This window comes from Phalacrocorax aristotelis, chromosome 1 (genome assembly GCF_949628215.1).
Source record: "Phalacrocorax aristotelis chromosome 1, bGulAri2.1, whole genome shotgun sequence".
Lineage (NCBI taxonomy): Eukaryota > Metazoa > Chordata > Aves > Suliformes > Phalacrocoracidae > Phalacrocorax > Phalacrocorax aristotelis.
The window spans coordinates 25,957,352-26,999,372 of NC_134276.1; the positions used below are offsets into that span (position 1 = coordinate 25,957,352).

Here is a 1,042,021-nt window from a genome sequence, read left to right on the forward strand (position 1 = left end):
TCCATATTGTAACTTTAGATATGGGAAATTCCTGCATAGACAACGAAGAATCAGAGGACCATTCGGGGCTGCCCTCTGTCTGGTGCATTTTGGGTACTTGGTGTGATTTGGCTTCTTCCAGATCCTGGGAAGAAGGTTAAACTCTGCACCTTCTGTCCATCAGGGGCTATTCCCTTTGGGCCCCAGGCTGTCTGTGCAACGCAGGGGCCAAAGAGAACAAGGCCTGTAAATTTATTCCAGTTATATTAGGGCTTATTTTTGTTCACATGAACCACAGTAAGCCGTAGCAGTGCCGAGGATGTCACTTCAGCTGCAGTGTTTCCATTAAGGCTGTTTTGCCATTTAAAGGCAAACAAAAGCAACCTAAACAAATGCAAGATAAAGGCTACAAAATACGTGCTTTAACAATAATTTGCATGGTCTTGTGGTTTAGGCCTGTTTTATGGTCCTTTTAATTTCGTGAAATGTGTGGCATGCTTTCAGCAGTTTTTCCAGCTCTTGAAATAACTGACAGTGTTTCATTGAAAAAACTCATAGCAAGGATTTTTAAATAGTACCTGAATTGATTTCAATCTAATCACATTGCTCCAAAATGGTTTCTTTAAGACTGTGAAAATGGGAAAAACAAATTTCTATCTAAAATCCATCATAACTCATACCAAGAAAAGGCATGAATGCCTCCTGGCTGGTCTGATTAACAGCTAATATGTCATATACTGATACCAGCATCACAAACACATTTTAATTTTCCCTAGATAATTTCAGTTAGGAACTAGAAGTATCACTCAGCTCAGAAGTTAATTCTAAAAAATAAACTTAATTAACTGCTGAACTCCATTTTTTTCCCCAGAAACTATGGTCTAATTTCTGGTTTAAAACATTTTCATTTTTTTCAGTAACTTCAGCAGGTTTCAGCCCCATAAAAACAGTACTTTGAGAAAGAATCAAAATATTCTGAACTTCTGAGGGCAACTCTTTATATAAATCAGCTCAACCAGCTTTCCTCAACAATACAGCACTTGTAAATTGATAGCACTGTCCACTTTCCATTAATATGCAGCTATCAGCTGGTGAGTCACACTTTAAAGCATTTAACAACTGTTCTCATAAATACCATACACCATCTGTTAACTGAATCAAAAGGCTACGTGCCAATTTTACTTTTGGATAGAAAGGCCTGTTTTAGAATTATTTCAGCAGTCTCAGGGTGTACAGATATTGTAAAAAATGAGTATAGAGACACGTCATTCCCCCCAGTTCCCAAAGTGAACAGCTGAGAAAGAAAATATTTTTATCTGGTGGGATACTTTGACATTTCACCATTTGTTCTCATTGCAAGTCACAACTACAGAACTTGAAATTTTCATTATTCATGGCAGGAAATACCAACCTGATTTTTTTTGTATTCTTAGGAAAGAAGTCTACATTAGGTTTCTTACTAATTTATATTGTAACGAGTGTTCTGACATGCCCAAAATAAAAAAAAAAAAAAAAGTTTTTATCTGAGTTTGCTGGAGTGACCTGAGATACTTCGTTTCACAGCAATTCAGTTCAAGATTCCATGTGGTGACAACAGCACGTCACCTTACAGGAATGCTAGCTCATGCCATCATCTCATCCCTCAGGCTGGGCACTGATTAGGTCACATCTTGTCTAACACAAGGAGGCACAGAAGTCCCCTGATGCAGCTCACTCAAGGTTAAATTATGGGAGAGTTAACGAGAGGAAGCTTCGGGCATTGTCACTGCATTGGCAACCGTTGCACAGCTGGAATTCAATTTCTATAAAACTCAGATAACTCAAACTACTATGAGGTTTATTGTCCTGATACAGAAGGTAAGGGCATTTTAGTGAAAAAAGGGTTTAAAAGCCTAAAAGTTGTACTGATTAGTCTAATGAAATGTACTTGTCATAACACACTTTTTTTCTGCTACCCATACATTTTTCAGTTTTCAGTTTTTCAGCTATAAACAAGTTATTTACCCCCTTTCACTGAAGTTATACTTCCAGTCAGTTATAAAGTCTGAACTTAAACTGGCTACACTCCAGAGGTCATAGTGGGAGGGAAGGAACAGTGGAGGTGATGGAGGGACTGGAAGTGACTGAAATATCACATGGGGAGCTAGAGGTGAAAACGCATTATAGTGTGTGGGCCCAAGAGAGTAGATCTGCAAGAGGTAAGCAGGAATAAATCGATATTCAGAGTGTAAAAATAAAATCCTACCAAATGATGTGTATCTCCCTTTCTCAGGTGAATGATAGAAAAACCATTCAGAGAGGTTTCCCTGGGCACAGTTTTAGAACAAGGGCTACAAACTCCAGAGAGTGGAGAACGTTAGCCTGTCCTGTTCAGAGGTAACTGACCTTCGAAGAGCAAATGCTCCTTTCTAAGAGCAACCAGAAAAGTTTATTTCCTAAATGTCCCTGTTTCTCCATCCTCACCCTGTCAGCTGGCTATAGCACTATCCCATTTCTGAAGATCAGATTGACATAGAACAAGGTATTCCACAAACTTACATTGAAAAGCTTTCTACATCCCCCAAACACAATTGTTGGCCTTGAGAAGTTGACTCCATCAGGTCTGAACAATTTCGCAAGGCAGTGGCACTGTTTTCCAAAACCAGATGTTTTAAAAAGAAATGCTGAAGTATTGAAAACTCACAATAAACTCTGCAAAGAAATAAAAAATTGAAGCAATTTCCCTCTATAGTGACAGATGCTCTGTTGCTGGTGATAAGATCTTTCTTTAATTATAAAACTCCAGGCAGCAACACTCTTGGATGTTTTTTTCTGCACTGGCCTTGATGGTTGTGTTTTTCTGATCCACAAAAGCAGCAATATACGTTCTGGCTTATTTGAGATTCGTGGCTATAGCAGTAAGAATGAATATAAGGTCTAACAGATCGTACTGTGCATCTATGAACAGGATAGACAGCCCTTTCGTTCTCAGACAATTTTTGCACGGGGTAAAGCTCTTAGAAATGAAAGTGGGGGAGGATACAGAAAAGAAAGATACCCTGTTTCTTCCCCATCTAATTACAATAGTTATACTTGAAAGCAGAGGTGAGATAAAGTGACTGCATGGGGTCTACCAAAACAGGGCCCCAACATCTGTAAGGTCCATACTGCGGCAGTTCTCCACCACATCTGGAGGGCTCTTATTATTATTCTTTATATTCTATCATCTACTACTATTCATTATCCCATGTGTTCCTGCTTCTTACAGCACCAGCTTCTGTATCTAGCAGAAACAATCTGGAAAGTAACTGTATTTAAAAAAATCACTTGAATCAATTGGATTTATGAAGTTCTGTTTCTATTAATCTCCTCCTTGATATCTGTCCCAGAGCAAATGAGCCATTGTTCCCTGTCATGCCTCCACATACCAGTTTCCACACAACAGAACAGCTCTGGCTCTTCAAACTCCCTGCCGGTCTAGAATTTGCTCTGGACAGACTTTTAGCTTGGTGCTCATCTTCCTTCAAGACCCACTCACAGAGCAAGAGTTGAGCTGGAGTCTGGAGTTTAATCTCTGAGCTCCAGGTTGCTGCTCGTGTGCTCCCCAAAGAGCAAGAGCCCCAGCCACAGACCTTCATTCTTAGAGCTGGATTTCTAATCCTATCACAGAACCAAATAAAATTTGAAATTCTCAAATCTGGCTGTAAAAGTAAAATCTCCTTGTTCTATGTGTATTTTAAAAACACTGAATGTGCCAGATCAGTCTCAGTCTCATCACCAGTGTGCATATTGTGAGCAACACGTGTCCTCCCCATGCTCTGGGCAGAGCTGAACTACCTTTGCCTTTGATCCAATCAAAAGAAGGAAAAGTGGATGCCTTAGGAGTGTGCCAGCCCTAGATTCACATACTACGCTTGCCAAGATCATATGGCTTTCTGGTTTTGGCACAAGTGTGTAGCATGCTCTTCTCTTTTTGGCAAGTGGACACATCTTGGCAATGCACATTTCAGGCTTGTGTGTGCTTGTGATATACAGGAAAAATATACTGCCCCAACACTCTCCATGACTACTGGAGGAATAATAATCTTCATTTTCTTGCCAGAGGAGCATTCTTAGGGAGAGATCGTAGGCTCACAGAAATGCTGGTTGGAAGGGACCTCTGGAGGTTCAACCTGCAGCTCAAAGCAGAACTACTGGCAGCACTTGATCAGGTCAGTCATGCTTTTTCTAGTTGAGCTTTCAAGACTCATTCCAACAATGGAGGTTCCACCACTGCTCTCAAATTGTTTCCCAAACTCTAGCCTGAATCTCTCAAGAGACAATCTGTGGCCATTACCTCTTCTGCAGTTGGGCATCTCCCACTTCCAAGAAATATTTGATTCTGTAGTCTTTGTAATACCCCTTTGTATAGTTGTAGGCTGCTATTTGATCACCTCCTGGCCTCCTCTTCATCCCAGATACCTCAGCATCTCCTTCAAGTAATGTGCTTTAGGGCCAAAAGTGGACACTATTCCAGATGGGCCAGTGTCGTCAAGCAGAGGGGATGGTAACACCCAATATGCTGGCCACGGTCCTTGCAAGGCAGCTGAGGAAGCAGTCTGCCACACTGGTTACGAAAGCACCCTCTTGGCTCTTATACAACCTGGCATCTGGATCCTTAGGTTCTTTTCACCAGGGACAGCCTGCTACTTGGCCAGTTGTTCCCAGCCTTTACTGGTGCAGGGGTTATTCTGCCACACATGTGGGGCTTTGCCCTTCTCCTTGCTGAAGAAGAAGTGGAGAGTTCATAGCATTTTTGTTGGCCCCATCCTCAAGTTTCTCAAGATCACGCTGAACTGAAGTATGCCAGTCAACATCAGCCATTACCCCTGCTTTGCACGTTTGCTGAGGGTGCACTTGGGTGTCATCATTGAGGTAGTTATGAACATGTTGAACAAAATGGGTCCCATGCCAATGCCTAAGGTACTCTGTGTGTTACCAGGCTGCAGCTGAGCATCAAGCCATCACTAATTACTCCTAATGAGCCCAGTGGTGCAGCCCAGCTTGCTCTTCCAGCCTATACATATGTCCTCAGCTTCTGAGTGAAAATGTGATGGGTGTCAAAAGCCTCACTAACGTCAAGCTATAGCAAATCCACCTCATTCCCCTTGTCCAAAAAGAGAGATGATAACCAAACACAGCAATAGGGGCTTAAGACTAGTGAGTTGGTACTACAGTGCCATGCACAGTTTTTCTAAAGAAGGCAGTTCAGGCACTAGAGGCAATATAACAGTTAACACAGCGTTCCCCAAAAGCTAAATGGCTCTGCTTAGAAGACGACTATGTGAGTCCTGGAGACTCACTCCCTGGAGGGAAGGGCACTAATATAACTATTGTGCTGCTAATGCCTTTGTTGGCCTAACTCTCCTCTAGCTCCAGCACTGTGCTGCATAAACATATGGAAAGAGTTGAGTATTAGCTTTTTACTTCACCTCCAATTTGCATATTGTGAAGTTTTGTATTAGTCATTTCAGAGTCAATTTTCAGTATTGATTCTGTAGTGCAAACCACAGACCTCAACTAGAATTATAGAGGCTTAGTATCTTTGTAAAAGCTGCAAAACAGAGCCATTTTATCATAGAATTATGGGGATTCCAGGGATGAGGCATCTATAACCTCTCTGTTCCAGTGTTTCACCACCCTCATTGCAAAAAATGCCTTCCTTATACCTAGTCTAAATTTACCCTCCTTTAGTTTAAAACCATTACCCCTTGTCCTACAACAACAGGCCCTATTAAAAAGCCTGTTGCCATCTTTTTTATAAGCCCCTATTAAGTACTGACTGAAAGGCTGTGAAAAGGCCTCACTGAGAGCCTTCTCTTCTCCAGGCTGAACAACCCCAACTCTTTCAGCTTTTCCTCATAGGAGAGGTGTTCCACCCCTCAGATCATCTTTGTGGCCCTCCTCTGGACCCGCTCCAACAGGTCCATGTCCTTCTTGTGCTGAGGACTCCAGAGCTGGATGCAGTACTCCAGGTGGGGTATCACAAGAGCAGACTAAGGGGACAGAATCACCTCCCTCAGTTTGCTGGCCATGCCGCTTTTGATGCAGCCCAGGCTGGCTTTACGGGCTGCGAACGCATATTGCTGGTTCATGTCTAGCTTTTCATCCACCATCTAGCTTTTCATTATCTTACAAATGAGCAGAAAACAAAAGTTAAAAAAGATATGTAAGCTGGTTGATAATTTGAACAGTTTAAAATCCTCAATTCCATGACATAATTAAATACTTACGTCAAACTGCCAATAAAACCAAAACTGAGAAGAAAAATAAAAACCCCAAAATCTAACCAGAAGGTACCTATTCCCCAGAAGAACGAACACAGTGCTTTAGCTTTCAGTCCATACAGTATTGTAGAAGAGGGACTCTAAAAACATCTACAGAGACTTCTATACCTTTATAACTGTGCAATGTCATTATCTTCAGATCACATTTTCAGTAACACCCATGCAGGAATCTGAACATTAATGATGAGAACGTATTACAAAGATCCAGGAGTTTTGTGAGAGTGACTAAAAGTCTGATCTGTGATGTGGAAAGGGAGAGAAGGGCTTGATTGTAGGGGTCCTTAGTGAATTTGAAGGACTGGCATTCAAGAAGAGGAATAGAAGAAATTGCATAGAGAAGCTAATGATGGTCCCTGAGGTGAATCTCCTTGACACTACACATTCAGGGACAGTCAAAGTCATTTAAGCATACTACTTGTACATGTGTACATGCTTGAATTCTGTAGTCTTTTTTTTTTTACCAATTATAACCTTAACATGGAATGCAAAAGTGTATGGCAGGATGCATTAAAATTCATGATACATTATTTGACCTTTACAATCATACTGAAGAACTTCGTTACCAATACACACTCAAATTTTGTTTCAACTGTATTTTCAGCATTATTACTGCAGGCTGCTTTTGTCAATATAATGGCATTTATGGAATCCAAAAGATGGTAAAACATAAATGGCATCATCATCATCATTGTCTTTCCTAGCAAGTAGGGAACATATTGTGCACAGTTCTTTCCAGTGTCCTCACAGGATAAGATCACAGAAAATACAAGCAATTTTTTCCTTCAGCTAGAGAAAGCATTTCAAGAAAAGACAGCAAACGCTGTCACACTAGTGTTAAAACCAGACTGGTGCAGTCATAAGAATAAGCACTGCTATTGACTGAGAGAGAATAGCTGCTTTGTTCTTTAACGTATTTCCTTTTATTTGCCAGAATGCCACAGCAAGCTCAAAATTTCTCTGTATTTCTTTGAAGCAATATTGTCAGCAATGGCTTCTGCAGCATTTTTTTACCATACAAGACCTTGTACCAAACTAGTACAAGTTATCACCATTTTTATTTGCATGCATATGAATTACCGGTGTGTCCAGTGGTGGCAATAGCATAATTCCAACATGTGCTTCACTTCACTGAAGGGATACCGAAATATGCAAGAAATAGCTAAAGGTTGGGCATGCAGACTTTGTTAGAAAGTGCAGAGCAGTAAGATGATCACTAAACACAGAGGAGAGAAAATTTTCAAAGAGAACCCAAAGCAACAAGCAACGGGTTTCTGTTTTCCAGTATGTAGCTTAAAACTGTAGACCACTGACCTTATTACAGTACAATTCAGAGCTCTTAGTAACGTGTTATCTCATGTACCAAGTAACATCTATTGGACACATCCTGTTACGTGTAGTAAAATGGATGTGCAAAGAGGAGATGCTCAGAGAAATGTGGAGCAAGAGATGTTCAGTTCTCATTAGAGTACACAATGAGCAGCAACCACAGTATCCTACTTGGTAATCCAAGGGCCCTTATTAACTACAAGACTGCTGTGCCCTCCAGTCTCCTGAAATAGCCTCCTGCAGCCTCATTATAAGAGCCACCTGCTAGATTTGTAGAAAAAGCAGATGTTTTCTCATCTTCAAACATAGTCCCAGAGATGCTGTTCATGCACAATCCCTCTCTTGCTCTTTGCGATATCATTTCTATATGATTTCTGGAGGCCTGGTATTAGATCTGTATGTACAATAACAAAGGACCTTTGAGATGCCACGAATTCTTTAACGTGTCCTCCTTAGAGCCAAGACGCTTTGCAGAAAAGACAATGGATAAATAAGAATGCAGAAAGTAAAATACAGAGTCCAGCTTGGGTAAAAAAGATGAATACACTGTTTTAAATGGGATGAATCATACCAGTATGAGACAATGCCAAAATATTTCATTTTGGAAAGGAGTGGTGAGCTCAGCTTTAAAAGAGGATGGAAAGAGATAGCTAGAACCTCAGTCTACAGAACAGGTCATCTGGGTCTACTTCTCTTCCCACTGAGAACTACACACGTGAAGGAAGCATTCATCCCAGATTTTACACACCTGGTGGTGCAGCCCAGTCTGTTCATGAGAACGTCTTTTGATGAGGCACCAAGAAGACATTGCACAGTATCACAACACATACCGATCCTGTGAGCGTGCAGCATTTAATCTTTTCTTACGTAGTGAGGCACAAGATAGCTGTCTCTGGAGATGCTCTCCTCACCAGGCATCTCTCCTGGTATAGCAGGTGTGCAACCACCAACAATGCTGTTCAGTTCAACTTGTCATATGTAGCACAAGGTTCAGGGAGATCCTCAGGTACCTCAAGCATTGGCTACTGAATAATTTGCCATAAGTACCAGAGCACCACCTTGTGACACCTGAAGCGCAGTGTGAGTGGGCTCCTGCCCATCCCTGAGTGTCCTCTGTCCCTGGGACTTCAGTGTCATGCAAACCTGAGGTGCTCCCCCGTCATTGCTTACTGCCTTAGCAATACAAAAGACCATGGAGACAAATGTGGAGCAACGTATCACTGATATTTGAGTTGGGGGAAGATGTGGTACAGCTAATATTTTCTGGTGTGCATGTCTGGAAGCAGAACAACTTCCAGTGCAAGTAATGTTATACATTCATCCAAAAATATGTGCCATTAGCAGTAATAAATCACCTGGCTATAGCTGCAGCCACCAACCAAATGCCCATACAGCACAAGAGCATACAGGATTTATGAAATTGGACTGCTGTAAACCAAGTACAATCTTAGGCTAGGCCAACAGATCTATTTTTCTGGGTTTTCTTGTATAAGACTGGTTAGACAGTACAGTCTTGTTCTGCATAGCTGATCAGCATTTGTCTTTTGCTCTGTCTTCAGTAGGACCATTAAAACTGCCAGCCCCAAGTTACAGCTCCAGGTCCTAGTGAAAAGACTTTTTTTCTCATATGAGAGAAAAAAGAAAGCTACTTTCCAATTTTTATAAACCAGCACGTTCACTCAGAGCTGCCTTTCATGTTATAGCTAAGTTCCCATTGCTGGGGGGAATTTAAAAAAAATCTGTAGAAGCTGAGAGTGCTTGTCTGGCAAATAAGGTATAAAGTTCGTATATAAAATGCAAAACAGTGCCTAGATGCTATCTGATAAAATACTCTGGGATAACAAAAATCTGGTCTCAGAATCATGTTTGCAAAAGGAGGAGGTTGGCAAAGAAACTTGAGAAGTCCTGACATACTGGCTTAAAATTTTAATGTTGTTCGACATATAGCTGTGGTCAAATCAATGCAAGCTTTGGAAGTGCTGGATGAATTTAAATCCTATTCTGGTAATTATGTTAGGAATATGAAGCAACGTAGAAAATTTTAAAACATCACCTCCTACTCATTTACATAGCAAAATAAAAAACCGTTTGAATCCTTGCCACATTTTTGAAGCAAGACTTTTCTTAAAATTGAAATAATTTAGAAAGAGATTCCAAAAGCCTTTAGATGCCTATGGCATAGCTCAAGCAGAATTTAGATGCCTGAATTCAAGTGAGTGAGTCACAAAAATTCTGCCTGTGGCATGCATACCTGAAAGGCACCTAAGCTGTCATCAGTAAAGTTATTTAGGCACCTAAAGTACTTCTAATGCATATTCCCAGAGGCTTTCTTATGTTGGATGAGATGAGTGTCTCAGCAGATATTTTGTTTCACGGTGTGTTTAGGCATTCTTAAACTAGTCGTTGGGAGGCCAAAAATCCTTTGTAGATCAGGGATGGTTACACAATGCCTAGCCTGTACCAACACCACTGAGCTCAGCACAAAGCAGAGAGTTCATACACCTTCTGTTATTCCAAAAACATTAGAATGAACACCCCTGTGGGGTGACGCCCATCACTTGCACTACAGAAAAGGTGAGGAACAGTGTTGCTACTTCTAGGCATCTTCTTTTTAAAAAGTAAAGGAGTCATTCATACCCAAGCAGCAACTGAAGTGGTTAAGAAGGACTGCAGAGCTCTAAATCCCTCTCTCTCCTGAATCCCAGGCACCTGAATCCAGGGGGTGTGTGTGTGTGTGATTTCAGACACATCCCTTGTTTCAGAATTTTCTCTGCATCCCTCAGCCTGGCACCCTGGCTGTTGTAAACCCCCCACAGCTCGGTGCCTGACTCTTTCCCTCAGCTGTATAGGGTAGTTAGATGAGTTACTCAGGACTGCAAACTTCTGCCTCTTCTGAGCTGGCCACTGGAAGGTCAGGTTGCATGTTGTCAGACCTGGGTCCATCTGCATCTGGGCTTTTATGGCTTTTCTTTTTCAACTTAACACGTATAACTGTAAACCCTGATTCTGGCAGCCACTTGTCTAGAAATGCTAAATAAAGAAAAGACTTCTTGTATTGCCATCCGTTCTTTGAACGAGTTTTGGAGGCCTTATAGAGCATCAATATGCATGAAATTTTGTGATCAAAGGAATAATCTGAAACTTTGAGTTCTTATTTTTTTTTTAAAAAAGAACAACTTTTGAAGCATACCCCTTTTAAGAATAAAAATAAAGCACCCTAGATCATAGCAATCTTCCTGAGTATTCCTGCTGTTATACTGAAAATGCCCTTATGAGTATGAAATCATTGCTAGGATGTTTTTAGTAAAGAACAGTATTCTAGTTAGCATGGCAATATGCTCTGTAAATATAAAATACTCTAAACACAGATTAACACTGCAACCAGCAATACAGGAACTGGGGCTACACTGAGAGCCAAACCTTGTGGAGCAACTCTATGTCAGTATCGTGGCACTACGGCTGGGAAGGAACAAGTGGACTTGCCACTCTGCAGACCCACAGTGTGTGTTATAAGGAGCTAAAGGATGAAAAAAAAGGGCAGTTTGCATCTGTCATCTCACCATCTTAGAGCTGAAGGTTTTTTCCCTTTCAGAGTTAAGATAACAGCTGCTAGAAGAATATATACAGAAATGTGATTAAAAATAGCATATCCATAGCAGAACATATCCAGAAATGTGATTAAAAATAGCAGATCCATAGCAGAAAATTTAAACAAGTTTTTAATGCTGTAAATAAATACGTTCATGTCAATTGGCCAAATGTTTTCATTACACGAAAACACATGAAAAGGATTGTGCCCCAAAACATAACCTATGGAAAATGTTCATCTGTTAAGGGCAAGACAAAAGACACAGTAAAATGAAGGTCACTAATTCTTTAAGTATCTGCTGTAGCGGTGCTGTTCCCTCTTCTAATTTTTTTCCACTGTTTGTTTTGGCTATTTCTCTGCTATGGACCCGCACATGGATTCAAAACCACCCCAGTGGCAGACATACAGCAGGACCTTCCTCCACACCCTCTCAAAGCCCACAGTCCCAACTGATCCCCTCAGTGGTACTAGTGCTGCCCGGGCAACCAGGCACCACCCCATCCTCCCAAGAAGTGACTTTAACAAGCCTGTGGACAGCGGACGAAATTAAAGCTGCAGCTAAAATAACTTCCATTGGTACTTTAAATACTACGCTAACTGTAACTCTGTGTATATCTACCTCCTGGTGGCAGTTTCTAGAGCTCTTAAGGCCACTTACGCTCTCAAATATTTAGCAGTAATAACCCGCCAGAAATGTCAAAGCCAGGAAGTAAAATGCTACACCCACAATTCTTTGTGCATTATACTTCACTTTCATTAAAGCATAACAAAACAGAGAAAATAGCCTCAGAAAAGTTCATTGAGCCTGTTAGAGAAAGATGTGATTCTTTAGTATGATACTGGCTTATGTATGTATCCATTTTCTCTGCCTGACCTTTTCCAGTTCAGCCTCTGTTGTTTAGAAAATAGGCTGTCTTTGATTCATGCTGGATTTCCACCCAACATCAAAGGGGTTTGCATACATGGATCAAGAGATCAAAAGTGCTGATAATCTCCTGAAATCTGCTTGGTTGTGCCATTCAAACTCATACACTGGTAAGAGTTAGATTTGATAGTTATTACAGTGGAGAAAACACAGTGAGTTTGGGAAGTTTTGCTTGCAGTGTTTGTTGCCACTCACAGTTTTGAGACAAACTAGACTGCCAAATATCCGTAATTATCCTAACTCTCACGTTGATCTCTCTCCTTTAGCAACCGATGTTATATTTAATTTATTTTTCAAAAAGTGAAATTGCGAGCTAAGAAATGTTTGCAGTATCTAAACAGGCACTCTCAGTCTGTCAAGGCTTGAACAGATGCACAATTCATGAACTGAAACTACATGATATAACAACTCAACTATTTCTTGACTTGATGAAGCAAAGCTTGTTACTAACAATAGCCTATTCAGACCAACCTTTCTTTTCTGATAAACACAGTAAAACAAGAAACTTTGGAATTCTGGTTTTTGAAATACAGATGAACCAGTTTTAGTTCTAATCATAGATGGGAAACATTTATCTGGTTTATTCTTCAGATAATTTTGAGCTTAAAGTTTTGCTTCTAAAATACTTCTGCAGCTTTTCTTAGAGAAGAATATTTCAGAGCTACAGAAAAAATGTTGCATCCATTCATATTCTCCATCAGCTTGCTCAACTCAAGGTTATAACAAAGTTCATCCCAAAATGATGTCAATAATTTATGGCAGTAAACATCTGTGTTCCTAATACACTGAATAGTTCATAATGCACATGACTCATATTTAAATCATTCATGGCAAGTCTTTGAATTATCAAGTGGAAAACAAGAAAAATGGAACCAAACTACTGCAGTGTTTTAAGAGAAAATCAAACTTGAAAAGCTGCGATATTCTGAATAATCTCATAATCATTTAAATTGGTATGCAGCAACAGCAAAAAAGCAGTAAATGGGCATCATGTTGTAAATCGTGCTGTAATCCATGTTAGATTCTCAGTCATGCTGGAAAAACATGTCTCTCTAAATGTGAGCAACATGTATATTGAAAACATATAGTTGGATGGAAACAAGTATCAGTTAATACTGATACAAATTTTGACCTGATTTCACTAGCAAAACTGGAAAAATTGTTGTAATCACTGCATTAGAGAAGAACAATGCACTGAATTTACAGTAGTTTAATATCCACCTCGGACCTAGTTTTTTAATGCAAAGCAGACACTGAACTTCTTTGCACGATTAAAAGGCATTTTGTGATGGATGCAGCTGCATAAAGTAAGAGCATTCAGCCAAATGACTGAGGAGGTCACTGCCACAGAAACATGTTTTTATTTGGGTAGGAGGCCATTATACGTTTGGTAAAAAAGCACTGGGGCTTTCCGTTTGATTTGACTACTTAGGCATTTAATGCAAAAGTGGAGCACCTCCAACAGGAAAGATTGGTGCATATCTATAGGAAACCACGATGTACTCCAGAAGAGAGAAAATTCTGTTGGAAATTCCAGTACAAACTTACTTGAATAAATAAGTTGTCCAAGAGAATTATATCTAAGTTTTTAATTTGTCAGCAGTCTAATTTAATTACAAGCCTCTAGAATATCCTTAGGTGGGAACTGCTTTAGTCTTTCTTGTGGGACTTGGTTGGTTTTGTAAACGGACATGGAAACAGGAGGGCAAGTGTCAGGATATATCTCTAGCCCAGTGGATAGGATGTCCTCCTGGAAATCTGCTGCCCTGCATTCTCAGTGATGTTTCTGTGTGAAATCATGTCATCAGGAGAGGGAGACTGCTTTCTTCTTCCCTCTTGCCACATTCAGCTGGCTGGGGTACTAGTCCAGAGTATAGGAAGCTTTAACTTGGCCCCTACACCCAATGTGAGCTACATATCAAGCTCCTGGAAAACAAGCCCTGAAATCTTTGAGTAAATTCAGCCCAACTGAGGTGATATGAGCAGTTCCTATCCTGTAAGGCTGGTTTCTTGGATGGCTTTGTGAAGGTTGGGTGGGGGGTCCCAAAGGCCAGCCAACACACTAGCTGACTTAGCCACAGAGGAGAGCAGTGGTGGCTTGCGGGTGGCCTGTGGGCTACACTGCCCCTTTCGCTGCTGTGCCAGGCACTGAGGGTGCTTTGGGATCTCTGCTGTGGACAAAGCCTTGGCACTGAGTTCCTAGGCAGGTACAGCTGCAGGGACACAGGATATGGTGACTGGCTTTTTGTGGACTCCCAATGGTATGGGCTTGCTAGAAAAATTGCCCTGCCTGCCTGGAGATTGTGCTTGCATAAGGGGCATCTGCTGGGAAGCAAAAAGCCATGTGCAGCTCAAGGCTTCTGTAAGTAGTTGCCAAGAACAGACAAGCCGTAGGGTGCCTTGCTCTACCTGCTGCTCTGACATTCAAGGTCAGCCAGAAAACTTCCACTAACGGTCCCTAAATAAGGACATTAAGAGGCTAGAAACATAATTTCCCAGCAGATTTCTGGGATTAGTTCTCTTACCCAAGTTATCAGTTCTGGTGATCTTCTCTACTGCTCTGGTTTTTTGATTGCATATATTTTGTGAGGAAGATCTTTATACTTCACCTTAGCCTTGGTGATACACACATTCCTTTAAACATAGCATATAGTTTTTGAGGTCTTGTAATCAGACACATTTTATAAGAAGTTAAAGAACATAGGAATGCTGTTGTTTGCAAATGGGTATTGCAAAGACTACACAGGTACCAAGGAGAACATATTTCTACTGCAGATCCTATACCATACCTTATACAGACATAAAATTCCCTAGAAGTATCTTCTCAAATTATTATTGTTTTCTGCCTTCATCAGTTCATGAAAGCTCAAAAGAGCTAACTAAATTTCTTTTGAAAGGAATTAGAAATTCTGAAGAATCAATAAATACAACTGTATTCCCAGCAGAACAGTTTTATATTGTGCTAGACAAGGATGAAGATGCATTTCCTGTAAACTTAGTTATGAAAAAGACAGCTCAGAGACTACAATTTAATTACTAAGATATAATAAGACATCTGGGGAAATTGCTAGATTGGCAGCTTTTGAAGAGTTCACAAAGTGATTTTACAGGAAAAAAGGAAAGGCTTATTTTTTGTCTAGGGTATTTTTGCTATGGAAGTTTAGATTTATGTGGAAAGGAAAGTTTGTCCATATTCTAAAACAGGAAACAAAAAAGATTAAAAAAGAAAAGCCAGATATGAGGCAGTAGAAGTATGCCACTTCACAAAATCAGGAGTCCTTTCACAAGCAACTATGTGTTCTTCCCTTATCATAGGGATAACATAACACATTCTATATCACAGTGTGTGTTAAATGAAAAGTAGAAATTATCACTCTCTTAGTCTTTGAAAAATTTACTGAGTGAGTTTATCATCAGTGACATTTCTGTATAAATAGCCTTGCTGATTTTTCTAACCTAATCATTTAACAGTGTTCCATGTTCCTATGGTATTTACTTTATTATAAAAATAAGCAAACTAACACTTGATCTTATTTTCTCTTTAAATTCAGAATAGCATTTTTTCCATTGTGTTTTTCTAGTTTAATGCTGGTGAAATTCCATTGAATTTATTGGCAGCACTCTGCTATAAAACTGATATAGTAGAGTATTAAGCTTTCCTACTCAGCTTTTCTTTTATCACCTTAGATAAATAAGACCTTTTATAGAAATACAGTTTATTTTTTATAAAAGCTCCCAGTTGTCTAGCTTGTTGTTCAGAAGCTTTTGTAGATGTTTATCCAAAGTTGGATGTAACAGTTGTTCACTCCACAAGGACAGATAAATAAAATGCCACCAATTTCCTTTATCCCCCAAATACATTTCATCCCTCAAAACCTGCAGCTACTTCTCAGCTTTATATCACACCCTAAAGATAACCTTGGAAGATGCATGTCACTGGCCAGAGTTACCAACTCACCTCGCAAGAGCTGTCCAGGTCTTTGTAACACCAAAATCATATGCTTTAGTTGTAATAGGCCTTGTAGGAAGCACCAGTACAAAACCAACAGATTTTCTTCACTGTATCCCTCCAGATACCAACAGCACTTCAGCACTCAACTGCATAAAGTGGCAGTCAGCTGGCGTTCAGAGAAACTCCAGGTTTGCTGATTTTTTCATAATGGTGCCATGAGCAGACACGAGGAAGGCACAGACCCGAGGCCCATCACCCTACTAGACACTGAACTCCTCCATCTTTTGCACTGTGGCTTCAGATGTCTGATGAGCCAGCCATGTCAGAGAGAACAACAGCCACCACCTGGGCCACATCAACAAGGGAAGCATGGTATACCACTTAGGAATAATTTTGGACCTTTATTATAACGAGAGAACTATTATGTAATCTGGCCAAATCCCTTTATTGGTGTCATCAACAGCTGTGGAGAAATCAGATATTATGGCCTTTTGATCACAGTTGCAACCAACCAACCTCAAGAAAAAATGTGATGTACAAGGGTCAACAGTAGCTTTTCAAAACCCCTTCAGATTGTTGACTTGCAGACAATCAAGATCATTCTGGGACCTCTGTGGCACCTCAGAGCAGCTCCAGGCCATGCTGGTCTTTTGTCCATCAGTGGCTTTGTCCTTACACAAGCACCATCCCTATGCAGCCAGCCAAGAAAACCTCCTAGCAGCTCTGTGCCAACAAAGTAGCACCAAGTAGAGTGTCCTGCTGAGAGGCAGCCGACCCCCTTGCTTGCCCAGATACAGTTTTGGAAAGGTCTGAGACATTCATTACTCACATGACATGCATTACTCATTCTGAATATAATATAGCAGTGTTACTCCCTACTAGGATGACTACATGTCCTGTACTGACACCGTAATAAACAGAGTATTATAATAACTCTTCCTTGGCAACAGCTTGTGTCTTCTTAGTGACAGTATCACCATTAAAGCTATGTCTGCAGGTTTAATCTCTTTGGCTGCTCTTTTTAGGCTGGCGGTCTTTTCTGAAGCCCATTTCCTTCCTTGCTATGTTATCAGTTATTACTGACAAAGGGCAAATGGCTCAAACATTTGCAAACAAATATCATAAGGCAGTCCCTGCCCTGAAAAGAATGTAATCTACCTTGGATACAGACAAATTAATAATTTATTCTGAACTTCTGGTTTCTTTACCAAAACTTTACCCACACTGGTGCACAGCCAGCAGTGCCAGACCTGTGCTGTGGGAAGAGATCAAACCTCAGCCCGACCTGTGAGGGAGGAGGGGAGATTGATGCAGTCCCAGCCCCATGAATTGATTTTCTCATCTGAGGGTGGTCAACAGGAAATGCATGAGCAGGGAAGGAAGCATGATCCCAAGGTTTTCCCCTACCACCCGCACTCTGTGTTATGTTAGGCCTATGAGTCTTACATTTCAGATGTGCAGTATCGGGGCTGTAATGGCAAGGGTGGAAGTGTCTTTTCCCCTGCCCCCCTTAACTTACCCGCTAAGGCGATCACATCCATGAGAGGAGCTGCAGAGCCAAACCTTTTCAGGCACAGTAAGCCCAGAACTGGAGATTCTGTCTCCTGATCTTGTGCTCAGGTGCACCCTGTCAAAGAAAAGGGGGTGGCATCAACTCTGGTAGGGCTTTGAATATATCCACATAGTTCTTAGGTCAGCTATAAGCTAATCATAAGGCAGAAATGGCTGTTGCAGTACCCTAAGGGCTAGAGGCTAGAGGACAGCCATAACTGATTCTTGGGACTTACCAATGACACCCTGGCCTCTTCCAAATTCAAGAGGTCAGGATCTGACCCTGATTGCCTGTCAGACTGAAATGGCTTCTGTTTTAATATTCCCACCATAAGCCAGAATGAACTGCTCTATTTACAAAATACTTGTTTTCTGAAAATCTGGCCATGCTATGCTGTTGATATGACCATCCTCCCCCGAAAAGGCATCTTTAAATAACTCAGACTTTGTAAGGAGCTAAGTGAACCACAGGTGAAATGTGTTATTTTAAACTTCCATATTAGCAGAGATAGACATTGGCAGAGAAAAATAAAATAAACCTCCTTATAACCTTGTAGTTCAAACCCTTTTCTAGATAGCTGGCTTCACTTTCAAACAAGTTTCATAACAAGAGCAAATAAACTCAAAATATTTGATGGTAACCATCCAAAATGCTTGGAGTTTTTGACATGCTTTCACATGTACTTCTTGGCTGCTATAAACAGCAGGTTAGTGTCAACGTGAGTTTCTCCTGTCTGTTGCCCTTCTGAGTCCCCAGGAGGCAAAGGCACTTCATATAGGCCTTCCTGAAGGTCACATTTGCTCCTGCTCACATGTTATGCAAATACAGAGCTCAGTTTCATATGAGTCAAGACAGGGACTTTGGTAAATGTACATGTTCTGCAACACCAGATGAGCTGTTATTATCCTGTTACTATATTGAGATTTACTCTCTTTGCGTCCTGACTAATCAATCCACTTACAAATTCTTTTCTGCCTTCAGCTACTGTGATTTTAAAACTCTGTAGCCCATTTGGATTTCCCGTATACTTGCAAGAGAATAAAATCAAATTTTATTTACAGGAAGGTTTGAACCCTTATCCTGGACTCTGTGTGTTCATCTAAAGGTTTCTTCATGCTTTTTTCCTTCATACCTTTGCCCTTTAATAACTTTCTACTTATGACTGCACAAATATTACGCTTTCACTGTGGCCACGCTGTTTGTCCAGAATCACAAGTTCAACCATTCAAATGGTACATACAAAAGCAAGAACTGGTGCAAATGCTTACACCTGCAACCCGCAGGTGCAGGTAGGAGCAACTGAAACTGTAGGCATGCATAAGTTGAGGCCAGTGGTTGAGAGAACAGGTCCCACTCCTCACAGTAGCTGTTACATTTACATATACTGACAGGCTTCTGGCAGTAAGCAGCTGAAAGTGATGAGCTGTCTCAACAGATTAAAATTAAATTCTATTGAAGAAAACAACATACAAAAATTATGTTTCTGTATAATCTGTGTGATTAAATGTTACTTTGTTTCAAAGCTAATGTTTCTGTCACTTTCAATTACAGCTTTTGGAAGCTTTATTCTGCATCATTTAATCTCTTTAAATAACTTTCCTGTTCAGCTTTCTTACAGGGATTGGCACATTTAGTATGAATACTGCACTTGTTCTAACTCCTAAACAACATTGCTGACTCTAATTTAGAATAATGTTAATTATATCTCCTCTCCCTTAATGTCTGGAAGTTGAAAAAAGAAAAGGTGCAAAATCAAATGGAGACACACTCAGGAACTTTTTTATTGGTCAAGTTATACTGAGCAGGCTCGGGTGACTCTTGTGATGAGCAGATGAAAATTTAATAATTTCTAAACAGTGACAGACATTTCTTGTTGGAGAATGGTTTTCGAAGCATCTTCAGTTTTTTGGATTTACTATTCTAAAAGCTGAAGGGTTTAACAAATTTTTCAGTTGGTTTTGCTGTTTTCAAGTTTTCAGACAAGCACTGAAATTGAGCTAAATTATAATGGGGTTAAACAAATTACAACTCGTTCAGCTAGTTTGAAACTGTTGAGGTAAATGAAGTTTGATGAAAATTCCTATTTTGTTGAAAGAAGAGCCTTTGAATCGAGAGCAATATAAAAGCTCATCTCTGTGTCTACATTGGGCTGAATATTTTCCCTTTATTAGTCTAAGGAAATTATGATTTACGTGCAAAAAGGAAGCTACACTTGCAATTAATGAGTAAGCGGAAGAAAGGGGGGGAGGGAGCTTTGCTAGCAGAAAAAGGGTTTTGTCACCGAACGCTGCTCTCCAAGGCGAGCTCTGCCACCTCGTGGGCTGCTGCCCTCTCACAGGGCAGAGCCCACCAGAGCCGGTGGCGGGGGGCAGCGCAAAACCGCCCGGAGGAGAGTACACAGCAGCACAGGGAGAAAGAGGTCTAAGAAAAGAACATTCAAAATAAACTGCTGAAAGAATTTCGTTAACGTGACGGGTTTCAAGCATAATTCAAATTCGGCTCCCGTTATAAAGGAATCGATGTCATCAGGGCAGCAAGGCACATTTTTCTAGCTGATCTTTCCATCTAGCATTGCCGGACTGTAGCTTTTTAACCATCATTAGATATGGTGCAGCTATTCAGTGTTTATATTACCGGCTCTGGGAGTGTTTTTCAGCTCCCAGGTCCAGGTACAAGGTCTGTGCATGCCCCACATCCCTGCAAGAAGGCCAGCTGTGTTCCAGCCATAGGCCCGGCACCCTGGCTCGCAGGGCCCAAAGCATCACAAGTTGCACCCTGGCAGGCAACACTAGATGCAGCCATAGTCCAGCTTCGTGACACAGATATACTCCTTTTGTAGCTGTTAGTAATTTTTTTTTTTAACAGAAGTTCACAGGACTATGCAAATCACTGGTTTTTCAGTTTGCTGACCTAAACGGAAACCTGAATTGAGTTACAAAACAAACGACCAAACTGGATGTTTTCTTGTCAAATGAAAAGCTGGAAAAATACTTCGGATCAACCTACAGAATTTCTTTGACTGAAAAGAATAATCGTTAAGCAGTTGAAAATACAACCTTGCTGATTTCAAGCTGAGAAGGTTATTTAGTGAATTTTTAGAAACATTGTGTTGCTTTGGCTTTTCTTGCCTTTTCAGGAAGGAATAAAACTAGTAACGAACCAAAGCAAAATCAGCAAATATTTTCAGTTGCCCCCAACTAAAGTTGCTCCTTACTCATCAGTTCTACTCAAGGTGCATAGACAGCTTTTTGCTTTTGACTTGTGATCCTAATTGTGAACTAGCAGCACCAAATGGGGCAGGACCGCTTGAGAAGTGTGGGGCGACCCCTTGTTACACGACGGTTCCAGTGTTTTCTCATGTCTCTGATTTCCTGACCTTGATCAGGTATAAATATGTGATCCATCACTGAAACAAATTACTAAGCCTTGCAGTGGAGAAAGTCTGTGTTGTAGAATGCAGCAGACACCCAAACAATGATGTCATCTTGTGACATAAATACAGCTGTCCTCCTCACATATAGGCTATTTTAGCCATGTCATCTAACCAACAGTTTGCATGTAATCTATCAGAGGAGGAACAAAAAGATTGTTAACATTTGATTTAATCATTTGAACTGAAAAGCCACAAGAAATAAGAAAGACAAGGACGTCTCTGAAAATGCCATATTTGCAGGGATGGATTTTTGTATTAAAGAGTTTCACTGTTCTTGGCTAAACAAACATGCTCAGATCTTAAAGGAAGTGGTTCCTTTGTTATTTCTCTGTGACAAAACTTAAAAAAAAAAAAGAGTGAGCTGGAAGAAAATTCTCAGACATATCCATACGGCTTTGATCCCTTAGGTCTCATCTCCAAAGTAAGCTGAGAACTTAAAACACCAGGTGCTTTCAGGAATTGTAACTACTTGTTATAAGGTAAATCTTTGATTTTCTAGCACTTGAAAAAGTGTTAATGAAAACAAGGACCTAAATGAGTTGTGCACAAAAGATACGGTTCAATTTTGTTTCTCATGTGACCAAGCACACAGAAAAAACTACCTGAATTGCCGGAAGTCACTGTGATAGAGTTAAAAAAACAACAACAACAAAAATATATGTACATTTCAATAGATTTTAAGTAATATACTAGGAACCATGTTTATATATTATATATTTTAAAAATGATAAATGAATCAAATATACTGCAGCATCAGAGATTCCAGGGGACTGCGGTTGTAGCTGCTTTTGTATTGAAGGCATAAACAATAATTAGATTAAAAATAGTTAAAGAGTAGCAGTAATAGGTTGATAAGAAAGATGTGATTCTGCTTCATTTATTAATGAATCATATGCTACAATGTATCTCCTTGACAGGGGCTAGAAACTAGCCATGCTTCTATGATGATACAAAAAAGGAAACTATTATTCTACTAAATGTTTTTCAATGAGCAGTGGTTTTTTTTAAATAAAATAGTAATACAAATTCCTGAGGTAATCCAGATTTTACTGTAAACTGTGGGAAGTTCACATGACAGTTCCTTACCTTTGTTTTTATTTTCATAATGTTCATTTAATAGTATCAGATTGATGAGATGATTCTGAGGGAAAAAAAATCAAGTAAGTAGCCTGGATGAGGGATGCCGATATCTTGTTTACCATTAACCAATGGCAGCAAGAACAGAAGTCTAAAGTGATGAAGCAGGAAGTTAAATATCTTCTGATGACAATGGTGTGTTCTTCAATGACTACAACATGCTAGGGAGGGATGGAATCCACCTGTCCAAAAGGGGTAAGGGAATCTTCAGCAGTAGGCTGGCTAACTTGGTGAGGCGGGCTTTAAACTGAAGGACTTGGCGGGTGGGATCCAGGTTGCTCTTGGGGAGATTCTGACTGGACATGAGAGGAAAGTTTTTCACAGTGAGGACAGTCAACCATTGGAATAATCTCCCCAGGGAAGTGGTTGACTCAGCCACATTGGACACTTTGAAGATTTAGACGGACAGGGTGCTGGGCCATCTTGTCTAGACTGTGCTCTTCCTAGAAAGGTTGGACTAGATGATCCCTGAGGTCCCTTCCAACCTGGGATTCTGTGATTCTGCAGGAGCTGACAAAAACTTATAATTTGATGCCAGGTGATGAAGAAAAAAAACATTCCCAAAGAAAGCTGAGCTCTTTTCTTTTCAGGGACCGCTAGCAGAGCATTTATTAGACATAGGATGACCAATTATATTTTTAATAAGCACTACACATTGTATTTGTAGTCACTGAGGTTTAGACCAGGGAAATAATCTGACCCTGCTAGCTCACCAGACACATGGTAACAGCAGGCGGTATAGTTTAGTTCTCCCTCTGCATTCTGTCAGCTGTTGTGTGACTCCTACCTTTCTTACTTAGGAAGGACTGGCTGCTCTAGAAAATATGATGTGTCACTGGAGCCTTTAAAATGTGGTCAGTATTCACCAGGATTATCATAACAGTCATATCATAATGAGATTATTTTGATCTTGGAAGCAGAAGTGCAGCAAGGAAGATTATTTACCTCTTTTCAGGGTGGTTAGGACCAGGAGCAATCTAGCTCAAAATTACTGAAATTCAATGTTTCTATGGTGGTTTTAAAATTAATTTGATGGACTTCTTCCCTTGGTTGTTACAAGAATCCACATCATAAAACTCTCCCTGAATCATATGAGTCTGATACATTAGTCCAGAGAGAGGACAGTGGAGCAATATTGAAAACAAACTCAAAGAGCCCACAACACACAATTTCTCCAATTATTAAGAGGGTCTACCCAGCTTGGCTTGGCAAGGCTTGCAAGAGGTAAGGCAGAGACTAGAGGAACACACACAGTTGCGGCTAGATTTGCAACACTTTACCTATGAGGAAATGATCAGATGATTCAGGCCAGTGCAATAAAATCTCCTGCTGTTTTGTCCTATATACTCGTACTTAAGTTTTTGTTACCATTCGAATTCTGCCACAGTAGGAAGTTGCTCATGTTGCATAATATTCTTCTGCCAGCCATGGTATAAAACATCCACCTCCTGAGTTTTTTTACAAGTAATAATTTATTTTTAAAAATAAAAAAAGCATTTGAGATTATTTCTAAACAAAAACAAACCTGTATGTGAGAAGCAGCAAGTATAGCAGAAGGAGCTAATTTGTTTTTCTCATCCAGAGCCTCGTGCAGTGTCATTTTTCTTTTTTACATTGCTGTGCTGTTCAAAAGACCAGTTTATGGCACAGCTCATAGGGCTTACAAATGCACTTTCCTTCAGAGTCTGGAGTGTATACTCCTGAGGCTCTCAGACAATTACAGTAAAAAATAGAAGCATCAATTGCAATCTTTTCACACAGCATGGTATCACTCCTGCTGAGGTTTTAATTTGTCCTGAGACAGTACATATCAGCAGTTTTTCAAAATTGCATTATAAACTGATATTTCATTTGGCCAAAAATTCAGCTTATTTTCATGTTGTACATTTTCATGTTTCCCAGGCACTGAAATCAGTGTGGTTCCCAAGCTAGTGGGCAAAGGGACTTGGGATTTAAGGGTTCAAGATTTGCCCAGACCGGTAATTATGGAACCTTGCCAGGCCAGGGAAGCAGCAAGGGGCTAAGGACCTTCCTCTGCACGTAACACTACCATCTCACAGAGGAAGCAGCAGAAAGAGTTAGCGTTAGCCTACAAGAATTTATATCCTGGAAACTGGTGGAAGAAAGGGTGGAAGAAATCTCTCACCTGTATCTCTGTACTTTGCCTTTGCTACCTTGTCCAAGTCCAATTTTTCAACACCATCTCCTGTTGCCTGCCAAATCAGCGGGACTTTTACTCTCCTTACAATGACACACAGACTGCTTGAAACAGCATCCACTCAAAGCAGTGGGAAAATTTGAATTTACATAGATTTGCATTAGATTGCACCTTCACTTTTGCTTTTAATAAAACAAAGAATCCCTCTTCTACTGAAGATGGACATAGTTTATCAAATACATCTAAAAATCATAGTCCAAATGAACCACCATATAATACAAGTTAATGACAGAGATTCTAGGCAGGATCTGAAGAAAGCCACATAATTGCAATCTAATCATAAAAGCTGAAAAAAAGCTACAGTGTTGATTTTCTTAATTGTTGATTTTTCTGAGGAACTCTGTCTTTTATGTGATTTTCAAAAAGTTTTACAGAGCAATATTGAAAGGTTCCACAGGTTAATATTTCACTGAGAAGTGATATGACAAACTTCACAGAATCACAGAATCACAGGTTGGAAGGGACCTCAGGGATCATCTAGTCCAACCTTTCTAGGAAGAGCAGAGTCTAAACAAGGTGGCCCAGCACCCTGTCCAGCCAAATCTTCGAAGTGTCCAACGTGGCTGAGTCAACCACTTCCCTGGGGAGATTATTCCAATGGTTGACTGTCCTCACTGTGAAAAACTTTCCTCTCATGTCCAATCAGAATCTGCCCGAATGCAACTTGTGTCCATTCCCCCTTGTCCTCTCCATGTGGCTCTGTGTAAAAAGGGAGTCTCCATCTTCTTTGTAACTACCCGTTAAGTACTGGTACATGGTGATGAGATCCCCTCTGAGCCTCCTTTTTCAAGGCTGAACAAACCCAGTTCTCCCAGCCTATCCTGGTATGGCAGGCTTCCCATGATCATCTTCCATGATCAGGCTTCCTTTGATCATCTTGGTGGCCCTTCTCTGGACCCCTTCCAGCCTGTCCACATCCTTTTTGTAGAGCGGGGACCAGAACTGTACACGGTACTCCAGATGTGGCCTGACAAGCGCTGAGTAGAGCTGGATAATGACTTCTTTCTCTCTGCTGGTGATGCCCTTTTTGATGCAACCCAGCATGCTATTGGCCTTTTTGAACTTTTCCAATACTGGGTATTTGACAACAGCCACAAGGTTTCTAGGGGTATACATTGTTAATGGAGAGACTTTAAAATTCAGGATTTCCTTATTTGACATACAAAAATCAAAGATGACATTTAGCTAGATCAAGAATAAAGCATAATTTAAATGGAACACACTTTGAAACAGAACAAAAAAGCTCAAGAGCTGCTCTATATTACTTTTAAATAGGAAAAATAACCTTCTTTACTTCCTAGCTCTTATCTACTGCTAAATACCTTAAAAATATTTCTATGTAACCTTTTAATTTTTACAGTACTGACAAAGTGCACATTTTGCTAATTGCATCTGGCCTTCTCTTGGCAATCCTAATACAGAGATGACTGAATTGCAGAATAACTTAATCTGTCACGCCTGTGTATTTCTTAGTTACCTACAAAGTAGTTCCAAGGTTAAGAAAGATAGGATTCTAAACTAGAAAGACAATAGATCAAGAGATCAAATCCTGTTTCAAACTCTGATTAGTATTGGATATTTCACGATGAAGAAAAAGCCCTGTTCTTAATGATCCACCTGTTTATCAGTCACTGCATGTGAAGAAAGACATTCTTTCTGATCTTTACAGGCAATCTGCTTACTCTTTGATGCATAAGCTTTAAATAACCCTATTATTACCTTATTTTATATATTTATTAGGAAATAATTAGATTTACATAAATAATTAATCCAGAGTATTTGATTGTTGGAAATAAAACTTTGGATAGTCTATTTATTTTGAAACCACAGGATGACTGACACCAGCATGTACAATTGGGGAACAGAAAGCATTATCTTGTATTGATGAATGATGTCAAGGACATGCACCATATGGTGTTCAATGATAAACTAAAGTTGGAAAAAGAAAGGGAGAGGAAAGCAATGACTCTTTACCTGAGGGTGCTTCAGTAACATTTAACAGAATTGCTGAAAGGCCAAGAATGAGTATTCCACCATATTACTATATATATTGTAAAGTTAGTAAGATTTTAAATCTAGCAAATCAAAGTTTGTACAGTGTACCTCCTAGAACAAAATTAAGACTTTAGATGTCTACTGGAAATAGATGAAAATTTCTGTTAGAAATAGAAGCAAATTTTTGGTGTGTATCTTTAATATTAACAAGTTTACACAAGGTACAATATGCAAGCTAGGCCCAGTGACACGGTCCTGAATGTACACAGAATCACAGAATCACAGAATGGAAGGGACCTCTGGAGATCATCTTGAACAGGCACACCTAGAGCAGGAGGTACAGGAGCGCATCCAGGTGGGGTTTTGAATGTCTCCAGGGAAGGAGACTCCACAACCTCCCAGGGCAACCTGTTCCACTGCTCTGTCACCCTCACAGGAAAAGTTTTTCCTCATGTTTAGCTGGAACTTCCTGTGTTCCAACTTGTGCCCATTGTCCCTTGTCCTGTTGTGGGCAGTATTAAAAAGAGCCTAGTCCCATCATCCTGACACCCACCCTTTAGATATTTATAGGTATTTATGAAATCCCCCATCAGTCTTCTCTTCTCCAGGCTGAACAAACCCAAGTCTCTCAGCCTTTGCTCATAAGGGAGTCCCCTGATCATCTTTGTAGCTCTCCGCTGGACTTGCTCAAGCAGTTCCACATCCTTCTTAAACTGGGGGGCCCTACACTGGCCACAGTACTCCAAATGTGGTCTCACTAGGGCAAAGTAGAGGGGAAGGATAACCTCTCTCGATCTGCTGGCCACACTCCTTTGAATGCAGCCCAGGATACCGTTGGCCTTCTTGGCCACAAGGGCACAGTGCTGGCTCATGGTCAGCTTGTTGCCCACCAGCACTCCCAGGGCCTTCTCAACAGAGCTGCTTTCCAGTAGTTCAGCCCCCAGACTGTACTGGTACATGGGGTTGTTTCTCCCCAGGTGCAGGACCTTGCACTTGCTCTTGTTGAATTTCATGAGGTTCCCCTTGGCCCAGCTCTCCAGCCTGTGTCCAGGTCTTGTTGGATGGCAGCACAGCCTTCTGGTGTATCAGGCACTCCTCCCAGCTTGGTATCATCAGCAAACTTGCTGAGGTTACACTCTATCCCATCATCCAGGTCACTGATGAATAGATTAAACAGGGCTGGACCCAGCACAGACACCTGGGGAACACCACAAGTGACAGGCCTCCAACCAGACTCCGCTCCGTTTATCATGACCCTCTGAGTTCTGTTGTTGAGCCAGTTCTCTGTCCACCTCACTGTCCATTCATCTAACCCACGCTTCCTTAGCTTGTCTATGACGATGTTATGGGACACAGTGTCAGATGCCTTAGTGAAGTCAAGATAGACAACATCCACTGCTGTCCCTTCGTCAACCCAGCCAGTCACACCATCATAGGAGGCTATCAGGTTGGTCAAGCATGATCTTCCCTTGGTGAATCCATGTTGACTATTTCTGATGACCTTCTTGTCCTCAAATGCCTGGAGGTGACCTCCAGGATGAACTGCTCCACCACCTTTCCACGGATGGAGGTGAGACTGACTGGCCTACAGTTTTCCAGGTCCTCCTTCTTGCTCTTTTTGAAGATTGGAGTGACATTCACTTTCCTCCAGTCCTCAGGCACCTCTCCTGTCCTCCACGACCTTTCAAAGATGATGGAGAGTGGCTCAGCAAGAACATCCGCCAGCTCCCTCAGCACTCGTGGGTGCATCCCCTCAGGGCCCATGGATTTGAGAGGATCCAGTTTGCCTAGGTGATCTCTGACCCAATCTTTCTCAACCAATGGTAAGTCTTCCTTTCTCCAGATTTTTCCTCTCTCTTCTGATGGCTGAGATGCCTGAGGGCCAGCCTTAGCATTAAAGACTGAGGCAAAGAAGGCATTCAGTAACTCCGCCTTCTCTACATCCTGCGTGGCCAGGGCCCCTTCCTTGTTCAGCAGTGGGCCCACTGTGTCCCCAGTCTTCCTTGTACTGCTGATGTATTTAAAGAAGCTCTTCTTGTTGTCTTTGACATGCCTTGTCAGATTTAGTTCCAAGTGGGTATTGGCCTTCCTTATCACGTCTCTGCATACCCTGTGTACCTCCATATCTATGTCTTTGTCTTCTTACACAGTCTTAAACATCTAAGAAAACCTTTCCTTGATCTTTTGTATATCTTGTTTTAAGGCACTTCTGCAATACCTAGAGAAGCTTGTGAGTTTACACTTGTATCAATGATTAAATAAATTTTCATATGTGATATTGCTGTAACTCATCTACCCTTATAATGTTCTCTCCTTGCTGTTTATTAGTTCCATTTGTTATGTCGCATTTAAAATTAGGTTGGGAGATATTTGGGGAAGGAATCATTAGCAGGTTGCAATCAGAACTCTAATTATGTTGCTACTGGAGGGTGTTGAGGAAGCCATAGCTGACTGAACAGATGTACTCATTTTTAATCGGGGAAGCCATGTCATAGTAAATTATCGCCCTATTTTCTAGAATATGGGCCAATTGAAGGACTTGCAGGTAAAACGTGGTAACAGAACTGAAATTGAAAAGGCATGACATATCTGACATACTAAATGCAGACACTTTATGCTGCTGCTCAGACACTGCACACTGCTGCAGAATGCAAATAGACCCAAGACTTCTTCTACCGGTTACCAATAAAACAGCAGAAAGGGCAGAGTTTCTGGAAAAGATAAACAACGTGCTGACAGGAAAAGGTGCAAGAGAAAGGAAGGGTTTATTGCCTGGCAATGTTAAAGAATCACAGTAGCTTTTTCTGGGGGCAAGATAATTTACCTACGGAGGCACTAATGGCCTAAAAAGCCAAATTTCTGCTTCCTAGAAGAAACAGTCTGCTCTGGATGAGTGGAAGAATGACAGAAAAGATATAGAAGCCAATTAAGTGCTTACTAAGCTAAGCAGAAAGCTTACAATAACAAAAGGGCCTAGGTCTGTAGGCCCTCAATAAATACATACGACTTGATCCTGTCTGGACTAAATCCCCACATAAAGCAATTGAAAAAAATGAACAGTCCAAGGTGCAGACAGACACCATATATCTTGAGTTCACTAGACACATGCACAGTGATGGAGATGAGACTGAAGATAAATGTGGGAGAACACAGCAGCTGGACCAGACAACTCTAGTTCAGTACCCTGTCTCTTGCAGCAGCCAGATGCACAGGACAGAGTAGAAAAGCAGGGCAAATGTAGAGTATTTCCCTGGACATTCTGCCATCCCTGAACAATTGTGTTCCAGAGGATCTCTGAGCCAGATGTAGCTTCCACAAATTTAGTAAACATTACAGATTTTTCTTCTGTGAGTTTATGCAGCCTCTTCCCTGAACTGATGTAAACTTCTACCCTCCACAGTATCCTGTGGCAAGGACTTGTACAGCGTAACTGTGCCCTGAGTGAAAAACTATGTTCTTCTCCTTGTTTTGAACCTGTCAAGTGCTACTTTGGGTTCATGCCCCTTAGTTCCCACAAGCAGCATGTTCCTTGGCACAATTTTGGCCCATTCTCACTAATGCTTTCTAAGCCAATGCCAAGGTGTTCTCTGGAGAACAGGACATCTAGGGATTGTTCCTAACAGGCAGCATGGTGATGACTGCACCACATGTGGCTTCCTCCACCTGACCCAGTCCTCCAGCACCACCCTAGCAGGCCCTTCATCCTCCAATACGTGCCATATGCACTCACGTCACACCCCAGGATATGTCATACATATGTTCAGTTTTGTGCTATGAAAACTTCGCTCTGTTGGGAAGCAACTCAGCCCTCACATTATATGAGGCACTCAAGATGGAAAAAAACCCATAAAAAATAGTCATTACGCCTTAGACACTCCCCATGAGAACCAGAGGAGATTGAGGGCCAAGCGTTACGTAGTCTGTAGACTAGGCACACCGAAGTCTGTATCACTCAGCTTCAGGCCCAGAGAATGGTCCCTAAGTCTAGTTTGATTTAGTAGCATATATACAGCCTTAGTTTACATCTATACTGATGTACCATACAGGGCCAGGGCCCATATCATTAAACTGTTTACATGTTCCTTGTCATGATTTTGGCTTGGGCCAATGAATACTCAGTCAAAGGGAAGCCTGGGTATTGCCTGGCGAATAGCAAAGGTCAGGAGCTATTCTCAGTAGGCCCCATGAATGGGAACAAACATTTTGGTGTCCTCCTCCATAACATTTAGTGACAGCTGGTCTCATGAACAGCATAGCAAGCATTCTGTTCCTCAAGGTGTGTTTAACATTTAATGCTGGGTTCTGCATTGCCTACTTTAACAAAAGCCACTAATTTTAAAGTGACCTTGCCTAAGAAAGATCAGAACCAGAGGAATGATCAGAAGACCTTATGAGACATTTTTCTTTTTTTTGTCTGACAATAAGAAAAGCAGCAGTTCTGTCACTATAGAGTTGTAATATTGGAGAACAGGAGGTCAATCATCTGATCTCAGCTAGTAAAGCTTTTCAGCACAAGGAGCTCTGGGACTGTGGTTCATTCCAATCCACATCAATAGCAATACAGCTATATGAAGACATATTAATACTAACAGCTTTTCATAGCAGGCATGGCTCTGTTGTAAGTTTCGAAGACCACAGTTATATAGCAGTGTTATGTGGACAAGTGTACTGTTACTAAAGGCAGATAAGCCTGTGGTAAACATTTTCCAAACTAAATTTCAATTCCAGATTTCTTTTGTAATAGTGTATTGGAGGTTTTCTTGTATATAATAGGAAGTGTAGTATGACATAGCATGTTTTGTTGTTATATATATGTTTATAACAGAAACACATTGTCATTGAGAGTATGAGAATACACTGCTTTTAACTGAAAGGGCAAATGTGAGTATAAATTGTTGTTGGTCATACACCCTGCATTACTATTCATCCAGATTACAGAAAACTGTTCCCATCTCAGTACACGGATTCCGCCTACTTAGATATGAACAGGGCTGGCCTCAGATTAGCTGGTAAATCTAAATAAACCTCTGATGAGTTTCCTGACTGAATAAAACATAAAAACTTGAAAGATCAGCAAACTTTACTGAAACTGACATTGAACTTAAGATGAAAGCTCTTCCAAAAATGAAGAGTCTCAGGAAATTCAAAAGCTTCAGTATGTCCATTGATTCAACAAAAATGTAATTACTCTACACGGGAAAAGACAAATTAAAAGCCATGAGCAAGACTGCTGTGGTCTGAATAAAAGAGATCCTACAAACATAATTTGATGATTTACAGGAGATGAGATTATGGTAGTCAAGTTCTGAAATATTAGTGAGTTCATAAAACACAGTATGTGCTACATTACCTTTGAGTTTCAATAAATGTATGAAAACCACAGTTAAGGACAACCAATGTGTTCTGCCAATGGCACAGCATAGATACAGGTTTGGGTAGTATCAGATTCTAGCAACTTTATTCATAGGAATGCAATGAAAATCTGATTTTTATGTCCCACATTTATTGCCACCTTTGGAAATACACCAAGATGTGTTCAGTGGTGTCTGAATTTAATTTATTAACCTTCTATAAATTTAAAGGAGCTGGGCTATTTATCGCCTGCAGGAAAAGTTAAAAAAAAGAAAGAAGAATTATCAAATGTTAGAAATCTAGAGAACTCCTGTTATCTTAGTTACATCAGTTAGAATGTTACAGGCAGAACTAGCTCAGAATTTTTTGATCTAACTTCTTTCCTGTATATTCATCTGACTTTTTTCAAAAATGCATTATTTTTCATGAATTTTTCATTGTAAAAGTAGCTCAAGTCAATAAACACATTTCTAGTTCAAGTACTGGTGAGAATGGAAGCAAAGACCCCCACATTTCAAAATAATCCAGTCCTTTCTCAGCAATATCTATCCTTGTCCAGTAAGAGACAAAAAGTGTCTTACGTCAATATCTTCACAAAATTAATTCCTAATTACAGGTCAAGCATCAATATTTGTTCATATATTTAAATATCTGACAGCATGTCATTCTTTAAAGGGATTCATGATTAGTTTTCATAAGGATCTTGCATGTCTAATTTAGAATATGTTTAGAAAAGAATGCTGAATATTTCTTAACTTACTGAGCCAGTTTCAGAATACCTTTAAATCCAGTTCTGCAATCCTAAGTGGACAAGAGCTTCTTTTGTTTCAGTTCTTCTGTCATAGCAAAATGCAGGCTGATGGAAACTGAAGAACATGCCTATATCTTTTACTCAGTGACCTTGTAAATCTCAAGGGGAAAGATGTATAAAAATAGCCTATGGTTTTTATCAAAAACTTTAGTAGAAAATGGGCACGTATTCATCATAGCTATAGTTCATCTGAAGAATGGATCTGTAACTCTACATGTCCCCATATGGATGTTTGAAATTATATCCAGAATATTTTAAAAATTTCAGCTGTCTCCTTATGTTTTTCTATCATGATTAACTGTGCTGCTGTAAATCTTGCTTGAATGTGTAGTTGGACAATTCCTAATGGTAGAGAACGAAGGTCTTAGGTTTGCACAGCTACGCACTGTTAAGCCACAGAGGCTTAGGAACAACAGAACATATCTCACTTCCTTTTCTTCTAATTCTCCAGGCACACTAGAGACTAGGGAAGCTGAGCAGGGTGAGGCCCTTAGCAGCAGGGGTTAGAACATGAAGAAGCACCAATAAAACCAGAACATTTTATAATACCGCCATGTGTTCTGTACTTTTGCCTTTTTTTTTTTTTTAGATACCTATTTCTTTTCATCTTCCCCTTTGCATAATATTTCCCAGGTGCACTGAGGTATAAAAGCTTTTGCAGTACTGATGGACAGGATGTATCCTCCAACTAAATGTTATCTCTGTAGCTTTTTCCGGAATACACCTTCAGTAGTTGTGAAAATGTATCTTCTCACACCTTTTCAGTTTGCCTCATCCTTGCATGGAAAATTTCCATGATTTTTTTTATTACTTTAATTTTCCAGACTAAATAAGGATTGAAAGATAAACCATTACACTCTTGATCTTGAAGAACTAGGATTTCTTGGTTTCACATCTCTTATAAAGAAGCAGCTTCCTCTATGTTGCCAATCTATATGGGACATATTTATTTTAGATTTTTATTTGGCTATCAGCATTAATGTTGTTCTTTCCACTGTCACATTCAATCCGCATGACATCAGCATGTCACCAATAGAACAGATGTCACTTTATTAGAGTCTTTTTTTTGTGTGTGTTGTAATTAGTGATCTGGTCTTTCTTGATGTGCTACAATTTACTTGCAGCAATACAGGCGCTCTGGTGGGGCAGGGTGAAATAACCTAGAGTGACAGCCAACAGAGTGGCAATAATCTACTAAAATATTTGAAACTGAAAAGAAAAATCCACCTCATTCATCTAAGCAGCCTGAAGGATCAAAGGACACCAAACAACCATCCATCTGAAAAACACAAGTTGTTGTACATCAAAATGGTACTTGGACTTGTTAATGGATCGCTAGCAGCAATCATGCTGTGAAGATATTTAGGAGGTCAGGATAATAACACTCTAATTTGTTCTAACACTGCTTCAATAATCAGTTTAAAACTGGTTAAAAACTTTATATATATATTTAAACACTGGACCTAGGTCTTATAATTTTACTTCAATTGGGGTATTAGATTGAGCTTCTTTTACAGTGCCTGACATTGTGTCACTTTCTAATACCATGGCTGCTGGTAGTAGGAGGCTCAAAATGCCATTTGTAGTTAAAATCTATTTTCAGATACATTGTCTAGTTTATTCATGCAGAGAAGTCATTTTACCTTTTGACCTTTCTGCTGGACTGAACAAGATGAGTGAAGACGTATTTTAACAGTCCTTACATTTGAGTGAATTGTGACTGCAGCTGAAATTGCCAGTCTTCTATACTATTTAATTTATTTGTAATACACTTGGCCAAACCATTCTGTTTTAGATATTTACTTATTTTTGTTTAGATTTATAGTGAAATTAATCAATGAAGTAGGAAATCAAAGCATTCTAGAGCATTTTAATCAGCTATAAAGTACCACAACTGCAATGCTTCATGCAGGCCTGGGTTTTAAAATTATAAGATTTTTACTCAACAAACTAGTTTTGTTCATCTGCTTAATTATTTTTTATGGCAAGGAATAACTTAACTGAAAGCTTAAGTGTAAGCCCATGCTTAAACGCATTGCTGAGGTAGGGCACAAATCCCAACATTTTCTCCTTGGGATAATAAGAAGTCCTATGGAAGTTTAATGACCCAACAATAGAAAAAGCTTAGAGCCCTTTCAGAGATGCTACGTGTCTTCACTCCTCTTTATCTCTTTGGGAGCTGAAAGTATCAGCCTACTGGACTGACTCCTACCTGCTTAAGTCTGACCTCATCCGAAAAGGATTTGTTTTCACTGGTACTTTTGAAAGCCTGAAGTATCTGTCAGAGCACTTGCTGGAAGGTGGCATGCATTAGCAGAACCAGTATCTCTGGGGGCTGGAAAAACTGAGTAGGTTAGAAGAAGTTATCACAGAAGTTGCAATTAAATTAAGCATAACATTGATAGACACAAGAAGGGTAGCACATCACTCAGAAATTATTAAAAAGTCAGGCAAATGAGCAAAGGATCTGAAAAAGCTTAAAAAGGCTGTTCATAAATATAGTTAACCAAAGAGAATACCAAAGGAATTAATGGTCAAATTCAAAGATTACTCAGAAAAACAGCAGGTGCTGAGTGGAAAGAACAGCCACAAATGAGCAACTGTAGACCCACAAAATGTATATTTAGAAAACGGCAGAGGAACAGGTCATTCTGTGGTGCTGAGTAGAACAAAGGGACTCAAAGGGTAAGCACTGGGCAGGGGGTTGCTGCTGCAGCTTTCACAGACTCAAGCACATACAAGGACAGTGCTAACAAAGCAGTACAAGGTGAATTTGCTAATTCATGGCAATCTGTAAATAAAACTGATTCACGAGTGTCTATGAGAGTAACACAACTTCTGGATAACAGATAACATTGTACTAACTGATGTGCTCTCTCTTTGCCCCCACTAGGTTTATGTGCTCTTTATGAGTAAGTGGAATGTCTAGGTTAATGAAGCTATTACATGCATTATGGCTTTCTAACTATGTGAAAAAATGAGAACACAGAGCTGAAAAAAATATCAAGTCACCTGAACTTTTCATATAACTGTAGTTTTTTTCACAGAAATCATGGAAGTAAAAATATTAGGCTGACACATTTTAGCCTATTCATGTTTTATTACTTTAAGAAATTCTTCTTTCAAATAATATAATTTGTGCATGATGCTTCATTTATTAGGGCTACTACACAAAGAACCAAAATAAGAATTTCTCTATTATATACATATTCGGTGTACACATACAGCTACACTCATAGATGGAGCCTGCAAATTCCCAGTGTGACACATAGATTATGGGCAACCAATTGGTTCGTAACAAGGCTGCGAGTCCAGGATGACTCCAAAACAAAGAACCTAAGGACCATATGTTATCCTGACACAGAAAACTGACCTCTTTTCGGTAGCCACCTGCAAAGGCTGAGAGGCTGAATTGCCACAGATTAACCCAGTCCCAGGAGGGGCAGGCAGGCCATGTGTGCCCCAAGGGCTCTTTTCTGTCAGGTCAGCCCCTTGCCGCTTCCTTCTCTGCCAGCTCACCCTCCAGGGGATGGCTGCCGGGGCCTTGTGCCATGCCTACAGGAGCTTGCCTCAGCTCCCACCTCCCTCGCCTCACAGGCCTTCCGCTGGCTCGTGCCCTGTTGCCAGCATGGCACCACCACTCGCGTGAAGTATCTGCGTATGATTCGTAAAAAAAAAAAAAAGTTAAGATTAGCAAAAATAATGAGTTTACCACAAGTTATGGCCTCAAGCTGCATCAGGGGAGGTTTAGATTGGATATTAGGAAAATTTTCTTCACTGGAAGAGTGGTCAGGCATTGGAAGAGGCTGCCCAGAGAGGTGGTGGAGTCACCATCCCTGGAGGTGTTCAAAACATGCGTAGCCGTGGCACTTCAGGGCATGGTTTAGGAGACACAGTACTGTTGGGTTGACGGTTGGACCTGATGATCCCGGAGGTCTTTTCCAACCTCAATGATTCTATGAAATAGCAAGAGATCAGCTGCCGTAAGCAGGCAGCAGCGGTCCGCGGCGCTGGGGCGAGCAGCGCCAGGCCGGGTGCTGCCTGGCCCTGCTGGGTGCATCCCCAGCGCCGTGGCCGGGTCCCACCAGTGTCGCACAGCCGCCCCGCACAGACGCAGGACCTCACGGCCCGGCGCTGCACGCCCTCAACACGCGCGGCGGCCGTTGCTACCCTCGCGACCACGAGCTCTGCAGCTTCACGCGCAAAACCCGCCAGGACACGGAGGGAAAAACTGTCATCTGGGAGGGAGTAAAAAAACCCGCGCCGAGGCGCAGCCGCCGGGCTCCACTCGCGGGGCCGGAGAGGGGCGGAGCAGCAGCGCGCTTCCGCTCCCTCGGCGGCCGCCACGGTGTCTCGTCCCTCGGCGGCCGCCGTATCGGGCACTCCTGCTGTCGCCGTGGGCTCGGTGCTGTGGCGGGCGGCGCGCGCTTTTCAACCGCCATGAGCCTGTGGGTGGACAAGTACCGTCCCGGGTCCCTGGGCAGGCTGGACTACCACCGCGAGCAGGCGGCGCAGCTCCGCAACCTGGTGAGGGGCCGCCCGGGCCGCCGCACGGCGCGTGGCGGCCTCCCTGGCGGGCGCGGCTCTGCGCCGCTGCGGCCTCCCCGCCGTGGCTGGGGGCGGCCGCCTGAGGCGAGCCCGCCGCCGAGCCCCTCTCCTCTCCCCGGCGGGGATCCGCGGTCCGTGAGCTGGGTCTGCAGGGTGGGGGTTGCGAGCTTTCCCTCGGTGTAGGCCCCAGCCTTCGGAGTAGCTTCTCTGCCCGGCCGATGGGAAGGTGGTCCGCTGGCGTCGTGCCCTCCTCGGGAGCATGGCCTTTAACGCTGAGGAGAAGGCTGCGAGGGAATAGGTGGCTTGACTTTTTCAGGAGTGGTGTGCATCTGTGCTTCATGCTGGCTTTGGCTGAGGCTGATGAGTGTCTCTGAGAATAGGGCTTACTTGGTTTACTTAAAGTTAGCTGAAGTTTCTGAGGTGAGCAGCTGGGAGTGACGGTCAGGGCTATGTAATTGCTTGGATGTTAGAGGACTGCTTCCCCTGTCAGATGTGCTGTCTTCTCTTCACTAGACTGCTGGATTGATTCACTCAGTGTTTCCCTATGACTGTTATATCTAACTGATGTAAATTTGTCATGCTTCTTAGCTCTTCAAGAAACAGACTACTAAAATAATTTAAACACAGGGTATTACTCGTTTGCCCAGATTCAAGGCTTGCAAATGAAACAATGAAGTAATTATATATATGTGTATATATATACATAATTCTGTGTGCATATGTCTGCTTTAAACTTCGTTCTAATCCTTTTTACTGTGTGTGTGTTGCAGCTGTTGCTCTAGAAACCCTGGAAAGCATGTAAATGGCAGGGTGGTTTTTTATTGGGTTTTGGGTTTGTTTTGGTTTGGGATTTTTTAAGGGGTGAGGTGTTTGTGGTTAAATGAGTTACATATGGTCTTCAGAATAATATGATGTTCTATAGGAAATATTGCTGCAGGAAAGGAATTCAGTTTTAGATTTAGATATTATGTTGTGACTGAGCTGGAAAAGTAAACTTGGGTTGAGAATGGAAGGATGGATACTTTCTTACAAAGAAAATATTGTTGTATCTAGCTAATCCTGTTGCTTTGTGTTTAGGTTCAGTGTGGTGACTTCCCTCATCTGTTGGTGTATGGACCATCAGGAGCTGGAAAAAAGACAAGAATAATGTGTTTGTTAAGGGAATTGTACGGTGCAGGTGTAGAAAAACTGAGGATTGAGCATCAGAGTATAACGGTAAAATTAAATATCATATCTGCTGTGAAGTAACGTGGATATTCATTATCTGACGTATTTCTGTTGTGAGGTCTTTATATTTATTTGAGTTTTAAAAATATTTTTTTTTCACTCAGTATCTTTAAGCTCTTTTACGCAATTAATCAGACTACTTTGGTTACATGAACAAATATTTTTGCCAGATGTCCTTGTTCCTTAGGTCTTCATGGGTGGGAGGAAGTGGGGATTTTGTTGTTTTCTGTGGCTGTTTTTTGTGGTTGGGGTGGTTTTTGGTTTTTTTAAAATTTTTTTTAACAGGTTAGTTTGGGCAATACTATGTGTTGCAATAGACCAGGTCTCAATTAGATGTCTAGAATTTAATTTGTCTGTAAACTAACCCTTATTTTTAACATTACTAGCACTCCTTTTTGCATATATGCAAGTTTTAACTTATTTTCTCATTCCCATTGTGCCAGTTTTAGCATTAGCAAAAAAATATAAATTAAAATTCTTTTTTTGCTAATCTGCCTTGGTCTTGGGTATTTAATTATTAAATACCTTATTATTAAAAGGTTATATTATCCATTCAAAATTCTTGTTATGGATGGCTTAACTAGCAAGGGGTTATCGAGCTTTGTTGATAAGTAGGTTATTCAGTGCTTGCTTTTTAATTCTCAGTAGTGGAACAAATATAATACTTAGACTTGATGATAGAAGTGTAGGCTATATTTAACTGTCAGGCCCAAATTGAGTGGTGATATAAATACTAGTGCTTTTTTTAAACAGTGTAGACTTGAAATCCTTTGGCAAAAGAAGTAAACAGGCTATTCAGGCTTGTCCAGAGGTTTTGCTTCCAAAACTTTTATTTGGAGGGGCAAAGTATAAATTATTTTGAATGGCTGATTCTAATAATAAGACTTCTTGTTACTGCATACTCCAGTTACTCAGTTTTGTAATATGCATTATGTGTTGATATAAGAATCATTACTGTTATTGTTTTACAGGCTGGATGATGTGTCACTACTCCTCCTTTGGAGGTGGGGTTGGGGGGTAGGAGATGTGCAAGTCTAATGTCTCAGCAGTTCTTTGATCTCTGAGACTTCTGATTTGCCTGTGACCTAGCCAGTTGTAATCTGTAAGATAAATTTTTGCATCAGTTTTTTAGCACACTTTGAAATCTAATATGCTTTCTTTCTACACAGGCACCTTCTAAAAAGAAAATTGAAATTAGCACCATTGCAAGTAATTACCACCTTGAAGTTAACCCAAGGTAAGTGTACAGTAAAATGCCTCACTTCATATATAAGCTGCTGGTCATATTGCAAGTGGTTTCAACCTGGGTATATAAGGGTCTGACTGCCCAATTTATTGCCTGAGCAGATTAGATAATGGTTTATGGGTTTGGACTGCAAATGGGAGCAGGGAGAGGGTTTTTAATTGAGCAGCTCTAAATGAACAAAAATTTGGATGGCTGTATACTAAAGACAGTAATGTTCTGCTTAACTAGCCACATAAGTATGCTGATGTTGAGGACTAGGTAACAGAAACAATTCTGCATTCGTAGATTTAACCATTTAAGTTGAAACTGAGAACTTCTATTGGAACCAACACCCTCATATTGTTAGTTCTCTCAAAAATAAAAAAAATAAAGTGATTTGAAGGTAAGTGAGGTTTACCCAGTAAGTCTTAAAATAAGGAGTTTAGAGCACAGGAAAGAATACCACCAAAAATACTGGGATTCCTGTCATGAGTGAGGTCAGATGTTGACTTAAACGACAGAGGCTATAATGGTGTACTGTATGTTGTCTTTGACAGTTGTGAAATTGCTGGTGATAGTTCACTGACCCAAAGTAAATACTTGTATTTACCTGAAACCCTTTAATGTTCCTTTAAATCACATGAGAGTAAATGTCATTGTGTGCTGGGAGGCCTTAGTTGTGTTGGCTTTGTTGTCTGGGTTGCAATTATAAGATGATGTGTATCCTGACGTAGCTGTTAGCTTTGTGCTTATTGCTAAACCTTTTCTCATGTTGCCCTGCATTTTAGAAGCTATTCTCATGTACCATGTCTCCTCTAACACCTTGCTCTGCAGCTAAGCTAATCCCTGTGTATTGATTAGTGAATATCTGCTGGTATTCTAATACAGACCCAAATAACTAAAGCTGAGACTTCTATTGGTAATTAACTGTTTGAATATGTCATTTCGGTGATACAAAAGTGTCTGACCATTTAATCTTCTGCTCTAATAACCTAATACTAATACTTCTGTTACTCTCCATAGAGTACTTTTAGCTTGAAACATATAAAATAATTGTATTTCACTTTAAATATAAAAGTCCTGAAAGTGTAGAACTGCTCTGTTCCTTACTGTATATAATAGTAACGCTGAGTTTTGATTAAGAATTAATATATTGATTCATAGGCTTTAAGTGATCAAGCAATTGTCATGTTTGTGTCTGACCAGACAGTGAACCTGTGTGTGCTGTGCTGTAGTCTGTGAAGTTTGATTGAATTATAATACTGTGAAATCATGTTGTGTATCTTGAGTAACATAGAACATGATAAATGGCTAACAGGGGAAGGAAATTAACTTCTGGGAAGGACTCTGCAGACACAATTTATTTTGGAACTTTATTAGATAGAGCTCTTTTTTTTTCTTCCTTTTGGAGGATATTGTCTGAATTCCAAAGCGTTTTCTGCTGGCCACTTGGCTAGCTTGGGTAGATGCTTTAAAACGTGTTCTGCTGAGTAAGTGGGTAATGAAAGAATAAGGAATAACAAAAACTACATGTTTGTGTGGTAACTGCCTTTGTTCATTGTTTTCTTGGAATGCTTGGTGTAGTCACATAATATCAAGGTTAATCTTTCACCATGAAATTATACTCTGGGTGCTCTGTTACTGTGGAGAATAATTTATCTTTAAATGTTAGGAAACTTTTTCATCACTTTCCATTTCCAAAATCTGGCCTAGCTCATAAGTAGAACTGGCTTGTTTCGTTTTGCTTTTTGTATTTTTGTGCTGTAATCACAGGCCTGCTCCCTTGCTGAAGGACAGATCTCTGCAGTCAATGTCAGCATAGCCCACTCAGCAGACTGTGAACTGTTCAGCTAATATCCTTCTGTACCTTCTGCTACCTTCTCCTTGGCAAGAATGGGGAAGGTCTGGTTAAGTGGTGACTAGAAGAGGACAGACAAATGCCTTTTTCATATGCTTGCCAGTGAAATATTGCAGAGCTACTGCTGCCTCTGTGAAGACAGTAGTCTGGGGATGCTAAAGAGTCAGGTGGTTTTCCCTTCTTTTCCTTTGCATTTCCAGTAATCTAGCTTGCAAGTCAGTCCCCAGTGGTTGTCAAATCTGAGCCAACTCGCTGAGCTGCTGACCAAGGGACTGAGGAAGCTGTGCAGTGCTACTCTAGGGGGTAGTAAGGAAAAGAGGCAGGAAGGAAATCTAGTATTTCCCCAGGTTTTCCTGCCTTCAAAGAGGAAAAAAAAGGTAATAATCTGTGCTATAATAGTATCTGAGTATCAATCTTTTACTAGTAACTCTTTTAATTTCACTATGTCTGCCATTCAAGTTCACAGTAAGCGTATAGGATTCTCGTAGCATGACATCTAATTTTCAGGGGAAAAAACCCTATGCATTTACATCAGTCCTTTCAGTCAGGCATCCTATTATCTGGTTAGACTTAATTTTCCTTCCCATAATGGGTAAAAGCGTTCACATTACGTGTCTTTGCCCAAATCACAAGTAACAAAAGTTCAGATTTCTCATACCAGAACAATCTTAAAGAGTTAGTAAAATATTTGACAACAGTTTCACTACTTCCCAAGACAGTACTATTAAGTCAGCTGTGCCTGTGTAAGCTTTGGGTTGTTTTTATTATTGAGAAGGTAACTCTCAACAAAATATGTGTGTTGAGCTTAATTCTAACCTCAACAGCTTCTGAATTCTTTGCCATTCTTACTTAGTCAGTTGACCAAGGAGCTGCTTAGGAGGATGTATGTTATATGCAGTATAAAGTTGTTTTAAAACAAGTTTTATTCAAACTCCTGGAACAGTGATGCAGGAAACAATGACCGTGTAGTAATTCAGGAACTCTTGAAGACAGTAGCACAATCCCAACAGCTTGAGACAAGTACTCAGCGAGATTTTAAAGGTGAGTAAAAACAGTTAAAACCAGTCAAAGTACTTTTTAAACTTGTTTTTCAGAGATTTCAGCTGACTGTTTTGTTTGTACCTGTATACTGCATGAACCGTTCCCAAATTAAACAACTTCCCGTTTTCCTTCCACTGTGGAGTATCTTGAGTGGTTAAATGCTCAGTATGAGGTTTTCTTGTGTTGATTTCTTAGGAGGACAGGGTGTAGCTGAAGGACTGTGGCTGGGCAGACAGAAGTGGGATTCCTGCTGTCTTTTTTCTAAGTCTACCATTGGAATGCACTGTAACTTAGTCTAGTGATCTACAGTAGTAGTTGAGATATAAGCTACTGAGGCTTAATATTGAGTTGAGGAGCCGGATAATGTTATGGCAAACAGTGCTGTCTAAGTTAGGTGTTAGCCAACTCGTTGTAACGTTTTGGGGGATGAGCATCTTAGGCACAAAGTTTAGAAGTGTTTTATCCATAGTGTACAGAAGGACATTGGGTAAGAAAATGGAGGAGGCTTTCATTGAGTTTTCCAAGATACATGTTGCTGCAACTGGCTTATTTTTCCTCCTCATTACTAAATGAATGCAAAATCAGAACTATGTAAGAAGAGATTGAAGGAGAGATGAAATCTTGACAGAGCAGAGCAGAAGTTAGCCGAAAATGGTCATGGATTGAGTACTTTGTCTTGTTTTCCTCACTGTTCTCAGGAAATACTATATTTTACGTAAGCTGCTAGACACTGATTGGCTGTACCAGTTACTGGTGTATATATCCTTACAGCTGCAATCATACCATGCACCTCAAAGTATCTGGTAAGCTCACTGGTCTCCTTCAGCTGTGTATACAACCAGAAAAGAAATGGCAAAAGAGTAATGGGCTGACTTGTTGCTCCAGGCTGTTCTTACTGGACCATTCAAAGTACTGAAATCAGCCATCTATGAGTTGCCTATGGAGGAACCTGCAGAAGGTAGCCGGTCAGGTTAGCTGCTTCATGTTAGGTGTCTCCTGGTTGTTCTGAAGCATTTTTGCAATGTTTTTCTTTTTTTTTTTCTTTGTTTTCTTTAAAAGACCATGGAAAGGTGCTGCAGCTACCATAACAAGGCAGCTTTCTACTACTTCTTAGTTAAGCTAGAGACATTGGCTTTTAAATAGGAAATGTATTGAGGGGAGTCTTCAAGAAATTTTTGCTTTTTGCTGTGTCCTTGTGCCATAAATTCTTTTGCATTTCTTACTTCAAAATCCCTTTAAAAAGTTACTGTACTAATTATCAAAGTGAAAGCTTCTACCCCTGTGTGGATTATTTCTTGGCACTGAAGTGTTGCAGGCCCTGCTCTGAAGAAATTGACATTTCAGGACATGAATATAGGGTGTGAAGGAGCAGAAGATTATTCAGTCAAAAAGGCACACAGGTTGTCTTAACCTTTGTTTTCCTGCCTGTGGGCCTATGCTGCCTTTTTCTGCTTGTATCATTTATTTTGGTATTATCGCTTGTATGCCAAAGTGCTAATTTTCTTAGAAAGATTTGATACTAATAAAACCCACTATTTTTAATCTTTTTTCAGTGGTGCTGCTAACAGAAGTTGACAAACTCACTAAAGATGCTCAGCATGCTTTGCGAAGAACAATGGAGAAGTATATGGCGACCTGCAGGTTGATCCTGTGCTGTAACTCCATGTCAAAAATCATAGGACCTATTCAAAGCAGATGCCTGGCTGTGCGAGTGCCTGCTCCCAGCATTGAAGATGTATGTTGAAACAGAAGCAAAAATAAGTTGTTTAAAACCTCTTACTAGATAAATTCTTGCTGTGGGCTTATGAAATATTTTACTGCCACAAAATGACCTAGTTTTTCTTGTGGTGGGTGACTTGTCAAGCATGTCTTATGAAAGACTGGTCCATCCCTGTTTCAGAAATGTTTCAAACAGGAGAATCTCTCGGTGCTAAACTGTTTGCTAAGTGTTGTACTCCCTGCTATCTGCTTCCCATCTAGATCTGCCAGGTCTTGTCCAGTGTGTGTAAGAAAGAAGGCCTGATTCTTCCTCAGGAGCTGGCTCAAAGGCTTGCAGAGAAATCTGGCAGGAATCTTCGGAAAGCACTCCTGATGTGTGAGTCCTGCAGGGTACAACAGTAAGTCACCGCTAAAAATTAATGCAAATTATACTCTCAGACACATAAATGAACTTTGTTAGATAGGTGACAGTTTGCTTTGATTTAATTTTTTAAAAAATATTGCTATTATATAGGTATCCTTTTACCGCTGATCAAGACATTCCTGAGATGGACTGGGAAGTTTATTTGAAAGAAACTGCAAATGCTATTGTCAGTCAACAGACACCACAAAGGTAGGTGAATACACTTGCTTGCAGCTATAAATTATGTTTTTGGTGTACTCCTGAACTGAAAAAAAAAAAAAAAGTTTTATTTAAAAATGTGGCATCTTTACTTTAGTTATATGTAATTTTATGGCATTTCTACTGGAGCTGGTACTTTGCAGCCAGAGGAAGTGAGCTTTAAAATTACTAGAGGAGGCTGAATGAGCTTCAGGAACTGAAACAATTGTTGGTTTTCTCTGTTGAAGCTTTGTAATCAAAAGTGAGCATAAGTTTAGTTGCATGTTGTGCTGTCTGGGTTGTGGTTTTTTTTTTTGGGGGGGGGGGGGAGGGTGGGGAAGGGGTGGTGGTGTGTTGGGGTTTGTTTTATTTAAGGCTTCTCTTTCACTGTCTTTAGCATAATGCATCTTTGTAAAAGAACTGGAAATGAGATATCACTTTTTTTAAGCACATTAGGAGATGCCCCCTTTATCCATCTTTGTGTCATATACACAGCCTGATCCTCTTAGTCTGTTCCATATATTACATGAGATGTCACTTATATTCTTGTATTTAATTTAAATACTTGTAGCCTCTGACCCTCTGATAGTTGAGAATGGATAACTCTGTCACTTTCTGCCACCTAATCATCTTATCCGCATCTTACAATGTGGATGGAAAAACAATGTAAACGAATCTTGTGGCTCTAATGAATTTTGTGGTGTCTTCTCAGTAATCTTAAGTATGAATAATAATTTAGAAATGAAGAGGAATTAAAGGGAGACAAGCCTGAGAAATTCTAATAGCCTCGTAGTTTCTAGATTAACTGAGACAATTGTAACTAGAGTATATATAACTTATCTTACTGTTTTGAATAAAAGGTGATATGTAGCATTTGAATTGAAGCTGTCTGACTTGTGCAGTGCTTTTGGGTTTAAAATAACACATAAAACCAAAAACAGAAAAAAAAAAAGGCTTTGCTTAGGTTGATTTCTTCCTGCAGCATGTTTCGCAAAAAGTGAAAACACATTAGTATGCTTTGGGGACATACTTCTGATATTTTGTAGTGTCTTTCTAACAGACTTTTAGAGGTCCGTGGACGGCTTTATGAACTCCTGACACACTGCATTCCTCCTGAGGTTATAATGAAGGTAATTCAGCTATCTAGCTCTTAATGTGTTATGAATATTAGTGCTATGACAGTCTCAATTTGAAGTTAAAAAAAACCCCACACACCAAAACATCACAAATTATCCAGATATTGATGAAAAGTCGTATCCTTTCCAAATAGACATGAGTGACCAAAAGATGCTTTACTGTTGTGTTTTTTTTCCACTGGAGTAGCCAAAATAATCCAGGTTATTGCTCTGAAGCAGTAGTTAAAGACCTTGCTCCTACAAACACTGATACATAGTACTCACTTCTCAAGATCCTCAGATAATTAACACTAGACTAATTAGGCTTTGAGTTGTGTAGACTTGGGGGCAGGAAGATTCTGTTCCCTAATTTGGAAAATATAAATGTCTAGTTTATTTTTGTTGCCAGCTTCCTTCACACCTCTGTCGAATGGTTTACTAAAACTTGTTCTGTGAACACAGAACAGCAGCATCATAGCTGAGTTAAAACAGAGGAGGACATGTTTTGTCCCCCTGAAAGGTTTCTCAGGCCAGTTTCCATACTGAAGCATAGACGTACTTTATGGGCTCATTTTGATGTAGTTTGTTTTCTTTTGTAAAAGTGGTGATGTTGTAAGTTCAATATCTGCAGTGTCCTAGTAGAGAGTTTTTCTGAAGGATGCTAGAGCAGCAGGTCTCTTCAAAGACAGGAGTATTGGGAGAAAAAAGCAAATGGGACATGTATGTTTTTATTTTAGGCAGGATGAAAGGATGCTGAAGACAACTTGAGCAGAACAAAGATTACAGCTAATGTTTCCAACTTGCCCTAGGTGGACTTTGCCATCAGACATAATTACAAGATACTAAATTTCCTTTCACATGAACTGCTTTGTGTTTTCTGACAGTTTTGGTAGTTAGGCATTTCTTTAACCTTCCTTTCTTATGGTAAGTTAGTGGGTCCTACATTGCCCTGTTTGAGGATGTTGTTGTCAGGCCAAAGGTGGATGTTCTCTACCCACTCCCTCTTCATAAACTTGTAATGGTCTACAGATGCTTCTCACTTAATCCTGATTATTTTAAGAGTTGAATTTGCAATGATTTTATTGCTGTCTTGGATCTGAAATAATGTATTTTTGGTTTTTGTAATGACTGAATTATTGTATCTTCTGTGTGTCTACGCATACATATGTACATAAATACGAACAGATATACTTAAAATTTAAATAAGCCTTTTTCTTGTTATTTATTAATGCTGTTTCTCTTCATGCTCAATGCTGTTGAGATAGGAAGTTAGTTGTTTTAATACACTTGCTATCTTGGTAAAAGTCCTCCTCAGGGCCATGTGCCTGTGTGCAATAGACGTTATATTATTTGGAGATGAGGTTAATTTATCTTCTTTATTAAGGTATAAGTAGTTCCTATACATTATTTTTTCCATCTAAGAACACAAAAGGTAACACCTATTTTGACATGAGGAATTTATCTTGAAAGAAGGTTCTGAAAAGACATGGTTCCATGAATCTAGTTCTGTCAAATAGGTGGTGTAATGATTCTTGAATGTCTCTTCTGTTGGGTGCATGAGTGAACTGCTGGTCATAGCTGGGCTATTTTCAGAGAAATTAGGTTATCCTCTTAACAAAAAAATATATAATTTTTCAAATACTGTCCTGGTTTTTTTTCCCCTTTTAGGGCCTCCTGACAGAACTTCTGAATAACTGTGATGGACAACTGAAAGGAGAAGTTGCACAGATGGCGGCCTTCTATGAACACCGCCTACAACTGGGCAGCAAAGCCATTTATCATCTGGAAGCATTTGTAGCAAAGTTTATGGCAATTTACAAGAAGTTTATGGAGGATGGACTAGATGACATGATGTTCTAACTCTGATGCTTGAAGTTGTACAGCAGATGTTGTGTCATGATGCCAGTAATGTTGCAAATGTCTACTTGTCCATGCCTCATTGCATGTGGGTTTAGTTCAGAATCAAATATTCTATTTTGCTATTAATAAAAAACACAGTGAACTAATGTTTAGTTCCATATAAAATACATCAGCCTTTCAGAAAGACAAGTTGCCTTGGAAAATATATAAGATCGTAGTTGCTTTGCAGTATTTGTAAGCTGACGTTAAGAAGGGAGAACATGGATGCCGCATGCTTGCTTTTTGATTGTTCATGGGCAAGGCTCTAAGCAAAAGACGTTCTTTCCATGTTGTGGTAAGTTCCAGTTTGAGCATGTATGTTCTGCCTACTGATTTATATACCTCGCTGTTTGTCTGGCTTCTTCTAGCCACACTGTTTTCTGTGGTGTGCTGACACAGGATGTTTTCTGACTCTTGTTTGTAAGCAGTTGCATTGAAATTGTGGATGAGCAATACTTCTGTGGTGCTTGTACATCAGTTTGACAACATGGAACGCTTTGTTTAGAAGGAATATACCTATAAAAAGCAAGGTCACTTGCTGGCTCTCACTTCCAACATACATAATGCTGTTCAGGTAAAGATCATTCCTTTGGCTGTGGTTTAATCAAGGGTAGGGTTTCAACTTTTAACAAATATTCTTCCACCTATTAAAACAGTATGTGACATCTTTAAAATAGCAAAATAAATTGTAAAAATATGAACAACAAATGCTGAGTGTTTTACGCTGTCTGTCTGTGACTACCCAGGGGTGTGCGTTCATCTGCTTTGATATAGACTGTCCAGAAAGGTGGGATATACACCGGCCCCCACTCCGCATTGTAAGACCAAAGGCAGCCACTGAAGCTTAGAAAAACAAATGCACACAAACAACAGAAAAAAGAAAAAACAACCCCACAAGATAATTAAAAACTCAACCACCACCACTGATGCCAGTTTATACTGCTAATTTAGGCTATTCCTAGATAGTATTTAAAGATACAGTGACTTAAATACCGCTTCCCATCTGCTGCTGCTCCCCCCCCCCCCTTTTTTTTTTTAGCAGGAAGGATTTTAGTATTTGGGGATTTTTGTGTTAGTTATATATAATGGCAGTTCTTGGGAAGCTAGGGCCTTCCCTCTAGTAATTGATAAATAGTGAACCTTGCTAGTTATTACCGACTCTGTCACCCCTTTAAAAGGTACAAAAGGCAGCATTACTCCATAAAGAGGTTGGGCTACTGCTGTTGTCAGGAACTTGACCATCCCGTGTGTGGTGTTAATTCACAGCTTGCCTTCAGATTCGTTCTCAGTAAGATGGTGCTGGCCTGCGTCATGCTCAACTGGTCTTAAAACTCAAGAAGTCTAGAAGATGGATTTTGGTTTTTCTTCCATCTGCTCTTGTCACCCAAATCCCCAGCACTGGTAGCTCGTCAGAGTGTAAGTGTCTGGACTGTCAGAGATCCTAGAAAACCATTACATTAGTTGGTGATAGTTGAAATGAGTACTTAAATCCATTATAAAGAAAGAAGAGCATGAGAATGGTAGAGGGGACATAATTACTGCATGTACAAATTGCCTGCCCTTTCAAGGAGCCTAGTCTTATCTACTCGTTTTAAAAGCTGAACAAGCTTTACCATTTGTCTGCTGCAAGTGTAGCGTGTGAAGAAACAAAAGTGAGTTCAAAAGATGATGAAACACTTTGCCTGCGCCCCCCAAAAAAGCCCCAACTCCAAAAACTAAGATGGGAGAAGAGGAATTTATGTAGGGGTTTGTGAAATACAGTTGAAAGGCGCAGGGGCAGTATCAATGCAGAGCGGGGCGAGGCAGGAGCTGGATCGCAGTTTTGTCATTTGGAGGAGGCAGAGGAGCAGCTTGCTGGTTGTTCCAAAAGATCTCAGCACCTTTGTCTAGGAGACTGAAACCCCAACAGAAATAGCTCTCTAGATACTCTTGCTGCTGCTTCTTGAAGTTTCATTTTTATCATTTTCTACTTGGGATCAATCAAAAGTAGTCAAGGACGGAAAAATGGGATAATGATCAGGGTTTGCTGATAGAGGAAATGGCTATCTCTGTTCCCGAAAGCCAGCATTTCCCCCGCTGATCCTGCTCCTGCCTCTTTGTCTTTCACAGTCTAGAACACATAAATTTAAACACATGGGTGCAGTATCTCTTAAGTCTCCGCACACATTTTTTCTTCCTACGGTAATTTTAAAGGCAATTTTACCTTACCTTACCTTACCTTAATCCATAACAGATTCCCCAGAGAAGTGGTCATGGCACCAAGCCTGTTGGAGTTCAAGGAGCATCTGGATGATGCTCTTAGTCATATGGTTTAGTTTTAGGTAGTCCTGTGAGGAGCCAGGAGTTGGACTCGGATGACCCGTATGGGTCCCTTCCAACTAGACAGAATCTATGGTAATTATCAGTAAGTTTGGTGCTTTCTCTGGGAACATCTTAAGAGGCTGCTTGCCACCGTGGCTGCTGCTTTCCCTCTCTTTTGGGCAGCTGTAGCACTTGGTTAGAGACAATGTGCTCCTGGCCTGCGCTGAAGGAGGCAGGGACCAGTAGCCCTGTTCTTTTGTGCTGTGCACTGACAAATGGCGCTGATGGAAATGTATGAGCAGGTGGCTGGTAGAAACAAAAAGGAGTTTTCTGCCTTTTTTTTTTTCCCTCCTGAAGCTACCATGTAATCCTTTTACCAGAAAAGCAGAACCTTAGCCTGGTAAGCAATGGTCTCCTGGGGTGGGCACGGCTGCCCTCGCAGCCTGTGTGCACACAGCCTAGCGACAGTGCTGTGACAGGCCTGCTCTGAGCACTGCACACCTGCGTCACAGATCAAGCGGGAGAGGCAGCGCAGAGAGACTTTTAAACACTGAATAGCACAGGACCGACCTCTAGATGATCCATTTCTTCAGGTGATTTCATCTTTTGAGACCTGCTTAGAATTGCTTCTGAATTGCCCGCTGAGAGGATTACCCTTGCTTTCATCCAGCATCACCTCCTGCTAGGTCCAAATGAAAAATCCAAGCTGCCCCCACCCTGGTGGGACTTAAGCACTGAACAAGTCTAAGAGGTTGCAGAGGAGTCAGCTTCATGCTAGCACAGAAAGTCAGAGGTGAAACCGGTCTAAAAAAAAATGATCAAGAAACTAACAGCAGCAACTACTTTAGTTAAAATGTTCTCTGCCCTGCGAAGATCAGCTGTGCAAAGGATGAGGGGTGCATTCAGACTTTATTCCTCGTTTCTGGAGTCCAAGTGTTAACTCCTGTGGGAGACTTTTTAAAAATCACATTATTTTTAGACATCCATGGTAAACAACTCTACTTGGGTATTAATCATAATAAACATATTGTCTGATTGGAAGACTCATTTTTAAAATGTATTTCGTTAGATAAATTCATATAAGCAAAGATGACATGAGGAATGTCCCCTTTTCTACCAAAGTACATCGATTATTGCAGGCTAGAAGGTAAGGTAGATAAGAGAAGAGTTCATTATCACAAATTTTCCTTCCAGTGCAGGGAATTCAAGATTATTACAGTTCATTGATATAAAATAATAGCTGTAATTTGTCTTGTTGGAAAGAGCTCTGGTATGCCTGAGCAGCCTTTAATCCTTCTTACTTAACATTTTATGCTCGTACTAATAATTAGTGCTTTAAGAATTTGTTGCACTGGATTTCAATCAATGACCCAAACCAAACCCCAGAGTTGTAGCCTGCTGAACAAAAGTTGTCTTAATGTGACACTGAAATGCGCTTCTTGTTCTGAAAGGCTGACATACTTCTCTTGATCTTTATTTTTCATAGGGAGGGAAGGAATGTAAATATGTAAGCAAGCAAAAGAAATTAACCTCTATTGTCAAATGTGCCCTGCAGGCTAACTAACAGTAGGCCGTGCAAGTTGCGTGTCAGGAATTAGGTGCACATCGCAAGATGACCAAGATGAAAAGAGTTTGCCATTAACTTCAATATGTTGCGGAATTGGCTCAGAATTTTCTCTGTCATCAAAATTTAAATTATTTTCTGTCCAAATTAACTAGGACAACTGGGGCCTAACCCAGTATTTTTGTTTTAAAGCAGTGGATGCTTTGCTTGTCTGAAAAAATGAACCTATTAGCAGTCAAACATTTCCATAACAGATTTTCTTCTGTGGTTGTGTACAGTGTGTGTGCTGAACTCCTGGAAGAAATCATGCACTCTGTTTCAGCAATCCCTGAGCTACTCAATACTGTCCCAATCATTTGACTGTTTGGTGGTATTTTGGTGAGGATGGATTTGGCGTCTCTTAAATAAGAGTGAGATGTAAGATAACACAAAACAGAAGGAGCCTGAAGCATGTAACTTCACCACTGACACTACTGGCCCATGCGCATTTCTCCTAGCAGAGGTGCTGGAGCACCCATCACCATCTCTGTCCTGACACCTTCTTGGAGCTGATCTTCAGCCCTGTCCTAAGACATGGAGTAGGTGTTGGTCTTTCACCACGGAGCCTGTCTTAGGAACAAGATGCTGTGAGATGTCATCTAAAATGCTGGGCAACAGCTAAGGTTGCTGCCCTCTGTTTCCCTGTGGTAACACAGTGGTGGGGATGTCCTTGCTGCCACACCACAGTCGTCTATCAAAATCAGTCCTGGTCCAGTAGCAATGTGTGTGGGTGGCTCAGCAAAACACGAGTACTAACACCTTGGAGGAATGTCTGTTTTGCTGTGTCAAGGGAAACCTCTGCCATTCATACAATGAGGTACTTTATCAGAAACATGTCCCTGACAGTCCATTAAATGACATTCAGATCTTAATCAAAATTACAACTTCTTAGTCCCATAGAAGTCCTGCAGTTACTTTTAACTCTTTCTCATGGTTTTCACAGAAGTTAGTCAATCACTGTTATAAACCTCTCAGTGTTATTCCCGAAGTAGTTTCATACCATGCTAACTGCTGGAGTGCAGGTTTCTAGCTCCACCTTGTGCATGCTGTCCTCTGCCCAGGATCCCTTCAAATCACATCTGAGCTGCCCTTGAGATTCCTCCTCCTCTTCAGGTCCCCTTCTCACCTGGTTTGCAAAGAAGGCTGGAATATCTGCAATTAATTTTCAAGAGAAAGTGGGTGGAAACAGTGAGTCAGTTTGAGAGTGGCTGGAGACAGGCAGAGGAGGTCAGCTACGAAAAACATGAAGACAAGGCGGTAGGTGGCTTTAGCCACTTGAAAGACAGCTGCAAGGGAGATGCCTCTCTGCTTGGGACCCATCTACCTAGTCAGGGATCTACAGATAGTCCTTGTAGGAAGAGAGCAAGGCTCATCCTTTTCCAAAGGGTGGAGTAGAGCTCTGTAGTGCAAAGCTGGAGCACTCAGCCAGAGCTGGGAGACCTGGATTCTGCACTTGCTCCATCTAAAGAGATTTAAACTAGGTTGATTCATTTTGTTTCTAATGAATAGGTTTATTTTAATATTAGTTATTAATGCATTTTACTGTTACCTAGCAGTGCATTTAGGAGGGTAGTTAGAGGTTAAAAATAGCAGTTAAAATTCTGCCTCAGCCATGGTGGAAATAATTTCTACTGTGTATCAGTGGCTGATCTGTTTGATCGTGTCCCTGCCTGCCCCACCCAACCGTTCATTTGAAACCCCTGTGAGATTTGCTGAATCAGTGGTCTGCACAGCTGCATTTGAGGGAAATGGGAACAAATCTCTTAAAACAGCAGTAAAAGGGCAAACTGTAATTTCTGAAAATCATGGTCAGCGAACTAGTTACTGCCTAATATTTGTAATTCAAATCCAGCTCACTCCCCTGCCTTCCCCATCAGCCCATGGGGTTGGCAGGGCTCCACAGAGGGCAACTCCACCTCTTTCATTGTTGTGGTCCACTGCACACAAGGTTCATGGGCTAAAGGTACAGCAAGCAAAAGACCCTGGTTTGGTTTGGTGCATGAGAAGGCACTGAGAGGAGGAGTCCTAGGATAAGTCTATGGCTACTGTAAGCCCAAGAACAGAAAAAGAAAAGGTAGTTTCTACATATTTCTTTGCCCTAAAACATGGGATCTTCATGTAGCCCCAGTACTACTTCTCCCCAAAGCTCCAGGCTGCTGTTTTTGTCAAACTGCTTTACAGCCACAAATGCTCAGCTCCTCCTGCCCGGCACAGTCAATTCTTCCCAACCCAGAGCTGCTATCTTCTGGTCCCTAGTGTCCCAGAGCTCCTTTTTCCATGAGGACACCCCAAATATAGTAGCTGCAATGCCCCAACCAGTCTGAAATCTTCCCACTCTCAAACTTCCTTATACCCCCTTTTCTGCCAGTCTGGCACCACAGTTGCCCCTTTTTGCCCCCAGGCCCCAGCATGTACCTCTTCTCCAGTCTTTTTGGCTGTGGCCAGCAAGCTGTGCCCAGGGTAACAGTTCTTTAGTAACCTTTCCTGTGAAAGACAAGGTCTGCCTCCTGCCTCTGGTGCTTTAGGTTGGAAGGGGCCTCTGGAGGTTGTCTTGTCCAACCTTCTGCTCCCGGCAGGTCCAGCCACATTAGGTTGCTCAGTCCTCAGTGGCTGAGGTTTCAGTGTCTCCAAGGGTGATAGCCCTAAGAAAATGGAATTTTTGGAACTGTCTGCTAAAGATATGGCAATGAACTATGCGAGCCTGGCAAAACAGAAGTTGAGGGCCAGAGACAGAAACTGAGAGACAGGGAAGCACCTGTTTCATGACTATATCCTTGAGGAGAGCTGAGAGGTGGATTAAAGCAAATATCCTACCTCAGAAGCTGCTAAGAACGGGGTGATACAGTGTGTAGTCAAGGAGAACAACTAATTGGAATGTAGATAAGAACTAAAACAATGTGCCCAGTAGGGGAACTATCCTTGTGGTAATACTGAAAATCAGGCCCATAGGCCAGGAACCACCCCCCCTGCTAGTAAATCCCTTAATCTATGAGCATCACAGTAAATTAAAGTGAGCTGTATGGTTACATCGAAGTGAGAAAGAAATTAACTAATTTTTAGCTGAGGCTTGCGAATATTAGCTGTGATTGACATATTTAACTGTATAAATGCCTTGTAGTTTCTTGGTGCGGGGTGCTAGCTTTGTGGGTTACCACCCAGCACCAATCTTTGCACAAAAATGACTTGAATAAAATACCTCCGCTCTGTGTGTAGTTTGGTGTTTTGCACACTGGGCGAATGAACCCGCTTTTTGGGTTAACGAGGGCAGAGAATCCACCACCCCTATGGGCAGCCCATTTCACTGTGCTCACAGGAAGAATCTTTTCCTAATTTTCTAATTTCTAAAATTTATAATTGGGACCTTCTTTTACACATTGAGCTCAGTCAGGAGATTCCCACTTAGCTGTGCTGGCCTTCTGCCACATCTGCTCAGCTTTCTGCACATGAAATGAGTGTTCCTGTGCTTGGAAGAGGTTGCGCACCAACATTAGTTGATCAGAAGGGTGCAGTAGAAGACATTTTCGATTTTAATTTACAAAGCTGTGTAGAGATATCTGAATATGGGGGTGAAGGGAAAGTGTTGGGGGAAAAAAGAAAGCTTCTGGGCTTTATCAGTAAGAAGCTTACATTTTACTAGCCAGACAGGTTTTGTGGAAGGTGCCTTTTCTGTTCACATTCCTGTAAAGACTCTATAGCAGCTCTGGCCTGGCTTACTGTTAAAATACCTTTCTGGGTTCGTTTTTTTTTTAACCTCTTTTCAAGCTTCTGTATACAGTTATAAAGAGCAGAGTTTTGGTGTGGGGCAAATGAAGACCGAGAGATGGAAACCTACTGTCCTGCTCCCTCTCTTGGCTGACCCAGTGTTTCCAGAAAATTTTTTTCTTGCTTTTGCCTAGAACAATTTACTTTGCTGTACTAAATGTGATGCTTTTAGTTGGAATTCTGTGACAGCCAGTGAATGGCACAGTTTCACTATAGCTAAATGTTGCCAATGTGGGCTTTCGCTGCAAGCAAGCTGGTGTTCTTTTTTAAACTTGCAATAGTATGTTCATGTGAAATGATTTATTGTGCCAAATTGTGAAGGTGACACTTAGCACAGTCCTGGTCACAATGAGATCTGAAAGGCAAGCTTGTAAAGCACACATATTGAAGAATCCATGGAATATTTTCTGTGCTTTTTACCACTTGGAATCCTTCTGCAAAATGCTGTTTTTAGTCTTGAGTGAGAAGGAAGGAAAGGAAATTAGGACCCCCATCAAAGAGAAGAAAGAAAGAAGTCAGAATGACAAAGCAAGCAAGGACAGATCCTGGGGGAAGACAGGTATACTCATTAATTGTATTTACATTTCAAAGACAAGTTAACTGCAGCGTTCTCAATCATACCCTACACTTGGGTTCCCTGCCACATACCATGAATAATAAATGTGCTTTGGAGCATAGAATAAGTGACCCAATAGGCTTCTTCCACTTTTAATTTCATGGGTGATCTTAATTTGATAGGTCAGTACAAATGCCTATAGTAAGTGACAATTTTAGGCCAGTAATTACTAATTAAGGCAGAAGGCAAGATGCTGGCTAAGGCACTTTCAAATAGATCAGAGATAACCTTGCAGGAGCTGATTAACTCAAACAGAACACCTCCTTAGGTGATAGCTACCAAATGATACTTGGAACAAGTTTTAAAATTAAAAGGGATGAGGGAAAAGGATTTATGAAGCTCTTGGCTGAGTTTTCTCTGGAGAAAGAATTTTGATAATAAGTGGGATTAGCTGTTTGCCAATTAGCAGACAATTAGAAGAAAGACATTTACCCAGTGGGTAAAAATCTTTTATGATAGATTCACACTCATCAAACCTGTTTACGCCAAAGGAGGGTAAACACTGACATGCTCAGTGTCTCAACTTTAGTGAGGTGAGCAGCTACTGCGCCAACTTCATATGGGCTGCGTGGGACTCGGTGTGACAGCGCTTAGCGTGGCAAGCACTGAACAGAGGGCCCCGGGCTGTGTGCGTGGATCCCAGGATGGCTGTGGCTGACTTCCAAGGGGTCCGTGAAGGAAATCGGGAACAGCAAACTAACCATCTGTGAAGGAAATTGGGAAGTGTCTGACATGGGGAATTTTTAGGGACCTGCAAATCAGAGAAAGTGAGAAGAGTTCGGCTTTATTGATATTAGTATCTGTAAAGATGATCGTGATTGGTAGATCAGAGAGAGTGTCAGACATTGGAAGTTTTTCTGAAAGTGTCCTTTGGATAGACGAGGCCTCAGATAACCACAAATTCAAAGTGGTAGATGCTGTAAAGAGCTGAGCTGGGCTGCTGTTTTGTTGTGGTGGGGTTTTTTTTGTTCTTTTTTTTTTTTACTTTTCCACATGGTTCCTACAAAATAGGGACATGTAGGCAGCACTGCTTGGCCAAAAGGCAGGGTAGGGGAAGAATCTGTCTGATTTTGCTTTTGTTCATGGTCCTTTTTTCCATCTCAGAACTTAAATGATTCCTGTGTACTTCCACACGCCACAGAAAGAGACGAGAAGGTGCAAGAACATGAGCACTCTAATCCAAACAGTTTCTCAAGGTGTATTTCATTGTTTGTCCTCTAAAGGGGCTAATTCTTGCCATTGACTCCACAGGCAATATGGAGCACAAAGCTAAACTTGCAGACCTAGATGCCTAAAGGAGGCCAGAAAAATGATATCTTTTTATCTGAAAATTCAGCTCAGAAAAGCAAAGAGCACAAGAGGAAAACAAATTAGGACCAAGCACGGCTCAGGATTACAGAGCATTTCCCTGCTTTGTCCCTTGGCACAAGGTAGCGCCTACCCTGATGACTACAGATGCAGATTGTGATGTAGAAAAGAAAGAATGAACTCAGTCCTGGTTTTGCTACTGGCATCCACATCGCAATGGGAATTTCCAATAGATCTTATGGCTTTATAACATTTCTGACATGCATAAATGTAAGGAACTATTAATACATGATTCCAAGCGAGTCCATGTTTTTACTTTCTTTCCTTGCATAGTCAGGGTCTCATTCTGTGGCAGCTTCATTTGCAAGAGGCTGAATTTGCTCTGATCTCAGGAAGCACTCAGCACCTGCCAGGGGCAACCATCCTGAGTGGAAGCCATCATGCGTGGAACCAGGTCTAATCCATGCCTTAGGCAGTGCTTGGCTACACAAGAAGTGGGCCTTTGCAGTTTATTTCATTCTGAACAAGGACATTTAACTCCTTGTTGAAGAGGAGGGTTGCTTTTAGGGCTGCTGACAGTTGTCCAGAGATTAAAATTCCTTCCAGTTAGGCTAGTACTGTCCCTGTGACATGGATCTTGTTTGGGAACACTTGACCTGCAGCAGGCAGACCAGGGCTGTCAGCATTAGGAGAAATCTATGGTGACTCATTGCACCCTAGGGAAGAACTGCAGATGATGAGCACCTTTCATTCAGGGAATGCTGGAGCTGGCTAAACCCTTCCAAGAGGATCAATCAGTTTCAGTTAAAATACCTGTGTTCATTTCCAGGAAAACTAAACATCAGGTGTGCTTGAGGGCGAGGACTGGCAGCTACGATCAAAGGCATTCCTCTGGTGCGTTGTGTGGGTTAACAGCCTGTTGAACCGTAGGAGCAGACACGATGGAGAGGCTTAGAGCTGCAACATGCTACTGCTGCTTAGTGCAACCTGAAGCTGCACTGAAAAATAGGGAGATGTTGTCAAGTCCTTCTGGCATGGAAAAAAGTGTACAAAATGAAGGGAATGGTGTCGCCGGAGCTGAACGGCAGCAATGTTTTCTGACTGAAAATTATTTTCTTCACTTGCACAAACATAACATCTGGGTGGAAGAAGGCAGCACTGCAGAGGCAGGCATTACAGATGGAGGAGATTGATTAGCCCCTCTAGCTTTTCCACCTGAAAATACAAGATGTACTATGACACCACTGATTTGAATTCCATGGGAGGAAGTAAAGGAAATGTGATTACAGCTATTATATCCAAACTGAATTGAAGCTGTATTTAAAAAACTCAGATTACTGCATAGTTCCACGCTACATTTGAAAACATGATATGTATCTGCTACTAACAGACATATAAAGAACATGCAGGGGCTTATTTCTCAGAAAACTAGTTTGATCTCTGACTTGCTGATTCACAAATCCACAGAAACAAGGCAGGAAGTAAAATTACAGATAGTCCCAAGCACATTAATTGTCAGCAAAACAGCCATATTGCTTGGGATTTTTGTTTTGTTTACTTCCAAATATTTACCCTACATTGCAACCTTAAGCAAAATTAATTACCTCAGTTTCTTTATCTATAAATGTTGGATAATGAATCTTATCTTCTTCGCAAAGGTGAATCTGTAGATAAAAATAAGAGTTTGCTTTCTTGGCTGTGACTGCTACAAGGCAATGAAAAAGATCTCTAGACTATGACAACATCGTGAGTTGCTGCCTCTGCCATGAGGGCTCTGTACACATAGTAATTCTCATAAAAGACTGTCTGTCTCATATGACTAGAAGTACCATACAGGCTGACAAAGTGAACTGTAGTAAAATAGTACATCTTTCAGTTACTTCCCTTGTTACACCAAGTGGCAGAGTACAATAAATTTTAGCATAAAAAGTTGGCATGAACGATTACATAGTAATAAATGAATAACAAAGGCTTTTAATGCACATGTAAAAAATAATCCAGCAATCTCCTTCCAACTGTATTTTACCTCTTTTCAAGCAACAAAACACAGCTGGCAGCTGTTTATTAAAAGAGATCAGAGTGCTAAAATGTGCTTGGTCTGAAATAATAACTCTAGAAAAAAAATTTCAATAGACATATATTTTAAGAACAAAATCAAAGAAAACAAAGTCACAGAACCTGAGAGTTTCAAAGCACTCTCCTCCTCATACGTCCCCCTCTCCCCCAAAACAAATCCAAGGCTAGGAAAAGCTTCAGGAAAGATTTTCAAAGGCAGTGAGCTTTCAAAAGGAAGAAAGCCCTGAAGTATTCTCTGTGCATTTCAATAAGGAAATTTCCCCTGTATCTTCCACACTTCAATCTTCTCTGCGATCATGGACCAATTGTCATGGTCAAAGTATGAGTGAATAATAATATGTAGCTCAGGAGTGTGACCCTCTATCAGCTCAGCCAACTCCCCTTCTGTAAAAAACATGGTAGTATCTCAACCATGCACTACTTGGACCCATCCGATGTCTTCTCTGGGTGGTCAGGGTGCACTCATTGACTGCTTTCTGCAGGGGAAGAGCTTGTTCTCCTTTTGTTCTACGGTTGGCAGAAAGCTCCTTGTTTTGGGTGATGGTCTGTTTTACGTTGTTTGACAGCTAATTCTTTCTGATGTGAAATTAGGTCAGATAAACAGACTCCACTGCAACCATGAATAGTATCTGCAGGCATAGGGAGCTGTATAGTTGCTTGCCCTAATTCTGAACAGCAACTTCTGAAAGCCTTCGAGCAGCATGACATGGGCAGCACAGGTTTAACAGCCACTTCAAAAGCCGTTGTATTTTCTAAACTCTGTTTGCAATGTAGAAAAAAGTTGGAAGCATGTTTCAGAAAGCCTCACTCTCTTTTCTTTTAAACTTTTTTTTTCTCTGTTTAATTCATTCAGCTGAACACTATAATTGCAGTATCTAATGAGCTCTTCTTGGTGCCACCTATCACCCACATCTAATACTGAGTCAAGTGATCCTGAGAACAAGAGACCATCTCAGAGATTTCTCTAACACCGTGAAGGGTGCTTTGTTCTCCCCTCCACAGGATGAGCTCCTTGCTGTCCTGTGTACCTCTGAATTCCCATCCAACTTGACATGACTGGTTCAAAGCCAGCTTTTTGTCCTTGTGAAGAATTGTTTTTTGTACTCCACGTGAGCAAAGCTCACCCGAGGATCAGGAAGGGGGTGAAGGATTTAATGGAACAAAGGCATCTTGGTTTTCAAATCTTCTCCATTTTTGCTCCATTGCCCACACATATATCATTATCTGGCCTCCTACTCTCAAGATGCGAGCCATCTCTTTTATTGCTCGCATGTGCCTCTCTTCCGTTGAAAAATGGTGAATCACTAGAACAGAACAGATAAGGTGAATAAGTACCCCTCGAGGCACCAACGAATACAGAGTATAAGGACAAGGACTGGCTCTCACACACTGGCAGCTGGTGTTTTGCACCACAAGAATGTATTATTTATCTTCCATTGTGCTATGCATTATTGTACTATCTCTAACATGTGGAAAGGGTTCATAACACACTGACTTATTTTAAAAACACAGCAGAATTTAGAAACATCGAAACAAGTGACATTTTTCAGATCGGCAATAAACAACACAACAGTCTTATTTTCTCAATGGAAGGCTACCACTTGGTCAGTGGCAAAGCAACCTGGCCCTTTTTCACCCTCACCTAATGCTCATCTGCAGCCTGAAAGAAGCACTTCTGAAGGACTGAGGCCATACATGGTCCTTGCAACAGCTGTGCTAGTGATCCTGCTGAAAATACCCATTAAAAGTGGACTAGGTTAAAACTGCCTGCCCATTTCTCCTCTTTTAGTGACAGACATAAGTAACAGAGCACAAAAAATGAACAGCCGCTATCAGCCTGGGATGTATTTAAATCATCGACATATGGATGAAAGACAATTAGTCAATTAGTATTTGTCTACTTCTGCCATTAACAAGCATATGTCACAAAAACAACGAATTAGATAATCCCACTCTTGCTTGATAACACCCCCCACACCACACAAACACATGCGACATGGAGAACGACTCATTGTTATGACGGCAAAACTCAAGCAGCAGAGCTTTGCTTGAGTCAGAACTGAGTTTACATCTGACTCTCATTTCAATAAAAACTTTTGCCCCAAAAGGGCAATTGGTCTCTGGATTTGGCAGGAATTTGCCAAATGGCAGCTCTGCAGGTTGGCTCCTGCTTTTAGGCTGTGCAGCTCTAGAGCAATTTACAACAGACGTTGAGGTTGACCAGGCCTTGGTGCACAGCAGGGACTTCAGCAAAGTTTCAGCTACATCAGATGAACTTTACATGAGAAATAAGAATAGGAAACAACCCTGGAATAGTGCTGGAAATGAAAGGGCACATATTAAAGGTGTTGAAAATGAAAAGCAATAGAATTAGTGATATTTATTCAGCCTTATATTTTCCTCAGTGAAAATGCCTGTGCCATTTTGGGCAGATATTTCTACACGTACCACTTCAGGTTACAATAATAAACCAGTTTTTGGTTAAGCTGTTAGAGTGCTGGTTTCCACAGAAAAATAACAGATCTTTCAAGGGAAAAAAAAAAGGAAAATGCTAGCAGAAGCTCTGTATCTGCAGCCTCTCTGTGTCGTCAGGGAGGACATTCACTATCACATTCATTTTGCCTCAGAAGAAGAGACACTTGAAAATTAAGAGAACAACAGCATGCAATCCAGCTGAGAGGGGAAAACACTCTCCCTGCAATGAATGATGCATTCAGAGCCTCAGTGGCAATGTGAGGATCAAAAGGAAACCTTTGAAGAAAAAGGGTATTTTAACATTTAGTTATTCAGCTGCTCTGCCTGTAGGTTTCACTTGTTTAAGATGAACAGAAGTCAATTCCAAAATCTCAGGTCTTCTAGCTGTAGTCAAGATGTTGACACTGAAATATTATTGCCTTTTTAATTAAAAAGGTATCAGTATCTTTTCAGAAATTACAGTGCATTAATAAAAATCTCACATGGAGCAAAACTTCAGTGTTGTCAAGAAAAATTTGTCAGATAATTTTAAAAGGTATGGATGATGTATTCGATTTAAAAATGCAAAACTCAAGGAAACAGTACGTCTGCATGGGGCAACATCACACTATCCTGAAATCACAGATTATCAGGTGATTTATTGCACATGACAGTTTTTAATCAAAGTCAAACCTGCCAGGCTCCAAGATCACCATGCTGCCACACTCACCTAAAGCAGGCAGCTTATATAAAATAAATTATTTATTTTCCTTGACATTACATTCCTTGTACATTGAAACAGTGTTTAGTCTGAACTATCTGCACTGTGCAGTAAAGGAGCCGTTTCATGGATGGAGCGGCTCACGTTAGCTGGCAGTGAGGCACAAACACTCAGCAAGGGCTGATTGCAGCCCAGCATTGACATGAGCCTGCTTCCCTCCCCCTGATGGAAATGGTTCAGATCTGCTTCTCCTGCAGCTTGTCTCATACTGATGAGTAGATGGTACTAGGGGTGATATTTCATAGAATGATAGGATGGGTTGGGTTGGAAGAGGCCTTCAAAGATCATCTAGTCCAACCTCCTTGACATGGGCAGGGACATCTTCCACTAGACTGGGTTGTCAAAGCCCCATCCAACCTGGCCTTGAACACTTCCAGTGATGGGGCATCTGCCACTTCTCTGGGCAACCTGTTCCAGTGTCTCATCACCCTCATAAAAAAATACTTCCCAATATCTAATCTAAATCTACCTTCTTTCAGTTTAAAAGCTTTGTCCCTGTCCTGTCACTACAGGCCCTGGTAAAAAGTCTCTCTCCATCTTTCTTACAAGTCCCCTGTAAGCACTTAAAGACTGCAATAAGGTGTCCCTGGAGTCTTTCAGAACTACACCCCTAGAACAATCTTTCACCAGCTGTTCAATATATTTTAAGGTGATTTCCCACCATTCAAACACTATAAGACAAGGGTCCAGATGCTTGAAAGTGCATTTGTCATGATGACTGGTACTTTAAATGAAAATTAGTTTTGTCCTAAATTACAATAAAAACAGAAGCTTGCAGGTGGTGAAAACAATATCAGGGCAGAAGAAACTCATCCTGGATTGGAGCAAACATCCCTCCAGTGTGGGTCTGTGGCAGCAGTCACTACCAGATGTTTGGGAAGGAAAGAAGGGAAGAAGAGTTATGCTCTCTCCCCTCACCTCCTATGGTCATCAGCCTAAGATCTTCCTCAGCCACAGGCTGGAGCTCGCATCTAATAGCCAGTGATGGATCTGTCCTCCGTGGATACTTTCTTGGACTCGTACTTCTGATTACAGAAATTCACGTCAAAGGAATCTGCAATTTAAATATATGTTTTTTAGAGAAATGGTCTGTTTTAAATCTTTCCCTATAGTTATCCTGTTGTAAGGAACCACAGAAATTTACTCCCTTTTCACTAATTTAATCATTTGTGGGTTCCAGGATGTTATGTGAAGTATACACTTCTTCTATGATACTTTTATGATGATACCTTTTTCTTAGGTGAATAGACCTAGCCCATTAAACTATTCTCATTCATGAACAGTTTGTACATTTGATCGTTTTAAAGACCTTTATTAGTTCATCTATATCCTTCCAGAAATGGAGAAAACCTGAATTTAATGCAGTATTCAAGATATAGATACACCAGGTATTTGTCTTCTACCATTCTTCTAGATTTTCATGTTTGTTTTTAACATTTGAATACTTTTTTTGACCAGGTTTGAACACTGAGTTAATATTTTTCAGGGCAATGAAAATCAGTGTGACAATGACTTCAGTATCTCCTTTCTGAATAAGAATAGAGGGTACCGCTGTGCCTGTATGCTTAGTTTTTTTTTTTCTTTGCGCCTTACCTAGCATTTATCCATGAGTACTTTTCTGCAATTTTGCACCCAGTCATTAGTATCACGGGAGACTTTTTTTGCAAATCTTTGCAGTCAGTAATCCTGAATAACTCACCAGCGAACTTTATCACTAGCCTATTCATTCCACTTGTAATTATAAATTACATAGGAATCTGTTGAACAGAGGCCTTTTTATAGGTGCCATACACCTACACTAAGTATTCAACATTGAGTCTTTCAGCACTTCAGCACTTTCCACACTTGTCTGCTAGCATTTTATCCTTCTGGCTTTCTCTTTCAATTTTCCTTAGGAGTTTCTTCCTTTTTGGTAGTAAACTTTTATGCAGTGGATTTTTTAAAGCATTTTTGTTCCTAGCAGGAGGTTTGATTGCGGTCACGTTAAGTTCAGTGAGAGAATGTAGTTCTTGCACAATTACTTACTGATGTGGGCCTGATGCACCATTTCAGACTAATCAGAATTTTTTCCCTTTTTTGGGTTCTCAGATTAATTTTTCCAAGAGGCTTTGTGCCCCTGTGTATCATTTACACAATCTACATATGGATAATTGCAGTTCTCAGTATTTTGTTTTATGCCCTCACAGCCCTCACAATCTCTCTTAATAATCTGTGGTCGTTTTCTCCAAGTTTATCAGAAAGTTAGTGATACGTCCTTATTATTACACTGCTGTCCTCTGAAGCTGTCTAGCTACTATAATTTCTTCCAGAAGTTTATCCTCATGCTTTTTCCACAGAAGAATATTCAGAGCTTTTTAGCTGTTATGCACCCCTTGTAACAAAAGCTAGAAAAACCCCTTAAGTTCACTGCTAAAAGGGCTTTAATGAACACTCTATCATTATCATACTAACCAACATCATGCCATAGTGATGGGGGCAAGTAGGACCACATTCGATTTTGTAAACATCCAAACAAACCATTGCAAAAAAGAAATCTAAGCACAAGAATACTTGTTTGGGGTGAGCACAGGTGCTTGTTCAAAACCCCTGACAGCTCTTTGCAGCAGCAAGGCCTTGCTTCATGTATTAGCAGCTGTTAGAAATCAAGCATTCCTTTTCATTTTGGCCATACATTCCCCTAGTGTACCTAGAAGTAATTCCAAATTAATTATGTGCCATGTACTGCTCATTCCCACCACTTTTGTTTAAATTGAAGACTTAAAGGTTTTCCATAAGTGAAAAAGACATAATGCAATTTTAGATTTCATACAGAGGGGGCGAGGAGGAAAGGAGGACATTTCAAAGATTCTTCTCTTCTTCATTTCATAAGAATATAATTAATTGCTCCTTCTCTTAATTTAATACTGTGACTAATCCTACTAAAAGGGATTATTTAGAACAAGCAGACAATGCAAGATACACTTCTATGTCATTCAGCTGTCTTCAGAGAACAAAACTGAAAGCATCAACAATTTTGGCTGAATATTTTTTTAGAAGTAATTTTCAAAATTAATATTTTAGGTCAGTGATTCAATTTAAACCCTGTTAAATGGCAAAAAGAAATCTGTGTAATCAGAAATTGCTTTCCTCTGTCAAATTCCTTTACTGAAGTTAAATCCCTTCAGAGACATTTGGAAGGTATTTAAGGATCACAGAATCTTTATCTCGGAGACTCTTTTGTATGTACTGTATATACACTTTAGATGTCACTTTATCTCTGGCAGTTGTAATAAAAGGAACAATTGGAATGTATATAGAAGGCATGATTCTAAGTTAAATATGATTTTATTCTCTTCATTATGGTGTTATCAGAAATAAAAAGGGGAGGAAAAATACTAATATACCAAAGAATTACTTAAAAGAATTACTGAGTAAACTTCAAACAGTTTTTCCATTAATAACTTTTCCTATTAAAAACATAACTCATTAATTACTCTAGGTTGGAAAATTTGTTCCTTCTTTAATTTTCCCACATTGATGGTTAGCATTAGCAAATGAGGATGCTGCCTTTATAAAATCACTATAATTATTAAATTTAATTAACTTATTAAAGGCTTGATTCAGGAATATAATTATGTGCTTAATTTTAAGCATCTGACTAGCTACACTGGTTTCAGCAGAATTACTTCTGCTTTTATATTAAGGATAATTCTGGAATGCTTCTCACAGTGACATAGGGTGGGGACACCTATAGCTAACACCAGCAAAAGAAGGTAGTAATACAAGATCAGGTGGAGCAAGGTCACTTCAAACTGTCCCCCTCCTTTGCTTCCTTCCTTGAGTCACCTGCTCAGAGCCTGAATAACTCCTCACCTCTTCCCACCCAGAGCAGCAGGGCTTTGCCTGGAGCTGCTGCTCCACCTCCCCCCACCGCAGTACCTCTGGAGTTCACCTGGTGGGCTCTCAGAACCACCTCAGTCTGCTCTCAAGCACCATTTGATCTTGCTTGTACACTTTGTATTAGTCAGTCACTGCATATAGAGGAAACAATGCAGGTAGCTGCATTCTTTCCTTCCCTCCTGCGCACGCTCCTATGTGCTGGGCTACAGGCTTAGGCTCCTCTTCCACCTCCTTTTGACTTTTTGGCTGCAGGTTCCAAGGGATGGTGGTAGTTTTCTCCACCCAGTGCAGCCAGGTGTTTGAGGACAGGGGCATGTCCCGGAGTATTGGAAATGTGGGTTTTGAAACCCCTCCAGCTGAGGAAGGAGGTGAATTGTGTTCTCCCACTTTCTGGTGAAAGCCCTGAGGACTTGGCTGGACTGGAAAGAGGGGGGGAAAAAAAAATCTCTGCAATGCTCTGTCAATTGCCAGCCCCAAAAGAAGCCTTGGCACCACAGATCTTCAGTGAAGAAGGTTTAAATGTGCACCCAGCTTGGGTGCCTGAAAGCTATTCTGGATTTCAGTGTCTTACCCAGCAGGAGAATAAGCTTTTGGTATTGTACAGTGAAATCCCACACTCGGGATCCTGCTGTTGAGTGACAGCACAAACCTGCCAAAACCATCAGGTGGAAGCTGCTCAGCCAATCCCTCCTTCCAAAACCACATCCACATTGCTCTGCACCCTGAGAGAGCGGAGGTCAGCAGCCGTACACGAGCAAGTTGTGCAGCTGGTGACAAGCTGTCACCTCTTTTAATGACACCCAACGGCTGGTCAAGACCTTGCAACCAGGTAACACATTGTTAAGAACATGTAGGTAAGATTTAAAACAGATATACTGTCAACACGAGGACAGTAATAAAACCAAGGGTAGCTAATTGTGGTCTAGAATAAATGATTACGTTTAAAAGTGCTGAGCAGGCTGTTGGCTACTACTGTGAAAATTAAGCTAAATATAAGGCATCAGTTCTGCATCCCATAACTTGGAGCAATAGAGGGGACTGTAAGGGCTAGAGCTTGTTCTGTTTTGATGCACATTTTTCTAAGGAAAAAGAAAGACAGAGTCAAGTTCTCTGACCTGACTGCATCCTGAGATAACTATATATCATCCACTGGAAATAAACTTAGGATATTTTTGATAAATCAGTTATAACTTCCATGAAAATATCAATGCAAGGAACAGAAAGCTCCTGATTTAACTGAGATAGAAATCAGGCTCCTTGCTGTTGGTGAGAATTGCACTGATAGACAATGCTGTCAGCTCATGAACCCAGCGAGAGCAACTGCGTGAATGACAGATAAAGCCTGCAGGTGTCAACCACAGGCTCTGACTGTCCTATGGAGCTTCTCCACATCTCTAAGAATTTGTGATTACTAGCTTAGAAATAACTGTATTATTCATTTTAAATAGAACACTAGCAGTGGTGAGACCAAAGCTGAAATCAGGACTTGCAGATGTCTCAGAGGAAGCAACAATACCCTGCGGGTGGCCTCATCAAATCTAGAAAATCCCACTATAGGTGGCATTTCTCCTCTGTCTCTTGTGAGGCCTCTTGTGATATTCAGACTTCATTAGTATTTTGCACCTCTGGCTTCCATCAGGGAGGAGACTGATCTGCTGTGAGAAGAGCTGTATTAACATTAGGCAGCAACTGGTTACAAGAGAGTCAATGGATTTTTCTCAAAAAAGATGGGTGGCCTTTACATTCAAATAGATGTAGAAAAATAGAGGCAGTTCCTTTTCCAGCTCCAAGGCAGAATTAAACACTTGGCTCAAATGTGACCCAAATTGGTCTAACCTGGTCTTAAAAGCCTTTTAAGATGTGAGGAAAATAACCTTTGCTGGAGGTTAAGATGATTATATTTTTATTTCTATGTAAAAGTAATACCAGCTTTCTGTAAAAATCATTTATCTATTTGAAGACTATTAGGTTTCCTTCAGTCTTTTCTTTTTTTTTTTGCTTGACTAACCAAACCCAATTCCTTCATTTTCCTCTAGTAATTCAGATTTTCTGAATTTAAAATGTCTCCACATTGATTGCAAACATTTTAAGACATGGTCCCCAAAAGCGTATATGATATTCCACCTAGGATCTCAAAACTACCAAGCCCAGGAGGATGATTAATTCTTCTGCCTTCCGTGAAACTGCTTTGTTTTCATACCCCAGACAGGTGTCTGCCTGGTTTTGTAACTTCACGACACTACTCACACATATATGGCCTGTGGTCCATCTTGCCTGGCCATATTTCTCACTTTGTTCATTGAACAGTTCCTTCCCAAGAATGGTATGTCCCTCCCAATGGTTTCTGTATCTCTTCTTGTTGTTTTCAGACAACTCTACATCATTTGGATCTGAAATCCCACTTCCAAAATAATTCCAACTCTTCCTGTACAGGAGCTGTTCACAAATTGTTCAATATGCTCTCTATTCTGTCATCAAAGCTATTAATTAACATTTTGCATAGAAGCAGATGTAGGGTGGGTCCCAAGAGCATCCTATTTGAAATGTGTCCTGATTGGACAGTGAACTACTGATCCATTTTGATAATGATTTTTTTTTCCATATTCTTAGCTCTATTTACTTATTTCACTTGCAAAAATGACACGGGAGTTGAGATATATCACGTCTTCTCCCGCTACCCTGTCTATTGGGGTGATTACCTTGTCAAAGACAGAAAGCAGATTGGCTTGCCTCTGACAAATACCTTTTGGCTGTTTTCCATTACATTAGTATTCTGTAGGTTTAAATAATTTATTCAATTTAAATTAGATTATTGAAATTATTTATTCTAGTATTCTTGCATTAAGTTAGGCTGGCTTCCTTTTGATGTCCTTTCTTTTATAGAAACTAGTATTAAGTTTTCTTTTTTTGACTTGGTGGAGATCTTAAAGATAATCTGCTAGTTGTCAGTAGTTTAAAATTAATTTCATTATTTCCTAACAACCTGTGTATCCTAATTTATCTAAATATTAAGATGTTATTTCCTTTTTATAGTCTAAAATTTTGTCCTCTGGTTAAAACTCTACTCACATACTGATGACTACTATTAATTTTCTGTAAAGACCAAAGGAAAATGCAACTTCCCCTGCCACCTGTTACTTGCTGTTCTTTCCTTTTTGTTTTCCTCTTGCTTTGTATGCATTTATAAATGCTTATTCTAGTTCTAATTCATGTTATGCTGTAGCCATCCTGTCTTTGGTTCTTCACACCATCCCTTAGAATTATTGATAGTCATGTTTTTTGATTATTTCTATGGCATTACGGAGTTCCTGATGCTGTCATACCAGACCTCATTATATTCTGCTTTCCACTGGGACAGGTTGCTTGTTGTGCCTTTAAAATTGCTTATTTTAGGGAAAGTAATTTTCTCACCACAGTGCCTTTTTGCTGAAAAAAAGTTAAAAAACTCTTAGAATGTAATCCCTATCGATCCTTAGGAAAAACAGAATTTGGGAGTACTGGCAGGTAGTGTTGATACACCTACCCGACAAAACTCAGTGTTATGCAGAAATAACCAAGGTTGCACAGAAATATGAGGTTTCTTTATGGAGTAAAGAAACTATCTCATGATGACTTTACAATGTTGTGCCTATATTAATTAGCACAACAGTGCAATATAACTACACTTATATGATCTGATACTAATACTTGGTTTCTTCTTGCTCAGCATCTCATTGATCTTTAGCATAAAGTCAGAACCTTATATAGTAAGGACCTTTTATTTGGACTTCTTTTTTCCCCAGGAGACCCTTGTAAACTTTAAGAATTATACTATTTGCAGTGATGCAGACGATTTTCTCAGACAGTGTAAATTAGAGGACTAGACAGGTTTACATCCTTTAGATTCCCCTCACATTCTCTGTTAAATTACCACAAGACTAAAAGATCACAGATTAAAGAAAAGTTAATTTTCACATATTGGTATTAACACCAAGGAAAGACATTTGATGCTCTTCACTCCAGGAACCCTTTTTGCCACTGGGATGAAGAGTCTGATCAGATATTTCAGTAATATAAAATAACTTTACTGACTTGAGTATGTGACCCATAATAGGAGAGGAAAATGTGATGTCTTTGCCTTTGCATTTGAAGGAAAGAAATTACTTATCTAAATTAATAGAAAAAAAAAGCTGCTTCTTATCCATTGCCCATCTCAGTCCAAGAGCTCAGCATATACAAGATTTTATTAACAGAGAATATGACCTCTCCATATAAAGGAGAAAGCCACCTGGACAGAGGTAAAGCCATGCTAAAAAAGTCAGTCTTGCATTACGATTTGGAACAATTCCTTAGCCAAAGTGGAAACACGAGTGCCAGTTCTCTTGCCATTACTGCAAGTGGCAGAAATCCTACTTATTTCAATAATACAGGAATGGCTTCATCATTGTAACAATAACAAAGCCATCAGTATATTGCAAAGGGGATGACTTCTGTTGTTCGGGGATATTAAACCTCAAATAAAATTATGCTATGAAATCACTGGGAAAGTGAGTATTTTTCTTTCTTATGGCAGTGAAAACGTTGTGGAATGAATTGCGTGCTCACAGGGAAAATTTGTCTCCCTGAACAGAAAGTTAAGCATTTGAAAGCAGCACATTCTAAACTTTTGCTGATATATCATGTCTAGAGTTGTTTCTTGTCAGTATAGGATACTCCATTCATGGAAGTGGCAAAAATTCTTCATTATATATTCATAAGGAATAGGTGTTGAGTACAAGGAAAAAATCATCAAGTTAGGCTTGACACTCCTCCTCTGCCAATATTTCCTACTACAGACCTGACCTGGCTTTAGAACACCTACAGAAATGTCTTGCCTCCCTTGACAATCTCCTGAAGATAAAGAGAACACATGCTTGCCCAAACAGTAGTATATATGTACTATATGAGTATTATACTATATACTAATATATATAATAACTCAGCATATTATTTGAAGCTTTATAATACATCTGAACCATATCTTTCAGCAATAATAAGAAAATACAATCATTACTATGGTTCATGCATGATCTGTGATGGTAAAGGCTGTAACAGAAATAACTTTGTAATTTGCAGCCATATTATAGTGCTGAAACGTCCCCAGTCCATAACCACACAGTTCTACTTGTCGCTCTAGTGTCGTTCTGGATTCCTCACCGATTCTAGCTTCTCACCCAGCAGCCATGCGAAGAAGGACTTTCAGCTTGTTGTGGATGGGAAGGTCTGTAAACCTGCATCTCCAGCAATAACCTCAGCCCAGCCACTCTGCTTTTCTGTAGAGCGTTCACAAGTACTCCTGGGGCACAGACTCTTATAAGTCAAACAACTTCTGAACATTGCTACATACCCTTTTCAACAAATCTGGCTGTCCTTCACTTCCTTGCCCTGGATTTCCAGAGAATGCCGAATCACCTTTGGGCACAGGATGATTGTTCCTCCATTTGGACAAAAGATGTGAAAACCAAATAATAATGACTTTGCTGTTGGTCATGTTTCTTAAATCATGACTGAAAGATTTACAGATGGTGTAGCTGAGCATGGTTCACAGCCCCATACAATGATGTACCAGTGAGAATAATGCCATATCAAATTTCTATCAGAAGTCAAATTATATGACATGGACCTGGACTTGAAAGGTAAAGTTCTTCAGGGCTTAAAGAAAGGTCACCCAAGACATGGAGAAGAGGTTGTGTAAGGCTACTCACTAACTTCAAGAGATGTGAGGTATTAACATTTCACTTTGATTTAACAAGGCTTAAAGACCTTCACACTCCTTTGGTTGAGAAAAGGAAAATCAAGTTTGCTGGGCACTGTAATTTGTTTTATTTAGAGTATTGTCCAACTTTTAATCTGTATAAGCTTCATACCTAACTTCTAAAAGGTCATTGAGTAATTTTAATACTCCCAAAACAAAGAGCCCTCAAAATTTAAAAGAGAAAAAAATAAAGGCTAAAGCTACGATTCAACCTTTGCTTTAAAAGTGGCAAAGACAGGTAGTTCCTCCATCATTAAGTTACATTGAATAGGGCAACTAAACAAAAAGGAAAAGTTTTACAAGAAATGAAATCTGAGGCTATTTGATGAACATTTTAAGGCAGCAGTGCCACTGGAACAGGCACTTCTGCTTGCTTTGTCATTGGCTCCTTGTTCTTTCTCTGCATTATCCCCTGCTTTTGCTGAAGCAGGTCTCTCTGCAGTGAAGCAATGGGTAACTGATTCGGCTAAAAGCAACCTTTCTTTTTGCTGGTTACTTTCCAGCCAGATCAGTGACAGGGTCATCCTCATCAGCACAAACTGATTGTGTTGGCTGACAAACCATGGATCATGGTTTGTTCCAAAATCAGCGTTTGGAAAGGTGCAAAAGGATTTAATACTGAGCTTCGAATATGTTCAGTGTTCCTAAGAGAGTTTTGTTATATTTTCCTCCTGACAGAGCCAACATTTCAAATTTCTGCATGTAATAAGGCAAAAATAAGGCTTTCCTTTCCTGTTTTACACATTGTACTTCACTTGTGCTTGGGCTAGAATAAAACAGCTCTCATCTGTGTGAATTACCCATTTTGTAGTTCTTCACTGAGTTTGCAATAATATACATTTCTTGTGTTAATATAGATTTACCTGGTCTACAAAACCCAAAATATTCTGTTGGTCACTGAAAAAAGAACAAACTTAGAAGAGACTGAGTGCTTTAGACCCTTTAAAGGTCTGACCTATATACACTGGCAGTGTGCAGAACTTACCAGCAAAGGACGGGACAGCATCAAAGCACTCACTTCAATAAGGCAGATACAAGCTATGCCATAACATTACATCATGGCCTTCATTTCATGTTAATTCCAGCAATGGGAAACAGTAGTCGCAACTCAGTTTATAGACTTGAGAATTGATGTGAAGGTATTTGCCATTTCCTCAGCCTGAAGAAATAGTGAGGAGGAGAAAGAAAGGCAATTATTCGGTGTCTGTACAAAAGAAAATGTATTCCTGACATAAGCCATGATGTACGCCCTTGACTGGCCTAATAGCTTGAAATTCTCCACCCATTTTAAAGGAGATGATACAATTGCAGTGGAATTCAGGTTATTTTTTACCATCACAGCACAATGAGCACAGACTGCTCTTTTCTGTCTAGCAGGCTCTCTGCTGCGTGACAAGAGGTGTTCAAGTGGGACTGCTAGAGAGCATTTACCTTGCCCTTCCCACCACATATGGAATCAAAAATATTTATGGTAATGGTGCTACTGCAGTTCTGCTTGTAATACTCAAAATGCTAAGTGAAAGCATTATGTAGTGGGAGCACAGCACTGAATTATTCCTGTGTATTGAAATGCTGATAGACAAACTAGACTGCTAAGTAATTAAGTCACTGTTAGACCAAACCATTAAATCCATTGTTTGCTGTTTTAACTGCTGCTAATTGCTGTCACCATGACAACAGTAGAGTTTCTTTTTCTGGTATCTCCACGCAGTTTCCTTTTCATAATGGAGCCTGCGACATGGAAATTTACATCTTCCTAAATTGAAATACTTCTTGAGTTGAAATAAAGGCAGACATCTTTAGGAAAGAACAGTTTTAATGTCATCAGTTAAATGGATCTTACCTAAATTTTTGATAATCTATTTGCAGAATTATCTGGATCTTAACACAAAGTGTATTTTAACATAGATTATTAATTTTAAAAACTTGCCTTCTCACTTGCATCATAAAAATCATAGTTCACATTAAGATCAGGGAGGTAAGTGCATCAGGCTAGCATAATACCCTGTACCTTGCACAGACCTTAGTTCACATGCTGTTTAAGGCTATGCTTGCATCAGTCATTAAGCTTGGGTCAGAGCCCAGATTTTCTCTCTAATTCGTTCTAAAAATTATAGTTATTTTGGAGCCTTCCGAATATTTAAGTCCCTATATTTAGGTTACAGCCATCCCATGGCACCTATTCTGTGTACCCCACCGTGTGGGTCCCTATGTTCGGTAAGGAGCCTCCTAGTCCAATCAATCTGTTATGACATTTGAATAGGAGATAAATCATTGCTGAGCTGCAGATAGAATTCTGCTCCTAACTGCTTGTCTAATATTAACTGCTGATCCCATCTCCCAGGAATGAAGGAAAGATATCCAGAGAAAAGCTGGAATCAGTCCTTCCCATGCCTGACTTCAGCACCAGGTGAGAAAAGGTGCTGTGAAATGGTGCCAGCACTTGGCTAATATTAGGCTTTATTTTTCAAAGCGAAAGAGCAGAAAGAGGACTACCCTGAAGCTCTGACTGGAAGACAACTCCAGGACTTTTTCTGATTTTCACTTTTGGAGAGAAAGGCTCCAGTATAAGCCAAATGACAGCTACTAAATACATTTCCTCTAATCTGACACCAGAGGCTGCTTTGCAGGGGTGGAGGTGCAGAGGATAGCCCTGCAGATAGACTCCTTTCCAGTGCTGTGGCTCCACTCTTGGCAACTGTATCTTGCATGAAATGTGTCTCTGACCACAGACACCACAAGACCATGCCAGCAGCCTCTGCAGGCCAAAGCCCAGGAGCCAAGCCTGAGCTTAAATTGCAGCATTAACAAAGTCCAAAGTCTGTCACATTGGTAAAAAATCAGTGTGCTCGTTCTTTTTATGTGTTTTATTTGTTCACATTGAAAACACTACAAAATCTGCCAAGGTCTAGGAATATACTCCTGAGCATTTTGACTGTGATAAACTGGGAAAAGTATATGGTAAAGTTTGAATGGCACCCAAAAAGTTAGCGTGATTAACCCAACCCTCAGTAATTTTTGTCTTTCACAAGCATTCCCATGCTAGAGTGGGAAGACTACACATATGTGTTGCTGTAAAGGCTTACAGGTCCAAAAAACTATTTAGAAGTCTAGCCTAAACATGTAGAAATGATGAGTTAATGCCCAGATCTCATTTGGGCAACCAGCATGTATCCACTTCTGGTGCAGGTGCTGAAAGCTGGTACAGAGGCTTCCCTTCTACCATTTAGACATTCTCAAACTTTTGGGGAATTAAAAACTCTCACACATTGTTCACCAAAGCACCAGGACAGTGTCATTATACTTGCTTCAAACTGGCCACACACAATACATGTTGTAAGAACTAAAGATTTCAAATTCCAGAATTATCATATCAATATGCAACATTAACATCCACTACTGACATCTTAATAAATTTAGCTTCAGTTTAGTGCCTCAGTTTAGTTGACCTACTGGATACTGGGAAAAGTCAGGTCGTCTTCGTATACCTATGAATGGTGGGGCAAAGTAGGAGGCAAATTTGGTAGTCAGTCTAGCCATTTTGACTCCCCAGTTTGATTCACAAGCTCCAAACCCTTCTGCCACAAATATTGCTTGATAGAGAGAACATACTTAGTCTGTCATTAGCAATGTGATAAACAACCCCACTCACCAATATCAGCAATCAGGCTGCCTGGTTCCTGCTCTGAAATGAACTGCTGCACCTTTGGCCATGCCCTGTAGCATGCGTCTTTGAAGTAAGGAGTAATTTTCTCATATACAACACAAATGTGGTCCCTCTCGAGTTGGTTTGCCTCCTTCTCCATCACAGCCAAGGCTAAGCTAACACACTGAAGGCAGTGCAATTGTCCTAGAGAAAGGGAAGGGAGAAAAACCGGTGCTGAAACTCTTGTTACCAAAGTACATTTCCTTAAGTTAATCAGTATGACATTGTTTATTTAGGAAATAGTATTTCCAAATACTGTGTTGCCATTAAAGAAAAATTGCTGAGGCTTTTAAAGGAAGAAAGGTCATCCATTCTATGTTTTATACAATGTGTTGCTTTCTTATATAAATTTGAAAGGAATTTTATGACCTTCCACTCAGTGCTTGTTGACTTGCTTATATCATTATATTTTGGAAGCTGTTAACTTTTGCTTCATAAAGTCTTTACCCTTTTTCAGTCTGCCCTTGAAAAGGATATTTTCTAAGAAGTCCTTTGTTTACAGACACATCTTAAAAGCCAGGGACTGAAAATGCTGATGAATACCAAAATCTGCTCAGAGTCTGAAACAAAAGCTCTGAGAGGCATCATTTCTCCGCTGCCTCACTCAGCACCCAGAAAGATCCATGTTTACAGACTTCCCATTGCAAAATTCATTGACACAGTGTGTTACTGTGAACAAAAATCTTTCCAGCGTTCCAAGCATCCTTTTTTCCAGCTGTTCTGGATTGGCATGGTGCACTGGTATTAGCAATGCCCCTAGGAAAACGCTGTGATATTGTAAATAGCCTATTGCATCCTAAGTCATTGTTCAGTTCACCATGAAGCTTTGTACAGAAAGGCTGTAAAAATTGTGAACTTCATCGAACAAATGCAGTCCATGTCAGGATTTCCATGGATTTATATGAAGATTTGGGCTACCAAGACAGGCTGCTCCTTCTCCACTTGCATGTTGCAAACAACTCCATGCAGAATAACTTCTCCTCTGAGCCAAAGGTATCGATGACAGCACCTCACCCAAGATCTCTGCACTGCAGGGTGGCCCTTAATCTGTCTCCTGATACAGGTCCTTATCTGGCCTTTATTTTCAAACTCATAAGCATTAAAAATCCTGTCAAATGAAAAGACTACTGTTCTTTGATTTCCTAGGCAATTACATCAGAGAAACATTGAAGCAGACTAAGCCCAAATTCAATCCTGCAGTAACAGCAAGAAACTAACTCTGGAGGGGTTTTGCTTATGTCATTTATTAATCTGAAAAACTGTGCTAGGATTAAATCCTGTAGCCCTTGGTGTCTTCTGTCATATCAGATATTCACTCAGCATCACTGTGAAATTGCCCAGACTTGCAAGTTTCCTGAATATCCTGCCTAGATCGAGGTGATGACAAGTATTGGAGCGGGGTAAAGAAATCCATTGGAAGACCATTGCTGTTCTCTTCATTATATGTGTTGCTAAATGACAGCCACTTTAGAAAAAAAAATTACTGTGAGTCGTCTTTAGTCTCTCTGGCACAGCAATGTATATCTTTTTAGCTTCTAGTGAGATTTAAAGCCATCACCTTGCAAGCACTTACACAGGTGCTTAACTCTGTGTGTGCAGACAATACCACTGACTGAATCCAGTGGGGATATTCTACGTACAGAGTTCACCACACGCATTAGTGAGTACAAGACTACGTCTCCAAGGCAGAAGGATTTCTTTATTGTTCTTCATTATAACCAAACTCTGCTGTAGAAGATAGTTTTTAAAAAATACCTTCAGAAAAACCCTGGTTGAAATAGCTGAAGTGCTCTACTGGGGATCATTTCAAGAGGAAGCTGATGTGCTATCAAATATACAGGGAAAGACAGAAGGAGGCAAGAGAAGGAGAGGGAAAATGTTCTTTGGAAAAGCCACAACATCATTTCAAATCTTTGCTATTGCTTCATTTGACAAGAGGAAATAATAACTGGTGAATTGATGTAAGATCGCAGGAGTGAAGAAAACAGAGTTGTTTCTGTTTAACTCCAGGCTTACTGTCAGGATAGCTCACTTAGGCAGAGGGACAGTCTCGTAGCTGGTACCAGCTTGAGACACTTAATTATCATAGAATCATAAAATGGTTTGGGTTGGAAGGGACCACTAGAGGCCATCTAGTCCAACCTCTCTGCAGTGAGCAGGGACATCTTCAACTAGATCAGGTTGCTCAGAGGCCCGTCCAACCTGACCGTGAATGTTTCTAGGGATGGGCCCTCCACAGCCTCTCTGGGCAACCTGTTCCAGTGTTTCACCACCCTCAGCGTAAAATTTTTTTTCCTTATATCCAGTCTAAATCTACCCTCCTTTAGTTTGAAACCATTACCCCTTTTCCTGTCACAATAGGCCTTGTTAAAGAGATTGCGCCTATCCTTCCTATAGTCCCCCTTTATGTACTGAAAGGCTGCAATAAGGTCTCCTCGCAGCCTTCTCTTCTCCAGGCTGAACAACCCCAATTCTGTCAGCCTGCCTTTGTAGGAAAAGTGCTCCACCTCTCACATAATTTTTGTGGCCCTCCTCTGGACCTCCTCCAACAGGTCCATATCCTTCTTGTGTTGAGGGCTCCAGAGCTGGACACAGCACTCCAGGTGGGTTCTCACCACTGCAGAGTAGAGGGACACTACTCTACTTGACCTGCTGGCTGTACTTCTTTTGATGCAGCCCAGGATACAGCTGCCTTGCTGGGCTACAAGTGCCCATTGTTGCTCATGTTCAGCTTTTTGTCCACCAGTACCCACAAGTCCTCTGCAGGGCTGCTCTCAATCTCTTCATCCCCCAGCCTGTATTGATATCGGGGGTTGCCCCAACCCAGATGCAGAACCTTATACTTGGCCTGGTTGAGCTTCATGAGGTTCTCACAGGCCCACCTCTCCAGCTTGTCCAGGTCTCTTTGGATGATGTCCCATCCTTCTGGAGTGTCAACTGCACTGCTCAGCTTGGTGTCATCTGTAGACTTGCTGAGGGTGCAGCTGATCGCAATATGTCATGTTATATGTTACTGATGAAGATATTAAACAGTACTGGTCCCAGTACGGACCCTTGAGGGACACCATTCGTCACTGGTCTCCATCCGGACATCAAGCCGTTGACCACTACCCTCTGGATACGACCATCCAACCAATTCCTTATACACCAAACAGTCCACTCATCAAATCCATATCTCCCCAGGTTGGAGAGAAGGATGCTGTGGGTGACCATGTCAAAGGCCTTACAGAAGTCCAGATAGATGACATCCATAGCTCTTCCCTTGTCCACTGATGTAGTCACTCCATCATAGAAGGTCACCAGGTTGGTCAGGCAGGACTTGCCCTTGGTGAAGCCATGCTGGCTGTCTTGAATTACCTCCCTATCCTCCATGTTCCTTAGCATAGCTTCTAGGAGGACCTGTTCTGTGATCTTCCCAGGCACAGAGGCTTGGCTGACAGAATGGTAGTTCCCAGGGTCCTCCTTTCTACCCTTTTTAAAGATGGGCACAATGTTTCCCTACTTCTAGTCCACTGGGACTTCACCTGACTGCCATGGCTTTCCAAATATCATGGAGAGTGGCTTGGCAACTACACCAGCCATTTCCCTCAGGGCTCTGGGATGCATCTCATCAGGTCCCATAGACTTGTATATATTCAGGTTCCTCAGGTGGTCATGAACCTGATCTTCCCTTACAGTGGGAGGGACTTTATCCGCCTGGTGTCCATCCTGCAGTCCATCAGCTTGGGAGGGGTGAGAAGAGAGGTTACTAGTGAAGACTGAGGCAAAAAGAGTTGTTGAGTAGCTCAGCCTTCTCCTCATCTGTTGATAAAGAACAGTTGTTCATCAGGGCAGATACGCTTTCTTTGACCTTCCTTTTCTGGTTTACATACCTGTGGAAGCCCTTGTTATTCTTTGCATCCTTTGCCAAATTCAGCTCCAGCTGTACCTTGGCCCTCCTGACCCCATCCCTACACAACCGGGCAGCATCCCTATACTCTTCCCAGGTTACCTGTCCCTGCTTCCACTGCCTGTGCACTTCACTCTTGTTCTTTAGTTTGACCAGCATGTCTCGACTCAGCCATGCTGGTCGCTTCCCTTGATTGTCTGATTTCTTACACCTGGGAACTGAGAGCTCTTACACTGTATGGAACACAGCCTTAAGGATCTGCCAGCTCTCTCCTGTTCCCTTGTCCCTGAGGACTGTTTCCCAGGAGGTCCTGCTGACTAACTCCTTGAAAAGCTGGAAGTCCTCTTTCCTAAAATTTAGGGCCCTGACTATACTCCTTGCTTTTCCTGTATCCCTCAGGAGTGTGAACTCCACCAAGGAGTGATCACTGCAGCCCAGGCTGCCTCCAATCTTGACGTCACTGATGAGCTCACTTGCATTGGTGACTATTGCATCCTCTCAGGTAGGGGTGTCTACTACCTGGCTTAAGGAGTTATCCTCAGCATATTCTAGGAATTTCCTGGATTGCCTACAGCTCACCATGCTACTTTTCCATCAGATGTTGGGGTCGTTGAAGTCCCCCAGCAAGACGAGAGCCTGCAAGTGCAAAACCTCCTGGAGCTGGAGGAAGACGACTCCATCAGTATGGTCCTCTTGATCAGGCGGCCTGTAGTAGACACCAACCACAAGGTTCTCTGTTGCTTCTGTCTCTGATTCTTACCCATAAGCTTTCGACCTGCTTGTGGTTATTCTTCAGGGACAGCTCTTCACACTGTATCAATTTCTTGATGTAGAGAGTAATGCCTCCATCCCTCCTTTCTTGCCTGTTCCTTCTGAACAGCCTGTAGCCATCAATAGCCACATTCCAGTCATGGGATTTGTCCCACCAAGGTTCAGTAATGGCAGTCAGGTTGTAGCTTTCTAGCAGCACAGTAGTTTCTAACTCCTCCTGTTGTTTTCCATGCTGTGTGTGTTAGTGTAGAGGCGTTTCATCCGGGCTGTGGTCCATGTCGCCTTCTCAGCAGAACACCCCTTGATTCCCTTAAGGTGTTTCATGGGAGTTTCCTTGTTGGCTCCTACTACCAGGAGCTCCCAGCTCATCTCTGAAAGACTTCAACTGAGCTGCAGTGCAGCCAGCACACCTCTGGGCAACAGTCTGGGGGCTGATACTAGCAGGCCGTCCCCCTAACCGTGTGTATTGTCCTACAGCTTGCCACAGACAAGCCTGATATGTTCTGCCTCCCCCCTCACCTCCAGTTTAAAGCCCTGCCAATGAGCCCCACAAGCTCCTGAGCAGAGACCCTCTTTCCCCTTTGAGAAAGGTGGCTCCCATTAGATGCCAGCAATCCTGGTGCCATGTAGGCCATCCCATTGTCAAAAAACCCAAAGTTGTGGTGGTGACACCAGTCACAGAGCCATGTGTTGATAGATTGGGTCTACCTGTTCCTTTCAGCATCACTGCCCACAACCAGAAGGAGGGAGGAAAAAATAACCTGTGCCCCAGATTACCAGGAAAAGAAAGAAGGTGCATATGAAAGAATCTAGCAAGAGAAAGCATATAGTAAGACATCCTTTCAAACTAAGGCAAAAAATGTTTAAATGCAAAAAACCCATCACAAGTTGTGTGTAAAACAATGTCTTCTCTGGAACAGGAACAAAGGCTATGATTAAATCACTCCTATTAAGAAAGACATAGCATCTTTTATTTTAAAACGGTAGCTCTAAGAGTGGGGGCAACGCTCTGGACTCTATTAAAATACATTTTTTATAAGGTTCTTAGGAGAAAGTACCCCTTGGTGGGGGAGGCTGGAGGAAGAGACCAGTCACGTCAGTCCCCAGCAACTACCAGCAGTCATGCTAGGGACATTTCTGCCTAGAGGAGTCTGATGAATGCCCATCTCCTACACTTACCAAGCTATAAACCACAAAATGCTTGTCAAAACTCCATTTACTGCTTTTAGTACAACAGACTGTATAAAATACAGCACACCAGAGGAAGAGAGCAGAGAGACGTTTGAGGGCACAGCTACTAAGTTTATTAAGCAAAAATGTTCAGACAGTCCTAGGAAGCTGGTTACGACCCACATTCCAGAAGCAAGTAAAAAAAAACCCAAAATCAAAAAGCAAACAGGGACGGCCACCAATCTAGCCTGGGGGAAAAGTATTTCTGGGGCTTGACTCAGGTTCAAACATATGATTTATACATGCCAATTGAACCTCAAAGGCTTTACAGTTTCTCTGTCATCCCCAACATCCTTTCTCTGGTCACAGGGAAAGATAGAAAATAAATTATAAATCAAACTATGCACCAGGAAAAGCATTTTCTGCCCAACACAAAATTGGATGTTTGGTGCTGCAAATGTCACACAATGGCATTTTACATTGGTGGTGTTTGCTTACTTGCATAATAAAAGCTTTGGGGAATGCAGATATTTTCGTTTGAGCACACTCACCCCTACCTTTATGCAAATTAAAAAAAAAAGAGTAAATCTATTCATCTGGGGCTGGCAGGAAAGCAAAACGAAGAGGTACAGAGCAGCAGTTCAGCCTGACTGCCTGTCACCTAATCTTAAGCTAAATTTGACACAACTTGACTAAAAGTGAAATTAAATTTGAGTTTAAAAGCCATTAAAAAATTCTGAGTTCATAAGTGATTATTAACTTCCTGAACACTGTGAAGCCTCTGACTGTTCATGCAGGATGCAAGCCTTGCGCAGGCCGTGCCCCATGCTTCAGGGAGCCCTGATACCCCACAGCATCTGTCCCCAGGGGGTACCACAGGCAGCTGGTGGAGGGGGCCTGGGTCCTCCATCCACAGCAGAAGCTCATCCTCTGGCTGCAGCATGACGGCTTCTGCTGTGTTAAGAGGGCCTTAAATTTATCCTTGAATTTAAAAAAAAAATGTTTGGGAGGAGAATAGACTTTCTAATTCTAAATAATTTCATTCTTTGGGTAATACCCAATGATGTCAACTTAACTCAGCTGCTCTGTGGTTCAACCTAATAGGAGAGAATAAACTGAATTGGTAATAAGCTTGCTTCTGACAGGGAGAATCTTCCAGAAGGATGTGTCATCAGACAGCTCCCAGATGTAATGAGTAAAGCCTGATTTAAAAAAATGCCTATTCTTTCCCTCTGCCTCTGAGCGCTTGCAGCTGTACAGGCAGCCACAGGACCGGGCTGCCCCTGGGCTGCGCAGTGGCTCTTGCCAAGCTCGGCCTGGTGAGCTGAAAGCAGCTCTACCAAGGCCACCCTGGCCCCTCTGAAGTTCTGTGCATGTGGGCCACCCCATGGAAGAGCTTGCAGAAGCACAGGAGAAATGAGGCTGGCTCAGAGATATGTTTGGGCGCCACTGAGCCCTCCCTGTTGCTGGCCAGAGAGACAAAACTGGAACTGCCCAGCTGAGCTGGGCTTCTTCAGAAACAAGATTAGCTTAAGCCCTGCAGTAATTAGTGCCAGCAAATGACATAACAGCTGGCCTATTATAGCTGAAAATGAAAACCAACAGCTCCAGGAGCATGCCATTTCTAATACCTATGAAAGAGACAGCGGTCCTTTCCTCCCCTCGATTAAATGAGTATTTTTGTGCTGATACATTTGGAAAGCCTGCTTAATTCTTCTCCCTCTCTGTGCCACCTGCACCATTATCAATCCCACCTTACATACAAACATTATACTGTGACTGCATTGAAACGGCTCTTCTGTGAAGTGCCTAATCTGTGTGTGAAACACTGCAAGTACTCAGCTGGACCTTGGTAGAGTCCCTTCAGGGACCTTCAGCAAGTTTTTCTCTTCCAGCAGCAGCAACAGCCACAACAGCAGCGCGCTGCCAGTCAGACAAACAGTCCCTACCCCTGCGAAGCAGATAAGAGAAGAACAAGAGAGGAAAAAATGTAAAATTGGCCTTAAAGCCCTAGAATGACAGTTCCTGTGAGATATCAGGATCTGGGGAAGGACTGATTAATGGAAGGGGAAATGCAATATGGGGCACAGAGGAGCTAGGAGAAAAGGAGAAATGAAAGGAGCTAGATGGGAAGAAAATGATAAAAGGGAATTTTATAAATAATAAAGAAGGAAAATGAAGGGCCAGGAAAAGAAGGAGAAAAAACCTGAGAAAAAGAAGAGGGGATAAAAAAGCAAAAGAAACACCAGGTTGGTATTTTAATTAGTTTGCCTTGCTGCATTTTCCCAGATACCATCATGCACGGGCACAGCATCACAATTTGATGATTAATCAGCCATTTGGGTATTCCTTATAATGCTGCATTGATATTACCATAGTACAGCGAAACCTTCCCACAACCTCCCAGTTCCCGTAGCACATCCTACTGTCCTATCCTTGCCTTTTACAGGGCCGAGGAGCAGCAGAGCTGCATCTCTTCCACCTTCCTAAAGCCACCAGCAGCTGCAGTGTAAGGTCAGTACATGCCTTTCTGAAGTCCTTCTGTGTTGCAGGTGCTGCTGGGGAGGTGGTTACATGCAGAAGAGAAGCAGGAAGGAAAAACTGGAAGGGAAGGGTGGGATTTGTGAGACTGAGCCAAAAAAAGCCACAACTTTTGGAAAACCTGACATGGGGACAGGCTCACCTAATCCAGGAAATAAAAGGCAGCCTTAACTGCCAATAATAATAATCGCAGGTATAGGCAGGGGGAGAAGCCTGCCTGAAAAATCCCAGCATATTTTAAAGGGAAAATAAGGCTAAGGCTAACCGCGGAGAGGAGAAAGTGATGCTTTCTGAGTGTCCTCATAGAAAGCTGGAGTGTGGAGCCCGATCCACATTCCTGGAGTCTGGAGAGCAACCCAGCAGCAGGGCTGGATGCAACTGGAGGTCTTTGTAGCCCTTCAGACTAGAGAAGGTGCTGAATCACGCAGGCCTGAGCTACATGCTGAGGCCATCTGTGGCTTTCAAGTTTGAACTTTGGTCCTGATATAAAAAATAATTTTACCAGTACTTCTGTAATGGAGGCAAAACCTGTTTAAGGAATTTGGGGCACTGGATACCCGAGTGTTAAAATAAATATTAACCCACTTTGCCTTGATTATCAATGCTGTGTTTTTGGACTTCTGTTTTGTTTCCACAGCAGCTGCAACACCCTGACCTACTCAGCCGTAACCAGTCATAAGTTTCCCCTCTACCTGTTCTTGGTGCCTTCACAGATGGACAGAAGACCTCTTCCTGATCACTAGTTCACTTCACAACAGTACAGTCTGCTGATCCCAGTCCTTTGGAGGTGTAGCATTACAACACATCTTTTCCTAAGAACACCTCGCAAGTCTCTAAGTAAATGCAATATATGGGAAGAACAACATCCATCTCACAGCAAAGGACGAAAGAGACAAATTTAGAGCCTGAAAAATAACAAAAGCAGCCTTCTTCTCCTAGTCCTAACGTGGAAAGAAAATTAACTTCACAGCATTTGGAAAACTGCTGGTGGAGTAGAGATGTCACCTCTAGGAGCTGTGCTACTGTGCCGGTTGCAGCTTATTCTCCTCAGCTGCAGCTGTGACACAAAATTCATGTTTTGCCCAATTCATCTGATGTCTGAGGAGAATTTTTACCAACACATGTTGGCAACAGCTATGAGTAATAAACCAAGCTTACATGACCATCACAGCTCACTCTTCCTGACGTGGAGCTGTCACTGGAAGGGAGGCTTAAGTAATAAAACTTCCCTTGGAGACACATCTGTGCATCCCTGAGAATGCTGATGCTGCTTAGGGGGTATCATCCTAAGTGGGGGAGAAGAAAATTCCCCCAAAGAAGACTGACCCTGCAAACTCTGTTTTCAGACACTGGCAAACTTGCTTGTAACAAGTGCACCCCTATCATAGCTTACAGAATCACCTTTTAAAAACTATTATCTCCTTCCATGTCACAGCACTGAAACAGCCTCTCAGTAACAGTTACATGAGATGAAAAAGGCAAATGTCATGACATAGCCTATGTAGGGTATCAAGTGTACATGTGAATCCATAAAATAATCACACTTGGTGGTTGTCTCCTATTTAAGAGTAAGACATGCCTGAGAGAGTGAAATAGTAATTGGATTATACTGGATTGAATGTTTCAGTCCTACTTTATGCCATTATAAAATTGACATGATTATATAAATGGAAAGCATAAAATTGAAAGTATTAAACTGAAGTTCTTGTAAATTTAGTATTTCCTTCTACCTGCTCCAGAGTCCTTGAAAAAAAAAATTATTTCTTTAAGTTACATTATGGCCAAATCCACTCCTCCAAGCCTGAGGTACTAAGAAGGGACTGTACCTGGGAACAAAGAGGAGGAAAGATTTCCAGCACTGTGCTTAAGGTTTTATGCATGCAATTTTCGTTAATGTAGCTAATATTTACAATCAGAATTTTAACCTTGAAGAAGTGAATTATATTCAGAAAGATTACAGTTTGCAAAAAAAAAGTCAATAACTAATGAACCACAATTTCATTTTCAGTGTTTTATTTAAAGAGTTATTTAAGGGGAAGAAAATAATAAGATGAACCTCTGGCCACTGAGGACTGAATCATTTTATAGATGTAGATGCAGTTAGTCAGCTGAACAAAACAGTACATGACACCATTTTACAGTTCAGGGACTGATGGGAACAGAGACATCATGTGAAATAATTTTTAGTATATAACTTTAATAACAAAGAAACAAACAAAAAAAGCAAACTATGAACAAAGGCAAATAACCAGATAGTCAAGAAGATACACATTTTGAGCACAGCTCAGTGAGCTGACTGTTGTAATGAGAATTTCTAAAAAAAAAGATTCAATTATCTATGTCATTTTCAGAGAAAAATGTGGTTTTAACACTTCTTTTTGCAAAAACTCCGATAATTTCCTTAGTGCAAACCAGTACCAGGCTTTATGATTCATAGCATGCAAACAGAAGAGACCAAATGACCAGCACATGCAGCTGTAACATTCGCACTGGAATTAACCAGTCACCAGGTATTTTTCTGTAGCAGAGCATCAGGCATACCATCTTGATATAAGCAAGTCAGAATAAATTGCTTACACATTATAAGTCTGAAAAGTTTGATGGTCTGTTCAAAGTGGCCAATTATATGCTTGGAAATACATGCATTTGTACTAACTTAATCTCCATATTTTCCAGTTTGGGTGGATAGACATGGAAAGTTCTTATTCTGTTCTTTTCCATCCTCATGGACCCTAAAGTTACAGTAAGGATCCTGAGTAAAGATTTTATAAAAGGGTCTGAAAAGGTTATGACTAGGTTTGCTTAGGTTTTATTTAATAGGGAATCCAACATGGGTACATCTCCCACGGAGAATTTTTTTCCAAGGCATCACTGAAGAATCACATCTCAATACTCTTGCCTGTTGCTTTGGAGTAAAGGAGATGGTGCTGTGGAAGAGTGGGCCTGGCAGCCTGTCTAGCTCTTAGAATCTCTGTGAAACACATTGGCCTTCATGTAGACCTTGGCACACCAGATGATGGTAGAGTGTGGGCAATGCAGATGGACTTGTGAGATTCCCTATCAACATGTTATACTTTTATTCCTTCTCCTTGGAACGGAGAAGGAATTCTCCAGCTTGGGCTCAAGGCAGTGACAAAACATGGGTTAAAACGCTGGTTCGCATGGGCATAGCTCAAGCATCTTCACTAATGTAGCTGACAGTGAACCAGGCAGGAAAATATTGCCAGTAGCTTGTATTAGTGACTTTCTCTCCTGCATTTCCATGTGATGGGTTTCACTTTCCTCATGTACAAAATCAGACCCTTCACTTGTTAATACTATTACATTCTTGCTCTACTGCTATAAATAAGCACTGCCATCTGTGCCTGGTAATCCTTTCTTGCATGCATCCAGCATCCCCTTACAAATCTGTGTTTTTCAGATAGAAGCAATCTGTAGTAGCATTGGTCATCTGCACTCTAAAGCATGTCATCTCATCCCTGTTTATTTATTAAAGAGTTTGTATTTGGAAACCGCTGGCGGTAATTCAACAGCAAAGGACTATGGATTTAAGTATTATGGATTTAAGTAAGTGGAGAGAAAAACAGTCTGGTTCATGCTTAAATGATTATGTTGGGTTCTGCCAATTCAGCTGCGGGGCTTGTAACTCCCCTGCTTGGCCCATCGGACATTTGCCATAGAGGGAAAGTGGGAGCTCCTTGCCTCATGCTTCCTCCTAAGGACAAAGGAGCAGAAGAGATGGAACTAAAATAAATCTGTTTTTATTAAAACTTCAGCATTGTAAACAAGGCATCTGAATAATAAAATGGATTAAGTTGCACAATTTTAACCCAACAGAATGGCCTACCTAATTTTGTTAGTGACAGCTGCAGTTTTGGCATTGTAATAGTTAACTTCTTAGCTTTTGATGTAAGATCATTGTAACAATCTCCCCCTCTCCCCACCTCTATTACTACATTTTTTTAACTGCAGAGCCTGAAGAAAAAACCACAGGGAAAATGAGACATCAAAGCAGGTATGGAAGTTTCATCAGGTCCCAAAACAGAAGTCGATAACCTGATTTCACATTAGTTTAGCCCATCATTAAAACATCACATCTGTTTAGAAAAGACACAGCTGCCCAGCTTAGAAGAGCCATTCTAAATTTCCAGAAGCATCTTTCCCTACCCCTGCTGCTTCTGTGCTACTGCACATGCTTACACGATGCATGCTGAGAATCCAGTTCAGAAAAGGCAGCCAAAACCACAAAATGGCAGAAAGGCTACTTGGCAGCAGGTGAGAGTGAGAGAAAGGAAAACTACGTGAATAAATACAAAAACAGTATTCACAAAGTTTGGGGGCAGGTGGGTAATCTAATCTTTGTAAGGGCAGGTAACAGAAAGTTGTTCAGCAGATTAGGGCTGCCCCAAATTGTTGCTAAAACTCTGATGCTATAGAAATCCTGAAGAAGATATGGGTGTGGGGATAGCTGTGCAGCGGCACAGCCATGGCATATACAGGTACCTGTCACAGCAGGCAGGGCTAGTGGGCAGGCCACAGCCCCACTGGCTATAGCTCTGCCATGTTTGCTCAAATTTGTTAGTACTCTGATCTAAAAATAGCCCAAAAACAACTAAGCAGAAAGTGTAACGGTATCATCTGGCCTAACTTAAGGAGAAGATCCATCTGATCTGAGGTATAGGCAGATAAACCCCATGTAAGTCCCAGTAAACAAACCCCTGCTTCCTTTCCTGCCCTGCTTAATACTTTGAACATAAACATTAAGTGTGTCACTGTTCAGTTGGAAAAATACCCTGAATTCTGAACCTCTGTCACCCATGGATGCCCAGAAAACTCTCTCCTGAGGTGATGATGGATGCTACCTCTTACAGCCGCAAAATCACAGCACCATTGAGCTTGGGAGGCACCTCTGGAGACTGTATAGTCCAAACCCCTGCTCAGAGCAGTGTCAGCTAGGGCTGGTTGCCCAGGACGATGGCCAGTCAGGTTTTGAACATCTCCAAAGATGGAGACTCCACAACCTCTCTGGACAATCTCTTCCAGTCCTCAATTACCCTTATAGTAAAAAGATGTTTCTTATGCTCAAGCAGATTTTTTGAGAAGGGTTTGGTTATGTCTTCTTTACATCCTCCCGTCTTGTATTTATAAATATTATACATTGACAAGATCCTCCTCTGAACTGAAAAAAACACACAAGAGATATCATCACAGTGTTTGGTCATAGAAACAACACCCAGGAGTCAGAAAACAGCTAAAGCCACATGCTGTGTAGTGTGGATGTGGCCAAGCTGCTCCAAAAGATGCTAGCTCTAAGCAGCATGGACACAAGCCAGACTGTGCCACTTGGCCTATCGGTCAGGGACTAACTCCCTTGATCACTTCTCTTTAGCAGTAGGGTCGTAACCCTCAGGTACACTGATGCCGTGTAGCCGTTGGCTCACTCCCTGTCTCTGGGTTTCAGTGCTCTGACTATTTTCTCTAAGTCATACCTGCTATAAAGAAGTGGCCCAAAACAGCGGGGGTAAAAAACAGTCAAGTGTTGGTCCCAGGGCCAGGCATCAGTCACTCACCTTTTATTTAGCAGTATAGACACAGCCAAAACTCCAAAAGGCACAGTGTTTTCACCCAGGATACCCTATTACCTTGACATTAGGAGACACTCCAGGGCAGAGGGGCTGAACAGAGCCTTCAACTCTCCGATAAAGTGCTCTGAGAAGTGCTGTAATTGCTCTGCTGAAGCTGGGAACTGACTTTTTATGTTGCCCTGAAGTCTCCTCAGAAGGAAATTCTGCAGTATAGATCCCAGGGAGATGGAGACGTCTCACATTTCCTTCTGGCTCCTCATCCTTTCCATGCAGACAGCCAAATACCAGATTTAAGCAGACTGGAGGTGGCCATTGGAGAAGCATATCAAGCAATGCTATATTAACATGGCAGAAGTCCACAGACTCTGCACCGTCAGTGGAAAGACAAAGGCGCTGAAGTTAAATGGCATGTATAGAGACATGAAGGTCTCTAGGGGAATCCACTTTTCCCCATTGACACTCTAAATCTGCATTTCTGTTGAGTCGCCTGACCCACTCCCCCTTTCTCTTTTCTCTCCCCACCTTGGAGCAAGCAACATGAAAATGTGGTTGGTGTAGCAGTGCCCCAGCTAAGCAGGAAGGATTTAATCAGAAGCAACTGCAGCCCACTGAAATATGTACATCCCACCTCACAGAAGTTAGCAAAAGTCTCCACAATTAATTCCAGCTACAGCCTCCCCTATCTGGTTTTACAATGCTCAGCTCATCAAAGTTACAGGGTGGTATATACAACCTGTTGCATTCTCACACATAGCTGTGGGATCACAGAGGGTCCTCCAATATTTCTAAATTTGGTTTCACAGATTTAATATTTGAGGGAAGAACGGGACAGAAAAGGTAGAAGACAGTCCAGAATAGCTTCCAGCCTCACAGATCATGAGAATTTGAATTGCAGTACTAAAATATCCCGAGCAGGATTTACGAACTAACCCCTGGCTGCAGGACTTCCTCTCCTGCAGCTGCTTTCAATAATAAAGTCTCAATGCCTATTGTTTTGTTCCTCACGTACGAACAATTCCAAGTGGTTGCTTTAATTATGCTGAATACAAAGCTGCAATGTCTCTGTCCAGAATTACTTCTGACAGCTACAGGAGTTGCAAGGCCCCAGTCTTGCAGGTCTCCGGAATTTAACCTGTCTGCAAATAGTACCTTGCACAGCCCCAAGGTTCTTCTTGCTGGGATTAAAACAGACAAAATGATGTTCGCTTTGCAACACCTTTCAGCTTAAAAAGGATAACATTTTAGAAAACCTTCAGAAATCCAAAAAATGGGAGCTCTTGGCTGCTAGCTCATAAAACACAGAGAAAAGAATGGCAGCTTGTTTGCTAGTTCTTTTTGTCTGCAGAACAAAACCAAACCCTCTACAACTGACTTCAGACCAAAAAAAATAAGGAAGGACTGTGAGTAAATCCTGAATTATTTTCTTAAGTCAAACCAAACAAACATGATGTAAAGAAAACAAATGAGGCAAAAGGGAATCCATAAAAAATTCAAAGCAATATGGAGCCACTTGTGAGCTAAGGCCTGATCTGTGTCATGATAATGTAATGCCAAAGTAACTCCAGTGACATCAACAGAATTACTCTGGCTTTATACCAGCACGACTGGATTCATATTCTGGCACTGAACATATATTTATTGAAGCCATCACTGCAGTTGCTACACTCCTCAGGTTTATAGGTGTTTTAAAACTGTTCAGTGAGCTGTAGCTATTTCCGGGATATGGATAAAGTAAAAGATATCAGCCAAAATACTACGGGCCAAAGCTTAAACTGATACCAGTAACTGTACCAGTTACTGACTGACATGAGCTGTACATCTGACCTTCTGTGTGTTGTGTATATGACTTAGGACAAGACAGATCTGTAGAGTGTTCTCATCTCCTTGCCAAAGTGCTAAACAACATAATGAGACTGGTCAAAATTAAATGCAAGTTCAGAAAGACTCAGACTTGGGACTGCAAATATCCCATCAGAATCCTGTTTTCCAGCATGTGACTGCAGCTAGCCTGAGGTAAAGACCATGTTTTTCTCAGTGAGCTTATGGGATTTTTCTGCACTTCATGCAGCAGAAGTCTGGGATTGACTCAAGGGGTCCCTTTCCTTCTGATGAGGGTGAGGGTCCTGTGTCCCTCATCCAAGAAGCTGATTGAATTCCAGTCTATGAAAGCCTTGATGTGTGAGAGATTTGGAAAACATGCAAAACTTATAAATTTACTCTCTGTGGTAAAGGACCCCCAGCCTTGGCCACTGCTGTGGAGAAGAGAGGTGGGTGGTGGAAGTGAAATGAGATATCAAGGAGGATGAAATGCAGGATAAAATGGAGGGGAAGGAACAGTTGGAAGTCATAGCTCTGTTTTCTGCATCACAGTTGGAAGAAATAAATCCACTGTTTGCATATTTTAAAGCTGCATAAAGGACCTGGCCTCCCAGCAGTAAGTCAGCTTTCAAAATCTCTAGGCAGGCCAGAAAGAGTCAGTTTCTCCAGCTATTGCCTGAAAAATGCTCAATGTCTTAATCTCATTTCATCTCATCTCATTTTATTCTGCCAAAAAACATTCCAACAGATAAATTCCATGTCATCGTCTGTTAACTCTTCACTCTCTTGTATCTAGTCCAGTTTGGTCACATTCAGCCAGCCGTGGTCATTTATTCTATAAGGTGGGCTCACTTTGGTGGTAGCTGCACCATTCTCATGGTCCCTAAGTCACCTCTTTGCCTCTGCACTTGCTACTGTAGTTAATCCCATAATCTGATTTCACATTCTGCTTTCTAAGATCTTAATTTTGTTCTAACACTGTTTCACCTGACACCTGCTGACTCTGGAAAACATTTTACCTCTGCTGTCCCAAGCAACTTCAGCTGAAAGCGAGATGGAACAGGGTTGGATGGCCGATACCCACGGCCAGTAGTGGGTATGGCACAACACTGCTCTGCCAGAAGACACTGTCTTGGCATGTGTTTTTTTGTAGTATCCACTAATGCACAAAGACACCTTCATACATACATTCTGAGTCTTCTTGTTAGGACAGGATAATATGTTTCTGCCATGGAGAAGGGCCAAAATCTCTTAGTCACATTAGCAGTGATATGAAGCAATTTTACATTGGCATAAAACCTAGAAAGTGGTCTTTCTTCCTTTCTACCCAATTCAGTGATGTTGGCAAAAATTAGTCTAAAAGGCAAACAAAGAAGGTCTCTTATTTAGTAGGAAATCCACAAAGTAGTCCTAATAAATAGGCAAATGTGATGTGATCTGTAAAAAATGTATTTGTTGATGTATGAAAATAAAAAGTTACAAGTCATATTGCATTACAGCATCCTGAGCATAAAGTTTTAAAGTCAAATGAATGTTCCAAAAGAGTTTTGATATACAAATCACTAAACAAAACAAACTTCATAACAAGAAAGAGAAAAAAATTAATAAGAGTTATTAGTAATTTACTTCTCACGTGTGAACTTGCTACCAATTGCCCAGTCACTTTAAATAAAACAGTATATAGATATAAAAAACTTATTACAGTCTGCTGTAGGAAATGCTTTCTGGAATAAATATGGTTTTAGAAGTAAAAATAAAGAAGGTTCTTCTGAAGCCAGGGGAAAATTTCAATGTCCCCAGCACAGCTACAGCTGATGACAAGGAATAGCAATTCTCCTGCCTGTGCAATCTCTCCTACCCAGTGTCCTTGGCCTAAGGAATGAGATAGGATGTAGGGTGCCAAAATTCAGTAACATTATAGTCTGAAATTAAAGGAAAAATTGGCAAAAGAATTCCTGTCATCATTTTTCTCCACATTTTCCTCTTCATTTGAATAAGAAAATCAATAGAATAATGACCAGCTGGTGAATAAGGTGGCTTATAGCTTCTCATATAGCAAAATAATCAGAGAAGTTCAATGTCAAAGCATCTGTTCCATGCAGGATGACATCAGTCCAAGCTTCTAAGGGAAGGGAAGCCTTTGCTGCTTAGACAGATATTAAACCTTCCTGGAATCTGAAATATATGTCCCCTCTTAGAACAATCATTCATGCTCTTCAGAAGAACTGTCTCCTACAGTAGCTCTTAGATGAAACCAAGACAACTGAGAATGTTTATAGAAGATGGATACGTTTGATATCATGACCTCTAAGAGCTTGACAAGTCTGTAAAACTTTCAGAGTCCACTCAGGAGATGAAAATCCTGGTGAACTACAGCAAGACACACAAAAATTATTTTTGTAATAATAGAATATAGAGGTTTCAGATCTGTAAGTCCTCCAAAGGGTTCTCGTTTCTGTTGAAAGGACTCTGGAGAGAACATAGCTTGGCCTTTCTGCATAAGGGGCACCTGTAAGCAGTTTGGTCCCAGCCTCGTGGCTTGAGCAAATGCAACATACCTATGTCTTGATGTCTCTCACTGCACAAGTGATCTTCCATGGCAAGAATGACCTTGGGGGGTCAAGGTTGTATATGGGGCCACAGACAACACCAAATGAAGCAGCTGCGGAAACAAATCATGAGAGAGTCTGACTGATTTGCAGGACCGTAAGTCAAAAAGATAGAACAAAAATGCCTTTTTCACCCCTCCCTTCTACCTATATTCTAGAAAAACCTCATTTATTTCTTAGCAGTAAAGAATCTGAGACACATGGATGAATGGATCTGATTCCACTAGCACAGAGCACTAGCATGCATGTAAATTAGTGTTAATTATAAGATGTTCAGTCTTTCAGTATAATTCATACCTTGGAGGCCCACAAAATTATTTCATAGAAAGTAAAGGTGCCTTTCTTTTAATTACAAACTCCAAGTTATGCATTTGGAAAATTGAAAATTCTTAAAAGCGTGGTTATTCTCTACTGACTAACAACTTTTAAAGTATCGTTAACTGGAACAGATAAAACAAGATTAATTTAGATCACATTATGTCAGTAACGGCTCATAAACATTTCTGCAGGCCCAAGTTTTATCCCAGAAACGAAGCAAATGCTGCACTGGCAGAGGCCAAAGGTGCCTCCTGTCTGGAAGTCTGGCTCTGGCTGCAGCACGTGCCACAAATCTTGGGGGAAACCTGTATGTGACACCAGGACAGGCCCACAGCAGGGAGAGGAAGAACATCTGTGGTCTCCTGAATTCCTGGAGTGATAATCTCTATGATCATTCTACTTAAAGAAAATTTGGGATTGCTCCCTCTTCTTCCCCCAGTTTGAATGAAACTGCAAACGACTACAAAAGGCAGCCCTATGCTAAATATAGAATATTATTACTGACATATATATTACTATATATGTACTATATATGCTTTTAAATCTGAAAAAAATATTTTACTTGTTCAAAAATAATGTTACTAATTTTAAATTAGCCTTTTACTTTTTTTCACACTACATGGTTGTTCCTCTGTTTCAAAAATATTTGCCACCTTTCCACAAAAATGGGCTACTTCTGTCCTATTTTATGAAATACTTTCTGTTCTTATCTTGCTTCTAGCTGTTCTATATTACTTTTGACACTCTTGCATCTTCTGTATCTTGCTGTTCTATTCTTCCCTGGAATATAAATGCCAGCTTTATTAAATCTGCTGTGACACCAATCCTACAGAGAAGTATTTGGGGCCCTACTCTCATCTCATTGATGCCAGTGGGAAAATGATTGTCCTCTAAATTAATCAATGTTGGTCAGGCAATAGGCTTGTGATGTCAATAAGGAAAAAGCTATTGTCCAGTTGTTAAATTTAGAATATTAATACAGAAAGAATTCTAACCATTTGCCAGATAATTTTTTTCCCCCAACACCCATCTCCTGGCCCTGTGCTCCTGCAGTTTGCTGCTTCCCATCACAAGCGCTTGTGTGATTCTGAAGAGGGCTAAAACAGGTTGCCTATGTGTGGTCAGATGCAAAATCCTGGCAAAACATAAAAAATAGAGAAATCCTGCTGTTTTGACAGAATATAGGAAGAATGGGCACATGCTGACTCAGTCTCAGCGGCCAAAAAACCCACTGGCCCCTTTACCCATAAGTGTCCTGCTTTCTGGGGATTTGGCTTATGTACAAATATAAACCATAGAAGATACGATTCTCCAAATTGCTCAACTATTTAAAAAATGAGTTAAAATTAATGGAATTTCTTAGTCTGCCTTGTTACCCAATCAGTTATCTGACGGGTTTTACTTATATATTTACTTCTATATTTACTTCTATAGATGCTATTAGCATATTTGCCTAATGGCTATTTAACCTATGAATACATTTACCATTGTTTCAGCTTGCAGGACAATGCACCATGAGCTCATCTGCCTGCCTAGAATAGACAGCTTATTACTGCACCCATTATTTTCTACATATTAGTCTGTTTTTAATCCACAACAAGACCTCATCTCTCTCTCTGTGGTTTCTAAGTTTACTTACAAACTCCTGTAAAAAACTTCTATCAAACCTTTTCAAGAGGACAGACTACGTCAATTTGTTCTCCTTTCCACACTAGCTGGAATGTACTTTCAAATAACACTAATATGTTAGAGAAACACGATTTTTAGCAGCTGGCTGTATTCTAGTTTTCATTTCACCACCCTCCACTACTCAGCAAAGTTTTTGTGAGCTGTGCTTTCCCCAGACTGAAAGTATATGCTGTGGATTCCAGGTGGGTGATGGTGCAGGAGGGCTTGAGAGCATATGTCAAGACAAGCTTACCTGTTGATCAGAGATCGCTATTTTTCACCGCCTCCCTACATTTAGTAGAATACCTCCGTACAGTGGAGGCCAAATGAGACCTTCCTGGGCTCCAGCTGAGAAACTTGGTTAAAATCATTGGAACCCTGCATCTTTTCTGTTTGGGGAAAATGTCCTATTTTCTTACTGTGGAACAATTCTTAAGAAGCCATGTGGCCATTGCTGTGAAGGAATTCTTGCCGAGCAGACATAAGCCCATCTTTTTCGACCTCCTGCTCCCTTTGAAGCTTGCCTTGAGCCTGTCTGCATGAGCAGGCTGATACACAGAGACACTGAATCAAAATGAGGCAGCAGGGGATTGCAGAGAGTATCAAGTTAGTTCCCAGCCTTATTCCTGTCTCCCTGACACTCAGTATGCCAAGTGAAGGCTGGGAAATGAGTACAGAATCCACCTTGACACCACAAAATACTAGGCATAGTTTAGGCCACTGTCTGAGGCTGCTGCTGACCCAGAATTGTCTCCCCATTTCCTTTACTCCCCTGCCTGCCGGCAGCCCTGTGTTGTTTCTTGAATGACATCCCAGGCCACCTTTGTGGCAGACATGAGCACACTGCTCTCTGCTCATGTTCGTTATAAAATGTTTGCTCTGATGCAGTTATACAATGGTAATACAATTGTACTGGAAATTGAATAACTGCATTAGCTGAGTTAGTACCATTTTCCTTCTTTGGGCACTGCCCCATGTCAAGGAAAAACCCAGTCCCTGGAGCATGGTCATTCATGCCTGCATGCAAAAGACTGCAGAGGTGAATTGTAAACTCTTTTGTTCATGGCTACCACTGCCTTGCACAACAGGGACCCAGTCCATCACCCAGCACCCTAAGCACCCAAAAAGTGCTGCTGTAACTATGCAATAACAACTGCTAATGCTAGCAGGAAAAGTATAATCCATTTTAAGCTCTGATTTTAGACAATGGTCTGCTTTGTCCTTCTTTAACAGGACTTAAAAAACCTAAAATCATACCAGTCAAACAAAATCAGTTAAAACGGTGCTCAGTTATCTTTGGAGTACACAGGCAGGAGCCTGCGTAGACAGCGACCCACAGCCAAAATCTCTTCTGTTAGAGGGCACCCCATGCCAAGGATGAACAGCACTGATGCTACGAAAAGTGCTTGTACTTCACCTCTGAAATACCACAGAGCCGCTCACAGGGTGCATGAACACAGTGAGGTTTTATCTCGACAAACTGACTGCATGACAGCCTCTTCACGGAAGCCTAAATTTCATCTGAATACTAATGCTGGCATTGTGTTGACTTTACAATGCAGATTTCTCACACTCCCACTATCAGTTCAACCACTGTACAAATTTCCTTCATTACTGCTGCAGCCTCACATTCCAAAACCCTCCCTTGCAGGAATTTACATGCATTTCAACACTGACAACAAGCAAGATCTGACAAGTAAATATTCTGCTGCAATGGGATTTGAAATCTGGACTTTGAATGCTTTCATCTCCAGATAATATCGCATCATAGGCTTTTTCACACGAAGCTTTAAAATGGTGTGTCCTCTTTGCAAAGTCACAAAAAGAATCACTGAAGAGTGTGAAATTTCAATTAATATTGGCTCTCAAAAGTTAAGCCAATTAGAGAAAAATATTCAGTATATATACCTTTTCAAAAGGCTGCAGATCGGAAAAATATTTAAAAAAATTACTTTAAAAGAGAAAGAAAAGGTTCCTGTCTTTTCAATTACACAAATGAAAATCCAAGAGTGTTAGAGTTGCAATTTCAAGTTGTACAGGTAATATGAAAAGAAAATTATACAGAATCAATACCAGCCCTGTCCTCATTATGCAATGATGAGAATTTATCCCATGCAACCAAATCCAAATTCTAATTTGACAAACAATCCAGCTTGTTGCAAATTGTATGTGTTGGTGCTTTATGAATACCAAAAGCCCTTACAGTGGGGAACTGGCATCTTCCAAAGTGGGGAACAAATGCAGCTGGAATGTGCTGTGTTTTGCCAATCCCAAGCTGAGAAAAATTCCCTTTAGGGTCACAGAACAGCTTTCAGCAGTTTTCAGGCTGTAATATACTGCAAAACTAGTAGAGCCCAGCAGGAAAGAGATGCAGTTCATTCCATCACAGTCCTCTCCTCTGCTGTTTCTGCAATTCAGCACCAATTCTAGGCAACAGAGTAAAATTCAGCTCTATGATACAAGTAGGTGTTATTTCCATCCTTCAGACCCTTTCTGCCATTACTTTGTGCCCTAAGATCAGTTCAATGGGCAGTAAGCTGTGCCTGAACTGTACCACAAGCACCAGTACAGCACCATGCTTACCTTATGCCCCACTTTTGTTCTTCAGCTGTTATGTGTGTGCAACAATCAGCTTTCAGTTTCTCTTTCATACGAACCTCGTCATTTCAGTGCTCTACATGTCCCACTGTATCACACATACCTACACCCATGCCTTGGTGGGCAGCAAACACACAGGAAAGAACCAATTTTCAGTGCCTGTCAAAACGGTAAAAGGCTCATCTATATGTGTCCCTTGGTGGGTCTGGATTTTCCTCTACCCATACACTGAGTTTCATATGCATGTTGGAACATGGTACCTATGAGCCTGGTACCTGTCTGCCCTTTTGGTTAAAATCAGCCAGCATTTTAAGAAATTACTGGGAGTGACCAGCCTACAAGGCAACATGTTTGTATGAGTTGTGTAGCCTTTGGAAACCAAGAAATGAAATAAGTAATTAGATTCTGTAATAATCGACTTTGTCATAGTGAGTCTGAATTAATCCAAAGGATTAATATTTGTGAAAAGAAAGAAGGAAAAGCTCACAATCTAATTTGTTTTTCCTCCCTAACTATCTGCTGCCAGCACAGGTTAGTGTTTCTCCTCTCTTTGTTTACTGCGGTTCAATTTATCTTCAGGCAGGCATACATTTTAATCTGAGTTATTCCAGGAAATTCTGTAGATGTTGTGATGTTGCTGCAGATTTTCACCAATGTAACTAAACTCAGAAGGTACGTAAATATATATTTTGGTTTTTTAGTTTGCTTGGTTTTCAGTTTTGTGCCCATCCTTTCAGTTCTTTACATCTGCATTGCTGCATCAAGTCTCTGCTTTAGAGGAATATTCCCCAATGTCCCTGTTCCTTGAAACATAGTATTTTCTTTAAAAGGCTGAAATGACTTTGTGGTCTGACACTGGAATACCTGAGGGATTTCTACTGAACTTACCGTGTGAACGTTGACAGAATCAGCAGGAGACAAATAGAAGCTTTACTCTTCTAAACAGGGTCGTGGAAATGCCACTGTATTTATAATGGAATGTATAAATCCCCCAAACCCTTTGTTCATTGTTCTGCAAGAACTTGCTTAATCTAAACTAAACTAAACAAAAAACACTTGTGCAGCAATTCTGTTAGAGTACACCAACAACAGAGGAACAAATGAGTATGCTAGTCATAGTCTATAGCAGTTTCTCCCCAAAATTCCTTGTTTTCCACCATTCTATGCCAATGCAGAAGAAAACTTATAATGCACAGGTGTATGATTGAAGTTATGTTAGAGGTACTGCACAGCAAGGTCTGCAACAGTAAAACGGTCACTGGACTTCGGTTGCCAAAACAGGCAAAATCACTACCTGTGAATACCTCCTGTGTGTGACTTCTCATTGGCAGCAAACCCACCGGTGGGAATATCACTGGGAGACAATGCTCCACTTGCTACTAAAATACTATTGCTTATCTTCATTTGGAGTGCACATGGAGAGAAGAGGTAAAACAGTGACATCCAGCTCTATTCACTCATAAGTAAGTAATTAAAAAAACCAGTGCCAGGCAGGACCTGAAGAGGCCCAGAAAACTACAGAGTAAGGGTGGAGAGAGAGTGAGAGGACAGGACCAAGTGAGTAAACAACTAAGATTAGATTAGGACAGATTTATACCTCATTCAGACCTACTTCTCTTTACAAAATGGGGTGAATTACTTCAAGCATGTTTTAAGTTATATGTGTGCACTCTTTGTCACGCTGCTATCTTTCCTGAATCTTCACTCTTCTTAGAGAGAAAAAGGACACAAAAATTGAAATGAAATATATGCAACTCCCCTCTTTCTCAGAAAAAGGCCACAGGACACAGCAAGGTATGCAAGACCTTTACCATTTATTCTAAACTGGTAACATGACTAAATTTGCATTTAACGTCTATAAGCACAACAAAACCCAGGCATGGAGGGCAAAAACGCAGCTGCACACACACAAGAGAAATAGGAAGAATGTGTGGAAGCCAAGAGTTCTACAGTTCTGAGGACCGCATTAAGGAAGGGTAACATGACATGCCTCTCCCATCCCTTTCTGGGTTGCATGTATAAAAATATCTCTAGCCCACTTTGGTTCCTTTGATGCAAACAAATTTGCATCAGTGTAACTAAGGGTATGTCAACTTGGCATTCAAAGGCATAATTTTGGATTATGTGGATATACTCAACTTTTAAAATATCTAGTACATGTACTCAAAGCACTGTAGCTGTGGATGGAGTCCAACACATGCCTTCTGACAATGTTGCCAGAAAAGATAGACCACAGAAATTTTGTCCAGATTGGGTCCCATTACAGAACCCGTTCAACTCCAGTTTCTTTCCAAACCCAGGATAAACTAGCCACAAACATCCAAAAAAAAAAAAAAAAAAAAAAAGCAAGCAACTCTTTATTTGGGTTATTCTGACCATAGTACTACGACACCTTGTCTAGTGGCATTAGTATTGCAGCCAACAGCAGTAAATTAAACATTCTTGGGACTGAGCTGGCACTGAGGTAACTGGTACGCAAAAGCTAGCTGAGACAGAGCAGTCACACAAAAACCTCTTATCCCTCCATCCTGGGTGGCTGCACCCTTAGTGCCCACTGAGAGAGTCCTTGGCCCATGCCTATTCCTGATCCATGGCCAGGATCTGTGTATGAGTACAAGCATGATCAAAATTGTGCCAGCACAGCGTTGATGTGAGCCAGAGACCATGCTAAAGGATTGGATCTCTGCTCACCCGCATTGCTTAACTCTTAGAGCATGTTTTGTGCTGCTCTAGGTCTCCCCAAGACACCCAAGGACAGCCTGGGGGAGAGCTCACTCCAGGGACTACCTGCAACCGGCAGTAGAAGTGTAACTGCACCAGGGGTGGCTTACAACAATCCAGCCTCAGACCCTCAAACTCTTCCATATATCCTCCTGCCGCATCTCAGGGCATGCCATGCACCTTGTTGCGCACTGCACAAACAAGACTGCAGAGAGCTGCAACGCAGGTGTCTGTATTTCGGGCAATTCAAGCTGAAAAGGAATAAAAAAGCACAAACCAATATGTCTTTGGGCCTCAAAAGCACCACTTGAGGCACAGGGAGAGCTACAGCCAAGCACCACATAGCTTGGAAGAAACCAGTGTGCTAGATAAAGAGCTCACCCTGAGTAATCGGGATGTAAGCCAGCTTGCCCCAAATTGTTCTGTAGCACCCTCCTATTAATCAATACAGAAACAGCTTATGAAGTGTTGATGCAGAATAACCCACTAATTCTTTCATCCCCCTTTCTACATCCATTAAATCTAGAGAATTCCCTTCGTCACCCTAAAATGTCCTCTCTACAACTTTCATAGCAGGGACAATATGAACTTCAGTTTAGTAGTCCCTTTGAATCCTTTAAAGACCCTCTTGTGCTCTGGGTATTTACAGAAGAGATGTGATACCCCTTCAACTGTCTGGTACTTTGGGTCAATTTGAAAATGGCCCTCAAATCCGGGTCAGCAGGTCTATCTATACTATAAACCTTTAAATTTGCCCTAAAGCAGTCAAGTCTGAAACTACCAAGCTTCTAACTCACCCAGTTCACCCCTTGACTGCCTCTTCCTTCAGTTTGTTCAGCTTAGGCTGAAGGTTTGAGAATGGGAGGTCGGTAAATGACTGTCCCACAAACTGCCTCATATTCCTCCGTTCTGAAACCCGGTTCTCCAGCATCTCTCTGCTGTCCATATGAACAGACCAGCTGGAAAAAAACCCAATAAGTTTACACACCACTTCTGAGGAGGCTTCTATTTTGCAGTTAAGAAGCATAAAATGTGGGCTGCTCTGCTGCATGTTATGAAGAGAAATACAGATGGTGTAAGACAGATCACGTGGTTCAGAACAATTGAGAGGGAACCTCAGGATAGACCTTACATATCAATGTAGACATATTATACTTCCTTTGCAGATGGCGCACACCACGGCATATAGATGTACCAGAAGATCTTCACCCCACAAAAGTAAAAGCTGCATGCCTTCTAAATAAAAGAAAAACAAAGACCAGAACAAAAAACCCCAAACCAGCACCACCCAGCTAAAATGAAGCGATCAGTAATCTTGCCAGCAGGTTTATTTCTTGAGTTTGACAAGTTGCCTGACAGATAAAAAATAAAAAAATATTGTCTCTTTCTTAAATTATGGACACAAAGAGATTTCAGTTTTGCTGGGTACACACAGAAGAGAAGGGATTCTCTCCCTCCTTTTTGAATGACACTGTGAATATTTTGTTTTAATCAATTAAAGTCTGATGCCACTACAATGCAATCAGAATAAGAAGTTCTGACTATATTATATTTTTTCCCCTTTCCTAAGCTGTTTCTACTTTCTTGCTGCAAAATGCTTCTAGCTGTAAATTATTTCTGCATTTCAGATTTATACAGAAATATGTATAAACCAAATGAAGAAAAATGAAAATATATTCATGCAGCTGTTTCTGCCTATCACCTTTAATCTTTCATGCACTTTAAAATATGTGCTTCCCACAAAGGGAGAGAGAGATCTATTTTTGCTTTATGTGAATATAAAAGTAATTTGTTGCCATAGCAATATTTTTCCATCCAAATGCTCTGAACACCACAGTTGCTTCAGGTTTTGGGCAAACTGTAACTATCCCAAAAAACCATGTAAAGCGCTATGCTTCAATAACCTCTTCAGTTCCATTATAATCACATCTTTCTGCTAGACATTATTAACAAAAGATAATTCAGTACAGATGTTTATGTCTGTACAAGCTTACTCCTAGAGACCACTTTCAAAATCATTTGCTTGCATCTTGTTTAATTAAATTTGCATCAAATTTCTGTAGAATGGACTGAAAAAAAAACCACGCCGATCTCTATCCTGTGGGCCAAATTCTGAAGCCCACAGGAACCATACATGAATCTGAAGAAAGATGTTAATCCCCTGCATGCTGTACTTTCTTAAATTCCCCTCCACCCCCTTGCATAGTGTTCTTTAGTAGGGTTCTCAGAGAAGTTAGCCCTGCTCATTTCCATAGCAACCCTATCCACAGAGTGGAGCAATTTGTTAAAATTGTTGGGGTTCAGCCTTTGAAAACAGCCATACCACAAAGACTGGTACAAGAAGCCTCCCAGAGCTTGGGCTAGGGATCACTGGAGCACCATTTTCTTTTTCACTTTAATTTTGACCCTGTCCTGGAACAGCTACTTCCATGGCTCTGGGAGGACATTTCATGCAAGTTGGAACTACGGATAATGGTAAGCAAAACACAGCGCCAGGTTGAAGCTTACTACATATTCTTATTGCAGTATTACATAATGTTTAAATACAAATAGAACAGAAACCAAATGAAACATAAAATCCTCAAGATCTTAATAAAAAAAACCAAAACCAGAACACACAGATGTTGGCAGCTTTCCACTCTCTGCCACCTACTCCTTAAGAGTGATTTCACAACACAAGAGATTTGTGTAAATCAAGGCCAACTGCACCAGCCCACTGACAGTGCTTCCAGGCATGATGCCACACTAAACTTCATCAAAACCTCCACCTGGTGCTCATATGTCCGGTGAAGTTCTCCAGATGTGACCAAAGTTGAATCACTCTGCAGTTCATTTGGAAAGAAGGCACTGTATGTGTGCACGTTGTTTTTTTACTGTTTCTGACTGGATAGGAGTTGTGCACGTGTAACTGTCTTTGTTACCTTGCACACATTTTCACCAGCCCTTGGCTGCTTGATTGTCTGTTTTGCTGCACGCTTTTGAGCCTGTGTAGCCTTGCTACAGACTCAAGAGCTTGTAAACCCTTTGGGGATATTTATTATATATCCCACAGGGCCCCAGCCTAGTAATTTTTTCTGTAAAACTACAATAAAACACTAAATAAACAGGGTTGCTATATGCCAGACATGCTATCACAGTATCTTATTTCTTAAAAATCTGTCATATAATTTCTTAATCCAGATGTAAATCATGATTTTATGTTGTATTTAAATTGTCACCATCTGTTTAAAGTGAACATGAAATGCAAAATGATCTTTTTTTCCACCTTCTCACAGCTGACCTCAAACGCAACATTCATTTTATACTTCTGAATGCAACTGACTCTGCTGCAGACAGCCCTTCTTTCATGCAATCATTTGCACTGGTAGGGCCTGCACGTGTCTTTTATATAGCGACACAGAGAGGGAAAGGAGACAGCACAAAACAGCAATGTAATTCCAAGCCCATGAAAAGTGATCAGGGAATCTTCAATAGGTAGATATCTGCAGTATATAAACCTCCATAACATACTTGGGTTAAGGTGAAGTTTCATGGTCAGCTTAAGAGAAACTAAAACCACATACTATTGCAAAACCTCGAGCATTCCTGCCTTCCCTTTTGCTCCAGTCTGCTAGTTTCTGTCCACTCCCTTCTGCTAGCATTAGAGCAAGACTGGGATGTAGCCAAAAAGCATTTTTCTGGTTTTGAGTTTTGCAGGGTTAGTTTTCGGTCAGATTAGTTTCCAGACCTGGCTGATCATGCAACCAGCCACATAAACCCCAGCGCAGGATTGAAAATACCGCTTTCAAGGGCATCTCACACAGTGCAAACGGAGGTTAGTTAGTCCCTGTTGTGGAGGACCACTCTTAAGTGACTAGATTTCATATTGATAGTGTTCTCTAAAGGGTAATACACAAAATAACTATCAATCAGTAAGTGTCAGGCAGTTTATTGCCAGAGGAAACAACCTACCATAAACAATGTTTCTGCAAGACAGGCATATATTTAGATGACTATTTTACAGATAAAGAAAGAAACTGAACCACATTAACTTTTATACCTAAGGTCAAAGAGAAAATACATAAAGAAGGAAAGAAGGAGAGATCTACCTCTGATGTCCTGTACCTTAACTACACGGCTACCTTTCTTTGCATATGCACCTCTCCTTCATGTGTGAGTGCATACATATACACATACAGATTTATGTTTCATAAAGAAATGTGTTATACACTGTGAAAAAATTGGGTTTTGTGGTAAAAATCAAAATAACTCATTTTATAAGCTGTACTAAATTATAGGAGCAATAGAGAAAATTAATAAGCAGAATGTGCACAAAAGAATGATATATAGCATCACACATAGTTAGACTTCATTCTCAGCAGCAAAATTTTTAACTGGTTTTTACACCTTGGAATAACTAATAAAGAACCATTCCATATTTTACACCGCTGACTTCCAAATGTGTTTTGAGTTGCTTTTTTTTAGTGTGAAATTAAAATAATTTTGGTTTACCAAGAATCAATAGGTGTTAACAATATCATTGCATCAAGGCATAGCGCTTATTACTATTGTTTTATTGTTAAGTTAAACTAAATATCACTTGGTAGGTATGGAACATAATGTACTTTAAACACAATGGCAGATTAACTCTGGTTTTGCTTGCACCAACATCATAGTTTTAGAAATGCCAGCTAACAGTTAGCTTTATTGTACCAAATGGGATAGGTGATCAGGCACTGAACCATTTTCCTTCTGACTGCCTACTTTCTCTCCTCACTCAAGCAGTTCTATGACTGGCAATGCTTCAAAAGTCATGGAGATTCATAAATGCAAATATGTATTAAATATGCAAACATTATGGATCAGTGTGCCCTGAAATATGCATGTCCTTAAAACATAGAAACATAGTTTCCTGATAATACGTAATGACATCTGACAGCTCAGATTCTAAAGAGATTTCCTTCTGGAAGAAGAATTAGTGGGGAATACAAATAAAGGGATACAAGAAAGTAAAATAAGCATGTTTACAGGAAGAAAGAAAATGCAAGGGCAAATATAAAGCTCCCCAGTGTTGATCATGCTACAGAAACTCCTGACCATATTGCAGTACGCAGTGCAGAAGGTCTGTTCCCTCAAATCACAAGGCAGAGGGCTTGGGAGAGTCTGGGAAAGGAGGGACGTGGCCTTGGGAGCAGAGGTATGCTGATGAATCTGCAAGCATGCAGTCTTCCCAACCAAACTCCTCTGGAAAGAAGGATGAAGCAACTGTAAAGGTACTCAAGGGGGCAGATACACAACCCTCACACACCTCTCCAATCCATGGCTTTATGGCAGGGCTTTACCTTTTGTGAAGCCAGGGATTTGTTCTTCCTTTCACACAGTGAAACATCCACTGAAGTTGTGCAGTAAGCAGCTTCACCAACTGGACATAATGTACCAGAGAAAGATTTTATTTAAATAGGCAAAATACTGGGAGGGCTGATTCTCACAGTTGCCTAAACACCCTTTATGCCACCCTGACAGCTAGAGGCAGACATGTGGTATTAAGAACCCATGCAGAGACAGCAGCTCAGGTTTGGACTAGCATACAAAACCACAACTGCAGCCTGTTTCCTTTAGAATCCTGAGGAAATGGAGCTATAGGCAGGGCAGTGCTGGGCCACCCAACTGCCAGCCTCAGACACTTGCACCAGAGGCACCCCAAGGGGCCTTGACCCGAGGGGCTGGTAAGAGAATAAGCCCCTGCTCCATCTTGAGTGCGCTCACCAGGCAAGCACAGCACAACCAGGGGATCAGTCCCACCCAGCATGGGTTCATGAAAGGTAGCTCCTGCCGGACCAACTTGATCTCCTTCCACAACCAGGTGACCCACCTAGTAGATGAGGGAAAGGCTGTAGGCATTGTCTACTTGGACTTTAGTAAAGCTTTTGACACTGTCTCCCACAGCATGCTCCTAGAGAAGCTGGTGGCTCATGGCTTAGACAGGTGTATTCCTTGCTGGGTAAAAATCTGGCTGGATGAAGGTAAATCCAGTTGGTGACCAGTCACAAGTAGTGTTCCCCAGGGCTCAGTTTTGGGGCCAGTCTTGTTTAATGTCTGTATCAATGATCTGGATGAAGGGATTGAGTGCACCCTCAGTAAATTTGCATATGACACCAAGTTGGGTGGAAGTGTCGATCTGCTCGAGCGTAGGAAGGGTCTGCAGAGGGATCTGGACAGGCTGGATTGTTGGGCCGGAGCCAACTATATCAGGTTTAACAAACCCAAGTTCTGGGTCCTGCACTTGGGTCACAACAACCCCATGCAACACTACAGGCTTGGGGAAGAGTTGCTGGAAAGCTACCTAGCAGCAAAGGACCTGGGGGCATTGGTTGACAGCCGCCTGAACATGAGCCAGCAGTGTGCCCAGGTGGCCAAGAAGGCCAACAGCATCCTGGCTTATATCAGGAATAGTGTGGCCAGCAGGAGCAGGGAAGTGATCATGCCCCTGTACTTGTTGCTGGTGAGGCCTCACCTTGAATATTGTGTTCAGTTTTGGGCACCTCAGTACAAGAAGGACATTGAGGTGCTGGAGCTTGTCCAGAGAAGGGCAACAAATCATAAAATCAGAGAATGGTTTAGGTTGGAAGGGACCTCTAGAGGTCCCCTAGTCCAACCTCCCTGCAGTGAGCAGGGACATCTTCAACCAGATCAGGTTGCTCAGATCCCAGTCCAACCTGACTGTGAATGTTTCTAGGGATGGGCCCTCCACAGCCTCTCTGGGCAACCTGTTCCAGTGTTTCACCACCCTCATTGTAAAAATTTTTTTCCTTATATCCAGTCTAAATCTACCCTCCTTTAGTTTGAAACCATTACCCCTTTTCCTGTCACAATAGGCCTTGTTAAAGAGATTGCGCCTATCCTTCCTATAGTCCCCCTTTATGTACTGAAAGGCTGCAGTAAGGTCTCCTCGCAGCCCTCTCTGCAGGCTGAACAACCCCAACTCTCTCAGCCTGTCTTCATAGGAGAGGTGCTCCAGCCCTCAGATCAACAAAGTTGGTGAAGGGTCTGGAGAACAAGTCTTATGAGGAATAGCTGAGGGAGCTGCGGTTGTTTAGTTTGGAGAAGAGGAGGCTGAAGGGAGACCTTATCACTCTCTAAAACTACCTGAAAGGAGTCTGTAGTGAGTGGGTGTTGGTTTCTTCTCCCAAGTTATTAGTGATAGGATGAGAGAAAATGGCATTAAGCTGCATCAGGGGAGGTTTAGATTGGATATTAGGAAAAATTGGTTTACTGAAAGAGTGGTCAGGCATTGGAAGAGGCTGCCCAGAGAGGTGGTAGAGTCACCATCACTGGAGGTGTTCAAAAAACATATAGACATGGCACTTCAGGATATGGTTTAGGATGCATGGTGGTGTTGGGTTGACAGTTGGGCTAGATGATCCTAGAGGTCTCTTCCAACCTTAATGATTCTATGATTCTATGATGGACTCCACTGCTCTGCGCCTGCTGGACCCTTGGCATGTGCCCTTGCCCCCTGCAGCTGGTTCAAGGAAAGAAACTTTGAGTTCCTGTTTATACACCAGGTTTACGCTGGGATCCAGAAGATGGGCTGTAGGCCCTGGGGCGGCTCAGACAGTCATGGCACTGCTGGCGGATGCAGGACCCAGCCTGGGGACACCCCAATGGCTGCCTGTCCCTCCATCATCCATATTCCTCCATAAGTGAATGGAAAGGAAAAAAAACCACCACAGCATATCACAGCATCCCCTGTCTCAGCCCTTGGGCTGGCCAAACAGGGGCATGAGCCCCTGAGGTAAGCAACCCACCTGCGCCCATACCTGGGGGTGCCAGATCCCTCCAGCCCCTTCCAGCGCTCCACCACCTAAGGCAATGCTTATAAATGGAAATGTGGACATTTACTCAGGTTCAATATGCAATTTTAAAAAGTTCCCAGAACTCTGATTGTGTTTTTCAAAAGAGGGATTAAAATCAGTACAGTTCTCCAATGTTTTCTCAACAATATAAAGAAGGATGCAGGTCACCGAGGTGGGTATAAAAGAAAAGGATGTGGGAGCATGGGGAATACTGCCATAAGACAATAAGCTTAGCCTTCAGGCCTGATAGAGTTCATGAGCTAAAATGAAGGGGAACTGCATAGAGCTCTGGCCAGCTCTGGCCTCTAGTTGCCATTTCACCACTGACTTACTGCACAAAATTGCTCTGAATCATTGCTTTTCTACTTAGCTTTTGATCCTTTCCAAACAGAGATAACTCGTTTTGCCTTCCTGCGAGGTCCTTCAATGTCTATGGAAGAAAAGTGTTTTCTGTGAGTCTTCTTGCTACTTAATGCATAAAATCTTCCAGACAAAGTACATCTTTTTGATTTGTATTTGTACAGCACCTGGTGCACTGTGCGTCCTTTTTTACTAGGGCTTGCAGGCATTTGCAGACCAGCAGAAGTACAAAGAGTTAATTATACCCATGCATGAATGCATGAGGAAAAATATTTTCTAGAAATAAAAGTAAAGAAGATATTTTGGAAGAATGTCTTCTGAGACCACCTATCAAAAACCTTGGGGTCAGGTGATCCATCTGTATTTGAAGAAGGTAGGGATAACCCTAAGCTCCTGATCATGCTGATTCTGCAAAGCCTTGCTTAGATGAGTAGTTCTCACTTATCTGAAATTGGGTCTCTGTTAATGTCCTTCCTTCCTTCCTTCCTTCCTTCCTTCCTTCCTTCCTTCCTTCCTTCCTTCCTTCCTTCCTTCCTTCCTTCCTTCCTTCCTTCCTTCCTTCCTTCCTTCCTTCCTTCCTTCCTTCCTTCCTTCCTTCCTTCCTTCCTTCCTTCCTTCCTTCCTTCCTTCCTTCCTTCCTTCCTTCCTTCCTTCCTCCCTTCCTCGCTCCCTCCCTCCCTTCCTTCCTCCCTCCCTTCCCTCCCTCCCTCCTTCCTTCCTTCCTCCCTCCCTTCCTCCCTTCCTCCCTCTCATACTGTTTATTGGTTTTGCCAGACTGCTCTTTGAGGAGTCATCAGCATTCACCCTTGGCAGTGGTTTTGTTTACACAGACAGAGAAGGCTTACCCACATAAAATGAGCAGACTTACATGCCAGATTTCAGTGGAACTGGACTATTGTTCCTGATCTGCTGTGTGTGTAAGCAATTAAAAAAATTATACTGATCTTGCTCTCAGGAGGAGTCAGTGAGAACCAGTGTTTGTCATCACCACTCCACTCTGACTAACTTAAGTGTTGCAGTCTAGTCCTTCTAAGCGTCCCAGTTCTTCTTGTCAACTGCACCTTAGAGAGCGTCCAAAGGTGTCCAGTCCAACTACATTAGCTAAGAGCATGAGTTATCTCCTTATGGATATAGCCTGGTCCTTTTAAAGTTTTAAAACTTTGTGTTAAAGGCTGACAATTTTCTACTCTTACACTGCTGCCCTCCACTGTGCTCTTTTTAGATCTCCCTGCCAGTAAATAAACTTCTCTGTCAGTACCAGACCTTGCTTACAGACTTTCAAAAGCAGAACTTTATTTTGCTGAGCCTCCCAAGGTCTTTAAGAAGTGGCTGCTCATTTATACGCCAACCCCACTTAAAACATGAAGGTAAGTCCTCTGGGTACATGAGCAGAGCTCATTAAATTCAGTGGAAACATAGCTCCAAGTCACCCAGAAGTCTGCTGTACAGAGCTGTCCAGCCCAGGGATTCACAAATAAAACAATCCGGGAAAAAGTTATTTGAAAAAAATAAAAATCTTTAAGGTTGTGTGATCACATACCTTGCAAATAGTTTAGACTTCTTTATATACTTTATTTGACTTCTAAGGTTTTGGGGAGGGGAAAGTCCTACAGCATTAGAATATAAAATTAAGCAAAGGATCCTGACATTTCTCTACTGACATGCAGTCTTTCATCTTTCATTATGAACATTGTCTAGCCAGTGATTATGCTGACCCTTTACCTCCTCTGGCTGTGCACTTCTGCCCTTATTCTACGAGGGACCCAATTTGCCATAAATTGGATTTTAAGAGAATAAATTATTAATATATTTGCAACCTGTAACACAATTAACAAGCAGTTCAAGTATGCAACTTGGATGTCTGGAAAAACTGTTTTCAGTGGTGTATTTGCATCTTACAGCAGTGACTGAAAAAATTGTAAAGGAGTAGAATATATCTTCCTGACATTTTTTACTAATCTGGGACTTGTTTTTACTGGAGAAGGAGAAAGAAAACATTAGGAATTTGGGAAATATGGCTGCAAGAATTACTTTATTGGTTAAGAACTGAACTCAAGCCCATTTCAGTCAGTCAGGGAACACCCATTGATTTCTGAATTTTTGCACAGAAGGTCATGTAAAACATTACTATGAATGTGTAGTACACTTGTAAAGTGTAAGCAGTAGTACAACAGAGCCTATTTCTTACCACTGGGGATGCTAGAAGCTAAAGGAATTGAATAAAGTAACTGGAGATCAGAGAATCACAGAATCACAGAATGGTAGGGGTTGGAAGGGACCTCTGGAGATCATCTTGTCCAACACCCCTGCTTGAGCAGGCACACCTAGAGCAGGGGGCATAGGAATACATCCAGGTGGGGTTTTGAATGTCTCCAGGGAAGGAGACTCCACAACCTCCCAGGGCAGCCTGTTCCACTGCTCTGTCACCCTCACAGGAAAGAAGCTGCTTTCTCATGTTTAGCTGGAACTTCCTGCGTTCCAGCTTGTGCCCATTGCCCCTTGTCCTGTCATTGGGCATTACTGAAAAGAGCCCAGTCCCACCATCCTGACACCCTCCCTTTAGACATTTATTGGTATTTATGAAATCCCCCCATAGTCTTCTTTTCTCCAGGCTGAACAAACCCAAGTCTCTCAGCCTTTCCTCATAAGGGAGATGCTCCAGCCCCCTGATCATCTTTGTAGCTCTCCGCTGGACTTGCTCAAGCAGTTCCACATCCTTCTTAAACTGGGGGGCCCTACACTGGCCACAGTACTCCAAATGTGGTCTCACTAGGGCAGAGTAGAGGGGGAGGATAACCTCTCTCAATCTGCTGGCCACACTCCTTTGAATGCAGCCCAGGATACCGTTGGCCTTCTTGGCCACAAGGGCACAGTGCTGGCTCAGGGTCAGCTTGTTGCCCACCAGCACTCCCAGGGCCTTCTCAACAGAGCTGCTTTCCAGTAGTTCAGCCCCCAGCCTGTACTGGTGCCTGGGGTTGTTCCTCCCCAGGTGCAGGACCTTGCACTTGCTCTTGTTGAATTTCATGAGGTTCCCCTGGGCCCAGCTCTCCAGCCTGTGTCCAGGTCTTGTTGGATGGCAGCACAGCCTTCTGGTGTATCAGGCACTCCTCCCAGCTTGGTATCATCAGCGAACTTGCTGAGGTTACACTCTATCCCTTCATCCAGGTCATTGATGAATATGTTGAACAGGACTGGACCCAGCACAGACCCCTGGGGAACACCACTAGTGACAGGCCTCCAACCAGACTCTGCTCCATTGATCACGACCCTCTGATTCTTTTGTTGAGCCAATTCTCTGTCCACCTCACTGTCCACTCATCCAACCCACGCTTCCTTAGCTTGTCTATGAGGATGTTATGGGACACAGTGTCAGATGCCTTAGTGAAGTCAAGATAACATCCACTGCTCTTCCTTCATCAACCCAGCTGGTCACGCCATCATAGAAGGCTATCAGGTTGGCCAAGCATGATCTTCCCTTGATGAATCCATGTTGACACGCTGAGTTTGGGAATGAAATGGCTTACACTAAGTGTTAACATATATTACAAACTGGGGTTTTGCACAGGTATCATGCTACTTTGGCATGTTACCATTTATGTCATTTAAGGCATTATTTCACAAATAAAAATGGATGTGCCTTTGTATTCCTGTTAGTGTGTGTGTGCTTTTTTACCCAATAGCCTCTGTAATGAGCAAAGAAACTAAAGTTACTAATGAATTTTTGCAATCTCTGCTACTTCAAGAGCTGAACGAAACGGCTAGCAGACAACTATGAAACCTTGTGTAACAAGTAAATAAGATAGTAAGGGTTTCTTATTTCATATTTTCAATAACAAGAGGAAATCTGATGTTTGTTATATAACAACATTTTGTTTTCAATAAACCCCATTCATCTAAAATATCTTAGTGATTTAGTATTCTAGTGATTTTAGTGATTGTCAATGTTTTAGAAAGTCACAATGATAGTAGCATGCATGATAAACAGAATAATAGCAAATTTTGGGTCCTAAAATGACATAAAGGATTTTGTCTCTTTGATTTCAAAGAAGTTGTGGTGCATCAGAGGCAGAAAATTTTACACATTACTATAAATTCTAACAGATATTTGGCCAGTTATTCCCATAAATCCATTCATAATATCAGTTGCCTAATAACTGATACCTTCATTACATTATATGCTAAAAGATTTGAGGGCCACAAAATTAGCTGATACTGTGACTGGTGATATGTTAATAGGATAGATTAAAGTTGACACATATGCTAACGTTTGCTAAAATGCTGTGCTAAAATAATTTATTTAGCCATGTAAAACATGACGTTCTGTTGTTTATGAACATATTTTTCAAAGCTTTACTTTTTCAAATGAAGTCTGATATACTTATTCTCAAATATGAGATAGTATTCTTAAGTAGAAACTTGTTAAATTATTTTCTAGAGGGAAGCAAGTGTATGAAAATGTGAGAAAGCCCCTTTATTCAATCTTCATCTGAACAGTGCTCACTTTGCAATGAAAACTGCTGAAAAATTGAAATTTGTCAGAGACTTAGTTCTGGAATGTAGATATGCCTTTCATTGGTCTGCTGAAAAATCAGATTTAAGATTATAGTGCTTTAATAACATACTTTATACACAGATAGTAAATGATATTAAATGGATAAAAGCAAAAATCTTCCATTTTTTATGGCACTTTACTTCTGTGAATATATTAAATAAGTGAATATTGATTAGATGATGTCTCAGGATTCCATTAGCTATGAAGATGCAAGCACAAAAAGGTGGATGAAATTTAATGCTTATTTGAGGATTGCAAATAAGACCTGTGAAAGGGCATATGAAAGAAGTCTGTGCCCCAGAAAATACTTCTTGAATGATACAGAAATATCCAGGGGTTTCTGCCATGGTGATGAATATGTAGCATGTAGTGTATTAATTCTATGACTATGTATGAAATGAAAACATGTGACATTTTTTTTTCTTTTTTCTTAGACTTAGTAGATAGCAAAAATGGCAAAACCCCCACATTTTAGAAAAAACACTCAGAAATTAAGGTGCTTTGAGGTAAACATTGTCTCTCTGGGCTAAACCTTCTACCTCTTGTGTCCTACAAGGTCTTGGGATGAAGAGGCTTACCCCACTCTGGCTTTCACTGTAGAAAGCCACCAGCATGGGCATGGAGAAAGATGGGAGTGGCAGGGATGGTGCAGGTGTTTCAGTGATTGACTTGATACAGTCAGCCTGGGAGCCAGGGACTACAGGTCACACCAGAAGAAGCATCGTCAAAGGGTTAGGTATGTGGGACAATCCTACTTTATGGTGGCTGGGTTGAGTTTTCAAGGAAAAAAACTGTGACATCTCTTTGCAGTGTGGGTACAGCATTTCCTGAAGGGTAGATTACTGCACAGAGCTCTCTGTACTACACCATGATGACTTCTGAGTTGACATCTGCAAAAACCACTATCCCAAGACATGGCCTCAAATGCCAGTGGTTAAACTGTTGGAGCAATTCCTGGTGCTGTTTTGGCATTCAGGATTTAGCTAAGTCCTGGGTCAGAGACCTTGCCCAAGAGGCAGGCTGGATGTGTCCATCCTGCCTTGTTAAAGAAAGCCAAATAGCATGGCCATGGCTAAACCCTGCCAGTTTGTCTCCAAGTCAAAGAACAGACCCTGGTATCTTGTAGCTAGCAGAAAGTTCAAAAACTTGGGTTTCAGGGGCCTTCGCTGACTTCTGAAGTATCCTCCTTCCTAAGGAAAGCCCAGTATAAACATACCTACTCACAGCCGTGTGTTGTAGCCTGTAAGCTCTGTCTGGCTTAGAGACCTGTTGGTTCTCCCTTCCTTGTGTAGATGTAAAATACTTTTCTTCCAGTGTTACACCCCAGATAGGATAAGGTCCCTTCCCCACACCATCACACAATTACCTTGTACTGAGCCAGTTCTTCACTGTGATCTCTAAACCCTTCTTGAAGGTAATGCTTTCCAGGGTACAACCCTCAGTTCTGTACTACTGCTTGCTTCCTCATTCCTAGCTGTTGGAGCTTGAACTTGGCTTTCTTAAAATGTATTTTTAACGGTCCGCCTTATAGGTGTCTTCCATGGCTTCCGTATGCTTGTTGTTGTTTTTTCATCATGTGGAATAATCTGCTATTTTCTAATACTAACATCTGAGAAGTTTATTTAGAAATGCTGTTATTTGTTTATGATTTCTTACTGATCTCTTCTTTCTGAGATCTGTCAGAGATTTTCCAACCCACAAAAGAACTGTTGTTTCTTAGGATTTTACAGTGATCATGGTACTCTTATTCCCATGGAAGCAAGGTGCCTCTTTTTTCCCTTACCCTCCCAATATTTTTGAGGCTGTCTGTCATTTTCAAGCGTATTTGCAGAGAGATAAATATCCTAAAGATAAATATGTTTTATAAAAGTAGATAGTGGTAGGAAAATAATACTAGAGTTCAAATATCACTCTCAGTAATTTCTGAATGCAGTGGATAGTTTCTATAGCTAAAGATGACAGCCTGTTTGTAATTTGAAATACCCTGCAGCAAGAAATAATAGCTCTGTGTTGATATATGCAGGGTAAACAGCAAAATCTAAGTGTAATAGTGTTGAACAGTCAATTAACCGAGACACACACAATTCCCTAGAAAGCCGGGTTTTGTTAGCTCTCAGAACTATTTGTTTAATCAGATTGTCATATGATACTAAGGCAAATACCTTACAAACCTCTGCCACACATCCTTCATCAAATAAATTTGTAGTACAAAAAATGAGATTGGTTTGAGCAGACTGATTTCACATCTTGAATTTCCATTCCTATCTCTTGCTATAGATTCAACCTTTTACCAGTTTTTCTGTTACTGGGCCTAGGCTGACTCCATGCTAAAAGACCTGTCAGCTAATGCACTAACCATTTTTGAACATTGACATAACATTAGCACTGTTTTTGTCTTCTTGAATTTCCTTAGTAATCTGAGATTTATTAAAAATTAACCTAGCCCATTTGTTCTCTAATGTCCACACCTCAGAGGCATTCAGTTTAACATCCTTCTTCTTTACTAGGGATGGGCTGGGAAGTACTTCTTCGCCTTCTTATGAAATTAGATATTTATTGAGTTCTTCTGCCTTTTCTACATCATTATTTAAACATCTCCTTGATTATACGTCTTATTAATGAGACCGATGTCAATGTGCTTCCTGAATTATTCATGGTAGTTTGTGGTGATGAAACCGTGGAACATAGCAGAAGATGAATGATTTTGTGGTAATATATTCTCTTAGCATTAAGAAATCTAGGTTTTAGTCCTATGGACTACCAATGTGACATTACCAAATTAAAACACTTTTTTTTTGTCATATGACTACCTCCTTCAGGAGCTGCTAGTGAAGAAGTTAAAATCTGGCCTGTTTTCTTAAATCTATGCTCTTTGCTTGCTAGTTCTCAATCTCCCTCCTACCCACTGTCCTGTCATATCAAAAGACAATGAAATATAGTATCAGACACGCTCCAAGGTCTCATGCATCTTTGACCTTACTGCTTCTCTTTGGTTTTCTTCAAGTCTAGGTTTATCAAACATGTGGCATAGGACCATTATACTGAACTAGCACCTACAAGTTCGTATGTATGCAGCCCTGACCTCCCTCCACTGTGGCCTCTCTACTCTTCCCTCCACTGAAACAGTCTCCTGTGATCTTTACTTGTGCTGTGGACATTCTCTACATCACAACATCATATTTTCCTTGGCTACCATGACTATATACATTTGAAATAATAATTTCTTCATTTTTCAGCTTCTTCGGTTTCAGCTTTTACCTGTAGCTTCTCTTGTTGACCTTTTTTTTGCAAATAATTTGTTAGCTAAAGAAAATGGGAACTTTGAAGAACTTAACCACGTCAATTGCTGTTTTATTCTGTTTCCCTGATAATCTCAGTTGTGCTCCTTTTACCTGATAATATTTGTATGTTTGTTGCATTGCAAATAATCTTGATAGTCATTAAACTTTCTATTACCAGCTTAATGTAAGAAATAAAAAGGCTTACCAGCTCAGACCCAGTAGGTCAGATTTAATGATAATTGGAGCTAGTGAGGATATCTCTGCAAGCAAGATCAGGCCCATCAGTAACAGTTCTATATAATCATTGAGCATTGTTTCTGGATGAGTGTTTTTGGATGACAGCAAAATGGGCTATCTCTATGTTCAGGTTCATAAAGATGCCCTTCCCCTCATCCTATTTCTGGACATAATTGCAACTAGGTGCATCCACAATCAGCTGTCTTAGCCAGGTGTTATTAATAAAGATCATCAGCAAGTTGTTATTCTTCATGGTTTTAGTGTATAACCGGACTTGAGTGCAAAGAGGTCCAGATCTGGGAATGACAGTAGGACCCAGGCAGGGGAATGCATGGACTTGAAACACATCCACAATCCTTTAAGGCCATCTATCCTATTTATTATTACCTTTAAGTACATATAGTATAAATATAACTATATTTGGGAGGAATTTCCTGGGTTTCGGCCAATATGTTTACTGCCACAGGAAACAGTTTACTTCTGGAGTGTGCTCAGTTTCAGTTAAGAGCAGAGAATATAAAGTGACTTTTTGTAATTAATTTTCTGTCTCCTACTTCCAGCTACATCCCTTCTGATCTCATATATTCAAAATGGTAGCGGAAGGAGGGGAACCCAATCTACAAACCTGACTGTTTCATAAACAGGCTTTTGCATTTTTTACCATGATTATAGATTATTTTCATAGCTTGAGTAGGGTTTTTATATAATTGATTTCAGTGAGTGGTTACATCAGTCATTGCTGGGTTTTACACCTTTACTATAAAAGCATTGACCAGGTTTTAAGAACATATTGCCCAGTATAATATGCAATGGTGATAAGTGCCAGATTTTTCAGGCAGTAGCTCTAGCCTGTTCTCATTTTGGCTGCTCTCTGGGAGGGGTTCCAGAGGCCTGGTATTTCTTGCTCAGCTAATACTAGGCTTAAAATGCTCTGATTTAAATAATCTGGGAACAGTGAAGAACTGAAAGAGAAAATGAGGCATCAGTCATCGTTCATACTCTAAGGGAAACTCTTGCTAGCAGAAAATCAGGGGAGACAGGAGAAGGGTGGAGTGTGGAAGGGACATTCTGCCACTATCAATCACCCTGTTATTGGTTTAGGATTAGTCTCTTTTTCCTAACCACAGAAGGTAATTCTTGAAATATTGCCTTTATCAACAACTCTAGTCACTCGGTCGTGCTCAGCGCAAATTGATGCATCTGAATATCTTAAAACTAGAAGTCCTTTCCTTTCTTCACTGTATTTTTTCACAAGCAGTAATAAATAGGATAGAGAGTATAATGGCCATTACTGGCATATGGATGTATTTCAGGTCCCCGTATTTTCTCACTTACAGGGCTTCTCCACTCTCTATTGTGTGTGTTTCTCTACATAATAATAGTTTTGAAGCTACCATCAAATAAATAAATATGATAAAAAGTACAAGAATGTTTTTTACTAAGTTGCAAAACATACAAATCATCTAGACTGCACATGGGATGCCTCATAAACTCTCAGACACAGATGTTAAATGAAATTGATTATGACAGTCCCCTCTACATCTAAAAAATCTAGATAAAAAGCAATAGACTTGAAATTGAGAAACCATACTTTAATCCTCAAATACAAACAGCAGCCCTCCCTACCCATCCTGAGACAATAGCTCTTTCCTTGTGGATTCTTATAATTCATGCAACACAGATATCTTTATAAAGTGTTTACAAATTAACCCACCAATACAATGTTATATAACAGAGCATATAGATAACTTTATTGGACTCCCATTCCATTTAATCAATAAAGTATCACATGCTTTTCTGAGCAGTTCTCCCCATTATCATACTGTCAGGATACTGATGGAAGATGTGATCTCCCCTGTGCTAGCTCTGAACCTGGCTCAGTATTGAGGGTTATAGTTTTCTGGGTGTGTGGACCAGTCCAAAAACTGTGAGTCCACCCTAGATTCTTTCTGTATAAAAGCACTCAAATTCACCCCTGCAGTTGTAGTGTAGAGTGCTACAGTCTGGATGATATTTGTCACAGTGATAACCAAATGCTCTTTTAGTTAATGTCTGCTATATAAATGCATACTCCATTTAACCCACTAAATGTGCTCTCCACTGTATTACTGAAACTGCTTTGTATTTAACCTAAACTTCTTTTTCCAAGGCATACAAAGCCAAAGTCAGTCCTCCAGAATAATTGCTGGCACTAACACCTCATTGATAACAACAATGTTAAGATGAAAATGAGTTCCTATTTGTGCCAGCCCTCCCCTTTTAACAAGGGGAGGTGCCCCACTGGACCTGCTGTTTATGAACAGAGAAGGTCTGGTGGGTGATGTGGTGGTCGGACGCTGTCTTGAGCTCAGCGACTGTGACATGATAGAGTTCTGGATTCTTGGGGAAGTAAGGAAGGGGGTCAGCAAAACTGCTACCCTGAACTTTAGAAGGACAGACTTTGGATTGTTAAGGAGTCTGGTTACCAGAGTCCCTTGGGAGGCAGTCCTGAAGGGCAAAGGAGTCCAGGAGGCTGGATGTTATTAAAGAAGGAAGTCTCAAAGGCGCAGAAGCAGGCCTTCCCCATGTGCCATAAGTCGAGCAGGTGGGGGAGAAGACCGGCTTGGCTGAATAGTGAGCTTTGGCTGGAACTCAAGAAAAAAAGGAGAGCTTACTGCCTTTGGAAGAAGGGCAGGTGACTCAGGAGGACTACAAGGACGTTGTGAGGTTATGCAGGGAAAAGATTAGAAAGGCAAAGGCCCAGCTGGAACTTTAACTGGCTGCTGACATTAAAGATAACAACAAATGTTTTTATAAATATATCAGTGACAAAAGGAGGGCCAGGGAGAGTGTCCCTCCTTTGTTGGATGCAGAAGGTAACATTGCCACAAAAGATGAAGAGAAGGCCGAGGCACTTAATGCTTTCTTTGCCTCAGTCTTTAATAGTCAGACTGGTCATCCTTGGGGTTGTCAGGCCCCTGTGCTGGCAGATGGAGATAGTATGCAGAATGAAGTCCCAGTTGTTGAAGAGGTGGCAGTCGCTGACCTGCTTCTTCACCTGGATGTTCAGAAGTCCATGGGGCCAGATGGGATCCACCTGAGGATACTGAGGGAGCTGGCAGAGGAGCTCGCCAAGCCCCTACCCATCATTTATCAGCAGTCCTGGTCAACTGGGGAGGTCCCAGATGACTGGAAACCAGCGAATGTGACACCCCTCTAACAAGAAGGGTTGGAAGGAGGATCTGGGGGAATACAGGCCTGTCAGCCTGACCTCGGTGCCAGGAAAGGTCATGGAGCAGATCACCTTGAATGCCATTACGCAGCACATGCGGGACACCCAGGGGATCAGGCTCACCCAGCATGGGTTCGTGAAAGGGAGGTTCTGCTTCACTAACCTGGTCTCCTTCTATGATAAGGAAACGCGCTAAGTGGATGAGGGGAAGGCTGTGGTCGTTGTCTACTTGGACTTTAGTAAGGCCTTTGACACTGTCTCCCACAGCATCCTCCTAGAGAAGCTGGCTGCTCACGGCTTGGACAAGCGCACTCTGCACTGGGTTAAAAACTGGCTGGACGGCCAAGCCCAGAGAGTCTTGCTGAACGGAGCCAAATCCAGTTGGCGGCCAGTCATGAGTGGTGTTCCCCAGGGCTCAGTGTTGGGGCCGGTCCTGTTCAATATCTTCATTGATGATCTGGATGAGGGGATCAAGTACACCCTCAGTAAGTTTACAGATGACACCAAGCTGGGTGGAAGTGTCGATCTGCTGGAGGGCAGGAAGGCCCTACAGAGGGATCTGGACAGGCTGGATTGTTGGGCCGGAGCCAACTATATCAGGTTTAACAAACCCAAGTTCTGGGTCCTGCACTTGGGTCACAACAACCACATGCAACACTACAGGCTTGGGGAGGATTGGCTGGAGAGCTGCCTGGAGGAAAAGGACCTGGGGGTGTTTGTTGACAGCTGCCTGAATATGAGCCAGCAGCGTGCTCAGGTGGCCAAGAAGGCCAATGGCATCCTGGCTTGTATCAGGAATAGTGTGGCCAGCAGGAGTAAGGAGGTGATCGTGCCCCTGTACTTGGCACTGGTGAGGCCTCACCTTGAGTACTGTGTTCACTACAAGAAGGACATTGAGGTGCTGGAGCATGTCCAAAGAAGGGCAATGAAGTTGGTGAAGGGTCTAGAGAACAAGTCTTATGAGGAGCGGCTGAGGGAACTGGGGTTGTTTAGCCTGGAGAAGAGGAGGCTGAGGGGAGACCTTACTACTCTCTACAACTACCTGAAAGGAGGTTGTAGTGAGGTGGGGGTCGGACTCTTCTCCCTAGTAACAAGCTATAGGATGAGATGAAAAGGCCTCAAGCTGACCCAGGGGAGGTTTAGATTGGATACCAGGAAAAATTTCTTCACTGAAAGGGTTGTCAAACATTGGAACAGGCTGCACAGGGAGGTGGTTGAGTCTTCATCCCTGGAGGTATTTAAAAGAAGGGTAGACGTGGTGTTTGAGGATATAGTTTAGTGGTGGACTTGGCAGTGATAGGTTAGCAGTTAGACTCAATGATCTTAAGGGTCTTTTCCAACCACAATGATTCTGTGATTCTGTGATTCTGTGAAATGCCAGGCTTCCTTAATACGCTGGCATTACAAATCTTGACTCTGTTTCCCACACGGGTGTTAATGAACCTGCAATTAAGACTACATGCCTTGCAGACCAAAGGCGAAGCATCTTTTGCCTCTGAGACTTTTGGTTCCTTCTTCCTCAGGGCAAATCCTGGCCATACTCAAGAGGTACTTCAGTGCTATCTTACAATTTCTCCTGCTCTTTAATAAGTTACTGACTTTCAAACAGCCACCCTGCATGCCTCAGAGGATGAGATCCTTAAAATCCTAGGCATTAAAAGAATGGTGTTTCTGAAAAATGGTGATTTTAGGCATCATAGTCTAGTATGACAATATTCTAACCAACTCATATGTCAACAACAGCACTGAAAAATCAAAGCTGCATTTTAAAAAATATCTCATTGTGATACCATGCAGCATATAGGCAGATGTTTATATCTGGAACAATTCTGTGAATTACAAAAACATACCCAACGTAGCCTCTTAGGAAGTACACCTTCTCATACGCCATGTGAAAGAAACAGTTTTGCTCTTAAGAACACATTCATTCATTGTCTTCATTATCCTTTAGGCAGTGCTTTCTGCATTGCAAAATCATCACCCCTTTGTAAACAAGCAGCATAGCAATCTGATCCCAAAACATAACCTAGCTGCCAATTTTAAAGCACTCCCAGCAACAACAAAATATGGCATAATAACCTTTCCTGGAATTTATTTTTAAAAATCATCTTTGCTTTCCATAGTTTTGTGTCTGTCAATAAAAGAAAACAAACAAACAAACAAACAAACAACCCAAAATGAAACAACCCCCAAAAAAACGACTCAGAAACAACCACAATGTCAGTGAGAGTGAAAAGCCCTGATTAATTATAACTATTGTCAGGAGCAAACTACTTTGAACAACAACCACAACTGCACTTTTTAGGCATCTTGACTCATTCTTGAAATTATGTCCCAAAGGAGCGCAACAGAGAGCAAGTCTGACTGCAGAGTGTGCAAACATGAAGTTGTGGGAACAGAATTCAAAGCTCAGCAGAGCCCCTGAAATCAATGTGGTTGCACCAGAGTAACTGAGAGCAGAATGTACTATATGTTTCACGTTGGAAGTCCTGTCATGAATCAGGCAAAGGAGAAATATATAGCACACACAAAATGTAACACAACTAATAGGAACTATCCATTTCAGTGATGAAGATCTTGAAATCTTTTGTGTTCTGTAAAGAATAAAGCTTAATTTTCAAATATTGCAACTGTTGTACAAGGCATCATTGAAACTGTGTAACTGTTAAAAGCTATTTTTCTTTTATTGTAATTGGTTTGGTTTTATTATAGCAGGAGCTAGAGGCTGCAGCAAGGGTTGAACAAGGGTTGGAATTTCCATCCACTTTGGGACAAGAAGTCAAAATATCAACACGCACCGTGGAACAGAATGTTCTGAAAAACATGGATTCAAAAACAATTGAACATTTCATCTTTTCCCAGCTGAGCACAAAAGCTGCATATTTCTGCAGTGTTAGGCTGCCTGATGGGGTTTGGAGTTTGAATTGCCTATTGTGTCGTTCTGTCCTTGGTGGGTAAGACCGCGGGCTCAGGCCATGTCTCCAGCACTACACCGCAGCCGTAGGGATGGCAGTGAGAGGAGTGTATTGTATCCATGTAGATAGTCTAATCCAGGAGTGAATCTCAGGAGAGAGAGGAGGCTAAAACTACAAACCCACTTACACAATGCAGTGCTGTTACAGAAACCAGTTTCCTACTGAACCAAGTTAAAACAAAATATCTTGGCTCAAAGAAAACAAACAGAGCCAGCTTTTCCCATAGAAAATTTGGGGATTTTTTTTTCCCATGGGAAAGTAATTCTGACCCAAAGCAGCCAGGTGGCTATTTTACTTTTTGTCCAACAGTGCCCTGATGGTGTTGAACTCTGAACAAACCTATCTAGACAAGACAGTGTATTTTCAGACAAGTCAGGTATTCCTGTCTTCATATCATGGACCCAGCAGTGATGCACCATTAGCAGATGTTTTCCTCCCTCTTACAGTGCTCTATCTACACCAATAAACTGAACAGGCTCAGGCTAGGCTCCCCCAGCTTAGTTTTGGCCTGCACCATCTAGCATTGTGTCTGAGCATGGTTTGGGAGGTTAGTCCCAGTAAGCAGTATAGATGAGATCACCTTGTTTTGGGGGAGAAATATATCTGTGGGTTCAGGCACCAAAACTGTTGCTGCTGGCGCCAGAATCTGCCTTCCACAAGGAGAAGCAGACCTCTCACGTGGGCACAGACCACAGTGGAGGGCGTGGCTATGAAGTTCTTGATTTGGGGCTTTCACTAAATGCCCATGGTCAGTCTGGAGAAGCTGTTTTGTAGGTGGCTTGTTCAAAAGCACACAGAAAGCCTGCAGGAGAGCACCAAGGTGGTCCAAAATGCTTGATGCCAGGAGAAATGATTTAACTGTAAGAATATATTTCTCTTCTGATAGAGGTTTGCCTTATTAATGAGGTAATTTCTCTGAACATTTTATAATTGAACCACATACCTGGAAATGAAGTATAGAAGTTACTGAACACAGTGTGTATGTACTTATGAGTTGAAAGCAGAAATTCTAGCTGAAAAATGTTTCATTAAACTTTAAACCTTCTTCCTTTAGTGAAAATTAAAAGGTTGTTTAGAACTGCCTGCCTTCTGCTTTTGTTATCAAAATCTACATCAAACGTTGAAGTGCAATTAAAATCCAGTGGGCCCCATTTTGCAACTAATAAAAATATGCATAAATTGAGCTCATTGGAGCAATATTGATTTTCAACACCTGAGGATCTGCCACTCAGTTTTAACTTCATTTTTTAAGTGTTTCTCTCCTGTGGCAGAAAAGGAGAAGAGGCAGAAAGAAGTAAGTATGAAAGAGGAAATATATATGTCTTCAATACCATATAAAATCAAAGGTGGCCATAGGGAAAATGGAAGCTTTAATCCACACTAACTCAAATAGAGGTAGGAATACATGTTTTTGTTTTGCTTGGGTGTTATTTTGGTTTGTGTCTGTAGTTATGTAAGAAGGATGAAAATACTCATCAGAATTTAGTCTTGAACAGCCTGTTAAACAGGCATTTTTATCTGTGTAGGAATACACAATTGTGAGAGAGGCCTATGGAGAAATTACAAAAAGCTTATTTATCAATAAATAAAAGGGCGGCTTTTCCTTCAGTTATCACTACTGTATGTTGGTACCATCCATTTAAAAGGTTAAAAATACAGCTCTAAGTAAATTGACCTGCACTTTAATGTACGGACCCTCCTTGGGGTCACATAAATGAAGTAAACTGAAAATGAGCATCTACCCGAGGGACTGGGAGAGTGTATATAGTACTTATTACATGTAGTACTTAATTTGTTCTGGACCATTTATAATAAATATCTATAGAGAAAATGCAGTCTTCATATTCATATTTTGGTCATCAAGCACTTGCTAAATGATGCTTTTGTGATACTTTATCAGTAGCAAAGGATAATATTTGATATTATCAAAAGACAGCTGCACTTGACTATTTCCCTCCTTTATAAAGGATAATCATTGTGCAAAACAGCTTTGATACAGAGCACATTGACGAAATGTCAGCATGGGTTCCAAGCAGCTTTCACTAATTTAAAACATTGTTTCCTTGATTGTTGGCTGCATCTACAGAGCAAAAATGTGTCCCATGTAAAAATCAAAACAGATGAACCTACCTTTGGAGTCATGGGGAAGTTACAATACCACTCACCCTATTCCTCCTCCCCCAGCAATTTTCTGAGGTCGACAATGTCAGGAGACACAGCTACCCCCTTGCCAGGCTGTGCCCTCACCCCTGCTGGGTGGCAGGCATCCCTCTGCAGAGCTGCAAGGGCTGGGGATGTTTCTTCCCACCCAAGCCCAGCACCTGGGGAAGGAAAGGTATGGCAGACCGAAAGAGAGCACAGGGTTGCTTCAGAGGCCACAGAACAACCACCTGAGCCCCTGACACCCATAAAGAAGCAATTGCTGAAAACGCCGAGTGTAATTTGTAGTATGTAAGAAAATCTTCGGTGGGATTTCATGGGCAAGTGAGGCTTGTTTCTTCCCGTAATGGTTGCTGCCTGTGATCTGCCCCCACGCTGGATTCAGCAAGGATGTGTAGACAGGGGCATGTGAGGATTAGAAAAGGAAAGGAACGGTTATTTTGCAAGAAGTGAATTTTACATCTAAAATATATGTATAATCATTTGATCATTCAGAGAAAACAATAAATCTTTTACTGAAACCAGTGTCCTAAAACTATTCGTAGGCAGTAAACAAAGAAAGGGGAATGAGAGGGGAAAAAAAAGCAAGCCTTTACCTGCTACTACCATCTAGTGGTAAAAAAGAAATAAAGGATGTGTTTGCAGAAATAGTCTGTGGGAGGAATGAGGCTGGTGAATAGAATTAAGAAATCAGACAGCCGTTATCTGGCAGCCACTTGCTCCCCGCAACTGCAAACACACACATTATCCATCACTGCTACACCCACATCCTGCTCCTGGTGCGGAAAGTAAGCACAAACCCAGAGCCACAAATAGAAATGATCAGTCAGGGAAACATATTCCTCTTGACCTCAGAACACACATCTTTGCTGACATAACTATATGATTTAAGATCTTCCTGCCATGGCCGTCCTTGCATCCATAAATATATGACAGCTAACAAAAATAGGACGTGGATCTTCTCTATTAACCACAAAACACTAGGCTGTGTACATAAGTGAGTGCTGCTCCTCTCCTGAGGGTTGTGCTTGGTAGAGGTAGGGAGTTAAGTGTGACGGCCTCAGCCCTTGGCTGTCTCCACACTCCCTGCTGTCTGCCAAGGGAAGCCCTGCCACCCTGGTCATGGGACACTTTCCCTTCATTGCCAAATTGCCATCTGGTCTTGCTGCACAGGAAAGCAGAGTCTAGATGCCTTGCCGGGACTCCTGCATGGAGGCTGGATGCTTCCTCAGGAGAGAGAACTGGGACTCCACCTGCACCTTACCAGGTCCTTTGAAATTGCTAGTCTACTAGGCAAACTTCCACCTCCCACGAAAACAAGTTTATCTGTCTAAATGCAAAGCTAAGAAAACATTTACTATATTTAGGACAAGTACAGGGAGAGGAAATAATAGCTGACTTTTACAGCTGCCTTGCACACTGTTTTGGCTTCGAGCTGTGTTCCCTTCAGCTCACAGATGAGCTGCTTCTCAAGGTGATTCACATCTCTTCCCATGCTGGTTCCAGTTCTTCCAAACTGCCTCTGTCCCCATTGCAGCCTGCTTTCCCTTGAGCAGTGATAACCCTAATGCTTTTTAGCTGGTGGAAATCTCCACAGAAAATTCAGTAGTAGACTTATGGGTCTACACATGATAATGCAAATGAGTTTTAGGAGGATAGTATACAAAGCAAGAACAGTATAGATTATTCATTTTTAAGGTAATAATTAGTGGACAAGAATAATTAGTTGTTATACACTGGAAGACAGAAAAATATTGTCATTGTCCCCCAGTGACTTGGACTGAAGTCAGCTGCTGCTTCCCCATATTTCAGTAGGGTTCCTGATGCATATGTATGAATCTTTGCAGCTTCCTGCAAGCTTCAGTAATTATTTCATCAAGGCATCAACTTCAGTGTCAGGTGTAATTGGAATCATGCATACCACACCTCCAGCTGCCAGTGTGCTGGGTGTCCTTGGGTCGCCTCTTCCTCCTGCCTGAACTGGGACAGCTTTCACATGTAGGTGACTGCAATAAATACATCTATAAAATGTGCCTTTTCCTTCCAGACGTCTCTGAGCATAATGAAAAGTTTGTGTACCTAAGTTCAGAGCATATCGGTACTGTTCAGGCAAGACTGATTTCAACCTTAAAGTCAATGCCTAAAACAAATTAAAGGAATCAAATGCCAAAAGTACAACCCCTAGCCCTCCAAGGGAAACCAAACCAAACCAAACCAAAAATCAATGCTGAGAGGCACAGTTTATTTTAAACTTAATTTTTCAGACTTAAAGTTGATGCCTAAAATTGGTCAACCAATCACTAAAAGTACTTCTCTCCATTGACTGTAGCAGAAGCTGAGAGTGACCAACTCCAGTGCAAGATAAGAAAGCTAAAGCAGCTGAAGTTCAGCCATGGCATTAGGTGGGCAGAAGTTTTCATTTCTGATGGGATGCCGAAAAATAGGGAGAATAGAACAAGGGGGAAGTTTCCCATTGACCATTCGCTTGGTAAGAAAGCAGCAGGTAGCCAACAACTGGTTCTAGAAGAAAAGCTTAAGGTATAAAATCCTGCCCTGAAAACAGCACCATAGGCAGGTTGGATCTCCTTTTACACCCAGATATGAGATCACTGGAAGGCTCATCAGTGTTTTATCACCATCACTGAAATAGGTTCCTGCCCTTCTATCAGTAGCATCAAACTCCGTCAAGTTAGGGGGACAGCTCTGTCCCATGTCTCAGGTGGCACTCAAACATTTTTTTTTTTAATTCTGTAGCAGTGACAATGATAAATAATTCATGATCTGCCTCCTTTCCATCTCCCTGGTTGCATTTCCTACAGTCATTTATTAGAATGATACTGTCTCGCATTTATTCAAGTATCTATTGCTGAGAGACTTGAGAAAATAGGAAAATAATTATTCTTCATCAGGATGCAGTTGCATTTATGGAAACATTGGTTATATTTATAGAAGTGTTATCTACTTAAACACTTATTCATGTAACTTTATATGCTAAGAGATTCTGTAGCATTTATAGTTAAAGGAAATAAGGAACTTTAAATAAAAATTACATGCATATTTGTCTCATAATCATTTAGTTTTGATAAAAGTTGCTTTTGCCATTGTATTTATTTAATTAATCTATTTATATGATTATTCATTTCAAGCCTTACTTTAGACATTCTTTCACTGGCTAGATGGGTACATTTTGTATCATCCTTTATACTGGTAATTGTACATCGCTCTTCTCATGAAACACCTAGAAATGTGCTCCTCCTTCATGAGAGAGCCACAAAGGCCTTATTTCTGACCAAAATGTTTAGATTCAATTTTCCACTTCCCACATATGATTGAAACAACAAGTAATGAATAATATTGAGATCCCCTAATTATTCTGATTAGGCAGTTGGCATCCTGATGACTCAGTTAAAAGGGGCTTTTACATTTTGTTTGCAAAAATATTAAGTCTGCACATCAGGATGTAGTCCTGTGGAGATAGCATATTTTTTTTCTTTGTTTTCCCCTACTGAATAAATTATATTTTATATTTTTAGCCTGGTTTCATGAAAAATAAGGCTAATAACATTTTTTATCTCACTGTCCTTTACTTCCTCTTCTCCCCCTTTTTCTGTTTATAACCAATATAGGCAGAGACCTCAAAGATTACAAAGCCTTACAAATTTTGTAATAATTGGGACTGAGCAGGGAAGACTGACTTTATTAATGCTCCTTCTGAGTGAAAAGAACAGGACATTTGATCATAACTTAGTTCTGGTTACCAGCAGCCACCTGGACAGCCAGCACGGGCAGTGAGTGTGTCTGTAGCCCTCTCTCGTTTGTGTTGTCTCTTGCCCAGACAGTAGGCCCTGAGAGGTAGACGGGGAAGAGATATATGGGCAGGTGGGAGTGCTGTGGTGAGGGTGCATGGGGGACAAAGCCATACCGGGAGAAGTATGGGACAACTATGAGACACTGGAGAGAGCTATGTGTGATATGGTGGGAGTGATTGTAGGTATATGGAGAAGCTCTTGTTCTTGAGGTGAGTAGGTGTGATGTGGGACACGCAAGACAAACCCATGTGAAACAAGATTTCCTTAGCTCCGTTGTTCATTTACTAATTTGTTTTCTTATATCCTCAACTTCTGCTGTTATTTTGTCTACTTTTCCTGCTCTGGCATAGGTCACAGAGACCTAACTGCCTACCCAGCCAGTAATCTTCTCTGCAAAGGACATGCTTTTGTTGTTTTCCAGAACTGCATTCATCCTTTCAGATGTTCTCCATCTATCCTAGATTCTTTTAATAATTCCTTTCTCATGATCATCATTTTCTAAAGTGAAAAGCCATTGAAGGTAAATGTATGCTGCAGCTTTTTTATTACTTTCCATTTACCAAGAGTATTTTTTCTTGGGTGTAAATGCTTTATGTCACCTTTAGTTTTCTTCATGTTTATTTTAACTCCCTGTTTCTTGCTTGCTGCATAAAGATAATTTATTATCCTCTTCCCTGTAGCTGCTAGATACTCAAGAAGTGCAATGTCATTTGCAAGCTGCATAGGTACCTCTCATTTATTCCCTGTAATCTTACTGCAGTAAAGCTTTCTGAAAACTTTCAGCAAGCATGTACAGAAAAAGGGAGTGCATAGAGTTGCACTAGCAAATCTCTTTTTTTTTTTTTTCTCTTGCTCTTACAAAATAGTTTCCTGATGCTATCTGGTAATTGTTACAATGGGGAGATAAATGCTACTTAAGCCCCAAATTAATGAGCTTCATGTGGCAATTACTTGGTGGAATTTCATGGCCTATGGTATGCAGGTCAGATTAGATGATTCTTCTAACATTAAAATTTATGAATCTATAAATTTCTGTTTCTCACTTTTCTTTTAATGCTTCCTAACATTTCCAGTGAGTAAGAGCCTTCTCATCTATCAAATACCCAAAGCTGAGGTAAATTATTCTGCATGACCTTCAATACTTTTCTGTCATTTTTGGTCTGGTCTTACAGATGTTGTGTCTCTAAAGCTCTCAGTAGGTCAGGAATTATGGGTGCCCAGGGATGCCAGGCCGAGCGTTTGATATACTGCATTAGCGTGAAAAATCGGGTGGCTTGTCCTAGGCATAGGTTGCTTGCCATGTAAAATCTTTTGTAACTAGCTAGCTCACAGGAGTAAACTATTTATAACACAGGGAACTTCTATTTATTTTAATGGCTACATTATGCTTATAGAAACAGTAGATTGATATTGATGCATTTAGGAATGTATTACATTTGTTTGTAACCCCCACTCTCCATAACCCCTGCTGTAAGCTTTCCCCTGCCACCCAGGGTTTCCCTGACTGTGTACCTGCACCCACAACTCAACTCTGGTGTGGCACAGCTGTATAACCTGCACACAGGCTGCTCAGAAAAAGCTGTGAGAAAGGCTGTGCGGAGATAAGGAAGGTAAAGTTACAGGCAGAAGTAGGATTGCTGAGATAGAATCAGAAGTAGCTGGAGCATTCAAAAGGAAAAACATCAGTGTGGAAACATGTGAAAAAGTAAAGGAAAAACATTAAGGAAACTGTTCAGGCTAGTCGGGGGCTCGTTATGAAGCATCAACTCATCAGGTCAAATCATCAGTACCATCAGGAGCAGGTGGACAAAGATAACCCCATGACACTGAGGACCTGTTCCAAGGAGCTGCAGAAGCCAGCCCTGCCCCCCCGCTCATGCCTGCCTGGCCAGCAAAAGCTCTCAGGGTACCTCATTAGCGGGGAGGGGGGAGGCACACCTATGCTTAGCTTGACCGCTGGTTAAATACTACCTACTCTGTTTGCCATTAAATAACTGCTTTATGCTTTGATGTGGTTTTTTTTTTTTATTTATTTTTTATTTTTTTTGGTCTTGCTTGCAGAATCCCTTGAACCAGGATAAGGATGCTGGAATAAATGGACTCAGGAGGGGATCAGTAATACTTGCCTTAAATACCAAATTTACAAACACTAAGTATTTTGCAAATTTTACAGTTTGTTTCATGTTGGTTAGCATTTTCTAAGTTTTCATTCTGATTTTGCCTATTGTTGTGTTCTTATTGAATGCTCCTGTCCCTGCTTTCTTCTGCTTCCATTGCGTGTGTTGTATCACTCACTATTTTGGGACTGGTTTTAGTTATTTGCCTTTTTTCTTTAGGAATTCCTGCAACATCCTGTAGTGAAAGTTTAAGTTAAGAAGCAGGTTTCTCATCTAGATTTGCAACATACTTAGCAGCATAAGCTGAATTCTTCACAAAAATCTAGGTGTTATCACTGGAAAAGGCATTTGAGGCTACAGGACTAGATCCTGGCAGATGGCAGACGTGTTTCTCGTTGCTTGGCAAGTACAAGTCTGGCTTAAAGTTGCCCTAATCAATCAGCTGAATATTCCCCAGAAGGGAGGAAGGAGAGGATCTACCAGTGAAAGGAAACTATCAGAAATCAGACATGTACTCATTCCAGCCTGACAATTGTAGGTGCTTCCTTCAAAGACCCCTTTAGAGCCATTATAGGCTAGCAGAAATTAAAGCTTCAAAATCACTAAGAAAGCCTCCATAATAGGGCTGAAGAAAGGACTTTTGGATTCATCCAGATGTGGCATTCAGGCACACAACACTTACAGAGGCCAAACAACAGCTACAATTGGGTGTAACAATCACTGATCACCTGGCAGGAAAGCAACCTCTTCTCTTCAGAACTGGCTCACTAATGAGTGATCTATACAGAAATTTTGAAGGGGTAGAAATACTGAGTGAAACAAAGAAACATAAGGGGCAGATCATGAAATACACCTGTAAGTCAAAAAACACTTAAAATATTTTCTTCTGAATTTGGGGGGGAGGAGGTGGAAAAACACCTTCAGGGCATATTTAATACATATTAGGATAAATCAGCATTCTTAAAGGAAAACAATATGGTGACTGGTGGAAAAGGATGTTGTAATAATTTGTAAAGACAGACCTTCACAACTGTCAGCATAAAGACAGGGAAGGCAAAGAGACCCAAGAGTTTATCACATAATACTGGGAGGGAAATTGCAGCCACACAAAAAAGATATACCTACATGGGCACATGGGTTGTTAGTTTTTGATTACATTTCATTCTTGAATCAGAAGCTCAATTGCTTGCTAATGAAAGATCATTTTCAGCAAACGTTTTTATTATTATATATAATGTGTCTTATTGCAGAATTTTTGTTAATGCTGAGTACTAAGAAGTCATGAAAGGATTAAAAAACTTACTATTTCAGAAGAATTGGGTTCTCTGTGTTTGCTTTAATGTCCAAGTTTTAAAAACTTTCTTCCTCTAACCCCAAGTGCTAAGGACTAGCCTCCCTCAAACTCTTATTTAATTGCTTCAGCCAAGGAGCTTAGGAACTTTAGGAAAAACACCAAATATCAATGAGTCAAATAAAAATGGCAGAGCTGACAACAGTGATATCTCCTTAAACCATGTACAATGAAAGATTTCATTGTACCTTTGAAAAGCAAGATACCCCAAAGGAGTTAGAGTTTAAATAAGTGAAACAACCAAATGGTTGAAGAAAGGAAAATATTCTCACAGTGTCTCAGCTGTACATTCCTGACAGACTCACCTGCAGAGGCTTTATAAAATAAAACACAGGAATCAGTTGTATTGCAGTTTGGAGGAAAATAGTTTGCAGCAGATTTCATTTGATATCTAAACCAAGTATCTCCCACTTTGATAAACTTTGCTCTCTAGGCAAAAGTAAATCACTTTCTGAATGTTTTAAGTAGGAATACACTGGCCATCAACTCCAGAGTAAGAATGAGATTCTTAGGTTATTGAAGTTAACGGGAAGATGGTTGTAAGATTTTTTTAAAAAAATCAACTAATGTCTGTGGGTGCTCTAAATAAGGTTGCATCTTATATTAACCATGTCTTTTATCAGTGTAGTCACTTACTCTTCTGATGTTTGAGACAAGGCAATAAATCCTGTGTATATAGAAGTCCAGTTCATAACCCAAAGACAGAGAGAGATGAAAAACATTAGTTGCTGGTGTTTTTTAAGCAGACAAAATGAATAGAAGTTTTCCCACCTCAACAGTGAAATCTATATCCTAACTACAGCCTTCCTTCACTTTGGAAGCAAAAGGAACATGAGCAGGTTCGGAGGATGTCTTTCTTTGAACCAGTCAAATGAAAATGCTACCCTTTCTTGGAAGCTGACATGGTATTTGCCTGGTGTTTCATTTCATTTTGTCCCTTAGGGAACTTCCATCCCAAGAGCATCCTTTTTATTTATTTTACTTTTTTTGACTTGGTATTCTAGCCTTTTACAACTGGGTCAAGATAAATCACGGTTGCTGGAAAATAAAAAGAAAAGGAAAGGTATAGGTAGACAATTAGAGATGCATATGTATATATATAGGAATTAATTTGCAGAAGAAATGAAGCTGTTACTTTAGAAACTGATCATTTTAATACAAAATTTCATACATATCATTTACTTTCTACAGAATTACAGTGTGTTTTGACAGGTACAAAAAAGCCTTTAGGAAAAGCTTCTAAATGTTTTCTCAGATTTTTTTTATTTTTTTCACATACGAATTAGTTGCTTAGTGTTATAAATTAGGATTCACCACCATCACTCTAACACATGATAATGAATCCCCACCCTCTTCCCATGCCTAGGAAAGTGAGACCTTTTCCTGCTCTGTACTAAGCCAATAAGTGACACTGAATGACATTCCTTTTCATTGCCTTTTCTATCTGTGCTTTTAAATCAGGATTTTAATAAAAACAATAATAATGACAACAATGACAACAACAACAACAATAATAAAATAAAAATAAAGTGAACTGCTATCTGCCCCAAAGGTGTTCTGTGGAAGACACAACTATCTCCCAAAGGATCTTTCCAATACAGATTAATTCTCATTGACATCTGGAGTCTGTGCTCTGCACTGCTTCAGCAGTGCTCCAACAGGGCACCTGCACGGGTAGCACAAGCCAAAATAAATCTGTGTAGCTTTTGGGGGATCCCTGAGCTAGAGAAATATGAGGGTAATTTGTAGGTGCCTCTGCTGCCTGGTCAGAGTGTGTGTGTGTGTTTATACATGTTTCAGCATTTTGCAGAATGTGTGCTGGCCCTGATGCTGTCTCAGAGAAGCATCAAAAAAGGACCTAAAGGCAGTTGAAGGTAGAAGGACATAAACACCCTAACCCCACCCAAGGTCCAGCCTACAGAAATGAGTGTCTGGTTTCAGCCCAAATTTTGCTTTCAGTCCCCTAATTACATCCTGAAAAGTTTAAGTCCTTTCAGTTTAAGTTTCTTTCAGTCCAGAACGGTTTTAGGTGGTGTCCTTCCAGAAAGGAAGTCTCTGTGCAGATGTTTTGGATTCCACCTCTCCTTCAAAAATATCATGTGTGTGACAGGATTCCCATGGGTCAAATCCCATTGTCAGAGGCAAATGGTGGGATACTCAACTGACTAAACTAAGTGCAGTATGAAAGCATTGTTCACTGGACTTTATCAGAGCTTGTTTTGACATTTCACTTGTTGACCATGTTGTTGCTTTGGGGCCCCATAACAATCTGTGCCAATAGTTACAATTATATTTTTCCATCCATTCTTCATTCTGCTCAAAATTTCTGGTCTTTCAGTTGTACATAAAGGGTGATTTCTCATTGTGGCTAAAAGGAGTGGAATTAGCCCATCACAAATTCAAGGTAATCTGTTTTTCCTTTACTAGCTTTGGTTCAACAGCTAATGAAGGCAGAAGCCAGTACATTAGGGAATTATTGTAAGGTGACATTTTAAGGAGAACAGAACTTTTAGGGAACTAAAAAAGGATATTCAGCCACAAAACCCACTAGGATGTTGAAGGTTGGCCTTACTTTCTTTCATCTGAGGCAAATAACTGCCAGAATGGTTTTGTTTAAATGTGTCTCAAAGTGACTGTACTTCCCATGCATAAAAAGCAGGGAAGCCCAAATCATGAAACAGAAAGAAACTGTTGCCCTGTTCAGGCCAGGTGTGGCTGCTCACTAGTATTTCAAGTCTTGAGAAAAACACTCTTTACTTGAGGGTGGACCCCCAGTATGATGTTTCTTACAACCATTTTACTATAAATGATTTATTAAGAACATTTCTGAGCCACATCCTTGAGTGAAAAAATAAATCTGTGTATTCATACTTCCAGATTCAAATGTACATAGATACATGTTATTCCTACTTATAATTGTATGCTATGTGCATAAACTTATGTTCTTAGCCACTTGCTACATCTTATTTATACTGCAGTTGGATTTCCCTTCAGTTTGTGATGTTAAATACCGCACTGTTTAAATAAAATGTCTGTATTTCTTTATATCTAGCCATTAATTTGGCAGTGTCCTTCTTCATATTGTGTGCTCGTGAAAGTATTCTACAATTCATGCTATTTCCAGACAGCAGTTACCTTCTGCTGTCAAAACCCACCCCATTTTTGTAATTAATCTCTATTATAAAAGCACATGCACAGTTCTGGGGGAATAGTAAAAAAGAAGAGAGGAGTCAAAGAGAGGAGCTTTGGTTCCTCCAGAGCAGTGTAAAACAGATTGTGGGGCTGTGCCTCTGGAGGAGGTGTGCCTCTGTCCCTTGCATGCCTTCAGGGGATGGCACTGTGTGCCTTGGGGGACATCGCTGTGAGCCTGGGGGGAAGGTGCTGTGTGCTGTCTAATGTCTCCAGCCAGTTGTGCACTTGGTCAGCAGTGTCCTGCTGGAGCTGGGAAGCATCACCATTTCCATTTCATACCAAGGGTTTCCATTTTCCAAATTCAAGAGCTAAAAGATAAGTTTAAAATATTGGTAAAATATTAACTGTCCTGTATTTTTACTTGTGAAGGTTACTGTCTGGTGAAAGTGGTAGTATCTGGAAACCCACCCAGGCTGGCACTGGAGCACCATTGTGCCATCCTCAGTCCAGCAAGACCTCCTGTGCTGACACACGGTAAACCTGATTAATCCAGGGTGCTGGCTTCTTTCCACCAAGAGATGAGCAGAAAGCAGATGGCGTGGGACCAAGGGCCTTGTGTAGAAAGTATAGGCTGGGATAATTGCACGACAGTGCAAGACAGTGAGCAATCCAGCTCTGCACGTTACTTGGACTGCTAATACAACATGATTGCTTGTAATACCAGCTGACCAGACTCCACGACCCAGGAGGTCCCATTCAGCTCTATGCAAACATGCTTATTATGGTTGTCCTTTTGTACAATGAGATACTCTTCTTTTGTTTCAAGGAAAAAAATGCCCATATATATTTCAAGAGCTCTGTACTTTGTTGACACACAGTATTGATCCATGAAAAGATGCGTCCTTCCTCATGCCTAGCTCTGGCACAGCCAGTCACGGTGCAGACACGAGGTCAAAGCTGCAAATATAAGCCTCAGAAGCTGGATGGTTATGCTTAAGTGGTGGTACGCTTGAGACCCAGCCCAGTGACTCTGCATGAAATGGGGGGATTTCTACTGAATTTAGTAAAAGACACATCCCTTTGAAGGATGTTTTTGATAGTTGCAGAGTTTGAGCAGGTGTAATTAGGCCAGGATCTCTGTGAAAAAAACAGGCCTAAATCAGAAGAACATTTAAAAATGTACATTTGTGTGATAAATATGTTTGCTTCTGAATGAAAGCTAGAACAGAAAACATGAGTAACCTGCAGTGCTGAAAATTAAGTTTAGGAAGGCTTGTTGACTCAAAAGTATCTTATTTTAAACAACACTGTTAATCTTAAGGTTTCCAATTATAAGAAAGGAGGAAAAGTGTGAATGTCTTTGTGAACATTATATTCAAATGTGAGTAATTGAAGAAATGAGAACATTCCGTCCCTTGGTGGAACTGCACAAGCTATAGAATATTTGCTCAAATTTAGATAACATAAGAAACTAATGCAGCTCACATTGCAGTTAGTGAGAAGCTTTATTTTCAAAATCAAAAGGGCAATTATGAATGAAGAAAAGAATAAAATTACACAGTGCCATTTTATTATAGTATCAAAATAGAATTGATGAAGCAAAGTCAGAATTTAAAAGAAATCTGGATAGCTGTTATTTAGGTTGGCTGCATATTTGTAAGGGTGCCTGGCAGAAATGGAATTCCAGAAATGCTCTTGAAAATGTTATTTGCAAAGTGCAGTTCCCTGTACTGAGATCTTTACTATGAGTTTTGCATATAAAAAGATACTTTCTAAATTGTTATGAACTTTTATGCCTTTCCAAATAAGCACACAGCAAGGAATAAGTAAAAGCTGGAAAAGTCCTGCTCAGCCTTCTAGTCTAGGTCACTTGTCTGAGGAAGATTATTTCTTACCACATATTCTCTGGTGAATTGTTCAGCCTAGTTTTGAATTCTCAAGTGATGATACTCACACGGTTTTCCTTGTATGATAGCCTCAGAGTTCAGGTCTGCTACAGAGCAAGGAAATGTCAGCAGTGCCCTGATTTGTCATGTAATGACGAGGTATCACATTTTGGGACACAAGTGCTCCATCATTGTAACTTCAAAAAGTCAAGAGGTTTTAAAAATAATCTTTAAAGGGCCCATTATTTTCTCAGCACACTTTAGTTCAGTGACTATGCCATCCATATACCCTCCTTGATTTACCTCCAGAGCTGTCAGTGGGAAGAAATGACTGTATCCTTTCTGTGGGGCTCAGGGGTAAATGTGGACTGCTGATCCTTCAGTGCCCAGCAAGGCTCAGTGCCTTTCTAATACAGCCAAATTCTGCTAGCAGGGTCTCTGACAGTTTGTTAGATCTTCCTTGCAGCCGCTTTGGTTTCTGACAGTCTCTGTGCTTTGAAGTTACAGGACGAAACTGAACCCTACTTTGGACAGAGGACCAGTGACTGTGCTGCTGTGGCTGGGGAAAGTGAGGATGATGAAGGTTATGCTGCTCTACAGCTCTTGGGGCAAAAGAAACATTTTCAGTTTTAATTTTAATTAATAGCATGTCAGTATGATAACTGGGAGAATCCATGTGTAGTCTTGGAATTCCTGTTATTTTTTGGAGAATGCTTCAAGTGCAGGGACTCAGCCATGAGATCGTTTAGGTGAAACTTCACACTCTGTAAGACACTACAGAAGAAAATAAGCTGTGACTGTGAAAAGCACCCTCTGACCATAGATAAACTATTGTTTACCTATGTTTAGTTGATGTCTACCATAATGAAAGGGTTTAAAAATCCAGCTAATGCTTGGAATAAAAGAGAAGAATGAGAGCGTAGTTTTTTTGAGGTACTGGAGGTTTCTCTTGGCCATAGGACCAGCTAACTTAAAGAAAGCTGTCGTGAGCACAAAGCAAAACCTGCAACAGCCTAAGTGATTGCAGTATCTGAGTGAAATACAAACTAAGCTCCAACGGGACATTGTAGTTGCACTCTGAAGTGTTTAACAACCCATTTTCTCCAAGATGCGAGAGGTCCATGAGACAGCAGAACACAGTCCACAGAAAAACTCCATTAAAAATATAATTCCAAAATAAAAAAATTCCTAAACATGCAAATAAGAAACACAATGTGGAAAAGTAAAATTAATAAATGACTACTCAAAGCTTAGGTTAATTTTTATTTGGCTGTTACTGAAAAGGAGTCAAGTGATGTTTCACAAAGACGCAGTGACTCTTCACTTAAAAAAGTTGAGGAATAGTATCTAAAGCAACACTTTTCCTTGGTGTGTCTCATTGTTCAGTTTTAAGAAAAATTTATGAAGCTTGAAATGTCTTTTGCCTCTCTCTTTCCTGACCAATATAATTCAGCAGCTACATACTATAAGGAATCATGAAAACAGTTCTTTATGGATTGCAGTGAAGCACTGGCTAAAATAAAACTGAGGAGCTGCCCTGCACAGCAGTGACCAAGAAGCATTCAAGAATTATCAGAAAACTGAGGCAAGGGACAGCAACCAGCTCTGCTACTGTTTTCACTTAGATCTGCATATGTCTTGCAGTGATTAACATGGCTAGTGATACTGCTGAAAACTTCATGTAACAGCTGTGTTGGGGTACCCTTGCTGACTAGATGTTCCCCTGAGGCCAAGGAAGGAGGTAGTCCTGCATTGCTACTGCTCAGACCATGGGAGATGCAGGAAGTTGGGGCCCAAGGGATGACCCTCCTGGACAGAGGGGATGCTCTATGCTCTGTGACAGTCATTGCAACAAGGGCCAAGAATTTCAAAGTTGAAAATTCAAAAATATAAAAAGATGCTGCAAGAATGGATTCTTTGCCTTCAGCTTTGTCCCACCTCCAGCTGCTAGTACTGTCTTTTTACTCTACCTCTGCATGCTTCAGGTGTCTGTATAATGTTGGGAGGGGCTGTTTTAATTCAAGCCCCTCTGTCTCTTACTCAGAAAGTTTAATGTGCTGATTTAAGCACTCTGCTCTGTTCTCATTATCTAAAGAGAAAGCTAACTGAGCTCAAAGTACATTTGGTCTGCATGAAAAAAGAGAAAATGAAGAATTTGAAAGAATAGATGTGTTGCTACTTACATAATAGCTGCCATATTGGGCTAAAGTAACTCTGCAAAATTTTCCCAAACAAAATGTAGTGTCATTTCGTATCAGTACTTACATCTCCTTGTGGCTTGAGGGGAGATATAAAAAAACCTTTGAATATTTACTTCATTCTCAGCCTTTCAGCTGATGCACAGCACTGTGAAACTATCTGACAAGACAAGTTATCTTGTCACTCAGTTTATGGCAAGGATATACCTGTGTAAAATTGCATTTCTTATGTGAATATAAAGATGAAAAGGTGGCAGGAGGTAATGCAACCAAAGATATCAATAAAATCCCACTGACATAATCACTGCATGCAAGAAGGTCTTCCGAAGCAAAGCTTTGTGGCAGAACCTATATCTGTATTAATAAGCAGTGCAACCTGAGGAATGGATCTGCAAAAAAAAGCAGTTGAGGGTGTGGACCTCGTATCTATCCGCATTTCAGGAAGTCTTATTCTGTCCTAGCTCTAACCTTCCTGTCTGGACTGAACACCCATGAGTGGCTGGAGTGCCTTGGGTGCTCCCTTGAAATGCATCTGCCAGTTTAACTCCATTGGGAGGAACCCAGTTTGTTCATACTGACTCCTCTTCATGATGTCAGCTGAGGCACTGCAAGTGGGGACAACTGGGAGACTTCTTTCAAAACTGCACTCCTGCCGCATACTAAAATGCTACTATAGATTCAGCCCATGTAGCATGACCTGAAAAAAGATTTGCAATTCGATTGATTTCAGTCAGTGGTTGCAGGTGAACTTGATCAACTAATTGTTTTTGCTCTGTTGATGAGTGTTTTATGGTTTTTGTTTTGATTTTTCCCCCTTTAAAAGCTTCTAGAATGAATAACTAAAGCAAGATAATTCTTTGAGATAAATTACTATGGTATGAACAGGGAATTCTTCTTCAGGCAAGAGACATATTACTGTTTGCATATTTCCAATGGAATGAGAACAGATTTGTTTCACTGCATCTGAGTGGTTTGGTTCAGAGAATCTCTTCGAGCAAAAATGATGCCCAATGAACTATGAGATGAGACTGGCTAAGGAATAAGAGCCTATATTTTCTACTTCACCTTCTTCCCTTATTGTTTAGAAAAATGGAGATGAGGTACTGGAGCTTACAATAGCGTATTGGGCCAACCTTCTGGCATAGTTTTATAAAACCAGAAATAGTTCTGAGATACTTTTCAAATTGAAGAAGTCAGTGTTCATTATGCCTGCTGCCCTTTTTGATATTTTTGGCCATCTGAATCATGTAAACATAGATAGGATAGAAGGATCCAGACTGAAATTACCATTGTGGAGGCAACAGATGGTTATGGGAACATTGAGTAAACGCCCATTTGTTGCTGACTGCAAAATGGAAACCTGACAACGACAGCAGATTCTGATCACCTCCTCAAGTCTGAAGACCACTTGGAGATTATTTTAAACCTGGACAGGTTAATGTGAACGAGTGAGACAGCCCTCAGTACATGAATCTGCACAAAAATAGTCAGTTTTCAAGGTGCAAGACCATAATATATACATTTTAAAGATTTGGGGTATTAAAATGATGTTACCTAGCTAACCAAGCCCCTATAATCCTTACATACTTGAGCACAGATCCAGATCTGGAGGCGCTGACACTGTCTGCCTTTAAGTTGCTTCTACAGAAAGTTTAATCAAAAATCATGCCGGTGTTGCATGCTGAAAATGGATTGTAGCTGATGGCTATTTCTTCTATAAAGTCTGGGCCAGGATTTGAATGTGAGTGTGTGTGCATGTTACTGTACAACAAATCCTGGGGAGCAGTGGGGTTTGGAACCCCTGCTCCATGTGGGCTGTGTAGCTCTACACAAGGTTTTGCATTTTGTATGGTCACGCAATTAAATTTAACAGCCTTCCCATATGTGTTTATATCCAAACTTTGATCAGATCCCCTTTGAATGATTCCCTACTTCTTGAAAATTAAAATGCTTACAAATTCCTAACCATCACCACAAACTTATATAATTATAAATTTAAATACACACTTGCACACACTCTTACGCCTCAGGCTTTTGGTTGCTAATTGATAATTGCTGATAAAACTATTTGATTTTAACAAAGCACTTGGAATCCATCCCCAAAAGGACAGCTATTTACTCTCCCTATCACAAAAGCTATTGGCTGGATTGACTCAATGTAGCAAATTGGCAGAACTTTTTTTAAGCATGGATTGAGCAATACAATCAGCCTTAAGGTGGGGGTTTCAGGTCATGACCAAGGCAGCAAGTGTAAAGAAGGAGCTGGAAGTTCATAGAATTTGGATCTTGAAGTTAGGAAAGAAGGCATGATGCAGTAGTAAAATGCAGTTTTTGATGCAAGCTCTTCTGAAACAAAATATATGCATATGTTGTTTGAAAATGGAGTTGCTATGGTAATTTGTTATTTACCAGAGAGGAGTAATTGAACAAATTTTTTTTGTAACTGGTTTATGAACAAGTCACACCTGTTCCTGAGTGGGTTTAAATTACTCACCCTTCTTTTCTATGCCAAACATTTCATGTTCAATTGCTTTGCTATTTCAGATTCCACGCACTCCTTTCACTGATGACTGGTGCCACTTCTCATTTGCAAAAGTAATTTTTTCTGGCTGAGATCTTAAAGGATAAAAAAAATCATTACTTTTTATTTATAACCTTTACTTATAAATTGATAAAACCTATGCATCGATCAAGACTTCATATCTATATAAAAACATATATCTACGTATATGTATATACACATTTGTATTTCACTAAAACTCAGGTAGGCACTACTCCTTATTAGACTGAGGAGATTTACTATTCATCAGTTTTAGCTCTGCTCATGCCAAAAGAATTCTCTGAACAGATGAGAAATTGGATCCACAGAAGAGAGTGTATAAAAGAAATTGTTTCCAAAATTAATTGATTTTCAAGTTTGCACAGCGTGGTGTGCACTAAGCCATCTGAAGAAAAACACGTAGAGGTAAATGTCATACCTACTGAATTATAGCAGCTTGGCAGCTTCCTCTGCCATTGAGTGCATATGCAAGTTTCAGGTTTTTTTGTTTGGTTTCTTTTTTTGTGTTAATCCCTCACACAATAAGTTGCACACTTTGCTTACTTTGTAGCAAATCTTGTAGTAGGTTATGAGTGTCCATTAGTATCCCTTGACAAACCCTTGCCAGAAGGGAAGAATGAGATCAGCAAATCATGGGTGTATTATGATTTGATTCTACCACAAATTCAATTAGATGAAAGCCTACCAACGCCAAATGCCCATTTTCAATTTTATATTAATGCCTAGGGCAAAGAAATGGGTGCCATGGCAGACATGTTCTGTGATAACTGAGACATTTAAGACTCAAAATATTCCTGATTTTTAAGGCTATAATTTCAGCTTTAAGGATTTTTAATTAACACCTCTGCATGCATTAAATATGCTCCTTTCAGCCAACAAAGATTTTTTTTTCCTCTTGAATTCTATGAAAAGAGTTTTGCTTCAGGTCTTTTATCACTATCAAGAAATAATAGCAACCACCACATTAAAAAGAAATTACCCGACAAAATGAAAGATTTGCTTGGCCGAGAACATGAGAGAATGCGTACAGTTGTGGGTTAGTTCTTACTTACTATTAATTATATTGCTTTTATTCTTTGGAGGAGGAAACAAGATATTTTATTTGAGATGGTGGGAATTGTAGGGGCCTGAATGTTATGGTGAGGGGATGGGCAAACGCAGAACTCTCTCCAGAGGGACTATGAGCGACCTCAGTCCTATGCATGTAAAGGTCAGATGCATCCAAGCAAACTTTTTATCTGCATGCACTGAAATTGGTATTCCTGAATAGCATGTTCCCAGGTCTTCCACAAATTTATCGGTAGCTGAAGTGTGGTTCCCCTCCCAACCTGCTGGCCTGCACCACGGAGCTGACCACTACATAGACCATTGACAGGTTACCAGGAAGCTCTTCTTTCAGGTAAGGGTGTGCCGGGGAGCAGTTCTGCTGAAGCCCTGTCCTGGTTTTTTGTTAGTGGGTTAGAGAATCATGTAAACAAAATCATGGCTTGTTTGCATACAAAACTACTTTCGTACACAGGGCATCTCACTGCCAAAAGCCTATCATCCTCTGGAGAATGTGCCAGGTTCTTTCTCCACGGAAAGGCAATTTCCTCTGTAGGCACCTAAGGATTCACTGATTGCCAAGAAAAAATACCTTTTCCTTCTTATTTGTCCCCACATCCTCTTCCCCAACTACCCCTACTCTTTCTTTCACAGATGATACTTTCTTCTTGGGTTCATGTCCTCTTACTTTTACCTGCTTCTATGCTCCTCAGCCGCAAAACATGGGATGCCCCATAGCATCTCCTCATTCATGGTGTTTGAACTTCTTTTCCTCTAAGTCCTTTGGCGCACTGCAGCCCTTCTCTTCCTGCTCTTCCTGACCACTCCATATTACTATGGAAAATGGCTTTCTCAGCCATTCTTCTCTCCTCACTCCTGCTCTTCTTTCTTTCTGTCATCCCAGAAACTTCAGCCTTTAAGTACCCTTTGTGGGACTCCAAAGGTGTCTGAAATGAGTAAACGTCTGAACTGTGAGGATGCTCTTTGTACCTGTCACACGTTTCTCTAATGATCTTCTTGAAATCCTCTTCCCTGCCCCCAGCCAGTGAAGGTCCAGTATCTTGCCAGAATGGCTTGGGGATAACTGAGAAACCACCTGTTAATTAACATGTTGGTAGAACCAAAAAGATGACAAAAAGCTTAACAATTCAGGACAAAATGTTATTGATTAATCATGCAAATTACCTCATATTACTTACTGTGCTCTACTGAATTCTGCTGTGGCAATGCATCTGTGTCTCGGGGGCAATACTGTGCTAGGTATTAAAGGGGAAAAAGGTCCCTGATTGGGAGTGGTGTTACAATTTGCAGGATATGTATGGCTTCAGTTTGAATCCCTTGCACGCTTCATTGTAAGATTAAGATCCCACAGTCTTACAGCCCTATTCCTGCAAGATGTGTGCTAGCAGAGAGACCTGTCATGTCTACCTCTGTGCAGGATCAGGAGGTGTTACGGCAGACAGTTTATTTGTAGCTCTGGAGAATCTCTTACTGTTTATAACAATATGATCTCAGTGACTAGATAGAAGGAAAAAAGCTTTGCTTCCGGCCAGTGACTGGAATTTACAACTGAGGTGGATAAGTTGGCACGGCTCCTCCTTGGCACAGGTTGCGCCCAGTGGGAGAACACTAGAGCAATGGTGAAGGTTTGTTGTTTTATGCAATGCTGGGTCCTCCAGCTTAGCCAAACACTCTTGATCGGTATCAGCACTCTCCAAACTTAAAAAGAAACAGCCTCCTCAGTTCTCCTGCCTTTATACTGTATTTTAAAACATCTCTTCTCCTTAGATGCTTTTAGCTCTTTATAAAACACTTCTGAACTTTTTACCCACCAAGGAAGTGTGCTGTGAGTGCCTGTCTTGCAGCCAATGTCTCCTTTCACCTCAGATGACCTTAACAGTGGGTTTTGGGGAAGGCTTTGTCTAATGACAGTCTTCTGGAAGGGCCCAGAATCAGCCAGGGTATTTCAGGAGCCGTTTCCTCTGGAACTGTTTATTTATATCCTGAAAGGTTGGGCTTTGTACCTTTGTTTTTGATGTTCGTCTTCAAACTGACAAATAAGGATGCTGAAATAACCCAAAATCTTGGTATTAAAAGAAATCCAAACCAGTCTTGCAAATCAGAGATTCATAACTTTTAATACCTGCAATAGCTATTGTCCTCATATCCTCCATCCGTACAATGCAGGCCCATGACATAGACTCGTCTTGTGATTGAGTAGAATATGTTTTTCAAGGATGCCCACATTTTATTTAATGACTTCAAGTGATGGAAAATCTAACACATTGCTTGATAGATTATTCCATAGTTCTGAAGTTACAATTCTGATCATCCATAGCTGCAAACAGTGACAATGTAAGAGATGTACTACCAGAAATATTCTTCCCCTGCTACTATTTATGAACTGATGAAATCATTACAATGAGGACTATATTTCTAGATTCAAGCCCTTGCTTAGTTACTGATTTACCTAAAATGTGTAGGGCTGGTTTGGAAAAGCTTTATTATCTTTGTTCCTTTTCCATCCTGCTCCAAAACCAAGGGAGCACTGACAGCTACATCTTCAATGCAGAGGCCCACTTCTGTCCTCTCTGTGCTGGACAAATGGTGCAGACGGACCTGAGTGCATCCACAGCTGCCCACGAGGGGAGCAGGGGTTGCAGCCACCTCCTGGACGAGCTGATGGTGGGGTGCAGAGAGGGCGGCAGTGAGCATAGTGCTCCAGCCCAGGCTCCCCATCATGGTGCTGGAGGCTGGCAAAGAAAGCTGGTGGCTTGTACAGATGATGACCTCTCTGGTCTCTGCCATCGGTTCCCCCACCTGCACTGCAGTGCCTTTGTTAGCCAGCATGACTAATGCTACAATTACACACTGGGATTTATCCGCACTGTGATCAGACAGCTAACAATGTGAATTTCTCTCCTCAAAGTCCATTTTTGTTGGCGTTTTACAGGCGATAAACTGGAATTTGTTTTTGTGTCTGGGTGCTTACTGTGTCAGTCTAAAACAAAATATTAGGCACAGGCAAAGGCTACAAAATCCTTCTAGTTTTGTATAAATTTGCCAGATGTCAATGTGAGTCCATCTTGACCAATAATGCTTTTAACATTTACTGTGGTCCTAGAGATACCAGCTTCCAGCAGAGACATAAAACAGCCTTGGCCATTTCATTTGGCCTATATAACATTCTCCCTGCAGCTTCATTTCCATGCTGTCTTCAGGACTGCTTTTTTAAATTGCTGCTTAGTATTAATGGGCATTGGTATATTGACTGTCTTTTATTGATGGAAGAAATCAGTATTTTAAAAAATGTAATATTAGTAAAAAATTCTGAAATCCTATCTGGAGAAAAGTATGTAGTTTATAACAAGTTATTATATTGAGTCATTATGTATCATACCTGGTGTAGTTAAAGGGCTTTCATTAGCACAGAAGTCAGTCGCTTCTGATGTGAATGGGAGTTTTACTATTGACTCCAGTGGAGCCAGGATTTCAACCATCATTTTAAGGCTTTTATTATAGAAGGAGGTTTATTGAGCAATTTTACAGTCTTGAGGGAAGAAAATCTGTCCAGCTTCCTGTATTATTTTGACACCTATAGCTCAGAAGCAATACCCAGACAAAATCTATAAAAAACAAATTTCTTTTATAGGCATCGGAAAATGTACTGAGATGAATTTAGCTCGGTTCTGTTTGATCAGCTGTTCCTGTGACTCTGCACGCACTGTCTGTGCACAGTGAGTGCACGGTCAGCCTGCCATACATGAACTGTACCAGCAGAAAATGTAGAGGAGACTCCTTTTCTTGAAATATCAATAACACTATGCAACGTTATATTTAAAAAAACACATGGTACTTTACAGGCAACACACACCCACAGCAAAGTGGTTGAGTTTTTTGGCTAAATTTTGACTAACCTGAAGACAGAGGACCAAACTTCAAGTCGTTGGGTTGATGTGTTCCTTGGATAAAAGAGAGCATGAAAGGAATGGGGAGTAAAATATTCAACTAATGGTGTGCAAAAGGAAGAAAGAGGGCAGATGGAGAAACAAGTACAGAATGAGCACAGCAGAAGAAAGGCATTCAGAAAGGGAAATAATGAAATATTAAATGCCCGTAAATAGTCCATGAAACCTGTGTTGTGTAAGGCAGCGTTACTGTTAGGCTAACTCTTGAATTCAGACACATCTGCAAAAAATTCACCAAAATCCTGAGTATAATTCTTCTCTGTCATTAGATGACTTTTGAAATGACTGGTTTATGTCAGTCTTTGATGCAGCTGCACGAAACATAAAACATGCCTTACACGTGATAATACTTCATGCCAACTCTCCTGTTGTTTTTTCCCCTGGATATCAGGTTATGAGGTGTTCCATGATGACTGAAATACAACACAGGCTAAATAAATATCTAAGATCATGTTTTTTTCCCCTGGATATGGATGTAAATGATGCAGAATAACTTCTTGGATCCTGCAAATCCTTCCTAGTACTTTTTGCTGCGGGTGCTGACACAACGCAGTTTTTGTTGAACCACTGTATTCAATATGCCTCCTTGGATGAAAAATAATTTTCTACCCATATATTTTTGACAGATCTCTGATGGCTGTTCACATGAATTTCCTTATTTTCCTGCAGTCAATTAAAGACAGAGTTTTTTGGGCATACTCTGTATTTACTTATTATATAACCTGTGGTACAGACCCTGCTGGAATGGGGTACTACCTCTAAGTCTGAAAAATGAAGGGAAAATAAGCCTCTAAGCAGAGAAGAATTGGTTTTTTTTGACCTTGCAGGATCTCTGTAAATATGAGGAATGATACTAGGTTTTTATAATGGTTTCTATATTTTCACTTGTGGGGACAAATTTCAAAAGTCACAGACCAACGCATCCAGGACAACTGGTCTCAGCAGGAAAGGGCTGAAGACTCCCATAGTGGTGCCAGGGCACTCACTACTTGTGCAGGTTAGCAGCAGGTGCCAGTCCCCAGGATGTGCTGGGAGGTGTGTGCTTATGAGAGGCTACAGAAACTCTGCCAGAGAAGCACAGCCAGGCAGGGGACAGAAGGGGTAGGTGGACGTTGCTTCCCACCATTCCCCAGGAGAACAGTGAGCTTCAGTGTTTTCTTTTGCCACTTGATCTGCAGCAGTGGAGGTGCTAAGGTAACCCCTACATGCTGTGCAGGCACATCTCATGGACTGCAGCCCAGATATCATGGCCAAAGAAACAAATGTTTTGGAAGACACATGACTCTATAAGCATAGTATTCTGACATTTACCTTGCCAGATGATCCCACTGAATGCCAGCTGGAATAAGAATAAGTCCTCTTGAACCTGAGACATGAAAAAATGACTGGCAGAGCCTCGTAGTAGGCATTTAGTTTTTCTTGGCTTCCTTCAGGATGGGAGAAGCCTTCTCCTTTATAAACTACATAGTAGGCCCATCTGAAATGACTTTCCTCTTGAGAAATTGCTCTGAGGATATTGTTTATAAGCTGCTGACCTTTAAATGGCCTTCTTGTTCCATTAACGGGGTTCTTGGGTATTTAAAGCCCCAGGTCACTTTCACTTTTAATTGTGCTTTATTATTCTCCATTGTTGCAGAATGTTGCAGTCAATTTAACTAAAAGGGAGTCTTATACTCTTCCCTTAATGGATTTAATTTGGGTCATGACAAAATGAACAATTATCCTTGCCTATTTTATTAATCTTAGTCGTGTCTCATTTATTTTTAAGTTTCGGCAGATGTCCTTCGAAGGCAGCTGTAAGCAGAGTTTATTGCAGGTTAGCAGGAGAAAGTGCTCTCTGCTGCTGGGTGAAAGTGATATGAGGGAGCAGTATGAGATGAGAGTTTAATGCTGTTAGGATATTGAAATAATTGCATATTTGTATCAGAGTCAAGTGAAAATTAATAAAACCATGGTTTTATCTGGCATTTAATCCTGATGATATTCTTCCACTGTACATACAAGTTTATTGAGCAGAGCATCAGCTTGCATTCCTTTCCTTCCAAGAGTTACTAATTAGACTCTAGTGGTAAAGTACTAGACCTTAGTACATATGAAATCACGCATCTTCCAATTAACAAATGTGATTATGAAACACATAAAACACATGATGGTAACTTTAAATGCTCTTTCTGTAATACTCTGGCAGAGCTGTAGGATGCCAATCAGCTTACTAGTAGTGAGCTTTCATTATGAAAAGTGGATGGGGTTTATTTTTAATTCCGATTGTTCCCGTATTCTCCCACTCCATCCTAATTCTTCCTTTCTCTTCTTACACCCTTTTTGCTCACTTTCTTCTCCCACTATATCCTTATTCAGCTTCTATGTCCTTCCAACACCAAGTTGAGTGGGGAAATAGAAACTCCAGAAGGGAGAGCTGCTCTGCAGGAAGGTCTGGATAGGCTGGAAGAGTAGGCCAGCAAGAACCTTATGAAGTTCAACATGGAGAGGTGTAAGAACATGCACCTAGGAAAACAATCCAGGAGCGCAGTACAGACTGGGATCCACCTGGCTGGAGAGCAGCTCTGTGGAAAGGGAGCTGGGGGTCCTGGTGGACAGAAAGCTCAACACGAGCAAACAGTGCGCTGCTGCGGACAAGAAGGGCAACAGGATGCTGGGTTGCATCAAAAAGGGCATCGCCAGCAGAGAGCAAGAAGTCATTATCCTACTCTACTCAGTGCTTGTCAGGCCACGTCTGGAGTACCGTGTACAGTTCTGGTCCCCGCTCTACAAAAAGGATGTGGACAGGCTGGAAGGGGTCCAGAGAAGGGCCACCAAGATGATCAAAGGACTGGGAAGCCTGCCATATGAGGATAGGCTGGGAGAACTAGGTTTGTTCAGCCTTGAGAAGAGGAGGCTTAGAGCGGATCTCATCACCACGTACCAGTACCTTAAAGTGTAGCTACAAAGAAGACAGAGACTCCCTTTTTACACAGAGTCACTTCGAGAGGACAAGGGGAAATGGACACAAGTTGCTCTTGGGAAGATTCCGATTGGACATGAGAGGGAAATTTTTCAAAGTGAGGACAGTCACCCATTGGAATAATCTCCCCAGGGAAGTGGTTGACTCAGCCACGTTGGACACTTTGAAGATTCGGCTGGACAGGGTGCTGGGCCACCTTGTTTAGACTGTGCTCTTCCTAGAAAGGTTGGACTAGATGATCGCTGAGGTCCCTTCCAACCTATGATTCTGTGATGCTGTGATTGTTCCCTATTTTAATTTTAAATGTTATCTTGTTTCAATTGCAGGATGGTTCCCATTTCAAACCATATGAAAACTGAACAAAGGGGTTTGGCACTAGAGGAAAAGTTAGGTGCCTGAAATTCCCGAAAGTCTAATGTTTCAATCTAAAAACACCTACCTAGATGCCACTAAACTCTGGGGGTACCTGAGCTGTCCTTTGAAAGTTCTCCTTTATGCCAAAATTTTCTCCAGTCTGAGCAGTTTATATGCAGTCTACGCCTTAACCCAATGATAGCCTGGAAAATAAAAATTCTTTTGCCGGCAAGGCCTTAGGTCCTGAACGCAGTCAGCATTCTCCAACAACATACAGCGCATGCTGCAAGGTTTTGATTCCTCACCAGCTGTAGTTGTGGTTATTTTCCTTTAATACACAGCAAAAGGCTTAAACCTACTGAGTTAAATACCAGGAGGTGCCTATGAAGTAGGAGATCTGATTCCTTCTGTAGCATCAGTAGTTTAACACCTTTATCTCCTGTGTCCTAGAAGAGTACCCAAGCAAACAGAGGCAAAGCATGAGGAGAAAAATTGTGTTCCCAAATCACTTTGTGAATTATGTATGAGGACTGGGGAATAGGAACGGAGTCCCGTCTTTTCTCCTTCCTATTCCCTTCCTTTTCCCTTCTTGAAGGGAAACTTCACCAATGTCCTTCTCATGTTCCCCTTCTGGCTTCGTTCCTGCCTGCAACAATGAGGAGCTCCTGCAGGATGTGGTCCCTCATCCTCCTCCATCTCTTTCATCAGCAGGTGTAGTTTAGGAAATTATCTAGGGAGAAGGAGACAGAAGCAAAGGAAAAAGTGACTCTGAGTCTCCCATTTCATAGCTGATGTGTGTATGAGTGAGGGTATATGCATGCACCTGGAACTTACTCTAATGTACTGTCAGGTCAAGGCTGTAACAGGTACAGAGCCCCGGGCACTGGGTCCCACAGTAATGTCACAGTCTGAGACAATCATCCAGATCTGGGGTGTAGGCAGAGGAAGGCCCATGTTCTTGGTTATGTATCTCAGTGGTAGTCCAATACTCTCAACTTCCTTATGCCATTGCTTGGCCTTTGTACTGATGACCAATGCCCACATAAAGAAATACTGAAGACTGACAGAATGGGGGATTAATGGTAGTTTTGATGTTTGGTGGTGGTCTAAGAAAAATGGCAAAGAGAGTTTTGTTTGCAGAACTAATATTTTTTACAAAATCAACTAGCAAGCTTGGGAAAATGTGGCATGATTGTGTGTGCACAAGTATCCCTGGAACAGAAGCAGCAAATTGCAAAGCTCTGTGCATGGTGAGGACCATAGAGCACCTACTTGCACTCCAGTCTAGTCCAATTGATGAAGCTATTGAAATGTGTAAATGGTGGTGGGATTCACCACAGTTTATGGTAGACATCTAGTGTGATTTTTTATGTCTGAGGTAAATGGCTGTAGGTGTCTTTTAGAATTGATAGAAAATCAGTTCTAGCTATTAGACTTGAAGTAATTGGTCTGTAGAGCTTCCTATTCCTTTCATGGCCTACAAAGGGAACATAGACAACTAGGTCACATTAGATCATATTCTTAGATGTATACCTTTGATCCAACAAATCTCTACCAATGCGTTTTACTTGCAGGAGGATCATGTGGTGGTTGGCAAGTTGAACTTGTGGTATGTAGGCCAGACGACAGATTTTGCCAGGAATCAGGCAAGGATTGAGGGGCTCAAGCTTAATCCCGAAATGCTGAGCATCCCTTACTCTCACTAAGGGTAGTTAAGAACTCTCGTTCCATTCAGGAAGTGCTTGTTATCAGCAAATGCACGCTCTGTAGGAAGCTTCTATAAACAATTTACATAGTTTAGTGTACCTCGTGCTGGAAACAGGTTAATGCTTTAAATTCATAAACTTCAGAAAGACCAGTAGTGGCAAAGGAATTGTTTGACCACTGTGTGTTGAGGGATGTATTAGCTGAGCAGTGACATGACTGGATGCCAATATTAGGATCACAGAAGTTGCCAGACTGCATCAAACCAGTGGTGTGTGAAGATTTGTACTATGGAACAAGGGAAACCATTGCAGGCAATTATGTACTGTATTAACTTGCCTAAGGTGGTAGTTGCTGTCTAAACTCAGAATTTTACTAACCGGTGTCCTGAAACATGAGGATTCACAGCTAAGGCAATGTTTATTTTTTGTAGGTTCTTATCTCTCTCGGCAACCAGTGGATACTTTTTTGGTCCTCCTAAGTTATTGGTCTCACTGATTAAATCTATGCTAGTAAATAAAACACATTCGGACCCATCGTCTGCCTGAGGGTAAGTGATGTGGCACATCTCACATTGTAGGAAGGCCAGGAAATTATTTCCATCGCCAGCACTGATGACACCAATGGCTTGCATTCACACTGCCACTCTGAAGTGGAGTGTGTCTACAATAAGATGGCTTGGCCCAGTATTCTCTTAGGACCCAAATGGTCATCCTAGGACATAGGAATAATTTTTTTCTGTGGTTTTTTGTTTTTTTTTCAGCTCAAAGTTTCTGAAATAATGTCAGCAATATTTCAAGGGTCTGTGAGAGTGGCATTTTAACAATATGAAACTGAGGACATATATTTCATGGCCTGGAGTGCATCTGAGAATATCTGGTCCTTTGAGGATATAATTGGAGGCCAGAAACAGACAAACTGGTGCACTGATGTCCATACAAGAATAGCTGTATGGCCCAAAGGGAACCACTCTCAAATATTGCTTTGCAAGAAAGCAAGTTGGAGCTGCTGAGAAGAGAGCAAAGAAATAAGATAATATTTAAGCAATGGGAATGCCTGGAGGTCTAGCGTATGAGCAAACTCCCTGGTCCTCTTTTTCGCTTACAGTGTAGAGATTCTCAGTGACACCTTGCAGCAGTGAATTCCAAAGTCAATTATGTTTCACCACAAATGTGTATCCTTGTAGCAGCTGGATACTTGTTGATTGCATTGAAAGTTCTTTGCCTTTTGTGTAATGAGAGAAGCTAAGGCAGTGCACATAGTCTATACTCCTTCCCGTTTGTTGGTTTGTAGACCTCTGCCATTTCCCCTCTTAATCAAAAAACAGCTATTTGGGTTTTAGACTGCAAAACAATTTGTGCAGAAAATATCTATCTGTTCCGTGCACACAGATGTCTAGCAAAGAGAAGTATCTGACCTCTAGGCATTACTGTATTAGAAATCATGAATAGTGAATTTTTTTTTGTGACTTCCCACATAAAAGTCCTTCCATTATCTGCAATATTTTTAGGAAATCAAATAACCAGATGTAAGCCTAGAAAACCTATTTAGTCATTTGATGTCTTGTATTAATTTTGTGAACTACCTTGAACAAAGCAAAATCTCCGAAAGTAGATCCCTAGCCTCAGGGCAAAGCATGAAGTCCAGTTTTCATAGATATGGACGCATGCCACTCCTGTGTTATTTGGGATGTTTGGTGCTACTGGCAACCAGGCCGCTCTGGGCTGTATGCTCCCACATGACGCTGTAAGCCTAGCTTTGAAACTACAGATTGGAAAAAATAGACCAACCGAAAGTGGTTTGGCTTTTGAAGCATCTCAGACTGTATTTTTTTCACTGAAATAATAAACCCCACTATCATTGCTATGTGCATGCTCCCCAAAGCCTTTATAGCAATTCTTCTGAAAAATCCATAGAAAATGAGACAGCTGTTAAATGTAATTCAGTGTTGGACTAAGGGCTACCTGTGATTGACCTGACAAAAACCTTAACCTACTTTCAAGGGCATTCTTTCCTTAGATCTTAATGACTGAAATGAGTTTATATTTTTAAAAATCTGTTTTCATTTTATTTTAGAAATCCCTTACATTTGTCCCCTGTCATTCAGTGTGGTTGCGTTCACAGCTTAGATTAAAAAAATATACTGTGCTTTGGGAAACTGGGAAGGAAAGTTACTTCATCTGTTAAGGTGCTATGAGTGATAAGATACCACAACGCAAAATGCCAGATACTGTGTGCTCCAGAAAATATAGTTAATTTTCAGTTTTCAACTGTGTTTTTTCATAAAGGTGATTTGTTTATATATTTAGCATAATCAATGCCATCACTGGTGCTACACAGTTGAGTTGCTGTTGCTTGTGGGAATAGTAATGTTCTCCCCCCACCCCCACCTCCTTAACTGGTTTATAGTTCTTGTAAGTCAAGACTGAACTGCAAGTGCCTCAGCACAGGGTCCGAGATCCAAGAGCTGTTTTTGTGAAGTAGATAGACCACTTGTTTGTTAAAAATTAATAAACTCCTAATCTATTTTTGAATATTTGTTCTTCATTTGCATTAATTTTTTTAAAATTTGCATTTGCATACTTGTTTTGCATTGAAAATCTTTTCTAAAAATACTTAAAAGGGGAAAGGGAAATCACAAGAATTGCAAGAATAATGAGAATAATCAAATTAAGGATATTTTATAATAAGACTAAATTAATAATAACTTTAGGAATCCTGAGATGTTTAGGAAGGGAAAGGAGGGGAAAGTGTGAAAGCAGAAAAGCCCCAAATATTCTGTGATCTGGGACTTCATACTGTACATTGCAGTCCATCTCATGGGGATAACAAAAAGCATTCAAAAGATAAAATGTGGTGACCAGAAGAATAGCAGAAAAATGCAGTGTAAGTGCTGGCCCCCACTGTGCCTTCTTACAAACAGCGCGGTGAGATTTTGTAAAGACCTGAGTAAGTCGGTCTAGTTTAAGACAAGATTGCAATAACACAAAGAAAAACATCTCCTTTGCCCTACATAAATTCTGTCGCTTCAGTGATTTTGAATAGAGTGGGAACAGTTAACATGAGCTGGTCAGGAGTTCTTGGGGAAAACCTTCTCCAGTGAAAAATGCAGTCTAACAACACAGAGCTGTTCTACATTTTCATGTCTAGAAAATCTACTGGTTTTATCTTTGTTTCCTTCTTACTTCATTACCTGTGTAGCTTTTACAAAGGTAACCCTATATAATGTCTTCCATGTGTAAAAAAAGTACAGAATCAATGCTGGGGTTTTACAGTGTCTCCTGGAATTACCTGTTTACATTATTTTTCTTTTAGTTTTATCTGTGATATGAGATGATATTCATTGCATAATTCGTAACAGTGCACCAGTGCAGCGTTTATAATCTGTGAAGATCCGTATTTGTCTAATCTCAGCTAAAGACTTTCAGCTCCCAGATAATAAAATGTCCGCAGAATTTAATTGACCCGTGTCTGACCTCTTATTGAACTGGTGGTGGCCTAGGGCTTGTAGCTGAGCTTAAGATACAATTATGTGTATTCAAACTATGTCACTTTGCAACCCACCTAAGCATCTTATTTCGGATGCAGCCATATGGAATGATGATGCCAAGGCTGTATAACCTACTTACTGCAATTCTGAGAACTCAGATGGCATAGTAATTGTCCCAAAGCCCTCAAGAACGATGAATTATTTGCATTTCTTCACAGAGTTGTTTTCCTGCAGGACAAATAGCAGTTGGCAGAGGAATAAGCCTCAAAGACTAATTTAATTTGAAAGCATACATTCTGATACAAATAAACAGACTTCAACATAAACTGTAGCTGTGGATGTTAAGGTGCAAAGGTACTAGGAAAATCTGCATTTTTTAAAATTCTTTTGAAGTACATGATTAAATACTAATGAGGGAAGTAAAAGAGGATCGCTCCATATTTATTGTCTGAATGATGTGCCTCAATTTTTGTCAATCCTGTTTACTGGAGAGTTAATAGTAGAAAATTCGTATTCCCTACCTTCATGTGAATCAGAACTAAAAGATACAGAAGGCTGCTTTTCAATGAGATGCTGATTTCTTTGCCCTTTGATGAACTAAATGATTTTGAAGACGTGCAATGTGTCTTTGCTTATTTCCCAAGCACTTTTGACAGCTAGTAGACTCTCAAAGGTATGATTGCTTTTTCTTAAAAAATGTGATATATTTTGCATTGAAAATCCAATTTATTGCTAAGAAACCCTCACAAGAACAGACATTGTTCACCTCTAGTTGTATTTGTTGGCTCTTTTGAGGTTATCTCAGGCACATAATAAGCATTATCAGCCCATCCATTAATAAATGTCTCCGAGACCAAGACAGCAGAAATGCTTTGCCCATCAGAGCATATTACAGACTTGACACTGCACTCTAACTACAATGCCTTGTCTTTCTTGGAAGCCACAACAAAATAAAAGAAGACAAATTAGTGCTTGAAGCCTAGAAAGGAAAGTATTTTGATATGTAAAATAATACAGAAAATAGATAAGTATCTTGACCAAATTATCTGTCACTAGAAATTTCTGTATAATTTTGAGAGTCTTATGTTTATGTTTGTTTGTTGTTTTGTTTTTTTTTTTTGGGGGGGGTGGGGTCGATATTTATTTATTGCTTGTAAGTTTAATTTCAATGACATCATGCTGCTTCCTCGGTGACTTTCTGCCTTGTGCACTGATCATTGTTGCTATAAGGAGGCAATGCTGGCTTTGTTGTTTCAGTTTTGATTATAAGAGGCTTTGTTAAACACATGCTGTAGCACAAGATAAGTTCCAGGTTCTGATATAATCTTCCTTTTTTTTTTTGCCACTCCAGCCTTTTTCAAATATGTTGTCTTAAAATTAAGTAGTGTTTGTCCTTAGCATTGATGTGTCTGAAAATCCTGAATGAATTGTTCTTCACTTATCTCTGTACAAATTCATTAAAGTGTGATGCCGCTATATGGACATTTTCAAAACTTTGCGTCAGATTATCTTACAGAATGAAGTTCAGAACTGCATCCTTATTCAACAAGGCATATAAGCCTGGCTTAAGTACTTTGCTGAGATATGTCTATTTTTGTGGTTAGAATCATGTGTTGACTTATGTTTGTGTTTAGCGATCCCGGAATACTTGGGCCTGTAATTATGAAATGAAGAGTGCATTTTCAGGCACCATATTTTGCTGTTTTTCAGGTGGGAAAAAGCCAAATTATTTTGTCCAGCTGTCTTGTCCCTCAAGCCAGCAGTGAGAGAAACCCCTGTGCACTGCTCCTTCAGTTTAGGTTGTTTCCTGTTCTGAAAGCTCATGACTGCTTCTGCACAAAGGAAATTCCTGAAGCTGTTTCTTCAAAACCTCTAACTGACTCAGATCCACTTTTTTTTAATACCTGCTTTCTTTTACTATTGATTAACTAAATAAATCATTGGATAAGCAAAGGGAGTAAATTTATGTCTATTTTACAAAACTTATCCTCATCCTCAGAAAAATAAATATTTAAAGACCTGCTGGAGATGCTGTTTCAGAGTATAATTAACTAAATTATAGGGAAAGAAGTTTGGCGTTGATCTTTAATATGCCACCTTGCATGGTGTTTCCTTTATTGAAGAAGGCATTTATATGAAGCAGCTAGCCTGGAGATAGCTGTGCGTGGATGTTGGTACATCCTCTTATTAGAGATCATTAGGAATGAGAATGGAGGACTCTGAGAACAGGAAGTGTCATAAAGCATTTTATTGCTTCTGGACTATGTCTTGGGTAATGTTTATGTCCTGGCTGCAATGCTGACATTTTGTGAATGCTGTCTCATTTAATAAATATAAACGTGATTACCTTGAATAGGCTGTTTGGAGTGCAGTGTAACAAGATTTTTCCCTTTTGCATTATGAGGTACTTCTGAAACGTATATAATGTTTTCTTCCCCTGGTTCATTAGGACCAAATCCAAGACTCACTTCTCAGGTTGAGTAAATGGAGAACCTGGCGGAAGAGCCATCAGAGTGGGGAAGGGTGGAACCCAGCTTATCAGGACAGTCTGCTCTGCATGGGAGAGAGCCTTCAATGGCTGCTGTCTCCTAAAACTGTCTAAAACTTCTGACATCTTCATCACACTCATTTATTTTTTTAGTGGGAAACCAAGGCAGAGGGAGACAGGGAGACTTAGCCATTTTCATGTGGTCATGGAGGAAATCTGAAGCACTGCAATCAATAATTGAACTGATTCCCCTAAATGCAAGGCTAATTCTTTATCAGCAGCTTTGCTGATTAAAAAAATAATTCTCCACTTCAGTTGGTTATTAATGGTCATGAGACATTGAGAGCCTGATGCATTCTGTGCATATACAGAGAAGGCACAGGGCAATAAACTTATAAGTGAGATACTAACCCTGTGGGACATTAGAGGGCCTTGCACAACAGAGGAATAAACATATGGAGGGTAAATACCAGGCACTAATTTGATTATAAAATCAATACTTAGAACAGTATCCTTGCACTTTAGTCAATTAAGACAATGATCAGCAGAAGTCCCTGGGCTGCTTACGCATGTTACATTAGATCTTTATTGGATAAAAGCCACAGCCAGGAACCAGAACTCTGTTCTCCCACCTGAGTGCCCTAACTTTGATGCTGGGGCCACAGTCCTTTACTCCAGGCCTTTCTGGCTCATCATGAGTTGTTTTTGGCTGCCCAGAAGAGCAGCTGCTGCAGCAAGAATCTCTCCCCTCTTCCTCCCATCCAAACACCCCAAATGTCTTGTGCTTTCGTGCACTCCTTTATACACAGCCCATCAAACTGACCAGGCAGGAGAGTGCAGGGTCAAGACGTCAGCCGCTGTGGTGGGTCCATGCTCTGCTTGCAGAGTCACCATGTGAAGTCCTGCTGCCCCACTCTGCTCTTTTGGTGGCTGTCTTTTAAAATAACTGAGCCCTGTGCATATGAATATCTCTCTCTAGCCAGGACATCTGCACTCTGAGCAGAGGTATTTGGTGGTGGTCTGACTGGCCCCAAGCTCCCCAAAAGGGTGGGAGGTTTTTGATGGCTATTTCCTATTGACTGCCTCTAGGACAGGGCTCATGCAGAGGGATGCTCTCCTGTTCAATTTTACCCCCTCCACTGCCTGCAAAGGGAGTTGTAATCTGAATGCCCCTGCTGAGGGTCAGATTTCCAATTTTAGTATTGCAGTCCACAGTCTGGGTACCAGAAGAGGATGGGCTGGATTTTTGCCATTGTTTCATCTTTATTTTTTTTTTTTAACTCCATCTATTTTTCCCTATCTGGACCATTGGAGGACCTAGTGCCCATCCTGATTTTTTTTGCAGAACCCAGGGCATTGTTTGAGTACAAATACTGTAAGCCACCTTTTTTTTCTGCATGAAGACCCTCATTCCCTGGCCTACGAGTAAGCAGAAACCAAGATTCTTTTCTTGCAAAATTCTTATAGTCGTTTAAGATTTTTATAATCTGAATGTATACTGGGTATATTAATAATGTAATTAGGTGTTAAATTTCAGTTCATGTTCTCCATTTCCTTAATGTGATTGGATGGCATTTTATTTTCTGATTTAAAATATTGGTTCTGGATGTCAGGCTCCTAAAAAATGTTTGATTGGTAATTGCAGAATGGTGGATCAAATCCATGGTATGAAACCAAGTGTGCATTTTGTACATTATCTGAGAGCTGTACCAGTCTGACCTCATTCACGCTCAGTTTTATGCTGCTGCTCTTTTGCTGAGGTAATGGAGTTAATCCAGGTTTACATGACTGTGCAGGGCAGAGCACAAGGAGAAGGAACGCATGCCTCTGTGCAGCTCTGGCTGTGGATTGGTGAATGGGGAGAGGACGGGTGTTGCTGCACCCCTGTGGTTCTACACCCTGAGAGATGCCTGTGCCCTGGTACCCCAGTGGGATCCCTAAGCACAAGCTCCCAGTGTGCTCCTGAGCTGCGTCCTGTCCCAGGAGCCAGGGACCCCTGGGCTGGAGGCAGTGGGAGGAGGAAGAAGGGGACCCTCACCTCTCCTTGCCTGGTGTTTGCCTAATTAAGAGAGCGCCTTGCTGATTTTCCTTCACCTATTTTATACCTTGAAGGCACCATAAAATGGTCTTAAAATGGGAGTAAAAGACAAGCTCTTGGGTCTTTTGGAAGAGACATTTTTTTTGAGGAAAGATATTTTCCTTCCATTTTGTGCTGCACTAAACCTTTGGATTAATAGTGTTCATTACAGTGATAATAACTGTACATCCAGAACACAAAATATGCACCAGGTGTCTCTCAAAATTTAGACCTCACTGAAAATTGATTTGATCTCAGTCTGAGTTTCTCCTACCTGGCCCCAGGCAGGGACAAAACTAGATGAGCTCTTTGTTTTTTGTAGTTCAATAGGATTAATTTAATTCAACAAATTCCATAAAGAACCTTGATATTTCTTGACTGTGAGCTTTATTTTACTCCATACATCTCTTCCACTACTTAGATTTTTATCACCTTGGAAGCAGTGCCAGAATTAGGCGCTCCATTACCCTGGCCGATGTTGCAAAGCACATTTATGTATTGATGACTAGCAGGTCCTTTTCAGCTATTTGATATGTGCACTGAGGGTGATGATAACTGTTGAACTGAAAGTGCATGCTGGAGATGTTGTTAGTGTTTGGTGTCAGTGAAAAATATGATCCTTTAAGGTTGGTCCTGTGCGGAGTGAGAACTGGCTGCTTAATGTGTTACTTGTTTGTCCATCCACTGTAATGGAAGACATTGGGAGAACCTTAAATCCACCCTAATGTACCTTTTGTGGAGGAGTTGTTATTATGTTATCTCAGTTAATATTTGTGTAGTGCTGATAGTGTCCCCTGTGCCTCACAGAAATAAAGACAAAGTCTGTGCCTTGAAGAGCTTGCAAATTAACATCTCCGCAGAGCTCAGCAGTCTTGTGGATTGCAAATTGCAAGGACAGGCCTTAAAAAAAAACTAAGGTGATGCAGGGCATGTTGTACCAAATGCTATACAGTGAAAATGCAGGTAGTAGCCATTAAGCTTGTTATTTGTCGGTTCTGCTGTTTCTGTATTGATTTTTAAAATTATTTTCTACTGTTTTGATTTTAGATGTTTTGCATCCCTCTCATCCCAGAATGAAACAGTAGCAGTGGACTGTGGAAGGCAGTGCCAGGTAAAAGTTTCTTGCAGGCAAATTAGCATAAAGAAAACCAAAATGTTAACATTCCTACCTCACTCCTAGGGTATAGGATCTAAGTTTATTACCAGAAATTTCTCAAGAATTTGCTGCTATTTAAAAAAATTTAGGCTAATGCTAAAGGGGGTTCAGAAAAGACATCTCTGCTTTTCAGAACCTCCTGATTTGGATTTGCCTGTGAAACTCTTGTAAAATATTCAGTATTATTTTCTGCCTCTTGCACTAACAGCATGTACTCTTGCACTAACAGCTTGTAATCCCTTTCTACTTGGCACTGGTGAGGCTGCACCTCAAATACTGCGTTCCGTTTTGGGTCCCTCACTACAAGAAAGATATTGAGGTGCTGGAGCATGTCCAGAGAAGGGCAACAAAGCTGGTGGAAGGTCTAGAGCACAAGTCTTATGAGGAGCAGCTGAGGGAACTGGGTGGTTTAGTCTGGAGAAAAGGAGGCACAGGGGAGACCTTTTTGCTCTCTCCAACTACCCAAAAGGAGGTTGTAGCGAGGTGGGGGTTGGTTTCTTCTCCCAAGTAATTAGCAATAGAATAAGAGGAAATGGCCTCAAGTTGCACAGGGGAGGTTTAGATTGGATACCAGGAAAAATTTCTTCACTGAAAGGGTTGTCAAGCATTGGACCAGGCTGCCCAGGGAAGTGGTTGAGTCACCATCCCTGGAGATATTTAAAAGAAATGTAGGCATGGTGCTTAGGGACATGGTTTATTGGTGGACTTGGGAGTGTCATGTTAATGGTTGGACTTCATGATCTTAAATGTCTTTCCCAACCTAAATGATTCTATGATTCTATGTAAGAAAATGGAAGACATATATATATGTTATAATGGAAAAATAAAAATTCCTCAGTTATAGTCGTACAGAATTTTTTTCTTCTTCTACTCCTTATTCCCTGTTGCCGTACGCTTCTGTGGGAGAACTTATCTTGGGCCGCACATCTCCGGGACACAGGGCTCCACCCACCCTAGGGACAGTGATGCACAGACATCAATATGATGGATGCAAAATGTCCGTTTATTTGGCTGCATCACACGCTTATATAGCTCTTGCGCTTCCTGTCCCTGCCACTCCTATGGGGAGGAGTCTATCTTTCCATCACAGCCCGTGATCTTCTGGTTGCCAATCCCTGTCTATTTCCCTACATCTCCCCCTCCCCATGCCGTTAAAAGTTCTACAAAGCTACTCGCATAAGCTCATACATATTGTGGTCAGGCTTATGTTCATGTAACTCTTGCAGGCGCTCTCTGATTTGTCTTATAACACAGCATAACAATGGCAGCCCACAAGTAACCATGATTACTACACACAACAAAATCCCCCCAATTACTACTATCCAATCCCAGTTCATATCTCTCTTTTGCTGCCCCTTTACATTCCGCCACATTAACAGCTCAAGAACTCCTAATAGGCAGAGCCCATACATGGTGTCTTCCTTGATGCAAAAATGCACTGTTGCATTGCACATTAGCACAAAAGGAGAACATAGACAGGTACTTTGCCCAGTTCCACCAGTATCCTCCTTTTACTGCGGGTGTGACAGCTAGCATGAGGATCCATGTCAGCAGACCCTGCAAAGAGACAACTCAGAGAGGGATTATTCATTATACATCCTTGCACAGTTCTGCTTTCACACACTTTGCAGGCACCCATTCTATGCGCCCTTCATTCTCAACTGTGGCGTAGTCCCTTCCCAGGCATCTCAGTTTCCATCCTCTCTCCCATTGCTCACTGCCTGGGAACCTTACTCGTACCTGCGGATAGCGCTCGCCTGCTTGAGCTTTGCCAAAGTGCTTCTCCACTGCCGTAACTTGCTCCTGCTCGCGTATAAAATGATTAAGCGAATATAGCACACACATTAAAATAGTTTGCTGAGCTGCTACGGGTATAGCTCCCTTATACCCTTCCCCCTCCCCAGGCTGCATTATCTTTGCTTTCAAGGTGCGATGACTGCGTTCAACAATTGCCTGCCCCGTGCTATTGTAAGCAATGCCATGTTTTAACACAATATTCCAAGCTTTACACCATTCCTCAGTACTTCGAGCTCAAAAACATGGTCCATTGTCTGTTTTTATTTTGGTGGGCTTTCCAAGCCACGCCATCACCGTGGTCCAGTGCGCAGCCAGCTGCATTGCGGTCTGCTTCCGATGTTGAGTAGCCATGATGACTCCACTATATGTATCAATTGTAATTGCCAGGTGCCTTCCGGGGGCCAACTGTGGACATTCAGTAAAGTCAGTCTGCCAGATAGCATTTGCTTCCAATCCTCGAGGGCTGATTCCTGCCTCCCACAATGGCGAATGCTGACAGTAAGGACAGGTGGCTATTACTTCTCTTGCTGCTCTTATTGAGATGCCACACGCCTTTGCCAAGGCTTTAGCACCTAGGTGCAGTTGTTCATGCAGTTTCTTTGCCTCCGTCAATGTCCAGACCCCTGCAGCTGCCTCATCAGCCATGTGATTCCCCTCAATCAGTGGTCCAGGCCCCGTGTGATGACTGTGAATGTGAATTACTGTCACAGTTGCTCCTCGCTGCAATAAAGCAACCTCTAACATCAAGGCAATTTCCGTGTGTGGTACACCCTCCCGTTTCATGGACGTGACTAATTTATACACGTATAAAGAGTCCGTGTGCACATTTATATGCCGATCTCTATCCTTTCGCAGGGCCATCTCTAGCGCTTTCGCTTCTAGCCACTGCACACTTTTACCCTGCTCCTCATACGTCTGGCACATCCAACCATTCTCTTCTTTCCACACTACCACGGCTCTGTTCGTCTTCGAGGAAGCGTCTGTGAAATATGTTGGTCCTGGGTGAGGGGTATCCAAAACTCTACTATCCACACTTAAATCCACCACTTTGGCTGTCTTGGCCCACCTCTGTATCGTGCCCATGACGACTTTTCCCGGGTACGAGTATACCGCCAATTGTATATCCTCTTCACTCTCGACCACCTTCTGCCATTTCTCCCCATTCCACGGCACTGTTAGCTTATCTGGCTCCTTCCCAAAGATTCCCTTGCTTTCCCTTTGCAGATGCCAAATCATTCCCCCGGCTACCTTGACTTTTGTGGAGAAGGCATCCTTGGGAACCTTCTGATATACTCATTGCAGTGGCTTTTCTTCCCCAGCCTGTATTTGATACAGTAGTCCTAGTCCTCCACCGGCAGTTAGAATCCAACCTGCTATTAATTCCTCTTGAGGGTCCCACCGCCATACCCCTTCCTTCTGCATTCAACGTTCTATCATCTGCAACTGCTGGGCTGCCTCGGTGTCTAAACTCCTGGCCTCCCATGGGTCTGTCCCTTTCAACAACGCATAGAAAGGTTGCATCTCCTCACCGGTGACGTGCACGAATGTCCGCAACCACTGCAGTGCTCCTACCAGCTTCTGTACATTGTGTAAATTTTTAACCTTAGGTGTAAGTTTAATAGGCTGAGCTTGTATGCAATCCCCTTGTATTCTAGCACCCAGAAATCCACACACTGGTCCTCGTTGTACCTTTGCCTCAGCTATCTTGAGGCTTTGTCCCTCAAGGCCCCTTTGGGTGTCTGAAAAGACTTGTTCACATAATCCCTTGGTGGGTGCAGCTATGAGGATGTCATCCATGTAGTGGATCATGTAGATTCTCTCCTGATACTGTCGCCTTACTTGCTGCAATGCGGAAGCCACATACCTCTGGCAGATCACTGGAGAGTTTTTCATCCCCTGTGGAAGCACTGTCCACTGCCATCTACTATCTGGTTCTGCGCGATTCACCGCGGGCAGAGTGAAGGCAAATCTCTTTCTATCATCTGGATGTAGCGGAATGCTGAAGAAGCAGTCTTTGATATCTAAAACAATGACTCACCATCCTTTCGGGACAGCACTCAGATCTGGTAGGCCGGGTTGGAGAGGCCCCATGTCCTCCATTTGCTGATTTACTGCTCTAAGGTCATGCAGCATCCTCCGTTGGTTTTTTTCTTTCTTTTTTATAGGGAATATAGGGGTGTTCCAGGGGCTCATCGAGGGCTCTAGGTGTCCCGCCTCGTGCTCTCATTTTACTATAGCTCTTACAGCCTCTATTTTCTCTGTTGTCAGGGGTCACTGCTCCACCCAGACGGGATTTTCAGTTTTCCACACCATCTTGTGCTGACGAAGCCCCTCTGAGGCAGTGGGCCCTATGCTAAATTTTTCAACCCGATCCCCATCTGGGCAAGGGCGTCCTGCCCCAACAAGGGGCTTGCTACCCCATCTGCTACTAGTATTGTCCCTATGGCCGTGAGCAGCTTCCCTGCCTCCTCATCCATGACTGCGAGTTTTACAGGGCAAGTGCTAGTCGTTGTCTGTTGTTCTCCTCCCACTCCTATTATACGTTTTCCCATGGCGAGGGGCCAAGTTGGTGGCCACCGTTCGAGTGGCATCACTGTGACATCCGCCCTGGTATCCACTAACATTCCCAAGTATATCCGTGCCGGACAAGTTGGCTCTTGTGGGGTAATCATCGCCGCCGCCATGGGTCTCTTGTCACAGTGTAAGACCAAGGCCACGCGGGGGCCGGTAACCTGCAAGTCTTGCTGGTCCTGCTCCCCTGCCTGAAGGTTTACTCCCCCTTGGCCCGCTACAGTGGGCCAAGCTCCTGGCACTGGCACCATGATGGGGGCCATTTGACTCACAGGAGGCACGAATCCCCCTCACTTTGCCCTCCTTTGGCCATTTCCCGGCTTTGTGGCTCGACAATCTCTTGCCAGGTGTCCTGGCTTCCCACACGCCCAGCATCTCCCTATGGGGCACGCTCCTCCTCCATTATGTCCTCCCCTTTCCCCTAGCAGGCACCCAGTTTAAAGTGCCCTAGCTGTCCACACAAATGACATCTCGGCCCCGCACCCGCCGCTTGCGTCAGCATCCTTTCTTCGCTTCCGCAGTCAGGGTTCTGGCAGATGTCCGCTCCCACACCGCCATGCTGATTCAACGCCTCCTGGCGCAAGACATGCCTGATGGTTTGACCCAATGAAGCCCCTACCGCCAGGGTGCGGAGGATATCTTGTGTCTGCGAATTTGCTTGAGTTCGGAGGCAATCCATAAGGACTGCATCCTTGGCCACTGGCGGCAATTCTGATTCTATAATAGCCTTCTGCAACCTGTCACAAAACGTTGTAAACGGCTCTCCTAGTCCTTGCTGTATCTTTTGCCGAGGTTCTGCTTTTGTTTTTCATACCTGCCCACTTCGCTATACGCTCTATGGGAACTCTCTGTTACCGCTTGCAGCTCCCTGCCCCTCAATGCCACTGCTTGTAACTGCGGGGTTTCCAGCCCTTGACCCTTTCCAGTAAGCCGGTCAAGAGTGGTCCCTCTCAGCGGGTGGCCAGGAGCCGCCGCCGCTTGCTGTACGAGGGCATGGCAGGCACTATTCATCGCTTCCTTCCAAAGTATGTACATTGTGGGAGTCAATATCGCTTTTGCCAACTGCCTAGCACCAGAGGGGGTCAACGGCGCTGCGTGCGCAGCGTCTAGCAACAATCCTACCCCTTCATCCTTTAGCCCCTTTTCCCTAATTTCTCGCCATAAACTTCGCATTAGCTTGGCATCTATCAGTGTCCACTCCACCCCTCCTCCAGGAGCTATTTGGACAGGGAATATCCCGGGCATCTCTATCCTTACTCCATCTAGGCTACAATCTCTGGCTATCAGACACCAGTTAGGTAACTCGACTGAATGTCACTGGGGCGCAGCCTTCATTAAGGGTCCTGTCTGCCTCCGAGTTACTTCCCCTAGTCTGCGCATAGCCTGCTGCAGCTGCCGCAGCACTTCCTCCGCGGACCCCTCTGGAACTGCAGCAGCGCTCTGGACCTCCCCTTTGGCAATCTCTCTCTTTCCTCATTCTGATTGGTCCTCCGAGTCCCTGCTGCCTTATGCCTCTTTTTTGCACGCTGCAGGCAATCTGCCCCATCTTCCCATATGTGGACATTGTTTTTTCCCCCAACTTCTGATTCGCTGCTACTCGAGCTTGATCTATACCCATCCTGTCCTCCCCTCCAGGCACCCCAATCCTCCTCTCTGACTCCCATCTCAAGGGTTGCCCCGGGAGCCAGTCTCGAGGATCGGGCAGAGGGCGGCGCCATTGCTGGCGCTGATCATCCTCCTCCTTCCGCTCCGTCACTCCCGCTCCCTCTCGCCCTTTCCATCCTTCCACTCCCATGCCCCCGGCGCCCGCTGCATCTGCCACTATGTCCCCCTCCCCGCGCACAAGTACCCGCGCCTGTGCCAAATCATCCCAGGGGTATGCAGGGGGGCGTTCCAAAGGTCCTGTTGGCTCAACAGGGAACACAGCCGCTTCCCAATCCACCTCTTTGGGAGCCTCAGACTGAGTCGCTGGTCAGGCTACTCTGTCTGAACTCCCTGCTTCTTCCCCATCCCCTGCGATGCTTGCCCCTGTCTGTGTCCCCACTGCCCATCCTGGGTCTATTTCTGGGCTATTGTTGACTGTGGCACCGTGCAGGCACAGCTGCGCCTGCCGCCACGTCTCCCGATCCTCCCGAGCTTTCAACAGCAATCAGTGTATCTTTCCCCAGAGCTGTATGTACTGGGGTTTTCCCACCATAGCCCTTTCGGCTAACTCCTCTTTAATTCTCGCCCAATTATCTTTATCAAATATGTCTGCAGGACTCCATATGAGCCCCTGCGTGATCATTCATTCGATACACTTTGAGGTAGGCGCCTTCAAAATCGAAGTTCCAAATTCCTTCCCCAATCCCTTCGGTACCTTTACGACTGTCGCCATTGCCCACCTGCCATCCTGTGGCTCACTGTCCCACCCTTGCGTGCCTCAAGCTATCATTTCTCCCCAGCGAACTTGCCATGTCACCCCGCCGATCACATTGGGGTCACCACTTGTTGCCATACGCTTCTGTGGGAGAACTTATCTTGGGCCGCATATCTCCGGGACACAGGGCTCCACCCACCCTGGGGACAGTGATGCACAGACATCAATATGATGGATGCAAAATGTCCGTTTATTTGGCTGCGTCACACGCTTATATAGCTCTTGCGCTTCCTGTTCCTGCCACTCCTATGGGGAGGAGTCTATCTTTCCATCACAGCCCGTGATCTTCCGGTCGCTGATCCCTGTCTATTTCCCTACAATTCCCAAGACTGTAAGATCTGGAAAAGTACATGGAAAATACCTCTTACTCAGTATCAGTTTGGTCTTGGATGTGATGATCCACAAATCTCAAATGATGCTTACACTGAGGTAGTAGAGAACCTAACTCATACTTTCAGCTTGTTGGATGTCCTTATTTGATTTCCAATAATTTTAAAGAGTTTTTTTTGGGGGGAGATTTTCTGGATTTACACATACTTCAAAAAGGTACAATTTTTTTACATATTTACCTTCTGATTTTTCAGCTGCTGGTTGGAGATGTTAAATCTTAGCATTATCATTGTATATTGGACTATTTATTCTATGAGCACTGAAGGGTCCAAGCCAAAATGTAACAGCTCAAATGTTTCAGAAACATATATGAACAAATATCAGGATATCTTCAGCCCAAGAGCACAGTAGCTTTAGGAAGTCAGATGAAGGTGCTGCCTTCTTTGACACCAATGTTGCCAACCGATAACACGTTGGGTAACTTCAGCCATCTGGTCCTTCACAGACACCCAAATCTGCTCTCAGTTTCACCTTGTCCTCTATCCAGCATGAGCTTCACCTGTTCACCGACCATGTGTTGTATGCTCAGGCTTCCCTACCTGCATGCAGGGGACGTGGGCATTCACATCACCCTGCTGCTGCTAGCCCACCTCATAAACATGGGGCAAGTCATCCTGGGTGTCACTTAACGTGGCCATCCATGAGTTGGGTATCTAATTTGAGATAGGGATCTCTCTGTAGTCAATGGAGACAGAGGGGAAGAGAAGGAAGGGATGGAAAGCTACACAGAATAGTACACTTAATCTGAAGAGAGATGTCTGAGGTAAGTAAAATAAATTATTTGCCTCTGGAAGAGTTTCTCTCTTTACACTGTGCATTGGAAGAGCCTGGACAACTATTGTAGATCTCAATCCTCATTTTCACATGGCTAAAGTTACATTAGATCAATCCCATCTTTTGTTTATTTTATTATCTCAGATGGTAAATTCTTCATGAGGGAAGTAGTGCTTCCTACCCACTGGGGTAGTAACTACTATAATGGCATCTGATTTCAGCTGAGGCCTATAAATGACTGCAGTAAAATAAAATTACTTTGCTGCTTTCCGTTCTTTCATTACTGATTCTTCAAGGTTTTCATTAACTTTATGATGTGGATTTTAAAATATCATGTTTCTGTGGGGTACCAAACATAAACATTTACACAGTGAACAGCCATAGTTTTTGAGAAGACTTCTAGTATTTTAAATAACTTACAGGTCCAGTTAGCTGTTCACATAAGTGAATTCAAAATACTTGATTGATCCCTCAGGCCAATTGGCTTTCATAATTTATTCCAGGTGTTTTATGTACAGCAATGCCGGTTGCAGAATATTCATTACTGCATACCTTTTATTGGTAGAAATGTTCTATCACATTTACAAATATGGGCAGCCCCCAGAACAGTAAATTTACATGGCGGGGTGTCTCTAGATATTGTTGGAGAAAAAATCTCACGGTCCCTCCAACTTCCGCTGCTTTTCTTCTTTTCCATTTCCCTGCTGGAGGATTCTGCTGTGAAGCATTTACTCACTTTTGCTGGTTTATTTTTGTTTATTGAAGTTGAAAAAGACTGGAAACTCTTCTTCCTCCATTGCCCTTATCCTGCTCCTGGTACTGCAGGACTGTTTGGGCCTGGGATTGTTGTTTTGCTGTTTCCAGCATTACAGAATACAACAGAGTCGTAGAACGGCCCAGGTTGGAAGGGAACCCTAAAGATCATGTAGTTCAAATTTTCACAAGAAAGGGAGCCTAGATGAGATTACCTAGCAACCTGCCCAACTGCATCTTGAAAACTTCCAGTGATGGGGACTCTACCACATCCCTGGGGAGGTTGTTCCAGTGATTGATTGTTCTCACTGTAAAAAATGTCCTTCTTGTGTTGAGATGAAATGTCTTGTGGTGCAATCTCTACAAATTGCCCCTTGTCTTCTCCGTGACTCCGTGTAAAGAGAGAGCCTCTGTCCACTTTGTAGCCATCCTTTAAGTACTGGAATACTGCAGTGAGGTCCCCCCAAGCCTTCTCTTCTCCATGGAGAAAAGACCTAACTCTCAGTCTTTCCTCTGCAAGGCAGGTTCACCAGCTGTTTGATCACCTTTGTGGCCTCCCTTTGACCTTCAATCTGTCCTAATTTTTCTTGAATTGTGGTGACCAGAAGTGGACACAGTACTCCAGGTACAGCCTAGCAAGCGCTGAGTAAAGTGGGATGATCACATCTCTATCTCTGCTAGTAATGCCCCTGCAGATGCAGCCTGGCATCTGATTTGCCTTCATTGCTTCAGGGGTGCACTGCTGACTCATGTTCAGCTTGTTATCCACCAGGACCCCCAGGTCCCTTTCAGCAAGGTACACCCTAGGCACACAGATCCTAGCCTCTACTGCACTCTTTGGTTATTTTGTCCCTGGTGCAGGACTTTGCACTTGTCTTTGTTAAACTTCATACAGTTCTTGCTAGCCCACTCTTCCAGACTGTCCAGGTCTCTGTAAGATGTCTTTCACTTCTGATGTGTTCACCTCACCACTCAGTCTGGTGTCATCAGCAAAGTTTGTGAAAGATCACTAGGAACTCATGCCAGAAGGCAGCTTTCCATACTGCCTGAATTTTCAGCTTCTTATTTCTAGTTGATCTTACTTATTTTCTAGCATGTCTCTACAGTGTCTTTTGCCTCTGTTTACCAGTGCAATCAGTAGAATCTAAACTGCTTCCATGGGCCAACAGATCAGACAAAACAGAGCATCCTGGGTGCCCTGGGAGCCTCCTGGAGCTACATGCTGTGCTGAAGGATGACAGCTGTACCACCCACGCTTTGTGTGCAACAAGGATGGCTAAACGCAGATGCAGATCATTATTGTCACTTTTATAACATATTCTTACATTTTCTTCTTTTCAGGTAGAAGAGGGTTCTTGCTCTTTAAGACGCTCTTCAGCCATTCCAAATCTTCTCCTCTTTACATGGCTGTGATCCTTCCATCTTACCTTCCTGGTTTTCAAGAGCATGTGACATGTAGTCACAGGAGCAGACACCCTCCTTAACAATTTTTCTCCTTCTTTATCCTCTGTTTTCTTTCCTTTTCAGTGGAGCCCAATATGATGTTTAATCTTCTCTTTATTCTTCCTGAATCTTCAAACATTGCTTTACACATTCCTGTCAGTCATCTGTGTATCAGCATTATATAGCTAATAAAAGTATTCTCTGCCAATACAAATAAACCCAACTATTTAGTTTCAGATGCTGTGGTGCAGGCTGTGTACAGTTACTCAATGATGTGGTATTCTGCAAATCAGCAGAATGTTCTTATTGTTTTCTGTTCAATATGGTTTAAGATTTCCTTCAATCAAGAGGGAACAATAAAAAAAAAGAGATTTTGAACATACAAAGTGAAGTATGCATCATATAGTGTAATCAGAAAACTCTTAAATATAAACATAATGTACAAATCATCAGACTTCATAAATAAGGTAGATATGCATTCTTTTTCCATACATAAACTTTATTGGCATTCAGCCATAGGCAATTTCATTCTCCCACATTATTATCACTGTATTTATTTTAAAGTGTTGTTGGTGCTGGTATGTGGTTACAGCAGGCAAAGGGCAGAATAACTCCAGCAAACAGGCTGCTAGGGAAACAGCTGCAGACGCTTTTCATCAGTGCATGTTCAGGAAGCAGGACTCCTAGGTGGCCCATGGGACATGTGTGATATAGGGTACCTGGGCACATTGCAAAGGAGAAATCAGAAACTGAATACAGTGTCTTAATATATTGATCCATTATAATACTTATATACACAAAGGCAATGTGTTGTTCATGTGAAAGGTGACAGTACTCAGGACTAGGGAAGGGAAGGGAAGGGAAGGATCTTCTGACCCAAGAAACTGAAAACAATGGGAAATTTGTTTTCAGTTTTAAGGGAGCCAGAATGTCTCCCTTAACTGCCTAAATTAACTGAGTTTGAGGTCACAGAATGGCTGTAAAGTGCATGTATAATGCTTTTGTAATGGTATTTATATGCCTCTCCACACAAGACTTAACAACATGCTCCTCTCAGCTTTGTATGTTTCCATTATAGCAACATTTATGGTACCAGTTTCTGCATTTGCTGGGTGTGCAGGCATTTCTGTACATGGGGACATGGAACTGGCAACATAAGACCAAAAGCTCTGTCCTCATTACTAGGGGTTAAGAGTGTTTGCCAAGGGCTGTGAAAGCTGCCAGCCTGCCCCTTCCCCTGATGTTCATCTCTACATTGCTCTTGATGCCTGTGCAGTGGCTGGAGCCTGTGAAGGAAGCTCAACACTTCTGCCATCACCACCTTTCTCAAGAGTGACCTTCTGCAGGGTACATAGTCATCTGGAAATCCATCCTTCTGCCAGACTCAAAGCCACAGGCAAGGGAGGATTTGGAGTGAGGCTTGACGCCCAGCTGATGCACTAAGTCCCAGATATATTTTTGCTGGGAAAAATCTCACTCTCAATACTTATTAAATTAATCTGTTGATCAATTGGTGTTTCTATTTCCACCACTCCTTGGCAGCTCAGATACATTGTGACTGACTGGTTCAGACAGCTAGGTCAGAACAAATTGTACTGATTGCATGAAACCATTTTGCTTCTAAATTTCCGCCTGTGCAAGAATAACCTACAGCTAATCTTAGGTATAGTACTTATTTGATTATTTCCCTAATTAAACACAGGTGGCAGCATGTTAGAACATTGGCTCCAAACAATATTTTATTTGGGGGAGTAATGATTTGGCCCCACCATTCTCCTGCTCACAAGGTGCTCTGGAGGCTGCTTTATTGCACGTGCTTCAGGCTGTCTTCCCCAGCAGCATCAGTGGAGTCAGCATCATTTAGCATCTTTGCCAGGTGCTCTCAGGCCTGCCCCAGGACAGGGAAAGAGATAGCAGTGAGCTGAACAAGAATCCACACTTTCCCAGTTACATACTTCTCCCTGGGGAGAGCAGGGGAATAGAGAGAGGACAAGCAGCAAGCAGACCAAGGCATCTGCTCCTGTTTTTCTCAGTCAACTTGCTGTGGAGCACAGCAGGCCCAGTGCCTCACCACTCCCAGGAGGGCAGTCATTAGCGGATTACTAAACCACACACTGTGTCTGTCTTAGGGCTGGATTTATTAACAATGTCATTTTGAGTCTCCTGAAGATCAGTCCTGTGCTCTCTCAGGAATACCTTGCATGGCTGTACAGGGAAAAAGATACCTTTCCATTAAGAAAGCTATTAAGTGGCAGCTGTAAGAAAATGTATTAAGCTACATAATTTGGAAACCTTTCCAGGAACAGTCCCACCCCCCTGGTTTCCCGTGAATACATTATTGGCAGGGAGGTAGAAACTCTTCCAGTTGTGGTGCTGAAAAAATTAATAGCTTCCTTAAGGAGCTGTGACATTTTGAAAAGCCAGGGCTCTGACATCCTGCATAACAGCATGTTCTGGAGAGCTTGAAGCTGTCCCCAGCTCAAGACTTTCATGGCTGCAGAACACACTGATGGGAGAGTCGCTTCTCCTGATTTGGGTATAAAAATTGTTCCCTTAATCACAAAGAATTAGAGATCACTCAATGACATTAAGAGAACTGGCTCATGAAAGCCATGTTTGGGGCCAGCTTTGGTGGTCAGCATGAACAGTCACCTCCTGGGATGCTCCTGTGACTTACTAGTCATGGAGGGAAGCCCAGAGGGATTTCTTGTCTCCTTTTTTGAAGTTTACATGCATGCCTCAGAGTCTTGAGTCACTGAGCTTCCTGGTTGCATGTTGACATGTAGAAGCACCAGCAAATATAATAATATAGCCTTAAAGAATGCAATTTAAAGTAAAACCACAAATAGAGCTCTGACCATAAAGGTGTGAAGAATGGTATGGTAACCATAAACTCCAGCCTTAAAAACAAATCTCATAAACCAGACGTAGCAATTTATGTGGTTGAACCATTATAAAGTAATGCTGTATTCTGTACTGTGGTGCTCAAAGAACACTAAATCTGGAATATGTGTTTTTCTAGCAAAGTCAGTTAACCTGTAAAATCCTGCACCTTTAACATACCGCAAGAATTTGATTAGTATAAAACCTCAAAGGTTAAAAAATGCCACATGCCATCTTAAAATCTCAAATTATTAGAACCCAAAGGTCACCATGTTAGTTGGAGATTTAGAGGTTCACAATTCAGTTTCCTCCCCCTTTTGCAGAGGGCTTCTCTTCTGTCCAACAGAAGTCATTCCTTCCCTAAAGGTTAATCTGTGGGTCTAGGTTTGATTCAGTGCTTCCCATGGATTAGCTGCCTTCTAATTCAAGAAGCGACATCAATCCTGGGCACTTCTTTACCAGTGATACACAGACACTTGATTGGAGTGGAGGGACAGCACTGGGGTCTATATTCAGTTGTGTGATAAGTTGCAGCTCTTCTGTAAATTAATGGGGTTATTGATACTTGCCAGTACACCTGGAATTCATCCTCTCTCTGTAGGTATTTAACATCACAGCACACCACCTGGGATAATTGTGTAGGCTTCTCTACTCAGGGGAGATGGGTAGGCTCCAATGTGCATTGTTATATGGGATATAAACAGGCTCCTAAATAACTGTCTTTCTCTATTCCCCAAAGAATGACTGCAGATGACTAAGTTGGATTGTATTAATCCTGCCTCTTTGTTTTTTCTAGCCAAATTTTTCTGCAGCTAGATTCCTGCAGTATGTTTATGGTCTGCCTTTTTGGGAGATCAAGTATTCCCCATACAGATATCTTTCCCCATGGAAAATGACAGTAATTGAAGTCCAGGAAGGAAAGTGCTTGTCATGGCTAGGAAAAAAGAACAGAGACAAGAAATGTTTGTGAGGTGCTCAGATGCTGAGGTGAGTATAGTCAAGTTAAGTGACCGGATAATAAATCCAGTGATCAGATAATAAATCTGGGTTTGTTTGGGTTTTTTTTTAAATAGAATGGTCTTCCTAGGAAAAAAAAATCCATTCTGTTAGTATAGGAATGTTTTATAGGAATGTGCTGATTTTTGAAAATGCTTTACTGGGAAGAAGTTGAACATTTTACTTCCAAGATTTTTTTGTTGTTTCTTTTTGTGGCAATAATATGCTTATGTTGTGTATATCTAGATATAATTTAATATCTGCTTATTTTGCTATTATTCAAATATTGAGGTTAAAAAAAAATCTTAGGACTACAACTGAAGTACAGAATTTTGAGAGTCTCTGAGATTTTTGGAGGTTCCAAACTGATTTCTTCTTTTTTTTTTTTTTTTTTTCAGAAGTCTTAGTTTTGTCTGAGATTCGATGATCCTTTAGTTTTAAGGAAGAATTTTTAAAAAGTCTAGTAGACTAGAATTGTGTGGGAATAATATGTTTGTTATCAATCATCCCTAACTTTCCCCTTCTCAGGTGGTGCTCCTAGCTGGTGCTCCTAGCTAGCTGTAGTCCATGCATCTGCATGCCTGTTTCCTACTAACAAACAGTTTGTCTTTAAGGATGAAGTATGCATAGGTAACAGAACTATACAAACACAGGTGCACGCTATAACAATAAATGCCTTGTTGATTATTTAAATTAAGACCAATTTCAGTACAAAGCTGCTTGGTACGCTAACACTTTTCCCTTAGCTATTGTTTTTAACAAGTTGTGGAACCTGCTCAAGGATTTTTTTTTGCCATATCTGCTAGTAAATATTTAACATGTGGTAGAGCAGTTATATGCAGAATAATGAGAATTTTTGTTAAAAATATCAAAATTTCACAATGAAATTATTTTTTTTAACAGATGAGGGCTTTGAGCTTGCCTTAAAGTGATGTATCAATGTTTAGCTTTTTACAAGACAAAAAAGCCCCAACCTGTTCTTGGATTTAGCAGTAGGGAGATTTAAAATATATGTGTTCTTCCAAATCATAGTCCAAAAGCAATGATCTAAGGATTAGTAATTTCCAATATACAAATAGTCTTTATATAGTAGAACAGAGCAGGTGGTTTGGGGGCTTTTCTTTTGTCAAAATTTGGCATTTGATGTGCAGATTCATTAAACATTAAGGTGGAAGAATGGTGGATCACTAAGTTATACCTAACTTAGCCACAGAGATCTCACAGACCTCCAGGTTTTAAAAAGAGTGCCAGGGATCAATGGGGCTGATGGCCAACCTCCACACAGGAGGAATTAACGCAAAATACATACGGATGAGAATTAGTGGACACTTTGGATAAGTCCCATCTACTTCAGAACATTGATGTGGCCTCAGTAAGGAGAGGTTTTGCCTTATTGATTTTTGCTGAAGTTCCTTAGGAGAGACAACGGGAATGTGGATGCAATAGTCTGCCTGACAGACCGTGTTTAGAGTCTTGAAAGGTTTTCAACAGATTCTCTCACAAAAAATGTTTAAGGAAATGAAGTCATAGAATAAAAAAAGATAGTCCTTGTATTGTTGATTAATTGTTTGAAACCAAAAGTTTGAGTAAATTGTTGGAGGGAATGAAGGCAGTGGAGGGAGGTCACTGGTGGATTTCTGTCGAGGTCTGAGTGGGCCCTTGGACTGTTCAACATATTCATAAACCATCTGGAGGAAGGGATGAACAATGACATGACGAAGGTTGCTGATGTTGCAAAATTATTCATAGCAGGACTAAGAACGAGGGCAAAGGCTGAACATGAAGACTGTCAGAAAGATATTATGAGACTGGAGAATAAAATGGCAGGTGAAATTTAGTGAGATAAATGCAATCGATGCACAGAGGAAAAACCCCTAACTTTGCATAGAAAATGACGGCCTTTTAGCTGACCATTACCTACCAAGAGTAAGATCTTGAGGTTATAATAAATATTTCCATGAAAATGTCAGTCTTGGTGCTAGGTAGTGGCCAAAGAAGCAAATGCAAATGTTAAGGATCATTAGAAGAAAATAGAGGATAAACCAGAAAATGTCATAATGCTATTGTATGAACTCATGGTTTGCCCACATTTTAAGTACTGCATAAAGTATTTGGAAAAACTAAACTCTTCTCTTCCACAATAACAAATTGAAGTGAAACCTGGAGATCTAAGGACTTCAGTACATCTACTTATGTTGAGGAAGTAAGTAAAATTTGGTCCACAATGTGGTAGAGAATTGCTAGGCCACCTTAATACACTCAACCTACTTTAAAAGTACTAATTTTCCCAAACAAGCAAAATCTTTTTTTCTCATCATTCATGTTTAGTTAAGAGGTATACCTTTCACCTTTGCGAATTTTGTGTTATTACGGTTTTCCCTAAAGACAGTGCTAGAATTTTTTGTGGTGGGTAAGAAATATTTCCACTGGTTCAGGCTGTCAAAACTACTAGTATGTGAAAAAAGAATCTGTGATTAAATGATCAGAGAGGTTACAGTATATATTTGGAATACAATAGGCAGGAGGCTTCCCTAGTATTTGACATGCAATTAAATGGGCTTATGTGCTGAAAAGCGGAAAGGTGACAGTGCTGGGGAATATTGCAAGTCATATTTTTATCCTTAATTAGTTCAAACCTAATACCTGTTTCTGTGGATTCCACCCCTCACCCCCCTCCACCCCCCTCACTCCCAATAATTACAGTGGCTAAAATCTCTGCCATATCTAGAAGGCAGCATAAAGATAGGTGGCAGCAAGGATCCCAAACCTAGGAATACTGGTACTGGAAACTAGAAAAACTGGTAAAATGTCTCAGCAAGTATTTATTTTTTCTTCTTGCCAGAGAAGGGATCTACAAATCCACAAAAAATATCTCCTGTTGTTTCTTTGTTTACATCATCAAGTGTTTGCTCTGCATACTACGGAATAAATAAAAAGACCCAGACTTATTCAGGACAGCTTAAAGGCTAATAATAAAGGGGGAAGTTGAGATGGTAACAAAAGAGAGTGTGAGTTCAGAGTTTATGATCATATGAAAGCACTGTGTGATCACAGTGAGGTGCTACCTTAGCCAGAAAGGGCTAGAGTCTTCTCCTGATGTTTGATTTGTAACTGCAGGAGGAGAAAAATAGATATTTTTTTTTTTCCCTCCATGTTAGATCAGTAATTTGCAGCTCTACCGTTGTTGATGGAGGCTGATGTAATCTTTCACCTTTGGTCTTTAAGGACACTTAGGTATATCAAGGGCCTGAAGGACAATGCTGTTTCTCTGACGGCTGCCTTCATCCTTAGTCAATATAGAGCATTTTTGGTCATGAATTATTATTGAACTGACTAGTAGGTTCATATATGTTTCATATATGGTTCGTATATGTTTCTGATAAGCCAGTTTGGAGACCTGCAAAGACCTGGAGCAAGAAGGGAACCAATCTGCATGCTTCTGTTTCTACAAATCTGACCATTAGCACTTCAAAGTACAGAAGGTGCAGCAACAAAGTGCTTTTGAGGGGGAAGTCTTACAGACCTGTGGGAAGACTGAAGTGGGGTGCAAAAAAGAAACAGCAAACCTAAAATAAAAAAATCTTGAAAAGCTCTGGGATTGTGATATCACGTAAAATTTGTAAAAATCCAGCAGAAAACTTTTTCCCCTCTACCAAACAAGATGAGACATTGTCTGGGCAAAACATTAATGTCTGCAGATCTCAAGAAGGGAAATGAAGAGACAAAAGTGTAGGATGAGAAAGATGCAAGAGGAACAAGAGAAGCATCAGACTTGTATTCTTCCAGAAGAGACCACCAACCTTCAGTAATTTGCTGGCTTCTTGTGAGGTTTCTTCTTTTTAGATTTTAAACATATATCACAGAATCCCAGGCTGGAAGGGACCTCAGGGATCATCTAGCCCAACCTTTCTAGGAAGAGCACAGTCTAGACAAGATGGCCCAGCACCCTGTCCGTCTAAATCTTCAAAGTGTCCAATGTGGCCGAGTCAACCACTTCCCTGGGGAGATTATTCCAATGGGTGACTGTCCTCACTGTGAAAAACTTTCCTCTCATGTCCAATCGGAATCTCCCCAAGAGCAACTTGTGTCCATTCCCCCTTGTCCTCTTGAAATGACTCCGTGTAAAAAGGGAGTCTCCATCTTCTTTGTAGCTACCCCTTAAGTGCTGGTACATGGTGATGAGATCCCCTCTACGCCTCCTTTTATATACGTAATTAAAGGTTTTGGTACATTTATAATAGATTCGTAACACTTCCTGTTTATTGCTAATAATTGAATCTTCGGTTAATAGTATTTTCTGTGCTTGCTTACGAGCCTCATTCATTCCGGAAAGCGAAAACGTCCACAGCTTAGTTTCGTTGTCCCTTTTCATCTCTCTGAGTCTCTGAGGATCTCTCTGAAGAAAAATAGCTTCAAGAACTGTCTCCATGTAGTACAGTCAGCAGTGATATAGGGAAGCACTGTTTTAGCTAAGGTACTTGGAAGTATTGCAGTCTAGTAAGATTAATGAGAGCTTGAATGGCCATATATTCACTGTTCTAAATAACTGTGCTGATTTCCCTTGCTGGTGTGCCTACCTGCCAGTGGTGCTTGGTGGCTTGGCAAGCCAAGAAACCCTGCAATGGTGTCCTTGGTGGCAGCCCCAGTGCTTGTTATGCAGCCTCAGAGGTGCAGCCCTAGGGATGCAGAGAAGCCACTCTGTGAAGTCTGTGTGAGGTCTGGAGCAGGCCAGAGCACAAAGATGGAGAGGAAACCTGGGTTTGAGTCACTCAGTGATGGTGCTGCTTGAGTTTCATGCATGCTAGTCTTGCAAAGTTAAATTTAAACCCAGAAATGTTGTTGCTGAAACTCCTCTACAGCACGGGAAAGTCCAAGGGACCAAAACAGAGAATAAGCTGTACTCCCATGGCATAAGTTTGATGAAGCTGAGAATAAAACCAGACACAACTGCTGAGAGATCTGAGTTCTGATTTACTCTAACAAACTTTGACTTTCCTCTCACTGTTTCACAGTGAGCCCCATCATCATATTTTTTCTTTCCCTTAAAGTTTCAAATTACATGATATCAGAAAGATGTTCAAGTTTCCTTGGAGTTTTTAACTCTTAACAGTTTGGAGAAAACCCTGCTGTTAAGGCTTCTGAGCCCACTAGAAGCTGAAACCACAAAAAACTTACGAAAAGAAAAAAATCAAGATTTTAAAAATTAGTGTTTTAGCATTTCTAAGACAATTGCCTGATTTTTTTAATCCTGACTCAATGCTTTTGAACACATGACATTGGCTGTAATGATTTCCTCATCTGTAAAATTGGGATAAATATAATTAACTGCCTCAAAGCAATGCTGGCAAGTTAATCACTTGGAAGAACATATGAGATGGAAGTTACTACTTGCCTGTAAAGTATTAGTGTTATTAGTTACAATATCTTGGGCAATTAAAATATAAATTTGCTATACTCAGGCTTTTAACTAACAACAGAGCATAAAGTATGTTTTCCCTTTATGTGAAATACCCTGGAGGAAAGCTTAAATCTATATTTACTGTCCAACAGAAGGGATGAGTTGGCTTGTTCAAGGCAAATTGCATTAAGTGTAGAAACCCAACAAAAACATCAATTACTGTGTTAGCCCTTATGCACTTAGCTTGAGGTTGTTCACCAATCATGTGGGAACAATTATCTTTATGGATTATTGATTATATTCAACCCTCAGGCAGCTGTGGGCCTCGTAAGGCACTTTGTGGTTGCAAAATGGGGAAATTTTTTAGGCTCTTTCAAGAGCCTTCCTGAATAATTTGAGAATATATTAATCAACCTCTAAGGTCAGTTACCACTAGTAATCAGACTAGATGGATAATTAGATTAATTAGGGATTTTTTAGGATATAAATAGGTACAGTAATAACATTAGATAAACTGAAAATATGAGGTATTGACACAAAGGTCTAATTCATGTACATATAAGGAAAGTAAGTTGTAAATATTTTGGGTCTGATGGCTGGAAACATCCATTGTTTTCTCCAGGGGTTGCCAGAGGGAAGGAAAAGACAGTACATTTTCCTGCTGCTGACTGCCTCAGTGGAGCACACGAACAGCAGAGTTTCTTCAATTGTTTCTGAACAACAGAGGTCTTTTTATTTCCAATGATGAACTGACTCAAAATAACAAAAGTTGAGGCAAAACCCACCAAAGTCAATGGAAACCTGTCTGGTTTGAATGCTACTGTACTGATATAGGACTCTCTTTAATTGTGAGATGTTTGGCTCCTGTTTACAGGCAAGGCTTTTGTTTCCAGTTTGCTGCTATTTGGTCTTTAAGGGTTTTCTCACACTCTTTTAGGGAGATACTATCCTCTGCACACTGATAATACAGCTGTGCTTTGTGTAGCATGTCCATTGTAAATAAATTATCAATGTTTTTTTCTGCCTACTGTATACACTTTTTTTGTTTAATCTTGTCTTTTTTAATTTTTATTTTTGGTTTGGTCTCAGGGCATTTTATGCTACTCCGGTCTAGTCCAGAGGAGAGAGAGAACTGTAAATCCTTAATTCCAGCAAGCCCTTCCAGGAGAGCTCTGTGGACAAGACTGCCCAGTAATCCAAGGAAAAATATGTCTTTTCAAAGCCTTGGCAGCTTAATGTCAATGGAAACATCCTCCAGTTTTTCAAATTTGCATTTTCCCACATGCTCCTCAAAGGAGTGTCAAGATGTGCTCGGTACATGTACCACTGTTCAGAAATGGTCCTGGCTGGATTTCACGGGTGATACAGATCACAATGCCAGCTGCAGGTCACCAAATGAATTGGAAATAACGAGGATTGAACTGTGACTTAAGCTGTACACTTCAAAAAAATCTGCCTAGCTGCCGGTTGGACATGTGTATCTGTTTCTGCTGTTTACAAAAAAAATCTCTTTATCTGACCCTGGAAGCATAAAGAGTATCATTCATATTTTAGGTAACCTGTAGCCCAGTGGCTTGTACACCTCTGCAGACAAGAAAAGTTTCAAAAGTTTGTGGTGTGGGCTATGGAGCCAATGAGCACTTGTAGCCTGTAGGAATGTAGGTCCTTTTTCTTTTTAGGTGATAACTCCTACAAATGATATATTTACAGAATAAAAAGGCAAAAGTGCATGGACAAAATTTGCATGCCATGGCACACTAGTGTTACTAAATACAGGCCTAACAATTAGCAAAATGAAACTGCAGAATAACGAGTAACAATAAAGCTAGATTTAAATCTAAAGTCCTAGGTTTTTTAACAATACTAATTTTGTCCGAGCATGTTTTGGTTATACAGAAGACCATACGTTACATATTAGATTACAGAATTCCTATCTCAGAGAAATTCATATCTAAAAGCACATCTGGGGCTCATTATTAATTAACAGTTATAGAAAAATGTAAGCTGAATCCCTAATGTTGTATAAACTGTATGATCAAAAAAATGTGTTTATGTGCAGCCAGTTTAATACTCCTGATATGTTGTGCCTTGAACCACAACCTCACCCAGTACGTACGAGACCTTATCCATGAGACAAACATGTCCAGCATATTTATGTTCCTGTAGTTTCTAAACAACATTTGAAATAGGATTTGTTTTGTATTTTTAAGAAAGAAACAAGAAGAATTAAAAGTTCTTATATGGTGTAGCTATATACATTTTCTCGACATTTATTGCTAATAGAAACATAGAAAACAATATTTTACAAACAACTATCAACAGAAGGAGGAAAATGTTTATGAAGATGGAGAACTAGAGGAAAATGTTCTCCCATACACTGGGAAACTCTTTCCTAAACATGTGTGAGAGAGGGACACTTGGGTTTTTCTCTTGACTGTCGACTGTACATCATAACAGTGAAATTCCTGGAAGGTACTAAATTCTCCTTCTTTGCTATGGATTAGTGCCTTGAGGTATACAAAAGTGATGCGAGACAGTAGCTTATAGTTATATTGCTATTGTTTTTATCTTAATATGGAAGGAGAAGAAAAGGTAGTAAATAATAATGAATGTAGCTATTTTGATCATGCTTCAGCAAAAGTCTCAACAGGATTAATGAAAGGCTAGCACAGGCAGGGCTGTGAGGTGGCAGGGGTTGCAGCTCTGGCTGGGTCCCATGGCTGGGTCCCATGGCTGGGCCTGACCTGAAAGCAGCTCCCAGGGGCATGGGCTGACCCTGGCATCAGTGTCAGTCATGTGTCAGTGGATGTCGCTTGAGTAGCTGATGCTGTACATCTGCAAAGAGAGGTTTAGAGAAGGACTACTAATATGAAGACCGAGTGGCGTCGTGGAAATTTTACAGCTACCCTGCATTGCAATCAGGTGAAATTCATCCTGGGGTCAGGATAGCTCATGAAAGGTTTGTGTAGCCCAGCATCTTGTGTCCAGAAGTAGTTAATGGCATCTGTCCAGATGAGAGTGTAAAAGCAGGACAAGCATGCAGGATACTTCTTCAGAGATGTGTGACATAGGGGCTTGCTTAAACCAGGAGATTATATTACTCCACACAACAGCTATAGAGGAAAGAAGAAAAATATTATAGTGTGGGGTGAGGGAAAGAAAGAAAACTGTGCCTATGCTGAGCAAACCACGACTCTGCGGGCAGCCTGAGGTGTTCTTTGGCTGGGGGAAATTTTTAAATCATGTTTTCCATGTACCTTTCATGTGAGCTGGTGCAATTTCCTAAATTAATAGGTATTTTCCTCTTTAAGGTTTGTACTGCCTATGCGTGCCATCTCAGAAGCTGTGCACCTGTCAGACCTTCTGCTTGTTATCTAGCATGTGTTCCCAGATTTCTTTCTTTTGCAGATCTGAATTTGAATTCTCAAGAAGATCAAGTGTTCTCCCTTATCTATTTCTTCTTCTTCCCTGTGAAAGTCAGGCTGTTAGCCTGTGCATCTCAATTGCATCCTGCCATGGCCCTGATAAATCCAGCAGCATGTGGCAGTGAAGTGGTTGGCAGACCTCAAAGATAAGTAAGATAAATGCTGTGCACTTTTCCAATGAAGATCTTCATAAAAATATGAAGTCACTCAGGCTGTGATCTAGGCCTCTTCTTTCAGAGAGCTGCTGTATTTTCCCATCTGCTGAGTAAGGGCAAGGCCTATTTGTAAAACTTGAGAGTCTGGGGAAGGGAAAGAGTAGATCATGTAGTATCTATTGTAAAAGTGGTAAAAGTACTGCTAATAGACATTATTATTACAAGTGGTGGTGAACCTGGCTTGATCTATCTCTTGTAAGAATGCCAGCTGTCCAGAGAAGGCTTAAGGAAGCTCTGAGTAGCATAGGTCTCATTTTGTCCCAAGCCCTCCACAGAAAGACTTATGCAGTGTTGGACCAAAGGAAATAAAAGGGAAATCAGCAATCGGCACACAGCTCCTGCTTCAGTAGGCATTGCTGCTTGTGCCTGTCAAGCGCCAGGTTATTCTAATTGTTCAAGTGGGGGAACAAAGAGCAGAAAGATCCTTTTTTTTGTTAAGTCATCTGTGGGCGTGGACCTGCTCTGGTTATGAGGTGTCCACCTAGATGTCAGCCCAGGGAAATATACTGGTACCAGTTCTGAGGCTGCTAGGGAACTTAACCCAAGACTTAGTGTCTGAAGACAGTATAACTCAGTGTTGAGTGTTGATGCCCACAAGCCTGTACACTATGTATCTATGCTACACTACGCTATCTATGCTGTGCTATGCTATGCTCTCTATCCTATGCTTTTTACTCTTGGGACCCCACCCAACCAAGCTACTGTGAATGAGAATCTGCTGTTTTCTGAATCACAGTGGTAGGGCAACATAGAGAAGACAAAGACCTGATCTCTTCAATCCACTCTACCACAGCAGCTAGATAATTTCATTCGCTAAGGCTGCCAGTATTTTCATGGACACTAAGTTTTACATAAGGAGGTGAAGAAAAGTAATTAAACTGAAGTAGAGCATTGAAGGTGGGCTCAAGATACATTATTTTGTGTTTGTTACATCTGTTCAGGCACTGTTTTAAACAAATCACGCCCTGTTTGCCAGATAGATTTTCAGTAAATGGTTTATCTACTGGTCTGTGTAATTTTAACATTTCATTTTGTAACTCACATTGCTATATAACAAAATTATAACAGTGCCTCAGTGAAAAGAAGCCAACTTCTTATTGCAGTGGTTTAAGCTCCAATTCATTTGAAAAAAAAAGAACATTTCAAAATTATATATGATTGATGCTCTTCAGCTACAAAATAGGTAGAGACTCATGATTTTCCTCTTTTACTCTTAAACTTATTTGAAATACCAGGTAAAGTACATTAGTTAACCTATTACTTAAAGACCATAAAACTGTCATCTTTTGGCACTTTAGAAAGTGCCTCCAGAATGTGAACAAACACATGCTTTTTCCAGCTGTGATCTGTACTTTAATTTTACTGGCATGTTATTATGCTATCCTGTGTGCTAGCTCTTTACACATTCCAGGGACCATGAAATAATATAACAGGGTTTGCTTTTCTTCCACTTACTAAGAGAAATACAACCTCCCAGTCACTCTCTGAGTTGCATAGGCATTTCCCAAGCTTGTTTTCCAAAGAAGAAGCTGTCAGAAGCCCGCAAAACCTGTTGTTCAGTCATTTACTATACTTGAACTGTGGCTGAGTTTGGAGCCCTTAGCTGAGATCAAGACTCCATAAATTTAGGCAATGTATAGCCATGCTGTAAAAGACAGTCTTTACCTAGTGATTGGGCAGAGTGGGCAGAAAATAAAGCATTTCAGTGATGGCTATAGCTCGACTATCAGCTAGCCCTGGGAGGAGGCACTGGTGGCTCATAGCAGGCATTTCCAGGCTGAAGGTGAGCTGCACCCTCACCCAGGTCCCAGCATCCCGTCAGTGTGAGAGCACAGGGAGATTGTATCCCCCTTCCCTGTGCTGAGCCCACTGAGTTGTCAGAAGGAAGAAGACATGGGGTAGAGGGTAAGGGATGCAACCCGACCTGCGCTGCTGCACCTGCTGTATTTCAGGCAGTTGAGATTTACAGATGACTTGTTGTTTGGCTGTGGTTCTAAAAGCAAATTCCCCCAAATGAGACTGGGTCTCTTTTAGCACAGTCTCGTGCACCATGGGATGTCATAGTGTGCCCAGAGCCACCAGGAGAGACCTCTGCTGCTGTCAGCGTGGGATAAGGCTTCCTCTGTTAGGCAGTAAGGAGAGTTTCACACCCCATGGTGTAACAGCTCTTCTAAGAGGCTTTGCCTGGCACACCAGAGTGAAGACAAAAGGAACCATCAAATGGTACTATTTGGCCTGTGTAGTGAGTAATGGCAAAGGCCAGGAACTTGTGGGGAGCAAGTGGGTTATGTTCCTGGACATGGGAACTGAGCTCAAAGAGCAGAGAAGAAATCGTCCCAGGTGCCTCCTTTATACCTGTCCTTTGAGTGGCAGAAGAAATTAGGCTTTCTGAACCTCCAAAAGCAAGTCACCGTGCCTTTCAGTACAAACCAATTGGTCATGTACCTAGCAGGGCTGTCTGGGTGGATCAGTAATGGTTTGTGGCACCTATAATGAGGACAAATAGGAAAAGTACTGTCTTTCATTATATGCAGAGGTTGTGCCCGAGTAACAATGTATTATAATGGAACTATCTCATAAGGGCTTCTTCGCTGTGCCAGATCACTTTAGTTTTTCCCCACCATGTTTGCCATTTGAAGTTGTATTTCTGTGATTGTAATCCAGTTTGCCTTATGAGGGATGTGAAATATGAAGCCTTGATACCTTCAGTTCAGTCTTTCATAGATCTAAATTTTTTCTTGGAAATGAAGTTGCTAACTTTCATATTTTTTTCTAAAAAATATTTATTCTAAATCTATGAAGGTCAGAGATAGTCCTTTAGAGTTTCCATTTTAATCCATATATTTCACCAGATGTGGTATAACATGCTTTATTTTATAAAAAAAAAGACGATGACTGAAATATTTTTGCTAGTTAAGAGTGACCTTGGAAGTAATTCACAAGTGTTGAGCATAGTTACACACCTGCATCGGCAGATTGTGTAAAACTATAGCCATTAAGCAAAAAATATCTCAGAAAGAAACCATGCACTGAAACACTGTGGTCAGACATATGCAAAGTAATAAATCTTTAAAATATTCCCACCAGTAACAGGGAAATTCTTCATGATTGGTGGGCTTTGCCTGTGTCCCAGCTGATTAAAAGTCAATGGTCATGCAGTTGTGCTGTACTGTATATCATCTAAAAGGCAATTTTCCCTCCATTTGCAGGAAAGCTTCAGATTTGATTGATTACATTGCTTTTTGCTTGCATTTTACCTGTACAGATTGATGACTGCCATACTATACATGTAGTACCTGAAGAAATAAACTAATTTTGCTATAATTTTATTTATGGGGCACCTTCAAAGGATATTTACATTCTTCATACAATATTTACATTGTGATACATTTGGTTATGACAAATGGTTTTCCTTCAGGATGTTTACTCAGTTGTGTGGCTTGGCAAATATGATTTCACTAAGCAAGGAGTAATTTTGTTTGTTTGCCCCAGGCTGGTTCATTTGCCAATTGAAAGAATGCCTCACATGAAGGGACGGGTGCTGTCTGACAGAGCATGGCCAATAATTGACGAGTCAGAAGTGGAAAATTGCGCCAGACATAATGGCTTCTTTTTACTCTCTTACATCCAGTTTGAGTTAATTGCCTTGGAGTAAGTTGTACTATGTCTGCACGGCTGCAAGAAAACACCCTGACCTCTTTTCCTGACTTGCTGTGTGATCTTGTTTGTTGTGACAGAGCATCAGTGAAGGATACAGATGCCTCTATAGGTAGGAGGTAAGTCAGGAAAGAAAGTATTTCTAAACCCCCCACTAGAAATCATCTGTTCCATCAACCACCTAAGTATGTCTAGGAATCTAAAGCTTCATGCTTTAATTTCCCAAAGGTGAATGAAAGGCTTAGTTAATCACCTAGGGTTGAAAGCTAGAATCAAGCAAATAAATAAGATGGGGGCAGGTTAGGTAATGTAATAGTTTCAAGCTACGAGGTGGCATTTTGGGATGACCCAGGTTTGTCTGTTGGGCATGCTCTGAGGATGAGAATGAGACCAAAGCAAGTAGCTGGAGTTAGGCAGTGAGTACCAAACCAATCTGTGCACTCTGTTTGCTGATAGGATGCTAGGGAATCCCATTGCCTTGCAGTAGCAGCTGACTCAAATCCAAATGGTCTGGGTGGAGGAGCTTTTTGGGTATGAAAAGAAGCTGTGCTACATACGTAGTTAGAGAGCAGTGGTAACTTAATAAATAAGACTAAGTGTATAACCTGGGACTAGGGATTTTGTGTGTCTGTAGTTCACTTGTTTTTCTGTTTTGCTTTTGAATTGCTCTTGCTTTTGTTTGTGGGTTTTTTTTTTTGTTTTGTTTTGTTTTTTTTTAGGTGAGAAGCTCACTCAGGGAATATAAGAAGCAGCTACTGATAGAGGATTTTACCCTGTGGGAAAGCATTCAGCATAAATACTTTTCCTGTTTGTAGCTGGTGCACCATCAAGGTGGGAGGAAGGAGGCACAGGTGCTTAGCAAGCCCTAATTCTTCCCTGCAAGCAGCCTAGCTCCACACCTATGGCAGGATCAGATCCCTGAGCACCACTTACTCTTCCTTGCTCTGAGCAATGCTTTTATTTTCTTGCCACATTTGTCTGGAGAGCAAGGATGGAGGAGCAGGAATTACAGTCCCCTTCCACTGCTGGTATGCGCTTTTTGTGACAGCTCCACCAGCAGCATGAGGCTGCTCTGTTCATTGGCAAATTGACCCTAGAAACATTCATACCACAAGGGTTTGACTGGCTGATGCTTCAGAATAAATCAAGCTTTTATTTTATTAAGTAAAAATTTGAAATAAGTCTTCTTGTGAACGGTGATTAGTATAAATAAGAACCAAAAGCTGAATGTTCTGCCTAGTATATCCCAATTAGCACTGGATTATTAATCTGCCAGGGTGCCAGCCTAGAAGTAGCAGCTGCTTTGTAACACAGCTGGGCACTTCTTAATTGTTTTTATTAATGAAGAAATCTTCCCTTCCTCAGCTATTTCTTAATGAAATTGCGGGTTCTCCCTTAGTTAGTAAATCAAATCAAACCACATTTGCACACATTTTTGTGACCAGCAGATTTCAGTTTGGATAAGAACAACATCTGAGTTTCAAATACAGCTCACAGACAATTAATGCACGTTCAATGGTAATAATTCAAATTATTAGCACATGAAATACTATATCTGACCAAGAGATTTGTAATGATAAGAATACTGGATCCAATACAGAAAGACAAATATTAGGAAATAACCTTCGACATCCACTTAGATTGTATTTATCTTGGGGAAAAAAAAAAAAACTTTATAGTTTGAATAAATATTTCAGCAGCTTTTTATGGAATGATGTGATGTAATTTGTAATAAGTGTGTGACACACCAAAGTGCTACTAAGAGACTGCTGTTTCTTGCCCCAGTCAATTGATGCAGGTGATTGTTTTGTGAGATTAATAATCCTGCCACATAACAGTTGCCGCTGTCTGGTGTTATATCTTCCCCTTTATTGTGTCTGTGAATCAAATGCAAATAAAATTATGGTGCCAGCTAAATTTGACAAGAATAAAATAGCATCCTTAGTCAATTTTTTGATGCCTCTGAAAGGCCAACAGGGATCTCTTTTTCCATTTTACTCGTCCTATTTAGTGGTGGAATAAAAAGCCATTCCTTCACTAGGTCCTGGGCTGGATAGGGCTGGTGCAGGCAGCAGCCTCCCCTGCTCTGCTCTTCTGGCTGCTACTTCTGTACTGTGGTGATGCAAGTGTACTGCAGCAAACTTGCAGTAGCTGAACAAAGAGTATGTATCCGTTTGTGGTTTTCAACATTTTCTTGTGGTAACAGGGAAGGCTGTGAACCATGCACTAAAATAAGACTGTCGGTCCCTGAAGTGTACACACTTTGAAAGCCACAGTAATTGAGACTCTGGGTCACAAGCATGCTGGCAATTGGAATGACCTTGCCAAATGCAAGTAAGGATATGAAACGCAGTATGTAGGATCCCATCCTGTGTGACTGTAGTGCTAGCACTGGAGTAGGAGGGCTTGTGGATAGCTGTATCCATCACCAGTCCCATGACCTACTGACCCACTTACATGCACCCAAAGGATGCAATCCACAAGCTGATGCATTGTTCAGATTACAGCATGGACTACCTTGCTACAGCAGTCTGTCACCCCTGACTCTCCGCTAAGCCCTGTTACTGATCCCCTTTCTCTTTCACCTTTTCTGTCAAAATTGCTGGTATACTGGCTTCCCTGGGGTGCTGGAGAAGCAGCTCTCTAGAAGGAGAAATTCATGAAGGAGAAATTCATAAAGGAGAACAAATAATGAAAAGGCATTGAGAAGACAGGGAGAAGAGGGAATTCCTGAAGGTCGTTCTAGGGTCAGAGTGTGAGGATCTTCATTTTCTGACAAGAAGGTGGCTTGTTGTTCCAGTCCAGGATGAATCTAACAAGAGGAGCTGATTTTTTTCAAGGAATATGTTCCTTGAGAAATGCAGTTATCTTGGGACAATTCATGTGAGATTTTAAGCAGGAACAGAGGTGATGGGGAGGGAAAACTCCCAGGAGGAATTATTGCTACCTTCCCTCTCACCTATTCCTTATCGACAAGGATAGGAACTCTGTGAGACAAAAGGAGAACCAGGTTCAATGCAACATTGCATCCTTTTTGGTGACATAATGCTTGACTTCAATCCAAATGCCTGGGTGGCTCACATGGCCAGAGGAGCTTTAGCAACCAGAAGTGAGAGGCTAGGAGTATTGTGCAGGATGAGGACCTAAGGAAGGTAAGATGCTGATAGAGCTATTTACTTTCTGCTGAGAGGGTAACCTAGTTATGACTATTCAGTGCATGTCTGCCCACATCCACGTCAAACAACTTGCTGCTTGCCTGACTGTTCCCATGAGTAAAAGACCATTTAGTTGTTTGTAACTCTGTCCTCTGACTTCTCAGCTTTTTTTTTTTTTTTTACCTCCACCCTGGGCCAAAATTTCAAAGGAGAAACATATGGCTTAGCAAAGAAGAGCTGTTAGCAACCAGTGAATTATTCTTGGTGATAACCTGGGAAATGGCGTCCCCAAATCAGCCAAGAAACTGCTTTTCTATAAGTTGAACTCCAATTAAACTGGTAAGGGAGAAATAACAAAGCTACTCATCTTCAGATGGAGACCTTGAGAACCACTACATCCTGGGCCCTCATGAGGACGTCCTGGAAGCTGCTAAAGGGCAAGATCCCTTTTTGACAGGGATCATAGGTAGGACTTCTTTGTGCCCATTTCAGTCCATTTAGCCACAGGTTTACCTGCCTCTTGTGGTCTAGCTATGTGCTACATGGGTTTGGATGTTCCAGACACATCAGTGGATAATTTGCAGCTGCCCTCATGTGTTTCTGCAGGTGTCAGCTCCAACAGAGTGGGGTGTTTTGGAAAAAGATTATCTTGGTTACTGGAAGAGAGAGAGGGGAGAGAGAAAGGTGTTAAGCACCGATTCCAGGACAGCAGGGCATGGGGTTGCCCTCTTCTAGGAGAGGCTCAGTTATCATCCAAGGCCAGGGCGGGCAATCACTCTGACCTGAGCCGTGTGTGGCCAGGGCATATAAGGGTAGGTGGAATTTCTAAAGAAAAGTTCAGCCTGGATGGTAGCTATCGTACTGAGGAAGGATATGCAAAAATCTTACACAAGTTTTTAACATTTACAAACCAGAGCATGTTTCTCAAAATCTCTCTCTTCCTTCAACTGATGCATGAAGTGAGGAAGATTCAACGTACCATGTTTTCCAAATGTACAATAAATAAAATGCTGGCGACTGCTAGAAAAGGCTGGAAAAAGTACTCTTAAAATAGTTATCATCTAACCTGTGCCTTTTCCTTTCAGCTGCTATAATTTCTCTGCCACTCAGCAGCCCAGAGAGCGCTGCTCAGCATGTTGTACAAGCGCTTTATGTAACTTGTGGAGAAGAATAAAAAGGTCATCTTTCTAATGCTGTGTAATCCTGCACACTATTAAGTACCAAAGGTACTTCTCTTTTGTACCAATTGTACTGAAAAAAACAAGAGTGGAAGTCATGAACATTTAGAAAGTGTTCTATTGGTCATATACGTGATCAAAGCCAGGAACAGTCCTTTGCTGAGAGAGACATACTATACATTTTCAAGTTGCAGCACTTCTGTAATCTTACCCAAGTGTTATAGCATATATCCTCAGCTGTGTCCAGTGGAGCTATGCAATGGATTTGCCTTCTTTTCTGTATGTCTGCTGTGTGTATTGATTATCTGAGCAAATGATGCTAAAGCAGCTAAGTGATGTTTACCTGAATTGAAAAGATAATTGGCCAGATTCATCCCTGAGGTAACTGTTCCAATCAGTGAAGTTCTGTCAAGGACAAATTTGTCTCAAGAGAAGGAGAATTCCCCACAACGTGCCTGTTAAACCAAAGAAGTTGCCAAAAATAAATTAGAAGAAACATAACAGCTCTCGCAGAAAAAGCACATCTTATCCAAATCCATGCTTCCCTGCTGAGATCCAGAAAGATGTTGGAGGATGAGTTCCTACATCATGATGTTGCTGCAGGGCTCTTGTGCCCAGTCTTTGCCCAAGCGGTTGGGCTGCAGAGGCTGCTCTGGTCAGGTTGGCCTGGGTCTCCTCCCCAGCAGGTCTCCATCATGGGGTGGGGACAGGCAAGTGCAGGGGGGAGCCAGTGGAAGCCTTTTCCACAGCTATACCTCTAAATAAAGCAGAAGCACACATCTGGACCTGATAGCCCCAGCAGGCTTGTGCCCACCGTGCCTATGGCTAGTACCGGTTAGAGTGGGTGTGAATGGGAGACAGCTAGTTAGCAAGGTCGAAACAGACCCCGTTTTATTTATCAGGATAAACATCCCTGGAGGGAGCTGGATTAAATGTTCACATGCTGGGGAAAACACACTGTGCCAGCAGAAAGGATGAGTCAGTTGTAAAGACAGATGCATCTTGCATTCAGCTTCTGTGCCTGCCAAACTGTCCTGCACCCTATTAGCAGGGAGGCTTAAGCCTGTAGTGTGATTTTCTAGTACTAGTGGATATTTTTAGTCAAGTTTTCTCTCATGTTCACCCTCCTTAAATGCTAGCCATTAATGCAATGCACATTTTCTTCGTGGCATTTTATGCTTTGAGTTTTCTCAATGGATGGATTGTTCTGTAATGCAGGTAACCCTAATGAATAAATAAATACCAACTCGATATTTCATAAAGTAAAACACTATAGCTGTTCTTGGTAATCACTAAAGTAATTTTACCTTTGCAGCAATTCTGATCTCAATTTCAGTGTGTTTTCAAATCTATCCAATATAAATCTGAACAAACAATTCATTATGAATAATTTATGTGGCAGATTTGACCCACTTTTCTGTTTGAAAATGACTATAATTCCTCTGTAATGGTTGTGTTTTCCCCTCCAGTTTTTGCCCTCCAAACCTAGATTGAGGCCATGTAAGGCTATTCTAAATAAATGGTAATTTAACTCTACATACTGCTTTCTTCCAGGCTGTGGATTCAACTCCTCTATGAGCAAATATGATATCGAAAACACACTGTGATTATTTAAATTTTGTATTATTCCTCTTTGAGGAGAAAGGATAGAGGTAATTGGTTGTTTGCTGAGAGTTTTCTGTGGTTGTCACTGGCACATTTATGGAATTTTCATCTTGTAATTGGTCATCTCTGTATTAGTATTGTTGCTAATTAGTTAATAAAGTTAATTTTGCAAAGAATCTCTGAAAAAAATTAGTAATGGCCATAGAAAGATCAGTGGAAACTGCAAAATACTGTATTTTCTTCCTCTTCCCAGAGCTTTGTCTTTAAGCCTCAGTTCTAAAAAAAATATCTGGCTTCATTCCCGATTGATGAAATACAAAGACACGGCAAGCACATTTATCTGTGGCTGTCAAGAAGGCTTTATATCCTTCCTTTTCCTGACATACTTTAAACAATGAAATTGTATTTGCACAGTGTTTCTCATGAGCTATGTAGTGATAATTTTTCCTCTTTTTTTTTTGATGAATTGTTATAGCACCTAAGTACTGTCCTGAGATGTTGTGGAGCTCATGCAAGTTGTACTCTGTATACAGTTCAGGAAAGGAGTTTCTAATTGGAATGAAGCCATATGCATTCACATTTAGTAATCCCAGTGGTTCTGATACAGAGAGACAGTTTACCTGCCAAACAGCTCTTTTGAAATCTTACGTCTCTTCAATTTATTCTTTTGTTTGCTTTTCAAAATACAGTGTGGCAGCAGGTATTTCAACCTCAATAAAGCACAGCATTTGGCACTCATCCTCTTTAAAAAAATTCTTATCCCTTTATAAAGATGGATACCCTGGTCATGGAAACCAGAATATAGGCTCTGCAAGAAATGGGAACAAGATACAAATGAGGCAGTAAAAATAAATGACACATTAGATTCACTAGCCAAGCAAGATGCTACAGTCTACAGAAAGGCAAAGATGCTGACTTCACAGGACCCTATGAGCAGAGCTTCTGCAGGCAGCAGCAATTTACAATTACTGGTACATTAATGATAGTATGTGATAAGTGAATTACTGGGACGTTGTTAAATTCTATCCTCATTAAAAGTCAATCTATTGTTGGCACTAAACCCATAGTTTTCAGAGATGCCTACATATTGAACCATAAAAAGAAAGTAATTCTGAGCTATCATCTGGCAAGGAGTGAAACCTTGTTTTAGTAGGTACTGTAGAGGAAATCCTTTTAAGCCATTGAAAAGCCATACATGTGTAAGAAAGTAGGTTAAAAATCTTTGAGTTACAGGTTCATCAAAGCTGTCAAAGTGCAGCTAATTTTTAAAAATGAAGAAGTGCCCTGGCAAGAGGTTTTGGGTTATTTTGTTTTTCAGTTGTAGGAAAGAGATTCCTAGAATCACATCAAGATCTGACTTGCTTTGTCATGGAGTGGGTGGCCTTTTACCTATTATCCCCATGGTGTTCTTGGTTACTTATATCGAAGTTGGTAAATGGGTTTAAGCTTCCATTTGGTTTAGGTGATGTGGTGATGGTTGCTGGGAGGAGTATCTTTCTAAAAGAGATCCTAGGGAAGGGGACTGATGAGGATGCCTCCTCTAGAAGATATTAAGCTAGCAAAAATATGGGGAAAATGGGGAAATACCTGTGTGTGGGAATTGCTGAACTTCCCTCCTCACATTCAGCTGAAGAGGTAGGCATGTGCTCCTAGATTTTTTGTGGTTTTAAACAATTGTGTGGAAGGTTACTGTAGTTCTTATCAAGGGGTCCAGTCTAGAAAGTCCGATTAGGCAAGTAGACCGCTTAGTTTTCTCAGGTTGGAGCTGAACAAGGATTCTAATTTGGGGTGACCCTTGGAAAGCATTATTTGATCAAATGCTGGATCAAAATGCATTCTATTTGACTTCTTGCTTATGCATGCACCTGTCAGCAAAGGTTTGTCTCAGCAGTTTGACTGAAGTGCTAAGTCTCTGTAAAATGTGAAGGGTTCCCAGAAGATGTGAATAGCGACACTAAGATGCGTACACCCCAGAAAAGGGATTTGTGGCTGGGGAACAGACCAGTGGGACATGCAGAACAACAGGAAAGAAGAATTGCAGAGTCAGCCAAGAGGTTCCATTCACATTATTCTGGCTATGTAACATGGGACACATGACATTTTTGGGTAAACATCCTTTCTGATTCCCAAACTGATCTGAACTAAGATCAGACCTGACTGAAGGGAAGTTGTTGAAGTGGTAGTGTAGCACTGTTGCCTCAGAAGCCTACTAGCTGCACAACCATTTCCAAGAACTCATAGGCCCAAGTGAAAGAAGGACAATAGTATTTGTATGACTGTAATCTTGAGGTGATGCATTACGTTCCTTAGGGCATTACACTAAAGAAATGGGTGCTGTGCCCCTGCTGACAGGCTGTAAAAAGAGGGTCTGGTACTGCTCAAGTCTCAGTGTCTTATGATGAAGCTTATTAGACCTAAAGGCTTCTTCCTGTACTGCCATTTGGAAAACATAATTTCAGTGAAAAGCATGCTCATTCAGGGTTTTAGCAAACTCCTCAGGGCGACTTTTTTCCTGGAATAATTTCCATCTTCTTGGGTTATTCTTCAATCACGCTTTCTGCAATAGCCTCATGCTTCTCATTGACATGTTGACATAATTGTAGTAAGCTATCATGTAAAGAGGTACTGCACGCAGATTGGAAGCATTGGATGTCTTATGATTCATCAAGAATCTCTTAGGAATGTTAATGAATCCCATTGTTACTCATTCCTTCAACCAGCATAAGAAAAAGATGAAGTGCAAAATATTTTAAAATGCTTGTTGTAAAGTGCTGAAAGTAGAGCCTTAAAATGAGAACAATACTCCTCACAGTGCAAGTTTAAAAGAGAAAAGATAGTTTGAAATGCAACTTCAGTTTTCTTAACCAGTGATCCTTATTCTGAACTCATGTTAGAATCAACTGAATTTTTCTCCATTATGTGCAACAGTATTGCTGTAAAAAGACTTATTTTTACTGATATCCCCATTCACATTTTTTGTGGTCATATTGCAGACAAACAAGATTGCCACAAACCTGTAATACAAAAATGTTGGAAGCTGGAAGATGTGTTTCATCCCTAAGGATGTATGTTTTACCCCATGTAATAAGATAGATTAAAATTCGGTTTAGGGTTTTTGAATGGCACATCATTCAAATCAAGAAATATTGTGTTGTTCTGTACTTGAAAGGTGGCCTTACATGTTTATAACCAATAATATGATAACCTGAAACTTAAAGTAATGGTAAATGGAATAGGAAAATAAATTATCCCCAATTCACATATTATACATGTACATACATAAAATTTCTAAGTATTTTATTTATACATATATATATAAATGCACACACACAAATGCAGAATATGCTTTATGATTAGACTTCAAAGACATATTTCAGGAATCTGTCTGACAACTGGTTAAATAATAGTTTGTATATTGATAAGTATTCATTCATATTTAACCTCCTTTGATAAGTTTTTAAGTACATATGGCCCAAGAAGACTTTTGTCACTCCCATTCCTTTGGCAGGAGCTTTAATTCTGCCCCTCTGGCTTTTAAATAGAAAACTACTTAAAATGATTTCATTTTTTAAAACTTAAAATTTAAAGCACAAGTCTCTGAATGTACATATATATTGTCCCATTGGGGCACAACTGGATTTCATTCCCAATTGTCATCTGCTTGCAAGCTGTTGCATGTTTGGAAGTCGTCATCTGGAGCACACTTACTGCTCACTAGTATGAGCTGATCTGAAGTGTGTGTGTGTTTTCAACCGAGTACTGCCTGCTCACACAGAGATCTCCAAAGGTACCCTTGCGATTCCTCCAGCCCTTACACTGCTCATCCTCTTCCCTCTTCACATATACATTGTACCTTTAACTGTACACTCTTAAAAGCTGTTTCTGATGGAGAGCCATCAATGGCTTCTGCTTTCAGACTTCCCTCAGTCCTGGACCTAAACCCAGTAAGCATCCAGGCTAAAGTCCAGAAAGCCCTAGAGAACGTGTAGTCTATACAGAGTGGCTTTAGCAGCAATAACCGGAACTTCTGGCCCAGGTGCAGGAGGACACCATTAGCTATTAGTTCACATGTAGCATAAAAACCATGGTACAAGTTGTGTGAGGAGAGGACTCATTAGGTGCTCTGTGTGTCTGTTTTCAAGTGGACTGGATTGAAACCTCAAGCATTATATTTTGCTGTTTATTGCTTTCTTTTTTAAAAGCCTTTTTAATTACAAATAAAAGGCTTCACAGAAATAAAACGCATTCTAGTAAACTGTGAAAGCTGTCCAAATTCTGTAAATACTGTCCCTCCTTTCCCTTTTTTCATAGGGGTGGAACAGGGCAACTGTACTCATGGCCCACAGGAGCAGCCTGGCATGGTCACCCTGCTGGGCCAGGGTGGTAGAGGTCACTAGTCCACCCAAGAGCTGTGTGGGCTAAGCCAGAGCCAATACAATAGGGAAGGATTCAAGGACTGGTCACTTGTCTTTCAGAGCTATTGCAGCTTGCCTTTATGTGGTAAACCACACGATGCATTGAAAACATTCCCTCAACTCTGTCAGTGTGCCTACTGCCCACAGTGGTGTCAGGCTGGAGAACAATCCAGAGGCTCCTCTCTTTCTGTGCCAAAAAAAAATGTTTCCAGAAGCTGTGATTCAAAGCGCAGCTATTCTAACAGGACTTGGGATGCTCTCAGTGTCAACACCAATGGTACCTGTCTTGGTGACAGCCACTCAAAAGTACATATGTCCCTTCATTAAATAGTTGGTGCTGAAGCCATTATTCAACTTGTTATGGTAAATACTGTGTGATCTCAGCCAGCAGGAGGTAGGTATGATCACCTACAGTGCAGATGGAAAAAGATGTTTGGTGTTTCATTCCAGTGATGAGGACAGGGTGCCAACCTACACACTACCAGGTGGCGTGAGCACGTTCTCTAGGTCTGGTCACAGTGCCAGTGAAGTGGTTTCTGGATAGCAATAATCTGCCTAATGACGAGGAGATAAGTTGTTCCTTATGGTTCCTGCCCTCAGTAAGTGTTGTACATGGAGGAGGATGGTAACTCAAGGCTCTGTCAAGGAAACTGTATCATAAAAAACTCTGTAATGATGATCAAGCAGAGAAGCAGAATGTTTTAGATGACTTCACATACTTGTTTGAATGGAGCACAGCAAGCACATATCCAGGTCCTTTCAAAGACAGCTAACACTTCTCTTCAGTAGGCATCAGCAGAAATGTTCCTGAGTTTACACAGTGGTGTACCCATGTGTGGGGGTTTTCATGAAAGACTCTGCAATTTTAACTCCAGATAATTGTGATGACTTCTTCAGTGTTTCACCAACACCATACTGAGTAATGATAATAATGTTTATACTAGTAGCTTTCAGTGTTCTCTACATATTTTCCACATGTGCTATCTTTTTTGTACTGTGTCTTCAGATAATAGTTTTTTCTATGTTACCTCATCAAATTTCCCTGTCAGTACAGGAAACGAGGAAGTATTTTTGTAAACCATGTGCAATATAAGAAAGCATTTGACTTTTTCTCTAGTGAAAAAAGAAGGTGTAGGAGAGAAGAGGCATGGAGTGGATGTTTTGGTCCCAGAGTGGAAGCTGAAAACCATATGTAGCACATCATATGCATACACCCAGTGGAGTCTGGGAACTCAAAACCCCACACTGAGTAGGACGCTGTCTAGAGCTAGCTCACAGGAAACACTAAGAAAGGCTGAGCTGAAACTCTTGTCCATCTCCAGATGCCAGAAACTGAAGTGAGGGTTGCAGGGAAGTGCCTTTATTCACTCTGGCTGCAAAACATATTCCTGAACATACTCTTCTGAAGAACCAAAACATTCAAGTGGATAACAGATGTGCAACCCTATGCCTTTTATACAGCAATTTAGATGCTAGTACCCACCCATGGAGCAGGAGACCTGGGCCCAAGTTGTTCTTTGCCTTGAGGGAACTCTGTTACATCCCATCTTACAACAGAGGGTCTTCACCCTGCCCAAGACTGCAGAGGGCAGGATGAACGAATCTTGTATTCCTCCTTGTTATTTCCCTTGTTTCAGAAGGCAGTGCAGAAAGGGATGCTATCCCAGGGTTTGGATTATTTCCTGGGATGGTGAGTTTGAACATTCCCAGGCTGCAGGGGACCTGGGCCATTCCCTTGCTGAACAGAGTCTCTATTTAATTCATTTTCTGTACAAGAAATGAACAACACTGCCTTGTCTTGTATGACAAAGCAGTCATACGGGTTATATGACTCAGCAGTCATGTTTTAAGACAAAGCACAGTTTTCACAATTATTTTAGACTGTAGAACCAATTCTCAACCAAGTGACTAAGTTAAAAATTGAAATATGTTCTTTAAAGACAAGAGATTTCAGGCACTCTTTCTGCATTTCCTTCTGGTTGGACTAGATGTCCTAGATGTCACACAGCATGCTGACTTCTGTGACTCCTTTTTAAAGCTGATTAGCTATCCTAGACATCATACAGGAACCTGGATTTTTAACTCACATTTGTGATCGACATTTTCACCCCTGGATGCCTCTGTAGTTATAGTGAGGAGTGAAAACAGGATTGAGAAGGTGGCACATCTTCCGGTGCGTGGGTCATCACTGATGACAAATGTGACCTCATATTATCCTTTTCTTACCATATTTCCTGTGAAGGAAACCTAAAGTGAGATTTGCTGAGAGATATTTCAGTATCTCTTGTATTTATTTACACTGGAACAGTAAGAAAAAACAATAAAATAAACTTTCTCACTTTGTCCCTCGGCATCACTGCTCTGATGTTGTCTTTATACAACAGCTTTCATGTGGCTTCCAGTGAGACTGACCATAGTCAGGAGAACAAAGAAATGTTCTTTTTACAAATGATAAACATCTGCTTAATGCTGTCAACAGGTCCACCATGTGAAAGCTTCACTTTTTACCAGCTGATGCCTCCACAGCCTGTGCCTCTTTTCCAGAAATGTTACAGTTCTGGGGATCAAACGGCAAATATTTTGTGGTAGCCGTAGGCTCCCTGACAAGTTAGTTAGATCAGAGCAAAGATTCAGTGGTCCTAGTTTAAGACAGTGAAGTAGCTGGTATTTTGGATAGACTAAAGCAAAGCTGCCAGTAAGATCAGGCATCACAGCCTGGCTCCTCATTGTCCAGGAAAGCAGAATGCTCCCTTGTTGACCAGGAAAGCAAGCTTTGACAGGCTCTGGAATAGGTTTAGGAAAGAGCTGCCAACTCTAGAGGAGATTTAAAATGACCATAGCCAAATTAGTAATTAGAGAAACAAGGTCCTTGGGATTCACGGTGACACCCTCTGACCTCCACATATCTTAAGTCACTGAGATAAATGAGCCTATTGAGCATCTGCAGTAACTCCGTTTCAGTGGGTATAAACACTTTATGATTAAATCCAGCAGCACAGAGTGCCAGGAGATGGCTCGTATGGAGCTTAACACAATCAGAAAATTGTATCTATTAAACACACTCTCTGGCCAGCTCAGCCATTTACAGTTAAACTATAAAAGCATTGGCCTGAAATGCTGAATCTAAACAAAATGCAGAAGATGAAACACATTACTTTATGTGATTATTATAGTCCTAAATATAAGACCTTGCAGCCAAACCTCAAAGTTTTTTCTCCCTTAGTGATTTGCTGCTAAAGGAAAGGAATCGTTCCAGAACACTGACTGAAGGTAATGCTTTAAGTACACTGACCACACCAGCTACTGAAAATAATGATGATCTACAGCTTACACGATAGCAACATACTTCCTCCATTTCTTGTTTTAATTCAAACTGATAGAGGCATAGAACTGGCTAAGTTTTGCATAAATCACCAATGGAAATACTCTTTCAAGGGTAATCACAACATTAATATCCTGGGCAGGGCAAGAAATAATTAAAATGTAGTAGAATCCATATAGAGGTTTCCAATATTAATGCGAAGCACCTTTAGTCAATAAAAATGAACAGTGGCTTTAGTTCATAGAAATGAATATTTAAAAACAATATTGTAATGCATTTTCTTTCAACTACTTTTTTTTTTCCCTTGCAATCTTTATTCTTCTTGGTAATAATGGCATTTTTTTTTCTCCAACTGATACCTTTCATTTTTCTTTTGTAAGAGCTGAAATAATGATACATCTCCCACATCTTTCTCCCATCACTGGACAGCAACATATAGCTCCATCTCAAAAGTACTGGGTGGCAGATTGTTCTTTCCACAAAAAGAATCTGCCTTCAAACCCTTTTATTATGGGCCTAGGTCAGTTGTCCCTGGTCATGCTGAAGAGTTTATATAAGAAAACTGAGGCTTCCGGCAGGAGGTGGCAATCTTTGGTACATATCTGCAGCTGTCGAACAGAGAAGCACTTCAGAGAACTGCTTTCACATCCTCCAATATTTTTTTTCTAATTAGCTTTGATATATAGCCACCTCTGAGCCTGACCCTATTAATGCACAAGTCACTGTGACATTTCTTTGCTGTTTACAGACATCCAAAATAAATTCGCAAACACAAAAGCAGACTAGGGAGAGCTTGCCAAATTCCTTATGGATCGAGGTATTTGTATTCAATAACAGGATTAGTGATTTTAGGTTACTAAGGAAGAGTAGTTAACTAACCATATATTTGATCTGTCATAGTTTAAAAAAAAAAAAGATGAAGTTACAGATTCTTGGCCACTTGAAATTTGCTGAGGCTACAAAATGGCTATTTTGCAAATAATTGAATTGAATGAAGAGAGACAATGAAGCTAACTCAACAGCTTTACTATTTTAAAATAAGTAATAGGCTGCTCATGAATAAGCCAATGGCACAGCCAAATGCCGGTGTTGGAGAGTTACAGTCAAAGCCAGGCTTTGACATCTGGCCCCTGTGATTGCCAAGTTTATTCAGTGAGGGATTGCGTCAAAAAAGAGAGAAAGCGAGCTGAGTAGGGATGCAAAACGACCACCTTTCCCTCCCATCTCTCCTCCTCCACCCCCATATGTCACACTGCTAGTGAAAAGAATGATATCCTGCCAAATTAACAGTTCAATCCCATGCCTACGACATTATTTTTGGAAAGCGAAAGCTGTTCTGAAACCTAAGCTTGTGTCAAAGTCTAATCTGTGACCTATGAGACTGGACGTGTTTGGAGTGGAGCTTGGCAAACTGGCCTTTTCAAGCCCTACAGAATCAGGTCATGCAAATGCAGTGTGATCATGATACTTTAAAAATGACGTTTTCCACCACTTTGTTATCACACGACAATGCATTGTGTCAGCCAACTGCTAGTAAAGCACAGTATGCCTAATGATGCTGGCCATCATTAATGGCTTATTGAGAACTGCTACATTTCATCTTGTGGTTCTCTGGCAACTGAAGTTGACTATTTTTTACTTTTTAAAGAGTATTCTTAATCCATTCTTAAGGGCTTATGCGCTATAGCAAATAACTACCATTTAGAGCCTGTCTGCATTTTGATGCTGAGAGAAAACGATCTGAATTAAACATAGTGATTTTGAAATTGATTATTGAAGTTGTATTAATCTCCCATGCCAGTGAAAACTATTATGCAAAATGAAACTTACTTTCAGTCACTGTAATTTACTTCCCTTTGGACTTTAGAAGTGATGTAAATGAAATTGAATTTAGCCCTGTTTCTTTCCAAGTAACAGTGTCCATATAAGAGGTTTAGTCTGGTTTTACAGATATTTAGATTAACTTTACTGAGAAAGATGATAGAAGTTATAAAGAAGACAGTAAATAGAGACTAGAGAAAAGCCCTTTAGAGTATGTAAATCCTTTCTTGTTTCCCAACCCTTATTTTAGCCTTTCAACAGAAACTGCAGATTCAGTGGCCATTTTCTGTAATTAAACTGTCATGGGAATATTGAAATAACTTGAGTGTAGGCCTTAATCATGTTAAAATGTGCACATATGCGTTTCTACCTTTAAAATCAGTGGCTTACTTAAACTGTGACAGCCAGCCACCTGTGCTAATGTTCATAAGATATGGGCCTTGAAGTACAAAGCAGGAAATGGCAGAAGGAGAGGCCTAATAACTCTGTTGTTTATCCATTTTTGGGCTCATAAGAGTGTAAAGAGTAACTTTTTCTTTTTTCCCTTCACCCAGGGTTGTATGCCACAATTCCCCTACTGCAGACTTCGGTAGACTAGCTGTGGGCATCTACAGGGTGGACATCTATATCTGAGTTTACCATCTAGAGCTTCTTTATGGTCAATGGAAAGAAACAAGAGCTTCTAATATGCTCTTCATCTCATCCTCAAGTAGCTACAAGTCATGCTCTAAAAGTATCTGTTTCCCTCCTTACCAAAGGAGCTCTCAGCTAGGTCAGATGCTTAGATACCTACAGTTAGGAGAGATCAGTTTGTCTTCCCAGATACTCAGAAGGATATTATAGTGCAGTTCCTGTTCTCTGGTAACGAAAATGCTTTCTCAGTCCAAGATGGACGTGTGTGTTTCTGAGAAAAGTAATACAAAAAAGGTGCTGTTGTTTTCAGTTAAAAATTTATAGGTATGTAAATGGGCAATGTAATATTTAACGAAATCTGGGTAATTTTAAGATGTGGAGAGAGAAAGCAGGCTTTATTTGTGCCTCTTCTGTCTGTTTGCTCTCTCAGTACAAAATACCTCAGGAATTTTAATATTCTGGTGAAGACCACTTTACTTTCACAGACCCAAGGTAAATGGCTTTTCTCCAACTGCTTGATTAATAAACTGTACTGAGCAGATTTCTTCATTCAGTAGATCATTATAATTCACCACTTGGTTCTAAGCTTTATTTTTAACTTCATTCTTTCATCAAAAACTAATTTAAAATAATTTTACTTTGCATATAAAGTTAATAGAAAGAACAATATCAGGTATTTTAAAACTGGTTTATTCCAGCTACCTGCTTAAATGCATTTCACTCACCTTTTTTAACAGTGTGTCTATGTGAGGTATACAGACTAGGCTGTCTCCCACTGGCCATATCAGAGGGTTGTTTAAGGATATCTTCATATTAATATCTCTCTCACAATTTTTGCAAAGGGCTTTGCAGAAGACAGCTGTAATGGTCTTGTTCCTTGTTTGTGGAGGACTATGCAAACTGCCATATATAAGTAGCCTCTGCTGCCTGATTATCATGGATGCTCCAGAAATTATGCATGTGCTCCTGTAGAATGAGCGGTGATTCCACCATGCTTCAAAAAGCCCTTGGTTTTGAGGGAAGAAAAAGGACAGTGCCATGGTCTGAATCATCTCCCTTTTTTTCTCCCTTTTGAAAGGACTGGAACAAAATGCAAAGTGCACTTTTTCCCTCATAAAACAGGTAGGAATTTGATTAACTCCAAGCAGTGCCTGGAGCTGAAGTCAAGTGTGTGCTGCCAGTTCAGGCCTTGAACCTTCCAAATATGAAACCCAGTTCTCCAAGCTGGTCAATCAGTAACACACTACTGCAGAAACCCTGAGTTAAGCCATTCCAGGTGATATCTCTGCCACACTTGAGTATAGCTCTGACATCAATGGGGTGACAAATTTGTGTAACTGCCTACATGTTCGCCATCTACATTGTACAAAGATGCAAGATTTCAAATAAACTACTGTATGTGTTCAGTGCCACTGGGATTTCAGACCTGGAGCAATTTATTAACCTTGTCATCAAGTTGCCCTGTGGTGCATCATTAAGTGGAACTGTTCAGAAGCCATGCGGGGATTCCCTCTCTGAAAATATAGTACTACAGCATTTTGAAAAGCATCCTAGTCTCTCTAATAGAGAAAGGGCCAGATACAGTTCTCCAAGGAGCGTCACTGCCAGGCAGTCTGGCAGTCTAGCCTGACCTCCTGAGTGTAGTTCAACTGTTGCAGTGAGAGCCCGAAGAGTAACTGGACTCATGACCAAAATTAGAGCCATCTGGAGAAAATAAAAGTGTGGTGAAGGTAGGGCAGCAAGCAAAGGATCACCTCTATAGCTCTACACACAGCTCCAGATATAAAGAATTTTATTGCATTACCAATGACACACTTTTATTCTGTCCAAGTAATCAGCCAGCCAGATTTCATGCAGTAACTAGAGAGTTGTCCCCACATCCAGATGTGCTTATATGTCACTAGATTGGAAACACCTGGAAGCTGTGTGAGCTGCATCCATATATTCCAGAAGCTGATGGCTGATGATCACAGCCTAGGATCAATTTTTTCTGGCCTTCCTGCTGGGGATTTGACTCATCAGTATTTAGCCTGGGTCTGGAACAGCACATCATCATGTAAAACAAGATCAAGGCACAGTTAAGAAGTTCCTTAATGCTGATTGCAAAAGCCTCATGCTGCTGCTCTTTGCCCAGTTTCACTTTCAAGGATACTGGGAACAAACGGTATTTAAGAACTTTAGATGCAGGCTACATGTAATTTGGTACAAGAGAACACTTCTGCTTTTCCTCCCCATGGTGCCTATCTTGCTGAAGCAGCTTAAAGACTTGAGTTTTAGTGACAAAATGTTCCCAAGTGCCCAAAGTCATGTTTGAGTGCAAGGCTGGAAATGTTACCCCTTAGTCTGAACTGAGCATCCAGCTGTTTATTTCTCCCAGAAAACTTGACAATTCACTTTCAAACATACAGCTGAAGAAGGAGGTCCTCCTCTGTACAGTGACGGCTGGCACAGTCTCTCGGGACCAGGGCCACCAGCACTCCCATTCAGCAAGTTTGGCTATACTTTAACTCCAGCAGATCACTGTGTGGCTCTGCAGTATGTCGTGCTGGGACTTGTAGGGACAAAAATGCAAGCTTCATGAGCCAGAAGGGCAGGAACAGGGATCAGTCTTCCTCTGTAATGATGGTGCCTTCTGGAGGGCAGGACAGATATGGTACCAGTTATCTGGCTGTTTATTCATTTGGGTAAAACCCCGGAAAGGATCCTGGATATTAAGATCAGAGCCTGAGACTTCTGTTTTGCATGTAAGTGCCCTGACTACCACACTTTCTGAAATGCGTGTGCTCTCTGATTTTGCCCAGAGTCTGAAGAGCTTTGCTATGTAGTGTGATCAAATCAAGAAGCAGCATGGACACTGTCCACATCCAGATTATGTTTCTTGCTTGTAGACTTAGAAGAAGCTACTAGAAGGTGTTGTTTGCAACCACAGAAGCTGAAGAAGGAAGTGGCCTTTGTTTCCTACCTTCTACATCACCACCTTGGCACCTTCAACTCTGCTTACTGCAAAGAAGGGACTGTCTCCATCCTTGCAAAGACTGATGTAGCTTTCTGTCCAGTGAGCAGGACACTATGCTGTGGATCCAGACTGTATGCATGCAAATATATACATGTATGTGTATGCATGTATGTACATGAAAAGATATGTGAAGGTATATTCCTTTGGTCTTGCCTTGGTTAAACTTTGTTGAGGGACAGGCTTTAAGACCTTCCATTGTGCTTAGGGTTTCCTAATGACAAGACTTAGATGACTACTACTGAAGGTATCATGCCTCTTTTATAACTACCCTTCTGAAGCCAAATGTCAGCTCTGGGTTTCACCCCAAGAGTCAGGACCCCTGGCAGAGGCCTTGCAGAGCTTTATTTTCAAGTACCCACACCTTTTATTGGATCCAGACCTCAGATATCAAAACAGACTTATTATCTGCTTCTCTGGTAACCTAATGCTACAAAGAACGTGGAGTTAATTCATGTGTACTGTGACAGAGGGAATTGGTTATGTACCAAAAGGAGCTGAAGAGCTCAAAAGGTTAAAGGAAAGATGTGTTTAAAGTTTTGCGCAGTGTTATTGTGTGCACCTGCATTTGAGAGGGGAAAGGGGATTAAAGGTTTCTCACAGTTGGGCCACATTCTTTCCATGATTATTTAAGCATTACTCGAAGCAGATTCTAGCTCACACATATATCCGATTAGTGCAGTTAAGACTGGCATGGAGCAGGCGTTCAGTGTGTGAGGTCAAATTTGTTTTGCAGGAATCAAATGTGCTTATGAAAAGAGTTCTGGTCCACCAGGGGAAGGTTTAGGTACTTCGATTCCTTCCTGGATTTTTTTTCTTGGTTCAGAATGGTGTAGACTTTGCAGAGTTTATGAAATGTCTAAATGAAAAATTCTTGCTAAAGTAGCTATATTAGTGCAGAGTTTATTCTGGTAAAGGATGCCAATAAAAAGGCTGGTGTTTGGAGTAATGCTGCCTATAAAATAGTTCCTTTTTTGGGGTATGAGCTGCATGTTTGTTAGGTAGCTTTGACAATCTAATTTCAGTAGTACAGACTAAGCCACAGAAAGTCAACTGCCCAGCCATTCAGTTTTTGGTTGCCAGCAAGTCCTTGAAAACAATGCCTACTAGTGAATCTAGATCAGTTCTTTAGTGCAGACTGAGGACATGTTTTGAAAAAAATCTCCTATTTGTCCCTGTGTACCTTGCTCTGGGCCATGGAGCAGTCTCTGAGCATGCCAGCTGGACTGTTCTTGGTTGAACTAAACAAAATGATGGCTTCAGGAGAGCCTTTAGTATGTTCCAGCCAGTTGTGGGCATTCAGTCCATGGGCTGAGACTAGAGCTACCTGAAGTACTCCTCCCTGAAATAGGGATAGTGTGACCTGCAGATCCTTAGCACCAGCTGTTCCACTCTACCGTTTCACTCTTATTGCATGTCACTTCTTACTAATGCAGATGTGAACCAGTTTCTCGAACCAAGACTTTGGAACTGAAGGGAAAAACAAGGCATATTAAAGCATTTCTATTTCTCATCCCCACTTGGCTTCAGCATTGGCTTTTGTCACTGAGCAGCACATGCATTTTTGGCACTTAAGATCAAGGTTTGCAGACTGATTAGACTGGCATTAGGTTTTTCATACTGCATTTATTATTTCATAACAGATTTTAATTTCCTTTGCAGTTTCCTTTGCATGAGTAAGCAGAACAGCATGACTCCTTGTCTCCCTTCAGGACTCACAGCATGAGCTAGAGAAAGGTTGATGCAACTGAAACAACAATATTTTGACTTTACTGAAGAGTCCTCTCTGTGTGGGAACAGAGATCTATGATGTATGTGGTTTGCAATTTCTGTGCTGGTCTTCTCTTGTGGGTAGCACATCCTGTCCCCTAAAAATAAATGCAGAGTAAATGCTGTAGAAGTCCCCAGAGGAGACTACAGAGCAGAATGCTCTAACCTGCTAGCTTTTCTGCCATGGCAAGACATTTTATTTTGGTTGTGTTCAAGAATATTTGCCTATTCTCTGAAATATTGTATTGTATCCTGATTAGCAAAATAGTTTTGGTTTAAAATAGAACACAATGGCTGGTCGTGTCATGGTTGCTGCTTCTCTCTTTTTTTTTTTTTCTTTTTAAATAAACTGCCTGGAGAAATTACTTAGGCTACACAAGCAAGGCACCTTAATGGGTAGGTACTCCCATGGTCATCTTGGAAGCAGCAGTACTAAAGGTAAGACTTCACGCTTCAGCTGTCAGAGGCTGACCGATCGGGCTGGCTGAGCTCCTGTCAGGACCAGTGGGGAGAGACATCTTCAGAGGGCTGTATGCTCCAGCCATCCATCTTAGCATGTGATGTACTATGCTCAGGAGATGTCTTTCTTGCTCTCTCAGAGATGATTTTAGACTGGACATTTAACGTTTGAAGTGCTGAGATCAATTCCACCCTAAATTTCCATTCCCTGTTCTGCCTTCTCCTCCCCAGTGTGCCAAAGCAAGATTTATATCCGTTTGTCTGCAAGACAGACTCCCATTTATAAAACTGAGATAAAATACCTTCTCTACCTCACAGAAACTTTTTTGCAGTTAACTTCAATAAATATTGTTGGTGATCAGGTTCCTTGGTATTGGAGACAGAAGACCTTAAAAGATCCTAAAAACTGTCATTATGAGTTACATAATTGGAAGTATTTTCATATCTCGTATGACACTACACTGAAAACATGATTTTGATAATTCAATGAGAATAATATCTCAAGTATGTTCTTGTAAATGTCTTAAAAAATCTGTCAAATATAAATTACACCTAACAGCTTTCCTGCGAGGTACTGAAAAATCTATATCTTTGGGCTGATTTTACACAAGGGTTAACTAACTCACAGGGCACTAAATGACTTTGTTAGAGAGAGACCAGACTACAATGTAACATAGTGCATCCTGATACAAAAGCCATTACTGGCTAGATTGCTTGTTCAGACCACCAAGGTGAAAGAATGTCCTAGTGCAAAGAGCAGTGTGGCACCCTCAGCCTGTCCTTTTCACTCCATCTTCTCTTTTTCTCTTGAAACAGAAAGAGAGTTTGCAGTGAATTGCTTTTGAAAAATCAAAGATCTACAGAAGACTATAAGCTGAGGGGAGCAATTCATGCTGCAAATGGAAAAGGATCTGATAAGTGTAGTGTATTTTCTATTTGAAAAACCCAGGGAGCTGAAAAAAAGTGTTCTTGGGTGCATTGTATCTGTACTTGATGGGACTGTCTCAGATCTCACAGGTAGTTCCTATGCCATCCAAAGTAAGTTTTCTTATGCTAATCACACTGTTCTTCTCTATAGTGAACTACTCACAGCAAAAGCAAATCCAGTCAGCATATGAAATAATTCTGCTCTGAGCTACTAGGAGCTTGAGATCTCTCCTTTCTTTCTGTAGGGTTGTTTCTGTACAAAACCTAGTTTAAATATTTACATCTATTCATTTGTACATGTACTGCTATAATATCAGTCAGGATAGCATCTGAGGACCTTCACCTTAATGTAGGTGTGTTCGCTTTCAGTGCAAACTGTTTTTACCACTCTAGATATGTGCTTTAGCAATGCACAAATGAGACAGACCCTCACACATTGAAATAAAGCTGTTTGATCATTTTCAACATTTGTTCTGAAAAAAAGTAAAGCACAGAGGATTATTATCATGAAAGACATCTGCTAGGTAAGTGGCACAGCCAACATGCAGCACTGCATAACTATGGCAAAGGCAAAGTTCAAACAGAAAGATGATGGCTGCTGCCATCCCATTTCCCAAGCTGTCTCTAGCTGGTGGAACTGCCTGGGAGTCCTATAGACACCTAGGGCAAATAATTATAATTTATTCCAATCTGAGGTAGTGAATGAAGGCTTGAGAAGCTAAATATACTCAAATAAGATGTACTCAGCTAAAAAAATTGTCAGCCTGCAATTCCTTATTCCCTGGAGAACACAGGGAGAGAGCATCTAATAATTTGATTGCTCCAGGGATCTCCAAACATGTATGATGTTGAATGATGCTTGGAAAATGGAGGCAGTAGACCTGGTTATGGATGGGGCTCACAAATAAAGAGGAATTATATTTCTATATAATGCTTTCTACTGCTGTCCTTAGTTTCCTCTGGTTGGTAATATTGTTTTGGACATTGCCAGTACGACTAATAAGTTGTTTCTGGAGAAAGGACACAGACAAATCCTGAGCCTGACACTAGTCTCCCTTGTGGCCTTCTGGAAGGGAATAGCCTTGTCATCAAGAGGCCACTGTCAGAGGTACAATTCCTGGATGCTTTTCCAGGACTGTTTCTTATAAATAAGACTGTTTCTTATTTCAAGAGCCTTGGCTTCTCCTGGCTCTGGAGCTGGCATTCAGACATGAGTAATGACAGTCAGGCATTTGCTTTTCAGGTGATCATCCATATATCTCAGGCAAGGGACAAAAGAGCAGCTGAGGGAAATGGGATATGTGAATATTTACAGGCACATAGAACACATGATTTCCTCTTTAATGCTAATCACAAGCTTGAAAAAACTGACAGGGTTGGCAAAGGAGAAGCATTAGTCCAGGTTTAGTATTTGGCTGACAAACAAATAGGAGGTGTATTTCCATTCTAATGCTTTCACTGACATTTTTAGTATCATCTATTTAGTGTTATCCTTTCTTGATTCATAAATATTTGCTGACATATATTTGAGCTGCAAAATATATTCTCTGTGTATTTTTAGAACAAAGTGACCCCTACCCTATTTCTTCCACAGGGGAACAGCAAAACATGGAACAGTAATTGAGCTTTGAGTTTTGTATTTACAGGGAGCTTTGAATATATTAATGAGTTTACAACTAACTACAATAAACCAGAATCACAGAACCACAGAATCACAGAATCACAGAATCACAGAATCACAGAATCACAGAATCCCAGGCTGGAAGGGACCTCAGGGATAATCTAGTCCAACCTTTCTAGGAAGAGCACAGTCTAGACAAGATGGCCCAGCACCCTGGCCAGCCGAATCTTGAAGGTGTCCAACGTGGCCGAGTCAACCATTACCCTGGGGAGATTATTCCAACGGTTGACTGTTTTCAGTGTGAAAAACTTTCCTCTTATGTTCAGTCAGAATCTTCCCAAGAGCAACTTGTGTCCATTCCCCCTTGTCCTCTCGAAGTGACTCCATGTAAAAAGGGAGTCTCCATCTTCTTTGTAGCTACCCCTTAAGTACTGGTACTCTAAAAAACTAAAGCAAATACAGGATGACCAACTCTTCTTTTAAAATTGTCAGAACCTGTGAAACACGATGATCTGAGAATCATCAATGTTTAAAATACATGTTAATGAGGATTACAAAAGCATGCCTATGATTAAAAAAAATCTAATCATTAAAATAAAAATAGCATTTTTCTTATGTATTTCCAGTTTGGAAATGCTCTCATAGAACAGTTTACTAACTGGCTTGCTTGAGATTAGACTAGTCAGCTGGCACTGAAAGAGGTGGCATTTGGTCTTACTGATGCATTACAAAAGTACACTGTTGCATTCCCTGCTCCTGTAAGCTTCGATTAAGGTCTTACATTGCTGTTAGAAAAACCCTTGTTGCAGCAGTGAGGAAATTTACCTTCTCCAGGTCCTTATGTTTGGATGGTACAAATGGAAAGGATTGTGTAAGAAGGTTTGTGATCTGGATTAAAACAGGGAGTCTTCTGCTTGCCAGCTTTAACAGCAGAGCAGAGTGCTATTTACCTTGTGCTTAGTAAGTCGTTAACATAAAAACAAATGGGATCTAGGAAAAAGGAGGTGATGAAAAGAGAGAAGAGACTGCCTAGAGAAATCGGTGAAGTTTTGCAGCTGACACCCAAGTGTGGGTACAGTCAGCATGCTCAAGGGCAGGGCTACTTTCAGAGGGACCTGGGAAGCTCTGCTGTAGGTGTTCTTTGAGTTTGGTAGGTGGTGAGCTGGGTGTAAGCCAGCAGTGGGCCTGGCAGCAATAAGGGGCAACAGTATCCCAGCCAGAGCCAGCAGAGCAAGAGAAGTGATTACACTCTCTGCTCACCACTTGTTAGACTACAACTAGGCTACTAGATCCAGTTTTGGGCTCCCCAGTTCAATAAAGGCATAGATGAACTGGAGGGAGTTCAGTAGTGGCCACTACGATGGGAGGGGGAAGAGCACCTGTCCTGTGAGGAGAAGCTGAGGGACCTGAACTTGTTCAGCCTGGAGAAAACAGAGCCTTGGGGACACCCAACAGCAGCCCCCCAGCACCTACAGTGAGGATGGAGCCAGCCTTTTCAACGTGGTGTGTGGTGGGAGGACACTAAGCTTGAAGCTGACCCTGATAGGGGCAGGAGGTTGCCCTAGAAATATGAAGTCCCTTGCAAACTGAGCTATCCTGTGGTCCTATAAATAGCAAGAAAGTCGAATAGGTCAGGTAACTAAAATATTGGAGCAATTTGTCTGCCAGAGATTCCCATGTAGAAAAGTCTTTCTTGATCTGGGTCACAATTGGTTTTTATGCACCAGTGTGGTAGCACAAAAAGGCAGCATAGTAGATCAGCAGATAGATTTCCTGGTGGATAAGCATTCAAAAAATACTGCTGTTCCACTCCATGAGGAAAGCAAGGCTTCTGAAGTCTTAAAAGTGAAGCAAAAACTGCAGAGAGAAAGTGAGAGACTCTGAAACTGGTTGACTTGGTAGGGCAGTTGGCAAAGCTATGAGAGGTGCTCAGGGAGGCACAAGTACTCAGTCTGGGGCTGGATGTTGGATCTCTTGAGTCCTGATGAAGAATAAGAAATGAAACCAACCAAAACAGCCTTAGAAACATGCCAGCTCATTTTTTGTTGGGAGTGAGTGAGCTCTTTGAGGGTAAAAACTATAATCAGAAGAAATTATAAAATGCATAATTCAAAGTTATAAGAGAACATGAGTCATATGTTGATCGCCACAAAATCAAGTCTCAGGCTCAGAGATACCATTAAAATACAGTAGTTAAAAATCAGCATTCTGTTTCTGAAGGAAGTTGCAGCCAATTTGCTGATTAATCCTCCTTCAATCCTGTAGAACAAGTACTCTTTGGCCTACATAAAAAGCATCAGAGGCTAAAACTCCAGGGCCCTTGAATACACTTTTTAATGAAGCTATTTTAATCAGTGTTGAAGAATTAAACATAGTCAGGGAGACTGTACGTTTTGGGTGATTGGTAATGGGTGACTGAGCTTTCGTTTTGTGTCACTGACTTGAATACTGCCCAGCACTGAAGTGGTTGGGAACTGTGATTACTATCTGCTGGTTTCAGTCCAGTTTCTAGTGGACAGGTGTCTATACTATAAAAAAACATCATCACCATTGACACTAATTTGTGTCTTTATTGAGAATCACAGTAGAGAGGCAAATATTCAAATATGCATGACTCCTGAAGAGCTTTCTCAGAGACAGGAAGGGAGTACGAGAATAAGATGGAGGCATCACTGCAAAACACTCATGGCCTGTATTTGTATGTATATATACTGTACTTATAATCCACTAAGAGAAACATGGTTTCCAATCCTTTAACTTTTACTGTTCTCCAGAAATTCACATTGAAAAAAAGGCCACATAAAGTTTACCTTCCAATCAAACTGCCTTTCTGAAGTTCACTTCATTATGTTTGCTTTATCCAGTGTTATTCTCAAACTATTTTCTTGCACAAGAACTTTTCCAAAGCAAAATCAGATCGGAGAGGTGCATCCCCACCCCTTAATTCATCTCCGTGCAGTCACAAAAGGTGGCATCTCCAGAGTCCCACTAATGCTCACAGCTTCCCCCATCATCTGGCTGCTGCTTTGCATAGGAAAGGTGTTTCAGAAGAAGGTCGTTGAGTAGGGGCCTGGTTATTGGATTGATTTCAGGCTTTGTCAGTCTTTCTGTATCTGAAACTGCAGGGATATACCTGCCTCCTGGACTAGCAATAGAAAGGGAAGCCAGATGAAATCCTAACTGGCCTCCCAGCCTCAGGTAGAGCAACTGGCAGAGGGGTTTATGAGAAGGACAATAAAGCCTTATGGCAAAGAGAGTTATAAGGATAGATTTCTTCCTCTTCTTCAAATGAAGTAGAGTAGTTGTTGGGGCATTAGAATGAATGATGCAGCCTAACATTTCATGATGTGGTCCATGCCAGAAATAGAAATGTTTCTTTTGTTCTTCTCATCTCCATGAAAGTGATACACTCACCTACTCAACCCACTTGTCACCCTTTTGGTTGTGATGATAAAAATTTTTTATATGGTCTGATGTTAATATAGAAATAGTTGGCAGAGAAGGTGGTAGAAAAAATGTGGGTACATGTAGCCAAAGGGGGACATGTAGCATTATGTATGTTAAAATGGGTTTGGGCTTTTTTCTGAAGGTGCAAAGATTCCATTAGAATTGATAGAACTTCTTAATGATTTTCCATTAATTAACGTAATAAAGGTGTATCCAATTAAGCCAATAAATATAAATATCTCCAGCCTAAAGAGATGACTTGCCTTATCCATCTCTTTTTTGGCAGACTTTCTTCCTGTGGTTACCTCCTAAATGTGGCACTTGAGGGTGCCTACAGCTTATGGACCCCGAAGAGGTCTTTTGTAGAATTCAATTTCTGTCTGCTGCTGGATGTTGATTGAATAAAAACAATTTGGTATTTAGCCTTGCAGGCCCAGCCAAGTCTGTGGAAAATGAAGCTTGTACTCTTTCTGCTTTGTCACCTGCCATAAACACCTAACTCTCATCAATTCATGCAACAGCAACACTGTTGTCTGGCTTTGTCACTTGCTGTTAAAAACATGGCTTGGAAAATAAATGCATTGTTACATTTTTTTCATCATTATATCAGTTGATTCCCAAATGAATGAGAAGTGTATTCAGAATTGTTCTGAGCTGGTTTAACAGCTGTCAAGAAATTTAATTGGACTTCTGTTGAGTAGTTTTGAAGACTAGCTCCCTTGTGCCTCTATAAACACTCTCACAGTCCTTACACCAGTGTCAAAAAGTACGCATGAAGTGACTGTGCTGCCAAGGGGACAGGGAGTAGAAATAGTATAAGAGTTTGAACACTTCTTTTTTGCTATTGTTTCTCAATGTCTCTTTTGGCTGTTCTGAATGTCCGTGTTGCAATGTCATGGATTTGGGAGAGTTCTATAAAAGTAACAAAGACAGCTCATACACAGCCCTCACAACTTGTGAAAGTTAGGCACCTCAAAGAGATCAACAGTTTCCAACACAGCATGGACAGAGGCACCAACCATCTTCACTGGTAAAGCTGGGCTGTTTTCAGTCAGAAGCGCAAGAGCTCTAGGCCAGAAGAAAAAGGAAGTGAAAATTAATTTTATAGCCTGGTCATGAGTGTGCCCAGAGAACAAAAGGGAAGACCCTGACTTCCATGGTTACTGACATTCTCAATGTTTGTGAACAATTACATGACATTTGTCTTTTTCTTGTTTTTTTTTTTTTTTATAAAAATGTTCTCAGATTGGTTTAAAATTAGTGCTACATTTTAGCTGAGAGAAACCATTAGCACCAAATCACATAATTAGCAAAAAACATTTTAGGAATGAAGGGTTTCATTTGTATGCCCTGAGAAGTCTTCCGAGTCAGCTATGATACATCAAAAGGAGAATTCTGTTTAGGAACCTAGAAGAAACTTGCTTTATGTGGACAACGAAGGAGATATGAGACAGTTATTCAAGACTGGCCCATTTCTACTTTGTAATAGCTGTAAGCAGAACAGCATTATTTTCCTTGCTCATGTAGTTCAAGTCATGAATGTACAAACCTGGGGTTGTAAAAATTCTGTAGCCCCTAATAAATCATACCCTGGGCTCAATAAGAATGTAATCCATCACCCACAGAATTAAATGGACAGATAGCCGTGGTCTACTGGGTTTTGTTTCAAGCCACCCCACTACAAGACTAAGCAGATGTTTAACCCCAAGTCATGGCAAGAATCAAATTTAGCAAAGGGCCCTTTCTCATTCAGTATGAGACTTTTATGCCTTCTCTTCTTACCTTTGAGTTAGTCCAGTCTCCCACATTCTCTACCTTTTTCTTTAACTACCTGAATTATGGTTCAAACTGAACAGCACTTCTCAGTGATTTCATTAAAGTGAAAGGGATTATGAATCAAATAACTTTTATATTCTACAAGTACGGAAGATCGTTGTAATTGTGACATCTTTGGGGTTGCTTAGAGCTCCAAAACCTCAGAAGAGAGTCCCTTTTCTAAGCTGGTGAAAAGAACTCCCTCTACAAAATGAAGGCCTTCCCATATGCTGACTTTTTGTAGAGAATATCTTTCTTACTGTTAAAATGACAAACAGAAAGCATAATAAAAAAAGACCTGACAATAACTTGATTACAGCATCTCTTGGTTGACACTTTAATGAAAGTGGCATTAAAGTAGTATTGGATATAAAATTGTAAGACGAAAATAAATGGGATTTTTGGACTCTAGGATTTTTTTAATAACATTGAGTTACTTTGCAATGTTCATATCTTTACCTGCTGATATGATTCAAGGAGTGATCACAGCTCAGTGCCAGGAAAAATGTTGAACGGAGAAAGGAAAGACATAATGCATGTAAGAAGAAAGATTTCTCCTCACTGTAAATACAGTTTTCCTAGCCTTTTGTTTTACAACAAAATACAACCATGCCAGCATTATGAGAGTATTAGTGGGCCCAAAGTTGTCAGTTAAATCACTTGTTTACTATTCAAAATTCTGATCTTCCCAAAGGAGGGTTTTTTAAATATATATCTTTTTTCTTTGTGGAAAGGACAGAAATATCTCAACACTGTGAAATGTTTATAGTAGCTTTTATTATTAATGTCTACAGACATTAAAAGAAAATCCTACAAACATGGTATTTTGGGGGCTTTGTTTCAGAATCCAAAGGCCTCTAAAATCCCAAAGCTGGCCAGTGGGTAGTGGGCAAAAAGCACAGAGATTTAAGGGAGATTAGACTGCCCTCTTACTTAAAATCTCCTGTTAGTTTTCAGTCTTCCTGGCCCATTAAAGAATTTTTCCCTGTATTTATGTCTTGCACATTTTCTTCAGCATTCACCTACCTGAGCCCCTCAGATTTTTCTAATGCATTAATTGAAGGGAAGTTGCTAGGGAAATGGGCAGAGCAGCAAAAATAGTGCCAGAGATGTCACTGATTTCCAGCTGCTCCATGACTGTGTGTATATCTTTGTGAGCTCACCAAAAGGAGCAGGGACAAAAAATGAGGTTTGGAAAGACCTTCGGAAAAAAGATATCATGTTGCACAGAGAAGGGAAGACTCAACCTGATTTTGATATCTGAAACTTCGTCCCAACTCCAGTCACCAGAAAAAAGCACCAGTTCACGTTCCCTGTTCACATTGACTTTTCAGTGTGTTTCTTAAAATACAAGGCTGTTTCAATTCTTCTGAAAAGAAAATAACTGAAAGTGTGAAGTACTATCGTGGTGCTCTGTCCTATATCTTAAGGTCTTCCCAATGTTCTACTGACAAAAATTTATTATAATTACCAGCCTTGTAAGTCCAACCTAATTCTGAAAAATGAGATTTCTTTTTACCTCTTCCTCAATAAGTTACACTGTTCAAATCATGACTTCACTGAGAACATCACTGTCTGTAAATAAAACCTGCCCTGAAATTTGTTCATCTACTGCCTTCGGTGGCTTTGTGGATCTCAGATTGTAATTAGAATTTTCAAATTAGAATTTACAACTGGATTCATGACTGATTGTTAATAAATTGTTCTCACACAGCTGAGAAGAAATAAAATCTAGTGCAATGTTTTAGCTGTATTGGCTCCACAGAGTTAACAGAGGCAAAAAGTAGTGAAAACTTACTTTTGCCATTAAAGTTAACAGATCTGCTTCTGAACACATTAAAGTGACAAATCTGATGAGTAAGGTGACATTTTTACAGTTACCTTTCAGAATAGAGCTGCACTTTAAATCATGATGTTAAAAGTGAAGGTTTCTTGTCCTGGTTGAGAACATATTCCACCCAAGGAGAAGAAGGGGTTGCAGTCACAGTTCAAAGGGGTTGAAGGGAGCCAACCAGCATCACTAAGCTGACAGCCTTTAGGAGTTGTTCCCTGTTTTGGTGTGAGATCACCAGCAGCTCACGCTAAAAACATCCCTGACAGTGACATTTTCCCCTCCATTTATCAGGGCAGGACTCTCTTTTTTCCAGAGAAACCGTAATACCCAGAAGTATTAAGGAATAATGGTTTGCATGTGATTAATAAATGGCATTTTTTCTTGAGGCAGAAGGGAGCAAGCTTAGTGCCGTGGATTTCCAGTGATCGTGCTGTAAATACATGTCCATGTGTGGATGTCTGGGGTTGTACTGTACCCCTCTCCCTTCCCAGTTAGCACCCATTGCCTTGCTTCATCCTGAGTCTAAGGTGCATTCAAGGAAATGTTGAAAAGAAATTTCCACCCCCCCTTCCTATGTCACATATTGCGGCTGCATCCAGCCCTCCGGCCTCCTAATTTTCAAACAGACTTCCCATCTGTTAAAATTGTTTTCCCACAGGAGAATTTGCATATGTCCCCACTTAGCACACAAACAGAGTAAAGAATTGAAAGTCACACTAAAAGTCATTGAAATAATGCTTTGAAATCACATGAATACTTTAAATTGCATTTTGGAGAAGAAGAAGGGAAAAGTTGAATGTTTTCAGCAGCTAAAATGTCTCTCCCCTTGAAGGAACTGATTACATCTCCTGTCCCACCTCAAAAATATCCAGACAAGTTGAATAGAACTAAGAATAAGATTGATTTTAGCATCTCACATGCAATATTTGCAGGAAATCAGGAGCAGAAAAGCTGAGTACGGTTTATGTGTGGCAGTCATAAAGGTAGCTAAGGATGTTCAAGGCAGAATTACCAGTAGATACCCGTAGGGATAAATCCAGTTTGCCATCTTCATGACAATAATCCTGTTGATAGGGCCTGTAAATCAACATACGGCAAGCAATGTGTTTTTCTTAGAAACTGCTTACTGCATACCTGATATATCTGCAGGAGAAAGGCGCCTAATGTCATGTGCTCTTGGGTACAGTGACTGTTCATTATCAGATCAGAAATATATTTCATAGGCCAAACTTCATCTGAAACAAATCACTTTAGCTTCATAGGTTCTCCTGGGGCAAGACCAGCCAAGGATATTGCAGGATATCTGCAATCTGCAGAACTATTGCCTGACGCTTGAGTGCTGGATTCTCATTCTCCCAAATGCCAAATTGGTATTTTGAAATAGAAGCAATACAAAACAAATTACTGAAACTACATGAGGACCAGCAAGCCTAGTTTCTCATTATGTTTCTTCAGTCGTCTGATGTGCACTAACATGGAGGTGAATGAGGCTCTCAAAGCATGTGTTGTGGTTTAACCCCAGCTGGCAATTAAGAACCACACAGCCATTCACTCACTCTCCCCTGCTGGGATGGGAGACAGAATCGGAAGAGTAAAAGTGAGGGAACTCATGGGTTGAGATAAAGGCAGTTTAACAGGTAAAGCAAAAGCCACGCACACAAGCAAAGCAAAACAAGGAATTCGTTCACTGCTTCCCATGGGCAGGCAGGTGTTCAGCCATCTCCAGGAAAGCAGGGGTCCATCATGTATAAAGGTTACTTGGAAAGACAAATGCCGTAACTCTGAATGTCTCCCCCTTCATCCTTCCGCCCCCAGCTTTATGTACCGAGCATGACGCCATATGGTATGGAATATCCCTTTGGTCAGTTTGGGTCAGCTGTCCCAGCTGTGTCCCCTCCCAGCTTCTTGTGCACCCCCAGCCCACTTGCTGGTAGGGTGGGGAGAGGAGCAAAAAGACCTTGGCTCTGTGTAAGCACTGCTCAGCAATAACTAAAAGATCCCTGTCTTACCAACACTGCTTCCAACACAAATCCAAAACACAGCCTCATACTAGGTACTATGAAGAAAATTAACTCTATCCCAGCCAAAACCAGCACAGCATGCTACAGTGCAGAGCATGAGTTTGTAAGCACATTTACCAGGCAGACTTGTTTTCTTGGACAAACTGGAAAATCTAAGTAGGGAAAAGCAGTAGATGTGTAGAACTGAGTCATGCATGCTTCCTACTGCATTTCATTAAACTTATTCTTTATAATGTATTCACACTCTCAGGACTCACAATCCATGTGATTTTGCTATCATGTAGAAATAAAGCTAACTAAACAGTATTTGAAAAAGGTACATTAAGTAGCACAGTGTCTTGAGGGCTAATTATTTGGTGAGTTAAGAGCTGGAAAAGAAAACAAACAGCACAAACAAAACTAACAGATGATATTTTATAAGAACTTCACCACACTTGAGTGAATGGAAAAATAATTTCTTGAAGAGTTCAGAACAAAAGTAAGATATAGTAACATAGGATCCACTTCAGAAAATGGGAAAAATGCCTAAGACAGATTTTAAAATCTGAGAGAAAACTGGAAAATAATAGTGGTAAAATAAGTTTAAGAATGACTTATCTTTATCTGCTTATTAGCTGGCCTCCAACAATGTGTTCTTCATTGTGCTAAACCAGTGTATTTAGTTAGTCACTGATGGCCGTGAAGACATGTACACTCACATGGGAACATACTTGTGGACACACAGACATGGGAGTTGCTCATCTGTCCTGAACCAAGTTCTAGCTAATTACCCTAAGGGTTTTTTTCTGTCACTCTACGCTCTTTCCATGGTCTGTGGATAGACTGGCCACTTCAGGGGACAATTAATCTCATCCTAAATTGTTTATCTAAGTGGGATGATCCATAGCAGAAAGTCTAGTTGGATACCAGCAACCAGTAGTGTACCCAATGGGTTAATACTGGGTGCAGTCCTGTTTAACATCTTAATTAATGACCGGGATGATGATGATGGGGCAGAGTGTAACCTCAGAAAGTATGCTGATAACACAAAACCACAAGGACTGGCTGATATACCAGGGGGATCATGCTGCCACCCAGAGGGACCCTGACAGGCTGGAGAAATGTGTTGACAGGAACATCATGAACAACAAGGAGAAGCACAAAGTCTTGCACCTGAGGAGGAACAAGCCGAGGCACCAGTATACACTGGGGGCCACCTGTCTGGAAAGCAGCTTTTCAGAAAAGGGCCTGTGGGTTCTGGTAGACACCAAATTGAACACAAGCCAGAAATGTGCTCTTGCAGTAAAGAAGGTGAATGTTATCCCGGGCTGCATTGGGCAAAGTAATGCCAGCAGGTCAAGGGAGTTGATCCTTCTCTTCTACTCAGCACTGGTAAGGCCACACCTGGAGTGCTGTGTCCAGTGCTAAGCTCCCCAGTACAAGAAGGGTATGGACATACTTGAAAGGCCACGAAGATTATTAAGGGATTGGAGCATGTCACATTGTCCAGAAGAGGGCAACAAAGCCAGTGAAAGGGCTGAAAGGCATGTCCTATAAGGAGTGGCTATGGACACTGGGTTTGTCTAGTTTGGCGAAAAGAAGGCTGAGGAGTGACCTCATTGCTCTCTACAGCTTCCTGAGGAGGGGAATTGGAGAGGGGGGTGCTGATCTCTTCTCCTTGGTATCCAGTGACAGGATGTGTGGGAATGGTTCAAAGCTGCGTCAGGGGAGGTTCAGACTTGACGTTAAGAAACACTTCTTTACTGAGAGGGTGGTCAAATGCTGGAACAGGCTTTTTACAGAGGTGGTTGATGCCCTGAGCCTGTCAGTGTTTAAGAGACATTTGGACAATGCCCTCATTAACATGCTTTAACTTTTGGTCAGTCCAGAAGTGGTCAGACAATTAGACTAGATGATCGTTCAGGTCCCTTCCAGCTGAACTATTCTATTCTATTCTATTCTATTCTATTCTAGTCTAGTCTAGTCTAGTCTAGTCTAGTCTAGTCTACATCAGAAAAGTCTGAGATAGCTAGGACTGTTCAGCCTGGAGAAGAGAAGGCTCAGGGAGGATTTTATTAATGTATATATATAGCTGAAGGGAGTGTGCAAAGAGGGCAGAGCCAGGCTTTGTTCAGTGATGCCCAGGGACAGAACCAGAGGCAATGGACACAAAGTGAAACACAGGAGATTCCCTCTGAATGTTGGGAAACTCTTTTTTACTGTGAGGGTGACTGAGCACAGGTCACCCAGGGAGCTTGTGCGTCCTTGGGGGATGCACACGGTCCTGGGCAACCAGCTCTAGGTGGTCCTGCTTGAGCAGAGGTGTTGGACAAGGTGACCTCCAGAGGTGTCTTTCAATCTCAACCATTCTGTGATTCTGAGATTCTGTGATTGTGAATCTCCCCGTGGTTTCTGTGTTACTCCATGGAAACAGTGGTAGCCAGCTGAGGTGAAGGATGCGTATAGTTGTTTAGGGCTATTTGAGATGCTTCAGAGAATCCCTCCTTGTTCCTAAATGTTGTAGAGAAGGACACATGTAGGTGCTAGATTGTATCTTCAAGTGTTATAGTGATAACTCAGGTTTACCTTACAACATCTCAAAAGGCACTGGTCACCTCTAATTTTTCTGTTAGAGCTGAATCAAGCCCTGAATGCTAATTACATCACTGAAGCAAGGTAAGGTGAATGTTACTCTTCCTTAGGAACTTTGGAAAGGTAGGAACAGTAGAGTGTTCAGAAGGGTAGTTGCCATGAATAGATACCTACTGCCATGAAACATGCCCTAGCATATCCAAGATATCCACTTGACAGTGGTCTTACAGGAAAGACACACCACGATGGCCTGGCAGCCAGAGGACAGGCAAGATACACTGCAGTACTGAAAGACGTACTTAATGCCTGTGTTTATGCAACTGAATCCCATCCAGCTGAGATCTTTGCCATCCTTTGTTTACATAGCAAATGAGATATTGACTCGCTGTGCAATATGGCAGCAATTGGCCTATGTGATTTTGGCTTATGCGTTCAGAGGCATTATACAATGAATGGTGTTTAGCTCCAGATTGAGTAAAATGTAGGTGTCTACATGTAAGCCATCTGAGCTCCATTATAGTGAATGAAGATCTAGCTGCTACATTCAAAAGAGTCTTGACGCCATCAACTAGAAACCTGCATTTGGGCAGCTAAATAACCCTTGAGGCTTCACTGACTCATGAAGGTAGGAAATGATTGGTATGAGCATTGCTCTGAGCTTTGGGAACCACATGAATGTTCAAAGCAGTGCAGTGAGGGCTGCAAAAACTGTCAAGGAAGTATTGGGGGGTAATGAAACTCAGAGACAGGGGAAAGATCCTGACTACTCGGTGTCTGAGATGAAGCATTTGTTTCAAAAAGCTACTTGAGTGGGACATGATATGGTCAGGACTCAAAAGATCTTTATCCTGAGGGATTCACAGCAACAACCAAGTCAAAAGTCACTCCAGAAGAAGCTGTTTGTCAACAACAGAGGTAACGGCTGAAAGAGAAAGCAGAGAACAGTAATTAGCTCTGCCTATCCACTCTGGGAAAGGCACAATATATTGTATATCTTCAAGCAGGAATGAGAAACTATTAAACTGTCATGAATATTTATGCTAATCTTTAATTCTTGACAAGCATTTTGTGGGGGCGAAGGACAGTGTGATTTGAGCCTTCAGGCTTATTGGCTTGAAAATGAATGGAAAAATAAAATTCAAGTAATGAATTATAGCCACAGGTCTATTTTAAAAAATGCCAAGTCAGAAGAATGCCCCCTCTGATACATGGAGGAAGCCGAGTGGACAAAAGAAAGAGAAGACCTTCCAAAGCTTGCACTGTACTCCTGGAGACAACTTTCACTTTTGTCTCATGAGCATTCTGAGAACAAAGCAGCACTTTATTGAAAAAGTGACAAGGTCACTACCTACATTATAATCATGAAATGCAGTAATATCCCCCCAAAGCCTTCACCTTAATGTTAAAATGAGTATATGTTAGGTAACAGGAAAATGTTCAGCAGCATTTTGCCTTAGTGTCTGATCCTTGTAATACATTGATTTGATGGTGGGGGGAGATAATTTCTAACATGGAAATTATTTCAATGCAATCTACTTTAGGCTGAGGGTTGCACTATTTGAACCTGTTGTTTTCTTTTTTGTACTTATTTAGCTGATTCATGATCATTTTCACATACTCCACTTTTGAAAAACTTATGGAAGTGTTTCCTACCACATGCATCTTCCTACTTCAGGGTGGTTTCTTATAAAAAACAAGATGTTTTTAGAATTTGGGACATCCTTAGCAACCTTTCTAAAACCTCCCTTGACTATGCTCTTAGGTAGTCTCCAAATGCTTTTTGCCTAAATACTCATTTGCTACCTAAAGATATTCTTCAAAGACTTTTTGCATATGATGTTCTTGTATTGTCTGTTGTACTTTACATGATTATCATGCTCCATATATTGCAGTCTGTTTATTTTCAAGGCAAGACAGAGTGTTAGAAATTTAACATCATGATCCTTTGTGTGCTGATATGTCAATAACAGGAAGGATTTCCTGGGTCAGATCTGTCTCTCCACCCATCTTTTTATTTTTTTTTTCCTTCTGGAGCCCCATGCTGCAATGCAAAAGGGCATTTTACCACTAGGGATTAAAAAAAAAAGGTTTTCTAGCTTCTTTTTTCTTATCCATTTAATTACCCATTTTCTTATTTTGTATGGGATCCTAATGACAAAATTATAAGTTTTGAAATATGGGTAGATAGATTTCTATCACCCCAAGGAGTGATAGGGGTGTCAATGACCTAATTAGAGTGTATTGATGCATTTCCTTCTATTCAGAATCATCCCATATAAACTTTCTGAATGTTTTTCTTTGCAAAACCACATAAATAAATATATTTCCTGAGGGCATTTATTAGTCAGGAAATAGAATGTTTCAGGGCACACTCCTGGCAGTTAGGATAATGAAATATGAGATTCTATGCAGTTTGTAATTTTTCTGCAATGTCTCTAGGTTAATTTGAATGTGCCAGGGCTATAGATATGGAATGCTTGATCTTACACTCTTTCATGCCTTGTACAATATTAAGCTGTGTTCAAAATGGGTTGATATGTCATACGGACTCTATATCATAACAACACTTCTCCAAACATCAAAGGTACATGTTGAAGTTTTCTGGGCATGGGTTGCAAGATGAATAGGCTTCAGGACTTTCAGACATCCAGTTTGGCAGTCATATTTGAATCTGTACAAACTGAGTGTCATGCATGTCACCAAGGTTAAATACATTATGAATTCTCACTTGGAGACATTTTGTGTCCAATTTAAACAGCTTTAATTTTTCAGTGACCATCAGTAACATCCAGTTAAGGAAGAAATAGATCAACAAAACATAAAAGACTTAAGTTTTATTATGTGATTTGTTCCATAAACTCTGGAGTTTAAGCCTTAATTATGCCCCACCTCCTTGCTCCTTTTTTTTTTTATTCATTACTTCTTATGATTGTTTTTGCCTTCATTTTATTTGTCTGATCCATAACCTACCATCATCAGAGAAAGTCCTGAATACAAACTGAAGGACAAGCCAGACATTTTTCCTCTCTGTCACCTATCAAAAGAGGAAAGAAGTTAAAAGAAACAGGGAAAATCATAAGAGGACCCAATTAATATACCTGTCCCCCCAGTTTACACTCCTTATTGCTTTCATATAACTTGTAAGAAAACTTGTTGGGCTGCACTTGAGAATTATTCAGAGTGCGATGTAGTTGACCTAATGTGATGCAAATTACCTATATTAAGGCAACTGAATACCATCCTCAGAGCCTGGGGGCTTGGCTTGGTTGCCCTTACATAGATGTGGAGTTTCAGTTGCCATAGTACGGCCAGGATAGCTAAAGAGTACAAGCAGTTCTGACACTAGACTTATAGGTAAAATATACCTTCAAGATCAGCAGCTGGAGACCAACTGAGTTCCCTGAAGACATCTCGAATGGTTTCTCAACTTCCATGTCTAAATTCAAGCCATATTTTCTTTCATCTACTGCACAAGAGGTGGGATTCATCTGCCTAATGTAGCTGCTTTTACCATTTTATCTGCCCCAAAGCAACCTGCCAGCTTCTAGTTCCCGTAGAGGAACATGGGTATCCCATAGAGCCTTTGTCAAGTCTGCAAGTCCTTGTAAGATGTCTTGGTTTCCACAAGATATCAAAGAAGTCATTAGAAACTTATGTGTAGGCAATCTAATGCTGCCCTAGGGAGTCTAATGAGACTGGTTTCTTACCATAGGGACCTCTGATGGGTGTCTAAAACTAGGTGGTACAAATCCCATTAACTCAGTTCTGTTGCCCATTGACTTTATGTCAATGTCATACATCTGGTTCTTTTGAGATACCTCCAGGTATCCCCACTTGCCTCTAGCAACTCTTCCAGATGATCATCAGTCTCTCATGGATCCTGTGTTTTGGTGGTTTTCTTCCAGGCATCCTAGGGTATCTCAAATGGCAGTGGATGGTTCAGCTTAAGCAACCTAATCAAAGTCTCTTATCCAGTAGGTATGGGAGAAGCCACAATGTTCCCAGCATCTCAAATGGTGTCTTATGTATGTCAAGCTAGTGCCATAAACCATGCTTAAAATGGCAGTATGGTCTTACACCCACAAGGACCAGAATCATGGAGGGCAAAGCTGAGTCATGTCTGGGAAATACTGATGTTTTAACACCTTTTCTTGTTCTGAATTTGAGTATAAACATCTTTATGAAAAAGACCATATAGAATACATAAGATATAAAAATACATTAATAAAAAAATAATCACAACATTTACTGTCACTGTTCCTCCTGGGACATGTAGCTGTGATGTCTTTCATTCCCATCATGCTAAGTGCTTTAGACCCCCTGACAGGTATTGTGGTCTCTTTTCATAACATACGCTGAACCTAGTGTGCAAAGTTCTGCTTGCAAATGGTAACTTGGCCATGCATATTTTGCCTTCATTAAATCTTTAAGTTTCTTGTAGAGTGACACCTAGGAAAAATTAGGAAGTTTATCTTGGCAGGCATGAAATAATAGAGTGAATGGAGGAGGAAAAGAACCTGGTTACATTGTGAAGTGACCTTCAGCAGTACACAATTAAAAGTACATTAAAATAAAAAGAAAAGAAAAATTACTAGTTCAATACTCTTTAGAGTGTTTTAATAATTCAATCATGGATAATAGTATTCATTCATACATTGTCTTCTGAGAAAGAAGAGCACCTTTTGACTACATCCTCATTTTCCTTAGATTCATGCAATGAATCACATTTGCCTTTCACACCCACATAATCATTTGGTAATCACTGGATTTCATAATCTTCTGGACCACTAGTTAGCTGCCATGCCATGTGCAATGTTTGAACTTAGAAGAAATTTTGCTAGTTTCAAAAGCACACTGCCAGTCATGTAAGCCTGGTAGCAGTGGCTGAGTAACAAGGAAAAAGAGGAATGTGTGCTTAAAGCCCTGCTTCTCAACACTGCTCATATCAACCCTCTGTTTCCTTTCCCAAAGTAGATACAGATCCCTATTCCATTTTCCCATTTGTCGGAAGACGTCTCCTTGAGTTAGAGCAAGGAAGCCCTTCTTCTCGTCCAGTGGTGAACAGCTGTTTTAGGATTCTTCTCAGGCTAGTGTGCTACTTTGCCATCCTAAACAAGAATAGAGATCATATGTTCCAAAAACATGGAAAAAATTCTGGCAAACATAGTTCCATAGAAATCAGACAACAGTGGCTGGCATGTCGTCTCAATGACCTGAGAAGCTAAATCCCCACTGTAACCCACCCGTTGACTTTGGTGTGACTAAGTAGGTAAAATCCCACTGCACGATACGTATGTTGCTTCCAAATCCAGGCAAAGATTTCTGCCTGTTTGAACTTCAAGTCATGCTCTTTCACTAGTGAAAATAGTAATAGAACAGAGGTCTGCATTCCTATGACAAGTGAAAAGAAATTGATGAAGATTTGTAATAACCTAAAAGAAATTTCATACATCACTGAAGACAAAGAAAACTGAAAATAAAAGAGATTGGGGTTATATTTCTTTTTAATAATGTCAGTCAAAAATGTTCCAGTCAGTAGTCTGAACACCATGGATGAGGACAGATTTACCACTTCACTTCACTGAATAACAATTTTAAAGCTTAGCAAAATCTTCGTAAGAGGAGACGGTGAAGCTTAAACTTCCTGTCAACAAAACACCCCAGACAAATAATGCATTTTGATAAAATAGCTGCATGATCCTTGAACTGGAATATCTAAATGAGACAAAAGGCTTTAGAGGAAGGATGAAAGGAATTTGTAAAGAATCAGTGATACTAAATGGACTCATATCCAGTTTTGCTGTCACGCAAAAGAGCAGGGGCAAAGCTGGGTGACATAGACAGCCTTTTAAACTCTATGTAATAGGCATAGTGGTAAACTGTATGAGAGATGTGGGTAGATTTCCGACTTGGGGAAAAAGTCAAGAGAATGCAATCTACACTGTAACATAACGTGATGCCCAAATGATTGCTTAGAAATGAATTAGAGTAATGCTTAGATTGTAATAGAGGCCTGATTTCTTTTAATTCAGAGTGAGCTTTTACTGTTAGCTTATGCAAAACTACTGAAGCTTATGTTGCTACTGAAAGGGGGATCCCACTTTCCTCCAGCACCATATTTGATCATACCTGCACCACATTGTGCTGTCAGGTGTCAATCAGTTCTGCTCAGTTCCTTGAACCTGCTCACAACCAGTCCTAAAAAAACCAAAGACCCATTGTCTCATGGGTCTACTGTTGGATCTGATACACTGAGCAGCTTTGTGATTGCTGGTGGATAAAAGGGAGGACAACCTCCTGAGTGGGAATATGGTCTCAAACTGTGAAACCACATTTTATTTCAGAACTAATTTATCATCAACTGTTATATGCTGCAGCAACAGAGAGACATTTCCATATTTGGGTTCTTAACATTATGCTCGATTTGATTGCTTTTCTTTCACCCCAATTGATAACTTATTGGCTAGGTGAGTTACTGAATCCTGTTCCTGTTTCCAGATTGAACAAAAAAACTTACAAAGGTGGAGGTAACAGATGTACAACATTGAAAAAGCATTTTATATTAGATTTCATATTGTTTTAGGTTTTACAAACTTTTTCATAAAAATGGTGAATGCCTAAATATTTGTGAATTACAGTATTAAGACAGAGCAGAATGAATGCAATTTTATTTATTTGTGTTCATTTATTTCTCCAGTCCTCTTATTTTTTCACATTGTCCTTACAGTTTATGTTACACAAACATGCTTTGCAGAAATGTGAAATGACTAATGTAAGTAGTTAGTGACAATACCAGGGATGAAGTTTTACATCACCTGCAGGCTACAAGAACAAATAAAAATAAGCATGAGTACACAATTCTAAAACAATTTTAAATTTAATGAAGAATACACTATGGACATTCTTGTCATTTTTAAGTATACCTTAACTAACATATTGCACAAATCTGCTAAGATAGAAGGTCAAAAGTGTGCTTAATGCTGGGTATTACAGGGATTTACATGGAAATACTACAAGAAATGGGTACCTAAGACAATAAAAATACAGTAAATAATAGTAGATTATTATTGGCATTTGGAGTTGTTCTTGCAAAACTGGATGCGCAAAGTCACCTTGCAGAACTTGCACAACATTTGTTGAGTGCTTCAAACTTTCAATGCATTCCAGAGATCCATTTGTGCTGCAGAAGTGTATTGTGAGGTACCTGGTTTGGAATGCTATGCCCTTTTGAAATGTAAATATAGTGTCAGTGCAATAAAGTCTTCTGCTGTACCAATGAGAACCAGAGCTTTCCTTTTTTTGAACAACAAAGAAAGTTTTAAAATATCTCCCAATGGCACAAGATGGAATAAATTTTGATTAATATTTTAATTCCATTTTTCATCTGTTTTGAATTCCTAGTAATATGAAGTTGAGAGTGTCTGAAGTGAGCAGAGCTATCCCAGTGTAAGACCAGCTTGAGTTGTGTTGTTAACCCATTTTAACCCTGATTTCCTCATTTCATTTATTTGCTTAAAGCAATTTTCCTTGGCTTGACAGACTTAAGTATGCCTGTATGTATAGCATATACATATACATACACATGTATATACATAGTGTATATATATACAGAATATATGTATATACTATATATAGTAGCATACATAGTATGTCCATAACTTGTATGTGGTTACTTTAATACAATAAAGTAATAGAATTTCAGATGTTCAAGGACTATTTCTTGCCCTATCAACACCTTCCCATCTATGGACGTATATGCATAGACATGCATTCATGTGTATATGCATATATGCAAGAGAGATGAAGATGAGAGATTAAGATGGTTCACTTTAAACTTTCATAGACCTAATTATTCCCAACAGTCATTTATGTACCTGGCAGACCTAATGAGGTTAAGTGGGAAGGTTCATCTCAAAAGTTGTCTTCCTAAAAATAAACTTTGAAAGGCTGAACAGTTGTAAGAACAGAGGAAATCGTCCCTGCCATTGCCACAGAGCAGCAACAGTAGTCTTAGAAAGCTAAAGATAGGGGCACTGACCATGGCAGCAAGCTGCCTCAGGTCCCAAGCAAAGAAAGAGGGCAGCCCCAGAGGTGGCCACAGGCAGCAGTAGTACCACTGGTGCTAAAAAAAATATTAAAACATTCTTTATTAAAGTTCTTACTTAAAAGCCAGACTCTTTAAAGGGTCTGTTTAACAGGAAAATAGCAGAAAGAGGTCATGGTACACCTGGAAAAATGAAGTAGATGGCAGGGTTTCTTTTTTTAAATGAGAACAGAATTCATAGAATTGCATCAGACACTCTGTCAGAGAAATAGTCCTCAGGATAGCCTCGGGCAGTGGCAGTACAGACAAATAGCAATGGGTGAGGTGTGTGGGTGTTTGTGCTTTAAAGGAGTCATACCTAGTAATGGTGACCCCCAGAGCGGCTAATTAGACCAGGTGAAGAGAGGGGAAAGGGGGGGGCGGGGGAAATTAAGCCCAGACATCCTTTCTATTGCTGTGAGAGAGCAAAGGAGGAAGGTTTTGCTAGAGGCATGTAAAGCATTATGCAAGCACTTACAGCTGTCCAGCTCCTACAGCTCCCCGGTATGGTTAGCACCAGTGTAGCTAATGATGCCAAATGTATAATGAGTGGGTGAGGGACGAGGAGCAGGCTTAACCACTGAAAGATCGAGAGTATTAAAGAGCTTTTCTACAGAGTCAGAATGGGTAACCAGGAAGCACCTATACGCACACTGAAAGGTGCAAATCTGCTTGCTGAGACTTTCAGCCAGCAACTCCAGGGAGCTGTTCCCTGCTGGACCACAGCACTGATGTGAGCCAAGCTCCCCATCTTTGGGGAGCCACGGAGGCCCAGAGGTGGGAGGGATGGCAAAGCAGCAAGAGAGTGGTACCTGATGCATAGCTGCATGATGACATGGGGGTGTGACGTTTCTGAAGGGCAGTCATGGAGTGCTGAGGAGGGCTCAGACTCATGCAGTAAAGCCTAATGCTGAAACCGTGTGCATTTCCCAAAAAGCCTCTAAGGCAGTCCCCAGCCGCTTCTTCTCCCTGGGCATGTTTGAAGAACTGCCTTGCGCTACATGGCCCAGTGGACATCTCCTTCACCTCTTCTCCATTCCTCCTCCAGCCAGGCTAATAAATCCTCACCCATGGAGGTGAGGCCTTGACAGTGCCATGGAGCAGCCTCCACGCTCTCTGCCCCTCCTTATCCTACCTCCCAAACCACGATTTATTCTCCCATGTCCCTATGGCCCCATGCCCCCCAGATCATTCTGACAGGATGACAAGGCATCAGTGTTAAATTCCACAAGGGCTTGAAAGGTCTACCTGGTACTACAGAGAGTGATGTTTTTGACAGACAGAAGTCTGCTTTGGTATCAGTAAAAACAATCTAACCAAGGTAAACAGGAATCTGCTAGCAGGCATTCACCTTATCTGCAACTGGTGATATAGCTCAAGAACGATACCTTCTATGTGATCTATTTTCCATATAAATGCTGAAAATGCATTATGACAAACACATTCTGTTTGCAGAAAACTGCTTTAGGTTAAGAACTTGCTTTTCCACAACTCTAATTGCATGAAACATCACCAACTAATATATGTAAGTGGGATAATTTGGGAAGAATTGGCCACAGCAGGATCTTTGCTGTTGTCCAATTTCTCCACTACTAACAGCTTCCTGCTCTAAAGTACTTCTGCTCCACTGTCTTTCTCAGCAGCTTCCCAAGTTTCCATGATGCCAAAATAATCTGCCAGATGACAACTAACCATTTCAAAGACGTATGAAAAAAAAAGAAAATTATTTCCATCCCCCAGAACCAATTGCCTTTGTAGCTCTGATTTCTGTGGTGATCGAAGTGGACTTGGTGCCTCAGAGGAAAGTAAACACATATGTTTGGGAAGGCTTTTAAACTACTTGGCACCAAATCACCTCGTGCCACCCAGAGAATATTTTTTCAGCCTTACAGGCTTCTGATGTGTATGAAGCACTGGCTTTTAGATTCCATGTGTCTTTTTGAGATACAGTTGGTGGTGTGGTGGTACGTGTGACCTCAGACATCTGGACTAGCTGTCAGCCAGAACCTTAGTGTTTGCAGCACCATACTGAAGCTCTTTCACATCAGATGGAGAGCAAAATATTCCCAGATATTAACTTTCTCCCAGAAACAGTGCTTACCTTGGATCACACCTCATGCGAAGCTCTCTATGAACTGAAGAGAGAGAGGGGTTATTGGCATATTTTGCACAGGCTGTCTGTTGGCTTTATTGTAACTGGTGACAGCTCCAGCCTGGAGGATGTATGACTGCATGTTGCTTTGTGCATATATATAATATTTTGCCTGCTGTTTGAATCTGATTTTGTGTTTTCTCATTGAATAAGATAAGACAAATAAAAAATACCTCACTTCTATAGCAAAAAGTGTATGTCAGTTGCAGGCACTCCTGCAAAAAAGATAAAAGTGTGCACATAAAGCAAAAAAGAAATATGTTTTTTGTATATATACTAGCAAACCAGAATGCTATTTGAAGGCAAAAATCTATTTAATCCCTCTTCCATCCACAGCTGCTGGAAAAAGAAGCTGCAAATTGGTGCTAACATTGAACGATATCACTGAGATTACTCTACAAAATGTCCTCATTAGAAACTAGCATCTAGATCCTGTGGGCTTTTGAAGGCATTGCTGCAGAAGTGAGACAGGGATGTCATTTGTCAAGTAATTCTCTGGGATAAAATTCTCAGATGCCAGATGACTTTAAGCAAGCAGAGAGCAACATCCCGTTAGGCAGCTTGCTAGTAAGCCCTCTAATGGTGCTGCTGAGCAGCCACAAAAGATCCCAATGAGAGGACTGCAAAAGTTAAGTAGGGGTCAAGCAGAAGCTGAGTACTTGGATGGAAGTTAAACATGAAACTTGCAGTGTCTGGTTCATCACAGTGCTGTAGCAGGGAGAGAGTGGTATTTTCCTGCATTGGAGCTCAGCCATGGCAGACCAAGTATGGTACCCACCTCTCTCAGTTGAAGGACTGATGGGAACCTGGGGCAGTGGGATTGATGAGTCACTAATCACAAGTCACTCCTGATCTTAAACACCACTGGAAGTTTCAAATCTGTCTTATGCACCCTGGTGAAGTTGGTAAGAATTTCCAGACAGATGACCAAAAGTCAGTGTCCTGAGCAGCTAAGAGTAGCCCCATAACCCAATAGATATAAATTGTAATTGCTAATAACATACCAGAAGCTTCACACTAACTCCATTAGGCCTCTGGAATTGTCAGTCTTTGACTGGGTTTGTCCTGTGCTGCCCACAACTTAGCTTTATCTTGTTTTAGCTGTTAACAGCAGTTTCCTAACCACCAGGTGGTTATTGGCTAATTTGATTTATTTTTGCTAAGCTTTGTAAAATCATCTGGTGTATCCATGATTTTCATACGGATAGCATTTAACAAGCTGTTATTTTGTGTAGAACTAAATATTTTTGACCCTAGCAAAAAGATGCGGTGTAAAGGAATGGTATCATAGCAGAAAGCCTTTGCCAAGCGTGATGGAGAGTGCTGTGTGGAAAAGTACAGACATGGAGTGATAACAGAAGTAGACTGCTATAAAGAGATCATCAGTGGTCAACCACTGGTAGTTAAAGAAATGCAGTCCTGAGAACTGGGTAAACTGGTTTTAGGGTTAACAAAGAGAATAAAGAAGTATCCTGCATATATAAAGTCTCATGTATCTGAAACCTCACATTTCCAATGAAAAAAAGAGAAAGTAGTACAGTGGGATAGAAGATATATAACAATAGCCCCATGTGGTGACCAAGGAGAAAGAAGCTCCCATCATCAGCATCATACTCCTCTCGGCAAAGGACCTGGGATGCCGATGACCTTTGACACTGAAGCACAGAATATTTGCATGCAAGGGAGGAGTGGAAGGGAGAGCATAGCAGTGGAAAAGGGTGAAGTCGTTAGGAAGGGGGTGTGAAACATGTAAAACCGCGTTATAGTAGAAATCCATTTTATATTAGTATACCATTTTCTATGTTTTTATGTAATAATTACATTGATATTAATAATTACTCTCTGATTAATAGTTAAGATTTCAATTACACTAGCAATAAATCCTTGGCTTTGTTTAAAAGTAATGTATCTTTCTGCCCATAGCAAGATTTTGAGTGCAGCAGTGACTACAGTGCAGGAATGGAGTTGGTATGTAGTAGCTGATAAGTGAAGAACTAGATCACAAGCCAAAGAAGGACTGTGGGTAGGATTTGCACCCACAAAGGTGCAAATCTAGGTGGGCTTGGTACAACGGCTTGGTGCAGCTTAACAGTGGAAAAAGAACCTTTGCTCTACAACAAGACTTTCTGGAGATAGCTCTGAAAAACTACTCTCTTGTGTCCCTGAGAGCAGCATTGCTTAGTGCAGAATGCTCCGGTAATGGAGAGCAATGAAAATTAAGAAAAAGAGGAACAATAAAATAACCTTGATCATGCTGTTCATTTCCTGCTTAGGGACTAGACTGTGATTTGTGCAGACAACTGCATTGGGGTCCACAGAACCCTCTACTCCCAGCACAGCCAATTGCCCCTAATCAACAGCATCATTAGCTCTAGGACTGCTCTAAGAGGTGAGATTGGAAAGGGAACTTTCCCATCTCAGGTGAGTGCTGTGATCCCAGACTATTGGCTATTCTTGAATATTTCTGTTTTACTTTTCCATATTTTTTTTTTCCAGGTTTTTTTTTTTTCATTTTTCCATCCTTACTGAAATCCAGTGCCAACTTCAATTTTCTGCCACAGGTTGACTAACTCACAATGAGGAACAAAATTGTAGAAATGCGACATTATTATGGGAGGGGTAGGGTACGACGAAAGAGTTAATTTCTTAGTCCAGGGACTCCACGTCAGAGGTATGTTGGCTATGAGGCCATTATTAGCAGCTCTTCTTCCGAACACAGTTTCCCCTTGGGTAGGAAACCTTTCCTCCAGAACTGGAAGCATAGGTTGCTGCCATTTGGGCTGATGGGGTGGAATCATTAGTTGGCAAATATCAAAAACATTCAGGTGGAAAGCTGCTCTAGCAGCCAAGAGTCTTTTTCTGGGCCTACAACCTTTTTCTTCATTTGTTCTCATGTTTTACTGATCATATTGAAGACTCTATGCTATTGATACATATACACACTAGCATAATTTCATAGAATCATAGAATCATAGAATGGTTTGGGCTGGAAGGGACCTTTAAAGGTCATCTAGAGCAACCCCTCTGCAATAAACAGGGACATCTTCAACTAGATCAGGTTGCTCTGAGTCCTGTCCAACCTGACCTTGAATGTTTCTAGGGATGGGGCATCTATCACATCTCTGGGCGACCCGTTCCAGTGTTTCACCAACCTCACTGTAAAAATTTCCTCCTTATATTAAATCTGAATCTACCCTCTTTTAGATTAAAACTGTTAATCCTTGTCCTATTGCAACAGGCACTGCTAAAAGGTCTGTCCCCATCTTTCTTATAAGCCCCCCTTTAAGTACTGAAAGGCTGCAATAAGATCTCCCTGAAGCCTTCTCTTCTCCAGCCTAAATAACCCCAAGTGTCTCAGCCTTTCTTCATAGGAGAGATGTTCCATCCCTTGGATCATTTTTGTGGCCCTCCTCTTGACCTGCTCCAACACATCCATGTCTTTCCTGTGCTGAGGGCTCCAGAGCTGGCCGTAGTACTCCAGGTGGGGTCTCACCAGAGCAGAGTAGAGGGGCAGAATCACCTCTCTCAACCTGCTGGCCGTGCTGCTTTTGATGCAGAACTAGGATATGGTTGTCTTTCTGGGCTGTGAGTGCACATCATTGGCTCATGTCCAGCTTTTCATCCACCAGTACCCCCAAGTCCTTCTCCGCAGGGCTGCTCTCAATCCCTTCATCCCCCAGCCTGTATTGATACTGGGTGTTGACCCAACCCAGATGCAGGACCCTGCACTTGACCTGGTTGAACCTCATGAGATTCACATGAGCCCACTTCTTGGGCTTCTCTGGGTGGCATCCCATCCCTCAGGCATGTCAACTGCACCACTCAGCTTGGTGTTGTCTGGAAACTTGCTGAGGGTGCACTCAATCCCACTGTCTGTGTCACTGATGAAGATACTAATCAGTACTAGTCCCAGTACAGATCCGTGAGGGACACCGCTCGTCACCGATCTCCATCTGGACATTGAGCCATTGACCACTACCCTCTGGATATGACCATCCAACCAACCCATAAAATCCATATCTCTCCAAATTAGAGAGAAGGATGCTGTGGGGTACCATGCCAAAGGCCTTACAGAAGTCCAGGCAGATGGCACCCATAACTCTTTGCTTGTCCACTGATGTAGTCACTCCATCACAGAAGGCCACTAGGTTGGTCAGGCAGGACTTGCCCTTGGTGAAGCCATGCTGGCTGTCTTGAATCACCTCCCTGTCCTCCACATATCTTAGCATAGCTTCTAGGAGGATCTGTTCTGTGATCTTCCCAGGCACAGAGGCTGACAGGTTGGTGGTTCTCAGGGTCCTCCTTTCTACTGTTTTTAAAAATGGGTTCAATGTTTCCCTTTTCCCAGTCACCAGGGACTTCACCTGACTGCCATGGCTATTCAGATATCATGGAGCATGGCTTGGTAACTACATCAGCCAGTTCCCTCAGGACTCTGGGCTGCATCTCATCAGGTTCCATAGACTTGTATATATCTGGGTTCCTCAGGTGGTAACGAACCTGATCACCTCTTACAGTGGCAGGGATTTCGCTCCTCCAGTCCCTGTCTTGTGGTCCATCCACTCAAGAGGTGTGGGAAGAGAGGTTGCCAGTGAGGACTGAGGCAAAGCCTTCTCATCCGTCATTACCAGTTTGCCAGTCTTGCTTATTGGGGAGGTATACTATCTTTGACCTTCTCGGGAAGGGCCAGCTTTCTTTGACCAATTTGGCTGTTGTCAGAAGAGATAATGTCGATGACAATGTGAAATCTTTTTTGTTACGTACTTTAGCATAGGCTTAATGAATGTTTCTTTCCTGGCAGTACCACTTAGCAGGAAGAAGAATACACGTGAGAATGACAACAGTCATCTCTGGCAAAGATAAGTGGCTTTCAAAATGTCCTTCAGGTAATGCACATTCAGAGGGATTATTCTGTACTACAAACAATGTGCTTGCAAGCACACTTTTGCTATGAACAATAGCTTTGCTGAGTGCCCTTCTTCTGCAGTGGCAGAAGATTGTATGAGGTCATGGATAATTACCTGTCATCCCACTAGCTGCCCACTACCAGAAATTCTAGTTGCACCCATGTGCACTATGGCCAGTCTGTAACATAACACATAGTAGAAAAAAAAATCTTATTGCCTTTTTATAAGTCTTTTACTTTGTGTGGCAGCAGATGTCCAAGTTTTTAAATAAGTGCACTGTGAAAACAGAAAATGAATACAGCTTGGATGACTTCATAAGAGGTTATGGGATGAAGTGTCTTTATTTCCTTTCATGACAATGTATATATAGTAAGTATATTAAGTATATTTCCTAAAGGGCTAATTTTTAACATATTGCTGTCTAGTAGGGACATTAAATTTCTAGTAACAAATCCTTGCATGCCTAGGACCAAAGCATATAGAAATAATTATGATTGACTGGACATTTACTGCAGTAGTGAACCTAAAAAAAGGTACAAGTTGTCTTGGAGACAAACACCTGAAATATACTAAAAAAGGGGGAGAAGTAAGGGGAAGGTTTTGAAATTCTGAAAATCCCTAGGGTGATATTAAAACCCATCTAAGAACTAAAGTGCAGAAGCCATCACCTCAGATCAGCAGAGTGGTGGAATTCCAGGTTCAGCACCCATGGGCACATCTGCATGGGCGAGCATACAGCCCTAGTACAGTTTGTACAGGGATGGATCAGCCTGAATACTCAGAAGACCAGCCTGGACACTCAGAAAGCATGTTTGCATGGTCCTAGGTCCAGCTTACAAAACCATAACTTGCCTTTTCAGCAGGGTGTATTAGCACAGTGTTTCAGGACCAGCTCTGAGCATGGGAAAAGTGAACTCAAATCTCTGTGCATGTACGCATTTAGACATATCCTCATAGTTCTCAAACATATTTTTGCTGTGCTTGCCAAATTCCCAGTGGCAACAGTTTTGACAGTCACAGTCAAAATATAACTGGGTAATAATAAGAATAAGTTTTCATGTGGCATCTGCTCATAAGGTCCTTGGTGACTACATGTAGATTTCAAGAGACATTGAGAACTGCTGCTTTAAGGATGGCATGACTTTGGTAAAAGCTTTCTGGACTAACAAATAATATCATGTTATACAGTTCTGGAAGTTTGCTACAAAGACAAGAATTACCTTTTCTGTGTTTTGTTTCTTTCCTGTGAAATATTAGGAATCTGATTGCCATGAACTTCCGAGCAGAGACCATGTAATCAAATTTAATGATGTTTGTCTTAGAATAGTTAAGAGGACTGCTCAAGACAGGCTGGTACATCCCCACCATGAAACTCCCATGCTAAAGAGAAAGTTAAAATCAATGGAATTTAAGATAAGCTTTAAGTATGATTCTCATAATTCTTCTTTCCTTTCCTTTAATTAAGTGGTTAAAAACAATGGTTGCTACAGTAGAAATAAGGTGTTGCTACACATGCATAGCTGTGCACCACAGTGAATACTTTACATGTCATAATTCTCATCCTCACTTGGACTTGAGAATCTCCCCTTCTCAACACAGCAAGCCATGATCTATGCAGTTAGCTGAAAACATTTTCTTAGCCTGATCTTCCCTTTCCTTCTGCTTCCTCAGTGGCTGCATATTCCTTCTTCTTCATTAGCTGTATCTATAGGTACTTGTTTGTCTCATCTACCTTTTGAAGAATAAGATGTCTTAGACCTGTATCATCACTGACTATTTTAGTGTCATCAGTTAGATGGCATTTAAGAGCCTTTTGGATGAAGAAACATAAATATGAGTCACTGTGCTCTTTTTTATTCATGGTAAGTCTGGTTCTACAGAAAATTTCCTGATAAACTTACCAAACTATTGATGCCTTCCCCTCTGTTTGTGTCAGCCTGAGATGGTACAGATCTGCATTGCCTCTGGAGGGGCAACCATTTTGTACAAGGGTGCCATCCATCCCAGTGTTGGACCGCTCCAACAAGCTCTCTCAAAACCAGTGCTCAGATACAAGTAGACAAGTACTTCAGTTCAGGGACCAATTCCAAAAGTCAGTATTGATGACCCTGTATAAGATCTGGCTCCCTCCATCCTGCACAGTCCTAGGGATCCCAGAAGGCTCTTCATTCTCACAAACACCCACATGTTTTCATCTCAGTACAGGCAACAAAAGCCTCAGTTTCTTATTGATGGACTGCAACATGGCACTTATGTATTTCTGTACTTAGAGATGAGAAAAAAACACTTGCAGTAATAATTATACCCTAGATCCCAGAGGAGTTGCTATGACATTCATGACAGCATTATATTCCGATGTACTATGATATAACTCTTATCTGAAAATCTACTGCTATGCAACATCAACGTGGCCAGTCTGCTCTAGATCAGGCTAGCCCTGAAGGGTGTAAAGGCCCTCTCTACTCTCTCCACCACTTGACCATAGAGTGACAAAAAATTTGCTGGAGTGGATGCGTTTAAGAGAACAGATGTGACCCTTGTGAAGGTTCTAAGCAGGAACTCAGGACCATCTTTTGATGTCCTCCTCTATTGCTATTGATTTAATAAAGGAGGTTAAAAGTACCCTTTACCTAAAGCAAGCATCTCATACTCCTGTTTGGAGCTCTAAATCTGCCTTACTGATGACACTAATTATATGCCCACATCACCTCTAAACCCAGCACTCATGCAATTAATATTTCCTATATTACAAGTAGATCCTTCAGTGAAACTCTATTTTGTTTTTGGGATGGTAAGACTGTAATTTTGAACATAATTTACTGATGTGGAAGGAAGAAAATATGCTACAAAAACCTGTAGAAAGTCAGGTAGAGAAAAACATGTGTCAAACACTCAAGAATTTAGGGCAGTAGGTAGCAGCATTCTTGGATAGGCTGAGGTTGTCTTTCATAAAACATTCTAAGCTCATTCAGTGGTATTTTTTGGCATTTTCTCATCTAGACTGTGCCACATTATTTTTAATTGTGCAATTCTCCGGAAGCTTGCAAACATAAAACTTTCATTTTTTATTAAGAAGTTCTCTTCAGTTGCTCTGCTATGATAGAAAACGAAATTTCTATGTGAGCCAGCCACTACAGAGTCTGAGGGAAGCAATATCTGGGTTAACAGACTGTTTTAAAAACATTCTCTCAGGACCTTTCTCTTCCCCTTCAACATTTTCAGCCTGTCTGCCTCTTCTTCCCTGCTTGTTTCTTCAGTGTTCCAGCCAATTGTGATCTACTTGAAAAGGTAGACTGCATGTATTAAAGAATGTCTTTTCATAACAACTGAGGAATCAAAATAATCCGACAGTAACAGAAACGTGTTGGAGAACAGTACCAAGGGCAGACTGAAGGGATGGATCAAGGCACACTGCACAGGACAAATAAGCAGCACGCTAGCTAACAACTAACTTTTATCTCATTAGTTGCCCTTGAGGTAGCTGTATTGCTTTGATCTTAATTTGCAACAGCAACAGCAAAAATAAAGAGACATCTTTAATCTTCTAAGTGCAGTAACCCCATATTTACTCACATTTATCAGCCTCAGAGATATACTACTAGTGCATTCTTGAGTTGGACTGCTTCTGTGCAGTCTATCTGTGACATAAAGGTATGGGGACAGTTTGCACAGTTGAAAAAAAAAGGTTTCTTAGAACCAAAGCTATATGAACATGCACATGTATTTGATTTTGCACATTACAAAATAAAGTTTCCATAGACTGTTCTCCATTCTGAAACCTCCAGACTTCCATTTGCAAACTTACAAATCTACGTTATAAAATACTCAGGGCCTGAGCCAATGCTGTGCACTGCTTTTGATATCAGTAGCCTCTATTTTTCCTCCCAGCTGGAATGCTAGAGTTCACTGCCAATAGCTTGGAGGTAGGCTGATGGTATCCAAAGTAAAGGAGTGCAGAAAGAATAGTTATTTTGTGCCTGAAAAGCATTAGCAGGTCCAGTGAAAAAGAAATCTGAGTCAAAATACCCTCAGGACTTTGAAATAACAATTGTGACAACATTACATTGTATTCTGATGCACTATGATTTAACTCTTATCTGAAGAACAGGCATTTTGGACTCCACAGAGACAGAATGTGGTACTTTGTAATGACATGACAGACTGAAGTCGTACAGGACTGTGTAAAGATCATCAGTTTCACTCAGAACTTTAGGCTAAATTATCAACCGCAGCACAAATAACATAAAATTCCTTCAGCTCAATTATTTGACTTAGTCTGGGAGATCAATGCCTCCAGTTCTTACTCCACATTTAACTGCCTTGTGATGGCTGTAAGAATAGAGACTTTCCATCAAGATAATTTTGGAAAGCATGTGAGAAGCCATGTGTTGGGGTTTTCATATTAAATCCATTTAATCCATAAACATTAGACATTAGATTGCCTAAAAAAATATTTACTCTTAATTCACTGAAACAGTGATAAGGAAAAAACATATCTACATTTTGTTTCAGGAGCTGAAAAAAGTAGTTATTGTTTTAAGATATAAAATTACCAAATGTGGTTATTTAGTAAAAACTAATTTTTGAAGTTATCCTTTCTCTTCCAAAATAATAGGCTGATCACATTAATCTAGTCTTCAACCCCATATCAGACTGATTTTTATCATCTCAGTATTACTTTGGCATTTCAAGTGTAACTGAGATGCCAAGACAGCTTTGTTGATAACTATTAACAAAAGAACAGCAGCCATAATCTCTTATTAATCTAGTGGATGTATCACATGATAAAAATACCATACTGAGATTCTGGAAACTGGGGATTCTCTTTCACAGGTTACATGTGACTTTGAGTAAATTACTTAGTGGATTGCTCAACCCTGAATAATGATACCAGCCCAGTCCTACTTAACATATCAGTTTCTTATAGTGTTCATAATTACCTCTGCTTATGTTAGAGGGAAAAACATGTTTCTGCTGTTAACTCCTCTGAAGTGACACAGATAAATGAAGGTAAGCTGGAGTCCACTCTTGCTTATGTAGTGCCAGGACAGGTCCCTGCATTTCTAGGGACCCATCAGCGCTGCAAAAACAAGAGTCCCTGACACACTAGGTGAAGCCACTAAGTGAGGTAGGATAACCCAGGTCCTAGTACTGTCCTAAAGAATTTGTGCTACTCTTTCTTCTGCACAAAATGGAAAAAGTCAAATTCACTGCGGGACCCCAGATGGAATTTGCAAGGGTAACATTGGTGGAAAACAAAGCTGATACTCTCATCTCTCACATTCGTGCTGGGAATCATTGAGAAAATATGGAACTATTGTTACAGGCTTAGAGTTCAGAGTAAGCATGCATTGCAATTGTGGGTGAGCTGAGCTCTGTAGTGACTACTAAATGATGTCCAAAGAAGAAAAGTGCAATGGACATTCAAAGTTACCTCTAATTGAGTGATACTGTTGCTGAGCTCTGGCTCCTGTTGGAAAGATGTACAGAGCATTGCACAAAAGCCATGATGTAGGAACAGGACTGTGTTTTAGAGGAGAGTGGGCATATTTGGCAGTGAAAGCATCTTGTCTGGAAGATTGCCACACTGCACAATTCCCGCACATGAGTCAAGGTAGGGAGCTTTTGCTGGGGTATAGGTGTTGGAGACCTTGAAAGCAGAGTAGACCCCATTCACCATTACAAATTTGGACATTTTTTGCCTTGAAAAATGAGTCACAGAAAAACTGACAAAATAACCATGACAAATTTTATTGTGAAAAAGCATAACTTGGCCAATCTTATGTCATGCTGCTTTCATGCAGAAAGACAGTTCTTGCATTAATTCTTGGGAGTCATCAGGTAATGCAAGGAGATTAGGTTCCCCAGGTAAAGGCAAAGACATGGCTGAGGTTGTGGACTCCAGAGCTATATCCACAGAAACAGCCTTCCACAACCTGGTGTCCTATTATCTGAAAGCCATTGGCTATGGGCCAAAACAGGCATAAGTAAATTAAGGCTCATACATTAAACCATTCAAATGTAGATAATGGCATTACACCATGACAAAACCAGTTTCAGAGATCAGTCCCAAGCCCTTTGGGTAAAGACACAAGAAGACCCAAATATATTCACTCACTTCACACATATTCATGCTGAATGTGTCAGCAACATGCAGTTTATCTCAACCCACAGAAATCTATCCATAAGGCATGTACAGAAACACATCCCAACATAGTGACTAATCCTGCACCAGCAGCACTGTTTTCTTAGTCACTTGGTGGCTTGGAAGATACCCACATTTAGAACTGAGCTGGCAATTGGAAGTGAATAGTTTAATGGCTGAAATCAACGTTTTCCTAATTATTTGTCTGCAAGCTCATGAAAATTTCCTTCCATACTGTAATTATCCAAAACTAATCCCATTTTATCAGTGTACACATTTGCAGGATTATGGGTTTATTGAGAGGTGTATAACACAGTATTCGATGTCTTTGAGTGACAACTGATTATACAAGTAACATGGTTCTGTCTCTTTTCCTTCACTGGCTGAGTGTAACTGTTGACTTTTGGACTTGAAGAAGCCAGTGCAGGGCTGAACACCCCAGAGGAGAGTGGTGTTTTAGGGATAGGTTATAGCTAGGAGATATAAGATCTACTTGAAACATTTATAAATCATCCTTTTCAAACTACATAAGACATCACTTGGGCAGGATCCTAAAAAATCCACAACCTCCTACACTCTCTATTGGTATAAGTGCAGAATTTGAACTTAATTTTGGCTCATACTACTCATACAAATGAATCATCTGTGGAAATGCTCAGTGTGCTAGCAAAAATTATCCAAACTTGATACTTCTTCTTTGGGTCTGGAAGGTTCGACAGATCTAATATTGGTCCCAGAAATGGTGTTTCTAAACTTCCCACTGCCACACTTGAGACATCAGTATGTCCTAGGCAACAGCAGGGTAGCACTTGATCTAGGGTATGACACAGAATAAGTGTCTGCTGTGCTTTTTTTAGTGTTGTCATTTATGTGGTTGATTAACATCAGCCTGATGTAGGGACATAACTGGAACCCGAAGGATGGGGTTATGAAGCAACGGCACAAAGCTGGACAAAAGCAAGGAACTGCCCAAGTTGGCCTCGTTACCTCCCACAGGGGGTGCCTGCCTCTTGCACTGTGCTGCCAAGGGTTAAATAAAGTTCATATAATTTGGCAGTACTTACCTAGTGTCCTTTCTGCCTCCATTCTCTTTTACAGATATATTGTTCAAATAGACTCCACACGTAATGTAAGTTTATCGCTCATTTTTGGCAGGATATTTTGACCTTTGAACTGAAATATCCACAGCCTGCTATTGTAACAGAGCTGCTGACATATCAGTATAAACTGGTTTGGCAGGCATCCCTGCAAACACTATAAAAAGTTTTATTACTTAAAAAGTGCAGCTATTCCCTACGTTGCACTCTTTTAAAGGAGCAGGGCTCATGTATACCATGAGGAACGGAACTGCTGTGAGCATGTGGAGGCTGCTGAGGCTGTACTTTTGAGGCTATATCTCATTGTTCTCTCCTAAGGAACAAGAGAAAGGGGGAGGGGATGGGGAATGGCTCCAGGTAAAATAATGGATAGAGAAATGGTGAGACACTTAGCCAAACAAAGAGCAGGATTGGTCACTGATGGTGTTAAAAAGATAGCACAGGACCTGTGTAGTTCTTCCTTGGGTAGAGGGACAAACGCATAAGAAGCAAAGCAAAGAGAAATCAGGAAGAGAGGATATTGCCCGGAAAGATCACCCAGGTGGCTATTGAGGTCCACATGTGAAATCAAAGGAGGAGTAAGGGATGGTTTCTGTTAAGAGTACTTCAGTGCTATAATGAAAAGCTGATGGTAGCTAATCTAGGAATACATGAGTTAGCTCCAGATTAACTAACCCATGTCCTGAGAACAGTGGACTTGATCAGCAATTACAACAATGCATAGTCCAGGGCAAGATTTATAATCTGTGCTGACTGCTGTGTTACTGCAGTTAAGAACTGTCAATATGTATACTTGCAAGGTACATAGCCTTCATATCTTGGATAACCTATATGTCTTGAATATTTCACTTGAGTATTACAAATATTTTTCTATTTATGAGGAGTCAGGGTATGGTAGGTAACATCATACCATGCCATGGACCCTCTTCCAGCAAAGATGCAAACTGAGCCTTACCTCCTGATTTCCCAGTTTATGTCTTAGCTGTGGTAGCAAATATCTTATTAATTTCAAATTAATGCAAATATTACAACAAGAAAAAGATATGTTGCTAAGCAGTATTACCAAGTGGGCTGCAAAGTACTGGAAGTTATGATGACAAGGAACAGGTTAGGAAGGCTCTGAATACATTGGTCAGCCTTTCGCTGTGACTGGGAAGGCGCTGCTAAAACATGTGTCTGTTTTTTTGAAGCCTTGGGTCACACTGGCTCTATAGGTCCTCAATGAAACCTTGCAGTTCAACCACTCTTGTACTGACTGTGTTTCAAACTCTCTTTTCGCTAGTGCCGGCTTCTGGTTTCTGACTGATCCAAGTGGGCTTGGTCTCTGGAGGCGATTATCCTTTCAAAGCTGCCAGCAGCAGCTGCTAACGGTGATCCAAAACAACTTTCTAAAGCACAGTTTAGTACTTTTTTCTGCAAGTTTAACTAAGTGGGAAACACAGTTAAACTAACACTCAGGTTTACCCACACCTCAGCTTATTTTCTAGGCTTTATTACATTTTGTTTAGTTTATGCACCTATCACATTTTGACTGAGGTGGACAGGATCACCTACAGTTACTGCCTTACTATCTCCCCACATTGCCTTCCCTCAGGTTTCTTTTCTTTCTGCTTTTCCTCTCTAGGAAGATTTTAAAATAGATAGATGTTCTTTGATCTCAAGCCATAGAAGTGGGACAATAAGCTTGTTAACCTTAGCCTGAACCAGGCAGGTAGGCACTTTCAGATTAATAGCCTACCCATTGTTCTCTGAAGGACTCTTGGTATCTTCCCTGGAGATATCTTATCTCAATCACTGAGCAAGCAGGAAATGAAACATAGATTCATAAAGTGTAAACCCAGAAGGGGCCATTAGAAGAGCTATTTTGATCTTATATATATCAGAGGCCCTTTAATTTCACCCATTTATCCTTGTAGTGAGTTCAATAACTTCTATTTGACTAAAGCGAATGCTTCTCTTAGCAGATGCTCCAAATTTAAATTCATGCACTCAAACAAGAAAGTATCAAGCACATAAGCTGAGACAGGTAAAACAGCCATTGAAAAATAATACAGATGTCTCCCTTATTCCCTGTAACACTGCCTGGCTGTGTTTTGATACAGACCTGACATGTTTTAGTATGTCTGCACAAGTCACTCTAAAATTCACCCATACCCAGCATAAGAGATCCTGAAAATTAAGACATACATAGCACACAGATTAGGCACCATTACAACCTTGTTATATAGACCGCACGCTATAGTATATTGAGATCAATAACAAAGTAACATAATACCCTATGCAGGACTATGAATGTCATCAGTTTTTAAGTCTAGACTGACAAATGAAAGAGGGCTACCCTGACAACTCTCTGTTTGTTAGCTCATTCCCTAGCTCAGTTTTTGCTCATACCATCTTTCTCTGTCCAAGACATATTTACTGTAGTCTTATACTAAGCATCATCAATGCAAGACAGTTAGTCCCACATGCTCACAGGGTGAGAGGTCAATCAGCTCCCAGCCCTCTTTTATTTAGCTGTGTACACATTGTCAGTGAGTCTAGGTAACATAAAAAGAACTAAGTCCAGCAAAGAAGTCATTACAGTAAGTACAAAAGAGTGATGTACTTTATGACACTTTGCAGCAGAGCAAGGAACTCTCCAAATCATCATTAACCAAATTAACCAAACCATCTAGCAAAACTGATCTTATTGTCAAATCTAAAACAATTCAATACGGTAGCATCTTTGGACTTCTGTAAAATCTGCTGAGATGAGGAAGAGTTTTTTATTTTTATGTATTACAGTCATGCACCTTCCTGAACGCATGATCATACCAGCACTCCTTTGTAGTGTTTATGAGCAGACATTGAAAATGGGGAGGTTTTGAATGATAACACACTCCCTGGTGGGGTATCATCTCAAGGAAGTTAATAAGGAATGTAAATGTGGTTATAACATTCCTTTTTCTAAAGACATTGCAACATTTGAAGTTGACTTTAGTCCAAGAGGTTGAGAAAGATCTTATTTACATACCACTATTCTCTTGATAGATTTTATACAAATATTGGCCTCCAAAAGTTATGAACATGGTTCTATCCAGGTCAGAAAATTTCAGGACTGTGATACATAGATTTATTTTCTGAGGGATGTAATCTGCACTATGCTCAATCATACAACATTTCAGTCTGGGGCATACTTAACCATGTAAGTCCAAAAGGCCAAATATGAGGAGAGTTTGAGCAGTCAGTTTCCATCAGCTTCTGAATTTGAAAATATGCTCATATGTAATTCAGTGAAGTCTGGTTTCTCGCTTTCGGTGTATTCTATATCTCTGGCTCTAGGAGCCAAGACAGAATATGCTATTACTCCTGTGAAATCTCTGCACTTCTTATTACTACCTAAATGAAATTATAAAGCCCACAATGCCATGAAGGTATGCAGTTAAGACAATGTGTCCATCCAAGGAGAACATTTTGCTGACACAGATCGTAATTTCATGACAAGCCTGGTCTAACAAGAATTTTACTTCATCTGTACCAATGCAACTGTTGGAAGAGGATTCTGCAAAGTCCATGAACTAATTTATGGGACAAAACTAGGGGAGAATATGTTTAAAAAAAAGGAAGGTAAATGAGGAGACTATAAAATTCAATCAATTTTCTATGGTATTTCTTGAATTTTAAAAAGGGGAAGTCCATTAAGGTCTCATTTAAAAATTGCCCAATCAATTAATTAATACAACAACATTTTACTAGAATGCATATGGTTTGATTCCAGCACTATAGATCACCACAAGGAAAGAATTTGAAGGACACTGCACAATGTTCATCCTGATAAACAGAGATTTCAGTGATGTCTCTAATTTCCAGCATCTCGTCCAGGAATAAATCAGATGCTAGTGTACATTTTATATTTTATACTTATGTTTTTTTGGAGTAATTCCTGCTGATAAGAATGTGTCTTAATCTAGCTCAGCAACCAGCCTATCAGTATTAATAACTATCAACAGACTAATTAATATGTGCCCGCTGTGTGTGTTTCAACAATATAAATGTCTTGCTACGCAAAAGGTGTCAGATAGTAATGTAATTTTTTTATAAGTGGGCTCTGTGTCCTGATTATCATAGAAAGCTGAAACATTTTTTTGTCTTAGTGTAAGTCAGGAAACAGAACAATACTTTCAACATCTTGTTCTGAATGTAGCCTACAATTTTCAAAAAGGTAACTGACACTCAAATTTATATTTTTCTATCTTTTGTTCTCCGTAACTTCAGTACATATTGAGAATATCTACTTTTTACAAGCAAGAGGCCTCATTCCTTTAATTTATGCTAGTTTTATGCTGAAATATCTTCAATAATGCTGGTTTTTACCAGTGTGGCTGAGAACAGAATGAGGTCCAGTGACAAAAGAAAAAACCATATAGAACTAAATTTCAGTCTGCAGCCATAATAATAGACAGTCCAGCCATTTAGAGAATCTCATCTTGTCCATGATAGCCTCTTTACAACAGTGAACCACTGAAGCTTTCACCTCACTACCAGTGTTTGCATACAAGTGCAAATTCATGTTTTACTATGAATATGAAGGAATCAATGGGGTAATGGCAGGCCTCCATTTGCTTTACTACATGCATTTTTTGTCCTTATTGCTTATTTAATTTCATCATATCCAACAATAAAGGTCATACAATCTTCAACAGCCCTGCTGCTACTGGTCATGTGTGAGGAGTTAGAATAGGTTTTGAGAGAATGTTATTATGCATATATACAAAACTCAATCAAGTCATTAAAGTTGTAGCTTACTTTCCTGTAATGTTCTTGCTGTAGTATCCAATAAGCATTATGGAGTCAGTTTTGACTGACAAGAAGACAAAGATTTTCTTATTAAATGTATGGGCACTTGGAGCCTCTTCCAGATTTGGGAAACACTGCACACTCTTTTCCTTCACCGAGTGTGTGATAGATATTTACAGAAATTATTTAGGTTTCCAGTACTTCTTTGAAAATATGAAATTTTAAATTGATGTCATTTGCTGGGCTTATTAAAAGTGGTAAGTGCTGTAGTGGTCTTCACTGATAAGCAAACCAGTCATCACCATGAGTGCAAGTCAGCTCACAGACAGCTCCCAGATCCTCTGTCCCTGATGCCCAGGAGGCTGAATGTTGCCTTACCCAGGAGCTGGGGCCTGGGTATGGATCTGGCAGGCTGCAAAGCTGAAGGGAGCTGTGGGAAGCCCACAGCAGCCACAGCAGAGAGACAGAGGAGGTTGAGCAGGACCCTTGCTGCATGTAGAGCACTGCCCTGAGCAGGCTCCCTGGCACAGGCTGCAGACTACCCCATTAGTTTCTTTTGGTGCTGAAGGCACTATGGTAAATGTCCTTAGGCATTTACAATGTCTGAGGTATGGAGCTGTTCTTGTGAGGCTGCTGCTTGTGAGTGAGTGGAAGGCAGCTTGGCACTGAGGGTACCTATCCCCACGCTCAGCAGCTTCTGAGACATGGTGGGCTGCAGTCCTGCCCACAGTCCTGCCTGCACCTGCATGGCGATAGATGCTCCATTATATTTTTCCCTTCGGAGCAAATATGAGACCATGGGCAACATCTCCCTCTTACTGCAGTTACAGGGGAGCCGGAGCTAGGGAAAGCCCTTGCAGGAGCAGCGCCGGTGGCTGGGATAGGTGGGTGAGTTGCCCTGCCATGCTGGAAAGGTGACCTGGGGAAACTTGTGCAGTGGGGACTGTGTTGCAAGCACTGAGCAGCTGCTGTCAAGGTCCCTGCTGTGATGCTGAGAAGAGTCAGTTCTGTACCTGGAACTGATGATTTTGAAATGTGACAGATATATTGATGCCCTGAGAGCCTACAGCCTCTGAGGGTGTTCATAGTTTACCTAATAATATCCTGAGTTGCTAAGACAGATGTAGTTGCTGCCAACAACAGGGAAGAAAATGGAGCCAATGATGAACGCAATAATGCTTCCCCACATTTGGAGCAAGGCAGCTGCTATGGACTGCATAACAGCATTATTTTTTTCCTTAAAGGGTCTAATACATGCTTTCTGTACATTGCAGGGTTTGCTGATGCTTTGTTAAAAATCTGAAGTCTCCTGTTACCATGTTTCTAACAGACTGGTAGCATCCTTACCATGTATATTAAACAGGTTTTGTGGCAGATTTGCATTATGATAACTGGCTTGAATGAAAGATACTGTCTGAACCTGGACCCCACTTAGTCAGCTTTTCCTCATACTGTACTCAACAGTAGATCAGTGTGACTGTGGCACCTGTGTGAGACTTATAATATCTACATCGCCATATACAATGTATATAATGCCTCTGTGGCCATATCGCATTTGCCATGACGGTTGTTTCTTTAAAAAGCTCTTTACAAGTTTGATCTTTTTTTCAGTAAGAGTAATTAATACTGGGAGTGGTTAATTAATACAGAGTTCAGTGATCTTGCTTTGACTTCATTAATATGCTCCTTTGTACTCCATTCAATTTTTGCAAGCATTGTTTGCAACGTGCTGTCTTCCTGCCAGGCAATGAGCTGTACTGCCTTTCATTGTTTCTGTTGGTTTACCTGCACTGTACGTGCTATCAAGGACTGCTTTGCATTGGCTTTTTTTTTTTCCTTTAAGTAAACACTGGTGTTAAAAAAATTCTGTGGCACAAAGTTTTGATTACAAAGAATTAGATCCACATCTTTAAAATCCTGGCTATACTTGCATTGAAGTAAAATTTAAGCATCTCTGCCTTGACAGCAGTGCAGCATTGTATAATGCTTGCCTCCTCAAAATCAACAGGCACCTTGTGGCTAACCTAAAAGCTTCCTAGGCACTGAAGTTAGGCACTCTACATGCTAACTTGAAATTTTCAGAGAAGCTGGTATCAGTGCACAACTTACGCACAAGTTTTGTATTTGGGGCATTCATCCAGAGGCAAGGAACCAGAAATGCAGAGTGTGCTATTTGAACAGAAATCTTGCAGTTATACTCTTTTCCACCTGTTTTTCTTTTAACTATGTGGAACTTGCATGCCAGGCTGAGGTATGGCCAGACAAATAGTCTCTGTTTTCCTTCCCTCCCTCACCCTACAGGAAAGGTCTGTAATGTTTTCTACAGGACAACCTCCAGGAACGTGGATCCGAGCCGTCTCCATCTAAAGGAGGTTTCAAACCCAGACCACTCCTTTTTGCACCAGTGTCCTAATATCATTAGTCTATCATAAAAAATGGCATAAGAGCATAGGCAGCTGGCAGCCTTCAAAAAGCAGGAGTTCAGCCCACCTAGGCAGCTGTGCAGAAAGGCAAAATATTTTCAGCCTGGATCAGAAATTGAAGTTCCATGGAGAGTGGGAAGGTCTTTGATCTCTGAAGATTTTCTGGCTATCCCTACCTGGTATCCTATTTAGCGTCTGTTTGCAGGGGCAGTAGCTCTCTCTACAAACCTCTAGATGACCTAGACATCTAAAGTGGGTTGTGTGGGCCACCCCTTGGAAAGCAGGGGGAAGCGGCTAAAACCTCAAGTTTTGGATACCTCTGCTAAAAACTCAAACACTCAAAGTAAACCATCTTGCACATTTTTTTCCTTACATTCATTTGCCCACCATCTCCAGAGGACTGTCTGCCAGGTGCAGAGGGATTGAGGGAGGTGACTGCTGAAGTGGATCCCACTTTGTTTTCCTGGGACTTCTGCATAGAAGTCAACGGATATTAATTGTCCTAACGGCAACTCTGACCAAACGGATTCTATTTTAGACCAAGTTTTAGTTTCAATTTAATATTAAATATCTTAGAGAATACTAAATTCCTCACCACATCCAAGCTTTCAACCTCTGAATGCCATGACTTCAAAGGCAATTTCACCATGTTTTTTGAAGATTCCAAGTACATTAGCAGTAACTGAAACTTAATCTCATATTCTGTATTGATGCTCTCATTTGCCTAAAGTTAAAAAACTGCAGAGTCCTTACTAAACAAAGTTAGATACTACTTAGTACCAATAATGCCAGCCTTTTGCTTCACTCAGGCAAACAAGATGACTACCCACCCCATCACAATGATGGATACACAGAGTATATACTGACATAAAAAATTTTGCTTAAACAGTTTTTGAAGCGTGAGGGCAATTTCACCATTTTAGATAACCTTAGAAACAAATATGCTTCTACCAGAAATTTGATCCAACTTTCTCCATCTCCTGGTGGGTTCTTGGAAGATTTTCAGAAATCTTAAAAACTCCAGTGACTGTCTGCGCAATTTTTACTTTTGTTTTCATTTATAAGGGAAGTATTGGCACTCTTCCTGACACTCCAAGGAGAAGTCTTGGCTCTGATAATTTTATAGTGGTCAGGCTGTGATTCTGTGATATTGTTCCATAAAAATGCCACCCACTAAGAATAAGATTCAGCTCCAGAATCTTAACCTTAGGGTCTGGTTCAATGATCATTCAAAGGCTTCTGTAGCCATTTGGGATGCTCTGAGATGTAGCAGCTGGCCCCCATTTGCAGTTCTAGAGGGCACGTCTTCTTCAAGTTCTCTGCCATATCCTCCAGCCCTGTGTGAATCTTGGATGCGCTAGGCTGTTTCATATCACAAAAGATACTATGAGCTATACGTATAAGCTCCTGTCATAGTCTAGAGAACTATTGATCTCACCATAAGGTAGACACATTCATTTGGTCAGCTGAATAACTTCTCAGATTCCACTGACTCTTAACCCAAATAATTTCTTTCAAATGTTACCGTAGTTTTGCAGATTATCCTCACCAAAATGCTTAGTATCGACAGAGATGAAATGAAGAAAATTGCCATGCATGCCTAAAAAAATGAGTTCTGTGTGCCTTAAGCCTGTAACTCTTGTGCATATGAATGGCTACATATCCCACAGCTTTGGAGCATTCACAGGGAGAAAACACAAGGATGTGGGCGCACATTTGGGAGCTGAGAAAAGGTACTTCCAAGAATGTCTTTTGATTCAGTATGTGACAAGCTGTAAGTTTCTACTGTTTATTCTCAATTAACATATGTTGATAACTATTTTTCAGTCTCATATATGCCTTACCTACTGACAGTGTAATGGGTTATAGCAAAAATAGTGGTACCCCTCATTTAGGATGGTCTGATCGTTTGTAACCAGACTCTTGATAGAACATGTGTCTTCCCATTCTTTGCTGCCATTACTATGTGAAAATACACTTTTAACTTTCTGATGCTTTGTATAATGTTTATAACTTTGTATCTAACTGACCATATAGACCTTCTATTTATTTTCTTGTTAACCCAGGGCATGATGGACAGGAAAACGCAAAAGCAGCAATACAGTAATCTGGAAAATAACCTGAAAATTGGGAGGTGCAGATCAGTCACTCATATGTATCTTGCTCTGCCTTATGGCATATCATAATACAATTTCAAGACTTGTCACAAGACTCTGCAAAATAAGTGTTTACCTTGTCCACAAGTTTGCAAAGGGGTCTGAAAATACTGTGGGCAGATACACAACTTGATGAAATCAGGGTCAAAGACAAAGGGTAAAGACTTTTCCTTTGACAGCAAATGTCCCACTGATCTCAGTGGGGAAAGGTTTTTGTTCCAAGGAGTTGCATGTTCTTAGGCAGACACTATAATGCCTAAGTGAAGGTGCTGCTATTAAGTCCCTATTGAAACAGACTCCTTGGAACGATGAGAAATATGTACTTGGTAAACAAATTGAGAGCTGTAGCAACTGCCTAAACACACCCACTACATGAATGAAACCGCCTCAGTGGTGTGCTCTCATCATTCAATCTCTGCTTGATAAATCTATGCACAGAATAGCCAAGAGGAGTTTGCACACTGTTAGAAGGATAGAGTGGGAGAAGTCAGGGCCAAAGGCAGTATATTTTCTTGCTACCTAGCCATCGAATTCCTCTAATTCCTCTGAAAATTACAATGCAAAACATTGCTATTCTTGGCAGCGGTCACCCCTGAAAGCGAACCTCACCCCTCACAATTGGCTCAGTTTGACACTAGATAGACCAGTGGGAATTTGTTGATCGATTCACCTGGACAGTGCCTGAACTCTGCTTTAGCATGTAACGATGTTTCCCTGTGGTGTAAGTTCTACCTGTACATATGTATTTACATAGATGTATGTATTTAGTCATTCACCTTCTCTGAATTTAACATTTCTAAGTATATAAAACGTAAAATAAAAAAAAAAAGTTGTGGGTTTTTTTCTTAATGGAGTACATCAGACAGTATTAGAGCTGTAATTAATAACCTTTAGCTCAGGAGATGAAATTTTCCTTTTAGTTAGTTGGAAATTTTTATAAAGGAATCTTACAGAATAACCACTCTCACTTGATCAATCAGGAAAGTGAAGCACAAGAAAGGGGATGGATCTGGCTGTGGCACTGGTGTTTCAGGTCACTGACAGAGCTGGAAATCAAAACTTCTGAGTTTTAACCTGGCGCCAGCTCAGCTGGATCGTGGCTCTCTCCAAGTAGGCAGGTGTAACGACTGAGCTGAATAGCTCTACTGGCCACCTGTCCTTTCTACAAAACCAATCTGATATGGAGATAGGAAAGCTTTCAGTTACTTTCAATGATTCTCCATTTAATGCTCTCAGAAACCTTTGCTGTGCTTCTATTAGTCCTCTCTGCTTCCTTTTAACTCCCTTTATTTAATTTGTTCCCTTCAGTTTTATTCCCACCCCCTGCCAAGAAGATACCAGTTTCCAAAGGCTGTATTTCATGATCACCTGTCAGCAGCTATACTAAAAGTGGAGACTCCTCACAATACACATTGCTTCATCCCTGTGCTTTGCTCAGGGTGTCGGTGGCTGGCACCTGCCCCATTCCCATGTGCTTGCCAGCTGAGGTGCTGTGGCCATCCCACTTGCCCTTTGAGCCCAGAGTTGTGGAGTGGGGTCCCCTGTTCAGCTCAATAATTGACTCCCCAGTGGTAACTCATGTATGAAATCATCTCACCTAATTTTAGACATCTAAAAGGGAGCTGTTTGGTTAAAGGTTTGGTGTCAAGTGTCCTTGTGCAGTCAATGAATACAGACAGCAAGTTCCAGAGGACATTTCATCCCAAAGGTTGGAGTCCAGAAAATGTGTGACAAGTAGTCCTCTGGAGGTGCCTATGTCTCTTTCTATAAGCTAAAGACAGAACTTATCTAAGTAAAGTAGACAGGTGTCTTATATTTAGATAGCTGCCATTAGGTGAGGTAAAATCTACCTTTAATATCTTCACACCCTGATTTCCCCATCTGTTAACTGGGACCAATACAGCCATCAGTGGAATGCCAGGTGTCCACATTTATTATTGTCTGCAATTATGGGGAGTTCTTTGAATGCATAACTCTGTGGAAGCACAAAGAACTCATTATTCACAACTGTGACAGATGGCAGAACTGGTTTTGGGCACAGGTTACTGTAAATATTCTGTATATTATGTTTTGCTAGGAGGTGTAACTAGGCAGCAGGGAGGTGAGATGACTGCTTACACTGTCCTGACTACAGCAAAGACGGTCCAGCAACTGGTCCAACAAGGAGGAGGAGACTGGTCTAGACTTTCCCATGAGCAGCTGAGTAGGCTTGGCTAGGAGCATCTCCCACAGGGCTCTGTGAGGCAATAGAGTAGCTAGAGATGCTGTCAGCAAGGGATGGCTGCATCCCTTGGGACAACCCGGGAGATCCCAAGAGGAGCAGAGGACTGGTTTGTAGAGCAGGATACAGACCAAAAGCAATGCCTCTGGCTTTCCTGGGGAGGCAGAGGAAACTATGTGACAGAGTAGCCCAGAAAGATGCTGAAAATTAGTGGACTAGGAAGCAAAATTGGAAGATGCTTCTTGGAAGGGCATGGTGGTGAGAGGCATTTATCTTCGAAACTTTGAATTTAGTCTGTCTCACGCAGCAATACTGAGTGCATGCCATTAAAGAAGATATTTTGCTCTTATTTATCAGTTTTGCACTCTGAAAAATCTTGCTTTTGAACCATTGGACTCTAAAGATGTCTTTCTGTGTGCCTCCTCTAAAGAAAAAGCAAGGTAATTTCACCTCTGGCTCACACAGAGTTATGTCACAACCATCTACTTTCCTGTCACACTATTCACACTGGCACGTGTGGATCCCTACTACAAGTGGGTACAGTATCTGATTCAATTTTAGTGAAGTCCCACATAAAACAAGTATTTAGTCCTTTGCAGGGGTTACTGGGCCTGGAAACCTTACATGAATTTACAATTATTTTGAAAAATTTGTTTACAATTTGATTTTACAAATGTAGTTACATTTCAAAGTAAGCAAAATACTATTGAAATAAGGCAGCTACAGAGCTGAATAAGCTACAGAGGCAGCTACCGCAGAGTAAAGCATTTGCTGTAAATCAATACTCTCACTTAACTCATGATAACTTCTTCAGAAATGTATGACTGATAGATGTGCACACAAGTGCCTTGAAGCTGATGGAACTGGAATGCCTTGGGCCAGTAGGGAATTTGGCCCATCACCTGCAATTGATATGAATTACGTTGAAATAAGAGACTATTTTACTAATCAAAAAGGTTCTTTGCTTGATGTCAAATTACAGTCAGAAGGCCAGTTTTCCTGCTCTGTCATACCTAGCTCAAGCCATTTTGACCTTGGCAAAAACAATAGAAAACTGAGTATTTGGGATGTAAGAGTGGCAGAAATAGACATCAGAGCAGCTGAAAACATTCATGAAAACATTCACAGATATGCAGAGGGCCAGACCAGGGAGCAAACTTAATAAAGACGTATTTTTTAGATTTACTTGGTCTGAAATGAGATACTGATGTGCTGAAATAAGACTACTCTTTGAAGTTCGGGGTTTTTGACAGATATTTTGGCTCTGCTTTTCCATTATATACTCATTTCAGTGGAATTTTTCAGTCTGAGGATTGTTTGTGCACAGTGTAAAGCAGTGGAGAATAGGACTCATCATTGTGCCACCCTACGCTCTTGAGTTCTTATAAACTTGATGAATTAAGTAGACTTACACCATTCTTTACTTTAGATTTTCTAAGTAATAAATCCCATTCATGCTCTTCTACTTGTATTGGATTCCCTTCACTTTATCTTGCAGGCACAGCACACCATTTGCACCATAATATATGGAAACTCACTGCTCACACTTCTGTTGCAAATGTCAGTGTAATGTGCAGCATCTGTTTACAGCTCTCATGAACAATTATGCTGAGGCACAGCCTCAGTCTGGTGTGAAGAATTATTCGGGTGTTCATAACAGTTTCTTTGACTGAACTGATGTCCTGCCACATACACACAGCAAACTATGACAGACTGAAATTTTCAAGAAAAGGGTTTGTGTAGAGCAACTTCATTGCTTATATTTTTTTAATTTCCTTTTTTTTTTTTTACAGCAATATCTTCAAGCAGAGCAAATACTGAATATTCAAATTATTTACCTAATAAGATTTCATATAGGCAGATGTTTGCCCCTAGGAACTACTCAAACAAGAGAATTTCTGTAAGAAGCGCACTTAAGATCATGAGCACCAGAAGCAGAGTACAGCTTGCGTTCGCAAGCATTTGCTTTCTGAAGACATATTAGTTTTTCTTACATATAACCATCTGAAAAGTGGGAATTGACTTCTGACAAGTATTTCACTGAAAGGACCTGAAACCCCCTAAAATATTACTCTGAAAATCCACCTGAGAATATGAACAGTTTTAAAACATGTTAATTTATACAGATCTGAACTGTTCAGTTAAGCTCATGCTCAAAATGGTTTCCTCTGACAGGAGCTGCCTGCCATCTGTTAAGTCAACTATTTCTATTGCCAATGATCTTAAGTTCATCATCTATGCTAGATAGGGATTGAAATTCTTAATCATAAATATAATCTGTTCTTTTCCCTCTCTTTTCTCCCCTTCTTCATTTGGGTCATGATTTTTTGGGGGCTCTCTTAATCAGCAGTTTCTGAAAGTGAAACTGCAGGAAGAGAGAAAACACAGCCTGGGAGGGGGAATGGGAGTGGTTGTTATTGTTGCCTACTGGTTTACAGTGATTTTTTATTGACCACGGCACTATCAGTTTGTGTGCATTTTCCTTGCATTTGATACACTGCCACAATTAGAAGAGATGGCGACTACAGCTTCAGGTCATCTATTCACTCCCTTTCTGCATGTCAGTATTTTCCACACAGATGAGAACCTTTTAATTTTATTAAAAGGGCCAGGTCCCTGAGGAAGTGTGAAAGACATCTGAATTAGCAATATTTGCTTCAATAGCCCCAAGAAGCTTCCTTATACAGTTCCTGCTGGCCAATCTTTGTATCTGGAGCTCTCATATTCTGAGAGTAGCATATTTTTCCAGACAAACATTTATGTTTAAATGAAATTAAGGACAATGCCAAATAAATGAAGAGGAAAGGATTATCATGGTGTCTTGATAGTGGTTTTTGGAGATGTGCAATAAAGTAGAAGACAAAAGATTTGCTGCTATCTTGTTCCATTTAACAAATAATTTGCTGTTTCCACATTTCTGGAACTCATATGCACTTATCTATTGCTTTTTCTGGCTGTGTATCCCTAGCTCGTTCCCTCTCCCCTGTCTTTGCAAATATACAGCTTTGCCAAGGCTCTGCCATCAGGAAGAAAGCAAGGAAAGGAGAGGTGAGGATCACACCCTCCTAACCCCACCTTACTGCACAGATGCTGAATGTATCCTTCATGCTACATAGCAGCATGGGGCACAGAAATGTATGCTTAAATTCTTGCTGCTGGATCTAGAGTCCACTGGGTTGTACGTTCATACTGAAATGGTATATGCATTGGCTGCATGATGCTCACAAAGGCATGCTGGTGCAGATTCTCCAGGGCTGCAGAGGAGTCAATGAGCACCTGCCACCTGAGAGACGTCATGCTTGCATGAACAGCATGGTTTGTAAGAACTTCTCATGGCTCCTTCCACCCCCACCCTTTCTCCTACTGTGTATTTTGACCTAATGCAGCAACTCAGGCTTTGTACTGCAATAAAAGATAGCAGGGAATAAGAATAAATTAATTATTGACTTTTTAACCATCTATTTCAGGGTCGCTCTATTTCTTTTTGCCTTTCGCTGTGGGTAGTAGGCACCTTATCTGACTGTATGAAGAGCTGAGTGAAATTCAGCATTGAAGACAAAAGGGTTTTATCAGCTGGGGAGCAGTGAGGGTGCTATTACTTTTGCACTACCAGCTGCTTACTACATGAATGATTTATGAAAGTGTGACTGACTTCACATTAGCTTCTGCTGTTTCAACACCCCTATTAGCAAGGATATTAGCAAAAATTATCATTCTCTTGTGTTTGAACAAGAATTTATAACTTTATCTTATTCTTGTAAAGCAAACAACAACAACAAAAACTTAAATAGGTTGCATTAAGAACAAGATACAACGATGTACTGAACTTCCACAACTCCCGCTGAGACAATGGAGTGAAGGCACTAGGCATTTCCTGGGATGGGGAAATCTAGTTCACTCTGTACTCTGATAAATTATAAATACACAGTTGATTTTACAACTAGGTCTTGATGAAAAGCATATAGTGCTGGAACAATCAAAGAGGAATCAGAGTGGACATTTAAATTCTGCAATATTCAGTTGATATGCAAAAATGAACCCACATGGTATGATTTTTCTAAGCTACTTGGAATCTGTTTTGAAGTGTGTTACCATGTTACATTTCCAGGAAGAAATACACCCTTTTGATTGTAATGCACAATATACCACAGTAATTTCTTCACTGACACATAGCTTATTTACTTAAAATATGTGTTGAAGCTCCAAAGCTAGATTCAAGCTCCCTAGCAATGTGATTTGAACTCTGAAGAACTAAGACATAACAAAGGAGAAAAGCTGCTATTTTAACATGAAATGTGAATTCCCTTGGCTAAAATGTAAAGGCAATATTACTTTGCTGTTCTGACACCAAGGAATTGCAAGGTAATTAAGCCTGATTTGTTTTCTATTGCAAGCCCTGCTATTTAATTTTGTATCTACTTTGTTTCCAGATTTAACATCATCATAATAATATAACTTAAATCCCACAGATAGTAGGTCTTTAACCTGATCCTCCACAAGAAACTAGTCTGAATTTCATAGTATGCCATTACTGCAAGAAAAGTGCATGCTTATGACTTCCATGACAAAGATCTCAAAGCAAACAGAAACGCTGTGTTTTAATGAACAACCATATGATACCGTGAAATGGATGTTTTCTTCCCTCTAACTTTGGATCTTGAAAACTAGTGTGTGGTTATTAGAAATGCCTTTTTAAAGTCACTGGTAATCCACAACTCCCTTGGAACTTGTGAGTGTGTTCATTGCAGTGACAGCCATTCTATGTGACTGCAGGGTGAAGCTACAGTGGTATGTATTATTATGAGGAAAGAACTGCAATTGAGGATCAGATCCCCATAGCTATTTAGGTGCCTAGGGCTAATGCTGCCATTTCCAAATCTGCAGCTGAATTTCTGCTCTTCCCGAAGGTGACTAAGTTTCCCCCCTTCAGTATCTGTAAAGCTGACTAAAGCAGCAAAGCTGTTTCACTGCTGACTAATTGCTCAGAGACCAAGGTCAAGCTGAGGCCCAGAAGATTCCCAGCAGTGAAGTTATCAAGAAAATGTAAATTTGCTACAAAGAGGAAAATATCTAGGGTTTTGTAACCTTCCTCTCTTGCCCCTTTTTAGTCCTATTTCCCATGACATGTGCTAGGAATATGGATGGTGCCTGTCTAGGGGCAGGGGAGGGTGGCAAAGCCCTCCCTGTGGCTATGGCTGACAGGGAAGGTGATGCCTTCCATGGGGGATGTGGCAGGAGGACAGAGCTGTGTATGTCACAGGGCATATCACGGAGGCCAAGTCTGTGCTAATAGCAGCCCCACAGCTGGGGCCAACCAGCTGCCACTGGGCTGGTCATGTCCTACTCCTCTCTGATGACATCTCTGGGGTTTGAGGAAGAGGGGTAGGATGTCATCCCACAACTTATGCTCTGGCTATGTCCACTTGTTCTGGTTTGTTTTGCCTGCCTGACGAGACCTGTTGGTACCCTCCAAGCTTAGCTGATCTTTTGTATGGGATGTAGTTGACAGTCCTAATTGGCAGAGGAGGAACAGAGCAATATCATCACAATGACTATCGGAGAAATGACACATGTGATTTGGCTGCCAGGGCTTGAGCTACCTAAGCAGAAGATTTTATATGTGACTGAAGTTAAGGGGTTTTGGTTGAGGACTGTAAGCAGAAGACCCCTATCAATCCACTGGCTCCACCACTTTCCTCACCGAGGCTGCCCCTTTCTCTTCCCCTCTTCTTGGGATTTTGCTCCTGGCCATGTGGCTCCATGCAGCACTTAAAAGTGGATGGGGAACCTGACAGCTCAGCTCATGGCTTTGAGCACTGAGAGCTTGGGAAGTGCAAGCCATAGCAAAGCAGGCGTTGGGCAGGAGGTAGAAATAAAGCAGTATCCCCATGTCAAAATAAGAATGCTCTTGTTAAGTGAAGTAAGCAAAGCAGTATCCCCATATAGAAACAATGCAGTTTCCCCATGTCAAAATAAGAACTATCTTACTTATTAAGCCTGGTAGTCCTATGAAATACTGAGTATCCTCAAGTCCCAGAGAAGTCTCTCCACACAGCTTTCACCCTGTAAAGTTACTAAAATATGACCTTATCTTTTTTCCCCCATTATTATTACTTACTGAGAGAATGAAAGCACCCGTACAAGTAAATAAGGATTGTCTTCACTTGCCACTTGACATGCTGGAACCCCCTTAAAACTGTTCTTATTTATTGTTAGGAAAAAAAGATTTTTTCTTGTGCGGAATTCAGATGATGAAATTGGTCAGCAGAGGTTTATTTGTGGCTGGATTAAGGAAACAGTTTTATAATAGAAATACAAATTGGACTGTAATCACATTGATTTTGGTAAACATTGCCATCCTCTTCTCTGTATGCATGTATGTGCAGGTTAATAGGAAAGTTCATAGCCTTGCCTGTGAAAATCCACCTTTTAAAAAATGTAGATTTGAATCTGGAAGCTTGATGAGATCTACAGAAATCTTCAGTGTTTTCTGTTCAAAGTCAGAAGGCAGAAGAAGTAACACAACAGCCTGTTTCCTGACCTTTTCTTGAGCAAATTGGCTCGCTTGGATATGCAAGGCAATTATTAACTCCATAGACAGTAATTACATCCATATAATATTTATTGCACACCAAAAGAAAAAAAGGAAATTAAAATTCCCTGGTTGAGTATTCAACTCACAAACACCACCAACATAAGCGTTGCTTGTGCTTTACTTCCAAAGCCCAGGATCGTGCTTTTCAGAGAACAAGCATCCTGCAGGATAAAGCTTTAGGAACCATTGCAGAGAGCTCCACCACTCAAGGACAGGGAGCAGCCGATAGCAGTAGCAGGGGATCATTTTTATGGGGATAAGTGGAATATAGGGTGGCATAGTTTCCCACTGAGTGTACCGCCAGTACTGGAGGAGAGGCCAACACCAGGAGCCTTGGGCTCCACTCCCAGGCCTGGAGAGGAGTCTGAGTAACCGTATCTGCCTTTCTCACACCTATGTGATCTTTTCTGTTCAGATACGTCTCAGTCCTGTCTTCTGCATCCCTCGCCTGAGTCTCAGTCTCTGTGTTCATCTAATCTAAGTCTATATGCCTGGGCTTCACTCCCTAAAAGTAGCTTTCCTACATGGCTATTTTCAGTCCTTTAGTTTCTTTCCTTCAGTCTACTTATCCATAATTCCATGATCCTTCCCTCTCTTTACTTTTGTCAGCCTTTTTTCCCTGCTTTGCCTCTAGTCATCCGTTCCCCACAGATTCCTTGACCTCATCTCTCTAGTGTGACTACTGCAGCAATTTCTGACATCACCAGTTCTCCTACAGCTTGTGACATGTTTTCAAAGGTTGCCTGCTACTCTGTGAAGATCGAAGTCCCTTACCAAATTCCATACCATTTTCTTTTAAAAGCTGGCATGAGAAAGAGACATTGTCTTTCCTCCTTCCCCAAATTTTATACAATAGCCTGGTTTGTAGACCTCTCAAACAGGAAGTAAACTCAACTTCATTTTCAGACTGAAGCACCCAGATACGCATGTTTATCACTTCAGCAACATGATTCAAAATACAATTTCACTGGGTAGAAATGTGATACAAAACCTGGGCTGTCTAATCTGCTGGTTGGACCACTGGGCTGAGGCTTAATTCTTGTCTTTGCTACCAAGAATGTATCTGCATTTGACATTAAAAGTCATGAAAATAAAATACAGAAAGACTTCTTGAGGCTCAGGGATCCTTTCTTTCCATCTAGTAGAAATGCTTCAGCTATCATGCTAATAAATAAGACTGTTTTCTCTATATACCCTGTCCAATGTACCTGGTCAGTACTTCAGTATGGTCACAGAGCTCATACCGGACTTTCACATGAGATGGTAAGCCTTCTATTTTGCAGCAAACACGTGGGCTAAACTGTCTGAGTGGCAATAATAGTCCTGTCCCATACCTCAGGCTTTCCTGTGACCCTAAGACAGTGTCGCAAATCTCTGAATAGCTCAGTTTGGTGGTGCATCTCCAACATTTCCAGCAATTTTTGTAAGTGAATACAACAATGAGCAGGACAAAGTTGCAATCACACTGTAAAGTGTCTGGTGCAACACTCAGAAGACCTAATTTGCTTAGAATTGTCTTGTGACTCCCCTCAAGAGTATTCCTGAGGGATCTGGGAGCCAGGAGAGTGCAGAAGGTGATACAACAGGAAAACTCGGGTAACACCCAGCCCTGGGAACACCTTCTAAGAAACCTTTCCATCTTGGACTGTTTTCACTGAGATGGTCCTCAGAAAGCACTAGAAGAGTTTTTGCAATGTGCGTGTTCCCCACCAAAATTTACCAATCTTTCCAACAATGTCCATCAGAGCTATCACAGCTGTGTTCTTTTTATTAGCCAGATTAAGTCATTATTATATTTGTGGGTGGGTTTTTTTTTTTTTTAGTTTAAGAAAGATAAACTATCATTTGCACATCAAACTGTGAAGAAGTGAGTGTGATTGGTCAGAAAATTTCCCCAGCTCGATAAATTTGGCATAATATTACAATAACTATAACTACTACACAATCAAGGACATAAAGCAAATCATGGCCAAAATGCAATGAGGAGATAACTCATATTTTGCGGAAATTAATATTAGAGAGTTGTTCTAAAACGTTATCACAATGTTTAAGTGTGGATGATAAGCATCTAAATATTATATTAATATTAAAGTCTGCCACTTTGTAACCTATTCCAATGATTAATTATTAGGAAAAGGTAATAAAGAGGTGATATTTCATTAGTGAATTATACTGTCCATATGACATGGCTTATCATCATGATATTAACAAATCCTTGCCAGTAATTATGAATTCACTAGAGCAAGTCCTTAATGAGAATTTTTAGTGGTTTCAAAGCAGAAGTCTTCTTATGGAGAAACTCTGGCCTCTCTGCTGCTCTTATGAAGGTGAAGACAGAAGTCCTTTGCCTTTAGCAGATGTTAATCCACCTCTTCTTGCTTTTCCTACAAGACAGACACAGGTTTCTAACAGGCAACCTTCTACATTTTTCTGCCCTAGGAACAGTTACAGTCACTCTGATTGAAACTGCCTGCTCTGCATAGCTGCTAGATCTTGGATTCCTATGAAAATAGGTAAATATTACACCTGAAGTATGTACTGGTGATCTGAATACCCTGTTGAGATGCTTCCGTAAAAGAGTGAAGAATGTTTTACTTTTCCAAATAAAACTTTTGAAAAGGATGCATCCGTTCCACAACAGTAACAAGAAAGTAAATTTATCTGAAAAAAATATAATAAAGGAAGTAAAGACATGTCATGTATTCCTTCCGTCTAACATTAAAAACAGATTTTGAGTTAGAATTTTGTTAGAAGACACCAGTCTTTCTATACACATACTGGTCAAACAGCCAGCTTGCTTTCTTAATGCAATTTATATCAAAGGTTATATATCTTCATAATTATTTTCTTTGCAAAACAAGATTGCTAATAGTAACTGATTACTTAAGCAATGGCGCTGGTTTCTCACTGGTTAACAAGAGCCTTTGTATACACAAGGTCTCATGCATTTTTCAATGGCAGGAATAACAATTTTCTTGTTTGGCAGCTCCCAAATGTCATTTTGCCATAGCACCTATGTTAGGAACGGATACAATTTCTGTTAGTGTCTTGGAGGTTTTCCAATTAAATGAGTTGGAGCTGACAGGACTTGAATGAGTTATTGTGTGTTTTTATGTCTTTTTAGAATTTGACTGCTTGAGTGTTTTAGCACTTCAGCTGGGTTGTTAGCATAACTTAGACTTTTGTTAACTTCCCCAAAGTGACCTATATGGTTCCAATTTTATATGCAGCCTTCAGTTAATGTGATTTCAATAGCAGCTTGATTCCTCAACAGGAATACTTGTATAACTGGGCCTCTGCTCCTATATATCTGCTATAATTCCCATTTAGTGAGTCAGATTCTTTTATTTTAATGAGATAATATTTTAACTTAGATAAAATCCTAAAAGAGTGGCTTGGTCTTTCCACTTCAGCAAGAAAAAAATACATTATATTTGGCTAGAAATAAATATAATAACGAATTATCATTAATAAATTATTAAATACATCTTAATTAATTATTTAAAGTTACAAAGGAACAAGTACTTAGTGCCAGCTATTAATCACATTTTAAAATAATCTCTGATTTTCTTAAAACAGCATCTGCTTTAGTTACAGATGTCACAATTTCTTATACCAGTTTGCAACGTGTCCATTGTATCATATGCTCTTCAGAAAATAAAAATTTTGTTTGTAAAGATAATTCCTTTTACAAAATGACACCAAATATTTCTCATTTTTCTACCCAACAGCAAAAGTTTCTTTTACCTTTCTTATGCACTTTATTTCTGTCAATTATTTATTTCATGCAAGTTTTCATAACCTAATCAATTTTCACACATTTTTTTTCCACAGTCAGGCTTGGAAAGTATAGAAAATCCAGTTAGCTGAGGTGATGATGTTAGTTAAACAGAATAAGGAAATTTGATATGCTTTGATTTGTTTTATCAAATGCCTACTGAATACTGAGGAAAGTTCTCTGTGCCTGATCTCTGTGCAATCTACATGTCCATCACATTGGGCATTTGGTATTATTAATGCTTTTTGAAGTCAGGCCTTTGTTCTTTATCTGTTGTATATGAATGACGTTTTTTCTTTTCAGTTGCCAAATCAAGAATCCCAGTTTTATATACTGTTGTTTAACACTATGAACAAAGGCCAACTAACCTGGATAGGAATATTTAAGGATACCAGTTGAAGGCAGAAGCTCAGCAGCCAGGTGCCAGACAGGATATTCCCCTAGATGCCAAAATGCTATAGCTTTCCATTTGATGCATTGAAATCCATGATGAAGACCCAGGACCCCCTGCCTGCACAGTGCAGTGGTTTTGCAGCTTGCTTGCTGGATACCAGGTACATATGACCACACCTCACAGCAGAGATGATGGCTCCCAACTAGGATCCAGAAACCAGGTGGGCTTGTCTCATCCCACATCCTGTGGGGCCAGAGTGACTGGGGCTCTTGGATGACAGCAGGTATGCCTGGACATGATCATGTCCCCTGAAAAACACTCCTGGAGTCCATTTCTTTGGGAAAAGGTGAAGAAGGACATGATGGCTGGGTCTCTTTCATGCAATGCTGCAGTCACAAGGGTATTCTTGGGAGCTGTGTCAGGGACAAGGATGCCCACTCTTACCAGTGCCACTGTCACCACAGCTTTTCCTAGAGCAGTAGCTGAGGCTTTTGTTTTTAGCCTGCATGTAGCTACTCTCACCTTCAGAGCAGCCTGTAGTTTCATGTCTTCTCTCCACACGAAAGAATGTCAGGAAAGTTAGGAGATAATTTAACAGCTCTTAAGGTCTCAGAAAACCAAGCTCCTTTATCTATTTCCCTTTCAGGGTGTTTGCCCTGAAAGCAGCCTGGTTATACCAAGACAACTGGTAATATTGTCTATATATTGTGCTGGTTTTGGCTGGGATAGAGTTAATTTTCTTCACTGTAGCTGGTAAAGTGACAATGGCACATTGATGCTTTAGTTGCCGTTAAGTAGCAGCTCAGCATCGCTAAGCAGCGCCTGTAGTAGTCAGGGACCTTTCCAGCTTCCCGCGCTCTGCCACGTGGGCGAGAGGCCGGCAGGGGCAGGGCCACAGCCCAGACAGCTGACCCCGACTGGCCGGTGGGGTGCTCATTCCATACAACGTGACACCATGACCAGTACATTAACTGGGGCAGTTGGTGCATGGGGGGGTGGTGGTGGCTCTGGGACTGGTGGTGTTGGGTCAGTGGGTGGTGAGTAGCTGCGTCATGTGCTGTTTGCTTTGGCTGTTTGTTCCGCCTCTCTGCCCCAGCTTTTGCCTCTCTTGTTATTTTCCTTTTCATTGCATTACTGCTGTTGTTATTGTTTTATTTGAATTATTAAACTGTTCTTATCTCAACCCACAAGTTTTCTCACTTTTATCCTTCTGATTCTCTCTGCCATTCTGCCAGTGGGGAAGTGAGCGAGCAGCTGTGTGGGGCTGAGCTGCCGGCTAAACCACAACAGTCTCTTTTGGTGCCCAATGTGAGGGCTCAGAGGGTTTGAGATAACAGCTTCTGGTCACAGCACAATGTTCTGATTTTTGCAGTACGCGCTAAGGATTGGTGTTGGTTTGTTTAGTCTGCTGTGTTCTGCCATGATCAACGATGTGTTGCTTAAGAGATTTATTATGCAAACCCTGGTTTTCAGCTTCATCTGGTATTTGGGTTTTGTGTTGGAACTGTTACTGTACTTTGGATGCCCCCTCACTGAGGCAATTAGCAATTATACCTCCTTCTTTGAGAGGTTTTATATGGAGGAAATACAGAATGGTATCTTTGCTGTTTTCTTCTATGACGTCTCCACCTTTATTGCAACAACGTTTTTGGATGTTGAGCATCCTTGGGTAGTTAAGATATACTCATTGTTAGTTTTTGGGCATGTTGTTTTGGTTTTGGCTAAGGTTAGAGAGCAATTTAAGAATATTATCCAGAGATCTGCCCCAAGGTTTGACAGTGGCAGGGTATGAGGGATAGCATGGGCAAATGCCTAGGGCAGTGGGCACCCCCAGTGTTTTGGAGATTTACCTCTGACAAATGCAGAATGCGGAAAAACTAGTAGAATATTTGGAGAAAGTGTGTTGTTACCCTGGGAACTCCAGAGAGACACAGATAACTGCGACGTGCTGGGGCCTGGCCCATGTGTACTGAGCCCTGTTCAACAGTATTCAGTGCTCCCAAGGGGAAGAGAAGGTCTCTGGATTGAAAGACAAAGTGACAGGCACTGTGGTCACTCCAACCCTGATGACAGGCACTGTGGCTACTCAAACCCCTCGGTAGGCACTGCAGCTGAACCAGAGAATCCACCTGTGCCAGTATCAGTCGCCCCCATACACAAGACGAAATATTGGAAGCGGAAGTCAACTTTTTTAGAACGGGATGATAAAAAAGCAGGGCCATCATGAGGAGAAGAGGAGGAAGAAGTTATAAATGAAACGTAGACCACCCAATCGGTGTCCTTGAGTGAATTGCAAGATACATGAAAACATTTTGGCTGCTGTCTAGGTGAGCAAATTGCCACCTGGCTGCTCTGATGCTGGAATAATGAGGCTAGTAGCCTGGAATTAGAAGGGAAGGAAGCCAAAACACTGGGTTCCCTTTCTGGGGAAGGGAGCATTGACAAAACAATTGGAAAAGGGACACAAACCTTCAGCCTCTGGGGGCGACTCCTGGCCGGAGTGAAGGAAAGATATCCCTTCAAAGATGATGTTACATATTGCCTAGGAGAATGGAAAACCATGGAGAAAGGTATCCAGTATCCAAGGGAATTAGCTGTGCTTGAGGTGATTTATGGTGACCTGGACGATCAAGAGTCATTCAAAGATCCAGATTAAGCCCAGTTGAACATGACCCATGCGGCAAAAGTTTGTATGGAGTGCACCATCCTCATATGCAGACTCATTGGCAGTAATGTCCTGGAAAGATAACAGGGCACCAACAGTGGCAGATGTGGTTAATCAGCTCTGGGATTATGAAGCAAATCTCTCTTCTTCCCTTGTCTCTGCTGTGGAGAATCTATCCCGAGGGGTCCAGCAACTCAAAGAAGATCTGTCCTACTCCCCACCTCAACAGAGCAGTGTCTCAGCTGTTAGGAATAAGCGTCCTTTGGCTCAAAGAAGGGGATACACACCACGGGCCACCCTATGGTTCTACCTGCATGACCACGGAGAGGACATGATGAGGTGGGATGGCAAGCCTACTTCGACCCTACAGGCTCGAGTACATGAACTGCAAGGAAGAACAGTCACTCAGGGAGGCTCTTCTAGGAAAGCTGCTGCTCCAGTTTCCAGCGAGCAAGTCCCCAGACAGAGGAGTAGAAGCGCAGATTTTATTTCTAAGTGTAATAGAGGGACTCCTGATTCACATTTACAGGAAGTGAGTTGTGACTGCCATGATCAGGACTAGAGGGGCCCTGCCTCCAGCCGGGTGGAGGAAAGGGATAACCGGGCTTACTGGACTGTGTGGATCCGATGGCCTGGCACGTCCGACCCACAGGAGTATAAAGCTTTAGTGGACACCGGCGCACAGTGCACCTTAATGCCATCAAACTATATAGGGGCAGAACCCATCAGCATTGCTGGAGTGACAGGGGGATCCCAAGAGCTAACTGTATTGGAGGCCAAAGTGAGCCTAACTGGGAATGAGTGGCAGAAGCACCCCATTGTGACTGGCCCAGAGGCTCTGTGCATCCTTGGCATAGACTACCTCAGGAGAGGGTATTTCAAGAACCCAAAAGGTTACAAGTGGGCTTTTGGCGTAGCTGCCTTGGAGACGGAGGAAATTAAACAGCTGTCTACCTTGCCTGGCCTCTCGAAGGACCCTTTTGTTGTGGGATTGCTGAGGGTCAAAGAACAACAGGTGCTGATTGCCACCACAACAGTGCACCGGCGGCAATATCGCGCCAACGGAGAATCCCTGATTCTCCTCTGTGATTAGCATGGCCCCTGCACAAGAATGACATGCAAATTCGTGAAGTGTTCCATATAAATTTAAAAGAGACTGTTGTGGTTTAGCTGGTAGCTCAGCCCCACACAGCCGCTCGCTCACTTCCCCACTGGCAGAATGCGGAGAGAATCAGAAGGATAAAAGTGAGAAAACTTGTGGGTTGAGATAAGAACAGTTTAATAATTCAAATAAAACAATAACAACAGCAGTAATGCAATGAAAAGGAAAATAACAAGAGAGGTAAAAGCTGGGGCGGAGAGGGGGAACAAACAACCAAAGCAAACAGCACAAGACGCAGCTACTCACCACCCACTGACCCAACACCACCAGTCCCAGAGCCACCACCACCCCCCCATGCACCAACTGCCCCAGTTAATGTACTGGTCATGGTGTCACGTTGTATGGAATGAGCACCCCACCGGCCAGTCGGGGTCAGCTGTCTGGGCTGTGGCCCTGCCCCTGCCGGCCTCTCGCCCACGTGGCAGAGCGCGGGAAGCTGGAAAGGTCCCTGACTACTACAGGCGCTGCTTAGCGATGCTGAGCTGCTACTTAACGGCAACTAAAGCATCAATGTGCCATTGTCACTTTACCAGCTACAGTGAAGAAAATTAACTCTATCCCAGCCAAAACCAGCACAATATCTATGCAAGGGCAACCTCAAATCTCAAGCTAAATTCCTCCAAATCTTGACTAAAATGGTTATTTTAGCTGCAGTGGGTATCCTTTCTACACTTGGTACCGCCAGATGATATCAGATGATATCTTGTTGTCAAGACACTGCACTAACAGCAGTAAGCATGCAAGGAGATGGGCAGCCTTTGCTAGGGAGAGCATGTATTTGAGTAGATATCACAGACAGATATGGGTAGATGGGAAAACATGTAATGTATAAACAGAGTGACAGTTTGCAGCTCTCAGAATTACCTCCACAATACCTTTTTTTTCTAGAGTTGTAAAGGGTTCTTGCATTATTTTTGTTGCATTTTTTTAAAGCCTGCTGTTGTGAAACTCCAAAAGAAGAGGGTCCAGCAAGGAGGCAATAGATAGGCAATAAGCAACAGCAAAGGACTTGGTTTTCTCTTCAGATATACAAGACTTTAAAGCATTTTTGTTAAACTGCAGTCACAGTTGGAATCTGGAGGTTATAAATTACTATTATCCCTGATGTAATTTCTTTCCTATAATTATCCAGCAAACATGACTAGAATAATGAGTATCTTATTGTCAGTGAAATTGAGCAGATGCTGATATTTAAGCAGAACAAAACTTCTAGTTCACTCACAACGTATCTTGCTGTCTTCAGTGTTGCTTACCTCAGTTTGTTTCCCCACCTTAAATAACCAGTCTTACTATTCATCCAGATAAGTCTGAAGTACCTGACTATTTGCTATTTTCTTCAGTGTTGTTTTAAATATTTTTTTCTCTTGGTGACATTGGGGAAGAGATTTGGAAGGGTTGTCTACTTTTCCAGTATTTGTAAAGCAGCCAAATGTTGAATTATAGCCATCTCACTGGGAATTTTAGAAAAAATTTCAAAGGATCTTAGCCCTCAGTTACTGATAAAACTTAATAGACATTGATTTACATTTTTATTGCAGTGATTATGGTCTTTTTATAATGTTAAATTTTCACATTCACACTCACATTTCACAATCAGTTTCACATTCAATCACAACAAATTTTGAAACTTGGTTGGCTAAAATGAAAGACATTTATCTATACATAAACACCTGTGATGTGAAACAGTCTTCTGTTGGATATTTATGGACTTCCTATATTAGGTCTGTAGGTAGTGGATTTGTCTCCCCTTTTCCAAATGAAAATAATCTGATTTTCAATGGAAGTTAAGGCTGTGCTTAAATATTTTGTTGAACTAGGCAATGATTACTTGCTTGTTAAAAATAAATTATTGCTTTCTGTTTTGATTTGGTTCCTTAAGATACAAAGGAGATGTCTAGATCTGCTAACACGTACTTGCACAACAGCAAAATCACCTGGTCAACTTTCTTACTCAATGATTCCTTTATACTTTTCATATTTTGTATAAACTAGGATTTAAGCAACTGTGAATATATGTGGGAAAATATAAATCACACGCTATACTGCACATCATTATAAATTCGTGCCCCCATCTGATACCCATGCCTAGCAGCCCTGAGCTGGCCCGGCTTCTGCTAGCCAAGACAGATGAAGATAAACCCTCTTTAAAGCAGGTTTTCTCAAATGTCTAACATACAAGTCATTAACTGCAGGATGTAAGACAATAGAAATGACGCCTTGCAGAGAAGATACAAGAAGGTATAGCAGAAAGATACCTCTGCAATATGCAGGTATGCAATAACAGCCCTGTTTTGCATGAGGCTGCATACCTCATCCCTGTAGTTCTAAAGCAAATGAAAGGAGCAGAACTAACTTTTGTGGGAGCTTCATTCTGGGATGAAGCTTCATGCCCTGTAGTGCATTGGGAATGTTACTTATTGACGGAAGTGAAGCATGGGATAAAAATGTTGAGTAACACTGGTTAGGGGATAACCCTCCTAGTATATCAGTAAAATTTCATACATTCATTGATCTCAGTGATCGTCTAAGGGGTTCTGAGATAATAATTTAAGGGCACGAAACATTTCTCCAAAATAAGGTATTTTTGAGGAAATGTGAAGGAAGATTTCAATAGCCTATGAATCCTAACCCCTTGGAATGATCTGTCAAACATAAATTACTATTAACTTTTATCTATTACACAGTATATTTGTTAACATTTCCATAATTAGCAAGGTGTTTATTTACACCAACAGACTGTAGCCTGGTTTTTCTAGTTATTCAAAGCTGAGCTCTAATGCTCCGTTCCCAAAGGACATATCTTCAGTGCTCACTCTGCATCAGCTTAAGAAGTGCTTCTTCTACAAATGAGAGCAGCGTTCTCCTACCACTGATCCTCTGTCACTGTTTCCTCTTCAAGATTTTTCTTTTATTTTTTCCAAATGAGAGACTTTGAATAGCCCTTTCCATTTCTGGCATAGCTGGGTATGCTGGCTTTGGCTGGGATAGAGTTAATTTTCTTCATTGTAGCTGGTGTAGTGCTGTGTTTTGGATTAGTATGAGAGTAGTGTTGATGGTACATTGATGTTTTAGTTGTTGTTAAGTAGCGGTTCAGTGTTGCTAAGCAGTGCCTATACTAGTTAAGAACTTTTCCAGCTTCCCATGCTCTGCCACGTGCACAAGAAGCCGGGAGGGGAGGGGCCACAGCCAAGACAGCTGATCCAAGCTGGCCAAAAGGATATTCCATATCATATGATGTCATGCCCAGTATATTAACTGGGGGAGTTGGCCAGGAGAAGGAGCGAGCGTGGCTTGTGGACTGGTGGCATTGGTCAGTGGGTGGTAAGTGGTTGCAACCCTTGTGTTGGTTTTCATTGTTTTTTCCCTTCCACACTGCCCATCTTCAAATGGCTTTCACCTCTCTCTCTTTTTTCCTTTCATTACATTATTATTATTGTTGTTATTATTATTATTGTTTTATTTTAATTATTAAACTGTTCTTATCTCAACCTATGAGTTTTCTCACTTACATTTCCGATTCTCTCCCCCATCCCACCAGTAGGGGAGTGAGCGAGTGGCTGACTGGGGCTGAGCTGCTGACTGGGGCTAAACCACAACACTGGGCCACTACGTAAGTGAGTAGCTTCAAGAAACAGTCTCATCGACATTATTATTCAAAATATCCAGGAAACATGGTCCTGACCTACACAAAAAATGTCAGGGGTGAACAACAAAGTATTGTTCAGTCCTCAGTAGTCAGCTAAGTACAACCTCACCTGAAAATTGAGAGTTCAGAAGTTCAACATGAGTTCAAATGTTATTAAGTTCACATTTCACTAGAGAGAGAGAATGAGTGATATATGTTTATGCTAGAGTATTGGATTTAAAAATACATGTTATGACTCCTATATCAATTTTAAATTATATCTGAATAAATTGTACTATTGTGACTGGCCAAACAATTCAAGGCCATGACCAGTTAAACATGAACAGACAGGAGTAGGCTTATATCAATGAACCAGTTGTACTTAAAAGATGCAGGTGACTATGCACCAAGGACTTGGAATCAGGATTTGCAGTTGGAAAACGCTGCAAACTAATCCAAAATAAAAACCAGTCACATTAGTGACACAGATCATAGATATTGACAAATGGGCACTGCACATTTGTTCTAGCTGTATCTGATCTTTCTTAAATTTTTGGTTGACTGTTGAAATGACCAATGAAATGACTGAGGTATCCGGTAGTACTTGTAGGTTTCATTAAGCCTTGAAAGAAGTAATGGACTCCATTGAAACAAAGAGTTAGAAGGAGACCTCAGAAGGTCATTGACTTCATTCCTTACCTCCAAAACAAGGTCAAACACAGTTTCTGGGCTACTTCTAACAGATACTTCTCTAACTGGATTTGTTCAAAATCTCCAGTGCTAGGAATTCCATAACCTTCAGAGATAACTATATCCAGTATTCAAATATCTTGACAGCTAAGAAGTTTCTGTAATACCTAATTTAAACATCTCTTGTTATAAATTAGGCTAATTTCCTATTGTCTTGTTGATCACTGCCATTGAGAACAGTTGATTACTGTTCTAACAGACTCAAATCTCTCAACATGGTTATAGTGTCCTGTCTTCATCTTCTCTTTTCTGGACTGAACATTTCCTTCGGCTTTTTCTATAAATTTTTTAGATTACTTATTACTTTTGTTCATCACTTGGGGTTTCCCTCCAGTTTAACCATAACCTTTTTTAACGATGGTTTTCAAAATGGGACAGAATGTTGTCATTGAGTCTCTACCATTTGTTCCAAGGAGTATAATAGCTATGTAGCACATTAATAATTACTTGCATGTTAATATTTAACTAGCAATAAGTCTTGTATGTAATGAGATTTCAGAATGAGACTTGTCTCTTTTGTGACAGCAACTCAAACACTGACTCATTTCATGTGAACCCCCTTGAGCCTTGCTTGCGGTGTTGCCAACTAACCAGTTACTCTGGTTTTTTCTCATTTTACATTTATGAATTGAATTTTTGCTTTCTTCCTGGAGAATTTTTCACTTGGCCTTATTAAATTTCATTATATTGATTTCAGACCAGTCCTCTAATTTATCGAGTTCATTCTTAATTCTTCTTCTAACCATCAAAACACCTGTTGTACTTCTCAAATTTCTGTCACCTGCAAATTTTATGGGATTACACCCTATTTCATCTTCACAATATTCAAAGTTTATATTGAATATTAATGGAGAGGCACCTTTTGCAGGACCTCCCGATTTGTCAGGGCCTTCCATTTTGAAAGCATATTCTTCATAAAACCACTTAATTAATATTTCCCAAATTTGCATATGAAAATGTTTCAGGAACTGTGCCACAAACTTTACTAAAGTCAAGATGTACCATATCTACTATTTCTATCCTATCCACTGGGCCTTGTTACCCCACTGAAAAAGGGAACTAGGGTGACTCTGTGACTAGTGTGTCACACTGTCACTAGTGTGACTGGCCTCGACAGTTTTATTACTGCATTATCCTTCAAGTGCTTACAATCTGAGAGGTTTAGGAATTTGTTCCAGTAGCTTTCCAGGTAACAAGTTTAGGCTAGCTGGCTCATAGCTACCCTTTGCAAAGGTTGAGGCCATATTTAGGGTTGGTATTCTGCGAAGCAAGTTAAGGAAAATTATGTCATAACTCTGAGCTTAGCTCCAAAAAGAATGACAACTCTGTCACTTGGATTTCTGTCAAAATTTAGATTTTGGGATGGAGGAGCTGTAATACTATTACAGTCATGCTATTATTTTCCTGTGCTGATAGTCTATGCAAATGGTATCTACTTGTTCCATATTGACACAGCAAAATAGAAAATATATGAGTTAGAGTACTGTTAGCATTCCAGAGGATGTATTTATATATCCACTAACATTTACAGCTGGTTGTGCTAGCAGTATAGACAGTTTCTGCAGGCAGAGGCTAGAGGGAAAGCAAATAACTTCTTGACCTCAAAGGAAGTGGAGCAAGAGATATACAAGAGGTATGATGAAATCACTCTTTCAGCAGAGAAGTAGGTCATATTCAGAAAACAGATATTCCCATATTTCTTCTGAGTCACTTTTGATAGTCCCACAAGCTGATTATCTGTAGGTGTCTGAATATTTCCATTCTTTTTTTCACTCTCCATATGTAAAATGAAAACATTAGAACTCCCTTTCTTATACAGTTTATCTATGTACTAAATAGCTTAGTATAGAGGTCTATATGCTTTCTGACGATAAGGACACTATGCACTGATAAAACAGAAAAATAGTAATGTGAATGTCAATACTGAGCCAAAGGGGAGGAAATTGTTTCTGCCCTCCTCAGATGACTGTACATGAAATCCAGACTAAGCTAGTTGGAGCATGTAGAGAACTAAATTATCTGAGGGGTGCCAAGTATGATTATACTGTCAAAAAAAGTATATAGAGGGAGTATGCATGTGAAAAACAAATACAAAGAGACGTGGGAGCAGTGTGAGAAAAGGACACAACATGACATATAGAGGACAATGAACAAGCTAATAAGAGACAGAGAACACTGAACCTAAGCAGGTAAACCATCCCTTTAAGATGGGATATACTGTGTTCCAGTCTCTGTTCAGCGATTCTGTTGCTTGTCTCTTAGTAAAATGTTATTTACTACTGGATCCTTTCTTGCAAGTGGAAGAGCTGGCAGGTCTGCGATAAAAATGTGGACACCTTGTCTTGACTGCTTCACTGCCAGAGGCTCAGACACAACCTGGGTGGGATCAGGATATGCTCTCAGCACATGCAGCAGCCAGTGGGCTGGGGCAGGCTGCTGCCAGGGAGCTAGGAAAGGGGAGGCTGAAGCCCATAGGGTGGAAAAAAGGGCCAAATCTCATTTCTTATTATTTTGTTGTTAGTTCTCAAAAAATTAAATGTGAACTTACAGAGGACATCCCCACACTTGCAGAGTAGCACCTAGCGACATCTCAAATGACGTTAGACGTCCGTGTTTAGGCAACTGAATAAAGCCCTAAATTCCTCTTGGTATAATAAGAGTAAAGCAACATGTTTTAAGCATCTGAATGGGTGTGTCAACAATCTGAATAGAAAGTGAAGTGCTGTATAAGAGGTGCTGAGCAGCACAGGTCTGGTCTGCAGGGACGGCTTCCAAAGGCACTCAGTCTTGTCAGTGCAGGCAGGGGAGATTTGGACCCTCTTCACCTGATTCACCCGTCAGGCAATACGGGTTGACAACAGCACTGCTGTTGGTGGAGCTACAACCTGAAAATAAATGCACTGGAGGAATTATGGTACTTCCTGAATTAGGAGAGATTTAAAGGTGTCTGACAGCAGTGCCATGCTTTGGTGTGCACATCTGTGTGCAGGCGAAGCACCCTTGCTCCTGCACAGCCTGAGCTGCCCTTCTAGGGAACACACCAAGATGTCCATCCTCCCAGGCTACATGGTAGCCGGAAGCAAAACAGTTAATGCTCTCTGAACAAAATACCCAACACAGGTGCTCACATGCTGGGATTGCAAAAGAAGCTGGACAGGAGGGAGTGTGACTGAATTCAGATGCTGTAAATTACTGTAAGAAAAAAAGCAAAGAAAGAAAAACCCACAACTATATGCATTCAGCCAAGCTTTCCTCCCTAGGTTTTGGGCTGAGTGAAATTTAGGAGCTATCAGGAGAGAGTTAGGTAGTAAGAAGCTTCTTTGGACTTAAATTTTTAGTCCTGGATATAGAAAGAATGTTTGCTCTCATTTATCTCAGCCCGGGGCCCCAGGTAATTCTAAATTTAGCCAACCTATTGCTAATCTGCAGAGCAAATACTACACATTTTATCTGAATATTTGTCTGAATGTCCGGTAAATTCTGTGATCTGATAGTATAATTTACTTTTTAAATTGCAAATGAAGTATTAATATATACTAAAATCTGTAGAAGACTAAGACAACAGTACCTGTTATGACACAATCGTGTCTAAAGAAGTATATAACAAATAACCTTGATAAACAGAACCAGATTATGAGGTGTTAGCTGGAATCTGGATGTTGAAGCGCTATCAAGAACCACACAGTAAATAGGCTGTCTAGCCTGGAAACATGATGAGACAGAACTTGATAGGAATTAAGCCTGATAAGCCCGAATTTAATGCAAAAAGAAATTGTGTTTCCATAAGATAAAAATAAATAAATAAATAATATATTGTACAGTTAACATCTTTCCGTAAGAAACTTATTTCTATAATAACACCATGTTTGATATTTAGTCAGACTGAAAACAAAAATAAGTGAATATAAACTAGTAGAGTAATGATAGTTGAAACAAAGCACTCTTGCTACATATATATATATATATAAATGCATACTATATATTTGAGAGAGAACAAGAGATCCAGCTAATGTCAACCTGTGAAGATTTTACAAACTTTTGGGGAGGAGACTATTGTATTGTTTGCTACATTTTAATATAAAATCTCTGATCGCTGTGAGAGACAAAATATGAGAAGAAAAGCTGATATGATCTGGTTTTCCATTTCTGTGTGCCTGTTAGTGCACTAACCTGACCATTCTGGACAATCTGTCTCTTGAGGTTACCTAATTCATAGACGGTGATTGGCTAATAGTCATTTGAGTAAATTTTTAGAATGACCTAACAACAAAAAAAAAGGCAACCACTACATCTCTGGGCTAAATGTACATTTAGGTATTCATTATATATGCTTGTATAATGTGTATGCATTATAAACCCTGCCAAATGTAAACAGGAGATTCAAAACTGGCAGACTGGTTAGAACTGAGATGTACTGCAGGCTTTCTTTGTCACAAAGCACTTCACACACCAGCATTACTGCTCTTCTAATATGCTAAGTATGCAGTTCACTCAAACTGAGACTTTAGTAATGTATTTTTCTGCTAGAAACAAAACACAGTTTTGAGGTGTTTACCACAAAATAATGGTGTTTGAGAGAAATGGATTTTATACAACTAAGTTTTTACAGTGCTTGCCTAGATTCAGTAGTGAAGATTTAATTGGGATTAGTGATGTTTTACCTCGCAGAAATACATTAAGTCTTGTTTAAAGCAAGAAATTTATAAATTCGCAAAGGTAAAATTGCATTATGTATTTTTGCGGTAAGTTCTCCCTTAATCAAAACATGATATTAGTCCCAGTATCCTTAAATTAAGCAATTTCCTTCATATTTTATTACTGTATGTGCTACCATTCTTTCATTTAGCCTCAACATGGCTTGCAAATAATGGAAACAATATTAACTTCATTTTTCATAAGGGGAATTTTTCATAAAGAGGATTGAATTACAGAGAAAATAAGTATTTTGTCCAACCTGGCACTGGAAGGCCACGGCAGGGTCAAGGATCAATCCTGAACTTTCTGCTGTGTAAGATCAGAGCATGCAGCAAGTCAAGGAAAATGTGAACATTTGCAGTGGAATGAGTGATGTGAAATTACTAAGGCAATGATGTTGCAGACCAGCATACTTCTTCAGATTTTGAACTTAATTCTGTCTTTTTGCAAGTGGGTATTTCAACTTAGAAACATGGAAATCAAATTCATCTGGGAGGAGAAGGGAAATCAGGTTGGGTATAGCTCATGGTATATGTTGGGTAGCTGTTTTAAGTTACAGCAGTTTATACTCTTTGGACCTCCTGTGCTTAAATCTGACTTCTTTCATGTATGGCAAGCATTGTTCCCGTGATCTTGGCTGTAAGGCACAGCATCTTCCCCCTCAGTATCCACTGCCCTCTGCTTTTTATTGTTTGTTTATAAGCCTGAGGAACAGAATAGTTGTCCACACCAAAATTTAAATGATCAAAAGGCAGCTGACTAAAGACGTGCTGAGATGAATGGAGAAATTAAAATCTCAGAGTTATTCATCTTGCTTTCAACCAGCTCGTGTAGTCATGTCTGGTTTGAATGAGTCATGGGTGAGTTTTTTCAGAACTGTGACAACTGGAGACCTATTTTCATAACTTTTTTTTGGTTAAAAAAAAAAATTAGATCATTTAGTCTGACTGACCTGCCTCTTACTGTGCATCAGCTATAAAACTCCCCTGCCCCATTAGGTGGCTGTACCAGTCCTTGTAGATAATTAAATTTGAAAGTCTAAGGTTGGGAGTGAAACCTTGACCTCCAAAGTGGATACTGTAGGTAAAAGATATGGACATTCTGACTTAGGTGATACAGAAACAAATTACATTGTTTCTTGTCTTGTCACAATCATAGGCCTTCACATGAATCATAAAAACTACTTAAACCTCCTCCCCTAATAAAAATAATTAACAAAACTGTCAAATCTATAGCAGTCCCATTTCCACTGTACATATTCTGTCATTCATTTTATAAAGTGGTTGTGGAAGTTTATGTAGCTTTAACATGCAATGACAGTTCTTTAATGTCTCACTTGTTTGTTTTCAAAATGCAACCAGAGAAGACAATGTGCCTGGGTTGATGGCTTTTACCCTTCGCATCACACCCTTTTGGTTAGTACCCTTTCCTAAGAAGTGCAAGATCTAGATGCAAGTTTACAATCTGACCCTACTTCTCTTCTTAGATTACTGTCATCTCCAGCTGAAGGCAAACTCTGTAGAGATACCCTTGGTGGTTCTGTTATAGCCAATTATACAGCCAAAACCACGGTGTTTGTGAACCAGAAAGGGACAGAAGAGACCATCTGTGACTTTGTAACTGGCTTGTTATGGCGCTCACTCAGGACATGTAAATGCCAGTTTAGTTTCTTTGCTCACAAGGCTGTTTTTGTATTTTGTATCTGATAAAAGCCAGCAATGATCCTAGAAGTAGAGGTTGCAATTTCTCCTGTGTGCTTGGCCTGCCCAGAACACCCACAGCACTGGTTTCTCATGGAGCATGGCAGAACGCATTTGTGTTTCTGGACACTGCTGGGGCTTTGGTCAATGTTACATGCCTGCCCACTCGTGCCCACATGCAAATGCTCATAGCCAGAAGCAGTGCCAGTGTCCAGGCACCCTGGACACTGCAGGTCCAGCAGGGACCAATCAATAACTTCAACTGTCTGCAGAGGTGAGGTAAAGGCTGAGAAGTAGTTCAAACATATCTATCCAAAGTCTTGCCTCAGGTATATGCAGTATCCACAAGGGTCCCTGGCGTTGTAATGCTTATCACCACAACACCTAGGAGCTCCTGAGAGAATATTTACACAAAAAAGCCCTTTAAATAGAAGAATAAAGCCTTCAGAATTAGGCACTTTCTCTGTGGATTGCCCAGCAGCCTTTCAGCATCCCACAAGTGCTAAATCTCTATGTAGAGACTAGCAGAAGGTTTGACCTTTAGGCCGTTGCCTCATTGTACTACCTAGAACACTTGCTATGGATAGAATGAAAAGAAGCTGATTCTTCACATTTTTTTTCACAATATCATGCTACTAATAAATGTATCTGTCACTGCTATGAATTCATTTTTCAGTTTGATTACCAGTACTGCAATAATTTTTATGAACATGGTGATTTAAAATGTGAAACTTTCACTAACTGATTCAATGTCAGTTGTTCTTAACTTGGTCTCTCTTTTAATTTGCTTGGCAAAATTGTACTAGAAGATAAGCTAGGCATGAAGCCTAATTTAACACTAAATTTTAGCTTAGAAATGTCCTTCTTTTGATGTACATTTGCTTGCTTATCCTTTGTAGTAATAACCATGAAAACACACGGCAGTTTTATTCCATCAGATTGAAACGGTGAAAGTAATTCAGTATATTATAATTCCAGACTATTACTCAAACAGGGTTTTGCGGAGGGGGGGGGAGGTAGATGGTTTGGATTTTCTTTAGTCAGGGAGCATGGCTAATCAGAAAATTAAGCCTCTTTAATAGCATTTTCTACATGTTCTTCCATGTCTGAGATGAGTTGACCCACAAGCCTAAATATGCTCCAAGTCACACCCTATAAATTAAGGAAACTCCAGTAATGAGAAGAGGATATGTGAGCCCAGCTTGCTTGAAGCTTGGAAATTACGGTTCTATTTCTACAGGGCAAGTCAAATATTTGGATTGTCCCTGTATAGGAAAACTTAAAAAACTAAAAACAATTTAATCCATATAATAACAGTATTAGATGTTCTAGATGTTCTAACCTTATGCACCTTATGCCTTCCTACTGCCCAGGCTGCCACAAGGGAACACAGCTGATGGATCCTATCTTTTCAAGCCTTTTGGGTCTCAATACCTTTTTTAGATCTTGACCTGAGGGCACCCTGTGAAGCTCCAACCCTGGCATCCTCTGTTGACGGCAGAACACAGTCAACATAGAAACTGAAACATCATTTCTTTCTTAGTGCGATCGTCTCCTAAGGCTCTTGAAGGTACCTACATGGGCTTGCTTGTACACGGCTGTAGAATTAGACAAGAATCACGTTTCCAAGTCTTTGCTGGCTGAAGAAATTGCCAGCAGCCCTTACTGCCACCTTTCCCCTGGAGATTCTGCTCACTCAGATCTGGTGGTACATTGCACACATTAGGTCTCTGTGATTCATTTCCATCTGAATGAGGTGGGCAGTTCAAATAGTTCATCTTTGCTAAGTGTCCTCATTTTGATGGGAATGATTTCATGAATGGCTCTGAGGAAACAGTAGTTGACAGCAGGGGCCACCAACAAACAGCTGAGAGTGCAGGCGAAGGGAATGGTGATTTCTTTAGCTCAGCCAGCCAGAAATGGGCATAATCAAGAACTAACACTGCAGAACTAATTGAATCTGAAGTGCCTTGTCACCAGGTTGGTGGTTTCTCACCTCTCCAGGCCAAGGCAGCTGTCAGGAGCATAGTTCAACAGGCGTACCTTTGGCAAGTTAAGACATGCAACCAAAATGCAACTCATAATTTGTCACTGTCTGTGTTGCCATTGCAGCAGTCTGTATTCTGGTTGAATGCTGCCTTCTTTTTGATTGATTATAATACAGGAGAAAAAAACCTGAACAGTTTGAAAATGAGTAAGGGAAATTTGAGAATTTCATGTTTCAGATGGAAAAAGAAAGAGAACTGTATTAATTTGAACTTAGTCTTCATGCAAGTAGAAACAAGGTTTGTGGGTACTGATAATTCAAAACATGAGGGGATTAGTCCTAGAAAAGGAATTAGAATTAAATCATATTCATCATTCAAAACAGGGCATAGAAGAAGTTTAAAAGTACATTTAATTATCCAGACTTCATGGATTATATAGTAAAATTAACATGTAATCATGTTCAGAGGTTGTGTTTCAAATTAACAAATTAAGTTATATTTGAAAAAGTGATAAATAGATTACAGTTCTACTGACAGAAAATTATAACATGCAGCACTTTTGCTCTTTGATAGTCCCTTTTAATGCAGCAGAGGGATGGGAATCTGCCCACACATGAATGAGCTGAGTCCCACAAGGAAAATCAACTACAGGAGGCAGCTCTTCTCTGACTCGCCCCTTAGGGACTGGCTGGGGCTGATCCAGGAGGTTGCTCAGAGCATCTTGAGCCGGGCTCCCACACTGAATCATCCATGGGGAAAACCTCTCCCTTGGTTACAGAAGGAGCTTTAAGAGATTAGACCCTCACAGCTAAATATAGACTTCATCAACAACTTTCTTAATTTCCTTTTGTTTTTCCTGACTACTGATCGTTTCTTACCCTCCACTGTTCAAGCACATTCATATGTCTCCCTACACATCCAGAGATGCAAATATCTCACATAAGTTGTGATGTACTGTGCATTTAGAAAATGAAACACTCATATCTTGGGATATCTGTTGTAGATAGACATTTAATTCAGTGTATTAAATAAGGAGATATCACAACAGGCTATCCTGTTGCTATCCATCTGAACTATTTCTGGCATGACACTTGTCTCCCTTCTAGTTCTTCTTGGATGAGACTCCAATTGCAGAGCAGATGGGAACAGACAGCTCTGTTATTTAACTCCAATCCCACCTTGCTCAAGAAAGAAAATAAGTGAACCACAATTACTGACCAACTCTTTTTTTCTGTAGTCCTTGAACTTTAATGAACTAGAAGGAAGAGTAGGAAAAGAAAGGAGTAAGGAAAATAAGGTCATCTACCCAACTGATCATATATACTCTTTTTCTTTCTTCTGCTTTTAATTTTGTTGCTAAAAGAAAAATGTTTCCATCAGTACAAAGGGCAATAAGCTATCTGAACAGTGACAAATCAGAAATATGGAGTGTGATACATCCTAAACTCAAATAAAGAAATTTGATTCTTCTTTTTCTTTGTATGACATCTTCCTTCACTTCCCATTTATCTCTCTTCCCGTACTCTGCTCCACCTTCAGGAGTTTCCTTTTAATAAAGGGGCAGAATATTTCAGAAGCAGAGGTTATGTTCTGTCATGTCATTTATCTGTGAGTCCAAAAGCTTGATGTTCTCTCTTGAGAATGAGTTATAAAACACTTGCAGAGCTGGACATGCATCTGAAACCAATTTGAAGGTTCCAGAATGTTTTTCTTTGATGCCACCAATTACTCCTGCATTTCATTATGTCTTTGTTGCCCTTCACTTTCTTAATTCCCATAGGCATTAGGAAATAAGGTTTAAATTGAAATGTATTTGCCTAAACAGATATTTTCTATCTCAATTTACTTGTGACAAGCTTAATGAAACCATATTGACAACATGTATTTGTATACCAATTAGCTTTCAGGAAATGCCTGCTTATGTCCAAAAGAAGTTAGGTAGTAGGCTCCTGAGGTGTCAAAATATCTGGACAATATATGATTTGCAGCATCATTAGCTATCTGCATATTCACATTATAGGACTTCTTTCTGTTTCTTTGCTTCCCTGCATTAGCAGTCCCACAGTATCACTCAGAGAACAAAAGAAAAGCAAGAAAGTGGGCTTCATTGCCCACTGCCTTGAAGAAACTGTAGAAGGAACAGAGCACCACATGTAGTATTTATACCACGTGTCGATGTATGCAAAAAAATGGCCATGTCCTCTACCAGCAACAAAAAACAGTTGACAATGTAAGAAAAAATTAAGAATATACTTTTGGCATGACCTTTGTGTTTGAAAGTAAAACAAAGCACAGGGTGGAGGGAAGGAATTAAGCTTGAGGGAAGGGTACAGTTTCTACAAAAGCAAATATGGTATGCTAGCTAATAAATCCCAGAAACATATAAAGCATTTGAGCATAGGCTGTTCTTCCTGCATGTAACATTTCCTGATGCCTTGAAGAATATCTCATGCCCAATACAGAGGAGGTATTTTTCTAAGTAAGACAAAGAGATGGCTGTACAGAAGATGGCCAGACAGAATAATACAAGGATCCAAGGCAGATCCAGTTTTTAAATATGCATACTTGCTGCATACCCACTGTTTCAAATTCATACAATAGAGTGATCTAATAATACACCCTTTCTAGTCATCTGCCTTTTTCTGCTCAGTGTTGCCAAAATTCTCATCAGCCAAATGTTATTTCTTTTCCCTTAACTATTTTGTAACTAGATAACATTTTAAATGCCACAGACATTTTTTTTACAGTGTATGTTTGTAATTGATTTTTTTGTTCGCAAGGCAAAGGTCTAGACAGGTCTATATATCCATGAGTTATTCATGCAAAAAATACTATTTAGAGAGCAAGCCTGTAACGTCAAGGGATTTTAAAAATTGTATACATTCATACAGTGATCCTGGGGCTGTGAGTAGGTCAAGCTGAAGAGAAAGAAGTAAAAGTGAAAGGTCAGGATTCAGGTTAATTTTGCCACAAGGTTTTCTATTATATGACACAGTGTTCAAGATGGAAAATGTGTGTTATAAATTGTTTACTTGCAAAAGAGAGCTTTTGTCCAAGAACTCCCAAAGAATTTCCATTTCAGAATACTTTCACTTCCGCTGCAAGCAAGGCCATTGTTTATGAGTTACATAGTAAAATATTTTTTCTTGCTGACTGTAAGAAGAATGTTTCTGCATGATCAGCTGGCAATCAGTAACCTTTACGTGATCATTCTACAATCTAATTATTGCTTCATCATATGCCTGAAAAAAAGGGATGAATAGAGCACTGATGTGAAGATAACACATTCTCTAAACAGGAACCTATGTGTTAGTTTCTAATTCCATTTACATCCATTTAAACCAGACTCAGTCCTGTAACTTCAGAGGAGTATTACAAATCCACAGTGGTGTAGCTTAGCATCTGGCACTGAGCTTTTAGAAATAAATGGACTCCATTTGTGTGATATAATGACCAGAATTTTCTGATATTGAGGGGACTTGAGAGTTAACAGCCTAAAGCAAAATCCGAAAGGTAATGTGTTTTGGCTTATGGCAATAATAGAGCACACATGCTGGAAGGAATCCTAGGGACCGCACATACTCTGCCCTTCTTAATTTTTCCACGGCATTTTGCATACAAAAGTACACATACATCTCACTGGGTGAGAATTGTTTGTGTGCGTAGAAATGGCATTTCAGCCTGGAAGCCTTTGTAAGCCTTCACTTTTCTTTAAATCCAAAACTACTATTCATTGGAGTTGAGAAGAGCACATTACACAACATCTGTGGCCAGCCTGCGGGTTACTAGTGCAGCAATCTCTCCTCAGATGCTCTCAGCCGATGCAGGTGGGCTGCTTATTTCAGAAGAGGTGTGCTTGCACACTGGGGGATGCTTTTAGACTGTTCAGGCGGTTGCTTCTTTAGGCTATGTTAGAGGTAGCAAAGGGTACTGTCTTGGCTACATAGGCAGCACTGTGTACTTACTGTTCACTCATCCAGGTTCCAAGAAGGGGACTTCTCTGACCACATGTAGACATTTCTTACATGTATGGCCTAATGGGAACTAGTTAGATTCATTCTGGTGAGTGGACAGAACAAGCACTTCCAGTGTGTTAGGAGCTGCTGAACCCAGCAGCGTGACAGAGGTGAGGCTGCTGCAGCTCCCTGTCCCCAAGTCCAGCCAGTAGTGAGAATGAGCGTGTGTTCCCAATAGGCATGTGTGCACACATACACAAAATATGTGTCCTTACATTCATTGGAAGCCACATAAATCAGTAGAGACATAAACTACAGAACCCACACAACACAAACAGCACTAAAGGCCTGATCTTGTTTCCCTCAGCCAATGCCCAGACCCTAGTGTCTCCAGAAGCCAGGACCTTCTCTGGTTTCTCCAGTCCCCTTTCACTCTCCCATATACTTATGATTGCCACAGCCTTTTCTACTCTGAAGCAAGTCTACCTTGATGTTCACAAGTGCCTACACACACTGACACACCCACAAAACACACATGCACCCCATTCTCCCCCATTGCTGACACCTGAGGCATGTGGAACACCACATGTGACTTGTTGTCCCCCCTCCAGTTGCTGGCACTCAGACCTCCATACACAAACATGCACACAGAGCCCCCTTGCCCAGAAAAGTAGTTAGAAACAGAGATAAAGGAGAAAACAGGACACACAGTGGCTATCAGACAAGATTGATAGATGTGGCTGGGCAAGTGTACTAGTCAGCAACCTGTTTACACATGACCTACACCTTTTATTCCCTTATTCCTTCTATTTTCACACTCTGGTGGCTCCCCAAATCACTTTGACCCCCCCCATTTCCCCACCTTTTGTCCTTCCCCTAAACAGCTCATACCAAGTCTTGTACAATTCCAAGATGTTTTTCCCTTACACCCCTTAATGCACCCCAGGCTCCCTTAGGCAGTAACCCCCCTCAGTCTGTAAGGTGATCGAGAGAGCATCTCCTGTTCACTCACTGATTGGTATCATCTCAGGACCATCAGGCTGATGGCTCCTCTGTGACAGCCCTGGCATGAGCCATTTTCACTAACTGGGTTATTGGGGCTCCTCTGCCTGACACTGTTCAGGTATATACTTTTTTGCTCAGGGAGATAAGCTTTTTGACAGAAAGGGCAAAAGCCATTTCAGATTCAATGTGAATATCTGAAAAAGTTCCCATTCTCCCTGTTGGCTGCTTATGTAGCTTAGGCAGTCATGAATGTCAGGCCTGGTGGTTATATTAAATATGAGGAACCATATTTAGTAGGGAAGAACATGAACATTTTCCTCTTGACATTAATATAGTTCGTCCTCTAAGACTTCAATTCACTTTTATTACCTTAAGCCACCCCATGCTTGCTCAAAGGCAGTCTACCTTCACGTGTCTATCCCGTGTGTTTTTACAGATTCCGTACAATAAGTAAGCTGCACCAGCTTAGGTTTCCTTACATATCAGAAAAGGTTCCAGCACTTAAACGAACATGAAGAACTGCACATGACTATAGGCAATTCTAATAAATTGTCTAAAAGACAATAAAAATACTTCTATAAATACATTAGCAGCAAAAGGAGGGCTAAGGGGAATCTCCAGCCTTTATTAGATGTGGGAGGAAACGTAGTGACAAAGGATGAGGAAAAGGCTGAGGTACTTAATGACTTCTTTGCCTCAGTCTTTAATAGTAAGACCAGTTGTTCTCCAGGTACCCAGCACCCTGAGCTGGAAGACAGGGATGGGGAGCAGAATGGAGCCCACATAATCCAAGGGGAAATTAGTAGCAACCTGGTACACCACTTAGACACATACAAGTCTGTTGCGCTAGATGAGATCCACCCAAGAGTACTAAGGGAACTGGTAGAAGTGCTCACCAAGCCACTTTCCATCAGTTATCAGCAGTCCTGGCTAACTGTGGAGGTCCCAGTTGACTGGAGATTAGTAAATGTGATGTCCATCTACAAGAAGGGCTGGAAGGAGGATCTGGGGATCTATAGGCCTGTCACCCTGGTCTGGGTGCTTGAGAAGGTTATAGAGCAGATCATCTTGAGTGCCATCACACGGCATGTACAAGACAACCAGGGGATCAGGCATAGCCAGCATGGGTTTATGAAAGACAGGTTCTGCTTAACTAACCTGATCTTCTTCTATGACAAGGTGAGCCACTTAGTAGGTGAGGGAAAGGCTGTGGATGCTGTCTGCGTAGACTTTAGTCAAGGCTTTGACACCATTTCCCACAGTGTTCTCCTGGAAAAAAACCAGCTGCTCCTGGCTTGGTCAGCTGTACTCTTCACTGCATAAAAAACTGGCTGCATGGCTGGGCTCAAAGGGTAGTGGTGAATGGAGTTAAATCTAGTTGGTGGCCAGTCACAAGTGGTGTTCCCCACAGCTCAGTGTTGGGGACAGTTTTGTTTAATATCTTTGTCAATGATCTGGACTAGGGGATTGAGTGCACCTCAGTAAGTTTGTAGATGACACCATATTGGGCAGGAGCGTTGGTCTGCTTCAGGGAAGGAAGGCTCTGCAGAGGAATGTGGACAGGCTGGATCTATGGGCCAAGGCCAGCTGCTGGGTTCTGCACTTGGGTCATAACCTCATAAAATGCTCCAGGCTTGGGGAAGAGTGTCTGGAAAGCTGCCTGACAGAAAGGGACCTGGAGGTGTTAGCCGACAACTGTCTGAATAACAGCTAGCAGTGTGCCCAGGTGGCCAAGAAGGCCAACAGCATCCTGGCTTGTGTCAGAAATAGTGTGGCCAGCAGGAGTAGGGAAGTGATCATTCCCCTGTACTTGTTGCTGGTGAGGCCACATCTTGAATGCTGTGTTCAGTTTTGGGCCCCTCAGTACAAGAAACACACTGAGTTGCTGGAGCATGTGCAAAGAAGAGCAACAAAGCTGGTGGAAAGGTAGAGAACAAGTCTTATGAGGAGCGACTGAGGGAACTGAGGTTGTTTAGTCTGGAGAAGAGGAGGCTGAGGGGAGACCTTATCGCTCTCTACAACTACCTGAAAGGAGGTTGTAGTGAGGTGGGTGTTGGTCTCTTCTTCCAAGTTACTAGTGATAGAACGAGAGGAAAGGGCCTCAAGCTGCGCCAGGGGAGGTTTAGATTGGATATTAGGAAATAGTACTTTACTGAAAGGGTTGTCAGTGTTTGGAACAGGCTGCCGAGGGAAGTGGTTGAGTCACCATCCCTGAAGGTATTTAAAAGATGTGAAGAGGTGGCACTTAGGAACATGATTTAGTGGCAAACTGGCAGCATTAGGTTTACGGTTGGACTCAATGATCCTCAAAGTCTTTTCCAACATATACAATTCTGTGTATCCTGTGTAATCCATACAAACTAGCTGAATAAAGATAACAGGAAAGAAGTATTATTAATGCTGCTATATCTGTAGAGGCAAGGCTTTATTATTCTGAACTGCTGATTTATATTAACTAACCTAAATGCAATCTGAAAACTTGTAGTAAATACATAATTAGGACATTTCAGATGTACAAATCCATCAAAATACCACAGAATGTACAAGAAATATTTCAAAGCCATGTCTTTGTTACAGACAATGGTGTTTTTTCATCAGAATTGTAGAAATCATTCCTGATGGACATTTGGGCAAATAAAATTCCCACCACAATTTTAAAAGAACATACTGTGTTTAATCTTTCCACATGTAGATGAATATAGATGATTACAGAATACAATTTATAAACATCAGAGAATCTTTTAAGTACAACAATGTGTTCTTCTAAGGACTAATTGTCATAAAATTGTGACCAGAAAGCAGGAGAGCCTCCTACTACACAACAATCTATACTGCACAGAATGTGAAGCAAGTCAATGCATGCATATATCTGCCTCATGATATGCCAAACAAAAAAAAAAAAAAAAAAAAAAATTGAAGGCAGAACTTAAAGATGAGTTCAAGAGAAATCAAGACCTTGTTACCAAATCTCAAGAATTCTCTGTTAGTTGTCTCATTGCAGCTAACCCTGATCCAGGAGAACCAACACCTTCTGAATCTGTATAGCTGAAGAAGGAAAAAATATGTACTTGGATTTGCTGTACTTTTACAACGATGGAATGAGTTTTCATTTATATCAGTACTGGTGATAAGAAAATAAGCCTCATTGTTCTGGTGGCATTGGAATTGGTGAGAGCTCATCTGAATAGTCCAAAAGAGAGCAAGGGCCATGGTAATAATTAAGCAACGTAGATGTTGATGGGTTCCAGCACTCAAGCTAATTTTCTGACCCTCTTTCACTTCCCAGTACAGAGAAAGTTTTCTCTCCTTGCTTCTGAATTGCATAAGACAAAACTCCAGCCACTACCTACCTTACACTTATCTTTCCTTTCTGAACAAACCATTGGCGTGTCTGTGGTTTGTAAGTTACAGGGTCACCTCCTACACACTAATTACATTGGATCCCAACATACAACTAAGTGAGCACTTCTACTTGTGGTAATCTTGAGGACAGACCCATTGGCAGGAGGTGAGAAAGCGGGGATTGTACTGAATAAACTGAGAGAACTGAAGATTAAGAAGACAGGAAATAGCTTTTCAACTGTTATTTGTAGGATGACACTGAAACAGTTTGGATTAGATGTGATCCTCCTCCTGCTAGAGATAGAACACTGCTTAGAAGGAGCTATTCAAAAAAAGGCATAATTTCCTCCCTCACAAATCCTGAAACCCTGTCCCATCCATTCTGAGAAGAGGGCAACAGAAACAGTTCTCCGGCAAGGAATAAAGAACAGATGATGCTTTCCTAGTAAGAAAAATGTTTCTAGGCAGTTCATTGTTGAACAGTTTCCAAATGTTGCAGATGAATTAAGTGGCAAAACTTCCCTTGACTTCCATGGCAACAGGAGCATTGAATGACAAATGGAAGGGCAGGTAAATCCAGAAAGGATATTATATCATGTCTTGCTGTGATGGAAAGAACATTGGCATCTGCCACCCTGCCTGGTTCTGAGTCTTAACAGCGTGTTTTAAAATATGGATTTAACTGAAAATGCTTCTATGGTGCTGTATAAATAATTAAACAAACTTTGTTCCTCTCTAAATCCAAAGGCTATTTACAGAGGTGTTTGTGTTGGTACTGAACAGCGTTCTGCAGGAGGACAACCACACCCACATCAGTACCTGGATAATTATACTTTAGAAGCCCAGAGATCTGTCTGGTTTTAATGTGGTCAAAGTCTATGGTTTTAGTAAGTCTGCAGGAATGGAAACAACACAGTGGAGCTGCCAGGATCTGGTTCATATGGAAAGTTTGATTACTGTGTTAGTGGGGAAGGTCACGGTAACATTCATCTGAAGAGAGTGCCAGCATTTTGTTAGGAACTGCCAAATCCATTACACCCATAGTTGTGGGTGACTCATGTCCTCAGTCCAACCAGTAGTGAAACTGGACATGTATACCATTAGGCACACGGGTACACATACACAGATAGATTTATGCATGGCTGGCCACACAGATCAACACAGGCAGGAAACACACAGCATCACCATAGACAGCCTCATCCCGTTCCTCCTCTTCTGCTGATCAGGAGGGAAGTCTGCTAGTGGACCCCAGATCCCTGGGTTCTCCCCCAGGTGCTGGCCTCTGCCCATGCCAAACACCAAGGCTCGCTGCCTCAATCCCTTTGCTGGTACTCAGACCTCCTCTTACTACCACACACAGGCTGGTCCATACCAAATGTCTCCCCAGTGGTTGGCCTTTAGGCCCCTGGGTTCTCCAGTAACCAAGCCCCAGGCCTGGGTCTGTCTGGTAGCTGGTCCCCCAGACCTCTTATCCTTCTTGCTGTCGGTCTGGCTTGAAGTTCACATATGAGTTATCTGTATTTATACTCACACACACACACAGAGAAGACTGAAGTTCCCCAGGGAAATGCCCTTCTCTACTTGCTGGTGCTTAAATTTCCCATGCACAAACACACACTGAGTTGAGATCCCACCTCAGTCAGTCAGTCCTTAATCACAGCACCTAACAGATTCCTATTTGGGGATGCTATTTCTGGTTCCTCATCTGAAAGCTTCAGTAAGACAGTAGAATAAAGCACTTTTTGTGTCAGGAAGCTACCTTAAAATTTATTCCTGAATCACAATCTCCACAGGTTAGAAAAGAAGCACATTATGTAGGAGAGGAGGAAATATTATCTTCTGAAGATCTTCCTTGAGTTTTTCCCTTTTTCTTGTATATTATATGATTCATGTACATCACAGGAGACTGTAAAGAAAGATTTCCAGCATTTCTTTTTACTGTCAATCTCATGTTCAAAGGAGTTATTTCAGTTATATCTTAATACGGGTAAGGAGAGTGATGTAAGACACAGAGACTTAAGATTCGAAAATGAGGCCGAAAATAACAAAATAGCATCCATCTTAGAAGTAATATACATTAAATTAGCTAGGGAAAAATGGCACCAGACACAGCTTCTTTGGGAGTGCAGCCTCAGGAAAAGAGGTGTAAAGGATCTGAGCTTTACTACCAACCTGTCAACCTCACCTCTAGGCCTGGCACAAATCCTCAGAGAAGCCATGCTAAGGTACATGGAGGACAGGGAGGTCATTCAAGGCAGCCAGGTTCACTTCTGTAAGGCTGTGTCATGGTCCCCCACAACATCCTTCTCTCTAACCTGGGGAGATATGGATTTGATGGGTGGACTGTTTGGTGGTTGAGGAATGGGTTGGATGGTCACATCCAGAGGGTAGTGGTCAATGGCTCAATGTCTAGATGGAGACTGATGACAAGTGGTATACCTCAGGGGTCCGTACTGGGACCAGTACCGTTTAATATCTTCATCAGTGACATAGACAGTGGGATCAAGTGCACCCTCAGCAAGTTTGCATATGACACCAAGCTGAGCAGTGCAGCTGACACTCCAGAAGATTGGGATGTCATCCATCCAGAGAGACCTAGATAAGCTGGAGAAGTGGGCCCATGTGAACCTCATGAGGTTCCACCAGGTCAAGTGCAGGGTCCTACACATGGGCTGGGGCAATCCCCAATATCAGTACAGGTTGGGGGATGGAGGGATTGAGAGCAGCCCTGCAGAGAAGGACTTGGGGGTACTGGTGGATGAAAAGCTGAACATGAGTCAACAATGTACGCTTGTAGCCCAGAATGCCAACTGTATCCAGGTTCTTCATCAAAAGAAATGTGGCCAGCACCTCGAGGGAGGTGACTGCACTGATGAGATCTCACCTGGAGTACTGCATCCAGCTCTGGAACCCTCAACACAAGAAGGACATGGACCTGTTGGAGCAGGTCCAGAGGAGGGCCACAAAAATGATCCGAGGGCTGGAGCACCTCTCCTACAAGGACAGGCTGTGAGAGTTGGGGTAGTTCAGCCTGGAGAAGAGAAGGCTGCGAGGAGACCTTATTGAGGCCTTTCAGTACTTAAAGCGGGACTATAGGAAGGACGGAGGCAATCTCTTTGGCAAGGCCTGCTGTGACAGGACAAGAGGTGATGGTTTTAAACTGAAGGAGGGTAGATTTAGACTGGATATGAGGAAAAAATTTTTTAAAATGAGGGTGGTGAAACACTGGCACAGGTTGCTCAGAGAGGTTGAGGAGGCCCCATCCCTAGAAATATTCAAGGCCAGGTTGGATGGGGCTCTGAGCAACCTGATCTAGTTGAAGATGTCCCTGCTCACTGCAGGGTGGTTGGACTAGATAACCTCTAAAGGTCCCTTCCAACCCAAACTATTCTATGATTCTATGTGTCTTAGAGCAGAGCTTGGCTCTGACCAGCACAGGAGACAATTGGGATTGTTCTGTGTCTTTATGCAGCATAGTGCTGGCAGAGTCTTAAAAGATCCCATTGTCCCAGCAAAATAGAGATAAACTTAAAAGCTGTTTTAATTTATGATAACTTAGAGATGGTCCTACAGGATTCTTTTCGTCCAGGATGCACAAAACTATGAAGATTTTTTTGTCCTTCCTTTTACTCTTTTTCTGAGTTTTGTTTGTTTGTTTGTTTGTTTACTTGTTTTTCTTCTTCTACAGATGCAACCTGTTCCCCAGAGTTACAGGAGCTGGTCTATCCAGCCTAGAGCAAATAAACCTTTTCATTCCCTTCCCTTCCTTAAGTATAGAGTCCCTTTTGAAGTAAAGAGAGGGGAAATGCTGAGATTTGTATATCATTAATGTCTGCAATAAATATTCACAGATTTGTTAAGCTATTTAGAAACCCCAGAGATACTGAACATTCATTTTCTGTGAAGGGAAAAGTGACCAGTCAATTTTGTCGGGACCTTCTGTGCAGAAAATATTCCAGTCTTTCACATAAGAAGTTTTGTGACAGACCAGTGAGTTTCACTTTAAAAAGTCAGCCATCTAGAGGTTACTAGGTTAACTCTCTTCACCTGAGAGACAATAAAGCTATCCTAGTATGTATTATATCTGGAAACATGTAGAGGCCAATAATTGACCTTTGGAATCTATACTTACCTCTGTCTTGGACTGTAATATAGTGTATCCTTGATTACAAATATAAAGTCTTCAGGTAATTAATTACATGGTTAAGCAGATGAGCTATTACTTTTTAAAAAAAATCTGTGAGAGACCAGATTCAGCCCTTACAGAATCATTGCTGTTCACCTGGAGGACAATGCTGTCAATGGAGAAATTCCAAAGGTACGTGAGTGTAATTGAGATTAGGATCTCGTTTAACTCATATAGCTGAGGGCAGAATGCATTGACACTGTATTTAAAGACAGGCCAGGTCCTGTGCTGTCACTTGACTCATGTAACCTGGTAGAGGGAAGTGCTAAATGGTGGACTTAATACCACTCTCACTATTCACTGATAATAATTTGTATGTGAAGAAAAGGATAGCTTTCATCATTTGTGCTAAACTGTCTTTATTTAAATCATTAGCATTCTTGAAGTTAAAAAAAGGGATGAGTGAAGTAGTCCAGGGTAACCATATATTCATTGTTGCCTTCAGGTGAATTGTCTTTGTGTGGCTCCATAAAATTCCCTTGTCTCAGCAAGAGAAAGTAACACTGAGATAATTCTGAATCTTGCTTGTAGAATCCAAATCTATACAAAGAGTATAACACGACATTTTAAAAAGGTATTTGATACATTTAGATATATGTAAGAAGAATTTGATGTATGTTGTTTGAACATATTCATCACTACAGACAGGTTCTGGTCCTTAATTAGTTGTCTGTTTTATTGTTTGAAAGTTGTGCTTAAAAAGGAGTAGGTACTGTGGACTGGGTTTACTACTTCCCAAATTATTCTTTGGTGGCATTTCTATTTTCATCTAACTTGCTTTTAAAGTTTCTTAAGCTAGAATATACTATAGTTCTAAACTTGAAAATCACTAAATGCTCAGGAAAGCTCTTGTTCCAATTAAATTTAAGAACAATTCTCCACTCCTCAAGACATAGCATGGACTAATATGTTCAAAATCATGAAACATTCAGATGCTGTATTTACAGTGTTTGTATGTTCACTTAAAGCATTTGAGGGAAACATTGGATGCCAATTCAGCCACACTACTACCATCAAAGGTAATTCCCTTTGTGCCCTACCATTAAGGGTAATTCCCTGCATGTGCATCCCAGCTCCCTTCCATCCCCATAGCAAGATGAGACTGGTGCACATTAGTGTACTCAATTTTCCAGGTATCAGGTGAGCTGAAGCAAACTAAGCAAATTATTTGGGTGCCAGAGAGCCAGGACCCCAAGGTATCCTATGTAAGAAGGTGAAAGCCAGCAATGGTGTTTCATAACTGGTATATCACACATGGTTTATACAGAAAGTTTTCATTGTTTGACACCGGTGGATGCAAAATTGGTCACAATATGAATGAAATCACCAGGAAAAAATATGACTAATGGATTTTAGTGTTGCAGTATGGGGACTTTAAGACCTAACTTTTAAGCACCTGATTTTCACTGCAAAGTCTAAAACCCTGCTTTAGGTAAATGGGTTCCTCTTATAACAACAGAAAGGAATTAGTGACTCAGACCGGGACTCCCAAAATCATTCGCACTGAATTGCTTAAGATTATGTGGATGGAGGCAGTGAGAAAAGAGTGGATCTCAGCACCCTAAAAATGTGGTTTATTCCATCAGTGTTTAACAACCCAGGAGTCTCTCTTACAAAAACACATATCCATGCTTTTTCTTTCTTCTAAAATGAAATATAGATCACTGCTCAGGCAGAGGAGATAATGGGCAGGCCTTGCTGGAGGACTGATCAGTATGCATACTCATCTAACAGCTTCACTGAAACACCACTCAAAGCAGTCCTCAGAGACAGCTGTGATTGATAGACAAGTTGCCTAGTCAGGATTGTGCTAACTGAGTTGGAAGGGTGCAACAATATGCATGGTCCTGCAAAAAAAATGTATTCACTGAACAGAGGGTGAAACGTAAACATCCAGACGGGAGGTAGTAGCAGTCTGAAATCAAGGGGAGTCAGAAATAATGCAACTTAGGTTTTGGACATGGAGACATGGTAAAGCTTTATCATGGGCATAGGTGTGTTAACACCTTGCTGAACAAAGTATTTTTGTTTTGGCTATGCCTTGATGACAGAATATCAGGTTATGACCTTGCTGAACCTACAGCTATGTTTTATGAGACAAGATTAGCACTGGAGGAGCTTCCAGACAGTTAGTAAGCTGCCACTAAGATTACAATGCCAACACTGCACATCTACTAACAACAGACAACAACAGCTGGAGAGAACATTTTTATAAAATAGCTTGACCAAGTTAATTTGCCTATTTTGCCTCAAGAAAGATCTAGCCTGCAAGAGTACATTGAAAAGTGCTCCACACCAGTTTCCCCTGTGGCTAGGCTACAGACTGCTGGTTAGGGTACACTCCCAGCAGACACGAATTTGGATCCCTTTTACCTGTAGAAGTATCCTCCACTCTATGTGAGAGTGCTCAAACCAGCTGGGTCTTCTGTGAGGAAATCACTACCTCCTGTTCCCAAAGGATTTCCAGAGAAAGCAATTTCCACCACTGTGTCTTGTAAGGATCAAAATATTGCATGCTCCAACAGGCTGCCTGCCTCAAGCTGTTATAGGAAGGCCTAGGCTGATGCATAAAACAGGGTTATGTGAAAGAGTGAGCTCAAACAATGACCATCCACCCTGCCTAATTCCTGTCTTTGATTTAAACTGCTTCAGCTAGCTCTCTCCATGAGAGATCTGCTGTAAAATGGCTTGTTCTCAGCAACAGCGACATGAGCCAGAGGTGGCATGACTTCGTTCAGGCCACAATAGTCTACTGTTAACCTCACTCTCTGTGAGACTTTTGCACTGGCTATATGGGACTATGAAAAGGTAAGTGAGTCTTGCTGATGACTCCTTGGCCTTCCAGTTGATGAATCACTCATGGATGGGAGCCAGGGAGTCCAGTTTGTGCGATATTGCGGCACATGCACCATCCTGATAACAATTGATGCCTGCTCTTCTTCAACTTGCAGCAATCCCACAATGGAGGGATCTTCTGAGAGGCTAGGCAGGGTAGATAACTGTTTGATCTTCTCTGTGTTCACAGTGGCTACACCAAAAGCCTATCAATACCCTTTTGTGTCCTTGAAGTATCGTCTCCTGAGGCAGTTTATACCAAGGATACAAGGGGCCTCTGGGCTGGTCACAATGGTGTGCTTTTCCCAGTTGTCCCCTGTTAAGCTCATCTTAGCCTCCAATACAGACAATTCTTGGCATTCACCTGGACACTTCAGAGATCCAGATGTGGTTCTGTGGTACCTAATGGCACCAGTGTACACTGTACACCAGTGTCTACCAAAGCCTTCTACTTCTGCAGGTCTGATGTGCCAGGCCATTGAATCCACACAGTCCAGTGTACCTGGTCATACCTTTCCTGGTCCCTCCTGGCTGAAGGATCCTCTATTCCTGTTCCTCATCAGAGTATTCACTGTCTGACCCTTGCAGTGCCAGACCAGAAGTCCTATCACCAGAATCAGTTCTATGTCTGGGAGATCACTGATTGCCTTCTTATGTCACTACATGCACTAAGCTGACAGCCTTCTTGGGTGACCCCTTCTTAACAGCTGTCTTCCCTCTCAGTTTGCATACGCAGGCTTCCAGCTTAAAGATGGGTTCACCATTCCACTTCCTCACGTCCACCCCCTGGTCATGCAGGAAGAACCAGAGTGCACCATGCGACATGCACCGGGGGCTCCCTTTCCCTCTGACTGGGGCAGGAGAGGACTGATTTCTTGGGGGGTCCCTGACAGCCAAGGCGCTGGCCCATAGGGATGAGGAGGTACAGAGATTTTCCTCAAAGTTTTGGAGCCAAGAAGACACTCTCTCCACAGCTATCATATCCATATCCAACAATATATCACTGCCAAGCTGTTAGAATATGATGCTGGGGTACTTTGAATCACCTTCCTCCTCATGGCCTATGTGCACAGGACATCATCTAGACCTTTGGAGACCTCAACATTGTCTAGAACACTGTAGATGACTTCCAGCACCGCTAATTCTCTCAGGTACTGGATGCATTCATCTGCAGTAGTCCACTTTCCTGGGGAGTTCACAAGATCTTCCCTGAATGAATATCTTGCCCTCACACTTGAGAGGACCCATATCTAGAGACTGACAATGGTTGCCTTTTTTCCGATTTCTCTCTCAATTCCCCAGTTTCTAGCAAGGGATGCCACCTATTGGGCTTCCTTACCTTCCTATTACTGACTGTTGGCCCCATCATACTAGCATTTGAGCAGCCAGGCAGTAAACCACTTGCCTGGCTGGTGGCTGTAATACTTCCAAGTCTCGAAGTTCTGATGAGGTCAAGGACTGGGTAGTTTCCCCTTCCTGTTTGAATTCTCTCACTCCTTCCTCCAATTTCTGTGTTGAAGGACCAGCTTCTAGATCAAACCTTTCCTCTTCTTCCTCTGTTACTAATCAATGATACAGACGCATTGTTCTTTTTGTCCACTGTTTCTTTTTCACTGGTGGGGCAATTTCTGTAGTTGTTGTTTGGGTCCCTATCTCAACCATGGTGTCCTCAGATGCAGTTTGTGTCCCTGCTTCAACCAGTCCTCTGAGAGTACTGAACTGTGGCTTCTTAGGCACAGGCCAAGCCCCAGTACAGTGCTAGCAGCTCCTAGTTTTCTTTGGGGTAGGAAAGGCACCCTTCTATCAGGTAGCGCGTTAGTTTGCCGGGGTGCTTGCCTGTTCAGGTGTAAAATCTCAGGTTATGGGAGGTGATAGGAATCTGCCAAAATTGCCTGGTTGACATGGGGTGGGCAGTGGACATTGTCTACCTGGACTTCTCCAAGGCCTTTGATACGGTCCCCCACAGTCTCCTCCTGGAGAAATTAATGCGTTATGGCCTAGACAAGTGGTGAGTGCAGTGGGTGGGGAACCGGCTGACAGGCCACACCCAAAGGGTGGTGGTAAATAGCTCCTTTTCCAAGTGGCAACCTGTCAACAAGTGGAGTCCCCCAGGGATCGATATTGGGCCCAATGTTATTCAATATCTTTATAAGTGATCTGGATAATGGCATCAAGTGTAGCCTGATGAATTTTGCGGATGACACCAAAATGAGTGGGGAAGTAGACACTCCAGAAGGGAGAGCTGCTCTGCGGGAAGGTCTGGATAGGCTGGAAGAGTGGGCCAGCAAGAACCTTATGAAGTTCAACACGGAGAAGTGTAAGGACATGCACCTGGGAAAATATAATCCAGGAGCGCAGCACAGACTGGGATCCACCTGACTGGAGAGCAGCTCTGTGGAAAGGGAGCTGGGGGTCCTGGTGGACAGAAAGCTAAAGACGAGTGAACAGTGTGCTGCTGCGGACAAGAAGGCCAACAGGATGCTGGGTTGCATCAAAAAGGGCATTGCCAGCAGAGAGAAAGAAGTCATTATGCCGCTCTACTCAGCGCTTGTCAGGCCACACCTGGAGTACTGTGTACAGTTCTGGTCCCCTCTATACAAAAAGGATGTGGACAGGCTGGAAGGGGTCCAGAGAAGGGCCACCAAGATGATCAAAGGACTGGGAAGCCTGCCGTATGAGGATAGGCTGGGAGAACGAGGTTTGTTCAGCCTTGAGAAAAGGAGGCTCAGAGGGGATCTCATCACCATGTACCAGTACTTAACGGGTAGCTACAAAGAAGATGGAGACTCCCTTTTTACACGGAGTCACATGGAGAGGACAAAGGGGAATGGGCACAGGTTGCTCTTGGGAAGATTCTGACTGAACATAAGAGGAAAGTTTTTCACACTGAAAACAGTCAACCGTTGGAATAATCTCCCCAGGGAAGTGGTTGACTCGGCCACGTTGGACACCTTCAAGATTCGGCCGGACAGGGTGCTGGGCCATCTTGTCTAGACTGTGCTCTTCCTAGAAAGGTTGGACTAGATGATCCCTGAGGTCCCTTCCAACCTGTGATTCTGTGATTCTGTGAAAATCATTCCACACACCCTGCCACCCAGGTTCAGGCTGCCTCAGGGCATATTTCAGTACCACCTCACCCAAAAGTTTTCTTGTCTTACACCAGGACAAGACCAGATTCCACAAACCCCATAATATGCCAATAGTATTAATTAGTGGTATTAAACATCTCACATAAGGGTGAACAAAGACCTTGGGACCCTGCATAATAAAACCATGCACATCAATCCCGGGTAGGGAGTGGGAGGTGTATTCCCTCATCTTCTCCACAAGATAGTTCCCCCAGCACAGCAAGGCCATTAATGGCAGGGCAAAGCACATAGCTGTTGTTTGTACTAGCATGTTCCCAAGTTCCTTCATCCTTACCACAGAATAGCTCCCCCAGCACAGTAAGGCCATCGGTGTCAAGGCAAAGAACATAGCCATTATTTGTATTAACATTTTCCCAAGCTCAGCAGAATAAAGGGATAAGCAGTACAGTCAGTAAACTCTTTGACCCGCACAGGACCTTGCCACTAAATAAGTACTATAGCTACAGCACACTTAATACAAAACTGCTGTTGTCTCATGGCCCATGTTGGGTGCCAAAAAAGTCTGTAGTGGGTTGACCTTGGCTGGATGCCAGGTGCCACCAAGCCGCTCTATCACTCACCTCCTCAGCAGGATGCGGGGGGAGAGAAAAAAAAGACAGAAAAAAACTCTCATGGGTCAAGATAAAGACAGTTTAATAAAAACAAAAGCAAAGACCATGCACGGAAGCAAAATGAAAACAAAAATTTTATTCTCTACTTCCCATCAGCAGACAATGCCTGGCCACCTTGCAGGAAGCAGGGCTTCAGTACACGTAGCAGTTACTCCAAAAAACAATACCATAAATAATGAATGACCTCCCTTCGTCCTCTGAGCCTAGTGGTGTGTGTGGGAGAAATGTTGGAGACACAGCCTTGATGCTGTTCAAGCACTGCTCAGCAATAGCCAAAACACTGGTGTGTTATCAACACCTTTCTAGCCACAAATACAAAGCACAGCACTATAAGGGTTGTGATGGGGAGAATTAACTCCATCTCAGCCAGACCCAATACAGTGGCCCAGCCATCCTATGTCATACTGCTTTGCACACAGCACATTCAGCAAGTTTTACATAATGAAACAAGCCCCCTAATTATTTTGACCACTTGGAACTGAATCCCACCCCTCAGAACATTATTTTATGGGGCACCACAAAAGACCTAGAGAAAATCTGGCCCAACTAGGATGTGGGCAGCTTTCATGGAAGGGTGGCAGTGATGTGGACATCAGATAGTCAGCAACATCTGGTTCAGGGTTCTCTCCCTAGTGTGATGGCAGGGGCAGTGCAAAGCTATCCTAAAAGGTATGTCCTAAGGCTTGCCCTCTTGAGTGCCTGTTTCTTTGTACAAGGGGAATCTAGGGTGACATGCTCAGATTCAGAGATCTAACTTTTACGTTATTACAGTTAAGCCTTGAAAGGGATTTTTCAGGACAAGAGTGTTAAAGGGGCTCGGGAGGAGATAATTTCCAATATAATAAACAAACACATTAATCCTTATCAAGCACGACAACATTTCTACCCATAATGCCCATGCATTACTGACTATTTGAAGAAAGGTTCTTTTGCTGAAGAGCTCAACATATTAAAATTACTCTGAAAAACTGGTTAATATTTATTATGCTAGTGACACCTTGAGAGTTTGAACGACTGATTTGACAGCTACAGTTGATGGTAATAGACTTAGAAGCCATTAAAGATTTGATAGCACAAAATAAGTCCTTCCATTCATCACCTAGTACTGATACTTGATGCATCTATACTCTATGAAAAGCCCAGGCTCCAAGCATACTCTTGATCCCTAAATCATGTTACATTTACAGAATATGGAGGAAATCTGTATTACCATGTGATGACCATCAGTTCATGTGTTCCTTTCAATGGCTGGACACACCAGGTCTGTTCCGGTCAACTATAAACAAACACCTGCCCTTGTGGCCCCATCACACAGCTGCTCTCTGGTGGACTAATTACATCTGGGGTCTATTTTAAAAGGGCCTGATATCATAGGATGCAAGAATAAATATGACTTTAAGAGAGTGGGATTTGTTAGTACTGGGAACACACCTAGTCTAACTACCATTGCCCTGAACCCTGGTTATGTGGAACTGCAGAACTGTCTTAGGGGTATATGGAAGTGTTGCACATCTCAGCATAGAGATTACAGATTGCATAGATAACTGTATTCCCATGGACTTTATTCAGTCTGTACACTCTGGTTTTGTCTCACTTCCTCAAAAGAATGGCTTTAGAAATCATATAAATTCCAGGGGGCTTTGTATGCAGACTGAATGCTACAGTTCAGCTCGCAGTGTCTGCAAATGAAACAGTCCCTTCAAGCTCATGATTAGGTTTGTGTTGCAAGAACTCACTGCACCATCACCTGAACATTACTGTCATCTCTGGATGACAAAACAAACATTTCCTGCACCTTCAGAATTCAGACTGAATTAGACAATCTCAAGCTTTTTTACAATTCCTTGTGAAAAAAACCCTAATAACAATTTCTTCTTCCAGAGAAAGAGCAGATCCCCTTCATACGCTTAGATGTTGTTTGAATCTTTAAGCTTTTGGGAGGCAAAAGCTAGGTTCTGTTGGAAAACTGAGAGCATTTGATCTGAGGCAGTAAGCCTTTACAGAAATGCAGTTTGGTTGTGTTCTCTAAACATTCAGGTGAAAGAGTTTGGCTTGCAAATCATAGAAAATAAGATAGGAAATGATCTCAGAAAATCATTGGGTCCCTCACCCTGCCTACGCTGGATATGCAATACTGAGCTAACAGCCACCTGTACAATTATTTTTATTTTTTTAAATGTGAAGGGATTCTCTTAGTAAAAGTTCCTGGCTAACATATATTTAGCTTGTTTTTCTTTCTCTTTTACTATAAAAATGGCCACTTTTTACATCTGTCACTTAGATCTGCTCTTCACTTTCTAATTGATTCAGGGTCACAATGGATACCTTATCTGTAAATGTCTGTTAAATCTAAGGGGCAAATCTTCAATATTTTTAATGACATTCCTCCCTCTACTTAGTTCTTGGCATTAATTATAATCAAAAGGTTTCTACCAGACAAGAAGGACAGAATTTTCTAACCCATATATAAACAGTGTTGCTGAGGCCAAGACTTTTCTCATTAGTCCTCAGTTTACTGTGCTTTAGCAGGGTTCACTCCAGTAGTAACTGGAAGGCAACAGCAACCCAGATTATAAAACTAATGTGAAGTATAAACCAGATAATTCTGGTAGCATTCAGCATGTCATGACCTCTTCAGCAATCTCATCACACCAATTCCAGAGGACCGAGATGTAAAAATATCTATATGTACCCATTTTCAACAATGCATATCAGGAAACATATACCAGTAACATGTTCAAAGAACAGCTTGTATTATCCTATTTACAGATCAGGCAGATCATAAAGAACATTGTAAAAAAATCTCTGATAACTAATTAATTAATAAAGAGTGAAAAATTACAAAGAACTATGTTGCTGTTATCCTTGGAAGTTGACAGAGCTTTACAAATAAAATATAAAGAGGCAGAACAAACATCAGCAGCTGGAATTACAAGTAGACTAAAGGAAACTGTAGCAGCCATAAAACGCAGAAATAATAATATGCTTGAGGTCTGTTAAAATTACCTCCATTTCTCCCTCAAGACATCATTTATTTTTTTCTTAGTGGGAATAGTACAAGGTTGGCAGGTCTGCATCCAACCCACAATACCACAGCCAGGGAGGAAAGCATCCCTAAAAAACCCAACACAAAAGAAACATCTGCCTGAAAAGATAAATCACTGCCAAAATACTCAGACAGCCTATTCAAACACAAGCAAAGAAGGTAAATACTAGCAGTTGATAAACACACAAAATGAAGCAATTGATGCTCAGCTCTTGTGGTACAAGGTAATAACAGCCCGTGCACATATTCACACAAATGTTCTCCTTTCTGAAAGGCAGAGATTGGCAAGGGATTGCTTTGGTTTCAAAAGTTCTTGCAGTGACACTTGAGCAAAATAAAAGATAGTCAACACATTTTTAATTTCAGGAATTCAAGATTTATAATCAATACCTTATTTGTGCTACATCCTTGACGTCAGTTGACCTGTTCCACTGGGCTGTCTAAGAGGGGAGTGTAACACATACACTGCTTTCAAAGGAACAGCGCTCAGTCATTTTTTTCTTCTTAATAGCTCTGTACTATACCTGCACTCAAGTTGACAGCACCCTGCACTGCAAGAAGGGCTACATCTTGTCTGTAACTTAGGAAGGGAGTGACGTTTGAGCTAAGCCTCAGTGCACTCCCTGAGCTGTCTCCATGCCCTGGGTGGCACACATAGCTTTTCATTCACATGTCCATCACATGCAAGGCCAGCTTGGGCACAAAAAATTTACAAATCTGGGTTGCCTTTGCTGCAGTCTGTGGTGGACCCCATCTAAGAAAGCTCCTATGAATGACATATATCCAATATCAGCTATGCGAAGGCACTACAAGTGCCGATGGGTCCATGTGGTACATATGCAAGACATTGTTTGACTGGTTCGTCTGCACTGGAGGTAGGTGGTATGACACTGAAGGGTAATAGAGGACTGAGTCTTTCTCCTGGGAATGGGTCTCTGTTGAAATGTCTAAAGCATGGTCTGAGCACAGGCTTGAACCCAAACAGTAGCTTGGTATGCAGCAGCAGTGAGGTCAACAAGATATTAGGCTTCTTTAAGAAGAGTATTGAGAACAAATTAGAAGACAACATCTCACTGTTATGAAAAAAACTGGTGCAGCCATATCCTGAGAAGTATGTGGAAGTATGTATATTTCTAGTGTTCAACTCAAGAAAAAATAAAGTAGAAGCAACTAACAGATCAAGAGGACAGAGCAGCTGCCTTATGAGAAGAGACCAAGAAGGCCAGGACTTACAAGAGGAGACTAAAAAGGCCATGAAGACATCCTTGGTCTCTTAGTCTCTGGAGAGGAGAAAGCTGGATGGGATATGACTAACGTCTGTAAAGCAATAAAAACAGTGGATACAATAATGTAGAACTGTTATTCACCAAACTCTGCAATCTTTGAATAACAGACAGGTTTTTAAACCAGTAGGAGTTTGATTTAAAAAATATAAAAGAAAGTACCTCTCTTCAGTGGGTAGCGAACTCCTGCAATTTACAGTCATAAGAGTTTGTGGACACAGATCATACCAGCAGGTTCAAAAAGTATTAGACAACTCATGCACAATAGGTCCATCAACAGATACTAAAGGGAGAAGAAAGACATGTACTTTCTAACATCCCTGACACACCAGCTGGGGTTTTGGGGAGTACAAGGAGAAGGGACAGCAGAAAAAGGTGGGGCTTGTGTGCCCTGCTGAAACAGCAACTCCTGTTCTCAATGGAGAGACAGAACACTGAGCTGGATGGACCCCTCCCTGGTCTGACAGACAGACATTTTTTCTGTTCTTATCTACACTCCGACATGAATACAGCTATGTGCTGGGCAATTCATATTCTGTTGACTTCAACTAGTTCATTACAAATGATCAAAAAAAGAAAAAAAGAGTCTTGTCTAACAGTGATCACACTGAGTGGGAATCTGAATTCTCTTCCAATTCATGAAGTAGAGCTTGAATAAAAATGTAGTTCATCAAAAGGTGAAGAAAAAAAGAAAACTGGAAAAGTATTCTGCTATATTAACATGTTTAGTTCTTTATGCAAGCTTTTGTTAGTCAAGCCCACACAACTGCTGCAGTAAAATGATACAGTTGTTTCTGACATGATATAGAGACTAAAGGTGGAAAATGACCAGGTAGGAATATGATTATCTAGTATTCAATTTGTGTGTGACATTCAGAAAGCAGCAGGAAGTGAATAAGGATAATTCCATCATTATCGCATAGTGCTCACACTTTAATGCTTTTATAATGTACAGTAGCCTTTCTGGGCCTTTCCGCAGTAATTGCTGGGTAGACTCAGAGTACCATCAATATTCTGCAACTGCATTATATTGCATAATGCTAATGGTATTAAAGAATGATAGCAGGCAAATAATTACACATGAAGCAGAGGAAGATCAGGGAAGGGACAGAAGCATTGGGTAGACTGTATGGTGTGGCTCCAGACGAGGTGGGAAGGGAGGTGGAGACATTTTGCATAGCTGATATTCCCACCTGTAGGGTTGTAGCTGATGGGTTCAAAAAACTATTCTATCCAGTCCACCAAGAAGTCTTGATTCAGTGTGTATGTAAACATATGCTTCTCCTGAGCACATGAACAAGCCCACTGAAGTGCAGGTTACTATTAATTTCTTCAACAAGAAGACAGATGGTTTTATGGATTTCTAGATCATGGCCTTTGACAGTCGTATTTCCAGAAGCTGAAAAAGAATATCTGTCCTCAGGTTTCAGATACAATGCCTAAACTGTCTTAACTCAACAAGGACTACATAGCATTTCACAATATGAACAACTAGTGTTACATACTTAATGTGGATGCTTCTTTTCTGTAGGATATCAACTGCATCCTGGACACAAGGTGACATATGCAGTGAAAAATAAAATCCTGAGTCATAACTGGGCATATTAACTGCAAAGTGGAAAAGATATCATACCTAAAATGAAATGTTCCCTTCACCCATCAGTGGGGAAAAAGCAGCAGGGAATTTCTATACTCTTTTCTAATCTTTTTTCCTTACAGTTAATAAAAATTATTGAAGCTAAAACATATCTTAGTCTCTCTGCAAACAAAGCATGAACTATAAATGTAAAATACTTAAACCTTTTTTGTGAAAAGTTGATTTTGTGCGATTATTATTTTGCTCTCTACTAAGAGTAGAATAAATTGAAAGATTATTATCATGAAAGGGGTGTCAAAGTCCCCTGAAGATTTTTTATCTTTAAAAAGGTTTATTTTAAGCTACCAAAGGTATAAATGTTTAACTATTGACCACAGCTATATATTCTTGTATTTCACAGAATCACAGTGGTTGGTGGACACCTCTGGAGACCATCTAGTCCAATCTTGCTGCTTAGAGCAGGGCCAGATACAGCATGTTGATCAGGACCGTGGCCAGTCAGCATCTGAATATCTCCATGGATGGAGACTCCACAGCCTGCTGGGCAACTTCTTCCAGCATTCAATCACTCCCACAGTGACTTGCTTTTCCTTCTGTTTAAACTGAATTTCCTATATTTCAATTTGTGCCCATTACCTCTCGTCCCTTTACTGGCACCACTGGGTAGTGTCTGGCTGCACCTTCTTAATTCCCTCCCTTCAGGCATTCATACATAGTGATGAAATCCCCTTTTACCTTTTTCTCCAGGCTGAACTGTGCCAACACTCTCAGCCTCTCCTTGTATGTCAGATGCTCAGTTCCTTAATCATCTTAGTGGCCCTTCACTGGACTCCCTCCAGTAACTCCATCTCTCTCTTGTTCTGTGGATCCCAGAACTGGACAGAGCACTGCAGAGGCAGCTTCACCAGTGCTGGGTAGAGGGGAGGGATCACCTCCCTTGACCTGCTGGCAATGATCTTCCTAATACAGCCTGGGAGGCTGTTGGCCTTTGCTGCAATGGAGCATTGCATTTTTGTCCAGCAGGGTCCCCAAATCCTTTTCTGCAAAGGTGCTCTCCAGCTGCTCAGTAGCCAGCGTGCACTGGTGCACAGGGTTATTCCTCCCCATGCACAGGCAGTATTTGACATTTCTCTTTGATGAACTTGATGAGATTCTTGTTAGCCCATTTCTCCAGATTATCGAGGTCCCTCTGAAGGGCAACACACCCTTCTGGTATATTAGCCACTACTTTCAGTTTTGCATCTTCAGCAAACTTGCTGAGGGTGCCCCTTGTCCCCTCATTCCAGGTCATTAACAGAGTTGTTAAACTGTACTGGACCTAGTGTCAACCCTTAGGATCCTCCACTTGCGACTGATCTCCAGCTAGACTTTGTGCAACTGATTGCAATCCTCTGAGCCCAGCGGTTCAGCCAGATTTCAGCCCACCTCACTCAACTTCCACTTCATTAGCTTTTCTATTAAGATGTTATGAGAAACAGCATGAAAAGCCTTACTAAAGTAAAGGTAAACAACATCCACTGCTTTCCTCATGTCCACCAAGACAGTTTTTTCATCCTATAAGCTATCAAATTGGTCAACCATTATTCTCCCTTTGTATATCCATGCTGACTTCTCCCAGTCACCTTGACCTTGACATATTTGGAAATGGCTTTCAGAATTATTTACTCCATTACCTTTCAGGGATTGAGGTGAGGCTGGCCAGGCTGAAGTTCCCCAAATTGTCATTCTTGCCTTTCAAAGGGCTTTTCAAAGATGATCAGTGACCTTTCAGTGATGTCTGCCACCTCCCTCAGAACTTGTGGGTACCTCCCATAGGGTCCCAAAGACCATGTGCATATCCAGTATGTTCAGATATTCCCTAACCTCAGCCTCCTCCACCAAGGTTAAGTCTTTCTTGCTTCAGACTTTCCTCCTACTCTCAGATGCCTGGGATTTCTGAAGTAAAGACTGAGATGGAGAACACACTGAGTGTCTCAGCCTTTTCCAAGTCCTTTGTCACCATCTCCTCCCATTCTTCAACAGACCCACATTTTCGCCAGCCTTCCTCTTGCTGCTGAGAAAACCTGAAGAAGCCCTTCTTGGTACTTTGCACATCTCTTTCCAGATTCTACTCCAGGTGAACTTTGGCTTCCCTGACCCCATTACTGCACTCTTGGACAGTTTCTCTATATTCCGAGTGCCCACCTGTTGTGTGTTTCCTTGTTAAGTCTGAGTATTGTCAGGAGCTCCTTGCTCATCCATGCAGACCTGCCACAACTGTTTGATTTCCTGTATGTGGGAACAACCACTTTGGAGCTTGGAGGAGGTGATCCTTGAAAGTCAACCAGCATGATCCCTGAAAATTAACCATAATAACAGGATTGGTTACTTTTCTTTGTTTTGGCAGTTTTCCTATCTTTTCTCATTTGTGTCTATTTAGTGCTTTAATTTGCCTTGGATGTTTTCTACAAAAATAACATTTCCAAATGAAACCTCTAGTACTGAGTTTATTAACATTCTGAAATCCTTTCTGGTCTTTGTTGAATCAAGAGTTTTGGGTTGTCTGTATGAATCTGAGCATAATATTTGTTTCCAGTTTACTTCTGGACAAATAAAGCTTCAGCAGAGTAACTTATGCCACAGACTTCTTGCCATACTGTATTGGAGAAGGAAAAATAAATCAAGAATGATTACTTAGTAAGCTAAAATGAATTATTAATTAGTAAGTTAAATAATTAGTAAGCTAATAACTAATTTTAATATACAGATGCTCATATACGTGTCTAAGTAGTACACTTAGATGCTCATAAGTATACTACTTATACTACAGTAATATACTACTTACACTACAGTAAGTAGTATGTCAAACTTTATACTTACAATCAACAGAATTTTGTACATAGTGTTTTTCTCTGAATCTCAAGGTGATGTGGTAGGGCCTGTGTTTTCTCTTTTCCCACCTGTTTTAATCTGCTTTATTTTTACAATACACTAGGAAATAAAAGTTTGAAGAGATGAAATTCTTTCAGATTTCAGACTTGAAGAAAGGTTGTGTGGCCAAAAACCTGTGAGTAGTTTTTTCTCCAGTGATGTATATTGGTCTTCTACCAGCTGTTTCTTTTCACTAGAAACTTTCTTGCTTGAGTTCCATTCTGTCATTGCAGAACACCATCACTGCAAAAAGAGTTAAGCAATTTGCTCTGCATCAGTTAGTTGGAGGAAATATTAAATAATTGTTCTGAACATATGGAAAGTAATTTATGACTCTGTCAGAAATATTGTTCTGAGGCTGCTTTACTTTCCTGAAATGATGCTAAACCTCAGAATTCCTGAAACCATTATGTACAGCACCATACATGGCTGGAACTTTATATAGCTATACCACTAACAGAAGTGATACTTTGCAGCAGAAAAGACAGAGGTGTACTTGTTAAGAACAAAGATTCTGCTTATGCACTGAATATTCTTGCTTCATGTGTTCTGTGAATATACTTTAAAACATTATGTTTTTAGGCAATTTTTAACACCCCTTTTTACCACTTCATAGTGATGGTACTGCAGTTTTTTATTAACTTTTTTCCTTCCTCCAGGATTTTTGTGAACTATAGGCTCCTAAAGTTATTCCTAAAAGGACTAACTTGATGTAAGAGAGAGAACTTGCCACTTTTGTATAATAATAGGCCTTTCTGTTCCCTAAACACACACTGAGTCTGCATTTCTGCTAACAGTGGTCACCAGTGGCAGTATTCTTGCTGACTGTATTCTGCTTGCAAAAGTTATGGTTAAATGCAGCCACTTTCACTCTGACACAGAAACAGAACATCTAAGTCATGCTGCTGTTAGCAATTAAAAACAAACAGACAAAGAAAAATCTCACCTGATTTTATGGCAGTAAAATTACTTACATATGAACTAAGAGTTTGGTTCTTAATAGAAAATACTAGTCCCCAGACACACTCCTTGAAAAATAACTGAGAACAGTAGTTATAATAGTGGTGTTAGTTAAACTATGCTTCTTACATTGCTACAGGAGGATTAGCAAGAAACCCCATGATCTTGTAGCACAACAATTCCTCCCTTGCCCTGCGTGTGTGAGAAAGCCTTGAAAGGGTTAGTCCACATACATCCCACATATGCATTTGTTCCTGGGGAGGAGCAATAATCTTTGAGTTTTGATCTGTGTTGCACATGGAACTCTAAACTGAGCAGCCTGTGCTGGAGGGGAAAGGTGGGAGATTTTGTTTTTTCTTCCCTGCAGCAGATCTGTGCTCTTGTTGCTCAAAGATGAGTAAAATGAAATGTCGGTAACAACATGACAGTCCTGGCTGATAGTGGCACCTGTAGCAGCGCTCCAGATAATGACTTGGCTTGCTATCTCAGAAAAAGGAGAGAGAAAACATTTATCAGTTTCTTTTACTCTCTGTATTTGGAACATTGAACATATTGTGCATTTTGGAGAGGCAGCTGAACTCTGACAGGTTCTCTAAGATGCTTTTTGTGGGTAACCTTTTATACTTAAATGAAACCTGTAAATTCATTTGAATTTCCAACAGGGCTACAAACTGATCCACAGGGATGCACTGACATAATTGAAAAAGCTCTGGTGATGTCTCATCTGGTATAGACTGTACAGAAATATTTGTCCACAAGAAGAACATGGAGCCTCATTTGTGTTGAGTCTGGAAAAATTAAATTATAAGTGGAAATATAAAATAGCAATCATTTGGGGAGAAGAATTTATTAAAGTTAATTATGAGTTCCTACTGCTTTCCTAAGTCTTTTTTAGTAAAAAGTTCAAGTGTTTCATGAAAGGGTGGCGCCATCATTGTGAAAGGAGTGTATGCAAGCAATGACTCCATTTGACTGGTGGATGGGAATTTTAAAATGAAATAGAATCATAAAATATTGGAATGAACATTTAAATATCTTCTAGTCCAATCCCTGCTGCAGGTAGGGACATCTTTAACTAGATCATGTTGCTCAAAACCCTGTCCAACATGACCTTGAACACTTCCAATTATGGGGCATTCACAGCTCTGGGCAACCCGTTCCAGTGTCTCACCACCCTTATCATAAAGCTTTTATTTCATAAGTCCAACATAAATCTACCCTTTTTCTACTTAAAACGATTATCCCTTGTCCTAACAAGGTGATGTCTGTACTCTTCCCCATTGCCTCAGCTGGAGAACTGGCACTGGAGCTTAGGCTGAGCCAAGCTAGTTTTGCAGGATCACAATGGAGCACACTAGAAATCTTTCCACCTCAGCCCACGCTCATCAATGTCCTTGAGAGAGATAGCAGGGCAAAGGTGCCAAGTGATAGTAAGGACGATACAGAAGAAAAGCCATTTTGGAGCTTTCTTTTCTCCATCCCTCAGCAACATCTGAAGTTAAATGTTTTTTGTTGCTAGGACATCTGGAGAAAGAAGGGGGGAAGGCACTGACTCCTCTGCAGTCTGGCAAAAATCCCAAAGACCTTATGAGTTCCTGGGGACACCCACCAACCATTTGGGTCAAAATTTCTAAGAAAGAGATCTGGAGAAGATCAAGAATCTAGTTTAGTCTCACAGTCATCCTACATGTGGGTTTTTTGTTTGTTTGTTTGGTTGGTTGGTTGTTGTTGTTGATAATGCACGTATGGGAAAAGTGCCTTTAAAAACTTCCTGGAAGTAAACAGTAATCCATCATTAAATCAATCAGTAGTCTATTCTGATTTTTTTTAATGACTATTTTTTTTATATATATTTTATATATATATTTATATATATTTTTTTATATAATTTATCATTTTGTCTGTCTTCAATTTGCGATAAAGGAGGGTAGAATTAAACACAGTTGTTGCTAGCATGCAACAGCAGCATGATATATAGCAGGACTATTAAAACAACACTTCCACAAGTGTCAAATAGCAAAGGTCCTTCTGATAAACCAGGAGACTTCCCCACCAGTGATGGGTGTCTTCCTTGGTAAGGGCCTTATAGCCAAAGACTTATGCTGGGTGGATTTCAGCTCATGCAGCTTCTGACTGCTGAAATGAAGATGTTTTTGTTAGTCTTCTGAAGTTAGCAAAGATAAATAGACACCTTTGTCATCTACTGAAGGTGAATTGTGTCACAAAAGTGTCCTTTTTTTCATTGCTGCCAATTAAACTATCCAGATGACTGGCAAAGGTGTAAAGTTATATGACACCTACAGTCAGCAATGTTCTTCACCAACTGGCTATTGCTTCAAAGACTTCAATCAGTGGTCTGGGATGTTAAAATGAAAACAACCTTGTTCCTCAAATTTTTTGGAGAAAGAATAACACAAATTCTTATTAAACCATGAAGGAGGCAGCAAAGAATGTGCTTATTCATAGTACAACCAGGCACCTAAATCACAGAATCACAGAATCACAGAATCACAGAATCACAGAATCTCAGAATGGTAGGGGTTAGAAGGGACCTCTGGAGACCATCTTGTCCAACACCCCTGCTTGGGCAGGTACACCTAGAGCAGGAGGCACAGGAATACATCCAGGTGGGTTTTGAATGTCTCCAGGGAAGGAGACTCCACAACCTCCCTGGGCAGCCGGTTCCACTGCTCTGTCACCCTCACAGGAAAGAAGTTTTTTCTCATGTTTAGCTGGAACTTCCTGTGTTCCAACTTGTGCCCATTGCCCCTTGTCCTGTCATTGGGCACTATTGAAAAGAGCCCAGTCCCACCATCCTGACACCCTCCCTTTAGATATTTATAGGCATTGATGAAATCCCCCCTCAGTCTTCTTTTCTCCATGCTGAACAAACCCAAGTGTCTCAGCCTTTCCTCATAAGGGAGATGCTCCAGTCCCCGATCATCTTCGTAACTCTCTGCTGGACTTGCTCAAGCAGTTCCCTGTCCTTCTTAAACCGGGGGACCCAAAAACTGGCCACAGTACTCCAAATGTGGTCTCACTAGGGCAGAGTAGAGGGGGGAGGATAACCTCTCTTGATCTGCTGGCCACACTCCTTTTAATGCATCCCAGGATACTGTTGGCCTTCTTGGCCACAAGGGCACAATGCTGGCTCAGGGTCAGCTTGTTGCCCACCAGCACTCCCAGGTCCTTCTCAACAGAGCTGCTTTCTAGTAGTTCAGTCCCAAACTTTTACTGGTGCATAGGGTTGTAAACCTTACACTACAGATAAAATATCATATTTTTTCCCTTTTTGACAGTTCCTCTTGGTACGCTTACATATCCCACTACTCCTTGTGCTCATCATTAAGCATTCAACCTTTCCCACCCAACATAAAAAGAGTTTTGATGTCAAATTCAGCACTGTGAATTCCATTCCTGGAATAAAGTACCTGACAGTCCCCAAGTTCCTTTGTAGATCTAACCCTTGAAATCCTCGCAGACAGGTTTAAGAAAGATGAATTCAGCCTGAAGCAGGTGCAGAGAAGAGCTATTATGGTGATCAGAGTAGAGAGCATATTTTGTGTGAAAATTTAATGCTCACATAGTCTAACAAAGCAAAGGTGACAGAAAGGCGACACAACTGATTTTTATAAATACACCAGAGAGAAAGTAGAGTTATTTAATCTGAAGAAAATGTTCTTACAAGCACAAAAAGACATAGACTGCCCAATGAATAAATTAAAATTGGATATAGAAAAAAAAATTCTATTTGCTGTCCCCATGAAGCCCTGGAATAGGCTTCCAGCAGGGCTAATGAGGAAGAACAGGAAGCATATAACTTCAGAAGGCTCCTAACTATCCAAATGATGGAGTCATCTGGTGCACCTGAACTACTTGTGACAACAGAGGGTTGGAATCAGTGGCCCAGCAATATGCTCTCAATCTCATTTTCCTCATGTTCCCAGCTTCAGGCATGAAGTTTCCACTCATCTCTTTCTGGAGTCAACTTATGGGTTGCTTTAGCAACCTATTTCAGGTAGGGGAGGAGGCTAGTGGTGCCATTATATTGGCACCAATTATATCAGATGTTGATGGCACCCTTCTGCTATTCTCCCTTAAGGCATACCTTACCAAACATGTACGTCTGATACAGCAGATGTACAGGTTCTGATACAGGTACTCTCTGAGCACGGAGCAACTGTGACCCAGGAGCCAGTTTTACAAAGTGGAGCTGCTTAAGAGCAAATTAGGTGCTATAAAATACCCTCTTTGGTTCTGGTTCAGGCAGGCTGGGATGTGTCATCTGATCCAAGTCTGTCCTGAAGGAGTAAGAGCAGAGCATCCCAGCTCCCCAGAATGAGGAAGAAAGGAGATGCCCCTATTATAGCCCCAGGACTTTTGAGCTACTCTGATAATGAAAAATATAAACAAGTGTTCCCTGCTTCTCCTTACTTTCTGTGTGGTCCAAATATGTTTTCTACCTATTCTCCTGTGAATTGTTAGTACCTAATTGTAGCTAATATGTCCTTAATTTTTTCTGTGTCAGATATACTCTACTGTAACCCAATGAATATGAAATGCAATATTGGCAATACTGTTTCCTGACTGCTGGGGAAATGAGATTGGCATGGTTAGAACAGTCTTCAAATTTCCTCCATTTGAAGGCAGGACTCCTAGAGGAAGTCCCCTTCCAATCCTTATGCTTGAACAAGCCCAGGAGCCCAGAGCAGTGCTTTATAATCCTGCTTCTGCTCACAGTTGTGTTATCTCAATAAAGGACCAAGCACAAATCCCTGCCTACAGTTCTGGCCCTACAGATGTCAGCCAGTTTCACCAGTGACCTCAAGAGAGTCAAGTCCACTAGATCTGAATTCTACTCCTGCACCCTGGACTCATTTCTAATACATAAACCACAGTAGTTCTCATAATTATCATCCCGCAGCACTTAAACCCGCCACTTTTCATGTGGTGATAGACATGCTCAATATGACACTGCAAATATACTAAGCAAACCAGGGCAAACTAGTTAAGCTAAATGCAGAAGTCTTTCTCCCAAAAGAACACAGATCGATTTCAGTAGAACAAAAGCTTTTGGTTAGATTGCTCTCACACAAAGGATTGCTAGTACATTGTTCGTTTTACTGAGGTTAAATGTGCCTTTTATGTTCAAGATCATAAGCAACATACATTTAACAGCCTGACATATTTAGAGGAAAATAAATTTCCTTTCTGCACACCAGATGGAAAGTATAGATGTGAGGGCTGGGCACAAAGCAACAATATCTATAAATCTAGTATTTTATCAATCTATTTCAGGCTGTACAATTAGAAAAGTTAACAGTTGCATCACAACTCATGATACATACATGTTCAAGGGTCCCCTTTGGGAAGATCAATATGGCTAACTCATCGTGACAGTAAAAGATGTACATCATTTAAATTACACTACACTCCCAGGTGATGAGTTAGGTTATCTGGAAACAATTGCACTGTACATAGAACTGATGTCAGACCCCAGGGAATGCTATGATTTACACTGTACGTTCTCTGAATGCACTAAAAAGGAGATCACTGACATCATTTTCATGAGGTTGCTTGTTCTTATGATCCATACCCAATAGACGAGATTTTATTTAAAAGTGGGGAAAATGGACTATAGATACATAAGAATTAGGATACCTCAAGCAGTCAGTAGAAAATGCCAGGGAAATGTGTAGCAGTAGTTCTTTCTCCTCCATTGCCTGTGACATCTATCTCAGGGAAGCAGAGCCAACGCCTTTGACATCAGGTTGGATTCATCCCATCTTAGTCTACACCTGAGTTTATCATCCTCATGCTTTTTACAACAAGCAGAGAAAACCTGGGAAGTTCAGGCACAATTCACTTGATTTTCTGTAGCCATCTACCTTTAAGAAAAGTCATGCTTTAGTGCCTGTTTCCCTCATCACTTTACAAAACCATCTAGAGAAACTCAGGTGGAGGCATCTGTGTTTCACCAGAAGAATTCCACCCTGGGATTTACAATTTTGAACTCCCTCCTGACCTCAAGTTTTCTTTTTTGTGAGTCAGAGTGGGAATACATTGTGGTCATTTCATGCACAAACAGGAACACATTTGGCAGAAGGATCCCTGCCTTTCGCCTTCTCACTGTCTTTCAACACTGTGAGCATGATCCCATGATGCAGTGTGGGCTACGTAAGCCCTGTCTCATTCCTACCTTATTCAGACTTCCCTTACATTAGAGCTTAGTGAGTAATAAACTTGCTCAAGAAATGAGAAATATGACTTCTAGACCTGTTTCCTTTGGAGGAAGAAACACTAAATCCAGAGTTGTTTTCTCCTGGGAGAAAAATGTGATTAATACTTTGGGAGCTCTCCTCCTTCCTGTTTAAGTAGGCATACAGCCAGGAATATAAGAACATGTTAGTCCGTAAGGAGAAAAAATAAAGTGGAGAGCTTGAGTCCAGTCTTAGTCTTCAAGTACTCAGCTGGGTAAAACTGCTGATTAGAAAACAGCTGATTATGTCAATGCAATGATTTGCATCAGGTTTATGACTATCTCCAAAATGAGGTGAGGTTTTGTTTTTCTAATTCATTACCTTGGTCTGCTGTTTTCAAAATTAATCCATATCTATTAACATGGGTAAAATTAAGCAAGAAACTCTATTTCCTAAAAGATAATACTGCAAATAAAGTACTGTTGCAGGGAACGATGCTGCTAGCATTCCAGCTAACCAAGGGCTTGGCACTATAGAAACACAACATAATGCTTTCAAGTGTTATAGTTCCAATTATAATGCAAAACATATGATAGTTCCCTTTCCTTTTAACTAGTGCTGCAGGTAGAAATATAAAACTCCTGTACTGCCTTGGCCAATATGTTTTTCCTCTGTCCCTGTGTAGTTAGCACAGTCTAAATGTGCTTCAATCATTCATTTTAATTATCTTTAATAACTAAAAGTGAATGAATTACAGATTTCAATATAAAAATCATTAAAGTTTAATGGTGCTAGGAGGGCTAAACAAGTTCAGCCTAGGATCTAGCCTAGTATCCAGTCTCCAACAGCGAGCAATAGAAGATGCTGATACACTTGAACAAGGCAAGCATGTTGTGATACTGCTCAAATACCCTGAAGCCTGTAGCTGACAGGTTTCTTGAGCCAAAGATGTTATGTTTGCTTATGACAGAGAAGGCAATGGAAGAGTTAAGAAGAACCAGACCTTTACTCATCTGCAATGGTGAGTTTGTTTCTGAAACTCTGTGTTCTAAAGAAAAAGGGAAGGGAAAATTCCAACTTGTTATGGTCTTACATTTCTTAAGGACTTTGTGAAAATGTGTTGCTTCTCTTCCTCCTCCCACCCCCTGGTCCTGGTCTTGCTCTAGGATCTGGGTTCATAAACATAAGAATTCCCAAATTTATGACTCCAGCAGCCTGCACAACACACCTTTCACTCACAAGTGAGCAAATACAACTCTTCACAGGGGGCAGTGCCCCCTTGTATTCATAGAGTGACAGCTAGCAGTAGTAAGTTGATGTCTTCTACGTCAACCTGAAGTATGGCCATTCTAGGCAACTACTGAAGAAAGGTATGGTGTCCCTCTGGTACCTGAGGTTACCCGTTGGAGCTTAGAGCCACTGGTCTGCTTGTGGGGACACGCTTTATGCCCCACTTTTTCTCAATTCTGTCCACTTTTAACCTCTGGATTTTCAGGATTTTTCTTCACCTCCAAATAGTCACCTCACCTTCTGGTGAGTTCTGTTCTCAATTACTCAAGATTTTTTTTTTAATCTCTGTTAACTTGACCAATCAGCCTGAGTTTTCTCCTGCAAATACCAAACCCAGTCTCCATACTAGCCAGGTAGTCTCACTCACGGACCAATGGTCTCCTCCTAGGGTTGGCAAGTCTCTCAGTGTCTCCCCAGGTGCCTCCTCCCCAGCTATGCATCCCTTCCATCTACAAACCTGATGCTTGGCTCCTCTGCATGTGAAACAGGCATTTTCCTTCCCCACAATTCCCTGATGAGCACAACAAACTGGGACCAGAAGAGAGAATATGCTGCTTTCTTCCAGTACAGGCAAGACAAAGATTATAAACTGGATGCAGATTTTCTTCAAGGTGGCAAGGACATTGCTCCTTCTGAGGGCACATTTCAGGTTGTGGCTCCAAAGTATGGGGTTGCCAAAACAGCTGCCAGAATTTTTAGACCTTTAACTGAAGTTGTCTGCAAAACTTAGGCTGATGTGGGCAGCCACCTTCAAGAGCTTTGGGCTGGTGGTTAACAAAATTCCAGTCAATTTGAAAACACAGAAAAATAATGTGAAGTGTTGAAATGCATTGACAATTTGAGCCCCTCAGATCCACTCATTGCTACCTGCGCACAGCACCTTTTACATTTCTCTCTCTTCTATAGCCAGGTGCTACATTGCCAGGTCTGAGTTTACATTCTTTGTGCACTATGTTGCCAGAGGTCCTCCCTGCTGAGACAGCGATGTGCTTGTATTGTCATGACTGTTATTGACAGGTCCTGTTAAAACTGTGTATATCTCATACATGTGAAAGCATCAATCAAAATAGATGTTCCCATATGGGAAGGTTCAATGGGTTTATAATATTTGTAATGTCACTGGGATTGTCTTTAACCTAATTTGCAAATTTTCTGCTTATCATGTTTTATTTGTTGTAGAGACAAACACAGAAACAACATAAACCTTTTGGAAGCAAAAAAGAGGGACTTGAAATAATTTCCAGAAAAGCCTGGTTATTGGACTCCACCCAGGTAGTCTAGTTATGATTTGTTTTGATTTACAAATTTTTACAGGAAAGAAAAGGATCTTTCCTCTCTTGGCAGTAGTTTTGAAATTACTTTTCTAAAAATTCAGGTTTAAGCGCAAACTTTTCCAGAAGATTTCTGAAGCTCCGCTGTTGTCTCCTCTGCTGGGAGGCAGCCTATTTCAAAACTGAACAAACAGACAAACACAAAATTCTTTGAAAGCGAAGGCTGCGGAGCCCAGTTCAGTTCCACTGATAAAGCAAAGATACCAACATTTCAGTTGCTGATTCTCTTACTGACCCTATAATTAAATCCTCCTGGTTACTACACAGATAATACTACAGCAAAAGATGTCAGCAGGAACCTGTCTGAAGAAATAGGTACAGAACTAGGAGAAAATATGAACGCAAATATTGATATAAGAAAAATATTGTGATTACTGGTAGAGTATAAGGATTTCAGAAGTGATGGAAATACTAGTTACATGCAAGAGATATTGGTTACATACAGGTGGGGAGAACAGCCAAGGCCAGAGCTGTAATGCATGTACATGGCAACCTCCATCCCTGACACCCACTGTCATCACTCTCTAGCATCCATCCATCCATATATATCAGTTCTTTCCCTCATGAACTCCACTGCTTGCTCCATGGGAGGGTGGGGTGATGAAGGGAAAAGCACAATCGGTCTTTGCAGCTTCTCCCTGGGGCAGCAGCAGGACTGTGTGCTTATTTGTTCCCAGCCGATGCCCCTGCACAGAGCTCTTCTCTCCTCCCATTGCTGCTTGCTGAGGCCTTGGTTACATCTATGTTATAATTTATCAGCTAGTGCTAGTTAGACTGATCTGCTAGGAGTGGCCTGAATCCCTCCACGTTCTCCCAAGATCTGGCTCTCTGAAGCCATGTTACCCTTGTAAGTAACATGAACTATATATGTGTGATGCCTGCTAGTCTCATCTCCCGTTGCAACAGAAGTTTTAGCGCCTTACTATGAAATAACTCACTGTCCACTGCCAGCCAGACTGCCTCAGTGCAAAGGCAGCCAGAAGGCACAGAGACCAATGGGTCAGATCTGTTCACAGTCCAGGTAAGGGCACTCCTGAGTGTGTGTGTGTACACGCGTGTTGCTGTGTCTAGTGTGCAAGATATACTGACAGGTTTTTTCCCCTGGCAGACCCTATGTTTCATTATAAACCTATTACAAGTGCTTTTATTGGTGTAAACTTTATGTGAATTTGACACAAAGCATGCTCTAAAAAAAGAAGTTCAGAGCCTATGAATTGGTTTTGATGCACAGAGAGAATAAGAACTTGAGGCACGTAAATGCAGGGACATGAGCTGCCTGTCCCAGGAGCTGGAGGTGGTTAGAGGTGGAAAGGTGTAACAGCCCTTTACAAACAATGTAGGAATCCCCCACAGCAGCTGTGACCAGTTTTCAGGCTTTAAAAAAAGATCCTACGATTGCTGAAAGAGAGGAGTGGCAGTAATTTGCAGTTCAGCAGGGAACTCTTAGGTGCTGTGGTGATTTGTGGGCATGGTTAATGAGATGATGGAGTAGGAAGTTACCACTGTGATGAATCTCTGTTATTAGGACAAGTGAACGAGCAAACAGAAAAGATGGTTATAAGAGAAACAGGGAGGCACAGAGATTTGTTCAGCTACTTATAGGGTGGTATGACAGATTTAACTAAACAGCTAAAGCTCGTTAAATCAGTGTTAAATTTCAGCACAGATTTTAAAGGGGGAAACATTCCCCTAGCTGCTGGGCGCTGCAGCCAGTGGCACATTGCATCCTTGGCCAGGAGCTCCTCGCTGTCCCAGGTGATTACTTTAGTGTCATGAGCTGCAGCAGCTCAACCAGGAAGGAAGCTGTGGGTGACCACCTACACTTTGTGAATGATGTTTGAAACCAGGGACACTCACAACCTGTCTACCTCCAGCTGAAAACTACATTTTGCTTGCAGGGCTGGTTTTTGCTCCCCTGCTGTCTTCTGACCTCCATCTTTATTAAAATTCTGCACTGAAGGTGGGCAGTAGCACAGGGATAACAACAGAGGACCCTTAAGTATTGAGAAACAAGCTGAACAAAAAGATTGCAACCATGCACTGCAGGACAGGTTTTCAGTCCTGAGCTCTAAAGAAGATGTAACTAGATCTCAGAACAGTGGACTGGAGACTGATCATGTAACCGAAGGCAGTTTTTTTATTATGAATTGCCATTGCATTGAAGCGTGCGTCTGCTACCTAATGAAGGACAGCGCAGAGCTCCCTGAGCTACTGGAGATGTTTGCAATATGTCCACACAGTGCCAGCTGTACCCCACTCACCAATACTTCTGATTCTAGGACTATCCCAGGCAAAGGGAGTTCTGGTCTCCCTGGATATGACAGAGCAGTCACAACTTGGGACAATTTGGAAAAGAAGGACCCAGCCCTCCTGCAAAGCCTGATCTTACAGAAGTAACTGCTAAGCGCTAACCACTGCAGCAGCAGAGCAGATCGCGGTTCATTGAAATACTCCAGAAGTTCAGGCACTATAGCATTCAGAAGTCATTCTGAACACCACATTAGTCTTGCAGCCAGCAAAGGGTTAACTTCAGCTTTGTTGAAACCAGGAAGGTTTTAGTGAACTTCAGTGAAGTCAGGATTCACCTTGTGATATATAAAGGCTCTCAAATTAGAAACAGTTTTCAGGTCCTCACAAATGTCAGTGTGCTTGTTTTTAAGTGACCCTAAAGCAGACTACCCTGCTCTTGCAATATAAAAAAACCTGGTTTGAAGTAGGTTTAAGCACCCCCTGCCCCGTGTTTTTCAACTTCATAGCCCATTGAGTGTGGGCTCAAAGCCGTATTAGACATGTACTGACACTGCGCACCTCTCAATGGGTTCTTAGCTCGGGTTGTGGCATTGTCCTACTGGCATTTCTGGAGACAGTTTCATGTGAGCTCTGTGGTTAAAGTTTAATCCTGAGACAATTTTCTACATCCAACTCCCTGTAATCTCCATCAGCCTTTGTGTTCATCTGCAATGACAATGTCAGGCAGACCAGAAAGACTCATGTTGTCTCCTTGAAGGGCCCTGGCACAACTATCTGCAGAGCGGTAGGGAGTTGTAGGCAGAATTCAAAGTGGGCTGAATTCATGCTACTGGAAGAGACACTATGGATACACAGTGCTGGGCTTCTGACAGCTTCTGCTTCAAACTTCTCTAAGGAAGCATCTGGTATAGGATGAAAAAATGCAGTCCAAAAAGCGGAGCTGTGGATATCTTACAGACTACCGGACCAGTCTGTGACTGCATACAGCCCCCCTATATAAATGAGACCTTGGCCCGTGAAAAGATGCTGGCTGTATTTAGCAGCTATTGACATGTCCTCGGTACCACATCACCACAGTAGGTGAGTCTGAAGTTGCTGTTGGGGTTGAACCTGCAGGTAACTGAGCATGCAGCCTTACTGACTATGGAGCAAAAGCTAGACCAGATGTTAAGAGGCTGATGTCTACTTTCATAAATTTCTGGGTCATCAGCCTTTTCTGTTTTTTTTGATCTGCTTTGATACATGAGACAGTTTAATCTTCTGCTGGGGAAGCAATTGGACTTTTATGAAATTTGTAGGTGTAAGCGAAATCTAGATGATACGTATGCCCTTTCAGAAGGATTTCAGAAATAGATGCTTCTCAGCAATTGTCATTTCAGATCACCTTGAGCTTCTGGGACCCTAAAAAATGTACAGCACTCTTTAAAAAACAGATGCAGAAGCCATTACAGCAATGCTCTCCAAGGGAAATTTGAAAAGTGTTGTTGGTTTTCTGTTTGAAACACTTTCTTTACCCAGGATTTAATTTTATTAATTAGTATCCAGCTTTAAAAATCTGAAGCAGAGGCAGAGGGATTCAGGCGCTTTCAGATTGTCATCAGTAAAGTACTTTCATTCTGAGTTTCCAGATAGGGAGGAATACTTATATATAATTATTGTGATTTTCTGATGATACTTCACTTTAGAAACTCAGGGGTATTTCAGACCTCATCTGTTCATCGAAAACTCTGGTAGGCCAGTTTTAATTAGCTCAGATCCTTGAATGGTGTAAATCAGAAAAACAGCTGTCATTCCTGGTTTTCACTTTGGTCTTATTTTGTTTTGAGGATTTGAATACATTGAAATTAAGCTCCCTGCTATAGTGCTTCAGTTACATGTTAAATATCTTTTGAACAGTTCTTCATCCAATTATACGCAGCCCCTTATTTAACTAAGCAACAGTAACATTTTTCATTGCATGTCCTATACCTATATGAAGTGCTTGGCACCTTTAACAGGTTTGAAGCTGCTGGGTACTAAATGTAGTACCCAGCAAAGAAGTGGCCAAATGGCAGCACTGTTAATGGGGCTGGCTGGCTGGAAAGTCTGGGCTCACAGCAAACCTATGAAACTGTCAGCTTTGGAAGACTTTCGTACAAGGTTGCCCAATTTGTGGATCCTACATAGAATAGAATAGAATAGAATAGAATAGAATAGAATAGAATAGAATAGAATAGAATAGAATAGAATAGAATAGAAATTTTCAGTTGTGGAGTCCCTTCAGTTCAGGAAGGGACCTACAACAATCATCTAGACCAACTGCCTGACCAATTCAGGGCTGACCAAAAGTTAAATTATTAAGGGAATTTTCCAAATGCCTCTTAAACACTGACCAAATTGGGGCATTGACCACCTCTCTAGGAAGCTTGCTCCAGTGTTTGACCACCATCTTGGTAAAGAAATGCTTCCTAATGTCCAGTCTGAACCCCCCTGGCACAGATTTGAACCATTCCCACATGACCTATCGCTGGATACCAGGGAGAAGAGACCAGCATCTCCCTCTCCACTTTCCCTCCTCAGGAAGCCGTAGAGAACAGATTGCTGCTCAACCTCTTTTTTTTCAAACTAGACAAACCCAGAGTCCTTAGCTGCTCCTCACAGGACGTGCATTCCAGCCCTTTCACCAGCTTTGTTGCCCTCCTTTGGAGGTTTTCAAGGACCTTCACACCCTTCTTAAATTGTGGTGCCCAGAACTGCACACAGTACTCAAGGTGAGGTCACACTAATGCTGAATACAGTGGAATAATCACCTGTTTTGACCATCAGGTTATGCTGTGCTTAGAATCATAGAAAAATTTATGTTGGAAAAGACCTTTAAGATCCTCAAGTCCAACTGCAAACCTAATACTGTCAAGTCCACCACTAAACCATGCTGTACCACGTCTACATGTTTGATGCATCCCAGGATGCAGTTTGCCCTGTTGGGTGCCAGGGCACACTGCTGACTCATATTGAGCCTGCTGCCCCAGATCCCTTTCTGTAGGGCTCCTCTCCAGCCCCTCCTCTCCCATTTTATACTTGTGCCTGGTGTTACTCCTTCCCAGGTGCAGAATTTTACATGTAGTTGGTGTCAATGGGAAATGGATACTTGGCTCAGTCACTCTAGAAAGATAGTGACTGTGTCAGGCATATACTAGACTGGTTTCTAGACACCTTAGGCAGGGTTTATCTCACTTACATTTTGGATGTCTCCAATGTAAATCAATTTATCTGGGCTGGTCACCCTACACTGTATTTTTAATCAATGAAATAATCCTTTCTATGATAGGTGATTCATCTCACCTGTCTTAGAAATGTAGATAAGAATGAAAATAAACATTTTCCAAAAGTGCTCATTCATCCCATTAATGACAAAGGCATAAATCAACATTTGGTCTTACAAATACCACCTTTTGTTTAGATGGAAAGCTTCAGTACTAATGGCACATTGGGTGCCTAATGGGGCTAGGCAGGTATTTTTGGATTGCTCTCCAGAATTTAAGCACCTCATGTTCATATACTTTTCATTACAGGTGCCTAAGGATTACCTGGATCTTGTCCTTCTACTTTATTTGGTTGTTCAGCCATAGGAGAGGGATATAATAACCAAAACCTTTGGAGATGGACTGGTTTCTAGTCTGTTCCACAGCAGTACATCTATGTGTTTAGGACAATGGCCAAGTCACAGCTGATCCCACACACAGAAATATATCTTAAGCCTCTTAAAAATGTTAGCCTAACTAATCAGTTCAATTCCATTCCCAAATCTGAGATGTTTCCTCTGGAGAACTTAATTGCATATGTCTTTCACAGTCTTTTAGGGGTCTGAGATGTTAAGCATTTGTTGGCACTGCCATACATTCCTGGCGTACCTTCTATGAGCGATCATCCAGGCTTAGTCATATTCTTTGCCTTCTGCAGCTACTACTGAATGTGCAACATCTCTCTTTGTAGTAACATCTATGACTTGTTTGGTCTTCTGAGTAAATATAAAAGACCCATTATGTGAAACAGTTCAGTGCACCTATTTGTTGGACTTGGACTGGTACTGTAGTTCTCCTGAACATATAACTATGCAGAAAAAAATGTCTGGGGCTCAGGACTTAACTGAGATGCATAAAATAGGGGGTAGATACCCCCAGCACTCTCAGTAGCCTGTGGTGATAATAACTTCAAAAGAGCAATTCAGATCTAACATACGTACAACCACTCTTTGTAGGTACTTCTCTCCCTCTGTCTGCATTTTACAGAGCTGACAAAAAAAAAAAAAAAAGGTGTCCCATTTAAGCTAAGAAAGAATCTAGGACTTATCCAATATTAATGGAAAGACAGTGATCAGTCTGAAGGCTCTGTGTGTCCTGGGATAAATAAATTCCTATCTCTGGAAGTTGACAGCATCGTACTATAAAAAGTACACAGAACAAATTCAGAGGTGTCCCAATCTCACAGATAAATAATTGAACATTGGAATATTTTTGCTCTATGTATATTTAAACACTTAAATCTAGGTTTAGACACAAACATTCAAATCAATGTTAACCCTACTTCCTTCCTTGCATTCCCTGCCTTGCCCAAACTCTACCAGCAATTTGAAGCCTCTGGTTTGAAGGGAGAGAGAGACAAAGAACGAAACCTGTGAAATGTATTCTGTAGGAAAAAATATCAGATGCAAAGAGAAATGAGTTTCAGTGTGTATATACCAGAGCACTAACATTCAGCTGGCTGAGAAATCTGTCAGTGAAATATCAACCTTTTGATAGGATTTAATTTTTTCTTTGGTTCAGCAAATTCCTTTTTCATTACTATAAGAAATATTGTAGAGCATGCAAAGCTCTGGATAAAGTACACTAACAGCTTCAGCTGAAAAAAACCATTCATGAGTATGATACACAGGATGAAGAGAAAGGTCTTTTGCTACAATAATTATTACTCTTGGCCCTCAATTGCTTGTATTCTAGGAGATGAACCTGATACATGGTAAGGTTTAGAGCAAGAAATCTATTGACTCCGAAGTGCTGGAATGTTGCTATCGAAGAACAGAAGAAAACAAAGTAAAGAAAGCTTACTCTATTGACACAAAACTCCAGCAGCTCTCTGTTGTTTCAGGATCTGTTTCTTGCAATATGCCTATAATGTTTTGCAGGAAATACATTTCAGCATCCTCAAAGATTAAACTTTAATATCACACCCAAGAATGAAATTATAAAGGCTTTGAGCTAAAGTGGGAGAATTGAATCTTAAAAGGAAAAATTTTGTCTGTGATTACAAGCAAGTGAGCAAGTGCTAAAAGGCAGAAACTGAATTCATTTTCTCCTTGCAATTTCTATACTGGCTGTGCAATGCTCAAGATTTTACCTTAGCCAGTATATATAGTAAGATTAAAGGGAAGATGCATGTTAATGAAGAGGTTTTACCATAATATCCATTTCCAAGCGCAGCTCAGTAGAGCAGTACAAATAGTTGTAAGCTACTGTGTAATTAGGGACATAATCATCAGAGTGGCAGCTGCTAAGATGTGAGGTACTGAGATCTCAGATGCACCTTTCCGTGAGGTCTGGAGGAGTGATCTGGGCTCTGAGAGAAGGTGGTGCACATGCACCTAAACACAAGAATAAGCTCTTTAGTTTGGTAAAAAACAAAGAGCGTCAATCACAGATGTTTTTGCGGATGTCTCCAATAATGTCAGCTTTGCAATTTTATCACATATGAGCAGAAAATTAGCTATGGCATTGATGCAAAAATTAGGTATTTGTGCTCTAGTGGGATACAATAAATACAAATCTCTCTCTTCCTATCTTTCATGATGTTCATAAACTGGTGATTTAGAGCTTCTATTTAAAGACACGTAGCAGATCCAGTAAAGGCATGAGCATAACCTGAGGGACTTTGTCTTCCCTTCCTCCCTAATTGGGTTTTGTTTTGGTTTTTTCCCCCGGTCCAAAATTAGATTGTTAAGTCTTCAAAGCAGGGACCCTGAACTCAATTATCCTCTCATTTTCTTCAGTCAAAGTCACTGGAGTTTCACTAACAGTAAACTTGCAAAAGTGGGTGAAGAATCAGACTTGCCTTACTATATGGCCCCAAAGAAATCCAAATTGTGCAGGTGTGTGATGCAATTTCACTGCATACTACATGGATTGCTCCCCACTGTCATCTCTTTCATTATCACATGACTACAAACATCCTGCCCATTGCTATTCCTGCACCAGAGGAGAGAAGTGCTTCCTTAGCTGTGCTAAGGTTGCTTCCACTTCCTAAGCTGCAATTACAGTATGACATATTGTTTTACTATGGTCAGTTATAATTTTGGCAAAGGTATTTTTCCAAACATGTTGGCCACCTCCCTATCCTACAACTACAAAAGGACTCAGGTCCTCAAGTTCAAATTCAGATTTTTTTAAAAACACATTTTTTAAAACCCTCCTCCCAGGAGGATCAGACTGACCCCGTGTCGAACAAGGCAGAGACTATGTGGCTGTAAATACTAAGCAGAGAGAAGACCTTACCAGAGGTGCATCATAAGGCACCTGACCAACAGTGCCAAGAAGGGCTTAGCCTGCAGCCCTCTTTTCTGCATTTCTTTCTCGTTAGTTTACAGTTCCTTCTATGTCTAAGTCCTTGTGCTAATGTTTATGGCTTTTCTTCTTTAACATATACTCTTTCCCATGCACTATGCAGAGGACTTGCTGCCTTGCTTCCATTTCTGGATGCAGCCACAGTGGTTACTGGGATCTGGAAAGTCTTCTTAATCCCCAAGGATGGTGCTAGGAATTAGGAAGAGTATTCTGCTTTGATGAGGACAAAAATCATGGGATAAAAAGGGCAGCAGAAACCTCTGTCCAAGCCATTTTCAGGTCAGCGTGACAATGCACATATCAGACACAATGGAATGGCAAGAGAAGTGAGTATCAAAGGTGCTTCTGAAAATCTGAGGAAAACCCAACTGCTTCACTAAGCTAAAGGCCATATAGAGGAAGTGAATGCTTATTTAGCTTGCTTTACCTTTTCTTCTTGTAAAATTTCCTCTAATTATGTGTACACATATAGAGATATGCAGTTATAGATACAGAAACACACTCCTAACTGAGACCCAAATATCACTTGATCATTCTGATATTCTGTTCATAAATGGCATAGGTTACCTTTATAATTACCTTATAGTTACCTTTTACTACCTTTATAATTAACTAGCCATTTTATACATTGAACCTTTATGTAATATGTGACATAATGCTTTATAATGGGTTCATTTGTTTAAAAGGTGCTGCAGTATTTTAAATAGAAATTGTTTTCACATAGTTGTTTTAAAATGAGATCTATTTTCGTCTAACAATAATAACCAGGTACAAACACTGTCAGCCTGAAACATAGTGACTCCAAAATAGTTAAAATGAAATTTTACCTCCCCCTGACAGTCCTCCTTCCATATTTATGGATTTTATTGTTACAATAAAATTTGAGGGGGATAGGGGAATTGATTGATTTTCTTTGTCCCACCTTTTAACCCTACATTAGGTTTTGAAAGATATATTCAGTCAAGGGAAACAACTAAACCAAAAATGCTCAGTAACATGACGTAAATAAGCTAAATAGAATATTTTGAGTCTCCTTCAGTTATATCAAATCATAATGGTAAAGTTGGAACCCTTTCAAAGAGGACTGTTTTGGCTTGTTTGCTTTTATTAGGCTGGAAACGTCCCTTTAACATTCCAATCTAAAACTGAATTATGCACATTCTCTCATGTTTTGGAAGAATGAGATGAATTTTAAGGAAGCAGCTAATGTCAAACACATTTATTCTGTCTTTCTTCTGAAAAAGTAGTAGGTCTGACAGGTTGCTTTGTTTTTTACTTCAATGTTATTGTGAGTTTATGGGTAAAAACTAGATCTGTAACACTCTTTCATTATAGATTTTTTTTTCTTGTTATTTGTCTGTACTTTGAAAGAACAAAGAAAATACCACTTTATTCCAAGTGCATGAATCATATCTGTGTGATACTGTCTGATTGGTGGCTCAGGAAACACTTTGCAGGGCTTCATCATGTGTGATGGTTCCTTGGGAAGAGAAACACCGTAACTATGAACATCCTGCTTCCTTCTCCTTTCCCTGGACTTTTATTGCTGAGCAGAATATCTTATGGTATGGAATATCCCTTTGGTCAGTTCAGGTCAGCTGTCCTGGCTGTGCCTCCTCCCAGTTTCTAGCCCACCTGCCACCTACTCACAGGGACAGAGAGAAAAAAAGAGAAGGCCTTTATGCTATGCAGGCACTGCTCAGCAATAGCCAAAACACTGGTGTGTTAACACTTTTAATCAAAATCCAGACCAAAGCATCATATGGGCTCCTGTGAAGCAAATTAACTCCATCCCAGCCAGACTCAGTAGAGGGTTTCAGCTTGTAGAGTTGCTTCTCTTCCTGTCACTCAGTGTTTGAACTTAGGCAAGTCACTTCTCAGCGCCTCAGTTTACTTGGGCTTAAGACAGGAGGAAAAATTCCCCTTCAAGACATCAAGAATCACTATTCAGAAAGTGCTTTCGGAGCCACGGATAAAAAGAGCAATGCAAGTGTCAAATACCATAGTATTATTTTTCAGTTTTGAATTTCGGTTCCGTCTTCTCTAGATGTGTTTGGGATTTTGGCTTAGATTTATGTACATTGAATTTTACCTTTTCCTCGAATTTAGCCCTCCTTCACTAGCCCTTTCATTTTACATTTTCTGTGTACCTCAGGTTTGGTGAAACCACGCACCCAGCAGACTTTGGCGATATTTTAAAAGCAATTAAACATTTTATTCCCATTAATGTTTAGGACTGATGTTGTTTGATTTGTTCATGTTAACAGGTTAAATTACAACCCTGACTGCACTTTTTTAGGTATGAGTTTGTATGAAAAATAACAGCTACAAAATTAAGCTTTGGAGTAACAGTGACCTACAAAAAAAAACCCAAACCAACAGAAAGAGATCAGACCTGCTCTAGGGATGAACAGTGCTTGTTTAAAGTTAATAACAGAGGTTCCAGAGATAAAACGAGGAAGGGATTTCATAGAAACTCATTAGATACTGCCTACCGTGTGTACAGTAAGGATGACAATGGCCTCAGGTACTGTAAATTAGGCCAATGCAAAATTAAGAAAATGAACCAAGTTCAAAAGGATGAGGGAGGCTAATAAAAACCATGATGGATTCTAGTGGGATGTGCTAATCAAAGACAAGTAAGCTGCATATAGATCCCAGTTGGTTTCTTCTTATTCATATGGCTAATAGGGCATTACTGGGGAATAGTTCTAGGAGTAAAGCAAGGCTGGAGCTGAACTTAGAGAGGCCTCAGCTTGGACACTCAACCTGATATCTAACAGGCAGGTGCCTAGCCCCAGCAAGGAGCCACTTGGACTCTTCATCACCATCAATGAAGCATTCCCTCCATTAATTAGGTGCTGCACAGTTGAAATCAAAGTGGAGGAGAGCAACCAAAGTCTGCCTCCTCTCAGACCAGGATCTCATAATTTTCTGCTTTAATACATGGGAGTGAAATACAAAATGCACACAGTGTTTCATGAGCAAGCGTTGGCCCATAGGTTGTGTATGCCTCACACCAGACTGCTGGCCAGCCTTGCTCAGCAGAGGGTTTAGCGCTGGCTTCTCACCCCTCTGGATTTATGGCTTTTGCACTGGTGGGCACCTCACGGCTCTGTCCCTGCTGTCAGGCTGCTGTGCAGTGAAGTAGTGCTGTGGCTGACCCTGCAAGGGCTCGGGACAGTGCAAGACAAAACAAGGAGGACGTTCTTGCCCAGGGTTGTCCTTATGTAAGTCTGGAGCACTGCCCTGGAGGTCACTCGTTATCTGAGATTTACGCTCTCTGAACTAATCTGATTTAGTCCTCACCCCTCTCCGCAGGTACTTTCTATCAAAATGACATAGCAGTAACAGTTAATAACATACTCATAAAAGTCACCATAAAACATGAAAAAATTTAATACAAGATTACCCAGTAGGTTTTTTGTGTTGTTGTTTACTGTTTAAAGACCAAATGTAAAGTCTTTGCACTAATAACCGGTCAACATCAAATGTAGATTCAACTTTTCACGTTTTTCTCTTCTCTGTGATGCAGCAATGACTCACGCTGTATGTGAAAGGCAGTTTTATGAAAACACAGTTTTTTATCATTTCTAGTCCTGATCCTTTTTAAAGGGTATGAGTTTCAGTACACTGCTATTACCCACTAATTTCATGGTCCATGGCTGAACATAGGGCTGTAATTCAATTGTGGTTTTTTCCTGATATTATAAACAGCAAGACCAATGCTGATTTACATTCTCAGTGTTCACTGAGGACTACATATTGTTATTTATAATATAGGCAAGGGATTTTGCAGACACCTAGTCATTAAGTTATTTAAAGTCTGTCATGCTGGAAAAGAAGACTTAATCCATAGAATGTAGAAAGGAAGGGATTACAGTCCTGGAGATCTCAAAAGGAAGAGATTACTGAGGAAAAAAAATGAGCACAGTGCGTTCACTTCCTTAGGAACAATTACTTGTAGGCAAATAACAAACAGTGTGCAGTGTGCCCGCATGTATAATCAATTTTTTAACCAAAAAAATATTATTTGGCTAATCAAACACTAGCAAGTCATTGCATTATAAGATATTTATAACAGAATACAGTTTCCACATAATAATACATGGGAGTTAATTGACAAAGTAATGAGGATCTCTTATATCTGCTTATGCTTGTTCTGGCAGATATCTATTTCATGTTATGTTCAGATGAACAAGAAAGTACAGTTGCAATTGCAGTAGGAAAAGCTTTTGCAAGATGTGAAATCAATAGCTGTCCTGAAATTGGTACCAGAAGAGAAATATTTTGCAGAGCGATTAAACTTACAATTCACTGGGAGCCATGCACTGTCATAGCACTTGATCTTACAAGAAGTTGAACATTTTCCCTCTGCTGCAGCAGACCACTCGTGCATGGATGACAGATAAAGTCCCGTAGACAGCACTGGCACTACTCAATGTGCTTACATTTAAACTTGTCCTTAAACACTTCAGGTTTTGAACCAGGATACACAGCACAATACAAGAACGAGCCTTTAAAAAAGGTTGATTAGCAGTCCAAAACCGAATTCTGCAGTCCTCAAGGTCGAAAAAAGTTCTGTTCATTCACAGTCTGTGGTTCATGCTATTTAAGGCACCGGGGCTACATATTTAAATTAGGAATATCTCACACCCTCTACACAGGCAAAATGTCCTTTGGTCTATCTATTGAAGCAGATATATTAATTCTACAGATCAGACTCTGGGCTCTTGATAATAACTTAATCCTCTTCCTTAACTTGTTAGCCATCCTATCTACCTCAAGCCTTTAGGTTGAGGATGTGTATCGCTGACAAAGGAGCCGTTTTGCTGCCATCATCAGATGTAGCAGCATCCATGTGCTTTGGCTGAGTAAGGGAGGACAGGAGGAACCTGAGGTGCTCAGGCATGCGGCTTATCTCTATCTTATCACTAGCTTATATCTCAGAGGCTCCCACTGTGTTGGCTGCTTTAAAGGCAGTGAAGGTAGGAATAAGTCAGAAAAGTTGTGACAGGGCTGGTAGATTTACTATCTGTGTATTATGGGGTCTGTTGCCCATTGGAAAGCAGTGATTCAGGGATGTGGGAGTCTGCTCCCAGTGACATGGGGCAGCCCCTCTTCCCCCTTCCTTTTGGAAGGGTAAGGCTTTTTCATACCCTGCCTCCCTCCCTCCCTCCCTCGCCCTCTCCCTCCCTCCCTCATAAGGGAAGTTCAGGTGCACCAGCTTCTGAAGGTGGCTGAAAATGGATGGAGAGGTTAAGATGTTCTCTCTGCTATGGAGTGTCCTCACTGCACCACTAAGGGAAGTCAGTTCTATTAATGCCTGCCCACTGACTTAATGAAAACTAGAGCTTGTTCAGCTAAATTAGTATCTCTTTTTATCAGGGAATGTTGGTCAATAAAGATAACAACATTGATCTAGCATGAGCAAAGAAAAAAATATTTGACTTGATGTTATACATTTTGATTCAGAAACTAGAAAACCAGAAGAATTTCACATAGTAAATGGATTAAAACCTAGTGAGTTGATAGATCTCAAAAGATAACTGTAAATGAATAATCTTCAGGAGTGTGTGCTTCTAGGGAGCAGGGTTTCATTCTGAGGTGTGTAATGATATTCTCAGTGACCTGGAAGGAAACATACTATCATTGCAGATAAGATTTGCAGATCACAGTGTTATGGTCGGGAAAGAGTGAACAGGTTTGTCGATATGTGCTGGTTTTGGCTGGGATAGAGTTAATTTTCTTCATCATAGCTAGTATGGGGCTATGTTTTGGATTTGTGCTAAAAACAGTGTTGATAATACTTTTTTTAGTTGTTTAGTTGTTACTAAGTAGTTATTACACTGGTCAAGGACTTTTTCAGCTCCCTGTGCTCTGCTGGGTGCACAAGAAGCTGGGAGGTGACGCAGCTGGGACAGCTGACCCCAGCTGACCAAAGGGATATTCCATACCATATGATGCCATGCTCAGTATATAAAGCTGGGGGAAGAAGGAGGAAGGGGGGTGGAGGGATGTTCGGAGTTATGGCATTTGTCTTCCCAAGTAACCATTATGTGTGGTGGAGCCCTGCTTTCCTGGAGACGGCTGAACACCTGCCTGCCCATGGGAAGTAGTGAATGAATTCCTTGTTTTGCTTTGCTTCTGTGCACAGCTTTTGCTTTCCCTATTAAGCTGTATTTATCTCAATTCTCGAGTTTTCTCATTTACCCTTCTGATTCTCTCCCCCATCCCACCGAGGGGAGTGAGTGAGCAGCTGCGTGGTGGTTGGTTGCCAGCTGGGGTTAAACCACGGCACACTCATAAAAAGAATGGTATTAAGCAGTGCTCAGACATGAAAAACACAAAAACAAGAGGGATAAATATAAAATCATATCCAAGAATACAAAATGCAGATTATACATACAGGTGGGAGGAGTGTAACTTAGATAGCAGTCTGAAAAGAGTTTGAGAATCACACTGGACAATCTGAATATAAAAACCTAGGCTGACACTGTCCAAAGGGCTAAACCAATCCCAGGATATATAAACAAAGGAAATTTCCAATATAAAGGTAGAAAATTATGCTTTCATATGTGGTAGGAATATGCTTCCTCATCTAGGTGTCCAGAAGATTGCTGAAAAACTAGAGTTCAGGGAGGAGCCATGGCAAAGATTGAAGGATTGGAAGCTCTGCTTTATAACTCACAGTATTTTGCTTATTAAAGAGGAGGTTCAAGAATGGATAAGTCGGTTTATAAAAATCTGTTTGGGAAGAAAACAAGAATGAAAGACTCTGACTCACAGACAACCTACAAATTTTTATCTGTTAAAGCCTGCACTGAATTCCAAATATCTGGAAGTATTTAAACTTAAACTGTGGGTTTTTGCTAAAAGAGACATTTTTGTGTTTTTCACTCAAATACACAATAATACTGTAAGGGACAATTTTGCTCAAGCTACATGAAAGGCCAGAATGTGAGATCTTAATGGCTCCTTCTGGCCTTAGAGTCAAAAATGTTTTACCTCTACAATCTCCTATTTCAGATCCAGTGTTCTGAGATTTTAGCTTCTTCCCTCTGACCTGGGAATTTCATTATCCAAGGAAAACCAAGTTTAATAAATTGAATGAAATTTCCTCTACTGGCTTGGCAAACTTCACTTCCAAAAGAACAGTACATGTAAAATGTACTGGGAACTTTACACTATTCATTTTTTTGTCTCCTGACTATCATGCTCTTTCACAATCCTGTATGTGTAACAAAGCCATAAGGATTAAGGGTGTAAGAATATACCTCTGCATTGACTTTCTCACTTCACCTTGTACTTGCCTCTTCATTGTGCGTTTTCTGGATGAACACTGGTCTGTGTCTGATGCTGGTTGCTGTCACAGGCCTGCTCTGCACTTCTGGCTTGGGTGCAGTGGGACAGCCCTGGATGGTGACAGTATTGCTTCTGCCTGCCTTGCGGTGAACCTCAGCTCCCAGCACCCCTTCTCGTGCAGAGCGGTTGGCCCTTGCCTTTCCCTGGCAGGCAGTATCCTTGGCAGAGATTTTGAGCCTGTCTTTGATTTCCTACTCACTACTTCAAATACAGCTTATTTCAAAATGTCTGGAAGTACCTATATGAGTTCAATTGCCTTCACAAAATGAATAATATCGAGTTGTCTTCTTGAAGATGGCTGTCCACATTTCAGCTGACATTTCATCTAATCAGAGTTAGTGTGGTGTTCTCAGAAACAAATTAGAAGCATGGCTGATGATATGCAAACAATGGAATTACATCTGCCTACATGGAAACAGACCCTCTGACCTCGGGTACTTAACTTCATAGATCTGACGTGAGGCACAAAGGCTCAACAGTGGAAACTCATCTACTCATTACATCATGCCTCTTACAGGGGCAAAGGGAAGACTCCAGTCTTTCTGCCTCTCAGTCTGTTACTACTTGTCACACAGGGAATAATCTCTTAAAAGAAAACAAAGGAAATAATTAATTCATGAATGAATAAATCAGTGGAAGTATTTGACAAAGTTAACACAGAGATACAGTCATGTAACACCTAGCAGACCACCTAAGGGATTCTCAGGAATGTAGGTGCTGTTATACAGATACTTTGTTTGTGTCAAGTTCCATTATATTCTGTAAATACAAATTTAAGAGAAACCTTAGGTAGGAAAATTTAAAGGTACGGGGGGTTAAATTTACTGTCCAATGTCCTTACCTCATTTTTAATCCTTGGCAAATTTAAAACTGTTTACTGCTGATACTCTTCTCCCAGGACAGGAAACTAAAGAACTGCCCCAGTCTCTAGTCATCTGTTGAGCAGGACAGGAAATGACTGCTGACACTCTTAACTTAAACTATGAGGTCTTTCAAGCAGAAGATACTCTTTCTGCTCTGTCACTGTCAAGCACCTGGTAATCTGAGGTTCTACAGCATTGTCATGTAAATTAACGTAATATTAAACTAACACAACTCCCTCTTCTCTATCCACCTCCACAACAGGTACAGAATGCAAAATTTTGCTTAAAAATTCCCCTTTTGATAACGGGAATCTTTTTCAGCAAAGCTGAAGTTAGTCATAAGAAAGAACTAAATGTAAATTGAAATCTTTATGGCAAAATAAGATGAAGATAAGCATGTTTATGAATTAATCCAGTTCTTACTGTGCAAGTAAAGAAAAAGTGAACCTAATTTTTTTTTTTTCATTTTAAAGGTGAGACCTTCCACACAGAAATAATAAATCTGCCCCTTACAATAACTTTTCTGAAGCAGTGAAATGTAAGTACAAGACCATTAGGTTAGCAAATCATACCAATATACCAGGATCACAACTGTGATTTTCCTCAGAAAACCATCAAGATAGTTATGAATTTTAGAAGCTGTGTAGATTTCCAGCTTAGCTGTAGAGGTCCAGTACAGCCATATATATGAACCAAAACCTCCCATACATAGCAAGGAGGAAGACAGAAAAGTTAAACTCAGAGGAACTTTGGACTTTACAAATTTGCCCAAGCTACTTTTGCCACTGTTGAGCTAAATGTGAGACACCAGGGATGACGGATTTCTTTAGCTACAGGAGGCTCTGAGAAGCCCCTTGTGGTCCTCAGCAGGGCATCTCCCAGGGGGGCTGGTGCAGCCGCTGCACACTGTTAGGCAGATGGAGAGGACACAACATACATGAGGCACTGACCTCTTTCTGGAGGCATGGTGAGCATCGCCCTGAAACAGTCTTCAAGAAAAATGGACCTGCAGAACTGTGTTAGACAGAGTTGAGTGTGATAAAAGCCCTACAGAGTCCTACACCTGGCTAGGAAGGACTTAACGCAGGAATAAAGAAACTGCCTACAGGCCAGGTGATTTAAAGTGGTATAAACCGGGAACCCATGTTGGGGTCATGGGAATTTGAGAGCTATATCCTCATTCTCCATATTGGATGTACTCTAATATTTTATTATCAACATAAATGTATGTGCACTTGAAGTGAGATAAAATAACTGAAATCTGATGAAGCTGCTGAGAACAGCATAAGCAAAATTTATGCCAGTTACTGTGATTTGAGTCTTTGTTCTGCAAAGCTTCAAAACAAGTTATTAGGTACAACCCTATCCAGGAAAGTATATATATGTATATTTACATTCCATTGGTGTTAGCAGCTGTTAAGCAAGCGTTTAAAACCTAACACATGGTCGAAAGTTTTACTGAATATGAACTGCAAAATTGAGGCATTATTTACACTAAAAACCTTGGAAAGCCCAACAGTGAATTGGGATATATATGGACAATTCTCCAGTGGGGGATAAATTCTTACCCTCTTTCTCATGTTAAATAGCAATTTATTCTACCCAATGACTGATTCAAGTGGGTATCAAAAATAGGTCCAAATGGTCTAACATACCTGTACTCCAAACCAGGATTTTCCACAAAATATTTTGTAAGACCCAAAATCTCTAAGGTTTAAAGCAAATTTTGAATATAAGAACATAACAAATACATGTTAGAAGGAATCTTAGATCTACAGTTGTCATTCCTTAGTTACATGAAAAATTCAGAAAGCTTTTCAATTTTTAACAAAACTTTATTGTTGCAAAATTTCTTCCAAGCAAAAAAACCCTCGCTTTTTTTCTAATAAAACAAGGCAGCTTCCATTGCCTGAATTCAAACTAAAATTAAACACATTTTTTTTTAAATAAAGCCTGCCATAAAATAAAGGGTATATTTATTAAATGTGGGTGTTAGATAATCAGAATTGTAGAATGGGTACAAGCTGTGCTTCTTCATCCTAGACATTTACACCAATTGATTTCAATTTTCCAGCAAGTGGGGAAAGAGTTCAGTCAAAAAAATATTGTTTAGTGTGAAACTTCATCTTTAAAGCATTTTAATTTAAGAATTTTTGCATTTGCCACAGAGGAGGCAACCCTTAAATGAAAACAGCAGAAATATAAATTTGAATAAGTTGTTAATGGCTGCTTTCCTTTTTTTTTTTTTTGTTTTTAGAAAAACCCTTTATTATGTCATAATAATGATTGCTTTCAAGGGCTGCTGTTTGACAGTCCCACACAGTGTAGGAGGGGTGAATGAAAGCTGCTTCTTCTGCCTTCAGGCTGAAGAACACAGCAGACTTGCATGAAAAGCAAGAGCTGAGAGGACACTATAGAGCAGTATCTCAGTCATTGCCTAATGATGCTCTGAGTTGTGCTTAGATTTGCTTTTATTTTTCAGAGGTTTTTAATAAAAGTAAGCGTCTATTGCCTTCTAACCCCAATGAGTCATATTTTGTGCTTTTAACTATTTGCTTCATTTTGACCTGCATTTCAATAAACATGAGGCTTGAAGAATCATTATGTTGTTCAGGCAAAGAGTAAAAAAATCTACTACTAGCCCGGACTTCTCCTCCCCTGCAGACAGCCTACACAAACTCATGGACACTATTATCACATATATTATTTAAACCTCAGTTACATTTTTGAGGCCTGACCACCACTGCCACTGACTTATGGCAGTTTACATAGACGACACTCTGGTCCCTTGCTGACAGGCTAGCAGAGTCCATGAAATCCTGTGCAGTGGTTCAGCTGTACTGAATTACACCTGAAAATACAGTATGTGGATAGATTTAAGTGTCAGTGTCCAGTCTTTCAACAACAGCTTGTGCACACATTTAATTTTATGCACGTAAGCAAAGCCATGGTTTAATCTGGAGCAAACTAAGTGCCTTAGTTTGTTCTCCTGCCATTTATACTGATAGTATTTCTGTTAAATGATCCACTCTATTACTTATTTATGCTCTGAAAACATTATCTGTTACTATTTTTAAAAGCTGCGGCTTACACTTACACAAAGCAGGAGTCTGATCCAGCTCCCACGAAGGTCGCTGTATCTGTGTTACTATTGCTATTGCAGGCAAGTACTGAGATTTTTACCAGCCGAATTCACACAGGTTGAGTGTTAGCACGCCCGCTGTGTTCAGACTGCAGCCCTAAAGCACCTCTGTACCAGCCCTGTCACATCCACCCTCCAGCTTAATTATTGTCTTCCCCACTGCCCGTGGAAGTACGTTGCCCTGTATCAGCAGTGCAGGACTTTGGTATTCCTATGCCTCTTTTCTTCTAACCATGAAATGCAGTGGAAGCAAAGAGTGGAAAGTTGGGGGGGTAAAGCAGAAGGGTAAGTAGGGCACTTGAGTGAGAACTTTAGCCGCTCTTTCTTGCAGCTCAGCATTTTACAGGTTGCAACAGTTCTCCTCCTTCTACCTGGCCAGCAGCCCAGAGTACCCTTATCTTGGAGCTTTTCAATACTCTGAAGCATGGAAGACAATCCTGCTGGAACACCACTGCCTGGCAGGGATTCTGGCAGGATTCATCCACCCTGCAACACCTCTAGGTTAGAAGCACACTGTGATGGGACTGTATCAGGCTGGAAGCATGACATTAACTACAATGGACTGAAAAGCCTTTGTATGAGCTGTGAAGATCTGATTTTGTTTCTACTTCAACAACGTGGTTCCTCCCAGCAAAGGAGGTTGCTATCAGAGGAGCATGCAGGGTGGAAGGAGGCCATTAGCTTGCCTGGTCAAGAAACGCGTGGTGAGAGAGACACTGTGGAAACAGACAAAAGGAGAATCTTGGATAACAACTTCAGAAAAACAAGGCTATCCATTACCAGCACTGTCATGAAGATAATCCTAGCCAGCATCATCTATACTCAGCACAGGATGCAGTATGACAGACGTCATTGCTGGCTGTAGACATAATGCCTTCCCAAATGAGAGGGGAGTTCACAGGCAAGACGTGTGGCTTGTTGTGCCTACTGGCTCACACGACTATTCAAATCAGAAAGAGTATTACCCATCTTTCCAGTGAATCACGGTGTTCCCACAGAAACATTAGACTTAGAGCCAAGTCTATCATAGCCACATAGTCTAAAGTTTTATATACAGCCTACATGAAAAAGGAAGCAGATACACTTTTACCTGTGAGGTGGTGCTCAAGGGACATAAAATCATTTCAGCTATTCATTCCTGCTGTGTTTTCCATGTCCGTGTTTTTCAGATGGCTGAATGGGTGCTGTTTGTGGTCCCACAACAAAATCAGCAGCACCAGTCTCAATATAACCTATGTAAGTGAGACCCACTGGGGAACTTAAACGCTTTCTACAGACCTACCAGCAAGTTAACCTGCATGCACATGACACTGGAGGGTGGAGGACTAGTTCATGCTCCAAAACCCCTGTGACTTGTGGTCTACAGATATATTGCCAGAAGTCCCTAGGGGCTAATGTAACAAGTGGAGCTTATTGTGCCTAACCTGTTTGGATTTCTCTCTGTGCAGATAACAGGTATGGCCTTCTTGTGTCCACTCTGTAGGACCTCCAAACACACTCACCCCTCTGCCTAGTACCTGCCTTACCTTGTTTGGTTGTGGGTTTGTTTTTTTTGGTTTGATTTGGTTTTATTCTCCTTACCTTATTCTTAATTAGGATGTCCTCCATGCAGAGTGCAGCTCACCTTATATTTCTATTCTGAGAGCAACCCCAATACAGAGCCATACAGTGGATATCAGCCACTTGAACATGTAGGTTAGCTGAACATTTTCAGGCCTTTTCGCAGGGTGGTATTCCTACGATCCTGCTCCATCCATGCTGGGATCTCTGTAGAATACAGATGGTGGAGTCTGCTGGGAGAGACAGTATGCTTAAAGAGATGTGGTCTTCTGTGTCACTGATTTTCCAGTCCCTGAACCTTTACCTCTGCTTTGGACAGCCAGACTTGTTAAAGTCTGGAGCTGCTACCCAGACTCACAGCTGCTATCCTGCCACACTGGTGTCCTGACTTTGATGGCATTAGTGCAAAGTAACAAACACAGGGAAAAAGTATTCAAACATTTTTAGGCTGACAGATGCTAGTTATCATCAATGACTCTAATGACTTGGAGTCATTGAGAATTGCTGTTTGAAACAGATATGTATAAATCTACAGGTGATAATCCCTTTTGTAATTTGTGACAACTAGAAAAATTTTAAATAAAGGAAACTTGGATGACCACATGACTGAAATGGATGTCAAACAAAGCAGACTAGGACCGTCCAAAGTGGAAAAGGGAAGGCTGAGGCAGAACATATTAAAAATGTTAAAGGAACATAATACGAAACTATCAATATAAAATAATAGTCTTAAATATATAATTTTTAAATTATGCAGAAATAGAGAATAAGGAATGATTATTCACTATTTCTCACAATAACAGAACAACTCAACACCAAATGAAACTGTCAGGTAACAGGTTGAAAACAAGACAAAGAAATTAAGCTCTTCAGTTTTACTACAATGTCTAATCTGCCTTTGTTGACACTTCAAAATTGAGTGAGAGATGATGCATAAGAAAATCAGCCTTAACAGCTATGTATTGTCACAGGAAAGAGCAACTGAAAATGTCATTAAGAAGGAATGTGTGAGAAATCTTTACTGTCCTTTGTAAGACATGGCATGAAAACCAGGGGAGGTATTTTTCACCATTATTTAATAGACGGTATCTTCATCTTCAGAGAATCAGTATTTTCTCTTCTGCATGTGCTGCTAGTCATATCAGCAAAGTAATTATTTTCCAAACAACTATTTCATTAAGTAATATTGATAATACCTACAAAAGGAGCTGAAAAATCCACCCTCTGGCTTAGAAACAAGCTGTGCCCTGGCCGCTGTAAAGGCACATGCATTAGAGAAGGAAGCCTTTCATCCTGCTCCCAGCACTCCCAGCAAAGGGTAGACACCTCATCCAGCTTGGTGAATGCCCAGCTGACACAGGAGGGATGGAGCTCTGTCACAGAGGGTGCAAGCTTCACCAACTGGCAAAAGTTACTGAAAGTGGAGAGTGGGAGAGATTTAAGGCAAAAAAAGTGACGTTATCTAATAAAGTTCTGGAGAACCATTTGACAATAAAGGCCAGAGGACCAAAATTATTTTGAATTGGACAGCATAGGGTCTTTTTATACACAGAGCAATATAACACTGTGAAACATCATGCCCTTATTATTATTAAACCAGTATTTATGTCAGCACAAATTGGTTCTACCAAAATCATTAGAAAAATGCAATATAAAAATGATACTTACGTTCTTATTACTCTTCAGTATGTCATAACAGAAAAGTAATTTCTGGGAATAAATAATAAGAAAATTATATCAAAGTATACAATAAAATAATCTCTTTTACACTTTGGGGACTGTAAATAGCTCTCAGAATAAAATTGCAAAGCTTCTGGATGTCAGTGAAAAATCTATACTAGCTCAAGCTAAGTGAAATATTCCAATCGCATTGCACTGGTAGAACTTTGTATCTTGCTGTCGGAAGTCCTTAATAGAGTAACAGCCTCGTCAGCTGCCTATCAGACACATACACCTTGTTAGTGGCATATATATTACCATGGTTAGAGCAGAACAACGTAAAGCACAGTCCCTATGGGAAATTATCCCCGTCCCTTCCACTAGCTACAGAAACGGTTTTGTGAGGAAGTGATGGGTAGCAAGTGATAAAGACAACAGAGATTGTTCTAGGTATCCTAAAGGTGAAAGGAAAAGGTGTAGACTACACTCAGAAATGAGGAATAGGATATCAGTTTCAGTATCCGGAATGAAGGCAGCTACAGCATGAAAACAGCAGAGTTTGTTGAGTTAAAACAAGTGGAGAGTGAAGTGGTAAATGCTAAAAATGGTCATATGTATGCCAAAAAATGTAAAGAAATTGCCATGGAGTTAAAGCCCACATTCAGTTAAAAGAGGAGATAGCAGTAAGGCATTGTCAGCAGGAGATAGAAGACCAAGCTTCTTCTCTTTGTTTGGTTTTATACATTTTTCCTCCTTCACTGGCAGGTAAGATGAGTCTTGTTATTACAGAGATGAAGACACTGAAGGTAAAAGTGTGCCCTGTTTCACAATCAATAAAGTTACCAACTTCAGTAGAATCAAATTTTACTCAAGGTCCTCAAAATGCATGAAAAGATTTCAAACCAGGGGCTGTTTCTTGCTTTTGTTTTAAAACCCAAGACGTTGCAGCTAAATTAATTTTAAGCTTAGTAGACAAAACACAGGGCAATTTCACTTAAATTGGATTATAATATAATGTATGGAAGCTCTGTCAGCATCATAACCATAGCATGTTTTGCCGCTGCCCTAGGTAAAAACACAGAGTAGACTTTTTTCCTCTTAGATTACAGAGAATAAAACTAGCTGAATACCACATCTTGCATCTGCTATCATGAAATATTTAATATGTTGCTTGCAGACTTTTATTTATGGGAAACAAAATTGTCCTGGTTTCAGCTGGGATAGAGTTAAATTTCTTTGTAGTAGCTAGTATGGGGCTGTGTTTTGGACTTGTGCTGGAAACAGTGTTGATAATGTGGAGATGTTTTAGTTGTTGCTAAGTAGCAGTTACACTGGTCAAGGACTTTTTCAGCTCCCCATGCTCTGCCGGGTGCACAAGAAGCTGGGAGGGGACACAGCTGGGACAGCTGACCCCAACTGACCAAAGGGATATTCCATACCATATGGCGTCATGCTCAGTATATAAAGCTGGGGGAAGAAGAATGAAGGGGGAGACATTCAGAGTTATGGTGTTTGTCTATTCAAGTAACCATTATGTGTGGTGGAGCCCTGCTTTCCTGGAGATGGCTGAACACCTGCCTGCCCATGGGAAGTAGTGAATGAATTCCTTGTTTTGCTTTGCTTCTGCATGCAGCTTTTGCTTTCCCTATTAAACTGTCTTTATCTCAACTCTCGAGTTCCTTCACTTTTACTCTTCTGATTCTCTCCCCCATCCCACCGGGGGGAGTAAGTGAGAGGCTGCGTGGTGCTTGGTTGCTGGCTGGGGCTAAACCACGACAGTCCTTTTTGGCACCCAACATGGGGCACGATGGGTTTGAGATAAGGACAGATTTGATTGGAATGTGCTAGATGGAATTTATAGTGGTTATTGCTGTTTAGCTATTAATTGGCAGGCTTCTGTGCTTGCTATGTCTGCCTTACTGTATATACAAACACTGTATGCCTTAAAGTCTAGTGCTTGTTAGTGGCTGCTTTTTACTTTCTTCTTTTCTTTCCCATTTATATATACATATTTACTAATTTCTATATAAAGAATCCTATGTAAAAAGTAAGTGAAGAAAATTTGGGACAGGAAGAGGGGAAGGTTTCTGCAGGGACTTTTTTTTTTTCCCTCAAATAAAAAGAAAAAGACTTTAAATGTGTAATCAAAACAAGTCTGGGGCAGGCAGAAAGAAGCAAAAGACTGAGAAGGGAATGCTGTTTTGCTTCTGAAAGGACAGTCAGACAATAGTGAGGAAACAAGAAATGGCAACGCATCACTATCATTGTCATGCCTCCCACCATTTTTAAGATTTACAGATTTTTTTTTAGTGCAAAAAAGAGGGGATAATCCAAGGCATTCTTGGACTTTACTCAAAAAGTCAGTATAGTGCAAGTCCATTAAAACTACAGTACCTGAAACATTATGAATGTAACTCAGACTGTTCCAAGCCTGCTGCAAAACCATTTAAACACACTTAAGCAAATTATACTTCAAAAATGTTATTGGTGCTCCCTAGCAACAGTATTAATTGCCTAACATAAACTAAACTCACTGCAAAATCCTAACAAACCAGGTTGTTATTTAAGTACAAAAGAAATTTCAGCTAAAACTCTAGAAGAACATGCCAGTCAATAATACAATAGAACATCTGTGTCACGGAAGTCACTAATACTGGGCAGCATACAAAGAATAATATATATATATAAACTTTCCATACATTGAGTAAATTAAAATGTGTGTTAATGCTGCAATGAATCAATTCACTTCCATTTCAAATGTACCTCAGATGTCAGATTTCAGTGATTTATTCTGGTACATTTGATTCCTTTTGAGACTGCTTGGATTCAGCCTTTAGCTAGCAACAAAACTGCTCAAATTTGGGTAAATATCAACATCCTCCCCCACTGGCATCTTTCCTCCACTGTCTCCACAGCAGGGACAAACAACATATCTCTTTGCAAGCTGATGAAAAAGCCATCAAAGATGTTACTTCAGGATTCAGTCAGGTGTCCATTTTATTTAGATAATGGAGAAGATCACAGTCAGTTTGATGTAGAAAGAATTTGCTGGAAAAGTGCTTAGGAGTACAACAAAGAAATTAATGTCAAGATGTCTACTGACATGGTAAAAGTATTCACTGTGAAAAGTTTTGTTTATTATTATATTTGTGTCCAGACTAAAATATTTAACACTCTAAAGCTCAATAATACAACTGAATTTTAACACTCTCCTTGTAATCCTTGTTTTTACCGTAGTTTTAATTGTGAAAGTATCTTCTTAGTTTTACCCTTTTGCCCATTTATTCACCAAAAAGCTTCTTTGTAGTCCACTTTTCTAAGCTCCCAATCCTATTGTAGCACTCCCAGAGCTCTGGCCAGAGCTGGCTTCACTGGCAGCCTGGGGGAACAGCCAGGAACTCTACCAGGAGTGCTTGAATAACAGATAAGGCACCCAGTCAGTGTGAGAAAAGAAGCTTCTTCCTCAGGTTCTAAACCAGACCCAACTTTTGGTCCCAACTCCAGGCTTCTGAGAAGACCCCCCATTTTTTAAAGTCACTTCTAACTACATCCTTGGTTTCTTTTCTATTAATACCAGATCAGCTTACTATTAAATCAAATCACAGTACAAATATGATAGCTAGGTACGAGGACACACTACATTTCCTTTGGATTAGCCAGAACACACTGTACAGTGTTTAGCTGGCTCTGTGTCAGCTGCATGAAGACAGTTACATGATTCAGCAGAAGGTGTGATGGGATGAAGTTACCCCTTCAAAACTTTTATATGAGTTTGAACTGACAGAGTAAGCTTGTACTAATTCAGTGCTGTACATCATGTGAAGACAGCATCTCAGATCTGGTATTTGAAACCCTAAACTGAACTTACACACTTCCACGAAAACATTCAGCCACCTAGGTCTCAGTCTGCAGGGCATGCCAGAGCCTTTCACTGGTGACAAATGGCAGTAGTGAGAACAGCTGTGTGAGGTGTGACCAGGTGGATGATCTGCTCAGCATAGTGGCTGATCTACAAGAGGCAGTAGAAAGGTTAAGGAACATCAGAGAGTCTGCTTTGCCCTCACTGAGAGAGAAACAGGAACAGCCACCAGAAAAAAAAAACAAGATCAAGGGGGTCCTGTATCCTTCCCCACCAGGCTGAAGGCAGTAGCTTAAAGGAAAGGAGTGAATGGAGGCAAGTCCATGCTTTGGGTGGCACATGAACCCCCTCCTTGCCCACCTTGCCTTCCCGGGTGCGTCTGTAAAACAGGTATGAGGCTCTGGACGTGGAAAGCCAGTCAATGGATTATGTGGATGATGATCCATCTGCACCAAAGGTGTCACCAAGGTCGGAAAGGCCTACCCCCGTATCATGACAACCCCCATGAGGAAGAAAAGATGGATTATAGTTGTAGGTGACCCCCTTCTGAGAGGAACAGAGGGTCCAATATGCTGGACAGACCCTCCTCTTAGGGAAGTCTGCTGCTTCCCTGGGGCCTGGGTTAAGGACATCGCTAGGAAACTTCCTAGCCAGGTACAGCCCTCACACTATTACCCATTACTGCTCTTCCACGTGGATGAAAATGAAGCTTCAATGTGTAGTCCATGGGTGACCAAAAGAGACTTCCGGGCCCAGGGGCCATTGGTAAGGGAATCTGGAGCACAGGTTATTTTTATCTCTCCCGTTCCAGCCTATTAATGCATGGCTCCGTGGCTGGTGTCATCTCCACAATTTTGGGGTTGTTCTGAAGGGGATGGTCTACACAGCACCAGGCTTGCTGCCATCATATGGGATTCACATTTCTCAAAGGGGAAGAGGGTCTTTACTCACAAGCTAGTGGAGCTCATTGACAGAGCTTGAAACTAGACTTGAAGGAGGAGGGGAATAATACCAGGCTTGGTCATGACAAGCTGTGGGATGACACAGCAAGGTTAGAGGGACATGATATTAGTGAAAGCCCTCAGCCTGTTACTCTGAGATGTGCTGGGTACACTGGAGCACACCTGAAGTGTAACAGAGGTAAGCCAGGGGCTTCTGAAGTATTAGGAGCCAAGAGGGAAACACCAGTGAAACACCTCAGACAAATTAAGGAGTGTTCCTCTAAGAACATCTCTAAGAAGGTGAATGAATCAACACCTGCTGGTCAACCTGAAGGGCAAGAAGGAAATGCACAGGCAGTGGAAGCAGGGACAGGGATTCTGGGAAGAGTATAGGGACACAGACCAGTCATGTAAGGACAGGGTCAGGACGGCCAAGGTGCAGCTGGAGCTGAATTTGGCAATGGGTACAAATTAATAATAAGGGATTCTACAATCCAGAAAAGGAAGGTCAGAGAAAGTGCACCCCTCTAATGCACATGACTGACAAAATGGTAACTACAGACAAGGAGAAAGCTGAGGTACTCAACAACTTCTTTCCCTCAGTCTTCACCTCTCTTCCCAAACTTCTCAAGTGAATGAACCACAAGACAGGGACTGGGGGAGGAAAGTCCCTCCCACTGTAAGAGGAACCTGAATGTAAATAAGTCTATGGGACCTGATGAGATGCATCCCAGGGTCCTATGGAATTGGCTGATGTAGCTGACAAGCCATGCTCAAAGGCTCCAGGTGAAGTCTCTGATGACTGGAAAAAGGGAAACATTTTTAAAAAGGGTAGAAAGGGGAACCCTGAGAACCACCAACCTGTCAGCATCACCTCTGTGCCTGGGGAAATCATGGAACAGATCCTCCTAGAAGCTCTGCTAAGGCACATGGAGGACAGGGAACTTAATCAAGGCAGCCAGTGTGGCTTCACTAAGGACAAAGCCTGCCTGACCAACCTAGTGGTGTTCTGTGATGGAGTGACTACATCAGTGGACAAGGGAAGAGTTACGAATGTCAGCTCTCTGGACTTCTGTGAGGCCTTTGACATGGTACCCCACAACATCCTTCTCTCTAATTTGGGGAGATACAGATTTGATGGGTGGACTGTTTGGTGGATGAGGAATTGGTTGGGTGGTTTCATCCGGAGGGCAGTGGTCAACAGCTCAATGTCCAGGTGGAGATAAGTGACAAGTGGTGTCCCTCACAGGTCTCTGTTGGGACCAGTACTGTTTAATGTTTAATGGCTTTTAGACCCCTGGGTTCTCCAGTAACCAAGCCCCAGGCCTGGGTCTGTCTGGTAGCTGGTCCCCCAGACCTCTTATCCTTCTTGCTGTCTGTCTGGCTTGAAGTTCACATATGAGTTATCTGTATTTATACTCACACACACACACAGAGAAGATTGAAGTTCCCCAGGGAAATGTCCTTCTCTGCTTGCTGGTGCTTATATTTCCCATATACAAACACCCACTGAGCAGAGATCCCATCACCTCAGTCAGTCCTTAATCACAGCACCTAACAGATTTCTATTTGGGGAGGGTAGTGGTCAATGGCTCAATGTCCAGATAGAGACCGGTGACGAGTGGTATCCCTCAGGGGTCCGTACTGGGACCAGTACTGTTTAATGTCTTCATCAGTGACACAGACAGTGGGATTGAGTGCACCCTCAGCAAGTTTGCTGATGACACCAAGCTGAGCAGTGCAGCTGACACTCCAGAAGGATGGGATGTCATCCAGAGAGACCTGGATAAGCTGGAGAAGTGAGCCCATGTGAACCTCATGAGGTTCCACCAGGTCAAGTGCAGGGTCCTACACATGGGCTGGGGCAATCCCCAATATCAGTACAGGCTGGGGGATGGAGGGATTGAGAGCAGCTCTGCTGAGAAGAACTTGGGGGTACTGGTGGATAAAAAGCCGGACATGAGCCAACAATTTGCACTTGTAGCCCAGAAAGCCAACCGTATCCCGGTTCTTCATCAAAAGCAGCATGGCCAGCAGGTTGAGGGAGGTGATTCTGCCCCTCTATTCTGCTCTGGTGAGACCCCACCTATATTCTCACCACCTCACTAGTCTCACCACATCCAGCTCTGGCACCCTCATCACAGGAAAGACATGGACCTGTGAGAGCCAGTCCAGAGGAGAGCCACAAAAATGATCCAAGAAGAGAAGGCTGCAGGGAGACTCTATTGCAGCCTTTCAGTACTTAAAGGGGGCTGATGAGAAAGATGGGGACAGACTTTTTAGCAGTGCCTGTTGCCATAGGACAAGGATTAAAAGTTTTAAACTAAAATAGGGAAGATTTAGACTGGATATAAGGAAAAATATTTTTACAGTGAGGGTGGTGAAACACTGGCACAGGTTGCTCAGAGAGGTTGTGGAGGCCCCATCCCTGGAAACATTCAAGGCCAGGTTGGATGGAGCTCTGAGCAACCTGATCTAGTTGAAGATGTCCTTGTTCACTGCTGAGGCATTTGCACTAGTTGGCCTTCAATGGTCCCTTTGAACCGAAACTATTCTATGATTCCATGATTCTAGAAAAACACAGCCTCAGTAGCCCCTGAAACATAGTCTAGATGTTGGGAAAGAACCTATTTGTTTTACACCTGCATAAAGCACAGGCTAGCACTGAAGACACCCCAAATAAGGCTCATTCTAGAAAAGAGGAGGGCTGTTTTGTACACATATACTTTGGGGATATTTTCTTTCCTTTTGTGCAATGCTCTTTGATATTGTATAGGTGTTCGTGAAAGTCCTTGTACCATAACCACACATATCTGAGACTACCCATTTGTAGACAGGTCCACATGAGGTCCAGGTGTGGCATTAAGCATATAAACACCAATTTGCAGGACTGGGACTTCTGTGATACATTGACAAGTAATGAGGACGTTATGAAGGGTGAGGGAAACAGGCGGTGAAAAGATGAAAGTTATAAAGATTCAATATTGTGAATTTATCAAAAACATATGTAGGAAGTTTTATAAGTGTTAATGAATTATCATTGGCTAGAACACACAGATGCATTCATTGTAACAGAAGTTGCTTGGAGAACAAGACAGTCATCCCAAGATGGGGACTCAGGTATTTCTGCCTCCTGTGGCTGGGAATACAGACAAACTACCAGGCTGTGTTAATGGAGGTGCATGGATGGATACATCCCTTTTATATTCAATAGAGCATTTATCCCTGGTTATTATAATTTGGAAATTATTGTAAAATTTATATTAAAACCGTTCTGATTTGGGGCTCCTGAAAATCTATGTATTTACTCACAATGTTTACAGTGAATTTGCTTTAATGTTAATTCAGGAAAAACTTGTTATTTCTACAGAAATGTGGCAAAGGCTGGGGTTTCATCAGATATTTTCCTTCACATCCACATTTTGACCTGTTTGACTATTCATTTAGGATTCCCAGGCCTTTTTATTATTTGTGTAATCCTGCATGGGAGCTGCTATCTACGGGTTTTGAATTTATTATCTTAGGCTGTACAAAAGGGCCATAAGATAACCTCCTCCCCTACCATTCTGTTACAGCTGATAGCGACTTTAAACATTCTAATAATGGAAAAGATCAGAGCCAGCTGAGCTAACTGTTAGCTTTTTTAAAGAGTATATACTAGTACTGCAACAACCCAGACCCAGGAATGGAAGAGGAAAAGAGAATAGCTGGTGGGGAGGAGAGCAGGGAGAAATCAGGGGAGAAGGCAGGCAGAAAATCGCTTTAATATAACACTGCACTTTGGAAAATCAACCAAAGTCTAAAAAGAGAAAAGGAAAATTCAAAACAACTCTAAAATATGAAGCTATTTCAAGCCAAACAGTGCCTTGGAAGGCATTCCAACACAACTCACGCTGATAGTGACTAAGGCAGGACTAGCTGTAAGCTTCCCTGCAGCTACACTTGTCCTGTATCATATGCTTCAAGGTCAGCTGTGAGTGTCACAAAGTGCACGTGTCTCCTTCAAACAATGTGCCCTGTTTTATAACTTACTGCACACATTTTTTATTTATCTCTCTGTAAATGAGAGAGATGGTTATGACAGAAGAAAATTGTTCAGCAGCAGTGAAGGTCAGGAGCTGAACAGATTTGTTTAACAAACCATCTCAGTACCATCTTTTTAATCCTCTGAGAGAGGAGCAGAGCAGAAGTGCTGTTAAAATTCAGTCTACTTCATTATTAATTTGCCTTTTTTCCCCCTATTAACTCATATACTGTAATACCTTCCACTTCTAAGCAACAGCCCCAGGCAAATCCAGGGTCTGGGCTTAAGTGAGAAACATATAGTTGTCTTACAGGGGCTCTCCAACATGATGAGGCCATTGAGCCTCCAGCTGAAGGAAACAACCACACATTTGCCCATCACCTTTACTCCCGCTGCCCAAACAAACCCTACAGGGAAATGCAGGATGTACCCACAGTATTAAATCCTTTTTACATTTCAAACTTGGCAACTACTCACTCCTTACATTAATATGTGTATGCAAATGGATGCACACCATCATCTCCCCAACTCTGGAGACAACTAGCATGACTTTAGCACAGTGCAGTCTCATCTGCAGATTTAGTGCAAGCGCAGCTGTTTGTACAATGCACAACACCTGCTGGTACCTATCCTGAGCAAAGCCTGTGTGCATCTGTTGGGATTTAACCAGGACTAGATGAAAAACATTTGGGCAATAGGATTGCATGTGTTAAATTTATTCTTCAATCCACAGAGTAGATCTATGTACATAATAACCCACAAAAGATTGCACAAATACAATGCATACATACATACAACCTGAGAAATAAGTAAAATGTCTCAATTAAAGCATAGAGTAAAACTGACAAGAAAGTTGGAGAAGTGCTGTTGTAAATAGCTAATAGTAAAATAGCATACTGATTGGGTCCATCTAGTGTAACTGCCAGTGCATGTGAGCTAAGAATACCTGAAGCTTTACACTAAACCTCTTCATTCTGCTGAGTCTAGTAATGGAGGTCTGGCAGAAAATAAGACAGCAGAAGTCCCTCAGTGTTCATGGGTTTTCTTGGTGTGGTTATTCAGTGAGGGGTTTTGTTTGCAGGCATTAAGAGCTCCTGAGAAGGACAAATAAAGCAGACTCTGGGGGTAGAATTTCTGCTCCACTGATTTCTGGTGCTTTTCTGGTGAAGTCTTTCCAAGCAGCATGGCCTTTCCTCACTGCAGCTGGCTGCCCTATCTACCTGCAAGCTCTGCCTCAAGCCTTCAGTCCTGAGAACATTTCCCCAGGCGACTTTTCTTAGCTTCCCTGGTTTTCAGACTTTTTTGATAGGTGTGCCCTTTGGGAAAAATCCTGTGTGCCATTGGGAAAAAAGAAAACCAAACCACTCAAAAAAAAAAACCCCAAACCCCCCAGTTTTAACAGAATATTCCTTAGCTGATTTCTGGAGAGCAGGAATCCTTACTACAACTAGGGCCACAGACCCTGGGAGGTAGAAAGCAAAGCTTTTCTCCTCAAGGCATCCATCAGGACACATATAAGTATTAGAGCTCCTACCTGAGAGTACATTATCCATCCTTGCCTGTTTCTTTTTTTGCCCATCCTGAGGGAACTGGGCCCCAACATTTCCTTGCAGCTGAGAGACAGGTAAGCATGTCAGGGTGGGAACCTTCTGTGTGTCTCACCACACTTACTAGACACTTACATGACGTATGACCTGTGGTACTCACCGTCCAAAACCTCCTCCCCAGCTCATGCACCTGCTTTTTCCTTGTGGGTGCTGGTGGCCTGCTCATTAAAAAAACCTGCAAAGACAAATACACCATACATGAAAAAGAAAGTGATGTCACTGACACCCACAGTGCTATACAATGCTCTAATGTTAGACCGCTCACTTCAGTGATGGGTAGATGTCATACTCAGGAACCCTGAGAGCCATGTCCTCTGCCTGCTGGGAAAAAGCCACAGTCACCAACAAAGAGCATCTTCTCCTCCCTCATGTTAGTACTGGCACGCAGCTATCTTGCGGCACACCTGCAGAAAATCTTTCCAAAGTTAACATAAAATATGGCTACCTTTCCAGAACAAGCTATTTCTACTCTTTCCCCGGGCATGCTGTAAAATCCATGCACCAAAATTCATGTTACAGGCTAGAAAGGATTCAGAAGCTGAAAACAAGGTTTTTTTGTTGTTCAGGAAGCCTGACATGAACTCTTACAACCACCCTCTTTTTTATAGTCATGGATTCACTTCAGAGTCTGAGTGTTATTGTTATTTTTTCAATGTTTCTACTTAATTACTGCTTTTGATTTAGTTCTCTGTTTTTTAACTAGTCATCACACCTGATGATGACTTCAGATATTTTCAAGTTGAATTTCATCTTACTATCTTCATTAACTAAACTTCTGATTACTAAATTGGTAGCAGTTATGTAGGACTGATAAGAAAGTAAGAGGCGTAAATCTTTCTAAAACTAGTTGCAGAATGAAAAATCTTTCTTGGCGACTTTTGGAAGCTGTTTTTTATGCCTTGTTAGAAAAGATGCTGTGGCCTTTTGACACACAAAAAAAGTCTCATTAAAACTCAGGCATCAGCGAACGCTCTTGATCAGGATTGATTTCTATTTCATTGTGTTGCACTTAATTAAGGAAAAAGAAGCAGTATTGGAGTAAAGTAGTCAAGGTTTATTCATTTAAATACAATAATATCTGCTCAATCAAGAGACCTCACAGAACAGCTTTTTGTTCTGATTAAGATATATACCTGGTTAAAGGTTTCAAACCAATTCCTACTCAAATCAATGGGAGCTTTCTCCACCAACTTCAATGGTTGTTGATTAAGCCTGAAGAGACGCTTCTCTTTCATATATGAAAGTGTTCCCAGATCGCTCTGGTTTTTGGAGGTAAATTACTAGTTCAAACAGGAGAAGGAGGAGCCTGAGATAAGACATGGCCTTATTTCTGAGTTAGTAAATTTTTGCAAAGAGGCAGAGGTCAGGAGTTATCTCTAAGAATCTCTGCATAAGACCCATTTATTTAAGTCAGTGTACTTAGCTGTGAATTACAGGTGTACACATAAGCGTTCACAAAATAACCAGAAGGGTGGCTTTTTTTCTGTTTGAGAGTGCATTTAAAGAAATAAATAACGTGGGCTAATTAATAAGAGCAGAGGTCTGAAAGATTACAAAAGGTTTGGTTTGGTTTTCAGAAGTGCTGGTGAAATGAAGTACCACTGGAGAACTATCACACTAAATTTCCCCAAAAGCATTGTTATCCCCTGTAAGAATACCTGAAAAATAGATAATTTTAAGGAATATTTGAAGAGTTTTGGACGAGACAGTAAAAAAGATATCTGAAGAGAACTACATTGATATTAGAAAAGAAAGGAAGTACCAGTAGCTCTTTAGTATCACAGAGACTGCATGTGCAACACATTTACAGGTGTCACAATGAACTGGGATTGGTTCAGAATTTAGTAGCACTGTGGCCTTTTAAAATTATTGTTTTGCTTCATTAATTTCCCTATAAAATTTCTTAGTCAAATGGATGAACTGGAATTCATATAAAGATTAATTTCAAAAAATTAACAAATACCTAACCCACAAACATTTAAAAGTAGTTAGAAAGCTAATCATTGTTTAACTCATTAACCTCTGGTGACTTATTGGTCTGGTCTGTAGATCCATCCCCTTCAAAAAGATACATGTCTTTCAATGTTTAAAAGAATATATATATTTTTTTTTTTTTTAAGGAGTATTTAAATTCTAAAGCAGTTAGAGGCCAAACTGTAACATTTAAGAACCAAACTAGCTAGACTAAAATCTATATGAATCTACAGGAAGGTCGGATGAGATATGAGACGGAATCTACAATTATACCTGGCTTAAATTACTGGACAACCACATTCTTTAGGAGATAACTCGGGCGTATTGCATGGCCCATTGAAAAGCTGTATTCAGAGAGAAAAATCTGGACATAAAACCAACAATTATCCACAGCCAAGAAAATTTTAACTGTCAGTGCACTGCCAACAAAGGCAAAGAGGGAGAAGCTAACAAACTTTTTAGCTGTCTTTAAAATGTGAATTCTTATTGCCTTTTGCATGGTCAAGTAGGCACCCTACTCCTGATTTTACAGCATTTCACAACTTGTGGAGTAGCAAATGAGTGCTGGTAAGGTTGAAAACTGGAGGTTGTCTTGTAAATGAGCTTAGCAGGAAAGAGGAGGAAAACCATAGCAAAAGCCATCTTTAAGAACTCAAGAATGAAACCTGGTGGAACTCCTGTGTCTGCACTGATCTGAGCAGAGCAGGTGCATTTCAGACCATTGAGGGGGGACTTAATGGACCCTTAAGTTTGCCAGTGTTACTGAATAGATGATTTGGTTTCTCAAAGGGATTTTGAAAGGAAATTAACAGCAGCAGCCTTCAGCAGGCTGAGTTATGAGCTATTAACTGGTTTGAAATTTGATCCAATTTGATGCCTTATGCCTGTGTCCTAACTCTAAATTCGCCATGCTGGATTCCTTCTACTTGTATTCTGTGAAAGCCAGAAGCCCATATTTCTACTACAAAGTCATTGTGTGCCGGAACATGGGGGCTAGGTTGCAACCTGCCAAAGTGGAGTTTGAAGCTGATGGTAGTGTGACCGTGACAGTATGTGACAGTCATCATCTTTAATAATGTCATCTGAGCCTTCCTAGAACTCAAAGCTTCTGCCAAAGCATTCTAATCACTGGACTACACTCTCTGTCGCTTGATTTCTCTACCTCCATGAATGCTACATTCTTTCCTGCACTTTGACCCAACATTAAGAGCTTCAGTAGAAGATGTCACAATGTAACCTTTTGTTTGGTTGTTTGTACATATTCTTCAGAGGAAAGAAATTTGACGTTGGATTTGTCATCATAAAAATAACTAAACTGAAGTTTCACATGTGGTGGGAAGCTGCTAGTACCACTAAAGTGCTAGAAAACTCATAAAATTATAAGAAATGAGCTATTATTAAATTTTGTCAGGATACAGGCTGCCAGTACATCCACTGGTACACCTACACCATGTGTCTCTGACAAGCTTCAAGATCCCAAAATGGATTACAAAGAATGAGGAATCTAACTACTAAGACCAGGTAGGTCTGTACATACATGAGGAAAGGACATCTGAAAACTTTCAGATTTGAAGGGAAGAACTACTGGCTTTTAGAGACCTTCTGTGTAAACCAGTTAATGAGTGGGAGGATTTTAGCTTGGAATTTTGGACTTTGGATCTACAGTCCACCTAAATCCTATTCTGGATTTGTCCTGAAATTGCTAAATGCCACACCTCTTTGCGTATGTTCTTTCTCTAGCTGATCTTTCTTAATTCAGACTGTACCCAGTGTTTCAGTGAGTATCAAATGTCACAATGTTAATGTATCCCACCATTGTGTATGCTCATGCTTTTGAATGGAAAATTAATTTGAACACTGAATATCTTAAAGAATGCCAAGGAAGTCTTGCATAATGCCAGATTCAAGTGTATTAGTGGACTATGGCAAGAAGAAACATTCTTGGCATCTCAGTTTTGATCCCCTTGAGTAAGCCCTGTTTGCTTTTAACCATTTCTTAGAAAATGTAAAACTTTCACTTCTCTGACAAAATAAGCAGAGATTACTGTAACCTTTAGTTAAATATAGCACATCTGCATTCCTACAATTTTCATACTTATTCCTATTAATTTTGTCCCTCCAATATTCCTATCAGAATGAATTTTAAAGTTGAAAGCATCATTCCTCTTATTGCATATATTATTAGAGTGCCTGTGGGCATATCAGCCCAACATTTTTACAGTGCACAGTGCTACACAAAGAGAAAACAAGAATGAAATCTTTGTTTCAAAAAGATTGTTATCCAGGTAAAACAGAAAAAAACGACCAAATTCTACAGTGGATTAGTACAGACGAGTCAGCACAAAACCAGTTAGTAACCTTTTTTCTTGTTTCTGCAGATCCAGAATTGTTCCCTAGTGTTTTGTCTGTCTTTCTGAGTGCACCCTTTGAAGTGTTAGTCCTCAGTATACTTACCTGCCTGCAATGAAGATTTTCAATCCTCCATTCTTACCCCAGAATTAGAAAAAAACACCCAATGACCAAGTAGTATTGTCATGTAATTGGCAAATTGAGATTAATAACATTCTTGAAACTTTTTTTTCAAAATTTTGAAATTCTGAACATAAACCAAAATAAGCTGATCCAAGCATCAGTGAAAATTAAAGGAACAAACAACATGCTGTCACATCTAGACCCACTTCATTTGCTTTGTGATAGGCTGAGCTGGAGATGCTTGAGTTAAAAGAGGAAAATAGATGCAACTGACCTTCTCTGAGTAAGAATAACTTTGTCTCCGTTAGCTTCCCAAAACGTCTGGCATCTCTTCAGGGGTCTGCGACAGCACCAGTTCCTCGGTGCTCCATGTTCTTTGTATAAGGCCCGTGTGTAAACTATTCTTCTGTATAAAGCATCACCATTAAGCAATTCTGTGTTTACCAGACTAAATGTTTATGTTGCTTGTTCAGCTCAGTGGCTGGTGTAGTGAGCCTTCTCATTGTCAGCTGGTTTGGATATTCAGGTTCACATTTTAGGTGCAAGGCAGCAGGAGCTGAATTCCTGAAGAAGCAGCACTATTTGCTGCCACCTCCCCCGGGGCACTGGCACCTGTGCTCTGGAGTCTTTTGCTCTCTGCTCCTGTCCAAATCAAACGGGTGAATTCAAACCACCTATGCCTATAAATAATTATGCTGTATGCTCCCCTGCTTGAAGAAGAAGACTTTGAAGACTTTGTATTTGAAGAAATGAAGATCAGTGGTCTCAATGTGGAGATGGTGAACAGCAGAAATACCTTTCAGCTGGTGGAAGTTGTGTGCTGAAACTGTTCACTGCCTGTGGCATTTCAGCCCATCACCAGAGCATCCTAACATGCTGTGTTTGTTTGCCTCAGCCATATTCAACAATTTCATATACACCAGGTAATATGCCTTAATAAGCAGGTTTTGCTAAAACTTTGGAGACAAGGATAAATACCCAACCAAGTTTAGTCAGCAAGAATTGTACTTTGGCTTCATCGTCCTCAACTCCTACTCTCTCTGAGTAACCCATGGAGAATTGGTGCAACAGATTGTGTACAAGCAATCTTTTGCTGTACCTCTGGGTTTAGACAGAAACAATGGATCATGCTGTCCACAAAAAGTCTCCTTGTTCAGCTAGACACAATACTGAATGCAGAGCAAAATCCTTCCTTACCAGAGATGAAAGGGTCAGAGAAAGAGAAAGTCAGTCTGACAGAACCCTCAGGGAAGGAAGAAAAGAGGAAACCAGTCATGGAAGGACCAAAGTGGAAATAGAGCAGATGAGTGGAAAGAAGTCTTCATTCTTACATTTTCAAGGATCTAAATGGTTTTTTCCCTTCCCTAAGATTAATTTCTAAGGTTATTCTCCCATGTCAATCTAACAGCTCCTGATGTTCAGACTGAAAACCATTCCAGAATCAAATGTGCCATAATGGGTTTACATGACATTTTGGATCCTCTCTGACATATATCATTTATACCACATGCATCATTCATCTTGATTTTGCCAGCAATTTATTTACTGTTCTTACCCCCTTATTATTTGAACAGGACGTCACTGTTTTATTTGCCATCTGTGAGCTCCATATGGTCACAGCTAATGAAAGCAAGTAGTCTAAAAAAGATGACACCATTAAATAACCTTTTTTTTGACTAAATACACAGTCTACTTCTTTTAGACTATCCTTGCCATCACTAAATGTCAAGATAGATAGTCTTGCATTATCTGAAGACCTCCAGGTTTGGGCTAGCTGAAAAAATAGTTGGCTGTCAAATTATAACTCCAGTTAAATTTGCTAAAAACTCTCCAAAGTTAAGTCCTTCTGTATCTTTTATGCTCAGATAAGACACATTTATATCAGCAGCTTTCCCTGAACCTCCAGCTCTATCAGAAACAAAAAGGAAGCTGATGGGCCATCATATTTTATGACTTCTTGCTTTCGAGACTTGAACCCCTCAGTCCACAGAATTTATCTCTGATTCTGTTGTCTCATTTATGAACCCACTTCTCTTGGTGGGACGAGCAGCATGGGAATCTGTTGGCACAAACACCACAGTTTCTGAGCAACATAGAGGACTAAACAACAAAACCAGCAACATCTCCCTCTCACTTGTCTGTCTCACCAACATCCTATCCTTTGCATTTAGTAGGTGATAAAATATTTGTAGGCCTCTCTCTGTAGGTACCTTTCTGACCTATGCCTTCCCCAGAGGAAGACTCAGCACCCAGAATAACACCTGCAAACTGTCTTGGTGGAGCTCTCCAAGGAAGCCGATTTTTCTGAAAACTCTTGAGAGAAGAGGCTAGGAGTTGCTCCCAATATATTTTTACACTTTAGGGATATAATTAAGGCTGGCTTAAATCTGTGAAATGTCATTAAAGCTCTGGCAGCCAGAGTCAGGGCCTTTTAAGCCAGTGGGTTTCCAAGTTCTATTTTTATAAATGAAGTTGAAATGGACGCCAGCATTACGTGGCTACAGAGCTGCTACTGTACACATGAATAGTGGTTTAAATTATTTGTTAAAATCCCTAGGGTGTTGGATGAAATTTTAAATATTGTTTTAAAATACATTAACTGAAAATAATTAAATAATGTAATGCTTTTACAACACAACTAAAAAGGCTATGTAATTACAATGGGGTAATATACAATATTTAATTGTGGCCCTGGTGTTCTTTATAATGAAGTTTGAATAATTAGTGGGATGATGACTGAGTACTTATTACTTAGTAAGAGGTTTGTGTTCCATTACACAAAACATCAATCACTGTTTCCCCATGACAGCTGTTATGTCAAAGTCTCTCTTTTTCCTTTTCCTGTGACTCTGTTTGCACATTTGTAGAGTTCCCCCAATTTTTTATTAAGCTTTTCACTATCTGCCTTGATTGTTTTGACAAGTGAGGCCAAACTCCATTGTGATCTATATAATGTAGTACGAATGACTACTACAAAGGAGATTTATTTTTCCTTTTGATAGAACTCCTTTTATTGAAAGGCATGCTGCAAAAATGGCAGGTTTAACAGATTTTTCAGCATAGCTGTGCATCTATCAAGTTTTCATGCTATGCCTATTTATTACAGAACTTAAAAGGCCTTATTCTGTCATCTGGGAAGCCTTTTCACGTACCTCTGTTGATGGGTTCTTCCCAAAGTTTCCCCTGCCCTTCAAGAATTGAGGCCATGGGAAAACATCATCTGAGATCACCTGGCCTGATCATCTCAAGGGTTTTGAAACACAGAAACTGAGTGTTAGTTTGGTGTTTAATTAGGAGTCAATCCTGAAGAAATGATTTTCTCATCATATTTTTGTTAGCAAAGAGTCTCTTCCCCTCAACACGGCCTGAAGCTTCTCCTGTATCCCTGATAAGTCTGAACTTTAGCACAGTGAGGGCAGGTTATTCAGAAATGGATGGGTTACTTGACTTTCTGACAGTATGGTCCTTCTTTTTGTGGCTGGGCAAAAGGTAAAGAAGTTTTTTCATTTTATTCTTGCTAGGTATGTCTCTGTTAAAGACATGTTAGGGACCAAACCAGAGCTGTTTTAGTGACTGTGGAATAACTGGCTCTCTAATAGAAATTGAAAGGTATAAATTGGCTCTTCAAAGGTTGAGTACTACTCAGCATTTCCTGGCTACACCAAGACAGCTTTTCTTCATTCAACTTGTGATATTTTCCAAGCCTTGAGGACTGACATTGTGTTTAGGGGGAACATGAAAAATGACAGTGTCTTCTCAGTAAAACTAACATGTAAGATCATAGCATCTCCTTGCTAGCCAGACACTCCAGGGCATCCAACGGATATTGCTGTCAGTTTTCTGTCAGGGTGTTTAATGGCTGAGATCAACAGGCATCCCCTTATACTAGTAAAGGACAAACCACATGTATATGGTATAACAAAAAGAATCTTTATCAGCTGCAACAAGCAATGGCCTACTGTGATTCCTTGTAAGATGCAAAGACACATATTCAGCTTTAGTGACTGGATGTTATACTGAAAGTAGAGGTAAAGAAAAGAGCTGGTTAATTTCTATCTATACTGAACTGACCATAGCAGGGAACCTAGTGACTGTGCTAACCATCACCAACAGCATAAAGGTCATTTCAAGATGCACAGACCTAACAGTGTAACATCATAGCAACATCTTTCTAACAGCAGGAAGAACAAGGGGAAAAGCACCTTTCCTATAGATACAGACACACTAAATACAGGAAATTGTTCTACCCTTTATCTTTTTCTTCTCTTCTGCTGAAGAAGCAGAAAAACGTTGATTAACATAAGAACTGTTGTGGCTGTTAGATAACACACTTGGTCTGAACTCTGCAACTTTTGGTTTTTCAATCATTTTTATTTCTTCCTTTTGTTTGTATGTTTTTATTCCACATTCAAGGAACAGTGAAAGACAATCATCTTGTACGAGAAGGTATTTTCATGAGATAAATGAGACATGTAAATATTACCAGCTTGAAGCATAGAGTCAGTCCTGAAAAGATGCTGATCTGCAGTTGCTAGCTTGTTTAAGCTGGGCAAATGAGTAAGGAATCCTCTCTGACAAGCATTGATGATTGTGCTCAGATTGATTCATACAGTCAATTTCATTGACTTCAAGCTAACTTTGCAAGGTGCTAAGTGCCCTCAGTTCTTATTGATTTAAAATAGGTTTAAAGCATATGGAATACAGGAAACTAAGGAGATACAAGATGAAGGCAGAACAGACTCAGGAAGAACACTGGAGATGAAATAAAAAAGGAAAGGTTTAAAAAAGGAAAAAGGGAATAAGGCATAGGGCAGGTTTAGTTTCATCTAACTTTGGTCACCTAAAAGCTAGATGTGTAGCCTGTGTCAATTGTCTAGATTTTCTCCATAGTCATGAAGAAAAAGTGACACCTCCACAGAGGTATTAATTTCATAAATCTTGGAAAACTATTTTAGGAAGGAATGAATCACCCTCCAGGGCATCTGTGTCTCTCCACTGAGTTTAAAGGGAGTTTAAAGGGAATAGTAGGCAAACTTTATCTGGGAGATGAATGGATTCATTTGAAAGAAAACAAATCAGTTACGAGCAGAGAAGAGCATGCCACTATTCTAAAGATAAACCAATTATAAATTGGTCAGATTTGTTGATTTCTTTTAGGTGTTTTACTGAACTCTAAGGCATAAAAGATCTGAAAGGCTTTTCATAGAGTAACACTAATAACTTTTGTCTCTAGCTCCACTCATTTTTAACCAAATTAACCTAAGTGTTTTAAAGTACCTGAATGCCCATTACAAAAAATAAACCAGCTGTTATGTGCTAGAAGCATCTCAAATACAGTCATAAGCATTTACGTTGTCACCATTTAATCCATGGTAGGTGCATCCCATAAGACTGGTAAGTCCTTCATTATAGGCTATAACCATAGAAGACCTGAAGCATCTAAACCAAGATTTTGATGAGACATAATCTTACTTTACAATCTTTAAACCTCCATCCATTTGTAGACATATTTTCAGTTTGATTTCTAACAGCCTCCTCTGCAGAGAGTACTCTGCAGAATTGCTCCCATCTGAAACATCAGAGGCATCATTCATTACCAATAGATATCTATAGACACTATGAAGCTCTCTGACTACTTGCTAGTTAGGTGCTCCAATGACTAACTTTCAAGCATCTGGACACCAGCCTGGCACCAAAGACTCAGAGGTGGAAGCTTAAGAAGTGGTGTCAAAAAAAAAAGAAAATCAGTAAGGAGCCACCTTGAAGTAACCACTAGGAAAGGGCATGAGTTGGGGATTAGAAGAGAGGTTGGTTGGACAGGGTAACGGTCAGGGAGGCCAGAGATAGGACACAGGGGAAAGCAAAATATTCCCCCTGAGACTTGTGATCATAAAATCACATTGGGAGGAAGTGTGGAAGTGGACTTAGAAGCAGAAGACAGCCCTGTGACTGCTTTGGCCCAACCACGTGCATTTCAGCTCTACAGTCCTCACAGTGAGGGGTTCACAGGGAGGACAGCATGCCTGCCTTTGGGACTTCCTCTGAGACATGCTTTCTACCAATTATATAGCTAGCATTGCTCCCTTCTTTTAAAGGTATGTTCAAGTGCCACCTAAGCATCTTGGCCACTGATTTGCTTCCAACATCTGCTGAACTCTTGACTGGCATGGGGTGGGAGCCTGTTTCTGCTCCCTTGTCAGCTTGAGGAGTTTAAACCTCTGTCTTTCCTCCCCTCAGCCCTAAGAAGACACTTACAGGTTAGATTGAATGCAGGAATCCTCCTCCCCTCCTGTTGAAGTTACAACATTGTCTGGGGAAAAAAAAAAAACAAAACAACAAGATATCTGTAATTGGAAACAGAGAGAGCAAATATGGTCAGATGAGAAAGGACAGTTATCTGCCTGGGATCTATGGGCCTATTTTTGCAGAGAAAAAAAATCCCTACTTCTAGTGTCTTGGAACAGTTTGTAATTACCCCTTCCTGGGTGAACTCCCCAGTTATTAGCTGAGGAATGAAGAGTTTTCTTCTGCCCTTTCTCTCTAAGCCTTGAATTTCTGAAAATGAACTGTTGAAAATGAACTCTTAGCAGACCAGTAATCCTTAGCTAACTCTAGGACAAGGGCTAAAATATATATGAATATTTTCTCAGGCATGGCTTCTTTGGAACCCAGAAATCTCACCCATGAGTGGTTAAAGAAACTGATGTTTGTTCCAGATGTCCAGCAGTGTGTTGCTCCTGGTCTCCAGGAACAGTACAGCCCTCCAGCAACAACAGTGCATGTGCTCAGTGGGGAGTGCTGGAGCTGTGTAACAGCTGAAATTGTCAAAGTGCACTGTGGGACATGCTCACAGTATACAACACATAAGATCCAATGTCCTTTGGAGGCATTAGGTGTACTGCTCATGCATTGCAAATATTCTAGGTATGTGTAATAAGTCTGAGGCTGCCTGGAAGACTTTAGGTTACTGAGCACTTCCTAAATGTCACACATGCACTGTACTGATCCTTGATACACAGACATTGCTCCATATGAGGATACACAGTGAGAGGTTATTTTGGTTTCCCATCCCAAGGTAGAAAAGTTTCCCCATGCAACAACCAGGCATCTAGCAAAGACCTGACTGTTCCAGGAGCAAGCTGTACCACATAAAGCATTGCACTATGTGACCTGTGTGCAACTAAGTCCTCTTCTAGATTTGGTCCCCACTGTCTGTTCCTGTTCACTAAACAGTGATGCTTTCTGCCTAGTGTTTGCATTAATAGTTGTGCAGCAAGGGTGTAAAATATTATTCTGATTTTATGACCTGCATTGATTTTAGTCTGATATATGCAGGAGACAAAGGCCATGGATCATTGAGCCTCACCCTGTTTTTAGTTGCCCCTGAATAATAGCACTTGCTTAACTAGATTGGTTTGTGATAGTCAGGATTAATTTCCTGAACTTTTCTAGTTCACATGAAGTCTAGGAATAGTACCATGAAGCTGTGACCAGACTAGGTGCCGTGACTAACAATGGTAAGAGCAGGGAAAGCAAAATTTCTCAGAAAGGTGACTGAAAATCAGTTCTTATTACTCCTAGTCCCTTAAAGATATTATATCACCTTCCAACATTAAATTTTTTTGTTTCTGTTAAGTTCATAACTTCAGAAGAAATCTTATTACATGTAATTTTCCCTCTTCCTGGTTCACCAGCACCAAGGATGCTGACACTTTCTCAATCCTTATACATTCTCCATCTCGCACTCTTACAAATGACAGTAAGAGTAATTTAGCAATCTTTTCTGTACTTGCACAGAAGACAGCAACTAGAGGACAAGAAGGAATGGGTAGTGACTCCAGTAATATTGTCTGCTTACTTCTCTAAGCCAAATTTATCCAAGCTGATTCCTCATATCCACCATATTAGCTTGTTAACTTTGAACAGGTCTCCAAAAATCCTGCTTATCAGTCTGGCCTCTTACCTCGTTTCAGACCCTCTTCAAAACTCACTAAAATATTAAGTACATTTTTTAAAATAAAGGAACTTAAAAAGGCCGATATGCAAAAACGCTGTGCTGTGTCATTCATATCCACATGGACATCTTGGTTATCCTACAGTATCTAAAATGTCATGAGACATGTACATTCAGTTACTATGATGGCTCACCACACATTCAAGTTAGTTGTCTGAGACAGTTACCCTTCATAACAAGTAGAGGCAAACAGGCACCCCCAACAGGCTGGTCATTCGATCTGCTTTAGACACTCACCTAAGGGAAAATGAGCCTCTCTCAAGGGGGCGCCTGCTTCTCTCCACTGATTGGAAAGGGAGCCTAAAATAGACAGGTCAGGCTTTCTGTATTACTTCTAGGTGCCTATCTGTCGTGGTTTAGCGGCAGCTCAGCCCCACACAGTCGCTCACTCACTCCCCCACCGGTAGATGGGGGAGAGAATCAGAAGGGTAACGCTAGTGGGTTGGGATAAGAACAGTTTAATAATTAAAATTAAAAGAAACAACAGTAGAAATGCAATGTAAAGGAGAACAACGAGAGGCGCAAAGCCCCGGGGGAGGGGGGAAGGGAGGGGAGAGGGGGAACGAACCGCCGGAACAAACCGCACGCGCCGCAGCCGCCCGCCGACCCGGCGCCGCGCCGCCTCCGCGCTGCCGCTGCCCCCCCTCAATATATTGGTCATGGTGTCACATGGTATGGAATGAACCTGCCATTGGCCAGTCGGGGTCAGCCGCCCCCGCCATGGCCCTGCCCCTCCCAGCCCCCCCCGCCACGCGGCAGAGCGCGGGAAGCTGGAAAGGTAGCCGACCCCCACAGTGAGGAGAATTAACCCCTTCTCAGCCAAAACCAGCACATTCTCCACCCCTTATTCCATACCATTCACACCATGCCCAGGTCCCATATGATGCAATACAACCGTACCAATCACCACCCCTCCCCTTCCCATCCTTTAACATAATACACAGACATCATTCCCTTAGTTCATGGACCTTCCCTGTAAAATGTCCATTAAAATGTCCATTGAGTTCACCCAGTCCATGACTCTGGGCTCCATCTGTTGTATCAGTCTTTCCGGGTGGGAGAGATGGTGTGTGGCGTTGGGTTGCTGCATACCGAGTCAGTCATTGTTCCATCACTGCTGCACGGTTTGTTTCACAGTTGATCTTCCATGGGTTGGGAGGCTCGTACTCTGATATCATTGATACAACACAGAGGTGACACACAGTATTATATAGCAGTTCACATTGTGCCATTCAGTTCATTGACTGTTTTCACCCAAAATCAAATCCCCTTGAGGCACACATAGGATTTCTCCATCCTCCTGCATCACCCACCAAGTGCACCCAGGTCCTCGAGCAAAAGCAATCCCACGAATGGGTTTGCCTTTGCCGGAGGCAGGAAGAACCCAGACTGTTTTGCCCAGCATACTTTTTGTGTGCACTACAGGGACTCTCTCCCCTTCCACAGTATGTAGGATTTCTGACTGGGCAGGGCCAGCTCGGTTGGCAGATCCCCTCGTGTTGACTAACCACGTGACTTTTGCTAAATGTGTATCCCAGTGCTTGAATGTCCCACCCCGCATTGCTCTCAGTGCAGTTTTTAACAGTCCATTGTACCGTTCAATTTTCCCAGAGGCTGGTGCGTGATAGGGGATGTGATACACCCACTCAATGCCATGCTCTGTGGCCCAGGTGTCTATGAGGCTATTTCGGAAATGAGTCCCGTTGTCTGACTCAATCCTCTCTGGGGTGCCATGTCGCCACAGGACTTGTTTCTCAAGACCCAGGATAGTGTTCCGGGCAGTGGCGTGGGGGACAGGATATGTTTCCAGCCAGCCAGTCGTTGTTTCTACCATTGTAAGCACATGGCGCTTGCCTTGGCGGGTCTGTGGGAGTGTGATATAGTCAATTTGCCAGGCCTCCCCATATTTATTATTCAGCCATCGTCCCCCATACCACAGAGGCTTTACCCGCTTCGCTTGCTTGATTGCAGCGCATGTGTCACATTCGTGGATAACCTGTGCAATAATATCCATGGTCAAGCCCACCCCTCGATCACGAGCCCACCTGTATGTTGCATCTCTCCCTTGATGGCCTGAGGTGTCATGGGCCCACCGAGCTAGAAATAGTTCACCCTTATGCTGCCAGTCCAGATCCACCTCAGCCACTTCAATCTTGGCAGCCTGATCTACCTGCTGGTTGTTTCGATGTTCTTCAGTGGCCCGACTCTTGGGGACGTGAGCATCCACATGCCGTACCTTTACAACCAGGTTCTCTGCCCTGGCAGCAATATCTTGCACAATGTGGCAGCCCAGATGGGTTTGCCTCTGCGCTGCAGTTGCTTTGCTTCCATTGCTGCAGCCAGCCCCACAAGGCATTTGCCACCATCCAGGAGTCAGTATAGAGACAGAGCACTGGCCACTTTTCCCATTCAGCGACGTCTAAGGCCAGCTGGATGGCCTTTACCTCTGCAAACTGGCTTGATTCACCTTCTCCTTCAGCAGTTTCTGCTACTTGTCCTGTAGGACTCCATACAGCAGCCTTCCATCTCCGGTGCTTTCCCACAAGGCGACAGGACCCATCAGTGAACAGGGCATATTGCTTCTCATCTTCTGGCAGTTTGTTACACAGTGGGGCTTCTTCAGCACGTGTCACCTCCTCCTCTGGTGATAATCCAAAATCTTTACCTTCTGGCCAGTCCATAATCACTTCCAAGATTCCTGGGTGACTGGGGTTTCCTACTCGAGCCCGCTGGGTAATCAGTGCAACCCATTTACTCCACGTAGCATCAGTTGCATGGTGTGTAGAGGAGACGTTTCCTTTGAACATCCAGCCCTGCACTGGCAGTCGGGGTGCCAGGAGCAACTGTGCTTCAGTACCAACCACTTCTGAAGCAGCTCGAACCCCTTCATATGCTGCCAATATCTCTTTTTCAGTTGGAGTATAGCGGGCTTCAGACCCTCTGTATCCCCGACTCCAAAACCCTAGGGGTCGACCCCGGGTCTCCCCATGTGCTTTCTGCCAGAGGCTCCAAGTAGGGCCATTCTCCCCGGCTGCAGTGTAGAGCACATTTTTTACACCTTGTCCTGCCCGGACTGGCCCGAGAGCTACTGCATGTACTATTTCTCGTTTAATCTGTTCAAAGGCTTGTCGTTGCTCAGGGCCCCATTTGAAATAATTCTTTTTCTGGGTCACTTGATAGAGAGGGCTCACGATCAGACTGTAATTTGGAATATGCATTCTCCAAAAACCCACAACGCCCAAGAAAGCTTGTGTTTCCTTTTTGCTAGTTGGTGGAGACATGGCTGCTATTTTGTTGATCACATCCATTGGAATCTGACGACGACCATATTGCCATTTGATTCCTAAGAACTGGATTTCTCGTGCAGGTCCCTTCACCTTACTTTGTTTTATGGCAAAACCAGCTTTCAGAAGGATTTGGACTATTTTCTCACCTTTCTCAAAAACTTCTTCCGCTGTGTTGCCCCACACAATGATGTCATCAATGTACTGAAGGTGTTCTGGAGCTTCTCCCTGTTCCAGTACAGTCTGAATCAGTCCATGGCAAATGGTAGGACTGTGTTTCTACCCCTGAGGCAGTCGATTCCAGGTGTACTGGACGCCCCTCCATGTGAAAGCAAGCTGTGGCCTGCACTCTGCTGCCAGAGGGATTGAGAAGAATGCATTAGCAATATCAATTGTGGCATACCACTTGGCCGCCTTTGACTCCAGTTCGTATTGAAGTTCTAGCATGTCTGGCACAGCAGCACTCAATGGTGGAGTGACTTCATTCAGGCCACGATAGTCTACTGTTCGTCTCCACTCTCCATTAGACTTCCGGACTGGCCATATGGGACTGTTAAAGGGTGAGTGGGTCTTACTGATGACTCCTTGGCTCCTCAGTTGGTGAATGAGTTTATGGATGGGGATCAGAGAGTCTCTGTTGGTGCGATATTGCCGCCGGTGCACTGTTGTGGTGGCGATTGGCACCTGTTGTTCTTTGACCTTCAGCAACCCCACCACAGAAGGGTCCTTTGAGAGACCGGGCAAGGTAGACAGCTGTTCAGTTTCCTCCGTCTCCAAGGCAGCTACGCCAAAAGCCCACTTGTAACCTTTTGGGTTCTTGAAATACCCTCTCCTGAGGTAGTCTATGCCAAGGATGCACGGAGCCTCTGGGCCAGTCACAATGGGGTGCTTCTGCCACTCATTCCCAGTTAGGCTCACTTTGGCCTCCAATACAGTTAGCTCTTGGGATCCCCCTGTCACTCCAGCAATGCTGATGGGTTCTGCCCCTATATAGTTTGATGGCATTAAGGTGCACTGTGCGCCGGTGTCCACTAAAGCTTTATACTCCTGTGGGTCGGATGTGCCAGGCCATCGGATCCACACAGTCCAGTAAGCCCGGTTATCCCTTTCCTCCACCCGGCTGGAGGCAGGGCCCCTCTAGTCCTGATCATGGCAGTCACAACTCGCTTCCTGTAAATGCGAATCAGGAGTCCCTCTATTACACTTAGAAATAAAATCTGCGCTTCTACTCCTCTGTCTGGGGACTTGCTCGCTGGAAACTGGAGCAGCAGCTTTCCTGGAAGAGCCTCCCTGAGTGACTGTTCTTCCTTGCAGTTCATGTACTCGAGCCTGTAGGGTCGAAGTAGGCTTGCCATCCCACCTCATCATGTCCTCTCCGTGGTCATGCAGGTAGAACCATAGGGTGGCCCGTGGTGTGTATCCCCTTCTTTGAGCCAAAGGACGCTTATTCCTAACAGCTGAGACACTGCTCTTTCGAGGTGGGGAGTAGGACAGATCTTCTTTGAGTTGCTGGACCTCTCGGGATAGATTCTCCACAGCAGAGACAAGCGAGGAAGAGATATTTGTGTCGTAAACCCGGAGTCTATCTATCACCTCTGCCACCGTTGGTGTCTCGTCATCTTTCCAGGACATCACTGCCAATGAGTTTGCATGCGAAGATGGTGCGCTCCGTACAAACTTCTGCCACATGGGTCGTGTGCACTCGGCTTCATCTGGATCTTTGGATGACCGTTGATCGTCCAGGTCACCATAAATCACCTCAAACACAGCTAATTCCCTGAGATACTGGATGCCTTTCTCCATAGTTGCCCATTTTCCTAGGCGATATGTAACATCATCTTTAAAGGGATACCTTTCCTTCACTCCAGACAGGAGTCGCCTCCAGAGGCTGAGGGCTTGTGGTTTTTTTCCAATTGCTTTGTCAACACCCCCTTCCCCAGAAAGGGATCCCAACTGTTTGGCTTCTTTCCCCTCTAGTTCCAGGCTACTGGCCCCATTATCCCAGCATCGGAGCAGCCAGGTGACAATGTGCTCACCTGAACGACGGCTATAATCTTTTCGCATATCTCGCAACTCGCTTAAGGACAGGGATCGGGTGGTCTCTATTTCATTTATTACTTCTCCCTCCTCTCCCCGCGATGGCCCTGGTTCTTCAGCATCCCGTTCTAAACGAGTTGATGTCCGCTTCCAATATTTCGTCTTGTGTATGGGGGCAACTGATACTGGTACGGGTTTATTTTCTGAGCTAGCTCCGGTACTTGTTGTGGGGGTTTGAGTGGCTGCAGTGCCTGTTGTCAGGGCTGGATTGTCTACAGTGCCAGTCACTTTGCATTTCAATCCAGAGACATTCTCTTCCCCCTGGGGGCACTGAATACTGTTGAGCAGGGCTCGGTATGCATGGGCCAGGCCCCAGCACGTTGCAGTTATCTGTGTCTCTCTGGAGTTCCCAGCGTAACAACATACTTTCTCCAAATATTCTACTAGTTTTTTAGGATTCTGCATTTGTTCGGGGGTGAAACTCCAAAACACTGGGGGTGCCCACTGCCCTAGGTATTTGCCCATGCTATCCCACATGCCCTGCCACTCGTAACTATCAAGCCTCGGGGCAGATTTCTGGGTGATATTCTTAAGTTGCTTAGTCAAAACCAAAACAACATGCCCAAAAACTAACAATAAGTGCACCTTAACCACCCAAGGATGTTCAAGATACAAAAACGTTGTTGTAACAAAGGCACAGACATCATAGAACAAAGTTGCAAAGGTATTATTCTGTATTTCCTCCATACAAAATCTCTCAGAGGAGGAGGTATAATTGCTAATTGCCTCAACAAGGTGGTATCCGAAGTACAGTAACGGTTTCAGCAAAAACCCCAAATACCAGATAAAGCTGAAAACGAGTGTTTGTATAACAAATCTTGTAGGCAAAACATTACTAATCACAGCGGAACACAGCAGACTCAACAAACCAACACCGATTTTTAACACCAACTGCAAAAAGGACAACATGGTGCTGTGACCAGCAGCTGTTGTTATCTCCAACCCTTGAGCCCCACGTTGGGCGCCAAAAAGACTGTCGTGGTTTAGCGGCAGCTCAGCCCCACACAGCCGCTCGCTCACTCCCCCACCGGTAGATGGGGGAGAGAATCAGAAGGGTAACGCTCGTGGGTTGGGATAAGAACAGTTTAATAATTAAAATTAAAAGAAACAACAGTAGAAATGCAATGTAAAGGAGAACAACGAGAGGCGCAAAGCCCCGGGGGAGGGGGAAGGGAGGGGAGGGGAGAGGGGGAACGAACCGCCGGAACAAACCGCACGCGCCGCAGCCGCCCGCCGACCCGGCGCCGCGCCGCCTCCGCGCTGCCACTGCCCCCCCTCAATATACTGGTCATGGTGTCACATGGTATGGAATGAACCTGCCATTGGCCAGTCGGGGTCAGCCGCCCCCACCATGGCCCTGCCCCTCCCAGCCCCCCCTGCCACGCCACGCGGCGGAGCGCGGGAAGCTGGAAAGGTAGCCGACCCCCACAGTGAGGAGAATTAACCCCTTCTCAGCCAAAACCAGCACACTATCTTAGGACAAATTAATCCCACCTCAAATCTTAAGTCTGTCCCATTCATATTTGAGTTAAAACATTCATCATGAGCAACACAACAGAAGTAATAACATCTGGGTTATCTGACTGTCAGAACTGGACAATGCACCTTACCCTGCAAGTTCTAGGGAGGTCCAGCTGTTATATGCACTGGTCAAAATAGAAATATAATCAGTGAGAACAGAATAAGTCTCCAAAAATATTTAGGTTCCTGACTTATGCAACCTGCACAGTGTAATACAGAGAGTTAACTGCAGAACAGCCCAGCTGTTTCATGGCTTCTTGCTGAATGGGAATGAAATTAAACAGTTTGCAACAATTTACTAACGGATAGAATTGTTTCAAAAAGCCCTTTGGGGACTGAACACAGATCTTTTTCTTTGGTTAATGTGTGGAGGATATGAGTATATTGGTAGCCACCTCGCTGAGCTCATCAGGGGAAAATCCAGGCCCAGGTTGTGCTCTCAGTCAGAGAAGAGGCTTTCCATCCCAATGCCACCACAGAACAGGCAAAGATCATTTGAGACAGTGCTTGCATCTCTGGCTTACTTCTTCCTGAACTTTAAAACTCATCCACTTTTCTATAATCAATTAGTTCCATTTCACTCACTGTATTATAAGCACAGAGAAAATATTAATGGGAGTGTGTAGTTAAGATCAGGCTGGTTTTGTGTACAATGCAAGGTGCTTGTCACAGTGGGATTGTATCTTCATAAATTGCTTTCATTCCTAAAGCAGATGCTGAAAGGATTGGTATACTTTTGAAATTAAAAACAATGAAACTAACCAAAACACACCCAGAAGAAAATATACTGTTGGCTTGAATCAAAGTAGCAAGAATCATCTCTATCAAGGAAATTCTCATGCTATAAAAATAATCAGGTAGAGGTTTGGGTTTGCACTTTTGTGTTGAACTGAGAACATTGCAGTAAGAAGGTCTGTGCAAAGCTGATTTTAAAAGTTCAGGAACTGGTGGACAGTTTGGAGAAAGTTCAGCTATACATAGACTAGAAAGGAAGATCAAAAGGTTTTGACCTGCTTTATGCCTTCTTGGCCATATTTTCCCTCATTATAAGAACAGTCATGTAATATTTCCCCAGCCTTTTGCATGAGGGCATGATCTAAAGTTTAATAAATTAAATTGAGAAACCCATATTCTTTTCAGTCAAATGGAGTCAATCTTTACTTGGCTTTTCCTGAGGCATCCTTCCCTAGGTCTTACTTTCAAAGATGTCATCTTGCTGGCCCTAGGTTCCAAAAGAAACCAGCACATTCAGAATTTCACCAAGCACTGACCAATTTGATCTCAGAAATGAAAACACACTTTTTTTCCTGGCAAGGAATCCAGACATATGAATATTCAGTTTAGCTTTTTCTGAGATTTGAGCTATATACAGATGAATGCAAAGGGTAATGTTACAGCAGTGTAACAAGTAACCTTTCAACAGCTGAGCTATGGTAACTGTTAGCATGCATAGTCCTAGGCAATTACAACAGTGAATAAAAACTTTTACCTTAAACTTCCCTGAGAGTATAGAAGATGATCACCCTGCATCTCAAGACCTGACAAGTAAGGTGTCAGGGATGCGTTAGATTCAGTTCAGAACGGTACATCCTTTTATCCTCCTGAGTATCCTGAGTAACTGACCACAGCTGGAAATCTGGGCCAAGCACTTTCACTGCCACGTCTTTTATTTCTTTGGTTCATTAGTTTGTATAAAACTACCAGGCAATACTAATTAGACTGCTAAAAAAAAAGAAAGAGAAAGAGTAAGGAAAGATTAGGAGGGTGCACTGCATCTTGTAACATCATGATCAGTTAACTGTGAAATTACTGCTTATCACCACTATACATTTTCTATTACCCTATGGACATTTTCAAATTCAGTATGTTGCTAGTGGAAAAATAAACTTCTTAAAGCTGCAGGTTAAAGTCAAGGTCAAGCAATTCTGAATGTATGTATTTCAAAGTAAAAACAAATAAAACAGATTATGTTAGCTATATTTTTACCGATTAGGAAAAAGTATTTAAATTCAAGGTAATTATTTTCTCTAAGATGAGCATTTGAATAAACAGAAATCTGCATTAAGAAATCCAGGCATTCTAAACTCTGCCGTACATGTATGTATTAAGAAGCTCTAAGATGAGTGTCTTATCATCCCTAACAAACAATTCCCCCTGCACTGTGTGCAGCTTGGCCAGGTTCCAAATCCTATCCCTGGGAGTGTATTTTCTGGTGGATATAAAAGGATTATATTTCTCCTTTAAGGGATACATTCTGCACATGATTAATTACCACAGGGATGTGATATTGATCTAGTCAGAAAACTGTATTTTAGAACCAAGATTAGGAATTGATAATTCACAAAAAAACCCAGCAATCCATTAAAACAAAGATCCAGGGGGTGTTAATGTATTTATTGCAATAACATCAATAATGATAAAACCGTGATATTTGATAACCACACAGATGACACACATACTTACATAAAAATAGTTTGTTGACTTTTGTACAGCACAACTGAGCCAACATTTTAGTACTGCCAAATGTCTTAAGAACAAGAAACAAACTAATGTTATTCTACAGTAAAGGTCTTAAAGAAATGAGATAGCTAAATTTAAAAAACACATAACTATTCATTCTTAAAAAGCAATTCTTTAATAGCTGACATTGTAATAGCTCATTTAGTTTATATAGTTGTACTCTTAATTTTTGACATATTTGTACAGTTATGCAAGATATATGAACTATAAAGATGTCATGATGGTTTGTTGTAGGAATTAGCATATGAATAATGAAAAATAAAAGACCAAACAACATCTCAAAGTTTTCACATAAAATATCTTCAAATTACCTCAGAATGCTTTACAAAACAACAGATCTATTAAACTTGATATCAGAGCCTAAATCTTGTAATAGAAGGTATCAGTCTACAGGAGAGAGGAAATAAATACAGTAATAGCACATCTAATTAAAGAATATTAATTCAAAAACAGAATGTTGTCCTAGTTTATTACTAATCTTCAATTTTTATCTGATTTAACTCCTACTGAAGTTGACTAAAAGATTCCCAATGACTACAGTGGAAACTATATCAGTAACAGTATCTCTCAGTAGACATGCCAGCTAGAACAGAGTTATTGGCATAAACCAATACCCAACAGAATATGTGACAATGACCTCAGTCGCAGACAAAATATTCAGAACCCCCCATTAATAGCCATGACACTTAATAGTGTGTTTATTAAGCTATCCAAAGCACCAAAGTTTAATAGACCTCTCTGCAAAGTAGCCACTTTCTGTGTACACCATTTAATTACATCTTCTAACAGCACAGCATTCGCTATGAGGTAAACTAGTCAGCTTAGTATCAGAGAAGCAGCAACTTTAAAGTAACTTACATGGACACACAAACTTGGTATCCTTTGGCCACATGGCATTTTGAATCATCCCTTGTGTTCTTGTAGGTTATAGAGTCTAACTAAATTACATTGGTTTAATCCCTATGTATACACGAGTCTTTCAGTCACCTCCTGCAACAGAAATGAGCAATGGCATCCGGGTGCAGCAATGTTGGACATGTCTGAGACAAGAGATACTAACATGGAGATCCAGAAACCCAGTCAGAGATGGGGGATGTTTCCACTAAACTCCACCTGGGAAAGAGGTTTCCCCACAATGTTAAAAGCTTATTTACGTTTCACAAAATAAATTGTGATATATAAGATGCCCAAAAAGATATCAGAGGCATGTAAGCTTCTACCTAAAACCCAGTATTTTATCGGTATATTTAGTCAGGATTTAAAACCTTGCTCTGTCACCATGGCAGGGTGACACAGATGCATGAGACATGAAGAATGAATCACGGCTGTTATCCGGTAAAGCTTGTGGGAATGAATAGGTCTATACAGGTAAGTACCTGCACAAGGTGTGCACAGGTTGATGAGCTGCTGCCCCAGGTGGCTGAGTTGCTGGAGACAGTTAGAAGGTTGAGTAATATTAATATTGGTAGAACTGAGGCAGAGATAGATAGGCGGTCTCAGAACCACGCTCCTGGAGCAGACACCACTGAGAAGGAGGGGGCACCTTGGATCCTGGTGACCCGCAAAAGCAGGGCTCTGCCTCAAACCCCACCTCCCAGTATCACCACCAACAACAGATTTGTAGCTTTAGAGGCTGCAGACACCCACGAGCAAGGTCCAGCAGGTGCAACTGGGGCAGCAGCACAGAGCAGATACCGCAAAAAGAAGAGATGAGTGCTTGTAGTGGGTGACTCTCTGTTAAAAGGCACTGAGGCACCCATCTGCCAACCTGACAGGGAGTCACGAGAGGTTTGCTCCTTTCCACGAGCTAAGGTCCGAGACATCACTGAGAGGGTGCCACAACTTGTCAAAAGCACTGATTACTAACCTCTGCTACTCTTCCATGTGGGCACAAATGATGCTGCAAGCCAGAGTCTGGGCAGAACTAAGCAAGACTATAAAGCTCTGGGAAAGCAAGTGAAAAATATTGGTGCCCAAGTTATCTCCTCTTCCTCCATTCTAGCTGTTGGGGAAAAATGGGCGACTAGAAGTAGGCAAATAATACAAATCAACTCCTGGTTACGTGGCTGGTGTCAATGTGACAGTTTTGGCTTTTATGACAATGGGACGTTCTTCAACAACCATAGGCTGCTAGGCAGGGATGGACTCCACCTGTTTGGAAGGGGTAAGGGAATCTTTGGCAGAAGGCTGGCAAACTAGGTGAGGAGGGCTTTAAACTGAGGACCTCATGGGGAGGGGGACAAACGGGCAATGCTAATGCCATCACACACAATGGGGGAATAAGACAGGACAACCTGAGCAGTGATAAAGGTGCCGTGGTGGCCTCATGTGATGGCAACCAGGAGACCAACCACCTCCAGGGTTTGCATGGCTGTAGTGGATCCTTGTACACCCCTCCGGGGCAACCTGTGTGCTCAATCACCTTCCTGAAATGCCTGTACGCCAATGCACACAGCATGGGGAACAAAGAGGAGGAACTAGAGGTCTGTGTGCAGTCCCAGGGCCATGATCTCATTGCAGTCACAGGGACATGGTGGGACAGCTTGCATGACTGGAATGTGGTCATGGATGGCTACAGGCTTTTCAGGAAACACAGACCAGCAAGGCAAGGTGGGGGAGTTGCTCTTTATGTGAGGGAGCAACCGGAAAGTATTGAGCTCTGCCTTGGAGTGGAAGGAGAACAAGTTGAGAGCTTGTGAGTAAAAATTAAGGGACAGCCAAATATGGGTGACACTGTTGTGGGCATTTGCTACAGGCCACCTGATCAAGAAGAGGAAGTTGATGAAGCCTTGTACAGGCAGCTGGAAGTAGCCTCGCAATTGCAGGCCCTGCATCTCATGGGGGCCTTCAACCACCCTGATATTTGCTGGAAAAGCAACACGACAAGCCATGCACATTCCAGAAGGTTCCTGCAGAGCGTCAAGGACAACCTTTTGATGCAAGTGGTGGAGGAGCCAACGAGGCGAGATGTGCTACTCGACCTTATCCTTAACAAACAAGGAAGGGCTGGTTGAGGATGTGAGAGTTGGGGGTAGCCTTGGCTGCAGTGACCATGACATGGTTTTGTTTAGGATACTGCAAGGTAGAAGCAGGGCTGTGAGTCGGGTTACAACCATGGGCTTCAAGAGGGCCAACTTTGGCCTCTTCAAAGACCTGTTAGGAGGAATCCCATGGGCTAGGGCTCTGGAAGACAGAAGGGCCCAAGAGAGCCGGACAGTGTTCAAGGACCACTTCCCCCACACCCAGGTTCGGTGCACCCCCAGGAGGAAGAAGTCAGGCAGAGGTGCCAGGAGACCTGCATGGATGAGCACAGAGCTTCTAGAGAAACTCAGATGGAAGAGGGAGGTTCACAGTATGTAGAAAAAGGGACTGGCCACTTGGGAGGAATATAGGAATGTTGTCAGTGTATGCAGACATGTGATGAGGAAGGCCAAGGCCCACTTGGAATTAAATCTGGCAAGGCATGACAAAGATAACAAGAAGGGCTTCTTTAAATACATCAGCAGTACAAGGAAGACTGGGGATACAGTGGGCCCACTGCTGAACATGGAAGGGGCCCTGGCCGCGCAGGATACGGAGAAGGCTGAGTTACCAAATGCCTTCTTTGCCTCAGTCTTTACTGCCAAGGCTGGCCCTCAGGCATCTCAGCCCCCAGAGAAGAGAGGACAATTCTGGAGAAAGGAGGACTTACCATTGGTTGAGAAGGATTGGGTCAGAGATCACCTAGGCAAACTGGATCCTCACAAATCCATGGGCCCTGAGGGGATGCACCCACAAATACTGAGGGAGCTGTCAGATGATCTTTCTGAGCCACTCTCCATCATCTTTGAAAGGTTGTGGAGGACAGGAGAGGTGCCTGAGGACTGGAGGACAGCAAGTGTCACTCCAATCTTCAAAAAGGGCAAGAAGGAGGACCTTGAAAACTGTGCACCAGTCAGTCTCACCTCTATCCCTGGCAAGGTGATGGAGCAGTTCATCCTGGAGGTCACCCCCAGGCATGTAGAGGGCAAGAAGATTCTCAGAAGTACTCAATATGGATTCACCTAGGGAAGATTATGCTTGACCGATCTGATAGCCTTCTACGATAGTGTGACTGGCTGGGTCGATGAAGGAAGAGCAGTGGATGTTGTCTATCTTGACTTCAGTAAGGCATTTGACACTGTCTCCCATAGCATCCTCATAAGCAAGCTAAGGAAGTGTGGGTTGGATGAGTGGACAGTGAGGTGGACAGAGAACTGGCTCAGCAACAGAACTCAGAGGGTCGTGATCAATGGAGCAGAGTCTGGTTGGAGGCCTGTCACTAGTGGTGTTCCCCAGGGGTCTGTGCTGGGTCTAGTCCCATTCAACATATTCATCCATGACCTGGATGACGGGATAGGGTGTAACCTCAGCAAGTTTGTTGATGATACCAAGCTGGGAGGAGTGGCTGATACACCAGAAGGCTGTGCTGCCATCCAGTGAGACCTGGACAGGCTGGAGAGCTGGGCCCAGGGGAACCTCATTAAATAGAACAAGAGCAAGTGCAAGGTCCTGCACCTGAGGAGGAACAACCTCAGGCACCAGTACAGGCTGGGGGCTGAACTACTGGAAAGCGGCTCTGCTGAGAAGGACCTAGGAGTGCTCATGGACAACAAGCTGACCCTGAGCCAGCAGTGTGCCCTTGTGGTCAAGAAAGCCAACGGTATCCTGGGCTGCATTACAAGGAGTGTGGCCAGCAGATTGAGAGAGGTTATCCTCCCCCTTCTACTCTGCCCTAGTGAGACCACATTTGGAGTACTGTGGCCAGTTTTGGGTCCCCTGGTTTAAGAAGGACAGGGAACTGCTTGAGCAAGTCCAGCAGAGAGCTACGAAGATGATCAGGGGACTGGAGCATCTCCCTTATGAGGAAAGGCTGAGAGACTTGGGTTTGTTCAGCCTGGAGAAAAGAAGACTGAGGGGGAATTTCATCAACACCTATAAATATCTAAAGGGTGGGTGTCAGGATGATGGGACTGGGCTCTTTTCAATAGTGCCCAATGACAGGACAAGGGGCAATGGGCACAAGTTGGAACACAGGAAGTTCCACCTAAACATGAGAAAAAACTTCTTTCCTGTGAGGGTGACAGAGCAGTGGAACAAGCTGCCCAGGGAGGCTGAGGAGTCTCCTTCCCTGGAGACATTCAAAACCCACCTGGATGCGTCCCTGTGCCTCGTGTTCTAGGAGTGCCTGCTCAAGCAGGGGTGTTGGACAAGATGATCTCCAGAGGTCCCTCCCAACCCCTACTATTCTGTGATTCTGTGTTTTTACATTATCTTTTACTCATGAGATTTTTTTTAATTTTTTTTTATTCTCGGATGAGGATTAAGTGTGGAATATGCGATCTTCAGTGACAGACGTGACACACTGTGGATGGAGGTATGTTTCAAAGGGCTGCATGCTCTTTAAATACAAATTTTAAATGGGAAAGAATATTATTCTGTGAAAAGTAAATAATGAGAGGTACTTTATGCTGTGCAATGTAAAGGGTATGAGATGACATAATCACTGTTTAAAATGACCCCATTTTTATTTCATTTGACATTTGTGCATGTTCACTCAACTGAAGGGGCAGACAGAACAAGAGCACTGCAAGCCAGCATCTAGTGCAGTTACACAGCTACAGCTCCACTGAAGTCTTGCCAGCATGTATGAAGGGTTTAAGTTTTTGAATGGGATCGCATGATTTTGTTGACTTTAGCCTTTGTAGGCCATCACTGAAATAGTTTTTGATCAACAACTGGAAGAATTTAGCCACCAGCACCTTAGTTGAAAACACTGTCCTCTTTTATTGGTGTCAAAAAAAGAAAAGCAAAGGGTGCTAGGTACAAATCTAAGAGCTCAGTTAACACATCCCTTATTGAATGATTTTCTCAATAAGCCATCAAGTGAAACATCAGCTTGGTCTTAGAAAAAATGTTAACTAATTTATGAGAGATTGGGAAAAATAGCATTCATAAATCTCTTCAAATCATTAGTATAGCCCTTCTGTTTTTAATGTAGTTACAAGATAACTGTGATTTTTTTAGTAATTGGTACTTTTTGTAGATTCTAGAATAGCTTCTGAGGAGAAAGATATTATGCATTTTTGGCAAATAGTTCACCCTATGTGTTCGCACCATCTTTCTGTGGTGGAGTGCATGTTATCATTCTTATATTTCAATTATTTAAGTGTTGTACAATACAATATTTAAAACAGTATATAGAAAAAAAAATCAATAATTCCATTTTCTGCATAAGGGCTCGAGTACTGCATGTTTACAACTAAACCAACATAAAACTTATAAATATCAGAGCAGTAACTGTAACAATTTTATTTTCAAAAATACTGAAGGTATTTTCTTTATCACACTGAACACAATGATAGTTTCACACCTAGTCTAAAAAAAGGATGAGCTTGCATGCACTTAGAGTTACTTCAGAATTTTAAAGGTGTAGCTGTAGAAGGTGAAAAAAATGTGAATTCACAGGAAATTTAGACAATGGCTCCAAAAAAATACTCTCTACCCTGCCCAAATCTCAGAAATAGTCACTAGGCCAGAGTTTCAATTAAAATTTTAAAAGATAAAGAAAAGAGTCTAAAACGGACATGATAATTTGTCTCAGACGGAAAATGTGTCATAGAAACTAGCACCAGTAAAAAACTGGAGAAAATTACTTTAATATTTTGATCATATAGCTTGAAAACTTAGACATAATAGATAAACCCATATTGATTTTGGAAAGGGAAAGGGGAAGCGGAAGGGGAAGGGGAAGGGAAAAGGAAGGGAAAGGGCAGGGCAGGAAAAGGCAGGAAAAGGCAGGGCAGGAAAGGCAAGGCAAGGCAAGGCAAGGGAAGGGAAGGCAAGGCAAGGCAAGGGAAGGGAAGGGAAGGGAAGGGAAGGGAAGGGAAGGGAAGGGAAGGGAAGGGAAGGGAAGGGAAGGGAAGGGAAGGGAAGGGAAGGGAAGGGAAGGGAAGGGAAGGGAAGGGAAGGGAAGGGAAGGGAAGGGAAGGGAAGGGAAGGGAAGGGAAGGGAAGGGAAGGGAAGGGAAGGCAAGGGAAGGGAAGGCAAGGCAAGGCAAGGGAAGGCAAGGCAAGGCAAGGGAAGGCAAGGGAAGGCAAGGGAAGGCAAGGCAAGGCAAGGCAAGGCAAGGCAAGGCAAGGGAAAGGAAGGCAAGGGAAGGGAAGGCAAGGCAAGGCAAGGCAAGGCAAGGCAAGGCACGGAAAGGAGAAAAGAAAGAGAATGAGAAAAAGAGAGAAAGAGAAAGGAAAATATAACCTATGTATTCTGGATATGCTACTTCTGTTCCAAAAGTTTTTCACAATTCCTGAAGAATCTAAAAGCCTCCTCCCTTCTCCAATGTTTAGCCTGAAAGTCTCAGCAGTGAGGCTTTCCCTTTCCCTTTCCCTTCCCTCCTTCTCAACACTGTGAGGGCTGCTAGCCTGGAGTTGTTATTGCCCAGCAGTGTCTCTAAAGTTACTGTGGAAAAAACTCTGTGTCTCACTGGAGGATCCAGCTGTGGACCCCACAACCTGCCCAGGGGATTTTTTTGGTGGTGGGGGTTTCTATAATATGACAGGAGAAAACCAGAAAAAGCTAATACAGCCTTAGACCATGAAAGTTTGATGACACAGAATAACCCTGGGTAGAAGAACAAGTTTCTCAGTCCTTTAAGTAAGCCTGTGCCAAGCATGCAGAGGGACTTTTTTGTGATACATGAAGAGTCAAATGTGCTATAAAGACAGATGGCTTCTGCAAAGTGGGTCTCCCCAAAGTACAAACAATTACAAGGTGGAATAAACCCAGGGTAGTCCCCTAATGTAAGCGAAAAACAGAAGGTTGGGTACTGCATGGTAAACACCAGTGAAACAAGGTGTTTTCAAACAGAGGGTCTGAGCGGAATTTTAACTACAAATATTTTTGCGGTTCTGAAGGAGAAACACTTTCCAATTTAGCAAAGGATATGAATGAAGGGAACAACTGTGGCAAAACAGTGTGAACACAGTAGATTTTGCCAAAAGAGAAATCCTTGAGGGAAAAGGAGGATGAAGGTGAACTCTCAGAGTTTTTATTGGATTAGTTCCAGTATAGTGCTGCATGTTGAAATGAACAGCAGTGAGGCTTGAAACAATTTCTGGTCAGGAATCTGGATTTGTTTTCTCAGTTCCACAATGCTACAAATTACGTACAGCTTTTATGTCATGCTCCTTAATTGCACCTCACTAGCTAACCATTTGAGTTCCGTAGTAACTGCAAACTCAAGTGACTTCATTATTCTTAAACTCTTTTAAACTCAACTCTTTTTGACCAACTATGTAAGAACTCAGTATTCTATTCACTCACTGGAGACAGGAACCCTCAGTAAGTTAACAAGGGTAAAAACTTCCTCTATTTACGACATTGAACAACCGAGTTAGAACAAAATGTCAAGAAATGGCAATGAAAGAGAAAAACAGAGACTCAGCTATGGAGAAGGTTAGGAGAAATGTGTTGCTCCTCCCATTTTCTATCCAACACCTGTTGGAGGGTCCCTGAACTGGTGACAGACTGAGAAACCCAGGTTCTTTGGAATTATCACAGTTTCTCATCCCTGTGACAATTCCAGGTACCTGCAAATCTCTGCAAAACAGAGTTAGCCTCAGTGTAATCCAGAACAAGAAATCCAATTCAGCACTTTAAATCAATGAGGAAGCCTTGCCAGATATCTTTAGCTCAAACCTCATCTCTTTGTCAAGAGGAAAATCCAAGACCAAAGGATTGTATGAGAACAATAAAAAATGGTGCTGATCAGTGTGATCAGCAGAGGTGTATTTCCTTTAATAAAACCAATTTAAAATTTGTAGCAGTTTACACAAATATAAAATAACAGTTCATAAAAAAATAATTATAATGAGGGACATGTTAATTGAATAGCTGTATTAAGAAAGGAAAACCATGAGTCAACCTAAAGCATTTCTATTCATCAGCTGCTCAATTTCCTCTGTCTCTCAAAACAGGATCTGAAAATATTCTCTTGCTTTTACAGCTTAAATCACATAACAAATTTGAATATTTGGAAAATATCTTTTTTGTAAAATCTCAGTTTCTTTATCCAATTTCTAACTTAGCTATGATATCTTTTTTTATCATTAAAAAAAATGGAAAAACTAAGACTGATGAGTCTCTGCCTATTAAAGGCCTACCACAAAGGTTAAAGAGATGAAGAAGCTTTGTGGGATATGAATGAAAGCCTTCAAAGAAGGCTCCTTAGCTATAACTACACTGCTATTTTTCAAACGAGTACCCCAGGTTAAGCTCAGGAATCTATGGCTCTACCCTTGACACTGCTACCTCTTCATGTATGTCATGAGCCCCCTCCTGCGTAAGGAAAATTTAAACCACAGCTCAGCATCTTAATGCAAGCTTAAAAAACCTATAGTCCAATCCAGCACACGTTACCCCAATTACGGTTCTTCTTCAGCACTGAGTGCTGTGAGCCCAACCTACAGTTAATCTAAGAACATATACACATATAGAAAAATATTTATTATGGAGTTCAGCGCAGTTAAAGTGCTCTAAGGCAGTGTGTGGTAATCTCCAAGGAGATCTGCTAAGGAAAAATATTGGGAAGGTGTTACTTCTGCTCCTTTATGACAGATACAGAAAGCCTGTAATATTTCTTTTTATATAAAATGCAAAGGACAGTGTTTATAGAGGGGTTAATTATACTTGGACAAATATTTAACTGTAATATGGGAAGCAGCTTAGCAAGCTTTTTGGGACATCCTCGAAAGTAGGACAATGCCCAGGCAGAACTTCTTCATCCTTATTTCATCTTACAGAACAGTTAGCATGTTCCAGGAAAGGGAGCTGTCTTCTGACACCTCTGATGGGTGCAAACATTGCACACAGCAGGAAAATAGTGAATTGATTGGTAGAAAAAGAATATGCTAATACAGGTGTATGCACATGATTTGTGTAAGTGCACTGCTGAATCATCTGGAGAATAATATTGCAATTACAGAACTAGTGGGACTGAAAACCCTAGTTGCTGCTGTGTAAGTTTCCATCCAACTGCCTAATTTCAGTCATTACCAACTTTCAGGAGCTATCATCTATCAGGTTTTTCAGGTAGCTTTACTGTTCCACAGTAATTTGGTTTTTCAAAGTTTAAAGCTAAATAATCCAATTACTTTTCAGAACTGGAAAAGTAGAGGAATGCTATCCCCATGACAGATAACGATAACCATTCATAATTTTGTAAAAGCTCTAATGTCAGCGCTGTTATCAGACTATGAATGATATCCCACATTTACATCTGGAGAAACACAGCTCCCTTTTTTGTAGAGCAGGGGAGAGCCAAAATGTACTGGGCCAATGCTGTATGTTTTGTGTACCCAAAGTGCACAAAAGGGCTCCCATCTACCCCCCCTAAAATGAAAAAGAAGCTTGCATAGTTTACTAAATTATGAAGAATATTTTTAATTCTTCAGGGTTTTAAATTTGACTTTGTTTCATCGTGAGCAGGGAGTTGGAGATCATATTTATGTCCCCAGCAAGGCCAGCTCACTTATAAAGAGATCTTTTTGACACACCTCCACCAACCTTGGAGCTATTGGAGCTGCTTTGCTAGGAGACTTTCACCCTTCATCCCCACTGGAGCTGCGCTGCATCGCAGCTTTCTGCCTGGCCGTGGGTCCAACCTCAATCCACAGGCTGAATTCCTGGCACAGACCTGGCCCACCCTTATTCCCAGGGAGGTGGCCGATGCCCTGGGCTGGGGCTGCCCCCAGCTGCCCTCCTCCCTGGGTGGGGGCAGTGGGATGGCCCCAGCTGGTGAGGGTCTGCCCTGCCTGCCTTGCTGTGAGTCTTGGCTTGCAGCTCCCCTTCCCTTGCAAAGCATCCTGCCCTCCTTACCTCCTGACAAACATTTTTTTTTCCCCACAAATTAAATATGTTGGAGCAAAATCATCTTGAAAAGAAGAAAATATGACAGCTCTACTTTAACTGGCACTTACCACTCATATCCAGTGGGTGGGATGCTGTCATGACAGTCAAGTAGCCACAGGTTAATGTTGCTAAAAATGAGCAACTAACTGGGACTAAAGTTAGGATTCTGCACTCTCTCATCCTCTACAGGAACTGGTGCCCGGACTCTGCAGGGAACATATGAAGCTTAGCCTCCCTCACCTATGGTAAATCTTTGTAAATAACCCCCAGAATGTGCTTTCGATTCCACCTAGAATTAATGATCTGTAACTTAGGCATCTTGGACATCTGTCTAAATAGCTGACAAACCATGACAAGTATTTACAGAATGAAATTTATCCCACCTATCTTGGACACCTGTCTGGATTAGGCACACATTTTTTACCAGGCATGGAGGGAGCTCAGATGGCTAGCTTTGGCTAAAAAATAAATTGCAACGATTTGAGTTAAACCCAAGACTTCATTTTAGACATAAACTTCCGCAACGATGGCTACTGTGGTAGAGCAGCCACCAACACATTGCTTAATACATGAACTTTAAGGGCACTTCATGGTGATTTATTTTGGCTAAGGTGTCAGCGTGTTAGAGGGAGAGGCAGGACAGCTGTCTGCAGCCAGGGCCTCTTGGGGATTTCACTGAAAGGGATGGCAGCTCCTTGCAATTAATTACAACAAAGAAGTCAGTTTGCAATCTTGGAAAGAGTTTCTGTTGCTGTTTTTTCTCATTCTGAAACTTCTACTGATTTGAAGGAGATTCCTTGAATGGGAATCTGACTATCACTGATCTCTTGAGACCTGCATTGATTTTCAGCTTTCAGCCTAGAGACATGAGGCTGGAAGGGAATTCCTCTGTTGTCGAGGACAACAGTTTGCTGTCACAGACAACAACTTTATGTAATATGTCTTTGAAGACTCACCTATCTCTGTCTTAAAAATCAGTCTTCTTCCTTGTTCCTACTAAATGGCTGTGAAGAATCCCACTCCTTTTGTATTTGCAAGCTATTGTTTACTTTCCAGACTGAATGTACTGATGGTAAGTGTCTGATTGTATGATTACCTGTTTTTTTAATGCCCAAACTGTGTTACCCTTGTGTTTAACTAGTAGACTCCTATAAAAACATGAAAGTTTAAAGTTAATATAAACCTTTCAGGATCAAATACTGTGCTTTGCTTCATATTTAGAGAACTTGAAAAAATTTCTTTTTCTCTTTATTCTAACTTCAAATGTAAAACTTAACTTAGTTTGACCTGGGGCAAGTCTCAATTGCCTCCTGCCTGAGCTTTAAGATGTTTGGTGTCTCATTCTGCCTCTTTTTTCACTCCTGGTTATTCTTTGTGCCTTTTCAGAAATGGCAATTGAGGCTGTTAGAACCAGAACCCTCACCCGCAGGTTTCTTCTTTACCTGAGATGTAAATTCTGAACCCCTTTTGCAACTTTGATTTAAGGAAATTCTGAACCAACAGCATATTGGAGACCCTATACTGTACTATTTAAATCTTTAAAGCTTGCTTCTTTGAGACTGAGAATCTTAGTCAAAAAGCTAGTTTTACTCATACGTAAATTTATATAGAGCAGTGCCAACATTTTATTACTGAGTCCAAGACTGTATTCTAAAATCAGTCTTTGTATAACATTCTTATGCACTTTAGAAACAATGTCATTTCTTACTCATGTAGTATTTATGTGAATAAATCTTTGAGCCAACATTTCTAGAAATACTTTGACCGTATAATTCACTTTCATTCTCTCTGTTCTCCAGTTTGTATGTGGGAAGTTAAAATCTTCTATCATTACACAATACCCAACAGGTTCTTTCTAGCAGTGTTTCAGAGATGTCTCTTCTGGTTCCCATCCAGTCCTTGGATACCACATAACACCTCTAATCCTTAGAATAATTTTTACCATTCTTCCTTAGAGCAAATTATTACTTAAGCAGATTATGATTTGTCTATACAATAATTTCCTACTTTATAATTATCTATGATCATTAATATCTAGTGCTAAGCCAGTAGCTTAATATTTATTTCTCTATTTTTTCTCTAAAGAATATATACCTTTTAACAAATCCTGGCTAGCCATGATTGCTATTTTACCATGCTTCCCTTGTCCCTATCATATTTCTTTCTCATTTTTCAAAATTTTGAATTCTTCTTTTTTGGTTTGGGGTTGTTGTTTTTTTTTAAAACTAGTTCTTTCCACAGTGGTGTAAAGATGATGCATCTTGACCTTGCAAATTTTCTATCTGTCAGACTTATGGTCTAAAAATCCCTGGTAGCAATGTTAAAATATAAGGTTTTAAAACTTGAAAATCTCATACAGTCTTAAGTGCTTGTTAAATCCATTTTTTAAGAAATCTGAAAAGACATGAATTATTCAAGACATTATTTTGAAAGTTAATGTCAGGTTTTCATAGAATCATAGAATAGTTTGTGTTGGAAGGGACCTTTAAAGGTCAACGGGTCCAACCCCCTACACCCGGCAATGAGCAGGGACATCTTCAACTAGATGAAGTCACTCAGAGACCTGTCCAGTCTGACCTTGAATGTTTTTGGGGTATGGAACATCTACTACCTCTCTGGGAACCTGTTACAGTGTTTCACCACCCTTACTGTAAAAAATTTATTCGGTATATCTAGTCTGAATCTACCTTCTTTTAGTTTAAAACCATTACCCCTTGTCCTGTCACAACAGGCCCTGCTAAAAAGTTTGTCCACATCTTTCTTATGAGCCCCCTTTAAGTAATGAAAAGCTGCAATAAGGTGTCCCTGGAGCCTTCTCTTCTCCAGGATAAATAACCCCAGGTTTCTCAGCCTTTCTTCATAGGAGACATGTTCAATCCCTCTGAACATTTTTAAGGCCTTCCTCTGGACACACAGCCTGGTTTTGGCTGGGATAATTTTCTTCCTAGTAGCTGGTATAGTGCTGTGTTTTGGATTTAGTATGAGAATAATGTTGAAAACACATTTCAGTTGTGGCTAAGCAGTGGTTGCACTAGTTTGTTGCTTATTAACAGAGAGGGTCTAGTGGGTGAAATGGAGATTGGTGGCCACCTTGGCCGCAGTGACCATGAAGCAGTGAAGTTTAAAATCTGTAGCATCAGGAGGAAAACTGCCAGCAAGACCTCAACTCTGGATATGAGGAGAGCAGACTTCAGGTTGCTCAGGGAACTGCTTGGTAACGTCCTCTGGGAAAAAGCTTTTGAAGGTGCTGGGGTCCATTATTGCTGGCCACTTTTTAAGTACCACCTCCTAAGAGCACAGGAGCAGGCAATTCCAAAGTCTAGAAAGTCAAGCAGGTGAGGCAGAAGGCCAGCGTGGCTGACCAGGGATATTCTATCTAGAAATAAGGAGAAAAAAGGAAGTATATGGCTAGTGGAAGCGAGGTCAGGTGACATGGGAGGACTACAGGGATGCTGTTTGCCACTGTAGGGAGGGAATACATGTGGCCAAAGCTCAACTAGAGTTGAAGCTGGCACGTACTGTGAAAAACAATAAGAATGGCTTTTTAAAATACATTAATGGCAAAAGGCAAACCAGAAATAATATTGGGTGCTGCTTCATTAGATACAATACACCAGGTGGGGTCTCACCAGAGCAGAACAGAGAGGCAGAATCACCTCCCTCAACCTGCTGGCCATGCTGTTTTTGATGAAGAACCAGGATACAGCTGGCTTTCTGGGCTACAAGTGCAAATGGTCGGCTCATGTCCGGCTTTTTATCCACCAGTACCCCCAAGTTCTTCTCAGCAGAGCTGCTCTCAATCCCTTCATTCCCCAGCCTGTATTGATACTGGATGTTGCCCCAGCCCAGGTGCATGATCCTGCACTTGACCTGGTTGAACCTCATGAGGTTCACATGGGCTCACTTCTCCAGCTTATCCAGGTATCTTTGGATGGCATCCCATCCCTCAGGCATGTCAGCCCCACCAAGTGTGTCAGCTTGGTGTCATCTGTAAACTTGCTGAGGGTGCACTCAATCCCACTGTCTGTGTAACTGATCAAGACATTAAACAGTACTGGTCCCAACAGAGACCTGTGAGGGACACCACTCGTCACTTATCTCCATCTGGACATTGAGCTGTTGACCACTACCCTCCGGATGAAACCACCCAACCAATTCCTCATCCACCAAACAGTCCACCCATCAAATCTGTATCTCCCCAAATTAGAGAGAAGGATGTTGCGGGGTACCATGTCAAAGGCCTCACAGAAGTCCAGAGAGCTGACATTCGTAACTCTTCCCTTGTCCACTGATGTAGTCACTCCATCATAGAAGACCACTAGGTTGGTCAGGCAGGCTTTGTCCTTAGTGAAGCCACACTGGCTGCCTTGATTGAGTTCCCTGTCCTCCATGTGCCTTAGCAGAGCTTCTAGGAGGATCTGTTCCATGATTTTCCCAGACACAGAGGTGATGCTGACAGGTTGGTGGTTCTCAGGGTCCTCCTTTCTACCCTTTTTAAAAATGGGTTCAATGTTTCCCTCTTTCCAGTCACCAGGGACTTCAGGTGTTAACAGATGGGAACTTTTCCCTCTGTATACCTCAGTTGCTCATTTAGAAAGAAAAGCTACTCTTTTACTTCTTTGGCTTTTTTTAATCCAGTTTGTGACATCTCTAGGGCAAATAGTGTCTCTGGAGGTGGACTTGAAGAGGGTCACTGCTGTCTGTGACTCTGCATTTCTTTGTAATGTTTTTCTTATAGTCATGCCTCCTGAATTCATGTCAACACTCTGGAATCCAGGCTTTTATTTCAAAAATTGAAGTTTTTTTGCATTATAGATATGGAGAGAAGTTTGAATACATGTTCATATTTTGAACATATCTTGACAATTTAGCAATCAGACAACAGAAAAAAGAATTAAAATCTTTAAAGCATCATTACTTTTAAATTGATCTGATGATAATTGGAGCTTCATTTACAGGTTTTGAAATGTTGAACCAGGCAATTCTGATCTCAGTAGTGCAATGGGACAAAATGTTCACTGGAATCAAACACTGCAAAAAATGCCTTATTAACAAATGCACACTATAATTGCATGAGCACGTGTACAGACATTTCTGACCTGAATTTATCTGAAAATATGATTTGTCCCACATATGGAGCTAGACTACCTGAGGTCTCCCCATCTCCCTCCTTAGTTGAGGCAATTGTCAAAGATAATCTAATGAACAGGAAGGACCCTGAGGACAGCGTGGGTTCTGGCATTCAAAATAAGCAAGAGTGGTGATCTCAAACTGGAAACAAAATTTTACAAATATTTCTGGACCTGGCCAGCCAATTGAAACTGAAAATTCAGACATTTCAGGTACAGGATGCTTATTCCCTCTTCTTATTTTGCCTTCTCATGATATGAAGAAGCCTATTACCAAAGGATATAAATGTTCATGATTTGCTTATGTTTATTCCCATTTTTTATGAGGAACCCTATCAACAAAACTACTGAGCTAGCAGAAGAATCTTTTTAAGAAATTCCCAAGTTTACACAAATCCTGGACACACTTTTGGTGATTACTATTTGATCCACATAAAAATCCCCTTCTTTCTCATCTGCTGAAGGTTTGGCTAGGTCCTTATTTCTTTCAGATCCATTTCCCTGTTGACAATTGTTTGTATTCTGTACAAACGTCTGGTCCCCACGACAGCTTCAGGTATTAAATAAACTATGTCTCAGCAGGTTAGCTACTTATAACTGCAGCCACTTGAAAACAGTAGCAGTAGGAGAGCAAAGTGAGATTATCATACGCGTCTGAGAACAGAACAAGAAGTCAAGGAAAACAAAAGTCACTCAGAGAAATAAACAGTAGAAAGAGTCCAATTATAGAACAAGCACATCTTACGTTCTGTTTCTTCCTCAAAACAGGAGGAACAATGCTCAAGAAAAAGGAATTTTATATTTAAAGTACAAGTATGTTTCAATTATGCTGAACTGAAGCTTGAGCAAGACAAGAGTGTGTCTTCCTCTTCTTGCATGTACTTCAGATCAATAATAGTGAAGGTGAAGAAAATCTGATGCATACACCGAGAAGGAGGTAGAGGCTTCAGTACAGAGAGTAGGTTGCAACATGTGCCCCAACCCATCGCCTAGTGAAAAGGTAAGTACCTGCACAAGGTGTGCACAGGTTGATGAGCTGCTGCCCCAGGTGGCTGAGTTGCTGGAGACAGTTAGAAGGTTGAGTAATATTAATATTGGTAGAACTGAGGCAGAGATAGATAGGCGGTCTCAGAACCACGCTCCTGGAGCAGACACCACTGAGAAGGAGGGGGCACCTTGGATCCTGGTGACCCGCAAAAGCAGGGCTCTGCCTCAAACCCCACCTCCCAGTATCACCACCAACAACAGATTTGTAGCTTTAGAGGCTGCAGACACCCACGAGCAAGGTCCAGCAGGTGCAACTGGGGCAGCAGCACAGAGCAGATACTGCAAAAAGAAGAGATGAGTGCTTGTAGTGGGTGACTCTCTGTTAAAAGGCACTGAGGCACCCATCTGCCAACCTGACAGGGAGTCACGAGAGGTTTGCTCCTTTCCACGAGCTAAGGTCCGAGACATCACTGAGAGGGTGCCACAACTTGTCAAAAGCACTGATTACTAACCTCTGCTACTCTTCCATGTGGGCACAAATGATGCTGCAAGCCAGAGTCTGGGCAGAACTAAGCAAGACTATAAAGCTCTGGGAAAGCAAGTGAAAAATATTGGTGCCCAAGTTATCTCCTCTTCCTCCATTCTAGCTGTTGGGGAAAAATGGGCGACTAGAAGTAGGCAAATAATACAAATCAACTCCTGGTTACGTGGCTGGTGTCAATGTGACGGTTTTGGCTTTTATGACAATGGGACGTTCTTCAACAACCATAGGCTGCTAGGGAGGGATGGACTCCACCTGTTTGGAAGGGGTAAGGGAATCTTTGGCAGAAGGCTGGCAAACTAGGTGAGGAGGGCTTTAAACTGAGGACCTCATGGGGAGGGGGACAAACGGGCAATGCTAATGCCATCACACACAATGGGGGAATAAGACAGGACAACCTGAGCAGTGATAAAGGTGCCGTGGTGGCCTCATGTGATGGCAACCAGGAGACCAACCACCTCCAGGGTTTGCATGGCTGTAGTGGGTCCTTGTACACCCCTCCGGGGCAACCTGTGTGCTCAATCACCTTCCTGAAATGCCTGTACGCCAATGCACACAGCATGGGGAACAAAGAGGAGGAACTAGAGGTCTGTGTGCAGTCCCAGGGCCATGATCTCATTGCAGTCACAGGGACATGGTGGGACAGCTTGCATGACTGGAATGTGGTCATGGATGGCTACAGGCTTTTCAGGAAACACAGACCAGCAAGGCAAGGTGGGGGAGTTGCTCTTTATGTGAGGGAGCAACCGGAAAGTATTGAGCTCTGCCTTGGAGTGGAAGGAGAACAAGTTGAGAGCTTGTGAGTAAAAATTAAGGGACAGCCAAACATGGGTGACACTGTTGTGGGCGTTTGCTACAGGCCACCTGATCAAGAAGAGGAAGTTGATGAAGCCTTGTACAGGCAGCTGGAAGTAGCCTCGCAATTGCAGGCCCTGCATCTCATGGGGGCCTTCAACCACCCTGATATTTGCTGGAAAAGCAACACGACAAGCCATGCACATTCCAGAAGGTTTCTGCAGAGCGTCAAGGACAACCTTTTGATGCAAGTGGTGGAGGAGCCAACGAGGCGAGATGTGCTACTCGACCTTATCCTTAACAAACAAGGAAGGGCTGGTTGAGGATGTGAGAGTTGGGGGTAGCCTTGGCTGCAGTGACCATGACATGGTTTTGTTTAGGATACTGCAAGGTAGAAGCAGGGCTGTGAGTCGGGTTACAACCATGGGCTTCAAGAGGGCCAACTTTGGCCTCTTCAAAGACCTGTTAGGAGGAATCCCATGGGCTAGGGCTCTGGAAGACAGAAGGGCCCAAGAGAGCCGGACAGTGTTCAAGGACCACTTCCCCCACACCCAAGTTCGGTGCACCCCCAGGAGGAAGAAGTCAGGCAGAGGTGCCAGGAGACCTGCATGGATGAGCACAGAGCTTCTAGAGAAACTCAGATGGAAGAGGGAGGTTCACAGTATGTAGAAAAAGGGACTGGCCACTTGGGAGGAATATAGGAATGTTGTCAGTGTATGCAGACATGTGATGAGGAAGGCCAAGGCCCACTTGGAATTAAATCTGGCAAGGCATGACAAAGATAACAGAAGGGCTTCTTTAAATACATCAGCAGTACAAGGAAGACTGGGGATACAGTGGGCCCACTGCTGAACATGGAAGGGGCCCTGGCCGCGCAGGATACGGAGAAGGCTGAGTTACCAAATGCCTTCTTTGCCTCAGTCTTTACTGCCAAGGCTGGCCCTCAGGCATCTCAGCCCCCAGAGAAGAGAGGACAATTCTGGAGAAAGGAGGACTTACCATTGGTTGAGAAGGATTGGGTCAGAGATCACCTAGGCAAACTGGATCCTCACAAATCCATGGGCCCTGAGGGGATGCACCCACAAATACTGAGGGAGCTGTCAGATGATCTTTCTGAGCCACTCTCCATCATCTTTGAAAGGTTGTGGAGGACAGGAGAGGTGCCTGAGGACTGGAGGACAGCAAGTGTCACTCCAATCTTCAAAAAGGGCAAGAAGGAGGACCTTGAAAACTGTGCACCAGTCAGTCTCACCTCTATCCCTGGCAAGGTGATGGAGCAGTTCATCCTGGAGGTCACCCCCAGGCATGTAGAGGGCAAGAAGATTCTCAGAAGTACTCAATATGGATTCACCTAGGGAAGATTACGCTTGACCGATCTGATAGCCTTCTACGATGGTGTGACTGGCTGGGTCGATGAAGGAAGAGCAGTGGATGTTGTCTATCTTGACTTCAGTAAGGCATTTGACACTGTCTCCCATAGCATCCTCATAAGCAAGCTAAGGAAGTGTGGGTTGGATGAGTGGACAGTGAGGTGGACAGAGAACTGGCTCAGCAACAGAACTCAGAGGGTCGTGATCAATGGAGCAGAGTCTGGTTGGAGGCCTGTCACTAGTGGTGTTCCCCAGGGGTCTGTGCTGGGTCTAGTCCCATTCAACATATTCATCCATGACCTGGATGACGGGATAGGGTGTAACCTCAGCAAGTTTGTTGATGATACCAAGCTGGGAGGAGTGGCTGATACACCAGAAGGCTGTGCTGCCATCCAGCGAGACCTGGACAGGCTGGAGAGCTGGGCCCAGGGGAACCTCATTAAATAGAACAAGAGCAAGTGCAAGGTCCTGCACCTGAGGAGGAACAACCTCAGGCACCAGTACAGGCTGGGGGCTGAACTACTGGAAAGCGGCTCTGCTGAGAAGGACCTGGGAGTGCTCATGGACAACAAGCTGACCCTGAGCCAGCAGTGTGCCCTTGTGGTCAAGAAAGCCAACGGTATCCTGGGCTGCATTCAAAGGAGTGTGGCCAGCAGATTGAGAGAGGTTATCCTCCCCCTCTGCTCTGCCCTAGTGAGACCACATTTGGAGTACTGTGGCCAGTTTTGGGTCCCCCGGTTTAAGAAGGACAGGGAACTGCTTGAGCAAGTCCAGCAGAGAGCTACGAAGATGATCAGGGGACTGGAGCATCTCCCTTATGAGGAAAGGCTGAGAGACTTGGGTTTGTTCAGCCTGGAGAAAAGAAGACTGAGGGGGAATTTCATCAACACCTATAAATAGCTAAAGGGTGGGTGTCAGGATGATGGGACTGGGCTCTTTTCAATAGTGCCCAATGACAGGACAATGGGCAATGGGCACAAGCTGGAACACAGGAAGTTCCAGCTAAACATGAGAAAAAACTTCTTTCCTGTGAGGGTGACAGAGCAGTGGAACCGGCTGCCCAAGGCGGTTTTGGAGTCTCCTTCCCTGGAGACATTCAAAACCCACCTGGATGCGTCCCTGTGCCTCCTGTTCTAGGAGTGCCTGCTCAAGCAGGGGTGTTGGACAAGATGATCTCCAGAGGTCCCTTCCAACCCCTACTATTCTGTGATTCTGTGATTCTGTGAAAAAGATCATACCACATACACGAATAGCAAGATATACTCTAATACTCATAATATTATATATTCCACCAAATTCATTCATTTGTCTATCCAGTAAGCGAGAAGGAACATAATTCCTGATACTTTATTTGCTTAGCTCATATCTAGGTAGTGGTTCAAAATTTTAGTCATTACCATCCACATAGCCAATCCATACACCAAACAGATTCGACCAAAGAGTAAGGAAGGAAAGATAGTGAGCAGAAATGGTCTCCAGAGATGCTGACTCCTCCTGAGAGCTAACAAGGGAAATTTAGCAACTTCTTCAGAGTAGCTACTGAAGTATCAAAATAGACGAAGTTAGGTGAGATGTGTCCAAGCAAAAGGAAATAGTGACAATATGGCATGATCAAAATACATTTCTCATAGGAATCATGTGTATTCATACAGTATTTAATTTAGTTAATTATCCATCAGTAAGAATATGAATAGGAATATTAATACCTATCTGATAGAAATAATCTAAATGTTCTTTCTTTTAGGGATCTTCCTGTACTTTTAACAGAAATTGTCATATTTTTTCATATGAGTTTATGTCAGTTCTTTTTATGCTTGCAGCAGAGTGATTCCATTTCTTTTTAAAATATTTTGCTCTTTATCTGGCTACTAGTGGGGAAAACATGTACATTTTTTTTTTGCCAGTTCTAATTGCACATTAATCTGTTAGTTTGTGATTCTGTCATTTAAATATTTCTACAGACATATTTCTTCCTCCTGAATGTTTGGGAGGCACCTTCACTTGAGCTCATAGATATGCTTTTGATACGATTCCTCACCAAGACATTCCATCTTCTTGGGAATGAAAATATTTAAAGAAGAATGGAGGAGTGTTTTAAAAGAATTGGTTTTTTCTCATACAAAATAATTCAAGCCTAAACATAAGCAGCAGTGAGGTGGAGAAGGTTGGATGTTCGAACATTCCTTGACTTAAAACAGTTATACTTCTTTCAAGTACAGTACGTGGAAAAAGTTATCGGTAATACAAGCAGATGCCAAGGCAAGAGGTATAAATTTTGCTGCCCCTGTTGACCCCAGCACTTAGCCAACATTCAGGGTCCTGCAGCTTATTTCTGTGAGGAAGAGGAATGGGTGGACCCATGTACCTTTGATGATGTCCTGTTTATTTACAAACAGTGGAGGCTAAGGCCTTTTTCTCTCAAAACAGCAGGAATGAAAAAGCCAAAGGCAGTTTCCTTGTTTGCAGTTCTAACCCCCTTCTCAGCTCACCACTGTTTAATAAATAGCAGAAAACTGAGAAAAGATAAGAGTACTTCTCTGTTTTCATCTTGGCCTCCTCGTTGTTTTATTTGTGGTAAACTGTGGTGTTTTTAGTAATTCTCTTCAATTTATCACATCAGTCTTCCTTCACCTCCTTTGTTTTTAGCTGACATTTGGGAAAACCCTGGAACCAAAAGGCCTAAATTAGCATTTAAGATGCTCACATTACTGCAAACCTAGGAAACGATTTCTCAAAAAGTTAAGGGAGGTAGTTAAACTCAGGAACCAATTAATCTACTTAGTCTCAATGACAGACAGCAATCATACTCAACTAATTTCAGTGAACAACATAACTGTAGCACTGGTTTATCTGCCATCTGGGGGCACTTTTTCACACTGAACAATATAATTTCCTCTATGATAGCCTATATATATAGTGGTACTGAATGTCAGAACCCTGAGGACATCACCCTGCTCCTGGGGATTTGTCTGCCTGGGCTCAGGGCCAACTTAGATAATGATGCAGGTGCCTGGCCTTGAAGAGAGCTGTTGGCAAAAGCTCTGCTAAAAAGCCTCAGCGGAGTCTCCCTCTGAACAGGTCTGCTAAGATGTCTCAGCAAAGAATCTGCCTCCTTGCACAGGAGCTAGTTTTAAACTGAGGCTTGCGCCCCAAGGTGCTGCCAGAGCCACGCTGCAGCAGCGTGACAGCCATGCCTTTGTCTTGCCACATACCCGCTGATCCAAACCAGGACCCTGACCCATGGGCTGACCTCTGGGCTTGACCCCAGTCCTGCCTCACACGAGGGACTTCCCTGACCCAGTTACCATGCTCTGCTGCCCTGCTGCCCCTGGGGATGCCCCTCCATTCCTGGCCTCCAAGGAGCAGCCAGCCTGCACTGAAGGCTCAGGAAAAGGCAACAAAACCACCACCAAGGGAAATCAGCAGCTTACAGACACCTACATTGTATGGGAAAGCACAAGTTAAAACAAAGCCTGAACAAACAATTGCTCTGACGGCGAAGAGTGATAAGTAAATAGAAGACAGGAGTGTCTGCACTGAAAATGATGGGTGCTACGGTCTTTCTTTTCAAGTGTACCCAAAAGCAGTACACGCCTTCCTCTCAGCTATGCTCAAAGACACTGTGCAAACTTTGCCAATCATGGAGCACATCATCAGGTGATGTATATCAGTATTTGACCCTGATTTATAGCACAACATCAAAAAATGTAAATATAATCTATGTTGCATCTCCTTATAATGGATAGCATATTCATTTTTAATGCCATTCTGTTTTAAGATGCCTGGCTTAGTTCATTTAACAAGCCACAGATTTTAATGAAGAAAATATTCAACTGTCTCCAATAAGAATGATAATAATTAAACTTATTTCAACTACATTATCGTTAGAGGCCCCAGGTTAAATGAATTCAGAGCAGCTTCTAACACAGTTACACACACCATAAATCCTCTGTCTTTTTTCTACCAAAAAAAAATAATTGGCTGTGCCTTGTTCCAATAATGCTTCTTGAAAGCTTCAGCTTACAGGTAAACACAATCTCAGCCACCTTATTTCATCTGTGTATTTGTAGAGAAGAATCTAGTGTTATAAACAGAAGTGTGTAACAGAAGGAATAATCCTTCAGGTACTTGGTACATTCTTACTTAGCCTGTAAACTAAATGTACATTGTACTTTATAGGTTCCAAGTAAAAGCAGATTCATGCTTGGTAAGTGATATCTTACTCTGCAAATTATTTAGATGAAATCAGTAAGAATACTTGCACAGTAAAGTGACACCCATTGTGAAAAAGTAACAGAGAACCTGTCTAGGAAATATGTCCATCAATATGATGAGACTGCAAAAAATGCAACTTTAAATCTAGAATCTATCCCTTTCTACAGAGAGAGAGAGAAGCATGAATGGTATAGTCCTCTGGAGGTCCCATCAGGCAGATCATACACTTCTGGTTACCTGTGTTCTTGGAGATGAATTCAGATAAGCTAAACTCGGGGAAGATTAACCAGAGTGTTCCAGAGAATGAAAAATATATTTTATTAGCTGAGACTGAGAAGCGTGGCTTGTTTAGACAAGCAGGAAGAAGGCTGAGTGGGGGTGTCATTGTTGTCTATAAATATCTCAAGCAGAGGAAGAACAAGAGAGATACAAATCTATTTATGCCAAGGAGCTGCTTTGGCATAGGTATGAATGGATGTTGAATACATTTGCTGAAGATCAGATTATTTCCAAACAGCACAGTGAAGTGCTGAACAGGTTGTTCAGAGGCTTGAGGGAGAACACCTTCATGTTTTTTCAGCCTGGCAGTTCTAGAAAGAGGTTAAGTGATGCATAACAGGAGATGAACCTGCTGGAACTGATGATTCAGAAGTTTCTTTCCAGTCTTGTGGTACCTGGAGTGGCATGGAGAAGGTAGATTAGAGAAAAACCTGAGATATACTAGGAAGATATGTTGTTGGACACCAGAATAAAATTGTCTTCCTAATCAATCTTTTACACTATATTGCTTTGAAATACTGGAGCATTTACTCTTGATGGAATTATTTACTATCTTGCACAGACAATATATATACATTCCTATTGTAAAAATAAATAGATAAATAAATAAAAACAATTGTAACATTATAAAATGTTATTACAGGAACATTTATTGTAACATCGCCCTTTCACAGAGCCATGCCTGAGATGATTCATATTCTGTATTTACCATTTAAAATGGATACAGATGGATTAGGGCAGAAAACCAAGGGAGTTGTCCAGTTTTTCCAAGAGCTGTACATGACACTGTGGAGGGAAGTGAATGTTGTGATACTCAAAGTGCTTCTAAAACTGGTGGAGCTTGCTGAAAACAAGCTTTTTTTCCCAGTGGCAGAAATCAGATGTGTTTGGCTCTGTCAAATAACATATAATTGGAATGCTAATTCAGTTGCTTGCTAACCTTCCAGTTCCATCTTTGGCCCACTGAAACTCAGGATGGTCCTCACCAGTGCAGGTAGTAAATATTTCCCTATCTGCTGCTCTTTCAGGCATCTTCTCTGCAAGATTGCTAGCACCAGCAATTGCACTGAGCTGTAGAAAATCAGAGTTTATAATGCTCATTCTATGGTCACTTCTTCAATGTCTGATGTGACATTTTCTTTTTCTTCATGCCTCTCTGCATGGCATTTAGAATGAGGAAACTCTGAAACCACAGTGCTGTCAGAAAGCTGGAGCTCAAGCAGGGCTCATGGAACCGTAAGTGACCAGGTCCTGTGGCAGTTGCAGTTATGGATTTTCTGAGGATGGTTTAGGGAGGATTGCTTCCTATCCAGGTCTTCTGCAAGGGGTAGGAGAACAGTTCTGAAAAAAGCTATATGCTCAGTCCCTTATTCCTCATCCTGCACTGCTAAAGCTCTGTTCACCATTTTGTTCCAAGCAGCTGGTCTAAGTTCACTCGATACCCAGTAACAGTGCCACATATCTCAAGCAGGGTGCCAATGATTGTCCATACATTTCTCTAAGCTACTGCTGTCTTGCACATGGCTACAACATTTCACGCATACTAAAAGCCCAGCAACTATAATTCTTTGTTCCTGCTGAGTTTGGGGCCAGATGTGTCCCCAGCATGGATAATGAACAGCAGACTGTAGAGTCCCATGGGGATGTGTTTTCCAATTCCATATCTGTGCTACCTTCTGTTAGATTGTTCCCAAAGGACATGCCAGTAAGGAAGGCTGAGCCTGATCTTCCTCACTCATTTCAGGGTCTTATAGTACCTTCTGGCCTTTCCAGCTATCTTCATACTGCATGTTATACGGGAAGGCTTTGCAAATACCAGAAACCCTACAGGACCTAGTGGTACCTTTGACAAGGCCATTCCAGAATCACAGAATACAGGTCATACCTTAGTTTGTCTTTACTTCATATGTGTTTTTAATCCCACATGTCCTCCTCTATAAGGGAACTGCCTCCCACAGTGCCTCAGCATCCACACCAATCCTGCCCTGCAGAACACTGACCCAAGCTATGACTCAAGTTTGGGAAGAAGTAACAGAAGCAGCAAATCTGCTGCAACATCACAGTGCCACTGCATCACATTATACCCAGGTGAGACCATGCTATTCTTCAGAAATGGGATGATCAAAACCATACAACTTACCCTGCTTTTGGTGGTGCAGTTTATGATGGTCCCAAACACACTAGGAACACTTAGCCTCTTCCCCTGCTGTGCATCCATCAGGTGACTCTTGCAGACATTCAAAGCCATCAGTGAAGCCTACATCAGCTTGAAGCATGTGCTGCTGTGCTCTAGATTGTGCTTTCTCCCAATATAATTTCTTTGCCCTCTTTCTCAATGAATTTGACTGGATTTTTTTTTTTTTTTTTTTTGTATCTGAGAGACTGAAAGGTTTGTGAGTACGAGCGTTACCAGCTCACTCCCAGTCCTGGTCCCCTGATTGCACAGATGTTGGCTTATTCCTGGGCCTAGTCTCCTCTAAAGCAAAACCTTGGCATGTGTGTTGGTTTTGGCTGCGATATAGTTAATTTTCTTCATAGTAGCTAGTATGGGGCTGTGTTTTGGATTTGTGCTGAAAACAGTGTTGATAGTACAGGGATGGTTTTTTTATTGCTGAACAGGGCTTACTCGCTGTCAAGGACTTCTCTGCCTCTCACCCCACCCCACCAGCGAGTGGCTGGGGGTACACAAGAAGCTGGGAGGGGACACAGCTGGGACAGCTGACCCCGACTGACCACAGAGATATTCCATACCATATGGCGTCATGCTCGGTATATAAAGCTGGGGGAAGAAGAAGGAAGGGGGGGCATTCAGAGTGATGGCGTTTTGTCTTCCCAAGTAACCATTACACAATGCACAAAGCACATACATATAAAGAATAGCTGCCTTCTGGAACCAGCATACCTAATAAAATAAAACTCCTGTAATACATAAGGAGAGGTTTACATTTGTATTGAGAACACTGTGCATTACTTAGAATCAATGGCTCTTAAACACGTTTTTTCCCCAGACCAGTTGTTTACTTGAGTCAGCTTCAATTAGGCCAAGCGCTGTCACAGAGCAGTGACATTTCAAATATCTTTATTTACTAGAGTCACCAGGAATCCCTCAGTGCCCCTTCAGACTAAATACACAGATTAAATACTAGCTGCAGCACGTTATTTAAAGAAAGGCAAAGAACAGGAACACACTATTCTCTGAGAAAAAGAATTTATTCTAGTGTCCAAGAACCAGTTACATGGCAGTCTTGGTGTAATGCCTCCCAGGTGCACAGAGGAGGTGTGACTTGGATTGTGGTGAGGACAGAGGAACCGTGGGACCCCTACTGCAGGTGATGTACAAGCACCCTTCTGCAACTATCTGACAGTTTGCATCCCAACAGGGCGAGGTTTAGCATCATGCCCTGGGTGAACATCATTCTGCTGCCTACTGTTGGTCCTTGCTGGTTTAGTAACGGGTGTCTAGCAAGTAGTTTCCTGGATGCCTGTGGCAAGAGGACGCATTCACATATAGGCCTGTGTTCTGAGTAACTAACTCCCTTGGGGCACCTTAGCTTGAAAGCCTGTTGCTCTTCGTCTTTCTTCCCCTCCACCTCACTAATAATGATGTTTCTCCAGTCAAGACTGGGCTAAGCATTGCCAAGGGCCATATAGCAGCTTTGCTGCTGAAGCCCTTCTGTAGAACCTTTTAACTGCATGAGGACTGTCGACCCCTGACACTGCTTGCTGCAGTATTAGACTTTTAAGCTCTTCCTTCTTCAATGTCAGGAAGATCTGGGCACATTCAGTCTATCTGTGGAAAATTTAAAAAACTGAACTCAAGGTTCAATTCTGAAATCATTTTTTTTCTTTCAATTATACACTAAAATATGTAGAAATAGAAAAACTTTGAAGAACATTTGGATGTTTCAAAATACTGATTCCAGTATTCTGTGTCCATAGTATATCCCAGTGTTGTGTTACTATACAAATACAGTGGATAGCTTTCTTAAGAGTATTACAAAAGTAAAGAGGCCACAGTGTGGATTACAACCAGGCCCATGGATTTTCTTGCCCTTTTTCCTTCAGAAACTTCCTTATAGTATTTTATCTTTCCTTTTCATTGTTTTTAGTCTAGTATGCTTTTGAAAGGCCTGGATAAAGCTATTTATTTTAGTTTATTTCCCTGGATAAAGGGATTAAACTAACTGTTTAAGGGATTGCACTTGACTAGCACCAGACATAACTGTTGGAAGCCTATCATTTAGGATTTTATGAACAGAATGAGAGGCATAATGAGTATTCCTGCAGTGCCAAGGTAAAGTAGCTTTACATCTGAAAGTTAAGAGAAGCTTCAAGAGGCAGAGAGGCATCATTCTCCCCCTTGAGATACTATTTTCTGTTTGTACAAGATGATGTAAATTTAATATGAAAAACCTGTAATTCTTAGAAAAAACAGCCAAAGGGAAATGGCATCTTTCAATATACAGCAGAGTCAGTAAAGGTATAGCAGAACACTTTAACAAATAAAAGGTCATATGAGTTAATTAGGCTTTTTTCCTTTTCCATTTAATAAGAAACAAAGTTACCATGGAGACTGACTGGATAATGCATTCTATTTTGGTACAAAAACACCTTTTACAGAGAACATATTTAGTGAGGAATTTTCAAAGGCAGCAAGTGTTCTGAAAAAAAAAATGCACATGAAAGCTTCACTTATTCTTTCTCTTTTTCATTTGTATGTGCATTAGTGGTTCTGCCCCTGCTGTTTGGTGGTCATCTGGGAGAGTTCTCTGTTCTCTCCCTAGAATAAATTTGTGGAAATAGCAATTTTGGTAAGGCAACAGCCCTACCTATCTTGAGATTGCAGCCTAACAGGACAAATTATCTACAGATCTGATACTCCTTGGACCCCTGAACTATTTGAATGTCCACTGAGTTGCTTTTTGATGCCATGGACCCTAAATTCCCTGTGTCTAAATTGCTTTGGGTCTTGTATTACAGCCCCTAACCTGGCAGTAAGGCCTTCACAGGACAGAGAGAAGACTCTTTCTGAAACTCTCCATACATCATTCTTGGCAGGGCATTGAACCAGGACTAGGAGTAAAGGTATAAAGAGGAACAGTTTCCCTCCTGGTTTTTGTCTCGTATAGATACCTAATTCAGAAGAAGGCCTCCCTTTGATGGGTGCTCTACTGAGACAAATTTTTCAATTCCACTTTCATCTTGATAGATGGTGTGAAGTATGTTATCAGACACCAATCCCCTCTTCTCCAGACCATGCTTTGAACAGATGGCTGACTCAGAGCTCACCACCATTTGCTGAAAGGATGCCTACAAGTATCTACAAGCCAAAGGGGTTTCCATTACAATTTATATTTTTTTTAATTTTTATGAAGAGAAATTTCTCTCATGGAATATTTGGAGATTGGGACTATAATTCTAAGACTTTGAGTTTTAATATTCTAGCTTTATATTTCTCTGTAATATTTCATTCAGGTTATTGTATAATATATCTTTTTTACCTGAAGGAACAGCCCCAAAACATTTTCTGATTTGTAATTAAGTTTACCTTGACAACAGATTTTTTGAGTTTCATATGAACACAGCATAAATTTGCTTCTCCAGTCACAGAAAAGCTAATGAAAACAGATAATAATAATAATAAAATTATATTCATAAATGTTTGAAATGTTATTCAATTTTTTTTCATTATTCACTGTTTCAGTACACTAGTGTTTAGTAAAAATAGATTAATCTTACTCAAAACCAGGCCTATAAATTAATTAGAAAATGCATATAAGAATATTTTGAAGGACAGTAATTATCTGTTTATTAGATTAAATACACCTTGAAATGTAAATTGCTCATTATTCTAAGAAGTGGAATGATAATGCTAAAGGTATTTTTTCTGTTTTTTCTCATTCATCTTCAATTCCTTGTTTTTGCTTGCACCTAAAACAATTTAAGGAAATAACTGCACATACTTCAATTTAAATATTTCTTTTAAATAATCTACCATTCTCAGTGTTTTGACACATAGCTAAGACCTTGGCTGCAAATAGGCTGTTTCGAAATGTCTCACAAAAAGTCCTTATCTAGCAGGCAAGGAGGCAAAAACATCTGGATGAGCCTGATTATGGTCACCAAACAGAGCAGGTAGTAGCTGTGTGGAACCAAGCATAATCTATCACCGGAAAGGCTTACTTGGGGCACTTGGTAGAAGTGAGACCATTTAGAGGGGAAGTAATTTTTCTTAAATTTATTCCCTGAAGGACAAGAGGAAATATTAAATATTTAATGACTGCACAGAAAAATAAAATTGCCAACTTTAACTCAATTTCCAAGACTGATTGATGCTGTATTATTTCTACAGGTACATAGATGACTAGGAACTTGACATATGTTCATAGTTTCTTATAGACATACAGAACAGCAAGCAAAATATTGGAAATATTACTGTCTTTGATGGATTTGGTAATTGACCAGGAGAATATTACAGTGTATATCTCTAGCACACAAGCCAGATAGACACTTTCAAGATGACACACTCAGGTTATCATTAATAGTGGTAACGGGAAATTCAGAGAAAGTGTTCATAATATACAATTTTTATAAAATATGTACTTTTAATGATTTTCCAGAGAGTGAAGTCGTAACATAGGGCTGTTCTCACTATTTCATTGATTTGTGTTTGATTATAGAGAATGGATGTAAGCTTTATTTTGCAGCAAAATAGTAAATGACTTAAACTGGTTTAAAATATTAATCTATAATAAAACTTAAAATAATAATAAGGAAGAAAAAGCATCAGAAAGAGTAAAATTAGATACCCATACAACAAATGACTAGCAGTGTAATCAAATCATAAACCCATGTTTTCCTTCCACCAACCATCTTCTACAAAGCATGTAAGAGACGACATGGTGAGTGGGAGCCATATTGCCTAGCTTAAGATGTCTGAAAGTGAGATGTCAAGCCTGACCTAATCCCTGTAGGATACTTTATGATCGAAAGAGGAAAATAGGCACTGTCAAATAAGGATTAATGTGCCCTTTGTTGGACTCTTATCAGAGGACAACATAATTTTTTTTTTTCTCCACTGATAATAAAAAGAGCCCAAGTTGCACAGATTTTCTAATTTTTAGATACTTAAGCTAAGGATGACTCGCCCCCCTTGTTTCTTGTGAAAACACACTTTCTTTTCAATATATTCTCCAATTTAGGTACAAGAACTTCTATGAAAGAGGAAGAGTGCACTGTGTTTCATTAATACCCAGAACTGACAAGGTGGGTTGCATCTTGAATCACAGGCAAGGTTCTGGGAATGTTTTTTGTATGTTACATATGTTGCTTGTCCTGACCACAGTTTTCACTGATATACTGGTGCTTGAGCTTTGGATGCAAAGTGTAGATACAACCTCTTTCTTGTAGAATTACGGATAATTTCGTTAGCTTCTTGTAGCCAGAAACTCTATGGGAAACCGCATTCAAGACTGAATTTGTTCAAAAAGGATTATCCCAATACTTGTATTCATTTTATATGTGCCTTGGGATCAACTGACAACTAGTACCCATCATGTTCTTCGAAAAGCATGACTGATTAATAACCCTAAAGGATAAAGGAACAGAAGTGCCACCGTTGCACTGTTGTATAAGGTATACCTTATACAAGGTTCACAGGCAAAGATGTCCTGCTCCTTCACTTTGCAGTCAGATCCATGTCTACGAGGACCTTTTCCAAGAAATATCCTTACTGCTGATATTAGAGATCCAGTCGGGGAACAAAATAAATGCGTCAAACCTGCTGCAACTTCAGCATGAAAAGTTGGCATTTTCAGCATCAGCTAAATGGACTTTTACCTTCATATAAGCAAAATCCTTAAGTTCTATGATGAGGCTGAACATGCTTCTGTCAGGGTTGACTTCTCACAAATGATTTAGCAACATCACCCTGGAAATTTTTAACTGAATCATTTAGTGTTACTCCTTTTATCAGAGAAACAGGGATTCCTCGACTACATTGCTGATGATAAAACGTGCACCAGATATGCTGCAAGTCATCTAGTGAGAATGTCTTCAACGGTTTAATTTTTCTCTTCATTTTTTAATCCCAAAAGTACTGGCAGTACTTTTGGCTCTCTGAGGTACCCAGTAACTGCATGCTACAGACATTTTTAATTTTGCTTCTATATGAACACATTTGTTTTGCTTTACTCTCTATCTCCTTTTACAGTGTCACTGGAAACCCTCCTATAAAGATTTGCTAAAGAAAGAAGATAATGGTTAGACCTCCCATGCCTGCAGTACTGGTCTTCCTACATGCAATGTTTTTCTTTTCTTCTTCACAGTAAACAACTCCATTACATTGTAGATCAACAAGTACGAATGTGCCAAGACACGCAGCTCAAACTGTTGATTTTTAATGATGTGATTCTTCAAGTGGGAACAGCAGCCTCAGAACACAGGGTTTGTTTTTCAGTATTTTTAAATATTTTTATAATTTTAATAATTTTTAATAATGTGCAGAATTTACATCTGTGTCCATCACTTTAGTGTAACTTAAAATATAAAGTAAAAGAAGTATTCTGTAGGGAATCAGCATTTGATGAACGATCTCAGCAAGTCTGTTATGGGTAGCAGTGTACTTTGCTTAGGCAAACAATTTTGAGAACTTTGTTGGTATTAGCTGAGATTCTTTGATAAAAGCAACAGTACTTTCATAGATGGGCATGCATCTATGCATCCTACAGAGGATCACTTTGTGGCATTTTAAGGATTTGCATCAAAGATGGGGGAGAATATCTTCTTCCAAGCATTTATCCTTTAGACTCAGACTGTAGGTTATAGACAGAAGTGAACAAAAGCAACAACTCCAAAACAGCAAAAGGTACGTGGATTTGACAGAAACAGAGATTCAAAAGAAACATGAACACACAGAGCTATGACACAGCTCAAAAATCCCTGCCATTTAATATTAGGACTGGATTTTGTCATAGCATCCAAATCCTCTGAAAGCCTGACCGGACTGTTCTACTGTGTTTCTGGAGGAGATGTGGGCAGGAATCTTACCTCAGCAATAATCACTTTGTACTTCTTCCGTACTCTCTTCAAAACCCAGAATAAAGTGTCCAAACTGTTCTTTTAAACAGCTTAAATTCAGTCCAAGTTTAGGCTGCCTTCAAACCCCACCTACCCTTGTGGTTTGGCATATGAAAGTGCTCCTAGAAAAGGTCCTGACATCCCGTTGAGAAAGGACCCAAATAATTTGTTCCACCTGACATCCTCACTGCAAGGTTTCCTCCAAGAATGCCAGCTGTATAGCCTCCTACCACTAACATGATTAAGTTATCACTAATAATAACTACACTACAGCCAATACTATGATTAATAACTACTTAATTAACATGAATTAATTTGGGCTTGGGTCTGCCCTGTGGCGGTGAAGACAGACATCCTTTCTTGTAGAATATCAGCAGGGTTTTTCCAGTCTGCATACCCACATGTGCAGAACAGAACCCCAGACCAGTGAAAAATGGGATATGTATTTAACCAAAATCATGAACAACTTCCTCACTGGGCCTTTTAGTGATGAAAGTAATTTACAGTATTCCTTTTCACTTGGGTGTCTTTCTACTTAATTTAGAATGTAACCACTTGCTCTTTTCTGTGTCCTGATTTCTAAATCTGAATTTAGTTTTTCCATTTTATTTCAAGTTTATTTTGCTTTAAAACAAATTGTTTGAGCACTGATTGAAGTAATTGCAGACATTAAAAGCTGTTTTTTGTAAACTATGTCCTCACTGGAAGCTCTTTATAAAAACAAAATAAATACACATAGGATAAAGTGTTTCAAAAATTAACTCTAGCAAATGGAAATACAAGTCAGAAGTGAACCATTTTATCCTAAGTGGAAACAAACTATTACAGCTTTGTTGGTATGAAGGGAAAGGCCTGAATTCCACAATTCCTACCCAAACTGAAAATTGAGAAGTAGGGTTTTTTTCAGACTGAATTATAGCCTGTTTTGTGGCTTGGTTTTGAACTTTTAGTCAAACTCGCTATACTCTCTAAACACAAACAGAACGATCTAAGCATATGTCACTTCCTCATGAAAGGAAAGACCCATTAGAAATTTGGCAAATACAGTGCATTTCATTTAGTGTTCAAAATGACAGCATAAAAAGTCAATACAGCATGTTGAAGCAAAAAGATAAAATACTCAGCAGCTTCATTTATTTAGAGAAAAATAAATGAAATATTGGCAGCCTGGGAAGGAAAGCCGTTGAATGATAAGAGAAGAAGCTGCAGTGCCCTTTAAAATCTCTTGCTCTGAATCACTAAGGGAAGAGGACCCACACTGTAGTTAAGATGCAACCATATCATAAAACTTATATATGATGGTTATTTGGTCATGATCCTATGCAGCCAAAAATGTTTGAAATCTCATTAGCATAAGTCAGCTTAATGTAAGATTCCTACATGCCAATATTTATTGACCACTATTTTCTATGAGTAAACCACAGAAATTTGAAAGTTGTTGAATTTCTCAGAGAAAGATAACTAAATAAAATTGAAGGTACTCCATTAATGATCAGCAACTCCAGACAGTAGTGCAAAGTTTGGTAATTTTAGACTCACATAACTGGTTTTGGCTTGACTTTCCCAAAGAAAAATGTGAAGTGTTTTGGGTTTTTTTTTTGTTTGGTTTGGTTTTTTTTGTAATTGCCACTTCCACACACTTTTATGTGATTAAAAAAATAAACATTTTCATTTTTTTTTAAGTGTCTGTATATTTGTATTCGGCCATCTGTGTCTGCCTATGCATAAGTGTCAGTGTAAGCCACTGTGTTCTTGGGTGACACCTTACTTTCATTCCTTGGTGATTTCCCAGGACTAACTGGAATCATTCATAGCACAAGTATCGGGACCACTACACCAAGGGAACAGAGAGATGAGATGTATCCTAACACAGTAAATCCACTTATTAAACACTATTGTTGGCGGTCTTCAGAATAAATTTCTGTGAGAGCTCCTGGAAAACTGCAGTCACTGGTCACACTGATGAGAATGGTTTTCCGTGGGGACAAAAATACTTATATGTTTATATGGGATTTTTTTCTTCAGCACTTTCGCTTTGTGCTGAAGGACACATCTAAAACACTTTTTCCACAGCTGTCACTATCAAATGTTTGAAAATCTGGTTCATTATTTGCACAGTGTGCAGAGAATGTCAGCTACATTTTAACCCAAGCTTTCTATATTATCTCTGAAAGCAACCACATACCATTTCAGTTCTTTGCAGTAAGCTCAAAATTGCTGTTTTCATGTGCCAAACATGGCAGTTGGCAGTTCATATCCTAGCCCATGCAATTAAATGGTCTTGGGCAGAGGGCCATGCCCAGTGTGTGCAGGCAGGAGGGGACACAAGTTTCTGGAAGTATAAATGGAGTAACTGCACAAGATTTCTCAGCCTGCTGCCCATCCCCATCTGCATGCCCTGCCTCACACCACTTCATACTGTGCAACGTGCAGAATTTTACCAGTTGAGTTGGGCATTGTGAGAGGCCAGTCTTATTCTGTGCACACCATGGTATTTCAGAGACAACAAAAAAAGCATGAGTACCCTGCAGAGAGACAATTCTACCCCCTCAGTGCATGCCTGAATTCATCCAAATCAGTGGCTTTTCCTTGTTTGCAAGGTTTATGCAGCTATTAAGCTACAGACACCTGAACTGACAGTAGAGAACTGAGTAAACCTGCATGCTGCTACAGAGTTTTATCATTATATTGTTAGGTTTTACTCATAGGCTTTTCATGTCTGCCACTGATTTACATCCTTACAATAGAAAACTCTATTATATAGTTCATCTTAGGACTGGCAGGCTGGCAGTAGCTTGATGAGTTATATTGCCACATCAGGCAGAGAGGTCCATCTTTCAACACAGCTAAGGAAAATTTTGCTCTAGAGTAAATGGAAGACCACCATACAGAGATACAAACATAGCTGTGCATGGCTAGACTAAAAGTTATCGGAGCAATCCATACATTTTTGTCTTGAATGAGGCCATGTAATGACTTCCATTATTTTATTGCCTGATGCAAGGAGGTAACTAGGTCATTGAATCATATTTAACTAGATGTTGACAAATTACCAGTAATTCCTACAGCTGCCAAGAACAGGACCATGGTTTGTACACCGAATAGGATATTGGTACCAGTTTTTCTGGTACAGGTCACACACATCTTATTACAGTGTTCTGATAACGGATTTTGTAATTCTTGACTGGAACTTAACAAATTGACATAAAGCCCAAAGATTGCTCCCTGTGTGGGGCTTAGGCCAGACCATAGCTAAAATTCAAGAACCACCTACTTAGTCCCAAAGTCACATAGAAAATACCTCAAATAATATGGAACACGATTTCTACAAAGATTAAGACCACATAGTAGAGAGCTACTCCTTTCTTATCTTGGCAAGATGTCCGAGGGAAGAAGGGGTGAAAGATACAATAATTTGCTATATTTAGTCCATCACTGCATGGAAGATTAGTTGTAATAAGTAATCATGTAAAGCAGGTAGACCAGGAAAATCAAGAAGTCTCTTTATTTATTTTGGGGGAGGTGTGTGGACAGGGCTTTTACATGCTAGTGCAAATGTATGGACAGAAAAGTGTACCTAGAGAATCCTAAAAGCTCAAACTGTGAAATCTGTCACTACTGACTGTCTTCTCAAAAAAAAAACAACAACCCACAACTAAAAAACCCACAAAAAAACCCCAAGCAGCTATTGCATACAGAAGCATCCACTGAATTTTAAGTTTCCTAAATTTTCTCTTTTTATGTTTGGAGGAAATAGAACATAAGGAGTAAAATGGCTACCTTAGCTCTATGAGCTCTAACTAGAAATGGAGAGTGGTAAAAGACTTGCTTTAGTCTCTGTACTCCTCTAAAAATGATAAAACAATTTTATTGCCTGTCTTCATTAATTTTCCTTCATAAAAGTTCACCAACTGATCAGTGCTCGTTTTCAAGCTGGTGCACTAGTTAAGACTCAAATGAAAGGAAACAACTTCTCCTTCAGCTACTAAGGCAGAACGAAAGAAAAAACCCGCCCCTTTCTTCTGCCAATGTCATGATTAAATTTAAGTAGTTGTATTAATTTGGTGACTTGATAATTTGATGCCATTGATTTATTGATTCAATTTCAGTCCTTCCATTAGTCCATTGTTAATTAATCTCAGGCAGTGATAGTAGCTTTAATCAGTGATGTATATGCTTAATTCTAGATTAGATTGTCCTTTTAACAGAATTCATAAAAATAATCTGTTTTGATACATTCTTCTTGCTTGCAGCATGGGACAACTCCTCTAAACCAAAGGTGTTCAGCTGAGGTATTTGAAAACCAGCTGGTTTCTTTCTAAATTCATGTCTTTGCCTCTCACAGTAATGTCATGCCAGTCAACAGTAAAGCTGTGGCTTGATCCATGAATTACTTTTTACTGGCACTCCCAATAAGAAGTTCTCTTAGGAATGTTATTGCTATCACCAGCAGAAGCAGAATAAGCAGGTGGAGACTGTGATTTAAAAGAAAGTAAACTGGAACTATATTATAACCTGAGTGCCTTTTCCCTCAAAGTAAAGCACTCAGTGCTCCCCCTTAGCCAGACCAACATTGTTTTATCATCCCTTTCCTCTCTAAACCAAAATAATTATTTTATTAAAAATTAAGTGTGAAAGATCTAAAAACTGATGAAAAGTGAAACTAGACTGGTGGTGGTTTATTAAATTCAAAAGAGAGGGTGATACACATAGCACATCATCAGTGGATTTGCAGACCTACTCAACAGACTGTCCTGGGCAAATCTGTCACAACAGCACATCCCCTTACACCTGCTGGGGAACAGTACTGGAATGATGCAGAGTGGCGACTGATGTGCAGCATCCTGTCCTGCTGCCTGAAGGCTGGAGCCTGTGGTTTGTCAAGGCAGGCAGTACTGTGCTGTACCATTCATGTTTCTACCTGCCTCAGTTTCTACCTACAACGTGCCTCCGGTATGTATGTGCATGAACTACCACAGTCACTCACCAAGACCATGCTTCCAGATGTAGCAGTAATGCTTTCTTCTCTGCGCTTCCCAGGAGAAATGACAGAGTCTGTCAATGACACCAATGCCAACAAGAGATTTCTGAAACAGGTGCAGTCACGACAACCCCAAAGCGCCACATTATGATGTTACACACTTTAACCACCACCATAAACAAGGGACTAACCAACCTTGAAATGCTGCCCAGCCCACCCATAACAATGTGGATGGGCAGTCTGCATATGAACCTCTAAGTTTTTGTTCAAATATTGGGTCAAACATTCTGCTGCATAATTAACATCAGATCTGGCAGCATCTCATGAATGTGTCATCCTCCAGCAAGAGATTATGTGGACAGTTCTTATCCTAAACTGAGAGCACAATGCAGTCCCACCACACTGTTTGGGGGTTCTTGCCATTTCATTTACCAGGAACACATGCAGCCACTTTCTCATGTAGCACTTGTGAGGTGACCTCCCCTCCATCACCTTTCAGTGACCCAGGGCATATCAGAGAAATGCACATTGCCTGGTGCTGCAGCTGGTTTTGGCAACTTGTGGTACACCTTCCTTCTAACTAGAAAAAGCTGGTTTAGGTACAATACTGAAGGATCCATGCTAAACAACATCAGAAATTATTTATCCATATAAATTGGTGGTCTGTGTAGTCAAAGTGGAATTAATTCTCATTAAGCTTTCTACCCTTTGGAAGGCTGTAGAGGACTTACAGGACTTAGAACACAAAGGAATTTATAAGGATCAGATATTTTCTCCAACAATGCCACTAGATGCCCACAGGGCCTCCAGAAAAAATCATCACTATCTGCAACAGGCTAAAATTTGGATTAATGCCAGAAATGTGTGCTTAGGAAATAGTTGTGTTAAAGCAGTTAACTATTAGTATACATGTAACTGCAACAATAGGCAAATAATATATGTGAATCCTTTGAACTTATTGAACGAGTTAGATTAATTTAAAGATAGTGGTCGGCTTGTGCTAGTCACAAACGAGTATGAAAGATATCTTTCATATGTTAACAACAAGGGGATACAAGTTTAGATGCTAGCTGCAGAGCTGCCTTGAATTCAAGTTATGGGACATAGAGCCCTTGTCAGGGAACTTTAGGCTGGGTCCTAACTTGATGTGATTTAAGATTCAATATCCAACTTTTTGGTAAATGTTCTCCTTTCCCTTCAATTACATTTTCCCCATTTCTGAGGGACAGAAGTAGAAAATTATTGGAAAAAGAGTAAAGAAATGGGGTATTTAGAAGGATGTGGAATGCTGAAGCAATAGAGGGACACTGTCATACAGATTTGCAAGTATGTAAAGTATTTGTGCAGAGCACAGATACTGACAAGAGAGTATGTGAGCAGTATCAGGTATATACTTTTATGTCCTCTGGGTTCAGCTGTTACAACTGTAACATAATATACTGGGGAATGCAACCATCAAGTCTAAAATAGAGGTGGCTACTGGTGTGTGCTATAGAAACCCGTCTCCTAACAAACACTGGCTGACAAGAGCATACTTGTGTGTGTGTGTTAGTGGACACACGGTCTAACAGCTAGTCTTGATGCCAGCCTAACTCAAAGATGTTTTTTCCCACTGTAATCCTGATGGGAAAAAAAGACATACTATTCACAGGAGTGCGTCTGCTGCTTGCCTATGACAGATCCCACCACTATGATGATCATGCAAAAATGAGCTGGCCACCTTCAGGGCAAGATACAAGTTTTATTTTTGTTATACTTCACATCACATGCATATTCTTTCACATCTCAGAGACCCTCTTGAAACAGAAAGGAAAACAATAGGAGTATCACCTAGGTCAAACAAGGGAAATAAATAGTCTTAGGGAAAGCAAGCAGATTGTTGCACAGATTACCTATTTAGACTGCATCAGTAGTGAAGGCACACTCATTTTACAGCAGCTAGCATTGAAGATGGCTTAAAGGCATTGGTAATAATTGTATATTATGTCCAACTTGGATTCTAATGCAGTGACTTGTTTTTGTTTTGCTGAAAACTGTATTTTACCTGCTATTCTTGCATGAGGAAGAATACAATATTGCTATAGCTATTTCTGGGAAATTAAGGACATTCTATAAGGTAGAATAAGCCTTTAAAAAATATAAGCTATCAGTTTGAGAAATCATAATAACTTACAAATACAGTTTTGTCTTTACTTTTTCTGAATTCATAACTATCAGCATATTGCAGCTGATGTTACTTACAGTCAGTGTTTCTGAGATCCCAGAAAGCCTATACATGTTTCACAATAAAATTTTTTAATACTGTCTTTTATAGACCAGGTTTCCAATTGACTGACAGAGGTGACTACATATAGAATACTTATTAATTGCCACTCTATCAGTCCAAAGAGCTGTCAGTGCCAAGAAAATTATTGATGCTAGCAGTTCTCCCTTCTGTTGGTAAAATACTTCAAAGCTGCAGCCCGCAATGACTAGAGAAATAAGTTTTATACATACACATACATGGTATGTCCAGATATATGTATAGGCTGACATTGGTAATGTGTTTTTTTATGGGAGGATGTCTAATGCACAATCAGTGCCATAAAAAAATTCTTTCATGTTTCCTATTTACTCTTCACCTCCAGCCATTTTGAAGCTGTTACACTAACCCGTACCTTTTCAGCCATTTCAGTGCTAAGAAGTAGATTGAAGGTGGCAAAGAGGATCTTTATGTGATACTTTTATTTCAGTTCTGTTTGTGTAGAGGCACCTTTGGCCAACAAACAGTACAGTAAATATAAGTAAGAGATAATTTTTTGTATTAATCCATTCTGATGAATACACGTATGAAAGGTATGCAGAATGTAGGTAAATTTGAATGTCAGTAAACTTAAACTAATATCCTAACCTAATTTGATTACAAATCTGGACATAAATGCTTAGAGAAAAAAGTAACCTTAACATAAATGTTCATAAGTGTTACCCTTTAAGATGTAAGCCTGAAAAATTTCCGTAGCTTATGATTTTGGTATAGCTAAGCCATGTTGAAATAGACTCCTGAGATCTCATTCAGAGTTGTTTTCTTGATTTTAGGATCTTTGCTCCTCCTCACCAGGTATAAAGTAAGCAGCAATTTTAACATCACGTAAAGCTTTAGAATGTCCTGTAAGGAATTAAAATTCTTTTAATTTAGAAATCAAAAAATATTGTGTGCATGTTTATATACAGTTTTCCCATATTGCTCCTACTTTCAGAAGTAAAATTTTATGTAGTGCCTGCTGTGATTGCATAGGCTCCCCACTAGGACTAGAAAGGTATAAAAGGGCCACCCACTGAGAAGAGGCACCACATCTGTGAAGCCTAGTTAATTTAAGGAGCAATTATAAAAGCTGACTAGAAAGGGGGGAAAAAAATCAGAAACTAACTCCTACAATGAGGAGTGTGGCACCTTCCTGGAGAAAGGTGGGAATTAGGAGCCTTCTTTGCCAGGAGAGAGGAATGACTCAAATACGTGGATTTGGAAAATGCTTAAAATGGACTCCCCACGTGAGACGATGCATAGGATTGCTTTGCCAAACCTTCATCACATTAAGCACAACAGGCTTTTAATATCTGGAGACTTCAGGAGAAAATTGTGATGTGTGCCCCTGCATATTCTTTTTCAAACACTGAGTACTTCTTTTGGACATACAAATGGATATTTGTATTAACAGCTCTCATTATTACCTTTATGCAAAAAAATCCCATCAATCTGATTATTGAAAACTATGCTCTGTTGATGTCAAAGCGAAATCCTTACTCCACACTTCCTATTTTTTTCTTGCAACAAAATAATAGAAGTCTTTACAGGGTCATTTGAGATTATATTTTTACAATAGGATGAGCTAGTGAATGGTGAAAAGAACAATTTCTCCAGCATCTCAGATTATTAAAATGTTTTGTATCTACCTGTTAGAATGTTTTTCTACCCATCAAATGACTCAACCTTAAGCTGTCACAGTACATGGACATCTTCATATGGTGTGAATATCCATACTGGTATAGAGCTGTTTCAAAGTACTTTCATGCATCACACTGTACGTAAAACTTGAAATAGACTTCAGAGTGTGGTTTCTTCAATAGGTTACTCTAAGACTTTGTTTAGGCACAAAGAATAAATCTTTTCAAGATATTCCTTATTGCTCTTCAGACAATCACTAGGAAAAGCTTAATCTCAGTATATCAAGCTTACCCTTAGGAGATGATGATTCAGAATAGTCAATCAAAAACATTTAATTAATAGATGCTGTTCAGTACTTTAGAGGATTGACACACTCAGGAGATATGCGCTATATCCAGTCATTTTTTCACATTAGAGATTTCCTAAAGGAAGAAAAGTTTCTGCACTGGAGCATTCTGAAAAATGGAAGCAATCTATAGGCATGCTATTTAAGTCCTTCACTTTCTTCTCATTTATTACCGAGTAAGAGCTATCTGGCCCTGTAACTATGATTTGTCTTTAAAAGCATGTACTAGCTGATGGAATGGAGACAAATATCTATTAACCTCAAGCGCTAAGAATATCTAAATAAGTAACAATACCATCAATTATAATTTATAGTGTTTCCATTTTCAAAACCCTGTGCAGATCATTGTTGTAACATGAACTCATTTACTACATACTGCAACTTTATTAGGTCCTAATCCTCATTCTTGCTCAGTCTGTAGAAAACATACTGCAAAAATATCACTTTTTCAAACAGCACAGAATGCCTGCTTTCTGTATTGGTACTTTTTTTTCAATAGTAGTCACGTAAATAGACTGCTCAGTGTCTTGAAGAGTTCCTCCAAAATTATTCTATGCTTCAAATAAAATTAATATCTTTCCTAACTCCATAAATGACTTCTGCTTTTGTTTCTGTTTCTTAGCTGGATCTCACTCCACCTTTCCTGACCTGCACTGGTTTACATTCAATTGTCATTATTCATGTTCTGTTATGTAAGCACAAAAATAAAACATCTGCTTTTGCATGAATAACTTTCTTTACACCAAAGAAGAGAAAAGCACTAAAGAATAAAAGCAAAATTATTTTAGAAATTATAGTATAAGCTTTTTCTGTAACATGCTGCACTTTGACCAAATGGCAGATTGTTCTCTTACCATTAAACTAAGTAAATCCCATCCAATGAGACAGTATTCTTACGAAATCATGACACCCCCAAAAAATCACAGAGATTTATTTGGGGAATCCTCCCTTAAACTTCATATACTTGTAAGAGGTCTGTCTAGTAACTTGCATTCTCTGGTCATCTCAGAAACTTTTCTGTTTCTGTGTGAAAATAAACCCCTCTTTATGTTGCATCATGCATTTGAATGTTTCCAATCAGCAAATTATTTTCTCTGGTCTATCAGGAAGGATACAAATGCTTCAAGCCTATAGACTTTCCTTGGTCAGGGGGCAAAGCTGTTGTCCTAATAGTCCTAAATAGTCCTAAACAGACTATCGCTTCTATATTCAGCCTACTAGACTAGTCACCTTGGCTCCCTGTCTTACTGGAAAGAGGCAGGCACCTCTGGGATGTAACTCCTACCTGTCTTTGACATTTTCCTAGATGGGCTCAATTGTCCTCTCTCTTTCACGTCTCTTTCCAATAAATGTATATGAGGTTTACTTTATCTTCAAGGGGATAGCAAACTTTTAGAAGGCTAAATTCAGTCAAATGAATGTCCACCTTTTTGTGTTTATTCTGTTATCCGCTCTGTAAGAATCATGTCATTTTCTCCCTTGTGGTATACAAAGGAGAAGGTGAACCCAGCAGTGCCTTGCCAAGTTTTCCAGTCCATCCTTATCCTACACTTTCTAAATTGTGATGCTACAATCTTACAGAAATTCACAGATGCTGTGTAGAAAGTGGGATTGCTTGCTCACTTCTCTAAAATCACCAGAACCAACATGTGAAGTGAAGTACTTAAAGGATTTTCTGAAGTTCTCAGGCTCATGTGGATCTTCTGCTCAGTACTAGTCTGACATCATGGTACAACTCAGGTGCATATTGCATAGATGGAGCATGGAAGCCATGTGGTAGTTATGGTGCATTCTGGGGAGGTCTCTGATCTTCATTTGGTGGATCCAACTGCAATGATACTGCAGTATTCGTCTACTATTCAACCTAATGAGTTGAGATGCTCCTTCAGCGGAGTTCCAGCCTCCCTCATTGTTGTGGCTTAGCCTCAGCCAGCAACTAAACACCGCACAGCTGCTCACTCACCCCCCAGCCTGCAGGCTGGGGTAGAGAATCAGAAGGTTAAAAGTGAGAAAGCTCATGAGTTGAGATAAGAATAGTTTAATAATTAAAATAAAACAATAATAATAACAACAACAATAATAATACAATGAAAAGGAAAATAAGGAGAGGAAGGGGGAATGACCAACTAAAACAAACAACATGTGATGCAGCCACTCACCACCCGCTGACCCAACACCACCAGTCCCCAAGCCACAACCCCCTCCCCTACACACCAACTCCCCCAGTTAATATACTGGTCATGGCATCACATGGTATGGAATATTCCATTGGCCAGTTTGGGTCATCTGTCTTGTCTGTGGCCCCACCCCTCCTGGCTTCTTGCCCACATGGGAAAGCATGGGAAGCTGGAAAAGTCCCTGACTACTATAGGTGCTATTTAACAACACTGAGCCGCTACTTAGCAATAACTAAAACATCAATGTGCCATCGCCACTTTACCAGCTACAGTGATGAAAATTAACTCTATCCCAGCCAAAACCAGCACACTCTCTCAGGTGACTTCCTTCCATGACTTGATTCAAAGGTGATTCAAAACAAAACAAAGGACAAAACACAAGCACTCAGTCACTGCAATCTTACAATTAGACTGGTGTTTACACAAGAAAATGGAATATATCCACAGGAAGATAGTGTTTCCTATACAACTGAAAAAATGATAGAGACCTTTTTAGGCAGAAAAGTAAGTCCATTTGAGTATAAACTTAGCATAAAAAGGCAGATTAAATATTCTGTAAGCAGCTGGGAGAAGTCTCACAATCGCCAGCCCTTGTTCTCACGGGGGAATTCAACTTACCAGATGTCTGCTGGAAATACAATACAGCAGAGAGGAAACAGTCTAGGAGGTTCCTGAAGTGTGTGGAAAATAACTTCCTGACACAGCTGGTGGGGGAGCCAACTAGGGAAGTCGCCCTGCTGGACCTGTTGTTTGTGAACAGCCAAGGACTTAAAGGTGATGTGATGTTTGGAAGCCATCCTGGGCATAGCGATCACAAAATGATAGAGTTTTTGATTCCTGGAGGAGTAAGGAGCGGCATCAGCAGAACTGCTGCCTTGGACTTCCAGAGGGCAGAATTTGGCCTGTTTAGCAGCCTGGTTGACAGAGTCCCTTGAGAGGCAGTCCTGAAGGGCAAAGGAGTCTAGGAAGGCTGGACATTCTTCAAGATGGAAATCTTAAAGTCACAGGAGTGGGCGATCCCCATGTGCCAAAAGACAAGGTGGTGGGGAAGAAGACTGGCCTGGCCGAGCAGAGATCTGTGGCTGGAACTCAGGAAACAAAGGAGAGTTTATGACCTTTGAAAGAAGGGGCAGGCAACTTGGGAGGACTGCAAGGACATTGTGAGGTTTTGTAGGGAGAAAATTAGAAGGGCCAAAGCCCAGCTGGAACTTAATCTTGCCATTGTCATAAAAGACAACAAAAAATGTTTCTATAAATACATTTGCAACAAAAGGAGGGCTAAGGAGAATCTCCAGCCTTTATTGGATGGGGGAGGAAACGTAGTGACAAAGGATGAGGAAAAGGTTGAGGTACTTAATGCCTTCTTTGCCTCAGTCTTTAATAGTAAGGCCAGTTGTTCTCCAGGTACCCAGCCCCCTGAGCTGGAAAACAGGGATGGGGAGAAGAATGAATCCACATAATCCAAGGGGAAACGGTTAGCAACCTGGTACACCACTCAGAAACACACAAGTCTATGGGGCCCAATGGGACCTACTCATGGGTACCGACAGAGATAGTGGAAGTGTTCACCAAGCCACATTCAATCCTTTACCAGCAGTCCTGGAAAACTGGGGAGGTCCCAGCTGACCAGTTATTATGGAGAATGTGATGCTCATCTACAAGAAGGATGGAAGGAGGATCCAGGGAACTACAGGCCTGTCAGTCTGACCTCAGTGCCAGAGAAGGTTATGGAGCAGATCATCTTTAGTGCCATCACGTGGCATGTACAGGACAACCAGGGGGTCAGGCTCAGTCAGCATTGGTTTATGAAAGGCAGGTGCTGCTTAACTAACCTGAGCTCCTTCTATAACAAGGCGACTCAGTGAATGAGGGAAAGGCTGTGGATGTTGTCTACTTAGGCTTTAATAAAACCTTTGACTCCAGTTCCCAGAGCATTCTCCTGGATAAACTGGCTGCTCATGGCTTGGTCAGGTGTATTCTTCACTGTATAAAAAACTGTCTGGATGGCTGAGCCCAAAGAGTTGTGGTGAATGGAGTTAAATCCAGTTGGTGGCTGGTCACAGGTGAGGTTCCCCAGTGCTCAGTACTGGGGCCAGCAATGGTCTAGATGACTAGATTGAGTGCACCCTCAGTGAGTTTGCAGATGACACCAAGTTGGGTGGGCGTGTTCATCTGCTTAAGGGTAGGAAGGTTCTACAGAGGCATCTGAACATGCTGGATCGATGGGCCGAGGCCCATTGTATGAGGTTTAACAAGGCCAAGTGCAGGGTCCTGCACTTGGGCCACAACAAGTCCATGCAACGCTACAGGCTTGGGGAAGAGTGGCTGGAAAGCTGTCTGGTGGAGAAGGACCTGGTGGTGTTAGTCGGCAGCCAGCTGAATATGACCCAGCAGTGTGCCCGGGTGGCCAAGAAGGCCAACAGCATCCTGGCTTGTATCAGGAATAGTGTGGCCAGCAGGAGTAGGGAAGTGATTGACCCCGTGTCTTCAGCACTGGTGAGGCTGCACCTCAAATACTGTGTTCAGTTTTGGGACCCTCACTACAAGAGAGACACTGAGGTGCTGGACTGTGTCCAAAGAAGGGCCATGAAGCTGCAAAGGGTCTAGAGAACAATTCTGAGGAGCAGCTGAGGGTATTGGAGAGAAGGAGGCTGAGGGGAGGACTTATTGTTCTCTACAACTACCTGAAAGGAGGTTGTAGTGAGGTGGATGTTGGTCTCTCATCCCAAGTAACAAGTGATAGGATGAGAGGAAATGGCATCAGGATGTTCCAGGGGATGTTTAGATTGGATATTAGGAAAAATTACTTCATTGAAAGGATTGTCAAGCATTGGAAATGGCTGCCCAGGGAAGTGGTTGAGTCACCATCAACCATACCTGGAAGTATTTTAAATATGTGTAGAGGTGGTGCTTAGGGACATAGTTTAGTGGTGAACTTTGCAGTGCTAGGTTAATGGTTGGACTTGATGATCTTAAAGTTTTTTTCCAACCTAAATGATTCTATGATTCTATAAACAGCAGACTGTGCTGCATACATAAACAAAAGCACTGCATTTATTAAAAAAAAAACCCACAACCAAAATAAAACCAAAAACCAAACAACCCAAACCTCTACAGTAGAGTAATCAAATTATTTGATGATAAATTTCTTATTTCTGAACAATAAGATAGCAAATAAGCACAGGGCAAAAGCTATTTGGTTTCTTTAACTGAATTGAACTCCTCCACAGATAATTACTTTCCCTTCAGTCTCACATTTCACTCAAAAGTTGGTGCATTAAAAAGTGTAGTTAGCTTTTTTTTTTTTCTCTCTCTATTTACACAAGGTCTATCATGGTAATATAGTCTGTAATTCTTTACACAGTCACATAGCAAAATATGAAACAGCTGGCTTAAAAAAACCTGATTCCAAGCTTTCCTTATATGGCACATCATTGGCAAATGTCTCTCATGGATATCATAAAAATGTAATCATAATGTCATGGGGTTTTATCTTTCAGATACAGTCTGTATTAGTCTGTTTGAGTCTACTGCATGGGACTTTGAGTCTAGACAAAGCATGAAAGCAACACATCAGCTGACAGTGTCTTTTGCTGTCTCAGATATCCTCATTAGTCATATGTTAGTGTGTCTGTATCATCTGCCCTGATCCTCTATTTTAGGATGAATAAAAATGTATTTTCAAACTGAGTAGCCTTTGATACAGTGCCAATGTTGATAATTTATGGGACTTCCAAATAACAAGTTTTTACCTCTTTCTTACAGATCTATTGGTAATATAAATGAATATGCCACACAATCTGTGTAAACAGTAGTAGAAAAAAATAAATTAGAATCATATCCAAGGGAAAAAGAACATTTGATATTGTCTTGAATTCTGGTAATTTCCTTTACTGTAGTCACTGTGTCAAAGCTGTGCACAATATGGACACTACAGTGCTAATGATAAGGGTAAATTAATAGTCTGGGACATGACAACTCTGTGGCTGTTACAACAGCAGGACATACTATAGAGAATCCACAGTATGAAGAAATCATTGTGCTCTGTTTGCTATGGACACTAAGGCAAAATTGATGAAAATGCAGATGCATTTTGTAGTAAACTATATTCAAGGAATGAGATCTCGGTCTGTAAGACCTTTTGTCAGTGGGAGGAGAGGACATTATTCTTAAAACTCCAAAGGCAGAAATATCTTTGTGCCCTTGTTTCACATCTAAAATTCTTTCTTTCTCAAACTTTAGTACTATGATGCTGTAAAGCATATGTCCGTATTCACATAATTCTACCAGAGGAAACAGAGTAGAATATCTACTTTCAATAAAGTGTAACTTTACCAAAGTCATAGATTAAATTCACATAAAAGCCCAGAAAGAGATTCTCTTTCTTGCAAGCCCCTAGCTTGCTTTCAAATGAAAGAAAATTCTTAAGAATTCACTTATATGTCACATTTCAGACATTTTAACTAGGTAAAAATACTTTAAACCTGATATCATACCTTATGTCTATTATAACTTAGATCTATTACATCTTAAAATACCTTAGACAAAAAAATTTGTGATAGTTTAAGGAAGAGAGGCTACTTCCATTCCATTTACTGAGGCTATCTGTAACAGCTTTGTTTTTCAGATCATTTGAATATATCTTATTTAAGATTTGGGATGCAAATATAATAAAAGACAACTCCAAATTATGCGATATACGTCAGTAATTAAGTGCAGACAAATGAAGAAGGCATTCATGGTCTCAATTTTCTCAGAAGCTGAATAGTTACTAATTACTGCAGACAGTATTCTATCCTATTTAAAATACCTAGTAATACTTCGTTACTGGGAAACTCTTAACACATAGAGAACAAAAAATACCATAGTAATGCATAATTTTGTTATTTAGCCTTTCCTTTTCCCTATTAACTCTTCAAAATAGGTATTTTCCTGTGCTTTGTAGTGAAGAAATGAATTATTTTCTAGCACTCATGAAAGGCATTATATTTAAGGTAAAAATCCGTTACATATTCACATGGCTGATAACGCATCGTCAATCCAAATTTACACAAGTTAATTTGTTAATACAGTACACAACTTTTAGGAATAAAGGATTTCTCTGGCACTTCTGCTAAAATAAAAAGGTTGCCATTTGTTATCCATGGATATAGCCGAAGTGATGGTACCATGTCTGCTGGAAAGCAGTTTAAAAGTGCATAACATCTAGGTTTGTGGGTTTTTTTTTTAAAAAGTATGAAATATCAATAATTCTTATGTTAAATGGAGTCGGAATTGGCTGCAGCGACAAGTCCACAATACATTCCATTTGGCAGGAAGGTCAGCTTAAGAAGTTCTTGTTCCCTACTTTACTCCTGGTTCTGAGTTTAAAAAATGGGTTGAGTAATCTTAACCCCATATTAATTCACTGATACAGTTGGCACAATGAAAAAAGCAGCATGCTCCTGCATGGGGTTGGGAACAAAGGGTTAGGCATGCAGATGTAAAACTTTGTCAAGCCATCGTTGCTGCTTAACATCTTACACTGAGAAACTGATGTTCCACTGAGCTCAGAACAGGCTTCAGCCTGTTCAGTCATTACTAAATGTGAGGTGCCGTTTCTGTGCTTTCTGAAATGAATGGTAATAAATCATATAATATTGGAGAAATAATTTTCAAATTATGATTTACAATTAAGATTGGTAAGTAGTGGTGGAAAGCCATACTAATACCACTTAATAAAGAATACCCATATAAGGAAAAACATGTCTGACAAAGCTGTGGAATGAGGAAAAGCAGCAGCTCGGAAAAGAAAGTGTCATAGTGGGCAAGCAGCTCAGAATGACACCCCAACATCACTTTTCAATGTAAATGCAGGGGACTATTTGTGAAGAGTTAAGAGATTATATTTTCCTTCATTATCTGACACTGCTGGACTACAATATTGTGCGGAGTTCTTGCATTTACACCCCTAAATGCTGTAGAAAAAAATACAGTATGAACAAGAAATATCACTCAAATTATTCAGAGTTAGGAAAATACCTTTCAGTTCTAGACTGAAGGTGTTCAGTTTATCAGAAGCAAGTGTAAATGATTTGTGTACATGTAAACAGATCTTCTGGGAGATAAAATATTGGATATGAAAGGGTTCTGTTTGGACAAAGTCTTAAATATCCAGTTCCATAAGTTCATGAGACATTTCAGCTTCTAATGACATTGCCTCTTGCAAATGGTTTCAGTCTTATCCAATAAAAATTCTTTGTATCAAAAATAAATGTAGTCCCACAAATATAAGAAAATTCCGACCCACAAATATAAGAAACAAGAATCTAGGTTTATTGGATTTTGAAATTAGATGCAATTTCAATCTTCTCTAGATAAAAAAGAAAAAAATGTAGCTTTATGAATGTACTTGGAGATGAGGGAACATCAAACATCTATACTTTAATGAAGAAATAACATGGAAAAAATTACTTAGTTTTCCAGAAAAGAACGATCATATAAAAGTCTGTGCCCTTCCTTAAAATACCATCTTCTTTTCTCCAAATATATGAGCAGCTTTTAAATTGTTACAAAAAACCAAAAAGCTAACAGAGAAAAAATTTCCAGTGTTTCATTAATCAAAGCCTCCAGAAATTCAGACTGATTTATTTTAACAGCAAAATGTGTCATTGATATATCAGAAGAATATATTATTATGATAAACAGTAAGGTGTCCTCCTAAGTATAAGAAAAGGAACCATCTAAGAACTGCTTATTCCCAGACAAACACTATTTTTTCATATTTTTCAGTAGTGTCAATTAAGATCGACTTTGGTGAATAACAGGAATGTATGTACAAACATGCAGTGTTCAGTTTCCCAGTGTTGTCCATTTGAATTTGAATTAAAAATGGATATTTCCTGTTTGTTTGTTATTTATTTATATTTGTTTAAATAAAACGAACTTAAGAATGCGGGTGCAGTAGTACAGAACAATAGCATCATGTTATTCATCTTGCACTTTCTTTACAAAAATTATGAAAGCAACACGTCATATTTATGACATTCAGGAGAAAGGATCAGTGTAATAAACCTGCAACACATAGTGCTCTGGCAGGAGACTGATTGTTTTTTTCCTGGCACAACTCACACAATCTGGATAATGGCCACCATATTGACTTTCACAGTGTAGGCCACGAGAGGACAGAATGCTAATCTTATCATGTTTGTACAGTGACTCATCTTCCACATAAGTAATAGAGGCAAAGAAGCAGTAATGTCTTTGTAGTAAGTCTTTCCACAATAGACATTACCAGAATCTGTGGGGTGAAATATGGGAGGCAGCAGGAGGAGGAAGGAAAATTAGAAAGTATGAGTAAAAAGGGAGGATGTGTAGAATTGCTGAGCTTTGCAGTTCCATCTCTGCTCTTCTTCAAAAATGAAGTTTATTAATTCCCTGCTCTCACAGTCAGGGCAAATAATAAGGGGGGAGATTTAAGCCCACCAAATCTCACATTCCAGAAAAATAAATGCTACTATGACCTTCACAATTTCAGCTTTTCTCTGAGGAAAAGAGGAGGGACGTAGAAGGATGAGCCTGGATCATGTGGGAGACAGAATAATGGGGGAAGGAAGTGCAAGGGAAGCTGGGTTAGCTGCAGTAGACGGTGGTAGAAGAAGAGTGACTGGTTTATGGAAGGACTCAGTGCAACAGGCAGGCGTTGGCAATAACAGAGTGGCAAGAATTGCAATAGGACATCTGCAGGTGCTGCAGGGTGTTGTCATGAGTATATGTGAGTATATGATATTAGATAGTGTATCCATTTTTAAGAGCTGGATTTCCTATATAGTAGGAGTGAAAGGCAGAGCCCTGGTATAGGAGACAGTAGTCTTTATCGCTGTTCTTCATCTCTGTGGCACTTCCCCATAGTTGCTGACTGTAAGATTGGTGAAAGACAAGGCAGAAAAAACAAATGCCTGTATGAAAAGAGGATGCTAAAGGAAAGGAAGAACTATTGAGTAATGTCAGCAGCCCTGATGAATGTCTGGCATTCCAGCAGAGCTGCTAGAGACGTGAAATGCATGTGATTTGGCAGATTAGAAAATAAATCTAAGCCCAGAAAATGCTGTTGCCTGTTGCAGTCTTTCTCCTTTTACCTAGAAGGCTTTCAAGATTAGCTGCTGATGCAAGAAACAGCTATGGGTTCAATAAAAAGAGCTATAAGTCATCAGAAGGAGGACAAGTGAAACACATAGCTTTAGTCCTGAATGCAGTGGCAAAGAGAAGCAGTAAGAGCTGGTGTGATGAGCACTTTGAGTGTCCAAATAGGAAAGAATAAGAAAAGACTGAAAGGGAAAAGACTGCTTATTGGAGATTTTGGACAGGAAAGCAAGCTTGCTATTGATAATGCCAAAATTGAACTTTGCATGAACTTTAAAGCACATACCCATTTCCTACTTAGGAGGCACTTGGGAGTCTTGGGAAAACTACAAACCAATGAGGGAGCATTACATTACTAACAGGGTACAGCATAATGACAGTGAATGGGAGCAGAGCAAATACATGATCTGCTGGGACGGTAGCCACAGACGAAAGGCTCTTTGAAGGGAGCAGCATAGTGCTATGGATAATCACTTTAATTTAAAAAGCAGGAACAGTTTTGAGGAGCCCTGCATAAATCCATGCTGTAATGAGAGGGAGGAGTTAGGATAATGTTTCAGAGATACAGAGATATGCAAAGCACTATTTGTCAGAAAAAGGAATTGATGAAATAGTGATAAGATCTGTGAAAACTGTTAACAGCAGGAGAGACGGAGGAAGAATGATGAAATACACTGAAAGTATGTGAATAGAAAGAGAAGTAGAGTAGAAAATAAACTTGTGATCAGCAGGAAAGGTATTTAGCAGAATGCAACAGAAGACCAGTGGGAAGGTCTGAAAAAGTTTGCCAGAAAGACCTCAAAAGTAAAAGGAAGAAAATGATCAAGGGCAACATGGAGTATATTTTCATATAAAATGTTACATAAAAGTGTTATGTGGAAAACATTTGGGGCTTTGTGTTTATCTGAATGCATATGATTTTAAGGAATAGGAATTGTATGACAATTTGTATTTTGCAGAGTATCTGTGGCTCTGAGATCCTCATCTACACTGAGGCCTCTGAAGACTGCTATACTATATTATACCAATATTATATGACAGTAATTTTATTACTTCTGTACAACAACTAGCATAGAAATATGGCTTGGATGTATTCTCTGTGTTTGTGCATGTAAGATCATTTCAGACACACATATGCAGAATTACTTCATTTGGATCTAGAAAATATATCTAGGGTGCTTTGGGCACCCTGCCACCAGAGCTGTGTGTGACCCAGAGCAAATCGGCTGGGCATTGTAACAAGAGGCATGGAAGTCTTTTGCCTCCCGCATAGCCATGACACAACATTTAGTAAATGTCAGAATCAGCTGAATCCTGGGTCTTTCATGACCAATAGTCTAGAATCACTGTTTCCTGAATGTCTCTTAAAAATCAGAGGTCACACAGGACAAGGTACTAGATGTATCCAGGATTAAAGTAGACTTGCTTTGCTGAAAGTTTGGATTAAAATTTTTCCATTTCAGTCTTTTAACTTAGCTCCTGATTTCTGTTTGTACAAAGTCAAGCAGAATCAAGTCTTATCATTTCTGACTGCGATATTAAAGCTAAACAAAGAATTATTAACAAAAATATTATTAGTCAAAAGAAATAAAAGGAATAAGTGACTTTTATATGCAGAGAAAAAATAAACTAGAGCAAAAGAATCTAATAAATGAAGAGGAAGAAAATTAGTGATGATGATATAATTGCTGAGGTGCTGACTACTCAGTTTTTAATGAGGGAAAAAGGGAGGGAAGTAAGTATGATTAGGATATAATGAAGCTTCTCTAAATACAGCTGTTTATAAAATAGAGGTAAGAACGTGCTGGAATATATAATGGCTGTACTCAATAGCATACTGCTTTGTACTGTATTGACAAAAGCCAGATTCTTTTCTGCTTAGACTGCTGTGACTACCTATTCAAGGAGAACAAGGGTTATCTAAGGATTTCTAGAGCAGCTACAAATAGCATTTAACTTAAAATATTCTAAAGTGAATTGTCTAACTAATTCACTGACACTGTTCTTGAAAAGTCATAAAGAAATGAGAGCACACAAGAGATATAATTCTGGAGTTAAAAATGAAAAAAAGGTTTTTTTTTTCTAATACCTAGTGTTTGTTATCTCAACACTGTCTACTAAAAGAGAAAATAAGTAGTTATATACAATTTGGAAACAATGACTGCTATATGTCTGAAATGGTTCTGTATTTCTGTAGTTTTGGTTAATTTCTTAGTGGACTGTAGTCGATTTCTGATGTACTCCATGTTAGCTGTTATCTCTATTGACATGCCCATTAGGCAGGACAAAACTGAAATGGGTATTCTAGAGAAGTTCACCTTACCTTTAAGGATGATCCTCCAAGATCATATTTGTGGCACTCAGCAGAAAAATGGAAAGAAATTCTTAATGTTTCCTGAAATTCCAGGTCTCCATTGACTGGAAGCTAGCCAAGGTTATTCAAATTTACAAGAAGGGCATGAGGGAAGATCCAGAAAACTACAGATCTGTTAGTCTAACCTGAGTACCTGGAAAACTTATGGAGAAGATCATATTGGGTGCTATTGAAAGATATTTAAAGAAAAATGCAGTCATCGGGCACACTCAACATGGGTTTGCAAACGGTTCACAACATGTGAACATGGTAAGTTCATGTGGGTTCATAAAGTCCTGTTTAACTAATTTGATATCCTTCTACAAGGTCACCCACCTAGTGGATGAAGGGAAGGTGGTGGATGTAGTTTCTCTGGATTTTAGTAAGGCTTTTGATACTGTCCCTCACAATACCCTTCTGGACAAGTTGTCCAACTGTGAGACGAGCACTGGCTGAAGAACTGGCTGAAGGGCAGGGCTCAAAGGGTTGTAGTGAATGGGGCTACACCTGGCTGGCAACCGGTCACCAGTGATGTTCCCCAAGGTTGAATTCTAGGGCCAGTTCTGTTCAATATTTTTACCAATGATCTGGATGCAGGAGTTGAATGCACCATTAGCAAATTTGCTGATGATACTAAACTGAGAGGTGCTGTTGACTCTTTTGAGGAACAAGAGGCCTTCCAGAGGGATCTACATAGATTAGGACATGGGGCTGTCATCAATGGCATGAAATTTATCAAGACCAAATGCTGGATTCTGCACCTGGAACTTGTCTAGTTCAGAGAAAAGAGGGCTGAGAGGCAACCTCACTGCCCTCTACTGCTTCCTGAGGAGGGTAAGTGGAAAGGGATGTGCCGATCTCTTCTTTCTGGTACTCAGTGATAGGATGTGTGGGAATGGTTTAAAGCTGCACCGGGGAGGCTTATATCAGATATTAGGAAGGATTTCTTTATCAAGAGTGGTCAAAAACTGCAACAAGCTTCCTAGAGAGGTGGTCAATGCCCCAATCTGGTCAGTGTCTAAGAGGCGTTTGGGCAATGCCCTTAACAACATGCTTTGACTTTTGGTCAGCTCTGAATTGGTCAGGCAGTTGGACTAGGCGATTGCTGTAGGTCCCTTCCAACTGAACTATTCTATTCTATTCTATTCTATTCTATTCTATTCTATTCTATTCTGTTCTAAACCTACTTGTACACAGGCCAGTCCCTGACTTCAGTCTCTGTGGCCATAGATGAAGTCTCACACACAGAAATTTCACAGACTGTTTCTCCATAAAATACAAGAGACTGTAAGAGAATTAATGAGGGATTTAAACAAAAATAAACCTAAATATAATAAACTGCAGGGACAAAATTAAGACAGGGATATTACATTCAGCACTGTAAAACTTCATACACAGTCATATAAATGGATGGTGATGCCAACATGTGTGGGGTGTTTAGGAATTAAAGGTAACATGATCTAAGTTGTAAATTAGTTGCCCATGTTGGTTGATATTCAGTAAACAAGTCAAATACCAGTTTTACACGCAAGAAAATCTAAAGGGAATGGGTAAAAAAGAAAAAACATGTTGTTTGTACCTGTTAATCTACCAAAGATCTCTGCTTTGTACACTTAAATGGTGTTTTACATTTATAAGGTGTTTTTGACTTAAAATGGAGCACAGATAGTTCCAAGCTTTATTTTACATTCTCAGGTCTCAAGAGCCAAATTCAGTTCTGATGTCACACAAAACTCCCAATGTACCTAAGTTCTTCCCCATTTATGTTCAAGACTGTGCAGCTATGAAGGATACAAGACTTTTTTTTCTTGTAAATAAAAAACATTTATTCTAGGTAGTAATATTTGCACAGTGCCTGTTATGACAGGATATATCTCTAATTGGTGTCTCTGGCAACATTTAAAACACAAACACATTTAGTCTGCATGGTACCAAATCAAAACAATACTGAGTTTATCCAATTCAATACCAAATAAATACAAAATGAAACAACTGGTTTTTATCCCTATTTTATAATTCATTGAACCTAATCAATTACATCTAACACATTTTATATCAATTATATAATAACAGTGGACAGAGATCAAAGATATTAATTGAGTTGAACCTAAACAGTTGAAACTGAAATCCAGATTTAAACTCCATGAGTTCTTGTAGTACCCATATCTAAGCATTGCCTTGCGCTATCTTCTAAAAATTTTGCAGTATGATATGGTAAGGCAAGAAAGTGGGAACAGTTTGGGAGTTCCGCTATAATTTAAAACCTCTTACTTTCTTAAGGATCTGTCATGGTTTAACCCCAGCCGGCAGCTAAGCCCCACAGAGCCACCCACTCACTCCCCCAGAGGGATGGGGGAGAGAATTGGAAGGGTAAAAGTGTGGGAATTCCTGGGTTGAGATAAAGACAGTTTATCAGTCAAAGCAAAAGCCAGCCATGCAAGCAAAGCAAACCAAGGAATTAATTCACTGCTTCCCATGGGCAGGCAGGTGTTCAGCCATCTCCAGGAAAGCAGGGGTCCATCATGTATAAAGGTTACTTGGGAAGACAAACACCATCACTCTTATGCCTCCCCGATTCTTCCCCAGGTTTTACTGAGCATGATGTCATACGATATGGAATATCCCTTTGGTCAGTTGGGGCCAGCTGTCCTGGCTGTGTCCCCTCCCAGCTTCCTGTGCACCCCCAGCCTGCTCACTAGCAGGGCAGTATGAGGAGCAGAAAAGGCCTTCACCTTGTATAAGCAAGGCTCAGCAATAGCTAAAACATCTCTGTGTTATCAACGCTATTTTCATCACAAATGAAATCTCACAGAAGAATGAATATTGCGGGCTTTATTTATTTTTTACTTTGAATTGTTGTTTTTACTACTCATGCTTTTTCTACTGACTCCTCTGTTGTCACACTCCTAAACAAGGAGCCCCTGCTGTCTTCCTGCTCTTTATGGGAGGGACCCACAATACAAATGGTCACAGAACTCTTGGCAGGGAGAGTAAATCTTGGACAGTCCTTCTCTTGTCAGAAAAATAAAGCTTCTAAGCCCTCTTGAGTGCCACCTTGCCATGTGCAGACGACCCCTACCCAGGACATAATGGACATAATTATTTGCCAGCCTACATTTGTTCAGATAAGTTTGTTGTATTCACCTCAGCTTAAAAAAAGAATCTAACTGGGTTTGTTATTTTTAAGAAAAACAAGAGAAAAGATCAGGCATGCAGAAAAGGCCTGCTTTAGCTAAATATATTCTCTTCAGCCCTTCTGGCTCTTCAGCGGATGGTGGTAGATGAAGACAGCCTGTGCCTCTGAAGTCCCCAGGGAATGCTGGGCTGTTTAAGGATATTCCTTGCTGGTGAGTCACCAGTAAAGACAACCCTACATATTCTATGTGTTAGTCCATCAGGTTTACACATTTGCCAGAATTTGTGATGTGTGGACCCTACTAGATATCTTAAGAGACTACAAACAGGGTATGTTAGTGATTTTTTGTAAATTTAATTTTGAGAGAAGAAAAGACCCCATGTGTCATATTTATGCCAGTAAAGTATATGCTTAGAGAATGAAACAAGATTAATTTTCCAGTTGTCTTCCAGCTTTAGCATTCTGCTCCCACAAAAACCAGTTTTTCTTGATTATCAGGTAGAAGTAAGCAAAGACTAACCCTAACTAATCTGTCATTCAGGGCACCTACATCCTCTTTGGCAGTAGTATAGTGCAAATAAAGACTGGGCAAGCTTATCTTTTTTGATGCATTAAACTATAATTCCCAAATGACAAGTGGATAAATTCTACATACATGTGTTTATCTTCAACTATGTCTCAACTATAATTCAGAAAAGGAAAAAGGAAAATATCCTTAAAAGATCAGCTCTTTACATTGTCTCTTTAGCTCTTACAAGAAACATATGTGTACCAAAAACATGGGACTTCGTAGGCATGGCAAGGCAAATAAGAAAGACCACAGACAGCTAATTATCACAGGAACCCAGAACTTCAGAAGGCATTTCACTCTTTGCAGATTATAGAGGGTTGTATGGACACTCTGCTTCTAGCCTAGATAACTCAGTTAAGTCTCTAAAGTTAGGTGGAATTAATCCTTGACTGAGCCTTATATCTTGTAGCAGTTTTGTAGCACATGATTTCTAGCACTTGGCATTTTTCTGGACCAAATGGCATTAGTGAGATCAGTTAGCAAAACATGCAGTGGACAAGTGAAATCAGGTTATTAGAGGTCCTCCTTCGAGAAAAGATGAAGATGCTGCTGAATTTCATGAAAGTATAGGTTTTTTCTGAGGGTTTTTTGTATAACTGTAGAAAATCCTGACTCTATAGGTCAGTGTTCACATATTGCCATATCACATAATGCCCCATCAAAACATGAGTCTTTTAGGTTTTGTCTTATGGTATTCCCCCAGTTCCCTGTATTACCTGCAAAAAAAACCAAAATGCAAGAACTGTAGGTATTTTTCACACTGAATGGAAGGAAAAATTAAATTTGTACTTGCCTGCATCTTACCTCAATATTTTCCTATTTATCTAAGATTTTGATTTTGCTACATTCTGGAAGAGCGTAAGACCAGGAATCCTTAGCTCAGCGTTAGCAATGATTCTTGACACTGAATGTAGACATCATATACAAAAACAAGGATGAGCTTTCTTTTCATTTGGCATTGCCATGACATCACCTAGAACAATTCATTCTAGTCTTAACACTACAGAGTTTTAAATAAAATTACAAGACTTCAGAACTGAAAAACACATTATTAAGAAGCCGGTGGTATGATAACATTTTGTTGAAAGGCGAATTTTTCCACAGCAGTGAAGAAGTGGAAATGTAACAGCATTCAAAAATACAGAAAAGTGTAAATACAGGGAATAGCTGAAGTTGTTCCAAAAGATTCTGACTTGCTGAAAAGGAAAGATGTATAAAAAGAACATGACTGAACAGGGAGAACAAATAGATCATGAAAAGTTCATTAAAAAAGGTGATGCAGGTTTCATCGTAATTCCAAATGGTACTAGGAAGGATGTGATAGGTGCTATAGAAGACAGTTTTCATGTTATTAGGCATAGATCTCTTAACCTGACTATTTGAAGTTGTTGAACATGTGCAGCCATTGGGAGGTCAGAATCCTCTACCTCTCTAAAATCCAGATGGTTTGCTTCAAGTAAGAGTAATCTGTTCTAGCTTTAGCAACCAAGCTAAACTAACTTAGATGCCTAAGTCAGAGCTAGTAACCGCAGATGTCCTCCACAGCTAATGGACAGAAATAAGCATCTGCAGAGAATAAAACAACTCATCCCAAGGCATCTAAGGATCCTTGACAACGTCATTAATGATCTGTATGATGGGGCAGAGTGTACTCTCAGGGTGTCTGCATATGACACCAAACGGGGAGGAGTGGCTGGTACACCAGAGGGTTGTGTTGCCATCAAGGGACATCAACAGGCTGGAGAAATGGGCTAACAGGAAACACAAGATGTTCAACAAGGAGAAGTGCAAAGTCCTGCCCCTGGGGAGGAACAACCCTAAGCACCAGCGTACACTGGGGGCCACCTGGCTGGAAAGCAGCTTTTCAGAAAAGGACCTGAGGGTCCTGGTGGACATCAAGTTGGACATGAGGCAGAAGTGTGCCCTTGCTGCAGAGGTGAATGGCTGCATTAGGAGGTGTGTTGCCAGCAGGTTGAGGGATGTGATTCTTCCCTTCTGCTTAGCACTGGTGAGGCCACACCTGGAGTGCTGGTCCAGTTCTGGGCTCCCCAGTACAAGAGACAATTGGGCACACTGGAGAAAGTTCAGCAAAGGGCCAAACAGATGACTAAGAACTGAAGCAACTGAGATATATGTGTCTACAAATACATGAAGGGAGAGTGTAAAGAAGATGGAGCCAGGCTTTCTTCAGTGGTGCTCAGTGACAAGACCAGAGGCAATGGGAACAAACTGAAACACGGGATGTTCCCTCTGAACATCAGGAAACACATTTTCACTGTGCGAGAGACCGAGCACTGGCACAGGTTGCCCAGGGAAGTGGAGGAGTCTCCCTCCTTGGAGGTATTCAAAAGCCATCTGGACAGGGTCCTGGGCAACCATCTCTAGGTGGCCCTGCTTGAGCAGGGGTGTTGGACCAGATTATTTCCCTTCCAAACCCAGCCATTCCGTGATTCTGTGAAGAAAGCTTACATATTCCACCCTCAACAAAAGCTTGTTTCTCTCACTTAATTATGAACAGAAAAGGTGGTGAATAGCTCGGTCTTAGAGGTTCAGCTTCTAGACATATGAAGTTAGTTTACATTACTTTGATGATTTTCACTGACAGTTACCTAAATACAGCTTTAATCGCTTAACTAGCCAGCTTTTGGACATATAGGCATAGGCAAGCCCTTAGGATAACTTCTGCATTTTTTTAAATTTAATTTTCACCAGTTCAGTAAACTGTGAACAAGGTCCGAACTACAATGTGAAAACAACAAAACTTCCTATTTCCTAAACAGCAGTTCTGATACCTTAATTGATCTGAGTTAAATTTTTTTCTTCTGGAAATGAATTCACAGGGGAAGAAAAGCAAAATTACACAGTGTAAGCACAGCAACAACAGCATAATTGTTGTCAACAAAAACTACCACATAATTGTAACATAATCTTTCAAAATTTTTGACCTTTGCCTTATTCTTAGGAAATGTTATTCTTGTAGCTAATTTAGTTAGTAAGTGGAAATTTTGCAACCTGCCTTGAAGTAGCTTAAAAACAGCCAAACAAAAGCACACAGAAGATAGTCAACATGAAGTGCAATTTTTCACTGGATTCTCTTCCTAAGGTATGAATATAACAAAGTATTTATTGGAAGCCACTCAGTAAACTGACATTACTTAAAGCTTTGTAAATACCAAACTAAGACAAACTTGCTGCACACACCAGTCTGATTTTTTAAAGTGCTTCCTCATTTTGTTCATGCAAATAGGATCAGATAGTGTAAAGAATTGTAATTCCTCAGCTGGAAGTTACTGTTCCCATTCATCATCCTCCTCAGCTGAAATACAGTCACTGTCATTGAGACAAAAAATCATTCAGTCTGGAAGTGACCCTGGGAGGTCTCAAGTCCAACCTTCTGCTCAAAGCAGAGTCAGCACTGAATTCAGAGCAAGTTGTTCAGGGATTTACCCACAGCAAGTCCATGCTGACTATTCTGAATTACCTCATTTTTACCCATGCACCCAGAAGTGGCTTTCAAGCAGACTTGCTTCACAATTTTCCAGGGATCAGCCTGAAATTCTCTGGATTGTGCTTCTTGCCATTTTTGAGGACAGAACATTTGCTTTTCTCCAGTCATCAGGAACCTCCCTGCCCCAATATCTATGGCCATTCAGAGATGATAAAGCCACCATCCTCTGTGTCCTCAGAGGCATCCCATTTTGTCCCATGCACTTTGATGGGTCAAGATTTCTCAGAATAACCCTGACTCAATTCTTTTCCACTAATGTTATTTCCCCTCCTCCTTAAACCCGGATCCTAGCACAAAGGCACAAGCGCAGACTAAGGCACCAGCAATTAAAGTTTCCCAACTGTGCACACAATAACTGGAAACTGAAGTGAAGCAACTTCTTATATCACTCATACATTATTACAAGAATACATCTAATCACTTACTAGAGGTGGGGTTCTTAAATAAGTTTTGTCTTGGAAACTTAATACTGAGAATGATCTAATTCTATTCAGGCATCTAAAGCTTAACTGTATAAAAGTGCAGTTATGATAGTTTGAACCGCCTCATCACAGGATCAGAAAAGCAGAAGAAAAAGGAAGGAAGGTGCAGCTGGGTTTGCAAAGAAAAGCCAGAAACACCCACCTTGGCTTGGCTTAGACTAACCCATCACAGAATCACATACTCAGCTGAATGCCAGCATCCTTGGCCATTTTTACAGCCCATGGAGACAAACAACCGCAATCAACAAGTCATAACTCTGAACTGGAGCCAACAAATAGTCTTCTGGGTGTTCTTGGTGACTACAGAAGCAGCATGGGGTGACTACCTTTAATACAAACCACCATTTGATGAATGTTGATTTCAACAGTAGTTTCAGCTTAACAAGTCATAACTGTCACAGAAACAGATATCTTAGTGTAATTCAGTGGACAACATGGAGGGAAAAGCATCCAGTGAAGCCAGGACCTATTTCAGCCAGCACTGCCAGCCAAGTCAATAGAATCATAGAATCATTAAGGTTGGAAAAGACCTCTAAGATCATCAAGTCCAACCGTTAACCCAACACCACCCTGCCTCCTAAACCATGTCCCGAAGTGCTATGTCCTCATGTTTTTTGAACACCTCCAGGGATGGTGACATCCTTGGCTGAATAAGATTTAGATTTCTAAAGTCAGACTAGACAGATCCCATCTGTTATGTGTACACAAAGTAAACCTGGAAGTTTGCATGTGTGAAATATTTGAAGCTCTGTCTTCAAAAAAAAAAAAAAGACAAAAAGACACATAGCCACTGTTTTCTGTTGTTTCTTTGTATGTTATGTTCAGATAATAAAATTGTGAGAGGCTTATTATAGCTAATGGTAAGTTATTTTCAAATACAGACATAGGAAGCTGGAACCAAAGATATGACCATTTCCAGGTATGCACCAAATGCATGGATATGGGCTAATACTTCAAGATTCATATCTTTTGGATGTGAATGTTGGCTTAACTAATTTCTGTGTTTTTCTATTTTTACTTTGAGGGAAATTCATCATTCACTTCAGCAAATTTTATTCTAAATCTCATCTTTTGGAGGCTTGGTTTGGAGGAAATTAAATATTTGTTCTTGGTGAATTAAATAACAAACAGCATTTTTAAAAGTCTGTGTTCATAAAAAATATTTTTAGTATGTTGAGTTTTCTGTATCAGCAATTCCTAGCTTACTGTCCAAGTTTAATTTACCATTTTTGTCTCTGAAACATTTACACTCTGCTAGACGTGCTGAAGTAACTTAACAATTCAATAAATAAATGCATTCATTACTTATTTAATATAGTACCAGCTGAAAGGAAAGCAGCCAGTGTCATCCACAGATTTTCTACTTTGTTAAAAATTATCATGATAGGATTGACATTGAAAAGGAAGGAATATATATTACTGGGGTTTGCAAAGTGAAGAGTTGAAAACGGGCTGTTGTGCTGCTCCTGGTGCTGCAGTTGCTGATGATGGAATTTTCCTTCTGTTGTTATAAATGATCTGGCCTGAGAATTTTGACTTCAGTGTCAGAGATGTTAATGACTTTTCAATCCCACTTTTCTTTTTTATGTCACTGTGCTACCCAAGTTCAAGGCACTGTCTTGGAATACATTTATACTCATAAATTAAATTAGCAGGTGATCAATGTTTAATGTTTACACTGCAGGCACCTCAAGATTCTTTAACACCTAATTACATTTATATTATCAGATTACTGTAGACAACTCTTGGACCAGACTCTTATCCACAGCAATACATGCTCTGACATTGATTTCAGTGGTGTCCCATTGAAATGAGGACTTATATGAATTAAGAATCTAATTCTTAATGGAAGAGAGGTTGAAGTTGAGAGAGGGGTAAGAATACAGGGATAGCCTTTTGATCTTCTTCTCAGACTTTATTTGCTTTTTAAAGATGGATTACAGAAGAAGAAAACCTGTCGAGGTTTGTATTAACCTAACACATGTGTTAGCCTCTCATATTACAAAGAGTTACAGTATCACTATTAGCAATAAATATGAATATTTAGGTGACACGTTGCACAGCACCATCACCCAGTTTCCATTAGGACCAGGCTGTACCTATGCTTTTATAGCACAGTTGCCAACATAGAATCTAAACATAAAGGTTCACCTATTTTAATACTCCTCCATACCTAAAATTTAATATCTAAGAAAACAACTGTGATGATATAGCAGAAATTCTCAGTCACATAAGTCTTGCCTCCTGTTTTCTTCTGGATTCATTAAGGGTGGTATTTCCACAGCAGGCTTCAGAAATGAGAAATCCTGTTTGCACAGATGATTATTTGTCTCATTGTACCAGTGCATCATTTGCTTTATAGTTTGACTAAAAATGATGTTTTAAAACTTTTGAAGCTAGTATTAGTTATTTACTAGTACTAAGAAATCATAATTTGAATCAAGGTCCTATTGCATCTATTCAAAGAAGAGAAAGTCAAGTTTTCCTGGCTATCCTAAAATCTCATCAAAGACCAAAAACTAGAATCAGACAATACAAAAACTGAAAACAAGAGAAAACAAAGAGTGAATTTAGCAATAACATTAACACTGACAATAAAACGTTATATACCTACATACACAATTTCAGTGGTTCAGAAACATATTTGTATTGTGATTCTTTTTGTAAATAAAACAGACATCGGCAAAGAATACAAAACTTCCTTGTTGCAATGTATGTAAAAGGCATATAATTGTACTCATTTGTGCAAACAATATTAACAGCTAGAGTCATAAATCTAAAAAACCAAATTCAGAGGAAAAAATATGTACAAGCAAAACAGAAGTTGAAAATGAATACAGTACTTTTTATTCTAGGAAGAATTTTCAGCAGTTCGATGGCAATGAAGAATATTGTGCATTCTGGTGGAAATTTTTACATCTAAGGGATTTTTATATTTTTCTGTAAGTTCTTTCCTCAGTTGTGTTGTGCCTAGACAAGTAAATCACTTAAAGCACTGTCATGAATAATTGTGACTAAAACATAGGCAATACTTGAAAATCTGTCCTTAAGTTTATTTCTGATAGCTATGCTGAGAATAATATCTGTTTAGATATGCCTAATAACGCTTGAAAAGGCAAGTAATTGCTCACCTTGTGGTAACTGGTTCTGCGGGATGCGGGGTTTACAAAGATTCCACTCTCTTTGTGCATCTGCATCCCAGGTATGAGAAATGTAATTCCTTTCTAATAAACTAACAAGAGGCATGGCAACTTTATCAGCTTCCCATTTTGCTCAGGAATAAAGACACCTCATTGTCAGGACTCCAAATTTGTCAAGACAGAACACAGACTTGAGAAACTTAGCTACAATAATATGAATAAGGATTCTTTCTTCTTTAACACAGTAGAAACTTGGTGAGTTGCAAGCAGCGTCTTATTTGTGGACATGAATAAGAAGCCTACTGTCATATCAACAGAAAGAGTTACCTATCAGATCTTGTATCTAAGTATTACACAATAGCACAATGTGGTATCAAACTACATATTGAACACTATATCATAGTTAAAAATTTCATTCATAGTTTTCAGAAAGATTGCAGCAGAGATTATGTGAGTCCATTCCATATAAATTGTCATATATTCTAAGATTTTCTTAATCATTAAAATGTGGCATGTATATTCACCATTTGAAACCCACTCAGACTCTTGGAAGGTACCCACTATTCTGCAAATGTCAAAAACAGTTTTGGTGTAAATGTAATTGTGGACCTAACCCAGACCTCTCCAGGAAGAAGAAAATCAGTACATATATATCCAAGATGCAAAGCTGTGCTTTGGCTTGAGAAGTAGGTCTAGGAAAAGAAACTGAGGAAGGGATACATTAATTTGAGGGTAAACCAGGTGCAGTGGAGAACCTAAACTGAACGTTTTCATGGAAACCAGTCTAGGAGAAGCCAGTATGAGCTCAGGAATTACTTTACTTTCTATTAACTAAAACACACGGAAAGCAACCTTCAAGGAAAAGTGATGAACAAAACAGGTACTGAGGATCTACTAAACCAGGAACTCTGCACGTAGCCTGAGAAGTACAAGTAGAAATTTTAGTCCTTTAAGCAACCTTGATAGGCAGACCTCGACCAGCTAGTGAATGAAAGGTAGTGCTCTGCCTATTGGTATAAAGTATCCATGCCACAGGCCGTATAAACTGTTTTTATGCTACAGTATAAGGATGTGAGATTTGGAGAGCAGAGAACCAGTCCAAAGGATTAAAAGAGAACATGGAAATCCTGATTTCATGTTGTAAAATCACCTCTTGAAAATTATTTCTGAAGAATGACTTAAAAAAAAAAGATGCAATGTTTGGATTATCTGACAGTAGCTTGGACTTCTGAATTTGCCAAGTTCCTACGCCATGGAACTTACAAATGCTTTCAACTGTAAAGCCATCTTTTTAGGGAACAAGGGTTACTTGTACTCTGTACAAGATACTCTGTATCAAGTGTATCGATTTTATACACTGTTACATAAAATGAGCCAGGGACCATTTTCCGGCTCTGAGGTCAACATTTCAGCTTTGGCTGCTGCGCATCTAAACCTCATATTGAAGCTTATAGATCTATATAACACACGAATTAACACCATCTAAGCACCTGAATGAGTCCAGTCTATGAGGTGGTATAATGAAGACTGTGCCTGTCACTAACAGTAAGACTGAGTTTACTTTACGTCAGAGGCCAAAGATGATACAGTGTAAACTGCTTTGTATATCCAATGCAGGCAGTTGTTCTGGCACTGCTCATTTTTCTCCTAATAATCTACTTACCAGGGTATGTAAATCTCCTAATCTGAGCAGTTTTGAACCCTTGGTTCCCAGTTGCAAGGACACTGTCCCAGCCACCATGCCAGAATGGTAAGGTAGTGGGACAATGCTTACCCTTTCTGCTAGACCTTTATGCAGAAAGAAGTGTGAAATTGATGGGAATGAAGGAAACAAAGCAGCTTGACTTTCCAGTTCAGAGAGAAGGAACCTCCCAGGGAAGGCAGCACCCCAGACCTGCTGAAGAGGACTTCATGGTGAGCAGAGACACTTACTGTGCAGCCCTGATTTAAGTTCTTACTCAAACTCACTCTCTTAGTCACCGTTTCATACCGGTCAGCTCTAGCCTGTTCTTCACACAGGACATGAGAACACTTGCCACCTCTGGAGGCAATTATATACAGGGGTAGTTGCCTCAAAAAAAAAAAAAAAAAAAAAAAAGAAAAGAAAAAAAAAAGAGAGGGAGAAAGAAAAATACCTCATTTAGATCTTCCAAGGCAGGCTTTGTTAGGCAATTTATTTTCTCTACAGAAAGACAGAGCCCACAGATAATCTAAACCATACTGCTGTAATCACTAGACTTCATAGCAGGCAGAGAACAACACAAAATTTGTCAGTGGAACTGGTCAATCAGACCATTTGACCATTTCTGTGAACACACAGGGAAAGAAGAAAACTAGATTAAGGCATCTGTCCCACCACACAGTACTTGTGCTGAGAATGAAAATGGATGCTGAAACAAAATTATATTCTGGGAGGGCACTGGTCTGACAGCAGAAGGCAGAGCAAGCCAACAGTAAATGTAAAATGTTTATCAGAGTGTCTCGAATCACCAGCAAGCCAAAATGGGATTTTATCAGTTTTGCTAAAGAAACATACAGCCAGAAGCTTATAAGGTAATGACTCAATTTTTTCTTTCAAATGCAAGAATGAAAGTCCAATCAATAGTGCAAACCATTCACAAACTGATCTAACTATGTTTGAAAGCCTTCTCAGGCTGAGCTTGCTAAAACTTGATATCAGGAGGCTAAGAATAACTCTAAATGAGCCTACCTAGAATATAAGCAAGCACAATACTCTAGTAAGTAGTGAACAGAGACTATCTAAACTTTTGAGGCATCTTAATCACAAATAATGACAAAAATCTGAGCAGAAAAATAGGTATGATGTAAGATACCTTACTTATACTTTTATTTACCTCTGCCAAAATATAAAGATATGGGTTAGACAGCCCAGTTGTGGTGGTAACAGCTCCCACAGACAGTGTTATGTGCAAAGAAAGCTGTCATGGATAGAGAAAATATGAAGAATCTTTAAAACTTAAAAAAGAAATAAAAATGGAAATATGTTAGTATAGTAAGGTCTGTTGGGCTTTTCTGTTAAACAGCAGAGAAAAACTCCATGAAAGGAAAAAAGATTTATGTAACCTTTATCCCTACTCAACAATGAAGTTAAAAGCTGAAGACTGTCTTGTTTCCCGCACACCTACATCAAACCCAAATACCTTGCAAGCTATCTATAAAGAAATTAGAGATGGCATTGATGTGTCTGCCTGAAGTTGGAAACTGCACATAATTGAACCGTGTGAAGGTTAATAAAAGCACAATAGCTATCCAAGAAAATGAGTCAAAGCTGTGAGTCCTGATCTGCCCTATTTTTTTAAACATGCAAACCTTTGACATACAATGTGTACAAGGCACAGTGAGACGGACAGTTCTGATCAAATATAACTTTAGCACTGCTCAAACATTGCAACTTAGTTACTACTTGCCAGGTCTGTAGAACCTGTAGGGAAAATAGCCTGATGCTATACTGCATCATATTAGTATAAACAGAAATAGATTGAAGTTATTTCAATGTAGGAAAAAACCCAGAGTTTTAAAAAAGGCAAGTTGATGTTCTATGTAGAATAAGTAGAAAAGCTACCTTCCATTTACCTACGAAAAATAAAGAAAAAAATGCTGTAGAAAGGACAATCATACAGGCCAGAAATGCCAAAGTTAAGTTTTCATGTGCAATTATAACTGCTCCCCTGTGCTTACCTATTATGACAGCGTAATTGCTTGATCACTTACTAATTTTCAAATGATACATTAGAATATCTTGCAATAACTTTTACAGCCCTTATGAGACGCATTTTGGAAGGTATGGTTTTCCTGGGGATATTCCCTACTTCACTATCACTATCTTGGTAAATAAATGTAATTCATGGACTTTCATTCAAAAAACTTGTACATTTATAAGAAGATTGCTGAAAAATGAATTTTATCAGAAAATGATATATAAATGTGAAAGTGAAGACAAATGTGCCACATTACAGAAGTGTGCAAATAGCTTCACTGAAGCTCAGCCTAACCCACCAACGTCCCATCCCCTTTCTCTAAAAGTCCTCTTTACTGCAGTCATAGGAAGACTGCCTAAATACTGAAGAGTATGGACCAAATCTTTTCAAGAACTTCAGCTGAGGATGTATCTACCGAAGAAAATTTTCAAAACTTCCTTCTCTAATGCACCTGTTTTATGGACAAATGTAAAATACCCAAAACTTGTGGGTTTTTTCCTTTCATGTATATGTAGGAGTAATTTACAAGAAAAACTGATTTAGCATTCATAGAGTGAATGTATCATGGCTGGCATCCAAAAAACAATATTAGAACTTGCCTGCCAGACAGGTAATCTAGTGTGTGTGGGAGGGACACAGGGTTGCGCTAAGCTTCTTATTTACCCAACTCCTAGGGAGTGCCACTGACCAGGAATGTCACAAATGGTACAAAAACAGGAAGTCTGCCATCAATGAAGCAGTTCATACCAGAGGGAAAAACAAAGATGCTTTCAAGTCTCTTTCTGAGACTGCACAGGACTGCAAGGGTCAGCACAATGATGATGTTGGCATACCACAATACATGGTCCTCAGCAGCAGCCAGACTGACTGCTCCAGGCACAGAAGTCTTGACTGAGATGGAGCTCCTGAAAAAGGACTTGACCATCCAGGTCTCAGGTTGCAGAGTGCCTGCTGCTTCTCTCCAAGACTCAGCTGGAAGTGATGGTGTCCTCATCTGTATAAGGTATGTTATGCTCAGATCATTAAGCTGCCACATGAAGGTGCCAAGGAAGAAGGTGAACAGAATTCATAGCGGTGCAGGGAGTGAATGGGAGGAAATATACAAGTTCTTCATGGAGACTTGTAAGAGGTCAGCCAGAAGCTATGTTTGAGTGGATGGTGGTTGGAAATACTCATGACTTCAACAAACAGAAAGAAGGTTCTATTACTGCACATGTGTTCCATCAGGGGATGCATCTCATCCATATGTTGAAAAGGTGACATTAAGAGGCATTAAGAGGCTGCAGTGGTTAGGGACTGCTTTCTGCAGGTGACAGAGGCACCAAGCAGCTGATCAGGCTTGCCATATTTGGAAGATGGTTTCCAGGGGCTTGGAACAACATAAGAAGGACATCAAACTATTAGAGTGTGTCCAGAGGATCGTGACCAAGATGGTGATGGGTCTCAGGGGCAAGACATATGAGGACTGGCTGAGGTCACTTGGCTTGTTCAGCTTGGAGAAGAGAAGGCTGAGGGGTGACCTCATTGCAGTCTACAACTTCCTCAAGGGGGGCAGCAGAGGGGGACGTGCTGATCTCTTCTCTGGTGACCAGAGCCAGGACACGAGGAAATGGAATGAAGCTGCATGAGGGAAATTTTAGGCTGGATATTAGGAAAAAGTACTTCACTGAGAGGGTGATCATTCACTGAAACAGGCTCTCCAGGGAAGTGGTCACGGCACCAAGCCTGTCAGAGTTCAAGGGGCATCTAGACAATGCTCTTAGTCATAGAGTTTAGTTTTAGGTAGTCCTGCGAGGAGCAGGGAGTTGGACTTGATGATCCTTAAGGGTCCCTTTGAACTCGAGACAGTCTGATGCACTGATCTAAGATGTTGCAAAGAGATTGTCAAGGCTTGCCCAGTCCTCAGACCATTATCTCTGTTATCATTGTGAGCACCAATATTGTCAAGGGAATCATAGAGATATAGTGAGATAGCTCACATGGCTGGAGCACTGCAAGGGATGGATAGAGACTATTTAAGAACCACAGACAGGAAGGCAAAGAGAGAGGGCTCTCTACCACACAGAGAAAAGGCTTGAATGCACAGAGCTCTGCTATGGAAAAGGTAACAGGCAAGTCAAAGCTCAGGGATCATAAGAGAAGTCAACACAGGGAGGCAGTGATAAGCATCTATTGCAGACTGCCTCAAGAAGAATAGGAGGTGGACAAAGCTTCAAAGCTTTCTTTGAAGAACAAAGAACAGAAAGAAGCCTCACGATTCCAGGCCCATGTTCTCATGGTGGGTCTTAACCACTCCAATATCTGCTGGATGGGTGACATGGTGATTTGTAAGAAATCCAGGAGTTTTCTGGGCTCCATTGAAGATTGTCTTTTGACACAGGTTATACACGAGATTAACTAGAAGGGTAAACTGCTGGGTCTTCTATTCACAAGTAAGAAAAGACTGGTTGTTGATATGAATATCAATGGAAGTCTTGGCTGCAGTAACAATGTGATGATGGGAATTTAAGATTCTGAGAGAATCAATGAAGGCAAGTAGCAGAATAAAGCAGATTTTGGCTTGTTCAGGGATTTGCTTGGCAGGATCTCATCAAAGGCTGCCCCGAGTAAAGCTGATTGATCTTCAATCAAGGACATCTTTCTCAAAATGCAAGAACAGCCCCATCCCAGCGTACTGGACCTTAAGCAGATATAGCAGAAGGCCAGTCTGACTTAATGGGGAACTCCTGACTGATCTCAAGTGCAAAATAGCAAGATTACAGAAGGTGGAAGTAGGGACAAGCTACCGAGGAGGATTACAGAGACACTGCTCAAATGTGCAGGGAAGGAAATAGGAAAGCAAAAGCTCCTTTGGGATTCAAATTGGAAAAGGACCTGAAAGGTCACAAGAGTTTTTATAGGAGAAACAAAAGGAAGAGTAAGAAAAATGGGGACCTATTGCTGAATAAATTGAAAAACTAGTGACAAAGGATGTGGAAAAGGCTGAAGTACTAAGTAATTTCTGGCAAGGTCTGCCCCCAGTCCCTGGTCCTTCCCAGGTCCCTGTGTGCTGTGGCAGAGTCTGGGGGAGTCAAGTGCTACCCATGATAGAGGAAGAGTGAGCTGCTGAAAACTTAAGCAAGCTGGACATACACATGCATCCAGTACTGCTGAGGGAGTTGGCCAATGTCATTGCAGGTCTGCTCACTATCGTCTTTGAAGGGTCATGGCAATCAGGGGAAATTCCTGATGACAGGAAAAACACAAATGTCAATCATCTTTAAGAAGGTTGAGAAAGCAAATTGTAGGAACAACAGGCCTCAAACCAGTCCCCAGAAAAATCGTGGAGAAAGTCCTCCTGGAAATAATTTTCTAGCACATGAAGGAGATAAATATGATTACGAAGCCAGTGTGGGTTTATCAAAGCAAGACATGCCTGACCAACCTGATTGCCTTCTTTAATGACTTGGCAGGCTCTGTGGGTAAGGGGAGAACAGTCAATGCTGTTTACCTTGGCTTTAGCAAAGTTTTTGCCATGATCTCCCATAGTATCTTTGTAGATAGGAGACAGAGGTACTGGATGGATAGACTACAAAGTGCATGCACAGCTGGCAATAGTCAGCAGCTCAAAGTCCACCTGGCAGCTGATTTTTAGCAGCAATCCTCAAAGATGGATACTTGGGCTGATTGTAAGGCAGCAGTGGAAGCCCGCTGCACCACAAGGGATGGGGAGCCAGGAGCTCAGTAAAAGAACACAGGCAGCAGGGCAAGGGCCTTAGCAGTAAGGACCCAGTTCTACAGTACCTAAACAAGGCAAGCGGGGTCTGGCTGTGGTAGGCAGAGTCAGACACTGTCCAGTGATCACAAGGCAAGGCCATAGTAGTGAGGCACAGCTGAAGTCAAGGCAGGAAATCAGTCCACAGGTTGGGGTCCAAGTCTGGATCAGCAGGGCTCAAGACCAGGCACAGATGTGGCTGCAATGTAATGAGAGCTGTAGCTTAGGTGGGGGCCAGTAGAGCTGCATCTTAAAGCAGCTCCCAAGTGAAAGGAGTCAGCTTTTGCTGAGGCCTTCCTGCAGGGCTGTCTGGGACCACTCTCTCCAAGGGCACCAAAGGAAGGGGGACAGCCCTCAGCTGTGCTATCCCTGATTTGGCCCTGAACCCAGGAAGCCAGACCTCCAGGAAAGAGGATGGTCTCAGGGCCCTCACACTGATACTGTTTAATGTCTTTATTAAAGACCAGAATGACAGTGCACTCTCAGTGTTGTGACTGACGTCACTGAGAAGAACGGTTGATAAGGTGTTTGTATCCAAAGAAGAGCAGCAAAACTGGTGAAGGGTGTAGAGCACAAGTCTTATGAGGAGCAGATGAGGGAAGTGGGGTTGTTTAGTCTGGAGAAAAGGAGGCTCAGGGGACACCTTATCGCTCTCTATAACTGCCTGAAAGGAGGCTGTAGTGAGGTGGGGGTTGGTCTCTTTTCCCACGTAACAAGTGACAGGATGAGAGGAAATGGCTGAGGTTGCACCAGGGGAGGTTTAGATTGGATCTAAGGAAAAATTTCGTCACCAAAAAGGTTGTCAAGCATTGGAACAGGCTGCCCAGGGAAGTGGTTGAGTCACCATCCCTGGAGGTATTTAAAAGACACGTAAGTGTGGTGCTCAGGGACATGGTTCAGTGTTGGACTTGGCAGTATTAGATTTGGGGTTAGTCTCGATGACCTTGAAGGTCTTTTCCAAGGGTTCTATTATTCTGTGTGGAGGGCTGGGCTGCCATTTAGAGGGACCTTAACAGGGAGAGAAACAGGATGGCAGGAACCTGCCAGGGAGGAGCAGGGGCTGGCTGCCCTGCAAGGGAAAATTAACTGGCAGCAAGGCAGGCAGGGGAAGATCTCAGTAACAAGGATCCAGAATGTTGAGTCATTAAATCTGCGTCAGGATGAGGCCTGGACACAGTGAACAGGCCCAGTTCCAGCCCCGTGATCACCTCAAAAGTCTGCAGTGACAATGCCATGCTAAGTAGATCCAAAACCAAACCAGAGGGTCTGGGCTAGGATCAGGATCAAAAAGGTACAAGATAAGGTGCAGATGTAGATGATACACATCTGCAGTGTAGCAGAGGTAGGAGCCAGCAGTATAGCTTCAGCATAAAAGCTGTTCCCAAGGGAATGGAGGGACATGCCCTCACTTCTATCTTGCTTTGCAACAGTTCTCACCAGTGAAGGAGCTGATCTTGAACTGAGCCAGCTACACTCCTGAACTCAGGCAACTAAATTACTAGAAGGGGGGAATGTGCTCAGGAACGTGACAGTGTCTCATGAAATTCAGCAAAGGCAAATGCAAAATCCTGCATCTGGAATAGAATATTGTAATGGCACAGGCTGACTATCTAGAAAGCAGATCTGTAGAAAAGGACCTAGGGTTACCTAAAGGACAAGAAGACAAGTATGAATAAGCAGTGCACTTCTGCAGCAATGCAAGCTAACACACAAATCCAGTTGCATTAGTAAGAATATAGCCAGCGGGTTAGTTGAAGTGCTTATTCTCCTTTAGCTGGCACTTGTGAGGCTGCATTTAGAGAAATGTTTCAAGCTGGGGTTCCCCGATATAAGAAAGACATTGGCTAACTGGCAGAGTGAGTCCAGTGGATGCCATAAAGACGGTTAAAGAACGAGACCACATGACGTACAAGAAGAGGCTGAGTTCACTGGCCTTGTTCACTTTGAATAGAAGAAGGCTAGGTGGCAGCTAACTGCTGTCTTCAACCATGTGGTATGTGGAAACAGAGAAGATGGAGCCAGCCTTCTTGGATATGCATAGTAAATATATGAGAAGCAATGAACAAAAGTTGCAGGAGGGCAAATTCCTGATAATTACAAGGGGAAAAAAGTCACCATGAGGATGGCCAAGATTCCCAGAGAGGCTGTAAAATCTTCAACTCTGGAAATATTCAAAACTTGACTGGACAAGGTTCCCCAGCAACCTAAGTTCAATGTTGGATCTAATTTCAAAGTTACCCCTGCTTAAGGCCCCACAGTGTTGAGGGTTGGGGGGAGAGGGGATCAAACAATGGAGAATGAGACCAGGTCACATTCCAAGAACCCTGCCAGCCTAAATTACTCTATGTCATGCATCTTATTGTCAGCTCAGCTTTTAGGAATGTCTTAGAATGTATTTTAAAAGCAACACTTGGAAACATGGTCTGTATGTAACTTTTATTATAAGGGTATGATGAACTTATGTATACTGTTAATTTTAATGAAGAATAGATATAATGGTTCGTTGTCCACATGGAGGATGGTGCCATGTGTACTTCTGCAGGGGTGACCAAGGTTTGATACTATATAATAATGTCATAATGATCTGAAAGATGGAATAGTGTGCTTATTAAATCTGCAAACAGCACTAGGCTGGAAGCAACTGTGTGTACATTGGAGGACAAGATTAGAATTCAAAATGATCCTGACAAACTGTAGGAATGGTCTGAGAAAAACAGGTTGCTATTGAACAGACACAAGTGTGAGGCATTACTTTTAGAAGGCATACTAAATTGCACCAATACAGGATGCGGCTCATCTAGCTTGTTTTTAGTTCTGCAGAACAGGATCCAGGGGCAACAGAGGATAAACTGAATAAAAGTCAACAGTGCCATGCTGCAGCAATAAAAGCAAACAACACTGGCATTTTTTCTTTAAAAGGTGTAGCCTGCAAGACATGTGAAATAATCTTTCCACTTTACACAGTACTGTAAAGTCTTAACTGTAGTAGTCAGCCCAGTTTTAAGCACAACTTCAGGAAAGATGCAGAACAATTAACTCAAGATTATGACCTTAAACATAAACCCTACTGGAATTCTAATGACAGAGTAATTTTGACTTACTTTCTTGGGGCAACTGTAAACATCCAGAAATACATCCTTTTCCCTGCTGTGTGCCATACCCCTTCTTTTACAGTCATAGATCGAAATGATTAAGCCAATATCAATAAAATATCCTGAAAAGTAATCTTAAAGCAAGGAAAAATAAATAATATTTGGAACTTGAGGAAGAAGTGTATCATCGCTCTTGTTTTTTCTAGATGATAGCTGCCTTTTTTTTTTTTTTTTTGGCAGTGATGTCAGAAAACAAAAGAACTATCCTGAAAAACACATTCTTCTAATTTTAGTGCAAGCAAACAAACAACTATATAAATCCCCTTGGATAAATCCTGCACTTACTTTCACTCATGAAACTTCTCTGAAGTCAGTTGCTTTGCAGGAATATAGTGAATATGTTTACTAGGTGTTTAGGTTTTCTTAAAAAACTATTTCTAATGTTAAAGATATAATTTAGGAGGATAATCATAGAATCATTGAATCATAGAACAGCCCAGGTTGGAGGGGACCTCCAAAGATCATCTAGTCCAGCCTTTAGTGGGAAAGAGAGCCTAGATGAGATTATCTAGCAGCCTGCCCAACTGTATCTCCAATGACGGGAACGCTACCACACCCCTTGGGAGGTTGTCCCAATCAATGATTGTTCTCACTGTAAAAAAAGTCTTTCTTATGTCTACTCTCACTGCCCCTTGTACCCATTGCCCCTTCTTTTCTCCATGCGGTTCCTTGTGAAGTGTCCCTGTCCTCTTTGTAGCTGCCCTTTAAGTACTGCAATACCATGATGAGGTGGCCCCTGAGCCTTCTCTTCTCCACGGAGAAAAGACCTAACTCTTTTAGCCTTTCCTCAGAGGCCAGGTTCTCCAGACCTTTGATCATCTTCGTGGCCCTCCTTTGGACCCTCTCCAGCTTGTCCACATCTTTTTTGAATTGTGGGGACAGAAACTGGACCCAGTACTCTGGGTGCAACCCGACAAGTGCTGAGTAGAGTGGGAAATAATGTCAAATACTACTCAGTTACTGTAGGTTCCTGCTGATACTACCAGTATTTTGGTAAACTCATGACCGTTCCCTGATAATAAAATTAGGCCATTAAACATATACACTTTGTTGCCATAAATTAGCATATAAATTTTAAATGTTCCATTGACCTTGATTCCTTAGTGCATTACAAAAGCTAAGTCCTTCAAGTTATAATTTAATGGTATCTGTTTGGGAAAAAGCTAAAGTCACTTGGTTTGTTCAGCCTGGAGGAGACTGAGGGGAGACCTCATAGCGGTGTACAGTTTCCTCACAAGGGGAGGAGGAGGGGCAGGCGCTGATCTCTTCTCTCCAGTGACCAATGACAGGACCTGAGGGAATGGCAGGAAGATGTGCCAGGGGAGGTTTATGTTGGATATTAGGAAAAGGTTCTTCACCCAGAGGGTGGTGGAGCACTGGAACAGGCTCCCCAGGGAGGCAGTCACGGCACCAAGCCTGGCGATATTTAAGAAGCACTTGGATGACGCCCTCAGAGATATGGTGTGAATTTGGGGTTGTCCTGTGCAGGGACAGGAGTTGGACTCAGTGATCCTTGTGAGTCCCTTCCAGCTCAGGACGTTCTGTGATTCTAATGAGATATGAGAGTTTGCAATCCTTTTTGTCTCCTGCTGTCAGTCATGCTGTGGTATACAGATAGAGTTGTGTGACCAGCATCTTTTCTGTCTACACATTTATATGGTTCCAAGTAGTTGAAGTATAAACATGCAGAAGCATATAAAATAAACATCATTTGCCAATGAATTAGGTCTTTTTCTTCAGCAAATAGACATGTATAATAGCAACAATTACTTGTATTATTGCAGAGAATGTTTCCACCAAAAGTTAATTTCCATCATAAGTTATTTTCTAGAAACTCATTAAAAGAAAAATGTCAGAAGTAACAATAATTTAGCTCATACATGTAGAACTTAACTTGTTGTATCATTTTTAAGGCACCTGAATTGATTTTGAAAGAGCTACATGTTTTTAACCCTAATTAGACTTTGGAATTTATAAGAAGAAATAATTTTTGTTAAAAACAGCACATGGAAATGTAGTTGTAAAAAGCATATTGGAGTAACAATGGCAGTATGGACTAATTTCTTTGTGAATCGGTCATGCTGGGATGAACGTCAGAGGATAATTCTGAAATTTAGCTGTCAGCTTGGCACACTGTGTGCAAAAGGAGTGCTTAACAAAGAGTAGGGAATATAGGGAGAGGAGAGACCAACATGATTTTGTTAAGATCCTTACTGTTGTCTAGAAAATAGATCTTCATGGGTCCTCATGTTACCACATTCCCATTGTGTAAGACCCAACAATATAGAATGAAGTATCTACAGATCAAGGAGATGAGATATCAATAACAATGAAATGAAAAATCAGTTATGGAGAGAACCACCAAAGAGGTCAATATTAATAACCGACCTTCATAATAATTGACCTAATAATAACTTCAGTATTTAAAATTACTGTATTCATTTCGGTAGTGAAAAGGCTCTCATGGCTATGTTCATAAAAAATAAAAAAGATGAGAATAAAATGGCTGAATTGATTAAGCAGCCCAAATTCATGGTTTTAAAGCAAGATTTGTGAATCAATCACAGAATAAACCCTTTCAAAGCCAAGAATGTAAGAGCTGTGCATTACCATAACAAACTGTGCCATATATATTCTGTAATATTATGAATCCTGCTATTTACATCTATGCACCTTTTCCTATGATTATACCATAATGCAAGTAATAAAGAAAAAAAAAAGACAAATTGAGTACTTATTTTCATTTCAAAGCAAGAGTTATATTTTAAGTGGATCTGGTTACTGTTTAACTCCTTCTCAGACTAGTACCTCTTGTTACTCTAAAAGCTTACATTTAATGAATTCTTCCCAGTCGTGTTTACAATCATGAGAACAAACACAACAAACATAATGTCCATTTTGTTTTTACTGCTCAGAGTGTAAAAGGCAGAGAAAAAAAATAATTTTTAATAATATAAATTTCATATAGATATTAAATACATATTTTTAAAATTACAACTGAATTATTTGGGTAACCTATTGCAACAAAAATTAAAATAACTTAGTGAAGTCATACTGGCTTTATCTGCTTCACTGTGATTGAAATGTTTATAATCTCACTTGGAAGGCCTGTTACAGTGTTTCTGAAATTGCATATGGTATAACAAAACTTGCCTCTGGAAATACCTACAAGGTATTTTTTTCATGCTTTTTTTTTCTCTTTCAAGACTAAAGAAAAGGAATTATAGAAGAAGCAGGTAGAAATCATTTACAGTTAGAGTAGCAAGAAAATTCTAACTTCAGGTGCTTTACTGCTGCTTTAATGCACCCTGTCGCGTGGAAGTTTAAAACAGTGAATGGAACTATTTGGTGTAATACATATGCACAGCAGGGTAAGTTTAGATGCTGTGATAGCCTTTCAGTTTGGTTTTCCCAGCTTTTTACTTTAAACTTATAGGAAATCCTAGTTTTCAAGAGAAAGGGGCTAATAGCACTTCCTGAGCCTGGCAGAGGAACAAATCACATTATCCTTACTCATGAGAATAGTCTAATTAAACACAACAGGGGTCCTCATAAGGACATGGTAAAGCAAGCAGTATTCTGATGTCACTGTGGCAGATAAATGAAAATTCTCTAACTCTTTCAAACATGGTTCAGTCCTGTTCTACATCATTTCACTATTAAAATTTTATTTTCTAAGATTTAATGTAAATATAGGTTTGTACAAAATGGACCCTATTCACTTAAGTAGTTCCATTCTTTGTAGCCAGGAGTCTGTCTTCTAAAACATGTTTTTTTCAAGCTTTCTCAGTTGAATGACTACATAATCTTTTTACCCCCAAGATAAAGTAGTATTGCTACAATTTATTTTACAACTCAAATAAAAAGTGAGCTAAAATTTTAAACAATTATTTGTTAGTTTTATTTTCTCCCCCATCTGTTTGTTTGTTGCAAGCATGGGAACATGGATACGTGCCTTGTTCTTTGGTTTTTGAAATTATATTTGAGACCACCTTCTGGCATTTATGAAGAATGGAGGCTGAAAAAATGTAAACACTATCATGAAATAAACCTCCTGTCACCTATTACAGCTGAAGCAAAGGCATGCTCTGGGAGCAAAGGCATTGTTTTACCTCATTTCAGTGGGGAGCAAGTGTTGTGGAAGGCACAGAAAGGGACAAGATCAGATCCTGGCAATAGTCCTGTCTTTGTGAACGATAAAGGAGTACATAGCATCCTTCCGCACATATTGCCTCCTGCCACACCTATTCTGGGCCTGTGTCAATGACTGATGATAAAAGCTGAACTGAAAATGGTTATAATTACACAAATATTGGGATTTGCTAATGTAGAACACCTTGCTGGACTGGGACCCAACTATCCACCTCATGAATGAAACTGTCACTGACAAATTCACAGGCTGCGTACCAAATGTGTCAATATCAAGAAGATGAGACAAACGTTATTTTTAAAGAAATGAATCATGTTCTTTAGCATTTCTAGTGTATGTACTTTAGTGTATGTATTTTAATTTTCAATCTGATGAGGTGTTAAAATGGAAGCAAATGAACACCAGAGCTGCAATTACTACAGGGCTGAGATTAGTATTACAGTTTTGTTGTTCTTTCAGAATGCCAGTGCTACAATAATGTTCATATGAGTTGACGAATGGCTCACCTCAATGAAAGTTTGCTTATCAAAAACAAACACTGTTGATTAGAGAAGACAACTACTTCTGAACAGTGTTCCAGCTCATAAAGGAAACATGATTTTTTTAAAATTTATTTGTAAAACCAAATATGAGTTTAAGAACTAAAAGAAGTCTCTCCTATTAAACATAATGTTGGTGATTTGCCTTCTTTTAATCAGAGTCTTTTTCCTATACCACATATAGTATGTTATGTGATTTCAGCAGAGGAAATGACAGTCAGCTAGTGGAAGTCCTAAACTGGAAATTATACAATGAAGGATTTCACAAATAAAACTTCTAAACAAACTCATGATTACAACTTTAATAGAAATTCAGTGTGCAGGAGTACGTTCATAGTTGTATATGGAACAGCTGTAGTCAAGAATTACCCCAGCATTTGGGTACTGGGGTATGTATATAAATCATGAAGTCTTCCATAAATAGTAGTATGAAGTATAAAATAGATAATAAAACATATCTAATCATATTTTGTTATCCCACTTTACTAGAGAAAGAAACTTTATGTGGTTGTGCTATCGGTCCATCTGTACCATCACAGAGATGAACAAGTCATTGACAAATGTTAAGGAAATTTAACAACAGATCTCAAAGTTACAAGGTTATTTGGGGATTTGTAAAAGTTGCTAAGTGGATGAAGATATAAATTAATATACTTACCAGTATAAAGGCAATTGTAACTTAGCTCCGTACCCCTTTATCAGGCAGCAGCCACCAGATGAATCAGAACAAGAAAACTGGTCAACCTACCAGCCAACATGAAGCTTCCAGCCAACCACACTATTTGGAGCAACATGCTTCACCAAACAGTTGTGGATACGGGAATAATAAAGGGGAGACCTGTCAACTGTTAGCTGTTAAGAGAGTTAAAATCTTTAGTGAATGTTACAGAGTTTTAGGTCAGTTTTGCAAAAAATAAAAAAAAGGTATGTATTCTTGAATTTTCAAAAATATTTACATAATTAAATAACTTATGTTTACAGAAACTTGAGGACCTCAAAACCCTAAGAGGTTACCTGGTTGCCAGATAGGATTATTAAGAACACGAAATATTCCTTTTTGAAATCAAGATGAACAGTTCTGGACCGCCTACCTTGAACATTTGCATAACTGGTTGGTTTGTAGACTGGAACAGTAATTTAATATTCCTAAATAGTCAAAAGTTTTACTGTTTGGATTAGCTTTTTTTGTTTGCCTTTTTTTACGGGAAATGGGGTAAAGTAGAACAAGTAATGAAATCCTTCACTGACATTTCCAAGTTAAGGCTTTTTGCCTAGGCTTTTCTGGAGGATCTTTTTAAAAGCTTCTGGAATGGGACTTAACTTCAGCCAAGGATAGAAACAGCAAGTGCATTTGAAATACACTACTCCATCAGCTCATCATTATCTACTAGCTGGAAATTATTGTGCCCAGAACTCACCCCAAGATACACAGGAGCTTCTCATCCACTACAGTTGAAAGTCTGCCTGGTAACCTCACTGGAATACCCCTCTTTGGGGTTTTAATCCAAGATGGGCTGGACTGCAATAAAACAGTTAAGCACATGCGTATTCAGTTTTGCTACTTCTGCTACGGGGCTGGTGGCAATGGAACCTCTGGCCCCTACACAAGTATACAAAATTAAAGTATACCTTTACTCTGAGTCATGCAGGGTTGCTCGTGGATGGTGGCAAATTGTTAAGGACTTTCATTCCAAGAAAACTTTATGCTTTCATATCTCTCATAACCAATCTTTTGGGTTTTCTCACAATCTTTTGCAGCTTTCTGCAATAATGTTGATTCTGCGATTCTCAGCTAATGACTGTTTTAGTCATGTCTATGCATCTGGGCTATGCATACTGTTAAGCACCTATGGACCTTGCAAACTAGTAAATGTAGCACACTGTATTTGCAAGTATGTAGAGCTCATGCATGGCATAGTACAGGGCTGAGGTCTTCTCTTTTTCTCTTGGTGGAGCTTAGAGCAGCTGTTGTAATCCTGGAAGACATAGTGATCAAGTCCTGCTGATTCATTGTGTTTATGCAGTTTATTATCTAAAGCTGGATATAAGGAAGACTGGCAGTCCAGCGAAAATCCCAAATTTGGGGTTACAGAAGAAACAGGACGAATGGTATTCTGAAAGCAGGGGACAAGACTTGTTGTAAAATTCACTTTGCAACGACAGTCACTACGAAGACAAGACAGAACATGTTTTTGAACATTGTTGGATTATCTCCAGCACATGTAGAGCAAATATATACAACTTTATTTAAATGACTATTTGAATATTTTGAGCATCCTCAAAGGATCAGAGGTACTTCTGTTTCTCTGATATGATACTGGAGAGGCTTGAAAAAATGCTCATTGCCATGAGGCATCGCTGAAACCAAGGGGCTCATTAAAACTGCCGTTGACTGGATTTCTTTGTATCTAACACCACCACCACGAACCAGGAGTGCAAGTATTAACAAGAACACTGGAAAAACACCTCTCTCCTTGAAGAAGCAGCACCTGAGCTCTCAAGCTGGCAGAACCCAGTTTCCCCATCCCTCCCCATGCCCAACGAGGGGACAGCTCAGGAACCCTCACACAACCCCTGACACTCTCACTCAAAACTGACCACTTTCTAAGACTGAAATTGCTATACCCCCCAAAAAAAAACCCAACAAAAGGTCCCTATCCAGACACTTTTCCTCACGCAACAGCACGGGACCAATGTGGGGAAGGCACGGCAGAGACCACAGAGGCTTGGAAGCCTGGCAGCCGGCCGAGGAGCCCCGCAGGGCCCTGCCCTGCCCTGCCGGCCGGAGGGCGGCCCAGGGCCCCTCACCGGCAGGGTCCCGGGGGAGGCGAGGAGGGGCCGCCATCCCGCCACGGCGCCCTGCGGCCGGCAACGGGCGCCAACGGCCGCGCAACCCGAGGGACGGAGCTGCCGCCCGCCCCTCCGGCAGGGGGCGCCCTGGGGCGGCGGGGCGAGGCGGGCCGCTCGCCCGGGGGGCCGGCCCCGCGTCGGGGCGGGCGGGCGGGCGCACGCCACCCTCTCACTTCAGGCGGCGTTACGTAATCTCCCCGGAGCCGGGGGGCACCGGCCAGCGGCTTGCGGCACCCCGGCGGGGAGGCGGCGGCTCCGCGCCTCAGCGCAGCCCCTCACACCGCCGCGGTGGCGGCGCGGACCCCGTGCACCTGCTCACCTGTCTCCCGGCCGGTTGCGGCGGGGAAAGGGGGGGTGGGTGTCCGGCCCGGCCACTCCCCCCGACGGGCTCGGCGCAGGCGCCCTAGCGGCTACCGCAGGCAGGGGGCGGCAACATGGCGGCGTGAGCGGCGGCGGTTTCGGCTCCACAACAACAGCGGCAGCGGCGATCGCTCGCGCCTCCGTTAGCTCCGCGCGCCGCTCGCCTCTGCCCGGGCCGCGCCGAGCTCGGCGGCTCCCGCTCCTCCCGCTCCTCCCGCTCCGCGGCGGGGAGGCGGCCCGGCCGGGCAGCCTTCGGCTAACGGGGCATCGGCGCCCATAATAATCTCTCATTATAGCGGAGCGGGGGAGCGGCTCCTGGGACGGTGCCTGCGCCTCCGGCCGGCTCCCTGCGGCCCCGCCGGGTGCGACTGCGGTGGATGCGCGGCTCGGCCCGGCCGGGCGGGGAGGCGGCCGCGGCGGCAGGTGCCGGTAACGGCGGGGGGTAAATGGCGAGCGAGAAGCCGGTGTCGGGGCCGGACCCGCAGCCCGCGGGACTCATCTCCGTCGGGGCCGGCGGTGGAGGCGGCGGCGGAGGCGGCGGCAGCGGCAGCAGCGTCGCGGTGATGGGGGAGCTGAGGGCGTCGGGCTCCGGGTCCGTGGTGCTCCCCGCGGGGATGATTAACCCGTCGGTGCCGATCCGCAATATCCGGATGAAATTCGCCGTCCTCATCGGGCTCATCCAGGTCGGGGAGGTCAGCAACCGGGACATCGTGGAGACGGTGCTGAACCTGGTAAGCGGCCGGGCACCCCGCCCCGGTGACGCCCCGGCGGGCAGGGGGCCGCCGGGCACCGGCCCGTGCAGCCCACCTCCTCCCGGGGCTGCTCCCTGCTCCCCCCGCCCCCGGGCAACCCCAAAGGGACCTTCATTTTTCCTGCCCGTGTCCCTCCTACACGTACGGCCCTTCTCCGACCATCTTTCCTTCCCAAACTCCTCTTGTTCCTGTCTCACCGTTAATACCGCGACCTGCTCTTCTCGTCGTGCCTGTGACAGAAGCCCCCCTCAGCGCTCCCTAAACTCTACGCAGGACCCTGCCTAGTACAGACAGGCCACTCTCCCCCCCCCCCCCCCCAATGCCTCCCCCCGGCCGCCTCCTACAGAAGTGGAGTGTGTGCAATTCACAGTGTAAAAAATAAAGAGATTAAGTAATTTGCAATTTCGGGTTCTGGACGCTGCCCTATAACCTGGTTGCCTCCTCTTTGGAAAAAGAGTGGTGTGAGTGTAGTATCTGGCTTTAATCGAAAAAGATATAAAAAAGCAGCCTGAGCTGGTATTATTTCTTAGTGGCTGAAACATGTGAAGGGTTTAACCCTGTTAGCTCAGAGCTAGTTGAGTATTTTATGTGGAGGAAGGGGGATGACGGAGATTTTTGCAAGGGTTTTGTATTCTTAAATATCCATGATAGTTGTATTGCAGTGTTGTATTGGGTTGCTCATATCTTAATAATCTGCTGTGCTTTCCAAAACAAATTCTTGTCTTCAAAGTAAGTGCCGTTGTTAATTTTGTTTAAGGTCTGTGCATTGCAAAACACTTATACGCTGGTAGATAGCTTGAAACACAGAGGAGGTGCTAAAATGTAGCTCCTTAGTCATCTGCTCACTTCATGGAGTGAAAGAGTTACTGCAGGACTGTATGACTTAATGTTTTTGCGCTACCTACACCAAAGCCTGAGGAACCTACAGAAGCCAAACGAGTGGTTCTAAAAATGAATCACTTTCAATTATGTGCAATTTGGTGCTGCTCCTGAATGCAAGATTTGCTGCAGCAAAGCTTTTGAAGCAGTTCGGTCAATGAAATATCCTCAATTTTTGCATATAAAATAGGATAGAAAAATGACTGCTCAAAACTGAATGGCAATTAATTGAAACTGCCTTTGTTTCAAGTGAGTTTAATGCTTCTAAGGTCCACTCATTTTGTACCAAGTCATGTAAAGAATATATTTTGTTTCAAACACTTTAAAAGGATGTAGTTTTCTGCTTGACAGTTATTTGCATTTGACCTAGCACAGACTGAATGGAAAAGCTGCAGCATGCAGGGAAAGACATGGTTTGGTCAGATCATTTTAATATTTATGGCTTATCTGAACACACAGGGTTAAAGCCCTAATAGTTTTGTGAATATATCAAAACAGTAATTTGGTATATTTCCCATTCCTCTCTACAAGCTGTTTGACACTTAACTGAAACCTGATTTTTAAATTTTTTTTTGTACAAGTCTGGTACAAGTCATCATAACTTTATTGGATTATTACCCATTCCTTTAAATGTAGCACTTGAAATAAGGGAATAACATAGTTATTTTATTAACTGGCTTTGTATAGATCATGACAGATACAAAGATGTTGAATCCTTTCCTGCTTTCTTTCTTCTTTTATTCTTCTTACTGATATTTAAGCTTATTTTAATTCTGGCTATTAGTGCTTCAGCAACTGGACTAATACTGCCTTGTCTTTGTGGGGAGAGGTTGGAATGTGTTTTGGTATTTGTGTGGAGGACGTACAGTGCTTGTTACAGTGCTTGCCTAGAAAATCTACCTAATAATTAGTTCCTGTTGCTGAAAACTATCCTTATATTTAAAAATAAACTCAAAAGTGTTTAACAGTGCTCTCAGCACTGGGAGACGTATACGAATGTGAAACTGCTTGGGAGTCTGCTGCAGTAGCGATGCATTCTGGATCAGTCATTACTTAACAGATGGACTCTAATATGCAATAGTCAGTATTCCCACAGCAGAGAGGGGTTATATTGTGTCTGCTAATCTTTTTCTTCTCAGGGCAGTGAATGTCTCAAACTTACGCTTGTATATTTGAAACTTGATTTACTCGCATGTGAAACAAACATAGTGAATATGGCAGATACAAAGTAAAGATGAAGGCATAGCCCTAAACTAATAAATGTTATCTGATTCTGTATTAATGATTTTAATAGCAACTTTAAATAAAATGCAGTTTTGTATTTTAGAAGCATTCTTTCAGGTGTGGGTGAGTTTGGAGAGAACTTGATTGGGTTTGTGTTTTGGTTTTCGTTTTTTTATTTTCTTCAGCTCTTACCTGTACTATTTCTGAATTACTTTTGGTGCAAGTGTGATAATGAGTGGACAGTGCTTAAAGAGCTGATCTCAGTTTGATATGTTTCTCTCAGAGCCTTAACATATCAACTGACATAACCCATACTATACCTTATTGGGTATCTGTAAGCCGTTTGGTAAGAGCTTTTTAGTATTGGAATTCTGCATAGCTGTGACTTCTTTTATTATTGGAGAGAATCAGAAGTTAGATTGAGATACTTTTTAAATTTTCTTATCTGAGATTACTGCTCCCTGTGTAAGGCTTAACTAAAGCTTAACTTCATTCTTCCTGCATCTGCGTGGAAGCGGCAGCAAATGTCTGAGACAGAACTTTGGTTTGGCTTGCCTTTGTCATGGAGATGGTCGCTCTTCTGTGAAGATTCCTCCTTAGGTTATCTCTTGGACAGCTTTTACCTTTAAATGTTTGTTTTGGTGGCCCCACGTTGTGGTGTCTGTTACCGCATTTCAGATTTACTTCACGTGGTACCTTCTGATGTTGATGGACATGGTGATTTATTGTATCTGTGAGGTGTTTTTATACAGTGCTGGAAATCTTTTTATTTTAAAAGTGCTTTTTATACAGTGCTGAAAATCTGTTTCCGTGTCTAATATGTTGTTGGATTTTCAGCTTTGCCAAATTTTAACAGTTGACTTTCAGCTTGGGCAGTATTTTGTTCTTCAGCATGCCTATGCTGTTTATGGGATTACTTGTTTCTCTTGATCCTTTTCTTTTTCTTAGTGGCACTTCTTTTCCTCTGAATTTACTGGGTGTTCAAAGGTCTGTTATACTGGTGAATTTGTTTAATGCAGTATCACTTGGTAGAGTTTCTAGTATTGCTTGTGTTACTTTTAATTGTTTAACATTACAGTGGAAGACATAATGGAGCGAGGGGTCAGCCCTTTATATGCTTATGAATGTCTTACAGTTATCCTTAAAGATACCTTTGAGTGTCTATGAGCCGAAGGCTTTTCTAGAATGCTTTTATATAATATTGTATTCTTTTCACATTTCTAGAAGTAGGAGGGAACTCCTCATCATACCTTGTGCATTCGTCTGTGATGTTGCTTATTTTGATTTTGGTCCATGGGTTCAATATGAATTCCCAGGTTCAGCATGCTCTGTTCCAAGATGTGTGTTCACTGACCCTTGTGTACTGCAAAGCACCAAACTGGAAAAGGCTTTCCTTGCAAACAATGTAATCCTCTAATTGCTCTTAGTGATTTCTCTTTGGGGGTATTTTGACACCAGTTTTGTGCTTCTATTGATGAAGAGGCCTTTCCCATTTGAACAGCCCTATTAGTTTTCTTAGGGTACTGTCAAGGATGTTACTATTGCTATGATAGATGTGCTTGTTATTCTCCATAGTTCCTTCACTTCTTGATACCCTTTTGTACTTATATGTGATAGGCTGATGTTTAAAATAAAGTTCTGCACCATGTGCTCCAGTGAATATGATATTAAGGTGGAAGTGGGTGAGTCCGTCCATCTGTATTCTTCTGCTTCAAGTGTATTTTTGTTTCACTTATTTCCTAGTTCAAAATTTTCACACATGGCTTTAATTATTTTGTCTATAATATATCTCCAGTGGCCTTTCCTTTCATTATTTTTACTGACTTGTTTCTGTAATTCTCTGCTTTTCCAGTATTTTAATGGTCTTGGGAATTTTTCCTTCAGTGTGTATCTTGAACTGCCTCTTGTCTGGCCAGCTTTCATCAAACATCACTATGTGAACTGCATAGTTTCTTAGCTTTTAGAAAGCTTTCTCTCCTCCAGTTTCATTTTCCTAGAATTTTTGAATCTGAGTTCTGTAGTGCTGATTCTATGGCAGCGTGAAATAAGAAAGGTGAACAGGAAGCTGCTTGATACTAAAAAATTGTAACTGGTGCTGACACATGCTGCTTGTTTTGCCTATGCATCTTGAACTGATGATGGGATGCACATTTGAACAGATTTCAATCTGATGCAGGTGTAGCTGACCAGGGTTCTCCTTGTGCAATCTGGAAAGCTTTTATATATGTTTTGTCAGGCTAGAGTGCGCTTATAAGAAGTAGGTCAAACACCAGGCATAGTTCAAAAAGTCTCTTGCTGTTCTTGTTGACTACAGCCCACACTTCTGCCTAGCTTTTCTTGTTTTCTTGGCTGTTCCATCCTACTTCAGTGTTAGTCACCCATCACAAGAGGTAAGCCATTTTTTAGTGCTCTGTCACATTCTGTACTTGCAAGAGTGGCATTTGCAGCTTCAGAGCAAATAGGTTGGATTATGTGAGAGATTCTTCTTGCCCTACAGGCTCTCTGTAGTAATGGTCATGAAGAAAAATATAAAGGGAGGCATATGTAAGACAGATTTTCCCCCCACCCCTTTGGTATTCCTTTTCTTGAAATGTTGAGAGTCTTCTTGAGCTGAAGTTGGCTTTTGATATTTGAGTTCTTTGAATCCATTTACAGTTTTGGTTCTGCAGCATCCTGTGGCACAGTTCTACTCTTACATGGGGAGGAAGAATCATTTTTGTTTGCTGGATGCTGTTGTACCCTGAGAAAGCGTGGGCCTTGTGAGCTGTAGCCTCCATTGTATATATGACTTATGATTTTCTTGTGGAATTAGCTTTGCAAGCTTGAGAATCTTATTCCATTTTCTTGGTGGAAGCCTTCCTATTTTGGTAGTATAATTTTCTGCTGATAGGTAGTATTATTCAAAATAATGAATTTTGGGGGAATTTTGAAGTTTAGTTTTTGGTTTTTTGGGTGGTGTTTTTTGTGTGTGTGTTTTGTTTTAGGTAATACTTAACTGGAGGTGGCAGTCCTTTTCCAAGTTACTGTCTGCGCCGCTGGTCCCTTTTTATCCTGCTCATATTATCTCCATACTAAGCTACGCCTGGAAGTTACTGTAGCAACTACCAGAGCCATATGAAAAGAGCACTATCCAGTGTGACAGTTTGGAATAGCATTCCCTGGGCAGCTGCTGAAGAGTACTGTAGCTGTTGTCATTATCTAATACTTTAATGGAAAACTTAGTTTTGGGTGTAGAAAATCTTTGAATGACTGAGTTTTCACTTAATTTCTTGTAGTGTAACTGATTGCTTTTGGCTTTTTTATCTAATTTTTGACAGTAGGTGTTTATGGGTGGGACGTTTTTTCAATCCTCATATCAGTTATGAAGCGCTAGTGATATCTCAGCAGGTGGCTTGGAATCTGCTGTGGTTCTGGTATGATGGATTGATATATTTCTATAGGCAATAATTTTTTTAAATCTGTCATGGTGAGCGCATCACTGAGTATTCCGTACTGCTTAACTCTGAACAGCTATTTTCTTCTTGGCTTTACATCTTATTTGCCTTTACAGGATTCAGTTAATGGATGATAAGGGAGGTGAATACCTGAAGGCTTTTTTTATTTTTGTCACACTGAAGTAATAAGGTTCTGAGACTGGTATTAATAAAACACCTCTGATCTTTGGCCCTTCCCCCTACTGCCACCTGAGACCCTACCTATGTTCTCTCCCTTTGCATCAAGCAAAGGGTTAGCGCCTTTACCTATCAAGATGCTATTTTTACAAAATCGTGACCTGATTCCCTACTTAAACCATGTGTTTTACAAGAAAAAGCTTTTAACTGTGTATTCAGTTATACACTATCTTTCTCTTCCCTCCGTATTTCCCCTTGCTCTCTCCCCCAGCCCCTTGGCTTTCAGATGAGTACTAAAAGGGGTAGAAGTCGAGGGGCATTGCTTGTTACATTCGTGAGGTTAAAGACTAGGAGGCTGTGGTGCAGTTTTTTCTGATGATAATGCTTTTCATTGTCTCCACTCACACTTTTCAAATATATGAATCACTGTCTATATTACATAGTAAAACCAAACCAAAAAACCACCCAAAAAGTGCATAATCGTCTCTGAATTTCTACTGAAGTGTTTGTTCCCCTTTCATGCCATACTGAACTTAGTCAAAGTGAAATAAAATCTGTGGTTGGGTAAGTACCAAAACTGAGTGTGCTATATCCTGTTAAATACTGTGCACAGTATTAACACAGCTGTGTTAACTTAAGCTATCCAAGCTATTTTAAATCGATCTCTTAGTCCTACCTGTTCAGTACTTGGTACTGCACTTTTTTGGTTTTGTATCTTAGTCTGTCTCAGTATATCTGCCATTTCAAATCAACTTGTGTTGGTTTCCTGTTACTACAGCATTTTGTAGTGCTTTACACAGAACAGTATCATTGCAGCTACTTCATTAGTTGATATCTTGTATGTGCTTGGTGGCCAAAGCGTTAGTGTAGTAGTGTGTGTATGTTGGTGAAGTTCCATTTATTTTGTGATGGAATTTGATCCTTAATTACCACTCGTATTTTTAGAAATACTCCGTTGTGGAGTTCTGTTAATTCTTGCACAGGCAGAAACCTTAAGCTTCCTTTAAGTCTGAATCAAATTTAGAACTTGCTTTTGTAATCAGAGGCAGCAGATCTTTTGAGACATCAGTTTTGAATTTGATCTACATCCCACTTCTGCCTTGCAAAGGTTTGGCTTTGATATGCTATGAATAATATGGTATTTAATATATGACATTCAGCATAAAGATAATGAACAATTAAAAAAATAGGGGGGATTATTTGTTGGACAGTCACATTGCTTCCTTAATGATAGAAATACCTGTTTCAACTATCGGATTATGATGGATTTCAGCTATTTGAACTATAGTTTCATAACTCCAATTTAGGAAGATTGTTAACGATAATCCTTCTCTGAGAGATGAATATCTGTTATTTCCAGTAGAGAAGCACTTCAGCTTCTGATCAACCTGCTGACTCTCTGGTAGAACTTGTATTCTGGTAATTCTTGTGATTTAGAGTTTATTTTCCATGTACTTCAAAAGTAGAACCATGATCTTCAGTAAATAAGTAAGTCTAAGTAGTTCTGGTGTTAGTGAGGTTTATACCAGTGATGTCGATTCATTTATATTAATGCAACCCTAGAATGTGACTACCCTGCTTTAATTTAAAATCTGGTTGCATCAGTGAAATTGTTCCAACATAACAATTCACTGAAAGCTTGCATAAATGTGAATGCTGCTTATGCTGTTTAACAGCTTACAAATGCTTGACTTCTATATTTGGAAAACAATGTTTCTTTCACTGCCCTTTTGTTTACAGTTGGAAGCTTTTCTTAACTATGCAGAATAGGTATTAGGTTTTTGAATTAACTGAAAGTGAGATAGGGCAAGATATTAACTTACAAGTGAAATTGTTATTCATTTGAGTGCATCTAATCATGCTTTTTGGTACCCGATGGCTTTTGTAGTACTGGTGCAGTGTAGAAAGGAGGACAGAAATAATCATTCTCTGAGTAGAGCCTTCTAAACTAACTCCAGTACCAGCAATATGGCATTGCAATCAGTTTTATGTGATGTCAATACTTTTTTTTTCTTGCCTTTGGAGTCTTTAAATTCTGTGACAAATACTCAATTACATACATTTTTCTAACTTTTATTGTCTTTTGCCTGCTTTAAGAGCCACTATAACAGTTTTTTAATTTTTTTGCTCTTTTATGTAAAAAGAAAATGTTTTGAATATTTATAAACATAAATATGAATTTGGAAACAACATGTCCTTTGATTCACAAAGGAGCCTGTACAAACCTATTGAACAAAGACTTTTCTACTACAGAATTATAGAAAACAGTAACATATGCTTTCATTAAATATAGACTAGTAACCATGAAATACACATTCAAGCTAGTAATGAAGTGACTGAAGCCAAGCCCTGTCTTGGATTGATCACGCCTGACCAATCAGAGTCTGCTGTTACTCTTCAGCAATACTTTGTGTAGCTCACTGCATCCAGAAAACACTTTCAATTTAATTGTGGGTTGAGAATCTTTGTGTTACTTTTAGTGTTAAGAACCTTCAATTAAAAATAGGAGGGAAAAAAGATTACTTTGAAATTGGGGAGCATGCTTGCTTGAAGTTAAACTTATGTTTTATAGTTAGCAGGATGGGAAAGGTGTCTGCCCCTTCCAATAGGTCATATACATCAGAACGTAGCTACAGAGTTCTGTCAGCTCCAATTGTGTAGCATCTCCGTAATGTGAGCAAATATACCTAAGGATTGGGAAAGGGTAAAGAACTACAAATGTAAAAGAAGGTCTTGAAAAGCAGGGTTTGGAGTAGTATATCTGAGGATGTTAGGCAGGGAGAATGAGCTTCCTAGTGGTGTAGAGAATGGGCTGGGGGATTCAGATCTTTGCAGAAAGGCATTAGCTGCAGCTGTTTAATTGTAGGAGTTGGAATGTTGAGAGAATGGGGCAAGAGCTGTTGCCTGAGAAGAAAAAGCCAATTTTGTAGGAAGCAGGCAGCTTCATCCCTCTTCAAATTGTAATTTTAATAAATGAAACTTATCAAGGAGCCTCTGAAATCTGCATTGTGGGTATGTTAAGGTACGGAAAGAGGAAGGAGGTAAAGAACCTTATTAAGCAGTACTTAATACTTTCATGGCTGGTGACTTTTGCTGTTTTCTTTTGCGATTCACAGCTTCAACAAAAGCCATCAATGTAAACTCTGTTTACATGTCCAATAGGATTGCTTGCCTCAACATGTTCCTCCATGAGAAAGAAGTTCAATTACATAAAGTTGTCGAAAAATTAATATCAACTTCCCCTCTTTTTCCTTCTGTTGCTCCAGTTAAATAAATCATCTGTTTGGGTAAATGCGAAGGTGTGTGGAATTTGAGTTGTATCTGTGACTGATGGCTACTTGGCTGTTAATAGTCACATGCTGAATAGCTGAGACTTACAGAAATACTTGTGTAAGACTGCATTTGACTGAGTAAGGTCTTCCAAGCAAGATGCTCAGGAGGTGGGAGCTACTTCATTCCTCTAATTCTCTTTCCCTAGAGAGATATGTGTAGCCCCTGCCCCATGTTTTAGTCTCAGCAGTTCCAAAAATATTATTTGCTTTTTCTTCAGTGTTCTTCAGCTATGGCATGTATACCTCCAAATGACCTGCAGAAGTCTTCTGGTTTTTGTTTTTGTCTTATGCAGCTTTTAGGTTATTTGAAAGACTCTCTCATCCACTCTGTTCCTCATGGAAATGTTGCAGCCTCCATTGCAGCTGTTGATATCTTAGAGAGCATTATGTAAATGCAGGAATAGACTTACAAGAGCCTGCTAGAATTGTATCTACTGTCCAAGGCTGAAGAGGATTGAGCCCATCTGAAAAGAAACTTCAACATACTGTCCTGGGCTCGTATGCAACACACTTTATTTCATCTTCACCATCTCTCATCAAAATCATGCTAATGATTGTGCCTCTCCATTCTTCTTTTTGGCACTAACACTACAACATCCTCCTGAAATTTATTTGTCAGAGCACTTTCATAAACTAGCAGAATCACAGACCTTTCAAAGGTAGAACAGCTGAGGATGGAAGGGACCTCTAGAGGTCTTGAGACAAAAATCTGTTCTCAAAGCAGGGTCAACCAGAGCAAGTTGCTCAGGGCCTTGTCTGGCTGGGTTTTGATATTTCTAAGGATGGAGGCTCCCATGTCAAGTTTTCACTTATGTGTAAGTGGAGTTTCCTGTGCCTGTTGCTACTCATCCTGCCACTGGATGCCACTGAGAAGAGTCTGGTTCCCTTGTCTCTACTCACCCACTACAAATACACAAATTTACAAGGTCTCTTCAAACCTTCTCTTCTGAAGGCTAAAAAAATCTCTGCTCTCTTCAGCCTTTCTTTGTATGTCAGATGTTCCATTCCCTTCATCATTCGCCCATTTAGATCTTTATTCTCCTTGTGCAGATAATAGTGCTCCCTTTCCAAAAAGTGGGAGGTGGAGTCTGGGAAGCCTTTTAATTATAGCAACCCTTTTCCTCATCTCACAGTATGAGCTGCAATATCTACCACAAATAATCCAGTCAATATTGCTATGCCTAACCCAGCAAAGGACAATTTGCACTGCATGTAGCCAAGAAAGAAAACAGACCTCCGTGAGCCACAGCAGTGAGTGTTTGCTTTTCATCTGTTGTGCCTGCTTGTTAATAGATAGCCTTGGATGAAACACACACAAACCTCAGAGTGTGTGTCAGTTCTGCAAATCACAGTTATGGTTATAAGTAAGCTTTGTTTCTTGGATTTCAGAAATATAAAATGTAGCTACATTTGATATTCTGCTGAAAATGTATGAAATTAATGGCTTAATACTGAGTTAATAAAACTTTGTGTCTCTTAACGTATACTATAAATACTACCTTCTTCAGCGAATTAGCATGAATTGAAATTAAACCAGAAGAGCCATTAGCATAGTCTTCAAAGTTACAGGTGCTTGATAATAGAAGGAAAAAATACTACTATTCACTAGAGACATGAAGCTGTTCAAACTCAGTGCAGAACTTTAAGAGATTAATGAATTTAATGTTTATAGATGAAATGTTTGATAGCACTTTATACATGTATAGCTATATCTAACTTAGAAATATATATTAAGCAAAGATGATTGTGTAATAAATTTTATGGTTCATGTTTTGTGCAAAGAAAATATTTCTTTTGTTCAAAGTAACTTGTAATGTACCATAATAAACACATTGTGACTGGAACAATGTGTAGGATTAGTCACTGAGAGGGAGTCAGTCTCCGACAGTTGATACAGTACGGCATTTGACATTTTAAAGGTAGTGCTCACTGAAGGGGAGTTGATACCGTCTTTAAAGTGGACTGTTCTTTAATGAAGAAATTGATTAGTTACAAGTATTTCTTAACACCCAGAAGCAGGTTATTCACAGTTCTTGCAGTCGTGATGATTTCCCTTATTGCTAGTACAAATGTTTTTTATAACAAGGGAAAATTTTAATTACAGTAAAATGGTTTAATTTTTTTTACTAAAAAGATATTAAACTCTATTTAAGAACAAAATTGGATCTACTTATATTGTTGCATGTCTTGGCTCAGTTAAAAAATAGTTTTCAAGTCTGTAATCCTTTTTTTCACTTGATAGCCAGCTTAGAAAACTACACGTTCACTTTTTCAGAAACCCAGCAGCTCATATTAATGCAAATACATGTAAAACATGTATTAAGAACCTCTGGTGTAACTATAAGCAAGAATCAAAAGGAAGGATGGGAAAGGGGGAAGCAGAAGTTTAAACCGAATGAGGCTAAGGCATGTAAGCTGATACTTCTCCCATTGAGTCTGTTATTAAAAGTATCAGCACAAAAAAAGTTAATTGTTTAGGTGCAGTTTAGCTCTTAAGAAATGATACTGCTGAAAGGAAGCTTTACATTTAAAAAAAAACTCTTGACAGTATGAGTGGAAAACCTTGAATACAACAGATTATCTTCTCTCAGTGATCCAGCACCTGCCTGCATTTACAGAGACCTTGAAATGACTGGTTATATGATGTTTTATTAATTTTTGAAGTGTCTGAGTGAGTTACCACCATCTGTTAATACCAGAGTCTAAGCCTACATGTGAGCTTCAAAATGCTTTAAGTGTTGAATTTTTAAAGTAAGAAATCCTTCTCTTTAAACTTAAAGCAGTTAAGAGGTTTCAGAGTGTAAATAGAAAATTCCCTTTTTAAAATTTTTAATAGTCCAGACTTAAGCTCTTGGATTGTTTGTCACAGCTTTGGTTTGTGGTTCTAGCCTGTCCTCTGAAGTTAGAATGGATGTAAATACTTGTAACTGAGCTCTCTCCTGCACTGGTTATGGCATAACTGGCTTTTCAACTTAGTCAAGCTCAGTTTTAAGCAAAACTTACTTCACCCTGAAAAGAGAGCAGAACATAAAATGTCTTTTATTCTGGCTGAGGCCACTCCTAAATGTGTCTTGTACCAAAACCTGATGATATCCAGATGTGCAAAAAAACCTGGTAAGAAGCTTGAAGTATTGATAGAATCTAAATCCTTTCTGGAGGTTAGAGGAATCTTAGGCGCCCCTTGTTTAAATTACTATTTCAAAATTCCTCTCACATATGCTCCTTGTGGAGTTACAGTTGATTCTAGGGCTTCCTTAGTAAGGAAGCTGGTTAAGCAACCTGAACTAAACTGGTGCCAGCCTGCTAACATAGGGATTCAGTTTTCTGAACTCTGTCCATGGTTGTGTTATGTCTTTCTACATTACTGTTTCTTAAGGTCGTGTGTTTCCCCCCAGCCCCTTATAGGTGCAAGGCCTTTTTGGGGTATGTGGCAATTTTGGGGATGAGGACTGGGTTTTTTTGCTTAAGCAGTACATCTGAACTGGCTCTGTATGTTTTTGCTGCATTAGTTTTTGAAAAATGTTGGATTTAAAATTTCCTTATGTATGCATTTTGTAGAGCATAAGCTGTTGAGGAGACCACATACTTCATAGTACAAGCAGGATGTGGTCAAGCTTCGGTTGACAGCATAGCCAATATGAATTTTGATTTAAAAGTTCTTTAAGAAATCATGAAGATTTCCTGGGAGATAGGAGGGAATTGTTTGTGGTCTAAAACCCAATCCTGACTTAAGAAAAACACCTTGGCATTTCTATTTATTTAGAATATTGAAATCCAACTAAATAGTCTATACTTAGTGTAGCAAAATGAGATCTTTAAAACACTATAATGAAAGGCTACTGAGGCATTATTAAAAATTCATACAGCCAAGAGTTATTGAGGAAAGTAGCATTTAACAGTAATTGTTAATACATTTTGATGCTGCTATATGGTAAGTAGCTTTGAGCTTCTTAATCTGTGTTCAGTTTCCCTAGCAGTATTTTAAATTTTTTCAACATCTTTTTTCTTCTCATATATTTGTAAGTTGAAAAACCATTCTAGGTCAAAAGGTTTGTACCGTGACTGAAAACAAAGAGTTGCTTGAAGTCTTCTATTGTTATAAGCATCCAAATAAGCTGTAGAGCAGAAATACTTAAAGTAATCAATCTTCGGGGAGTAAAATGTCATAGAAAAAAACTATATTGTGATGCTCTGTGGGGACAACATCTAGGACAGTGCTTAGGTTTTGAAGGTGCTGGGGTTTGGGGAATAGGAGTGATACAGTCCTGGTCTCAGACAGTGTATTGGGTTTGTGAGGCACAGTTTTACTAGCGGAGGGGCTACAGGGATGGCTTCTTTTAGAAGCTTCCCCTATGTCCAACAGAGTCAAAGCCAGCCAGCTCCAAGACAGACTCACCAGTGGCCAAGGCCAAGCCCATCAGTGGTGGGTGGTAGTGCCTTGGTGATAACATATATAAGAAGGAGGCCTGGGAAGACCCTGTGCAACTGCAGCCAAAGAATGGAGGAAGAATATGTAGAGAAACAACCCTGCAGACACCAAGGTCAGTGAAGGAGGAAGGAGAAGAGGTGCTTCAGGCGCTGGAGCAGAGATTCCCCTGAAGCTTGTGGTGAAGAGCATGGAGAGGCAGGCTGTTCCCCTGCAGCCCATGGAGGTTAATGGTGGAGCAGATATCCACCTGCAGCCTGTGGAGGACCCCACACTGGAGCAGGTGGATGTGCCCAAAGGAGGCTGTTACCCCCATGGGAAGCCCATGCTGGAGCAGGCTCCTGGCAGGACCTGTAGACCCATGGAGAGAGGAGCCCACGCTGGAGCAGGTTTGCTGGCAGGACTTGAGACCCTGTGGGAGGGACCCACGCTGGAGCAGCTTGTGAAGAACTTCAGCCTGTGGGAAGGACTCATGTTGGAGAATTTTGTGGAGGACTGTCTCCCATGGGAGGGACCCCACAGTGGAGCAGAGGAAGACTGTGAGAGGAAGGTGCGGCAGAGACAGTGTGCGGTGAACTGAGTGGAACCCTGTTCCCAGTCCCCCTGTGCTGCTGGAGGGCAGGAGGTAGATAATTTGGGAGTAAAGTTGAGTGTGGGGAGAAGGGAGGGGTGGGGGGAAGGTGTTTTCAAGATTTGGTTTTATTTTTCGTTATCCTACTCTGATTAATTTTTTTTCCCCACGACAAGTCTGTTGCCTGTGACAGTACTTGCTGCGTGATCTCTCTGTCCTTATCCCAACCCCTGAGCCTTTGTTGCATTTTTTTCCCCACTGTCCAACTGAGGAGGGGGAGTGATAGAGTGGCTTGGTGGGCACCTGGCATCCAGCCACAGTCAACGCACCACAGAGAGATAGGTTTTGTTTAAATGATGGAAATATTTTGAAATAGAGTTGTTACAGAAAACCTTTGGTTTAAGTATTTTTGTTTATAGTTGTAAACACAATTACAGTTTTATGCAGTGGTTGATCGATGTCTGTGTTTCAACAAACAGTTGTTTTTCAGTTTTTGAAATCTGTGGACTTACTTTGTTGCATTGACATTTCAGTGGTGAGGTGTAACTAAAAAAATGCAATTGATAGTTTCAAGTGATGAAGGAGGTTTAGTTATGCATACTGACTGTCCTAGATGCGCTGTTGTTTCTGATACACCAGTAAATTCTGACTAGTTAAAAAAGCTGCCAGTGGTGCACAGCTCTTCAGCAACTCTGCTGCTGCCTCGGTAAAGTCTTGTTTGACAGAGAGGAATCAGCTTGTTCTGTCATGCAGATTGCTGATGTCTCTCTTCATACACGTGAAGCTATTTAGAGATTTCTTGGAGGACAATGTTACCAGTAAACAGCTTGTATTAAATGGTCTGTGTCACTAATCCCACACTGTGTTTCAATACGATGTGGATGAAAGTGCTTACGTTTCATGGTCTATAGCTTTTACTTATACACCTAGGGATTATTTCTTACTAACTAGTGCCCCTTGTGTGACACATGCACTGGAAATGTGGGCCCAGCTTCCACACAGAAGGCTCAGAACTTGGGTACTGTACGATCTCATAGCTACATTGTGCTTTTTAAGTCCCTGGCTGACAGGAAGAAGACTGTAACTGTTCTTGTGGAGAGTTCATAGTGGTTGAGATGAGTGGCTTGGAATATTATAAAGTATGTATTAAAGAGGAAATTAAATGTTTTCTTTTTCAAGTCCATCAGACAGCTACTGCTATTTAAAACTCTCTTGCATAGGAGAAAACTGATTTATTTGTTATGGTGGCTGAATGATAAGTTACAATTTAAATGTTACAAACAGATGAACAGGAACTTCATAATTTACGTGAGTTCTGGGTATGTCAAAATGCACCCAATGAGCTTTTAGTTAAGCATCGTACTGCCATGGCACAGTTACTGTGAGATTTCTGTTTTTTAACTGGAAGGTTGAAAGGTTTTTCTAATTTTTTTCTAGAAGAAAAGTTGAGGGCCATGTTTGAAGTCCTTCCTTTATATCAATATCATATAGTATTTTCTGTTTTGGTTGATTGCCAGAGACCAGTATATGTGTGTGTTCTACCTGGAAACATTTGATTGTCTTTATCTACCTGTATTTGGTAGTTACACCACGAGTGCTTACATAAGATGTTCTTTGGGTAGGTGAGAATACATTGTTTAATTTTGTGTGCTTTTTAAATTGTAGAACCATTGCTTTTTTCCTTGCACAGGGCCAGTTAAGACTTTCACAGATGTCTGGCACATTTAATTGTGAACTACCATTGAACTGCACACACATTGTTCAGTTGGATCATCTTTTTTTGTTTAAAAATTCATGGCAAAAATGAAAGAAAATGGAATGCGTAGTGAGCATCAGTAAATTATAAATGTAAATATAAGCATTTTGAGGCACTTCTGAAGTATGAAAAAATGTTGATGTAGATGATGTTATCCAGCTTTTAATCACAGGATTTTGAAGCCTTAAAGTTGAACTGTGAAGATTGGTTAAAACGAGGAAAAAAAGCCTTGGATCACTTACAGAATGTTAAATCATGACTCACAGAACAACTTGGAATGGAAGGCTTCTTATTAGTGGTAGTCAATACAGAGAAAGCACGTATTAAGTGTAGGCTTTGGGGGAGGGCAAGATGGAACACATACAGATCTAAAAATCTGATACCTTCCAAACACGGTGCATTTTTTTTTTGTTCAAATACATAAAAAGATCATTTTTACTTTTCTTTCAAAAATATTAAAGGTTGCTCGTTAAAAAAATGTGGCTTTATTGGACTGTTATGGTCCTCTTGTCCTCAGCAGAGTGGCCTTATGGCTCTTACTGGTTGATTGTGTTGGTGACACATTACTTGCAGGTGAATAAAATTTTCTCCTTTGAGATGAAGGGGCTCTACAGAGCTGTTCACAGTAAAAAAGTAATTGAAAAAGCTATGTCTGCTCTAAGTAAGCAGGTGAAACTGGATAAAAAGAGAGATTTATCTGTTTAGTGAGGTGCTATTCATTGTTTTAGACATTTATTGGCCAATTATTTCCTTGTCATTGTTCAGTTGGTTGGTCTTTACTTTTTTCAGAACGGAAATTTGAATTACTGTACTTAAAGATTCACTTTTTCTAACACTTTACCATCTTCACTATTTAAATATGATGGCATTTTTAAAGGCTTCTTTTGATCTGTAATAGTAAAGTTTGCTGTAATCCTTGTCATAAGAGATGTCAAATGGTGGGTTATGGCTTTGCTTTTGAATTAAGTAAAAATTGAAATTGTCATGAAGAACGAGTACTGAAGATGTATTTCAGTGGCCATATTTGTGGAGTACTGGGTAGATGATGATAGTGAAGGAAACAGAAACCAAGTATCTGATGCAAGCTTTGTCTTTTTTTTTTTGTCTTTTATAGGTCCATTTGATTAGATTTACATATGTTCTCTGTTCAGCTTCCATAGCTTCACTATTACAGCTTATCTGTAGCTGAAATTATTGTAATTTTTTTCAAATTCTTATTTAAATAATTCTTCAAAGTGAGTATAGTTACATATTGAATGAAAGTAGGGCTATCGTATTACATATTTCTGTACTTAAATTTTTATGAATATCAAAGCTGTGCCTATTCATACAGGATTTGGGACTAATTGGTTTTGTTTTTTTTTAATCAATTTCAAATGAAAAATATGCCTATATTTCTAGCTTTGCATTCCTTAAAATAAAACATACTTTTCAAGTAATATTCACAATACTTGAAGTGTGAAGTATTTCTTCTGGCTGGAGTATTTCAGCAAAATACTTTTTCCATAAAAATCCTTAATGTGCTTACATTATCTTTACTAAATTACTTTTCATAATGAAAAGAACAAAGAAAATAATTTTCATAATTGTGGGGTGATTTTGTTGGTTTCGGGGTTTTTTTTGTTTGGTTTTTTTGGCATTTCTTTAAAATACATGCTCTTATGTATTTATTTATGTATGTATGTATGGAAGAAATAACGGCAAACTAAAAAAAAACCAAACACACAATGAAACAATCTCATCATTCTTTTTAAAACTTCTTAGAATACCAGTCTCTTTAAATAACTTTCTTTGAACTAAAAATTAAAGCTGGTTATTTACATAGTGGATTACTAAGGAGGTATCAGGAACTCTCAGCTCTTGATATGGTCTGTGAGAGTTTTCTTTCCAGATTGATTTGTGATAGACAGATCTATGAAGGGCTAGAATTAGATTACTAAGATAATTTTCATTTGTGGGAGAATGCTGGATTTTAGGCAGCATCAATAAAAGTAAAAAATTAATTCATTTGTGCCCTGCCATGGTGGACTGTATTTCTACCTTTCTTCACAGATTTTTTTTTTTTGACTTCTGAACATCAAAAATGTACTTCACTGGATACCTGCATAGTGTTGAAGGAAAAAACAGGAGTTTTAAAAGCATATGAGAAATGTGCAAAGAAGTTCTAATGAAAAAATCTGTGTGGTCATGAAGTTTAATTGCTATAGTACATTTTGCTTAAAGGGATGCTTTCAATGAACATTTTTAACTGTGTATAAATAGCATCTAATATAACAAGGGGAAAATGTTTTACTTGCAGATTTATACAAATCAAGTAAATATGCATCTTAATACACCAACATAGATGCAAATACAACCTTTTTTTAAAAGAAAACTAAATGTATATGAATTCTTCCAGAAGGTGTAGTTGTCTTTTCTATATTTCAGATTTTTTTTTTACTTCTCGCTCCCCGTTCATGAAGTCTGATATGTTGGATAGGCCATATTCATCTGTTAAGTAATTGGTGGTCCAAGCACCATTTTTTGAAGGTTACTTAAGTTCTTCAGCAGTTAAATTTCATTGAGAGGGCAGATTTAGGAGCAAGAGTAGCTTTGAAAAGTGAGATTTACACAGTTCTGAAAAATCTCTTCCAAATTTCTTGGTCATCAATGTAGAAGACATCCTTTAAATCCTTTTAAGTATTTCTTTATCCAAAGAACCAGTACTGATGAGTAAGTTCTTGTACTGCCAACATGTACATTGCACACTCGGATTACAAACTGAATTTCAGATTAGTTTTAAATGTTCAGATATGGTGCTAAAGATCTTGTGGAGCTCCTACATTCATTATCAAGTTAAGGTATGTATTGTAAGTGCTAAAAGGCTCCTCCTTTAACTTGAATAAATGGTTTATGGGAAGGAAAGACAGAGGGTGGAAAAAATCCCTTCAACATTCAGTAATTTCTCATTTTCAATGTTTAAAAGGCTGTGTTCCAAAATTACTTGGTATATTCCTCCTTTCTGGCTGAGTTACACATTCTTGCTGTAAGAATGTGTGCTTGTATTACACTAAAGTTTGAAGAAGTGATTTATTTATTTAAGTGAAAATACTGGTTTGATAAGATATTCTTGGTGTTTTTTGATGTCTGAATATAGCATTACCAGTAATAAACCAGTGACATTTCTGCATAGGTCCTTAATTTGTAATTGGTGAAGGCAGAAGAGTAATGCCCTTTTGTCTTCATTGTATATAAACTTTTTTTATTTGAATAGGTTATTTATTTTAATAACTGTGTAACGTGGGAGTCAGTGATTCTTGAGCTGCTGTGAGTTTCTTGCATCAGAGATTTTTTCAGCCTGACAGCAACAACATATTCGGTAGTTGACTGCTGATGAAACTATAATAATTGGTATTAAGATGCGTGTTGAAATAGGATGTACATAATGCTGTCTTAAAAGTGAAAATTTGTGACTGCATGTCAGACTTCTAACAGAGAAGGGGAGGACATTTAGAAGCTCAGCTGTTTGGATGAGGTTCTGACAAAAGAGGGTCTACTGGTAGGTAATGTAGTTGAGTGATTCCATTCCAAACTGAAATTATACTATTGCTGTGAAAGATACTCTCTAAAATTTCAGTCCCTTCTAGCGAGACATCAAGAAATCCTAATAAAAAGAAAGATGAGATAGGTTTTAGAATTGAGAAGCTGGAAGCTGAATTCCACCCACCCCGCTATAATCTCTCTTTCTACAATTCGGGGGTGGGTGTGGGTGGGGGGAAAGCTGGTCAACCTGAGAATTGTTTTCATGTTTTAACTTTTCAAAATACACCATAATTTTTCCCAAAACATGGGCAGAAAACCTGTACTTGATATAACCAACCATCTGTTGTAGAAGTTGTCCTCAAAATATCACTACTTTTTGTGTGTGCAGTTATGGTTTCCTAATTTCTTTTTACCATGTCTGTTTTAGTGTAATTCCTTTCTTACAGATTACAGTATTAGTGTAGTTTCTAAACCTCCTTTTTTAATATGCTTTTATAAGCCACCTAAACCCAGATTTTTTTAAGTCCCTCAAGATGGGATTCTCCCCCCCCTTCCCAAAAACCCTCATATGCATCTGAAGAAAAGTCAGGCCTTGTTATACTCTTAACAGGGAATTTAGCTTCTCAAAGGGACTTCTGTGAAGCCAGTCTTGCACACCCTTCAGGTCTCCAGAGATTAAGTGTATCAGTATGAAGTTCCCAAAACCTCAGCTACAACCAATGCAGTGGCAGCATGCTACTGTAGACATACTTTGCGCTGCAGTTGATCTGGGCCTTCATTGCTTGGGACTGAATCTTAGCTGTGAATGTACTCATCTTGCTCTTGAACTTAGCTTGCTATCCTGAGGTCAGCTTGGGTCACTGATCAAACTACAGCCTGTGTATGCATGGCCACTTGTAGCAGGCATCATTTCTGGTCCCTCTATGCCCAGATAAACTTCAGTCTTATGTGTTCTTGAGATCACATACCTTTAGAGTGCTGCTGGCACAGTTCTGCTGAGCTTCATTTTTCCACAGAACAATGGCAGGACCATCAGACCATCTGAATTAATAAGGTTATCCCTCCAAGATGGTTGTCGTTTATCTGCTGATGTGGGAAGCTTATTCATGTAGCCAGAGCAACATGGGCCTGTCAACACTGTAGAAGGATGTTACACACAATAAATGCAGTGTAACTTCAGAGCATGTGCCAGGCATTTGTCTTGTGATTATGATGTACAGGTGAATGACAATGTGACTGTGTTGCTTTACTTTCATAAAAGGGAAATCTGAGTTTGTGTCATGAAATAGATCGCTCTTTGTGAAGTAGCATATAAATATTAGTTTGCCTATCTGAAGTTTCCTTTACAGAAGTGATGAACTTACACGAAAGCTTGTAAGAGCTTATAAGAGGGAGGAAGACTTCTTACCAAGGCCTGTAGTGACAGAACAAGGGGCAATGGTTTTAAGCTGAAAGAGGGTAGATCTTGATTGGATATGAGGAAGATATTTTTTACAATGAGGGTAGTGAAACACTGAAACAGAGGAGTTGTGGATGCCCCATCACTGGGAGGTGTTCAAGGTCAGGTTGGAAAGGGCTTTGAGCAACCTGATAGTGAAAGATGGCAATGGCAGGGGGCTTGAACTTGATCATCCCTAAAGGTTCCTTCCAACCTAAACCATTCCATGATTGTATGAGCTCTTTCTGGCAAATGAGATGCCTGTTTCTCATTTGCTTAGGTGATATAGCTATAGTCTGTCCTTCATGTCCTGCTTAAGGGTCTGTTTCTGTGCGATAAGCTTTTCATTGAGGGCTCAAATGGAGTGTGTAGCCAGTCTACTCAGTGGCCTTACGCTGTGTTCTGTTGTGTATCTCCAAATTCATTGGTGACTGGGATTTGAATGTAGTCAAAGGGGCAACTGGGGAGGAGAGGGGTGTGATGAAGTGCTTGTGACCCTACTTGTGACTGTTGGGGGGAAGCTTAGGTGCCATTGTTTCAGTCAGTTAAAACTCTTAGCTAGGATTTGCAAATCTGTTGTGTTCTTGGAAGACCTACTCAGTCAGAGGATGAAGGGGGTATCTCTTAGATAAACCTCATATCCCTTGTGAAATGAATTTTGTATGCTAGGTACCTTTTTTCCTAAATCTGTTTAAAAACAGGTAAGAGCTGTGTGGATTCCCCTGAGTGAACCAGATTTAAGCATGAGTCTTCCTAATGGGTGATGATTGTCATCAGAGTAGGATGCTTCTCAGGCTGTGAGATGCATTAAGGTCTGCTGTGTTGAAGCTGTCCAACATCAACTCTTCCTTGACCTGCTCTTTTGCTCTTTGTTCTCTTGCTTTGCATTCCTTCCATGTAGGGGTGGTAAGTTGCTTAATTTCATCAGGTAGTTTGTACTTCTGTGGGATCTGAACTTGACAGTCAGTGGGTTGTTGGCATGTATTCATCCCTATGCAATCCATTTATTGTTTCACTTTTTTGGAAAAATTCTGTCTCCATTGGAAGAACTCCTAGCTTTAATGGCTAGTTGTTATGCTGGCCTTTTCTCCAGTAAGGATAAAAAAAATCAGGTCACTCATTCTCAGTGAGGGTCATGACTAAATTTCTCCTCAGATGAGCTTAATTTTTTTCTATTTTATTCTCTGCCTCTCAGGCCTTCCTCTGTATCTTGCATCTTGGAAATTACCTTCTTACCACAACAAACCAAGGTGTTTAAATTACCATGTGTTTTTAAAGATGCAACCATCTTTGTTCAAAGTTGGGTTCTGTTGTGTTAAGTCTTTGTATAAAAACATTGAAGTAGGTTCAGTTCAAAGCCGGAGAATTCTCCTTACTGGACATCAGAAGGTTGCTGCCTGGAGCTTCTTTCTCATTTCTATCAACCAATGTGTAATAAAATTATCCAATTACAATGCTTTTGCTTTTTTTTTTTGGCAGAGTAGTTTTGCAATGACTTTCTGCATGGATTCTGAAAGATAGTTCCAGTAGCTTGTGATTTCAGAAGATACCACACAAAGGTTGTTACTGCTCTTGGAAGCACCTAATGTGTTTGTGCCTTACAGATTTAAAAATAAATAAAAATTATAGAAAGTTATTCTTCTGTATATGTGATTAGTTAGCTTATGCGTGCCAAATTGGAAGCTTCATCTTTCCTTCTATGAAACCTCTAGCATGACAAGATCCAAGATGTTTTACTGAGATTAGTGTCACCTAGGAATTAACTTAGTCCTTTGGCTAATGCAGATGAACTACTGGTTACCCAGTGATGCGAATGTGTTAGTGGAAGAGCGCTGGATATGTCAGGCTCCTACAAAACTTTGTTGATACTTAGCTATGGGCATACCTTGATTGCTTCTTTGGAGCATAGTCATCTTGTTTTTTTTTCAGATGATGTCTGTCAGAGTGAGAAAAGATCCCACATTAGCTATTAGTGATAGTACCAGGGATGTTTGTGTACTCCTGGAGTGCGTCTTTCATTTTAGTCATCTGAAATATAATTTGTGCACCCAAGATCATGTTGTGAACTGAAGCATCCACATTAAAAATGGAGAAATCTGATTATTTGCTTCAAAAGCACACATTTGATCTCATGAGCTATGATGCTTTTGAGTTTTCCCTTCTCATCAATTCATATAGATTCTTTTTTTTCTGTTTAGGTGCACTAATTACCAATCCTCATTTCCTACCTGATTGCTAAGCAGAGATGATACCCAGGGAGAACCTTTTTGCCTAGTTAGCACTGTTAAGGTAGATGTAAAACTTTGACCAAACTTTGGTAAGTAAAGATTATCACTTTAATTAGTTCATAGTCTAAATTTTCTTTGGTTTAATCTGCATTTTCCTATTATGAAATTCACTCCCTACAAAATGCTAAGCTCTTTATTTTTTGATGAGAAGTTTTGCATGTGACTACTGTAAGTATTCAGACTGTATTTGGCTGGGAAAACAGTGAACTGTCACAGTGTCCTCTGTTTCAGGGATCCTACTATTGACCAAGGAAACGTAAAAGGGTGATTTAATCTTATGGAGATTATAAGAGGGAGAAGCTGAAGGTTATATTTAGAGTCATACTAACCATGCATTACAGTCTTCACCCAACTGTTTAAAAGCAATACAATTTTCAGAACCTTGAGCGATAACAGCTTGTTTATGGCCAAAATGAGAAAGATTTAGAAACAGCATATATTTTAACAAGTCTGATAACCTGGAGAATTTGGTCATTTCTGCTGTGCATACCCCCCACCCCCCAACTTAATTCCATTATGATTTTTTTTCAGTAGAAATTTATTTTTGAGTGGATGCTTATCCTGGTTTCAGCTGGGATAGAGTTAAATTTCTTCATAGTAGCTAGTATGGGGCTGTGTTTTGGACTTGTGCTGGAAACAGCGGTGATAATGTGGAGATGTTTTAGTTGTTGCTAAGTAGCAGTTACACTGGTCAAGGACTTTTTCAGCTCCCCATGCTCTGCCGGGTGCACAAGAAGCTGGGAGGGGACACAGCTGGGACAGCTGACCCCAACTGACCAAAGAGATATTCCATACCATATGATGCCATGCTCAGTATATAAAGCTGGGGGAAGAAGAAGGAAGAGGGGACATTGGGATTGATGGCGTTTGTCTTCCCAAGTAACCGTTTTGCGTGATGGAGCCCTGCTTTCCTGGAGATGGCTGAACACCTGCCTGCCCATGGGAAGTGGTGAATGAATTCCTTGTTTTGCTTTGCTTCTGCATGCAGCTTTTGCTTGACCTATTAAACTGTCTTTATCTTGAACTGTGAGTTACCTCACTTTTACTCTTCCGATTCTCTCCCCTGTCCCACCAGGGGGGAGTGAGCGAGCGGCTGCGTGGTGCTTGGTTGCTGACTGGGGCTAAACCACGACAATGCTGTATTTTTGGAGGGGAAAAAAGTGATTCCCCCCTCCCCAGTATTCCTTTGTGGTGGGTTGACCTTCGCTGGATGCCAGGTGCCCACCAAGCTGCTCTGTCACTTGCTTCCTCAGTGGGGATGGGGCTGGGGAGAGAAAGTAATATGGAAAAGAACTCGTGGGGCAAGATAAAGGCAGTTTAATAAAGCAAAAGCAAAGGCGGTGGGTTGAAGCAGAGGAAAACAAATAAATGATTTATTCTCTACTTCCGTCAGTAGGCGATGGCCGGCCGCTTACTGGGAAGCAGGGCTTCAGTATGTGTAGCGCTTGCTCCAGAAGACAAATGTCATGAATAACAAATGCCCCCCATTCCTTCTCATTTCTCTTGGCTGTTATTGCTGAGCAGGTCATATGGTATGGAATATCCCTTTGGTCAGTTTGGGTCAGCTGTCCTGGCTATGTCCTCTTCCAAGATCCTGCCCACCCCCAGCCTACTAACCTTTGGGTGTGAGGGGGGAGGAGTGTTGGAGAGACAGCCTTGATGCTGTGCAAACACTGCTCAGCAGTAGCTAAAACACTGATGTGTTATTGACACCTCTCTAGCTACCAAAACAAAGCACAGCACTATGAGGGCTGCTATGGGGAAAATTAACCCAACACATCCTTTTACATGTAACTTCATGTGCATGGCCTTCTCATTCTTCCTCAGTAAGTGCTAATTGAGTTGAACAACTGTCTAAAGTAAGATTCTGTTTTGTGTGTGTGCGCGCTTTGGTATGCATTTAAACCCATGCATTAGAGTCCACTGCAAGAAAATGAATGGTAGGAAATTGGTGTTGCTTTGACCAAATAAAATTTGTATGTGCTCTGGGGAAGTAAGTAGCCTGAGTCTGTCAGTACAACTGTTAATTCCTCACCAGTTTTTCATTTTGCCTCTTTCACTGGAGATTTTATTTTATTATTTTGTGACTGCAGGCATCTGCTTTCACAGGAGGATTTTGATTGTTTTCATTAAAATATGTTGACTTAGAACACACTGCCTATGCCAAGTTGCACCAAAGACCCATCTAGCCCTGTATTCTGTTTTTCAAGAGTGGGTGCATAGGGAAGAGTTTAAGAGCAGGGAAAGCTCGTAACGAAGCCCTTTCCTAACGCTCCTTTAGCCACTAGCAAAGCATGGCTCCGAGACTTCTGAGTTGCTGCTTTTGAACATACGTAAAATGTGTTTTAGCATATATTCCTCTGGGAAGGAATTACAAAACTGATTGTGTAGTATTTGCTTTTAAGCCTACTTTCTCCCAGTTTAATGCAATTCCCCATAGCTCTTATATTTCAAGAGCTGTTGATTTTTGACCATACCACCCAAAATTTTATAGATGTCTCATATATTTTTCTTCAGATGCCTTCTTCAAGCTGAAGAGTCCTAGTTTACTTTATTTCTTGTAGGAAACTACTCTGTATCTAAACAGAAAAAAAATGGTCAGTTGAAAAATACTCTAAAATCAGCATTTCCATTCTTGACCGGAGTGAAAAGAGTTTTCTAGAATTGTACCTTTCAGTCTTAAGTACTGTTTGTTTTTTGGGTTTCTTGTTCATGGACTTGCTGGAACAGATTGAAGTCATAATCCCTTAGTTTTAAATCCCCTAATTTTGACAACATACTGCTTGTTTGTTTGTGTCCCGTCCCCCCCCCCCCCCAATCACTCCCCCACTGCTTAAGTATGTGATACATGGAGCAAATCCTTATCTGTTTTGTTTATTTGCTCCTTCTGTCTTACTAGGCCTTGCAACCCTGCTGATACTGGCTAGATCTTTTTGTCACAAGTAATTGCAATAATGATGTAGGGATGAGACTATTTTACTAGAACTAAATTTTATGACCGTTCATTTTTTTACAGTGGAAAGAGAATACTGGGGAAATTTGTGATGGCCAGTATTAAAATTTAATTGGAAGACTCACACAAGCCTGATTTGGATTAAATTGGTTGCTTACAGGTAGCTGAGATTGTTGCTACAGTGACACCCACAGAATCCAGGAGTGATGCCACCTTGATTCTTGACTGGATTTAGCTACCTGTAAATCTGTTACCATTAGATTGTTTACCAGATGACATACTGAACTTTGGTAATTTATCAAAAGTTTTTATTTAAGTGGATTTTTTTTCTGCTGTTTATATTACTATCCTTATTAGAAAGTAGATAAAACTCTTCCCTTGCCTTATACCAGGCATGAGGACCTATGTAAGTATATTAGTGCTTCACAATGTGCTTATTTTTTATTCCTGAAACGTTAAAATACTTTAAATGTTAGATTGTCTATTCTTTTCTATGTGTCTATCGTAAAGACACTTGGGAGCAATGAGGTACTATTTTATTGTGTCTGGTATTTTTAAACGGCATCTCAGGGTGCTGGTATTTTTCCATATTCCCTTGGTTCTTGGAAGGAGAATTCAAAGGGAGGTTGTTTGGCTTTTTTAAATCCTTAGTATTTCTCATGGTGGCTCCCTTAATTTACTGTCTAATTTTTGCAAAGTAAATTACACTGGTGAAGGAGGGATATGGCTTTTGTTGCCTAGGTGTGACAAATCGTCTGGTTTTAATGGTACAGTCTTGCATATAGACAAATTGTGACCATTTTTCAGTGCCTTTAGTTGCATATAGATCTGGTCAGATTATTGTATAACTCTTCTCTGGTTTAGTTCTCCTAATTTAAGGTACTTTTTTCAGTCTTTTTGGTTTAGTTGTTTGTAGTAGCCTAATCTGCTTTTATGAATTGGTGTCAAAATTCAGTGTATTACTTCACATCTTTGAGACTAATCTTGCTATTAAGCAGTATGTTAACGTAGATATTAACTGATCAATGTTCACAGGAAGCGTGACCAAAGGCACGACGGAGATGTATGCAGATGGCACTTACCATGTGATGGGATGGCAGAATACCACAGTTTTTTCTGTATTGCAGCAAAACCTAAACAAAACCAAGTAAAAAGAAAAAACAGAAAAAAAACCCAACAAAACCAACCAACCAACCAAAAAACACACACCCACACACGGCCCCGCCCCCCCCCCCCCCCCCCCCCAAAAAAAAAAAAAAGGGAACCCCACAACACTTCAAAAAAAAAAAAACCCCAACTGCCATCCTGTGATAGAGAAGGTGGTATCTCTTGTCCTGTGACCAAAGCGCTCTGCTGGAGGGCTGTGGAATGAGTAATTAAAGATACCGTGGAGTAGCTTTTCTTTTTGTCAAGTTGAGTCATACACCCATTATAAGATTGGGAGATTGTGTATGTGGAAGCATATCCAGCACTACATCATGGATTCTTTCACAGGTCTTTTACTGAGACTTTGACTGTGAATGTGTTGGGTGGGGAGGATAAAATGAGGTGGGAGAACTCATGGTGATTACAGTGTCTAATAGGTCCCAAGCTTGAGGCTATCATGCCTATAGATGTACTTTATAGCCATTCAAGGAAGGGAAGGGAGAGAGAAGGACTCTTACAAAGGTGGGAAAATGCCTGAATTAGAATCTTTCTTTCAGCTGACTTGAAAAGCTTATTTTTCCTTTTTCTTGTGTCTTAAGAGATTATCTCTTTATTTAGGAACCAAATTAGATCTCTCAAATTTGGTGGTGCGTATGTTTTTCCTAATCACCTAGTGATTAATTTTCGGTCAATTTGAGATCCATTATTGAACAGTCAATATCATCTCTCTTCTTGTGGTATTGTTAGTGGTACTGGCATATTCAAATCTGGGATTTAAATTTTGGTGTTTTCTTCTTGGAGCATTTTAATGGTTTTGTTTTGTTTTAACCTAGACTTTTCTATTGTAGTCTATTTTTATATTGGCTATGCAAATTATTATGCTGGTATCTGTAAAGATATTTGCTTAGTAATTTTGTTATACCTGCTATAAAATGTATCTTTAAGTTTCAAATGGAAAAGATTAATATATATGATTTCAGACCACATTTAGAATAAAATCACTGAAATGTCAAGTTCATTATTTTGCCTCTTCAGGCATTGTGCGTATTTTTGCATTGTGCATCTGTCTCAGTGGTACTTTTTTTCTTGGTTATAGGACAGTTGCCTAGTTGAAATAAGTGGCTCTATTCTTGGTGTATGTTCCGACCCAGATGCAGTCATTTTTGTGATTCTAGCTTTGCTTAAATAATACAGCTTTAATTCCAAGCTTCATTGTTTTTTGGCAAAGAGCAGTCTTGTCCATTTATTTCCATATCATTTCAGGCCCAGAGTTGGCAATGGTGATAGTCTTCCTTACTGACTGAAGACTTTATCAATTGGAACTCAGTTTCATTTATGACACTATCCTTAGAAGTCCCAACCCTTAAAAAAAACAAACAGCAACAACAAAAAAGTAATGATCTGTTTTTGCATCTTTTAGAAAACTGCCATTTGCTGTGTGTGAATCTGAGTAACGGATTTGTACAGTAAGTGTTGTCAAAGCTGTAACTTGGAAAGCTTTTAAAATAGCATTTGGGTACCAAACTCCAAAAAGAAGCAGGCTGAGCTTATGGCAGTTTTATGAAAAAAACACATTTTTTTATTTTGATAATAGCAAAAAGTTTAAAATCCTTGTCTCTAATTGCCTGTTCTGTGTTGAATACCTAGCCTGAGAATTGTATTTCGTTCTCTGCTTCAGTGATGTTATAATTGAGCATGTCAAAGGATACTGATGGAGATAGTAATTAGGAGTGATTCCTAAAAGAACTGGTGTTGAACACTGGAGGGCAACATTACTGCTTGCTGGAGATTTTTGTTGGTCTCTACATGTAGGAGAACCTGTGCTTACACTCAATATCTTATGCCTGCTACCTTTTCTACTGCTTGCCCTGTTTTAAGGTTCTTAACACATAAGTTACAATGAATGTGACTGCTACAGCTGACTGCTAATATGGCCTTTAACACTGATTCAGTGAGTATTTTCAAAATGCATACCAAAAATACAAATTTATGACTGAGACGTGTGTCAGACTGAATTTGGATGGCAACTGGGTTTCATTCAAGTATATGAAATACCATTTTAACAAGTTTTTAAAAAATAATTTTAACTCTTTCATGAAGTTTTAAAAACATCTAATAGTTATATGCCTGATATTTTAGTATTTATCAACATTGATCAGGAAATTGAAAAATTAATGAGATCAGTGTTCTGAAACAACTTAGACATACCTGTAGGATCAATTAGATGCCCAGGTACCACTGATAAACTGGCTTCATGTCTCCTACAGACTTTTAAAAAATGTTTTTAAATCTTTTATAGCCTGTGGTTTGGAGCACAACTTTCATGTTCTTATTTACAACTACCTCCGATAAAATATTATCCTGCTTTACATTAAATTGGATAAGCCATTATCAACTTTGCCTCCATTAAAAACATAATGCTTATCTTGTGTTGTAACACTTTGGTTTCTGCTTGCTTTGTCATGGGACTTGCCTTTTAATTCCTGAATTCTAATTCCTGATGCAAAAATGTTTTTGCAAACGTGCTGGCAAATAGCATTTTCTCACTGACATCTCTTTAAGGATAACTGTTTCTTCATGGACCTGTGTCAGCATAACCAAAATTGTCTTTTACAGATAAAGAAGATTTTTGTTTGTTTCTTTACCTGAAGTAACATGGAATGTCCCACTATTTACACACAGACTTGGTCTAAAAGAAAGTTTACGTACGTTTTACAGCATATTAATTTATTTGTAGTTATTGGAATTGATAAGTGAGGGGTTTGCATTCAGACTTTTTTTTAGCTGTGTTAGCAGATGTGTATGAGCTTCAGGCATGGAATTGTTTGATTCAAGAATATATGATAATAACATTGATATTGAAAGTCTGGGAAAAACAGAATTGTGGGAAGTGTGAATTAATGAATTGCCTATTTTGGTACAAATGGGAGGAAGAGGGAAAAAGAGCAAAGAGAAATAAGGTGACATTTGAGTGACAGTATAAAGAAAGGATTTGGAATTCAGAGGATTCAAGAGACATCATCTCATCAAAAGGAAAGAATAATATTCTTGGTAACATGAAAGATGTGCAAGAAGTGTGGCAAGAACAACGAAGAATAAAAATAAGGATAATCCTAAGATTTGAGGAGTGGGAGGGGGAGGAAAGAGGAAGGATGTAGATCAATGGGGAAGGAATAGTTAAATACTATACTTCGATTTTGACTGAAAAAATACTATCTTTAACACTTTGTTTGGTCTAAGGATCTGGTCTTAACATTCAGCTTTAATATCCTTAATTTACAATTTTGTTTTAGTGATTCTGATAAATGACAGAGGAATTTAGGTTGAATGTTATTAGTTGTCAAAGGTGTTTTCCAGGCTACTTGCATTTCCATTCCTTAGATCAGTGAACCATTTAAACTGGAATCATGCTGTGAGTTCTTCCATAGTTGCATAGTCTTCAATAGCAACTGAGGAAACCCTTGGTTACAGAGGAAACATTGCTAATTGGGTTCTAGTCTACCCATTTTCCTCCACTGTGTCAAATGCTCACTGCAGTTCTGGAGTCACCTTTTCCTTTCTTCCTGGAGCCCTGCATGGGTTACACATCGCAGCCTGTCTGAGAACATTTGCCTGTTAGGCTCCACTGTTCACACATCAAACCCACTTCTATAATATCGTGATAAAAAGTGAAAACAAACCAAATCAAGAAATGCAGTATTTAAACAGAAGTAGATAGCTGCTTGTAATTGAAATCTGATATGTGTTAATCTTCTACTTGGTATTTGTGTCTTGTGAAATAGCTTAAAATGTCTTGTGAAGGGTTATATATTTGTAAGTAGTACAGTTGCAAGATATTTAATGTATTGGAACAAAATACATATTTCTGCAACGTTTCTGCATCACATTTTCATGTGTTGATCTTTGCATGACTTAAATATTTTATTTCAAAATTTCTTTATTCTTCCTGTAGCCCATGTGATTTATGGTAGCTGGATGTAGTAAAACAAACAAGTAAAACATGGAAGGGTCCTCAGGAAGCTGGACTGTATCTTGGTACCTGGAAATGTGGTTTTAATGTTGTTGGAAATTTAATGATTTGCCTTGATATCAACTTTCTCTTAAGACTGAACTCTGAAATATGTAAATATTATCCGTATAGTCTCCTATCCATTTAATTACCATCTAACAACCTGGTTGAAGGGAAAAAGAGTAGTATTTTGTGTTTGGGTTGATTTGCATAGATTTAAAAGATACTGCTTATGCTTTTAATGGTTATCTTATTTCTTTTAATAACCTTTCATGATTCAACACCTGCAAACAATGGCCTTTTTTAGCGATTCGCTGGAGCTTACCTCTGCATATCCAGTAAGACTAAAATCAGGCTTGGAATGGTTGTTTTACAGATAAGTAATTTAACTGACATACATTTTTGTTTAGATAGTGAAATTGTATACCTTGAAAAACCTCGGTCACATAATTAAAGACTGATAAATATGTTAAGGTCACAAACTTAACTTTAATTTTTCCAATCCAATGTTTTTAACAAGTAACCCTTGTTCTACAGGGATTTGATTCTGTAGAATCAAATTGTGTGGAAACCCAAACAGTGTTTTTACTTCAAATTGTAGTGTAAATGCTTATCATTTGTTGCAGGCATTTTAGGAAGGTGTGCTCAACGTAGATGCTAAAAGCTATGTGAACTGCAGTCCCACGTAATTTATGCAGGTTCAGTTAGTTGCCAGTTAATAAATTGGAGTTGTTGACCTAGTATTTTATTTTAAAATTTCCTACTTGTCTGTGTCTTGAACCATTTGAGAAAGTTTCTTGAGGCTCTTATGAAAGAATACTTCTGAGTTTTGACTGAAGTGTAAGAACCACTTTCAAAAAGGATGAAAACTAGCATGTTAGTTCTTCAGGTGTTTTTGTACATTCCCACTAGTATAGGATAAAGAAGTTTGTGGCATTAACTTCTGGTACTTGTTTGCTAATTGTACTTGTCAATTTGTCGAGTCAAAACACCTCCTCACACCGAGTTTAGAAGGGAGGAAGACTGTCTTTTTGGTTCTTTCTAACTTCTTGGGGTGTAGTAAGTTTGCATTACCTTCAGAGTTGGCATTGGTTTCTTTTTGCTATTTCTGTGATACTTAAATATAGGGGAAAAAGGTTATGCCACCTGCAGGGTGCATACCTTACCTCTGTCTGCAAAGGTGGAAGCATTGCCTTCGGCTCTTCTTAAGGGGCAGCTGGCCAGAATCAAAGTCCAACCACAGTTACAGCAGTGGAGCATTAGGAGCTTGTAGTACTGGATCACGTTGTATTTCTGTTACAACATCAACTTTCTGTCCTACTGTGTCCCTCTTTCTGCATTTCTCTACAACCAGGTATCATATCAGTGAGAGCTGAAGAAACTTTTTTCTGCTTAAAAAAAGAAAGAAAACCTCTACTGCTAGATCTTGTATGCATATATTAATAAATTTAAAAATTGAGGTGAGGAAGATCTAGATCTGGCCACTGTTGAATGGGGTGTTGGACTGAAAGAATCAGTAGTTTAGACTAAATGTTGAGCACCTTGAATGTTACAATATTGATTTATTTCTGCAGGGGAATATTAGTTATTTTGTTGGTGATATCACAGAATGGACCAAGGACTGCTTAATTCATTAAGACAGATCAGGGAAAATAGTCACAATGTCTAGATTCTTACTCTGTGTCAGTTATTAGGCTAAGGATTGATTAAAAACTGGTGTCCTTCATTTGTAATGTTATGTTCTAAGGATAAGGTAGCCACAAAAACATTTGGCTTCTTCACTGGACACAAATTAATGAAAATTAAATGTGAAATTACATTTGCTTGGGAGTAAGGTGTTTGCACAATGATTTTAATTTACTGAGAGGATCATTAAAGATTTTCCATTAGAAATATGAGCAACCTGTAGTTGGAGGCTGTGGGATTATTTACACATATTCAGCATCCTGAGAAAGAACACTGTTTTGTCTGTACTCCTTACTTTTCAGAATTTATTTTACGGTAACTTTTTTTCTTATCAATTAGGTAATAGTTAAGTTGTAAGTGATAATGAAAATCTAGAGTAAATAAGGGATGTTTTTTTCTTGCGAGAAGACAAAATGGGTATGGGTGGTGTAAAAATTAGTACATGATCTGAATTTTGCTGTCCAAGGAGATTGATATTCGAAGTCCTGAGAAGTATCAGATTCTATTTGATACCTTTTTCTTTACTTTAGTGTTAGAATATGTAAAGTGATTTTTAAATCTTGCTTCTAGGATAAGAGGAACATAAAATGCTTGTTCTAAAGAGGTTTAATAGTGGCTTTTTTGAGTCAGAGGTTGAATAAACTAAGATTTACGAACTTAATACAGCCCCAACTACTGTGATACCAGGACTTGGTAATTCTTCAACAACAATCTGGTGTTTTATTGTTGCCTACAGTCTGGTCCATGCAGCATGAGGTCACAAAATCAGATTGGAAGTACTCCAAACAGTGCCTGTAATGTCCTCCTCTATGGTAACCAGTGACAGATACAGTCATCACTGTCTGTTGTTTCCACTTGCTGATAAAGGAGTGCAACATCTGTTACTTAATAAGTGTCCTAGGGAAAAGGAGAAAGAGGGGAGGTAAAGACTTTTTTTTTTCAACACACATTGACCTGTATATTTAAACTAGTATACTTTAATTTTTATAAAGAGAATGTGTAGTTTCATTTGGGGATATTTGTCTCTGTTCTTATATTTTGCTAAATAAAGTAGGGGATGTCCAATAACATGTTCTGGTATAAAAGAAATGTAATTGTTGGGAAGCCAGTGTGCAAACAACATTGTGGACCTGATTCTGTATCTGATTCTGCAGCTGTCATCTGACTTTGGAGGGAGGTGTTTCTCATGTCATCCTCCTCTCTTGCAGAGCAGTGCTTGGTGCATAGTGTGTATGTGCCTTCCAGGAGTCCCTCAGCAGTGTGACAAGTGTAAGGTGTGTGTGTGTTTTCACCCTGGAGGGGACTAATTGAATCAGAGCAGAGCCCATCATTTGAACCATTACCTTAAAAAATAAACAAATAAAGCGATTCCTTGACCCTGAACTACTGTGTTGAGGTCTTTGTTTCTTCCAAATCGGAGATTTGCAGTATTATTACAATTTCAGGATGATTCCATTAAAGGTGAGTATGTGTTACTGAGGACCTGTTTGCCGTGGGACTGCATGAATCTGCTGGGATTTGCAGAGCAACCGTTCCTTGCTGCATGAGTCAGCAGTGTCTTCAGCAGCACACAACCTTTCTTTCTTTGGTATTTGGCTGTTTGATCCCACTCTGCTGACCCTAGCAGGAACCGTACATGTCAGGTGGAGCAGCAACTAATAAGCCCAAGTCATCTTCACTCAGCATTTCTAAGGAATTCAAGTATGAAGAAATTGAATTATAGTAAAAAAATAATGAAAATGGTTCTGAGGAGATCAGGGGAGGTGTAGGCCAGTGCCTCTGGTATGTATATGGTAAGCAGGTAAAAATCACAGTCCAGAATATAATTAGAGAGCATGTGGGTGAACACTGGAAAAGTTTCAGTATGTTTAAAGGCTCAGCATTTTCTGAAGGAGACTATGTATATGAGCAGTTGATTTCATCCAAAGTATTTGGCAAGATTTTTCAGACAAGTCTCTAAAGAATTTGAACTGCCATGATATAATGGAAGACTTTTATATATGTAAAAACTGGTTAAAATGTACATTGAAAAGGACAAAAATAAATGCCCTGTTTTCATACTGAAGAGAGGTCACCAGTAGAATCCCATAAGGATCTGAACCAAGGCCTGGGCTCTTAATATATTAATAAATCATTTAGAAGAGGAATGAATAATGAGGTGTCAAAGTTTGTAGACACTGCAGGGTAGTTCAGGATAAGTTAAAAAAAAATCCAACTGGTAAAATGGTAGTTCAGTTCAATGTAATTGTGTATATGGAGAGAGGGAATAATCCTAATTTTACATACACACCTTTGGTTCTTCAGTTGATCGTTACTACTCAGAGGATGAAACCTTGTAATTGAAATAGATTAAGTGTTAGCTCAATCCTCAGTCACAGAAAGAGAAGTTTTACAAACACTGCTGAAAGGAAAAGATCAGAAGATCACACCGGCAGGGTACAGTTCTACTGTAGTAATGATATGGAGACTTTAATGAATTTGCTGTTGCTTCTAACTAGAAGTTGTCATATTGGTCTAACAAGTAGAGAACATTCAAAACAAAGATGCTTTTCAACATAATGTTGTTCATGGAAGTTCTCTCAGTTAAATTCTGAGACAACTTGCTATGGGATCTTGCAGCAGAAGCTATCACATACAAGTATATCCTCACCCCAGAAGTCTGAAGAAAATGCTGGAGGTTGTAGAGGAGAAAATTAGGCCAAGTGATGTATATGCTTACTTTATCCTTTTTTTTTTTTTCCATGGTATCTTTTAATGTCTATTGCTAATAAACAGGTATTTTTCTAGGTAGATTTTTGTTTTGGTTTTGGTCTGACCTAGTATGGCAGTTCTTATGAACTTCTTCAGTATGAAAACTCGTATTCTGGCCTCAGGCTCTAATTAAAACTCTAAATTGCTCTCATGAGAGAGAGGTGAGAGGGAAAGGAGAAGTAGTATTTTTGGTGCCTCTCTTCCTATGGTGGTAGTATGGTGGAATACAGTTCTCCTGTAGTCCTGTTGACACTGGTTTTCTGACCTTACTTCTGATATTCCTTTTGTCATACAGCTCTATGTAGATGTGAACTGAATCTGCTAAACAGACCAGAAATTTGTTCTAGTTAATGTTTCACTTCATCTTTGTACCTTTTTACTGTATTGAATTGTGGATGGTGGTCATTTGTTGTTTGCTGTTGTATAACTTTGGTGCATCGTTCACTTAAACGCAAGACCATATTAGCTAAAGCTGTGTTAGGACCGTAATATTTGAAAATGTTAGCCCATACACCCAAAATAGCATGTATTTAAAATTAGCGGAAGTTTAATGTTTAGTTCTGAAAGACCATTTTTGGAACAACAAAGTTGTCTGTTCTCTAGGAATATCTTGTCTTACGTTAGATTAAATAGATCAGTGTTACAAAATACTGGAAGCTTTTTTTGTTTTCATTCTAACTGTTGTCATCCATAAAAGTTAAGTCAACTTAGAATTCTTACCTTTAGTGGATGCAATATGGGCCTGCTTCGCCCCCCTTCCCCCCCCCCCCCCCAAAGTAGAAACTCTATATAAAATTCTAAAGCTAATAATTCAACAAAGGATTACTTTACCTTCATATTAATTTGTAGGGTCATGCAAACACAGGATATGTGTATATCCTACTTTCTGTAGATGTTTTTACAAGAGAATCATTTTCCTGATTGAATAAAAGGCAGACAATACACTTGATATACGGTGTTCTGAGAAGAAAGCCATCAGTAAAAAATTTGCATTAACTTCTAATATTTTTAAGTATCTCTGTTCTGTCCCAGGGTTCACATTTCAAATTATGGATACCTTGAACAGCCACTCCAGTGGCTATTTGAGTGTTATGGCAAGCAGCGGGCTAGCACAACTCATGGTGTAATATCAGTAAATCTTAAGTGCTCAGCAGCTGGAATTTAAGATTACTAGCCATGGCTTCCATTATGTACCACAGCATAGCAGTATATGACCACATCAGTGTTAAGTAGTGGTATGTTGTATTTATGACATGTTATGTAGTACATGACTAAATTGTCTATGAAAGTATTTATAAATACACATACAAGTATATTGTTCAGTACCTTGGTCATGCTCAGTGCATGTTGGTGCTATTCTGACGCTTGTTTGAATTAGGTAGAATGTATGTGTGATACAAATATAAGTCCAAGTTACTTGCTTAACTGTTCTTGCTAACATCTTAACATCAGATGCAGTCCTGCAGCAACCAACAGTTTCTGTGTTAATTGTTGCTGTATATAGTTCTTCCAGTCTTTTAAGCCCTGGCTTTTACTTTTCTTCAGAATGAATCAGTAGACAGAGATCTGTACCCTTTAATTAATTAAGGACAATTTCAGTATCAGTTAAAATTGCTGTTTTCAATACTAGGCAGGCTGTACAGCTCACAATGTGAAGTGCAAGAGCATAATTCAGAACTGCTAGGGGGGTACCTAGTGAAAGGAGCACTATGCATGTTTATGCAGTGTTGTTGGATAAAAGTGTAGCAATGCAGTGAAATCAAAGATCTGTTCATACCTCCTTTATAAAGAAGTTCTGTATCATCGCAGTCATCCCATTTTGCACTTAAGAACCACCTCCTCAGTTTTTTTTCATAAATGCTGTTACTCAGCTAAATCTCTCATTCCTTCCTTACTTCTCTTTTGAGACCCCTAATGAAAATACAGGAAAACATGGGATCAGATTTCCATTATTTCATTCTAGGTATCCATTAATTTGCCAGCAGTATTTTCAGACTACTCCCAGGCAAGGTTGATAAATGGTGTGAATAATAAAGTTGTTACCATGTGAGTCTTTTTCCCAGTTGAATATGATTTTTCCCTTTGTGAGCGAAGGAGGGGATGAGAACTGTTTAACACACTTCAATGTACCCTTCAATGGATGAACTGTTTTGTCTCTGCCTCCTTTGTCTGAAGACATTTCCTCTGTAAGCATAGAGTGCTTCTGGTCAAGCAAGTCTGTTTTCTATCATCTGGGTGCTCAATTGCTGCTTCTTTCCAGAGAAGGCTCAAAAGAGGTGTCGGATAAGTTGTACTCATTCAAGCTTTATTTTTCCAGTTTAAACCTTTTAATTACTCTTTTGGACAGGTGTTCATGTGTTGTTGAACTGCAGTTTCCTGTACAGGAGCTGCATGGATGTTTACATACCTTTCATCCAGATCATGTGTCTTAATGTTTATAGTTGGGCATTTTTAAGTGCCTTGATGGATGTGTAGCTAGATTACTAGAGCATTTAATAATTTCTAACTACTTATACCACCTCGGTTAATGAGGATATGAAGATGGGGCATAATTTCTTTTAATAAACACTGCTCAGGAGACTCATCTAGGATCTACGTGTGTCATGACATAGGTAATAAGCACAACAGCAGTCTGGTGAACACAACAGGTTAGAACAGTTTTAATCTGGTGGAAAGCCTTTAACTGATAGCAAATCTGCTTCATAAACTTGTCAGCTGTGATATGCTTTTGGCTGTAAGAGGGTATTTCTGTACAAATACTGACAAGATCATGCAAGATGTTTATCACCTAAATAACATTTAAAGTTCAGGAGATTCTGAAAGAGGATCTTTCCAATCACAGCCAGGAGAGAAACTCCACTTTGCTGTACAAGTACTGTTTTTTGTTTTCTTGTGCAAATTGGACAGTAAAGGAAGCCTAAATCCTGCTGGGAAGGTTCCTGAGTTCCAAATTCAACAAAAAAATTGTCATAATTGCTCACATGGTGTTTTAGTGCACCTCAAAAGATTTTAGTAGAGGTAGGTGTGATGTCTTTTGTGGATATCAGCTCTTCTTCATTGACAGTGAGGCTTATCCATGGTAACTTTTGCCTTGAAAGAGAGGCAATTTAGTAGTTGGTGTGTCTTATGTGGAGGAGAGGTGAAAAAGAAATACTATCAAACAGTCCCAAAAGAACAGCTATTTTTATGGCACTGCTTGTGCTAAAATAGAGTACTGGTTTTCAGTTCTCTGCTGCCACTTACAGATCAACATAATTTATTCTGTGAAACTAGCAGAAGTCTTTGGTGATGGTTTTTGAAGATGTGAGATTTCAGTTCTCTTGAAATGTGCATCTTGATTTGGGCCATTTACATTATGAAAACTGTTACAGAATCATTTAGGCTAGAAAAGACCTTTTAAGATCATCAGGTTTAACCGTTAGCGTAGCACTGCCAAGTCCACCACTAAATCATGTTCCTAAGCACCACATCTGCACCTACACATCTTTTAAATACCTTCAGGGATGGTAACTCAACCATTTCCCTCGGCAGCCTGTTCCAATGCTTTACAACCCTTTTGGTGAAGAAATATTTCCTAATATCCCATCTAAACCTCCCCTGGTGCAATCTGAGGCTATTCCCTCTCCTCTTATCACTAGTAACTTGGGAAAAGAGACCAACCCCCACCTCACTACAGCCTCCTTTCAGGTAGCTGTAGAGAGCTATGAGGTCTCCCCTCAGCCTCCTCTTCTCCAGACTAAAACCCCCAGTTCCCACAGCTGCTCCTCATGAGACTTGTTCTCCAGACCCTTCACCAGCTTCATTGCCCTTCTGGACATGCTCCAGCACCTCAGTGTGTTTCTTGCACTGAGGGGCCCAAAACTGAACACAATATTCAAGGTGCGGCCTCACCAGTGCCAAGTACAGGGGCACGATCACTTCCCTACTCCTGCTGGCCACACTATTCCTGATACAAGCCATGATGCTGTTGACCTTCTTGGCCACCTGGGCACACTGCTGGCTCATGTTCAGCTGGCTGTCAACAAATACCCCCAGGTCCTTTTCTGCTGGGCAGCTTTCCAGCCAAGCCTGTATATATTTAAAAAAAACCCAAACCAACAGAAAAAAAAAAAAACAACCCGAAAAATCTGTAAGCTAGCATAGTCTATTTCTGGATTCTTTTCTCTCTGTACTTTTTCCTGCAGTGAAAACAGTGAATATATTTTATAAGTTTTCAAGTCTTGTAATGCTTGCCTCTTGAGCAAACCAGGGAATTCAAGTTAGTATCTGGGAATATGAAACGTGCAGAAATAGCTGTGAGTTTAAATAAAATGGGGTATGGAGTTCAGCATATCTAATGCAGATCATAGTACACTATGATTAAGTGTCTAAATTTTGTACCAGGTGAAAAGAGACTTTTTCATTTGCCTAGCATCCAGATGGTACATAGAGGAAAATAGATTAATTTCTATTTTGTATACAGAACTAGTACATACTTATTAGCAGATTTCTTCTCCATGGAAATTTCATTCTGGTTATAGTAGAGCTCTGTTCCATTGCTGTTCCAGCATTTCTGTTATAAGGATCTTGCATAACATCTAGATCTTTCTGATCCTGGAGTTCTTGAATGCTATGATACATCTTTTCTTAATCAAATCCTTCATAAGAAACACAATATTAAAGGATGCTTTGAATGTTGTTAATTCTGTTGTGAATGTTCTGCTGAGAAATATTAAAAAGAGCAGTCTGCTTAACTGATAAACTGTTTACAAAAATAAAGTCCTTCATTCATGGTAGAAAGAGAAAGGGAAGTTTGAAGGTAATAATGTGTGAAAACTCTGTTCTGATCCCTTATTTTAAACATTTACATCTCCTTTGCTCTGACTTAGTAGTAGTTCTAGCATTTGCTTATATGTGTGTATCCAAAGGTTCTCTTCCAGACGCTGTGTGTACTCCAGAGAAAGCAGTCCACATAAAGGATGGCTGCAGCGGCTTACAGAATTATGTAGGGCAAAGTGGGTGCTCTTCAGTTTGTGGATCCCTCTCTCGTACTGAAAAGATGTTGTCAGAAAAACCTCAAAAGCAGAAGTGGCTTCTGATCAGCCTTTTTCCAGAGCAGTGGTGGGATATATGGTGGACACAGGTTGAACCAGATATGGAATGATCTTGTGAGGCAGCTGGAATTCTTCCAGAGTCACAAATGTCCATGTTAGTTGAAAGCAATCACACTCCTTTCCATAGACAGGGAAGTCATCTTCATTGGGGCAGAAAGTAAATTAAGCTATGAAATAAGTTTTATACTCTTTTTTTTTTTTTGAGACAAGTCATATTACATTAAATTGATGGTGCTAAGGTCTTGGTTTGTTAAAGTTTTCATGTCTGTATAATACAAAACGTAAGAGTAATTATTGTTTGTTGCAAGTATCCAGAGTGGCCTTTCCTGCTGTGCCCTGCCCCCCTCCCCACCCCCAGTTGTTAGAATGCAGTCTTCTCTGCTTGCTTTTTTTTTCCTTTTGTTCTTCTTTTGGTCAACACCTTCACTATTTGACTCTCAAGCTGCGTCAGGGGAGGTTTATATTTGATATTAGGAAATGCTTTTTTACTGAAAGAGTGGTCAGGCATTGGAAAAGGCTGCCCAGAGAGGCAGTTGGGTCACCATCCCTGGAGGCGTTCAAAAGACGTGTAGACGTGGCACTTTGGGACTTGGTTTAGGAGGCATGGTGGTGTTGGGTTGATGGTTGCACTTGATCCTAGAGGTCTTTTCCAACCTTAATAATTCTATGTTTCTATTTAAACATATACTATGAAATGACTATGGATTCTTTCCAGATAATAGGATAGTAATTTTAAAAGTTTTAAATGGCTTTCAGTAAGAGGAGTTCACATTAACTTTTTCATTTGAAAAATACACACAGCAAATATTTCTAGGTCAAATGAAGTGGTAGTTTGATCATTATAGCATTTTTCCAAAACAGGAAAATTACATCTAACAAAAGAATACATTTTGGTTTTGAATATTTAAAAATGTAATTTCCCTCCTTAAATGACTTGTTTGTCTTTAGCCTTTTAGAATATTGAGTGCAGGAATAAGAGAGGCTGGTTGTCTGTTGCAGAAAGATCACTGTTTCCTTTGTGTACAAGTCAAATCTAATAAACCTCACTGTTCTCCCGTCCTGGTGCAGGTAATGCCTCTGTGTCAGGCTTGCATCAAAGTCCACAGTTGTTTTAGAGCAGTTTTTCTTGCATCGAAAATTCAAATCAGTGCTTACAGTTAGTTGTCAGAACTGAGGCTGAGTGCAACCCTAGACAGAAACCACAGGGATTTCTAATGGTCCTGTCTTTTTTTTTTTTTAATGTTGATGGCTTTGAAATAAAAACCTCGATTCTTATTTAATTGTGTGACTTAAGAAATCAGAACCAATTTGAATGTAACGATATTTTGATTTGGTATACTTTGCTGAAAGTGCTAATTTCTGGAGACTTCTCTGGGGGAAGACCATACGTATCCAAGCATTTGTGAGTCTGGTAAGGCCTTCTTTTCTAAAACTAGGGTATAATCTTATTTTAAATCAATTTATTAGAGGACTAAATGTATATTTTCAGAATATCCAAATCATTTTAATTTCATTGTGTTTAGGTAGTCAGTATATAATTTTCTACTCTCTGGTTTTTCATTTATGTTACATATAGGAAAGCTCAATGCTTGGTAACCATTAAGATATCCTAATATGCCCCCAAATAAAGCCTTATTGCTGAGCTTGATGCTTCCTTTCTGTCAGTGAGCATCAAAGCCTAGTATTTTAGAACTGCTTTTATTGGTAAAGATGTATAATTTTAGATGTTCTGATTACAGTTCCTGAAAATCAGCTTTGCATTTAATACAGCCTCCGAAATAGTGCAGGACGTTGGAGACTTGGTTGACTGAGTTCCTGGTTCTTCCTAACATTAGAACTGGTAGATCTACTTCTTCACTTACATTCATAGGTTAAAAAGGCAGGTGGGATTTAGTTTTCTGTATCTTAGCCTATTTCAGAAATTTGAACAAATGATATAAATGAAAATACTAATAAATGTTAATAATAAATAGACTAAAATTAGGTATTTTCCAAAATTTTTCTCTTCACAAAAGACTTCGGTGTTGAGGAGTGGTTTAGCCCTTCAGTGAGCAGACTTTGACAGTTAACCAATGGCTTTTGTCTGTTTAGTTACATTTATCTCTAAAACTTCAGGTGCACTACTTAATTAGAGCATTACTACAATGTATTTACTTAAGATCCAAGCTTATGTGATAATTTCAAATGTAATTTTAAATTTAGTTTTATTAATTGTTTACTGTTAGAAGAATAAATTTCTTGAAGATTTAAGCAGCTCTAGATGTGAGGAACTGAACTGACTTAGATACGTGATATTTTCTTAGTTTACTCTTGAATGACTTGCAGATATGTGACATTCTCTTCATTTGTATTCTTGCTGAAACATAGGCCAGGCTCTTTAAAGGTAAGAATAATTTTTCTAGTGTATTCACAATTTTGGTGGTTTGAGTTCCTTCTGTAATTATTCTGATAAAGCAAAATGTTTGTTAAGCACATAAATACAGGAAGTTAACTTACAACGATAGAAAGGAGCCTTTAGTTGCAACAAGTACTAGAAAAGGACAACAGAAAATTTTGTTAGTGCTTGCTGGTTGACTTTTTTTGTCTGTCACTTGAGCAATTGCTGTGCTACTTTATATACAGGGAATCTTACTCTGCTGGAAGTCTTGATAATGATCCTTCGAGGTACAGCACCTGTAGGTCTTCTCAGAAGCAGACCTATGTTGTTGCAGGCAAGTATAAGCTGCTGCTTTCTGCTGTCCTCTTTCTTCCTGCAAGGACAAATAATAGGTGTCTGGGGAGAGAGGAAAAAGGAGGAAGACCTAGCAAGGTGCTGAGGCTCTATACAAGGCTTGCAGGACAGAAGCTTTAATGTAGTCTAACAATGTTTTTCATTTTTAGCAGAAGTAAAAGGAGAGCCAACTGTATACAAAGTACACTCATTTTAATCAAGCACAATCTGCACCTTGTGGAGGAGGAGGTAAATTGTGCTAAATGTACTGCACATTAGGGGTAGTGTTTTTGTGGTATTTTCTTTAGAGAAATGACTCAATAATTAGTTTTGCTTTGATATTTCAAGAGTGGGGTTTTTTAATATATACTGACTTGGTGAAAAAGGGAAATTCACTGACTGTAGTGTTTGTCAATTTGGAATTTGTGCTCTGTGTCTTTGCACTGTCTCAAGCTTACTGAAGGAAACTTAGGGAGGACCTTTCTAGTGACTTTGCATTTAGAAGTGCTAACAGTGCCCATTGCCACTGGGTGGGGAAAAAACATTCCATATCCTGTCCTGATACGCATCTGTGTGGGCAAATACTGTTTGCTTAGAGAGCAAACACTGTAGCATTTGAAATAGTAACTTCCTGAGCAGCAATATGGGCTATACCTATCAAACTTCCCTTACTATGATAAACACTACCAAAAGTAAGAATAAAAGCATGGGAAGTTCCTTTTAGAGAAATAAGGTATTCTGTTTTGTATTACAAAATTGGAAATATAGTTAAGACAAATCAGAAAAATGTAATTTTAAATCATGCTTTGGCTTTCAGATTAATGATTGAATCATTGTTTCATCATTTGATCTACCAGCTGAAACAGATATTGGTGAAGTTGCTTTGAGCTTTTTGTTTTAGATTGTCATGAGATTACCTTAATTTTCATATTTTGTGCCAAATAAGCATCTCATTTCAGGATTTATACTGCATCTGGCTATAAAAATCTATTTTTAATCCAATTTCATGATGAAATGAAAAAATTAAAAAAGCAGATATAATAAACAGAACAATTCCATCCTGTCTTGTATTGAGACGGTGTTTTTCCTCTCCTTTCAGAGAGTTTACTTGGATTCACATTTCAAATGTATTATTTAATTAGCTAGAAAAGATAGTAATTAGCTAGAAATTATAGTTTTCGTCGAGTCACAAGATCTTCAAGACCATGCAAAATATTCTAGATGTTCTATGGTGAAATATTGATTCCTGATGCATCTTACTGAACCTGAAAGTCATGGTGTCTTCTCACATTGACCACAACAGACATACTAGGTAGTTAAACTTGGCAGTTTGACTACTTTTTCTGGACTATGCTGTCCCTGCTGTAGCTTCATTTTGGAGTTCAGTTATCATAGCTGATTAAAGACTGAAATTGAAGTCTTAGTTAGATTAGGTAGATGAAGAAAAGGAAGTGACCTTGAAATTACTAATCGGTCCAAGGAGAGAAACTGCTTAAGACTTCAAGTGAAATAAGTAAATTTATCCCTGTTTTGCTCCTGAAATTCAGTAGGTTCTTATATATTGTAATATCTGAGTTTTAATCTCTGTTCTTTCTTCCAAATTAAAAATGTGAGTTTAGTTTAAATAATGGATACTGACTTTGTTTTGTGTTTTTCAGGAATTTGGAACTGAAAGTAGAAATTTTGGCCAAAGGAGAATGTTATCAGTTTATACCAATGTTGAAGTCAATACTTAATGAAAGATTTGTATCACTCTTGGAAGGTCTTACCCTATTAGGAAAAAAAATCCATTATTTAAAAGAACTGGCCAACACAGTCCCTATATTTGTTGGGAACTAAAATAAAACTGAAGGGAAAAGTTAATGTTTAATTGCTCAAAGTGCGATCCAAAATTTTAATTAGATGAAGATAGGAAGAGTCTTTCTAATTTTAAGCAATTGGAAATTTTTTAGACATTATACTAATACAGAAGTCAGAAAAGTACGTAATGTTCAGGAAAATGTTCGCAGTGTCTTTGCTTTGAATTTCAAATGCAAACTTGAAAGTTTGCATTTTGAATTCCAGATGGGTATATTACCTTTTATAGAAAATTTTATTTTATGATCCTGAAATATAAATGAATGCATCTACTTGAAGGACATTCTGTAATATACAGTTTTGGTTCCAAAAACACGTAATACATTTAGTCATTTTACTTTTAGTTTCTGGCATCCAGAAATACTTAATAAGGTGTCTATATAAGTCTGTAAACACTTACTTGAATATTGTCCTTAGTAAGTCACTCTCATATTGAGGTTTTGAAGGAAACGATTGTACACTCTAACGAACAAAAAGAGGTGTTAAGTAAGAGTATAAAAGTCGAGACTACTATTTTGATACTGTCATAGATCTGAATATTAGCTTTTACCTTAGGTGAAAACTGAAAATCCTAATTTTAAATGTCAATTGTATTTTAAGTTAATGAATTATTGAATTTATTGATTATTTGAAGGGCTGCAAAATATCATCTGAATTGACTGACTCTACTCTAGCTTGGGTCTGCTCAGTTAAAATGAGTAACAGTTCAGTGCAGGCATGCAAATGTAAGTTGGTGATTTAACTGTGTGCCATGACTCTGTTTGCCAGGCAAGGCAGGTTTAATTAGTAAAGTCATTATAACATTTAAGTGAAGTGTGAACAGAGAAACACTTCTATGGACTTGGTGGCTCTGTTCATTCACTTCCAGGTACTTACTCACTCTAGTACATAACACTAAGTGGAGGAAAGAAAGCAGATTGCGTTGCTCAACATGGCAAGATATGTCCTCTGAATGAGTTCCTGCACTGCTTCTGTGGGTTCCTCTTTAGTGACTGAAGCAGGAATGAAACCTTGAGAGCAGAGGGAAAGTGGAGCAGTACAGTCAGCCTGGAGAAGTAGGTTGCTTCATATCATCCCAGTAATTTGCCACAGTCTCCACTGATCAGCTATCCACCCCTTCCTGGTGGTGTTCTAGCCATTATCATCAGCTTCAACATCAGTATCATCCTGAAATCTCTGCTGTCCTCTACCAAAGCATCGTCATTCCACCTGCCCTCAGCCTCTGACTGTTTCTGGAGTTGAAGCAAGTTCTGAAGCAGTCACTTAATCCCTTTTACCACTCTGAATTCCTGTTGAGTATTGGTGTCACTTAGACATAGGGGAGAGATGATTGCTCCAGCTAACATCATGGTGATTATGGAAGACTGAACAGACATGAAGCTAGCTGGAGGAGAGGAGGGCTCTGCGAGCAAGGATGAAGAGAATTTTGGTCTGGTGAGGTTTGCAGTGCTCCGCTTTGTGTGAACACCTTCTCTGTGATTTATGACTTTGTTACAGGAAAAGGTGCTGCCTTAATAGAAAGAAAATGCATTCATATATTGCTGTTTACATAGTATTAGATTAGTTTACACCATTAATGGCTTTTTCTTAAATAGAAATCATGTCTGGTTTCTCCAGATTACATGTATATTACAGTAAACTAGCAGTATGGAAGAGCTGAATTCATTAAGAGTAGTTGAATAGGCAGAAATTTCGAGGTCAGAATGCATATAGTAAACAAGGATGAAATATATAGCTAAAGAGAAAAATGCTGTCAATTCACAGTCTGAATGACATATATAGGTATGGTTTTAGTTGAGTAAACTTCTAGAAATTGATGCATGTGCAAAAGGCAGCGTAAGTACTTGGCATTTCACTTATAAAAAAAAATAAAGCAGAACTTTCACCATCCATCTTTTTAGTCTTTTCTCTTTCTTCTTTACTTTAAGATTAGAAACCTTTCCCAGGGTAAATTTCTTGGTTTTGGTCAGAGTGACTTTCTTTAATTTAGGGGAAAAGCTGAAATCATCCCAGTGTAAACAGTGATGTGATAATTACTCTGTTAATTTATAGAAGGGAAGGGGTGGATTGGGTGACTGCAAGAGAATGAAAGTAATATTCATCTTTCTGTGTTCTTTAATACAAGTGTCAGAGTCTGCTAGATATTCCACTTTATAGAGGAAAGGGGAAGTCCAATGCTGGGAGTGTGATTTATGTGACTCTTTTCATTGTGGTAATTATTACTGTGGCTTTCACGTCTGTTTCATATTAGAGAGAAAACGTGGTATGAGTTTAGGTGTATGTCAGGCATAATTTGTTTAACACACAGTAACCTTGAAACAGAGTTAATTAATAGATGTTATATAGGCAGATTTTATTAATAAACTGTACCTGAACATCAGTACAATGCTAGAGTTGTTCTGAAATTGATCTCTTTTGTATGCATGCTTGCACATGCACACACAGCAAATCAGAAAAGGTTTGTGTTAAATAAAGATTTAGCAGTAAAAAGCAGTGTTAAAAAATGTGAAATAGTGCCATCTGCTGACCTCTGTCATGCCATAACTAAGTTGTATGTGTGGGCACTGGAGAAATCATTGCAGAGAAAAGTAGAACTCCTGTCAGTTGACCTAAACTGAGAAATAAGCCAAATCTGGTAAGAGAAGTTAATACACTTAGAACTTATACTAAGGTAACAAAAACCGAACCCAAATAAAACTAGAAGTAAATGTTGGTCACAAGGAGAATTTTCTTGGCAATTTTTTGGCATGTATGTTGATAAAAAATGACATTTCACAGTAAATTAAGGTCAATCTGATGCTTTCCTGCTGTTCAAAAATGTTTCTGACTTTATTCTTGCAGTCAACATTAACAGTTTTGCTGCCATGTGGTGAAACAGATGCATCTAGAAAACTCATTCAGCATGAGAGGGTGTAGGAATTTATGGCTAGAGAGAAGCTAATAAGGCTGCTTGGCTCAGTGGCAGCGCGTTCTTGGACTGTCTGAAATTGGTTGTGGGGCTGTCTTTAATAAAGACTTCATTTGAATCAATGTGAACATCCTTCTGTCGTATTACCTCTGTCCTTGTTTATTCCTCATGCTTTCTATGAAATTTTTCATTGTCATATGCCTGTTCTTAGTGGAACTTCATGTAAAGATTGCTCTCACTAACAGTTACATAGAAATGTACTTACCATTTGGGCTGAGTTGAGGAATAAACTGGAGAGAAAAATATAAACTTCTAAAGTAATTGTGTGCAACATCTGGAAGAACAGTGATCTTGGAACTTAAGATGATCTCAGAACCTTATTTTGAAGTCCTGAAAACTGACTAAATGGCTAGATAGGAAAGATTGCTGCAGGCGTGTTTGTACATGTTTGGAAGGAGAGGTAGTATTCAGTATTAGGTAAAAAGTTAGTATTGGCACTGTTTTTATTTACATGTAGCAAAGAAGGGCTATAGTTGCAGTATTTCACATAATTAGAAGAGCTTTAGAGAGAGAATTATACTAGCCTGAGCTGATCTTCCTTTATATTGCACCATAGAAAAACAAAGGCACAAAACCAATGGAGCGCTATGCCACTCTAAAAATAGTGAACAAAGTAACTGCCCAACCTTCTTAATATTTTAAGAATTACTTCGAAAAATTCATTGTTTAGGACACATTTACTTCAGCATATGACAAGAATTTCCACAGAATGATTTTGCATAAGAAACCCAGAATCTGTAATATATCAGGAACTACTGCATTTGAGCAATATACTTTTTTTTTTTGTTGGTGTTATTGGTTTCATGGTTACTCCTTGTATTGCAACCATAAGAGTTTTCTGAAGTTTTATTTTTAATTTACATACTTCAGACTTCAGGTCTTGTACTCGGATTCTATGTGAACAAGAGAAAGTATGAACACAGTTGCTGTCCTTGCCTCCTGTCTTCAAGAATGGCAGGAAGGATCCGGGGATCTGCAGCCTCATCTCAATCCCTGGGAAGGTGATGGAGCAGCTAATCCTGGAAACCGTTTCCAGGCACATGAAGGACAAGAAAATTGCCAGGAGCAGTCAGCATGGCTTCACCAAAGGGAAGTCATGCTTGACCAACCTGATAACATTCTCTGATGAAATCACTAGCTTGGTAGATAAGGGGAGAGGAGTGGATGTATATTGTCTATACCTGAACTTCAGTGAGGCTTTTAGCACTGTCTCCCATAAGATCCTAATAGAAATGCTATTGATACACAGGCTGGATGAGCAGACAGTGAGGTGGCTTGAAACCTGGCTGAATGGCTGGGCCTGGAGGGTGGTGATCAGTGGCACGAAGTCTAGCTGGGAGCCAGTGAAGAGCAGTGTACCCCAAGGGTCAATGCTAGGTCCAGCCCAGTTCATTAATGATCTGGATGATGGGGCAGTGTGTACCCTCAGCAAGTTTGCACATGATGTAAACCTGGGAGGAGTGGCTGGTACACCAGAAGGTCATGCCCTCAGCAGGCTGGAGAAATGGGCTGACAGGAACTTCATGTTCAGCAAGGGGAATGGCAAAATTCTGCATCTGGGGAGGAACAACCCCATACACCAATATATGCCAAGGGGCCAATCAGCTGAAAAGCAGCTTTTCAGGAAAGGGCCTGGGAGTTCTGGTGGACACCAAGTTGAACATGACCCAGCAATGTTCCCTTGCAGCAAAGAAGGTGAGTGGTATCCTGGGCTGCATTAGACAAATCATTACCAGCAATTCGAGGGAGGTGATCCTTCCCCTTTATTCAGCGCTGGTGAGGTCACACCTCGAGTTCTATGTCTGGTGCTGGGCTCCCCAGTACAAAAGAGAATTGGACATACTGGAGAGAGTACAGCAAAGTGCCACTACAATCATGAAGGGACTGGAGTATCTCCCATGAGGAAATGCTGAGAAAGATGGGGCTGTTTAACCTGGAGACGAGAAGGCTCAGGAGCGGCCTTATTAATGTGTATACATATCAGAGGAGAGGCTGTAAAGAGGACAGAGCCAAATGCTTTTCACTGGTGTCCAGTGACAGGACACGAGGCAATGGGCACAAACTGAAACACAGGAGGTTCCTCCTCAACATCAGGAAACACTTTTATTCTGAATGTGACTGGGAACTGGCAGAGGCTACCCAGAGAAGTGGTGGTGTCTCTCACCTTAGGGATATTCAGCAGCTGTGTAGACATGGTCCTGGGCATCTGGTTCTAGGTGGCCTTGCTTGAGCAGGGTGCATGGCTGAGATGACCTCCAACTTCCAACTTTAACCATCTTGTGATTCGGTGATATGCCTTCGAATTGTTAATAATAAACTAGAAAAATAAAGGTAACTTGTAAACATGTTGCTTTTAGCAGCTCAAAAGTAAAATTCGTATTAGATTGCCTTGCTTCTTGGCTAAATGTGTTTTAACCAAGTAATTGAGGTACTGTTTTATTTTAAATCTTTTGACTTTGTAGTAGAATTAGTCTGGGATGATGTAGCTTTAAAACAAATAAGAAAACAACCCAAACACCCTCTGAAAAACACCCATAACCCAGCCTTCACAACAAACCCTGAGCAGGTGGTTTGAAAAGAACAATTTACATTCCTGCTAATCTCCCTAAGTGATACCCTTGTTGCAAAATTTCAGTGAAGACCAGCTGTCTTGCTGGCTGTGTCTCTGCTGTCCTTGCTATTTGTACACCAATACCTGTGCGTATCATCGTAAAATACAGACCTACCTGTGATTAGCTGAATAGTACTCTGGATTTTACTGACTTAATTGCCTAGATTTTTACTGTCAAGAATGAGTGCTTACGCAGGCAGCTGACATGTAGATATTTAAACTAAGAGCATGTTTAAACTGTACTGAAGTTCCACCTGGCATTTCTACAAGGTCTCAAAGTTCTTTCTAGTATTGCTTCTGTTTGGAAGCGGTGCTAATCCAGGTTTCTGAGACAGGGAATTAAAGGTCTCCAGTTGACTTCACTCGAGTCGCATTTTAAAACCACTTTTTTTTTTTTTTTTTTTGCTGTGCCTAAATTCTGTTCAGGGTGTTGTGTTTATCTCTTCCAAGTTGCTGCTTTTATATTTATGGTGAATCATAGCTCCCCTTTTCACTTCTGCTGCACGTAACTATTTTATTTCCTTTTGATACTTATTTTTTCATAGTCAAGAGGGTAAAACTTGTCTCCCTGTACTTTGTTCTCCCATCTTGTTTGACAGTTTATACTCATGTATTTCTTTTCTTTATTGTCTTTTAAATTATTTTTCTCTTTTGCTATCATTGTTAAAATTATTTTCATTAACTGTTGTCTTCTATTTTCTGTCTTAACCAAGGTGCCAAGACACCATTGTAACCTCTTCTCCGATGTGTTAAAGTACATTCTTCAAACTTTGCTGTTTAGTTCAAACATCTTCTAGATATTCTAGCCATATCTTATACCATTTTATGTCTGTTTAATGAGCTTAGTTTGATTTTTCTCTTTGAATGTAAACTGAGTTTAATAAAAAATCAGTTGATGATGAGCCTCTTTACTCATTGACTGACTGGCCGTTAATACAACTGGACTTTTATTCTTATTGACCACTTATGTTTCTTGAGAATACTATGTTATTTTCTTCCCAGTCTTGTACAAGTCATACTGACTTCTTTTCGAAGTACACTGCTGATTTCTAGCTTGCAGAATATCTCATAGGGCAACTTGTGATCTGTCCTTTAGTCTACACTATCTAAACTAATCTTAAAGATTAGAAAATAATTTTGTGTGGTCAGACAATAGAAATGAAAATGAACAAAATCTCAGCATATATTTGACTTACATGCAGATTTTGTAATAAAGCCCTTAGCTTCCAGGTGAAAGCTTGTTATAATCATTATAGGAAATAATATAGAAACTTGCATATTTTTACCAGTACGTATCTGAAAGAGCAGTCCAATAGGAATTTTAATAACATGATTTTTTAAAAAACTTTCTGTCTTATTTTGGACAGCGGTAAGCTCGGACTTTTGTAGACAAAGATGTGCTGGCTTGTGGCCCCAATACATGTTGGGAAGTAGACTCAAACGATTGATGCTCTTCGGTATTTTGGGGGAGTACTTGAGGGACTTTTTTTTGTACTGGTTTCAGTAATGGTAATTGTTTGATATTTGCTTTGTAATTTATGGTTGGCTTTGGCCTGTTGCTCTGGTATTGCTGCTTCTCATTTTCAGGTTTGCCTTTCTCTGCACTTCATTTTCATATATAATTCCTTCTGGTTGCTAAGGGAATCTGGGACTGTAGCTCTTGGTATTTTACTGTCTTACAATGGGTGTAAGTGCTTGCAGTGTAGTAGGTTTTCTAAGTTATTTACTTTTGCTCTCCAGTGAATTTCTAGGTGTTGTAAATTAATTTACCTTTCCTGTAAAATCCATAAACTAGAACTGTAAAATTTTTATGAATTACTTGATTTTATTACTCATTTTAAAGGTATTTGTTTCTGGAACACAGTCTTACAGATTATGAATATATTTGATTTATGAAGATGTGAGATAAGTTTAGTGTTTTGTTTTTCAAGTCTTTTTTTAACATGTCATTTGCTCTGTGTGTGGGTTTTTTTAATATTAAGGGAAGTCTTAAGGGGATTGCATCAGAACGCTAGGGGATTTCACACGTACCTTAAAGAATGGTGTAAACTTTATTGCTTCCAAATCTTTCAAATCTTTTTTTTTAACTTGTTCATTAGGTATAGCTGAATATTTCTAAACTTCTACTCGTATTGCTAAAGGGAAAGTAAAGCAGTGTCAAAAGAAGAAAAAAGAGAGGGAGGGTGGGGATTGTGCTTTTTTGTGTTGTTTTGTTCTCTTACACTGTTTCCAGGTACTTGTCACTAGATCTAGCCAAAGAGCTTTCGGCCTAAATTGCTTTGCCACTGCCTGGTATGCCAGACGTATGAGAAGGACACTGCTAGCGCATGGTAGAACATGAAAACGAAATGGGTTAGCTACCGATGCCTAGACTGCGCACCCTTGCCATGCTTTGGTTGTATGGTCTTGCCCACTCATTGAGTTGCCTGTAGAGTTTGCTGGTGAAGTACAGAACTTAGTTCGGCTTTTCCAATTATTCTTAATGTTTTCCTGATATTACAAATGAAATATAATCTCCATATGTTTTTTTTCTGAAAGCTCCTGCATTTGACAAGCCAAGTGTTTATTCAGCTGCTGGGTAGACTTGTTCGAAGACTCAAATTAATCAGTCCCAATTGGTGAAAGTTGCACTCCTATTCCGTGGTTTGTGTGGAATAAAAATCACTTTGATAGGGGGACTTCTTAAGGTGCTACTATAAGAGTATAGGTTCAACAAACTTTTCATGTGCACGGTTGCCACATGGATACTTTTTATAGAAGAAAAGGACAAAATCTCAAATACCTTCTGAAGAATTGTCTTATTCCTTGAGGGAATTTTCTTCTCTTTCTTTAAATAATTTCTTAGAATAAATGCCTGGTTCCTCATTTGGAGTTGTTTCTCACTGACAGGGTAGGCTAAGCAAAAGCTTCTTCCAATATATTTGGAATCTCGAAAGAAACGGTATTACTTTTTCAATATTGAAAATGTACTGCATTTAAATGAAATACTTATAGTTGACTCCAAAATCTGTTTTTAATGCAAACATTTTGTAAATAACATTTCTAATACAAAGCTACAGGGATGTATTTTCATTGCAGAATCAAAATGATTGATGGTTTGACATTAAAAATTCTTTCATCCTTGAAGTGCTTCTCCTTCCAGAACTTTAAAAATTATTACAAAGGAAATACTTGTATGTTTAGTAATGCATGATAGTTTCTATGCAAATAGTTTTGTTACCTATGAAAATCTGTCAAATTTTTGCATAAAAATTTTCATTCTTTCAGCATTATATGTGCACAGAGAAGGGAGTCAGAAGGAAGCCAGCTGGGCCTGGGCAAAAGGCACCATTGTGTATCTCTGGTTGCATTACAGCAAGGTGGTTTGGCACAGGCACAGAGCAGTGAGACACAAAGGCCTGTGGGATACTAGAGGCTCTTTTGTTAATGCTTAATAAGCGTGATGTAAGGACAGCTGATATGGAAGCAGGTGGAAGTGTTGGAAGTAATTACAAGCACAGATTTGAGAATTGCCAAGGTAAAAGGTAGTGAATAAACTGAGAACGTGAATATTACAGTTTCTGTGTTTTACCATGAGAATTTTAAAGTCTCTGATGGCAAAAAATAGAGGAAAAGCTAAAACAACAAATCTTTATGCCCTTCAACTACAGTCATTTATTATCTAGGATCTGTATATGCAATGTTGAATTGTGCTTTGCAGTTTTATATGGAATGCATACAACTTGACTATCCTGTAATTTACAAATTCCTAGCAAATACTGCACCTCACAAATAAGGCAGTTCTTATTGTAATGGCACAGACTGTTTTTTTGTCTCTAAAAACCAAATCATGAATTGCTTAAATAAAACCAAGAAAATAGGCTCAATAGTTAAGTCACTTTGCTGACGGAGGAAACTGTTGGTAGTCTAAAATTTTTCAATACACAAAGCATTTACTTTGATATGACATTTTTGTTAATAAGATAGAATGGCTATGTGATGGTAAATTAAAATTTTAGTTGAATTTTTTATTTATAATTTTTATAATATATTTGTAATTGAGTTTTAGGCAGGATTATGGAATTCTATAATAAGATAATGAAGACAAAATTAACCATTTCTCTGAGGTCTGCTTCTCTGGACACGTCTCCTCTACAAGCTGTCATGGTACTTTTTCTACCTATTTTCCTTATTATGTGTATTAGCTTCAGATAGCATTCTCAGTTTGAACCACTATTTGATTTCCTTTCTCCTCAAAGTGTTTTATCTCTAATGCAGAAAAGTATTTGAAGTCAGGTGGATGAACTTGCATAGAGGGATTGCCTCCTGTCATTGTCCCATTAATCAACTATGCCTTCAAATCTGTTACTGCATACAGATTTACAGTTAGTATGAGAATAGGTTATGGACTGTTGAGATATTAAAAAGGATATTATCTCCATTACTAATGCAGTTTTCTTTATAGTTACAAAGTCAAATGCCTTAGGTGCCCTTGCATGTTAGAATAGAATAGACTGTTTCAGTTGGAAAGGACCTACAGCAATCGCCTAGTCCAACTGCCTGACCTATTCAGGGCTGACCGAAAGTTAAAGCATGTTAAGGGTGTTGCCCAAATGCGGCTTGAACACTGGGGGCATTGACCACGTCTCTAGGAAGCCTGTTCCAGTGTTTGACCACCCTCTTGGTAAAGAAATGCTTCCTAATGTCCAGTCTAAAACCCCCCAGTACAGCTTTGAACCATTCCCACACGTTCTATCATTGGATCCCAGGGAGAAGAGGTGAGCACCTCCCTCTCCTCTTCCCCTCCTCAGGAAGCTGTACAGAGCAATGAGGTCACCCCTTAGCCTCCATTTCTCCAAACTAGACAAACCCAGAGTCCTTAGCTGCTCCTCACAGGACATGCCTTCCAGCCCTTTCACTGACTTTGTTGCCTTTCTTTGGGTGTTTTCAAGGACCTTCACATCCTTCTTAAATTGTGGGGCCCAGAACTGCACACAATACTTAAGGTGAAGCAACACCAGTGCTGAATACAGTGGGATAATCACCTGTTTTGACTGGCTGGTCATACTGTGTTTGATGCACCTCAGGATGTTGCACATTCTGACCTAGCGTTTTCTTTTTTTACAGAAGCCTTGGTAAATGGCAGTGCTTTGCTCACCTAATAAAGTGTCATGGGCAAAACAGCCTTGACTGGGGGAATTTTTACTTAATTTATTTCCAGTTAACACAAACACTGATCACTGATTTGGGAATTGAGGAGAACTAAATAATCAAACACTTACATAAACACTTTCTTCCACCCAGGCTGGAGGCAAGCTGAACACCTGTCCTTGCCCCCAGCCCCAGCTTCCCCCGCTGTCACTGTGCAGTTCACAGTCGCTCCCACGCAAGGTGTCCTGTAGCCTCCTAATACCAAAACCCTCCCAGCTATGCCCTGAACGTACAATGTTTGTCTGTAGGACTTCTGTGCCATTTATTTTGGAAGCTAAGGATGAGGTGAGGGGAGGAGGTGTAAGAATAAATGGAGAAGCCTGTACTTGTACAAACACTGTGAATTCATTGAAGTTTCAAAGCATGGCTCCAGCAACTCGCCAGGTAAATACGTTGCTTTCACTTGGAGGGTCTGTCAGAAGTTGGAGAATTTTGTCTGTCACCTTGAATCTGAGTTTATGCACACTTTAGTTTTGCTGGACTTCAGAAAAGCTCAGAGCGCTGCTTCCCTCCAGTATCCACTGCACACCTTAGCTTTTGTGCCTAAAGCCCATGTAAGCGCCAGTGCTGACTGTGCTCCATCGAACGCTGTTTGGTGCCACTATAATTCTTCTTAACCCTTCCTAATTCTGGGAAGGGTTAAATTCCTAAAGGATGCTTTTGACTGAAGTAAGACACCTCTTCTTCAGGTTAAGCTACTTTACTTCTCCAGCCATTGCAGCTTGTGCCATCCTAAAGGGCATATCTGAGGGAGGTCCAGCCCTTTGGAGCTAATACAAGGTAAGAATAGGTGGTTAAGGAGTGGGGATTTTGGCTTCAGTCAGAGCAGGAGGGTTGCTTTCGTTACTTTTGAATTTTTGTAGGTGTATTTTTTTTTTTCTGCCATGTTACTGAATGTGACCTCTCTATATTTTTGTTTCAAAATATACCATTGTTTAATACTAATTCTAGCATTGCAATGGTAGTAAAATTCCTACTTGTGGGATTATGGTAACAAACCAACCCTGAAAACCAGACATTATTGCAGAATGTGTAAAATGTCAGAATAGCAAGTGTAGCAGAAGTGTTGCTCATTAATATAGGAGCATCCCTGGGACTGGCAATGTCTCAGTTTTGAGTGTATAACATAGGTTTATTATACTTTGTTTATTATATTATATAATTATATACCAGAAATAAGATTTGGACTAATATAAATTCATTTATAGAAAGGTAAGTTATATTTTGTTTGTCTGTGCCTGTTTTGTCTGTTGTCAGCTTTGTGACCATTCAGGCTCCAACCTTAAAAGCTGAGTATGCTGGTGTTCAAGCTTAAGAGCTATGAAAACCCTGCTGTACTGGTTTCTTCCTTCGATGATAAGTGTGTTAATCCAGAAATACTTTGGAAACGCTATGCACTTTAAGCTTACTAATTAGGTGTTTATTAAAGTACCTAGTCTGTAACATGATCAATTCATCAACACTATTATATTTAATTGCAAATGGTATGGGGAGGAATCAGTCCCATTTTCTAAATGAAGTTTTCCTTAACCACTGGGGAATAGAACTGAATCTTGGAGCATTCTTAAGTTTTGCATATCTATTTACTTTTGAAAAGGAAAACTCTGCTCAATATTCACATTACTGTTCAAGATAACAATCCTCTCTATATGTATATGTTCCAAATATTATCAGAGCTCTGCAGGGTGAGATATTGTGTACATTTATAGGTCCTTTTCCAATGGAAAAGCATGAACAGCCTATAAAACCAAGAAGGTCTTGTAATTATTTTGTAACTCGGTGACAAATCTACTGAATATAGTGCATATTTTTTGACTCCTGATCACGTAGGAGATTAACCTTTTGCACAGTGGAGCGTTTGCATCACAGAGATAACTTGGAGAATCTGTAGTGAATTTATAGGGAAAAATAGATTTTTGTAAAGCAATAACACTTCCTTTAGGTCCTAAGTTGCTGAGCTAGGTAACTTTAAGTGGTGGAATGAAGGGAATGCATTGTATTTTCTCTCAAAATTCTAATACTTTTTTCTGTGTTAAATCTTTATAATTATAGTATTTTGAAAGAGATATTGTAGACCAGAAGTAAGATTTAGACTAATGTAAATTTATTTATAGAGAGGTGAAAATACAAAATCAAATACCTGAAAAAACCCTATGTGCTGAAAGAATGACCTACAGGGCCATATTGGAATGATCTTAAAATTTCTTCAGGTGTTTGAAAAATTTCCACCAGTGTTTTGAAAAAGAGGCAAAACCTGTACATGTGTAGACATAATCATTGTTCAGATAAGACCCTGAGGAATTTTCTATGTATAGGGGAAAAAAAGGTAGATTTATGAACAGAGACTAGCTAATGAAGGAGCATTTAGAAACTGAGCATTTACATATAGGACAGTCCACGTAAAAAACCCCACCTATTTCTTGTATTTTTATACATTGCTGTTACATAAATTAGATGTGTTCAGTAATTACAGTAATTTCAGTGATTCTTCTAGTACATCTTCAGAAAAATTCTTACCAGTTCAACATTTGAATACAAAAAGAACGCTATTGTAGTATTCATTAGGAACATAATAGAGCTTAAAGTTAAACCCAGTTGGTTTTATAAATAAATCTTGAATACCATTATTTGATTGTATTCACAGAACAAAAAGTACTTGCATAACTAATGAAAAATGGGAGGGTAATAAGAAGAAAGAACAGTGAATTAGGAAAGAAGAAGATAGAAACAATTTTAAGTAGGAGAAAGGAGAGGAGGGACTGAAGACAGTTATCTCCTTTGTATCTTTGTTAAGATTACATGGAAGATAAATACTTGGGCCATTTCAGTTTGACAAAGTTAAATGGATTAAGCCTGTGTATTTGCTGGGCTACGATGAGTGAGGAACTCTGGGATGCAATTGTTTTTCATAAGAACAAAACTAAAAAGTGTGATTGAGAGGGGTTTTCTTTTTTGTTTATTTTCTTGGAAGATGAGTGCTGCTTAGGAGAACAAGTTTTCAGTACACATTTGTTTGTTTTAGTTACTGTTAAAGGAATTATAAAATTCTAAAAAGAAATGGCTGTTAGCTTTCTCCCAGCTCCTCTCTTCTTTTTCACTTTCTTCTCTCTGTGGTCTAATATTTGTGCATAAATTCTCTCAAAATATATGCTCTTGTAAGTTTCTCTGTAACCATACTTATAAAAATGTGGGGAGTTTTGTTTGTTTTTGGTGTTCTTTTTTTTCCCTTTTATTCTCTGGTATGCCTAGAGCTTCTCCATTTTTTTTAAGTTTTATTTTTTTTCCCCCTCCCTGTCTACTAGACTTCAAAAGTAATTCATTTTATGCCTGTGAGAGAACATCTTGCAGGAAAGGGCATAAAGCTCAGGCAAATGAACTCATCAAAAAAGATGAGGGTGACTTGCTTTGAGGCGTGTAGGGACTTCCTTGTGATAAGATTGTCTGTTATAAAGGTCTCGTTAATCTAGTGACAAGAAACACCATCAGAACAAGTGGCCACAAGCTGCAACCAGGCAAATTAAAAATGAGATGTATATTTTTAATAGAATTAAAAGCCATTGTAAGAAATTACCCAGGAGTAGCAGTAGAGTATCCATCTCTTCTTACTAAACATTTTTAGATCAAGGTTTTGGATGCCTTTATATGGTATTTAGTAAATCTATGCACAAACTCATGTTTCTTTTGGAAGGATTTTATAATTTGCTTAAATTTGAATACAAAAGCAAAAATGCATTCTGACAACTGCTGCACTTTAAGATACTTTCCAGAGAAGAGCAAATTAGAGCTTTTCAAAGAAGTGAAAATTTTTTTCCCATTGCTCCTTTGGGAGTACGCTATCAAAGGTATTCTTTCAGTCCAGAGCAGACACTTGGTGAAACAATTGTATTTAATTTCAGCATAAGGTCCTTAAACTAAAACCCCATTTGAATAGGGATTTTCTGAGTGTTACAATGTTACCATCATGTAAGTGGAGGTTTGAATATGGTTGTAATCAAGCTCTCACCTAGAAATAGGGCTTATGTTCCACTGATTATTTTTTAGGTTTGTGCAGCTGATGTAAATTTTTGCTCACTGTCCCTGTTTTTGTTCTTAATGTATTTGTTGTGCAGTAGTAGAACTTGAAGCTTTATGTTTCATTCAACTGGAGATATTTATGAACCGTACTGTGACATAAAGTATTTTTATTGTTGTCCTCCCATCTGATAAAACCATGACTATGGTGAGCAATTTTGTATGATAAATGCCATGGTATTTCCTCTTCTGTATGCAGGAACCAGAGGAAGACATTTTTACAATGGATAGTCTTTTTAATCATCTGTCCCTTTTAGTCAGAAACCTCTTACTTGAGAAAAGAGGCATAAATCAAAGTAAAGGGGTAAAAGAACATTATCTTCATCTTGCAAGGCAGAAGACTAAAGAGGAATAAAAGGCATTCTTATGGATGCTGTGAAGGTGGAGGGGCATCAGTTAAATTTAAATGAAGTTTTGGCAGTAAGAAAGCTTTAATATCTTTTTCTTACAAACATTACATAAATATACCTAAATATTAATACTTTCTGCCAATTCTTTAAAACAAGTGTGTGGTTTAATAATTTAATTACCAAATTTATGATCAAATAAATTATATGTAAAATCAGATATATGTTTTTATTTGAGTGCTTCCTCAGTGTGATGATAGAGCAAATAAACCTGAAACTTAAAAAAGTTGTGAACCATAACTAGACTTCTCAATTGCACTAAGTTTGCTAAGCTTCTTCAGAATTAATATTTTACTATAGCGATGGCGTTGGTTGAATCTGTATGCCAGTCTCTGAAGCTTGGAGTAAAGTACAGAAAATAACCTAGTTTCTCTTTTCCCTCTCATAATAAAAACACAAAGTAAAGACTTTTTATAAGTGTATTTTGTAATGGAAATTTTAGCAGCCTTTTGAGTCAACAATTATGTCTTTGTTTCCATGGAGCTAGCATGAAAATAGCTCAGAAGCAGTGTGGTGGTATTAAGAACATAATGTTAGGGCTACACTGGGGAACTTTCCACTTGATCTGGTCAAGGAAATTTCATTTAAAGAATTTTATTAACCAGAAAAAGGTTAGCTGATCAACAGTAAAATTTAGGAGAGTATTTGTTTTGTTGAAGCTTTGTTTAACAAACTCTCCACCTGCTCCTCTCTCCCCTCAAGCCACGATAGGAACTTTTTAACTTTCTCTGTATAAATACTGAGGTGGCAAATTCACCCAGAATCTCTTACATACAGGAGGTATGTGCTGACATCCAGGATGCTTGTGTTTGGGGGATTACACTTCTCTGTTCATTAAGAAGCATACTTGCACTCTTTGGAAAGTTTTGGCTTCATCTTGTTGTGGAATTAGAGTGTGTGTATTTGGGGATGTTTAGGTTTGTTTATTTAAGGTTTGGGGTGATTAAGCTGTTTGTTTTATAGCTCTCTAGGATCTCTCAAATATAGAATCATAGAATCATTTAGGTTGGAAAAGACCTTTAAGATCATAAAGTCCAACCATTAATGTAGTACTGCCAAGACCACCACTAAATCATGTTCCTAAGTGCCTCCTCTTTCACACCTTTTAAAAACCTTCAGGGATGGTGACTCAACCATTTCCCTCGGCAGCCTGTTCCAATGCTTTACAACCCTTTTGGTGAAGAAATATTTCCTAATATCCCATCTAAACCTCCCCTGGTGCAATCTGAGGCTATTCCCTCTCCTCTTATCACTAGTAACTTGGGAAAAGAGACCAACCCCCACCTCACTACAGCCTCCTTTCAGGTAGCTGTAGAGAGCTATGAGGTCTCCCCTCAGCCTCCTCTTCTCCAGACTAAAACCCCCAGTTCCCACAGCTGCTCCTCATGAGACTTGTTCTCCAGACCCTTCACCAGCTTCATTGCCCTTCTGGACATGCTCCAGCACCTCAGTGTGTTTCTTGCACTGAGGGGCCCAAAACTGAACACAATATTCAAGGTGCGGCCTCACCAGTGCCGAGTACAGGGACACGATCACTTCCCTGCTCCTGCTGGCCACACTATTCCTGATACAAGCCATGATGCTGTTGACCTTCTTGGCCACCTGGGCACACTGCTGGCTCACGTTCAGCTGGCTGTCAACAAATACCCCCAGGTCCTTTTCTGCTGGGCAGCTTTCCAGCCACTCTCACTGAAAGAGCATACTTATTTCCCAAACTGATGTTAAAAAGGGGGAGAGGAAAAAAAAGTAGTACTCCCCCCTAAAAATACTTAGAGTCTAGCATTTCAAATCTCTTAGTCTCTGAACTTTCAGCATGATAGAACCTGAAACTGAAGTCCTGAACCTGGTGATAATTTTAGGATAGGATTTTAGTAGCTGTTTTTCAATGGAAGAAGGAGATTAGTTGAAGGCAACTAGTTTTCACTGAAGGTGTGATGTGTTTGTGGTTGTGGGAGTCAGTTCAATAGTCTGAAATATCATCAGTTGTTTTGTGGTGATTAATGACCGGGAAGGTTTGTATTTCTCTCATGGGACCTCTTGTTTCCTAGGGAATAAGTTTGTTTCTTTCTGCTCTCTCCACCCCTCTAAAACTCTTTCCTAGCCCCAGCCCAAGGGTTGCTGTATATTTTCTGTATTGAAAAGAAAGGCCTTAACACAGGCATACCAGATTCTGATCTGTATTTGGGAAAGTGGGTAGTTTGTATCACAGCAGTGGGTATCAGAACAAACAAAAAGGAATTTATGGGTTGGGTTTTTTTTTTTCCTTGTAGTCTTGGACTGGTAGCCTTAATATGCCATGTTGGAATATGTAATCAGTTATTAAACACAGTAGCATTAAAAAAAAAAGAATAAACTTCAGGAAATCTGAGAAAATAACAGATGGGTCAAATAATTATTCATTACTTCTTTCCCAGACATATCCTTTATGGCTTGCAGCATAGAAGCAATGCGATTTTAATGTCAGGTGTGTAACCACTTATTTCAAAGGAATTAAAAATTGTTACAGGGTGCGTATACTGACCACTATTTAGTGGCTGATTTTTTTGCAGTTGTTACTATAAAATATTTAATCTGGCCAATCTGATGTTCCCAGATTTGGGAGGTACCTGGGGCTTCAGCAGCTGTGGCACTTGAAAAGCCGTTTTGAGCGACCTGTTCTGTAGCTGAGTAAGGCATAACAATTCCTGCCTTATTCTGTGTCTGAATAGCAGCTAAAGTACCTGGTTGTCTGACCTTTTTCCAGCCATTCTTTTTCTTTGCATTTGTTTGGTGCAACCCTTGACTTTTCCCCGCTACCTGATGTTCAGCTCAAACCTTGGCTGTGTTCCTGCCTTGCTGTTTGAATTAGGTAGTCCAGCTAGTGGCTCTCTGCCTTTAGCTGTTCATTTGGACTGTGTTACATTAAAGTCCTGTAGTTGATGGAACTTTGTCTTCAGCAAATAGCAAGAAGAGGATAGTTGCAGCCATCATACATGTATCAAATATTTACTTATAACAATAGTCAAAATTCTTAGGAATCAGATGAATAAGCCTGCATGAGTCAAACAGTTTTATCTGCTCATGAAACATCTTGAGGAGGCTTTGGGTACCTCAGTAGTTACCTGTCCGTCATCTTGGTGTCATCTGTGTTAGCTGGTTTGTAATAGAGCAATACTAACATTTTTTTTTCTTGTTACTGGTTTTTTTTGCTCCTGTTAGTTAAAACTGGCTTTGAAATACCTACCTAGTCTATCTGATATACTTTAAAAAAGGCTTCTGCAAGTCTTTCCTTACAGGCAGGTGTATAAAATTTGGTTAAACAGATGTTCTGAAGTTCACTAAGCAGAAATTTGCATGTCTTTCCTGTTGCAAAGTCTTTCAGGTAGACTGTTTTTAATAAATTTGTGAAACTGTAATATTTTGATGTGTTAATTACACAACATTACAGGAAGTACTAAGTGTTGTTGAATAAGGGCATGCATAAATTGAATTCCTAATGTTTACTGATACTCCAAATTGTGTGGTAATTTTTTTTTTTGTAATCAGCAAGATTGAGGCTCACTCCTTGGCAGTCTCTTGTTGATTTGCTTGCAGTCTGTTCTTGTGGTCCTCAACCAGAATCATCTTGTTATCTGGTTGAAGGTTCACCTTACTAACTGCAATGTGAATCACAGCTTTTTGTTCTGTGAAAACACAGCACTGTATCGAAACTTTGGTATAAATTTGATTTTTACTTCTAGTTTACCTACACTTAAATACATGCACTTTATGCAGGACAAATATTTACAAAAGCCTGAGCAGAACTGCAAGAAGTCAAGTTTACATACTGTAACTGGGAAAGCACAGGAGTGTGGTCACTTCATAGACAGCTGTCTTCTAGGAGATAACATGTGAGGAGCATTATCAGGGCCTTTTCCAGCACCTTTCCTGTGCCTGAACTTGGTGGTATGTGTCCCTTTTGTATGTTGTCTTCAGCTACTCAGTGTTGACTCTATTGTCATTTTCAATGTGATGAATTCTGGACATTTCTGAAAATAACTATTTGAAGATAGAATTTGAGAAGCATGCTTAATGTCTGCAGTTAAGCACATTTCTGCATGTTGTAAATCACTATTTTTTTTTAAAGAGCTGAGAATTTTTTACTTCTAGCAGACCAGTACAAACATTTGCCAGTATTTTCAATTTTGAACATGTGCTTTCAGAATTTTCTCAGATTGGATCCTGTCTTTCACAACCAGTTGTAAGACTGCTGATATGTGGACAGTACTTTTGTAAGTCTTAATAGCTTTACTTAATAGCTATGTGGAATATTCTGTTTTCTGTAATTTGGAGCTGCCTATATTGTTACTGATTTTTTTGCTCTTTGAAAAGGTGGAAATTACTTTCCTTTTTTAGGTTTTTCTAGATTTGAGAATTTCAAATTAAAACAGAAGGGAAAAAATTCTGTGACACTTCATTTGTCATATGGCTTGTGCATGAAACGGTAAACATCTGAGCGTAGTGGCTTTTGTCATAAAATGTCATAAAATAAGGGATTTGGTAATCCATGTCTTCTGTCACATGATTCCTTGTTCTCACATATTGTGAGCATTAAGTCCAGCTTGGCTATGACTACATATATCTTAAAATGCCTTTTCTAAAGACTATCATACTTTCATTATTTTCACAGCATGCAGCTTTTAACTTGGAACACTTTAATCTTATTTATTAAACATGATTATGAGTTGATGATGTGGTCTTGTTATTCTGGTTGCTGTTATTGATGTAAAGGTAAATACTTCTGTATTGTATGAAAGAATAAATAGTATTTAAAATAAGTTACAGAAATGTTTTCTTGTAGTAATTTAATGTCTCCCTGAAGTTACTCTGACATAAGTATGTTTAAGTGCTCAGCCTGTCAAAAGTCTTAAACAGCTCTTTTATATGTAAGTACCTTAAGTGTCTAAACTGTATGTGTGAGAAAGAGATAAAGAAGCTTCCAGCAAATCTGTAATAATATGAAGTGTCCAGAAGTTGTGTAAAACACTTGACATGGAAAATCCCATTTTAAATTTTTAAAAAGAAAAATGCATAGAGAGATCTCTAGAGAAATAGTGGAAGGTGTGTGGTTGAGAGAGAGGGTAGTGGGTGAGTTTGATGGTAGAAGTAGTAACATACTACTTTGCGAAGTATGAGCACACTGTGTGAGTCCATGTCTTGTGAGAACTGAGTGACGCCACAACGTTCTGCAATCTTTCTGATGAAATTTGGCTGTGTCTTGTGATATTGATCAGAGTCAAGGAAGCGCAAAGACGTGTAATGCATACTTACGAATTTTCTTATGCATGAAAGCGTAAGCTTGATTTAGACTGCAACCTATGTTATTCTTCAGTAATTTCTTTGATACAAATGATCATAGAGTATTGTGATTTGGAAGGAACCCTTAAGGATCATCAAGTCTAACTCCCTGCTCCTCGCAGGACTACCTAAAACTAAACTCTGTGACTAAGAGCATTGTCTAGATGCCCCTTGAACTCTGACAGGCTTGGTGCCATGACCACTTCCCTGGAGAGCCTGTTCCAGTGAATGACCACCCTCTCAGTGAAGTACTTTTTCCTAATATCCAGCCTGAAATTCCCCTCATGCAGCTTCATTCCATTTCCTCGTGTCCTGGCTCTGGTCACCAGAGAAGAGATCAGCATGTCCCCCTCTGCTGCCCCCCTTGAGGAAGTTGTAGACTGCAATGAGGTCACCCCTCAGCCTTCTCTTCTCCAAGCTGACCTCAGCCAGTCCTCATATGTCTTGCCCCTGAGACCTTTCACCATCTTGGTCACGATCTTCTGGACACACTCTAATAGTTTGATGTCCTTCTTATATTGAGGTGTCTGGAACTGCACACGGTACTCAAGGTGGAGTTGTAGCAGTGCAGCATAGAGTGGGACAATCACCTCCCTTGACTGGCTAGCTATGCTGTGCTTGATGCACCCCAGGACATGGTTGACCTTTTTTCTCCCGGGGTACACTGTTGACCCATATTCAACTTACCAGCAATGCAAACACACATATGTCTTTCCATGGGCCTGCTCTCCAGCCTCCCATCCCCCCATTTGTACAAATTACCCCTTCCCAGGTGGAAAATCTGGTACTTGCTCTTCTTAAATTTCATATGGTTGGTGATTGCCCAGCTCTCTATCTAGATTTCTCTCTAAGGCCAGTCTACCCTTGAGGGAGTCCACAGCTCCTCCTAATTTAATATCATCAGCAAACTTGCTTAATATACTTTTAATTCCTGCATTCAGGTAATTTATAAAACAATAAAGAGCACTGTTCCTAAAACTGAGCCCTGGGGAACCCCACCAGTGACTGGCTGCCAGCCTGATATAACCCTAGTTATTATAAGGCTTCGAGCCTGACCCATCAGCTAGTTGTTCACCCATCATATTATGGACTTGTCTAGCTGTATGCTGGACATGTTGTCCACAAGGATACTGTGAGAGACAGTATCAAAAGATTTGCTAAAATTAAAAAAACCTCCACATCTACTGGTTTCCCTTGGTCAACTAGATGGGTGACCTCATCATAAAAGTAAATTTAGTTAAACAGATAGTTATGGAGAAGTTTGTAGAGAAAGAACTGCCATGTAATGAAGTATTAGCAAATGTACCAAGCATGAAATACCTGTATTGCAGCTGATGGCCTACCTTTTGCAGTAGGAGATATTTATTTAGATAATTCATCATTAACGGTCAATCTCCATGTGTCTATGTTCCTAGCTTTTCTGGCTTGAGATAAAAATCAGGTTATTGATCTGAGGAAAAATAGTATTTCTGTTGTCGGTTAAATATCTTTATTAGTGGTTTTAATATATAATTATTAATGTTTAATTTTACAATATAGATTATTAAAGAAATATGTTTATATGCAACTGTAGTGTCTTACACGTATTAAGACAGTTGTGTTAAAAAGATGGGCATCCTAAAATACTAAAAAAAAAAATAGGAAAAAATTCACTTACTTGTAGTATTTTGCAGGATTTTTAAAAATTCCATTCTACCACTGATCTGAAGCAATCTCTAAATACTAGTTAGGATATCTAATTATTCATGAAATGCATGTAGATTTAAAATGTAAATATTTAGGCAAAAGATTATAGTGTTTTTACGCTGCTATCAGGATTGAGCATGCTAAATACTTTATTGTGGTGGGCTGACCCTAGCTAGATGTGAGATGCCCACCAAGCCACTCTATCACTCCCCCTCCTCAGTTGGACAGTGGGGAAAAAAATGCAACAAAGGCTCAGGGGTTGGGATAAGGACAGAGAGATCACGCAGCAAGTACTGTCACAGGCAACAGACTTGTCATGGGGAAAAAAAATTAATCAGAGTAGGATAACGAAAAATAAAACCAAATCTTGAAAACACCTTCCCCCCACCCCTCCCTTCTCCCCACACTCAACTTTACTCCCAAATTATCTACCTCCTGCCCTCCAGCAGCACAGGGGGACTGGGAACAGGGTTCCACTCAGTTCACCGCACACTGTCTCTGCCGCACCTTCCTCTCACAGTCTTCCTCTGCTCCACTGTGGGGTCCCTCCCATGGGAGACAGTCCTCCACAAAATTCTCCAACATGAGTCCTTCCCACAGGCTGAAGTTCTTCACAAGCTGCTCCAGCGTGGGTCCCTCCCACAGGGTCTCAAGTCCTGCCAGCAAACCTGCTCCAGCATGGGCTCCTCTCTCCATGGGTCTACAGGTCCTGCCAGGAGCCTGCTCCAGCATGGGCTTCCCATGGGGGTAACAGCCTCCTTTGGGCACATCCACCTGCTCCAGTGTGGGGTCCTCCACAGGCTGCAGGTGGATATCTGCTCCACCATTAACCTCCATGGGCTGCAGGGGAACAGCCTGCCTCTCCATGCTCTTCACCACAAGCTTCAGGGGAATCTCTGCTCCAGCGCCTGAAGCACCTCTTCTCCTTCCTCCTTCACTGACCTTGGTGTCTGCAGGGTTGTTTCTCTCACATATTCTTCCTCCATTCTTTGGCTGCAGTTGCACAGGGTCTTCCCAGGCCTCCTTCTTATATATGTTATCACCAAGGCACTACCACCCACCACTGATGGGCTTGGCCTTGGCCACCGGTGAGTCTGTCTTGGAGCCGGCTGGCTTTGGCTCTATTGGACATAGGGGAAGCTTCTAAAAGAAGTCATCCCTGTAGCCCCTCCGCTAGTAAAACCTTGCCTTGCAAACCCAATACATTAATATTGAATAAATTTTGATGCATTTTTAAGAATCCTGTAAGTTCAGTTTTTTGAAGAAAATTATATAAGGTGAAAGAAATTAACAATGCGTTAATATCTAAAAGGACTTACATAATGTCTTTTGAAAATTATATTGTATGTATGTATGATTTGGTTTGGAATATCAAGTAATTAATTAGATGAGAGATCTATGTGGAAGTTATTCTTCAGTCCTCTAAGATACTTCAAATATCTTGAGCTAGGAGAGCAAGTGTTATGGGAATTTTGAGAATAGGGTACTTTCCACCAACTTGGTTTGCTTTTGCATACTTGTTGTGTTGTCCTGTATTGTTAAAGGTGGTTTGGATAGCTGCTGTTTTGTGATTTTTTTTTTTTTTAAACTGTTAGAATTAATGAAGGGGCATGCTGTCTTGCCCTTATTATGTCCCTCAAACTGAGGCATTTTTATATATAAACTTAGCCTTTCTTATATACTTAGACTATTACAGCTCTACTAAGGCTCCTATTTTTGTCCAATTAAAATTGGCATGACTCTGAAATCACTTCTTAATATAGAAATTAATGTGATTTTTGTTGCTTGACAACATAGTAAGTTTAAGATATTAAACAAAATCAAAACAAATGGTATTAATAAAATCATTTCACATAATAAGGGATCTTGAGTGTTTGTCAGTATGGAGTCTGCTTTAAACATACTCCAGCCCTAAGTGGATAATTTTAGTCAAATATGTTCTGTGCACACCGTGGGCCTGTTTCTTCCAGTACAAGTCTGTAAAATCTAGGGAAGCCATGGCCCTCCCCATTTCTCCCTTCTGCCAGGTAAGCAAGATTGGAGCATCTTGGATTGAATGCTATTAGATCCCATCTCAGATCTTTAACCCCCTTCCAAACAAAACAAACAAAAAGCCTCCACCACCGCCCAAAAATTCCCCCCAAGGCTATATAATCTTAAATCAACCTTTTAAATCTTCACAATCTTTAGTGATCTTAAATTAAACCTCCTCTTGTAGTGCCAATATAGAGTGGTTAACATGGCCCTTAAACCAGAGTGAAACAAGACCAGGGAATGATTATCGCGCTCTCCCACCTCCTGAATTCTCCCCATGTTGGCACGTAGGCCTTTTTGCAGTTGGATTGCCGGCTTGCACAGGCTCCCTTAGCATGGCTACTGTTACCAGAACTTAGGTAGGGGGAATTTGGCATGCGTTATGCTGCCCTTGTGTTGCAGTAACTACTTAGCTTTGATTGCCTTCCAGTTAGGAGGGAGGCTGGTAAAACAAAGCACCTTTATTAATGAGGGAAAAATAAAATTTGAAGTTACCCACGTCAATCAAACTTGACATGTGTTAGTGAAATGCTGATCTGAGTCATCAATGGAGGGAGGGGGAAGTGTCTAAGCTAGTTAAAATTTGCATCGGTATTGTCACTGGTTTTGAAAGTAGTAGTATTTACAGTACTAGAGGTTACTTTCCAGCACAGAGAAGACATTTGGAAGTTGTGTGGCACTATCGCGATGGACGTTTCCACACAGAACTCCCTAGGAGAAACATTCAGAAATAAATCCTCAGGTCTCATGTGGGACTGAAGAGGGAGTGATGTATGCTGGTTAAGGTTAAGTTTGACACCAGAAGTATCACTGGCATTTCTTGGAGGACAAATTGATACAGATTCAGGTGCTTTCAAGTAATAAACTTTTTTGACACTGCCATACTTCACTTACACCTACTCAGAACCATAATGTTGTAATAGCCCTGTTAAAAAAATTAGTTGTTTTCCAGAGCATGCCGTCTTTTTCTTTGGGAATGATGCCCGCTTTACGACTGAGCTATTAATTTTCTGCCGGACATTAAAAGCAGTCAGAATTTGGTTTTGCAACATTTTTTTCTGCTTTAATTCAATTTAGCTAGTTATGAGTAAGTGCATTTTCTTTTGTGGATTTTCCTGCTGCTTAGACAAATGAGAAATATACAGAAAATACAGAAATGTAGAATAATTTGTTAATTACACCTTCAAATCAGAATGAAGCAATCCATTGTTTATAAATTATAAAAAATTAGAATTAGAATATTAGAATAAATCAAAATTTTCACTCTTATCTTGGCTGTAGGTGCATAATTGCATCTACCCCTAATTATGTTGCCCTTGCCTCTAGATCATGTCAAAAGATGAAAAATGCAAGCAGTTGTACATAAAATGCTGCCCAGTTTGGGAAAGCTGAACAATTAAGAGATCTAACAGGCTTCTTACATATGATAAAATCTCTGACCACTGATAAATTTTCTTATCCTTATTTATCTGCCTTTTGGTTTCCTCCTTTAAAAATTATCTTTTGTGGTTAGAGTTGCATTATTGATGTCTCCCATTTTACTCTATAATTCTGGCCTTTGTTCTTGACTGCGTTATCTTCTACAAGTTAAGAGATTTCATTGGATGAAGAACTGCATAATAGATTAAAAAGGGGGGGAAGGCAATTAGGATGCACTTCTGGTTTTGTAAATCAACTGTCATTGTGGTCTCTGCGGTTGCCTCCTTTAGCAGTTGAGGGTTTAGGTTTTATCCTTGTACAAAAAATGCCTTAAATCATTAATGACAGCTAAAACCCTATGGGAGGCCAGTCATAAACCAGAACAATTATCTGATGCTATCCTGAGAGTTGTTTAGGGAAGGAAAGGGGACAAACATTGACAAATCTGGTTTAAAAAAAAAAATCTTAGTCTTACAAATCTAAGTATCTAATTGCCTTTATAACCAAGGGGGGAGCTTCTTGTAAGGACTTTAAAAAACAATTGGCTTAGAGAGGGTTTAAAAGAGTTTTTAAAGCCCAATCCCTGTCCTTTGTCAGTATCCTGCTCACTTTTGAGGAGAAGAAAATTGTAACAAATAGCATACCTTCTCTTGATCTTTTTTAAAAAAATGTATGGACTGGCTTTAATTGAACACTTAGATGATGATTATTTAACAAACTTCAGGCTACCAAAACTGAGAAGCCACAGGAATTATATTCCCATTATTCCACTAATATGAAATCTTGTTGTTAATTTTGCCAATCCTGACACCTTATAATTCATATGTATGTGTAATGTGATGGTATCTTTCTGCATTTTATCACATACTAACCAATATTATCATGTTGCAAATTATTGTATTTAATGAGAAATTAATAATGCTTTTTGTACTAACTAATTAGATTTAGAAGTGTATTGATAGCTATAAATTAAAATTTATATGACAAAATGCACTTATCAAGGGAACAAAATCAGCTTGGAGGTAAAACCATGCTTGTTAGTATGTTTGACTTTGTGTTTATTTATAATATAGTCAACAGGCATTTCAGTCATTAACAAGAATTAAGTTTAACTCAATTATAGATTGCATTTTTTGTTATTATTTGCTGGTGTCTTTTTAATAGAAAGAATGCTGACTGGGACTTTCGTATTTACTGTTGGCTCTCTTTTACCTAGTTATGTCACCTATAGAGAATTAAATGGAAATACAACGTGTCCAACATTTGTTTTATATCCAATAAAGAATCATTGTACAGAAATGACCTAGGGCTTTTCACTCTGCCCAAACACTGGGTTGTTTTCTTCCATGTTAACTTCTGGGAAGAAGAGGCTGTATAGTATGTAGTTAATGCTTTTGGCATCTAATTAAAAGTGGAAGATTGTTGAAAATGAGCATGTTGGAACTGGATGTAGAGCTTCACAAACTGGTGATGAACATTGCCATTGGAAAGTTTCAAAATATTGATACCAAAAATGTTACTAGGTATCTCAAAATTACTGATGTAAGCAAGCAGCAGGATGTTGAGAATTAAGCACACTTTGTTTTTCCCATTAAGCTTGTGCTTTTCAGCAATGTAAAGTGGAGGGTAAGACCACTGTTGTGCACGTCTCAGTTCAGTGTTGTTTGAGATCATGATATCCTGGGCTATCACTCTATTATTAATCGTTAATGTGAACAGGATACTTTTTACAGCTATATGTGTCAGTTGGAAAATGGCACTGTCGTAACTAAGTTAATTGGAATTGTTTTGCTTTTAAATACTGCATAGCCATGACAGGATTTTCAGAGCCTTAGAGTGTTTTGTGACAAGAGGGAAATGTTTCAGTTCAAAATAAAAGGAGTTAAAGACACTAAAGAAAATAAAAATTTAAGAGAAAAGTGGACATGACAGTGGGATGCTTTAAGATGGATTATTTAATTTTAAAATAGGTAATAGATAGTTTAATCTTAATGAGAGGATTGTAATTCCTTCCTTTTCTTACCAAACAGCAGTGTAGTGGTATGAAAACAAAGCAAGCTGTCTTAATGGCAAGTGGTATTTAGCAACGTAAGTTAATTACATATGTTGATTGTTTTACAGAAACCTGATTGCAATATGAAAGCTAATTAGGTTAAACTTTTTTTTCTCCATGTTCATATAGTCATATCCTTTAGAATAAAAAGTAGATTATGGGTTAGCTGCTGAATATCCCAGGTAACGAAATTTCATTTAATATGATGGAACAGGTAATTAGGGAAATATTTTTCTCCATAGGTTCTCAGGAGGGACATAGGACATAATACTGTCTCAATCCTGTGAGGGTGTATTGGATAGATACCTGCTTTGTAAGGTCAAGCGAGTGACAGGTTATACACTATGTTTGCAGGGGATGCAGAGCGGAAAAGGGAGGGGAAAAGTCAGCCGACCCTGTCCAGTAGGAGCTTGCAGAAGAGGTGCTAATGGGGAGGGGTACGCAAGAGGGCTCCTTAATAGTGACGAACAAGCAGGCAGTGCCAGCAGAGAGCAACCGCTTTGCCTCTTTGATTACTTCATGGGAAAGGAGGAGACAGTGAGAGAGACTGCAGGCTATTTGTTTTGGATTTACAGGCCAAGGGTCAATATACGGTAGCTGTTTAGAAGAAGATAGTGGGCTAGGTAAATCTTTGTCCTGATGGTATGTGCCTATTTTTATGATCATAGCCAAAGTGCATAGGTACAACGTGCACCACAATCCTCATGGTTAACGTTCTTCTTCTATGATCTTTAAGTTGTGTGTCCTTGATGTGCCTGGGAACCATCCCTCAGATTATTCTGAAATAAAATCCACCATTTTCCAAGACTAAAATTCCATTAACTGTAATGTTGCAATTTATTCCAGTCACAGAATGCATCTGTGAGTTAACAACAAAAAAAAATTGCTTTGACAAGTACCTCTGAATAATAACAAATGTTATCTGTGCAAATAAAAACTGAATGTTTTTATTTGCTGGAGACTTCTGTTGACTAAAACAATCTATTAATATTTATAGAAAATACATTCTGCTTGCTTCTGTACATGAAGTTGAGGAAGCAGGAGTGTATGTGTTGTAGGATTTTTCAGTTTTTTTCTTTTAAAAAACAGACATTGCTATTTGCACAAACATTTTGTGTGATACTGTTAGGTGTGCAGTACAAATTAGGTTAAAAACAATGTGTAATTATTGAAAGTTTAATGTTTCTTAGTCTTTCAACTTTTTTGATTATATTCTCTGATAACTATGTTAGACCTCTGCAAGATTTGCTTTACAGAGATATAATATTATTCAAGCTCCTTTAAAAAAAAGAAAGTATGTAAGCATTGTGACTGTTGAAAAAGTTTGGGTTTTTTAACCCACCACCATAAAGAAATTGGTAAATGGCTGAAAAATAAGTAAGGAATGCTGGTGACCTATTAGATTTGCCGATGCAAGTGCATAGTCAGGCTAGAAAAGGCTACAAAAGTACAAAAGCCATTTATTTTCTCAGAGTATATTTGGTCTGTGACTTTGGTAACTCTCAGTTATTTCCATTTCTGTTGCTTCTGGCTTGGAAACAAAAGATAGGTTAAACCAAAAACAAACAAACAAAGCGCAACCCCAAAGCACCACCAAAGAACTTGTTTTAAAATCTAATTGGTTATTGAAGCCTGGAAATGAGAAGCATATTCTACCTGTCATGAGCTTATATTGTACTGGTATCTGTATATTGAGCTTGAAGTTAAATTTGTGAAAGTGAGAGAGCCAAGAATGGGCTATGAAGTATTATAAGCAAAATGAAATAGGAATAGCTGTTTAGTAATACCATGTTTCATGCTCCTTAAGCTATGCTCATTTATCAACATCTTTATAGTCTGTAAAAATAAATTTTGAATCTTTGTTTTCACAGATGTGGCAAACCTAAGCTACTTAGTTTTGCATATTAAAATAAATGGTCATTAACTGTTCCCTTTTTGGAGGTAAGGAGGTCCCCTTATCTAACAGGCTGATCTCTGATTAAATCTAGATCAAAAGGAATATGTAAAAGGAACTAAACCAGACAAAGTGAAAACAAGTTGGTGCTGTTAGTTCCAAACTTGAGAATAATTTTGATTTTCCATCCCTGAAAATAAACCTGCAAGTTCTGTTTCTTAGCCTTTCAGTATTCAGGTTCAACATCTTGGACTAAAAGCTCATATTCTGCTGTGGCCCAAAAAAGTCTGTTGGAGACCGGTATAATAAATGGGAAGAAAGTCTCCTTGTGACATAGGAACACTAGACCAGGAGGATGACTTCTGTTTTTGTGTTTTGGGTTAGGTACTTGTGCATAAAATATCTTTATTGGTCTTCATTTCTGTCAGAAGTGACTGGATTGCTCTTCCAGCTCTCTGAAGTGGGTAGAATTTGTCCTGTGTTGCAATTTAAAACTGTCTCCTCTTGCATTCCTTCTAAGGTAGGACATTTTCTTTCAAAGAGTTAGTCTTGTGCTAATGAAGCTTGGCCTTACAGCAGCCTTCTAGAACCTGAAGGGGGCCTACAGTAAAGCTGGAGAGGGACTTTACAAGGGCATGTAGTGACAGGGCAAGGGGTAATGGCTTCCAAATTAAAGAGGGTAGATTTAGATTAGATGTAAGGAGGAATTTCTTCACTGTGAGGGTGGTGAGACACTGGAACAGGTTGCCCAGAGAAGTTGTGGGTGCCCCATCCCTGGAAGTGTTCAAGGCCAGGTTGGATGGGGCTTTGAGCATGGGCTTTTCCTTCTAGTGGAAGGTGTCCCTGCCCATGGCAGGGGGAGTGGAACTAGATGATCTTTAAGGTCCCTTCCAGCCCAAACCATTCTATGATTCTATGAGAGCAGACGTTTGAACTTTATCAGACTGATTTCTGCCCTACCCCAAAATCAAGTATTCTTAACAGTTATATAAAGAACAGGTAGAGAACTTTGTGCCAAATAGCCCATTTTGTATTTTTCTTTTTCCTCTCTAAGCCTCAGTGATACTTAGGAAAGCTCTGGCTTTGTCAAGTATGCGTTTAAAAAAGCAGGGGAGAGGAGGAGTTGAAATTTTCTTTTAACGAACTATTAAGGCAAACTGTTAACTCTAAGTTATGCAGACTTGTGGTGTATCTGAGTGTAATTGATACTTGTCTCAGTAAATTATAGGTATACTTGACTTCAGTTGATCTACCATTGTTTCTGATGCTTTGGTTTAATGCACACTTGCATTAATATTGGTACACAAAATATGATATAGCAGTGTACCTGTAATTCTAATTTTAAGGTGTTCTCAACATACCTTTCTACAGTATGTTTCTGTTGATTTGACTTTTGGATCTGTGCCCCACTCAGAAGAGAAGTCCTGTGACTTTTCTTCCATTGAAACATCTTTGGTATTTTATTTATTGAATTTCTATTTGACATTTATAGTATCAGAGGACCAAGGTAAAAACAGTCAACTAATCTGACCTGGATAGTTACGTATTACATATGTTACCAAAATTTGAATGTACTGTAGTGCTACAGCATTCCTACTATAAAAAACAGTTCAAACCATGCCTTGACATTGTGCTCTTTTTAAATGAAATAATACTGTCATGTCCATCCATCAGGGTTTGGGGTTTTTTTTGCTATGAGGTTTCAGCCAAAGAATTTCAGCACCTCATCATGATAAAAAAATCAGACACTAATCAGGACTCAGTACGGGGGACGGGTTTTCTGAGCAGCACAACAAAATGATTTTTTACCCTTTGTTCCGTCAGAGCAGCTTATAATTTTTATACTAAGAATTGATGAAGAGAGTCTGGAACAACATCTCAAGATTCATGTAACTCAGTTTAAATACACAGGAACCTTTGTTTCTTAGGTACAGTTCCTTTAAGGGTGTTTCTTCGGGAAGGCTTGCTGAAGTGACTTAGTGTTACCATTGCCTTTACTTAAGCATTACTGTTGTAGTTAGATAAGTGTTGACAACTGCTACTTTGCAGGGCTTATCCAATGAGCAAACATTTCTTTTGGGACTTGGAGTAGTGGAATCATAGGACTGGAATGAATGGGTCTTGATAGACATATACCTCATGTCTGTTACTATCTATAATTCTGTGTTCTAACATGTGCTTGTTTTCTTTGGAAAACATTCCAAAGATGAAAGTTCACACCCTCTTTAAGCAATGTATTAGGGCTGCATTGTGCCACCTTTGCCATGTGAAACCGCAGGATGGTTGGTTAGGTAACTGTAGCATTTTAAATAAAGCATCAATAGCGTCTAATAAACCTGTGTGCATCTTTTTTTACAAAAAAGGCAGTTTCAATTTGACAGTTGATAGCTTTGTCCTTTTCTTGTAGAAAATCTTACTGCTGGTGCCAGTGATGTTATTTAGAACTGTCCTCCCAGAAATTAAAGGAAAGTAGACAGATCTTCTAACAATTTTTACTGTCTTTTCCTGGTTTATGACCCAAGATAGCTAATGTCCTGAGGCAGGTAACAATGACAACAGGAGGACAGTGGTGAGTACAAAGATAATCCTCATTGCTTATAGAGCCTTTGTTCTTTCACAACATACGTTATCTTCCAAGCGTTTCAAATAAATTTTTAATGTTTTTCTTCATGCTTGGAAAAAAGGTCTTAAATCTAAAAAAAAGAGGAAAAACTGTAGGTATTATCAAAACTATTGATTTACAGAAATGACTGAACAATAGGGAAGGGCATGATAAAATGCTGTCCCTGTGTAATAGCGGTGTACAGTGCAGGCTTGTTTGAAAAGGGGAATAAACATGCTTTATAGTGTATTCAGCAAATTTGGGGGTTTGATATTCTGAGACAAACATTGAAGTGTGATGGTTTTGGAAGAAGTCAGCAGGCCATGCTCAAGGTTAGCTGGCCTCATACTCTTAAATAAAGTTTGCTGTATCGGATTATGGTTTGATACTCTGTAATTTACAGTTTTTCCCTTTGGCGCTTTAAGACCACTTACACAAGATTCATTAGAGTTTACTGAATTGAGCTGTGCTGCTCAGTGTGCGAAACCGTGTGAAATAAATTTGAGGACAGAAGCCAAAAGCTTTAAACCATGGTGGGTTGATCCCAGCCAGCAAATGAGCACCCACAATGTTACCTGCTCCCATACACCCACCCCCCAGCGCAATGCGTGAGGGAATCAGAAGAGCAAAAGCAAGAAAACTTCTTGGGTTGAGAGAAAGGCAGTTTAATAAGTGTGTGTGGGGAACACGTGATGCAAAGGCAATCACGTGCCACCTCCCACAAGAACACTGGTGCCCAGCCAGTCTTTGTACAACGTCTAGTTTGGAAAGACTACTGTGCAGTGTTCTTGCTGAGCATGATGGTGTGGAATATCCCTTTGGTCAGTCGGGGTCAGCTGTCGTGGCTGTGTCCCCTCCCAACCTGTTGCCCAGCCCTGGCCTGCTTGCTGGGAGGGAAGAGTGAGAAACAGGCAGCCCCGGACCTGTCAAGCAAGGCTCAGCAACAGCTAAAACACTGATGTGTTATCAGCACTGTTTTAGTCACAACATAAAACACAGCACGCTATGGGCTGCTATGAAGAAAATTAACTCCATCCCAGACAGAGGCAGTACACAAACCTACACAAGTGCTTTCCTCCCCCAAATGAAAATATAAGAAATTAAAGGTAAATCCTCCACTAAAATATTTTTAATCTTCCATAATAACAAGCTCATGCTTGTTAGTACCAAAAGTGAAGCTGAATATGTTACTTCATTCATATTTTCTCAGCAGGTATAAAAGACGTTTAAATTATTTCTTTTCTCGGAATACTTTAAAATTGTCAAACTTATTAGGTAGCATTCCCTTAGTGGCACGCTGCTGTGTGCATACTATACGTTATTCAGGATAAAAATGTTTTTGAAGCTAAAATGGATGCAGGCTTCTTTAAAAAGGATACGGTAATGTGTAGAATTACGTGCTGTTGTAGTGATTCACATGAGACTCAGTCTTTTTAGTGCTGTCATTCGGTTATAAACCATGGTGTGAGCACACTGGGTAAGATTAATCTGACATAACTTTAGATGTGCCTGTCTGAACTAGTTGTCCTTTTATAGTCAGGGAAAAGTACTACATTCCCAGGGAAAGATTTATTTCATCCTAATATTTCATCTAAAACCAGTGAGATGAATCACTTCCCAGGAGCACCTTTTACTTTCCATTGATGATGAAGAGAATTTTGGAAATTACCCAAGATACACATACCTGTAACTCAGCTATCTAAACAACTCCATTCAACAATTAAGCATTAAAAAAAAAAAAAGTAAAAGAAAAGGAATCTGTAGCAGCTATGGAAAATACCAGCTTTAAGTTTTTGTTAGTTCTGTTTGTCTCTGTAGTCAAGTTGATATATTTAGCTTAACAAGTACATGTGATCAGCATACATATTGGTCACTGAAAAGTTCAATTTATTTCATTTAGTGTTCTAAACACTTTTACCTAAAGAAATCTTCATTCATGCAGCTGAAGATGAATCTTCATAAAAAACTGAACTAATTGTTTAGAAATTTAATGGCCAGAAAATGAATTTTCTTGTTAATGACTAGAAAATAGTAGCTTGGGTTTTTTCTGCCTGGATCCACCACTGCTTTTGCCAGACTACTGTGTGTGCTTGAATTGGAGCCCTACCTGTATAAAAGAAGCAGTAGCTGTCTGATTCCATGCATTTTGAACTCTCACTGGTGATTATGAAATCAGTTCAATGTTTTGTAGAAAAGATGTTCCAATCTGAACAGAAATGATTCTTGAATATTATGTGGAGGTTTTTGTTATCAAGGGTAAAAAGTTTAGTAATTTTCTTGTTAAAACAACTAATTGATTTAGGATTTTAAGAGTTTCTCACTTCTATCCCAGCTGGTTATCTCCAGCTCTTTCCCTGTGGAAATTTGTGCCAAATGCCAAGTCAGCTGTTTTGCAATGCCTAAAAAGATATATGAACATCAGGGAAAGGAAAAGAATAATTTTTGTTTCCAAACTGCTTACCTCCTATACTGACAAGGCAAGGTTGTTTATTCTGATAGTATATGTACATATTCTAACCTAAAGTGGTTCTCACAAAATAGTCCAAAACCAATGAGAATGGTTGTCAGGTTGACTGTGATATGCCCTCATTTATTCTTGGCTTTAGAAAAGATAGAGCAAATGTGACAGTGGTTAATTAGGAGAGGGAAAGGAGGAGTGCCTTGGTGCAAATCTGACCTGGATGTTAGAGTTGTAGTAATTATGCCATTGTGATAATTGAGTTTTTAAATAGCACTGTCTGTCTACTGCTATAAAATTTATGTTTTTGATTTTTGTTGAAATAAATGCAAATAGGAAACAAACTTGAAGCAAACTAGAAAGAGGTGCTTTTTTGACAGCAATGAGCAGCAAATTTAGAGATTTAGGTGTTTGAAGACTTTGGTTTATTAGTTCTAATATACTCTCTCTGTCAAGACAAATACATAAAATACAAGCCGGTTAATGTAGATGGGAAAAATGGGTTACAATAAAGAGCTTTGACTTTGTTATAGATAAGTAAATCAGATTTCACTTTATACTGGACCAAAAGACTATCTGTTTACACATTAAATACAAGACAAGAAGTAGTAGATGGTTATAGATGATACTTTATTCCTCTCATATGCATCCTTGTAATTAAGGTGACATTTGAGGAAACAAAAAACTCTGTGGAAAAATGTATTCATAATAATGAAAAGTAAGTTTTAATAAAAATAAATAAATGTGAAACTGAAAAACTATGTTTGCCTGCCCAAAAATGTTTACACATTAAATACAAGACAAAAAGGAGTAGACGGTTATAGATAATACCTTTTTCTTCTTGTATGCATCCTTGTAATTAAGATGACATTTGAAGAAACCGAAAACGCTGCCCAAAAATGTATTCTTAATAACTACAAGTAAGTTTTAGTTGTACAGGTCAGTAGTTCTTAAGACTGTGAATCAGACAAGGAGTAGAGAGAAATATGTGTAAAATGTTGAAAGTAAACAGAAATGTCTAGCTTTGGTACCATGAAACTTCTTCCAAAGTATGAGTGCAGAACATGGAAAAATAGGCTATTCTGAGAAATTTGTGATACTTTATCTACTTAACATGAAAGTAATTGCAAAGAAAAATGTTTTGTTTGATCTCCATGTAGCTCAGATTTTCACATTTTATTGTTGTTACTGTGTATTTGTATTACGGTGTCATTCTTTCTTTAGCAGAATGCACTGATGTTTTTCATTTAACAAAAAAAAAAAGCCAAATGCCTCTAAAATATCTTTTTGCATCTCATGCTCTTCTTAAGATCCTTATGCATAGCAGTTCAGTATTTTTTAAATCACAGATGAAATTGTCTTGAAAAATCTTTGCAGGGTTTTTTTTTAATAAAATCTTCCTAGAATAAGTTCTGACCTCTGCTTTCTTTGAATTTTTTGCCATTCAGTAGCATTATCATCCCAATGTTCCATTTATTTATTTCTTCTAAGATTGATTGCCATCTTTCCTTTCCTTCTGTGTTCATTTGATGGATTTGAAATTCCATTGCAATTTAATTGCTCTCTACAGTTTCTTGAGGAGGCGAAGTGGAGAGGGAGGTGCTGATCTCCCTGGGATCTGGTGATAGGACCTGTGAGAATGGTTCAAAGCTGCACCAGGGTAGGTTTACTCTGGACATTAAGAAGCATTTCTTTACCAAGATGGTGGTCAAACACTGCACAGGCTTCCTAGAGAGGTGGTCAACGCCCCAAACCTGTCAGTGTTTAAAAGGCATTTGGACAATGCCCTCAATACTACATTTTAACTTTTGATCAGGCAGTTGGACTAGATGATTGTTGCAGGTCCCTTCCAACTGTAATTCCTCTCCCTCTCCCTCTCCCTTCATTGCAATCCATTCTTCAGAACTTGATTTGAAGAATCTGATTCTGAAGAATTCTCATTTTCACATGTAAACAATTTAATTCTAGATGTTCAGCAGCACATATTTTACTCCATTTTGAGACCTGATCTGAATATACTATCAGGCATATATGGACAACTTATCTGTTCTGGGGGAGTATTTCGTTTCTGATCTAGATCAAAAAGGCATAAAAAACCAGACTTAAGTTCTGCATAGATGCAGTAGCTTAGGAAGATGCACTTTTATTGCATAGCATAATGAATGGCAGAAGTGAGGAGTGGCCATCGTGTTCAGAAAAATGGAGATTCTGAGTAGTGCAGCTGCTTTTGAGGTTGGTCGGCTCGGTTAAAATAGGTTCTTGGAGCAAGGAGTGTCAACCTGTCATTGTAAACAAACTCAGGATAGGGAAGGTAGTCTAATTTGCTTATAACTGCCAGTTCAGTATTTCTTCAGGGGGAGTTATGTTTGGCCATATTCATCTGACTTGGAACCATGATCTGAACATAAGTTTCCTGCTTCATTTCTTACAGCTGTGCTGTGAAAAATGCAGAATAGTTAAAGAGTGATACATGAGCTTGACAAAGTACAAGCAATAATTCAAGGTACTTAATCACAGTGAAAACATGGTCTTTACTGAATATTAAATGTTCACTTGAAGAATGCAAATTAAGACTGAGTGTTTGACATAAGAAAAAAGATTGTGTTAGAGATCTATGATAAGGAAAGAGCACTGATTTATGATATGGTATACCGGCCTCTTTGAGGATTCCTATCTTAGTGTTCATATTGTACACTAGCTGAAATTTGTCTTACTACGGAACTCTTCCACATGTTGTATTAAAAGTAAGTTACTTTATGGCAGTATGATTTAACTTTTTTGTGTATGGTATTGCATCCAGAATCTCACCCGTTATAAAGTTGTAAATTCATGATGAATTTTTACAGTTGCCTACTGACAGTTTTTAATGTGGCTTAGTTATTTAAAGTAGTAACCACAGGGAATCCAGGACCTTTTTTTTCTGGCTGGTAATGGCAGATTTTAAGAGCCTGTCATTTTGTACATATGGGTAAAATTATGATAATAAGGTATTACTTTGCATTTACTAACTTTGAACTCTTGTTGTATGTTGTTGCCTGGCCACTTGATTCGGACGAATCTTCCTGGTAGCTCTCAGTATCTGGTGTTTTTTAACTGCATTTAATGATTTTGGGCTCTTCAGCAAACTTTGTCCTTTCATTAGTATCTGCACTTGTTACCAGCTCATTGTCGCTGTGGTCCTCCACTGATAACCTCCCTCTTTTGTGAAGACTGACTGGTTATTCACTTTATCTACTGTCTTTTGCTTGGGAATGCAGATGTAGAAATGTTCTTAAAGAATGCTTCTTTTTTTGTGGTGAATGTTCTAATTCTTTTATTGGCTGAATTATATTTTACTTTTCATGTCTTAAAGCAGAGGTGGTTGCTTTGCCTTACTTCTTGAGCACAATTTAACCATGGACATTTATTTCTGTATACTCATTTCATTTTTGTTTATATTTTCTTTGTTGTCTTAGACCTCTTGGACTGTTAGTATTTTTAATTTATGTTGATTTTTAGGATGACTACTTTAAAAGAGTAACCCTTCCCTTACCTTCTTAAACTTTTACCGTCACTGTTAGTTGATTAATTTGTTTACTGTATTGAAGAAGTTGATTTTTAATAATTATGATCATTGTTAGTGGCTGAAGTATGTTTCAACTGCAGTTAATGGCAAATCAGGTACATTTTAGTGTTCTCTGTGGTGAAATAAGCAGTCACTCTGGTGAAGTATAAAACTCTTGCTGCCAAATGGACAAGTAAAATAATTGTAATATCTACTGGATAGTCCATACCCCAGTAGAAGACTCTTCATAGAACCAATTTGATTAGCATCCAATGTATTTTTCAATGCAGATTCACTGAGATTTTTTTATATATACAGGCAGACAGCTTGTTTGTAATAGTACTGAGGCTTCTCATCACTTCAGACTGATAGTGAGCTCTATTTCAATCTGTTTTAAATGTTACATATTAGTATATTAATTTACATTAGCAAGCAAATACAGTTTGAGTTATTTTAGTTTGTTGTGAATTATTTTAGTCTGTTTTAACCATTCTGTGTTAGTTAATTGATTTATATTAGCAAGAATTTTACAATGAATAGTGTTTGAGGAAAGGGGGATCCGTCTGTATTGAACCTCTGCATTCCAAGGTATTATTAGTTTTTTCCTTGGTTTTAGGTCCATCTGTTATAAAAAACAAAATGGTGGGATTCATCTCACCTAAGTTAGGTATTTGAACATTGTATATCTAAATATTATCATAGAATGGTTGATGTTGGAAGGAATCTCTGGAGATTCTCTGGTACAACCCTCCTGCGCAAACAGGGCCAACCTAGAGCCAGATGTCCAGGTTTATGTCCAGGCAGCTTTTGAATGTATCCAAGGATGGAGACTCCACAAATATGATTCCTCATCCTAGATTCCCTGCATGGAAAGAAATGGAAAGAAGTAGACACTTCCAGAAGGTGCTTCATTTCTTCTTAGGATAACCATCTAAGAGAGTTTAATTAAATCTCTTCTAAAGGTGCCTTTTTAAACGCTGTGTGTGTTTTAACATGATCTCAGAGAGGCTCATCCAGGTAGAGAGAGACCTGAGAAAACAACAACCCAGGTTGCTGGTGAAGTGTGCACCAGTTACTGCTGTTTTCAGAAATAGAAACTCCACCTGAGTTTCTTGAAAAGTGTGGTGCTTTCCTCTGTAAAACTATTTCATGATTCTAAAGAATGACCGTAGAAATACCCTGCTTCTAATTTTGACAGTTTTATTGCCTGCCCTTGGTACACATTATGTGTTTACCAAATATGCAAATATATGATATGCAGTCACAAGTTCTAAACTAAAATAGTAATCATAATTAGGATAATAGTTTTATTTGAGTGCAATTAAATGTCTCAGAAGAACTAAGGAGGTAGTCAGTTTATGTATTTAGTATATTAGAAGCTTTTATGTTAGAAAAGTATAAATCAGCTGTTAGCAATTAATTGATAGAGAAAAAGTAATTTTTAAGTGGATGAAAAGTGTGAATGAGGGTAGAAGCCAAAGCTAGTCCTTGCTTAGTTGTGTTAATTCTGTCTGAAGATTGGGACTGAAGGAAGACTTTAAATATTTGGATAGGTTTAACCATCAGAAAAAAGTTTGTGTAGTATTTCAGCTTGCTTCTTTTTTGGCGTTTAATTTGAAGGCGATACCAACTGCTTTAAAATAGGCTATGAAATAGCCTTCTATTAAAAACGACCATTGAAGTTATGTACCCGTAAGTACAAAGATGAATTCTTTGTATATATTTATTTTAAAACATATTATTGCAGTTGTAATTATATAACTTCCTGAAAAAATAGAAATGTCTATTTTAGAATTAATTTAGAATTCTAAACTATTTTAGAATTAATTTATTCTGTTCTTTTGCCTTTCTGAATTAGGTAATATATTTGCAGTTACAGAAATGTAATATTGGTTCTTTCAAAGTTCTTCAAGGTTACTGGGATAGAGTAGGATACATAAGAATCAAGCTTTGTTTCCTTCAAAAGTGGAAGATGTTTCTGCCATTAAAAGGGGATTTTTTTTTTAAACTAAGTTTCATATTCAGTTCACTAAGGTGTTCTTCATTCATCTTTTTAAAGATATGTAAGTGGCTGATTGAAATTGGTGAATTCCGTTCCTTAAGGTATACTAGGTCTTGACTATATTTTTTCAAATTCTTGCTAATTCTTTTTTTTTTTTTTACCTCCTAAGACGTGCCCAGTAGTTGTGCTATTTAATTGGAGCTGAGGACATTGATAGCATTTTGCAAGTATCTGGGTAAATAGGGGTAAAGCTATAATTTCATCAGTACTGCTGTTAGATCACTTTTCATCTAGGTGCTTGTTGCTCACTCAGTGCTGTCTCTCACTTGCACCAGCAGTAGGTTTCCGTGGCCACATGGTGAACTGATCTGTGGTAAAATTAAGCAAATTTTCCATGTCTGTTGTGGTCTAGAGCAGATCACTGATTCTTTTTCGGAGCATGACTGTGTGACTATTTGGGTGGTACAATGGAAAGGGCAGTAGAATCTTGCAAACACTTAATCGAGGGCAAATATTGGCTTATATCAGGAGAAAACAGCTAAATTATTTTCAGTGTCTTTTTATTTCTGAGAAGGCAAATTTCTCTTCAGAGAACTGTGGTAAAGCTTCAATTACTTTTGAGCCTTTCAGGTTCTTCAGCGTCTGCATTACATCTCTCTGGGCCAGGCTACCATTTCAATTACTTTATAGGAAGGAATATTTCAAATATGAAAGAATAGTTAAAATATTATTAAAAATTTATTTTATGAAAGTGTTGTATGACAAAATTGAATGTAATATTTTACTATTAGTGCGTATATTTTGTACAAGCTATGTTTCAGGTAGCATGATTGTTAATTTGCTGTCTTACAGATCATAGCTGAGAGTTTATCAAAATTACCTCTCATCATGCAAAAAATATTTAGTGCTGGTCACAACAAAGGTATTAAAGACACTAAACTATGCATTTCACATTGTAATACTATCCTTGTCTTCTTTTGTAGCTGGTTGGTGGCGAATTTGATCTAGAGATGAACTTTATAATCCAGGATGCAGAGAGCATTACGTGCATGTCAGAGCTTTTGGAGCACTGTGATGTAACGTGCCAAGCAGAAATCTGGAGTATGTTCACAGCAATTCTACGTAAAAGTGTCCGTAATTTACAGACTAGCACGGAAGTTGGCTTAATTGAACAGGTACTGCTGAAGATGAGTACTGTGGACGACATGATCGCAGGTATAAATTGCCAACTGATAAAATAATTATTGCCTTCTTGAACTGTCAATGTTTTGTGATTATGGAAGGGTTTGGGATATCTTGCTTTTTACTTACAGGGATATTTTGATTAGTACTGCTATTAAGTCAGAAGTACTTTTTATCAATTTCAGAAAAATGACAAAAATATATCCTTAGTTTGAAATATGTGTAGATACATTGTCTAAAATAACTGCCTGTTAATTCATTTAGAATTAAGAACAGTACATGTTAGGCTACTTACCTGTCAAGGTAATATTTTATGTTGTAAGTGCATTGATAATTTTGAGTTACTCATATGTTAGACTTGCTATTATGATCCACTTTAAATATAACCTATATCTGATATCATATATATAGCATATCAGAAATTATTCATAGCTTTGTATGCTGGACATTTGGATTATATTAAACAATCATTTGATAATGTATAACTCTGCTCCCTATAGTATCTCTTCAGTTTTTATACCTGTGTTTTTTAATGTCCTATAATTTTTTACAGCATTAAAAAAATAGCATACTCTGCCTACTGAAAATAAGTGATGAAGTTGTTGCACAGATAAGCTTTTCAGAGTATGTTTGAAGGAGTTCATGTTATTCCGTGCTGTGTCCTGTCAGTAGTAGGGTACCGATTGTTATCCTGAATTACTTGGTTAGAGGAGCACTATTAAATATGACAGCTAAGAACTACATATGGTTAGTATTTATCTACTCCTTATTTTTCTTGGGGAGAAACTTAAGCTGAGCAGTTTTTTTCAACTCAGTGTAAAGGTAGTTCTTAATTTTTCTATTGTTTGGTACTGATAATAGTAGGATATTTAAATTGTGAGGCATTTTTGAAAGACTGAAGAGGTTTGTCTTCCATAATTCTAAGATTTTAGGCTTTGTGGAACAGTAAACTGGCGAGGATTTCAGACCGGAAACGAGGATGATAACAGCACCATGAAAACTGGTTTATTCAGGAATGTTTTTGTCCTTGGCCTTTTCGGTAAAAAGGTGTCTGTAGTATTAAGTATTTGAAAAAGCTACATTCTGTATTTCACAGCAAAACTTAGCAAACACCTTGTTGATTAGGAATGAATGTATGTGTAAACAGTAAAAACAGCAGTATTATGCTAAATATTGTACTGCAAGGTTCAGACTGAAGTATAAGAGATCAGTAGGTTCACAAACCAATTATTTTCACCAAGTAAGTTTTGTCTTGCTGGACTTGTAAATATGTCAGAATAGTATAAGGGCAAAGATACTGTTTTATTGCATGTTATATTTAACACATTAGCTAATTAAAAGAAACATTTTTATCCTGAAGTTTTTCAGGGTTTCACTCGTGGAAATAATGTGCTTACATCAGTAATCATACCAATAAAATTTGTACAATTTGAACTCCCCTAAACAGCACTTCTGTATGTGGCATATGTAACTGCGATGATTTCCCCATTAGAGGGAAATTTTAAAAAATGCTTAAGCTAATTGTAGAAGTCAGAAATCAAGAGTACATGATCTAGCTTCCAGGAGCATTTGGGAATTGAAAAATCCCTCTGAATGTAAAACTATTACTATAAACCACGGGTTGTACATTAATAAAAAAATTAATGGAGCCTCTACCCCATTGAACTTGTTCTGAGAGTGGTCATACAGTATTTCAGAAAGAGACCTTCCACAGAAAAAACATCAGTAAGCTTGCTCTTCCATATACTTACATGGATGAAGAGAGCACATATTTAAAATCAAAACTGAAAATTGGAGGTCTGGTGGCATTTTAGCTGTATGATGTGTGTCATATTATCTGAATAGTCTTCTGTATATCATGAGCAGGGATATAACAGAATCCCACTTTGTAGGGTCTTTTTCTGAGAAATGCAAATAGATGAGAATGCTTGGTCTTTTTGAGAATTTTCCTGACACAGACATGGAAGTAGCCAAATTCATCATTTTGCTTTTATCTCTTGATTTCTGCAGGCACCTCACCCTCCTTTTATAAATGGCAACAATGTTGGTAATAAGTCAGAAGTAATAACTAGTCATGTAGTAACTAGTCCCATGGTAGACACTTGATGACAAAATCAGTGACAACTAATGCAGGGTGTGTTCCCTGATCTGCTATGCAGATGCTGAGGTCATAATTGACTCCAGATGATTGCAGAAATGCTTTGCTCCAAATATTTCCATGAACTTTCAAAACCCGGAGAATAAAGTAAAAAATTTTGTGGCAAAATTATTTTTAACACTCAGGGAGGATGTTTTGAATAAGAGCTGTGTTAGTGCTTGCTGCTAGGAAGTTAGTACCGCTTTCTTCCCAAAATAGCTGCTAGTACTGTGTCAGCCCAATGTTTTGCAGCTGACTTTCATCATCTGTGAAGGGTACAGGTTTTCTGGCTTTTATTTTTTTTGGGGGGGGAGTTGTTTGTTTTTAGGTCATCTCACTTGTTCCTTTGAAATGCTGTGATTATCCCTAGATAAGGTTTAAATAGACAAGACAGGCATAATCTCTGCTTTATCTTTTGACAGCACACTTTCAGGACCAGTCTAAGTCTGAAGCCACTCTTCTCTGGTTTTATGAAAGTTAGACAACAGCAAATAAACATGTACCCAATCTTTTGCAGTGAGAAGAACTTGTCTGTTTAGACAGAGTTTGTCAGATTAATGAGGCTTCTTAGCACTTTAAATATCTCACTTCCTGACGTTTTGCAGATTCTGTGGTCAAGAATAAAAGCTTAATCACCTTGAAAGTCGCAATTGCAATCCAAATGGGATCATTGCCAATTTGCTTTCCAGAAGCATCACCTGTCAGAAGTCATCTTTTTACTGTGATAACCTGTTATACTAAGATAGGGGATGGTCAGCCATTTCATCAATGGTTACGGGGAAAAGACTACTAAAATATTTTGCGTAGGCGATTTGCACTTTTTTTTTTTAACAGCTGCACAGGATCTTCCTTGAGGGATTCAATTCCTACAGTTCTCTATTTCCAGGTGATGAGTAGTGAAGCAGATCATCTGCTCTGAGAGACTCTTTGAGATAGCATGTCTGTGATACCTTCAGAGAAGTCTGAATGGTGGATGAGAAAGTAGCCTGAACTCGTACAGAGTTGATGCCTCCCTTGAGCCCCGTTTTATTTCCCACAGTTCTGTTGTGATGCTGTAGGTAATTGGTCTAAAATTGCTGGAACTGAATTCTTAAGCACTGTTTCAGTTCCCAGTCTTTAAGCAAAAATGTTTGGTTTTGACTGCTCTGTCAATAATGGGCTATTAACAAACATTTCTCTTTCAACTGGTTCCATAAGCAAAACTGCAAAATTGTCACATTTTCTATTGTCAACCTGTAGAAATTAATTTACCTCACCAACAGAGTTAAAATTCACAATTCCACGGCTGTCTGTTATTAAAAGATTAAGGAGGCATGAGGTTAGTTTTCTGGAAGTTGCATTTTCAATGTTGTTTAATATGTCTTCTAAAGTTAATGCCATACCATTCCATTTGATATATGCATATTGTTACCTGAAAGACAGGCAGGATCTTACCACTGTATTTTCATACTAAATGACTGAATTAAGCATTCCTTCATGGTTTCAGTTTAATTTATATATCGTATATAAATTGCTTAGTATGAAAGTATTTAGAAGGTGCCATTAATAGAAATCAAATCTGTTGCATTCAGTGCATTTTAGAAATGCATTAAATATTAGAAACGGTGCCTGTGTTCTCCTTCTGGACTTAATATTATTTTACACAATTTTGTTTCTGAAACGAGATCATAGATAGCAGTTATATATGTGATCTTATTTAATATTAAAAAAATGAAGTAAACATTAAAAAAATCCAATTGTAGTATGTTTTGTGTCCTTTGTCCACTTAGAGATGAGTAGATTATTAGGAATTATAAACCAGATGTGGACTGACCCTTTTATATGAGATTTCTAATAAGTATGAATAAAATTATGTCATAGAGCACAGTTCTTTTTAAGTCTTGTTATATTGAAACAAGAAATAAACCTTTAGAGGTGTTGACAGCAATATTTTTAAGTGCTTTGACTTCCAGAGAAGTTCTTTGCTTTATCTTCACTTTTTACCTACTGGGCTTTAATCTTTCAGGTCTTTGTTTTACCCAGAGTTATGTTGTTAGGGAGCTTACATTAATTTCTCTCCATCAACGTTTTTTTCATTATTTATAAATATGCATTTCTAATGCCTGTGGGTTCACAACATCTTCAGGTGAAATAAGAAATTTTCTGTGCCATAATGTAGTACAGGCTGTAACAATGAAACAGAGCAGCACATGTTCAGTAATTTTAAAAACCTGCCAATAATCTGTGTGTTTAACTGTATTAATTTACCCTTTTGTCATTCATCTATATTAGAAGATTTTTTTAAATGATGTTCTGATTTTCACCAAATAACTTTGCTTCTACACAACGCTGTTTCTCTCTAAAGGAAGCAAAATTTGAAGTAGCTTAATCTAAAAAGCAAGCTAAGACTACAAAATAAGAATTGGGAAAATCTTAGCCAGAGATTATTGTTCACTTGTGCTGACTTGCCATTCCGAGTTTTCAGTGTGTTACTGTTCTCAGTTTCTGATCATGTGCAATATGTGCAATCACCGCCAGCTTCACATTGTAGGCCGGAGACTGGACAGTGAAGGGGGCAGACGCTTGTAGGTACTAGAGGAGGAGCTGAGTCATAGAATTCCCCATCGTGAAAGACAAGGGGGTTTAGTTTTCTTAGCTTAATTTTGCTTTCCCTTAAGAAATTCTCTCACTAATATAGTGTGGCGCTAATTTTAAAGGGAAGCTTAAATAAACTCTTCCTTTAAAGACAGGGGAAAAAAAGTCTATACTTGAATATTAGGAATGTATTCAGATCTTATGGTGAAAATGTCTGCAGGTTGTTTTTTTATTGCCTTTCCTGACATGCAGTTTCACTCATTGAACACCTTACTATGTCTCCTGTAAATTAAATGATATTTCAGCCTTCACACGGGCCTTTTGCTTACTGAGGACCAGAGGTTCATTTCATAGTGGAACAAGCTAAATAGATATTGATAGTTTTACTCACACATACGTAGGGATTTGCAGAGAGAAAATTTGTTTTAAAACAAAATATCAACATGAGATGTCCTTGAAAAGGACGGATGCTTTTTAAGACTACTCTTTGTCAGTGCCTGTAAGAGTCATCCTTTCACTAATGAACAAGAACATGTAGTCCTGCAAATAAGATACAAGCTTATTCATGTCTTCTACAGGTTTTATGGGGGGAAATTTCTGATCGTTGAGCAGACTGAAAAAGTTTGTTAATGCCGATTCTATTGCATCATAGTTTTTTTTGTTTTGGAAACGCAGTACTTCACTGCTTGATCTCTGAATTAAATTTCTTATGCCACATCTGTGAAGATAAGCAAATTATTTTTCCTCTTGCTAGAGGAAGTAGTAATTCTTAGCAATGTGTTTTATTCTAGAAGAAAGTGTGGAGTATCAGGCAAGGTCTAGTATCCCACAAGCTAACAAATTCTGAAAATGAAATTCTGTGTTTTAAAATAAAGATCCAAGCATTAGCAGTAATTTTAAACCTGATACTCTCTGAAAGGCAGGCTATGTAATGTTATCACTTTAAAAGTCTATGGGTTTTGAGATATTTTAATGAAAGCTGTATTACATCAATTCATTAGTAATTTTGATCACTTTTTTATATTGTGGCCTTTTATTGTTTTCTCACTATGATTTTTTTAGGGGTTTTGTGGGTTTTTTTGCTTGTGGGTGTCCCGTCCCACCCCCCAGCCTTTCATTCTGGTAAAAAATAGAAGCATTATCAATGTAGTAGAGCTGTGGGAACCATACGAACTCTCAGTATAACATGCTGTACTTAAGTTAAAGAATGTCAAGCATCTTTTAGGTCAGAAATTTTTGAAAAATGCTAACTTCAGAGAAATGACGGAAACCCTTCTCCCAAAAGTATGAAACAGAAAGGAGCAACCAAGTTAATAATGTATGCTGAATGTTGTGAAATGGGAATAATTAATTCTTCATAACTCTAATAGATACTTTGTTCAGTGTGATGCAAAATCTAAAACTGCGTATGTAAATTTATTTCTAAAATGACTAAAACAATGAGAATATTAAATCCTTTGTAAAATATTTAAGGCAACTAAGTTTGATTTTTAGAATTTGTGAATACACTTGCTTTTAAAGGTATTAACTTTTTCAGCTTTTTTGTCAAAACAATGAAATTCAGAGTTCAGAATAACTTTATTTTCCTTTGAAGATCTCCTAGTTGATATGTTGGGGGTTCTTGCCAGCTACAGCATCACTGTCAAAGAGTTGAAGCTTTTGTTCAGCATGCTTCGAGGCGAAAATGGAATCTGGGTAAGCTGTGATCAGATAAAGCATTAAGTGTCATTCCATTAGAGCCTGAAGTTAACATAAATTGTCTCCTGGGACATATAAACTTGAATTATTTTTTTTTTCTTGTTGATTGAACATATGTTTATGGACCATTTTTGCTAACTACTTTAGAGTTAACTTGCTGTGTTGTTTGAAAACCGTCCAGTTTCCGTTGTAGCCTAGAGAGTACAAAAATGGCTATATTGACTTCTGTGCAATTTTCTTGTTTTCACAGCCAAGACATGCGGTTAAGCTGTTATCAGTCCTTAATCAGATGCCACAGAGACATGGGCCTGATACCTTTTTCAACTTCCCAGGCTGTAGTGCTGCAGTAAGTTTTCAACCAAAATACTACAACTTGAGGAACAAATAAATTGCTCCTAATTTGCATTTCCTTTCACTTGTTTTTGGAAATTCTTGAGAAGGAAATGACAAGGGAAGTACGTGCTTGAGTAGCACAGACCTTGCCTTCCATAGGTTTGTAGGGTAGTTGTAGGGTTGAGAAGTTGCACTTGTGAGGATGGAATGTCAAATAGCAAATTTTTGTCTGGGGAAATGATCATAACAGTGAAAACTGAAAAATCCAAAGAACGGTAAAATTTTATTTGAAAGATGTAATTGGTATTATATGAAGCAGAGGCTGGAGGAAAATATAGGGATGAGCTTGTGTGTGTCATCACAGTTTACTGCGACAGCTTAGTCACAGATTTTATTATATCTTTTTCTTTTTGTCAGAACTCAGCTGTTTCCCTCAAGACAGGGATTTAAATGCAGTGTTCTTTCGGCTTTACTTTTTGAGATAACTTAAAACAATGAAATTGTATTTCCTTTCTAAACCTCAAATGAATATTCTCTCTTCCATTGACTTCATGTACGTTCAGAAAAACCTACAAAAATATTCAAACATTGTATACAGGTTTAAAAATATGATTATTACGGCAGTAAGTCAAATGCTTAAAAATGAGAAATCCAGATTTGAAGTTCAGTTCCATTCCGGTATGGAATAGTATATGGTCATGGTAGAACTTGGAATCTTTTAAGGGGGAATAATCCTGGGATCCCTGTCTTTTCGTACCAGTGCAGGAAGGGTGGTAGGAGCTTGTCTTTGGCTCCTCTACTTATATTTTCTCAGTAGTGCCGATAGTTTTCTTCAAGCATAAACCACCACCTCCTCTTCTTTGTGAATACATATGTTGGTGTGGTAGATAACATCAGAGAAATAAACTGGCTGAAAATCATTGGGTTTCACCTGGGTTATTTTTGGCTAGATCTCTTCCCTGATCTTGTTTCGTATTCAGCTGCACAAACAGATGTGTCAGCAAAATGCATGGGGCAGATTGTGTAGGAATTAATTACTGAGTTTTGAAAGAGAGGGTTTCATTTGCTACTGCTAAATTAAAACCACAGTTAACCTCTCCTAAATGTTCATGCAGCAGCAAGACAGCTGTTGCAGAATATGAATGTCTACAATGACACATACTGCTTTGATATTTCTGGGCTTCAGAGGCAAACCCTGATGAAAAGTCTCTCTTAAATTTAATTTTGTATTAGAGCTTCAAAAAAAAGTTTTGCAGGGGAAGAATTTCTAATATTCCTCCCTGTCCAAAGAGATGCATCAATTATTGGAAACCATATTTAAAATTAAGTTCTCAGTACTGACAGCTTTACAGGGACATAAAGTTTCTTGATTGAAATGCACGACAGGCATTTCTGTTTTCTTGGTTAGGATCTTGTTTCACATACCACTCATCATTGACTCTGCACCTGTAAATCAAGAAATATTATTTTCAGTTTTACATTTCTTGGGTAGTGCATGTTGGATTACACTATGAAGTTCTGGAGAGGATTCATCCTCTGAAGTGGACCAAGGGCAATAACTTATGAAATGACCCAAACAACAAAGCATTTCATTAGAGGAAAGATATTGGATAGGACCTAGTTTACTAGCACTGAGTTCAGGTTTTCAGGTGTGATGCAGAGCGATGGCATCAGACAGAGAAACAGCATAATGTTTACCTGGCATGATAAATATTTGATTGGCCCTTTTTAAAGTTGGGTGCGTGCTCCTTGTATAACCAAGACTTCAGTGGTAGTACGAAAGAGCCAAGAGTCTGCTGAAACAGTGTGCTGATCTGCTGGTGAGATCTGCTTCACTGTCCCAACTGAAGGGGTCTTCCCAGTACTGCATTACCTCTATGCCAGTCTATAAGTAGCACTTCAGCCACTCCATTAGGAAGACACCTTGTGATGGTGGTACTATTCCCAGGTGTTGTTCCTGTTTCTCATCAAGCAGCAATTTTCCTGTTTCAGGCAGGGAACTCCCTCTCAGGCGGCAGGAGTGGTGTCCCAAAGGAGTTCCGTGAAATGTTTTGAACTGAGCAGTCGGTACCAGGATAGTAGTAGAATTGGTGTTATTTCTGTTGCCTAGTCAAGTACTAGCATAATTTGAGCACATTGCTATATCTATTATAAAATTTACTGTGAGTTCTCTGACATTCTTAATACCCTATTTCTCTGCTCTTTTATCAGTTGCCTTGCATGTAAAAATAATGAAAATTCAGTCCCACTCTGTACCATTTTTTAATGTACTTGACTAAAGTGCCATGGAATCTTAGTGTGGTTATTGTGACTCTATTGCCAAAAGACTCATGGCTGTTCTGATTTTAAGCAATAAATGAGTTTGCTACAATTCTTTGTAGTCTTCTGTATGAATTTTGACAGTACAAGATTTGAGCACTCCTGAAAAAGTATTTCCAACTGGGACTCATAAGTATCACACAGAGTCACAGAAAGGTTGAGGCTGGGAGGGGCCTCTGGAGGTCAGCTCAGCCAACCCCCCTATGCTGAAGCAGGGCCACCTAGAGCAGGCTGCCCAGGACTGTGTCCAGATAGCTTCTGGGCATCTCCAAGGGTAGAGAGAGACTTCACAGCCTCTCTGGGCAACATGTGCCAGTGCTCAGTCACTATCACTGATACCTTTGATAAGAACACAATACCACCAGAGCAAGGATTGATTAACTAGTCTTTTATTTTAAAGTGTGGTAAGAGATTAAATTATCCTACTGAAAGTAAAAAATATTAAATACCTTTAGAAATAACATGCTATTGTTATTTCTAAAATTATTTTTTTCTGCTTTGCATCAATACACAAATTGTTTCAAGAAGTAGTATTAAAGGCTATTATTCCTTAACTACTTTTGGGTAAAATATTCTATATTTTGTGTGATGGAGGGAGAAATAATTTATTGTAATAAGTACCTACTGCGGTAATCTCTAAGTTGTTATGAACATCTAATTTCTCAAATTTTGTTAATTACTTCATTTTGTGTATAGTTCTCATACTGAGGGGAAAAATGTTTAGTCTTTTAGTGGTATCATGAAAAACACTTACTTTTTAAGTGACCTCTGAAGTTCATCTTGTCTGATTTCCTTCCTAAAGAGTGCCTAACTTCTAAGTTAGATCAGGTATTCAGGGCATTGCCCAGGGATAGAGAGTTCTGTGAAACCTTTTCATCAATCAGCCCATAAAAGTAAAATATTAAAAAAATCAAATTTCTTCCTGTGCCATGCCTTACTATAAATGTATTTAGCTGAGAATGGGGGTAAAATTTTAATTCTCTTACCTTACTAAGTGTTCATAGGAAAAAAACTGGTAGTGCTCTTAAATCTCAGAGAACAACCTTTTTTATACTGTAGTTTTAATAGTGAATCTCTGTTGTACTGTCTGCTGAGATTAATTTGATCTTAATGTTTAAGTCTATTGATGAGATGAATACTTACTGAAAGCTGAATTTATAGTTTAATTTCTGCAGAAGTAATTTTTAATTGTTTTCTCTTAATATTGCCCATTCACAAATTTAATTTCATGTCATGTATTGGTAGAATTTATGTAGTTAAAAATTGAAGTATTTTAAAATAGATTGAAAACTAATTAATTTATTCAAAAGTACTATTTGAAAGGGGTTTTTAAATATTCTTCTTTAATATCTGGAAGTTAAACAGACCTGCAGATCTAGAGTACAGGATTTTAGAAAGGCATTACCTTCAACAATACTTCTGAAAAAATTCATTTTTTGACTTTCTGTTTCCTTCTTCTTACTTCCCCCCCCTCCCCCCCCCCCCCCCTCCAGGCAATTGCATTGCCTCCTATTGCTAAGTGGCCTTATCAAAATGGGTTTACTCTTAACACCTGGTTTCGTATGGATCCGCTAAACAATATCAATGTAGATAAGGATAAACCCTATCTCTATTGGTAAGTAACTTATAACTCTGCACCTATGGTTTGTTTTGGCTTCCTAATAACAGTTAATCTTTCTCATTGTTTTTAGTTTCTGACATGCTTTTTTCCCCCAAAATGGCTGCTTACTGTATACACACTCTTAAAAAGTCATTTGTCCTTTCTGCTTTGCAATTTATAAATCCATGAAAGCAAGACATGCGCCTTGTAGATAAACCATAAACTCTACTGTGGTGGTTTCCTTAGGAATTCTAAAATATAAGATTTCTTATAGCTGTAAATTGAGAATGTTGTCGTATTTTCTGTTTGATGTTTAAGATTCTCAGCTGATGTCAGTACTAAAAAGCAAATCTGTTATACTCATAGCACACTGCACATTAGCTAGGTGTAATAGAAAGTAGATCTGTGAAAATAGAAATGGCTCACTGACCACCTGTTCCCAAAAATGGAAGCTATATTTCATAACACATTAATTGCAAGAGAGACAATTTTAGTTTACTTAGATTTGCTGTTGTGATAAAAATAGAAATAATAGTTATATTCTTAATAAAGTCCTCTGATATTTTAGGAATTATGCTATAATAGTAAAAATGTTTATTCTGTTGGTCAATCATTGAAAAATTTTTTCACTTTAGAAATTAATGATATATCTGCTCAAGTATGGTTGTCTTATCTGAAGAGCAAAAGGAATGAGGAAAATAGGGAACCTTCTATTGTGTCAGAGCATGCTGGTATTTTCTTCAGCACTTCTTCATTCTTTAAGCATTTGCTATTTAGTACACTTACCTTTTCTCATATTCTTAAAGACTGTATATCAGCTGTGCAGACAGATGAGGGTTGGACATAAGCAAGATCTATCAAGTTTTATCTGCTCAGGAAAATGGGAGTAGCACAAGGAGGGAAGTAACCAGAAGTAGCATTTCTCACTTTGTAGTCATTTCAGGTAGTCTAAGGAGCAGAAGCTTTCGGTTAGTTAGCTGAGAAGACCAGTGGGTGTGGTCTCAGGAAGGTACTTGTACTATCAATACATTGAAATCTTACTTGGAAGGCCAAAATAATCCATATTTTTTATAGAACAAATTTCTGATTAAAAATAATTTAAGTTTATTCTCAAACAAAATATTAATGCTTTTTCTCTAAATTACGATCTGGGTTAATGCTTTTCCATGTGTCCATTTTCTGTGAAGTGCTATAGTTATTTTACCGTGGAGATTTTTTCCAAGCTGTTGGCTATAGCTGTGTTTATTAGTATGATCTGTATTTTTTTTTTCAGTCTGTCAAGGACAATAACAAATGCAATTATAGGATGGAACATGCATACAGGAATTTAACATGAACATTTGTTTCTGAGCCAGAATTTACGTTTCAGAATTGTCATCTTTAGGTGGTGTATTGATTTGAGAATTCGTTACTGTCTCAGAACAGGAAAAACATATTCCAAAGTTGCACAGCCCATCATGTATGCTGCTTTTCTTATGCTTAGTAGTGTAGAAAGACCTTGAGCCTGTGTGATGAATATGATTCTTTCTTATTCCAATATCATGCAGAAGCAGCAATGACATTAAGTTAGAATAACTTCAGATGTGTGGTTATTTATTTTTTATACATATTTTTGCCGTGGTGTAGTTCTGATATTTATTATGATGTGATTACAATTCTTACTGAATTCTAAGGGTTTTTAACATGCTTCTTAACGTATTTTTTGCACTGAAATAGTTTTAAATCCCCCGTGTGTTAAGCTTTCCCGAATATTTATGGATAGTTCATTTTTGTCTCTGTCGGAAGGAAATTACTTCCATTTCCATTTTAAAATATATTGATTTAGACCTTTTCTTTAGCCTGTATTCACTTTGCTACAAAGTTGTATAGCTTAGAATAACTGCCATGATACTCAGACATCTGTCTTTAATAAATTAATTTTTTCTTGACCAGAGTGTTTGTTTTTGAATGTGTCTGTGAATAAACCCCACAGACCTGCACTTTGAGTTATCAAAGAAACCTGAACTTCTTCCTTCAAAAGAATTCTAGGCCTCTCCTTAACATTATACTCTAAAGAATATTTTTTTAATTAACACGCTTATTAGCTACAACTGTAATGTTTCGATGTTTGCTTACAAAATGTCCACCAACAATATTATTTACCTATAGTAAGTAACTTAATACAATATCTGTTTATTTGATTAGGAAAGAGTCTAGCAGAGTAAGAAAACATTTTTTTTTTTAATGAGTTTATGTTTCCCCGTGGTTGATATGTGCTTTTGTTTGTTTTCATGTTTTTTCTGTTTTCATAACCCAGAACATACCAAAATAATGTCTTCTATATTTTGTTGTTGCAGCTTGGAAACCTGGTGAGAAAGTATAGCCCCAAAACATATGGAGTTTCAACTCTTTTATTGTAGTGCATAAAGGATAACCTCTCTAGCAAGCATAGGTATTTTGCTGCATGCACAGACTCTTCAAGTAATCTTTGGGCATATCCGTGCTGAATGAATGACTTGTTCTTTCACACACACACAGACTTGCATGCAAAAATCTTTAATTATAGTTCAGTGTCTCACTTTCTTTCGTTACCTCTTGTAATGGAATATATGTAAAAGGAGAGTATTTATCAAGAGTGGAAAATAAAACTTCTGTGACTAACAAGGTAGAACTTTGCAAGTGCTTCATATGAGCCACAGAAAGAAGGCAGTCTTACAGAAAGCAAATGCCAAAGTTGAGTCTGTGTAAATGTAATGTGCATGTAATATACATAAGAGAAACTGAATATAACAACCTCAGGAGGAGGTTAGGAACAATGCAAATACTTGTCATTTTTATATAGTGGCTTAAAACAAGCCATAATTAATAATTAAAAACAGGAAAAATATTCAAACTAAATCATCCATCTAAACTTCTTTACACAGATTTTAGATTTTGCCACATGAATGGTTGAGTCACACACAACCGCCACCAAGGCGAAGATACCAAAGCAAAGATATATTTTCTTTCAATGTTCCTTTTTGGGCATGTAGGATTTTTTCTGTTTAACTAGATGAAAGATATTTCGTATAAGTCAACTCTTTCTTCATAGTTTCTTCTTAAGTCACCTGTCTTTTAAACAATCTTTATTTTAAAAGCACTAACTTAGTAGCATGCACAACTTCAAAGAGGACTCTGATTTGAAGCAGAGGTGCTGAAAGTGATGTCAACTACAACGGGTTTCTCAGGACCTTCTCCGGTCAGGTTTTTTAGTATCTTCACAGAGACATCACAGCCTCACCAGGAAACCTGTACCATTCTTTGACCATCCTCACAATGAAAAATTTTATCAGCTTCAGTTTGTGTCCATTGCATCATGTCCTTTCAGTGGATATCGCTGAGAAGTCTGGCTCCGTCTTTACTCTCCACCCATCAGGTATTTATACGTGCCTTTTCTTCTCCAGGCTAAACAGTCCCATATCTCAGCCTCTTCTTATGTGTCAGAGGCTTTGATCATTCAGTCCTTTGCTGGACTCTGTCTGGTACGTCCAGGTCTTTCTTGTACTGTGCAGCCCAGAACTGGACACAGTACTCCAGATATGCTCTCTGCAGTGTTGAGGACAGGGGAAGGATCACCTCTCAACCTGCTGGCAATGCTTTTTTCTAATGGAGCCCAAGATACCAGTGGCTGCCTTTGCCACTAGGGCACATTACTGGCTCATGGTCAACTTACTGTCCACCCAGACCACCAGGTCCCTCTCTGCAAAGCTGATTTCCAGCTGGTCAGTACCCAGCATATACTGCTGCTGCTTGGGGCAGTTCCTCCTCAGCGATAGGACTTTGCACTTCCCTTTGATCTTCATGAGGTTCTTGTTGGCCTGTTTCTCCAACCTGCTATGATCCCTCTGAATGACTTCACACTTCTCTGGTGTATCAGCCAGTCCTTCCAATTTAGTATCACATGTAAACTTCCTGAAAGTGCACTCTGGCTCACAATTCAGGTTATTAATGAAGAAGCTGAACAAGATTGAACCCAGTATTGACCCCTGGGGTACTCCAATAGTAACTACCCTCCAGCTGGACTCACACCACTGGCAACAATGCTTTTAGTCCTCTTGTGTAGCTCATTCTGCATTAGTTTGTAATTAAGGTTATTACAGTGTTGAAAGGTCTCACTGGAAAGTCAGGATAAACATCCACAGCTTTCCTTCCATGGAAGGCTATCAGTTTGACTGAGGATGATTTTCAATTTGTAAATCCATGCTGATTATTCACCCTTTTAGGTATGATCCAAGCTTTACATGAGTGCAGAAAGCAGTGGCCAGAGCCTTTTCTGGTGGGAGCGAGCTTACATCAGCTTGACCATGATGTGAAAACTAATGCTTAAAAATGGAGAAGGGAAGCAAAGAAATGCATGGTTGGTTGACCCTGGCTGCATGCCAGGCACCCACCAAAGCCACTCTGTCACTCCCCTCCTCAGCTGGACATGGGAGAGAAAATGTAACAAAAGGCTTGTGGATTGAGATAAGGAGAGGGAGAGATCACTCACCAATTACTGTCACAGACAAAAAAGACTTGACTTGGGGAAAAAAATTAATTTATTACCAATCAAATCAGAGTAGGATAATGAAAAATAAAACCAAACCTTGAAAACACCTTCCCCCCACCCCTCCCTTCTCCTCAGGCTCAACTTTTCTCCTGAATTCTCTGCCTCCTCTACAGCAGCACAGGGGGACGGGGAATGGGAGTTCCAGTCAGTTCATCACATGTTGTCTACTGCTCCTTCCCTCTCAGTGGGAGGACGCCTCACACTCTTCACCTACTCCAGTTTGGGGTCCCTCCCACAGGAGACAGTCCTCAGTGAACTTCTCCAACATGAGTCCTTCCCACAGGCTGCAGTTCTTCAGGAACAGACTGCTCCAGAGTGGGTCCCCCATGGGGTCACAAGTCTTGCCAGCAGACCTGCTCCAGTGTGGGCTCCTCTTTCCATGGGTTCACAGCTCCTGCCAGGAGCCTGCTCTGGTGCGGGATTCCCATGGGGTCACAGGCTCCTTTGGGCACATCCACCTGCTCCAGTGTGGGGTCCTCCACAGGCTTCAGGTGGATATCTGCTCCACCATTAACCTCCATGGGCTGCAGGGGGACAGCCTGCCTCTCCATGCTCTTCACCACAAGCTTCAGGGGAATCTCTGCTCCAGCGCCTGAAGCACCTCTTCTCCTTCCTCCTTCACTGACCTTGGTGTCTGCAGGGTTGTTTCTCTACATATTTTCACTCCTCCCTTGGGCTGCAGTTGCGCAGGGTTCCCAGGTCCCCTTCTTAAATTTGTTATCCCAGAGATGCTTCCACCCATCACTGATGGGCTTGGCCTTGGCCATTGGCCTTGGCCATTGGTGGGTCCATCTTGGTGCCGGCTGGCTTTGACTCTATCAGTTGTAGGGAAGCTTCTAGCAGCTTCTCACAGAAGCCATCCCTGAAGCGCCTCCACTACCAAACCTTGCCATGCAAACCCAATGTAAAGTGCTTTCACATTTGCCAGATGTGAGTGAAAACTGCTACTGTTTTGTAATTAACTAAATGCTAAGTACTGCTTCAAGAACTCTAAGCCAAAATTTTTTAAAAATAATTTTCATTATCTCTGAGGATGATGTTGGGCAGCTGCTAAGTGACAGTCTATTAATGCTTTTGTATTGGAACAGTATTGTACCAATTACCAATTGCTCTAGCTGAAAGAGCTTCAAGGATAGTCTGAACAAACAAAGAGAGTAAAGGTGATGTGATCACTTCCTGAAGCCTTGGCAAAAGCATTACTGGAATACCATTTTACAGCTAAGAATTGCTACTTCTTATAAGACACCATGCAAAAAATTTGTACTCTTCAGAGAAGACTCTGGAGTGAACTGTGCTCTGGAAAAGACATTTTATAATTAAATCTTCCAAGGAAAATAAAGAGTGTTGAAATTAAGGATGCTCTTGACTTCTGTTTTCAGAATTTATGCAAAATCTGATGAGGTATTGTGTAATCTGAGATCCATTGGGTAGACAGCAAAATAGGAAAAAGCAAACTTCTAGACACACAATACTATGGTCTCTTCAGTTATCACAGTTATACTAAGACACAGTGTAATAATAACAATTACAGTTTAGTGGATCATTGGAAATGTTTCCTCAGGAATGACATGTAGATTCTTTGTCATAAAGACAGTGCAAATTCAGGAATTTAGGGCTTGACATTAAGTGCGCTCCACTGGGGAGTGTCCATCCTCTAAATCTGTATACTTGTTTCTGTTAAAAAAGGATATGGGGTGACATTGCTTCTAAGCAAGGCCTGGAATTAGATAAAATCAATCTAGATATTAAGGTTATTTTTTGCTGTGGGGTTTTTGTCTTTTTTTTTTTTTTTTAATCTAGAAATGCTTTCTTTTGAATTGCATATTGGGCTCTGTAAAAGAATTAGAAGGTGAACTGAGGCTGGATTGTTGTTATTGTTGCTTTTTGTCCTTAAAACATCCAAGTGATTTTTAATGGAAGGATGGCTAAAACTTCTGAAAGAACATTTTTTTTTTCTTCAGGCAAGAATGAATTCATATCTTCTCAATCTCAGTACCATGATCATATGTTAAATTGCTCGTAAAATTCTAAGCTACAGAAACTGGAACTACTAAAGAGTTTCAGCAGTGGATAGAAGAATGTTTACCTGCTCTTGAAGTGTAATAACATCCAGTAGCTGCTTTGAGAAACTGGCTGCAATGAAACATAACTATAAGGGTTTTATGAATGATCTGTAGTAAAATTCTATACCAGCTGCTATGGGAGGTAGTTAAAGGCTCATAAAACCATGTGGGTGTTGACAGTACTGCTCTTGTTGTCTCTGTGCATTTCATCTTTGGATGTGGCAAGTTCTGCCTGTGTAGGTAATTGGTAAGAGAATTTTTGTGCAGTACCATAGAGACCAGTCCTACTTTACCTTTGGCAAGAAATAAAATATGAAGATTGACATAATCTGTATATTGTACTGTTGAGGTAAACAGAGAACATATTTGAGTTCTGAGTTTCTCAACTACTGTTGTATTAGAACACTAATTAATTTGGCCAAAAAAAAGCAAACTAGTGGCTAAGCTTCATGTTTAGAAAATCATTCATTCAATTACAAGACGAACAGTCCCGCTAAGAAATAAGCTATCTTTTTCATTATTTCATTCCTTTCTTGTCTTCATATGCTGAACTCCAAGAAGTTACACATATAAGTACAATTCAATCTTTAAAATTTCAGAAACAGTCCAGTTTGACCAAAATGGTGATGAATCAGCACAGTAACTGGGGGAGTTAGGAACTGGAAAAATTTTAAAGTTGTAGATATTTCTTCAAGAGCCATTCTTTTTTTTTTTCTTTTTTTTTTATAGAGAGTTTTAGTGTTTAACAAAATACTTACGAACTCCTGTTCAAAGTAGTAGGATGCACTTTACACAATGTTAATTATGTTTTCTCAGGTAAAAATGTCATGGTATTTGCAATGATTGGCTGTTGGTGATTAAAAAAACACTTTATTGGACATCTGTAATCAAATGATAGAATGTCCTGAGTTGGAAGGGACCCACAAGGATCACTGAGTCCAACTCCTGTCCCTGCACAGGACAAACCCAAATTCACACCATGCATCTGAGGGCATTGCCCAAGCGCTTCCTGAATATCGCCAGGCTTGGTGCCGTGACTGCCTCCCTGGGGAGCCTGTTCCAGTGCTCCACCACCCTCTGGGTGAAGAACCTTTTCCTAATATCCAACCTAAACCTCCCCTGGCACATCTTCCTGCCATCACCTCAGGTGGTGTCATTGGTCACCAGAGAGAAGAGATCAGCGCCTGCCCCTCCTCCTCCCCTTGTGAGGAAGCTGTACGCCGCCATGAGGTCTCCTCTCAGTCTCCTCCAGGCTGAACAAACCAAGTGACTTCAGCCACTCCTCCTATGGTTTCTCTTCTAAACCCTTCACCAAATTTGTGGCCCTTCTCTGGACAAATGATACTACACCATATGTCAGAACATAGTGAATCTGTGTATTTTTTTAAATATACTTTAGAATAGGATTCTGTTAGCCAAACCCATTTTAGCTTGTAGAGGTGACTTACGTTGCTGAGAACCAAACTTGGCATTGTGAGAGATGCAACTACCTGGTGAAAAGTTATTTGAATGGATGGCATAAAGCCCCAGGGAGGTAAATCAAAGTCTCAACTAGCCCACAACACATTCAGTTGTTCTTATTGTAAAAGCTGTATTTTAAGTTTTTACCATTTATGTTATTGTACAAATTTCAGTACTGTGGTCGTGCAGGTTATTTTTGTATATGGGTAATGCAGGTTATGTACGTATATGAGTAATATTCTCCCAAGAGGATGTTCACTGTTCCTTTTGTTGTGGGGTACAGTTGCTTATGGGGTCATTGTGGAAGCCAGATGACTGAAATGATCCATGTTAAAAATAGTCTTCAGAAGACGCAGGGGAATAGCAGTGTTGTAAATTGTCTTCACTGTTGAGGTCAGTGGTGATGGACAGCATGTAATTTTTCTCTTCGCTATTAGATTATATCTTAGGTTTATTAAGAGAGGATTTTTTTAGGTTTATTAAAAAAGTGCCCTTTTTTTTTGCAAGGAGGGTTCTGTGGAAGCTGCACAAAGGGCTGTGACAGGGAATAATGCTCCTTTCCGGCACAGCAGCTTGAGGGGAGAGAGAATTGCGTACAACGTGTAGAGGCAGATAGAAGAATGAGGAAACCAGAGCCTGAATTTGGGAAAATAAAGCTTCTGCAGCACCTTAACAAGTTGCTAAAGGGAAAGAGCAAACCCCAAGGCATGCCTCAAGGCCAACAGAACCATCCTGATGATCAGAGATCATGAGGCCTAGTATGATGCAACTCATAAGATGACTGGAAGTAAGGACCTCTGTGCAAGGCCCCATTAGGTTGGAGAAGGGTTGTCTATAGATGTTATTGCTCCTGTTCTGTTTAACCCGATCACTCTGTTTTTCAGGTTTAGTAGAAGTATTCTAATTAATTAAAACAAAAGTGGCTTTCTAGAATTTCAGAATTTGAATGTCTCTTTTTGACATCCTTTAAAAATCCCCTCACAGGAGAAGAACATCTAAGCTCTGGCCACCTCAGGGTCTAGTCACACCACCTACCTTGTAAGGTGTTTCTTTTTTCAGAAGGTTGTGGTTTATCAGCTATATTTTTGACAGGAAAGAGGAAAATCTGATTCTCTCCATCATTAATGTACACATACAGGTTGAACTGTAAGTTTCTGAAGATGGAATTAAGTCTATAACTGTCCTATTTTTCCACATATTAAAATCAAGATTATGTAGTAGGGTAGACAAAAGACGTAGAATTTCAACAGCTATGAAGTAAGATGAAATCTGAACTTAGTATTTGCATATGCCTTTCAACTCCTAATGTTACTATGAAAAACCTGGTAAAAGTGTTAGAAGAAAATGTTACAACAATGAAATAATTTAAAACATCAGTATTGTAATAATATGGGATTATTTTATAAGTCACCTACATTAAAGAAGTGCAAAAGTGTTAATTAGGGGACTACAGGAGCATATGCAAATGTTCAAAATCAGTAGTGTCTTTTTTTCTTATGCTTGCAAAGCTTAATTTCAGAGTTTATGGATGAAGTTCACCAATTAGTCTGTGTATTTCAGCCACTGCTTATTTTTTTAAACTGATTGATAACAAGTTAAAAAAAAAAAGATTAAAAGCTCTGTAAAGTGTTCTCCATATTAATGATAGCAGACTTCTTTTTATTGTACTTAGCTTTTCAGAAGTAAGTGACATAGCTGTAGATATGGGCTTAACTTTTAAAAAAATGTTCTGTGTAATGTCATTCATGAATTTCCACTAGCTACTTTTGCAAATTGTTTTTTAAGATGTCCAGAATTTCTCTTTACAATGCTTTTGATTTCAGGTATAAGTAGAGAAATATATGACCTTTCTGCATTATCTGTCTTTACGATATTTGTCACAAGAAAGCTGGAAGCCCTTACTAAACTTACTTTGTTAAAATTGTAGCCCTTTGTCAGTTTGACAAATGAAAATAAATCCACAGCTCAGATGATTAAACCTTAATATATCATTAGCCTAACTAAATCATAAGGCTTGAAAAGAAGTTATACTTGTGCATAGTAGTTACCGTGAATCCAAATTTGTATGTCATATCAGCCACATTGTTCTCCAAACCCTGTAAAATTGCAAGGCGCCTCGCATGTGTTCTGTGATGGATTTTTCATTACAACTTAAAACAGATGTGTTATTTTAAATGATGATGAATTAGGAAACTGAAGGAAAAACCTGATAGATTCAGTCTTTACCATCCTGGATTTTTGTAAAGAAAAAAAAAACAAAACCAAAACAAAACCCTGATTTTTAGAATGTAGCCTGGAACCATGTAAGTGATGAAGGTTAGTAGCTCCCCCAAAAAAGAATGGTGGGGAGAGAAGATATAAAGGAAATTAAGTTCACCGTTCAGGGTACTAAATCCTTTTCTTTTTCATGGCAACTCAAAGTAATATTTGGACCGTTTTATTATACAATAATTCCCCTTTTTCCAATTTCATTAATAATTCTTTCTTTTCAGTTTCCGCACTAGCAAAGGTGTTGGGTATTCTGCTCATTTTGTTGGCAACTGCTTAATAGTTACATCACTGAAGTCAAAAGGCAAAGGTTTCCAGCACTGTGTGAAGTATGACTTTCAGCCACGCAAGGTAAGCAAAGTGGTATTTGCAATAAAGAATAACATTGAAATTGTGACACAGTGCTTCTGGGAAGAAGGGATAAAATCCCTTTAGTGCCATAGGTTTACTAGTAATTTCTTATTTATAAGTAGCTTCTCTGACGGTCCTGCAAAGTTTTGTGCCTGTTACAGACTAGAATTAATTCAATAAAAATGTAATAATTTGTAAAGTAACACTTCTCTAAAGTCAGCTTGTTTTTAAAAATACTGCTTAATTAGCTTCAGATAGAGAAGAATTTTGAATATTTGTAAAATGGTTGTATTTTATTTTTAAAGCATTATCATTCCATTTCTGAACATTTTATTTGATTACTTTGGTGCCAATGTCTGGAACAATTTTGCTGGCAATGCTGGACTTTCGTTATCTGTTGCTGAGGGGATATAAAGCTCTGAATGTTCTTCTATGCCAGTAATGTTTTGGGATTTCTCACTTTAAAATCTTGATTATTTCTGTAGATCATATTAATGTTCATTTCTACTGTATGCCAAGTAGTCCTAGGAGAACAATGATTCTGCTGGCTTCAATATTTCAGTTAGTTGACTGAAGCATTGACTTTTCCATACAGCGAGTATTATGTGTTTGTCATTGGTAGTGGCCTTGTATATATTTTGCTGTGAAGCTCATTTCTTTTTTTATGGCCTTAGAATTTGTATATTGAATTTCAGTGCTTGTTCTGTTTTGAGAAACCAGTCTCTTAGGGAGGGAGTGCCCATTGTTCACTCATCAGCTTTATGTTCTACTATTATTCTTGGTATGTATTTGTGATTCAAAATCACTGATTCTGATTCTGTTATGTAGCTTTGAGGTAATTTGTGTTTTTTAAAACATAGTAATGTCTTTTTCTAACATGTAACTCAGGGACATATAAAGCCATACAAACACATACCTGCTGAGTGTATTGAAAAGAATCAATTCTGTTTTGCAAATTTTATTTAACTCTATAGCCAGAAAAGAGTTTTGATGACAGTTCAGTTTTATTTTAAAGTACCACATCTGATGCTACTGATAAATGCTCAACCTAGGAACAAATGGTTAACTTTTGGATTATGTTATTGATAGCTAGCTTTTGGGACCTAGCTGATCATTTCTTTACTTGTTGATGAAGAAGCAGTTTTTCGTGTTTTAGCAAGATGTTTTGTTGATAATTTCTATCATGAATGACTAGTTTCCTTGATGCCATCCCTGGAAAATTTTAACTCTTGTTATTCTATTTAAAATAATTAATTCTGAGATACTAGTACGTGTATATTTTGTTATATGAAAAGCAGTTTCAAATCATAATCTGCTGATCTGCTGAAGTGTGTCCAAATACAACTTCCATGGCAGTTTTATATTTCTCTAAGATCATGCTTCATATGCTTTGGGTCATATGTCAGATTTAGAAAGTATTTGAGAAAAATCTTCTAGACTAGAATATATTTGCAAGCGGTTTCATATGATATATTTTCTCCATTAATAACTTGTGTGTACATGTATGTGGGAAGGTACATAACACATCACGGAGAAAAGAAAACCTGTCAAATATAACTCCTGGCTCTAACAAGTCAAAACATATCCTGTTTAAGATGTAGATTGATTTTCTTGATGTTATTTAGGTATTGCACTAGTTCCACTGTGCAAGCATTGAATGTGTAGATATATATTAAAAAAATGTGTACCCATTTACAAATCACCTTACTGTCCAAATGCTAACTTGAGAAGTGTGATTTTTGTCATCAGATATACTATTTTCTAGCCATTTGCTTACAGACGTAGGCATTTCAGCAATAGCTTTTGCCAGAAATATCATCCTCATTAAACTTCTGAATAATGTTTTTCTTTTTAAATTTTTATTGAATCACAGTAAAATTATATATTCAAGCCACCTGGTTTCAAGCTTTAGGCAGATCAGAAAGACTCTGGGTTCATGTGAAGATCTTTCCACTGTTAACTGTCATATGACACCATTCACAGAATAATATGTAGTCTTAATTTAAAACTGTAAAATGTGCTAAGTGGTTACTTTAGATTTTAATTGGTGCATTTAAAGAACACTATAAAAGCAAGTATTTATAAAAATACATTAATAAATTTGGTCATCTTGTACCCAAATAGAAAATATCGGTGTAGTATAATAGATTGTCCTCTCAACAAAGTTAAACTAGCTTTGGCAGTGTTGTGTTTTATATTGCGTTTTGAGACTCCAAAGTGAAATTTTTTGTATTAATAACCCCCATTAATTTTCACTCCCTTGAGTTCCAGCCTCAGCATCAACCTGCATAAAAAAGTATGAACAGAAAAGCACTGTAGTTGAGAGCAAACAGCTTGAAAGATTTCAGCAGTATAAAAAATTGATGGGCTGTTTTCTGAAGTGTCTTTGAGTACTACCTAAGGAAGCTCTTGTTATAGCAGAGAGGCATGGTCTTGGTGCATTTCTGAGAAAATAATATAGGGAAGAACACTGCCCGATGCAGGATGAATTTAAAAGAAAATTGTATTGCTGATGTTGAAAATAAAAAAAAAAGGGATTTTTTTGGCTAAAAGTTGAAGAAAAATTGTCTATGAAATTAGACAACTTGATTTGGTTCAAACTGTGTAGTAGTAAAGTCCTGAAAACCATGTCCTCAGACAGAATAGGAGAGGAATCAACAAAATGCCTGTGAGACATAGATAATAGGAAATTGAGACGTACATGTGTGCTTGCTTCTATCTATGTAAAAAAATAAAAGAGGAACTGGAATAACTATTTTAAATGAGGTTATTGACATAATAGAAGTATCAGAAGCTTTTCTGACTTGACTGTCAGTGGGCGCTCATTTCAAATTGTACTTCAGTTAAAAGTGACAGTTGAGCAGGTCTTGCCAATAAAGCAGTGATGCCCTGTATGAAAGGCTTAACCTAATCAGATAAATAAGTTCAACGTAACAATAACTAACAGGGTTTCTGTGCACTCAAAATCAGTAACTAAGTAGGAAAACCATACTATTCAGATTAAGTTGTCAGCCACATAAGAAGAACGGTTATAGCATTTGTGATGGACTGGGGAAGATCAGAAAGCACACTAATATACAGAAGCTTACATTACTTTGCTATAAACTGGGTGGCATTTTATTGGGAGAAGAGTTCAAAATATAAAAACCAGAAGAATTTGAATTTACTTCTTTCTGAAACTTTTAGAGAGCTCAGAGGGTGACTCTTGCTTGACTTTGTCTAGAAAAATGCAGAATATGCTTGGATATGCAGGATTTGCTATTTTTATTTTTAAACGAACAGCAAAAAAACCTGCCTTCACTTCTTAAAAAGAGGAGCAGTTAAAAGATGGAGATGTTTGACAGTGCTAGAGAAATTGCTTAAATGCAAAGACACAAAAGGCTAAGAGCAAATACACCATTAGTCAAAAAAATCCAGTAGAACATTTAAAAGCTCCTCACAATGTACCTGAGCACAGATAAATAGCAAAGTAGAGGCCATTGTAAGTAAAAATAAATTGTTCAGAAAGTGGAAGCTGTATCAAAATGAAGAATACTTAGAAAAGTATAAGTTATAGTAAATTATATGTAAAATGATGAGACAATTCAAAAATTTTTTCCAGTCCATAGAGGCAATTAGGCTTAATAGGAGCCCTTGAAGAATATAATATCATTAAAAAAACCCATCTAAATTAATTAATTGCATCATTGTTTACTACAAGACGAGTCAATGGGGATGAGTCAGAGGAAATATCTCAAAATGAAATGTCAGTAGGAGAGGTACAGAAATTGATATAAGAGATAGAAATTAATTGCCAGGACCTTACAGTAGTCACCCCGAAGTTCCAAAGAAATTTGAATATGAAATTTGCCAAACATTTAATTGTAGTATATAATCTGTTTTGTCAAACAAATGGGTGATAGAAAATTAAACACACTTTAGAAAAAGGCTTTGCTGATACTTAGAATTATGTATTATCATGCCTGATTTCTTAACCATCAAAATGGGGTAGAAGCTAGAAAAATGGAAAAGAAGGATTAGAAAGCACGTAGATAAACGTATCGGCAGCAAAGCAATGCAATATTGCACTGGAAGTCTTGTCCCCCACTTCTGTTGGATTATTTGAAGGATTTTTACTGTGCATAAGAACAGGTTTGTGAGCCAGTTGATACATACTGTGTGTGTTCCCCAAGAACTTTATGCATTATATTCCTCTGAAAGCCTTAAAGGAATTATGCTGTCATGCGATAGGAGCATTTATATTTGTTAAAATACAGGGATGGAAGGATATGAATCAAGTGAGCAAGCAAGAATCTCAGAAGGACCTTTATATTCCTGTTGATAAGAATGCATTATGGACTTAACTCGGTGTAGTCTGTCATCCTTGATTTTAGGAACTAGCTTTGAAATCCTATGTTACTTATTTTATCTAGATTGATACTAGTGACAGTAAACCATTTTTTTAATACTTGGATACTTCCCTGGCTAAAAATAAAATACAGTTTACGATGTATATTTAGTTAATTCAAGTGCAGGAAGCAAAAGAGCGATTTTTTTTTTTACTGGATTAGTTATAGTAACGAGCTGGGATAGACTCTGTGCACGCTCGCATGTGTATGCATGTGTATTCAAGTAAAGAAAAGCTGTCCTTTTGGGTCAGAGTAACAGATGTAGGTAGCAGCAATGCTAAAGATTCAAAAAAGATGCATGGAACAAAGGAGACTGACTAAAAGAAGCTGCATATGCATGAATGGGGGTTAACATGGGGAAAAAAATTATGAAAAGTTGATTATATCTTTTTCCTAAAGTTTGACATGGACACCAAAGCTCTGCCAAGATAACATTGCTCATTTTAGTTCCTTACAGGCTCTGGGGTCAGTGTTTCAAAAAAATAATGAACTATTTATTTCCAAATGAATGAGTCGTCTGTTAAGCTTAAGCTACACATAGGGGCAGTCTTACAAACTGGTATGTTGTCAGAAATGCTCTTAAAACATTGTAAAATAAAAATCACAGATAGAAGATAAATGGATAAAACATGGGACCTGTGGTTGTCAGCTGATTTATACAGCTACAAAAGTATCAGAACTGGAAATATGAGTAAATAGTTATAAAAGGTACAACTTTGAGCAGTGCTATTGCAAAGAACACCTGCTGTTGGGATGAATGTATTTTAAATCATCATCACTTAGTGGAGATTATTGGTAAATTAACCTTTGAAGGAAAGAGGACAAGGGAATTTTTCTTCTATGGGATTTATGTTGGTGGTGTGGAAACTTTGGAAAAGAAGTGTTTACAAAAAGCAGAGCTCTAATCATGCAGTTTTTACTTAGTTTCTGATTAGCATAGTTACCAGTTAAGCTTCTAGACTTTGAGTTATGAATATTTGGTTGAAGTTATGGTGGGTGTTCCTTTCTGAAATAGAATCTGCCTACAAAATGGGGAACAACATTTGGGGTTTGTTTTTTGATATTTTTGGGGGGGAGGGGCAGTAGACTACAAAAAATATTTTGTTCATGATTGCATAAAAAAAAAACCAAAACAAACCACCACAGAAACATCAATTAGACTGGCCACACGTGACTTCAGAAGTCAAAGCTGTAGCAATATGTCTTTAATCTAGTATTGCCCAATAAATCTGTTTACTTGGATATGCAAGAAGTGAGATATTCTTGCATACTGTTGTATAATTAGTAGGGTTTTAAGGAGGGAAAAAATGAAAAAATATTTTTAAAGACCTGGAAACAGATGTGGAAAAATATGTGTGTTCTAATGTATAAAGATATTATAGATATGTAACACTATATCTATAGTTCAGGGACACTATGACTATTGTCAAAATCTATTTTGCTGCATGTGGTTTTTTTCATAATTCTGTGCTCTGGTTTCAAAATCAACATGTGAAAACTTTTTGCTTTTATTTTCTCTGATACAGAGAGGCAGATTTTTATATTAGTAGGCTCTGCATCTACTTACCCCAGCTCAGGGAGAGAGTCACCAAGTTCTTTATTAAAATAATGCCCCAAGGGATGCAGAAGGTCTCTGCTTTAAAAAAAACAAGAGCTGAGCATAGAAATCAAAAGATAAAAATTGAAATAGATACCAAGAAAGGGAAGACAAGTAAATTGTAAATTATATTTAAAATTTTTAAAATATGAAATGGTGTTTCCAAGGCAGATGAGCTGACTTTTTCACAGAATCAAGGATTGGAAAGGGACTTGTTGAGACAGTCTAGTTTGACCCCCTGTTCAAAGAAGGGATGCCAAGATCAGGTTGCTCTGGATGTTGTCCAGTCAAGGTTTGAATATCTCCAAGCAAGGAGGCTCCACAGATTCTCTGAGCAACCTGTGCTAGTGTTTGACTACACTTACTGCTTACTACCACCCTTCTTACATATGTTTAGATGGAGTTTCCTGTATTTCAGTTTCTGCCCATTTTCTCTTGTCCTGTCACTGGTTACTAGTGAGAAGTCTCTGGCTCCGTTGTCTTTATCCCCAGCCCATCAGGTATTTATACACATGGATGAGGTCCCTCTGAGCCTTCTATTGTCCAGGCTAAACAGAGCCATATCTCAGCCTCTCTTTGTGTTAGAGGTTTCAATCACTTAATCATCTTTGTAGCCCTTTCTGGACTTTCTCCAGTATGTCCATTTTCGTCTGGTTTGTATATATATTTTGAAATAATACAGACATCTATTATAGTTAAGTGTGAGTTGATTTCCAGTTCTTAAAGATTAAATTTCCATTCCCAGTCTTAGATGAGTTTAAAGGTTCACTTTTAAAGGAAATTCAAGGTTTTCTTCTTGAACTTACTCATAATGGACATAATGATTCCTGTTGAACAGATTATTTGAAAGATAGTTGTACCTGGAAGCATTTTACTGTGATGCTCTCTGTTTGATTATATAATGTGTTTTTAATGATATGACAATTGTCCAAAAATTGGTGGAATGGTAAAGAATAGAGGAAGAAAATCATATGAAGCAATTAGGATGACATCTTAAACTGGGCTGTAAAATTTGCTGTTGTGAATTTTTTCCCTTTATTTAATAAATTCTGACAGAAAGCGATGATGAAAAGGCAGAGATATGTGATACGAGTTTGTTAAGGTAAGTGCACATAGAACTGGATTTCCCATCAGAACTCAGTTGTGTTTTATGTTATAGTGTATAGTGTTTAAATTAAATTTCGTTTTCAGGAATGGAAATGTATTCAACTTTTTAATTGTATGTATGCATTTTTGGCTCTAATCCCATAAATGGATGCAGGTAGGCACATCATGACATTTCGGCATGGTTCTACTGGCTGGACTTGAAATTCCACTGACTTGACTTTTCATTTTCTGATTTTGCAAGGATTCATCTATTTGTATAATTTTACGATACCAGTCCCTTATTTTTAATGCCATTAATTACCTTTATGCTTTATAGCACAATAACTGCCACGATACACTGATTTTCCATGTCTTTACAGTGGTACATGATAAGCATTGTACACATATATAATCGATGGAGAAACAGTGAAATACGATGTTACGTGAATGGTCAGTTGGTATCCTATGGTGACATGGCCTGGCATGTTAACACAAATGATGTAAGTTTTTATTTTTTTCCTTTCTCATAGCTTTTCATTTTAAAGTGAATTGAAAAAGAAAAGAAAGTACTATATATGTTTTCTCTAGATATTCACAAATTTTCTTTTTTTTAACTTTCTCCTTTAGTCAATCTTCCTCCATTATGTACTTAATAAAATGTAACATTGTTGATTTTATACATTAGTATTTTTTAGAATATTGGTGATTCTTTTTGGCTGTATTTTGCATAGCTATTTTAATGAAATTTTCAGAGATTTTGTTTGGAGAGACTGTTATAGCTAATATTTGTAATATTGATACTATGTAGGGGACACCGGTATCAATGGATTAACACTTAGCTTTTTCTTTAGGAAAATGTAATAGAGTTACAGATTTTACAGATTTAGCTTCAGAAAAGTCCTTAAGAAAAACTGATTCATTCTGCCAAATGACTACGCATACCACCAATGTATACAGAAGTACTCATTTTTGTATCACGTTAAGTTCTGTGTTGGATTTAAGAGGAGATATTTGTTAATGGTTAAAAGATTTCCATGCTTTTTGTGTTATTGAACATTAAATTTTAAGTGGTTTTTTTTTAATTGCAGTAAAACTGAGTAGACTGAACTGTGATCTGTGTCATATTGTTGTAAGCACTATATAAGTATAGTAAGAGATAATTTCTCCTGTGCAGAGTTTACAGTTTTAAACCAACAAGATAGAGACAGACAACAAGTAAAAGCTAGAAAACAGAAGCATGGGGAAGTGTCAAGAGATTTATAGTATTAAGCAAAGTAGCGAGTATATTTTGCCTTTTATTGTTTACTTGACATGAGTAAATAGAGCTAGTTGACCAATATTAAAAATGTTGTGCTAAGTGTTAAGTTACTAATGTTTAATTAATATAGTTAGCAAGTACAAATTAACTGCTACAAAATTTCATCCCTGAAATACTGAGCAGTTTTCTTGGGTAGTAAACTTTTTAGAGAGATGTCCTCCATTATTGGCCATCCAAGACAGTTAAAAGATAGAGATGTACAATTGCATAATATTATAGCTCAGAGCAAAGACACAATGATCTTGCATCTGCTTGTCCCACAGGCAGAAACCAGTCATTTTTACCTGGAGAAGGTTGCATGTATACCTGTAAATACACCTGTATCTATTAATTGGACTGACTTCAAATTAACAGTATATTCTTACAGGACATGCATCTGGTTTTGTATTTTTTAAATATTTAAATTCTTTTAATGAAATGAAAGTGTCAAATTCTGTTTTCCTCTCTTCTTCTACCTTCTACTTTGGAAGTTTTGAGAGTCTACACCTAATGATGCAGAAAATAGGCACTCTTTCTGGCCCAAAGTTTTGGATGGGGAAGGCAGAAAAAATGGTTCTCGTGTGCTTTGCCTTCAGCTAAAACTGTGCTAGACTTTCAGAGGTGCTTCATTCATCAGCTTGCTACACTTCTGTTATTTTTTATTTATAATAGAATTCTCAGTTGTTTCTGACTGCCTGTATAAGATAAGGAAGCTCTTTTGTGCTTAAGGAAATTAACTGTCTTTTGCTAAATTCTAGAGGCAAAGTTGGATTTGAAAGGGAGACTTTAAATATTGCATATTAATTCAAGTAGGAGCGCTCTGCTTGCCAAAGCTTCTGATCATTGTTCTTTGTTTTCTTGGTATCATTTCTTCCTGCAAGAAAAGGCAAGCCTTTCAGTTTTTGCAGAGCATGGTTTCTACCTGGTTATATAAACATTTTTTGTGATAGGTGAGAATGTGATGATTGAAAAGCCAGCTGCTGTCTCGGGATCTGGGCTGAGTTACTAGTTATACGGTGTGGGGATCTGTAATCCTTAATGATAAATGCTTAGCAGTAAGAGCTGCTCCTTCTATTCATCTTTTATTCACAGTATTCCTTTCTACTTTCTCATGTAACAGAAGTACAGTCTTTTCTTTGGGTGGGATTGGTTTACCAAGCTTTGGATGTTTTGATGTCTTTTAAGTTTCTGGTAAGGTTTTTCTTTGCCTGCTGGAGAATAGACTAAGTTATGAAAGACAGTAGTTATCATTAGCCCTCTATTCTTTAATAACAAAAATCTTATATCAGAAGTAGGAAATAGAAGAGAAAGTAGGAGAAATTCAGGAAAGATGTATGAATGCAACTGTGTAAAAGGCATAGAAAGGAAAACGGGAGTGCGTACATGGGCTTCTTAGCACTATTATACATTAGCTAGGAAGGGAAGCTCTTGTTTTAACCGTATTAGAACTTTTTGTTTCATATAAAGGTTGAGTTGTTAAAAGTATTCCCTTGAAAAGTCTTGAGCAATTACCCAGCAATAAGCTGTTAACTTCTAGCTTCGTACCCTTTTACTTGGAGATAACTTTAGCTTCCTGCAAGATGACAAGAAAATACCTTACATAATAGCTTTGGGAGGAAAGAAAAAAACTACACAAGTCAGCCAATCAGTCTTCTTTTTTTACATTATGTGTTGTGCATAACTATGTGTAGATTATACTGATAGATTTAACAGCCCAGGTTGCGAAAACAGATAGTGAAAACAGAAAGGGACAGGAGTTGCATATTGTTCTCTAAGTACATCTTAATCTTTTCAGTCTTTTCTTATACAAGAACATTGTAAGATAATTGAGCTGTAATGTTTAAAACAATAAATATAATGAAGACAAGATTTTTCAGTTGCTCACTGTGTCAAAGCTACCACTGAACAAAATGCCTTATGATTAAGTATTTTTTTAGATTAATAAAACATTCATCAGATTTGCATTATTGAGTTTAAGATTAAGGGACTGAGTTGAATTAAATTTTTTTTTAAGCATAGTTTTTGTCTTTGTAGAGAGTGAATTTATTTTAATTTTTTTTTCTCAGAATGATCCTGCATTACAATTCTCTTATATTTTTATGACCTTTTTTCAATATCTGCCATTTTTCTCTTATATCCAAACAAGAACTGAAGATTACCTCAGTCTACAATTTTCATATGTACCCTGGAAGGCACTGAAGTAAATATGCAGATGACAAAAAGGGTGAAAGTTTAAAAAGATGGGGGTTTTTTTTCATTTTTAATGATTTTGTTTACTTCTATTTCTTCTAATTCATTTTTATTTATATACAGCCATGAAGTCACTGGGTTCTTAACTGCTTCTGTAATATGGGCAGCAAGATATAGAATATTACGTGAAGTAGCCATTAAGGCTTCACATCCATATTCTTCACAAATGTATGTTGTTTTAATAGACATGTTTTCGTCTAGGGATTTGTAAAATGTGTCGTTTATGCAAAACTGTAAATCACTCAAACCTTCCTCAGGAGTTTTCATTCTCTTGAGGGGACCTCCTTGTATTAAAAATGTTGCACAATGTTTAGCCTTAATGTTAGAGGGAAGATATAAATACGGATGAAAAAGGGGAAGACACTAAGCTTCTTTGTATAGCTGTTTCTGTTGTGAATGCTACTGATACGCTGTTTCTATAGAGCCATTTTTGGCTCTGACTTCATTTTTATTATTTAATGAAATATAAAAACCATAGCAATGCTGAGATTCATTGTGTTAGGGTGCTAGACAAGATATAGTAGCTAGTGGTAAGTAACTTATTTATATTCCAAGGAGTAAATATAGCTAGAGTTTATGACAAAAAGATTAAGTGAAATGCATGACAAGGTATGACATAATCAAATGTGTGCAATTGCTAGCTGCTCAGTAGTCACAATCAGCTCTGTAGGCCTTCTGGAGTTAATTATTTATAAGAGATCAAATACACTTTGAGATGGAAGTTAAATTGGAAGAGTTTGGCTATTACAGCTGTTAGATTAGGAATTTTCACCATTTATGCGAAGTAACATGAGAGAAAGCATGAAACTTCTCTTCAAGGTGTAAAATATGGGGATACTGAGGTTTGGAAGATTTTTGTTCAGATAGCTGGAAGAAGATAAACTTAATGATGTCCTGATGTCTTACACAGAACCTTGCATTTCCATTGTAGGACAAGGAAACTGTAGAAGGATTTGAAAGTTGACGTAAGTGGTGAAAAGCCAACTGGTTGATGACAGAAGTAGCTCTTGGGCTGCATTTGAAAGAAGGCTTATAAGCATCAAGAATATTAAGGATATGTCGTTAAGTAACAAGGTCCAGAAGTCCCAAGAGTTTAACTTTTTATGGAAATAAAGTAGGAGGCTTTGGTCTAAGGCACTGAATGAAGCAGATCTATCGGTCACCTCATCTTGGGGTCATTAATGACATACTACCGGGGATGTACAGAAATAGGCAAACAAAACTTGGATCGGTTGGTGTCTGATAGGTTTAAAACTGGAAACGTGAGATAGTTGGAGGAAGACCAAATGAGCTATGAGTATTGGGTGCTGATTTTTAAATCAATCAGTCACTCATTGAGGTTTACAGATTGTTTGGCATCTGGAACAGAAATGAATAAAAATTACCAGATCAGGAATTAGACCTCCAATTAAAAATAATGGGAACACCTAATCCAGAGTGAAGCACCAGAACATGGGAAAGTGTAATCTGGTAAGAATGAAAAAAGACAGAACTGGAAATTACTACAGGTTGACAGACCTAGAATGTAATTATATGTAAAACTCTGAATCCACTGAGAGCTATAATGGCTGTTGTACAATTAATGATAACTAGAAGAATCCAGGAAAATACCCATGTAATAGGCAGGAATGTATGTCTAAGAATTTGTGAGTATAAACTAGGGAAAAGGGTGGCATCAAGCTCAGACAAATTCCTCAACCATTAAAAATGGCAATTGCTCAACATGAATTGACTTCAGACTTTCTGATAGCAATGGCACATCTGTCCATAAAGCCTTTAAGACTAAGCAAGACTTTAATGAATCACAGAATCACAGAATGGTTTGGGTTGGAAGGGACCTTAAAGATCATCTAGTTCCAACCCCCCTGCCATGGGCAGGGACACCTTCCACTCAAACTTAACTAACTGAAAATTGTTAGGAAGTTCCACCATTAGATTTATAAGTAGTCAAAGTGGTCTCATAGCCCATCTTTTGCACTGCGCATCCTGGATATGACTTTGTGAACCAATTTTGATGTAGTTTATTTCAGAAGCATTTTAGTTTTGTCCAAAAAAAACCAAAAAGATTTTAGAAATTCTACAGGGAAAAAAATTAGAGGAGGTATTTGGTCAAAAGGAGGATAAGTCAGAGATAAAATACTGGATACTTCTTTCTTCACCTCATTGCAAAGCTGAGCTCCAGATCTTTGTCTTCCTCCTAACTCTTTAGACAGAGTTCACTTTTCCTTGTTAACAGCTTATCCACCCAGATCAGTTGCTGTAGCTGTTCACCGTATTTGATTCCATTCTCCAGACTGACAAAAATTTTTCTTAGGGTGAAAGTTAGCAGCCAACAGGATGAAAAAGCAAGGTTCTTAATGCAGGTTCTACGGGTTTGCTGATTCAGCTCAAAAAGTGAGGCCTGATCCTTGTTTCCATTAAAGTGCATGTAACTCCAGGAAGCTGAGAGATTAGCCTTGCAAAGATCCTTGTGCTTCCTCTTTTTATCCTCTTGTGCTGCATCTTGTTTTCCAGTTCCCCAGATCTTTATTCTAGACAGTTAAGTTCTAAGCTTTGTTTCCTTTGAAGCCTTTTTTATTGGAAGCACCGGAAGAACTTAACCAAATTCTTGCAAAATAAAATTAAATTGGGGGAGGGGGGGAAGCCACAAAACCCACTTCAGATCTGAAATAATAGGAAGTGGACAGATGGAGAACTGCAGAACATCTTTGTGCAGAGGAATGGTTGGAAGGAGGAATGGAAAATAACAACTCTTGTGACTATGGAAGAAGACCAGGAGTTTAAGGTCAAACCAAATCATTATAGACTGTGATCGTAGAGGACGACAGTGCACCGGTTGCAAACTAGAAAAAATCGTATTTGTATTTTTCTGCTAGAGATGTTTAGCTCTGTTGGCAGTGAAAGAAAAGTGCATTTCAGCGCCTGTTCTCATGTGTTAGCAGTGGGAGTTCTGATTGTAGTTACAAGGAACTTCAAGGCTTTCGTATTTCCTAGAAGGCAATAGGGAAGGTTGTTTGCTACTTGAATGTACTGTTCTAATTTTCTCTGTTGTATGTTGAAAAATTAATAAAAAACAAATCCTAGCAGCCAGCTGTAACAGCATTGTAATACTGACCTGTAAAACAATTAATGCTACAATATTCAAAATGAAGTTGTTCACTACAGGGAATCAGGTATTGAAGTAATAAATGATTGATTTATTCTCTTAATTACAGTCTCCTTTTATTTTTTGGCTGCAGTAGCTGTACATGAATATTATTTAATTGTATAGTTTATATGACTAAACTTGATTAACATTGCCTCTTTCTGATACAGAGCTATGATAAATGTTTTCTTGGCTCTTCGGAGACTGCTGATGCTAACAGAGTGTTCTGTGGCCAGCTGGGAGCAGTGTATGTATTCACTGAAGCACTCAACCCAGCACAGATTTTTGCAATACATCAGTTAGGACCTGGATATAAGGTAATAATGTGTCTTAAAAAATGTAAAACTGGAAAAAGAAAGTAATTGATAGATATATTTGTAAGATATGTTTCCATGCAGATATTCCTCTTAGGATCATGTAGAGCTATGTGATTTATTTTCAGCAAAAGAAGAATATTTCTTCAAGTGTCCTAACTAACCTTAATTTCCACCAGCTTCTTGAAAGATGCAAGTCATTTCTTTAAAGCATAGCTGAAACATGTTTGTATGTGAAATTTATGACTTTGGGTCATAATCAGATTAGAGCAGTATTGTACTTGGTGTGCTGAATACCAGGGGAATAACCTCTCTACTGTTTGTGTTTTAAAACCTGAGTTAAGATAGATTAACGTTCAACGAGGCATAATAAACCAGTTCTGTTCAAATGCACGGTTTCAAACAGTTCTGCTGGAGTAAAAGGTGAGCTTTTGCTCAACTGGCTGTTTTGCCAGTGATATTTAGGAGACAGTTTGGACAAATTAATGGTGCGTGCATAAACTTGGATCTCCAGTATGAACAATGACTTATGTCTTGGCATGACTGTGTATAGTATTATTTCATCAAGAAAAACAGCGCAGATATTTTGTAGAAGTCTGCAGAAGCTGCTTATTGGAGAAGGCTTGAAAATTAATCTAAACCCAGCTAAACACTATTGAATATCTACCATCAATTATTCCCAAATTTTATTTTTGTGAAATTTGCAGTATCATCTGAAGTAGACTTTGTTTCTTAGTATATGTCATACACTCTGAAAATAAAAACTTTTAAAGATAACAAGTAAAAAATCAACATTTAGATTCTAATAATATTAATTTGGTGAGATTAAAATGATTGATCTAAATCACTTGATGACAGCTAACAGATGTCATCATCGAGGACAGTGACAGTGGAAAATATCTTTTATAGTATGTAAGTAGTGTGCATAGCCAAATATCTGTCAAGGTTACTTGGAGAAGTCGTCTGTCACATATGGTTGATGGTTAAAACCTGCTTTGAAACTAAAAATGGCGAGTCAAGAGAAGTGTATCACCTGTGCAAACAAGGAGTATTTTATTTGGAACTTAATACTGTATTTTGTTTGAATAAATATTTCTGCAATTTTCTTTTTTTTACAAAGGAAAGTAATGTAACCTTAGAGTTCTTAAGAATAAATGTAATAAATCATTATGAATTTATTAGGTTCCTGGATTTGCAGCAATATACTGAAGTGGTATCAAATAGGAATAATGCTTTCATTTGTTTCAAGTGAAAATTATTATGTAATATTTTGTGAGTGTTGAAGGGGTTCATAAGCCATACATGCTTTCATGCTAAATGATGTTTCCAGCAATTACTGCACTAACCTTATTACAGTGTTGTCAAATTACCTTGTTTGATTCATAGGCTTCCCTTAAACTGCATTTCTTCAGACCTGTAGCTTCTTGCTGATTTTTGTAAAATGTCAGTTAGATGAAATTTAATACTTTCGGGATATTCTTCTTTGGTATATCAGGTTTTTAGGTTTAGGTCCTGTTGCCAGCACAGTTAGTGCCTCCTTCCTCTCTAAAGTAGTTTCCTTCCTTGTCTGAATCTGAAAGTATATTTTACTAATAACAGGTAAAAAGAGCAGGCTCCTAGAGCAGGACCCTAGAAATAACACAAATTTCTTCTTTTAAATTGTTTCCAAAAATAAGACAAACCAGAACCCTTTTTTCTCAGGTTCTTCCAACGCAAGGTCTACAAAAAAAAAAAAGGAACCACATCCTGCAATTTAGAGATATCAGGGCACTGATTGTGGCTTTCACTCAAAGCTTGCCTCTTTCATGTCTCAGTTAAGTTTATTTCTGGAAATTCTTTCAGATTTTGTGCAGGTGCAAAGGTCCATCATAGAATCATAGGATAGTTTGGGTTGGAAGGGACCTTTAAAGGTTGTCTAGTCCAACCACCCTGCAGTGACCAGGGACATCTTCAACTAGATAAGGTTGCTCAGAGCCCCGTCCAACCTGACCTTGAATGTCTCTAGGGATGGGACCTCCACAGCGTCTCTGGGCAACCTGTGCCAGTGTTTCACCACCCTCATTGTAAAAATTTTTTCCCTCATATCCAGTCTAAATCTACTCTCCTTTATTTTAAAACCATTACCCCTTTTCATATCACAACAGGCCTTGCTACAGAGATTGCCCCCATCTTTCCTATAGTCCCCCTTCAAGTAACGGAAGGCTGCAATAAGGTCTCCCTGCAGCCTTCTCTTCTCCAGGCTGAACAACCCCAACTCTTTCAGCCTGTCCTTGTAGGAGAGGTGCTTTAGCCCTCGGATCATTTTTGTGGCCCTCCTCTGGACCTGCTCCAACGGGTCCATGTCCTTTCTGTGCTGAGGGCTCCAAGCTGGACACAGCACTCCAGGTGGAGTCTCACCAGAGTGGAGCAGAGGGGTAGAATCACCTCCCTCAACCTGCTGGCCAGGCTGATTTTGATGCAGCCCAGGGTACAGTTGGCCTTCTGGGCTGCAAGTGCACATTGTTGGCCCATGTCCAGCTTTTCATACACCAGTACCCCCAAGTCATTCTCCGCAGGACTGCTCTCAATCCTTTCATCCCCCAGCCTCTATTGATACTGGGGGTTGCCCTGACCCAGGTGCAGGATCCCACACTTGGCCTTGTTGAACCTCATTAATTTCTCACAGGCCCATCTCTCCAGCTTGTCTAGGTCTCTTTGGATGACATCCCATCTTTCTGGTGTATCAGCTGCACTGCTCAGCTTGCTGTCATGAGCAAACTTGCTGAGGGTGCACTTGATCCCACTGTCTGTGTCACTGATGAAGATATTAAACAGTACTAGTCCCAGTTTGGACCCCTGAGGGACACCACTCGTCACTTATCTCCATCTGGACATTGAGCCATTGACCACCACCCTCTGGATGTGACCATCCAACCACTTCCTTATCCACTGAACAGTCCACCCATAAAATCCTTATCTCCCCCATCCATTCAGAACAGTTCAGTATGGTTTTCCATAGTCCAAGGGAGCCTCAGTTGACACATAGCTTGAATTGCTGGACATCAGAGATCACATTCTTGCTCTTACCTAACTTGCTGATGCAAACTGGCCTTTCAGAAACTTTTCTTAAGTAGTTCACTACATGTCCAGTTCATTCTAATTGTTGGTATTGTTAACGAACTGGGAGAATCAACTGTTCAACTTTTCCAAAAGAGAAAGTGTTCTAGATGCATTCTGAACTCCAGTTGTGCAAAAGATTTTCTCCCAAAGGAAGATTATTCAAAATACTTGAGAATTTTTGCAGAATGTCTTCATACAGATGTTTTTTCTTTGCTGTGACTGTCTGTGGTAGTTCCATTGATATACATTTCTTTAGTCCACTATACCCCAAAATTCTGATTCTTTAGGGAAAGTGAACATCCTTTATTTAGTGCCCTACCTGCTTTGTCCATGACAAGAGGCTATGATTTTGCCTTTCATTCAGCTACCCTCACAATCATTCATAGTGTCCCTGGTCTACAATGACTGTCATTAAGACATCTGGAATACAGAGAAATCTGCATACTCTACCAACATACCAAGCTCAGGACAGTGTAATAGGCACGCATCTGTGAATTTATATAGTATGTAATATTGCAAATAACGCCAAAGCCACACAGATCTTGAATCTACAAAGAAAAGTGAATCTGTTGGACCTTGTCCCATCTGTATTCTGTGATGCAGGTAGAAGCATGGATTTTAGAATTAGCTAGAGTCATTAAAATAAGCTTTATTTAGTGTTTATATATACTTGTATAATTTTAATATATATTTACGTTATATTATTTATTGCACATTACATGCTTATTACAGAACATTGTAACACAGAAACAGTTCATAATTCTTCCATGCAGGTCTTGCTCAACATGTCCTTCTGAGTGCATTTAGTTGTGATCAGCATGCCTTAATATAAGAATTTATTTATTAAGCAAATCGTTTAATTTGAAATACTAAATTTTTAGTTCTAGCAGAAGGCCTATTATTTTTTGAACAAAAAATGTTACATTGATTGTGTGAGTAGCAATATTAAAAAGCTGCTACACTTAGTAACTATTGCATAGAAATGACATGTAATCAAGCTTTTAAGCCTAGAAGAGAGGAAACTGTACTGGCAGTAGGACTATGTGATTGTCTCTTCCCCACTAAGCCTTCTGAAAGGATGGTAGATTAATCTGACACTTTTAAAATGTGTCAAATGTGTCACATTAAAAGGTGTCCTGGTTTCAGCTGGGATAGAGTTAATTGTCTTCCTAGTAGCTGATATAATGCTGTGTTTTGGATTTAGTATGAGAATACCGCTTACCACCCATTGACTGATGCCCAGCCAGTCCCCGAGCATCAATCGCTGCCCCCTGGCCAACACTCCCCAGTACATACTGAGCATGATGTCCTATGGTATGGAATATCCCTTTGGCCAGTTTGGATCAGCTCTCTTGGCTGTGCCCCCTCCCAGCTTCTTGTGCACCCAGCAGAGCATGCGGAGCTGAAAAGCCCTTGGCTTAGTGTGAGCACTATTTGGCAACAACGGAAAAATCAGTGTGTTACCAACATTATTCTCATACTAAATCCAAAACACAGCATTATATCAGCTACTAGGAAGACAATTAACTCTATCCCAGCTGAAACCAGGACAAGAGGTGAAAGATTCTGAGCTTTCGGACCTGTCAAAGCTTAGAGGCATGAAAAAATTTCCAGGTAAGAAGTGTTTTCATGTGATAAAACATCAATATACAGTAGATGCAGAATGCAGATATCTTTGGAAATCAATGAAATCACTTAATTATTTATGTCTCTGCAGAAAGTGCATAGAGATTTTTCTGTAGAGTTAAAAATGCCCTCTGGGGAGAAATACATCATCACCTTCCTCAGGGTAAATCTGTAATCTGTAGCAGTCATTTCCTGATAAGTGAGATGTAGCCAGCCATATCAACAGGGAGCCAGCTCTCAATCTCTAAGCATAATACTCTTTCTACTTCAGTAAGTAGTGTGGCACAATAGGAACACATTTCTAGACTAAAACATTTGATGCTGAGGGCTGGATCCGCACAGTGTGTATATTTTGGGAGTTTTACTTCAGGTTGGTTGTAGTCTGATCCTTTGGGCTGAATGACTACCACCAGTTGGAGGACATTTGAGTTTCAGCTAAAAGGAAGTCTTGTTGGTTCTGAACAGCTTTGCAGTATGAACAGAGCAGTAAGTAGGGATCACTGGGAGTTTCCCTACAAAATGGACTCCTAACCCAAATGCAAATCACAGAATCACAGAATGTTTGAGGTTATTGGAAGGCACTTCTGGAGGTCATCTGGTCCAACCCCCTGCTCAAGCATGGCCACCTGGAACCAGTTGCCCAGGACTGTGTCCAGACAGCTTTTGAATATCTCTGAAGGAGACTCTGCCACCTTGCTGAGTACCCTCACAGTGAAAAAGTGTTTCCTGGTGTTCAGAGGGAACCTGCTGTGTTTCACTTCGTGCCCATTGCCTCTGGCCCTGTCACTGGGCACCACGGAGAAGAGCCTGACTCCATCTTCTTTGCACCTTCAGATACTTACACACATTGGTGAGATCCCCCCTGAGGCTCCTTTTCTGCAGGCTGGACAGTCCCAGCTCTCTCAACCTTCCCTCACAGAGGATGGTCCACTCAATTATTTTGGTGGGCCTTCATTGGACTGTCTCTAGTAAGTCCATGGCTCTCTTGTACTGGCGAGCCCAGAACTCCAGGTGTGGCCTCACCAGAGCTGAGTAGAGGGGAAGGATCACGTCCCTCCATGTGCTGGCAACCCTCCTAATACAGCTAAAGGTAACATTATCCTCCTTTGCCAAATGTAGATTAATCCACTGACTTTCTATTCACTTTTGCCCTTCCTCCTTGCATTCCCTGTTACGGTACCTGCATCTCGTACATTTTCAGCATGGCATTGCTGCTTCCCTTCTGCTTGGCATCACCAAGCATGGGGACAGGGCTGACTGACAGATGTGCTCCAAGGCTTCTCCAGCAGCCATAGTCAGATGCCCAATCTATTCAGTCTACATCAATCTTATGACCCACATACAAATGGATGCTTGTCACAAGACCTTATATTGCCATGTGTCGGTCAATTGAGCAGATGCGCTTTCCCATCATTTGGCTGTAAGCAAGGGAATTTTCTCAGGGTTTCCAGCAGCCTTGAGAGTTCTGCAAAAGCTGGATGGCTTTTATGGGTTTATGCAATTGGTAGAAATCTGTAATTTGTTTGGAAAGAGCAGCTGATATCTCATAAGTTGCCTATTTTAATTCTTCCAACCTGGATAACCCAAACCCTAGTGATGGTACTTTCAAGATATTGGATTCCTTACGGTGTAGGGGGGGGAGGGAGGGAAAGATTTGGTAGTACCAAAGGGATAAAGAGAATTGTGATGGCTATATGCAGTGAAAACAAGCAAAATGATTCATAATTAACCTCAGCAATAAATTATTTTAAACTGAGTTAAGATTTTAGAAATATAACTTACTATATATATATTGCATTAATTAAATGGTGGTCATTTCTAACAAATTTGCTTTACTTACATCAGTACAGTGCTGTGTGTTAGTACTACTTGTTTTTTTGCCATTGTCGAATGTTTGTTACATACAAAGGTAGTTACGTGCCAAGCAAATCTGACAACGCTTTGCAGAAGGGCAGAAATCTATCTTCATGTGCTTGACTGATTTGCCAGTGTTGCCAGAAAACCTAGTTTTATATGAGATATGAATCACAGTATGTTTAAGAATAATAGAAATTTTCAGTCTTCCTTTGTAAAAACTTTGAGTTTGAGAATCATTAATTTTAAATATGGTATTTATAGCTTTATTTTGATTTTTTTCTGTGTAAGTACTTTGTTTATATATGCTCCTGACTGTTAATGAAGCATGGTTTTTAATGCTGTGTAAGAATAACTGTTCCTTTAATCAAAATGGTATAGGATTTGATATTCTAATTTGATTGATTTTATATAAACTAAAATACAAGGCATTTAATTTGTTCTTTATTTTTAATGTGTTGTATGCTCAATTTTTTATTTTAATATATTTATAGCTGTTTAGTGTGACACATTTCTTTGAGGTAATTACTTCTGAAACTTGTTAAAACTGACGCTGAAAGGAGAGAGAGAAAAAACCCTACATAAAATACCAAATATATTGGCAAGTAGATGTGGAGTAGAGTAAATAAATAAAAAAAAAAAGTCCCATTGTTCAGTAGCATTAAACTACTGGAAAATTAAAGTTTAGCAGTTTCTGGACTCCTTCTCATTTCCAATGTATTTTCTGCACATTTTGTGGCAAGGATTTTGTCTAAAATATTTACTTTGTAAAAGCTGTGTTTTCTTTCTTTTCAGAGCACATTCAAATTTAAATCTGAGAGTGATATTCATCTGGCTGAGCACCATAAACAAGTGCTGTACGATGGGAAACTTGCAAGTAGCATTGCTTTTACTTACAATGCAAAGGCTACCGATGCTCAGCTATGCCTTGAATCCTCACCAAAGGAAAATCCTTCAATTTTTGTACACTCCCCCCATGCTCTTATGCTTCAGGTTTGTGCTACTAAATTGATGTTCTGTTAGCTCAACATATTTTGGATAATAAGAGGATTTGTGTGCTAGTGTAAGAGATTGTTATTTTGTATTATTTCAGCTCTTAATATACTTATCGTTTGAACTGGACTTTCTCTGCTCACTTTCTAGAGAGAAAATTATTGTTTTCTTCACTAAGATTTAATTTGCACCCAATTCAGTGTTAAAGAGTCCCCAAGTTATGTTTGTAACTGTACTTTAAAATTAAGATGAACTGAGCTTTTTCCTTTTATTTATTTCATTTTTTAATTTAGGATGTGAAAGCTATCGTAACGCACTCCATTCACAGCGCAATTCATTCCATTGGAGGGATTCAAGTTCTTTTTCCTCTCTTTGCCCAGTTAGACAATCGGCAGCTGCATGACAGTCAGGTGGAAACAACAGTTTGGTAAGCTTCTTTCAAGCAAGATAAAAACTAAGTTAAGCTAAGAATATTCCCATTTTTGTTGTGGGCATGTTTGATTTGTTTTCTGTTTCAAATGCTGAGACTTACATTTTACCCTTGTTTCTTTGAAAATAATATTATTTTTTAAAAATAGTTTACTGTAGAGATGTGTAAATTGTATTAATCTGATGAGATTCCAGATGGAACTGGCATAAAATTGGTTGGATTACATACAAATTCAAAATACTCTAGAGTCTTTAAGGATAGTTTTATGACAGTTCTTGCAACTTTTAAAAGAAGCCAATATGCTTTTACTTGATAATTTAATGTTGTTTACTTTCTCAAAGTCTGTGTATTTGAATTCATATTTAATAAAATTCAAAATTAACGGAAGATACCTCCTTCCATATTAATACATGGTCAGAAAGTCATAGAGTTATGATCAGTTATTTTGTGGAAATATTACAATTGCAGCAGTGACCGGGGACACACCAGGAGAGGTTTAAACAGGGACAGGTGAAGTCTCTGCTCTGATACTATGGAATTAATCCCTAGGTTGAAAAGCCTGCACAGAAGTTAGATGAATGCTTCTGTGTATAGCCTGCAAAGGACTGTTTAAGAGTCTGTTATTACCTACGCTGACTTGTTCAGAGATAGCTCAGCTGTAGTTATTTTTGCAAAGAAGGTCTCTTTTTCCCTGCTTGGCAGGGCAGGCTCCTATTCTAGTGGCAACACAAGATGTCTAAACTTGTCAGAACAAAGTGTGTGGCCTAATCCTTTGGAGGTAACAAAATTGAAAAGGTAATGCTGAAGAACTGGTACAGTGTTTCCCTGTAGGATGGTATGTAACCAAAACCTGCTAGAAAGCAGTGTTTAGGGGCAGCATAAGCTGACTATTGTATTTGAATAAATTTATAAAATTGGAGCATAATTCAGAGTACATGGCTTGGAATTATTATTCCTGCTTGGAATACCCCGCTATTAATTATTCTGGATATTTTCTTTTGCTTTAGATATTTTGGTAATAAATTAGTTAACTGAAAAATAATTAAATAATAGTAAAATTGCTGACAGTTTTGAAAAAATTCAACTGGAAGTGATACATTGGTATAATTTCTCATGAAAGATCACTTGTCTTAGTCTAATTTAAGAAATTCATAAATTTGGTGAAGCTTTGTCAGTCATCTGTTTTCCCCTTTGGTAACTCAAATATTTGTAGCTAAGATGGCTGCTGGTTTCTGTTTGTTTCTGTAGTGTGAAACATTAATGCATTTAATGAGAATATTGTAGTGCAATGTTAAAAGTAATACCACACTCAAAAATAATGAATTCTACTTCCAAGCAGTATAGTGGTGCAACTTGTTTAACTCAATGTCAAAGACAGAAAAGCTGGTTGTTTATTGGCTCATGTGCGATATTTACTTTTTGTAGTCTGTTTTCCAGTATGTACTTTACATTGAAGTATTGTGAAGTAAGGAGAATAGAAAAAAAAAACCAAAACCAAAAAGCTTGGTTTGAAATAAATTTGGAAAAAAAATTCCCTGTATGTTTTTATTTACTGGCACAGCAGTAGGCAAAAATGCTTTATTCCAATTTAAGGAAGGTTATGGGTGTATGTGCCCACACATGTAAATAAAGTATAAGTTAAATTCATGAATGAGCTAAGTCTGTAATAAATGATAAAGCAGTAACTAGGTCTGTTTAAAAATTGAGAGCTAATATAATGTAAGTTTTATAAGTCGAGATAAAGAGTAATTCTTCCTAAGTGTGTGGTCTTTCCAGTGAGTGAGAACATTCATAAAGTTCAATTTAAAATGTACAGAACATTTCTGGAGTTAGTTGAACTGTAAGTAGGAAAAAAAAGTTGTTCTTGAATAAATCAATGCATTTCTTCTGTAATTAGATTATATTCTGAAGAGATATCTGTAATTCATTATGCTGTATGATTGTACAAATGCATAATACAAAAATATGTGATCCTAACTCGAGAACATATTCAAAATATTTTTAAGCAAATGGCTGCTTGATGAGATGTAACTTAAATGTTGAATTACCATGGGTTTGGTGTATGTGCATTATTTTCTTATATTTAATTTAATAGGATGTAGATATTGAGAAAAATAATAGTTTAAGTAAAGTAGGCAAATAAAGGAATAAAAGATTTCTGGGGGCAAAGAAAGGAGATAATGGGGAAAGGAGGCTAAACATGAAAATCAGGGTTACGTTTCAGATTTATTTGTGGAGTGGACTAATGGAAAAAGTATACTTACTGAGTCCTTTCCTTTTCCCGCCTTGTTTCTTAGACTCTTCTCTATTTGTTCATTTCTAAAATGCAGTTGTTGAACTGTATCTGATACTTGTTTATTCCCTTCTAAATTGTTTATTCCCTTCTATGAAAATCTACAACAGTATCAGAGGGCTGCAGAACTCCTTTCTGAAAAGTGTGGGCAGTCAGCCATTACAATCTGTGTATTTTTATAAGCAGATAATCTTTATGCTGCTTTGCCAAAACAAAACGAAACAAAACAAAACAAAAAAAGAGATCCAGATGATGCTTGATGACAGTGGTGACAGTAGACCGTTTTGTCTGTAATGGTTTACTATGGCTGAAGAATTTCTTTCTGGTGGCCACCCTGGGGGGACTCAGAAGTTGTCCCTTGAATTGCTGTGCTGCCTTTTGTCTTAATGTCTTCCTGGGCAGTAGAAAGTATAAATAGGTCGATATCCCAGTGTGAGTGTCTGAGATTTCGAGACTACTTTTCTGAATCCTTCTCACCTCCTTCTCTCCCGCACATATTAAAATCTGTTTAATAAGATCAAGGTTCTGATTTTTTTTTTAACATTAGAAGGGTTTTGTTACCCGGACCATGAGGGAACACCTTGTTTTTTAATCGTCTTGATCCACTTATAATTTTAATCTTTTTAAAATTAATAAATTAATTGTAAATAAAAATTTAAATTCTAAAGAAGGGCAATATGAATATAGCAACTTTGTGGTTTAATGGTATCTGTAAATGTTCTCTATTTCTGTAATATGTATGTCCCTGTGTGCCTTATGTACATCTTCCATGAAACCAAGTATTGAAATAACCTACAATTCTGCTTTTGAAGCACTGTAGAGATTCTTATGCTCTCATACACTGAAATTAAAAGAAGGGAAACTGAGCTCATTTCTCAAGGATGTTTTCTTGGATTAAGTGGGGCACCTGCTCTTCAGGAGAGTGGTCCCTCAACTTGAATGCCAAGACTGCTACTTTTCATCCTGCTTTTCAGTACCCTGATTAGAATAGAAAATGTAGCAGTTTAGGTCAATAAGGTGTTTATGTAATAAAAAGAAGAATAGAGTGCTTTTTTCTGTTAGGTTATTGTTGTTGTTACCTTTGATTATACTGTATATGGGTAATATAGGAAGGACTTGCTTTGTTCACTTGTGGTCTCTCGTGTATTCGTTTGGGTCTGCTGAGCACTGACACACAGACTGATCCGGACAAGGTATTGGGTGCGCAGTCTTTGGCACTGACCCAATTCCATCACAGAATAAATAACAAGTGTCAATTCAGATGAGATTGTTGTTTTGGACTGCACCATATTGGGAAAATATTTGAAAGCAGAAGGAGCTGTAACTGTTTGCTTAAATAGATGAAGACATTCCAAGAATTCTGTTATTTACTGGTTCTAGAAGTTACTAACTGGATTTGCTAGATCGCATACACCATACAATAAAAATTAAAAATATTGTTACTGTTTATCATACTAAATAAATTCAATGCCTAGGCCCACATTAACTTTCTTAAAGGTGATATATGCACCCACCTAAAATTTGTAGTAAAGTAAACGTAGGCATCTTTCCAGTCAGTTTTATTACTTACATTATTTTTACTCTTTAATATAGGTAGCCCTGTTACAGAGTATATTGCCCACCTATTGTGAGTAAGTCAGTGAGTGGAAACATTGGTGAGGGGAGAAGCAATAATATTTCAACTCCTGTTCTTCATCTTTTCCTGTAAATGTTTGTGTGTTTTGCTTTGATCAACTAGTATCTTGTACACATTTTTTTTAGTTCTTCTAATATTCAGATAATGACTTATTTGGTTCCTGTCTTAACTAGTTGTGTTGCTGCTTCTGCTTTTTGATGGATAGTTTGACAGGAAATAGGCAGTTTTCCTATCAGTTCTCACAGATAGGAAATAGCACAGCTTGATAGGAAATAGGAAAATTAATGTCTTGGGTTTTTTATTAGCTTAATATGGAAAAATCCATGAATTCCCAATAATTCTTACTAATGTCATTAGTTCAATTGAATTTAAGATCATAGTATCAACTATGATGAATGCAAAGTAGTATCCTACATACGTAACTTGTCCTCTCCTACTGTCTTTTAAGGATTTGCTTGTTTGCCACTGCTGGCCCTGGTGTTTAAACTTGAGAGTGGGTATGAAAGTCATCCTTTCTGAGGCCGTTGCATTTACCTTTGTGCCTCAGGTGGAGACCCAGGGTCCCACTCCATCACTGCCTCCATTCTACAGTTTAGACTTTGCAGAGTTGCAGAGTCAGGTGCTGATAACCCTCTCCTAATGCATTTTGAAGGGAAGAAGGCTGCATGTTACACCCGAAATTTCACATCTCTGGTATAACCTAGCTGTACTCAGATGAAATCAGTTGTACTGGAGTCTTCCCAGACTGTGACAGCAGGAGTGGTGACTTGCCAAATCCCCCTGACTGGATAATAGTTTATAATGAAGATACAGTCACTGTATCATGTGGTAGAAAACCTTTGTAAACTTCCAAACTGCAGTACGTCTGCATGTTCCAGAAGATCCACAACCTATTAAGGGTGACTAATTTATGACTGGAGTCTATACCCCAAAATGTTATGCCCGTAACAGAGGTTTGCAGTGACTTGCCTCTCCAGTTCTCCCATGCCACACCTATTCAGCTGACTTGTGTTTAGTGGCATCAGTTTGGATGAAACATATTTAGTAGTCTTTTCTTATTGTCTTCATCATATGTTAAGAGAAGAAGGGGAAAAGGGAAAAGAAAGAAGTAGTTTCCCCTTTCTCTCCAACAAGCTTACAGAAAGAAAAAATGTAGTTAAGCTGGAAGCTAAGGAAGCACCTTAGAGAGGTGCCGTAGCTGTAGCTCATGGGAACTTCCTCTCCATCCCCACCATCTGTCTGCCTTTCTTCTGCTCTGAGTTTATCTTGCCTCCAGCCTGGTTAGGGGAACCCTTCTTGGCTTTGCAGCACACAGGCTTTAGTGGCCATGACTGCATAAATATGAATGAATATTAATAATTAGTAATGTAACAGCAGAGCAATTGACTGCATTAATACATGCACAAATGTTTATTTCATGCTTTACCAGCGAATATACCTTGATGAAAATCCCTTTTTGTGTATTTCCAACCTGTATTATAAGTGCAGTCAAAACAGTTTTTGAAATCCATGCTTACCCTTTGTGCTTTGATTTTCTTCCTGAAGGAATGAAGTAAGGAAGTGGAGATCATCTTGCATCTTCTGTGTATAGAATCAAATGATAGAATGTCCTGAGCTGGAACGGACCCACAAGGATCACTGAGTCCAACTCCTGTCCCTGCACAGGACAAACCCAAATTCACACCATGCATCTGAGAGCATTGCCCAAGTGCTTACTGAATATCATCAGGCTTGGTGCCGTGACTGCCTCCCTGGGGAGCCTGTTCCAGTGCTCCACCACCCTCTGGGTGAAGAACCTTTTCCTAATATCCAGCCTAAACCTCCCCTGGCCCATCTTCCTGCCATTCCCTCAGGTCCTGTCATTGGTCACCAAAGAGAAGAGATCAGCGCCTGCCCCTCCTCCTCCCCTTGTGAGGAAGCTGTAGACTGTGATGAGGTCTCCTCTCAGTCTCTTCTTCAGGCTGAACAAACCAAGTGACTTTAGCCGCTCCTCCTATGGTTTCTCCTCTAAACCCTTCACCAACTTCGTGGCCCTCCTCTGAACACTTTCTAGTAGCTTTATATTCTTAATGTACTGTGGCGCCCAAAACTGCCCACAGTACTCGAGATGAGGCTGCACAGGTGCAGTGTAGAGCAGGAAAATCACCTCCCGTGACCAGCTAGCAATGCAGTGCTTGATGCACCCCAGGAAGCTTGATGCATCAAAATATATTGCTAATATATTGCTAATGCTTCTCCCGTAGGATTTCTAAGTCCATATTATGAAACATTTAGTAAATATTCTGATGAAGTAACAAAATACTTAATGGATCATCCAAACTTACTTTAAACTGTTTGCTAAAAATGAGATGTAATGGGTGGCCAGCAGACTGAATAGTACTACTACTAATAGTAAATCTCACTACAGCCAGTTAAGGGGCAAGTACCTTAGGACTGGGTTCTTTTTGTGTAAAAACAAAACATTAATTGTTGGTGTATGATTTTCCTTAATACCACTTCATCTGTTTGTGCAAAGATTAGTTTTCAAAAGTTTCCGTGTTAACAGCCTTTGACGGATTTCATTATACAAGCCTTTTGTCTTTGGAGAAGCTGGAAATACAAATAGAATTAGTTTATAAAGGATCCTTCCCAAAGACAATCAGACAGAAGAAATACTGTTCTGATAACAAATCATCTGTTATTAATCAACATACTTAGATCTTTATAGCTACATGCCTACTTTAATTAAAGATGCCTTTTGTAAAACACAATGCAGATAACTTTTTAATATACAATCCAAGATGAAACTTAAAGTAATTAAGGTAAATATTTCAGAGAAAATATCATGGGAAGGAGTAGACCAGAGAAATTTATCCATATGGTGATTTAAAAAAATAATAACAACAAAAAAAACCAAGATATATTTCACTTTTATCCTAGTGGTGCAAATTCCTGACTTCTAGGGTTTTCTTTATTACTCCAAAGCCTTTTTCATCTGAGTTTGCTTGAATATATAACTGATGTTCTTAATAGGATGCTTCATTTCTAAGTGAAGGCACAGAAACTCATTTCATAAGTGTAGTTCATCTAAATTGTCCTGTACTTTAGTTCCACAAAACAGTAATTATTGTTTGCTTAGTGGAACTACCGATCAATTTACACTTCAACAAAGGAGGCTCTTTCTTTTCCGTTATTGCCATAGCATAGGAATTTCGAACCCGGGGATTTCCACTGTAAGCTTTTTATGTGTAATATGAAAAGGTTCTTTAAAATTCCCATAGATATAAATGGGCTGTGTAAATGGAATACTTTTTCATGTGTGTCATTATTCGTATTTTTAATGAAGAAGAAAGTATCATATTTTGGAATTTTGAAGACTTATCTATAGAAGTGTTGTTTTTGTGAATATCTGTAGTATATTTTTTATTTAAGAAGCAACATTGCATGACTGTTGACTGAAGATTGATGGCAGAAACATTGTTATGTTAAAACATTGTAACTTCACAGTGCACATCATAACAATAACTGAATTATAAAGGTAGGGACTTCACAAATATAATAAATATGTATAGACATGAAAGCATCCTCAGGAACATCTTCCAGTCAGGCAGTGTATGCTGTGAACACCAATTCTCTGTACCTTTTATTTATCAGAAAAAAAGTTTTGGTGGTGTTTTTTTTTAAGTCTTCAGAAGGGACGTGTATGTTTGAGGGGAAAATCAGGCAATACTGTTACAATGTAATTAATCTTCAGTTTTTCCCGAACAGTATTCCAGAGACTTACTGTCTCTATGGTACACTAATTATAGCATAAGCAGTGTCATAACCATTGGAAATACAGCATCTTCATGTTTTGGTTTGCAACCTTTTTCTGCTGCTTCTAAATAATGGAAAACTGCTGGAAAAATATTGTCGTGAAATTAATTATATTTTTAGTAGAAATCATAATACTGTCTGATTTAGTGTTGGTTGACATATATACTTTCATTATGTATCTGTACCTTAGCTGCACTGCAGACAAACTGATCTGTTCTAGGCAGGGTATGGTATAGAGGAGATGTAGGAATGGGCTGAAGTATCCTTTATATTTGCCTTTGTATCTAGGGGAGTTGAAAATAGGCAAGAATGGAGAGAAATTTTGTGTGGCAGTGCACAGAATTTTGCAAGTTTAATGTGAGCCCTGCAGCAATCTGATGCATTTTAGTTACTGGTAAGTTTGTTAAATTCTGTTTGAAAAATTGTTCATCTTAGAAGACAGTCTTATAATCAATATAATTTCCCCTGTGTCAACAGCAGCCTTTTTAAAAGCATAATTTTGGCAACCTGGTTCTGCTGCTAAAATTTTTAAACTTAAAATCTTCAGGTTTTATTTTTTTTCAGCTGCCAAGCTGACTACATAAATTGACTCTCCTTAGAAATATTTTAGAATTTCTGGATACAATCCTCTAAATTAGGCAGCCAATTCTCTAGAAGAATAAATTCTTAGAATGCAATATTGAGGAGAAAAGATCCATTATGTCAGTATGGATTTCTTTTTTTTAATAAATATATACGCACACATACACACACACTTAAATATTTCCTTGAGGTAAGTCTGAACATGTGGGGAAAGAGAAGTTTTGAAGAGGTTGGGAAAGCTTATCTGAGAATTGTTAACTGTTGGGTCATTTCAGGCAGATTTGAATGCTCTCTAGGCTGAAGTATATAAGATAGAGAGCATAATATGTAAAAACAGTGTTTTGTGCAACAGCTGTTATTTAGTTCAGTTTCATTCCCTCCCTCCCTCCTCCAAAAAAGAAGTTCCACCTGAAACAAGTGTAAGCAAGACTTCTGGAAAAAGATCAGACTAAGCATGTAATCTGTTTTCTGTCTGTCTCTGATCGTCATCTGCAGGTAGTAACACCTTCAGTACTGTACGTGCAGTGAGAATTTAAAAACACTTCCATTTGATTTTACCATTCTTCTATCAGTGAAAATATTACAGATTTTTTAATTACTTCATTTCCTGCATAATGATGTGGACAACCTGCTAGTTACGTTTAATTATGGTGCTAATTTTCATCAATACTGTGGTCCTATATAGTATTCACCTCAAACTTCATTGTGCCTCTATGTGACTGCCAGGTCATTCTCCTTAACTGCTGCTGGTTTTTTGGTATGTGGAAATTTTTTATGTGCTTGAGGGTGTAAAGTGTAATGATGCATTCATGGGTGCTATCCCAAGATTTGAATTACTATATACTACAGTCAACTCTTATTATTTATGGTGGCAATCTTGGATAATGCAGAAGGATTAGAAGCAAGAGTTACTGCCTGCAGACCTGAGCTGACTCTGCAGAGCTGGCTTGTGGTGTTTTTATGTGTCTGGTTCGATAGATGTTAAAAGCCATTTTGGACTTAGGAAAAGGCATAGCTCATTCACAAAAGTATTGGCTGAACTAATACATTTTCCTGGAACTAGAATAATTGGCATTACTTTGTAGTGACAGCTAAGCTAGCTCTTTGCAGAGCTAATGTGGGCAGGCAGGTTCAGACGTACCCTGCATAAAGATGGTTAATGTCTAAAAGGTGATATTTGGGCTCTATCTGCATCTGAATTAATAAACTTTGTTGATTCAGTCTTTCTTGCATTGAACCAGCTTGTAATTTTCAGTGTCTCTGGCATGGTTAAATATTAACTGGCCACTGACTATTTCTGAGTTGACTAGTGTGTTTTATGCATACTTAAAAGGAAGGAAAGAGAAAAAAATCTTCATTGTTAGGGTGTCAGTGTGTCTCATAACTTGTATTCTGAGTCCTGTCAGAATTTCTAACAATTGCATAGAGACTGTGTTAATATGAGATAAGAATTACTCCAGCCCATGTATGTACATCGAAGCTCATAGAATGGACAAATAAACTGCAATACAAAGAAAAGGGCTTATAAATTGCTTATAGAATTGGAAGTAGAACCTATTAATCTTAAGTCTGGTGCCATGCTCATGGTACAACAATCTTTTAAATCCATTTTAAGAATATCTTTTTACTTTTCAGTATAATATTAATAGTATATATTATTGTCATTTAGGTCCTGGTCCTGCAAAGATGTATGCATCTTTGTGCATGCATCTCTAACTTTGTGCATAGTGGGTTGTCCTCCTAGGTCATAAGGTTACTCCTAAAGGATGATAGTAAACACCACCTATATGGAAGTTATGTGACCTAGTCAATTAAAAAAAAAAATTTAAGAGTTTCTGAATATAAATCTTCAAACCCTTCACATGAGCTTCTTATGGATTGTCATGTAGTAAAAATGATGAGTATCTTATTACATGACAAATGCAACAGAAACTTTCAGTCGGGGTAAAAAAAAATTGATGCATATAACCTGGTTTGAAACTGATGTGACAGCTTGACAGGCTGTTTTGATAAAAGCTTTGGAGTACTGTAAATGGATATTATCTCTGTTCTTTTACTGCTGACACTCTGTGGAGCATTCTGTATGTGATTTTAGACTGATTATTGTGACCATTCAACAATGAAGCAAGACAAGGCACTATTTCATGTTCACAGCGTGTACTTTGCCTACATTGTGTACTTTTCGCACGGCAGCCTTGCTCACCAAATAGAATAAATATTGTTTTCCTGAGTGCCTTTTTTATTTTTTGGCACTGGCACGGATTAACCAATCTCAACATTTATTTCAAAGTAAGAGATTGTATTTGGAGCGCAAGTGAACCTTTAGCTGACTACATACTGTAAGTAAAGTTGAAATTTACAAAAAGCAGGTTGAACATTTCCTTTAATTCACTTTTTCATAGCTGCAAAAGCCACAGTTTTCACCTTTGCCTGTGCCCACTACCTGTGTGAAAACCTTTATAGTTGCAAATATTTGTCAGTACAGCTAGGAATTGTTATACCTTTTTTATTTTTAGAAAAGGAATAATGACTTTGTGTGCATTGTATATGCAGTATAATGCATTCTCTTATCTCCCCTTTTGATATATTTGAAAAATAATTTAAAATATTTCCTTTCTTTCATAATTTTTTTTCTTTCTCCCTTTCTTCTGGGTTTTTTCAGCAACAGATGAGTGTATTTTTGTTCCCTCTCATCACCCAACAGTCAATTGTCATTTTTCTTCCACAGTGCCTTGATCTGTCATACGTTTCTGCTGTTGGTTTTCATAACATAGTTTCACTTTCTTGCCATATCTGTCCCCTGAAGTCTTTCATATCTCTTCTGTTTCTACACAGTAACCTTTTCTGAACACTTTTTTCCCCCTCCCTGTGCTTTCTGGACACCTCACTTACAGATACTGCTGGGATGGGCTGCTGGTTGATTTGCTTGTGGCCTCTGGAGTCTCTCTGTGCTTTCCTAACTGGATGAAAGTGATTCTCAGCCTTTATTTTGTCAGGCCTAGATATTATTCTCATGTTTGGTCTGGAGAAAGTACGAAGGAAGCTCTTCACCCTGCTGTTGTTCCATTGTGGTTCATGGTGGACATCATTGCCCACATGCATGTTCAGCCATTTTATGCCTCATTTCTGTGGTAGTAGTGACTCTAAGGACTGAAAATATGGAATGACGATATGCCTAGGCACTGCATATGTTGCTGTATAGCATAGTTAGTCTGGATGGTAAAATGGTTGACACGGCCCCTGCCTGCATTGTTTGAGCACTGTCAGCTGGATCCCAACCATCATGTCCTGCCTCTTCCAACTGCAAAACCTTTGGTTAGAAATGCAAGTTGCAGGACTGGATATTTAAAACGTGGGTTAGTCCTGGTCAAATCAGGAGAGCTGACAAAATGATTTTGCACTTCTGTTTGAGTATGAACTCCCACTCCTACTGTTGTAATATGAGAATAAACATTGGGAAAATTTGTCAGAAAAAGTAAGATTTGTATTCTTTCAAGGAATTATTCACCACTTTAAACCTGTTTCTGTTCACACAGTAGCTGGTGAATATTGAGAATGTAACAGATTGATTTTTCTACATTTGTAATCTGAAAAAATGCTTGTTCTTTACATGCAGTGCTACCCTACTGGCTTTCCTGGTTGAACTTCTTAAGAGTTCAGTAGCCATGCAAGAACAAATGCTTGGTGGAAAAGGCTTTCTAGTCATTGGCTACCTCCTTGAAAAGGTATGTTTGGAGGGGTTTCTTATCTTTGTTATTAGTATTTCTACTGTCATTATGGTATTTGCAATCCCTTAGCTCAGAAGACTGGTGAAATAAAATATATCTGTGGTATGAGATATTTTTGATTTGTAATAATGAGAAGTTGTCTACAGGACTCTCTTCATCTTCCTTTTCCTCTGATATGCCAATATTCAAAGAATCAGTTTTCTGGGGTTTATGCTGTTTGTCTTATTCATGCTTTTACTTTAGATCTGTTTGTGAATCATTTTAATGTATTTTCATTTGTATTTCTCCACTCTCTGTCCCCCAAACTCTCATTTAGGAAAGTTCTCTTGTCCCCAGTTTGTACAGGCATATCACAGATGTGTCATCATTTAGGCTTAAACTTATTTTTGTGTATGTTAATAAAAGTTAATACTCTGTGGCTCAGTTCTGAAATTGTTAAAATAGGTGCTCTGTGTTTTGAAGAAGAAAAACTGTAAAATAATTTCATTTCTGAAAGAAACTGTTGCAAGGGGCATTTCCTTTACTTCCTTGTTTTCAGACATGATGAGCAGTTATCACAAAGCTGAGGTTCAGTTCAGATGCTTGTTTGAAGATTATTACCTGCCTCCTGGCACAAAGCCCTCACATAACTGTAATTCAATAATCTGAAAACTACTGTACTTAGTAATACTCCATGGTTTAATCTCATGGCTCTGACATTCTTTAATGTCTGCTACTGTATTTTTCATTAGCATGAGGTCAGTATAACAATCATTAGAGAAGAAGTTATGACCAGAGCTTTGTGTTGTCCAATGGTGAAATTAAATAACGATAACCTCACCTTCAAAAATGTACTGAATTTTGAAGGAGAATGATGAATAGTTTCTCTCATTCTGCTCCCTGTGTTATTTTCAGCTAGGGAAATACATTCTTATAGTAAAAAGACTTTACCTTCACTGAAGAAATACCTAAAAGCAGATTATTTTCTATGCTTCTGTGTTTTCTGTACTAAGCAAACATGATCAAGAATGTCAAAGAACTAGTCTAAGGTGTTATTTTTTCCAATGGTAGGTTTTCTTGTGACATAACCAGAATGAATTTACAAAGCTGCTAGCTCCAGTTCTGTAAGTTACATACAGACAGGCTAGTGAGCCCTCACGGACTCTCTTTCTCCTGAATAGAGCGCTGTGATTTACACTCACTGAATACATCAATTTAGAATCTTGTACGTGAAATAAAATAAAAAAAAAAAACAGTTTGTGTACTATTCTAATTAACACCCCCTAAAATGAATAAACTCTGGGTATGTGAATATTTAAAGGATTTTGATTGATTTCTGTCACAACATAATTTTTACAGCATATGCCATTTTCTGAGGCTTTTAATGCTATATTCTCCTTAGCTGCAGTTTTCCAAAAGGATGTATTTTATTTTTTCAGTATATGCTTCTATTCTGTTGGCACACATGGCAGGAAAAAATCCTTTTATTTCCTAGCCAGGCTCAATTTTGTTATTTGTGAATTATGTGTTGTTCATTTGCATGCAATCAAATACTTCAGAGGGGACAGAAAGCTTTTCATTTCTGACTTGAACTTCAAAATAACATTTTTGTTCTGATTAGTTGCAGACTATTTATTGTGAATTGTGATGTACAAGCCAAAGGAAACGCAGCATCCAGGCTGAACTTGTATTACTAACAAATGGACTTCACTTCTAAAAATAGCAAATCTACATGTTCCCAGACTGTACTTACAGCATTAAAAGTAATTGGAGTATTTTTTAGGGAAGGCAAGGGGAAGGATGTTTAGTGTTTTTTCCTATTAGTCTCTTTTGTTAATTTACTGCATAAAGAAGTTTGTCAAAGTCTGCATGCCATGTTACTGCATAGGAATAGTTCTCAACAGTGATTTTGTAGCATATACTTATGAAATTGAAGGAAACTCTTGAAATTTGAGGGAACCTTGAACCCAAATCCTTTAAATACACACTTATGTTTGAGAAACAAAAGCAAGTCTACCAGTAATGTCTATTTACATACTGAGAAATCCAATTTCAGTAAGACACACAATTAACTGAAGAAGAGTTAAGGGCTTCAGACAAAGTTTGCTGTGCTGTAAAATTTAGAATCCTGACTGGATTATAATAAAGCAAAAACAAACAAAAAAACCCAAAAACAACAACAACAAAAAAAGGGAACAACTTCAGTTATTAGTGAATATTTTTAACCTGTTAAATAGAGCCATTAGAAAGACCATGAATATAATTAGAACATGTACATTCCTTTTATATTCAGTGACATAAAACCATGTGAGGTTGCATGTATTTAGTAAAGATGAGTCTGGTGAAAATATCACTTCCTATTTCTGCTGTAAGTATATTAAGTAAGAAGGTTTATCTTTCTTTCTTCTTTCTGATTATTTTTCCCCAGTCATCTAGAGTTCATATAACCAGAGCAGTTCTGGAACAGTTTTTGTCCTTTGCGAAATATTTGGATGGATTGTCCCATGGAGCACCTCTACTGAAGCAATTATGTGATCACATCCTTTTTAATCCTGCTATCTGGATACATACCCCTGCAAAGGTAATTGTGCATTTAAATGGTGTTATAACTCTCCTACAAGTATTCTTTTATACCATGGTACTTAGGTTTTTAATTTTTTAAATTTTAAAACATGACAATAATAAAGATATATTTTTTAATTAGATTATGAAGTCTATACCCTACTTAACTGTCTCCTCCAATGTCTTTTATACGCCTCTAAAACCAGTTACATTCTTGCCTAAGATTCTGGCTAATTCTGGCAAAAGACTTTCTAGAAGCCCAGTCCTTTTTCAGTGGCTGCATTACATTGTTTTCCTAAAGTTTAAACATAAAAAGTGTTCGTTTTTAATTAAAAGCAAAAGGGAATATATTTGTTTTTTACACATTTTTATAAACTTTCATTTTCATTTAAATTATGTATTTTGGTTTTATAGAAACTATAAAAAAATACTGTTCATCTTTGGTGATAATCAATTAGTTGTTTTCGTAATCAATCACATTTGAGGAATGTGGACCAAAGTGCAAAGTGGCATGGTCCTACAATCTGGTAATATATACTTTTAGTATAAAAAGCCAAAATAGAAAACAAATCAATATGTTTACCATTACATAAATCATAGAATCATAGAAAATTTAGATTGGAAGAGACCTCTAGAGGTCATTCTGGGTGTCAATTCAGTCCCCGCCTAAGTTGTTCGTAATTATTTTTTATTTTTTATGTAATGTCCAAAGTAAATCCTAAAAAACCCTACAAATTAAGGTTATTAATATATAACTTACATTTGTGTGGATAACTATTTCATTCTTCAGGTGCAGTTGTCTTTGTATACCTACTTGTCAGCTGAATTCATTGGAACTGCTACGATCTATAACACTATACGCAGAGTAGGAACAGTACTGCAGTTAATGCACACGCTGAAATACTACTACTGGGTGGTTAATCCTGCTGATAGCAGTGGCATTACCCCTAAAGGATTAGGTAAGTACAATGCGTAAAAAAGAAAATATAAGCATTTCTTGTACAGGAAGATTTGTGATGTAAATGTGTGAAAGCTCCTTGGATTGATAGATGTGGAGGTAAATAAATGTAATAATCGGTACCAGGGTTCAACAGCAGAAGGACTATGCAAGTATTTTTGATGCATCATACACCTCTAATGATAATTCCTTATGTTTGTATGTGTTCCCAGAAGATTCCAGCTCTGGTCTTCACTCTCATGGCATGTACTTATGTGGGCATTCTTCAAAAAACATATTGAAAACACTGATTTCTGTTCTTCTGTACCAGAGAGGAAATGTTAAATGTATCTCATATGCCAAAGAAAGCTTTGTGGGGTTTGAATGATTAGTAGTGTTACGTGACCTTGAAAACAGGGTGGAAACTTCTAGTTCTCACTGCTGAGATCTCTGAAGCTGTATTTCCAGTTTAATAATACTCTTTTCTCTGCCCTTATAAAATATAGATTGATTTAACTTTGCTTATAGTCGTGCGCTCAGCTTAGCTCAGGAAGCATTGAATGACAGCAACAACAAAATACAATAATACATACAGGCTAAACACTGCATTTTAACAGATGTGTATTAACCAGAGCATCGACTCATTCTAATCCCATACGCTGCAGTTGTAACGTCATTATGTTTAGCTGACTACTTGTGAAAAGCAGGGAGGATTTGGCTGAAAGTCTCTTAAAATTAATTGATATAGGAGAACTTATTAATTATCTTTATTCTGTAACTGTTACTGTCATGCTGAGGAATGGAGTAGTTGGAGGGTGTTTTAGTGCTGTCGGATATCCAAATATTTAAGTGTGACATACATAACATATAAGCTATTGGATAATTCCTCAGTTGTAAGTGAGCTGCATGCATAGGTTTCATTCTTCAATATTGTTTTTTAATAAATAAAAATGGAAGGAACAATTCTAATCCTAGATTAGGTATCCTCATAGGCAGTGAGGTTGTAACTTGTTGAGGCTCACAGAAAGAGCTGCTCTTGGAGCTGGGACCTCATTTATAGTTCTGTCATAGTATAATATTAGGTAAGCAATATTCTTGATAAAATTATTAAAATTTGCTTAAAAATACCAAACAAAAACACACTGTATTTCTCTTCTCTGTTCATTTGAATGCAAAGCTTGTAATATCAGATAATGAAAATTAACCGTGATGGTTACTTAATTAGCTTGAAACTTTTGTCAGTGATAAAATATATATTCCACTTACACTGATTCTAGATTCCCTCTGACAAAATGGAATTAAATTCAGTTTTGTTATCTACAGTGAAGGCGTCTCCATTTGAGCTAGATGTCTGCTGATTATAGACAGTGGAATGCAGGAGTCAGTTTCCTGAATACGGGTTTCTACCATCATTTTAGTCTCTGTGGGGCATCCCACCTGCCTTTCAGAAGGGTGCAGGTGTCCTGTGCATCCTGTATCAAATCTGCTTGTTCTGTGTAGATATGTTGGATACCTTATGGCATGTCAAATCCCACTGATAAGTATGTTTAGGAAGCTGTGTCCTACCACTAGTCAACAGAGCCTTGAGAACCCTTTAGTTTGAAAGATAGTTGCTTTCTAGACTCCATTGGCTATGTTGATTAGATCTCCATTGACTTCAATGGAAGGTTAGAAGCTGGTCTCACACGTTGGCAACTACACTGTAGATATCTGAAATTAAGGTGTGCTGAATTCTACCCTGGGACTGGCTTTATCCAGCTTCATGCTTTCAGAGCTCTGCTCTGTTCAGGGTTACACTGTCGTGTTGCATAGGTAGTTTTACCATAAGACAAGCTAACCATACCTAAGCTCAGTGAGGAAATGGGATGTTAAAAACTCAGCTGATCAGCTTATAATATGTACATTGGATCTGTGACTGTTGAACGACCAGCTGTTGAGAAGTAAATTTCCAAGTGTCAACCATATTTACACCTAGAGACCTGGAAAATTGCTCGACAGGTTTTGAGACTGTAAGTTTGATAATATCGTCTACTTGTTATTGCTGTAATTCTTTTTGGGTTTGGAGTTTGATTTCTTTTTTTTGTTGTTGTTTTTTTTTTTTTAATTAAAGAATTCCAGTACTTGTGTCATGAGACTAGTACCTAACAACACTTTGAAAATGTATTGCATATTACAGACTTCCTTCTGGCTAGGCTTGCTCTTTTGTGGAAACAGCATGACATTTCTTTCTGTAGGAGGTATGGCTTGTTTTTTATCTTGCCCAGATCTGCCTTTCTGCAGTTAGCTGTATTTTTGGAGTATTTGTATGTGTAATGCCAGTTGAATAGCTAGAAAAAAATATATAATGTATTCATCAAAATTGGAACAGAAGGCATGGGGTACACAAGGACACAAAATTAGGAATGAGAAATGAATCAGTTAACTCTAAATTAGCATAGAGATGGCTGTTTTACTTCCCTATCTTTTCTTTCATTCTCGCCTATTTTAAGGATATAGTACATTCTCTTCTCATTTGTGTCAATTCCAGACAATATTCTGGTTTTCTCAGGAGGGCAACCAGATAGTTCCCTGAGACGTAATAAGACAGTGCAAATTACTGATTGTTTGGTGTAGCAGTATGACAACAATAATAACAATTACTAAGGCCTTCATACAGTAGTTGGGAAGACATTTGATAAAGTGTGAGGTCATGCACATTTTCAAAATACATATTATTATCCACTCTATCTGAATTTTCTCCTTTATTTTTTCTTTAATTGTAATTTGACTTTTTAAAATGTTAATCTCAATTTTCTTCCTTGTTCCTTATCCTCTTCCTTCCTCCCTGTTGCTTAGACTTTGGAATGTCCTATGTAATTGATACAACTATAAGTATTTTGTAGTACTCTCTTTCCTGTATGTAAAAATAGCTTTCCCTGTGTGGAGCTGAAGAAAGTCAGCTTCTCAGGGAGGAAGATCAGTTACATAGCAATGAATGTGCAAATCCAGCATAGCTATGGAATTTTCTCCATACAAATCAGCAGTAGGACTTTTTTGCTATTATTTCACAGGTATCCTCTGCTTCTGACTAATACAGTAGTGATGATGTGGTGATTTGCAAGCAAATGACTGTGGGAATATGAGAATTGCTGAGGTGATGGGCTGCTAAATTTAATTTCATATTAACTTAATTTCATATTAGTTTTTTATCAAATTCAGATTAATTACTTAAAATTGAAAACATTCCTGAAAACTTAAAAAATGTTTAATTGCCTGATTATTACATCATTTTTCTTCACCAGATGCTCTTTCTTTTGACATTAAGTGCAATCTGCCAATGTGATATGCAGGTCTGTCTGATTCAGGCTAATAGTCTTAGAATACTCTAAGTATCTGTAGTTAATATGCTTAATGCTTTTTTCTTTCCACCTTTGTCATCAGCAACTCATAACTTCAGCAATCCTAATACTTAAAAAAAGTTAACTGTTCCAGGATTTTGGTTTTTTGTTTATTTTTACTAGCCTGCATGCAGCCACTATTGCCACATATAGCTGGCAAGTTTATAATTTGTTAAAATGTAGGGTGATGTGTAAAAAGAAGTTTGTAAAAGTAAGACTCTTACACTGTAAAAATACAATTATGTGAATGTTAGAGTAGCTGCATTTCAAGTAGCATTTGATATTTCAAAATGAAAGAACAGGACACATTGTCTATGTGCAGTAATTTTACTCTAAGAAAAAGAAAAATGTCTGTCATGGGTTTAGCTGGGATAGAGTTAATTTTCTTCACTGTAGCTGGTATAGTGCTGTGTATCCACCATAATGTGAGAAAATGACATATGATACTCCCTTATCAGAGGCAACTGAAACTCTAAGCTAACTTGACATCGGACTTTTCCGATCTGAAGACTTTAATGGAAATGTTGCCAATATCTGAAATTTGACTGAATGTGTTATAGTGCCTTCAAATAATTTGTTGTCATCACAGAATGATAGAGTTGGAAGGGACCTCTGGAGATCATCTTGTCCAACCCCCCTGCTTGAGCAGGTACACCTAGAGCAGGAGTCACAGGAACACATCCAGGTGGGTTTTGAATGTCTCCAGGGAAGGACACTCCACAACCTCCCTGGGCAGCCTGTTCCGCTGCTCTGTCACCCTCAAAAGGAAAGAAGATTTTTCTCATATTGAGGTGGAACTTCCTGTGTTCCAACTTGTACCCATTGCCCCTTGTCCTGTCATTGGGCACCACTGGAAAGAATCTAGTCCCATCCTTTCGACACCCACCCTTCAGATATTTATAAGTATGGGTAAGATCCCCCATCAGCCTTCTCTTGTCCAGGCTGAACAAACCCAGGTCTCTCAGCCTTTCCTCATAAGGGAGATGCTCCAGTCCCCTGAGCATCTTGGTAGCTCTCTGCTGGACTTGCTCAAGCACTTTCTTGTCCCTCTTAAACTGAGGGGCCCAAAACCAGACACAGTACTCCAAATGTGGTCCCACTAGGGCAGAGTAGAGGGGGAGGATAACCTCTCTCAATCTGCTGGCCACACTCCTTGTAATGCAGCCCAGGATTGGCCTTCTTGGCCACAAGGGCACAGTGCTGGCTCAGGGTCAGCTTGTTGTCCACGAGCATTCCCAGGTCCTTCTCAACAGAGCTGCTTTCTAGTAGTTCAGCCCCCAGCCTGTACTGGTACATGGGGTTGTTTCTCCCCAGGTGCAGGACCTTGCACTTGCTCTTGTTGAATTTCATGAGGTTCCCCTTGGCCCAGCTCTCCAGCCTGTCCAGGTCTCGCTGGATGGCAGCACAGCCTTCTGGTGTATCAGCCACTCCTCCCAGCTTGGTATCATCATTTAAGTCAGTGATGAATATGTTGAACAGGACTGGACCCAGCACAGACCCCTGGGGAACACCACTCTGCCCCATTGATCACGACCCTTCGAGTTCTGTTGTTGAGCCAGTTCTCTGTTCACCTCACTGTCCACTCATCCAACCTACGCTTCCTTAGCTTGCCTGTGAGGATGCTATGGGAGACAGTGTCAAATGCCTTAGTGAAGTCAAGATAGACAACATCCACTGCTCTCCCTTCATCAACCCAGCCAGTCATGCCATCATAGAAGGGTATTAGGTTGCTCAAGCATGATCTTCCCTTGGTGAATCCATGTTGACTACTTCTGAGAACCTTCTTGCCCTCTACATGTCTGGAGATGACCTCCAGGATGAACTCCTCCATCACCTTTCCAGGGATGGAGGTGAGGCCCATGGATTTGTGAGTATCCAGTTTGCATAGGTGATCTCTGACCCAATCCTCCTCAACCAAGGGGAATTCCTGATTTCTCCAGATTTTCTCTCTCTCCTCTGGGGGCTGGGATGCCCAAGGGCCAGCCTTAGCAGTGAAGACGGAAGCAAAGACATTCAGTAACTCTGCCTTCTCTGCATCCTTTGTCACTAGGGCACCCCCCGCATTCAGCAGTGGGCCCACAGTTTCCCTAGTCTTCCTTTTACTGTTGATGTATTTGAAAAAGCCCTTCTTGTTATCATTGACATCCTTTGCCAGATTTAGTTCCAAGTGGGCATTGGCCTTCATCCTCGTATTAGAAAGTAAGCTTATTCATGCAGACATTGTAGTACTGTTATGCTTTCTTGTCATCTAGGCATATCAATTTTTACGCAGAGATACTGAAACACTTTTTAACATTTGTAGTTTAATTTACTATTACTTGCAGAAAGTTACTCTGCTTCAAGGTTTTATTGCCTTTCCTTGTCTTAATAAAGCACAAAATCTGTGAGTTTTCTGTACTGACAGTTCAGTATACCTTGTTTAAAACCAAAGTAGCTTAATATAGAATCTTCCCATTTGGCTAATGCTCTTTTCTTAAAACTGAAATTTCCCCCCTTGCTTCTCCTGATATTCAGCTTATAAAATAGGATGGGTGCATCCCATTATTTTGAATTATTTAAAAGGTTCAAATATTTATTTCAATTTGGTTTTTTATCTCCTCTTTCATTGTTGCTTTCGTGTTTCAAAAAGGTATTTCTTCTTGGATTCAGTATGCTAAATTCATAATGGTTTGTTTCCTTCTGAAGGAATGTATACTTATCAACTTGCTTGATAATTATTCTTATTAGGTTTTACATTTTAGATATAGATCTATATAGTGGAGGCAAGTTTTCTTTTTAAAGTTTTGCTTCCTTTTTTGTGTTATTTTTAAATTAAATTCACAATTATAAATAGGTGGGAGGGCAAAAGTGACTTGTGTTTTATTAAGACCATATGAAAAGTAAACATGTGAAATAATTCTTATGTCAGAAAGAGCAGAAGTCAAACCAATTTCCACCAGAAGGAATCCCTAAACTTTATTTTCCTTTTACGTTTTACACTTGAACTATGGTTATGGCTATTCTCTTGGTGTGCCACATGCATGCCTTTAACATTTGTTTAAATCATCCAGAATAAGATGTGAAGGTGGGAGAAGACCATAGGGTTGCCCAACAGTTGCAGCATCTAAAGATACAGTGAAGCAAGCAATTGAGTAAAAATTATTTAAAATTATATTGGTTCCTTCTGTAATTATTTCCTTTTGCAGATTTTGGGAATAAGTAAGAGGATAAGTTGGGAAAGAATTAACTTTTTATCTTGCTATGGTAGATGGTGCATTTCAATGATAATACTTAAAGCTGCCAGAGACATCTCAGTGTTACGTTACCAATCTTTGTTCTTCTTTGAAGTTTAATCTTTTCAAAATATATACTAGACTAATATTTAAAGAAAAGCCAATCTGTGAGTGTCTTTCAGAAGGATAAAACAATGCATATTTTTAACATCAAAGCAACAGAGAAAAATTTAAACACATTTTTTTATTTTCATCTTTGGATGTGTACTAACTGTTGGATAGTTTCATTTCTTTATTAACCTTTTTAAAGAAAAATAAAACATTTATGTATTTAAAAAAAAAATCTCCATGTTGCTGAATTATTTCAATGTACAGTTTCTGGAAATTTAAGGGAGAACTTACTAAAGCCCACCAGGATATTTATGCCTTGAAAAAACTATATTGGAATTACTTACTAACTGCCTGGCATTCTCTGAAAATACTGATGGACCAACAGTGGTGCAGTAATGAGGAAGCATAAAATGAAGGCAATAACAGAAAAATAAATGAAATATTGTGGAGTTTTTTCCCTAAGAAAAAATAACTTAGGATACTCAGTGTTAACAACTCTCAGAAATTTATTGTGCTTAATCGTAATTTTGGACTTTGGAATTGTGGAGTATCCCTATGAAATACTTGAGACTTCATTGTTATGCGAGAGAAATGTGCATTTAAGTTTCAGGCTGCTGAGTAGTGTAGTTCATTCCTGAGCTGTTGGCCAAGCGTTTCTTTTTCTTCTCTACTCGTGTTTCCCCTGTTCTTCCCAACTCTTACTCTGAATGGACCTTTATGAGCAGTATCTTGCCTCCTGCTAGAGAACATATAATTGTTAATGTCCAAGTTAACTCATAGTAAATAGAATTTTCAAGAACATTTTTGATGTCCAACATTTTTGAGCATAAGCTAGAAAAGAGGGAATTATGAAAATTTTTATAAGCAGAAAGGAATTGTAGGGTTTTTTTTGTGGATAGAAGTAGTTGCACAGAATTATGTCAAGGGCTGGGTTAGAATGGAACTCAGTTCTCATTAGCTTTTCAATAGTAAGATAAAAAGTAGGTCCTCCTGTGGTCCACATGTGATGTTATTTATGCATGCATGGAGATCAGATTCTGCTATCTGTATTGTGTTTTATTAATTTAAGGAGCAGAAAAATCATGGGTTTTACACATAAAAAAGCTGGAAGGAAGTGTGTTGCATTTGGTTGCTTGTAGAACTGATAACACAATGTTTTATTTCCAAAGACAGGATTAGAAATCATTATTTTTGTTATTCAAAGCTCCCAATCAGTTTTTTACACCAGTACTGATTGTACTTTACTCTGTGAATATGTTTGCTTGTTCCCTCTTAATTAGTTCGGGTTTATGTTGCTATAATTGCTCTGTGCTGCAAGGATGAATTGGATAAATTTTTTTCATTTATTTTTGTCTGGGTAAATCTGGCTAACTCTCATTATGAGCGTACATAAAAAAAATCTGATGCAAATCATGTGCTATCTGCAATAAATACATAAAGAATCTAAAAGCAGGAAACGATTCAGTGACTCATCGTGGTGTGGGATAAGAAAGACATCCTTTCTCTTTGCCAGTTAACAAGAATGTTGATATTTTGTATTAAGGACTTATGGCCACCGTATGATATCTTAAAAGGATTATATTTGTTGTTGATTTGGTTTGGGTTTTGATTTAGTCTTTAGTAGTGCTGTTTATCAGCTTCTGAGTGATGGTGACCCTGAATGGATTATATCCAGCGATGGGCACAAAGATTAATAAATAGTAAAGAAAAATACCTTTCAATGTTTGAATTGAAAAACAAGATCCATTTGTCTCTCTTTACCTCAGTATATGTGTGTATAATGTATATTTTTAATTATAGCATAAATTGTACCATTGTTTGGTCAATAATACATTTGTTTTATAAACCTTCAAATAGTAATAAATTTCTTCAACTAGTAATGAAGCCAAAAAGTGTGATGACATAACAGTTATAGTGGCAAATCCATTTTATGTAACTTTACAACTTCCTAGATTATTTCCAGTCAATCTGTATCAGATGACTGTTGCATTATTATTGCTGTAGTCCTTTCCTCCACTATTTGTAGCTGTCTGTTGTGGTTACACAGCCTCCAGTTTCTCCAGGCTCTCTTATTTTTCTCTACCAGTCCTCTGTCAATTTTTCAAACTAATAAAGTCTTTTGGGCAGTGGCTGTCCCCTTTTTCTGATTCTAATGCAGTGAAGCTTCAAGACACAATGAAAATACAAGAAATAATAGTACCGGAGGACTGAAGGAAAAAACATCGTTTTGCCTCCCTGGCATGTAACTTGCAAGCAAGAACACTTTTTGTACCTTTTGCATGTTGAAGAACCGTTTTCAGGGTTCTCGCACATCTCCAGAGAATGTACTGTGTATATGAAAGAGAAGTATGAAACTCAGTTATCTTTAAACAGGTTTCTGGTTAATTTGGGGTATCTTCTTTTTATTCCTTCCTTAAAATATCTGTTGCTGAAATCCTTTGCAGAGCTTCCCATTGCCTTAGTGTTGTGTTTTCTGTTTCCATAATTACAGTCTTCCAGAAAAGAAAAAAATGCCTCAGTTTTTAGGCCCGGTTTTCAGATATTTTCCAATATTGAATCCCAATAAGGTGTAGCAGGGAAGAGGGTGTGCGAAGAAGCAGATTTCTGTGACGCAGCTAGAATTGAATCTGCATTTGAATTAGGAAAAAAAAATAGCTGTTGGCTAGAAGCACCCCATTGCCATAAAAACACATGCCATATTCAATGTAGTTGCAGTTAGTACCAAAAAATCCAGCTTCTTTTTTTACAATGGGCAATAGATGTTTCATGGTGCCATTAGAATGTAGGGATATAAAATGTTCCCATATCTTTAAAGCCTATATAATAGATTTTTTACAATAATATCCTTACTGTTTTTACATATGATGGTGGGGGGAGGTTGAGATTTTTTGCTTCTTTCTGAAAAGTAGCCAGTTCTCTATCTCCACTCCTAAAGAGGGAAGAAAACTCTTTTTGTTCCTGCTAGTCAAACAAATGTAACTTACCTTCAGGTTTGCTCTTGTTGCAAGCTTGAATTACTGTGTGTACAGCGGTGGCTTCACTTTGAAGAGTGGCACCAGTGACTATAAAAAAAAATTCTTCATCAAAAGGTTACATTCATCTGTATTGGAAATAATACTGAGACATAGAGTGCTAGTAAGCTTTGATACATGTTTATCAGCATAAGATGAAATGGTTTGATGAAAAAGTAGATTAGGCTACATTTATTTTCACTATGCAAAATTTAAAACTGTCTGTGATACATGTTTGAAAAGTAGGAACATAAAAAAGTAATTTTCAGTTCAACCTTAACTATTTATGAAAGGGGAAAATGGAAAATACAATAGGGCAAGGTTTAAGTGAATGTAGTTGTTCAAGCTCTGTTCCTTATTCAGTTTTTTAGATAATTCTGTTTTCCTAATGTGCTTCCTCAAGCACAATTGTTTAAAGTATTATGGATTACAGATTTTTTTTTCTCATTTAAATTTAATATTTTCTTCAGATGGTAGTTTCTGTTTGGTTAAATAGCTCCACTTTCTGCTACAGGTAATGGCCACCACTAATATTTCGTTAATCCTTTCTCTGTTTTATTTCATTCAGATGGTATTTAACTTAGTGGCTTAGTTATTCCAAGTTGTTATCATGTATTTTAGGTGAGATTCAACTTTGTATTCAGAACCTTTTAAGTTTACACGTCCACAGAGTAGCTTGTACTAGGTATTTAAGCTCCCATTGTTTTCAGTGGGATTCAAAAAAATGTAGTCAATAGAACTAATAATTTTTATCCTGAATTGGGCACTGGTGTTGGATCAGTTGAGTAGACCTAGTCAATAAAGACAGCAGTTGCTTATATCGGGATTTGAAACTCCTGGCTCATATGAAGACACCTACAGAATATATACCTTAATTTAATTGTGTGAGTCTAGACCTGATTACTGCCTTTTACCTTCCTCAGTCTTTGTTTTAAAAAAATAATATATATATATTAATGGATTTCTATTTTTAGAAAAGAAACATCACACTTATGTATGCTAGTGTTGTAGAATGGGATTCTGAAAGGTTATAAATTATATCATTTGCAAATATGAACTTTTATATAATGAATAAAATACTAAATTTGTTGTAGGAACAGTGATTTCCTTAAGAAGCTGCAGTAATTCAAGGAATTAATTTATATTTTAAAATGGTATATTTTGCTTCTTCCAGATGGTCCTCGGCCCTCACAGAAAGAAATCATATCACTAAGGGCGTTTATGCTGCTGTTTTTAAAACAACTTATATTGAAGGTAAAACAGTCTATTCCAGATAGAAAGCACTGAAATCTGCTATATACATGTAATAGGATCTTTAATAGTAGTAAATATGTAATAACCACAGCTACTGTATCTGTTTCTGGCTAATTTTGATGTTCATGCACCTACTTCTAATCAACATAAAGGTAGTAAATCTGTACAAAATTTCTTATTAACTTCACCAAACTATGCCATATATGTTTTATATGTATGCACTGTATATATACTTGTATGAAACAGTATATGACACCAAAGAATCTTTCAGGTATTTGGGTTTTTTTATATGATGGTAGATAGTTGCATGATTAATCAGATGAAAAACGGAATGGCAGTTGTTAAGTTATTTATTGCTTTATCCTTTTTTTTTGTGATTTTACCACTGATTGAAGTGGTCTGGGACTCTCTCAGTCTGAATGCTAGTCTTTGAGGTATAGTATGTCATTTGAGACTAGACTGAAACCCAGTATTTTCTGGCCTAGCTTATTCCTCCTGTTTTTTCTGTTCTGTGTCAGGGATTGGAGGAGTGGCAGTAACAGTTTAGAGAATGAGGGCCAACACTGTAAGAATCCTTCAGGAACAGCAGGAGTAGAAGGCTGACTTCATGCTGTTTCAAATTGTCAATGTGATAAGGAAAAGCAATTGAATGAAAGAGAAAATTCAGTCTTTTGAGTTTAAATACAAAAAATTGTAGGATTGTTTGACTTAGTCCAAGTTTTTCTTGAGCCAAACTTAAAAAATGTATTTTCTCTGAATAGTGCCCCTCTTTTTTTTTTTTTTTTTTAAGGATCGAGGAGTGAAAGAAGATGAACTGCAGAGCATATTAAATTACTTACTTACAATGCATGAGGTACATTTCTTTAATTACTATCTTTTACTGTAACCAATTGTACCAGCTCTATGGGAAGCCTGCTGTTGAGGTTAGTTTGTAGAATAACATTGATGCTTGTCATACAGGATGAAAATATTCATGACGTGCTGCAGCTGCTAGTGGCACTAATGTCTGAACATCCAGCATCCATGATACCTGCCTTTGATCAGAGAAATGGAATACGGTAAGACAGTGAAGTGAGAAAATACTTAAAAGTAGTTCCAGTATCATTACTCTCCAGATTGCTTCTTTTTCACATAGATATCAAACTTGCTGATATTTCAACTACAGTTTTATTAACTTAGGCTACATTTTTTTTGTCAGAAACAGAGTGGTTTTGTTAGGTTGGAGGAAAAGAATTTCCACGTAAGGTTATCATTATGATATTTGAAGGTAAATGTATTTGTTCTTGCTTCTCAATCTCAAATAGAATATGTAATTTACAAGATACATCAAAAAGCCAAGTATCTACCTGAGAATCATTTTTAATATTCTGTCTTCAGATGTTTAACATAATCTGGAGGGAAGAGGAGAGCAAGAGAGATCATGCCCTAATCTCTCAAATCCTCTCTGAAAAGATTAAAAATACCTATCTGTGCAATTCATATGTTTACCAGTTTGACAGTAAAATTAATAACTGGTAATTCCTAAAACAGTGGTATTTTTGTTCTTTCTTATGCCTAATTTGGTAATGCAATTTTTTCAGAGATTTATAATTTTCATGTTAATAATTTAATATTTACTACAGAATTTTATTTTGTGATGTTCTGAAAATACCTTGGAAAATGCAAAGGGCTTGTAAAATGGGGGAAAAAACATCCATAACCTGATAAATTCAAGCTTCCTTTTGCCACAAGACTAAGATCTCCATTCAAATACTTGTATTTAAAACTGTTTGAATGACAGTGCTAGCTGAAGGGAAGAGTCATTGTACTCACAGTTAGGACTTTTTTTTCTGTTTTATAGTTTAGTTGTCTGTCTTCAGACAGGATTCTATTCCTGACACCTTTCAAAGAAGGGTAAGACTGATTGGGAGGATTTATGACGTCTTTATGTAACATTTATGGTACCAATATTAAAATTGTTAGATGGTGCAGTCTCTGTGTTTAAAAGTCTGTGTTGAAAAAGTGGAGAGAATGCACAGAATTGCAACATTTAAGTGTTAAAAAAAAAAACACAAAAAACACTTGCATAGAATTAGAGGTTTGTCTGCTTAGGTTATCAGACGCCAAAAAAACCTCAGAGGTAATTTGATAATGGCGTAAGTCCTTTCAAAAGGTGAAGACACTGTCTGCTAAAGCACTCTCGAGGGGGGAAAGACTAAAAAGCTAAAAGCTGAAGCTCAGCTAATTGAAAGGGGAAACTAAAATATAAATTTAAAAATTTGGTCAAGAACAGGGGAAGGCTGATGTTTTCTGTCTCTTGGTGTCTTACAATCAAGACTGGTTTCCTTTCTGAAAGACTGTAGAATTTGTGCTCAAACCAATTGTATTCATTAAATAAGCAATAAATTAGTTAAATTTTGAAGCCTTTTTTAGCCAGGATTTAAAAACATGGGGTGCATTTTTTTTCTACTTCAAATTTTGATGCAATGAAGATGTAGCGTTATAGGTGTGTATGGAATTTTGTGTAACATATTGCCATATGTTACTTTTGACAAAAAATATTTCAGTATAAACATCCTGTGATTAAATGCAGGTACCCTATCCAGTTTAAAAAGTATATTGAGTATGGTTTTTAAGAGTGAAAGATTTTCAGTAGCATCCAGGTACTCCAAGAAACTCCAGCATGTGACCTTATGTGTTCCAATCTGCTACTCTTGTCTTAAGCTGCAGCTGCTCAGGCTCTCTTTTATGTGGTTGTTCCAAGGTGGAAGTATGAGAGAAGGTTGTTGCTTTCTTATTATAAAACATTGAACTGAACCAAAAGACAGCATGTCTTTAACCTAAAGAATTCATAATCAAACTCTTACGCTGTGCTTGGTGCTTTCAGGATATCCTTCCATTTTGTGTAAATTGCTGGTTTTATCATTTTATTATTAAGAAATACCCCTGTTCAGTGAAATATAATCTATATATGTAATGTTTAGTAATAAACTGAAGAAACTTGTTGAATTTATTTTTCTTTTTTAGAGTAATTTATAAATTATTGGCTTCCAAAAGTGAGAGTATATGGGTGCAAGCTTTGAAAGTCCTTGGCTATTTTCTTAAACACTTGGGTCATAAGTAAGTATAGTTCTAAAATTGTTATAGTGGTGTATTTACGCTCACAGTTCTTCTTGTCTTTTTGTCATGATTACTCTACATTCTTTGTCAGTCTTTAAAAATTACTTAAAATAAAATTGTTATGTTTTCATATTCATAATTTGCACCTTTATACATTGGGATAAAATTAATTTTCCATTTAACTTGTTACTACTATGACATTTGAAAACATACAGTGATTGTCTGCCAAATATATGATATTTGGCATATGAAATTCAAGTCTTAAAACAGTTGAAAAACATTTTCCAAAAAGACATTTTATAAACGTATATTGTATATTCAGCTAAGGATGATAGGAAACACATGAGTGTCACCAAAAGTTTGTTGCTGGAATTTTCAGTGTCATTGCAATAGAAGTTTCAGGGCAGTACTTTTAAAAATAGCTTGAAAATTATGGGAAAAATGAAATAGAGGAATATGTTATTCACATGGGAAAGTTTCAGAAGGAAAAGCGAACAGACTAAGTAAATAATCATTAAAAAAAGGAGGTAAGGACGTACCACTATGCTAGAAATACTCACATCTAAAATGTGGCAGCAAGAAACATTCACATTTAAAAAGAACTGGTGTCATGAAGTAGACAGCTTTGGTGTCATCTTCCATAATTTGGTGTTAAGAAAGAATTAAAAAGCATGCAGTGCTGTGCAGTCTGCTACTGCTCACTTTACCCCTTCTATGTGTGGTGTTTAACTGTCTGCCGGGGTTAACCTACAACAATATTCTGGTGGGAGACTGCGCAGTATAAAAATTAACCGTGTGCTTCACAAGAGACTCCATCATGTAAAGCCTCCTTAGAAGGGAAAGGAGCTAGGAGTCCAGTCAGAGTGCGGTATTGCTAGACATGCTTTTCTCATTAAGATCGATAAAGTATGACTGCATAATTGAGAGACAGCTGAGAATATGCTCCCAAATGGGATTTTTCTTTTTGGATCCAGCAAGTCAAATAGTGTTTTGGGAACTAATAAAGCAAATTGATAGTCCACTCAAGAGTCTCCAAGGGTTTTTCAAACATTATTTCCTAAAAATCATTCACATTGATAGGAGTTGGATTAAGATACACCAGATGAAGGTTTGACTTGTGCAGAAGCATAGCTGTGTCCAAATAAGTACATTTGTTTAAAATATGTATCGCTTATCCAGTACCAAATTCTGTCAGTGGAACATTATAGAAAAAGAAAAGTGAGTTTTTTCAGAAGCTGAAATTTCATTTCCCACTCCTTAGCATGGATGCACTCCTTATGGATGTATTAGTGTATTTTCCATTGTTGGGTGAAAGTATGTACTTAGCACAAAATTAAATAACTTTATTTTTCATGTAATTGAAGTCATTGAAATCTACTTGAATATTCTGTGTAACTTTCAAAGTTTTTTACATTTTCAGACCTGCAAACATCTCTAAATGCTCAGCAAGTAAAAATGCCCCCCTAGTGTTTGAGGTGTGCCTATTTGTGCACATATATATGTGTACACACTCATGATTTTATAAAATTGTAGTAAACTACAGGAAATTCTAAGTGATTATAAAATTATAAACCACATAAAACTGTAAAGCACTTAAATTTTTGTTTCATAGTACAGGAAATAGACATTGTATTTTAATACACTAAAGCAGAATTGCATAAAGAGATGTTATAACATGATTTATGAAATCTGAACCAATACAGTATTAATAACAAATGTGTAGCTACAAAACCAGTTACCATTACTGTAGTTCGTATATATTAATCGCAGATTAAGCTATAGAGTGGAGGTAATTGATTCTTAGGAGAAGTGACAGTAATGTGTTAGATGAGAGCCTGAATAACTTAATTGATTATAATTAGTTCCAAAATTCTAGAATGAACGAATGTAATTTAAACCTGTGTTATTATCATCAATAATCGTGAAAAGGGAGTTTCTTAACTTTTGAATGCATAAAATTTTGCTGAAACTTTATTGTATTTTATTTCCTGTTTTTCTGCTGCTTTAATATAGATTATTATTTTGAATAAAGTTTTTTATTTCATATTCATTACAGTAGCAGATAAATTTAGTGATGCAATTTACGAGAAGTAGTCGGTGTTGATGATGTTATAACCAAATTTAAAAGAGCACTGTTTTGGGGTAGATGGAATCACTGATGTGAGCCACTTTCTTCTCCCCTTTTTAAGATTTGAGTAGTTTTTGTTCCTAACTATAAAATTCACTTCAATCACTTGGAATTTCATAACTTTTCACGATTTTATTTCCTTTGCATTGTAACATAAGGTGTGTTATTTATTTTATACAAAAGCCCATCCCAAATACATCATTGCATTCTGAGAACTTTTGTGTATTACTACAATTGCATTCATATCGGTGAAGATATTAAATGATGCTTAATTAATGATATTTACAGAATAACAAGTTTTAGAACTTTTTAGTACAACATCAAAATATTTGGCTTTGGGGTTTTTTGCATTTACTTAAGATGTCCAACATGCTTGGCATTTTCCTTATATTTTTATTTTCTCTTCCAGACGAAAGGTTGAAATCATGCATACTCACAGTCTTTTCACTCTTCTGGGAGAGAGGTTAATGCTGCATACAAATACAGTGACCGTTACAACATATAACACACTTTATGAGGTACAAATTATGAAACAGAGATTGTCATGTGTATTCTAAAAATAATGATAATTATATTGTGACCCTGTGTTTTTACAATATCCTGATTCTCAAGTGTTTTGAGAACATTTTAGATAAAAAATTTAAGACAGGATTTCTTGGTTCAGAATGTTTAGCCATGCTTTGGATATTTTATTAACAAGGTAATAATTTTCACATAGTCTCTGTCAAACTTTCCACTTACAGCATTTCAAAGGATGATGGAAAAGATCCTGCCATTTAGGATGTTCATCATTTTACATTTTAAAAAAAGTTACTGCAGAGCTGCCATAGCTTTTACTCCCCCACTGCAATGGATAGTGGTGGAGCCAGGGAGATGCCTTTTTTCTTTTTTTTTTTTTTTTTGTGCCATTCCTTTCAAGTTTACAAAATTTCGAAAAAGTGCTCTTTTTCTTTTTTTAACTAGTAATGCTGATAGTATGCCAAAACGATAACTGTACACAGCTGCTTTTATGTAACGGATACTGCTTGAGGTGCACGTGACCTTGAAGGATTCAACTGCTCTGACAGGCTCATGTAGAAACTTCAGTTTTGATGATGAGCAATTTTGTTAAGGCAAAATATTGTCAATATCAAGTTGGTTGAAACCCATGTCCTCATCCCTGCAAATGCACAAATATCATGTCCAATCCTCAATTATTTTTAAAATGGTGACTTAGAATTGAGCCTTTTGTAATTTCTTAGGATCTTATGAGGTAGAAATGTATTTTTTTTAATTATACTGCTTTTTTTTTTTTTCAGTCACTAATAGGTGTAAATGGCTAGATACTGAGGACTGATTCCAGAAAAGTTGTGGAAGACTAAAATATCAAGCACTCCTTAGGGTTCTGAGTGATGTAGAAAACGTTCTCCTATCATTATAAAAACCTAAGAGTCATCTATTTTGTAATGACTTACCCAGATGTTAAGTTCTTTTTTACTGCATTTATCTAAGCTTGCCCTGTGTGGTTTGACCACTTGGGTCTCACATTCTAGATGTCGCTGCATTCAGATTTCTGAGAGTTTCTGTGATTGCTAGTCTCAGAAAGTATATAACTCCATGACAGAATTAAAGTGTTCATGTAGTCCAGCATCCACAGACATTTACATTTAAAAAAATAGCCAGAGAAGGAGAAAAAGGAGTTAAGTTCCTGAAGTACAAAAGATTTGCCAGGGAACTGATGCAGATATTTTCCATGTTCTCTCATAAAAAGCAAAGGCATATTTGCATTCTCTTTTAAGCACTAATACATAAAGACCCATTCAAAGATACTGTGTTCCCAGCTGACAGTTTGATTATTGGTTATTGGTTATTGATTATTGATTACTGAATAAGCTAAATTTCAACTTTAAAATAAATAAGAATTACTAGTGAAATTATTCTATTTTGAAATAAATTTGCTTGAATATACTTATTGATAACCCCATGTTAATATTTTTAAATATTTAGCTTGTTCTTAAAAATAAAGTTGCATGCATAGAACCCAGCATGAAAGGTCTGTGGTGTTGCCTCAGAACAGATTAATTAGTTTGTCAGGTACAATTCATGAATCAGGAGAATGATCTGTCTTGCTCATTATGTCAAGCCCTAGCATTATTCATGTGGAATGCTGTCTGTGACTGTTCCTCTTTCCTAGCTGGAGAAAACCAAACTCACTTTTAAGAAATATTGGGTTTGGTTATGGATGGAATGTATGAGAATAACTTTGGATGTTCAGTGCTCGTGAAAGAATTTTTGATCTGTGACTATATAACACTGTGAAGAATATGAATAAAATAGCTTTAAAACACCATTATTGTGTATTTAGTCAGCTAACTAAAAAGTTAGTTAACCAGCCATTGTACATCCATGAAAATCTTGATCCCTGCATAGACGAATTGCTCGTTTCCATTCTTCAAGAATAAAAATGTTTTACCAAAATGTTTTATATGAAGTTACAGTGTAGTCATGGTAAATGTTCTTAACAAATTTAAAAATGAACAAAGAAATGTGTAGCATTTAATTAAAAATGGTAAAAGGAACTTAATATTCTGTTTTAGATTTTGACGGAACAAGTATGTACTCAAGTTGTTCATAAACCGCATCCAGAGCCAGATTCTACAGTGAAAATTCAGAATCCAAGTAAGGACAATATATTATTTTTGTTACAATAAATGTGTTGCCTAGAGGTTGTGGGTTTTTTTAAAGAATATAGTTCTGGAAGTGAGAACAATTCATTAGTGTATTTCAAAAACATACGGGTTTCAATTACTGCTTACAGTAGTTGCTGTCAGAAACTTTTTTTTTTTAATGTTGTAAAAATCTGTTACGTAACTAATTTATTCTTTCAAAGTGATTCTTAAGGTGGTGGCAACACTGTTAAAAAACTCCACACCAAGCGCAGAGCTGATGGAAGTTCGACGTTTGTTCTTATCTGATATGATAAAACTTTTTAGTAATAGCCGTGAGAACAGAAGGTATGTCACTACAAATAGTGTTTTCTCATCCTTGACTTGTGGGCAATAGCAATCTGCTGTGATCTGTGTAGAGTTTTATACTGTATATTAAATGAAATGTATAAAAAATAAATGGAATAGGTCTGTAGTAGGTTTTCTTAGTTTGGCAACTAATATTGAGTTCTTCTGTTTAGAATATACTTTAAATTTTTATTCATCCTGAAGTATTTTTAAGTTTCTTCAGAGGAGATGTTCCATACTATTTTCCTCCTATTTTAACCATTATAATGTTAAAATGAAGAAGCTTCATTTGGATATATTATGACTTAATTATTTCACTTTAGATGTTTACTTCAGTGTTCAGTGTGGCAGGACTGGATGTTTTCTCTGGGATATATTAACCCCAAGAACTCTGAAGAACAGAAGATCACAGAGATGGTTTACAACATTTTCCGTATTCTTTTGTATCATGCAATAAAATATGAATGGGGAGGCTGGAGAGTGTGGGTGGATACTCTTTCTATAGCTCATTCCAAGGTAAGAAATGCCTCGTGAATGTTTTTTTAATACTGGTAACTCCCCCAAAGGGACTAGCAACATAGTAAGATAAAATGTAAAGTGATTTAGTGCCATCTGGTGGCTTTCTCCATACATGTCAAGGTGGCAATTTTTTTTTTTGTCGTAGGTCTTTTACTGTGAAACAATTTGTAAGCTGTATGTAATATGTTGTCAAGATTCTTGTTCGTTTTTGTCCAAGTTCATGTACCATATATTCATACACATAATCTGTTCTTTTCTTTTTAAGGTCACATATGAGGCTCACAAGGAGTATCTAGCAAAAATGTACGAAGAGTATCAAAGGCAAGAGGAAGAAAACATAAAAAAGGGGAAGAAGGGGAATGTGAGCACTATCTCAGGTCTTTCCTCTCAGACAACAGGAGCAAAAGGTGGAATGGAAATTCGAGAGATAGAAGACCTTTCACAAAGCCAAAGTCCAGAAAGTGAAACGGATTACCCTGTCAGTACAGATACGAGGGACTTGCTCATGGCTACAAAGGTGTCAGATGATGTCCTTGGAAGTGCTGAGAGACCAGGAGGAGGAGTGCATGTGGAAGTTCATGACCTTTTAGTTGATATAAAAGCTGAAAAGGTAGAAGCTACTGAAGTAAAACTTGATGATATGGATTTATCACCAGAGACACTGGTAACTGGAGAAAACGGTGCACTTGTAGAAGTTGAATCTCTTCTAGATAATGTATATAGTGCTGCTGTTGAGAAGCTGCAAAACAATGTTCACGGAAGTGTGGGTATTATTAAGAAGAATGAGGAAAAAGATAATGGTCCATTAATAACTCTGGCTGATGAGAAGGATGAACCTTCTTCTAACAGTACCTCATTTCTCTTTGATAAAATACCTAGTCAAGAGGAGAAACTTCTACCTGAACTTTCAAGTAATCACATTTCTATTCCAAATGTGCAAGAGACACAGATGCATATTGGGGTAAATGATGATTTGGGATTACTTGCCCATATGACGGGAAGCGTAGATATAACATGTGCTTCAAGTATAGTAGAGGACAAGGAGTTCAAGATTCACACAACTTCAGATGGAATGAGTAGCATTTCTGAGAGGGAGTTGGCTTCATCATCTAAAGGATTAGAATATGCTGAAATGACTGCCACAACTCTTGAGACAGAGTCTTCTGGTAGCAAAACTGTACCTAGTGTTGATGCAGGAAGTATAATATCAGATACAGAAAGATCTGATGATGGTAAGGAAGCAGGAAAGGAGATACGGAAGATCCAGACAACTACCACAACTCAGGTAAGTTTCAAGTGCTGTAGCTATGTATGTGGCTGATGTAACTGCTATGCATTGCTGCTGGATAAATTTATAGTATGAGATCTGAGAGAGGTCTGAAGTATAATTCTTTAATTATATGAAAGGTTTCCATCCTCCAAGCCTATTTGCTTTGAAAATGCCATAACGTGTGTAAGGACTGTGAAGTCTTTCATGTCTGTATTGAAAATATGCATTGCAATTGTGGATGCTGTAGTTTAAAAAACTTAGCTCATTCATTTTCCTTAGTTCTTGTGGAGAGATTAACTGATACTCTTGGAGTTCTGCTTTAGACTTTCTTGTTAGTATGTCTTAAGATGAGAAATATCTATATTTTACTATGAAATACACATTGAAGTATGCTTTACTCTTGTACCTGTCTCAGAGGATAGTCTTACAGCACTTTAGTACACTGTCTTTCTTCCCGTACAGGAATGCTGGCATAAATAATCTCCATATTTGATCCTAGCACAAGAAAAGCATAGTTCAGGGATAGTAGAATAAAAACTGCAATTTGATTTCCAGACCAGAGATGAATAATAAAAGAAGTACCTACTTCCTTCTTGGAGATCCTTTCTTGTCTAGGTCTCCCTCTGAAAATTTCTGAAAACTTAGTGGTTTTGTGAAAGCTTTAGCATTCTGAAAATGGGAAGGCCAAGGCAGAAGTCTACTCTTTGAAAGAATTTGTACTGTGTATACACCGCAAAATATAGGATCACTTTGAATTTTTAAAGGACAGAATTAATTTTGTCACTGGCATTGTTCAGAGACTGTAGCACATGATCAGAGATTGCTTTTAAGGATATTACCAGGTGAAAGAATTTACTACCATCAAGATTTTACTAGCTACTATATGTCCAGTATGTACACCAGTATTTATCTTTTAGGATTTAAAAGTCAAGCAGACTTCCTGAAACTATGGAAGAAGAGCCAAACAAAAGTTGCAAAAATTGCTCTGCCCGGTACTGTGTAGTTTGTACCAAATCGACAGAAGAAAAGGTTTCAGAGATACACTCAAGTGCATTCAAAGTCCATGACATCTGATGAAAGAACACAGATCAGCCTGCCTGCATTGTTCTTCAGGGGGAGAATACTTTCAGAAAAACTCCAGTGAATGGACATTTTAATTTATTTAAACAATCTGTGGTTTCCAAAACAGATACTTTCCCTTTAAAAAAAGAAATTTAAAAAACCCAGTTACTCAGTCCAGTGGGTTCTCACATACAGAAAGAACACTCTCTTCTAAGTCTCTTTTCTATGGTAAGAACCTCTGTTTTGAAGAGAAAAGCAAATGGAGCTCTTGCCTTCCCTAGACCAGGTATTATAAGAAAAGTTTGGGGTTCTCTTGTACTTTTTTTAAAACTATGAAAATCCTCATAACATCAGTGACAGACTATCAAGCATTGTGTAGGGATCCTTGTTTTTAAAAGCATTCTGTGTAATAAAGAAGAAGCCCTGAAAGCTCTCAATAGAAATAGTGTATCTACTATCAGTTCCCAAATACCTTATGTTATGTCTTACAGTTAAGATGGTTAATACCATGGAAGCTGATAAATCGAATTAATGGATGATAGCAAGAAAAAGGAGCCGTCAGTTTTTATTTTGAAATGTGGATTTTTGTTTAAAGACTAAAAGACAAGTGAAATGCTAGTATTCATTTGCTATGTACGTGTATGCACCCATGAATACAGTGATTTTGTAATATAAGTATTTAATGGAAAAAATAATCTGACTTTGTACTAGCTACAGTAGAAAATCCTGTCTCTGTGACTTTGGGATTTTTGTTTCTTTAACCTATTTTCTTGATGAATTTCACCTATAACTCTTGAATTATAAAAATGTAAATTCCTCAAGTCCATAATTATTTGTTAGGATTAAAATGATACATAAATCTTAATGAACGTTTGTCAGGTCGTTGTAAGATAGGAGAAAAAAATATTTTCCAAATGTTTTACTGTTAGTTACTCAGAAGATTCCTAACGTATCTTTTAGCTCTGCAGATTATCTACAAACTGCATGCTCTTCAAGGATCTGACTCTACAAGTTCACTCCCTTGATTCTCCATATACTACTTAAATTACAGTTATTTCCCACTAAAATCAATCATAAACTACAATGATTTATTTAAGTCTGTAGCTATTATCTCTTTTAAATAATTTTCTTAAAAACAATTATCAGCTGTAACCATCAGAGTTGTTATCTTCTAATCTCTTCTTTGGGTGTTTCAGAATAACCTATGAACTATAAGCTGTCCCTAGTTAAATCTTTTCTGTTTAAATGAAGTAAACCTTAATTAAAAAAAAAAGCTGGAAATATGTATTAAATAAAACACAAATCAAGCATTATTGTTTTCATTAGTAAAGAGCAATGTCAATTTTAACATGTCTGCCCTGGAGCTGGAGGTTGGAGTTTTGATTGCAGCATGTGTGGGAACTGCCACATTAGATTTGATCTCTTTGAGACCGCTGAAAACACTGATAATGACTTAAAGACTGTCCAGCCAAGTGTAGATAGTTGGGTTTCATAGTGATTTATGCAATGCACATCAAAGCCCTGTATCTTGCAAATACAGTAGTATTAGCTAGATAAAAGCTCTCCTGTTATGGTACAGTTATGATGCTGTTACTGCTACTGACATGACTACTACCTGTAGTTGTACCCAAAAGAGAACAAGTGGTATGTGAATGGAGTTGCTAACCTCAAATTCTCCAAAATCAGATCTGCAATCAGCTCCCCACCTTATTAGTAAGACGTAAGCTGTCTTTTGTTCAAATGGACTGAAAGAAAGCAACAAATTGCACAACAGATTAGAGGTGGGAACTCCTGCTTACTTCTAAGAAGAGTTAATGCCTTTATCAATAGCAGATCAAATATTGAAGAAGATAAAATTAACTCTTTCCTATGGTCCCAACTGGGAAAGACTGAAAGTAGAATTGAAAGCACCATGCAGAAGATTCATGCAAAAATTTCAAAATTTAGATAAGTCTAAGAAGAAAAGAGAAGAATAATTTAAAAATAACTTTAAGAAAAACATAGGGGATGAAAGCAACAGTAACAGTTTGGACCCCAATAGTTCAAACTGAAGGAAGGAAACCTGCCCTGCTTTCAAAATGCTGGCTACAGAAGATTAAAATCAGACTAAAGATCTAAGAAGCTTTCCAGCTCAACTCCAATGCCATGTCCATGTTTACATTGCTAGCACAAATATTTCATAAATGTCTTTTTGCTTTTAAATGCCCAGATTTAAAACAGTATGCTGAGGTCAGGAAAAGAATATGTGAGCAAAGCAAGTATATTTTCTATTTTGCCATTTTTAAGCTAATCTAAAGGAACTTTAAAATAATTTCAAGGATCAGACCTTGTATTTCTTCCTTTCAGAGACATTGCACATTATAAGTAATTTTCTTGTTATGAATATTTGCCTCAAATTCAGTCAAAATGTTTGTTCTGTACTACTTTCTCCTTCATGGTATTCTTCATCATATCCTCTATGTGTCTTTTACTTTTGTCTTTAATCACCAAGTGGAAACAGTCATAACTCTGTAGGTATTGAAGGGGAATGAAATTCACATCCACCACCTTTGGGAGAATCTAAAGAACATCCTGAGGATCCATAAAACTGTTAACCAATTAACAAAGTGTAACAAAATTGGCAAAATGAGATTTGGGAGACCAGATTTGATTTTCTAATGATCCTGCTTAAAAAGACCAGATAAACAAATTAGTTTTGAAAAATAAGGAGCTGTCTAAATGTACACTGATTCCTTGAAGCTGTCACTGTGTAGTTTGTCCATGTTTCGAGTCAAATATTCAAAGAAAATTGTGTTTTCAGCACAAAAGAGCAGGTGTTACCTTTAAAAAAAAGAGTCTGGTCACTGCTGACCTTCTCTATGCTGCATTTGGTCGTTTCTGTAATACTTCCAAGTGAAAAATCAGAGTGTAAAACATTGGTGAATGGCTGAAAGGAAGGTCAGCTGTAGCCCCTCAGTGCTGATTGATTTGAATTGGAGCAGCTCCATTACTGAAGGATGCTGCCTGCCTTAAAATATCAATATCTCACATAGTTTCTGCTCAAGTCCAGTTCTATCCCATCCTTTCTCAAATTCTGTGATCCATTAAAAAAGAAATGACAAAAAGTTAACATGATCTTTGAACTTCTTCTTGATGTAGGCAGTACAGGGTCGATCTGTCACCCAGCAAGACCGGGATTTACGTGTTGATTTGGGATTTCGAGGAATGCCGATGACAGAAGAGCAGCGACGACAGTTTAGTCCAGGCCCACGCACAACTATGTTTCGTATTCCAGAGTTTAAATGGTCTCCTATGCACCAGCGGCTCCTGACAGACTTGCTTTTTGCACTAGAAACAGATGTACATGTTTGGAGAAGGTAGGTGGTTATTTCTTCTTTAACTCCTATTTTGAGTTTCCATGAGCAAGGAAAAATTAGATGTGTTATAGAGAGGATTTTACTGGGAAAGTGGAAAGAGAATAAGTTGGCGTTATCTGAAATGCCTTTCTATATCTTATATCTTCTCTTTCACCCTTCCCAGGCTGTAACAGCTCTATTTCACAGGTAACAATTTCTGTTTTCTTGAGAGATTGCATAACTCATACGTGCCTAACTAAACTGAGCTGCTCTTTCAGCTTATGTTTAGTGTTAGAATCTGCTGCTTCTGTTTCAGACATGAGGAAGACTGCTAATGGCCATTTTTTTCAACTGATCAATTACAAAAGCTTCTCTACCTGCAAACCATATAAATAAAAACTTTTTCCTATAACATTTTCTTAGGAATCACTCTGTCTAGTTGACAAATTTGTTTTTGCATGCCAGCTCCTGGTTGTATTTAGTCTTGGTGGTTATGTTATATTTTATGACAGCAATGCGATTTCCTAAGTTTTTTGTATACTTTAACAGAGATGGTCAATAACTTACTGTTATCAGAGCCCTTAGGAATAACAGACACTATTTAATCTAATTTCCAGGATGGAGTAGTTCTTTTTAAGAAAACTTGAGCATAGTTATTTTCAAGGACAAATTTATATTTCATTTTATTTCCAATTTGGTGAACTGTTCTGTGATAGTCACTAGGAAGCAGACGATTTTTATTTTTTTTTTCCCCCCCAAATATGTGGGAGGGGTTTGTACTTTGCATTTAGGTAATACTTGGAGATTACAGTTCAGTTTGTATATTTTCAATTGAAGCCTTTAATTTTTATACAGCGTTTTATATTTACTCAATTAGGAGTTGCTGAGATTTCAGCTAATCTTATTAGCGTCTGTGGCTTGCAAAGCTATTGCTAATGCTAAATTTAATACTAGTTAATAAAGTTAATATTAGATCAAGGTATCACCATATTATCAAGTTTCTCCTTTAAAACACTATCAAGTGTTATCATTAGCTGTCATCAAGGGTGCTTCAAATGGCACTGGTGGAGTATGGTGAACTATTAATACTAAATAATAACTTTCACGCTGAAGAAACAACCCCACTACTTTCAACAGAACCTGCCTATGAAGTGAAGTACTGGTTGATGGGAATAAAAGGTTATGAGCCATTTTTCTCATCTGGGTATCTGAAACTAATCCTAGTGTGAAAATAGATAGCAATCAATTTGTTCATTAGTCTTGTCCTGTTCATATTTTTAGACAATTTACATGCAAAGTTTTGTAGACAAGATTTTGCCTTTATATCAAAGGAACATTCATGGTCTGGTTGCAAAGAATTAATTTATCTAAACTTTTATTTTAATTGTTTTTAATCCGTCCTTTCTTCTGTTCTTGCAGTCACTCCACAAAGTCTGTGATGGACTTTGTCAATAGCAATGAAAATATTATTTTTGTACACAACACAATACACCTCATTTCCCAGATGGTAGACAATATTATTATTGCTTGTGGAGGAATTTTACCATTGCTGTCAGCAGCCACATCCCCAACTGTAAGTACAATATTTCCACCTAGTGGTCATATTAGAAATTGTTTTTACTAATACAAACCACTATTTATAGCTGACCTGTCTTCTGTGGGGACTCCTGTCCCCTCTCTGCTAATTCCTTCAAAAAAAATTAAATTTATAGTTGAAACTGTTCAACTTTGATATACAGAGTGTTTATAATATTTTGCATTTGAAATGCTAATTTTATGAGAGAAGTAGGACTAAGTAAGAATAATATTTCATAGATATTTAATATTTCATTTGAAACAGAAGACTGTTAGGAACATGGTTACAAATCATGATTACTGTAACAAAAATACATGCTTTACGATGGCTAGTTATTGATATTCATAAATCTGTTTTGCATGGTCACCATTTCTTTGCATGCCAAATGATATCAGAAGCCACCCCCTTGCTACTCTGTTACTTCTTCCTTCAGTGGGTCCTGACCTTTGTTTCATATACATATATGTGTGTGTATAGGTAGATAGCTGATACAGCTTTATAAATAACACATCCATGTGTTAAAATATTGTGTTGATACTGCCTTGCTACAATAGCAGTGATTTTCATGCATTGATGAAAAAGGCTACATTTTCAAATTTGTGTATTACACATGTATTTCTCCACTACATGGGACTGTATGTATTACTTAAATGCTCAATTTTGCCATCTGTTTCGGATAGTAAAAGAAAACTAAATTGTGAAATGAACTAATTCACTGCAAGATCAGTAGCTGGCTTCAAACTGAATGAATCCTACTCTGTGAAATTTTAAAAAAATGTGATTACTTTTGTCCCAGGTGTACAGGGAGGGTGGGGAGAAGTAATTGACATAATTTCAAATTAACTTCACATAGAAATAACTGTTACTGTCTAGATTATAATTTCATAATCACTTCCATCTAGCGAGAGCTTACTCCCTTCCATTCCCGTCATTGCCTGTCCATAAACATTAGCAGGAAGGGGGATTTCTTCATCATAAATGCGAAAAGAAGTTTCATACTGATTCCCAGACTTCAAATACTTTTACATCCTTGAACTGCTGTGGAGAAAGTGGATGGACTACTGGTTAGGAATATATTTCTTCTCAGCCTTGAAAGGGCAAAGTAGTCCAGTGCTTATCATCAATTACAAAAGACTTTGTCTCACACTCTTATTTCCAAGAGCTGCTAATTGGAAGGGAGAAGGCATCTGAAACTGGAAGGTTTCTGTAACTTCTTCACTGCATAAAAACACTTACAGCAGGCCTTACAGTACTGCACTACTATTATGAAAGCAAGCTGTCCACATACTACAAAGGTTCCTTACTGGGTCAACCCAAGGGCCCGGTTGGTTTAGCAGTCTGCTTCCAGCAGTGACTGTTTGCAGCTTACAACAAAATACCGAAGTCTGAGCAAGCATATTGATTGCTCTAGTGATACTTCATTTCAACATTTAGGATTTTAACAGCTAGAGAGGGTGTCTAGGCTGTCATGTTTAATAACTAGTGAGGAGTTTATCCTTCTATTCTCTATCTAATCTTTTCTGAAGCTAGCTACTTAGACTTTTAGCCTCCATAATATCCTATGGCATTGAGCCTGACAAAGTAATTATATAACCTTTGAAGCACTTCTTGTCTTTGTTTTTTTTTTTAAGCCTGCTTAAATGTATAACATCTTTATATGCCTATCTGTTTATGCTATGAAAGGAGTGGTTAATCACATCTTTATTATTATCTATATCATTTATGACTTTGTAGGCTTGAGTCATATCTCCTAGTGTGACCGTTTTAATCCGTAGTGCCTTCATATTGTTTCGTCTATCTGTCTTTGAAAGCCTCTGATCCTCTGCTATTCTGTGGAGCTTTTCTGGGATGTCAAAACCCTCACATTTTGAAGATCCCATAGAATACATATATTCAGCTTATCAACAAGTTTGAGCTCATTTTACTTCATTTCTTCTTTTTTCACTTTCATGAATGGTGATTCTCGAATATTGTCACTTAGGGCCTTTTGGGCCCATATTGAAATTTTAAAGCAGTAATTCTTACTTATTTCCTCCTAGTGTGTTGTATTTGTGGCATAAGACAAGTAATTTACATATACTTCTAAAAATTAATTTACTTTTTGGTCTGGAATAATGAAATATGACAGCAGAAAGACTATAGAACAGACAGGTTGTTCCACCCTTTTACTTCAGGATGATAAAACAGGATGGAATTCAGGAAGAGAATCGGGTAAATTTAGGTATCCACTTGAAGTACTTTAATGTGGACTAGATTTCTAGCCAATGGAGATCTGCTCAGTAGAAGCAAATGATTCAGCTATCTCTAGTGTAGGCATCTAGTGGCTGATCAGGCAGATCCCTGTAGGGTCCATCAACTGCAATGGTTGTTAACGTGGAGCTGAATCCAGCCTCTTTTTATAAGGCAGCTTATGTGTTTTCTGAGAAGATGACAGACAGAAACACATAGTTCCTTTACTGATCTCACAGTCCTCCTACCTATCCACGTCCTACCTATCCTGACTTCAGTGTGTCAGTCTGAGTTCACCTGAGGCCTGATCCTGGGCTGCTGGTTATTGAACAGTCCTGTGTCTGTTACAAAACTCTTTTCTCCACAATCTGCTATAGAGTTAGCTGTTATTACATATGTCCCATTGTCTCTCATTTTTTTAAAGGCATTTCACCTATTTCTCATTATTATAATAGATATGGGATATTATATGCTTGAATTAATTAAGGCTATATGCAGAAAAGAACCAAGAGATAAATTTAGCAAAATTACTTTCAGAATATTGGAGGAATTGTAGATTTGTTTTTTTCTTTTGGGCAACAGACCCTGTATTGTGTTCCCCTCCCTTGCTGAAAAAGCAGTACTGCCACAGTTTCATGAAAAAGATTAATAGAATGGGGAATTTCCAATTTAAAAGACTTTTTCCTTTGCATAGTTAGAATTTGTAGTGAAATGACAGTTCTTCTCAGCTGGGTGGAAAATAACTCCATAATCTTTTGTCTGCTGTAGAACAGGTGATCTTAATTATGGAATTTCCTCACTATTGAATCTAAAAATCTGTGTTTTGCCTTGCTTTTTTTAAAATCCAAACTTGGATGATCTGAAGAGTGCTGTGAATAGGAGCCTTTAAATATGAGTTGGAAGAAGAAAAGGAAAAATGCATTATCTGTGAAAACAAACCACTCACAAATCTGTGAGTGACTGAAGAGTAGAGTGAATGTTATACATTTGTATAGAATACATAGGAAATATTGCTCTGATTATGTTAGACACGCACTCTGTGTTCCCCAGGGCTCAGTTTTGGGGCCAGTCTTGTTTAATATCTATATCAGTGATCTGGATGAGGGGATTGAGTGCACCCTCAGTAAGTTTGCAGGCGACACTTGGGAGTGGGAGTGTTAATCTGCTTGAGGGCAGGAAGGCCCTACAGAGGAACCTGGACAGGCTGGATTGATGGGCCAAGGCCAATTGTATGAGGCTCAACAAGGCCAAGTGCCGCGTCCTGCACTTGGGTCACAACAACCACATGCAACACTACAGGCCTGGGGAGGAGTGGCTGGAGAGCTGCCTGGCAGAGAAGCACCTGGGGGTGCTGGTTGACAGCTGGCTGAACATGAGCCAGCAGTGTGCTCAGGTGGCCAAGAAGGCCAACAGCATTGTGGCTTGTATCAGGAATAGTGTAGCCAGCAGGAGCAGGGAGGTGATCGTGCCCCTGTACTCGGCACTGGTGAGGCCACACCTCGAATATTGTGTTCAGTTTTGGACCCCCTCAGTACAAGGACATTGAGTTACTGAAGCATGTCCAGAGAAGGGCAGCGAAGCTGGTGAAGGGTCTGGAGAACAGTTCTTATGAGGAGAGCTTGAGGGAACCAGGGTTGTTTAGCCTGGAGAAGAGGAGGCTGAGGGGAGACCTTATTGCTCTCTACAATTACCTGAAAGGAGGATGTAGCAAGGTGGGTGTTGGTCTCTTCCCCCAAGTTACTAGTGACAGAATGAGAGGAAATGGCTTCAAGCTTCATCAGGGGAGGTTTAGACTGGATGTTAGGAAGAATTTGTTCACTGAAAGAGCAGTCAAGCGTTAGAAGAGGCTGCCCAGAGAGCTGGTGGAGTCACCTTTGCTGGAGGTGTTCAAAAACTCTGCAGCTGTGGCACTTCATGGTTTAGGAGACATGGTGGTGTTGGGTAGATGGTTGGACTTGATGCGTCTTTTCCAACCTTAATGATTCTATGATTCTATGATTCTGTGATTCTAATTCACACTAATCTATTCCCATGTGTTTTAGTATTTCCTTTGATTTCAGTTCTATACCAGCTTTGTCTCAAGGTTTGTACAAGGACTTGCTTCAAATGCTGGTGTTTTTAAAGGGTTGTCCATTTTACATGTGAAATGATTTGAAGTGGAAGCAAATATTAACAAAAAAATATAAGCAGTTTTGTTGTTTTGCAATATAAGCTGGAGTGAGTTCCACTGTTGATTCTGATGTCTTGCTTATTAAATTGGGGGATATTAGAAAACACTGCCAATAGTATAGGGAGGTCATAAAATATAAAATACTGATTTCCTTGTTTTTTTTTTTCTATCTGTGGGGGAGGTCTTTGAGGCTTTTTTTTTTTTTTAAATTATGGCTGTAAGGAACACATTTTTAAGATGGTGTACAAGTGTGAAAAAGCATATTTTTAGAGCTGTAAGGAAAAAGGTGTGCAGAAGATGCTTTCTGTTAATAGCAGCTGGTTGCCAGATAAAACAATTTGTATACAAGCTAAAAACTTGGAATAATCATTGCTACCTACAAGGGTAGCAGCTATGACAAGGACTTGAGGACACCGATTAAGGCAAAAAAAATTTGAGGACTTGAAATATATGTGACAACTGAGAGTAGATTTCCAGACCCCTTGCAACTAATTTGTTTTTCCACTTAGTCTACGAAGTCTGTAATTCTAATTCTTGCTTGCAGTACTTAAAACAGCAGCTCTCAAATTATGAGGGCTGCTGGTGTTAAATGAATGGCTGTTTACAAAACTCAATTAAACATTTAAAGACAGCTTTATTCAGTTTGTGGATGAAAAGCAAAGATGAGATATTTTTCTGTATGACCTGTGCATAGTGTTAGCATTATCATGCTCATGACTCATGTCATGCTACAGGTGCTGTGTCATCTATAACAATTCTGAGAGTCAATCGTGGTACAATGATGTAAAAATTGTCAGCTTGTAATCGAGAGAAGATGGCCATAGTATAATTTTCAAGGTGCATCCACCTACAAAAGAGGAATACACGTTTAAAAACTGGCTGAGGCTGAACATGGTATTTTCTGTTCCAAAAGGAAAGGAGGCAGTTTCTTTCAGCTTGTTTTTCTTTCTGTTAGATTATTTTTTTTCCCACTATTTAAATGACAAAATTACTGACATATGCTTGAAAATTTAGTTTCTTTCATTTTTTAAAACATAACCAGTGAAAACTTAAGGATTAGCTCCTAGCCTGTTGTGATAAGAGAGAAAGTGCTTCTATCTAAAATTAAAACATAAAAACTTTACATAGCTGTTTGATTGTGAACATTGGAATTTGAAGACTCTCTCAGTCCAGGGGCTTAGTGGATCTTTTTTTTTTCCTGTAGTTCAAAATCATTCAGATATCCAGTATGATACTGGTTTAGGTTGAGGAAATGACACCCAAATAATAGATATAACGAGCTATGTGTTGCTTCAAAGGAAGGAGCGTTATGCGTGAAGAACCATTTTGCTTTTTGTGATTTACATTTGTTTTGTCAAAGCATTTCAAACATATTTGCCTCCTCATACAGAGATTAACTACTTTATTACATTTCAGTTAAATGGCTTGTTGTAAAATGCTCATTTTATTTCTATATAATCAGTGAAAACGTTACTTTGGTTTACATTGCTTCATAAAATTGCTGTATGTACAAAATAAAAGATGTACGTTGGTTTGGAAGAATCGGTGTTTACAGGAACTCCATAATAATACAAGATTTACAGTTTTCATTCTGCACTGCTATCTCTTAGAAGTCTTTATTTTCAGATGTTTATGCTGAGATGAAATGTTTTGCTGTTCTAATTATGAATTAAACGAATGTCTAATTCCAAGATACTAATTTGTTTCAATTTTACATTGTATTTTTAGTTAACTTAATTTTCTTTTTCTTTTATTGTTGTGATCTGTTGTCTGTTTTGTCTGTTGCATGTCCAGGGTTCTAAGGTTAGTATTGCTGCTGTAAGTTTCAGTTTTTTGCATTTTCAAAAATACCTTATTTTTGATCATTTAATGTTTTGGCTTTTTTATTATTATTATTTTTAATATGTTTTCCTCAAGTGACCTAGTGCATTGTAAAGTATGATGCTTACTGTTATCTACCAGACTGAATATAGGCAGGTCTGTGAGCTAATTTAAGTTTTAAATGTTGTTGTCAATAGAAAAACTCTTTAGGCCCTGAACATGTTAATTGTATGGGAGACTTGTTACTTCTCTTAAAAGTATCCTGAGTAGTCATGAAATGGTGATCAGTTCATTTTTTAAAGAGTTTTTGAGTTACACATATCTAAAATATTGCTAATACCTGAAGGCAGCTTGATCTACAATGGTGCTTATTTTAAACGGTATTAGAATATCAACGTGCTGTATTTAACACATAGAACTGACGGTAAGTTTTGCTGCAAAAAAAACTGTCAGTCTTTTTTTTTTTCTTCCAGCCAGCAGAATTTTAGAGAGATTTGTAAAAAAAGAATTTTTTTTTTCCATTTCAAAGCTTGCAAAAATCTTGGTAAAATTTTATATAAAATTAATTTACTACAAAATTTGCAAAAAGAAAAAAACGCAATAGACATACTAATTTGATTTAAGACTATGATTGATGCAATTCAGTTGAAGCTTGAGAAAAATCAACAGCAGACAGTCAATTGGCTGCTAGCAAACCAGACGTTTTTTCAAGCATGAGTTCAAAGTTCAAGTTTCTGTAACCACCTATGAGTTTTTCTAGCAGACCGCTATGGCTATAGATTTTCGCAAATCTATTTTCTTTGGATGAGTGCTTTCAAAAATGATGTTCCAGCCTGTTAGAAAAAAAACCCAGCAACTGATTTTTCTAAAAGGTAGGAACACAGCACACACTAGACGGGGGAGACCTGGCTAATGTAGATAGGCTGGGAATAGCTGTTCTGAGAGTCGTCGTTTTAGCATTTTTCTGATATTATTGGGCAGATCAGGCAGATGAGACTGATGACAGCCCTTCCCAAATCACTCATGTAACCGACATGTTACATCCTTAAGAGAAATTAAATGAAGTGATATCTATCATTGTGGTGACACATGCCACATTATATCCTTCAGCTTTCAAAACAGTTGTTTCCTTAATAGTGTTTGGCACATTTTGCACTTCTATAATTTTTTATGTAAAATATTCTAAAAAGTGATTCATGAATGAGGATACTATTTTTTTAGAAGTATGGAAATAAAGGGGGTTTTATTTTTCTGTGTTTCTTTTTCTTTGGAAGGAAATTACCTTATCAGCACAAAATATATTTTGATTTTTTTTTCATAGATACTTCTAAGCAAATGAAAAAACCAAACGCACACAACGGAAGTAATACTTTTCAAAGGGACCAAACTCTGTGTTCAGAAATGCCCTGCAATGTGAAATCTTACTGATAATCAATAAGAATCAGCCATCTGTAAATAATTTCAAAAATAGTATTTAGGCATATAAATGTGGACACAGTCAAGTACCAAATCCTGTTTTTAATTCTGCCGAGTTCCAGAGGTAAATGTGTTGAAACAGATAAACTGAATGCATTTGAAAACATGACTCTGGACATTTAAGTATCTTTCTGGAGAAAAACGTGACCCCCTTTTAGACTTCTGAAATACTGAGCTCATTCAGCATTTTTCTGTGGATTCCCATTAAGGAGAATCCAACACTCCATTAGGAAAGAAATGGTTATCCTCTGGGAAATGTGAGCTGCACACCATATAACCTGTCATGTTTTTACTTCCCCCCTTGTTGCTGTTGTGAGGGAGTAAACATACTTTCTTCTGATCCCCAGGAGAATTAGACTGTCATTCCCAGGGAGAATAAATTCGTGGAAATGGGGCAAAACTGTCCAGTTTTTCCCACTCCACTCCTCACATTTACTTGTTTGTCTAAAGGAACATAAAAGCTATACAGGGTGTAATTACTTTAATCTGTTACCTCAGTTTGCTTAGCCTATGGAGTAATGTAAGAGTATGTTGCGCCCTTAGATACCGTGCATTGTTTTACTACGTGGCCACGCTTTATGTAATTGCTAATAACCTTCTCTTTTGTATTAAACTTTTTCTCATCTATTACAGCATGTAAATATAAATAATTTTCTTACTCTTCATGCTGTCTTCCTTTGAATTTCACTCACAGTTTATGTTAATTGTAATTGTAGGAGATTTTAAAATAACTTCTCAATGTATTTGTCATTAAGCACAACAATTTAGATTTGTATGTGTATGTGCTGTCTTTATATTTCAGTTGTGTTCAAACTGTTTAATTCAATTATCTCCTTTTAAAGACTGAATTGGAAAATATTGAAGTGACACAAGGAATGTCAGCAGAGACAGCAGTAACTTTTCTCAGCCGTCTGATGGCAATGGTTGATGTACTAGTATTTGCCAGTTCTCTAAATTTTAGTGAGATTGAAGCTGAAAAAAACATGTCTTCTGGAGGGCTAATGCGACAGTGCCTAAGGCTTGGTAAGTCGGCAGACAGAATGTATTAAATAATTACTTACAGATCAACGAGCTACAGATGGATCAAATAGTGACACATGTAGGAAAGGACTTATGTTGACTATGATGTGATAAAATAAAAATCCCATTTATTATTGGTTTGATAGTCTTAACTTTGATTCAATTTAGGTATAAGAACAAGTTTAAATGACATGCCCGAAATGTTCTTTCTTATGTATTTCAAGTTGTACATATTTTGGGGGACTCAAAACATTAAATATAAGTAAGTAAATTGAGATTTTTTTCTTTATTCTTGAAATTGCTTTGCTACCTGCCTGTTGCAGGTTTCTTTATCCAAATCTCCATGGATTTGGAAGACTACTTATAGGCTATGTCAGATTGAAAGCATGGAATGCATGTGTGGACTCTGTAGACCTTCATATATGTTGGAACAGTCTGGCACTTCGCTATTTGCTATATATTGTTACAGTTAATTTAGGAAATTTAAAAATTTATGAATAATTCAAACCATTCTATGCAAACTATATCACTTTATCCTTGCGAACATTAAATTTTGACTGTCATCTGGCATGATGCTGTTTTGCTATTTTTATCTCCCACATACTTTTTCGTCTGTCAAACAATTAATAATTTTTGTACTCAGATTTTGTCCATAGCACTTATTAGGTCATTGATAATTATACTGTTCCTGGTACAAAACTTGTGGTTTATTCTCAGTGATCATTTTCCATCAAATTCTAAATTACCGCTTGCTTTTTTTTTTTCTATTCTAGCTATACATAAGTACTTTCAGATTTTAAGTGTTGATAACTGATCAATAACATGTGAGGGCTCCAGTTCAAGGAGTAATAATTTTCAAATTTTAATCTAGTGATATAGTAGTTATATAAAACATTTAGTTGTTCAACTAAAGAATGAAATTAATAAGTCATTTATTACTGACAGAGAGTCTAATGTAAGAACTACATTGCACTTAGTCCAACTATTTGTAAATGGTTATTGACATATCAAATTACATGTGGAGACTGCTAATTGATGTTCTGAATATAATAATTAGAAGATATTCTAATTTGTAGCATTTTTATAACTTCTTTTTAGTTTGTTGTGTGGCTGTGAGAAACTGCTTAGAATGTCGGCAAAGGCAGAGAGAGAGAGTGAACAAGACATCATTAATCAGCAGTAAAAATCAAGACGCCCTTCAGGGTGTAACTGCAGCAGCAGCAACCAAGGTAACCCAGTCTTCAGTTACCAACAGCAATGACAAGTCTGTACCATTGCTTTATAGGATCAGAAACTAATTGTAACAAATATTTGGCAAAAGCTTAGGTTTTTGCTACTAACTGGCTTAAAGTAAAAGTATGGGGGGAGCGGGTATTTGAAACAAGAAAACGTTAGTGCAGTAGTATGACTGGAGCAATTTTAAACAGCATTATCACTCTTGCTTGGTCTACTTCAAAGAGCGAGTCCCCTTACTCACATCTGTCATATATACCTGCGTAGCTTTTTTAATCTGTCAGGGCACTTGCAGTTTTGATGAAATCCTGCAATCACATCTTTGTTGGTGGAACATCTGAATCCTGGTAACTTAAACAGACCTTTGCATGCGTATTAGAGATTAATATTTTCTATCTGATTTTAGGAATGGAACTTGTTTAATATTCAATTACAGCTTAGCTTTTCCAATTTCGTTAATTCATTGTTCATCCTTTTTTTCTTTAACTTGTTTCCAGCTTTAATACTTTGGGAGTCCTGAAACTAATATCTCAAAGAATTTAGCACAGCCCGTGACTAAAATACAACACTGTGTGTGATGTAAAGGATTCCTTTTTTTCTACTATATTTTCATTACTTAATTCAGGGGTTTTCCTTCTCTAAAGATTTTATCAGCATTTACAGAATGAGCTCCTTTCACAATATTATTTCATTAAATATCACAAAAATATTACATTTCTCCACATTATGGCATTCAGTGCAAAGCAAATCAGTATCTGGAGACTTAGGCATTTAGGCATCATTTGTAACAGATTATCATCTTTTAAAGGAAGCATACTATTTTATATTTTTTTAATAATAGCAGTTATTCTGTAAGTGGTCTGTAATAATTCTCAGTAAAATGAACATAAACTGACTTTTAAAAAATATTTCTGCTCATCGTTTTTGAATTTAACACATGTATTGGAAATAATTTATTGTACTGCTATGAAACAACTGTAATCTGAAATAACCTTTTGTGTGCAAATTATTATCTTAACTCTGGGAAGAGCCACTCAGTGTTGTTCTGAGGTACTGGGAAATGTAACAATTTATATCTAAATAGTTAGTATTAAGACAATAATTCAAAACATTGCTTTATTTCTAGAACCCTTGTCTGAGTATTATGTGGGGAGTATATTGGTAGTAAAAAAGCATTCAAGACTGATGCAATATCTAAAAAAGGTATCAAATTAAGGTTCTAATGGAAACGCTTTGATATTTGGGGGGGGGAAAAAATCTTGCTACTTTTTATTTTTAGGCTCCCCTTGAAAATGTCCCTGGCAATCTTTCTCCTATAAAAGACCCTGATAGGCTTCTTCAGGATGTTGATATTAATCGTCTACGAGCAGTTGTTTTTCGTGATGTGGTGAGTAATATGTGCTGTAATTCTTTCTTCTGCAAAATCATCACTTATATTTTGAAAGAGATTTTGATTGTACTGGAATTAAAAAGATCCTTCATATGTGCACTTCAAATATTATCTGCAACCCATCTGCTTGTGGCTTTGTAACTACCAACCACTTTCTGCAATTTAAAATCATACTGGTAAACTATTTGAGATCAGTAGGTAACTGTGTTTAACAGTCAGACTTGATCTTATATTAGCCAAATAATCACATAAATCAGTTATGACCTAAGTTGATTAAAACTGTATTACTAAAGGTGTCAGCTATTTGTCCATCCAGGGTAGGAGGAAGAATTATTATATGTATTACAGAACTGTAACAAATTGATTTATAAAGACAATTTTTACTTCTGCTAAACATATATACATATACTATAAATAAATATATATTAAAAAAATTTTTAGACTTGTCTGCAACTATTTTTGACATAAAACTGTGCCACAATGTGTTTGTTTTTGAAAGTAGTACAAAAGGAATTATTATTATATAAACACAAATAGATGCGTTATGTTTAAATTTTTCCAACCTGAGCCACTAGAGTAGATAGAGGCTGAAGTCTTAATTCTGCCATGAGGAGTTTTACACCATAATAATAATAATAATAATAAAAAAGATATTTCAGTTGAACTACAGCAGCTTAGGCTCAATCGGGATGATATCCAAGCCATAGATGGTAGTTGCCATAGAACAGCAGACTACGTGGGATGGGAGGAAAAGAAGACATCAAAGTTGTTGTGATCCTGGAATTTACTTAAATCAGAGCCCTGGAAAAGTAAGATTGCTGCTGTCAATCCTGTTGAAGGAGAAGTCAGATGTACTAACTGGGATTTATTGCTGGAAAAAAAGCAATGGCCATATCCCTCCTGCTGTTATATGCTATCAGAAGCTCTAATGCCTGCTTATGCCTCCAGTATTAGCTAGAAAAGCATCAGTGAGCTTAGTTTTCTCTGTGAGCAGTAGTACCCCTTACCTTCTTGTGGCAGGAGCTTTTGGAGTCTCACTCTTGGGGCAGGAAAAGTCAGTTGTCCTTGCTTTTGAGAAGCCTTGAAAGCACTCTCATAGAGTATATTCAGGCCTCTAGGCTGAAAAGCCCATTGCCGCCACAGTCCCAGAGATTTGCATAGTTGCCAAATTACCTGTAAGATTCGGTACTTAACACATGCTGTGTGCCTAGCACTCCACTGAAAATTCATTAAATTATCTACGTAATGCATTTACCTCTAGGTTAACAGATGTAACGTTTCAGAAAGGTATTATTTATAAAGCCTTGTGATGATCTTGTGTGAAGGTTCTTTGGAAATGTCCAGTATTATGATCTTGTTTCTTTTTCTCCAATGCAGGATGACAGCAAGCAGGCTCAGTTCTTAGCTTTGGCAGTGGTCTACTTTATTTCCGTTCTGATGGTCTCCAAATACCGCGATATACTAGAACCACAACGAGAAACTGCAAGATCTGGGACCCAGACAGGTAGAAATATCAGACAAGAAATAAATTCACCAACAAGTACAGGTACACTTGCTTTCTTCATATGTTATATTTCATTTTGATTTGCAGATTATTTTTTTAGAACTGTATTTATTTTACTATCAAGTATTTTTAGTGAATAGCTTAAGAACCTAATAAGAAATTACTTGCTACTTTCTTCCTCTATAGTAATTTGGTTCTTTAACATACATTGGCAGGTTTCAGTTATTCTGTCTATTCGCTCATAGGGTATAACTAATTATCATTTGCAATTTTTTATGCCTTTTTTCTTTAATTTGAAAATAATTAAAAAGAAACAGGGTGCCTGATGGAGTTAAAGCTGTAAAGTACAAGATGGTTGATCAGCACAACTTCCTGAATCTGTTATTTGTTAGTAAGAACAGATATCTTTAACTCTATACTATGAAATATATAAACAGCAAGCACAGCTGTTTGCCCATGTGAACTCCTTTTGTTTGAATGAGGAGGTTTTTGCAAGGGTAGTGGTGGAGTACTTTCTTGGAGTCCTGCTGTGTTGGTGCCTGCATTTAAAAGCCTATGGAAACAATATAATAAAAAGGAAACATTTCTATTGCCTTCTTTGACTGAACTGTTTGTGATTTTTATTAGTAGTAGTGGTTTTTACTAGCATGTGTTCTTCAGCCTGAGAGGGAGGGAGTCTGTTAGCTGTCAGAACCCGTCAGAAATTAGGGATCAAAATTTTACCCTGCTTTGTTTAAAATATTTTACATTGTCAGTTTAGTAGGTTTTTTCCAGTCTGATTGGATTGATTATAACTCTACCTTCTGTGTTGAAAGAGCTGAAAACAGTAACTGAATTCGTCCATGAAGCTCTTTATGTATGTTTTTCTTCTTGTATTGATTTTTAATTACTTTCTTCATTTATGGAGTTGCTATTTTTCGTTCTTCATAGAATTTATCTTCCAATTTGTGTCATATTTACATTTAGTCATTATCTTCTGATTCATACTGATGTTTTAATTTACTACTTATACATAATTTTTAAAGTCCCTGTGCTTGTAGGCTTTCCATTTTAAATATACTACATGAACATAGTCAGTTATGAGAAATCATAATTTTCTTGTGCCTTCCTGGTTATATGTTATGGTTCTGCACAAAGAAACTGTTAGTTTCAGTGAACTGTTTCACCCATGATTGTCTTGCCTGTGTGCGTGTGTATATATCTCTTTCTATATATATACCTATCTGTGTCTCTTTTTCCCCATGAATGTTGCTCTTGAAGTGCCCAAATAATAGGTATGCTGTTTCCTATCTCTTGATACAGAACTTGTTTTCTTCCTTTAAAAATGCATTCTTTTGTTGGTAATACCATATTTGCATGTTTCAATGAGATAGGATATCCGTCATGGATCCACAGTGGACCAGGCCACACATGAATACTAGCTGGCTCACATTTGATTCCATGATTTTCTCCACAGTTGTGGTCATACCATCTATCCCTCACCCAAGTTTGAACCATGGATTCCTTGCCAAGTTAATTCCTGAGCAGAGCTTTGCCCACTCATTTTACAAAGGTAATATTAACATCATCTCCTAACCTGTTTGGGTGTTCTTATTTAATGTAATGTAATTCAAGAACTGTGATGTAATTGTTGATAAATAAGTATACGCCTCAGGTTACATGGAGATCAGACCTGATGATACCTTTAAAACTTTAACTTCCTGCCTACATTTCTCTAGGGAATCTCTTTCCCACTTTTACTACCATTTATTAACTTTACTTATTATGAAATAAAATAAAATCTAAAAAAAAAAAGCAGTCAGGAGGAGGGAATGGATGTAGAAAATTCTAAATGCTTTCGGTTTGTGGTTATTCTGCTACAATACTAGGTCCATAAAAACAAAACCAGGCCTATTTTAGAAATATTGCATACCACATAAAGTATGTAGTACTTTTGTAGTATTCCTTTGCCCCATATCTTTTCCTGTTCTTTTGCCTTCCTTTCTCGCTTTTTTTCTTGCCTTCTTGATGGTATGTAAACCTCTGATATTGTATGTATTGTGAATTATTTTATGCCTGTTAGTTAATGTGCTGTGCTGTGCTTTTCTTGAAGGAAACTGCTTTTGTGACCAGAGCAACTATTACATGTTTTGGGCCTGATTTGTTTTGTTTGTTTGTTTGTTTGAATAGATACTGTACAAGGTAGGGAACATCTTTTTCAGATGTCATTACTTGAAAAAGAGAGCGTTACCTGAGTGTAACTTTAGACAAGTTTGCATGTATGTTTCCCCATTTATTTGCATGCACCGTGCTGCGAATACAGAAATGTAAAATAGGTTAAAAAATTTAATCAGATGAAAACGTTCTTGATGTAATTTTGAAAAATCTCAATGGGTAAAAAGATTGACTTAAAAGCCTAAGAGATTTAAAAATACATCCCATTTGTAAAGAACAGAAATAGTTAACTTCCTCCTTTAGTAATAATGCAACTTACGTTTATCATACACTGTTCTGGGAACATTATGGTAAAATACTCATTACATTAACTGAAACTACTACTATGTTAATCTGACATTTCTTAAACTTCGGTGCGTGCATGTATGTATATTATAAATTGCTTTAAATCCTAACAATTAGTAAGCAAAGGCTTGTGATTTTGATTAATAAGACTATTGTCTGCCATCCAAAGAAAAAAATTATTTCGGACCATTCAATTTTCTGAGGTAATATTCTTTGTTGTGACATAGTTACATTTGTATGATTTAATCTATTGTTGATAAAAAGAGGAATCATTTGCTCTTACTTCAGATGAGTACTACAGTACTATGTGGTATTACAGAATAAACCCCTAAAACATAAATATTAAGTAATGCTTTCTCATCTTTTTTTTTTTTTTCATTTAGAACATGTTTCTGTGTATCAGGCATAGGCTATTTTATTTTTAAGCACCTTTGCTTGAACATTGGGATTGGTTAGACTGCCTCAAACACTGTGATTTAAAGACATTCTAATTTTTATTACATTTAATACAATAAAAATAAATTATGCAACAGAAATGAGATTATATTACTATTTGTGCAAAGCTTGACATTTCATAATTTCATGTAATGGGTGGCAAAAGGAGGGGAAACAAATAAACAAATAGTTTTTCTTCTTATCCACATATAGTACATGAATAAAATATACGTAACGAAAGCAGAAAAAAAATTTAAGGAGAAATGGAAGCAGCTGTGCGAACTCACCAAAACATTTCAGATAAAGCATTTTTTAAGAATTATCTCTTCTATACTGTTGTCTAGAGAACTTGCTTTACTGTGAGTTCAAGTACAATATAGTTTTGTTTTTAAAATAGTTCAATAGAGCTATAGTAAAAGTGTGAGCACGGTACAAAAGAAAATTGTTTTGGCTTTAGAAACAAATAATTCAGTAAAGGAAATGTTATCTGTAGCTGCTTATTTTATTTGTTGACATCATCACATCCTTCAAGCTTTTAATTCTATGAGATCTCAGCCTCTATACCTAACTGCCTCACCCGTTAGAGAAGAAAAATGTTTCTGCTTTTTTATATTCTGAACCCAGTTCCTCAGTTTGGAACAACATTAACAGGAAGTGAAATGAAGAAAAATTGCCAACATTGTCAGAAGAGGCTAAAAGTCAAAACCTATTTTGTCATTTCAAGAATCTTTCATTCCAGCAGCTAAGCCAATTGGTTTCCTTTCAGTGGTCTGACATGCTTTCAGATGTTGGCAGCAAGCATATAGTATTTGAATATTATTTTAAATTTTAAGCTATTTTAACATATTATAGAGTGGTTTAATGTAGCATTTAAAAATAAATGCATATTTTAAAGCAAAATCCTATTTATTAAAAATGGATAAAAATTTAGTTGTTACATGGAAGCAAAGCCTCTATATTTTATTCATTCCATGTGACACTAAATGAATGTAAAGGATTCATCCTTTGTCAGTCAAATTCATAATAGCAAATTGTATCATTATTCTTAGAACCATACAAGACTTCTTTGGGACATATCTCTGTGAATTAATGGAGAGTGGCTGCTTGAAATAAATCTATTTTTAGTAGATGGAGTCTAATTATGTTACCAGGAAACCTGGGGGGGTGGATGGGGGGGGTGTAGGGTAGGATTAGGAGTAGGTGTATTAATGGTATTTAAGTTAAGATACTAATTTTGTTCTTACTGATGCTTCTTTTTTTTCCTTTACATGGGACGATACCTTTAGTTGAAATATATTTAAGGCTGTGTGAGACCCTACTTGTCTCAGGTACATTACAGTATGTGATTGGTGTACACTTCTTATGAGTAACTACAGTTGGTGTCAAGTGCAGGTTACAAGAGTTTTAAACATCATTGTACTTGATGTGAAACTTATAGGTTCTCATCATATACAATATTGACCTTTGCCTAGTTTATTGATGATGATATATATGAATAGAACATCGTACTGAAATAAAAGACTCTGAAGTATGCTTTGCAGGGAAATACATTCCACCTTTACTTACAAATGTTTGTAGGTGGTAAAATAAGGATTTAATGTTTCTTTTACTGCTAGTCAAATATTGTTCACAAACTGTATGTTATCTTACGGTGCTTGAAGGAGACAGGACACACCCAGGAAGGAAAAATAAACTAATGGTGCCAATGACTACCATGTAACAGTAAAAACATTTATTTCTTTATAATATTCTATACTTCTGTATTTTTATTTTCTTTCTAAGCTGATCCATGGACAGGAGAAAAGTGTGTCTCTATCCGTACATTTACTCCTTGTCATAAGTTTGTCACAAGTGCTTGGGTTTCTCCTACTAGTTTCTGAAAACTTTAAAGGGTCTGCAGTACTTCTAAAATAGTCTGGGCTTAGTCAGACAAAGAACTTGCAAAATGAAAGGAAAGCTTCCTCTTTTTTCAGTTTAGGTCATACATAGTATTACTCTTTGGAGTAATTTATTATCACAGTGTCAAGGGAAAGTAGCAGATCAGAACAATTCTGTTGCATCTGAAGGATGTGTGAGAAACACAGTCCTACAAAAGTAAATGTTGCCAGACTTGCTTCTTTCTGTTCACAGTACCAAAGAATTAGAATGAGTTAGACTCTTGGGATGTCAAATGGCTCACTTTCTCTGCATTTGTGAAAATTTTAAAATGGAGACTTTAAACCAAGAATTATTTAAATGCAAGAGTCTGTTAAGTGGTCTTATATGTTGCCTGGACTACAGACTTTTTGGTTCATCGTATTTCTTCAACTAACTGTGATGAAGAGAAGTTCTTCAACATGATTAAAATATGGAGGTCGTCTAAAGATGGGAATAGCATTAAAAATGTCTTTGCCAGAAGGGGAGAGTTGTTTTCACCTGACTAGTCAAAGATACTATCAACATTCTTTATCATTCTCACTGTCTCTCTGACTGTGGGTATTGCAGTATGACCAATAGCTCTGTACTAGATTTCCAGATTTTATCTTGAAATCATCAGTCATATGTGAGTTGTACTTTCTGGAAAATATCAGTAGTGAATCAATGTCTGAGTTAGTCATCCTAGGCTCCCTTTGTAATAGGTGGAGAGAAGTTATGGCACATTTAGGGTACAATTCATCTGGCCTGCTTTAGAGATCTACTTAAAAGAGAGATAAATTGGGTACTAGAAATCCCTATCTCTTTCCATTCACTATAGATGTCATCGTAGACCTCTGCCTTGGTCAGATTAATCGTGACTCCTTTGACTAGGCTTAACTGAACTCTAGACACAAAACTTGCTTTATGACAAAAGCTGGAATGAAATTCTTTGATCTCAGGCACTTAATCCAGTCTAATGACATTATGTGTCTTAGTAATATTCCCATCCCATAGATAGCTATATTTTCTTATATACATGTTCACAGATACATATTCTTCTTTATGAGTACTACATGTAGATGATTTGAAAGTAGGAACTTTATATCCATCTAAACAATTACATAATGTCTTCAACCTAATGATTGGCAGGCACGTTCCATTTGTACCTGGCATCTAAAAAATCTGAGCAATGTATATTATTGTCCCTCCAACAGTCCCTTATTTCTTCTCTATCCATCTAACAGTATGCAATGCCACTAATCTGCACCTTCCTCCATTGTAAAGTATTTTTGAATACTGATGTTTCATTGTATAGTTGAGGGGATTTTCAGTTTTGTTCTTTTGTTTTATAAGTATACAAGTCTCCGTTTTTGCCTGCTGAGTGCTTGAGATCCTGGAAGGAGGCTATTCCTTGCAGTCTGAAGTACTAGCAAACTCCTTTATAAAAATTTTTGCCTTTCATCTTTAGCAACATCTTCCACAAAGATCTTATGTGAGAAATCCTAGCTGTGTTGTATTTAGTAGAGAAGCAGTGCTAGAGCTTAATCTCTACTCATGGTGGTGGGACATGATTTCAAGTCCTTTGAAAAGCTTCCTTTCAAATTCAGTAGGATGAAGATAGACCCAGTAAGCAAAGCTACTTCCCGTGGAAGGCAGGCAAGCTTCTTCTGATTTCTTTTGCAGGCAAATACATTAAATTAATCTTAACACCATAGGAGGTTCAGGTGTTTGAAGGAGGGTTATCAAGAGTCTTATAAAGTTTCTAACCTAATGGCACATTCTGAAAGTGGAACTTGCCAGTTCCCACAGCCATTTTTAAGATAAAATTGTATTAGTTGAGACATCATTGGTGGTCTTTACCTTTGTCCCTTTGGTCAGCAAGAGATACCCTTGTGAACTGTGCATAAAATACTGAAATTTGCATTTCTCAAATGGCAGCAATTGGAATAGTTTAGAAAAAAATGTTTTGTTTTTGTTTGATTTCTCTGGTAAGATAGGGATATTTTCCCAAAATCGGTATGAAAATATCTCTGTTACGTCTTAAAGGTGTGGGTGTAAATCAAGTCGGAAAAATTGAGAGTAGCCCTTTCTCTTACCAGGTAGAGGGTAATCAGTACGTGTTTTGAGAGCAGAAATAACTGCTGGAATAAGACACAGGGTAAATAGAGGAGCACGATATCTTCTGTTAAGAGTAGCTAGTCAGCCTTATTATGTAAAACCAAGTTACCTCTTAAATTACAGCTACAAAGTTGAAGTAGTTTTAGCTATGGTGGTCAGGATCACTTACGATGAGTTTTCTCAGTTCTGCTCATTGTTGAAGCTGTCCTTGCTTACATTGAAGTTTTACTGGACTACTGTTTCTTTCAACAGTGCTTCTGTACCTCCAGCAGTGGAAAAGTGTGAAATAATCCTTTTTTTTTACACTGCAGCTGGCAGCCTGTTAATTACTGAGAACACAATTAATGCTAACCAAATAATGGAAAGATATTTTCAGTTGAAAATTGGTGTTTCCACTTAGCATAGTTCAGGAGTGTTTCAGAAATGAAAGCATTGCAACAGTGCAATTCACCTTGTAACATATTGTGGGAAGAAAATTGGTATGTAGCTTATCACAGCATTTTATCAAAAATGGATTGGCTTTTCAACTCCCTTGATATCATTGTCTGTGTTTTTCCCAAAGCACTGTAAATGAACAGCTTTCTTAAAGGTATGTGCTGTGGATGGACTGAAAGCTATTGGGTTTTTTTCTTGACAGAACGAACTATATTAAAATGTTGCAGAAATAGATTTTTTTTTTCTTCGAAGACAAGTAAAGTATCAAGTTTTTCTGATCTCAAAGATGTACAATAGTCTGGGTATTGTACATTGCTACACTGTTGTTTGTATTCCAAATGTAGTAGCATAGAGATTGCCAGCCTATTTTTAAACTAAATGTTTTGCATAAAGTTAGCAGTCTAACTACGCAAAGTGAACTAAAGGACTACTTTCCATTGCCTGTCAAAATATCCTTTGCCTCCACAAAATCCTGACAAAATTCATGGCTCCATCTTCCTCAAAATCTAGTTGTACATATGTTTTCAAGAAACTGAGTGAAATGTTGGATGATAATCATAAGAATCATAAAAGTAAAATTCTACTGAATTTCTGTCTGCTGCTCAGAATAATAATATTGCTTTCCTGATGAAATATATGCTGCCTCTTCCAACTGCCTCTGAGAGTACAAACATTTGAAGATCATGGGATGGTAATAAATACATCTTGGTCTAATATTTATTGCCCTTCGCCAACTACTTAGGGCATCAGAAGAGAGGTTTGCACATATATTTAATTATTAATTTACTGATCATTATGTATTCATGAAGCAGTTGTAATTTTTTTTGTAAAGTAACAGTAATTATATTCATTTGTACCAATTACAGATGTTTTTAAAGTTCTTTGATTTTGCAAAGTAGTGATTAATAGAAAACATTTTTAGTATAAATTTCATCATATCTATGGAACATACTCTGCTTCAGTGTTAACTTTTGTGGCTGAATGGAGTAACCTGGGGGACAGATTTTTTTTTTTATATTACTTTTGCAAGAAATGTCTAATCGCAAAAACATCTTTCTCAGATGTATTTCTGAGAAATTCCAAGATCATTATAGATAACTGCCAATTAATCTATTTTTTCATGATGTGTTTTTTTGAGTTTACACAAGACAAAGATAATAAATTAAAAAAATATAAACTGAGAAAAACTAGGGAAATTCACCTAGAAAAAAAAATACATATTACTGGGCTGTTCTTAATTTGCATTTGGTTCTTGTTTCAAATGTAAACAGCTGTTTTTATACTCTGAAGTTGACATTTCTTTAATACAACTTTTCATTTCCTTGAATTTATTTTATCTTAAGTCCTTTTTAGTTAATGCCTTGGTAATGCATTGTTTTAGGACTGCTGGCATTTTGTTTGGCAGCCAGGTAATCAATCAGGCTGACGTACAGATGTCTTATCTATCAAGCACCGAGTGAAAGAGGTTTGATTAGTAAGGAAAAATCGAGACATTGATTAAAGATGTTGCCTAAACAGATCAAGAGTTATGTCTGTCATAAGTGGCTCTTTTAATACTCTTTCTTTGGTCGAGGTAGAAGGAACTGCTCTGTGTGGCTGCCTGAGTCCAGGAGTGATTGTGGGGAAAGAAACAAATAAGACTTTTGAGGAATTTGAGCAAATAGAAGGAATTTCCAGTGAGCAAAAAGACATGTACTTACAGATGTCCAGCTGTAAAAAAACTGCTGGTGACTCGGTCCTCTGCCACGCAGACTCTTCATCACTTCCGCACCTTGATTTCCCCACCCTAAGTCTGTCCTGGTCCATTCCTCTCCCATTTCAGAGCCTCTCTATTATTCCTGCTCCAGAGCTACATCCTTCCTCCTCACAAATCTGCTCTGGTTAAAGGGAAACTGCCAACTTTCTGTCTTAAATCTCCTATCTCAAGATCTGCGCCCTTCCAATTGCCAAGCCACTACAGTGTCTTTCATATCTGACCTTCCCCAGTCCCCTAGTTTTCAGCTGTGCTCCCCCTGACCTCAGCCATTCATGTCAGAGCCCTGGGGTATCCCTGCTTGTGGCTTTCACTCTTCCCAGCCAGATGCTGCCGTGGCATGCATTGTACTTCCACCACTTTGTGTGCACAATTACTGGCGCTCTGTTAGACAGAAGTGCTATGATACAGTATAAACTTCCATTGCAACTCCATTCTTGGTTACTCCTTTCAATGTACTTTTAAATGAGACCCTTATTACTCTGATTCTGTCCCCACACTTAGTTCCTCATCTCAGTTTAATTGTACTGCTTCTCATATATGAAAACTAGTGGATTGATGTGCTATGAAGAATTTTTTCACTCTCTCTTTATAGCCTAGAGCTTAGGAATTGATTAGTTGGCTCTGCCACCTATGAAAGAAGCAATAATATCACTGCCTGGTTAGATTGAAAGCATTTTCAGCTTGTGGTGTACTGTCCCTGAAAGTTTGTAGAATACTACAAAGGGGTCTATAAAAGGCAGCTAATAAGGTTATTATCAATACCTTAAGACAGCTATACAGAAAACAACTCATAAATTTTCCAGTGCACGTGCAGACTGAAAGGTGGCAGCAACTCCTATATCAAGATTGCCCCAAACCTTCTGTTACGAAATGTTGCTATATTGTTTGCAGCAGAAATTTGATAATGATTTGGAATAGTGTGACTTTAAATTAAATTTTCAGCCATATTGTAAGAAGTTACAAATAATAATTTTTATACCTTTTTACTGTTGAAAGTTTTCAGCTGATTTATATCTAGTAGGGGGGTTTAACCAACTTAAAAAAAGACCATAGATATATACACACAATTTTTCCATTTTCTTTAATAGTAAATATTAAAAGCAGAATATTGTGTTGTCTATTTTTTTTTTTTTAAAGGCAAAAACGTATATGTTTACCACAGACATGAAATGTCTCATTATTTGGGTAATAAACATGGGTGGTTTTTTGTTTTTAGGCATTTGGAAGTAGTGCAAGAACTATTTAGGTAACTCAGTAGGTTAAAACAATTACAATGCACGTCATAAATCATAAGCAAACAAGATATTTTAGGGAAGGAGTGTGACGGATGGGGTCACTAGATATACAATATGTCATTTACGTAACTTAAGCCCGTATTTCTCCCGTAATGTAGTAGATGAACTCATTAGTTACAATGAAAAACAGTAAGACGAAGGCATCTGGCTTCCAACTGCCTGTTTCTGACAGGGTTAAGATCGCTAGGTCTAGTAATGTTTCTGCTTTGTCTACTGACATGGCCTTGTGCTGCAGAAAACTGATGAGGTTTGCTGAAAATTTACAGGCTTACTCTCACAACGTTCTAACATAGACAGATGCAATCAGTTCTATTTTTGCTTCTGTTCATGTTTATCATTTTGCTAAGTTGTTTCACATACTTTACATTTTTATAAAAGCATATGCAATACTGGTTTAAGATTTTTAGTAAATAACATACGGAATCAGTGTTCAGTACTGATTCTTTATTCCTGAATTCTGAAGGCTACAGAAGTGGTATGACACTGTATAAATGGACATAGAATAAAACTTGTGCATATACAGTCTTGTAACTAAAATTGCTTGGGTTTGGTGACCCATACTCAGGAGTTTATAATTTACCTAAAATTGTACTAATAATCAGGCTGATCCAGAAGGCCTTATAATAAGTCTTTTCAAACATATGTATCAGAATTTCACAAATACTAATTTACTAGTATTCTTATTTGAGATGCAATTATTAATCAGTTTTATCTGTTCTGAATTTATTTTGCTTTGATTTACAAAAAATTAATTGGACCTTTTAAACCCTTATTCATTTAACTTACTTGAGGTTTCAAAAATGAGATTTAAAGCATTGGGTTTAGGTAGTTCTTTAAGATTTTTATTCATGGTGATAGATCAGACTAAGCTTAATTGACTTAGTGCAGTGTATTTATATAGATACTGGAGACACAGTAAGAAAAGCAAAGATACAAGTCTGCTTTCTGTGGAAATTAAGTATCCATACACTTACCTGTATATAGAATAACTTCTCTTGGTATTTTTTCCTAAACCATTTTAATCAGTGTTATGTATTTTATAGTATGTCATATCTGAACTCTATAACCACAAATTTAATTTTCCTTCAATTTTCAACTTCAGATGGTGCAATCCTTTAGGCATTTTATTCTCATTTGGGAACAAAGGAACAAGGTACCTGCAGAGTAATTAAGTACAGTCCTATTTATAGAGTCTTGAAATTAGTTCTGATTTTTAAACTTGTTACTCTAACTGGAAGACTATTCCAGAACATTAATTCCATGGTGATGCTGTCACTTCTCAATCTAAATGTATTCCTGGTGAGTTTGCACTCAGTTTTTCTCATGCCAACTCTTCCATTTAGCTTAAATCCTTTTTCTGGAGTTTGCACCCTGAAGACATATGTATAATAGCTGTTGTATACCCTCTCAGTATTAGTTTGGCCAGACTATATCAGCTAAACTCTTTTTTTTTTTCTGCAAGTTGATCACTGTGGATCTCCATAGAGGCACATACATCTTCCTCAAATATAACAGCATACAGGGTATCCCATAATGAACCCTACCAAAGCCTTCTCTAATGCCATTAATACTTAACTGTTGCAGGAGCTATTTCTTCAGAGAAGTCTGGAATCAAACTTGCCTTTTCTGTGGCAGTGTTGTATTGGTAACTGAATAGTTACCAGTGATTGATCTATGCAGGTCTTTCTCTTTAGTCGTTTCCAGTTGATGAATTCCAGTTGTTATGGGAATCTCTGTGTTAGTCACTGGATGCATAGTTTTTCGCTATTAAGTGTAATTTGCAGTTCTGTCATAATGCCTTCTTATAATCATCCTTCTGTGCATCAGTTGTACCCTGTAACTTTGTCATCAGCAAATTTCACCAGATGTTTTTACTTTTTCACCTCAAACCTTTATTGATGTTTTAAACGTGATAACTCCCATGGTAGTTTTCCTCAGAATGATGTTTTTTCTTTTGAAACTCTTTGATTGCTGCTTCTTAGCCAGTTTCATTTCCCACCCTCTGTTAATTTTCAGGTTCTCCTGACTAAATAACTATCTGTTGTGACAACCCCAGCTTTACTGAATTTTATTACATTGGCCCTTATTTTCTTTGAGCAATAAATATTTTAGCAAAGCCATTTCGTAATCTGTCTTGTTCCATCGCATTACTATTCTTTACTCCACAACAAATCCTGAAATCCTGTTTACTGTTGAAAGCTTGTAGTTGTCCAGTTCATTTTTTTACCTTCTTAAAAAGAGAAACCATGTGTGGTTTTCTCCAGTTGTATGTTGCTATCTCCACTTACTTTTTTGGCAAAAGTACTTGCTACTACAACAGTAATTTCATAGACTGTTTCTTTCAAAATTGGCTTGAAATCAGCTCATTCCCATAATTTTAATCCATTAAAATCTTTCTTCTGGTTTAGTTAGGGTATTTGAACTTCCACAACTGAATCTCCATTAGCTTTCCTGTATTTAGTTTTGTGTTCAGCATTGTCGACCTTAATGAAAATTGAGGTAGGTGTACTCTAGCTTTGCCATATAGTGAACCATCTTTTTTCCATGTTCTCTTTTCATTTGCATAATAATGGAGCCTTATGCTATTTTACTTACCATTCATTACAAGGACAACAATCTGCTTGACTGGCAGTCCAGTCCTACTCTTCCCTTCATTTGAGAAGTGTCGCCTTTGTGTGGATGAACTTTAAAGAGACAAACAAGCAGAAAATTCATTAGGATCATTCTGCAGATCAGATGTCCTCCTGTGCCAAATATAGGCAGTACTAAGTAGATACGGATTTTTTTACTTCCTGGCCCAGCAGATGCTAAATGCATTTTATGCAGCTCATAAATCCAGTTTCTACTTCCTGCTTCACAAAGCAGGGCTCATATCTATTTGATAAGATGTGTTTAAGGCACTTAGGAGAAAGAAAAGAAGGAAGTGGCTTCAGCATTTATGGCTGTTAAAAGAAGAAATTTTTCTGCTTTGTATTTTTAAAAGCCTTTTCTGTTCTATCTGTATCTGTTTGCTAATACTTGTACACATGAAGAGGTTTACGCTACCATTAGTTCAAACGCATAAATAATCTCATATAGAATTCTTTATGTGCACATGCATACACACACACTTATGCCCATGTGGTAAATATGTAGATATTTTATGCCTGACTGTATCAAACAATTGGTAATAAGTTGTGTGATTTTTATTAAAGTTACATTGCTGAAGCACCATTTGTTTGGAATAGTCAGAAGGGCAGAGCTTTATCTGCGTAAGTAAAATATTTTCCATAACATCTAAACTGTTTGAACCATCGAGGAAAAAAAAAGTTCCTATTTCTTACATAGGCCAGCTATATTTTATAATCAAGACAAGTGATCCAATGAAAATGAGGTAGTTTGAAAATAAATTAAAAAATCATTTTGAGTGCAAACTTTTTGTCATTAAAAATAGCTACAGTCTGTTGCACTAAAAAATGTAACCAAAAAGGTGAATATGGAAGTTATTTACAACTCTAGCTAACTTTCCACTAAGATTAGCAAATTATTCTTATTTAATTAAGTTGTGTCTGTTTCACTGAAGTAGCTAATAGAGGTATGCTTTTCTCAGTTACAAGATGTTGTAGAGTCCGTTTCAGTCTGGAAACATTCCAAACTCAACAGATTTCACTTGCCCATCTCTATAAAGCTGTGTTTATTTTGTTCTTAACATGTGCCTGAATTACAGAATTTTACCTGTTGTGGGGAAGGGGGAGTCGTCTTTTCATTTGTGTAAAAATAAATTTATATTCAGTGTAATGATATATGTGTAAAAATGTGTATAATACACATTTTAAACAAAAGACAAAGCAAACAAAAGGTCTAGCAGTTTTCTTTTGAATGCAAGCTTAATATTTACCGACAGCAATAAGAAGACTACATTTACTATAAAAGCGTAAGTCATGACATTTTTCTCTTCCAGTAGTCTCACAGATCATACAGATATGTAGTTGATAGGTTATAATTTTTAATGTTGTTTCTGCTGGCAGTATTTTGCTGTTTGATTACTGTGTGAGTAGTGGACTGTAATTTCTAAATGTCACTGAGCTTGCATAATGCAACTTTGGGCTCCCTCTTCCAAGCATTTATATATGCCAAACAGCTCTTGAAAGCAAAATGTTTTGTATGTAAAATAAGTTTTAAAGTTTAAACCACTAAGATCTGTGGGCTTTCTAACACATTTCTGTCTTGTAAAACCTTATGGTCGTATTTTTAACAACAAAAAACAAACTAGGTTATAAATATTGTTCATAATCTCTGTTTCACTGCAGAGACACCAACTGTATTTCCAGAAAATATCAAAGATAAAGAAACACCCACACCAGTTGAAGATATTCAGCTGGAAAGCTCTATTCCTCATACAGATTCTGGAATTGGAGATGAACAGATGCCCAATATTTTGAATGGGACAGACTTGGAGACCAGCACAGGCCCTGATGCTATGAGCGAGCTATTGTCTACTTTGTCTTCAGAAGTGAAGAAATCTCAGGAGAGCTTAACGGAAAGCCCCAGTGAAATCCTGAAGCCCGCATCATCAATATCTAGCATCAGCCAAAGTAAAGGCATCAATGTCAAGGAAATACTGAAAAGTCTGGTGGCAGCCCCCGTTGAAATTGCAGAATGTGGTCCGGATCCTATCCCCTACCCAGATCCTGCACTGAAGAGAGAAGCTCAGGCTATTCTTCCCATGCAGTTCCACTCATTTGACAGGTATATGGCTGGATTCATTATTTTATATTGATGTAATTCAGAAGTTTGAAGGACTTTTTTTTTTTTTCAAACGTGGTTATTCTTCTATTGGTTTGTATTAGACTATGTGAAAAAACAGCTGCATTACTTCTCCTTTTCTGTATTAACAAGGTGGACGGTATAGTATAGACAAAAGTAATTCACCTTGTTTTTCTCTGTCAGCAGTGAATAAAACTCTACAAGGTACTTGGAAAACAAGCCTGTTGTAAAGAAATGTTTTTGCAATAAAATCTTTTTTCCTTTAAAACAGCCTTTTAGTGAGGAGGAGGGGTAATATCTGCTGATACAGAACAGACTGCAGAAATTCAGCTGAATATTCTTTCAAAGGCTTAAATCTTAATTGGATCCATCATTGCACTGTTTTCTCGTACTGAAATGCTTCGACCATGGCAAATTGTTTGCATGGTCATGGTGGAAACCAGTTTCCTTTTAGGTCTTTAAACAGCAAATATGCTCAAAAGTCAGTGTTTAAAAATAAACTGCTGAACATTTCCACAGAGAGTCCTTTGTCTTTTTAGGCTGTAGCTTGCTAGCTTCTAATGAATATACTTTTCTTTAAATGTCCAGTCCATCTCAGTTATCCTGAACACAGAAGTTGTGATAGGATGTGCAAATGACAACATCCTTCCAGAAGAAGGGTAACCTGATCCATTGTGGGTTCAATCTTAATGTGTGCAAAGAGGTAACTCGTACGAGTGTTTGCGTGCTTACATTTTGCAGTATGACAAGATCCATGTAGTTTCTTCATAAAATGTTTTTAAGAAGTAAAAAATGGAATCAAGACTTAACTCAAAGATAAGGTTAAACATGTCTCAAAGCTTTAAGCAAAGTTGTAGAAATAGATTAGTTCATCGTGCAGGTACAAGAACCAAAATTCTGGAGGAAATAAAAAATAAACAAGAAAACAGCTATGTTATGATTTATGAGAAAAAAATCCATCTGCATTTACAGAGACCTGAAAAAATGTCAGAAATGTCTTCAATAAAGTCTTAAGAAAAACAGTATGATATCACTGTTTTCAGCATAATGTGAACAGTAAAGTGCAAGAAGACAGATGAGAATTTTAGATTAAAAGTGAAGAAACACTTTTTCATTATGAATTCCATAGAAAAGATGATGCCGTTTTGTCTGTATATATGTATTAGTTCTGAGGCTGCTTTGCTGAAATAATTCAATAAACAGATAGCATCTGTTGTAACAAAGAAGATTGGATCAAGATAGGAAAATTGAAATGTGCTTTAGAAGCAATAATATATCCCTTTGTAATAATATTTTAGGTCTTAAGGCCATTCCAGAGAAAGGTCACTTAGCAACTATTTCATTGAGAGGATATTGTTTTGTTCATCAATCTGCATGTTTCGATTTTAGAGTGATTTCAGTGAAAAATATTTTTTCCTATACAGTTAGGGATTTTTCCTTATCCTCTGTGAGGAACCATCATATTCCAAAATGCATTCTTGTATGTTAAGCAGTACAAAAATTTGTGCTACATGTAGAATTAATAGCACCTAACTGTAAACACCAAAAGATTCCTGTAGATTTCTACCTGGGTCAATTAAGAAAAATCATTCAGAGGGTTGTTGTTAATTCACAAAATGCTAGACACCTAAATTAAAATGGAGCGTATCACCTCATAAGATGTCTTTGTCATCGTCAGAGGGAACTTAACATCAGATGGTTGAAGAGATGAGTTTTATTCTGCATTTCGAAATTATAGCTTTATAAGAAAGCATTAAAAACTGTAAAGGGCTGCAGTAGGTTGGCCATAACCTGTATTTAGTGTGAGCACCTCCATTACATGATTCTTGCAACAATGTGACTGTACATTTTGAACATCATTATTAGTGGTTGCTAATATAGAATTATGGAATTATTTGAGAGGTGCTTCACATCTAGAGCTTATGGATTTTGATGGGCATTTCATACTTAATAAGTTTGCTTAGGAGCTAGAAGGTTTAGTGTTTTGGTTTCTCCCTGTCCTCTTACCCTCCTTACCAAGTTGCTATTCCATGCTTTCCTGTACAAAGAGTACAGCTGTGTTTGTGTCTTCATAGCATAGGTTGTGCAATGTCAGCCTTTGGCATTGTTTACTTCTTCAGGATAAAAAGTAGTAATAGTTGAAGCTTAGGCAAAAGAAGACCCATTTACATAATCTTGGAAGAAATATTTTGTTTGTCTTAAATAGATGATCCTGCTATCTGATTTAGGTGAGTGAGGTAGGTCATGCTTTTTAATACAACCAACAACTATGAAGGGAAAATTGGCAGGTTCAGTTAGGTCTCAGCAGGGTCAGGAAGTATTAGAATCTAACCCAGGTCAGGAAGGGTTAGATTCTTTCCTCCAACTAAATGGATGTTATTGAACTGTGGGCATCTTGATGATAATACTGATGTTCTTAGCCCACAGCACCTCAACTGGCTGGTTGCACTTCATGGCTGCATTACTGAATGATGACCACTGTTCAGGCAAATACTACTTCATGCAGCTTGCTCATATTCCGGAGTACTGGCGTGATCGCTGTGGCAATCTTTGGAGGCAAAAGATGGGTGGTGTTGTCACTTTTCTTTTACAAATTACAAAGGAGGAGCAGATTGAGATCCTGACCCTATAAGTTTTCAGGGGGGGGCGAAACAAAGGTTAGGGGGGGAATAAACCTTGAATAGTATATTGACATAATATTAGAATTAATTGAAGTATTAACTGAGAAAGCAACTTGAATTTTAGCTGCTTGTGATTTATGAATATTTCGTGTTGCCTGTAATATCCCAATTACTGAAAAACTGAAAAAAATTGCAGTGTGATTGTTTTTCCATACTTGCTCAGGTAAATGTAACTGCATTTACTGATATAAAATGACAATTAACTAATAGATACTGAATATCTTTTAAAAGCCAATACTATGCCAGTGGGACATATTTCTGTAGGATCTTCTGTTGCTGTAGTTTATGCAGCTTTTGGTACTTCACAGAGCAATGTGGCTATTGGTCGTGTTTATTCCTTCTGGGGAGAATCATGAGCAATGGAGTGTATTGTTTTGTCATGTTTTATTTGTTTCAGTTTTTATAAAAAATACATAGTGATTCCATATTTGTAAGCAAATTGAGGTTAGAGATATATTTTTCACTTTAATCAAAAGATATTCTTAGGCCTTGTGAGGCTAGACTTATTTTATTTTTTGCATTTGGATGGCTGAGTGCCTTGTAAAAAGAAGAGTTGAGGTAATAAATAATAGAAAAATAACAGTATCTTTGTTGTTTTAAAGATATTTCTTTAACCGTAATCACTGACCTTACATTGCAGGTAAATGCCATATAACGCAAACTCCTGTAAATAGAATTGAAGTTAAGAATTCTATGTTATCATTTAATGTGATGTGTTTTGCTCTGCATGTTCTTCTAATTGTACCTTGCTAATATGTTCATAAGAGTCATTGTGTAATAGGTTACAGTGTATTCATCCACAGAATTTGTGCAGTTATAAATGAAATATAAAAGCAGAAAATGTGTCCAACATGTTTTATCAAACAGGACTTGTGTGTAGTTAATGTATGCAGCAGTTCAAGTACGATCGAATGTAAATGATGAGGTGATATTGATGAAAGGAGGGGATTGAGGTCTCGGGGGGCGCTGATGACGGATTGAACAGAAGCGGCCTTGCACCGCACGTAACTCAAGTCTGTCGTCTTCACCGCTCAAAGCCGTAATGGGAGGTGGCAGTCTGAAATGAGTTGCCACGGCAAAGAGTATTATTTTTGAAATGCTTTCACACAAATCACTAGGCCCTGCATACAACTTAGTTTCATGCTTTAATGTCATCAGGAGGCACAAATTGGTGTGTCTAATTGTTTGCCACCTGCCAGCAAAATGAGCTGCCAGCCAGCCAGACGGGTTTGATTGTCTGTCAGCTCTTCAATAGATTGAGAGTGACAACATCAAAAATTTCACTTCAAACTCTGAAGCTTTGAGCAGCTTTTCAGAGACCTCTTCCCCACAAGTGCTTCTGGACAACTGCATTTTTCAATTAGTTTTCAATATATCGCTGCCTTCTGCCTCATCTGTCTTAAGGTAGCTGTAATTACATTATGAGCTATATAAACAGATTTCTGGGACACTACAGCCTGGATCCTCAAAGTTATGACATGTCTGTTAACGTCAGACTGAATTCCTTGAAAATGGCATCCAGGATGACATTTTTTGAAGCAAACACAAAGGGTTATTTCACCTAGATTTGCAACTAATGGAGCATAACTCATCAATAATTCCTTTTTGCTTTCTCATCTTTTGTCTGACAAAAATCAGTCCCTGTTATTGATTTTTAGGGTTTGGGCATTTCTTGTTTCTGTTTTTTTGTCTATTTGAATTTGTCCCACTAGATGCAGCCTAGACCATTAACATTTGTGAATTTATTTGTGATTCCACCCAATACTGCATTCTGAAGCTTACATTTGTTCCATTCTACTTTTTTCCAGTGGAGAGTTTTTAGAGGGGAGCGATTATCGAAATTGAGAATGCTCCTGCTTTTGTGTCTCATTTATTATTTTTTCAAAGTGAGGTAATTTAGATACATTTTCTATACTTAGCAGAATTATTTCAATAGGAAGTATGCTTGCATAAGCAGAAAATCTTGAGTTCCTGGAAATGAGAAGATCAGTTACTTTTGCTGCTATTCGCTTTTAATCCATTATCACTTCAAAAATTGGAATACTATGGGTTTGCATAGTTTAAATGCCCAACAAAGTCTTTACAAGCATATTTTGAAATGTTTTGAAGGGGACACTTTAGACATATTTTAGTCTTGGTTTTCAGTTCTGTTTTTTTCCCCCTATAGAAGGTCCTTGGGGCCAGTTTTAAATGTATTTATATCCTAGAAAAGGTGGACATCTTGTGAAATCCAATCAGGACTGATACATGCCCTGCCAGTTAGTACAGAAAAAGAAGGTCTTCAAAAAGTATGTTCAGATAAAATTCTATGTTTTATGTGTGCAGGCTATATTTAGAAGTACTATTCAGATTATCTAGGTGTTTTATTAGAATAAACATTTTCTTTTCGGGTTTTTTTTTTTACTGATTGGCAGAGTGGGAAATAGACAAGAACTGTGAGACAAGATGCACTGAAGGCTCAGATAGAGAAGTTCAGTATTTGTCTGTTTTATTATTGGCCATCTTTGCGAGACCATTGATATGCACTGATGTCCACAGTCAGTTTTATAAAATAGCTACATTAGGAGATTATATTCCTGTTAAAGTCATTAGATTCTCCAAAAGATAATTGCTGATGACTTTGGGTATCACAGTAGTTTGTGAATAAGTGAATGAAAAAATTAATCAGTAATGTGTGAATTAAGTGACTCATCTGGGGTTCCAGTTCACTCTCAAAAATTTTCCTGATCTTTGCGCACTGGAGATTGTGGTCCAAAGGAAAGATTTGAGAGCTTCTCTCTCTAGAATATCTTTTCTAAGGCAGCAGTCAAAATACAATCCAGAGAATGGGAGGTGTGATTTCAGATCTTGTTAGACAGAGAAGGGAGCTGAAGTCGCATTGTCTGTATTCCCAGAGAGTGTCTTAAGCACTCATTTACTAAATAAAATGGGGGACAAGGTGGAAGCGCACCTCCATCTCAGCTCTTCATTTGAACAACTTCATCTCAAATTTATTAATATGTTCAAGTCAACAAATATTGAGTATATTAAACCTCAAATTTTTCATCAAGCTTTAATCACCCTCTTGGCTGTCATTTAGCAATTTGTACACAGACAGCTCTTTCAAAACTCTTCTTATAACCTGTGTGATGTGTGTCTTTTCATATACCATATGCATGGAACTGTAGCTGTATCTCAACTGAAGCTTTATGTATTTTTTATCAGAAGAAACCAGCATCTCTCTGTTCTTTAATGTGATTCACTGGATATACAGCTGCAAATTATACTGGATTTTTCTCTTACTTTTTTTATCCTAATAGGTCACTGTAAAATCACTATTACAGCTGTTTTGACTTTTACAGGACTGAGGCTTTTTAACTCTTGCTTTTTTGGATTATTTTGCATCACATATGCAGGATTAGGTTCCTCACCCATCCTCAGTCTATACCTCATACTGTTTGGGTTGGTTTTTTTTTTACTTTATTCAGTTATGTTTCTGGCATTTAATACATGACATTTTCACTTATAGTCTATTCACATTCTTCAGACTGATTAAATTTCCAATTTCTCCATTCAGCCAAGACCTTTCATTTTTCTTGATAGTTAGCTTTTTAATATCTTAGAGTTTTTCCTTGTTTCCTGTCAATATTTTAGATTATTTTAGATGCTTCAGATAATTTATCCTGAATGCAAAGGAGATACTATTGACTGGGAATCAGGGGTAAATACTCACTCTCTTGCTTTATCTGAAAGCAAAGATCAATGATCTTCATCTCCTTGTCCTTAGACTACACCTGAGATGATTCCCTTTCTTCTATTTAGAAACAAGAAATCTCTATTTAGTAGATGAAAATTTTTTGTCCTTTGAGATTTGGATATTTTGATGAATGTATGGTATCAAATGATTGAAAGAATCCATAGTAACTGGACAATCAGCACTAAGGTTTCATTTGCATAAGTCTCAAAGATTATATACTTCTGTGAGCCTTCCATAACTCTTCAGTATACCTCACATTTTTTTAATCCAGTTTTTCTTCTCCATGACTGTTGACTGAGTTTCGTCCTTGATTTCAGATGAATCTTATCTTAAAGCAGCCAGCCTAACAGAAGGTTGTCTAAAGCAGGATTCAAAATGTGTTGTTAGTACATGCTAACGATCACTTGTAACAGACTCAAATCACAATCTAGGGCTGAAATCTAAAAGAATAGTGAGTAATCAGCAATACACATTTCATAAGGGACTGGACATGTCTGTAGGTATGGAGAATATGAATACCTTTCAGAGAAGAAATACTAAGCTGTCTTTTCAGAGGTTAAATTAATCTAACTGTAGGAACAAGATAAAATGTAATATAGCAGACAAATTGTCCCCCATTTTCTTCTGTTATTTCCTCTGAAACGTCTGGCAGAAGTTGCTGTTTGACACAGAGTACTTCTGTGAAAAATCTGCCTGAAGTCTGTACTGCATTTTGAAGAGCACTTCTTGAAAATGCTCATGCTTTCTGCTGCTGTGGGGGAGGAAGGGAGGAGCAAGAATATTAATTCAGCCTTAAGAGGTTTCACATATCCCAGAAGAGTATAAAGTGATTCTAATTTAATTGCTGCTGTTCAGATAAGTAGCACAAGACATCCAGTGTTGGAGGCTTATTTCTGACCTCTTGATTGACCAGAGTGATTAGGTTGGAAGGCCTTAAGATTTTAAAATGGAGAAGAGGTACAGAATGTGGATCACAGAGATAGAAACAGAAAATATAGTGCTGCATAACCTGATTTGTCTGTCATCAGGAAAATTAATTTGAGAAAGTATTTTTTTAATTTCCATTTTCTCTTTTTGCAGTTCAACTTGTTGACGGTATTATTTTCTATCTAGTTATTTGATGCAAATTCCTAAAACCCAGAAGGATCCTGTAGCCATTTGCTGAAGTTATTTAATGAACCAGCAATGCACAAGTGGTGTGCAGGATGAACCAGCAACACTCATCTTAAACATAATGCGAATTCTGATGACTGCAGGAGTAGATTTACTATTTGAAAAGGACACTCACTGAGCGACAAAATGGTGACTAGTATTCACAATTCTTTTCAGAATTGTAAACTATTGATGAACAGAGACATAAAATGAGTTGCTACAGCAAATTACTGCTAAGCTTTTGTTGACTAAATAATTGATGATTATTTGGGACCATGATGATGTGATTCAGAAAAATGTGGACCACTTTGGAATGTTTTGGAAGTCTGAAATATGTTTTACAAAACAAAGCCTAAAATGCAATGGTGGAAGTGTATGTAACCTTTTCTTCTACTCTGTAGACTTCTCTTCCTCAATGAAAGGAATACCTGAATGTGCTGTTGGAGTGGTTTGGCTGGTTGAAAGGGTTTTTTTCACTTGAGAGTGGTCGGTGATCCTCTTTTGCCTTTCTTGTTCTGCGGTTCCTCTGATTGTTTTGCACATTTTTTACCACTCCACTCTGTTATTCATACAGTTTTTCAGTCTTCTTCATCTGGATGTCATTCTGTATTCACTTGCTGTATTTTGTTTTATCAGTAAGAATAAGACGTTTTTGCAAGGTCACTGTGTATGGCATGTCAGAAAGCTGCATTTCCTTTCCGTCTGGGATGATAGTCTCACTGATTTTGCTTATTCTTATGGTAGAGAGGTTTCTCTTGGTGTTTCTTGATAATTTGTCACTCAATAACACCTGACCTGTCTTAATGTTGTGATTCAGACCTACAAAATAATGGCAACCATATGTAGAGCATTAGTATATGTGGGATCTGGGCAAGATTGTCCTTTCTTGCTATGGAAGCTGAGCTTTAGTCTTTGACTGCACTCTTAAGAAAAGAGTCTTTGCCTTTACAGGGGGCCAGTACATTTGAGGTTTGGACTAGATGACCGTACCAGGGTCCCTTCCAACCCAAACTATTCTACTATTCTATTATGTCTGAGAAGTGAAGCTGACATACATGGTCTTTGCTATGGAAAGTTAGGTGATCTTTTAGATATTCTGAAAGAGCACTGAGCTGTCTGAAGATAAGGAGGAAGACCTTGAATTTAGCTTCATCTTCTTTGGAAAAGTAGCAGCAAAGTAGTATTTTTGCATCAATTGTATCAGCAATTTAGCAGGTACCAATATCAGACCTTACATGGAGGGAAAAATTATTTTACCTAAAACCCAAAACAAAACAGATCTCACTCACACTGTCTCATATTTGCGAACACTAAAATGGGTGCGTGTCTAAGGAGTCTGTCCAGCAGTCAGGCACCATCCATGTTTGTCCTGATGCCGTGAAAAGCCGAAATAAAGGACTCAACAGTCTGAATGACTATTAAGCAGGTATTCTTTATTGCAGTGCTGGATGCACAGGGGATCACTCCTCCTAATGTGTGCGCCCGCACAGGGTTAATTGCGTAACTTATACAAGCTCTACATACATATTCATGAGTTTTCTGAGAAAAGAGATATTCATTATTTTCCGAGAACTCATTATCATATGCAAATGTCCTTTGCGCATGCCTGTTGGTGTCTCCAGGTGGTCGTCAGGGGTCTCTGGATGAAGGATACTCTCTTCCTCACTGTGTCCTCCAGTTAACTTTTGCTTTCACGCGAACTCGGTTCTGAGATCACATATATACTGTCCTTGAGGGTTGGTCTGCTCTGGTGTGGTGTTTAGTCTGCAGCTCCTTATCCTTATGGTTCTGTACACCTGCTTTTTTAAGGTCAAATGTTGTCATCATAAATTTTTGTTTAGGTGCTTCTTGTCTTGAAGCCTTTCTGACTCCCCCAAAGCAAAAAGTTTTAGCCACAACAGCTCTAACTCTGTCAGTCCAAATGCTAGGTCCAGGATCTGCTGCAAAGACATGGAGAGCATGGGACACCAGCTCTCAAGTCTTCCTCACATCTCCTGGGTTCTTCATAGGTTGTCAACTATTTTCAGGTTTTGGATATGTCTTTTTTTACACTTATGGAGCTGCCAACAGTCTCTCTGTTCTTCCCCACCTCTTTGAGTCATCACCATTCACTGTTTTTGTCTCCAAGGTCCAGTTATCTTGTGAAGCTACACACACATGCCTGTGATCTTGATGACCTGATAATCTATGCCATTAGCATAGGCCAATCTAAGACACCTTTTCCTGCTCTGTCTTTCCTTCTTGTGCCTCATCACCCAAGTATTCCCATTCATTCTTCATTCACACCAATCTTAGCCTTTCTATTGTGGTTCTCTACGAAGATGCTGTAGGTAATGATAGTAGTTCCCTTATGAAATTAATATAAATGGGAGATGCTCCCACTTAAGATACAAGTCCTAATTTCTTCTTGTGTTTCTATGGCACTACAGGGACTCTACTCTTGAATACTTATTCAGAATTCCTGAACAACCAGAACTCAAGTATTTGATTGAAGCATTAATTGAGCTAGAGATATTTGTATCTGTATAGGAGCTATTTTTAGGAAATTTCATGGTGTTATGAAGCAGGTTAATCTAACCCATGTAGACCCAGCTTTATTCACCTGCAGCTGCTGCTATGTAAATGCTTCATATCAGCAACAACTGTAAGAAGTTAATAACTACAAACAAATGCAATTATTTTAGGGTCACGCATCTTAATCAATAGCTATTGCATTGTGCAAACTCATCTTCTTCTAATGTAAATGGAAGGAGGCAGAAACCCATCAATATGCCTAAAATTACTTTTCTAATAGTACATGCTTCAGGGTAGTGGTAGAACTTGTTCAGAATGCAGAGACATCAACCGGCAGTTACCTCTCTAAAAACAGTGAGAAAAAAATTGCTTATGGATTGTTTTGTACGCTGTCATCATATGAGAGGAAATCACCAAAAAATAGCACTTGTATATAATTCTCATAATGGCATCATCAATATAATTTGCATCACCAGTCTTTAAAATCCAGGGAGACTGAGGTTTTAGACATATATGAACAAATTACATTACTGTAAAAAATTGTTTCACACCTTTTGATCCATCATGTGCCATCATATTTACATAGAGGTGTAACGAAATAATTGCTAAAGGAATTTCTGGAGAAAAATGTTGCCTTATTGCCCTAAATAGTTGCATTTTCTTGCTGGTTTTTTTGATCACATTGATCTAATTTAAAGAAAAATATATCTGCTTAACCAGAAAATGCATGTATGATGATGAAAATGTATCTTTTAACATTTATAAATATGTTTTGTTTCAGGTCTGTTTTTCACTCAGGTTTTCTACTGAAATAGAATTTTAAAGAGCAGTTTTTAATAGATAAATGGAAATATTAAATGGAAAAATGTAAATATAGTTGCCTGCACTGTCAGCTGTCCAGTGTTGAAAAAATATTAATTAAATGCCTCTGTAATATTTTCTTTCTTCTTCCCTTTTAACACATACAGCAAGTCTTCTAGTTTTGAGATTTGAAAAAAAAGAGTGGTTCAAGGTTAGGTGAAAATGTGTGTGTTTGAATGCAATGTTGTCTATATATATCTGATATTATGTCAGATTTTTTATATGTAAGTCCTGTTCTCTTCTTAAAAGCTTCAAATTCTAAAGACTGCTTTTTAAACCTTATTTTTCAATATCAATATTGTGAAAGCAAATATTTAGTGTGTTGCATTTTAGGTGTTCAATTTTCATCATATGCTGTTGATTTAAATGAGTATGAAAGTTTTCCACAGGGCTGAGTGCAAAATTATGTTTGTCAACTGTATTTGCAAGAGCAGTATATGCAGAGTACTGAATTAACTACTGTGTTCAAACGTTCAGATGACTGGCAGAAAAAATTGTCTTCTTAGATAACTTCATTAAGATCAACAAATTAACATACTCATTAAGACTGCATGCATATAGACTGTTAGTATGCTGACATCGTTTCAAACACTTAACGTTTTCTTTGCAAATCTAGAACGCAGGTGACAGCAATGTTCACAACATATCAATGAAGTGGTGGGGTCTTTCCATTTTGTGGACACTGAAAGAAATATTAAGTTTCTCAGAATCTCATGAAGCTGCAGACAAAGGATAGGACTATGGCTTGATGGTCTATTAATGTAGCCTTACCCAATTTCAGAAAGGTTCAGAAAATTGACACTGTTATGTGTTCCTCAGCAACAGCGTTATAACACGGCATAATCCCATCATAAACAAAAACTCTTGCTAACTCCATTGTGCAGTTTGAGAAATCTTCCATTTCTTTTTCCACAGGAGCGTGGTTGTACCAGTAAAGAAACCCCCTCCAGGTAGTCTGGCTGTTACCACAGTTGGAGCTGCCACAGCTGGGAGTGGACTGCCACCGGGTAGTACACCTAATATATTTGCTGCAACAGGAGCTACACCAAAAAGTATGATTAATACAACAGGTATTGTCCTTAAATATTTTTGTGAACCTCATTTTTCTCGTTTGTTTTTTGTTTTGTTACTTTTAATGGTGTTTTGTTTTTTAATCATCTTTTATTTGTTACTGGTTTTGTACTTCTAAAATAAAAACCTGGAAAGATTAAATCTTGGCCTTAATTAAAGTAAATGTTTTCTCTTGGTGAATCTTTATAATCTTTGATAGTGCACAATGGACTTGCACAGTCTTAAGTAAGTGAATAACTAGCCTTAATACTGTTTTGTGAGCGTAGTTTAGGATTGAAATGAGCTAACTTCTCCAGTGCTCTGCAATAGAGGATGTTTGTATGATCTATACCAGTTAGTCCTTCCTTATGGCTTGAAGAAAGTAAAGACAACTAGCTGCTTAATAAATATATCGTAGATTATGGGGCAATTACTATTTGTCGATGAAAATTATGCTATGATTTTTGCAAGGTTCTTCAGTGGGAATTTACCTAATTTAACTGTAATCCTGCCTTATCAGCAGTTGTTTATTGTGACCTATAGAAGGAGGACAAGACCTTCTTTTTTAAATTTTTTACGATAGTAAAAATGGGATGGTCTATCAGGAAGGATCCTGTTGACCACGGAGACTGTGGTTTCCATTCAGAAATTAATCCTTACTGAGAGCAACAGATGTTTACTGAAACGCCTTTGAAATGTCTGGCTATGGTCTATTTTCTTTCTGAACTAAACAAAAGCACTTGAGAGAAGAGCTCTCTTCAAGGATATCACAACTTCAGTCAAGGGTTGAGAAAGTGAAAATCTCCCTGGGGCTGCAGAAAATGGAGGGGGAAGCTTTTGGCATCCTTCTGCTTCATGGAATAATATGAAGGCACGCTCATTTTTTTTTTTCTTTCCTTTTGCAGATTACCTTTAAAACCTGGTAATAGAACTTTGATTTTTCTAAGGATAAAATATGTTAAAATCTAATTATCCTGAGGCAGATGGAAGTAATGAATGCTCTGAATAATGTTATCACTTCTATGAACAGTTCCATTTGTGTAGCCACTTCTGTATTCTTGAATGGATTTCCTTTTAGGTATTCTTATGTCATGCAAAAAATATCCTACATTGGAAACCTTGTTTTCCAAATGATACTGAATAGTGTAAGCTTTTCAGTCTTCTCACTGATTAGAGATCTGAAGTGTTTTGGCTGGAATGTAGTAGCTCTTCTCTGTAAGTAATTGCATTTAAAAATCAGTCATTTCCCTGACACTGCTCTTAGTAGAGGACAGTATTGCAGATACCATGGTACATTCACTGTGGATTAAAGGCTGCTTTTTTTGGTAGATCTTATAGCTTCATTTTTTTAATGCAACTGTTTTTGTCTCCTAGACTATGGATTAGCTTGATTAAAGGAAAAGTATTGATTCAATGGAATTTCAGCAAGTATCAGATTTAATTAGGACTATATGTGTACTGAACTTCTTTAGTGATCTTATTTGGTAAAATCTTTTATGCCTGAATTATTCTGAATGAGCTTTATTGATGAATTCTCTTAAGAAGTAGTTTGAAATGTCCTTTCCCTCCAACCTTTGTTAAAGATTTGAATTTTATATCAACATTTTAGAAATGCTAAACACATTAGTGACAGTAAAAAAAAGTAGTATCCCATTGAAAACATATAAATGTATATTAGATTAAAATGCTCATTTTGCCATTTTTAATTACACCATGCCTACAGTAGTTAAAACAGTAATCACGTATGTCAGTTTTTGAGATATATACATGAAGTATCCAGATACTTTCTGGTTTATACACTTGTAGTCTGTGAAATTATCTATGTCATTAATGATTTTAACGTAGTGTATACAAGTTCATTGAATAGCACTTTTTTTTTTTCACTATGGTAAAAAACAGTATACAATTTTTTTAGAAACACTAGATGTCCCCCCAAACCTATTTACAGTTGTTTTTACAGTGTGTCACAGATACTGTAGAAATACGGTTATATTTTTGAGGTATATTCTGTGCTGGACTTGTGCGAAAGGTGTTTTTTTAGTTTTTCATGGATTGCAGTCAGTGTTTACATTCCATCTGCCATCGCTGTTGTAGTCAATGTCTCTGTCACAATGTAATGAGATGTATGTTACTGAAGTCCTTTTAGTGCTTTGAATGTATCTTTGGGAGATTATAGGTTTTGTTCCTTCATCTCTTTATGTAAGAAATGGGTTTTATAGGTTTTAGGTTGGATTTCTGTAATTCATATCCCGATTCTCACTTCTATGTTAATCCAGTAGTTTGAGGTCTGTTTGACCTTCTCTTCTGGGAGCCTAGCTGGTTAAGCACCTACCATAGCAACTGTATTTTTAAACAAACTTAATGAAGAAAATTTGACTTTGGGAGGAAAAGTGAAGGAGCAATAAAAATATGTTACCAATGTATATATGAATAGAAATACGTAATAAATATAAATATGTAAAGGATATAAATATATAACTAATATAAACATATAAATACACATGTTCACACACACATGCACATATATATGAAACCTTATTCTTTTTTAAGCTACCCTATTCCCAGCTAAATTGCTGTGATTCCTAGGTTGGGAGAGATAGTCTACCTTATATTTTAATTTTTCCTTCTCAGTGTGTTTGGGTACATTTACAATTTATATTTAGTCCAAATCAGAACCCACAGTGTAAGCCACAGTCCACCTCCCACTTGCTTTATTAAAACAGCAGACTAAATCAGATCCTAGTCTAAACGCTGAACCTCTGCTCTGGTGTCAGCAAGCCCAGCAAATCCTGCTGCATTTTGATAGTGTTTTGAATATTAATGTTCTTAAATGAGCTAGTCAAGATTCTGATCTTTAGCTTAATTCTTTTATCAGTAAAAATTACTTAAAGGCAAATTAAAAAAAAAAAAACAAAAAACAAAAAAAAAACCCACCACAAAAAACCCTGCTTCTAGAGAATTTTGCACAGTTACCAACATTTGACCTGTACTTCACTGTCAGCTGGCTGCTCAAGCAGTTAAGAAACCATTAATGCTTTGTAGAGCTTTGCAGGAAACTGAAAAATAATATATACCTGTGTAATGCGAAGGGCAGTGACACATCAGCTGCTAATACCGACCAGCCACAGGGAGCTACCAGTTATCATTTTTAAAAATCGGCAGAGTAATGCTACTGATGGCTAAACTGGGGTTCTCCACCCCTTGTTGCTAACTTGGATAAATCCTGCCTGTCGCCCCCATCTCTGGTAGCGTTGGAGCCCGCTAGGCTTTGAACTCCAACTACAAGACTGTTCGTTGCTACCTCTCTTGCAGTGACATGTTGCACAAGGACTGTGTGGCAGAACAGGGGCAGCATTTATCACAGTGCTCTTGCTACTGTTCAGGCCACTCTGAGCCTTTTCTGGTTTGTTTCAGAGAGGCTGAACGCACAGTGCCATTTCAGCAAACATGATAGATTGGCATTTAGAGTTTAAGTTTAGCCTTTAGCTCTGACCCAGATCATGTAAAGTATAAATGTATGCTCTGTCTGCATCTTTTCTCTGGACAGCTGTTCACAACGCATTGAAATGACACCCCCACTGCCCTTCCTACTTATAAGATCTTAAAATTCTCCTTCACTCAAGGAAGGAAACAGAAAAAGTAAAATTAGAGTCTTAATACTACTCAGACACTAGTTTCCCCCATTACTTCCTGAAGGAATACACATTTTCTACCTTCTCTGTCAATTTTTTAATTTGCAATTTATTTTCTGCCTGTTAGTTGCAACTGGCCAGTCAAGAGGTGTGTGCATATAGATATTAAAAAAAATAGTTAAACTTCTATTCTCCACTCAAGCTCATCTGAAATATACCTTTATTTTAGAAAGAACTTGCTTTACAGGATGATGTAAAAATGTTTTCATCTTTGGAATATAATTTGGAAATAATGAAAATGAGGTAAGGATTTATTTTGCCTGATTTAATAGCTTTTTAAGCTTGTTTTTGTTATACTAGCAAAACAAGGTATTAATTTATATGATAATTGTATGGAATGTTTTTAATTGTTTTAGAATAAATAACATTATTTCCTTACTTAAAAGTAGATTAATAAGACAAAGACTGTATTAAAAGTCTCTAAAAATTATGTTTCTTCAGACTGAATTAAGATCTGTATTTTTTGGGGGACAGGTGCAGTAGACTCAGGATCATCTTCTTCCTCTTCGTCATCCAGCTTTGTGAATGGTGCTACCAGCAAAAATCTCCCAGCTGTCCAAACTGTTGCTCCAATGCCAGAGGATTCAGCTGAAAACATGAGGTACACAAGTTCTATCTTTTAATATTAACTATAATTTCCTCACCCACAACAACTTCATACATACCAAATAGTAGAAAAAGAAAAATATATATAAATATATTTTAACTCATTTAATATGCATTACTGTATTTATTAATACAGTACAGTATGGATTTAGATAATTTTTCGGTACTAAAAATGTATAAACTAAAATAGCACTTCACTGAAAAGTGTAACTTCTAAGAACGATGCCAGACACTAAAACATCATTTAAAGTAATTTTTTAGTTGACCGGCTCAGTAGTGATAGTAGGATTTGGAATGCAAGCACAGCTTGGCAATGGAGCACTAGCAAGTGGAAGGAGAGACACAACCTCTTCTGAGCAAACAAAAGCCCCATTTAAACTGGAGAGGACAAAACCAGACAAGTATTCATGCAGCTAACTAAATCGTGCACCAGATCTGAGGTGGTGTTGCAAGAGACACATGCCATGGGATATCTAATGTCTCTCTCACACTGGCCGGCAGCCAGGAAAATGCCCCCTGAAATTCTTATTAATTATCTTTGTATAATAAGTTATTATGTTATAAAGTTATTCAGCTGTGCCACTGCATACTTCAAAGGCAACTTTTTGACCTTTTCAAGGTGTACACCTGTCTGCTCTGTAAAGGTGGCACGGGGTATACTAAGGAATTGCCAAGTGTCCCTTAGTTGGCCGGCTGCTTTGAGGTATGGTTTTAAGAAGGTTGGAGTGGAGACAGCAACCAAGCTAGCTGTTCATGAACTTGCAAGCTCATGAACAAGAAAATTTTCATTCCCTGATGAACTGAAAAGGAAATCAAGGGCCGTAGGTAACCTGTAAAAAAAGTATTGGTGCTTCAGTGGTTTAACACACAGCGCAAAAATGCATTTTTTTGCTGGTCCTATCTGAAGTGTCAGGTGAGTGGTGCAGGTGGAATCACAGCAATGGGTGCGGGCCCAGGCTGAAAGCATGAGGGCTGTTGGCTCCACTCCAAAAAGGTGCAAATGATCAAGGAGAGAATGACTGTTTTTATGGTGTTAGTTATTGCTTGACAGTGTTACAAGGCAAGTTAATAAAATTGTGGCGTAACTAAACCACTCCTTTTGCTTCTTGTCTTCTTCATATGTTAGGACAGTGCTTCAGTGACGGTGAAATCGTTTTTAAAATTCAGATACTTTCCTAGTTTATCATCTTTATATGTATAAAAATTACACATATTTATATATAATATTTATAATTTATTTTCTGATGTATGTTGCCTTTAATCTGCAAAATAGTCTTGAATTTAGAAGCTATTAAGAGTTTATTTGCCTGAATGTCCAGAAATGGAGAGGAAAAACCACAATATTGATTCTTTACAAAAACCCCATAGAATCTCTTATTTCAGTCATGAAATCTAGTTACATTAATCTCCGCAGGGAGTTCCCTAATGATTGCAGGATGAGTTACAAGGTATAATAAATGTTAGAAACAGCTGCAGAATCAGATTGGTCTCTCTCCTCTTTTGCTCCTCTGTGTGTGTGTGTGTACAGGAAAGGCAGTAGATGGGCCACCTCCTTTGATGAAACATTTTTTGGGTCTCTATGTATTGGTTTTTTTCTTAATTATTTTGCTTGTTCTTTTTGAAACTGAAGGACCAGAACTCCAATCAGTTTTCAACATGCAGATGCACCAGGGTTTTATATGAAGGAAAAAGGATTTTTCTTCTTTTTTCTCTGTGTAAATATTAATTTCTGTGCTTTGATATGCATTTTTTTAAACAGTGCTAAACACTGATCCCAAGTTTTCAGAGTGCTATTCCCAATTGACCATGAATATACAAGATCCATCAGCTATCCATTTGATAATAAGGTGTTTATTAATAGTTCATCCACACATCCCGTATTACTTGATTCTTAAATACAAATTGATCTTAATTTTAAAACTCTTGAACTTGAAATTTTTTCAATTGTACATAAAGTTTTCAGAGCTAAATTAACTCTAAAATTAGGCCTTTTAAACCAATTTGCAGTGAAAGCATATTTTAAAACACGGTTTAGAGAAGTCTAGATTAATCTAGTAGGCTTTTTATCTCTAGCAGAAAAGCTTGGGGTAGATTCTTGTTGCCAATTAAAAACTCTTAAGCTAGTCACGTGCATTTCAAGTATAGTCAATAGAGGCTTTAGCACAGTGAAATACACTTCAAGTAATGGTCTAAAACAAAAGCTGGTGATATGAATCCCTCCTTTAGAATATTAGAAAATCAATATCTGAATCTGAAATGGGAAAGCAGCACAATGAAAGAAAATAAGCTATAGGAACAGTACAATAATTTTAAGCTAATGAAAGAAAACTTCCAATGTGCTTAAAATGTCATCTTTTTTTTTAAATGTAGGGATCTTCATGTGATCTGAATTTAAAAGTCCACATTTATTTAGTGTTTGTAGATAGTAGATACAGTATAAAATTTAATTATCAGTGTTCATTCTCTTATGTTCTGTCAATAAATATAACTTCTTCCTAGAACGGTGCTTTTAAATGCCAATAATATTTTGGTGCCGTAATGCAAGCACAAAGAAAGCTCCTTCAGCCACCAACAGTCTGAAAAAGAACAGCAAAAATTCTTGGTAGACCAGAATATGTATCTAATTTCATTTCTATTTTTAAGTAATAGTTCACTTCTTTGGGATAACACAGCAGGTTTTTAATCTTGGCATGAGCGTTTCAGAGGGCACAAGTGTCATGCCCTGTCAGGTTTTAAAAGGGAAGGAGGGATCTTAAGGGGTACAATCCTTAGCGCACTTCTGATATGTATACTTGTATTTGTATTTTTGCTAGATTTGTATCCTCAGAGAAAGGAATATTATATCTGGTATTTAAAAAGAAAATAGAAGTCACAACACTTCTCACTGTACTAGTAGAAATTAAGGAACACTACGTGCTTCCAAGAATGTATAGTCTCAGCAGGCAAAGTACAAATACACAGGCAAAGTGATATACCTGGGATTATGTTCCCTCAAGGTTGAAGAAGAGAATATTGATTTTTTTGATACCTGTGCTAGAACAGTTCCTCATGCATTCCCTTGTCTAGCACTGTAATTCCAGATGTTGTTATTTGAAAGCTTGAACAAAAAAAGCAAGTTACTTGTGATTGCCTTGCATGAATAAAAACTTCTCTTTTCAGACTTTCAAATGTATATAAAATGATGAGATGCGTATAAGCTGATATAGGTGAAATAGACTTACACTTGAATTAGTTTACACATTTTTTGCATACAAAAATTACATATTACTCTGACGTTCTTCTCACCATGTTTGAAAATGAGAATAAAAATTTTACTTGTTTTGGAGTATTCTGTAAATGCTGTAGTATTTAGGAGGCTGCCACACTTCTGACTCTGACATGACATTTGCATTTACTTAAAGCCATTTACACACTGTGATGTTTAATCAAGTTACGATCATCTTCTTTTCTAAAGAAGCTTACAGCAACTTTTAAAAATAGGTATGATTTTACATCATTTAACTTCTGCGGTTCAGTGTTCTTCCAAACATGGTCTCTGTTTTTCCACAGTATCACTGCAAAGCTTGAAAGAGCTTTAGAAAAGGTGGCCCCTCTCCTGCGAGAAATTTTTGTTGACTTTGCCCCCTTCCTATCCCGAACGTTGTTGGGCAGTCATGGACAAGAGCTGTTGATTGAAGGTACTGTTTCTGTTATAAAATTATGTTATTTAGCTAATAAACTTTGAAATGGACAATGTTTTATTTTCGCAAGACTTTATATAACTATTTTCGATAAATAAATGAATCCATTTTCAATGTGTTGTGATTTCATTTCCTTGCATTTAACTTCATTTAAAGAATTTAAGTGTGATAGCTTTTGTACCCTTTTTTTTCCCTAAATGAGAGGCTGTTTAAAAACCTCCCTACGATTTGCTTTTTCCTCCTCAGAATAATTTTATAAGTCTTTAGCCTGACTTTGAGAAACAAATGAAAAATATAATTAAAAAGTGTAATCAACTGCCGTGGAGGAAAGTAAGTTGAAGACTCTGCTCCAGCATTGTTGAAATGTGCATCTAGATTTGGTAGGGACACTGTTTGCTCAGGTGGGACGGTTGGATTCACCCAGGCAGATAAAGAGTTGTCCCTAGAGGGGAATAAAAAGTGATGATTTTTTAAAGAAAAGTATCCTTGAACACTTTCAAGGATTTTTACAGGTTTTATGCATTGTCTTTACTACTCCATAGTTACAAAATTTGGAGAATATAATGAATCCTCTCAAGTGAGGCAGTAAGTAATGCAGAAATTATGCAGAAAGTGCAAATGTGGCAAGCTCGTTCGTGCAGAAAGTAATGAATCGGTGCTAGTGCAGTTAAAATAGTGATGGGAGAATTTGCATGAACATTCACTGATCCCACATCATATATCCCGAGGAACATATTCTGTCAAGTAAACTTCTTCCCTCCAGAATTGTTCTTACACACAAGATTGCTATTTAATGAGAGGTTTATGCTTGGACTTGATGATCTTAAAGGTCTTTTCCCAAGAACCTAAACAATTCTGTGATTCTATGATTATATGAAGAAGTCTCATTAAGGAAAAGCTTATAATGTGTGAAGGTCAATGCAGAAAAAACCACAGCTTTGTGTTCAAATTCCAAAACTCCTTCTATTATATATGTGCCTTATCTAAATATTAGTGTATAGTCTTTATATGGTCTCAGTTATTATCCCCCACAGCATTGGCCCTCTTCTATTCCTAATGCTGGAAATATTTGCATTTTGTAACTGAAATCTTCTAAATAACCTTTTCCATTTTTGTCTAATTATTGTTTAATAATATTATTGTTTAATAATACCAAGGAATGGTATAGTAGCTTAGTAATTCTCTGAAGTTTCAGGTTTTTATACTGTTTATTTTATAGCTACGAGTAAGTTGCAGTTCTCACTTAATGACACCTGAAGTTAATGGTCTGAGACGCTTATTGAGAGCATTGAGATGGCTGTAAGATATTTAATGGATTCCATTCTTAAGTCTCTTATTTCAGTGAGGTGGATCGCAAAATTCATAGCAGTGTTATCCTTTTCCATTTGACAATTAATTGCACTACAGTTTTTATAGAATACAAATAAAATTGTCTTGGTTTCACCTAAGCTCTTTTATAGATTAAAGAAAATACTTCACTGATGCTGTTCTGACTTCATCTTTTGGTCAGATTCATGGTGTGAAGAGGGCTCCCTCAATTCCCACCATATGACAAAGACCGAAAAGCTATAGGCCACAGGAACCTCACAATTATATGGCAGTATCAGTTTATCTCATTGCCTGTCCAGACAGAGATATGATTTTGTTGGCTGTAGCATTCTTCCAATACCCACTTGGACTGCTGTTCCAAATTTTGTCCCATCTATGACTCAGCCATCCAATTCATTCTCAGGAATCATTGTTTACGAATCAAACACTGAGTTCCAAAATAAGTACTGTCCTTCCCATCATGTTTCCTTACTGTTATGTCTAACCTTCTCTTCAATCGCTGTCTCATTCCTGATTTCTAAGAACTAGTCCTTTCTTCAAGATATTGAAATAGCAATCTGTAAAGAAAAAAATCTAAACATAGCTCAGATTTTTACACTGCATGCCTCAGGACTTGAATTTCTGTTTGTTCCATCTAAAATAGTTGGGCTATTTTTCTTTTTACCAGAGAACTCAGCTGCTTTTACAGTCATTGTGTTCTTCTCATCTTTTCTTTCTTCATTGCCTGTATGAGACCCTTGATCTCAACTAAACTGAATTATTGCCTAGTTAAGTTCCTTTTAAAAGGGAATTCTAAATTCTCTCCTAGTCCATTACCTGATTTACTCTGATACATTTCCTGTCATTGTTTACTGAAAGCCAATGGTGGTCCTTGAAGTGCTTGAAAGGGCTCTCCATGTAATGACTCTGCAAAACAGAGGGTTTTAGTGGCATGATTCAGGTACATGAGTACACAGAGTTCCTGTGGGGCTTTGATAATTTAAACTTGATTTTTACTGGCAAGCAGTAATTAGCTTGACAGTTTTATATGAAATAGTTTAATTTGTTGCTTTATGTGTAAAGGGATTTAGTTATAACAAATAAAAAGGAGCAAATAAACTTATTTAATCAAGTGTGAAGGTGCTGTCTGTTTTTCAAAGTGATAACCACAAACGTATCTGTTGCATTCTATAAAGTGTGTCCTTTTCTTCTGATTATTCAAGCTTGAAACATAAAAATACCTTCCCTCCTCTTGCTGTTTTTCAAAACATCCATATGGTATGAAGCCTTTCCCCTTCCAGATTTTGCGAAAATCTGAATATCTTCAGGCATCCTTGATGGCGTGTGCTTTTTTTACTGAAGCTCTCTCTAGTGCTGTTGTGCATACATATGTGTAAGACTTACTAAATCATTTCAGACTTGGTATGAATATCCACAGTTTTGTAGTTGAGGCTTTGCGTACTGAAGAGAGAGCAAAAAAGGAAAAGGGAACAGGAAAAAAAAATCATTTTACTACTTCTAAAACAGGTTAATTATACAAACTTGCCAGTATATCTGATGCTTTGAGATAGGTGTTGTTAATATATATTTGGAAATGTGTATACAACTTAGTTATGATTTCACCTTTTTATAGTAGTTGAGCTGTCTTGAACTTTTGGTGAAAAATCTTGCAGTCATACCGTGCCACCACATTCTCCCTTCAGCTTGTATCATCATTCTGTCCCATGGAAGACTGGCTGACGTATTCTTTGAGGAAACTCTATTTAATATCTAAGCAGTGGATTCTTAACTCTTGAGTGGAGCTGAAATTAACTGGCTGCAATTATCTGGTCAGTCTAGAGCAAAACTTGGACCACTCGTACTCAAAATTGTTAATCTTTCATGTTTGTTCATGTAAATTTCAAAATGTGACTGGTAGCAGAGGAACTCTTTATCAACTAGTAATCTGACATTGCAGAACGTATTTATTGGTAAAACTCTTCATCTGTTTACTCACTGGAATAGTACCCATTTTGGGCCCTTTTTCCACAACCAGTTCTTTCTTCAAAGGTATCTTATTATATTCCAAATATTTCAACTTCCCAGAATATGTGTCCTCCGTGATAGGTTAAACAAGACAGATTTGCCATCAAATGCAAATGGTTTCAAACAGAGTATACTAAAACCAGCCCAACACTACTGTGGTTCATCAGCTGAGGTTCTTTCAATGCTCCAGAGAACAGAAGTTGCAAAGGTTAAAATTGTCCATATAGAATCTAATTGGAAACAAACATGCAATATGTGTAGGTCACATATTTAAGCTTAGCAATGGTCATTGTGGAGTTCCATTTAACACTTGCACAGATACGTTTTCACTAACTCTAGTTTCCATATGGTCTGCAAATTCCCTGCAAATGTAAAGTGCGTGACAACATTCTAGCTTTTAGGAGAAAATGTTACAGGCAAGTGTAATCTGATCTGTATCCGAAAGCAAAGCTACATCCTCTTTTTTGTCAAGCACAAATCGGTTAATGTATTTTCAGTAAAGCTATTCTTGGAGTGTCTTAAACTGTTGAATGGGTCCAAGATCAAAACATAGTGACATACAACACTTGTCCTTCTCTATAGTGAGATAACAAACAAACATTACCAATGCTTTTCGCTTTCCTATATCATTACCTAGGTATAAGGTCAGCCAGGTAGCCTGTACATTTGACATGTTTCTGAAACATGCACAATTTGGATCAGATGAAACACAGTGTTTTCACGCTGATGGGACCAGAATCTGTTTTTCCTCATTAATTCACCACATGACCCTAAGAAAATATCAGTAGAAGCGATGGACTAGTTTTGTATGGTATTTGACCGGAGGCTTCGTGAAACAGTTGAAAAATTGCCCAAAACATTCCTTTGGAAACCACAGATAGAACTTGGGTGCTAAATGACACTACTTTAAAAGCTCCCAAAGACCACAAATGTGGCGTCACTGTGGCATCTACCAATACTGCCACAATTTGTTTCTGATTTCCTCAAACAATACCTAGTTTTGTATTAGGAAGAACAAGGTAACCATTTTGCTGAGACACTGTAGAAATCTGGAAATCCCTTAGACTTTCTGGGAAAAAAAAGTCCTTTTTGGTGCTTAACAAAGCCCTTGGCTTTCTCTTAGAAACTTTTCAGAACCTTTGTATTATTTTTGTGGTCAGGAGCACAGATGCTATAAAGCAGAGAGATTGCATGTTCTTGCAAAACTTTATTTTCCTGTTCATATTGTTCTCTCGGTTTTTTATCTTGCTCTGCCACATCCAGAATATTTTTGTTTGTGTGTCCAGACATGTTTTCTTTCAACTAATCAGACTTTTGGTAATTGCTTACCAGTCTGTAGCACAGTAGCCAGCATCTGAACAAAATAAACGAATAAACATTAGCAATAAGACAGGGCATAAAAAAAGGTGTTATGATTTTTAAATTTGCATTAACTGGAATTAACAGCACATAAGTAAAAACTGAAGCTATTCATAGTGCTGAAATGTCTCCAAGCCACTTGTTGATCCTGCTTTGATATTTTTATTAACAGTCTTCATTATGGTGCAGAATTGTTCCTGGCAAAGCTAACTGCTTAGACAGAGGTATACAAAATGAAAAGCAAAGGCATTCCCCTGGAAAGAGATGTTGAATCGTTTTGTGGAAAAACCAAAACTCAAGAAAAAGCCAAATTTCAACACAGCCAAATGCTGAGTCAAATTGCTAGGAACAAATAATATAGACTATACGTAGAGGGTAGGAAATGAGGGATGAAGCCACTCAATGTAGGAATTGTTATAATAATTAGCATGCTCTGGGTTCTTTTAGCTCAGTGCTGAGAACACAAATACTTGAATTCTTCTGATAGATGAGGAGGTGATTTCATTTCTCTGCACAGCTTCAGTAAAGCTCCTACCATCTGGTTCTATCACTTCAAAAATGATACACACTGAAGAGGGAACAAAAGAGCAGGGCACAAGTGATTGATGGATGGGAGATAAGCTCCATGAAGTACAATGTAAAGAGCTTGATTTGTTTGACGTACTGAAGAGAAGAGATATAAAGAAGTTAGATACTACAGGATGTCTTAGCCTTTTTACCAACAGAATGCCTAATGAGGGTAAATAACATTGGAAAATTTTACTAGGGCTTACCATCAAGTATTGAGATCGATGTTTGTTGTAGTCTTTATGACTGTTTGAAGCATTCTTTCTAAATATAGTCTTCTGTCTAGCTTCTCAGGAGGAGAAATGTCATGTGTTTGCTGACTGGTTTTGGAGCTTCTTTGTGGCTTTGGAGCCTCTGAATCCCTGTTTCCTCTGTGCCATACCCTGCAAGGAATGATAGCTTGCATTAACCTTAATTTCCTTTAACATTGCCATCACTGCTTTTGTTCACATGGTCATAGACAGATGTACTTCAGTGTCAGCTAGCCACCTGCAGTGGCTAGTAACTTTTTTCAGTTAAAAAAAGTGGGTTTTCCTAGTTCTGCAGTTGACTCTGTCTCAACTGCAGATGCAGCCAAGAATATATCATCTTCCCTTGAGGAATCAAAGATGGTCAGTATTCAAGTCACTGTATGAAATAAGCCTTTCTTCTGTATTTTTATGTGTGTTCGTGTGTATATATATATAAAATAAAAACTGTTTTTATTTGTATTTAAGAACATCTTTAATCATTAGCTTGAAGCTCATTTTAGTATGAGACATTTTCCCCTTTCTCTGCATAATGGAGTTTGTCTCTTCAGGCAAGCCTCATGTAGGGCTTATGTCAGCTGGCCCTCAGATTTCAGACAGCCCTTGCAAGTGTATGAATGCATAGCCATACATATACTTTAATATGTTTTCTTGCATATATGAGGCTTATATGTTCATACTGGGTGAGGAGGATCAGGCTTTTACTCCCTTGATAGCTTTTCAACGGGCTGGCCAGTTTCAGCCAGTTTAACAAAGGATGCTTAAAAGATGCTATCTTTACACAATATTAATTAATATAGGTACCTGTTTAAAGAAAAGATACTCTACAATGTCTTGGCTGTGGCAGTAGTTACTGTGTATTTCTTAACTGACTTCAATATTCGCCCTACACTATCATTTGGGGTATACAATCATCGTGTAGTGAATAAATGGAAGACTGAAAAGTAGCTAAAAAAATTTCGTCTGGTTTATTTGCAGCTGTGTAATATACTGTGTTAGTACAACACTGTGGATATTGCAACACAAGGAACAGGAAAGCAATTGATAAATCAGGACTGAGAGAGAGTGCAGTAGGAAATCAACCCTGTTAGACACCAGAGGATCCCTGTTAGAAATCACGGTGAATGTTAAAAATGTTTCTGTGGGGAGGATGTTATGCAGTGGTCAGGCTAGTGCTGTGTGCAAGTGTGTCTCAATGGACATAATCACTTTGGTCAGTCAGGGTCAGGAATCTTACAGATTCTTTGGTTTGTACTGGGGCAGGAACTCTGAATTGGTTTTCAAGGCTAAAGAGTTAATAGGTTTCTTCTCTGCTATGCCACCTCCCACTCGTTTCTCTCCATGTGCCCTAGGTTCATTCTTCTATGCCTAGTAAGAGGTGATGCTGCAGGCTTAGCACAGTGCAGTTAAAGCCAATGAATTGCCTGACCCAATCCTCTGGAAGACAGATTTCTTTAATTTGTGGTAGTAGGACTCATGCTCATAGATTTCTTTTTATCTTCCACTGTAAACACTTGCAAAAAGATCCCAGTGAAATTGCACTACTGTCCAAAACCAAGCCCTGCTAGCTAATGAGGTTGGAACAATAATGAGTTACAGATAAAGATTTTCTCCAGTAAGTTTAAAAACATTCATCATCACTAACAATACATTGAATAACTTTATATTGTTACAAGCTTTGAATGCTGATCTGCACTGTGAGGATGTTTTTTAGGTATCTTCCTTTTTTACTTTATGCGTTTCTACAGGTAATTTGCAAGGTTTGGGGTTTACCATTACAATAGGTAATTTTGAAACAGGGCATGAAACCCCTTGAAATCCTCCAATGGATATAATTTTAAATGCTGCTGCTGATTGAAATCCTGCCTGTACATGTTGTAATCCCTTCATAAACAGGAAAAAAAATGTTCATGAATTTCAAACTGCTATTTGTAGACTTGTAAGAAATTTTTTCTCTAAGACATTCTTGATCTATGAATAGCTCTTAGTGTCCTACTGAAAGGCTCCACAGTATGCTCATGTGTCTGCAAACACTTCGGGCCTGAAAGTGTTTCTTACTAAAAAACATCAATGAGTCAGATACACATGGAGACAGAAAACAACACCAGTTTTCCAGAAGTCTGTATGGTAGGAACAAAGAAATGATGAAAGGTTAAATGGATATTCAGATCTGCCTATTTATTTACACGTACTCCAGCAGAGTCAAGGTTCAAAGCTCTGTGCAACTTCCACACTGTTTTTCTGAATATGCTACTAGTGACAAGACAGATCCCAATACTGGCATTCAGAGGGGGAACTGAAGAGCAGGTGCAACAGCAGAAGTCTCTGTTATTTATCCACAGTGAAATCTTCAAACTATAATGACCTCGACACCAGTTACAGAACATCTTTCTTGTGTATAATATTCTTTCATGATAACTTTAAAGGGATATAATTACAAATACTAGAAAGTGAAGAAGATACACATTCATTTGATTTTGAAGATTTAACTCTTGAATTACTGGAGTTCCTGTGTGCGGAATATGTTCTGAACAGATGTTTAACATTGCAGGAAACATATAGATCAGAGATCCAGATAGCAACTAGGAAATGCATAGCATCTGGCACCTTTTTGAAAGTAAACCTGCCAATAATTAATTACGCATATGAGCCACTATATCCTGTCTAATGAATTGGACACTTACTAAGACATATTAGACTATGTAACAGAGGTTAACTGCTCATACCCTCTCTTTTGTCCTTGGCTTGTGTGGTCGGAGCATAACTTAAGGGTAAAAATTGTTGTTGGCACTCAGATTATATGTCCTTGATTATATTATCATTGTTACATTAATCAATAATCAAAACATCTTTACAATCCAAAATGTATGAAGTTTCCATTAGGCAGAAATTGGGGTAGTTCGATTGCTTTGCCAATGGAGGAAAGAAAATGACTGAAAATGTGAGACTAATTGTAAAGCTTAGAATCAACTACCTATACTCAACAGAAGAGGTTAAGAGAGCGTAGCGGTAAAAGAATACATGCCCTCAGGAAAACAAAAGCTGGTAACTGCATTGTCAGGTTTGCTGAAAAGCACTGAAAGTTATCCTTGAAAATACAGAAGACTAGTAGATGTTCGAAGTTACTAAATTACTGTTGAAAGTGCTACTATAAAAATATAATTAGAAACCAAATGATACCAGTTGCTGTTCTTTTAACGTACACAAAGAAATGCACAAAATATTGGAGCCCTTAAAGAGCAAGAAAATGAGTTGCTTGTGGTCCTCAGGTCCCACTTACCTTCAGCAGTATTGGGCACTTTATCACAAGTTTCTTTTTCAAGCTAGTAACCTGTATTCCAGTTGCAAGCCATAAGGCCTAGAAAGGACTGGTCTTTTTGCCTTAAAACTCTAGAAAAATACCCTCTCTGATAGCTTCATACTCCCTTCTTTGTCTTAATACCAGCCAGGTCAGATGTCCCTCTGTCTTCTTTCTTTCTGCAGCTATGGAAAATAATTTTCTTTCTTTCCCTTTTTTTTTTTTTTTTGTTTTTAATAAGTTTGCCTCCTACTACAAAAAGAATAATGAAATCTATTTAACATTATTTCAAGAAAATTATTTTTAAAAGATTCTTGAGAAAGATCTTAACACGTACAGGCACTACTGTAACATAGCCTGTAGGTGGACTCATCATATCAGGTATACAGCAGTGCTGCATGGTAACACTGGACTAAGTTGTACAATTTTTTCAGAGCAGCCACCTTTTTTCCCCCTTATTATTTTCTCCTCTACTGTCCAGGTCCAAAGAAAAACGAGGTGGTATGCCAAAAAGGTATTCAGTATCTACAGGATGTTCATGCTGTGACTGAAGCTCCCCACAGGCAGAGGTTCTCTGGTTCTTATTCCACTTAATTCATCATTCAGAACTCAGCAGGGGACTCTGCCTGATTTTGGACTTGAAACAGTTAGGCTGGTATTTGCCCCACTCTTTGTCCTCTAAAGGCTTAAGAATGGTATCAATCTACTTTATTGTCCCAGCAGTATTTTCCAGAAAACTACCTAACTGATAAACTATAGGGTGCAAATAACATCTTTGTATCAGATTTTGCCCTGAAAGACATGTTTCTCATGAGGCATATTCTAATAATCCTTTTCCATGTAGCCTGAGCTCTGTGTCCAGGTTCTTTACAAAACTAATCTCATTAGGGCTGGTCACAGTTTCTCCTTCTATATTCCTTAACTCTGTGTCTACTTATCACCTGTTCTTATGACCCAGACCAAAACCTTTCAGTGGCCAAGTTTAACAAAACTCCCTTACTTGTCCTGATGATTTAAATAAGTTCTACAGTTCATCCTATTGGATATGGATGTGCTTGTTTCCATGCCTTCAAGGCATAAACAAAGAATATTCCACAAAAACTCTTGAATCAATTACCTAGAGAAACTACTACAGTTGATTCTTAAAAATATACCTATTTTTAGAGACCTTTGGTTTTGATCTAAAAAAATGTTACCGATAGCATAAACATTAATGAACCATCAAGGTTGATTTATCTAGACGTTAACAGACTGCCTGCAGACCTGGGATCATTTTTGAAAGGACTAAGAGAATATATCTTTACTGTGCTCAGTCTAACTCTATGGTAAAATGTACCTTCCTCCAAAAAAACAAACCTGCTAAACATATATTGCCTTACATCATGTCTTATTTTTGTCTGTTGGTACGTGGAACTTTATGATCCAAATTTTTATACTAATAGTGATGTTGTCTGTGGAGATTTTCTTGCAGTGGGAAACCCTCATGCTGAAAGAACTTGTCAGACAACAGAGACAGTTGTGATATGTCAAATTAAGATGGCAAAGTGATGTCAAAGCAGGTCTAGGGAGAGCCCATAACAATGTTACTGTCAAGTAAATAAAGAAAACCGAAACACAAGAAGTACAAGTTATTTCAAGAGATCTATGACTGTGGTACAGTTCTGTGTTTTGAGATACACTGTTTTAGAATGATTACCATTTGTCAGTAGGGCTTCAGGATAGGAGGAAAATCTGATGGCTGCCAGCTAAGGTCGGCAAAGTTCAGTGTGGAAATGGAGATTTATTTTTTTTCCTTGTTATCAAATTCTCAGAAAACAACTACCATCTAAATGAAATGTTATTTCACCAACAGTCTGCTCAACTAGATACAAAAACTAGCTGGTGTGCTATGCCACTCAGGAGATCACACCTAGTTAAAATAATGGTCATCTTGGCCTTAGAAATTTAGGAAGCTGCATAAGTTCTGTGAGGTTTTGTTGTACTTCCTATTCGTAGCTGCACTGGTTCACTCACTGATCTCTCAGTATGGCCCCAAGGTGGCCAAAGAGAATAAATATAAGGAAGTAAGAAGCACCAGTAAAAAGTTAGTGGTTTTACTGCTGTGCAGCCTATCCTTTTCTCTTTTTCCTTTTTCTTCATTCACCACACACACATTTCAGTTGTGTCATGCTATGATGATAATATTCCCCTTAATATAGGAAAGAATTTTACAAAGAACTAGAAGGAGTAGTAGAAAGAAGGAAGCAAAAGGCAATTCCTATGTCTAAAAAAAAGAGGAGAGAAAAAAAAAGAAAAAGTAAGTACAGAAAATAGGGCATCAAATAGGAATAAGTTATAGACTGAAGCTAAGGAGTAGTTGATAAATTTCAGGAAAAACGTAAAGCCTTATACATATGGAAAAAATAACATTGAGCAATAGATTTGAATTATATTACTTGTTGCATTTTCAGGAAGAGCATGATATTCTAGAGGATCATACTTACAATCCATATTGCCCAGAATGTCAGCTTTTTTGACAGCTTTAGAAAGGATTGGAAGAGGATTTTGAGATTAAGAGAAAGCATCGTAGGTGTAGCGAAGGTATAAACATTTGCTTCTGTTAGTGAGTTAGTGAGAAATTAATGTTCTGATTTCTGCTTGTACACTTCTTTGAAAATAATTCACTGTTGAGGCAATTATTCTGGTATGTATCTGAGAGAATGTGAAGGACTGAGAAAAAAGAAGAATGAGGGGTATATGTTTCTTCATTTAAATTAGAAAACTGTGATGGGTCAGTGGAACATAAAATCTCAGAATATTTGCTTTTTTTCCCAGCTGTGTTGAATATGTGGCAACTTCTTTGGTATTGGCTGTTTTCATTTAGTAATTTTTCTACAGATTCAATCACTAAAATAGTAACTTGATCAGGAAAGGAATAGCATCTTGAAAAAATATCACATGACAAAACCTGAAAAATATTTTAACTTTTCACATTCAAAATTAATTTTTAAATGGCTTTTTTCCATTAATTTTGTTCTTACTCCATCCACTGACATAAAATATCCATGGCAGCAGCTGTGGCAAAAATTTAGCCACAACTTTGAGCCACTTTGGTAATATCATAGGATAAAGGGGGAAATCAGAAGACTTTCAGGATCATATTTTAAATTTCACAGGGACTGCTGGGTGTTTGCAAAAAAATGGGAATAGTTTTCACTGAGATTCTAGATAAATAAAAGGTTTGGATTTTCCAGAACCTCTGTCTAAGTGTAGTTTGTTTTTTAGTTCTTCCAGGCTTCTGCCAAAATAAAATGTTTATAAGTTACTCAAGTCTAACTGAAACTGAAGTAGACTTCAACAGAAAAGCAATACTTCAATTTTGTAGACATTTTCAAGATTAGAGGTGTTTTAATTTGATCAACTGCAGTGCAGTGTGATCCCTGGTTTGGCTGGTTTGACCCATTGTCTAGAAGGGTAGTTTAGAAGAGAAGGAAACACATTTCATTTCCAAGTTAAATTCTAGTACATTATAAGTATCATATTGTTCCAAAAATAAACCTGCTTCACTTAAATTTATCAGACAATTTTATTCTTATAATTAATATTTGTGTTGTATCCTTTATATGAAAAGAATAATTTTGTGTTATTAATGCTAATTAGAACAATTTCTCAGTTGATACATGAGGGATTGATATAAATTTTAGATCTGTCTTGGTATAGCAATTAGATAAGCATGTTAGTTCACTACATCACAACAGATGTTTGGAAATAGATCCATTCAAAGAGATACTGTCTTAAGAGAAGGACAGAGAAACACAAATGCATATATTGAGTAAATCCCGATGGACCGTTGGCCAAGGAAAAAATTAACACAGGCACTAAATGAAAAACTAGATCATCTTCATGGATCCATAGATCATGGAAGATCTTCAGTGAGATATTGAACTGAACAGTGGTAGCGGATTTTATTTTATACATTAAGCGATCTCCTCATTTGATGAATGAGAATTTGTTCATCCCATTAACACGAATGGAAAACTGACAAAAATTCCATACGTTGGTATGAGGCTAGACTTCTCAGAGTAATGTGGCACCACCATCAGTTTTGTCAATATCATTACAGCTCATGGGATCACAGTATGAAAGTCTGTAATTTTAAAAAGTAAATCATGTATACATTGTAATAAATTCCCTCTCTGTGGGTATGCTCTCAAGGGTTTTTGCCATTCTGTGATTCCATCTGGATATTTTGTAGTCCTCATTTAGATTCCTTTTTAGTAACTGCAGTGGTGAAGAAGTATAGGGTTTTTTACTTCAATAAAATAATTCAAGAAACTGTTACATAGCATTCTTATTCTTTAAAATATTATCCTAATATTAAGGTCTGTTTTATTTTACAAATTTGACTAAAAGGTCCAAACCATTTGAGTTGGGTCTGAACAGATTAAAATCTATTGTTTATGTTGACCTGTCAGTGTTTGAGGTATTTATTTTAAGATATGAGTTCTAAAGATTTCTGATTATATTCTGAAGTTATTTCATTTTAAAACCTGGATGATACCTTTTCCTAGATCGCTGGGTACCAGATATAAAGAATATTACCTGTGTTGGGCAGTGTCTTTCGCCATAACAAAAATATCTTACAATAAGTATAACTGTCTTGATCAACTACAAAGGCACTGAATCAAATCCACATTCATCATGTTTTTCTGTGTCACTCTTTTGCTCTGTAAAGGAGATCTATACATACAAAGGATGGTCTGGAGTACTAATACAGCCATCCTTCATGGTCCCTAGAGTTGGTGGTAACGTTGTGTTCTGCCAGTCACGGCTGCTGAAGGGAATTGTTAAATCCATAACCCTGACTTTGTTATTTTAGTGAGTATATGTTCTTTGGAATAGCGTTTCCTTTCATCTAGTAAATGTGCAGCTGAAATTATTTTGCAACATGGCTGTGATTTCCATCTGCAGGCTTTCTACAATTCCTGAATATTTGCCAGCCTTTGCTTTTCATAAATTAAGACCATTAGTGTAATTTAAATGTCTACAAAATATGTGACATATGTATGGTTCAAAAACCAATTTTGCGTGTAATCTTGCAAAACATTACATTCTGTTTAATACACATCTTGTTGGGTTTTTTTCTCTAATAATGCTTTGCTTGGAATAAGAACACCTGTCATTTCAGTTAATAGTTTTACATACTTAGCATTTACTTTCAAACTTTTCACCTATCTTTAACATTCCATCCATGTTATCTCTTTTTAGTTCCTTAGTGAACTCACCAGCAACTTATAATTGATGAAAACCGTCAATTTGAATCTAGGTTTCTCTGATTGACAACATATGGCAGAAAGGGAATAATGAAGATTTAGACTATCCAAGTAATTTTAGTTAATGGTCAAAAAAGAAATCCTAATTTTATTTCTTTGATTCTAAGTTGGACTTAGCAAAATATTTCAGGTAAACATTTGCCATAAGATTTTGCTGGGAAAAGGTACATTTTGCAAAAACAAACTTGAAGGAAAACTTGCATTTACAACCCAAATACCACCATTACTTTTTTCCTACTACTGTCAGCCAAAACATGCTTTAGTTTCTGTCACCAGCACGAACTATCGTTCAAAATTTGTTGTGCCATTCCTAACAAATGTTGAACAGAGTATAAAGGAATGGTCTATCAGAAATGGAGACACAACTTGTGAGTGGTAACTACCAGTGGAAAATTCCTACTCTGTCTCTTGGCACCAAAGTCAGTGAGGATTATGGGAAGAGATAGCATGGTATAAGTTACCAGTAGTTATAGAGAACAATTTGAAACATTACAGTTTTGTTTAAAGTACATGGAAGACACTATCAGTGGGAAATAGAAAATAGCTGACCTTACAAAAATACAACTTAAAAAGGAGAATTCTAGTATTTTCTGATTTTTTTTGCCTAGTTTTAGGACCTTATGCTCATTTCTAAGTACATTTTGTACACTTTTCATATGTTAATAAAATAATGCATATAATAGCATGTCTTTTTTTTTTCTTTTGTCAGAAGCATTCTTTTCTATACAAAGCTCCTGTAACTTTGATGACATTCTGTACAGGAGTAATAAAGGCCAAGTCTTTCCTGTGAACTAGGTCAAATGGATTAAAGTTTCTTGAGCTTTTTATTTAGCCATACCTGAGACTTTCAGATAAGTAGAAGCTATAATTGAGTGAAAGAATTCTGCAGGCTCTAAAGTGTAGTTAATTGCATCTTTTTTCCTAAGTTCAACATAAGATATCAAAACATTTAACTTTTGTTTTTGGTAATATTACAATTGATTCCAGCTCCAATAAGGTTTTAGGTTGACACAAAGTAAAATCATTGAAAGAAAATGCAGGCAAACCTTGATAAAGACCAGATGAAATTGTGGTGGTATTCAGTTAGACTCATACACACATTGTATTAATAATAATAAAAAGAAGTTCAAAACCGTGATCTTATTTCATAAGGGTTTTTTTAAAATTGATTTTATCAGCCTACATTAGATTTCTTCAAAATAGAAATTCACACTGACTAGTTCAGCATGGTGACTTCGAGGTTTTGAACCCATGACTTCATTAATGCCACAGGCATGACTAAAACAGTATAGTTGAAGTGCATCTTTTTTTAGACATTAATAAGTCATAGTGAAAAGAAATAATTAGCATATCTTCGGGCCAACAGAAGAACATTGAAAAAGAAGTCAAGCAAACCAGAGCATTTCAAGATAATTGCCAGGCATACATCATTATTCCAGATTAGCTAAGGTCACGCACTTGATGCTCCCAGTTTTTGCATCCATATATGTGGTCATTGTTGCCATCAAACTGCTGGATTTTGATGGCTATATTCAATGGACTTAAGAATAGACCATGAAGAAAAGTACTAAAATCAGCAAATATAAAAAGCACATACTCCATTCAGTTAATCAATGACCTTTTTAACCTTGCTGTATGCAGGAAATATCCACTTGTATTTTAGTAATTACATTAGCTTCCCTAATGGCATTTGATACAAATGGTATAGGAAGAACTTATCTGCAGCTGAAGAATGCAGGCAACAGTTTTAGTTTGAATTGCAAATACTTTTTCTCATTGGAGTTAAGTGGGGAGAACTGAAAATAAATTTGTGTCCTCTCCTCAGTCGGAGAAGCCATTATTTTTCAAAGCTTGTTATCATTTTTTTTTCTCATTATGTTAAAGCTAATAACATTTTGCACACTCTAAAAATCTCTGTGAAATCATGCAAAACTGTAAAGAGGAAGAATAAACTCAGTTGTTAGTACATTTGGGGCTTAAGAAATTTATCTTTATTTCAATTCATGCTACAAATTCTATTTTTGATTTTGTGGAGATACCTCAACCAGTTTGTGCCTTCTCCTCTGTCTATAAAATGGGAGAACAACATTTTCTTCCTCCTTTATCTTTTTTGTCTGTTAGAATATATACTGTCTGCTGAAAGAAATTATTTTAGTGTCTGTACCAAGCAAAAAGCAGTGACGCAATTCACACAAACTGGACTTCCTGGAACAGAGGATCACACAAATTTAAAAATCAAAAGATTATTAAAATGATCTCTTTTCTGGTCTGTGTAGGATAAGTTCAGCAGGACAGGGATGATGATTCTTCCTTAACTTCTGCAGCTTTTGATTATGTGTGTTCTTCATAAACCAGAGGTTGCATTCTGACATTTTTTCCTAAAAGGCCAAAATGGATCTGTCCTCCATTAGGTCTGATCTGTTTTTATCTCTACTATTGACTCCATAACAGCTCTGACAGTAAACTCTGAAGATTAATTGTGTTTTGCATAACAGGAAGAAAATCTTTATTTATTTCAAACCTGTCTTGCCTAATCAGGAATAAGTGAAAATGGGGAGAAGCACAAGGGACACAGAAATAGAGCCCTTGGCAGATAAGAAAGAGGAAATGGAGCATATAATGGAGGGCATACACTTTCCCTTCTATGATTTGAGTGGAAGGAATCCCTGAAGTGGGAGTAGGAGGCTGATAAGCAAGAAACTTAAAATGTGAAATGGTGGCCCTGCTATGAATGTTTCACGTTTCAGTATTCTGTTTTACTTCAAGGGGTATGTGGTATGAATACTGAAAAGCGAATAGAAAGTATTTCTGGTTTTGCTTCCTTCTTCCTACCCATCAAGATACATGGGATTCCCCATTTTCTATTATGGCTACTGCTGGTTTTGCTTATTTAAAACTAGTGCTGCACACTCAATTTCTACTGTAGACTGAGCTCTCTGCAGAGGGTATTCCTGCATCCATCTTTGACACCGTGAGCTTCTTTTATGAGGCTTTCCTATCTCCCTCTGTATTTTCATGTGTGAAAACTGCTACAGTCTCTAAGATGGTTGTTTCTTTTTGACGGGAAAACCAGCCTCTTAGAACAAGTTTTGAATGCTGCTGGTTAAGAGAGGTGTTAATGGCTATTATCAATGGTTGTTTTATCAGCAGGCAACTACAGAGCTGGTTACAACTCATGGGTGTGCTGATGTGCTAACCAGATGTCAGTTCTGTATCCTCGTTCTTAATATCACCAAAATCAGTTTGATTCTCCTTTCCAATGCTAGAATGGTACACCCAAGCTTCCAGTTGATTAGATGTGATATACAAAAAGTTATCAAGTGATGTCCATACAAATAGAAAAAATAAATCCGTTTTAGATCAGATGATCATTTTACTCAAGCCCATAGAATCATCAGGCTTTAAAAAATTATAGTATATGAAAATGCGTATTATTGTAAACAGAAAATTTTGCACTAAGGTAATTATCACTTCCTTCAAACAGAGACTGCTGTTTTATTATATATACAGCCTTTGTGTCATTAAGACTCATCATTGTTATCTGGATGATAATCGTGAGTACTTATCCCAGCCTTGTGCCATTTTAGGCATGTTTATTTTGATCCACGCTCCAAACTTTCTTTCAAATCATTTGAAGTTGCACAGGTGGCATAAGTATCACCAACTGGCTTCAAAAGTTAAAAACTTCTAATTTAATAGTTAAGCCAGGAAATATTCATTGTGTGTTTGTCTTAAAAGTATATAATTTGCTTTGTGTTTTCCACTCTTTTTGGAAACCTGGTGAAGATGCAGAGAAATTAACACTGATGCATAAACTTTTGTTATAGAATTAGTTTAGTTTATTTTTGCATAACTGTGTATGTTGGAGATATTTGTTCTTTTGTTGTAAAATCAGCAGGTAAAGAATGTACAAATTTAAAAGACTGTAGCATGGGAATATGTTTCTAAGAGCATTATTTTGACTCAAACATGTTTTAATACACCTGAGGTCTGATTTTGAAAGAAGATAAGTGAACGTGTGACAGAAAAGAAATTTTTTTGCTAGTTTTACTGAGTATGAGGTGGATTCATAATAAACCAGAGGACATTCTATGATAAAATATTTGATATGCCTGTGCTACCTGCATTGGCTTAACTGTAGAATTCGGTCTTCTGTTTGGATTTTCTTTGTCAGCTTTCAAACAGTGGAGGTAGCCTGCAGGTGATAAGTATCCCATTAATCTTTCTGATCCTCTAACACTTGAGCATGAGAATAACTGATCAATTACAGCAATTGTCTCCCTAAATGAGCTTTGCACATCTGCCTCTTATTTAATTAGTTAACTGTCTGCCCATATATCTGATAGAATGGAATCCTAGTGGCTTCTTACAGCTTGTTCTGTGTTACTCTACAATAAGGATGGGGTTGTTAGCAAAATGGGCACAAAAGGGTATTTATCCACTACCCGCAATAAATATACGTGCTATTGTGTAGGAGTGCTTTTGTCTCTAATCGCTGTTTGTAGAAACCTACTTAAAGCACATCAGTTTGCTTTCCAGCTTCCTATTTAGTCCTTAGTTGTAAGCTTTATATTTGTGTATTTGTCATTTTTATAACACAGCTAAAGTGTTTCCGTGCCCTAAACTAACTTATCAATGTGTTGCCTGTATGATTTTAGATAACAGAAGCTACCATACATAGATAACATTAGAATTGTAATTTCCTCCATGTCTCTTTGCAATGCATCTTTTAAATACTTATTCCCTCAGAAAATAAATTGGCATTTCCAAAGCTGCAAAGAAGTATTTACAATAGTGGCAATGTTATTAGGTATTAATTATTCAAATTAAGTACAAAAAAATTAGTAACAACAACACAGCATAATTCAAAGGCTTTTTTAAGAAACATGGACTACAAACCATTGGTTATAATTTTAATAAAAATAAGATTTCACATTAATGCCTTTTTCATTACTACCGAAGCTTTCAATTATCAGAAAATCAATTACCAGGGGAAAATTAAAATAATTTCTAAGCAGAGGCCTTATTCTCTACCTGTTAATATCTGATCAGGTTATTCTTAAGAATTTAAAGGATTTAGTTTTTAAAGATTGTTTTCTTATGTTATCATATAATAAATCGCTTTGGATGATATAGATCCGTATGTATGTATTTATTTATTTAAATGGTGAGCAGAGCTAAATGCCAAAAATACTTAATTAAAAAACATTCTATCCTGAACCTAGTGTAGATTATTCCAGGTGATGCTTTGATGCTTTCTGTTCATTTAAGTATGTTTGAATCTGAAATTGTCAGATAATTCTGCTTGAACCTTGTTTCAGTGAATTTGAGTGATAAAAATGTACAGCACAGATATTTTATGGAATTTCTGAAACCATGGAGCATAATACCTAAATATCACCACTCTTCTAAATTCATTTTTGACTATTTATTGCAGGTCTGGTTTGTATGAAGTCGAGTACTTCAGTGGTTGAACTTGTTATGCTGCTTTGTTCACAGGTAAGACATTATCTGGTTTTAATTGTATTAGTTTCTTTGCATAGTGCTGGATTACTGCCAGCCTAAGAACTATAGATTGCTCTTTGTTTTGTTCTTCCTTTTCAGTATAAGAAAATACAAATTCATCTTTTCTAATAGCATATAAATCGTAGATTTTTTTTTTAATACGTACCATAATGTCACTATATTCATAGGGCATACCATGTATATTTGCATTTGGTTTGAAAAGTGTATGGATGTAAATTATGCACTTTTTCTGTGCATGAACTCTCTTTCAAGCCAGTTCTTACTTGGAATATGTAAATAGGATACTGGTTTTGTAATTTTATGTTAAAATCTGTCTTTGTATTAGTAATTTTCTAAAACATTACTTTGTTGTGACTTTACTTTTGGTATACATGACATAACTTATTGCATCTTTTATATAGCTGCTTGTATATAAAAAGTAGAGGAACAAGGTTTAGGTAGTCCTCAGGAACTGGCAGAAGCAGAGTATCTCTCTTTAAAAATGCTGCGGTTATTTTTTTTTTCTTAGCATAGCAGTAATGGGATTCTCAGAAATCTGAAACAATTAACATTTTGAATTGCTTTCACAAGTAAAATATTCAAAACTAAAATAATTCCTCATACTGTTTGGATTGTTTACATCTCAATTTAATTTTTTTTTGTCAGAGTGTTATTGGCTAAATTAATATATAAAACCTTTTACTTTAAACTGCCAGTAATAGGTTACCAACAAACATTTTAGAATTTTGCTCATTTTGTAAAATATAAGGAAAATATAATGACTTAACAGATCCAAATAACTTCACAAGTTTTTACACTTCTCTAAAGACTTATTAACAGTGTTTCATTCACCAAGTTCCCCACAGATTTATAATACCAGTTAAACTCAAACCAAGTTAGTATATAAAATGGCCAGGTTAACTTGTTATACTATTACCAAGGAAAATTACTTTTTTATAGTTTTACTTGTGCATTCACTGCTTCACATTGAGAACATGCACAAAAAAATCTCTGAAAACAAATTAGTTTCTAGGGGTAATTGAAATGAAAATCCACTTTTGAGGAATCTATCTGAAAATAATTAACATTTACAACTGATTTTCAGGGAGGGGGTTGCAACTTACCTGCTGTTTGCCAGTCCTTATGTTGCATTTCTTCAAGCTTGTGTCATAAGGAAATCATTAAATCTTGTTTTCCTTTCCCCCCCCTCCTCTTCCTTCCCCCCCCCCACCCCCCTTTTAGCCAGGGTGGATATTGGTTAGGGAAAAGTAAAAGAAAAATACATCCCTGGCAGGAATCCTCAGTGGGTTTTGAACTTCAAACCTTCTCCAGCAGGGCACTTGAAAAATTTGTTACCTAATGGTGAAGTCCTGGGTTCCAGGAAAATTCCAAAAGATCCATTAAGGCTTTTGAGCCCTATGTTCATGTCATGCAACTTTTTTTTTTTTTTTTTTTTTTTTAGCAGCTTTTCAAACCTTTTATTGAAGGAAGGAGTAACTTACAGTCCTTTCTTCTCTAGCCTTTGGTTTTACTGCAGTTCTCAGGAATAAAATGGAATGTAGCATTAGGGTCTAGTGTCTTTGATGGCCTCATCATCTAATCATAGGTTTAACATTACTCATTTGCTGGCTCCAGGAATTCCTGCCATTAAGGGCCCTAGAGATGAAACTTTGCCTCAAATATTGATTGAAAGGAAGAGAGAGAAATTTAAGCTCTTTCTGCAATGCTTTTTCTTTAGACATCTCAGTAAAGCTATATAACAAATGCAGCTAAATCAATTTGTTATTTTTATGACTATCATACATGTGGTTTATTATTTCATAATATTTGCATTTTAAAAATCAGCTTCATTTTATACCTGAAGTAATGTGAAGAGCCTAATAATTTTCAAATTTTGAACATGTATTCATTTTCTTCAGTGTTTGCTTGGGAGAGCTGCTTTTCCATGATCTGAGTACTTGGGGAAATAGTAAGCTTTTAGTTTTCATACCCTACCTGATACTTCAGGGTTGTTTCCTTATCTTCTAAATAAGGAAGACTTTGTGTCCTGATGTCCATTTATTATGAAGTACTTCAGAAGCTACTGCTGTAACGTTTGGTGGTGGTGATAAATGTTTCTACAGGAATTAGTCAACAGGGGGCTGTAGTGGTGCAAATTGCATTCTCCTCCCCTCACCTTCCTAACTCCAGAAGTATTGCTTCTGTAAATTGCATCTGCACAGAATATTGTATTTAATCCTGTAGGTGTACTAAACAATCAGGTCGGTAGTTCTATTCATCTGCAGGAAGAAAAATAGTAATTTTTTTCTATTTACATTTTAAAACTGTCAAAAGAAAACATGAGGTAAATGCTATAAAAATACTGATCCACAAGATGGCTAGAAGAAGAGAATGGCAGACAGACAAATATAAAAATCCAGCCTGTAGCTAACAGAAATTGGAATTGGGAGTTTAGGAGATGTTCTCTGCAGCAAATGAGGTTAACTCATCTCTCAAAAAAAAGCAGATAGTGCTACCTGAGCTTTTCCACATGACACATTGCGTATTATGGACTGGAAAGGCTATATAAAGTACTGCACTTTTCAATAATCCTGAAGTAACTAGGGCTTTTCTTTCTAACATGAGTAAATCCTTCATATTCAAATTGAATGATATTTTACAGATTATGCGGGGAAGTTTGAAATGTGTCACTCAAAAGATAGATGACTATTAAAAACCTTTGAAAAGTACAATTTTGTTTGCACAGAACAGAGTAACTTTAGACATTGAAAAGGAAGGGGAAATGCGAAGTTTGTTTTCCTTTCATTTGCTATAGCAAATTAGATGCTTTTATGCTCTTTATGTTGGAAATTCCATGTTAATGACTACAGATTAGCAAGGATGTCAGAATTTTTTTTCTTATCTGAGCTCCTGAATAAAATCAACATTGCCAGCGGCTCATGTCCAAGGTATGGTCTAAATTTACATGAAATATCACATTACAAATGTCTGAAGGTACATGTCATGGATAATTCAGTTCATATGGGCAGTCTTTTAGACTCTGAGGGATACGCAATCAAGCCTTTCCCTCAAAGGAATTTGGAGTTTCTGTGAAAAATACATTTTAAGTTTTACAGGAGCTCCTGTAGGGATAGTGCCTCATTTGTGGGTCTGGGGAAGAACAAAAAGTTCTACACTTTGTATTTTCAGAATCTCTCTGGTACTGTAAATTGCTTCCCTGCACCCATTTTATTTTTTTCCTAGCATTACATACTTCACTAGATTAAAATTTAGGTCAAGTTGAAGGCTTTATATTCTTTATTTCTTAAATTAAACCAAAAGCACACATCCAAGTACCTGAAATATATTTTTTTCTAGATAATTGATAATAAACATATAATGATTTTCACTTTTCAAAAAGCGGGCATTTTCATTTGGATTTAGTGTATTTTAACATAAAAATGGATGAAGATGTGTTATGTTTGACAAGATCTGTGCTCGATTAGCTGGCCTTTGTTCCCTTAGCATACCTGAGCATGTCATACCTGTATGCTGTTGGAGTGGCAGATTTCTTCAATAAGCCATGCAATTTTTTTTATAATTACATTAATTTTTGCAGTGTAGTTCCTTTTTACATCAGATTTAAGAGTTCAATTACTTTTTCCTTATTCTTTCTTTTTTTTTTTTTCCCCTAACCAAAATGCTACAATAGTTTCTAATTACTTCCAGATCTTTGACAAATTTTTCTCTTTGGGGATACAGCTTCTGCAGAAACTAAATGATGTTATCCCAAAGGAGTTTTATCTCTTGCCACTTATATTTTTATATATCTTATCTATTGACAGAGGAAATTAATTTTCTTCAACAGAACATACTGTCTTAGTATTTAAGACATCTTGCTGCTTGACCTGTTTAAAAATATAACTATTATAATGGATAAATGGTTACTTTAGGGAAAAAAAAAAAGTTATGTGATTTGTGATTGTAGAATACATGTAGAATATCTGACAAATTTCAGGGGTTTTTTGTTTTCAATATGTCATTCATTCTGTTGATTTCCCCTCCCACCATGTTGGAAGTTTGATCAAGATTGTAATTCAGGAGCCTCCAAAGGAAATATCAAAGCTAGAATTAAAATAATCTGCTTCTGAATCACTATGTTGAGCAAAATTATTTCTTTTAGATGCTATCCCTTGTAAACAGGCTTTTATGAGAAAAACTGTATGAGGAGTGAGGAAAAAGATATACATAACCAAGAAATGCTTTACTTAAAACTGGCAATTAAAGCCTGTTAGGAGATTCTTAAGTAAATGATAACACATGGTCCCACTTGTAATTAGGCTATAAGTAGATTCTGTAAATTGTTTGCTTTTATGAAAAACTATAGAACTTAAAGTGCCTTAAATAAAGCAAACTATACCAGGATTATATCCATAACTTGACAAACTCTAGTATGTAACTAATGGGTAAATCGAGCTTTGGCTAAGCCTTTCAAACTTTGGTTAACAGTGTGAGCCTCATAAATGAGTTGTGTCTGTCCACATTGTCTTATCTATTAACCTGGAAACTTTGAAGTGCTTGGGCTGAATCCAGTCTGTCTCTCCATATCATAGTCAGCCACTCAGTACATACTTAATCAAAAAAGATCTGTGAAGGGTCTGCTCCCATGCAGCACAGTCCATAAAACACTTTCCAGTGTTTTGACACATGTAAAACAGTAGTTGTATACTGCTATATATACTATAGCAATCAAAACTTTAAAGAGGCAAAATGGGGCAGAAGGCAGGAGAGGGGAAGGTGAATGAGTACATTGCCTGTTGTCCTAAGTGGTAAGAAAAAAATTTAAACAATACCAAGAAATTAATCCAATTCCAAGGAGAGGTGGAAAAACAAACACACACCACCACCCACCACACCACCACCCAAAAAAAAAATGTCTTGCCAGTGCAAATTTGAAGGAAATTCTCACTAAGTAAATTTGGTGATAGGTTTAGCTTCCTAGGATATAGGAAGACCTATCAACCAGGCACTAGAGAGATTTCAGTACACGCTAGCACATCTAAATGTGCATTCTGCCTCCAAGTATGTGATAGCTCTTGGGCTTCAGAAACTGGCAGCTGTCCAACACAGAAACCAAGCAGAAAAAAGAAATCCTTTTCTGGTCCCTACAGCTGACCAGAGGAGGCCCTGAAATGTGGGATTCATGTAATAGAAACACAATCTATGCTTCCTGGTGCTAAACATACTCTATTCAAGGCTTTCTAGAGAAGTTCAAGTAAGAATTCTCCAGCTCTGCTGTACAGGGCCTTATTACCAAGCACCATCCTCACAGGTATCTTACCAGACTATCTGTCTATTTTAAATTTTAATATTATACATTATTAGAAACCTTTTGATTTTCATTATAGATTTCTTTATAATAATTTTGTATGTATTTACTCCTGTTGTCAGTATTAGTTTCAACTTTAATTATGCTTATTGGTCCTTATTTATTTCCTCCAAAGGTATTCCTAGAGTTCTCATACCCCTTAATTTTTGTTTGATAAGTGATACCTCTTTCAGGGTAACTGTGATAGTAGCACACTAACAGAAGTGTTTCCTAGTTGTCTTTTTGACACCGACTGCAGTAGGAAGACTGAAGAGAAGTTAAATAATGACTTCTCTTAAATTTAAAGAGCAATGAAGCTGGGACTTTATTTAGGAAATTAAGTCTGATATAACTTCGATGGCGAAATGAAGGTTGTTTATGCAAATTCTTATGGAGGTGTAATTTTTTAATCTTTCTTTTCCTAATCATGAAACAAGTCGGAAATTTTACCTTTGGCTGTGTTTTCCCGTTTGTCCTGTTAGTTTATCCACTGTCTCTGTATTTGTACCAGTGCAACTAGTAGGAGACAATGCTGCATATCTTATCACTGCAAAAGTCTGAATTAAAATCTGATGCAGAAGGGAAGGATACATAGAAACACACATGCATACAGAAACTCATTGTTTCAATACATTTTTCCAGCATATCTTGAAAACAGTTATCCTAACAGAGTTCTGGATCTGCTACACTGCTTCTGTCCTGCAGCTTCTTCGCTGCTAACACCACTTCTGTAGCAGTGCTGGTATTCATAAGACGCAAACACATCTGAAAACTGTTCAGTCATTTGTTTCCTTGTTTAGTCGGTTAAGCTGGTTGAGACCCTGGTTCAAAAACCACTGGAGCTACTCAAAGAAAAGGGTTCAGGATTTCAAATCAGGGAGAAAAGAGAAGAGAAAAAATGTCATTTGTGTTTTGATGGCAGTAAGCTGTAAATTCAGATCTCTGCATCTAATGGAATCATACTCTTAGGCTGCAGTTTCAATGTTCAGCTCAGACTTCTTTCTGGGCCAAATCACATTGGCAGAGGTATCATGTCTTCTCCATGTTCCTGCTCGCTCCCTTTCACCAATACATGCAGTAGTGGAAACAGTCACATTAAAATAAAAAGTAACTCTGGATAAAATAGTAATTTTTAACAGGTTATATATACTTCCTGAGTAGCCATGAGAGCAATAGCTCATAGCAGTTGGCAGGTAGGATGGCTGAGGTTGTAGGAACAAACGGCTGCCCCTGTGGCAGTCAAGAAAAAAGACAGGAATTTTGACATTTATTGGGACAGAAGTAAGTTACAACCAAAAAAATCCCACAGATTGACATACACTGGACAAAGCACTAGAAAGGTGTATGAAAATGTCAGTCACATAGCTCCAAACCGGGGGTTTGTAACTTCACTTTTTATCTCTCAAATTTTAGACTCTAAGTTCAATAAATAAAGTGTTTGTAGATGAAGTGAGTACTTTCTCTAATATTGTCATCTTATTTGGGCTATATAAATGTCCACCAAGAGAGAAACAACATTTCTTCCCTGTCCTTATCCATTATCAGATATGTTACAGCCTAAACATGCACTTATGTTCTGGTGTTGATTTGGGCCTCTTCATAATCCAGAACACGGCCTATACACAAATAGGCTGTCATACACACTTAGTGTAATTTCCAAAATGAAAAATGACCTCCAGTATAAGCTACAGGGGAAGTAGAAAACTTTTTCCTTTATATTGTTTTGCTCTAGAAGTAAAGTGGTTTGCTGGGGGGTGCTGGTGTGGTGTGGTTATTCCCCACCCTCCCTCCTGCCCTGCCCCCAGCCCCGTTTCTCACTTGCTTTATAGAATTTTGGAAGTTTTCCAAAAGATGATAATTTTGCATTATCTTATTTTATTTTTTTTTTACGCTAAAGGGACGTCAGAGAATTTTCTTGCATTAATTCCTTGTCCATGTGTGGAATGTCTTCCAACCCAATCTCCCTCTTCATCTCTTGGCCATCTGCTTCTGATAATGTAACTTTCAAATAGAAACCATCAATGTATTCTTTCCTACTTGTTGGGCAATTTTACTTGCTTATTCTGTGAGATGTCCTTCCAAATTCCCATACACTCAGAAAACTGCTTCTGTGTTTTGCCTTCAGTAATAAGACAAATCTCTTCTTCAATATCTTACACCAGAGTTATCAAAGAACTTCTGGTCCTTTCTTTTCCCTGTCCTTGTCAGAGTATTTTTGTCAAAAAAAATGTCTATTACATTCATTGCACGTCCGTGAGACGTGGATCTGAACCTCCTCTAGATTCATGGCAAAACAGGCAGGATCAGAAAACTGTAAGAATTATTTTCCCGTATCCTGATGTGGCAAGGTGCCTTCTCTGTTAAGTTGCCTGCAATTGAGAAGGATCTTAGATCAGAGGAAAAGACCAAGAAAGTCAGAAAGGGTCAGCTAGTATTTCTTAAAGGACTGAGAAAGGGTGCAAAAGCTCATTATTGGAGGCCATCATTATTAATAAATATAACATAGTTTGGGGGTGTTTCATATTATATATATTATGGACCCAATGTAAGGAGTAGTTTTCTGTTCATCAGAAAGTCTTCCCTTTAATTGTGGGTTTTGCAAGACTTCAAATTAGTTATGCATCTCTAACGTCAAAGATTGGTTGAGTAATAAGTGGACTAGCTTTTAGGATTAATAGCTATATGTATCAACAGTGTTGTTAGTATCATTTTAGTGTCTCTTAAATGAAGAGCTGTTTTTCCAGGCAGGAAGGAAGCTCTAGAAGTTACAGAGATGCATGTATCTTTTATCACATATCTTCTGTCTGCATTAGAAGACATGCAGAATTTCAACAAGGTGATTAACATTAATATTGTATCATCTAAATAAATTTGGCCATTTCCCTAGTGTTGTTGGATAATGTAAATGTTTTTGCAATTGTGGATTTTTTTTTTCTTCTAAGATACCAGTGAAATGTTCCTCTGGGAATAGTTGACGACTTCTCCAAGATAAACTGAGCAATTTCCTCAGGTGATCAGAAGGGCGATGTGTGTTTCCAAGAACGCGAAAAATTAGCTCCAAGTCAAGAAAGGAAAGATGAGGTTTTAGTCTGGTGAAAGTGAAATCTGAAACTTCCTATTACCTTCCTATTACCTTTGCTGCATTGTTAAAGAGAAATTCATATAAATAGTGTTGTGAAAGTTTCACATTCTTTTCCCTTCTGTGATTTGGCCAGAAGCCCAGTGTATTCCAATACTTGCAGATTTGTCTTCCAGGAGGATGTCGTCAGTCATTCTGCAACTTCCTTATTGTGGGAAATAGGCGCTTTTAAAATGGATGACCTCTCATAAAATCCTAAAATTTATCCCAAATTTACTTGAAAGAGTAGACAAAAAATACATTTTATTTATCATCTATCAGCCGTGTACATGTGAGTGTGAGAGGATAAAAGCAGTAAAATTAGAATTCTTAGATCTGATTCTCATTCCAAACAGTAATGGAAGGTTTTAAGACTCCAATATCTTTAGCTCAATTCTTCTAGGAATGGTAGGGACAGTCAGTCTTATGATCTTTAAAACTTCATAATCTTCTGAAAAATTTATGAGCAATCTGATCAAAAATTTATGAGGCTGTATCCTGAAATCAGTTAGTTTTTCTGTTTTTACCTACTTCTAATGGACATGTTTTTCTGCCATAAAGAAACATGTCCTTCAGTCTTGTAACATTTCCTTTGAATCTTTCCTCTGAAATGAAGTAAAGCAAGTTATTGGTGATTTTAGAAGGTAACTTCACAACATGGAGTTCAAACCCAAGGTAAATCACATGCATGTTGTGAATTGCAAACACATTTTTATAAAATTTTCCCTTCCTTATCCTGATAAAAGGTAACACCTGTTCAGCTCTGTACAAGACTTTTCTCCAAACATGTTCAAGGGTCCAGAAGGAAGAGTCAGTATAATAGATTTTCATCTGTCTCAAGAAGTTATGATTATAATACAGTAATTGAAAAATTGAGGTATTAGCTGAGATATTAATACCTTAGACTTAAAAATTAAATAAATATTCAATATGACAAAAAGAAAAAAAAACTCAGATTAGTTTAAGACATGGAGAAGACAGAGTTCCAAAGAAGCTACAACTGATAGAGACAGTGGCACCTGTAGTGGAAGAAGAATTGTAGGGTGCTTACTAAATCAGTTATCTGTCCATTCAGTAACTGCAGTTTGCTGAGAAACTTGTCATTTGTGACACAATTTTAGGCTTCCTTGCAGAAATCTGAAAGGGTGAGAGTTCTTATGTAAATTATGAAAACTCTGAGAATAGCTATTCCTTTTTTTTGTAAAGATATTATGTCAGATTTATTATTTAATACTAGCACAAGATTTTTTGTAAGAAATTTTCTCATAATCATGAATAAAAATTTTAAAATTATTGTAAGAAAAGGTTGGTTTGGAAACAAGTATAATATAAACTAAAAAAAAGTCCTTTAGCATGCCAAGGCTAGTTGTTCCTTTTTTGCTCCTTCACTATTTGTTTTTTTACCTGTGCAAATTTTCTGGTATCGATTTAACATGTTGCTAAATTTGTTAATGCTGTTGAGCCTTTTTTTTGTTTGTTTGTTAGTGTACTGGGATTGGAGAATTTTAAAGAAATAGGACTAGGAAAATGTGCTCAAAAGTAAAAATTGTAAGAATATCAGAGAGTAACAAAATGCACGTCATTATTTGAAAAAAAAAAAACCAACAAACCCTGAATTTCAACTAATATCTGTACTGTGTTACAGTTCATTCTTTAGAAGTTTTAGCCTTTTACTCTCATCCCAATTTTATTCATCTGCTGTCTTCCTCTGCATGAACAGTTCCGTAACAGTATTCAGTCTGAACCTTATGTCAGGGAGCCTGTGCTGATGTTTTCTGGATGCAGTGATGCTTTTCAAGTAGCGATAGAATAGAGGACGAAGGCAATTTAGGTGGGGATAAGGGGGAGGCAATTACCACTATTCTAATCATTTAGTACATTTAGTACATTTTTGATGTCTTCAATAGAACTTTGCATAATATAAATATTTAGAACATAGCCATAGTGGACAGCAATTGAACTGAACGTCTAAAGTTATAACGTTTAGTTATTGTGTACAAAGACAATTTTTTTTTAAATTTCCTTCAATGTTAATAAAATGAAATTTGATATCTTCATTCTGGTTTTAGTACCAAGAAGTGATGTGCCATCATTCTTGAACACAGTCTGTGTTAGTCCCTAAATGTGCCTCTGTCCCCAAGTCTTCTATACCCTACCTTGTTCCAAGGGGTGCAGTGCTGGCAGTAATAGTCATCCCTACTGCCCTGTGAAGAGGGGCTCCAAGGGAAGAAAGGTCCACATATCCTTCTTGTAAAGAAGAAATTCTCTGGTACACCATTTAGTTGGAAGTCTTCCGTTACTTCAGCATGTAATTGGCATCAGCATTTCTGAGGCACAGAAAAGTCTCCCAGCTCTTATTTTAAAGCCCAGAAGATTCAGGATATGAACTACACCAAAACCACCTGAGATACAGTGTGGTCATTCAAGCACTTAGGTGTTAATAACCAAATGTATATGCTATGATTCTATTTGCCTATAGCATAAATTTTCCAACAACCGTCCACGCATCCGTTAAATTTGGTGTTTATCTTTCTGCTTCTTGCATCTTGAGGAAGAGAAAGATCTTCTGTGTTGTCTAAGATAATGTAAACAAAATCGCTGCATGTTCTTTGGGTGTATAACTCCACATCTTAATCCATTTCTTGAAGTGCCTGAAGTGATCTGAATGACCATTGCAAAGACAACTGTAATGCTGGCATTTTTAAAGATTTCAGTTTATTGTTTGGGTCTTTTAGAAAGAAACTTAAAGAAAGAAAAACAGGTGCCACTTCAGAAGTACAGATCACCCCTCAGGATCATGAATCTGTAATACTAAATTGTGCCTAAAACTGAGAGGAAATTATCATAGTAATAATTATTCCCTTATTTGTGGATTAATGGGAGTTTTTAGTGAAGTTTGTAGTAGTGAGTTTGTAGCGAAGCAACGCATGAACCATGAATCCTGGTTTCTTTCTGGTTTGCATCATTATTTTTTCCAGTAGTTTTTGTAGATAGTTGGACAGGTTTCATACATTTTTATCATGAATGATTACTTTGAATAAATAGTTGAGATTTTTCACCTATGGAGGCGTAAAAAGAGATTCGTTTGCTTCCACATAGATTTCTAATGGCTTTTTAGGTACTTTAAGATATCTCGCCTAAAATCCAGTTAGCCTTTTTGGATGCCCTGCAAGTATCCAAGGCATTTGCACTGGGCAGGAAGATCTGACAAGACTTGCAAGAATCTCTTGGTCTTTTGCAGACACAGGTTGACCCTCTGTCTCTCTTTAAACATTTAATTAGCATGCTTTCTTCTGGCTTAGGAAGCATTTTTTTTGTCTTCTCTCTTTTCAACTTCTGTCCTGAATTGTACTCACACCAGTTTGGCTTTTCTGGCTGCAGAATCGTAGTAGCTTTGGTGCAGAAAAGCATCTCAAAAGAAAATGCTAATAGAGGTTTCTATAGTGTACAATAAGAGGCTCTGATTAAAAAAAAAAACAAAACCTACACCTGAAATACTATCTCTAGCCCAGACTATTGTTTCCTAAAATGGCACTAGATGCCTATGCTTAGGCAATTGGATCCTTTCCTTCTTAGTTTCTCAGAGTGAATTTGTACTATGCCAAGGTGATTTAATTGCTTCCAAAAAATTAGATTGTTAACGCTTGCTTCAGCGACTGGATTTGGAAAACAAAATCAACAACGCTGAAGAAAGGACCTGTTACAATGGTTTTCTAGCCCACAAGCTAGACACTTGAGTGCTGATACTCCATCTTCCGTAATCAGGACTTACCTGCTCAGTAATAGATCGAGTATGTTAATTATTTGTGTATCTTAGTAGCTTGCCTCTTATAAAACCGATCATAAGTATAAGATTATTGTTGTTGGACTTTTTTTAAAAATGCATGACTTGGTGAAATCTGTGAATTTTCATAGGATCAGTAAGAAGCATCTTGCTGATTTTACAACTATTCTTTGAGAAAATTTCCTTATCTGTGCTAAGCTATTTTTTTTGCCCATATCAGGAAACAAGCTCTGGGGAGTTCTGTCTGATTTTTTAGTCCTGGAAAAAAAGGAAATGTAAAGCAAAATAGTTCTGTAACTATAACACTCTCCCTAACCATTTTTGTTTATAATGTGAAGTCTTAGACTGGAAGATTTCTCTGAACTTTAATGCAGCTAATGTATTTTGATTTTTTTTCTGTATAATGAAAAGTAAATATTTATTACTCTTAAAGAAAACTTTTAAAGAATTATCCCAAAAGAAAGTAATCTTTACTTGCTAGAGAGATACCTCAACCTTTTTCATCTCAACTATCAAAGGTCTGTTGGTGTGATAGAGGAAGTGAGTTCTATGACCAAAAGCTGTATGTAATGCATTGAGAATTTTCTCTTGAACTCAGTTGTATATGAAGTAAAAGTTGTTATCGTATACTATCTATCAAGTGGTTTAAATCAGTTTTGAAAGTTTATCTTGAAAATCCATTTAAACAGTAAAAGGATTTTTAAAACTCTGTTATTAGCAACTGGTTTTGTTTTCACTTATAATGGGGAAGAAACAAAGATTAAACTCAAGGAGGGGTGGATGTAACACAGATTATTGCCTGCCCTACATGATAAAATGTACAAGGAGTAGCAGTGAAGCAAAGTGAAGAAGCTACTGCTGCCATACTCTGTTGCATTTAATATGTTCATTTGGCAACTATATGAATTGGAGAAACAAGATGTGTTTTCATGTTCACTAGACAAGGAAACCAAAGCTTGCTTAACGTTGAAACCAAAAACATGACCACCTAAAATTTATTTGAAAATCAGACTGAATCACAGTTTTTAAATTATCAGGTCATTCTTTGAAGAAGAAAAAAAAAAAAAAAAAAGACAAGAAAAAGCAAAGCATTAAATTAAGAAGTTCAGCCTAAATTCAAGCTCCTTAGGAAGTCATCAGGCTCAGCTTCAGAAATGTGGTTTAAAATCCTTGGGTTTTGATCATGTTATATTTTATCTTCTTAGGAATGGCAAAATTCTATTCAGAAGAATGCAGGACTTGCATTTATTGAGCTCATCAATGAAGGAAGGTAATTAATTTTAAAGCTTTTGAACAAGTAGTCATTTTGCATTTATTCCATTGGGTGATAATACTTCCTCACCATCTGTTCCAAAAAGATTGTGAAAAGGCCATTTTAATTAAGAGATTTATTGTATACATACTTTATATAGTAAATATTTAATCTGAAAATGTGTAAATTCTGAACATTTTTTTTAATTGTTAGAAGGAAATAGAGCTCCCATGAACTGTATATAGGTTTGGGTTTATTCGAGAATTGAACCACCATTTTCCAGAGCAGCAAGGTTGCTTTACCCAGGCAGTCCAGGGAGTCCTATCTGTAAACCCATCTGCTGCTCCATCTGTTTTAGGAGCACAGCATTCACTGTACAACTGCACTTTTCTATACTATCAGTTCACAAGGAATTATTTTATCTAGAATTTCTGGTCCAGTTTGAGTCCTGTAAAACACACAGGATATTATGTTTATACGAGCTGCCCTGCTTTTGCAAATTGTTAAGATACTTTATTATCAATCCTCAAGTAATTTTAATGCTGTATCTCTTTATATCTTCTACTCTGTGCAACGTTTGTCAGTACTTTCAGTCAGCAAGCTGAGCAGCAAAGGGGGACTCTTTGGCCTTCCTGGTAGTGGAATGCCAAAGACAAATGGAGCAACTTGTGTAACATGTGTGACTTGTATTGGTCAGTACATGAAATCCATTTGAATCTAGATGTCTTGAAAAGGAAACATAGCAATACACCTGTTGAAGAGATTTTGTCATTTTATGTGTGTTTCTTTTTTCACCAATATTATGTAATTACCAATAGTAAAGTATCAAGTCCTCTCTTTGTTATAGGATAATTTTTGTCTAGCTGATATTTCAGTGGTTAAATCATGCATTCATTTAAAAGGAAGCCTTGAAGACATCAGAGAGAGGAATATAGGAACATTAATAGCTGGGAAACAGGAGCACGTAGCTTTTTACCCAATTTTTGGTTGGTGTAAATCCTCTGAATGGGCACAAAGTTACATTCCAGTACAGAAGTTGGAAATTTAGTCCTTTCACTGGAAATTCTTCTTGCTACAAAGCAGCAATATGAGTTTGGACCACAATAGGGCTCACCTGAGTGGGTCATGTACTGCACATTATACAAGAAATATTGCACGGTAATAGACTAAATAATTATAGTAAGCTTATGTTCTCGGACAGTAATATGGAATCCCATTCTGACCCTTTTTATTTTCTCAACCAAGCAAGTGGATTCAGGTATTACATGCTCACTATTGATAAAATGTTTATTCTGAACAAATCCTACATCTGCATATTTTTAACAGTCAGGCATTAAGGTAACAGTGGATGATCTACTCCCCTCTAAGTTTTCAAAATGGAGTAGTGTTTAAGAACTGCTGCTTAAATCCAATCAAAGGAATGTCTAATCAAACTGCCCTTAGACATATGTTCCTCCATATACTTTTGCCAGAATGGTGTTTTAGTACACGTCTGTGTGCATTACTGGAACACTTTTCTTTGCAATCAGCCCATCCATTTTTAATTTACCCTTTTGGGTATAAAGATAACAATCCTTTAACTGGAAATTGTTATAAATATTTATTCTGCTTAATAGCTAAACTTGTGAATGCAATTCATCAATCATAGCTAGAGAATGCAATTGTGCAGTTGTCAACAATTAACAGGACATAAACAGTTGATGAATGTGCAGCTGAATTAAAGTGCTCCCTAGGATAACCTGAAATTATAAACTGGATCATTTAAAGGAATCTAACAAAGGATCTATATAATTAAAACAAAGCAGGGTTAATGGGATGTAAAATTGCATATAATCACTGTGCAATAATGATTGCATTTTAAATTATTAAAAGCAAAACAAAGACTATGAATATTTTGAAGGACTTCCTGGGTAAGATTTTGAGAGACATGGGTAATAAATCAACAGTTTTGACAAAGCTTTTTCTTTTGAACATGGAGGAAAAGGCTTAGATGTAATGCAGAGGATCATAGTTTTTAATATTTCGGTTAGTTTTCTATCTGGTTTAATATACTGATGCTATAAGGTGATTTTCTAAGTACCTAACTTTTGTTGTTTCTGCTTGAAATAATTTGAGTGACTTTCTGGTCTTTGACTTTAATAGAAATGCTCTGAAACAGAATATTTCATTTAGTTCTGGTTAAAAAAGTATAACATCTATATTCCTGTCACTTTAATAAATTGCATTTTCATGTTAAATCAGTTTATTTACTGTGTTTGTTTCTGTTTCTTCTTGGTTTAGATAATATTATATTAGGAAGGACTGAAAGCCACATATTTGTAGAATTCAGTGTACAAGCACTCTGATACAGCTTTCTAAATGTAGAAACTGTTATAACAGTTTTTAGTATAGCAAAAGTATCTGACTATAGATTTAAATCAATACTCTCAAGGAAAACATGCAAAAATATTTAATTGGAAGTGTATAATAACACTGTCTATAATATACCTGAAAGATTTAGACATCCTGGTTATGATCTTGAACTTTATGCTTCTTTTTAATCGGTCTCATGCTACGAATATGTGATGTTGACGATATCACACATGTCAAGAGCTTCACTGATAGCTTAATTAGGATTTCAGATTTATATTAGGTTACACACATAAATAGGCTTCTTAATTTAAGAGCTGGATGCATCTGCAATGTTGGCTGTAGAAGGAGACATGAAAAGAGTTATTTAGGAATAATGTGGGAGGGAGATTACAACCCACATTTAAGTGGAGGTGTGATGGATGAGGTCAAAAGAAAAGGGTGCAGGGTGACAAGAACAAGAGATAAGATAGGAGTACTACCTGAAGTAAATATGTATATGAATGCATACAGCTTGGGAAACTAGCAGTAGAAATTACTCCACATGCAATCATGAAACTATGACATCCCTGGAATGAATGAGATTTGGTGGGACAGCCTGCACTTCATGACAGAAGTGCTGAGAGGGACAGATACAAGTTCCTCAGGAAAGGTAGGCAGAGAAAGCACGGAGGGAGTGTTGCCTTCTCTGTGAAGGAGCAGCTCAGATGTATGGAGCTCTTCAATGTGATGGATGGCAGTCCTGTTGATAACTTGCAAGACAGGATGAGAGGAGAGTCCGTTAAAGGTGAGGTCATGGTTTGTTACAGACCAGCCATTCAGGGTGAGGGAAAGGAAGAAGCATTCTTGAAACGATTTGAGAAAGTGTCTGGATCACAAACCCTACTTCTCATGCACATCTTTAACCTTCCTGACATCCTCTGAAATTGCCACATGGTGGGATTCATGCAGTCAAGAAGATTTCTGGAGAGTGCTAGGGTTGAATTCATAATATAGGATGAACCAACTAAGAGTAACACACAGCTGGATTTGCAATTCACTAGCAAGCAAGAATTGGTTTTGGATGTGGTGATTAATGGCATCTTTGGCTATAGTTAACTGTGAAATAGTGGAGTTCAAAATCCTGAAGGAAGTGCAGATGAAGAGTAGCAGAGTACAGATTTCATGAGTGAAGATTTTAGCTTAATCAGGAAATTGATAGGTAGGATCCCATGGGAGGCGGATGTGGAGGTCAAGGGAGCTTTGGAAAGGTGGCAGGCCTTTAAGTACAGCATTGTCCAAGTGCAAAAAAACAGGAAAAAAAGTAGATATATGAGGAGACTGGTTTGGTTAACCAAGGAAATTGTAGTAGAGCTCTGGTGCAAAAAGAGAGTACACATGAGGTGGAAGTAGAAGCAGGCTAGAAAGGAAGAATTTAGAAACATTGCTTGAGCATGTAAGGAATGCTATCAGGAAGGCCAACGCTCAACTGGAAATGAGACTTGGAAGAGATATGAATGGCAACAAGAGCTTCTAGCAGTTGGTTATTAGTAGAAGGCTGACCAAGGAAAATGTGGCCTGTTGCTGAATGGGGTGGATGATTTAGGTACAGATAAGACTGAGGTACTCAACACCTTATTTACCTCAGTCTTCACCAAGATTTCTCAAGCCTCTGTCTTTAGTGGAAGGGTTCAGGGAGAACCACCTGCAGTGGATGAGGATTGAGTCAAGGATTCCTCGAGACAACTTGTCCCATACAAATCCATAATACCTGTTGGGGTATATCTAATGGTAGTGAAAGTCCTTGCAAGGCTGATGACTACTATCTGATCATAGAATAGAGTTTTCAGATCTCTGAAAGGTCAAGGAAATTGGGGCAAGTCATAGATGCCTGGAGGAAGACAAATGGTGCACCCAGCTTCAAAATAGTCCAGAAAAGCCAGAGAACTGTAAGTTGGTCAGGTTTCGTTCTGGCCTTTGGAAAACCATGTAGCAAGTGTTTTGGGAACACATTTCTGACCACACAAAGGAGAAGGTAACTGAGAACAACCAGCATGGATTTACTAAAGCTAAACCATCCCTGACCAATCTCTTTGCCTTCTGTGATAAAACAATTAGATTTGTGGACACAGGAAGAGCAGTGAGCACCATTTATCTTGACATTGGTGAAGTTTCCACACTATATTCAACAGTACTCATATCAGAGTTAGAACACTACATTCTGAATGTATGGACAACTAAATAGGTAGGAAACTGGCCTCATAATGGTGCTCTGAGGGTTGTGGTTAATTGGTCATACTCTACCTTGATGCCTTTGACAAGTAGAGTATCTCAGGGGTCTGTCATGCCTAAGAGGTGGATGTTACAGATCATTGTCTATATCTTTCAGAATTGGATTACTATCCTCAACTTCTGCTTCCTTCCCCATTTATGTTTTCACAACCCTTACCTCTTTAAAGAGATAACCTTGTCTTTTCATTTAAAATAATTTCCTTTATTTTTTACAGAATTTCCTCATTTTAAATAGCAGTACTCTGATCATAATATAAATTAGAGGAAACATGAAACTATATTTCATTTCAGATTTAAAATTGTAAGCTTTTTTTTCCTGTAATTTCATCTCTGTACCTAAGTCTGCTTTCTGCCTTTAGCCATGAAAATATATACTTTCACATATCCACCTACCTGGACCTCTAAGCATACTTAAAATTCAAATGAGGCCTTTTTATTTTAAGCCCTGTTTTGTTGAGATATTTCACTAATTTCCTGGAAAGAGTAGCAGAATGTTTATATAGACTGGAAATTTGTGTTTGTTTAAATTTAGATGAATTGCTGATTAAATCCTGAAAGGAAGCTAATAAAGACTTACATTCTTTCCGTGTTACCTCAACTAGGATTGTTGGGTAACTGCAGCAAATTTTCTTTTGGACATCCTCTGTTGCAGTTTCTCAGTTCTGGTATGTTTGGTTTGTGGTAAATGAGCTCACAGTCATTATTCACTGTCTGCAATACTTAAATGTTCAGGCCCTGTGTTAAAAGGTATATCTATCATGCCATTTGCCATATTTGATTTATGACGTGCATTTACAGTTGAATTCCTAGATAGCCTTTGAAGAACTCGTTTAGTAGTTGGGTCCAAGAAGAATGGAGAAAGGATGCTGTTCCTTGTTTCTGTCTTGACAATGATCTTGATCACAGGAACCTTGAGGTCAGAATGGGGAGCTCACCTGAATCATCCAGAAATGCAAGATATTTGGTCTTCAGACATCATGGGTATTATGTAGCTGAGAGCTACCAGAACAACTTGCAAAGAATTCCAGCCTCATGTGCAAAATCCAATATATGCAAATCCAGGCAGAAAATAGCCCTGGGGAAGCAGTAGCACGCAGATACAATATACAATATACAATTATGAGCAGAAGTGTTTGATTATTCTGTCTTTGACAGATGTAACCACATTCTGTTGCTGTATTGTCATCCTCATCAATTGTAACTTTTGATTGGAGGAATCCTTTATCAACTGTGAGTGGCTGTTTTATGGAAATTCATCCTAAATGCCATCTTCCATCAGTAGAAGATTCCTGTCGTAGATACTTCTGTAAAACTGGGCACTGAATGTCTGTATTTCTCCTCTAGCTGAGGCATGAGCTTGAGCTCCCTGTTAGATGTGCTTTTTTATAATCTCATACTATTTACTACAGCTGTCCTTGCTCTACCTGCAGCTAATAGTCAGTTTGCGCTAGACAAAGCATACATTGTTATGGTAACGATCTATCTCTTTGTAGGGTCAGTACAGCTGGGGTTCTTAGATCTGTTTGAGGTTTTGAGGCATCCGCTCACCTTCTAACCTTGCCTGATCTGGTTGTATCTCAAAGCTGAGGCTGATTCTGAGATGCAGGCCTCAGTTGTAACTGCTGGTCTTGGATGTTTACTGGATGGTCACTATTTCAAAAAGACAGATTCCTCTTGATTTAGAAATTTCTTATGCAAAATACAAAATCTTTATGAGGAGTGGAATAGATTCTTTGTAGTCAACTTTTGAGTTTCACTGAGTCTGTTATAGCTTCTGTAGCACTTCTGATATATTGTTACCATCCATGAAGTTTTTCTTGCCACTGTGCTCATGCTGTAGTCCAGTAGCTGGTCTTTGAATGCTGTAATTTCAAACTTTTCTCTAGTAAATTCCTCATCGTGGCCCTTTTGCTAGAAATCAGAGCACTCTGTAGACATTACCTTCTTTGAATTTACTTTCAAAGTATTTATAACAGTATGGACGGCATCTTGTAGAATGTCAAACTCTTCAAGTTAGACCAGTTTATGAATCCTATTATAGATACCAACTGCAACGATAGGTTTCATTTCTTATGAATGCCATTAAAAGTAATAATTGTCAAAACAACTGTGTTTGGCGGAAAAGTGGCATATTTCCAGGCTGCTTCTTGGAAAAATTAAGCTATGGGCATCTGATGAAAGTAAGTCAGAGAAACATCTGTTTCCCTGGACACGTGAGTTGGCAGAACTTCAGGAATGAGTAGAGGAAGCAAGACCTTAGCTAAATTATAACAAATGTTCATTTTGTAACCTGTTTTGAAAATTGCTGCTTGGGAATGATCTGCTTTTTTAGTTTATCTCAAATGAAAGAAAGATTGAGTAACATAAGCACAATTGTTTTTTCTAGCAGTGTAACAGCTACGAGACTTCTTTCTTTCTGTGTGAGATTATTACTGACTGCAGGATAGCAAAGTCAGTTAAAAATAGTGAGATACCAGTTTTCATCCTCCAGTTCTGATAGGTGTACAAATAGCACTGTTTGGCACAGCCTATCCCAAACCACATCTAAATGTGTTGCCAACATTTTATGGTTTTTACGTGTTTCCAAGACAGTTTGGATGTAGCCTTATCACTGCCTCTATTTCCAAAACTCAAAAAAAAAAAAATTAAAAAAACTCTCCCAGGCTCTTGCCATTTACCTGAATGACTTCTTAGAATGTGGAGCTCCACAGTCCAGCCTTTTAACACCCCAGTATCTGAAAAACATGGGCTTCTGATTGATTATATGTACTTTTTCACAACTTCCTTTAACGTGTAGGCACTATGTAACCTTTCTGAGGACAGAATTCAGGAAAGCAAGCCACGTAGTTTTAAAATAACTTCTTACCTACTGCTAAACATTTTCAAATAACTCATATTTATGAATCAGCTTGTTGTGAGACATGCTCTCACCTAGTCTGCTCTCACTCATAAGTCTGAGGCTCTTCGATTTTTAGGTAAAGGAGAGCCAGACATTTATTCTTATTCCTACAGATACTTAAGCCCTGTCATGCTTATTTTAAAGTACCAGAATATCTTAATTATAGTTTTTATTTCCATTTTCCATATGTTCAGCTGGAATCTTCACAGCCGTCTGTACAGAAAGCTCATTTCCCCATAGAAGTGTACCAGGAGTTGAGTCATGAGTGATTTCAGACTGCTTTGTTGGTGGATTCCTTACTGAAAGTCCTTTGATTCAGTCTAAAAACAAATCAAACACATTTCCTACTAAGGGAACTTTAATGGTGGTTCATAAATTTATGGGCATTAATAGAAATCAAGCTTGTCTCGGTAAAAAGAAGCCATAAGTTACCAAGTCAGTGTTTAATCTCTACCTTATGTGGTAAGAATTGCCACTCAAAGAGGATAAGATTTTTCCTGGTCATCAGTTCCTGGTTGAGATCAGCTCAGCTGGGGAAGGACACAGCAGCACATTTGGCATTGATTCTGATAGGAGTTTCAGTGGTGGAACTGAAGAAATGGTCACACAGCATTAAGCCAAAGATTATTCTAGGTCAATGTCTTTTCTTTGGTAAATCACGAATTACTGGAAAACAGTATAAAAAGTACAGCAAGCTTGTACTTTCAGACAACTCCTTAGCCCTGTGGGAGGACTACTTGTGTAGAGATTAATAAGTATGACCAGAAGGCCTAATTCATCTCTGTCTCAACATCAGTCTTTCTATTAGGTCTTTTAAGGGTGGTGCTTGCTAAAGTGGGATGAGGATTACAAGGATGAATGAGAACAGTGGGTATAATTCAGTCACAACAAATGTTCAGTTGTCATTGATAAGGAGATCTCACTGAAGAACATGTCTTATTTTCAAAGGAGAGTAAAAATGGTACTGCTCTCAAATTTAAGATCTTCCTTCTGTTTAGCAAATATATATGCATTTTGTGCCTCAAGCTCCTTCTTACTTGGATGGGTCACTCCAATACATGACGGTTTGGGAAAGATGCAGGGAATAAGCTTCTTCACCAAAAAGGAGTGCTCTGTAAAAATCTGTGGATGGGTAGCACAGTTGAACAGGTGACTGAAATATCAATCAGGATATATGAGGTGGGTTTCAAACCTCCATTAAAATAAATATTATGCAATGTAATATGTTACAAATTTTTTTATAATGAACTCTATGCACTGACATAGAGTTCACATTCTTGACAATATATGCTAGAGACTGTTGGTTCATCTGGAAATGTCTGAGGAGGTAAAAGACGAATCTATCACTGAAATTTTCTTGTGCAAAATCATAGAGAATAGGGCTAAGAAAAAGCAAAACACAATTCTAGAATCAGAAAAGGTATTTCCATTGAAACAAGCAGCATTAATGTTACTATATAAATAGTGGCTGGAACGTGTCTAAGAATACTGTTGACAGTTTTGGCTATGCACTTGCAGAAGAGGTAAAATCGGTGTATGAAATGAGTAAAAACCCGAAAGCCAACCTTTTTACTAACTGTTTTGCCATACAAGAAAAGTCAGAGAGCTTATTTACTTGGCCTAGTAAAACAGGGATAGATGGAATATCAGAAGGTCACAGAAGGAAGAAGAGTTGTTTAAACCTAAGGGCAATATTTGCATAAAATGAAACAGTAAAGACTGCTGAAGTATACATGTGAATTGGAAAGTAAAACAGTTTTAACCTTCAGAGGACCTTCCAAAGCTGTGCTGGAGGCAAGCAACTCGATCACGTTTTCATAAACTGAAGACACATTTCATGAGCTAGATATCATGAAAATGCCTTTCATAAACTAAAGATAGTTTATGAAAGAGTTTGTATGACGTAGCTGCATATTGCAGTGAAGAAGTGAATTTGCTGACCTAGAGGTCCTTGTTCCTTTCTTTTATTTGCAGTGCGTGAAGGGAGATTTTTTTGATATATTGACAGTCTTTGATACTACTGAGTGATATTTTTCCTGGTTTGGGATTCTTTCTGAATAATTTCTATTGTTTTTCTTATGAGAATCCAAAAGGTGGTTGTAAGCACTTTTTCTCATGCCAGAAAGCACGAGGTTTCTTTTTTTTTTTCTTTTTTGATCTTATGCCATGCATGTGATTGAGTTAGTAAGGATTTAGATAAATTGGAAATCCTTCAAAGGATGACAACATTACCATGCATGTTCATCAGGTGTAACTCAGTTAGGACAGTATCCTGAGTTGTGCTGTGTCTATATGAATTTGAGATTCAGAGTTAGCTGGCTATGATTTAATCCAGATATATCAGTAATAACACTTTTACCATCTTTTGCTTAGTAGAAATATATTTTGATAATGTGACACCCATCTACAAGAAGGGCCGGAAGGAAGATCTGGGGACCTACAGGCCAGTGTCAGCCTGACCTTGGTACCAGGGAAGATTATGGAGTGATTCATCCTGAGTGGGCTCACCTGGCATGTGCAGAACAATGAGGGGATCAGGCCCAGCCAGCATAGGTTCATGAAAGGCAGGTCCTGCCTGACCAACCTGATCTCCTTCTATGACCAGGTGACCTGCCTAGTGGATGAGGAAAAGGCTGTAGATGTTGTCTACCTGGACTTTACTAAAGCCTTTGACACTGTCTCCCACAGCATCCTCCTAGAGAAGCTGGCGGCTCATGACTTGGGCAGGTGTACTCTTTGTTGGGTAAAAAACCTGGCTGGATAGCCAAGCCCAGAGAGTTGTGGTGAATGGAGCTAAACCCAGTAGGTGACTGGTCACAAGCAGTGTTCCCCAGGGCTCAGTTTTGGGGCCAGTCTTGCTTAATATCTTTATCAATGATCCAGACTAGGGGATCAAGTGCACCCTCAGTAATTTTGCAGATAACACCAAGCTGGATGGAAGTGTCGATCTGCTCAAGGGTAGGACGACTCTGCAGAGGGAGCTGGACAGGCTGGATTTATGGGCTGGGGTCAATTGCATGAGGTTTAACAAGGCCAAGTGCAGGGTCCTGCACTTTGGTCACAACAACCCCATGCAACGCCACAGGCTTGGGGAAGAGTGGCTGGAAAGCTGCCTGGCAGAAAAGGACCTGGGTGCTGGTTGACAGCCGGCTGAACGTGAGCCAGCAGCGTGCTGAGGTGGCCAAGAAGGCCAACAGAGTCCTGGCTTGTATCAGGAATAGTGTGGCCAGCAGGAGCAGGGAGGTGATCATGCCCCTGTACCAGGCACTGGTGAGGCCACACCTCGAGTACTGTGTTCAGTTTTGGACCCCTCACTACAAGAAGGACATTGAGTTGCTGGAGTGTGTCCAGAGAAGGGCAGTGAAGCTGGTGAAGGGTCTGGAGAACAAGTCTTATGAGGAGAGCTTGAGGGAACCAGGGTTGTTTAGCCTGGAGAAGAGGAGGCTGAGGGGAGACCTTATTGCTCTCTACAACTACCTGAAAGGAGGCTGTAGCAAGGTAGGTGTTGGTCTCTTCCCCCAAGTCACTAGTGATAGAATGAGAGGAAATGACCTTAAGTTGCATCAGGGGAGGTTTAGATTGGGTGTTAGGAAGAATTTCTTTACTGAAGGAGTGGTCAGGTGTTGGAAGAGGCTGCCCAGAATGGTGGTGGAGTCACCATCCCTGGAGGTGTTTAAAAAACATGTAGTCATGGCACTTCAGGGTATGGTTTAGGAGACATGGTGGTATTGCCTGGGCAGTTGGACTTCATGATCTTAGAAGTCCTTTACAACCTTAATGATTCTCTGATCCTGTAATACTAGGTAACTTCCCATTAGAAGTAAAAATCAGTACCAATTAATTATTTTTAAGTAGTGTTTTTAAATTTCAAAAAGTAACAAATTTTCTTGAGCAAGCACATAAGCAAGTTCCTTTGCAAAAACCTCTGTAAGGCATTGCTTCCCTGACCTTGTAGTAGTTGCCTTTCCTTTCAAAGCTGACACATCAACTGCTTTAACTCATTATGCTTCTGTTTTCTGCTGTACATTCTTGCACTTACATATCAAAACATCCGGGCCAAGGCTTCTTTTGGAGGCATGCAAGATTTCTAAATGATGGCCTAGATTTTAACCCTTCTTTTATTCAGAAGTCTGTCTTTCTAGCAAGGGATTTTAAGCTAGTGTAATTCTTAATGGTCTTCTAGATACAAAAGCATAGTTTACCTATTCTTTGTTTTTCTATCTTAGGTGCATACAGGCACCTAAGGTAAGTGAATCACAATATGTCCCCTATTAGCATGCATTGATACAATATTATTTAATAATTATATAGTGTTGATGAGTTGTGGCCTCACTTTTGTCACAATCCTGGTGTGCTGACCACCATACAAAGAGTTTTTTGTCTTTTTCTTGAAGAAATCTCAATCTGTGATAGAGATATGAGAATGCATGAAAATGGCTAGACACAGTTGAAATAATACTGTTGAAAAAATCCACAGTTGAAATATTCCATAGATAAAGATTTTATACAACAAACAAAATGAAAGAGAGCAGGTATTTCTGCTGTTTTAAATAAAACCAAATAGCCTGGACTGGCTTATGTTCATACTGCTTAAGTTTAGCACCTGCTAGAGCAGTGTGTCTTCATTCATCCTACATAGCACTTAGCACAGCTCTTCCCTGAAGCCTGTACAGTTCCTGTTTCACCTGAAGATATTATTACTATTTTGTCTGTTTAGTTCAGATTGTTTGGAACAACGTGAGGGCTACCCACTAGAATGATGTGTTCTGTGTGTGCTGGGGTATGGCACGAAAACACCTGCAGAACTTTCTTGGGTAGCATTGGAAAGTAAGTTGATTCAGTCTCATCGATGTGTCTTCAGTGAACTGTCCCTTGGACCGTGCCTATACATTTTCTGGATGGAATTAGAACGAGCCAAAAAATTAGTGGAGGCCAAGCTAATGATTTGAGAGTTTTAGGCAGTCAGGACCCTGTGCTCAGGCATGTTCCCTGGTCCCCTCTTATGTGTCATCTCTTTGACTTTGGACCTTGAAGACCTGTGACATTTCAAGGTTACCTGAAATCTGGCTTAGTTTGCCTGATGTGCTGTCCAAAAGATGCAGGAACTCTGAGGTTGTTCCCAAATGCATCAGGTCTTTCAGCCTCCAGAGCAGAAAGGTCTATTAGGGGTGTGGGAGGTACAGCTGGGGTCTCTAGCAGTTTCAGCCATCTGATTTGAATCATCTGCTGCATGTCTATAGAATTTTTCATTTTCTGTAAAGCAGCCAAACACTAGTGTCGACAGATTTTTTTTTGGTCTTTTTTTCTTTTTTTTTCTTTTTTTTTTATATCTTTTCCCTGAGTATTGGCAAGAAATTTATTTATAACTTGTGGAAATTAGCATTCTATGGGAATGCATTTGAAGTCCCTTGTAGGCGTTTTAGGGCATAAATGGGCACAGAGAATGTGAATATTTCTTAACAGAGAAATATACAACTAAGATGAAGATGCTATGTATTTATCATTGCTGATGAACAGAGGCAGCTTAGATTGTTTTTTGAGATATAAAAACTATGCCCAGATGTCCTAAATAATAAACTCAGTGAATTGAAGTTAGTCTCAATCTTTTCTCACCAAATTCTTGGTGACCGGAGTGTCTAAGAAACCCATTGATTTCACTTAAAGCCATTTGGAACTAGAAACCCTGCGTGGACCACAGCTGACTCAAAGATAAGGAATATGCACTGTGCTCCATTTATTCAATAGTTTATTCATTCAGGAAGGGATGTACATCTAGTAGACACTTGAAATCTGTGTGTTCATTTTTGAAATCCTAGTGAGCTGGTTCCAGTGCCATATGGAAAAGTTCAGGAAGACCAGTGATGCAAAATTTGATTGGAGATGTTAAACACTCACTTCTAGTATTTTCTCATTTTAGGGAAGCTTGTTAAAGTCATGAATGCTCACTCCTATTCCATATCTGAGGGCAGTTCTATACTTACCTCTTAACAATAAAAATCTGAACACTTAACAGTGATAAAATACTAAAGAATGTCTTCCAGCAGGGTAGATTAAAACATAAAGCTAAATTTTGAAGAATACAATGAAGGCAATTTTAGTCTTTTGGCTTATAGATTGCCAAAAACTTTTTGTTCTCAAGAATAGCAAGGGGTTAGATATGATAAAAAAGCTTAATAAAAGCATGAATACCCAGTGTGAGACATTGTTCAAAGCTTCTTGTCTTTACCTCTGAGCAAAGGCCCCAACATTCACATCTTCCCATGCCACACCCCCATATTAAACAGTAGCTCAGGGTAAGGGATTTCCTTCCTTACAGATGGTAGAACACCCCAAAGGAGGCAAGAATAGAGTTCAGATTTTTTCCATCTTATAGAGGTGTGGTCTACTAATCATGGTTTTCATTTGTGGTGCTTCTAAGCACCAGACAACAACCTTAGGGTAGAATTTGCTAGAAATTTCACATTCTTAACATAAGAATCTCTGAAACTAAGTGTTTCCCTGATGCTGCAAGAAGGAAAATCCCAGATCGTGTGCCAATTTGACACAAAGAGAAACAGTTCTTCCTGATCCTAAACAGACCTGTCACATCTTTGCATCCTGAAAGATATTTCCTCCCTGCTGATAAGAAGAGCAAAGCAATTTTGAAGAGAACAGGCAAGCTTAGATATGGACTGTAGGGACAAGAGAGCAGTTGCTTCCATTCTTCCTGCCCAATAAGATATCAGCATTATTAACAACATAGTGTTGTTTATGCTGCAATTTTATTATGCATCACATGATATTTGGTGGTCTTTACAAGATTTTTAATTTAAGGTGTCTGATTGACATCCTCAGTCTCAGTCCAACCTTAATCTATTTCTTCCTTCTTTTTAAGTAAAGTTTGTCTAGTTCTGATGCCTCAAAAACTGGAACCATGATGCACTTCCCACTTTGGTGTTTGAAAAACATATAAAATATATTTGTATTATTTTGCAATTTTAATAGAATTTTAAATCTTCAGTAATCTCATGATTTTTTAAGGCTTTGAATTTGGATTATTTATATCTAATGATATAATGGTATCAATAAGAGTTTAAGCAGTTGTCTGGGTGTTTTTTTTAATGATAGTATAGTATTCATATTCATATTGAGACTGCTGTTAAAAACATACTAGAAATGTAATATTTCCATAAAGAATTGTTCCCTTCAATAATAAATAGCAAGCTTTTTCTGTATAACATGACTTGTTTCTGCTTTAACAAATGCAGAAAATTTTGGATAAAATTAAATTTTTCATGTGAACTAATTTGGCACTTGCATTACAGTAGTTTCATCAATTTAAATTTTTTCCATTTTAAGTAAATCTGCTGAAATAGCCTATTTGATGTACATCAAATACAAAGGTTGATTTTGATTTTTCTTATTTTAGATTATTATGTCATGCAATGAAAGACCACATAGTGCGTGTCGCAAACGAAGCAGAATTTATTTTGAACCGACAAAGAGCTGAAGATGTCCACAAGCACGCTGAGTTTGAGGTAAGCCTGAGTGTTGGTGCGTTTCTGCTTCTCTGTTTTCACTCAGTTGTCACCTAGACTGTAACCCCATACAATAAAGATTTTTTTTCTTCCAAGAAAGAAATTTACATTGAAGGCATTTCAAAACTAGTTTTTAAAAGCTTTGGTAAATGTCAAACACAAGGAACGGGTTTAATTTCTCATCTCCTCACTGAAATTCATGAAAACATTTACAGCTTGAAGAAATCCCTTAATCAGAATGTATAAACTGATATGGCAGACCCTTTAGCTTCACAGAGAACTTTTCTGATTTATTGCAAATAATAATGTAAATCACATTAGTAATTATTTTTGTTGGATTTTATCAACAGTATATATGAGTGCAGTAAGAAAGAAAAGCAACTGATACACTGAAGGCACTTCATTAAAAATAATAAATAGAAATGTTTTGTTAAGCAGAATTAGTATTTTAAGGTAATTTTCTTATAACATTTTGCATTTTGGAGCATTCTAGAACATTTACTTGGTATGCATTATATATTGAAATATGATATTACATATCTTTCCTGCCAGTTAGCAATCATTAACTATTGACAGTAAGATTGTGTTTAAAATGTCTATTCTTTTTAAGTATTGGAAGAAGTAACATGGCAGCTGGATCCTAGAACTCTTTAATGTCTATAATTCTTACTTCTATAAGTAGTCAACATTCAATTGTTTTCATCGTCAATGAGTGTTGCAGTATACAATTTAAATTACATTGCTTGAAAATAATGCAAATATACAAAAAAAAAGCTACTTCTAAAGCATGTTTGGCCTAACAGGTTTTTTATTATTTCTTCAAGATTAACTTTGTTTCTATTAAAAAAAAACAACAATTAATGCAGAAGTGATGGAGCAAAGTTAAAATTTCATTTTTGACATGACTTTTGCAGCTGCACTTTTGCATTTTTATGATGCGTTATACATTTCAGCATCACTGGTTTTTATTATTTACAAAGCCGTCTGTGCTCTCATACATTTGTGTATGTGCAAGTATATATACACAAACATACATTTCCATGCTTTAATGCTCAAATGCCCTAACATTAGGATTAAGATAGACTGACTTATTATCGAAGATAATAAATAGCTATATCAATTTATTCATCTGTCAGAAAATGTCAACAAGCACCTGGTGGCTAGAAATAGGATCCAGTAATCTTAGTTTTGATGAGGTTTTTATCTCCTTGAAACAGCTCTCTTAAATGTGCACTTTGATGTACTCGTTCTTGTGCTCCTTGACCTAGCTGAAAAGTGTGAGACACAGAGATATCTGTTGTCATTTTGAATACACATAACCTTTACTTCATTTTGTCAGAGCAGACAGCAGACACTTGTCATATGGGATCGCAACAACTTTATTACTAAGCTTATACTGGATATTTTGAACTTAGATAAAATCATATTTACAATTAAGTGTGTGTCAGAGTGAAGTTTCATATTGCCTCAACAATAAATAACATTTGATATTTATCAGAGCATCATGCAGTAACCTAAGATGACAGTAGAAGATTGAGTTATCTGCTCTTTGAAGAATACATTGAAGTATAAGTTCTGTCAGAACTCTAGGCAAAATGAGAATATTCAATTAGCTTCCAGCTTCTGTTAGCAAATAGGATTTAGAATATTAACTAAATTCCCTAAAGGGATAGCCTTAAGTCAGTCTTATTGTCTGGTAAAGAAACCAATACATTTTTCATATATGAAAATTTTCATTATATTTGTCACATGAAAAACCTCAGCTACATGGTTTAGATGAGTAAGATAAAATCTGCAAGTCGTAAAAGAAAATTATTAAATGTAGCCTCTGTTAAATATGAAACTCAGATGTACTTAAATAAGGTGATTGTTAAAGTCTGAAAGAATGTTTTATATATTGTCTTTAATAATGGTAGGTATATAACTGAACATTTTATTATTTGTTCTACTTGAAAGTAGTAGGGACAAAGAGATTTCTGGTAGTTTTCTGTTGCATAATTGTAAATCTGTCATTTTCTTTTAATAAGCTGTATTGGTATATGTTCTGGGTTTTAGTACATGTTAATCGTTGCTCTCAGGCAGAGAAGTGAGTGGCTATTTTATTTTTACCTTTTAAACTTTAATTGAATCATTATGGGTGGAATGGTTTGGCCCAAGCTGCACCAAGTTACTGTGTCGCCTGCGTAGTGGGGAGGCCATGGACCAGCATCTAAATTTTATCCTGTGACTCCAGTTGCAGTCAGGGCCAGAGGAATTCCTCCCAGAATGGGTGCTTCACAGTTAACTTTCATTTTGTTAACCTTTGTAATTGTTCAGGAAGAAAAATGAAAATTTAATTTTACTGTCCAATGAGCTGATGAAATATTAACCTCATTACTAAGGCAGATCATTGTACTAATTGGTGCTTCCCTGTACAAGAAGATAAATTGAAAAATGAATTAACCCTTTATGAATTAGTGTAACAATTGTTCTTTTCCTGATAGATTACTTGAAATAATGGCTGTAACACAGTGGAAAGACCACTGTTAAGATCTTACTGAATGCTACTGTGATCTGTAATAAAAAGGTAGTGTGCAGAAATATGAAGAATAAACTACAAATTGGTATGAGGTTAACTTAATTTTAATTGCTCTTTTGAATATTAGAAAATAGGATTCTGTTCAGCACTGTTACAGCATTGAGTGTTGGTTAAATGTTCTAAAATGGTGCACAATAACTGTGCATGCAAAAATGTCTCTTAAAAGGTGATTTTAAAAGTAGCTGGTTTGAGAAAAGTATAGGCTTTGTAATTTGTACCTAGAAAATTATACTTATAATGGATTTATTTTAATTAGTATGGCGACATTTGCTTTGTTTAGGCATTCTGAAAGGATCTTTACTAGGAAGAGAAATTGAATTTGAACCTAACATGATTTTGAGAAAAGAAATAGAAAAATTATATTGTGCTTATTATACATAAAGAAAGGATTCATCAAAACTAAAATACCCTATAAAATTTGACAGTTTTAAAAACAAACTTGCATGAAGGTCAATAACTACAGCATTTATTTCAGAGGTAGGTATCTTTTAAAGGAAACATGATGAAAACATTAGCTCTTCTTCAGTTTTTAAAGACGAGCAATTTTTTAACCATTAGGGTTTTTTAGAAGTGGTAGTATGTTACGAAAATTTTTTTTGTTTTGTGATATGGAATAGAAAATATACTCCTTAATTTCGTAGTTAAAGGAGTTTCTCTTTAGCATCCATAACAATGAAATTATCAAATGGCTTTTTAATTGTAGGTTTTATTGCAATTTAAAAATCAAAACCAGTGTACATAATTTTTTCCTGCATATTATGTTATGTATGTTATACCTGTATTTTATACCTGAGAACACATGAAACTTTTACAAATAAAACCCAACTTTTAAGCCATATCGGTGGTCACACATGTACACACAGAAATGTATAGCTAGATGTTTTCAACTGCAATTCTGTGTTCTTTGCCCTTGATATTTCAATTTTTACATGTTTTAACTGAGTGCTTTTTCAGGGATAATATATAGTAGTAGAACCATGTGTCCTATTCCTCTTACAAAGTATTTTAAAAAGCTCTTGTCATATTTAAAGGTTTTTAGTAAATAATCATTTTAAGGCCATTCTAAATAGCCTATCTTTTATGAAGTAGATATGCTTTCATTCCTAGTCGCAATGTGCTCAGTATGCTGCTGACAGAAGAGAGGAGGAGAAGATGTGTGATCATCTTATCAGCGCTGCTAAGCATCGAGATCACGTTACAGCCAATCAGCTGAAACAGAAGATACTCAACATACTAACAAATAAGCATGGTGCCTGGGGAGCTGTTTCTCACAGGTAAGCTGCAAATGTAAAATGTGTGGGTTTTAAATGTTACTTTCAAGGTTTAAGAAAAGAAGTCATTGTGGAACTGGAATATGAATGTATTGGGAGCTAATGCTGCTAAAATATTTTCTCTGTTAGTGTTGTCTTCAACTGGTTCTTGAGAAGTCCCCTTTGCTAAAGATTGACAGATCAAACTGCTTTATAGACTGCAAACATATTTTACCATATTTTAAATAAATTGTATTTGTTGATTATAATGCAATTTTACTGTTAGTATATCAGGAGGTTTTGAGGCTCCTACCAGTATTAGAATATGAGTGAAGTGTTCTGAATGAGATACTGAGAGATGTAGAGACTCCCATACAGACGTTGACAAAGGAAGCCTGAAATAGAGAGTAAATATGACTTGTCTAGTGTTATAGAGTAAGTCAGTATTAGAATAACCAGTAGAACCAGTCACTTGAGTCGCTTTCTAATGCTTTCTTCTGTTTATAGACATTTCTGTGCAACTAATGAATCGGTCAGATCCACTGGTAAATCTTAACTCTCCTACAACAAAACAGTAGTCAGTGCCAGACATGCACAGTGAAATTCTGTATGCTTAAAGCAAAATTTATATTGTACTTAAATGTAACATGCAAAGCTGAACATAACCAAGGTGCAGCTCAATTGTACAGGTACTCCTGTTAAAAACAAAAATTAAAAAGCATGACCCAAAATATGTAATTCTTACTGTACGCAAGCGATAATATACTATTTGAGGTTTTAACTAGAGCTGTGTTGAATACTGTTTTTAAAAGTTCATTCTATTCAGCACTGGGGTGAAATTAAACATTTTCATATATCATACAAAAAAAAAAGCCTTGCTCTTCTGAATCACAAAAATAGCCAGTGGCTAAGGTGATGACCCTCATGTGGAAGACTTGAGCTCAAATTGCTCCTTTCCTTCATTCAGAGCAAGGTCTTGAACCTGGGTCTGCCATGTGAGTGCCCTATCTGCAAAACTGCAGACTGGCAAGTCTCTCTCTTGTTTGTGCATTCTAGCCACAAATATTTGATTATTTATTCAAAGTGGATCAGTTTAAGCAAGAGAAACCAAGGAAGTTCTTCTTCAAAATACCCACATTTTTATAGTTTAATTTTCTGCTTAAATCCTGTTTAAGTCTGCTCTAAGTCAGGCAGAACAGATCAGAAAGTTCCATTTCAGCTCTGAAAAACCTTTTTAAGTAAAAATCAAAAAATCTGGTTGAGACTGATAGACTAATACAAAAACTTTTCTCTAGATAAATGTTTTCTTTAAAAAATCTATTTGAATGTAGCTTTAATACATATCTAGGGTTTATACTTGTTAGAAAAGTTGTCAAGTAATAATTTTGACACATCAGTAATAATGTTTAATAAATATTACATATGTTGTTCATTCTTTTTGTCATTCCGTCTAGTTGGTTCTTGCAGCTCTACAGTGTTGAAAAAATGTAATTTTTCATGTTCATCGTCCTTATATCTTTCAAAGAAATCAGTGTTTCCTGGATGATGATGGAGTTGTATTTATTTTTTAAGGTGGTAGAAAGTGTAGAAATTCAGTCTTATTGAAGTTCTGTAGTCTAATGCTAGAGGCATTCTAGTGGAAATTACAAAAATTACATGTAGAAGGTTGTGATAGTGTTAATTCAAAACAGTCTTAATCCATACTGGACACTCATGTTATCTCCAGTTGAGGCTTAAAGCTGTGTGTCTGGAGACCTGAGCCTGATGAAAATAAGTGCAATTTTCAGTCTTTTTAATGTCTTTGAATTGTTGAATAATGTTGTTCCTCAGGTTTGTGAATGGCTACAGACATACAGACAATGGCTACAGCAGGCTTAAGTCAGTTCCCGATCACTAACTTTTTCAGGAGACCATCTCTTCTTTGGGCCAGATAACTTTCCTCTCCTAGATGGTTGATGACATCTGAAATGGCAACAGACCAGTGCTGCAGCTTTTTTTCTCTTCAGTCCATGATAGTTTTTGGTGGGCCATGAAGCAGCTTGGCACCTGTGACAAACCTATCAAATTCCTTACATCAAGCAAAAGAAATTCTTCTTCTATTCCTGTCGTGCCACTTCCCCAGTGTGCCTGCTTCTCAATTACTTGCAGTGCTGCTTTCCCATTAAGGTGCTTGCTGTGTGAGGTGCAGCTGTTTGCCTGGTTGTATTTTAAGTGCAGGCTGCTGCTTGACCTGGAGAAGGGGGGCGTTGTGACAGCACGAGGTCTCCAAGTGGGGTTCCCCATTTGCCAGAGGCAATCAGGAGGCAAATGGCCTTGCACTGCAGGTGTGCCATGGCAGCTGTGTCATCCACCACACAAGTGCATTTTCTGCCATGAGGCCTAGTGGCCTGTGAATGGAAAGGCCAAGGATGGCAGCAGGCAGGGGGAGATGCCCAGTGGGAGAGCCTCTGAGCCTTGTTAAGAACCAAGGTCACTCGTTCTCAGTGGGCATATTTAAAAAGCTTCAAGTGCAGAAAGTAGAGAGGGGTCTCGTTAAAGTGCTTAGGCACAGAAGGCAAAACCTGTTGTTAATTAGGTAGCTCCTCCAGTGCTCTTTATATGATGGAAATTGAGATGGATTCTAAAATCTGTACGTACTTCTGGTCCTGGCCAGCAGGAGACACAACAGGCCTCAAGTCTCCTTTTTAAATTCCAGACAAACAGTTATAGCATTAGCGGTCTCTTTATGAACTGTTGCTTCTCTGTGCCCCAGGAGATACAGCCTGGCTGGAATACAGAGTTACTTAAAAAAACAAAAGGTCAGCGCTCCAGACCTCTAGACCTCTGTAGTGACTCCATCATTTCTGCTGGCAAGAGTGTTCCCAGTTCTGAAGGCACACTGCTAGTCTCCTGCCCATCTCTTGCACTGGTTGTACAATGTCTGACGGGGGGATGAGTGTGATTCTTATAAGTTTCAGTTCTCTATTACATACACAATCTGCAGCTACTGATTTACTCATAATTGTAGCATATAGTACATATATATGTGGTTTTGTTTCTCTCTTCAAGGTAGAGAACAAGTTTAAGTTCTTTAACATAGACGCTCATGTTATAAAATATTAAGGTCTCATTTTGTGAAATATGACCCAGCTGTAGAGAAAATTTTTCCTTGTGTTTGCAGTTCAACACAATGAGCTTGTAAGCCTCTTCAGCTTTTGGTTCTGCATGTACTTTTTTGCAGAAAGCAGCAACCGGCATTTACTGTGTGTAATCTGTAGGTGCCACAGAGTTTACTCTTTGTTCATTAAGAAACAAAGAGACTGTTAAGAAACATAGAAACTTAGCACTGGGGGAAAAAATTAGGTCTGATGAGTGAAATTCTATGTTATTTGTAAATTATGAATTTTGAATATGTTATCATCAAGTCTTCTCAAAATGTCTGAAGAAACAAGAATGAAGGTGAGTGATGTGAGTCAACAAAATACTATATGACACTCTCATTCTAAGTTAGACTGTAATTACTTATAGTTGAATTAAAAATAACATAAAATTATAGGTGACTTGCATTCCTATGTTCTTAATTAGCTATTAATTTATGAAGGAGAAATTAATTATATGCAAGTGCTCCACCACTTGAATAAATGCCTACAAACACAATAACATTGTACAACCTATCCCTGTCCGTACATTAATCAGTCAGTACAGTTTGAGTTTACTCTTTCATCTCCTTATGTCTAAAAATGGTAAATAACAGTTTTGAAAAAAACTTTATTTTGTATTGCTCATCAGTGTTAACTTCTTTCCCCCTTCGCAAATATTTTCCCTTCACCTCTTAAAGTGAAAACCAAAGTTCTTTTGCTCAGTTTCGTGCAGGTGTGAGCATCAACTCCTCTACAGCAAAAGGAAATTATTGAATCATCTTATTTTCTCCTACATACCTCAGACAAAGAACAATAGATTTCAAAATAAATCTTGTTAGTTTGTTATAAATCCTGTTTGTGCCCTTAAACAAAACTAATTCTGTTCTCATTTTGGCAATTTGACACTTCTATGTATCTTCGTAATAGCTTACCCTAAACATAGCTTTTTCCCATTTTTTCTTTCAGCATCATGCCAAACTTAGAATTCTGCAGGTTTTTCCCATTCAAATGAGAAATTGACGAGTTGGTTATTTCTTTGATGCATTGCCACTTACTCAGAGTGAATCTGCAACATCCTATTTCCTTGAACTCAGGAAGAATCAAACAGGATGTTTCATAGCTTAGCGTTCAAAGCTTCTTGAAACCAGCACTTACCCTTAGCTTTTTTCAGGGTTATAGTCTTCATGTCACAACATATGCTTCCTTCTGTTTTCTCTGTCAGCTTCATATGGTCCTTCTCTTCCTCCCCATCTGCTTCTCTCCCTATACGCATCTATCTTTAAGAAAAAAAATTTGAAACTTTAGTGAAACCTGTCTATACACACAGTTCAAATTCCTTATCGGCCATATGCATGCCTGTGTTTTGGGCCATAATCTGTTACCTTGTTTGTTTGGAGTATTCTCTTCAGCTTCTTGGTTTAATGACGTATCTCAACTTCTCAAAAACTTTTATTCAAGACTACTATATATATAGCTCTGCTTTACAGTTTCTATAGGATTAAGACAATCTAGGGCAATACAAAGAGTTCTGAGTTCCAGTTTGTGTTCTAAATCTAAATATGAAATACTTACAGATATTTTCACATTATGAGTTTTGATATACACAGAAGGATTATTATAATGAGAAAAATGACATTTAAAAATGAGACTTGGTTCTCTTGCCTTCCATGATTTGACGAAGGAGGTTCCACCTACATTAAAGCAGCTTTACCAAATAGCAAGTATACAAGGGCTTTTTCTGTTCAAATCCATCTTTGGTTAAACTAGACACCCATAACAAATTAATCATTCATGGTGGAGGGCAGAGCTGTCAAACTCATTCTGTGGTGAGGACCAAATTCGTCTGGGGAGACAGGCTGGAAATAAAAAGTTTCTTGCCAGGCTAGTTCTGCCTCTCACTGCAGCATGTGCTTCTGCAGAGACTGGGTTCTGCTGGGGGCTGGGGGGGAGAGCGGAAAGAGAACTCCCCTTTTCTGAGCCTATGGAGCTTGGCAGTTAAATAAGTTGATTCTGGGACAACACTGCTTCTAATCCAAATGTTTCCAGTTTACAGCAAGGGAGACCAGAATGCAGGAATTTAGTAAGAAGAGGTTTCCCTTACAGCCAGCCTTTGGCATGCTCTGACTCCATCGCTATACTAGCTGCTGTCTTTGGAAGTTCAGAGGGGCACAGAACCTATCCTGTCCCCCACTGCAAATCAGCTTCATCTGGTTTAGCTATTCATTCATTTCTGGCTCATTTTAACAGCTAGAGATAAATTACAAAGGGAGCTTTAGAACAGTGAAAAAGATGTAGGACCAGATCCTGTCTACTGGATCCAGCAGTGTATTTGACATGCCTGTTGTTAGAGGGCCTTTTAAGGTTCAGCGTTTTTCTACATACTCTATAAGGACTATGAATTTTCTATGTTTCTAGAATTGGTGGAATCTAATTATTTTTGCAAAATAGGTCCTTCCAGATTGATCTAATGGAACCTGCACACTTTTCAGCTCATTTGTTTCCTATCCTGATTACAAGTTCCAAATATTTTATTCTGAGACAATTTCATTACAACAAAACATTAAGGAAATGCTTTTCTGTCTTCTTTGGTTTCTATTTAACCACACTACTTGAGATTCCTTGAGATCAACAAATGCATCAGCATTATTAAGATTTTAGGTCCAGTATTAGTCATCCTTCTGTAGCAGTTTTTAAACATAAATGTGAGACTATCTTTATAATCTGATAACTCATTTGTAGTATTTTACTATTTCAATACCCTTCTTACTTTTCTTACTATGCTTTCAGCTTTGTGCTGCTCCTGCTGCTCTGCACCCATTATATCTCCTACCCATTGCATTCCTCCCTCCCTGATTGCTCACCACTGTGGTGGAAGGCAGAGACTATTTGAAGGAGCTCTAGCTAAGGGTGCTGTGGCATTTGACAAGCATGATGGAAAAAGGAGGAAAGAAGAATTCTGTATCATTTTCTCATAATAGGAAGTTAGATTATGCTGTTTGCAGCATAGAGACACCTGCCAAGGAAGGAGTATTGTATAACCAGAAATGGGCTGTACAAGTGAGTGCACAGTTTGCTTACGTGAGATTCATTCAGTTCTGTATTCGTGCAGGGTTACTCAGTTGTTTTGAACTGTGGTGCTGTTCACTATGGTTTTTTTCCCACAGCTGGAAGAAACCTCTGAAGGAAATAGTTTCTTTGGAAAGAAGTAGTATTTTCCAATGTTGGGAAACGCATGGTACTCAAGTTCAACTCTAGAGAAAGACTCATTTCTCTCTAGGAAGTACACTACGTTGTATTTCATGGTAAAGAAGGATGACTTCTGCATTTTCTTTCACACAATTACTTCTGCAGTAAAATAATTATTTTTTTCTTCTTTACTTTGTTTTTTTTTCACTTATTTTCAGTATGTTCTCCATTTCTGACTAAAATTTGTTTTTCCCCTTTTGCTTCATGGCAAACACAAAGAGGAAAGTGTGGCAATGTTGGTTTTGTTTAAACTTTAGAATCAACAGATCTTTAGATGTCAGTAGAGTCTTTCACTGGAACAGCAATCAGAATATATATCCAAATTGCATACAGTCAACTTACTATATATATATTTTTATTGTAGCAGTAACAAAGGAATTATAAAGTATGCATATTAAGAGGAAGGCCAGCCTTAACAAACTGAGAGGGACTTCTGCTCCTTCTTAAGGCTAGCCGTAGAGCTACATGCGCACATGCAGCAGTTCAGCTTCCAGGATACCAGACACAAGAACAACTGTAATGGTTCAGATCAGTGGTCCATCTAGCCCTGCAACCTATCTTCAACTGTAAGTGAATGCTTAAGAAACAGAAAGATAGGACAAGTAGATATGCTAGGTACATTTAATACTCACTCAGATTTCTTGAATTTTTAGCTTAGGATTTCCTGAGGGATCTTAATTTCACTCAGTCTTGATTTTGAAGATTCCTCATCTCAGTAGGGCTTCAAAGTCCAGCTGCCTTTCTTCATGTTTTCCTCCTAGTTCCTACAGTGGAAACAACCTCTGCAGTGGGTATCAGCAGGCTGGACTAACAGTTGCTGATTCTGGACAACGTTTCTAGCATCTGTACTCTTTCTTTCCCTGATTCCAATTTAGATAGAGGTAGAAACTCAGTAGAAACCATGAGGGAAGAATTTCTCTTTAGGCAGTGTCCTGGTTTTGGCTGAGTTAGAGTTAATTTTCTTTCTAATAGCTGGTATAGTGCTCTGGTTTGTATTTAGTATGAAAATAATGTTGATAACACACTCATGTTCGTTTTAGTTGTTGCTAAGTAGCACTTGCACTGGTCAAGGACTTTTCAGCTTCCCATGCTCTGCCAGATGCACAAGAAGCTGGGAGGGGAGGGAGCACAGCTAAGAGACCTGATCCAAAGCGGCCAAAGGGATATTCTATACCGTATGTCATGCTTAGTATATCAACTGGGGGGAGTTGGACGGGGAGGGGCAGAGATCGCGGCTCAGTGACTGCCGGGGGGTCAGTTGGTGGGTGGTGAGCGGTTGCTTCACTTGTTATTTTCCCTGGGTTTTGCTTCTCTCTCTCTCATTGTTTCCTTTTCATTACATCATCATCATCATCGTCAATTATTTAATTTTTAATTTTAATTATTAAACTGTATTATTAATTATTAAACCCACAAGTTTCCTTACTTCTGACCTTCTGATTCTCTCCCCCATCCCTCTGTGGTGGGGGGAGTGAGTGAGAGGCTGTGTGGTGCTTAGTGGCTGGCTGAGGTTAAACCATGACAGGCAGATAACACTTCCCTGATGTGGTTCTCACTTTTTCTCTCATGCCTACCTGTGCAATATAGCGGTGGATTTCCCATCTCCATATTTCAGAATAGAAAGCAAAGAATAAAAAAAGAACAAAAGCCATAGGTTGGAAGATTCTGAAAAAGTAAGTTATGTTTCTAAGAAGGCCTTTTTTTCCTCAGAAATGAAAATTCTTTGATTTCAAACGGGTGAGAAGCATCATATTTTTAAGTCACAGTAAGCTGTTGTAGTACCATTACACTCCAGGATTCTTTCCCATGAGAGGCTTCAAGTAGATTACAGAAGATGATTGCAAAGCTGTAGAAAATGGTTTTTTTTTCCGAAAAGAAACATCTGTAGTGCTTTGACAGACTTCTCAGACATTTTGCTGGAAACATCAGAAATGCAAGTTTAACCAGAAGTGAAAACCCAGTGGAGACATTTTGATTCCCCTCCTCTCAAAACCTTAACATGTCTTGTACTTTTTTATTTGAAATATATTTATGTCCAACCATATGTTTGTAAAATAATTTGAGACATTCAGAGTAGGGTCTGGAAAGGAACTGAAGATTAAATCATCCTCAGGCACTGAGGCAGGCGTGGTCTGGTACATCTCTATCACATGTTTTGCAACCCCCTTTCTTTGAGGGGCAGAGAGTGGAATTCTGCTAACACCTTAGGAAACCTGTTCTATGTCTTTGATAGCTTTACAGTTGAATTTGCATGTGCATTATAGGATCATTTTCTTTGCTACAAATTAGATTAATTATACCTGGTTTTAAACCTAGCCCTTCTCAGAGTCTTTGGAAGCTGATACTGGCTTTTTAGGTTGTTAGCTTCCACACTAGACAAACAGTTTTTTCAGTCTTCCTTTACTGATTAAATTATTTGCATCTTGTGTAATGATGGAGTCTTGCTCTAGATTCCTTGCAGTTTGCCTACATCTTCTTTAGAAAGAGAAACTGTAATCTAGGCAGTTGATAGCAGGTGAGCCCTCAACAGTGCACAAGCCTACTTAAGTTTGTTTCACACTATAGCTTTACTGATGAATCATAATATGAGATGTAGGCTCAGTCAGTACTTCCCAGAACCACTCTGCAGGCTCTTCCTCTCTTCTACTAATTCACAATCACTTGCTGCTTTGTATCTGTGCTTGTATTTGTTTTTAACACTGTGGTCTCTCATTTTACAGATTTCAGATTTTTTAAAGTAATTTTGATTTATTGTTGTTCTCCTCTGCTATTCTTAAAATTCTCACAGCTTGTTGTCACCTCAAGTTTTATTGTGGATTTTCTCTGACTATTCATCAGAGTTGGTAATGAAACATTTAATCCAGCAGAATTCAGGAAACAACCCATACAGTCTCCCACTTGAAAATATTCCAAATCTGGTCATGAACCTTTGATACTTGCTATAAAAAAAAAAAAAAAAATCCAGGTTTTAACCATTCATGTCTTCCTTTAATTTATTGTTATATATTTCTCTTAGTCTATATGAACAGTAAGTATTCTGTCAAAAGCTCACTATTCTGATTATGCTCTAAGTAAATAAACAAATAAATCAAACAGCAAACTTATAAAGAAAATTACTTGTTCATAACAAACCCACATTATATCGTTTCCTATTAATTAGGCGATTGATAAATTCTTCCAGTATCTTTGCATGCATCAAAGGTAAACATTATTTATAATGCATTTAGTGTGCTTTTCCCCTTTTAAAACAGCTTAGCATCCTTTTCCAGTCACCTGGAATCACACCTATCCTCCATAAATTTTCAGAGAACTGCTAAGTGGTCAGGGATTGCCCTCTCCTCCTCCTTGTTTTTTTTCTTGCTACATTTCGTTTAAGATTATGTGAGTTTATTAAGGAGCTCTTGACTACAGCCACATTAGTATTTTAGTATATTTTATCTTCCTTCCACATCAGAATTGTTTGATGTTGTATATGTAATTTTGGTTTTAGAAAATGTGGCAGGTTTATTTTAAAGAGGGTTTATCCACCAATTTCCTGAAATTTTCTGAGTTTGGGGGTTTAAACTTGGTTATTCTGTAGCTTTAACATCTTTCTTTGGAAATAAGGACTCATTCAGTGTTTATTTTCACTCTTTATATATTTCCTCTTAGACATTCTAATGAAAAAAACTTGAACTAGTCAGAATCAAATATAAAATACCTTACTGGACTTAAGCTACTTTTCAACCTAGCATACACATGTATAAGAAACATACATCTCTCTATAATTTTTTTAAAGATTTTCAGTATCTATTGTTTTAATAAATGAGCCCTTTACTACCGAGTTTGATCTCTTTTTGAGTTATGTAAATTTGGGTTTTTTAAACATCGCTTGTCTCTGTTCTCTTTCAGAGGTGGTGGTAGAGATTTTTCTGTTACATCTCAAAGTGCAGCACTAACTTTTTTTCTTTTTAACATTGCCCAGACTTTCCATAAGTATGTTTCATGCCTGTTTCTGAACTTCAGAGGAAGTAAACTATTATGTGCTAAACAAAAAGTACTTCTTTCATGTTTTTCCCAGGAACAAACCCTGATTTGTCTTGGCAAGCTTCTATGATGCCAGCTTAAGGTTTATCTTCTGGATACTAAGACTTCCTACTTCTTATTTCCTGTATTTCACACATTCCTCCTTGCAATGTATAATCAGCTAATATATGTAATAGACTGATCTATTTCTCTTGTCTCAGTTGTTGGGGTTTATTTTCTCCCCCACCCCCTGGGGGAAAAAAAAAAAAAAAAAGAAAAATCAACCCTCAAGGTGATTTTTTTCCCCATTTTCGCTTCCCTGTAGTACAGTATCATCCTCCTTCAAACTAGTTTAGAGCTTTCCTAAGCCAATGTGTTAATCATACAGGTCATCTGATGCTAAAGAGAAAATATTTTATCTCTGCGTAGCAGGTTTTGGTTTCACTTCACAGTTCCATGTTTGAGGAAATCACAGATCTCCTCTCAACAGTCTGTTCTGTCCTTATAGCCGTACCTTTATCATCAACCAGAAATACTCTGTGCTTGTGCCTTTTTCATTTTACCTCCTCTCACTCTGTCTGCAGTAATTTCTAATCTGCTTGGACTTATATCTTGCAGTATTACTACAGGGGAGCAATAGGCAAGCTGAGTGTGCAACTGCTGCTCCCAAGCACCACGTAAGAGGTCCTGTGTCATATATTGGACACAACGACCAGAACCTTGTCCCTTCCTTGGTACCTTAATATATCTTAGGAGGAGCATTCCTTGGTTTGATGTTTCTGTATGTATTTTGTCAGCTCAGCCTGTATGTTCACAGATACCGAACTATGAAGATCATCTTTACACAATTCACGATTCTGATTTCTGAAAAATATACCCCGCAGACACTTCTCTTCCAATTGATTACTGGTGGAGCTTTTTTATTTGATTTTTTTTTTTTTAAGAGAGAAAAAAAGTTTAGACAGGTTTGTTTTGACTGATTCCGGAACACCATGTCTGTCATAGACTACATATGACTTTAAGAAGGTTAACATACTTGATTATACAGCTTTCCTCATTGATAAAATAGATATGGTAATGCACATTATACTTCTAAGGAGTAATTAAAACACTCAAGATTATATTGAAAGTACTGTGTCGGTTTGGTTTTATTATCTGTTTTACACAGATTGTGTAGATTTGGTACATTTGTTATTATAGCATTTATTTTTTCTGTATAACCATAGTTTTTTTTAACCTGTAAGCTCTGGGTTTTTTCAGCAGTAATATCTGTTCACATAGAGGTTTGACATATATGTAGATATATTTGTTGTACACTTACAGACATAAAATGCCTGACAATGACAGATTGCAAGCTTCTCCCAATATTTGTGCTCCCCAGTTTATTGATATCTGTTGTCAATACAATAGGCCGTTGGTTAGGTTGTAAAGCTCCATTGCTCAAGAGTGTTATATTTTGAAGTCATCTGTCATGGATGTGTTGTAGAGATAGGAGACTATTTATGTTTATGGCATTTTAAGTAACTCAGTAAGACCCTTTAGAATATACAGAAAAGGCTTGTTTACTGTCATCACTGCTCACTTAATCCTGTGACCTTGACATGATAGTATGCCCATAAAACTCCCTGCGGGTAGTTCAATAAAACAGATGAACATCAGAGTCTAATGATTGTTTCAGCTTCAGGAATATGCTACCTTATACCATAAATACTTCTTAAACATTCAATAGTGCTGGACCATTTAAAAACCCAGTAATATAGCAAACTATCCAGTTGGCTAGGTTATTAGAAAATCCACAAAAAGGTGCATGTCACGTGTACTTCTGCTACTCAATTTGCAAATGCTAACCATTGTCTTAGTAAATATTCTATATCCACAATGCCAATAGACTAAAATTAAAACGAAATTATTTCTTAAAATTTTTAAGTTATTTTTTTAAATTTGAAGCTTACTAATTTTTCAGATTCCCATTGCTTTTTCTCCTCTCTCCTGATAGCAAATTATATTTATGGGGTGGGAATGCTTTTTGGTTTTGTTAGAGTTGCAACCTGAATGCAGGAAAGATTAATGTGTAAGAAATTTCTTTTGATGATTTACTAGAAGTTATGTTAGCACTAATGGTAGGAAGCAATAAAAATGTACATAAAGAGGAAGCTAAATTTGACATCTCCTAGGTGCAATTTAGAAATACTACTGAAGCCTTTGGGATACTTTGTCATAAGAGGGCCTTAATTTTTATGCATAATACATCTTGTGCTATGTGAAAACATAGAGGAAAGTAAAGCATGATATATTTGCCTCATGGTACGTGGAAGTGTTGTTTTGGTATTATTAAAAAATGTTAATTTTTTTTAACGTATAGACATTCAAGTTTCTAATTTCTATTTGCTAACAATGTGTTATTTTCAGACACATAGTAGTCTTTTACACTGAATGATACATCAACCGCTTGTGTTTCCTTGCATAAAAAGTGATGTTTTCAAAGTTGATGACAGCTTAATAGTAGAGGAAATTTATTTAGTGAACTTCAGACAGTATTTTCAGTGGTAGAGTTTCATACTGAACTGTTGAGCTAAAAATCTATGAAAATTAATTGAGTGAAACCTGTCAGTAAAGAAGAGCAGCCAGGAGCAGGAGCAGGATGTGATATGTATCCACCAGAACAAAATGGAATCTGCTATCCTTTCTGATTTAACATCAACTAAGTACCACTGAGAATCATGAGAGAAAATAAAAAACGACCCATACTATCTGGCTAAATGCCAGGCAAGGTTGGATGAAAAAGAATAGTTTCTTTCATAATAGTCTTTCCATTTAAGATCGTCATGAAGAGTTAATGAAAATCTCTGTTTGTATATTCTTAGAGGACCCAGACAGACAGACTGCTTAATTGTTCCTCAAGTATATGTTATTTTTCATTTTTAACAGTCTTGGAATTAAAAATGTAGAAAAACTGTGATTAGGAACTTTTGGGAATGGCCACCAGTTTCTGTGACAGTGGCCTCAATGAAAACTATACTGTCTATTAAATTTTAACAAGGAAAGTGTTATAAAGGTTTGAGGCCTAATGGAACAAAGCCAAAGTATTAAAATCAGTAGAAAAGATAGATTTGAATTTATGTGCAATTCAGTAGAGTTAGAGGAATATTACCAATTGTCTTTAAAAACAAGGAAATTACTTTTTACATTCAATTGTGTTTTTCCATTAGTGTAAATTTAGCATATCAGATATACTCAGACTCAGTTTTGACTTATTTTTTGGATTAATGGTACTGTGTATTTTGCTGCTTTTGTTTGGTGATGAATATATTCTCTTCCCTGGAAAGAAACAGACATGTTTCTTTCTGAATGGAAATCCAGTAGAGGCCAGGTACATCAATTTTTCTAGTGTGTGTGTTGCAGAAGCTAAATCTACTGATGATATGTTGGGTTCTGGCTATGGTATTCCCTGGATATCTGGATCATTTGACAATCTTTAGGTGAGCTATGAAAGGGCATTATTGCCAGCTGTTCTGCTGGACACCACTAAATTTTAAACAGAGACCTTTTCTTAGGAATGTCCTGTTCTGAAAGTACTAGAATAGCTCCTTTATTCCATTGACACAGTGACAAATTACTAAGGGCGGCTCTTTCAATGCAATATTTATTTAAGGATTTCACTCCCTTAATGAATGAATTCTCAATTCGTGTACACTAAAACAAAAAAATGTACTTCCAAATTCTTGTTCTCTAGTATTAGGATTAAGTATATTTAGTTTTCCCCTTCTTTTGTTAAATTTAACTTTTCACAATCCCCACAGTAAATCTGTAATGCTACTGTTTTCTAAAAGACATACATTCCTTAGGAAATATCTCTGCTGTAAAAATGAAAAGGCCACAATGGACATTTCCTTACAAGAAAACTTCTACAGATTCCTGTTGTCATTCATGGTTTCCAAAACATTTATAAGGTGTTAAAACCACAAGTAGGTTTTGAGGTAACTTTTAGTAAATAATTGGTTTCCTGGCTGCTGGCTTCTTGGGTTCTCCATTAGCTCTAATACTCAGAAGTTTTTGTTGTTTTTCTCCCCATACCAGTTGTAAAGGCAAAACACATACCTTCTGCTGGTACTTTTTCAACCCTATTAGAAATTCATAGCTAATATAATCACAGACATCAGAGAAGCATAAGGGTCAGTGAATGATATAATTGGCATACACATAACTGAAAGATTATATCAGTTCCAGAAATTTCGGTCACTCAGACACCTAGAGCAGATGAATAGGGAGAGAGAGATTTTCGTACTACCTGACAAATACTGTCTGACTGAGAAACAGCTGTAGGTGTGACTGAAGAGTCATTTTGTAAAACCTGTGTGTTTAGAGCTGGCAGACAACCAAATTTGGAAGGATTTGGAAGCAGTGGTCCTTACTCCCCAGTTTTTATTCTCATGTCTGACATCAACAGTGAAACTATAAAGTATCAGTCAAGCATGTGTGTTACTTTTTGAGCTGCCTGCATTTCAAATGAGTAGCACCTTTCTGGTTATTTTGAGAGCATAAAAGGGTGAATCTTGCCCCTTTCCATAACCATGCTCACCACTCTTCACTTCATTCTCTTTCTGATAGTAAAAAAAAAGGCAATCAGCAACAAAATCAAAAAGTTTTACTAGTCCAACATCAGTGCAGAATCATTAAGGTTTGAAGTGCTTTATGAGCTGGAATACTTTTCAGGAATTCCAGGAAGGACTAATTTCCTTAATGGAAATTCTAAACTCTGATATGTCTTCACCTTTTGCATCAAGAAGGAGAAAAACTCTTAGGGTCATTGCCTGATTTAAAGAAGGAAGGAAAGACTGCTGGTATATTCCAACATTTACTCTATATTTACATAACAACTTCCTTTCTTTTTCTTTTCTAAACCAGCCAGCAATAATGAAGAGGGAACATGGTTTATAGGATTTATAGTTGTGGGGTCTGTGGCGCTTTCCTCAGATTTCTCCGTAAACGCAATTGTCAGTGCAATTCAATTTAGAGTCAACTATGTGCCTCCATTTACAGTATCTAGGTGTTGCCTACCTTCATAAATTTTCCCGTAGACGTGGATCAATGAAAAGTTATTAAATGACACTGTACTGAGTGTGCTCAGTAGTTTTTACTCTCTAGTATTTTGAAAATGAGAATTTAACATGCAAAATTTATCTGTATATTTCATCTATTGAGATCAGGAATTAAAATATAAAAGTACTGTTTTGTGTACTGCATTAAGTGATTGTGCTCATGCATGCATTTGTACCATAGTATGAGTTAAGCCACAGAGAACAGTTTTTGAGATTTTCTTCACCACTGTTGCTTAATTGAGTTTTGTGGTTTAATGATTTATTTGAATTTTTGGTCTTACAAATTATATGCTTCTATTTATTAAGCAACTGAGTAATGCAGGAATATTTTGCATGTGATTTTGGGGTGGGTAAGAGTTGTTTTTCTGTGGGTCAAGAAAGAATTAGGAGTGAAAAAATGATGTGTTATTTCCATGATCTAAACGTTCTGCAGCAGTAGCAGCAGCTGAGCAACTCACTGTTATTCAATGCTACATTAACTTTTCCATTAATGCTGGTGCTGTAAAATATGAAGCCCTTAAGCATTGTGAAGTTGCTGTCTGATTTTTGTTCCTTTACATGGCTGCTGTATATTTGCATGTTACAACCATTATATGGATAATCACCATCATTACTTTTTAGAAGGTCATTCTCTTCTTGTTCTGAATATAGTTAGATACAGAAAAGCCTTTAGCAGAATAAAGGGTCTTTACACAAATCACCACAAATGCTGTCTTTTTAGTTTTTTGCCTCTATGATTATATGACGGCAGCCCAACTGTCAACAACGTATTTTGCTTTGGGGTTTTTCTTTCTTTCTTCATTAAATAATAATAAAAAAAAAAAAATCAAAAAATAACCCAAGAAAGCAAACTGGAGACTGTGAAAGGCCTATTTTTCCCTAAAAAAAAAAGAAACAAAACAGTCCCATTAGAGGGGGAAGTTATTTATCAGAAAATATTAGATGTTATTTTGCACCAAGATAAATTTTTGTTATGTAATAAACAGTTATATTTTAAAAATTATGGCATTTTTTAACTGAAAAATATATGAAGTTTAGAACTATGATCATTCCAATTTCTTATAGTTTTAAAATCTTTGTTGAAAATATACATATTTATGGGAATAATTATTTTAATAAGTGCCATTAACAAATCAGTGCAGCAATTCATGGCACTTCTGACCAAGACATACCAACCGTTCCACCCAGTCTCCCCTCCAGAATTCACTGTTCAGTTCATGTGGGAAAGCAAGATTCTTTCTTCAGCTATGAAAGCAGTCACTTTATGCCCTAAATAATGAAGTTATAATCTCGGTGGTGCCAGTGAGGTGACACCTCACTGCTGAATAAATCATTTCAGTCTTTTATCTTATCCGCCTTGTTTTCCCCATCTGTAATACGTGAATTATGGTACTTTGCTAAGAGAGTGATTTGAGATCTGTTGATGGAAAAAAGCCCTAAAAGTAGACCTTAATTAATATCTTATTTTAAGAGATAGGTTTCCAATATTTAGTGCTACTTCACTTGATTTTTAAAAATGCTTTAGTCAGCAATTCTTCAATGAGGTTTTGCTATGCCTCAGATTCACTGTGTTCACTGTTTTGATGGTTAAAAGCATCAACATCTGAATCAGCATCAGCATTTGAACAGGATGAGTTTGTGTGATGGCTCGTATACCATCCTTTCTAGCTGCATGTAGCCATTGCCATTGCACTTAAGAGCTGTTTCTGGCATTTTTGGAACAGAAAGAAATGGCCTCTCTGTTTCGACTAGCAAGTCCTTACTTCTGTATTCAGTCAAATTGTTTTGTTCCTTTTCCATGGTTTTCTCTCCCACCTCTCTATCTTACAGAATTTTTTTGATACTATTTTTTTTTCGTATTCAGATACCTTGATGTTGGTGTTATTTGATTTCAGGTACACATAGGAAGATTAATTTAGCATCCAAATGCTAGAAATAACATTCTGTATTCTACAAATAGACACACTATCCATACTGAGCCCGAAGTCTACAAAGAAATTTTACCCTGGTTTCCTGACATTACATTTACAAGAAAGTTTAGAATTTACTATATTCTTTCCATTATGAAAATATTGCCTTTATTTCAGGAATTTTACTTACTTAGTGTCTAACTTAATCATTTAGGAATTTTTCACAGTCCTGTTTAGTAATCACTAATCTGAACGGCATTGTGTTACCAGCACATGTTCTGAGTGTGCACTTACTAATCTAAACCCTCTTGGGTGTTGCTTGAATCTCATCACTGAACTGTGTCTTTCCAATGTAGGATTATGATTTTTCTCATTTATTTCTCATATGCTGCTGAGAAAATTCTTTTATACTTTTATCCAGGGTGTATTTCCTCCTAAAACCTGTTCGGTGTCTTTTCTGTATTGATACCCTGACTGGATAGTCTACAGCAGTGTGGCACTCGGAAATGTTTGTGGTCCTGTTTAGGCAGCTTACAAAGAGGCTTTTTGGGAATGGGAAAGAAGGGGGTAAAACAGTCTTTGGTTCAAACCTGTATTTTTAAGTTGGTTTTTTAATGGAATAAGATACAAGGGAGTTATATAATTTGGAACAAGAAAAGCTGTACAATTAAAAATTGTCTTACAAAATCACACAATTATTTGAATAAATATTTTTATCAGTTTGAATGAGCTGTCATAAAAATCAGTAACTACATATGATCAAGGTAACGTATAAAAACATAGTCTGTTTTAAATGCTGAGGAACAGTAGAGCTCTTAGATATCACAAAAAGCAGATTAGAAAAGCCTAAGGTAGATAAAACCCAAAGTGCTTGTGTAAATAGTATTGTTGTGTAAATATAGGGTAAAGATTTTTGTTTCATCAAATAGGTGTTTCTAATTTAAGAATTTGTCTTTTTCTTTGGTATCTGGAAAAAAAGTCCTCCTCCCTGAAGCATTAAGTGGTTCTAGATTTGGGAGCAACTTAGTGTGAGAATTTAATATTTGCTGTAACTGAATATTTTCACTTGAAGTTACAGTTTGTCCTCCTATTCATTAAAACAGAAAAGAACTTCAAGATACTTGATCAAAAAACAAAGGAAAGTTCTATGATATTCCTTGGTATGAATCCAGTTAAAGGATTAACAGTGTAAGTCAGACTCTGAAATTAAAAGGCAAAATATATTACTCCAAATATCATTTTAACAGTGAGTAGCTGTTATCTAGAAAAATAGATTTCACTTCACTCGGTAGAACACTATATTTTTTTGAAAATCAAAGTTTACAAAATAAATTTCAATATTTTTTAGTATGGCAGGTGATGAATGTTCTCCCACAGAGGTTATATCAGAAAATCAATATTTGTAAAATTGAAACAGTATAGGTTTGTATTGATCCATGTGGCTAAATCAAAATGAAAGGCTTTGTAACAGCTTTCTTAGACAGCCTGCTAGCCAGTAATGGCAAACTATCAATTTTAGCTTTCCACTGATAAATCAGCTTGAAAATTGGATGTCAAATTTTTTTTTTTACTGAAGTAGTTATTTTTTTATGCCCCCTAACCTTTCTTGATGTGTTAGATTGGTTTATAAGACTAAGCTCTGCCTTTTTGAAAGCACTTGTCAAAACTGACATTTAGATATATTTTGAAACAAACCCTAAACTCTTAAAGCCTAATTTTGTCTACCAACTGGCTTGCTGGTAAGCGTATGTGGGCATCTCTGTGTAAACAAACACAAATATATGTTTAATACTGAAAATGACTTTGATTTAATACTTCAGGTATATAAGTTTCTCTCTTTTCTGATCTCTGGAGTTCACAGAGGTCAGGTCTTCAACTGCAGCTTTTAGAAACTAATGCTCCAGAAACTATTTTAGCTTTCAGTGGTTAGGAAGATTGATTTTTCCTTAATTGACTGATTTTCTTTTTTATTTTGTGTTAAGTGAGATTTTATGAAATGATAACAAGAACATCAGTTTCAGCTGCAGGTTGCAACATGTCCTGAAAACCTGCATGGTTGCTCATTGTTTTTAGTAATAGAGAAAAGAGGATACATTTGCTTTTACTCAGAAAATAGATAGCAAAAATGTTTATAATGGTGGGGTAAACCCTTTTATCTGGGTCGAATGCAGTAGTTTTCCGTGACAGTTGACAGTGCTGTACCTTCCTGTCTGTGCAGCACAATATAAGTTAGCTCAAGAGGGTATTGATTGTGAAGTTTGCTGTTGTATAATTACTTTTGGCTGTAGAAAAATGTGGTGTGTATTGATCTAGATAGAAGCATTTGACTAGCAGTTTCCCTTGGTTAACAGTGAGTGTCATCTCTCAGCCATGATAAATGGTAACACTCTGGGTCAGCATAATTACTTGGTGGTGAAATGAACCTCCTGTACCCTTCTCCCTCTCACACCAAGGAACCACCATAATCATCTTTATCTGAAAGCCATGATTTACTGAACTAACCAGCCCCTTAATAAAGTCCTTTCCCCCCTCCCCACAGTACGTACCCACTTCAATTGTGGCTTTATACTATTATTTTAAAAACTGAATTGTTCTGTTCTGAATCCACAAGTATGACTTTTTTCTCCCCCTAACCTCTGTCAGTTGACCTAGACCCACAGGAGGCCATCTCTTGCAACAATCTTTTAATCTTTATGTTTAGTGTTTATGTAGAAAAAGGAGAAAGATTAAGGTGTTCATTGTTTTGACACCCTGCTTTTTAAGTCTTGGAAACAAACGTTATTAACGTACGGGTGAATTATTAGTGTACTGCAGTGAAAACTGCCGTATGAATTTATTGTCAGTAGCCCTTTAATTTTATAGAGTAATGTACGCTTTGGATGTGCTGTCTTTTGAGAATAGATGAGGATAGCTTTTCACAATATGCTACTAGAACAGCTTCATTTATAATAATTTTGACATCTCATTTAATAACAGTTTTAAATGTAAGGTTTTTTTAAGTATTAGCCATTTTTCTGTTTGTGCGTATGTCTAATAGGTGACAAATACGTTATCAGAAATAAGGAAATTGTATTTATTGCTGGAACAGAAAACTATGATGATTTGTATTGTTTGGCACCTTTTTAATGGGGAGTTTTCAATTTGTTATCAATATTTCATTAAAACTTCGTAGCATGTTGTTGAAAATGGATTTGTGTTTACTTGCCAGTAGTGTAATATGGCCCTGGGGTAATGACTTTTTGTTAAGTAATGTTAGTTAAAGAAAATCTGGCAATAGTTTTAGATCATTTTAAGACAGCTGTGAAGGGTTTGGATAAAGGTCATTTTCAATGATCATGCTTAGTTAAATAAATGTGAAGGGTTTCACAATGGGAATCTTGCTTTTCAGTATGCTGTCATAAATTTCCCTTTAACACATCTGGGAATACAAAGTAAAATGTAGTTGTTTCTGCCTCGAAGGCAATGTATTTTATATTTTCCTTGCTTTGTTTGTTTTCCCCTTATAATGCTGTTTATTCACATAACTAGAGTTCAAAGGTTTTACTTTGTCATAAGTTAAATCTTCTATTCTCTGACAGTTTGTGGGACCCGCTGGATATAATTTTCAAATGGTTGTAACTTGAAGATTTTTTGCTGAGATTTAGTCATTAAAAGTGTTAAATTTTCTGACAACTCAGCCTCTATTGTGACCCTGGTTCATTGCTTGCTCTCTCCCTTGGCCACAGCTGGCCTCTCGCTGTTCACAGCTGAAAAGTGAAATCAATGCTGGGTCTAACAAAATGCAGATGAAAGCCATTCTGATCATATATAGTCATTTCCCGTAATTTTATCAGCCTTCAGTTTCTTAAATGATCTCTGGAAATCATTGTTTGTTCATGTGAATATAATATCGAATTTTGTGATAAAATGTCCTGTCTTTCTGAAAAGTAATACTTTCTTAAGTGTTAGTAGTGATATACAGCTCACATTGCCATAGCACGACTTTTTAAAATACTGATCTGCTCCGTCCCCCGTTCCCTCCTGAAGGGAAGCACTATGTATCAAAGCCCGTCAAAGAACTGCTGGCTGAATCCTGCCGGCTTTGAGCCTTTGGAATCTTGCGAATTGAGGTTTTTATGTTCTACAAGGCTCAGAGTTGGAAAGTAAGAACTCTTACCATGTGTCAATCCACATTGCCATTGATCTCTCATCCTTTTTATTTTTATTTGAGCAAGATTGGTAGGAAAGCTATGTTGCAGTTAAAGGTGGCAGCGTATGATGTAGCTTAATGCTCCAAAGGTCACGGAACTACAATGGGTTTGATGGAAAACAGCCTTTCTCCTTATTTTAAATGGTTCCTGCTTTGATTACAGGCATTTATTATAATTATCAAGAGATTAGTCTGTTGTTATAGAATCCTTGTAATGGAACCATTTAAAAGGAATATAATGGCAGTTTATTGGATTTTGCAAAGGAAAAGAGAACAGATAAAGTGGTGTGTTTTAAATGGATCAACTGCTGCCCTAAGTATACTGATTTTTTCTTTTGTGTAACTTCACGTTTCTTTTAATTTCACAGTTTTCAGTTACAAACTAAGGAGGTCACTCACTTTTTACAAATTTTGAAGAGGTTTTATTTATAAGTTTCATTACAGTCTAACCCTATGCAATTTAGTTGTTAAGAGATATTCCTTCCATAAACGAGCTTAAACTATACATATAAAATGTGTAACGTTTTACACAGCTGCTTTGTGATTTTTTAAATATCCCCATTTTTTGAAATGGCAACAGAAAAGTATTGCTGATTAAAAATAATATATAAAAGAAATTGCAAATTCTATATTTCATCAGTTCAAGTACAGCTAGGGTGATTTCTCTTCTATGTTAGCAGAATGCCATTATATTGATGAAGCTCAGTGAATTTCTTTCATGTTTGTATTAGTTTCCCCTACGTAACAGTTTACAGTTGTATTTATTGCACTTACTCCAAAAGAATAAATGTTAAGATTGTAAGTCAATCATCCTATTCAAATGTTACAGAATGCTATCTGTGATCTGGCAGTGAATGGAAGTACGAGATGACATTTTTAAAAAATTAAAAGCTTATAAACTTAGAGGGTTTTATACTAGAAATTAGTTTATATTTCAAGACCAATGAATTTCACAGTATGTGTAAGCATGTCTTATCCTTTGTATGAACACCTTCAAAGGTTTGAGCCAAATCTACATTCTTCTGAGAAGGAATTACAGAGCCTGAGTCCTCCTGCTGAGAACACTGTCCTATGCTCATTAGCTGAGCAATGGCATGAATTACCTAGTACTGCTGTTAACCTGAAAGTTAATTGGCTGAAACTTAGTTGACATGGGGCTATTTTGATGGCACTGGGGAATCAGCCCCAAAATAACAGTGGGAAATGATATAATAGAAAACTACAAGAATCAGATTACAACTCTGCTACTCTGGTATCTGTTGGCTGCCAGTAGAGGAGGCTGAGGGAGGAGTGTAGTGTTTCCATAGCTGACTTTATCGTGATACTCCCCCAGCATATCCTCCTAGCTTTCAGCAAATTGTAGCTCAGGGACCTCCTGAGCCAGAGGTGATATCCTTGAGTTTAATAACTTTTGGTGGTGTTTTGTTTTTTTTTCCCACTATGAAAGGAAATGTCTAATCCCTTTAAGTTCTCACATAAACTTCTGCTGTCCATGATATGGCATAGCGTTGAGTTCCACACCTTGAGTATGTTGTGTGAGAAATTCACACGTAAGTGCACTTTCATTTGTTTTGAACTTGTTGCTTAATAACTGTATGTTCTCCCTAGGTCTTTTCTTACGAGAAATAGTGAGACCTTGTTGCCTATTCACCATCTTGATGCTATTCATAATATTAGAGATCTTTTGGTTCTTTCAGATCAGAATCAGATTCTTCTTTTCAGTTATGGCTCTGTTCTTTAGCTGGGGAGGTCTGAAATGGCCTTGTCCACCTTCCCAGAGACTCCCCAAGCAGGCTGCAGCTTATTCTGGAGTAGGTCTCTGTTAATCTGTCCAGCTGGAGCTATGTTACTTTGTGTAACAGCCAGACAGAAGAGAATGACATACACATGTACTTGCTTCTCTCTCATTCCCCACTCACCCTCCCCTATCTGCAATGTGCCAGGTTGTAGCTTTATTGCCGTTAGGAAGCTAACGAGGAATGACTGAAACTTCCTCAACCAAATCCACACATCTACACTGATTCACTATTTTCAAAAAGGGAAAAATAGTAACGACTTGGATTCTGAAATAGAGCAATGTAGTAAGAGATGAGCCTGGGCCTAAGCCATATGGTTGTAGTCCTTTCATTCCCCATTCCAATTAACATTTTACTAGTATAAAATGAGACAGCATCATCAGAAAAGGCTGACAGTGTTCCATTCTGCAAAACTTCCGTGATTCACGGGGGAACCATGTTGTGTCCGCCACAGCTTTTCTTGTATAATTGTATTTACCTTCAGATAGAATCAGCTGTAGCAGTCTAGGTACAAATTATTATTGGTACATACATTTGAGAGAGAAACACTTCATTGACAAAGCCTGAAAAAAAAATAATTTTGATTTGCTGTTGCAGGCTGTCAGAGTACCTCCAGAAGACTGTGGGCATAATGCTATATAGTGAATTACATTCTGGTGCCTTTGGGTGTTGGTGAAGTTAGAGCATATGTGTGTTTCACAATACTGAATAGTGGTTTCTCTCTTTTTTTTTTATGCAATGTACAAATTAAACACTCTTTGCGTGCAAATTTAACTTGCAAATTAGGGAGAGCAATCACGATTCTTCCCCTAGTGCATACACCTTGACCACTGATGACACATAGTGACTGTTGGGCAAAAAATTAATCTGGGGAGTAGAGACCTCCCAAAGTAGGGAGAGGTTCCTCTTTGTCTTTCTAAAAGTTTCCATATAGTCCTAGTGCTAGGTCTACTGCTGCTCTGGAATCACTGGAGCATTATGATCATATTATGCTCATTTTCTTTTGTTATTTTGGTATGCTGCCAACATCGTCCTACAGAACAGAAGTAGAACACAGATTTTTTTCAAGAATTTAGATCTCACTTATGCCAGAAAAGCATTCAATATCAGAAAAAGCAATGCTTTGACCTGATTGCTTTCTTCCTGCTTAATTTCAGAGGCCTGCTGTAGGCAAATGAAGGTTTTGGAGATGTTCGCTAAACAGTTTTTATAAACATCTGTAGTGAAAACACCAAGTACTATAAATAAATGTGCTATTACCAGCTGATCCAACAATCATCTATAATGTTTCCTGTATTTTCCTTCTACTTTGAGTTTTCAATGTTCCTTGTAAACCTCTGAAGTCAGCGTTTGAATAGTTCCATGCCATCAGCCATTTTCATAATGTCAGAGTAGGCCCTAAGGGAAGATATGACCGAGTCTATGCATTTGTTACTATTAACTGGTGACTGATAAAACTCTAGCAAATTAGTGTCTGAGAAGGGTGTGTTACTGAGAGTCAGTTCTGAACTTTATGTTTCCTTGAGTATGAGATTTTTAGTATGTTTCTTTTCTACCAGGTTAGCTGTACTGAAGGCTGCACAGATACTTATGCAAAGGGGTCTTCGTTGTGCAAGGACTGATGGTCCTGCTGCTGACCAAAGTCTGGTCAGACAGCATCAACCAGACTCTCAATCAAGTAAACAAATTTTGGCAAGTGATCCGATTACTGACAGGGAATAAGTTCCGAATCACACTGCAGTTGTTAATGGTGGTTTTTCATTATCAATCTGTTGAGTTATACTCCTGCTTGGAAGATACTATTGCTGGTATCGAGAATCAGTTCTTAACACAATATTGTAAATGTGGTGGAGGGAAAAACAAGAGTATTTTCATAGCACTGTATATAGATATCATGGTACAGTGTCATTTTCCTAACTTTTCCCTGAAGCTCAATATTTCCCTGAATAATGGAAATATTACATATTTTTTTCAATGGATAAGATAAATTGAAGTGAATGCTTTTTTGCTGTGAACAAGAACACATATTTGTGGTGGATTTTTTTGTTCCCAAAACCACACAAGAAACATTTGACAGATTCAATGTTAAACTAGAAAGAGCTGCTGCCTTCATGGTCCATAATTCAGCTTTACTACTCCTTGGGAGGATATTGCTATTAAAACAATAGTAGATCCATTATATATTGTGCCTTGGTTTGTATGTGCAGTTTGGAATGACATCACTAACTGCAGAGATTACAGAACATCTACAGAAAGACAAAGATGCTTCAAGTCAATATTACGACTACAGCAACTTAATTTAGATAGTTTGGAAAAAGAAAGACTTGTGGAAGGTCTTAATCTATAAATATCCATCAGCAAAACAGTATAGAGGGAAGAACTAAACTCTTTGCTCTTCTGCTGATAGGACAAGGAGGTTTATGCTAGTTCAGTTAAATATTAGGAAAAAAATAACACAGCTGTTGAGCAATACAGAGTACAGGCCTGACGTGTATATTCACCCACCCAGTCCCTTGTTGCTTTGGTTGCTTAAATAAAGCATGAGATACTAGACAAAGCTATTCTAGAACTGTATTAGAGTTATTTATTTAAAGAAAAGTCCTATAAAGCATGAGATGAGAATGGAATCTACATTCATTTTCTGTATAAACGATTAATAATCTTTCAGAGTGATTTAGGAGCTTTTCACACTGGGGTCAATTCAGTCCATTTATTTCTAGGCATGTTGGAATCTTTTCACTAGTTTGGCTTTTTGGTTTGGTTGTTAGCTTCGTAAAAAAAAAAAAGAGCTGGTTTAGAAAGCACAAAAATGTTAACAAAATAACCTCAACTAAAGTCTTATTGGTATGTAATAAATAGCAATTTCTATATATCTTTGCCCAGCAGTGTCTGTAGTATGAAAAATACATTGATATTCTACCAGTAGCTTAAAGCATTTTGTCAAATTTTGGTGGAATTAAGTTCCTAATATATGTCCTGAAACATGTCTTCTTTAAAATATGTTGTTGACTTTAATGAGATTTCTCTTCGGCTTATACTTAAACAAACCCATTCTTCTTTTTAGAATTGGGCCTAAATTATATTTTTTTCTTTAAAAATATGTAGGCACTACACCACAGATTTGGACTTTCCAAAATAATGTTGTTGATTTTTTAACATCGGTTTATGCATAATAAAGAGTATACTGTTTTTAAGTATTTGACTATTAGGCTTTCTCAATTGCATTAATAACATAGCCTGACTTTTTATTGTGTCAGCCTTTTTTTTTTCCATTGTTTGAACTCATATAGTGTTGGTTTTCTGAATGTATATAACTTTATGTTCATTACCTTGTATCCGTTCAAAAGAATTTTGTTTCCAGTAAGGCATTTGCAGTCTGAATCTATGAATTTTGAATGCTGGCCCTCTGATTCTCCGTTGCTGTTTTATAGCAATAAAATCATAAGCCTGTTCTTTAAAAGAAGAACTTTGAATTTTTTTTTAATTTACAAAGAGGAGATTATTTCTGTGATTTTTGCTTATTCTGTATTTCAGGATTCCCTTTAGCAGGTCAATCAGGTGATGAAAAGACACCTCCGTGTGACTTTTCCTCATAGTAATATAAGACTGGGACAAGTCAATCGACCACTTTCTCCAATTCTCTCATTTAATGGGATCTACGTAGCCTATAATTCTCATTTTCTGTATCCTGCCTCTTAGATTTCACTCAGTCATGTGAATTCTCTGACCTGATCCTTCCCTTGACAATTCAACACAAGTCTTAGATGCCAGATTCTTTTGTGAGAACCCCAGGTTTTTACTTTCTCTACTGTTGAGACCTTTGTTACTTGAGACAAGAACAGTAGGATTCCTATCACCCAACTTTTCCCAAGGTGCAACTAGTTCTCTCCATTGCCTGTGAAATGGGCCTGGGTTGATTAGTTAAATGTCAATAATGTTGACATCTTAAGTTAGATAAAAGGAACTCAACTCAGCTATCATTTGGCATAATTTGACAACCTTAATCTTCCAGTAAATTACAACTGTTAATTGCGAGTATTAACTTCCCAGTAATTGAACCATGTCTCCCAGATTGCAGGAAAGGAAAATAAATTCTACCAAGTCATAGGCAATTTGGTCTCTAGAAAAAACAGCTTCCAAAAATAAGGTGATAGTCAACCTCGCAGCATCTTCAAATGTAATGTCTTTTGAGCTACCTGGAGGAGATCTGTGCAGCTAAATGAAGCAAGATGTTCCAAAAGAATGAAGTTGGTGAAGAAGGGAGAAAGCAGACCATATTTTTTCCCAAATTGGTCATTAAAAATTGGAGAACCTCTGAGGCTGGCATGACCTGCTCCATGGCTCTTAAGCCACATATGACTTTTCAGGACTTCAAGAGCAGCTCTTTCCCAGGGCCTGTGTCACAAGGAGCTTTGGCAGATAATATTCTGGATGATCCAGACTCACAGCTTGAAGAAAGTGAGCCAAAAAATGCCATCACCAAATTGCCTTCAAGCCCAGGTACAGACTGAGTCCAGCTCCATTTTGTCTCGATTTCACCCACTTTTGAACTACTCCTAGAATGTTGTCTCTTCTCAACTCATAGCTTGTATTCCACAGTCATGTGCAGTTTTTTGATTTTTGCTTTCCTGGATCAGGAGATTTGGCTACCCATGCTCTGAAGGGAGAGCAGCCATCCTTCTGTTCCTACATGTATGGTTCCTTCCCCCATCAATTGTCTGCCTCAGTACTGATCCAGTCAGAAAGCTTTCCTTTCTCACGTAATAATAGATGGGTTTGAACTCTGGTTCTCATTTCTTGTCTTTCATGCAAACTATGGCAATAAAGTCTTAACCCCTGCCCCTGCAATGAATACGTGAAGGATGAAATCAGCTTAATTAGCAAGGTTGAGGATTGTAATTCCTCGTGGTGATTCTACACAGAAAAGCAGTAGGGTTTTATGTAGGTTTATTGAACTCCTGATACTGATTTTTCTTTAACTGTAGCATTCATTTAAGTGGAACATATAGCCAAATATAACCAAATATACATTCTGTATTATATTTGTAAAGCATGTCCCTATAGGAAATCATACTATACAATATCAACCGAGCTATGAAAGTGCATGGAAAATGCAGAAGACGCATATGGTCATGTCACAGATTTGTGCTCCAGACAAGGGAAAAATCAGCTGTGTGTCATGCTTGTCACACAGAATTCCTTAACAGATTAAGTAGCTAAAAGGAAGGATAACATTAAAAAGTATATCCAGAATAATGGATTGTCAAATAATCTGTATGCAAAAATATTCTAAAGCATCTGCCGATTGCTTTTCCAAACCCACAAAAATAGAGATTTTTTTATTTCAAGACAGAGAACAAGGTAGTTTTAATTCTGTGTTGTCCTTTTTTTTAATGTCATGTCTGCTTCTTCTCCCATGAGTTTTGCAGAGCCAAAAATAAATCATTAGGTCATGCTGATATATTTTGGGATGTTTTATAGAAGACTGCTTCTATACTTCTAAAGAACCTCTTGAATGTCAGAAAGTATAAATAGAACAGTTTTGATTTACTTGCCAAGCTGGTTTCTTAGCTCTTACAAAAATTCCCAGGAACAAAAAAAATTCAAAGTTAAGATTACTTCAGCATTTATTTGATAGTATTGTAAACATGGTCTCTATTAAAAATTCTGTAGCGCTCATGGCTAGGCCACTTGGCAAATGTTTGTTTCATCAACATAAGTTGCATTTGTGGGTAGGAATAACTGTTTATACACCAGTCAAGACATATCTACTAATTGCGCCAGCATGTCTTTGTTTCAGTTCTTAAGATTAGGTTTAAAGCTAGATGTGTGCTTTGTCTTAACTTACTCTGTACTTCCAGATGATACTTAGGAGAAAAAGAAATCAGTCCTGAAAAGCTTGCAGAAAGTGTAAAATTTCAGACTTCTATAAATTTTGAATTCAAAGATTTTCTATTACCAAGCTTGAAACAGCATTTTGCAAAAAATATCGTTCTGTTAAAATAGTGTATTATTAGACTTGCATCTTAATAAGCACTGCTGCATAATGGAAATTAAAATAATTGCCTAGGTAAAACTTTATTATTTATTTATTAGATTTTGATTACTGTTGCTGTTCATTGATAGGCCTCAAGGAAGCTAATTATTTCATCTCAATGCCAGGTTTATAAGTTAGTTTTCTTTAAACAGTTGCAGCTTGAATAATTTATAAAGGATTGAAACAGTAATTCATTATGGGTTTTTGAGAAATAGTATTAAAGAAAGAAGTTCTGTGTCTTAGTTTTAGAATAACACTTTAAAAATATTTAGATAAAATATTTTTTCTTTCTTCTAATTAAAGGTTTTGAGAGACAAAATTTCTATTCCTAGGTACCATAGCCTTCAAGCTGTGACTTACAAACAGGAGTAACTAATGAGATAACGAGTCCTAGCTGTCTGCCTCAACCTTGCTGTTTATGTTAAAAGTACAGCTCTAGATTTTTGACAAGTCATTGCTGGTTTGCCTTGAAACTGGACTGTAGTTGTTATGCTAAGTAGCTTCTTCAGTAGTTCTTCCACGGGAAATTCAGACACCTTAATCTGTGCATCTGGAATGGAGCAGGCAGTTGGGGCAGCATCCTCATGAGCAGTCACATATGTTATCCCTACTTACAAGTCTGAGCTTTTAGCATTTGACCTGTAAGTAAGCCAATTAGGCACCAAAGTTTTCAAGAGCTTCGACAAGCTCTCTTACTTTGGATGTCCACTTTGAAAACTTGGGAATGTTTTTTCAGTTGTTCAAGCATGGTAACCCTGATGGAAGCAACTTTTAGCTAGTGTTTAACTCTTCTGGAACTGCAGATAAGTCACAAAAGCCTAGATTTTTTTTTGAGAAACTAGGACCCTGTTGTCCCTAGTTATATATGTAATATGATAGGTAACGATCTTGAAATACAGAGTAAATTGTTTTTCTTGTAAAAGGTGCCTGCTTCATTGTAACATCTGCAAAATCTCAGAACTTCTGCAGTGTGCTGATGTGGACAGTATGGGCGTGACATTTACAGCAAGCTGAGGAGGGACCCCAACCTCCAGCTTTGCTTATCTCAGTTTCTTTATGCAGTGGTGTTATTGCCATTCAGAATTCAAAGGGAAAATGGATTTTTTTTTTTCATTTCAGAAAAGGTAGAAAAATCTACCTAAAGAACCTTGTGGTGTTCATTTCACTCAGGAGCAAAATATCCTACCATTTACATAGGTAGAGAAGACAGGACTCGTGCAGAAGGCAAAGGAGGAGGGTGTCTCTGTGAGATTTGAATAAAGCATTCTCTCTGTCCTCCCTTTTCAGTACTACGCCTGAACCAGGCAAATAACATTAAAAAAACAAAACAACCCAAACAGTTAGATGGGCAAGGTGTGGTTTGGGGGCAGTTGCATTTCAGATTTTTTTAAATTAATTTCTGTGCAAGAAGGGAGTCAGACAATAAAATGCTACACTAGAGGCAAAGCATGAATACAAGAGAGAGTTCTTTTACTTTCCATTGGTCATAACAGCAGTTTATATGGTTTTTCTGCAACCAATTGTTTACCTTCCCAAGGCAGAACAGAGTCACCATGCTTCTGGCTCAAATGCACCTTGATATTCTTGGCTGAAAAACTGAACAGAAATAGCAAGCTGTATTAACAAACAGTGTCTACAGAATTGTTGCTGAAAGAATATTTAATGTTTGAAGCTCCAAGAGTTGAACTACATTGAATCCTTGATTTAAAAAAAAAAACTTGATTCTGTAAATACCTTAGGTAGTACCATAAGAACTTGATGTATTAAAGTTAACCTTGTTCGAAAAATGGCATCTTTATGGCAAAATTAATAGCTGTCCTAAAACATTTTCCAAGTAGTTTATTAAATCAGCATTTTACTTTGTAAAAAATAAGATATTTTCTGAGATGTTTGTCTGATTACTTATGCATTGTAGCTGTAAAATGGCAAAATACTTTCCAGACAATTTTGCCAACGAGTTGTACTATTTCAGGAGGACACCTGTTTGTTGTGTTCAGAGGGCACCCACTTTTATTCTTTTAATTTGACACACAAGGTACTTAAGAAGCAAAATAATATTGCTACCAGCAGGTGGTATACTTGTACAAACAGAGAAGAGTTGAATGGAAATTTTGATTTAAAAACTTTCTTAATCAGAAAACTGTATTTTGGTTAAATGTTTTGATGAAAAATAGCAATGGTATAAGCTGCTATGAAAATTCCTGATATTTTCCCTTTAATTTTTTTGAATTAATAAAAAACTTCCAAATATTTCATTTTGAAATTTTATTCTATTTTCCTGTTGTGTTTCTTCACAGCAGGAGTGCATAAACTGATGTCATGGTACCTATTTCTGATGTGATAACAAACATAAGAGTCAAAACGTAAAATAGATTTTTATTCTTGAAATTGGAAAATCATTTGCTAGATAGTTCAGTTTTTGTGTCAGTGCAATATTTCTATATTTTGAATAAGAAGAGCTGCACACTTAACATGGAATTCATTTTACTTAATTTTAACCATCTACAATTATGCTTCTAGTCCAAGCCATTCTGTCTGTCCCTTTTTGCAGTCAGTACCTCAATACACCATTCATTCCATCTTGGAGTTTGTTATACTGTGGCGTCATGGTAGTATTTATGAAATCTTACTAAGTGCTCACTGTGCTGAGATGGCATAACATAACAAAAATTCATTAAAAATAAAAATGTCCTAAAATACTGTATATTCTTTCAAGACACTTTCCAAAAGTGACTTTTACCCCAATTTTCATTTATTTGAAACTTTAAAAAGGCTTTTTGAATTTGGGGGGTTTGTTTCTTCTTTGGTTGGAGTGATGACAACGCATTCTGAAATAGAATAAACTAGAAATCTGAGTTAAACAACAGAGTGCTGTTCCAACCACTTTATTTTCCTTTTCTTCAAAGATAGTATTACTGTATGTTTTAATTTTAGTAACCTTAAAATTTATTGCATTTTAGTGTTTCTAGGGATACAATTTATTATTCCTAGAATTCGGTGCACTTGCAATCTGTTGTTATTGATATTTTGTTACTGAAAAAACGCATTGTGATTCTGGTGAGTCAAATGTCGACAATTTATGTATACCCCTTTTATGTTGCCTCTGTAAATTGAGTGTCATTGGATTAGCTAAAACGAACTGAATAACTTCAGGAAATTATATTGTTTAATTTAGCTGTACTACAAGTAGTGTCCTACTATTGCACGTTAGTATTTGGATAGATTTGACAGAGTTATCTTGCATTACTTTAAATTTATGTTTCATGTTAAATCAATTTGATAATAAAAAAAAATTCTAATTACCTTCAGTTTTACTTTGTAGACATTTGAATTATTGTCATTTCCATTGCTATTTTTAAGAGGTATGTGACTTCTTTCTTATGTTTTTTTTCCCATATAACTGTATGCATGGTTAGCCTTATTTCCCTAAGACTACTGCTTCTTGGTATAAGCTTATTACTGTTTAATAATATAGCAGGCATTCCAGAATGAACATCTCATTCTGGGATCTACACTTCATAAAAAAATCTAGACGATCAAGATAATTGTTAGTCGTTCTTCATGTGTGTTCGTTATCAGTTTGTTCCTTCAGACTCTATGTAATGTAATAAAATCCCCCATCCCTTTAAAAATTGTCTGCATCTTACATAAATTTTTCTGATGTTCAGGAGCAAGTTATCAGACCGTACAATACAATCTGGGAATTAACTCCTATAGAAGTTTGTGTTTCAGGTACTACCATAGCTAAAAGGAACACCTCTATGGCCATAGCCTCCCTTTCACATCTACTGGCATTACTCGTTTCTGGTGCCCCATCTAACTGAAGATTAATACAACTGGGCAGATTGCAGTTTTCAGCTTCCTTTTTTGATTTTTCATCTTTTGAACTTCAGTGTCCTCAATTTTTTTACTGAAATTGTCATAAAAGTTTCAGGCGTTGGACAGTTTCCTTATGAGTGTGTATTAGATATACCTTTTTCCAGTGCCTTAAGAAGAGAATAAAAGCCACTTAAATCATCCCCCTCTTTTCTGACAAGGATGCTACACTTTAAAACAATTCTTAGAAAATTCGTCTCCAGGAATCTGTGGATCTTTAATCATTAGTCGTCTTCTGATAGTTTTTGCTCTCTTGTCATTTGTAGCCAATTCGCTGTTCCTCTCACCTTTGTCCTTCATTATTAATGCAAGACCATTAGTAACATGATAATAGGAGTGAAACTGTGCTGGCAGTTTTCTTTTTGCTTTTCAAAGGTGACTCCTCTGCTCCTGTTCTGATGATCACTGGTAGTATTTTCTGTTACTTTGAGTTCCTCCATGCTCTATTTACCCTTATTTCAAAGTCCTTGTGAAAACCCTTCCTCTCCCCCCAAACCTTGCAAAGCTACAACACAGATACCAACCTTCATAAAAGTTTGCAGGTTTATGAACTGCATTCATCCTTCAGAAGTGTAAACAACTTCAAAACCTTTTTCTTTCCTATTTTAAAAACTTCTACCATTTTCCAGTCTCCACAGGGAAATCTCTGGGTCAACTAGTATGTAATCTTCTGGTAACCTGTGCTGCATATACTATCAGTTTTGTTAAAATGAACCATTTTTTCCCCTTGTTCTGTTCGTAAAGTAATCATAGAACCCCACATATCAGCCCTAAACTTCACAGATTTATGGAGTTCACTGCCTTAAAGAAAAGTAGTTTAAATTCACAAGTCTCAAAATATTATAGATTGTCTAACAGATATTCTTGATAATCCAGTATTTATCCATTTATCCATCCATAATTATTCACATGGATTTCTTCCTCTTCCCATCCACTTTCACAGTTATTTCTCTTTCACTAGTTCACATAGTCATTGGTTTTCTTCTCACATCTCTGTTCTTTACAAACTTACTACTTCTCCATTTTTTCCGGCTCAGTGTTGCTTTTCCTTCACCAATCAATAATTACATTTCAAACCTTTCATATACACTTTTCAATTTCTTTGCCTCCCAATCTGTTGTCTTTATGGTTTCCCACTTCATGGAAAATATTGCCAGAAGAACCTTTTAATCTGTCTTTCTGCTTTGCTCCTGATCCAGTAAAATTATTCCAATAAATAGTATCTATTGGTCAGACCCTATTACTTTTCTAATTCCTCACTGCCTAACTCTAGACTTTTCTATCAAGCTCTTTTTCATTTTTAGGGCTCTGATTTTGTCTACATTTCTCCTCAAATTTCACCAGTCATTTCTGTCTCATGTCTCTTCTCATTTTCATTTTTCACATTTTGGCAACCCTACACAGGAGGTACAAAAATACTTCTCATCGCTCATGACATTTCTGAATATGGCAGTGCTGGCATGCCTTCTAGCCATGCTGCTGGGATGTAAGTGATCTAGCTGGACTGTTGTGCTCTCCACACCACCTCCCCCAGCTGTCAGTGACCAGGATACTAACTGCTTAACCAAATTCGCAGGAAGCCCCTTTATTTTCTCTCTCATTTCTACCCATGCTAGCTTGCTGTACTGATTACAAATACAAGATAAAGTGGAGAAAAAACTAGTGGTCACTGACCATCCAGCCATCCCCCAGGAAGTGCTATCCCTAACCAACAGCCTAGGCATCCCTGTTTGTCCTCTGCCACAACCTCGCCTTCATCACCCTCCCCCAACATTTTTTGACAGTGCCCTCTCCACCAACTTCTTAGGTTCTTCTCCATGGCCTGCCTTCCCACTGTTATGTCATCTCACCAGTTTGTGAACATAACTTCATCCTATCGTGCTGATATCCTAAGCCATGTAACCCTGCTTCTAGCAATCCATATATCATCCACATGACTTCCCTAGGACACATCTGCCCAGCTTCTTTCCAAAATTGCAGTATGAAATTTACCATATTCATCATGTAAAAAAAAAAAATCTTTCCAAAGATTAAATATTACATAAATTCCCCTGAGTATTTGGTATCCTTCTATTTAAATAGGAAGCTTTTTTTCTTAGACTTTTTCCCTTCTACCTGAAACTCTGCCAAATATACTCCTGATGTTTATCAATAATAATTTTGTGCATGTGTACTTAAGAGAAAAAAAAAAGTTGTTGTTTATAAGAATGCCTAAAGATTTTTTTAAATTCCTATTTATAATATTTTTACTGTCTTTTGAATTTTCATTGCATTAGATGTTTCTCAAGTTCATTGACATCTTTATTCCCTGTGTTGCTATTTCCAGATTTTATTAATATTGGTGTTATTTGTTTAGTATAATTCTTAGTTTTCAGTATTTCTAGTTTTATTGCCGGGATTCTCTAGCATGCTTTTTGGAAAAACATAAAGGAGCTTTGTGATTTTTGTAACTAAAAAAGTCTTTTTCGTGTAGAGTAACTATACTAGTTACGTTAATTAAGGCTTCTGATATTTGTTTCTGTTCATGTACAACAAGGCTTTGTTTTCTTTTAGCTATCATAATGCAGGTGTGATTTTTGAATACCTGATAAAACCAGCAGTCGCTGTTTCTCTTTCAAGCACAGTCAGAGGAACCTTCACTCTAATAAAATTATTGTATCTGATGCCATACCACTTCTGAACAGCACTTGCTCTTTCATTGTTACAGAAGACTTTTACTACTTAGATCTTCTGGCAACTAACTAGGTTTATATTTTGGCGTGTACTTTTTAACTGTAATAAATATTGTGTAAGTAATAATTTGTATTTTTTGTATTTTGGGTTTTCTTTTACTTACTTTTTTTTATTGTTACAAATCTTCTGTTTATCATTTTACCCTAGGGAAATTCTTTATACATTTCCAATATACGTTTTTTCTCATTTCTCAAAACATAGTCATAATTCCATGGTGAATTGTTTTTCATTTTTGAAATACGTTACTGAAAAAAAACCAGGACTAATTCTTGAAATTATAGATCATCGGTTCCCTGCCTTTTCTATGCAGTTTCCCAGTGTTACAAAGACTGTGGGTTCTCTGACATCCTTCCAGTTCTGTGACCCACCTCTTTTTCTGAACAACTTTTTCCCCTTCCCCCATGCCTGCAGGCTTGTTCCTCTTCATTAACATATTCGAACTTAATCTCTTCCATCTGGCACCCCATCCTTTGGGCTGCAGTCTGAGGATCTTTTATGGACATTTGCACTGCTACTCTCCACTATTTGTAGTTGCCTCTATCTGCTGTAGCTGTAGGTGACGTACAGCAAACTGCATTTGTACGAGAACAGGGACTGCATTTCGCAGACATGGAACTGCTGTCATGGACGCTGACTGTCCACAGGGTGGACAAAGGCTTGCTGTTTAGGACAGCTATTATGGATTAATAAGTAAAAGAAAAAACCCTTCCCAAACTATTCTTCAGAGTTGTGGCTGAAGGAGTTAATTGAAAATTTTTCAAAAGTTGTCTTTAAAAAGTCCAAGCTATAGGGATGTTGGCAAATGGCAGGGAGGACTTTGCTGTTCAGCTTGTCTTGATATTCCTCTAAATTGTCTTGGTGACAGAGCGCTTCACGATTTCTCCTCCAAGAGGGTAGTAGATTGGGCTACCTGAAATACTTTAGGCTGTCTCAACAGTCTTTGTCCCCAAATATATGGAAGGTGTGTGTGGTATGGTAGCAAAGTGTATGATACAGAATTCTGGGCAGTTCTGAGTTTTAGAGCAACCTGCCCTTGGGAGGCTTCAGAGCTGGTTTGCTGTAACTTACCAAAGTCCACACTGGCTATCTGGGGTAGCATAAAACCACTTTGCCTTTCCATCCCATGCTGGCCTTTAACAAGCTAAAATACTGTTTAAAGTAGGAGAATGTACACGGTGACAAGCTAAGCAGGCACTAGTGATGATAGTGAAACAGAACTTGTAATCCTTCAATAACTGGAGTAAAACAGGGCTTGTTCCATTAAAACATGTACATTCTGTGTCTGTATCAGCTATATGACATACTGCACATCCGAAATGTGGGGTTAAGTTTGCAACATGCACACCACTCCAAATAAAATATTTCATTGTTAGTAACCTTGTAATATCACTAGTTTCATACCAGCCCTCATTATAATAAGGATGATAAAGGTTTATATTGGATTATATTACAGTTTGTAAGGAAATTATTTTGACAGTTGAACTCCTGGTGTGGACTCTTTGGGTCATGTGTTTTAGGATGCATTTTAAATAACTGCTCAGTTAAAATGATACAGATATATTTCTTTTTTTAAGTGTGTAGGAGTAGGTCATGAATGATGCTATGAAGTTTCAGTTCCTTAAAAAAATTTCATTACATTATGCTTAATATGCACTTTTTCATTCAAACAAGCCTGATTCAAAATGTCACCTAACTGATATAAGATATGGGGGAATGAGAAATTACATGTAATCTAGTTGGCTGTGAAAATAAGGATTATTAATAATATACATTATTAGGACAAGTGGAGCTTATTGAAATGTTGTACTTGTTGCAGAATAAATTACTAAAATGACCTGATTTAGTGAAGTCACTTCTAGGAAAAACAGGTTGTAGCAGAAAGAGACATTGACAATCTGCAGACACGCTCTCTTCTAGGACTGACCTATGCCAAATACAGTGTTAGAAAGTGTAATTCTGCTTGATATACAGCCATCATTTAGAGCTACCTAACAGCTACCTAAACTCCTGAAAATCTTAAAGCCTGAATAATATCCACAGGATTAGAATAAAAGTGTTTCTAAAGTACTGTAATCTAGGGGCTAGACAACTTAATACTGATTCAGGCCATAGCCCTGGACTTTTAAGCAGGTTAAATTCTTAGTTTTAGGCTGGAGCTTGTGGCCACAGCCTTCCACTTACTAGTATTTTTAATCTAACCCAAAGATGTAATAACATAACTTTTTAGGAAAATCCCATAAATTTATCTCTCTATAATGCAAGTGATGAAACTCAACCATTCAAAACTTTCTGTAAGTACAGCCATCAGCTTTTCAGGCATCTGCTTTCTTGCTAACAATAGGGTAGGATAATGTGTTGTGTCTTTTTATTAAAGATGTTGGCCAAAGAGACAAGGGTAAATCTGAGAATAACTGGTTAAGATTAAAAAACCTTTTCTTTAGGGTTCAGATACTGTCTTCCAGTACCTGGAAGACATGGGATACATTCCTGTAGAAAACTCTGGGAAGAAACTTCAGTTGTGTTTTTAAAAGCCATATATTTTGTGATTAGGAATAAGGTTTGTGTTCTATTATTTAAAAAATTTCATTTTGCACCATTATTATGTATTTCAGACTTCAGTCCCTGGTGAACTTGTAACCCTCTTTTGGATCCCCAAAATAGACTTTATCTTCTGACAATTTCATCACTTCTTTACTTAGCACTTCATTAAAATCGTGACTCTAAAATCTGTTTTACTTTCAGCTGAGAATATACGGTATTCTTCAGATGGATTAATGAAATTAATGGATTGCCAGATTAAACAGAACAAATTAAAAATGTATTTTCTTAGTCTTTGAATATTTCTTAATTTCTTAAAATTAAAAGCTTTTCTACTCTACATGGTTGTATCAATCTTACCAAGCTAAGAGTTTTTATTATTATTATTGTGGAGTCAAGTGCCATTTCAGAGAACTCTTGTGTTTAAGAGAGTTTTCATTATTATCTTTACTCCTGTTTCATCATGACTTATTCTTAGATGGAAGCAAAAGGGGAAAGTTTCTTTCCTTTCGGAAAAATCACTATGATAAAAGCCTTTAGGATTATCTTTGATATCATCAGTTTAAAACATAGACTAAGAGTGCCCAAGAAGTCTTTAAGCTTTGTCTTTTAAACCATGGGGCAGTTGTCTGCCCATTTTTGCATTCACATCACATAAAGGTCAAGGGAATTTAGCAGTCACAATAAAATTATTCAGTGCTCAGTGTAGGAGGAGAAATGATGGACTGATACTTCAAGCTAACACGACATCTGTGAGCAAAAACTGTATCAAGGTACAAAACCAAAGTAGGCTGCTTCACTTAGCAAAAGATAATTGGCACTCAAGATAGCAAGATATTTCTCTCTCGTAGCATGCACATCCAGCCATTAATGCTGCATCTTTCCACCACGGAAGTGGACACTCAGAGTCACTACCTCGCCTTTACGCAAGACGCTCTGAACTACTCTAGGTGAGGAAGCAGCTCCCACTGTACTCCTGAAGTTGCTTTCTCACTGCTGTGCCAACTCAAGCACATAGTGAAAATTTCATTCAGAATGCAAAAAAAAAAAATACAATGACTAAAAATGATGGTGTGATGATTCTGAAAATATTGTTAGTGGCTAGAAGCTATGCTGCTACATCCACTCCCCTTGGTGCTCTGCCTGCCAGAGCTGATCCAGGTCTCACGACAGCAGTCAGTAAAGTTGGACAAGAACTCGTGCAAACATGAAGAAAGTAGTTAAGTGGGCTGTAAAAAATGAAAAGGTCTGTTCTACATTAGCATATTTCTACATTTCCTCTGGAAATGGCTACCAGCGCGTAGCTTCTCAAAGTGAAGGCGGTATAGAAAAAACAGTGGCTGAAGTAGAAAAATCCAGCAGAAATGTAGCCAAATGTGAGTTGAAAACTTTTTTTTAATCTGCCTTTTGTCCACTGACCTACAGGGTTCTGCAGTTAGATTGGAAATGACTGGTTTAAACCAGTGGTTCCCTAGTTATGGTCTGCAAGGTCATGATCTCAGGATAATTTTAAGTGTACAGTGGGTTCAATTACGACTTTCATGTTAAGGTTGTATCTACAAACATTTTGGGTATTTGATAGTGATCCAGGAAGTTTTTTAAATGTTGGCTTAGCATACAGCTTTGCCCGAATATCTCACAGCGTACTTATAAACTTGATGTAGGAGACGTTTGTGTTAAGGTCAAGAAGTGGCCTGAAAGTGGAGCTGATAATTTCTTTAGAACTACAGCTGAATACCGATGATGATATATGTATATATTTTGATTTGAATATAGATTAACAATGGTTGATATCATTCTACAGAACTTTAATATTGCTTTTGAATGTAAAAAGGCAATGTAATGCAAAGATGGCCATGGTTGTTAATGGCTTGTATTAGCCGGAAGCTATAAAATCATCCTAGTACTCATGTTAGTGATGGAATAATAATTTACCAAGACAATTACCACATGGCGGAATTTTTTTGCTGCTCTAATTCAGTGTTATTAATAATGAATAAAATTGCAATTTTATCAGGTTGCTAGGGGCAGTGGGGAATTATTTCAATGAATATTTCAGCACATTAGTTTAATCATAGTTCCACAAAATTCAAGTGGGCAATATTTTATACTTCTAAATTCAGTCTGCTAAGGGACCATAGTCATTAAATTGCAAACTATTTGCACTGAGGTCCATTCTATGATTTACAAGCCTTGTTAAAAACACTGTAAAAGAAAGCAAGCTGTGCCATTAATACTTGTAATTTGATGCTGCATTTGTTAATGGACTCAGTGTGATTAATGTTTTTAGCAGCAGGCAGAACATTTTGAGACAGGCAGTGCTGAGGTTTATAATATAGAAATGCATGTAAAGAAACATTAGAATATTGTAAGTTTTAGTAATATATGTTTTTACAAGATTGTATTCCTGAAACAGAAAAGCAGCAGTGAAATTATGCAATAATATATGTAAATACAGTTCAAGCTGTGGTAGGTGCTGATGTGTGTTCTTTATTTTGTAGCCAACTGCATGACTTCTGGCGCTTGGATTACTGGGAAGATGATTTGCGCCGGCGGAGGCGATTCGTTCGCAATGCTTTTGGGTCTACTCATTCTGATGCTCTCCTGAAAGCTGCTGTGGAATATGGTCAGTACTAACTCCTGCTTAAAAATATAGCTCATGGTGTTTTCTTGATGTCCATGAATCCTTGAGAATTATGTCCCTTCTTTTCTAAGGACAGTGCTGAGAGTTCATAGGACAACGTATTCCTAGAAAAGGAATTCTTTCGATTTACGCTTTAATGAACCAGAAGACTTGAGCTTGTGGGCTGTTAAATTCACTGATCCCCAGGGGATTCACATTATACCTCTCTAGCATTCCCAGACACTAATTTTGAGACACTGGTAAAAGTAACTGAACTTGTCTCTCCGGAGTGACAGGATGAAACTGTTAGGCCATCAAACTAATGTGTTGTAATAGTTCCATTGGAGACCTTTCCTGAATGAGGAATTAACTGGTTTTTAAAAATATCAGAAGTTTTATCCTGGCATGTATAATCTCAGCCAAAAGTATTTTTTTTTTCTGCAAATCATGGATTATATAAGAACTTGTTTAAAATAGTTATTTTAAGTATACTTGTGATTTGAACAGTGAACTGACAACATAGGAGCTGCATTCTGGGAACTTAAGGATTAGAAGATGTTTGATTTTCATGGAGAGGTAGCTGGAATATAAAAGAGGAAGGAAGAACATGATTACAAATTCCCTGATACCATCAAAATGTTTCATATATTTAGTGACTTCTGTACATCAGGCTGAACCTGAGTACTCTAAATGTCTAAAGCAAATTTATTTCACAGGTTTAAGCTGGGGTACCTCTCCAACCTATCAAAGACAGGAATTTTTTAAGGAATATTAAGATGGTTTTCCGGGGCTTTTTAAAATCTGTAGTATTGAAAAAAAAATCTTGGGATTCTTTAGCATTTAGGAATAAAGAATGGAAGTAATTATACATAAAGCAAGTTGAACCTTTCAGATGATGTGTAGCCAAAGGCTAATGTTCCCAGAAGTTCTGAATATGATAGATAGAAAGCTAGCTGTGTAACCTACACATTTCACCAACCTTGCAGGTTGTTGAGGCAAATACCTGGGATTCAAACAAGGTTAGATATATAAATTACTATTTAGTTTAGTATAAATTACTATTTAGTTTAGTATAAATTAGTATTAGTGTAATTCAATACTTATTTAAACATGAAGGCTATCATGTGCAGGACTTCAGGTCATAAACTGTTCATAAGTTGGGTTAAGGAAGACATTTCCCCCAGTAGTATATAGTATTGCATATTTGACAAAGGGTTATTTTCTCCACATTCTTCCAAAACATGAGGGGCAGATGCAAAACTGCTAATTGCTGTGTTGCTTTTGTAAGGCCGATTATTGTCAAAACCACGGGCTTTATGCATTATACAGGCATGAGAAGCCTTAAAAGTATTCTTATTGATTAATATTTTTAATTTTGGATATTAAACTATCATTAAAACAGGAAGAAATCTAATTATAAACTATTACCAAGTTTTAAGCCTTGATATTATACTGTTTTTAAAATAACAGGAGCTTTCCATTTACTTAGATGGGCTTTGTTTCATGCCTTTATAGCAGGAATGTTGTATCTTTGGGATAAGATTGTACTCAGAGGATGCTGGAAATAGTTTTGGGGTTTTTTAATGAGAACTATAATACAAGTTGCTCTTAAACAGTTTCAGCATGTTGCAAAGATTGCCTCCATTTACGTAGTTTCTGTGTTCTAGTATTACAGTACAGGTGACAGCTGCCTGGTAGTAAAGCTAACCTGCAAGACAAAGCTACAACCAAAAGAACCAGAAAAACTGAAGTAGTTAGTTTCATATTGTATTGTTTCTATATAATTTCATGCTACTCACCTGTTAGTTCATTCAATGTACAGGAAAGTTAAAGCTCGGGTGGGTTTAGAGGTGATATGCACCAAATTTAGTGGTTGCATAAAAATTACAATAGACTGAATTTGTTCTGTTTGCGGAATTAAAATAAATAATTCTACCTTTCCACATATATATTAAAATTAATGTTTGGAATTTTAAAACAGCATGCATTCAAGTTACAATTCATGGATTCTATCTAGATGTCCTTACTTCTCAGAGGCTTAAGCTTTTGGATTTTAATACTGATACTTTTAGCTGACCTTCCTCTGTAAGAAAACATCCTTAACACTGATGTTATTTTTATGCCTCTTGGTGTTACTAATGAGTTGAATAATTTATGAGCTTGTCATGTGAAAAGGATTTGGTGCAGTTTGATGTACTTTTAGCCCCTGGTGTTGGAATGTGATTAATAAAGACCTGGGGGCAGATTTTTTCCATAGGGTTTAACTTTCATTGTATTTTTTTTTTTTACTTTGTTTAGATAATTTTGTTTGGAAGAGTTTGATAGTAAAATGCCCCTAGCTTCCAAAACTAAGCATGATATCACACTCCAGAAAGAATTTAAAGCATTTTAAAGAAATCATACTGCATAGTTTTCCAGTAACAGATTTTTTCCTGACCTCAGATAGTTTGTGAGAAATAAACTATTTATAAAGGCAAAAATTGTTGGGCTTTTGTTATATTAATAGCAATTTTTCATCTTGACTGATACCTCTGGCACAAGTAAAGCTATTTTGAGCATCAGTAAAATAGTAGAAACATCTTACAAGTTTTTGTTATCTACATTGACTGGCAGTTATCATTTAGGATTTTGTGCATAAATATTGCAGTGGAGGAATGTTTAGTCAAAGCCTAAGTCAGCAAGCTCGTCAGTGTCTACGATCAAAGGCATCAACTTAAATAGGTCTGATCAGGCATTGCAGAAGAGGGCAGGCAGTTTCAGCTGAGCAAAAATCACAGAGCAAAGATGACAAAATTAATCAGTCATTTCTTTGGCAGTAAATAATAAGATATGCTGAGGATTGCAGATGAGAGAGTTTCCAGATTCCTTGGAGATGTGCCTGCTTAACACCTGATTTATCTAAGCTTGTGCAGCCATCAAGTTATGAACTTGATAAATAAAAAAGTGCTCTACAGCTACTCCAGTATTAAATCAAAGTTGATGTTGGATGTATGGATACTGTAATTATATAATACTTGCAGTCATCAAGGAATAGAACCATCTTGGAAATGAAAACTATGTCTGTGATCTGTATGTTTGTTCTAGAAAAGTAAAAACAACTGTTAAATTCTACCTTGAAGAGCTAAAAAAAAACCAAACATGTTCATTTTAGCTGATAGGTGACTTCTTCCTGTAGGAAACTTTATATATTATCCACTACTGGGAAATAGCATTCTCAAAAAATTTCTGCTACAAGGCAAGTGAGTGAAGTTTCTATTTAACTACAGCTTGTTAGTCAGCCATTGTATGCGTGTTCAGATGTCTGGTTTTGATAAAATATAATATGCATACGTATATGTATACATCTGTGTGTGTATATATATGTTCGAAGTCCTTGGCAAGTAAAAAATATTGCAATGAGACATTATAACATATTGCTGTGGCTATATACAACTGTGTGAAAAATTATAGCTTATTCCTATGGCTATATACTTGGCTGTCTGTTGAGGCTGTGGGTATGTCAGAATCATAGCAGCATTTACAAGAGATGGACTGGAGAATTTTTCTCTTTGGATTAGTCTCTTCCATTTCTAAGTTTTTGATATTAGGCATTGGATTTGTTTGTAATCTCTTAAAACCACTTTCATATCTGAATTTAAAAATCAAGCATAATTATTTCAGCATTGTATCTGATGTGCCCTTTTGTTTTAGTTAAATTCTTACTTGAATAGAAATATAGATTAATCTCTCCCTTTTGTGAAGTTGAAGGGATACTACTTACTGCAGTATCAAAGTGCAAGCTATAATGGGATTTTGAACTACCTGAAAACTTTTAGTGGTTTTAATTTTATAGTGTTCATAGATTTTAAACTGTTCTTATTTTAAGTTTAGATGGAGTTTTGATGTAATTGATTAAATTGTAGACTGAAAAGAAAGGAAGAAAATAAAAGAGTGCATAAAACTTTATAAACTCTACTTCTCTTCCCCAAATTTTACTACCAATAAATACATTAAGTACACAGATACGAACAAGTTCACAGTGATTCTGTACATGTGGTGAAAGAACTGGCTCTTAGAGTCGTTGGAGTTTAGTATAGATGAGACATTACTGTACTACCCTGCCAGTGAGACAGAACACTGCTCCACAAAGGTCATCTTAAGAGCAAAATAGTTCATTTTTTACACTTTGGTCCTTCAGTCTTTAAAGACTGTGGTCCACAAACCATGTGCACATAAAGGGGGTCCAAGAAAGGCCACGTTTTCTAGTCTGTACTGGAGGAAATGGGCATTAATAACTCAGTACCCATGTTCTAAACATATATATGTAACCTGGTGAAATATTTCTAGTGTCTGTGCTCAAGAATATTTGGTCTGTTAAGTCAATTATCGTGACAGAACCTGAATGCTTAGAATGAAAAGAGAGAAAAAAAAAAAGAAAAGGGAAAATAAAAGAGAAAGTAACCTTCATAATGTAACATGTAATACATTCAGGTTTTGAAACAAAGCTACAGATGTCTTATATGTGCAGTATGGCAATTGCTTTTGAATTTGCATATTTTAGGTTACTCATTCCATTATGTATTTGGACATCTAATTACCAACCTTATTTCAAGAGTGATTCTGGCTGAAGCAGACTGTATATGGCTTCTTCTGGGACTCCTCATTAGTGCTCTAAGTTTCAGCAAAAGCTGTGTGTGCTCATCATCAGAAATATAGTTTCATTATACAAACAGAATTAAAAAGCATCAGGTTTTGAAATCTGAAATGTTCAAATCTGAAATCTACTTTCATTAAAGCAGATGGATTTTGATAGACTTTCAGAGAATGGCAGGCAGGATTCCTTATTATCAGAACATTTAGTTTCAGGCAAACGCTGCCTTAAAAGAAAGGCTGGTGGTTTCTCTGCTATGAAACCAGGAGTGTGAAATCTGTAGGAACCCATACTCAAACCAGTGGCTGTCTTCAGAACAGGGATTCTGGATGTCCCATGGACCCTAAAGGAAGATCCAATTTTTGAGGGCCAACCATGTTAAAGAAAAATGCACCAAGATGAACTTTCAGTAACTGTAGCTCTAGTGCAACCCCTCAGTGCTAAGAAGTCCAGAGCAGTTGATTCCCACAGCTTCTGACTCCGATCTCCTGAACTGCTGGGTTCCCTGCCTTCTGCAGTCAGTATTAGAGCAAGATAGAGGGAGGAGATTTCAGAGAAACTGATAAGAAGATGGTTTCATTTGGCATGCACCAAATGTTGTTCCAGGAAGCTAAGTCAGTGTTTTACAAACATACTTAGCTTGATATTTTCACGTGATAGGACATTTGAAGAAATCAAAATGTCCCATGAACTGGAGATGCTTAGTTTCATCATCTCTGGTCAGAAGCTGTGCTGTAAAATCAAATGCTTTCTTCTAGGAAGTCTGAATGCCCACCTAAAAGCTAGTCTTAGTTTTCAGATATCCTGCATTTTGTGTTCCACACTTTGATATATAGGTTGTTGACACTAATGACATTGCTAACAACCTAGAGGTGTCTTTTGTTGGTGAAAATACCACCACTGTATACAGTAAATTCAAGAATGTCTGTCAAAGTTATTGCATAATAAAAACATTAATTTACTTTTTCTCAGCTTCATAAAGTCCTCTGACTTAATTATCTTCACCCTATCTTTTGTCTGTACTTACTGAAAATGCCTACCATATTTCCAGAACAGTTTCCACAACACTAATTTCACAACTGTCTTTAAGAAAGCAGTATTTTTTCAGTAACTAATGCAAAACTGAAAGCAAATTGAAGACGACTGATACTGGATCATCACTTATCAGAGTTTTGCTAGCTAGCCTACTAGATGCATAAAACCCAGTTACTTTTCTTAGGTGTATCTGCAGTGAGAGTATTCTATATGTACCACGTAAGAGTTTAAAGACCAAATCATGCTTTCAGTGTTGTCTGTGAAATATTGCTTTCTATACTATATCTATAGGAACAGCTTTGCTGTCAGGGTTGAGTTTGTAGACCTTTTTGTAGGCTTCTACATTTACTTTTACTTCTAAACTGATCCAGATATTCTTTAGATATTCTTTGTTTATCCCAGGAGGGAGAAGGCTGAAGGAGGCCATATAGTTCTGTATAAATACCTGTTGGGAGAGAATGAAGAAGATGGTGTCAGACTCTTCTCAGTGGCGCCTAGTGACAGGACAAGAGGCAACAGGCACAAACTGAAATACAGAAAATTCTATTTAAACATAAGTTAAAATTTTTTTTTAGTGTAATGGTGGTCAAACAATGGAACATGTTGTCCAGAGAAGTTGTGTAGTATCCATCCTTGGAAATACTGGAAACCCAGCTTGCAAAGGTCCTGGGCAGCTTGCTTTAACTGACCCTGCTCTTGGGCAGAGGGTTGGACTAGACATTCTCCAGAGGTGCCTTCCAGCCTTAATGATTCTGTGATTCTTATAATGGGACCAGAGCTTCAAGTAGATGGTTGACAGATCTTAGACTTCAGCAATATTTTTAAAACCCTAGATTACTCATATCTTGATGTTCAAGACTGATTTTCTTATGTAATTTCTCATGGTGTTAAAACCAAAACAGAGCAGGAACATTTGATTGGTACTAGAAATGCAATCTTCAACATCAAGCTACTTTAATCTTCATAAAACTTTTTGAGGAAATGCAGATTTATATATCATAGAATTACAGAATGGTTGAGGTTCAAAGGGACCTGCTCAAGGAAGGTGACCTAGAGCAGGTTGCCCAGGACCATCTCCAGACAGCTTTTGAATATCTCAGAGGATGGAGAATCCACAGCCTCCCTGGGCAACTTGTGCCAGTGGTTGGTCACGCTCAGAGTCAAAAAGTGTTTCCTAATGTTCAGAGGGAACATCCTCTGTTTCAGTTTGTGCCCATTGCTTCTTGTCCTGCCACTGAAAGGAGCCTGGGTCCATTCTCATTCCACATTCCCCACAGGTGTTTATACACATTGATGAGACCCCCTGAGCCTTCTCCTCTCTGGGCTGAACAGTTCCAGTTCTCTCAGCCTTTCGTCATATGAGATGCTTCAGTCCCTTATTCATCTTTGTGGACCTTCATTAGACTCTCTCCGGTATGTCTGGAGACACAGCACTCCAGGTGTGGCCTCAGCAGTGCTGAGTAGAGGGGAAGGATCACCCTCTTCGACCTGCTGGCAATGCTTTGCATAATGCAGCCCAGGATACCATTAACTTCTGCAGCAGGGGCGCATTGATGGCTTACGTTCAACTTGCTGTCCATCAGGACCCCTAGGTCCTTTTTTGCAGAGCTGCTTTCCAGCTGGGTGGCCCTGAGCATATATTGGTGCCTGGGGTTGTTCCTCCCCAGGTGCAGGATTTTGCAGTTCCCTTTTTTGAACTTCATGAGGTTACTGTAAGCCCATTTGTCCAGGCTGCTGAGGTCCCTCTGGATGGCAGCAGTGGACAGCAGGTCCCTGTGGCATATCAGCCACTCCTCCCAGTTTCATGTCATGTGCAAACTTGCTGAGGGTATGCTCTGCCCCATCATCTAGATCATTAATGAAGATGCTGATCAGGTATGGATCGTCATAAAACACGTCTAATATCAATGTGCTCATAGACTGTACAATATTATTACTGAAATTGAGTTTGTTGTTAGTACATGAGCCATAGAAATGTTTTTTGTAGTCTTTTTTTTTTTTTTTTCTTAGTTAATGCACTATCCTGAAAATTAGTAACACACACAATAGGTGGTCCATCCCTCAAAACACTGAAGATCAGGTTGGACAGGGCTCTGAGCAACCTGATCTAGTTGAAGATGTCCCTGCTCATTGCAGGGGGGTTGGACTAGGTGACCTCTAAAGGTCCCTTCCGACCTAAACCATTCTATGATTCTATATCATAAAATATAAAATCTGTGGCAATGCAGGTGACAACCCTTATCTAAGATAACTTCCCAAACTAATATTTAAGTAATGTGTTAAGTATGAATATAGAAGAGAAACTAAAGAAAAAAAGCCCTTGACTAGGAAGAAGCCCTGTTACCTCACCCCGTTCATGCACATTTAATTTTAGTCTGTAAGTAAACACAAGTTGACAATTAATTCTGAGCAGTTTTAAGAAATAGCACCCACTATGCGTCCACTGTGGACAGAAAACATGTATGTTACTTGATGTTTAGTGGTGAGCATTTTAAGAATACGTATGGGGTCATTAAATTAAACCATAACAATGCTTCCATGTGTCATCAAGTAAGGCCTCTTTTCTCTTTAGTCTATATGTAAGACAAGCATGTAAACCATTCTGCTTCACTTGGAGCACCTAACATAATACTCCTATTACACAATGTCTTTTCAGTGTATGAACTAACCTCCACATCTGATTGTGAAATCTTCAACGTAGTATGAATGACTTTACATCCAAATTGTGTGCCTGAAGGATTCATGAAAACCTGTGGGTTTTTTAAGCATAGCAATTTAAGATTTGCATCTACAGCCTTATAATTGTAGCCCAACAGTGCCATCCACTGCTTCTCCAAATAAAATTCCAAATATTTCACCCTCATAGGGTTTTAGGGAAAATATGACATGATAATTGGTTTCTCTTGTTATTTTACATGGTAATTGTCAGATACAGGTGAAAATGAAATTTGTTTAAAGAGAGTCGAGGAATAAGAGCTTACATTATGTATTACCAGAAGGATCAGCAAAGCAAAATCCTAATCGTGAGAATAGTTAAATCTAAAATACTAGATTTAACTTGGTCTTCTTTCTAGTGCCTCTTACTAGAAGTAAGAAACCCCACCTCCAAAATCATAAATATATTCTCATTAAATATATCTACTCTTATAATGATCCTCATTCTTACAAACCACTGTAATGTAACAAAAGACACCTTCAAGGTGTAAACTGTAATGGAATTTGCTTAGGTAGAGTACTGAACACTATTGTGCTGAACTGTATTTAACACTCAAGTGTCTGAGCTCCTGCTGTCAGACTGTGTAACGTAAATGAGTTGCAATTGAATCCTGACAGTCCTTTGCAGTCTCTAAATAATCTGCTCCCTGTTATATGTTATTTCTAGCATAGGAATTTTCATAGCAGCTTTATAATAAGTCTTAACTACAGATTCATTAAATAGTACATTTTTTCTAATGTTTTCCTCAAATCCTGAATGTCAGAATCTCTATCTTGACACTAATTCAAGCTTTTCACAGATCCAAATATGATATGAAATTTTTTTTCTCCTCAAAAAGTCTGTGCTGGGTTTCAAATGCCTTTCCTCTGAGATTTGCAGGTTATCTGGCATGACCTGGATTTTAGTCGCTATTATAGGTCTGAGCCAATAGATCTTACTGGAGAACTTTCTGGCTTTTTACCAGCAGTTAACATAACTATTTCTGTTTCTCACTTCTTCATCTGAAAGCGTATGACTCCGGAATGTTCTTGAAGTAATCAGATTGGCCTGCAAAACCATTCCTAAGACCTAAAAATCACAACCATTGCCAGTCTTAGAATTCTAGCTGCATTCTTCTCCCTTCCACTGTTGTATTTTAATGCGAAAAGAATACACGATATTTGTCTGTTCTGCCAAATGAAAGTTATTTACCTACCAAAACCAGTAAATTACTATGATATGAACTGTTTTCAAACCCATGTGAAGGGTGTATTTGTTCTATTAATTCAGTTCTACCACTAATTGACAAAGAAATAGAAGTTATTGACCCATGTATGTTCAGTGCAAATCATAGAAAGATTTTGGAAGAACATTCTGTTAGTGAAAGTCTAATAATAGTGCTTCGGGACAGCTTTCACAACTGGGTGAATGTAGCTCTTGGGACTCAGGCTTTACCATGTGCTTTTCTTACCTCCTATTTTCTATGCTTTAAGACTCTATATTAAGGAGTAACAGCACTTCAAATCTTCTTTGGCTATAGTTAAAAGCACAAAATATTCCATTTTTAAATTTTCTTCACTCTTATTCTTTATGTCTTCTTGACTGCAGGACTTTGTTCTCCACTTTGTATATGAGTAAATGCAAATACATGTAATTTGTTAAGGGAAAAAGGTGTTTAATAACACGAATAACTGAGTAAAGAAGCCAAAGCTAGACCAAATAGGTCTAAAAATGCAAGGTAAAGTATCCCTTCTGCCTGTACAGAGGAAGGTGTTTTCTGAACACCTGGCTAGGACAGCCTGCCAAGCACATGGCTGGGATGGGGGCCGTTATTTCAGCAGTGCTGCAACCACTGCAGCCTAGGGTTAGGAGATCACAGATTTAAATTATAGATTTAAAAAGCCTTTACTCTCCTACTCTTTCTGACAGCCAGTAGGAGGCATGACAGGCTTTCAGGCAATGGGCTCAGGTTTCTCAGAGACTGGGTTACTTGTAAAGATGGGTTAAGCCGACAGAGGCAGACTGCAGGAATCTCTTGGATACACGTGATTCCTTGTCTTTCACAAAAAAAATGGAGTCACTATATATGGGTTACAGAATTAAAGGAGTTTATTTTCAGAGACAATGTATCTTCTACTCTACCAAAGATTTTTACTCATCTTTTTACATTGCACTACTTTACATTTATCATAGAAAATACATTTCGATTATATCGCATTAAAATTATCATAGAGGTTTTAAATAAATAGTAAGAATTGTACACAAGAAACAAAGACTTATCTATATTTGCGCTGGCTCTTCCATATCCCTACAAGTACAGCAAGTTCTTCAATACCACTTATTTTTTATGTGTTACCTGTTTTACAGCATTAGCTTTGAAACACACACAAAACGTACCAGTATATTGAAACATGCTGGAAGATTTTATGAGTTTCAGCATTGTGCAAGATACAGACAGGGGTGTAGAAGCACCTAGTGAAAGCAGTGTGTTAAAAGCCAAATATATTTTATAGGAAATTTCTCAAATATACCACTGACCAGGGCAACAAAGAAGATACCTTGTTAAGAATTCTATCAGCCAGTGTATTATGCATGTTTCCAGTTATATATTTAATTTTGGTTTTCATGTCATGTATGCTACATTATGACATGACTTCTTTCTTATCCTTATTGTATGCCTAAAGAGTATATCTCCTAGTATGTTTGCGTAAAGCCTGAACATTCTCTACATTATATATGTTTTCCCAGCTGAAAGGACTATGTATAATGCTAGAAGCGAGTTTTATCGCTGTCTCTTTTTGCCATATAGCACAAGTCATTCAGTCCCATGCCTTCAAAAAAGCTGATCATGTTGTCTAAAAAACATCTCAGGTCCAGTCTGAATCGAAAGTAGTATTACCAGTGCTTGCAAACCTATCATAAATGTAGCAATTTCGCAAGTATCCCTGCAGTTGCATGGAAGGTTTGCACTCTTGCGATCTTTGCGAAGAAGAATGGAAGATGCCACAGACCACATGCAGCAGCTTAATGGAAAGTGAAATAAAATGCTGCTCTCCTTTTTTCTTTACTGCCAACTGCTGCTAAGATTTCTGTGAGTTAGCTCTCCTTAATATACACGCAGGCTTTCCACCTAGGACAGTGATTACCATTCACCTATTTCAGAGGCAAAATAATGAAAATCTCATGATGATCTCACTGAGCCGTTTTAGTAATAGACCTTCAGACTCTGCTTTATCTCAGTGATATCTTGTGTACTGCTACTCTTTCGCTTTTCATTTGCCAGACTGTATTAAACAAATATGTTTTAGAACTGCAGCTATTTTGTTTTGGTTTGTTTATTTTTTTAAAAAGAGTAAAATTCTGGCCCCAATCAAGCAAATACCAAAGCTTTGATTTTAATTGGATAAATAATTGTGTTTTAGGTTCAGGAACTAGGAGCTCATGTTTTTACAACAGCCTGGCCCAAACAGAAGTGCTGTCTGTTGCTAGTAGAGCATAGTCCCTTAGTAGAGCTAAACGTTACACAAATATCCCAGCATTAGGGCCACACTGCTGTCTCACAAATGTGTATATCCTGTGGGTGCTGCCCTTTGTCTGGTGTTGCTATAGGCATTGATCTATGCAGAAATAGAAACAGTTCCTCCCACCAGTTACTGTTGCTGCTGAAGTGAAAATGATGTATGCCAGTTCTAAAGATGTGGTGATCTATGTGAGGATGAAATGAAATTTGCACAATAAAAAAAAAAACCCCAAAACTAAAAACCAACAGCGCAGCATACTGAACCAGTTGGAATTGCATAGTAAAAGACAATGTAGTGGAGAGTAAATCTAGATGTTCTAATGACCTTATTATATTGACAAGTTTATTATTTATACATAATGGGGACAATCCTTTTAAGAAACAGTTACAGAAGATATTATGTCATGTATAGGAGATTTTGCCTGTGTAAAGACTGCATAAGATGTTCCTTCTGTGTGTCTCAAAAAGCAGAATCTAATTTGAAAAGATCACCATTCCAGAAAGCAAAAAATCATTTCAGACATGTTGGCAAATGGGTTTCTCGAAGCACCGATCATGAGCTGTTGAAGCTTTCTTCTCTAAGTAAGCAGTCTCAATGATAGAAATTAAGAGAGTTACCTAATACCGAAAATATGATAGCTACTATAAAATAATTTTAAACTTACCTCCTACACCTTCATTCTCTGCACTACAGAATGAGTTTTTTAGCTGTGCTATTATATCTCCGTACAGTGCCTGTTTCCAAAGAGCTGATCTTGTTTGGATCTGATAGCAACAGCTTAAGTGGTGAGGGACAAAGTTGCCTTCTAGCAGACATAATCGCCTATGTTTTGGCCACAGAGAGGGAGAATTCAAAAAGTAGAAGACAGACCACAATACTACAGCTATATCTTTCATTTTTAAAATATTGGGGTTTGGACCAGTATCATGGTTTGAAGGGTCTAATTTTCAAACGTTAGGTAAGGTTTTGAAATGTTGATGTAAATTACCCCAGTACAGGAGGTAAGATCCCATCTCTCACATGTCAGTGCATTGCCATTGGGCTTGGTAGCATACACCAACTGTTTGCATTTCTAAAGAGTGTTCCATTTCTTCCCAATGCTTTATCATTATTAGCCTTTTCAATTAGATTTTTTTGTGTGCAGGAAGCAAAAGTGAGGCTAGCATATGTGGGCGCAATTCCTCAGTGTGGGAGTGACGCTTTAGAAGTCCAACAACTTTGATCCTGTCTTTAGGCTCTGCAAGCAGATAGAGTCAGAACATGGCTTTTCCTGCAGAATGTGTGCTTGGGTTAGGTATTTCAAACTCAAAAGTAATCTAAAACTTTCAAGACAAAAGCCAGACCTGAATCTTGAGACATGACGTACTTTTCACTTATATGTTATCTTAAAAGCGTTTTATCAGGTTCTATTTCAAAAGCATAGAATGCCTCATTTAGCAGAATTATTTCCTTTTTTCATTATCATGTCATACATATTTAAATTCAATCACCTTTTGCTTCTTACCTTATTAATTACATTTTTCTATTGAAATAGTTTGATTATCCTCTTCAGTGGCCTGTCTTAAGAAACCTGTGCTTACATGTGAATATTTTGAATTAGGGATAAATGAAATTCCTTTTTGCTGTCAAAACCAAATTGTGAAAATGCATTGCATGGCTTTGAAAATCAGTACACTCTATTAGCAGACCTGTCAATATAAAAAGTGCATTCCATTTCCACCTCTTGCTCTAATAACCTTTTCTATGTTACTCAGAGGCAGTTCACATAATCAGAGTATATTGTCAGCTTACTGGAGTTGGGGAAGCATGAAATGAAAATCGCGTTAATATTGATCCAATTCTCTTACTTGCAAGTGTCCTTGATGTCCTTTCCACTGAGCAATAACTGTTGGTGTGATGTAGTTATTTTCCTCTCAGCTATTACTGTACTTCTGTAAGATGGCTGGAAACACAGTTAGGAAAATTTTATTGCTCTTAATTATTTTCATTGTGTATCATCTTTGCCTATTGAAGTGATCCAAGCAAATCAGAAAATTCAGTATCTTTCTGCAATTTATCAAACTACCATATACACCAAGAGGCTACATTTCAAACTGACAGGGATTTGTAAAGGTCATCAGTCATGAAATATGAATCCATTCTTGTGTGTACAAGTTACAGTGGCAAACTACATCTTAATCCAAATATAAACATTTGACTGTTTTAAGTTCCTGTTAGAAAGACTTCTGGTTCCAGTCAGAATAAAGACTGCCCTTCAGGATCCTGAAAATGCCTTGCAATATTTGCTGGACTGGGTATATCTGGCTGTTTATGATTTGGTGCTGAATCAGTGCAGAATCCTTTCTCACATGCTCAGAACACCTGGAATCTCAAATAAATATAATATTGACAACTTCTAAAAATTTATTTCATAACCACTCTAAACCTCAGTTTTCCTATGTATAAACAACAAAAATAACAAGAGCGTCCAACGTGGTAACATCGTTTTTAATTTGTGTAGGACCTTTTATATTAATATACAACACTTTAACTACAAGTATTTATTGTTTAAAAAGTCCTCAACCTCATCTGAGAAACCTGTTCATTTTGGCCTTGCCCATATTCTTAGTCTCCTTTTTGGTATAGTTTGCCTCAGTCTCATTTTTACAATGCAAAACATCTGAGAATTTTTAAGATGAAAATGTATACAACAGTAAAGTATTTATTTACAAATTACTCAGATAAAGAAGATCATTTGGTCAGATATTAGGTATAAAAATTGGAGAAATATGTCTGGCATGTCTGTGGTTAAATTTTCAGGTGTTTATCTATTATAGAAAACAAAAACGTGATTTGGTTTTACTTTTGGTGGAAGTAATTTCCAATACAAATTAATGCAATTTTTACTTTCTATGCAATTTTCATAGTTTTTCTCCCTCATTTCTTCAAAGATCCTTAATAATGAAAATATGATTTAAATTCCTCTGGCTTTTATTAAATCTATTAAAACCAGCCTTCCTTTAATAACAGTCACTTCTCTGATTCTCTGGGGAAACTAAATTATATGCCAGTCAAAGCTGCCAGTTCCAGAAACACATTGCAATTTAAATAACAACTCTAGCAGACACAGGTGGGGACAGTTCATCATGATATGCCAGCACCGGTCTGCTACTCAAAGCCGGTCTCATGAGCAGACCCAGGGATACCCCATGCACATTTCCCATGGAGTGAACGCAGTCTTAGAAGGGCTGGCTGTGTAGCCTCGTGGAAAGATATTAGGCTGGGGTGGAGTGGTCACCATGTCGCTGATTTAATCTTACTGGGTTTTGTAGAGGTCAGTTTACAGATTCCCAAGCAGCTGCTGTCCATAATGGTGACTGCTGTGAGGGTCCCAGTGCCTAATCAAGTTAGTAGAGATTAGCAATGAAAGCAGGGGTTTAAACTGTTAGAATATATAAAGCAGGAAGATTATGTAATGAAACTTTTCAATAAGTATTTTCAGCTATTAATAATGTTGAATGAAGAAAAAAAGGTAGATGATAGTGTTGCATTTTAATTCTGTCCCCACATAAGCTTGATTCTTCCTGTAAAAGTTACAGTTTGTACGATAAACAAAAAAAATCTCTTCCAAGAAAAAGCTTAGCTCTTTCAAACTCTGTTCATAAATTATATTTTCCTTGTGATATAATTTCAGGGTTCACATCATGACTGATCAGGTAGCCTCTTGTGAGGAGCTAATTCTGAACTCCTTTATTTAAGAAAATATTAGAAACTACCTCAGGTGATTAAAATATGGCAACAAAAGCAGCATTCTACAGAGCAGTACGTACCAGTGATCTGTAAGGAGAAAAAGCAACTTTACCCTTAAAAGTTTCTGAGGAGAGCTAACAAGCTTCACAAAAACTCTACTTTGCCTGCTATAAAAGAGAGTTTTTAATTAAATGCAGCATTTTACTGTAAAGAGAACAGACTTTACTTATGTCAAAATGCTCCTTTAGAAGCCACATAAAACTGTAAAAGACAATATATGAAAAAGCTTTCTTACAGAAAAGAAGAACACCATCCCATGAAGCAGATTTCCAGATGTTTGGAAACATTAGAATTTCCTGTCAGTATATTTAGGTAACATTAAAATGAGGTTAACTTTCCATTCTGCCATCTCTCTTCAAAGATCAAAGAGCGCTCACTGCATAAATTGCCTTATCGGTAATTCGTTGAAGTAAACTATGGAAACAACTTTATAAGAAGCAGTAGTCTCCTTTTGTTGGTTACAGTATGACCAAGCAAACTTTTCTTAAAAGTAGAGATATTTTTATCTCATTTTATACTAAATACAAAGTGAAAAATTTCAAATGCTAAATTTGAATTTCTAATAAATGGATAGAAGTAGAGAGAACAGAAAACTCCCTGTGTTCAAGTAAATCATATTAATTAGTGTAATGTCTAATAAAATAAGCATACATAAACCTAAATGTAATCAACAATATGTTGTATTTGAATCACTAATTTTAAAATTTTATTTAGGGGTGGTTTTGTGGGTTTGGACACCTACAGGATCTTTGACATTTGGATTGTATCCCTAGAACCTGTTGTGACCTACAGAACCCAACAAAGAATTTATTGATTTAACTGAAAATGAGAGGCAAAAATTCAGATGTTAAAATAACTCCCTCAAAAAATATATATTTCAATATTGCCTGTATTGCTTACTTCTAGAGGCTGTAGCTGCAAAATAACATGAGATTCTCCTGTTCTTGGGAAATTATTAGGATTGGGGGGGAATGGCATTATTATTTTGCTTAATAATTTCTGTTTACGGAAAAGTAATGCTACTGGAAGAGGGATTAGTAAATTTTTGGCAATACTGTACAAGTTTACTGTGCAGCTCATATAACCTTTCAGACATATAAAATACACACCTTTTAATGGAAGTTGGGGTTTTGTAGAGGAGTGCTGGTTGGTTTCTTTAATTTCTGTTAAAAATGAGCTCTTTTCAGTTATCCTGAAGCTACTGTAGAAAGCCAGTTCCTAATATGCACATTTTAAAAAATTATCAAGTTAACAGGTGTAACAAAAGATGGATCTTTTTTTTAATCGCTTATCTAGTCTTATGCATACATTTTCTCGAAATATCTTTAAGACAAAGCCTCCAAGTTTCAATAAATTAAGGCACCAACTTCAGCTGGACTTCAATGTGAGATGAGTGACTCACATTATTTCCTTTAATTTCTTCACAAAATGTAGTTTCAAGAAATACTTTGCTGCTTATTTCAGGGGTTCTTTCTAAATCCAAGTCTAGAAAAATATCCCTTAAGGAGGACCTTGATAAGGACAAAAACTGATAGCATCTGCCAGTTCCAGTTCTGTGCACCCCAATGTCAAAATGTTGCTTTCTTGAAATTATATCTAGCTTAATTTTTTTTTTCCTATTTTAATGGATTTGAAACTTTTTCTAATTAGACTTAGGAACTGACATGAATACAGTTCCGTACAGTGTGTTTAAAATACAAACTCCTTGTGTCCTAAAGAGTTTTAGATGATATATCTGGAAATGAATTTCATTTCATAGTAATTTTGCTGAGGCTTTGAAAAAATAATTTGAGTTTTGATTTTTTTCAAACATGCTGAAATATCAAGTATTCATTTATTCATGTCTCCTTTTTATATCATTGTTAACAATACTAGACATAGTTTTATGTCATATAATTTTTTATTCAGTTTGTTGTCTGGTTTTAAAGAGACAAGTTGTTTTTCTTTCTACTCTTATTTGGAGAGGTTCTGTTATTTTAAAACCTTTTTGAAGTTGTCTTGAAATGTAAAAATAGAACATCTGTGACAGATCTGTTTTGAACATATTTCACATTTCAGGATCCAAGGAGATCTGGTGGTCTGTGGTATTCGCTTGTTAATTTCTTGATGAATGGGTAGAAAGGCCACGAAGTGCACTCAGTACAGCACGTCTTCCAAAGATAGATGATCTCAAATAAATTCTATTCCCAATCAGTTTTTGATTTGTTAGGTGTTAAACCATTTCTTTGTAAGGACAGTGTTTACAAGCCTTGTAATGAGACAGCCCTGTGAGACCTTACTCTTCTTGCTGTAATTTTGATAAATGGAACTCTAATTCATAAAGGATATAGTGATTGAAGGGCAACTCTGGGTCTCGTACACTTTCATTTAGATAAATGTACACCTCAGTACAGCAAAACTAGGGTGCACTCAACAAAGTGATAAATTTAAACAACAGTCGAACTAGAGCTTTTTTCCATCAAGACAAAGAAGCACCATTTACTATATTTCTTTTAGATAGGTATATGTTTAATATTATAAACCAGAATGGATTTTAGAAACATTTGTCTTGTTGCTAAGCTCCAAATTTGCCAAACTAATTTACTTCCTTCTACTCTACCATGTTTCTGACATCAGTGTACGGCAATATTTCTGTAATCTGGTAACTGGAATCCTCATCACAAGGGATTTAAAATAAACTAAATTTCAGGTTCTTCTGACGCATTTAAAGTGTTAGTAATAATCTGGGGCTTGGAATTTTTTTTCCTTGTAATTTTAAAAATACATCTTCATGCATAAATAATTTTAAAGAACTGTCACTAATCTAATCAGTTACTACAGAAATGGTTGACTTTGCAATTAGTCCAGATTAGTACTTTTGAAGTTATTAATTTGAAGACATCTTATCAAGCTCAGAAACTTTCATAACACTCACCAGAACTACCAAAATGGAAGACAACAGTATTTTCATGCTTCCTTCCTCCACCATGTTAGTTTGTCTCAGGCCTGGCCTCCTTTAGCGTTAAATGCTTCACAGCAGGAGCTATCTCATGTCAAATGAGGCTAAACTACCTTGTAGTAAACACAAGTGTAACAAGGTCCTGATGTAGTGATTAAATACTCAGGACAATTCTGACGTAATAAAAATGAAGGTCTGTTACAGCACGTTACTCCTTTGTGTCTTTCCAAACTCCTACAATTCTTGCTCCTTTTTGTGTATTAGGAAGAAAAAAACCCAAAACAAACAAACAAAAAAGCCCATTAAAGCAAACAAAAAAACAAAAGCTTGGACATAATACTGAAAACTTTTCCAACCATTAGTTACCTGACTCAATTTTAAGTTGGGTGAATAATCACAGTTAGTTGTACTAAGTAGTAACCTATGCAAGTGAGGTGGTGATCACAGCCTAATGACAGAACACAGCAAAATACAGCATATTAGTATGTATCAGCATCGGTATTGTCTTAATCACTATCAGTATCAGTGTGGTCCTAATGGACAGAGCAATAATTAGATTAGAAGTGCTGTCCTTAATTTGGGACTTTCTTTACCTGCTCTGTAGTTTCAGAAATAGCAATTGGGATAACAGCAATAGTATACAAAAGGTTAATATTAGGCAATGTAAAACGTGAGGTTGTCTCAGCCTGTGGTGGAGTCCGATATCAAGTGGCATGCTAACAGTCATCTTCAAACAGGGTAAACACACTAACATAAAACCATGCCTCCAGCATTTTTATTTATGTGGTGTGACTCTCCTGTGCACAAACTAATTAAAAGACTCATATAAGAGTAGGAGATAAAATATAACACCTTCCCCACTGTTTGTAATAAGAAAACTGCCTGACACATCAGTTCCGTTCCATGCACCTATCTTCACTAATCTGCTTAGTGCATTCCTCTTAGTTGTCCTGTATTAATATGAGGCCGTGAGTCTTATACTGGGCTTTACCTCATGATTTTATGTCTGCCATAATAGTGTTCATCATGTGAAGTTCAGGCATTGTGGAAGACAAACAAAAGCCACACGCTCCTGGTTCTGTTCAGGTTTTACTTATTGTTCTGCGCCTTAGTAGTAGGCAAACCTCCAAATTATCATACAAAAATGAAGGATTAGTTGGGTTTTATTTCTTGGTTGGCGGAACTGGAGATGCCTGTATCTTTTATGGTCCAAGGTGAAGGTGCAAAGTTTTCTGTTTAGGAAAAAAACAGAAAGCTTTCTCTCCTAAGGCTACTATAAGTCTGTAGTACTGCAAACAAAACTAATGGCCTCTCCCCATCTAAGAAAGAAACATCGTGCAGATGTCGCAACAGTACATGAAAGCTATTTATGATGTGAAAGTTACTATCGTTTGACCACTCTATGATTAATTTCTTATATCACGTGAATAAACTCTGGCAAGTGCTAGTAGGACCTTCCCAAAATGTAAGATGGTATATGTCCTGCTGTAAGGAACTGCCAGTCTGAATAGAAAAAGCCAGTTGTAGGCAAGAAAAAAGGATAAGACGTTCCTGTGAAGTCCTTTGAGGTAATTGGCACATGTCCATACACCAACATTTTTATTGTGCTCCTTAAAAACGCACACAGACACACACCAAAGCTTCCTCACCATGCTTGTCCTTTTTTAGTCTTTTCTGAATCATGCATAGCCTACCTTGTTGTTGCTTTATAAGGAGATAACCCATCTCCTACTTAACCATCCTGTCCCTCGTATCTCTAAGGTGAAAATCATGACAGATTTTCAATTCCCAAAGCAATTCCTTTATTTAGACTAGGTGGTTTGAGCTCTGAGAGGTCAGTCAGAGTCAGGACACCAGGAACCCAAGAGAAACTCCTGTTGGACTTCTTGTAGGTGAAAAACTAATGGAACAATACTGAACATAAAGCAAATAGAAATTATTAAAAGCAGGAGAGTTTTTGTGGAACAGTTTGTATTTTATTTGAAATACATTCTGAAAGACAGAATAAGACTGCATAAACCTTGATAAAGTTTTTGAAAATGTTCCTTCCCTTTTTTGATAAACATGATTTATACTGTATTTTTTACTACTTGACTGTGGTTGTTTTCTATTTAAAATATTATTCAGCTAAATTCACAACATTTGTAACTTTTTTTAGGCACCGAAGAGGATGTAGTGAAGTCAAAGAAAGCTTTCCGAAGTCAAGCTGTGGTAAATCAGAATGCAGAAACAGAGCTTATGCTGGAAGGAGATGATGATGCTGTTAGCCTGCTCCAGGAGAAGGAGATTGACAACCTTGCAGGTAATTATATTTTTGATTACAACTAAGATAGGAGCCTTTTCTTTTAAACTTGTTAGTTCTTAACCTTTGTGGTTAGTGTGTTACTATTGACAGCTAAGGATACCGTTACGCTATGAACAGATTCTTTGTGTTCTAGATTCAATATGATGTCCTACTTCCATGAACTAGGGGAACTGATAACAAAGCATGTGGCCATTGCACAGTCTTTCAGCAGAGGTGTGAGAAATAGCAGTACCTCAAGTGTTTTATTAATGCCTGTGACTTGTTGTTGAAAATTCTGTAGAACCACTGTGGGAACGTCTCTTTTTTATGGTTAAAATGGAAATGCAGACTAATGCCGTAACTCAGGGCTTTGTGAGTCAGTGTGTGGTTGTGCGTGTTCATGACCTGATCCCAGGTGCCGCACAGCTTGTGGAGAGAGACCTGTGCTCCTGCTGGGACCCACTACTCTCACTGATGGAGTTAAGGGGGACCTGCAGTATCTCAGCCTATCAGTCACAGCAAGGGAAAAACTTGCCTGTTGTAAAAAGGGTCTAAGAAGGAATGAAACTGTAACCAAGCTGTGAGCTTCCTTAGTTAGCAGATGAGCTGGGAAAGAATCCTCTGTAAAAATGTACATGAGACATCCCTTCTGGTCCCTTCTCCCTTTGTGAAGGTATGCAGTGAGGTCTTGGTTTTATCCATCTTCTAGCAGGTTCTGTTACAGTTCTGTCTGCAATACTACCTTTCCTGGGGACGTAGTCTGGAAAGAAAGGCATGTTGAAAGTTGAAATGCCCTCTCCTCTCAGATGAGATAAAAATGTGAGAACTGTGAAGTGCGGTATGAAATTTTTATATTTTTAAAATACCTTTATTAAATTACCCCACTACGGAGAAGTTTTGTGATGTCTCAGGGTTTTTTTCTGCATAACTGAGTTTCTAGAAAAGCTACCTTTACTCCTGCACTTTCTTCTGATGACAAAGTGGAAATCTGTAGCAAAAATAAGATCATGAATGGATGGTAAAAACAAAATAAACCAACCAGACAAACAAAGGCAAAAAATGCCTACATGAAAGTTAGTCTCATACTTTGAAACTAGAGCACAGCTGAGGGAGGAAGCAAATGCTTTTATTTGGGAGCAACCTTCAGTATATGATTATCACACTTAATATGTCAATCTGCTTGTTTTCTCAATCTGCATCTAACCATTGCTGAGACAGTGTTGTCTTAAGTCAATAAAAGAGTGCGTCAAGCAGGACCATTAGTGGGATAGTTTGATCAATGTTCCTTTCTCCCTTAGCAGGACAACTCAGCACTGCTTTGGCTAAGCTCTTATACCTAAGAACAGTGCTTCCAACTATATATGCATACAGTTGCTATAGATTAGAGACTGCAATATGCAATTACATTGAAATATTGATTAGAACTGCAAAATGGACATGAATAATACTTGCCCAGTCTGGCAAATCTCACAGTCAGCTACGAAGTTCTTATATACGCCCCAACACTGCCGTTTCATTCAAACACACCGATGCACTACAATCCCTATAGCTACATCCCTCTGCCAAAAACCTGGTATTTCAATGCATCCTGAAGTATTTATGTGCAAAGTATCCTTTTACTAGAGATCACTACATATATGACATCCCCTGCTCCTTCAGGATATGGCACAGTATTTCTAGTCCTTTCCTTTTACAGTTTGTAGAAATTGGGAAATGGTGTTGGCATTAGAAAAACAGAAATTACAGAAATTGAATCAAATGAACTTTTGAAATATTGACAGGACATCTGTTCTAACAGTGTCAGAAATTAGCCTTTGTGTTCCCTATCAACACTAACAGGACAAGCAAGGCACCTCCAAGTGTGGCGAGGTGATGTGGTAGTGGTGCTATATGTGTACCAAAAACTGTGAGCTTCTCAAAAAGAACCCACATTCCACTACCTCATTTTTACTCTCAGATTAACTGCAGCCTTTGCTACTCGACTCACTCATTTTTGGAGCTGAAATTGTTTGGAGAGTTAATGGTCACGCACGGTATCATATGTGTCTTCTGTAAGTTTTACCAATCATCAGTAGAAAAAAAATCCGAGTCCCTCCATTCCCTCTGTTTTGTCTCATGACCTTGCATGATTTTCATATAATGATGCCACTGCTTTTCACGGTTTTCAGTTTATACAGTGTGACTCTGAAACGAGTCCAGTAACTGAAATGAAGAAAAGCAGTAGGCCAGGAAGGTGGGGTTTATGCCCAAGAAGGTTAGAACAACCTCTGACTGAAGAGCGGGTCCTAATAAAGCCACACTGTCCATTCTTGTCTAATTTTAAAGAGTTATGTAGATGCAGCATATGTGATCTGTAAATCTCTGAGATGCATCAAGTTATGGTATATCACAGCATCATTTATATCTAGTTACTGTTCAGAGTGGAATGATACATAGGATTTTCTATATTCAGATATGCCTCCAATTTAACTTTAAAGCTTAAATCAATTTAAACCTGGTTTACAACGATTTGGATTGTCTCAGTAAGGGATAGGAATTAAACAAAATCATTATAAACTGGGTTTAAATTGATTTAAGATTGTCCACATTTAACTAAAACAATTGGGCATTGTTTATTCCATGAAACTAAGGCACCTTTTAAAAAGACAAGACCTTAGGTTTTAGAAAACTTTTAACTAAGAAAATATAAATATTACAATATTTTGATTTGCAAAGTTAAAACGATAAAAAAGGGAAGTTTGAAACAGATTGAGACGGTTCATACAAAGTTATCTGAACATACCTTTTGTTCCAGAGACTCTTTATAGTTTTTCATCAACCATGTGGCACAAATCAATGTAAAGTTCACTTTGATAAATTACATATGGGATGGAGAATTTTTAAATATTTATAGTCTGAATATTTTATTATATAATCTCAGTATTCCATATGTTGCAATGGCAGTTGGTCAGATTTCATTATATTAAGTAGCATTTTAATAAAATATAAAAATCAGATTCCATGTTATTATGGTCTTAGAATTATGACTTCTAAGTTTGCATCAAGATTTTTAACTAAAGTAGTATTTTAACTGTCTTACAGTATGAGTTATCAAAATATGTTGTTCTTGTTTTAGCATTTACGTATTAAAATATTTTACATTTTTCTGTTTCAGTTTTAGCTCCTTTTCTTCCCAGACTGTTCACTTCAAGAGGCAAGTCACATCTCCGTTAGAACTAATGATTAAGATAGCCCAGTCAATTTTAACAGTTTTCTAATATATTGTGAATCTGTGGTAATACAATCAAATCCACTGTAGTGAGTTAATATTACTAACTCTTCTCTTTTCCTTTTTGTTTTTCTAATGCTGATGTAGGGCTCTTAAATACTTACCTTTTCTCTTAAAAGCCTGAGAATGCAAATTTGCTAACAGTTTGTCTTCTGCTTAGTAGGTGATCTTTTTAAAATGAAAACTATGTGGAAGTGTTCTAATATCATAAGCTGGCATTCTCAAAGGGAAATATGTTTTAATAGATAATTAATATCCTTTCCCTGAACTGTTTTTTTAAAGCACTCATCTTGCACTAAAATAGGTCACAAAAAAAAAAAAAAAAACCAACAAAAAACAGAAAAACAACCAACAAACCAGAATAAATGTTAAACTGCTCAGGTTTTATGAATTTTACGTTTTAGAAAAAAGTTCTGTTCTCTTTGTTATGAAGGTGCCGTTGACTTGCTGAGAATTGTTTGCACGCATCTGAGAGCAGAATTTAGCCTTAAAAACATTTTTGAAAGATACACGTTCTGTAACTGGAGCACGTTGCATCTATTTTGTCATATGGCTGGTGGCAACAGCAAATAGGCCCCAGCCAAGCAAAGTATCCCTGACAAAGTCTTTTGCTAGTCTCAAAAGAGTAATTTCTAGAAAGAAAAAAGGAAATAAAGATAGGAGGATATGAGGCTTTGGGTTATTTTAGGAAGACAAAAGGCTTTGGCAGGCATCTGTCTGGTTACTTGCATGGGCTCAATCAGCTCAGAATCTGACTTCCTCTTAGTCTTACAACGGTCTTGCAAGAATAAATACATATTATTCGCTCCATTATACAAGGAGATGGAGCAACTCATCCACATAAACCCAAGAAGTGCCATCCACTGCCTTTAATGCATCTTAGTCTTAACAAGTCTTAATCTTCACTACTGAATCTTCTCTTCTTCTTGGACATCTGTCTCTAGGTGGAAGGAAACCCCCCACAGTGCAAACATGCCAGGAAGGTTTCTGTGAAACACAGCATCCCAGCAACCCTGACTTTTAGCAACCCTGAACTTCAGTGTAGAAATATTTCTAGAAAGCAGCATTACTACTGCTAAACAAGAGCTGATCTTCCATCCAAGCCAGCATGGGTAGCTAGTCCACATTGGCTTGAGGACTAAATGTGATAAGCCCTCTGTCCAGACTTCTTGGTAGTGTGCTGCATGTATTGACTTACTGCCCTGTGCTAAGGAACACACTGGGTCATGAGGATTTGACAGCTTGTATTATTATTAATGAGATATAAGACCTTTCACTTCCAGGTCATCTGTTTGAAGTCCAGACAAGACTGGAGGTAACCAAACATTATCAACATCTGTTTTGTGGCCTATGCAAAATAGGCCTTTTGTCTCATTTCAGACATACTAAGAGAAATCATGATTTTGAGCAACTTCCAATTGAAAAATAATTTGATGCTGTCGTTAGAGGAAATTGGAGTAATGCCAAAAGTTTAACTACATAGAGTTACAGTTAAAATTGTATAGCAGTACCTTAAAAAAAAGTAAATAATTTAGCCCACAGGAAAATTGCCTGTTCCATGTTCTAACAAAGGACTCATTTACATTTCTGAAATTATTTTGAAGCCTTGCGTAGGGTCAAATGCAGTAATAAAAACGCTAACACACTGAGGAACTGCCTCTAAAGCTACTAAAAGCTCACACAAAGTAAGTATTCAGGATGGAAAACTTACATACAATTGACTCATCTTTATATATATAATATGCATTCAACATTTATACATATATATATATGTATATTTAGTTACAGTAACATTTCTCATGGCCAAAATCTGAGACTGAGTTTACTTTACAAGAGTTGACCACTGTAAATAATCTCTGGTAAACAAAGCTGTGTGCAACTCTTTCTTAGCTCTTCTTAAGGAGAAATGGAGAGGCACATTTTCTTATTTTTTCTTCTCTTGCCATCCCGAAATGATTTTAAGGTATGTAGGATCATTTCCACTGGTTTTGTTAATGGAGTTAGACAAACATTAGATTTTTCTTAAATAAAGAAAAGAACAATAACTGGGGCCTCTACTGAGAAGGCAGATTTTCAAATTATTAGATTTGCAGGGGGAAAAAAAAAACATCATTTGTTTGGGGCCAGCTAGAGGAAGTTCTATTGCATTATCTGCTGTCAGAGTAATGGGTTGAAATAAAGGACCAAATAGCACGTTATCTTGTCTCCAGCACTGACCACAGCCTACCCAGGTGTTTTTGGAGGAGAGGAACCATCTTCATCCCTCTCAACTCCTGGAGGGCAAAGCATGACAGTGGTTCCAAGAGTGGTCTCATCTTCACTCTCCAACCGTTCTCCTCCCTCCCTGGTGTGTCCTGTCCTGTGAGGCTGGGAGAGCCCTGCCACCCATCACATGTTCTCCTTCCACTACGGCAGTCACCATCTGCGCACAAGAGGCTCTGTATGGCACTGACGGTCTCTGGGCCAGGGGGGCAGAAAGCAGCAACCACAGGGGAAGCCCAGGAAGGACTGTAACAAGTATGCAGTGATGTTTCCTAACAATTCTCTCTCGGCCTCCAACAGCTTACACCTCTGAGGCTTCTGGACTCAGAGGTAGTAGTTATTCTCTTCCTTTTTTTCCCATTTTCTCTCTCTTTCCTCTCTCTTGCACTCGTCTTCTTCATCACTCTCTTTTTCTCTCTGTCCGGAGGTGGCTAAGGTACCTTAAGCTTTTCCATGGTTTACATTTTTTTTCTTTAAGAAAGTATGTATGTATATGTGCACAAACAGCATCAGTTATATAACAAATATCAAAGTTTCACTGGGAAACAACAAAAAGTCTTAATATTCCTCCTAGTTTTTCAAGCTTCTTAGTGGAAACTATTCACTGAATTCAGCATGCAATCTTCAGTAGTTTTCTCCCCTCAAGCTCCATTTTTCTTGCAAATTAGTATTCAAGATAGGAATGTCATTGCAGGGGGTTGCTTGTTTGGGGAAGCGACAGGAATGTGGAAGAAGAGTGATTCCTTCTCCCTTTTTATGGTAGACACGTAGCCACACAAGCCTTGTACTTCCAAACATGGAAATTTAATTCAGCCAGATTTACATAGTTTCTGCTTATTATATATTCAGATTTTGATCCTCGAGTCTAAGTATAAGAAAGAAAAACATATTTTTATGAGTTTAATTTAGAGTATAGATTCAGGCATAAACTGAAAACAGTTATACTTTTGATATGTAGTTGGCTTTCACATTGAAAAAAATAAAAAGCTCCACAGTTTCTATAAAATACTATTTTTAGACAACTCAGTGTTTATTCTAATCATTTTTTCCACATTACTATCCAAAATAGCTTAATATTTTATAAGGTGGTTGTCAGTCACATATGATAGTGCTCCTAAGCACAGCTTTGAAGAGCTCTTCTCTTTGTACCTTATTACACCCCATTCTAAGTCTGAGCATCTTTGACTTTTAAAAAGGCAGCGGGATTTCCTGCTTTCCAAGCTTTAAAATTAAATCAATTCAAACTTTGTTGTTGTGTATTTATGGAAGGCTCTGAGAGTGCTTCATGTGCTCTTACTGTCCACTCATACCAGCCTACTTAAATGTCTTTTTTTTCTCCATAACTTGCAAAGCCCTTTTAATTTGAAACTTCTAAGGCTGCAGAATTAGGCTACAACAGAGCCTACAAATGCACGTGTGCCTAGTGCATAGGTCTGTAACTTCTCCCTTGTCTTGAAGTACCACTCCCTGGATAGAACTTGTTAGCTGATGAAAGGTCAGGCTGATATAGAGGAGAGACTGCAGAAAGACAGGCCTAGACATAAGGAGCCAGACTCCACTGTTCTGCACCTTATTTAATCTTCACTTTGCAACTGACTTCCACATGAAAATCCCTGTTCTGCAAAATCTTTGCGAGACCCAACAGTGGCAGACCTACGTAGATTAGTGGTAGGAATGTATCCAGAACTTTCACTGACATACGGACAGGATGTTTTGCCTTTTTTTGTTGTTTGGAATTCATGTCATAGAAAAAAGCTTTAAAAAATCAGTCAAGAAGACAGTTTGGTTAGTCCTGGTTTCATTGGACAGAAATTGTACAAGAGACAGCCTCATCCAGTGCATTTGGATGGTCCTCACTGGTAGCCATTACACCAGTGCTTTTATCTGGGCTTTCTAGAGAAACAAGGTTTACTTGAGCATCTTGTGTCAGCCTCCATCTTTGTAACTTCTGAACCTGGAAGCCGTTTTGAACAAATTTCATCCCAGGAGTAAGGATTTCAGAAGCAATAAAATTCCTGCAGTGAAACTGGGTCGTTAAGGAAGAAAGCCTACATGACAGAGCCTGCCACATCAGTTCTCCTTTCATTAGGTACCAGGGAATCTTTGTGGAAGAGTCTTCAGAAGTTCCCTGACCATGGGAAAGCAAAACATGCAGTCAACCAGTAGACACAGTTACACTCGAAAACATTCTTTATTCATTCTGCTGTTATCTAGAGGTACTCGTATTTTCAGAAAATTTTGAAGTTACAACTACTGAATCTTAGGTAATTCTTCTAAATATACCTAGCAAGTTATATACTAATTCAACAACTTCCTTCCTTCCTTCCTTCCTTCCTTCCTTCCTTCCTTCCTTCCTTCCTTCCTTCCTTCCTTCCTTCCTTCCTTCCTTCCTTCCTTCCTTCCTTCCTTCCTTCCTTCCTTCCTTCCTTCCTTCCTTCCTTCCTTCCTTCCTTCCTTCCTTCCTTCCTTCCTTCCTTCCTTCCTTCCTTCCTTCCTTCCTTCCTTCCTTCCTTCCTTCCTTCCTTCCTTCCTTCCTTCCTTCCTTCCTTCCTTCCTTCCTTCCTTCCTTCCTTCCTTCCTTCCTTCCTTCCTTCCTTCCTTCCTTCCTTCCTTCCTTCCTTCCTTCCTTCCTTCCTTCCTTCCTTCCTTCCTTCCTTCCTTCCTTCCTTCCTCCCTCCCTCCCTCCCTCCCTCCCTCCCACATATAGGATTAACTAACCAAATAAGTGAACTTTAAAATATCACAGCCTATCTGAACATAACACTTCCCTTCACCACAGTCTCAAGAAGTATAAAGATTACAGTTTGTCCTGAAGAGCTTTTCCAGAGTGGAGGCTAGAACAAATGAAAGCGGAGGGCTCACATCTTTCATTTCATTTCTAATCTATTGAGCTCTATTGGCATGACAAGGTACACAAGCTGGACTGTATAAGATACCTGTCAAGTCTGGTTTACTCAGACTTGCAACTGGGATTTGATCCCTCGTGTTCCTCACTCATTACAGTGAGCTCCTGTTTCAGCAGTATACTGCTGTAGCAGGATGCTGTCTCTGCTTTCTCCTTTCTCCTTCCAACATTAAATATACTTTTCTAAGGTGTCTTTCTTCTGTTACCTTTTGATTAAATAGTGGCTTTCTCAGAGGGAAAAACTGTCACGTTTGTGGGCATGTTCAGCACCACTTAAGGTTTTCTAGGCTGAAAAGTAGTACCTTAAATTTTACCTGAAAATGAGGAGGAAGTTGGTGCAGGTCGTAGTGCATTAGTGTAGCATACTCACATCTGGATGCACTGCTTAACAATCAACTTCTTAGTTTCTAAACCAGCTTAAATCACTCAGTCCTTCTAAGGTATCGCTTCAGGCAGAGCACGCTGTATGAATCTAATTTTGAAGTGGCAAATGTATGCATTGCAGTAGTGAGGTCCCTATCCCAAACATTTAAGTTTCTGGCCAGCTGTAAATCATTAAGGGAAGTCTTGAATATTATTAATATCTGATCATCTGGCAGGTTGGCACTCGAACACGTCCTGGAACAATACTAAACCCATGTAAGCCACTCAGAGCTTGAGCACAGTTCAGAGGTTCTCAACATATGCCACAGAGCAAATCAGTTTTTACCTGCTAAAGGGGGCAAAAGTTGATTTTCTGAGTTGCTTTAGGCTGTTAGACACAGAGCTAATTGTTCCAAGGTGAGAAGATACCTAATAAGCTTGACTTTGGTACAGTACTGAGGTCGTCTCTGCATATTCTCTAACGGTTCTATTAAGTGGTTGCTTTCTATCACACTTTGAACAATATAAAGAGATATTTATTCCTAGGAATATTGTGAAACACGTTTTTTCTTAGGAAGAAGTACTATTTTATGTTTTTCTTTCCATGTGACCAGGAGGGTATAGAATTCAAATAATAATTTATCTATGGAGGCACATATGTCACTTAATTCAAACGTATAGAAAGTATACATTTCAGAGAAAGCATGTATTTGAGAGAAAATAACTTTTTTTCCTTAAGCAACACTGTCTAACTAGTTTCACAATCTATTCAAAAATATGTATTTACTTCTTACTATTTGATTCGCAGTTGTAATATGTAAGAATTTTTTTTTTACATTTTCTTTTTAATCAAACACATTTGTTTGCTGTTATGGCACCACTTAAGAGAATTGAGTTGCTGTAATTGTTTAGTTATTGTTGATGAAAAAGACCATTGAAGTTGATCTTTGATGTTAGTAGTAGTGTTACATGCTTTATGGAGGAAAGGGGGGAAAAGTGGGGAAAATTTTAGTTATCAGGGCCTATCCACACTGGCAATGACATTTAAACAAACAATAAAAATCAATCCCTCCCTCACAATATGAAACATATGATTGTGCAAGAGTAAAAAGCCAACAAAGTAAGCTTGGATATCTCTGAAAACACGGGAAAGGAATTGGGGTTGTTTTTCAGGGGGGAGGAGAAAAACAAGATTATAGTCATGTTTAGACCTAGATTCTGGTTTTTGCAATCAAAAGTTGTGCAAATTATTCTCTTTATTGAAACTGTTGAAAGTGATATGTAAAGGGAGCGGTACGTATACATTCTTACAAAAGCCTTGGCTTGTGTGGAGGAGATACTCCCTGTATCTGCTATAGTGGAGAACAAATTGGGGGCAACCATCCTTATGTAAGTTCAATATATTTACTGCAGAAGTCTTTTAAAAGGGTAGTTTGGATCAGATTTATGATGACAGTAGGAACAAAAAAGACTAAATTCTGTGAATTGTTTTTAGGAATCTTATGTTGTTTACTTGTTATTTACGTGGCAGTGCTTGTATTATGTTAATGATGTTAATTGGTTGAAATATTTTTCTGACTACAGAGCTTTTTCCCAGGCTTCTGGTGCCTATACCTGTTTCTGCTTGAATGCTGTTGATTTATATTACAAGAAACTGAGGTTTTTGTGTGCCTGAGTGTGTGTTATGTATAAATTGTTTCAAGTACAAGGATTTGTAGTCATTTTCAATGCAAGTCAGTGTCAGATACACTTGGCTTTAGAGTTGGAGTGCTGAGGGAATTTCAGTTGTCTTATTTCAGGTCCATTGTGAGTGAATTCAATGATTATTCTTAATATTTAAAATTCTTGTTTCAGTATCATATCAAATTACAAATGGTAGTTTATGCAAACTATTTTACATAGAAAAGTTATTAGTTTCAGCTAATCTGTTTTGTATTTTCCATGTTAAACAGTATAGGGAAAAAAGATTAAGATATGTTTTTTTCTTCTAAAACGGGGCCAGCTAAAAATTAAATGTTACAACATTCACCACTTTTTTTTTCTGAAAAATTACCAGTAGATTGTAAAATTAAATTGGACTAGTTGGTTGGATATGTTTTGAAAGCATTTGTCCCAACTAGTATCTTTAAGTAATCACCAAAATATTATTTTAAAAGTTAGACTTTTAAGTCTGTAGCGGGTAAATTGCTTGTTTTCGTAATTCAGCGTATAAAAGCATGTATCTTTTCCTTCTTAGGAGTAATTATGCCCAATCGTCTTAGCAAATATACCTCTGGTGTAATTTTCAGGCTCATAAATGTAACACATCTTTAGCTCTAAGAGTTAAAAATGACAGTTTATGAAAACGAAAATGTTTGAAATAGCAGTTCAAAATACCACACTTTGGGGGCTTCCCTTAAGAGGTGTAATTTTACCGGTATTGCTTTGGCAGGTAGCAAACTCTTTCACCTGATAGAACTTTTTGCTTGCATTGACTTCCTTTGCTTGAACTTGGAAAATACAAGAGCTGAGGTACAAGAGCTACATACAAGAACTGAAGCCTCTGTTTAAGAAAAATTAATGGAGGGGAGGAGAGATTACATTCTGCTTTTATTCACTGGGACCTTCTAATCCCACAATCATTTACTTTTGGAAAGGAAATATTATTTTTAAAACGTATATGCGCGGTAGCGTTTATTTTAGAAATGTAAATCACATGTGCCGACCACAGGGATCAGGCAAAGCGGAAAATTCTCCATTTGAACAGATCACAAGACGTGTGGATCTGAAGTGATTTCTGGTCTGCTTTTAAGGCCAGAACTTCTCTCTTAGGTCGTTGCCTCTCTGCTTCGGGCCGCCCCGACCGCTTCAGAGAGGTTGGGAAGAGACAACGAAATGACCCTTAAAAAAAGGTGCCCTCGCTTAGAGTCCCAACAACCGACAGGCGCTCCTAGGCGCCTGTCCCCTCCACAAACCCCAGGCTGTTCGGTGAGGCGGAGCAGCCGCAGGTTGCATTTCCCCCGGAGCTGGAGGTGAAGTGCCCTCGGTGGCGCTTGCTGCGGGCGGGGACCCCCCGGCAGCACCCCGATGTGCCGCCGCCCCCGGCAGCCTGGCCCCGGGCGCGGGCAAGAGCCCCCCCCCGTGTCCCTTCTCGATGGCCACGGCCGCCCCGGGAATGAATATTTCCATCCCCCGCAGAAGCGCAGCCCGCCGAGGGGCCTGGGCGAGGCCGGGGCTCCTTGTGTTCCCCGCATGCGAATGAGCCCGTCCCGCGGCTCTCGGCTCAGGTGTGCCCGGCTTTTGTTTCATTAGATTATCAATTGGGTTTGGGAAGGGGACCCAAAGCTTCCCGATAGCTCGGTGCCATATGGAAAATCTGCAGTATTTTGATTATGCTCTGTGTAAACATTTTAATGTCGGATCCTTAAAATCCAGAGACTATCCCAAAGGAGATTAAAACATAATCCTCTCTCTCTATAGCTGTAGTGGATTAATTTCGTATTCTCTCAGTGGCTGGCTTGCTCCCTGAAGGCTGCAACAAGACGACTCAGTGCTCCTTAAGCATGCTATGGAATTGGAAGTTGTAATTGGAGATTTCCAAAGGACAAGTGTAAAAATGACACACTGTTAATACCGAATATTTTTTTTTTTTCGTTTTGTGCTTTCGGGAGGAAAAAATAAGTCTGCAAAGATTTTTTTTAACTTAGTTTGAACAGCCCCTCCCCCGAAATCCCATAATTAGACCACTGTTTATTATGCTTTCTGCTTCTTTTTTACCAAAGGGGAAAAAAAAAAAAAGCCCACAAGCAAACGTTTTCACGTTTTCTCATCTGGAAAATACAACAACGCTTATTCCTTGTCGCATTTTAATACCTCTGACGTGTTTACATTGCAACAAATCTAGGGTGTTACTTGAGCAGAACCCAGGGCAGATGCCAAGGTACCGGTCTGGGAGCTCGAAGCCTTTTCTCGGGAGGAGGAGGAGGAAGCTAGAAATCCCCGATTCCCCCCGCGTTCAGTAACGGGCTAAGAAGTGACTGTCCCCTCTCCCTCCACATCCACCCCCTGCTGCTGCAGCTCTGCTCCCTCCTCCGGGACGCGGGTGCGCGCCGCCAGCGCACCCGCCAGCCGGGGTGCACCTATTGTCTCCTCCTGGATGGCAGATTACAGGTTTTGGCCTTTTGACCATTAAATGGCGGTGGCTTTCTTTTTATTTTAGCCACACAACACCAGGGGAAAGAGGTAATTGGATTAAATTGATGGTCTTCCTTCTGGGATTCAGCAAAGCCCACAAACGCCTCCTTAAAATGATAGAATATCAGGTCGTTTCCCAGACGCGTCTGCCGAAGGCGCTTTTCTTGCCGCACAAAGGCCCGGGAGCCCATCACCGTGCGGCGGGCCCAGGAGCCCATCACCGTGCGGCGGCCGCCGGCCGCGCTGCGGGGAAGGGCGAGGGGCGGGCTGGGGCGCTCCGCTGGCGAGGGCAAGTGCTTCTGCGGGGCAGGGAGCCGCCGCCTGCCCAGACCCCCCTTCTGTAAACACAAAGAAAGGGGGCCTGGGGAATAGAAACCCAAATCCACTTGTAATCGTACAAGAGAATCGGGCGTAATTACTTGAGCAACCTAGATGAAGATTGATGAGGCTTTAAAGCGGCGTTTCGGATCGATCGCCCTGCCCTTCGGAGCCCGCAGTCGGGCTTCCCCGGCTCGGCTCGGCTGGGCTGGGCTCCTTTCTCACCGCGAAGGGAGGGAGAGAAGATGGAGGCGAGACGGGGAGAGCAGCAAAGCCAGCCCGGCGCATGTGATTCCGATCAGCTGACTAGGGTCAAGAGGCTACCCCGGTTTATTAGGAGATGGAAAACAATAAAATGAAAGAAAATAGAGTTTGTATCAATATTATCCAGCCTGCCACGCTGGGCTGCTGAAAGCTGTCACTGAAACTGTGCGTTTTAGCTTCCCCTTGTACACACAGGAATCCGTGCCTTCCTCTTTATTTATTTTGCAGCGTAAATGACAAAACATTATGCAATACGGTCTCAAATTGGGTGTTACAGTAAAGTAAAACATTAACAACATGACAGGTAGATGCGCCGATACAGGGCTAATTTGGGCTAAGTGAGTAATTTGAAGCGTCGCTTGCAAGATCTGGTAGTAAAGCGTGCGTGTAATACCGGGGGAGGAGGAAAGGCTGCACCCATGCCTGTCAGCCTTGGTGCGAACTGCAGCCCAGGGCTTGCCTCGGCCACGCCAGGCCCTTGCAAGCAGGCGCTGCCTCCGTCCCCGGAGAGGAGAGAGGGTGTCTGGGGTCGGCAGCTGGAGGCGTCCGCCCGCACCCTCTGCCATCTGAGCCAGGTCTTCCTCAGTGCGTGGAGGATTTTAACCGCATAAACCAACCCGACCCTTTTTAGCATTCGCTGAGATGAGCAGTTTGCCACTTTCTGAAAGGTGCGTCAGTCAGACGTCGCGCCCAGTTTCCCAGTACCGAGGCTTTTATCATTTGTACGTCAGACGTGCGTTTGTGCACGCGTGTGGATGCGCGTGTTCATGGACGTGTGCACGCATTGCCCTCCGCGCTTTGGTGGTTAGGTCTAGGAGAGTGTTTTATATTTAATCTTTTAATTGGAGCAAGTGAACCTCCTAAACACCGACGCTGTCAGCTTTAACAGTAGGTTGCATTCATGTTGAAGACGGTGAAAAAGTGATGCTCTGTTGGCTTTTGCGTTAAAGCAGAAGTTTGGGGGTTGTTTTTTTTTTCCCAGTCAAAACCTAACAGCTTGTGCGGAGAAGGCTGCCTCTTACAATAGGTTTTCCCCATCCCATCTTTTCAGCGCCCATGCGAGCGTCTCGTTAAGGAATATATTTGAGGGAAATGTTGTTCCGGTAATTTTAAAAGGACTAAGAGACGGCAAGTTGAAATAAAAATCATCTTGCCGTAAATATATTTCACGATGCTAGCCTTTGTGCGCGTCTGGTGTCGAAGTAGGTGAAAGGAAAAAAAAAGATAAAACAAAACCCAAACCCTAAAACATCTTTCGCGATACTTTCGGAGTCGAGGTCTGCACCCGGAGTTAAAAACGATGCCCGGGGGCTTCGCAGGGTCGGCGTGGCGGGCAGGGGCTGCGGGCAGGGGCTGCTGCCCGCCCGGCCCGGCCCGGCCCGGCCGCCGCGGGGACCCCTCGCTGCCAGGTCGAAGCTGTAACGAATCGCCGCTATCGCACATAAACAACGATAGTGTTAACAAGGAGCAAAAGGGCATGAAAAGAGAAGGGACCTACTTCTAAGAGGCAGCTATTTTTCACTCTAACCCCTCTGAGTTTCGCTGCTGGCTGATTTATCTCGCAACCCCGGAGCTCACAAACTCGCTTCTGTCCTGACCGCGGAGTTCAAAGCGCTGACCGCGGGCAGGAGGGGAATAAACACGGCGGTTTACAAACAGAGTTTATGAGGGGGCTCGCCGGGCGCCCGCTCGGCGGAGGGAAGGGGAAGGGCCACCGGGGATGGGCCGGCCGGGCGCCTCCAACCTGACGCCGCTGCCCTTGCCTTGCAGGCCCCGTGGTCCTCAGCACGCCGGCACAGCTCATCGCCCCCGTGGTGGTGGCCAAGGGGACGCTCTCCATCACCACCACGGAAATCTACTTCGAGGTGGAGGAGGATGACCCGGCCTTCAAGAAGATCGATGCTAAGGTGAGTGCGGCGAGCGGGCGGCCCCGGTCCCGGTCCCTGTCCCGGCCCTGGCCCCGGCCCCGATCCCGGCCCACGTGCGCCGGAGCCGCCCCCTCCCTCCAAACTCCGCTCCCGTCTGCCGCCTCTCGCTGCGTTTTATCAAAAAAAAAAAAAAAAAAAAAAAAAAAAGCAATGTATTAATGATGTTAAATCCTCTATTACGGCAGCGTGCGCGTTTTCCAACAGCCTTTCGCTCGGTGCCTTTGTATGAACGTGCTCAGATTTAGTAGTTAAGCCAATTGCTCTGAAATCCCTGGAGGGAGCAGCAGTCCCAGCCCGCAGCCTTCCCGAGCGGTTTTACCCCTTCCGAGGATATCAGAGAATCCCGTTATTTCAAGAATGTTAGTTTCCCTGTAAGAAATTACGGCGCATTTGCGTAAACACTGCTGAAATGCAAGTTAATGCTTATTTTCTGGGGGAAAAAAAATAGAAAGGGGAAATCGGCATGTACCCAAGACTTGATTCCTGGGAAAGCTGTGGGGGTTTTTTTTTCTGAAGTCCCCAGCGCCGCCCCCCCTCCTCCCCTCCGCGAAAACCTCCAGCCCAGCCGCAACAGAGCAGGGGTGCGTGACTCGAGCAGAAACATTTGCGTGGCTTCCTCCCCGCGGGAACGGAGCGGGGGCTGTCACGGGGGGGAGGAGGGGGCATGCGGAAGGGACGTGTGTTACAGGGCACTCCTCTCGTCTGCATCTCTTTTTATTCTTATCGCTGTCGCTTTATTTCTTTGTTATTGCGGTGGAAAATGTTGGAAGAGAGAAAATAGGGGAGGTAGTTTTATATAGACCTTGGGTTCGTGTTTTTTTTTTCTGCAGAAAAATCATAAATAATTTCCAAGAAAAATGCTAGCGACCTTGTCTGAATATGTTTGTAATATGGTGATTTCTCTTTGACGAATAATTTCTCAAACTTGGAACTTTCTTCGCAGTGCTGGGGGAAAAAAGAAATATTGTCACAGTCGCTGGGTATAACGGTTTCGTTAAAGTGCACCCACTGGAAACAGTTGCTGGTGGGTGTTACACAGGCGATCGGCCTCTTTCAGCACTTGTTGACTGTTAGGGTACTGAACAAAATCCGCGTTGTTATTTTGCGTTTTGCTCTTAAGGCTGCTTTAATAAATGAATGCTGAGAAGGACGAGGCGCTGCAGTACGGACAGGCAGTTTTGGATCGCTTGCAGTTTTGTAGGCACGCACATGTTATTCCCTCTGAATGCCCTGGGAGTGCAGGGGCTTGATTTCTGGGAGTGCAGCCGGCGATCTTATCACGTTCCTAGCGGATTTGTAGGTCAGAAGTAATAATGTTGCTCACTTCATTGGTGCCGGCTTGAACCTTTCACCTATAAATTTTATTTTCTTCTTTATTATAACTTGTGCCAAAACACTAGTTTTAGCAAGCTCGCTGCTTACTCAGTACACTGACTGCTTCAGGGGTATGTGGTGCTTCCTCAGCTTTGTTCAAAACCGAGCAGAAGCACATCAGTGCCGTATAGTAAACCTTTCGAAAATAGATTACTTTTCTGACGGCTGAAAGTGTTACTGCATTAACAACTACATCGGTGCCTGACAGTTGCTGGTGGTCGACTTGAGGTAAATTCTAATGTGTTTGTACCACCAGTATTCCCCTGTTCTACAAAACTATTCAAAATGCAACTATCAACAGCAAGGCAAAATTCACAAAACGTAGCTGCCTCTGTTTTTTCAGGTAGAAAACTTGATCTGGTATTGAAACACTTACCCACATGCATTTTACTTCATTTATTAGCTTGTAATTAAATAAATCAGCAACAGAAATTAAAATCTAAATCACAAAAGGTAATTATCCAGTGTATTTCAAGTGCATTTTCAAATATATAATTCCAATATTCAAGCGTTATTATATAAGCAGAATCCAAATTTCTTTTGAATATATTTAAATAACATTTCAAGTATATTTATGGAATGTTAGAAATAGAACAAGCAATATATATGAAACGAAAAATGTAAACTTGTTAAGTTCAGACACTTCAAAAGACAGTTAACAAAAGTACCATGATAAAATCTACCTTTTCAAACGGTATCTTCTCTTTAGCAGAAAATGTCCTTGAAGTATCCAAAATGGCAATTTAACTTCCGTTCACCAAATCACAAAACACCAACATCCACAATTTCAAAGACAATGTGAGATCACAATATTTGATACAAATTAAAAGGTACATTAGGGTTTGTTCAGGTGGCATATCCAAATAGCTTTTACTCACAGAGGGTTTACATAAAAATACCGGGGTTTTGTTATAATCCGTTGGTACCGTTTCTAGGCAGGTCACAATCGTGTTTAAATTACGGCCAATTTTGCTTTCCGGGTAAAACACTTTCTTTTGGTTTGGTTGTTTGGGTTTTTTTTTTGTTTTGTTTTTTTTCCTCCCCTTTATTATCTTTTTTTTTTTTTTTTTTTTTTCACGGGGAACTGCAAAACTGTGACGAAGATAAGAGGAACGATACTTGCTGTTCTGGTTTGCTTTTCTTTGTGAAGAGCCTAAGCTGTATTCCTTTTTAAAAAGAGAACGTTATTTGCGTGGTCAAGTGGAAATATTTTACTTTTCGAACAGGCAGCTTAAGCTTCACCGGGAAATGAGCAGATTTATCGGTCTGGCCGGTTTTATAGTCACCCTCTAAAGTTTCTCCAAACTTTTCGGGTTGGTAAGTATTTCCCTAGCCAGTCGCCACGTTTGTTTGGCCGCGTTTTCCAGGGCCGAGTGAGGTTTGCCCTGAAAGAGGTCTAAGTTGGGCAAGAAGTAATGCGGGCACCTCCTGCACTGGAGGCAGGAGATGAGCTGCAGTAAAATCCCGTTGAGCCGGTCCCCCAGGCACGACTCGTCCCAGTCCGATTCGCGGGGATGCTTTTCGCATTCGTATGAAACCAGAGTCTTCATGTGATAATTATTCAGGGGCTGGCCCGGCAGCTCCAGGTGACGGTCCCGTAAGGTTTTGAGGATGGAGAGGCATTTCTTCCTGCAGCCGCCCATCTGCAGTCTGTTCTCGGCTTCGGCGAACTGCAGCACCCAGGCATCGCTCTCGGCCGAGCTCTGCTTGCCGGCCAGAGAGTGGCACTCCTTGGACAGGAGGTTGAAGCCTTCCGCCTTGACCTCCGCCACCCTGTTGGGTCCCGGCCAGGGGATGTGGGGAAGCGGCCAGTGGGCAGCACTCCGCGGCCAGATCCCCGTGCATTTGAACGCCGGAGTGATCTGCACGACGTACCTATCCCTGATTCTCAGCTTCACTTCGCTGGTGTCTGCCACCATCTTTACCACGTCTCTGTAACTGCACTTATCCACGGCTTGAGCCACCAGAGTCTGAAATCTGGACCGGATTTTGCGAGCGGAGAGGTAGCCAGACGCCGTGATGAACTCCACCCAGAGGGACATACTCCTCTTGCGCCCGTCGCTTAACTTTAACACAGCGCAGCCGGGCAAGGAGCCGTCGTCCACGAAGTTGAAAACCCCCATTTGGTTCAGATACAGCACGACTTCAAACTCCGTGGGGGAGATGACTTCCAGCCCCTCGTAGCGATTGTCCATCTCGTTCAGGGAACTGATGAAGCGAGGCTCCTGCACCTCCACCTCCTTCAGCACGTCCGACACCACTTTGCAGACTTCTCGGATCGTTTTGGCGATGGCGGCTTTCCTGGCTTGGCATTTCTCGTTGTAGTATTTATTCAGATGATACACCAGCTTGGCCTGGGCCGCGATCATGTTGGGGCAGAGATCCGGATTGTATACCGGAGTCTCGCAATAGGCTGTGGGATCCAATGCGGCTGCTAAGGCTGGAGCCAACTTCAGAGGAGAAACAGGCTGCCGCACTCTGAAATGTAACAAATGTTTTTCAAAATGCGCCGGGGCTGCTGCTCCTCAGATGCTCTCTTCCTGCTTTTTTAGATCAGCCGTCTTGAAGTGTGTGTGGCGGGCGAGGGGGGGGGGGGGAGGGGGGGGGCGGGCGGGGGACTGGAGGGGGCGATATTTTTCCTCCCCCTTTTTTTAAAGGGTCCGTGAGTGAGAGGAAAGCATCGAGAGCTGCACCTTCCCCAGCAGCAAGAAAAACAAAAGTTGCACTGAGACACAGCGAGGCTTCCAGTAGTCAAAATAATAAAACCTCTTCGTATTTATTTATGTTTTCCCGTAGTAATCACTGTGTGTGTGCAGGGTGGTTAATCAGATGGTGGAAAAAGTGCCGGGTGTGTGTGTATATGTCAGAAGAAGCTGGCTGTTGGTTTGTATAAGAGCCCAGATGCACTCGTGTGGAAATTATAAAGGCAGGGCCAGGCAGGCGGGCGGCCAATCGCCACTGGGCTCGTCACTGCAGCCTCTTTCAGCTCAAACCCGGCTAATTAATCCCTCTCTAGGAGATAGATATGTATACACAGACACACACGCACGCACACGCAGGCACATATAGAAAGGTAGAAGGTTACTGGCAGAAGAACCACCCCGGTCATCTGTACGCTCGGAAATCAAGAGAAATCGGTCTCCTTTGGGTGTAACGTGAAGGGTATTGACGTTTCTAAAGGACTTGGCAAAACTGTGCCGCCCCGCACTGAATCCCTGCGTGCCCTCCCCACGGCCGAGACGTGAATGCAGGTGTATTAATGGGCATCCATCACCCCGGGAGCTGCAGACCGGGCTCGCTCGTGCAGCAGCGGAGGCGTAAATTCATTAACTCACACTTGGCGTCACATCACGCTGTCCTTTCCTCCTGATAGCTGTCTGTAACTGCGAGCGAGAAGTTGTTCGGGTTTGGGGGGTGTTTTGGTGGTTTTTTGTTTTTTTTTTTTCTTCTCGTGAACCGGGCAGTGAACAAGGCAGCAGATTCACGGCAAATTTAGTGTCCTTTGGAATAAAATATTACGCAAAAGTCCACGATTTGTATTGTTTTGAAAGACCTTCTGACGGGCTCTAATCGATTTTGAGGTTTAATGCATTTCGGCATTGTCTCTGCCTCGCTTTTTGTGTTTGTACCTTATGAAGGGAGAATCAATCGCTAAATGTATCTGTCAGGTCTTTTTCACGAAATCAAGTAGCAGATATGAAGGGTAAATCTCATCTGCCAATTCTTAGCTTCGTTTCTATGTTCCGTATAGCGCTCCGATACGTTGTGAGGGGTGGATGTTCAGCTGCTTTTTGAAATGCGCTATAAGTATCTATTAATTTCAAACCTGGGCGGTTTAGCGCAGAGCGAGCTCAGCTAGCAAGCTGCGTTTAGTAAACGTGCACACGGGAGGGATGCTAGCGACTGCAAACATGCTGGCAGGCTACTAATCTGACAGTTTGGGGTTTCGCGTGTGTGTGATGTGTAATTAGCAACTTCTCCTTCGGTGCCTTAAGTGTTAGTAATCGGGACCATTGTTTGCAAATAAGTTGGAGTGGCAAACTCCTCTGCTTTGCAGCATTTACTGAGCTTCACTTCCAGAGAACCCTAAATTATATTTTCTTTTAGGAAAAAAAAAACAAAACCCACAAACAAACAAAAAAAACCCCAACCCCAGAACAGCAAAGCTTTTAATCGCTTGGAATCTTTAATCTACTGCCCGATTGCTAATTTTTAAAGTAACTGTCACAGGCATGTCCATCGCTAAGGAGAAGTCATACCGCAAAGAAGAATTCACGGCATTTACTCAAAGCACGAATGCGACCAACTTTATTGCACATAGAGGAGAATTTCTGACTTCGTGCTCGGCTCGCTCGGTCTGGCGGTCGTACGGGCGCTCCCCCCGCCGCGTCCTGGGAGGGGGCTGATGCGGGAATCATTTTCCGCCCATTAGTAGAACGGGGCCAAGGGCTGCCTTGGGGCGCCTCGCCGAAAAACCGCAGGTGACAGGTCGTCCCGGAGAAGCTTTTCCTCTTCTCGGCCGCAGCCCCATGGCCGCCGGCGGAGGGGCGGCCGCTTTCGGGCGGTTTCGGCCGAAGAGGAGCTTGTTTCCTCCCGGCTTTTCTCCCTCCTCCGGAGACGTTTCCCGGCCGGGCGGCGGACGGAACACGCGTGGCTCTCCCTGGCCCGGCGGTGGCACCGCGCTCCCGGTCCCGGCGCCTCCCGAGCCGTCCCCGAGGAGCGCAGCCGGGGTGCGGGGCTGCCGCCCCCCGCCCTCCCTCCCCCCTCCCTCCCCCGGGGCGGCGGCGGCGGCGTGCGCGGCCGCTCGGCTGCGGGCTCCCGGGGGCGGCTCCCCCGCCTCCCCCGAGGGGGCACTTACGGGGGTCCTTGCTGGGTCCGAGGGGACAGACGGGCGCGTCCCACCCCCGCCCCGCTGCTCTTACCGGCGGCTGCCCGGGGAACCTGCCGCGGCGGCGGAGGCGGGGGCTGCCCCTCTTCCCCCCTTCCGAGCAGCTCGGCCGCACCGCCGTGGGCCCCGTCGGCGGGCGGGGAGGGGGAGGCACCTCGCCGGCCCGGCACATCCCTCCCCACTGCCTCCGCGGATGGGGCCCGGGACGGCACCGTCCCCTCCCTCACCCCCCGCCCGCCCCTCGGGGCCGGGGGCGACGCCGGTCGCGCCCTGCCCTCAGACACGGGCGCGGCTTTGGCCGGAGCAGGGCACGGCTGGGCCGTGCGGAGGAAGGAAAAGCGGAGAAGTTGGGTCCAACTCCGGCGGGCGGGTCCCGAGGACCGCCCGGGGCGGGGGAAGGACCCGCGGCGGTGCCGGCCCTGGCCCGGGTCCCCGCCCCGCCGCCGCGGCGGCCGCTCGGCCCCGGAGCTGGAGCCGGCGCGAAACCCCCGGCCCGGCCTCGTCGAGGGCGGCTTCTTCGCGATTTAAATAAGAAAAGAGCTGCTTCCCCGTGAGGTTACGGACCGGCGCCGTGTCAAAACGAAAGTTAGACAAAAGGTCGTCCCTTCCTCCCACCTCGCCGAGGGGAGCGGCCCTGTCCCGCCGAGGGGACACACCGGCCGCGGTGCAGCGTCTCATCGCTTCAGCTGCGTCGCAGCTACACCTTCAAGATGGAAATGTTTCGGGGGAGGTTTTGTTTCTTTCTTGCCCCCTGGGTTTTAGCTCAGTAAATCCGGTTTCTAAAGGCAAAAGGCGACGGGTCGTACCTTTAAGCTGTCAATAGGCTTAATTTTCATCGTGTGGCAGAATTAATTTAAATAAAAATTACGTCTTATATCCTAAATCAGAGCTTTCTATATATAACGCTAAGATGAACCTATGATATCAGGTAATGCAGGTTATAAGTATTTATTGGATCTTGGTGGCGAGGGCAAATATAGCCATAGCCTTGGCAGGGTGTTGTTTAGCATTAAAGGTTGCTATTAGCTTTACTACATCATCTCGTTTCACACATGCACAATAAACATTTCTTAGTTTTAAAATTTGTGGATTTAGGCATGGCTGACACCAGTCAACAGCTGAAATGTAACTGCTAAGGTGACCGGATCGTTTAACATGGCAAAAAGTCGGTGGTTTGGTTTAGATTATGAAAATTATTATCCATCTGACTATATATGATATAAAATATGAATATTTTCGAAGCTTTTGGCCACTTAATGCTGTTAGCTTTTCTCTGTAGTTATTAACGTGCTCTTCATAAATTATAAAAGGAAGGAACACCTTTTCATCACTGAGTTTTACTTTTATATGTATTGAGTTGTTCTGGAAAATTGAGATTAAAATCACCTCATTAAAATGATGATTGATCATTTGTCAAGATAATGGTACCATATGATATTGGTGACTTTTACCAAATCAGTGATTTCTGGATATTTTCCCTTAATTAGAGGGTACTATAGCAGCATTTGTTGAGCTCTGCTTGTTATTTCAAATCTTTCAAACTACAGTGCCTTGTCACGTACTGCTCATGTTAGATGAAAAACCAAATGGTGGTGAAAATCTTTGACCACAGGTGCTCACCCACACCCCCAAAATGTAATGTGGGGGAGAAAAAAAACAGAGAGGAAGAAGAAGAAGAAAAAAAAGAAAGTTGCTATATATAAATTTAACCAAAAAATTCTTCTTGATATGGTGAAAAGTGTGAGTTAAAATGCACACGCAGATGCATATACACACAAAGCACTCGCATTGATATAACTTTATATTTGTTATTACATAGTGGTAGTTCTTCCACACACAACTGCTCATGAATTTTAAAGTTTTATTTTTTAATATCTGCCTATTGCGCTAGGGAGCTAGGAAAAAAAATGAAGCTGAGATGATTAAATTATTTATCCCTACTGCTGAAGTGAGTTTGAAGGCTCATTGAATGTATCTGATTTCTTGGCTCCTCTTTCTCCCCTTCCCCCCTCAATTCATCCTGGTTATTTCATCCATATCATCCTGCCAGCAACAATAAATTTACTTTTTTCTTGAGTAGGAAAACTAAAGACAGATATTTGTGCCGTGTTTGCTTTAAGTGTCACATTATATAAAATAGGCAGCATCATATTTTTGTGATAGAAGTTGATGGTACCTGCATGTTTCTGTATTCTTATTTGTAGCTTACTTTTTGACTACACTTTCAAATTTAGGAACAAATGAAAGGTTAAGTTTAAATGCAAGTTGCTGTACTGTTTGCAGAAGTGTAACTTTAGTGAACTTAGGCACTCCATTACTTAGATTTTTGCCTATAAATTTCTATATAATTAGGTACCCAAACATTTTTCTTCCCTTATCTACAGTTTTCTGCAAGTGGTTTTTACTTTTCTGAATAACTGTGATATACCTCCTTTTTACAGTACCAAATAGCACTCATTAGTGCTAACCTAAACACGTGTACGTATTCTCTTCCCGTTAAAAATAAAAGAAACATGAAAAGAGTTTGTATTACTGTTGGACTTTGTCATTTTAGGTCTTACGGATGAACTGTTAATGCTTTAAATTCCTCTAATCTGCAATCTGTTAAGGGAAAAAAATCAGTAATTGATTTGTTTTCTTTAAGATGTTACATCTCAAAAGTAAACATAGAACTTGCACAACTGTAATTTTAGCTAGAACTGCAGAAACATTCAAGGAGGAAAAAAATGCACTGAATTATTCATTTAGTTCACTTCTCCATCAGCTTCTCCAAAGCCAGACATTCCTTAAAGTACAGCATTTTATTTAAGCAGTCCAACACTTTTTTTTGAAGATCTGCTTGGAGAATGCTCTTTTCTGCTGAACTGCGAGAGGAGTGTGGAATCAGTGGGGATTAGTGCCTTTAAATCTACTACATCTGTAGTGGGTCACCCAACACTGCAGAACTCTCATTACTCTCTCATACTGTATATGATTAAATGGCTGAAAATATTCAACGTTGACCTTGAAAATAAAGCTGTATGTTTTGCATGTGCAGCATCCGAAGACTTCATGTCTAAACTAACCCTTCCTCTTGGTAACTTCTAGCCCTGGAACACATTGTCTGAGAGGGAACTAGAGTGTCAGAAAATACAAGTTGAAACTGAAGTGGGGGAGCATTTGAAATGCATCATTATATAAATTATGGTGTCACTCAGCTTGTTCATGCTATGTTTTATGAGTAACCCAACACCTTATCAGCCCATTCAAAAGGAGAGGGTGGTATGTCTTGAACATACTTATTTTTGTGACTGGTGTTTTTCTGTAAGCTGGTTTTGTATCGACTAGCGAACTACATCGTCTTGTAGGTAGCTGCTAGAGCTGTTGAAATCAGCAGAAAACACGTTGCTTAACAACTTTTTTGAACACTAGCCTGTACAAAGCTGCAAGTAAACACCATCTTTTCGTATCCATTTTTTCATGTTTTGTGTTTATTGCTGATTTTTATGCCGCCAATAGTTCGGGCATGTTAAGTCCCTCTAACTCAAAACAAAACTTGTCCTCTCCCCTTTCAGTGGCATGGTTATGGTAAATTACCTGTGTAACTCACTTGATCTCAATTTAGCTATAAAAAGACATGCCTAACATATTTCAATGCAGACTTCTATTTTTTAATGTAGTGTATAGCTTTCCGATATTTTCTTTCCAAATAACGGTGAAGGGAGGAGTTGAGTGAGTCGGTCATGAGTGATTAATATGTTTCATTGAACCTTATGAAGGCCCTGATCCTGCCAATGCACACATGGTTAGGGAAACATTCAGCTGGTTCTGGTGAGGTCAGAGGCTTCTTTAGGCTCCCAGTTAAGTGCATGGGCAGTTATTTGCAGGATCAGGGCCAAAGTGGGGTAACACTTGGAGGTTAACTTATGAACAGTATGAAATACAGTGTGTCTTTAAAATATCTAAAGTATCAAGTAGTGCATTGGTGAGGAAATACATTTTTGGCCCAAACACCTACTCTTCTGTCAAGCAGAACTTCCCTATTAATTTCATTGTGTTTTGGCAATAGTGTTGAATTAGCTTCTTGAGAAAGGACAGTGCTGTTTTGTCCAGATTTTAACAAGATGCTCCCACAAAAATGCTTTCCCTAATATGCTGTAAAGTCTTTATGAGGATGGTGAGGTTATTCGGAGAAATGAGTGAAAGATTATGCTTTCAAAATCTCAAAACTGTATTTTTCATGTACTTCCGCATATTCCAGACTATTTCTATAACTCCCAAAAGGTACAGAATCTTGTAACAGTCTTAAAGATAAGCAACCTACTTGCTAAAAACACTTATTCATTGTTCCTAAAAATACCCTAGCTATAACTGTACTATAAACACGTCAACCAATTTATTATTTAAGGAAGAAGGGGAGAGATCTCTTCAGGAAAAACTCGATGCTTACATCTTTTGGCCTTTAAAATGTATTGATTTTCCCACCACCGCTCTGAACATTTTTTTCTTAACTGGTGGAACATTGTCATTGCAGAGTGTAATATTTTATCTAATGGAGAACTGAGTCTTTGATTAAGAGCAGCAAATCACTCTAGTTCTCCTCTTACTTGGGTTCGAAAATGTAACCTAGATCACATACTGTCCTTCCTACTTTCCCCCAGCATTTTTTCAGCCCAGCTCTAGGACAGAATATACAGAACTGGGTCTTCCGCGGCATAGTGCCAGTGTCACTGAAACGAGAAAGATTACAGGAGTAACATGTAGTCTTGTAATTTCATAAATCTCCAATACAATTGTTGAAAGAGAAATACTACCTGCTTATGGAAATATCTGTTTATCTTCAAGGAATATTGCTATCAATTTTTCTTAATAGTAGAAACAGATTTTGCCATTTGGGCATGTTATTGTTGATAATATGTAAGTGCCGTTGAAATGAAGAAAAAAAAATTACAGTGTATCTGTTAGGGTAGTGACAATGTTCTCTCTTAAGGCTGAGATGAGGCAAAGGAGATCTCTTTATTATGTCACATTTCTGAATCTTCTTTATTTACCGTTTCAGTTGTTACAGAATAATTATTTTGTAAAATTAAAGGAAACTTTGAGAAAAAAATGGATTTTTTTTTTTTTTTGGACATCACTGGTTTTAGTGGAATGGATTTGTATTGTGTGACGTACTCAAGATACATGTCAAAAATATGTTATAAATATATTCTTTACTATTTTTATTTGGTCATCACAGTGGTAATTTTAAAGCTCTGCAGTGTGTACAGACCTATTAAGAGAGAAGTTACTGCAGTCAATATGATTCTGTCTTCTTTTCAGTGAGTGGTTTACCATCTCCCTTTCTTCTTTTCTTTCTTCTGCAAATTATTGCCAGGAATGAACTGGCTAATTTTGGCTTCCATTTTTAAAAAATAAGCTTTAAAAAGGAACAATTAACAAGCGCAGAACTCATACTAGCACTCAGAAGCACACAAGAATATATCACGTATGCTAGGTTGTGCTGTAATGCTTGCAATTTTCAGCTACACTTCAAGAGGTTGTTTCTTTAAGTAGGTAAAAAAATGACAGCAAGTACGTTGGACAACAGTTTTCTCATCATATTCTGTGAGTACATTCATTATGTATTATTAGTCCTTAATTGTAAAGGTGAAATAATATAACCATTTATCTTGGCAAACCCATTATTTATAATCTGAACCTTACAAAATTGTGTGGATCTGCGTGGATGTTTTCTTCTCCACATACTGTTTAGTTTTTTGACATAGGCGGTGAGAAAAAACTTTTCAGGTTAGATTATAAATCTACTGAACCTAATCCACTCTTGGTAGGCAAACTGCGTATCTCGATGGGGTAAAAGAAGTCCTCTATCCTTCGCATCCCCCCCCCCCCCCCCCCCCCGAAATTCAGTTCTTCATTTGTTTTGTTCACCATGCTGCATTAACACAGTTTTCCCTTGTGTGCATCTGCCAGTGTACAATTTAGCCACGGGCATCTGTAGACCTTGTGGTGATCAGTATTGCAGGCAAAAGCCATATGTGTTTAAATAAAAAAAAAATCTCTTTATTTCATTTGCTGTTTTAACTGGATGGATAACTTTTGTGCCTCAAGACAGAGGAAGGGAAAATACAGAAATAATTAATTGCCTCTATTCTTGAGGCAGTTTCATTTTCCCTTTCCAATATGGAATGCTTGTCAGCTTTCCTGATAAATGACTGCATGTATTTGCATAGATTGTACATTAACACAAAAATTAGTTTTATTTGTTAAAAACTAGTTTACATAATAATGCAAAATCTAGCATTATGGATTATGTTTCCAAATTTGAGAGACTGTGGAGAAATTAGATTTTTTCTTCCTTTTTTTTTTAGATTGTTTGTTTGGTGGTGTTGTTCTTTTTTAATGTCAAGATATATTAGTTTTTAGCTTTGTATTTTGTTTCTATAAAATTAACCAGGTCAGGGTCTTTTAAAGTTTATAAACTATTTCTTCAGTCTTTCATAGATTAAATAATTGATGGTAGTATGAACATGACTCCTTTCATAGGCTTTTACATGTTCTGCTTATTAAATACACTCTTAAATATGAACACATTTGCAAAATCTCATGGAACTGTTTTGAAAAAAAAATTAGCTACAAACTTAACTGTTAAATACACCCTGAGAATACACTTTAAGTTTCTAGCTCTGCTATTAAAATAGTGCTCCATGAGGTATTCTTCCAAAGCATTAATGTACTGCATTAGATTGTATGCCAGTGTAGGACTATTTTTTTCCCTATATCTAATAACCTGTTTTAAGTGATTAGGCATTCCTAGCTTGAAGTGACAGTACTAAACCTGTAGTTAAAAACTGTATTTTATTCACGATTTGTCATGTCCATAAATAAAATTTACAAATCAATCAGGCTGAAATATCTTTGAAGGAAAATATACTGCCCTAATTTTGAGCCAATTGTAGTTATTTTCAAGTGACATGAATTGGATGTTTGCTCATATAATACACCTGGTGTCTTGTTGTCTAAAGGCAACTGCTAATTGTATATCAGCCTGTTCTCCGTGCCAAAGAAAATACAGATCCCATTCACTGCTGTTATTTCATGCTGTATAACAAAAAGAAAATATTGCCCCTTATGAAGCGTGCTATACTTAAAGGCAACTTAAGGTAAAAGAGCGTCTTTGCTGCTTCTTGAATCTGGGACACCCTAGGTGCCAGCTGTCACTGCTCAGCTAATGATGACAAATGCCCCTCTCTATGCAGATTGCAGAGCTTGCAGGCTGCTATGAAAGGCAGCCAGATTACCTTTCTTCAGATAGTAACTTAACCTTTTAAACTCAAGTGTCAGAATGAAATTATTAGCTGGGATACTTTCAGTATCTGTTTCTTTAAAAAAGAAAAAAAAAAGAAAGGAAAAGAAGAAGGCAGTGACTTCAAATAATACCACAGCAGCTCGAATTCACAAATTGTTCATGCTTCTCTGATGTTTTAAAAAAAGGAAATTGCTGCCACTGTGCCTGTGAGCGCTGTATGGGGTTTGCCAGTGTCGAACGCATGAATACTGAAGCTGACCTCTTGGTTGCACTACACCAAAATGGGGACAAGTGGGCCAAATCCTCACCTTGCTTACATCCACGTAGTGTTACTGATGCACAGATGTGACGGATCACAGGTTAACTGATGCTATTCATAATAGACCTTTATTGATCTTACATATTGTGGATATACACAGTTCTCTCCATGACAGTTCATGTCTCCACTCTAAATCTATGAACCTCAGTTAGAGTCCACTGTATCAAAACGGGGTATTTATTTCATGGGTATGAGCGGTTTCGGAAAACTCAGTGTCATGTGGTTAATATTAAGTTACCAATTTAAATATATTCTTTGGTCAGATTTTTGGAGTTACTTTCTGGGTTGTCTTGGAAGTAGCGAACAGATGTGAGGATACTATATAGTTCCTTAACAGCATGTCAGAAACGTAACGCGGTGTAAGCACTGAATATGCCACCTAAAGGTGTAGGATGCTTTTTGAATGCGTACACCTACGTGTGCCTGTATTATTATGCACGTCTATTTGTATGTGTTTATCCACTTGAATACAGAAGTAAATGGGCATTCATATCAATACGTGTACGCATGTACTAGCCTACACATGTACATCCAAACTATATATATTTCTGTGTTTATATTAAAACACTGACATGTATGAGCATGTTTAATTTCCACTTTATATTTGCCATTAAATCAGTCTGTACAGTGAACTGTATATGAGTAACAGTTTCCTTCCGAGTAAGGCATAGGTTTACAACAGTAAACAAGTACTTACCCCCAGTATTTTCACATGATCAAATCTCCATAGCACTGGGCAATAACAGAAAACTACAGAAAAGATGTGGAAAGGCACATAATGAGAAGACCAGGAACACTATGGTGTATGGATGCAAGGAAGTAAATAACAAGAATAGGAGGAAAAAAATATGCATTTGGTATGAGATTGGAATGTCCCAGACAGAAAGTAGTTATTAAGATTGGCAGAATGTACAGGAGGCAGAAAAAATGAGCAAGTTTAAAGAGCAAAGTTAAGACGAGATCAACGTTGCAATAATTGTAATGTGGTTGGTTCTGTAGTAATCATTAAAGGAAAGCTAATCTGATCCATGAACATAATGTTAATTAATATTCTTTTCTCCAGAAAAGAATAGACCTGATTGCTGGTATGTATGTTCTCAAAGAGCTTCAGTCAGTACTTACAGCTTTTGGTAACAGGATGTATGAAAGGGAGATGCTGTTTAATATTATATTAAGAAAGTTTCCTTTTAAAGTTTGGGAAAAAGTGTTTGGTTTTGCCTGTGCATAAGTATGTTAAATTTAACATCCTGTTTTGTTTCGCTTTGTTTTTTCTTTAAGCCATTATGTTCAAAGTATTTAAAACTATACATGTTTCATTATTTTGAGCAAGTGTAGCACAATCTGGGAAATAAAAAAGACAAAGATCTAGTGTTTCATACTCAGCTTTCTCAGCTTGTTGGTTGAATAGGCATCAAATGAAGTCCAATGCCTATACAAAAGAAATGTTCCTTGTTTGGATTTGCCCCATCTGTGTCATCTGGTGGCTTATGCAATAGGAGGTGTTATCACATGAATCCAAATGCACAAGCCAGTTGTTTTATGGACTCTTTCTGTGCTTGGAGGAGTTTATAAGTTGCCCACTCTATTGTGTGTCACTCCCAGATGACACGTGTGCATTCTGCTGAGCATATTTTGGGGGTAATTATAACTAATGAAGCCTGGTACACAGCTTGTTCGCAGAGTGATTTATTCTGCTCCTGTCTGATTCCTGAGAGTTCTCTAAAATGGTTATATTGTGCCTTCCACTTTGGACATGTATGGGAGCATGTGGTATTGAGTCCATCTGAGAAAATTTGCTATTCAGTGTACCACAGACTAATTACAAAGATGTTGGCTGGGTACATCTGTTTAAAAATATAGGGACGAACTGAAATTATAAATGAGATCTGTAACTTTAGGGATATTGACTTTAGCATGGCTTGTTTAGTCATGTACTCTTCCCAGACTGGCAGTAACCCGCTTAGATGTACTGCTGTTAAATGGCTCAGAGTTCCTCTGAACCCCATAGGTTCCCTTATACCTCTTAGCAAAGCAGATTTTATTAGCAATTTGAGTTCTGATAACTGATGATATTTTGTGGAAAGATGGACTTAAAAGTTGGGAAGGAAATACCTTGTAGCTTTGCAGGCTGAAGAAAGCAACATAAAACAATCATTACTGAAGCCTGGGTGTCAACCTTTATTTAACCTTAGAGGTACCATTCTCACCCTAATTTGTCATGATTTACCAGTCTCTCAGGCAAGTAAATCCACTGACATTCGTGGGACTCATCCCCTATACAAGAAGTATGCACATTTGTTTGCCGGGATGGTTTTAAAAATCTTTTTTCCAAGACGCTCACATACCTCTGAAGTCATGAAGTAATGGGGTGCACAGAAGCTGCAGGATTTGTCGCTTCTTCTATCAGATTCACATCTATCGAAGCAGGCTGGATGTTTTTACTAGTGTCTCAGCATCAGTGTACAGTAATAATAGTCTTCAATTATATCTGTCTTTAGTTATATCCGCCTCTCCCATGTTCACCCTCTAACTCTGTATCCAGATTTGAAAGATTTTTGTATCTTCTTTTTTTCAGTGCTTAAACAAACTTTTCCTCCACAGAAAGAAGAGGGGTTAAAAGTTATAGTACTGCTTGTAGGAATGGGAGAAGACAGATGAATGCTTATTTTGGTACGCGTTTCATAAAAAGCATTATGTAAGATTGGAAAACTGCTCAGAAAATATAGTTCAAATCCTTCCTACTAGCTGCATGAATAGAAAAATAGCTTTACTAAAAATGAATTATTGTTTTAGTCTGTTTTTGTGAAAACAACCTGGGATATGCTCAAGACAGCATTAGCAGCATGATGGGTGAGAAGATATCACTGGTTCTCAAAAGTGAATCTCTTAAGATGACATTCCTCAGCTAGCATGTTAAGCAAGAGGATGTGGTCACGAGCAGACCAGAGGTTTGTTTGTGCCCTAACCTGTCCCAGCAGTGAAGTTTATAGGATCAGTAGCATTTTTCAAAATGAGTACTTTCATGAGGAAAGGAAAGGAGACAAAACAAAATTTCAACCTAATTTTTATCTTCATAACCATGAAGATAAAAGTGGACAGAAGGTCTGCCAGTGACTTCATTTTTCTTCCTGACTTTGCATGGAGCACATTCTCCTAGTAAGAGTTTGCAGTGTTATATACCCAAGATGATAACCATCAGAAGGCAAGAGCGTTGGAGAAAATCTGTTTGTATATGATGGGTGTGAATATACCTGTATATAATGTGTGTGGAGAAACATATAATTTGAAAACTGACTGGTTTGCTGAGAAAGTTGTATAATAATGTAAAAGTTAGATTTAAGTTGTTTTAAATAAACAGAATTTAGTTTTGGAGTGTGGCAGTAAGGATGTTTAGCTTCGTGCTCTGTTCTGGATTTCCTTCATATATAAAAGAGTGTTCTGAGGACAAATTTTACATGATGATTTATGGTGATTTGAAATCTGGCCTGGGTTTAGGTTCACTGACTATACAGTTGTGATAGGCTTTGACTTTTGGGATAACATACATATTACCTACTTATCATGACAGATGTTACAAGAGGTTTGCTAAATTGACAACACATACTTGTCACTGAAATCCTTAGGTAGGATTCACCTCACAGACGAAAACCAGAATTTTGCACATTTTGTAAGATTTTCCGGTTTTTGTTTGTTCTGTGTGAAGGACCATGACAAACTACAATGACCGGTATATTAGAAAATGCCTAAAAATGAGCAGTTGTTTCCCTAGAGAAAGATTGTCACACCTTTAAAGGATAGTTAGTTGGAATTATGTTTCTGTGCTGTTAAAATATTGCTGTTGTCAGGTGTAGTTTTGTTTGCTGAGTAATCTACTCATGTTTAGTCAGAGTATACCTGTTCTATATAATTTTGAACATTTCATAAAATATTTAAGATTAATAGGCCAAATCAAGCACTAGCTAAAACAAAGACACTAATTACATCAGATTTAGTTGAGTCAGTAAAGCTTACATGTCATTCTTTTGCACTGGGGAAACTCTTGTTGCATGAACTCATGCCTCATCTTAGCCGGCCTGTGCAAGAGTTTGCACCAGAGCAGAGTGTGGCCTTCCAACAGCTGGAATTTGCAGCTGTAGTTTCATCCTCTGTACTACTTTCCCATCTTCTGCAAGCTGCATTAATTTTATTAATTTCCATTCCTTTGCTACTTTACATGAATTTTGTGACAGGAATGACTATTTAAGTCACCTTGAACCTAGGAATTTACTTATGGCCATGCTAGGGCTAGTGCATATGATATGCTTATCAGTTATGGGTAGGTGAAAATCATTTTTCATATGAGTATCTAGAAAACAGTAGTAGAACAGTACTCATTAGTACCTACAATGATAACTATTTAGCAGAAATTGGAACCAAGAAGCTTGAGTTGCTTTTGGGGCAGTAAATTCTTGTTAAGCTCACCGTTGTTAGCAGCAGATTTTCCTTTCTGCTGGTAAGCCATGTCTTTCCATTTTCCCTGGTAGTCTCCTGGATTTGTGGGGCCAGGCTGCCTAGCTGGACCTTCTGTTTTCTGGAAATTCTGAAAAAGCGTTGGTGGAAGAGTGTTTGCTGTATTCCACTTGTGTCAATCAGTCGCAGAGTGGTCAGTCGCAGGTCAGATTGCTTGTAAAGCAAATGCTGGCATATTTGAGTTTAGTGAATGCATAAGGAATTTGAACTCCAACCTGACGCTGACCTTGTGGTACTGTGTGTGATGATCAGTTGTGCAGGGGAAATGATAGTGATTCAATTAAACCACCAATTTTTACATCAATTTAGTTAAGATTATACAGCTTTGTGGAATAGGAGAAACAAATCACAACCAAGAGAATTACCAAAAAAAAAAAATGCTGTGCTTGGATTAGGAAAAAAGAGTGAGTGGGTGGGCTGAAGATCAGGGCAAAAAGATCAAAGAGAATTAATTTGAAATGAAAGACATTAACATCTTCAGGAAAAAATGATTTGAAAACTTCTAGTAAAATTTGTTTCATTGAAGGGGACTAAAAAACCAATATAAAGGGGGGAAGAAAGCCAACCAAAGGGGGAAATCAGAGGACAAATTATGAAGGAAGAAGTAGTTCTTTGCTTAAAGAAGTTTGAATTAAAGTGGAAACCTGTAGGGTTTTCTTCATATAAAGATAAATACTACACTCAGCAGAAATCCCCAGTCGAAATCTCTGCCATTGCACCTAAGCACAGTTGGCCCACGTGGTGACTCTGATGTTGTGAATCATGCTGGAAAGTGTTGACATTTCCTAGGCTTACTCTCGGTTGTGCTTGAACTGAGCCAGCGTCAATGTAGTTGCTGCTTTTGTGGGTAGAAGTCATTGCTTTGTGAAAGCGAATAAGGTAGTTCTCCAAGAGCTACTCTCCAGGCACCCAGACTGTAAAAACAGCAGCCTTTTCAGCATCCTTCACTGACCTAGAGGTTAACCTGTCCACAGGCTTATGCAATCTATACAGTAAGGGAAACTTTTATTAGGATGGGAAACAGGATGTGTTTGAGAAGAAGGAGACAACCGAGAAATTCCAGAAGTTGAGTAGGAACACGTATAATGAAGTTCATGGCACGTCTTTAAAAGTGTAGATAATTGTATTGACACCTTGGCTGCTATTTCTTTACCTTCTAAATTAAGTCCTAACGAGTAGGACTGAACAAGACCTTTTTGGATACACAAACTGCTGAACTTGCTTGTATTGCATGGTACTGTATGTTCTTAAATTAATGTTACTAAACATGGGTCTTACGAGGCCTTCATTCACAAGCCTTGTTATTGGTCTTGTTTAATATTTATAGAGTGACACGCATTTCCATGTTGCCTTACAGAAATAAAAATTATGTGATTCTGGCCTCATTTTGCAGTCTAATTTTCACAAATGCAAGAAATTGGGGAAAAAAAAATAGAAAGAGGAGGTAGAAAAAAATAGAAAGAGGTGGAAAAGGTAGAATGGTTATAACAAATAATGTTTGCTTCCATATTATGTGGGAAGCTTGTACATCTGATTTTTTTTAAAGCCAGTATAAAATGGAATTTCTAAAAGGACGGTGATGTAGGGAGGAAGTTCTGTCTAAGGGTTAGGACTGGGAGAAGCAACAGCTGAAAGGCAAAGGTAGAAGGTGTGAGAATTAGATTTTCATTTGATGTGAGTTTGTTCAGGTTGGTTGAGGCTGATGAAAATTCAGTCAGAGGTGCTTGAATGAGATGCAGTGGCTAGCAGAGGTAGCCACTCACTGTCCTTGCTCCCAGGTGGACGAGTTGCAGACCAAACAGTAGGCAAGCTGCCTGTAGCTGCCTGCTAAGTAAGCTGAGCCAAACACTAGTCATGGTGGTGGTGGGGTTTCCCAGAAATGTGTAGTTCAACGCCTGAACACAAAATGTTCAGCTGCAAAATGTACATGTGGATAGGCTCAATTTCCTGCCCAAGAAAACACAACAAAAAAATCTTGGCAATCCTGGGCAGGAGGATGATGACATGGGTGTAACATGATAATATGTTAATTTTTAGACTGGCCTGCAGTAATGCATCAAGTCACCTTGTTGCAAGGTTGGTCCTGTAATGTTACTTTCTTGCTTCTTTTGATGTGCCCAGTGCTAACATGGCTCGTCAGCTTTGAGAGGTGGGGTCTGCATATCTGAGTCTCCTTTTTGTGTGTCTTTGTGGAGTCATTTGTAAAAGTTGCCATTTTAACCAAATACCACCATTCTAGTGTTGTGTTTCATTGATACTCAGAGATATACCAGAAAGTTCACTTATATTTTGTTGAGTGTTGAATGAAAGAATGATTCATCTTTTTAGTCATATAGCCTGCAAAAGTGTTCGGAGCACTTCATAAATGTTACAGTGATGTTCTGTCTAGAATACCTCTGTTAACACAGAAGCACAGAATCAATTATTTATACTTCTGGCTTGGTTAAAAAGAGTGTTCTTAAGTATGAATTTGTGCCTTTAACAGCAAAAAATATAATCTTTGAGTGGAAGGTCTAAATATCTGATTATAATAATCAGATGTAAGTCCCCTCAAAGACTGAAGTATAAAATATCTGTATGAGTAGATGAAATTCTGGCATAAAAGCTGACCAGTTTTATGGCTTTTTTGTGACCTTGGTAGTATCGTAATAATATATTGCATGTAGGAGGTAATCAGTTTTGCATAACCACCACACTTTGTTTTGTTTGGGGTCTTCTGCTTAGCTGACTGGTAGTAAAAATATGCAAACTTTTTTATGCATGAAGCAAATAAGTTGCAGTGGCTGTAATTCCTGTTATTAAACCATGTTCATTTATTAACGTTAATTATTAGGTGATCAGTTGTTGTCCCGGCTAAAAGGACATGCAAAGAAAATAGTTTTGTGATAAGAAGGCAGCTTTGTCTCAAATACGGGAAACTGGATGTAGTACTCTGCACAGTACATTTTACAGAAGCGCATAGGATCTGTTTACCTGGTTGAAATTCAAATTGTTTTATTATGGTGTCAATTCTTTGGTTTTGGCAGCACTTCTAAAGTGTCTATACACAAAAGGACTACCACAGTGAATGAATGCTAGTGTTGACACCACCTAACAAGCAGGGATTATGTGTTTACAGAAGAAGTAATATGATAGGTCAAGTATAAGAGGCACTTCTCAAGAGCACTTCACCACATAATGAGTGACTGACTAGAAAGTGCGGAGCTGCCACTCTTTGGCTTCGTTTCGGTGTTGATGCCTGCCTCTCTCCTCCAAAGCCCTCTTGATCATGTTCAGCTGCTCTGTTCTCATGTGGTGAATAATAGTAGAGTAAAGCTGCTTTTCTGTCTCATTTTTCTTGCTAATTTACACATTCAAGCCATTTTTTGTTTGCTATCCTTATTTGCTATTCCCTTTTGTCAAGGCACTGTTCTCTTTTTTGCCTCAGGCCTAGGAACTAATTTGAGCTTCTATAATTACTTCATGTTTTACACCTGTCTGCATATCATGCACCCCTTGTCTCTGTACTTAAGCTGTATATTTCCTTGGAAGAAAAAAAAAAAAAGGCTAGTTTTCATATACAAGGAATCCCCAAGTTTCTCCTCTCAGTCTTCCTACAGGAGAAACACAATTAAACTGTTGAGATGTTCTCAGCAATGCAGCTGACCTTTTGGGTTCATGAAGGACAAATGAATGCTGTCTGTTCAGACAGTTTGTGTTAAGACATTGTTGAGCAAAGAGCCCTGAGCTTTGTTCCTCTTGAATGAAGCAATGGTTGTAGTCATTTTAAAATCATTAAGAGCCTGAATGCACGGTATCATTCTACAGTGTTTGCTCTACAGCTGCTCTTCTGCTTTAATAGCAGCTTATTAAATTTGGGTCAAGCGCACTCTGAAGAGTATCACAATGAAGAAACTGTTCAAAAAGTTACCTGTTCAAAAAAAAAAAAAAGGCAAATGATTAGATTTTTAACTTAAGTGACAGCTGCAATTCATTGCCTGTTCTTTGTGGTGTTCTGCAGCCAGAGTGGAAGCCTTTTGTAACTTGGTCTTCATTTTGTAAAAGCTTTCTTGAATAATCCAGGGTTGCTTTCCACTCTGAGACCGCCTCAATCCAATTAGGAGTTTAACAAGGGTCAAATTAAGGAGACTTTACACTTCATGTTTGCATCATTAGCCATAAGACTGTTTTGTGTGTGCACGACTGTGTGTCGAGGGAGGAGGGGAGGCTGCAAGATGGGGCAGACACAAAGCTGTCATCCACCATGTGGTGCATCCCATCGCTGAATGGAGGCACAGCAGGCTAGGAACAACATTTCCAGTTGTCTTTTGGGGCTGTCGTCATGTGGATTTCAGCTGGTACATAGTTGTTTGGAGGCTACAGGTGCTAGCTAGACCCGAGGACGAAGAGTGCGCTCTGCGCCTAGTCTTTTCTCTCCTGGTAGCCTATTGTTAACGGACAAATGACTGGGAAGAGATGAAGTTAGAAATCTCTTGAGCATTCATTATTTTTGATGAGATGACAACTACCCCAGTTCGTTGTTCTCACTACGCATGCTGTTTCCTGTTATTTTTTGAAAACATATTTTTTTCTGTGTGTTAAGTGCATTGTACAGTGTGAACTTTTTTAATACAAGTATTTGTTACTAGGCTTTTGATAATCAGATGTGTGTATGGAAGACTACAAACATGCAGTCGTATTTTCTACAATAACAAGTAGCCTTCTAAAAATGTCGCTGGTTTTACTTATTCAATTTTTGGCTACATTTTTCCTAATGAATTATTTATAGAAATTGTTGAAAATTAAAGAGAGAACCATAAGACCCTCTTTTCTGTGCAAGATCGTTCTTAATGACAAGAAAAATTCTCCTGCTAATCAGTGTTTAGATGTGTGGGACATTGCCAGAGAACTGTTGCAGTGTCTCTTTAGCAAATGCTTTGTGCTGCTACATACAAAGTAACGATTTATCTAAAAATAACACTTTCATTGTTCCTCCCCCCCTAAACCCATTAATAGGTACTTTAGTATCATGCGAGTTTTCATAGTTTAATCCCTTTTCAAAAGCTTTTCAGAATAAAAGCTCTAAATGGTCCTCAGTATTAATTTGATGTGACTTCTGTACAATATGGTTTGAAACTCTCAGAAGCACATTTTTACAGCTTACCCTTTTTCACTGGATCAGTGTGTGGAAAATACCAGCTAAATGTTTCATGGAGTCTCTGCTGTAAGCCTTTTTTGTTGTCTTGCAGATGCTATAGCTTTCTAGTGATTTTTATTTAGTACCATCATTATTAGATAATACTGAAGCGAGATCAAAAACTCTACATATATTATTGTTCATTGAATTTAAATTTTAGGAAATGCCACTTAAAACATAATTTAAAAAAAAAAGTTTTGGCCTGTGTCTTGAATCTCATTTGATGAGAATTTAGCTTCAACAGTAAACTGTGCATAATAAATGGTGATTGAGTTTAATGTAGTCTGTGTTTGTAGTCAATCAGATCTTTGTTTACATTTAGACAGGAATAGCTGGCTTTAGGGCTTTGGACACCCATAAATAATTACATTTTTAAAATGCTCAGCTCTTAGTGAAATATTAATATGATATGGCTGATGGAAGGAACCAGAAATAATTTGAAACTTGTTCTGTCAACTTCTTTATCAAAGTGGGAATGTATTTTCTGTTTGGATCGCAGTATGCACAGTGACTGGTGAAATAAAAATCTTGACTATCCAATTCTTTCCATAATGTATGTCTCCTGTGGTGATTTTTTTTTCCTCAAAAACACCTGGACAAAAGAATTACAATAGTAACAAATGGCGTGGGGATGCGTGTTTTGTTTTGTTTTGTTTTTTTCCTTAGTTACCCCATATTTAAGGCTTTGGCATAAATTAGTATCACGAACAAATGAAGTGAATGTAAATTGTATGATATAAGCCTGTTTGAAGATGTTCAGGCTGTTCTGAGCTCTAGATATCCAAGAGGATCAGAATAATGGAAGATTCAGAATGTCACAGATTTTGGTTCTTTATTACTCAGTTTCTTTAGTCCAAAGAGAACCCAGCCACTTGACTATGGAAGCATGTATTCCAAGTACTCTTTGCCATGCCCACGTAAAATAGGTTATCAACAGATATTTTTATATTAAGGAAGGCTTCCAGCACTGATTTGTAGTACGCTGTCTTCCTGACTGACCATTATGTGTATATATTCAACACATACCGTTTATTTTTTTTTAACCTGGCTACGTTCAGGAAGATATTTCATTTTATAATTTCAGCATCCTGCAGCCTGGAGAGATGCCCTTTGCAAAATTGTAACAAACCAAAATGAAGACTTGCAGTGGTTATGAAGTAACTCCTGTAACATAAAATATATTTTATAGTCTGATATTTTGTGATTGGTAGGCTGAAAAGTGCTTTATGGTTTCTTAAAAATGAAACCAGTGAACTCCTTCCTATAATGAGTAAAAGTACCCTTTGCCTTCCTGCTAGATTCCTTTATTACAGTTTCTTTCCCTTTATATGATCTGGAGTATAGGAAGTCTGCAAGAAAAAAGAACGGATTTCACAGCTGCAGTGCCGAAATTTACAGGTTGAAGAAAAAGTGGGCTTATGGTCAGTGAGTATTACCAGTCATTAGTGCCTATTTATCTACCAGAAGACACAATGATAGAAAGAGATATTTCAGTTCCCTATTTCAGTAGGGTGTTTTACAAATATACATGTGGACATTTGTATGTAAATTAGGTACAACCTTTGAGCACCTAGGAAGTTATCAGAGTGGACCTTAGTGTCACAAATCTTCTGCCTTCTCTGCTAGGATTTACATAGCCGTAAGTGGAAAGACAACAGCATGTTTTATGCATTTGTGTAAGTTTCTTGGAGATCACCGAGTCACCATTTTGGGCCAGTTTCACAGAGATCTGAAGGTGTGAATGGTAATCAGGCTGTTCGAGTAAATCCTGGAAATTTCTGTCAGCTGCAAAGGTTGGAATTTTAGATAAATTTTAGATAAATTTTAGATAATTTTAGATTCAGGACTTATATAAAGCTAGAAATTAAATATTTCTCCTCAATTACACTAAGTCTATACGGCATAAATTCTTAAAACCAATGAAGTTTTAAGGGCTGCTAATCGAAACTTTGAGATTTCCTGTGTCAGTGTGTACATTTTTGCTACTACTTAGTGTTATGTAGTTGTTTTCCTCATTTTACAATATATATTTTCTTCTCTTTATGTGTTGGTGTTAAACACAATGTCTATCTGTATTAAAATAAAAAGTTATTTGGATTCTTATTGTGGCAAAGTCGCCACATACCTTGCTCATTTTATTTTGCTTTGTTTTTCCGTCTTACTTTTAACATACAAAACCATTCACTAAACCTAGTTTTACTGTCAAAGCAACTTTGGTATAAAATTGATTACGTAGTTATCCAGAGGAGGATCAGATGCCAGCTTTATTCCTTTCAGAGGGCTATCTACACTTTTTGTGTATAATGAATTTAGGTCTCTTGAAAGATGCTGGATTGACAGCCCTGAAGACCGAAGTCCTTTATTTATGCATGAGCAGCACCAGTTCTGCCTTTCCCACACTGCCCTCCTGATATGCTTCACCCATGACCTGAAGGATCCCCCTTAGGGGTGACAGCTTAGTAGCCTTCATGCCCGTTCACTCCTCCAGTCCTCTGCTGGTAGTGCCAGCAAGAATGCCGGTGTGGTGGTGCCTTTTTCTTGTGACTGTTTGATAACTGCCTTTCAGGTCGCAGTGGACATCTCATTTTCCATAGATTATTGAACAGCAGTCTGAGGGGGATAACTTTCAGGCTCTTCAGGGTAATGGCAAAGCAGAGGTCTTAGGGTAATTAGAGGCAAGATCAGGATTTGGTTCAATTATTGTATATAGTCTAGTAAATTAGAGACAAGTTCTCTAGCCCATTACCAATTTCCTGAATGAGCTAGTCCTCCAGGACTTTTTACAGCACTACTAATGTTCCTCAGACCCTCTTCTCTTACTCACTCAAAGGAAAGAATGCTTTCTGCAAGCACAAGTCACAAATAGCCCAATTTTCTTCTGGTTTACGAAATGCAAAGCGTAACTAATTTGATAGTGGATTGTACCAAGTTTAATTTGACTGAAAGACCTTATGGGCTAATTGAGTATGTTTCTGATCTCATTTATGGTAAAGTAAATTTAAATTCCATTTGAATTACGTTAGACACACATGCGGGCATAAGCACAGTACTTGGTTCCCTGTGCATAATGTACTGGGTGTATATAATTAGTCTTTATGAGACATAAGATACAGATGTACATGCAGAATTATAGTGGATCAAATAGTATAGCACGAACAGAAGGTCTAACTTTTTTTCCCTGCAATAAATTTATTTATCACATTTGCATCAGGATACATTCATATTGGAAATAACGTCTCAATGCATCTGAGTTCTATCCAGTTGCCCACTTTCACATGTATTTTGAGAAAAATGTACCAGGAGTTCGATTTTATATTTCTAGTTATACCAGAAAGTAACACATACATGTGTTTAAAAAAAACAGACATGAGAAAAAGAAGGAAAAGAAGTAACTCTTGTCTTATGCTAAATCGGCATTTTTTCCAGTATGCAGTGGGGTATTGAAATATTCTAAGCTCTAAATAAGACTACACAAGCCTGTGCATATGGAGAGGTCCACATGCAAATTTATTTTAGGATCCTTAATGGGTGATTTGAGTGTTTGAATAGTAAGATAATTCAGTTATGTATACATTAAAGTCATTAAATAAAAACCATGTTTCTATATTTCAGAATGTGAGAACCTACATTGTATACACACAGCTACATGCAAAGCCCGCATCATGTTGCTGAAGGTTATTCATGGCTCTTGGTGGGAGAGAACTTTAATTTAGCTGAATTATTTCATATTTCTCAAAATGATTGTGTTCTTAACAACCTGTATTTAAAACAAGCCAAAGTTGAAAATGAAATTATTTTTAAACAGTCTAGTTCACATTTGGAGAATATTATTCATTCACTTAAAATATTTAAAAACAGCAGCCAATTTCTTTATGAAAAAGTTATTCAGCTAGAAAAAAGTAGATTAAAAAATCATTCCCAAAATAATTATCTCAAGGGGTATAACCTCCTGAAAAACACATCTGATTTGAGAACATCACTTCATCAAGTTGTTTATAATGATGAATTATTTGAGGAAAAGTGTGGAATCTTAACGTAATAATGAAATCACATGGCAGTATTATAGTGACCAGAAGTTATTTTTCTTTCCCCTGCGCTCATTAATAAAAAATGGGGGAAATCTAGGAAAAAAATTTCCTCAGCTTCTGGAATCTGCATTGCAGGAAGGAAATAAATAAGAAAAAAGTAGATTTTAATTTTATATCAAAGAAACCCTTGAGGTGGAAAGTTAGGGAAAGCTGCATGGGTTTGTAGCACACAAAATGTCGCTTGAATTTTGCTGCTCAGTAGTTTGATATACTCATTTGCTGATGTGAAATGACGAGGGCTTAGAAAGCAGGGTTTTGTTTTTTAGCTGTCTGTAGACCTAGTGGGGCCTTACAGAACCCAGTCAGCAGGTCATTAGCTCTGGAGAAAACAGCTTGCATTAATATGCTCTAATCCGGTATAATTAGTCAAATTACTGCACGCCGACCGGCTTGTCATGTGTTGTCAGATTTGGCATGCAGGCAGGATCGCCAGGGTCCCTCTGGAATGCCACCCTAGATCAGGGAGAAGGGCTCGTTTGTAGTACTGCGGATTTCTTGATGAGGAAAGCAAACGGAGTCAGCAGCCATAGCCTTACAGAAAAGAAAAACAAAATAAAAAACCAAAACAGCCAAAAACCTGATCTGTTATTATTTCGTTGAGAAATAGGGAATTCATGTCGTGGGAACTATTTACGCTTGATACCTAGTGTTAGAAATAGAAGCTGTTCAGTTGCTTCTTAAAATTTCTATGTGTCTAACAAAACTGGAGATCCGCTGTACTATATAAGATTAGCATTCATAAAAAGATTTAAAATAAATAATTACAAGAGGATCAGCTACAAATTACCTACCACAGTGTGACACAGATTATTAAACTACCAGCATGTGTGGGTGCGTGTGTGTGTGTGTGCTCGTGCGTGTGCATGTGCCCCTTTTTCCAGTAGGGGAGGAGGTTATTAAACTATAAAAGGGCCATATTAGCATAAATTTACAAGAGCTCTTGTTCTGGCGGCATGATAAAAACCTGTGTTACCTTTGCATTAACACTGAATTGCTTGTTGTGCTTTTGGCAATGACAGATAAGTCAGTGTAATTCCCCATCGCAACGGAAATGATGCTCCAGATTCCAAACACATCCTGAAGATGTCACTGACAATAATCTTCAAAGAACGGCCAGTGAAAGTGGGCTGTATGTTTGCAGGATGATATACTGCAAATGACAGGAAGAATTATGTGAGTGAAGACGAATCTGTAACATATTATTAAGCAATTTCACGAGAATAACAGGGATAAAAGGATAATGGATGAGGGTGTCATTATTACCTTCATGTAGAGGGAAAGCAAAAGCAAAGGTAGAGAGACAAGATTAATTGAGGAAGGGTGAAGCATTCATTGCTCATCAGCTCTTTTGTACTCTCTGCTCCTGAAATTCCAGACAAAAAAAAAAAAATATTGCTCAGGGCTGCATTTTAATGCAGCTGGCAAGACAGAGCCGAAAACTGACAGGGCAGTTTTTAGTCACCTCCCTGTTTCCATAAACACACAACGGCTATTACTCCTGGAGTCTTCCTGTGGACAGAACTGTAAACCGGTGGGATGTTCTTTTTTTTATCACAGCTACTGTTTTTAATTGTGCTTCTGAACTTGGCGGTTTTATCTGCTGATGGTGTGGGACTGAACAGTTCGTTCCCTACACACTGTTTGCATTGCACAGTTGCAAATGTAAGCAGGCTGTACATAATAGATGTCAGCAGAAGGGCTTCTTCCAAACACAAAGGCAAACCGGAATGTCCTGTAACGTTAGTGACAACATAAAATTATGTCAAGGTATCAAGGTTTTACTGGGTTTTAATATAAAACATGAAGAAACACGAAGTCATCTGGCAATTGTGCAGACCAATCCTGCGGTGTTAACTCAAGTGTAATTCCTGTCAAAGTCAAGTTTTGCTTACTCAGAGAGTTATCACTGGGTCAATAATTTCAGTCCTTATTTTCTGTACGTTCTCCATGTAGCAGCTGATTTTACTGCAGAATGTAATTTTTAAAGTATTCAATTTGTTTTAAAAAAGTTGGTATATGATATGATTTTTTAAAAGTATTTAAATAGGGTATAGATATAGAATGTGTTCCCCTGATAATGACATTTTCTCCTTAATTTCAACAGGAATGTCAGGGACCTGGATAATTAAGAACACATAACTATTTGTATTCAGCTAATGGATTCTGGGGTTTAAGCCTTCTTAGATTAAAAAAAAAGTATTCAGTGTCCTTGATTTTCTTTTCTGTGTTTATTTCAGATAAGGAGTGGTTCTGATGAAGTAAACAGAGTTTTGTTTTGTTTTGTTTTTTCTTTAACCTATAACAATTATTCCAAAGTTTTGACACCAAAAGAAAGAGGAAGAAATTAATTTCTCATCTGCTCTCTGTAGGGAAAAAAACCTGCAGTTTGATAAGGAAAAAAAAGTGGGGAATATGCCTCAACTGATTTTTGTTTCTAGTAGTGAAAAATTGATTTGATTTCATAAAGTTTTGTATTTCTTAAACTGAACTGCTCACATACAGTAAAGGGCATGCACAGGATTTCAGAAAGAATAGCTGAGGTCAACAGCACAGGCTCACTCACTGGCAGAGTCTGAAACCGAGACACTGGGGGAGAAGGATTTTTTCTGCTACCTCATGCGTAATAGCAAGATAAGCAGAGAGGAGTACTGGAGGACAGAAGGGGGTCAGGAGCTGGGGTAGGTTGGGAGGGGGCTGCACTTTATTGTGGTATGCTTATTGATAATTGATAAATCTGTGTGTGAAAAGAGCAGATAGCAATTTTGTTCACTATTATGCTCTGATATATTAGCACAAAAATAGAAGGTTTTTTCAGCAAAGCAAATGCTGTGCTGCCCAGGAATCAAATGATTCTCTGAGGAGCCTCACAGGACCAGAGGACTCTATTCAGGTTCATTATAAAGGTTTTCTTAGTAGTCTACAGGATCTCATGCTTAGATCTGTCACAATAACCTGCTTGAACAATATAACTTAGAAACTGGGTCATCCTCCAGGCAGAACTCATTTCTGTCCTTGATAGTTCAGATGATGTTCCTTTTCACAGATTTTGCTTATTTGCAGTATATAGTACAGTTATATTCAAAAGTCTAAAATCACTGCCATTATCAATAAATAATTATCAATAGATAATGGCAGTGATCAGATACCCTTGTGAATTTTGCTATTTATGTTCAAAGCAGTTGTTGCTAAAGCAAATTCAGGCTACACAAGATATCTGACTGGAGAGATTCATGCCAGTCTTGCATCTTGTATTTTAAATTTAAATAAAAAATTGTATTGATCTATTGTGATGATTTGACCACACTGCTAGTGGCTAGACTGCTTAACATCAGCAAAATCATTTTCCAGAACACATGGTAAATTTTTGGCTCTGTGAGAGGATGGGAAGATTCTGGTCCTAGCACCCGCCTCTCTTGTCCTGAGGGAGAGCAGTCAGTTGGTCCATTGGCCCTACTTTTCCTCTAGGCTGGCCTGTTCTGTTCCAGTATTGAGCAGTGTAATGTCTTGCAATAAACCCTGCAGGACTGACCAAGAATCATGGAGCAAGTCAGAATCTAATAGTGTTCCCCTTGTCCCATCACTGCTCAGTGTATGCTTGTTTGACTTTATTGAGCCTGTGTATTAGAAAGGGGAAGGAGGTTGAGATGAAAGCATTTTGCTTCCAGAGATTTTATTTTGCTGTGACTAGTGGTGCTCAGAAGAGCACAGTGGAGTTTTTCATGAGTCTGTCTTTAACCTAAGCCATCAAGAAATGTATTTAACTTTGCAGGTAAAATGCAAACAAAAACAAGTTTGCATTTTTTTTCTCTACTGGTTGACCTACCAGTCTACTGAAAATTCTGTACACCTCAATTTTACAATGTCAACATGTGGCATACGCCTCAGGTGGCTTACAGTTACTGGTGATTATGTGCAACCAGGAAAGAATCCAGCTTGACAATGAGGTTCTCAGGTGAGTTTGCTTGACTCATCGTTATAAAAGAAATCTCATTCTTTTACACCCAAACTGTTAATACATGGCCTGAGCTAAGCAGGGATGGCACACTGACCCTGCAAAACTGGCTTTATAGAAAGCTTTGGACAAGTATCTGAATGGATGCGTTCATACTAAACTGAAGAGTAATTCTTGCCCAGGGAACCAGAGAGACATCCTGGCAAGACACAGTGATGTCGTCATTGGACGGCATCACCACTTTTCAGGGTGTATTTACAGAATGCAGTGATACTGTAAAAGATCAGGATATTAAGGTTGTATTTTGCCCATCCAGTGCCCCCTCTCTTTCTTTTATCACCTATTCATTTAAATAGAGTGATGTGTTCACTTTCTTTCTCTCTCTCCCTTTCATTGTGCTTAGTGCTGCTCCCCCTATGTTTTAATTATATTTCTCTGATGAGAGTTCCTTTCAATCTAAAGCTACAGAAATTAGTGGAAAGGCCTGGAATGATTTCAGTGGGTTTTGTGTAAGGCCTGGTCCTTCTTAAATGAAGCAGCTCTGCAATTCTGATCAAATCTTTCGCAGTTTAATGTCCATGAAAATCATTAGACATCAGTGGGTTCCAGAGGCATAAAAGTACTACCATCCTCATCCAAATGGGGTCGTTTATCATGGAGGAAAACTCAGATAGTTAATGAATACAAGTTCCAGCTAACTTTGTGTTCCTATTGTGTTATTTTTTATACTATCAGGAGTTTTACTTGAAATATTTGTTGAAATATGTGATGTTCCAGTTCAATATTTTAATTTTCCACCTCCTTGCCCTCTAGTGGACAAACGAGCTCTTTATTGTCAGAGCCTGACACATCTGGGACAGCAATTACCCATAAGTGGGTTTTCTTCTTTACATGAAGTGATGTTTTCATGTAAAATAGGTCTTGGGTTGTTTTACTCTTCAGTTGGGATCTATTTAGTTTGTCTGTACTGAGGTAGGAAAATGTTACTTCCTCGTGTAATTTGGTGTAAGCTTATAAAAAATTGGAATCTTTTTAGGAGTATTTTGCCCAGTGACATAAATAAAGATCCCAGCAGGACCAGACTGAGTCTTCCCGTATTCTAAGTTTTTAATAATCGGTTTGAAAAGTCGTATTTGTTGATTCATTCCACTATAAAATGACAAAAAGTATTTCAAGTGTTTGGGTTTTTATAGAACTAGTTGACATTTTCCATTGTAAAAATTTTATGTTTTTTCATAAATATTATAAATACCCAATTTTCCTGCTGGTAGACAAAGCTGTTCCAACAGCAACCAACTGATTTTTAAAAAGCTCTTCCAGAATGATGCTGTCGCTAGATTTTTTCTTAAATTCAGCTTGACTACCTTACCCTCCATGGTAAATATACTACAACATAATGATGCAGGAGACTCATGTCAATATTGCACAGTTGCGTTGGAAGACTGAAGTGGCCAAAGAGAGGGTCACTCTTTTCATTCACTGAGGTATTTCACAAATTATTATGGCCTTATTTTGTTTGTATTTTGCAAACTTTTAAATTACTAATACCATAGACTCTTAAGGATAAGTGGTTAATACCAGGAAGGAGGAATGTCCACATCTAGTCCTCCTCCTGAAGCAAACAGGTTTTTCTTCTCAGCAGTTCCTTATATATGGGTGAAACACTCTTCCATGGGAGAAGCAAGTAAGGTCACTATAGGTTCCTGATAGTGGGCACCTGTGTGTAAAACCGAATTTGGGCTCTCTGAAGTACTTCCAGCTTCTACTTCAAACTTGCAAAGGTAACAACTGTTTAGGGCACTCAACATTTTTGCAAACAAGTCCAAAATCAGCATTAATATTTATAATAGCTAATGTATCTTATTTAGATGCTGCTTCCAGAGAGATGATGTAAAAATTCATTTATTTTCTGTGGTGCTAACATTTTAAATTATTTACAGTAATTTATATGAAATGTATTCTTCTGTCAGCAACACTGATACAGCTCATTCAATTAGTTTGGTGGAATACCATAAAAATAAATGTAACAAAAAATTCCCTCCAGTTCAGGCTTGCTCTCCCTACTTCTGCTATATCTTCATTTTGCCTAATGATTTTCGGCAGAAAAGGCAGGCAAGTGATTGTGGTAATTTTGCATTTCTCTCTGTTTTGGAAGTATATCCTCAATCTTGTGTCAGTTTCCTGCTCCGCTTTCAAAGGAGAAACACTTCCTTTAGCTAACATTTTAGAGTACAAAATTGAAAAAAAATGCAAACACTCAAATAATGTTTTTAAAGGGGATTGTGCAGTTTTGGCATGTACAAAAATGCTCTAGTGCTACTACATTCCAAGACGATGTATAGATTTAACTTACTTTTGTGTGCTTGACAGAGGTAGCTAAAAGTGAATTTAACATTATCATAAGATATGGTGATTAACATTAAATTTGGATAGAAGAAAGTTGGATGCTTATCATGATAGGAAAAAGGTTAATATTATAAAGTGAGGCTAAAGGTTGACAGGAGAAAAATTGAGTTAGTTTGCAAAAAAGAAATTTGTTTCTTTAAGTGAAAATTGGGGTCAAGAGGCCAGAGCGCTCTGCTTCAACATGAATGAAATAAATAATACCACCATAAAGCAGCAGTGTATAAGCTAATGATAAAATAGTACATGGTGGTTTTGAGAAAGATACTGTCTATGAGAACAAAATGTGTAGAGATGCTGTTTCAAATCAGTGAGGTTGGGTTTTTTTTTTTAATTTATTATTACCATTGCTTTCAAATAGGACAGCTTTCTTTTTCAGTTGGAGGCTTTTAAATTTATATAGTACCTTTAATTATTAACAAAGGCGGTAATGCTGATGCTCAGAGAAAATTACAGTTTTAATAATTACATTCTGTGTACCAGAATCTCTGGCATTTCAGATGGGTGCACTGTTCCATACTGCCTCATGACCCAACTGGTGTGTGATATTAAATGATGCTTCCCCATCTTAAATCAACAGGAGTTGACTGCATTTCTTCGGTCAATGTGTAGTAATCCCTGTATATGTGAATAAAGATAAGACATTGCATCAGTCTGTAACTAGTCCTATGAAAATACCAAGTATAGGAGATAGGAAATCTATCAGTATCATTTCCGTTCATCATGTCAATCTATGCCTTCAACAGGCACTCCTGGGCAGCTAATTTACTGTTGTCATGACCAGTGTGACATACCTTTGTTTCTCTAATAATAAGCATCTTTTTCTCCATTCTCTGTATCAAATTAATCAAAATAAAATTCCTAAAAAACCCAAGAAAAAAAGTGTCTTCTAATTTCCTGCTCTCTAAAGGATTTTTTGCAATCTAGGTGGTTTATGTATCAAAATGCTAATAGGTTTTGTAACAGTGCTTGCTTCTACTGTCCCATTTTTCAGATTTCAAAGATCGTTAGGGGATTGTAGGTTGAAGTATATTTACGCTTGTATCTAGGTTCCTAGCAGAAGGGCATTTGTATCTAGACTGCTCACAGAAGATGTTTCCATTTGTATGTATGCAATAACCAACCTACTTCTGTCTGAGTTTGTCCTCTCAAGTCTTCAGATAGGTTTTGAGTAACGGTCATCTCTGCTATGTATCCTCCTGCATGAGTTTTGCAGGCTGGGTCCCTGATGGGGAGTTTTAGGCTTTGCTGGAAGGTCGAGGGTCACCACTTCTCAGTGGCATTGGCAGTGAAAGCTGCATCCAGGCTCAGCGTTTTTCTTTCTCACAGCTCTAGCCATAGTCTTTAAATTGTGAAAGAAATGATTCCTTCTCTCTTACTGGGAAAGTAAGATGGTGCCTAACTGAATAACTAATATCTCAAAATGGAAAAAAAAAAATCCAATTAGTCTTCATGGTAAAAAAAATAATTAGTGTGTCTTACTGGTTTGGACCATCTCATCTATACAGAAACATCAGGGTGGCTGTGGCTTTAGTCAGCATATATTTGGCAGTTGAATCTAGATATTACCCTTCCATCTGGGGTCATAGTTTGTTTTAAAAGAGTTATGTATGAATTTTCTCTAAATTGTAGCAGAGGGTCATGAATTAGTGTCTAAATGTGGGCTTGACAAGATTATTATAGTCTGTATTTCATGCCAGAAACAAAGATGAATAGAGATAGCATGCTTTTAAACAGACTTTCTGACATCTATAATGTCAGCAGAGAGTGAATGAATGGCAGGATGCAATAACAAATCTTCATTTTTTATTATTTTATAGGGATTAGATGGACCTACACTCATTCATAATTTCTTCCTAAAATAATTACTAAGTACTACATGAACCTGTCACTTTCCATCCCAGTTACCTTCCAAATAATACAAATTGTTTACTATGATGTACATGCATACACTAAAAGATAATTATACTTTGATTTACATTTAGGAGTAGATAGGATATGCTTAGTTAACACTTTGCACTTTCATTTCAGCTGAATGTGTATTTTTAAGTAATTTTGTTTGTGTCTAGACCTAATAATTTGCTTTAATGCTTGTTGGGGTACTGCTTTTTTTTTTTTTTTTTTTTTTTTAAACCAGTATACTATTGCCTTTTTGGTATAGCTCTTTTGAAGATACAGAGTCAAGATTTTCCTTTTTGTTTATTCATAGTCTGTGTGTAAATAGGAAAGAACTACCTATGTTGAGGCTGTGGGCTCTAATACTTTTTTTTTTTAATTGTTATTCTTAGGTATGAATATTTATTTCCATTTCAGCAGCACAAACAGTCCCACCATTAGTACTTTGGCAGTTTTTGCCCAAATGATGATACAAACCCTACAGTGATGGCTATGAAGAGATATAATATTCAGGGAACATAGCTTTTCTGAAATAATAAAAACACATGCCATTAGTCATACATTTTTGTAAGTGTAGCTCCACCAATGGTTGCAGATATTTTTATATCTATATATATGTTGGAAAAGAGTGTGTATACATAGCAATAAATGCAGAAAAAGCATATCCAGGTACCACAAATACTGTCTCATTTGTACCTTTTCTTAACTGCTGGCATTAACGTTTTTATTGGTCTTCTTTTTGTTAAAGGAAAGACAAAAAGAGTTCCACTAATGGAAACCAGCATGAAGTGCTAGTAGCTTTTAAAAATGTTTTTCTTCTTTTTTTTTTCCCCCAAAAAGGTATGTAGTTGAAACAAAAAGCATTGTTTCGATCCTAATTTTTTTTTCTTTTTCTTTTCCTTGAGCCCATCCTGTCAGGCTGCAAGCGTGAAAGTTATTTTCTGGTGGTGTGATTAGATTGGGGCTGAACTCTCCAGCTGGCAGGCCTGTCTGTGACTGGCGGCGGCCTGTCCCCAGTGCTTGTCATCTCCTGACATGCCTGACAGGATGGGGACAGCAGCCCCAGACAGGTTCATTAGATGGTGTTTTCTACAGCTGGGCTAAAAATAAAAAAAAAATAATAATAAAGTAAGAAAAAAAAAAGGCCACGCTTTGTCAAGGCCCAAGCTGTAGGGGCCCTTCTTGTTGGTTTAAACCAAGGCCTTGTTTTGACAAATTCTGATCTGTGCGGTTTTTAGATTTTCTGACACATTTTTGTTTTCTTCCCCTTTGGCCTGCGCTCTTTGCACTCTGCCTTGTTGCTGCTTCAAAATCCTAACACCGCCTTCTCAGGAGAGCAGGGAGGATGCTTGCAGAGGGCTTGGAAGAAAAATAGAGCACTACAGTGAACAGCAATAAGTGTTCATTTCCATGGTGATCAGCCCAATGGCACAAAAAACAACCTTGGGACTCTCAATAAGCCAATTACAAGAAAGGTTAAGAGTTTTATAGTGCCAGAAACATGCCATCTACATGAGAAAATAGTATCATTACTAGCAATCTACACTGTTAAATACATTGCTGTCTGGTGCTGCCAGAAACGTAAGCGGTTCATGTTATTTTGGGTATTTTAGAAGCTGCCAGAGTTTTTCCATGGTATTTTCAGGCTTTGGTGCAGTACATCAAAAATCTACATGGTTATAGATTATAAAACAGTTAAAACCAGTAATAAAATGTTTTGAAAGCATTAGGCACATTGAATGTCACAATGTTAACTAAATGTGTTGAGACTCTGAGTTTCTTACAGATTTGTATCAGATCTTCACTTTAGATTTTTGTCAAAAAGACAAAGGATTTGTACGTTGTTTATAATTAAAGAATCTCCTATAAAGTATTTTTTAAAAGAAAAAAACCAATACCTTCTTTTCTCTATTGCAATAATAAAGTACCTATTGACTCTGTTAATCTACAGACTGGTGACTGTAGTTTGACTCCAGGGTTACCTGCTGTTTTTCTTAGGGAGTGTCGCTTGATTCCGGACATTTTAGGTAGCTACAAAATGCTGGTGTGTAAAACACTTCTCTAGCTACTGGAGAAAAAAGGAAAATGTTTACTATTTAGCTTACTTTGCCCTTCTGCCTAGGAGTGCGGAGAGCATTACAGCTTTTTATGTTTTCTGGATTTAGCTGCTTGCAGTGTGAGCACTGCGGCTGGAAACCAAGCCCTTCATTCACAGAAATCCTACCACTTACCTTTCCTTTGTATTGTTAGTTACTGCTGCTTTAGTTCATGGTCTCTATGACAACTGTTTAAATTGGGATGGGCAACTGTCATCTGGAGTATTACTGAAAGAAAAGTGTTAGTGAGCACACAGTTCCATAGATAGAGCATTTCAATATAATCCAATTTTAATTGAGCTCCAGAGACTTTGATGTGCTGCCGAAGGTTGGGAGAGAGCTATTCCAGGGAGAAATTAAAGCAGCCCAGCAAGGCTTCACTACTCCAGACTGTCACCATTTTAAATAAGCATTAGCATCAGACTTAACCTTCCCCTATGAAACATCTCACTTTTTTTTTTCTCCCAGCTTTTTGCTTTTTTTTTTCCCAATACATATAAAGGCAAAGACACTTTCATCTTTTTATATACATTTCTATATTCCCTTGATTAAGTTTGAAAAGCATGTACTGGACCTGAGACACATCTGAGGCTGTCTATCGGACCTTGCATTGCAGTTCATAGAAAGAAATAGAAGCAGAGTGAGGATTAGTTTGCAACAGTCAAATGGCATGTGTTGGATTTTCTAAGACTGCTCTAAAAGTAACCCATCCTTGCACTAAAAAGTTGAGTTGGGACTTGTTTTAGCTTGGTTTCATCATTAATTACCTTTAATGTAAATGAAGAAGAACAAATATTTCATTGTAGACTCTCTTACTGACAAAACTAGGTTCTTTCTATAGCTGTGTCCACTGGCTGGGGTTTTTTGTTTGTTTTGTGCATAATAGCCAAAAATAGTCATATTACAATTACAATAACAATTAGCAGAATTACCTCTGGTTTTGCACAATGAGGAGATTAGAAGGGGACTTTTTGTAAACTTTTGATCTGTTGAATTAAAATATCCTGTGATTGCTTCATTCAATTAAACTATATGATCCTTTCATACCATTTTCTTTTTCTCTCACAAATGTGTGTACATACAAAACCTTCTAAAATGAAAGAACTTCATAATAATAAAGCAAAACTGAGGATTGCTGTATATTTTCCAGTATTTCAATATACATTGGATAGCATCGCATATTAGAGACCTAAGACACATTTTAACATGATTAATTTTCCTGGCTCCTAATTTTCCTTTTTTTTTTCTTTATATCTGACTTTCAATGAAAGAAAATCCAATTTACAAGATGCTGAGCTCTCTTTCTGGATGCTTAGTACTCTCAGCTTGTGCTCCAAACAGTAGAAGTTGGGATACGCAGCTGCAATGAAAAGATGCATCTTGCAAAATTGAGTCGATCAGAGGTAGACTATTACATAGGATGCTTGTATTCGTTAGAAGGAATGTGATCTGCATCAAATCCGGACTTAATGGCAGTAGAAATGGAACCAATCACAGTACAGGCAGTAATCTGTCTATACAGGTTAATAGGGTTTATTGTCTACTAAAGCAGTTAGCTTGTTACCCACATAAAAGAAAGGTAAGAATCTAGATTAATAGGAGGGTCTGAATAAAAGGCTATTGTAATCTATTAAAAAAAACAGTGGAAATATCAAATCTCTTTGTAAAGCTTGAGGTAAATGCCATTTTATTAATTTTTTAATTAAACAAGTGTTAAGAATAAATGAATTGAGGCTATATGAGGCAACCCTCTTCAACTGGGATTGGCACACTTTTTCATAATCGCATAGTACCCAGAAGTCCATAAAATCTAAATACCTTCTGTGGTGGAGCAGCTTGTAGTGGATAAAAACAGAGGCACATTCACACAAAGTATCCCTACATGCTGACAGGTGTTGCAGTAATTTCATACTGGGAACCTAGAGTTCACCACAGGAAAGCCTGTGAGTATGCCCAAATTTACAACATGCAGGTTTGCATTCCAGTTGGCTAGAAATCTAAAGAGGAGGGAACTTTATGTTAAATCTGCTGTAGCACTTCTTCTCCTAGCTATTGCAGACATCAGAAGATTATATGTGTGCCCCAGAATCCATTTTTGGTAGCCAAATGGGTAGACTCTTAATATTCCTCCTAGTTTTCATGAGAATCTTTTGTACAGGATTAAACCCCCCCAGAAGTGGTACTTGTCTATCATTTAGACCTTCACATTGTTCAAATTAAGCAAGCTGATAGGTATCTGTGTGAAAGTACACATAGAATATACAGAATGCACATACTAAAAATGTAATGTAAATGTGGCGTCAGTTTTTGAAATGTAAGAATAATTTATAGAGTTTCTATATGCAGTTTACATTTGATACACGTTAATTTTGGAAGTTTTTATATTTTGTCCAATTTTTTTTTCAGTGCTTAATTACTATATCTGCTAAAAAAAAACTTCCTTGAAGCAAGTATAGAATGTATAGGTACTTTTTCTGTAATATTAAAGCAAAATAAGTGTAATGAAATGCAAACTAATTAAATAATTTTTTAGTCACAACAGGCAATTTGCAAGCACTCCCAGTTAAAACTGTCAGAAGAAACGTTGCTATTCTTTCCTTGCACAGACTAAGTAATATGAGATAATGTTCCGTATATAATAATAAAAAATACAGTAGAATTCTGGTGCTATTTGGTCTGTGATTAGGTTTTTCCCAGAGCTATAATTCCTTGTCTTCTCCAGCACTGCAAAAGAAACTCATCTTAAGCTCATCTCAAGTGGGTTAATAAAGAATCAGTTGGTATGGCAATATATTAGGAAAATGAAGATATTTTGATGTATGTTCACTATAATTCACAGACAGTGTAATTGTTCTTTGGGGACATTAGAAGTTGACATAAGGTAGAGTAGTCCTGAATCTGCTCTAAATTTCAACACCAAGCAAAGTGGCTTCCAGGAATCACTAGTGCTCCAGACCCAACACTTCTAGGCACAGCTGAACATGTGGCAGCTGTAGGATTTTGAATTTCTTGAGGATTATGCATGTCTGTCACAAACTGTAATACAGAAAGTTTGGGGATGGTGAGGAGGTTGTAGATGTATAATGTCTAACACTTTATAAATAAATAAATTTTTTGCTTATAAAAATACATTTTAAATGTATTACTAAAATTTCAGCAGTAGAAATTACTCCAGTTATACTCCTAAATGTCAGGATTAATGAAACAGCATTTGTATATAAAGTTAAGAACAAAGTATTACTGATTTATGATAAGTCTTATCTAGGAAGAGATATTAGGAACAGAAACTTAAAAAAAATAAGCTCCACAGTAGAAAAATGTTGTCTTCTAATTGCTTTTGTAGGTCCTAGATCATGTGTGTTCTGCACTGAATAAATCAAATGTGAAACTGTTAAAATCCAAGACACACGCACATATCTTCTGTATGACATTGAGTTCACATCTATAAAAAGAGGGACATAAACCTACCTTTCTACCTGTCATTTGGTAGGAAATAGGTAATGTTTAAAAAACCCTCAATATTTACACTTTTCTTAAGGCCAATTATAGTGCCTTCAGTTATAATGTTAAGGATTTCCATCATGGTAGATTTGAGTCTTTAGACATTTTTTATTGCATTGCACTTCTGAATAAATATATCAGTATGCAAGTTCTGGGAAAAAAAAAAAAAAAAAAAGACCCTGAGGATTTTATGATGGCTTTATTCTTGGGAAAGAACACGTCACATACTTGTGGATACCATACGTTCTTTATTCTTCAAACTATTCCTATGTTTTTTGCTTTTGCTGAGTCCTAAAATTTGATTGAGTTGCTTCTCCTTAGTGCAAGGGGAAAACTAATACAGATGAGGATGAAGTAAGAACCCAAAGACACAATTTTAAATCAGAAGAACATGAGTTTCTTCTTGTCCTTTCTGATAACAGGATGGTAAGCGCACTCACCTGGAAACCAGGGAGTTGTTTCACTTCTTTCCTATGTTTGAAAGGATCAGGTTGCCTTGTATCTTGGCAAATTATGGCCAGTGAGCAATGCTTGCTTTGCAGTCCCTTCAGAAACATCATGGCAGGAGTCAGGGACTCAATCAGTTGCTCAATCAGTTGTATGTGTGTAGGAGCTTGCCAGGAGCTGCTTGCCACTGCCTTGCCTGGGGCAGCACAGAGCTGAGGCAGCTGACGCAGCTACTCACGCACTAGCCATCCTGGACCAGTGAGGAGCACTCACCCACCTGTGAGCTGCTCAATGAGAGCACGGCGGTTAGGTGGAGCAGACAACACTGTTGGGGAAGGGTGTTGTTTGGTTTCACATACCTTTGAGTTAGAAGAGAACTGAATCTGAGTGCCTATCCCAACTTCCGTTTTAGGCAACAGAGAACTTGTTTGTTTTCGTGCTGGTGTTTGAATCTAGTCCCGCAACTTTTCTCAGCTAAATTCTGTCAAATCCACCAATATTTCAAGTTTAATAAAGCTGCATTTTTCTGTCAAGTAACTATTTAATGAATAACTCTCCAGCTTTGGTTTCAAGTTACAGGCATTTATCAATACTGTCTTCTCCCTAGATTTATGAATGTTACAAATTCATTCTTTCCATGGCTTTGCTTTTGCTAAGGAGATCCAGAATGAAGCAGCTGACAGAAAAACAAGCTCTCCAATTTTAATCCTGAAAAAAAAGGTTCTATAGTTTTGCTCAGATCTTACCAATTTTATGCCTTTGTTTGCTCGTCTACTCAACTGAAAATGTAATTTGCGCCGTTTTAATTGAAAAAAAATTGATTGCATTTTGCTGAATGTGGTGCTAGGGCAGAATTTTTCAGAGCAGTTTGAGTGTAAGTATTAAGATCACCACTTGCCTGTTTGGATTAATCTTTTAAGCATAAGATGTAGAATGAGGATGGAAACAGCAGTTCTGTTAAGATTTCTCACTAGATTTGAGTCTCACATCCCGTTGTTGCCAAAATCAACAAAAAATCATCTTAAACCTTGTGAGGTAACAGGCACAATCTGCTTCAATCCTGTTGCTAACCAGAACTAACTGAGCCTCTCTACTTTGGATTTTGCCCCAGTATTTGTTTCCTCAACCTCTGTGTTTGAGCTGGGCTGTGCTCTAATATGGCTTTCTATGGCTGTAGAATATATTTGTTTTCTTTTTCTCCACAAGCACTGTTGCCCCAGCTGGCACCATCAGCTTTATTCCTGCGTTCAGAATCCTCAGATCAGCTGAAACTTCTGCTTAAAACAGTAATTGTTGGAATTTAGTTTGGATGTAGAGTCTAAAAAAAGCCTCTACTTACCTTTCCTAAGGTGGTGATGTCTAAATCTGCTACCTCTTCCTGATGCTATTCTTGCCAAGAATTTCAGTCCGTTGCCAGCGTTTCAGGAGTTGCCGAAATTGCCAATCTGTTTGCACATTGCATAGAAAGGAAACCGTGCAAAAGCACACAGATGTGTAATGCCCAGAAAATGAATGATAAAAATAATTACTATTCAGAATTCTGTTTTCGCAAAGGTAATACTTTTGCGTGTCGTACTTATCCTTGTATTTAAAACTATGCATTGCTGTTTCACAAAAGCAGAGTTAGAAATAATGCATTTAGAATACGTAAAATATTCTCTTTGGATTTTTTTGATTTGGATGTTAACATTTAGCAACAGTTTTCCATGTCTAGGAGCAGGGTGGATTTCTTCTACTTTAATAACCTTACTACAGCTGCTTCGCAAGAAACCCCCATATCCTTTCTATTACTTTCCTCAAACACAAAATCATAACATGCAAAACCATCTTACCAATGAAAAGAGGAAAATGGCCTGAAAATGGGCCAACTTCAAATAATTTTTCAGATGACTGAAAATGAATGTGGGAATAAGAGCATCACTTACTGTCGGCTGAGTGGGCATTGTTTTAATGGATACTGGAGCTGTATGCTGACCAGAGAAATCAAATTCAGAAAAGGTTGGGGTGAACAGAACCTCATGTTTCAAGAAAAGGGGCCTCTTGAAAGCTTAAAAAAACATTGGAAGTAGAAGTATAAGCTGAGAAAATTTGGCAAGGAAGTAAAGCCCAAAACCACAAAAATAATATCTGCATTTTTTAGATCCCTGAAGAGGAGGAGAAAAATGAAGCAGGAGTGCCAATATTTATTAACAAAAAAAAAAAAGTTCTAAAAAAGATTTTTAAAACTGATGTGAATGGAGAAATTATAATGGCACAAAATACTCAGCCCGTCCTGCAAAGCATAGCATCACAAGAGCTACTTGGAGGAAAGCTTTTAAGGCTTACAAATAAACATTTCAAACAGAAGCATGTTCTAAGGAAGTAAAAACGAGACCTTAATGTAAAGAGAACTTGAGAACGTTTTACTAGACCAAAGCGTGCAAATGGAAAAATGATAACATGGTATTTTGGTAAGATTTTAGAAGTGTTTACTTTTATGTGACTAGGAATTGAGGAAGAGAGGATGTCCTTAAAGTGGCTTAAATGTATACAAAAAAAGAAAATAGTAAGAAGTCAACGAAATGCTAGGATATTCATTTGAGTTGTCCTTCCTGTCTCTGCATTCTCAATTTCCCATTTTAGAGAAGCAGGATACAAGGTGTTACATTATTTGAACTTACCTGATTTTGAAATTTTTTAATAAATGTTTTCTTTATACATACGTATCTTGACATGATACATCCCTTGTTACGGTGTATGTGTATTTTTCCTCCTAAATCTGAAAGTTGATCATATTCAGTACTTCATCAAACACTTTGAAATTATATAATGCTTACTCAATATGATATTTCATAAACTCCGAGTCTGGTTCCATGCCATTACTGTCTGCCATTTCAATCTGTATTTAGAATACATGAAGCAATCATGAAGTCTGCCACATACTTGTAGTGAGCTCTGTGGTTTTTAGATGGTTCTGGAGAAGAAAGATGGCTGTATGTGCATGGGAGCCATTTTTTTTTTTAACCTATGAAGGTCTGCATTCAGAATGTCACATTTTCCTTGAAGCAGATGGCGATGCTAGCAAACACTGGAAAAAGGGAAATCCAAATATCTGACAGCAGAGAATGATTTTCAGTAACCGTTTTCATGTGTTTCTAACCTCTAAAAGCATACAATGATGCTAAACTATCTTATGAATACCTGTTGTGTAGCTGGGTCAGGTGTATAAGCACACTTCTGTAGCTGGCTCTAGACAGCTCCCTGATGAAATCTCTATTCACTGTGGTTTGTTTTTGTGAAGTACTCCATGTTTTATTGGCAGGCATCTTCTTTTAAGCGCTGAGGTTGCAAATTTGGAAGCATCCCCTAAAGACACTGATGTAGGGAATGTACCTGATAAGTTCCATTAATTTTATGGTTACCAGGCTGTTATGAAATGGTTTGTAGGAAGTCAACTGCTGCTTTGTGACTGAAGCATACTATTGCTTGGTGTTTCAAATATAACTATAAAAGGTAGTAGCTTTTCCCTTCCTTGGCATCTTCTTTTTTTCTTCCCACTTATTCATATACAGAAAAGCTGAGGTGATTGCAAATTTTACTTTTTAGCTTTTTCATTGGGACCTCTTAGCTCACATTATACAGAAGGCAGGAGATACAGTTTCCACCAGACAACAGGGTGGCAAAAGACCCAAGCAGAACCTTTTGGATAGTTCATGCCATTACAACTGTGTTTGGTTATTTTTCAGGAGGGTAGTGTCAGACTAGGAAATTTTTTTTTTTAAGTTTGCAACAGAATTTCATTGTGAAAAACACACTCTTAACCTTAGGGAATACTAAATATTCATTTGACAAGGATGGATGAGGGAGCTTCAGAGTTTCTTTTCTCTCCTTGGCAACTGTATTCACAGAAAAGTCTGTCACGAGAAACTATACGCAAGCTCCTGACCTGGAAACCTGGAGCATCAAGGCTATTTTACTTTGTTCATTTTGATAACATGGCTGTAGGGACTGCAGTGTAACTGAAGTGAATGAAGATTTCTTCTTCCTGTCTTTGCTCAAAGTTGGAACACATGAGATAGACTCGTAGTTGGCTCTTGTGGGTAATCTGTCTTCCAGAAGTTGGTGATGGTGAATGAAGAATGAAATACAAACAAATGTCCTACTCAAATTAAAGCACCACTGTATATGGGGATGACAAGGACTTATTTCGTATTGGAAGAAACACAACTTTGTAAGCTTAGTTAAAAAAAAAGACAAACAAGGTACAGTATACAGTTAGTGTACAAATAAAATAGTTGTAGCTATAATTGCCAGTGTTAAAGAAGATACGCTGAGTTTGGTGAAAACTGCAGCACTGGACACATAATTCAGAACACTTAAAACACTGGAAAATAGAGAGACTTGAAAAATTATTAGGGTTATTGGAGGGGCAGATAATGAATATACAATACAGTGCTTTTAATCATATGTCTCTAAACCTGTGAATCAAATAAAAAGATGAAGGGTTGCTCTGGATTGGGCTACCTTGATGCAACAGCATTCCACTAGACCTTACTCAGTCAAGACAAATCTGTTCAAAGGCAGAGCAAATATTTTTTGAAATGTAAAATACTACAGTTGAAGAAATAGGAAGGTATCCTGGTTTCAGCTGGGATAGTTACTTCTCTTCATAGTGGCATGTATGGGGCTATGTTGTGGATTTGTGCTAAAAACAATGCTGGTAAAACAGAGATGTTTTAGTTGTTGCTAAGTAGCGCTTATACTAGTTAGGGCCTTTTTCAGCTCCCCATGCTCTGCCGGGTGCACAAGAAGCTGGGCGGGGACACAGCTGGGACAGCTGACCCCAACTGACCAAAGGGATATTCTATACCATATGGCATCATGCTCAGTATATAAAGCTGGGGGAAGAAGGAGGAAGGGGGATACATTCGGAGTTATAGCATTTGTCTTCCCAAGTATCTGTTACGCGTGATGGAGCCCTGCTTTCCTGGAGATGGCTGAACACCTGCCTGCCCATGGGAAGTGGTGAATGAATCCCTTGTTTTGCTTTGCTTGTGTGCGCGGCTTTTGCGTTACCTATTAAACTGTCTTTATTTCAACACACGGGTTTCCTCACTTTTACTCTTCTGATTCTCTCCCACATCCCACCAGGGGGGAGTGAGTGAGCGGCTGTGTGGGGCTTAGTGGCTGGCTGGGTTTAAACCACAACAGAGGGGAAAACTTACATAAAGAAAAAAGGATAAAGTCTTAGAAATTTCTTGCATATCCAGAGGAAAAGGAAAATGAAATAAGTACCACATGAAAAAGACAATACCCTGTGTTGCCAGGTAACAGAGCCTTCTAACAGATAGATGGGATTTTGAAGTCTAAACTAAGGATATGCCAGAGTTCATTGCTTTAATGTTCTAACTAAAATTGTGGTGTCCAGGTTAAAGATAGTGATAGGTACACTTAAGCAGTAGATAAAACTGTCTTTATAAAATGAAGAAGTATCTTCAGTACCAAAATTACAGTATTATTGGAAGTCCTTCTGGTCATTTATAAAGGAAAAAAAATGCATTTAATTTCTGGAAGTGGCCATGTTATATAGAAAGCGTGACTCTGAGGATCCTTTTCAGACTTCGAAAAAAATAATCTATTGGAACTTTGGAACGCATCTGTGGAAAAGCAGCAATAAATGAGCCAGTTCTACTATACATAAGTACAAGGCAACCATGTGCCTTACTGCTCTTGTTGTTAGACATTATTAGTACAAATGATAAATAATAATGAAGGAAATCAGGGAATAAGTGCTTTGAAAATAAAAGAAACCCCACAAACCCCAACAACAAAATTATATTATGGGTTAATGGATCTATGCATTTTGCACTGGGTATAAACAAAGCTTGGCAGATGTTACAAATATCAATTGATACTTTCACTGAGGAGTCAGGTTAGAATTAAAATACCCTGAACCAGAAATCTGGTTCCAAAAAAACAAATTATGAACTCACATTGAAAACAGTAGATTAAATTCACATACGTAGACATTAGTGAATCACCCAAATGAGCTATTTAAAGACAGGAAATATTGAGCAATAAGCAACATACCATAAAGTTAGTGACTGAGAATAGATAGGACTTGTATAGGCTGCTTTCCTTGATTTCTTTATAACACCTGATTTTGTGATTATTTCAATTCCAGAAACAATAATCAGAAGAAATATCCTTTTGCAGTGCTGTCTCTGGTGCTATGAGATACCAAAAATGGTACAAAGCAGCAAAAAATAATCCTCAATACTAAAGTGTTTCTCCTGTAGAGAGGTGCTCCTGTATTGGGGTGCTGGCAGAATGGAAACTAGCATTTCTGGTCTTCTAGTTAATCTAATACTTCAAAATTCTAGCTGTTAATAAACAATTCATAATCAATAACTGAATAATTACTGAAGTAGGCTTATGATTAAAAATGTCGCAACTCTTAATTGAAAAAAGAGATCTTGATTACATCAGAAATAAAATTAAAATAATGGAGCCTTCATATATGAGCCAAGTAGGAAAGTACTTCAGTAGTGGTTTTGTTTCTCTTCCAAAGAGCTTTCCATCCGAACATCCCATGCTGCTTTAGTAATGTAATCTAAGTGTCACCAATAGATATTGTTCCATATTACAGAACCTTGAGATTTAGGAACTTCTCATTCCCACTCTTAGGGTGACAGCTTCATCTTACTGTAATGTATCCTGGCAAATTTTTATTCTTGGTCTATCATCTGGCCAGTGCACTCATTACTGTCTTTAAAACATACGCATATTTCTGAGTAAATGAAAGGGTTTTACAAGGAGAAATTAGCTTTAAACCAAATAATTGCAGCTGATATTAAAAACAAAAAGTGTGCTCAGTTCAAATGTAAACACAGTTGGTTGCTGGTTGGTTTTTATTTTATTAAAAACAGCTTATTTAGGGCCTATGTAGAATTCAGTGCTTGGTCATGGAGCTTCAACCATTAAGACATGCTTAGAACAAAAGGTCTTCATGACTGTTTTTAGGTGAAAAACTCATAAAGCTATCAAAATAAAGAGCATTGACTTGAAATATAAACAACAAAATATTGGATGGAGCACATGGTAATTTTGGCTTCACATAACTAGGTAACATAATTTCAGTGTCTTTTGGTGAATGAAGTGGTTATTTCCATGTCTCTATGAATAATGAAATATACAATATATGCGGTCTGTAAAAGAAGTAAAATAGCCATTCATTCATGTGACATGAGAAAGCAAAATGATAAAAATCATCCTGGAGGAAAAAAAAGTATAAACCTTTCAAAGGATTCAAATTCCAACAAATGAAATCACTTTATTTTGGCTCTTATAACAACAACAAGAAAGGATCCTGCAACAATGTCAGTAATTTCTTCTGTAAGCTATACATACCTAATAATGGTAAATACCTAATAACGGAAGGGTTAATACATCACTTCAAAGTAGTGTTAGATGAATATTATGGAGGATGACAAAAATGGGCAGTATATCTTGGACAGGAAAACGAGACAACAGAAATACTGAAATAATTGAGATGATTTGATATCAGTATGATAATCTGATATTTGTAGGTCTAATAGAGAGTTAAGAAGAGTGTAATCGAGGCTATTCATTGAATTAGAGGTTCCTTCCTTTCCTCTGATTTTCTATCCTTTCTACTGCTTTACTGGAGTGCTATCTTAAGTCATTCATTTCATAGTGGGGTGAATGTACCTCAGTGAAATTCTGATTGCTATATACTTGAGTGAGAAGAGGAGGAAGAAAAAGGCAACCAGTGTGTGGTTGGTATAGAATGTGCTTTTAGTGTTGATCGATAATAACTAAGCTGTGGTACACATCAAGACATTGTAAATGTATTACTATGAATCATCCAAAATGGTAATACATAGGATATAGTCAGTATTAAACATTTTTTGTTAGAAAAACATAGGACAAGTAGAAACATTTTTGAAACAAAAAGTGAATTCCTGAAACGTGGTGTTTTGTCAGGGAACTAATTCTTTGGCAAATTTGCTGGCTGCTCTAGATCTGGTTACAGCTATACTCATTTCCAACTCCACTGTCTGGGAGTCTGTTCCCATCTTTTAGCTTTTTAAACTTCTGTGTTTTCCTTCCTATTTCCTCTCTGTATCTTAAGAACCTGTGTATTTACAAAAATTATGTATCAGGTAGCAGCAGAATACATTCAAAAAAGGATGTGCCATAATCTTCACAGTCATTGTTCTTAACCATCTGACTTTCACATACATGATACCAGCTGTGTCCTAGCATCTGATCTCAATGAAGGACTGAAAGAAAATTTGGTTTATATAGCTTATCAAAGAGGAAGCTAACAGTAACTGGATCACAGTCTGTAACTACCAGCACAAGGAAAAGTTATCTGGTACTAGAAGACTCTCTAATCTCACAGACAGAGGCGTCACGAGATCTAGGGGCTAGAAGCTGAAGTCAACAGAGTTCAAAGGAAAAATGAGGTGCAGATTTTTATCATGAAGGTTAATTTATCATTGCTAGAATGCAGTGTATGAGGTAGTAATTCCACAACTGGCCTGTGACTGAATGGAGGGCGTGTATAGTCTCCTTGTGTGTGTCTGGGAGACATCCAAAGAAATCAAGCCCCTTCCCTTCTTTAAAGCTGTGGTTAGTGTGGAGAGCTGAGGTCAATGAAACAGTACATGCAGCCACAATGTTGCTCGAAGTCTGGTCTGTAACTTCTTCCCATGTAGGCAGTACAGGGGGCTCACTGTGTTCCTCTCTCCAGTTTCCATCAAGGACAGAACTAAAATTTCAGTGCTCTTCAGAGTACTGAAGCACATTCATTTTGTTGCTGTTGTTACCATCAGCTCTGAAATAGACTAATCATGGTTATAAGAAAAAAGTTATGGAGAACAAATTAACAAAAAAACACTGAACTCTTTTAACACAAAGTGTACAAACTTAAATTAGCGTTTTCATATATGAAGACGTTACAAACTTGAAGCTACATCAGTGAAAAACCTTAAGGAATACTATTTCCATTACCTCAAGCATGAAGGTTTGTTGACAGCAGCAACATATGGTCTCCCTAACATCTCCCTGTTCAGAAGTTTGGGGAGGTCATGATTACAGAAAGCGAAGGCCTCAGCTGAGTGAGTACAGCACTGCAAGCTGGTATACCAACGGTTTCCATGTACCTAATGGAGAACAGAGAAATTCAGTCTCTCCAGTCTGAAACCTTTTTGATTTTCCCTTTAGCGAAGGTGTTCATTGCATTTGTTTCACCGGGGCTGCGGCTCTTTTATAACTGCAGCCTAGGGAAAGGCACAGTCTACAGAGCCTGGGAAATGCAGTTGGGTGTAGTGAGGGGATGGTCCCCATCCCAACCAACCGACTTCTCATAGGATGAAGCGTCAGGGTCTCAGCTATGGGCAGAGCCCACCTAAGCAGAGGTGGAGGGCTGAAGGCAGCCTTCCAGCTGATGAAAAGGAATGGGAAAGGGTTGTCCTATACCACATGGTAGTGCTGGAAAGATGGTTTACAGATGAAAGAAGTTAATAAAGCTGATATTTAATTAAATTGTGTCTTTTTTTGTCTGTTTTCCTGGACATTCAGAACAGTGAAGGAGGAATTAAAAAGATTATATAGGTATTAATATCTGGTCTTAGACAAATACCTTCAATTGAGAAACTGACAAATTAGAAAAGCCATGCTAATTTTTAGCTATTTTATTTTAAAATATTTTCACATTGATTTTAAAATGTAAAAATACAAATTGCTAAATTTCATCCATGGTTTGGGATATTAAATGTACTTAACTTTAAAAATTATTGTGTCGACTTATTGTTCTAGCTAATTTCCGTATTTATTAATGGAATGGAGGGAGTTCTAATTTATGACCCTGAAATGGATATGAATAGCGTATTATGTTATTTCAGTTGTACTTTGCACAAGATAGCCTCAGAAGTAAATCTGTTATCCAATACCTACCTGACAACTGTGTCATGCACACTGTTGGAAGAAAATCCAGCTAAGCGTAATTGCAACCGTGTTCATTACCCTGCACTTGCTTGTAGAGTTTGGGTGTTTTTGAGGAAAATAAGTTGATGTGACTCATGAGAAATAGATCTTAGGAGTATCAGGTTATAGTACTTACTGATATTCTTCTAACAGCTATACTTCACTGCATTTGTTAAAAACATTTAAGTTCATATTTTAACTCACAGGTTTTAAGTGTCAAAGAGATACGATTAACTTAAATGTACTTCATTGATGGGTAAAATTTACTAAGTTCTTACGCAATATTTTAATAAAAAAAACTGTTAATAACTCTCACCTTGACTTTCTTTGAAGGTCCTTGCCTATACAGAAGGCCTCCATGGAAAATGGATGTTCAGTGAGATTCGGGCTGTTTTCTCAAGACGTTATCTTCTCCAGAACACAGCTTTGGAAGTGTTTATGGCAAACAGAAGTATGTCTTTGTTTATTTTGTTGCATAAAAATGTGCTAGTAGTTATTTTCTGTGTTATTTATTAATTTTAGATTTAAACTCTGTGCTTCCTTTGATAAAGTGCGTATGTCTGTGTTCAATAATGCTTACTCTTGCATGTATTCATTGCATTTCTTTTTAAAATCAATCACATAAATCAGTCTTACTGCTTTCTGTGAAGCAGTGAGATCTATTTATAAAAACAGATAATTGCAATTGGTAATTTCTTCAAATGTTTGATAGGTAATCTGTTTATTCTGTGATCTCATCTTTCTCCACCATTTTCTGTAAATACTTTAGTGAAATAACTAAAAGAATATTTACTTTTCTCATTATAAACTGAGTTAAAGTAAAAAGGACCATATCAATGAATGGATCCACTCAGTTTTCTGTATGTCCTGCTCTGAATCAGAGTTGAGCTGTTGATGAAGTGTGTCAGTAGTCTTTTACCCTCATGAGCTCTGATGTAAATTTTGCTTTCAGCTGGAGAGGGAATTAAACAATTTTTGGTCCTGTGTGTTTTAATGCACCAGTTAGATGACCGAATGCCATGCCAACTACTGAACAGCTTCCCAGCCTGATAAGAGGTTATATAGGTCAACAGTAAACTGTGGTTCTTCTGAAGTATACCTCACTCAGGTCTTCTGCAAAATGGGGGGTTAGTGCCAAAACATTAACCAGCTAATGGTACATAGGTATGAAGTATGCCAGGAGTTTCTGATCTAACTTGGATCCCTAGGAGGATAAAAGTGGAACTGACCAAAGAAAAACCAAAGAGCATTTTAAAAATATATGCAGGTGGAGAAACAGACTTCTGCAGATGGTTTACTAGTCCATATTTTCTTTTCTTCATTTAGCTTCTGTTATGTTTAATTTCCCTGATCAAGCAACAGTGAAAAAAGTTGTGTACAGCTTACCACGTGTTGGAGTAGGAACCAGCTATGGTTTGCCACAAGCCAGGTAATTTAATGAAAATAGTTTGTATATTTTGTGTTTATTACATTATACAAATGATATTTTTGAACATGTAAATACTAAAACATTCTTCCTATCATGGAACCCTGGATTTCTTAAGGTTAGTTTGAGAAACTACACCCTTTACTTACTATATGGCCTGTTATTATGGAATAGAAGTAAAAGTATTGTAAATTAAATTTTTTTTTAATCATCACAGGAAATAAGTACCTTTCAGTGAAGGACCAGAAAAAAACTTATACCATATTTCCTCAAAGTCTGGTTGTCAATCAGGTTTTATAAACGTATAGACAAATGTTCAGCCGTGCTGTGATTGTTATGCAGGACACAGAACTAAACTTGACTAAGTTGTGTGTTTGCTGAATGAAAATTATTTTTTTATATATATATATATATATATCTTCTTATTTACCTTTTATATGAATGTTTGTGGGGTTTACTCCATTGCCTATCAGTATAGTGGCTATTTTGCAGTTTCCAGATTTCTTCCATTTATTAGAATAATGCATTATTCTTCTGCTTCCAAAATGAAGGAGGATATGTATTTTGGAAAAGACTAACTAAGGTTCAGTTTTAGAGATTTTCACATACTATGGACAAGTGCAGTTTCTATTATCTCATCAACATCAATATCAAATCAGCCTATGGTCAGAAATAAGGCTGGGAATTGTCAGATCCTATACTATAAAAGTATTCATATTTCAATGATGGGTGAGATGATCTTCATGTGTACTTCACTGAGTTGGGGGGGAAATTTCCTGCCTCCAGTTGTTTGGGTTTTTTTTTTTGTTAAGAAATGTCTGTTCAGGCCTAAAATTGTTTTTGAGGGTGTATCAGCAGAAGTTTGGTGAAAATTGCTTAGGTTCAAGATTAATTTCTGGTCAAAATGAAAGAAGAAAAAATTAGTATAAGGGAGTGAGGAAACATCAGGAAATTCACAAAATATGGTGCTTTGGGTTCAGATCTCCATTTGGCTTGACTTGGCTGAAAGCCAGTGACTTAATGATGGGTGTAATGCCTGGGATGTGTCTTTCTCTTTCTTTAAGCAATTTCCTACAAACTAAAACTTCATATTGTCCGTGTTTTATCCCAGTGCAGAATGTGGAAATACTCTGAAGTGTCAAAGTATTCGTAGGATTGGAGAACTATTTCATTCCCAGCTGAACATCATTCCCTGTCATGAGCTCAAGAGTCTCATGATGCCTAAAGCTTGATCTCCTGAATGTGCTGAAGTTCCTAGGCAAACTGCCAAATTTCTCAAGTTTTCACTGAGATCAAGGGGAAATTGAGGCATTTCTTTGGAAGGTGCATCTCGTTGATATTTGCATTGCTCTTCCAAATACTCAAATTAAAGGAATTGCTGTCTCTAAATGGAAAGTAATAGTATTATTTTCTGAAATAAAAATGGCCACATGTTCTAGAACAAACAAAATGCAAATTTCTCAATCAGAATTTCATATCTACAGTGACATTTTTTACTTTTGAAATTCATATCCTTTGTACATTATTCAGTGAATAATTGTCTGAAAAAGTTTGTTGATATATAATTATTTAGAAAAGTTTCATCTTCAATATTATATGCAGTTATTTCCATACCTTTTTGATTAAAGTTCAATTTGAATCGAAAATAGGCTTGCTAGCCTTCAGAATAAATCTGGCATATGGTAGTGAAGTTGTTTTTCTTTCTTGTTTTTGCATAATCATGGTATGATTTATGCACAATAAAGACCCTGTAATCATGGGTTTTCTTTTTTTTTCTCTCTACATACCCTTATTGTCTTCAGTAGGATTGCAGTGGAGTAACCGAGGGAAAATCTGCTCTATAACTGCTCAGTAGCTAAGATTTTGTTGATGTTAGAATATAGGTTCCCTTCCTATGAATATGTTGGCTCTGGAATGCTAGTTTTTAAAATTATGTTTGTTTGTGTAACTAACATATGGAGAAATTATGCTGAATAACCAAAAGGAGCAGCTACACTGAGTAAAATGTTATCCTTTTTTTAGGATCAATTTTCCAGATAAAGCTGTACTTTAAAATATTTTAAGAAAAGCAGATCTTTCTGGTTGTTCTGCGTAAGTTCTTTGGTTTTATTTTTGTAAGTAATATTTCCTCTCTGATACTACTCTGATAAACATTTCATCTAAAGTTAATTACATTATCATAAAGAATTGCTTTCTCAGTGGAAACATTCTGAAGGAGTAAATTGCTTTTAATGCAGTGCATGGACTTTAAGTGCGTTTCTGTTTTCATGGAGAAATCCTGTGATTAACAAAGATGGAAGCAAATAGAAGGAAAAAGCACTATTTATGATCTTCTAATGGCACAAAAGATTAGAAGCAGGCAAAGTGGTATCTCTTCCCAAGACTGTTACAGACCTGCTGTTCTGAGCAAGCCTCCAGTTCGCCTCTTTGCTACCTTTCCCAACAGCCTGTCTAATGCTTTGATTGAACAAAGCGTTCAAGCCTGTGCTTAACGTTACAAAGGAGTAATTACGTCCTTAAAATCAGTCACATGTTGAAGAGTTTGGTCTGATTTGGTAATCAAATTCATCTGTCTTTGATAAATGCATTTTCACTGTTCCTGAAACATGTTGCATTGATTGTAGTTACCTTATGACCTTGCCATATGATACAACTGGGCAGGCAGTACTGTGCCTTTTATTTAACTTATTTCTACAGTTCCATATGATTCTACACCGGTAGAGTAATATCCGTATTTTTACAACACTATTAGCAGACCACTTTTTAGGGTTCTAACACCTCAGGTGTAATTTACTGATGCATTTTTACTGAGGGTAATATCACAGCTTAGAAAACAACTGTGAGCTGCCTGATGGTTTTGTAAGCATACAGATATTGAAGCATTGGTAAAAGATACAGCATCATACTTCACTACTAAACAAGTGCTAGCACCTTCCACTGAAATTCTGTGGGCTATTAATGCATTAGATAAAACAATGGCTCCAGTTATTAAAGCTAAGAAATATAAATAAATTTTTGCTGAAAGAAAACATATTTTGGCTGATACAGTAACTATATTCAATGTCATTCTGCATCAGTATCTTGGTGATGGATTTCCAGATTTCAGTATGGCTGGTTGCAGAGGTTGGATTTTGGGAAGGGAGAGGAGTAGGAAAACAAAGATTTGATGTCATCAAAGCATAATACCCATTTTAGAGCTTTGATTAAAAATTAATATTGATGAGTCTCTTGTCAGAAGCCAGTGATTTTCCCAAGCCTTTTTTTATTTTTTTATTTTGAACAGGAACAAACACAACACAAAGCAACACAAAACATCACACAGGTGCTACATTTTTGAGAACATATGTAAAGATTCTTTGTATGAGATTGGTTTGTAGCTAAGTAAATTAAAAGTGATTGTGAAAGAGGGTGGGTCATACTCCACATACAGCATATATAACATCCTTTCCCTCAACAAAATGCCATGAAGTGTTTTCTAAACATATTTAAAGCATATAAAACTTGAAAAATTGGATCATCCCCTTGTATATCAGAGGATCTTCTGCGGTTTCCATTTTGAGTAGGCATTTCACGGTTCTCTAGAAGCAAAGGAAGCACATTCATTTGTGCATCTTCATATTGGTGATGGCATATCGAAGGAGAGAAATGGTTTGATCAAAGTTGGGTGGATTTAGCAAAACACAAAACAGTGGGTCTTCCTTTGTTAACTGAAACAAGCAGGTGTGGAACCAATTTATTGTGCATAATTTTTTGTCTGCTGAAATAACTGAATCTTTCAAACACCTTAGATATAGCATGAATAAGGAGCTTTTTTACTACATTTTGATTTTCTGTAGAGTTTGCTCAGATCAGGCACTCAAATGCAAATTCCAGCACTTGACCGTTTACAGATTTTTGAGACTCTCTGAGAGATTGTGGGTAAAGTCTAAAAGAAGCTACTAAGCTGTACTGATGCATAAATGTTGTTTTGTCATGGGAGGAACAGAAAGTCTGTGACAGAAATGCTTTGTAAATTTAATGATCTCTTTAGTATTTTTATTTTCTGTATTTATTAATTTGTGTGTAGCATTAGTCAGTTTACTGGGAACAATATGTCTTTGAGAGTTCCACTGTAAAAGTAATTGTTATCCTATAAAATGCAATATAAAGTATGATTACTTTCAGATAATTCTTTAGATGAATTGTTCAGAAGAAGCATAACAGAAGCAACTTAATTTTTTTTTTTTGTAATGTCTCCTGTGTTCTAGTAAAGTGTATTTACCATTGGCTTCCTAGAGTCTACTGTCAAATAAGGCTAGCCAAGCTGACATGACCTTATGTACTGCTATTTTGGGTAAATACAGAGACTAAACAAAAAAAAAAAAAAAAGGAAGAAAGTGTACCTACACTTGCATGGTCATTTTTGTGTGCCCAATTGGTAAGTCTGACAGATGTTGATAATCTAGACATGTAATTGTGATAACTGTACACTCCAATTGCATACCAGTGCTCATCCTTTCTCCAGAAATAGGGTTTAGTGCATGTGTAGGAGTATGTACGTATATCTTTAGAAGTAGATGGTCCACATTTTTGTAATCACTACCCAATTTGACACCTTGTATATGACTTTATTTTAAGAAAATACTCAGCATTCAGAGTCTGGAAGTAGCACTTAGTGTGTTTAGTGTTCAGCTGAAAACTGAAGCATTGGATGTCCCTATTTACTCTTGACAAGCTATATAAATATGAGATACATTCTTTAAATTCTTGAATAGGCTACACGTTAGGGATCCTCTCTTTTTTTTGACAGGTATAAACATTTTCTTTATTTTGATCCATTTATAACATATAAGTTTCTTTAAAAGAAAGTATCTGAGGAGATTAATTTTTTCTCCTTCCAAAGATTTTTCCTTGTCTCTGTTTTCAGCAAGGACTGTATTCTCTAGAAATTAGTTGTGAGCAGTGAGGCTATTCCTGTTTGTTGCAGATTTGTCTCTTTAATGCATTAGTCTAGACTGAATCTAGTCCCCTATATTTTACTAATCAGGGACACTATACACTATGGGTAATTTAGAACTTGGTCTACAATATTTGGTTATTCTGATGTTGTCAAACTGAATTTAGAAGCGCTGAAGTTTTCTGTATTTCTCTTCCTTGGCACAGTAGTTTGGGTTCTTTTTCCCTTATCCAGACATGTAAGGTTTAGAAAATGTGTGGAAATTGAGTATCTTAGAAGCTTCTGCCCCTCTTCCAAATTTGAATGAAATGCAATTCAGAAGTTATCATGGAGAGACAGGCAGATGGACATGTGAGCAGATAACTGAATAAACCTTGTTTCTTTCAGAGACCAAGCTATAAATAGAAATCTTGAAGCTTACTGGGATATAGGAAAGGATCATAGGTAGCTGACCATGGATGAGATGCACAAATTGTGGAATAAATACCTTCAACCCATGTGCTGGAAATATATGGCAGTTTAATCTATCACTCACTCACCTTAATGAACTTATCTCAATGTATCCTTTTGAAACAGGGAAAGGTATTCCTCTTTTATTCCTGCTGGACAAGCCAGGCACCAGGAGGTCTGCAGTTTCTTTTACTTCCAGCCTTTTAAACAGATTCAGAATAAAATAAACCACAAAATATATTATTCTGAATTATTACAATGCTGTAGTACTGTACTGGCAAAATAAATACAGATCTTAATTGTAGTCATTTCTCGAATAAGGGTAATAGTGTCTTCTTGACTTCATTAAATGAAATAAAAAAGCCTCTGAGAGAATCTGAAATTAATCACACTAATAACATTACCCTACATCTTAACATTTAATGAGGCTCCTAAAAAAATCATTCTTTAAATGTATTTCCTAGGAGAATCTCTCTGGCCACTCCCCGACAGCTTTATAAATCCTCCAACATGACTCAGCGCTGGCAGAGACGGGAGATATCTAACTTTGAATACTTGATGTTCCTCAACACTATAGCAGGTAAGGCTTCTGACTCTTTAATCCTTCATAATATTTTTATGTTTGTCAAAGTCTTAAGCACTGTGACTTGATAGAATACATTTATCCCTCTAGAATTCAGCTGCAGCTTTATGATAGATTCTGAAACACACACACTAAATTTTATCAGAAAATGCACAACCTATCACTGAGACTTTAGATTCATGTATTGTTGTGGAGGCTGTTCCTTGCTCCCCTTCTGCCATTTCCTCTGCTGACAGCTTTGTCTGAAGCTTTATTAGAGTCAACAAACCATTGCCACAGAGTGTCTGGAAATAATAATGGGAAAATGTAATTTCGCTACTTCATCATTCTCAGCAACAGCAACTAGACAGCAGAATAACAACAGTATTCTGCCTAGCACAGATGTCACCTGGATTGCAGTATGATTAGATTACAGCATCTATTCTCGTTTAGTTCTTTGAGCTGAAATATAATATCAGATTAGGTATTTAAAATGAGAAATAACTGCCATAGACATCCATTCATTACTGGTAAAAGAAGAGCTTTTCTGGCAATTCATAGAATCACAGAATCGTTTGGGTTAGAAGGGGCCTTAAAGATCATCTAATTCCAAGCCCCCTGCCATGGTCAGAGACACCTTCCACTAGACCGGGTTGCTCAAAGCCCCATCCAACCTGGCCTTGAACACTTCCAGGGATGGGTCATCCACAGTTTCTCTGGGCAACTTGTTCCAATGTTTCACCACCCTCATTGTAAAGAATTTCTTCTTTATATCTAATCTGAATCTACCCTCTATTAGTTTAAAAACATTACCCCTTGTCCTATCACTACATGCCCTTGTAAAAAGTCCCTCTTCAGCTTTCTTGTAGGCCCCCTTCAGGTACTGGAAGACCAAAATAAGGTCTCCCTGCAGCCTTCTCTTCTCCAGGCTGAACAACCCCAACTCTCTTCAGGCTGTCTTCACAGGAGAGGTGCTCCAGCCCTCTCATCATCTTTGTGGCCCTCCTCTGGACTCGCTCCAACAGGTCCACATCCTTCTTATGTTGGGGGCCCCAGAGCTGGATGAAGTTCTCCAGGTGGGGACTCACAAGAGTGGAGTAGAGGGGGAGGAGAATCACCTCCCTCAACCTGCTGGCCACACTTCTTTTGATGCAGCCCAGAATACAGTTGGCTTTCTGGGCTGCAAGCGCACACTGATGGGTCATGTTGAACTTCTCATCAACCAACAACCCCAAATTCTTCTCCTCAGGGCTGCTCTGAACCTGTTCTCTGTCCAGCCTGTATTTGTGCTTGGGATTGTCCTGACCCAGGTGCAGGACCTTGCACTTGGCCTTGTTGAACTTCATGAGGTTTGCACAGGTCCACCTCTCAAGATCCCTCTGGATGGCATCCCTTCCCTCCAGCATATCGACTGCACCATTCAGGTTGGTGTCGTCGTCAGACTTGCTGAGGGTGCACTCAATCCCACTGTCTATGTTGCCAACAAAGATGTTAAACAGCACCAGTCCCAATAGCGACCCCTGACAAATGCCACTTGTCACTGGTCTCCACTTGGACATTGAGCCATTGGCCACACCCTTTGAATGTGACCGTCCAGCCAATTCCTTATCCACCAAGTGGTCCATCTGTCAAATCCATGTCTCCCAATTTAGAGACAAGGATGTTGTGCAGGGCAGTGTCAAATGCTTTGCAAAAGTTGAGGTAGATGATCTCAGTTGCTCGTTAATTAAACATTCATGATGGCATTACTCCTTTCACCTTTCCCTTTTCTATATGTTAACTCCTGTGGTAATTTTAAATGTAAAAAGCAGCAGTTTTCTACACCATATACAAACATTTCCAGGAGGTTGTCTTCTATTACAATTCCTGCCTGTAGCACATATGCTGCTTATGAACCTCCCTGCGGAGAGCCTTCTTCAGACATTTCACTCCAGTAAGCTTTGATTTGAAACCCAAATTAAATTCCAGCAGGGCATCACTTTGTACTGCAGTGTTACAACTCTCATCATTACTTGGTCCTGACTTTTATGCCCGAGGTTAACCTTAGGCCAGACATAAGACAAATATAAGTGTGGAACCCAAAGGTAGCACCTGTTACACTGAGGACAATCACTGCATTCTTCCCAGTAGGGCAGTGGCAGAATGCAAGAGCTGTCAAACTGTTTGCTTTGAACCTTTAGGCTTTTGCCTCTGTGCTTGTATGGTAGTCATCTTCCATGCATCCAGTCTTAAAGACATTGATAAATGCATCATCAAGTTATCCCAGTGTGATACAGAAGTACTACCACTGAACAGTTGGAAATCTGAGGGCATCTTGTGCACTGCACCTTGTGCAGTGGAGCACAAAGCAGAGTCCCTGAAGCTATCGGGGACCTGGGCTGGCAAGTCCATATGGTGCAGTCCAATGCGGGCTCACCAGCTTGGTCCCAAGTGTTATAGCCTCAGTCCTGCAGATCTGTACTGAAGAAAGGAGCCCTGCTGAGTATTATCTCTGGCACAGTGCCACAAGAATGCCGCTATCCTACTTCTGGACACTGGCCTGCCTCCAGCCACTCCACATCTCTCACACATCCACTGCCCTTCTGGTGATGAGAAAGTACAGGCAGAGCCTCCCAGGATCCCTGACCACCTCACATGAACTTGGAGAGCTGGGAAGTTAGCCTAAGTCCCCTTAGTCCTTGTCCAATACATTATTGACAGAACTGTCCTTCACTTGTAATTTCCTTTTTATGTATTCATTCCTTCTATAAGCAGTGTGTCTAAACTCTTTAAATGAGAGTAGACAAGAGCTGAGCCAATTTTTGATAAATTACTTTTCATTTTTAATCAGTTCAAAACTTCAAGGTAATTTATTTTTAGGTACATCACCAAAGCATCCAAACCTGGAAGACATCATTATATCTGAAGTCAATTAGGAATTGCAGTGACACTTACACTAATGTATCCATTACTAAACAAGTTTCAGCCTGAAGGGATTCCTTCAGAGTATCTCAGGGGTCTCATGAAAAATGGTTTTTGACCTGTTGTTTGATACTAGTACTGCTAGGTAAACTTTATAGCCAAACACCTGGGTGGTCACAGGAGGTAAGTTTCTCTTAATGTCATGTAGAGTCATTCACCTACCTTACAAGAGGATGGCCTGACATTTGCATTCCAATACCACCTGCTATGCCCGAGGTTTGGAGGATTACTGACTCTTTTTTTTTTTTTTTTTTTTTTTTTTTTTTATCATCTATGAGCTTGTATTGTATTTGGAAAAGCTTACAGCAGCTTGGTCACTACCTTATTAACGTCTTTCTGCGACTCAAAGCACTGAATTTCTGGCAGATTTTTTGTATCAGTCTCTTACTGGTAAATCTCATTTGTTCATGTAATCTCATTGTTGCTGATTTTATCAGCTCACTTGCTCATTTTCACAGTGTTACCTGCCATCTTATGAAGTCTTTCAGCAGTGCATGATCAAATCCAAATTCAAACTTCAATTTAGGTAAAGACCATATTCCCTGAAAGAAAGGGTGGTAAATTTGAGTCTCTAGAAGAAATCCAGCCTAACTCTTTGTCTCCACCTTGTACTGACTGAGTTATTTTGTAAAGTCATTCTTTTTAATGATGCTTTGAGGTCACATGGATCAACAAATATATGTTTTCTGAATGAGAGCCAATATGGTGATTTTTAAAAGTTTGGAAGTGACCAGTATTGGTTAAATAAAAATTAATACCCATGCATACTCTTCTGCTAAGATGTGAGCAAGGTGTTGTGTTACATTTGAAGACCTTTTCATTACCACAAAGAATATCCCTTACTCCGATTTTTATCTCAAACCCATCAGCATTGCTTGGCTTTTGCTAATGGGTCCTTACCAATCTATATATTTTCTGTTATGTTTTCATTTTCCAAGAAGGGTAACAGTCATCATGTTAGGTTGGGAAGAAAGTATCACTGTACAATCTCATAAAAGATCTTGGAGGGGTGGCTAAAAACAGCTGAGATTTTTGGGTGCTTTCCCAATCATCAAGAATGCTGTCACATCTGATAGCGTTCCAGAAGGATTAGTGAAATAAAGGGTCCTGCTGACATCAGCTGTGACTATTCCATGTTAGAATGGCCTTCAGTGGAAAGAGCTTGTAAGAAGGCATGGTTGCTTTGCTGTACTATGTGCTTTATATTTCTGCTTCTTATTTCTGAAGATTTTGGACATCCATAGTCTCTATGAACATAGATAATAGATTTCAGTTGCTAATGTCACTATAACAGCTGCACTCACTGATACACACTCACAGAAACTAGTGATTTTTTTTCTAAATTAGAATAAAATTTACCCTTGATTGCTGAACTTCCTGCCAATGACACATACACATAAAACCATTTCTGAAAACGACATACAAGAATTAAAACTTACTGAAACCAAACAGGCAATTCTGCACATGGCGATAAACTTTTAATTCCAGTTTGAAACAAATCCTAAGATTTTCCCAATTTTTGACAGAAGCAAGCATCCCCCAAAATTATTTTCTGGAAGATCAACCTGGTTTTGTATTTCTAATGAAGTTTGCACTTCGGCTAGGGAGCTGAATTCCAAAAACTCATGAAGAATTTGGCGGTATTGCAAAGAATCTCATCATAAAGTTCCTGGCAAGCCAGAAACCCACCCACAATGGAGCGCACGTGAGCTCCAAGTCCAATGGCAGTGGAGAAAGCTTCAAAACATAAATATATGTTAGAAAGCCTAGGAGTTCACACATCCCCCAGCTATTTCCTGGCTCTACCATTGCATGGCAGTGTACTTTCAGGGCCTGAGATCTGGGAAACTGTGGGGTTGATCCTGAATGGCAGCATTGCTTCTACAGCTGTCTATATTTCTGTAAATCTTCTGTTGAAAGGCATTCCTCTAAAATATTTCCTTTACAACTAATAGCTGTTTTCTGAGGAACAACTAAAAAAATTAATATCTCTACCAGAAATACAGAACTGGAAGCAAAGTACCTCTACTGTTGCCCTTGCTTTGATAACACCAAACTGATAACTGTCCAGATACATACTTAAATAGAAGCAAACTCTTATATGTGCTGTAGACAGGATCCTCAGCAGTCACAAGAAAATACAGGATTTTCAGTTCTGTACACAAAGATAGAGTATTGAATATATTCATGACCTCCTTTGCTAAGTGAAGACAAGGCATGTATTTTCTTTTCTCTCTTCTTTGGAAATCCAATTTCCAAATACATTTTTAATTATTCTCTTTTGTAATGCGATCCCATAAGAAATATTCCATTAAAAGATACAACGTCTTTGCCAGTAATTGTTCGTGTAGGCAGCAATGGCCTAGTTTTAGACTATAACTGTTTAAGCAGCATCTTCTTTTCTAACAATATAATTGTTTTTAGCCATTGAGAAATATGAGCATCAAATTTTTTTTATTCATCTTGCCATTTAGCTCCTACTGGTTTCTTCATCATAATATCTGAGCCATAGTTTAGTCACTTAAGAAACATGGAGGTTTGGGACTTAAGAAATGTGGATTATCTGCTCGTAAGTGATACATAGGTCCCTTCATTGTTTTTAGCTCTCTTCCAGAGGTCCACTAACAAAGTGGTTTAGTACACTTTTTGCCAATTCTTTGTAGCTTCCTTTCTTCTTACAATGGTGCTTAATTAGCATCTAGCCCTTTACAAAACAGTAAGAAATCACTCCTGTTTTCTTGTGATCCTTTTCTGAAATTATTCAAGAAACACCAGCCTTGGAAGAGAGACGTTTAGAAGTGAGGCTTCTGACACCAAATAATTTCTTTCATTTGTGACATGCAGCTTGATCCTTTCTCACAAGAAGTCCTTTGCCTGCTTGTTAATACTGTTAATTACACAGACTGGTTGCTTTCTGTAGAACAGAACCACTCAAATAAATATACAAATCTCTCCTTAAATCTCTCCCTGTTTTGCCAATATGTCTGTCCTGACAAGCACGGCCCGTGGCTATTCTGTAAGTTCTTAATCAATATTTGAAATACTGAAGTGTCCCCTTGGAAAAAAATCCATCTTTCTATGACTCGGGTTTTTTTAATCTTTATATCACCCTGTTGCCACCTCTGAAACATTGCCTGGTTTCATTTTAGTTTAACTGTTTCTGTTGTGATCTGTACTCATGACTTAATAACTGTCTACTTCAGCTATCATCGTCCTCTCTTTCTAGATCATTTCCTATCCAAGGATATATGACTACCATCACTTGCGCTGGCCTGAAGACTCATAGCAATCTCAATTCAAACTCACCCTCCATTTTCAAAATTCTCTAAAGTCTTGTTTCAACCTGTTTCTCTGTCCCTCTAGCCAACTATTTTCTCACTTCTCTATTCTGTTTCCAAGGTCTTCACCTCTTTCTTGCCCTCTTTTCTGACTCGAGCATATTTCATCATGTTTACAGCTCTGGGTTTTTCTCCCAAAGGTAAACACTGCACTCTGCTACTTATCAATCAGTCTCAGTGTTATACTCTCTGTGCCCCTGGTTTTTGTCCGGGTTGTGTAGACATAAGCCTTCCTGGCTACCTTCCCCCTCCTCCTACCTATTCCCTTCTCAGGGATCCTTTAGCTTTGAAGGCTTGGAAGCAGCTATGATTATACTAATTGTCCTTTCTTCAGGTGCATAGGAAAAGGCCATATTGCATGTGATCAGCATGTATGTGAACTGAACCATCTGGGTGATATAGGGAACAAGTAATTTTTACTATTCTCAGTTACAAGACTATTGAAAAAAGTACTTAAAAGTAATCCTACCACAGCAAAAAGAATCAAGAGGAGTGGGACCAAGAAGTCATTTTGTAATATGGTTGCAGTGCCCACTATTTTAGTTAGAAGTCTAATTTTCAAATCTATTTCTCAGTATTTAACTGTTTTCTGCTGGGTTTTTTTTCTTTTCAGATTGCAGTATATTAAATGTGTGTTTGCATTTGAATTTATTGGAATTTTAATTCTTTTAAATCCTACCTGCCACAGCTTTTAAAAGAAGTGGAGAATAATTATATCCATAATTTTTGTAAGTCATTTCTTATAGTGGAAAGGGATTATTTTTAAAGGTTTTTGGAAAAAAAATGACATCTTCAGTCAGGTAATAAATTCAGATGAACTTCTTTCCCCTCCCTTTCTTTTTTTTCCTCCTGTTTAGCATTTTCCACTTTTTTACTCTGTGATGTACAAGCCCTTACTGGTTAATTATGTATATATTTAGCTACTGCATGTGTTGAGCTTATTATTGTCATCTAATTAGATGTAACTCGAACTACTTGCTTCTAGAAAAATCATTAAAAATTCTTTCCTAATGACCTAGAGATGACAAAATGTCTGTAAAGTGTGAAGAAGCAGACAAGCACAGGAACATCGCTCTTAAAGAGTGTTAATCCAGATGCTGCAATCATCTAATTAAACAATATTTTGCTGTCATTAACATTTTCACCAAGGAATTGCAGTTATAATTTCTTTGTCAGCTGTCTCTAGCTCACTTTACCTTCAAAACTAAAGTGCCATATAAAAACATTAAATTGGATGGTTTAATTAAAAAGTTTTTTTAATGAAGAAACATATCCAGTATTTCTGAGATCTCATTTACTATGCCTCAGTTTTATTGTTCAAGTAGATTAGTGTCATAGGCTTGCAATATTTAATATTCAGCCTTTAATATTAATCTCTGTAAGCCTACTTGGGGGAAAATCTGAAGCTTCTGAAAAGGTGTAGGGACTACCAATATCAGTACAAGTTTATGGTTTATATTTATTTAGCTAAGGGAAGAACGAAATAATTCTTGCTGGAAGCACCAGGCGATTGGATGGCTAAATATATTAATCTGCTGACTTTACTCTGAAAATAATCATTGTGAAGCCAGAACTGATCAGGAAAGCATTCCTAATGAAGTTAAACCACTAATATTTATGCATGTTTAGAATTAGGGATTTGTAATCCCATTATAGGCCTAGATCGCTGTCCTCCACTCAGATAAGCATAGATGTGTGGTCTTATCTCATCGTGTAGGTTTGGTCTCCTTTCACAATTTAAATCATGGTTCATTTCTGAAGTAATTTTTATTTGTTGATATTAAAAATAAAATTATTGAATACAGGAAAACAAATCGCTAACTTTTTTCATAAATGAATTAATAGCTATTCTTAATAATCAATCTCTTAATAAATAAAATACATTTTGTAAATATCTAAGTAGACAAGTAAATATTTTGTTTATTTTTTCACAGGACTGTGGTTATATTTATCAAATACATAATCACTAAGGCTCCATTGTTTGTAACTTATCCTATCTAAGCGGAGAGATAAGCTGCTTCAAATCATTTCTCATTGTGGGGTAAAAAATGCACACAAGAGTTACTGCAGAGTCCTGACATGGAGCAAATTCCACATGAGAATTTGTTCATGTGACTATACTATATGTAACCTACCAAAACCACAAAGCAAAGGAGAACTCACGCACAGCAGCTAAGCTCAGGATTACATTTTTCTTGCTCCATTCACATATTTTTGATTTTCCCGTGTAGAATAGGAACAAAATGTCAAAATCTTGTTGACTGAATATTGAAATTGAAATGAAATTAATATCAAAATTAAATGCAATTTCAATATGGAAAATCTAATTTTGAAATAAAATGTCATTTTGGATGACCCTAAATTTCCTTTCAAAATTTTGTGAAAGGGTGTTCTTACCTTTCCAAATGTTTCTATAATGTGTTTTCAATTGAAGGTCTTTATTACTGTGAACTCTTTTCCATAAAACTTTTGATTCTGAGGAATCATCCCTTTTGCTTATGCTTTAGAATAGACTACAGTCACCTAGGTCATTCTCTTCCTGAATCTCAAAATTCTTTTAGTCTGCTGTCCACATAAGCACAAATGTCTTTTGTGGATGCTTTTGCACACTCTTCTGTTAAATTAATTGAGGATTCTGATGGTGAGAAAAACATTTATTGTGTAAATGAATGGTTTTATAAAGGCCGTATTTTATAGAACCTTAAATTTTACGGTCTCAAGAAACATTAAAAATCATATATAGTTAATCCCTTGCTGAAGAGGAGAATAATACTCTGACTTGACAAATGTGGAAAATGAGGCAGAATTGCCTTACAAGACATACAGAACCCCACCCCACTGCCCCCCCCCCCGTTCCCCCCCAAAAAGGTAAAACAATTAATATTCTGCCAGAGAGTACCTTTCCTTTTCCTCCCTCACACAGATAAATTTTGGTGTATTTCTTGATTTAATTGTTTCATAAATTCTCATTCTGTCCAAGAAGGTTTTTGCATTAATTCGTCATTGATATTAAAGAAGAATTATTTTTTTTCTATCTGTCTTTATTTATGTGTGGCACACAGCGCTGGTATTGCTTTTTTAACGAAGTCGTATTTGTACCTAAGTTATTTTTTTACGTTCTTTTGAGCATGTATGTGTTCAAAATGTAAAAATGAGGACACACAGTTGTTAACAACATGCACTTTTCCTGGTTTTAGTGAAATGATGTCCAAGATAGAAACATGCTTCTTGTTCATCCACTTCTATTGAAAAAACAAGGTGTTCATAAAGCAGTGAAAGTTTCACATTTCATTAAAGCAAAGCTGATTTTTGTGGAGAATTGCAAATGCTACTCAGAACAAGGAAGCCTGTGTTTTCCTGTGCTGGGCTTTGTACCCCAGGAATCTGTCCAGAATCTGGAAGGAAGCAGTTAGTGAGACAGGGCTGTAAATCTGCTGCAGGACTGGGAATTGTTAACCTGGGTTATTTCAGTCTGCTAATTATATTATATAAATACACACACACATATATTTATGACCTGATTTTGTATTTTAAGACTCGTTGCATATTGTGTGGTTCTCAGTAAATCAATATGGTGGATGGTTCTTTACTGAGCAACTTCATTTGTCTTATCACTGAAATATTAGATACTACTAAATACCAGCTGACACAGAAATAACAGCCTTTCCCAAACACACTTTTCCTGGCGATGAATTCGTAATTTTCAGTTCACTTTAGTTGCAGTTTGTTCTTTTGAAACTGTATCTAAAGGTGTGTTTTGCATGTTTGAGCTGCTGGGATGGTAGCGATGTTTCTTTTATTATGTTTGGAGCCAGTGGCCTGGAGCAGTCAGCTCTGTCTTTTAGGAAGAAAAGAATGTTTTTTAATTTCCAAAGTAGTTACGAAATAGTGTTAAAGCAAACATGAATTCCTCCACTTTGATTGCACTGTTGCAGTGAAATTTCACCACTTCTTCAGTGAAGAAGAGCCATGGGGAATAATGGATGAATATGGTCTATCTAGGATGGACATAGATTTGCAAACCTCAAATTTAGCCCCATGCTGTTGGACTCTCATTAATCTTTGCCAGCTAATGATACTGCATACAGTTGCTGGGAAAACAATAGTCTAGTGGTTTTAAATTTCAACATTCATTATATGAAAATAGCTGCATGGAAATAAAAAAGAAAGCTTTATTGGCATGAAGTGTGTTTTAGTTTATTTTGAAAGATACCGTGCTCTTTATATTATACTGATTTCTGCATTGACTTCTGATTCAAGATCTGATTGCATCTAAATGGCTACTTTTGTCTGGAAGATTTATAGCTGATTCTGTCAAGTGGTGGGAACTGGGAACATGTGATGCAACAACAGTAACTGCTAGATTGTTTTTCAGCTGGAGAAGTGGACACTATTTCCTAATTCTTAAAACACTTTCTTTCTTAATAGGACGAACGTACAATGATCTGAACCAATACCCTGTATTTCCATGGGTTTTAACAAACTATGAATCTGAAGAGTTAGACCTGACCCTTCCAGGCAACTTCAGGGATCTTTCAAAGGTATGCTTCAATTCTGTTAAAGACAGTCAGCCAGCCCTTTTAGGAAGAGATTTTATTTTATATTTATAGTCTGGTTAAGTTAGGGCTTTATCTTAAAGTCAGAAAAGTCTGAAATAGACTTTTCTATTTTAGAATAATTTTATACTGAATCTCTACACTCTGCTACTTCCATGTCCCTGACTGATCTGGTTCTAAACCTGCAACTCCTCCTTCTGACTTATGGATCATGAGTGCATCAGACCACTTGAACTCACTAATTATCTCCCTTAGTTTATGAAAGCTGATCCTTTGGAAATAAAAATCTTGGACTAATTTTTCACTTTGTTTTGCAGTGACTAGATGAGTAGTATAATAGCAGCACCTCCTTTGGTTTAACAATTATTCAGTAAACAAATATTTTGTATTTTAGACCCTGGAGTATCTGATCCCTATCATTATTTGAGGTTTTTGTCCTCCAACTGGACTTGGGCAGTTAGTGCTTTATAATAACACAGTTCCTAGTATTTGCTGCTCTAATAGCACCAGGCTGCCATCTATACCCAGCTCTGGTACTCCAGTTGTGTCAACAGACTGGAGAGAAGGTTGAGCGTAGCAGAAGCATGTGGAAGGGCTCTACTTTTGGCCAGCTGGAATAAAGACAAAAAACAGGGTCTGAAACTGAGTTGTGGAAAGTATCTTTACTGGTTACTATCAACTAAGAAATTGTATGTACTTTCTTACCAGTGAAGGTGGGTAGACTTGCAACATCCCCAGTGTGAGGTTTCTGTTGTCCAGGAATGACATTTTCTTGTATCCTTGCCATAGTTTCTCAGCCTCAGGGAGAAGTTGCTGGTAGAAGTTGAGTGAGGTTCAAAACCACAGGAGGCTGTCACTTGCTGGAAAGAGTTGAAGGAATGAGGCTAGAGAGGAGAAAATGAAGCCCAAGGCCTGTTCTGCAGCCCTGTGCTGCAGCCCCTGCTTTACCTTCTGCTGCTGGTCAGGGATGAGAGTTTCTGGGGCTTCTGCCTTTAAGTCTGCTTTTCTTTCCTCCTCTTCCTGCAAGCACACACCCTGGGCAGCAACAGAGAGATCCCTGGGTATCTGAGTCTCACATCCCTGTTGAAAGAGTGTGCTTGCAGTACTTCCAGGTGTATTTTAAACGTTTATGGAAGCCTGCTTTTGTGAGACTTCCAGAATAATTTGAGTAGGGCTTGATTGCATAATAACGGATAGAGACACCTAAGTTTTCTCTCCCTTTTTTTCTTAGATAAATAAATAGTAAAAAAAACCAGCAATTAAACTACATTCACAGTATGCTTCAGATGTAAACAAATAGGTTAAGACTCTACTTATGTTATGTAAAACTTCTGACCCTTCACAATATTGTAGGTACATTTCACAAATGTGTTTTTCAGTTCTATAACACCATTGTAATCTGTGCCAGGAACAGTGAAAGAAAATCCACAGTCTTGATTTAAATAAAGACCAGGGACCATCTTGCACTGCCCTGTTCCCTAACGTGTATAAAAATATTTCTGTTTTAGAATTGTTTATAGTGATAAACCTTTCATTAAGATGCTTACACTTCTCAAAATCTCTCAAACTCACTTCTTTCTGATATTGATAGCACTGCGGGTGGTGAAGTGCAACAAGATTAGACAGTGTCTCATGAGTCCTTCGTTAGGTACTTAGTTTTGGTTGAATCCAAATTTTTATGGCAGCCTGTTAAAGTATGTAATTGCTACAGGAAGTAGTGTGATAGTTGAATAGATAGGTTTTCCTCATGAGTTAGTAAAGACTCATTATGGAATTAGTGCTTATATAGCTTATTAAATATCACTGCACGCCTAGTAGGGCTCTCCCTTGAAAGGAAATGTAAAATCAGGTCCCTGGTTATTTATGTTTCTTCAAGAATCTGTGCAATGTGTACAGCAGTATTTTGCCTGAGGACATTTTCTTACCCAATTTTATAACTGCATTCTCTTACTAAAAAGCTACCAACAGTTCCTCTGGAAAAGCTGGGTTTTCCCCACTAAATAAACCACCTACACAGAACTTGTTAAGGAGAATGGTCTTTCCTTTCTGGCAAGATCTGGGCTGCATTTATCCCATGGATACGTGAGAACACACATGTGCAATCTGTAAAGAGTTGTGGGATCGCTCAGGATAAAAGGGGTGTAATTGTTAAATTTTCCCAGTGTTTATTATAATAACATCTGATAGGTTTCATTTCACAATGATTTTAAAAGGAAAAATAGATTAATGACTTTTCGTAAAAGGCAGTGACCAGTTAATATGAAATGCCTTACTTTGTGCACTTTGGCTGTTATGCATTACTTGCATCCTGTTTCAATTTGTGCATTATCAGTAAAAATCATCAAAATCAGAACATATCTGAAGTATGTCCTTGGCAATTCTGTTTTCATTTTCTATATTGTCCTGTATCTGAAAGTAAGACCCTTCTTTCCTTGTTAGGGAGGTGAATCCTGAGGAGCCTAGTGCTTAAAAGCAGGAGCTAGTGATTTATTGCTCACATTATTGAACCAGGGTGTGCCATCAAGCCTCAGCCAGACCTCTGGGGCAGGCACACACAGTGTCCCTTCCATGAGGAGACACTTCCCTCTGTCAGATTTTAACCTGCAATGGAGAAATGCTCCTGCAGATTTGATGGCAAATCAGAACCTCCAGCTAAGCTGTTGATGAATAAAATCTCCTTTGTCAGTTCCTGACCTTCTGTCTTCCTGCAAGTTTGCCCTTCTTAGGTTTCACAAAGCTTCTGTCCTTAATATTTAGTAATTAATATCCCTCAAACAATCCTTTGAAATTATTTAGAATTCTAACTCTATGACTTAGTGGTAAAAGCCCATGAAAGCAATGAAATTAAAAGAGAAACCACCTACCATGCTTTGTTTTGTTGGTTTAAAATAGTTTTGGTAGTTAAATATAGAAGCTAAATCTAACTCCTTTTAAAATAATTAATCTATGTATTACCGCACAAAGCTCTTACAAAGCTCCAGTGTCAATTATGGTGACTGACGGTACTTTTGAAATTTTTAACCTTTGATTTCTAGGCTTTCTATATAGAATATGTTACACCACCGTTGTGATATCACGACTCCTAAGTGAACATACACAACAAATGCAATTCTTATGTTTTGTGGAAATGAGTTAGATGTGTTTGGCTTGCTTACGATGTCAGTGACAGAGTAAAACATATGCCTTCTGCGTTTAGCTCAAACTTAAATATTTACATTTCTGCAAAGCCGTCTTGAACATGTAACTTGTCCTTTCCTTCCATTCCATTTTATTCTGTTTTTATGCAGCACTTCTTAGTGTGGTACTTTTACATCCAAATGTTACTTGTTTTCTCAGAAAAATGACATTTAAATAGTAGTCTGAGAATTCCTCAGCCCTTTTTCTTTGACGTGTCTGGAAATTCCCCTATCAAGGCTTTTTTTTTTTTCCTTTTACATATAATTTGAGATTTAAAACCAGGGCCTTTGGGCACTGAAGGTGCCGTAACAGTGGGATATATTGGACCTCTCATTTGATTAGACAGTGTAGGCTCAAGTTTTATTCATTACATATACAAGGTTAAAGGTTATATTTATTGTTTGACAGGATGAAAACCTAATGAAAGAGGCTGTCATAGATACATAGATTATCTTTTCACTATCAAACCACCAGGTGATCTGCTTATTTTCTTCTTTATTGAGATTTCCTTTGGAAGAATACCTATGGTATTAAACATTACTATGGAAAACGAGTACACAGCCCTTACTGTACACTGAGGTTTTTTGGGTTTCAGCATAGTTAAAATGTGATATGGTTTGTTTGTGCAAAATTGTATGACTTTTACTCTTAAATTATAGTGAACACATGGATTTGACATGCTGCATTGTCCCTGCTCATTAAAGTGTAAATGGGAATTTCTCCTCATTTACTTCCAGTCATACATCCTGTTAAATAAAATGATTTCTTCACCAGGCAAAGTAATACTAATATTGACATGTGTATGAGACATCACACGCCCATTCATTGAGTGGAAAAAAATTATATTTTGTTAATATAGAAGGTGTTTGACTGACGGGTGGTGATAAGCATAACCACTTTTCCTTATTACTGTGCCGTTTCAAGAAAAGGAAGTGATAAAGCCCCAAGGCTTCTAAATGTAATAATGCAAATGAACACATCGAAGTGTGAATATTTCAAGGCAAACAACACTTAATACTTCCAAAAATGTGTATGCCAAGGACTGGAGTTTATGGGCTTAGCAAGAAAACTCTCACCGGAAAAATTAAATCCGTTTCTGTAACTTAAACTTCTCTCTTTACCACATGCAACTCTACCATCAGAAGAATAATGAGTTTGATTTAATAATGAGTTTGGTTTAAGCCACGCAATTAAACACTTTCTTAAATAAAAGGTTTGTTTACTGAGTGAAACTCTGGTACTTTGAATCTGCCAGAACTCTTATATTTGATAATGTTGATATTGATATGCTGAAGAAAAGCTGTTTACAAATTTGGAAAAATAATTTATTTTAAACTTTAAAGTACTATCCCAAGATGTCCTACTTAAAGGTTGTTGTTTGGTGGGTTTTTTAAATAAAAAAACAAGCAGTCAGGAAAAGCTCAGTCTGTATTCAGCCAGAGCCAAATAAAGCCACACTCAAGATTTCTTTTGTAGCCAGCTACAATTTTGTACAGTACATTACAAAAAAAGAGATTAACAGATAAGGTAGCTGCTCCATGAATTAGAGTCAAGATAAGCAGAATATTTCAGTGGCCAGATAAATAGGATATTACGGTCAGTTCTGCTCTCATGAGAGAATGTAGTTCTGTAAAGATAGGTAGCAAAACAGTGAATATTACATGAGCTAACATAACATGTCCAGTGGATATAAACACTAGATGTATTGACAATACACTGGTTCAAAGGCCAGATGTCTAAAGAGATTAGCCAGATAAAAAGGAATGACATGAATAGCAGTGTGTTTTTAATGTTACTTACTTTATTTTTACATGGAAAAAAAAAGCATAAACTCAACTCTAACAGCGGCTTTTAGTACATCAGTAGTGAAGTGGCTGAATAGGCATTGTCATGCAGCAAGTTGTTCTGCTTGGTTGGAATAAAGAATATCTTATAAAACCATTGTATGAAAAGTTAATGCTATTTGATATGACTCCTTACAGAGGTTTGGTTTTTTTTTTTAATAAAAAGACAAATGGTGTGTTTGGAAAAAGCATTTTATAAAACATAGAAATAACTTTTTATTTAATGTTCAGAACAATTTGTGTGACTCAAATTCAGTTTCTGTACTAGTCTTCTGGTTAAGGTACTAGACTGAGATGTAGTACATAGATTGAGCTTTGCCTTTGTATTGTTTGTGCAAGTCATTTATCTAGTTTGCACTGCAGTAGAATCTCACTGAAGCGGACATAAAATTATTTTCTTCCATTACTGAAGATACAGGGATAGATCCATAAATAAAATTAATTTTATAGCCATGGTATCAGATTAAAACCATAGTAGATGAGTTTCTGGACTGAGAATGGCACTGTAAAACTATGGAAAAGTGACCAAAACTCCATATACAAGAAATGTGAGAGACTACTCTTACTGTAGAGCTTGTCATCTAGCAGGACACATGCCTCATCAGAGTAAAACTGAGTTAGCTGCTAGTTTGTACAACTGAGATTTAAAGTCTTTACAGGAAAAGCATGTCTTCACTGAAGGATGAGCTGTTACCATTTCTTTGGGTAATGGCCTTTTGCCACATGGACATTAAAAAACCTCTAAGGAAGCCAGGGTCAGACCTAATGGAATTTACTCCATGCAATTTTATTTACAGAAGTTTTCACTTTCAGAAAATGCCTGGCCGTTTGGTACATGCAAGCTGATCTATTTGTGGTTAATCAGCAAGTTTTTAAATTATACAACAACAAAAAAAGAGAGATTTGAGCACTTTCCATGAGCATTTTCAGTGCGTATGGTTTCCTGCACCAGGGGAGATTTAAGTCCTTTCCTTTAATGCGCAGAGAAGTGGTTCACATAGGGATCTCCGTTTTTGCACAGAAAAGGAGAAAAGGGGGATCAGCTGTTCCTTGTATTTTTTTGCCACAGGCCAGAGATAACTGATGTAACACTGAACCAGAAGCTGCAGAGTTGTATGAGCATGGTGCAGCTCCCAGCTCTCCTCCTTGTGCAGTGCTGCACTGACACAGCTGCACTACTTCTGAAATTCAAGTTGTCATCTATGCATAAATGGTGCCGTGTTCGCGTGCCAGCCTCACTGGAGCTGGCTCAGGGATTTCTAGCGCACCTTTGTATTGCAGGCTATAGTCGTACCTCAGTAGTTTACCCTGGAACACTAGAAATCTTTGTGGAATGACAGAAATGAACCTGTATCTCCTGAATCCCAGGCTACCATCCAGATCACTAGTTCATGTAATCCAGGATCTGTCCTGAGAAGCTCAGGTGAGACTTTCTAGCTGAAGACAAGCTTTACCTCACCCTCATTTCTTTCTTTCCTTCTCTGTGGGGCAAGGAAGGGTAATTCCCGGAAAAGATTTTTCTCAGAGATTTTCACATGCAAATTTCCATACCATGCAAGGAGAGAGATGACTCTCATGATATTTCACTTGAAGAGTCCATTTTATGCAGCAGATACTTTGTGCATTTCAGCATTTTTCTTCAAATGAATCCTAAAGTAATTGAATGACAAATGGATTCTGACTCTGAAAAGAATAATGATGAGGATGAAGATAATCTTCAGAACAGAGCTTTTTAGGTTTATCATTTAATAAATTAAATATGTGTCTTCTGAAAGTAGATTATTTTAACTACTTGTGCAGGCTTTTTTACATGAAAATGGGAATGCACCATCTTATAACATTATATCTTTTATCTTTTAAATTGAAATAACACCTCTCCCTGAAGAACCTAGAAAATATGATGGTGTGTTTGCATTAGTGTTTTATGTGACTTTGGAAAATTATTGTCAAGTTCTTGAAAGAAAGTACCTTTTTTATTAAATACAACAATATATATACAATTTTTTTTAAAAAAGATAATTGTTTAAAGCTATGGGTTAAACCATCATTATAATTTTTCTGGTCTATAAAATAAAATACCTTGTAATTATTTCTGAGCATCAGTTATGCTTCACAGTTCTTGTTACTGTAATCAGTTTACAGTGAAGGAAGAAAAGATAGTTTATTTGATGAAAGGCATCTGATCAGCTTCAAATATAGTTTGAAAGGCCTGGAGTTTTGATTCTTGCATTAATCATTATATCCCTTCTCTGCTGTGCCTTCAAACATATATGTACAATAATATCGTGACAGATGACACCTCTTTCTTCCATAGCCTTGGAATTCACTGCAGCATAGGGTAAGATGCACCTTCACAGTGGAGGGAAGAGATATTCTCAGGATGTTTTTCCATTACAAAATACAGTCTCACTGATTTGTCTGCCATTTTGTGCTTCCTTCTCAGAGGGGGTGAACGTTTCCTGTTAACAGACTAGGGTGTGAATTACTGCTTTAGCTTTTGAAATGTGCAGCTGGGGACTGGAATTTGGTCTGCCAGAGAAGTGGATGCGCAGTACCTTGATGAGGGTGATATCAGTAGGTCCCATGCAGTCCCCAAAGCAACCCAGAGCCTTGATATAATTTAGCAAAGCGCACATATATCTGCACAGTTGTTCAGTCTAATAAGAAAATAATGTCTTTTAATAAGTTACTCTTTGAAGACAGTGGTCGAACAACCATTTTATGTATTGGCAACTTATAGCCTATAATAATGCCAGCGTGTTTCCTGACAGGCAGGATGTGTAACGAAACTGGGTATAACAAAAATGCAAATATTTATTTCTTCTTCTTCCAGTAGTTGGGAAACAAGCCTGGAAAGCATTAGGGAATGGCTCATACTTCTCTTTCAAGAATGTTTTGTGAGGTCTTGCAGTGCAATCTGCATCAGATAACACTGATCCTTAGGGATTACTCATATATTTTACACATATGAGAAGGCTATTAACATCTTTATGACACAGCAAAGTATTAAGCATCCAGAGTGTTTTGTGTGAAAAATAATGAAATCATAATATTTTAAAGTATGTGTTCATCAAACACTGCTATTTAAAAACAAGCACTAATATCTTAAATTGGAAAACAGCATGTTCTATGTCAGCATTTTTAACAGCCATCTCAAAAAACATAGCAGTGCTGAAGGAATAAAATACTTGTAGCTTTAAAACGGTTCAGTTGCATACGTGGTCTAGTGAAACACACTGATTTGACCTTGTACTAGTATTTCCATTCCACATGACTTCAGATTTTAACTTAGTAGAAAAATTGTGCTGTGGAATGAAATGCAAGAATGCCTGTTAGGATTTGAAAAGGGTCAAAATCCTTGAGTATATGTTTGTTTTCAAGTTGTAATTCCCTTAATAATATAAATTCTAACTCTTAATTTTTGATTAATACAAATTAAGTAATCATTTAAAATTATAATAATAAGTTTATACAATCGTTTGGTGTGGAAGTGTGCTGTCCTCTAAGTATTAAATTCTGTGTGTCTGGTTAATTTTAATACAGAAGCTAAAATCTGAAGAATCTTTGCAGATAGGTAGTGAATACAGTAGTACTATCTCATCTGGAAAAACAGATATTTTGACATTTTATGTACGTTCTGATGTATTTTCTTTATCCCAGTGACTTTTGTAATGCAGAATAACAAATACATTTTGCAAAAAGTTATGCAATTAAGTGGGTTAAAAAGAAATCATAGAAAAGCATGTATCCCCTAAGTAGACATGTCAAAACCAACAGTTCCTACTACTGTCTTACATTCCTTGTGATTTTTACCTGATTTGTATAGAATGTCTTTTAAGTATGCTCAGAATGGAGCTTGAATTTGTGAATAATTCCCAAATTCTATTGTTTTTAAGTACAAAGCTTGTTTGTTTCGCTCAGGAAAACCTGGCTTTGTTCAGTCAGAAAGTCTGCAGGACTATGCATGGTTTTTAAGTATTTCTGCTTAGGATCACCAGACACCATCAGCAGTTCCACGTGAAATCTTTTCATCATGAACTGTGCATTACAAAGTATCCTGTGTGAGCAAAAGTCAGTTTTCATTAGCTGTGTGATTATGGTGAATGACAGCAACAGAAATATTAGTTTGGCCTCAATGCATTTAAAATGCAGTTTTAGAAGTCTATTTCCAGAACAGTGTTACTGAATTAATTGGGAAACAACTCATACTTCAAGAAGGTCTTGAAATTTTGCAGATGTGGATCACTTATATTTGTCAATTAGAATAAGGAAAGTCATAAGACTTTTAGTACACAAACCTTTGAAAAGATTACAGCAATCTGAAGGGATTACAACAGCATGGAATGAGTTTGGTTGCAGAGTCTCCTATGTAGTGAATCTTAATGCAGAATTAACCTATGGCATATCAGACATGCCACCCTTCAGCTGATAATATATTTGACCTCTTATCCCTTTGTAGCCTATTGGTGCTTTGAACCCAAAGAGAGCAGTCTTCTATGCAGAACGGTATGAGACGTGGGAAGATGATCAGACTCCACCTTATCATTACAACACCCACTACTCTACATCTACTTCTACGTTGGCTTGGCTTGTTCGTATTGTAAGTATTTCTAGATCCTGGTTTTCATTTATATCTTTATCGACCGCATCTCTTCTGCAACTTAACACCATTTTGATTTTTTTAATGAAAGTACCTTTCTATCAAAATCTCATTGTTCTTCCCTACCTTAACATATCATAAATTCTCTGTGTATACTCATCTGTAGTGATTCCTTCCTACCCAAACAATCTGAAATATATTTAGACACAAAACTGTGGTGGAGTAAAGACACATACGATGGCAAAAATCCATCTCAAACTAAGTCCATCTAAAAAAAGTCTCTAGGAAATACAAAAAGCTGATACTACTCATATATTAGTTTATTATTTACAGCTATGGACAGATATACACAATATTAAAGGAAAACTTTTTGTGAAAAGCACATTAAACTGTGTCAGATTGAGAGGGGAATTATAGAACCAGTTTTATACTAAAGCAGTATGGGGTAATATTTTATGCAAATGAAAGATGTTTCTCAATTAATAACTTACAGCTTTCAGAAATGTAAAAATGTAGATTCTAACTTCAGACTGCTATTTCAATTCTGGAAACCACATGCTTAAATCCTATCCTCAAAATCAGATCTAGGGAAGGGAGCCAAAGTTCAAAGAAAGAATAAATCTGAATTCTGTTTGTGTGTTAAGACAATGAATTACAGGAAAAGGAGTGTCGATGAGAGACTTAAGGTTTCACAGAGAAACCTGAACTAATGAAAAATTGAGTCACCATGTAATAACTGAACTTAAACTACACTCTGCCAGTAAAAATCTGTTGCATAAGGTGTATTCTAAGCATGTTTCACACACAACCAAGCAAAGCAGAGCTGCACAAAGCTAGACATCTGAGTTTTCACTCGTCTCATCTTCCCTTAGGCACGTCCTGTTTTTCTGCTCAGAAGGGAAGAATTAATGTGTCTATGAATTCAGGATATACCTCTTCTTAACCTGTGGGAAACTAAGCGTTGTTTACACTTCTATATGGGGTGATCACTATACTCCTTTTGAATGTTGCTAAATTATTCATGTACTGTGAATTCATTTTATGGTTCACATGTGCTTCTTTGTTGCCTTAAAGTATATTAGAAACAGTGGTTTTATGTGCAAGTTTATCTATTAATTTTGGCTGCTATTCAACAAAAGATCCCCTCTTGCTAGTCGGCAAATCCTTAGGTCTGAAAGTCTGTTTACAGGCTGAATGTACAACACACCAAGGAGTATTCATTTCCGGTATTAGGCTAATGCTGTGTCGTTTTACCACTGTTGTTTATGTAGTACTGTAGGTATTCTTGCTCTCTTTCTTTTCTTCCCTTCCCTAAAAGAGAGAACAAGGTCTCTGCCTTGATGGCCTTGCAATATAGACCTCACAAATTATGTTTGTTAGTGCAAACAATATATGTGAGAATAGAAAGCAGAAAAGAAAAGGAAAAGCAGTGCCTTCCAGGGAGAAGATTGCTGATGGCAAGAAGGTGAAAAGAGCAAAGGGAAAATTTAAATACAGGGGCACACCTGGATAGGTATTTTAAAGATTATTTCAATAGGAATGACCGGCAAAGAAAAGCAATCACCAGTGGGAGGAGACAACAGAAGTGAGAGGGAGACAGACGTGGGGAAAGTTTAAAGCTCAGAAAAGGGAAAAAAGAAATAACATGATGAGATTGGATAGGGCTGCATATGGAAACCCAAAAGAAAGAGTTGAAAATAAGTGCATATAGAGACAGTATAAGATTATAGCTATGGGGATTATAAAGTCATAGTGATCCTTAGAGAGATATTTTTTGCTACAAAATAAAGGATGAAAAATCCTAAGGGAGGAGATTATGCCAGTGAAGTTGATAGACAAGGCTAAGTCAGATTTCTGGAAATTAAAGTAGGATTTCTTGCTCACAAATTTTTTGAGCTAGTGTTTTTTGTATAAGTTTGTGAAGAAGACTGTGTAAGAACACTTTATAAGAAGTAAATTACAGTCTAGTCCAGGAAGGGGAAGGTGACAATAAGAGATGCAGAGATTCAGACAGAAAAATGCTTTCAGTATTTTAAGAGATTGGAGAAGGTTTATGGGAAGAGATGTGTTACAGTAGAGCTTTTGGTAGAAAGTGACAAGAAACTGAGAATGAAAAAGAGGAATGGAAAGTAAAATCACGGGAGAAGACTGCATAGACCAAAGAAAAGGGAAAGGGAAAGAAAAAGGGAAAGAAAAAAGAGAAATGGAGAGAAAACAAACAAACAAACAAAAAGCTATGACAAAAAGTATACTGAGAATGAGATAGTCTAGATGGAAGCAGAACAAAACAGTATGGAGTAATGGGGATCCAGGAGGAGAAACTACATGCCTAGACCTTTGTATTGGAGGAAACAGTAGTTGAAGCAGGAAAAGTATTCTCTGCCACTCTGAAGTATGTATATAGAGTTGTATAATTGCCACAAAACCTTAAAATTCTTTTTTTAATCTCACTTTTGGGCTTTGACAGATGCAATCTGGTTCCTGTCAGTTCTTTTCAAAACATTGCTTGTAATACCGTATTTCTGAGTCAATCCTGTGATAATCTGCTCCCTACTGCCTTATATTTTTTTTCTGTTGCTTTTCTTTATCTGACGTATCAGGCTACTTTTATAAAAGGCACTTTCTGCCTTAGCCTCAGTTCTGTCCTGTTTAATTGATTAGATATCACCAATCTCTGCTTCCGTTTTATCATTAATAAATTTTTTCATTGGTAGTAGTTTTCTCTTGAGTTCTTTTGTGTACTAATAGTGTCCAGTAAAGATCTGTCTCTAAAAGTGTCCTGTTTCATTATGTTTTCAAAAATGTGACAGTGGCTTAGCATATAATATGTTGAAGCTACTGATAATTACAGTAACTATAATAATTTTAGTATTAACTTTTGTTCTTCTGCCTTTCATTATACTTAGTAAAATAGGGTGTAATCCTTAACTGAAGCTATGGGATACTAGTGCATCTTCAAAGCTTCTGTTTGTATATTTTCTGTGAGCGGGTTGGTAAGAATGCTAGGAGAAAAATGAAGACAATTTCAGGATAAGCAATGGTTCAACTTCACCAGGCCATATATCAGATTGATTATGGCCACTTTGGAGGGTTATACAGCTGACCCTGAAACTCTCCCAGAGCAAGACAATGCATCCACCTTCTTTCTGTACAGGTCCACCCCACCACATACATGTGTGCATGTACACACTCATATGTGAATTGAAATTATAATTCTTAATTAACCCATACATGTTGATTTAAACTAATCCATTGTACATTTCAGACCTCTTCATCATGCTAGAATTCTGAAAGAGCAAGAAACAATCCTCTAACTAACTTCATAAGTAATTAACTGAGCCACATCCAAGAAATATTTAATGTTATAATTACAAATTAATCCCACATGATCTCCAGAAACATTAGGTTTATATCCAAAATCAACTGTTTCTTGAAAGTGATTGGCTTTTTTTCTAAGTTGACAGGTAGATTGTTAAAGGTTAGATAACCACAGAGATAGGTAATGAATGTGAAAGTCTACCCAATTGGTCAGACAGGTTAATAACGATGATAAAAACGAACAGAGAACACCATGATTTGTATAATACTGCCTTCCTCTCCTTTGAGGTGTTACTGAAATCAAACCATGATTAAACATTTTTGCACATTGCACATCTTCAGATCTAAACCTAAGAAATTCAACTGATTCCTTAGGAAATCCAAGCCAACATCACCCACAAGTTTGCTCCAGCAAACAGAATGAAAGGCATTCTGGAAAGGGATGCACAATTCCGCTGACACAGTTCCATTTGTGTGTCAATGAATTTAAATATTCGTAGTTTATGGATATGTCACCTTACCACCTAGTTCAAGCGTATATTTTTTCACATGCTTTCCATATGGGCCAGTGAATGTTTGAGTTGCAGTAGGTAGAATAGCTTAAAGAAAGAATCCTACATCAGAATGCCATATATCCCAATGACTTGAATGTCAGCCTGAAAGACAGGTAGAAGAAAACAGAGAAGTAGACAGAAGAATTAATTCTGGCTTGAAAGTGAGTATCATCATCGTTTTCACATTTTCAGGTGAAATAGGCTAGGGCTGTGCTGCAGTGGATGCTCTCAGTAGTTGCTGTCAGAGAAGCTGCGTTTCCATGAATCAGTTACATTGTCATTGAAACAAAGACCAGTATTAGACAGCATGATTCTTTAACGCTGTGGTCAAGAAGTTTGCAGGGAATAATTGATTTCCAGTTTCTGTTACAATAACTAAGTGCTTGTACAAAGTAGAAGAAATTCTGGATTTATTGTGAGTCATGTCTGATTGAGCCAAAACTAGTTTTTAGTGAGATTCAAAAGTGGGGAGGTCTTGAAATCCTTTTGTAAACAGAAGTGAATCTGTGTCTCCTATCTGGAAGGTCTGCTGAGGACAGACACAGATCCATAAGACAAAAGGTGTACGTCACTCTGACAAAAACCCAAATCCTCTTACAAATGGCTGAAAAGACGTTTTTGTTTGACCTAAGATGTCTCAGAATGACACATCCTTCCTCTTCCTTCCCCTGCTCCCACCATAAATGATTCAATGGCACTGTTAAAAAGGGGATGGAGAGAGAGAAGTGCTGTTGAATAGAAAAATTACTTGTTCCCACAGCTCAAGCTTGTGTGCATCGTAATCAAGTACCCCTCAAATTTCTCTTCTTGCTGGCAGTGAACAAGGTGTGAATTTTATTCAGAATATTAGGAAAGAGTGAGATGGGGTTATAATGAAAACATTGTGCAGCTTTATAGCTTTCACAGGAACAAAACCTTTACATGAAATGACAGTAATTGGTATCATAGAATAACAGTATTTAAATGAGTATATTGAATACAGATATGAATTGTATTTATATAAGCACTTGACTTTCCAGGGAATAAAATTTATCTTAAAATTATGTGAGAGGTCTGAGATAAAGCAAGTGAAAGCTCTGAATTTTTGCTAAGGATTAAAAATCCAAAAAGATAGGCACAACAGGTCATAGCAGGATAGCATAATAGGGCACCCTGTAGTGCTCAGCTATTAAAAGTTTAATCCTTGGTTATGAATTCTATTGCTTTTGTGTATTTGTCTCAGATGCTTAAAATAATGTTGTCATGGAATTTTGGATTAATATTTTTACATGATTTATTGTAATTATATAATTTTTCTCATTTCTGCCTGTTTTTTTAATCCATCAACTGCTTCTGATTTCAGAACCTCAGCAGTGACCCACAGCCTGCTGCACAATGATATTCACAACAAATCACATGTGTCTTATACGGAAAAAAAGTGATAGGTTGCGGTTAGTAGAAGGCAGAATTATTTGTGCTCAGATCAACAATATATGAAGTTTTTTAGTAAGGGTAAGCTAGAAAAATAGCATAATTTGTAGAGATTGCTATTGCAAATATATACAGAGAATTGGAGGATAAGAATTTAGTTAACCAAAATAACTCTAATGTTGAAAGAATTTAATGTACATTTAATATTAAAATTATAATATTAATAGAATTTTAGGCTAAATTAATATAATCCAATTCCTGCGCATATTTTTTTCAGTTTGCTAGCTCTGGGACTGAATCATAAGCTTTTTCATTTATATTTTACATGAAGTGCGCTGTATGAAGCACTGTAAAATCTAAACATATAAAAACTTAATTTCTTTTCTTTCAGAGTTACAATTCATTGTGATACTTTTGTTCTGCTCACCAAGTTGAGCTGCTGTTAAATTTTAATACTCTATTCAAATTATAAACCTCTTCCTCACTTGCCACACGCTCTTTCAACATTCCTGAGTGCACACAAAGTCGTTGTGCAGTGGGAGTTAGGGTCCTCCAACAAGAAATGCTATTGTGCTTATTTTGCATTTAATTTAATTATTTTTAGTTAATTATTTAACACATACTAGGATTCGCTGATGGGAGTAAATGCAGTGATGAAAGTATATTTCTTAGTCTGTTACCTGTTCTTTTGAATATATCTTTTTAATACAAATCTCCAATGTTTTAAGAGAAAAAAAGTCATGGAAAAAAGTCCACCATTCAATTAGCAGTAGAATGTCTTGCATTATTATAATGAAAACAATTCCATATTTGCAGTGACATACACTGAAGGCTAAGGTACTGTCCGTGGCTAAAAACAAAAAGAACAAAAAAATCTTTGTTCGAATATAAACAAGTCCGTTAAGGTACTTCAAAGGTACTGGCATACTATGATGATGGTAAGAGAGATATCTCATTCCTTCTTTAGAGAGAGAAATTCAGAGCTTTTTCTCTTCTTTGAAAGAAAGTAGTCTGTGTTGACTGTTGTGTATGATCGAAAAGATTAATTGGAAAGACATGCAGAGTACAGATTAGAGAAACAATGGTCTCTGGAGGTCTGAACTCCCTCTTTTATTTTCCTCCTCTTTTTGGATTCTTTCACTACCTTTGCATCCATGCTTTCCTTATATGTATTTTAATTTCTTTTAAATGCTATGGAAAATGAATTACTTCAATCCTCTTTAATCTCGGGTAATTTAAACGCAATGTGTATAATGTGACATAATTCCCTTAAAACTTCTTCATTAGTGGAGGAGTTCCCTGCTTTGTTAGAAGTTTCAAAAGAGGAAATAGAGGATATATAGAATAAAATTCAAATAGTAGATGGGTAATACTGTAACAAGAATGATGATCTGCTGATTATGAACTTCCTCAATTAATGAAATTTCCAAATGATCAGGACATGCAAGGAAATAAATTTGGGTGTGAATTTAATGAAAGGGACACTTTTTCAAACATTCCCCACCAGACTTTGGCAAAGAGGAAGAAGTAGTTTCTATCCATGTGGGCATATTGCCAAATATTAATTGAATGAGAGAGCTAATGGAGTGGTGCTGGAAAACCAGGGAGTTGGCAATGATCTCGGTAATCGGGTTCTGCTGTCAAATTAAGGATTTGGTCCCCTGTTAACCCCTCCTCTGCAGTGGAATGCAGTGGCATAAAAATGGGTTCTCCAGACTGCCTCAGTCTTGAGCTCTTCCTACCCAAAAGTTAATAGCTGTTTCCGTTTAGTAAGTATTGGGGTTTCAGATAGAATTAGCAAAAGTAAAAGCTCTAAATATTTAACCTCTGTACCTCTGTCCCAAAGTAACACTAAAACTAGATATCTTGTAACCATAGTCAGCCTCATAATGACGGTACACCCATTCTGCCCACTGTGAGGCAAAATGGAGCCTCCTGAGGTCTTTTAAATTAAATAAAAATAAAAGGAAAAACCAGACAGGGGATTTCTTAAGATTTTATTTTGGCATGCCATCTTACAGGAAGTAAACAAAGCATGGTAATATAAATAACACAAAGAGTGTTTACAGTGGTTGGAGTGAAGTAGGCAACCATGAACTGGAACTGAGCTACAGAGGTCTGGCAATGATGGGTAATTAGTCTTATGGAAGAGTGCATATATAAAATAACCTTTCCTGTCAGAACTCAAGATCTGTGTGTGCAAAATATGTTAGTGCCAATAAATGAACTAAGATATTCGGTACAGATACCCATGCATAGGTATAACTATGAGGTGCCATATTTTTCTTTAGTTCTGCCTTTATGAAGTATTTTGATCTTCAAAAGTAATTTGGATTTCATTAGAAACCTGCCGCACAATTCCTTCTGTCTGCTGTTTTGTTAATCTGTCTTCATTTCATTGACTACAGGAGCCCTTTACAACATTCTTTCTAAATGCAAATGATGGCAAATTTGACCACCCAGATCGAACCTTCTCTTCAGTAGCCAGGTCTTGGAGGAACAGCCAAAGAGATACCTCAGATGTGAAGGTAATGTGTACATTAAATAAATTGATAAATGTGCATTTTCATTTATGGTATTTCGTTTTGTGTAGGGCCAGAGAGGGGCTTCTATTTCATATGTTTATATTCAGTACACTAGGGTTAGTTTAAATATAAGGTAGATGTTACTAAAGATTATTGTTTGAACAGAAGCAATCAAAGATTCTTTGAAGTTGAGTGGACAAAAGGTGTTTTGTTTTTAGAGAAAAACAACCTAACTGATCTAATTTAGGTCAGATAATCAGGAGATGGAGAAAAGCCCAATAAATTGTTCTTTCCTGCTGTTAACTCAATATTTGGCCCACTCCATAAAACACAGCAGGAATTGGATTTGACCTTAAAGTGTCATATTGTTATAGCTTGCCTAGCTCTGGGTTTGCATTGCCTGGGGCAATTAATAAAGCATTAATGACAAGACCCATTTAAAATGTTGGCTTTTCTGTACAGCTTTAGCTTTTACTTGACTGTGCCTGGGGATATTATGCAACAATACACATTAGATTAAAACAACTTCTACAGGATATACAGAAACAGCCGGAGAGCATGGTGATTTTACTGTTGTTATTCCTTACCTATTGTTAAATACAAAGGGTTATTGTTCATATGCACAGGACCTTATCAGAAAGAACCTAATATAATAATAAATCTAATAATATTTTGAATAATATGGACCTATCTTGATTCTCATTTTCTAGTAATAAGGTAGGCAAAGGTTGCAGTATGCCATTAATTGCTCTTTTGTTAAAACTTTATTTTAAAAAACTTTATTTTAAAGTGTGTATATCTCTCTTCTGTTTTGATACTGCCAGTCGTACTAGGAAATGCTAAAGTCAAGGTCACATTACCATTATATTTTTTACTTACCCTGACAAAAGAAGATCTAAATTTGTTGATTTTTTTTATTCCAGAGCTCCTGTTTGCATAAATACTCCAGCAGTCTCAGAATTGTATGTGGGCAAAAAATGTTGTTATTATTCAGTTACTAGTTAGAATAACGAACTGTAAATTGTATGGCCATCTTAACATATGGGAGAAAATGCTTTTTAAAGAAAAGAAATTAACTTGATCCTCTTACAACCCATTTCATGTTTTTTGTATGCTGCTCTGGAAGCCGATAGTTTACATACTATCACCGTTACCTTTGTAAGAAAAACAAAGGAAGTTTCAACACTTGGAATAAATTCAAACTGATATCTACTATATTTGAAATGCAGCCATTTCTTCAAATTCAAAATGCCGACATTCTGATTTTTCCCTTTCAATGAAATCTGGTTTTCCTGGTATTCCACCAGAATGTCTGGGAAAATGGCCTCCTAGAAATGGGACTGAAACAAAAGATAAGAACCTTAAATTGAGGAATAATGGAAGGCAGTTGGAAGTGACTGTAATCTTCTTGTCTGGCTTTAGTACACAGGAGGAGGGCAGTTAAATACATGAAGGCATTGCAAAAGATAAAGGAATAACTGGACAGACGGAGGGATGCTATTCAACTAGGGTATATAATTAGTGAAGGGATTCTTCCTAAACTAGCAACAAAATGAGTTACCAGTAAAACAAAGAACTGAAATGTTTGTATGAAAATACAAGAAGCCTTGTGAACCAAGTGGGGTAATTTAAACTGCTGCCAGCTACTGCAAGGATGTGGGAATTATGGAAGGATAACAGTTGCATTGCAAAATGTATTTGTATTTAAAAAGTCCAAGTTATTGAAATAAAACAAGTATTAAAAAGATGCTCAAAACCAGGTACTCACCTTCAGAGATAGAAGGCAAAATGTGAAGATGTGGGGTAGCTCTGTACTTTAATGTCACTGAATTTAACCAAGGGAGTTAGGGATAACTTGGATAAAATAGTAACAATTAAGGAACAGAGTTGCATTTGGGGAAAGACTGTAAAATAATGTATTCTAGAATACATTTGGGAGTCTGCTGTAGAGCCCCAAAGTCAGATTTAGGTGTACATACATTTCTGTTATGCCATTAGAAAGAGAAATACTACTTGGAGCTAAGTCATTACAGAAAATCTAATATGGGAGGCACAGATGAGCTATGTTACCCAATAAATGTTTTCTTCAGATAATCCCTGACCTGTCTGTTCAGGGATACTTTAGGGAGTAAAGATGCTGTTTAAAATATGGTTTTGTTAATTAATGAAGATACAGGGAAGGTGGGTTTAGAAATTAACATTGGATTGATTTATTATAAATTGATTCAGCTTATGATAAAAATAGATAAACAAAAGCAGATTCAAAAATAAGCTAGATCTTTATGGGGTGCTAAAGCAAATAGGAGAAGTTCATAAACTATCTAAATAAAAAAAAGAAAAATTAATAAAAAAGGTAGAAATGAGAGATTTTAAAAATGTAGTTAATGTATTACATCATCAAATTAATTTATTTTATGTTGATACAAAGCCACTACTGGAATAAGTCTACTGAAGTACACTTCAGTACCCTAAGCAATATATGTCAATGCATTGCTTTTGTGGTCAGTTCAACAAGGAAACTGGAAGATCAGCAGGACGGCAGAAAGCTTATAGTGACTCTGAAGCTATATCCTTAGCATTATAACAACTAGAATATCTCATGGCATCTAAATTCCACCTGAAATAGTCTGATTAGTCATTAATTTGTTACAGAGCTCTAATGTTATTAGAGAACAGAAGTTTTCGCTTTCACCTTGTTCAATTTTTAGTATCTATTCATGCTGGATAAAGCAAATTGTTAGTGCTTCCTTTGCTGGGAACTAGCTAGAGGAAGCATATACCCAAACTGGAGTGAGCTGTAAGAGGAACAGCAAATGTGTTTAAGGAGTTGGAATCAGGAAGATAATAAATGTCTAAAAGTGAAGACATGGTATCATAAATGCTATAAAATATGCAAACATATGAAAAGGAGAAGAATTATTTGTCAGGGAACAAAGAGGTAAACCTCAGAGGAAAGGGATCAGAGTTGAAAAATGCTTATTTAACCAACAGAGAGTGAAAAGTTAAAGTGGAATTGAATAGTCTCTGAATTTGAATATCCTCACAAGGGGAAGCAGTAAAACCCTTATTCCTCGAGCTTAGTAGAAATGTAGACTGGCAAAGGACTGGAAAAGCATCAGGGACAATCATGAATTGGCAAAAGGATGCGCTAGTTGACCCTTTAGGCCCTTTCCATTTGTAGAGTCTGTGTTTCTTAGCGATAAATCAAGAATGAGTATAGCAGCTAATTGTTGCTGTTGTTTGTTGCTTAAGATCTTAATGAACTGCATTTCTCAATGCCATGACATCAGGGCCAACTTTTCCCTGAGGCCTCAGAGTTCATTTTGCAAAAGGATGGAAAACTGAACTATTATTAATACTACAAATACCCTATTTTTTCAGATTAGTTGTGCTACTGCTTGGAATGCCTTACAGGCTTTTTAAGCATTTTAATCAAGTTTTCAGGGGCTGGAAAAGCAACGACCTTTGGGGAACCACCAAAAAAACCCCTCAAAATCTCTACCCATTTTGCCCGCTCTCCTAAGAGCAGCAACCACTGTCTTGTGCAACAAAAGACCTTCAGCTCTGAGACTGTGAAACATCCAAAAATTCATGTTCAGCTGTCTGGTAACTTCTAATATTTATCTATCAGTCCTGCGAGAAAGTAGATAGTGTGGAAAAGAGAAGATATATAGAGGTTGCATGTGAGTACAAAATCTTAAAGCATGTTCTCTGTCAAAGGATTCTGCATATTTGTGTAGCTTCTTCTGGCTGAACACAGTTATAAATGGGGGTCTTTGGCAGTGTGGATTCCCATGTGATATACATGCTATAAATAGTTTTCCCACCCTAAAGATTTTTCAGTCTTTACAGTAAATATTAGGTGTATGCAGTATGGACTACCCTTCAAAGTAGCGAACTTTCAGAATTGTTAAGAATAGCAAGTGTTCATTATTCATGTATTCCTTATCATGTATTTGAAATTCATCTGAGCTGCTTTAAGTACATTTAATCTCTGATCTCACTAATCTCATTAATTACTGTGGCACAGGTTATGAAATAATTTAAAAACAGCATGTGTAATGAATTAATCTGACATTCTTCAATGCTGTGTATTGTAAGATGGCCACAATTTTTGCTTTCAAGTAGCATATTAAATAATGATACGAATTGCCTTAATTCTTTATTATCAAGGTCTAATTAAAAAATCCTTTTAAAGTTAATTTTTTTTAGGAAAGTAAAATCTGTATATTTCTTTCATCAGTTATTTTTTAAGAAAGAGGTCTATGAGGTGCTGTATTCTTAAGTGCTTAAGTCACTTCAGAAAGGGGGCATTTTTAACTAGTAAATTGAGATTTTTAAGCAGTGCAGACACTTCCCACAACACTGTTCTTCTGCAGCCTCAGTGTAGTTTTAAAGGAAACATCCAAATCACTTTTTAAAAATTCTGCCTTAAAGTTTAAAAAATAAATACCCGATATTTGCAAAGGAATGTATATCTCTTTAGGAAGCTGCTATTCTGTGGGTCAGTCTCCTTTTTGCACATGCATGTGTTCTCTCTGGCATTCTTGGTGACTTCACGTATGTAAAGGGAGAGAGGGAAGGAGGGAGGGAAAAGGGAGAGAGGGAGAAACAGAAAGAACATGTCAAGTCTCCTCTGGAACTAAATTGTTTCACATTGAGCTAATAAAAAGAGGGCTGTGGCAGTAGTTTGATCAATCTGAAAAACAAGCCATAATTGCTACATCTTGAATTGTGGCAAACAGTACACCACCTTTGAAAAATGTAGCATATGATAGATTATTGCTCAATGGATGATTAAAGATCTACTTAGACAATTTTGTTCTGTACATTTGGGCTGGTTTGGTTATTTTTCAAAGAAACCTGTTCACCTACAGTGGATGAAACAGAATTAATACGGTATGTGCTGTATTAGAGTGGTAACACACAAGGGAGAACCTGGATAACAGGGTTTATTTTATTGTGTCTCCCTTTATCAACATCGACCTTCTCTCGAGATAATCAGTACAAGCTGGAGGAAGAATGAACATTCACAGAGTGACCTTTGAGGAAACAAGTCACCCGGAAATGACCATAACTTGGCCAGTCAGCTTTCACATTTTTTCCTTTCCACCTCCCCCCTGCTCCAGTTTTTGGTAACACTGACTTCCCCAGAACCTCTTGTTCAGGCACTAATCTTTCCTAATGCCTCTCAAACTTGTTATATTACTTTTTGAATAGTGTGTTTAGTTAGAAGTTAGAAAGGTAGCTCTGACAAAATGTCATTAAGGCACCTTAGTGTGAATTAACGCAGTTAATGGAGGTACTCATGACTGACTCGTTGACCCAGTACTAGACTCTTGTGGAATTAATGGATACCAGGGGATCAACCTTTTGGGAGGAAAAGAAAGAAAGAAAAAGAAATGGCAGCTTTAAAACCTTGAAGTGAATTATATTAGAAAAGTGAAAACGTCTGGGTTGGATTTGATTTCATTGGGAGGCCATAAAGTGGTATACCCTTAGCAAAACATATTAAACAGAAACGTCAGATTTGATGCAAGTGGTGTACAATTATGATAGTGTTAATAGTGGTCCTTTATCACCCCAAGACATATTTTTAAAGTTTAATTTCTCAGCAGCTTGGATTTGTCACAAGCTTGTAAATTAGAAAATGCATTTGGGGATGTTTTCTTATATGAAGACACAAGGCATATAATACTGTTAACTATACCTTGGGGTTTTAGTGTAGCTATTAAAATAAACTAGAGATCACATTTACAGACAAGAAATGTCTGTTACAATATTCATTTTACCTTTTTTTTTTACACCCCTCGGTAGCTTTACTGCATCGTTCTTCATCTGAGAAGAGCCAAGCTTCTCGGGCAGCTTGAAAGGTAGCTGACTATTAAATGATAGAAAGCTAACCTGTCTTATTAGAAGTGTGAATGAAAGGGGAGCAGAGGAGGTTACCAGCTTGTGAAATGTCAAGGACAACTAGACAGAAATTACTGCAAATGGATTTAGATCACTAGAATCCCTATTTTTATTAACTCTTTGAACTCTAGATATTTATTGTGGTAAGAAATTACCCATGACAGGTTATGTACTTGGAAAGATTTATTTAGAACCTTTGATATGTTTTTGCAAGAGTGAAGAAACCAATAAAATTTACTGAATTGCATCACTTAATGCAAAATTATATATCAGCTGAATGGCATACAATAACAACATGCATCTAAATTGCTTAATTGGTCTGTGAATATTTTAAAAATACCAGACTTTTTAAAAATATTGGTCGTCTTTGTCTTTTTTCTTTGCATTCCCTCATTTTATTCCTGCAAACCGATGTAACTGCTGGGGAAGCTTTTTTTATGTAGTTATTTTTGATGTTTTCCTTCATGTCCTGATTTACACTGGCTGACTCAATGTTTATAGTGTAGGAAAATAATATTTTGAGATTTGTCATTCATGAACATTTGTAGGTTGTAACTTGAACTTCTCAAAATCATGGTAGCTTCAAACAGGCATTCTTTTGCGTAGACCTGGCTTTGTGTTGACCTTTTACCACTAGTGCCACTGAAGGTGCAGTCAGAGTTTTAAGGATCCTCTTATCAACTATTCTGTCTGTCAAGTGGAAAGCAAACTGGGAGACAGAAGATCCTCTGTGTCCCATCCTCTGGTGTAAATACCATCACTGAGATACATTTTTCCCCTGGTAATTTCTGAGTCTCCTTGTGAATTTAACAATGACCCTTCTAAAGGAGGAAGTCGGTGATTTGTAAGAAGCTGTGTTATATGGCAAATTGCACTCTGCATAAAAATGAATGAAAAATAGCAGATCCTGTCATAAAAATATGCAATCTTAATCTCCGATCTAAAGACCACGGAGGCTGATAAAAACATTTATTTTGGCTTCTGTGTGATGAACATGTGACAAAATAGAATGAGACCAAAGTATATAAAGGAGTAAATTAAGTTGTGCACCATTTAGGAATAATTCTACTAGGTAGTTTGTGGAGATTAAAAGAATAGTTTACACATCTATAAATAAAACTTAAGCGATATAACAATATGGAAGGTAAAATCATTGTCCTTCATTTGGACTTTTAGGAGCTGAAAGGCTGTAAAGCTGGTAGGATAATGTTTTCCAAATATGTAATAAACTATGCAAGGAGAGAACAGTAATCTGTTCTCTGCATCCATGATGGATTGATAGCTGGGACAAGGGAGAATGGGCTTAGGTCGTGTAATAAAATATTCAGGCCAGGTGTTAGGTAAAACTTCCTCAGATGAAGAAGTCAGTTGATGGAAGGATTGTGGAGATGCTGACACTCAAATTCTGAGACAGCAGGGTAGGCAGATATCTAGCAGGAAAGACGGTATAGCTGAACCTCTTCTGGAATGGAGGAATGGGCAAGGTCACCTCTCCAAATGTGACCCTGAAACAGATATTTGAGGTATGTGTTCCCTCAAAACAAATGCATGAAAAGAGCTCTCCTCTCTCTCACCATAATTTTTATTAGAATATGAACTGGCAGAAACCCACTTATGAAACAAAGAAAACCTGAACTCTGGCTGAGAAAAATGTATATGGGTTTCAAAAATAACTCCAGCCCTTGCTAGTGTTATCCTTTCCTTCATTCTTGTGTTCATTCTTGCACCTTTCAGTGACTTCTTGGTTAAAGCAATTCTCTCTGGGTCCCAGTTGTCATCTTGCTGTCCCTGCTGAGGTTTACTGCTGTCTGCTCCTTCCTTTTCCCAGCAACCTCCCAGGCCCTGTCCTTGCTGCCTGCTCTGTCCTTGCTAATTCTTCCTCTCTCTGCTTCTCCCAGCTTATACTGCTCCTAGCGAAGCATGCTCAGGGGCCCTGGGGAAGGGGATATTTGCCTTTCCATCCTCACCTGGCGCCTGCTATTGGCATGAGGTAGAAAAGACGGCTTCTTCATTTTTTTGCAGCAGAATAAACAGCGAACACATAAAGACAAACCTTTCTGTCATGCTTCTCTAGATTAATTGTATTTTCTATGCTTCTGAGTACCTAAATACACATTTCGAAGATTTTTTCCAAATGTTAGCAAGTTCATACTTACAAGTTGTCATAATGTGTCTGTGTTTTAGTATATATTCATTCATTCTCTAGAAATAAGAAGGGGATGGATTTATCTGAGATATTTTGTGTTGTGGTTTCTTAGTCTAGTCAAAAGTGGAGACAGCAAAATTGCAAAAGGAATATCAAATGGTACCAAAGAAACTGAATGGTTAATGTGAAGTATGGGAAATATGTAATTATCTGGGAAAGGTCACATGCAACATTGTTCATATCTCAAGAAAAGGTTCAATTCATGCTAAACAGTACTCAAATAAGCAAAGATCACAGGTTGCACTAAAAATAACATCCAAGGCAATGGTGGGACTATAACACAATGGGTTTATTAAATGTTTTTTTTAAATGCTATGTTTGTTTCGTTACTTTGACTAAAAAAAAAAATACCAGGAGATGTGTAACTGAAATGATTAGGGTTCTAGAGAGAGTGTTATTTGAAGAGGATTTAGAAGTCTGTCACTGGTTAGTTTCCAGAGCACAGGAATAAGACAGGTCAAACTAAACATATACAACACAATAAATCTTATGAAGTTAATCGCATGCTTTCTATTTATTCTATTTCTGTTTATGTTTTCTGCTATACCAGACAAGGGAACATTAAATTACACTGAAAGCAAATAGCAACAAAGATAAAATTACTAAATGGAAATACCATTAAAAATATTCAGTGACTTAAATCCCTTTGTTTCAAGATACCCCTGAAGTCAGAAGGTTAGTAGAATTCAGTTAAACAGTAGTTGTGTCTCTGGGGAGCACAAATCTTTCAGATGTAAAATTTCAAAATTAGATCCTAGGACATTTAAAACTGAAAAAAAGAAATTTAAGGGTTAACATATCTTTGATGAAATCAAAGCCTTGCTTGCTATTTCACATTACAGGTTAGTACACCACCATGTTGCCTAAGAAATGGTAATAATTAACAGTGGTATGTGTTTCAAGGCTTATATGCAAAATAGAAGTAAACTTTGCTTACTTTTGTTTTCTTTAATAAATTCTATTTAATTAGAATATTGACTTCTAATTTAATTTTTACCTACTAATATTTCTTCATTCTGAGGTCCTTATGAATTTTTCCTTCCTTTAAGGCAATGCTCTTAGTTTGTCAGTGCGTTGTAAGGAAGCACGGGTTGGGTTGTGGCCAGCTCTTAGTCCCAAGTTACCTGGCTGGTTTAGTTAGTTAATTCATTGAGCTCTGGAAAGATTAATGTCTAGTTTTCTCCAACTGCAAGTATCGTTCATTCCTCTTTGGACTCCATTAGGGAAAACCAAAGGGCTTCCTTGGGAACCTGAGAGTTAGTGAATCCTGTTTAGGAGAAAGGGGAGAAGTTTGCTTTTAGAAATACTCTGAGTAAATTAGAGGTATATAATCAAACATAAGATTGTCAGTAAAACAATCTTTTTTCTTTTAATCTTGTAGGATATTCAGGATTGCTTTTAGTTTGGCTTTGCTCTAGCTGCTGTTTTATTATTTACTGCATGTAATATTTTTAAAGGTTTTAGCTTTTTGAAATTACAGCTCATTTCTTAATGAGCTATTCAAGCTCGGGCATGTCTCACTTGGTTAGTGTTTTGCACTGGTTAGTTATTGATTGGCATTGCATTTTCTTCTAATCTGAACTCAAACTGTAGTATATTAAAAGCAATGTAAAGAAGCAAGTAAATTGCCTCCCTAAACATACTTAAAATTGTAACATAAATATTATCCTTTTTGGTTTTTTTAATGAATAAATTTGAAGGAACCATTTATGCCTTAACTGCTCTATTCTCTATGGAGTTGCCGATCAGATTTAATTGGATAAGTTTGTGTCTGCAGTGATTTTTTTTTTACGCTTCACATGCCTGCAGCTTTTGAAAGGACCACAAAGAGACTCAGGTTTCAGGTGCTGTGTCATCAGTTTTGATCATGTTACACAACTGAATGCCATAATGCTTTTAACAGTGTAATTTAGTGAATTTAATCCATATCTGGATATTAGAAAAGAGATATCAAGCTTTAAAGCTTTTTTGTTACTGCAGTTCAATGCTTACTGCTAAAATATTAGACAGCAACAAATGGCAATATTTATTATGTCAAAATGCATTTCTATTTAGCTATCCTGGAAATTTGGAAAAACTTCACACCCCAACTTTTTTATAATGTATTAATACATTGCAGATGATGTTTGATACTCAGTTATTGAACTTTCACAGTTTAAATACCATGTATTTATATTTTAAAGGACATTTGTTGTACTGACATTTTTCTCTCCATGTATTTTTGAATTTTGCTTACAGTAGAAAAATTCATTCACCCTGAATTCTTTTTTCTTACATAGGTACTCAGATTGCCACCTTTTCTTAATGAATTAAAGAATATAAAGAAAGTAAAATCAAGACAGTGTTATGTCAGCAACTTTTTTACCCCTTTACTATAGTTAAGTAATGATTAAAAAATCCAACATATTTATAGTATTGAAGGCTTAGCATACAGTTTCTTGTACCTGTTATTCTGAAGAGGTCTGCTTTATTGATATGCATTCCTTTTCCAAAGTTATGCTGTTCATAAAAATAGATATGGGAAAAACAGAGATTAAATATTTCAGTATGAAGAATATGTTTGACCATAAGTACAAGAAAATGGATTATAAAATGTCTTAAACAAGTGCACAGAAACATAAACAAAATCAGGAATGCTTTAATGTGTACTACAACAGATCCTGATTCTAGCAGCACCACTTAGCTTCTCTGTATAAATGTAAGGTCTCATTGTGTGTTTTGTCCTTGCTAGGAGTTAATCCCAGAGTTTTACTACCTACCAGAGATGTTTGTCAACAGCAATGGCTATAATCTAGGAATCAGAGAGGATGAAGTTGTTGTGAATGATGTTGATCTCCCCCCATGGGCCAAGAAGCCTGAAGACTTCGTCCGTATCAACAGGATGGTAAGCTTCACTTCAGTTTAGCCTAAGTAAGGAGTTCTGTGTTTTAACAAGCCAACCTAATGTTCATCTCTTTACAACTAGAATTATAGAAATAAAATGAAAAGTGAAGAGGAATTTGTATTCTCTCTTGCTTGACAGAATCCTTTATTTTACAATGGATTTTCCTTCCTTGTGCCAAAAGAATGGAAAATGAAATTCAGTTATTTACTCTCTCGTGAGACAGCATCAGACGAGTATGAGCTGGACAACATAGAATAGCCTGAAATATTTGAGTCTGTTCCTCCTCACAACCTTCTACATCAAAAAATGAAAGGTTATTATAAATGCTGGAATCCTGCAAGATATATTCCTTACTTGACCAAAGCTATACACTTCCTAGTCATCAGAGATGAACTGGAAGTGTAGAAATGTGAATATAAGCCAACAACTGCAGTCCCTGAAGTAATTTTGGAAAAGAACTGCTCTCGTGTAAATCACCATGAAGTCTGCAGAATTTAAGCTTGAAAAATATTTGTCTATGTTGTATACTTTTTGCTTTAATTTGGTAGATAATGATTTTATTAAATATAGACTTCATACTTATGTATGCTTCTAGTAATTTTTAGGAAGAACAAAGTATTTTCTGATGCTTTGGCCAGCAGTAGTTCAATTTATAGTTCTGTTTTGGAAATGGATCTTCCCTAAAGTGCATATTGCTTGTCTTGCTTATAGAGTTGGGACTGTACTTTCAATAAGCTATGAGTTTCCATCCACTTGCAGAACTGTTCAGCTTGTGCATTATTCCCTACAGTGATTTTGTGTTGCATTGTAAGTCTAGCAGTGTTGGTTTTCTTCTAATCAGTTTGGCAATTCAATTTCAAGAATGATCTCTTTCAAGAGAATTGTTCATCAGGAGCTGATAGAAAAAATAGCCTAAGAAGTTCAAAAGACTAGAAGAATATTATAAAAACAAACGTATTCCTAGATGTATATGATTTAGAAGTGTCCTCCATTTAGAAGGGTAAATGGTTTGACATATGTACAGCAGTCTCCTAAGGAAGTGATGGCAAGCGCATCACTTGAGACATATAAAATGCACTACACAAAGCATGAGAAATGTGTTCCAGGGAGTAGTCCTTGGCAGGAAGAAGCTGAGCAACATTTTCCTTCTTTTTCTTGGCTGATTTCTTTTATAGCTGCATATATTGTAACATTCTTTCTAAAAACAAGTAATTGTCGCAGCTGGTGACAATAAATTCAAGTGCAATTTTACTAGCAAAGAAGGCAGTGGACCCAAAGGATCACTACCTTCCATTAGCATTCTCAAGTGTGGGATGCGCAATTACAGGTACGTCTCCAGAGCGCCCATGTTGCTGCACAGAACCCTGTTCTGGATTGCGGTTGTGGCTAAACCTGGACTGGGCCCAAGAGTAAGCATACTACAGTTGACCAAGAGGTTTAGTTTTGACATCTCAAACAACAGAGGTTGATACCTTAGTGAAAAAGGATAAGCAAGCTGCCACCTATTGGGGAATATAATGAGATGCATATTAATGGCTCCCTTTGGGAAATCTTATAAAGAATGTTCCTTCTTGGATCCCAAATTGTGTTTCTCCATCTTTCCACAGAGATGGAATGATTAATAGGAGGATAAAAAGCACTGTGTGATAAGAGATCACTTAAAGAAAAGCTTTAGCTTTAGTTTATTTGATTTCTCTCGTGGAATTTCTGCTTTTTAGGAAATAGAATACAAGCTCTCTACAGAAAAGTTTTGTGCTGGGATATTTACGGCTGTTGGAGAAAACAGCTGCTTGCATGAATTTAGAATGTAGTATTTATGCCCCTTCAGGATGATACTTTCAAGACAGGCTGATAGTTGAAAGCTGGAAATACCTTTTAAATATTAAGCTGTAATAGCACTAATGACTGACTCCATACATAAGTATGCTTAGACTGCCATGAGACAGACAAGCTGGTGTTAAGACTAGAGTAGTATTAGAATTGCAGTCTTCAACTAATTGAGTACTTCACAGATTTCTAAAATCAGAAATGATCTCACTTATGTATCATACCCTCCCTATACTGTCTTCTGCCCATCCCCACAGATGTGAGCATCGTGCTGTTATGATACAGTTTTGCCTGGAGGCGTTTTCTGCATGGCCTTTACTCATCCCAGCATCTACTTTTAGCAAGAGCATGATCAGTAGTTAAAATTAAGTTCTACACAAATACATACTATCTTCAAGCGAGCAGTCTCGTGAAGTTCATGAATTATAATAAAGTTGGGAATTGCCTAGAAAACAGGAGAAAGAGGCATAGATTTAGTTGAAATAGATGCGGAAAGTATACTGAAAAGCACCTCGGGAGGAAAGAAGTAAAGATATTCAATAGGAAGCAGAATTCTGGAAACAAAAATAGTACCAAAAATAGAGCAGTAGTAAGGGAATTGTGACAAAAAGCAGCAATTAAATTAGATAAAACTCTGTAATTCTATATTCACCAGAAAGAAGTGTATTTTGATGCCATCTATAGAGAATCATTGCATCACAGAGGATATAAACAGTCGTACCTGTCTATGGTCCTTTTGAGACTGCACCTGGAATATTGGATTCACTTCTGGGCAACTAGATTACAGAAGAAGTGTTCACATTTGGATGGAGTTCAGAGGATAGAAACAAAGTGAATAACATTAGGTTGTTTAAAGAGCATGATATATGCATAGTCTTTTTATACAGCTTATTATAAACTAGCAAGCTAAAGAAGGATAATCCCTTTCATGAAAATGTAGATAGTATGTGTAGTAAGAAGTAATGGAATTACATTTTCAAAGTGTAATAATTTGAATGTGTCATAATTTTTCAGAAAAACTTCCTCACGTAGGGTTTTATTAGGACATAGAGCAAACTGCCAGTACACTCTCTTTGGTCACTAGAACTGGACTGGTCAAAGTAAGGAACAAATATAAAGGGACTGGAAAGTTTGACAGTCCCTACCTGATGTCTAATTCCATGTTTTGAACCGGCCAGCAGATGTATTATTCAGTTAGGTCATCTCCAGGCCAAGCTTTGCCTGTTACACAAGAATGTATCTTGAGAAAAAAAAAACAGCCTGGGTGTGGTGCTGACGTGTAAAACACAGCAAGCTTGTTCAAGCCTGGAATTTCTCCAGCAACTTAACAAAGCAAGTAGAGAACACATTTACAGAAAAGCCACAGAAAATTAAGGAATACTTAAAGTAAGTGTTATCCTGATCCCTTCTCTAATGAAATCAGCAGTTGTTATGTCATTTCAGTGGAGAGGATCCTATGTGATATGGCATAAAGTACAGTGGGATCTTGTTTTTCCCAAGCTGACAATATTGTCTTCTGTTCATACATTTTTTTTGCTTGCTGCAGGCATATATAATGTGCAATTTTATGGGGGAGTAAATACAAATCCTTCTATACAGCCTACTTGCACATTTATGAATGTAAACATTTTCTTTAAATAACAGCAAGTATTTCAGCATTTCATCCTGATACTTACCAAAGCAAATAGAGAACAGCCTAGAAAACATCACAGCAGCAAAGTGACATAAATCATTGTAATTTAACCAACTGGTTAGCAAGCTTTACTAAAATTCTGTGCAAATTAATAAGTGGCAGGCAGGGTTTTGGTGGTGTTTTATTTGATGGTTCAGCTGGGTGTTTTACACTTCAAACTAAACACAGAATTGGAAGTGGAAATGGTTTTCCATCAAAAGTGATTCCTTTAAACTTGTGAAAATTAGACTTATTATAAAGACCAGAAAAGACATTCAGTCAAGTTACTTTTAAGACCTACTACGGTAGCTTATAAAGCACTCAGTGTATACATCAGGGATTGTTGTAGCAGTTTTATTTATCCATACAAAGCTAGACTGATTACTACAGAGTTACTCATGAAACATTAATAAAGCACTATGTTCAATGCTAACATGATTATTGTCTGACCTCGGCGATGGCACAAAGGACAGAGGCAGAAAGTGTCCCTGATAACATTACCCTAATGCTAGGCTCATCAATCATAATCTCCCAGTTTACCAGGAAAAAAAAAAAAAACCACATAAAACGTTCCACAGATGTGCATCTGTAGTCCTACTCAGCCTCTCAATCCCCACAGACTTAGAGCAGTCCTGAGAGCCAGAAATAGAACAGATTCAGTCAGTAAGTCAAGCATGTTAAATCAAGGCAGGGAACACCACTGTGAAACACTGAAGCAGAGCTTTTATAATAAGCATTCTTTATTTTTGAAACAAAAGATGCAAGATTGTGTAATTCAAAGTTAATTTTAATGATATTTTCATTACAGCTTACGCACATATTAAATTACAAATTACAGTGTTGAGTAAAATGCATTCACTATAAATTATATTTTTGAGATACTAAACGGTGTCCTGTTTTTGTTATACATATTTTGTTCCTATTACATAACTGTTACTAAGATTGAATTTTCTTTCTGTCTTTGAAATGATTTATTTGTGCTTTTCTGCTGCCAATTACATTTTTGTACAGTTCCCTGGCTATTCAGAAGCATGCGTAGTATTTCATAATTAAAAAGCTTCTTGAATAGTCATTAGAAACATCTATTATGAAATCTCTCTGTTATGAGGATCTGGAAGATTTATCTTTTCTCCTCACCGTTCAGCAGCAGTTGACATTCCTTTTCTACCAGATAAGCAGCAGATAAGATTTGATATTACTTCCTCAGCAGTAGCTTTGATTTTATTTTGTGTATTGCCAAGGTTTGTTGTCAATGCAATTAAAAGTCATTCAACTAACAGAGCTTTCAATCTAATTTGAAATTGGCAGTGGTTTTTTTTTTTTTTTTAAACTTTCTACATTGCTGAAGAATCTTATTTCAACCTTGAAGACATTCATGTAAAAGATCAGTTTCGGTGCAGACATCCCTGAATAACCCAAATCTGTAGAATGCACTTCTGAGTCACTTTTATTAAAATACTACTTTGTTTAAATGAACATAACTAATTTCAGATATCAGTACTGCCTGTTCTATTTTATGACAAGAGTCATAGAATCGTTAAGGTTGGAAAAGACCCTTAAGATCGTTGAGTCAAACATTTTACTCCAATAGTCAGTACAAGAAGTGGTAAATGAGGCAGAGAAATATTAGGCGGCAAGAACCTGTGTATTCAGTGGCTGCAGAGGAGCACGGATGTAAGGGGAAAGAAGAACCCAGCTCACAGGCTGAAACAGTTGATGGTCTGTTATTGAGTAGATCTACAAAACCAAAGTGTCTTGGAGTAGTTTTAAGCAAATATTTTTAAATATACTGAATATAAGTCAATAGCAAGATGCTATGGTAGGAGTTCTTGGAGAGACAGACAGCATATAGCTATGGAGGGGAGGGAAACAAGGCAGGAACTGCAGAAACAAGAGGGGCAGGCACAGGTGTGGTCCAGATGACGGACAGCATCAGAGCTTTCTTCTCCTCCGGTGACACCAAATGCTATGTTAGAAAGAGGTTGGAATTGCATATTTTATAAATCCAGAACTCCTGATACTTTACACAGCACATAGTGTGCATTAAAATAAAAGCCAATTCCTCCTACAGGAATCTCAGTAAAAAAAATTTTAACATCAAATTAGGATGAATAGAGAAGAAAGCGTGCAGCGTTCATACTGCACAAAGGTCTGAAAAGAGCTATAGAGATTGATCCCACTAAGCAGTAACTTGGCTTATATTAACTTTATTTAGTTTATACACAAACATAAACTTACTAATACCAATTTATATTTTACAACAGCTACAGGTCAAATTTCCAGCCTGTGGAACATGTGTGCATACACTTGCCTACAAACACACAAAAAACAGAGTACTTTTCCTTCAAAATACGTATACACTAGATGTTTAATAATGCTTATGATTTCCCTATTAGCAATAAAAGTCCCTCCACTGAAAACAGTAACATGAGAGACTCCTTCTTCAAAACAAAACCCATGACAAAATACTGACTGGAATGCTACTGTTTGAAAATGAAGCCCTAACAACAGTGGTTCAAACAAGTTTGAGAGTGCCTGAATAAAACTCTGTTTTCTGTACATTTTAATTATAATAGAAAACAAGCTGGGTATTAGCTCATTTCTGTTAATCAGTAAGAATCTTAAAAAGCCAAATTATTTAATTATATAAGTAACAATTATTATTGCTTTTCTAAAAAAAATGTTTCTTTATATTTCATATTGAAAATGTGCTCAGAAATTAAAGTCCCCAAAATGCTTTGAAGCCAAAATGTTCTTGAAAAATGCTGTTCTTTAGGGCCATCACCAGCCTATTTTAAGGATATTGTTGTTATTTTTTTCTGTATGTTATTCCTACTGTACCTACAAATTATTTTTTAGGCAGAAAATTCCCTCACCCTATTCCCTACTAAGCATTGCATATTCTTGAGAAAGCAAATGATGTACTGTTGACAGTGAACAGCTCATAAATTTTCAGAAGGCTCTTACATAGAGGAGGAGCAGCCTGTGCATTACAGCAAATTAGGGAGAGGATTCTGCAAGTATTGCGTGAGTAGCACTGCAGAAGTACTTGGGAGAAACACCAGCAAACCAGGCCAGACCTGGCATCAGAAGCTTTCTCCTGACTAAAACAAATCCAGATTATAAAGTATGTATCAGGAGCTTTGTCCCCACCAAGGGCCAGGTAAGACTTTTTAGCTTTTTGGTGGCCTGTTCTTGAGTGCAACCTACCAGAACCTGAGTTCATGCCCAGTGTCATAACCCATAGGACACCCTGATGGGAAGGACAAGAACATCACACAGCACCCATCTCAGCCTGCAGCTTGAGGCTGTGTGGTGCTAAGGCCCATGCAGAGCCACTCTCACAGCTCTGGCTCCTCTCTCTACCTTCTACTCTGGTCTCTGCCCAAATCCTGCACCAGACCGGTCTTCCACCACATGGTGCCTAGCAGGCACAGCACTGCTATACTCTTGCTACCACCAGCATCCTCACAACCTCCCTGACAGCAATTCTTCTGACTTCCAATTTTGTGTGCAGTTCTGAAATTTGTAGTTCAAAGTAATTAAATCTACTCCTTACAAATTTCCCCAACAAACTAAGGTTCTTCCCCAAGGAACTAAGGACCCCAAGGTTCTTTAAAAAACCATTAGACCTATAAACATAATATAAAAAAATCTGCTTAAAGAATTGGAAATGAAGACACGAGATGCTGCTGTTAAAAAGTAGCTTATTTATTTAATAAATTAAAGAACCGTTCATCCATGTGAAACAGAAGTTCTCCAAACCCGTCAGGGTCAGTAAGGCCTTCTCTGGAATGACAAGCTGCTGACTAAGGGATGGTCATGAAAGTAGAAACTGCCTCAGGAAAACTAACAGGCATTCAACTCTCCTAACTCTCCTAACTTTGAAGGTCAAAGGAAGTGTACCCCGCCGATGAGCAGGACTGGCAAACTGGTAACTACAGGCGAGGAGGAGGCTGAGGTGCTCAATAACTTCTTTGCCTCAGTCTTCACTGGCAACCTCTCTTCCCACACTTCTCAAGTAGATGGACCTCAAGACAAAGACTGGGGGAGGAAAGTCCCTCCCACTGTAAGAGGCGATCAAGTTCGTGACCACTTGAGGAACCTGGATACACACAAGTCTATGGGACCTGATGAGATGCACCCCAGAGTCCTGAGGGAATTAGCTGATGTAGTTGCCAAGCCACTTTCCATGATATTTGAAAAGTCATGCAGTCGGCTGAAGTCCCTTGTGACTGGAAAAAGGGAAACATTGCGCCCATTTTTAAAAAGGCTAGAAAGATGGATCCTGAGAGCTACTGATCTGTCAGCCCCACCTCTGTGCCTGGGAAGATCATTGAACAGATCCTCCTAGAAGCTATGCTAAGACACATAGAGGACAGGGAGGTGATTCAAGATGGCCAGCATGGCTTCACCAAGGGCAAATCCTGCCTGACCAACCTGGTGGCCTTCTATGATGGAGTGACTACATCAGTGGACAAGGAAAGTGCTACAAATGTCATCTCTCTGGACTTCTGTCAGGGCTTTGACATGGTCCCCCATAGCATCCTTCTCTCTAATTTGGAGAGATATGGATTTGATGGGTGGACTGTTCAGTGGATAATTAATTGGTTGGATGGTTTCATCTGGAGGGTAAGAGTCAACAGCTCAATGTCCAGATGGAGATCAGTGATGAGTGGTGTTCCTCAGGGGTCTCTTTTGGGACCAGTACTGTTTAATATCTTCATCAGTGGCATAGACAGTGAGATTGAGTGCACCCTCAGAACGTTTGGAGATGACACCAAGCTGAGTGGTGGGGTTGGCACACCTGAGGGAGAGGATGCCATCCAGAGGGACGTTGTCAGGCTTGAGGAGTGGACCCATGTGAACCTTATGAAGTTCAACAAGGCCAAGTGCAAGGTCCTGCACCTGGATCAGGGCAACCCCCAGTATCAATACAGGCTGGGGAATGAAGGGATTGAGAGCAGCCCTGTGGAGAAGGACTTGGGGTACTGGTGGATGAAAAGCTGAGCATGACTGGCAGTGTGCACTCACAGCCCAGAAAGCCAGCCGTATTCTGGTTCTGCATCAAAAGCAGCCTGGCCAGCAGGTCGAGGGAGGTGATTCTGCCCCTCTGCTCTGGTGAGACCCCACCTGGAGTACTGCGTCCAGCTCTGGAGCCTTCAGCACAGGGAAGACATGGATCTGTTAGAGTGGGTCCACAGGAAGGCCACAAAAATGATCCGAGGGCTGCAGCACCTCTCCTTTAAAGACAGGCTGAGAGTTGGGGTTGTTCAGCCCAGAGAAGAGAGGGCTGCGGGGAGACCTTATTGCAGCCTTTCAGTACTTAAAGCAGACCTATAAAAACGATGGGAACAAACATTTTCGCAGTGCCTGTTGCAATAGGACAAAGAGTAATGGTTTTAACCTAAAAGAGGGTATATTTAGACTAGATGTAAAGAAGAAATATTTTACAGTGAGGGTGGTGAAACACTTGAACTGGTTGTCCAGAGAGGTGGTAGATGCCCCATCCCTGGAAACATTCAAGATCAGGCTGGATGGGGCTCTGAGAAACCTGATCTATTTGAAGATGTCCCTGCTCACTGCAGGGGGGTTGGACCAAGAAGAGGATGTTAGAGGAGGTGTTGGGTAAAATATGGTCATTTGACCCAAGCATTTATTTCTTGAAATGTACTGTCCCATCTTTAAGGAGTCAAAAGTTTTGCCATTTTCCTGAAATGTTCTCTGTATTCTAGAAATAGCAATGCTATTTTTGACCAAGGCAAATGCCTAACAATTTTTTAAAATTACTTTTTAATAAATAAATAACCAATACAGATGCAAAAGAAACACAGATATGCAAGTCTGGTGGAGGAATAGAACAGTTAGGCTGCTCGCTGTAAGCTGGTCGGAGATGGATGCTGGAAGGACAACAGACTGTCAATTCTATTTTATTGCATACAAAGAAATATTAAAAATTGAGCATTTAAAAGTTAGGAAATGCTTTATATATGGTTGCTGTGGCATACTTAATTTTATCCTTGCATGCTAACATCCTGCATGCTAAATGAGGCAAAAGTCCTATGGAAAAGATTATATGGGGTGATGTAGTCACTGGCTATATCATGTTGCATGCACACAACACAATATAAGTAAGGGTCTTCATTTCTTAATTATTTATTGGGAAACATATCTGAAATCAAATAGTATTAGTTTATTAGTATATAGTATTAAGCACTATTAATGCTATTTAAATAATATTACTTGCCATTTGCATATGATGGCCTGTGATTTTGAAAAGGAAGCAACAAGTTTTTATATAGTTTGCTGTAACATTTCTTTACAGCTTCTTATGTTAAAGAAGCTGAACTGAAGCCACTGAAAACTGAGCTACATGTCAGCTATTAAGCCTGAGCCTTCCCATCTATTTTCCTTAGAAATAACTGTCACTGGTTTTGACAGAAAAGGGTCCAGTTTTCCACCAAAGCACAGTGAGTTCCGCTTCCACATGGAGCAGTACAGGGAGAATGTTGGAGGAATGGTTGTGTGATTACCCAGGGAGCCAGACCCATGTGGCTTGCCCTGTCTGCGGCTGTTCCTGCATGTGGGGATGGTGGGCAGGGGGCTGCTGCCGGTGAGCAGTGCATGGCACAGTAGTACAGTTTCCAATGATTATTTCTGAAGCAGCCTCATTTTGATGTAAATGAATAAAATGAAAACATATTTTTTCTTCCAAAGTTTAACCCCTGTAAAACTTGAACTTTCCTGGAGCAGACATGAAACTCTGTCCTAGCTGGAAAGTGTTTGTACTGAGTAGTGGCACTGTGCTGGAAACAATGGAGGAATTAGGATTTCTCAGGGGAAGAAAAAAAAAAAAGCCAGAAACTTTGAGAATGAAAAGTATTAGATAATGTGATATAGAGGGTTGCTGCCAGCTCTGCTTGTATGCAGTGAGTAGCGATAAGCTTGACATTGATGTTTACATAAAAAAATTGCATTAAGGCTGGTATTTTTTTTCTTCAGAGCAAGCCAGGCTTTTTTCAGTGGTGCCCAGTAATAGGACCAGAGGCAATGGGCACAAACTGAAACACAGAAGGTTCCCTCTGGACATCAGGAAACACTTCTTTGCTGTGAGGGTGACCAAGCACTGCCACAGTTTACCCAGAGGGGTTGTGGAGTCTCCATCCTTGGAGATATTCAAAAGCCATCAGGGCAGCCTACTCTAGTGGCCCTGCTTAAGCAGAGGGGTTGGACCAGGTTATTTCCAGAGGTCCCTTCCAAACTCAGCTGTTCTGTGATTCTGTAATTTATTTTTTTTTCCTAACAAACTAATCAAAAGTTAGTTCCCAGACCTGAGAACTGAACTGCACTTGTTCTGACTGAGGGAACTATGTACATGACACTGTACAAAATCAGGACTGTGATGGAGTTTGGGCAAGGTCACCTAAAAACTTGGTCAATGAACCATGAATCTTTATTTTACTACCAGTTCTTGTTTATCACATTATTTTTCTGAAGAAAAGGAAAAGAAGGAATAAGTGTGCCAGGATGCCATCTTAAAGAGATGATGAGTATTTACAGGAGAATGATTTATGTATCCAGGTACAGGCTTATGGGAAACTAAGGCAGGCAGTCTGGTAGGGGGGTAAGGAGAAACTGTGTAATCCCTTCAGCTTTCGAAAGCTCCAATTCAGGCGATGATAGCTACTAATGATGCCAATCATGTCTGATAAAGGCACATTGGTTGGATTGGGCTCAGTGGTAATCCTATCATCATTTCCTCCATCTAGAATTAATATCTCTCCATATGCTGAACAATGGAGGAGAAATCCTCGAACCCATTTTGAAACTAGCTAGTCACAACCTGTGTTTTTTCTGGTGAACCAACCTAATGTCAAAAATAAGCATGAAAAATGCTTTTTTCCTTTGAGAAATGAGTCGCAATTCCCACAGAAACTGATTTTGCTGATACAACTTTTTAATGCTCAAGTTTCCATTTTAGATTTAAGAATAATTAGAACTAGTTAGAAAATGAGTTGGAAGACTGGGCTTTTGAAATTGTTTTCCCATTTTCATCAGTTTTTCTTGACAAACTACCTAACTTATTTGACAAGCCCAAACATTAATAATTAAAACCCTTGCAGCTAGGAGAAACCCAGTAGCTGAGAAGAAAATTAGCATAATATAAAGCTGAAGGAAAGAGGAGTATCTTTTTAGTGTTTTCTTCAATATAATTAGTTCTGTTTTTTAATGTTTGAAGGATTTCAAATATATCAAATAAGCCTGAACAGGAAATGTAATGATACCTATTATGCTTCCTCAGTTAATTGGAAAAGGTAGGACATAATTTATGCATGAACTGCAAGATGGAATTTAATTCCTAACTCTGAATTTCACTTGCAGGCCCTGGAAAGCGAGTTTGTGTCATGTCAACTTCATCAGTGGATTGACCTTATATTTGGCTACAAGCAACGAGGACCAGAAGCAGTGCGTGCACTCAACGTTTTCCACTACCTAACCTATGAAGGCTCTGTGAACCTGGACAGTATCACTGACCCTGTCCTCAGGGAGGTAGGTGTTTACTGCCATTTCGTTCTAAAAACTGCTGTCATCTCACAAGAAATGGTACTTTTTCCATCTTTCACTGCTGGAGAAAATTGTTGTGTGTGACTTTATTCACAACTTAGGCCCTAGGTGACTTCAGAAGCAAGTATTAATGAACTAGCAATAAAACAGATGTCCCAAAGTATTTTGTTTGCTTCAAGTTACTAATATATTTAATGGTCAGTTATGATACGGGAAATTATAATGTAATATGTAATGTGTAATACATATTCTGCTATTTTTTATAATTTACTTTTATTAAGTTCACTTAGAATGGAAAAGCTGAAAGAAAAAGCTGCATCATAGTCGTATGGAAAAATATTTAACTTTTTCAGTCAGACAATGTTGGTGAGAATATGTATGTGAAAAAGAATGTATTTGCTACAGTGACAGTAGCAATTATTCAGATTTCTTTTGTGTTAATCACAAAGTATAATCAAAGTGCTACCAAAACAGAAAATGTTTGCTATTTTTTGTGCATACAGCTATTTATATTTGTATACATGTATGTGTGAAATATGTGTATGTGTGCATATATAGAAGTGAGCTTTTTAAATTTATCAGTAATTAAAAAAATAATGTGCTAGCTATGCTGATACACGTTTCCTTCCAGCGACTGTTTTTAGTAAGGCTACAAATTTGAATGATCATTTTCTAATATCACCCATTCATTGGCTAAAACAATTGAAATTTGGTGAAAAGTGTGAAGAAGCAACAGCTGCTAGATGAGTACCGCTGTGATGAAGCTGTACACAAAATCTTCCATTCCCCCAGATAGCTGCCATCTGCTGTATGCAAAACAGTAATAATTTATACATTGCCAGGCGATGGGGTTTTGTTTGTTTGTTTGTTTTCCAATTTTGGAGACAGAAATCTACAGACTTCAGAAAGAAATGGATTCTAGAAAACATTCGTATTCAGCTAAATATTGGGTTTTGGCATGTTGTTTTTAAGTAGTGTGTTGTTGCATCTTGTTGCTTTTGGTGCTTTTTGAGGAGCAGAGCTAAAAAAACATTCAGAACCCTAACCTCCTAGAGCTGGATTTTCACACCATGCACTGCAAAGCTTACACTTTGTAGACAGTTAGCATTCGCTTAAATTTAAGAATGGCCAGGATTGCTTTCATCCCACTGCCTCAAGTATGCAATGCTAACGTCTACATAATGGTTTACTGGATTTAAAACTTTGAGCACAAGAAAAATCAGTAAGGTACAAAACAGGAGATATGAAGGGGCAAGGCTTTTTAAAGTATAAAACAGGTGTCAAGCACCATGAATGCAAGGGATTTGCATGGCTTAAGGACCTGATTTGCATGGTCAGTCTCCTACGTCTTGACTTTAAGGGTCTACTCCCACAGGGCAGCTTGTAGGATTGAGGTCTATCTGTCTGTCTGTGCACCTTATTTAACATCTTATGACATGATAAGACTCTTCAACTCTCTTGTGGCTCTACTTACATGCATAACTTGTCATCAGAAATTTCAAGAAATTCATGGAGATGTTTTTGTTCACTCACTTGTACATACAACCCATGCCCTGTCAGTCAATAGCATATAAACCTCTCAGGCTATTTACACCATGTAAACATCTAAAAACATAACTTTATCTTAATTGCCACAAGTTAGATTAGTAAATGAAAATCATTGTTAACAATGAGAAGGCAACATGTCTAGAAAAAAATGAATCCTATGCATAGGATGCATAAAGTTGTATGCATACATTTAAAAATAGTATTCTTTCCTCTCCAACAGTTTTCAGACATTGGTGATTTGTGGCTTGTCATAAAAAAGTTAAAAAATACTTTTTATTAATTCTTAATAAGAAATTACAATACATTTCTAAGTATAGACAGTTTTAGAGCTTTCTTCTGTTTCCCTTACCTCTACTTATGAAACTAGCAGACATTCTCTGGCCACTAATAACGCATTTGACATCTTGATGATCTAGTAGGTCAGTTATTTGGATGTCATTTTCTGTTACAAGTATATATGCTCTATGTACATCGTTTTGTTGGCTTTTTTTCTTTACTTTATTCTGGCTTTTACTAGATATTCGAGAAAATAAAAGCAAAAAGATCTTTTAAAAGCCTCTGAAGACCACTTGTACATACAGAAATGTAAGGATAGGAACACTAGCACCTTTAAAAACAGTGATAACAATTGTTAAGTATGTTTTACAGTGGCAGGCCGTGGTATCTGGCATCTTAACTTAGAAATACTGTAATTTAAAATTAATTGAGCTTTGCAGTTGTCCAGAAAAATGCATCTCTCAGTATCCAAATGCTCTTGATGTTTATTTTCTAAATAAACTGAAACATTTTTGTTCTGTCACACAGAAGATGGTGAATGTTCTCAATAAATGGCTGTAAAATAAGCCAGTCAATACAACCTTATTGGCAGCAGCCGTTATCAGACCAATGGGCTCAAATACAGCAGTAGCATCCTCAAACTGTGGCCGTAACTAATTTCATATTGAGCTGATTCCCAGCAGAACCTGTCCAGTGAAATAAGGCTCCAAATAACCTCCCCCCACCCCCCACCCCCCTTTTAGGTCTGAGCTGATTGAAAGACATAATGTAAAAAGGCAGATCCCCATGACCTGTTCATGCTAACCCTTGGCCCTTTGCTGGAGCACCTTGCTTAACCACTGAGGAATATGTTGTTCTTAGCTTTCCATGAAGAATGGTAAAGGAGTAATTTCTGTGGCCTTCTAGCTGGAGCAAAACTATATTCAATGGCGGGATAATTCATCCTAGCCATTGCTTACACCTTCCTCACACGAGTGGAGGAGCCCTCTAAGAAGTCTGTACTGTTTAACACTGGAAAAATGGCCATCCTGTGCTTTTGTTCTGTTTGGGCCTATTTATTAGAAGACTCTCCATCTGGCTTGCTTTATTTATTTTCTACTTTGCAAATTCACAGTGGGTGAAACCAGAACGCTGGGATAGCATTAAGTTTTAGATTACTAACACCTATGAAATCACATATGTCTGCCCCTTTAGTAACTCTTTGGCGGCTTAAGATCTGCACTGGATGGGTAAAATATACTGATTTTATTTAAACATACTAATTTTCATTTTTGAGACAACTTTGTAATTTTCTGATACCAAAAACAATATTTGATCACTATAATTTATTTCAGGTAGTGATGAGGGAAAAATGAAAGTCCTGACCAAAATGCTCCACAGAATATATAAAACTGAATTATGTTGCTCAGATCTTTATGATTAGAAATTGAGAAATTCTCGTTTTATCAGTTCTAATGGTCTCTCTTATTCTGCACTTTGCAAAATTGTTTTCATACTATAATAAGGAGGAGAAAAAATATGTAACAAAATAAATATTTTTCAAGCCCCAAATTATTCTTTCATTTGCTTTTTTTTATTGAAACCTTTTGCTTTCTATTTGTAAATTTTTCCTTTTTTAAACTAAAAGCAGTGAGGTGAAAGCTAAAACTTGAAGAACAGCTTAAGGATATTGATTCATTCTTACTTGACAGGTGAAATCATGGTTGCAGCACTAACCACAGCAATTACAGCATTAAAATGTCAAGAAATTAGAGGTCAGAATAACAGATAATTTTCTTCCTTTTGTCAGATTAAAAATTGACATTCTTTGACAGCACAGGATCTCTGGCTGGGAAAATTATGACAGCTTAACTCATCTTGTACTTGTAAGGCAGTAATTGATAATGAACTTTACCATGACAGTCTTCTCCTGTGGAGAAACATGACAGAACATCCCCGGTACAAAGCCTGTATCTCTTTTTAATATGTAAACAGTAGTTATATTGGACATTAGATGTTATTTGGAATTGTCTTTACTGTTAGTTTACATCATAATCCAAATCCTTTCCACTGGACAGATTTGGCTGACTCAGGGGGTTGATGCTGAGAATGTTAATGTGTAAAGAACAATATCAGAAATGTAGCTTATTCGTGGTGCTTCAGTGTTATTGGTTCACTTCTTTAGGAAAATACAGTTCCTCCCCTGGTTTCTCACAGAACATCTATAGGTTTTAGGAGCCTCATTTTTCCCAAACACCTGGAAATCTGGACACTAAAAAAACCTAGAGAGTTGTGGTTTTTTTCAAGTTAGGAACTTGTTTCTGTATGATGCAAAGTGTTGTGGCTGAAAGGGAACAGCACAGTTATACTGGTCATCGGAAAATGCAAGCACAGAGCTAAAATTATTTTCAGTACTACCTTGTAGGTTAAACACAAAATAACGGAGTGGGCAGTTGGCGCATAATAGATTAATCAATGTGGTACTGAGAACACACCTATTGTGCAGAAAAGTACTCATTTCAGGTTTTCTGTTTATTTTTTAAAATCAGTCATATCTACATTTACTTTTTTTTCCAGATGTTCAGCTTGTTTGTGAGTAGAAATGTTCTGAAAAATCAGCTGAAACATTATATCACATATCTATTGGTTTGCATGAGACTTGAAGCTAACTTTGTACCATTCTCGTGTCCTATGTGAGTTGCAAATACAGCTTAGCAGTGCGGCACAGTGACTTCCCTGTGACTGCTGCATCTTCACCAAACATTTGCGTCCCCCCAGTCTGACAGGATTTGCAAGTGCGTAGGAAAGCAAGGCAGTGTGAAACTACTGGGCTCAGGTATTTGTTCCAAGCAGCCACCTGTCAAAATACCTGAGCATATTCGCAACTCACACAGCAAATTGAAAAATGATTAAAATTGCTAGTGTTTGACAGGTAGTTGCTGTGCCCGTAAACTAATCCTAGTAGGACAGTTTTGCTGGCAGCTAACAGAGCATATGGCCTATGCAATATTTATTTATTTGGTGGTGACTTGATATTTAGCATATTTAAATAATTTGAAAAGTCATAATGATGCGGCAACCTTGCAGTGCTTTTCAGTTACCCTCATTTCTGGGTTTTATTTTTCCTCTTATATTTTCTTGTGTTATCTCTTTCTTTGATCTGACAGAAATAACAAAGCATCCCTCTGGATCTGCTATATTGAAATATGCCCACAGGAAGCACAGTAGATCACATCAGTTTTCACTTCTATTTTTTTTCTCTTTCCTTTTTTCCCCCCTCCTTGCTGAAACACTCTTTGCTACTACAGAGGGCTGACATGATAGGGCTGTCAAGACTCAGCAAGATAGATATATCTTTAACAAAGGGAGCTGGAATGCTAGCCTTTCCCTGGTGTCTGAGCCTGGCAAATTTACGAGGAAAAAATTAACACGCTATTCTAATAGCACTATATAATGCTTTCAAGGTAACGCCAGCCCTTGCAACCACGTGCTTGTTCTTGTGTTCGCTCAGAGTTATTCTTATTTATTCTGATTTCATTGTTAACTTGTTAGATCTGTTTCTTCTGGGCACCGTTTCTTTGATGTGACAAGAATATCAAAACCACCCCTATGGATCTGCTTGATTGAATTGTACCCACAGCACTGGCCACTTACAATTTCAGTTGTGCTTAATTGCCTCCATACAAGGGATGGTCTTAGTTTCCTTTCTAGGAGCAGTCCTGCTTAGGCATGAATACGGATAGTGGTGAAACAAGTAGGAAGCTGGAAGCAGTATCAGTATCCACTTTTTCAAGGTTAATTGGAGGAATCTGTATAGCAAGAACAGTTATTCAGGTAAAAGTCATCATCAAAGTAGAAATTATTTTCTTATAAGCTAAGAGCTCGGTTCTCCTCTGTGAAATGTGTTCTTGTGTTCGGTTGATTTTTCTTGAGAAGCCTACATCTCCTTCACTCCCAAATACTGTGTTACCCAGACATACACAACAGGGAATTTTATTCTGAATTTAAACTGTTTTGGGGAAAAATACCTTGATTATTTCATAGTATTTTTGGCCTGTGAGCCTGTTCTGTATGCATTAAGAGATTATCAGTGGAAAACTAGATGGATTTTTATGTTTCACTGTGGACCATCTATGGATATAACAATTTTTATGTCTTTCCAGTGAGATTCAGAGCTCAGTATTCTTTTCTGTAAATAGGAAAGGAAGGGTTTTTACTTGCTGTCACTTTGTTATGATAGCTCACTGTAGATCAAGAAGAAAAACATAGGGATTTTTTGAGGGTAAGATAGTTATTTGTGTAGGTAAAGATTCCTGCAGAAGACACTGAATACAGGAGGACTCACCGTAAATCAGAATATTCAGTAAGGAATTAGTGTAAATTGCATGAGGTCAGTTACCACACAGTAACTGCCCGATGTATAGGCTTTCATTTTCAAATTAATGTGTGCTCTTTTACTTGTGTCTCATTCAGGGGAAAGGGCTTTCAGAAGGTGTTTACTGCAGAATAACTGAAACATTTTAACTATGCATCCAATTTTACTATGAAATAACTTTTTTGGGAGCACATACCCTAAGTAACACAAGCTATTTATGACAAGGAGTAAGCAATATAATCTGATCCACAGGATTCAAAACTAAAAACGCCCTTCTACCATTGCTTAAAACAATTACCTTCAGTTAGATTAATGATTGATTGTGATATCTCCAGTTCATTAATGTATTAGAGATTATCAGGTAGTCAGTATTTTAGTGAATCTGTGCTGATGTGAGTTCATGACCATTCCTGGATCGCGCTGTTATAAGTTTATGGGAATTCAGAATCTTTTCATAGTCAAGAAAATACACAGTTCCTGGAAGTAAAACAAAGTGTGGTGTACAGGTGGGTTTGGGCCCAAAATGGCATACCAGGAAGTCTGGAATTTGTTTATTTTTTGTGATTAAAAAGCTCAGCATCCAGACAGAGCTAAGCACTCCCACTCGATGTACATCGCCAACGATACACTGAGCATTCAAACTGAAAAACTGCCGATAACCTTTTTACCTGATGAGACTTCAGCCAACATATTTGATAAATATCTCAGATAATTCATTCATCAAGGGAATACTAGGGTGAGTTTGTGAATAACTTATAGCCCAGAAAACGTCTCAATCTACTTTGAGTATTATTTGGAATAAATTGTTGGGCCAGTTCTCATCTATGCTTGAAATTTCATATGCATTTTCTCAGAACATCCTGGAGTCTTACCCAAACTGAGTTGAATGTTTTGTCGATATAAAAAGAACATAATTAACCACAATTGCTCTCTTTTATTGCAGAAATATATAAAATATAGGTCTTGTACATGAAAATTTCTTCTTTATTGTTTGGTTATTTTGTTTTTCTCCATATGGATGACAGGTACCAATTATTGATTTTTAAAATTAGCAACAAGCATTTTAACATACACTTAAAGGAATATTTTATATGGAAGAGACACAGAGAGAGAGAGATGGGGTGAAAATTACTGCAGCTGATTGTTGCAGAAATAGCTGGAAGGGGCTGCTTTTTTCCTATTAACACAGATTTCAGTTATATTACGCTGTCATTACCTCAGCATAAATTAACTATTATTCAAAACATTTCACACACAGCAGTTTATTGGAACAGATATTACTCAGTCTAACTATCTAGTCATTCACTTAGAAAGATGCAAAGCTGAGCTTTCTAAATGTTTTAAACATATTGATAATGTGCCTCTTTAATGCCATTTTGAAGCCAGTGTACAGTATATCTATATTATTGTTTTCAATTTATGTCAAGAACAAAGTGAAGTTCTGAAGAATGCGTTCTGGGAAATAATCCAAACAGAATTACTTCTTTATAAACTAAACCCTGAAAATAACTGAAAACATTTATTTTAAATGTAACAGTATAACCTGTTTCCAAAACTGAAATCCTAATATACACCGAAGCTTCATGAATACTGTATGTGACACCTTTCAGTACGTATGTTTTACCTACTTCCCTGTCATTCCCTTCTCAGCCTTTATTTTTGAAGGTTTGCCTGTTCTCTGAGATAGTTCTTGTGTCCTGCAGTCGATAAATTGAAGGTTGGCAGATGGTTGGAGCCTCATCATAACCACAATTTGTAGTAAAGAGAATATGCTTTGCAAATCTCAGAGCACCTTCTTAGGGTGGGAACACGGCAGAGGATTTGTGACAGAACGATGAAGCTGAGAGCAAAGAGATAAGCCAGCATTTACTTTTTGTTCAGATGAAAAAGAAAACCACTAAAGTTATATTACCACATTCTTAACTTAATGCATTTTATTTCATTAACAAGTAAAGATTTTATCCATGAGTTTTTCTATTTGTTTTTTCAACAAAGCAGAAGTAGAACATGAAGTCACATTTTTAATTTTGTATATTTTTATATTTATAGAAGAAGGACAAAGTACGCATAGCAGATACTTCAGTTTACTGAGACTGTTCTGCATTCCAAGCATTAAAAAACATCTTCAGTGACTATGTTTTATTTCAATAATAAACCAGAAGAAAAAAACAGTCACAGCCAAAATGCATTCTTTAGTGATTCAGTACCCTTTCCTCTTTCATTACTGCAAGCTTTCAGAAGGCCTGTTCTGTTGTTTGTTTCCCTGTTTACCTCATTTTCTTCTGTGTTTTCCTGCAGGGGATGTTCTTAATTGTGAAATAAGTAGAAATAAATATGATGTGTATGTTCTGTGTAATGGCTTTCTGAAACATGTAAGTTGTCCTTCTGGCAGTAAAGATTACTCATTTGTTCAGCTATTAATAACATTTATTTTCCACAAAAACTGTATTCTCTAGACCTGTTCCTATACCTTCCTTTATTCTACATCAAAAGATGTCAGTGTCCCTGTAGTTCAAAAGACTACCTGCTTATGATCATCTGAATTCTTGTCAACTACTGGCCAAATTGCCATGGGGTATGAACAGTCACTAACAGACCCTTTTTCTTTCATGTTTTGGTTGAACTTTCTCATGAGCGTGGTGTGATCCTCTATATATTGGCTTACCGGAAGGATTTGAGAGAGTTCAGGGAAGAGCGTCCTCATGATGAGAGGACAGAGAATACTGATTTATGAACGAGATTTCAAGAGCTTGACAGGAAATAATGGAATCAAAAGGGACATGTAGCAGAAAGACAGGAATATGGAGAGTTGGCTCATTCCAACTGATGTAGGAATATTACGTGGTCTGATACCAGATTAACTAGCAGTTACAGGATCAAATTCAGGCAGGAAAGTTCAGCCTTAATGGCAGAAGAAGTTTCCTAAGGTCTATAGGCTGTAATTTGGCTGTACAAATCTTATAAGAGAAATTGTAACACCCTCATTAAATGGGTCATTTCAAACTAGATTGGGCAAACACTGTAAAAATGCATTGTCAGGAAGAATGTACATTATGGGCAGATAGAAAAATTGGGACTTTTTCATCTGTATCTTTTATTCTGCTATGTTCTGTTATGGTGATAGCCGTGAGCATAACATGAACCCAACTACTTTGTCAATAACTGCATTAGTCTGTGCCTCTTATGACTACATTAACTTCCATAGTAAGTCATTCCATCTTTTGTTTTAATTCAAAACTATCTTTATAAGTTTTTAATTTTTGACAAATTAATGGTTAATGTAGAAATTAATTTAAAAAATGGTTACATTCTGGGTAGAAATTTTTCAAGACAGTTTAGCTCTTTGGAGTTCTTTATTGTTTAAACGCGTCTGTCTGAAGGGTTGGTCCTTTGCTGACTTACGGAGTCTAAAGTCAAAAGGTTGAAAAAATGTAGTCAGTAGATGTCCTGAGCACTTACCATGTATAGATTCCTATCCAGTCATAGTTTTCTACAATTCCTACAGCCAAACCTGGTTGCATGTTATTTACACCAAGTCACAGAAATTAAGTTCTGTCCTAAATATTCACGTTCCCTTTTTATTTCATATATTGCCAATTTTGTCAGAAAGTTACACAAAAAAAATGTATATGTATGGTAGTTTTATAGAAGACAATGCAAATGTATGAGCATTTCCTAAGATTGAAAGAGGACAGTATTGAGGAGGGAAATGTCATTGAAGTAGAGGAAGAGTAAGGAAATAACTTGAGAAACTTTTTTTTTTCTCAAAAAAGGGATAAATTCAGTTGATGGACAAAAAAATAATTAAGGTGGTGGGGGAATTTAAGAATTTTTGTTCTTTAAAGGATCATTCCCTCCCAAAATAAACTTGTCATACAAAAACTTTACATACATTTACTGTTGATTTTTAAAAAATTAACTGTGATTTTTTAAAGCTCACAATTTAGCTTTTAAAATAAAAAGCATAGTTAAAACCAGCTGTAAGCATGCACTGTTAAAGCTCTTAGTCACGAAGAAAAAAAATTAATTAGAAAAGAGTGGATAAAGTTTCAAAGTTTCAATGAAACCTCCTGCTGATATTACTGTTGCATTTTTATGGGTAGGATGCCTATGCTTAAAGGCCTCTGTGCTCTTAAAAATGACAATTAAAAATATATACAGTGTCTTAAACAAAACCAAAGGCAAGGAGAGCTAATAAATAGTATTAAACCTGATGTGGTGTCCAACAAACTCTCCCTTCTAACGGCACGGAGTACAATTATGCTGTGTGTAACAGGCAGTACACTGTTCAGATGACATCAGCCTCCCTGAAAACCACGGGCCAGTAGCCCAATACTACTTCCTTGGCTCCACTCCCAATTACTCCCCAATGCATCAAGTCTAGGGTACTTGCACTAGGGTATTCTCAGCCTCGTTTGTGTTTCCATTTGTTCAGGCAGCTGTGCAGGTACCAGCAAAGCCAGGCTCTTTCTGCTTTTGTGACCTTTCCAGGGTAGCAGAAGTCACAAACCTTTTGGTCACCTGCTTGAAAGTTGGGGGTCCTTCAGAAATATTCACTCCCCTAGTTTCCTCAAAAATAATACTGGTTTTTTCACTTGATGCATTGGCCTGTTGACACTGTGAGTGGAGGTCAGGCTGACAGCTTCTGCTTTCCAGACTAGTCTATGGAATAAGGACAGAGATGCTCTGAGCTTTTCTGTTGTGTCCAGATTAGAGATTCCTCCATGGTTCTTTCCCCAGGAGATCTTCATGGACAGTAGAAGTTTCTTCTTTCTTCTGCCTCAATAGAGAGGAAAAGTAACAAGAGATTTCTTACAAGCACCTTCTCTGTTTTGTAGCATTTCAAATCCTGGATAATATCTGCAGCTTTATTATTGTAAGAATGTAAAGGTATAATAATACCACTTTCTTCATTGCCACTGAAGCCTCAGCTTTCAGCTCAGCATTTTGGTTAGTATAAATGGTGATATATCAGTGACATGTGAGTTTGAATTTTTTAAAAAATTCTTTTTGAATAATTGGAAAACCAAAAGTACCTTAAATTTTTGCCCAGAATAAAGCCCTGCATGTGTTGTAGTGCTTAACTGAACAGGTCAGGGTGAGCAGCTTCCTTTTGTGTCTGGAGAAAAGAAATAAAAATGAGAGATGAAGGAGGAGAAATGGAATTGCATGGGAAGATGGGCATTTGCACAACTCCTGTCTTCTTGAGGGAGGGAGAAAGAGCCAAGGTACAGTGGGACCAGGTGAACAACAAAGAGGGTGGAAGGACAGAAAGAACATTTGGAGCTCTTGATGCAGAGCAGGAGGAAAGGAAAGGGTTAGGAAGGCAGTCCTTGGGAACCTTATAGAAGCAGAGGATAAATTACCATAGGATCAGAGAGCTCTTGGTATGGTGGTTAATGCAGAGAAATGATGTTTGCAGCCTTCCCAGAGCTTTATGGGATTTTTTAGTCTTGACCTTTGGAACTTCTTTCTTCATTAGTGAATTCATTGAAATACTGTATAATATAATCTAGTTAGGCATTTCTTAACAAAAAAGACTTTAAGTACTTTTGACTTATAAAATTTAGTAGGTTTCTAAATGTACTTGGTGGTGTTTTGAAAAATACTACTCGTCATTTTTAGCCTAGCACAAGTGGAAATTCAGGCTTTCTGGCTGTTACACACTGCTTTTCACATGTGGAAACAATTGCAGCATCCCAGACAGCAGCAGTGATTTTTTTTAAATGCCTGTAAATTTTAGTGACTGCCAACTAAGGGATGCTAATGACAGTTTTCATATAATGTTTTTACTCCTTCACTTCCACTTTTGTAGACTTTGAAAAATCTGTGGTGGTTCCAGTCAGAAGAGGAGCTACATTTGAAAATTCAGAGGATGTTTTATATCTTACTCAAGGACATGTAACAAATTTATCTCTGCTTTAGATAAGTCATAAAATAAATGCTCATTATTGGAGAAAATGTGCTTAGAATTGTAGGAGCATTCTCAGAAAAGAAAGTTTGTGTCATAAGTTTGCTCTGTTCCAAAAAGAAAACCCCAAAACTTTCCCAAAGATCTAAAAACATAAATTAAGATTTCAGCATCCTGGTTTGTATTTCGTATGCAAAAGAGAAAAATAAATTAGTTAAAGGCTGACACAAGGGAGAGGAAAGGAAACGCTTGGCTTAAAAGCAAAAACTGAGTGGGAATGTCAAGAAGTGAGAGGTATGACAAACCTAAGACTGTAATGTAGATACAAAGAAAAAAGAAAACAGAAAGATGCAAGAAAGGATAGCTTCAAGATGAGTTTTGGTAATAACAAGAACTTTTCAAGATGAGTTTTAGTAATAAAAAGAACTTGCATTTCTTGGAACTTAATACTGGTGACACAAACTCAGGAAGAAAGAAACAGTTTGGCCAGAACAGAAGATGATGCTCTGAGCAAGATCTTGCTAAGACCTGAGTGAGGACTTTTTCTTAGTAACAGGGTTTATACAACAGGAGGCACACTCAGGCAACAGAACTATTTTGGTTTTGTTTGGTTTGCAAAAACTAGCTAGGACACATCTGCAATTCTGCATGTTGTGATGCTTTGATTACCATCATATAAAGGAGTAATACAAAAGAGGAGTATCAACAGGGAAATTCTATGTTGCAGGTGTACATTTTAGTAATTTGCATTGCAGAATCAAGATGTCAAAGAGAAGCTTGTGCCATAGACCTAAAGACCAGATGGGAAAGATCATCCGGATTGGCCTCTCACCCAACAAATCACATAGAGCTTTGGCCATGTAGCCTTTGAATGTAATCATAAGTGTTGGAGTCTGAATAACGAAAAGAGGATATAGAAGTGTTTCCTTATACAAGTAGAGTTTAGGTGATAAGAAATTATTTCAGTTAGTCACCTTAAATATTTATCATCCACAAACAAACACAAAAATTCTTGTTTTAAAAGAAATGAGGAAATGTCTTCAGAAAATCTAAAACTGCTCATCAGAACAAGAGGAATCCTTGTTTCTGAGGTTGTCCATTACATAGCAATAGAAAAATTATTTCAAGGCAATTATCAGTCATCTAAAAATAAAAAAATCCTGATTGCCCAGGTTTCAAAACCTTAACAATTTATGGCATGAAGTTACATATTTAATGAATTATTGTATCATGCTATTACATCTCTCAGAAAAGTAACTTGGCAGTAAAATCTTTTCTGATGTGTTGTACTCAGTAACTTAATGATCAAAGAAAGCAACATTTTCTATTATAAACTTAATACAGATTTGGGAGAATGATGACAGAGCAGTGATTTCATTTGGCATGACATCAAGGAGCACGCAAGAGTTTCAGTAAATGTTGCCAATCTGTAGGAGACAGGAATTATTACAAACATGAACATAAGAAATACAGTAGTTCAACTGAAGAAAAAACCGGCATGAAACAAGAATAATAAAATGTTTTTTATATGAGGGATGACCTCATTGCTCTCTACAGCTTCCTGAGGAGGGTAAGTAGAGAGGGGGGTGCTGATCTCTTTTCCCTGGGATCCAGTGATAGGATGTGTGGGAATAGTTCAAAGCTGCACCAGCAGAGGTTCAGACTGGACATTAGGAAGCATTTCTTTACCAAGAGGGTGGTCAAACACTGGAACAGGCTTCCTAGAGAGGTGGTCGACGACCCAAGCCTGTCAGTGTTTAAGAGGCATTTGGACAATGCCCTTAACAACATGCTTTAACTTTGGTCAGCCCTGAATTGGTCAGGCAGTTGGACTAGATGATCATTGTAGGTCCCTTCCAACTATTCTATTCTATTCTATTCTATTCTATTCTATTCTATTCTATTCTATTCTATTCTATTCTATATGAAAGAGAAAGAAAATTTGAATGTAATTGTAAACAGAACTGTAAATAAGTGTATGACTTTCTTCAGTTCCAGCCTGTTTAGAGTTTTACACAGTATTGACTCTACTAGTAAAGTAGTGCTCCCTGTCTGCCTTGTATACAGGCAAACAGCAGGGAAGAAGAGGCAGTGAAATTGCCATGGGCTGGGAGCAAAACCTGCAGTTTTAAAAATCATCACAACTATAAAAAGGAAGTGATGAACCGAGCAGCGTGGCCTGAGGAGCCCCTATAACAACATAGACTTTGTCAGAGGAACTTGGAGTTAAAGCTATTTGCTTTAGAGCATAGTAAGAGTTTGTGGTAGTTTTTAGTGTAATTTAATGAGAGAATTTCATTATATCAGTGGTAAACTCCTTTGTTCCAGGCAGAGCTGGAAGGATACAAGAAAAAGAAAAACTATAGAAAATTGAGTTTTTTCCTTCTGGTACAATTAGGAAGGAGGGGAACATTTCACTCCTTGATATGAGCCTTTTTCAGTGTAAGGAAGTTTTCCATGATTTTCAGGGGGATGGGCTGCTAGAGAGGAAAAGGAAGTATTTGTGCTCAGGCACATGAAAACCTCACATATCAGAATATGCCTGAAAGAGTAAGGGATACTCCCAGCTAAACCTGCGCTGGCTGCAGGATATCCATCTTTATGGTATTTTTGCTTTACCTTCTCTGTTTCTGTTGGTGAGATGTATTGAATTTATTTCCTGTTTGCCGTGTATTAACCAAATGCTTGCTTAAGCTGGCAAAGGGTTTACAATATTTTTGTGTCATGAGAGGCATATTGGACTACAAGGGGCAAGAATGGGAGAACTATAAAGGTGAAAGAAGGAAGAACTAGGTAACACTGTTAGTAGCTTAATGAGGTAAATGTGAAAGCTAAAAGGCAGCACTCTCTGAGACAAATAAGGTCACTGATGCGACTCATGCCTGTAAAGAGAATGGGACATCTTACCTTTCACGTTCTCATTCCTTTTGTAGTACTATTTCCTTTCACAGGGGAATGAGGAAGAAGTTTGGGGGTGGACTGACTCTGGGAGGAGGATGAAGGTCAGCTCTGAGCTATTGGTCTTCTGCTGGGGAGCCATTTAATTGCACATTGGATCCAATGAGATACCTCCTGTGAGGGGAAGGAGCTTAAGGTTGCCCCTTCTCCATTGTTAAATTAATAAAGTAGTGACCTGCAGAGAAAATCCATTTCTGGGCCCATCTTTCAGTCCCTTGAGTATCCTGATTAAATAACAGACTGTATCGAAGCCTCCAGACTAGTTGAGTCATTGCTTGTCTTTAAACTACAGCACTTCTTTCCTCCAAATATACAATAATAAAATGGAAATCAATGTTTTTAACCTAACTTATCAGAAGTCCTGAAGACATTGATGCTGTTTAACAGCTGTAGATGCAAATAAAATAGCAGTATCTCACACCACTCCTACAAAACAATAACATTTCCAAGCTGCTTATGCTACCCACCAAAGGGCTGTCAATCATGTTTGCTCTGAAGAAGATGGTGCTTGGGGGCTGTTGAGCATGCTGGCTGCATGGGCGGGAGAGCACATAAAGGATTCCTCTGTTCACTTGGATGCAAAAATGAAATAAACTTTCAGGAAAGGCAGAGGTGGATGACTGTTGCTGTGGTGCAGATTTCTCAAATACCTATAGATTTTGGCTCTTCATTGGGCTCAGTCCCCATGAACAGCAGAAAACGGATTGTAGAAAAACCTGAGTGTGGTACACAAGAGGAACAAAACACAGCAGGATTACAGGAATTAGTAATAAAAAGACAGAGTATATAAAAAAAGTAATAAAACATAGAGAAACTGAGATAATACATATTTAAGAAAGTTTAACTGATTACAGTAGTAGTCAGTGAAGATTAATAAAACAAAGCCACTTCACGTAAGAATAAAAACAGTGTATTACTATCTGCAGTGCAGTCTGGTTTTAGGAATTTCTTTCTCCATGATTCAAAGCAAAATTGCTCACATTTTTGTATTTCTTGTGTTATATAGTCACCAGGCATCTTTCTCAGCAAAGGGGAGTTTGCAAGTGAGATGGACCATTAATTTCATCCCTGGTGATTTTACCTGCATTTCTAAAGAACTTTTTTGAGAAAAAGTATGTTAAAAATAAACTGCTTCGTGGCTTACCCTTTTTGCAAACATATGACAAAGAGCAAACAAAACCCTCAGTTTTGTGGTATTTTGGGTGAGTCAATTCCAGCATTTTCATTTAGATTAGGACTGTGCTTCTGAAATTAATCTGCAGATCATCCCTATTTGCCATGCTTTCATTCACACAGCAGACTAGTTTTAAAGTGTGTCAACTGGCTTCTAAGCTACAGAAGCAGTGTGTTCCAGGTGTGCAGAGCTCAGCTGATGGAGGTCTGCAGCCCACGCTGGAGCCAGCCTGGTGGGAAGACCCTGCAGTGGGCACTGATTCAGCATGAGTTCCTCGGGACCAGATCTTCTGCTCTGCAGATCAGCTCCTGTTGGGTCACACTGCTTGCTGTTGGTGACATTGCCTTTGACCGCTAAAATAGTTCTTATACCTAAAGAAACAGATTGCTTGAAATCTCTAATGTCAGATTTGTGTTTCTTTCAACCAGAATTAAGAAATAAAAACCAAATACTTTGGTAGGCTGCACAATGAGCAAAGCAGATGTAGTGAATCCTTCATTCCAGAAAAAGCTGACACAGATTGCAGAGGAGCATCCCGGCATCCTTGTGAATATACAGTCTGCCTTTAAGCATAAAAACTGGAACCCAATAATTTATTTCCTTTTTATCTTTCTGCAATACATGATCATATCCTAACAGATACTCCCTGAAGTGTCTGGAGTACAAATCTCATTTTATGTGTATTAAAAACAGTAGGGAATCTCGAATCAGCTCACTAAATAGCTTTTCTGCAACACCTTATTAAGAAAGTGAAAACTAACATAATTGCCATTTTGCTGTTCCAAAAGCATTAAATCTGGCAGCCACTGAACTCCAAGCTTATATTGTTTCTAGACAAAGGACATTTGAAGGTGAAATGAGAATAAACTTTATTTTATTAAATTCGTATTAAATTGACTAGAATATGTATCTCAGGGAATGGTCTAGCACTTTGCACACAATATTCAAGATCTGATGGGAGAAAACGACTCGATTGTTTAGAATGAAATGTTTAAGACCATTAAATAAAACCAAAGTTTGACGATTAACAGTTAAAGAAAAACAGTGGTGTACACTTACCAGTTTTCAGATTAATTTCAACTACAGCCAGAGTTCTCTTGTAAACAAACCAATGTATGACATTATTATTCACAGATCTGGTCTGTACCTGCTTTTCATTTTGTGTCAAGTGATCTGATAGGAGGCAGCATTAGGAATACCCTTGGGCCAGTCACTTTATCTCTGTATACTTATGTTTATCTTCTGTGTAAATTTTGACAAGGTTTTTCTGTCCTTTTTAAGTGTTGTGAGCTCTAGGAGGAATACCAGTTGTAGCTGTGCACAGCTGTGGTGGTGTGCAGATTATAGTCTCAGTGCAGTAGTTGAATATTGCAGGTATTTTTAGACAAACATTGTTCAGTTTCTTTAACGCTTCCAAGAGTTGTCAGTTTTACAAATGGTACTTTTGAAAGAAAAGGGTAACATTGCTATCCACGGAGAGGGGGAGAGGCAGTTGTCTCTGTAAGTGCAAGCCAGCAAAAATATTGAATATTCCCAGAATCAAAGGTCTTGATTCTGCATTAGTTCTGGTTATGGAAGGATTTGGCATTAAGTGAAATGTTTTTAAATTATGGGCATGTAAAGTATGTGAGAATCTACCAGGACATCTTCAGCTGTAAAATAACAGTTGCTTTTGACAGTTATGTTTTAAACGTCCGTTCCTCATCATCTGAAAAATTCATGCTCGTTTATTATTGTATTCTGCTTCTCTTTCTTTTCCCCTGTTACCATCATAAATCTACCTGAACTGGGAGGCAAAGCCAGCAAAGTTTATGTATGCAGAATTTATAGCCAAACAGTCAGAATTTGCCAGGACTGGGCAGCATGAAAGTAAATGTGTAAAACAGAATTGGGCTGCACTGAAAAAAATTTAATAATTCATTTCAGTGTGGCTGTGAGAGAACAGAAGTATCATTTAAGGGATCATTATAAAGGGTGGGAGAGCAAAGGCTGGGTTTTGTTTAGTATTGCTGCCAAATACAATTCACACTCTTATTTCAACACAAAAGTCTTTCAAAAATTAAAATTAAATTAACCTTGATAATTATTTGAAAAAAGAAAAATGGAAATTACTTTTCTCAAAATACTATTGACAGATCTTTGTGGAAGCATTTATCACACAGCGCCTGATATCGTTGATATTTGTCATTCTGAAAATGAAATTCACAAACAAGTACAATTTCCTCCCCTTCTCCCCACCAACCAAATCAGTTATAGAGTACTGAATGTAATAGAAAATACTACCTTTGATTTGACTTGAAGTGAATTTTATATTCCTGTATAAAAAGTGTCTGCATGAGTGAAGGTATCTACACAACGTGTAAAAAGATACTGTTTATGTGCTACATATAGATAGCTGCTGTATAGACATGTACACGTGTACACGCATACACCCACACAACTGCATTGGTTTTGTATAAAATTACGCTACAATTTTAAAACAAACCATCATTAAATGATGTTAATAAAACCCAAGACGCTCACCAATTCCCAAGAAACACTCTGTGTCTTGGAGACTGAAGCCCACTCTGAATTAGTCAAGAAGCAAAAAATCACCTGTACTGGGATAATTACAGCATCAAATGTGCTACAGCTACAATCCATTGAAAGCCCTTCAGCTACTTGACTGGACTTTGCATTAGGTTTCTTTTTCAGCAAATGTTTGTTTGAGGTATTCCATTATATACCTGTCAATCTAGGGCATCAAGAGTGGTAGACATCAGTGACCTGTAAGGAAATCTTCCTCTAACATCTGTTCTTGTATCTATAGTGTGAAGTAGAGGAAAACACAGATTGACTTGTAGGAATTACAAAATATGTAGATTAAAAGGACTCTTCTGTATCACGAAGTATTTATTGTGCATCTTACCATTTTATGTCTGAAAGAAATAACGTAATTTACCAAGATAGCAATGTTTTTGGTGTTTTTTCATGTTTCTTGTGTCATAGTGAATGAAAAATTCATAAAGCTCACAAGAAAAATATTAAGGGTCAGTAGTGCAGGGTACAGTATATATAGGTACATAATGCACAGTGCATTTCAAAATCTGCCAGTTTAGTTTCCTATGGATGCTTTATTCTTGACTTTACAAGGTCAAATAAAATAGTACCTGTCTTTTTGAAACATAAGGAGTGTTCTTTAACAGTGTTGCTTTTACAAGCAGCAATCTTTTGCCAAAGTTTTTCAGAATATATCTTAAATATATTTTTCTTTGAATGAACTGTTGAGTAGTGGAAGCATCTCAGTGTATGGGCTGTATTCTGCTCCCTATCGAATTACTACAGATTTATTCTGAAAGTAGATTTAAGTCTTGAAGAATGCAGTGAAATTGCTAAGCTTTCATTTCAAACCTGTGAAGCCTGAAAGCCCATGAAAAAATGCTATAAAACTAAGCATGAAATAAATACTCAGTGAATGTATGCAACTTGGAAAGATTTTTACATTAGCCTGAATGTGTCTGGCAAGATTTGTTTCTGGCATGTTTTTGTTTTAACCTACTAATGCTGTTGTTGAAATAGTAATTATTTTGTTTCTATTATATTTTATACATGATTTTTGTTTCTCAGTTTGCTTTTCTTTCCCTGTTTAAGATTCCAGAGGCTTATTTTATTAGAGATCCTCATACTTTCCTCCTTACAAAGGACTTTATTAAGGTATATATGTTCATTTTAGTGCAAAATAAAGCGCTCTCAAGACCTGAACTGCATGTCCTCACAGGTTAACATTTCCACATATAACACCAGTTACTGGAAATGAGAATGGTTAGTTGGTTAACTGAAGCATGCTTGAAAGGAGAAGCAAAGCTTGTCTACAAAATACTAACACTTGGATGAGTCTGCAGCCTGGGAGGAGAGCACCGGGTGAATTTTCTGGACTTTTTTCATGGCTGACTTGGGATATGCCTGCATTGTCACACAGTGTGTTGACCTCTCTCCTTGACGCATATTGCTCATGACAGTCCCTCTCCCTTGCCCGCAGGCCATGGAGGCGCAGATACAGAACTTTGGACAGACGCCATCGCAGTTGCTCATTGAGCCCCATCCACCTCGGAGCTCTGCTATGCACCTGGTGAGACATAACTGCTGGTGGGGAATGCATTGCCTTTGAACCTGAGGATCCTTTGTAGGTCATAAAGTACCCATTTAACCAACACTTTTAATGCCCTCTGTTGCCCATGCAGCTGTACTTTCTCCTGGCAGAAACAGCTCGCAGTGCTCTAGCAGAGCAAGGTGGAGGTTTGACTAGCTTTAGCTTCTTCTTGTCCTGGCTTTTCCTGTCTAATATTGTATTAAAAGGCCCTATCTTCCTAAATATACACTCGATATATACATATTTGCATTCTTATTTCTGCAAGTAGTGGGAATGGCTGCAGGCTTTTCTTAAGAGTGAGCATGTTGTTTTGTTTTGTTTTAAAGGATGCATTGTTAGGGGCTGATTTATGAACAATGCCTGCTTGACAAAAATGAAGTATTGGAGGTCAAATTGTACTGGAATCCTCCTGCCTATTTCCCCAGGAGAATACAATGTATATTTCAAATTTCAGTGTGAACTCCAAAATTCATTCCCAACACATTCTTCTCTGTGCTTCTTGCAAAGAATTATACGAAATAGCCAGATTGAATGAAACAGATCTCTGTGCCCCTCAGTGCCTTTGATTAAATGTTTTGAGCCAGATATTTTCTTTTAAGTTTTGAAAATCAACAGTAATACATGCAGTAGTTTCAATCATTTTATCTATCAACAAGGAAATCACTCTATCTAGTTGTACTGTAAAAGCGAGAATTCATCTGGGAGTTTTGGCTGTGTTACTTTAAGTAACATGTAGATGTCAAAAATATGTAATATTGATTTTATATTCTTAAGATATGGGTAATGTAGTTTTAGTAATAATTTAGAGTGATAAGTAGAAAGGATTATTTAAACTTCTAGAAATAACTTTATTTGTTATGTCAAAAAAAATATTAAAACAGAATTTAATAACACTATTATTGTTCATGTGCAAAAAGCTGTCACTTGTAGAATCATCAAACATTTTTATAACTGCTTACAGACTCCCTAAGAAGTATATGTTCTACATAGAATTAATTTGTCCATGTTTGGAAGTGCTGTAATTCATATAAAGAATTCATTGAGAAAAATTAAATATCTCTGAGTTTTTGAGTCCCTTTTAAAAATCTTTTTTCAACTGCTGTAGTTTATAGCATTTACATTTGTGAGATATTAATTGATTAATGCTTTTGTTTTACTCTTATCTCTATTGTATGAATATTGACTGCTGTATAATCTTACATTTTACCGTATATTAATTAATGCTAATGGTCATTTTGCACCCTGTAACAATAACCCTTACCATACCTATTCTCCACTTTTCCTTGTGTAATGATCCCTATAATAGCTTCTGATCTTGCTCTCCTCCATCACTAGTGTAGACACTCAGGTAGCATTGTTTTCCCTGTATGTGTGCATGCTTGCCTGCTCTTTTTTAACCTCATTTTCCCTCAGACCTCCTCACTAATTGTGTTATCCCTTCTGTTTTCTTCTGCTCTCTTCTCCTTTCTACTCAACAGTGTTTCCTTCCACAGAGCCCCCTCATGTTTAAAGATCAGATGCAGCAGGATGTCATCATGGTGCTGAAGTTCCCATCAAATTCCCCCGTCACACATGTGGCAGCCAACACGCTGCCCCACCTGACCATTCCTGCCGTGGTGACCGTCACCTGCAGCAGGCTGTTTGCAGTCAATCGGTGGCACAACACAGTAGGTAGGTTCTCACGAGCATGCTTCATTCAAATTTGAAGACCTTAACAGTGAAGCTTTAATTTCGAGTGCAATTTAGCTAGTTGTGGGTTAATCTCACTCACCTGCCTGTGTACAGAGATTTACTGCTTTTTCTGGTTTGTGTCAAATAATCAAAGCTTGTGTTTTCTCTGGTGTCATTCCTAGAAACACAGCAGCACATCACTACAGCAGCCAGTCGATTTGTCGTTACATCAGGATCAACCTTTGATATAATGCTTTTCAGGAGACTGCTGCTGTTCTTGACACAGCCGATATTAATAAGTCCCAGGATTCAGGAATACATACTGGCATGCTAGATAGTGTACATCACTCTCTGCTGCTTGAGAGAGATTTCAGTTCTGTCCAGGAGCTTGTCATAAGCCTTCCCCTGGGCCACCATTAGATAATGTGGGACCCTAAGCAAGCCTAAGTGGCTGGACACTGAACTATTCTGAAGAGAAGTTTTCTTATTCCCTCCCAAAAACCATTCAATGAGGTCACCCCAAATTTCCGTTCCAGCCCCTCTGCTCACCTCTCCATGTTGCTGCGAGAACTGTCCTGTCACCTCACATAGACATGTAGATTCTGAGGTTGTCCCAGGGATTGCTAAATAGGTGGTGGGGCCATGAGCTACTGTCCTGCTTGGGAATGAACAGGTTTCATTTTCAAAGGTAGCTTCCTGCTGTCACAGAGCTCTATCACAATAGCTCTTACGTTGCAGCATCTCAAAACTTTTGAAGGTTTCTTACCACCTGGGCAAAACAAGAAGGCACCCAGTGTTTGAGCAGGGGACTCAGTAGCTGGCTCAGGAACTTTGCAGGGACTAGGCAAAAAAAGAAAAATCCTCCTATCTTTGCAGTACAGGAGAATCTCCGGGACAAAATAGGTCCTTCTGCAGAGAGATTTGTGAGATTTAGCTTAGATGTCTACCTCCAATAGACTTAAATGTAAACATCTCCTCAATAAATTATCCAAGTCAGGTGAAATAGATCCCACCTCTTATGCACAAGACTATCCAAAGACTGATGTTACAAGCAATAATTAGAGGAATGAATGGGAATTCCTTTATAGGCATGTATTAGAAGAACTATCAGAACAAGTAAAGTTAATACCACTCTGAATTCTTGAATAATGTAAGTTTTAATGTGACTTCTATTCTGAATATTGAAATAATGTTAGCATGAATGTTAACATCTCACGTGTATTCAGAATGTTCCTGTTCTCTGTTTACACACAAACAAGGATATGTTCGTCTACAGAAATGTACACAGAGAGTACTTTCTCTGTTGTGGGATGTGTGTAGAGCTTTCTCTTTTAGAGTTTATACACAGTGAAAGGCATTTACATAGCCATGTCACAGTAGACTGAAATGAATATAAGTTAATACTAGGAAAGAACTGTCCCAAACTGGTTTGATTTTGAAAGAAGAGAGAGAAAGGAGGGAAGGAGAAGTTCTGAGAGCAGTGGTTTTTGGAAGCTGGCAGAGCCAGCTGTAGTCTGTGTTTTCTTTTACCTCCTCTAGTTGTCTATTGCAGTAGTAGAAAATAACAATTATTACTGAATACAAAGGTCATTAGTGGAGAGTTCCTGATGTGTAATATAAGGCAGAAATATTTGAAACTAGTAAAAGCTGTGCTCATGGGAATTCTTGTTCAGCATAGTCAGGAAACTATGCGCTTTTCTAACCTGGATTAGGATTTAACTAGTCAAGTGCCCTATCACTGCAATTCCTTCTAACCAGGGATCAAGGCAGACATCATATAAAAAGCAGTGCTTCACCACATCTTCAAACCTGCATCATTATCTTTGATCTACTGAAAACAGTAGAGTTAGAAATATGAACTAAGCCATACAAGGCCCAAGAACATAACAAACTCAGCCACCAGTTTGCAGTCAGAGTTTATTCTCCAGAAGTCTGTATCTCTTATGGAGGATATCCTTGTGCAACATGGCAGTTTTCACACAAAAGTTGTGTTTTCATTAGTGGCCATTGGGATTTATATGATGGGGAAGGTGCTCAGGAGAGCCAAAGCAATGCTATCCGTGCAGGTAACACTAAATACGGAGCCACTGATGAACAGCTTAAGGACTGCTCAAGATAAGAATAACTGTGGCAAATTTACTGTAGACCACGCTTTCCCAGCTAAAAACTCTACATAAATCCATAAAAAGGTCCAAGTTTCTGTCACTTACAGGTTTCCCTATATAAGAAACTCATAACAATGTTTAATCCAATTATTTTTCTTTTCTGTGCTATTATTAGGTCTCACTCAGTTCTCAAATGTAAAAAAAAAATCTGTTACACTATTTTAAATGAGTTACTTAGTGAATGTTTGTGGCTGCAGAAACCGTGGTGAAATTAGCGCTCATACATTCGTAGTTACTATTACATAACTGAATAATTAACAAATGCATATTACTGTAGCACAGAGGAAAGAATCTTAAAAGATTCATAGAACAAATAATTGTAAGAAGTTACTTTTTTTAGATATAATAATCCTATAATGCAATTTTAAACCTAGAAAAATCATATAAAGAATTTAGACAACAAAGTTCCTGTGTGCTTTATTCTTCCTTTCATGTTTAGGCCTTCGGGGAGCCCCAGGATATTCTTTGGATCAAGCCCACCATCTTCCAATCGAAATGGATCCATTGATTGGTATGTCAAGGTGAAAATGTAGCAATATATTTGAAAACAGCATTTTCAAGAATTATTGATTAAGCTATATTTGTATATTATGCTTCATTTAACACAGAAGATAGGAAAATATTTATTCTTGTCAGTCCTGGAGAACTAAAACCATTAGATATTGATGCTGAATGAATTACACGAGTGCTATTTGTTATTAACTTCACCAGCAATTGGTATTTAAGAAACAACCAATTAAGCCAGTTACATTGTCAGCCCATATCTATAATTCTGCTCTCTTATCAGATCACATTAGTAAAATAAAATGTGGGGGTCTGGTAGAGTTCACAGATTTTCATTTCTTACAGCCAGCACTGTGTATATCAGTGGAAATGCAGATCCATTTCTTTTCATTCAATTTATGATTAAGACTGTTTTAGTTGGCATTACTAAATTAATAACGAAAAGGCTGGATTTTAAATTGATACATGATTGTATTTTTAAAATCTAAAAATATTTGAGAAACTGAAGTATTTTGAGAAACAGAATTTGCTTAAACTGTTAGAGAGGTTGCAGGGTTTGATTTCCTAATGGTCATTATTTCTCTTTAATTGCAACTATTTGATTTGTGGTTTGCTGGGTTTTTTTTGGTTTGTTTGTTTTTTGTTTTTTTTTTCAGTATGTACATTTTTGAGACAGAAATTGTGGATAGGGAAGGTTCTTTTAGCCTACTTTGCAGCATTGGTGAGAAAAAAATGCATTTTTAAATATCTCCAGGTGAAACGTTCCTTCTTCATCTGCGTCAATATCCGTGGTTGAAAGATGTATATACAACTACCTTAGGAGAATTAGCTTTCTCATTCTGTATGCTTCATTTGCTCATATAATGACAATGGCTTTCTCTTCAGATTTTCCTCTCAAAAGCTAGGGCACAACTATTGTGCCCACCTGTTCTGGAAATATGAGTAATATTTTACTCATTATCTTCCAGTGGATGAATATAGAGGGTCTGGTAATTTAAATATGTGTTCTTGGGATCTACACAAACATGGTATTAACTTTTACAAGCAAATTTAAAATAGGGTTTCTTTTTGGCTGAGTCTCTTATTTCATGCAGTTCTGAACAATTCAAGTAGAATAACCAAAAATAGGGGCAAAAGAAATTTCAGAATATTATCTGCATTGTCATGTTGCTACTGTAGGAGAAACATGTATCTCAGAGTGATATCTCACCTAACTTCAGTTTTCTGAAGTTAGTTGTCAAGATTCCCTCCATAGCTACTGTAGGAAGAGAAACTGTCCTCTGGAGGTGTCTAGCACTTGGACAGCTATTACAGCATGAGATGACTTGTCATGTGAAGCGATGTCTCTCTCCAGCTAGTATTGAGGGAGCATAGATAATTAACTTATATTTTATACTGAGCTTTTAGAAAGTTAATATTAGGTGAGAAGGAACACATCTTTACTGTATTGCCAAATCCTGTCTGTTGCGTGTCATGAGAAGCACATGAGCTCCGTCTGACAGTGAGGGTGACAGGATTCTGCATGAACCATTCCTTTTCCCTCAGTCTGGGGGAATTTCGAGGTGTTATGGCCTCTTTTAGCATTACTGCCAATGGCCTGGCTCCCTGCTTGACAAGTAGATGAGAAGACAGTGTTAAAAAAAGCGCATTTAATTTAAATTGCTTCATTGGTTGAATCCTTACGTCTTTCATTGGGTTAAGCTTCTGCAGGTATGGGGGATGTTAAAGTCTCACCACACAAGCTGGGATATTTTCTGTAGGAGAGGTACCAACCAGCAAGGACTGACTTTCCACGGTATTGTTAGTGTTGACTTGGGATTTTAAATGGATTTCCATCACTTTCCCCTAGTTCAGTTTATTTTTGGAGAGCCATTACCATGTATTATGCGGTGCATCAGGCGGTTTATAAGAAATTGTCATCTCCTGTAAAATCTTTTGTCCTATTCAAAGGGAAACCAGAAAACTCACAATAATTTTGTATTTCTGACACCCATATAGACAGCTCTAAATGTTCATATTCAAAATGCTTACTCAACAACAAATTCACAGTTCATTGAAAGTTAAATGTATTCATTTTCTCCTGTAAGTGGATGACAGGAAGGTGTTGGAATGGCTTACTTGTAAAATGTGTTTTGCATTTTGTTACAGCCAATAACTCTGGTGTGAACAAACGGCAGATCACAGACCTTGTGGATCAGAGCATCCAGATCAATGCACATTGCTTCGTGGTCACAGCAGATAATCGCTACATTCTTATCTGTGGTTTCTGGGACAAGAGCTTTCGAGTTTATTCTACGGAAACAGGTGACCCTAAATACAACCACCTGTTTCTTCTTAGGTCACAAAGTGGACAGTTGTCTTAATACTACCATATCTAATGTCTACGATTACGCCTCAATAAATGATAAAGGGCTATAAAATCCTTCATTATTATTTGACCTTAATAGCTTTAAGATGCCTTTCTTTTTTTTTTAATAAAGGATGTAAAAGGAAATGAAAAGGCATACAATTTTGTTAGTGGTAAACTTGGAAAACTATAGTTGTATTCAGGGAATCAATCATATCAAAAGGATCAACTAAAATTTTTGTTACAATATTTTCATGGCTGAATTGCTTCTATCTCAATTTATTTAAGGTAATAAGGAAGTAGGTTGCATAGCCTGCTAACAGGAACCAGTATTTCATTTCTGTGTCTGTTTGCTTAGCCTAGTGTCTTTTGGTATGTTCCTAAAAACTGATTGCAATAATAGAAGGAAGGAGGTGATGATCACACTAAACCTTAGTTTGATATATAACGTAGAACAAATAAACATTTTTAATATAATAATGCAGCACCATTATGGAAAAGTTCATGTGCTGTCTTATGCGTATCATTAATGAAATTCACAAATAGTGTTCTAACACCATTGCTTAAATACTGATGGAGCAGTAACGCCACTTAATATTCAGTGACTGCAGCACTGACTTGATTTGCAGAAATAAGGGTTAGGCTGTGGATTGACACAGAGCACAGCCCTCAATAGGAACATAAAAAGAGAAAACCCATAAGTTTTATCTTTTTGATTTTCTAATTGTGTTGTAGCATGCAGTGAAGTCTAATTAAGGGACATGAGGCAAAAATTACACTTTAACTGAATATTTGTTAATGAATTAGTTAATGATTTCTAAATGCTGCAAGTACTTAAAAAATCTGTATTTGTATCACTTTTACTCCCACCAGGAAAATTAACTCAGATTGTGTTTGGCCACTGGGATGTTGTGACTTGCCTTGCCAGATCAGAGTCCTATATCGGTGGTGATTGCTACATAGTGTCTGGGTCTCGTGATGCTACATTGCTGCTTTGGTACTGGAGTGGCCGACATCATATTATAGGTGACAATCCAAATAGCAGTAAGTATATCCTGTGAAGAGCACCTTTCTGAGAGGTCTCCTGTCACACCTCCTCACTTTTAGCATTCCTTCGGTCAGCTTCAGAAGGTATTATCAAATGTATCGATTACTTCACTTACGGGATAAAAGTCGACACAAGAGTACCACATACTAAGCAATTCATTGAGTTCTAGCCAAAAGAATGTTTAAACAGTCTGTGTGTTATAACAGATAATAGTATGGGAGTAATTCTTAAATTCTTAATTGCCTTTATCACTTATAGCATCATGTCATCATAAACTAGAACAAGATGGTTATGGCCTTTAAGTGACAGGACATATATCACTATATTTTGACTTTCCTTTCCCCAGAAATAATTTTTGGCATTTTAATGGACTCCTTCTGTGCTACAGCATGCTATATCAGCTGCTTTCCTCTTCAAAAAAGGAATGTCTCACATGCCATGGAATTAAATGAGTCTCTTTGAGAAAGGTCTTCTTATAGCAAGCAAACCTTTGGAGAAGCAATGTGACAATAAAAATAAAAAAAACCTAAAATGTCAGGAAGAGTTTACATTTCATTTGCAGGGGACTAACTTTCATTTGCAGAGTGAAGGGGACACAATAATAATATTAATTTATATAGGAGGTGCTTATAGTGCACTCTTAATTTACAAGGTCCCTTCACCAAAGCCAGAAACGGGTCCATAGCTAAAGACAAGAGCAACTTTTATCCATATACTAGAGCTGCTTTCTACAACACTAAATCCATGCACGTTTTCATTTAAAGCAGGTTCTGAATTCTGATTATTATTTTCAGCACAAGTATATTGCCTCTTTAGATAAGCATAGAGGAATCCATCGCTATCAGTTTTGATCTCTGGTTCAAGTACTGACCCGAGGCAGCTGTAGACCTGCCAGCTACAGACATCTAAGTGAAAGTACTACTTCAACTGAAAGCCTCATAGAAAAGTGTTTTATTTGTTACAATGCACATATTTTGTTAATTTCACAGCAGCAGGTTTTTTATTATGTTTTAATTTTCTTCCATTTGTCTGTAAGCAGAGCATAGGGGAGACAGATAAAAACCTCACTTTCTCACCTGGCTTTCTTTTGCTTTTATAACACAGAGAGAATGGAGGGGAAAAAACAGTAAATTGTATTCCCATAATATTTTTTTTCTAATTTTTATGTATATTCCATGGCTTTTTTAGCACTTAGTTCTCAAATAGGGAGAAAGTCAGTCTGAAAGGGAATTTCATTTTTGGGCACTCTGTTTAGCTTGATGACATTTTGCTTATTTGGATGCCTATGCGATTCATATCAAATGCTAGCAAATAGTAATTTCTGAGCTGAGAGTCAGAAAAAAGTAAGAGCTTGCTCCTTTCATTAAATTAAAAACGTAAGAGTTTTTCTTTACTGCCTTTGACTATGTGGGGCTTGGACAGTCTTGCCCTTAGCCTCTTTTGACTGGCGTGTACAAACCATTCTACTTTTGCAGATAAATATATTTTAGTTCTGATACCTTCTTTGCATCATGAACATATCTGGATGCAAAAAGGTGGTGCTTTTTGGCTCTCAGGTTTAATATCTCATCAGCGTAACTTCGGAAGTCTCTGCCTTGGAGAACTTTAATTTTATGAGAAGAGAGGATATCAGTCAGCTGACAGAAGTCAATGAAAACAAAACCCAGTCATATGATTTGCTCTCTATCTCTACCTCTATATGGATAAGACACTTTTTTTTGGCTGAAGAAAACACCTTATAGTCAGACTAATGGGAGACTGTGCTGCAGACAGTCGTGTCTAGGCAAATGTAATCTCACAGGCACAGATAGCAGCACCCAGGAAGATTAAACAGCTATGTCCACTGTGGTAGCTTCCAAATACATTGATCAGATTTCTTACTACTCCTCTTGAAGGCTCATGTTGAGGAAGAGTGATGTCATCATTATTATTGCTATCTCTACTCATTGGATTAAAGTTAGCATGGATACGCTAATTATGCACTGGTACTATACTATAACCAGAACTTTATGTCTTGTAAACATATCCTTATTAACAGCTACTTTGACTTTTCATGAACCTACATCAGTAAGGATAGATCACTTCAGTGATTATATGCCTGAAGGACCTACTTCTACAATTACTAGATCTTTCTGCTAAAGTACTGACCGCCAGATTCTGTTCCCTACCATGAACAGATGTGATAGTTTGTGGTAGTACTGATTCTCTGTATACCAATTTTCAGGAGTGAAACATTCTCAACAATCCTTATGAACATATGCTTGAAGTTTTACATATTTTAAGCCGCCAAAGTATTAAGGAAGTATTCCCTAATCTACTCTTCTAGATTTACTGGTAAAAGATTAGGATTTGCCTTGTAGGAAAAAAATGAAAGTGAGATGCTCACTGTAGGTCAAGTCCAATTAGTTAACATCTTTGGAATGAATTTCCAGAAAGATGTAGATGATAAGTTGAGGGGGAAAAAAGGGGATTCCTTTTTTGAAAGCTGTCATCTGGAGACACAGATAAGGTATTTTATATCACAGACTGTAAGAAGGTGAAGAATTCAAAGTGTCAGGTATAGTAATTATCTGGGTTAGATGCTTGACTTTATAATGATCTTTTAAGCTGAAAGACAGATAATTATCAATTTCAGCTTCAATGCATCCAATTACCAAAAGGAACTTTAGTTGTTTCAGAAAACATTAGAGGGGAAAAAAGCAGTCCCCCAGTCCTAAACAGTTTATGTAGTTTAAAATTTAGATGTAGATACCATTTCATTAGAAAACGTAGCAATCACAGTCATTTATTGTGAAATACTCTGGGGCAAAACATTGTCAGAACAAACTCCTTACCAATGCTGCTAAAATTCCGTATTCCACAATCCATGAGTTAGCTAAAATCTTTACTAAACACCACATATGTCAATAACCAAACCTGTTGGACTTAGGTAGAGACTTCTGCTGAAGTACCTGTGCAGGCATGAGCTCAGAGGGTGACCTCAGCTGGGGGTGTAAGAAAATACAGAACCAGCTCTGGTTTAGAGAGAGAATGGAGAAAAATTGTGTCTTGGATAAGACTCTTGCAAGTGGCTGCTCCAGCTCAGTAGCTGAAAACTTGCCTATGAGAGCACGGTGAGCTTCCTTTTATAATTTAAAAATAATTTTTCCAATCAATGTGTTTATTAAGTTATCACTTCTATTCTACAGTAAGTATCAAAAAAAGAGTTTCTGGTTCAGTTTGCACTTGTCACAATGTCTTGGCACTTCTCACAGTTGCTGTGAGAAGACCAAAAATTTACCAGATTTTAAATACAGTGTTTTCCATGGACTACCTTTCAAAAGTAGCTTGCAAAAACCCTTCTGGTTAGCGTGTTTGTCCAGGAAATGGGAGACTAAGTTCTTGGCCTCCAGAGGCCCAGGGAATTCAAACCTGCATTCCCATATTCGCAAGCATATGCTGACTATCAAGCTATAAATTAATGTGGGAGGGGCCCCCTGTAAACCTCGAGCTTTGGTAGAAAGCAAAATTCTTTTCTCTCCTCCTGTTTATCAATCTTATATGACATGATGATTGGCTAAAAACAGATAAATCGAGAAATCAGGAACGAAAACTGCGTACCTTTAACAGCAGTATGTAGGGCAAATTGTCTCCTTACTTGTACGTTCTCTGGTCCAACGAAATTTGGTTTCATGGCTATGCAGTGGCTAAGCTCCTATAACAGTGACAGAAAATGTCCTTTCCAGCCTAGACTAGAAGCTGGTACCTGGAGATGCTCCTGGAAGGTGGGAGATATAGCATAAATTCCTTTAGGCTGAAGGGGAGTTGAATGCAGGGTTTTTTTGTGGTTTTAATGTACATTTGAGCCTCCCTTTATTTCTTTATCCTTGCTTAGATAAGTACCACCTTTGGGAAAAACACTGAACTGAATGAAGCGCAGTCATCTTGCCAGGGTCAGATACCTAATTTCTAAGCCAAAATTGCCCATCTGAAATAAGTAATCTGAATCTGCACCTTATTAAGTTGATGACCACATTATATAAATCTGCTGCAGTTGAGAGAACAGTGAAAGGAATCTGTTTTCTCTTAGGAAGACACAGCACATGCAAAGGACATAGTTTGCTTATTTTAATTCTTTGAAGTGATCTGGCAAATGTAAATCTTTGCAGTTCTAAGAGAGTGAATAGAAAAATTATTGTGATGGAGTTTGACAATTTGGGTTATGATTTTTTTCTCTTATGATATATAGGGATTTGTTTTAGCCGAGCACTAATTTGTATACAAATTTATTCTCACGTAGCAACTGTATTAGTCATCACAAAAAGGAGCAAAGAGAGTGCAAGGTATGCCCTGGAGTTCAACATGTATCGTTATAGTTGTTTTATTTTTACATTTTATGATTGCTTTATTGAATGTCTCCTTCAAACAAGTGACTTTGAAAATGAGAATTATCTCCAAGTCTTTGAACAGATACCAAAGTGGATGATAGAATTGCAGAAAAGTGAGGGACAGATGCTTTCATCTGAAACAGACACAAATTCAGAAACTAATTTGGAAGTGATAAAAATTAATTTGCACACTTTAATTGGAATCAGACTCCTGCATGAAAGAAAGGAAGTGTAGGCAGCTTGTGCTAAAAGCTGATTGAATTTTTTGTCAGGTAAGTATGTTGGACTTGGCCGCTTATCCTCTTGAGCCTCTCTGTGCAATATATTACATTCACTCTCTGACTGGTGTTCTTTAAAAGGATCAATGCTATTCCTGTTTTGTCCCTAGAGCCTGAAATTTCATTGATCTTAGGACTTGACATTTCTCATTACCTATTTTAACTTCCAAGAGGATGGTCACAAGAGGTGTGGGAGTTAACCCTGCTTTTTCGAATGGGAACTGTGCTGACCATAGGAAAATATTGTGTCTATCAGCCCTAAGCTGGGTTTGTTTAGCATTATAACATAATTCTCAGAGGTGCTAACAATTCACCCTATCCCAGTAAGTGTATTCTGTATATACCTGAAAGGGACTGTAAGTGCTATCATAAAGGATCTTTTTCAAGGTAACCTGCACTTTTTTTTAAGTCTGTCACAAAGGACACTTTTATTTGTTCCTTTTACATAATGTATTGTTGAAACAACTTAAAATTGTGAACATTGCAGGTTTTGCAAGTTTGTGTCTTGAAAGAGTAGTTATTCTGAACTCAGAATATTCACTTACTCTTTTATATCCCTCCACATTTTAATACCCTATAACGTGCCCTAGTTTAAGGTTGAAGGAGCAGCAGTTTAAAAATAGCCACCAGTGAGTTCTATAACAAGTGGACTGTCTGTCTGTCTGAAGGTCTTGTGGAAGCACATTGGCACACATGCAATCTGCTTTGCATGTTTAAAGAGCTAGTATAGTACTTACATGTTTGTACAATTTAGGTATTAATTTTTAAAATAAAGTATCTTGGCACTATTCTGCCAGAGTAGAAGCTCTTTGAAAACCGGTGTGTAATTTTTCCTGGCACCATCTCTACTCTGCTAGCCAAAGACATCTCTCTCTTAAGACTGCTAAGTGAAGGTAAATGAGCCAGTAACACACCTGAAGTAATGCTGTTATATCTAGCATTTTATCCACAGATGTCTGTGCCCATGTTTCACTGCATACCCAATGGGAGCTGTGCAGCACAGGCCAGTTCAGCAACTTGCCAAAGTTCTCAGAGCAATTTAGTAGAAGAAATAGGAAGAGAAGCTGCAAATCCTTACTCTCCTCTCCTCCACTGTATTTTTCCTTTTGGGGCCTGGATATTTGCAAGATATCTGAAAGTCTACTCACCATGGTGAGTTGTTTGTAGATGCAATGCTGCTCACATTCCTCAACAGATAAATCAGTTCTGCCAGAGGTGAGAATATTTTAAATATATGAATATTTTTCTGTCTGTAATCTTACAACCATCGCTCCTTTAAGCTGTGGACATTGGCTATTGGTTATTGGCTGTTTCCTATTTTGAAATTTATTGGTCGTAGCCTTATCTTTTTCATCAAATTCCAGGATGTTTTTTCTGACAGTAAAAATTCAAGAAGGCTATTACTTTCTCACTTCCATGACATCCATAGTATTTTCTAATTTTTTTTTTTTTTCTGAAGAGTATTCCCTCAAAAGTGCTAATAGTAAATATAAAGTAAATTATTTTTGGCAAATAATTCAGCTATAGCCTTGTACTTCCATCAGAGTCAGAGATGAAATGGAAGCTGGAATTTGCCTCCTCTTCTCATACTTCTTTATACAAAAGACTCCTAGATAAGTCCCCATAGCAATCTGTACATAATTTCTGGAAAAAGACAACATGAGAGAAATAGTAACTCTCTCTGTTCTCTTTCTTTTCTTCTTTTGTTTCCTTACCATATGAGAGCACCATTTGTTCCAGAAGAACCTCACAGCAATATTAAGGATTATATTTTTCAGAGAGAAGGGAAGATGTATTTTATTTTACATGTTGCAGAAAAACTTAGTTGTTTGGAAATACAGCACGGATTTTTTTTTCCCTTCTGCCCTCTAGTAATTCAGTTCAAAGGTGCTCCTTTGGGGAAATTACAGGGAGTTTACAGTGATGGTATCTCAGTTCATAGGTAGGATATTTTCACCTGCAATTCCCTCAGAGCTGCAGCCTTTGACCTCTGGCTGCATCTATCAGTGGTGATGTGACAGTGACAGAATATTTTGCTAGATTTTGAATGATTCCTGGAGTTCACAACTTCTGTCCTTAGCAATAAAATGTAATATGACCGAGGTTCTCTTCCCCATGCCACAGCTTTTCCTGTAGAAAGTATTACTGAATAATTTTTTCTTTGAGCCCTAAGGGGAAAAATCTCATTTACAATTACTGTCAGACTGTTACTTCTAACAATGATATTCCGTTATTAATTTGTATTTACTGAAAAACAGAACTCAAAGATCTATGTTTCAGGGCAATTGCTTCATATAAACATTTTCCTTTATAAATCAAGAAGTCAATTAAATATGCTCATTTTTCATATTCCGACATTTTACAGTTTCATGATATTACAGTATTTTCCTCAGAAACATTGAGGAAAATCCCCTTTTGAAAAACGGCATTTTTTTCCCCTTAAAAAATTTCTAACCATCTAATAATTTCAGTCATTCACCCTTGCAGTCTGATGACACTACTGTATACACCTCTATAATCAGAACTTAAGCTAAGATGACCCTGGAGCATAACTCCTCTTTTTTCCAGGAGGACATACAGAAGGAAAAAAAAAAAAAAAAAAAAAAAAGTAGAAAATTCTGAGTTTAGTTGTATTGCATTTTTTTTCCACTTTTCTCTTATGCACCTAGAGAAAAGAAAACCTCTAAAGGAGATGGAGTTCTCAACAACAACATTGATGAGGAAATTATAAAAGTCTAAATCTCAAAATATAGCTAATAGCTTGCCATTTTTCAGTCATCATAGTTTGGTTTGTTTAATAGAGTTGAAAGGCCAAGAGGGCTGACTTCTTCTGTAAGTACATGACTGAGGAATACACAAGAGAGGGAGAGGACCTTAAACTGAAGGACAGCGCCGACACAAGAACAGAGAGAGAAAGTAGACAGGAGTAAATTCAGACTGAAAATCAGAATACTTCACTCCTTTAGAGCGGGAAAGGTCTGGAACATCCTTCCAAGTCACATACCCAGATAGCTATTTCACTAATTTATTAACAGGTTTATATGATGTGACTGTCTGCAATAAAAAAGACTACATTCATTGACCCACAAAAGTCTATCCAAACCTCTGTTCCTAAAGCATATCTTTCAGAAACCATGGAATATTGCTTAGCTACTCCAGTAGTTCCTTTGTTAATTTGTTTTAGGGTTTAACTGTTTTTCCAGTTAGGAAACTGCTTTTTATTGCAGGGTTGAAATGTGTGCAGCCATTCACCCGTTGGACCTCGCTGTGCCATTAGCTGCAAAATAAATTTCTGGGCTACTGGACATCTTTTATGTCTGTGACTCCCAGCTATGGTGGTCAAGTCGCTGCTTTGCTGCCTGTGCAGTGAAGAGAGAAAACACTTTAAACACTGTGCAGCCTTCTGTCTTATTCTCTGTATCAGTTGTGTGACCCTCCTTTAAGCTCATTTCTGTAAATGTGGGTACAAGACTTTAATCTTGCTAGTCTTCAGTGGCATGATAGTTCTTAACTCCTATTTGCTACTGTAGTGTGTTGCACTGAAAGTTAATGTTGAGGAAATTTTCCTTTCTGGCTCCATAAATCCTTCTTTTCCAGAACTGAATCTCTTCTGCACTGACCAGAGCTCGTGCTTGTCCAGGAGCATCAACATTCCACCTGGCTGCATTCAGAATAAACAAAATAATTAAAACACGTTTTGCTACCTTTCTGTTTAACTAGGCAATGCAGAGAATGCTATAATAATTATTTTCTCTTTCATTATACCGTTGCCTATGAATCTTTGTATCAGTTTTATATACAACCATATCTTACCAGCAAAGATTTTATATTATCCTGTATAAAACATTATTAATTATTATTTGATCAAAAATAAATTCCCAGCTCCTAATTGGACACCCTAATTTCCAATATCGTAATGTGTAGCTCATAGTAGATACCTTTCCATAGACAAAAAATTTTCAGATCTATTATTGAACCAGTTTCTGTGCCATCCATGTTGTCCACAGTTAGTTCCACATAAAATGTGTTTAAATAAAACCACTGTATTACTAAGACAAATATCTTGAAAAAAATACATGGAGGCCATTTTAACATAGCCATCTTTATCAACTATACCTGTCATCCTGTCAAAACAGATAAGCAGCTTGCTTGACAAGACTTCCATTCCAGTACAGCATAGTGACTGGCATTAATGAGATTTTTGCTTCCAATTCTTTGTTGACAGAACTGTGGATTAACCATTTTGTTATTTTGCATAGGATTAATGTTACAGTAATTCATCTGTAGTTCCCTAGGTCATTTCTTTTATCTTTTATCCTTTTTAAGTAATTGAACTACACTGGCAGAGCTCCAGTCCTTTGGAATTTCCCAGCTTTCTATATTTCATTTGTATAGAGTAAATATAACCAGATGAAATCTGTATAATCCAGCAAGTTGCTAATTTTTTTGTTACCGATTAACTTTCTTTGCCTTGCAAAGCAATATCAAATACTCAGCAGCTCCTTACTGCATATAGCAGTTTCACTGTTAAGGTATCAGCATCTGTTATTATTCAAAACAACAGAAATGTTGCTATTTGTCATATAAACACTCCATAAATGCCCACTTGTTTGAACCCAAAATAAAATACATTTCATTCCTGAATATAAAAAGCAAATATTTAGGGAGTAGTCTATCCTACTCTTTAATAAATTAAATGTTATAAAAATGGCATAGGCATCCATAGTGATATATATAAAATTATGTATACCCACAAGCATTTTTAGGTATAATTTTAATATATAAGCGTTCAATGTGGCTCTGAATCAATAACATCTATGCAACAGTAGTATTTTTCTAGTACATTGCCATTCCTCCTCTCTTCTTTTCCTACCCCCAGTTTCATGAAACAAATTATCACAGAATCCCAGGTTGGAAGGGACCTCAGGGATCATCTAGTGCAACCTTTCTGGGAAGAGCACAGTCTAGACAAGATGGCCCATCATTAATACAGGAACATTCTCAACCCATGTTACTCTTTAGGTTCCTAGCAGAAGTCTAGAGACATATATGTTCAATGGCAGGTCTTTACAGATTTTTGTTCTTTATCTGAAATACACATTTTCAGTATTTTTAGGTCATAAACCAGTGATATATTGTTATCATTTGTGTATTTTAAACAGCACACAATCCATAATTTCTAAACCAAACAAAATTGCTTTTTGTTAATATATGAATTAATGTATTGGGAAGCTGTGCTTGTGAAACTTTACGTTATCTGAGTGTATTTGGCTCAGAAACCTAAATATGAGATATTTAAGCACACCGCCTTGATGCTTACTGATTTAAGGCAAATTACATCAAGGTTCTTTTGTTGATAAAACCGGTCTGGTTTGGCATTCCTCTGTCGTTTCCTTTTTTTGTTTTTCTTCTTGTGTTTTTTTTTTTTAACAGGTGATTATCCAGCTCCTCGGGCTGTTCTAACTGGTCACGACCATGAAGTTGTCTGCGTGTCGGTCTGTGCAGAGCTGGGACTCGTTATCAGTGGTGCTAAAGGTCAGAAATGTTTTTATGATTTAAGTCTTAACATTTTTAGGTCTTTTTTAGTGGTCCTTCTCATTCTTCCCTCAAGCCATATATACTTTAATTATTCAAAGTCTCTTCTGCTAAGATGTGTTGTAATTCTGGGGGAATCTGCATCAGCTTCCTCTGAATGTTATTACTTACTATCTGGTCTTATGAAGTTTAGACACAAATTAAGTTGATTGTTCCTTCCAACTGCCAGCCTGTGCTACTATTCCCACCAGATCTGGAAAAGTAGTTGATAACAATTTATACAATAATTCATAATGACTTCTATTAATTTTGAAGAAACTGGTGGTAGAAACCTGTGTGTAGGGGAGGGCGAACTCCAAGCTCTCCACCCTGATCTTCATTGAATGGCAGTTTGTAGGACTGGCCTCGATCTCCTTGGCAGGGGAAGCAGGGTCCATTTGCTTGGGTTTGGACCTTTGGACTGCATTTCATCCAGTAGGTTTGGGTTTTTTTTTTTTTGGTAGTGGTTTCCATATAATGAGGAGTTTGCAGGTTTGTTGTTACCTCTCTTCTATTAAACTTTTTGAGCCATCTGTTCAGACTTTCTCCCTGTTACTTATCTATGGAATCCATAGTATCCAACAATTGCTAATACAAAAGTTCAAAATACCTGTCCAAACCTGCAGCAGTCTCTTGAACAACTGGTAATGAGCGTTTGCTTCATTTTTCCTTATTCTGTCTCCTTCGTTTGTTCTTTTTCACTTGTTCTGCCTACCTTCTCCTTTTTGCTTTAATTCCATGCCCACTTTTCTTCAACCACTGCCGTCTCTTGTTCAGCTTCTTTTCTTAATTTGGCAAACTGCATGTCTTTTTCTCTTTTCTGTTCCTGTTTCCCTCTCCCGCCTCCCCCTTCTCACTCACTTTTTGTGCTACTTTATCTCTTCTGCTTTCTTATTTCCTTTCTTTACATTACCGTTATCCCTCCTTAAGGTTTTTCTTCCTTATATCTCTTCCTATCTCATTTCCACTCCACTCCTACATACACATCCAGCTACTTGCTTTCTCTGTCTACAGCGATGCCTGTTCTATTCATCCCCACGGATATCACTGTCCTCCTTTTAAAAAGGTTTGCTGCTTCTGAGGGTAAGAAGGATGTGATGCTTGTTCTGCCCACTTTTGCTCACAGCTGAGCTCCTGTGTTATCATCTTTTATACTGCCTTGGAGCTCAACATTTATTTTCAAAGCTGAGTGTTAAACTTTTGAGTAAAGCCATTTTTAACAGGAAATCCTAATGGGTCATTAGCTCATGTAATGGCATACTACATAACAGTTATAGGTGAAGTCAAGACATTTATGAAAAAATGTGCAGTGATGCTGAGCCTAAAGATTTTTCTTGCAGCACTTCTATTTCTTATCTTTTAAGGCAACTTTATAACTCTTACTGCCATAATAGTGTACCCTTTTCAACTATCTTTTTGCAATTTTCCTCTTATTAAAATAGCTGGAATCTGTACTCAGTTATCTTCTGCTTCATTAATTATGTGATGCTTTGGTAACTTATATATTTTTAGAGGCAAAGGTTGCTGGAGGACCAAAGACTTTTGTATCAAATCCAGAATATGTTTGTAATTCATGCAGAGAAATGGAGGCCCAGTCTGTCCCCTGAGTTACTCTTCTCCTGTTCTTCCGCTTCAAACTCTATTCCATATATAAATGGAGAGAGAAAATCCCTTTTTTATTGCTGTTTTCTAGCAGATGCTTGTTTTAAAGCTGCTTCTTCAGTTTCTGTACTTCTCAGTCCCCTCTCAGTTTCTTAGGTTGCATTCCACAGCAGTGCTGCGTTGCGCCGCCCTCCTCCTGAGCGCTGCCTGTGCTCCGCCATGGGGAGGCTGCCCCTCTGGAGCTGCCTGTGGCACTGCAATAACACAGGCAGGACACCAGAGAACCTGCTGAGGCAAGAAGACTGCATGTATAGGACTCCTCTGAGAAAAATCCTGTGCGTCAGGTTGATGCTTGCATGTTCTTACCCAACAACACCCAGAGAGAAGTCAGTCTGTATGTCTTTACAAAAAACAGATGGTTTTCTTTGTGCCTTTTCATGTCCATGACCAATTGGCTGAGCCAAGGTAGTGGCAGTTTGTCAGTGTGCTTAAATATGAAGGCATTACATTTTTCTTTTGAAAAATCTAACATGGTAATTATTCTAAAGGTAGAGGCATCGCTTCTTATAACATTCTGGAACTTCAGTATTTCCAAAGCTGAAACTCAACTCTCTGAGAAAATCAGTTAATTCCATTGCAGTTGTATTCCATGGACGTAGTCAGGCTTGGGATCTCTCTGCATAAAGCTTTATGCAAACACAGATGAAAACCTGTACCAGAGGCCTCACAGGCAAATGCACTGATGCTGTAATTCATTCTACCTGGGCAAACCCAGCTGCTGTGTGATTTTCAGCGAAGTTTGAAGGGCTTAACATGAGGTGGCTGAGTCTGCCAGTATGAATTTACTTTCAGGTCATGAGCCAGTTGTATAATGAAGAGATTACTGTGCTGTCCAGGGCTATCCTGTGATTCATAAAAGAAAACATTTAGTATTTACCGAGACTCATTACATTTATCACAGAAGACACTCTTTTTCTAAGTAGGAATACAGATCTCACTTTCAAAAGAGCTTTTATCATAGATCTTGAAATGAAAATTACCTAGTGTTGCATCTTAAAATGTATGTTGTAGATTTTGCAGCTGTTTTTCATAAGCAGTATTTAAAAAATTTAAATCTCGTATTAAAATCTCTCTGGAGTAAATGCAGTTAGAGTGTGCTCTCCTAAAAACTCTTATCATCCAGATATCATAGGAACTCTGTTGGCTGTCAGATGACACCCATTGTTAAAACAATTCAGGACTGAAATCTATGCATATAACACATTCGTTGCAGGAGAGGACCTACAGGAACTGCCATTGTCTATGGGAGAAATATGCAGTGATACGATTATATGCCCTCTGGGAGTTGCTTCTACTAGTCACTGATAGGGCCCCATCTGTTTAATGTGAATGGGCAGGCTAAAGAGAGTTCATGTTGTTGGAGGAAAGCAGTAAGACTGAGGCTTCTGAATGCTTGGAAGGCAAAAAGAATATTTTAGAAGATAGAGCAATGAAAATTCCTACCAGCTTAAGTAAATAATGAACTACCACTTTTAGTCATGTTGTAACTATTTTGTTAATATGCTAGCTGTTGCATTTCTTTTTCCGTTGTGTATTTTAAATTCTTTAAGCAAACATTGCATCTTCTTATATTTATGCAGGAATAATGTGATCTAAATGTGTATTATGCATTGCCTCTGTGCACAGTGTATATCGTTTGAATAAGCAGCAAATATATGATATATTATGTTTTCATATACAGAAGGTCCTTGTCTGGTACACACAATTACTGGAGATTTGCTGAGAGCCCTGGAAGGAACAGAAAACTGCTTGTATCCTCGCTTAATTTCAGTATCTAGTGAAGGTCACTGCATCATCTACTATGAACGAGGACGGTTCAGCAATTTCAGCATTAATGGCAAACTCTTAGCTCAGATGGAGATCAATGATTCAACCAGGGTAAATCTAAATGCAAACAAACACTCGTTGTGTCTCACCTTTATTTATTAAAATAAATTGAATTTATTTGCAGTGTGGTTTGAAGTAAATCACATACGTGAAAATGCCACCTCCTGGTTAAGTCATATGTAAACACAAAACCTCTCGTCTCCATCTCCAAATGAAAAAGTACACTTGAGCTTTTCCAGAATAAATAAGAACAAATTGTTTATGATCCCTCATGATTCCTGGAATTTTTGTTTGGAATTAAATCCTGGTGGGAACTGTGTCTTTAAAACAAAATGCTCTGAAAAGAGTCCATTCTTCATTTATTAGCCAAGACATGAATTTGTGCCTTCAGGGCTCTGCTCTGTCACTAGCACTTGAAGCAGCATTCAGAATGCAGATCACTGCTCTGCTTTAGGTGTTAGTGATGGCACCGAGTATTGTAGGACAAACATCGAAATGTTCTGTGCTGAACTCAAGTCTTGGCAGATTCAGTTAAAGAGCTTTTTGTTTATATAACATGTTTAAAAGCACATAATTGTTTTTAAAATTTGGAGATCCAAAATTTGTTGGTTTGCTTTTTGACTGGGGAGAAAGGAATGGGAGCCTTTTTCTTCAAATTTAAAGTGGGCAGAGCAAAAGAAATGCTTATAAGTTAATTAATTTTCTGTAATATTGACCTTGTTCCATAAAATCTAACTGTGTACTCGGGTTTTGTCTTTTTCTCCTGAAGGCCATCCTCCTGAGCAGCGATGGGCAGAACCTGGTGACAGGGGGAGACAATGGCGTGGTGGAAGTATGGCAGGCCTGTGACTTCAAACAGCTCTATATTTACCCTGGCTGTGATGCTGGCATAAGAGCTATGGATCTGTCTCACGATCAGAGGTGTTTGTCATTAATATTTGTATGTAAATGGTAAAACTGCACAAACCATTACCCTGGTTGCTATCTTGTTGATCTGACTCAGCATTTTTTCTGATTTTTGAGTCTAATAGTTCAAGCGCTTAACATTAATGTGAGGTCTTATTGAAGTAAGTAAGCCAGAGACTCAGCTAATAAAATACAAGTAATATTACATTAATTTAAGAACATAGGAACGGTCAGACTGGGATGGAGTGCAGTAGTGCCTCGTAACCAATGCCTTAAAACAAATGACAAAAGTTTGTGGTACCTTTCTGATTTTCAGCAATGTAGAGCTCGAGAACTTCTTGGGGTTGCATCTAGACTATAATGTGCAGTATTATTAGTGAATCTAACCACTAGGAGTGAGTGTGGTCCTTTCCTTTGACCTTCTTGAGCAAAGGAGATGCAGAGTACAAGCCTAGATTTTTGCAGTCACTGCTGTGGCACTAAAATGCACAGTGCAAATGTAAAAGATACATGAACCTGGTCTTCTGTTGTAATGTGATTATAATGTGAGCCTGTATATTGCATTTATGCAGGGTTGTGAGTTGATTTGCTATTTACATCATGCATCAGTCTTGTATTTCTTATTAATATACAAACTCAAGAGATGCAAAAATTAATAGGATATAAAAAAAATCATACAGCACTTATGTCAGTTTATTTTTGTTACACTTTTCAGTATCCCTCTGCTATGTACCCATTTTGTAAAGCAACAAAACCACCTATAAACAAAATACATACCTAATTTGCTTATGTATGAGTAGATGACTGGAAACCAGTTTTTGTCTCAAACTAGTCTAATTGAAACTAACTAACTTCTTGGAAGAGGCCTATTTGCTTCTGGATTTTTGCCAGTTTATGCATACAGTACTGCGCTCTGTTCAAATACGACACAGAGATTTACACTGTAAAATTTCGGGTAGCCTATTTTCTCTATCCCTGATTGCAATACCAGTCTGGGAAGCCCCAGCTGTGCAAGTGCTTGAAGTATCTGCTTAGCTTTAGTCACATAATTAAGCAGAGAAAGGCTTTTGTATGGTTTGATAGAAGTGGTGATAGATATCTAATGCAATTTGAAAACTCAGCTACTAGAGTTAGAGGATATGTGATAACTGGAAAATCATTTCAACTGTTGCCACCAGAACAACATAAATATGGAGCTACATTTCAATATGAAGCTTTTAAGGAGTACCAGTGTTTGATCAGCTTATGATTAAGACATCAGTTCAGTTGTCTTCACAGAGGCATCTCATTTGGTCTGGAAGGCCTTAGGCTATCCAGTTGATCCCAGCTGCAGTCCCAAGTGCAGAGCACTCCACAGGCCCTGTGTCCCAGCTGCCAGCCAGCGTAGACATGTCAACTGTCCTGGGGCACCTCCAGTGGCACAAGTGACCTAAAATTGGGCAGCTGGGCTCTAAAACACCCGAAGAAGGTGTTTCAGCATAGGTGTCTTCATGTGAGCTATGGGAATAAGCTCCCATAATAACTGTGGTGATTTACTTGCTATGCCTGTGGAGCCAAGAGGAAAATTAAGCTCACCCTAAAGGACATGCCCAGTGACCTGTAGAGAGTTGGTCGCAGGCTGCACTGAGGGTACCGATTAGGGCCCAATCAGTTGCCTACCCATCACCAGTTAGTATTGTTTGAGATACCTCGGAGGTCTGAGGTATGTACCTGGGGTGGCACATGTGAAAAAGTGCCTTGTGAAGATCCATGCCCTTCTGGAGAGGCAGCTGGAGGCAAGACAGGATATGTGAAAGCATCTCAAATGGCATGATGTGTTTACCTATGTGAAGGTGACTGGATCTCTAGATCTCCCTTGACCATAATAGGAACATGGAAATTTAGCTCCTATGCCAACACCTAAATGTAGCATCTCCATCTCAAACTGAATCACACCTATGAGTGTTCAGTGTTGCAAAAAGTGCCTTGTTTTTCTTTTTTTACTTTTTCTGGTAAACCATTACTTGAGAAGGTAAAAGAGGTTTAACAGGACCATCTTTTCTATCTTTTTCAGAACTCTGATTACTGGCATGGCTTCTGGCAGCATCGTAGCTTTTAATATAGATTTTAACCGGTGGCATTATGAACATCAGAACAGATACTGAAGTGGAATGAAGAACTGAAAGTGCAGGTAAAGCTGAGAGCACAAGTGCTGCAATGAAAGGTGTAGTCTCTGGTGGAAAACCACGTCTGCATTGACCTCCGTTGTACATTCCATTACACCCAGCAATAGCTGTACATTGTAGTCAGCAACCATTTTACTTTGTGTGTTTTTTCACAACTGAACACCAGCTGCTGAAAAGCAAGCTTGTATCATGTAAATTATATGAATTAGGAGATGTTTTGGTAATTATTTCATATATCTTTGTTTATTGAGAAAAGGTAGTAGGATGCGCCACAAGAGACTTTTGAAAATTCTGGGGAACCTTGTGTCCAGTTGTTTCAATGTTTAGGCTTTGAACCTAACATGCATCCCATCTCCAGCCTCTTTTCAAGCTGAGATTAAAAAAAATACGTTTGATACTTTGTACATCAGATGCACATCTTAACTTTAAAGGGATACTTTTGTAAAAGTAAAACCTTGTATAAAGAACAAAACTGTTTCTTAATTTTATTGTGGAGTTACAACTTGCATGTACTTTAAACCTGATGTCTTGAAGGAACAGGTGCATTCACACAAATCAAAGTGGAGATCTGCCTAAGGGTACAGCTTGTGTTAAAGGGTTGAATTTGGGCGCAAACAGTAATTTCGACATTTCCACCAACACATGTTTTTCACTTTTTGAATCTAAACTTTACCCCTCTTAAGTGGAGTTCTGCTTATGAAGCATTTGGATAAAAAGCCATCATTTGCCATATTTATACTTTATACAACAGAAATTAAATTCCTCCCTTTAAAATTCAAAGACTAGAAAGAAAGGGAGCAAAGAGGGAAGTTCAATTTAATGCTTTGTAATGCTTAATGACTCCCAATACAGACAAAGTGCTATACTTCTGGATTATTAACATTTGGCATATAATCATGGGCAAGAGAGCCCCCAGTGATTTTTTCCTTATTTTCCTCTGAGCAGCTTGGTTGATTTGACAGCCTTAGCTTCATTGTAAAGGTGTCTGAGGTTATTCTTTTTGGTTCTTCTGAAAATCTCACCTGAAGCCACTCAGACTAAGGCACTTCATGTTTTACAATACTGTAATGATAACTATCAGAATAATTTTCTGCACATTGTACTGATCAAATTACACACCCAGGGGTATATACACTTTAATTCATGTTTCTTCTTTGTATATTTGGTGACTGTATTGTCATAGATGTACATATTGTGTCGGTAGGGCTATGAGGCATGTAACAGGAATGTAATTTTCTCAGAATTTACACTCACTTGCAGTCATTTATTTAAAAAGATAATGGATTCTTTGTATTGGCACTTTGCACCAGAAACATATCATTATTTATTGATGTGATTACTTATTTGTTATCCACCTTGTATTAGTAAGTTTAGCACTGGATTTCCTTCTTCATTGTTGTTTGTATTTATGATTCTGAAATCATGGGGATCAACGTAATGATTAAGTTATTCATCACCCGTCTGTAAGCAATATCTTGAGTTTGTAGCTTAGAATTGGGAGCCTATTGAACATCTGGAAGACAAGTTCATTTCATCTTGAGATCATGGTGAAATATTTTGGATATATAAATTCCTTAAGCTATTGTAACCATGTTTTATTGCAAAGATGTAAAATATGCCAGATGTGTGTGAGTTGGAAATCAAAAAGAAAAATAAAATATGCAAAGAATTCAGTGATTGTTTTTCATTTCAATGAACTTTTTGTCAAAACATTCACATTATCATTAGGAACAAACAATTATTTTAAGGAATCCTCTCTTATATGCTATGTATATGCCAAAACTTATGCATGCCTGGGTGGCTGTATTTCCTGGGGTCTCAGGAAACATAACACAGGTTACAGTGTGTTTTGCAACTCTTTTGATTGTCAGTACATAAAGAGAAGCTACTAAAGATACTTTGATCCATGGAAGTTAAAAATCAGAGCTTTTAAGGGATATTTAGAATCCTTGTGAACAGGCTAATAATTTTGTATAATAGACCTCACGAAAGCAAAGATCTGGTGAGAGCCATTTTGGGTATCTCTCAATATCTGATAAAATGGAATTAATTCAATCTCATTTTGGACATTGAAAGTTAGATATCTACACTCACTGCATAGCAGAACAAAACAGGTGGGATAAACTGCCTTCTGGAAATGCTGAGGTCCCTACAAAGCTTGTAGCATGTTAGTGGAGATAGTTTTCTAAATGTCAGATGTCTAATTTAAGGTAGCAATAGTAAGCAAAATACTTTCCTCATAATTAGAAAACTCCCAATTGACTAAAAAGCAGAGTAACAGTCAACACTTCAATTTATTGCCCCACTCATTGCCTTTCAATTTAGAATGATTGTTTTTTAAACAGTAATCGAAATGTACTAAAGCCAATATTTGAGAACTGTTTTAGAATACAGTATACATTTTAGCTGATACCTATTTATATCCATCAGCTTTTGAAATGGATAACCTAACTTGATTTGGGGCTGGAGGAGAGATGGGGAAGGATATGAGAAGATTAGATGTTAACAGTGGGATGTGAAAAAGTTTAGTGATATGTCTCAACCTCCAGTCCATTATTATATGTGTCACCCCTAATTTCATATTTTATTCAACAAATCAATTTTAAAAATGCACCATTGTAGTTAAACCAAAAATTACTATTACTGTTATCTTAATACTGTTGTTTGCATCAAGTCTCTCAGCATTATGTGAAGTACAATTTAGTCACAGATTAGAAGTTTTTGTGTCCAATCAAACCTTTGTATGAGAACTAGGTCATGGTTACAAAACCAAAAAAAAAATCCTACTGTATTGCATTCATAGTTAGGGGTACCCAAACAAGTCAGACTCGTAGTATTAGTATTAGTATTAGTAGTAGTAGTAGTAGTAGTAGTAGTAGTAGTAGTAGTAGTAGTAGTAGTAGTAGTAATAGTAATGTGCCATTTACTTTATGGTTTAAGTTATAAAAATTGAGTTTCCACAAAGGCAAGGGATAAGGAGAATGTATTAACAGGTTAGCATAGTCATACAGACAAGCTTAATATAGTTTTTGTGGTGAAACACCATTGTTAGCTTTTACTCTCTATTGAATTTCTGTATTTTAAGAAAAAAAGAAGCTACGATTCTGCCAGGATATTTAAATTCCTCTGTTGTTTTTGTTGATTTGTGTTAATTATGTTAGGGTACACTTACCTGTTGCAGGGTCTCTTAATGTAAAAAGACAGTATACACAGATGTCCAGTTTATATTGCAAGACTTTTCCAAAGCTTCATCTGACCCATTTCTGGCACACGGTAAAACTGGGCTGACTTGTCTTTTTTTCTCTATAGAAATGAAAGTTACTCATTGCAGGGGGTCTCTGAGAGCTGTACATGGGAGATGAAGCAGCTTTGACCAAACCAGTTAAATGTGACTGATCTCTCAGCCAAGGGAGATGCACCATTAAGGATACAACTGTGAAACTAAAATACACCTACAATGAAAATAATGTGCAGTAGTTTGTTGTGTTTCTGCCGGTCAGTCCTAGGTTAAGAACTGGACTGCAAGCTAATGCAGGAGGATGATACAACACCTATGTGGCTTATTTCTTGTCCAGGTCCTACCACTGCTGAGGATGCTGCTGCTTTCTCTACAAGAGCAACAATAAAAGAAAGGCTGCTATTCTACCCCAAGGAAAGACTAGTTAGGCTTAATTTACTGGAGGAGTGTCAGATAAATAATGATTATGTTGATAGAGAAGCTCACTGGCTGTGCTTGTAGAGCTAAAAATGCTGCCTGTGAACAACAGTTGTGGTGCATGCTTGTTATAATACAGTGCATCAACCCTGCTGGCAAGTTGCAGGATGTCTGAAGCAAGCCTCGTGCTGCCAGGGATAAAAGCATTTGAAGCAGACACAAGGGGCGAAGGGCTAACTTCTGATAACAGCAAGAGAACCTCCTGATACAAGATGTCTAGTACATACAAATATTTCATTTGGAGACTTCTAGCTGGAGTTTATGCTCACATTTTCCAAGAGTTTAACTGTGGAATGGTTTTATTTAGGCTTGTGTGTTTGTGTTACTTTCAAACACTAAAAATGAATGGACTAAAACTTAAGCTCATATTTAGAGAAGGAAAAAAGTACTGGAAATTTATATGTCTATGAAATGTAGTAGTTTATAGACTCTCTAACCCTGGTGATTAGTTTTGCAACATCTACAGTTAAGTTTCAAGATCTGCAACTGACAAGAAAAACAGGTCTGGAGATCACTTTCTTGTAAAATTTATAAGCTGTGGCCATATAATTAGTTTACAGAGAGATTTACTTAGATGAAAAACTGCCAAACAGCTGACTCAGTTTATGGGTCCCTCTATGGTGACATCATGCCTAAACACCACTACAGCTCTACATCATTAGTTAGACGTGTGTCCCCTGTTAGTTGCACCCCATTTGCACAAACAAGGACCTGGGTAACTAACATGGGTACCTATTTGCAAAATGCAGAGCCTGGAGTGCTTTTTATTCATGAAAGGTTTGGTGTAAGGGCTCTGTGTGGATAAGGGTGTCACAATGCCAAGCTACCTTCAGCCTAGCATTTCTAACATCAAGCGGAGAATATGCTTTTATGTACAAAACTAGATAGGAAAAGAAAATCTTCTCTGGTGCCAGAAGATTACAGACAGCTAAAAGCTATCAGCACCAGTGGATTTGACTTAAAAGTTTCATGTCTGTTTATACTTTGAAGAGACTTAGTCTTGGCAGGATACTTCAATGACCAAGCCCTGTGGCAAAACTAATCCTAGTATCATAGTTGTGCAAATCTAAGAGTGATGCACTTAGTTTCCCTCACTGTGTAGCAGAACTAGTGATTTCCTGGAAAGGGGCAGAACAACTGAAAGTGGTCTTTCAGTCTTGCTGTACAGCTATGCATATAAATCTAGTGCCCATGGCTGTTCAAATACATTAGTTTGTACAAAGCCATCAAACAGGAAAGGTAATAGTGCCTGGTGGCCGGTGTCCCTGCATGCACTTTTTTCAAATAATAAAAATAGAAAAAAAGACTACTTCAGTAGGAAAGCAGCAGAACTCTGGGAAGGAACCAGAGTCTTTGAGAAATGTCAGAGAGGGACAGATTTAGTCTTCAACAAAACACTTGGTCCATTTCTTCCAAATAGGCAGATTGACCCAGCTCTGCTCTTGCAATGTCCTTTCCCTCTCCCTTTTCTCTACTAAACCTTTCTGTCCTGCTTGTTTTTACTTGCCATGAAGGGAAGGCTGAAGTTGGGTTTTCTCTCTCCTGCAACTATGTCCCTCCTGGTACCCATCACATGCCCTCACTCCCCCTAACTGCCAGGAAGAACTAAAACAGATTCAGCATAAAGTATACGCATATGTGGCTCCAGAAGGCCCATACAAATCTCTTCACCAAGCTTCTTGCTGTCCCAGTGTGAGTTGCAGGAGGTAAAACCCTGAAATGAAAAGGGCATCCTATCTTTCAGCTGTCTATTCAAGCAGAACCAGCAGCCATGTGGGAGTATTATTCTCTTAGTAATTAACACAGGTCAGGGCCCTTCTCTGACCTGAAAGCAAGTGACCTCTAGCTGTGCCACCAGACTCCCTGGGACCAGCCCTTAACCCATCCTAGCCCATGCACACTGCAGGATGTTGTTTAGAGGGTGATGGGTTAAAGGTGTGCCAGTTACACCATGCAGACAGGCGCAGCACAGTGCCAAAGCCTCCATCTTTCATTCCTCAAGTTGCTAGTAGTAAAGAAACCTACAAGGCATCCCTGGGGCTCCACGATTATCAGCCTACCAACCATATTACAGAGACATGACAAATGGGGCTTGGGATTCAGTAAAAACTCCCAGCCAACAAGTTTATGAACAAAATGGCTCTTTTCTGTTTGAGCACTACACCCTAAGACTACAGCTTTTGGATTGCTGATGAGAGCTGTTGCAATAACTTACATGAAAGGTGCTCAGCTTGTTAAGACCTTACTGCTTTTTGGCATGCTCAGCCTCATGTTCCCTTTTTGTGCTGCCTTATGTGTACCTTTACATGAGGGAACATCAATATTGGCTAGCAAGAGCTGCTGCTCACTCTGTAGCCCTCAAGAGGTATGTGGTCAGGGCTCCTCCTGGGCCATTCTTCCATGGAGCTCATTAACACCAGCTTCAGATCCATGGAAAGAGGTAATAAGCTACCATCACCATTGCTAGAGCTTCTGCTGTTGCCTAGAGCCTCACTGCAGAGGCTTATGCCCTAACTTGATTAAGTCCCTCAATGGTAAGAAGTTATCTTGTGGGAGATAAGCCTGCTAGCCAGACACCTACTGCAGCACTTATGAATGTCAGGTGGGAAGGGTTCAACTGGGAGATAAAATTCCAGACGTGTTGAATGAATATGGATCCTGTGCAGAAGCTAGCTACAGATAGTGTACTCACATACACCTCATTCCACCTAGGCTGGGATTTGTGTCCCAAGGGGTGCTGATCCTTCTTCACTGATGGATGATCTGGCCAGTACACTAGTCAGGAATACCTTCTGAGGTCCATGTCAGTCCATAATGAATGTGATGATGCAACACATGCACTGCTAGAGAGCTCAAGGGTTATGGTTTTCTGCAAAGTGCAATCTGTTAATTGAGGGAGGGGTGAAAGGGTGGGGTTTGAATGCACATAAGGATAAAAACTTGAAAAAAGATTGCTTGCCTGTAACTTTTCTTCAAGATAAGATGCCTACAGGGACATTTTAAACCTATTGCTCAACCCCTTTCTCCGAAGCCTCTCCATGTTTCTGGGGTCCCTTTTGTCACTAGGTATTTGCCATGGAAAGGGAAGGGACCACCATGCCTCTCAGATGCACTTGTAGCATAAGTATGCATGTGTGTGTGCAAGGCAGGTAAATTATGGATCAGTCTTTTTGCTGCTTACGGAACTTTCTTGCAAAACCCAGGCCAAAATAAAACAAAGAAACCATTAAATTGCAAGGTTAGGTGGTACCAAGGAGGAGAAAGGAAATGTGGGAATTCATGTCAGGGAGTCTGGCAGGACCTGGGCTCAGGGAGAAACTAGGTGCCCAAGCCAAGTGCAACTAAGGCAAACACTTAAAAAGAAATAAGGCCTCTCCGCTAACAATCCTAGAGAAGACTGGGGATGTGCATAGGAACCTTTACAGATTAACAGATACAGCCATTCACAAACCACGGTTTGAAAGTTAAAACACTTCTATTTATATTACTACTACTTAAATGATACTCGATTTTTGTTTTAAGAATCTAGTAGCTCTCAATATCTGGCCTGTAGAGAATCACGTTAGGGGAGTACAACTCCTGGAAATGTCCATTTCTAGGGATTTAATGTGGATCTACTTAGAAGCACATAAAACTTCTACTCCTTGAAGATTGTTTTTCTTTTCAGACATCAGTGTTTGCACTAATTTCTTTTAAGCATATTTTCAGTAAAAGTCCTCCTCCTCCTTAATAATGCTCTTTTCCACAACACTTAGCTGAAAAGATTTCTGTACTTCCCATAAAAATTAGCTCTCAAATACAAACTATGCACGTTTCAAAGGGTAAAAGGCTAAGAGAATAGGGAAACTTGAAGCAAGCATTAACATAACTGCAGAGTAGGCCCACTGAAAGGCTTTACCAGAAGAAAACATCTGCAAACCCAAAGCAATGAGAAAATTATGAACTCAGAAACAAATCAATTTTTGACATATAAAAATAAAAAAAAATCAATTCTGCCTTAGGCTAATGTGGGATAATCAGAGTGTCCTCCTGCTGTATCGTTCATTACTTTTAGCCTTTGAAAGGAGGTTTCTAATGGAAAACCGTTTCTGTAATATTCCAGCAGAAACAACTACATTTTGGACATTGGAAAGAACTATGTTTTGAGATACTGACATGGCTGTGACTGTTATTTCCTGATCAAAATATTATGCAGTATTAGTCAAATGCCTTTAATGAAACAGTTCCTGTTCCTTTTAACACATTTCTTATCTCACCAAAACCATATCAAGTCTGTTTATTTTCACAAGTTATTGTGATAGCAAATTATCTCATTATTTTAACTCACCTGTAAATTCCTTATTAACTACTATTTTCCATGAGATCCTGTGAGGAAAATGGGCCTGTCACAATTTGATTAATTTTTCCTTTTAATTTACTGGCAAGGATTTTCATGTTTTCATCAGTTTCTAAAAAAAAAACCAAAAAACAAACAAACACCCCCCCCCAAAAAAAACAACCACAAAAAACCCCCCAAACCAAAGCACAAATCAGTAACCCAAAAAAGACACCTCATCCAGACCCTTTAAACTCTTGGAATTAAGTGACAGAATACATTGCCTTGAGACATCTCACGTTAGCAGAACATTTGATCTCAATCTCGTAGAAATTAAGTAGCCTCATTCAGCGAGCATGGGTTCATGAAAAGGAGGTCCTGCCTCACTAACCTGGTCTCCTTCTATGATAAGGTGACCCACTTAGTGGATGAGGGAAGGCTGTGGACATTGTCTACTTGGACTTTAGTAAGGCCTTTGACACTGTCTCCCACAGCATGCTCCTGGAGAAACTGGCTGCTCGAGGCTTGGACAAGTGCACTCTGTGCTGGGTTAAAAACCGACCGGAGAGCCGAGTCAAATCCAGTTGGTGGCCAGTCATGAGTGGTGTTCCCCAGGGCTCAGTGTTGGGACCAGTCCTGTTCAGTATCTTCACTGATGATCTGGATGAGGGGATTGAGTACTTACTGAGGAGTAAGTTTGCAGATGACACCAAGCTGTGTGGAAGTCTCAATCTGCTCAAGGGTCGGATGACTCTGCAGAGGGACCTGGACATGCTGGATCGTTGGGCCAGAGCCAACAGTATGAGATTCAACAAGGCTAAGTGCCAGGTCCTGCACTTGGGTCACAACAACCCCATGCTACGCTACAGGCTTGGGGAGGAGTGGCTGGAGAGATGCCTGGCAGAGAAGAACCTGGGGGTGTTGGTTGACAGCTGGCTGAACATGAGCCAGCAGCGTGCTGAGGTGGCCAAGAAGGCCAACGGCATCCTGGCTTGTATCAGGAATAGTGTGGCCAGCAGGAGCAGGGAGGTGATCGTGCCCCTGTACTCGGCCCTGGTGAGGCCGCACCTCAAGTGCTGTGTGCAGTTTTGGGCCCCTCACTACAAGAAGGACATTGAGGTGCTGAAGCTTGTCCAGAGAAGGGCAACAAAGCTGGTGAAGGGTCTGGAGAACAAGTCTTATGAGGAGCAGCTGCGGGTACTAGGGTTGTTTAGTGTGGAGAAGAGGAGGCTGAGGGGAGACTTTATTGCTTTCTACAACTACCTGAAAGGAGGTTGTAGCGAGGTGGGGGTTGGACTCTTCTCCCTAGTAACAAGCGATAGGACGAGAGGAAATGACCTCAAGCTGCGTCAGGGGAAGCTTAGGTTGGACATTAGGAAAAACTTCTTTACCAAAAGGGTTGTCAAGCATTGGAACAGGCTGCCCAGAGAAGTGGTTGAGTCTCCATCCCTGGAGGTATTTAGAGGAAGGGTGGACATGGTGCTTGAGGATATGGTTTAGTGGTGGACTTGGCAGTGATAGGTTAGCGGCTGGACTTGATGATCTTAAGGGTCTTTTCCAATTTTAATGATTCTATGATTCTATGATTCTATTTAATTTATTATTTTCACTGAGGGATTGATGACTACTTTTAGTTAATGTTAATCATGTTAGTATGTTTCTTTTCATTAAGAGCTCCAAGAAGGATATAGTGCCACCTTTACAGTCCCCAGGTTATTTCTTTGCCTTTTTTAACACCCCAGGCTAGAGGAATTTCTACAAGAAGTCCTCAACTCCCTTGTCATTTCAGAGAATCAGAATGCCACCAGCCAGTGGGCAGACCAGACCCGCTTTGTCCCAGAGTTGAAGCATTAATGTCTTTCATTGGTGTGGGTAATTTGAGAATGGATGGGCCTTAGGTTGACTGACTGATGAAGGTGTTGTGAGACTTTCAAACAAGGTTCTTGGAGGGGAAAAGGTGATCCCTCTGCATATTAGCTGAGAGAGGGTATTTCCCATACAGATTTCTTGACTTTCACTAACTTTCCTGAACTAAAGAAAGGCGGGGGGGGGGGGGGGGGGGGGAACAATGTTGGAAGGAAATTTGTTCTTACAAAAAGGGGCAGAGATGGCGGCCAGGACAAAGCTCAATGACACCATATCGTAAGGGGACAATGCAGTCACGCAGGGCCTTCTCTGTCTTCTGATAGCCAGATTTTGTTTCTTACAGTTTTATTGATACAACATGGAAAACAAGAACTGCTGAAGACAAGCCAAAGCACTTTCTCCTCAGAGATTGTGGGTTGATTACACCAAATCCTGTTAATCTACAGTTTAGAGACATCCAAACCAGTTACCTTCTGCTAGCAAACCTGAAGACATCCCATCTCTCCAAGTCATCTCTTATCACGACAGTATGATAAAAGGGTGTTTTTGAGAAAGCTGGAAAAGAATTACTGACAGAGAAAAGCATTTGTTTTATTAAACCAAAGCTGAGAATATGCAAATACTAGATGAGAAGAGACAGAAGGTTTATATCAGACAGGCTGGAAGTCCAGAAATCATTAAACATATTACAAGGACTGATTCTACGTTTGTGTCCCAAGCATGCTCAGTCCAGGCTGAAATGAGGACTCCTTTGGTTCCTGACTCATTCCCAGGCTCTCTGTGCCTCAAACATCAGGTCGAACTACCTTCCACTTTGCCAATAACAACAGTGCCAGAGGGTCAAATTAGGTGCTCAGTTACACCTGTGCTCCCCCAGGCTGCAGATTAGGCTGGTGGTGATAGGGGTGTAATCCCCATGTGGTGGCGGGGCCGGGTGGGTGTTGCTGTCTGAACTCATTACACAATTATGTTGATGACGCGTGAGAGGCACCAGCTGCTCCCTGCTGACGTGCAGCACCAGCGGCCCTTGTGCGGGGTGGCTGTGGCAATAAGGTTTGGAGACAGAACACCCGAGCTAAATCAAATTACTTTACTGACACCCTCTCCGCTCTTTCATTTTCGTCTGGTTATTAATTTGGTAGCTGTTTCAAGCCAACAGCGTGAGAGAGTAGGGGAAGAGGAGCTGGGGCTTCAAATCCCTCCCCAAGGGATCTACATGCCAACTCAAGGAAGGAAGAGAACAGTAATTTTGAGCATATGATCGGGCAATTTCATATAAAATGTGTGTTCCTTTTTCATTGGACACTTTCTGGGGCAAACATGGGCAGGCGTGGGAAAACACCTGCAGTCCACCTAATTCTTCCTTTGGAGCTGGCCACTCCCTTGTTGGACTAAAGCAGTTGTGCATGTTGTGGTACAGGCTGGCCTTTCAACCACATATGACAATAACTAATAAAAAGTGACTTTCATGGATTTACAGGCAGCTAGCTAGCTCTTATAATAAAAATACAGGACTCATCAGAACGTACTTAGTGGTTGACTGGAAAATAAATGACTGAGGGAAAAACAATGAAGGTATAAAAGGCAATCTTATAAATGTCACTGCAGATGAATATACAGCAACATTTTAGACAGAAGAGTTGTTACTCCAAAAAAGAAGATATCTTCCAGTTTAATGAGTGTCCTAAGTGCCAGCTGTGATATATACTGACTGGAGAGCTTTTGCATATGTTCTGGGACTGTCCAGAGTAACACAAGATTGGCAACAGACAAAATAAGAAAATGCATTCAATCTCTTTGCAGCCTAAAGTAAAACTATTTGTTTGCAAGACTGGTTCGGGAGGCACTGTGCTCGCTCCTGTCTAGCACTTTCTTCTCAGTCAACTTGAGAATACTTCAGCTTTGATTTTTCAATCTTGTATTGATCTCAATGCCTTTTGACATTTGGAGGGAAGAGACCTTATATAAAACCTAGATTTTGAAATACATCTAATACAATGTTAGAGTAATGAGATCAACATAATGGGGTAATAACTGTAATAAACATTATTTTCTGTAATAGACTGGATCTCCTATAAGCATGAAAAATTTTTAAATGTAAGATATATTTTTACATATAAAGTAAATTCTGAGAAGACTCCATGGAACATGAGGATTTTATAGAAATACCTACTATTCATGTACAGACAACAGCCAAATAAGGATCAGTAAGTTTACCTTCATAATTGGCTGTTGCCTAGAGAAAAACCTGTGCAACCTTACTGGTTTTATAATGGAAATGCAGGTGTGATCAAATACTGCAAAATTTGCATGCAGCTTTTTTGTACAATCTTTTAATATTATTTTCTGCTGGTGATGGTGTTGGACTGGACAAATAAGAGGAGCAACTTTATCAACAAACTACTCAGCAAGGATTGTCAGGCAGCAGGCAGATAGTTTATATAGCTCTGATTTCCAAAAGGCATTTCCCAAGAAGGCTAGATGTGCCTAGGGTGAGCAACACTAGGTCATATCGGACAGAAAACAAACACAAGGAACTAGAAACACACAATCACCCTATTTTTCCATAGGATAATTAGAAGGGACAACTCAAGCCCTGGCACAGCTTTGTTAAAAGCACCACATTGTCCTCTTTTCAAACCAGAGGAACCAAGTTGCCCCATACAAAACACTGCTGTTCTACATGTTGTTCCCTGAAGTAGGAATATCCAGATGAAAGAAACTGGGAGCAGCACCACACAAGTGCCCTCAGCTTCTTAACAAGTAAAGCCATGTTGCTGACAAGCACCCTATTAGCTCTGTCTTTCAAAGCCTTATCTAGGGAGACTGCTGTGAAATCAGGGAAGAAAATAAGAATACAGCTGTCATAACACCCTGAGTGAATCACCTGAGTGAACTCTCTATCTTCAGAAACCAGTCACTGTAACTGCAAAACGGAGCTGGAGTGCCCACCTTTGCGCTGGTTCCAGCTGATAAGTAGAAAGTGACACTTGGTAATGTTAGGCTAAACGCTTCTCAGAAAGTCCATCTCTGAATTAAGGAAAGACTAGATGCATTCCTTGATTTCAGTAACAAGTTCACTTTTCCTTATCTATCCACTGCACTAAAAATCAATGTGTAATTGAGAATGCAGAGGCTAAAGAGACTCAAGACACTTATTACGCAAGACACTTAAGATCAGTGCTATTTACGGTAGAAAACCACACTTGCGTACAAGTTAGTTGTGAAAAAATGTTTTCTGAAATTTTAAAATTGTTTCACAGGTTTCAAAAAGTTATACACACACAAATTTTGTGCAAAAGAAGACTGACAGGTATTTAGATACAGAAGGAAGACATTTTGAATTGACTTTAACACTACTAAATCTAGGTTACAGTGAATCACTGGCGTACAGGCCTGGTTAAATTCCAGAGAAACACACTTCGTGGCAACATTTATCTGTATATCACACTTGACACTTAATTTATCATAGTTTTCTCTGTGTCTTCCAGGGGAGAAGAGAACTAGGCTGAAGTCTGAATTTCTCACAAAAGTCTGGTGCGACCCCCTGAATTAAATATCTGATTCATTAGCATTCGAAGTGTAACATCTTGTAAAAATAACTCCTGAAGACTGAGACTCAAAGCTTACCGATTCTAGTCTAGCGTGTCCCGAAATGAACTGATTCCCATTGAGGAAAGTCAAGGAGCCTGTACATACATTCATGTAATTTAGCTATTTACTAATTCACAGATGGGCTTCAAGTCCATTGGCTGGGACATGCTTAGCGTCAAATGCACCCACTAAACCCAGGATTTGTTTCACCCACTGCATCATCTGTCTAAGATCAGCTATCCAAATCTGTACCTGTCACTCCAGGATACCTTTATTGTCAATGGGAAGATGTAAACAGGCACTTGAGAGAGACTAATTTGAACTATTGAGATACCTGTCTTAGGTATCTGGGGTACCTAATGAGAGAACTCTTCCTGTGGTAATACATACTTATTTCTCTCCACTGGTAACAAATACACTCTGGAGTCACTGGCTCAGATGTAAATACCTGACATCTATACAAGTTAAGGCTTTTCAAACTGGTGTTGGTCATCCAGCCCTTCCTTTCCATTGGGTCCAGCCAAACTTGGACTCTCCCTGCCCTGCAGGTATAGCTTCTCCCATCTGCCAGGTACAGTGGGTCAGGAAGAGGATCAGGCTGGAAAGAGGTACCTCCTCCCCCTTTTTCATTCCTACTGGCTACATTCTTGGCTGGATCAGTTCTTTGGATGGATTAAATCTTAGCCACACTGTCCAGCCATCCCATCTCTGAGCCATGTTATAGGTATCTCTGGAATAAGGTTGAAGGAGATAATGTATAGAGAGGTGAGAATTGGAAGGAAGGAGGATTACAAAGGACCGCAGGATAGGCATGAGCTATAAAACCTGGCATGGTCTGCCAAGAGCAGGTCATCCCTGGGGAGCACAGCCTGAGGAGCAGGTTGGGTACAAAGAAATTAATTTGGGAAGCATCTACTGTAAGTCAGGCAAATACAAGGAGAGGGACTTTTCTGATTGGAACTTCATGGCAGTAGTTTCAGCATTTTCTTTCTCCTGTGTTTCTTTCTAAGCTCCTCTAACTGTGATTTCTCTTAGCATTTGTAAATGAATAAATGGATTTGCATTTTACTGTATTCTGATTTGAATTAAGGATGATTTAATGCAACCTGCTTACAAGAAAGAATTTCTTACACAGGATACAGCAAATCTAAACCACAAGGTCAGGCTACAGGAATAAGAGCCAAACTCACCAAGTCCTGCTTGAAGGTATTCAAAGAAGAGCTCAGCACACCTCCGTAAAAGGTGCACAAACCAGACTAAGATCTGGGGATCAGGTGAAGAAGTGTCTGTCAGATACCAGTGACAGTCAGAAATTTCTCTAGTGCTTCTAGCAGTATTTGAGGAGCATGCCTGGACGCAGAGATATGTCCTTAGCTTGTGCAATTTCTGACAATTCAAAACATTCATCTAAGTGAATGTCTTTACTAGCAGACTGGGGAGTACTGAGTCCACAGCAGGAGTTTGCAGCCAGACCAGGGCAGAGGAGGGGAAACGTGGACAGGAAAGAAGCCTCAGCATGCTCCAACAGGTCTCTGATCTAAAGACAGGAGGCGTGTCAAAGGACAAAAATGAAACCTACAGCATCATGCCCTAATGAGAAGTCAGAAAATAACATATACTTTCTGTATTTTGTATCTGCCTTTTAAACTCGACTAGCTAATGAAGCATACAGCTCCAACACTATCCCATTTTCTCTTCCTTAGCTATGGAGCACAGATGCAGCAAACAGAGACAAAGCAAAATTAATTTGTTAAATAATTTAACTAAGCAGGGTGAGTTAAGTAGTTTCCCACAAAATTAAATTCATTACAACAACAAGGCCTTACAGATAGCACAAACACCTGCCTGAAATACCTGGAGAAACTCCACAGAGAAAATTTCAAAATCTCTCATGAAACTGCAAAAATTGTCTTTTGTAAACTGTTGTGCATTTTACATTTTAGTTGTTATGCTGAATTTATTTTATTGTTGGGGGGAAGAAAACTGGTTATTAAAAACATCTGATTTCAGTCCAACATTTTCTATAATTTTATTTTGTCAACAGATGGGGGATATCTACTGAGCCTATAATGGGTTTATCACTTCTCAAATGCAACTGCTGCCAAATCTCTAAGGTTAGAGTTTTCTCTTAGCTATAACATTGTGAAATCCACAATAGCTATATTGAAATTCACAAATGTTTCTTTATGATGTTTTAAATGAAACTATATTCTGTAAAATTAGTATATTTGTTTTATTGCGTAGGTGCTGCCTGGTAATTAGCAAGTATTACTATCAAAGCAGAATAGTTTCGTGATAATATGCATTGGGCAGAATGAGCTCCTGAACGGCTGTCGACCTTTGTTCTTAGCTAACACTGATACAGAACTGTATAAATGACTAAATGCAATATATCACAATTTCTAAGGTTGGTTTGAATTATACTACTGACATTTTATTACATGTATTGGGCTGGCCAGCTTTTAAAATTTTATGTAGTGTTTGTTTTGGAATGGAGGTCATTTCTGTGTTATGGATTAGTAGTGCAGCTTGGCTTTTCCTACTCCCTGTTACCCCAGGCTATAACTGGAGAATATTTTTTGTTTGATATTGACAGCTTAGAATTTATAGGTGCACAGCTCCCACCACCAGTTGCCAGAGGCACTCATAAACCCTTCTTTCTAGCACAAACTATCAATATATATCCTGATCAGGAGAGCACACTGAAAATAATGGCTCTTTGTTTCCCTCTGGCTGCAAAGTGGCATTGCTGGCCACACAGGATTTGGATAAAAGCAAAGCACTGATAGTTACTGTACTCCAAGAGATGCCTCAGCAATGTTAACTTGCTGATATACAATACAATCAAATACCCCTACTTGGAACCACTCTGTGGAGACAATCTAGCCAAAACTTGTATTTGGTCTTAACAAGACCAGAAGGAATCAGTAGTCAGTGCCTAACACGGATCTCAGAAGAGGAGGAGAGGTCAATGTGAAAGGTCCTCCTTCTCCTCTTCTGCTTAATCAGAACATTACTGGCAAAGTGGAATTTCTTCTACAAATCACACTTTTTCAGAAATCTGGGAAGTCTGATAGAAACATTTTTTCAAACTGATATTTTAATAGAGAAAGGAACCCCAGAGCTGTCTGTAAGGTGCTGATCTGGGATGTGAGGGAGTCTTTTTGAAATGTCAAGACCAGTTTGAGGAATACTGAACAGGGTCTAACTCCTGGGCAGGTACTGCTCACATACCCCCTGCTCACACACAGGCATAGAAAGAGTTCACCCTTCACCTGAAGTGTTCAAAAAGAGGTTTTAATTGCATTCTAGTGGTAACAAAGAACTCCCAAACACAGGAGTTATTACCAAAAAATATCTGTCCTTTATTCAAATCCACCATGGAAAGACCTTTGCAATGCCAATGAAAGCTCAAGTAGGCTGCAAAATTTATGCTGTGTGGAGGGGAGGTTTTTAATAAAGTCATAAAAGGAGAATGGATGCTAAGCATGACAAACATCTGCCAAGAACAAATCAGGTGAAAACCATCTTCATCTGCCCAGGCCTACAAATACTGCCTATGCCCTTCCTGCCATAGAAACAGGACACTGAAGGCTCAGCTTTCACCATCTCCAAGTACTCAGCCAGAAATGTGGAACAGTTGAAAAATACTTTAGACTGTATAATTTAAGAGATCATAAAACCAGTAGGAGAGTTTGAGAATTGTTTAGATTTATGAGCTGATGGAAGTTAGTTACACATCTACACGGTCAGACTCTCTTCCATGAAGTCAAACTGCTTAAAGATCAAAGTATCTGTATCAACATTACCACCAGGCATCAAAACAAATCCATGACATAGAACAGATGACTCCTCTGTCTGCCCTCAAATTGTCAAGAGTTAGCAATTTTCAGCACTATTGGGCAGGGCACACACAACATGGAACATAGAAGGGGAGGGAGACTGAGGGGAGGAACAAAAACATTGTTGAACAAGCATTTGGATGGAACACTAAAAGTAGACAAAATTTTACATGCCCTTGCTGACTTCTGTTCTTTAAATCTGTAATTTTCATAGACTCATAGAATGATTTAGGTTGGAAGGGAGCTTTAGAGGTCACCTAGTCCAACCCCCCTGCAATGAGCAGGGACATCTTCAAATAGATCAGGTTGCTTAGAGCCCTGTCCAACCTGACTTTGAATATTTCCAGGGATGGGACATCTACCACCTCCCTGGGCACCCCATTCCAGCGTTTCACCATGCTCACTGTAAAAAATTTTTTCTTATATTCAGTCTAAATCTACCCTCCTTTAGTTTAAAACCATTACTTCTTGTCCTGTCACAATAGGCCTTGCTAAAGAAGTTGCCCCGTCTTTCCTATAGTCCCTCTTCAAGTACTGGAAGGCTGCAATAAGGTCTCCCCAGAGCCTTCTCTTTTCCAGGCTGAACAACCCCAACTCTCTCAGTCTGTCTTCACAGGGGAGGTGCTGCAGCCCTCTGATCATTTCTGTGGCCCTCCTCTGGACCTGCTCCAAAAGGTCCATGTCCTTTCTGTGCTCAGGGCTCCAGAGCTGGACACAGTACTCCAGGTGGGGTCCCACCAGAGCAGAGGGGCAGAATCACCTCCCTTGACCTGCTTGATCACATTTCTTTTGATGCAGAACCAGAATACGGTTGGCCTTCTGGGCTGCAAGTGCACATTATTGGCTCATGTCTAGCTTTTCATCCACCAGTACCCACAAGTCCTCTCCGCAGGGCTGCTCTCAATCTCTTCATCCCCCAGCCTCTATTGATACTGGTGGTTGCCCTGACCCAGGTGTAGGACCCTGCACTTGGCCTTGTTGAACCTCATGAATTTCTCACAGGCCCATCTCTCCAGCTTGTCCATGTCTCTCTGGATGGCATCCCATCCTTCTGGTGTGTCAACTGCACTGCTCAGCTTGGTGTCACCTGCAAACTTGCTGAGGGTGCACTGGGTCCCACTGTCTATGTCACTGATGAAGATATTAAACAGTACTGGTCCCAGTATGGACCCTTGAGGAACACCACTCATCACTGGTCTCCATCTGGACATTGAGCCATTGACCACTACCCTCTGGAAGTGACCATTGAGCCAGTTCCTTATCCACTGAACAGTCCACCCATCAAAACCCTATAGCTTCAGTTTAGCAAGAATGATGCTTTGGGGGACCTTACAGACGTCCAGAGAGATGATATCCATAGCTCTTCCCTTGTCCACTGACGTAGTCACTCCATTATAGAAGGCCACCGTGCTATACCTACCACTGTACATAGAAACTCTGAACATTAGGAAGTGTGCACTTTTCCAGCAGTGGTGTTGACCACAAACATGTCTAAATTGAAGCAAACTACTAACATGCCTTAAAGGAAGTGTCATCTCCATGGTCTATGTCAGGTAATGAGGCTCCTGCAAATTACAGTACTGGAAATGAACGTCTGTAATGTTGTGACCGACACACAAAAACACCTGGCTTTCTTCAGGAAGTCTTCATTGTGGCTGTTCATTCTTTCATGTTCTGACCTGACAGTTCATGAAAAAAGGATTAACTTGATGGGAAATTAGTAATCCATAGTAAATCCTGTACCAATCTACATTTAAATATGAAACCAATTAACTTTTTTTCACTTTTATAAGTAACATGAATTCTCTAAAAGTCAGTTGGCTTTAGATTTATGAAAATTATGTCATATGCAGGGAGAACCTTAAGCATGTAAATATCCTTTGCCTTCTTAAAAAAATACAAACCCCATTATGCAGAAAACAAAGTCTGTTGCTCACAGCTGGGTAAGCACAACACATTGCTGTTACCCCCATCGTCAGTGGAGCTCCACTGACTCTAGCGGGAAGAAGCAGGGCTTTTATGCCAGAGGGGTTGGCCAAAAACTATCATGTGATAAGACATAATTCAAAGACACACAAAAGCAAATATGACTAGCCTGTGGCTTTATTCTTCAGGGATTAAGTTATGCTTGCAGCAAACCATAGGTATTTACAACTGTGCACCCTTACTACTACCATTCGCAAACTGCTAGATACCAGTGCTTTTGTAGCACCTAGGTTTGCACTGGTGAAGCGCTCCTGGTGTTTACACTTCTGCTGTTGTGCACACAAAATGCGCCTCTGTCCAAGCAGTGCTAAGCTTTGGAACACTTATTCCATCCTGAATCCTATATAATGCACAAACTAGAAAGGAAAAAGTCCATCTCAGTATCAAGGACAAGTGGATCAGACAAATTCACATGTACCCCTTCCCCACCAGCAACATGATTCTTCCTCTCAAGATATGGTCAAGCAAGACCATGGTACTTTGGTTGAGTGGGTCACACACAAGCTATCTGGCACAGGCCCCAGCCTGTTATGCCTCCTTGGGGGACACATACAGGATGGGGCATTTCAGGCAAGTCAGCAAAGGCACATTGAATTTCTGCCCTTGACAAGTCCCAGTTTCCATCATCTTCCTGTTCTCATGCAATGTGACGTACCTATAAAAGAGATAAATATAATCTCAAATTCACCTCCTGTGTGAGTTTCTTCCAGCAGAGTGAGGCACTGTTACTGCTGTTAGAAAATGTACTGCAATGAGATGTCATCAGAACTGTCATACAATTTCCTAGTCCACCATTCTTAGGAGAAATCAGTTCAAAATGTGGTAGGTAAAGAGAAGAGTTACCAGGTCTGATAAGCTGTAAGTAGACCAGAAGGGCAAACACAAAGGAACTATTTTTAAATAAAAGATGATTCTGGCAGGAGAACTAAAAAGTACAAACATTATGTAAATCAATTTAGACTGGAAATCAGAAGAAGATTTTTAATGATCGCAGAGTGGAGACTCCATGACGCATTTGCCTTCCAGGGCAGTGGGCTCAACTCAAATGACACAGGAGGTGACTTTCTTAGTATATGAAAATCAAAGAGGGAAGAAAGAGCTAGGAATGCTGGTAAAATCCTTTAAAAGACAAAGGCTGAATAGAGAAACTGAAGTCTGAAGTCCCTCCTCAGCCCTAAGTGACTGACCTCTTGGGCAAAGACGTTCCTGAGGAACCTGTCGAAATTGAAGGGACTTCAAAAACAGCTGTTGGATTTTGAAGGCTCTTAACATGAGAAATGAAATAATTAGAAGGGACCAGTGATCCTGAATGGAAACAGACCAAAACCTTGATGAGCAGTCACAAGTGGAGGCATAAACGAGCCCCTGCTTTCCCTTCCTCTGTGTTACCTGCTGTGCTGTCTGAAGAAACCCAGAGATGCTTCAGAGGTCCTTCAGTGAAATCTGCAATTCCTTGCTTCAACTACAACATGACCCAGAAGGGGTAAGCTATGGCAGAAAGACATTAAACTGAAATCTTACAGATTTCGCCAACCTAGAGTAATGGAGGCTAAAATTCAACTTTTGGGACGGTATTGCAGGGTCTGTGGCTGGAAAGAATATCAGAAAGCTGCTGTGAGTCTGACATAAAATGGAAGGGGAGCTTTAAAGGAAGGTGAAGAAGTGTCTCAGTCTGTGTATACCCTACCCACAACATATATATACACCTGATTAAAGAGCATAGAGAGGTGTCCCAAGATAGTTACTCCTGTTTTCCAAACTGACACCCACAAAAAAACAATGTGTAGAGTGCACAAAGAACAGACTCCTCATGAGGACCTTGAGTTTCCACCTGGGTTTCACCAATTTCTTTTGCAGCCCTCATTTTGAGAAAATAAATCTCAAACCATTCTGCCCCAGAAGTACCTTGACCCTTCCCAAGGCTGCAGCCTTCCCCCTGGGAGCCTGCCTCCCTAAAATCTTTCTAACCACTTCACAACCTAGAGCTGCCAAGCCCCAACACTCTCCCATTCTCTTATTTTATGGGGCAATCTAATGTGATTAAGATGCTCAGTATGTCTGGGCTAAGGCAGGAGTAAAGAGGAAACCACAATGAGCTCATCTGAAATAAGAAGAAGAAAGCTATCTGAGATAAGTGTCCAGCAAAAAAATCCCCTCCAGGAGACTAAGTACATATACAAGATCTCCCAGTGGAGGGGGAGCCCCATTTTCCCCTTGTGAAATGAATGGGTGCCAGAGGGGCTGCCTCTACTGTAGCGAGAAACTGCAAATCATTCCCTCCCACCATGGACCTTACCTGGTTAAGCTAGAGTAAGAGTCCTTACCTAGGACTCTAGCAGAGATGACAGCCCTGCCTGCAGGGTCAAGAGTCACACATTTACCTTCTGAATGATGAAGTCCATTGTAATGTGTCTTGCAGAAATTTTTCCAAAGTTCCGTCCTAGCTGCAGTGGGAATGGAACTGCATCCCATGCAACCCCTGAGCTCATTGCCAGTTTCATTGTCCCCAGCGACAGCAGCTGCTGTGGGAGAAAGGTAACAGGGGCTGTTCCCAAAGACAGCTGTGAACACAGGATAAACATTTTGAAATACCCTCTGAATTACAAAAATAAAAAAAATACTGGGAACAAAAAACTGAGCCCAGGAGTGGCATGTTCACATTAACACACTACTCAATGGACAACCTGTTGTAAATGGATCTCTTGGAGCATTAGCAGGGTGAGACTTTCACTTTTAATAGACTCAATGGCAACAATTGAGTATGAAAATGCACATGTCCTTGTGCTTAGGTCTGTGCTTGCTTAGCACTGGGCCACTAACAGACACAGACATTAAGACTGTTGCTATCTGATAACAAGTTGTATCAGAGGGATCTACAAGAAACCCACTGAGAACAACTATCCCATAATATAGATAATATAGAGGAGATAGTCTGTAGATCCTAACAGCTTTATCTCAGTTCTTCTGGAGTTGAACTTTAACCAGTTGCTTTTTTTACACAGGCATCCTTTCAAATAGCAGAGAGGGAAAAACCAGTGCCATTTTCCTTTGTGCTCACTCAGCTTTCAGACTGGGGTGGACGTGAGGCCAGCCTTACCCCAAACAGCCTATTTGCAGCTAGCTCAGGCATGGTTACATGAGCTGCAGCTACATTTATGACTGCCATTCAGACATTGCCTCCAAGAGTCATCCTTCACATTACCGTGTCACTTCTCCACGCTGACAGCACTTTGCAATGCCGGGGCACCTTCAATGTAAGGATTGTAAAGCACTCTACAACGCCAGACTGCTTATGAATTAAGCCTTGCTTGCACTGGCAAGCAATTCCTGTAGTGAATTAAATACCCCTTCCAAGCCCCTAAATAAATTCACGAGACTACAGAAGGCATCTCAAAGGATATGTGGGATCCCTTGCCTTCCCAGCCCTCCTCCTACCCTCACAGAGGTATGCAGTGTTGGTTATTGCCTTCATTAAGACAAATTAGATTTAATAGAACTGAAGCTGTACACATTTTTAAAGCAAACTGGCTCTGTGTGACTGTGTTGAACAAATAGTCCTACTGAGGCAGTAGTTCACAGTTATTGCTTGGTTCTTTATTTTCTGGGTTTTTATTTTTTAAAAATTGCTTCCCTATAAAACTTGGGATGCAATACAAATGAAGATGAAGAAAACAAAAGGTTGTGAAACCATTCAGAACCCTGATTAGTGGGAAAAATCCCAGCAGAATCAAGTTATTTGATTCTCACATTTCTATGTTAAGAGGGACTTCCCAGGAAGCTCATTCTCACATCAGCAGCGTACCTGATATCCAGAGAGTAAATGAGCAGGAACTCACCGCAGTGCCAGACTTCTATCAGCCATTAGAGCAGGAAGAATTTACAGCATGAGGCTGTATAATAAACCATCCTTACGGTGATAAATCAATTCTCAGAAAAGGGAGAGGAAGGGGCCGCTGTGGTTAAGGCATAGAAGTGGAATTAAAAAAAAAGAGCGACATGCGGAAGGTACTGTACACCATCACGGTGCTGCTGTGTGAGCTTTGGCAATTCACAAAACCTTTTCCTTCACTGTCCATCTTTTGAGTGTGACATTTACTTTTCTCCCATGTATTCAAGCCTCTGAAGGGCTCTGGCATTCTTAGGTAGGAGGTGCTGAAGTAGTACAGTTTTGCAATGTTTCTCTGAATGGTCAAAAAGGGTTTAAAATACATTTTAGTGTTTTACAGGGCTGAAACATGGTTGAGGAGAAAAATACATTTCTTGGGGGAAGAATAACAATGAATTTTTGATGAAGAATGGTCAAAAGGTCAAAAGAGCACAACGCGACTCCTTTCAAAGTGATGTGATAAGCTGGAACCACACGTCTGCAAGAGACTTAACAGGAATGAAGAAAGCATCCTGATAACCAGAGTTAATCAACTGTCATGGCCTCACCAGCACATACTACCCTCCTTGGAAAGGAAGGGGAGAAAGTAACCTTAAAAAGGAACCACATTTCAGGCATACATTACTGAAAGAGCAGCTCTACAGCAAACAGCAAAACCAGCAAGTTTGTCACTGGTGAAAATGCAGATCTCATTTACCAGACATGCAAGAGACAAATCTGAATAGTGGGAAATATCTGTTTAACAATTTCAAGCTTCTGTTGTTTTCAGCAACAGATCAATCAAGGAACAGGAAGTGAATGGAAAGAATATACTGGGACCTATCTGTCCTTGGGAACAGGCAACGGGGCAAGAAACAGAAGGTGCTCAGGTGTGCCACAGTGCAACTTATACGAACTGCGGACATCCACAGCAGACTAGTTGTCCTCAGTTCCATTTACTGACAAAGGAAATAAACAAGAGTTTCAAGAACACTATTCCTCTCATTCTAAATAAAACACTTAAAGTAAAGATATGCTGTTTTAAAATGCTTGTATCTCTCTTTTGTCTATAAAGAGAGTTCAGGATGACTAACTTAAATGGAGACAGCTACAGGTGGCATGAGGAATCCCATCCCAAGATTCATCCCAAGATAAATTTCCTCTTCCAGTTGTCCTGCCACCTATCTCGATGATGTGGTAATTCCTTACAGAAATGAAGCTGTTGGGAATATTCCTGTTCACTGAAGGAAAGGCAATTTGAGAATGGTTGTTTTGCAAACAAAGGTGTTTGGACCTCAGAATGGTTTTAACCATTTCCATGTGTTGTTATTTCCATGTTTCTGTTTCAAGCACACACCGAAATAGATTGTGAAAATGGTCTTTTACTTTTTTGCACTCAGTTATTCATACATCTGCATGAAAGCCTTAAATTTAACTGTGCGTCTGAATTCTAAGTACATCTGAAATCCTAAAGGGTCTCAAATTTGCAAGGGGCTATTTAAACAAAAATAAATCCCTTGGAAAACTGCAAACCTCATTGCAATGTTAGGCATGAAACAATGACTGCTTGACAATGGCATAAACAAAACTTGCTGGTATTTGCTGGCAAACTATGAAATTTGCAGATTTAAAAATAGGCATGAGTGTACACTAAAAAGCAAGTCATTGGCCTGCACTAGAGAACATACTGCTTTCTGCTGTTGGTAAAGTGCAGCAGCACCTTAGGAGAAGGATTGCATAAACTAAATATTTTTCCAGAACATAGCAAGACAGGCCCACGGAGCTTAGTGACACTAAATGTTAACATAATATAAATATTTAACAACCTCTGCTTCCAAGAAAATTCAAGCCACATGAAACATAGATTAGGATTGTGTGTCATGAGCATATTCCAGTATTAGCATTAATGAGATCTAAACTGGTCAGCCAAAATAACAAAATAGTTGCTGGAAAACAGCAGCTAAGCTATCTGCCACACTGTCTTCATCTGTCTTGTGATGGTCTGAGTCCAAGCTGCAGTCAGTGATACTTACCCAAAAGTCAGAGAAGATTAGTAAATCAGGTGTCCTGGTCCACAGTACTGGGCTGAAAGATAAAGTGGAATTCATTTAATCTGTTAATCAGTATTCTAACATTCAAATGCCCTATCCTGAAGCTTTTCAAACTGACATTGTGTTGAATGATAAAGTTAATATCAGTTGACAGTTTGCCAGAAGCCATTAATTTAAACTCTCAGTTTTGTTTCAGGGCTTGTTAATTTTGTTGTGGCCTTAGAAGAGGAAGAATCTAAGTAAAGAACCACCACATTCCTTATTCTTTCTTTTTTTTTTCCTGAGCAGAAAGGTAATTTGTAAAATTTTCTCCCCACACACTTTTCTTTTAGAAGAAGTAAAAATGAAATAAGACCTTTGTTTATACAATACTCTACATTGGCCCTGGATTTATTTTTGAAAGTTGGTAAACTCTCCTTCCAATTTAAATTGAATAAATAGGTACAGCTGAGTAAATGGACAGAGTTAGGCTGTAAGTCATGTTTTCAGTTTAAAATTACATGTAGAGAAACACAGAGAAAGGAAGCAAAGAAGAAAAAAATTCACAGAGGAGGGTTCACTGGTTTCAAGATTAAGAAAATAAAATTACAAACAAGATTTGATGCCTGCCACATTTTGCTCTCACGTAGCAGATGCTATGTTCGGCTATGGCTGGCTTACTCACACTAGTGGCCTGTGATGCAAAGCACACATCTTACTAAGTAGCACTTGCATGTCCTTTGGAAGTATCCTGTATCTCATGTTGCATCAGCTAGATGGATTTTCACAGTTTTTTGGCCATAACATGGAGTAGGTACACAAAAACCTCTACTGAAATGCAACTGCAGTACTTCCATAATGAAGTACATTTCCTTTCTCTTAAAAAATCCAAATATCTCCAGTCCTATGTAGCAAGCAGCATCTGTAAGTCTTCAAAGAAGGAATCTAGTAATTCTAGTTAATTCTATTATTTCCCTACCAAAAGCACATATTAGACTGTAAGCCAATTCCTTTGTGTACATGAAATAATTAAGGTACTGCAATGAACTAAATGGTTTCCACAAAAATGAAAATTAGAGGCAATTCTGTGTAGTCAAAAGGGATTTTATACAGTTTTTGTTAAACTGAAGAATAAAAGAGGCATAATTTTCTTAAAATTGGATTTTTCCCCTTGATAATAGGACATATTAAAAATATATAAATCTTTATACATAAGAAATATAAAAGGAAATATATGGAAATATTAAAAATCCAGTACAATGGCTTTGTGGAACCTGAAAACAAACAGATGTCTGCCTCATCTTGAAAAATTACTTATGTACTCTCCTGCTGGAAAGAAGCTGTGTAGGCTAATCTGCAAAGAATTTTTGCCATCTCTGAGAGTACTGTGGAAACAGCTTCTATATCTGCTCTGAAAACTGTTGAAGGTGCTATGACAGTAGAAAGACGTAGTTCTTTCCTTAGTATATACACAAGGCTATTAAACCAAACTATTTTGTTTCTCCTCTGTATTTTATGCCTTCGTGTTACAGTATTTGGGACCTGCCTGTAGTAGGAATTTAATCTGCTTTCACCAATGCTTTTCTACAGTATTTACAGTAACCCTTGGTGAATTATTTTGATCCACATTCCGCATGAATGCTTTCCCTTTCCCTCTTGTTTGCTCTAGGCAAACACAGAGAGCAGACTTACTGTGGGATCCAGTTCTCACTTTTATTTAATGGGTCAAACATATTTTCCATATTACGTTGCTCATTATATCTCAATATTTGGTCATAGGCCCAGCCACAGATCTAATCACTACATGACAGAAGTGATATAATGTATGTGAACCATTTCCAACACATACAGTTAAAATGCTGCTAAAAATAGCTTTTTTCTGCATAGGGAAATTTCTTGAATAAGCAAATGGGGATCCTTCCCATTACATATAGCAGAAGTCCAGGATGCTCTCAGACATTATTTGATCATTATTGGGGCTTCATAGTCTCAGGTCACTGAAATGCCCATTTAGAAGACCAGCAGCATTGTTCTCAAAGCAAATATTGTACTGCTTCTGATTTGCAAAAATGAAGTTTCTACCTCACCAGGAATAAGAGGTGGCAGCTTCACGCTTTGTAACAGGGACACTGTGGAAACTTTTTACTGACTCCACAGGGGAGCTCCTCTGTGAGGCTGCAAGTTCCCAAGAAAGAAAGGTATTTTCAGACAAGTAGAAAACATAGTGAACAATGGTTGCCTTATGAATATCCCTGTGCAATATAGATATGACATATATCTGTATACAGATATATTTTGTTCTCCAGTGAATAAAAAGCTTCCAAAAGCTCTTTTAGACTAGAAGGATTAGTGAGTTACAAGCACTGTTTTATTGATCCTCCATGCACTATCTTTCAGAACATAGTAAGAGTTACATTGATGCATTCAATTTCAGCTTAGGGCATTTTCTGGATTTCTAAACATCAGGACCTTTCATCATCATTTTCCCCTCTGCCATCTGCCCAACTTCCAGTGAAACCTTCAAGCATGGTATCAAAACCCAGAATGGTAGTTTCCTAAAGCAAAATAATTTCTCCATTTCTATCAAGAGTAAACATGAATCATAGAACCATAGACTCATAGAGTGGTTTGGGTTGGAAGGGACCTTAAAGACCATTTAGTTCCAACCCTCCTTCTGGACCTGGATTTCTGTTTTGACTTTTTATTGTTTGTTAGCCTTCAAGAAGATAAATAATTAGAGCAGGTAGCCTGTGTTAAGTCAACATGTAGTCAGATTTCTGTAAATATCTGCCTTTCACTGAGATGTTAGCTTTCATTTTAAGAAAATGTAGTTATTCCCAAGTAGAGGTTTATGTATATGAACAACAGATCTCCAAATCATCATTATACACATATACTACTAAAGAAATATGTTTGTACGTACGCTTTCAATCTTTAACTATATTCTGGGACTTGGTGATAGTTGGTAATCAACAAATGTCATGGTATGTCTGAATGCAACATAGAACATACAGCATCCATCCCTCTACAAATTATAACAGCCTCATATACATCCAGGAGGACCCTATCCCAGCACAACGATTGTGGAAATGAGAGTGACCAGGTGGGCTTCACCTCACTTTAATTACTTTAGCATACATTTAGTCAGTGGAGAAAAAGTGAAAATAATAGGGTCTGTATTGTGGACATCGGCAGTCAGGCAAGAGGAATGCCATCCAGCCTGACTTCCCCAGGCAAGATCAGTGCATGTGCTTGCCCATTGACTTTCTCAGAAGGTGGGACTGTGGTACAGACTGAGCTGGGCAAGGGCTAGGGACATCCCCATAGTGTAAAGAGTTTGGCAGGACAAACACCCTCCACATTCTGAATCTGAAATCAGGAAGGCACTAGGTGATTTAAGAATTTGTTTCCTTCCTCCTGAAGGATGCCATGTGTATCTCAAGTACATCTCTAATCAGGTGCAGTTAAAGAGTATGTTTCTCCCTTTCCTACCTCACATATATCTTTCTTTGTTATGACAAGGCAAAGGAACAAGCTATGCCTCTCAGTGGGGGAAGAGCATCACTCCAGAACAAAGGCCTACCCTTTACTTTTAAGCCATCAAGGATCTAATATTCAAAGGACAGGATTGTTCATGAAACATATTGCTAAAGTGGTTCTGGTGATGTACTACCCTGCACAAACAGCAATAGCTGCTGAGAATAGAAACTGTACTCATAAATAAAACCTCCACCCCCAAAATGCCAGTAGGCATGAGTTTGATTCAAATTCCAGCAGCTTTTGCTTGACTGGTCCATTCAACACCAGGAGTGATGAAACAGTGCAGCAGTATATACGTTTTATAATCAGCAATATTGGAGATCCAAGAGTTCAAAACACCGGGCCCAAAATATACCATGAGTGGATCAGAACCTGTGGAACTGTCAGTCCCAAAGGATGCTGTGTCTTTGGCTCACCCAGCCTCAGGGTGAGCTGGAAAACAGCAGCTGAACCTACGGCGTTGTCATTTTTTGTTAATGAGGACAAGTACTAAAAGCTGCATATTTGTTTAACAGTGAACCAAGCAACATCAGCAAGACTTTGGCAGAATTAGAGTAAACTATACCTGGCAGGTCAGCCAACATGATAACCATAACCAGCATCTGATAATGGCCACTGCAAGGGGGTGGCAGCAGGTGGCTGTCCCTTGGGCCTGAGCTGAGACAGTTCCTATCTCATGGCACTGGTTATAGAAAGCTCACTGAAAATGGTGCTGTTTTCTGGTGGCCACTCCAGGAAAAGGGACAAATATTTGAGCAGCCAGGTGCTACTTGAACCTTGAAATGGGAGGCACACAGAGGTTACCTCAATATATGTCATCCTTGAGTAAATTAAAATGCCTGGAATCAACTTCAGTTTGGGGGACAGGGAACTGAATCGTTGCACACAGAATAAATGGGAACTAATTTGTTTTTATAGAAATAAAATGCTGAATCATAGCAACAGCACTGGAGAGACAAAATAAATGTACTTTAGCAAAAACTGTGCCCAGCAGACACGCTGGGGAGCTCAGAGGGTGTGACAAAGGGGACTAAGGGAAATGACAGCAGAACTACAGCTTGAGCAAGTGACAGGTCACATGAACTTCAGGTACATACTTACCAACAAATATGCATGCCCCATGTCAGTGCATTTCCTTGTGTGGTTCTCAGGGGAGCTCAGACCTCAAAATGCACCTGAAGAGGTTCTTGGCTTCTACCTGTAACACCCACAGGCACTTCAGGGACCCCACTTAGAAGATATTTCATGTGGCATCAACGCATTAGGTCTGACCATGTCTACAAGAACGATATTAAAATAGTTCTCTCAGTGCATTTCTCAGTGCTGCTGTCTGTGCAGTTGTCACCTGAGGTCAAGCTGGAGCTCACTCGGCTGTTGCTGCAACAGTGCCATCCTTCATCCTCAGGTCAGGCTTGCAGGCAGCCCATAATGCTTAGGCTGTGCATTTACTGCAGTGGCCATTGAGTGCTTCAATAGAAAAGCCGCCATTTAAATATTTACCTATCAAACCCTCTTCTATCCTGTGTCTCAGGCTCTGACAATTGTCAACTATCTCTTTGTCCTTTCATTTCACATTATCAGTTTACTTTTGAGTGTTAGTCACAGCAAAAGGTCACACAAGGGAGAGCAGTGGATGTTGTCTATCTTGACTGCAGTAAAGCATTTGACACTGTCTCCCATAACATCCTCACAGGCAAGCTAAGGAAGCGTGGGTTGGATGAGTGGACAGTGAGGTGGACAGAGAACTGGCTCAACAACAGAACTCAGAGGATCATGATCAATGGGGCAGAGTCTGTATGGAGGCCTGTCACTAGTGGTGTTCCCCAGGGGTCTGTGCTGGGTCCAGTCCTGTTCAACATATTCATCAATGACCTGGATGATGGGATAGAGTGTAACCTCAGCCATTTTTTTGATGATACCAAGCTGGGAGGAGTGGCTGATACACCAGAAGGCTGTGCTGCCATCCAGCGAGACCTGGACAGGCTGGAGAGCTGGGCCCAGGGGAACCTCATTAAATAGAACAAGAGCAAGTGCAAGGTCCTGCACCTGGGGAGGAACAACCCCATGCACCAGTACAGGCTGGGGCTGAACTACTGGAAAGCAGCTCTGTTGAGAAGGACCTGGGATTGCTGGTGGACAAGAAGTTGACCATGAGCCAGCAAGGTACCCTGTAGCCAAGAAGGCCAACAGTATCCTGGGGTGCATAGAAAGGAGTGTGGCCAGCAGATCAAGAGAGGTTATCCTCCCCCTCTACTCTGCCCTAGTGAGACCACATTTGAAGTACTGTGACCAGTTTTGGGCCCCCCAGCTTAAGAAGGTCAGGGAACTGCTTGAGCAAGTCCAGAAGGGAGCTACAAAGATGATCAGGGGGCTGGAGCATCTCCCTTATGAGAAAAGGCTGAGAGACATGGATTTGTTTAGCCTGGAGAAGACTGATGGGGGATTTCATCAATACCTATAAATAATCTAAAGGGAAGGTGTTAGGACGATGGGACTAGACTCTTTTCAATAGTGCCCAATGACAGGACAAGGGGCAATGGGCAGAAATTGAAACACAGGAATTTCCACCTCAGTATGAGAAAAAACTTTCTTGTGAGGGTGACAGAGCAGTGGAACAGGCTGCCCAGGGAAGCTGTGGAATCTCCTTCCCTGGAGACATTCAAAACCCACCTGGATGCGTTCCTGTGTCCCCTGCTCTAGGTGTGCCTGCTCTAGCAGGGGGGGTTGGTCAAGATGATCTCCAGACGTCCCTTCCAACCCATACCTACTAATTCTGTGATTCTCATTCTGTGAAGCTTACCTTGGCGGTGCAGGCATGAGAAGGTTAAACAAGAACAGTGATCTGGAGATAGACATTTTCTCAAGATGGGAAAAAAAAATCACAAAAGAAAAAAGAGATTATAGCCACTGAGAAGATGACCCAAAGCAAAATGCTCTGTAACCCTCCCTGATGCCTGTGATGGTGACATCCCTGGAGGTGGAAGGAAGAGGATTGAAAAGATTGAGTTGCCCACCTTAGCACACACAAAGCTGACTCTTCAGGCCCTGTGCATTCTAGCAGTCAAACCCACAAGTTGGCAGCTGAAATGGGTGCTGCTGTGTCAGGCACATTGGCCTTGCACAGGCAGGCAGGTACAACCCACCTTCTCACCTACAACATTACAAACCGGTGGGCTTCCCTGTGCCGCTTGCGACAGTGCACCATTAGGGGAGTGGTCTGTGTCTGTAGCTGTGTGCATTTGTACATATGTGTATGTTTAGCTAGTTATTAGTTATGCCTGTTGGCTCATGATTACTAAAAATACGTTGCACCAGGGAAATGACATCCATGTGCTTTAGCCTGTGTTTTTGAGGATGCAGGAACAATTCTTCAGTGAAGAGTTCTTTGTTCCCTACCTTGCTTTCACTCCAGGGTGCCTAGAGAAGAAAAAAATTGTCGTTTTAAAACTGCTTAGTCCATGGTAGCACAGCAGCAAAACAAAGCTTAAAAACTGGCAAGCCAAACTTGGCAGCTTAAGGGGCCAACCCTGGCCTGGCATCATGGGTGGCCTGGGGTCATGGCTGTCCTGGGGTGCATCAAGCACAGCATAGCTAGCCAGTCGAGGGAGGTTATTGTCCCACTCTTTACTGCACTGGAGCAGCCCCACCTTGAGTACCATGTGCAGTTCTGGGCACCTCAATATAAGAAGGACATCAAACTATTCAAGTGTGTCCAAAGGAGTGTAACAAAGACAGTGAAAGCCCTTGTCATAATTTAACCCCAACCACCAACTAAGCACCACACAGCTGATAGGATGGGGGAGAGAATCAGAAGAGTAACAGTAAGAAAACTCATTGGTTGAGGTAAAGAGTTTACTACGTAAAGTAAATGCCACTCACACAAGCAAAGTAAAACAAGGAATTAATTCACTTCTTCCCATTGGCAGGCAGGTGTTCAGCCGTCTCCAGGAAAACAGAGCTCCATCACACATATCAGTTACTTTGGAAGACAAACACCATAACTCCAAATGTCCCGCCCTTCCTCCTTCGCCCCCCAGCTTTACATGCTAAGCATGCTGTCATCTGGTACAGAATATACCTTTGGTCAGTTGGGAACAGCTGTCCCAGCTGTGTCCTCTCCCAACTTCTTGTGCACCCCCAGTCTACTTGCTGGTAGAGTGGTGTGAGAAGCAAAAAAGGCCTTGACTCTGTATAAGCACTATTCAGCAATAATGAAAATATCCCTGTGTTATTAACACTGTTTTCAGCACAAATCCAAGACACAGCCCCATATGAGCTACTATGAAGAAAATTAACTCTGTCCCAGCCCAAACCAGCACAGGTCTCAAGGGCAAGACTTACAAGGAGCAGCTTAGGTCACTTGGGTTCAGCTTGGAGAACTGAGGGGTGACCTCATCTCAGTCTACAACTTCCTCAAGATGGGCAGCAGAGGGGGAGGTACTGATCTCTTCTCTGGTGACCAGAGATATGATCATAGAATTATCAAATCGTTAAGGTTGGAAAAGACCCTCAAGATCATCAAGTCCAACTGCTAACCTGTCACTGCCAAGTCCACCACTAAACCATATCCTCAAGCACCACGTCTACCCTTCCTCTAAATACCTCCAGGGATGGTGACTCAACCACTTCTCTGGGCAGCCTTTTCCAGTGCCTGACAACCCTTTCAGTAAAGAAGTGTTTTCTAATATCCAACCTAAACTTCCCCTGGCGCAGCTTGAGGCCATTTCCTCTCATCCTATTGCTTGTTACTAGGGAGAAGAGACCAACACCCACCTCACTACAATCTCCTTTCAGGTAGTTGTAGAAAGCAATAAAGTCTCCCCTCAGCCTCCTCTTCTCCACACTAAACAACCCTAGTACCCTCAGACGCTCCTCTGTTCTCCAGACCCTTTACCAGCTTCATTGCCCTTCTTTGGACACGCTCCTGCACCTCAATGTCCTTCTTGTAGTGAGGGGCCCAAAACTGAACACAGCACTTGAGGTGCGGCCTCACCAGGGCCGAGTGCAGGGGCACGATCACCTCCCTGCTCCTGCTGGCCACACTATTCCTGATACAAGCCAGGATGCCGTTGGCCTTCTTGGCCACCTCAGCACGCTGCTGGCTCATGTTCAGCCAGCTGTCAACCAACACCCCAGGTTCTTCTCTGCCAGGCATCTCTCCAGCCACTCCTCCCCAAGCCTGTAGTGTAGCATGGGGTTGTTGTAACCAAGTGCAGGACCTAGCACTTAGCCTTGTTGAATCTCATACTGTTGGCTCTGGCCCAACGATCCAGCCTGTCCAGGTCCCTCTGCAGAGTCATCCGACCCTCGAGCAGATTGAGACTTCCACACAGCTTGGTGTCATCCGCAAACTTACTGAGGGTGCACTCAATCCCCTCATCCAGATCATCAGTGAAGATACTGAACAGGACTGGTCCCAACACTGAGCCCTGGGGAACACCACTCATGACTGGCCACCAACTGGATTTGACTCGGCTCTCCGGTCGGTTTTTAACCCAGCACAGAGTGCACTTGTCCAAGCCTCGAGCAGCCAGTTTCTCCAGGAGCATGCTGTGGGAGACAGTGTCAAAGGCCTTACTAAAGTCCAAGTAGACAATGTCCACAGCCTCCCCTCATCCATGATACAAGGAAATGGAATGAATCTGCATCAGGGGAAGTTCAGACTGGACATTAGGAAAAGATTCTTCATTGAGAGGTGGTTAGTCACTGGAACAGGCTCCCCAGGGAAGTGGTCACAGCACCAAGTCTGTCAGAGTTCAAGGCATATCTGGATGATGCTCTTAGTCATATGGTTTAGTTTTAGGTAATCCTGTGAGGAGCAGGGAGTTGGACTCGATGATCCTTATGGGTCACTTCCAACTTGACATATTCTATGATTCCATGAACCCAACTAAGTCTGCTACTCTCTGTGTGGAAATATCCTCAGTTATAACAACAACTGGGGCTGCTCAGTAGAAGCAACTCAAGCTGCCTCCAACCAAACCTTGCAGAGTACAACTTCCTGGGCAGCCCCTCAAGAGAGATATGTAGCCATGAAATGCCGTATGAGAAGGGATTTGTTACTGTTATACAAGGGCAGTTTTCAGTTATGTGATGATAGACACAACTGTTGCTGTTTCCATTCTCCCCACACATCATTGGTGTTACTTGAATTAAACTCATGCCACTAATCTCTTCCTGAGTAGCTAATGGAGCAGATGTTATTTGGAACATACTAAATGGAAACATGGCATGCTTGTTTTTTAATGGACTATGCAGATTTTTGTGAGGCAGAACTGAGGGAATCAGCCCAATGTTTTTTCTGGCTTTGCTGGCCGGATGTTTTTGGCATAATGTTTATGTACAGAAAAGCCAAGTCCTACAACTGCAAAGACTAGCATAGCCAGGCATTCAGACAGGGCAGGAAGAGGGTTGGCTGGGGCATACTGTAATAAACTGAGTGAACAGTGGACGTGGCCATGCTAAAATCTAGATTTTTATTCCCATCCTTGCCAGAAATCACTTTTTTACAACCTATGCATTATATAACTTGCAAAATGGGTAAAAGATGATTGCAAACTGGGGGTCAGAGGCATTGCAGCTAAATAAATGTCAGGAATAGCATGGAATTATTGGTAGCAATTGGTAGATGGCATCAATTTACAACCCCTTGGTTCCCAGCCTAATGCAGTGTTTTTCTAAGACACAAGGTCTCTACTTCTCTTAAAGAGGTGGGGGAAAGCAGAAAGGAGCTCTTATATAAAAGGCATATATCATATACAGTGCTCTGAAGGGCTACTGCACAGAGGCAACTACAGGACTGTTGTTAAGCCACCTGTATGTTATCATGTAGTACTGGGGAGACATTGATATCTTGGATGGACCAGTTCAAAACCTTGAAGAGAACAGATGGCCTTTAGGACACACAAGCCCTTTTTAGTCTGAAAGACAGGCATTAAACCTCAAGCCAAGCACCAAGTGAGAACAATAGCTCAGTACTACCGCTATAGGATCGAGAGAGGAACAAAGTAAAATTCACCCATAGAGTACCCTGGCAGTGCAGACTGGTCCTGTCACTGGTGACTGATCAGACAGACTGGCTCAGAGAGTATAATGCCATCAAACTGTTAACAAATGGGGTACAAGGGACTCACCCTAAGCCTTTACTTCCTATACAACTGTGTCTGAGGTAACTTAAGTCAGCCTCACTGGATTTTTTTTTAATGAAATAAAATCTTTGGTTGTTAAAAATTTCAAAATTGATAATAATAACAATGACAGGATCAATGCAGACAGCGGTTGACTTAGCCTGTAGACCAAGCTGAGCCAGCCAATCTGAATTAAAACACCAGTACCTGGGATAGGGCTCTTGCATGTATGCATTAAGATCTCACACTTGAAAGGTAATGCAAAAGTTTGGTAGTGGAAAGAAGCCTTTAAAGAGCTCAGTATAGTCTTGGTAAATTCAATGGGAAAGCATGAAACTATGATGGAAAATGAAGATACAACATGAATTTAGGTAGGTAAAACATTTCAATTCTGGGTAAAGAACACAGCTTTTTATTATCTGCAAGTTTGGTAAAGCCATCTTATTTTCCACCTCTTCCTGTTAACAAGGACTGGGAAGCTGTGTCCTGCCCTTTATCTGGCCCTTTAAGAGGCAAATGTTTGATGTCAAGACACCTGACAGTGACTGTCATGTCAAACAGTCTTTTGCTGCATTTTCTACTGGCAATCACATTGCCGATAACTCTTTATTTTGCCATTTCATCATAGGCTACTGTGCTGAATTGCTCTCTTCATTAATCTTAGCTTTCCCAGAGATAAAGTCACAGGTTATTCAACTACGTTTACAGACCAGCTCTGCCTTTGCTCTAAAATTCACTGTTTTGGGCTGAAGGGGCTCTGAAATTCAGTCAGTGGATGAGCCAGTGATGTTAGTATCAAAGGTTTCCCTTTTATGATCATCCAGTGGCTGGGCAGAGAGTTAGATGGAAAAGCACAGGCTGATTGTGAAAATCAAAGGGTGTAATATCAGACCTAATTCCATGTAGGGCCACAAAAAAAAATGAGTCTGTCTCTTTTTTTTTTGCTTTCTATATTACTAAAGCTGCAGCTTATTGTGTAAACCGTAAGCTGTGTCCTCAGTTCAATGCACTAATGAAATCCCCTGTATAGGCAAGTTTGATTTTTTCCTGTTAAAAGTGGAAACTCTTCTTCTTTTGCTAAAATCCCTTTTTCTCTCTTTTGCCAGTTTCCATTTGGTCACACTCTCCTCAAATCCACTTCTTGCTCTTCAGTCAAAAATGTAATGAAGGATTTCTAAAAGGGCAGGGCCATGGGGGAGGGGAGAGTTGACAGGAAGAAGAAATTATTTTCTCCAGCATTTCATGATCATTTTTTAAGTACTTCTTTTGATTTTCTTCCTTACACCCATGTAACTTCCCTGTGTAAGCAAGAACAGATGTTGCAACAAGCAGAGTTCACCCTTTGACCCTAAGATCTCATTGCTTCTTTTCTCTGGTGCATGTTTGGATCCAGTGTGAAAACCCTGCAAAAATGCACGGGGGTGGGGTGATATGAGAGGCAGGGGAAGAATCTAATTTTGGAAAGTCTTCCCTAGCAAACTGTGCCCAACTTCCACTTGTTTCACTTTATTTGTGAATGTCTCGGTCCAAGGAGCTGCAGACATCTGAAATGTGCTCAGATACCACACTGAGCAGCATCCTATCAGAGTACCCAAGTGCATAAATTATATCTCCTCCAAAATTCTTTTCAGAAGACACAGCCTATTGCCATTCCCACTGTGCATAATGTACTGCAGCAGATGACAGCCCCTTGTCCACATTAGCCCCATACACAGACGCTCTGTAGAAAGCTATGTCTATAGACCTGCAACTCTTTCCTCCACACACACATACAAATTCTTACTCACCAGCAATTAAAAAAAAACACCTAACCCAAAAATCTATTGCAATACTATGATTCCCCTTCTTGTCCTGTTTTTTCGTATCATTTTTGTTATTCTTTTTGCACAGACTCTGCACAAGCTGGCCCTGCAACCCACTGACCACACTCCTGTTTCTGCCCGGTGTGGGACACCTCCACTGCTCTGCTCCCAGGCACCCTCTCCCAGCTCCCCGTCCTTGTCAAAGACAGCTGGCTGGAGGCAAGGTGGGGAGGGCAGGCATGAACCCAGCTGCCAGCATCTGTGACAAACAGCTGGCAAGGGCTGAGGAACTTGCTGAGAGCGGCTGCTAGCCGTGCTGTGCAGGGCTGCTGGCGGGAATGTAGCTGCCTCTGATAAGGTTTGAAAACCGAGCCCTGCCCCAAGGAAAGCAGCACTCCTGGACAGCCTGCCTATCTCACTGCCACTTGCTGGGGCTGCCAGGACACCCCTGGTTGCTTCTACAGGAGTAGGATAGAGGCTTCCTAAATGCTATGCAACAGACACTCTAAAGAAAGCTGGCCAGGAAGCTTTCAAATGAGCTGCCTACAGGCTCCCAGGACACGTCTCTGCAGCTAGTGTAGGGTGCTGTGAATATCTCCACTCCCACAACGCCCTTCTAAATGCTGGTTTTTCTCTGCATCTGCATTGCTTGCAGCCAGGACCATGCAACCCTGTCCGGCTGCGGGAAGAAAGTGTTGTCATCCTCCCACGGGCCTCCCATCCCCGTGCTCCCTTTTGTGCTGCTGAGTGAGTAGAGCTGCCAGTGACATGCAGACGACAATGTTGGGTCCTTGCCTCTACCAGAATCAACTCATGCTCCCTAGGAAAACCCACTCCAAGAGCTGCGAGAAAGAAAAACAAACAAGAAAACCAATGCAATTTCAGCCATTATATCTCAGCACATAATTCTAAACTTTTTATAGCCCTTTGTCTGGCCTGGTTTTGTTTGTTCAGAGGACCTTTCCCCAGAGAGATTACTTCTCAGCCAAATACCCTGTCAAAAATTTTTTCAGCAGCCACAGTTTCCCACTCTGTTCTTTTCCTCTTTATCCTTCTTTTGATAAAGTGCACCTCCCCGTTCTTCTGCACATATACATCTTAAAGTATTTGTTGATTTGAGATGTCTATTCATCTTAACCATCCAAATACCTTGTTTTCTAACAACTAATGTATGAGAATTGGCTTTCTAAATCTTGATACTGAATATAATTCTCTGAGGCATTTAAGCTCCTTAGAATATGGATTTTTTTTTGTTTACATACATCCCCTGTTAAAAAGGAAAAAACAATCAATATTTAACAGATGCAGAAGGGTACCTTGGAAACTAATATTCTCTAAAATGAAAGAGCACTTTCTGGGAAGGGAGAAACGACTAGAGATTAGAGCTGGCAGCTCTCCATTGTGTGGCCACTTATTGTCACAGAATCCAGCAAGAGACGGCTCCTGCCATCTCCTTTTGATTTCTTTGTGTAAATCTGCTCTCACCTAAAGCTTGACCACATGACAGTACATACTCACATTAAACTGATTATTTCTGTCTGAGCTTGGTGCAGAAGAGGCAGTCTTCCTTCTGGAAATACCCCCATTCACTGCAGAAGGAGATGCATTTTACATCCCTAACAGCCCCCTGCATTTTATGTTAACTGCTTGACGTTAAGGAGGCAAAAGACAGTCCAGCCTAAAGATATGTGTTAGAAGTTGATTCAAATGTCCAGATAAGATAGCCAGACACACAGATCAACCTAAAAAATCTATAGTTTTTAGATACTATATATCCGATTAAAATCTTATCATTCCTAAGCAATATCAGCCTCTTGCCACAAAACATGATCACAAATTTACTTCAGTAACCTGGAAACAGTTTGTAGTTAATCAAGTTTCATTGTGATACAAAAGGAGTAGGGGATAACCCATACCTTGTTGAGCTGGTACTCCCAACAGGTAGAGTGCAAGCACAGAAAGTAAAAGCAGCTGGGTTTGCACAGGGGAATAAATACCCTGATTGCAGAGATTTCTCCTAGTGATAACTAGGCCTCCCTCTTCCTGCAGATACAGCATGTATCTAGAGAAAAGTGGTGCATCTTGAGGGTGGGACTGTGAGTGAGTTGGATTAGTTAAAATACTGAGCATCCTGCTGGTTGATTCAGCAAGCTATCTCTGCAGTCCCGTTGGAGCAAGAGAAGTATGGCTCTATTTCCTCCTTTCTCTAACCTCACAGCTGTTGGGTCAAAGAATGCTTTAAATCCACTAATCAAGCAAAAATTTATAGCAAAGCCCAATCAGATGAATTTTATTAATCTCTCGCAGAAGATGCTGACATCATACAAATGCAGGTTTATAGTTATTTATTTGGAAAATTAAACTATAATAGAACAAAACAGATAAATCAGTCAGACAAAGTATGTGAACAGTTGTAGAATTTCAAGAAGGAAAGCCTCTTTATAGCATGGACACGACCCAAAATGATTTAGAAAGTCTTATAAAAAGGAACAGGATGCAGCATTTCAAATGTTTCACCATCTCTGGCTTTGGGATAAAGGTTTCAGGAACTCAAAAAATTAAGCTGTTCACATTGTTGGTTGCACGTCATCTCTGAAGCCACAAGGAAGTACCTATCATCACTTTATTTGACTTTGCTTCTCAAGTTTGTGGTATGCTGTTGGACTGCACACAAGAATGGAGTCCAGAAACTCCCAATTTAAGATTTTGTGTATGACCTTATACAAGCTACAAGCATTTCTGAACAACACAGAGATCCTTATACCTAAACGTTACAGGGCAGCATCCTGCTGTGCTGCATGGCATATAAACAAGGGCTGTTTGAAAAGCTCACAAATTGAGCAACATAGGAAACAGTCCTCACAAGCACACAGCCAAGGGACTCCGTCAAAGAGTAAGACCATTATGGCCAGCAGGATACCCAATGGTCTCAAAGGAGTAACTAGCAAGAAACTTCTCAGTAAAGCCAGGGTGAAGGGATTCTAGAAGAAAAGGGGAATTGCAAGGCAAGCCAAGGGAAACAGAAAGGTCTTGTGCCATTTTTGTCAGCTTTGATGAAAAGCAGTGAAGACTGTGGGAATGCTTACAGGGTGACTAGAAAAGTCTTAGTAGGACCCCAAGAAATACTCCATTTAGATGCATTTGACTGGCATTATTTTGATTCAGTCTTCGTCCATACTACCATTTGTTACATCGTCATTATCTACTATATGATCATATACAATCTACACTTCTAACTTCATCTGTCTTTTACATCTGTTGCCTTGAAATATATACACTCTTCAATAGCTGACCGAGGCAATGTAGCTATTCTAACATGTTCTCTTATCCCTCTGAAATCTGCTTGCACCTGTGACACCAGAAGTTCCTTATATTTTTTTTCCATTTGCTGGATTTTCATATTTGTGTAAATTAAATCTAGGCATGGAGATGATAAAAGAGTCTGCTGAGTTTGCTTTTCCATTTTCAAGGTTAAAGATGTCTCTACCAGTTGTGCTAGCCTGAGTCCCAAAAGCCTGAAATATGGTTATTTAATGAGAGTCCACAGGAATGTAAAATATCGTCCCTCTTCTCAATGGTCAATATCACAAAGCTTCTCTAAAATTTCAAACCTGGATACTGTCTTCAAAGCTTTGTCAAACTTTGGCCCTGCCTCTCTATGGAACAAGAGGATTCTTCAGAGGATCGATGGATTTTTCTGTTTCTTTGAGTAACTTTGCCAACCCAGGTAATTATCTTTCATCTGTTTCAGTGGCAATCTGGGAGTACTATCTGCCCTCATTTGAAGGCTGACCAATAGATTTTCTTCCAGAATCCTTTCCAGGCTCATGTGCGTCCACAGCACATGCTTTTGTTCTCTGCATCTATTTAGTGCAGGCCTAGCATCAAACAGTAGAGAGTTGTCATTTAGTTCATAAAAATGAATATTCTTTGTGTTCAAGTAAATTTCTTGTTCTCTAATGGTTTTCTGTCTGTCCTCAGATCATTCTGTCTTATCATCTTTACTGGCGTCACAGTTACCTGAATAGAACCTGTGTTCTTTTTTACACTCCAGTCTCAGACTATGTAGGCGTTCCATCTTCTTTTTCTGCCATGGCTGGTTTCCCTTTTTCCTTTGTCACCTATCTTCCTTCTGGTTTTCCCCGCCATTCTTCTGCACAGCAAAACTATCCATTAATTTTTTTCTTTTCACCAGGCAAACTCTGTCTTCTTCCCGTAACTATGCTTTGCCACATGTAACTCTCCTTAGTTAGCTGACTGACTTCCACATCTTGTCTGGAAGATGACTTACCTGGACTGCAGACCCTCTTCTAAATTCCATTAAATCCACTGTCCTAGCATCTCCTCCATCTACTACTGGAGCACCTCTTGCTTAGGAAATGTGTATTAGGAACCCATGTCAGAAGAATGTAGACCTCATGGATTCTGCTTTTTAATTTTTTATTTTTCTCAAGATCCATCCATTTTTATCTCAGTAGCCACATCCCTTTCTCTTTTTAATTTCTGCTCTTAAAGTAGAAAAGAAAATCCCACAAATCATTTCTTAGAGTCTTTAAGACACCTAATCCCATTTCCTATTTCTGTATGGTATTTCATTAAAAATATATAATCCAAAGTCATGCACAGCAAAATGGCAATTATACAAGAAGCATTCCTTTTAATGTCACAGCTGAACATTTAGAGAAAACATCCACATTGATATAATTTATAAATACAATGTTTATCACTATCTTGCCACTGTTATGATTCAGTGAAAATAATTTCTGAGACTTATCATTCCTATGGCTTTCCTGCTCACAGGAAACTTCTATGTGAATAGCTGTCAGAATAAAACGTTTGCCTTTCCAATTCTCACTCTCATTTGCTGCATAGCACTGTGTGTTGTTCACCTAATGTGTTTCACACAAGAAGTTGCTGCAATTCAAGTTTCTTATCCACAGATATATTTTTCAGCCTTCTCTGACATTTTCCATTTTTCCTCCACAAAGCCATTTATGAATTCACCAGCTATTGCTCTATAAGGAGATATGTTATTTATATTGCATCTACTCCTTAACTTTACTTATTTGATTTTACCTTATCTGACATCTTGTTTCTCAGCCCACATATTCGTATGCAAATCTGCTTGCAGTATTTCCCATTTCTTTATAATTTTTAGTTCCCACAATTGCATATCTCCTACAGATTTATTCAACTCCCTATTCACTGCTGACATCTTGACACTAGCAAACAGCCGTTCACTGCAAATCTTTTCCCATGACTTAACTTGGGAATCAGTTTTTCTCCATTTCCTTTGTCTGCCTGTAAGTTTAAGCACTGAAGGTTTTCATGTGCAGCAGGCACATTGGTCTAAGCCAACCGAATTAGCCTTCCTCACATCCTGCACCCTAGTGATCCTCCCAGCCCAGAAACCACAAGGAAGCCCATCCAGGCAGTAGATCCTGGCACAAACCCTCCTCTGCTGAGGAAAAAAAAAATAAAAAAATTAATTGAATCAAATGACTTTGAAGCCCCCAGTAACAATCACCGTACATGGAAGGACCTCATCAGTATCTCCGCTATTTCACGGTTTATTTCTTTCAGACTCCTCAGATTAATACCATCTGCTCCTGGTAATTCACTGCATTTGTCTTTCTCAAGTTGCTTCATAACTTCCTCCTGAGGGACTGCAATCTCTCTTAAGGCCAACGTCTGATTTCCCATAGGAAATGCCCTCTGAATAGCACCTTCCACAGAAAATACAGATGCAGGAAATTTGTTTGACTTCACTCTTAGCTAAGCCTCCTTTCCAGCTGACTCCTCATTGCCTAATGGTGCACAGTCACTCATGTCATTTTCTAAATACTAACACGTACCTGTGAGTTTCTTGTCTTGAAATATTTTTATATTTTAGACAAAACTTTCCTGCACTTATATGGCACAAAGTCTCTTTATAGTCTCAAAGTTTCTTTATAGTGTTTATGCCCAACATTTATCTGGGTAAAATGTTTCAGAAAAAGAATGACTAAGTATTCTAATAAGTATTTGCCTCATTTTAAACTATTTTTCTTTATGTTCACAACCATTATGCCTCCCTGGAAGAATTTCTATTGATTAGAAGCAAGTTGAGCCTTCTACATTCCTCACCTCAATTAGCTTCTGCAATTACACAATGAATCTCTTCTTTTTTCACAGTCTCCAAAATGAGTTATCAAATAATCAGTTACTTATGCTCCCAGTAAAGTGCTCCAGTTTGCCGTTCTGCGAAGGCCAACAAGGTGATGCACTAAATATGCATTGCTAGGGCTGCCAGTTTAGTAAGTATCTTACAAAAGAGTGGATTTGGCCAAGACAATGGTTTGGGTTTGAATGTCATGTATGGGTGCTGCTTGTTCAAACAGAACCAGTAACATTATTTAAATCTCACTGACTCAGGAAAATATGGAGAGGCATGCAAATTCGGCTGTCAAGCCAACAAAGTAAACAAACTAAGACACAATGAGATTAAAAGATGAGATGAAAGTCTGAGATCAAAGAATCCTCGTCAGAAACTCTTGTGCACCAACAGTCACTTCTCATGCAAAAGGAGTTGCAACTATATTGAAATCAGACAGGTAGAAAAAGCAATTCCCAGAACAACCAGAACTGTTGCTTTCCAAGGAGTTTACAGCATCAAACACAATTCCTTATAATACTGCTATAACAATTTGGAAACTAGTAAATCTACAGAGAACAGGTGTAGAGTACTTTCTGCAAGGATTTCCAATTAATAGGCAGCTGTATTCTGTACTTCTGTTTTACAGCTACAGAAGATCCAACAAAAATGAATCCTGTTCTCTAATTATGGTGTGCCAAGTGGCTCAATCAGTTTGCAGTCTTTCCTTTTTAGGTAAATAAAACCAGGATTAAATAAACAGTGTACAAAAGGTAGGAGGGTGTCCTCTAAACAAAATAAATCGGAGCGAGGTAATGCTGAACTGTCATAAACATCTGATGGCAGTGTGGACAGAATCAATCACAGAGTAATTTTCACAGAATCACAGAATCACAGGTTGGAAGGGACCTCAGGGATCATCTAGTCCAACCTTTCTAGGAAGAGCACAGTCTAGGCAAGATGGCCCAGCACCCTGTCCAGACGACTCTTGAAGGTGTCCAATGTGGCCGAGTCAACTACTTCCCTGGGGAGATTATTCCAATGGGTGACTGTCCTCACTGTGAAAAACTTCCCTCTTGTGTCCAATCGGAATCTCCCCAAGAGCAACTTGTGTCCATTCCCCCTTGTCCTCAACATGTGACTCCTTGTAAAAAGGGAGTCTCCATCTTCTTTGTAGCTACACCTTAAGGTACTGGTACATGGTGATGAGATCCCCTCTGAGCCTCCTTTTCTCAAGGCTGAACAAACCCAATTCTCCCAGCCTATCCTCATATGGCAGGCTTCCCAGTCCTTCGATCCTCTTGGTGGCCCTTCTCTGGAGCCCTTCCAGACCTTTTGTGAGGTTTGGAAAAAGGAAACTATGTAAAGATAATATATAATGAATAGACTCTTGATATACCACCTAATACCTACAGGATGCTTTTCCTACACTTTCAGTTATTATTTATAGTAAATTTTTCTACGGTAAGTGCAGTACATTCTTTATAGTCAGTCCTTGTAGAATCCTAGTAAATTCTCTAACATAAGAGTCAATTGTGTGACTATGATTTTACCAAATTCCTTGACTCACTGAGTTTCCATTGTTTTTCTCAAGACAGGTGGGGCTTAGAAAGGTTGTAAGGAAATTAGTCTGCAGATTGTATCAATGATAGGGCCATACTGGTCAAGAAAGGCAGAAGGAACTTTCCAGGAACTAGTCATCACCTGACTTACCAGTGACATTTATTTCTACCTACCACCATTTGAAAATTGGCTCATGCTTTGAGGCATACAGGAATATTATACCTTCAAACCCTTACTAAAATTATTCCCTAGAACATTTCAGATTTTTTTTAAAAGCTTCCTACTCTATATGAGATTATTTGAAATCTCTACTTATGAATTTGTTAAGGGTTTTCCAGGTATTTCTCACCTTGTAGAATAGCTGTCGATTATGCAGCAAGATGAAATACTATTTCATGTCCATTTGATATGTACTGTCTTCCAATTTCATTGAACACACTCTTGTTTCTGTATTGTGAGAATGCGTGTAAAAATAGTCCTTGTTCACCTTGTGTTTATGAGTTACTTCTTAGAGTATTTTTATTATTATTCTTTTCTCTTTCTGCTGCCCTAAATAAAACAGGTCAGGGTATGAATTAACCATTTTCCTTTTTCTAAATGCTTGTCATGAATACATCCCTTCCTGATGAGGTAAAGTGAATTAAACGTATGATATAGTACTATTTCTGTTCTGAAGTAACTACTGATTTATGTAGATGGCTTTATAATACTTCAAGAATTATCATCATCCCTTTTCTAAAATATTGCTGAGGTTGGGGTTTTTTACTGGTTTCGCACATTGGATAGAAGTCATAATTATGTTCCCGTAATAGTACCCAGGTGTCTTTCCTGAGTTAATTTAGAATTCAGCAAGGCGTATGACTAATTAAAACTTCATTTAAGAACCAGATACTCTTGAGGGCTGTGCATAAGTGACTTTATGACATTTTTAAACATGCAGAAAAATGATCTGCGGGGTACGTCAGCTGCTCCACGCCTCTACTGTCTCATAAGCAATTAAATTTTTTAAAAGTATATGCTTTTTTATTTTAGCCCTTTTGAGTGTATAGAATGAGCAACAGATATAATTTTTTTAGTGTAAAAAAAAAAAAGTAAATAAAGAAGCCATAACCCTCAATCTAATATTAGTTGTTTTAACTGTTGAGGCAAATTTTACTAGAAAAGGCCAGGGAAGAGATGTGGTTATCTAAAGTCAGACTGGTCTTGGATACAATTGCTTGATTCTTGCAATGACTTCTTACTCAACTCAGAAGATCGCAAACCATGCAGGTAACAAAACATGGCTCTGGAACTGAAAAGAAGTAAAAAGTTATAAACAGAAATTCACTGTCAAACATTCCTTCAGCATCAGTGGAGATGAGACACAGACGGAGAGGAGATTAAATCTACAGGAGACCTGGGGTATATTAATTAAGTGTCTGACATTACAGAACACATGTCTGGGGTAAACATAACCAATCTCATCCTAGTGAATTGATTTTCTGATAGTGTCTCGAAGACTAGTGGCCAGTATCCTCGATAAAAATCTTTACATCTACATTACTTAGTGAAATCAGGAGATAAGCATTACATTCTGGGCATTTATTAGATTTAGCTAAAATGCTAAATTCTTGCATGGCAAACAGCCACTTTCTCTAGAGTTACTGAACTTATTCCCTATCAGATGGAAAAGCAACTGTGAAAAATCTTTACATAAGCCTGCTGGGACTCCATCAAAGCCAGGTGTTTTGGCAAGAGAATTCTTCATCTGATCTCCAAGTTTCCTTAAACATTAGTGCCTTTTCTGATATTAGCTAGAAGAGACAGGAACTTGTTTAACTTACTGACTGAAATGGAAAACAGAGTTGTGCTGGGTACCATAACATTGTATTTTTATCATGCCTTTTAAAAGATTCAAACATAAGTAAAACTAAGTGAAAGCTATATTAAAATATTCTGAGTAAGCTTGCAAAGTCAAGTAGCAAAAATAGGGAAAATTGAGGCAGCTTTCTCTTAATCTCCCTTATACTTGTCCATTACTCTAGAGCATCATTTTGCACAATAAATGATGTAGTCCCTGTTATAATAAAAAAATTCTTCAGATAATTCAGGAACAAAATCAAGTTTCAGAATTAAAAATTTAGCCACCCATCCCAACAGGGTACGTACAGAGTCTTGATGTGCACGCACATAACACACATTGATAATTTTTCCTTTTGCAGATTATTTCCCCAGCTCTTACTTTCAAATGACCTTTTTTTCCCAGCAGCCTAGTGATTTTCCTTTCCTTTGTATGGAGGTAGGAACTGCTATAATTTTCCACTCCTTATGCACTGACACGGTGAAGCTTTCTGCTCTTCTCACCTTTCTAGCTTCACTTCATCTCTAAGAATACATATGAAATCAATGACTAATGTAAAAGTGATTTGTCTTAACGAGCACTGCGTCAGCAAAATGAGACAAAAAGGAAACTATTAAGAGATCCAAGTTCAGATCTTCTAAATCTAGAACCCCATCTTCACAAATGTAATAGGAGGATGGGGCAGGAAAAGGATGGGTGGAACAAGTTGTGTGTGAGAAAAAGAAATAATGAGCAAATTGTTGCATAGTAACCTGAAATCTCAGCTCCTTCTTAGCTACTGCCTCCTGCTCCAAGACTTCTACTTAAATACACAATAAAATGTTCATTTTACAGTTACCTCGGACTTTTTCAGAACTCAGTCATGAGCTTTTTATTCTCTTTTATAGCATCTACTGCAACGAGGTCCTGCTTTGTGGTTGGTGCTTCTGTGCACTACTTTATGGCAATAGCAAAAGCTTCCCATTTCAGATTTATTTTGGGTGATTTTTTAGCCAACATAGGCAACATTATAGTTTACAATATGATACATGGATGCTTCCTCTCAGTTTTACCTTCTAGCAGGCTCCACAGCCTTAGTGGAGTATACATGTGTATCAGCAGCAGAACAGACCATTAAGTATTTAATTTATACTTTAATATATGCTGGGTAAGACTACACAGTTCATAGAATCATAGAATCATAAAGGTTGGAAAAGACCTCTAGGATTATCAAGTTCAACTGTCAATCCAACGCTACCATGCCTCCTAAACCATACCCTGAAGTGCCACTCACTACAATCTCCTTTCAGGTAGTTGTAGAAAGCAATAAAGTCTCCCCTCAGCCTCCTCTTCTCCACACTAAACAACCCTAGTACCCGCAGCTGCTCCTCATAAGACTTGTTCTCCAGACCCTTCACCAGCTTCATTGCCTTCTCTGGACACGCTCCTGCACCTCAATGTCCTTCTTGTAGTGAGGGGCCCAAAACTGAACACAGCACTTGAGGTGCGGCCTCACCAGGGCCGAGTGCAGGGGCACGATCACCTCCCTGCTCCTGCTGGCCACACTATTCCTGATACAAGCCAGGATGCTGTTGGCCTTCTTGGCCACCTCAGCACGCTGCTGGCTCATGTTCAGCCAGCTGTCAACCAACACCCCAGGTCCTTCTCTGCTGGGCAGCTTTCCAGACACTCCTCCCCAAGCCTTGCATGGGGTTGTTGTGACCAAAGTGCAGGACCCAGCACTTGGCCTTCTTAAACCTCATGCAATTGACCCCAGCCCATAAATCCAGCCTGTCCAGGTTCCTCTGCAGAGTCGTCCTACCCTTGAGCAGATTGAGACTTCCACCCAGCTTGGTGTCATCTGCAAACTTACTGAGGGTGCACTCGATCCCCTAGTCTGGATCATTGATAAAGATATTAAACAAGGCTAACCCTAACACTGATCCCTGGGGAACCCCGCATGTGACCGGCCACCAACTGGATTTAGCTCTGTTCACCACAACTCTCTGGGCTTGGCTATCCAGCCAGTTTTTTTACCCAAGAAAGAGTTCACCTGTCCAAGCCATGATCTGCCAGCTTCTCTAGGAGCATGCTGTGGGAGACAGTGTCAAAGGCTTTGCTGATGTCCTGATAGATAACATCCACAGCCTTTCCCTCATCCACTAGGCAGGTCACCTGGTCATAGAAGGAGATCAGGTTGGTCAGGCAGGACCTGCCTTTCATGAACCCATGCTGGCTGGGCCTGATACCCTCATTGTTCTGCACATGCTGGGTGAGCCTATTCAGGATTAACCAATCCATAATCTTCCCTGGTACTGAGGTCAGGCTGACTGGCCTGTAGGTCCCCAGATCCTCCTTCCAGCCCTTCTTGTAGATAGGCGTCACATCAGCAAGCCTCCAGTCATCTGGGACCTCCCCTGCTAACCAGGACTGCTGGTAAATGATGGAGAGTATCTTGGCAAGCTCCTCTGCCAGTTCCCTCAGTACTCTTGCATGGATCCCGTCTGGCCCCACAGACTTGTGAGTGTCCAGGTGGAGCAGTAGGTCATAAACTTCTTTCTCCTGGATTATGGGGGGTTTATTCTGCTCCCTGTCCCTGACTTCCAGCTCAGGAGGCTGAATACCCTGGGGATAACTGGTCTGACAGTTAAAGACTGAGGCAAAGAAGGCATTTAGTTCCTCAGCCTTTTCCTCATCCTTGGTGGTAATGTTCCCCTCCACATCCAATAGAGGATAGAGATTCTTTTTGGTTCTCTTTTTGCTCTTCATGTACGTGTAAAAACATTTTTTGTTATCCCTTACAACAGTGGCCAGATTGAGTTTTAGATGAGATTTTGCTTGTCTAATTTTCTCTCTGCAAGACCTAATGAGGTCTCTGTACTCTTCTTGAGTTGCCTGCCCTTCTTCCAAAAGTGGTAAACTCTCCTTTTTGTCCTGAGTGCCAGCAAAAGCTCCCTGTTCAGCCAGGATGGTTGTCTTCTCTGCTGATTCCTCTTGCGGCACTTGGGAACAGCCTGCTCCTGTGCGTTCAAGACTTCCTTCTTGAAGAGTGCCCAGCCTTCCTGGACTCTTTTGCCCTTCAGGACTTCATCCCAAGGTACTGTCCCAAACTGTGCCCTGAAAAGGCCAAACTGTGCCCTCCGGAAGTCCCTGGTAGTGATTCTGCTGACCCCCCTTTTTACTTCATCAAAAATTGAGAACTCAATCATATCATGGTCGCTAAGTCCAAGACAGCCTCTGACTGCCACATCTCCCACCAGTCCATCTCTGTTTGCGAACAGTAGGTCAAGTGAGGCACCTCTCCTGTTAGGATACCAGCTGTATCAGGAAGTTTTCTTCCACACACTCCAGGAACCTCCTGGACTGTTTCCTCTCTGCTGTGTTGTATTTCCAGCAGACATCCCCACTAGAACAAGGGCAACCGGTTGTGATACTTCCACCAGCTGCTTGTAGAACACTTCATCTACCTCTTCATCCTGGTTGGGTGGTCTATAACAGACCCCCAGCAGGATATCTGCCTTGTTGGCCTTCCCCCTCATCCTTACCTATAAGCACCCAACCTTATCATCACAATGGTTAAGCTCTATACAACCAAAGCACTCCCTAGCTTATAGAGCCACCCCACCGCCTCTCCTTCTTTGCCTATCCCTTCTGAAGAGCTAATAGCGATTCATTGCAGCACTCCAGTTTTAAGAGTCATTCCACCATGTCTCTGTGATTACGACTAAGTCACAGCTATCCCACTGCATAACGGCTTCCAGCTCCTCCTGTTCGTTGCCCATGCTGTGTGTGTTGGTGTAGATGCACTTGAGCTGGGCTATCGGTTTTGGACCCAAACCTGGCACGCCACCCCTAGGCTCCTTTCTAGTGGGCACCCCTTCAAACCTAGTTTACAGCCCTCTCAATGAGCCCTGCCAACTCATGTGCAAGAATCCTTTTCCCCCTTTGAGATAGGTGAACTCCATCTGCCACCAGCAGGCCCAGTCCCATGTAAACATCCCCATGATCAAAAAAACCCTAAAATTCCACCAATGGCACCAGCCTCTGAGTCACATGTTATTCAGATAAGTCTTCCTCTTTGGAAGCCTCCACTTTTTGGTATATGTCCACTGAAAACTTCCACTGAGAAAGAATTGAGTTAGACGCAAGAGACTTAGTTTTCATGAAAAGTCAGCATCGACCCAGAGCCATAACAAAGCAATTTGAGAGGAAGCTATCAGAAATCTTGGGAAGTTGGAACATGTAACTCAGCACTTCGTTTTTCTGTTTGCATGTATCATTGATCCGTAAGTAGCCCACATGATGGTTGGAAAGGGTAAACAGATGGCTGTTCAGTTGTTCAAAGTATCAATTAATTTAAAGCATCATGGCACTACAGGTACTAAACACACAAACTATTTTCTTTTCTACTCCCCAAACCTGTGCTGCAGGTATCAATATCAATTGGGTCATCAATAGCTAACATGAACCTCTGAAGCCAATCTTTAAGTTTTAATCAAAGAGTTTTGCCAATCTTCTCAAGTAGAAAGACAAACACATTATACACATAGAAAATATATACTTACATTTAATAAGTACGTGTGTGTGAGCGCACATACCTGTATAAAAATACACACATGTATAAGTATATATATGTTACTTGCAAAGGAGCAGCAGGTGCAATGAATAGAAGAATTATCCTTATTTACTTTTTAATAAAGAAGGAGTGGAAAAGTTTAGGGAATTTGTTAAAGCAACATTGAACTCAGCAGTAGTATTTTACAGCTATTAGTGCAAGACCTTGTTGTGTTTTCCTTTCTACAGGGGTCATGCCCCTTATAGTGTTTTGTTTTCATAGCACTTCAGAACTGAACAAACCAGAAACTAGATTAAACTCAGCTAAAACCATTGTGGTTAATATAGGTGTGAAGCATGACATCATGAAAAACAGAGTTTTGCCCAATTTCCACATGAAACAATAATCAGCCATGGCTGACTCACAAATCAGCCCATGTTCACCAGAAACTGCTGAAACTTTGTTTTCCTTATGGAACTTGCCTGTGTTGGTTTTTTTGGTGTGTTGGGGTTTTTTTTTTTGGCTTTTAAGGAATGAAGATTTTAAAAATCCGTTATTTTACATTTATTTACATTTTTGCAAATCTCTTAGAATCCTGGAAAGGATTATAAAATTCAATCTTTATTTTTTGAGATGTACAGGGGCAGCCCAATCTTAAAAACTAGTTTAACAGAAAGAAAAAAAATAATAATTTAAAAAAAAAAGAAAAGAAAGGAAGTGCTTATAAAGTTTGGAAATCTCATTGTTACACTAGAGCAGATGTACTTGAGTTTGTTTCTCAGTCATGAGGTACACACATCCAGAGCTTAAAACTACATTTCAGTAACTGAAGCAAGTAGCTTCATATCTCAGCTTTAGCATTCAGATCAGTCCCATAACACAATTCTTGTAACAAAAGAATACATTAGCTAAAACGGATGTTCCCTTGCTAATTTTATACTCTTTAAGTGCAGAGGCCTTTCCTTTCCCTGAAACCATGTGTAACCCTTTTAATTTTAGATTAGATCATTTATAGTCTCTGCCCTCAATGCCCAGTATATATTATCAAAAATAAGCATGAAACAAATTACTACAAAATACAGTTTCTTTACTTTTCTGTAAATGGGTTAGAGTTATACCATAAAAGTGCTGCTACCTTGTGTGACAGACAGTACTTGAGGTTTTCCCTTCTTGTTCACAACTCCTTGACACTCCTATAAGGAGACTAAGCCAGGCGGGATGCCCAGGGAGAGTAGAAATTGCCACCGCCACAGGTCAGCATCCTGAGGATTTGGCCAGCACAAGAGCAGCCACAGCCAGGAGGTGAATCTGCTTGTCTTCAAGCATGGAGACAAAGTGCTGAGGGACAGGCAAGAGTCTGACCTCTGACATGATGGGAGAAGCTTTCCTAGGGATCACTGGACAGTGCTGGCAGCAGCAAAGACAGTCCCAGGGATGACTGAAAATGAGTTGTGAAGAATGGACACCAAGGGAAAAGGGAGAGTTACCTGCACACCTTTGTTATTTCTGTTTGTCTGACCCAACTACTAGGAGTTTTATTACCTGGGAAGGCAGTTAATTACTGTAGCCCAGATGTGAACAAAACCAGGCTCTTCAACATTCAAAAGCCTTTCAGTCAATCAGAGACATTTACTAATAAAAAGGTCTGACAAAGCAAAGCATCTTTGACTAACTGAGCACTGCCTACAACTTGCCACAGTCATCATCTTGTGAGGTAAATAAAGCACTTGACAGTACTCACCCATTTGGCTGCTTCTGCAAACTGCCTGTACCAGCACTAGCGACTTGACTGCATCTACAGTGATATGGACATGCACCCACCCTTCCCTAAAATAACATTTCCAGGTCTTAGCTCTAACTACTGTTTCTAGATTGACTGAATCTCTGCAATGGCAGTTTAGGATTCAATATAGCAGAGGACAAAGCATCAGCCAACATGTTTAAGGCAGAGCCTTAAAGTTACTTTCTCCACCTATCCCTAAAATTTTGCTTTATGACAGTTTTCAAGCAAAAGTTTCTTAATGGGTAGTTAAATGCAGTATTTCTGGAAAAAATATTTCCATCAAGGAGCTGAGCACACAGTGTCCACCGCAAAAAGGCACTTTGTTCACATAAAGATACAAAACCCCCAGTGTTCCTACAGCTGTAGGCTGTGTGGCTTTATGAACCCTAAACCTAACCCCCTAATCACAGCTTGGGACTAAGGCTGAGATCCCCAGCAACATGGGAGGCCCAGATTAGAAAGCTGTAGAAGGAAAATGCTGGTGCAGTGATGTCCTCAACTTGGTATGCCTTTTCCAGCACCAGGGGCTCTTGGAACTGTGGGCTTTGTGGCTCTGTGAACCCTAATCCTAACCCTATTTACAGCTTGGGGCTGAGACTGAGGTCCACAAAGACAGAGAGCCAAAAAGCCTACAGCTGCAGGGACACTGCAGCTGGAAAAGACATGCCAATGGGCAGTACAATACTGCACCAACATTGCTGCCTCCACACCATTCTAATCTGGGCCACCCATGGTGCTGGGAACTTCAGCCTCAGGCCCAAGATGCAATTAATTTACAGTTAGGGTTGGGTTTCAGAGACCCACAAAGCCTACAGCTGCAGGGTGACTGTGTCTTGAAAGGCATGCCAAGGTGAGCACAGCACTGCATCAACATTGCTCCCTCAACACCTTTCTAATCTGGACTGCCCATGGTGCTCAGGATCTCCACCTCAACCCCAAACTGCGATATAGGGGTGGGGTTAGAGTTAGGGTTCAGAGACCCACAAAGCCCACAGCTGCAGGGACACAGGGGCTGGAAAATGCATGCCAAGTGGAACATGGCACTACCCAACATTGCTGCCTCCACGGCACTGGGACACAGGCTGGAAAAGGCATTCCAAAAGGAGCACAGCACTGCACCCACTTATCTCACCACACCTTAATCCAGGCCACCCATGCTGCTGGGGACCTCAGCCTTAGCCCCAAGCTGCCATTAGTGTTAGGGTTAGGGTTCAGAAACCCATAAAGCCTATATCCGCAGGGAAAGTTGAGCTGGAAAAGGCATGCCAAGGGAGCACTGCTCTGCACCAACATTGCTCCCTCTTCACGTTTCTAATCTGGGTCAACCATGGTGCTGCAAACTTCTGCCTCTGCCCCGAGATGCAACTAGTGTTAGGGTTAGGGTTACTGTTGAGAAAGCAACAAAGCCTACATCTGTAGGGACACTGGGGCTGGAAAAACATGCCAAGGGGAGCATGACACTGCACCAACAATACTCCCTCCACACCTTTTTCATCTGGGTCACCCATGGTGCTGGGGACACCAGCCTCAGCCCCAAGATTACATTATGGTTAGGGTTAGGGTTCAGAGAGCCACAAAGGCTAGAACACCAACATTGCTTGTGCTACACAGCTCCCCAGAACCATGGATGGCCCAGATTAGAAAGGTGTGGAGGGAACAATATTGGTGCAGTACCATGCACCCTTTGGCAGGCCTTTTCCAGTCCCAGTGGCCCTGCAGCTGTAGGCTTTGTGGCTCTCTAAACCCTAAACTTAATTCTAATGGCAGCTTGGGGTTGAGGTTGTGGTCCTCAACACCATCACTGGCCCAGGTTAGAAAGGTGTGGAGGAAACAATGTTAGTGCAGTACTGTTACCCTTGATGTGCCTTTTCCTGCCCTAGGGTCCCTGCAGATGTAGGCTTTGTAGTTCTCTGAACCCTAATCCTAACTTTAATCCCAGTGGCAACTTGAGGCTGTGGTTGGTGTCTTCAGCACTATACATGGCCTAGATTAGGAAATTGTGGAGGCAACCGTGTTGGTGCAGCGCCATGGACCCCTTGGCCTGCCTTTTCCAGACCCAGTTTTCCTGCAGCTGTAGCCTTTGTGGCTTTCTGAACAGTAACTGCAACCTAACACTAACTGTAGCCCTAATGGCAGCGTGAGGCTTAGGCTGGGTCCCCAGCACGATGTGTGTCATAGATAAGCAAGGTATGGATGCACCAATTTCGGTGCAATGCTGTGCTCCCCTTGGTATTCCTTTTCCACCCTCAGTGTCCCTGGATCTCTGGGCTTTGTAGCCCTCTCAACCATAACCCTAACCCTAACCCTAACACTAAAGGCGGATTTTTCTTGAGACTTATGTCCCCAGCACCATGCGTGGCCCAGATTGGAAAGATACAGAGGGAGCAATATTGGTGCAGTGCCATACTCCCCTTAGCATGACTTTTCTAGCCCCAGCGTCCATACAGCTTTAGGCTTTCTAGCTTTTTGAAACCTATCCCTAACCTTAACCTTATCCCTAATATCAGCTTCTGGCTGAGGCTGATATGCCCAGCACCATGAGTGGCACAGTTTCGAAAGGTGTGTAGGCAGCAATGTTGGTACAGTGCCGTGCTCCCCTTGGCATCCCTTTTAGATGCCCACAGTCTCTGGAGCTGTAGGCTGTGTGGATCTCTGAACTCTAACACTTATGGAGGATTTGCATTCTGTCTGAGGTCCCCAAGACCACGGGTGGCCCAGATTAGAAAGTTGTGGAGAAAGCTATATTAGTACAGTGCTGTGCTCTCCTTGGCCGCCTTTTCCATCCCCAGTGTTCCTGTAACTGTAGGCTTTTTGGCCCTCAGATTATACCAGAAATACCTTTTCCCTTGAATTCTTGTGGCAGCACAATATACCTTCCACACAGAAGTTTACCTTAGACAAAATAGTCTAAGGTTCTTTGAAAAGTTCTAATTTAATTTTTTCTTTTCTTGTTTTTATTGGAGAAGACCAACATGTTATGGACTGGTAGAAGAGCATATACTGTATTTCTCTTTGTGGGGCCAGGATATAAGACGTGTTGCGACCTGGTAGGAGTGAGACAAGATTATACAGGAAAATTTTAAAATAATTGCAAAAAGCCATAAAGATATGGGAAATAGCTCCACATTTCAGTAACAGTGCTGTAAGAGTCAGAAATTACTGCAGTATTTGTATAGGAAAGATAAATTCTTTATCAATCCAATCAATGTAATTAAAAAAGACAAAACTGCTGCTGGGCACTTCACTGGCGCAAGTTATTGTGTTAACATACACAGGGCTTATTCAGCACACATTTCTTTTCAGAGGTTTGCACACAAAGGTTTTGGTGCCTACCTTTGCCCAGTCAGAAGTGCTGGCAGAAAGGGTTTCAGGACAAGCCCCAAGACCTCAAAGAGTGCCTCCTTTGCCCCTTGTAACCAGGATGTGGTCATGCTTGTCCCACCTGTGAGCAGTAGAGTTATGGTATTGCTGCATGTATTTCCTGTTGCCTTGCTTGTCCTATAGACATGGTACTGTCCCCGATCCCAAAATAGCTCTACTGCTTCCTGTGTCTCTCCCTGGGTTTGTGTGTGCCTTTTTTCAGAGACATCTGGAAAACAAGTAGTCCTACCTGTGTTTTTCCCCTTTCCCATCCATACCACTTCTCTACATTGTTCACCGTGTCTGTTCCCAAAACATTTTTTTCTGCATTTCTTTGCTAGAAGGACCCAATTTACTTTTATTTAATGGACCAGATCTACTTAGGTGCCCACAGTCAGCTCCCTGTCTTGTTGCTTTTTAACACGCATCCCAGGCTGAGGCAGCCAGCAGGTCCTGGCTGCTCCTGTAATGCTGCCTTCCTCATTGGGGCTCTCAAATGAAATTCTAGAATTTAGGCACCTTCTGGTTTAGACTTTTAGTTTTGGGGATTTTTTAGGACTCCTAAAATTCATTAGCAAAGGCGAAACAGAGAGTCAAGGCATGATGAATGTAGCTGAGCAAATGAGTACCCACAGCTTTGGGAAACATTATTTGTTCTGGAGACCTTTGGTTGAGACATATGAATTTCTCACATCATGCTTTTGAAATATTGGCTGACTGAATGCTTAGGAAATCCTGTTAGTGTTTAAATAATCAGCACCAACCACGGAACAATGTTAGTTATTTGTATTTATAACATATCACATCTGAGGGTGCAAAATAATTTTAATCCTGAAGTAAAGCTTTCAGCTATTGGTGGTTTGAACAGGCTCCATTTGATTGTTCACTGAGCCCACAATGCCTGACATCAAGAAATGTGGAGCAATTCTGCCACTGGGAAAATGTTACAGGAACATCATGGAGGAGTTCAGGAGATAAACAGTATAGTGGACCAAAGCAGAGAAATTGGAAAAGATTATTCCCAAGTAATGCTAGCCTTATAGATGTCTACGTCTGAGCAGATCATGCAGCTAAAGATTCATCTGACATATTTCATGTGACCTTAGGAGGAGAAGAGTTGTGTCCTGCAAGCGCCTGTTTCTCTGCATCAACTACAATGCAGATTGGACCGGCAGGCTCCGAGGTGGGCACATATGTGGTGCCTCCTTCACTCCCGATCTGTGTTTCTCCGTGCACCTGCCCCATGGAGCAGGCAGCCCTTCCTCGCTGCTGGGCCACAGAGCCTCCCCAGGGATCATCACATGCCTCTACCTCTGGAGACCCCTCATTAAGTCCTCAGAGCGTCAATTTATTTACAGCAACTGCAACTGGTCAGTGCTTCTTCTGCCTGTACCAAAGTCTGACCACCCACAGTGAGGCAGCACAGCTTGGTGCAGGCCTGGACCATACACTTATTCCTTGTGCCCTGCCTCCTGTGGGTCTTTTTTTTCCCTTAGCCAGGTGACTTCCACTCCCACGCAGGCTATGCTTTAAGCCACTTAATAAATTCACTGTCACGGTGGAGAAAAACTTGATTCTCTCTTTTCCCAGTTCAACGCTTTCTGCCACGATAATACCTGGGCTAGATGGCTGTTGTTGACACCTGCCAGCGTAGCAGAGAGCCTCTGCCTCGCAGACAGGGAGCTGGAAGGTATTTCTGCCTTTCTTGACCCCTCTGTTAGCTCCCCATGTGGTTCAGATGGGCCTGATCTGTTGGATCCATTGGATGCAGTGGACAAGGTGCAGAAGAGATGGTTTGTCAGGGGCCAGGGTTGGCCCTGCCACAGGCCAGGGAGAGAAATGCCTTGCTGCTGCTGGCTGGTGACCTGATACGTGGGTGCGAGCCAGCTGCACTTCCCTTGTCTCAGGCTAAGCAAAATCACAAACATGCATTTATTCATAATATTCAAACCAGACAACAAAGTCACAAATGTTTATAAAAGATGTAGGCAGAAAAAATAAAAGCAAAAATATGCTTAATCTGTTTATACTAATGTAACATAAGAAAGTTCCCTCATTCCATTATTCAGCAGATTTGCTGTTTACCTCATGATGAGATGACAGTCAGTTTCTGCCTTTGCCCATGCCTCTTTTTTGAATAGACAGCTCACCTTTTATAGCCAACGGGCCCTTTGAAACCTTCAAAAGGGTAAAGACTAACTTCATCTTTCACCCCTAAATGCTTATTTTCGTGCCTGAAATAGGAGACAGTCTGCTCACCCTCATAGGCAGAATAAAGGCTGCTTCTCAACCACAGAAATGTTATAGCAACCCCAGTCTGCTATTGTGTTTTACCAGTAATTTATTGGATCAGTTACGGTGTATTAGTAGTTACATTAATAATTAATTATATAGTTATGTTATATAATGATATTATATATTACATACAATATTAATACATAATAATATATTATATATAGTAGAACATATAATATATAGTATTACATATATAGTGTATACTATATTAAAATATATTATATAATTATAAATTAATTAAAATAGTTAATGAATAATATATTAAGAATGACTAATATTTTAAGGAATAGTACATGATGAGTCACCTGCCATTCTTAATTGTTGAGTAAAGGACCATGGCTAAATGGTGTCTGAACCTCTTTCCCCCTCCTTTTGCAGCTTGTTGCTGTGACTCAGTGAGGAATGCATCTTTCACTGGACCCTGCATTCTCCATCATTTTGTACTTAGAAACCTGCATGCTTGTAGGAAGCTGGCTGTATATAATTCATTATTAATCTTCCGACTGATCCTAGGTAAGACAGCAATCAATCACAGTGAGGCAGCAATGGGTTTAGGGTGACTGGTCCTGAATCTCTACAGTGAAAGAGGAATCACATGCTGTGCATGGATCTCAGAAAGGAATATTAGAATGGGGACATGAATCTCCATATTCTGAGCTTTGAAGGTGCTCATGGATTTAGAAGAAAGAATTGGTTTCATTGGTTACTTGTTTACTTTTGAGGACAATGCTTCAACAACTTAGTTATTTTTCTTTCCTTTGTAACAAAGCCGTATTTTCTTGACATACTCATTTAATTATGAGATGGAAGTGGATGCTCTGACCTGTCACACATCAGGAGATCACAAGACGGGGATTGAAGGTCTATTTTTGTTAAAGAACATTAGTGAGGGAAAACAGTCCTTTGCTCAGAGTGGATTAAGGACCAAAATAGCTTTTGTCCACTGCTTCAGATTAGGCATGTAGATCATTTCACACAGTACAGAATGTAGAAAAACAGGGACACCAAGGTAAAAGACCTGCCAGATTACAAAACTTTGAACTGACTTAAATGCTCCCAAGTCTGTGTTCTGTACCTATTGTATCATGCTTCCAAAAAGGAGGCTTTGCTGAAAATCAGGGGAACAATTGTTGTCTAATTAATCCACCAGCTGATCAAAAGGCTAATCAAAAACAAAGTAAGGAGGGGAACAGAGGGAAAAGTTCCGCTTGTTTTCAATTCAACATTATGCAAACAAGCAAACAAACAAATATAAACTGAAAGTCATCAAAATAGCATGTTTAATGTTAAGCTGAAGTGGATGGTAACCTATTGGTAGGAAGGATTTCAAAGACTTGGATATTTGCAGTCTATCATCTGGGAGATAAAAAAGCAGTCATTAATGTTCAAGAACTTGCTTTTGAAGCGCTGGATCATTCACATCCCATATAGCATTTTTTCCGTATAAAAGCAGCTGGAGGCCACTGGAGAAGGATTGATTTACATGGCAGGTCAGCAAAATGATGAAGTGGGCAAATGTATGGTGAGGATAACAGGAGTTTCTTAAATTTTAAGTTCTTATACATAGACAAAAGAGAAACATGCTGCTTAAGTTGGCAGAACAAACAAAGCTAAGAATGGGAAGAAACCTCAAGTAGGAATGACTCAGCCTATAAACCTGAGGGCTTGGAGGAAAAACAGGGACAAGGGAAACAGACATAAACTTGAATTTAAGGAAGAAAAGATTTAAATTGGATGACAGGAAAAAAAACCACTGACTCAAAAGGTTATTGGGTTAAAGATCAGGCTGCCAAGGGAAATAGTTCAAGATACAATTATCAAAGAATTTAACACTGGAACCAAAGAGCATTGAGAGACTTATAACATTTCTATATGGGGTGGATTCACCCTGATAAAGCCAGTAGCCCAGACTAGACAGAGCTGTGATTCTTTCCAGTCAAATTTCTCATATAGAAACCAGAGTGGAATTCCTTTTACTCATTTCCAGTAAATTAAGCCACATCAGACTTAATCTTTTTTATTTAAATGCTGCAATGTGTCTGTCCTCAGAGTGTTTGTGCTGTGCCCTGGGTTTACAAGGTTATTGCAGGTTACAGCGTTGTCATTTGACACATGCACATCATCAATGGTCAGGGCTGAAGCACTATTTCTGTAAACAGCAGTGGGCTGGGGCAAAAGAGCTTTCTCGTGTAAGTGCCAAAGAACAATGCCAACTTCTGCTGCCATATGGCATGAGGACAAGCAGCAGGGTCAGGATTTCACAGTGTGTTGCCTGGTTTTCTTCCTCAAACTGATGAGTGTTAGCCAAGGAACTGTTCACATAGGCTTGCAAAGCGGTGCCACTTGTGTAGTCAGCCTGTATGGATTTTTTTTAATGAATAATGTTAAAGATGCATGAAATATTCAACGGTTGGGTTTTGTGGTTTCCCCCCACCCCCCCATGACCTTTTTAGCTTCTTCATCAGGGTCAAATAATAGCTTCTAAGGAAAGCTTGCTGGAAAATCAGTGTTTCTTCTGAGAAGAAAATGAAAATTATGAAATAAGGGAATTTTTTTTTTTTTTTTTTTCAAAAATATGCACAGGACTCAACTATTGAAGAGCGACATTCATGGTCACAAAATTTCAGAACAGCACATTTTGTGTTGGAAAGATCAAAATTATACAATTCAACGTAGGACAGGAAGCCTAGGAGCAGCCATTTTCACCCCTAATTTTGGAGTATCAAGACAAAAAACAGGGAAGGCAAAAGGGTACTTTTCTCTCTCTTGAGGAAAAAAGAGGAAGAATAATAGCATCCCTTTAAAATGAGGGATGAAGCAGAGATAGGAGGAAGAAGGGAAGAAGATGAAGGAGCTGTTACTTCCTCTCAGGGCTTTCCTGCCATTCAGCCATATTGCAGGGCAGTGAGAGCAAGTTCTCCAGCTGCAAGTGGGAAAAGGTGACACCACAGCTGCAAGAGCTGCCTCCTGAATGTCCATCACAATGCCCACTGCTCAAAGCAGCATCAAGCCAGCTGTCCACCCATTCCTTCAGCCACCGACCACAGCCCAGCACCCCTTGTAGAAAGGCAGCCAGATATGACCACCAAGGTGCCCCTTTGGGCAGGAGCACTGCCAGCTCCCATCCATCTTTCTCTGGCACAAGGGCCGACAGCTAATTTAGGCTTCTCTCAGCTACTGAGCTGCTGATTTTCACAATACTTCTAAGTCCTTAATTATTTTTGAGAATTCTGCCTCTTCTCTCCAAATTAGTTGAAATCAGCCAACAGACTCAGAAGCTGTGAAGGGAGGAGTGGGCGAGGAGCGGGCTGATGCGTGGGACACACAGGGAAGAAAATAGGTAAGATTTTAACTAAGAGTATTCTGGCACCCAAACTAATGAATGTTTCTCTGCAGACGCAGGCAAGCAGTGGTATGTTGACAGCTCTGTGGACACAGGAGTCTCATTTGAGTGTAATTTAAGACACCCATGAAAGGCAGTACACGTGAGACGGAAGGAAAGTCCTATGGGAGATTTTTCTTCCACATTCGGACCTCAATTAAGTAGTGAAGTAAGAGTTTGATGCTTGATTTCTGGCTATCCTATTCAATTTTCTGACTAGCCCAAATTTCCATTACCTCATTACAGTGTAACCCCAATCACTGGAGGGGTAAGTGCAGAGCCCTGGTGTCCCAGGGAAACAGCTGGGTGAGGGAATGTGGCACAGCAGGCAGCTTGGAACTTGCTGCCTTTTGTGCGTTCACATGGAAATGTGTGGCCAGTTTGCCTCCAAATTCTCATTATTTTGTTTCATGTTTTCACCACATTACTCGTTTCTGTTACCTTTTTCCTCATTAGCTCTCCTGCTACTGTAATAGTTTCTGGAAAAGTGTTTCAGATTTACCCTTTTGCACAGAGCGTGCATCGCCCGTCTGCCCTTTGGGCTTTGCCCAGCCTGGACGCTGGCTGTAGCTGAAAGTACTCAGGGTCAATGGGCCCTGAAATCTTTGCCTTTGTCAGATTTCCATTTTTATTTCAGAAGTGGGAGAACAAAGAAACACTCTCCTGCTCCTTTCCTTGAACTGGGCAGTGGCACCCAGTTGCTGGGATGGCAGAGAGGGGACAGGGCACAAAGGCTTGAAAATGAGCAAACTTTCAAAGAGGGCCAAGGTGTCCCTGGTCATCACTGCTCCTGTCAGCACCGCATTGAGCTGGCCCCACCTAAACATAGCTTTTCAGGGAGTGGCTCCAGAAGGAGCCTTCAAACTGCCCAGACAGGGTATATTCAAACACAAGCTTGGCCAGCCAACTTCTTTTAAGATCAGAGTGATTATGCTGGACAGAATAGAAATTAAAAGGATTTATTAACACACTCCCTCCTGCCTATTGCATCCATGCAGACAGAGCCTTTATCTCAGACTTGGCTTCAGCCAACTCCACAGCTTTTTGGTTGTGGCAAACTCTGTCTAGCTCATTTTGTTTCTCCAAGTGCTCTTTCCATCACCCTCGAGCTCGGGCCATGTCTGTTCCTCACTGTTTTCAGCAGTTTCCCCATTTCTGTGGGCTCCAGGGCTTGGCAGAACAGCCTGCACTGCTTCCAGAGGAGCTCGCTGCTACCCCTCCACACAGACCACCAACTCTCTAAAGAACACATCATGCAAGCTAAAAATTAACAAATAAACCAGATCTTGGCCATCACATAGGCCTTGGCTGTTCAAACTGACAGCTTATTTTCCCCTTGTTTCTTTGAAGAGCTCTGGTACCTTTCTGCTCTGCTGAAAGGGCATAAAATTGGCTACTAAGTTGATGCTGGGGTCAGAGAGAGGCCATATATTGCTCCTGTGATTTGGGAAAGTTGAAAAGTTTCTGGATACTGATAGTTGCATAGGCTCACCGGAGGCCGCTAGAGCTTTACTTCTAAAAATCTTCATCTGTTTGATGTGTTTCAGGGCTTCCTCCACGCCAGCTGCAGTGAAGTCTCCCCTGAGCAGAGCGTAACCCTGTAAAACAGATACAACATCGGAACTGCAGACAGGAGGTTAGAAAAAAAGCAGCTGTCACCTCTTCATTGGCCTAAAAGAAAAATCCATGGGCTTGGGGATCAAGTGGAAAACATGAAGTTTAATCCTTCCAAGTGGGGAGCTGGGACAGCCAGCTCCTGCCCCCATGCTGGCACGGTCTGCGCAAGCCAGCTTCCTGCTCCTCCCCTTGGTGGCATTGCACCTCTACCACCACTGCACCATTTGCACACTTGTGCAGTGTGAAGTACTCTGCAGCCAGAGCAGCCGGATATCCCCCTCCAGCTCCGCCAAACCTTTTAGACTGTGAGTCACTGAAATCCTGCAGTCTGGAAACTTTTGCTTGGTTCACGGCATGTCATGTTTCTGTGATCTCCTTTCCAGCTCATCACCCTTCAATGCGTATGTTCTCTTGTTTTGTGAACTGCTGGTCTCTAGGAATTTCAGTGCCACATGGTTATTCGTGGTTTGGCTTTCTCCATCTATCAATTTATATATATTTTTATATATATATATATGTATATGTATACCAGTCTCTATCCCACTCCAGCTCCTAAGACTGAGTTCTCAGCCTCTCTCAGGGTTTTACCAGTGGCCTCAGGGCAGAACAAGCCAGTTTCTGCCAGTCGGCATTCCCATACAGGCGCACAGCCAGTCATTAAAGCTTTCTGATGGCCTCAGAATATTTCCACCTATGGCAATTACGGTACCATCAACCTCAAGTTGCAGGCAGGAACCTACAAGTCTCTTTTCCAAGTATAGCTGCTGTAAGGGGTAAAGGTTGACATTTTAATGGCAACCACTGCATATTTTACACAAATTAGGCTACTTGAGTACATTAATACATGCAGTCAGTGAGTTAGCTACTTAACCGATCCATTTGGGTGAAATGGGAAACACTGCAGGGAACAAGGAACAGTTTCTCCTGACACGTAAAGTGAAGAGGATGATACTTGCTTACCCATTACAGACTCACATTTAGAAGAAAATATTATAATTGATTACCCACAGGTGTTTTCTTGGCCACAAGAAAAACATCAAAGGGAGAAGTCCACAGTTTTCAAAAAATGAACACAGAAACAACATGAAATTTTTCTGCTACACACTGGTGAAGGAAGGATGGTGCTCTTCACTGATACACAGAAAATTGGAACTATATTGGTGAAAAAATCAGGATTTTCTCCTCCAGCCAGTGGAAGGGACCACTTCTGCAGGAGAGTGATTGCACATCTTTAGGGGCACTTCAACCCAGCACTTCAGTAAACAACCAAATTGCTGTGCCATTGCAGCAAGACTGTCATCTACAACACTCTTCCTCCCTTAGTGTTGTGGCTCTCAGCACAGGGGGAACAGCTTGCCAGGCCACTGTGCTTCAGTTCCAGCTCTGCAGCTGCAAAGTCCGCAGGTAGAGAGGGCCCATGGGGCTCTGCAGCCTTCAGTAATTAGGCATGCAATAAGAAAATGGTTTAAAAGAATTTTTAACAAAAGAAATATAGGCCAAAATATCTTCCTTGGCTGCAGTTTAATTCAGAGTCACCTGGTCAAAAATGAGATATTTCATATTCTTAAGGAAAAAATGGAACTGACAAATTCATTACTTAATCAGGCTAATCTAGTAAATTAAGAGGTAATTCTGAACAAATCATGAAAACTCTCTAGTGGCATATTAATTATGACTTTCTTTTCAGCTATTAAGAAAGGAGGATTATGGATGTGCCCAAGAATAAAGAGAGATCTATTTTCAGGGTCAGTGGATTTATCTTTTCAGGGATCTAACAGCAAAGAATAAATTGATTTCTCTCTATGCAGGTGATTTCAGAAGCCCTGCTGCTGGACACAGCAATATCTTTTTTTTTACTACATTGCATAATTAAACTTGATATATTTCAAAGTTCAGCATCTACTCAAATACATATAAATTCATGGTTTTGATGAAAAATCCAGCAACCTCTGGTAACAAGCAGCTGTCTCAGTGCTAAGAGTTTAACTTCCTAATTGTAACATCATTCATTAAATTTGCTACTGATGTATTTTCTTCCTTACCTAGAGCTAGTATAAAAAGATACCAATTTGGGGAATAACCTGGAACATTTTAGTACAAGAGATTTGACTATGGGGCAATTGCACATAAAATAACAATACCAAGCTCCATGTTACATGCAGGGAAATAAATACTGAATTACCAAGGTTTCTATTCAAGTGATTTCTCTGCCTGGCGTGCAATATGTCCGTACTTCAGAATGAGCAGCTGGACATAATCTAGATCCTATCTTCCTTATCTGCCTGTTGCCCAAAGAGAAGAAACATAATAAGATTTGGAAAGTTCTTTGATGTAATGCTGCTAATCTCCCCCTCTCCTTTTTTTTAAAATGTGTTCAAAGTCTTATTTCCCTGAACATAACAGAAACAAATAATAGGAGACAAGTTTGAGTTTGGAACAAGTTTCCTGTTTAGAAAAAGAAAAACAAAATCCAAAACCCAAATCCATCTGCTTTCCAGTGAAGACTCGGTTATGACCATTTTCTACTGATTTGCAAGCTGCCTACAGAGTCCCCATTGGCTGCCTGATGTCTGGCACGTGCTCGCAGCTTGTACAGAGGCAACAAACCAGCACCCAAATAGCTGAATTTTTCAGTCCCTTGCAGAAGTGTGTCTTTCATGATTATCACTGGCTCAAGTATCTACCAAAAAGAGGATTTCACTGGCCTGCATTTAGCCAGGCTACATGGTGTTTAAGGCTTCAGTTTTTACCTTGTCGGAAGTTGCTGGTGATCATATAGTGCTGAGGACCCTCATGGCTGCTGGCGTTTTCTGGCAGAGGCCAGTGGTACAAAGCCTGCCTGCTGGTGTGCAATGCACCAGGGTTTAGTTTCCCACCTCCACTATGACAAATGGAAAACATTGCCTAGCCAGCGCAGCTCTGGGGCAGAGCAAAAAGGCTATGACCCGGGCAGCATCTAGACTTAAGGTTTCCAGCAACTGCCTTTTCCCATTTTGAAGGTTAAGTGGCCAAAAATAATAAAGCTGCATGTCATTTATCACCTTGGAGCAAATGACTGCAAGATGGAGTCTGTGTGTGTCTTCCATCATTGTCCTTTAGAAAGCACTAGAAAAATCTAAAGCGTATAGGCAACCTGAAGGCAATACATGATGCCTCCTCTCCATGTAGTCCCGGTTTTACCGAGCGTTATGTGATGTTTAAACATAAATGGTCATGTCTCAACTTCCTCCAAGTCCTTCTTCTGTTACTGTAATTTTTTTTTTCACATCACGCCATTCTTTTAGTTTATTCAAAATAAAAATGCTTTGAAAGATCCAGATATAAATAAAACAGTGAAGAACTTGATCCCAACAGACACAATACATTTTTTGAACCTTACCCCTTACTCTCATTTACACTTTAAGCCACCACTGCTGTTGAAAGTAGTCCCATCTTCCCACTGCAGCAGTCACTTTCTCATACCCTTTTACCTTGCATACTGGTTTATCAGAGCAATGAACAGAACCAGATGATTAATGCAGGTTAAAACATCTTTATTCCCCTGGAGCAGTTTTCCTGATCTGTTTTACCACGTAGACGTACAACATTTGCACTTCACGAGAGAAGGGGAGTGTAGGAAATGAGTGGCCTGGAGAGGCTGGAGGTGTGTGAAAGGGGGCAGAGAAGAAGGGGGCTGTTTTGTCTGAAGACAATGAAGGTTCGTGAAGGTTTATGGTGTTCATGAATCATTAGCCTTCATTTCAGGATGCCAAAAACTTGTGCTGCCAGTAAGATGAAGGACACACTCTTTGGGAAGACAAAGTCCAAAAGAGAAATTACCACATGCCTGTAACCCTGTTGTCAGTTTATAATCTCTGTGAAAATGGAAATTCATCTTCCAGAAAGACTGACTACTAGTCTTTAGTTTTGCAGCTATTTCCTGCATCAAGAATCATTCCATGAACCAGCTGTTAAACAGAAACTGTTAACTTGTAAATAAGAGTAGGATAAAATACATGATTTTATCAACATAGATAAAATAGCACTTTTTCTGCCTTTCAGCAAAAATAATCAGAGAGCCCTGGTGGGATCTCATATTACTCAGATTCCTTATTTGTAGCTTTTACACTCCAGCATACTAGCTGATAATGTATGAAGTATGAAATTAAAACTAAGTCAATTGTCAGAACAATTGAAAAAGTACACTCTGCAGTGCATTATCCTCTGGTCTTTTATTGTATTTCTTCATTCACCTGCTAATTCCCAAAATCCAGCCATTTACAATGAAACTTCCTGTCATTAGTGGGGTTTAGCAGGCTTCCACTGTAAAATAGTATTCACGTTTCTCATGACAGTTGGTATATATAGTGTTGAAGGGCACCAGATACAAAGGCTGTCAGTCCACAACTATATTTGATTTCCATACACTTATCCATACTCACCTCCTGTGCTGGGAAATTAACACATGAAGTGCGAATTTTTTGAATAGTTGCTTCTTTTTTTATAATCATGCTTATCAAGACTCACTTTGGTGCAGAGGTTTATGTGGGAAAACTAGGATGTGGCTGCATGACTAATTTTTAAAGCCTGCGCACAGCTTCTCAGGAATGCAGCTGGATGTAACTCCTTAGTGGTTTGCTTGTGATGACTGAATTGAAATATACTGTAATGCTTCTCTGCTCAAGAAACATGAGCTTGTTAGAAGTTGAGACTAGAGCTGAAGTGATTTGTCCTTTTCTACTCTTTTATTACCATTTTAGAGCAAATATTTTACATAAAATCAAGCATCAACTTAAAAACTTAGCTTGTAAATTATGGTGATAATATCAGATTTCATTCCTGTTCATTTACATTTATTAGCATAAATGGCAGGATTTGATAAATGCCATTTAGCTTCCCTCCTAATTTTTGCAGCAATATGTATCAACTAGAAATTATTTAATTAGTACCTTGAAAATTAAGGATTCGTCTATGCCATCCAAACCACATAGCAGTTTCTAAGTTTCTTACTTTTCAAAAGAAATTTAAAAAATTTATAAATATAAATAATTTAGAAACTTGTTTAAAGGCCACCACTTCCTTAGGTAGCTTTTTAGTATGCATGAGAAAAGTGCTATTTAATTTCACACTCAACTAATCCTTTAACAATTTTCTTTCAGGCAGAATATAAAAGGTTATCATTAATTCCTTAATAAAATAAAAAATAAGTTATAGTGGATATGCCTTTAACCTTGGACCAGTTTGAGTAATTTTTTTCCCTTACCTAAGACACCAAAGATCAGCACAAATGGCATGTGATAAACTGGCCTCTGGGACTTACTCAAGAGTCCTCCTCCTTCCTTTTTTCACATCAGCCCTCTCTAGAAATGCCTGTCCTGAATTACTTCTGGTTTTAGCATCAGCCAGTCAATTTGATTCCTCCCAACCCGTAACTATCACTGGCAGAAGTTGTCAAGATTTGATGTTACCCACCTTAAATTTTAACTCCCTATTACACCGAAGTAATTCCACAAAGAATACACACTTAGCTGAGATTCATGACGAACACCAAATTGTCGAGGTTCATATCTTAAAGGTTTACTTGCTTTTTTCTTATGTGCTTAGATTTGCTGAAGAGAAGAAGATCTATTCTCCTCTTTTGCAAGATACAGCATCAGGAATTGCCTTGGACATACAATCCATTGCGTTTATAACTTGCAAATAATCCTCTCTCAATTTACGCCTTATCAGTTCTCAAACGCTCACCATATTGAGGACCCCAGCATCAATAGCTGTGGGCGTTCTGTTTGAAAGGAAAATAAATTTGTAGGTATTGTTATTCATGTAAGACCCTTATGGTCTTATTAGGAGATGTTGAAGCATTCCAGGCACCTAATGGAGATGCGTAGGTAAAAAAAGTAATTTCCTCTGAACGGCAATAGTGGTGATGATGGTAGTAGTAGTAGCAGTAACAGTCATAGGAGTCATGTCAGCTCTTCTTGAGGGTAACTCTAGTCAAGTAAGCTAGGCTTCACTTCACTGCTTTTTTCTCCAGACACTTAAAATTAGATATGTATTAATAACTTTCATCACTATAGCTTTAAACTCTGTTAGGAACATAGAAATACAAGGTATCTTCTGGGTTTCTGAGTCTAATGTCTTCCTACACCCGGAAGTGGATACTAGAAGATATCACATATCAGAAACACCTCAGGAAGAAAATTTCTCGTCAACAGATCAAGTTCCACCTGAAAATCAATTGGCATTTCTCAGCTCCAATGATTCTATTGGGATAAAAAAAGAAATCCTTTAAAATCTGTTTGATCAGTTGGTCAGAAACCATCTTCCAAACACCAGTCTAAATTTGCCATGGCTAATTTCTACCTATATACTTTTTTCTAGCTCTGCTATTTAGCATAAACAGTTATTTTCCCATCCTGATCTTTATTCTTGGCTTGATAAAATGTACAGTACTGCTGGTGGTGCAGCTAGACCATTCTGTAGGTGCTGGGTACCTGGGCAGGCAGATGCCAAGAAATGGCACAACTCTGTCCAGTGTCCCCTCCCCACCCACTTAGGTAGGCTGAACACTTTTGGAAATGACTGAGCTCTGTGGTTCATGACTCAAGTCAATCACAAAGAAGGATTAGGAAGACATCTCCACTACAAGTGTGTCATTCCGTGAACTCTTTATTTCATCAATGTTTTGTTCCTTCCTCTGGCCACAGCTGCAGAAAACTGCAGTTAATATGAAGCCTCAGTAAGGCAGCTCAATTCTTGCTGAAGCTGTTTGGCATGGGCTTTCCACGTATATATGCAGACAAGTATAAAACGCATAGACATCACTTCTTGAAAGCTGTCATGTCCCAAAAGGACCCATTAAGGCAGAAGCATGGTGAATTGGTATTAAAAAAAGCATTAATTTACAGTCATTTTTTAAACACCTAATTTCCCCACTAGCCTGTATGTAACACTACTTCAAACAGCTACACACGGTCTCATTTAGTGAATATATGAGGAAGAGGTCTGCATTATGTTTGCTAAAAGAACTAGGGTTTCAATTCCATCTGCCACTGGGTGTGTTTGATTTGTATATTAATTATGCCTGTTTGTAGCTGTAAATTTGCTCCAGATCAGTAGCTGATTGGCTCC

At 39.0% G+C, this 1,042,021-nt stretch overlaps 3 protein-coding genes and 2 pseudogenes across 10 annotated transcripts; 3 read left to right on the forward strand and 2 right to left on the reverse strand.

Moving 5' to 3' along the window:
- Window positions 1-36,886: 36,886 nt before the first annotated feature.
- On the forward strand, window positions 36,887-48,521 carry RFC3 (replication factor C subunit 3). 2 transcript variants are annotated; one of them, XM_075085032.1, is made up of 9 exons: window positions 36,887-37,101; window positions 38,200-38,337; window positions 39,519-39,586; window positions 42,376-42,473; window positions 44,027-44,208; window positions 44,454-44,590; window positions 44,707-44,805; window positions 45,854-45,923; window positions 47,577-48,521. In XM_075085032.1, the coding sequence occupies exons 1-9, from the start codon at window positions 37,015-37,017 to the stop codon at window positions 47,766-47,768; spliced, it is 1,071 nt and encodes a 356-aa protein (XP_074941133.1). In that variant the 5' UTR covers window positions 36,887-37,014; the 3' UTR covers window positions 47,769-48,521. The 2 variants fall into 2 exon arrangements, with proteins under 2 accessions (XP_074941133.1, XP_074941141.1); XM_075085040.1 differs by lacking the exon at window positions 36,887-37,101 and adding an exon at window positions 37,310-37,420.
- Window positions 48,522-60,604: 12,083 nt separating this feature from the next.
- On the reverse strand, window positions 60,605-76,166 carry LOC142052025 (putative tRNA methyltransferase 9B; annotated as a pseudogene).
- A 197,301-nt stretch (window positions 76,167-273,467) lies between these two features.
- LOC142052181 (U6 spliceosomal RNA) lies at window positions 273,468-273,527 on the forward strand (annotated as a pseudogene).
- A 191,142-nt stretch (window positions 273,528-464,669) lies between these two features.
- Window positions 464,670-972,397, forward strand: NBEA (neurobeachin). Of its 7 annotated transcripts, XM_075085055.1 has the most exons (59): window positions 464,670-465,059; window positions 551,571-551,802; window positions 558,075-558,175; window positions 558,429-558,524; window positions 562,324-562,445; window positions 573,014-573,140; window positions 580,592-580,711; window positions 587,074-587,220; window positions 594,592-594,789; window positions 595,083-595,216; window positions 607,142-607,250; window positions 609,661-609,813; window positions 610,585-610,753; window positions 621,617-621,696; window positions 622,487-622,549; window positions 622,657-622,754; window positions 624,703-624,795; window positions 627,333-627,441; window positions 629,500-629,581; window positions 629,793-629,916; window positions 630,240-630,432; window positions 630,701-631,720; window positions 635,906-636,123; window positions 637,522-637,675; window positions 643,872-643,895; window positions 646,217-646,397; window positions 647,493-647,623; window positions 648,907-649,014; window positions 650,395-650,563; window positions 651,978-652,073; window positions 665,245-665,683; window positions 677,561-677,715; window positions 681,862-681,988; window positions 685,543-685,670; window positions 705,228-705,289; window positions 718,750-718,814; window positions 733,724-733,832; window positions 737,518-737,684; window positions 778,710-778,834; window positions 799,598-799,741; window positions 815,047-815,183; window positions 867,468-867,585; window positions 868,461-868,563; window positions 874,411-874,526; window positions 885,236-885,348; window positions 894,844-894,984; window positions 902,675-902,794; window positions 913,642-913,794; window positions 925,676-925,843; window positions 945,710-945,772; window positions 946,098-946,187; window positions 947,687-947,879; window positions 950,484-950,555; window positions 952,697-952,852; window positions 953,769-953,939; window positions 964,022-964,123; window positions 967,506-967,702; window positions 968,421-968,572; window positions 970,611-972,397. In XM_075085055.1, the coding sequence occupies exons 1-59, from the start codon at window positions 464,775-464,777 to the stop codon at window positions 970,699-970,701; spliced, it is 8,913 nt and encodes a 2,970-aa protein (XP_074941156.1). In that variant the 5' UTR covers window positions 464,670-464,774; the 3' UTR covers window positions 970,702-972,397. The 7 variants fall into 7 exon arrangements, with proteins under 7 accessions (XP_074941156.1, XP_074941173.1, XP_074941182.1 ...); XM_075085072.1 differs by lacking the exon at window positions 945,710-945,772; XM_075085081.1 differs by lacking the exon at window positions 945,710-945,772 and having other exon boundaries at window positions 947,702-947,879.
- MAB21L1 (mab-21 like 1) lies at window positions 816,967-819,141 on the reverse strand. Its single transcript, XM_075085115.1, has one exon. The coding sequence runs from the start codon at window positions 818,945-818,947 to the stop codon at window positions 817,868-817,870; it is 1,080 nt and encodes a 359-aa protein (XP_074941216.1). The 5' UTR covers window positions 818,948-819,141; the 3' UTR covers window positions 816,967-817,867.
- Window positions 972,398-1,042,021: the final 69,624 nt, after the last annotated feature.

What these genes read in the sequence shown, in the direction of transcription:
- MAB21L1 (XM_075085115.1), bottom strand. Translation starts at nt 818,947, where the DNA reads ATGATCGCGGCCCAGGCCAAGCTGGTGTATCATCTGAATAAATACTAC.
- NBEA (XM_075085055.1), top strand. Translation starts at nt 464,775, where the DNA reads ATGGCGAGCGAGAAGCCGGTGTCGGGGCCGGACCCGCAGCCCGCGGGA. An exon ending in ATGACTTTCAGCCACGCAAG is followed by an intron (nt 573,141 to 580,591) that starts GTAAGCAAAGTG and finishes ATGTCTTTACAG; the next exon opens with TGGTACATGATAAGCATTGT. An exon ending in CATTACCCCTAAAGGATTAG is followed by an intron (nt 610,754 to 621,616) that starts GTAAGTACAATG and finishes TGCTTCTTCCAG; the next exon opens with ATGGTCCTCGGCCCTCACAG.
- RFC3 (XM_075085032.1), top strand. Translation starts at nt 37,015, where the DNA reads ATGAGCCTGTGGGTGGACAAGTACCGTCCCGGGTCCCTGGGCAGGCTG. An exon ending in TTGAGCATCAGAGTATAACG is followed by an intron (nt 38,338 to 39,518) that starts GTAAAATTAAAT and finishes CTTTCTACACAG; the next exon opens with GCACCTTCTAAAAAGAAAAT. An exon ending in AGTCAACAGACACCACAAAG is followed by an intron (nt 44,806 to 45,853) that starts GTAGGTGAATAC and finishes TCTTTCTAACAG; the next exon opens with ACTTTTAGAGGTCCGTGGAC.